The sequence below is a fragment of the Temnothorax nylanderi genome, unplaced genomic scaffold, assembly GCF_030848795.1.
Source record: "Temnothorax nylanderi isolate EJ_2023f unplaced genomic scaffold, tnyl_v1.0 TNYL_tig0075_pilon, whole genome shotgun sequence".
Lineage (NCBI taxonomy): Eukaryota > Metazoa > Arthropoda > Insecta > Hymenoptera > Formicidae > Temnothorax > Temnothorax nylanderi.
In genome coordinates this window covers 1-887,829 of record NW_027249137.1, presented here as the reverse complement: position 1 = coordinate 887,829, position 887,829 = coordinate 1, and the positions used below count along the sequence as shown (strand labels likewise).

The 887,829-nt window shown below is 38.6% G+C and overlaps 15 protein-coding genes and 4 long non-coding RNA genes across 43 annotated transcripts; 10 read left to right on the top strand and 9 right to left on the bottom strand.

Annotated features, from left to right (window-relative positions):
• Positions 1 to 24,992: 24,992 nt before the first annotated feature.
• Positions 24,993 to 41,991, bottom strand: LOC139774200 (ubiquitin carboxyl-terminal hydrolase 3). Of its 2 annotated transcripts, XM_071709277.1 has the most exons (7): positions 40,478 to 41,991; positions 39,904 to 40,359; positions 30,258 to 30,405; positions 29,120 to 29,933; positions 28,677 to 28,922; positions 27,992 to 28,185; positions 24,993 to 27,406 (listed from the first exon to the last, which is right to left on the bottom strand). In XM_071709277.1, exons 2-7 carry the CDS (start codon positions 39,998 to 40,000, stop codon positions 27,244 to 27,246), a joined length of 1,662 nt encoding a protein of 553 aa, XP_071565378.1. In that variant the 5' UTR covers positions 40,001 to 40,359; positions 40,478 to 41,991; the 3' UTR covers positions 24,993 to 27,243. The 2 variants fall into 2 exon arrangements, with proteins under 2 accessions (XP_071565378.1, XP_071565377.1); XM_071709276.1 differs by lacking the exons at positions 39,904 to 40,359; positions 40,478 to 41,991 and adding an exon at positions 37,856 to 38,792.
• Positions 41,992 to 42,334: 343 nt separating this feature from the next.
• Rps17 (ribosomal protein S17) lies at positions 42,335 to 43,713 on the bottom strand. Its single transcript, XM_071709278.1, has 3 exons — positions 43,569 to 43,713; positions 43,124 to 43,275; positions 42,335 to 42,649 (listed from the first exon to the last, which is right to left on the bottom strand). Exons 1-3 carry the CDS (start codon positions 43,569 to 43,571, stop codon positions 42,412 to 42,414), a joined length of 393 nt encoding a protein of 130 aa, XP_071565379.1. The 5' UTR covers positions 43,572 to 43,713; the 3' UTR covers positions 42,335 to 42,411.
• Positions 43,714 to 44,650: 937 nt separating this feature from the next.
• On the top strand, positions 44,651 to 377,502 carry Fur2 (furin-like protease 2). 5 transcript variants are annotated; one of them, XM_071709274.1, is made up of 17 exons: positions 46,061 to 46,927; positions 58,564 to 59,135; positions 353,981 to 354,085; positions 358,543 to 358,749; positions 366,481 to 366,775; positions 369,307 to 369,479; positions 370,349 to 371,014; positions 371,290 to 371,506; positions 371,911 to 371,990; positions 372,114 to 372,394; positions 372,981 to 373,168; positions 373,286 to 373,534; positions 373,976 to 374,444; positions 374,528 to 374,727; positions 374,807 to 375,088; positions 375,352 to 375,560; positions 375,716 to 377,502. In XM_071709274.1, the coding sequence occupies exons 2-17, from the start codon at positions 58,956 to 58,958 to the stop codon at positions 375,821 to 375,823; spliced, it is 3,909 nt and encodes a 1,302-aa protein (XP_071565375.1). In that variant the 5' UTR covers positions 46,061 to 46,927; positions 58,564 to 58,955; the 3' UTR covers positions 375,824 to 377,502. The 5 variants fall into 5 exon arrangements, with proteins under 5 accessions (XP_071565374.1, XP_071565373.1, XP_071565372.1 ...); XM_071709273.1 differs by lacking the exon at positions 46,061 to 46,927 and adding an exon at positions 44,651 to 44,667 and having other exon boundaries at positions 371,911 to 372,394; XM_071709272.1 differs by lacking the exon at positions 46,061 to 46,927 and adding an exon at positions 45,512 to 45,527 and having other exon boundaries at positions 371,911 to 372,394.
• Positions 377,503 to 393,955: 16,453 nt separating this feature from the next.
• LOC139774197 (SET and MYND domain-containing protein 4) lies at positions 393,956 to 398,689 on the bottom strand. Its single transcript, XM_071709270.1, has 11 exons — positions 398,240 to 398,689; positions 396,961 to 397,204; positions 396,611 to 396,791; positions 396,190 to 396,508; positions 395,845 to 396,094; positions 395,409 to 395,734; positions 395,205 to 395,278; positions 395,000 to 395,112; positions 394,586 to 394,883; positions 394,291 to 394,453; positions 393,956 to 394,200 (listed from the first exon to the last, which is right to left on the bottom strand). Exons 1-11 carry the CDS (start codon positions 398,407 to 398,409, stop codon positions 394,056 to 394,058), a joined length of 2,283 nt encoding a protein of 760 aa, XP_071565371.1. The 5' UTR covers positions 398,410 to 398,689; the 3' UTR covers positions 393,956 to 394,055.
• Positions 398,690 to 400,652: 1,963 nt separating this feature from the next.
• On the top strand, positions 400,653 to 409,433 carry LOC139774184 (uncharacterized). The gene is made up of 13 exons (XM_071709238.1): positions 400,653 to 400,874; positions 400,943 to 401,014; positions 401,972 to 402,097; positions 403,028 to 403,363; positions 404,415 to 404,735; positions 405,839 to 405,970; positions 406,503 to 406,667; positions 406,809 to 406,940; positions 407,091 to 407,183; positions 407,319 to 407,438; positions 407,598 to 407,729; positions 407,955 to 408,049; positions 408,390 to 409,433. Exons 2-12 carry the CDS (start codon positions 401,001 to 401,003, stop codon positions 408,007 to 408,009), a joined length of 1,626 nt encoding a protein of 541 aa, XP_071565339.1. The 5' UTR covers positions 400,653 to 400,874; positions 400,943 to 401,000; the 3' UTR covers positions 408,010 to 408,049; positions 408,390 to 409,433.
• Positions 409,434 to 409,485: 52 nt separating this feature from the next.
• On the top strand, positions 409,486 to 411,957 carry LOC139774196 (guanine nucleotide-binding protein-like 1). The gene is made up of 4 exons (XM_071709269.1): positions 409,486 to 409,969; positions 410,416 to 410,732; positions 410,815 to 411,460; positions 411,586 to 411,957. Exons 1-4 carry the CDS (start codon positions 409,879 to 409,881, stop codon positions 411,933 to 411,935), a joined length of 1,404 nt encoding a protein of 467 aa, XP_071565370.1. The 5' UTR covers positions 409,486 to 409,878; the 3' UTR covers positions 411,936 to 411,957.
• A 4,762-nt stretch (positions 411,958 to 416,719) lies between these two features.
• On the top strand, positions 416,720 to 419,238 carry LOC139774181 (uncharacterized). The gene is made up of 3 exons (XR_011718531.1): positions 416,720 to 417,049; positions 418,151 to 418,282; positions 419,067 to 419,238. It is a non-coding gene; the product is annotated as an uncharacterized lncRNA (long non-coding RNA).
• A 3,214-nt stretch (positions 419,239 to 422,452) lies between these two features.
• Ns4 (Nucleostemin 4) lies at positions 422,453 to 425,593 on the top strand. Its single transcript, XM_071709268.1, has 5 exons — positions 422,453 to 422,934; positions 423,394 to 423,710; positions 423,793 to 424,438; positions 424,564 to 424,986; positions 425,322 to 425,593. Exons 1-5 carry the CDS (start codon positions 422,844 to 422,846, stop codon positions 425,564 to 425,566), a joined length of 1,722 nt encoding a protein of 573 aa, XP_071565369.1. The 5' UTR covers positions 422,453 to 422,843; the 3' UTR covers positions 425,567 to 425,593.
• Positions 425,589 to 462,345, bottom strand: LOC139774193 (otoferlin). Of its 7 annotated transcripts, none has more exons than XM_071709260.1 (28): positions 461,734 to 462,345; positions 455,669 to 455,727; positions 450,368 to 450,556; positions 448,052 to 448,326; positions 443,292 to 443,553; positions 441,550 to 441,726; positions 441,247 to 441,309; positions 440,795 to 440,879; positions 437,259 to 437,602; positions 436,637 to 436,947; positions 436,123 to 436,366; positions 435,687 to 435,923; positions 434,878 to 435,186; positions 434,641 to 434,793; positions 434,082 to 434,282; positions 433,751 to 434,002; positions 433,357 to 433,407; positions 432,110 to 432,417; positions 431,300 to 431,661; positions 430,749 to 430,934; positions 429,835 to 430,567; positions 429,035 to 429,205; positions 428,389 to 428,558; positions 427,701 to 428,019; positions 427,244 to 427,442; positions 426,952 to 427,170; positions 426,663 to 426,763; positions 425,589 to 426,571 (listed from the first exon to the last, which is right to left on the bottom strand). In XM_071709260.1, the coding sequence occupies exons 1-28, from the start codon at positions 461,810 to 461,812 to the stop codon at positions 426,391 to 426,393; spliced, it is 6,240 nt and encodes a 2,079-aa protein (XP_071565361.1). In that variant the 5' UTR covers positions 461,813 to 462,345; the 3' UTR covers positions 425,589 to 426,390. The 7 variants fall into 7 exon arrangements, with proteins under 7 accessions (XP_071565361.1, XP_071565367.1, XP_071565363.1 ...); XM_071709266.1 differs by lacking the exons at positions 455,669 to 455,727; positions 461,734 to 462,345 and adding exons at positions 452,017 to 452,109; positions 453,273 to 453,377; XM_071709262.1 differs by lacking the exon at positions 433,357 to 433,407 and having other exon boundaries at positions 433,754 to 434,002.
• Positions 453,389 to 455,768, top strand: LOC139774195 (uncharacterized). Its single transcript, XR_011718533.1, has 2 exons — positions 453,389 to 453,519; positions 454,872 to 455,768. It is a non-coding gene; the product is annotated as an uncharacterized lncRNA (long non-coding RNA).
• Positions 462,346 to 467,490: 5,145 nt separating the features above from the next.
• LOC139774192 (putative fatty acyl-CoA reductase CG5065) lies at positions 467,491 to 477,127 on the bottom strand. Of its 2 annotated transcripts, XM_071709259.1 has the most exons (10): positions 476,968 to 477,118; positions 474,264 to 474,384; positions 472,643 to 472,858; positions 471,407 to 471,604; positions 470,776 to 470,972; positions 470,330 to 470,439; positions 470,032 to 470,230; positions 469,277 to 469,516; positions 468,851 to 469,108; positions 467,491 to 468,141 (listed from the first exon to the last, which is right to left on the bottom strand). In XM_071709259.1, exons 3-10 carry the CDS (start codon positions 472,847 to 472,849, stop codon positions 467,979 to 467,981), a joined length of 1,572 nt encoding a protein of 523 aa, XP_071565360.1. In that variant the 5' UTR covers positions 472,850 to 472,858; positions 474,264 to 474,384; positions 476,968 to 477,118; the 3' UTR covers positions 467,491 to 467,978. The 2 variants fall into 2 exon arrangements, with proteins under 2 accessions (XP_071565360.1, XP_071565359.1); XM_071709258.1 differs by lacking the exon at positions 474,264 to 474,384 and having other exon boundaries at positions 476,968 to 477,127.
• An 8,193-nt stretch (positions 477,128 to 485,320) lies between these two features.
• On the top strand, positions 485,321 to 486,986 carry Blos4 (biogenesis of lysosome-related organelles complex 1 subunit 4). Its single transcript, XM_071709256.1, has 5 exons — positions 485,321 to 485,759; positions 485,902 to 485,991; positions 486,068 to 486,139; positions 486,216 to 486,437; positions 486,580 to 486,986. Exons 2-5 carry the CDS (start codon positions 485,911 to 485,913, stop codon positions 486,670 to 486,672), a joined length of 468 nt encoding a protein of 155 aa, XP_071565357.1. The 5' UTR covers positions 485,321 to 485,759; positions 485,902 to 485,910; the 3' UTR covers positions 486,673 to 486,986.
• On the bottom strand, positions 486,803 to 491,559 carry LOC139774183 (uncharacterized; the record flags this gene model as incomplete). The annotated part of the gene is made up of 6 exons (XM_071709237.1): positions 486,803 to 487,068; positions 487,218 to 487,441; positions 489,126 to 489,311; positions 490,059 to 490,211; positions 491,022 to 491,289; positions 491,371 to 491,559. Coding segments are annotated over 5 exons (966 nt in total), but the record flags the coding sequence as incomplete, so codon positions are not given.
• Positions 491,560 to 491,714: 155 nt separating this feature from the next.
• Taf11 (TATA-box binding protein associated factor 11) lies at positions 491,715 to 567,319 on the bottom strand. Of its 6 annotated transcripts, none has more exons than XM_071709251.1 (7): positions 567,013 to 567,319; positions 540,472 to 540,522; positions 494,025 to 494,177; positions 493,673 to 493,938; positions 493,493 to 493,580; positions 493,312 to 493,408; positions 491,715 to 493,237 (listed from the first exon to the last, which is right to left on the bottom strand). In XM_071709251.1, exons 2-7 carry the CDS (start codon positions 540,511 to 540,513, stop codon positions 493,104 to 493,106), a joined length of 780 nt encoding a protein of 259 aa, XP_071565352.1. In that variant the 5' UTR covers positions 540,514 to 540,522; positions 567,013 to 567,319; the 3' UTR covers positions 491,715 to 493,103. The 6 variants fall into 6 exon arrangements, with proteins under 6 accessions (XP_071565352.1, XP_071565351.1, XP_071565354.1 ...); XM_071709250.1 differs by lacking the exon at positions 567,013 to 567,319 and adding an exon at positions 560,512 to 560,718; XM_071709255.1 differs by lacking the exon at positions 567,013 to 567,319 and adding an exon at positions 560,512 to 560,650 and having other exon boundaries at positions 493,099 to 493,237; positions 493,340 to 493,408.
• On the top strand, positions 497,191 to 627,360 carry Trc (Serine/threonine-protein kinase tricornered). Of its 7 annotated transcripts, none has more exons than XM_071709245.1 (11): positions 497,191 to 497,843; positions 505,488 to 505,615; positions 616,372 to 616,448; positions 618,565 to 618,798; positions 619,553 to 619,760; positions 619,854 to 619,971; positions 620,276 to 620,415; positions 620,509 to 620,709; positions 621,037 to 621,189; positions 621,296 to 621,454; positions 621,542 to 627,360. In XM_071709245.1, coding segments are annotated over exons 1-11 (1,536 nt in total). In that variant the 5' UTR covers positions 497,191 to 497,841; the 3' UTR covers positions 621,658 to 627,360. The 7 variants fall into 7 exon arrangements, with proteins under 7 accessions (XP_071565346.1, XP_071565344.1, XP_071565350.1 ...); XM_071709244.1 differs by lacking the exons at positions 497,191 to 497,843; positions 505,488 to 505,615 and adding exons at positions 561,115 to 561,249; positions 565,963 to 566,416; XM_071709243.1 differs by lacking the exons at positions 497,191 to 497,843; positions 505,488 to 505,615 and adding an exon at positions 525,661 to 527,750.
• On the top strand, positions 594,392 to 597,576 carry LOC139774187 (uncharacterized). Its single transcript, XM_071709241.1, has 2 exons — positions 594,392 to 595,726; positions 595,981 to 597,576. The coding sequence occupies exons 1-2, from the start codon at positions 595,222 to 595,224 to the stop codon at positions 597,375 to 597,377; spliced, it is 1,902 nt and encodes a 633-aa protein (XP_071565342.1). The 5' UTR covers positions 594,392 to 595,221; the 3' UTR covers positions 597,378 to 597,576.
• Positions 627,361 to 640,039: 12,679 nt separating the features above from the next.
• Positions 640,040 to 761,073, bottom strand: Svp (steroid receptor seven-up, isoforms B/C). Of its 2 annotated transcripts, none has more exons than XM_071709239.1 (4): positions 759,034 to 761,073; positions 736,726 to 736,884; positions 705,966 to 706,517; positions 640,040 to 646,332 (listed from the first exon to the last, which is right to left on the bottom strand). In XM_071709239.1, the coding sequence occupies exons 1-4, from the start codon at positions 759,383 to 759,385 to the stop codon at positions 646,058 to 646,060; spliced, it is 1,338 nt and encodes a 445-aa protein (XP_071565340.1). In that variant the 5' UTR covers positions 759,386 to 761,073; the 3' UTR covers positions 640,040 to 646,057. The 2 variants fall into 2 exon arrangements, with proteins under 2 accessions (XP_071565340.1, XP_071565341.1); XM_071709240.1 differs by having other exon boundaries at positions 736,735 to 736,884.
• A 10,048-nt stretch (positions 761,074 to 771,121) lies between these two features.
• On the bottom strand, positions 771,122 to 842,442 carry LOC139774182 (uncharacterized). The gene is made up of 3 exons (XR_011718532.1): positions 842,171 to 842,442; positions 824,425 to 824,522; positions 771,122 to 771,164 (listed from the first exon to the last, which is right to left on the bottom strand). It is a non-coding gene; the product is annotated as an uncharacterized lncRNA (long non-coding RNA).
• On the top strand, positions 811,618 to 814,014 carry LOC139774202 (uncharacterized). The gene is made up of 3 exons (XR_011718534.1): positions 811,618 to 811,687; positions 812,485 to 812,882; positions 813,421 to 814,014. It is a non-coding gene; the product is annotated as an uncharacterized lncRNA (long non-coding RNA).
• Positions 842,443 to 887,829: the final 45,387 nt, after the last annotated feature.

The window sequence follows — 887,829 nt, the reverse complement described above, 5'->3', positions numbered from 1 at the left end:
TTTTCTTTTGGGGGGTGTTGGGGGGCTCAAGAAAAGCTTAATTTCAAGTTTTCGACCTCTGTTTCCCGTGTGCTTTTTTTACGGGAGTAAAAAATGTGAAAAAAAATGGTTTTTCCGCGATAACTCAGTTTCTAATAAGTTACAAGGTCGAATCAGAGCTCATTTTAAAGCTTTTTTTACGCTCTACAAATTATGTCGTATGACATTTTTACGTATGATCGATTGTTTTCGAGACATCGAACGAGAAAGGGAAATAAAAAAGTAGGTTATTTAGTTTTTTTTCTTTTTACTCATTATTGTCGTCCGAAATTGCAAAAATGCTTCAAATAAAACTTGTAGAGCGTAAAAAAACCTACAATTTTATTTGTTATTCATTTCATTTCGTTGAAATTACGCCTTGTAGAGCGCTTCAAAGTGGAGAGTCGTCGCCATCGCGTCAGCGGCGCGTTGTTTACGTCGATACGCGGCACCGAACGCTTTCGCTAAGATTTTCGACTTCATTGACGCAAAAAAGTAACATAATAGGTGTTTTTTATAGGATTTTTCCCGCTCTACAAGTTACGATCAGTGATATTTTGGCGTACGATCGATAGTTTTCGAGATATCGAACGAGAAAAGGAAAAATTGAGCATTTTTGTTCGTTTTTTTTCTATTTTATCGTTTTTCGCACACGAATCTGTATAAACGCTTCAAATAAAACTTGCAAAGCAATAAAAATCGTAAAATGTTTTTATTTATTACTTTCATTTCGTTGAAAATTCCATATCGCACTACGCAAAGTTGCAAATAAATCTTGCAAAGCCTGAAATTATTGTAGCTATTTTGAAACCGTCAAGTTTTCTTAAGGGAATCAAACACGTATTTGCCATTGCAGATAGTTTGTTTTGACACGAAAATTGTTCATTACTTAATAAATAACAAGTTATTCGTATCTTGAACGTTTTGGTCGTGGCTGATTGTCGCCATCGTCTTCTTGAAGTTGAACCTCGTTCGGGTGTTTGCTCGTCGTCTTCGTCGTCGTTGAAATAGTCATCCATTTCACTTGTCATAATTTCTGCCGGAGTTATCGAATTCAGGCATGTTTGTCCGGAACAGTGATAGCAAATCATCGAACATTTAATGCCTGCTTTTCGGCAACCAGACGAGCCACTGCAGTTTCCCTTGCATTTACATGAAATTAACTGCAGTAGCTCAGCAGGCGCAGGTGGGGCTTGACTATTTCAACGACGACGAAGACGACGAGCAACACCCGAATGAGGTTCAACTTCAAGAAGACGATGGCGACAATCAGCCACGACCAAAACGTTCAAGATACGAATAACTTGTTATTTATTAAGTAATAAACAATTTTCGTTTCAAAACAACTATCTGCAATGGCAAATACGTGTTTGATTCCCTTAAGAAAACTTGACGGTTTCAAAATAGCTACAATAATTTCAGGCTTTGCAAGATTTATTTGCAACTTTGCGTAGTGCGATATGGAATTTTCAACGAAATGAAAGTAATAAATAAGAACATTTTACGATTTTTATTGCTTTGCAAGTTTTATTTAAAGCGTTATACAGATTCGTGTGCGAAAAACGATAAAATAGAAAAAAAAACGAACAAAAATGCTCAATTTTTCCTTTTCTCGTTCGATATCTCGAAAACTATCGATCGTACGCCAAAATATCACTGAACGTAACTTGTAGAGCGGGAAAAAATCCTATAAAAAACACCTATTATGTTACTTTTTGCGTCAATGAAGTCGAAAATCTTAGCGAAAGCGTTCGGTGCCGCGTATCGACGTAACAACGCGCCGCTGACGCGATGGCGACGACTCTCCACTTTGAGGCGCTCTACAAGACGTAATTTTCAACAAAATGAAATGAATAACAAATAAAAATTGTAGGTTTTTTTACGCTCTACAAGTTTCATTTGGAGCATTTTTGCAATTTCGGACGACAATAATGAGTAAAAAGAAAAAAACTAAATATTATACTTTTTATTTCCCTTTCTCGTTCGATGTCTCGAAAACAATCGATCATACGTAAAAATGTCATACGATATAATTTGTAGAGCGTAAAAAAAGCTTTAAAATGAGCTCCGATTCGACCTTGTAACTTTATTAGAAACCGAGTTATCGCGGAAAAACCATTTTTTCACATTTTTTACTCCCGTAAAAAAAGCACACGGGAAACAGAGGTCGAAAACTTGAGATTAAGCTTTTCTTGAGCCCCCCAACACCCCTCAAAAGAAAAAATCCTGGGTCAGAATTATGTCTTTTATAATCCGTTTTTTTGTACATAGTGACTGGACTACAAGGGAACTTCGCAAACCCGCCGAAATTTTGATTTTGATGAAACTTTACACACATGTAAAGGGGGGGGGCAAGGGGTGATAGATGAATTTAAAAAATTTTAATTGCGGTCCAAAAATGATTCTAAAGGGTGAAACCACCAATCATATGTAAAGCAATTTTTGCTTTTCTAGATATATCTCGACAAGTATTTCAGATATCGAAAAATGTTTTATATAAAAATTCTATGGTATAAGAACTCCTCTATTTAACTATATTAATAATATTTTTAAAAAATAATTTTTGAAACAATTTTTTAAATTTTTTAATGCACCGAATATTGTCCTTTATATTACTAATTGTTAGAAAAGTTACATTACACATTAACCGCATTATAGAACATGTACTCGGACAAAATCTCGAATATACAAGACGTTTAAATCCTTATAAAAAGGCTACTCCTCGCGCTTTCGTCCCCTAATTTGGCGATCTCGCGCGGTCATTACCGCGAACGTATCGTCCGGGGAAAGGGTTAATGACGAGCGTTGGGCGCGAGCGCGAGGAAGGTGGCCGTGATCCTTTACCCGCGCGGCACTCCCTTGCCTCCCTTTTTACTCGCCTCCTCGCCTCGCCTTTCCGTGTATCTCGGCGTTCAGAACGGAGGATGACTTGCGTCCGTGAGGAGCGGCGAAATAGAGGTGTCCTGAGATGAGAGGGCGGCGCGTTGCGTTTATTTATCCTGCCCGTTCTCTCTCCGAGAGCCCGCGCTCCTGCCCCCCTCCGTCCATCTTCCTCGGCGTTCTTCTCCCTCCTTTCCCCCCTTTCCTCTTTTCGTCCTCGTCATCTTTTCTTTCCTTTTGCCACTCTCGTGACAGTCCTCTCCGAGCTCGCCCGATACAACTTCTCTCTCCGTCTCTCCTTCTCCCTCTTTCGCTCTTTCTCTATTCTGCCTTTCTCTCGCCACTCTCTCATCTTTTCTCGATGTCTCCTCGTCTAACAGAAAACTCCTAGAGTATAAATCCTTTGCTTTTCCAGCGCGATGACAGCAAATATACACTCACTCCTCTCGCGTTCCCCGGTCACCCTCTCGTTCATATCATGGACGCGCGCGGCCATCTTTCACCCTTTCGACTTTCACGAGCGTTCATTCCCTCCTTATCTGCCCTTTCTCTCGTTCCCTCTCGTTTTCTCTCTGTTTCTCGCCGCTGTTTCGATACGTCCCCCTCGTCCTGCCGCCTTCCATGTCGACGGTGAATTTCTTTCTTTTTTCCTGCGGCAGGCTTTTGATCGCGGCCGCCATCCGGCGTGTGTGAGCGCGCACCGTCCGTGAGTGGTGCGGATGCTTCATTGCTGCGCGCTCACGAGCTTCTTTTCTTCTCACCTCTCGATCGGCCGGCCGAGCTTTCGACCTTGCGACTCGCCTGTCGAGCCGCGGCCTATAATCACCGACCGATGCCGCCGTCACCGTAAAACCCATAGGCGCGGCTTCCGACTGGCCACCATCGCCAGCACCAACGGCGCTGATGGATGCTGATGGCACTGACATTCCCGCACGAGGTATCCATCAACAGCCAGAACCGCGCATTCGTTGTCGGGATGATAAAATACGAATTGACTATTACCCTCTCGAGACTATTCACACGTATAGACGTAGGAAGAGTGCGTTCGTCTTCGAAGAACTTTGATAACTAACAAGCCGCGGTAATTGAAGCAAATGAACGCGTTAGGCTTTTTGTAAGTTTTACGATAATGTTGACAATTCCGTGACAGACGCCAATAGCTTTCAATTAAATATCTGTTGCGAGTCTGCTTCGGAACTGCAAGTAATTATCGAGGGCCATCACTGCGCGAACGTGAATGGCCGAACGTGCTGGTATCTTTGCCGCGAGATGTATGTGCTTCGGCTGGAAAGACGTACGATACTTGATATTCTCGACAACCGGCCGGTGAAAAATCAAGACGCGAGGGAGTTCCGAGGGGAGACTCAAGTCTTCGTGTTTCAACATGATAGAGATATACCTAGCCGCCCCAGGCATAAGTTAACTTTGAGAGTATCCATCTGAGATCCGTACTAAAAATTTTAAACCAAAAGCTTCGGAGGAACGCGTTATTGTTTTTAACAAATAAAATTTTAGAGGTAAAGCAATTTTTCTTCTCTCGTCACCTACAAGTCTCTCATAAAATTAAAGTTATATTTTCCATTAAGGTAGTATCTCGCTCAATTGCAAAGCCAATAAATAAAAATTTGTCGAGAACAAAAATCGAAGAAAATTGTGTCCATGCACTTCGATCAATGCCACGAGGGATATCTGTAATTTAACTTTCGATTCGCAGTTCGCACCGCAGCGTGTTCGATAAGTAGGTCGAGAAGGAGACTGCTGTTACGACGATTTCGTCCCTCCTGTTCTCCTCTTTCGCGGTGAAACGAAAAATACGATGCGCCAACTGTGATCTCCGGTCGCTTTTAATTAAAACATTCCCCGGATGCGCATCGCGAACGTGGCTACGGGGAAAATGAGCGAAAAGTGTAGGGAGGGTGGGGACGGTTTAGGGGAAAAAAGCGGGGAGGAGATCGCCGACCAATTATCTGCTCCGATACGATCTTCCGCGTCTTTACTCCCGCTCGAGTCGAATGGGCGACGACCGGTTAAGCTCCCGCGGGGGCCCCCGGGGGAAATAAAAGCTCGCCCGGGTTTCCTCTCGTTATTATACACACGCGCCCGCCGCGGAACCGCGGCTATCTCTGCGATCTCGGTCCTTTGAGGACCGCAAGCCCGCCCCCTCGCGTAATATGCCTAAGGAACCAGCGCGGCTTTGCTAAATTAATTCCACGAGCTTGGCGGCGCGCGCTCTCTTCGGACTCTCGGGAGATGCTTGCAATCGCGAGCTACAAGTAAATACGTCCGCGAGCTGTAAGGGAGAAAAGGATTGTTCTCATGGTTAAAAATGACATGACTTATCTTAAAATGACTTTTACAAAGAAGATAGTCTTAAAATGGTTCATAAGTTAAAAGAAAAAAATTAGGTTAAACAAATAAAATAAATATATATGTAGTGTATAAAATAAATTGGTGTAACCAAATAAAATTATCACAGTGTCGGAACTTTACTTAGGAACCTAATGTAATGTTTATAAAAACCTTAATATTTATATAACCTTATATTAAAAATTCCAGATTCTTTTCATACCTGCAATATTTCCTTTGCAATATGTTTTAGATAAATAACTTGTTAATTTTTACTAATGATGTAAAATAAATGTTTTTAAAACCGATGCATTGTATTTAATGTAAGAAATAGAAAATTGTGATTCTTTTCGGCCAATTAAATTGGATAATCCATCAACGCGAAATTTTCCCAAGATATAATTAGCTCTTGATATACCAACGATCGATGTAGAATCGTGCGAATTTACGGCCCGCGATCTTCGAAATGGTAATTTCGTTCTTTCGAAGCGGTCGTCGTCAATCGCGCGCGTTTATATATCGGGCGGTGGCGGGGTCAGGGACAGCGAGACGCGCTTGTGCGTGGTTACACCCAGAAACGCGCCTGCCTATCGGCAGGGCAGCGTAAAGACTCGTGAAAGCTTCCGGAGAGACAAATTGGCGTGAAAACGCATTTCGGGGGTAGAAACGTTGGCACGGGGTTTACGGGGGGGGGGGGATTGTGGGCGAGGAGGGGTATCTACCACCTCGCCACCGCCGTCACCGCCGCCCCCGTCGTGCTGTTCGGTAATGTCAAACATTTAGGTCGGGCTCCGGGGGCGTTCGGCTAAATACATTCACTCGTCGCGGTCCTATCATTCCGTGCGACCCGCTCGCGAAGAATAGCGTGATAATGAGAGGGACATAATATATTTTATAGGGCACCTATACAGCCGCGCTCGATCCACGACGCCTCGCGAACTACTTCGATCTTTCACGCTGTCGCTTTTCTTCTCACTTTTTCTTCGGTTACGAAATAGACCGTTGGCTATCGAGTTATATACAGGAACGTAATTCTCGAAGTTATGATAGTTGTGCGAGAAAGTAATATCTGTCAGTTCTTAAAACCTTGGAGTTCTATCTTGGGAAATGTTGTAACTGTAAATGTGTGTAGTATTAAGAATTTTTGTGTTAATTTTGCGTTTTGCTTAATTTTTAAAATCCCCTTGTTCTATTATATATATTTGGTTAAATCTTATTCTTTACTTTTATATATACATATAGTATATATAATATCAAGATAGGATTTATACTTTTGCAATCTCTATCTTCTAAGGAAAGAATCTCAAGAAAGCATTTCTCGACGCAAGAGATTGCCCTTCATAATTTCCTCAATAATACCGCAAGTCTGTATCGATTCGCGCAATTTCTATATCTAATTTGCATTCGAAGCTGCCAAATTTGCATCACGGCATGATTATTTCTTATCGCTTAGGTTTATCTGCGTGTACAATCAGCATTGCATTTCATCTTTGATTCTGAAGATCACATTGTTAAAATAAATGATATTCAAAGATCGAACTCTCTTAGATAGTTGAATATTACACGAATAAAATAATATTATAATATTAAATCAATAATATAATATCAATCGTACACACAGAAAAATATCGTTCTACAGCCAAGAAAAGCAATTACTCATTTTATTTTATTTGGTTTGAGTAATAGTTTTCTTCAACAAAGAATATTTTCTTAATATTAGTTTTAAGATATACTTATCATAAGTATTAGAAAAGCTTATCATCATGTGCTTAAAAGAAGAATTTATTCTTCTTTCAAGTATATTCTGAAACTTTATCTAAGAAAAGCAACATAAGCTTGATTTGAATATTTACTGATTCTTTAGGTAAGAATATGAAATACTTGGCTGTATAGAACAACATTCTTCTAGATTAGGAGGTTTTCGTGCGCGGTCTGGAGGCGTACAGTTTAGAATATTAAAATTCCTGTCATCAGGTGGACTCGAACTCGGTTCCTCGTGGTTATGAGTCTGATACTTTATTACTAGGCCACATCTCTGATTATATTCTTAGTGCTGCAGTATCTAGTTTTGACAGAAGTGATTTATTGATTTCAAGTATATTCTGTAAACTTTATCTAAGAAAAGCCACATAAGCTTGATTTGAATATTTACTGATTCTTTAGGTAAGAATATGAAATACTTGAAATCAATGAATCACTTCTGTGAAAACTAGATACTGCAGCACTAATTGTAAGAATATAATCAGAGATGTGGCCTAGTGATAAAGTGTCAGACTCATAACCACGAGGAACCGGGTTCGAATCCACCTGAGGACAGGAATTTTTATATTCTAAACTGTACCCCTCCGCACCGCGCACGAAAACCTCCTAACCTACATTCCACTTAGGAACTAAAGAATTAAAGAAAATTAAATAAATAAAAATAATATTAATTGTAATCATCAAGAATACAAATTCTTTTTGAAGTAAACGATTATTCTAGATGAATAAAATTTTTACTTGATTCAAATAACGGATAAACTTCTCTCAAGAAAATGTGATATCTTTATTGAAGTATATGCTTCTCTTCCGTGGACTCTATATTGTAAGTAAACAGAATGTTCGTATTAATTTAATATTCTTGTTTCAAGTACTAAACTTGCTAAGATCTAGAATATGTTTTGAGTAAATGTGATACTTATGACGACTTTAGGGTAGATTTGCTCATATATGAACTTATCAAATACTTGAAGCAAGTAATATTAACTTGTAGGTAGTATATATTTTTCTGTGTGTATTACTCATTCCTATTTAAGTTAAAATATTTTCTCTGCTTATCTTGATCGATTTAAATTATAAAAATACTATTTATTATTTTATTTTGTTGATTACAATTAAATCATATTCAAAGACTGTTCTAAATACTAAATAATATATATTGGGCAGTTGCATCTCAACCAGGTTCGCTCGAGCGTTCTGACTGTTCAAGACGTCAACGAAATAGCTTCCGCGTACCTATCAAAATTAATCGAGCTATCGGAGAAGGATATTAACGATTGGTCGTCGATGGCTCGGGGCCTCGTTGTCATCGCGTTGCGAGTTACAACGAGGGGCGAGTGGGAGGAAGCGTGTCTCTTACCCGGCAGGTACCAGTAGTGTACGGGCCAAGCCGAGCCGAGCTGAGTCGCGCCAAGTGTGAGCTACGAGAGCTCTGCGAGAACGGGTACGACAGCAGCTCGGGCATTCGTCGGGGTCGGGTCCGCTCGCTGACTCTACCTCTCGCAGCAGCCATTAGTCGCACCCTGCAAATTGAGTGGCGCCTGCTAGATACGCGCCTGATTCCATTAAAGACATCAAACGGGCAAAAATTACATCAGCAGCCACCCTCCATTCTACGCGCCGCTGTATTAACCTGCCTGCATGGCAGGCAGGCATCCCTGTCGCACATGCACCCACACGCGTGCATATACACGCATACAGGCACACGTTTGTCCTCTGTCTTCGTCAATGGATCTCGCCAGTTTGCACCAATGTTCTCGTTCTCTCTCTCTCTCTCTCTCTCTCTCTCTCTCTCTCTCTCTCTCTCTCTCTCTCTCTCTCTCTCTCTCTCTCTCTCTCTCTCTCTCTCTCTCTCTCTCTCTCTCTCTCTCTCTCTCTCTCTCTCTCTCTCTCTCTCTCTCTCTCTCTCTCTCTCTCTCTCTCTCTCTCTCTCTCTCTCTCTCTCTCTCTCTCTCTCTCTCTCTCTCTCTCTCTCTCTCTCTCTCTATTTTCCTCTCTTTCTCTCGTCTTGTGAAACCAGCGCGAAGCGCGCTTAACGCCACCGGAGGTAGCAATTTTTACCCTTTTTCGATGGGGGTATTGCTCGGTGGCTGCAAGCGCAAGCGGTGATGAAAAATCTTTTCAACAACGGCCGATCGCCTCTGAAGTAGCTGGGCCAGCGTTAAAACCCTTTGCGGTGCAGCGATCAGCGATCGCGGTGATTGGGACCACCGTCGAACTCGAACGCGCTTTCAGACTTTGTCCGCGTCAGTTCGCGTTTTCAAATTATTGTAATACTAATTATTTTGCTGAAACTCTTTAAAGAGATTGTTTAGTGGAAATAATGTCACTCGCAATTAACATCTAATATTACAATATCTATTTAATTCCACGTTTTTACATTTCTACTTCTGCATTTATTTAATTAACTCTTTCTGAGTCTCTCTTTTTATCTAATTGAAAGATATAAAGATATCAAAATCGGACAAGAATCAGGTACATTAAACGATAGATATAAAAATACAGACCATTATGATCAACAATTTTGCTTTCTGATAAAGGAATAAACGGGAAATTTCCCTTATATAAATCGCGTCGATGCATTATGGCGAGCTGATGAAGCCGTTCGTCATATTACCAAGCGACTCGATATCCAGTCTGGCTGTAGTAATTAAAAAATCTTTTTTACGAATAATAAGGCTATCGTGGTTAGGGGGATCGGATTAACAGAGATAAATGTGAGCGCTTCCGTCCATTTTTATAATATCGATCGTCGGCTTAACCCTTTCGAGACACGTGTATCTTAACTAGATTCAATGCCCCGTCGAAATTCACGCAATCTGTCAAACGCGGCTTCAATTTATAACGCAACAGTTGAAAAAGAGAGAGTCAAAATATTTATAAATAATTTAAATTTACAGAGAACATTAATCCTCAGCATGCGCGTGTGGGTGTATTAATTTAAAATATTAATAAAAAAAATTCTGAACATGTTGGTAGATATTATTTCGTTTTAAATCATTAGCGATAAATTTGAGAAATGTCAATCACTATAATATGTCGTTTCTAAAGAAAATTAGAAAAATGATAGTAATGGAACAAAATTTATAAATTAATAATAAAGACAGCTTTATTTCATTAATATAAATTAGCAAAATTAGTAGAGTAAGTTTGTATTTAATTAATATTAAAGAGTATTTAAAAACAGGAAGATGTAACAGTATTGAAAAGTCATTGAACATGCGTGCATTATGTAAGAAGCCGCGAAGGAAATCACTGGGTCGATAAGTTTGCAGCGGTGATTCGTGATTCGCATTTACGCAGCCGCGCCGTGGGCGAGAGCGTATATCTTTTCTCTCTCATTTTTTTTTTGTATTTTTTATTTTTCGACGCAATTTCCTACACGGAACAACCCAGCCGACGCTGCGCGTCGCGTCGCACCGCGGCGCGGAGAAAGAGCCTGCCAAATCTAATTCCCGCCTCGTTTTATTTGATCATATTTTACATCGGCTTTTGACGCCGCCCTCGAAAGGCACGCTTTTAAAATACATTACACGTTGCATCGCGCTGGCGCGATGCTCCGCTACGCGATAAATACGTTCTACGTTTGAGCAATCATTCTCGCGGCTCTCCCATTAGTCGCGCCCTAACGATATTATCTCCGTGCCCCTTGCAGCACGTCGCGCACAACGTGAAAATCTTAGGGATGAATTAGTGACTGACTGGCCATCGATACAACGATTACGGGACGACGACGTCGGTATTTCGGCTGAAATCTGTAACATATTTCATTCAAAATCGAATAAATTAAACTATTGTGAAAAATGTGGTCGACGTAAAACATGAATACATATCAGAGAGTGATTTTAAAAATCGGTATTTTGTAGTTTTCAAAAGAGGGAAATTATATCCGTTAGAATAAAAGATATTAGGAGGCAAAGATAATAGAGATTTGAAACAAAAGAATCGCAATTAAAAGTGCAAATCAAGGCACAGATAAGAGCTAGACCTTGACATGACTTAAGATCAATTTAATTGATTTTTCTCTTTTTTTCTTTTTTATGAAAATATTTACGAAAGAATAAAGAGCCTCAATCAATAAATATTACTTAATATTACTTGACTGTTTCCTGAATAGCAATTATAACTTCGGCATTGTACTTTTTTACATTCCATCCTGTCCTGTCGAGGTTTCTATTTCTCGAATCCTTCCACAGCATCCCGGACCGACCTAATGCTCGACGATGCGGTATGGGAGGATGCGTTTGCGGTGCGAGGCGAAAATAATATTTTATTCATACGCCGTAGACACGACTTTCCTCGCTTCCCGGCGCCTCGAGCGAAATAATGTCTGGGGACCGACGGACCGACTGATCGACCGATCGTTGCATGTTGGGGAACAGGAGGAGGTGGTCGGCGTGCTTGCACTACGCGGAAGCCTCCTGTAAATCTCCTCCAAAGAACGGGATATGTATGTGTGTGTGCGTATGTGTTTGTGTGTTGTGCGCGCCGTGTGCGCGACCGGGAGTAAGCCCGCGGGATGTCGGAGGATGCCAGATGCGAGAGGAAAAGAGGACGGGGATGAAGGCGAAAGAGAGCGGGAACAACGGGCTGTAAAATGCCCCCGTCGCTTTGTACACATTTGCATACCGCGTTCCACGTGTGCGTGGCGACGTGTGAAATACAAGCTACCCTTTTCTTTCCTCCGTCCTCTCTATACCTTCGCTCCCGGATCCATCCGCGTGCGTGTATCCACGTACCGCGTTCGCGACGTGCCGCATTTCGTCCGCATTTCTCGCTCAAGTTCGAGGAAGTTACCCGTATTCGAGAAATACGCTCTGTTCATTACAAGGAGTCACCTGAGTCAGAAATAGGGGAAGCTGTGTCACATATAAAATTCTGTACTTTGATTTATGCCATTACGTCACGTTAGATATATGTTGTTCCGTCAAAAGGAATCTCAATAAAATTTTATCATTACAAAAAGATAACTTTAATAATTTTATCTTGCTCGTGTTTTTTTATTATTAAATTAATTTATTATTAAATTAATACTCGAGTTCTCTTACTACATGGAAAAATATTTAAATAAAGTCAAAATAATTACTGTATAATACTAATGTATAATAGCTGGAAAGTGCAAAATTAAGCGCATTTTCTCTTAGAAAGTATAAAGAGAATTTTTAAGTTTGCAAAGAAGCGTTTTCACCTGCTTCCAGCAAAGACGGAATTCTCTGTGAAGGGTTAAAAAGACTTGGAAAGTATTCTCTAAGAAATATTTTTTCAAAAAATGTCCGTACACTTTAATCGCTGTATGAAAAGAAAGGAAAGAATTTATCAAAAAAATTGTGGAAAAAGAGAATAAATTATATCGGGGATACCTATCATGTGTCACTGATTAAAAGCGAAAATTAATTAAGAATTAAAGTTTTACAATCAAGTGTATGCGTGTAGATATACATTAAACAAGTTGCGACTTTATTCAACGCTATTACAGCCTCTCTTAACATTTCCACATACGTCGGGGAATAAAATTCTTGTCTTACGGAAAATTATACGATTAAGATATACAGAAAGCGAACGTCCAACTTTGCAATAAGCGTTCATAAACGGAAGAACAACGGCTCACAAAATGTTCCCGAGCGTTTTGTATATTATTTGCATACTGCGTTTCGTAGTGCGTGAAATTCGACCTCGTTTTACCTTCAGCGTCGTACTACGAATTCGTCTGCCTGTAACTACTAATTTATGAAAATTTCAAAAACAGAATAGCTGCCAAAAAGCCGATTTTAAGGAAAACCTTACATAATTTGGAAGAGAAATAAAAAGTTTGTAGTTGCTCTTTGTGTATTTTAAGCAACAGATTTCACTCTGCAAGACATGGTTGAAGTAAAAGATATTTGTACAAGTTTACTTCTTAAACATTTTAAACTTCAATTTTTAATACGCAAAATCGAAAGTTAGTTTCTTTTGCTGTAATTGAATGATTTCTAATATCGTTCGTAATAATTTGTCTATTTTTACAAAACAACTAAAGTCGCTTACTTCAATCTTCATGGTCGCGTCGGCCGTGATCCAGGATCCAGGTTCTAGCTTGTCGCGTCGTTAACGCGATCCATCGTGAAACTCGGCGAAATAAGTAAATTAAATCGTTTCGGGCCGATGACGCGGCCGCGGCGTAACTCGGCGGATGGCGGCCGGGAGATAAGAGACACTCTGCAACGTCGACGTCTTCCGGTTCCGAGAGAGGAACTCGCTAACGAGCGGGGAGGAGACAGCTTAGAGAGACGTTCCGCAGGAACGAAAACGACGGCGGACAGGAGCGGAAACAATTAAATACTCGTGCCCGAGTGGTCGCATTGTTCCGCCCCGTAGCGGGGTCCGCGATTCGTGGATCTCTCCACCGTATTGAGTCGGACTCGCTCGCACGAGATACACCGTGTTGACTCGGGGCCCGCTTTATTGGACCGATGCGCGGGCTTTACGAGGGGCGCCGCCCGCCTCGTTGCACGCGCGAGACTAATTTGTCCGCTGCGTCGCGTGAGAATCTTGTCTGGGAGATGAGCGAGTACTTAGTCTTTTGATCGGTAAATAAAAATATATAAACAGAATTAGACTCTTATAATGATAACAAGTAATATCCTCTTCCTGAAAAATAAATTAATTGCTAAAATATAAGGAGAATAAGTTTATTTAACACAAAAATTAGATTTACCTTAAGTAAATATTTTTAAAGTAGATTATATATTCATATTATTATTAGGGATAATTGCTTATTAGTGTTCATCCAGTTTTTCGGAAAATAAACGTGTTGATGATAGAGAAAACGTAACAGTACATCGCAGCGTACTGTTTATTGACTCACGCGAGGTTTAATGCAACTGAGATTCCTATCTGGATTTCGAAAGGTAATCGCAGACCTTGACGAATGATGTCAGATCGCATCGGGGATCAAGATTTACGTGTTGTGGGCTCCACACACGTGCTATTACACTCGAAAAATAATGTATACTCATGTCTCACGTGCTTGTGCAAATAAATTATAATACTCGTGAATAAATAATTTAAATGAAGTACGCAGAGAGAAAGAAAGAGAGAGAAAGAAAGAGAGAGAGAGAGAGAGAGAGAGAGAGAGAGAGAGAGAGAGAGAGGTTGTAAGTTGTAAATACGTAACGATATTCATTGACGTTATAATTTGCTAAGTGAAGAAAGTTGAAGATTAATTAAGATATAAATAAATATATAGACGCCCTTAGTGCCGAAATTTATTTTAACGATTAATTGAATTTTCACACGCAATACTTTCAGAGTATATCACAAAAAAATCGCAGTTGCAGCAGCAATAAAAAATACGGTTAACGCTAGAAGCGCTCTACTCGAGAGGTAAATTAGAGACCCGATCGACGGACGCTTAAAAGAGCCGTTTAACTTCTCGTTTAACGATCCGCGTTCGGAATCCCGCGAAAACGGCAAATTGGAGGAGTCGCGCTCTTGATGTGCCACGGATATGAGAAGGCGCGTCTTCCGTGGTCTTTCGTGGATGGAAGAGCGTGCGGAAATACCTATCTGATTTTCCATTTCTGATGGTAACGAGGTCGCGAGTCAAACCCTACAACTTCTACATTAAAACATTTGCACAACAAATTTTCTTTCGGTAGTTGATACTTTTGAGGAAAAATAACTTATCAGCCAGCAATCGTTTCGACTTTATGTGCACTGATGTGCATATGTTTACAATACAAAATATCGGAGTCTCCATATTATCTGCCGCGCTTAGAGTCTCAGTATGGTCTCAATCAGCCGCTGCATACATGCGATCGAACGACGCGACCCTTAAATCCGGCAGGCTGTGCGTAACTCGTAATCCGCCGGTCTCTATTCTGCGTCGCAAAACGTGGCTTCATGTGTGGTATCAGCTCGCGTAATGCGAATCGACTTACGTCGACGGTTCTCAATTCTCTTTCCTCACGATATACGATATCTTCCGCAGACCGCAATGACATCTCAAATATTCGTTCACAGGCATTATATTTTAGAATATTTTTTCAGAATGCTGCATAAATAGTATTTAATTTAAATAATATTTTTAAATAATTATATAAGTAATTTAAATAATATATCTTTTGAATAATTTATAATTTGAATAAATATATTCAGTTTTGATGAGAGAGAGAGAGAGAGAGAGAGAGAGAGAGAGAGATTTTTATAGAGTAATTTTTTTCGCACTAACATTTCACAGTGCATTCTTTGAGAATCACTGACATGAGATGTACTTACACGAGACCACGCGATTTCATCCGTGTCTGCACGCTGCGCGCGTGAAAAGGAAGCCTAGCCGCGCGAGCGTCAGTTTGCGCCGCGGCACCGCCGATTGCGCGGATCGGTGAGGATATCTCGAGGCTGAATAGGCCGCGATGCGGATCAACGTCCTCGGAGAATTCGTTGAGTCGGCAGCGGCCGCGTCGACGGATTTCCCCTCTCGATCCCCTTGATCTTCTAATAAGAAGTCGCGATACGGCGGTCCTCGATGTGCGGGGGATGATTAGACGACGGTCCGTTTTAGATGGGGCGGAATTGCACCGCTACAGCTTCGTACCTAGAGAAAATTGCGAACTGTCCACGTCATGTTTGAGCAAATAGGACATAAAGTACAATTCTGAACATTCGAATCATGCAGAATAATAGCTCTATTTTATTAAAAATTTATAGTAGTATATTAAATTAAATGTTATTTTGCATTTTTTATGTTAAGTCTGAGTTTCAATATAAATATTTAATAAAAAGTAATCTGTTGTTTTATTCAGAATTTTAAAAACCTATCTCTAAAAACGATCTCATTATATTACTCGTGCAAAGTTATCATCGCTATTGTAATCTCGCATCTAAAATTTCACGCAATGTGAACCAAGTTTTGTTAAACTCTCTATTTCCCGAAAATGCGACTTTCTGGCAAGCTAAAAGATTGAGAAACTTTCATTACCTGAAGAAGATGTTTTACGACAGATGTAGCGTTGAAACTTGCAGATGTAGAGCACCCGTCCCTTCGACCTCCTCGACGTCATCCTCATATCACCGAGGTATCGATGTATACCAGGCGCTTTTATCCGTCGGGCCAAGTCGACGAGGAGCCGCTTTCAACACCGTGCCGCCTTTATAATGGCTTAATAACCCGCTTTTCTGCGACGCCGGGCTGCATGGTAAAAAAAAGGACCAGGACGCGGACGCGAAGAAAGAGAGAGAGAAGAGAGAGAGAGAGAGAGAGAGAGAGAGAGAGAGAGAGAGAGAGAGAGAGAGAGAGAGAGAGAGAGAGAGAGAGAGAGAGAGAGAGAGAGAGAGAGAGAGAGAGAGAGAGAGAGAGAGAGAGAGAGAGAGACGAAGAGAGAGAGATACACGAAGAGAGAGAGAGACACGGAGAGAGTCGAAGGAGGAATTCCTCGGGGTCGATAGCGGCCCCGCGCTCTGTTTGCGGGTATTTGTTGGACGTGGGTTATCCGAACGCGGCATCTCTCTTTCTCGATGCCCTCGTCGGCATCGGCGGCACATCGATATCGACCGCGGAATGTAACACGCGGCCCCGAAACAACATGGCCGGCGGGTGGATCTCCATAACGAGCGCGGTGACTTGCACATCCGACCCAGAACGCATTAGCCGTATTTGCATTTAATTGCCGGTTGTTTGTTTGACGTCCGCGCAACCAGCGGAATTAGGAACAGTCGAACGGGATGGTGGGGAGGAGGGCGCGAAGAGGCGAAGGGGTGGACTGCAGGACGCATTCTGCGCCCTGTGATCTACGATCCGTCCGCGCGATCGGGCCCTCGTCGGCCTCGCCAGAAAGGAAGTCTGTGCCCTTCGTGAGCTATCCATATCCGGACGCGATTCTAATTTCTTCTCATAAAGAGATAATCGTGTTATTCTATTTACCAGACACAAATATAATAATAGGCATCTAGGAATGTATAAAACGAAATTTGTAGAAAAGAAATGACCGGTTTCAACGTACGAAGCTAGAATTGCTAAATAAAATTTAAATATTTAGATAAATACGACATGATGTAATTATATTTGATTTTTGCACTATGTATTGTAATCTTAATTCTGTATAAATATAATAAATTTCAAACTATAATGTATGATTGATATCATACATTTAACGAAGTCCAGAACCAACGGAAATGTAAAGGAAGGCCCGCTAAACGAAAGTTTTACATAATTCTTTATAATTTAATTATTTCTATTTTCGCAGTTAATTAATAAATGATCCTATCGCGAACGTATCGAAGAGGGGTATTAACTATCCTATTAGCTATCCTGCTATTTATTTTAAGTTTTTAGAAGCCAAGGTGGAAGACGAGGCAGAGAAAGCGAGACAGTTGTCGAGTCGCGTTTTCCGCGTTATCAGCCGATAGCCTTCGCCGCTTTCCCAGAGGCACCCAGAGGGATCGCTTACGATTACGGGGACGCACGTAGCTCGTCGGACGTATAACGGTGGATCTGGGTATATAGAATCCTAACTGAATCTCTTCTCTCGGAGGATCTCTCCCGCGCTTCGCTTCCTTCCCTCCCCGCCGTCGACCAGCACACGACGAGTGCCTCCTCTTCTTCGCTCCTTGTTCCTTCCTTCGCGCCTCTCTTTTCCACCGAAGAGAACTATCTTCTACTCCGTTTCTCTCCCGCTCTCTCTTTCTCTCTGTCTATCTCTTTCTCAAGTCCCCTCTTCTTGTCTGTCTCTTCGGTCCGTCTCCCACTTCCGGCAGCCCCACCCGTCGTCCCTTCGGGCAACCAATCCCGAGTAAAGTTTGTTACACAACTCGGCGAACTTTCGAAAATGGTCTGCCTCCGCCAAGTAAGCTGTTCTTGGCTCCCTCGTTAGCTAGACTTTCCTCTTTGGCGCGGTTCTCTCTATGCCGCCAGAGAAACCGCGGCGGATGCGACGCGCGCTTTATAGCTTTCTCTCTCTCTCTCTCTCTCTCTCTCTCTCTTTCTTTCTCTCTTGCTCGCTCTCCTCGCCGCGCAATTCTCCGCAAAATAGCGTCTTTGCCTTCGATAGTGTCGAGTTTCGTGTGTTCGTTCGGGATGACGAAAAATTTTGCGCGGCCAAATGGCAGCTAGACTGAGCTGTAGGTTGGGCCAAGCTTGGAAAATAAAACGACAGAAGTAGCTTTCTCTTTAACGGAGGAAAAAAAACACCAAATGCAAAATCGAAATTTTTAAGTAAATTGATATAAACAAAGAATTAATATATAATATGAAAGATATTCACAATTATAGCGTTTATATATTAGTATTTCATGAAATAATATATATATGTATATCTCCCGAAATTGTTTTTAATTCTAAAGGGATTACGATATCATCGATCATGTTTTCTGAATATCTATAATACAAATTTACACAATAAAATTACTTAACAAAATGTCGATCGATTCACAATCATATGGAATGTATATTTGGAATTTTAATTGTCTTTTCAAATGCATAAATTTATATGTATAAATTATCGCGTTTGACCCGCGATACATCCGTGTGTCGGTATGTTTAATCGTTCATGCGTGACGCCGTTCTCCAAAAGTAATATCTAATGCGATATGCATTAATGATGGATGCGATGAAACTGGCGTACGGCGCACCGCCGCGCGATCGGAATAACCGTCATCGTCAGTGCAGTGGCCATATCGGCGCAAGGCGCACACAGTGCTGAAGGCTCCAGCTATTTTATCGAGATCGTCGGCTCACTTAGTCAGTTCCTCGAGTAACGCATTCATTAACGCAAATATCCGTCGGATGCATTAAGCGCGTGGTTGTCGTAATGCGCTCGCGTCGTATCGCGGAAATTGCGCGTCGACGCAAATGCAAATTGCTCGTCCTCCGTATGCGCCTTTCGAGCTTATCACCCTTCACTGATTAGCTCTCCTGTCCGTTACCGATCTCCCGACGCTTTATACAATATATAAAACATATAAAATGTAAGCGGTTACCTAAGACGTTCTGATAGTTTTCGAAACGTGTTCTTTTTATATTCTTCTATACCTATATTTTTAAATTTATAATTAATATAATTTCTTAATGCTTTATTTAAAATTTAATTTAGGGGAGTGAATATGTATTAATCAACGAAAGCATTTCTTTTAATATAAAATATTGCAGTGATGAGGGAGAGATGTGAATAATATGTTTCAATATTTAGACTGTGAAATAAATTAAAGTAATAACTAATGCATTAGCATTTAAAAAATAATCCTGTGCATCATGTAGTTTAATTATTTTTGCCGTTTGCAATTTAAAAACATCGTCGTCGATTGCAACAAAAATGCAAAGATGACTTTCAAGGATATAACTGACATGACATGAACATAACTTATAGACGCATGTAGACATTATCTGTGAATACTAAGTTTATATTTTAAAATTCTTGCAACAAAATATGGACATAAATGTTGAATAAATTTCTACATGAATATAAAATTTAAAATACAGGAATTCTTATCGATATTGTTTCATAAATAATCGTGAAATATTTTGCGCAATTTTACAATGAAATAAACTGATGAAATAGAAAGCCATTTTATCGGACTCTTTGTGTAAGCTTTAAGAGCAAAATATTGACAAAAAATAATTGTAAAATTAATTGTAACCCTATAAGTGCAATGTCGCTTTAATAAACTAATACTCGATAATTTTCCAAAATAAACAAATGAATAATGTTGTGTTCACTTTAAGAAAATAATACGCGTCTAATCCAAATATGTGATCCGAACGAGTTGCAGAAATTATTCATATGTTTTTCGCGTGACAGAAATGAAATCCGTCATTCAAATAATACACGCATGGTTAACTATTATTTGAATACATAATTTTTAAACGGTTACATATGGAGACGATATGAAAATCGATGATACCGCGATCCCAAATATTCTCGAGATAAAAACTATTAGTCCTTCATCTTCCTCGAAAGGTAAAAAAATTATTTTCACCGATCAAAAGATTAAACATTGTGCAATTTTTGCATTCTTCGTTCTAACTTCTTTATAATCTATTTTACAAATTCTGTTACATTTAATATAAATATGTTTAATGTTACATGAAATAATATATAAAATTTAACATTAAATATATAACCTCTATTGATTCTTCCAACTCGTCAATGACATTTTTGTCTCAAGTGCAATCATGCATCATTCGCAATAAATATTTCATTATCATTAATTTCTATATCGTGAAATCTATATCAATAACATTGTATTCAATTTATATTGAAGGATTATTTAATTAACAATTATCCTATCCAACATTCCGTACAATAAATAACTTGAAAATTGGAAAAATTAATAAAAATTCTAAAATTGGAATTCGTAAAATTAAAGTTGTATATTAAAGCTTTAAATTAAAACAAGAGGTAAAAAAATTGCAATTATTCATCCATCTTTTTTATACAAATTTGTTATTTGAGCGACAATTAATTCTTAACGAATGAAATAGATCTGGTAATTAATACCGCATCAGAAAGTCGAGCGTCCAGCTCCACCGATTCCAGCGACAGTTCGCCGTCTGATTTAAGAAGACGTCTCGAAGATTTGCCGTCGCCGAACGAATTCATTTTTCTGGCCGATCGCGTGGCCGCTCATGGTCAACGAATCTGTCGCAAGCGTGAAGTCTTCCTGCGTCTGCACGGAGTGGCGAATCGAATCGAGGAGAACGACGAGTGGGAGGAAAGGGAACAAAAGGCAGGGCTCGAGAGCTTCTTGGAAGCGTCCAGACCGAAGGACGCCCGAGCTCGGAGAAGGGCGCGAGCTCGCCTGGAAAGTTCGCCCTGCCGCGACGATAAGGCGATGGTGATTTCTCAAGCTGCCGGCTCTACCGGCCCTTTCAAAATCATCGTCAACGACGACAAATTAAATCCCACAGAGTCCTCTATGGACCGCTTACGACTGCCCGCGATCGCGATACCTCGAGGACAGTCTCGGTCCTCTTCCTTATCCGAACCGTCCTCCACGCGTTTTTCCCATCATAGCAACGGTGAATCGCTTGATACCAGATCTAAGACAGCCTCTCACAGTTATCGAAACTTTACGCCTCGCGACAGAGCGTCGAAATCGGCCGACCTTCCGTCGGTTTCGCCGTTCTCCCTCAGCGGCGTTCAACCGAAGAAGTTTGGAGGGTACCGTCCACCTCCCGGTGTAATTATGAAGAATCTGAGCTCCGCCAGCGAGTCGGAATCCGCCAATGAAACGAGTCGCGGATTTTCTTCCGTCCGAAAAATTGGCAATACTATTGCAACTTTGGAATTATCCTCGCCGGAATCCATGGCCGTTTCATCCGTCAATGGACCCATCAAGAAGATGCCCATTATGTCCGCGAGAACTGACATTACCGGGTCAATATTGCCGAACCTTCTGCCTTCGTCGCGATCGCTCGACAACGACGATCTCAATCACCGGATTGCCGAAAACACTTCGCGAAGTTATACCGGACAAGTAAATCGTGACGGAACGAAAACTTGTAACGAGCTGGGAAAAGTAAATACGCTGGTAAAAGCTATTTTTAACGAGCGAACAAGTCACGACGGATTTGTAGCGAAAACTTCCAGCGAACTTCGGCAAGCCGAGCCGGAATATGAAGACACGCGTTATCAGCAACAAGAGACACCGCAAGCCACATCGACTTTCTTCGCGAGAAGTTTTATGCCGAGGTCGGCGGAACTTGTAACGAGTACTTACAATGAACAAGTAATTCATAATGAGCCTGCGATGAAAGCTTATAATGAATTTAAACGGGTCGGATCGGAATTCGAAGATAAGAGAGAAGAAGTGGCAGATTATCAGCGTATCACATCGAAAATACACCACGACATTCAAAATCAATTCGAATTTAATTGTCCGACAGGCCGGTCTAATTTCGAAGCCAATTCTTTAGAAAACAACGGGAATGTTCTCGATGTTGCGGAATGGAACCGATCAACGAGTCTTTACACAAAAGATGCTGTCGATACGTCACATTTTATTGAAGCAATTCAAAACGACGTTGCGGAAGAAGCTTTATCGTCACAGACTTCGGAGCCATACGGAAGTGAAGATCACAGTCGGTCATCCTGCACGGCAAAAATATATTTACAGAAAGAAACGTTCTCGAGTAGACGACCGCAGAACGGCATCGACACGTCGGATAAATGCGATCGGGAAATTATAACCAAAGTTCCCACGCTTGCGTTAAATTCGCAGGATATTTCGTACTCGACGTCGGCAGGCAGTCGGGAATGTTCCGCTACGCGGCCTCTCGATCCCCACGCGTTGATCAAAGCTTTATCAGATGTATCTCTGAGACAGGAAAAACAGGGCGGGGATGTGTCAAGAAAACGCGAGGGCTTTCATCGTGCCAAGGATACGATCGATGTATCGAGCAGAGCTTCGGATTTTCCCACGAAAGGGGAAACGTGGCGCGTACCGAGATTCTCGACGTCGGAGTCGCCTGAAAAATCGCTGTCGCGTGTTTCTTCCAAGATACCCGTCAGGATCTCCAGTAGCAAGATTATATCGCCGGGCAATAAACTCTCAGGATGTTACAGACCAGAGAATTCCAGTGAGACTGCAAATTACGCGGAATCAAAATTGATCGAACGAAACAACGTTCCGTACGTAACGAATTTGTCGTACTCTCAAATTTGCAAGCGGGATTCTTCGTTGAGATCGCTGAGGAGCAAGGGTATTGAAGTTGCGATCGCTGGAGGTGCATTCGCGCCGGACGATAGGACGGCGGAATTCGAGATCAATGATCGCGCGCCCGGAAGGTTAACTTCCTCGAATCTACGGAGTTCCCAAAGCACGCCGTTTGGCGATTACAGTCGCGACAAAATGCAACATCTGTCTGAGAGTAAATTTCAAGGAGAAAGTTGTCCGCCCGTGTTCTTCCGTAAAACAGCTTACCCCAGTAGTCAAGATTACGCGAGGATCGACGACGACGTACGGTCGAGATCGGACCGCAGCACGTCCCGGAAGAGCGTGGACACGATGGACGTTACGAGCGTTACCGAGTCGCCAGGTCTGTCTAAGTGCAAGAAGACCGAGTCGTCTCAAATCGAGTCGTTGAGAAATGTGGAGGAGAATGTCACTTGGCGAACGGAGGACGAGTGCGCGTCAATTAACGATGAAGAAAATCCTGAAGATACGAAGGACAAAGATTACGTGTCGCGTGACAAAATGCCGGAAGGAACATATTTGCAGGAAAACGAGCATTACGAACTAAGAAGGTATGATTCATCGCCGTTGAGAACTCAGCAATTTGATTCGTCATCGGAGATCCAGAAAGGCGGTAGAAAGCGACGTGCTGGCGATGATCGTGAATTTAACGACGACAAGATAAGCCTCGATCAGAATCTGGAAATCACGAAGATCGCGCAATCAGAAAACCTGACGTTCCAGGTGCGCAGGACGCAGGAACTGTCTAGTTTTGCCGCGAGGATATCTTCGTCGATGCTGAACTTGAATTACGAGCCAAAGAGGAAGAAGAAGAAGAAGAGCCAAGAACGTTTTCCCTTCACAATTTCGGAGGCGTCGGGAGCGCTGTCAGCTAAACACGAGGACGCGAGCGATTATCAGTCACCCGATGAAAATTTCGGCCGTACGAAAATGGACGATCAGCTGCGAGGGAAGACCGTTTACCAGCTAAAAACGCATCCCAGCGTAACGAGACTGGCCACTTCGGGTATGGAAGACACCGTGACGGATATCCTGTGCTGCGTTGCGCAGGAAAAGAAACAGAACGCGATGTCTTCGAAATCCAAGCTAAAGGCGTTCATACGAATATTTTCGAAGCTGAGGAAAGCACCGAAGCGGCCGAATGACAAGACTCCGGAATCGACCAAGATTATTTATGAAAATAACGCTTGTCGAGCGGATTCCAAAGCGAATAGTTGCTCGGGTGATTCGTCGACACAGGAAGCTCGTAAAACGTGCTCCGACGATCGTTGGATTGATCATCATGCCGCGAGATCGAAGCCTACGCTCGTCTCTTCGTGGGAAACCTCGAAGAAGACGGAGAGCTTCCAAGCGATCGCTCAGGAACATCTTCCCAGACGATACGACCGGGATGATCTGTGGGTGCAGGACATTAAGAATTCTTCCTTCGAAAAGAAAGACAGAGAAGAAACACAGCAGGGAAAGGACGAAGCTAATGGATCAGAGGAAAGTCCTGCGAAGGATCGCTATTCGATTTTTCTCGCTAAGAATCTTCAGTCTAATCATGATAATTCTCCCAAGGAGAAGCACGACGTGCCAATTTCTGATCACGTAATTCCACCAGATGGGAAAGATAAACGGAGTATCGACCGAAAGGTTCCGTCAAACTTCATCTCCGAGGTTGAAGAAATAGAGGAAGAGCTAACTGATTGCCTCTGTTGGAGACTATGCCACATAATCGCGCCGTTCAAGTATCGTTCATCAATAAAGGAGCAAGCCTCGAGAACGAAGAGATCCAATTCCCTGCTGCAGAAAAGAAAGAAATAATTACTTATCGCAGAAATATTCGGAAGTATCGGCAACTGATACTTTCACTCAACCGGTGAAGACATAAATTGCAATTTCATATACTTTGTAAGACACCAGATGGCAACGGCCAGTTCTTCATTGTCGACCGAGAGAAAGTATCCACTATCGATACTTGCAAGTATTTTTTTTATTCGTTTGACATCGTTACATAAAAAAGAACGCTGCACTTTCGCGCAGCAGCATTCGGCGTTTTGTCATTTTTGTACATATAGAATTAGTTGGAATTAGGACGTAACAATTTACATTTATCAATAACTTCGTGTAATTAGCGTCTTGTATACAATTTCCTCGGAATGGTTCGCCAATCACACGTACGTGATTGGTGAAGAAAGGAAATTTAGATGGTCCACATGATCGGCTGAAGTATTTCAAAATAGAGCACGCAGGAAACAATATTGAAAGTACTTATTAGGATGATCACGAGGATTGATAAACCGGAGATGGCTTCGGTGGCACGTAATCGAAGCCCGTCGTCGATTCATGTCCTTTATTTATTCGCCGTTCGTACATAATTCACTTGTTTTCTCAATAATAATTGTTAATGTGTGTCCGTGTGTGTATGTGTGTGTGTGTGTTGTGTTGTTACTTCCGTACGTCATGTTTATACACGAGTAAGAGTCTTTGCCGTAGATTGCGCAATTATCGCAGTTTATCGCCTTAATAAAACGTTTCTTCGCTACGCATTAACTTATTATCATTATTATCGTTATCATTATAGAAAAAATAAGTCTTTAAATAATCACATAAGAGTCGTCGAGAGCCTTTCGTGAAGGGACGAGGAAAAGGTGGCGAGGGGACGAGTGAGGGGGGAGGATAAGGATACCTGTGTATGCATACATTCATGCGTGTGCGTGTATATGTGTTAACGCGTATACATGTATGAAGTGTATGACATATGTCGTGTATGTGTTCGCGTGAAAGTATATACATGGACGCATGCACGACGAAGGGACGGAGGAGAAGACGCAGGTTGCAGGGACAGGGGAGGAAAGGAGGAAGGGAGGGAGGGAAGGATAAGGCTGTCGCTTGAGAAGTAACGCTGTTGGCCCTATACGGTACTTGCTTTCCGGCTCCGTCGGGACGACGGGAAACCGCGGTGCACTAAGTCTAGAAAAAGATCTATCTACCGAGAAGACCAGTCGTTTTCGCGCTTCTTTTTTTTAAACCCTTTTCTCCTTAGCACTACACACGAGGAACGCGACAATTACATTCATTATTCCGCTATTCGAGGGAGGGCTTTAATCGATTCGATCGTGGGGGGGGGGGTGAGGGACGGGAGGAGGGGGAGCGGAGGGGAACAAGGTAAGGGCAGGGCGGTCGACGGCCGCCGCGTAAGAGCGTAAAGAAAATCGACGCTAAAGGCAATGCGTTTCCGCGATCCACCTCGAGCGCTCTCGTCTATCTCTCTTTCTTCCTATCTATCTAGCTTCCTCTCTCCCTCCTCCCCGTCGTCGCCGAGAAAGGAAGAGAAGCTTCGTCCGCCGGCACATGCCTCGCATACAATCGCGCACCTCCACGCGACCGCATGCGTGCTACGTACGTTGGCACGATACGCATGCGTGCTCGACAGCAATCATACATCGCAATGTTCTCTCTCTCTCTCTCTCTCTCTCTCTCTCTCTCTCTCTCTCTCTCTCTCTCTCTCTCTCTCTCTCTCTCTCTCTCTCTTTTTCACTCACACTCTCCCGTCCGCGTCATTGCATCTTCGAGGTACCGATTCATCCCACACACTCCAACCATAGAGTAATTAAGATCTGCGGCCACGCGCGGTGTGGAGCATCTCAGTAGAGATGACGAACGTGCCAACGGCATGTATTTACTAATAAGCAATAAGATCACATATCTAAATAAACTAGTTCCTGATCTAGAAATTCCATAAGATAAAACGTAAAATAGAAAAAAAATTAACAATGAGAATCCAAATAGATGAAAAAGAATGCATGATTTGACATTGGCTTAATATATCGGTGAAATAATCGCTCGACTACACCAAATATATGATATTTGAGGGAGCAAAAAAAAGCAAGAACACTTTCTAAACCATAATGTAGAAAAATTCTAGAAACCCTAATCTCGATCGATAAGCGAAACAAAGCAATCTGTACAAAAGAAAATTCTTTTACGCTTTTAGGGCGGAGAGGCTACGGCGTCTCCGACGGAAGGAAAAGACGTAATGAGAAAAATCGTGAAAACAATCTGTGGCAAGATACGACACGTGTATCAGCACGCTCGCACGCTGTATCGGTCGACCTTTCTTCGATGGACATCGAGCTAATTTAAGAGCTGCATGATTTTAATCATCTGATAAAGCGCGAGGAGGCACGCGCTCGAGCGATTAACGTACGGCGGAATTATGTCTGTGGCCGGCTATCCCAATCGCGTCTCAAAGGTCGTCGCGGCGACATGTCGAGGCGCGATAGCGAACGCGGACGAATTACGTTTCTAACGAGATTGTACGATTTGGCAACAATGAGCAATCATGGATATAACATATGCGATAAGCGGACGAATCTTCGTCTTCCGATCTCGAAGCGCTCGAGGCATGACCCGGCGATCTCTTGCTTCTTTCCGTTTCGTTTAGCTGTTCGTTTGCTCGCTTCGAGATTCGCAAGGAACGTTCGCTCAGTTTTCTTTCGTTCGTTCCACGTCGTCCTGATCGTCGTCGTCTTCGTCGTCATCTAGGCTCGTGCTGCCGGGACGGGGCTTCTTATCGGGGAAACGACGTCACAAGGGGGGTGGAATGGAGAATTCCCTCCGCACGTAGAACAGAATGTAAGGCTTACATTTAGCGACAGCGTCGGTAGTCGCCGGCCGTACTGAGCTGTCGTTAAAATGGAACCACTGGCCGTCGTGCACGGCGAAGGCAGTGTAATGTCCAGTACCAGCACTGCAACACATGATTTCACAATGTAAATACAATTTTGCATCGAGTCCTTTTCAGAAAAATAATAACAAACACTTTATTTCCTTAATAAAGCTATGCATATTTCTGTGAAATTAAGGTTAAATTTCAAGCGTATATATTTAACGACTGAAATTAGGGCTGTTACTTTTGACAACTTCGAAGATTCGAAACTTCGAAGTTAATTTCGAACCTTCGAAGCTTCAAAATTCGAATATCGAAGCCTTCGAAGAAAATCACCAGCCCTAATTGGAATGTTTAATTAACTACGAAGATTGAGAAAATAGCATATAAGTTCAAATACGCAAAAGCAGAAACTTTTTATTCGTTTTAGAAATTAAGAATGTGACTGCAAGCATTACAGTGTATAATTTAACGATTGCTAAATACATTCGTGAGAAATGGTAGAAGTAATATTTCAAAATATAGACGATAGGAGAGACAATGCTATGCTATCTTATCGTGTGTATCAACGTTGCGCGATAGTTACTACTATTACAGGGAAAGTTTCAATATGTCTTCATCGTCGGGCAACCGGTTTAATTAGTAGCGTTATTCAAGGGAACGTACCCAGAACCATGGTGCACGATAACGGCAGCCAAGTCGTAAAGATGACTATTCTGAGCGCCCAATCTCGTCCCGGTCACGCCGCGCACGGTGAACGCGGACATGTCGAGAGACTCCATCGGGAAATCCACCTGCGTGTCCACCTTCGAGCGATAGGAATTGCACCACCTAAATCTTTTAATGTGAAGGCACAACACCTGTGGAAAAAGCAAGAGCAACGTGTCAGCATCGATCACCGCGTTCTACGTTCCCCTTTGCTTCTCTGCTCGATCAAAGTTCTCTTTTCGGGTCACGTTCGTTCGTGCGAACTACATCGATCGGGACACGCACGTCCACGAATAAACTAACGTTAAGCGAAATTAGAGCGACGTCGAAAAAAATCGATGTACGTTAGAGAAGAGAGGTAGAGATCCAAAATAGATTTTAAAAATTAGAGACTTAACTTCTTTCGGAAAAACAGTGAAGGCTTAAAATTTTCTTGCATTGAAACTTCTTGAAAATAAAATCCCAAATCGAGTCTTTTTTATTCTGTACGTTAGAGAAGAGAGGTAGAAATGCAAAATAGATTTAAAACATTAGAGACTTTAATTTCTTTCGGAAAAACAGCGAAAGCTTAGAATTTTCTTGCATTAAAAATTATTCCATTGAATGTGGATTGTCTCGAAAAAACACGCAAAACGATACTCACGTTAGGCAGCCTGTGTATCCAGAACCTCTTGGTAGACCTCTGCTTCCCCATGCAGTTATCGCAAAAGTAGAGCTCGCTGTCGGCCAGCTCTTCGACCTTGAAGAATCTCGTCAGACTATAAGTCAAACTGCACACCTCCTCCTGCTCCTTCGTCCTGCTCCTCTGCAGTCTGTCCGGTATGTCCAGCGAGAGGTCCTGGAAGGGCTCGTGCGTCTTCGAGTCCGTACGACAGTTCATACAGTGGACCTGCGCGAGGAAACGCGATCCATAATTCGTCCGCGCTTCTCCCAAGAAGAAAAACGAAGAAGAACGTGACTTTGGCAAGCGACACCAGTCTTTCTCGAGAGCGCAGAAATTCCCTCCCGCCAAAGAGGCTGCGAGGACGTTCTTTTCGCGCGCAATCGAGGCACGCTGTCCGGGAAGGGCCCGGCCGTTCAACTTACCACGCTAAGAAGAGTGCCTCCAAACACGGCAGTGACGATACTCTGCTTGCCGCGCAAACCTAGAGGCTCGTGTCCCAGCCTGGGTAGCAGCTGTAGCAGCTCGGTGTGCAGTCGGTCGAGCATGTAGGTGAGAAATTCGTGGGCGTCCTGCTGCTGGTAGCCCCGAAATCTCGGCACGACCTTCCAGATGGCCAGAAACAGGCACTCGGGCGATATCGCCTGGCCGTTGGAACCGCCTAAGCTTAGACCGAGCAGCACTTTTCGCAGCTCCTCGGCGAGCAGAGCGTCACTCATGGACATCTCTTTCGCGCGACCCGGCGTCACGATGCGACCGCGGTGAGTGGGCGGCCCCGTGGACTCGTCAAAGGCGATGCCCTCGAGACACGGCATCTGCGTGAGGTACTCGCAGAAGTGGCTGATGTTGTTGAAGGACTGCAGCACCACGTTCATGAAGCAGGTGTTACCGAGGTTCCTCAGCCCGACGACCTTTTTCTCTTTGGTACTCTTGGAGCTGCGACGCTTGGCCGGCCGATTGTCCGCGCTACTGGCGTCCAGCGAGTGTAGCCTCTTGCGCGCCGTCCTCGGCCGTAAGTTCCTCACGACCACCTCCGCCTTCCACAGGGCGTCCGGGTCGTCGTTGTCGTGATCGTCGCCGCCGCCGTCGCGCGTCCTCGAGGACGGCGGCGTCGTGGGCGGCGACGTGCTCCAGCTCTCATCGTTCTCCTTGTGCTCGTCCTTACGAAAGGTGACGCGCCGTATCTTCTCGATCTGCCCGCTCGTGGTGTCGTTCACCACGTATTCGTCGCAGGTATAACTGGAAGAAGCGAGACATGCATCTTTTTTCCGATAGGAACCAACAATAACGTATGTTAATGTCCCGGTATCGCGGCACGCGAAAAAATAAAAGTTTATATTTTGATTCATCAGCAAATTTATCGGTTTCCGTAGATAGATATCTATAAATCTCGCGATAATCTGCGCGACGCGAGACACACAGATTTCCACGTGTCTCGCCGTGTCAGAAATTCAGTTATCCGAAATTATACTCGTTTCGACGGAGGAGAGACTCTCAAAGCGTGGACAGACGGTAGTATATATACGAAAACGGTGAAAGCGAAGGGATGCGGAGGAGACTCACCAGAATACTGCTAGGCTCTCACAGTCTATGCACACACAGTGCTGAGTATTTGTCTCGTAATGCTGTAACGCGTGGCCCGCCACGTATCGTCCGCAGTGCACGGACCCGCAGTGCAGACAGAGCCAGGGACTCTTCTCGGTGCCGCATACTATGCACGATAATAATACGAGACGTGAATGACAATCGCTAAACAAGTTCAATCAATGCTATATGATAATTAATAAAATATAGAGAAATCGGCATGTTTCACGCGTGGAGATTAAATCTGTGGTCCAATTGAAATAAAGTTTCGCAAATATGTAAAAACATAATCAAATCTGCACCAACGGGTTTATTAGATTGACGATATCTCTATTGTCATCGATTTCTTGCATCAAACTAAATAAATTAGAATTTCGTTCATGCATCCCAAAAGGCATTTGTTCCTAAGTATCACATACTTTCGCAAATATAAATGGATATTGATGGAAGTTGTTGTAGACTAAAGAATGTTTTGATGGGAATACAAGTGGAAATTCAGGTTTAGTCAGTTTACGGTCAGTTTACTTCATTCATTCATTTAATATTAACGTATTTGTGTGCGTTACTTAATATTCTAATATATTTCACGAAGAATTATAGCATGCAGAGATATGAACAGTGATTGTCGTCTGCTGTGTTTCTATTATCAGCAGTATATCACTTTAGCTTCATATCACATGGTTAACGTGAAATGTGACCATCTTATTCTTATCACAATTACAACGAATTCAATCTTCTTACAGATAAAGCTCGATATATGAGAGATAACTGGATTTAGTGCTAAATAAGTATATAAATCTGCAAAATTGCCCGTTTTCAGAATTTTAATATAATTAATAGAGTTCTTATTCTTCTGCGAATGCCTCTTACGTTTCAAAAAGACTTTTGCTAATTGAAAAAAGTAAGAATCTAAAGATATAAGATGCTAATATTTATACAATTGATCATAACTTTTTACCAGTAAGGAAAGAAACCGGTCGTACTCTCATCTTTTTAGATAAAATTCTTACCGCCCTGAGCAGAATTTTTAAGAAAATGTTAAATTTCTTTAAAAAATCATGCATGGAGATTTAGAAAATTTTTATCCACTAAAGAAAAAACCACCGAATTTTCCCCGATATTTTCTAATTGCTTTAAGTTAATAAATTCAAAGCGATTTTTCAAGAAACTATCTGGAACTCCAAAGAATCATCAGACATCCATAAAAAAATCTGTTACTCTTGGAAACGTGGAAAATTTCCATTTCAAACCAATTACTAACAGCTACTTCCATAATTTTTCATTTTTCTTTCTATCGCCTTAAATATTAATACAAGAACTCTTCAAAACTGTAGAATTCTATATAATTTTTGGAAGGAAAAAAAAACGCCTAAACTCTATCAACTATATCGAAATTCTGTCAATATGGAGTGTTAACTTTACAGAGGTACTAAATATAGCGCTATGCAGCGATGCATACGTAAGTTTTAGCCGCGATAAGCTTTCAGTGCGTTGTATATTTTCATTAATAATTGTCAACAATCTAGCATTATCGACAACCATCCAGTCGTAGGGTGTAATGTATCTGGTGGTTACGAAATTGCGAGTCGGCCCGGCGGCACCGCCGTGTCGTTTCGGCTCGTCTCAGCTTACGTAATTCTCGAGAGAACGCGTAAAAGAGGGGTGCGGTAACGAGCACAGGTTCGACACACCCCTTTCGCAGCCGATCGATCGCAAAATGTCTCAGAATTTCATCGAACTTCGGATTCCCGGTGATTCGTGCTTTTCTTTAATCAGCGAATCCAGAAAACATGAATTCGCACTCTTCCAGACATCAAGAGAGGAGTGAAATCTCAAGTCATTGAATTTTATAGCTGTGCAAAAAAGCAAGACTTGATGTAATAACAAAGATATATATATACATATATATATAATGATTGCTATACCTTTTAAATATTCCGCAAAAGTGCGTATTAAAATTAATAAAAAACCAATTTATATCTTTTTATATTTTCTGAATAAGAATACAATTCCCGATATAAACCACAAGAGACAAGCGATTGCAAAATTATAAAATGACGAGCGCTCAGAACCGGATGGTTCTGGAATTCACTGATTCAGGACATCGGAAGGCGGCAAATCCGTCAGCGCTTTACTTATGCAACGCATATATGCAGACGGATTCAAATTCGCATTCAGGCTTGCCGTAATCTATTCTCGAATTTTTTCCAAAACGGTTGCGTCATTCTTTGGTATTCGCAAATAACGTGATTTTTATACAACGGGGGAAAAAAGGAGACATTCCCCTAGAATGGAATTTAAAAAGCGCGAACGTGCGAAAAGTGAAACGCCGAAAGTCCGTGCACGGAAATTCGATCTTCGAAGGTCATTCCTATCGTGTTCGTTTTCGGTGCCGATGTAGGAAGTCTTAAAAACATACCGGAGTGCTCTATCGGCACGTTTTAATCAGCGACTCGTTGCTATGAGAATCTGGCGAAGAATGGGAACAAGTGAAACCGAGTAAGTACGGTCCGCGATAAAATCTTACTTGGAATGACAAGTTTTCCTTAAAGATTGCTAAAGTAAAAATTTATAACAAAAAAGTATTTTTTATATAATTATTTGAAGTATTTTTTATAATTATCTTAGAATTGTCGAAAGCAAACAAAAAGTAGATTCCTAAGCAGACAATATAGCACGGACAAGCTGTTTAATATTGTAAATAGAAATTATATTAATGCAATAGATTGATAGCGTAAATATCGCCAAATCAATAATCTTATTGTTCATATTAAATTGCGCAGTGCAATGTATCATATTAATTTTAAATTAATTTTCTCTATATACATGTATATTATACTTATAGACCATAATGGATGCATAAATAAGAAGTATGACCTGGGGAAAAGAAACTAATTTCGCCGAATCAATTTAATTAACCGAACAGAGGATACGAATTACATTTATATCGTCTGATCGAAATTACAACTCCAACATTATCAGCATATGGATAAAGAAGGAATGTTGTTTAGCACGTTATTATTGCTGATGTCTGCCAGAAAATAAATCGCTGTCGTTGGAACGACGTGGACGGCATGGAACGATATGGCAGTGCAGCTGCGAATGTTCAATATGTCATCGCGATAACGAAAAACGTAACGAGGAACGTTATCGGTCGAAAAATGCATAAACTTTTACAACATACGCGACGTCGTTTGTACAGCACATTCGTTCATTCATTCAATGTCCGCTTGTTCAATAAAATGATCTAGTAGATCCTCGCGCACGCGGATGTTCCTCGTGGATCGTCAGAGTAACTATTATTGCGAGCGATGTAACGATGACGAACAAGAGGGAAGTGATTAAATAACAAAATCTTATTACTTATTTAAGTGTGAACGGATCTTGTTTCTTCATCATTTTGCACGTTGAAAGTCGAGTACAAAGCTACTTAAAGTCTCGCACGTTAAAAAGTAGCAACGAATATTGTACGATAAAGTTTAAAGTACTTTTTGAAAAAAGAAATCAATATTAAATGGAAAATCTTCAAAATTTTGAAAAAATCATATAAGAGCATCTTGTATGTATAATAATAATTGAAGTTAAATAAAAATTTTGCTTTTACGCTGCTTTTACGATACGCTGCTTGAAAATCATTTCATCGTCCGTATAGGCATAGAGAGGAACATGAAAATGTGCTAGCAACACGCAAGGATTGTGCTCGCGTTGTAAACACACAATTCACGGGTTTTCGATCACAAATCACCGATGATCCTCAAGAGAAACAGCGACACAGTCGATGATTAAACTCCGATAATTATTTTTGGGAATTGCGTCAGCGAGCGTGGAGACGCACGAGCGTCAGCGGTGAACCAGAAATCGAAAGTCTCGATCGCGGTAGAATCGTGAAATAACGTCAAAGTACGAGAAGGAGGAAGTACCTACTACCTACTCGAAGGGACAACTATGCTAGATAGCTTTCTTCTCCTTTATCTCACCATATAATGTTCGATTCCGTCACGTCTACGCCGATGACATCGTCGTTGTTTTCACCCGAAAGTCGATGTCATCGACGCATCGCCCCGTCGACGACCGAGTGAACAAGATATTGCAAGACGATTGAAAGAGCGTCGAAGAGAAATTCGCCGATGGAAGCGCGACAATTGTTCGGTCAAGCATCGATATGTTGACTTCGGAAATATGTAAACTGCAATTGTAGCTTCCAAAAGTGACCGAATTATTATCTTGTATTATCTTACATTTTAATTCAATTCGGTATATATATATATATATATATATATATATAATTATAATCTTTAGTAAAATAAGTAATTGGACGAATGCTCCATATAGTATTATGTCAAATGTTACATTAATTATAAAAAAAACTATCGCGATTTAAATTAAGTATTACGAAAGTGACACATATCTTTCATTTGCTCCAAATATTTTGCAGCTATATACAGAACACACTTTAATATTTACAAAATATCTTATTACATTTCTGTATCATTTAGCTTAAAAGAACTGTCAAAACTTTTAATGCATCCGTGTGTCGTGCAGCCTAGCAAGCTTACGAACATCTCACTAACGTCCGCGATGGGAAAGACAAGCTGTCTGCGCCGAAAAGGGTGCTCGATATCGCAAAGTATCTATACGTCAAGAGAAACGGTATCGAAGTAGAAGCGTCTTCGCTCTCACAGCGAGAGCTATCTGATCAGCAACGACGCGATTATCGATTTTGCAATGTTGTGCAGTCGAAGGTAGGCGGCCTGCACCAGTAACCAGCAGCAGCAGCCGCAGCAGCACGGGAAAAGCGACGGCGGTAGAGGGGCGGCGGCGCGGACGAGGGTCCTTTTATAGTGCGTAAGGGGCGATACTTCTTTTTCCTCTCTTTCTCTCCTTCCCCTTCTCCCGTGCTCTCAGCCGGCGCGGAAAACACGCGGCGACCACCACCGCAGCGGCGCGATTCCACAGAGGCATTTAAATCGATCCACCGCCGGATACGTCGCGATTCGCCGAGCGTGAACCGCTCTCTCGCCCGGTTTCTCGCGGCGCTAATCGCGACGCCGCGGCCGCGCCGCGTCCTCGCGAGTGCAGAGTGGAGAGATAAATATGACAGGAAAAATTTCTCAGAACGAGTCTCGACGCTCTTGTTCGAAGTATTTATTTGCGTAATATTGATGCCACGTTGATTGTTGAGAAAATGGTACCGTGCGATAAAGTAGTCATGGAATTTAATTGGGAGCACAGTCGGAAGCAATGCACTTAAGTATCATTATCGCTAGAAGGCACGGGGGGGGGATCGTAAAAATTAATTAAAAATAGGAATTTCAGACAGTATATATTCATTCGGCAATTAGAAATAAAAATTAAAAATGATTATTCGTCAATTGAAAAATTTGTAATTTCGATGATCGTAAGTGGTAAAGTTTACGCTTTAATCAATGTTATTTTAGAATTAATACTGTCAACCAAAAAATGTTGATACTAATGCGTGTCGATGGCCATCTTTGGCAGCTGGCCGTGACGACAGAACTCGCCGAAAGTACTACGAATCCGGTGGCTATGGCCGATAGCACCATGTTGAGTAATCAAACGTCCGCGAGGAGGAAAGCGTGCGTTCGTTCGTCCGCCGGGATACTGACTCATCGCCAGTGACGTATCTATCATCTTCCACACGATGTATTATTCACGGACGTGTCGCTCTTTGTAAACCTATCGTATGTGCATTTCTATTTTGTACCTATCTTACCATAGTCGAACATATTGGACTATCTTTTAAGCTATTTTCCATAAATTCGTCGTCAGATTTATGCCAAGCTCCATCAGACGGACAATTATATTCTTTATTTACCCAATAAACACAATAATAGACAAATGTTTTCTTTCGCTCATTGTCAGTCAATAGAAAGAAAATAGCATCAATGTGAGAAGCAACAAATATAACAGAACAGAATGCCTCGAATAAAATTGATAGTGCAACTGGACATTTGGGCCACGATCTATTTTCTTCTTCTCCTATTAATTAATAGATAACGTCATTCTCGTTTAAGTAAGATAAGCTTCGGATTCGCTATTATCACCGACTTACAGTTGCATGATCCTGTGAAATCAACCCGTGCTCTTTTCACGTTTATCTCGAATAATAATAGCATCCTTTCCCTCTTTTCCTCCCATCAATTTATCTATCTTAATATTATATATTTTTCCCTGCTTTCTAGTTCAGTCTCTTCTAATCGTATTTTTTCCTTGTTCTTAAAGCGATTACAGTCCGCGAAAGCGATAGATAATCGCAGGAAAATATTTGCGACTTGTAGATATGCAAAGCGCACTTCTGCAAACACGGATAAAACGGAGAATACTATTGATTTACTGCGCACTCGTTGAAAACCTCGAAGTTCAGGTCAGCGGAAATACCAGAAACTTAATTTAGTGCTTGATCGCACTTACATCGCTACACGTTTGCATCAATACTATTTTTCTTTATGCGTACAATTTAATATTAAAGAGATTCAACGACAAACTTGATTTAGAAATCGCAAGGTTAATTTTTGAGACACCTGACGGGGCGAAAACGCGACGATTTGTGACGGCCTCCCTAACGTCATCGAACTCTCCACAAAGCTATTGTTCTATCTGCGTTCTCCCTTCGTTGCCCACGCCCGAAATTAACGGCAGCCTGTTCCTCTCGTGCTGACTGTTACGTTTCCTACCGACGTGTCTCCCCACCATCCGTGTCGCGGCGAGAAGAAAGACGCACCGCAACTCCGGACTCCGGCCTCCGGCCCGTAACGAGCGGCTGGCTCGGAAATCGCAGTCGATTCTACCAACGTCGTTCAAGCCGCGATCGCGCGAGTGTACGAAACTGGTAGCAGAAGCGAGTTGCTCGTTTCTATCTGTCGTTCTATTTCTGTCAAAAAAGGTACGACTCGGCGAGAATCGGTCGTGAGAGATGATCTTAACCGATGCAATTATTGTATCAATTATTGTATCATATGCCTTGTCACGCACTAATCGAGAATTCCTAATCACGTTGGAAAGAACAATGCGGCGAATGAATCTAGTAGATAAGTAGAGTAAAAAACAAGTTCTCATCCTTTCTGTCCACAACTGTACATGTGTTCCTCCGTTATCTTTTGTCGAACAGATATCGCTTCTGTATTTGACGGCTTATTAATAAGCACTCGCTCTCGGAGGAGGAGTGAGCATTCTCACAATCGAGCTTTGATTACTCCGAGACACGCCGTGCAATCACCGTTGTTTTTCGAGCAAATAGCCTGTCATTAGCGGTTATTCGTAACCGCAATTAACCAAATATTCTTTCTCCGCCCAACCAGGATTTCCTAAGATAGGAGTAGAGAACGGGAGTATATATTTCACTGCTGTTAAGCTGAGGGCGGACATCGCGAGCGATTTACATGAAATATTGACAGCATCACGAAGAGACGAAAATCGCCGAACGGAATTAGCTTATCCGGGCGGAGTCACGGGCCGTACTCTTTGCGACTTCAATTGCGCCGATTTATGGGGGGGTTTCGGGACAAAAGATGGTGGGACAGACGGCGTGAACGCGCAAGGGGAGAAAAAACACATACGTTTCGGATAAATATAGTCCCGAGGTCGCGTAAAGAGAAAGGAAGGAGCACGCCGCACGAAGCACGGAGAGGATAGCAGCACCAGGATTCGGGGAAGAGCCTCCTCTCCCGTCGGTCGTGGCCGTCGTAGGATTTCACGGCCTCCGAGGACGGTACGCTTGCTTGCTCCTCTCGAGCGATCGTCGACGCGCGTCGTCCCCCTTCCCCCCCTCTCTTGTCTATTACTCCGGCCCCTGGTCGTGTCGTGCATTGTCTCTCGTAAACGCCGCCACTTTAACACAACTCGCGCAGCGGCCGGCGATAATACTTATCCGCTGCTTCGAGTTCTGTGTTCTGTGTAATCTGTAAACGACCGTTTGCAGACGATACCGCGGGTTAATGCGTTTTCGGCTCGGCCACGAACCGTTCCCTACCACAACTATACGCGCCCGACGCGTAATGACGGCTTAATGACGCCACCATTTTCTTCCGTGCTCCAGAAGAGTTTCTACGAAGGTGAGGTCGGCGTGGAGAGCCTCGCTTTAACTTTGACAGTTAAATGTTTACGGCAACGATCCCGGCGCGGCGTCTCTGTAGTATCTCCCCCCTCCCTCTACCCCTGTAATGACCGCTGTCCGTGTATCTTTAAATCGATAGCTCGGAGCTGGCCACGACCAATGTCACTGTCTGACTCGGCGAAGCCGAAGGTCCTATATATCCGCGCTCCGCACGGACGACACGTCCGGGGTCCCCTTCTTTCTCTACGCTTGCAGAATCGACATCGATTGCGACCCATCAGAAATTTCCGCACGGACGATTCCACGATATTCCCGTATTATTTTTTTTTCTCCCTTTCTTTCTTTCACGCCGCTCCTTCTCCCTTTCTTCTCTCCGACGACGTGGGATTCCCGCGACGAGACGAGCCGTCGCGTCGCGGGAGTCGGCGGTCGGCGGCGTCGGCGAACCGTTAGCCGGCGAGTTCTAAATGACGGTGGATCTTAGGGCCAGCTGATTAGTGCCGTCTGGTATTGATTTTCCGATGACGGCCGCGCGGCGCATACTGAGAACTCCCAGCAGGACGACGATGCACACGCGCACACCACCATCGCCGCTGTTGCCGCCGCCGTCGCCGCCGTCGCCGCCGCCACCTCCACCATCACCAACACCACCACCGTCATCACTAACCACGCCGCCGTCGCGCTCTCGCGCGCGTAACGAGTCATGGGACCACGAACACGCCGCGCGAGAGCGAGCGAGCGCACACCGACGCACACCTACAGACTCATATGTTATACCACTCGTTCGCTCGCGTCTCACGCGTGCAAATCGTTCGGAGCAAGAGCGCGCGCGCGCGAGAGAGAGAGAGAGAGAGAGAGAGAGAGAGAGAGAGAGAGAGAGAGAGGAAGAGAGAGAGAGAGAGAGAGAGCGTGGGTATACGTATGCGCGCATACACAGCCGGGCGACGAGTTCGATCCGCTATATACTTTGCTCGTTCGTTGCTTCGTGCGTCAAACGGGGAGAATCCGAGACGGCCGACGATAAGCGGCCGACGGCGCGGCGTCTCGGCGCTTTTCCCGAGGGAAACAGCGGCGGATCCGCTCCGCTCCGTCTCGTCTCGGCTACGACGGCTCAAGGCCGCGAGAGGAACGGCCGGGGCCTGGGTCACGAGAGAGACGGAACGCAGAGGCGAGGAGCTACACGAGAGAGCGCGCGGCAGAGACGGAGAAAGGGACGGAGAGAGAAAGAGAGAGAGAGAGAGAGAGAGAGAGAGAGAGCCGCTGCATGCGAACGTGCGTCGCTTGTGTGCGTGCGCGTGTCGTGCGGATTCGCGAGAGGAAGAGGAGTAAAACGGAGCGGCGGGAGACAGGGTCGAGCCGAGGAAAGAAAGGGGAAGGAGATGCAATAGCGAGGAGAGACCTGGGTTTCCGAGAGACGAGCCGGCTCCCCTATCCGTCTATCTCTATCGCTCTAACGCTCTATCTCTCTCTCTCTCTCTCTCTCTCTGCGTCTCGCTTGAGCTGGCTCGGAATCGGTAGAAGGCACTCTCGGGGCTTTGTACGAGTCCCTACCTGCGCAGACGAACGGCAGATCCTTCACAGCACAGCCCGATCCATCTACGTTGTCATCGCCAAATCGCACGCTCTGAGCAAGGTGCGGACACTCCATGTTTTCTCCAGGCACGCTTTTCCACGAGGCCCGCGTGGCCACCTCGTCGTTGTCGTTCCCGTCGCCGTCGTCGTTGTCGTCGTTACGAACGTTCACGAGGTAGTCCGTCTTTCTCTTTTTCCACAACGGGGCGGTGGACGGGGATCGGCTAGGAGGAAAGGGCAGGGAGAGAGAGGAGACGGATGAGGAGGAGGAAGGAGGCGGGGGGAGGGTAGGTCTCGGCGAAGGGCGAGGGGGTATGCCGACGGGACGGAGAGTCCGGGTAGGGAAGTGCGTAGAGGCAGGCGGGGTACACACTGCGGTGGCCCCGTGATATCCCGTCACATAGCGCGGTGGTAGCGAGGACACTGTTACGTCGCCTTTAATGAGAGGAGCAGAGGCAACAAAAGAAAAAAAAAAAAGACAAGAATTTACGAGAGCGGAGAGACGTGCGTGACGACGACGACCGTCGCTCCCGTTGCGCAGCGTACGACTTACTGAGAGGCGGCGCGCAACGACGAGAGCGAGCGGAGAGCAGCGGAGACGGGCGGACGAGCGAGCGAGCGAGCGTGCGAGCCGAGCGAGCGAGCGAGGAAACGAACGGAGCGAGCAAACGAGTGCGAGACTGCGAGAGGAGAGAACGGCGGTGCGGCCGACTGGCCCCGACTGCCGACCGAGCGCGACCGAGCTGCGTAGAGCTCGGTTCTGCCGGTGGTCGGCCCACCTCCAGAGTCACAGACCACTAATAGTCGACTGACTGAACTGACTCTCGCCCGCACTCGACTGCCGCGCGCGGGCTCTCTGCTCTCCTCTCCTGTCCTGTCCCGCGAAGCGCGCCCCAAGCCCCGACCCGACGTTCTCGCCGCCGCGCCACGGCCGTTCCTTCGCCCGTTCTAGCGCTCTCTCTTTCCCACGGCCGGGCCGTCGCACCCTTTCTTCCGCTATCTCCTTCGTTGACTTCGCTCTCCGTCTCTCTCTCTCGCTCCTTCTCGCCTCGCCGACGAGGTTGCGCTAGGTCTCCTAGCCTTGGATCGCGCTAGGACTACCTAGACGGTCGCGCGCAGCCTCGGCGCCCGATCGCCGACCAGGGCTGGACTCTCGTCGAGGGCGCGAACGCGACTTTCTGCCGCGAATGCGAATTTATTGAGCGTCGCCGAATTTATACCGCCGCTAGCCTCCCCCAGCTAATTCGAATCGATCCCGTAAAATCGTGCTGCGCACGAGACGAGCTGCACGCGGTTAACGGAGTCTTGCCGCGTCGCCTTCCGATCGAGGTAGATATTTTGCGTATCATGCGAATCACACGACGGACTGCACTGCTCCGCTGAACGCGACGCGCGATAAAAGCGGAGTATCTCTTTCTCGATACCGAGCCGTTTCGCGTTTGCCGAGAACTCGATTTCGCGCTAATCCCGGAGATGCATCGTCCCCCTCCCCCCCGCGTAGAGCGCATTGTTAGAGAACCAGATCACCGGGAGAGAGAGACGGGAGAATCCCCGCGTCATGACGAGGCCTCGCTTGGGTGCCGAGAAACGTTCGAGCTGCACCTGGCCTGACCGATGCAACGCGTCAGGGATGTAGTCGTAGCCCTCCTACCCCGCTCCTCGGTGCGGTCTCGCGTACGGCCGACGGCGTCGTGAGAGATATCGCGAGCCGGCGGAACCAGTTCTCTAAAACGGTGACGCTATATCCAACGGCTTAAGGGCGATTGAAACACGAGTCGACACTGTGTCGCGGGGGGCCGCGACTCGCGTGACGACGCGAGCGTAACAAAAACCGACACTCGACTCGCGGATAGATTGACGTGAGGCGACCGACGACGATGGCGATGATCCTGACATTGGCGCACATGTGCCGCAATGAGATTGTCCCGTACGCCTGAGTGTGTGTGCGCGGAGATCTACGGATTGTAGGATCGACGAGGAGAAGGGGACCTACACGGGTGACGATTATGCCTCACATGGCGATCGCGGCGGACGAGAACAGGCCTTTTCGCTTGAAACGTATTTGGGCGCACGGTGCGAGTCGGACGATCATCGCACGCGGTTCTAGTGCGATTAAAATGGCGGATTGAGCGCACGCGCGCCGTTGACAGAGGTTTTTTTCCCCTCGATGCATCCATAATCGTATCATTTATCTTTCTTCGGTATTCGGTGTATCAGCGAGGTCATTCGATCAATACAATTTTCTTTCAAAGTAAAACTATATCTAATTTTGAATAAACTTTGTTTTAAATACTTGGAGCGCGAACGGCTAAGATTATTAATTAAACAACATTGGGTTTCGTTAACGATCAAGGTTTGCGCAAAAAAAAGTCAGATACTCTGACACGGTCAATAAGTAGCACGCGTATCGTGAATGTTAGTTCGCAATTTTATTTGAAAAGTGCAAGACCAACCATTTTCTTAGTATTGTGAATAAGGGAGCGATATTTAAGAACGTCTGCTAAACTGTGGAACGGGCTGGGTGAGTTGGAGTCCAGTGATGTTGTTGAACTCGAGCATCTTCAACATCTCCTTGGTCTCGGGATCGACCTCGATGATGTCGTGCTCCAAAGCGGAGACCTCAGGAACATAGTTGTCACGGCGTTCCCTCTCTTCCTCCTGCAGCTTGATGGAGATACCGCGTACCTGACTGTGCCTAAGCCTCTTCATCAGGTGAGTAACAAATCTAATGGTGATTAAAATACAATTGTTATAATCGTTTCATTACTAAAAATCCACATAAGTAGCAAATATATAAATTCATAGAAGCATTCAACACAATAAACGTTACAAATAAATCTACTAGAATTGCAATAACTGTATTACTATAATAAAAATTTATAATTATTCAATCATAATCAAAGAATTATTGTGCTACACTTAGAGGTAGCACTATTCTGTAAATGTTAACGACATCATTACGGGCTTTGCACAGATATAATATACCATAGAAAAGCTGCGCAAAGTCGTAAAGATATTGTTAACATTTACAGAATGGGGGCCTTAATCTATTGTTAAATCTGAACATTAGTGACTATTTCCATCTCTTTTTATAAAAAGTAATAAAGTAATAAATATAGCAAACTTCATCGTTGGTTAGTTGACAAAATAAAATAAGCTTTGAGAAATTGACATTTCTTAAACATTGCTACGCACTTACCCAGCGATTTTGTTGCGCAAGGATTTGCTGGGGATAATAGCGATTTCCTCGCATATCCTCTTGTTCGTATGGAAATCCAAAGTGAGACGTGGGTAGTACTTCTCAATAATGAGCTTCGCGGCCTTCTTGACCGTCTTCGTCCTGACGCGACTCTGCAAATCGTGGAAAGGCAAAATAAATCAACACTCCCGCGACGTAGCGCGATACATTTATTTTATATTTGCACAATTGTTGTGGATCGCACTGCCAAAACTCGAACCATAACCTAAGCCTAAGGTGGCAAGGTGTCGCGCGTTATCACTACGGCTTCTGGCCGATTAATATTCGCACTACCGGGTCAAATAATAAATACACGAAACGAGTACGCGTGAATCGCTGGCGATTTCTCGCGGATCGCTACGAATTTTCGCGGATTAAAATTAAAACGGATGATATTAATACGCACCATGTTGGCTTGGATACCGGAAAAGGCACGAAACGACACGAAACGAAAGGAAGGCAGGCAGGACTCAGGAGAATCGATGGCGCTTCCCGCGATGCTGTCGACGACAGGCGGATAAATTATGAACAAACTCGTGCAAACGTTGCAGCCAACTGCCAAGGTAAAAAGCAGTCGAGAATCAAGCCAAGATTACGAATGGTAATGAAGGAAATACAGTTACGGGAAATATTCTCGCGTAATTCTATGTATGTCCACGAAAATCGAAACAATTAAATAAACTGCAAAGCAAATAATAAATTGGACGATAAAACGTTCTTAATTATCTGCACTACTTAATTTGTATTACATATATTTCGTTAAAATTCATATCATTTTCGAATGTATTTTAATTATTTTAATATTAAAAACGGACATTTTGTGTATTAAATAAATTATTAAATTAATTGATTTAATATTTCGGTCATTTCCGATATCTGTGAAAATATTCTAATTTTGTTTCTACTGTAAAAATAATTAGCCACATCGATTCTTATATAATTCACTGTTTAACCCTTTTTACATTTGCGGAAACTCGCATTGCGGAATTTCGTTTCTGCGCGTGGTAATAAGTACGTTCGTTTAAAATTGCATTTTTCAAGCTTCTCCCTTTCCTTCGAACGTTAAATACGCATGAATTGTATATTAAATGCAGGAAACGCGACTCAAACGTACGGACCTAATTACCGAGCGACCTAAGCGGCGAGCGACGTGATATTCGCTCGCCGCTTCAACATTTCGAGAATGGCAATACTGCTTTTGAAGTCGCCGAGTCGCCCTAGTCGCAGTCGTACGCGGAATCGCGCCGTGATAAAGAAACCCGAGAACGTAGTTTCCGGAGGTATTATCGTTTAATTAAGTCTCGCGCACGCGGAAACATCGCGAGTGGCTTGCGAAACGTGCCGGATTAAATATCGTCATCGTCGCGTTAGATACCGCGTTGGATATCGCGTACGACGCTATTATCGCGATTTCAGTAACGGCGATCCGCTTCTAATGGCGATCGAGATTCTCCCGTTACTTTCCGCAATGAAATATATGAAAAGCGCAGCACGATCGTCGCCAGGTATGTTTATACACGCGCCATTGTAATTAGTCGCATCGATTATTCTTCTCGTATAATTTATTATTTAACCCTTTTCATCATCGGCAGAATTATTTCGTTTTCGCGCGAGGATAATAACTACGCTCGTCTAATTGCATCTTTCAAACTTCTCGCCTTCCCTCGAGCGTTAAATACGCATTCATTCAATTAATTAATTGTATATTAAATGCAGGAAACGCGACTCAAACGAACGAATCTAATTACCGCGACGTGATTCGCTCGCGCTTTCAACGTTTCGCGAGTGGCGGTACTGCTAGATTTTGAATCGCGGACATCGCGGTCAATTGCGGTACCGCGTCGCGACGGAGTGGTCGCTTGTCGGGAGTCGTTCCGTAACTTTACAGGATTTTCGCGCCGTTTAACGCAATCTCACGCGCGCGGAAATATCGCGATTGTGTTTCAGAAAGTGTGCAACGTCCGTTAGTAAACGTTGAGTATCGCGCGCGTGATCGCGTATTGTCGTTGTCGCGCTGTGCCTCATTGCGATTTCGGTGCCGGTGATTCGTCTCTAAAAAATGGCGCCGATCCGAAATCCTCGCGACTCGGCGTTGCTTCGCCGAGAATCGAAAGCGCGAACGACGCAAGACTTTCATCAGGTATATTTACTGCTTTATATCGCACACGCTGTTTCTACATTTATTTCGTAAATTGCTGGGCTATCGAATACCTCGTGATTATAATAATTAGTATTAAATTTAATTTCGTATTTCAGGTACGGTTGAAACTTGCCTCGATAATGTGTGTCCAGTTCTCCGCGCCATTACAGTATTATCGACGAGCGATATTATCTACGGTATTTGAGTTTCGAACCAACGCAAGTGGTAGGTGAAATTCGCTTTATCATCTAAAGGGAATTTAGATTCCTCGATATCGCATTAAAAAATATTTTTGCACGAATCCAGTTGTCATTATAAGATTTGTAATTATAATTGAAACTAAAAGCATAGAGAAATGTTTTAAATATTGATTTTCGATTTAATGGAAAAGAGATTTATTTTTTACCAAGAGATTTAGTGCAAAATTAATTTGAGAAATACTGTGCATATCGGGTTTAAAGCACGCTTATCCGACATCTAATGGTATAATTGGAAAACGATCAAATTCGAGCTAGACTTGACGGGTAAAATATTAAACGTTCGATCACTCTCCAACCGACTCGTTGCTTGAACTGTATTATGAAAGATGTCGCCAACGGGAGCGCGTACTCCGGAGTCCGAACCGCGGTGTGCGAAGCCCGAAGTATATCGTCTCGAAAAATCGCTCTGTAAGTATTCTACCACGCACGTGAACGCGTGGTTCCTTCAGCCGACGAACTACGAAAAATGATACGTGTTCAATAGCGCGCTCGCGCGTTTCCCCAGAATCTCGAGAAGCGATCCAAAACAATTCCCCGAATTCGGTAATAGCCCCGAGATTCTCCGAATTCGGCGTTGAACGTGGATAGGGCGAGGGACGGCAGAGCGGCGCGGCGCGGGCGGTTGGCGGTGTTTGTCGCGAGCGGCGACAAAGCGAGGAAGGGGGAAGAGGCTGCGCGCGCCGCGCCTCGGCGTGACGAGCGGACCGTCGGAGTGGGGGAACGGGCGCGAGCGCGAAGCGCGAGAGCAGCCGGGGTGGGAGCGAGAGGCACCGTGGCGCGCCGCGCGCGAGTGAGACGGCGATCGCGCGCGTAGTCGTGTCGCGGGCGGAGTGAGAGGTGGGCGGCGGAGTTTGTTTATCGCCTTGGTGAACGGCGAGGCTGGCGAGTGGCGAGAGCAGTCAGTGCGCGGTGCTACGTTCGGTGTGCTACATCCAGTGGCGGCGGTACGGGACGCGCTCGCGATCATCGGGTGACTGTTTGTTCGGGCAGGAAATTTGGCCGCGTCTCTCTCTCTCTCTCTCTCTCTCTCTTTTTCCCCGTCTCTCTTTTCCTTCTCTCGTTCGGGCGAGTCATTGCGCGAGTGCCGATTACTCCGGTTCCTCTCATCCGTTTTCGCGCGACGGCGGTCCGGGAAGTGCGACCGTCTTGCCGACGTCAAGGGGAAGCCCCGCCGTGTGCCGTGCCGGAAGAACATGCCGCGGTCCATCGCCGAGAGGTAATAGAAGAAGCCCGCCGCCCGCGACTTCTCGCGCGTCGATCCGGTGGTGCGACAGTCTCGAGGCAGCGAACTCGTTCTTCCCTCTCCCGCTTCACTCCGGGAAACCTGTCATCGATTACGTTGGAGGCGAACGTTCGTCACGTCGGGTAAGTTCTCTCGGCAGTGTTTCTCCGCGCGTGTGCGAATACTGGTGAATCGCGCGGTGCACAACCGGGTCACCGGACGTCACCTTTGACGCGACGTTAGCCGCCTCGCCTCGCCTCGCCGTCGCCGCGAGCGAGCGGCGATAATCCGTTCCCGTCACTCGCAGCGCTTCACTCCGTTCTCTGGTTCTCTCTCTCCGTCTCTCCCGTTCCGCGTTGAATATCATTAACATCATTGCCGTTATTAAGTTAGGCGCTTGAAAGCGCCCGCCATGTGCTCGAGCCGGACACTCGACTCCAATTCCAAGGCCAATTTCCATTTATCGCGTATGCGTGTTTCTAACCTTACTTGACGGAAAAGCTCCACTCGTGGTTTTTATTTATTTGCTCCCCAAGAAACGCTTGGCGGTCCTAGTGACATCACTTTAACGTCATGCTGACCAAATTTCGTAAATTTTCGATGCCCTTTTGACTGCGATATGTTCGTTGGGTACAGTTTCTTATACTCTCCGGGAAATATTATTATTTAAAATATTAGTAATATAATATTTTTTCCTTCACGTTTCCGACGTATATTTCGCCGTGTTTTAATCGTGAGAAATAAGCGTGGAAATAGCGCGGCGACCGCGACGGATAGATTTCTCGTGGCATCCCGCGCGACTGTTACTCTTATTACGTTATATTACGGTCTGTCAACGTTCCATCGTCCCCGGCGGCCTTCGTTTCCGTCAGCTGACGTGCAGCGTGCCCCAGCCCCCAGCCAGTCCGTCAACGACTTTCTCCTCCACGCGCGTTCGTCCTTCGCCGATTTCTTGCCGCGCGAGAGTGTCGTGCCGCAAGACTCGCCAGCCAAGTCTCGAAGCGAGCGAGCGTATTTAAAACTTGCCGTACGCGCACGCTTATTCGAAATTTCTCCGCCGAAAGGTCGCGGGTCGTGTAGTACGTTCTCCACCTCCCTCGCCTTCGTCGAAAATCGAGGTCGGCCTTGACCGCCGCCGCCGAGCCCGCCGACCGAATCGCGCTTTTTAAGAACACGATGGAATTTCGACTGTCAATACCATCGCGGAATCTTGAGCTCGTAGGTACTACGTTTACGCGAGTGTTACTTCTGTAATAACTTACGATAATTTACTCCGCGTAAAACGAGTGAATTATCGTAAGTTACTACAGAAGTAACGCTCGCGTAAACGTAGTATCGGTAATATATTGTGTGAAACGTCTTTCTGATTCTAAATTGATCTTTTTTACAGGAAGTATATTTCTGTATTACTTGACATTTATATATATTTGTATGTATTTTATATATATGTAAAAAGTTTTATATATTTTAAATATATTTTACATATCTTTGTATTACTTGCCATTTACCTATGTAAAATCTTACTTTCGATATATATCTTCTTTGCTTTACCGTGACAATTATCTTTTAAAATTCGAATTTATTTCTGTACTGTTAATTGGCTTTTTTATCTTACGATGTAAGTCAGAATTAATTTTCTTACTTACTTACTTTTCGTGTGTTTGTGATTAAATAAAAGAACCGATTAAGTAATATTAAATAAAAGAATTTTTGCATCGTTATTCGTATGCCATTTAGGTATGCATAGTTTTACTTTCTAAATTAACGTTCGTACCTTTCGCGCGTTTAAGATTATGAATGGAAGAATGTCTGCATCACTGTTCGTGTCGTTTTATGTAAAATTTTACTTTCAAGTATCTCTCTTTCATTTCGTCATGATAATTATTTTATAATATCTGAATTTATTGCTACGTTTATTAGCTTTATTTATTTTACGATGCAAGACAAAGTTAATTTTCTTATTTTTCGCGTGTTTGTAATTAAACGAAAGAATCATTTATTATGCACTCCGCGATAGATTTTCTCGCGTGCAATCATGTACGTATAATTATATGTACATAAATTAAGATTCGACCGCGATGAGTGTAACTCCTAATGCATATATACTATAAATTGAAAGTATAACAATTACTACGCGAGGCGTTTTTTTTTTATATATACCTATCAGTTACACAGAACCTTTAGCGTACTGAATATTTTTGTTATCAAACTTGTCAAAACACTTTTGTCAATAATTGGAAGCTTAATTACGTTTAAAACTATTAATACTCATTTATTGATATCTATTACCTATTATATACGAATACTCGTAACTTTTAAATCGTGACACAACGATTTCTACGATAAAGAAATTACATCATCCCGCTTAAACATTTCAATTATTTCCATTTCATCTTTTATGATAAACGCACGAGATGCCAGTATAACAATCCATCGGTGAGGTGGCGAGGAAGTCGCCCAGTTGAAAAATCGTCATCGATGCCGTATGCATGAAACGTCGCGCGCGAGAAATATCGCGCGCAACGCGAGTCGAGTCCGCTGTCTCTCCGCGCGACGCGACGTGTCGCGAAATATGCGGGCATTAGAGGAAGAGGAGTCGGTGGACGCGAAACGCGGCGCCCACGCCCTTCTTTCCTCGTGTCCCTTAAGCCCGTTTCACGCGATTCGCAAGAACATTCACCGTCAGAATTCCATCATTAATTCAAGGAGCTTTATTCCAGTGAAAAAGATCCTGTCTCGCGGGACTTTGGACTTACGTTGCCAAGTGGAAAAATGTCAATTGACGGTACAGCCAATCGATTTGAATTTGAATTGTGATTTATTAAGCTGAAAAATTTATAGATTTTCCCGTAACTCGTGAACTCGTTTGTCTCGTTTGTCACGTCTGTCGATCTCTCGATAGGACAAAGATCGGTTTCTAATTGTATGATCGTGAACGCGTGTTTATGTACGAAAGAGTAAAGAGAGTTACTTATAGCGTTCTGTCGTGGATACCGGCTGCAAGTTATGAATCGTGTGAGAGCGGCCTTTCTATTTCGGTCCGCCGTCGCCGTAAAACCAGTCGCGCGAATGAATTTGCAGCACCGCTTTAATTCCGTCTTCTTAATTCGCGCGCGCACGCCACGTACAACACGAGCCACGTTAACGTAACATCCCCGTCGTAACGCCGCTCGTAATACTGCGTAATTACGGCGCAGAGAGTAGTACGCTCTCGCGATCCAACTCCTCGGTGATGTACACTCCGTCCCTGCCATCTTGACGCAACCAGGTCGCCACTCCCTTTCCTCCTCCTCTATATCTTTTTTCCACCCTTTTTATTCGTACTAGAAGGACTGTAACTTCGCGGGGAAATTGCGCGCGTGGGTGTCGCGTACGGTACACACTCTTCCGTGTTTAATGCAATAGTTGAATAAGCCGAATAAGCGCGAGAAAGTTTTCCATTTACACCCTTCAATATTTTATAAAATAGAAACTCGAGGTCTCTTTCGCTATATAAGATTTTATTGCCATGATTAAAATATCCGCAAGAAAGAAATACAGGTGACTCTCGAATAACACACACGGCACTTGAATTGCACGGAGTCTCGAATAGCATGATAAAAAATTGTGACAACCCTACTTTTTAAAAGTTTTTTTTAAAGTAATTTTTTTTAGTAATCCCTTGGAACCAAAAGCTCCAATTTTTTATGAATCTGGAATAACACGAAATCAATTAATATGTTATTCGAGGGTTACCTGTACATTAGAATGAGTTATTAAAAATAGATAATTTTTATGAATTTATAATTATGTTGAATTTTGATAGATTATTAAATTTAAATATTTAATAAAGAAAAAAGGTTTTATGCTATTTTTAATTTTTATAAAATAGTATTTCTCTGTCCAGAAATATTTTAAATTATTTTTCTTCCTTTAAACGTTAAATAAAAATTTAGCAGAACCTTTTCGCAGAACTTTTTTGTAAGATAAATTAATGTGAAAACGAATAAAAATATTTTAGTATTGACTTTTTGGCGCGATTGATCTTGTTGATTGTTCTAATTAATATATTTGACATGATTGCTTTTGGTCACATGCAAAAATTACGCTTTTACATCGTTGTTTAAGGGCGTAGTTGAATGACTATTACTTCTGCTGCGGCTCGAATATAATGTTAATGAATACCTACTCATTCCGCCCGTGATTTTTGCATCAAATCCAAAACGAAATAAAATAGCATCAAAGCGGTGCGGAAAGTGAAAGAGATTGATCAATACAATACGCAATAGAGTGACGCGATAATCTCTTGAAATAATAGATAACTGTTTTTTAAATAAAAGTATTATATGCGATCTATATCTTTTTTTATATGCATACAAGTGCACACAAAATATAAATGTATATTAAAATATAAAGAATATATGTGACATATAATATAAAATTCAAGGTAGATCGTATGTATATATATTTTTATCAATAATTTGTGAGCTAACCGTATTTTATATTTAAAAGGTATCGATACATATACATATATTGCATCACATTGCTATTATATATTTTATTATTTATTTATTATATAAATCTTGAATGTTTTAGCAAGATTTATGATATCGTTAAAATCATTTATTACACTAAAGCTAGTACTCTCATTTCTTCCGCGCATCTCGCTTTTGCAGTACTTTATTTAGTAGATGAAACATCTTTTTCTCTGAATTTTATTTGTACAATAAGAAGTATAATAAAAACGTGTCAATCTCTCTCTCTCTCTCTCTCAATATTTAGTTATATTTTTCTCTAAATGTATCATGATCAAGTTGGTACGTGACTTTTACTAACGTTCCATAAAAAGCTTGGTGCAAATTAAAGAATAAAAATATCCGTTAATAAGTCGCAATATAAAAAATGAAATGCATATAAACGAGTACACACGGAACGCGGATGTTAACGTATACTTATACATATATCTATTGATCTACTTTAAACGAACATGCGATGCTTAAAACCGACGTATAATCAAACCGCTTCACGTGAAATATCACACGAAAAAAAGAAGGTGTTTTTTACATCAACTTGTAATTACGTAGCGGTATACACGTGTGACGGTGTAAGACCTTGTTGCCTTCACGCGGAACGCGGCCACCGACTTTTTCACATGATTAGAAGCTTCCAGCTGTCGCAGCTGTTCATTTAACCAACATATATTTGCATAATCCACACGTAGAAAATATCTGAGCTGTATACGATGAAAAAAATGGTGCACGCGAAAGCCTGTTTTTTCATACATTTTTTAACTATTTCGATCTCTTTCTGAATTTTAATATGCGTCAGAGTCAGTAGATTTTTTATTCTTATGAAAAATTTTTAAGACCGATATCGCTGCGTCCATGTCATCGCGATACGAGTCCGTGTTTATATATATCGCATTTCATATTCGTATTCCGTGCAAACTGCGGCAGCCCGATTCTCAGATGTAGCCAGAGCGGTGAATGTATTTTTATCACGAGGAAAAAATGAATTTTAGCATCAGGCGACCGTGTTTATTGCCGACTGTGGCACACGAGCACGCTATGTCATCCGCTATGGGCGCTATGACGGTTAGTTGCAATTAATTGTCTTATGTTTCACGCGCGAATGGATACATTTCGCCGATGTGTCTGTTTTCGAAAGCTTTTTCCCCCCCAAAAGCGCATATACAAATTCACGTCGGGCAAAATTCATTTTTACGTTGGAAGCGTTTTGCATCGCACGCGTATGAATGTGCACTCGTAACGTTTTTTCCCCAATTTTTTTTTCCCCGGACAACCAGCTCGCCCCCAACTTTTCCGCGATCGCGTCCGTCCTACGCGCAGTTACGCACGTCGTTTGCGGCAAAATATTTACGCTCTGAAGTGCGCTTTGTCCCGATTTCGAGCGAGAATGAAAGAGTGAAAATATAGGTCGGAAATATTATGGGCGCCTCGATCGCATTTTTATTGCGCAAATGCCGCGAATGGCTTGCGTTCAAGTACAAAATAATGACAAAAATTTCTCCCTACTTACGTTTCTATACAAATCGTTGATCGATAAGAAAAAGCGGGTCAATGTTTCGCGTGAAGAGAGATGAAGAAACAATTTATTTTCGACAACTACAACTAAAAGCAATCATTCTTTAGAAATATGAATGAAATTTCCATTTCGTAGTTTGAATATAAACGAAGCGAACGAGTAGTATAAAAATATAACGTAGCGTGTTTGTTTAAACTTATAGTTTAGATAAAGTTATAGTTTAAATTTATAGTTAAGATTTCAAGGAACACTTATGAATTTTTTCAGAACTTTTGGTAAAGTTTTAGGTTGTTTAAAATGACGCGGACGCAAACGACCTACATATATCGTTAGTGGGTGCTGAAAAAGAGTGTATATACGGTTGCAGAGTTAATTTAACAATTTATAGCTTTTAATTTTAGTGCAACAAATGATTTTATGAGATAGGTTCATAAAATGAAACAGAGAAACACATTGTACGAGAATAAGTTTGAAAAATTGTGAGTGAAACATTACGTAATTAATATAACACGGGTACCACAAATTCTCTTCGTTGGATATGAGTTTAATTACAATTCTCATTAAATCACTTAACGTACCGTAGAATTTTTTCGCATTTTTGTTTTCCACTTAACCCGCAGCATCATCGGTAATTCTGTGCGCGACGTGAGCAGACATGCATGCGCATATGGCAAGATTCCTCCCTGAAAGGGACGCACGCATGTATATACACACGCACGTACATCGCGACGTATCGGGGTTATGTATGACATCACACTTGCTATTCGTATCGCGGTTTCAGTCTCTGTGGCTTTTATCCTATACGGGCTGCGTACGTGCGGTATTACGATCCTTCTCGCTTCGAAAGGGGGTTACTGTGGCGTGGGGGAGAGGGGGCGAAGAGTCAAAGGGAGCGAGAATTGTGTTGCTCCTCTTTACTCTTCGACATTGTCGCCGAAGAAATCTCATCCGCGACTTTTTTTTTTATGAGCGACTTGAGAATTCACCGGAGCACTGGGAGATTACAAACGCTTAATTGCTAGGAAACGCCAAGCTTCTCCGACATTGTCGTTCCTCTCGACTTCCTGGTTGCAAACGAACACGCTTCTTTTAACTCTTTCCACTCGGCGAGCAATTGTTATGTCCGGCTATTAAATCCAACTTTACTGAGCTTAAAAGTATCTTTATAAATATTAAGGATAGAGTAACTTTTGAGAATTTTTTGGAAGCTTTTAATTATTTTTCTACTTAAAATATTATTTTGTATGTAATGTTACCTTGCCCATAGGACAGTTTACGATACATATTTCTATGGAAATTTACTTGCGCATTATGTAATATCATATGTTTTATCTTCTATGTATTAATATCTCAGTATTTACACAATCGCTTAAAGTTTACGCTACGCGTAGCGTGAATAATTTCGCTTGTTGCAAAATACTCTGAACGCAAGTATCATGTTGTATACCGTGATGCGCAATATCTCTTTCATTTCCGGTATAATAAATTTTTACGGATTTCCGAGATTTTCTCACCGGTTGTAACAAATCGTTCCTTACAATATTGTATTAATTTTTGTTATTGCAATATACGCCATGAGCACACGCTTGCGCTTCTGGTTCATTGTCTGGTTGCCGAGTTAAATATTCTCTTGTAAGTTGTTAACATATCGTGTACATACGAAATGGGGCGATATCGCGAGATGCGTTAAAACAGTTAACAGCTGATCCTGCTTTTGGGCAAGAATCCCACGTTGGTCTCGCTGGACCATATTTCCTCGACAAACGCAGCTTCCTCACCATGAAACGCTTTATTACCGACCTGTATTCATCCGGGATTTAACTTCTGCGGACATTAACACGGGAGCGAGCCAAAGTTTCGTCCGGATGAGTTTATATTCTTCGCCGTTGGCGACCAAAGTACGCGAACCCCTTAATTGCCGGTGGTAGTGTCGCGCAGGTGGTTCTTGTAAATTTAAATAGCACATGACAGAAGACGCTCTCGCGTTCCGCTCCCGTGATCGTGAATCGCGTTTGGCGCGCGACCGGCATTCTTTGTATCTAACACGTAGACGTGCTCGGCATATTTTTGTTCGCGATGCATGCACGGAATTTTTCGTTTAATTAACGGCGAGCATTTATTGAATACTCGATGGGTTATCGTCCTTTTTAACTACCAAACTAAGGAACTAAATTTAAGTTTGGTTGAAGTTTTTTAAATTAACAACTGAACTTCGAACAGTTAGCAGTTTAAAAATCCGAGAGATAAGCTAGGAGAGAGTTTTTAATTAATTATCGGTACAGTTTCAATAATCGATTGAATGTATCGAGATTTTTTTTTTTTAAAGCAGAAGTTTCACTTCGTTTTCTTCGTTTTTAAACTAATAAAGCGACTCAATGCAATCATAGAAATTCTTTCTAGCTCTTGTGTCAATATCGCATTTTATTCGATTTATATATAGAGTTTATATATACGACTTACATATGTGTAGATAAGAACATGTGCGCGATTTAAAGGCTTCTCTGAAGCAGTGTTTCATGTGCTAAAAATGGTATATGAAGTCTTGACGTTATCGAGGTTGATCGCATACTCGTTCAAATATCATGTGCTCCAGTTGCTCTTCCAGACACAGTCGTTTTTAAATAGACACAGAGCTATCTCGAAAGCTAAATCTTAAAATTAGGTCCGTTAAAACTCGTGAAAGTTTGTTCACGAGTTTATTTTATCAGGAGATATAGGGGCGTGAAGCACTTAAAGATGATACACGGTGAACGATATGAAGATATGAATAGCAAGTCAGCGTTATGTTGTAAACTATTGTAAACTTCATGAAATATTTCGATCGAAAATACCAATTCCCCAAACTTCCACGTGCACGTGTTACATTTTTTTATATCTTCCAAACCGCAGAATTTCTCAAAGTTGAGAATTTCTTTAAAGGCACGATTCAACGATAAACGTATCTGTGTGAAGTTAGGCCCTCCCCCCCCCAAATTGATTTGTCTATAACTATCGAACTAGAGGAGGACAAACAAAAATTCCAACGGGGCATTCGTGGGCATCCGATGTGCAAACGTTTGCAAAATGAAAATTTTGGATTTTTCAACATTGGGAGGCTAACTTCACACAGGTGCAGATAAACGCGTACTTTTTGCATTTCACATTTATCTCGCTTCTATATCGATGACAAAAATTTCAATCGGATCGGCTTTTATTCATTGTTTATCCAAAGCCATCAGATAATGCATCCATTTGACGTTCGTTCATTTGAATATTTCACAAATCAAAATGTGCCACATTTCCACGACGAATTTTATTATATTGACGCGCGCAATTACAATATTTTCACCTCGATGTACATTCGCGTGATGCTGCTTCGGGCGAATATTCGTCGGATGAACGCGCCGTACATATCGCCTAAAAAAATTCATATATTAAATAAACTAGCTCGTAATCTCTCCAATATCCCCGATGAAATGCTATCTAATTCGACGTCCGATTTATTTCGGCATTATGTGCAGCATTTACCGATGCCAATAAATTTCGCTTATTATCAAAGTAAGACGTCTGACGTGACTCGTGTCAAAGGGTCGTCTCGTTTTACGTTCGGGCTTTAATGAGTTTAGGTAAGCGGCACGAATATAAACGCGAATATTCGTCCTGTTTGTGTTCGCTCGCTGTATTACTCACTTCGGAGCCACTGAGGACAGTCGGCGAACGATAAGATGGCACAAGACGCGATAATGTGACGCTATTTGTCAAGGCGTTTCGCTATTTCGCACGCGGTTGCAGAATTACCCTGTACAAGGAGAGAACTGATCTTCTGGGAGATGTATTTATGCGGGAGATGTATTTATACATAAGGAAACTAATTTGGTAGTAGATGTTCTACTTTAGTCGTTATATTCAGCTATGAGAGTTTGCTTTTTTGTCACCATTGTCGTTGGCTCGCTTTTTCGGCGGTCCATGTGGCGACTGTCGTTTTCGCGAACTTCCATAAACGAATTTAAAACGGGAGAGAGATTCGGAGTTTTTATTTAAAAATTTAATTCGTGGTTTCTGCAACGGGTACTGGATTAATTTGGATGCGAGTGATGCTGTGTTACGAACACACGAATAAGCGTTAACAAAAGTATCGTAATTTTTTTCTGACAAACGAGAATCTATACGATCATGTTTACTTGTAAATAAATACGAATATAATATATGACGCGTGGAATTAAATCAACAATTGCGATTAAGTAATTGCGTGTGCACATTTGCATTTGTGTGCATTTTGATGCTATAAATCTATTTTTCATGTATTGCACAGGACACGTAAAATTATAACTAGAATTTTGCCACAAATTATAAATCACGTTTGTAGCTGCAATTAATATTTATTTTTTATTGCAAAATCTTTCTCCGAAGCAGTATCTAGTTTATCTATATACAATAGGATTTTTTCTCGCGTTTTTCTGTGGTTTCCTAATTAGGTAATTATCTGGTTCCAACTTCCCGAAGCGCCTTTTATTTCTTTAATTACAACGCCAATAAATCGTATCCGTTAGCTATTTTAGTCTATTTCCTGAATCATTACGAACGGTAACGGTTTCGTGAGAGAGCCCGATTAACTTCAAACTCATGTTCGGCCTTTCGCTCGTTTCGCCGTAACTATCGACAGTGCCGTGGAAATAGACTTCTCCTTTTGCCTTACTAGTCTACCAGTTACTTGCCGAACTTCAACAGCGACTATATATAGATACGTATAGTCGATCGTATGGTTCACAATCGAAATTTGATCATCGGAGCTTTTGCCACGCGCTTCAGCAAGTTCGGCTCTAATTCTCTTCCTTACTCTTGCCGAATTCAATTCAATCCCGTAACGGCCAATTTTGCCGTCACGAGTTCGAAATCATTTTTAGATTTAGACCGAAATATCGTGAACTTGCTTCTCGTGTCGCGCGCGCTGGCTTTTATAATATTCCACAAATTTTTTTCCTAAAAGGAATAAATGCGGCTCCACTGCGCGTTGTAACATCGATCCAAATGAGTTAATTAAAATAGATATCGGACATTATTAATTACCCGCGAATAGAGAAAATGGACGATGGAATCTGTCATTGTAATGCCATCCATTAAGCGGTTAACCGAGGATTACCGCGAATGCGCTTATGCAAGTTTAGTTGTATTTTGTCATGATGGTCGCACCAACCTCATCATAATCATCCCATCGTGCCAATGCGTTTCGTTGCGATATAATCGTTTATTTGCACGTCGCGCTAAATGGGTAAGTGTGTCGAACCGGTATTACGCACTCGGTTATTTCAGTTATTTGCAAAACAATTGCATCACCGTACGTCACCGTTTCGCAAACAAAGGATTCGGTTATTAAATAATACGTGCCATGAGCTCTCCGTTTTGTCTCTTTCTCTCTTTCTCTGTCGCTCTCCCGCTCTCTCGCTCTTTCTGTCTTTATATCCCTTTTTCCTTCATCCGGGAAACGAGAAATAGAGAGGAAGAGACGGAGGACGAATGCGCGCGAGGAGCAGAAGAGGAAGGAAGTTTGCAAACATTCGCGCGGACGCGTGCACGCCCATAGCGAAACATTGTAATGCAAATCCGCGACGCGCACGTCAAGAAGCAGGAAAAACGAACTCCCCCCTCGGTGACAATTAATATCACAACGCTCGTGCCCGCAAGAATTCCTACCGCGTCCTTCCGACTCCGCGCGCGTGACACGAATGCACACTGAACGCTGCTCTAACCTGCGGTTTTCCTTGTCTTTGTGTTGCAGGATAAGACTAGCCGGACCGACGTCTCGCCGACGACGACGACGACGAGCGAAACTCGCGGCGCAGTGCCGTCTTGTTTTCACTGCGACACGACTTCATCCGTCAGCGACGTGTCTCTCACTCCTGTCGTTCCCGACCGCGTTTTCTCGAGGGAAGTGCGGCGCGGATCCACCGTGAGATTCCCGAGTTTCGTCGAGCATTGAAATCGTCACGCGAAGAGTCGTCCGCGCGATTTTCGCTCGATCGTGAGATAACGCGAAAATTCGTCGTGCATAACACGTGTCTCCTTATCCGCAACGCACGCATTGATCGCGACGTCGCGCGCGCCCTTCAGTGCCGGAAATACCGTCCGGGATAATCGTAGGACTCGTCGTCGTCATTCGCCGTCGACGACATGATCTTCAGGGTGACGTTGTTGGTTGTGTGCGCGCTGCTGGCTGGTGCGAGATCCGAACCGAGACCGCGGTCGCGACCAGTGCCGATCTATTCGAATCAGTTCGCCGTTTACGTGCCCAGCGGACCGGAGACTGCCGACGAGATCGCCCAGGAGCACGGGTTCGACAATCATGGACAGGTAAGTCCGCCAATTTCTTGCGTTAAGGAGGAAGGTAAATTCTGGCGAACCTATAAGCGCGCGCTCTCGCTCTCGCTCCTTGCGAAATGTAACAGGTATAGCGAGAAATTTGATACCCGCGATTACGGGCAGGGGGTCCGCCCGCCGGCGGCGGAAGGATAATCAATTAGCTTAACTCGAGCGCCACACGGAACTCGATTCCCACATGTTCGACGCGCGAAACGCGCTCTGTCGATCGGATTATGTTTTAATTTCAGGCTATTCCCCCCCTCCCCCCCCCACCACTGCATCCCTTCGTCGTAACGTCCAATTTGCTCCAGATAACTCGTCTGTCCGACAGATAACTCGGGAGAACGTTTTGGCCGAGTTGGGCGAAACTTATTAGCGAAGTAGGAAATGAGGCGGAACTTTATTAACGCCCTTATGCGCGAAATTTCACGGGCTCCAATTTATCGAGTTTGTTGTTATGAAGTTATTTGCTTGCGAAATCGTGGCAATCCGGTAGGATCCCGCGCATTCCGGCAAACTGCTGACACTAATGATCTTAACATCCGGAAAGTCTTGAAACTGAAGATTTTTCAGTTTTCAATTTTTACATAATCTTTTTTCGTGCTCGTTACAAACGTCATACAACAGAGGATTACGATAAAACAGTTACATTGTAAGAAACTCTTTTATTTTTCATGTACCTATATGACAAGAACATGATTTATATTACTATTTCGCATTTTTAATTAATGCTCAAATTACCGCGTTGCTTTGGCCAATTATTGACGTCTGATGCAATAAAATCATATACGCGATATTGCACAATTTTCTCCGATTTGCTACGTCGATAAATTTCGCAAAATATCCCGATATCCTGCCAACGGTCTCACTCCGCTTTACATAATAGCCGGATTTCGCGAATTTGCATGCGCCTCTGTCTCTCGTCGCATGCTCGGACATGGCAAAAATTATGAGGCCATGCGGTGAAGCGATTGTCAAACGCGAGTTCAACATTTTATCACACAATAACGGCACAGTTCGGCGAACTTCTTTCCGCCTGTCGCTTAAGCGACATGTCACCTAGCGCTAAAATACCTCGAGTCACCACCTACCCTACATCGAGCGACAAACAAGCTCTAGGAATGCTCGATCCTAAATAGAATTTCTGGGAAGTAAATAAAAAAAGATATTTCTAATTCGATTTCTGTCTATTAAATTTTGTTAAGATAGAAGCAAAGTTAAATGCTAAAGGCAGACTTAATGAACATAAAAGTAACTTTTTCTTCGGAAATGTAAAGAACAATCGTAAACTTTTTATGTATGACGAGTTGTCAAAATTATATTTTTGTTGTAAATATCAATTTCTGAGTTGATCATAGGCAACCGAATATAAAATTCATTCAAGAATCGTTATAATATTCTTATAATGAAATCCAATTTGTCCAAATTGCGTATCCGCTCGTTTCCATTTTTATTAACTGGAACGTGCACTTTGTAAAGGCGATGTATATTGTTGAAGTTTGGGCTTGCCAGAAGTTCCGCGCTTTTTATCCGCTTCTCGCAAGGAATCGCGCGAACTCGACTTAAGTTGCGATAGTTGTGCGCTCTAATGTAACATTAAAAAAAATTTCTCAACCCGTGAAACACGTCGTTTCCGCCGTGCGATACACGACATGTCCGTTCTCGGACTCGTGGCCGTAACGCGGTAGTTTCTGTGATTTTCTCGCGGTGTTTCTCTCTACCATCGCTCTCTTTCTCTCTCTCTCTCTCTCTCTCTCTTTCCGCCATCCCACGCGGTGGCCACATTTTTCCAACAACGAGCGCTAAAGTTTTTATCTCGTCGGGGGATGACGTACCGGATGGCAAAACCCCTCCTTTCACCGCGCGCGCGTCGCACTTTCTATCCCTTACTACCATCCCCTTCTTCCTATTACTCTCAGCATCAACCGGTCGGTTTCGCGTTCCGGACAGAGAGAACGCGGGGTAGCGAGAATGGTGAAAAAGGGAGGAGAGCGCTCTCCGCGAATACATATAGGTGTTGCGAGATAAAAGTTTATTACCGCGACCTAACAAATGCAACCGCTACTCGCCGATACACGCTGGATGCACGACGATTATTGCGTCCTCCCTCTCTCCTTCTTTCTGTCTCACGATTCATCTTTTTTAACTCACTGACGTTTCTTCTCGTTCTCCGTAAAATCACTTACCACGAATGTGCGGAGAATAACGAAAGGAGGGATAGAACGATACTGCTCTCATATGGAACGTCAACTGTTATCTACGAGAAGTAACGGCTCCCTCGACATTTACCGCGCCGATGGTGCTCTAGGTTGAACCAATAGATGTTTGCTTGCTGCGTCGCCGTCCGTATATACGGAGAAGATTTCGCGAAGGAAAAATATTGCGTATGAAATTTCTACTATGAACTAGTCTGGGGAATAGTATTTTTACATCATATTAGAAGGCGATTTAAAACCACAGCTTTAATAAGAACTTTCTAATTATGACATTTTTGTCATAATTAGATTATAAATAATAATCTTCTAATTTTCTAGAGGGACATTTTTAAAACCGGTTTCAACCAGTAGAGTTGGAAGTGAATGAAGAAATAACGTTTTGTTTTAACAATGAGGTAATTAAATGTCAATTACCTCTCGCATTATTAAGAGCCGCGCATTTTATGAGACTTTTAAAATAAATAATAAAAAAGCATCTTATTAGATATCTAATTCTTGCAATTGTATTTAGAACATTTTTTCATTAAACAATAGCAAAGGCAATCTTTTCACCTTAACTCTTTAGAGAATTTTAGTCGTTAAATGGTTTTCTATGAAAATAGATTGCATTATTTTTAATGCTTGTAATGCTTTACTGCTTTATTCATACAAATGTGATAAGTTATCAGAAGAGACGCGTTCTCTTTACAACTTTACCCTGCGTTTCCTAGCTTTTCATATTTCCAGCGCTTAGTTATCTTTCAGAATTTTTACACTGTTGCAATTTATCTCGCCATAAAATTCCAGATTCGGCAGATAGTTGTTCGACGCGAAAGGCTCTGCTCGCGTTTTGTCGCTTATCTGCCGAGATCGAGAATATCGCTGACAGGATCGCATAGCCATACAGCGAAACTCGCTCATTTTACATGCAACGACATTCGACTCGGTTCGATTACTCACGTTCATTTAGTAGAATCAGATTTTGTAAGTGCGTCGTCAAACCCGCTGAGCGAAAATTCTCGCTGCGCCAGTAAATTAAAGCACGAAGAAAAATACAGGAGCCCGATCTCTCTAGTCTTCTCGGCACAGATGGATATAAAAAGTTTATTACTCGTGACTGGGGAAACGCGAAAGCGCGTGAATATACCGGAGAAAAAGAACCGGTGAAACTCTTCCGTACATTCGCAACTAAACGGTGACTCAATTACATCGTACAAATTTTCACGAATTTTCATTGCAATTGATGACAGAAGAGTATTAAAAGAATAAGAAGAGCACACGACATAAATGTATAGTTATTTTCAAAACGGCACGTAAACGGTTATCAGCAAAAAATTGGCATTGCACGAAGCTATTTACATGTTAAATATAGTATTTAATATATATTTAACATATATTTAACATATAAATAGCTTCGTGCAATGACAATTCAATATAAAACGTTTTTTAATTAAACGCGTTTGATCTCAAGTAATAATTGATGCAATTTACTCGGTAATGCAATTTAGATTCTTGATGTACTCAAATAACTCCGATTAAATATCAGTATTACTCCAAATATATATTTCACAATTATACGTAATTTATATGTTTGCTACTAAAATTACTTTTTCTATTGCATCACTTTCAACTCGGGTAGTTACGCAATTGTTTTACCGTGGCAAATTAATGTCGTAACCGGTATTTTACATGCTACAAATGCAAATCGCTCGAATGCTGAGAACCTTGACAGAGATCTGGTCTTGACGAGAGAACCTGTGTGGTCAGCATATGGGTAGGAAATATTTTATATCTTTCTTACGCTATAATATATATATATATATATATATATATATATATATATATGTCCCGGTATAGATACGGTTACTACGGTTACGTCGTTTGCATGATATTTCAAAGCTGTATATTACGAGGAGATGTTTTTACATTTTAAATGTGACATAACCGAAACGTTGTATAAAAAGCAATCTGTATGATTTGGAAGATATAGAAGGTGAGACTCTACCTAAGAAAGAAGGTGACTCAACTTAAAAGATGAAATTCATCTGTGACACATTTTCTATTTTAGTTAAGGAAAGACGAGTTTTTTAAAATAAAAATGTGAAAGTAATAACTCTATAAGCTGTTAAGAATAACAAAAACATCTATTTTCTTAATTTTAATCTTATAAGGATTCAAATACCGAGATATTAAGCATCGAATATTAAGAAATTATGGACGAAGGCGAGTCAGCTAATTTTTGTTAAGGGATAAGAATTGATTACGGATTACTGAATGAATTTTACCATGTCCAATTTTCAAAACATTTTATATGTACACATATCGGTCAGCGTACCCGTATTTGCAGTAATATGTCAAGCTATATAAACGACTATTTAGCGTGCGATGTTTCTGTCACGTTTGCCGTTGCCTGACCGCGAGCGATGCACGACTTCGGGATACACGGTACGGTATTTATCACCACCTTATCAGCGGTAAACCGGCCATACTTCCCGTATCCACCCATAGACAACGACGTTGCGCAAAATGAAACTGGAGCGAAACGCATTACCAATCATTCTTTCTCTGTCTGTTACTCTAAAGTCTAAAGTAATCGGAGTCGCATTCGTTAAAAACCGATCAACACGTAGCCGTCGACACGCAAGGTAGTTACGTTATACATTATACAAGGTATTTTCAAACTTCAATTAAAGTTTCATCCACAGATACCTAGACCAATTCAAATTCAACTTTCCTGCGGCAAAGATTTAATCTATTATGAATATTTTAAATGTTTGCCACTAATCTATTCGCCTCCAATTACTTTTAATTCGCAGATTTTTTTAAATTTTCTTAAAAAAAAAAAACGAAATCTGAAACCGAAGAAAAATCTAAATTTAATTTAAAAAATCCGAGGTTTGTCGGTTTGACTTCTAGAGTTATACTAATAATTGAGATAATATACATATTTCATACATCATTGATATTAATTCTCATTAGAATACTATTCTATCTAGAAATAATTTATCATAATCATTTAATTGATTAATTTGTATTAATCTGCTTTAGCGTAATAAGTGACACGATGTGGCATAATAAACTCTGTAGATAATATATTCCGTTGGCTTGTAAATTAAAATAGATCTTAACGTACATTGGTTTCGCGAATTAATCTTAATTCATGACTCTTATTTACTCACGTATTATTATCACTCTAAACTGTGAAGAACATCCTACGTCAAATAGTCATTTCTGATACAAACAATAACGTTAGAGAACCCTCCGGCAGTGCCACCATCCAATCTGTCTCGTTAGATTGAGTTCCCTGCCTGCCTCTTTCCCCCAACCCGTGTTCGACATGATCGACACCCTTTCCCCGTCTATGATCTCGTAGCGCGACCATGCCAGCAGCATCGCCCGTAACGGAGCATCTAATCTCATCATCGACATTGGAACGGATAAACGTCAATATGTGATTCGACGTGGAGAACGACGAATACGTACTGTCAAAAGCTAACTGGTCTCACGGTAATCTTGCAAAGTGCAAGGATACCCAAGAAATCCAGAACTGCGCTCGAGAACATCGCTCTACAGAAAATTCAGTTTTCTAAGAAAAATTTCTTTATAATTTAATTCGATAATAATCTTCTAATTAATAACTCACTTAGTTTTTTTTGAATTCTTACGAAAAACTTGAAAATATTCAACAAGTAAAAATTATGTAAAACTTTTACTGACTAAATTTTGTGAACATTCGCACATAGACATTTAAAACTTGTTTAAAAAAGGAGTATAAGAAAAATGGAGAAAATTATATAAATCGTCTTGCTGGCTCAAATCTTTATTCTATACACATCGCCTATTTCTACTTATGAAAATTTTACATAAATATCATTGAAATATAGTATTTGAACTATTCATAACGTGTTATTCCATTCTGTTCATAACAATAACATCGATGTAAAAACTCTTTAAAGCAATATTCTCGGGTTAGTAACGCGATTACTCTTCTCATCAGCTCTGCGGCGGGCATATCACGAGCATCCCACCCGACTCTGTATGTATCTTTCTCTCTTTCTCTTTCTCTCGCCACCGCTGAAATTAAGCGCGGAACCTGAATCTTTTATCGCGATTTCCTGTCAACCATGAATTTTTTCTGTCGCGTACAGACTCTTAAAAACGTTGTATGTTTTTCCATGTTTTCATTGTTTTCTATGAAAAATTTGCAATGTGATATGTCTTTATAATAAAAACTTGATGGAAGGTCATTATTTGCCACGACTATTTAATTCTAATTTATGAAGGGATGCCTTGAGCAATTATGTACCATAACGTCGTGTTCATAAAAATTGCCACGTCTGTTTGAATCGAATCTCACATGTTTAGTGATTTAATTCTTATTTAAGTATATTATTTAACATTTTGTTTATCGTTATTTCTAATTTTTGTGTTTAATTTTATTAATATACAATGCCAACTTTTTTATATTTTATATAGCATTGCAATCAGTTTTGAATTTCATGCATATTTAATGTTTCTTTTGCTTTCAGTTTGCTTTGAAGTTGAGAGAAACTATGTGACTTTATTTTGCAGTATAAAAGAATTCAATATATGTATATGTTTAGGAGCCATGCGTTTAATTAGAAAATAATGGTCTAGACTCTCGAGCTTAATTGCAAAAAATCCTTTTAACATTAAGCCATTAGATCTCTTGGGGGGAAATTGAACATTACTCGAGAAATGAGGTCATGCTATTGACACGCGTGTCATAATATACTAGCCCGTATAATCGCGAAATCAAACTGCCGGCGGTATCAATTGTTTCGCAAGACAGGCAATTAAGCTCGTCGGAATTGACTGCGGGTCGGTAACACGATTATTCTCTCTCTGTCTGTTTCTCGTAACTAAGTTAGGTCGAATGCCCTTCTTCGCGTGATGACCTGAACTCGAACACGGTGTGTCAGATTATACGATCGCACGACGTTATGAACGATAGTAAGAATAGATCTTAGCACAGCTTTCTGACCGGCGACGCGCGACGGTACATATAAACTCGTCTGCTCCAGAAATGCTCGCTCGTTGCATTAAGGCATTAAGGCGAGGCCACTCGCGGAGAAAGGAAGGATACGCGGAGGTTTTCCCACGTGTATAACCGCACTTAAGGCATACGTCAGTTTACGTACGGGGTGTTTCACGTATAAATAGTCCCGTCGGTGTGTCGTGTGTCCTACGATGCATTTGTCGCATAAATAAAAAAAAAGAATTTATAATGCGTAATGTACATAAAAATTAATTAATTGTTAATTGGCGAAAGCACTTTTTCTCTCAGTATTAAACAAATACCGATTAAAAAAAAAAGAAAGTATAATATGAGGAAAAAAGTTTTTAACTTTCCATGTTATAATAGGCGATCTTTTTCCTTAATCCTTTCTTCTTAAGGGTATGACAATTTTAAACATCTTACACGGAACAGAGATTACTAAATTCGATTTAAATTTGGCTTCTCTACGCTCGTGCAAAGTTTTATTAAGATCTAAGTTCCAATGTTACTTGATGAAATGTTGAAATGAATACTGCCATAATTCTCCCTCAAGACAGAACTCAGAATAAAGTTGGCTTAGTTGGAACTTGTTACAATGCTCTATACTAATATAATATTGTATTAAGATATGCGTAACTGAGCCATTTCACGTGAAACATACTATACTTATTCTCAGTTGTCTATGCTTCCACACCCACGCTACATATATATAAAGTACCTATATATTTGGTTTTTTTACGATATACCGGCGTTACGTTACATATTTTTCCACGACGATGGCAGGCTGCCACGACGTTCTTTTCCTTTCTCGCTGGGAAAAACACGAGCATCTACGATCGCTCTTAGGATCGCAGTAGGATCCACGCTCTTAATAACGATGAAATTTTTGTCCGACTTTAGGAGATTGAAGCTATACAGATGCGACGACATTTAGAAACGTGATATTAGAAGATGCCGAGTGTCATTTTCAAGATATTTTCAAGATATTGTTTTTTTACTTAATGTTTCTGCTAAAGCGAAGGTCTAGGAATAAATCTAATAATAATAGCGTTAAAACGAAATCTCGCGTTATTATTCTCACAAAGTCGAACGTATGATAGACGTGGTTTTGATCGCGACGAGAAGTTTACGCAACGGATGCTCGAAAATATTCTCCCGTTAGCTTAAAACGAAATTTTCGCGAGATGAAATACCTTCCGGCTAATGGCATCCAGTGTTGCGGACGAAGGAACGCGTCGTCAAAGTATAAAAATAAATATTAGATACACCGGGAGCGAAAGAGGAAGATCGGATCCGGCCGTTCGGAGGATGCGCTCCTCCAGTTTCAGATACGCCGTGACGCATGACGGAGGCTACCGTTGTCGACTTTATACCTGCTGTCACAATTTCCGCGAATCGTTTTATCCTGACAGACGACAGACCGTGGAAAATCAGTTTTCTTCCGTGTCGCTCGTTCCTATCCTGCTATATTGTTGAACCTTCGCGCGCGAAAACCTTCCGATTTCTAACATGATCAATATTTTTTCAACTTTCTCCTCCTGTGTTTCCATTTTTCCTTATATTCTCGTAAAAAACATGGTTTGTTTTCGGTCCATGTTTGTTTAGCTTTTATAGAACGGAACGTGCGTCGTGTGTAATCGCGTTATTTAAAAAATTTCTTGAGTAGGCGGAATTCTGGAATTTTCCTATGTGACAAGATATAGGACACACATTTATGGCTCTATAATTTCAAGTTTTATTTAATTATTATAAAGTTATTAGAGATCAATCTTGCATGAAATAATAATGATTTTAGACCGATGTTACTGGATATACCTTATGACACAAAACTAATTTTTTCTTTCTTTAGTTTTGGATTTATAAAGCAAGATCGTTGAGTCGCACGACTTTGTACTCATATTTTCTCGGAGGAAGACGGTAATAACGAGTCAAGACATACATAAGCCGCTTACGCCAGGAATCTTCACTTGCACTCAGGGCGACTAGGTATTAAGATGCAAAAGATATGCAGCTTCGAATTCTTCCTCCAGCTTATACAGGATGTGCTAATTTTACTGTATTTTCTTTGAAATCATTCTTTGGCAAATTTGAAATTGGAATTTCTTTAGCGATTATGTAAATTACAGACAAAGGGGTCTATTAGATAACACGGATCACCATTCTATCTAAAATTGAACTATGATTAAAATCAAATGAAGAATATTAAACTCGTTTAACGAGTGATATTAATAGAAATATAACAGTTATTTAATGTTAACAAATTTACAAAGATTAATTTTTTATTAATGTTTGCATAAAATGTATTCCAAATTGTTGAAATTTGCAGCGCATTTGAAAGTTTGCGAGATACGTCTGCGATACTCGGTATACATATTTGGGAGATATGCATTATACATCAATTCTAACCGCGCTACACTATGATTAAGGATCAAGTTTAGGCTCCGGCTCGATTTAGGATATTTATTGAATGTTTGTATCGTTGACGGGATGCATCGCGGGATTTTATGCGCCGTGTTGTTCCGCAGTTTCTGCCAGGGTATGTTCTTAGTACAAGACGCAGTTTCGCAGCTAATTCGCAAGGGAAATCGTGCTTCTGATGCAAATTCGCGAATGCAAATTGCGCGCGAAAGTGTCAAAGTCTCTCCAAAAGTATAACTTACGTTACGTCCGAAATCACACAGTTCATGTATATTTAAGAGTTCGCGGGATGCGCTAAATTATGCATTCCGATATTTTTGGCATAACACTCTCCTTGGGATCGTCTCCCATAAACAAATCAGTTGTAAAGTATATCGAACGATAATTCCTTTAAATCGAAAAATAATCCCGTCACAATAAGAATCTGAAAATCTATGTAATATATAGGATTGCATTTTATACCGTGGAATCCGTAAACTAATGATTATTGGCTTAAACCGTTATTATTTATTATTTAGCAGCTAAATGTTTGATTATAAGTCATGCAATGTATAATACGAGGGTTGCACGTTTATTGTGCGGTTTGCGTTAAACCTCAAATATACATTTTCGATTAATTGGAGGTAATGTTTTCTCACTGCAGGCTTAATTGTGTGTGTGTGTGTGTATGATTTCTTCAATTGTTAAAGTCAACAATCAAACCAAATTAGATCTAATTAAATTTTGTGTTAAACCAACGCGCCACAGATCAATTTAATTGACGAATTTTGTTATGTAATTTTCTACATTAAGCTACTCCATGCGTGTCTTCATATGTCGATTTAAATTCGCACGAAGGTCAAATTTGCTCCTGAAATTGAATACTAATTTTACGCGAACACACCATATAAATGTCTCTGTATATTAATATTATAATGTGCAGCTTTGGTGCGCTTACAATTAGTGTTAAAAAGACCTTGCGTTCAATGATCGACGAGGCAAACGTGTGGTATTGTTTATTTAATTGACGCGCAATTTGGCTATGGCGATATCCGTATTACCATACGACCGTAATGCGTGATATTCAAATCCCTCATGACACGTCTAAACAATTAATTAATGCAGCTGTCTGTGATCATTCAATTCGATTCGTAAATCACGCAAGCTTCGATAGAAAATTTCGTTGTTAATATTAGAAATGAACTATTTCTATATTTATAAAAATTTAAAACAAGCAATATATCAGAATTGTGATCAAACATGTCTAGTCTGTGAACAACATTATTTTTTATGATGGTACTTCGAGAATATTATCTTTTTTGTATTTTTCTTTTTAGACATTTCTTTACTTAAATAGCTTCCGCCGGAAGTTTTTATTTAAAAAACCGGTATTCTAAGTATTCTAACGTTAACGTCGTGTCAACAGTTATTTAGGTCCTCTAAAAGTTTACATCATTCGCGAATGTCTGCTGTTTTCATATTACTTCTTCCGTTTAACTGAAATTTTTACTGGAAATCCGCGCGTTGCATATTGACCGCAATATCCGCGATCATAAGATCGCTGCATAGATTGAGCTGCATATATCGAGCATGCTGGCGCAGCTATGGTACACTTCCCCACCACGAATTATTCGGGCCTGGTTTCACGAAACCAGGCCCCGCACGTGTGTACTATACGTCACCGTATATGGAGAAACCGGTACTTCGAGAAACCGGCAGGGCGAGTCGTTTAACGGAGTAATTGTACCGTTGCGTTTGTCGAGAAACAGATGCTGTTCTCGGTAAGCACGCGCCTTCCGTTTCTTCGGCCGACGCGACGGACGCAAAAACAGAAGTCACCGGAGACCCACTGTCTAGCACCGTGCCCCGTCTCTATCTTACCTTTCTCTCTCTCTCTCTCTCTCTCTCTCTCTCTCTCTCTCTCTCTCTCTCTCTCTCTCTCTCTCTCTCTCTCTCTCTCTCTCTCTCTCTCTCTCTCTCTCTCTCTCTCTCTCTCTCTCTCTCTCTCTCTCTCTCTCTCATTCTTTCTCTCTCTCTCTCTCTCTCTCACCTTATCTCTCGTATCTGTCATTCAAGTGCTCGGTTTCTTTTTGGTTCTTACACATACACATATGTACACGCATTTATCGTATCGCTTATACTTACTCGTTCATTCTTGTACGTCTTTGCTCTTTTGCTTGCTCATATACATTTCTCTCTCTCTCTCTCTCTCTCTCTCTCTCTCTCTCTCTCTCTTCATTCTCGGTGTCTCGTCTGGTCTGGCCGGTTCTTCCGACGCGATTTCTGGCATTGTCGTAATCAGACGTTTGTCCCACTAGGGACATCCGCGTTTACTGCGAACGATAATGAACGATCCTCGTGTGCGAATCCAGGCAATTTCGAAAAATATCACGCGCTACAACGGTGGAGATTGGACGTGTCCGTGGCCCTCTCCTCGGCCGTGTCGAACATTTACCGTGTTCATTTACCGTGGACGATGTCGCCACACTGTCACTAGGTGCACAGATGCATTTTACAGTCATGCACGTGATTCGTGTATACGCACATCGCGTTATTTTTAAGAGAATCTCGGTTTCCAACTTGAGTTCCTTCAATAAAAAATAATAGTTGTATCTCATTTCTTAAGGTATCTTATTTCTTAAGGTCCTAAGAAATTAATAAAATATGGGAGAATTAAATTAATATGTTAAAAACTAAATTAATAGAGAGAAAATAAAGATTATTAGTTAAATAATTAATAAAGAAATTAAATAAGGTGAAAATTATTGCAGCTTTCTTTGCTGCTTGGATGTCGCTATTGGCATCCTTTTTTTCATTAATGAAGAAGTGGATCCGGCACTAAATGAGTGAAAGTATTGGGACTTTCAAATAAATTCGTTCCTTCGATGTCGGTATTCTTTTGCCGGAAACATTTTCAAACGACGAAATGTCACGACATCGAACATTTTACCGTCCGATTGTCGCATTTAGAGGCAACCGACATTGTGCAATAATTTCGAAAGCCACTGTCTCTGCGGGCACTTCATTATTCCGCGAATATATACTGCATGCCAGACAGATGTACGAGACTGCCTTACGTTACTTTCAGTTGACGTTTTCTCGCCGATCTCGAATTTATGTTTACGATAGTTGTTGGACAGTCACGCAGTATATATGGCATTGAGAAGTGTCGCTCGTTGATCTACTCCACAACCGGAAGATACTTCCAAGTAGTTGACTCACGCCGATTACAAAGTTTACAGTCGAGCCATAACATTACTTCTTCTCCGTTACGAGGCTTTTCCTGTGTCTCAAGGATAACTGATATCGCACGAGGAATAGCACTTACCAAATACCGAGATAACGATTGTTGCAAGATAGAGCGAAGTTATCCGGTTTTACTTTCTACCCACGTAGTGTATATTTAAATCAGCGGAAAAATTGTGTGTAAATATATGCACATATACATACAGTATCGATATTTATTTCGAATGTATTGAAAATTAATATTATTGTGCTAATTTAATATTCATATTATTAATATGCAAGTATATCTACGTTTGTATATGAATGGAAAATCAATCAATTATTAATTATAGTTATTGATATTGGTAATGTATATTAATAATAATTTTATTGGATTGATTCATAAATAAGTTCTATTTTACTTAACAATCTGAATTTTTATATTTAAAAAACGCTATAACAATGTAAATGCTGATTCGTATATCATACTCTTGACTGCTTGCAATAGATAAAATACTGGTGAGTAATACTGTGAGTAATAATGTAGGCATTTCTCAGAAGAAGTGATTCAGTAATTATGTATAGCGAATCTTATTTATGAATCAATCCAATAAATTCAATGACTATTTTGTTAACCAGATAATATCTGTGTTACTATAATGTGACTATATATTTTACAATTACGTATTCCGTTGACGTTTTCTCGCCGATCTCGAATTTATATTTACGTTAGTTGTTTTCATTAAGATATGTAACGTATATTCTTTAATATTTTTTTTCCAAAACTAATTTTTGCGAAATTTCGTTTTCATATTTTCATGACACGCAAGCTTGATTATCTTTGTTTAAAAGTCCTTGAATTTTTTAAAAAGAATATGTCGATACTCGATTAAAACACGCCTATTCGCAACATGTCATTCACGACAGATCCGCTTACCCGTCCGAGAACAATTTTCGAAAGGGTCGACCCCGCGGCGCGGGGGCGTTACGAAATAACTGGATTACATCCGCCACTGCATTTACGCGTGCGAAGCCCTCCACGTACTTAGTCGTGTATTTCGCGAGCGTACATTAAAGCCGGCTTATTTATTAAACTAGTATTACTCTCCATTATTCCCGCGCGCAACACACGTTGCGCGTACCGAGATAAATGCCGTGGATTATGGTCGGTGGTGGACGGGGGGAGGGGTGGGAGGGGCGCGATGCAATTTCTCCACTATCTCATATGCGTTTTCTCCGCGTTATTGCACGCATTATCGGCGCGCGATACTGGAATTAACACGTGAAGTACCCTCAGCGCGAAAAATCGTGCAGGTATGTTTTTCATCGCGTCTGCATTAAAGAGCCATTCGCAGGCCATATATGTATCAATTTTAGCGAAAATTAATGGGTGTAATTAACAAGTCGTACGTATCGTAGTTTCTCATGCGTATCTTCCTTTTCAATATATCTTGTTTCGTGATTCTCGTAACATATAGTCTACCCGTAGGACGTAATAATGCGCTGCAACACGAACGCGACTCCGGAAGGACGAAATTTCGGTCAAAGGTTTGATCACAGGGAGTAACCAGAAGTGAGGGGAAGTCCAAGTTAAAATGTATGCGATCTTTTATCTATTTAGGGCGTATTACAGGCTCATTTGAAATTCAAGGCAGGTCGAACGACGAGTGTCCGCGTCTTTGACCGCGAGTACCTTTTAATTACGCCTGGTATTTAAGAGCAGTTAGCATAATTATTATATTTGTCTGCCGTCGCGTATAATCACCACCTTAGGATCCGTTTCCTTTAACGTTGTTATAAGTGTTCCTGTGTTACGCTCGTATTCGTGATCAAAGTACGAGAACTTGGAAAATAATGGTGGAAATTTGTCATTAATTTCTATGAAAATTGTGTCGTATATTCCGTGATACCGAAACTTTGTTGATTATCGATGCTTTTACTCCCTCAGCACCGATATTTTGCATTAACAACATTTGCTGATATCTCAATTATTAAACAATGTTGCTTGCGAGATAATGAAAATAGCAAGTTAATGCAATTCTGTTTATAATCCAGGATAATCGAAAAATACATAATTGTATCAACTTGCTATTCGCTCGTTATTTGTAATAATTAGTAGCGATAACAATGTTTTTCATTTAATTGAAAACGTCAACATGTGTAGTTAATAAAATGTTATGGCAAAAGGGAAGGACATTACAGCCTCGTATAATATCTCTATATTATTGTGTATATTTCAATAATAAAATGTCAGCATTTTATCGCGAATGCAATATCTCTGGGTTTAAAATCTGTTCAAATTATCACATACAAACGTAGACTCGCTCAGATAGTCGGTTACAGCATTCGATATCGTGCATCCTATTAACCTGGGATTGTTTTCGTTTCCGCAATTGCAAATCGCGAGTATTATCCACGATTTAAATACTTTGCGCTTTGCCGTGACCCACAATCTCGCGACGGTTGTATACATTTTTCCGGACAAGCCGGCCGGTCGAGATCGAGAGGGAATCGGCCGCGTTCGTTCGATTCGAAAGCAAATGTGTAATATGTGACTCTCTGAAAACGACTTTCACCTTCTCTTGCGGCGATGCGATTCAGGCGCACGCATTTCGGCCTTCACTCTCGAAGAGTGCCTTTCCGGCGACACACAAACGCGAGAAATCCCTTGCTCTTTCATTCCGGGAACGTTACGCGTGCAGAAGCTTTCTCGCCCTCACGAAGCATTCTTGCGGAAGTATCGCGCCGCACTTTCTGTCGCGCGTGGTCCGAAAAAAGGGAGCTATATATTTCTATGCATCTTAAGCGTGAAAGCGGGATTTTTCGTTTCATTTTCCTTGCGTAGAATCGATCTTTTGGCACGGAAAAAAAACTCTATTGCCGTTCGTTTACCGAGTGAGGTGGCTGTCAAATAAATAATTCAGATCGCGGATAGTCGGAATAAAGAAAGAAATAGGTTGCACTCTCGAAATTGGAGTTCTCGTTACCTCGGACCGCCGCGCGCCGCCGTTTGCGAGGTGCAATTGTTTCAATCTTGTCTGTTCGAAATACCTATCAGGCCAGAAGACAGTGTACAGAGAACGATAGCCCGATCGCATGTGCGCGAATATATCGTGTTGAGATATCGTTTAGGTCGAGAGGAAGGAAAATCTGCATACCTCTGTGACGCGCGATCAATCTTCGAGAAATTAAATTAGCGGTTCTATTATCGTTCGTATAGTACTATATAGTGCGTTCTAGAATTATTGACATATTTTAATTAAATAGCCATCGCATCAATATTAATCATAGAAGACTGAAATAAAATAAAAAATAGTTATTTTAATATTGAGACATTTTTCCCGTAATACGTTAAGAATTTATTCTCATTTAATGATAAATACAATTAAAATTTAATAAAATTGATAACACTTTTAAGGTTACAATGTATGAAAATGGATAATAAAATCTTTAGTTATTTTGAAGTGGTTTTTATCTAAAGGAACTTCTTTAAACTTTTACCTTCAGGAAGTTTAATATAAGGCTTAGTAGAATGTTTAATAAACGCCAGAAACTTGTGATAGATAATGATCTTTTAGCAAATTTTTACTATGGAGAAAGTCACTAAACAATTTATACGAATTGTTGTTTATAAGTAGGCTATATTTGCGATTCTAGAATGCTCTATATATTTAAAAAACTATGTATATTTTAAATAAGTCATTTATTATGGAACTAATTATTACATTTATGAGCCGCCCAGAAGAATTTATTTTAGTATATTCAGATTCGTTTCGTATAAAATTCTAGAATTCGAGAAAAAGCTCCTCGCGTTTATTCACCCATCTTATGACTCATTAAGCACACACTCGCGCGTAAAACTGGTAATTGCAATGGCTACACTCTTGCTACCGCCTCTTTCTTTCTGTTTCTCTTTCGAGCTCGGATACGCAATCCTGCCGCCAAACTCGGCGATCTGGTTGACTTACGTGCATTACTTTCACGCGAACGGCTGATCTCACCTTCTCACCACTTAGCGCATTGTGGTGTTTCATTCGTTTCAATCCGAAGTGTTATCGTGACGAAGCAGGACGATAGATAGGGCTGCGTGAAAAGAAGTATTGATATTTTTATTTATTTGAATTTATACTCAAGTACCTTGATATAGACAGATAATGCTATTCTTGGGAAAATTCTCATTATTTATTGGCACATTTATTGGCGTGAATTAATTTCAATAAATATTTATATATAGGAACGATCGCGCCTAATATATAATTTCGACGTGAATTTTACTGTCCGCTATGTATCATTTAATATATTTTTAGGTGGGAATATATCGTGAGAGAGGATCGATAATATCGTAAAATAAGAACACTTTGTAACTTTGATACTCTACTTGCGCTATAAAATGTGAATACTTTATGACCGTATTATTATTTTTTATTTTTACGCTTGAAAAGAAAATTCGATTTCAGCATATTTATCGTGACGCATAATATATTACGAATAAAAGATAATATAATTATGGTAAAAGCGTTACTTATATATATTAACAATAGAATGAATTTTATCGTACGGCTTTTCCTATGAAAATTGCTACATTCTATCTCATATCCTTTCTCACAGAGAAATTGATTTCTTAAAAGTTAACTTTACTCCTAATCTTCTACTTTTCAGAGGATTACCAACTTTGATACTTAATCCTTTATATAACAGCCTGTTTCTGATCCAGATAATTGCTCTTCCATTTTTTACAGAGATCAATACTCAGAAATTTGATATTTTTTTTTGTACAGCATATTGTGCAATATAAAAATGTGTCGGTAAAGTATTGAAATATCAGAATCAAATATCGTTATCTAAAATATCAATATTTTTAATAACTTTCTCTCAGTCGACTAGTACATTAACGCCATACATTTATTGGATAAAATTCAATATTAAAAAATATCAAAATATTAAGAAATTAAAGAGATTTTGCAATAACATGATATTAGATTTTTGAAATGTGAAAGCTTTTATTACATATCGTAATATAATCAATGAATGATATATTAACGCTTCTTTTTTACACATTTTACTTTAAACATTACACTTTAAACATTAATAAAAAGTGAATAAAAATAGGCTAAATAGGCTAAAAAATAAGATAAAGATAAGAAAAAAAGATTATTTTTTTTCTAATTTTTTGAAAGAATTTAAGCTATTGTTACATTGAATTCTTCAATGCGTACAACTAGGGCATCGCATGACAATGGTTTTTTTGTCGTAACGCAGACAGGATCAAAAGGTGGATTTTATCGAGACCAAGGCGCACATATTTCAATAGCGCGAACGTTAGCAATTTTTGCAACTACATGCTGATTTCGCGAAAAGTTCTGCATATGTAAGCGTACGGTATAGTCTTATCTCGACAGTTCTGCAATGTTCGATGATTATTATAATTGGATACGTTCATGGTACATATTCGTGTGTAGTCACCTCGCATCAACCTTATCAGTGAAAGTTCAAGGAAACAAGTTTCGGCAAAATTGTTACCGTATTTATATATGTCGCCGACACGTGAGAAGCAAGACTGCTCGCGGATAATAATTGAAATTAAATTGCGTCTGTTTTTTTTTTCGTTCGTGTAACTGGACACGATCGTGCACAGTAATTCGTGTTTGTTGACTGAAACGCAAAATCCGCTCGTCGGATCACAATGAATTCTGTTTTATTACGCGTCAGGGGCGTTGTACGTTAATGTACGATCAAGTTGCGGAAAAGTCAATTTTCGAGCGAAATTTTTCGATAGAAATATGCGTTTTACACATCGCGTAATCCGAATCGATCCAATTTGTATTTGTCTTTGTGCGCATTTGCTGTACGGATTCTGCGGCTTTAATAATTAACAAAACGTAGAAATTTTTTAATATGAGATTTCTCACATTAAGGATTTTTGCATAGGAATTAATACAATATTGCATTCCTATATTGGACAGTCGACAATTATAGGATGTAATTATCAAAATTTTGCCAAATTTATATTCATATATTTTTCAATATAAATTTCGATTTATTAATACGAGTATAATACAAAGGTATCATATAAATTACTTTTTTAATTTTTTTTCTTTACCTTTAGTTCCAAGTTACGCAAGGAATGGATATATTTTAAATATATGATTATTTCTATATATATTTTAAATGTATGATGATATTCTTTATTATTCTAGTTGATATTTTCCGAATAAATAAAGACATAAGCTCTTGCTTGATTTCTGTTTGTACGCGGCTCATTGTCCAAAAGCGGAACGTATGGTCACCTAATCCGTAACGCATTAGCGTTGTGTCTACAAAGATGAAGGTTTAACGAGCCCAGCAATAAAGCGCGCTGTAAACTTACCAGTTTATCTAAAGCGCGACCATAAATCTCCGTGGTTGGAGGGACAAGCACGCTATTACAACCAGATGCGTAGAATTTACTGTAAACTGTAAAACTATCGCTACGAAGTTGCCGATGGATTCGTTATTTGGTGATCATTAAAACGGGTACTACTATGCTTCAATTTCTAATTGATATTTTTTTAAGTACTGTATAATTTTAATTTCCAATTATTAATTTTACAATAATACATTTCTCATTAGTGTATTATGTGCTAAAAAGTTTTATTACATAATATATTACGTAATATTAGTAATATAAATAATATGATATGTCAAATATGTCATGATAGCATATCATTATGGTGCAAGAGAAAATTAAAGATTAAATAATTTTATTTGTTTTATCAGCGAAATATTTTTTTAAGAGTCTGAATATGTGTGCCTGCGTTAGTGTGAGGTTTTATCGTATCTTAATATATTTCATAATTTCTAAAGAGAGCTAACAGAAATTTAAATCGGCAATTCTGATATAAAGCACTAACATATAAAACAGCAGATTTATCGAATTTACTTTCGAAAAAAATTTGAAGTTATCCTGTAAAGTTTGGAAAGAGTATTTTCTTGAGTGTCAATAATCTCAACTTGATCAACATCTGAGCTTCGTGCCCTAAGTTCGTTTCAGTCTTATAGCTATGGACAAATACGGAAACGAGAATCGGCATCTTCTCTCGTCAAAGCATCAGATGCAATTAGCAATCCTACCGCATTGGCAGACCGAAACTCCGGTCCAACTCTACTCGGCGGCGAAACAAGTTTCCTTACAGATATTAACTCCGAAATCATTCAATCGACATTGAAATGCCGGCATTTGCAAACTGCACTACGACTCGATATTAGACTTCGAGATACAATTGAGCTCCGAAGTCTAATTAAGCGCTTCTCGTGTGAAAGTAAGGGGATATCCGATTCCAGTAGCGGAGTATCACGGACTTTATGACATGTAAAAGATACCCAGTAATTACCAATTAATACTTTAATGACAAGACAGGTCGGTAATTTTTCGACGTTTAAACATTCCGGTAATTAATTAACCGACAGTTTTTTAGACGCTTCACGTAGGAAAAGTTTCGTTAGACGCTTCATGTAGGAATTAATTAAAAAACAAAGTTTTGCCTGTCTGAAACTTAAATTGGTAAAATTTCTCTATTTTTAATAGTTTATAGAGCAAAAAATATTTTTTTATCATTAGCTTTTTAGTATTTATTTCAATATAAAAATTTGAATACGAGTTATTTTATGTTTACTATTTTGTTTCTTATATAATTCTACAAGTGAAATAAAAAAAGTGGCAACGGTTATATATTTAAAATATACAATTAAATTATGCAAGATTTCTCAGACTTTGTGCAACATTGCGACGCAATCGGTACGCTCGAACGATTTTGGAGCGGCTGTGTTATTCGTATTATACAACGTGTATTGAGCGACAATTGCGGTCGATAGACTGTTCATAATATCGAACTCTTCAATTCTCGGCGTAACGGCGTAAGCACCGCCACAACGAATCACACTTTTATTCGCCAAACTGATTTTTCCCGACGCGCAATCCGCCAAAGTGGGAAACGACGAGCTGGCGGCGTTCCGTCTCTATTTCACGTTTAACGATCTGTTATCAATTTATCGGTCTCTCTCTCCTTCCCTCGGGTTATACCACCATCCATCTCGTATGCGGGCAACCGCGCGTTTTATATTATCGTCAGCGATGAAGCGTAAATTACCGTCGTGCATCCACCCCCTCCTCCTCTTTCTCGCGCGCCCGCTGTGATAAAGCCACGATTAGATCGCTCGTAATTTTCCCGAAACGAAACGATGCGACGTTCCGATATCTAAAGGGATTAGTTTTACATAGGATACGCGGCGATCCTATCGTCGCGTCGTCGCTGCCGCCGCCGTCGTCATCGTTGTCATTCTCGATGTAACGCGTTTTAACGTGTTTATGCATAATCGATCGATTATCGAAGCTTAAATCGTTACTTGGACGATTAAAACTCGCCCATCGAACGGTGGATTGACTTTGTCTTCAGTGTATATATTCTTTAAATTATGAATTCTAATTTGACACTGCACATTTATATTATACATTAATAATCGTATGAATATTAATTTGTTAATATCAATACGTAATCTGACGGATTTCTCGCCAAAATATTTCCAGCGTTTATGAAAAGATCTTATGTAGTCGATGCATAATTAAATTGTGGTTTGTATTTATAACTGTATTTTTAAAAGAAATTCATCTGACATCAGTCTTCATTTAATTTAATGAATGAATTGTAAGTGTCAATTTTATATTTGTGACCTCATATTTATAATTGATTGAACTAAAGTGAAGTTTATTTTAAGACATAGAATTCTATATTTATTTTAAGACTTGAATTCTATTTCTCACGATTTCCAATCAACTTTTGGGAGAGAATCGTATATATAAAGCATTAATAGCTCAATTTTCATAATATTATCTTTAATAATAATATCTTTGAATCTTGTATTAATTGAGCACACTGTTTCTATCTCTTACTAATCGAGAAAATGGAGAAAATTGCGAATTATCGGTCAAATATGATCTGCAAATGATTTAAGAAGAGATCATAAAATTGTTTTGTATTATAATATAAAATATTATATGTTTTTTATAATAGTTTAAATAATTTAAATATAGTTGAGTAAAGTGAAATAGTTACTCATATAAGAAATCTCTAATGAAATTTAAAAATAAGTTTTTCAAGTATTAGATATAGAGGAAAGTCCCCTATTATGAGACAGGATCCTAATATGAGATATGTTAAGCTAAAAGGCCCTATATAGGCCCCATCTGTTGATCCCACCATGAAAAAATTCCGCCATCTCATATTAGGATCCTATCTCATAATAGGGGACTTTTCTCTACATTAAAAATATTACAAAATATCATCTTTTATATTTTATGTTTTTTGTATCTTGAACATAGACATATCAGCGATATTAACAATCATTTTACAGAATATTTTATAAAAAGATCATGTAAAATTATATGAACAATGTATATAAAAATCACACGATTCATAATATGGAAATATACATTTCCGTTACAAACTCTGTGTAATATTTACATTCGTTGTTCACATAATTTTACAAACTTTTCACACAGCATTGTTGATGTTATAACGGATTCATATATAAAACAAAGCGCAAAATGTGTGATAATAGCCCATTATTGTCGATATTAATTTTAGATGAAAGAAATAGAGAATATTCGACGTGATATTATTTTCGAAAATATTAACCATTTCCAGTAACTCGGCTCGGCGTGTAGCCTTGGGGTTTGTTTTTACGCTATGTTAGCGCGCTATTGTATACACAAGGTTGCCACGCTATCATTACGCAGCAAGCGCGATTCGGACCTACAGGTGGTGGCGCGTTCCGCTCCGTGTAGTATTGCGTTACTTTTCAAAACGCGATCATTCTCTACACTAATGTTAATTAGTTCGCGTGAATAATTGTTTCTCACGATTCATATAAGCGTATAGAAGCAACGTCATTATTAATTCAGACATTTGTCGCGCAAATAGTTTAACTTGTAGCAGAAATCAAAAAGCGATAAGAAACGGGAAGCACGAGTCGTTGTTTTCCGATATTCATGGGGACTGCAATTAGGTACCTGTTTAGTGATTCGCATTCCGCGTATCATCATATATTATCATTCATTTTAAAATCGACAAGTATCACGAGATGGGGCAAACATATTATTTTCTATAATTATTGAAATTAGAGATTATCATATCGCAAATTTTAGTGATTAAATCCGCGATTGCTGATTCATAAGTGTGATAAGGCATCGACTCTCGAAGCAGCGCAGTAAAATATGCGTCGTCCGCGATTAATATCAGTACCGGGAAATGTAAAATGCTATGTGCATCGCAATTTACGCATTTTCACGAGTAAACGTGTGTCTCCTATGAATAAGAAACCTGCGAAGAGAAAAAGGCCTTTGGTAACGACGGAGCAATCTCAGGGTAACTTGCATATTCTTTTCTTTGTTATATACAGAGTTTAGTAATTATTTATACAAGTGTTTTACGCGTACAAGAATAATTTGTATTAATTACTTTGGATATTATTATAATTTCGATGTACGTGTATTTCAACTTTACAGATCAATGTAGTATATATTATTTCGTCGATACGCATCGTATGTCGGTGAATGACAAATTATATTTTAATTGGAGGCAACAATTAATTTAAATTATTTATTTAATGTCGGAGGGATTTAATGACGTATCAAGAATTCTTAATATAATATTACTATTATATAGGGTAACTCGGGGGAATATACCACACTTAACAAAAATTTGATTTTTTTTCTTTCTCTTTGAAGTATCTTTGCATACTGGTCCCCTTTTTCCTTCTTTTATCTGTCATTTGTACATGATTTTAATAAAATATTTTGATTGCTTACTATTAAAAAGAAAGAAATACAAAAGTGTTGCAAAATGGCATATTATCCAACCATATGGGTAATATGCCACATAGTATAAAATAATATACTACATACAAATTACAAATATGTAGTAATTTAACTTCAAAAGTTACTTTCTTCATAAAAACAATACAAATAGTCTTTATAATAAGTTAGTACAAATAGTTTTTAACATAAAAAATAAAATTTTAAAATAAAAATTGTAATATTAAAATTATTGTAATATTGGATTGGAACAATTAAAATTAAAATGAAAAATAAATCTTAAAAACTTTAAAACCTTAAACCTTACAAATTTTAAAATTTTATAAACCTTGAAATCTTAAAACTGTGTAAATTTTATAACTTTAAATTTTATAACTGTTAGCTACACTTTTTTCAACTAAATTTTTTTTCTTTTTAGTCTTCCTCGTATACATTCGAGGCATTATTGTTTAAAACATGTGTTTTAAAACGTGTAAAAAATGTGTTTTTATTACTTTCTTTGAATTTCAATAATATTATTAAAATAACAACTATAATACTGCCAGGAAATAAACAAAACTTGTGCAAAACATCAGATATAGAACTATGAACAATTTCATGGTATTTACAAGAGCGTTTTTAGCCGTTGCTTTGTAAAACATAACGAGTGGCATATTCCCCACACTAGCATATTTCCCTGAGTTACCTTATTATTAAATCGATTTTTTCTCATGTTACAATTGTATTTTTCTGTAATTAGATATTTATCAATTACACATTGCAATTAACTTCTCCGCAGTAGTATTAAATGTTGCATTAGTATTAAAGCATCGTAAACATTGCAATCAATTTATCACGCCGCAATCTCTGCGACGAATTTGATCAACCGCCTCTCCGGCGGGGCGAATGTGCATGGGGCGGCGCGCCGGTGCTTGACGCTGTCACGCGAATCTCATTGACACACAAGCGACTAATTAGCATATCGAAATGCCCGGACAAATTGGGACGCCGTCGCCACGGAAGATGCGTGTAATCGAGCATAACGATGCGTTTGATCTTGCATCCCTTTGCTATCTTGCTGCAAGGTACACTTCGTGATGCGGTAACTTCCCGTTCAGATAGTCTAATAAGCGCTTGGCCCGATAACGTTAGCGCTGTCGCAATCGTACGTATTTCTCGTTAATTGCGTCCGCAATTAACAATGTAAATCTTAGATCTTAGACTCGCAGGAGCGATGATTGAAGAGCCTTGACTGACTGCTCTAATACGAGGCCATTTTTTTACGACGCAATCGTCCTCATCATCGGCTACATTTGCGATAATTAGCGAGGAACAGGGTCACTTTGAATAGGTCGAGGAGGGCGATCTAATCTCTTAGAAGTAATAATTACACGTAATTATTGACTAAGTCTATTTATCATAATCAAGAAAAGAAATAAAATGTCAAATGAGAATCTATATATTATAACAGCAAAAAAGGCATAAAAGGAAGTAGTTTATTGCACGTTTTATTAGACTCTAGAATAATGATCCCCTCAGGACTCCAATTACGAATAACAGAGAAAAATGAATGCCTCATAAGATAACAGGAAATTAATGGGACGGATAACAATCAAGCATACAAGTTTTAATCGATGAGCTGCTAGATGTGAACTTAGAACTTAATAAACTGAGAATTATAGTCTACGGCTAGGACTGATGAAAAACGGCTGTTGTATGTACAGGAAGATGGATTTTCATCGCGCGACCGAGTTTACCTGGAGATAACTAAGTAGATAACTAAGTCGAACGATATATCGATCTTCCTTTCGCGTCCTTTATGTCGTCAGCTTGAGGATCTTGTTACCATGCATACAATCGCTCGCCGCTATCTCATTATCACTACGCGAGCGTATATCTTCCTGAACATACGATATATCTCAAAAGTCGCAGACGAATCGCAGACATAGATATCCGCAATCAGCTATTGAAACTAGTTTAACTCGACATTTATATATAGATTAGAATTCCCACCATACACGCAAAACCTATTTTTTATGACATAAAATTATTATGAAAGTTTTATCGCGCTTTCGATCTTTGCTCGAAATAAGAAGGCAGAGATTTTAATTAGTAATTATTGAATCTTTCAGTGATTAAACGTCAGCGTATCGAACGAATTAATTAAGCTTCATTAATATATATATATAATATATCGAGAGCGCAGATAAGGAATCATTTCTCTTCAGTCCGAGAAACTTCTCTTCAACTGAATTTTTGTTGTAAGCTCTGAGATATTTAGCTGTCGTGCGAACAAGCAGACAGTTATGGACTTGTTCGGGACATCGCGTCGCGATGTAATATCGAACGTGCTCGAAAAGTTCGACGCGACAGCAGTTTTCGCGAACTTCTGCATCGTATACGGACCGGTATACTCGTGCCGATCGGCGATAACGATAAGCCAAACAGTACGTACGTACGTAGTTGGATATGATTTATTCGCGATTGCTCGTAAATCGAGCGCGAGCAGCACATGTTCATGTATTCGCCGATCTCTCGTATACCAAGAGTCTCACGACGCGCGACGTTGCAACGCTGTGATTTTTCACATGTACCTATATGTGATAAACTGATCCACAAACTATAGCTTGGGTAAAAAAAAAGTTGAAAGATAAAAAATTACCTTCTGTTTGTAAAGATGCTTTATTAATTTATTTTATCTTTGAATTATTACTCACCTTTTATCAATCATATAAATATTATAATTTCTAGACAAATAAATTATGAAGTCTTATTAGTCTTTACATTTTATATATTTAATCTTGTAATATATGTTAAAAGTGATGTTTTAATAAGAAAAGTCTAACGTTTTTGAATGTTATTATAATATTCTAAAATCGATAACAGTTAAAACAGCCCATTTTTGAGGCTCAAGATATTTACAAACTGTTCTCAGTTGACGTAGTTTCCTTCATTTCATGATATGATATCTTAACAGTTTGCAAATTAGTTCATCACATATTTGTATATACGAAAAAGAGCAAGAGTATGTTGAGAAATGGTTGATTCGGACGTTGAAGTTCGCTCTACGTCGATGGCGCAATCTCTCTGGCCGTCTCTCGCTGTTTTTCGAAAGGATAAATTCCCAAGATGGAGAGGCCCTCGAAGAAGCTCGATCCTCCATCTCTTCAGATGTTCTGTGCCTGTCTTTCCTTTTTTTTCCCTTCATCGAGTTTCCGCGGAGTCCCGAGTAACCTGCTGCATGAGATTCGTTTTGCGGATAAAGATCTTGTTCGGCGGGCTTTTATCCGGTCGAATCGCAAAAGCCGGACGTTTTATTCAGTGTCGGCGCACAAAACACTCGCTCTATTTTCTTTTACTTGCATTTTATACTGTATATATTTAACAGAAGAACTATTTCGATATACGCCGAGGTTTTTCGATAAATCTGCGTTGTTCTGTCTCTGTATCACATGAGAGACAAAAAATTAATCTTTTGTATTAATATACACACTATAGATGGAAAAATATTATGCAACTTTCAAATTATATTTGCAATACTTGTTATTGATTTAAGAAATATAGTAATGAAAACGAGCGGAAGTTTTAAAAATTCTGCCAACTCATTTTTAGAGAAAGTAATCATTAATAAGCTGATTTTTTTTTCGATTATAAACAAGGAAGTAGAGCATCAGAAATCCTGGCGTTGATACTGGCTGTATTGACGGAAACTGCTTTCCCGTGGTGATCATTTATCTCCCATGAGAATGATATGACCTATCAGTATGTTAATATCGAGAACGATCAGGGAAATTGTTTGTAAAATCGAAGTGCGCGTTATATCTCGCGTGCTTCGGAATGAAAGCATTATAAAAATCATCAGCTTATATACGCTATCCGATTACACGAGTCAACGTAAAAATCGACAGGCGATTATATGTAAAGCTTCCGTCGGACAAGCTGTATGCATGAGAGGGGCTAACCACTAATCCGATTTGTATAATATCGGATTTTCCATTATAAATTGACACAAATATCGTGACATAACTGCAATTTCGTTGAACGTCGATTGCAATAGATAAACTTAAATCTCGGCATGATGTATATCTTCATTTCTGATTTTACTTTTATTCTACATGTGCAAATTTGTTCGATTCACAAACATACAATTGATAATAAAATATCATTGTTGGGAAAAATTAATTAAACTTTACACATCAAGTTCTCGAAGTATTTGCCATTGAAAAGAGAGCTAAAAGAAGGAAATAAAGACTTGCACATTAAAAAATTAGGACATAAAATGTATTAGTTAAAATTGAGAAAAATTATGCGATTTTTCCTTTAAAATAAAAAATAAAAATCACGTGACGTATCCAGTATCCTTCTGTAAGAATCTAGCAAATTGTTAACCTTTTAATTCGTTCGCTTATTTAATTGCATTGAATTGATGACGCGATGGTATGAATACTACGATTAATTATCGCCGTAAAAAGTTGATTTTCCACATTGAATCGAGCAAGTTTGTAAAGGGCCTGTAAAGCTTCTCACACAGACATCGATACTGCGTATTACCTTAATTACTCAAAGCTTTATCTGATGAGCTTCGGAATCAGTTATCGAAATGCCGAGCCCGAAGGGCGTCTTAGAGTACAAAGAGAGAAATTCCGATTGCTTGGTCTTTACTCGTTCTCATTTAACTATAGTCATGATAGAATACAGTTAAAATTAATTTACATTATAGTTGGTCCTTAATGATATTCTTTAACCCTTTATATACTTTATACTTTAAGACATAATTTATGTTGAAACATCTATTATATATTTCTCTCGTATCATTGATTTAATTTTTATCTCCATATTAAATATATCACCATTAGCAATTCAGAAAAAAAGAAAGGATTTTGAAATCATGAAAGTATATTAGATTACATATTAGTATATTAGAAATTATTTAGTCTTAAATATAGATATATTTAAAATAGAAAATTACAAAGGACGCTTTAAAAACTCTTTCCGAGTCTTTTATTTTGCTCGTCATTGAATTAATGACAGATTAATGGTATTTTATAGATTTAAAAATTAATTGTGTATAGCTTAAAAAGTGTACAGTAATAGAAGAGAATTATATTTTTTCTAAAAGTAAAGTGCGATTGTATTAATCTCGTAATAGATCCGTTTCAGACTGAAAAAATTAACTGAATAATTTTACCTCGTTCTCGCGCTGATTTTACTAAGGAGATTACATATACATTTTGAGATTACATACAGTGAATAGAGATTTTTTCTTCTATCTTCTCTCCCTTTTTCTTGCTATTCATCTATTGAGCGACGTGAGGGCGAAGCGCTCTCGTGACTGGTGAGCTAATTTCGAGCTCGCGCACTCTCTTAATCCGTCATATTACGAGATCTCGAAGGTGTGCAATTAGCTTTGTCGTCGGCTCCCACGGGTCGGAATTGAGTGACTCTTTATTGCGCAACCACCTCGACTTCCTTTCGCGCGACTACGTGCGCGCCTGCATTATAGAAAACCTTTCTTCACTTCCTTTTTTTCTGATTTCGCCGATATATCTGGTTCTACATTATTCTCTCTTCTGTATAATATCTTTCTGCTTATCCAAGTTTCCCATCGTTTCGCCTGCTTCGATTTCTCGCCCGAAACACATCTTACGTAATCGCAGAAAATGCGTTACGCGATTTCGCGAGGCGTCAAATACGACATAATGGCGCGTTTGGCGTATCTACGTACTTTATCTTTCTTATTTATGGAAACACATGAATAGGATACGAGGCACGTACAATCATCATGATCCAATTTGGATAACGAAGCTAGAGTTGGTTTGAATTCTAATAAGGGCGCTTCATATTTCAAACGGATTTGAAATTTATGGTAATTAATTCATTACATATAAGCTTCTAATTTGAATTTTTAGCAAGATAAATCTTTTGTGGGAAAAAGAGAGATTCAGTTATCCGTTTCTATTCATCATTGAGAAGATTAATTCGAGACAAGCGCTTTCTTTACTAATTTGTAATTTAGGAACTGTTGCACCGCAACATTTTTCAAGGGAAATTTGTATTCGGGCTAATGAAATCCGTGATCGAATCTCGGATCATCTTTATCTTTTACGAATTAACATACAGAGTGGCCCGTTCGTAACTTCCGCGGAATCGCTAGCGAATTTTTGGCGAGTCGTAGAATGGTTTACGATCGCACTCGAAGCGCTTCGAGGTTGGAGCAATGGTGTCCAAGTTAAATTGAACCGTTTCACAGGAAGGTCTAACTGGAACGTCGACAGTAGGTTTACGCCTGTCGTCGCTCCGTCGCTGTCTGCCGCCGTTCGGGGAGAGAAACTTCGGTAATGTGTGCCTTTGCACTTAGGCGCGAGGATGTCGTTAACTGACGTAACTGTTTCGTGCCCAGTAATCAAGACTCGCGCGATCGTCTCGCGTATATTTCACGTGCATATAGCAGGCGTACCGGTATACCATCAAGACATCAGGATAGAGAAAGAGACAGTCGGAAAAAGAGAGAGAGAGAGAGAGAGAGAGAGAGAGAGAGAGATAGTGAGAGTAGACGGGAGATTTAACGCCAGATTCACAGAGTTAAACGTCGTATCCACGAAATGTGGCTTTACGACAATAGTACCTACAGCCTCGTACGACACTCGTGCCTCGTCGCAGTGACATCGTAAGGCTTTTCCGCGATTCTAAAACTATACAGCGGCATAGCTGAATTATTCTATCTAAAAACTCCGCGATTGAACGAATTAATTCTCGCGACGCATGAAACTGCGACGAGGAATTTTTATGCAAAATTATTGTACTTTTTTGAATTTCGCTTGGTCATATCGCATCTCTTGACATTTTGAATTTTTGAATGTGCGTAATTAACTTCGAGAAATTGACTTCAAAGCGGTAAAAAAATTCCACAGTCAGTTTCTCCGTCATTTTTATAATTATTATTATATAATTGTATTTTTGTATTGATTTTAATCAATTATTTCTATTTTTTGAAATTTAATCTTGTTATGTCGTCTCTAAAGTTTATCACTTAAACCAGTTTACACTTCAACTCCTCGCCCGACATATATTCGATCTCCTATATCATGTATCCTATACAGTAATGCGTAACGTCCCATGAGCGAGGTTGTTCTCGAGACACACAAGTGACTCCGATTCGTATTGTCGCACGGCGCCGTGAGATCATTGCGAAATTTCGCGATGTCTCTCTCGCAATTCTCCAGGGATGGCGGTCGGGAACGAGCGAAGAATATGGATGAAGGCAGTTTGACCTGATTCCGAAGTTTCGTGAGACGGTCCGGTTTTAACTTCTGTTTTTGATGAATACTTGAACTCGGTGTATTAATTCAAAGCTAATGGAGCGGCACGTAGACGTAAAGGACGCAAACTAATTGAGCGTAAGAAGATATGAATATCTTGGAGATATGGAAACATGCAGTTAGTGATAATTGAGACAGGGGCAATCCCCCGTAAGCCCTGTGTAATAATCCAATTCGCTGCGTATAATAGCGATAATAAAATGGCTCTACCTTCCTTATCCTTATCTGATCCTTATATTATTCCTTTGTTCCCTACGAATGTATATCTCTATGAAAAGATCTAAAATACCGCTTACTCGACTCGGTATTAGATTCAGACATTTAATTATACTCTTCTCAATTTCATTCTCAATAAAACATTCTAATTTAATGTTTAAGCGTTAAAAAAATATTAATATTATTTAAAAAATAACGCCTTTTTATATTTTATTTATTTTAATTGTTTAATGTCGTATTTGATAAACGACACACTAAATAGAAATTTCTTTGTAAATTATTACTGCATTTGAATTATTAGTTTAACAAATAAATAATACTTTCCCATTTGTCAAATTCTACAATTTTATAATTCATGAATGTTAAAAATAAAAAAATTTTATATCCTTTGTTAAGAATCAAATAATTTTGAAGATAATTGGAGATAATTCCTGTTTTACGAGAAGAAACTTTAAGGGAATTAAGTATATCTATATTTTTATAAATTCACAATGAACGGTATAAGTAGACGAGCCAATTTCAATTCTTTTCTCGAATCCAAATAGCTGCATTACTGTGTGATACTATCGAATTTATTTACTTTCTTTTATGAACAAAATGAATAGAATTATATAAAGATTTTAAATGTTTAATCACGATTTTTATGAATTTATAATTATTATTTTATTAAAAAAATAAGAAGTGGGTTTATTTTGTAGAACTTTAGTGATTATTTATACTCTATTCTATTTATTCTATCATTTTAATATTTTTCTTTAGTATAAGTACATCTTGAAATTAATAGTTTTCAAAATTGAATATTATTTGATTTAGATAAAAGTATTTAATATACGTTAAATATAAATGCGTGGTAAGAATTATCAAACAATATTGTTGAACCATTTACTATTTTACTTTTTACTATTTCGATTTGTCACTCGATAGATGCGCAACGAAAGCGAATTGATAAATCAGGGCAATTTCCGATCGTGTTACTAACGTAACAAAATCCCCGCGGCTTTTCTCGCGGAACTTCCGATAAAGCAATTGTCTAGTCACCGCCGCAGCCAGTCGTACGTATGTCAAACTATTCTAACATTCCGTACTTTACAAGTAGATTTACTACAGTTTCTTCAATGCAGTTCTCTCTCTGCTTCGCAAACGCGTTCAAGAACTAAAATAGAAGCTTTATCGTTATCTATTTACTCTTTGACAGCTTAATATAAATTTCTTCTTTTACTAACTGTTAACTGTTTAAAAGCTAGGGGTGTAAAACAGTATTTAAATTTAAAAAGGTTTTATTAAATTTATTATTATTTATTTTCACAAAAATTTAAATCTTAGTTGCAAGAATAATTGGTCGCTTGGATGTATCTTTCTCTTAAAAAAGCATCATTATTATTTTTATAGATATATCTAAGGCTCAAACATCTCATTCTGCAACGATTGTAAATACACAATATTGATAAAAAATTCACGAAATTCGAGAAGATAAAAGAATATTCAATTTTTCAACAGAAATAACAATTTTGTTAATAATAAAATCTTGTTAACTGTTACGCTGCACTTGGCAATACGATAGACGTCTTCGAGGCTTTGAGAAACGAGGTCGCGAGTTCTCGTTATTTCGTACCATCCGGGACATGACGTCGTGGCCGAGACGACGACGCTCTCCGTCGCTTCGTCGTAGGAGCGTCTCGACGGCGACGACAAAAGGCGGTGGCGGCAGCGGCGACGGTAGCGGCGTGGCGGCGGCGGCGGCGGTTCAGAGCTCGGAAAAGTTGCTTGGGATTTAGATTCGAGAGCCGTGCGATCGGCTTTCGAGAGTGCAGCTTGCTTGCATCGTATTTCTCTCTTTCTTCCATTCTCCTTCTCTCTTTCTCGCGTTACACCGTGAGCATGCACACACGTCTAAGGACATGAGAGCAAGCGCACAATAGAGGCAAACTTATCGATCGCCACGTGACGGGACTCTTTTTAACTGCCTGGCCTTGTTCTCGGTCGAACTCTTTCTTCTTTCCGCTCCCGCTTCCGCTATTCCGATATTCGTCTTTTTTTTTCCCTCGCCATTGTAACGCGGCAAAGAGGAAGCCTCACGAAAAGATTGAAGTTTTATTCATTTACCACGTCGATACTTACCCTTCTCTTTTTATATTATATATATATATATATATACATATATTCTCTTTTTTTCTCTCTGGTGTACCTCCTCGCCGCCTCTTTATTTAGGCATTTTCTAGCCAGATTGCTGCATCGCCGATTGAGCATGCCGATGGATCATGCCCATGCCTAGTCACGTGCTCTCGCCGCCTCGTTTCATTCACGATTCATTAGTCATACGTACATCTGCCGTGTTTGCAAACGCATTGTATGACGTTAGCTTCCTCGTACCAATTTACCAAGCAATCATAAATCTTTTTGATGTATGAAATTGTATCGTTAATCTATGTAAATATTCCGTTTTGGTAATTAATTAACGAAATAGTGATATACGATAATGAGTTTATTTATCGTATTATGTATTACAGAACGTTACACCTCGAGTTTCGGAATATCGTACATTTTAACATACATATAAAATCAAAATTAAAGGAAAAAGTGGCAGAAAGACATTAATTTAATTTTGAAAGTATTATATAATTAAACTAGTCTATTTTTACATAACGTGATCTCTCTGTTGGTGAAATTTTTTTTATACATTTTGAAAAAGTCATAAAGAGATACATTACATTTTATTAATTAGGACTTTCACAATCCTTAGTTTTTGTAGTTTGCATATTTATACATATACATATATACATTGTTGTACATTTTTATATATCTACATTGTTTCCGTTATGTTATTTTATTGGTATCTTTTGGCATGTATTTATGTCTCTATTAATTTATTTATCTACAAGTACATAGCTTTATGCGTTCTGAAAAGAAATTTAATCCCGAAATATCTGCTGTCTTGGTTTTTTTCACGGAAGGTGCCGTCTGCTTTGTACACCTCCACTATCTCCCCTGTAAATATATTCACGTCACGTTTTATATCCCGGTTCAAAAAGATGCATACGTGTGTCGGATAATTTTGCGTCGAAGAGTGTTGGAGTAAAGAAACGAAGATACAGTGGTTCTCGCATATAAAGGGGAAGAACGCAGGACATTGGAAATCGAATGTCTTTTATATATCAAATTACTTCATTTTGCCGCGAATCACACGTGATCCGCCAAAACGGAAAAATCGGGTCGATGCTGGTACTTTCCGTTTCTCCCTTTTTATTTTCCCCAGCAACTTCTCGCAAGGTTTCGTTAGCCAAACCCCGTGTAGCGCGCGATTTTTCTTTCGCCTTTACATAAATACGACTATTTGTTTCCATTCTAGTCGAGAGAACAATATTGGACCACGTGTTCGTATCACGTGCGCGAACATGTTCGCTTTTCGTGGAATATTGTAAGTGCCTCACGTTTTTGTTTTTTTTGTATATCTTTTCGTTTCGCGTTGCGAGTATTCAGGCTTGTTGCACGAAGCGTAAAAGGCCAAGGGATCACGATATTCTTGGATAACATTTGGAACTTTTTTATATAAGTATATTCTTCTTTATAAATAACGTGTAAGATTTTGAGTAACAGTAGTATCAAGTCATTTATGAATAAAAGGGATAAAAAAGAGGATAAAAAATTATATTATATTCAAGTAATCTTGGTTATTTTCCTACTAATTAATATAATTACCTAATTTGTTATTTTTTTAAATAATATTGTTTTATAAATAAAATCTCTCCTTACAAAAATTTATAAAACTACAGCCAAGATATTGATTTTAGAAAGAATATACAGGATATCTTGCATATTGAACAATTTTCGGAACTTGAGAAAATACTCTGTAAAATTTAAACTGGCGTTGCAAAGTTCAAGCTGGCGTTACGAATGCCGTTGAGGAGGCTGCATTGGAAGGAAAGGACAATACCGGCCTCGCGTTTTCATCGAGCAATATCCTGTGATGTTATCTATAATAACAAACGGAAACGATTACGAGGTATACGCGGAACTCTCTCGGGCGAAAGAATATCAAATGGGAGGACACCTGCGCCGAGAGCACTATATCGTCTTTCGTGTTACCGAGAGACGAGAGTGTACGAATTATCGCGGCGTGGAAGCTCACGAAGTAATAATATGCGAATGTCGGACTGACGAGAAGTATAGAAGCGACGAGACCTCGTAGACATGCAGACAATTTTAATAGACTTCTAATTACTGATGCTATATTTTCTCAGCCAGTACTCTCACCAGACTGCTACTGGGTCAAGGGAAATTTTGCGAGCATCCCTCACGGAGTAATTTTCGCTGTGAGCAATTAATTGTACAACTGAAGCTTAAATTTAGAGAATCTGGTGTCTAATACGAAATATTGATTCAAAAAGACTATAGGAAATATGATTTCTATAAAAGTATTTTATTTCGACATCTAAAATGTTCATAATTATTATTATACTTATCCAAGTTATTACACTTATCTGAAATTAAGCGACGTAAATAAATTTCAAAATATTATTAATTTGTGTCATTTAACAATGCGAATTTTGAGCAATTTTCTTTATTCACAGCTTTTTTATTTCTCTCACCGGAGTTCTACTTCACTCGAGATTTTCCTGAAATAAACCATTGAGTTAAAACGATGATCTTGTGTGGGGCTATTGGATTTGAACTTTTAGTCCCTCGTAGTTTTTGGAAGTAGGCCGGGTTCGCGAGAGTGCCTGCATAATTGCGCGTTCTTCGCCTGGATGGGCACGCGAAAGTCGACGGGAGCGAGTAATGTTCAGGTCGTGCCTTAATTCCGCAAAATCTCAACGCGAGATGGAAACTTCCCTAACAATGATGGCACTCGTCCTTGCACGGCGTAATTTCATAGCGTAAGTTGGACGTTTCGTCAGCATTATTCCTGGGTTAATGTTTTTTTCTCGTGGTTATCTTGTTTTATTAAAAAAAAGTTCTTTAATCAAGTGTCGCAAGCTTAAATAAGATATTATCTCAGACACAATGTTGATGAAATGCGTTCTCGATATCATAATTAAATGTATTATTTATTAGGCGATAAGTCGAGACTCTCTTATACGTTATTACTTTTTTCTCTAAATATATGACCAAGATTAATTAGGTTTCTCGATAAATATAAATCCAAATATCTTAAAGTTGAGGAAAATTGGAGCATGAAATTATTCAAAGTAACTTCACGTTATCTTTCGAATTGTGTACCTTTCTCCCAAAAACTTCACGGTGATTCAACAGAATCTATTTAATAAATGAGATCGAAATAATTAGTTCGAACACATAGTTTTGCAACTTGTTGCAACTAGCCCCGAATGAAATAAGCTCTCAAGTAAATGACACGGGCGACTTTTCCGCGAAAAGACTGGCGAAGTACTCTTGAGGAAATCTTTGCGCGGCCGTTAAGAACTTACGGTATTTTTCTGATAAACTGGCTCACCCTGCTTTTAAGTGCATCCTACAACCTCAATCTCCTCGACATACCGGGAGAGACCACCGTTTGCGGAAGCCTCTCCATAGCGCTCGAGAAGTGGAAAAATACCAATGATTGCCTCTTCTCTTGCATAGCTTCGGTTCTTTATTATTTTCTGCTCGCAAATCGAGCGGCACGCCTCCTCCTCCTCGTCGTCGCTGTCTCTTTAACATTTGAGAACCAATAGGTATCACATGCCGCGTGATGATGTCCTTTTCTGTTAGAATCAACATGTATCACGTACTCGTATTAATTTTAAATTGGCACAACTGTTTTCAGTGAAAGGTAGGAGTAGTAAAATCGGAAATAGAGCAATTAACAAAAAAAAAGCGCAAAATTCTTATACATATTTCATGTGATCGCGCGATAAGCTTAATAATCGTGTAGCAGCTTAATGCGTGAAGTTTTGGCTATCAAGAAACATGTATAGACTTTTGCGTTTGCCCGACGCAATTATCCAATTATCGAATACCAAAAGCCGTTATGGTTTTCGCAAGCGATGTGTGAGAACTGTGTGATGGTTTTCCTCCGCAAAACAGTGAATTTTGTTTAACGAACGCTGCACACCGCACGGTTAATTACTTGCCTTATTCACGATCGCTACCTTGCCGCCAACATCGTCGTCTATCTTCGAACGTTATCGGCTCCCTCTTGCTTGCTTCTGCGTTTCTCATCGTCGTTTTTCACTGGCGTTCATCCGTTACCAATTAGGATAATTATCCGCCCTCTCCGTACCGCATCGTTCTACGCGATACACTTTGGTGGCTTGCGACCGTGCTCGGCGAGCCCGAAAATCACGGTCGTTGATATCATCGATCGGTGGTGCTTCGCAACCGAGCGCTTCACGTTCCCTGGTAAATGGATTAGGAAAACTTGGTCGGGTTGTGCGATCGTGCAAGATGATGCTTCGCGATGACGGGCAGATGGAACGACAGGAAAACCGTGTTAGGAAAATGCAGTGTTATCTTAAACGAGAATTAAGAAGGATGAGCATTCTTTTTTAACTTAACTGCGGCAGGCTTGGCGAAGGTTCGCAAAGGTGAAATTTGCAATTGCAACGAAGAGTGAGAGGAAAAAATAGACATATGTATAAATTTTTATTGATTCTAGAATTTTAAGTACATTTATTGAAACAAATCGAAAGATGTGTTTTTTAAATCTTAGCAAGATTTGTTAATGCATAATATGAAACAAAGCTTTCTTAGGCTTTATCTATTGCTTTGTAATAAATGGAAATTATTTTCCTTTTTAATTATCATTTAGCTTTCGGAGATTTCGGGCATTTATTTTTGAAATATTTTAGGCATTGTCATCATCGAAATAATTGCCATTTAGATTGGTTTAGTAGTACCTATCTCCGTTTAAAGAAGCATAATCTTACGGTATTATACAGCACGAGCTCTAATTAGTACTGGCTGCAGTACACAAATTTTATTCATGCTGAACCGCTCAGTGCTTCAAAGAGTTTCTCCATGTTAGAGATGTATCCGTTATCGTCGCGATAAGCGGTCACAGTGATATTTTCCCATGCCGCGGTTCGGACCCATTGTAACATCCCGCTCCTATTGCAACTACCAAAGTTGCACCGTTGCTGCCAGCGGGCTTCGTTAAATTTTCGCAGCGACCGTACGTTACGTCCATTTGAAAGTCGTTCGGTTTGCATCGCTGATCGTCCTGAAAGTGAACGAGGTACTAAAAGAGGATTTAATCTCTGGTCTCGCGTCGGCTTGTGTGTCCATTCGTTTCTCAATGTCCCGCCACTCGTTGAGTGTTACGAGTTTTCGCAGCTCTCTCTTTCTCTCTCTTTCTCGGCAGGAGCGATAATTGCGATAGAAATGTCCCAACGACCGCGGTAGTACACCCGCTGAGTGTTTAGCGTCACTTGCTCGCGAAAACAACGAGCGGACCCGAGCGCCGAGTTTTCCCAAATACGTTATTATTTCGCAGTATTATTATACGAGAGATGGTCGGTTTGTTGAGAAAACGTGACAGTACGTCGAACAAATATTTGGGCAGTGTGCGATTGTTCGACCGCATTGTTTTTGCTTTATGATCTTTTCTATTTATTTATTTTTTTCATAATTCGGCTCGTTGTTTCACGTGCATTCAGGCTTTTTGTGCTCATCGAATTGAAAACTTTACAAAAATGTCAACAACTAAACCCATATGGAGTATTAAAAAAAAACATGCGGTTATTTCCGATTACTATTGATTTGACGAATTCGGAATCGATTTGATGACAATTTATCGAGTGGTCGACGTTTCAATTTTTGTTGTTACGTATCCTTTAATCTTCTAAAATAAATTTTCTAAATATTTATTTAAAAAATATATATTTTTATGGAGCTTGATTTGTTAAAAGCTTTGATGATAAACAATTTGATTTTGATATTAAATAATTAATTGAAGTAACTTTTATTATTTTTGACATCTTTGCTTTTCAAAGTTCCACATAAAGCGCGCCACTATTAAGACATTGTAGAAGCATTGTACACTTTTTACCGCAGATGCAATATGGTCGATGTGACGAAAGTAAGACTTTCTTTGCGGCTTCGAAAGTCCGTGTGAGACTCCCTTCGGGTTATTATCTGAAATTTCATGGGCCCCGGGCGTCTTCTGAGTATCTACTTTCCTATCTTCCTTATTACTGCGATCCAGCCAATGTCCCATTTGGTGTTAAGAGACAGCCTTACGCCCAGCAGTTGTGGTTTCCCTTTAATGATCCCAGCAAATGAGAATGACTGGCAGTTAAAGTACGATCGCCTAGTTTTATCGCAAACTGCTACGTAGTGCCGTACCGATAAGCTAGTACCAAAACCATTTCGACAAGGACCCCTCATACAACTTGCCTTTATGATATATATGTTACGTTTCTCAGACAGTTCTCTTATTCCTATCGGTGTCGTTCTTCAACTTTGACGGATCTATTCGGTCTTGTGTATATTTGATGTTTCCAATATCATGTGATTTAACTCTTATCAAAATTTTACTTTTCTATCGGATTATATGATCCAACCTATTCTCGATTATTTTGTTGAAAATTCTCTTTTTAATACATTGAGTTATGTATGTTCCAAAAAGCTCTGCTTTTAATGGAACAATCTCTAATAAAATAAAATAAAAATATTATATCAGGAGGTTTAAAACGTTTTCATCGATGTATTACGAAGCGAAATAAATACATCGTGCGTGAAATGGCTAAATTAATTTACATTAACGTTCAATTGTAGAAATGGAACAGTTATGAAACGAAATATAAGCATTTTTCATCGTAACATTTTTTTATTACATTTAGTTATTTTCTTTATTAAGATATTTTGCAAAGTATTTTTTAAATAAAATTTTTCATTCTCTTCATTGAAACAGAAAAATGGAAGAAATTGGAAGTGGGTTTTGCTAAATAAAATGAGAAAATATTTTTGACAAATATTTTTTCGTAAGGAAGGTACCTACTCTCGTATAAAATATTTTGTGAGCCTCCTTAAAGGGGTAAGTAAATTTGTACAACCGACTTTCCTGCATTACTTCCAAAGCACGAGCCGAGATGCAGTAAACCGTACTTGGCTTCGACTAAACATCTGTAGCGACCGTTTGCTCGGGGGAAACGAACTACGCTTTAAGCTTGACGTTCAAGCAAGACTTCGTGAATCGGCGAGTTTGTTGAATGAATGGCAGAGAGGGTGAGAGAGAGAGAGAGAGAGGGGGGGGGGAGGGGAGAAGAATGAATATTTGTGTAGCAAAATTTTATCGAAGGTGTTACAAATCATGTTATATGATGCGTTGATTTAAAACATTTTTAATTTCTTTCTGAAAACTAAGAAATATTTGATGCGATATAATAATGATTGTGATATTTAATTATCGCACTAATTGTATACTGATTAGGGCGATAAATAAAAAAGAGATTAATATTTTGCAATTTTATTATGATATAATAACAATATGTTTGTTACAATTCCGTGGCCGGTAATAATATTTTCAGAAGATTCTTTTTTATTCTTACATTTTTTTAACAATGTAGTATTGAAAATTGTATTCTAGGGTATAATAGCATGATAATAATATAGTTATATTTAAGTTTTATTTAAAGAAAGAAGTCAGAAAGATTCATATCGCGGAATCTAGACGGATACTTTCGTTGTCGATTGTTAATGGGTGCAGATCCGAGGAATCGCTCGCGGATTATACAAGCGAGATTCGCTTTCACTTGGCACACATGGTCGTTCGCGCACACACATGGTGCTTCACGTCTATTTGTTGCCAGACTTGCTTTTTTGGCTTTCGTCGTTGCTCCTTTTATCGAGGTCGAGGCACACGAGGCACACTAGGCCGCACGCTCTAATATGACGTTCTAATTTCGCGTAACCACGTTAAAGCCAACCTGCGTCGTGGAGAGAAGGGAAGCTTAAGGAACTCGTGCCGCCGTCCTGCGAGTGACGAAGGCATAGCGATAGCAGAGAAAGGGTCCTTGCGAAAGGGACCACAGTTGAGCGCAAAGCAGAGCGAAATTTCAGCCCTAAACCATTCTAACATAGCGTGGTTGCAGTACAATTTATACCGCAGCGTGGCCTGAGGGTTACGACGGGGCATAAATCGTTCCATTGATAATAAAAAATTTCAATTTTTTAAGACAGTTTCTCGACAAGTCGTAAGAAAAATGCTGATAAAAAATCTAGGACGTATATTAAATATATATATTTGATTAAGATCACAGTTGTAGTTATACTTTTATAATCTTTTAAAATATTACATTACTTGAGGAAGAATGTGTAATATGAGACGTAATATGAGATATCTTACTTAATCAATAATATGATGAGTTTAGAGGTGGTCCTGGTATATAATTCCTACAATTATCCAAATGTAACCAAAAGCTCGTCGTCGTGTATTAACTTACGTAATTTCCAATGAACTCGACACAGCCCAATGCAATTCTTACGACTTTCTCCAAGTCGCTATACACGTCGACCGTCAGTGAAACTATACGAAACGTTCGTACATTTTTTTTCGGGTTGAGGTTTAAGGACCCGTCACGTAGTAATTACGAGTTAAATGCGCGGCCGCAATCTTCCTATGTCTCGCTCTGTTTCTCGTAATTGAAGGATTCAGCCTGTGAGTTCTCCGCAAGATTGAAGTTCCTGGTGAATACTCGCGCGAATTGGCCCGCTTTACGACCGCAACTCGACGATACTGCTCTTTTTCCTTTGTCATCGTCATCCTAGTCGTTGAGATCTCCAAACATCCACCACCTGTTTCCGATTTCGCGCGCGATGGATTCACGGCTCGTTTCGGCACGATGACGCCTCGTAAAAGTATTTTTACGACTGGCCAATGGATCCGTGACCGTCTTTCGTCATTACGAGCGTCTCGCATCGTTTCCGGTGGGCATTTTAGCGAGCGAATACGTGTTTCGCTACCGACAAAATTATTTCGTTGATACGAACGCGCGTTCTCTTGGGGTTATGCTTTACAACCGACGTTCTCCGAGAGATGAATTATTGACCGAACGTTTTATGTGGCATGAAACATTTCAAGAGTAATATATTAAAGTTAAAAATATAATATTATTGAATTTGATACATAATAATGTGTACGTATGTAATCAAAGTTCAAGGGAGTAATTAAATAAATCTTGTATTAATTAAATATCTTGAGAATAATCATCAGTTCAGCAAAAATATTTCGTGAATTGGTGGCTAAAATCATGCTATGGAAAATTATGAAGCTTTCAAATTATAAGAATTTTATTTTAACACAAATTATTTACATGTACATGTATAATTGAATAAATTCTAAATAACAGTGAACAGTTTGTGTATAAAATAGTAGAAAATAAAGATATATGAGGTTTACATATGTATAACTATTTCTCAAAAGTAGATTAATCTAATGATATAAATATAATAAAAGTACAAATAATGCAAAGTTCACGAAGATTTTCAAAATTATGAACATTATACCTCGCTTTTTCAGTACTTTTTAAAAATATTTTGACGTCATTCACAATTTTCCAGCGGTATTTCATTTTATAAATGAGATTCAAGGAAGAAAGAAAGAAATGGTTTCGTGCACTTAGCTTTTGTATATCTCGCACGTGTATGTTACGAACACACAGACTGCATAAATCGTTTGCGTAACGGAATCAACATTGGATTTCATCGATTACAGAATTACGGCGCGACGCACGTATACTAAGGCGGACTGACATAAACAGAGCGTGGCTTGCGTAATCACGGGCATCGATAAGTAAGCGCGTATCGTTGGTGGAAGAGCGTGTCGATAATGGGAGGCAGGAAATTCGGTGGAATTCAGACGTTCGCATTTGAGCTATTTCGATAACGGTTCCTTGATGTCTCGTCAGCCTTAGGTACTTATCAGGGATGTAGTAGACATCGATTTGCGCATATCAGTAGCTGGGCTGATTATTTTAGAAATGTTGTGACTTCGATTTTGAAATATCATGACCTTTAAGTATAAAAACGTGATAATATATTTATTTTAGATAGATTTTCGAAACGCGCAGTTTTTGAAACTATAAATGTTATAGTCTCCAATATAACAAGGTGAAGACTTCAAACTCAGAAATTTTGAATTTGTCATAAGCTAAACAAGCTACAGCTTAAGATATATAAACAGAACTCTATTAAATAGGACTAAAAATAGACTCTGGTCTTTATGCCGCTTAAAAAGGTATAATTTTTTAGCAGTTATTACTATTTTATGGATGAAGAAGTGGCTTTTTCGTATCATGGTATACTCGAAACGAGTTTAACCTTTTTATGACCATTGAGATCTCTCGATGCCACTTACTTTTTATAGCCACGTAAGTTTATTTATTGAGGACTGTAAGTCCCTTCTCAGCGCGAGCATAAGCTCGTATTATCTTTTCATGTTGTGCGATTTACTTGAACTCTCCGAAAGTACCACTGTGGCCTTTCAAAAAGTTTCTATTTTACTATCCGTGTTTCCGAAGTGCGTGAAACTTCGGCACGAACAATTAGTCTTTGAAAGGGTTTAATTCGCTGTTGAAGTCAGGGAGCACGCGATCGAGGAACACGGTCGGAGATCGCGCGGAACTCCGAACATGCGGAGCGTGCCACGCGTGGTGTCGCACGCGTTTGCTCTCTCCGAAGTGCATAGATACTTATACGATGGATGGACGGCGTGATCTCATTTTCCTCTTCCGTCGTAATCACCGTCGGTCTCTTGGCCCGCCGCCGACGCACTGACCGCTCGCTATTTTCGATTTCTGGTTGCCAAACCGGAACGGTGTGCTTTATATTTCAGGCACACTCAAAAGTGCTATTTTACGATTTAAACACTATTTTGGTATTCAGATTTTTTTTGTTTTTTAAAATATGTTGTGTATATATATTTAAATTTTGTTTTATATATTTTTTAGTAACATTTATTAGCGAAATAAAACATACTTAGCATTTTACTATAATTGCTTATAGAGAAAAGTCTTCTTGATAGAAAATGTAATTGAATTTTGAATATTACTTTGTAAAGTGAATTATTAATACAAGTTTGACGGCAATAGAGATTAAAGCTATATATTGTAAGAAATTTCCATTTTTGGTTTTCTTAATTGTAGATTGTATAATTTTAACTGTAGATTTGTTTTAATTTAAATCGTACTATTTTCTTAATATAGAATATCTTAACTTTGTAGTGCATCTTTCTTCAGTTTATTGCAATCGTGTGAAACCATATTTTTCATTCTTTTAATATATATCATAAATACACCGATTTTTTATGTAATATATGTTCGAATTCTTTTGGAAGTATATACTGGGAAGAGAAAGACTTCTCCGAGGTGATAATTTCATGCACCAATAAGATTAAATAACATTCTGTTCACGTAATCGATCACTTTCACGATCATGACAGAGTTGATGGATTGCTAATAAATAGCAACGATGCTCAGGAATTAAGTCGCGATTCGAAACTTATTATTACCGGTTGTAAACGGAGTTTCGGAGCTTTGGGTGATCGATTACGGTGTTACAAAATATTGGATCGATCTGTGCTACACTTCGTGAAAGTAAGCTTGCCTTCTAGAGACCAGCAACTGAACGGACAACTTCGAAATTTCCGAATGGCGACAACTTCAACCTCACTTATCTTCACGTTACGCCGGTCATAGTTCAGAATTTTACTTCCGTGTTCCGGATAGTCGCTCGTCCGTGAAGTTCTCCTTTCGAACATCTTGAAGCTCTCTCGGCTCTCAATCTCACGGCTACTACCCGCTTGTTATCGATTCGATAACTGTGTCGCCGAGACGAGATGAGGGGAAGGCGCACGATACTTTTTGACATGCGCGTCGTAATTTCGAGCTGTCTGCTCCTCTGAAGGAAAGTCGACAAGCTTGCGCGCGAGAGTTGCGCTGAGGAGCACGGAAAGGAAGTATGGAAAGAGGAAGTGGACGAGATTATCTGTAGTTGAGTCGTGTCGAAGTTTGAAAGCAGTTTGCATCTTAATTAAGTAATGATATCGTTACGAGGACAAGTCGATGCGAGGATGCGCGCTTTACTCTCTTCTCTCCATCCCTCCCTCCCTCCCTCCCTCCTTCCTTCCCCTCTTCCCTCACCCCCTCTCTCGTTTTCTAAAGCTGCAATATGTTTGCGATACTACACAAGCTGTAGTGCTTCCCTCGCGCGCCAAATATCCTTAAATGGTTTCGAACTAATTTTCCCGGATTATAATTAGCGGTAGGAAGCGAGATACCTAAGTGTGATATATAGTTCAAAAGATTAAGATGGCTCTAATCGTATTACGCGATCAACAATATCAGGTGGGTGGTTGACAGAGAGAAGGAAATAGAGATATAGGGAGAGAGATCCGCGGAGGTCGGTGGGATCCGAGAGATCTCAACGGAGTCGATGAACTCGCACGTGCTTTGTATATGAACGAGCGTGCTCTAAGCGCCCGGATGCTGTTGCTGGGTTTTTACCCCATTTCGTGACACAAAAGTGCGATTGTCACAATGTTTCAAGACACTTTGCGAAAATCTTACGAAATATTTATTAGTTTTTATTTATATCACCCCGTATATGGATCATAAAATCAGGGCGTCTCAAATTATTTTTTTATTTGCCTAGAATACTCTATATTATAAGCTGTATAATTCTAATATAACATGAAATATATATGAAAAATGAAATACTCCTCATTATTCATTCAATTTCGGATTATATAAAAAATGTGATTCAAGAGAACGAGAGTCTGTGCATTTGAGAATTTATACATTTGCGTATCTAGTAATCTACAGATGTGCGAGGCTTTGAATTGGTAACTTTTTAATTGTGGATATACGACTCTCTACAGCAATTAAGCAATCTGCGACTCTGTTAGTTCGTAAAGCCAGAAATTTAGTAGTGTGGCCGAGTGAATGGGATTGAATAGGTGAATTGAGTTAAAGTTAAAAATTTGCGCGTCAGAGAAAGTATAATGATGGGAATATAATTCTGACTACTTATTGTTGTCGAAAGAAACGAACCGAGTGAATTTCTAATTTTAAATCAGTTTCACTCGTCACATATGTATAAATATACATAAGTATTGTACGTTGTTATATATACCGAGATATTTTTATTTCTAACATAGTATTTTTTTCTTTTTTCAGGTAAGGAAAATCTTGGCTTTTTCAGTCGTCTGTGAATCACACACGTACGTATTTGTATCAGTAATGCACATAATTGGAGAGTGATCATGCAAGATGAATTAAATACACTTTTAATGACAATGATTATGAAATGAAATCAGATACAATTTTTTAAATAGAAGGATTAATTTTTCTATGTTAATATTAATTACGAAGGCAATAGTATACATAGTATATATTTCAATAATATGAAATATACAATAATGAAATATAAATATATCGCGAATGTATGTCAAATGTTGCTTTCTTATATTTCTAAGCTTTTCATATATCACTTTCTCAAACTTACGGATTTATTTAACAGTGCCTGACCCATTTTACACGATTGCTCCACAATTATTCCAATACCTTAGACGGGACTGCCGAAGTAGAAAGCGCGAAGCGTCTGTTTCATTAACTCGCTCCACAGGCGTTTAATTCCAGCGTGCAATACGCTTCGAAACTCCGGGTAGCCTTTCGGTAAAACTCGGAACTTTCGATACCGCGGGAAGTTTTCTACCAAGCGGGGCAAACAGGTCGGACTATCAATAGTTCGTTTATAACTTCGACTTCGTCGGGTTCGCTTTTATCGCGGAACACTCGGTTCGCGCGCTTCGTCCACGATTTAATACGCGACTCGTTTTCGCCGGGCGAGGCTGCGAAACGTCGTATATACACGTACACACATATACATACGTAATACGGGCAACGGGCAACGGGCAACTTTTTAATCTTGCCTTCAATTTACTCGTAACGCACGATAAACGGCGGAAGATTGTGCGCCAAATGCATCATAAAGTTAGCGGCGCTTCTGAACTTTAAATCAGAGTCCTAATTGCATTCCGCGCGTGAATGAGCGAACATCGCGCCGCAACAAACGTCGCTATCGGCGCTAAAGCGCTTTTATTTTCGCTCGTTAATTTAACTCGTTTCACATTTCTTTCTGTGGGACGACAACTATATCTGATGTTTTATTCACGTCGCCGCGCCGTAATGACGTAGAGTTGGGAAAAAAAACTCCAGCCATTTTCATATTAACGTCAGAAACATTGCTATTCAGAATAATGAGGTATTAAGTAAATTTTTACAATGAAGTATCTAATTAATATATTAATATCATACATACTAATGCGAATTTAGACAAATAGCATATTAAAGATATTTTTGCAAGTTTGAAACAATAAGGCGAATTTTCTGTCGAGATAAATTGATTTCATAATGGGATTATAAAGGACCATACGCGGCGGTTACTCGCGTGAAATTTTCAGGGGCCAGTAGTGGTGCAGGGCTGAAACTCTGCCGGGTTTGCGGGCTGTGTAAATGTGGTTGCATTGATCGTGTGCCAATTTTGATAGGTTCGCGTAATATGCAGGCGTATGATAATTCAATGCGCGCGGACGTAATAATATTTGTATGCTGCAGCGTAAATTTACGTTTTGGCAGTAGCAGTTGGCCCAATAAAACGTAGTCGCGTAGAATTATGTCTGCTGCATAACAAGCATAATATTAGTTTGCCTACGATAAGCAGTGAAAGGGTAAATTATACGTCATTTCGACATGTGACATTTTACAGCGTGGATTTTCAACATTAAAATGCTTTACCGCGGAATATTATCGGAGCTATTGGTGAGCCCCGTTAGAATCGCCGTAATTGAATCGCGTGCCGTATATCTGTGTCGGTGTAAAATCTGTATACGTTATTGAAGTGTTGCACTTTTGTTTATGTTCACGTCGTCAATCACTGAAATCCACTATCTCCAAAAATGCACATTTGTCATGAGGCGATAAAAACGGATGGGAGCGCACAAAGTACAATCTTTTTGATTTATTACTCTTATATTTACCCGTCGCTTTTCTTGGTTCGACGAAGTGGGTTTTGATTAAAAATTGCAGCGCACCGTGCGGAATCCGCTTACTTCAATTATATAAAATATATAAAATTGCCAGAGTTGTATAAATTGAAAACGTACATTTTTTATTTTCATCAAATTCGGAGAGATAGAAAATATTTAAAAAAAATTCTACTATGATTTACTTTGCTTTGGATTTTTTCTGGATATCGGGTTTCTATTGGTTTGATGTTTTTTAACATTCTTTTTTCTAATATACTGTTTAATAAATAGAAAATCTATATACTTTGAATATTACAAAAATTGACTCTATCGCCACAGATAGTAGAAAGACTATATGATTTTCCTCCATTAACGTGAGCGACCAGCTTTATGAGTGTCCGTGCACGTCTTGAAAGATAAGCCAATGCCGAAATGCACTTCCACGTCGTCTGACTTTCCGTCCAAGGCTAACCTGCACTTACGACTCACGTGAGCCCCGTCGCGATCGAACGAGGAAAAGCTACGTGTGCGAGTCGATGGCTACCTCTAACGCATTTACAGCGTCGCCGCGTCATAAAATCGGGTAGTAAAGGGGTTAACCGGGGAGAACCCATAGCGTTTTCCAACGCTTCATGTTCGCCGATCTCCAAGGGGGTTAAGCAAGGAGGAGAAGAAGCAGAGGGGGCGGGCAGTAAAGAGCTCAGGTGGTTTGTCCGTGAGTGGACCGAGACTCGAAAAGCTCATATAGGGTATATACCCTAAGGTTTATCCCGCCATGGACAATCAGCTGGTGGCTTTGCAAACCACAATCGGTTAACCGGCTGGCTACAACACGAATCACGTGCTTTTCTTGTTTTCTTTTTGAGAAAACGTAAGAATCAGTAGAAACACAATATGAAATTTATTTGTTCTTTTACAATACTTTCTTATAGATCGTAAAAAGCAGAATCTAGTTTCAACTTACTCTTAAATAATTGTCTGGAAATTGGCACTGTTTTCTCAGAATAATTTTCATTTTTAATTTCTAGTCGATTATCGATTATTTTCAATAATAACAATAAGCAGTAATCCTATGTGAAAATCTTATTTATATTTAGTTTTATATTTCTATGATGTTTGTTCCAATAGCTCAATTTTTATGATAGCATGGAAGAACGGAAGTTGGTCAGTCGACTCTTTTCCGATTCTCTAATGGTCGTGAAAGCCTTCCGTTTCCGGCCGCGTTTTACGTCCGTACGAACGTAAGGGCGGAATATCGATTTTCTGGAAATCCCACCGTTCAAACAGCGGCCATTCAAACTTCATCACAAACAGAGCTTCGGCTACACTTCTGGCTATCGTTGTCCAGCCGGCGGCGGTGAACTTGGTAAAAGTGTATATATGCACGCACACACACATACACACACACATACATACATACATACCCATATACATTTATATGTATACGCGTATATATGTATTATGTACCGTGAGAAATGAAAGAGTTGGCAGACTGAGATAGCCGCGCAAGCGTCTTTGTTGACGCTTTCCCTACCGGCCGTGGCTTACTTCCCTTCCGGTAGCTTCTGCTTTGGTTGGTTTAGGCGTGTATATAGATGCTCTCTCCTCCCTCTCTTTCTCAGAAGGTACTTTGCTGCAACTATTTACTCGGGGGTTCTACGCAATGGCTCGTGTTCATCAACTGCTCACTGAAGACAGAAGAAAACAATTCAGCACCTTTCGCGAAATATCCGAAAAGTAGAAAAGGCTAACTTATTAAATTCTTTAAAAGTTCAAGTATGTTTATTATTATTATCCTTAAATATTGCCGCAATGCACGTTTTTCAAAGTGGTGATCCATTAATATCTTGTTTCATGTAATAATGTTAATAGCAATATATATTTATGTGTTGAGAAAATGTATTTTATTTTTAAAATACGATTTTCTTAGTTTGTTCAGTTAGCGATCGTTTGCTCGCAGTTTATAAATGTTCTTCGAATTTTAACGTGACACGAACGTGAATTACATAAAATATAATACGATACGATACATAATAGTACGATTTAAACTTCTTGAAAAAATACCCCATTTTTATTCATGAAAATAAAATTATGAAATTCTTAAATCTATAATTATTATACCATTAGAAAAAGTTCTCCAAATTTGCATGCATTTCTTTTTATCATTTTATGAAAGCTCATTTCATAATAATTAGGATATTAGACAAATTATTTAATAATTTATTCGTCTGCCAATTATTTAGTAATTGTATAATTACATTATTAGTGTAGCCATCACAATGTTATTACATAACCATTAATTATCAAACAATAATTCACATTTTTTCAAAGTCTAGTAATCTGGACATGGAACCGTTTTTACTGCTCTTTCGATGTTTTTCCAGACGTTTTGATTCGAGGCGATAGGCGTCCATTCGTATCCCTTACATTTGCACGGTAGTGTATATCTCCTGTTCGGAATCGCTATTTCATGCCGATATGTCGTTTTCGCGCAAAACCATTAATATATCGCGATTGCAGCTCGCGACGCGCGGAATAGAGGCCGGATAAACGCGAGTTGCGAGTTTCCAATCGCCCCCGATATCCGTCCGGCGCGGCAAAGATCGATCGGTTCACTGAACGGCTCCAAAGCATGCGGCGACCGGCACGGCGCGGCGGCAAGAAACCGTCATTTTTCGCCGAGCGTGATGTCGCGACGTCTAATAAAAGCGCGCCGCAAAAAGCGACCGACCGAATCTAAGATGCCGTAACGACGCCGTTTTCTTCTCTCTGGAACTGCGAAGAATTTTCGGACTTACATTACTCTTGCTGCCGGTATTCCTCGTGTATATCAGTCTGTTCGTGGAACTTGCGGCGCGATCGCACCGCAAATATTTGTCTCCCAAAATGGGAACGAAGCGAACGGCGGCGCCTCGCCAAGATTTCTTCCGAAGTAACTTTCTTTAATTGTTATGTCATGGTGCCGTGCCGGCACCTTTTTTCCAGAACGAACATTTCCGTGCATTAACGCTTTATCTAATTGTTATGTAAGAAATTACGTGTACGCGCTATTGTATATATATTCCTGAACTAATCGGGATATCTTTCCCTCTTTCAAAGGCTCGCGGAATGAACATCGTCCCCGCCTGTGTTGATATTCCTATACATTCATTGTTATCACGGCGTAACGTATCTATTTAATGAGGGGGATTCAATTACTAACTGTTTCCAACCTGTTATCGTTACTGTCTAAACGCCATTGATAGTGTGGTAAAAGTGCCCTAATATACCGGCAAAAGCCGGTTTAATTTACCGCGAATTTTACGAATAAACGAGAGATTCCGCTATTTTCACATTAATACGATAACGACTCGCTAAATTATAAATCTTTTGTTTAATGAGAATTAAATGGCTAGCAACTTTGTTACAATACCATTATTTGCGCCGAGTACGTCGAATTATATAATACCGGCAATTATCGGGAAAACATTGTAATCCGATAAAAGCAGATTACAATGGTGAGATGTCGGAAATTTCGATTTGGCCTATCCATTTCGATCCGATCGAAACGGAGAAAAATACAAGCCGAAGTATCCGCGTCCGGTGGATAACGATTCTACGCGACAGAATGATGTAATGCTTTTCTGTTTCATTTTTCATTCGAAAACGTATTTAAGCTGTTTTACCGGGAAATATCGAATAATTTTTGTTCACTTGTAGTCGATTTTTCCGTCAAAATGTATTATTTTTCTCCTGTTTTCTTTTTACAAACTAATTATACATACATTCATGCTTTCAAATACACATACATATACAGAAAAAAAATATACAGAAGAGCATATAGTTCAAACGAGAATAGATATTGAAAAACTGCAACGAGTTAGTCTTACAATCGTTAATAAATAACAAAACGTTATTTTTAATTTTAAACAGGTTCTGTAGAAGCTTAACCTCCATTGACACCTCGATTTACATCCAATTATTATGATAGGCACATCAAACAATCTCAGAAAGACACAAGTTATCAGAAGTATATGTGTTTAACGTAAGAAAACTTGCAATGAATAATAATCAAATTCTTGTTAAAAAATTGATAAATCGGTTTGACAAGTAGCAAGAACCGCTAACATGCTCTTTGCACTCATTGCGTTAATCACTGCCACGTTGTCCCGTTTATGCACATGTGCTGTACATAATAAGATCCAAGGCACTAGTTCAAAGTCCTTGTTTCTCGACTCGTTTTCTGCAATTTCGTTATTGCGATGAAAATATTTCCGTGATTCCACACCGCAATTCGGTCGGGGCCGCGAGTGGCTTTTAGTCAGGTGGTAGATCGGGTTCTCGTGAACGGAATCGAACTTCACCGACCCTTGCCTTACGCGCTCCCCGTGTTCTCGTTACGCGCCAACGAACCGTCCGAAAACTCGTAACGTCCAGCCGGATGTTGCTCTTTTACCGGGGTAAAAGATCGGAAACGCGACGAATGCAATTTGAGCGCGATATACCGCGAGAACACGAGATTACGGTATCGATCTGCGCAACGAAAGCAGGGATGCGATTTTATTATGAGATACTTCTTCTCTTGCACGGTGCATTTTGTTACGTTTCATTATAAAATAACGTTAGAACGAAAGCAACATGCTAACAACTAATATTTTTCACTTTTAATTTGCCTTGTGATATTTGAAATTTATTCTCTGTTGTTTGTTGCTTATTTTAGTCGTCTGTTATTACAAGAGTATTGATTTTTATCCAAGTTTCTCTGTATTATATATATTCCACATTTGTCTATGTCTATCTTAAGCTCTGCTATCGCGGCAGCTGCCGTTTCACTGCTGGCAATACGCTTGCAACACCCACGATACACCGGAAACGAAATCGCGATAGCGATCACCGATAGTAATCACGCGACTTTATGTTAGGCCATATCGTGCGTTTACGGCGCGTGTCGGCCTAGATATACGATGCTCTATTTATCGGTCGGTCTATAAATAATTTCCAGTATCAAAGTTCGCTGCAATTTATGTAGGATGCGATTATATTCGGTCGTCACTGTCGCTAGCTGTATTTTTATAGCGATTCGTTCGTAGAAAATATTATCGGTGACCATCGGAATCGTCTGCATTAAAAAAAGTATTTTATGTCGATGCAATACACTCGGCATAAATTTTGCAGGCAAGAATTTAAATGTTGGTCAAAGTAAGAGAAGGAACAAGCTCATATTGCATTTATCTTTCAGACATTACTAATTTTGCATAAATTAAATTAAATATTAGAAAAAACATAGTAAACTTTAAAAACTATTTGAGTAAAGTAGGGAAAAGGATAATTATATGTGGTGCGAAAAGTGTTAATGAAATAAATTTGAGATATACTTTTGTTGGCTCGAATAAACTTTCAAGGCGACGTAAATATATCCATAAAAAAACGTGATACTTCAACTCCGTAAATACGCTTAAAATTTACGGTACCACGCGCTTTCGCGCACCAGTGTGCTCCTATTTTACCGAATATCCCGCGATATTCTCTCTCTCTCCTGCATAAATAACTCGAGCGTTCCAGGTATCGTCGAGATTCGGCGAGGAAAAGTCCAGTTGCGCGCGAACAGTTTTCCGAAGGAAATTAAATCGTGCGACAAATACGAGCAAATTCCCCAATCGTGTTGCGAGCTCAGCCGCGAGGCAAATTAATGTAACGACATTATTGACGTACGTACCTGATTACAGGTGCAGAATTTAGTCTTCGTTAAGCTTAGCTTACGGTATCCATTAGCTTTACGATGCAGCCGTAAGGGTGTATTATACAAATATATGTGTTATGTCTATGGCCCATGCATAAACAACGCGATTTTACGATGGATGTAACACGCGAACTCGTTACAGTTATCGTTTGCAAATGTTCTTTTTTCGCCGCTAGAAAAATCGTTCGCCGCACGACTCTGCTTATCCGTTAAAAAGCGAGATTCAAAAGCGTACGACGGACAGAGTTAAGCGCGACGCTGTTATCGGCGTTTCTAAGCGCGCGCGACGTTAATGACTTTAACGATGCCGGAGACTTTGATGCCGGTTTCAAATTAATTTCTGCAACATTCCGCCGCGCGTCTACTGTTAAATATTCCAATACAGCCTGTCGCTCAGTCACGAAATCGTTTAAATTTACGAGCGTTACGTAAGATCAAATAGCGTGACACTGTGCATTATTAATAGGATCTGTTATTAATAGGCGGATATTAAAGAATTAATATACAGATTTTTAGTCAGCAAATTTAACTGTATTCACAAGTATTACGCTTTTGTGTATATTCTTTTATGTATATGATCCTTTTCACCACGCTGCAGTAAAGCTCTCTGGTGCGAAACTGCACGTTTTATAGAAAATTTAAGACAGTCACGCTAACATGCACTTAGTACGAGTAGCTAAATATACAAGTAGCAATATACCTCATTAATGTGGACAATAATATTTCAGAAGAGCGTTTCTTTTATTAGGAAGTAACATTAGATCTTTTAATGACATTTATATTAAACATATAAATTTGTATATATATTTTTATCGATTTATGCACTCTTTTTTATTATGATAGTTACCATCGTCGACTGCAATGTACAATAAGTCGATTTAAAAAAATAAGTACTTATTCTCTGTTACATTCTTTTCTCGCAATATAATTTTCCTTCTAGGATCGAGTCATTGATTTGTATTCGACATTCCGCATTGCAAAGTGCTCGTTATTATGACGGTTGCATAGGGATATCTGCGTCACCGCAGGCAAGATGATAGCCGATAGTATTACGCATTTAGTAGCGGTCTGTGCCGTGTTCTACCTTCTTTATCGAAGCGCAACGTGCTTCTCCCTCGGGCAATATTACCGCGGGAGAGCTGCTCCCGGTTACCGGATACGTACGTTCCCGGCTTAACGCATTGTTAGCCGGCGAATTATCCAATACGATCCGTTGTCTGTAATCCTTCTCGGAGGTTTGAGCATCGTCCGGCAACGGACATCGTCGGCGTAGCGTTCGACCGAGGGAACCGGCCCCATACCAGAATTCCCCTTGATACTTCGATAGATACTTCGATAGATACGTCTGAAATTGCCCGTTCTTAACTGCCATCAGCCGCCGTTAATGTCAATCCTGGTGATCGTAATTGCAACTGCCGCCCGATATCACGGCGATTATGATTTTCAAGACTTAAACCATTGCAGACGAATGAAAAACGATCAATCCTTTAGTTTAAATTATATATAAACTGTTTCTGTTATCATGTACTTTATGCATTAACTTGGATATTAAAAATGTAGGAAAATACGATAGAAAGATATTAGTAAGATATTAAATATTAAAAAGACAGAAAACATTTTTTATTCATCTTACGAAACGACCGAAAAACTATTAATTATTCATTTTTTATTTATCCAAAACGTTTATCAAGTCTTTCTAATGAAGAGCTATTCTTTCGTTGCGAATATGAAGTACACAGCTTTTATCTTATTTTCCGTTATCGATTTAAGCACTATACAAAAGTGATCCTTTGTCGTCTATAGCATTCTTTACTTACGTTATCGACAGTTCCAGCGTGATTTAAACCCTCGCGATTAAGAATTGCGGAGCGATAAAGCGGAATTAATTCGTACCGCGTGTACGTCGCATAATTAATTACGCGCCGTATCCACGCCGCACTTCCCTTTTCCCCCCTTAGTTCCTTTTCACCTTCCTTTCAGCGAACACGCAAAGTGGGTCTCGGTGCGATTCGTTTCTTACGTTAAACGGCGCGCCATTTAACCCCTCGAAACTCAGATATACGACCGGAGATAGTTTCGTTTAAGCCGGAATTCCAGGCCGGCTCTGTGGACGTGCGAAGAATCGAATTAGAGAGCCGTTTGAGAAAGAAACGCGTCTGAAATATCTAAAGCACAATTATTCCGCGTCCGTCTGCGCACAGGATGTGCGCAGAGAGAGAGAGAGAGAAGGACGCACGCTTTCTTTTGATACAATAGATATTACAAAGCGAACTAAGAATGCTAATCTTGTTGATGTACTACAGCAGTAATAATTAAATCTAAAAATACTTTAGAAATACCTAAACATTTAAACTAAAAGAACTAGTGAAAAATTGTAAAACGCATGATAAATTTTTTTCTCTTATATTTTTTGATAAATTTTGTTTAAAAAAGAAATTTATAATTGAAAAATTAATTAGCGAAGTATTTGATTTTGTAAATTAAAAGATTGGAAAATTTGAAGGAGTAAAAATATAGTGAATAGTAAAAATGAAAATATCAGGAGAAAAAACTATTCTCTTAAAAACTAATTTATTTATATGAAAGTGTAGAGAAAAACAAAAGAGAAAAATTTGTGTGTTTGCATTTATTTCATAATGCATATCACTGCCTGATAAATAGCATATGCAGTCTTTTACAAATACTTTTGTCAAATCTTCATTTATAATTCATAGCTAAATATTTCACCTGGGAGAAGTCGGTTTGTCTGAAAGCCGCCGCTTCCAGAACGTCCCGTATAATCGCCTTCTCTTTCTGATCGTGATATCTAAACGTGTCATAAAAGTCTGAGACAGTTTCTCGCGTACGACGGATCGCATTTTGTTCTCAGTCTACGTATATTATCATTGTTGCAAACTGCTCGTCATTTGTCATCTGCCAGCGATAGCCCGAGTCCGAAACGCGATTCATCACCTGCCACCTACCGCGTCCGTAGTCGTTGCAGAAAAACGTTCTATTCAATCGCCACGACTACTCGTTAACTCAGCATGACGTTCCTTTAATCTGCCATAGCCTAATTTTCGTTCGACAAAAATAAGCTTTGATATAAAAGATAAAAGAAAAAAAAGGAGGGTTATATGTATATTTAAATACATTTTATGACAATATTTTATAAATGTTATTTATTTTATAATTGCAGTTGCATTACAAAAAGATATTTGCATATTATTTATAAAGCATTTATAAATATTTATAAATATTTATAAAATAAACAAGTATTTGAAAGTTATTTAATTTCCATATTTTATCGCGCTTTTCTTTTATTGCGACATTGTTTTATTTCAACATTCTTTTCTCACAACTACGGCACGAGATAATTTCCAGAACGTTTCCAACTTAAAACAGGCAAAACTTTTTCTGAATTATTGTATAGTGGCTGTTTCGTATCAAAAATCATAAATTCCGTACGGTACGTAGGAAGTGCTGTCTGAATTATCACATTCTCCAGGGTACGCTCGAATATTCCGGACACGCCTTACTGAACCCAGTGAAAATGTTTAGGATTCAACCGCGCAGGATTATACGGCTATTTAATTATTGACGATGCGTATTAAAATAATGAATGCACGATATTGTTTGACATCCGGCTTTGCAATAGCCGTTGTTTTATGAGCGACACGTGGACGTCTCGTTAAAACTCGCTGATACCCCCGCGGCGAAGGCGATATATAGCCCATTGCACGTTTTTGCATTTTGGTGTACCTCCGGTTTAAATATTCCTCCACGAAAGAGAGGAGAAAAAGGAAAGATGACTGAACGTTGAATAACTTTTCATATGCTTTCAATGCCTATGAGAAAGATTTTTGCTATATTTCTACACATTTTTTTGGCGTAGAAACTTTTGAAAGTAAATATTTATAAATTTTTTAAATACAGTAAATACGTAACGGTTTATTGTACCTCGGGGGCAAAGAGCTTTTGCAAATATTCATCACAAAAATTGTAAAATACTAAAGATATATATATATATATATGAACTTTCAATATTTAAAAACACTATCAATCAAAACTGCCTTCAACTGAAGCTGCATTGATCGCAATCAAGCCTATTTTTAATATTACTTTTTATTAAAACACTATCCCTCTATATCAATACCTTAGAAAGGTCTAAGTGGATCAGTTATTCGCCGATCGGTCTTTCTCTTATATTTCGCGAAAATATTGCCAAGCATCCGAAACGGGTATATCACTCTATGGCTGAGGAGAGAAAAGTGAAGATATTATACCCGGAGATTGCGGAATCGATGACGGGAACAACGAAGGAAACGTGTGCGCGCGTGTGCCCCGTAAATTGACTTTTTATAACGCGTACTTGTTGACAGGAAACCGCGATGGATAAGCCGTTGTTGCGCGGATAATGCCAGTTTTCGCGGTTCTCGCCGATGGTCCGAGCGTCGTAAAGTGTACGCGAACGGGATGAGAACACCACGAGAGTACGAACATCGAACTCCCGTTGAACGTGACCATCGTTGCCGACTCTCTTTCCCGCTCTCTTCTCTCTCTCTCTCTGTCACTGAAATCACGTCCTCGCGAGCGAAATTTCGGAACGAGTTTTCGATGTCCGAAAGAGCGAGACGATTTGTGCTATCATCCAAAAAGAGTTTCTGTTCGTGCAAGGATCGCGATGCGTCCAAATATTCGAAGTAATTTCCGAATTATAAATAAAATAAATTTTTAATGAATTTTTGTTAATGATATCGCAGAGTTGGACAATTGTATTTACACGCATATCGATCACGCGCATCACTATCGATTTTTATAATTAAGGCGATACATAGTTGTATACACAAGGTACACGACTCGCCGCGCGCTATCATTTACGTAGCGAGACTCGAGTTGGCAGGCAGCGGCACGTGCCGTATTCCATGTGTCGTATCACATTTCGGAATGCGATCGCGAGAAGTGCCATGAGATGTGAAACACGATCATTCCCTACAAATTAGCGATTACGAGGCCACGCGATCGATTAATGCCCCACTAATTCGGTGTGAGAGGATTAAGCTTATCAAGATTACTTATCGAAGATACGTCAATTTATTCATTTAAGATACGAATCGTAGCGATAGGGCATTGATTATACGTTATTGCTTTATTACTTATTTACGGTGCATAATTCTTTCCTTAATGGTGCAAGGGATGTTCAACATTGTGGTTTGATGCTTTTAGCGATTTTAATAATGTAATTTGATCATTACTTTCCAATCGCACGATCGCCAATAATACAGGAATCGAATGATTTAAGTAACGAAAAGTCGTGATATATTAACGTGATACATTAATTAATAATACGTATATTTCTCGGGATATTTGATATTTGGAAATATATTTGCTCGTGCAATGCTGAATTTTGATTACACATTTTCGAAACGGTTTAATTAGCCGTTAAGTCAACCTAAAATGAACGAAACGGATCGACACCAATAGCGTTTAATTAATAAGTCCAAGTGCATGCAGTTAACCTCGCATTTTAATATTTAATATCAATTGTGCGACATTTGTGTATTGCCGTATTGTGTAATTCGTCATTTGTGTATTGTTGATTTGTCGTTCGAAATTTATCCGTAAATTTACGTTGCGCGTGTCGAGATCGTAGCTTTTCCGCGTATAATTCTTCCGTCGTAAAGTGTGCGTCACATATGTGATTAATATCGAGAGTGCGATAGACGTATTCTAGATTAGTGCGGGATCGTAATCCTGTTTTCATAAGTAAATAGCATGAAGGAATAAGGAGGAACGGAGGGTCGACAAAAGAGAAATAAGTCATGTATTCCTCACATAATACAAATTATTTTAATAGCCTCGATATCAAATTAATTTCTATAATTATCTTAATTTATATTTATGTACTTATGTGCAATTTATAATATAAACTTTTCTAAAATTATTTTTTTACGTCAAGATTATTAAAATGAATTCCATTTATTTGTGTGGAGTTGAGTAATTCGATCGTTTTAAATTTCGAGAAATAAATTCTCAGTCCTATCAAATATGCATGCTCGCGCGGTTCGGTTCCCGACATTTGTAATTCAAGCAATTCATGCGAGTGTCGCTGTCCCACGCTTGTAACTCTCATATGCGTGTACGCACGCGCGGATTGCCTTATTATCTTGCCGCCGGCCATCCATTCCAAAATGAGCACGTACGTGGGCGCTGGCTTGTAAACACTCGAGGCGATAGTCACCATAGTGAGATACAAGCGGATGCACCACGGACCTTCCGCGATAAATGTTGCTTTTGCACGATCGAATGTGTGAATTACATCGTATGAGTTACACCGCCGCGAAAACCGAGAGAACGAAAAATGCGCGGCGCGCGGCGGTTTGGCGAACGGTCGGAAGGAAATAAAAAGGTAATCCATTGTGCATGTGTAGCACACGCAAAATTGACGATAGTTTACAAATTTTTAAATTATGCGAAAGATTTGAAAGTAACGTGCGTTGCACAGATTTAAAGATTGCACAGATTTAGAAATGCAAAAATAGATGACTCTCGATTTTAAGTAAACCTCATTTATTTGTACAGAATTTAGCATTTCTGATAGACAGCGCGCGTTCCATTTACCGGAAAATTAGCATAAGGGAGAATATACCTAATTAGGAACTAGTAAACCTGAGTGGTCGATAACTGCACGGTTCATCCTGTTGCGACTGTAACGGAGCCCCTGAAACTCGAGTTGTACCTTGTGGATGATATGTCAGGCGAAGACAATGTCGAGATGGAAATAGACGCGTGTTCATTTAGGGCAACGTTAACGGTTAGGAGTGATCATCATCGGGAACAGAGAGACGAAGATAATGCTTAATAGAAACTACAGAAAGCTTATACGTATCTAGTTTCCGTTGCGTTGACGTGTTGTACAGTCTGCGAAATATATGTACTCAGATTCGATGTGTTTACTGTTCCTGCAGGCAGAAGTTGAGCCAAAGAATATCTCCGTGAAGCGAAAGACCGTATTTTCGATACGTCATCGTGACTATTACAACGTGACGGTCGTTTTAACAAGGGCACATGTCGATGTCTTTTACGATTGTATAATTTCAACGAAGTAAACGTAGACAATATAATTACAGCTGAATTAAATTTAAGTATAGATTTAACTTAAATGTAAATTGGGTTCGTCTTAAGATGAAGTCTAATTAAATTTAATTACCGAGATATTTAATTTCGAGAATTAAGAACTTGCGGTGGCGGTCTTTCCCAAAGTTTTCACAGAGAAAAACTTGACTTCAGATTATTTGCGAATGGGAGGGATATCTGTTGATTTTTCGACGTTCTGTGTAAGTAACGCTAGATCCTGTCAAAGCCTCTGAAAACCATAAAAAAATATGTCTAACAATACTGCCGACATGGGAGCGAACATAAGTGGATGCGATTGTATTTACATGTATTCGAATTTACACGGCTTTTGGACTGTTTTTCACTGTTGATAGAGGGAAAGGGGTAAGGGGGTGTGAGAGATGAGCGAGGGTGGAGGGGGGGGGGGTGACGAGGGGAGCGACTGGGAATACATGTACGCAATGCGGTACGATTGACAATAAACGCCGATCCATCGCATAGCGTGTTCCCGCGCGTGCTGTGTGCGGAAAATCGCACAAAGGTTTTCACCCTCACCCCACGTTTTCCCTCCTCACTGACTCCCTTTCTCCACCCTCACGCCGCGATGGCGGAACGAAATCGATTACACCGATGAACGCTGCCGGAACTACTCACCGCGGACGAAACGCGATGGAACCGCGAAATCCCCTGTAGTACAGAATTGTGAAATTAGGGGGATTGGAAGTGGCGACGGGATGATTTTCACGACTGTCTGAATTAGATCGCGACACGCGCCCGTGCCACTGCGAGAAATTTAATTTCGCCAAGGGAGGAGCCGATAGAGAAAGACAATAGAAAGACGATTGAAACTTGTTCGAAATCGAATTTCTATATGATTTTTTTGACATGCAGCTACAACCATTTTTATTATTGCCGACTCTTTGTCCTCGTAGAATTTTCCTATTTTTGGGGGAGAATTTTTAGTGCGGAGACGCTTCGCTGGAGCGACGACAAATATCGCAACGAAAAAATAAAAAAAAAATAAAAAAACGGTGCGAAGTGAATCTATGAATCCAAATCGAGCCCATTGGTAAATTCGAGCATTCGTGACGCACTATAAAAGATGGTTATGTTGACACTTTTGGTGTGCGTTTTTTTAATCTCATATACATTCTATTTTGTTTTATTCGAACGGAAAACATGCGAAAAAAGTTTTAAGAAAAAGTGAATTTTACAGTCCCTGTTAAAGCCAATGTTAATTTCATTTTTATAAAAAAGTTTGGGTTTTTATTCATTTTATTAAAAATAATTTGATTTATTAATTGATTTTGAAATATATATTTATTTGTTTTATTGTTTAAAATTAATAAATTTTTATTTATTGATAATATTTTGTTTCTTTCAATGGTAGTTGGACACATAAAATGACGAATGGGAATTTAAATAATATTTTCACATATTTTACATCTACATATGTGTATCATATAGTTTACAAATAATTGCTACAAATTAAATATTCTATTAGTGGAAATGTCGTATAATTGATCTGCCTCTTTGTCAAGCTAAGGGCTTTAATCCCGCTGTGCCGTTAGCAGGAACGAAAGAGCTGTAGTTCATTGGAAGTCGCACCGTAGACAATGAGTAATGTACCGGCATTAACGCGTTCGCCGAAATGATGATCACGTCGTGCAGATAATGACGTCATTCGATACGTTACGTATGGACGTCTGTCCATTTTACCGCGTATCCGTTTACACGTGAACCCGCCGTATTAACTGCGGACATGGCATCGGACATGCCATTCACATCGCTTTTGCGAAATTAAGATTATGTGCACCTGCTGTGAACGCACCGGGAAATTAATCCGGACATTTGCCGTGACGGTTCATTAATTTGCAATAGTTATACGAATGTCATTTCATAATCGAGCTCAATGTTAACAATGAAGAAATGCATGTGGTGTTTAATCCGTAATTTGTAATATATGAGAGATTTACCTAGAACTATATATCGCAGTTTGCCATTTTCCCGTTTCCACGAAATGCAAGAAATTATGAATTTTAGACTATGTGATTCAATAATTGATTATGACAATTAAAAGAGTGATAATTTTGTCGTCTCTATAGCAGTCAAAAGTCAATCTCATCCAAATTATGCGGGTCTTATTCCCTTATTCCCTTAGCTAAACACAGAGCGTTTTAATCGGCAAGAAGAGATCGTTGCGCGAAAAATGATGGTGGGATAGCGCAATCTTTACGAGCGCGATTAAAGGGTTAAAGGAGTGGCGGCGAGAGAGATCGAGCGTCGAAATTAACGTCGAATTTAAAAGGCGAGTTTCGCTCACGGTTATCGCGCGACGGGTTTTTCAACCGAAGGTTGATCGTTACTCTCGCCGCAGCGACCGGGACTTAGGACGGGGATATCCGGGCTCTTACGCGTTACCTCGGCTCGGGCGTCCAGGGGAGAGACCGGTGAAAAAAGAATCTTAGGTTGATTGGGAGCACTCTGTTTCTGACCTGTCGGCGTGATCCCGGCACGGTCGCCGACGTTATCGTCCTTCGTTCGTCTTCCTGAAGCCCGAAATCCCTCCACGGTCTCGGGACGATCGTTCACCACGGCTGCAGGGACGGTTCCGTTCATCGGCGACGCGAGATAGACGAGACAGATTAAATCGAAGGTAAATCCCCGACACGCTTTACCTGCGCGCACAATCCCGATATTCGCCGCCGCGCCGGTCGACCGGCGGGTCTGATCGAGAATACCTTCGATCTCCGCGGCTTCAAATGGAATTCTTCCGCCCGGAACGGGAAAGGGACCCCCTCGCGCTTTTTGCCCGCGGAAATGTCGGGCTCTCTCCGTTCGCCGCACACGGCGATCGATCTATCGCGATACCTATCCACTGTCACCCGCCGGGCATACCAACGACCGGGCTCGTATACTTTCTCGCTTAAATCGCCGCGCTTCCAGCGTGAAACTCCTATCGCGCGCGCTCATCGACGTTGAATGGCTATTTATCGGCGATAATCGAGTGCGCACGTGAATGATGAGGAGAAAATTTTCGATGTTTACTGGTACCTACGCGAATCAACGGAAATTGACGATGAACAGTATGTGTTCACACGCAAACAACGTGATAACTTTTCGGAAACGCGGGAAACAATTATTTCTTGTTTACAGCAACCAGCATTTTCTAAAAATGACGGCAAGGTCATCGACGCGTCGAAAAATTACACGTTTCTCAAGTCAAGGCAATCGACGATGCTCATTTTAGCCGCTATGTGAATTTTATGAATCCCGGCGGAGAATATGAACGAACGCAGAGACGTGTTCTCTGAAGTGCGGTATATGCAAGAATCGTCTTTTCCGTAAAAGGTACTTCCTAATTAAGCGGGCAAATAGTCGAAATGGATGAACGTAATTCCTTTCAAGAAGCTAATTCGCGCGATATGAAGATCGGTCTGAAGATTTCGAACTTCTCATCAGCTCGACGTTATTTCTCTGGTAATGGTAAAATTGATATTTCCTACGACTTTGATTATAGAATAATTAGATTCTTATATTTCTACTTTACCTATTTTTATCCAACAACTCTTAATTCCTATGAAAGTATAATCAAGTACGAAAAATTAATTCATCTTCCGAAATTACGATATGTCGAGGAAATCCCTTTTTACTCTAAATCTCGCGATTATGACGCTAATAGGATAAATGTTATATATGTAAAATCAATCTTCAAGAGAGAGAGAAAGAGAGATTTCACAAGTTGAGAATCCAATATCGCAAAATCAATTACCATCGGCTTTTTAAATCACTTATTTTCATCGTCGAGCGATTATCGAGATTTTCGTAAAACGGACGTCTCGGGGTGGGCCGGGCATTAAAGTTGTAGCACGTGACCGGTCGCTCTCCTAATTTCTATCAAGCAACATCACCAAAGAAAAAGTTCCTCGGCGAACTTCCAAGTTTCACCCCCCGGGGCAAGGTAAGGTAAGGTATTTACTCGGGGGCATCGGCTTTCAAATGCACACGTACCGCTAAAGAGAACGGCGTCGATGGAGCGCATAATAAAAATTTCCCGCCGTACAGCGAGTGTGTACCTCCGTTCTCTTGTCTCCCTTCCTTCCCCTTGCTTCCTCATCTCCTTTCCCACCTTGATTTCCCCGTGAACGGGCATGAAAGTAAAATCGATAGCTAATTATCCTTTTTAAATGGGGGACCGCAGCTCGGTCGTCGACTCTTGCTCGAAATTAAATCACCGGTTTAAATGCGCGCATTGCGTTTAATTACCTGCTAATGGAATAGGAATAATAATCCGCGACGAGCATCTCTTTTCCAGGCTGTTGCGACTGACGTTATCGTTTTTTAGTATATTCTATAGTCCACGAACGAACGAAACGTATCCGCATTTAACCTGAGCTGGTATAGATATAAACGCCGTGAATGAACAAGAGAGCGAAATGGTGATGGAATCGTGATAAATTTACGAGTCAGGCGACCGCAATTAGCTATGAATTTCCAAAGTAGACTAAACGTGTAGTAGAACATATCACAATATATAACCACTTATATGAAAGTAATATTTATTTATAAAATAATAAAAATCCCGAGGAAAGTAACGCTTAAATTTTTATAAAATTTTCTATTTAAATTTATTGATAATATACATATATATGTATATACATATATATATATTTATGTGTGTAGAAAAAAGAATTACGTAAAGTACTACATCAATTTTAATTTTTTCTCAGAAATATATATACGATATACCTATAATACATAATTCCATTAAAGTATATATTTTAACTAAATGATCTAAGAAATAATATAAAATAATAATAAAATAATAATGAGTATATTTTAAAAAAGCAGAAATTTCCAAGAATTTGCATTATTCAAATTTTTTTCGTATATACACTGCATAGGTTTATAGAAATTTACATACATAAATATATAATTAACAGTTTATATTTTTTCGTAAAAGTGGATTAAAAATCGAACAAGTATATTTAGTCCCAAAAATATTCTATTATCAGTGTATTTGTCTTGCGATCTTTTTCGTTAACATTCAGCAATCGTTATATCTACGACCCGGCAAAATCACAATGGACACAATTTTCTCCCACGTGGTCTCCTGCGTCTCGCTAAGAACCGGGCACTTTCTTTCCTATATACAGCTGGATGATCTCGGAGACCGTAAACTTTTTCATAACTTTAATCGAGTCTTTGAAACGGCCCTCGCTTTCTGCGCGACTATGACCGCTTTGACAGCGCCCGATTAAGCGACTAAACGCTACCCGCGCCGAAAGTACCTTCACCGCCCGGTCTCCCAGATTACAGATAATACTTTTTACGAGCGACGAGTCATTTCGAAACCTATATAGCGTGACTTTTAAAGACCCGTCAGAGATTGCGGAAGAGAATGGATAAAGTCTGAAAGCGTGCCTCATCGCGATCGTGGCCTGAAAATTTTGTTTAATATCGTGTTCTACGATATTCAGGATAGAATCGGCGAGAGCGTAATTAGCAAGAAATGCAATCGTACATTAAATACGTACATTAAATACATATATCGATCATTATTATAAAGGCTAATTAGCCGACAGATGGAATACGATACAACCGTAGTGCAAATATATTATTTTCTGAATAAACAAATAAATATTTCGAAAAAAAATAATTTTTCTACAATTTTTCTAACATTTATTTATTTAGAAAAGATATTGAAACTTTTATTTGGTGTGTTTAATAATTTTTTTATGACGAGTAGTGGAATATTTATAATTTTGTAAATAATAAAATATATCATATTGAGAATATTAATATCTTTTTGTAATAATCTTATATGATAGTTTTATTATTTATTCAATAATTCTATTTTATTAAAATAGTAACATTATATTTTTCTGAGATCACAAATTTAATACGTGACAGTCCTTATAGAAATTGAAGATACATTTGATTCTTACGAATAAAATTGAAGAAGCCCCAGGATCAGTTTCTTTATCGTACATTCAGTCAATCGCGTCTGATTTTTAATTCCCTTATTCACTGAACGCTAGTAGAAGTAGTAAAAAAACCCATCTATACAGACAAGTAGAAGCTCGTCTTGTCTCGCACGGAAACTCAGGCTCTTTTTCTTTACAATTTTGGATTTCGAAAGAATACAAGTTACAATGTGTTGGCTGTTTTATAAAAACTTATAATGGGAGATACAACAAAGATATCTTTCCTCTGTGCTTTCGGTGTTCCGTGTCCGATATAAACAATTTTATGCATGTTATTTATAAAGTGTGTTTGCACGTTGCACGCGCAAATTCGTACAAATTACCAATAATCACCCGGAGCCATTTTACATTGCGATGCCGAGATGAACGAGAATTCTCGGACTTCTCGAGGGAGAGGGGAAGGCTGCGGGGAAGGGACGACAGATAGATCGAGAACTCCGTGGCCCGAAGCCCTCAATTTGCTTTGGCCCGCGGCACGTACCGCTACCACCGATTCGCCTTCCATGCATACGAATGCAAAGCGCGAGAGAGCTATATAGTATAGCTCTCGGTCCTACCATTAATTGCTACCAGCTGTGGAAGCATCCTCTTCCTTTCGCGTATCATATCTCACTCGGCTGCATGTGTATATACGTATCATCTCATGGCAAACGCGGCCGAGAAACGTAAAGGCTGTTTGACGCATATAACGTATGGGGAGATACCCTTAAACGTTAGGGTACAGCCTACACAAAGAGAGTGCTGTGCCGGTAATAATGAACAAGCTTGTTGAAATAAGTCGTACCGAAAATAGCTTATTTGTCACCACGTAAAGGTGAGCACGTAATATGTACATTTAAGAAAAACAGAGGAAGAAAAGAGAAGTAATATATTTCCTCAAAATACTCTTTAATCTTTTAAATATTATGCGATATTAAGAGTTAAGAGTTTTTCAAGAAACATTCGTTACATTTCTTCCGTGATTTATGAATTTACAAATTATTTCTATTTTTGGAGTTGCTCCACAAAAAATATTAAAATGTTTTGTTTCAATAAATTACTATTCTATTATTGTCTACTATTCTCTTGAAAATGCAAAAATAAAAGTATGAGATTAATGTTACTTTAAGTTATTGAATAAAAATAATGGGATAAAATATGTAGAAGTAGAAAAATCATTAATTTTGAATTTTTTAAAACAAATATTATAGTGTTCTTTGTTCCGATTAAGCGTTGTTTGTCAATGAACTTTTTCTCTTCATTTAGTTCTCTTCATTTAACGCAACATGCTTCATATAAACGGTTTTCGCGTTTTAATATGTATCATGCGCGCAATAGGGGTTCGCCGTCAGCATGGACATTAATTTTCTTCGTGGGAAATTCGAAGCGACGAGCTGCCCGTTTCTCTTCGCGGCCGATATATAAGCTTCATTATTCAGACGAATATAACCCATTTTGTAAACAATACTGGCATTTGTAAGATAAACCTCATAAAGATGTTAGTACTAAATTTAGATACAGCCCCGTGAAATCCTTCTTCAAGGAAAAATATTTTCTGTAAAAAAAAAAGAATTTAGGAAAATAGTTTTCTGGTTCTTTAATGCGCAGAAAATTTTAAAAGATAATGCAAGTTCCAAAAGACTGTATACATAATTCACATGTGAAATATTAAGAAATAATTATGAGTTAAAAAAAATTTATATAGGGTATGTGTAGAATAACTTAATAACAAATAACTCAACTGCAAATCTAATCCTTTTCCAAGTGCGTAGGATGATCATGTTCTTTATCAGGTAAAATTATGTCGCCTTCGTTGTTTTCGTATAATTAAGGGCGTCGACAAACATCGTTAACGCGAAGCAAAATACCACAACAGGTATATATACACACGCTCAACTCTTACGTTTGCCCATAGGCGCGGGTATTAATTTCCTTTGCGGGAAACGCGCCGTGACGGGGACGTGGTTCCTTTTGAGGATGTCGCGACGAGGTGACGAGACACGCGAGGCGCGACGTAGCAACATACGGTTAAACAACCTGCACCTGCTGCAGCTGTTACTGGAGTCCTCCGGATAAGCGCCTTCCGGCAGAGACGGCGCCTCGGGCGCAAGAAACGAGATTAACCTCGATCCGCGGTAATTCACAGTGGCGGAGAGAAATAATTTTTTGTTCTTCGTTTCTGCTATGGAATACCGGCGAAAGCAGCTTATATAATATCGCGTTTATACAGACAATGAGGTATATGCCAGAATGGAAAAATGAATTAAATGTTTCCTATGCGATATGTGTGTGTGTGGAGTCACGTTTTTTCTCAATCACTAAAATACGTATGTAAAAAATTAGAGTTCTGTATGTAACATATATATTCTAAAAAAAGAGGATACTTGAGCTTCAGAGTTATAATAAATAATATGCGTGCATTTATATATTTATTTCAAAACGTCTAAATGAATTTTTCCCAATGAGAAAAATTAATTTCGTTCTAGGCTTTAGGCGGTCTACTTCAGTTGCATGTTGCATAGGTAACCTGAGCTACGATACCCGTGAAACATTGTTTAACGTATTATATGAATACATATCTAATTACACAGAATGCTTCTAAAACATTTAATTTTCCGCAGATGTAATTATATCCTCGAGAATGTGCAAACATAATTTGTATCTCATTCGCTAAAGAGGGATCCCTTTCTCATTACTCTTTCCTGTTTTGCGGGAAAACTGCTTCAAACTGAAAGACTTTTCTATCACATAAATCTTAAAAGGGTTAAATGTCAAATATACGCTCGTGAAAAATTAAGAAAATTGAAAATCCAAAAGGGATTCGAAGAATTCATTTAGAGATAAAAAATGCTTAGGGAAAAAAGGAAGAGGAACAATGCATTAGGAACTTGAGCAGTTCTATAATTGGAATTAGATTTCTAAGCTCATTGTTACGTGACGGAAATAGAAAGCCAATATGGAGCACTAACTTAAAAGCATTTAATGATTGGGCATTACGCATTTACAAGGTTGAATTGTTCCGTATATTCCGTAGATTTAATCCCATGCACAGATTCCACGCGAGCGATTTAAATTCGTATTTATTTTCGCGGATAGACGAAATAATTTCTCATGCGACATAGTTCAGTGGTCATGCGATTGTTACGCGAAAGATTAAATCTTTACCGAACAATCGTGCGCTTTATACGATTGGCCGTGAGATGAAAAGATTGGGATTTTCAAACGTACAAAGAATCGAGCGGGCGAATCAACGTATCGAAAAGTGGATTCGACGGACCGTATGTTTCTTTACGTCAACCTTCCGGCGCTTCGATCGCGAATGCAGTGAAACGGCAAAATGTATACGCGTACGTCTATCCCGAGCCGGGGGAATAAATCCGAACGCGCAGGATTGAGAGGAAACAACGGCGGAAGAGCCGTGTATGCGCCAGCTGCGGAGCACGCAGGAATTTTTTCCGGTTTCATCCAATATAAACGGGTCCTATGTTCTATTTATTTGTTATTTATCTGGCACGAACGTAAATTTCGGCGGAGAACGCGTGTCGCGGTATTACGGACGACGACGAGGGTTAAGTACCCCATGGCTCGTTCATTCCCCGGGGGTGTGGTGGTTTAACGGGACGGTAGAACGCGAGATGGGGCTTTCCCGGCGGGACCACAGCTGTCGGCAGTTGTGCTCTGTCGGGGAGGAGGTAAAGAGTAACCGGGAATTCGAGCAAACGTGACTCGTCGCGCGACCGTTTACGAGAGTCGTAAAAGGTCATGCTGCGTTGGCTTTCTTAGGATGCATGCATTTCGCACTTTTACGAAAATGTAGGTGAACCAGTATATTATGAGTGGAATGTGAGTAATTGCAAGCGTTGCGCTCATGTGAAAGATATCATCGATAGGTTTTGTAGGGAAAGTTAAAGATTATATAACCAGATATTTTGAAAATAATTAGTTATATTTTTTATATAAGGCCATATAGAAAATTGCGAGTAAATGCACATAACATGCATTTTTCTTTTTCGTATATTAATTGCAGAGAGTGTCTTGTAAGTTAAGACGCTCGCGTGCTTGTGTTGCGACTTTGAGACATTTACGATAGTTACCCCAGCAATAAGAGGGCATCTCATAACCAAGTTATGAGAAAGTAGGTTACCTTTTCTTGCAAATTATTTCAGAAAGTAGATCTTCCTTAATGTAAATTTTACGCATTCCCCGAGGAATTAAATGGATTAGGTAGACTCGTTCGCAGTGGAAAGATTAAAAGAGACCCGTGTATCGTGTTCCATTTATTTCTGCGATACGAAGACCGCAATTTTATGACTTGCAAAAACTGAATAAATAAAAATGTATTTATTTTATCAATGAAACCGTGAAAGGCAAACACGCATGTCGCATTGGCGCGGAAAAAATTATATCTGAATAACCCGCGATGGTTTGTACGTATTATTTTAAAAGCTTCGGCCGCGCGCGAGATTTCGGATTCGATAAAATAAGCGTGATGTAAATCTCTTCGCCGTGCCGGGACGGAAAGATAGGAGCAACAAAAATAACAATGTTTGGCAATCCACTGTGACAAACGATAAAATTATTGAAACTATTTAAACATTATTTTTTAGATAAACAATTTTATATACAGAAGAATTTCGAATGTCAGTAAATGAGCGATATGAAATACTTCTTTAATTAATTCTCGGTAAATGAGATATTTTGACAGATTTTTAATTGGAAATTCTAAGAGGACGAGAGAGGTACGTATATACTTATTATGTATCTCTAATATTGAGTTTCGTAAACATTGCCTTTTGGTTCAGATTCTCGTAAAGGCGAATCTGATTTCAATTTTCGGCTAAAGAATCCGTATCAGATTATCTGTGTAAAAACGGGGAGATCGTGGATTCCGCAAAAGGAGACTGGAAAAGGAAAAGGACGTCTCTCTGGAAACCCGAACCGTTCGGATCATCCCCGTCGAGATCCGTGGAACCGACGGGAAGGAATTTCGCCGTCAGCAATTCCTCAGCGTAGTTCCATGCGGTAGTGGGAAGCAATCGTCTCGAAAAACAGACGGGCAAATTAAATTTTTCCCGCGAAGGAAAGCATATCCGCGCGCGATCTTCCTCGATTCACCAGCTCGGAGAGATATTCCCGTCGCTCGTATTATACAACTCGTGATCTATTAAATGCAGTCTATCGCTATCCGAGACGCGGCCACCCATCGAAATGGCTTCACGGGTACATTTTGTACGATTCCGCTCGCCGCAATCTCTCGTGAGAAACTTTGAAATCTCGATATAACTTTATGGAGGCACCCGAGTCTTCCTAACGAGGAGGTCGCGAACAGTGAGTTTCGAGGACCGTCGACGCGAGAATTGGATCCTAATTTCACTTTACCTCGCACGAACTGCAAAGTCTTTCTCAGCGATCTGTTTTCTTCGATAGAGAAACAATTCCCTTTAAAATTTTCGACATTGTTGCAACATACACGTAAAATACTTTCGCTCAGTACCGATCGTTAATCTACGAACACGAAGAAAATTAGATTTGAGAGATAATTAACGTGATAAAACACAAAGTGATATGTGATATATGTAACAATGTAATGACATGAAAGATGTGAAATTATTAATAATTTATGTTGTGTATATTTTACAAATAATCCGTTGAAATTGATACACCCTTTTGTGACAAATCCAACTTTATTTTAACAAGCGATAAAAGATTTATTCTTATTTTCTCTAATTTGAAATGAACGACGCTGTAACAGAACTTTAATCGGAGATTCTGTTACAAAGGTGAGCATTTTTCATTACTTTACATTAACGACGCGAGATTATGGAGCGTTCCAATTCCGTGCAGAAATTGCTTTTCGTCTCGTCGGACCGTTTGATATTCAATTACGTATCGAAAATTCCGAGTATGTGCCGGTCGGGTCATAGGTATCGAATATCTGGCCACGCGCGGTGTAATCTCGCGGCGCGACCCGATCTTGAGGAATGGCGAGCGGAATGGTCAAGAGGACGTTCGATAAACCGCAACAGAACTCCTTGGTAGCCGCGAATTGCTCTGAAAATCATGTCGCGTGTAAGCATATCGAAGGCGGATGCTTTAGACAAGTTATATATCGATATTTCCAAGATTACTTGGATTAAAGATGAATTTGGACACTTTAAAAAGTATGTTGATGCCAACCGATACCTATGTATCAATTCGAAAGAATAAAAAATTAACTTTATCCATTTTAGAAAATAAGTATTGATTTTATCCAATTTTTCAAAAGAAATATTAGCCGATTTTTAAGACCATTTTTCACGCAAATATTATATGAAATATGCTATAGAGTATCTCAGATATTTTTTTGTTGAACACCGGAGATATAAAGGATTTTTTGCGGTGAATACTTGCAAATTACTTCACTAAAGAGAATATATATTTTATTACAAAGTATTATTCTCTGTGTAATGCGGATACCGATTTTTTTTAAATTCCTGTATGAATTCTGCAATGATGATAAAATGTTGTAACACTTTGCTACGTTATGCCTTTTTGTATGTCTTGTTAGATAGTGTTATATTTTTGTTCTCACGGTCATCACATGCAAATCAAATCTGAATGATTACTTCCGCTTTTTAGCGTTGCGTTCCTATAAATCAAATGATGCAATGATGTGTGTGCGCGTGTAGGGCGTACGATGAGCAGCCGGATGAAAATGGGTTACTGAGTTGCTGGTTCCATTATCTTCCTATGTATGTATGCATGTATACATACATATGTACATACATATACTTATATATAAATATACATACATACATACATATTCGTGTACGCGCGCTGCGTTTTTGAAAGCATGAGAAAAGAGAGCAGCAGGAATCTGTATGCACATGAGAGTTCTCTAGAAACGTACATATGCTTGTATACAGAATCATCTCATATCGACGTAGACATGCGGGGTATTTTAAAATTGTAGAACATGTTTTTTCCTCGCGAATTGTCGCGAACACATGTAAAACATAAGATTCTCGAATGTTGCTGAACTCCTATATCTTTGATTTACATAAATGCGTCCTATATTATCGAGTAAGAAGTGTTGAAAGAATATAATAGTAATAAAGTTATTCACAAATCAGAAAATTGGTACAAGATTATAAATTAATTTTTTTATTGGTATACACACTATAGCTTATATATACATATACTTTTCTTTTATTTAACCAGTTGTCGAGTTTTTTTTATGAATGTCTTTATTTATAAAAGCAGAGGAAAAACATTAATTGGAAAAGAGAAGTCTCCTTTTAATTCTGTACGCCGCGATGTCACTGTTATTTATTATTTTTTACCATTTGCGCAATTTCGACGATGCAAGCGAATCTGGTACTGCTGGAGCTTTACCGACGATCGAGTCCGGGAAAATCCTCGTGCTCAGGACACGCGGTGGATGCATAATTACGTAAAACTGTAGAAATGAACGGCGATGTCGTGAACTTTCTTGCAGCAACAATGTACAGGCCAGCTATTCGCGGGTCACGCTGAGAAAATTGCATTTACCCGAAGGAAGTGGCTGCCGTCGCGACCGGCTGGCATAGCTTTTATAAAGTTATATATATATATATATATATATATGGCGCCATATTATCGCGTTATGCTTCACTTTAAACGACTACATTGTACGGTTTACACCTGAGAAGTTGCATCGCCGGGCCGGGAGAGAACAATGGCAGTAGCCGCGGCCGGGCTGAAACACCGGGAAAAATCCGCGGCCGAGTAATCTAACGATTGTCCCGCGCGGCGTCGGGCGTGTCGGCCATTCAGGGGAGCTTTCCCCATTGTTAACGTTTCAAAGTCGCCTGCGCGCATGTATGCGAGCCGCGCGTGTTGCAAATAACGCGGATGCACGAGCACCCGGAATACAGACGCGGGAGACACGGTGGATGGCACGTAAGGAATCGCATTGTATACGGTGCAGAGCGGAGGTGTGTCGCAAAGATACCGATGCCGCGTCGAGCGGATTACGAAAGAGGAAACTTCGGAAAATTATACGCATTAGAAAAATGATATCTTCTCACGTATCTCCGATTTGAAATGGAATGTCAATTAATACATACTCATATTTCTCGATATAAAAGTGTCATAAAATTTAATTCGATTTTATTTGATGAAAATGAAATAAGATTTAATGTTTCTATTTTTGGATATAGGAATGTGCGATAAAATTAAAAACATAAAATGTAGATTCTCCTCGCATAAGAATAGAATAATATTCGACGTCCACATTTTTTAATGTAAAGGTATATGAGAAAATTTTACATTTCCTTGTTGTATTCCACAATGGCATTTCTGATACAATTTTCAAAAATAATGGAGGAAAATTATTTGCTACTTGGCATTTGTGTACCATAATATGTAAAATAATTTATAATGTGCCAATAGAAAGCAATAAAATCGTGTGGGTATTTCGCTGAAATCATTTATGAGCGTAACAAAATTGTGCGAGTCAGCGTCGAAAAGCATAGCTAAATTCGTTAAAATGCACGAGTGCATTCTATTTGTATGATTTGGCTCAACTTCCAAAACTGTTTGCCAATTTCCGTTTAATTTATTAACATGGATTATTTCACATTCGTGCTATTTGACGTGGGTTATTTTACATCGCCTATCGTAATCACCGCGAATTCTAAACAGAGCGTGTAACATATGTCCCATCGACACGCGGACTCAACAAGGACCAATCTTTCCAATTTTGCGATTAAATTATAATATTTAATACCACTGAAATGAGAACAAGAGCGCGAGGAGTTAACGTTTTTTTGATTTCGAGACGAAATTGGACGAATCCATTACACTGTTACTAAAACGCGATATGTGTTAACGCATGGCCAAATCGCAGATCCATTGTTTAATGAATCCGCCGTGTTTGTTCAATCGGTATATGTTTTTCAATACTCTTTAGAATTGGGATGGAAATCAAATCCTCTATTTTTGCGGGTTTTATTTTCGAACCTTTGCCATTATTGTTTGAGCAACCTAATACGTTATTAGTTAAGTGCGTTCGCGGTGCATGTGCGGCGATGCGTGATTTCATTTGTGTCAACCATTAAAATACCGATGCCACGAAACAGAGGTGCAGGTCTTCTGTAAAATTAAAACGTGGATGCGTAAGGTGAAAAACTGAACAAAAATCGTAGATAAAAAGTGACTTAGGTATACGTCTTCCATTTTGCAATATAATCCGAGATATAATCTTAAACCGCTTTTTTCTTCTCCCTCTGTTCTTCCATTTCATATATACCGAATTTAGGGCAAAAGTGCCGACACTGCGATCTGTTAACATATCTTGCTTGGTCTCGTCACGATTTATCAACGTTCCCGATAACGACGGCGACGCGATAAAAGCGGACAGGACGCGGCGAGTAAAACGGATGTCGCGGCACCGAACTTTCCTTATCGATACCGATCTCAAGGCGGTCCCCTCGTTCTTCGTCGTTCTGGTCGAGGTTTACGTGGCCGCACGAAGGAAGGAAGCGAGAGAGAGCCACGCAGGATATCGCGTCGTATTATCGCGTCGTGCTTCACTTTAAGTGACTGCATTACGGTGATACCGGAGAACGTATCGGGAAGAACTGTGTGTACGATGTGGTCGGTGTCTCGCCACGGGGGTTGCGGGTGCAGCGGGCAGAGGGTTGAAAAAAGTCGCAACAGTGAGAGGTTCGCAATAAATTTCGCGTCCTGCAACGCGTTGCTCCGCGCAGAGAAAGAGGTAATTTTCCCCGGCATAGCTGGCAGTTTCGGCGCCGGCCATCAGCGCGGTAAATCTCTCTTCAACAAACGCACTGCGGATTTTTATGGGTCTCGTTCGCGAGAATTTTCTCTTTCCCGCATATGCGTAGATATAAGTCCCGATTGAGTGACTCCATATCGCTCCGCGATGATTTTCACCCTGCATAATAAATGATACGAGTCAAATTGTTACAGGAGATATTTTGTTGGAGTAAAAATAACATGTGCATTTTTTTAAATTAAGAATCGGCCTTGAGTCGCAAAGATTCACAAAGTTGACTGTCAAAGTTGATTTGCTCATTTTATACACAAGGTTATTTTATTTTCTATTCTACTCGAGAAAATAATTTTTTTGTAATAAAAATATCTAGCGTCAAGAGATTGTAAACATTTATTAGATTTGTTGATTACTTCGTCGTGGAGTCATCTTTCAAAGTATTTATTCAATTTTATCAGTAGTTTTTATTGTTCATAATAGAGAGAATTCAGGATTTTTATTATTATTTCGTTTTTTTTCGCGATTATTAAAATTCCCAACGGGATAGAAGACGCAATATTTACCGCGACTTTGAAGATGAGGTAAAAATCGAGTTGCCTAATTGCTGCAAAATGTAGCAGAGCAGGTAGTTGGTGTTCTACTTCGAATCCCCGTCGGTGGCGACCGCCGTTATTAGAGGAAAAAGCGCGCGTAGCAATTTATATGAAATATCGTTGACGACGTTACTTCTTTATAGCAGTGAAAACCTTGTCGCGCTACTGCTACAGGCTTGCGAGAGGGCGAAGTGACGCTTTTAGCTTAATTACGTTCAAGCGCGGCGCCGCTCCGAGGCGCCTTCTCGGTCTTTTCCGTGCCGAGCCGCAATAATACTGCACGATCGCACAGTCAGTGATTATAGACAGTATTATTTCCCTCGTCATCCTTCCACGTAATTCGTCGTATTACGAATGAAAGCGTACAGCTTGAAAATGTACTGAAACAAAAGATGAGGGACTCACGGCATTGTTACTCTTTAAATGCAATCTAACAAGCTTTAAATACAGGATGCTATAAGTACTTTCCTATTTGAATTGAAAAGATATTTGATCGATTTAGAATCAATTTGTATTTAGTGTAAATTGATGTAATTTAGATAAACTTTAACAGATATTTAGTGTTCAAGTGTAAATTAAAATTATTGCTTCTTTTTGTTAATTTAAAATGTTTAATTTTACTATATTTTAGATATGATTAGACACTTTAGCAAAACTAAATTACCAATTAAAATGTAAAATTATTTGACGCATAATGTTCTATCATTTGTTTAAGTTTTTTTCTTCTTAAACTATCTCTGTATTTTATTTTGTATTTTTTGCGTTTTATATCTTCAATGGCTTTTAATTCGTAAATGACTAATGTTTCGAGTTCTTATTAATAAAACGTCGGTTTCTATTTGTTATGTCTTATCTTAGGATATATCTTTAAAGTATTTTTGATTCTCGAAATACTAATATTTAAATAAAAATACGTGAATCACAAATATGTTTTAATCAAACGTGAAATAAAGCTCCTGTGTAATTAATATTTCAAATATTCAAATATTTAAAATATTAATTACATTCCGAGATATTCCATGCAAAACATTATGTATCGAATTGCATAATATCCGAATATTTCGCCTTCTTCGAACATTTGTTGAATCTGGGGAATCTCGAACGTCATGTCGCACACGCGTTGTATTTGCTCCCTCTCTATCTCTCTCTTTCTCTCTCACACACATATACTCATTCACTCACTCAAGTTGGTCGGTGGAAACGGGCGAAACCCGGGAACCGGTTGCCCGTATTTCGGGCGGAATTCCAAATCGACGCGGCAATCCGCGGCATCTCGAGATCGACGGGGCCCGCTTTAGGTGCAATTGGCGTCACCGTGTACGCGTAACTTCGCCGACAAGTTCGCCGACATCCAGGTCACGTATGTACATAGGATATACGGAGGGAGCGTTTCGCGACGGGACGAGTCGAGACGAGCGGGGGATAAGGGGATGATAAGGGCAGTCCGAGGAGAGGAGGATTCGCGTACATCCCAGCCTCGTTATGCGAATCGGTACGTCGTTCCCAACATGCCCGGCTATTATTTGCAAGATCGATAACGGTTACCTACGGGCAGATTGTGTCTAAGGGACGAATTGAGACAGGGAAAGAGGGAGAGAGAAGGGAAGAAAATTACAGTCGTACCATATCACGAAGACAATCGAAGAACGGAGACCGTCCGCCTCCCTGCCCAAGGATCTCTTTTTCACGCTTCTTTTTTCGCAGTACATTTTGCGAATGCGACGCGACTCTTTACGCTGTTGATGACATTTGGGCCTGAACCTCTCTTTGACTTCAACTTTCGCAACTCTGGCTCTGTAGCTACGAGAAAAAACGAGTTTTCGTGAAATTCGTGAAAGTTGTATATCCTGGCGCATCAAAAATATATTTCGAGAAATGTTTGATGTGGAGATTTATTACTTTTTATCAAAGCAATAGTTAAATTTTCAAAAGTGTCAAAAAAGTCCTTATATTGAAATCTTTATTATAACATGGATTTTTCGTTATTAACGATTCACAAAGTCTCTTCGTATTGCCCTCTTTTCGTATTTCTTTTATTTTCTAGTCCTAGATTCCTTTATTCTTTTTTACAAACACTAGTATAGGGCAAATCATAACAATTTCATCTCAACAACCATAAGAGTCATAACATTTTCATTTAAAACACTCCTTCGTTCAAGAATAGCACAAACTGTGCTAGCTCGACGTCCTCGTGAGGTGAGAAAAATCGCACGTCGACGTTCGTTTATCTCTTTCCTTATTTTTCCTTCTATTTTCTTTTTTTTCCAGTAGACAGATGCATATTTCGATTGCAATTATCTTGCGATGTAATGCGGTATTTGCTGACGATGATATATACTTTCGATCGTTATTTTTTCAGTATCCGTTCCGAGTGGACAGATTGTACCTGCGTTTTTATGCATTATTCCTCGTGTTTTCTTTTTATTTTGTGTTATTTGTTTTCTTATGTGTGTGACTGTGTCAAACAACACGTGGGTGTCGTTCGATGTCTATAATTTTCGCGTGAATCTTGCTGAGTAAGTTTCCAGTTTAAGTTCGAAGCGTGTTAATCCGTGTCGCGCGTTCATTAATTACGGGCGTGTAATATATTTTGTTGTCGCTTGCTCTTCCACATTATGTCGCGCATCGTGGTCAAACTTATTTGAAGCGCTTAATTGACTTTCATGCCATTTTCTCCGAACGTTTGCTAGAGTTCCGGATAGGTCTGAATTATGGCGCGGACAGACCACTGAACGGGTTACCCGGGACGTCGATACAACAAAGGCCTAGTATCGTTTTCATTTCATATATTGTTTTTATTGTGCAACAATGCAATATGAGCGGTATGAAAAACTCTTTGCGTTCCAATATCGCAAATTTCATAAATGGAATTTAATTCTATACGGGCTATAGAGAGAAATTGTAAATATAGGAATCGAGAATTTGAATCGGCCAATTTCGGTTATTTGATTGCTCCATTCTATAGATGAACGAAAATATGATTTCTATATTTATTTGTGACAATGAAAACACAACAATTTGACGTGAGGTACACTTTTGCATCTACAGCGAAGAATTTTTTTTCCGCAAAAATGATTGAAATAACAGTGACTTATAATTAATTAGAAAGCAAAAGTTTATCATTTTCATACGCATGTACACTGAGAAAAAAGAGTTAACTTGACTACATGCGTTCAACTGATTATTATTTTTTAAATTGAAATATTTAAGTATTTAAGTCAAATTACGTCATGTTAGATTTAATATGTCGTATTTAATTTAAATACTTAAATATTTCAATAAAAAAAAATAGTATACAGTGTAATCGCGAAGAAGTTCTTAACTTTTAGTACCAAATATCATTTAGTCAATTTAATGGACTAGATTAAAAAAAGAAAATCCGTAAAAGAAATATCGATACAAAATATGTAAATTTCTCAAAATATCTGAATTACATTACCTGGCTATTCCAGGTTAGGTATCTATACTGACACCTTACTACTATCCTGTAGAACTTTATGTCCGTATTTGATATATAGTTTTACATTCTGAAAGACAGTGCCAGTTAATCACGTCGCGCCGTCTCAGTTAATTACAATCTCGATGCATTTCGGCGCGTCTTGATATGACGTAACACGCGAACTCCTTTCGGGAGCTTAATTGATTTCGCCTCTTCTCTCCCCCGCCTTTTCCCCATTCGAATACCTTGTGGGCGCTTTACGTATCGCCGAGCGGTCGGTATACGTGCAAACTCCCGTTGCCACGCAAATAGCATAAACGTGTAACCATGCACGGGCATTATTAACCGGCGACCGGCGAATGCCTTTATGTATGCGCCATTGTCCCGGGCATTCTGATAGCTGCACCTTTGCGGAGACTTGTCCCGTGCACTGTTAACCGACCGGGCGTAATCGCGATATTGGGGGAAAAGCCTTGTCCTTCCCGCTGCCAGACCGTTAGACTGCCTTCTCTTCGGAGCTTTGCACAAGAGAGAGAGAGAGAGAGAAAATCGGCGGCTCTCGCAATCGAGGACGCGTGTGTATCGCTGCGATACCGGCGATTCATTACAAACAGGAATATGTGGCTCCTGGTATATAAGGATTCCCTTTAAAAGCCCGACGACGTTGCCCCTTGTGTGCGTCTCCGGGGACGCGAGTCAGATACAAGTGGCGATCAAATAGTGCCCCTTCCCCGCCCCTCTCTCTTACAGTCTCTCTGTGTCTCTGTGTACAGGCTTCGAGTGGTTTAGAAGCGAACCGAAGCGAGTCCAAAGTCGAGTTTCCCGTAAACTAGTCGGGAACAAAGGCGTACCTGTTGTTTGAAAATTAGTGGAAATTCGACACGCGTAAAATACAAGACCGTTCCATATAATAATCGAGTTTATTTATCTAAGTTCCGTTGACGGGTTTTAAAGGAACATGTGAAACCGACAGATCCGTCAGGTTACGGTGTGATATATGAAAGTGTTGTACACAGAGTTTTCCTATATACATTTCTTTTTAAATCTTCAGATTTTACAAATAATTGGACGGTATTATATAGCAGGAATTATAATATAGGAATTAAAATATAGGTAACGAATATATATAGAACATATTTTGTAGTTTCACAATAAATGGCTGCGATTTATTTAACGAGAACTGTTACGAATTTATGTCGCGTTTTTTATATTGGCTTTAAAACCAATTGTTAGCCTGCGAATGAAATTTAACTGACATAAATGAACTCCAAAATTGGACTTGGATTTGTGTCGGCATTTATTGAAACACATTGATGCTCGCGATCAGTACCAATCTGCATTTGTTCGGTCATTCATAAAATGTTTTTTTTTTCTTGCTCCGAGTTAATTATAGATTAATTGAGATTCTACTAAAGCGCTTATCCCACTTTGACACCTCGGGGGAAGGGAAGAGAGAATTGATGTGATTAATATTCATATTAGTTCCTTCTCGGATATACAAGTTGTTTCGCACGGCGTGCATCAAACTATAACAACGTAATCTTTGATGAACTTAGCGATCGACTTTTCCTTTATGAAAATTTAAGGTAAAGCTTAATTAGACGGAAGCTATTTAATATTAAGAGAGGCAGGACAAATTAATAACGTAATTTATTTCTTGTCTTTAAACTTTTTTTACCAGAGTTTCTTATACCATATTTTTTATTATTAAAATATTTAAAATTGGATATATAAATTGTCGCATATGATTAAATTTACACTTAAAATATTAGATTTTGAATTAAAAAATATACCCTATTCAAAGTATATATTTTTAACTTTTCCCAGCGTATAAATTTTCTTTATTTTATAAAGAAAACTTAAGTAGTATAGTGTCTAATAAGATTTTATCTCCGGAGAGAGATAAAATCTGTCTATAAATTCATTGGAGAATGCGTCGCTGAAGGTGTCATCCTTCGAGATGTCCGATAACACCGTACATCGCTTTGCAATCGCAAACATTTTCGGCTTATAAACTCCATTCCGGTGATAAAGGTGGATTGTGCGTGCGTGGGTGTGCGTACAGAGGCGTGCGGCCCTCGCGCGAAACGTGGCTATTAACCGGTTTAGTAAATCGGCGTCGCTGGGTGATTACGCGCACGCGATATACACAGCGAGTGCATGAACGTGATGAACGAGCACGAACGACACGGGCGGGGTCTTACAGCTCGACGCGACCGACTAGAACTGGGGCGATTAACGTTGTCCGATCAGATCGCGTGCTTGCTTGAAACCGGATATTGACGAAACGCAAATTCCAGCGTACAAAGGAAGTGACGCATACAATGGCGTATCTTTTCGAACAGCTTTTTCCTAGTCCTTTCTCTCTCAATTCGGTTCTATAATTTTCAATTCAGATCAATACGAAAAAGGAAAAAAATAAATTAGAAGGTATCAATTTTTGAAGGATACGTAGGATAATGACGTTTAATTATAACGCGATTAATTTTCTCAGTAAATTAAAATATATTGAATTAATAATGTATTAAATTTTAATATATTAAATATAAATTTTTATCATGTACTTTTCATTAGAGGCGTAGATGGATTTATGGATTACAGACATCCAAGAAGTATTCTAGCCACGACAACATTTTAATGCCATTTTCGTGCAAATTACTATTCTAGATACATGTCAAATACAAAAACTGATAAGTTTCGTCGTCGAAAGAAATCGTATTGATTACATTTGATATTAACGAAGATCCCAGTATCGCGTTTGCCGCCTAATGCAAGATGCACTCCAATATCCGGATCGTATGAGATCTTATCGGCATTTTCATTATCCTTGCATTTAATGCGCTGCCACCTGCGGCCGGATATTTCACTCGTGTTATTTCCCAAGGCGCTGCTATTTTTATCCGGCTGCTCACGTTTTTTCTCTCCTCTCTTGCCGCCGCGAAGCACGGCACAACACTACATCGCGCATTCGCGATCGAGTGTCGATGCATCGGTAGCTGTCAGTCGTGCCAAACAATTTTAACATTGCGTGTTTCGAAAATGTCAAATTAAAAAGCGCCATCGAAATTCTATCGCATTTGGTGCAACGTTCCGTTCGGCTTCACCGGGATTTCCAGATTCCTCGTAGCTCTCTCCTTCTCCCTCCCCCCCCTTTCTCTCTCTCCCTCCCGCCGCTTATCCTCGATATTGGTATCAGCGTATCAGTTTATGTAATGCATCTTCCTTGAATCGCGGTATACAACTTTCGAGCAGCAATATGTGCGGCGACACGGTCGAGTTCTGCATACGAATGCATTTCGGGCGCGATTTTCTCGGGCGCTCTCGCGGAGGAGGCGGCGTCTTTCCGAGCGTTTCATCCGTCGCGATTGTGCGGAATTCAGCTGCGCGCCTTACATCGAGAAATTACATCTTGAGAACGGGGCTCGACAGTCCTCCTCCTCTTCCTCCTCCTCCTCCTCCTCCTTCTCCTCCTCCTCCTTCTCCTCCTCTCCAGCCCAGCTCTATCACTTGCTGTGGCTGTCACTTATTGAAATTCAAGACACCCCTTTCGTGAAACGTATGCCACGATTCACGTATTGAATCACCAGTTGTAATTTCCAGCGAAAAATTCTAGACGGGGAATTATACCGGCGTGTAAGTTTGCTTTTTCCGTCACAAAACTTCGCGTCACATTGAAATACTTATAAATTATATTACAGTTGGCTCACGAAAAGACTGTCGCCTTGACTTTTCAGAAGTAATGACGTTATTATTCTGTACGTTAGAGAGCCGTTACGATTGTCATTTCATATCAAACAGGGCATAATATTAATTTAGAAATATAGCAACTTTACAGCTATTATTTTTAGAGGTGCTTTACTAGATATCGGCACATTTTCTACCGATCGCTCTGTAAAATAAAAAATATGTTTGACGTTTTATTGTGAAGCTAACTCAATTTAAAATTTAATTATTTTTTAAAAATATATGTTGCCAAACTGTATACATATATATGTCCCAAAATTACAGCATTTTTTCTAAAGTTTATAGACACACATAATTTTAGGCAATACTATTTTCAACGAAATTATTCAGAACAAGATTTATCTTCAAACATAACTTTTTAATGAAAATCTATGCCTGCAGAACTGTTAACTTCGCGATTGCACACTTCGTTGCAAATCGCACTATAAAATGCTATATAGGGCATCGCTTCCCAGAGAGAATGGCAGATAAAATATTCAGAATTCACGCTGGCCGATATTTTTTATCAACGCGATATTTTTTGCCGCCTTCGAAACGTTGTTCCATTGACAACATGCAGTTTCTCCTTCCTTCCGTATCCTCGACGTCAATCGATATCTCGATCCTGTTGTTGTTTACGCGACGTATCTCTAATATTCCCGTCGCGACCAAACAAGATTTCCGTAGAACAACGAGTGAGCGAAGAGAACGCGGAAACCGGAAGTGTTACGCGACTGGAGCAGCATCCGGATGTATCCTCCTGCGAAGTTGGCTTTCGGAAGAATGTACGCTCGAAATCGCAAGCCGGCGAACGTAATTACATCCGGATTAACATCGATTACATCGACATATGATACGCGTACCGCGCGTGAACGAGTGCGCTAACTGCACTTTCTAATTTCCGCATTTCTCATATCTCATATCTCTCGATGGCGCCGGCAAAGTGCCGATCTAGTTTTGGCCGTTGCGGTCGCTGTCTCCGCGTTGATCTTCGTAACGTCTCGGATATTGTTTTCGAACGGCGGCGGAGCCGTTCTTTCTTCGCCGCGCGATAGGCGGCGAAGATAGCATCTCGACGCCTTCCGTCGTTCTGTTATTTTATTATTCCCGGACGCGAATCGGAAAAACTTTTCCCCGATAGATAGTTCCATCTCGCGCCGCGACCTTTTTATTCGAACAATTTGCTAACAAGCTCGCGCATTATCACGCACCGCCTGGTGCCGATTATTAAGTTCGCCTAATGAGGTGTTGCGTTTTCCTCAACGTTTCCTCTCGCGTAAGCAAGCATGAAGTATCGATACCCGATATCCTCATTTGGCAGATACACTGCGAAAACCGGTGGCGTCAATGCTGTCTGATACTTTGTCGAAAAATATCAACATGCTTCATAGAATTTGTCATATCAATATAGATTCTGTAGTAAGATAATGAATAAGATTTACAGACTTTTTCCTATTTGAGATTATTTCTCTTTTTCGGAGGAAATAAAAAATTTCTCTCTCTTTCTCAATATTTTATGCAGGATTGTATGAAATTGTAAATGAATCGACTGTAAAAAAAATGCTACAATTATCTGATTGTAGATTTTTTATATTTTTACATTTTTTTTTACAAATTTAAATTGTGTGAATTTTAATATTTTTCGAGCTATTCTAATAGTTTTGCATGAAAGAATTCTTAATTGACAGCATACATGCAAAAACGATTTATATTTATCTATATATTTTTTCTAACGTAAAAATAGAATTTCTAATTCATATATATTGTGATTAGCAACGCAGCATATTTTTATATATTTTTTACTTTTTAATTTTAATGGTGCGATCGTTCTTGCAAATCCCTTAAAAAGAGGAATCAAATTCTATTCGAAAGAAAGGAATTCTATCCGAGACAAAGCATTGACATTCGGTACGTAATCGGATGAAAAATATCAGTTATCGTTATTCTCGAATATCATTCGGGAATTGTTATGTTGGAGGGATATCCCGCTAAAATATTCATCGTTCATCGGTCAGGGATGTGTCTACGAAAGCTTCTTGCCTCATTGTTATGTAGGATAGCGACCGCGGAGATCGAGAGGGCAAAAACAATGGACAGGGGCTGGGGCGAGAAGTGGGTCAGGAAGCTTCTAGCCGGTTCGTGAAAAATTTATCGGCAGATTTTGCCGAGCGTGGCGTGGCTCGTAAGAAACGTATTACATTGACCAGTAAAATGCAGAGATTGCTACCCCTGCTTGCGCGGCGGGTGGATCGTGGCGGAGAAAAATGCATATCGTTCTCGGATCCCTTTGATATCAGAAGTTAGTGCGGAGGCGGGGGGTTGCGCGAAGCGAGCGGCTTGGAATATTTTAGGAGGCAGTTTATCCGCGAGGAAGATATTATCATCCTGACGGGGTGGAAGTTATCGATGTAATATAAAGCGAGAAAAGTAGCGGGAAAGATGAGACCGGGACGGAGAGAGAGAGGGTAAGAAAGAGGATGAAGGGGAAGAGGGGAAGCGTGGAAGTAACAAGGTATAAAAAATTTAAGATTTCACATCGCAATGTCGCTTGTAGAAATTGCCCCTTTAAACCACCGGCCATTCCCGTCAGTGTCGAAACTAACGTTTGTCCCGGGAGGGACCACGAGTCTGGGCACTTTCGTGCATATCTCCCGACCCCGATCGAAACCGCCAACTTGGCTAAAATTGTTCGTCGCGCTTTCTCAGAACTTAGATGAACGTTGCTATATCGATTGCGCTAATTTATATTCTGAAGTACGTCTGTACGCCTATTTTAGAATTATTACACAAACTCCTTTATATGTAATTATTATAATACCTAATCTTATCGTATGTTGTAGCTCGTTTATTTTCTCTTTACATAAAATATGTGTAACACGAGTCAAAATCGATTTTTTATACTGGCCGAACTTTATCCTTTTGCCTTTCTGCCTCTTTACTTATTCACATTCGTACAATCGTGCAGAAATATCTGGCCTTCACCCGTGAGTTCATCGCTCCGGTAGGAAACGATGGACTTATTAATTCTTCGATCGTTGCACGCGCGTTTCGATAGGGATTCATACTATACGTTTCGCATTCGCGTCACGTCGCGACGCGTCGCCCGCGCGCTCTTTTAAGCGGATGAATAAAAGAGAGAGAGACGGTAGAAATTGTGTCGAGCAGACAGCGCGCGGGGCTGTCACACGGTGGAAAAAGCTTCGAATATCATGGCTATTTCCAACTTTACGCGCACGCACACATACACACGTCACTCCAGGACTTGGGAAGAAATCCAATGGCGTACGTGTCGTGACACGGTATTGGTTCCAGACGCGAATGTAAAACGCGGCCGTCGCGTGCACGACACGACGGAAGACAAACGCGGAGACAGCCGATATGGCCGGTTACACGAAGCGAGAAAATATAATCGAGACGTTCCTTTCGAATGGGGCAGTCATTCGTCTCCCCAAGCGGCAGCGGAGAAGAGAAGTCGATATCCGACGGGCGAATACCTTTGCGCTGCGCTGCAGCGCGCTACGGCGCGACGGCATAATGCACATCATTGCGTCGCTCTGTATGCAGGACCGGTTTTAGACATTCCCGGAAATTGATTTCGGACTCTACGTGTACACGAATAATTATGTAAAGCCATAGAAAGTTTGGATAATATAAATCCGGTAGGTATTATTTTAGTAAGATTTTTTAAACCGGCAATATATACATATATACTACTAAATTATATATATATAAAAAATTACGAGATATATAATTAGATATTTAATCTAATTTAAAAGTTTCGAGATTTTTATTATAGCTCTCGCAGATCTTTAGCATGATGTGCTCCATGATTAAACTAAATTTGGATGTGTGAAATTAATAGTAAGGTATAATGGCAATCGCTGAATAAATACTAAAGTTCGATAGAACGAGAAGGAAAGTATGTACACGTATGTACGTAGAGGAAAAGAGAAAACCACATTGGTAGGTTGGTCAGGATAGCTTGGAACCACGTGAATCGCGCGTTTGGCTCACGTTCGATTTCAAATTATACGGGTATATCCCTATTGTGCGGCCGTGTCACCCGTTATTTGGGCTCTAATTAAAATTTAATATCCCGTTGAAATTTAATTGCGTGATCAAAGCGGCACCGACTCCGTACGATATAACCGTTCTCGCCGGAATACCGGATCACGATTGTCGACACGGCACGTGGTTTGGTTCCAGCGGTCGCGAACGATTTGTTAGTGCCATTGAATTCAGAACATACACGAATGAATTATTTAAAGTCTTGTGCACAAATAGCTGATATCTTGTTAGACTAATTGCTTCGATCTATGATGAATTAATTATCAGTCAATGATCACTGAATTCATGTTTGCTTTCATGACTCGTAGCAACATAATCATTATATTAAAAATAGGAATTTAATCCAATTAGTTTATAATAAAATTATGTTTTCAAAAAATAGTACTATTATAGCTTAGAACATTACCTATTCGTAATTATAATGTGTATATTCATCAAGTTTCATCATAAATTCATCATCAAGTTCATTATAAATTGGACATTTATTTACTATATAGCTAGTAGAGCTTAACTAGTTGACATATTTTTCAATATATTATCTTATAATTATTTTTTATTAATACATTTATATGTATTTCACATTAAGTTAACATTATCTAAAATTTCTTAAAATAAATATATGATACACATATAATATAATATTGAGATTCTTCGAAAGATTTAAATTAAGGCTGATTTCAAAAGTACCTAAAACTTTTATATTTTGCTTATAAAATCTTATTATTTCGAATCTGTAATACTAATTGATAAAAGCTTAAGAGGCTAAATGCTATTTATAAGTGATATACTCTGATTGGTCAATGAGCAATAACACTTCTCTATCGTGCAACTCGAGAAAGTTGCTTTCTCCGGAAAGCCGATGATGTCTCGAGTCAAATACATTGCAGCTCTCATTCATTTCATTGTATTCGTAATAGTTTCGTAATATGTGCATTTGTCTCGCAGAAGTTTTTCCCGGAAGATCTGTCTGTAATAAAATCAACGTTTTTTTTCGATTTTGCAATTATTCGTGATATTTCATTTGTGAATGATCGATAATGGTTTTCGAGAATACAAAAACCGACTTATCTGATTGACCGAAAGTCAATCCTATTTTCGGCTATCCTATCACGATCAAATGGCTTCATTGACGTTCTCGATTTAATCGGATTCTGGATTTGATGTTATAGCGCTCTGCGGTCACTAACACCGTTTCACGTCAATAAATCGTTGTCATGACAACAACGTTCAATTAAAATTAGCAGTTAACATTTATTTGTTTAATATTTATTAATTTGATTCAAATTGTTTTAAATTTCAAAATCTTTTAAAGACTTTCAATATTCTAGTAAATTTTTAGCAAGTAATATCTAATAATATTTTTGTGTGTGAATTTTGTATACTTACTTTTTCCAACTCAGAAAACTGCGCGTCTATTATTTGTCGGTCTCGGAAACGTAGTTCTCCGTTTGAATTAGTAAATTTTAATTTTAAAAATAGTCGGGGTTTTATGCAACCATAGTTATTTTATGAGTATAGAAGCTAATGAAGCTAAAGTTTGGGAAACCGACTTATGATGGATACATTTGAAAGGTTTACTTAAGAAAATCAAACTGAAGTGTGAGGGAAGGTGATTAAACTGAAATTAATTGTCACAAATTCTTATAAAAGATTAGAAAATCACTGCAAATTGCATTGAATCTTTTATTTACTTTGTACATTGTTGCACGAGCACTGCTCCATCCAGATAGTCCTTGACAATGTTTCCAACTGCAAAGTGCTATATACACAGCATCGCGCAATATTGCGTCATCGTAGAAATCGAAGATCATCTCCAGTTCTGCTGATGAAGACCCGGAAGACCGTCCTCGAGATCTCGAGTGACAAATGTTACCGTCGTCTCCCACGCCGAAAAATTCGACTGTCACTCCGCCGGGAATGAAGGGGGGAGGGGAGGAGGGGACAAGGGATACAGAAGGAGATGACAAACGTAGAAATGCGATGAGTCAGTGCTGCAGAAGTGTAGAACTTGACGTGTACGTTATTTTTCGCGGCACTTTCTGCCGAGCTAAGCGCCTCTCCTTGGCTCCGTCATATTCTCCTCTATCCTCCTGCCTGCGGGGGCCCCCTTTCCCCGCAGGTAAAGTTCGTCGTCCCAGAGCAGAATAATGGCATCCGGGGAAAAGAACGGGCTAAGATACGATGGATCGGATGTCGCGCGGCGGTTGCGGAAACGGTGGAAGTCGAAAGAAGGATGGAGATAGGTTACGAGAGGGGTTACGCCGGGCGGGTAAGAACGGGGAACTTCGTTATATCGTCGGATACTGCTCTTCTCTCGGCTTTGCCTTGTAGGCGGTGGCTCGCGAACGAAAAACGGATCCACGAAGAATTTACGATCGAGTCACCATGACAGAGAACGCGAGACGGGAACGAGAGGCGGCCGATAGTTTCATGGAAATTGATATAGGTAACGTGCCTGTATGCTTCTCTCTCTCTCTCTTTCTTTCTGTTAGCCTTCTGCTCCTCCCGCCTTCTTCTTACATACTCTGACGTAATACCGCGATAACACATAAATGGGGAGGAGAAATGATAAAGAGAGCACGTACCGCAAGAGACTTCCTAGACACGTTTCACTCGAGCACATTAGAGCATCGATCGAAAGGGGAGGAGCCTCTACTCGACGTGGATTTCAATGAGATCTTCGATTACTTATATGAAATTAATTTTGCTCGAAAAACGCGAGATATTTCGTTATATTGTTATATATATATATCATTAACATTGTATTACATCTGTAGAATCAGCCGGGTATGACCAAAATTGTAATGGTGCTTCGCAGTAACTGGAAAATAAGCACGTTATTATAATTGGAGAAATTTGTTTTTATAAAGAAAAACGTTTCTATTTCTCGCGATGGAAGATACTTACAATTAGAAGCAATTGCAGTATGCACGTTGAATGCATTAATAGCTTTATAATTACTTTCGAGAAATGAAAAATATTCTTTTACTAATATTTTAATCGTCGTTACACACGATGTAATACGAGCTAATTGGTAAAGTTCGATTATTATTTGCAGTTTGTATGCAATTTTCCTTGCAAACACATTCGGGCAATCCGTAGATTTGACTATACGAGCATAGTCGAAATTATTTGCAGTTACGCGGCCTGTGCGATTTGGAATTTGGAGACCGCCGGAAATATGTGTTCTGGCCACGTAATTTTTGGCGTGGAACCACTGATTTCACAACATGAACATTAAGCTACTTTACATGACGTGTCTGGTGATCGAACGTGACACTCCAAACCAAAAAGCTGCCATCGGAAATAGACATTCGGGTTGTTATGGACTTTGTGGAATATACCGCGAATTAATTCGGAATGTCCGATTACTGCCAATTTGCCGCTTTATGTTGCACACAGTTGGTAAGTTGAATTAATCCCAGATATTATGCAAACATTACTTGCGTCGTATATAGGTGTGCAGGTTCAAAATTCATATATTCGATACGTGTAATTTTAACGCAAAATTAATTTTACCGTAATAAATTTTCTTCGCGCGTGTGTAAGATTCTATACATTATGGATTTTGTAACATAATAATGTCATAAATTAATATGGACTCCAGGTTAAATTAACCATTCGACCTATTGTCCGTTTGCCGTTATTGTGTGTGCAGTTGATAATTGACTCCACAATAGCATTATTACATAAGGAAATAGCAATTATATTTGCACGTTGTACGACGGCGCGGCGCAATTTGAAATTCAAACTTTTGATGCGCATATTTTTAGCGTTTAAATTAGTTCCTCTCTACCTTGAATAAACCCCCATCGTTTGAGGACTTTGCGATGTTACACGGCAGTCGAAACCGGAAAGCCCGTGGCATCGACAATGCAGATTTCGGGTATTGGAGATTATGCAGTATGCCGCGGATTAATTCGGAATACAGATATATAGCGATGCAATTGGTTAGCGAAGCCCTGTCGTGCGATCGCGTGCGCGATTACCGTCGGATGTGCGCTAGCCTCTCAAAAGTTTGTCCGCAGCGACCCAGAAAATTCGTCGATGTCGATGGAATGCATTGATCCGAGATTACATGATGTTCGGAGTGGATAATTCGATTACTATTTGTTCGCCCTTTTATATTTTAGGAGATTTTATACGCGGCGACGATTTTATTCGCTCTAACAGTCGCTCGAGTGAGCGGCCGGATTACTCGCAGCGTGCACCGTGTCCGCGCAAAGTTTATCGCGGAAAATTCAGTGTTTTACAAAGTGTAATTGCTGACTTTGCGCGACGATTGCTATTAATGCGGCAGCGACGGTGTGTCATTGTCATAATTATATTCATTCGCGAATCGATCATGCAGCGCATGATTCGGGATGCAATACGCTTTCTGCGGTGCGTTGCAACGTCCGCACATTTAATTAGGCGCTGCGTTTTGCAATAGTTAATTTTATTAGCTGATGATTTTTTGCATTTAAAATTATGCCCGGAAACAATGCAACGAGTTTTTATACAGAAGCACACGTCCATCGTCGAAACGCGATTTCTCATTTGTGAATGCATAATTAAATTATTCTCTTGCAGTCTCGTCTAATGGTTTCATCGTTACGTCATCTGATTTACACGCGTATTATTAAACGTCCATTTTCTCGTTTACTTTTTTAAAAGAGACATGGTCAATCACATATTTTTCAATACAGTGTTTTTAATGTTTCTGTTTTATTTGCAATACAACGATCTAATAAAATTCTTTTCTAATTTTTCAGGTAAGATGCATAGATGATTCTCGTAACGAGTGGCCGGCAGAGCGAGCGCATTAACGCGATTCGCTGTATCCGTAAGTAGAGGAAAATGTTAGCGCGGGCAACGCACGCGGGCTTTTCACTTTCTACGTGGACATTTTTACCGGGCGAGCGTGTACAGGCGGTTAAGTATACGCACTCGGGAGAAAGTGCAAATGTGCGGTGAGCAACACAACGATACGCCTCTATAAGAACGTCGATACGTTCAAGCGAGCTCGCGCATCGCGCGGTTTTCACGGTGCAGCGCACGCGCGCCCGCGCCTCGCGGCTTGATAACGGACTAACGAACCGACGATAAGGATTGCGCGTTAATCACCTCGATTAATCTCGCGGCTAACGATTCGCGTCGGACTCCTCGCCAGCCGCGCGAACGAGTTTCTTTCTCTGCGTATCGCTCGGAGAAGGCACGAACGAGCACGAAACGCGACCAGCCGGTCGTCGACGCGGTCGTATCGCGATTCACTTTCGGATTCGCATATTTGCTTGCGCAGCTGTTGCCGGAGAATCAGGGAAATTGCACCGGTGAATGACCGGCTGAGGAATATATCCGTTAAGTGATACATTTATCGAATAAAAATATTTTTAGATCATAAATATCATATACAGATATGAATCAGACTTTTTAATTATGAAATAAACTTTTGAAGCTTTAGTTATTAACTTTACATGTAGAGTAGGCTACTTAAAATTAAGAAGAAATAATGTTAAAATAGTATCACAAATATGCTTTATCTTTATTGTATAATAAGTAATTTTTTCTCACCACGTTTTTATGTCATTATTATTTCGAAAAAGCTTAAATGTTCAGGAGAAGGTATCTCTGCTTGTAATAAGATTTTCGTGATTTATTGCGTAAAAACTTAATTCGTTACATCACGTTTTTCTTAAATCTAGGAAATGGGAATGTGTCATTGAAACATATGTTATAATCGAATTCCCGCGCGAAGGATTCGAGTCGCAGCCATTCACGGTAATCTTTCGTGGCCGGCATACATGCACTTGTACATCAAATTCTGGCATCTCGTGGGGAATTAATGACTCCTTGCGTCGCTCGTTAATTTTCCTCAACCGTAAAGCAACAAAGTGGCACTGATAGCGCATCGTAATTAAGGGAGTTACCACGGCTACTTACCGTGTCGTTTTCACGGATATTTTTTCCCGTAGGAAAACTACGCGACGCAGTGGCGGGAGCGGGGAGAGAATTTTAATTATTCACGCTGTGCGCACTAATTCACCATATACGTCGCGTTAAACGCTGACAGGATAATGTAAACGTTATCATTTATCCGCAATGTAGAGCATATTATAGAGAAAGAAGATCTGTTTTCAACTGCCAATAGTTATTTTTCTCTCGGAGAAAAGGTCTTAAAATGATATATAATCTTAATTAATATTTTATTGTTATAATTCTAAATAGCGGGTATATCTATTTAATCAATTAATGTTTCTTACATTTTGTATTATACAATATTTGATCGATGTTATTCATATTTCACTTAAGAGAAACTTCGTAAATGCTATATGCAGATCGCTTATCGTTACCGTTTGTCTTCTCGATTAACTTCACGAGGGATTGCGGCATATACCCCGAGACTCATAAAGATATCTTTAAAGCAACAAGGCGTCGCTCATCGATCCCCGATATGGTTTATATTTGCCCGATTACCAGTGGAACTCCGATTGCCTTTCAAGAGCTCTAAAGTAATATCCGACTCGCGAGTGTACGCGCGGAATCTCGCGGAACTTCCATCGCGAATCATTTCAGGATCGATATCGTGTTTCGCGGAGCGATTCGTCGGTCAGGACTGTAATCTCCGACTCGTTCCTCTGGGTGAAATCATCGGTCCGATTAAGCGAAGACACATTGAGATAATATCTTGCGATGTCGTGATTTCGATATTAATATTTAAACCGTCTAGTCGTCTAGTGCGTGATTTTTTTTTATTTCAATGTGATTTACTCGGAAATGAAAGATATTTTTCATGAATAAGTAAAGTTAAAAAGTATGATTACAACTTTGATAAGTCTACTGTAAACGATCTGTAATTTATGTCAGGATTTAGCATATAATTCTATTTATAATTTTACATGCAATACGAAACATAATTGAACAATGTAATACCAAAAAGTCTTTGAAAAGAATTATACAAATGTTAAATGTACCTATATATTATAATCCACATAAAAATTATGGATATAATTCTATTTTAAAATCTGAATTATATATGGAGTATCTGTGGGATTTATATGAAACATGTGACACTTATTATACTTTCTTTTTTATATTCTATTAATTGATTTTGATTCCTTCATTACTCAGTTTGTTATAATTTATTTTATTTTATCGTTATTGATTGTTTGTTATTATTTTATTGCTCATTTATTCTTAATAAAATGTGGTTTATTCAATTCATTATCTGAAACTAATGTGACGCAGTAGAGGGTTAATGCTGTTTTCATTCTCAAGCGGATCGACGAAGTTGCGCGTCGCAACCCACGAAAAAAGGAAACGTAGTTGCATTTCTCGTTTGCACGATGCTCTTTTTGCCGGTCTGCTTTTTCCGGCGTGTTAAAAAGTATCCGAAAGGGAGTCCGTGTACGTGTTTAAAAAGAAGCAGGTTAGTTCGCTGACACTCTAAATTACACGATGCTTTCTCACCAAGGCAAGTAAAGCGCATTAGTTATTAAGAGAACGTTATGTAACTTATACCATGTAATGTGTTATTATAATAATTTCCGTTAAATACTTTTGCATCTAAGATTTCTCTGCACGCGCGAGATATCTTGAGAAATGTCATTCAGAACGGATATTTAGAGCCGGTCCTTTTTTTTTGTTTGATCAATGACGCAATATTAAATTTTAAACTGACAGGAAAATTTAGTTGTGAAAAAAGTAAGTAACTGTGTTCTCCACTCGGTTTCGAACGAAACTGAGGTCATTTATTTTAATTAATCAGCTCTTCGTCGCACTCACGATGAAAAATATCGGTTTCCTCGAATTGAACGGGCCGGAACGTTTCCAATCCCCGCAATAATCACTGCAAAATTTAACATCCCAGAATGTACGAGGTTCTTGAATTAAAATCCGATGCGACGTGTTCGGACTCAATTGAGCGAATTACCTGGAAACGCCGGTGGATTTTTTCCTGAAATACGACCGATCGATAACAGCGAGACCTTGCGAAATTAATTGCCGCTATCCGTCATTTTTTCAATATAATAATTCGGCGTGCAAATGAAATGATAGGCTGCGACGCATGGCTATCAGATAATCAGAAGATAATTATTTTTGCTTTTTGGAAGCTTAACTAAATGTTATATTTACGCCAGTTTTTAATAACTACATATTTCGTATTTTTTTAAAACCCCCTGCGAGTTAAATTAAATTTTTTGAAATAGGAGCGTGTTTTAATTAAAATTTTCGATAAAAATTGACTAGCGCTACAGATAATTTTTTTACGTCAAACTAAATATACGCCGTGTCTAAACCGGATTTTGATGGAAAATCGCTGTCATTGGAAATGCTGAAAATAGCATCTATAAAATATCTAAGAACATTAAATACTAAATAAGAAAATGAAACGGAAATAGGAATTAAGGTTTGATGCGACAGTGATTTAATTTACTTTCTTGATAATTGAAAATGTTAATGCTGAGAAAATGTCAAGTTTTTAAAATAGTTGAAGTCATCGTTGCACTGAACTTTTCTATTATGGCAAGGCGTAGCATCTCTATATTTCTCTCAATCGGTCGAATGTGTTTCAAAGTCGTCGAGATCGCATCGCCGATCGTTCACCGAATCGACGCGACCGTTTCGATTGCTTTTGCGCGTACGTGCACGGCCGCAAGATAAACGATTCGAAAAAACGAGAGCGAGCCGATGCGGCGGGAAGCTTTCAATTCTCTTTTAGACTGTTGCAGAGCGTTGCTCATTTTAACGTTGCTCGTGCGATCACTCTTTCTACGTAAATCCGTCTCTCAACAACCTTTTAAAGTATCTTCATCGATTGTCTTAATTCCTAATGACGTAAGAAAAAAATGGTATACTGAAACTGTACTGCGTTTTAATTAAGAGAATTTAATCAATACGAATCAATAGAGTTTCTAGTGCTTAACAATCTGTGTAAAAAAATTTATTTTCTTTTTTAACATGAAAAGATTTTCCCAACTATTCTTTAATTTTTTAAAATTTATTTATAGTATGTATACTAATTATACTTATCAATATACAGTAATGGCATGGAAATTATTGTAGCATATAGCAATTCTGATATAATTAATATTTTTATTTGCATATTCGAACAACTTATTGCATTGCTACGATATCGATATCAACCTGCCTGTTCTTTGTGAAATTGAATATTCCTTTTCAAAATACTCGCATCTATATATAGGGACATACTTACACGGTATATTCTCTTATATCGATTTCTCCGCTTATCTATTCTCTTTGATCGCTCGTTACCTCAATCGAGTATCGTGAATCTGTAATCTTAATCGAGCCGGTATTCATTCAATATGGAGAAAAAAGGCTCAGGGGGAGGAGCTTTTATATGGAAACTGGACTGACAGCGATTGGAACCAGATACGTTTTTCGTCGATCGCGGGCACGAAAATTGGAATTATATTTCCTCGTTCGGACAAAAAGCCCGATTGACAAAAAACCTCGGGACCTCCCTACCCGAATCGATGGATGGGGAACGTATAGAGAGCGTATAGGAACTGAGAGGAAGAGGGAGCGTACACGGAACTTTGCGGAAGTTCGACGGAAGTGCATGAACGCGCCCCGAGAGTCAGGAAGTATATGTCGTTACTTTCACGTGGATCGAGTTACGGGCGGCAGGTCGTCGCCGATAGCGTTCGAAAATTTCAGTCATTCGGAGAAGCGCATTCGCCCAGGATTCCTTCGCGTCCGGAATGCAGACGAGCCAACGAACGAACGAACGAACAAGCGAACGAGCGTACGAGCGAACGAAACGAATGTACGAGCGAACGAGCAAACGAGTGTACGAGCGTACGAGCGAACGAGTGTACGAGCGTACGAGCGAACGAGTGAACGAGCGAACGAGTGTACGAGCAAACGAGTGTACGAGCGTACGAGCGAACGAGTGTACGAGCGTACGAGCGAACGAGTGAACGAGCGAACGAGTGTACGAGCGAGCGTATGAGCGAGTGTACAAGCGAGCGAGCAACTTGTTCTCTCGTGCGCCGTAAAGTTGGTAGTTAGTATATACGTGTATATCATAAGAATTTTAATCTTGGCATTTTTTAAATAAACGCATCCCGGGGATCTCGTGTTCGATACAGATTAAATGAGTGTACAAGCGAGCGAGCAACTTGTTCTCTCGTGCGCCGTGAAGTTGGTAGTTCGTATATACGTGTATATCATAAGAATTTTAATCTTGGCATTTTTTAAATAAACGCATCCCGGGGATCTCGTGTTCGATACAGATTAAGTACGTGTTCTTTGAGTCAAATTTTTTGTACACGTGTATTATAATATTCCTGTTATATTGGCGTACTGAGCCGGGAATATAATATCGTCGTTTGAATCCAAAAGTTGGTCAACATCAAATTTTGGATGAATAAATTATGTCGCATTCCAAATATAATCTAGTCCATGCGAATTTTCGCATTGGTTATTTTAGAAAATTTAGAATAAAGCCATAAAATGATTTAATAATCAATTGATAAAGGAATATAGAATATATTTTAACGCGTTCATAAAGCGACAAGCGATACCTAATCTTATTAGTTAGATAGAATTGTTACACACACACACACACACACACACACACACACACACACACACACACACGCGCACACACACACACACACACACACACACACACACACACACACACACACGCACACACACACGCACATATATATATCATGTTTTATTGGCAATATCTGGTTTTGAATTTGGATACACTCGATACCTTCACGAGCGAGACTCGTTTTTCTCCGCAAAGTGGAAATTATTGGTGCCACGCACTTCCGTAAGCTCGTAATCCGAACGTAATCCGAACGAGTTTCTCGTAAAACACGGAATGTTGCACGCGGAAGTGTTTTGTCGCCTGATCGCTCAGAGATTTTTTGTCTCATTTTGTGCAACAGTAAAGCCGTCAATAATTTGTGCAAGAACTGCGCATTTGTAATCGTTTATTAAGACAAATTTTAAAAATTGCGTTTAACACTCAGTTATCAAACTTTCTTAATCGTTTTTTTTTAGATTTACATTTTACGTTGATTATTTTATTTCTATTTCTTTAAAATCTTTGTATACGACAACAAAATATGAGAAATTTTAATATCACACTGAGAGAAAAATCCAGGTCTAAATGATCATTCGAAAATTAACAAACGGACAATCCGACACTTTCAATCGGAATAATTAAAAAGCCGATCAATTATCAATGATATCCGGCTATCATTGATTGAACATTATTCTAATCTTGATCGGCTCTTCATAATTCCGATTAAAAATATCGGATTATGCATGTGTTAATTTTTGAACGAATTGTCCATTTCTCTGAGTGCAGTAATATCTTTTCCCCGCATCTATTATTTTTTTTTTTTTTTAAGAATATGCAGTCTCTGTATATGAGGCAAAACACTCACTATTGATAAAAAAAAAAACTATGAATCTTGCATGCAGTCCATTAATAACACTCTATAGTTTAGTTTGAATTCAATTTACAAGATAGCAGCGAATATTAGTCGGTTGGTTATAAAGTTGAAAGACGAATTGCGGTATGAGGGGAAAAAAAAGGGATTCTGTGCAGGACTGCAAACTCTTTCTGCTAATTGGCACGTTACAATTCGTTAATGAGGCGAGCTAATGCATTGTTCGTTCAAGCGAATTGTTCGGTGTGTACGTCAGTCGCAATACCCGACACGATCGTCTCGTCCGACCCTCTGCCACCCTCTTTGCATCGGTTCGTGTTTGTCGTGTGAAGCGCGAGGTAAAAGGGATCCGTAGTAAATTTACGACAGTAAATTCGCGCGCAAGGGCAAAATAAGGCTAGGATTTAATTGAAATTTACTAACGGCGAAAGGGACAGATGCATGTAGATCTTCTCGCAATCAACGCGCAGTGGCGTAACTGAACCGCTTATTATGCGAGATTTATTGATAATCTCGGTTTTTCCTATAATTTTGTTTTATTAATATTGAACGTTGATATAACACTTTGTATAGCTAACTATGACTTTTTAATATTTCAATGTTTTATTATGCAGTCTAGATAACGTCAAATAAATTATAAATTCTTTGAAAATAATTTTGCTAATATCAAAATAAGCAAATTAATACATAATTAGTTTTAATAATGAAGTTTGCTTATATCAAACTGGAATTCTGATGTTAAAATGTATTTTTTATAATTTTTTCTTTACTAGAAAAAAAGCGAGAAAGATTTATGAACTTCTACACTTCTATCTATACTTTTACCGTACGGTATATATATAGGCTACGTCGCTGTCAAACTATCGAGCTTTTCGTGACGCTTTCGTACTTGGCATTCGTTAGATTTATACGACGTTTGCGGAACGGCAAGTCTGGTAGATTGACGTAAATGAGAACGAGAGGATTACCCAATAAACAAAGATTTATTATTTTCTGTCTTTTATTTTTTATGATTAATTTGTATTAATGAATTGCCTTTCTCTATCTTCTGACTACCTGAGCTTTTTCTTTAAAAGTAAAAAATTTATTGAATTCCATTTTTTATACATATTACTATTTGCGTAGTTAAATGGAGTTTAACCTTTCTAAACTCACCCACGGTCTCTTAGACCGACGAAACACAAAACCGACGTTTTTTCCCGAAAACCATGTAGCTTAAAAACATTATCAGAAATAAAGATTGATTTTATTTACTATTTCTTCTATTTTTTTCACCAGAACACATCTTCAACTTTAACAAGAAATCAAAGTTTACGCGAAAAATAAACTCAATGTATTATATTTTTATTATATAAAAATCGCAGTCTCACAGACAGTGGATGAGTCTATGTGTCATAGAACATATATAGGGTGAGTTTAGGAAGGTTAAATTTAATGCGAACCAGATTGATGTGAAATGATTAATTAGAAATTCTTTTAGCGTTTTTCATTTAAATTGTGTTTGAAAACCGTGGAAAAACAATACATTTATTGAGGTCATATTACATAGTTCAGAGGCGGGAGTATTTTTGCCCCAAACATTTATAATGCAAACTAGGTGTACATTACAAATTCAACGTAGCAAATATAAAGTTATAGCTGTTTAAGCGACGAAATTCCGAATATGCGAGTTCCGGACACGGCTTCCACTTCGCGTTAAAACAAATTACGTTTGCATATTATTAAGCCCCGTTGCGGATTTAATGAATTGAGAAAATTAATGTAGCAAATAATACCGAATGTTATTTAATTAATGTTATTAATAAAGCTCGTAAATATATTCGTGATGCAGCGGCACCCGAATGCGCCGCGCGCGCTTAATAAAGCAAAATAATTCCCAACTTCGGAGATATTTCGCGTGGCGGAAACCTTTCATCGAGGCGGAAGCGGATACGCGCGAATTAATATTGAAATGACGCGAGTGAATATCGTTACGGGTTAGCTGAATAAAACCAGAAAGCGATATGTCCGCGCGTTATGTGTTTGCAGCTAAACAAAATACCGCGGCGAGACTAACGAGAGTGAGGACCGACACGGTACGATGATTTTACGAGAGCGGGTAAGAGAGTGGTACCCAGCGGCTAACGACGTACATCGAGTGGGCGGATGGAGGGAAATCATGCATGGAGCTATATGCGCGATTCCGGAAGCGGGAGTCCGTGGGCGTCGGTATAAGTGTAATGAGCTCGAGCGAAATCCGCAATCGCGTTCGAATTCCGTCGTGTTTGCCGTGTACCGTCGGCGGCGGCGATCCGTGGAAAGAGGGATCGACGCAGGGTGAGAGAGCGCAGAGAGAGAGAGAGGAAGAGAGGGAGGATTCGATTCTTCGAGGTCGTAAATCATCGAATGCCGAGTTAGCTCGAAAAGTACTCGCCCACGCTCGTTTTATCCCGGCGAAGAGCGCGCGCGGTTGGGACCATTTTCGCGGTCGAAATGACAGGGGTGGTTATATCATACCGACGCGATTGGCCGCGGCCTTTTTTCTCTCTCCCCTGTTTCCTTCTCTCGCTGATATTTTATTAACTTTCGACCGAGATACGTGGGGGATCGGTCGTAAAACGATTCGCGCCAAAAGTAGCGCGATCCGTCAAAAAAGTTTCGATGGAAATCGGTATTTTGCATTTCGTAAAATTATCGTATATATAAAGAACCTACTCGGAAAAAGGTGTGTTAAATCAAAAGTTATAGATACTATATATACTTAAATTAACTATTCATTGTTTCGTATATATGTAACAATCTATAATCTTCATAATAATTCAACTTTTAACTTTTTATTTCAATTTTTTTTCTTAAACTATATAAAATGACTTCATTTAAGCAAATTTTCTTCGTTTAACGCAATATAATTTTATTTCAAGATTTCCACGTTGAAACTAAATAAGATATTTTTAAGATAAGATTATTTTATCACAAAGTGCCAAATGTGTGGAATTTTTTATAGTAGATCCATCACATTGGTTAAAAATACAAGTTCTGAATTACTGATCAGCATTAATTCGGTTATTTTGATAGATTATTTTTGTGAAATGTAATTACCTTGAAGTATCGATAAAGTTTAAATCTTCGATAATTCGAAGAAGGTTATTTAAACTGATGTAATTTTATTATATGTCAGAAAGCAGAATTGAAATTATATTTATATTGAACACTATTAACCAGTTGGACCCGACTGGACAACTGGTGGACCCGAAATCAACGTTTTGTGTCAAAACTGATGAGAGCGAATAATTTCGTATCAAGTTTTTTTTTGTATCAAGTTTAATGCAAATCCGTTGAAAATTAGCAGAGCTATTCATGGTGCTCATATATGAGTCATTACCAGTTGTGGCACTTTTTCTTCGCTCATATATGAGTCATTACCAGTGAACTGGTTTAAGATTTTTATTAATTACATCTGTTTTCTGACTGATTATTTTTCCTATTTGCTTTTTATTGCGCACGTGGAATTTAACTTCTACTCGTTCCTCGTTGTTTGTTCTTTGTGATGTCTTCATCGTAATATTGACGAATGCGAAATAATCGTATTCACATTTATGCAATTTTAGCGAGCGCACTCGAACGGAGATGTATGCACGTTGCAACGTTGATACGTAGTACGATCGTGCAGTTAGGCCGTTAGGCCGACGCGTTCGCGTCAACGAATGCACTTTGGTGCGAAGGTGTGTTGTGTTCGACGACTCCCCTTATTGTTCCCTTTTCGCGTCTCGCTCTTCGTTGCATCGCTACGTGGGGCAATGGCGAGACATACGCGAGGACTTGAAATTTACCCTATACGTGTACAGGGTGTTCTAGAATCAGGAGCAGCACGAGTTTAAATGTGTAATACGTGAAATCGCGGCGTTTTCGGAACTTAAATGATTAAAAGGTTGCAAAATTAAAGAATTTTAATCCTCTTCATTTTTTGGTTAAGAGGACGTCCATTCATGGAGGTTCGTTATTTATCCTAACTTTACAACTTTCCGCGTTAGACATTTCCGGAAAAAAGTTTGGTTTAAGTCAATCCCATTCAATATTAAACGAAAAATAAGTTTTATTGACCATTTATCTCTTTTAAGTTTGGACGTGCCGTTACTCCTCTAATCTTCGATCGGTTCTGAGAGTTCGAGGGACCATCGTTCAGTTGTCAAAGTGCCAGCGGACCATCGTTTCTTCCGTCTCCAATATCTCTCATTAAAATACACAACGGCAGTGTCGTGACACCCTGTACGTAGGGCAATTTATTGTGTCGATGTGGGTATACGTATATGTATCTGGCGCGGATACCGCACTTCGAGGTTTGACCGATGGCCGCGCGCGTCTCGACATATTCGCGGCGGGACACGTACGAATCGCCTCGTTTTGCGATTTATGCGATCACCGCGACGCGTCATCGGCCGTTCGCATCAAGACGCGGAGATAATGCTATACGCGCGCGCATTGCACGTAACGCGCATCTCGCGCTAATGCACGGGCGATGTCACGCTGTTCAATTTCACGCCCCATTCCACGCGTCTCTCTCGCAAGGAATTTTCGACTGACATCGATGACGTGTTGATTTAGGATTTGACGCTTTTTAAAAGGCATCGATATTTTTATTCGTTTGAACAATATTGAACGGCGTGAATTTCGATTTCTCAAGAATTTTTGAAAAGTTAGAGAGGAAATATCGCGCTTGACAGCTACTTATTGTTAGTTAATAAGAATATTAATTGACTATTTAAATTAATTAAGAATAAGAGATTAAAAATGAATCTCTTTTCTAAGAAACTATTGCTTACTTAATTTAAAAGGAAATCTTATAAATAATCTTTAGAAGATTAGAAATTATTAATTCTAGTTGTGAGATATATATTGCTTTATAATTATAAATGATCAAAATATCGAAAGAAAAGTGATGAATATTTTGAAACAATTAGTACGTGTAATTTTCAATTTTTTTAAACTCGTGTTTTGAAGGATTTTATTATTGGCCGTTTGATTTGAAGTTTATATTTACGAAAAATTATATACGATCCGCTATGTTAGCAAAGTTAAAAATTAGCTACGTTTTGCATTAAATATGTTGTGAAACGAGTTTCTGTTTTTCGTTGCGAACGATAACGAAGTCGAGTATTGTATAGTGAAATATGAGCCAGCGATCCAGTTTCAATTTATTTAATTTAGTATACATACGTACACGGGAAAAAAGGATTTGCTATAGTACCTAGTCCTTTTTTTCTGTGTATGGCGAATCACGAGAACTATTTGAATTATACATTGTTAGACGAATTTAAGAGAGAGAGGTAGAGAGAAAGATCGATATATTTTTAAAAAGAGACGTCTATTCATTTTTATTAAAGAAATATTGATTGCTAATACAAATATTTTATCTAATATGGCTGTTAGCATATGCAATAATTGACAAAGCAAATTCCAGTGACATTTATGAATACATACATAATCATGCAGCAATGTGTCCAATTTTGAAGGCTTACAATTTCTACATTAATCTCTGTATTATATAGAGATCATGATATTAATGATTCATTGCGTGGCATAATCACAATCCATTAATATGCACAGCGCATCGATTCCTGTAATATCAAGCATTATGCGTAAGGATCTAAGGATTCTTATTCGTTGAATAATACGATTCAACTGATTAGGTACCTACGTCATGTTATACAATATTGGATTTATGTTATTATTTTTTATATTTATAAAATTTAGGTTATATTACTAATAGAAATTAATTAGAAATATTTAACAAACTAACAATAACGTTTATTACTATATTACAACGTGTTTATAATATTCGATATAATTTTATTATTGTATATAAAAGAGTATAGGTTTCATCAATTTAACAGTCATTACTCTTATGTCATAGTCCAATTGGTATCCGTCGTAAACAAATCTCTTTTCGCTTCGTGATTTTTAAGGAAACTAAGTACTATAGGTGAAAACGGCGAATGGTTTCCGATAACGTTAACATTGCTTGATGTAACGTCGTCTGTATAAATACGTCGTCGTTATTTGCTCGACTAGGGTATTTCGCGCAAATTTTGGTCAAAAGCTTGGCTCGATCGGAATTTTTCGTTACGCGTTACAGACACTTTTTTCGGCGCTCCGCATTCCTCGTATTTGCGCACGCCTGATTGAACCAAATATTTGATGGCAAGGCAGCGCAGTCACAGAGTGATTTCTTTCGGTGTTCGTACACGTGGTGTTTGTCAGCGCGACTCGACACTAGAATTCGTCGCGCATCGGAAAAGGAACACGGGGATGCCAATTTATCGCATTTCATTTCACTTTTGTGGAGCGCGCAACGGCGACGATGGATCCGATGGCAACCAATTATAGTGATTGCGTTTTGCTGTCAATTTTGTAACTTTTGCATAAACCGCCGCCACGGCCAAACATCCTACGCGCGGAAAATACACGACTGCGAGCATATGGAGTCGATACATCAGTGGCGGGCGGTGTTTTTTTTAGAATTACTAAACAGTGAGATAGAGATATGTACATATATATGTGTGTGTATATATATGTATGTGTGTATATATAGATATATACATGTAAATGTACGCATCTGTCGGCTTTTCGGACGAACGACGTATACCGTATTTTTTTTTCAACTATAAATTACGGCGTATTTTGCGCATGGCGATATCCGGTCAGTTTCGTTGCGAGGTATTTTTTAAATTAAATTTTTCGCTCGGTTTACTTTGCGATCGCAACGCAGCTTCGACACGCAGTTGGAAATGCACTGTCACGATGCACTATCGCGTACACGCGATCTAAACGTAAAATTTACAAAAAATTGCGTTCCAGCATTCTGCGGGTGCGATTATTCATTATGGAGTAGCGAGCAATGTTTTTCAAAACAAAAAGTACTCTTGTTGAATAATTAATCTTCAATGATTCTGCAATGATAATTATCGTATAATATCTCTTATTGATCGTAATTTTGCAGTAATTATTTTACATTTAAAGAATTTACGCGAGATTAATTTTAAGTTTTATTTTTTATATTTCAGTTTTATTTTCGCATATAATATCTTTTTGACTTTATGATTATGAGAGAGTCAAGGGGCCAAATATACGAGCAAACAAGGATGTTACAATTTAAAATATTCAATAGTTTATTGTTCAAAGGTCGTTAAAAACATTGTGGACGTTTTGACTTTATTTGGTCTTCCTCAGCACAATAAATTATCAAAAATTAAAAAGAATAATACGCGAATTTTAAAAAAAGTACATTGCATAAAATGAGAAAGAACTAAAAATAAAACAGTGTTAATATAATATGAATATAATATGAAAGAGAATAAAATATAATTAATTGGTATAAATATTTACGAATCACGAGTAATAGGGGCAATGGCAAAGGTCAGGTACATAGTATCGTATTTGATCTCCTGACTCATCTCTCATATTGTTTTCACATTCAACGTTTACGTGTTTTTATTATTTCAGATTTTATTTCTACATATAGTTTATAATTTTTTTACAAATGCAAATTTGTGTTAAACCTGTTTCTCTGAAAATGCCAATATCATTTTGCATAAATCCCTACACTTCTTAGTTCGAAACTTCCAATACTGCGTTTGCACTTTTATCGTCCTGTCCACCCCGATTTATTCCCGAGATACGCATTTTCGCGCCGGAGAGAAAAGTCCGACAGCCGAGTCCCAAGGTTTTATCCTCGTCCGCGATGAACACGAAGTTCGTTCGAGCCTTGGCCGACGATTACGCGATATCCACGTAGATCGGAACTGCCACGTAGCGGCACGTCGACTGGCGTAATGCGGAATGTGGAAGGATCGACATGTCCATCGCTTCGCCGTAGAAAGCCTCGGGACGTTAAAGAAAGTTACGACTCAACTCACTTCACTGACAGTTTAGTCGAGAGTTTTTCGCGCGAATCGATATATCGTCGCTTACGTTTACAGTTCATTCGTCACGAAATTGGAAAGGGAAGCTCTTCGCGCGGGGCCACAAAAATCTATTCTGTTTAATTTATCGTCTCGCTAACGAAATGCGAACTTGTCTGTCCCATTGCGTTGTTTGATTTATTATTTAATGACATGGGCAATATTATATTTTTTGTACGCGAATGTATAGTAATTAAAAAAAGACAGAGCTAATATAAGTTAGAATGAAAATATCACACCAGAAAATCATTTGAAACCTCAAATTGTTTCTCGATTCAATAAATGTACCAATAGATATTCTCTCGATTATAAAGATTTGCATAACGAATTCATGAACAAAATACGAGGCCTTTGACATAGCCGTTGCTATAATGTGTATGTTAATAAGTGACAGAATAAGCTCGCAGGCGCGAATTGCGTTCACGTGTGAATTTTCTATGTCCATGTAATTTCGCTGGGCTGTTTTCGCAAAACGGATCACGGATTGGATGGATATCCTACCGAGGGGCGTCGCGGCGCGAAAGGTTTTATTACGCATTCATGGTTCGGTAACGCGCGGCGGTAAACTAGTTACGAATTTCGCAAGATAATTCGGGCTTGGCTCTAATTGAACGATGTGCCCGTCATCGAACGACGACCCATTGGAAGTAGTTCGATTGGGCGCCTCTAAATTTTGGTGAACGACGTACGATGACAGGACGTAATTAAGTAGTCCGACTGATCAATCGGAACTGCGACAGAACGCGGTAAATAGAAGTACGTTATAATGCTATAAGTGCAATATATCTATACGAACATTAATTATTAAATAAACGCAATTTTGTATTCCTGTGTGCTTTCATAATATATATTTTTCCAAAACTGTACAATACTCTCTATTCTATCAGTTTCTAATTATTTAGCGCGATTATTTAATGCTTGACGATTTAATATTCTGCTATTTCTATTATTAATTTCATTAAAATGCTAGTGTACCTATTCAGAATATTAATAGTTTTCGTGCGATATTTAGAAGGTGATTATTGTATAATATAATATAGTTAATCAGAAGTAAAAAGAAATTTAGTTTAACAAAATTGCTCAATTAGAATCTGTTTTGTTCGGTGTATTTGCTCTACATTATTATTTTTATGAACAAAGTACATATAGTATTAAAAAAAAATGATGGAAACTAGTATAAATTGTGTGTGTAATTGTATTAATGTTGATATTTTTTCAGCAAATGTACAAAATCGAGTTTTTCTTTGGAAATATCATCACAGTTTTTTAAGTCTCTAAAGTTTAAAATATTTTTCTGCGAAAATAAATTAAATATTTTTAATATAAAAACCTTGAAAATAAAATAACCTCTTTTGAAAATAAAAATTAATTAACTTTTAAAATAAAAATAAAAGGATTAAAATAAATAAATTAAAGTAAAAATAAAAAATTAACTTTTATTTGTTTTATTTTCAATGTAAAACGGTACAAAAATAAAATCATTTCACGTTTTCATTGCAATTAGCGTTTTCATCAAGAGACACGTTCGCTATTTATTCCTTGATGAACTCACGCTCATGATCGATGATTCAAGATTGATGTAGTTTCCGACGAACTTCTTAATGGCGCTCGATGCTTCGATATGCGTCGGTATCTGGGCGTGACATCGCTCATACCCAAAAGCGACATTCGAGCGATGACGTTGATGAAACTAATTACTCGTGCGGGCAAAATTTACGAAAATTAGGGACTATGTTACCAAGTGCTTGTCCTTCTCGTCACCTTTTCGTTTCTAGAATCTTTTTGTGTCCGCGTTTGTTGCAACCATTTCATCCGATGAAATTACTTTTCCGAGTATCATTGAAGCGGCACGATTCGCGTGATACTCATTCTGAATATTCTATGTGTTTCATAAGATTTAGACAGAAACGAAGTTAATTTAACAGTAAAACATTTGTTAATTTTACTTTTCCGTAATGTATCATGGCCGGTATAAATTGCTTTTACAATAGTATTGCTTGAATAATATTGAAAACGTTTTATAAAGCTTAATTTAACCATATAAGCCAAAGGGCAGTATGATCTTCAATCATTTCAGTTAAATCGATTTATTGATATTTTTTGTTTAATCAAATTTTTGATATATTAGAGTGTCAAAGTGTTATTTACTACCGTTTCATGTCAATAAATTGCATAAAATTTCATTTATATAATCAAAAGTCCCCGTAATTACTTAATATTGCAATAATTGGATGTTTTCAACAATTCCAAAATCAAATAAGCCGATTTAATTAGTTCAATTTCCGTGGAGTAAATCGCTATTTGACTTTTAAATTATTGATTAATCCTAATAGAGCCGAAGAGGATTGTTGGTCCAACCTATTGCGGCTTGGAACAATTTCTGCGATTGTCGTTTACAACGTTCGATTGTGTTTTTTTTTGCGATAACAATAAACGTTTTATAAAATTAAAACTTTTTAAAAAGAACAATACTAGATTTACATTTATGTCAGATTAGGAAAGTCTTTTTTCGCGTTTTAATCTGTTGTTTCAATCTCGAATAACGATTGATTCGCTCTGAAATTGACTCGTCCAATTTTCCCATTACCATGAAATTATGGGGCGATACATCGCACGCGACCAGGCAGGCGCATTAGGCGGAGTCTTTACCTTTTCAAGGAAAGTGTCATAAACCACCTACGTCCGACGGCTCTTATCTCGTTCCCCCTTCGTTCTTGCGATTCCCCGGTGCGTGTTTCCGATTCGTTAGCCTTAATGCGTCAGCTCTTTACGCTCCCGTTTTACCGACCTACCCCAGTCGTTTATTTCTTCTCTCTTCGATTTTCTCTCGTTCGATTGTTCGTCCGCTGGCGCCTCTTTCTTGAATTCGCAAATATTTCTTTCCTCTTCCATTGCCTCATTTCACGAACGACTGAGCAAATGCGAATGGTGGCGTTTCGAGAACTGAAGCTAATAATTTTCACAAGTTTCAGCAAAAAATATAAGCAAAAGGCATAGACCTTCTATTTTGCAAGAAAATTGTTTTTAGTCAACGATTTATTTCTTAATTGTCATTTATAACTATTAAATTAAATATTAGCTTATTTTACAATGATAAATATTATCTTAATTGACAATGGAAAACGCAAGTACAACTTTTTTAAAATAAAAATTTCTATATACATTTTTATATTTCTGATCAACTCGCTTTTCCAAATAATATTGCTATTCCAAATAAAATGCGCGAAAAATGAATATTTCGCGAATTATTCAATATAATTCTTAAAAAATTGACAAATATTTTGAACAAAATTAGTATGCAAATTTCCGGACAGTTGTCGGTTTCCCTACAGATCTGCTTTTGCAGGTAAACTAATATTGCACAAAATGAGTCTGCATATGATAATGTCATCCTTTACGTTTCTCTCGTAGCGGTGAATACGGGTGAATATAATGTTTGTAATTGCGGTTCGTTTCCGGCGTACGCCTTCAGTCTATTTTTCCGCCGTCGTACGTCGCTCGGTACTTTACCATTGAACCCCTCGTTAATTTGCATGCGGTAATTAGACACGCGGAAGCTCGCGTGAAGGTGCGCCAGAATCGACCTTCTTTTTTCCGAACAAAAGTATTTCGACAGAGCGAGAGGGGGTTCACTATCCGCGAAAAAATCGCAGAGAAGCTCTCTTGGTGTAGCAGTAATTGGACGCTTTTTATATAAAAGACTCTATACCACCTGCAGTACGGCATTGTTAAAACTGGTGCTCTGTACAAAGGACTATACTAAAAAGTTGAACGTTATAGTTTTAACAACGTTGAACTGCACAACAATTTGGCAATTCCTATGTATCTGGGGGACGTATTTGTCGTATTTATATATATAAAAACGAATTACACTATGTACTTTGTAGCAATGCAAAGCAAATTAAATAATTTATTTATTTTTTGTATAAATTTGCACCTATATATATTGTATATGTGTGTTTAAACATTATTATTATTAAGATATTATAATAGTTTTATTCAAAGCTCAATGGTTTGTTTATAGATCATTATAAATAACTTTATTGTGTAAGATATTTTTTGTTGCATTCTTTTCCCTAGAGAGATAAAAAGAGACAGAAAGCTTTGAAAGCCTACCTTTCAGCTTTGACATAGGATGTGTTCGTTTCCTTTTATGTAGTATTCTTTTCACGTAAGAATTCTCAATTTAACGGCTTTTATATAAAATATATCGAAAATTCCTTACCTAAAATTGCTTTTTAATATTGTTTAGATATTGCTACATTGATACGATAGAACGGTGAACTTATCATGATAATAATGTGTATCGTTTAAGTAACAAAGATCTTTTTATCTGTTAAATAATATTTTAATCTTGTGATACTGCAGATTTTGTGATACTTATAATTTCGTGTGAAAATGACATCTAATCGTAATCTCAACCATTTTTTATAAAAAATGACTGCAATGGCGACTAAAGAAGAATTTATTACGAACTTAGTTGCACCGTGGGGAGAGTGCCTTTACTCTATATTTGTAGAAATGTGTGTTCGAAAACTTTTCTCTCACGGAGTGTATGTACTCATTTTTCAAGCCCGTATTGGCCATGTTACTATTTCCAGAAACAGAATATATTGCAACTAAAGAATCTATTTCCCAAACGCTCAACGAAAATTGTTCCAACAGAAAGAGATTTTTTAAAGAGTAAATATAAATAATACAAGTACTTGAACTTAATAAACCTTTTTAAAATATTGTAGCTTAGAAGTTTAAATATTTTAAAAGTAAATTCTTTTTAAAACACCAGACTAAATATCTTTTACATACTACTAAAAACTTTAAACTACAATTTAAAGCTTTTCTAATAAACAAGATCACTATCATAAATTTGGCTAAAGTTGATCCTAACAAACTTCGCGAAAAAAGAAGGTGCTTGGCAAATTGGTAAATAAAACGTAACATTGACAATTATTTCAGCGGGAGACGACCGTAATGCCGTATTATTTCGCACGATACAGCTTCCTTCGTGCCATTTGCTTGTTTGTACTATTCTCGCCTGCACGTGCTTGAAAGCGCGCGAGAGAAAACGTTATCGCCCGTGGCTTTTCGTGCTGCAGGCTATACAAGTACGCGATGCAGTGCGCGGCATATGTGCATTTGCATCGCGTGGTGGCTCAACCGCATGCGACATGCATCCGCGATCGGCCAGCCGACGCTTCTGACAGTTGACGGATCCTTTCGTGACCGTACGCCGTTGTCGTCCGGTTGCGATCGCAGAAACAAATAGAAACAAGTGCTCGTTTACGCGCGATGCATATTATTCGCGCAATACTATGGTTCAAGCTATGATCGTTGTCTCAGCCTATAGCTATGTCTATATTGTATGATATTGCGTTAATCAAACAAATTCGCTTTCTTTGATCGAAATATTTTTGAGTTAAATTTTTAATAAAGTTAAAGCATAAAAGCATGTAAAATATATCGTTAATACATCGATAAAATTTTGCATTATAATTTAATGAGCAATCAAACATGCCAAACAGAGTAATGTTTAACTTCTGTATAATAAAAAGATTATATATAATCTCATTTAATATTATTACAGAGCGAATTATAAATTTGTGTGAATAAATTTAAGTAAAAAAAAGCCTTTGCTTAGAGATGAGATTTAGAGATAAAGAATTAGCACAAATTCGTCAAAGTCAACTTGACTGACTGACGTTGGTCAAGACGGACGTAAAATGATTCGAGAGATATTAGGTATATTAACATAATTGCACGAATTATTTTTGACATGCCGCATCCGATACGTCATAAAGTTTTACAGCATGACATTTATGCTTGTCACTATTAATGTTATTGCGCATAACGAATCCTCGTCTAGCGCGCCTTACCGTTTTGAGCCGAAATTGCATTATTGTAGGATGACATTATCGTAATTGTTTCGCCAACTCGCGATGCTCGGAGCAAGATGTATAGTTGTTGACGCCTTAAGCGCTTTCAAGAGCGTTTAAGTCCGCGTTACTGTCTTAGCTTTAATAATTGATTTTCCGAAGCTCTGCGTGATATTAGGATTATGCCCGAATTACATCGTTCTTCTATATGTGTTTGACGTACGTATGATTACATCAAGAGCTTTACGTTTTCTTTATACACATGCAAATACGCGTGTGAAAAAGACGCGCAATGAATTTATTAAAGTTGCGGAAAACGTATATTATATACAAACGCAGTTTGTCGACAAAAAATGTCAGCCCTTTGTAACCCTTAAGATATTGGATGTCGACGTTCTTTCGTGGATAACTATATTTGTATATTGTACGGCACGTTCAATTTTCCGCTTGCGAAAACCGGCCGCCCATGCGGCCATCGATTATTATTACAATTTCTGTAATATCCCGTTTTATTCACGGACGCGTACAAATTATTGTTCTCGAATAGTAATTAACGGCCGTACGGCGGCAATAACGGATAGTAATTCTGGGCGATAATTTGAATTGGATGTAACGTATTATAGCAAAATAATGATTTTATAGCGCTCGCGCGATACGTCGGAGTGGCGGCGATTGTTTCCGATAATCACCGCTCGTAAATATCCGGCTACCTTTTAATGGCTCTGAATAAATTAAACGTTCGTCGACGATATCCTGCTCCTCGACGATGATCGCGATCGAAACGTGTCGAAATATAATAACGAGTGTGATTGTGTGAACTAATTGTAATGGGACAGGAATTATCAGATTGTCTCCTTCCACCAACGTCAATGCTGTTTGTATTCTTAAGTTACTCTTTTTTTGTAGCAAAGCAAATATCGGAACATTTAAGATAATGTCCCACTTTTAATTATAATTTCTTAAAGGATATTAATATTCCTTTTAAAATATGAAATTGATTTCTCTTTCTGCGTTTTGTGACTAAATCTATCTTTAGATTAGAGAGTTGTTTTTTTTAATCACGTAATATAATAAAAAAAAAAAGAATTGGAAATATGATTCAAAATTTATTATACGTTTATAAATACGTTTTTATACGACGAAAAGGAATTATTACTGAAAGAATTTTACGAAAGAGATATCTCTTTGCAAATAAAAAGCGAACGAACCTTTAATTAAAGTTACTGAGCTGCAGAACAGGATTAAGAAAAATCTAGGAATATATTCTCATTTGCATTTGAAGTGAATGGAATAGTTGACGCGCGTGAAATATAATAGACACGACATCCGTTAATCGGCATGTCGCGATGCTGCGAAAGGGTTGACTTGCGCAAATTTACAAGCATACGCGCGAAAGTATGAGCGCGGGTAACAAACGCGGCCGGGGCATATATAGGTATACGCGAATACGATGCATAAATTTATTATCCCGTCACCTCGTTTCGCGTTTGTAACAAATTTTCACGGCAAAACCGTGACGAGAGCGAGGCATTAATGCGACCACATCGGCGTGCCGAAATATGGATTTCGGCTCATCGCCGGGAAGGCTGACGTTGCTCGAAGTCATCGCGCGCGACTCGCACATCGCCTGTCGAATTTGTCCATATCTCCGGGGGACGCCTACTATAACGCGGCATCGTTAGCCGGCCTCGCCTCCAGTTTATGGACATATTTATGTTTGTTACGAGCCGTACACACAGAATGCGCGTGTGCACCGTGCGTGTGCGGCCAATATTAACGATCACCCACGCGCGGCAAAGCAAACGCGGCGCGGCGCCGTTGCCGCCGCCGCTTCGCGATTAATATCCACGCTTTCTGCTAGAGGCGGCGTTTGGATTTATAGAACGTAATGATATATTTGCCGCGTGCCGTAATTATGTATTACCGCGCTTATACCTCACGTATTCCGCCTCGTAACGCGGGACGCAAATGTAATGCCTCCTCCGGCAGGTCGGAACAATCCATTCGCGTTCACGCCGCGAGGAGAGTAGTGTATTCATCGTTATTGAGTGGATATTTATTACATCGCGCGCACGATGAAAAATTCATCCGACGTTTCAATACAGATGCGCGTTACAAGGCTCTCTGTTCCAGCATCGATCGCACTTTGCAATCGTGTTTATGTGTATTCGCGACGAGAACATTACAACGACAATAAGCGACGTATATAGCAGTTGATGTTTTCAGGGGAAATTATTTACGTGCGGAATATTTTTGGATGAAATTTATATTAAGTGATCCGAATTTGATGCGTTTGTGATAGAAGTCTACTGATATTTTCTATACAATTTTATAAAAATTTATAATATTTATTGATCAATGTTTATAATTGATATTGATATAATCGATACGGGAAATGAAAGCTTCTGGTTTTACGTTCAATAAAATTGTATAAGAGTTTTATTCGCAGTAAGAATAAAAATGTTTTTTTAAATTCGATAAATCTATACGCCGGCGCCACATCAACCTCTTTTATAGAAATATAAAGTTTAGAAGTTGTAAATATCTGGTCTTGGCCAGAGGTATTCGCGCTTTTTTCGAAGAACATGACCGTCGCTCACATTCGCGATAAGTCGCGGTAATTGATTGCGAGTAAATTGGTAATCCGGCGATAACAGCCACCTTCGCTGATGCCAGGCCACATAATTAATTCTGCGGCGTTATCTTTCTGTTTCAGGTGAGTCGACGCCGTCGAGAAAATGGACGAGCTCTCTCCCCCGGGGCCGTTCAACTCTGAATACGCGTAAATCTTACGTACACGTGTGCAGCTCGGTACGTATACTATCGACGCGTATTTCTTTCGGAATACGGGCGCGAACCGACAGTTAAACCACCTGGCAGCGTCTGCTATTCGCAGATCAAGCGAATGAATTTTTCTTGCGAAGGATTACAAGTAAAATTTCTCATCAGGACTCCCCCGCCGCGGAGATATTTTATTCAAATAATTACTTTTTACCTATAAAGCGCTTATTCTAATCAGTGATATAATGTTTGTCTATCTTATTAAATAATCTAAAGTAGAAGAAAAAAATAGTGTTTTCTAATTAATTCTTATTGATAGTTTCGCATCTTGAACTAAAAATTGATTTTTGCTCGCAAAAATGATATCTATTGACAAATAAAAAATCCAGTTTTTTGTTTTTTTAATACGCTTTTTTAATAGGCTTTAATGTAGTTCAGTATTTTGCTAATGTTTATAACAGAAAGTTAGAAATGATTAATGTCATAATAATCGTAATCTTCTATCTAATTTTTTATTTTAATCTAGAACACATTTAAAAAAATTGTCACTAAGAAATTTTTACTAACCAAATAATAGATATATTTTATTTACTTCTTAATTACAATTATTTCATCAAAAATTTATTTGTTTAACTCTTAAACGAGTTATTAGCTTCTCTATCAATTTACTTTTACCAAATAATATCGCATAATATTTTATAATTATGTCAAACATTAAAATACACGATTCTTGAAATCATATATCATTTCACATAAGAAATGGGCAATAAAAGTATCGAAATTTTAACTGTATATTTATAGCCACATCTTGTTAAACAGAGCGACACTTAATTTTTATTATAAAACTGATGTTTTGCATCTTTATCATATAGATATAGATAGTTTTCGTCAAATTTCAAATTGATATTTTCTGCAATCGCGTCTTCACATGCTATTAATTTTATGATCCAATTTATTGTATTCAAATACATATTCTAGCCCAATCTATTCTTACGTGATCTTTGTATTTTCCCATAATTGCAGTGGAATAACGAGTCGCTCGACCGTGATAGCTCGCGGTGAATTCCCGTTGGAGACCAACAAATCATGCACCAATCATTTTTGGTAGCACGCTAATTGGACGCCGAGTTCCGTGGCTCGTCCCGTACCGAGTGGGCGAGTTTATCGATAATTCCTCGCAAAATGCTAATTTACTGATAACCGAGCGCAGCCAATTTAGAGACGTGCTCCGTTCTGCTATCGCTCATCCCACATACGCCTGTTATGCCTGTAAAGTGATTCCAAAATCTAGCATGTACTCGGATATTTGAATATTACCACGATTTGATCTTCCCAATCGATTTTATTCGACCTATATATCCGTATAATGCAATTATTCAATCATTTATCTAGCCGCGGGATGTTGCGCGCGAAAAAATACCCTATAAATACGCACACATTAAACGTATAAAATAACAATCAAAATGTACACACGCGTATACATTCGCTGAAAAATGTTACCGCGATCGATTATAAAATTCATGAATAGATATTCTGAGAAATGTAAAAACATTGTTGGGGAGCTACAAAATATGTACCTAAATATCTTGAAGAATTTATTTTGATATTTAAAGAAAGCCGCGGTATCTTGCAGGTATTTCAAATATTTATATCGACCACTGTATTCGAGACACTGGCCAGCATTGTAAACGTACGGTACACGGAGACACTCGCGAGAGATCCCTCTAAGAAAAGAGCCGTAGTTCGATATCGGTTGTCACGTTATTCGCAACCCGCCAACCTCAAAAGCGAGCAAGGAAACTTCTTTGCTCGGCTGCCCCCCTTCCCACTCCGTCTCCCTTTGTATTGGATCGCCGTGGTGTCTTGTTTCCCGTTTGCCTGTATATATCTGCCTGTATACCGCCGCCGCCGTTGCCTTGTTTTGTACGTTTTCCTTGGAGTCGACAAGCTTGACGCGATCGCGAGCTTGTTCGCCAAGAATTTCCTCGGGAAATACGCGCGCGTCTGTCGAACGCGCGAACCACTTAACATAGAAGAAGTAGGTCATCGCGATCCTCCTTCACTTCCTTTCGGTCAAGGGCTCTGATAGAACGGAAGATGAGCATTAGTTGCGCTCGCCGGATGTTGGCGATTCAAAGGAAGATCTGATACAATAGCACATCCATAAATGCCAGAATAAAATATCTCAGAAAATAATATTTATAAGAGTAAATAATATTCATTTTATATCACAAAAGAATAATAAATAGAGAAATATCGGTGAGATATATAACAATGAGTAATAACAAGTATAGAAACATTATTTTTTCTATTATTTGCGCGTCTTTACACCGTATATCTTCTGTGAAAGATGCCTATAGAATTAAGAAATAAAATTTTAAGAAATTGCACTTAAGGCTATTGTACGTGTCAAGTATTGAAGTCGTTTCAATGATATACGAGGGTATTATCAAAGCTATTTGCATTCTGATTGCGATCCTCCTTCGTTTCCTGTCAGTCAAGAACTCGGAATGGAGGACAATTTGTTAGCTGTATTTGTTGGACAGAGAGTGATACAGATAATTTGGGAAATGTATCTCTCGCTAGAATATTCAATATGTTATCGAGATACGCGGAGACCGTGAAACTTCGATGGCTCATCCCTCTGTCAGGTTTATTTGCGTCTTGCTTGTGTTCCTCGTTTCCTTTTGACCATGGATTCTCGAACAGAAAAGAGCTCATTACTTGCTCGAGGAAAGCTATGTGAGTAATTTTAGAAACATTATCAAGATAACAATATCGAATATTACTCGAGTTTTAATGATCCTGCCGATTATTTGCTCAACTTTCTAATGAAGGCTATTTTTTACCTTATTAATTTCAGAATAATTTTACGATTATGTTCTAGCTGTAAAATTATTATTTAGTTTTATTTTTGAATCAGATATTTTTTTTTATTATAGTTTGATACAGGCGATTAGATACGTGTTTCTGAAATTAGATACGTGTTTATTATATCTTTCATGTAAAAGCTTATACTCTTACTAATATATGCATGTTCTCGTTTCAGTTTTATCTACAACAATTTAGAATAAAACCTCGAAACAGCGTTATTCATTACCGCAGTAGAGATTATCGCACACTTCAGGGTCAGATTTTTTTCTTCCGTTAAACATCGCGAGAGTCACGCACGGCATTCCCGTAGTCTATCTTAACAGCCACGAGAAGCCTCGCGATAGCATCTGGACATCTTATATTCGTGTTTGCGTAATTACCGCGATTTTAACACGTTCGTGATTCATATCGGACACCACTCGCTTTATTCGCGCACGCTCGCAATAATCCCGCAGAAGCGCGAAGTATACGAAATCCGCGGGATACGACGCTACCCCGGGGGATTACAATTAGCCCGTAAGCTGGGTACCTTGGGCATTTGTAATTAAGCAAGTGTGCTAAAGACATTACGATACGCGATGCAATTTCGTGTTCCGCAAGTTTTCGTAATGCGAAGGAGAAGCGTCGGTCGACTATCAAACGACGAGTTTTCGTTCTCGTCGCTGAATTTTTATCGAAAACGTATACGGTGTTAAAAATTGCGAACTTCGGAAATGGTTCGGGGAATCGAGCTTTTGGGGCGAAAAAAAAAAGTGAGAAGTCGACGGATTTTCGCATTCTGTTCCGCGTGGAAATACGCTGAATATATAATCGTCAACGTTGTACATTGCTGATGAACTGACGGATCGACAGTCGGCATTTGACGTTATCTGACCACGTTTACGGAAACAGATATGCCAGATAAATGGCGCAGCTTAATTGGAACGCCGATATGGCGTAATGGCGACGACGACAACGACAAGGGAGAGCGATATAGCGCAGACCTCTTCCTTCGTTTCCGCCTGTATTACGCTTTAAGCCGTGTATTGTCCGGATTCGAGATCCTGACAGATTGTACGTGCCGGAAGAACAATGTGGCCGACATGGCCGGGTCGGAAAATTTTCGACGGTCGGGTAACAACGAAGTAACTTCACATCGTCGAAAAGATTCTCGGATGATCAATATTTGCACTCGATAGAGGAATGAAATCGAAAAATATTTTGTTTGTTTCGATCTGGTGCGAAAACGAGACATCTTGTTTGCGTTCCTTCGCGTTCGCGAAGAAAACATCTCCCGTTTCTACGATGTTTTCGCAGGTCACGCTCGACAACCACATCGAACTGGTTTTCCATTTTAATTAAATTATAATAAAGGATACAATTTAAAAAGTAATTTATTATTTCGACTACCGGAAATATTTCTCGCGATAATACCGCCGGACGCGCGGCGCAGTCTTTGCCGATTAAATGAACTGTTGCGACAGAGCGGCCCGTACTTCCGGTCAAGGGAAACAAATATCGCGCGCCACAACGTCGCTTGCAGCGCGAAACGTTAATAACCGGGAGTGATGTATGGCCGAAAAGTTTATATTCCGGCCAGACGCGGGGGTATTATGATAGATTACGCAACATTCCGCGCGGAGGGTGCTCAACGAAGTTAACAAGTTGATTAGTCGGCGTGGCGACGATTTAAATAACGTTACGTCGTGCCGCCACGCCGCGCGCCGGCAGCGTAGCGGCGCGGCAGTCTTTCGGGGTCGACACGAGGATAAATATCCGCCTAAAAGATCGTAAACAGTGTAATTTACGAAGACGTTAATTTCGAAACTGCATTTTACGCCGAGACTCGAATGGCAGTGACACAGGAAAGCCGATCTTCCGAATTTTATTCTGGCGATAGCACGGAAAAATCGAAATCCAGAGCGTTTTGTAGATATTTCGCTGAATTAATATTTGAAGGTTTAAATATTTAAATATTTTTCATTTTACCATTTTATGCATAAACTATATACCAAAAAATGCAGATATTTCGAATATTAAAAAGATCCTAGCTTTTAGGACAGTCTGCTCAGTTAATTAATCGTCTGGCAGATGTCTTCAAATAATTAAAGATTCTTAAAGGTTTGCGAGCCATAAGAACTTTTCTTTGGAGAATAGCCAATTACACTTGCATAATCTTGGCTAATGCATTTGGAAAAGACGTGTAACTAATTATCATATTAAGACCTTATTAAATCTTTATATTACTTGCACGTAGTGAAATTTTGCTAACAATAAGATATTTTTGTGAAAAACTGCTTTTTATTTAACTATTAATTTTTATTGTTAAAATTATTGTCGCAGATAATTAGAATAATAATATTAATTTTCATTTCTATGATTCTCCAGTGATCCATAACAACTACGATAATCTTTTCGCAATCAATTATATTATTTATTCAATGCATTCGATACACATTATTCACTCGAATTTTTAAGCGTTATCTCCAAGAGACAAAAGTACTAGCCATAAAATATGCAAATACAGAACAATGAGCCGTTTGCATTAATCATAAAAGTAGTTACGATAACAATACGTACGATAAATAACTAAATAAACGAAATGAACAGCGATGTTAAACGTCGGTTATAAATTCAGCGATAATTTTCTCGAAATATATATACAACCATAAATTTTCCTGCTTTTCATCGATAATAAAAATAGCGCGAACTTTTCGAAGTAAAAATATCCTTGTTAGATTCGCGATTACGTCCGTGGCGCAGAGAATGTTTCTTAAACCACGGTTTCTACGCTACGAGAAACTACAGCCACGACCGTCAAATAACGCGAAACTGCAGGCAAATAATACGAAAGTGTGTATCGCGGTGCAGTTTCACGGAACCCATTGGCGAATTTTGCGGCGCGGCGAATTATTACGACGGTGGCCATTCAAAGCGGGATATGCAAAGCGGAAACTTAACAGTGCTTGCTACCCGCGTGAACTCGGAACTTTTACTTCGCTCTCCTCGGAGGTTTTCCGCTCGCCTTCCTCGTCTCTCCCCTAGTTCTTCGATTTGCAACTTCATTAGCCGAGACGGCAATCTTCAGACCGACCTCTCCTTATGGAAAAACTACGTCGCCGTAGTCGCTATCGTCCTCTTACAATTTTTCGATTAAACTTATTGTTAGTTGTTACTTTTTATATAACGGACATGAAGAAAAATAATGCGAGCGCTATCGTCGATCGTTTAAGCAGCGATTGTGTCGCAACATCGTGGGGATTAACGCGCTTTTAAGGAGAGATCCGCTGTTATCGCGTTACGCGAGCCACTACTTCGTTACATGATGCCACGTCGAAAGAACGATAGTGTCATTTTATGCTCCATCAAACGAAGATCGATACTGTAGATAGCTTCTAGTGGATTCATCTTGATGATGCAAACGGTTCAGAAGGGTGTTCTACATTCGATGTAACTTGCTTCAACTCGCTAACTTTGACGTAACGTGTAATGTAACTTGCAGCTTCATCATATTTCTACATATGTAAATAAGTTCTCGATTTTAGTTACTCTAATTTATATCTGCGATTTATATTTCGACCGGCATAAGATTTACGTTATCTCGTAACGTAAACTCATAAAATATTACATTCCTCGTAAAATATTAACTTTTAAACTTTAACAAATATCGGGATAGGTCTGTGCGTTTACTAGAACCTATGCATTATGTTTAATTATGTAGTTTTAAATATTTATTAGTAAAATCAACGCAGCTTTGGGAGCTGTGAATTTCGACTTATATGGCTTGCAAATCGAAAAACTTACGTCATTCCGCCGCTTTTTCCTTCGCAAACAACGTGGAAATGTCATCTGGCGACTATACGCCTAGCATTTGCGGGGCAAAAGCTGGCGAACGTTGAAGACTCCCAGCAAAAAGCTTCATCGGGAAAGCCATCTCGTCAAAGACTTCTTTCCTACTGCAGCCCTTTGCCACACGCCCACAAACAAATACATACGTGTAGACGAACGGTACGTCCGAAGCTCGATCGATCTTCCTAGGAACAGAAATCCCTCTCGAGAGATCGCGTAACGCTTATCCTGAGTATACATATGTGTGAGCTCATTTCCATTGAGCAAAGTTGAGGAGTGATGCTGGGAAACGTGCTATATAAGCATTGGGCAAAAGATGGCTCGGGAAATTCGAGTCCAGGACATCTGATAACTCTCTTATTCATTAAAATCACATTTAAAGTCCCGATAAAAAATTCTCTTTAAGATTATTTTATAACGAGAAAGCATATTAAAGTAGATGATGAAAAATTTTAATGTTGAAGAGACTTATTTTGAATTTTTATCAACAAATCTTTCCTTCAAATTTGGCTAATTAAGAACATATAAATGTTTTACTTAAGTAAAACATAAGATAGTCAATTGACTATCTTCAATTGTTTTAAAATGTTATTGAATTCTTTTGCTTTTATTATTGATACATATTGTTATATAATTAAATTTGATTTAATGTCTTGTTTTTCAACGTACTTATACATTATCTGAACTAAAATATTAGAATTTTAGTACATTTTTCCACATGCGGACTGCTAATAACATTTTAAAATGGTACTGATTTTTAAATTAATATTAATATTTAAAATTTTTAAAATAATGCATTGTTCACTTCTTTTGTTAATCCACTTTTTAATTCAATTATATAAAATATTTTTTTATTAAAAGATATAATACATATACGAAAAAAGCATTTAATTAAATTATCTTGAAACGATAATATTAATATTTCTGTAAATTACTCGTGATGCTCCTGTTATTGAGTTATATTTCTATTTAGAGAACTCAAGTATTATCTTATTTTTTTTCGCAGAGTTGCCGAAAGCAAATCCTCCAAGGCTTTTTAGCCACCTTGCTTGCATATTTACGCTCTAATCCACATGCGCTCTAATTAAATAACCCGCAGACCGCAGGTGATATTTAATTAGAGCCGCAGTAGTTATTTTAGTCATGATATTATTCTAGCGAAAAAAGGGGTCGGCGATTTCTTTTGTGCGTTTTAGCCGACGGAGGAAGTTTAGTTTCTGGCAAAACGAGGAAAAAAATGCTATTTACTGGACAAAGTAAAGGTATATGAAAATATGTGCGTAATGCGGCAGCTAATTTCGACCTCAAGGTATCGCAGTTACTCTTATTATTCCGCTAACTGGAGCAGGGAGATGTGACTAATATCTATAATGAAATCCATAAAGGACTACATTATTCCAAATTATACGCTAAATTTTTTGCCGTCACTTTGTTGGTTTTCGACCCTTCATAACACGTCTGTTTCAACATTGATTCCTTACTATTGTTATTTTTCTACAATCTCCTGTTCCACCAATATATGAACTCAATATATTGTATACCTATTACTTTGACTTTGCCTAATTAGGCCAACACGGCTTATTTGCAAGAATTTATTGTACTTTTGTATCTAATATCTAATTGTATAGAATAAGCTTTACAAATCTTTTCAGTTCATTGATTTGTAGAAACAAAATTTTTCGATTATTTGTTCTACGATTTTGCAAGATTTAAAAATGTACCATTATTTATTTTTTAGAAACTTAATTACCTAATACAATTCAGAATGTTATCTTTCTTTAAAATAATCTTTATACATATATAATATAAATATGTAGTACATGTATATATATATAATAAAATTACAAAAATTTACAAAGATAATTAAAATAATGTAAAAGAATAATTTATTATACATATTGTATATATAATATATTATATATATATGTTATATATATAACATGTCATTTATGTGTAATTTTTTTACATTATTTTAATTATTTTTGTAAATTTTTGTATAATTTTATAATTTAATCGATTTCTCTTAAAACTGTTTAGTATGCATTTAGTATTATCTATTTATGTAGATGAGGCAATGTGAGACGCGTGACATATAGTTTATTTCAACAAAGCAACCTACGGTAATAATTTTGAAATTATCAGAAATAATTCGCCTGACGGAGCACGCGCGCGCCATCGTTACCCGGTTTCATTCACTCAACTTTCCGCGGGATATTATTGTAATCCTTTGTCATTGACGCAGGAACTTTACGGTTCCGGTTTTTCAGACTACGAATTCGCACAATGCTCTGACCCATTAAAATATGTAGCAAACTTTCTGTACACAGTGTGACGGATAAAGTTCATTGTGCCATGTCATTTCCAAATTCGATACGTGTGATATGTAGGTACTCTTCTAAATAGTGAGTGTATGTGCGCGCGCGCGCGCATGCACGCTGTAATTAAATATTACACACAATATTACAATAGACAAAAATATACTATAATTTGAAATTAAAAGAAAAATTGTACGATATGGAGCTTTTTTGTCAATTATTTTTTAACAGTTATGCTATCGAGTTCAACATTCAAAAAATTGAAAAAAATTTTATCGAAATAAAATTGATCTGATATTTAACAAAATAGAATTTTTATTTTGAAAAAATTTACACTGCTATTTTAAATGAAATAAAATAAAGTTTAATGTAGGTACTAAAATATATTCCATTAGTGTCATATAAACTATTTTATTTTATGGATAAAGCAGCGTTAACAATCGTTAGCATTTTTTCGAAATCTTGCTTGGGATAGGGGATTAATCATAATTTGAATGGAAAATGCTGTATTGGCAGAAATCACATTGACGTAATTTCAATCGTAGATGAATAGGTGCTTACGCATTCCATAAAACCTCGATTATTCAAAGCATTTATCGGATATAACTTCTAAGAAGCCTAATATGCAGAGAGATTACCGCCTCTAGCATTCAGTTTGATAATAACTTTTAATTTAATCTATAGACATACTTCCGCAAATGTTTTTATCGCAAATGTTAAATCTCTTACATAGCTAAATAATTTCATATGTGTAACTTATTCGTGTGCCATTATGCAAGATGGAACGTAAGAAAGTATTGAAATGTATTCTAACAAAATATCTGTATAATTCTATGTAATGTTGAATTTATACATTATTTACACACGTTTTTGTAAATGATAGCGCAATAGATATTTAAAAAAAGGTAGAAGCACGATGCAAATTTAAGAATAATGACAAAAAATAAGATCAAGATCCCGTACACATTTGATACAAATATAGCAAGCTAGCTAGCAGAACCTAAGTTTATTTTTTATTTATATCATATAATTTAGAAAGAATTATATGTAATAGATATCTTTCAAACAGTGTGAATTATTTTTCAGTCAGGAAAGGATAAATTAGGAATAAAAACATAATTTTTACTAACGAGATTACATTTTGATATTATGGATACGCATGTAAAAAGAATAATCTATTTTTATTCGAGATAATGGAGATGTAATAGTTAGCGCAAAATAAAATACATAAGATCGACATGGAACAAGATAAATTGCAAGGTTCTTGTCACAGAAACAGAGAAAGGTGGACGAGCTGCAAAAAACGAATCGTTTCTCATTATTATTCTTATCTTTCTTGCAGCATGTGGCACGTGTTCGTGATCGCATTATTGAATTCTCTCCGTCGCATTTTTCGTGCCGGATTCACAATTAAATGCACAGCGATAAATCGCTCGGAAATGATTATAAAATATATCGTTGCACAGTATAAACGCGTAACGCGTCCCTTATCGGAGAGGTATAGAGAGAAAACCGAGAATTTTTCTCCAATAAGAATCCGCCGAACCTATTTTGCATGCGTATATATTCAGCACGTTCGTACACGTGTGTACGTGTGAAGAGCGGGTGTACGGCCGAAAACCGATTTGCCAGCCCTTTACGAGACGGGGCGAATTCAGGATCGTGCAAACACTCTCCGAGATCAAATGCAGACATCTTGTCCCTGGAAATTCTCCGGCATTGGCCAACCTTTGAAAATTTCAGTGCACGCACAATTACGCGCGTTAATGCAGTCTTATAACTTAATTTTCGTTTTTCTCGGAGGAAAAGAATAGATAAAATAGGTATAATAACATAGTAAATCGTGGTTTTTCGTCATTTAGATTTATCAGCTTATTATTAGGATAATCTTTCCCCGTTTAGGTTGATTGTTTTCGTTTTTAAAGCAATTTCAGTTTCAGGCAATGCAATATTTTATTTCCACCAGTTGTGAGAGGGAAATTGCGAATAAAAGAATCGAATTTCAAGAATTATTTGACGATATTTTATTCGATATCGCGGTTGTTGGTATTATTTACAGTACAAAACAAAATTTACGGTACAAAAATATTGAAAGAGAAATTGTTGCGAAGTTTGTAGAGAACGATAGAGATATTGTTGTATAATATCTTAATCAATCAATTGTTGCTTTTAGATTCGAAGTGCCTAAATATGCCTGGAGAAAAATCGGCGCGACATCGCCGGCAAAGGATTTTTCAAATGGCGTAACAATGGCCACCGTTTATTTAACATCACTGCTAATTCCGATCTCGATAAATTCACGTCCGCCCGTCGCGCTAAATTCATTATTGTTTTCCGGTGTCAATGTGGCGGTATGAGAGCGATATTAATTTTTGCGCATCGTATCCCGCGTATAAATTAGCCGATGCCCGTGCGCGCGCTCCAATTAATCGCATATTGACAACGACTGGAGGTGCACGCGTCCCTGCAATGACGAAGGTTTATTGAAACGTGCGCGTGCAAGTAATCGAGCGTGCCGAGTACGATTAAGCGATGTAAAAACGTACTGTTACATTTTCCGAAACGGAACACCGCCTCGCCTCTCCTCTCCTCGCCTCACATACACGCGTTACAGTTTTAATTATAGCCAACGCGTTCTTCCGGTGGAACGGCTCTATACTCACGGTCAATCAACGGCCGATTCGATTACGCCGATAATCGAATTGTTCTGTCCGTTGGAACAATTTTTTTTACCGACCTCTCTCGTCCGCTCCCATCCCAGATAACGTATATACGAAGAGAATAAGAGCTCTGTTAATGTGTGCACTTTGGTCTGGAAACTCTTATAATTTTTATTTATACTTTATTATATAGCTTAATTTAATTTACTTACTTTGAAACCCAAAAATACAAGTGATTAATTAGATTACTTTGCGATAGGGAATAACAGAAACAATTTGAGTAACCGTTTGGAAGGGTCAATTAATAACCCGATTTTTCAGGCAACATTTTACCATTCGTGTAAAGTACTCCGTCAATTAAAAGCAGAATATATATGATACCCGCAAAATTTGACAGAGTTAGATCAAACATTTTTTGTAATTTTTAAAGAACGTCGAAGTATTTGTAAAATTTATGAAGAAATCTGGCGCAAATATGTAATTTTTAAAGTTTATTTTAAATTTGAAAACGTATCTTGAATCAATTTTATTTTAGAAGAATTTTCTCCATTTTCTTGGAAATTACATTGCACATTTTACATTCGCATCATAGAAAAATCGATAGAAAAAAGGGACGCACACTTTTGGACACTTATCCTTATTATTTTCGACATTATGCGAAAGAAAAATATCATTTTGCGATGATTTGTCTATCGGACAAGCGTCATAAGGAAAGAAACACGGGGGCTGGAAATTCGCCCACGTGCGAATACAACCGCGATGGGTCGTGCCGTCGCGAATGTTCCCGTTGAAATTTGTCATCGTCGTATTTCGACACTGCTGTCGATAGCACATAGAGCTCGTTCTCTCTCTCCCTCCCTCCCTTCCTCTAGCGGTTTGGATTTTTTTTGCTTCGGGAAGAAGAGGTCGGAATCGCGACTGGGGCGTGCACGGCTACTTATCTCGATGGTAAGCAAGTGGTAAGTGCAGAGCACCTTGGTGTACTCGGAGTAAAGAGTAAAGAGCCTTTGAAAGTAGCTAGGTACGCGCGGTAGGTAGTCGTCGTCGACGTCGTTGTCGTCAGCCGCAAACTCGATGCAGGGTAAACCGAGACCCTCGTAAATCATCGTTTGTATTCCGCGTCGGTGCATCGTGAATCAAACTCACTCAGGGAATCCCCGAGGTCGAAACGACGACGACGACGACGAAGAAGCTCGTTCTCTTTCAACGTTTTCTCGCCTACCCACCCTCTGCCGGCGCTCGTCGTTTTTCTTTGATTAATCGACTTAGTTTCTTAATTTTTTCGGGATTTTCATCGAAAGTTTATATACAGATGCCGCTTGAAACTTTTAATTCAAGGTATTATATCTGTAGTGAGAAATCTGCATTTTTTGTAAACATGAACTTTTACTGTGTTTAACATGCAATATAGTGAAAATTACATGAAAATTGGAAATTAACGAACTTTGCTTTTAACATAAAAAAAAAATAATTCTAATTTAATTGTTCTCAAATAACGGTTTTTAAAAGGTATATTGCGAGTTTTATTAAACATTTTGGATACTATGTTATTAAAGATGAAGGAAAAGATGTAAATTTTTTAAATATAAATTTTAATTACCCAGATTAAAAATTGCGTAATTTTATGCATATAAATTTTATTTATGAATAAGAAACAGTCGTTGAAAAATCTGATTCAGTCATTGTTTTTTTTTGCAGAAAGCATTTCCGTAATTCGCGTAAATAAACTTTCACAGCATCATGTGTTTTTTTTAATTTATACTACAGATAAAATAACTGCAACGGTCGTTTTGTCTGAGTAGTGAATTTTAATGTTTTCACATACAACATCCAGTAAGAACAGATTACTCGTAGTTAATTATTACATTGCAGCAATTTTTATTACGGTTGAAAAAAATATCGGTTACATACACTTTCCATTATTATAAATAATGTAATTCACAGAATTACATTATAGGAAATAAACAGGGGAACAATTTGAGCAACCGTTTGAAAGTGTCAATTAATAACCGCGGGATTTTTAAATTTCTACAAGAAAGAGAGGATTGATTTCACATTTAATTCATATCAGATATATTTTATGCTTCGTACTTTAAAACTCGTAGTTGTGTTATTTTATTTTTCTTGTAAATATGAGATTATACTTATGAATAATCGGCCCTGATAATAATTAATAATAAAGTTTTTCATGCGATAGGGAAAATATACAGTGAGAAAGAGAGGGATTCGGCTGGAACAACCGCAAATGCCAAACTACAGTAACTACTTGAGAGTATACCTTGTTTCGCATTGTTAAATGCTTCGCATCGTTAAGCTGCATCGTGTAAAGCGTGCATAGACGCGATAAGGACGACTGACTATTTTATAATTTGCGTCTTGTGTCGCATTGTTAAATAAATTCAACCTACGGTAAAGCGTGCAGCAATGCGATAAGGACATCAGTATACGGTGGATTCTTGGAGAAATATACGCCAAACGCTGTATATCTCAGGATTTATTTTACGTCGAGAGCGTGAGATAACGTACTACGTACCTTTTATTCGCGGAAATAAATTATATCTTTTTATATATATACGGGGACAATTCCAGCACGTGCAAAATTCCGAGCTTATTAAGTGCATTTAATGAAGCGACGCAGAAATAAAAATAAAAATAACGCAAACAAACTAACTTTGGAAAAAAGTGGCTTAGCTTGGCTACAAACAAATGCGATTGTTTTTTTTAATTCAGCGCCTGAAAAATTAAATTTGTCTATTAGATCTAATTATTTCGGAGAGAAATCATCAAGTAATGTTAATAGGGACGTTAACAGTTTTTAGCACATATATAGAATCAAAGTTGAGATTTAGCACATTCACAATCGTATCTGTATTGGAAATGTACATGTAAATGTAGGTTCTTTATGCGAACATCGGTAACTGTCGTTGAGGACGCTGCAAACTCCTGAAATCCGCCTCTTTGATACGCGTTTTCACGTAAGAGCGCTTGAGCGTCGGACGGCGCGCTGTCAGGTCGAGGATCAATCTTTCTCGGCCCTCGGCGTCTGCTCGTTGAAGTTGTCGGGCAACGACTGGCAGTTAATTTACGATGCTGGCCAAGGAAGTTGGTCCTTCTGGTCTTATCAGCGCAGCGGCCGTCGCGCGCGCAATGCGGACTCCCGCGGCGATCGAAGAAAGGCTCCTGCGGATACGGCTTTAACCCGCGGTAAACCTTTGCTCGTAACCGTGCTACCCTTTCATCCCTTTGTTACCCTTTGGCTTCTCTCTACGTCTTACGCTTTTGCGGTTCCGCATCGCTGCTTCTATCTAGAGACCGGTTTAGTTTCAGCGAGTTCAAATCTTTGTTTATTGAACCAATGTTTCCTCGAAATGATCAAAAGTGAACTTTTCTATTTATATATCTTCTGAATAACGAAAATACTGTTTATATAAACTATAGTGTGATTTTGTCATTGATTATTAAGGTATTTTTCTTAATGTTATTAGAACGACAAACATACATTTTTTAATGAACATTTCTTAATTAATTATCTTGGTACAAAATACAGTAATGCTTATTTAATGAATTTTCTTTTATCATTGTTACTTTATGATGCTATAGAGTTTACTGCTGTACGAATATTTCAATAGGTTTATATACATCATAGAGTAAAATTTTTGTATAATGTACAACTTTCGGTACATATCGCTTAAGCTCGGAAATGATTGACGTGAAATAGATTTCTCTACATTTTATAACATTGAAAATTGAATATGAGATAATATCAGACTGACTCTTTCTGCTTTTCTGTCTTCTCTCTATTTTGCTTGCACCGTCAATGTTGCCGGAGGATATTCGAGCTGACGCATGCTCGAGCATTTCGAACGTACACGAAAGAGCATATTTATCGAAAAAGATGCTCTTTCTTTTCGTCTTGCTTGGTGAAGGCTCGCGTGAGCATTTTTATTTTTTTCGTCCTCGCTCAATATCGGTGGATCAGATATCGATCGATATGTTAATTGAATTGCCTTAACGAGGCAAGGACTTTCTTTATTGTAACGTTTTGTGCCCGAAAGAAGCCGGAGAACAATCGTATACGCCGCATGTGTAGGTTTAACATACAAATTGTTTAATAGCTTAATTATGCGCGCGAGAAATGAAAGAACGAGAAGGAAAAGGAGGAGGAAGAGGGATACAGGCGTTTACGTAACGTCCTTAATTTATAAATTCAGCGGCACCACTATCGCGAGTGAGACTCGCATTATTGTCGGCCAGGAATTAAAAGTCCGGGGCTGGCTCGCCATTGCAGCTGAATTTACATCTCCCAATGGATATGATAGCGTCGTGAGCGCGCACGCGAAACAACGAAAAAGTCCAATGCGGCCCAACGTTGAGAGCCAACGAAACCCTTCGCGTTTTTCCCCAGCCCAGCCCAGTCTCACCGTCGACAACGGGTTTGCTCCTTTTAATCGCACTTTGTTGCCTTTCTCTACTATTTCTTATCTCGTATACTTGTCTCATTTTGAGTAGAGAAAGTGTGAAAATGTGTCGACGAAAAGAACACATCTAACAAGTCGGTCTTCTTCGATGCTCCTAGGATCGATAAATATTTGCGCTTTACCTCCTCTCTTCATGTTAGGAAAGAATAATTTTTGTCGGTGCACTTGCATGCTCCGTGGATCGTTTCTTCAAAGCGGCGCAGCAGTTTCTCGAGAGTTATCCCAAGTGAAAAACTGACAAGTATTCGTCCGGCGCGAAATTGCGATTTAAAACGTTCGAAAAGACGCCTTCGAAAAGCTGCGTGAAACGGGAAAAAATTTAACCGATGAAAATTAAGGACGAGGCGAACGCACACGAGCGATCTTATATTTTTTTCAGATTTCTTTTTACGCGCGATAGTTTTCGAGTGAGGATGCAACGACGAGTTTTCCCCTTGCTGTGGAAATCGAGCGAGATTACCGCAGACAGACTGGCGGTTGTAATATCTTTCTTTTTTTTTTAATCTCTCTACCTCAGTTCGAGAGATTCAATTTTATTACGACGGATGTACGTTGGAAAACTAACTTTGCTGCGGTCAAACTTTTTTGCACTTGTGGCGATCAGCTTTTCCCTCATTCTGCCCGAATTAAGTCGGATTCGTTGTGCTTATATTTAGTGAATATTTGACGGTGCAATTGTCATAAAAGTGATATCATTATCGTGCAAAATATCATATTGCAGTTAAAAATATAACTCAGAGATTTATAAAATGTATATAGCAAAAATAGAATATAAGACACGTTATATTTATCGTTTTATATATTAAACTGTGTTATATTAAATATTTGTTAATCAACTTTTTTGATAATTGATACATTTACCAATAGCAAATGTTAGATATATGAATGATGAGGAACACAAGAATGCAATATATTGAGCAAAGCAATTGCGTGCAAAGCGATTAATAATTAAATTAAAAATGAAATTAAATTAAATTATTCACGTGACAATTGTCAAATCAAAATCATCTTATATATGTAGTGAGCTAGAAGAGCTTGTAGCATTATCCACTAAGAGAATTTAAATCGCTCCGAGAGCGATTAATGGGAACATAGTTCTGTCTGAACTTCTCGCATACAAATACATTTCCACTTTGAACACGAATTCATGAAAATTGGGTTTAACCACTCTCGGAGCGATTCGAATCCGCTTCAATCGCGAATGCTATTATAAAGATTAAAGAAAGTCCAGTTAAAGCCACTCACAAAATCAAAGCTAGTTTGATCGCCTTTGATTTGCGAATTTCGAAGCTATATTAAAATGTTTAAAATTTCAACGCTATCAAATAACTCTGCAAATACTGACGCACATTGCACATTCTTCCTGCTGTAGCTCCCATCGTCCGCGATTTAGGCATATCCCGAGACTTCTGGGACAGTCTGTACGAACGCGGGAACCGCGATAACCACCGTTAACGACTGCGCCGAGTAATAGTATCGAGGACTTCACGTAACGGCAGAAAATTATTAGAAGTTATTACAGAACAATGCCGCCCCGAGGGCAAGCGTCCTCCGACTCGTTCGGAAATTAATTTCTTACGACCCGACGGGAGGTCAATGCACGGAATTTTGTAATGTAATTATAAATCGGTCCTGTAATGCTATATCGTAAATTATATCAGCGTGTAGTTACTGTAAATTAAGGTAGAGGATGTAAAATAATCGAAAGATCGTAAATCAAAGGCTGATAATGATTGACGATCTAATCGTCTGAATGAATGAAAATAACTTCACATAATTATTGTAGAATTCCTCTATTTTGGAGTTTTCAGAACATGTCTATTTTCTTAAATCTGACCTGAATTTCCACTTTTGTTCTAATGACATATATCAAAGTTTTAAGTACATTTTCCAGTCATTTTAAATGTCACATATATGTCATATAAATGTCACCTATAAAGTTAATTAACAAATATTTAATATAACACAGTTTAATATATAAAACGCTAAATATAACGTGTCTTATATTCTATTTTTGCTATGAAACAAACAATAAGTTTGAATTCATTAGAGTCCGTAAGAACAATAATTCTGGGATACTTGATATAATCGTGACTTTCTCCAATGTTTGCATGCGACTACATGGAAATATTCTCATACTTATAGATATACGAGTATAATGATCATAATATCTTTTTATACGATTTTATCTTACAATTTTTATTCGGTGTACACGGTTGAACAAAATGGAAAATGCGCAACATAACGAGCGTATTTTTCTTCCGTTAATATGCAACAACAGGTTTACGCCGCCGCATCTTCGGTCCGGTACTTTTTCTTCATCCGAGCGCAACGCATCTGCGCTCGGTAAATTTCATTTGCGTGCCGTTAAAATGAGAACCGAACTCACTCTCTCTCTCTCTCTCTCTCTCTCTTTGCATGCTCCGCGAAATTGCGCGCAGAGTAAGCGCATTCGAAAATCGACTCGTTCATTCGCGCATTCGGATTAATTGGATTCACCTTTGACTGACTTCCGAGTTCCGGCGGTTGCGCACCGCTAATGAAATGCATTCGGTTCGGTATTTATCTCTTTTTCATAATAACCCAGACGCGGCCGAATCGAGTTTAATTGGCATTCGCGAAATAGCGGAAACGCCCGGGCCGCGGCGGAAATTTTGCGTTATACCGAGACGACGATGGGATATGTAAAACGCGACGACTTCGAAGACACTTCCGGTGCATCCTCGCTCTTACGATCCTTTTTTAGCGCCGTTCCCTTAATAGCGCAACGGAGACGAAGTCACAACGTTACGTCGCGCCGGTAAAAACCTCCCTGAGAACAATCAAGCGAATAGGCGAGAAGGAGGGCGAATGAGCGCGAATGAAGAAAACGACCGAGTCGCGAAGGCCACGTCTCTCTCACATCCACTTTTCTGCCGCTTATCCATATTTCCGTTGATCCACCGAGAGCGAACTTTTTATTCCTCGCCTCGTCCTCGAAGATCGTCTCTCCTTTGAAATACTCGCCCCGGGGAGCGCGCGAGCTACCCCATCATCCTCCGCCGACCACACCCTCTCGCGTCCTTTTTTCCGCCCGTCACGACCGTAGTGTTTTACAAGGAAGTGCACTTCGTGCCTCGACTTCTGTCCCGGACTCTCGAGGGACGACGGACTTGCGTCGATTACGACGAAGCCGACAACGACCGGCAACGACGTCACGAGCAGCGAGACAGCGAGATGTGAAAATTTCCCACCGTGTCGAAACGAAATGACGTTATTGCCGCGAATTTTGTTGTCGAACTAAGTACAATATTGGCGCTTCGTGACCTATCCACGTTCTCATCGGCCAACATCCGCGTCGTTTCGATATTCATCGGCAATTTTCGTTCGTTACTTCGTAACTCATTGTCGATCATGTTGAAAATGGTCTGCTATTCTTCGTGGATTCGTATCATCTTGTTAAGATCATTTACGGTAATTATTCGTGGACCATCTCAATGTTTTCTTGTCAAGGATAATTCATGATTCTTTATTCATTATCTCAGTCTTCTCGATATAATTTATTATCGCCATCATATTTGGAATTTAAATTATCGATTTTATCAAGAAGAGCGCGATTTTCTATTTGATAGTTTTCTAAAAAATATAATTTTAGTTTTTTTATCTAAAACATATTATCATAATTTTTAAATTTTTTCTTTGAGATTGTATAACTTTTTATAGTTTATTACGAATTATTATTATTTATAATTTTCTATATATCGATAAGGTCAGTTTTTTCTAATTAAATTGAGGATTAAATTGTCTATAATTTTTTTCATGATCTTATTAGAGATCAATAATTGTTTCATTATTTACGGAGATAATCGAGCTTCTCGTGGATAATCTTCGAGAGAACCACTTAGGATATATTGGTTGATATATTGGATGATTCATTATCGATTTCGTCCATATAGTCTATATAGTCAAACAGTATATAGTCTATATACTGTTTGAAAGATTTTGGACTGATCTCGAATCCATTTAAAACGCTTGGCGATTCACGGCGGGACTCGAGTGTGCGCTTCGATTTTTCCGCTTACTTCGTCGTTTTTTTGTAAAGGAATTGGCGCGGCGCTATTTGCATATGTAAATTCGATCTCCCGCGAGTTAACGCACGGGAAAGTTTCGTTTGCATAAATAACGTAGACAATTCGCAATACCGAGTCTATTGCGACCGATCGACTTCGCAAGATCTCTGCAGGAAATCTCACGGTAATTGGAGTCTGAGAAGTCTATCGGTTCTCCGACACATCGAGCTTGAACTGTTAGTCTTCTGGACTTTAAACGAAAATCACTGTAAGACATATTACAGTGGTAAGATACGGATTAATTGTAAATTCGGATGTTTCGCAAATTGACGACGTACAAATATATATATATAATAAATTAATCATATAACAGGATATAAAAATTTATTAGAAATAATTAATAACTTTTTATAGTGTCTAAGTTCGAGAGAGAGAGATGATATAGCTTGAAAATTTTAGCGTGCTTAATTCCAAACAAAAATTTTTCAAATTTGTATCGCACGTTTAGAGATATCCGTAATTCACTAGAATTTATCAGATAAAACGTTTAATTTCGCTAAGTACTAAAAATGTAAGAAGTTTGCAGAAATCTTAAACGAAATAATTATGTGATAACCGGCGAGAGAAATGAAGTAAGTAATAATCGTTGAACACCGTAATACCAGCTGAAACATTAACGAGGGGAATGACGATGGTAACAAGTTAACGACGCCGGTAAGGAAAATGACGCCGAGCAATGATAATGAGAGTAGGTACGGCGGATAATGACATCATAAGATTCGCTTTAGTGTTGCGCTACCTTCGTCGCCGTTGGTTACTAACTCACGTTAGTAAATCGTTTTATTCGCGCCGCCCCACGCGCTTTTGTATACGCGTATAATAGACGGAGGTTAAAATTTTCTATTTTTTTTTATTTCACTTTTTTTGTGCGGTACGTAACGATGGAGGGTGAAAGATCCGGGGAGAGTATGTAGTTTCGTGTATAACGGTCGCGACTACGCGAAAATTCATAAAGACGAGGGCGAAGTTACTGCACCGGAGGGGGAGGAGGAACTTCCGTTTAACACCATCCTACCCCCGGCGGCAGTCAGCCAGCCGACGAGACTTAAGCGCGGATTTTGGACGGAAAGCCGCAAATGATATTTGCATATCTTGGCCGCGAATAAGAACGATACGGAATGCCGCGTTATATGTGCAAATGCAGAAGGATAAGCCGCCGCCGTGCTCCATTTGAATATTCTCTAAGGAGGATAGGTCGCGATTGTCTTAACCCCCACGTCTCTGATATTAGTTTTACGAAGGGCAATCGATTCCTCGAAAAACAACCCGCTGGTCGGGAGTTTTATTCAAACCTCTATTAGCTTTCTCACGACTATATAATGGAGTACACGAGATTATTGGTCGAAGAGCGAAATAAGTTAATTTCTGCATTTAATGTGTATATTAAAAAATATGTAACTTAAGATTTACAAAATAAAGAATACTTAATTATTTTTGCTTCTAAAATATTACAAAATCTTGATTATTTATTGGATATTATAATCCATTTCTGCTTTACAAGTTTTAAGTAACAGCTCTTTTTGTAGTACAAAGCAATATAAACAGAAAAAGATGTGAAAATTTAATATTATATAAAAATTTTACAAACACTGATTTATACGCGTATATTCGAAAATGTCTTCAAAGGGGTTTTGACAAATATACAATAGTTCGTCCTAAATACGTCGACGTGATCGTATTTTAGCTGCATATGACAACGCGGTGGAATTCGTCGTGCGCAATTGCGCACGGTGCAGCATTTGCATTTGTCGAACGAATTTGGCAAACGATCGCACTGTTTGCGAGCCGGCTTTATATGCGACGCGACGTAGTTTTCACCACATGCGCGCGTTAAATTCCCGCGATATGCCGCGCTTGTTAGAGCGCGATTGCTAGTGAAAATATCAGTGGCGGTCGCACGGCCTCTCTTTTTCGCGCCTTTCGAGTTGCACGCAAAATCGTTTTCGCACCGATCCGCGCGCTAAAGAGCCGAAATCTGTTTCAAGTCGTGATCGATTTACGCGCGTGTGTTGCGGGTTTGTCGGCTTGAAACGGGCGTATCATGGGCTTGTTGTACATAACGCTGGCCGTTTCAGCGAAATTCAATGGATAAAAAAGCGGTCACCGATATTTTTGTCCCGGTACGTTAATGGATATTTGTTCGTGAATTTCGTGTGATACAGACACAGGAAACGGAAATTCATTACGAAGTTGCCAATTCGGCCTTTCCTCTCTCTTTTCTGTCCCTCTCTCTTTTTCTTTGATCAAAAGGATTATATATCGTTGGTACTTTAACTAGTAAACAGCACGTTCCGCTCGTTAGCGAAGGAAATGTCGTAAAAGAATTCATCGATGTCAGAAAAGATTTCGTTATTGCTTCAGTCAAAGAGTGGTTGATAATAATTTCAAATAAGTTTGTGTAATATGTAATAATGATAGATTTATGTATTCACATGAATAGTTTAATATTGACGTAAAAGTCCTTAAGTTAATGCAAGTTAATTTTTTAGATTAATATATAAATGTGACAGTAAAATAATTTCGTATCGTCAACATATAAATATACGATCTTGCTTCAGTCTCGAAAATTATCTTTTTAGAAATTGACGTATTTTGACAGCTGCGGTCGCATCAATATTTTATCAGTCTACGTTTTTACATAGAATTACGTTAATAGAGTAATTCACGTTGCATTTCTAAATTTTATCAAATTAAAGTGATTTCATTTACAAACTATTTCTAAAGTTACCTTCTAATCCGACCAAAACCAATGGTCGAATTGTCACGACACTGATAGCCAAACGTTGTCGATTAAAAATAGAGTTTTTCTTATTTCTAAAGTGATTCGATTATTTAAAACGTTATTTAGAAATTTAGCAGCGCTGCATATCGGCTGCAAATTTATTTGAACTTTTAAAGATTTTAAATATACATATTTTCCATTAATTTTGAAATTTCTTATTTTTATACTTCTAATACTCGATAACGTAGTCCACAAATAAACATAGAAAACTTTAATATAAATTGAATATAAATATAGACAATTTTAATTTTCTGTTTAAATAATCATTATTTTATTAATATATTTTAGAAACGACAGATTTTTCTACTTCAAGGAATAACACTATGTAATCGGGAAGCTCTATATAGTATTCTCTCAAGATAATCAAAGTAATTCAGAGATCTGTAGTAGATACCCAGTGTCTTTGCATTCTTCCGCCTCTATTCGAGTTCGAGCGCAAATAGTACACACACACGTCCAACTTTCTTCCTGAAATCTCAAGGAAACGCGGCGCCGACCAACGGTATACGCGTTGTCTCGCTACTCAAACATAAACTCGTTATACGTCGGGTATGCCGGCAGATAGCGGAATCGCTTCCGTTCCTAATTATTAACTTCGCCGACGTGTTTACGTGCGGAAGAGGTGGGAACGACGAAAACTCGTGGGCACAACATCGGAATCCAGCTTCTCGTCGGCCGCACGACAAATTATCTTCCTGACCGCGCGATATAACGTCCGATCTCGTGTGTTTGCCGAACCGGAAACCCGCTGAATATTTTAACCGACGGGCTACTACCCCTATGCATCAACCTCGACGGCACTTTCGTTCGCTATTCATCGATTTATTGGTTGCTGTACCTAGGTAGCGACGGCACTGATACTGCATGTGTGAAATACGCGAATACTTGATGATTGTTAATTTGCGAACATTTTTAAAAAGACTTGAAAACGTTGAAATAATTCACGTAGACCGATACTTTTTTAAACGTTATATTTATACGTAATAATTATTTAATCCGTAAGGTAAATCGTGTAAATTACTCTTGGCAATGGAAAATTTTGTACTTTATATAAAAGTTCAGAAAATAGTTGACGATTATAATAATCAATAGTTAAGTGTTGTGCCTATTATATTTAAACAAAATTTTCAAAATTACTTTATCTGAAATAATGCCGCTAATTTTGAAATAAACGTCTGTATTTTTAAAGTAAGCATTCTTAATAGGTTTACTGAAATAAGATTAAGTCCAGAGGGAACAATCGAATTGGCCAGGATTGCATTAATTTCATATCTAACAGCTATTTCTGTTATCCTCGCAATCATATTTCGCCGCAAACCTTGTCTCTCTTATTATCGCTGTGCCATCTGCGGTAGCGTGAATTGATTCGTCGAAACAAAAGGAAAGATTTTGGTATAGGGGATTTAATCGCATCCCGATACTGTATGATCTATAGCACTTTATTGCACTTTTGTGCGAACGCGTCACGATAGAATCAATACGGATTGACATTTCAAATGGCCAATACTTTCCTTTCGCGTGGATAGTTACATGTAGATTAATCGGGATTCACTTTTCCTTGCGTATAATATCAATCTCGATTCTATAATCTTACAACATACGCGCTCCTATAACAGAGAGAGAACTACTAGTGCACAAAGAAAATACACTGAGAGAAATGTTTTGTTGAAACAACCAAAATTTTGTTACCAATACAAAAACTATTTGTTGATATGTGATCAAACAAACCGTTGGTTACCACGCATAATATTATTTTGTTGACTGTTTGGTATGATGTACAATAATCCTTTGTGGTAAAAAATGGAATATTTTGTTACCGGAACAATATTCAGAATTTATTGACATTGGTCTCTTATAAATAAGTAAATCAATAAAACATTGAAGACGCTTTCACCACGAAAGTTGGATTAATTCTCTGCCGACGATGCTCGTAAAATAATCTCTATCTTTCTCAACCGGAGGTCATGCAATATATCTAACCTTTTTTTTACTTCGAGCAACACATTTATTCTATGATATATTCAATAATAGTGTCATATGTCCACATGGCTATAATATTGATGCAGAGGGTAATAATAAGCACACCTGACTTCTTGAATCAAGTTTAATTGAGTAAAAACACAGAGAGAAACTTTTAACGGGCGCAACGTACAAAGGTACAGTTTTTTTTTTGTTAGATCCCTCGGATGAGGGAAATTAAGTGCCTTCAGCACCACCTTAGGGCTATATGACACTGTGTATATGTATGAGTGTACGTGTAACTGTGTGTTTATGTCCGCGATGTAGTGAACTCGGTACGCTGTGTGTTAACATTTTAGATAACGATTTTATATATAGTCATTTTGATAAACATCGTTTATTTAATATTTCCTGCCGGGCTTGCAAATTTTACGAGCAGATGTTGTTTTGGTTCGAACGCTGGTGACTGTCAAACGGAGAGCTAAGAAATTGTTAGGTTAACTGCAGGTATCATACCGTTCCGTATTGCTTTGTAACTACAATCAAATTTTATAATTACTACAACCAAATGAGTAACCAAATGAGATTGTTTAGTTAACTCAAAAAATTTACCAAATTTTGCTTGGTCAACCAAAAAATCACTACATTTTGCTATCGTAACAAAAATATTTATTATCTGTGAACAACTAAATTTTTTTGTTACCATTAGTATAACTTTTCTCTCAGTGTACAATACAATTCATTTTTCGATTTACGCTTTATTTTTGTAGTCTGCGTGACATTAATTTTAGAATCAAATCGTATGAGAGAATCTGAAATTGCGATGTTTTATTGCAGTATATGAGTTATTGTGATTATATTAATAATGTAATTATGCAATTTTATACGGAAATGTCAGAAAAGTTGCGTGAACAATTTGAATGTTGTATCATTAGAGAAAGGAATTCACAAGAATTTCACGTAAAATCTTAGATAATGGCGAATATCTCGCGTTGATGAGAATTTGAAATTGCCCGCATAGTGGTTAATATAACATTCCAACGAGGTCTCCAACATAATAGGCACGACGACCTCCGGTTTTCATCTCGTCCATTTTTCCATCAGCTTCCCACTAATGAACTAATGACCGCTCCGGCCTTAGCCCTCATATCCCTTTGTTCATTCACCGTGCTCTCTCGAATGTACATATACCGCGGACTCGATTTTTTCCGCCGTATTATCACGGAAATTCCCGAGCGGGCCGCGAAAGAAACCGCATAGAAATAGGAATTAGTTCTCTCGCGGCGAATAATTATCATCTGATTGTCGTTGCGCCGGTGATTGAACGTCTGACATGCGGGTGGGGGATGGATGGATGGACGGTTGGACGGTTGGATGTACAGATAACTGGATAGTTAGAGGGATGGAAAACTAGTTGGATTGAGACAATAGATCCAGATAATGGATCCGGTCATTGGAATCAATAACCGGTGCTGTCATGGTATATCATTCGTATCTCCAATAACAAGTTTTGACAAAAGCTTGAGTAGATTGTTTTTTGCCAAGAAATTTGTTCGCGATGTTTGCCGATATTCACTGCTGTCTCGAAATTTCGTTGTATCATTTTCGATTTTTTTAAAACAATATTTTTATTAATTATTTTTTGCCTGGCTTAGATATATTTTCTACATTATACACATGCACTCACTTAAACAACTTTTGACTGCGTATTTGTCAGTTCTTGGCACGAGTTAACATTCTCATATTTCACTGAAAAAGGCGGTATCTTTTTTTTATTAAAGCAAAACTACTGTGTGATGCCTGAAATTCACATGAGTTTTCTCCAGAGATCTGGTTTGTTTCGAGGTGTTCAGAGAGGAAAAGAGAGAGAGAGAGAGAGAGAGAGAGAGAGAGAGAGAGAGAGAGAGAGAGAGAGAGAGAGAGAGAGAGAGAGAGAGAGAGAGAGAGAGAGAGAGAGAGAGAGAGAGAGAGAGAGAGAGAGAGAGAGAGAGAGAAAGAGAGAGAGCAGGAGGGTGAATATCGAAGTTAGCCTAACCACTGACGCGATTAATCCTACTGAAACTAATTCGCCCGAGCTCGCTTTATCCAGTCACTTCTCGACGAAAGCCATATATGTGCAGGGCGGAATATTAATAATTAGCGGTACTTACCGCTAGTAGACGATGGCGTGTGCGCGACGCTGTCCGTGAGAAAAAGACGCCCGATGGGGACGTTCTTTGATTTCGTTTCGCAATTTTTTTACCCAGCAACTCGTTCGCGTAGCGCGGATTAAGAACGTGTATTCAAAGGCAGCATTAAAAAAAATGAAAAAAAAGGGAATAGAAAAAAAAGGTACAGAAGGAAAGAACGTACAGAACTCGCTTTTACCGAATTTTGCGCGGAGCGCACTCGCCTCTTTCTCTACGGAAAGTCTGGCTCCGCTTGCCTGTTACACACAAGGAAATGGGTCAAATGAGATTACTTACGAACGGTGCCGCGGGTTTTCCGTTTGCCGGCGAGTACCGTACCGTGAGGGTTTACATTCGGGTTCAATCTCACGGCTTCCAAGCGCGCGCGGCCGCCTCACTCGCGTGGCTGAATAAAGTAGACGGCTATTTATACGGAACACTCCCTAACACGATATCGCGACGATATGGCGGCGATGTTCTTTCAAAAAACGCAGCACCTTTTACGACGTTGATACGCTACATCGGAATATGCGACACGTGATATTTGTCGGGAAATGCGATGTGCGGCATTCATCGGAAATTTTGGTATCTTGTATGTGATTTCGCGTGTGATGTGTATGTATTATTATGATAAAATATCAATTTTTTATTATGCTTTAATTTTATAACACGTAAAAAGATTTCCTGCATATCATTCAAGATTAAAGAAATTTCATCGAACACGTAATTTTGCAAAAGGAAACTCTTAATTTTCAATGTCGCACGTTATGGAATTACTGGGGGAATTAATACGAAAGTTGATGCATAGTTGAGCTTAATCTGTTTTTTACACACACAAGACTTACGGGTTCGTCGTGGAAAGTTATTCAAAGTACGATGACGATGATCGCAATTAGCGAAGTGGATAAACGACCGGGGGACAAATTTTCGTTGGACAAAACATCTGCGCTCTGCGAGGGATAAGAAAAACTGAATTAGTTGGGACGTCCTCACGGCGTTTGTTCTACCCCGCGCTGCTTTAGGGGTCCTGACTCCTGAGCATGATTAATCATTTCTCTTTATCCACCTCCGCGCTGCTGGAGAACCTTTCTTTGCCGTTGCTCATAAAAATGTATCATCCCCGGACAGTAGTCGGCGTTAAGACTTATTTATCCAGAAGAGAGTGTGCGTGTGTGTGTGTCTCACTACTCGGCGAATTAAAAATTTTTTCTTTGTAGAAAGAGAGTAAGAGGATGATCTTAAAATTTTTCAAAAATAATAATATGTAATATTTTTAGATGTGCTGAAATTTCTTTCTGCACAGGCTATATTCGAAAGAGATGTTATGATATACACATATTATTAGATTAGATAATATTAGAATAACTGTCTTATTGAATTTTTTACAACACGTTCAGCTCGGAGAAGCGCAGAATATTTAATATAGAGAAGCTTTTTCATTATTAATCGGTTTTCTCTTTATCGTCGGAGCTATTTTCTTTCTCGTCGAGTTAGAATCGTCCCCTCTTCTTTCGAATTGTTCCGACGAACGACGAACGAGTCCAACACCCAGAATGCTGCGAATTCTTCGGAATCGTAATACGCCAACTTTCAGCGGGAAATCTGCAGCTTATCCGGGAATGCGTTTCGTTTAATTACCTTGCACTGTTCCGGATAATTGGCCGAGCGAGGGAAGAGAAAAGGTACCGCAGGAACGATTGCGTCCCTCGGATCTTGCAGCACGTCGAAGTCGCGTTTCTTCCTATTAACGTTTGGTTAATACCGTCCCGATCTTTGTCCTTGTAAGATTCGTCGCGAACCCGTACGGTCGTCGCATACTTGTGAAAGAAGTTTCCAGCTAGCTTCACGTGGCATACCATCTTTTCACGTCCGGCAATTTTCGATGGAATTTGTCTGTAATAGTATGTTTGTATGGAATAGGAGAATAGCAGTTGAATTAAACCGATACTTATTCTTGGCGATCTTGAATGAATCTAACAATGATATTCTTTTATTAAGAGTGTCCGTCATTAATTTCGTATTAATTCTTAAGTAAATTCTACAACCAAGTCACGAAAGATTCTATTGTCATAAAATTTACACATTTTGAAAATGGTTAAATTTCTCAATTTTAATATTTGAATATACGTCTCATTTAGCTTTATTGAAATATACAGAGAGTTGAACTGTACTACTTTTTAGATACATGCACAAGCAAAAGAGGATTAAATCGCGTCTACAGTACTAATTGGCTTTGCAAGGATTATTAATGTATATAACTTATAAAATAAATTATTATGTCTATATAACGCTATGTAACAATGATAATTGATCTATATCTATTACAATGCATTTGGCATTGTTGATTTCAGTCGGTAAATAATAAAAAAATAAGCTGAAACATACATTAAATTCGCGAAAGCGGATTAGTTCAGAGAAAGATCATATTTAATGCATTTGCAAATTTTTTTTCGTAAAAAGTATTTTAATCTTTGATATTTACGTTAATAAAATGAATATACGCTTATCTCATTTTTTATTAAAGTTGGTACTGGTTTTATCAAAGTTAGTACCTTTGAGAATATATTTAAATTTTCACATGTATGTAATACTCAATATAAATGGTTTATATAAACCACTATCATATTATATAACGTTTAATTAAAGATAACGTAGCATATATGTGATTTTAAAACGACTGTAAAAACTATATTAGTTTATATGAATGTGATCAATCTTTAAAATCAAGTAGAAAAAGATTATATGTAACCAGAAATTTATCAATTTCCACTACTAATCTGTTTTCAATAAGCGATATATCTTTCTTCAGAAGACAATGATTACTTTCAATAAAAGGTTAACAGAGGGTTGCTCGATATATAAAATAAACGTTTTATGGCCATTAGCATATTATTTCTATAAAAGCGTCTCATAAATCAAGTTTATAACTCTTTTATTATCATATCACGCCTCTCGAGAATTGATTCATGATATCCATTCCACGATCATGATTCCATCCGTCTTTTGCGGATCACCATAATGGAACAGCTGCGGGCCTGCAGAAGAATCGTAGATCGTTAGGTTTAAAGGCTTTCCACGCAGAGTTCGATTGTAGGGTAGGATGGTGCAGGGTAGCACGAGGTGCAGCTACGACGAATTAGGGGCTCAACGAGGTACGTGCTCCGGCAAGTGAGGGAGAGGGTGGCTTCCTCGTTTTTTGCGGTATCGGCCGTAAACGAGGAGATCGGATTAGGCAGGGGTGGAATGAAGAAAAACGAGGGGGATGAATCGCGCCCGCGCGCGACTCGCCGCGTTGCGTCACGCCCGCGCCGCGCCGGTATATCGCTCCCGTGCAGCGGGGAACTTTACCGGGGAAAGAAACAGCGACCTAGGACACACAATCTCGGCCGGTCTGCCTGGGCTGCGCCGACGTTCGTGATATTAATGATCCTCCTCGCTTAACGCGACGTCTCCCGTGTACACGTGTTTTACGCGTCCGTTGGTATAATGCAGCCTGCATTCCGCTTTCGATCCTTTTTGCACGTTGTGCCGAGGTTGAAATTTTGCGAGCTCATCATATTGTCTTTAACGATAAATCTTTATTTTACGTCTATATCTCGTATATGTTTGATGAAAAGTTTATATCGGAAAATTTTTATTCTATATTGATGTTTTACAAAGTATTGATAAATCTATTCTATGGATTTAAATATATTTTTTATATTACCTACATTAAAATGCATTATAATAGAATTCTGTTACAGTGCGTGATTTTTGCATATCTTATAACTGTCTGTAATTTTTATATTATTTATGTAAGATATGCAGTAATGTTGGAGTCCATTTGCACTTGTGTACGATACACTATGAGACAAATGCTTCCTTGCTTAACTACTAGCTCTGCGTAGATTTATTGCCGCGATGGTTTCGACAAACTAATTTACACCTCGAGAATATCGGAGGGCTAAAATTAAATGCACACGAGAATATATATGCATTAGAAATACCACATACATAGATGTACATGCATTAGAAATACCGACCATTCAGTACATATGAAATATTTATGTTATAAACTTAGAAACCATAAATTAAGGGAAAATAACAAATTTAAATGTAATTATATATTTTTTAATTTTTAAGATTAATTTCTGAATTTAATAGGATATTAATATTTCATAATTGCAGTGAATATATAAATTTAAAATAATACTCAATATCTATATGGCTTTCAAAATAGCAGGATAAAAAAGAAGATTTCTATTCTAAGTTCCTTCCTGTCAAAATGAACCATCCGATTATGTGTCATTAATGACGACAAGCGATGTGATCTTGAGACTCGTTTACGTGCGCATTTAGTGCGAGCTATTATCGCAAGACGACATTTTTAACGAGAGTCCGCCTCGTCTTCCTCCTCACCTGTGCACTCCGGTATCGCCACGAAAAAGTCCATTACCGCGCGAGTCGAGTTCGCCCTCGCAGCAATTCTGTTGAATGCGAAAAACTTCGCGTGAGAAAGGAGAGAGAACGAGAGGGACCTGGACGGGGTGAGACGAAAGACGGGATGCTGGAACGACGTTATGTTGAGCTCTCTTGCGTAATACTGACGTCCCGCGGGATACTTTTCCAAGGCGAGAGAGTCTCGGCTGTCGTTGTCCGTTACTACTTTCGATGCGGTAGTCTCCTCGTCTGCCGCTGGGCATCCGTTACTACTTTTGGTGCCGCGGTCTCCGTGTCCGACTCGTGGTCGTCCGCTACTACTTTCGGCATCGCGATCTCCGCGTCTGATCGGTGGGCATCCTGTACTACTTTTGGCGCGGCGCGGCGGCCTCCGCGTCTGACTCTGGACGTCCGCTACTACTTCCCGCGCGCGGCGGTCTTCTCGTCTGATAATCAACGTCCGCTACTACTTTTAGTGCGGCGATCTTATCGTCTGGCCACTGGACGTCCGTTATCATTTGTTGGTTCATTAGTAGGACGGCAGACTTGGCTGCCATTGAACGTCCGCTACTGTCGCCGCTGTCACTCGCGCAGTAGATTAATGTCGAGAAAGAAAAGAAAATAACGTATAAGCTTATTAATATTTTAATGTCGAATGATATATATTAAAGACTTTATATTTCAATACTTTTTTACATATATTAGAATAAAAGAGAATTAATATTTTTCTTATTAAATCTTAAGAAGACTTTTAAATTAAAATATACATATATGTATTTTACATACATTCTATAATGTTGAATTATATTATAGGTTTTAACAAAAGAGAATATTAATATTAGTCTTTTGAAATCTTAATAATTAATATTTTATATTCACTGGCGGAAAAAACCTTTCCATATTATTCTTAATAATTAATTTTGTTATACAGAATATTCCAAAGAAAAATTTACTCTATGTTAAATATAAATAACTGAAAAAGATTTTAAAAAATAGGGAAATAAATAGCTGATACAAATATGTAATAAGATGCAAATATACTGCTCATATATTATTGATAAGCTTCTATATTATATAACAGATAATACATACGTTTATTCTTATCTCTGAAAATGTATATGCTAGCTATGCCAATGCGGAGGATTATGTTCGCGATTGTTTAGAATATGCGAGATACAAGCGCGTCAGAAGAAGCGATTTCGATGCAAATCACCGGCCGGATCCGTTGCAGGAATCAACGCGCCTCGCCGAGAAAACTCGAATCGTTGTAATGACTATACGAAAGAGCTCGAAGTTCTCGACTTTTACGCGTCTCGTTATCGTGCCAGGCTTTTTTTGCGAACGTCGACAGTTTCTTTCGTGGTGCAGTGTCTCCTTATTCTTCTAGAATAAAGAGAGAAAGCATTGACTTTTGTCTGACGTAAGATAAATGTACAATGCTTCGGATCTCCTGAGAAATATTTTAAATGTCTTTTTGTGAAATTAATTGAGGATTTGTAAGACATATATGCAATAGGATGTATAGAACTGTCTCACATTTGTGTTTGATTTAGAAGATTACATGTAGTTTTTTTTTTTTAATATTCTGGTTATATATAGAAAAGAATATCTCTTTGATATTATCCGATGTTTGTTACATAAAAAATTCAGTCTTTTTATAACTTTATTATTTATATTACATATTTTTATCTCTAGTTATTTTTACATACTTTTTTTCTTATGATTTAAATTTATAGATATTTTTTTTAGAATTTTTCTTATTCTGACAAACCGGATTGTGTTAATCAACTCATATTTTTAAAAATATATGGTAATTACTCTTGGAAAGAAATTACCTTGGGAGCATCTATCAATAAATCTACGTTTTTACAAACCGAATTCGGAAAAAAGCAGATTTATTGCTACACTATATAACGTTGATTGCGCCGAACGTTGAAAGCGCTCGGGATGTGGTAAATTAAAACTACAATTATGTTATTGCTCATTGCGGCGAGAATAAGAAAGAGTTCGCAGCTAATGCGCGTTTGATTATATCAATCGACGACATGACGAGAATAGAAAATTGTAGTAATAAGAAGTTTTATTTAAAGGATAGTTCGCCTAAGTGCAAGAAACTCGCGATAGAGTAAGTTGTCCTTCGGGAGAACCTGAGGAGGTAGCGTGCGAGACATATAGATAGAATCCGCGAGCGGATAACGGGATTAGGTACTGTTTCATTTAGGCTAAGGGGATCGAGAGAAGCGCCGAGCTGAGGAAGCTGTTCGTGGCACCGTAAAACCGCTAAGACGATCAACTTTAGAACAAACAAAAGCTCAATCGCACCGTGAAGCGCCTCCATTGCCGGTCCCGGCAAAATCGGACGTACAATCGCAATAAGCGTTGTTGATATAATTCTTGGGCAACTGGTATTCTAAGGAAAAATAACAAAAACTAAAATGAAAGAAAACCGATTTCGAGAAATTTAATTCTGATATTACCAAAAAAATATCTTGAACTTGAAATCAAGATTACTTAAAAAAATTACCTAAAAAAATACGCTCTATTGAAAGAATAAATAATAACAAAAATGAATACCTATGTATAAATATAGATCTTAAAAATCCTTCTTTTGCGTCTCATAGTTAAAGATAAATGTGATTTGCTGTGTTTTATGTTTTCGGAATTATAATAAGAATTCTTTTCTCATATATGTACTTCTGTAATATTTTGTCTATATCACATTATATTACATACTTACCGGATTATTCTATTACATATTGTCGGAATATCAGTATCATATAAAATGAAATTGAAATCTGTGTAATTGTAATTAGCTAATGTTATAGAATTACTTTGTTTACAACATCAAAATTTGATCTCGCTGAAATCAGCAGCGGTTTGAAACCTTATTTAAACAAACATTAAACAGTAAACATAAACAGTAAACATCACCTTGTGATTTTGTACATCTAATGTAAAATCTAATTTAATTATCCTGAGAGGCAATTATCACGTATTATAGAACTCTCTTTATACTATTCTTTTATATAATACTAATTTTTAAATAAATGTAGAACATAATTTTTTTGCTCATGCTAATTGTTTTTGACAGTATAACGTGAAACAAATTGTTCCTAAGTGAAACTCTTAACTTGCACAATATTTTATATGTATGTAAGTTTAAAAAATCGGTATTTTTTGTTCGGTAATATTATACAAGAACGTGTTTGCGTATTAACCAAATCTGATTATTTAAGAGAAAATTAAAATTTTGCAAGTTAACATTTATTATCACGTGTCATACGTATATGCGATGCTAAATCTATTACGTGAATGGAAGTGTCATACATATGTGACGCGCTAGAGTGAACGTGTTAAAAACACATTACGGGTTGTATGCGCGTCTCTCCCTGAAAATTGTTGCATCCAAACAGGCTTTTAACGGGTGAAGCGACGCGCATGCGAATTCCTCGTCGCGAGGCTCGCGCGTTGCTTGGCGTCACGCTATTTACACGGACGGAAGCTATTCACAGGAAAATTTGTCGGATGAGGCGGCGCGCGAGCACTATGCCAGAGATGCACAATGCACTTTGCGTGCCGAATGCAAAACACGGCCCGCACGACGAGGGTGACTTTGTGCATCCTCGCTAATTGGCTCCTTCGTACTGTCGTGACATATCTCTCATTCTCCTTCTCTTTGTATTTCTCTTCTTCTCTTTGCAGAAATGAAAGACAGAGATAGTTTGCTGTCTTCTGTTCATGCGCGAGATAGCTTCGTAAACTTCGTATTTTTACTACGGTTTTGCGAGAAAAAGATATCTTTCTCTTGTCCAGTTTCTTTTATATATTATATGACCAATTGTTTAATTATTCGATTCTTTCTTGAATTTAGACTCTCTCTTGTCTGACGTTTAAGATTTATCAAACACTTTTACAGCACTGTTAGACACTTCGAGAAACACATCTGGAAAATATTTCTTTTTATTTCGGGATGATCTTTATTGTATTTTTAATATTATTTTGAAAATCTTGCTCTGCGTACTAATTTTAAATTTAAATTTGCTATATCTTGAAGAGAAATTCATTTATCCGATATTTTCCATACATCTACATGAATTACGTTTACCTAAAACTATCTCTTATTTTTTTTATTTCTTTTTTTTACAAATTTAATCTTTTATTTTTAACTTTGTATACTTGTATACATGTAACTACTTCGTAAACTTCAGTTCTGAAACACGAAATAAATATAATCCGGTTCAGTCTAATCTGATTTCTCTCTCACGAGAGCAAGAGCGAACGAGCAAAAAGATATCACGTAATAAAAGATCCGGTGTTCATCTCTCGCGCGTGCCTCTCGTTTACTTTCCGGTTTTCGCGGAAGTCTCGAGGAGTGAGAGATTTCACCACGCCAGAAATATATTTCGATCACGAAAGAGCGCCGGCTCGCGCGGGTCCTAAGTTGTTTCGTATACCTGTCGCCGTTGCAAAAAGCGAGGAAAAAGGCGACGATGAAGAGTGCGATAACCAAATAGCGGTACGATGAAACGCGTGAAGGAAGGCGGCGAATGGAACCAAAAGGAACGTGTGTGTATACAGTTATTCTCGAGGGTGATTTCCTTAGGAAGTGCGACGTGTCGAGAGTGCGTGACTGCAAACTTAATGTCACACAGTCTAGTTATGACATTTTGAAAGCATTATAATCATATGAATTATCCTTTGTTTGCTAAACTTAGCGTAAGATGTAATAATTAGTTTTGACATTAAATCTTCTTTATTCAGTTTTAATACAATTTGGTTTCGCATTTCTCCGCTCGTAGAATATTTATCATCTCACATAGTGTATTTAAAATATATCTTATTCTGTATCTGTAAACGTATATGCGTTGCAATGACGTTTCAATATTATACAAGTTATTTAGCATTCGATCAAGTGGCATCGATTGACCCAGATTTTACATTTATTTCAGCACTTATTATGCAGGATATTTGCGGTACAGCCCAGAAGGTATCAGTTTCTTTATTTAATGATGAAATAGACCATCCGTCTCAGAATGTCGTTTTACCGCAACGGAATAAAGAATGCGCCGCGGTTCTGCGCGATAATCGAAAACCGGTTCGTATTTTAGTTCGTCTTTGTCGTTTTTATCGCCGGAATGTATGCCGGGGTGGTTACGCGTTACGAAACTTCGCGGACTGTCGAAAGTCGCTCGAGGGCGCTTGGATTTTCTTCGTTCTGTCGAAACTCCGCTTCGACTGACGAGCCGATCGAGCCGCGCGATCGGGTCTTCTCCTCGAGTCAAGACTTGGTAACTGGCGGAGTTCGTATAGAGGTTGTTCTTCTTCGTCGGAGTGGCAGTCACCGAACGACGCTGCGCGCGCGGAACTCACGCACGCTCACGTAATAGGGAACTTTCGGCGTGTGACACATACGTGTGCGCGCGCGCGCGCGCGGGCGGGCGTCGGTATATCCTCCCGGGGCGACGTACATATTTTATTACATCCTCCCGCGACGTATATTCTTGGCGCTACGTTAAGGGAATCCAGGGGAGATCGCGGACGATAGTGCGAGCCGCAGGAGTGCATTTAGAGATCTTCCCTCGCGATATATTCGGAAACCCTGCCCCTGCAAACATACCGGACTAGTTGAGTACGCGACGCCGGGCTAGGAGTTGTGTTGCTTAAGTAGCTTGCTACTACTTCAGACTACAATTTAAGCTATACCGAGCGAACTACCTTCCAATTTCGAGTGAAGGAAACTAAGTTCAAGATTCGAGAATCGCTTTGACACGAAAGTAATGACTGTCGAAATGCTCTCGTAGTATAATAGATCTTCCTTTGCTTTACGAACTTATCATTATCATATAATATGATGACAATTATTGATTATTAATGAGTAATGGTCTGAATTGGGTTCAATTAGTAATGAGTATATATAACGAATAAATAATTAATGTTTCCATGATAAATCAATAACTCTTTTACATCTCCGTTTTTATTAATAATATAAAACAAACACGAGCGCGTGAGCAGAGCTACAACAAAGATTGAAAGTTTATCGATCATATTAATTCGAAAAAAAAATTTTTTTTGTCAACAGAGTATAACGGGCAAAAGTTTGCCGACAATATTCGTAATGACCATCGAGGGGAGTTACACGAGTCTCATGAGAATTTCAGATTTTTGTGATTTGTATATTCCGGAATATATATACTCCCTGTAAGTCCCCTAAGTGAAACAAACAGCGCGATTAATTCAGCGCATCGGGATTCCCGATGTAACCGAGTGAAGATGCCGATTTATCCAACCGCCGGAAATAAAGGAGATGCGTTTTCTCGAACCAACGGTTCGCAATGTCGTTATATAGAAAGGGGAGGGGGAAGAAGGGGGAGAGAGAGAGAGGGGGGGAGAGGGGGAGAATGGTAAGAGAGAAAAACAGTAAGAGAGTGAAACGAGTTTGCTACTCAGCCGCTCGCCGATGCGATCGATTAAGTCAGCATGGCTGAGTGCATTACGGCGCTATAGCGTCATAATTCGTTTGCAATTTTATCGAGAACGATCGAGTCGACAAATTGCGCTATCGATCCTACTTCTCAGTCCTCTCCTCCGCCGTTCGCACGTCGACTCATCCGCGTCCTAGTTTATCCTCGCATCGAGTTATAGGAATAGTCACGGAGGACCTCGAATGCAATCGGCACTCTAACTTTTCTAACTTTGGTTCATTCTTAAAAATTTTTATGGTTGAATGAGACCGTACACAGGACCATTTTCAGACCAAAATTTTTAGAAAGTTGAAGCACGTGAATTTGTAATATCGTTCTGCCTTTTATAATATATTATAAGTATCAATTTTACTTTGTCGAGACTCAAAGAAAAACCTGCCCTTTTAGAAACAAAGAAAAATACAAGGACACTTGTTAACGATATTAATTAACTTTTTATCATCATCTTTTCTTTCTTAAATTTCTTCAAAGGCAATTTGCTAAATTATTAGTCAAAGTAATTGTTTTAACATGAAAGTTGATGGGCGTAATTATAAATTAAAGGTACACGTATCTCTATCATAATTGGAGAGATTTATTAATATAAATGATTAAATATAAAAGATAAATCTCAAAAATTGAGAAGATTCGACAGTTTCATATTCCTTCGGTTATTCAGGCGCAAGATATATTATATAGGTCGAATATTTAGGTCGAAAGTTCGTGCCTAAATATTCCCGGCAAATAGTATATGACAATCTAATTCACGAGGACTAACGATTTCATAACCGCGCGCGCCAATTCAATCCTGAATTATTCAGAGTCACGATTAGGGTCATTTATAATGATATATTACGAATTGAGAGACGTGTTTTGCTATGTGTGACGACGATTATCGTACATGTTAGACTGTTGTAAAACCGACTGAAACAGTTGTGGGAAAGAATGCATGACGGCATTTTCATGTCACGGATATCGTCTTGTGATGTCTTAGGTAATTAAGTTATCGCAAATAAAAAGATCTTTATTTTAAGTGTAATTAACCGCTCAATGAGATAGCATGTTGCCTTTTAAAATCAGACTTTCTTGAAAAGCTGATTTCATGGTATTAATATGATAATGTTAATTTTATAACATATGATTTGCAATAATATTAGTGTAGTAATTTTAGCCTTTGTAATAGACTATCGCTTTTATAGACTAATTTGTATAGATTATTAGTAATACACTATTCTATTAAATTGATCAGATAAAATAAACTTTGAGAGTAATTTTTTTAACCTTTTTTTTGTCTCAAGAAGAGTTGACTACAAAAATGCTTTATATCAGTTTCTGGGACATTTTTTTAAGGTTAATGGGATTTAAGTTGTATCATATTGATTTGTATCATCAATTTATAAATCAAGCTTTTTTTTACTTTTAGTTGTTCAAATACGTAGAGTTTTATCTGTTTAATATGAGGATCGCGTGATTCATTGTCAGTATTAACGCGAGATAAGAACTATCAATGTAGCGGCAAATGTGCGATTATAATACGAAGCCAAACAATCTCGTGGCAAAGGGTCAAACGCCCGAGATAATATCGTCGTCTGGTCGAGCTTGTTTATGCGCGATCCGCCGCCGGAAGACTGACATGTTTTTCAGGAAAATGGGTATTATCGGCGCAAGTATCTCGCATCCACGTCACCAATCTCGAAAGCGTAAGCGACGTGCGAAAAAAACGCCCATGCGTCGCATCGTCTCGCGTTAAAGCCGATCCCTATTTTGGGGATGTCTTGAAGGGTGCTCGATGATGCGGATGATAGACGCATCGTTCCCATCCAAGAATACCGCCAAGTACCAGGTCAGCCTGGATCGATACGCGCGAGCGGGTATAAACGGATAGCGCGATGCGGAACACATCGCATTGTTACATTGTCTACGTACGCCGTATCGATTATCCTGTCGACGACTGACTGGCAAACTCCGAGGGGGTGTCTCCTCGTCATAGCTTAACATAACCCGGTGTGTTTGGTTGACGTGGGGTTTGCTCAGTCCTTGTCTCCCCATATGTACGGAATTACTAGAATGCACGTTTGTGATATAGATCGTTCCAACTTTCTCGTAGTTTCTCTTGTCTGAAGATTCTACGGACAGTTTAATGTTTTTAACAAAACTATCGAGATACTTCAATTTTGAACTCGTGAATGATTCAGAATTTAATACCAGGAGTTTAACTTAATTTTTTAAATGAAATAACGAGATATCGACAATTTGAGTGGTGAATTATGAGTGGTTAAAAATTTGATGAAAACAGATAATATGATGGGACTTTGTTTTAACCACGATATGGACTTTTCTGTTTTACAGTTTAGTTACGAAAATATTTATAATTATATACAGAAGGGTTGTAGGAAACGATGATCTTTATTGAACGTTGTTATATTTTTGTTAGGACCCATCAAAGGATAAATGTTAAATTCTTCAAAGATACATTCAAATGATAAAAAATGTAGGACCGTTTGTTTTATTTATTTCTTTTTTCGAAGACTGACTATTATTAACTTATCACTATTGCTTTATTACCGAAACATTCGACATTTCGTACATTTAGGCATTTTTATTTACCTGTGGAACGTCTTTAACGATCGTCTTTGAATAACAGGTAATATAGTTCGTATGTACGTCGCACATTTCAGCTCTATATGTCATTCTAAATCCATAATGCTATGTAGCTACAATACAAAGATAGATACATATATTGCACACACATATATATATATATACTCAAGTTCGACGCTCGATACAACGGATTGTAACATAATCCGTCGCGACTAATTCGAATTTCGCATTCCTCGCCACGATCCAACCAATCGGATCAAATAATCGATCGTTTGAATCCGCAAGGGAACCACAACAGATTCCCTCGTTTACCCTATTCCGCAAACGCACGCACAGAACATATCGGAGACACGCGTACGCGCGCTTGATTCTTTTTTCTCTCTCTCTCTCTCTCTCTCCCCCTCCTCCCCGATTTTCATCGGTTGAGCAAGATTTTTCTTCCGGAGACTACATTCCGTCCGATGCCCATTGAAAGTTTCCGCGTTATTTTCCCGGAGTAAAGCTGAAAAATTCAATCACTGCGGAAACTGCCCGTCGTTCGCACGAGCGTACGGCGCGCGCGATCCGTGTCTGTGTTTTTTTCCTGCTTTTCGCTTCTTAATCAATTCTGGCATCGACAGGTTGCCGCCATTCGCACCAATCGCGCCCGGAAATGTCTCGCAGACCTTACTCAGCTGATGCAATTTCCTTGGGTTTTTTTTTTCTTCTAACATGAATGCATTTATACATGTATACGGAATGTTCGTATATTAGAAGACAAATCATAAAAAGTAGGTAAAGTATACATCTATAGATATATGATTCGTATGGGATGACTGCAACCATCATATATACAACACAGAAAAAAAGAATTAGTTGCTATATAGTATAGCTAATTCTTTTTTCCCGTGAACAGATAAAATTATTATCGTACCTATACATAATACTGATTATTTAAACTATTGATTTGTCACAATCATTAATGTGCTTATGAAATGATAATTGGCTTGAAATTCGGTCTTTATAATTTTTATCGCTATTAATTAAAATTTCACAAAAATGTAAATTTTATCAGTAGTGATTGCTTCGTTGAGAAGCAATTCGCTGAAAAACATTTCGAAACGCTTGAGATTTGATAAAATATGCGGTTGCGACTTGCACGCGAATAAAATCCTACAATTTGTGGATTTCTCTGCCAGTGATTATTATTATTAACTTGTGCCACATGATGTACGACGGTCGTTGTTAAGCAGAGAGGACCTTGTAACATTAAGGAGATACGGTCGAGAGATGATGTCTCGTGATTAGCATGTGCGCTTACGTATGGCATTATGCAACACACGCAGCGGAATACGTGGAAAAAAAATCGTAGATTTCAATGAGACACTATATATAGTTGGTCCAAGTATATCATTGATTTTAAACATATTTACAATACTCAATTTGAATTCTAATAAAACGATTAAAATTAAACGATTGAGATCTTCCATATTATTTGAATATTATTAAATTAATAATTAAATATTTCAATATTTAAACGGTTTTGCAGTATTTAATTATTGTTAATATTTATTTTTCTAAAAATAATTGTGAATCGAATGGCAGGATATGTCGGGGTTCTTGATCGCTCATGTACTGTCAAATATATGTTACACGCAATACTTGCGCTACGCGCGATTACAATCGCGGCTATTACGTTCTCGATGCTAAACGCGACGAGCGGTACAATGTGGATCGATTTGTGTCCGGAAGAACAAAATGAACGATACACAATGCTACACATTTCAATTCACGTTGCGACGTACAACGTTATTCACCGTCCCGTCGCGGGTATATGGAGACCTTAAATTTTATGGAAATGTACAGGATTTAGTACGGTGTTGTTCCGCAGTTTACATTTCAGCTAAGTATAAATTCGTAAACTGGCGAATTTATTAAAACGGCGCGAAATTTTCATACGTTATATCTATTTTGGCATAGAAAATTTTTATTGTCAGTCTTATGCTTTGTAATAGTGTTTTATTATAAATGTAATTTTGTATAATATTGTCAATTAGTGTTACAATTGAGCTTTTCATCGCTCTTAAAAAATTATAATAGCTTAGAGGTTCACGATTTTATTATTAACAAAGAGTGACGTAGAAAAGAGTTTAAAAGTTAAAACATTTTATCAATTATCATAAAACATTTTTACAGATTTTATTTGAATACTTAATTATGATCGCATTCTGAACAGTTATTCCAATAGATTTTATACCAATATAATATATATATATTTTCCAAACATTTTATAGTTAACAGTTAGCGTTTTGTAGAAGTATTGAAAATAGCGAGAAAATAACACGATATGCTAGCACAACATCAATTTGGATTCTTCTTCAATTTTTAGTTCTCCATTTCAGTATTGAATTTGTGCTTCGTTCCAATGTAAAAGCAGATTTTATTTTTATTTTTTTCCAAAGTGGTCAGATTCGGTGACATAGTCTGTTCTCTAAATTGTTAAGAAGAATTAAAAAAGCTGGCGTAAAATAGTGTTCTATTAGAAATAACGAACATCACGAGAAATAAATACACCGACCATGTCTAACTCCGCTATCTGATTTCTGCACCATTTAGATATCTTAAATTAATCGCATATATATTTTGCAACACAAAAGTATATTCCTCTTTTTCAGTCAATTACATGAAAGAATTGTACAAGTTTATGCTACGACATCAAATATTATTTAAATCTCATCTTATTTCTTTCTGCTTTCTTTATTCTCTGATAATGAGGTCACACAAATTGATATTCGTTTCTCGAAATAAAGCAAGACACATTAGATTATGCAAAAGGTAACTTTGTTGTATTTCACGAGCAGGAATAGAGAATCGACGGCGAGCTTATGTCGATCAGCGAGCGAACCTATATAATCCTCTTCCGGAACAAGCTCGGTGCAGCAACGTCGAAATGAGTCCTTGACATGTACGTGCGTCTGAAGCGAGATGTTTTGCAAGCTTGTCGTACAGAGCAGTGAAAACCAGGAAGCCCTCTTAATCCCGTTGATTAACCATCCGAGGGGTGTTCGCGTCCTCTCGTGCAGATTTCAGTAGTTGAGTGGAGAGAGCAGCTAGGCACCAAGGAGAGTGTTTCAACCGAGGATTTTTACGGCGAGGAGAGTTTTACCTTTTATATAAGCAAAACCGGGGGTTGTATATCCAGTCGCGTGACGCTCCAATTTGCGTAGCTTTATCACCTCGTTCCGCGATGTTTACAGCGTGCAACGACGGAGCAGTTTCGCGCATGCATCGCGTATTTTACACGCCTGCCGGAGACATAACGCTTCGATGGCTGTTCGTCGTCTCGCGACGTACTTTCGATGAAAAATAAACGGGGGATTGATAGTCCGCCGGGGAAGATTAGAGCGATATTGACGGGATAGATTTCGTGTCTTTTTACAAGTTTCCGTGCAGCTGTCTGCTGCGTTCCTTCTCGCGATGGCTTTAGAAAGATATATTGCTGAAAAATCTTTAGATAAGACATGGATTTAAAGAAGTTGCGGCGTCTAGTATTTTACAATTGACAGTAATAAGATAGATACGGCAGGATCATTCCACCAAGAAGAACGAATGATCAGACAGAAAGACCTCGCTAGACGTCTGTACGTTGAATGAACGAAAAACAAAGAGAAACGTGAAATCTTCTCTCGAATACCTGAAGGCAGCCTACGAACAGACATTGCTCTGATAAGCGTTCTGCTAGACAACGGAGGGATTCTTAGGATGCGCTGTGTAACGAAAGAAAGAACGAAAATGGCGAGAAGAAAAACGAGAGAAAGGGCGAGTCCCGCGCAGAGACGTTTCTCGCGTAGGAACACTGCGCAGAGAAGTATAAAGAAAAGTTCTAATGCCAGCGGTTGGAAAGCAAGCGAGACATAGGGGGGAGTGGGAGACGAAGTATACACATATGTATGTATGTATATAACTACACTCTGTATATATATTTACACACACACACACACACACACACACGTACATACACATATACATATATAAGAGGGTGGAAGAAAGGGGAATCTCGATGATCACGAAGGCGAAACGAGGAGAGAGCTAAGCGGCGGGGATGATAAGGGTGTAGGGAGACGGAGTTGACGAGAGTTTCCTTTTGCGGCGAGTTTCTAGGAGATGTGCGCAACACATAGCAGCATACCTTTGCAAACTCGTTTTTCGCATAATGTACATACCTCCTCGCCATGTCACACACGTCCCGCGTCACGCCACGTCTCGTCGCGTCGCGCAACCAAGAGTCATCGCGCTACGCCACAAGACCCAAAGAACTCCAAAACACCGTCGGCGGTCTTCTTTTATTAAGAGCCTGCCACCTACTCGGCTTCCGGGATTTACAGTGTCTTCTGTTTCTCGCCCGCGCTCGTTCGCGTGATGTACAGCCTCGGGGCAGTCTACTCTGCCGCGCTACTCTGCCTCTTGACTGATTTTTTTTTCCCCGACACCATGGTACGAATCGTTTAAATCACTGCTGTCGCGAGGAGAAATCTCTCAAATTAGGAATAGCTCGAAATTGGAGCGAAGTCCTCTATATATTATGATTTTCAATGTTACGTGTTATTAATTATAGATATATAGCGTTACTAAATATTTTTATATGTTTGAAACGCAGAAAGTCTCCTGTCGTTAATTGCATTTTTGAATATTAGTACCCGTTGTTCGTTTTATTTAATAAAAGCTGTAGAATAAAACTGAGAATGAAATATACGTAAATATATCGCAGAGGGAGTTGAAAGATTTATATGCGCATTCGTTCACAAAATCTCCACTACCTTGTTTTGTAATCCGACGTAATCACGTTTCGCTTTTCCGCTCGAACGACGCAGTTCCCGACGTTTTTAAGATCCCGGTCGTGCGCGATGCATGATTAACACGTCGTAAGGACTTTGAGGAATTTAAGGACGAGAAGGGCGCAAACGTTCAGCGGTTCGTGAAATTATTTAGCAGCTGCGCTGATCTCGTATTCTCTCGCAGCTCGCCGTGTCTCCGCCGCGCCGCCGCCGTGAGAAGCTCCGCTGGCGGCGATGTTTGATGCGATGCATTCACAAAGGGAATGTCTATGCGCTACAGGCGCACGACGACGAGACGAAATCGGCAGGTGCGTCTCCTCAAAATCTGTACGACATGATTGCGCTCAAATGGATGTCAATTGGAGAGGAGCCATGAACAATCTGACGGCGACGACGGAGGTGGCGATGATCAAATAAAGCGTGCGCGTTTTCTCTTCATTTCTTCGATTCTTTTTGAGCGTTATTGGATTTTTTAAAACTCGTACGTACAAGAAGTTAGAGTACTATAAGCTTGAATTTCGTTTCTCTCTCTCTCTCTCTCTCTCTCTCTCTCTCTCTCTCTCTCTCTCTCTCTCTCTCTCTCTCTCTCTCTCTCTCTCTCTCTCTCTCTCTCTCTCTCTCTCTCTCTCTCTCTCTCTCTCTCTCTCTCTCTCTCTCTCTCTCTCACTCTCAATCTTACACACACATTCTGGACAAGCTGCGAATCTGTCTACTTGGTGCATTTTGAATCAGGTTCTTAAGCAGTCTATGTGAGCGCTTAAAGGATTCACGTTTACCAGATTGATCGGCATCAACATAGAAGCCGTTTACCGTTCGCAAATTCGCGACGTTTCGTCCCGGCGGAAGCTAATTTAAACAAGAGAGAAAGAGGAAGAGTAAAAATAATAATAATGAGAGGAAAGACGGCGTGGGTTAAGAAGAACGAATTCTCTCGCGAGGAGTGCGAGATAACTCCAGAGAGAACGGGGGAAACGGGATGAAAATGCGCAGTGGAAACTCATCCCCGGCTTTCGGGTTCTCCCCGTTGCCATGGTCGGAACTTCTCGCACAAAGAACTCCCCCGAGTGTTCATTCGTCCAGAGAATTTAATGCGCCCGGCCGCGCCGCAATTAAAACGCGCTGCGGATCCTCACGCGACTCGCCACACGCGAGACTCGCTCGTCCTCGTTGCTGAACTCGTTCCTGATGATTACTTATTGTCCCGATAGAAAGAGAAGGAGCTACTGAAAGGGGAGGAACGGAAGCGACACGTAGAATCTACATGGAACAATGCCTGCTACAGCGCGGCGATCTCGAGAAGACGTGTCGAGCACAAAGGGAAACTATCTCTCGTCTCGGGCGTCCATCAAGGCGCGGCGACCCGCTTAACTGCCTTTTAACCCTTCCTTCAATGGACTGACGGCGAGACCGGGGGCGATGGGGGCTTTATTGACGCTCGACCTTGAAAATTAATTCCAGCAAACGCGTCGAGGGTGACGAAGAGCAAGCATTCTCCTCTCTCTCTCCGCCCCTTTCCTCCCTTTTCCCTCGCCTCTGCTTCTCGCCTCCGTTGTTCGGCGGTCGCGACTCTCCCGCGAGAGTCACCGCCGCGAAAGGAATTCGCTCGAGTATTTATTCACGGCGAGAAATTTAATCCGGAGTTTCTGGCGTAATAACCATCCTGTCGCGCACTAGGAATAACAATCGAGCTCTCGCGGCGCGTCGCCCTCTAGGCCAACGAACGGCTTCGAATTAATTTTCACCGCCGGCAAAAGTTACGAGGGCACGCCGTGCCTAGGAGCTCGAACATAATCATTGGCATCCTCGATATCCTGGATTGTAACGTTTGTGGATGCTTCATATTAGGTCGGCCCTTCGCGTTAATTTTCGGGTTAGAATCTTACGATCGTGAAATTAGCATGAAATCGCAGGGATTACCATTTAAAATGAAGCAAGCCAAGTTTTAAACTTTAATTCTGCTCTTGTTTAAATATTTATGACAGGAAGGATGCAATAATATTGTTAACTATAATATATAACCGGGATATATTATTACTAGAGGAAAGTCCCCTATTATGAGACAGGATCCTAATATGAGATATGTTAAGCTAAAAGGCCCTATATAGGCCCCATCTGTTGATCCCATCATGAAAAAACCCCGCCATCTCATATTAGGATCCTATCTCATAATAGGGGACTTTCCTCTATATCAATTTGTATAAATTAGATTTATTGAAAATTTATACGAATTAATTGTAAGTGCATTGTATTGTAAATATATTATTGCTAGTTTGTTTTGTTGAGGAAAATATTACTGCTTATATCATATAATATTATATCATAATATGCATATTTTGGCGTAAGTTTTTAAAAAAGAAGGATTATTGTTATTGCAACATTCATTATCATAGAACTTTCATTTAAAACATTTTTTGTAAATTTTTATTAAAATTGTACTATACATACTGATAGAAACAAGGAATTACAACAACTGGTTCTGCATTTCTTAGGTAAGAAAGTACCAATGAAAATAAACGAAGCTTAAAACGCGTATTTTCGAAGTCGAGATGCAATAGAGGTTTATTTATTCTTATTTTTTAATTAAGTTTCGTTTTTTTTTCTCCGCTAGCTTGTAATGATTTAGCGATGCATCTTAGTGTAGAGGCGACTTAAGAAAAGCTGCTTAAATGTCGCCGGCATTTCCCTTATTTTCTCAAGTATCTTCTTTCTCAAACTTTTGATCTCGCAATGCTTCGCAGAACTGCTTTTGTCTCCGGAGCCGGTCTCGAAAATTACGAAGTAACACAAAACAAATGGCTTCTTTCGCGCAGTATCGAAGTTTCCGATTCAATACCGCAAGAAACTTCTTTCACATAGTTGTCTCAGTTACGTGCGTTTAGTAGAGATCGTTAAAACACATGTAGTTCAACACAGCATCTTCTCTCTCGATGAAATTTTAAGTAAATCTTTTTCTTGCAGTTCTCAATTATCGAAATTATTACTGACTTTTCAATATCAAATCGAACGTAACAAAAATTTCTGTTAGACTGAAAGATCGATACCGAATTATTCTGAGAATCTCGTTAACAAGCCTGAAAGCACTCCGTGTAACTAGATTCTTTTCTATTTTTCGAACCATTAGCGCGTAACCGTTACATTCATTTTCTAATACTTTCGTGAATGAAACACGCTCCGCTCGCAGAAATCACGAGCGGTTTGACGTTGAAAGGGATTTCTTGCGATAACGTTAAATTAAATTACACGCTAGTCGCCCTGCGTAGTCACGAGCGACGGCACACTTGGCACGGTTACCGGGCCGCCTCGCCTCGCCCATGCATAATGCATGCGATATTTTGTGACGTTCGGATGCGACTGTATCCCTCCCGCCTCCAGTTTGCTACTCGCTACGAATTCTCGCGGCGTGCCGCGTCGATCTGCGAGATTGAGCGGGCAGGGGAGGGTGGGCCCCCATCGCACTATGAATTTCGAGTGGCGGGGCCCCTCAACGGTTACTAATAGAACCGCAAATATTGGCGATCTCGAGGGGAGTATGAAAATCCCTCTCCACAGAAGGAGGGATGAAACGCGCTGGATAGGCGCCTCCTCCATCGAGAAACTCTCTTTCGCTGAATCGAAACGAGCACGAAAGGTGCGCGTGGAGCATGTGATCCTGCAATGGCGTGCTCTTCGAACATAGCAATTTCTCTCTTTGCCGTTTTCTCAGTGTACCTACCATGCTTTTGAATATGTACGGCGGAGCAGATGCATCGGGGTAAATGGTTTATTAAAGATTTGATAGGTAATTTTTCTGTTAATTTAAGGTAATGTTGCTATCACATATGTAGTTTCCAGCTTAACTTTTTAAATTATTAATTTTGTATCCAATTAGTAGATAATAATCTTAAAAATATACGTGATAAAGGAAGTTTGTTTCAAACACTGACGGAGTTTATTTAATAGATAATACCGGCGTCTCTGTGAATATGGCATTGCTTTAATTTTTAATTATGTTAAAGAATAATATAATAGGATATTTTATATATTTTTACATATGTAATTATAATTATATTTTTATCTATAGCCACATACAGAGACAGGAAACGTAAATAACGGGGAAAGGGGATAAGTGAATAATAGATAAACTCGAAAATTTAATATCATTAGGACATATATTTATGTCATATTCCTATTGTATATTCTTATATTAATTTCAAGGAAAATCGAATACTGTGTCGTTCACATTATTCACAGTTTATTCACCTCAGCCTTTTCAATCTGCTGATATCCGATTTGGGTTCTTCTATCGTCGCTAGCCAAATGTTGATATCTCCGCGAGTAAAGTGCAGTGGTTTCACAGTCAGACCACGTTTTCGATCTCGTAACTTTCATCTTCTTCCGTTTACTGTCCGGCTACAGTTATCTATCAGCGCGCGTAGATTCGCGAATAAATAATATTGTCAAAAATTTTGCGCAGAGCTATAACTTGACCTTATCGTAACTTATTAGTTTGTTTTTTCTGGGTGCGCACTTTTTACACTTGTTCGGTTTTACTATCTATCTCCTCTTTCTCTTTCTGTTTCTGGCGTAAAACTATTCATTTATTTCTCTCTGGTGAAAAAAAATGTTGAAAAAGCTGAATGAAATAATAGCATATTTGAATTGATGGAAGTAAAGAGTGACACGTTCAGAACAGGAGTGGATCAAATTCATAATTTGTAGTATCCGTTTTTAAATATGAAAATGTATGCAAAGTGGTGCTCGTAAATTATGGACGTGGTCCACTTTTACTCAGAGCTCTTCCCACCTTAGAATTAAACCAGACTTGTACAAGACTGTGTTAATATAATGGTTCTACCACGAAGTGCTTTCAAGCTACTGCTGTAGCTACTGGCCCAACAGTATGATGTTTGTTCAACAGTATTAAAGTACTATAGTTTTCTGTGACTTGAATTTGAAATTGAGCTATTATGAAATTAAATCAGCAATAGGCGTATAGTGTATAATATAAATTTGATTTTGATTCTTTCAATTATTGAAATGCAACGAGTAAATTTGTAGTATATTTTTTAGTACCTCAAAACTTATACCGAAAATAAGAAATTGCGGAGATAGTATTTTTTAAATTTATAATTGATATAATTCAGTGATATTACAACAAGCAAATTTATGTATTTTGCTTAAAGGAAAAAAGCTAAAAGTTTTTTCTTTTATCTTAAAATTATCTGATTAATCTATAAATTTATTTACTTCGAAGATATATCACACAAATACATACAATTAACCTTTAACACATACATGAATTATAAAACTTTGTCAGTGAAATAATAGTAAATTTGGTTCATTATGAAGAAACAATTTGTATATTAATTTAAAAAACAAACTATTTTTTGTATACTCTCAAATCTTTCGAAAAAGAAAAGAGTTTTTAATTCGGCTTTGACAATTTCTTGTAGTCCCAAGTCTCTGTCATTCTAAGCACTTTAGGTTCTTACGTGTCATGTAAGTACCAAAAAGAGCATTTCCCGATGCAACGTGCGTGCAGGCATAACATAATCATAGCTTTATACGTTATGAGGCCGCTGTAACGCTTTCGCGCGTTATAGGTACCGTAATTACAAATTCCGCTCGATTACCGTCATCAACGAGGCGTACGTGCTCGAATTTGCGATCGGATTGTCGGAATTTGCTTTTATTCGCCCGAGCGCATTGTCAACGAGCGTCGTGCGCGTTGTATTCGCGGCTACAGTCGCGTTTCCGCGAGCACCACGATAATCGAGACTACTACCCTTCGCACGAAATCACCGGTAATACGTGCACCGATTACTAATCGGTCGTGCCCGCACACGGTTAACCCTTTTGCAATCGAGACGTGAACGCGACCGAAGCGTTCTTTTATGTTAGACGTCTTGACATGAGGTAAAAATGGATCGGAGATAGAATCGAGTAGCTGAAAAATGAATACAGATGATGAGATTTTTATATTATACGTTGCATCTTCTCATGCATAATTATCTTGGTAGAACGTAAGGCTTTAGATTTTGTTTTTTGTACGATCAGAAAAAAAGTAAGTGGTACGGTAACTGATTTTTGCATTAAGTAATTTTACGAACTATGTTGCTTTTTAAAACCGAGGAAAATCTGGCTTTAAAAAACTTAACGTAAAACTTGTTTTCCTCTCTCGTTTTAGAATTTCATTAAACTTCTACCCACCCAGGCACATGCAACTACCCACCAACATTTATTTAATCTATGAATACGTAATTAATTATTACATACATTATACGGAATTCTATACCGTAAAACATAAAAATATAATGTTTAAAATACATGAATATTTTTATTTGATTTATCGAATAGGAAAAGACACTTTATTTGAATTACATCAATTTTTCATTATTATAATACGAACTTATAGGTTTCCAATTGGATTATTTTTTATTATTTAAGTTATTAGAGATTTTTTACGTATATTTAAATTTGCAAATTAATGTCGATGCACGATTTTATTTCAGAGGAATAAATTTTAATGTATCTGAAAGCAATGATCTCTCGTTATGCAATTTTTGCGTGATTATTATAAGTGTCTTTGAAAGACGATAATCTTCTTTATTAAAAAAAAAAAAAACCAACCTCTTCGGATTTTTCTTCATTCGACCAGCAGCAATAGCGACGGCGAAATCGTAAGGCTGCAGTAACGTCGGACATGGATTCACTTGGCGATCCGGTCGCAGTAATGGAATTACCGTCAAATCGACGCGAAGTCGGACTCTTTCTTCGAGTTCTACGCGATGCGCGTGAGAGACAAAAATCGAAAGGGATAAAACAAGGTTCGGAAAACGGATGGATGAGTCGCGGAGAAATAAATCGACCGGTTGTGGCTCTTTGATCGAAAGTTCGAGCCACAATCTTTCTCTTATCTTCCTCTCCTGTTCTCCTTCCACTTATTCCTATCGCCATACGTGCATCGAGCGTGGTTCCGTCACCGTCGCCCGCCGCGCCGGTGCATCCGGATGCAATCCCTCGGCGGCTCTGCGCCGAAGTAAGTTTCGCGTAAACTCAATTTTCGCGGCGAGAGACTTTTCGGTCGAATTCCTCGGCGCCGTTCGGGAAACCGTGATGGGAATCCGCCTCCAATCGCCGGGATTTAGCATAATTCGAGACAAGCGTGACTTCGATTCGACCTATCTCGCGGTATCCGACGAGATTTCTCTCTCTCTCTCTCTCTCTCTCTCTCTCTCTCTCTCTCTCTCTCTCTCTCTCTCTCTCTCTCTCTCTCTCTCTCTCTCTCTCTCTCTCTCTCTCTCTCTCTCTCTCTCTCTCTCTCTCTCTCTCTCTCTCTCTCTCTCTCTCTCTCTCTCTCTCTCTCTCTCTCTCTTTCTCTCTCTCTTTCTCTTCTTCTTTTTCTTTTATTCATTGCTTTGGCAAAGGCACTTGTGAAATTTCCGGTGGAAGTTATCTACCGCTATCGATTTAACCATAGCATCCGGATGCAAATTGGATTTATTTTTACAAATTTTAATGACAAAAACAGAATTTTAAACTTTTTAAATGTGCGCGGGATAATTTTTTTTTACTTTTTTTTTAATACAACAAGCCAATCTCTGTAATATAAATTTCACTAAAGATCTTAATAAATCAGGAAAATGGATAATATGAAAAATGTTGGTGGCTATAATGTCGATTGAACAACTTGAAGCTCAGGGCGCTTAATTTCGGTTTGTATTAGCCGAGCTTTTTAATTTGCATTGACGGAAGCTGACTTCGGATTAAAGATCAGCTCGCAAAGAAAGTTCGCGATGCGGAAGCCTATACGATGCGACAAAGGAAAAGCCGGATATTTCTGATTAAGGCGCAAAAATATATGAATAATGTAAAATATGCCGAGGAGAAGACTAACAGAAATAGTAATAAGATGTGGTTGTGAGAGAAAGAGAATATTGCTTTGACTTTTTGAGCATGAAGTTTTTGTATAGCAAATTATTATTGGAAGTCGATATAAATTATTACGAATCTAATTGTTAACTCTTGTTTGTCCAAATTAAAGAAGAAAATTTTAAATTGATTTAAATGATTAATTCGAGAAATACAAAGGAATTATAATAGAATTAATTACTCTTAATTACTCTCAATGTTCCAAAGTATTATTAACGCATTATTCTTACATACATCGAGCTTCATTTATCTATACTTACATTCCCGAATTATTCTCTTGAGAAGAATTTGGATTCTCGACTTACAGCGTTGTAATTCTTAACAGATCGCACTAAAAAACTTAATATTCCGAATTATAATCTTTTCATACGTCAAATCACTGATTATAATGTCAGTTTTCCATCTGTATGAAAAGTTACGACTCTCTCGTAATGACTCTCTCGTGTCCTCTTTCAATAGCAACGAAGGCACGCTCTCGCATCCAAGGAAGCGAACGCTCGGTTAGATTCGTCGTAAAAAAAAAAAAAAACGTTGATGTCGCTCTGTCACCGCTCGCTCGTTACACGCTCCGCGCGTCCGCGAAGCATAAGAGAATCGCGAAAATAAGCGCGGAGAGGAAACGGCGACTGGATATAAGCGCATGAGTAAACACGTGGAGTTAGGTGCCTCTGGGCGAGCGGAGTAATAACCGGCGGGCCCATAAACCCCCCAGGGGCTGCGAAAGAAAATTAAAACCGTAACTATACGCCACGCGGCGGCTGTATGGCCGGATTACGTCCTACCCGGCGTCCCGATCCATCGGGATGCAGAGGGGACGGGGTGGGACGCTCTCCTCGTTTCTCTCCGAACTACATTTTGCGCTGTTTTCTTGCCTCAGGATAGGGCGACTCTTGACTTCAAGCGCGGGAAGATACTTGCGAATAATACGAATAAAAATGCCAGCGTCGTGTTTACGAGGCCGACGGAGCATAAGGCAGTCACTCTCTTTCTCTCTCTCTCTCTCTCTCTCTCTCTCACTCTTTCTCTTCACCCTGCCCGTCTGCTTTTTTCCGCCTCTCTTCGTCTCGCGTTCTTCCGTCTTTCTTCTTCCTTCATCTACTTTCAGCTTCCATCTTTTAACGGGCGCGCCCTTTCGTTTTGGCGTCGCGACGTCATCATCGTCGACGAACGGCTTCTGTCTCTGTTTCTGTCGATCTCCTTTTTCCTTTCCGGTGCTTCTCGACTCTCTCAGGTAGGCGAGTATACGCTCGGTTTATTACGCTAACGAGCGGCCGCGCTTTAGGGTCTTTCGCCTCTAAGCTGTTCTAATTTTTCTACCGAGTCGCTAACTATCGTCGCCTCGTATGAGACGCACTATATGCATTCGTCGGCAACATGCTTCGCGTTTTAGACTTTCTTTACTCAGATGTCGGTTTATTCAAAACTTTAGTACTTCAAGTAGGTATGTCAAGCTGTTTCCTTTTCGTTAAAAATTCTTGATAATATTCAAAGTACGGAAATTGAGATAAAAAGATTCTTTCTTTTGTAATTTTAAATAATTGTTTATAATATGTTATACTGGCTTTTTTGTTTTTATTTATACTAATTTTGTCAAAGCCCATAATTATTGCAAATCTTTATATTGCCATCTTAAACGCAGTAATCTTCAAATAGTATTTGCGTACAATTTATAAAATATAAATATAAAGGAACATTTTTGCTTTGATAAATATTTTACATGTACAAGCACACTAATTTATTTTATATTTTGTTTTCACTTTATTTTCAGATTTAAGCAATTTTATCTTTAGTCTCTGACGAAAGGAACTAGTTCTGTTACACTGAAAAAAAAAAAAGTTAGATTTGAGAAAATATTTTTTCACATAGTACCAATGGCCTCATTTGCTTAATATAATCACATCGTTATTTAGAATTAGATATCTTTACTTAATTTAAGTAAAAATATCTAATTCTAAATAAATATGTGATTATATTAAGTAAATAAGGCCATTGGTACTATGTGAAAAAATATTTTCTCAAATCTAACTTTTTTTTTTCAGTGTACTATTGCAACTGTTATTCTATTAAATAAGTGGAAATGCAGTATATATAGTCAGCCATGCTCTTCGATTTTTTAAATATTCATAGAAAATGTTTGATATTGAATCGTGATTTAATATTTAATGCATACGTTTTACACAAAAAATATTGTAATAAAAATTTGATGAATAACAAGCATTTTATAGAATGACAATATTGATTTAAGCAATTAATCTTTCAAGATAATATTGAGATTGTCGATGAATAATTGTTTGTTATTACGTAATATTTTCGAGCGCATATAATTTTACATAGTTTGCGGTTATTTTCGCATGGAAATAGGATGATGTAATTAACAAGAATTTTTTTCCTGTTTCAGGTATGTTACTCTTCAACCGCAATCAATATTCGCCGTATATCCGTAAGTAAACACGTAACGTGCATTGCGTTCATTAGCTTACACGTAATGGGATGATGTGAGAAATATTACGATATTAACAAGCAACAACGTTAATTATACGAAATCCTGTATAACATTAACAATGCTGCTTGTAAATAGGACGGTATTCATTTACTCGCGATTTTCTTTCGGGATCATTTGATCCGGTAATTCAGAATTTATCAGCTGAAACGAGAATAAATCTTTGCCGTTTATGCAACAAAGTCCATATAAAATTATTACAAGTCTCAAAATAATTTAAACTTCGAGAGTCTTTATATTAACATATAAAATTCACTTATTGTACTCTTTGAATTTTATGTTAAATAAAAAAGAACGATGAATATAATTGCAAATTTGTTTTGCTCTTTTATTTTGAAGTCTTTATTCATGTGTTACTTTGAAGAGGCTTGTAAAGCTTGAAAAATTTGTTTCCTCGTTAATTTTATTATATTTAATTGCTATTTTTTATGTACAAAGTTTTAAGTCAATTAAAAAAAATTCTTCAGAGTCAACTTCTGTTATAAATTGTAATGTAAACTTTGATATATAAAGTATTGTATATACAAGATGATGGAGATTTGTGTTTTCTACGAAAATGATAATATGTGAGACTTATAATTTATCTGTGGGGCGGTCCGAAGCCCATGCATCGCAGCCTGACAGGCTTATTGTGCTTTTCACATATGTGGGATAAAGGCCGGGATCGAATCCCCTTCGGTTATTAATCATCCACGCGAGACCTATAATAGCTAACGATGCAGAATTCGCGATCTGTTTTGACTTGTTCTTCGCTGGCGACCGCAACGGACGTGAAACGACGGCAGCGGAGTGGAAATCCACGCGCGTGTCCAATGTTTGACACTTCCTTTTTTTTCACCCTATAGAAGCATATGTTTACATTTTCTTGCGGGAGTCTCGCGCCCCAGGATAATGACCTTTCTACTCGCGCGGAGCAGCCATCCCGTGCCACTGTATTTTCATAACGTCGCGAGTTTCTCCGTAACTATCCCCGCCGTAACCGTAACTATTCCCCGCGACGGTGGGAAGAGTGTCGTAAAAAGAATCATTTCGAGAGAAATCGTAACTGGAACTTTCAAACGTGATCATTCCCGACCGCCGGACGGAAACTGCATATTTGATTCCGCATCCAAGTTTTTTCCTCTCTTAGAATCTCATTTACGCAGATAAACACGTTTCTTAACGTCAAACAAATTCAAGTTAGGAACGAAATTAGGTTGATGCTGATGCGAATCAGAAAATTCGGTTGTCTTCTCTTTTAATTTCCGGTTATGTCGTGGCAACGAAAATAATATAAATTAATGAATGTATTCACAGATGAACATTTCGCAAAAATGAGATAGCAAACAGAAAACAGACTTAACACGTGTTTGGTTTCTTCGTAATTGAAAAACCAGATTGTTGTTTGTAACGTAGCATTATTATAATCTTTTTTTCGTGCTATTACAGTTGACAAATTCACCAGTGTAATACTGAAATTAATTATAATAATGCAATGCGAAAGACGTAAAGTTAACGCTGATTCACAATGGAATAAGATGAGGAGGGGAAAAAGAACAGGATAAAAAAAACCTTCATGATGGGATTCTTAATAGGTCTATTAGCATCTACAGTTTTCATTTCTAGAAAAGTAAAACGCAAGTTAAATACCGTCACAAAGATGAAGAACCAACTTAAGAGACTGATTAAATTATGATTCTTGTTCCACTCTTACATTTCAGTGACCGTTCCCGCTTTATCTCTGACGATATGTTTCTCTCGTAATTCTCTTATACTCGCCGTTTTCCCCTTTTCTCGAGTCTTTTCAAGCCGGGCTATTAACAATTCGCTGATGCGTTTGATTACCCACATCATATCGATTGTCTTCAATTACCAACTCATTACTCGACATTACGTGATGGGCGGACAATTGAAATGAAGCCGCGCGGTATTTTATGCGAGAAATTCAATTATCCGTAAATTGCGTGTTTATTGACGTGTCCATGCAAACTGTAATTGGAATTCATAATCGTGTCTCGATATAATAAAAAATGCCGATAATCACAATTATTATTCGCATTACGCAAAATAGAGATGTACGGAGCATTTTTTTCACATTTTTATGATATATTACTGACGGAAGTTTCAACTCTGTGGAATAAGAAATCAAATACGCGAACTGTTACCGGAGGTTTCGCTTTCGAGAAAGAATCCTATTACACGTGTGCTTGTGAGACAACCAGTAAAGACTGCTACATGTGGAGAATTACCAATATGTCTTCTACTCTTCTTCATAAGTCAAAGTTTCGCGACGTTCTAACATATTGATCTCTCAGCCGGAGATCACGTCCCTTACAAATTAATTTTAAAACTGTTATATTACAGATTACTACTGCGTATATCCGTTTATATACTTGCGTTCAATAATTAATTATCAAGAATATTTATCACTGTGTATTTACTGTGTCAAAGACGATAAACGGCATATAATTAATTCTACGTTATAATTTTTTATTTATGTATCTACGTGTAATTGATGTGACAAATATTGAATAAACGGATGTGCGTATAAATATTTTATACAGAGATATATCATTTTATAATAAATTGATATATCTCGGGATTAATTTACAAAAATCTCTTTGTAATTATGTAAACGTTTAGTTTATCTTATTATGAAATATTGATTGTTTTAAATGAGAGAAGAGAGAGAGAGAGAGAGAGAGAGAAATAATTAATTATAGTCTTGAATTTTAATTGTCTATTTGTTAGATGCAATAAAATGGATATATTTTTTTCTTTTCAAAAATCACTTATCCGAGAAAAAATTGTTGGGGGGTTAGATAAATAATTATAAAATATAATTTTAAGAACAATGTAAACGTGTACATTGCAAAAAAAATTCCATTAACTCGCCGAGGCATCTTGAAACGAGATCTTATTGCAATGCAAAAGTGAACGTTCACTTTTGTTGTTTTTTATTGTGCTCGCAAAGCTATTATTATCTCTTTCTTCGTAAACTCAAACGTTGTCGCGGAAATTACATCGTAAACTGGTTATACGTGAGGTAATTCTAACCCTTTCAGTACCGAGTTTTCATTTAGCAGTAGAAAACCTCAGTTTATTATTATTTCCACTTGATTATGTCTGTACACTTTAGATTTTTTGTGTAGAAGTTGTATCAATGGGATCAGAAATCGAATTCACTCTTATTTGATAGTACTTTCCGAGTTTCAAATTGCACATGACATTTCTCTAAGTATGTATAAATATATTTATTAAATATAATTATTTAATAATAATAAAAAGTTCTCAAAGAAATTTAGGAATGTATGAAGAATAGTGAAGTTAAAATTACAGAAATTACAATAAACTGTAGAAAAATTACCAGTTATTTTGCTATATATAATGTCACAACTGTAGCGTGTTCTATTTGCTGTTTTATTTAAAAATTATCGAGTTGTATAAAATTAATTTTATCAAAACTTAGAATCATGCATCAACTGATTATAATATTCGTGTATAAAGAAAATATATTTCTGCAACTGGTGACGTGCTGGCAAGTAAGGGTTGATATTTTTTACCATTAAAGGCGTAGATAACGGATGATTAATTGTTTCTGTATCATGGTACGAGGAGATTCCAGGTCGATGTCGATAACGAGGGAAAAGCCGATTTTAATGAGAAAAGTAAATTCCTCGTATTATTCGCACGTCACGGTCATCCTTAACGACACGATTCATCTTACACGCGCGAACGCCTTGTTTTAAAATGATTTATCGCGCTAGCCTGTTTCGCGGTTATTACAGTTTTCGCTCGTTTTGTTTGCAACAATTTTCCAGGAATTAATCTCAATCCCGGCGTTGCGCCGTGATCGCTTATCTCGCGGTTGCATTTACGAGGTAGCGTCGAATCTCTAGGCGAAGACGACTGTTTTATTACTCGACGACTACGTATCCCGATGAGGGAGATTTTCAGACGGTTACAATTAATTTAACTAAAAAAATATACCTTATAAAACAATCTTAGAAAATTGATTCTGTCTAAGAATTTCATCATTCTACATGATGTAACGATTGTAATGTTAAAACAAAAGCAAGATAATTAGTGAGGCATTTCTCAATAATCAATAATCAATAATCAATAATTATTAGTATGCATTTTTCATTTTGTATTTTAATTAAATAATTGCAGATACGATTGTTCATCATCTTTTATTGCTTATGGTTCTCGCTCTCAGATGTTCTTAGCTCATTATGTTTATAAATTGATGTACGGTATCGGATGTACCTGCATGTCGCATTAATCATTAGCCTTCAATATTATGTAACCACGCATATCTTGCGTACAATATATCTCCTGCGTCTCACGTGGAGTCCTTGAATGCGAGCCTACATTGCTAGATCACGTTCTCGATAATTCGCGATTATATTATTCCTGTCTTGATCTTGGTACCATCGCGCTCCAACGCACGGCTAATTTGAATAATTACGTAGTCGCGATTAATCGCATCATATCTTACATTATTGCCTCTAACGGCGGCTGTTATTCCGCAAAGAGAGAATCGCGGAGAAGAACGTGCCTTGTGACAAATGCCCAGTAGTTTCGCGTATCCTCGCGGTGACAAATTTCGGGACGGATTTTTGCCTGCCGGCGATACCCGCGTAAAATATGTCACGAAGCGTGACAGTCCTGACGCGAAAGAGATCGTCTAGGAGATGAAAGTTTCGCGTGTCTCGAACTTTTCTCTCCCTTAAGCGTTCGAGACTGAAACGTGAATGATTGCCTCACAATTTTTTGCTTTTTTATATTTACATCGCTTTGAACATCTTTATAATTTAATGCCTAGTTTTACGTTAAATTTCTACATAAAACACAATTAAAATTTTTTGATATAAAAATTTCAAGTTTTTTGCGATGGTTTCGGCGAACTGTTAAAATTCTATTAAATCCAACGATCGATTTGGACCTATGTTACTGTATTTGAGAATAATTCTTAATGTAACGCAAAATACATACTATTACGCTTTTCTTTTCCGGAAGATTTTAGCGGTATATCTTTCGATTTTATCATAAAGACGCGCCCGCTCCACAATTTCTTTTACATAACATCTCACGCTTAATGCGGATATAATGCCAACATACGATGCGACGAAATTGCGGTGCATTTCCGCTTTATTCGCGTGCAACTTAAAAAAAAAAAACAGGATACGGCTTAGCACACCGCGTGTTCCGAAGGGATTAAAAGCCAGATTCCGCGCTTACATCGTACCGAAACACCAATTTGCGGACGGCACTTATGGCGGTGGCTATTGCGGCGGCGTCACCTTGCCGGGCCCGCAATTCCGTCGAGTGCTGGCAATTCGACCTGCGGAGGCTTCGCTATCTCGAGTGCCTGCGCATACACGTGTATGCATGTGCGCCTGTGGTGATAATCTCTGTGGCCGCAGCGATTCGAACCACGGCACGCCATAGATACGCCTGGGTTTTACGAAAAACCTCGGAGGTTGATGTCGTCTTTGATGTCGCGCGAGAGGTATTTTCTGACCAAGCCACTAAACTATGCAATATCCTTTTGTCACTCAATACCGGGAAACACGAGGCTGCTTCAGCAACGGGCGAAGCAATTAGTTAAAATGACTCCACGATGAGAGCGAGGAGATGCTCCTTATCTCGTGTTCATGCGAAGGTAAGAAGGGCGTACTCAGGACGTCCCAGAATTTCGGAGCTAATTTCGATGATAGATCTTTGGACCAATTTAGAGTCAAAATTAAGGCAGAGATTCCGGGATGTTCTATGTACAGCGTTATATTTCACGAAATTTGAGAAAAGCTTGGTTTCTTTTTTAAGAATATATTATTTTAGATATTATGTTTCTTTCTTAGAAATAAAAAATTCCGATTAATAAGCTGTGTATTGTTTTTTTAGAATTAAATAAAGAAGACTCGAGTTACATTAATGTAGAAGTAAGATTGTACTCTAGAATTCACACAAGTTTAACGATAAAAAATTGCTCCATGGAATATCGAGAAAAATGTTTATCTGATAAAAAAACATTGATTAATTTCTATGGGTTAAAATTACATATTGTCCGACTAACATTATATAACGCTAGGATGCGTCGTTATACGCATACGTCGAAGTGCAGTCTAAAAAAACTACGAAGCGCGGCATCGTAAATATCAAACGCGGAAGTAATGCATTTATTCCGCTAAGTATAATATAATATCGTGTATAAATAAAATCCTTTCGCGTACACAAGATTTTTACGCACTATAATAATAATGTGCTTACATAACGTAACTTATACAGTTTACGTAAGCTGGTAGAGTATTAATTTCATTTTCCAATTAATTTGCTGCAAATTTTATTTTGACGCAATCGTAATTAGAGTTTTAATTATCCAACTTGTTATTATTGAAGATCTTTTTTTCGAATTAAACGTAAGATTTTTAAGTCTCATTTACGATGGATGCAATCTAAAAAGAAAATTAATTTTTAAAGATATTTAATCTTTATTAAGAGTTCCAAAGAGTAATATTGGTACGTTCTGTATCCGTGTAAAATTCGTAACAAAAATAAGAAGCTGCGATAGTATCTTGGAAATCGAATATACGAGTGTAAGAGTTCTTTCTATTGTGGTATCCTTTTTCTTCAAACGATTTACTCGCCCGTGCACTTGCGAATTGCAGGAGACAGAATAACGTTGTCCTAATGCATGCGCAAGATAAAAAGACACGCTTGCGCATGAGAAAGAAGCGTATAAAGAAATAGGAATACCTTGGTGCGGATGCGGATTTCGCGCGCATACAACCGAGTGCTGGATTTTAAGGTCCGCGCGTAACATTACCTGCACCTGGAACGAGTAAATTCAATAGCCGCAACGATGTGGCAACGAGCCCACAAGATCGCGTGTTTTAGCGAACAATTGCTCACTTAAGCTGTACACGAAGAGACTTCCGGATTCGAGATAGTATTCTAAGCGGCTATTATCGCTAAAGTCAAAATCAAAACACGATATAGGAAACGTGTATAAAAAATAAATATCTATCTGTGTTATAACAAACAAAAATCTAATTATATTTGATTTAATTGTTTTGGTGACAAAGAAAAGAGAGCAAGCACGTTTTAAAGATTTGAAAAATTTTTATATTTTACTTTGTATATCTCAAAATACTTTGCAAAGTTCGAAACTGTTTTTTTTTTATTTTAGACTGTTTCGCGTTCGTGGTTTTGAATGACGTGAATAATATATAATCATTGCAAAATGGTCCAAGATGATCGTCCGCTGACTGAGTTTCTCATAGCTGCGATACGATCGAACGAATGAATTCTATCAACGAGCGGGCATCTGCCCGCATTATTCTCTCTATGGGGCAACCGGGTGAAAATGAGTACAGCGCACGTTATAATAGGAGATAAACAGACAGACAGACAGGTAGATGAATGTATAGATAGAGATAGATAGGTAGGTAGATCTCTGTTCGCGGGCCTGTGCAGGCGCGGCAGGAGCAACAGGTTCGACGTTCGCGACACAAAGGAAGTTGCGTTCGGGTTATCGGTTACCGGCTAAAGCCATGCGTTTGTCTCGATTAGTCGCGGGGGTTTTGCCAGATCGGCTGTGAATTACCGTGACCGCAAAGATGGTGATTTGCAGTTGCGCCAGCGCACGGACTGCTATACCTCGGAACCACTTAGTCGTAAATTTATCGCGAGTAGCGAGTACCCTGAATACGCGCGGTGCACGCGCCTGGGCGAAGCCTCCTTAATTCTCACGAGGCTGACAATGAGAAAGGAGAATGACCGAAGGAAGGCACCCGAATGGGCACAGAATAGCCGGTGGAAAGTCGAGCCTGCCAAGCCGACCAGGAAGCAACAGGTTTGATAGGCTTATACCTAAGCCAGTGGTTCTTAACCCTTAAACCGGTGGTTTTTATGCGGGCTCGCGGATGCTAAATAAGCGATTCCGAATAAGTGACTCATTAAGACGTATGGGTAATCTATCTATTTTGAAAAATATCCACTCTGAGAAAGAGAGATAACGTGAAAAATAGATAGTATGTTTTGCAGTATTTAGAGTTGCAAGCTGTGCTGTCTGTAAATGTAAAAGAAAGACTTGGATTCCATTCAGAGAAAATATTTCATGTAAAGTAAATTTCTAATTTTAGAATAATCTCAGTTTCGAAGATGTATAATTTACATAGAACTTAATTCTTTATGCATTACTTTGATCTTGTTATACTTATTTTACCTATATAAAACATTCAAAAAGAGGAAAAGTAAGATGTTCAGTATTCTTCTATGTCCATTTATATACATCAAAGTTCCGTTTTAATGAAACTTTTTTTTGCGAATAACGTTTTAAGAAGTTTTAATAAGCAAAAGGTTGTTAAGAACCACTGGCTTAACGCCTAATGAAGACTCATGACGGAGGGGCGCCGACCCTCAATGGTAAGGTTTCCGACCATTTCTACTCGAGTTGATGACGACCCTTTCTGTCGTGGTCGAATGAGATGTATTGGCTTTGGGGACCATCAGGGGACCATGTGTTTATCTCCACGTCACGTATCGTATTCCGGTACCTGTTATCTGTCAATTTTCTGTAACGAGGGACTGAAGTAGCATCCTGTTCTTTGAAGTGACACATGGAAACGTTTTCTTTGTTTCTGCATGATTTACGAGATCAGGAATGTATCTTTTTATGAAAGTCCATTCGACTGGAAAACGTTAGATATATGTTTTAAGATATTTATGGCATATTGCATAAGTTTTATTTTATTTCTTAGAGAAAATATATTCGAGAGGTATTTTTGTGCTTTATAGGTCGTTTAAATGTTCAAGAGAATCGTATAAATTTTGTACTCTTTGAGATTTTATTTTCTATATTTTTATATCTTATTCAGTTTATAAATAAATTATTTTATTAAATTATGTCATCGAAATGATATCTTTTAAATTTTTATCATAAAATATATGTTGATAATTGAAAAAATCAATTATTATTTTTATTAAATACAACATACAGAAGATATTAAATAAAATCTCTTATTTATACTGCTTACTAAGTTTAAGTTAACACAAGTATTTAATTTTCACAAATACTTCTAATTATATCAGCATTTAAATTGCACTTATGAAAAGCGGATTGCCATATAATTTATAAATATTTCGACTGCTACAGTCATTTACAGCCTATAGCCTGTATATTGAGAAGCATAGTTTCTCACGTAAACATTCAACGAAATAATCAAATGAGACGCGACAGGAGAACTTCCTTGGCGAAACTGTCCGCGAAGTGCGACTCCGGAATCGATAAATGGGGGAGTAAGAGACTGTTAGAATGGAAAATTACGACATTCGAAATGCGTGACGACATCAGGATTTGCGGTACAAGTTTCTCCCTCGCGCGCATCGTCCCTATTTTCCCGAGGAGGTTCTTCGCGATACTGAATACATCCTGTCTCTAGCGTTATACCTTTTTTTTTTACGCCCGTAACGAATAAAAAACCACGCCGCAAAGCAGCGCTTTGACGTTAGGACGAAGTTCATTTCGCGTCTCTGTGATCGGAGGACGAGAAGCGAGTGCCTTCTCTCGCACCCTCGTTTGCTCGCTCTTCCCTGGCCCTTCTCTTAGCTCTCTCAGCACTCTGAAGGAAGTCAATATCCACCGCCTGTTGCTCCCCTTCCTTCAGCACCCTATTCAGTCTCCTTTGTATTTCTCGCTCCGTCTCCCTCGCTCTCTTTCGCTCTCTCATTTTCCATCTCGTCACTCTTCAGCCGCCCTCGTACCCTCATCTGGTCACGACAAGCTCGGGGACGCCCTTTCTTCGTAAAACACGATCTTCGCTGGGAATTGCGGCCAGATTGAAAGGGCAATTCTACAATTTTCACTCGATAGCGAGTCGATCGAGTCTCTTTTCTTCGCGAGATGGGGGTCGCGCCACAGACGGAGCCGTCCTTATATCAGCCTTTCAGTTTACGCACAGCCGTTGCCGACAATCGCAATTACTTCGAGATCCCTTCTGCTTGTCACACACGATAACGATGACACGTGTGCATTCGTGCGTTATCATTACTCCTGGTAAAACACACGAAAATTCGCACAATTTAAAAAATAATAATAATATACAAATTTAGAATGCGCGATGGTCTGCAATTAATATAAAAATTTATAATGTACGGTGGTTAATTTAATTTGCATTTATTTTACTGGAACGATACATAAAATTTGCAACGAAAACATAAAATCAAATATTTAATTTTAGAGGTCGAAAATATAATGGATATACATTATACATATTTTTGTTGTTGTTTATAAACTGCTTGATCTTTTTTTGAGATCACGTTAAACATGACGTGAACGGTTTGTCGAAAACGCAAATCGCGTTTAATTAGATACGCACCGGTCAACATTATTCATGCTTAACATCCGCGGTCTCTCTCTCTCTCTCTCTCTCTCTCTCTCTCTTTCTCTGTCTCTGTCTCTCTTGCGCGCAGGGTATACAAAACCGTGAATATAACTACGCCATTCAAAACACATCGCGATTGTTCCTTTGTCCGACTGGAGTGTACCTGTCGCATGTCAACAGGCCCTAAACAAAATGAATAATTCAGAGTTTCGGGAGGGGAGCGCAAAAGCGTTAGCTAGCCAGCCAGTTGGCGCCGTGAATTAACGGCGCTTTTCACGGCGGCTAATCGTCGGGCGCGACAAAGCAGTCGAATACATGCTTAAAGCTATTTACAACATTGTAACACGTGTTACCATTACCACCTTGTACCTCGGAAGCGAGGGTATTCACTGTGAGATCATTAGCCAAACAAGACTCGTGTAAGGAGCAGTTGGAACATTGAATTGGTTTGAATTGCATCGCATAATCGTCTCGCAATGGTTTCGTGTATACACTAATAAGAATATTAGCAAAAGTAGTTTAAAAAAGTTATAGAGACAGTAAATAGTATTGTGGGAACAGATGAATAATACATATATTCTCCAAAGAGGAATTAAAAAATATTTATATAAAAAGGAAATGAAAAAGATTGTTTTATACATATAGTTAGAAATAATGTTTCCCGATAATAATTCATATATAATTAAGAAAACCGTATTAAGAAGAAAGGAGAAAAGAAATGTCACATAATTGAACACAATTCTAACGAATTAGCCCGGTTACTACATCTAAACAAGCAGATCTTAACACACAATAACTAGCTTGCAACAAGTAACATCCGCACTTCATTTGTGTCTCTCTACAAGCTTCGTGTACCTAAACCAAGAATTAGTCCCTTAACACGCTCAACGCTGAATTTTCGGTTAACTATACGGAAAGCTACTTAACGACTGTGCCTTTAACGTTACAGTAGTGGCCCTCGTTTGAGCGCTCGCTACTGTGACTTTATTTGGTTTGCTCATTATTGGGGGTGCAGCTTTGTACGCAATATTAATTGCGCGACTTTGTGTGTTAAACATCTCGAGATTGCAAGTCTTTGAGATATTCTTTGATTAATTTAAAATCGATTTCTCTGTGATAAAAAGCATTTGTTACAAGAATTTGACAATGCCTTTTTTTTAACGGTTCAAGAAATTCATGGGCTGATGAAATGATAGCACGTTAGTTCGGAACATTCTATACATAGATTAGATGTTTTAGTGGCATGCTTCGGTTATTGATGACTCTCAAAACTTTCGCCGAATGAATGTTTGAGATGAGATTAATCGATCAATTTTTAGCATGCCGCGTTCACTCAAGATTGAATGAAAGAGAATCTCTGATAGGAATGCCAAGAATTTGTTCTGCATAAATAGCTGTATAGATATGTACGTCGCTGCATTGCTGCATGCATCACTGCATCGATAGATTAGTAGAAAAATCCATTGCTCGGTGAATGCCCACTTTCGAATTCCTTTCTCGATGTCGTTAGCTTTTCCACATTTTTTTACTGACGACATCATTAAATCATATAAAAAAGATAATGATTTGAATTTTAAATAAACCTCAAAACAATTGAATCGCATAGGTAATTAAAAATTAAAAATCGTGCGGTAATAGTGTGCTATAGTTGAGTATAGTTGATGTTTAAATTTGGCAAAATTCAATATTGAGTTAAAATCTCGTTTTTTGAAATGCATTAAAACGCTGTTTTTGTTAAGAGTATATTTTAATAATAATTTAAATTTCAAACGTGATGCAAAATTTGTAAATATAATGCAAAATCCAAATTTTTTAAAGTAATATACAAATATAGTATTACATGCACTAAAATATAACGGGTCGCTTATATATTTATATTTGCGAGAACGTATTTTATCTAACAAATAACTGAAATAACCGTATCGAGTCTGAAAAGCTTTAATGCACATTTTTTGTTACGCTACGAATAATTTACTAAATTTTGCAGTTTTGCGCTCAATTGTATAAGCATGATATCGTGCTAAAAGTAAAATCTTGTCGAAACTATACGAGGCTCAAAAATGTATATCTCGGAAATTGTTACAATCGAAGCGAAGAAGCACTGGAACTTTGGTGGTAACGCCAATTATCCGATCTGATTAAAATCAGTCGATACGATTAATTTACCAAACGGATCTACACTGGAGCAAATAATAGTACGTATAATAACAATCGTTCTGTGCCGCGCCGTCCCATGCGAGCGCATATATACAGTTAATCCGATAATTATCGTATCGGATGTCGAGCGCACGTGTAAATAACGCTTGTTTACTAGATTTTGTGATATTCATTTGGCGAGCGTGACGCGACATTAGCTCGTTCTCTCGTGTCACTCGCATTCATCGGTACTGCGGTTTTTAGCGAGATTTATTAACGAACACCTGTCGTTTTGGACGAGGTTTCCTCTTTTTCAATCGAGGAATTTGGATTCAAACTTTTTCCCGTTGAAAAACTCGAGATTACAGAGTTATAGGATAAAATATAGGATACAAAATAAGGGATAGATATTTTTATACGAAATACTAAAGCATGATACCTTTTGAAATAATATAAAAATCTATAATGTATAGTATGTGCGTAATAGTCTGTATAATTTGTATCTATATCAACGGAATGCAATAGAGTTCTTGCAAAGATATATTTGTACCAAATAGATTTTTTTTTTTTTCAATAAATATGTGAGCTACGCGGGCAATTATAAGCTTAGGAATTTTCACCCTCTATTTTATTTTTCAGCCAATTTCGAAAGACTCATTTTCTAATCTCTTTATTAAAATGAAAATTATAAATTAGTCAAAATTTAAATACAGAGACATATGCTTCTCTGGGTGGTATTGGATGTATTTCAGTTTCAATATGTATCATTAATCACTGCTGTTCAGTATATTTAGCTGCGATATTCGCATTCACTCGTGCAAAGGTTATTTTTAAATGGTTACGGCAATGAATGAGTCTCCAAATTCGGCATAATTCTTCGCTCTCTTTTCATGCAGTGCCACGCGCGACAGACGCCATTTAGCTGAAACGAGAAATATTACGTAATGAATCTTACTTGTTGCCCGGCAATTCACACACACGCTCGTCGCGGTGAAGATGCTCGTTGAATATTTGATGAGAAACGGCGGGTCCGGATCGTTTTTCGCTATTACATCAACGATGTTGGACGAATAATTCTACTTTTGATATCGCGAAATTGAAATTCTCTCATGTGTCTACACTTCAGCTTCGTGAAGTTTCTACTTCGGTTCTACTTGCTACGCAGAGGGAATTCTAAAAATCCTCATCTCTTTCCTCTTCTCGAAACTAACAAATTTTTTCCTCTCTTAATATATATCCGCGAGCTAAAATTCTACTCAAAATTATAATTAAAAAGAAACAACAAGGACGTTAGAAGAAGCTGAAACACCTATAACGCTAATTGTCAATAAGAAAGAATAACAGTCTCTTTATTATATGTGTGTATATAATTATAATTTCTTATAATATACGGCTCGCACAACATTCTGTGAAAAATTTTGTCAATTAACTCATTTCCCGTTTTTTATCGTGGCGAGAATATTAAAAAAATTTGTTAATTAACTCATTTTCCGTTTTTTTTTATCGTGACGAGAATATAATTTAAAAAATATTTTACAGTCTCTCTCTCTACGCGGCGTATTCTAGTTCTCACATTTTGCTTGCAAAACCTGCTTTGCAACATGGAACGTGCGCTAAAATCCTCCAACGTTACTTCGTATAGCATTCCACTCCTTTAACTTCTACATCGCACAAACTCCACTCGTTATTTCACTCATAAGCTTTCGAATTGTCGCGGATGAATAATTGATTAATTAAGAAAACACGTCCAAACGCCACGGCCAAACGCAAAGGGAATTATTTGTAATCGGTGGGAGAGACACGACCGTTCGCGCGCTCGTTTCTGCTTGCGATCGCCGAAAACTTTGCTCGTTACAAGTTGTGCAGGCGACATTCAGATCCGCGGTGAAAATAAATTTCTGTCAAAAAGCGCTTGATATGGCTCCGCGAACTCCGATCGAATTGGCTGCTCGGCACCAAAACGGAATAATTATCGCGTCGAAATTATGTAATCGCTGGTTTTTTACGTTTCTCCCTTCTTCTTCGAGTTTTCCGCTTTGTAACTCGTTTCGCAAAGAAAACGATTAGCTGAAAGAATGCTGTCCTTCCGATTCTAGAAGCATTATAGCAGAGATTAATAACGTTGTGGAACTATAGATAGAGCTTATCAATTTATTTGAAATTACTGTCGTCGGATGCATCTCTTTGAATAATTTTGCAGCTACGCGACCTAATCGGGAAATTATACAGGTTGAGGCAATAACTTTAGTGTCGCTGAATAAACCATATGTACGTTCCGTTTGTCCGTATGTCGGTCGAAACATCATTATTGGAAGGAACATGAAATATAGATATGGCCGCGAGCTAACAGGATCAAAATTCTTTTCGTTTCTGGCGAAACACGAACGTTTTCTTGAATCTTTGAATGGTATTCCGCATTGTTTCCAGCGATATTGTAAACAAAATTCACTTCAGTTACATTAGAGCGAATGTAACTTGAAATTTAATTTTAATTTGACGTCTACCTGCAAGCATATTTTTAGTTCGATATTAAATATTACTAAGTTTCGAAAATGACGAACGACGGAGTTTTCGTTAAATTCGATTTCAGATTCATAAAAAATGATCGCTAAAACGTTTGCGTGAATTTGCAGTCTCTGGCTCAAAGGAATATTTATTCGACCGTAAAACAATTCTTTTGCAGTCGAGAACTACAAAGTATTCCCTTATTACAGATACCTTGCCATTCTTTAGATTGTTCCGCGAATTGAGCAAAAGGTCGGGACGAATAAAAATGCACCGATTACGCGACATAACATATGAACCTGTATACTATTGTGCGCAGAGATATGTCTGTATTTTATCGCACAAATGTGCGTACGACAGGCATTACTTTTCTTTTTCGACTAAAAAAATCGAGAGATAATTTGCTGATTTTGTAGACAAATACCAATCAGCTGTTGTACGAATTCTTTCCAGTCATATATACAGTAAACTCCCATATAATATAGATTCATATAACACGTATTCGTATAACACGACGGAAGAATTTTAATATTTGTTTTAAAGTAAAATAAAAAATATTTTACTGTTACATCTTTAATATTTGTTAATTTTTTTTATAAACTCTTACATCTTTTATAAATATGTGTTTCCATATGCATACGTAATCCATATACGTATAATTTATGTGACTCGTATAACACGGAACGCATCCCCTATGTTATACGGGGGGATCTATTATATGTAGCTTGCACATTTCTTTTCATATTATATCACTTCTTGCCACACAGCGTGACTATTTGATATAGATATTTTTAAATATTTGGTTATTTAAATCTTGTAGGTTTTTTTAAAATATTCATCAATAGTATGATTATTATGTAAAACAGAAATATCACCAAGAAAATATTCGTTCGTCTAAAAAGAAAGAGAAATTCAGGTGACGTATGTATATTATATTTTATATTATATTAGATATTTATTTTGGAAAATGATGCAATCTCTTAGTTTTAGGGTGCTATATCGACAAATTGATGTTGATATGAATTGAATTCATGGTGTTTTCAAAACAGAAACACATTAAATAAATTAAACGGTTTTTTTTATTTTCTCTTTAACTCTTCTTTATACAAAGTATAATTTTTCATATAAAACTTTTTCATTCGGCAGTAAGTAGTGACGCTTTCCTTTGATTTCTTTTTTTTAATCTACTTTTCAAGCGGCGAGAGTAAAAATCTATTTGTAGAAATTTTAAACTCACGATGAAAAGTAATTAAGGATTTAAAAAAGATTTTATGCTAAAACATGCAGAATATTCTAATCCGTACGATAGTATCAGTAAAATAAAACTATACTAAGGTCTGTTAAATCTTCATGCACATTTTAGCATTTAGTTTATTATAATTTTTTTTATTATTTTTCTCTTATGATTATTTGTTGATTACAGTTCAATTTGTTGTATTTTATATTCGCTATTTGCACTTTTCTATATATTTTTATTGTTTTTTTTCGACGTTTTATTTTCAAAATACAATAAATCTTTTTCCGTTTATTAGTTTAATTTGTGTGCAGTCAGCTGACATAGCCTCGCAATAAAACAAGAGCGTAAGCCGGATTCCGAAATTACGGTGAACCAGCCTCAGAACTTTCGGTTAAAATATCGAGGGATAAACCGCACAACTTGTTTGTTCTGTCGTGTCGGTATAGCATACAGCCCGCGAGAAAATTGATGCAATCGACTCGTCGATATCGATGCGTGCACTTTGACGCCATCGGAGCCGCTAGTTAACGCCAGCATGTTTATCGTCGTGTTGTGTTGTTATTCGATAAAACGAAAAATTGCCGACGACACACCGGCGTGAGTTCGTTGCGTTTTTATTGTGAATGCGACGCGTGCACCTGAATAACGATGAGAGAAGCATATGTGCCACGTCGGAAGAGTTCCCTGATACAAATGGACCTAAAAGGATCCTTATCGCCACGTCGACAAAACGAAATTGCTCCGATAAAAACGATCGGGATGGCGAAGGGCGCGCACGAGGCATATTTTTACGATTCTTTATATCAGAAACTAATGGATATGCTCGTGTGAATATTATGGCTCGTATCTTTATCCAATATTTATTAGTGCAAATTTATCGTAAGTGTTTATTTTATCCTGCTCAGGCAGCGCATACAAAATACGCGCGTTGATATCGAATAATAATCAACGAGAATTTATACAGCTTGAATTAATATATGGAAGTATGAATAATCTAACATGTCTGGTCGTATTCGCGCTTTTCCTATTTTTTTCAACTGTTAAATATTACTCGTCTTATAAAATTAAAATTGACTCTCGAAGCAAAAAGGTCAGAACTAGACGTGAATATGCTAAATATACAAAATTCTGTTACTAATATAAATACGGTATAGACATAGCTGAGTGCTTTATTATGTATTCACAACAGAAATACATGCTGAACGTCTAGAAACTGCAATGCTGTATTTCTGTGGTATTGACGTACATTGCTAAATTGCAGCTAATCTAGACTGATTTTACTGTTAATTATTTTCGTCTATCGACACGGTCTCACGTCTCGAGTCAAATATACCGAGACACGTTGACAAGTGTTGATTGTAACTACTCCTAGTTTGTTAGAAGCAAGAACGGGGGGACCGGCCGGGATTATTCAGGAAGTTCCCGGCGCACCTGTGCATAAATCCGCGTATTATTACGTCGCCGGTATTAAGCCACACTGTCGCCCGATTAATTAGCCTCGGACAGGGTAGCCGCGCGATTACACGCCGAGCGGAGCCGACGGCGTTGCATTACTCCCACGGACTCTCTCGGCAGGGCACGGCTTGTACTTCATATATCTCACGACGGATAGCGCGACGTCGCCTTACGGCCGTTTTATCACCGCCGCGAACTGCTAAATTCACTTCGGCGAAGTTTGCGCGCACGTGAAATATATTCGGTGACAGAAATCCGATACGCCGGGGAGTTCCCCCTGATTCAGTCCCCGGCCGGGCCACGTACCGTGGCGAGCTTAAAACCGCTCTTATGAGCTCGCGTCGAATTAATCTCGACGAAACGCAACCCCGATGAAAGCAAACCCTGACGCATTGCGGGGAGAGGAGCGCGACGTAATCGGGAGATTTTCAATGACAATCCCGCGAGGAGCTCCTGCTTCCGTTCGGGATGACGATGACGGCCGTAGAAAGCCGCGATTCCGCGTGCGATAGCCGATATCCACATCCGCAAGTAACGCGTCCCGCTGCGACGAAACTTCTGACACTTGCACTGTTATTTATGACGTTCCCATAATTCGAGAGCATTTTAGATAACAATTGCAACCGTCACTCGTCGCTCGTCCTGGAAATTTGGTGAAAGTATAATACAAATGGAGGTAATCTACGATTGGCCTTTCAAGTTTGTTAATTTAAAATGTGGATTAAAATGAGTATAAAATACGTCATATTTCGATCCAGACATTTTAATAATCCTCTACATAATGAATGGAATAATTCCTTATATTAATACTTGTGATAGCTTTCAATTATTTATATCTCACATTTTATTTTAATCTGATAACTTTTAAAAAATTCCATTGGTTAAATAAATTAAATAAATGATTGAATGCCGACGAATATGAGTCGCATGAATGTGCTTGACACGAGTAAAATTATGTCGGAGTAGACATTTGCGGATCGATATTTGTTTTAATAAAATTTAATCCTCACGAAAAATTTTAATTTCAATATAATCGCACGCGATGAATTTTAAATCTTTAAAACGTTTAAACTGTCGGACGCTTTCTTTCACAAGTGGTATCAATTCAAACAAATTTCCGTTGACGGGAAACCGTAACAATTTCCAAGTTTCTGCATAACCATTGTCTTGCATTAGAAACTGAAGTTGACATCGATGACTGCGCGGTCGAAGTTGTCTCAAGGGCTCATCGAGTTTGACGTCGACATCACCGCGCGGAATTGTCCCTGAAACTTTCGCCTTTTGAAACCCCGTGCGCGCGAATCGCGGCGAACTTGCTCGAGCTGCTTTGACATTCTTTGCTATTCTTTTTTCTCTTAAGCGGATCCTAGCCGGTCGATCACTCTGTCGCTTTCGGGCCGAGAGACGTAAAGTCGCGCACGGTTTTTCCAGTCGGTTTGCGCGACAAAAGAATCTCTTGTCTTCTACGGGCGGAGAGAGGTCTCCGGAGAAAGGACAGTTTCTTCGGTGGTGGGTTACGCCGAGCGAAACGGACGTTTCGACATGCCACGTCGAACGCAGGGAAGACGTTACTCTATGTCAAGTCTGAGGCAGAAGAAAAGGCTGCGCGCCCCGAACTCGTCGCGTAGCGTCTCCGCCACCCGCTGTTCCACCTTGGACGAGAAATGGCGTTCCGTGATGTATACATATGTATTACGGACGGTTCGGACAAAGAAAGACTCGATGGTTTCTCGCGTTCGCAAGTCTTTTCGGATTTAACCCGATCCTAAATCGATCTTCGTCCGACGGTGAAATCGCCGATCTCCTCCTTCACACGATTAGCATACATTTATTTCGATCTACGGATCAGCTCGAGATAATCTTGTCTTAAATACGACGTCTGCTACTTGTCGTAGAATGTTCCGAATGAGATCGCTGACATGATCAATCATCCGATACATTTTGATCAGAGCGAGACTATGCTCGTATAATTTTCTTATTGCTGCATATTCAACTCTTTTGTGAAATATCAATTTTCGAGGTTATTTTATTTTAAACTGTATTAAACTGTATTATATGTTTATTAGAATGTATACAATATTTAGATGAAGTAAAAATTAAATCTCTTAACTTTGCATCCTTTTTATATACGCATTTAACAGGTATATACACGTGTTATTTTATTACAATTCTGTAGTAACTTACGATAATTCCTTCGCGTAAACGGGATTTTGTAGTAAGTTACTACAGAAGTAACGCTCGCGTAAACGTTGTAAATGTACAATTACAATTGATGTATATTTATAAATATTTAGATATGGTAATATTTAACGTGGAAAATTATAGGTTTAATTACCTGTTAATTTAATAAACAGTTATAAAATCTATGTTTAATATCTTTACTTTACGACTAGATCACTAGATAATAATATTTAGATTAAACACGTAATAGTTTAATTCATTATTACTAATGTTTTGGTTAGAAATAATTACGAAGTCATGGCGTAGGGTGTTGTAATTCGCAAGGCGAAACGGATAGACAAGATAGACAAGCGAGATAACGTAGATCATGACATATATTTCTCTCTCTCTCTCTCTCTCTCTCTCGTAGAGATTATAGTAACAAGCGAACAATATGTCGTGTTACGCGGGGAAATGGCTCGACGCGTAATGCGAGACTCGAACACTCGATTCGATGCGTTGCACTCTGAAGAAGTATATGCGCATTCCAGCGCTGCAGATGCAGTTGACGCGAGCGCATTGTTGCATTTCGCGATCGCTGGCAATACGACGCGCCACTCGGAAGACATCCCTTAAAGGGCATACTCGGCGAGTTATTCGCCTGTACGTAACTCGCCCGCCTCCTCCGTCGCGCATCCAGCTCAATGTTATGGAAATGTCTGGAACTTTCGTCAGAGGGAATTTCCGTATGTGTGCTGCCGGGTGGTGTGTAGTGGAGTGGAGTGGAGTTTCTCTCCGGTAGCGCGCGCAAGAGGAATTGTTGCTCGTACTTTTTTGGTCTGTAGTTGAATACCGGTGTGCTGGAAACATGCGTTTAACCGCATTACGCGCGTTTTGTCACATAGGAAAAGCATTATCGTAACACCACATTAACCGTGAAAAATTACGTTATTGCTGTACTAAGTCTTATATATAGCACGTTAATAAGATTAATGCTCCGATCTAATTTTTTTATGTAAATATATACGTGATATAGTAATTCAGATTGATAACTAAATTTTGTGTCATTCTTGCGTCTTCGATGAACATAAAATAAAATAAAACTCTCGATTACAATCTCGAAAGTCGCACGTGGTGACAGAAAGTTACGATGTAACTTAATTATATCGTTTGGTCTCTTAAAAAGAATCAATGCTAAATATTTTATTTCAGAAATAAATGATTATCTCTTTTTCGCAGCTTTATTATAAATGTGGCTCACAATTTAAGTATTGTAATCGTGTTCACCATTCTTAGTCGCAATCAATTATTACGGAGAATTTTAATGCAAGCACTTTACGACGACAGGAAATTACGTTTTTGAAATAAGATTATTATGCGTTGTGATGTAGCGACATTTTCATTCTTATATTATAAGTATATTTCCTGTGAGAATTCCAAAAATTCCAGCCAAAGTTAGGAGCATACTGAATATGCAGAAAATTTGTATCATGCGAAACACTATAGCAATTTCTCGCGTTTGAGATATCGATTATCTGCTCTACATAACTGATACATTATTTATAAGGTTTTAGAGAATATCTATCTTCTTCCAAGTTCCGTTCGTTCACTCTCGATCATATCAATATATTTGCACATTAACGAAGCAAGATCTGCTTTTCCACGAACTTGCTCGAGGATTTCGCCGAACAAGGAGGATCAACCGTGGATTGCGAGGTTGGTCGAGAATTTCACAGACATCGAGGTTTGATCGAGCGAACTCGTATCGTCGAACCCGAGCTAGCTTCTCGCATTGTGTTCCCGGAGTCTTGCCGCCTCCTCGTTTCTCCTTCACGGTAACGACGCGCCTCGCCATCGCTAGCAATTCCAAGCTATGAAATACGAGTGTCCGGGCGTAAGCTATTGCTTGCTGTGGCAGCTCGTCGCTCTTATTGCCTCGCTCGCTCGTTCGTCGGCTCGTACCTGCCGTGCCCCGCTGCAACTTCGCACCCGCACTTTCTCGGATCCTGCCGTCTTAGGGCGCGTTCACCGCTCCGTCCTCGCTATGATACCGGAGAAATTGTTCAAAATAAAAGAAAAGGAAATGATATTAGAGTTCCCACTTGTCAGGAAAATAAATGATATTACTAACGTTCTTGATGCATACCCTTCTTTTTGTAATTGTCGTACCTGTTAATATATTTTGAGCTTGATGGGAATTATTTGACTTTTATTAATGGATTACTTTTCACATTCAATCGTCATGTTAATTGAATCGGTCAAAGTAAAAAAAAACCGCGATAGATAAAAGATTGTCTGCTTCATGATGTATTGCTAGAGATCATTTCGCGACTTTTTAAATTAATTTTTTATGCTATTCAAAGAAAGATTACAAGAAAAGACAAAAATAAAAATTTTATAAAAAGTGTTAATAATGCTCATATACAAATGCAAAAGTTGAAAGATATGATCTATTTCGCTTATAAAAGTGAGCTAATAATTTTTATAAGAGTTTGTCTTTGTTTTAGGGAAAATTTAATTCTATAATGTAATTATACAAATTATAACATTAGTTTATTAAAGCTAATTATTTTTTTAATATCTAGTGAGTTTTTCTTTGAAGTCACGTGCCAGACTTTTGAGAAAATTGCTGCGTGCCCGTGTAATTATCTCTAAATGATGCTCGAGACAGAAGTCTTTCATCTTCCGCGTGCACTTTGACCGATTTTCAACCGAAATGGCGATTCAATGCAAACAGTGTAAATGCAGCTTTACGTGGTGTTCACGCTTCTCTCCTCGCGCAAATCCTCAACCAACACAACACGAGCGACGGTGTCACCGACGTGCGATTACGCTCGCGTATATCATCACGCTCCGCATTTCGGAGGAGTACTAACTGCACATTGTGACGCAGATCCGTTCTGTTTACGGCTTTGAGACGGCCGCGATGAATTTATTGCCAAGTCAAATCGACGCAGCTAAGTTAAATTGAATTGAGTCGAGACTATTTTCTAATTGATTCAGGTGCCTTACGAAGCGATGAGCTTCAGTGCAACTAATCGAGAACAATACGCGCTGTTTCGAACTGTGTTATACCTCTCGAGTACAAATTATTTGACAGATTAGGGGAAGGTTTCCGTGTGAAAAATTTATGAAGCCTCTTTCTGTAAGATTTTTAACTTCTGAAATCTAATATTTGGATAAATTTATGTAAATAAGATTTTTAAATAGAAATTAATTAAAATGTTAATTAAAAATTAAATATTAATAAACGATGGGTTACCGAAAAATTATTACATCAAAATTGAAATAACATAAGATTGACACTTTTTTTAAAACTCCATTCATGGAAACTCGTAATTTCCGCTCGTTTATAATTGGAATGCAATTAATGGCTCGATATTGAAAGAAACTTTATTCTTTTTAATTTGAGCTTCAGTACCTGTAGTCAACAGAAAGATATATTAAACCATTTAATGAACAATTATCTGCAATCACCGATAAAGTGATCGGCTTCCGCTGAAATCTCGGTCGCGCAGGCTTGTCCATCTTTTTTAGGACGATTTTTATTTTAAGTGTAAATCAATGACACACTATCGCGTCGTGGCTGGGAAAAAAAATTATGCAATAAAGAGCTGACCGAGATTTTTATGAGGTATATAAACGCGATATGATATAGATTTTTCTTACTTTATATCTAAAGGCCCGGGGTAAGAAATGTCCCTTTTGGAGCGGGAATTTTTGACATTTTTTTTACGACGTGTACGCGCGTATTTTTAGCGCAAATTACCGTCGAAATTTTAGACGAGCACGGCTATTTTATCGCGTAATACGATTCGCACTCGTTATTAACGAAGCGAATTTTTTACAACGATCTGATGTACGTGCCGTTGCATACGAATATAAAACAGCAGCTTTATCGGGCGAAGAAAAACGGGATCAATTTCGTACTCTCCCGGCGATTTTTCTCTTTTTATCTTTCTATCTTTTTTATTTTTCAGCATAGGCTCTCGTTTAGCGCGACATAGTTGGATGCGCGATACAGGTGTATCGCGCTGACATGCAATTATTTCTAAAGAAGCGTAGAATGTCTTACAACTATCGTGATGCGATACAATACTTCAATATCGTATTCGACAGGTTAATCAAAGTCGAAAATCCTGACAGAAGACGTCAAATTACGATAGTTCTCGAATTACGAGCGATCAAAGTTGCCGAAGTTGGTGTATCGTATTATTATAGACGCATATTATCCTGTGAATAAACAATGATATCGCCTATATGACATTTTTCGGTAAATGCACTTTTTGGCTTCGATTTTTCCGTAGCACCATTCAGGGTTTGGGCCAACAAGTGCCACGAGAACGCAAATAAGTTTCAATATTTATTCAAAAAATTACATACATAATTTTTGTATATCGATTTCACTTTTGGCGATTTCTATTTTTGTCTGTTTCGAAAACTTTACTAATCGTCGCATAGGCGGTATTGTTTATTTACTGACGATATATCATCGATACATTTATCGAATTCGAGAGAGGGAGGAATAACAGTATTCGTTGCGTTTTTCAATTCAGCAAAATTGACCGTTACAAGCGACACTGACGAGCCCACGGAAGCGTCGAATTTGCGATGCGTAGGCTCCCGTTCATCGAGATTATTTCGAAATACGATAAACAGAGTTCGGCGTGAGCCGCGTGTGAGCTTGTTATGGAACGCCGTGTGTGTGGAACGCTAAATATTTCCGATAAACGGCCTCGGCTGGCGCGCGGCCTCGGTGTTTTTTTGATTCGGGCGGAGGGGGGGGGGGAGGTAGCGCGCCGTACACGCAACTTACGCAGGGTTGCCACATTGCCACATATCATTCGCGCGGCGAGACGCGAGCCGGCGGGCAGCGGCGCGTGCCGCTCCGTACGTCGTATAGGACCGTTACTTTTTGGGGCGCGCTCGCGTAAGGTACAGCATAGGTAGATACATTAAGTTCACTCCGCGTCGGCACCTTTGATCTGAAGTGAAATGGTTGGCCATGATATTGAGTGTGCAAATCGTATGTCGGTCCTTCTCCATTGCTCCGTACGATCTTTCTCCTTCTCCATCTCGGCGGGCGGCGCGGCGCGGCGCGGCGGCTTGGCCGCCATATTGTTGAGTGTGCAAACCATTTCGCGGGTTTTGGCGGTGGCCTGAGTGAACATACGTGTCTGCTTATACCGTGCGTAAGATGCTGCGAGACGCGAAGCGCGAAAAGGATCGACGGAACATTCGTGAACGATTCGTAAGCGTGCCGAGGCGATGACGGATCACATCGGCGAGATATTTTCCGTGCAGCGATTTATCCGCTAGTGACGGGAATCGAAGCGCCGCGGAACGGTAATTATGATTTCAGTGCGAAATTTACTGGCGATATAATTTCCCTCGACGATGTACGGATACATATACTGGCGTCGCGCTTTGAATTTTTTCCCGATTTGAACGTGATACTGGTGTTTCCGCAAATAGAGCGCGAAGTGATCAATGGGCATGACGAATATTACGAGACGACAGGCGTAATTGTTTTCCGATTATTAAAGGTTGGATATTATTAGGTCGCTAGTCGAGCGATTAAATCCGCGATTAACAATTCATAGGCATATTCGAGCGACGGCTATTTATCGAAGTTTCGTGTTAATCGGTTTTCGTCGCGACCTACTAAAGTGCGCGATCGTATTTTCGCGAGTGAGATTATGTGAGTGTGAATACATCGACAAGGAGACAAGAGAGGAGGGGGAGGAGGAGGCTTGGGAGGCATCGGGCGACGGCGGAGCAACCGCGAGGTGAGCAATACATATTATTTTATTTCTCATTTGCATAGTTAATTATATTTATGTAATTAATTTGCACGCACAAGAATTATTTTGGAGAATATTAATTATTCTAATTTTGATATATTTCTCTATTTCACAGGTCAACACAGTTAACTACTCCGCCGCCGCGCAGCGTGTGTTGGTGAGTGACAAATTGTATTTTATCTTAATTAGAGGTAATGGATTTATGAAAATTGCACGAGATATGTAAGATGTGCGCAGATGTTCGCGCGCATTGAGTTAAGAACATAAAAATTTCCCATACATATATATAATGTCTCATAAATCTATTGTCTTAAAATGGATGGGCTAGAAGAGATTAATGTATCAATATTCAATCCTGGAATATATTCCATTATCTACCGATTTATTGTGCATACGAGAATGCGTTCGCATGCGCATAAAGATTACAAAATAAAGCTCATTATGTCGACATACTACTTATTCATACACTTTGGTGCCATGCTTTACTTTACGACAGAATATTATTGCGTAATATACCTACCTATAAGTCTAGTCGTCTGAAAAAGAACATCCTCTTAAGCATAAATAAAAAAGTAACAGGAAAAATATTCTGTAGCTAGAGCAAGCTAGAGTAAGCTCTGTGAAAGATAATGAATGTAAAGAATAATTTTGACAAAGGGACAAGCAAAAGAAATATTTTTTAAATCCATTCAAAATCAACATTTGTCACATTTTTTATCGAGCACTCTATACACATAAGACTATTAATATCAAGATATTTTTACGCAACGTAAAAATATCAAGAAATGCAGTTAGACAATTAAGAACGCTATAAGGATATTACATGTTGATGGTGTTATAATATTTCGGCAATTTTAGTGTTAAATAATTAATAAACTTAAATGTTCGAGTTTGTTGCTTAGATAAACAGTGACAAGTAGTGATAACTAAGGAAAAAAGGTAGAAATAAGATAAAATCTTATGATGAAGTAAAATACTGGTATTTTTCAAAAGTTTTTATTTAACTTTCTTTATGACATTTATGTCTCATGGCTGATGAAGATTGAAGAAGATATTTTTTATACTGTATTTTATATACAGTACATCTTAATTAGTATTTATGCGAATAAAAATAAAGTAGTATTTATTAAAAACACGTGGTAGGGAAAAGTTGTTAACGTTTAGGTAATTTTTCTTTCTTTTTTTTCTCTAAATATTTCTTGATGGAAAATGAGGTCTGCATTTGGCCTAATTCTAGAATTGAATATATAACGAATTGTTGCAAAAGAGAACGAGCGCAAAGCACTTGAAATTATTTTCAATATATCACAAATATAAATAAATAAAAAAGAGATATTTTTTATATGTCATATTTATTAAAAGAAACATATGTCGATAACTATTAATCATATCTTACATTCTTTCTTAGAAACATTAACTTCAGCTTAATCTTTCATAGCCCATCCAATTATATTTAAATATTTTATATTGTCTTTAAATAAATATGTCATATGTACAGATTTTATAGAAGATTAATTACGTATCGAACTATTAATTAAAAAGGCTATTGAAAAATTACGTATTATTATTAATCATTTATTGATCGTTTATCTGATATTTCTTTTCCACGTGTAAACAATTTATCTTTTAAAACAGTGATTTAAAGAAATTTTTAATTATGAAAAAACGACGGAAAATTATAATTTATAAAATATAAAATGGATATACCTATGCACATGTAGCAGAAATTAAGCTAAAAGTTTTGATCGAATTACCGTCTCTCAATGCTGGTGAATTGTCAGTTAACGTTCTCTACTTTTTCTTTGTGGTATCTGTGAGAAAATAAGCTCTAAAAAGTTTTGGCAGGTAATTGGAAAGGAAACCGCAGAAAACCGTTGTGCGGTCGACGGTGTTTCTACCTTTTTCAAAACAAAGAATAGCTATTCAGATACGAAGTAACAACGTGATATCATCATGAATTGTACTGTTTTTATACTGTTTTTTTTTTTTGGTCGGGTTTTTATCCGCTTTTTTCTTCTATAACCGTTTTTCTAACATCTTTTTACCTACACGTATCATTGTACTTTGTAATTAACACGTTTTCAATAAAGATCTTGTTCGCAAATTTTAAAGGATATATTCTCAGATTCTGAATAAAATTCTATTTTATCATAACTGTATGTATAACGGGCAAAAATATGTAAAAATAGAAACAATTTCTGATGAGCTCAATCCTCTTTTCCGATATTAAAAGAATCTCTCGAAGAATCTTTAAATTAAAATTTTATTTAGTCATTAATTACGTTGGACTGTTTATCTAAATTATTTTTCAATAAAATATATCTACAACTTTTATTGTTAATTATATTAATTAACGAGATATTCTGAGATATTCGCGTAAGAACATAGTCGATAAGATTATAACGTATCAATTGTTATCCTTGTTTTTCTCGCCGTAATGCCAATCACCCGATTTCCCGTGCTTCAAAACGGTGCAAAGAATCGTCGTAAATCCCGACCGATTCCTCGGGCTCGAATCCATTCGCGGTGTGCCATCCGGAATTCCGACGCGGAAGACTCGGAAGCGAATCGTACATTACGCGGACGTCTGGCCGGTCGGGGTAACCGGTTAGGGTAGACTCGCGCGTGTATATTCCCGCTTTAAGCTTCTTCCGGCTGCAACTTCCGGCACGGAGGGATGCGACCGATTCGGCTATTTCCAGCGTCGGTGCAGCCGACCGACGCGGACGCTGACGGTGGTATGATCCACCGCGACTCTGTGCGTCGGGACAAAAGCCTAACACGGCAATGCTGGCACGCTGAAAGGGACGGCTGATTGCGAGAAGCGGGTTCCGCCAGCAGCATTCGGACGCACAGAATTCTGATTATCGCGACTCGTCCTCGCGGGCAAACGTTAATTAGTTGTGCCGCTAATAATAGCCGTATACCCGGCGCAGACGGTATTCACCGCGGAGTAAAACGGTCTCACGGGGGCACTGGTCCAGTGGATCAAAGCGCGAAATGCGACGACCGCGCAAAGGACGAAGAGAAGCTTTATTTTTCTTTCTGCATGTTTATGTATCTTGTACTTTGTACTGAAGGCAGACCGCGGGACGAGTTCTCTCTGTGTGACGTGGCGTGTAATACGAAATGGCTATGAAAATGTGTTCTGGTGGTGAGGCTTTTCCCATCTACGCGACGCTCCTCCATCTCGCGATCGCGACGAAACTTCTTCTCCCCCTTCCTTCTCCATGCCCTTTTCCCGCTCGTTTCTCCTTTACCTATCGTGCTTCCGGGCTCTCGTTTTGCTCGTGGTCTTGTCGCGAGAGCAGTCCTTCAGTTCCACGGCGACGTAGAACAAAGCGTATCACGCGATACCGTGGAAAATAAAGATCGCGGGTTCACCGCGTGCGAAATACGATAGGACGAGACGCCGTAATTTTCTGCGGTCGCCCGAAAGAGGAACGCCGCGGCACACTTTGTGGCTCGGATGCCGATGATAATTGCTTCACCCAAGTGCTGGCCCGACCGTGAAGTAGTCGAATACTTTTTGCGCGTCTTAAAATTATCGTGTATTAAATGGAGGTAAAAATAATGTGACTGTAATGGATTAATGAACTTTTACAATTATGTATACGAGTTTATGGCTGTGTTTTAATACTTTCAAATGACTGAGAATGTGGCTGTTGGAAGAACGATGCTGTTTCAGTGAAACTATCTCCTTGCTGTGGAATATTAAAAAACATGATAAGACTACGGATTAAGATATTTAAAGAAATTGTACGTTTCACAGGCATTCCAAGCGTGCATTTTTCAAACATTCTTCAAGTCACGTACTCGCGAATCGATTGGCAGATAAGCAAGATGACGACCGTAAATGCTTGCAGCTTCGAAATTATGTTAATATTTATGACTTCCAAATTTGATTTATCCATTTTCTCTTGAAATTATTGAAAAGTCTTTCACATTTGATTGTCTCTACGTTACTCTTTATTTTCTCCGAATTTTATATGCAAATGGGGAACATGCAAGTTCGATACGTGACACGAATATGCCCGATATAAAAGATAATGGAAGCGACGGGATTTTTTGGCTTATATTATCACGTACCTTTCAATGAAAGTTCAGGTTGAAGCTTTTTAACCATCGATTGAACTTAATTATCTGCGATTGAAAAGAATTGCCAGACATAAATGCTAAATATTGCACGTTTATTTTAGCTTTATCGATATGGCATTAGCTTGATCAATTGTGTCTAAAAAATTTTCAAATATCTGTAAAAAGTATCGCTTATAAATCGTAACAATATTTTCGATTGTCTGAAAAAACAAACTATGGAATTTTTATAAATCACTGTATTTATTTACATTGCTTCGCAATGCAATTTTGTTTTTTGCGAGTACCAAGTTCGTGAGATTTGAAAAATATTTCGCATTTTAAATTGAAACACGTTAGATAACTATCGCCAAATCAAATATGTAGGATATTATTTGCCATGTGGAGAGGCTATGCTTTTATTCCCTAATATTCATAGCTTGTAAATTTCTATAGTATGCATGTAGCGTCAAATTTTCGTGACTCCGTTAGAGAATTTCACATCGTCAGTTTGCAGAATCACGCTTCCAACTTGCGTTCTTCACAGCTGCGCTTAGTAATAACAATATCATCCTATACCACAACCGCAAGTTTCCTTATTCCAGAATAATACTCTTTATTAATACATATACAGTGTATTTCGACAAAACTATGCCAGTACACACTTTGATGTGCATGTCTGTAGAAAGTGCGAACGGTCGCAGATATTTGTTCTCACCGCATATTTAGTGCTAAATGTGACTGTCTGATTTCGAAGTTTCGTACCCGTTCAACCGTGTGAAAGCTCTCGCGCAGAGCTGTTTTAAAACTAGCTGGTGAAAGTTTCCAATATTATAAAAATGTTAATTTTTATGTAATATATCCTTCGATATCTGAAAAAATAATAGTATGCTTACAATAAAATGTTTCAGTAATATCAATAATAATCAACTGAATAATACTTTTAAGTTATTTTGTAACAAATATATATAGATTTGAGTTAATATGAAAAAAATATATACTTATATACTTCAATACGTGAACATAGAGGTAGAGTGAACATGTAATATCCGTACAGTCTAACAATAAGGACCCTTATAATATTGTGACGATATCGTAACGATGTCATGTCAAAAAGCGTTTCTTCCTAAATAAAATTTTGGTTTCGACTGAAGATTCTCGACTTCGGCGAAGTACCATAGTCGAGATGGAATGAAACGGAGTTTCCGGCGAATGTAGATATTCCTGCATACGGCAAGAACGCGGACGCGCGACGGCGATCCATCCCTAGACGGCAATACAATGCGCGAACGGCGCGGTGCAGCTTCGCGTTTCTACATTTAAAATAAGCGAGCCAAGTTTTGCATAATCGTTCGCCGATCTCCAGGCGCGCATATGCGGTTAATACATTTTTCCATCGCGCGCGCACGCGCGCGTTTCTCCCGCGGGTCCTTCTATCTCCACCGCGATATGACACCGAGAACGAGACGCGAGTGCGGAAATGGAGTAGAATTGCCAATTCTGGAAAAAGAAGGACAGAGACGTTATAGTAAATTTTGCCGTAAAATTTACCAGAAAAATCGGCAAATGTCAAATACATAGAATAAAATAATAACGTAGCGAATCATCGAGACATATAATTGAGATCTATCGCGAATAAATTTTTACGAATATATCACGGGGCAGTAATTTTTCGACGTTTTCCTTTGAAAATGCAAAATATCTTTCTTAATATTTATTTATAATTACAAGAATTAAACACGTTATTACACGGAGAGAATTTTCTCTTAAAATTTACCCTGAAATCATGGTAGTTGTGGGACAACATGTACACACCAAGAATTTTATGCGAGCTATTCTGATTAATATCTACCATAATAAAAAATATTAATATCTATTACATTAAAATATAAAATATGTTTGATTAATTTTACTAAAATATATCTAGGAAATTTCAATAATTTTTCAAAATTTACCAATCTGCTTGGTAATTTTTATCACGTTGTTTGTAAAATGTCTTTTGTATATTTTAAAAATTCCTTGGTTGCCAAGTTGTCCCAAGTTTGTTGTGAATTTAAGGGTAAAATATAACAAAAAATTCTCTCCGTGTATGTAATTTTAAAAAGTATCTGAAAAAATTGATATAATTGCTAAATTGGCGCCTGCATGCATTGCAAAACGACGACATGAATACGAATAATCTACAAAAGCCCATTTTTGTCAGTCGGTAATTTTGTCTTTTTTGACATGGGCATGTCATACCATGTTACGAGAACAGACGCGAAATGCCCCGTGGAATTTAAAAATAAAGGGAATCCTCTTTTTCCGCTTTCTAGTACAAAAGAGATCTTTCAAAGGAATCTACAAACGATGCGTTAACATACGTTGATATACGGGGTAGCGTAAAAGTTGTTCGTTCTCGATTGTACATTCTTCAGAAATTTTATGGAAGATTTTTGCTGAGTGACGTCTGATAGATTCTTTTTTTTGCAGTTTCTCAAATTACGAAATTAAATTACTGATAAATAAGATTAGAAGGCTTCTTAATAAGAAAATTTGAAATAATAATAAATTAAAATTTAATATTTGGAATGATAAACAATATGCGGAATTTTTAAATAGGTAGCTCGGACATGTTGAAGGTGATTTCTAATTAGTCGAATAGAGAGCATTCGACTCTTACAAAGTTCACCCCGTATATTCGGCGATGACGAAAAGCCGAGAGCGTTACATTAAAAGCGGGCGCAGTCGCTTACGAGTTTAACTAATTAAATGATAACGCATATCTGACGATGCTCGATCCAAGCGACGAGAACGTTTGAATAAAGCAGGAAAAAGGAAACAAGCGTGCGAGTGTTTGACTTTATTTCTCCGTCGTAGCAGCGTCTAATAGTAAACGGATAGCGTACCGGTTTAATTCAAAGTATAGAGATCAAAGCAAATTTTTATTCGACGTATGGAACTAAAATAAAGCTTCGCTGACTGAATGTAGCTTCCACTAGATCGGATTAATCGAGGAATCGAGTTGAAATGGTCCGGCTTTAAAAAAACAAAGACTTTTTTCGACTTACAGTTGACTTAATAAACGCGATGTCCTCGTTGGACATCCGCTTAATAATTCGGATAACTCGGAAATTGCGGTTTAATCTTCCATAAAGAGACATAAAATCTGAAAACGAATTTTATAGGAAAATTCGTCGCAATCACGTCATGACGCGCGTGTCTATTATTTTTTCGAGTGAAACCACCACGAAAAGTGAGGTTGAAAAAATGAAATGGGCTTCGCGGTCGCGAGATTTAAATTTGAATGCATTAACGTTGTTACCCGCAATTTTGCATAAAGGGCTTTAGAGCTTTTAACCCTTCACACGTCCTGCAAATGGATCCGACAGAGAACCGACTGCAAAACCCCGTGAATTTCATCAAATTGCGGTGAATTGTAAAAATCTTTGTGCACACATTAAACGAAATGTATATAGCGATTCGCCGCGATGCGTGAAATAAAAGCAAAGTAATGCCACTCAACAAGTGCAAATAACATCTAATTAACACGCTAATATCATCACAGATTGGTGTATGTCATTACTGCTTATATGTTTGGTAGAATTATTCGTTTTAAATGTGACAATCATTGATTGAACGCCGTTTAAGAAATTTCGAGCGTTGCGTTTACGTATTTCTCGTGTGGCAATCGCAATTACTCAATAATCAACCAATTAAAACGAGAGGGCCAAATACGAGTGAACGGCGTTTACCATTTCCTCGGCTTCAACGTCTTTATGCGCATAGAGACGTAACTCTACTTCCAAGGACGTTCTTGCACCGTTCCCCTGCCTCCTCTTTTCTTTCCATGATCGTTTCGACCGACCAGCCTTGGTTCCGCTCTGAAAATCCCAAGCGGATCGCCTTTTTGTTAATAACCACGAAGTGCAATAATAACGCGTGATTTTCTGATTGCGCTCTCTTGATCGACGCGACATTTGTTTTCGCTAGGCAAATTGTTCAACAGCTCACAAAGAAAGTCAAATACTTTTTAACCGTGATATATGTTACAAGATTCAGATAGACGCTGGAGAATTACACATAAATTCTAAAAAATTAAAATTTTCTAAAGGAATCAAGTTTGGTATTTAATTTTCTATACGATGAGTTTGTATTTGTACGATCTGGCCAATTTATCTATTAAATTTAATCGAAAGGTGGGCTCAAAGGACATCACGTTGGTGCTTTTTCAATCGATGTTTCTCTTTGATGAAGCGTGGTCCTTTAGAATTTGTACCTTTGAAGTTCATTGATTTAAATTCACCTGGAAAATATCTCCGAATGAAAAGCACTATCACTCCAACTAGAATTTTAGGAAGATTGTTTAATTGTGAGCTTATTGGGTTTTTAATTAATTAAACTTAATTTATCATACTTGATAAAGATACTGAAATTAATAACGTTTATAGATTTTATTTATCGGAACATGTGCAAATCGCGTAAAATGGATAGACACTTTCTTCCTGCACGAATTATCAGAAAAAGATTTTATTTACGATTCTTTCTCTCTCTCTTTCTCTTTCTCTCTGTATTCTTATATGGCTTTGAACATAATCGAAATACAGGCACAATAAACTGACAAATGTCGGCGTATGAAAGTAATATTTATTAGATGCATCTCGCGGAAGATTGCGTGTCCACGCGTTATTCGCGGATGATTTACGTCACGAATGTATCAAACCTGGGAAACGGGAACCTTTTTACGTGGCGTGATTTGTCTGACATTTCGTGCAGCTTTGAATCGTATCCGCGAGTATTAACAATGACAAGGTCGTACAAGCGTACCGGATCACGTAAGTCGCATGCATTTTAACCGTCAAGAATAATTGTACTTTGGTTAGCGTCGTGCAATGTGTGAAGTATACACTGTTTTTGATTGATCGAGCGTTCTCTGGAGAAACGAACAATGTCAAATTTTAATGTCAAAATGGCAAATTTTATTTTTGCGGCCAAACATTTCAAGAAACGAATTTATAATAGGGTAATTTGTCCAACGTGCTTTATTCCAGCTTACTTCTTGCCCGTAATAGGGTTTATTGTGTCTGTTTTGGGCGTGTCTCTCGTCGGTTGTTTATTCACTGAAGGAATCCTTGCCGCCGGTGTGCGCCGAATTAAGAGGCTCCGGGAACTAGATTGAATGGCATCTTGTTCTCGATCGTGCGCATCAAAAAGCTTCGGGATTCTTTCGACTGAAAGTCACACAAGTTTATTTTCTGGCAGCATTAAGGAGCTTGCTCCCTGGCGCAAAATGCGGCTCGTACAGTGCAGATGTACAATAAAAAATAAAAAAACGGGGGAAAGAGAGAGAGAGAGAGGGAAGAGGAAAAAAAAGAAAGATTTCTTCCACCTGCTCATTTCGCGATATTTTCACGAGTTTGCGCGAACATTAGCGACTTCCCCGTAAATCGCTTCTCTGGGAACGATATACCCGTTAAATCGAACTTACCGACCTACCGAAGTACGTGAAACGTAGAACGAAGGCCCGAGCACAAGTAGGTCGTCGGAACCCTAAAGAAAGAAAGAAAGACGCGATGCACAAAAGAGTGCTCGGAAAAACTCTCCCCTTCTTTGCTTCTTTTCTTCTTTTCTTCTCTGCAGGGCCGTTACTTTATTTCCTCAGTAGGAAGCACTACCTGATCGTGTGCGGCGGCGCGGCGTCTTGCGATAGAGGAAGAATGCGGCGCCCGATAGTGGTGCTACACCTAAATCTCGTTTCCTTAATATGACGGACGTGGTTGCCGGGCCCCGCACGCGCCAATTTTTATCGTGGCGCCTGTAATAAATTTGGTTTAACGCGCGTGTTTCGCCCGTCTCTTTCGAAGACCGGTAGAGTAATGGTGTAGTACATACACATTACGCGACAAATGCCTCGCTTTAGTTATTTTTCTAACATATATCAAGGATGATTTAAATGTTTTTGTTTAGAGTCGGTAAGTTCAGACATATAGGTGAAAGATATTTAAAAATAATTTCCGTAGGCGTTAAGACAATCGTTCCATTGACGAACAAGGTTGAAGATACTGTGATAGAAATCTGTTGCAAAAAAAATCTAATATAATTTTACGTCATCATTCGACTGAAACCTACTACATCCTTTCAGTGTCTTTTTCAGCGGACCGAAGAAGTGGAAATCGCAAAGGTAGCGATCTGGACTGTAAGGAGGGTGCCATGCTCTCCAGAGTCTCCCATTTAAAGGCTTGCAATTTGTTCTTTACGACATGAGGGCGCACGGTGTCGTGCAGTAAGATTACCCCTTTACTGAGATTGCCAAGACGTTTATTCTTAATGACAAACCCTTCTTACAGATCTCTCCCTTTGCGATTTTCACTTCTTCGGTCCGCTGAAAAAGACACTGAAGGGACGTAGATTCCAGTCGGATGACGAAGCAGGCTGTATTGGATTCTTGTACACAACAAATAACAGACTTCTACCAACGGCATCTTCAACCTTGTTCGCCAATTGTCTTAAGGTCTACGGAAATTACTTTTAAGTATCTTTAACCTATATCTCCGAGCGGAAACTTATTGATCATCTCTTATACCTATTTAGAGAAAGATTCTTGTGACGCTCCTGAATAAAAGAATCCATAAAGAACGTGAGATAAAGAGATGAATTTCGATTTCGCGAAGAAAGGATATAAGGATATTTCAAAATCTAATTTCTTTCGACGGATTATTTTCATGTCGAAAATTATTAACCATGAAACTAAGAAAAATTTATCTACTTTTTTCTTTCTCAATTAACTTTCGTACGTTTTTAATACTCCAATCTTGAAGCGTTTTAAGTAACAATGCCGAGAGTTTTCAAAAAGTTAGATGCCAATTAATAACTACGTTGGTTTTGAAAGCACGAACACGCCAAACTCAATATCGATGTTGCAATCAACCTTCTTCCGCGAATTTTTAATTTAGCACTTTGTTCGATTTCACGGCGATGAAAGTCTTGGCGGTGGTGTGTTATTGCTAACATTAGCACGCGAGAATAGAAAGTTCGGCGATAATACCGACAAAGTGACCGCTACAATCGAAATTAGACACTGCATTTAACCGCTAGCTTTTAAAACAAAAATAAAATGTTTTACCGCATAAAATCAGACACTATTGTAATTTTTTAAAAATATTCCTAATGTTAAAATCAAATATATGCATTATTTGAACTTTCACTAAATTATATATGTCGATTATATAAACTACAGAAGTCCAATGGATAAAAACTAGCCTTTATATTGAAAAAACTATTTATTTGAGAAAAAACTTGAAAATTATTATTCCACATTATATATACATTTAATTTATTATTATTTTAAATTATATCATTATTTCTTCTATTATGTCGTGTATATCTTTTTCAAATAAAGTAATAATCACGCGATTAGAAGAATCGTCCACAAAGAAAGTAATATTAATCATAAGTTACGCAATAAGCGAAATATACATTATTCTTCCAATGTGCGACAAATAAGATATCGCACAAATTTTCAGTCGGATTTGTTCGGCACCGGGCGTTTTCCAGTGCCGTTTCAATTATTACCGAAGCAAGACGAACGAGGATGGCGCTCGCGTGAAAGGAGTGTTTCGTTTCATTTTACGTTCAGGCTTTAATGGGTTAACCGGAGCGAGAGAGTCGTAATCACCTCGCGGATTGCACGCGACCTGACGGGCGGCGGAATATTATGAAGTCGTCGACACGAGCGACTGGAGGAGACGTGACTATCACGACGGAAATCCCGGGGGAACCGGGGACCGCGCCAGAAGCGCGAGATTTCGTCGAGATACGCTGCCGGACTCGTGCCGCGAGCACTTAACGCGATATTAACGAGTACCTGCTTTTATAGAATATTCTATTGGAACACAATTTCACTCGAAGCAATCGCAGATTTAGGACATTTCGGTGATGTCAGCGAGAGAGATATATCCCACTGTTTTGCATACTTAATTAGATGATCTAAAGTCACTGCACAGTATGAATAACGTTCGGAATTTCTTCCACTTATTGGCGTAGATAATAACTGTACGGAATCATCAGTGATTCTATAAAAGCACAACTGACTCATAACGTATACGTAATAGAAAGTTTCCTTCTCTTTTAAAGCTCCTCGAGCGTAAACCAATTTTATCAAACGGCCGCATCGATCTTGTTTCATCTGCACAGATATGTCACGTCTTGAATATGCATATATCCCCTTCCCTCCGATAGGATTCCAAGTGCCGCGTCTCTTCGGAAGCTACTTAAATTGGAGAGAGAGAGAGACTCGTCCGGGGAATCACGACTGGGGGTTGTCGTCATACGTGCCTATCGAAATCCAGCTGTCGAGCATATCTCGCGTCGACGTTCGCTCGAATCGCGCATCTGCCGGGGAAAAAAGCAACGTCTGCCGGAAAATGAGGAACGAGCGAGCGTAATATCGCGCGACTCCGAGCGTGGGTGAATATGCCCAGAACACTCCTGATGCATCGACTCGATTTCGCTCGAATCGTTTCCCGCTCTCCTCGGTGTCAAAAAGCCCGTTCTCCAGCGTGCGATCCGCTCCGAATATCTTTCTGCGAGAACGAGAGGGACGGTTTCCCTCGAATCTTAAATAATAAAATCGAAATTGAGAAAAGAATCACGGCCAGCGCCGCGGTCCTGAATTTTGCGCGTTGGTAATATTGTTTCACGTCATTCCGCTTTTCAGGACTGATTTAGGGTCATCACGAGCATTGCGAAAAAGATTGATTTAATCCTCATATCTCCACGGGATTACAGTTGTTGAAGCATTAATGAAATATTATTTCCACAGGCGGTGTCACAGCAGAAATTTTAAAATATTTTGATGTGACGTAATGAGAAAGAATTACAGAGTTTATGTCCACTTGCATTAACAGTTCGTGTCAACTGATGCGTATATAGTTATATAAATTTAATTCCCTTATAAAATTTGAGATAGAATAATTTCTCGTATATTTTCATACCCGTTTTGTGATTTTATATGTTTATGATCGATTATCTAGTTCGCAGGGTGTATATCTCAACTTCAATTTTAAAACTATGTGTTCTTTGAGATATATTTTCCATTGCATTCTTTGTTTTCTTCTTTTAAAGAAACTCTTGAAACTGAGCATTATTTGTTATTCATTTAATATTTAATATTACATCTCATTTCAACGAAAGTAGAAAAGTAAGATTTTCTTGTGAATTTATAAGTGATAAATATTTAAGCAAACTTATTTGAATATAACCTAAAATCTCAATGGGTGAAAAATAGTTTATTTTGCTCACAATGTGAAAAATAATATAGTAAATTAGTTTTGAGTTAAAATAAAACCATCATTTGTATGTCGTCTCTCTAATCCATGCAGTATTCAGAGAGATATATTTGGTTCTACTTTTCTCTATCTCTAATGAAACATCCAATCTACTCATTTCTGATGAATATTACGCTTTGTATACGCAACTGCATCGCGGAGCATCTATTAAAAGCGGTACTCATAATACCTATCAACAGAAATTCCAACTTCCGTAATGAGGTTTACAACACTTTGAATAATAATCTCGATACGTGCCTTATTAATGCGCGTAATATGAACTTGTACAATAATAATTAAGCTCCCGTCACTGTTCTCGCTTTTCCGTCGTGCCAATTTCCGACGAATAAGATCACCGTCAGTGTCGGACAGATTGAGGTGAATTGCAAACCTATTCGTAGAGTAGTCGTCATCTAAGGAATCAAAGGAATCGAGGAATTTCGTCGGAAACGGTCGAACGGTCTCTAATGCTCGCTCTATCTATTTGAACAGAATGAAGTCTATTCGTCAAAGTGGGGCTCATATAACAGCAATGGTAGAAATTGCTCTAATTTTTGATGGTCGTTTTGATATTAATGCTCTTATACAGGTGTTTCTTTCAAAAAAACACTGCGTGCTCCGTCGTCCTTGAGCGAATAAAACTACATTTGCACACACCTCGCGAACCTGTCGACTAATTAAAATATCGGCGTATCTCCCGGTTTAATTTCCAAGATCAAAGCGATTTCCGGTATCTGCAATACTTATCAAAAGCAGAGAGGCAGCTCACCTGCGGTGCCCTATCAAAGAGGGCCCCCAACTTACGTAATAACAACTGCGCGACGCTTTGACTAATTATTCCGACCTGCGCCTTATTAAAGTACATCGCGTAAGTTTGCAAACAAATTAGGCTTGCGTAACGTCAGCTTCCGCGATGGCCTAGGAGCAGGGGAGAAGATGGAATGGATAACGAGCCGAGGAGGAGGCGCGCTCGACGAAAATTCTCGTCGAGCCAATATACAAATTCGCCGATCGAGCTCGACGATCGGAGATTCGCTATATAAAGCGGCCGCGCCACCGGCACCGTGTCGGCGAACGGGGGGGGATCGATCAGGTTAGACGAAGATGAAAGCGTGCTCTTAAGGGGGCTGTTCTCTCGCTACAAACGAGCCGATTGATTATGTAACTTGCGCTACCCGTAAGCTCATCGAACCCCCTCCCCCGCACCCGTTTCGCGGAGTTTGACGGAACGGCGGAATTAGTGAGTCATTGTTTCGCGTTGCGCGCGTAGACAACGACAGATCGCGCAAACACACCGGCACGAATGCGCTCCGTGGCAGGCTTTGTAATCGAGAACCTGGGATCGAGAAAAGACGAGCTTCCGTCCTCGGTACGACGAGGGATGGCGCTTCCGCGTCTAGTAGTCGAGGGGGTTCGATATTTTCCCGTAGGGATGACTGAACCGCATAGTCATTTGGGTTTAGCGAACCCACAGACCTGAGATCAATGCATTGCGAAACATTGCACATCATGAATGCTTATATACCTTATATACATGTATATAAGGTATGTGTATAAGGTTTACGTTTTTTCTAATTGTAAGTGATAGTACAATAGACATTTGAGGAAAAGCGGAAGCAAGGAATAACCTAATTTAAGAATGATAATAAAAAGGATAAGAATGGTCTTATAAGTGTTTGATATAGATGAAACAGGACAGCGAAAGCTAAAACTCATTATCTTATTTATATCGCTTAATTAAAAAAAAAAGATTCGATATTTAAAATTACGTCGGTAATGATTTGCGATTATTTCAATACTTAATTATCGAATATCTTGTTATTAAATATATCTTGTTAAGAAAGTTAACAAGAAATTTAAATTAAAATTTAATTTAATTAGTGAAAATTATTCGAAGATATAATTTGTTACTATTTTTTCACTATTTTGCCACTAAAACAGCTGTGATTTTTTAGTCTACTGTAATAATTATATACAAAATAATATTATCAATACGATAATAAATAAATACAATAAAGATTATTTCTAATTTTAGAAATTTATTTTATAGAATTATTTAGTAATTTATTGGCCAAACAAACTCTGGTTTCGGTCTCTTCGACGTTAAAGAGCGGTCCGAATCCCTTTTGAGGGATAGGTTTCCATCGAAGAAGGGCGATTTGATTTCCGGTATGACGATCCCGCGTGAATTAGTTGGAAACTCTCGCCTCGATAGGACTCGCTTCGATATACCTCGTACTCACTTACTGGAAGCTAGCGTGGTAAGACGGGGGAACGAAACTTTCGTAATTTGCCCATTCGACCTATGGGGATAGACCGGCCTCGAATATGACGGATATCCCAATTAAGCGGTTCGATCCCCGTCGTTTGCTGGCACAGGAGAATCATGGAAAATCGAACAGCACGCGGCGAATTTTCAACCCGTCCCGGAAACCTTCGCACCAGGGCGGATAATGAAGTTCCCCTCCGACGATCCCTTCGCGCAATTTCTTTACTTTTATTTATTCTCATTATTTGAATTAGTCGTAATTAAAAGGACCAAGAATTGCTTACGGGAGAGAAAATTGGATTTTATTCCTTTTTAAATAATTTACGTCACTGTTAGTTAGAAATGCAATAAAATAGGTGTATATATAATTGAACGAAGAAATACTACATTAGCAAAATGTTAAGCATGATTAGATCATACGTAAAATAGAACGAGAGTTCGACTAAAATCTATTCTAACATTAGCATTATTTTCTCCGTATGTTTCAATTTCTATTTTTTAAATTTCTATTAAAAAAAAATAATAATATTGTTAGAAAAGTATAATTACAGATATTAGAGTACAGCTGTTCGCACATATTACATATTTTCAACTAAACATATGTACTCTCACAAATGAAACATTATAATTACACGGTCTCCATAAATTTTACGGGTTATCCCTTCTGTCTCTGATAACCCGGGCTTCACCCAAAGATTCCGCATTCGAAATTTAACTTAAGCTCTCAACCGGTAAAGCTTGCACGGTTAAGCCTTCGGATAGTAAAACTAAGCTTACTACAGACTTACTCGTTAATGTGAATAATCCAGTATTGTGACCGAACTGCAGATGTACATACGTCCATCGAGGAACACATCGTCTGCGCGCGAATCAAGCCTTAATCGCCTTTCCCATAAATCCGTTGGCGTCACAGTAACAGAATCAGCGGGAGCACCATGCTTCGCTGGAAATTTTGCAGCCATGCTTGAACGTACTGTGACAGAATCAAGAGAGAAAGAGAGGAGGGAGAGAGGGAGGGAGGGAGGGAGAGAGAGAGAGAGATGGAAAGATACAACATTATCGTAGCGATGACACCGACCCGGGACATGGGGACAGATTGACCGGGATATCCTTGGCGTTATACGACGCCACGTTGGCGACGTCCAATTAGCGTTCGTTAGATGGTACACGACGGACCTTCGGCTACGTCGTCCGACGAGAGAGTAATTAACGGTATTAGCCGAGCTGGAGCGCGATCGAGTGAGAGATCGTTCTCTTTCTCTCTCGCTTTCTCTCTCCCTCTCTCTTTGTCGCCTCGGCCATGCCACATCTCGAAGTCGAATAATGGGGTTCTCTCGCATTGGGGGATGCCAGAGGGCTTACGACCGTCGCTATGCCATTCAGTGAACGGTGGTGCGGTCCACGGCGTACCATGGTCTACCTCATTGTGTTGGACAAGCGTACCCGGTTTACCGTGTACACAAGTACATCCGAATCGCAAATAGAATACGCCCCGCGTTGTCGGCTTGGCGTCGCGTTGACGCCAAAGTCAACGTTCACATTGGACAACCACGATTCCTAAGATTGATTGTTACCGTTACCTCGTGATAAATGATGAATTATATACGTTTCAAGCGTGTTACGGCGAGCCATTGGCATTGCATCGAGATTTACACTTTGGAAAGCATAGACAGATCAAGCCTAATAGGTTGTTACGAGTATATAGTATAAAATGTTACGTTATGATTTTTCTGCGCTGTTTAAAATCGTAAATGTCTTTAATCAGAAGGGTAATTTTAATGCGAAGAAATAAAATAAAAGTAAAAATTTTAATTTGCGATGAATAGAAAACGTGGCATTATACTTTAGAAACGAGAATTTTCAATACTTAGCCCTTAGCTATGGACATTACACACTAGTGGATATGGAGAGACTCTCCTACTTTCAGATATGAAAAAAAGAACTAAAAATAATTGCTCTTTACTATGTACGTACTTGCTGCTTGCGTATTTCCTTGTTTTTTCCAGAGTTAATTGTGCAGAATCAAGATTTGTTTTTCTAGAAAAAGATATAGTTGGTCAACATTACAAAATAAGCAGCAGAAGTTCCAAAGATTTTACAATCACAATTGAGAGTTAAAATTACAGAAATATTCGCGATTGTGATAAAATGATTTATAGTCAATCCCGAGAATAGACTGCCACTGTGACTGAAGATAGATGGTGAGTTAATATTTTCATCAGATGATTGCATTACACGTTAAAATTAGCTTTTAAAAAAGCGTAGTAGAATAGAAATTAATGTGCGATTAAATGTGAAATCATTTATGAATTTTTGAACTTTTGCGGACGATTCAATTTTTGCAGGATTCATTATCTGATAATTAGTGGAGAAAACGATGTTTAAGAACAGAACGTATGACATTACTAATGAGAGCAACGATTGCAATAATGATTATGAATGAATTTGTTATGTACACACACGTGGATATAAACACATACACAATTTTACTAATATATAGAAATTATATATGAATAGAATACTTAACTATCGACCTATAATCGCGACATAAAGACAGCGTTTAAATTATGAAAATTTATCGTGACCTCGTGATGAATAATTTATACTTGCGGAATATCGATGTGACCATCGCCATCATGTTAAAATTATGCCATATACGCTTAGCTCGGCCTCATTACAGCGTGCGTAATTTAATTCTTAATCATCCGAGTTCACGCACAGTGATTGAAATTTCTCGATAAATTCGATTATCGATACTGACGGCGGGGAAGAGGGGCCGCTGATGACCGGCGGTGGCGACTGAATTTTTTCCGGAGAGATTGACGTGCGCATTAATGAACTGCGATTCATAAATTAATCTCCGCCTCGTCGACTTGGAACGAAACGTCGCCTTCGGAGATCGTTACGTGCCGGCAGTAACGTATCGTTAACGATGTTTAATGCTGGTTTTAATATCTGCAACGTCTGCAGCATCGCGCGCGGCTGAACTTGCTGAGAACGCAGACACGCGTGCAGCACCTGTAAGTTCGGAATAACATGAGAGGCGGGAGAGCAACCTGGCTCTCGAGCCTCGATGTTTAACGCTGAAAATCTTCGGGGAAGCGAGCGAGCGAACGGACGAACAAACGGGGGAACGTGGAAAATGTTATCAATTATCGGTGATGTAATAGTTTGCGCCTGCACTTTATGCGAGCGAGCGAACTTTCTTCATTAAAATGCTTCGCCCAAGAAAAGCATCGCTGGTGCCGCGAGGTACGCGCCAACGGTACGCCGAGGAACTTAATGAGAAATAAAGCCCCGCGTGTAACGCGTCGGCCGTTTATCGTGATCGGACGCCGCGCGACGGGACGCCGAAAGGTAGATGCATTTTGCCGACACGCCGGTGAGATCCGGCAATTTAGGGAGATTTCGTACATTCTCGAATAACTCCGGGTTAGAGAACGTAATTCGTGTGCAACGTACGATGTACAGGAAACTTTATGAAGTCTGGTAGAAAGAAAAATTGTGTTAGCTACGTTTAATAAATATTTTTAAGTACCATGTTAATTTTAAGTACTATTCTAAGTTCTATATAAACATTGGACTTAAAACTTAAAACTTGAACAAATAGCTGCATTCCTTTTATATACTGCGACATTAAATACAAAGTATGAACGTGTTTGTTTCTTACTTTGTTTTTTTTTTATGTTTGACATATATGATTTAAAAAATGTATGATAATTGTGTTTTTGCTTAATTTTTGTGCATGTTTAAATTTAAACGAGTAATTGCTTTATATATGATATTGCAATTTTTGTACATGAAGCGTTACGTCTGTGATTGCACGAATTATTGCAGTAATATTGAATATTTTAGATTTAAATGAATTTTATAGACATTATACATCACGGTTAATCGGTGTCTGTGTAGAAATTCAAAGATAAAATTTTATAAAAGCGCTTTGTGCTCATGTAACATATTGCACGTGCATAATTATTCATTATACTATTTAATATCTGATAATTTAATATTTAAAGCAAGCTTACACAAGTCACATTGTTCTCATAGTCATTGTTCTCATTTAATTCGTGTCACATTTAGTTCGAAGTGACAATCACACCGATTGGCCTTACGATTTGTCAGTACCTCTAATTATTGGAAAACATGGCTTTCGATAATATACCAATGACAAATAGATTTAATTAATTAATTTTAAATTTAACATCGAGTTTAAGTTAATTGGATGACATAGAATTACATCAACTTGTTGCTATCGATATGATAACACGTTTTGTGATATTAAAAAAATTGATAATTATCACTAATGCTGTACAGACATCTCGGCTACTGGACATGACGTGCGGAATTAAGCGATGGCCTGTAAAGGGTTGATAGAACGTTTCAATCTTACACACGGAGTGATGCGATAATTTTCCGGTGATGGTCCTGAGGCGCGCAAAGAGGATTACATCGCCAGCGAAGAGAGATAACGTCATTGTCGCGGGGAATCGCTTAAAGCGCAAGCTTCGAATCGGCTTTAACTATACGGGGCCTTGGTGCGATTACGACGCGCATAACTTTTCACGAGTTTCACATTCTAATATCTTTATGGGGAGGGTGTAATCTACTCTCCGAGGGAAGGAGGGTAACCGGGGCGGGCCCTGTAACTCGCGAACGTAAGGCGAACGGGGGGGGGGGGGGCTGGCAAGCGTGCGCCTCGTGCTTCGCGTCCAAGCAAATTGCGCGGAATCGTTTAATTTCCTTTGCAAATGGCGAACCCGGCGCGGAAACGGTTCCGTTTCCCGTCGGCCCTTGTACCTCGGGCCCTCCTCGTTTGCGAGTTCCAGCACTCTCTCGCTTCCTCTCTCGTCCGGCGAATATTGCTGGTTGTTTCATCGCCGCATTCAACGGCTGAAGGGAGAAACGAGCACGCGCGCTGGCTGGCAAGACATGAATAGCAAACACAAATACACAAGTTTCGCGCGGGAACGGACGCTGGGAATATTTGCCAGTTATCGAGAGAGAAACTTGGAGGTCCGCGAGCGGTAAATCACGTCGTGCCGCGCGCTTGTGCCGATTTATCGCATCGACGCGTTAGCACTTTCAAGATTTTCATCCGGCGAAAAAGTGTACAGTTGGAGTTATTCAAAGGCGACGCGTAGATACGAGAATGTATAAGGTATCGACTTCTTTTTGAATAATCGCACAGTAGAAATGCATTGCGAAATTCAAGATTATAAAAAGATTACTTGCATATGAAAATAACTGAGGGAAAGAGATTCGTTGCATTCAAAATTTAAAATCGTAAAGACGCGAGGAGTGAAAGGCAGACAGATAAGTATTAGAATATTGAACGTATCGATATCCGGTTTTCGTCTCGACAATAAGAATGCAATTGTAAATGTCTTTCAATCGAGCTAGAGATTTAATATCGAACGTTAACATATTACATCAGATATGAAAAATGAACCCCGCAAAATTCGCATTTAAATTAATTCTTATTTTCTAAGAAGTCACATTTATTTCTCGATTATGATTATTAATGTCCGGAGGAAAGTTAGACTTTTAGGAACATTACCTACCGACGTTTCTTAAAGTGAGGAATTTAGCTCGCGATTAAAAGAGAGTTGGGGATTTTAATTTATGCTGAGGGATGCGCAGTTGCGCATTAACGAGGTACAATCTATCGGAACAGTCGGCACAATAGAATAATTAGCGAAATGCGTACTCGCACATTCGTAATGTATAGCCATAGCTGGCGGAGGGAAGATTCGCCGGTGTTTGCGTTCTATATTTAGGCAGCGCTGTAATTTACATCGGTTATGTCTGCCGCGTGGCGCGGGATGTGCGCGGCTCTTTGCGTCTCGTACGTACGCATTGACGCCTTTCTCGCGAATGTAAATAATTCCCATTGAGACGTAACGCAATTGTTCCGGCTGCTCTCACGGTTGATGCGTCGTATTGCGCCTTCGCGAAATGAAATCCTGACGTGTTCGCGCCACCAATCTACGTTACCTGCAATTAGCTTCATGAAAGACTATTTATTTATCGCGCGCAATTGTGTCACGTCGCAGCATCGTTCGCAGGCGCGCGCTCCTTCCTCATCGCTGAAGCGTCAACGCGCGTCCGTCGTTGGACTGCCCCCCGATAAGAAATGACGGATGCGAGAGCGAGTTGTTCGTCAGAAATATTTAATTCGCGCACGACACAACGGAATAACGAACGAATCACGGTATTCAGATATCGTGCTTTAAAACTCTGTTGTCCGCATTAAAGGACAAACCGTTTTAATTTCAGGTTGATATAAAAAGCTAATATATAAAGCCCCCGTTATCTTTCTTTACTATATACAGGAGTTTAATGCTAACGAATGAAATTAAATTTTAGAGCGCACCTTTCCGCAAGTATTGACTCGACAAATGTGAATTTATTATTACAATGCGCGTGTCGGTCCTCTTTCTGCTTTTACCTGATTAAAATATTTTATGCTGTCCACGGTTAATTAGGTCGCGAATCCGGAGCGTTTATAAATGACATCGCGCACTGTCCTATATCGCGAGATAAACGTAATTATATCAAATACAAACTTTTCGTCTCTTTTAAAGGTATAAGTTTTTAAATAATACTGTTTTAATCAAATAATACCGTGTTTCAATAATGCTGTTTTAATCCAAATCGACCAATTCGCGATCGAGCATTGGTCTTAATTGCAGTTATACGTTTCGTATATTCCGCGGCACTTTATTTTGATCGACGATAATACGAATGTCATTTAATCCCGCCGGGAGGCACGATATATTTTACCATTGAATTATGGCGATCGCTTAATTTTTAGGTCAACTAAGTCAGCCGTATTCTCGCGTGCAAATGTATAGCGGACGGGTGAAGGGAGGGATATTGGCGCCGTGCCTATCATCGTCCAATAACCTGGTTCCGACTATTACGGAAACCGGAACGTGATAGTGCCAGAGTGGCATAAAGCATTTCATATACTCCGGATGATCGTATCACTTACCATGAGAAATCCATTATGGACTATCCATTTTTTACTCGTCGATGCATTGATAACTACATTAGCGATGGGGAACATACCGTAACAAAAAAGATTATAGACGAAAAAGAGGAATACTTCTAAAAAGAATTTTATTGGAAAATTTCTATCGCGCGAATACAAAGTATTAACGACTTAAAGCCTATCCTACAATATTATTCCCTGATTTCGCTTGTAAGATGATTTCTTTTTGTCGCTCACACAGTCTTGTTGACATCGCCTTAATTACGCAATACAGCGTTTCTTGAATTACGTGACCGACATGGCGAATAACACGGTCGTAAATTGCGACAACGTAATTAAAACATTTTTCTAGGTTATACTCTTTTGTGATGGTTTTACGTCACTACGTCTGATCACGCAGGCCGTGTAGTATGTTTATAAAATATGAAACGCGCCATGTGGAATTTTATTCTGATCCCGGAACGCCCGGCGTGCATCAACGTGACGTGCACCGAATGAAAGAGTAGTTCCGGAATATACCTTAGACTTCCTCTCATCTGGCAACGTTTAACCGAAGGTCGGTGAAATACAGAAAAATGCACGTAATATGTAATCGTGTGCGAATGCACGGTGAAATTTCACGTTTCCATTTGTCAAACAGCTGACAACTGAGGATATCGTTTCGAATTGACTTAACTCCTTTATTTCCCCGTATAAATGTTACGTGACTTGAATATCGTATCAAGCCATCGCGCAACTAACTTTATTTAAACAACTATATAGATGCTCCCCGGGGGAAATCTTCCCGGAAAAAATTACAATTCCGGCAGCCTGATATTTAATTATTTTTAATATTCTGTATAGTTGAGGGTAATAATCCCCGGTAATACGATACTAGTAAATAAACTTAAAGTTGTGATTGGAAACACTCTTTTCTTTTTTGGATAATTAAAACAATGCTGAAACTGTAATAAACACATATATATATATATATATATATATATATATATATATTTAAACGCGCTTATAATAATAGTTTGAAAGGAATTATACAAACTGCATTGTTATATATTATATATATAAATTGCTACTAAGTTTAAAATATATTAAAGTATTTCTTCAACTAGAAAAACAAATCCGAAATATTCCTCTTTAAAACGACCAAATAGGTATCTTCTGAAATATCCCAAGTTAGAATGATATATCTCGCGGGTCCAGGCCGGCTCGAGGTGTCGAAGCGTACAGAAGGCGACTTACGAGCTCCAGCTCGGAGATAATAAATCAGTCGCTTAATATTCGCGGAGGTGAACGGTCTGTTGGGGCGCCGAGCGGAGTACTGCATTACGCGCGTGCGTGCGTGCGTACGTACATGCGTGCACACACGACCACATGTGCCGCGCGTGGTGTCCGTATATGGCCGAGGATCCGGTACCGAGCTCCCTCGTCCATCCGTCGCGCCGAGTGTAAACGCGTGTATGCGCTCTGCCAAGTATGCGCCCGAGTGAATTATGTGCTCGGCCGCCGTGTTTACCGTCACCCTGTAAATTTGCATCGCCCGCGCGGACTTCACGGTACGTACGGTCGTCAGTATACATCCATCCATCGGCGTCCCGACGCTCTACGCCCACGAAGGCAACGGCAGAAGCTTCCCCGCGTCGCTAGGTGATAAAGCCCCGGGAGGGCCTGCAGGCCCGATAGGCCTTGACGCTTTCACGGGATTTCCGCCGCGGGTTCCGACGCAAACAAACGTTCCCCGGAAACGATAGTGACGACAGGGTTCCTTCGTTCGTCAATAAATAGCTTCCTTCGGTACATTATGTATAAGTAGATAGGGATTTGTTTTGCTTCGGAAGTAAGTCACACACTTAAAGATGTCAAAGACACTGCAGAAATGATAATAACGTATTTTATATTAATATATTAATACATATATAATAAGTAATTTGATAATTAACTAATAACAGTTAATAAATTTAATTTGGATAATGTATCAATAAGTGATCAAAATTAATAATTAAAGTGCTTAAAGTATAAAACAAATATAGGGGGAGCGAGAGCGAAGAGAGAGACATTGATAACATTAACATATATAGGGACTCGAATAAAACAATTATAATTATAAAATATAAATTGACAAAAAGAAATAATAGGGAAAGAAAGAAACGGAGAAAAGACAGCTTTCGATTCAAAGAGCTACGATATTCAGAATGATAAAAGGATTCAGAATACATTGCAGAATCCCGCCGAATACTAATAAAGTATCACATAGCTAGGCCGATTGGCTCTTCTATTTTCACGGGCTATATACTCTCCATTTCCGGAAATGCCGGTGACGGAGAGATTTCCTTGCTAAGTAACATTCCCGTCTCATCCGACAGATAGTTGTTCCTCGGCTGCCCTCAATTCGCGCATTTATCGTTCCGCCATGCAAATTCAACGCTCGTCGAATTTGAAGGGGCGAATTTGTATCTGTCAGGATCGATCGCTGAGTTTGCTCAGCCGATCGGCGCGCGAATAGCTGGAACACGCGTTTCCGCGACCTATACTCCAGCGAAGCGACTTCGCAGCTTTCTGCCTTTCGTTATGAATAAAAGTTGAGCGGACGGACGAGCAAGACGTGCGGGAAAAGTTGCGAAATCGCTTTGTGGAATATGCAAATACGTCTTCCCTGTCCGGGCCGGACAATACAGGCTTAACCGTGAACCGAGTCCCAAAGCAACTCGAAGAAATATTGTCTGAAGCAGACAGATCTAAATCGAACGAGATCCAAGCTGCCTCTGAAAAGAGCATACGCGGTATCTCTCTTGAGAAAACTGCATTTAAAAGATTCGAAAATTGTGCACATTTTGTTAAAAGGATATGATAGATAAAAGTATAATTCAAAAAAGATCTTTCAGGAATAAATAAAGGAAACAAAGGATGAATTGTACAATTATGTTACATTTTTCTTATGTATATTTTGTATAAATTTGTGTATTAATCTATAATGTTATTTAGCAAATGTTAATTTCAGTGACGTTAACTAGTTATTACTACTTAATATGGAATCATTATGGATAATCGTAGGTTATTTAGTTGCAATGTATCCAATTGAATAAATTAACATCAACCACATTATATCGTGCGATTTAATAATGAGCTGTTAAACCCAAAATACTGTTCAGAATTTAAGTTTTTATCAATTCTGTCGCGTGTCATTTATCTTTCTAACTCGTTTAGCGATCTCGACGATCGATATAACATGATATCGATCGACGAGATCCGTTCGCACACGTGTTACTGCTCCATAAATGTAATCGCACGTGCTGACTCGTGATCTATGTGCTCATGTCGAGAGGACTTCCTACAGCTGCGTAGGTGGTCGTGGACGACATAGCGCCGTCCTATACGTGGATCATTGAATCTCCTCGGGGTCACCATTATGCCTTGACGTAACCTTGATCTCGTACCTCGGTAAATCTCATCCGCCAACGCGCTGGAACCCCGACATTGTTCCGAGCCACGAAACCGCGTCATTTTCAGCAAGGGTAGACGTATAGTAAATAAGTTCCCTGTTAAGATTTACTTCTCTCTGTGTTTGAGGAAGACTCGAGATTGATTCTCCAGCCCAACATATCTCATCTCATATATCCAAACCACTCGTTTAATTTTTTAAAAGTAGAAATATATTGTATTACGGGTTAAATATTTTATCTTTTAATCTCATGCACTGCATTGAAACTTTACGCTTTTTTTGATAAATGCGGAGGTAGAGATATCGAACAAAATTTTCCCATTAATTTTGAATAATTAATAATTTTAATTTAAACTTTTATTTGCGTTAAATGTAATTTTTGCCGTTTACTCATTGTTAGATATAACCTTTTATTATAATTTATTATAAATATATTAGTCAAAATGTCAAAAATTAAATTTTCAGAGGCAAAATTTGGAAGAAATAATTAATATATGTATGTGACAGCTGACGTATAATTTTTCATCTGATATTTAATTTTACATACTGCTACATAGTTACTTGTGTCAAGTTATAAGCAGGAGCTTAATGAATAATTAATATTATCAAAATGTAAAGAACATTTTGTGAAATTAAACACCAGGAAACGTGTGCCCCGATTTTCTTTCTCGTGCCATTCGTTCGTTCCGCTCGAACGCTCGAACGTTAAGTAACGTTTCTGCCTTTAGTGCATCCTGAAACGACAGGACGCGGTGCGCGGTGGATCTTAAAATCGGACATCGGAAAAATGCCCGGATTAACGAGCACGAATAAAGGTCGAGCGTAAAAGATATCGTTTCCCCAGCGATACAACGACGGCGGGAACGTGGCCTCGCTTTTGTGCGGTCACATCGTGGGCAGTGCTCGCTCTATCGATCAAACCCACCGAGAACTTTCGCCCCACCGCGTCCATATATCCGAATTAATTAACGAAATGGAGTGACCCGCGTTCGGTATTTTGAAATATTCAGGAATGGAAATGGAAATTGAATGCCGTCGACAAAATAGCAGCTCTCTCTCGCCGCAATCTGTGCCGCGTCACTGCTTCCGCTGCTGTTCCGATGTGAGAACGAAGGCGCGCGTTATCTGCCGAGAAATAATACGCGCCGTATCTCTCCCTTTCTCTCACGCGCGAATACCCCAACAGTTATTAACGCCGTCTCTCGTAACGGCAGCGATTATCCGGCGCGAAACGATAATTCTGATAACGTTGAACTTTTGACTCTTCGATAAGATTCTTACCTTTTCTTTCGAATGCAACCGACGCGAGGATAGCGCGCTTCAATTACAAGGGTTACGAGACAATAATGCACTTTTTCGCGCAGATGCAAACGACAGTTTCATCGATATCGTTGAATTTTTCCGATCGTGGCTTCTTGCGCTCTGTGCTTCTCAATATATCAAGCAAACCAATAATGATTTAACGAGAAGACCAAGAGCGCGCGGGCCAGTCAGCTTCTGCAGGGAACAGATAATAGATACGTATATACACATACGCTGCTCAGCGGAGGAAAAAAGACGCCCGAAACTCGCGGATTCAATTAAAATGCTAATTCCGCCCGCTCGAATCGTACAGACCTTTGTTCCTCGTTGCCTCTTCTTGGTCTTCCCCTCGTTCGCTCCTTCGTTCCCCTTCTCGGACCGTACGACCACCCCGAATCTCCTTGATGCGGTTGCTCGCTGACCGAGTTTCCCCGAGCAAGGAGGCGGGAACTTCGCGAGACAAAGCGAAGGAGATAAGACAAGAATCGATTCGCATCGTCAGGAGAACGGAACGTGGACCACATCGATGTCGACGATAGCGAGCTCGTGCTGCACGATGCCGTCCCCTCGCAACTCGGAGGGGTGAGGGCCAGGATAGAAGGCATTTCGAGAGGAGAATGGAGGCCGTTGTAATTAGTTTTGGCTTACGGCCAATGTTTGGTGTCACGTGCCGCCCGCGGGCTGTATCGACACGGCACGGAATGTCCGGATCGCATACGTCAACGTGTTCTCCCTCTTCACCCTTTGCTTCGTCGTTCCTCTCTTTGCGAACCCCCGGCTGATGCGCCGTCGAAGACAAGACGGATGGCGAAACGGCCGATTTGCTATTCCGTTAATGCTGAGGAAAATTAAATTTAATAATTTGAAATCCACTTCGAGCTGTCTTTCTTTATCGTTTATTTATAACAAAAGACCGATATAAAAAAATTAGAATTAATAAGAAAAATATATTAAAAAATTGCTGATTAATTGATTTATAATAAACAAATAAAAGGATTTACTCGCTTTCCGGAAACGACTTATTTCGTAAGAGCACATGACCAATTTGTAAACAATAGGAATACAAACCGGGAATATTAACAAAACGAAAGAAGAATAAATTGGTAATATAGATCATATTGATAAAGCAAGGTAATAAACATCAGGGATACAATAAAATGGCACGAGCGGAAAGAGCAGAAATGTAGAGAAATTGAAAGTTGAGCACAACAAAAGCATTGCAAGTTAAAATGTAAACTGTATCTAGAACGATATCCAGTATACATTCGAGAGTATTACACAATTCTTGTTGTATATTAATAAAGTACGCGATGCATTTTTAAAATTCTATTAATTCTAGAACCACTGACCCTTCTCTTCTTGATTACGTGCGCTACAACGAGGAAGAATATTTTTCTGTCCGTTGATGTCATAACAGAAATTGAATACTTTTTATGTTTTCAATAAATGAGACGAGCCTCAAAGTTTACCATTCCATTTCTTGAATTATAAAAAGAAAAGCGTATGTCTCCCTTAATCTCAAAAGGAAAGCAGTTCCGCAAGAAAAACTTGACGATTTATGGCTTTCACGCATTAACAGGTATATTAAATGCGTAAAAGTCAACCATAATATTGAGATAAACGATTATTATGAAATATGAGTGCGCCGCGCAGATCACGATTAAAACTAGCCGGCCACTTTTTGTTCGCTCTTGGTATTGCCAGAGTTAATTATGTAGACACCAATATTAGCTTAATTGCGCGAACTTTCGTGACGCTGTCGTATGATAAATTTTCTCTCCAGAGGCGAGAAATAAAATGGAGCCAGTGAAGCCACACGGAGACTTCTGTTTACTTCGTACTTAATATCTTACTTTGACGTGTGTTTTATACAGTCGGATTATTTTTTCTAAAAAAAAAATAAAGCATAATATAATACATATTTCTACGTTGTAGAAGTTAATTATAGATACATTTATTAAATTATACAAGAGTATTAGCGATTGCATGGCTATGTCAAAAGCTTTAATAATATTAACCCTTTACTAACTGAGAAATAATATTTGCTCTTCTGAGCCTTTAGGGGATCTCATTTAGCCAATTAAGGATTAAAGCTGCTCTTGGCAGACCTTTGTTGTGATCCAATCACAATATTATCTGTGTTAGTTCAAACAAGATTATACTTTGTTGTGTTGTGTAACATTAGACTATGTAATGCAGATCGAAAAGTTGTGTTATTGTAATTTACGTTCCAATTTAGAGTTTATTGTAAATTTATGTTCCAATATTTCTTCAGCGACAAACGATTTGATTATCTCTTTTTTCACTGTATTTACGTATCCCGCAATTTCCCGCAAATCATACTTTATGGTCTTTCAAATTATTCGCTACAATGTTAGACACATCGTATTTTGCAATTAAGTTGATAATCGAACCATAATCTTGATTAATGTGAAGCGTTCTTCGTAACGCTTCTAACGAAGGATAATTTGCTCGACGTCGATTATATCTTCATCCACCACATATTATAGCTTTCGTTATGGCTTGTCGAGGGTTCCGTTAACGAAGCATCTCCACTATCCTGTATCGCAATTGCGGCGGACTAAACGAGTGATGCGCGTAATAAGAATCAATTTCGCGCTGCTCCCACGCGAATTACGACGAAACAGTTTCGGTAGACAGGCTGTCGTAAAATGAAATTTTACGAACACCTCGGCAACTCCTACCTACCTACGAATTTTCAGAAAGCCCTTCCTCAGGTAATGCGCGTCCCAGAATCCTATCTTGCATCACTCTGTCGCTTGCAGCTCGCTCGTAGATTTATCTCCCGCGTCCTGATTCTTTTCGGGTCTCGAGGACCGGGCGAAAAGTGAAAATCGGATCGACGAATCTTCCTTTCGTACAATTCCCTTTTTCGCATGAGAAGTTTCAAGTTTTCCGGACAACATTATCTACAAAACTCCGGCGCTTTAACTGTGATGTTGTGTAATATAAAAAATGACTTAAAATATTATATATTAATTATAAAAAGTACTATCCGTTTATTAGCTGTTATTACTTATTAGTATATTGAGCAATATGGAGGATCTTTTATTGAAGAGCTATCTTCTCTGAGATGTACGCGAAATTTGACTTTCTAATGCAATTCTGGTTTTGAACTTTTTAATTACATCTTCAAAGAAATATTCGCTTTAGTGGTCTATATATCTTTTACATTTATAATTTCACTTACTCCAAGACATACAAGGAAGTTAAAGCAAACTAAATTGCATTTGTTTATACACGTTTCATGTCTTAAGAGAAATGTGATGTTCAAATTAAAGCATTTTCTCGAGATAAAATTTTTCACTCATATTTACGATAAACTCAATTATCACAAGAGTAAAAGTATCGAATTTCTTACTATAGAGACATTTCTCTCATGTGGCTCTTCCTTACAATTTTGGTGCTATCATACGTCTCTACTTCGAGAATGGCACAAGCTGGTGTATCTAGGCAGAAGTTTCCGTAGAAGCAGGACTGTCACGAGTAGTGCTACTGTTTCTAGTAGAAAGGGACGACGGTGGCCAGCCGGAGAACTCCTGCGCGAGAACGAAGAACGGGAACTTTATAACCAAAGCTATTCAGAAGTCTTTTTTAAAACGCATTCGGACACGGATAGCGTGTTCAAGTTATAATGCGCTTTAAATATATATGAAAAATATTTTTCTACTTTTGAACATTTATTTTTCAATTGCAATTGTGAAATTTTTATTAGAAAAACCTTTTTTATTCTCAATAGCTTTTAAACAGGTACAATTTTGCAGAATAATATTAGCTTCTAAACCTGAAATCAAAGAAGAGGAAAATATATGTCAAAATTAGCTCAATTTTCTCCACAAGTTTCGTAAAAACTTGTAGACCGGAGCGGGAGATAGTTTGCGAACAATTCTCTGACACAGTGATCCGTCCATTAATATTGAATTCCCTCTTTCTCGTCGTAGGGAGTTGAAGGATCCGTCACGTGTCGCTGTGTGTTTCGCCATTGATCCATTTCGGTTGACATTCGTAAATGGCAAGCTCCTAATTAGTCTAATTGGTTTACTAAGTCGAACAAGCGGTACTGATTGATGGCCGTACGCCGGAGTGCAGAGACAGAAAGCAGGAGTTCTCAAGGAATCCATTTTTCTTGTCGCTATCGTTAAGAAGGAAATCGGTGACCCGCATTGAGAGAGAATCGATATCGCGAGCGAGTGTAACAAGCTCGACAAGTTATACATTTGTGTGCGCCTCTATTTAATAGATATAACGATATAACAAGATATTGTGTCGGTATCTCATCGGTATGTCAATATCTCAATATATCTGAATATTATCAATAATTAAATTATTTGTGATAAGATTTCTGCGATATGGTTTCTATGTAAAAATGTGAAAACGTATTAAAAAACACTGTAAATTAAAATAATAATTACAATATATTGAATAATCGATGTGTTATCGACAGCTATTAAAAAAAAATGCTGTGATACATTAAGGTGATTAAGGAAGTCTTAAAACTAAAACTGCTTCCAGTTTTTACACTTTCTGTGTGTAAAATGTTAAGCGATGTACTCTCAGGCGATTATAAAGCGCGACTAAAGACCCTTAGGAGAGATAAGTAGGTATATATATTTAAAATTAAGACGAGAAATATAAATATTATTCATGATGAAAAAACCAGAATAGCAGCTTGTAAATAAACGTTGTAATATGAATAGCAGCTTGTAAATAAACATTGTTCTTGTAAAAAAAATAAAAAATGGCGAATTAACACGAGAACTAGAATGTCATCAATATTCGTGAACGATTCGTGAAGGGTAAAGCTGCGCCTCTTTGATGTAATCCCCTGAATTAACGTGGAGCGAAAGATCGGTAACGACGAGTAATTAAACGCGCTCTTTCTCCCTCTCGATGAATTATACCGACATACCTGCCCGTAACCGCCATCACGCACGGATTTTACGCCAACGAAAATTCATTCGCTCTACGAGAATGCTTTTCACCAGGAGTTCGCGGAAAGTTAAATCGCGCGGCAGTTAAATGAAACTCGAAAAGAAAAAGAGCGCAAGAACGTCAGCGTCATTAAACGCGCGTTTCGTCGGAGGAATCCGCGCGGATCGGTTACCGGTAGGCAAGCGGGTAATTGCGAGAGCAAAGCGCGTGGAAACACGCCGGAAATCGCATTCACGAGCAACGGTAATATTGCTGAATGCAAACGAAAATTCTTTGATGCCCGATGTGGATATCGAGACTTTTAAGGGGTAATTACCCCATCGGAAGTATCGGCTAGGTCACAGCGGGATATTCCGCGGAACGTATTTCGCTTTTATGTACGACATTGATGATCGGACGTAAACATTCTCGTCCAACTACGCTGAAAAGACAGAATGAGAAGGAGAGCGTTTATCTCACCACTGCATGCCAATTTTTCCCTTCTCTCACTACCATGCCTAGTAGTAATCAGACTTAATGGGAAATACAGTTCGGATCGCTTACGGTGAAAATCCTGCCGGATACCAACCGTCGTTAAATCATACGAATGCGAGATTAAAAAGTATCGGCCGTATTAAATCGCGTTGGTGTACAGTGGGCCGACAAAACCAGGTCAGAGCGAGGCAAAATTTTCTGAGTATTCGGAGAAGTCTGCGAATCTGGGTTAAAATAATATTATATATTCCAATTTATGTGACTGTATTAAAATAACAATTGTTATTTTAATAAGCCGGAAATTAACAAGAATGTTAACAGACATTCGTTATACCGAATTTTACAAGAAAGTTTTTAAATAAATAGAAAATACATACAAATGATAAAAAGTATGTATATTATAAAATTGCTATTTTTAAAGTATAAAGTTTGAATATATGTTATTTATATACACGATATAGAATGTCTACAAATCTTGCCGCCAGGAATCGTTTCCGTGTATTCAAAATACGAAATGCAATTTTTTACGTAAAATAAAATTTGTTCGAAATGCTGCTGGTTACCGTCAGAGAGCATACATTGTAGATGATCTCCGGCGACCGACCGTTCTTAAATCATACACCGCGCGACATTACATACGCGAGATTAAAAAGTATCGGCCGCATTAATCGTGTCAGTGGCAGGAATAAATTCGCGAGAGTGCCGTGGAAAGCGCATATGTAATGCGTAAATGAAGAGTGTCAAACTGGCGGATGGGTTAATATTTCAGTCCGGTAACTCGCGTGCCTCGTATATCCTTTCACATGTCTTTCGAACTCATCGTGTTCCTCGCGAAAGTTCACAAATTTCTTTTTATATAACAAAATCTGTCATACGGACGCTTATTCTTTCCCGCACACATTCGATGGACGTTTAGAATTAATTCGAGATATACCCGTAGAAATTTTTTATTCAGTTAATTATCTAGTGGAATTAATATCCAGGGTTAAAACGGTCATAATAGGTCTTTGAAAAAGTTTATAATTAGTCCGTCGATTCGACAAAAGTACCGTCCGTTCTCTTTCAGGAAATAATAAGCGGCGTTGTAGAGTCATTGACTTTTTTTTTAATAGCGAATGCTTTAAATATTTTAATACTGATTTTTTTCCTAGGGAGATTTAATTCCTGGCATTAACTTGTGATAAATGAACATACACCTTGGACAATATTTTATCTCCGAATTCCTGATTTCGCGAAGTCGCGAAGAACATTTTTGCGTAGAGTAAGAGCGGTGGCCGAGAATCGAGGGAAAATAATTAATAAAAGAATGGAGAGAGTCAAAGCGTATTCTCTCGAGATGGCGGAAAACCCGGGGCCGCCGGCGTCCATTCGGTTTCTTTTACAACCGCGCCAGGAGCACGTCCCGCCATTCGCACTACGACATTAAAATATAATTCACGTCGAACGGGGCTGTGACGTATTATTCGTTCCCTTTACGCCGCCATAATAATAAAGTAGAAGAATCCACGAGGTGCTCACTGGCAAGACGCGCGTACTTTCGTAACGACCGGCCGACATGCGCCATTCTTTCGCTCGCTCGACGCGCGCCTCGAAGTAGACATTACCTTCTTTGTAATGAGATCGCACACGGGACTCGTTATTTCGGCGTTTTATTGGTTCGGCATCGTAAGTGGGAGGTCGACTTAGGGATATCGAAGAATATTACGAGATGTGCAAATTATCGGGAAACGAGCAAAAGAAAAGAGCAGATGGATAGATAAGAGAATTTTACTTGAACTCTGAAGTAGGTCTCTCAAGAGGTTTCCGTGAGAAGAACAATCACAAAATTATAAAGAGGACGAGTCGTAGATTACTGCGGAATCAACTTATATAGGTAGAATAGCAATTGTGAAGAAAATAATTGATAATAAGAATAATTTTATAACTAATACCTTAGTAATAATCTATAACAAATAAATACACGATTAATAGGACTCTAAAATCGATCAGAAATTTTTTTATTTGATAAATTATAGGTGTGCACGCCAAACTTGTCTTGTCTAATAGTTTCTTGCAGTAAATTGTTCCAAGCTGTTTCCTGCAGATATCCGTAGGAATCGCGCGAAGTGAAGCAGCAATGTATGCGCGATGCGCAGAGGAAGGTTTAAACCTATATCTCCACGCCGGGATCATAACACCGAGAAGATAGAAGGGATTGAAATTGTAGGGAAGAATGGAAGGAACGGAGAGAACGATGCGGATGTGTTGCTTGCCGGCATTTCCCTCTCACCCGTCGTAACTTCCGGTTTCCAGGGAACGAAGCTCGTTCCGCGGAAGTAACGGCCTCGCTAATCGAGCCCGGCTCCTCCGGGATCGTATCCTCTCGGAGGCGCCGTACGCCGTACCTCTCGCCGTTTCCTCGCGCACCGCTCCGCTTTCCGTGTGCCCTCCTTCTTGCCGTTCTTATTTCATCGGGACGCTCGAAGACGGTACGCCCGGCAATAACCTCTTCCCGGGGAACGACGACGACGACGACGACGACCCCCAAGACCGGACGTCAAAATCGTCCCATGACTCTGATGGATTATCGATTCCGCTTTCGCCGGAGATACGTTCTCCGCTCGGAACGATCTCCGGCGACGACGTTTTCCACTTCGGTCTCTGAGAAGCGCCGCTTTTATGTTACGCCCGGCACCAGTGTTGCATCAAGTGTCCATGAAGCTTCGCGCCTCGTTGACTGGAAACATTTTTATCAATTTTAGACCGGAGATGTTATCGAGGCAACTCTTTATTGATACGAAATGTTTAGAAAACTTTCGTCCTTTTTTACTTTATCTCCTTAATAAGAATAGGGAAAGAAATAATGTAACTATACTCAATAAGTTATTGCAATATAATATTTTCAAGAATCGTTTTAGTTAAAAGAAAATTAATATTAGTGTAAAAGTGACATTACAAAGTTGACTTTCATATTTATCTTGATAAAAAGGAAATATCTTAACATTATTGAAGTTAACGCTAAAATATTAGAATAAAACTATTAACTAATTAAAATAATATACATAGTGTGTAAAAATAATTATCATAAATATAAAAATAAGTATGAAAAAAATATTATACAATATTGGTAATTAATGAATTAGAAAAACATCTATATTTTAAGTAAAAAGTATGAAGTACAACCGAAAAATATAGCAGGAAGCGTGATTAATCCGCCCATTATCCCTTGTTGAAAACAAACATCACGTGTAATACATACTCGTATATCATATTTCTATCTATTGGCGTATTTATCTTCTTAGCTATCTATTAAATGACGTTTATGGCGTAAATTCTTCGTAACTACTCTAAATAAGATTTATTGGTGACCAATAACCGCGGTCGACGCTCCGGGGTCAAATATTCGTCGCGGCGGCAGAAATCGCTATGCTTCTACTCGGCTATTGCGAATTATACGGTGTTATATAGACTTCCTGGGGAGCGACCGGCTCGCGTTGGGCCGTTAATCCTTATGAAAATGTTCGGCGTCGAGTTTATTCGGCCCATGCCATAAATCGGTTTAGGTAATCGCATTCGGGAAGGGGTCAGGATGATAGTGCAGCAGCTACCGCAAATGCTTTAAATGCCCATGCAGCGGAGCTCGCCCGATTCGCCGATGGTTCGCGAGAAATTTCCAAGCGACGCGGGAGACAGCAGTCGACCGCGAAGGAGAGAGAAGGAACCGGCTGTTGGAGTCTCTATCGAAGCCCGATAAATTATAGATTCGGGTCTCGGCTCTCCGAGCGCCTTAACTCCGACAGGGACGAATTAACCCTTGGCGTACCAGGCATGCTGAAACGCAATCGCGTTTATCGATAGAAATTTGGAACTAAAATAACGCACGCTTGCGATTAGCTTACAAAAATTGAAAATTTTATTTTGTTTTAACGAAAAGAGTGAGAGAAACAAAAAAGCAGAGTGAAGGACTATTACATATTTTTAATTTGTTTTATTTTACAAAATTATCTACAATTTTTTGTATGCATAATCTAAGAATCATATTTATTACATAATTACTGTTTATGTCTAAAAAGATAAAAATGTATTTTAAAAGAATTTTGAAAACACCTTGTTAGTCACTAAAGATTAATTCAGTTTAAAAGCAGTTTAAAAACTTTTATTATATTAAGTGATAAAAAGTACTTTAAGCCGGCTGTGCAGAGAGATATATTCTTACATCTTTTGTAAAGAATGGATTTTTAATCGACTTTAATGTAAATTGCGTAAGATAATTAAATCGATTGCATCGTTCATTTACAAATTAACTGGAAACCATTAACTGGAATATAGGTACAAAATATACTTGTGCTTTTAATTAAAAATTTCCTGGCAACTTATTTTCTTCTACGAAGCTCAAAATACAGAGCAATTAAGTAATTTCTTAATTTTTAGAGTAAGATACTTCGCTAATAAAATATTAAATGTCCGTCGAGGTAAACTGCGGTTTCAGTTTTTAATATGCATCCATCCTTTTGAAGTTTAATATCGCGGAACCGTTTAATTTTTAGTCGCTCGTAGCTCAGAAAACGCAGATTAACACTCCGGCGTGCCGCCGAGACGATCGCGCTATTCTTCTTAATTCGGATCGCGATAACCGCGACGGCCGAGGAAAACAGGGTAGTTTCGCAACATGTTCTGCGTATCTTGAACGAGAACGATCTTAAACATTACCAATTTATATTATCCCGAAGAAAAGGCAAGGAGCTCTCGGTCTACGTGGGAAACGTGCGCAACGGCGTGCACGTAACGCGCGCTCGCGATATAAATATTTATGATACGATCCCTCTTTTTGCGCGGCTAAAATTATGAATTTTCATTACGGGCCGCTGCTAAGAGTCTGTTTCTTAATTCGCGCCGGTTTCCGAATTAACGACCGCGCCGTGATAATGTTCTCGCCGTGCTAATTGCCACCTGACCGATTTTCTTTGGAGAAGGGAGGAAGAGGAAAAAACCCCCTCGCGAAAATAGAGAAGAGAGGAGGAGGCGAGATCGAGCGGCTGAGGGGATTCTCAGGACGTGCATTTTATTATACGACACTCTTCCTGTGCGACGCGTCTCTAATGGAATGGGATTTACGTGTCTATCCTTCGAGCTGTCAAGGGAGCTTCCTTCCTCTCGGTGGAAGCGACCGCGCGCGGCCGTTCTTCGATTCCGAAGAGGCGCTCCGCGGTTTTTACAGAGCAGCAGCTTCGTAGCGATAAATAAATTCCCCAGTTTTTATTCAGGACACCATAGCACGCGCGGGAGACCCCGGGAATGCTTTCAGCGCGAGGAATTAAGGGCAAATAATCTGCGGCGGCGACGACGACGACGGTGGATTCCCTCCCGTTCATTCGAGTTTATAGTCTCCGCGAACTGAGAGAAATTTTTATCTCTGGAAATCCAGCAGTTGTCAGACCGAACGAATGAATTTATTCGTCCTTTCAATCCGCGTATACCCCCACACTTATACCCCCGTCGTGTCGCCTTCTTCAAAGCGTCGCGATTCACCTCAATCGCGCGACAACGCTTCGTTTATCAAAGTATTAAAGACCAGGATTACGGTTTATCTATCGTCGCGAGAACGTTCTAAATTTTAGGAAGAAAATTCTTATAAGTATTCAGAAGTGTAGAAAAATTCACGTACATATATATCCATAAGCAGCGAGAAGTGTCCTGCAAATCCAAGTGTATATTATTTTAGCTGAAGTTATTCTTACACATGTCTTGCCGTTTTAAATCGCGTCATTTAACACGATTGAACCTATTAACTTTTAATTTAATACGATTAAATTAATGTTAATTGACGTAATTTAACACGCAAGAAACGCACGTAAAAAGAGCTTCAATCAAATGCGTCATTTTTAGACGTTTATACGTGTAAAAATAACACACTTGGATTTGCAGTGTAATTCTTTTTTCTATAGTTGTTGATCTATAGTGATCATGAGAGTATCCGCGTGTATTCATGCAGTCACTGGATCCATCTGTCCATCTGTCCCCGTCTAGTCGTTGATAACATATCAGATTATCCAAGGACTAGCATTGCAACAATCGATAATCGCTAGGTATAGCCTCAATAATTATACGGATTGCCTGTGATAATTATAGGGATCGCTGTGATTGGCAGGTATCTATGGTCAATGAACATTCGATCGTGATTGAGTATATACTGCCCATCACAGGAACAGTATCCGATAGCAACAGTGTTGGTATAATCGAACTATCCTAATTCCTCTGTATCTTTTTTTTTTTAAACTAACGCCACACACGCGCTCTCTTATCTTTTTCTCTTTGAAACAATTTAACCCTCGTCGCGCCGGTGACCCAATTTACCCTGCAAAAGGGGTGCGCTCGTTCGCCGATTAAATCGCGAAAGAAATTACTTTCCGCGCCGGAGACGAAAGTATCGGGGACCGCCGCAGCAGATACGGACTGCATTAACCAGCCGGCTTGAAATGCGCCGGACCAAGTCACTCGGCTAGCTCGGTGCATTCGGTATCCGTAACCGTGCGCATTAATGTATTCGACTATACGAGATTCCCACTGTCTCCGACTACTCTGTTCCGTGCACGAGTCCAATTCGGCCGAGATTACGATACTCCTATTCGATCCGCACAATAAGGGGAGCGTGAACGGCGACCAGAAGTTCGCCCTTTATTTCGGAGAGAACTCGTCGGGGCGAACCTCGTCGAGAGGCAGAGACTCTCGAATTACACGATTCTCTTCGGGGTTTGTCACCCGGTAAGATTCGACCGAGAAGTTCTCACACCTCTTATTCCGCGGAAATGCTCCAACTTGAATCGATTCGCGGATACCGTTGTGATACCGGATCTTAATCACCGACGATAGCTAGATTCCGAAGACTTTTGGTCGCGGCTGTCAATTTTTAATATTCTCCTGTCGCGCGTATGAGATAACACGTGGATCTATTTTCGTTCTACGATAACGTTCTGCAATAGATTGGAGCGTACAAAGCGCGCAATCGCATCCGCCAAGCGCATCGCTGTTGCGCGCATCACTGGCGGCGAACAAAACGGCCATCGGCCATCGGCACGGGGTTTTCTTTCGGTCGACGGCGCGAAAATGGTTCCGATGTATGCGGCAGACGGTTATACCGCACGCATTCTCGGTCGCAATCCGTAATCCGTCCGATTTTTCCCCGCTACAATAATACCCGAACGCTCAATCCGCTTCGATCCATTTTGGCTATATTGCTGCCAGCGAAACGCTCTATTTTTCACGGTCGGCGACCGCGGCTCGCTCAATCGAGCTGATTGAGGGAAAGAGAGGCCAGAGAAATGGAGTGAGAGAGAGAGAGTGTGGGAAAGAGTCCTCCACTTTAGGCAGTATTTCAGTGGTGCACGATCATCGATAACACGCTTTACGGGCGTTTGACACCGAGGAAAGTCAACCGGAGTCGCGTCAGCGCAGTTCCCGCGCTGGAATTCGCGGTTTATCGTTCGCGCGCGCGCTTTATAAAACTGCAAAAATACAACGATCGCCGCGCAGGCTGAATTAACGTTCTATTCACGCCTGTACAGTGCTTTCAGCTGACAGCCCTTCGTTCTTGCGGTACTAAAATTTATTGTGATTTTTTTTTTGCAAAACGGCTCGATAAATGGTCAGTCTATTTTGGTATTTTGCTTAGACGAGTTACAGTTATTCAATTATATAATGCAATTGCATCTTATTTTGTACATGCCCGAGTGTTTAAAATTATAGATACTTAAAAGTTTTCTTCTAAAGTTCTCTTCTTGTTTTTTTTATAACAATCTTTTTTAACAAAAATATAAAACGTTTAATTGAAAAATAAATTTAAAATTGACAATCTGCTTCTATAATCAGTCAGACATAGCGAGTAATTTTCGCTTTATTCCATAAGGAATCTAAAAATTGTTCAGAATTGATACAAAATTCTTTCCTTTCGTCGATTAACGTACGCACGACTGAAATAATTTTTCAAAACGTTAATAACGTCCTCTATTGCCGATCAGAAATAAAATACGTCGACGCGGTGCGTCTTGCGTACAGCAACCGCGACGATCGATTATCCTTGACAGATATATTAGACAGACGTCTCTCGAGGATTACGTCGCGCTATCGGCGCGAATGTACAGATGCGTGCGTGCCTATCGACGTGACAGAGTGGTACATAAATTGAGCGAAACGCGCTGGCGACGTCTATCAGGACCACGGCCGATAGAGATCGAAGGGAAGTGAGTCGCGCCTGGCTGAATTATGAATTGATTTTTTGCGCGTTGTGAGCGCGATTATGACGCGAATGTCCGACGGCGAGTGTCCGAGCCGCGTGTTTTATCATCCGAATTACGGGAGAGAGGATCGTCGCGCACCGCCCGTTGTGAATTATGAATCGCGTCCCCGGTAAAGCAAACGCAATTCGTTCGGCTTTAAGCGACGCTGATTAAGGCGAAGTCTGATTAACAGGCCGCTGCTAATGCTGGGTTAATATCTGACATTTATCACACCTGTGACACCTGTGTCCGACGGACGGGATGTTTAATGCTAAAAAATTACTTTTAAACATCACGATGGGAGAATCACTGATGAAAATAAATGTCGGAGAGTAATGGCACGTGACAAATAAATTTGACTTGATACTAGTGTTATATGATAAAAATTTGATATTTTTGTGACAATTTTCTTCTTAATATTTTTTCATTATAATGCGATATCGGGAATAAATTCGTCAGCTTCTGCTTCTTAATTTCTTAAAATTTATTTTTTAAGGAAGAAAGTATTTCGACTTATATTTTACACGCAATTGGAAATCGTTTTTAGTAAGTTAATATATTGTATATTATTGCCGGAAATTGTTAACTAAATACTAAATAAAAATACAGTAACAAAGATGATTTCGCACGTTATACGCTTCGTACGTTTGATTAGCGACGTTTGATCGGTCACGGTATCGCGAAGGCAACGAGAACTGCTCCCGATCGCGTCGTTTGTCGCGGAATTTGCGTGGCGGCCACGGACCGAGTGACCGAGCACGAATTACCTCCCGGTCGATGTTTATTGGCTTCGATTAAGTTTCCCCCCTTTGGCGAATTACCGCCTCTCGTTTCCGTTTCGGTCTCCTGTTGCATTCAGCACGACGACGACGACACGCGTCGGGACGCCGCACCGTCATGGATCCCGGAACTAAATGAAAATGGAAATGTTGGGTGCGCGGCACGTAATCTTGCCCCGGTATATATGCTACCACTTTTCCACCTTCTTACCTCTCTCCGAGTTCTCTCGTGCCGGAGTCTATTCCAGCCTGGCGATACGGAATTGCCCCCAATTTATTTTCTCCGACCAGCGCGGCGGCGGTGGCAGCAACCCACCTTGTACCACCAAGTGGGTACCACCTACGGAGAAAGCGGCAGTCTGTTTGCCGGTAACGACACGGGTCGCCCTGATTTCGCTGGCTTACATCCGTTTAGATCTCGGCCCTTCCCTGCGGCATTTCGTGAAATGCAAATACTCTCGTCGTCTTCTCTGCGTTGAGATAGTTCCGTGGGAAAATATCACGACAGGTATTTTCAAATCTGAATACGTACTCATTGCATAAACAGGGTGAAAGTATAATACAATACGAAATTATAGAAGTCGAGGTGCGATTTCACCCCCTTTTAGAAATAAATTCTGAACGCGCGATTATCTACGTAATTTATATTTATATGTATTCTAGAAATTCAGAGAAATTCAGTTCTTCTGAATTAGGATTACACCATAATCGCTATTTTAATAAGAGATTATTACGTAAATAAAAGACAATGATATTTCTACATTAATTTGACTATTAATTTGACGTTTAATATCGAGTTTTTCTCTTCGGTACGCAATATTTTTCCGTCGTTTGCGACGGACAATAAATCTCTATAACCGGATTCTGAAAACGTATGAAAGAACTACGGACTTTTTGGCGCGTAAAATACAACGAAATAATTCGCAAATAAATATATAGTTACTTCTCTTATAGCGCAATTTTTAACGGATTTTTTCGCTTTACTTTTATGGTAATTTACAAATTTGTCGAATAATAAATTGTTGGGATTGCACTGTTAGCATGTAAGAATTATGGGATCATCGCTTATGCAAATTCCGACAGGAACGCGCGCCTTAATTTGCACAAACTAATACAGATGCTTAATCCTTTTATTACTAAGAAGGCAGGCGCAATGTGTACATTGCGAACGCACTATTACTGCATATTACTGCAGTGGTAGACTCGGCATGTTATTTGCAATGCGTAACGCATGTTGTATAATGCTGCAGTTTTTACATTCATATCGCAGTCCTTTTTTTTTTATTTGCGCTTAATGTATGTATAATATTCTGATATAAATTTTGTTTAATTTTTGCGAATTCCGTGTGATGTCAGATGGCATACGTGTATATTTTGTCGCTTGTTCCCTAGAGAGAAATTTATACAGTTAGAATGAAATTTTTCATGGAATTTTTTCAAAATTATGAATAATTCATGATTGACGAAATTCCAGAAAGTGAATATTTGAAAGTTATTGCATTATATAAAACACGGTGGGAATTGTCGAAATCTCTGAGCTTCAATGCAAACTGAAATTGTTTTTTTTTTTTTCGATCAATATCACGAATGTACGATATTGATGTGCGAGAAATGAATGTTAGGAAATAAATTAGAAAATAAATTTACAACATATCTTGGAATCTAAAGAATCTTACTCTAATGCGTCGAGGCTGCGGCAGTGTCGACGCTCGTGTAAATCGTAACGTGACGGCCGTCATCGCTGCGACGTAATCCGGCGATATGAGAAAAATAACGGCAGCGATTACCGGAGCGTGAAACTCTTTCTGTCGCAATACGTTAGAAACGAGATGTCTGCAAATAAGTCGGCGCAATGCGTCATTGTAGCGCCCGCGGGAATTCTCTCATGTGTCAACGGATTATTGCGCCTTTCGGTGGCGTTAGCATAGCTCGTACGACTCAAAAGTCGATTTCTCGTAGCGATACCGTCGTAAAATTCCTGGCGTTCCGCTGTAGAAAACGGTGTTGTGTGAATTGTAAAATAACGGGAAGCGAGTGCGAAAGACGAGAAACACGTAAACGTGACAATATGCGATAAATTATATAGCTATTGGTCATATAAGAGAAATTTTAGTCCTGTTGTATTATTATCAAGTGTATCATCAGAAATAACAATGCGTTATGAATATTCTTGTTAGTTCTGTAGAAAATTTGCAAAGCATTAGAATTATGTTTTTTTGTTAAAATATAATAGTGATAATATATAATTACTGCATATATATATATATATATATATATATATATATATATATATATATATATATATATATATATATAATAAAGGTAGAATAAATGAAAAAGAATTTTTGACATAAAATTATAATAAAAAAAGAATGGTCAATTAGAACCTACAGCAATTGTATACGCTTGAGAAAATCACATGGAAAATTGCATTTTTTTCTTAAACACAATTTTCCAGAGGTAATAACTTTCAATAATGTCTGTAAAAAGCATGCCTTTCTTGAAAAAATAGAAAACTTTATACATTCTGTTTATACGTAAATAAATTGCGTGTCCATATACCCGTTTAAAGAAGAAAAAGAATTTTGCCCTGCGCGATTTATACCTAGAGATATCCAACGTTACTTTCCGCCCCCATAACTCACCAATTACAGAGTTGCCTTTTACATTCTCCGAGAGGAAGAAGGAGAGAGACCCCGTGATTACCGCACTTTTCTTTCCTCAACACTTCTTACCGTTCCGAAAAATCGGGAGGGAAAAATTCATTCGCCCCCCGCATGTCGACCGCGACGAATCTCCGCGAATGCATTTTTTCAACGGCGAGAATTATCGGCTTTTTTCTCAATGGCCGGAGCGCGCGGCTCTAAAGTAATGAATTCTTTTCAGCGGGACGCGAGCGCACAAAAATTAATTTAAATCTGGCGGATGGTAATTTGCTCACGTACCACGAGCGGCTACTCGCCTTCGTACTCTCTTTCTTTCTCGCGTGCTTTTGCACCGCGACCGCGGAAGCCGGAGCGGCGCGCGGCGGCCGCGGCGGCCGCTCCTTAATCAGCCCCGCCGGCCCTTTTATCGACGGGATCCCTAACAAAGTGCGCGAACGTGTCGCCTCTCGCGCTCCCGCGACCTTCTATTTGTCGTTTCGCCCCTTTGCAACGGAACCAGCCTTTCCGCCCATAGGATAGATACAATTCTGCCCGGTCAGGGACGGCCGCTCCTGGATAATTGAGTTCGCCTCTTTGACAGGCGCGCACCGTCCTGTAATTCGCCCTTTTAATCCACGTCCATTACGCGTGGCATTGAAGTAAATTTCTGTCGCGCGAGAACATCCTGCGTGTTTTGTTCCCGGTAGCTTTATCGCGTCCGTCGCCGCACGATCGTCGGTGTTAATCGCAGTGAGTTTTAATTCGCGTTTACCGTCACCGTAGGCATCACCATTGCAGGCTTGTTTACCCTTCCGCACCATTGATCTTACTTGACTCGCGGCGGTCCGCGGAGTCAATTCACGTTTTCATGGGTGAACGGTGACTTTTCAGAGCCTGAAACTAATTACTCATACGAAACTAATTACAGAACTAATTAATTGCGGATGCCGCTAACAGCCACCGTGGCCAATCAAGATGATGCTAATGATAATACTGCTCCTCTAAGCAGTGTGTCTGCACTGAGTTTGGGTTAGCGCTTGAAGAGCGCGTAGTAAATATCTTACTTCCGTAACTGCAAAAAAACTATTAGAAATTTCCTAGAAATCTGTTTCTGTTAGAAAGTCGTCCCTAATGGCTCTTGGTAGTTATAAGCCCTGACCCTTAAATTTCATTATTTCTTGCACAGATTTATTTTTTCAAACGCAAATTACGACGAGAAGTTGCGACGCCAATCTGCTGACGTAAATATAAATTATTAAAAATTTGCATTATATCGTAAAAACTAAAAAGTTCTACCGTGATATTGACAGTATCGTGACATTGTATTCGCTGGTGATTTTTTTTCTGTTTCTAATGGAATTGTTGAAGAATTTGCGAAAGATTTATTTCTCGTCGAATGCTCGCTAACAGCTGCGGTTTCGGCGAAACTTATCGGTGAGCTGAATCGTCTAATAGATCGGCGAATTCAGTTGTCCGGCCACGCTTTTCCTAATTTGGCATACACTACTCGATACAGAAATTAGTCTCGTTATGGCGTTCTCGTCGTTATACTTGGGAAACCATTGTTCCACGCGTCCTTTGATGTATTCGCTTTGAGGATCAAGTCCGTGAATGTGAAATATCGATAGTCTTGCTCGAGTCTTCGGTCTCGGCCGATCGTTCTCTTTGTGTGCGCGAAAGGGATAATTTTTGTCAAAGAAGCTTACTTTGAAAGGAAAATGCTGCCGTATTTTTGCTGGTCCTTAAGAATTTCCATGAATGTGACTATCAAAGAGACCCGTCCAAACAATATTATATATTTATATAATAATTTGTGAAACAAAAGTCTTTACTAACCGCAGTCTGAAAGAGCTCTAATCGAGAAGAAATTTGGAGATAAGAAACTTGGCGAAGCGTTCTTTCTCCTGATTTTTACAGATCAGAGAATAAATGGTCTTCTAAATGGTCTTTCTTCATTACGTCGTTTCGATTGATTTGCCGTTTATTTGCACTTTACAGCGTCACGATGACGCTAGGGAAAAGCGCGATGAAGCAGACTGCCGGAGTTAATGAAACGCGGTGAACAGTTTCCTCGATCGAAGGAAATTACTTCGGCAATAGGTAAGGGTGATTAAGCCCTAGCCGATATCTACGATGGGGCGACTGAAGATTATCGAATGGTGTCCTTTCACGCTGTCGTAATCGACTGGTCGCTACATTAATCACCCGTCCATCCCATCGTTTCGTGGTCAAAATTCTTCGCGTCTTAAATGTTATTCCATATATTGTTGCTCAGTTCTTATCGCAAATCAGCGCTATCAAATTCCACATTCTACTAAACTTATAAAGAATTGGGTTGAAAACTAATAATGCACACTGGTGCATATTTATAAAGCTGTCGTACACTCATCTAATATAGAAGTGAAATGCAAATATCTCGACTGATAAAATGCCGAATATATATTTTACGAAACAGCACAATAAACATTGAGCATTTTGCGATTTAACTCGTTTATATATTTATATTACACACACATGATCGTTATGTTGATTTGTGTACGACGGCTTTAATGTGTACCAGTACGCGTCCAATCGAATTCGCTATTAATTGCATAGATAAACGAAATGTGCTTTCAGTAGTCGCAACCTAATACGCGTCTTTATCTGTTCCATATGGTAAAGTGTAACATTAATATAACACTAATAATAATATTTTATTAATATCTTCATTGCAAAAGAAAAATGCAAAAGAAAAATAGGATTAAAAATGATATATAAATAAAGTAGGTGTAAGTGGAGTGTTTTGTAATATAATGGATTTCTGATATGTCCTATTTCTGTTTCTAAAAGAGGCTGAGGTTTGTAAAAGTTAATATTGAATCAACTATAATTCTCACAAGTATGCAGGATTAATGTAGAAAACTATTAATGACAGTAATTGCGCATAAATTTCATAAAGCTCCGCTGATTAAAGCTGTGACGCTTTAACAGAAATTCATTTAGAGTTAAATCGCCGAAAAGTCTCGTGGTAAAGTGCCATCATGAATTCACATTGCAAAGGTACACACGAGTGTAACAACTTAAAATGTTTTTAAAAACTATAATAGGATTGTACAAAAGAGGTAGAGGTAACGGAAGTATAGGTAAAATTACAAAACATCTTTTTCAAATAAAATTTTAGCAAAATAAGCTTGTTTCTGTAAGATCGATTTATTATTTAGTTACCAAAATATTTAATTATAGAAGCTAACAAATTGCAAAAATACGCTTATTCGAAAAAGCGCGAGCACGCAAATTTTCACAAAAAAATTAACTTTATGTTTAAAGAATATCTCTGCAAATTTCAGTGCATTGATCTCCTTCGGCTGCATTCTGTATCCGTCGATTGTTACGGTATTTCACCGTCCGGGATGACTGGCGTCGACGGGTGTGGTGATTAGAACGAATACGCTCGTTAACGTCGTGGCTGCGTAAAAGCGTTTGAATGTACCCGAGTTGAAATGCACGACGGCGATGTTTGAGAGAGAGAGAGAGAGACATAGAGAAAGAAGATATATTTATATATATATATAATGTCTCGACGACTAATATTTAAAAATATTTCGAGATTTATTGTTCCGTCCGAGGACGGAGGCCAGTTTTTTACTCTTCCACGTCGCGTGATTTGTGGGCTAGTATAGCTCTTCGTCTCTATTCCTCCGTCAGGCGATCGCCTCCGTTGAAAGCGCGGGGACAGTCCCGTATTCGATCCGGTGCCGATCTCGGTCGATGGCCCGATAGCGTTTCCGGGTTATTCATTACGGGGTCGCGGGGTTAAAACCACCCCGAGACTTTTTACCGACACCGAGGCGACGGTGTCCCCCTTTCCGCCTTTCGGAATCCGGCGTAATCCGCAACGCCGGGATCTCCGATTTACTCCTTTGCCCAGGTTTGGCGAAATTGCGGAGGCGGAGTCCCGATATCGGTTACGCTTCTTTTTCCCACGACGAGACGCTGCTTGCTTGCTCGACGAAATCGAGTTATCTCGCTCGAGAAAACACCTTCCCGTAGATGCGTAAAGCAATCCTCGGAATTTCTCATTGAATGCATCATCGGTCCTTGGCGGGGAATCGTGAATCCTGTAACAAATAAACACGAATGGATAATTATTAAAAAAAAAGTAATTCTTTACGTAGATACTAGTAAACTTAATAAATTACATAACAATTCTTGCAATAACAAATCAGCCATCCGATTTAAAGTTTATTAGTATAAATGCATTTATTTTTGTAAAAAGGTTTGTATAATAAAGTGTATACAAACTTTATGTTTATCGTTGTTTAAATATTTTAAAGACATGATTATTTGAAGTATAAATTTTATGCCGCACATGAAATAGATTTTTGTCCACGATTTTTTTTTTTTTAAGTGAGATAGTAATTACGAACGTGAGACAGTGCAAGATATACATATATAAACTTTCCGGCAATATACAATTCAATAAAGCTGCAGAATTTGCGCCGCACTCTATCGCAGGATCGACGTAATTCTTTTTATCGGTTATCTCGAAATTACGCGCAGACCGAACTGTGATATCCTTTTTGTAGCGATCGATTCGGATTGGATAACGAGTCGTCGCCTGCGCGGAATCTGATTTGTTGCAACGTTAATACATTCGCCAGCCGTGTCGATTGAATATCGGAAACAATAACGCAATGCCGATGAGCAATGGGGACGGGCCGCGACGGAACGTGAATTGAATGTTTATCAGCAACGCGAGAATTGACCGCGATAATTTGCGAACGGCGCATTTTTGCGGAATCGCAACTGATAATTTCGCTTAGCTCAGATTTCGATGCCGGATGCGTAAAAATTATTTCCACGGGCAAAGTAGAAATCGCGAATTTGTTGTCGTAATTCAAAGTTAGATAGTACCTACGTTTAATGTGAAACACTTAAAATCTCTATTAAGTTAAGCCGCTGCTGTTAGTAAATAAGTTCTAATTTTGCAATAAGTTGTTAATAGTGGAGCTAACTTAATGGGATTTAAAACGAGCTTGTGTAATTACATAGTGAGTTTAAGCTTCCGAAATACCACCATAAATTGTTCTCTCTATAAGATCTACTATAAGATGAGATTTACTTATTATGACAACCAAAGAGAGAAAATATTTGTAACGTCTTACGAAAATAAAGTAAATAATAACAGATAAAATTTAATAAATTAATTTTTTCCATAAATTTATATTTGCCAAAATCTAACTTAAATTACTCCATATCCAATATTACATTAAAATAAACACAATATTTGACAAATATAGCCGTTGCCTCCTTTAATTATCTCTCCATTAGCAGATACATATATAATTCGCTAAATAATTAATTACATTTTATATACATATCGATGGGATATTCATCATTATAATGAATGTTATTAGCATTATCTTAACGATGCTACCAGTTACGATTATTGCATTTCGATAATTATTTTTACTGGCTATAGAATTTGAAACATTTTAATCTAAACTGCCACACGAGATACATTTTTCCGCATCCGTAGCCTCGAAAATTGAAACGAAATTGCCTAGCATATCAATCCCTGCAATGTTCGTTTCTCATTGATGATTCGGAAACTGTGCACCAGCCAGCCACTCGTCAGCTGCGACAAATCCCCCGAATGAAGCTGTCGAACCGGAATAAGGACACACTCTTCCAGCGGTTCGTATCGCGACCCGACGGAGATAATCGAAATACTTCCGGGATGACTTCGCGAAAGCGATCGGACGCTTCGATGCGGCGAACCGAAGTTTACCCTCCTTCTCTTCGTCGGGCTTTAGAGGGAGGGTTTTGGGAACTTCCGTATCCCGTATATATCGACCTCGATATACTCGACAACGACGGGCAGTATTTTCAGCACCCGATCAAACCGTCCCTTCCTTCGTCTCCTCCTCCTCTTCCTCCTCCGGCTCCCGATATCCGACCGCGGAATCGTTCGATACGGGTCTATCTCTCGTGGCCACCGTCGGAATTCCGAAATGACGGGGCGGAATGACAAGGCGGGACGCGCGGCAAGACTCTTCCGGATCGTTGATCGGGAAATGCGTTTACACGGACGGCCGCACGGACGATATTAACGCAAGTGATATCATAGCCATCGGGCGCCGACTCCGCTCCTCGTGTCAAGTTCGCGGTTCGACGAGCCGTATCGGACAGCGAGACGACCTGCTCATTAAATTGCATGCGGCTGCATGTGGCGCGATCGTTGCCCGAAACGCTGCCAGAGATGAGCGCGCCTGTTATCGTAAATTTCCTCTTCCTTACTCCCTTGCGAGAAGTTGGTTACATCGTGATAGGCGTCTACGAGCGCTGAAACTAGATTTATTTTTCTAGTTATATACAGTATCATATCTTTTTACGACGTTATATCGTATTAATTCATGGTTCTTTTATGTTCTTTATGTAACTTCGTCAAATTGGGAATATTATACTGTATGTTTTAAATTATCATGTAGCTATCATTAAACGCGATGGCACATTGGGAATATTTCGATAATTTGATATCAAATCTTGCTAATTTTTTTAACGAAGTTAACAGCGCTCAGAAATATAAATTTCAGAAACCTTAATTTTATTTATATATTTGGTAGTTTTTACGACGAAAAACGATATTTTCATTAAACAGGAAAATTGAATTATTCGATATCCATTAATTGAAAATTTATCCTCTTATAACCATATATTTATATCTTCTATATATACTCTATATACGTATAAATCCTGGTTTTCGTCAATTTTATCTTGTCAGCTTTTCAATTTTTTTAAGTATAGACTATATTTTACAAATCCTTGTGATTGCACACATACATACACACACAATCGTTGGTTCATGCGTTGATTTCATCTATTTCAGTTTATTCGAACGAGGTTACAGTTACACAGTAATATTTTAGAATTGAATAAAACTTAGCATAATTTCAAGCGAATTATCGGAGATAATTATCGGAATATTGACCGTTTTCAAGAAAATAAATATAATCGTTTTGCGAATCAAAATTTAGAGGCACAATTCTGTCAGTTTCACTTTTCTCGATGCTTTCACAAATATTTGATGTACTCCCAACTTGTATCGTTTGTATACATTTACACGGATAAGCGAAAGTGCCTTCTAAAAGAATCTGGGAGACTACAAATATATATACGACGATAAGTCTTCGCGAACTTCGAAGTTCGACATCTTTTCCTGTAGTTTTCGCCGGCGGCGGGGCCACCAACTCCCGGCAGTTGCAAACGGTTTTAAACTGCGAGTCGCGGATTTTATGGAGCCATCGTGGCGCTATTATTTGTGTAATCTCGTAAATCCGATGTTTTTATCTGCCGTCATGCCGACGGCGATCGTTGTCCGCTTTTTGCTCCGCGTCAACGTCGCCGCGTCGCGAAATTACCAACGAGTTTATAATGCAGTGATGGCGATGGATTTATTTAAGCTCCGGCGCAATTTGTTTGAGAATTGATCATCGAAAAACATGCATTTAATATCAATATATTTACAGCGGCGAATAAAATTCTAATGGTGGCTTCCTCGTTCATGGAGCTGCTACATTATTTGTGGAAAAATGCACGGTTTGAGATTTTGATGGATTTTGCGATGTTGTGTAACGCGATTTGCATTATTTATCTGTATTGAATGTTTAATGTGCAAACAAAAAGTTTTAATTGAAGATTCGATCATGAAAAAATTTTTTTTATCACTGATTACTTAAAATTTTATAGAAATTTTATAGAAACGTACGCTTTATAATTAATGAAAATTTTTCGCGGTCAGATTATATTAAAGTCGAGGATTAACGCCAGTTTAATTTAGCACGTGCTTTGCATTTATTACGTTTTTATTATTATAAATGGACGGAATAATTTTTTCCGTGCTGGAGGCATCGAATTCCAAACCCACCGAGATTCGACCGCTTTCGAGATATAATACACCGGAAATCTGAGGCCAGACGCCTGTCAGTTAACAGTCTTTCTCCACGACCGACGCGGCTTAACGCCGACTTACGTCAGCCGCGTTTGGAACGATAATAGCGGTCGTTAATATTCGATCGGCGGTTATATGGGCGCCGCGCATATCTGGCGTTAATCGCGACGCCATTAACGATGTGTTAATTGGTGTGCGTTAGCAACGGCGGCGGCGGCGGCGGCGCTGGCGATCATCCTCTCCTATCCTGCCGGGACCTCTTAAAGGGGGACGTAAAGCGGCTCCGTTTATCTTCCACGCGCTCTTGCTGTAAACGCTGCGTCGCGTCGCGCATTGTATGCGCGTGTAATAATACGCGCCGGAGCATCCCCGATGGCGTTTGCACGCTCGATAGACGCCAGACGAGGCTGCCTGATCTCTCGAGAAAACGGGAATCCGTTCGGGGACTCAGAATGCACCGACGCGCACGGGAAGGAATCTTTTAAGAGGAAGGACGTTTTTTGATAGCAGGCGTCTTTCGAATACGCATTTTCTCCGAGTAATTTGTCCCACGTGCTTGAACTAATTAGGAGAAGGAGAACGGTTCGATTTCGAATCAATATATTCGAAATCTCTTTCTGAAATCTGAAACGGCTTTTTTAATGAAATTCGTGTGGAGATTGTAGTTTCAACGCAACGAAGATTTGAGATGATTTAAGTAACATCTTTGTCTAACGTTTGAAGCTTCGAAGTTATGTAATTCTATTGAAATGTTACTAGACATGCTTGATGAAGGAATTACGCTTGTCTGTGGCTAAACTATCCGATATTTCCACACGAAAGATAATTTTATGTGATTTAAGTAACATCTCTTGTCTAACGTTTGAAACTTAGTTTCTTCACGAAGTTGCGTGATTCTGTCGAATGTTACCGGCTATGCTTATTGGAATTACGCTTGTATAGAATTATGCTATAGCTAAATACCCGATATTGCTACACGAAAGATAAAGTGCCCCTGACTTCTGTATCGAAATAATCCTCATCTACATATCTTCCGAGAACACACAGCTGCTTTAAATCCGTTTCTATATTATCGTCCTGTCAACGACTTATTCTTCGGTCGGGATATATATCGTCGTAGAACTCATAATCATAACTTTACACGTGAACCTATCATTCTATACATATCCGTAGCATTTTACAAATTTGTTATTCTAATATCGCTGATGATGCGTGCAAAATGCGAATTTATCATTGTTATTATCCCCCCTGTCTATTCTGTTGGCCATCAGTCTTTTTTACGAGTCAATATTTTTCTCGTTTAGCGCTCGTTAATATGAAATGAAAACAGCATGGTATCTCATTAAGTACACTATTTAGTATTGAACTGCAGTATTATGGCACATTATGATAAGTATATAATGTAAAATAAAATAAATTTCTTGTTATACATTAATATAAATAATTCGTTTTCCTTAGAGAGAACCAGGAGACTTCCCCATTCTTAGAGAAACGCAAGTTATCATATCGTATTTTTAAAATGGAATTAATTTCAACAGAGAGACGATATTTTGCCTTTGCGAAATTTTACATAAACATTTTCTGCGTCGAGACAATTTTTTATCTCCATAGAATTTCACTTCTGCTTATTAGCACTAGCTTTCAAATAGCACAAAGTATCGTTTTGTATCTTTTGCAAAACTTTCAAGCACAGTCTTTCGAAGGCACTTACAAAGCGCCAAGTCAAAAAACGAACGCGTTGGCCGTTTATGAATGCTCGCAGCACTGGAAAGCCTGATAAATCAAGATCAAAAGCGAGCACGGTGTCCGTGATAGAACGTAAAGCCCGACAGGGCGGTGATAAGCGCTATTAAGTAAATTTACGGGATTTCGCGTTCAGCAAAACGCGACGCTTAGCGCGCGTTATTAAAATACGTTCGCTCGGATCTCTTTTGGCCGGATTAAACGCACGCGCGATGTAACATTATTATTTTCCAATTAATACCGACCAAAATGATCGACCGAACAAGCCATGCTCATACACTGCCGTTTATTTTGTTTCAGGTACGACAGATTATTTCAGTAAGCTTTTGTCCGCGTCACGATCGTGCGTTATACACGTGTTATGTTACGTGTGATCGCAGCGATCGATAAAATCGGCGTCCTGCGTGAACATTTATGCTGCACGTGAGTACTTTTCCACTATACAAACTGTATATAATAGCTGCATACGGTGAAGTATCTACATTTATCGGACAGAATGATTCGCTATACTTCTATAGAGTAATATTTGCTGAATTGCGCTCAGATGTTAAGTATGCTTATTAAGTAATACGATCCGATGTCTCTTTGTCGGCCTTTACATCACTGGAATAACAGTCGGCATAATTTCTCTAAAAGCTTTTTACATATCATTATTTAATAATGTGTGTGAATTTTACAGAAAAAATAAATAGCTATTTTACGCAGAATGTAGTTCAAAATTTGTTATTTACTGACGCCTAAAAATTTGAGAATATTACATTACGTAAAAATTGGCTTTATAATCTTCTATCTGCTATAGTATAGACAAAACCGTACGTTTATATTTTACAGCTTGCTCTGTCTCACGTATATATTTTTCATATTTTTATATTTAAATTATGGTCACTCTAATTTAAATTAAAATGAAATGAATATTTAAAAAAAATACATATATCATACATCAATTTTCTGCGCATTCACAAAATTATTAAATTGCAAGTATTAAAACTATTATATTATTAGTAAAGTAGAAAAATAGAGTTTTCATCCGTTGTTTATTTTCCAACAACGTACAATTATTTTACTTTCTGCTTGTTATCAATGGACATCGGACGTTTCCGATGTTGAGTCCTTCGCACAGTTATGTGAGATAACATTTAAAGAGGGCGAACCTTCGGTATGCAATGTAACGAACTGTTTCGTCGGACTGTCAAGACACAGGAATCCGGTACATAATAATACGTGATACATTGTCGCGTCGCGACACGTTATACATTTTAATGAGTGCAGTCTCTGAGAAATCCGCGGCTACTCGTCCCAAAGCCGTCATAAGTAAAGAAATGATTTCATTGAAAAGACGAATTACAAGTTTGCCTGTGTAACGAGGTCTTCTCGTCGTCATAAAATATAACGACGACGACAACATTGCCGAAGTCCGCTCTTTCTCCTTCCTTTCGTCTTTTCTTCTCCCCCCTTTCATCTTCCATTTTCTCACTTGCTTTCTTATTGTTTTTCTCTCTGCATCTCGGCTAATTACTTCTACTGTCTGCCTGTAACTGCACGAAGTTAGCGATGGTCGGGAACCGTTCGGTAATAAGTACTTTTTAATCCCCCATTCCCCCGCGCCTCGTTATTCTGCATAAATGTCGTCGCGAGATTGTACAATTTGCCTCGCTCCTTTCGCTTTTTTTTCCGCTCCGCTTCTTTTCTCCCGCGATTTTCGAAGTTAATCGGTTAATTGCTCGCGGGGAAAACTCGAAATGGCCTCGCCGCTACGACGGGGAACTAGGAGTACCTGGGTATACGCGGTGGCGAAATAATCCTCTGATTTCCAAATTATCTCTGAACAGTGAGAAAATATTTCAGGATTTTTTTAATTGGGTTTAGCAGCGTTATAAGGTACAGTCAGTTTAATCCCCTTTGATTTATCGCGTACAACGTTACGAGGTCTTCGTAGATTCCCGCGAGGGATACTTTCTTAAAAAAATATCAGGATTTTCAACTTAATAAACGTACTGTTTTTCTCAACAATATAGTGGAGAAGAAACTTATAACGAATGGAAATAATTTAAAGAATGTTATCGTACTTGGTATAATATCGCAAGAAAAGGTGAAAAGCGTCTCTCGAAGATTTCAAGAAGGCACACTAATCTAAAAGTTAGTTTGGCAATGCAAACAAAGTTGATTTGAAGATAATGCCAAATGCATATATAATAACTTGTCTCCGTTGTTAATGTTGATCGATTTTTGCATCTTTTTTTTTTATCAGAATAACACGGCAGGGCTTCTATTCGACGGCTATTTTGATATATGTTTTCGACACGTATTCTGCTGTCCAGAATATTATCTATAAACAACGCAAACATTGCATGATCTAGTTCGCCGAAGTTTTTCCCCAAACGAACCAGACGGTTTTACAAGCGCAACTAGCGCGTACGATATCTTATTTACCGGGTCGTTTGCTTGTTTATGAGCCTGTTAGAAGCTACCGACGCGTGCGTTGCGCCGCTCATTTCGATACTCTTCGTACTCGGCACGTATATGCACATCGAAACTATCGGTTTACGATCCTTCCATCTCCGTGATGTCTGTACACGCTTATTTCGCGTTCGTCGTAACGTTAATTATCCGTTAGCATCTTTCAGCAGATGCAATCCCCGATTTATGATGCGACGTATCGTCCCTGATTCCGTCCGTAAATGTCAAAGAAATTTTATTTAATCGTGAATGATGCGAATGATCACATCCGCTGTCAATCTGTCACTGAGACGTGAATGAAACGCAATTATGATGAAATGATGTTAGATAGAACTTAATCTTTGACGTGATTTATTCCGTCAACTTGATATCAATCACGATAACGATGATTAACAAATTTTTTATTATGATTGAGACAATAAGAAGAAAACAAATTGCTTCTTTTAAAGATGATATGAGTAAAATTTGAAGAATTACATATATGAAAAGTTGTTACATAAAAATATAAATTTTATATTTTTTCTAATTGCGTGATTTATAATTGATAAATACACAATGTGAGAAAAACTCTTTGTAAAAGCTGAAAAATAATTGTGAATATTTACTTATTTTATAATTATTACTTGTTAGATCTAAGTCATCCCATGCACTAATTGTGTAAAATCATACATTGCTTTAAGATAAATATATAAAACGAACGATTTCTTATTATATAATGTCGACATTTTCTGAGCTAGTGCATAATCCGGGACAATACAAATCCGGGACAAACGCGTATAATCCGGTGCTTCTAGTCACGTTACTCTGTAATGCCCCTTTTAAGCGTTCATGTAATTGTTCGTAGAAACTGCACGCCGTAACAATTAAACGAGGTAATCTTCATGTACATCAGTATGTTACTAAAGCAACAAATGTTAATTTCATGATACAATTATTCAATATTTATTATGCATATCGTATAATTAATGTTCAATAAATAATAAAACTAAATATTGAAATAATTGCCGTTCAATGTTTCAAGAATTTCAATCTAATGAGAATAAACATCGCCTGTTTTTGTGTGTGGTGCCTCCCTTTAGAATTCTGTTCACTCCTGAGGCAAATATATTACGGCAAACATCGGAACGGAAGAAATAACAGAGAAAAATAGCATGCTCGCGCACAACTTTCGTGAGGCCGGGCTTAAATTGCGTTCATGGCAATCCCGTTGCCTGGCCTGGCCGTCCCTAAAGCTTTTGTCTGCCTTGGCGCGAAAACGTGCCTTATGCGCGGACAATGGAGACAAGGTAGAGCAACAGCTCCTGGCAGCCACGCGTCGTTCAGAGAGGATTGTACGCGTGCCGGCCGTTGTTGAATGCGTGTGGCCGAGCGCGATTAATTCGCCAAGAATGAACGTTAGCCGAGAGCCACGAGCCGTACACCGTGAAACGTACCGAGCAAAACTCCGGAAGGGGGAAAAACCTCCGGACGGAGACGGCCGCTCCTTTTATCCGGGAGACGAAAGGAAGCTGTTCTTCCTCTCGTCTTTGTGCGCGACGTCGAATCCCGGGCCCGCGGTCGAGATCGCTTCCGTCACGAGATACTTGATCCCGTAATTCTCTCCCGTGAATCTCGCGATAATTCACATAGCGATGGTCCATCCCCTTTCGCTCGAGCCGGCGAGACGGCCGAGACGTTAATATGCCGGAAATTAGTTCCCGAGCGGACTTCATCGCGCCTGTATCGAGATTCACTCCTTGGCTATTTGTCGCCCGTCTTCTCTCGCCTTTCGTCCATAAACGAAACGCTTTATCCCACATTCCTGGAATAACTTTCGCCCCCCTACCCCTCCTCACGCCTTTTGTTCGCGTGGGGTTATATCGTGGACGGATCCGACTACTTCAGGACGTGATATTAACACGTTGGGATGCGGGTAGAAAATACCGATAATGCAATCTCTTTTTCTGAGAATAGGTAGCTCAAAGTTAGATGTTACTTAGAAAAGGACTAGAAAAGGAAGGATGCATATTTGAATTGTAAACTCCGCTGATTTATGGTACTATTTTACAGTCTATATTTTGTACATATAAAGTGAGAAAATATGCGAAGGTATATATAGAACGTTTTAGATCTCTTTTTTTTCAACCAGTTTTATGACCAACTTGCAATTGATTTTTCCCAAAAATGAATTATACTTATTAATTTTTCTTTTTTTACTTGTTTGCCTTAATATTTATGTGAAATGTATGAGATTCGCGGTTTAACGGCAGAAATATATCACAAGAACACCGGAACTGATGATGGTATGTAATTTCGAGAATAAAACGGATAAAGTTCGTTGAAGATAGACCGACACGTACGGGAATGAGATTCGGGACGCGAATATAACCGCGAGATGACATTAATCTGAATCACGGGAAGAGAGGAAATATTCTCCCCCTCTTTCGGATGAGAAGGTGGGGGGGGGGGGAAGAAAAGCTCTTTCCGCGAATCGTAACTCTCGCGAAGAATTCCCGTTAAATTCGTGTCAGGGCTTGCAAAACTGACAGACGGGATGGGACGGACGCTCGTAAAACGCTCTTCGCAAGACTCGCCACCGTAAGATTCTTTGGCTTACCTTCCATCGGCGCGGGGGTAGGTACGCTTCCCGCATCTTCATGCCCGCAACACAGCCGAGAGTTCTCGCTGATATTAAACGCCGGCTTAGGCAACATTACACGGCCGTATATAATGCCAGGCATTTCTCCAGTTACTGAAAAGACGAAGCATGTGCCTGATGTGCCTCTGGAACAACACCGCATGACGTGTTGTCCCGACATCTCATCGTATTTTCATCTTATTTCCTATTCCTCGTTGCTTCCCCCTATTTTTATATTACGCTATTGCTTTTATTTTTTATTACTGTTATTATTTTTTTCACTTATTGTTAATTTTTTATAATATATCCTACTTTAAATTATATATATAAATATCTATATATAAAATAATTTTAAAGTGGAATGTTATTATGCAGATATTTGAAGATTATTCATAATTCTATAGCGTACTCTAAACTCAATAAATTTATGCTGATTTTCGAGAAATTATGCCTGATTGTTGCGCTATCCATATTTAATCCCCGTTAACTGAGGATTAAAACATGACGGACGTATTTTGTGGAAGTTATAATATTCGCGGGCTTCGACACATGTTACAGCACTGCCGTTGGCTCGTTATCGATCCCCCTTGATCACCGTTTTCTCATTAGTTGCTAATTTAGTTAGCAACTTCTTCGCGAGATAATTCCAAATGAACCATTCCTAAATGAACTTCTTCTCAATCGGATTTCATAATTAACTTATCTGCTTTTCTTTACTTTCAGCCTATCTATCCATTTTCTACTCTTTCTATCCGGATTTAAAAGTGTCCAGAGGTTTGTTCGCTATCTCAAGAGCTCGTTAATTTACCAGCGCTCATAATTCCGTTGCATCTCTTAGGTTTATTATAAAACTATAATGTGCATTCTCAAATATAATTTTAACTGACACGATTGCTGCAAAATTAGCCACACTAAAATTTGGATGATCAATAAAACTATATTATTTTATCATTGTGACAGAGTGGCAGTAAGATAACTTTGACAAAGATATTTCGTAAAATCTAAAGTTACTTTTAGCGATTTTCTAACAATTTTGTAAATAATCTTAATTTTTACAAATTTAAATCTTTATAATGATTTAAAATATTGTTCTAACGTTTCTGTATAAAATTATTATGCAATTATAGTTATTATTGCAATTAATGATTAATGAACAGTATTTATGGTAACATTATTTTGAGTACTATTCTAATATTTGTGGCAAATTAGTTTGTGATTTTACGACAATAATACGAAGTTTCTATTTTAGATTCTTAGAATTCCCAATATTTCTCCATATAAATATTGCTTATAATAATCCAAATAATAATTAATGAATGTTCATATGATTTAACTTTGGAAGTTATAATTTTCATGACGTATAAACTTTGCGAAACTGTGCCAATTATATATTTTCAGCTTCGGTATCTTAAAGCAGAAATAGTCACGGACTTATTTCGGATACAACGTCGTAATTAACAGCGGCGGTCGTGGCATCGCGCGCGCACAGCCCAACAATTTTGCAGCCCCGACTGAGTAATCGCTAATTGCGAATTCGGGCATAATCCCACGATTATCTCGCGATAGCGTTGTACCGAGCTTTAATTGATAATTTGCACGACGGCGCGGAAAACACGGAAAACTTTAATGTAGGCCGCGCGAACGGGCGCGCGCATACGCTAACTTTATTATCTGAATTATTAGAGGCGCTTTTATCGTCTCATAAATCCGGCGATAACGAGTTCATTTAACTCGATTTCACGGCAAGCTTCTTCTCCACCTCGCCTCGCGCGCGCTCTTCGAAATTCCAATCGAGCTTCTATCCCACGACATTCGATTTCGGTTTAGCATCATCACACTGTCATCCTCACTGGCCTCTATTCATCTCATACTTTGGATATATCGAAAACCAGACCAGCCTTCGGCTATCCAAAGTATATCGATGCTTTTATTAATTTAGGCACTTTCGGCGTATGATTTTATGACGAATATTGATAAAGATAAATATAGAAAATTTTTAATAAGAATTATTGGATGATTATAAATAAATAAATAAAAAGATATCGTTTATAACGACTGTAGAAAACTGATTATATATATTTTAAATAATTAGAAGATGGTATATCGGTTGCCACTATTATTCCATGCAACGTTTTCTTTATATAATTAAAATTCTGATAGTATCTCTCTTGCGGAATATATCCGTCGATCATGCCGCCGTCGGCGCCGTCGTTGCCACTAGAATAACGATGCAATTATCGTTGGCGAGTAGTTCACGCGGACATTTAACGCGGAAACGAGGAGTCGCACGCCATTGAGTCGAGAAACTGGCACGTGCCTCCCGCCGGTACTGCATATAATGAGCTGGCGGCCAATTATGCGCTCGATCATCCGGCGCCACTCTTATTCATCGGGTGTCGTATCCCCTCATCGTTGATCGGAGTCGTATGTTTACGTCGTCCGTCACGCTGAACGAATGCGTCGGAAAAACGGAGCGCGAGAGCCCCGAGTGTTACAGTTACTCGTACAAACTCGTTTACTGTAGCCAGGATAGTAGATATAATCAATCATTTAGTCTCAAAGTAATAGAAATTTCTTCTCATGCGCGGCTCTGTAGAGCATTACTGTTATTCGTGAATTCGTGCGACAATTGTCCCTCGTGCAGTGAAATATTTCTATTGTTACATCAGGATATCTTTAGAATCGCCGCCAATCTTTTAATTCGAAAATCCTTGGGTCAATCTGCATATAAAAATTGGTATATTTCTCTTTGATTAATTAAAACAATTGAATGCGATTGCTATCACTTGATAGTAACAGTATGACTAGACTCTCTAGCAAAGTTATAACTTTCGACAACGATATTCATCGTGATATTCTATGACAAACTAGTTTCAAAAGCGTCAACGATGTTGATCCGCTACACTGTTACTCGTAGAATTTTCGGCAACAAATCAATTCAAAACAGAAAAAAAATTAGTTTCAATTACCCGCCTCTTTCGGAAGTTATCTTCGTTCGCAATAGAGATATTCGCCATTGTTTCGCACACAGCGAAGGATTAAAACGCGGCGATGAGTGGCATGAGAGTCGCGGCAGCAGCGCGAGAGGGTAAAGAGAGTGTACCGTGGGATGAATCGGGTTTCCACGAGCATGTCCGGAGAGGGTCGTCGGCCCAGCAATCGTCGTTCCGTTGCTGTCAAATAAACGTCTCGCGCACACACGACCGCGGACCGACCGACCCTCGTACCTTCGTTAGCCGACTTTCCCGGCGCTATGGTTCACGATTATGTCCAGAGTTTCCCAATTGGGTCGCGGAGGCGTTTTGCGAGTATTAACGTCGCGAGCTCTCGCTCGTATACAGAGTGTCCCCAAACTCTGGACAATGAGATTCTTTGATTAATGCGCACCACAAATAACACGTTGTTCCGGAGCTTTTAATTTGTTTTTCGCGGTGTAATTTCCCACGGTAAACTTGAAACCTCATGTAGGTTAATATAGTTTTGGAAAATTAGTTTTTACCAAAAGTAATAATTAATTTTTATTATAACGTAATATGAAAAGCTTAATTGCGTTTGTGTTTTTATAGTGGCAGTAATTTAACGTTAAATTTATTAAACGCATTTTTCTCCAAATTGCATAATTAATTAATTTGGGGAATTAAACTCTATATATAATTCTTTAAATAAAGTTGATTTCAGATTAATTGAAGGACAAGATTTTGTTGTGCAGTAATTTAAAATAGCATTCTTGCGTATCTTATACGTAGAACTATCCTGAAAACTATAATAGTACTCTAGTATTTTTATCAAGACAAAGCTATCCAGAGATTAGTTAAAGAATCTCGGTGTCCATAGGACATCTATTTAGATCTAAGCCCACCGTGTATATTACGGTAGATGGGTCTCCTCGAGCAGCGGACTCTCGCAAAATGGATCGTGGCCATTCCCGCGGTCGCCCCATCGCGCGAACATTTTGCCTCCGGTCAGCGGATTCATTCCGGCGTGTCCCTCGTGTCCCTCGTGTCTTCCCGCTGGTGCGCCTCATAAATTAAGTATTTGCGGCGAAAATGCATACACGGCCACCATATTCGAGCGGTGTCGTCCGCGACGTTCCTCAGAGCCGGGGGATACTTGAACTTCATGATTATGACAAGGAGCTTGTCCAATCGCAAGTTTGTGAGTTGCAGCCAAATTGTGATGAGTTACGATAATGAGTAACCGCATTGTGCATCTCGAAGACATGTATAATTGATACTGAATGAAATTCCAAACGTGTGATGTTGAATAAATTTTGTTACGAAAATATAAAAATGTAATAGATGCAAATTGATATATAAACATACAAATTTTTGATAACCACGCAGCACAGTCGGTGATTCCGTCCGGTAAAGTCGTAATTTCGCATATCTCTTGCAATAGAATGTTACGATCCAAGCTGAAATGTTGATGACTAGATTCGGCTACGGGCCCGGCGTTCGACAGTGCGAACGCTCGCTACGAAGTTCAATTCCGAGACTCGATTCTAGCGTAACGTGTACCAAGCTTGAGAGACGTTCGATTGAGATTTATCTAATTACGGCGAAGAGAGCCGCCTTTGAGCGGCCGTTTAACGGCGGACGGGGGCAAAGCGGATCGCAAAGCGCGCTCCGACTGACCGCGCGTTGGTTACGCAATGCGATATTGAACGTAAAAGCCGCGTGCGATCTTCGCCCGACCTCGTTAAAGCCGCGCTTTGTGAGTCGGGCACAAGCCGAGGCCTTGGGCAACGCTAATCAGAGGCAATTATCGACGCCGAAGGCAGGATCGGCCCAGGTTACGAAATCTCGCGTGCGTCTAGATCTCTAGATGGTACGTGCGCGCGCTTAATTAAAATATAATCGACCGCGCTTTGGCCGGATCGTCACGTCTCGTGCTTCGTCATGCCATCGGAGAAGAGGTGGTTTACTTACTGCGTGTTCGCCAGGATTAAGTCTCGTATCCCTTGCCGTACATTTAGCTCAATGTCGCTTACGTCTGATAATTATCTTACGTAACGTTGAACGCGATTTAAGCAAATAAGCTTGGAAATGTAGTTCTCGCAGTGAAACGTCTGTGGAACAATACCTTCATTTAAGTAAGCTAAAAATAGGTCTTCTCTATAAGTGTTCGCGGCTAAAATATTAATCTGTTTGCAATGTTTGTCATTTAGTTTGCTCGTTACTTTAATTTCGACGACATTACGTGGATGACAAGACCTAAATTGAAGTACTGAGTAAGAAATTATAAGCGAGAAATTAAATTAGCGCGTAATATTATGTTCCATGACAGAATAATTCAGATATTCGCATCGCGAATCTGAACGGCGACGAAAGGAAAGAGCTCTTTTGCGAAACGACACGGAGATAGATTGCGGTCGTTCGCTTACTCGGCGATCGCACGGCACATTCCGCCTCTCTTTCCGGACGTTATCAAGAACTATAGCGAAGACCTATACCTTTCGTCCATGTATGGCATGCATTGCACTATGTACAGGATGCCGCAAAACCGGTAGTCGCAAATCGCGTAAACTAAAGTAACGATTGTTTTATTGTTGAGACGTCAAGTAATTTATGCGAGAAATCGCTGTAATTAAGAAACTTTAGCCAATTAGTTTCAAATGATGTAAACAGAAATTGAATAAAAATGCAATGTCATAAATTAAAAAATTTCAAGATTCATAGATAAGATACCTAACGTTAGAAATTAGAGAGATTTTTGGTTGACGTAAATATACTAAATAGACAACAAAATCTCATTGTTCAGTGAGATTTCATGCAATTAAATTTTAATAAGACTTTAAATCGAAGTTTAATAACAAAGATATTCAGCATGCTAAAAATTGAAGAGCTGTGACAGACCATTGAACTTTCGCGTCGTAAAAGGATCCGTTCCTTGATTCGAAGGAGGAACCTCGACTGAAAATATGTTCAGCGTTGGGACATCCTGTATACGTTGACCTCAAGACTTCCGGTTTTATCGCGGTTCATCCCGTTATCGGACGACCGCATTTATTCGCGGCTATACGCGCGCCGGATTCCTCTCTCGCTCTTTTCTTCATCGTCGCTCTCTCCTCCCTCTTTCTTTTTCCGATCTTCAAAGTCGAATCATCCCCTCTCGCCCACCACTCCCCTCGTCGCCAAGACCCGCGAGACGCGCATTACCGTAACGTATCCGTAACGGCCGTTAAGAACGTGAACTCCCGGTACCACCGCCATTGTCCCGTGGACGCGAAATGTCCCTTGGCAGGAATACCGATCGTAGATTTCGGGCGTGAGGGTGATGTTGCTACTCACGCTCGTCGTTCTTATGGGGTGAGAGCCGTACCTATATAGCTCGAGGTCTGGGTCTGGGAGCTCGCGCGTATCCATCCCGTCAATCTTGATCTTATCTTTCCAAGTCTTTTTACGGTATGGTTATCGGGATGCTATCGGGATATTACGAGGGTGTCGGTGCTTATATTTTAATGTTTCATTTTGGCGATCATTTCTGTTTTACTTTAACTGGTATCTTTATATGAAACCGCAGATTGAAAAATATTTTTATAAAAATATAGACGTCCATATATTTTTATACGTATTAATCAAGTATGTTTTTTGTACACTGTTTTCTATCAACACATGCATAATGTAGTGAAAGAGAGGGCTGAAAGTAATTTACATATAAGAACCGCACTTGTAATATAATCTATAGTATAAAATAATGATATGCTACTGACTAATAAGGAACCATTTATTGCATCAATAAACATGTCCAATTAAGTGTGAAATTATTCGTGCGAATACTCAATACAAAATCTACAATGTTTGGTGTATTAAAGACACATTACATTTTTTTCGAAGAAATACATAACTAGACTTATGAGAAACATGTTAAGAATCGGAGATACGATTAAATAGTAAACAAAGTAATATTTTTATGAGAAAGTAGCCATTGCGGATATTTTTAACAATTTATCTAAAATGAATGAACTGCTTTAAATAGAACTGCTTTCGTATTATTTAATTTATTCTGATGTTAAAAGTATAAATCTCAATAATATATTCTTTTTTCAATATTTTTATTTAATCAAAAAGACCTTTTTACAAGTCATCAGTAGTAATTGAAGGAAAAACATCTTTTTCTCTTTTCCCTCTCTATTTCTTTCCGTGAGACGTCAAAGAAATAATACAATACCTTCGTGACTTCGTTGCAATGAAAATATTCCGAGTAATGCGAACTCGACGAGACCGGGCTCTGGCTGTTATTTTTGCAGGCCGAAAGCTCTGCCAAACGAGACAGGTTCGATTTAATCCTCGTGAATCCCGACGCTCTGCCGCGCGCGCGCGCGCGCGTCGTTGACATTAATCCCTGGTTAATTTAAAGATTCGAAATCCGGCGTCAAAGTTTGAGCAAGTTAAAAGTCGTTAGGATTTTAGGCGAGTTTAACTGCGAGCGAAGTTACTGCTCCGGAGGGAGAAGGATGGGCGAACAAATCGAATCTCATTACGGTCGAATTCTCCCCGGCGTCTCGCGATCCTTTCTTTTCGGCCCCTTTTCATCCTTGTCACTCTGCTCTTCCCCTCGCCATTGCGCTGCCTTCTGTTTCCCCTCTCGAATTTATTTGCTTAAGTCGTCGCACTTGAAATATTCTCTCGCGATGTACGACCTCGATTTATTATACATATTTATATTTAAAGTTTGCTCCCCTGATCAACTTTGCTCTTCGTCGAAATGTTTTAAATGCGAATACGTGAATACGTAATTTGCGTTTGTAATTGTACCACCGGATTACATTTGAGTCGAGCATCACGTTTGTGTGCCACTCCACATCTCGGTACCGATTGGTAATAGTGAGCGCTATTTCGAGATCGCTTACAATTTTGTTCATTTAAATTCCTTTTTCTATCTTTTTTTCCTTTTTTTTCACCAGTGTATCCGAAAGCGAAGTTTCAAATACGGGTGTGAAACTTCGCATTTTTTGTTCTCTTTCTCTCTCTCTCTCTTCAAGCTGCTTGGAGATGCGACATTTCGCCGACAGAAAAAGCGATGCGAGTTATATTTTTCTCATTTAAAAAAAAAACGAAGTTGCATCGAGTGCCGTTTATAGCTGTCGATGACACGATAGATTGTTCTTTAGAGCGCTTGTGTCCAACGATTATCTCTTTTTCCTTTCCCTTTTTCTTCTCTCGCTCTTTTTCTCCCTATCCTTTGTCCCCCGCTCGCTAAACGTCATTCGCTCGCGTCACATTCGGATTCCCGTCGTTCTCATCCGGCACTGTCCTTCCCCGTTGCAGTTGTCGAGATCGACGCCGTGTCGCTTGTCGATCGTCAACGTGTCGCCGTCACCAGACGACGAAGTCCAATTCGATATATACTCCAATTATCGCGATGCTCGACGTCGATCGCTCCAGACTTCTGCAGCGCGCTTCTTTCCGTGTCCCGGCATCTCGTTTCCGCTCTTCATCAGCCCTTTACTGGTCCGAGCCCCCTCACTTCTCTTTCCCTTTGCGTCTCCCCTTCGTCTTTCTCATGGGAGACTCGTCGCGCCGTCGTCGGATTATCACGCGAGAGCCGGAATTTCATTTCGCTCTAATTGAACGTAGCGCACGGCGCTGCGCGCCGCCGCCGGGCAAATGCGAGCGCAGCTCGACGACGTTTCCGTCGTTAGACGCACGACGAGTCTCCCATGATTCATCGAGAGTAGGCGGATACTCGGAGCACAAGGGGGTGGCGAAGAGGGGTAGTTTCAAACGACGAAGAGACGAGGCGACGGGTCGCGTTGCTCGCTCGCCGTAAATCGCATCGCTCGCTCGCTAAGTACGTAAGTACTTTTGTACCGCGCCCGCGCTATACGTTAACGCGTCGTACGCTGTAACAACAACGAGGCTAATTCCTTAAGTAGGTGTACGAGGTAACGAGGCTTTCGCGATGACGGCAACGACAACGTCGACGTTGACGGGACGCAGGCAGGAAATTCCGTTGCGGCTCTCCCCTCCTCTCTTCTCCCGCTTGATCTCGTCCCTTTGAGAGGCCGCGCCGCGACCCTTTTCCGCGATTGTGTCGCGCGTTACTCGAGCAATTACCCTCCTTCGTTTACGTCCAAATGCGCGAATGCCGACCAGGGAACGCGAATGCGAACACGAGCGGTACGAGTATTCTAATTCCGCGTAAATGCGCCGCGATATTATATGCCGCATACACGTCGAGTCACGTTCCCCGATGGAAGTGCATCGCGCGCTGCAACACAAAGACGGCGCGCCGCGCCGTGTACTTCGGGGGTTGAGGGGGGGAGGGACCGCGGGGGCATAATGGGACCGAGTTAAAAGCTGCCACGTTGGCACATATTCAGATCGGGCTGCGGCATTATAATGGAACCGAAATCAATAGCAATGACAAGACAAGTCTGATTGAGTAGATCACACATTGTTAGAGTAGATGAGCCGATAATTAAGCTGGAATATATTATCAGATGTTTTCGTCATTTTAAACAAGATATTACTGTCGAATAATTCGACGTATTATCTTTTTTCTCATGCATCATGTTCAAGCGTTGTATTTCTGGAGGAAACTGTATTTTAAAAATGCATTAATAATGAAGAATAAAATTTATGTGAGAATAATATGTACAAAATATATCGCTAATTATATTATATACATGTAGAATTAAATATATTTTTCATGATTCTTTACTGATACATCTGCTTTAATAAACGTATTTAGTAAATCAATGAAATATATGAAGGATTAAACAATTATTTATTTTATTTTTTAAATCTCGCATTATTAAGGTTATTTTTTCGATGTTATTAATTTAGTCTTTACTCTCCGTTTTTTTTTTTCAATTTTTAATATTTTTTTTGCGAATCCGCGTTCGACAAATATGCAGATACAAAAATCCCGCCGCGAACACGCGCTTTTCACTATCGACTTTTTTCTTTGCCGGCCGTCAATTTCGCGTCCTTCGTCGATCTCGCGATGATGGATTGGACGGCGCGTCGCGGCCGACTGTATTCATTGTGTCAAACGCGAAACTCGATTACCGGCGTATCAATATACTTTAATTACCGGTATGTTCCCGCGCCGCTCGCGCGCGTGCCCTTGCGTTTATGGCTCGTCTTCGGTGCATATATCCGCCTGGCTGGCGATACCGATCCTCCTCCCGGAAGTGAAATTTCATTTCGCTTTAATTGAACGTCACGTATCGCTCGGTATCGGCGCGGCCTGTGTGCGTGTACGCATTTTGATTGTACGTAGGCGCGTTGCGTGCGCGCGTGTACGCAGGTGCGTTACACGGCCGTTTCCGTTATTCACGCGTTTGCGTGTGCATTATTGACACAGTCGCACCCCTCCCTCCCAGGCGTTGCCGTATCCCCCGCAGTTCCGGGTCCCGCGCAGCTCGCATGATAGCACATCACGCGTCACGTTTCTTCGTAATCGGATCGCCGTCGCCTCGGGGCGCGAACCCCGTCACTCGCGACGGTGATTTCTCTATTATTAATTTTGACGGGCCTCTTAATTACTCGAGCGTACTTAGTGCATAGGTACGCCGGCGTCACGGACACGCACGCGCGTGTACCTGTGCACACACGCGAGTTGTCGTGCTCTCCGCACGAGTTGCGGATAGAACCAGTTTTGTAGAAATATGTGTCGAGGTCACCGTAACACAGAGATGCTTGGCTTTCAGCGTACCGTTACGTAGCGCTCGTTACACATCGCTGAACTAAATATTTTATGTCACCGCTATGTAGCAAAAATGTATATAGGTCTCTCCCCTTTTTGCTGCTCTGTGATAAAACTGCTTTAATTAAATACAGGATTCGTTATCATTATCATCATTTGTTAATAAGCACTTTGTAACTCTGGTTACAGTTAGTTACTCTGTTCCATCTGTATACAATATCGTTAATAAACAATGCGTCCGCGCTGAGCGTAATAAATAATAATTAATCCTCGTCAGATTGAAATACACGCAATGTTGGACGCAATCTCTCGTTACTTCGAGGAAACGAGGTTTAAAATAGTTATTTGTTACTACCTTATTCATCGCGAGCGTTTTAAGTCTGCAATCGAGAATGATAAACTGATTTCGATAAGCCGTTGAAAACCACAGCGATTCGCGGCGTTAATCGCGCTTTTATGGAAATCTATTAATTGATTTACCCCGCGTATTTCTGAGTTTAAGCGGGGATGGCTATTCGCAATTAATCGCCAAACCTGAAGCCATACCGTGCGTATACTTTCGGCTCATCAAACGCGATGTGATTATTCGCGCTGACGTATCGCGTCGTATATCGGTATACAAACAGCCCGTGTGTGTGTTTGTGTGATGTGAATAGAAACGCACGCAATAGCACCTGTTTCAGGTGTAATACAAGATAATCCACTCCAGCAGGACTAACTGTTGGTCGGTCCTTCGGTAACGCACTCTCACGCTGCCCGATCGCTCGATCATCGCAATTATATCGTTTGTGATGTTATCGCGAATACAAATTAGAGCCGTGGTCATCGCGGAAATTGAGTGCAACCGATGGGATCGATAGTCCGCCTCTTTTCTCATTTCCAATGAGATTATTCCGGATTTGGCTCTGTTTTTGCAAAAACCAGGAGGTAACGACACCTATTTTTGATTTCGAAGAATTATTATTTTGAATGAAAGAGAACAATGTTTTTTTTTTGGGCGGTTTATTGCATTTCGAGCATTCCGATACGTCAGTTATTGTTATTGAAATATTGTTGAAATAAAAATAACGCTCGAAACATGAATAATCAAAATTATTTATTCTAAATCGTTATTTTTTCCATGTAGGAATTTATAATTTTAAAATAAATATTTAATAGGTTTAATCCTTATCTTTATTTGCTTCCTTTAAAATTTCTAAAAATCAGATTTAATCTTGGGCTGGATTTTTCACGGTTTGACTATTCTTATAACGAGCGCTTAACATCGCTGCCATTATACCCTACATAATTGATGCAGCCAAAGCGTAACTTCGTTCGATGGTAGATATTTGTAACACGATGACATTTTCGATGTGACGGTTTGATTGTCGATTTCGATTGTTCCGGGACAATTCCGACGGGGATTGTTCATTTCCATTTCGACCAAACATATCCGCATATCGGAATCACCTCGCTTTTCGATGGAAAAACGATAAAATGCACGAGCAAACAGAGGCCCCGCTCGCGCGCGCGCGCGCGCGCGATATCTTTGTCATTTCCACTGGAACAACAATGCAACAGACGCAATTCACCCGGGCGAGCGACGTGCTCGTGTACATTAATTCCCGTCGCCGGAAAATATTTCATCGGCAACGTCTAATAATTCTACTTACGAGTCGGAGAGATATTTACGACTTAAGCGCGCCGTGATTATAAACGCCAACGGCGAGGGGGATGAGTGAGATTTATTGCGACTGCTCGCTCGGCGCGATCTGTCTTTTCCCGCGAGTTAGATATCTCTCTGCCTTCCTCTCTCCTCTCTCTCTCTCTCTCTCTCTCTCTCTCTCTCTCTCTCTCTCTCTCTCTCTCTCTCTCTCTCTCTCTCTCTCTCTTTTCAGGCCTCGACCTTGCGCCAATCTGGGAACGACAACTGTGATGGTCCTGAACATCTAATCCTTGAGATTTCCGTCAAGAACTGCTCCAAAATACTATTAGCCGTTGTTTACAGACCCCCACACTGCGGTTTTTCGGACTTCTTTGACGTCTTCTCTGATTTATCGGTTAATTACAAACACTCCATTATTTTCGGGGACTTTAATGCCGATCTTTGCTCCTCGACCTTTGATTCGGAACATATTCGATCGTTTGTAAGCGCATCTAACTTTTTTCTTGTGCCCTACACCACTACGCATCATACCCGTACTGCCTCCACCCTGCTTGACCTGTGCCTTATAGACGAGGCTAATAAACTTGTTAATTACGAACAGCGTGAGGCCTGCTTTCTGTCCGCTCATGATCTCATCGCTATTACTTACGACGTCAGGATAGAGCGGATCCCTAAGCGTACCATCCGAGTTCGGGATTTTCGTGCTTTTAATCCAGAAGACTTTCTTGACGAACTTGCGTCTCTGGACTGGTCTGGGCTATACTCTGCAGCAAGTGTTGACGCAAAAGTTGATACCTTCAACAGGCTTCTTTTGACTTGCTACGACAAGCACGCTCCCTTCCGAGTCATGCAACCCAGGAACCTGCCTGCACCCTGGCTCACGGAGGATATTAAATCCCGGATGAGGGAGAGGGATAGAGCCAGAAGAGTCTGGATGAGGAGCAGAACGGACGCTAACTACCTCACCTTTAGACGCCTGAGAAACTCGGTGCAGGTCGAGGTACGGAGGGCTAAGTCGGAGTTCTTCCTTAAAGAGTTCCAGGATTTAAATGAGCCTAACGAGATCTGGAGAAAACTAAGAAAATATGGTCTTCTTAAACCCAAAGCAAGGACTGAGAATCTCGCTTTTACTAGCGAGGAACTTGTTGACCACTTTACGTGCAACGTGACGTCGAACACGGACTGTAGCCCGGTCATCTACTTGGGTGAAACTGCGTATGACGACTCTAAATTTTATTGGAGCAACATTGAGCCCCTGGATATTGTTCGGACCATCTGCAGGTGTAAGTCGGATGCCACGGGTGTGGATGGACTCTCTCGGAGACTTGTGGTTGGGGCGCTCCCGAGCATCCTTCCAGCCTTGACTCACATTTTTAACTTTTGCTTCACCCACGGGGTTTTTCCTGAGATTTGGAAGTCAGCCATTGTCTGTCCCGTCCCTAAAGTTAGACGTCCTGCCGTGTTAAATGACTTTAGGCCGATCTCAATCTTGTGTGCCACCTCCAAGTTCCTCGAGCGCATTGCGGCGGATCAGATTATGGAATACTTGGAGGAACACAACCTTCTCGATCCTTTTCAGTCTGCCTACAGAAAAGATTTTTCCACGCAGACAGCGCTCATAAGGGTCTTGGACGAGGTCAGGCTGGCTGCGGATAGGAGGAGGATCACGATAGCCGTATTTTTTGACTTCTCTAAGGCCTTTGACAATGTCTGTCATGACACCTTGATTGGCAAGGCCATGAATCTGGGCTTTGCTTGTTCTACCTTGCGTTGACTTTGTTCCTACTTAACCAATAGAAGACAGGCGGTACGCGATCCGTCCACTGGGATGCCGTCGACTGAGAGAACTGTTCGAAAGGGAGTACCTCAGGGTTCTGTTCTCGGACCGATCCTTTTTCTCCTCTACCTGGTGGGTTTCGGAGATATACTGCGGCACTGCAAGTATAATTTTTATGCGGATGATCTTATGATCTATTTGCATGCGGAGCCGGGGCTTCTTTCTGACGCTATTGGGAGGATTAATGAGGATATAGAGAGGATCGTACAGTGGGCTGTCGTCAACAAGCTTACGATCAACCCTGGGAAGACAAAGGCGATGATCTTGGGAACACTGCGCTTTGTAAGGAGCATCGATCTGGACTCTGTGCCTCAGGTTCGTGTTGGAGAATCCGCGATCCCTTTCTCGGATTCGGTGGAGTACTTGGGTGTCACAATCAACAGCGCTCTCTCATGGGAAAGACAGGCGACTAAAACGATCTCCAAAGTGAATTCGGCTCTCTATCAGCTTAAACTTTGCAGGCAACTCCTCCCAGTCCCACTTCGGGTGAAGCTTGTCTCTGCCTTAATGCTTCCTCAATTTGACTACTGCTGTACGGTTCTCACTAACATCACAGGGCAGCATAACCTGCGTCTGCAGAGAGCTCTGAACAGAAGTGTCCGCTTCATCTTCAGCTTAAAGCGTGATGAACACATCACTCCGTACTTTGTCAGATTGGGCTGGCTCAAGATCGATCTTAGGCGGTCGTATTTCGTGGGCAACTTGACATTCTCGGTACTCAAGAAGAAAAAACCGGAAGTTATCTACAGCAATTTCACTTTTAGGCATGAAAGCATGCAGCGCAATACTAGAGCTCCGAATGATGCCCTAAACCTTCCGCTCTGCCGTACTGAATTCTATAAGCGATCTTTCAGTTTCTCCGCTGCCGAGCTGTGGAATTCTCTCCCTTCTGACATTCGCAACGCGACATGTATCGGCTCATTCAAGACCAAACTATATGAATTCCTGTTTTCATCTTTAGGTGATTGAGACTTCTGTCGGTAGATCTGAGCGTTCCTTGAGATTCTTATGTAAACCACCCTTTATCTTGTAGTTTTCGTAATTCATCCTTCAGTTATGGCTATTTCTTTTTAGTTGTATGCGCTAAGTTCTTCGGTAACACGTCTCATTATAATATCTGTACTTTCTTTACTTATATTTTATGTACTTTCTATACTTATATTTTCATTTGTAGTTCTTATGTATGAATGCATGAATGTCTTATATTTAATTTTGTTACTCTTTTTGTAATTTAGTTTTGACGCTTTAGGGGACGTAGTCCCAGAGCGTCTAATAAATAATGATTCTGATTCTGATTCTGATTCTCTCTCTCTCTCTCTCTCTCTCTCTCTCTCTCTCTCTCTCTCTCTCTCTCTCTCTCTCTCTCTCTCTCTCTCTCTCTCTCTCTCTCTCTCTCTCTCTCTCTCTCTCTCTCTCTCTTTCTCTCTTAATCCGAGCTGTTTTCCCAGGTCTGTATCGCCTGGTAAAAAGATCGAGACAATCACCGTCGACCTGGCGCGGTTGCTCTTAGGACATAGGACAGGAGACCCGACTATTAAGTTTCGTGTCCGAAATCCTCCTCGCCGGCCTTGATTCGTCGATGGACCCGAGGTTAGGACCCGAAGCGCCGAGTGGACCCGCGGGAAATCTTGCCCGTCGTCTCGATGGCTGAACTCGTCCTCCGAAACCCTGGAGCATGATGCGGGCGCCTCTCGCGCGCACGTCAAGATAACAAGGACGAAGTGGAGATTGCTTCATTAGCAGTGCCGCGTAATTCCGCGCCGTCTCTCTGCTCTCCCTCTCGTATCTCTTTCTCCTACCTTCTTTCTCTGGTTTCATGGTTATCAGGGTGCGCAGAGCACGTTTGTTTAGGTGGCCCCTCGTAAATTATTCCTCCCACGTGTATCAACGTTTTGTACAACGTCAAATAACAAGAGGAAAATATCATTTGATGAAAATATCATTATCTTACTTCTCAACTTGATAAATTAATGAACAACTAGTTTATACGTCAGTTTTATATGGATTTAAGAAGATTATAATAAGTCATTGTATTTAATATTAAGCTAAATATATAGCATACGTGGTCTCTAATTTCGAATATTAATTAAAGTCGAGAAAAGAGTGATTTTTGCATGATATACATACATGTATATGCTCTTTTTTACCGCTTTTTAACGCGTCAGCGATCAAGGACGGGATGAAGTTTGATTTATTGTACAAATTTGTACATATTAATTAACTCATTATCGTCGATGATGAATATGATTAAAGAAGAACTCGACATTTCTACGAGCAAGCTATTACTTTTTTCCAAAGAAAGAAGCAGTATTATATTCTAATTGAAATTTATATTATAGGTGTAATTTTACGGGAAATATTCAAGGAAAACGCTTAATATTAATATTATATTTACATTATAATTATATTATACACAAGTCTTATACTTTTAAGAAAGATAATAGAAAGCAATTATTTGACTTTTTCAAGTTTCTACATAACGATATAGGTGAAAAAGGATATGATGATTTATTACTGACTGACGTACAGGTATTTAACATAAAAAGAAATGAGGGCTAAAGCATCCTATCTACAAGGGATGGATCTCTGTCCGCCCTTGGCATTAGAGATAAAACGGTGATAAACGATGACCATCCCTTATACAATCTGCATCAGCGGATTAATCTACATAATGTCGATCTAAATCTCGCAATTTGCATAACATTGATTTAAAGCCGATAAAAAACGTAGAACGTAGGAACGTACGGTTGCATAAAATAGGAGGTTACCTGGATATTTTTAGAATTGTGAGGAAAAGTTTTTTCTTTTATGTATTTCTATCTATATTTTTTATTTGAAATTTATATCTTTTAATATTACTTTCCATTATTCTTATTATAGATACGCAAACTTTCCTGGTTAAGCGTAACCGTCACAAAAAAATTTATACGAGTTTATACTTCAACATCGTATATTCTATTTCTAAATTTAGTTTGAGGAACCGAGATTTCATCCCCCGGAGGAATTTTTCACTCCAATCGCCACAGCAATAAAAAGATCTCTAATTACGCTTGCACGATGATTGACGGCGGTTGAGCGGGCTTAATTGTTCATATTTTCGCTATCGACAGTTCTGATTTACGCGACGGAGTTTACTTTCCTGAAGCGCGACATTTCAGGGACAAATTGGTGCTCCACGCTTGCTCGCTAAATCGCGTGCGAAGATAAAGAGTAACTGGGTTCTGTCAGCCGCGCGGTAATTAATCAGCGCGGCCGCAGCGGCATCGTGTAATTGTTTATGCAACGCGGCTCATTGTTAGCCGGCAACAATGCCGCTCGGCGGCCGACAATAACGCACGGCGAGCTGCGGCTGCTTGCACGGAGGTACTTTATCGTTCATATTTCTGTTTCGCCACAGTCGTTTCTTTGTTCGCGAATCGGCGCCTTCCATCGCGGTCGGTGTAAGTTGCAATCGTGTCTGATCAGCCGTGCTCAGAATTTCTATCTCATCCAACTGATTTCTGGCGAGGAGGTATTGCGATTGTGATAAATGTTAAATCGGAGTTTCCGTCACTTACATCGTGATACATAAAGGTAGTTTTTGTTCATATACCTTTAGCCTTTGCATGAAAGCATTTCTGCTTAGAGAATTTTAACATTTGAAAATTACGGTTTTGATATCATTGTTCTCTATGTTAATTCTCGAGAAAGTACAAAGCAAATTAACTAAGAAATATTAAGAAATTAGAGTTGTTAAATCAGCAAATAGTGCACAAGTTTTTATATACCTATAATTTCTATCTACAATTAGGAAAATCTCAAGTTTTCAAAATCTGAAAATTCTTGTAACTCACTTTTCAGACATTGCGAACTTACGCTAATTTTTATTATTTATACACTTTACTTGTGCTTTTATTATTTATACATATACATATATCTTTATATTTTCTTATTTCACGATATCAGAGTCGTTTTTGCGCTATCTCCATTCGTTTCTCGCCGGGAAAGAAACGGCATTACGTAAACAGGATCCCTTTTTTCCTGGCTACATTCCACTTTCCTGGGAGTCCTCTTCTCCCGGACTATTCTCGTACGTTGTCCGATGAGCCTGCGGAAACTTCCATAAATCACGGGAACGTGGGGTAAGAGCAACTTTGCGGGACGAAATTGCCCGCGTGTCTCGTCACTGGCTCCGAAATCGCCCATGACACGTCGCATTTGCGCGGGAAAGTAAGACCACCAAAGTTGAATGGCGTGCTTCGTGTCCCTTTTGCTCTTTTTTCCCTTCAGTTTCGCCCTCCGACTCTCAAAGTTATAGTCATCAAAAATAGGCACAAGGAATTCCATAGATTAATGATCTCGTCTCAGACCAATTAAGAAACATTATTAGACAATTTTATCTTTTCCATCGATTCATCAATAGAGACAATTTAAAATGAGCAGTTTGTTTTTGTGCTTGATAAAATTAATTTGTTAAAAATGGTGATATATTTTTTTTGCTGCAAATTATTATTTTAAAATATGTTTCGCAAACTAAGGTTTAACTAAGATTTTTAAATAATCAGGTAAAAATTAATAATGTTTAATGAACTGTTATTGTCTCTCGACTTATTTAAAATATATAGTAACACTGAGAACTAGTAGCATTACGTTTGAAAAAATTGGCCAAATGATTGACCAAATAATTCAACAAAAATGTCACGTGCCATTTTCTCTGTTGAATATCGAGATAATTATTACACTTTCGGAAAGTCCGCTTCTAATTAGAAAGTTGATAAGTGTCAAAGACGCGCGTGTTTAATAGCTACCTTTCCTAATCTTTCCATTATCTTACCCTTTTCATTCCTTTGTCTTCCCTTTCTTCTTGATATTCCTCGGTCGCCGTCTTTAATTAAAACGCATTTGCGATCGATAGTTTCGATTCGGGCGTTAAATTCTCGATAATTGGATGCTCGTCTCCTCTCCGCTCCCCAATCTTCCTAGATATTAATTAATTTTTCGCGTACGCTCGCATGGAAAGCGAAGGACTCAGGAAACGGATTGAACTTTCCAACGTTGTGCAATCGATATCTTTGATACCGCCCTGCTTTTATCCTTAATTGAAAGGTTTTAGTGGCGTTCGCGTTGAATTATTTTCTATCGGTTTCTTCAGAAGTAAAACGCTGCGACTCCGTAATTAACGGTGCATCTTAACGTCCGGACGATATCGATGAGATTGGTTAAACCGCTTTCTTCTTAATTCTGCATTGGAGCGAGATTCTTGCTTTTCTAAACAGAAAGGACATGGAAAATTAATTAATCCACTATCAATCCTGATTAATACTTCCAGGGATAGTCGCTGTTTTTGATACGATCGCGCGTAGTTGCGTCAGTCGAAAAAAGAAGTCTCGCGTCTATAGTGGATAAACCTTGGTGTACCTGGCACACGTATCGGCATCGGCGAATCCGTTCGTTAGAAACAAATGGAGCGTATCACACACAACGTATGGCCTATCGTGCCCAACGTATATGTGCGTGTTGCAACATTGAAACGCGCAAACTAGCCGCACGCATGTCATTCTCGTCGTAGACGGAACTGCGGCATTAAAAGCGGACTAGCCGCACTGCAAAATGAGAATAATTAAAAATTTGCCCCGCGATGCATAATGCTCGTTCTTTAATGTCGCGGTGGTTTCTTTAACCCGCGAGCGGCGCGCGCCCGACATTGTTTTAAAATTAAAATAGCAAATACATAATAAACATTTGGACTTTTAAATTACGCCATTATACGCCATTCTACACATGTCATGGTTAATATCCAGCCTTTGAATATGTCGGGAAAAAAGAACTCGTATGTTTCTTTAATTTTTATTTTAAAGAGATGTAACTCGTTTTAGTAATTAATTACATTAATTTTCAACATGATATAATATGATATTATATGATAATGTAATATGCGTCACGTTGTAAAAGATTAATTTGGAGGAACATGGAAAATTGAAATATAAATCACAGTCTCTTACAATCTAAGATTTTGCACTGCAACTTTTGCATCTAACTTTTTAAGATGCAATGAATGAAAACGCATTGGATGCTGAGATGAATAGAAACAAGTGCTCTACGATTATATATCGAGCGCTGTACAAAGAATCGAGAAATGTAATAGGCGGACTAACAACTTAAAGTACTTCGACCGATTAGTTCTTCCAGTTCCCCAATTTACGTCATTTTAGTTTAATCAGTCGAAAGTTTTAGAATGGTGAATTAATATTCGACCATTTCAGTTTGATAGCGAAGGTCCACAGAGTCGATACCCCCCACCCCCCCCCCCCCCCCCCCAGCCCAGTCTCCGAGTGAGAAGAAAGTCGTTTTCGAGCGTGATATTCATTGCGCGAGGACGGTTAAATTATTCAGGAATAAACTAACATAAGTAAGCAGCTGCGCGCGAGATTATGTTGACGTTGTGAAAATAGGACATTCATACGCATTGAAAAATATCTACGCCCGCTCACTTGTCCGTGTAAAAGATCGCGAGCAGCGATTTACTTCTGTCATTTTTCCAGCAGTATCGTCGCGCACACGAGTGATTAATTATTGTAATAGTATTGTATAATTATGATCTTATCGTGAGAAGTGCATAACGGATTCAAATCTCTAAATTTGAAACTAACTTATATTTCACAAAGCGTACGATTGTGGAAATGAAAGTAAAACTATGATTGAGTTATTTAATATAATCTTGAAAAATTATTAATACTTTGCATACCTTTAGCAGAAAAGCAATATTGAATATACGGTTAATAAAATATAGTTTATATATATACATGATATAACTTTTACGGAATCTCATTTGCGGAATACATTAAAAGTACATACACAGAAGTAATTAGATCTCGCGAGACACATCTGGTTGGATTAAACGTAGTATCAGAGAAATTGTTTCATATATTTATTTAATTCTAGGACGCAATTTTAAATCAAAATGACTTTACATGTATATGATTTTATTTTACGATAGATATATTAATTTCCTTTAGTTTTAAATTAAGATTATAACATTTAAATAAAACTGGTTGACATTTATTGGTCATTTCTGTGTAACATAAACAATGTAATTATATAGTTCTTATTTATTTCTGTGTAGGTAATATTGAGAAATATATTATTTCTTTTGTCATGCATCTATTTTAATTATTTGTTTAATTATCTGCAATTATATCGGCGAGTGAATTTTAGAAATTCTGAGCTGTTTTAATTTTAATCGATAGATTGTCACTTTATTTAACTTTTCTTATTTTATATCTATTTTCCTGGATTAATAACGTGAAAATGTGTCTTCCCCATTTCATTTCCATTCGGATTGGAATAGCAAGTGCGTCGCGTCGGCTGCCAGTAAACCTCTGTAAATTTCTGTCGATCGATCCGCGTCAAATGAGTCGTGTAGAGTCCGGGCCGCGGTTTGTCCTGAATCCCTGAACAGCGGGTTCTCCTCCGTCAACCAGATTTGGATTCGAGTTGGCCAGTGCGGGCTCGACGAACCAATCCTTCCAACCGCATAACCGCGAATCTTCAAGTTCTGACGGAGGAAAAGCAGACTGAAACGATGAAACTCTACGTGCTCGCTTAATTGTTGTTCTTCAATTCCCTTGGTTTTTCTAACTGCTATACCTTTATATTCAACTTTAGCTTATATGTAACTATTTCTCTGTTTTGCTCCAAACCAGAAAGATGAAGAAGCGTAATTGAATCTTGAAAAAGTAACTTTAACCGATTAATGAGACTAATCAATTAATCTGTGTATTGATTAATTAATTATTACATCTATTAAAGGCGAGTTTGCCACGAAAATTGTGGAATCATACAAAGTAATAGATCGGTAATGGTATTTTCTAAATACAATGTGAATAGGAATTAAATTCTCTCTGCGAATGAGAGTTCAGGCTCGTGAAATCAGTTTCTCGATATATTCGGCCGGTTGAAAAAATTGTTACAAGATCGATCGTGCCTTAAATGAAGAAAATTCAATAATCGGTGAAACGGTCTTTCGTTTATTCCTCGCGTTTTTGCGGCTGCGTTTTACTTTCCGCGATTTACAATCCGGACGATGACGCGAATTAATAAGAGCCTACAGATAGCACGATACATTGTGTATCGTTGCTTCGGACCGTTATAACTTGTTTATCGACGATTCCAAGTGCTTCACGATACGACGATATAAATTTAATACGGCGACCGAACGTCTGTGCGAATTATGGAATAGTCTCAATCGTTTGCGTATTTCTATGATGGCTCGTTATCCTCTCGCGCATAGGCAATATCGCGACAATAACAGCGGTGAGCCGTTTTTATTTATCAGGATATAAAAGTTCGTCCCGCAAAACGTGAAGGAAGCAAGATGATTCTCGAACTGTGGTCGTACGATGTTATTTAGTATCTCCTAAAGATAGTTGTGTAACTGTACTTGACAGAAAAGAAACTCTCATGTAACTTTAACTCTTCACAAGTTTTTTACAGAACTGAATTGTATATTTCTCGCCTTCGCTTTTATAACTTTTATTCTGACATATCAAATCGGTGATTGCATTATTGAGAATAAGAGTAATAATAAATGGAATTATTTAGAAAAACGATAGAGAAAGAGAGAGGAGCTATATCTTTTATATATAGTGCTGTTTTATAATTCTGCTTCGTACTTACCATAACAGATGGAGAGATTAACGCTGTATAATTTAATCGCGCGCTAATTTCGTATCTGCTTAGCTCGATTTGCTCAGAACAGATTTGAACATTTTTCAAAGAATTCTTGAAACGAAATATCTGAAGTAGAAAGGAGCACACCGCGTAAACAACTTTTTCACACCCACGATACTTCTATAAGATTTTTTACGAGATTAAAAGAGTTAGAGAGTGAACGAATTTTGAGAAAACACAGAATTTTCACAGAATGTATTTAATCGCATTAGATATACTTCTTGCACATTACTAAAAAAATACGTTATCGCACCTTGTATCGTTTATATTTGAGACACGACGGCGAGGGTGAAAATCGTATACATTCCGGTTCAACTTGCCATCACCCTCGATACTTGTATCGGCTGACATTGTTTTACGGCTCGTTGTTCCGTATGCCCCGGGAAAATTGTTCACTCGCGCTCGATTTGCCGCGAATATGGGCAGCCAAATATCCGATATGTGATTTCCTAGAAAGAACGAAACTGCTCAACGTAAGCCGGGGAAACCAAATACGGACGTCAGGTACATAGCAGCGAGAGAAAGGATTCAGATAGCAGCGCCCGTACGTTTGCTCAGGATTGTAACCGTGACATCAAAAGTTTGCGGAATTTTTACTTTCTGAGAAAACGACGCGGACTTGCGATCGTGTGATCTTTTCTCCGCGGAAGTTTAATTGAAACCTCCGCCTCTCTTATTGAATTTAATCTTCAACGTGTTGAATGTTTTGATAATAAACTTCAAAATTTACTTTTGAAAAAGACAATATTTTATTATTTTTTGACACATTCTCGAAATTCAATTCAAGATCACTGAAATCTCGTACCTAATTTTAAAAGAACTAGAGAAGAGATGAAACTTGTGTTTTCTTTCTTAGATATCTAATATGTTTCTTTTTCTTTATCTATATTATTTAATACTATAATTAGTATACTTCCAAAATTTTGGTTGAGTATAAAAAATAAGCTTAGCAAAAAGTCTTGATAGCAAAAAGTCAACATTTGTAAGTTTAATTGCGCCAATCCAGAATTATCTTTGTTCATGAAAGAAAAATTGATTTTACGTCAAATATTCGGACATGCACATTATAAAATGCATCGAGACATTAAACATAACGGAAAGACACGGTGTCGTCCATAAACTTCTTCGAGCGACGAAATTTCTGGTGACGACGCCAGACTTGTTCATCTGTATCGAAGTGCACTTATATTTAAAATCCACTTGGATTCCTTGTTTTCTCTTTCCATGGGCGAAAATCGATTTTCGATTCCGTATTCTGGCGGCGACACGTGCCGCGAGCGCCGCTCGTCATCCCGAGGGCTTCTCCAAGAAAATTGTCTGTCGCTTTTGCGACCGGAGCTTGCACCGTTTTCACCCTTCCGCGCGATGTGTAGCTTTGCGCCACGTTGTTTGTTGAAGGCGAATCCGCGTCCTTCAATTTTTCCGATGTAATAAGGCTCCCATCGGGGATTTCCCGATCGCCGCGACGTGCGGCAAAATAATATTTCGGACGTACATTCAGTCGAGAGACTTCCACGTCTCCAGTAGTGTTTCGGTGGTATCGACATTTTCCTTTTGACATCCACCGTCCTTCGCGGACCTGGGACATAATTATTTTAGTTAAACTTAATTTAAGAGAACAATTTGACGAATTAACGTTTTCATTTCTTATGCAACATTTTATTTTAATCGCAGTTTGATTTGAACTAGATTTGAAAATAGGATAATCGATTTGTTCTTATAAATAATTACGAACTATTTAATATAATTAGTAACATATTAAGTTATTTTTTTAGCCCATTAAATGAATTACATATGAACACGTTAAATAACATAAAATGATGTAACTGTTATATATGTATCTATAATATAGGAATGTTAATAATTTAATACATATATTTATTTCTTTATACAATATTTTATGTATATAATTAATTTCGTGATATTCTTATTATATATATGAGCAATATGTCAATATTGAAAAAAGTTTCGAAGAACGTTTCTGAAATCAATGATTGATTAATGTTGGTCCTCTAGACCGGCGAGTATATTGAACGAGTAAACATATCGATAGGGTAGCATTTAGAGAAGTAGCGAGCTCACTTGCGATTATCGTCAACGAGGACGGAAATTCGCGTGTCAAGCTGTAATTCCGCTTTTCCTGCTGCGGTCGTAATTCCGTCCCGCCTTTAGCCGGAGAAATTAAAAATCACGAGGGAAAAAAAGAATCCAATCCAGTGCGTTTACGCGCGCTGTAAAATCTCTCGGCAATCGTCGAGTCCACAGAGTGCCCTGTCGCACGAGTTTTCTACTACAAGTCTTTCGGCGAACGTAAATTTTGCCCTCAATCAAACTTTAGCTGCACGCAAGGTATTTTCTTAATTCGCTGTATAAATTACATAAATATTTACATCCCGATTTAAATGTCTAAAGTTAGAAATTGAATAAATCTATATGAAGGAACTGAAAGATTATGCACTAAAAAATTCCTCTTATATCTCTAAATTGTGATTTTTTTATATGATTTTGTTCACGGAGAGAACGGTTTTATTGAAGTATCTAAAAATTTAGCTAAATACATATCTGAAAATAATTCTGTTGCATCATCAAAATAATTATAACAGGTCGCTGAAGTATGAGGATAATGCTGCAAAAAATTTGGACATTTTAGCAATCAGTTTCAGTGTTCTACATAATTATTTTAATAATGCAACAAAATTATTTTCAGATCTGTATCTAACTAAATTTTTAGATACTTCAGCAAAACCATTCTTTCCGGCAGAGTATTCAGCTTACAAAAGTAATAATAAAAAAATAACCAAGGCGGAATGAAAAAACGACCGACCGAAATGTACGATGGAGTTTGCGAGGGATGTTTTTCCGGTCATTAGTCGCCGTTCTCCGTGGTTGTTGGTTTCCCGCGCGGCAAGAAGACGGATCATTATAGGAAAGACATTGTCGTCATTGTCATCTGGCAGAATTATAAAAGAATCGTATGAAACGGAGAAGTAACATAGAATTTTGTGCGGGTACTTATACATAACACTATGGAAAATAATAGTTTATCTGTAAAATTAAAAAATAATTTCTGAATTTTAATAATATCTGAAATAATAGATATGTATTTATAAAGTAAATTATAGAAAAAAATATTTATAAAGTAATTTATGGAAAAAGTTATTTATAAAGTAATTCATGGTTTTTACCAGAAGAAGAATCTCTATAAGAATATATGTGTCATAATTTTGCCTGTTTTATTCATTTAAATTAATATATATGTAAAATAATACATTTTTATGCGTTATTTAATTTAAATAAAATTATAATAGCAGTTTTTAAAGAAAAATATGAGAAAGAATTAATCTCATTACTATATCATTCGTTGATTTTAGCTATACTGTAATTAATCCATTTAAGTTTAATTTTAGACGAAAGTAAAAAGTCAGTTATCAATATTAATAAGATTAAAATTAATTTTATGGAAATAATATTTTAAGTATACGACGTATAATTGATTTTATTGGATAGAAAGTAGTAGAGGAAATAGGTATAGTATATACCACATCTTTAGGTGGAATGATTCGACGCGCGCGCGTCGTGTCTGAGAACGCGACACGAAGGTTGCATACAACATCACCCTCGACAATAGATTCTCTGGGGAAGAAAGCGGAGTATCATCCGCGTCGGGGGCCGCGCCGGTGCCATCCTCCGATTCCGCCGTCGATTCCGCCGACGCCCCGAGTACAACAGCGTGAAACAGCTGAGCATTACCGAAAGTAGCGCGGAATCTCGCGCATCAGAAGCTCGAATTCCTGAACCGCAATTTCCTTCTCTTCTTCTGTCTCTTTGCCGCGCTACCACACACTCTCTCTCTCTCTCTCTCTCTCTCTCCTCCCCCCTCCCCCTCTCTCTCTCGTTCGCTCCTCACCCTCTGCCTTCCGGAAAGACGAGGCGCCGTCTCATCTCCGTCGCGCCGTTAAACGCTCTCTCCTGCCAGAACGAACGCTCATCCGATTTCCTCCTCCTCTTCCGCGCCTCGCGCTTTGTGTTCCGTCGATCCGGAATGAGAGTCGGCTTATTTGCCGACGAACGAGGCGGGGCATGGCAGAGACGTCATTCTATTTTTCGGGACACGGTTCGTCGGTATTTTGGATTTCCCTATTTATTGCACGGCGTCACGCTTCGATTTTCCCGTTTACGCCGCGCGTTACGCCACGAGTTTTCCCATTTGCTCCGCCAAGCGCAATCGGCGCCCGTTTTCTTATTCCATACCGATATTTCTGATTCTTTCGTTGGTACCACCTTCATACGGGAATAGTTATTCTTCTGTTTCTTCTTTTTAAAATAAAAGTAGAGTGTGGAACAATCGGGTTGTTTCATTGTCAGAACTCATATTTAATTTGTCTGAAAAGTTTCATATTATTTTAACTTTCTTTTTTGGAAACTTTTTATTCTACGCACATGCTACAGACATGTGCTTTTAATTTATTTTTGATCTAGCAATACCTTGCAATACCCTCAAACTTAAAAATATATACGAATATACAAAATTAATTACAGTTATTGTGCTCTGAACATATCGAACGGACAATGTAAATGTCGGAAAATTTTTTGTACTTTTAAACTATTTATATGTGCAGGTCTATATTTTCCATTGAATTTTGTGGTATTTTTATACTCATTGTCAGTAGGTATTATACTATAGTTTCATTTCCTTATCATATATTTATAATTCTATATTGGTCGCGGTTCGGAGATTTTTTTTAGTTTACTTGGAACTATCTGACATTACTTTCGTATCGATTGGAACTTCAGCGTTTTATTGTCATGGAAATAAATATCACAAAAAATTCAGCGAGAGTTTCGATTTTATATGTATACAATCCTTGTGCTTTTTTTATTTCGATTACGTCACGGATTGCGGGATTGGTATATAATCAAGATAATAGTTCAACATGGCGATAATAATAAGGTAATTCACGCCGTTGTCAGTTTTGTAGGTATTTCATTCTTAACCATGTCATCTCGCTCGGAATTCCAACTCGTTGCCACCTAATTTAAACACGCGACGAAAGTAGCGACCATTAGTAGCTCAATCTACTGCGCTATACTGCCGCGTCAATACCGCAAGTTATTCCAGTTTGGAACCGGAAAAGCCGGTGTCATGCCTCGATTATGCAAAGTAATGCAACGAAATGTCGTAGCCGACAATGTTAACACAGGCGGACATCGATATCGTTCCAATCGCGTCAATAATATTGGTTCACTTGCATCATGTATATGTTCTCTAAACTGTAAAAGTAACATTAAAATGTAAAGTTACGAGTAACGTACCGCATGAAAAAATAGAGGTTTTTTTTAATGACAGAAGCTCCATAATATCTTTTTACGAGTGCAGATTTACTAGCTGGCTCCATCTAGCCTTCCAACACGCTTTAAATGCAACAGGAAAGTAGCCTTTTTTTACGACCCCGTTACATTTACGTGCGTTACAGCGCTCCTGTTAATGCGAAGGCGCTATTTCCGACTCGCAGTCCGGTATTCCCCGGACCGGAGAATTAAATTTTTTACGCGTAACGATGCGCTATAATGTCATTCCTTTAGCAAGTCTCGATAAAAATGCATTAACCCATTACTGACCGATCTCGCGCATGTGTCCGTGCGCAACGTGCAACACGGTGTGAAAATTTCATCGCTCGTGCGGTATTGTGCCGCAGCCGTCGATACCGAGAAGGTGGGCCGTGCACTATGCACGGCGCCGCTAGTATAACCATTATTGGACAATTAATTGCGCAATGTCAATAATGCAACGCCTACGTTTAATTATAAACAGGGAAAGCGCCCGTGATCGATTTAATTATGTTACATCGCCATCCGCCAGAAATGGCGATACCAATCGAGACTAATGCGTCGGAAATTGGGTTCAATCAGCGCGCAAAGAGAGATTGGAGAATGAACATCTGGTCTATCTATTTGGATACGGCCGACGGTATTCTCGATTTGTCGAAACCACAACAACGTTTTACGATCGGCGATCGCCGATAACCGATTAACAGCCGTTCGCGGTTTCGATCTTAATTATTTCCGCCAGCGAAAGTTCCGATTAAGCTACGCGATTCTCTTTTTCTCTCGAAAGACTTACGATTGATAAATAAATCGCGCGAGAGTTGAGAATTTAAAGTTGAGCTGAAACGTTCGTTGGCTAAAAAGAAATTGGAAATCGGTCGCGAATTTTTATTCAAATATTTATTCGCAAATATTGCCCGCACGCTGCATTCTCGCATTACTCAGCGCCGTTCGAGAGTGATCGTCCGAAAGACGTCCAATTGCTTCGCTAGATCTCCCATCGTGATCCACGTTCCTGATATTATTTCTTTAACGTCAGCACTTTCGTGCTGGTGCGTTTTTCCAGGTCGTCGCGCCGTCGGATAATTCCGGACGATCGTTTTTCCCCTTCACAGTGAAAAGCGCCATGGGAAACGGAATGGATAAGCGGCCGATGTCGTTGACGTTATTCTAACGACAATGATATTGCGTCTCTTCCCTTCGACGCGTTTTGCACCGACAAAGAACTATATAAAATTTAACATGATTATCGCAGTAATTTCCCCATTATCCTCACGCTGGCGAATCCAAATATGGAGTTCTTACGTTTACAACAGCATGTTTAACTCTTTTAACAAGATATTTATTCTCTGCTAAAAGTTAAAGCTGTAATTTTGTTAAAAATTTTGACAATTTGTTGATGTGTAATTTAGCGTGCGCGGTTTTTGATAATTTTATCGATTTGTGAACACATAATATTTAGTCTTTCTTAGGCGAAATTTGTATTTTTTTTTTTTGCGGTCGCGCGTCTATTAGGAACATTCTGGTTGCTTTACGTGCAATGCGCGTGGTGATTGCGCCGATAAACGAACGGCGAGCATGCAGACGGTGTAAAACCGAGGATATAGCGAAAGAGTAGGGGAGGGGGAGGGGGAGGAATGTTTCGGGGGTATTGTTTCTCACACGTGGTAAACGATATTTGCTTTTTGAGCGGTCACTTTGCCGACCAGTAACGGGCGTATATATTATTTTATGGTTAAACCCTCTATAGTTCATCGAAACCGCACACCACGCCGGTTACTAAAAATGTTTTTGTACGTTTGACATGGCGGGGTCTTTCTAATTTTGTGTGTCACAAACTTTGTGTCGAACACGTACGTGAAAGATCGCAAAATTACCTATACAAGAGCCTATTCTTTTATTTTATTTCACAGAAACTGCACTTTTTTTTAACGCGAGACATACAACATTATCTATTTCATCTGTTTCATGCCACGTTTTATATTTCTCTTTTCTGTTTTACTCGCTTATTTCTTTCGGTGAATGATTTTTTGATGTTTCTTTTGCCGTTAGATGTCAAGCTGTCAATATCGGACTCATCACAGAGTCGAATTTGCGTTCACCATTTATATAGGATTGGCAATCAATCAGCATCGCAGAAAAACAACATCAATGCCTGCGATATGTCTAGATTTTTTTTTCCAAAGAGTCTTGTTTCGTATATGATGTTTTATTTATTTTTTGTCTATATATTATTATTTACTAGTCAACGCATATATTTAAAAGTAATATTTTTAAATTTTCAATAAACGGTATAAAATTTCATCTAGTTTAGCATTGCGAAATATTGAGAAGTAGCTTCGGTAAATGTCATCAGGTAACACAATTTTGTTTATAGAATCTCTAAATATTTAAAATGATTGCTATCTGCACTTTTTTGTTTATTTTAGCATGAAAACAGAAAAATAGCGACCTTGACTCGAGGCTATTTCTTTTCGATTTACCATCTATAAACATAAAGCATAATTGAATGTAGGGATTTTATGCGCTTTCGATTTGATTTGGGAATTTGAAGCGTCAAATCTCGCTTTTCCCACTCCCGCGTTATTTTAACGTTGTCATCATATTTATATTTAAGCATATCATTGTCGAATACACAATGATTATATCCGCGCCGCGTCGCATTTGCAATAACGTTAACGCACACACGACGGCATCGACGGTGATGGGGTTGAATAGGGGATCGTGGCAACGGTATTGGCGATACGTGGTCGGCATTACGTAACGAGAGCCCGTTCACGATCGAGGATTTTGCGGCGGAGGGATATCCCGACGAGCGGACGACACGTGAGTGAACGGACCGCCGCACACGCACCACGAATGCACCGGCGATACAATTTGAGCGATATTCTCTCCATGGCCTGCCAGCGATTCCCACCTACTCGTATCCCCGCGTGCGTGCGTGTCCGTGAATTTTGCGCGTGTGTCGCGGTGGGATAACGGATTCTAACGTTAAAGTAGAAAGAAGACGGAGCAGCTTTTTTTATTGGATGTAAATGTAGATCGTAGATCTGATATTAATAAATGAATTAATGTACGTGAATTGTTCAAAAGAAAGAAAATAGATATTTGTAATGGCTTCCAAATATAAATAGCAGCTACATAAATATCTTAGAATAGCAACAAGAAATCTCAATTTCTTGCGGTCTTTCTTCTGTATTTATATATTCTGTTGTTTACGAATAATGTTTGCTTATATCTGATAAAATTAGAAGCAAAAGACATCTCGTTTTATAAAAGATAATTTTAAAACGTGAGAAAGAGGAACATCTTATTTCTTCACTTTACAAAAAGTTTGCACCTTTTCCTCAGTTTATCAATCACAGAGACCTAAATATACTTCTGTACATTCCGCGGCGAATGAATGCAACGTCCGAAAAAAATGCAAGAAACTTAAGAAATTGACTTTTTCCTCGTTCCTATCTTCTTCACTCCCTTTTTCTCACGTTAAATCTTAACTTGCCCGTGTGCGCGATGACAACTTACAGGACTATGCACCCGCTGGGAACATCCGCGTATGTCGCGTACAGGTATAGCTATAGCGATAACCCGCAGGTCACCGCGAGACATTCTTCAGCGGTTTGATTTAGTGGCCCTCTCAAACTACGCCGCCAGCCCTTCGCCCGCTTATCTAACGCTGTTCAGAACGCTTGTACCCCCGGCCACCGGCGTTCTACAACCCCCGTTGCAATACACGTCCGTGCCTGCAGTTTACTACTATGAAACGAATCGGAAGTGTTGCGGAAGTACGCGCGCGCGCGCACGACGATCTAAAGGCGCGTACAAACCGCACGTTTCACGAGAAGAATAAGTTTGCGCTGCTATACACAGACGTGTTCTCGGTTGCACAGAACATACACGTTGCGCGAAATACGGTTCGACCGTCGGTTCTCTAACGCGGACGTATTTCGGAATTACCTTTATCTCCTCTCCCTTCGAGCACTGACCAAATGCTACTATTTGGCTAACCATTTGGTCAAACGATCGCAAAGAGAATTCAATAACAGTTGATTGAAGAATTCGGCAGCGATGTTTGATCTAGTTTAAAGGTGACCACTTACAATTAGAGACGCGCGTGGTTTTAATAGCAAAGAGAGACGACTGATTAATTTAAAGGATAATTTATTTAAAAGATGCACTTATCTATTTGACGATATATTCTCATACATAAGAATTTCACAGTAAATTTTGATATGTAATAGAAATATAATTTTAAAGCAATATTATTTAATAGCATTTTAACTTTAATTTATTGTAAGTTCGCTTTTTATAATCACAAAGAAAACATGGAGAAAAAAGAGAAATGATCAAATTAAGATGAAAATTAACTGAGGATAAAACCCCCGCTTGTAGATTAACTAATTTAGGCGATCACTTTTATAATTCAGAGCACGCTGGAGCAACATTTCGGGTTAGTGTGCACGCGCCTTAACGCGAGCTTGTTGCAGACACGGGATGATGAATCGCTCGCTCTATCTCTTCTTTAGATCTTATGACTCCGCGCCGTGACGTACTGAATCCCGCGGGAGCTCGGGCTCGATAAATAAAGTGGATTTAAGTACGCCATCAAAGCGCGTTCAGCTCCCTGAAAGAAATCATCTTGATGTTACAATTAAGTTCGCCGCGTAGTTATCGTCCGCCGTCAGATTTTTCCTCGCCCATACACGTTCGCGAAATCCTTATAGAAGTTAGTCACGCTGAAAACGGCGTGGGTCAGCTTTCAAAAAATACACGAGAACGTATGAGTGTCTACGGAGTAAAAGGCTTCCGCTACGGGCTATCCGACTCCTACCGTATTAATCTTTAATGACTAGACGTCCCTTTGACGTGCCTTCAATTCTTTTGGTACTAAGGTGATAAAAATAAATGACGAGGCAGCTTTTTAAATCCGTAATTCTTTTAGGATCTGAAATTAATTAAATTCGTAAAAATGTAATTTAAAATATATAATTCACGATTTTACTTGATTAAAACTTGATCATCTGCATCGGTCTTTCTCGATAGCTATTACGCCCTCCACCCGACGAGGTGTATTTGTAACTAACTTTTAAATTAGAATTCCATTCAGACGCGAAGTACATGTCGAATTAAGTGAAAAACGTTTTGTTTTACGGTACAATTGACGTCTTTCCGCGCTTGGTTATACCACAATTTTCTCGCAGATTGCGCCCGTTCCGTACGTTCCGTACAGGACGCTTTGTCCTGACATTTCCGTTCAGGCTTATAACAGATCTCGCTCGCTCGCTCGCTCGCCCGCCTCGGTTGGCATATCTATTTCACCGTTTACTCCTAAGGGCGCTACGAGTCCCAGAGTATTAATAAATTGCGCTGCATTGTGCTCCGCTCTATGCCGGTTCCCACCTCCGCTTCCTGCACCCCCCGTTCTCATCCGTTTTCTCGTCTTTTTACTCCTGCCCGTGCGCAGCTGCCGCGACGAGTATCTCCTATCGGGATTACCGGCGGCGCGTCGGAGAACGCGAGCGAGAACGCGACGGCACTATCGCTTCCGGAAAGCTACCGGATGGATTTAAGGGATTTTAGGAAGATCGCCAAGGTCGGCGCGGATCGAGGATTTGGCTAACGCCGCGAGTGACGCACGATTCCAGCCACGCTCGAAGGAAACGTTGATCATTGCCGGGAAACTCTGCCGTCTTTCGGCAACTGATTTACTTACCTTAATAATCTCGCATTCGATCCCGCTACCGAGAATTGCATCGCGAAAATCGACCGAGAACGTTACGCGTATACTTTGTTGATTTTTTTCATTACGCTGATTTTGTATGTTTTTTTTTAATTGACGTCACCTGCAGTCGTTCGGATTGAGTTACTTCGTGCTGGGTGAATTCGTTCACAATGGAACGCTACAAAGGCGGCGACGATCTGAAGATTCACGCGGTAGTTTCTACGCTAATCGCGCCGGAAACAAATCAGTTCAATTCGCCAACGTCTTCCTACGCTTTATGGCACTGTCCTCCAGCTTGGAAGTGAGGCGTTAATGGAGCGGATGACATAGAGCCAGGGAAGCAGGTCGGAGGGGGACTATCACTCATAGGGCCGGTAACAAACGCACGGGGAAAACTCTCTTCTGTAGAGTCTCCGAGTCTCCACGACGGTAGAGGATCGCGTCAAAGTTGGGCGCTTTGTCATTTTTAGTAGCGACGACGTGACTTCGCGTTTATGTCGTCACCTTCATGAAGAAAGTCGATCGTTAGTAATATAGGTATCTATGATAGGAGGAAGTCTGTGCGTATACGAAAATTCAAAATTTTGAGAACTTATATGATGGGAATATAAAATATTTTAGAACTACTAATAAATGATACCGTATGTATAATGCAGCATAAATTCTGTGACGAATTTTTACTAGAAATGACAGTAAATTACTTTTAAATATTACTTAAATCTCATAATATTGATTAAATTTTATATGTTTTAATTATAATTAAAATTTCTTAATTAAGTTAAGTCTAATGTTAATTTAGATTTCTCTATTACAAACCATTGTCGCAGTAAATCTATCAATTGACTATTTTACGGTATACAAATTACGATTCGTCAAAAAAATTTTGCAAACGTGTGAGCTGAAGCGGAGATATAGAGAGTTTTATAAGATACATCGTGTCTCGAGTTTCGAGTTAAATATTATTGGCGACGGCCGCGAAATAATCGGGAATATTATCAAAATTCCACATGGTCGAGCGAGAATTTCGGTGGGCGCCAGTTCGGCCGCGCTTCAGAAGGAAGACGCCCTCGAGCGAGTCCTTGACCCGCCCTTGTGAAATTTGCGTCATGAAGCCAACAAGCGTGCCGTGCACAAGTTGGACGTAAAATTGCCGGCGGAATACGGAAATATGCGAAACGGGCCTTCCGGCGTCGTCGCCAGCCGAGTTATAACAAACCCGCTAGTGAAACTGGCGAGGCATGCTCCATCACCGTCCGCGGAATATCTTCGAGAGATAGCGATAGTCTCGCATTTCCTTCCGCGCTTCGCTCCTTTTTCGCTAGCTTAGCTCGAAGCTAGGCATACACGCAAGCCGAAATTTTTTACCACGTTGAAGTCGATTCTTGGCACAAAAAAAATGTTAAAGAATTCACGGTTTAAATTATAAACAATTGGAAATGATTAATTTTCCGTAAATTACATTTCAAACAAAATTAAATTGGGTAAATAAGAAGGGTAATATTCTTTTAATCTGTATTTAAAAAGCAACTTCGTATTTATTGGTTGGATAATAATTAAAATTTGATATAGAGTGTAACATTGCGAGGAAAGTATTAAATGAAAAGAAGATGAAAAAATTTTCAAGTCTCTGAAGTATAGTCTTATTATAAGGTAAGAGCAAGTTACAGTTTACAGTTTTTCAAATACACTCACACGATATACATCGCTGTTCCTGAAGAGATAAAAATGGCTAAAGTGAAAGAAGTAGGGCAAGTAATCCTCTTTCACACGAAAGATAACTCGAGATTGAGGGGAGCAAGTGATGCACTTTGCCGCTCTTGGGGCTACTTAGATCCTCGAGAAGTCCGAAGAACGTCGAAGTAGCTGTCTCGAGCTCACCGCGAAAATTTCGGGTAAAACTCGATGGTAAAATAAAGGGCGCGCGCGCGCGCGCGCTTTTTCTCTTTTTTCCGAATTGCGCCCGAGTTCCTTGCGAATTGCTCTTCAATTTTCGAGCCGCGGCTCCGGAAGGAAGGCGCCGTGGAAGAATTTCAAGTAGGCGACACGTGTAAAGCATCGGCGGCGCAAAAACAGCTCCGGGAAGTGATTCTACTTCGTGGCGCGATGCAGTTTTGGTTGATTCCCGTTCCGGCTAAGTTCCGGTAAAACTCCGCCGGCGAAAGTTGAGCCGTTTCGGGAGCCTTTATGGGATCTTACGACTTCCTCTTGAAGTGTCGGATCGTATCAGAGTAATGTTGGAAGCTGTGCTTGTAAATCATAGACACATGCCGTTGTTTGCGCAAAACATCGCATCATACAGTTTATTTAGTGTGAAAGAATACAATATAGTAACGCAGAGTAAGAAAGACAATATTGTATATCAATTTTACTCTCTTTTGATCAAATTCAAATTTATTTAAATTCAATTTAAATCCAATGTAAATTCCGTTCTTTTCTTTAAGGCCAGTTGCTATATTTTGAAAGGTATACTTATATACGAGAAATAAATAAAAATATATGACTTAAGGACATTTTCTAGACAGAAGAGAGCAATTTTTCTTTTTAGTTTTTTACGGAATATTAATATTGAATAGATGAAAATAACGCGATATCCGACACTATTAGCTTTAACATTATCTGCTTCTATTTTTTGTGACTAATTTTTGATAAATATCTGGTGATATAATTAAGATTCGCGATCTCTGAATAGCGGACCAACGATTGGAATAGCTTATTAATTATTTTCGACACGCGTAACATTATTGGAGCGTGGCTACGCTTAGAATTATCGACAATCACTTTCATCGACCAAACTGAAACGTCGCCAGTCTATAACGTCGCGTAGTGTTGCGCTATAGATATAATTACAACCGTCTGGCGTTCAATAAGCTGCCAATTATCTCTAATGGATCGCGTTAAACTTCTAAAATGAGAGGCAATGTTATAAGCGCCGTCGTGCATGTCGTTCGTTATAATGTTAATTTTCGATTCAGTAATCTCTGCTCGCTAAATCCAAAAACAAAAGTCTTTGATACTGAATGTTATCGACAAATAATATTTGAAAAATCAATTATCGACGCTCTTGTTACTCATAATTTTATCATTATTGATATAGCGAAAGAGTTTCTATCCAATTTATTCTCAATATTGTTAACGTTAATGAAACATGCTATACATAGCAAATAATAATTTGTACTAATTGTACTAATAAATGTAATATTATCTGAAAACTTTGATGTATCATTTTTTAATGATGTACTTCTAAAACTTGTATCAATTTAGTTCTACATTATTTTAGATTATTATTTGGTGTTGTTTTATTAATAAAAAAAGAAATTGGATGTCTCATGGGCGAGCAGAGCGCGTCGGGGGAAATATTTATAGTCTGCAGAAAACACCGCGATGAATGTAGACGAGATTTAGCAAGTTCCGCCATATAATTCAAGAACGACACTTCGGGAGTTATCGCCAAACTTGTGTGAGTCGAAACGATATCGAGTCGCGCAAGACCATCGAAACGCCATCGTGAAGTCGGGAGAGGGAAATTTGCGAGCACCCTTTTGCCTCTTCATGTTTACGTTCGCGCGAGGACACGATGTCGGTCCTCTCGAATCACGCTCTCGAAGTCAGGAGAATAAGAACGCTTCATTTCTCTGTTTCAGATCGGCGCCCTGAAGAATTATTACCTCTTCTCTCACAAGCGACTGCACAAGAGATCCCTCACCGCGAGCGAACCGCATCACAAAGCGCTCAGGGATGAGCCACGGGTAAGTCGACGCATCTTTGTATTCTGCTAATTAAGAGACATTAATTACGAGATGCACGCGGGAGCAAGATTTTGCTTTATACTCAAAGAGAATAAGACGCGTTGTTTACGCGAGTCGTGGTGGATTTACTCCGAGGTCTGTGAGACGAAGGAAAAATTTAATTAGCTTGCAGTTATCGTATTAAGGACTTTGTTCTTATCGTATTAAGGGCTTTGTTCTTGGGCAAAAAGAATAATTATAATTAACATAAAATTTACGCGTGAGGAACGAAATGAGAGAGAGAGAGATGGAACGTGCAGTCGTAAGAGACATGCAGAAACATATGTACGAGAAATTAGGGTAAAATAATTATAATCGTAAATATATGCATCTTGCATTTAAAAGCAGACGTCTTACAAATTTATTGGACAGTTGACGCGTTAACGATCCGACATCTACGATTGTATAACGATCATTTCGGACAGAAAATTCATTGCCACGAGCGCCGTTAAATCACTGGGTAAAACTTGAACTCTTCACGATCGGTCAGCGCAAAAACGGCCTGCGTTTCGACAAACAGCTTAATTGGCCGATTCCGCTCAAGGCACGTTAACGATCGCGCGACAAATGCACGTTCTGGCAAGTGAACTGAATGTTTGTCCGATACGAAAGAAGTCTATGATAGAATTGTAAAATTAAGGTTTATACAAATGTGACAACGTAATAATTTTCTGAAGATAAAATATAATATTGATATTTAATGATTTTTCGATAATTGGTCAAATGCATATTTGCACCAATTTTTTTAAATATTGATTTTAACTTTACGAAATTGTTATAATAAGATCGAAATTAAGCGACCCAACTGGCCAGTTCCTATTTATTTTACTCACGACGTTTCGACCACAATTTGGTTCTTCTCAAGTGAGATATACAAAATTAAGCACGCAGCACTAAATCATGCGTCGCCAGATGTTGTATCCAAGCTACATCGTGCGAACGCTACGCTAGAAACGAATATGTCAATATGAATATGTCTAATATAAAAAAGCGGGAGACATATCGGAGGTAAATCGTAAAAACTTACATGTTAGGTGCGTCAAAAGAATAAAATAATAAATATCTGAGAGTCTAAATGTGAAATGTGAAGAAAATAAGACTGCCCATTTTCTCTACTAGCTCCGTTCCGTGCCATATTCAAAGTCACAATGATACGAAATATACACAATGACAAATTACAATAAGAAATTGTTATAATCGCGCTGTTTAATTTTATCGGGGAAAAAATGCTTTTTTATTTTTGCAATAGAATTGGGAGAAGAGGAAGGACATTGGGAAAAAATATGGAAACAGTCAAGTCAATAGAACCTGCAGAAAAAATGCAAGAAAGGATGAATTCTGTATTGAGATGTTTTGAAAACAAGCCATGCAATATGCGTTGCAAAACAGTCACATCATAAAAATGTTGTCTTTTTTCTCAGTATGTGTAGCCCTTGTGCCTTCAAAAAATCATTTTCCCATTTACATGCAGTTTTCTATCACTAAATATTCTGTCACTGTGAGAGAATATTCAACGGTAACGGTACACCTCACAAAGGGTCGCGAAATGTGCCTTCCTTTTTCGATTGACCAAAAACATGTTTTTGTTTGGTTCTGGTCTAAATTTTAATTAGCGCTGTGGTAAAACTTTGAACTTTAGAAAAAATTTATAGGCAAGAATAGAAATTTGTTTTACAACTTCTCTCGTCAAGCGAGATATACTTTCTTATGGCAGTAAATTGGTTTTAACATTTAATCCAAGAATTCTGACGTGTGTATTTTTCCAAATGTTATCATCTCTGATGAAAAGAAACACGCTTACGGTAATAAATCATAAATCCGTCATAGCCCTAAATAGTTTATGAAATTCCGTCCTTGCACCTGTAGATTTTTTCCGAATTTTTCACTATAATATCACTTTAGTACTCGCGCGGGAAATACCTGGTGGTCGCTTTAAGTGCACTCTCGGTGAAGCCTCGTCGTCCCTTCTCTCACGAGGACGTGGCAAAATATCTCACTGTTTCGAGAGACAATATTGTCGCCGCGTTTTCCGCCATTGTCTCCTCGTCTCGATAAGCTCCTTCTCGCGGGTGAAAATTACGGAGTGGTAGGGTGGACGAAGTGCGGTCGGAAAAATATCGTGTCGAAGAGAGAGAAAAAAGGGAGAAACGAGAGAAAGAGAAACAGGGAAATGCAGATCTTCGCATGCATCGCGGGGGAGCGCGCGATATAGCATTAATTATGAGCTGCGCTCGCAGGGAACACGTTATCGCGGGGAAAATGCCATTTGCACGGGGCGAACGTGCGGGGGGTAATTTCCGCGCGAGATACATTTTTTTCCGAACGTCCCGCGCTCAGAGATCGCCGGGATTTATGGCGGGCAAAGCCACGGATACGTGACCGGGAAATCTCTCTCGTTCTCCCGGCGATCGTGACTGGCTGCTTATTAATTGTGCAGCACGCTTAGTTAACCGCTTAATTGTTCGTTAAAAAATAGACGAGCGGTGTTTCATTTTGCACTTGCTCATGTTGGAAAAATGTCACGCGGCTCGTATCAATATAAACGAAACAATTACAGCGAATGAGACATAATAAATTGTTGACACCTCTTATTTCTTTTATTAATTTTTCTCACGTATATCTCGAAATGTCTTGTATTATTTGAAAAACTGTTTCTTTGAAATATTGAAGGAAAATAAGTAATTATACATAAAGAATTCTTCACGTTTATGTTTGTATTCTGAATTTTACAGCTTTCTTTATTAGATAAACTGATTAAATTTGAAAATTAAAATTCCGGGCTATATATCTAATTTTCCTTTGAAAGATAGCTTACTATCGGGATGACGATTTATGTCGGCGTTTAAATTTTATTTAGTTTTTCATGAAGAAGTAACTGGATATTTCATGTCCAGGGAAACGAGTGATTCGATAGTTTATTCGTTCGAAACATCATATATAATATTTACGTTACACACAATGTATATCTACATAAAATATAATATTTGCATTTCAATAGAAATTTATAAATATTGGTAATTAAAATTAACTGTAAACAATTGCAAACTAACTTTTACTTAATTAGTGATCATAAAAGCTTTTTTCCTTTATAAGTTAGAATTCTTTTAATACGTGTACTTGACATCATGACTTCTATTCTATCCACAACTGTTTATAATTCATAAGAGAATACGGCAACATCTGCTACTATTCTACTGCACGACTGCCATAACCGTTTGATTTTAAGGGACTTTTAGCATGTTCAATAATCGATTTGGCGCAGCACGTGTACGAAATTCTTATCTTACACTCATTGTGTTAGTTTGAAAATTTCTGAAATTTCTGCATTGGCGCGCGCCTTCAATAAATTATACGATCAAACTAACTCGGTTGATTCCGACGTATTTGGAGCCTCGCCAAAATTACGTGAGGTTCGTGAATCTGTCGGCGGTACCGGGTATCGAATCGCATTGCGTGTCCGGCTCCAGCACGACGATATGAATGAAACGGGAGAAACGCGGCGCGCGCTAGAATTAAAGCTCGTTCCCCGAGGCGTTTTTCGGTGATTGTTCGATTTATGACCCTCGATTAAGTCATTCTGCCCCGGTGAATTTTCCACGCAGATCGCAGCGTCGCAATATAGCTGTTTGGCCAATCAGTGGGATGATAAACAGCGGTGGTGTTATGAGTAGCTTTATATCTTAAAAAAAGGATAAAAAGACAATTTTATTTTTCTTTCTCTCTCTTAATTAAAATTTACTGTCTTTTAATTAAATTCTTCTGTTTAATTATCGACAAAATAATTCTTTGAAATAATACCAAACATAATGATAAACATTATACATTTTGTAAAAATATAAACGTCATAAATCTAAATTTTTATAACTTTGGAAAAGTAAATAGATAAAGGTGATGATGATTTAGTAGATGTATATAGATATTGCTAATAAGTGGTTTTAATTTAAATCGTAATTCCTTTAATATTTCTGAATATTAATGTCTCGATATACTATAGCAATTATATTTAATTATATAAATTTCATTATAATATTAAAAGCTTATAATTACATGTAATTAATAATTCTTTATCCAAAGGCACTAAACTAAAATGCCTTTCGTACTTTTTATATAACTTGCCTATTATATAATCAACATATTTTGCCCGGCAAAAAATCGACTGATGATACCGTTGAAATATTTCGCCGGACACCTCGGAAAATTTGCGACCGTTACCGGTTTACATCAGCATGTAATGTCGCGTGGGGAACTTAGTGCAACGACGTGAGAGATAACAAAACGTATTCTGGCGGCTAATGGCTTTCGGGTCGGTCCAAGTTATTCAAGTTTATAGCGCCACGACGTAACTCGAAGTCGATCATATAGAACCCGGTGGTGCAAGAAAAGGTTCGCTACAGAATCCGGTATGCTTTCGGTTGCAGGTGCACTGGTTTCAGCAGCAGCATGAGAAGAAGCGCAAGAAGCGCGACTTCGGTGGCGCGTCCTACGCGTTCACCGATTACCAGCCCTACTTCCACGGCTTTGGTCCGCGTCCGCGGCAGGCCGCCCTGTTCCACCGCCAAAGAAACAGAGGCGTGCCACTTCAAAACCTGTTCACGGATCCGCTCTTCAAGGAACAGTGGTACCTGGTAAGTACATCTCGCGCCGTACAGACCGCCGCGCCGCGACAGGATACGTGACGGGAATCGAACGAGAGAACTTCACGCGGTATCTAAGTCGCTCGACACTTCCGACTATTTCTTTCTCTTTTTCGAGAAGAGTCTATCGATGATGTCAGTTCGGAAAAATGTTTACGTTCATATTTTCTGACATTTTCTGATAAAAGAAATAACACATTGTAGCAATTGAAAATTATAATTGACGATGTACCTAACCCAGGGCATATTTTTGTAGCTAATCGATGTTGTTTATTTTAACTTAAAGTAATGATAAAAGTAATGATGAAAATTATAGATAATAGCATACGGAAAGAACGGTTTTGCTGAAGTATTTAAAAATTTAGCTAGATACAGATCTGAAAATAATTGTGTTACACCATCAAAATAATTCTAGTAGGTCGTTGAAGTATGATGCTGTAAAAATTTTTGACATTTTAGCAATCAGTTTGAATGTTCTACATAATTATTTTGATGGTGCAACAAAATTATTTTCAGATCTGTATCTAGCTAAATTTTTAAATACTTCAGCAAAACCGTTCTTTCCGTGCAGTGAGAGCAATATCCCGGCTTTCCTACCGTCATTTTGATTAGGCGACCTCAATCTACGGAAAATATCACAAATCTTCTTCAGTTATTAAATTAGTCGTTCAATCCTGACGTATCTCATTAATTAGACTAGAGATCGCATCTCGATTTTTAGCTGTGAGTTAATTATCCACCGAATTATTGCATATCTTACACTGTAATAATCGAGAGAAACGCAGCGGCGTTTACATTGCGACTCGATGCACTTAAACGAGGTACATATCTTGCGCAAAACGCTCACATAACTCGCATAACTCGGCTCGCGTAATCGTGAGCGAGTAAACAATTATCGCAGTAATGGTTCGGCGGGTCCCGCGTACAAACAATCAATCAACGTGTTTGTTATCCGATTAGCGGCCGCGACTAATGCGATCTTATTGAGCGAGAGCCCGTCGAATCGATCGACGGGCCCGGGCCGGCCTGAGATTATCGAAAACAACGCGCTTGATGAGGTTGTTTTAGACCTCTTCCACTTCACGATTCTGTCAGGCGGAACGTTGCACTTCCATTCCAGTCGCGTGGCTTAATCGCTCCAAATTAATCCTCCAGACTGATCATCCTGGCGCATTAAACGCGTTAGAAAGACCGTGTTTCGTTATTTAAAATGTTCGAGAGATTACCTTTAATTCTACGTTAATTGTACATGTTATCTGCAATTACGAGTTATAAATTAAAAGTAAGGATTTTACCACAGTGGCTAGTTGGATCGAGTAAAAATCTCTGTTGTTTGGAAAATTCCAAAATTTCTTTAACAACATTGAAGTTGCTATACCTACTTGAAAGAGCTCATGCATTTTATGTTCCATCTCCATTAATTTAAATATATAATTTATAAACGTATGTGAAATATAGATTTTATAACGTATAAATACAAAATTAATTTTTTAAATATAGTGAGAAATATATTTTAGATAACGATGGAAAATGTTAAACGCGAGAAATCAGACTTTTCTGTATAAGAGCATAAATCTCGACACTTAGTGCATCGTGCGACCAGACTTGGTACTTATTTCTCGCGCGAACTAGGCGGACCTTAATGGAGCCGTTGTGCTGCACACGCGTTTTCTTGCGGAACCAAGTAAGCAGCTTATAACGTGCAGCCGTGCCATCTAGAACAGCAGCAGAGTGGTGAGAAACAACGGAAGCGGGTAGAGCTAGCTTTTGGCAGGCTCGCCCCCGATATATCCGGCAGAAATTTTTCTCTCTCTCTGTTCTCCGAAGCGCGTTGCCCGCCAGCGCGGCGTCTCGGCCTAAGTTGTCGAGAAGTTCTCGATTATATCGAGTGTCCCAGCTTCTAACTGTTCTACTTTCATCGGCGAATGTCCGAGAAAACGTAAGGAACATCCTCGATTGCCTGTTCTTGCGGATGCTGTAGGTAGTTACCGGAGGTAGTTTTACTTTGATTCTTAATTCCCTTACGGGAAATCTTAGCCTTCGTTTTGTTTCAAGTTGTACTTTGGCAATATTTTAATTCGAGAAAGAATCAAAAGAAGAAATATAGAAGCTCAAAGCTGAATATCAAAAAGTTAGGAGGGTAAATGGGGTTGCGCAATCATAAATTTTCGCTTCAAAGGGAGAAAACGGGCTTCAAATTGATCAAAGAATCAAAGATGAAAGAAAGTTCCGAAAAACCTATGTATTTATCAGCGATGCTGCATTATATAGGGCACTCCGCTACGCGAACGAGATTGAACGAGACGACAGCTGCAAAAATAGATGTAGTTTCTTTTTCGATATGAGGAATAAACAAATTCAGTTTGCGCAACGGCGCACTTACAAAAATACATTCCGCACTCTCCTTTTTCCTTCGTTTATTCCCGACGCAAGGAGAAAAGTTCACGTTTCTCGCTTCTGACGTCGTGATTCGATGTGGTTGTAGCGAGAGAGAGAGAGAGAGAGAGAGAGAGAGAGAGAGAGAGAGAGAGAGAGAGAGAGAGAGAGAGAGAGAGAGAGAGAGAGAAAGAGAGCAAGGAGCCTTAAGAAATACGCGATGCGCGCGTATCACGAAGATTACGATTTTGCATAATGGACCTAATATCGGGTGGTATGAAATTTGAGCAGCTCAGGCGAACGCTCCGATATTCGGGGGGGGGGGGAGACCTCCTCTCTATTTGCAGAAAGCAATGCCCAAATATGCCGACACTCGAAACCCGGACGCAGCAAAAGTCTGCCACATATGTAAAAGCACGAGATGCAGCGTTCGTGAGACGCCCGGAGCGTCGCCCGAAGCGCGATAAGGAGCCGGGGCTTACGTAAACTGATAAACCATCTATGATATCCCGTATGGCATATCGATATCCTGTCTGCAACATGAACACAAAAATATCCGAGAGCAAATTAATCGATGTCGATTTCTCATTTCTCATCGATCCGCTACGAATCTAATTTTATATTCCCATATTTATTATTCATTACTGCATGTCTGATATACATCAAGAATGTTACTTGCTGTTTAAAAATTTGATATTTGACAATGTGATAATTGATTCTCAAAATGTCAGCGATATCTAAGGGCGTATTATTAATTTATTAATTGGATTATTGACGCGCCTTGAGGCGAAAGAGAAAACGAGATTACGAGGATAAAAGTAATTCGATATGAAGATTCACAAATATATGACAGTCATCCAAGTGGACTTTTATACTTCGGCCTTTTGCTATAAGTATTTCGTAATGCTAAGATGCTGGAGGATTGAATCGAAGAATAAAATCTATTAGAAGGTTAAACATTAGACAAGAAATTTGAATCAAATGTAGACAAACTTTATAATCTAAAGAGTCATGTTAAATATAAAATTGTATGTGAAGTAGTTGCTGACGTTGCTGATGATGAGTCGAATTCAATCTTCTCTCGAATGTCTAATCGTGATTTTTTTCGATATTATATAATAGTCTTTCTAATATTGGATCTCAAAATTTTTTATTTCTTTATTTTACGATATCTTTCTCGGAAATTTACGATGAAGGGGATAATCAAGAATCAAGTTTAGTTTGTAATACACGTTTCTCTTTATATCTTTAGATAGAGGTAGACCACGAATCTTGTATTGTTAGATTTTTATGTCTATGCTCGCGTCATGGAAACGACGTCTAGTTCGCTTTTGTTATACCGTGGAAGATGCCGGGATGCCCGGCATTGCCGGGGCGAAGAGTATCTTCGGACGAACTAGAGCAACCCCGGATTGTTGTAAACTCGGCTCGGACGCGGGGTTTTTTCTTCGTCCTCTTTTTGTCAGGTCGGCCGCACGCGTCGTGAGAGAGAATGGGCCGCATTGTCTTTCCCCGGGCACAATATGCGCTCACAATGTATGCGCACCAACCCATCTCGCCTCACCATTCGCAGCACGCTGATGGGATTACAGCGTTCTTATGCACGGCACCCGTAAATTTGGCGCTTCTCGCTGGATAATTTTGCCTGCGTTCGTCGGAGAGGAAGAAGCAACCAAGGGATCGATGCGTCGCGCGCGCAACATGAAGAAAACGGAATGTTCAATTAGATTCCTTGGTTTTTCTATGAAGCAGTTTTCAATATTTTGTATAAGAAAATTAATTCTTAAATCGGAATATATAAAAATTATTTTATTAGAAATAATTTTACAATTATGCGAGCTGAAAACTATGAATAAACAGTCGTCGATCCGTGAATTTTGTATATAAGTGGTATATATAACACATGGTACTTGATGTAATAAGAGACTGCATATTCCTCTTTCGCAATTTTTTCGGAACCGTAGAATACCGAACATGATATTTTTTTATCTTTTCAGATTTTTGTGTCAAAATTTTTATTAGAGTAACGTGAGATAGGTGGAAAGCTTTCCGTGCTCTTCATCAAACCGACATGCAATAGTCGATATGGTTTGATGTTGACAATTCTGTATCCATGGGTTTGGAACAGCGATAGCGCTACAACAAGCAGCTCGGTAACGTTGCGCCCACATTAAACCCACGTTTCCTCCTCTTCGAGCTATCGAGTTCTGATCCCGTTGCATTCTCAGCGCATACCGCACTCTCGTTCTTCGTCTCTTCTTGATCCGCTCGTAGCGCCGAAATCTCCGCGCAGATAAGCGCTGACACGGACGACGGGGACACGCGTCGATGCCCCCGGGGTCTTCCTCACGGGCGAGCACGACAATGTGCAATCTAGTTAATGGAATTGCAGGGAGAACGGAACCGGCATCGTGTGCGACGCGCCCGGGCCCGAATGACCGAGTAAAAAAGCAGCAGTGAGAAAGGTGCATCGGCACGGAGATTGGCACATTCCCGGTCGCCGGTGTTTCCGCGATGAGAACACGTACCGCGCTGCTCCTCTGATCACGATGAGCTACGGGCGTAATGTACGAGAGCCGGAATTAAGAGAAACCTATATCCTGTCCTTTTACATGCTCTTCATTCGTGTGATAGCCCGAGGCGGACTCGCGTTAGATTCTAAGCGATAACCCTTCTAATTAGCTATATCACCAATGTTTCCTGAATTGCGTATATCTCTCGAGACGTGATTCTTTTTTATTCTTAAAGGAAAAACATTTTTTTTATTTTCATAGATTTTAGCATATTACTCCTGAGAAAGTTCTTTGTGAATTTATGAATTATAAATAGAAATTGTTTATTTAAATCAGTTGACAGGCCAAAAGTCCTAATCGTAATGTTTGTTGCATCAAAAAAACTTATATACATATATGTGAGAGTTTTTAAAAAATGTATAGTTAAAAAGTTGATTTTTTTAATTTACTAGACATCACAGACGCGCGCTTCGCGCGCGCTATTTAGCTTTAACATTAAACACAAGTGTCAAAATATACAGCTATTCATGAAATAAGCGCAGCGAGAGAACCAATCGGCATCGCGGAAAAGCGACAATAAACTTCGATAGATTCGAGTATCGACTTTATACATGCCTTTTTTAGATATGACTCTTTTATTTATTTATTTTATTTATTTTTTAATTTACTCTTTTATATATTTAGCTATTACTTCACCGTTGCTTTATTTACTTCATTTTCTTATATATATAGCTTTGATCCTGATAAATAATACAGTACTTTTGTATTTTGCAGAATATTTCATGAAAATAAAGAAGGCTTTTTTTATATGTAAAATGAATGTTAAAAGCATTTGTTAAGCCATATATTCGATGCACCTGTTCTATCTCTTCCAATTCTGCTCAGTTCACGCGGAAAAACACCCATAGTCATAAAGATTAGAGAATACCTCGTGTTCTTGTGTTCCGCGAAAGTATTTCGCGTTGTTCGCGTACATTCGCACACATGCGGAAACATTTCCAGAGGCTACACTTCCAAAATACATAGTCCGAGATTATTCTCGATATGTAGACAAAATGTAGAATCTACGCGGTAATCAGAATTAAAACTTTTTGCAAAATAGTGATTCCTTGCAAGCATCTAAATTTTTTTACCAAATTTGCGTGCGATAAAAATTGATCCTAAGTTGTCATCCTTTTCTTTCTACTCAAAAAATCTAAATTATTTCTAAATTGTAGAACATTTTGGAAGTTGTTTTTTTTTTACTACCGCAATTATTATTTTTCAACCGATAATTATAAAGATATCCCGTATCAATATTCCCGTGTCGAAGATATCCCCTGTATCAATTAGAATGATAGATCGTTCGACCCATCTGGGATTGATGTATTCGCCGTGCTTACTTGACCGTCCATCTCCCCTGATGGCTAATCTACGGAGTCCGCGATATCATGCCACGCACGCACGAATTTATCGCATCGCTGTCGTGAATTTTTTTTACCGCGATTTAGATATGATCATACGCGGACTTGCGTGATCGCCGCGGGAACACGTGTACGAAACATTCGCGTATTTTCATCGTATGCATTTATTACGTAAATTGCGTAAATTTATGACGCACACAAATGAAAAACGCCATTCGTATAACCGGAACTCCGCAATAATCAATCCATTATAAATGCATAAAACGAACGTTTGTTATATAGGGGATACGAATCGTGCGTCGCCCGGCGGTACGAGAGAATCGTGTCTCGCATATATTTTTTTCCGGCTCGATATAGCTGGGTGGCTACCGACAGCGATATCAGAGAAGAAGCTATAGCTCTGTCAAAATTCGAATGGAATTTTAACACCGTCGATATTTTTATGAGAACGATGGCGCGCGATATAACATTTGGTGATCAAAAAGTTCCTGATGGAATTTCTAGCGCTTGATTTTTTGATACTGAAACTTCTTAGGGGCTTTAATGTAGCTATTCATTTTTTACACATTATATATACAATACATAGTTGTACAAAAATTGGTAGATATTTAAGAAATAATTAATGCGGAGTCCCATAATAATTAGAAAATTAATCATTTTTATAACATTAGGAAATATCAATGTTCTAAATTATTATGGGACGCTGAGAGTATCAGCTATCTTACTTGCTGGTATAATGGAGACCACGTTGTGAAAGCTGTGGCGTCCGAATTTGTCGTGCGGCTAGTAATCCATTAATCCATGAAATTGTATACGCGCGTGTGGAGATATATAGCGTTACACGAATATCAATCAACGGTCATATACGGTAACACGAAATTCGCGAATTAATTGCTATCAAAGAATCGTGTATCGCACCATGCGCGATTTATCATCAAAATCTTCGGCTGAGACAAAATATTTTTTGCATTTAGGGTACAATGTATATTCTTTTGTGTTTACATAAGTATAGAATGTATATTTAATGTAACAAACTGTTTTGTCGGAAGAATTGTAACTCACGAAAAATAAGAATTAGATTAAAAAATTTAACACTAATGTAAAAATAATCATGAAATTTATATGCTAAATGTAATCGATGTTAACTTATGAAAACGGAGGTAATTTCTAAATTTTTTATTTTATAATGAGTTAAGCTGTACCTAATTTAAAAAATCTTGCTAACTATAAGAGATATATATATATTTAAGTAGCGAAACAAGATGTTTATGTAGGCATAATTTCCAAAACATACAAGTTGGTTAATTCTCAAATTTCCTTGCGCTCTACCTGAAAGAAGGGCAACAAAACGATTGCGGCACGTTGAAGAAAAAAATATATATATATTCATCGTTAAATCGTTCATTAAGATTAACATTTCGTTGCCCTAGAATGGCGGCGCCAAGGACGGTTATGACATGAATCTCGGCCCAGCCTGGCAGAAGGGCTATACCGGCAAGGGTGTCGTCGTTTCGATTCTGGACGACGGCATCCAGACCAATCATCCCGATCTCGCGCTCAACTACGATCACCAGGCCAGCACGGACATCAACGACAACGACGACGATCCGATGCCGAGGGACAACGGCGACAATAAGCACGGCACTCGATGTGCCGGCGAAGTCGCCGCCGTCGCCTTCAACCAGTACTGCGGGGTCGGAGTCGCTTATAACGCCAGCATCGGAGGTAAGGTCATTTGCAACAAAGATCGAAATAGTGTGCATAAGTATAGCCACACGTAATCGCGGGATTGTGAAACGAAAGAGAAATAATTTAAGAGATTAGGTCCGAGGCTATTTTGAAAATATTATTTGATAAGTGAAGTGAAGGAATAAGTTTGTGTCGGAAAATAATAATTGAATGACAGTCTCTATCGGAATTTAATCTAAATTGGTTACATACGATATATAGGTACGTGACTTTGAGCGACTATCAATATGAAAATATCCGTAGGATATTTTGAAAATAGTAATACTTTTTTTAGTACTTTTTTTAGGACTGGCTATTTTGAAAAAATGCTATTTAAGATTTATGAATGAAAGAAGTGATCACACACACACACATTTTTAACATTTCTGATTGCTTTAATCTTTTGATACGCTTTAACTCGGATATGTAGCAATTAGCATTCTAATTCTGATTGTTAATTTTCTAATTATCTCTTTATTGATATTACAAATAGGATACTCGAGGACGAGAAAATGTATTACTGATAGAGGATTATTTAATGCGGGGGATGTGTGTAATTTTCTATTCATAAACGAGTAACTTATAAATATACTTTTAAAGATTTAAATTCGTCGCCATGTTTGATAAACTATGCCGTTAGAGTTATGCAAAAATTGAATTATCATCTTGAATTACAGCCTGTATATTTTGCAGATAACGCGAAAATTGAATGAAGTGCATATAATGTACGCATACATATATAACGCGTATATGGTAGGGATCAATATTTCCTTTTCCCCATACTGCTGCGTTTGGTAAACTGGAAATTGTTAGAGGCATTTTATGTTCTGACGGATTTTGTTGAAATTTGAAATAGGTTGTTACTCAGGTGTGTTAGTATTTCAGATGATGAGAGAGTGCAGCTCATCTCAACTCGCGTGTACAAACGTTGACGATCCATTGGCTCACCCCGGGCACAAAGATATACCAAAACCTTTTGTCCATTTAATATTCAAACTAACGAGAAACCTGATGTGTCCTTTGATTCGGTTTTAATCTTGGTATATTTAGCTTCGTTGTTTAACATGCGGGCCGCAAGCCGCGAGGCGCATTCGCTGTTTATTCTCGACGCTAGTTACGAAAAGAAGCACGCGAAATTGAGAATATCTTCCGCGAAAAAAGATCATTGGAAATTTATACGCGCGCGCGATACATTAATCGCCACCGAAGAAGCTAGGTTGACGCTAATTACGAGCAGTCTATTCTGGCTGCCGTCAATCTTGTACATCCGCGAGAGCGCTTTTCGCCGATGCCGGTAATCACTTAATGCGCGATTTAAGAAACGGGGCTTTCGCGTCGTCGTTGTCTCGAAAGCGGTGTTTATCTTTTCTTATATGCCGAGTGAGCGAATCCTCCTGGGATCGTTCCGGAGCGCTGACTTAGCCGGCGAATAGCTCCACGGAAATAAATAGTGCAGCGACCGCTGGGAATGTCAGGTCTGGCGGTGGTCGCTTTATCGTCTCGAAACCTCGCTTGAAGAATAGGCCAGGTTTTCCGGGCGCTCGCCGCTATTCCCCGACTCGATGCTATCGAGCTGTATTAATTCCGTTAACCCATTTCGAAGCGAAACGAACGTCCGTAAGCCGTCGGGGCTTACGACGAGTGGGAACACCAGAGCCGGGGAGCCGAAATGATAGCGCGGAACGATACAGCAGCGTTAACCGGATATTGAATTGGAGGAATTGATGATCGTACGAGCACGCCGCGCGGCGAAATTAGAAATTTCGATATAGCGGCGACGAGAAATTTCGCTAGAACCGCGAGACGGCGATGGTTATCCCGCGATAACGCCGCGACGGCGGATGTCGTTGGTTGCAATTAACTATCGTTTGCCTACGAGCCACTTTTATGCGGGGATCAAAACGTAATGGAATTTCGCGATAGAAATGTAAAATTTTGTCAGTTATTTTCATCCAAAGCTTTCAACCGATACGATTTGCGACCTCGATGAATCTGATTTCGAGTGCTTATTAAATGAGACTAACTTGATTTGTTTGATATCCGCTAGAATATTCGTTTATGAGATAAACCGTTTGAGAGATTGAAACCAACAAAAACGGATCTCTGATGCTCTGATCGAAATTGTACTATTCTGGCCTCAATTTTAATATAATAGCGTAGCAGTAATCGAATGATGATTATACTTGAAAATGGAACGGAAAATCAGCTTATACTTCTCCCATCAAAATAAAAAAATTTATAAATATCTAATTACACGCATATTTTGAGAGCCGGAAAAACAAATGGGAACAAATGAAAAAATTAATTAAAATCGCACGATTGTACTGAAAATATTTCTATCATAAAAATCACTTTTACGTACTCTGCACCTCCTCTCGCTTGGTCAAACTCCCGTTGCCCGTCTCGGCCATCCTTAAAATCGATATTAACATTCCGCACATGACAATCCGTGAGATAAAATCACGGCATACGGCGAGAAAGGGGGAAAAGGAAGACTCGCCTCACGCACATATCTCTCGTGTTCTCAGGCGTGCGAATGCTCGATGGCCCGGTAAACGACGCCGTCGAGGCCAGAGCTCTGGGATTGAATCCTGATCACATCGACATATACAGCGCCTCCTGGGGTCCCGAGGACGACGGCAAGACCGTCGACGGCCCGGGCCCTCTCGCCAGAAGGGCGTTTATTTACGGAGTGACGAGCGTAAGCTACATATATCGCGCTACATACTTTCTGCGCGCGTTCGCGAAGCGAGAGGATCGATTTATTTTCTGTCGCGGATTTCCCCTCGACATTTTATTTTATTACTTCGGAAAGGGGGGGGGACTTAAAAACCTTTTCTCGAAAACTTCTTCGTTTGGTGTCATAATAACGAACTCAAAATAAAAGTTGTGGATTATAAATGAAGATATATATTGTTTATATTTTTATCGCAGGATGATTAACTTTGTGCATCGAATTAATGATATCATTAATAATATTATTTTATGAAATATGGATATTTGTAGAGAACTGTGAAGAAAAATTCAAACTTTTTATTTTAATTGATTTAGTTACATGTTATTAATTTTTCGGTTAGAAATAATTATAAGTTTGCATAAAAAAATAATTTGTTTGGAATAACGTGAATTTGTTCTATCGGAAATTTTATTTTCCGTAAATTTTTCGCGTGATATTTTATATCATTGAAATAACTTTTTCGCGCTATGATGTTAAAATAACTCAGTTTTTAATTTTTCGAAACAAATCCTAATTGAAATACGGCTACAATAATATTTCTTGTGCAGCAAAATTTATTTTATATTCCGTTCTATTTGGTGGAAAACAAACATTCTCTTTTGGACTAGGAAGATCTCGATAAAGAAAATATTTTTTATTGTCTTGTTTATAGTTTGAAACTACCATTTTCGTAACGTACTCAAAGTTATATCGTTATTACGTAATTACATTATCATAAATTTTCGGGCTATTCTATAAAATTACTAAACGCGCATCCTATCGCTTCGTCGGTCGCACGGTTCATCTTCTCTGTCGCGAACATTCGCGGTATATCTCTTCTTCTTCCCACGCAGGGTCGCAAGGGTAAGGGCTCGATCTTCGTGTGGGCGTCCGGTAACGGTGGCCGGCATACCGACTCGTGCAACTGCGACGGCTACACGAACAGCATCTTCACGCTGTCGATATCGAGCGCGACGCAGGGCGGCTACAAGCCGTGGTACCTCGAGGAGTGCAGCTCGACCTTGGCGTCCACGTACTCGTCGGGCACGCCCGGCAACGATAAGAGCGTCGCCACCGTGGACATGGACGCCAAGCTGCGTCCCGATCACATCTGCACGGTGGAACACACCGGGACATCCGCCTCGGCGCCGTTAGCCGCCGGCATCGCCGCCCTCGCCCTCGAGGCGAACCCCACGCTGACGTGGCGAGACATGCAGTACCTGGTGGTACTTACCTCGAGGTCCGAGCCGTTGAGCAACGAGCCCGGCTGGATACTGAACGGCGTGAAGAGAAAGGTATCCCACAAGTTCGGCTACGGTCTGATGGACGCCGGTGCCATGGTCAACTTGGCCGAACAGTGGACCAACGTACCGCCCCAGCACATCTGCAAGTCCGACGAAATCAACGAGGAGAGACCGATTGATCCCACGTATGGGTACTCCCTGAGCGCGTACATGGATGTCACCGGATGCGCTGGGTCCTTGAATGAAGTGCGGTTCTTGGAGCATGTGCAGTGTAAGGTAGGATCCGTGCTGAAAAGAGTCGTCACTAGTTTTAGCAATTATCATATAGCAATAATCAGTTTAAAGAAATACTAAATATAGCATAAGCTACTATTTACTATCCTCATGACTACACTTAAAAAGTTACTATAATTTTCCTTTATATTTATTGTAAAAGAAATTATGCTACCGATTTTTTAAGAACGATTAAAAGATTACAGTATTATATATAACTTATGTCTGCTATTTTGATGTCAATCTAAAATTGTAAAATTTTAATTCTCGTGAAATAGGTTTCCCTGAGGTTCTTCCCTCGAGGAAACTTAAGACTCTTACTGACCTCGCCAATGGGCACAACTTCGACGCTATTATTCGAGCGGCCACGTGACGTTCTCAGCTCCAACTTTGACGATTGGCCCTTCCTCAGCGTACACTTTTGGGGTGAAAAGGCTGACGGTCGATGGACTCTGCAGATTATTAATGCTGGGAATCGACATGTCAATTCACCAGGCAAGTCTTTTCCAGTATTATTTCCCAATCAATTTTGAAACGAGTTGTCAGGAAGACAAATATTTATTTTTAATTGCAAAACAGAATTTTTTGTTTTGTTTAATATTCAATTATTCTTATTTTCTCGGAATGTATCCATTTTAAATCAATGTTGGGGCACTGCCATTGGTTAAATCGATTGATATAATCATTATTTTTGAGATCATAAACCCCAGAATACATTGCAGAGAGAGAGAGTTGTAATTTGTATCAAAATAATCCCAAATAATTAAAACTTGTATTGTTTTTAACAATTAAAAATTATTTACGATTTTAAAAGTCTTTCTCAACCCGTACGTCACACTATCCCTTGTCATCGCGCAAAGATCCCGCTATAATTTGGTCTTCTTGCTGCATTGTTATAGGCATCCTGAAGAAGTGGCAGCTGATCTTCTACGGCACGTCGACGAACCCGATCCGGATACGCACGCGGCAATTTAACCCGGTACATTCCCCTCATTACCTTTCCTCTCATTCCGTGCATTATCCATTCTCGGTAGACGATGATCCGCTACAATTGTCCGGTTATCCGGGCAACAGGGACTTCTTTTCTCCGTCTACCTTTCAGAGTTACCAGGGCCCGTACAGCGGCGCCGCGTCGAACCTACAGGCATCTGTGGCCACCTTGGACGGCTCGTCAGCACCGATCCTGTCGAACCACCTGCCTGGCGACGTTTCATCGGCGTCCGCCTTCGACTCACCTTCGGCGTCGTCGTCCGTGCAAGGGGACGGCTCGCTCGACACCACCAGGAGGATACTGCACGACTGCGATCCTCAATGCGACGCGCAAGGTTGCTACGGCAAAGGCCCGACGCAGTGCGTCGGTTGTAAAAATTATCGTCTCGATAAGTGAGTAAACAGACTTAGAGCTTTCAATTAAGACAAAACAATTGCCTTTGTCAGGAAATATGCTTTTTAAAGTATGACTTCCAGAATTTATATTATTTTTGCTAATTCTTAAATGTAAAATTAGAATAATATGCATTGGAGAAATATTTTATAAGGATTTTACATGTTTTATATTTTAATGCAGTGACTGTCAAATGCTAGCGGGCGGCATATGCTGATAAAATTAATATAACTTAACACACAATTTTGCAATGCTACGAAACTGCGGATTATGACGGTAGGAATATTTGAGCATAAAACTACTTGCTCTGTTTGAGAAAGCAAATATTAATATCATTATACATATATTAATTGAGTTATTTTATATTTTAATTAAAATGTTTCATCCATTACTAAACGAATCTTTTTAATTAATATTTAATCCATTATTAAGTAAATATTTTTTTATATTTATAATTTATCTATCTTCCACACAAGAGTTTAACGAATCCGTCAATTCTCAGTTTATGCTTTGCCTCTTTATCGACCCTTCTCAATGAAAAAGCGCTTTAGAAACAACGCGAGGGGTCTCTTATCTCTTTTTCAGCACTTGCGTCAGTCGCTGCCCACCAAGGAGCTTCCCTAACCAGGGCGGCGTTTGCTGGCCGTGTCACGAATCCTGTGAAATTTGCGCGGGGGCAGGTCAGGACTCTTGTCTCTCGTGTGCTCCCGCTCACCTTCGGGTCACCGATCTAGCGGTCTGCCTTCAGCAATGCCCGGAGGGCTACTACGAAAGTACGTGGAAAGAAAAACGATTAATTCGTATTTGTATTCAGATCTCTTCTCTAATTTTTTCTCCTTAAAATTGACATCGAGTAACGCGACGCGCGATTTTTGCATCTTTCCATGCAGATACCGAGAACAGCACGTGCGTGCCATGCGAGGCCAACTGCGCCAGCTGTCAGGACAGACCGGACAAGTGTACCAGCTGCGAGCATCATTTGGTGATGCACGAGAATAAATGTTATGCCGCGTGTCCGCCCTACACGTACGAAACGCAGGATTACAATTGCGCGCCGTGCCATCCTACCTGCGAGACCTGTAACGGCACGGCGGATAATCAGTGCATCGCCTGCCGATCTGGGTTGTTCGCTTTGAACGGTGAGTACATGATTGATAATTCTCTTAACTTAAGAGTCTTAAGTAAACGTGACACAATAATATGATCTATAAAATCTATAAAATATATTTTGTAATAGTATTCAACAGTATCTACTTACAGTATTCAACTTATAGTATCTACTTTTTACATAATTGGAAAGATATTCGACATAGTTGTAAATCTTTTAAATATTTTGTATAAATATATGGAGAAGACATTATATATATATATATATATATATTGCAGAAAAGTTAGATTAATTGAATTGCATCAAACATGTGTAATATATAATTCTTAAATTAAATAAATATCAGACTTGTCTTACGAATGTGCATTAAATCAAAAGTTTCAAATTGCATCTGATACTCCACATCATATTCGGTCAAAATGTTATAACGTAATTAGTTTTCGCTAAACGGTCTCCTGTGTATGTGTCGTAGGCACGTGTCGCGCCTCATGCCCAGCGGGTTATAGCGCTGACAAGAAGCGACGCGAATGTGTGGCATGCCCGCCCGGCTGTGCGACCTGCAGTTCGCTGAGCTGCACAAGCTGCATCGAAGGCTGGAGCCTGAACAAGAAGGGCCTGTGCGCGCCCGAGAGTCGCAGCAATTGCAACACGGGCCAGTATTACGAGGAGGGCCAGTGCAAGGCCTGCCATTCGTCCTGCGAGACTTGCGCCGGCTCCACGGAGGATCATTGTATATCTTGTCCGAACCCGTTGCTTCTTCAGGGTAAACGCTGCGTGTCCCAATGCGACGATGCGTTCTATTCTGTGGTACAACCCTCGCGACCGGTTTGCGTCCCTTGCCTGCACACTTGCAAGAGTTGCGTCTCTCGGTTGAATTGTACAGCGTGTCAAGACGGGCTGCAGCTGCAGAGCGGAGAATGCAGGTCATCCTGCGCGCCAGGGTAAGATGAGTAGTCAGCATCAGATCGGTAACGGAACAGTATTGGTATGTTTTTTTTTCTTTTTTTTTTCTTTTTGGTTTCAGTTATTACAGTGACAGAGGTCAATGTGCCAAGTGTTACTTGTCGTGTAAGACGTGTTCGGGGCCCAGAAGAGATCAGTGCGTTACTTGTCCGAGAGGCTGGCAACTGGCGGCCGGCGAATGCCATCCCGAATGTCCAGAAGGATTCTTCAAGTCAAACTTCGGTTGTCAGAAGTGTCATCATTATTGCCGCACGTGTAAAGGTAAGTTACAATTGATTAGTCGCTGTCCGATTGACTAAACTAAATCTACGTTTCTTCAACGGGAAAACATTTGTTCCAGGCGAAGGCCCGCTAGAATGTACTTCTTGTCCACCTCACTCGATGTTAGAAGGCGGATTATGTATGGAATGCTTAGGAGCGCAATACTATGACTCCTTGACTCAGCTCTGCAAGAGCTGTCATTCTGATTGCCGCAGATGCACTGGTCCCGGCAAATTCAGCTGTGCCGCGTGCTCGCCACCACTGCATCTGGACAAATTGAACAATCAATGCGTTCCTTGCTGCACAGGTAACGAGAAGGGACCTCAGGCTGAGGAGTGTTGTCTCTGCGATCCAGAAACCGGTAATTTTTACGTCTTAATATTATATATTAATAAAATGGATATATATATTAATAAACAGATATTTTTTACTTATAAACATCTTATAATCACTCTATTAGACAATTTTTTATAAACAAAATATATAACTTTACTCTTTAAGTATAGAATTTTTTTTCTTATTCTAGATAGTTTTATTATTAATATAACATTATATTATATTATTGTCCTTACCATTATAAATATCTTTATATAATTATTGAAGGTATATTTTTAATATTTGTAGGCGGCTGCAGGAACAGCTCGCCAGCTGGGAAGAGGAGAGTACCGGGGACAGAGTTCTCGGCCAACGCCGCAATCCCTGAGACGTACAACAATTACGGCAGAAGTAACAACGATTCAGCTTCACTCGCCGTAACAGCAGCCACAACCATGGCAGTTGCCATCTGCTTAGCATCGATTGCGTTGTTCGCGATGATATTTGTCGCTCTTCAGGTATATATACAGTGAAAAGTATACAAATTTGAAAAATATACGAATTTATTATTATTGAGATACATTTAAATTTATAATTGGAAATTTACACAGCTTCTAAAAAATTAATTTGTAAAGACGAGGAAAGATAAATGTATGCATTATTTCATTCGCAGGCTTGGTCCGGCAGAAGGGAGACCAATATGGGATATACGCAACTTGCCGTGAAGGTGGAACCGTCCGAAGACGTGGACGCCGACGATTCGACAGAGCTGATGACCTAGACTTCGTTAACGCCGACGTAGCTGATGACCTTTTGTCGCAGGGAGATCGACAAATCTCGGTTGCGATTGATTCGCGAGTCAGAAGTTACGTACTTTTGCATTAGCGAGGTCCAAGGATAGCCTATATATGTGATGATAAGGCAAATAGGAAAATGGTGGTAAATACGTAGCGGGGAGGAAAGAGTTGAAGAAGGAGGAGGAGCAAGCAAAAGAAGATTCGTCGAAAACGTGATAGTAGAACTCCGTAGAGTGTCGTGTGAATGAACGGAATGAAAAAGGAAGAAAGAGAGAGAATGAGAAAACAAGCGTGATTGTTATTTACATGGCCGTGGTGCGGTCGCGTGAATGTGCGAATGTACAAGGAATGTGTTTTAGCTAGAGATATACTTTTTGCCCGTCATTGTTGTCAAGTGCGTCGCCGATACCACCGTCACGCGCACCAAGACACTTCCGACACGGATAGTGATCCGAAATACGGAGAAAAAGGGTGAAGGACATTATGAAAGTGCCTGATTAGTGACACCCTTGTTTCCACACCCTTTCGCGTTCCCCCTCCGACGCATTTTCTGTCTTCGAAGTAACTCCAAGCCTTCGTCGATTATATCATCGTCACGTGTATTCGCGAGGAAGTAGAATCTCAAGCTAGGCGACGAATAACATGATTACGTTTCGATCGTTGCGCGTTGCGAGAGTCGAAGGCAATCTAGTTCATTTAATTAGCATTCTTTAACTGTCCATCGATTTTTTCTTCGCGCAACCACTCTTCCCCGACGCAATCGACGACCGTCAAGTTATCGAAAAGACAAAAGTGCGTCTCTTTCTTCATCTCTCTTCTGGAAGGCTGCCAACACACCCCGTTAAGTAGGGTGAAGAGACACGTACGTAAAGTGGCCTCCGTACATTAGGCTGAACCACGGACCACGTAATCGTAATCGTTAATTGTGAATTATGAATGGATATTGTTATATATTTGTATAAATGATAATAGTAACAAGTGAGCGAACAAAGGGGAGTAAAATCGCAAGGATCAGGAGGGGGAGGCGAAAGAAAACGATATAGCGAGATGACGAACCGGGAGAGGGACGAGGCGAAAGACCGAAGAGGCGGAGGAAGAGAAGAAGGGAAGATCGTCGCACGTGAGCCTCGTTCTTCCTTAAATCTGATTGTCTCGACTAATCGACAGAATTCGCGCACGCCCGAAAGAACCAACGGACTCTTACTGCGATCGCCCAGTTATCCGACGCGTTTGTGACGTCAACCGGTTTGTCACATTCCAGTACCTCCCAAGCTGACGTAACACAAGCCATCGACACAAGCAATGCGTTTTTTTGTAAACTTTGTTGTTATTACTTGATTGTCTACTCCGATGTTTTGTTTAATATCTCACTTTCCGCGTTGTTCTTACTTATTTCTTTAATTCTCGCTCGTATCCATCCTTTCCCTGTTTCTTTGGGATCGCATGAGAGGAGGGAAGTCATTAAAAAAAAAAAAAGAAAAAAACGAATGAAGAAATAAAAAGGAAGAAAAAAAGAATTATACGCAACGATCCGTAGCGAATCGATATTCTTGAAAGCCATCGCCTACTCGTGTGAATATTGACTTTCTCCTTGTGATTTGATATAAAGCTATTATTGTACTTTTATGATGACCGCGATTATAAATATATACATATATACACACTCAATGCGTAAGTATGTACAGCGCTTCCTTGAGTATCCTTTACATAGATTTCCCGGATGTTCTACTTTCCTGTTATCATCCTGGGTAAGTACAGCTACAATATTGACTTTAATTACGGTGATGCGCGGGAAAGGCAAACCGACCGTGGAAGTCGGGGAAACGAACGAGGTATAACCAACGGTAACCGAACTCCACGGCCATTACTTAATGAAACATCAAAGATTAAACTTGAATCTCGCAACCTGAATTTATACTTTATGCGGGAAAAACAAATAATTTTCGTTTTCGGATGACGTGCGCATCCGCATGCATTATATGAGGTGCAATGCAATGGAAAAGTAAAAAATCGCGAAGCGTAGATTTTTTCGCAATTTAATCACAATGTTCTAACGTGATTGCGACAAAGAAAAAGCAAGCCAGTTGACCAGTTTCTGATTTAAATACAATAGCGACAATTAATTAAAAAATACATATAAAGAATTGATTAATTTAAAAAATGTTCAACAAATTTTCTTCGATAATCCACGTAAACATATTTTTCTTTATATTAATTAATCAATTTTTCTCAAGTTAATTCTTCATTTCTCTATAAAAATCAAAATTATTTTACTATTAAAATGTTTCTGTTAGTTAAATATTCAATAAAATGTTACGTAATCACTTTATTCATATTATCAATCTAGAGTCAATATCCTCTCTATTTCACTCGCATGTCGGACGCCTGGTTTCCAATTGCGAGTAACTGCCGGCGGGTAACATCGACCTCGTTGAACTCTATCGGGAATAAGAATCGCGAAATGGAGTTCTTAATTAGGATACGAGAACTACTAAATCGCCGTGTCACGCGACGAGAGAAAACGGCGCACGTCAGCAGTTGCGCCGGCGACCCTGTGGAAATTACGCTCGGCTGATTGTCTTACTTCCCCTCTGACAGCTAGGGTGAGGCTGTGAATGACGCGAGAATGAGTCGTCAGCGCTCGCTGACGTTCTGTTTGTGCTCTTCGATTCTCTCATGTATATTACATCCAGAGACTGATATAATAGACGACGAGCGGCGACAGCTGCGGGACGGGGGGAAAAGGACGATCCGGAATTTCAATTTCGTTAAAAAGGAATATCGCTCTTTTGCCGGACAACAACCTTCATTCATTTTGATGCGCAAACTTGGTTATTTTAGTAGAATCGCATAAAAGAGAATATATAAACAGTGTGAAACTTTGATGAAAAAAAGTATTAAGCATTTTTTAATAAAGTTATTTGTCTGTTAAAAAATGCAGTAAATTTTTATAAAAGGAGGCGCTAAATATATTTTTTATTTTAATAGTCTTTCTATGCAAAACATGTACTAAAAAAGCACAGAAGACTGAATATAATGCCATTGCTTAAATATTTATTACAGAAAGATATACAAGCAGTTTTTACGAAAAGATGAATAAAGTTTTGATGTAAGCCAACGATATATCAAATTCATATGATACATCAAACGTCCTCAAATTCATATTGATGACTAAGGTGAATAAATTGATAGTAGTTGATATAAGCGATGTACAATTGCAATACACATAATTTAAATTCCACAATACATATCTTAGACCTTATTCAATCAATTAAAACCTTAATCAGTTTTTTCTTTGATCTTCATTCTTCAATCACTGCGATATCTTTTCTTCCGCGATATATCGCTGAGTAATTACTCTTGATGGCTTTTATCAATGTTATCTCCGATGACTCTTCGACAATTTTTTAGGTATATTAAGCTATCTAAGCCAAATTATCAGAACACAAAAAATTTTATATGGAATTAATTTGTTAATTATTTGCTTTTTTTGCTTTTAAAAGTAATTTTTTTTGCTCCAGCTATTAAAAAGTTACGAAGGGCTGGATAGCTTAAGATTAAGTTGCCACGCCATTGTAAAAACAGCATACACATAAGTCAAAGCAATAAATTAATAATACCAAAACTATTTGCTACTTTTTTGCTATTTTTTGCTTGCAAAAGTAATTTTTTCGTCAATTTAAACCGTGCATTAATTACGATATTATATTTAAATTTAAAAAAGTCTTGACTCTACTGCCGCTATCAAACTATAATACGAATATTTAATGCGTATTAAAATGCTCATTAAAATATAAATGCTTGTGTCTCCTTATCTATACTTCTAGACCATTATATTTTAAATAGGCTAGAAGTATGAATAAGTTTGTCTGGTTACAATTTCAGATATTGGACGGCTCGAGTATCTCGGGGAAATCAACTCCCATACTCACCAACGTGGGCCTCTGAGGAAGCAGGTGAACAAATTTTAGAAGTTGTGCGTATAACTAAAGTTATGTGAGCATAACGTACAACATTCTTCTCCTAATTCTTTTTCTTCAACTTTCCTTCTTCAAAATACTTCCACAGTATACGTATTAAAAACTTTATAATTTGTTCAGTTCAACCTTGGTCGATTATTGGAATCTCATTTCAAACGCATATCAAGTGAGAAATTCAAAAATATAATGACGTGAGATTCGAAAAAGGTAATGGCTTTCTATAATAATTAATGTAGCTATTAATGTGATATTTTCACTTAATCGCCCGATGTAATTATTCTTTTATGACTTTGCACATCGTGGTATGAATTATGACAACGCAACGTATAGAACACGTCATTACATTATTTTGCTTTATTTGTTATGAAGCCAGTTTGTCAATTAATTAGATAGATAAACATTATGTTAAAATTGGCGCTTTAATAAAGTGAAAATTAATTATTTATATAATATCACGTTGCATATAAAACAAATCAGATACAATAGCGTAACTGTAATACATTTAGTTTTTCTGTTCTCCTCCTCCTCTTTCTCTCTTCTTTCCTCTTCGCTTCGTAATACTCACACATCTGTTCGCTAAAACAAATAAATTGTTGATTACAATTATGCGGAGTTACTACTAATCACTACAATACAACGAACACGACGTAGTGGCGACGCTACACATCCTGCTCTTATTTTCGTATATTCTTGTATTTTATCAATAAATGCTACTCATTTTTGCTTTTATCGTTTTAAGCATTAATTGCCTGAATTTTTTTAAAACCAGCAATCTCTAAAACTCTTTATGAAACAGTCAACATTTTTGCAAATTGTACCTATTTGGTTTTATATCCGAATTTTATTTTTTTATAAGCAGGAAAACTGTGAATTGATTACTTGCCAATTATCGCTGATATTATAAACTTATCAAATTGTAAGCCATTTAATTTATAATTAAAATATCGCAAGGAACGCGCTGCATACATACACATAAATAATAATTGGGTTAATTAAATTTTCTAATTAAACAAATTTTAAGATTTCTATTCTATGCAATTTGATCCAAATATCTTTTTTCTATCTCCTGCTGTCTTTTTAATCAAACATTAATTTGAAGACGTCAAGAAATAAAACTTGAAAGATTTTAGCGTGAACTTTCTTTCAAGTCTTCTGTTCTACAATTTAATAAAGTTCAATATCTGTCCATCTGTCCTATGAAGTAAAAAAAAGAATCTGTAGAACGAATTTCTTTTTTAATCATTCTGTTTTTCCTTCGCTCACGCAAGTGAAGCTATTGCACAAAATCACGTAACTTCCGTATTATTTCCATGACCACAAATATCCCGAGGGGATGCCCAAAAGGGACAGATGTGGTTGGCGTTTCTTTTGGAAATATTGCCAAAATCCGCGCGTAAGTGAAGCGCGGGAGACGAGGAAAATGGAGAAGCGGCTTTAATCAAAGCTGACCCTTCTCCGTCGCACCAAATCGCTCATTTCCATTGCGCTGCTTTTTTCCCGGTCGTTCTTGCGGAAACGAACGAATGCGAAACTATATGCGAGCCCGGCCGTGTCCGGAGGCAGGAAATAAATAAGCTTTCCGGTGTAAGAGTGGAAGTATTGCGGTGAAATAAAAGCGGGCAGTCGACGGCGATTCGACCGAGAGGAGTCAAAGGTGTTGCGCGCGGGGTGAGAGAAGAGGATAGGCTGGGTGGGCTAACCAGGGTAAAAGGCAAGATTGATGTGGCGCCTCGGGCCGAAGGTTTCCCTCGATCGAGCATAGAAGAATAAACAAGGCATTGCCAGAGGTCCTCTCCTTTCTCTCTTAAGACCCTAAAAATTCTTCTTCGGAAATGAATGGTTCTGAAGACGGTTGTATTATGCTGGTTTTAGAGATAGGAGGTAGCTTGGAGTGGATAAATAGGTGCACTTGAAAAATATTCGTTAAATTATTAAGTAAAGAGAAGTCTTCTCTTGCCAACTAGCAATACACTCTGCCACCTCTTTTCAAATGTAATAAAATTTACATTTTTTTAATCTAGTAGTTAACTAATGCAAAAAGCAATTGTAATAGTTATAATTTTGATATTAATAATAATAAAGAAAAATTGAAGAACTGACAAAAATTATTAGAAAATGTACATTTCTTTGTGATTTATACAAAATACTTTTTAAAATAAACAGGTGATGTTAGAAACAAATTTCTCCGAATATAAGCTTATTATTTTTTAACAGAAAGATGTTCCTATCCCCTGTAGCAATAAAAAAATCAGGAGTCTCGGAACATATACTTCAATTTTGTGTTATAATTCTCGCTGTACCATTGCTGCATCGCGCGAATAAGAACTTATTCGCTCAACAATACGCGAATAAAAGCAGACACTCGGCGGTGACTTGTTATCCGTTATGATTCGGATAACAAAGCGGTAGCCAATGCATTTCGAGGAAAGCGATCGTCGAAATATTTTTCCACGAGAAGACCGGAAACGCTAACGGCACCCGTGGTAATGGACGCCGCGCGCGGTTCAGAAAACGCGGCAAGAAACTTCGCGGGAACGGAAAGTCGCGCGGAAAAGAACGACGCCGACGGGGCAAAGGGAAAAGGGAATAGGATTCGTCTCGGCGCAGCGGATCTTAGTTTCTTTTATAGCCCACTCGCGGGGAAAGAGAGAAGAGATCGCATTTGCCGCTGGCGTCAAAGCTTCACCATACGGCGCCACGTGCGGAACGGAAAACCGTAAAAACTCCGCCGCGCCGCAAGAAACTTGATACCGCAATGTTCCCGCCGAAGGGGCCCGGATGTCGTCCCTTCGTCTAATATCGTCCTCCCGTAATCCCGATTTTTGCGTGTAACCAGGCGGAAGTGCACAAATCTTGCTCCGGTCTGCGTGTCATAAAAGAGAGATTATTTCAGTTCCCTTAAATGATGCTGAAAGGGCGATTAATTTTTTTTATGTTTGAATGATTGAGTACATTGTAACTTTCTGCTTTGTCATTAAAGTAACGGAGAACATTATATTTTAATTATTTTATCGTTATTGAAGAAAGTGTCAAAAATGCATCAATTTTAAATATAAAATTAACTAACTGAAATAAAATTAACTAAGATAGTATAATTAAATCAGATAACACATAATTAAGCTAGATAATATAATTGAATCAGAATAAATGAAAAAATTTATTTATAAATAAAATTATCTGTTGTATTTATTCTTGTAAGCGAGCGATATGAGAATATTACGTTTCCAGCATCATCGTTTTTTCTTTTCTAAATTCAGTCGCGCAGTTTCCACAGCGTTATTTGTTTTCAAAATCATCGTAAAATGTCATTGTATCTCTTCTCGTTTTCAAAACTCATTTCGCATTACTCAATGCTTTTCGTTACCCTTACGAGTTCTTCGAACATTCTCGCACCGTTCGTTATTTCACCGTAATTCGATCGGCCATAGTTCTTCGTCACTATGGGAACGATTCTCTCTCGTGTGTATAGCCCCCTTTCTAGTACGCGGATAAATCATAAAACCGTCTGTCGTTTCCGGCAGGATGGACGAGAATCGACTTTCGCGTTTCCGGGTCCAGGTGCCATAAACCCCCTCCTCCCCCTATCCCATCCCCCCCCCAGAATAACGTCTCGTCCCGAACTCGTTACCGTCGCGCAGAAGAGCTGAACCCTCGTTGGCTGTCGGCGTTCATCCGTAGCCATTTCCGGAACCCCCGTTGACCTACGTACACACACACACACACACATACACATGCACACACGTTTCGGGCCAATCGAGATAACGGGATAACGCCGTAAATTCGCCGGCGATAATTCGCGGGGGGGTTGGGAGAAACTCGCGTCTACTTTTATCAGCGGCCCCGATGCGCGACGGCGCGCCGTAAGCGGATATCGTAAATTCGCAGCCGGCGAATATGCTCCCCGCGTGTACGTGTCACGGTGCTTATCAGTGATGTGCCTGTTACGAACAATTTAACCCTAGACGATACAAAACCTTTCCCCCGATACCGAACCATTTATCCCCGAACCGCATGGTTTAATGTGCCGCTATTTCTCTTTCTCTCTCTCTCTCTTTTTAAACTGTTTAAAGTTCACAATATACCATGCTCATCGTCTTGAAATACATCTTAGTTTTTAATCAGTTTTCACACCGTAAAAGATATTTCTGCGATCTTTTTGAATATAGCGAGATTTCTGTCCACTTGCACTCAAAAAGAAAATTATAAAACCAGGTAAAGTTAGAATTAATCTTTGCAGAGCCAAGATCAGATCTGTAATGTAAAATGAATTGAAGATAATTATTTCCAATTATCAAAGTTACAACGATTTATTAATTAAATACTAAACATTATTCTTTTACCTTGCAGTTATTCATGAAAGTCGTAAAATGTTTTTAAAACCAATTAATTAATGTTTTTAAAGCCTTTGAAACATTTTGTAAAATATAATTAAAAGAATGAAAAAGAAAAAACCGCATAAAAATTTGTATTTCTCTACAACAAGCTGTTCAATTAAAACTACAAATATCTCGATGATAAAATAAATTTTATAATGAAATGATAAAATACTCGGATCTATGTATTACTCGGGACGTCTGTGTATCTGAAATCTAACGATCTTTATTTTCTCATATCACGAGTAGTCAACTTTCCGTTGCGGGCGCGAGCGCGAAGTAACGGAGTCAAAGAAAAGTCAAAGGAAGAAACAGTTATTATCGAGCTCGAGCTCGAGCTCGGGGTTGGCCTGATCAAAGCGAAAAAGACACGGAGGCACGGGGGATATTTTCCGTCCGCCACGAAAACGCGGAAAAGCTCCGACGTCCCGGCCCCGTCGCACGTTCTCTTACCTCGCTTTGCACGGATACTGTATTTCGACCATTTCCTGTGATTACAATTTTCCTCTTTTCGTTACAGACGTCGTCCGACTGGTTGGATAGTTGGTTACGTCATGTCCGACCGAACATTCAACGGGCGAGCTCCGTTTTGGAATCGCCTCTAACTGGACAGTGATTTTCCTCTTTCTCTCCCTCTCTCTCTCTCTCTCTCTCTCTCTCTCTCTCTCTCTCTCTCTCTCTCTCTCTCTCTCTCTCTCTCTCTCTCTCTCTCTCTCTCTCTCTCGTAATTCGGCCGGCTTGCCGGAATAATAACCGGCGACGCGAAGGGCTCGCCGCCCTGGAAGAGATGCCACGCGTTGAAAGGGTTCGCAAGCAGAGGGGCAACCAGCGTTTCAGCGCTCGGCTAGATTAAAGAGGAAAGCCGGAATTCAGGCAGCGCAATTTACCAGCTAAAAGCGTCTGGGGTATCATCGATTCCATTCAGCACTGATGCGACCGTTTACATTCGTAGATTGGGAGACTTGCTTTAGTTCCTTTTTACACCGGCTTTGTTTTCGCTAGTTTTTCCTACGGAAAATTCGATGATACAAAATGTTTCAGAACAACAAGTCCTGTTTTTAGCGATAAGTATTTTAAACGATTTGATATTAATTTTTTATGTGATAAGAAATTAATAATTTTCAAGTAAGGAACAATAGTTTTTTCGGAGTTTTTCTCAATACAAATTCAGAAATGATGGACCCTTTTTAAAGACAAATTGGTTCTAAATTTTTTAAAAAATCTACTATTAAAATTAAAATTATTGTATTGATACTCTCTATATATTAAATCTAATTATTCAAATTTTAGATATCTGCTATCTTAAAAAATATAGTAATATTTATTTAAAAAAAAATAATAGTTAAATAAATTGAGAAGTTTACGAATAGTTGAGTATACATTTTAATTTAAATGAAAAATTCTCTCTGAATTCCTCGTTTCACAAGATAACAGTTTCGTAGCTTCGTAAGAGAGAGGTCGCATTAATTTTCTTGATAATTATAAACAACGCGACATAACCGTATGCACGAAGATTATAGGGCTTAATCAAGTTAGCCTTTAAGTATTATCACGCCATTCGGATAACATCTCTCAATGTGTCTGCCGAAAGTCGCTCGAACCGTTGTTGTTTCGAGTTAGCCGATTGCAGCTTGCAAACTGCGCCGCAAAAGCTCTCCCTCTCTCGGGTGTATCCGCAGAAGTGCCTTAACGAAGCGATGTTATTCGCGCGATTCGCATATGTGCGAATTGCCTGTCTTATCAAAGTACCGGGCCGACGAAGAGGAGCCGAGAACGACACGCGATAATACGCCCGTTTAAATTCGGCACGGCACCGTGCTGCAATTTTTTTCCCCGTCACGGCGAGAATCCCCCTTACGTAAGCAAGCGGCAGACATCGTTCTCGAGAAGTATATACGCGAGGTAGGCTACGTGTGTTTCCCTTACAGAGCTCTTGTAATATACATCAGACTGCTAAGCTGCTGAAGTATTAATAAGGCTGGATTAACATGAAATACGGCAAACAGCTTCTATAAAATAGTCAAATATATATGAAGCTGAATTTCGTTTTCTCGGGCGAGAGGAGATTTGAAGAAATATTATATAAATCTATTATGCATATCTCTTTATACAATATTGTCTAATATATCGTCTAAATATAATATGTTAAAAGCAAAAAAATATATAAAAATATATATGAGTATATCGTAATATTTTATAAATGTATAAATATTCGATTGTTGCCTAATTTCTTCGAATATTTATCAGAGGTACATTCGCAAGGTTGAAATGAGAGTGACAATTTTTCGTAACTTTAAAATACATAGTATCCTGGGGGTATAGTGGTTCCACTCGCGAATATACATGTCCGTGTAAAGCTTGATTGTAACTACTGCCGGCTACCGCGACTATCTGTCATACGGAAAATAATGCCTTTATATGAATTTTCAAAAGGGAAGGATTATATCACTGCAGCAGATATTTTTTTTTAGAAAAGAATATATCTGTTTCTTGTTTTATAAATTATCGAGTGTTTAAAGTATCTTAATTAATTCTTTTATACAACTTTGATCAAATCAAATCTATATCTAAAAGTAGGTGTGCAACATTTTGTATTAACAGGTGTATAAAAAGTTTATTTTACAGCTTTTCTATAATTTCTATATAATTTTTTCATTTTTGATAGTATGTATGAAATAATCGGTTGATGATAATTTCATTTATTAAATTGACAACTTACAAACAAAAGTTTATTATTGAATTAATTAGGCTCGACGAGGTAGATTGCCTCTTAAATTTTTGTCCGCGTAAATTTCACGTCGGCAGTGATTTATTAATCAATTAACAAATATCACGCCGTCAATCGAATAAATAAATCAAATTGCAAATTATATTTGTAATGTCCGCGATACGGTATTATTTTAATATATTAAGAGATATTATTTTAATCTATTTTTAACTTCAATACCATGCAAAGTCCATAATTTTTTAAAATTTTTAATACTTAGCAATGCTTAGCAATTTATTTTTGAGAGAAGAATCTATTCTTAATTAATAAAATAAAAATTCAATCTTTTTTTATCAGTTTTGAAGAAAAATTTGAAAATATATCTCTCTTTGCTTCCACTTTCTCATAATTTAAAAACTAATTTGACATTTCCACTTTGTATACAACCTTCCAATTTCCGCGAGACATGTATTAAGATATGTTATCAGAGCGAGCGATCGGGGAACTTTGTTGCACGGCAAACGCGCGTCACGCATTGTAATTGTATGCTGGTTAAATGAGCTTTCGGCGCTTTCGGTGATTTAGACAGCGAGTTGTTTCGTAACTGCGATTGTTTTCTCGAACGGACGAGCTCTTATATGCCGCGGCGGCGGGATCGAACGACTCGCAAATGGTATTACACCGGTTTCCGGCAAAAGCGGAAGTGCCATTTCGCTTGAACGTTCTCGTTAAGTTCGCGCGACCATCCGACAAACAATTATCTCGTTTCAAGCCTACCTCACCCTTGTGCACTCTCTCTTCCTCCACACCACGTGTCCAAGGGACGAGGGTATTAACGGCGGATGTTGCCATTGGCAGAAGAATTACCATATTCATATATCACGACTCGACCGATTTAATATATGTTTCAAAGATACAGATCTGATTTTGCTTCTTGTTAATTTATTAATTTAATCTACATACGCTGTAATATTACTAGTCAAAATATCCTCCCCTCATCCTGATTTCTCCGTGACAAGAGAATGGATTTATCAGATTTTTTTTTTATTATTCTGCGCAGTTCTGGAAAATTTTCGCGGTGATATGCAAAAACTGTAATGACTGAAATGCAAATGGGGCGTACGAATAAAAGTGATGCAAATGCACGTTAGTGTGGGAGACGTAAAGCCGAATTTTCGTTTTAAAGTAAGAACATTATGCAGGGATCTGTGTTCCGCGTAAAATAATCTTTTTCTTTTTGCTAAAAAGCGTTCGCTTTGTTCGTATTTCAAAGCGTTTGCTTATAAACGTTTTCTGTCGTCGCTAACTGTGACAAGTATAACCATGAGGCAGTCTGCACAGCGTCATAGAGAATCCTGATTTATACAAACATATTTATATAGGTCTGCACGAAATGTATTCCAGCTATAATTAATCTCTATTATAGAATTATCATGCCATTGTTGTATTGATTTAGATTCGTTATTGTAATTTATTGTAATTTGCACTTTTTAAATGTACAGAATACTTGATAGCCATCAAATTTAATTCGACATTGTTTCCGTAATGGTCCTGTAAAAATAATCTTTATTTTAGAAAAATTACTTTTATTAATTACCCCAATATACATATATTCCGATAGTTAGTATGATTGTTTTGTACACACGAAATACGAATACAACTTGTTTCGTCCAAACAAAACGAATACAGTTGAACGAATGGCTGCATGGTTTATTGATTATAATTCGTGTACACAGTTCACGTGTGCGTGAAGTCGGTATATTATTTCGAAATTCAAATTATCGAGAGGGTTCTGGTTTTTTTAATTTCGACATCTTTTCAATACTTAATAGATAAACAATCCTGATTGTTTAATCTATTAATGAACAAACCGAAGAAATTGCCTCATGACAAACAGAGCAGTCATTACGCAGCATCTCTTTTTTTGCGAGAGTTATTTTTTGTCAGATTTTGAGAAATTAATAGCTCCTTTTTAAGCGTCCTTTATGCTAATTTTATTTATAATACATGAATAAATACTCATGATACGATCTACGTGTAAGTGGAATTGTTGCGTGGGTTCCATAAGAGAATAAAATTTGCGCGTTTAGCGGCGCTTCACGACTCGCGAATCCAGCAGGAAGATAAGTCCGCATAATCGCTCGCCGCGAAATTTATGTGCCTGCCTGACGATAAATCCCACCAATCTAGCGGGATTACGTGCCCGTAAATTAGCGTCGGTTGACACGTCTCCGGCCCGACCGAACGGAGGAAGAAAACGGGTTAAAAATTTATTATTTCGCGCGGATTAGCCGTGCGTGTGCGGTCGTGTTGTGAACGCGGGACGCACATGTGCGGAACCGTTTGACAGGAAATAACGACTGACTAGATTATCACCCCCGACATTTCGACAATTTCGAGTCTTCCGCATTTATTCGAACAAATGCGAAGGAAGGTTCACTTTGCAGGAGCATTGAAATAAGCAACGAAAGTGCGACTTTTTTTTTATCGAAGATATAAAATATCTCCTTTATCATCTCTTGTACAGTCAGCGACATTCTTCGATCTTCTCGTCGGGATAAAAACCTCGCCGGGATAAGATGACGCGGGGGTTCTTAGTCGCCAGTTCTATTCCTGCAGAGTGGTTTCGCAAATGGTTCCACTAGAACGCGTAAAGCGTACTAGCATAATCCGAGCGCGGATTAGTGTTCGGTTAATGACCTGAGAATTGAAGGGCCAACTCGATTAATCACTGGTACTTGACCGAATGTCTAACTTCAGTATGCAATTAAGCTTCGAGATAATTACATACGTCGAAGTCCATCTAACAATAAATTCAAAAACCGTTTAATTTTCTAATCTATTGAATTCTGACTAAAATTAATTAATGACCTAATTAAATTCTTAGAAAATCTATCTTATTATTTAAATGTATATAGAGAATTATATTTTTGAATTATTATTTGCAAAATAAGTAAAATTAAATATTTAAATCATACATTTAACTTTCGTACAATTAATAATAAGCAATTTTTTTATTTCTTTATACTATTATGTTCATCTATAATTCTAAGAAAATCGTTACACAAAAACGATTAAATATACATTTCAAAATTATATGCAAAAGAATATTTATTTATATGTATATCTATATGTGTGTTAATCACATCATTTTGATTTAATCCTCACGAACTTCTTCGCATAAGATAACTCTGATTCCAAGAGATACATAAATAATTCCTATTTTGTATCCTACTCCTAATCATCAGTGGCTAATACAAAACAGATGCCCTTCTCAAATAGCGATAAAGTGGACAAATCGAAGTCCAAGTGCCTCTTGCCAGCACAGTATATCTCGCTGAGCGAACCCGATATGAAATCCCGGGTCTTCCGAGTAGGTACTCTTCGTCCTGCAAAGGAGGCGGAGGATTGCGCACACGCTGCGCGACGTTTTATAGGAAGGCCGAAGCAGCTGTTCCGGTTAGTTTAATATCGATAGCAGTTCTCCGACGGCGACGGCGAGCGAGTGCTTCATTTTTGCACGCGATATAAATACGGCACGTATCGTATATGTGTACACACGATGACGTGCATCCGCCGTGTCGTTATGAATTTCTCATCGAGTCTCGGTGCATACGCTCCGCGGAAATTACCGGTACCGGTAATAACGGGGCGAATCCGAGCGTGGAATACCGGATTCCAAAGAACGCCGCAGGTATCCGAGCGACGCGAATACCGCACACACGTGCGCATTCGTCCGAGTATCGCGGAGACGATAGGAATCGCAAGGATGTAAAACCGCTCGTCTTTTAAGAGCGAGACACGTGTGTCTCGCGACGGTAACGAAAAATTATGTCCTGTCGCTGTACCGTGATTTATTCGGCATCCTGGTAATCAACCGGCGAAGAAATAATAATGTCTCCATTATGTAGTTTCTCCGAGATTCTTTTTGAGGACTTTCAAAGCGTCTAATAATTACGGTGACCATACGTCCTTTATTTTAAGTAGCTGTTCTTTAGACTGATTAATTTTTTCAAAACTCAATTTCGTCCTTTATTTTTACAATATTACAGGAAATTCTTTTCTACTTAGCGTTCCTATGTTTAATGCCGTACTAACATGAGAATTTTTAGGAAGCAACCGACAAATGTAACTTTCTGCAAAAAAAAGGACGATATTTGTTATCTCGGTATATATCTACCCCAATATATAATTTGTTTTGTTTTTTGTTAATTAAATTTTTTTAATTTTTTAAATTAAAATTATTTATTTTTTATTATTCCAAATTTAAGGGTTTGTTCCAACACGAATTAGTTTCAAACTATAAGAAAACTGTGCATATCTCATTTTGGTATACTACGCAAGAACATTTCGTAATACTTAGACTCCGACAGTTACAAACTGGTTTGGAGACATGTTGGAGCAAAGCCCTAAAATTTTCAGATTTGTCCTTTACTTTCCCCCAGAAAATATAGTCACCGTAGGAATACGATATCTTGGGAATATTGTTAGTCTTGTGATTTTTGCTTAATTTTTCTCTCTCAGAACTACCGCATAAATTTTCTTCATTTTACTTTAACGTCTAGTTTAAACTTCGTTTGATTCCTGTAACATCACGTAATTATACGCAGAAACATGTCAAACGTAATATGAAATTAAATATAATATATTTAACGCGATCACTTGCCAAAACGAACTTTTTCTCGCTTCATTTCAACACAAATAAAACACGCAGACAAATTCAATGAAAGGTTCAATTATCCTACGTTTAAGTGAGACCCAAGATTGAAGAACTTCCCTTCTCTCTCGTTATTATTTATTTAATTGCTCTTAAGTGAGTTATTTTACTTCCACGATGTACTTTCTCGGGCAAAAATTAAATAAATAGATGATAACGAGAGAGAAGGGAATATTCTTCAATCTTGCGTCTTACTTAAATGTAGGATAATTTTGTCCCTTTCCCCATCCTCCTTGCGTATAGAAAATTTCTGTTATACTTCGCAGCGAACGCTTCCGGGACGCTAAATAAAATTAGACGGCGCCGGTGATAGAAACTGTCGGTTTCCTTGCAAATTGTGTTACACAATTCAGACTAATAACGACGCTTCCGGCAGCGCAAAAATTCAATTATCGTTTCCATCCTGGCGCGCATTAATACTAAGGGAAAATTATGTTTTATGCAATTTTCGTGTTCGCGGGATTGTCCGCGGATGCATAAGGAATTTCTCTCACACAGACACGGCATACTAATGGAGAATTTCTTCGTTCCGGTGTCAAGTTATCGGCCAGTTTATTCATTCGCGACGTATTGCATATTAGCGGAGGTGTCGTGCTTTATTTTACACGGTGTGACGCAGCCCCGGTGGGGCCATTTGCAAATGAAGCCGCCCCGGCAGCGCGGGGAGAATGCGCTTCGATGTTTTTTTAATGAAGTCGGCCCATACTCGGGGGCAACTATATACCATGTATACATATACCACTGGCTGTACAGTAAAATTAAAGTTCCCGAATGGCGAATTGTTTTAATTAGTATTGCATATACGCGCGGCAAAAATAACGGCGGCGCTGTGACAATGAATATTAATGACATATTTAAAGGATATGCGCTATATGAGCGATTATGTTAACATGCATAAGATTTTAATAGAATAGGATGTAGCCGACCATTCAGCGGCGATAATACAAGCTCGTTTAAATAACGTGTTTAAATAATTTATGATGACTTTTTTTACACGCGTGTAGTCCAAGTTAATGTATTAGAATAATAAGGCATCAAATATGCGTGGCGATACTCTGGTTAAAAATATTCATAAAAGCGGGGGAAAAAACCAGACGAAACAATTCTGTCGTGAGACAGTATCATAAGATTCATAAGTGTAAAAGCAAGTGTCCCACAGAGTGGATACAGCCATTAATAATTCTAATGTTTAACAATCCAAGTAAAAGCCTCTTCACAATGGAAATCCGACAGCGGACGCCGTCCTTTGCATTTCCTTAGACAGACAAGAATCATATTGCAGATATATCTTCAGAATCCGAGAACAAAAACAATTCGAATTCAACTTCCTAGAAAATAAATATTGAGATATTTTTATTTCCTTTCCCCTAGAGAATATAATTAGAAATATAATATGTAATATAAAATTATATAATAGAATATAATTATATTTTCAAGATAGAGACTTACAAGATAGATTTGCAAATCCTTTAAAAAAACATTTATATGTATTTCCCAGTAAACATCGAGCACCAATTACATTACATCTATGTTATAATTTCTCATTCAACAATACAATATAACGTCTTATATTGTTTATACTGTTATGTAACTGATGCTCGGTACGTGTTTACTGAGCTCCAATTTCAAAGACATAATATCAATTGTTTAATTAATTAGGCAGAAACGTTGAAATTAACTAGGCAGAAATTTAAATTAATTTTACATTTAACCAAAAAAAGTAATTTGAAGGGTTAGCCACTGATATTTTTCAACGTGCAAATTTTACAACTGATTGCCAGACTCCTCCGCGAGATGCAACAACATTTTTCGACAACATCTGGCCGCAGCATTTTTAATAATTATGTAATAATAAGTTACCTGTCAACGATCCAATTAAGAGGTCTGTATGTCAAACTTCTTATCTCATATTGCCATGCAGGAAAATAATTATGCAGAGTGTTTGATTGTTCGCACCATAATTCAAGTGAAAACGATGATGAAGAAAATTGAACGCAAAGATTATATATGATACTGATGTTAATACGTTACACATATGAAATTAAACAAGTAAAATTTAGACTGTCTTTTTGAAAAACATAGCGTCTTAATAAAGGTAAAAAAAATTATTTGCGCATTTTATAATACTAAAAACATTTTTTAATCAAATTCCAATTATATAGTCCAGTATCATAAATAAAATTTATAAAATATGTATATAATCATATGTATGATTTTATATGATGTCTTAAAAGACACAGTTACTTGATCATCCTTATTTGATAAATAGATTATAAATAACATATTAAAAATACACAAGAGAAATGTATACAATAAAAAAGTGAATGATACAATTGCTCTTTATACATTCAAGAAATATATGGAAAGGCGCGCAAACGCGCTTTCCAATATTTTTTTATTCATTTATCTGTTAAACATTACAGATTGTTCACACAAATATCAGACGTTAAAATTTTTTAAAATAGAGGAAAGAATCTCCTTTTTCACGGCAATTTCACGGTAAACCTCGTTCCATGGACCGTAGGTAAGATCTATAATTTCTTGACCACGATTTAAATATCGTCGTGTTTTCTTCAACACGTTTCTGTAACAAATACATAATACATTGCAATAAACGACAAACGGACGTAATTATAGTTCAGTATAATCTAAACGACAAAAATTCGATATTTACTTGTAAAATTTTGATGATGTATTAGATTCTTCTTGCAAATATTGCAGGCATATATCCGTTAATTTATTTATTTCATTGCAGACTTCGATGCTCCAAGAGCCGTATCTTTCTTCAATGGCCACGATACTGTGTTCGAGATACGAAATCGAATTCAACCATTGTCCTAAAGTCAGAAAACAATAACAATGGTTATTGGGATGACGCATAGCTCTGTACAAGAACGATTGACTTAAAATCGAATATCAGATTCGATACCGATTGTCATCCCACATATATTCGCATCATTGATACAAACCCATAATAGCGTACACCTTTGCCATGAGATCCATAGTAGCGGCAATGTCCTCGTGATACTTGTATAATGCGTCCTTTCTAAGAAGCAAACATTCTTTCAGTTTAATTAACGCCTCCTCGTACTTTTCCTCCTCTATGCAAATTTCTGCTTTGGCAAAGTGGTGTTGGGCCTGTCTCAATGTAAAGTCATAAGTATTTTCATATACTGCCGCTCCGCAATCTATACAGTACATGGAAGAGTGGCAGTTATCACTCAACGGTCCACTACATTCAGGACACTTCATCGCAGAAAATTTTTTCTGCAAAAGAATAAGCGTATATTTATGTATGTGCATATATTATATATCTACACACGTACAAACAAAATATGATAATGTACAACATTGTAAATATCAAAAAATAATCAATAGTTTACCAAAATATCTTCATATTCTGGTATAGTGCATGCTGTACAAGTGCACTTAAAGCAGTATTGACCTTCCATTTTTTCCTGTCTTTCCCTTCTCAACATTCTTCTAAAATCAGCGCCTGTCGCATAATATCGAAAGTGAGATAAAAACAAAGAAACTAAATCAATAAAATATAATGATTTGTTAATTTATTATCAACATTTAACATACCATAACAATTGAAAACTTCTTCACCCGTCGCAATATCCCGTGTGGCTTTAGTTATTAAAGTCTGCCCTAAAAAGCTAAAGAATAATAGCGTTAGTGCCATTGAAATATATATATATATAGAAATATTTATTTTCTATGTACATTTATATAAGCAATGAACAACTGTGTCTCATTTCTCATAATCAAAATATCTATATATATTACCTATTAATTATATTAGGATCACAAGAATGATTCATCATACTTGCAGAGGGATAAATCGCTGTAGCTATTCTATCTTGTTGTTGAATAAGGAGTTTATTTTTATTATTATCCGCTATCGCGTTTATCTTTGTGATAGCATGCCCATTAGAAATAAGCTGTAATATATTTCTCAACAGTAGAGAACTTACATACAATCGTTCATCCCCCTTTGTCGCGAGGTCACAATTGAGATCGTTACAGAACTTTGATGCTAAGCATTTTTTAAGATTGACAACTTTAAAAAAATCTGTATGTTTTGACAGATACAGCGTAAGCATAATTGCCGTCTGAAAGAAAGAAGTAATTAGGATAATGCGATAAATTTAGTTTTACGAAAAATTCTCTATGTACACATACGTCACATATCTTATTTTCGCGTGAAAATTATTACACTTACGATTCCATACGAAATAACGTCGCATGGTTGGAGTTTCGAAAAATTAGTCACTAGGTCTTGCACTTCATTAAGTCTGTTATCCTCAGTTGCAGCTGTACACTTGAACAACGTTCTTACAGCCAGATATGCTATTCCAATGTGCGACCAAAGGCCCATTTGATTGCCAAGACATTCCCAACGATGGCAAGACGAGCGTGCTTCATCCCAACAATCAATATTGCAATACGCACTGTCGACACACTCCGTACATCTGTGTAAAATTTAACATATTTTACATATAACATATTATATACATGTATGATGTATTTTGCGATTTCTCAAAGCACAAGAAATATAGAAACTTACGGTACAGGAGTATCGCCGCATGAGCGACAACAATTGTAACAAATATAAGTTTTAACGTGAGGCAATGGGACAAAAGCGAATGCCTTTTCAACGAATAGAATCTGACCCCTTTTGATATCTCTATTAGCTACCACGTATCTCCCTTTTTCTGGAGCATATTTCACTTCTATCGCCGCCGATGCAGACCGAAAATTCGGATTTTCGCCATATGCGACTTCGGGCTGTGAGGGAAATTCCGTAGTATCTGCGGTATTGTCCGCATTATCTTCCATGCATGATATTCTCGATGTTATGTCTTTCATTTGTCTCCGTAATCGCTCTAAAAATTTCAATAATTCTTGATTATGTGAGAAATACGAGAAAGACGTCTACAAATGAACAATTTTTTCCTCCAACTTAAATATACAAAGTGAATACCTACCTTTCTTTTCATTCGGCATATTACGCTGATTCAGTATGTTATGCATTTGCAAAACAGTTTCAACAGCTGATCCTCTATTACCTAATTTTAGATAACACTGAGCTGCACGCAGATGTAGTTTGTAACGTAAATTCTCAGGATAGCCTAATTTAATCGCCAATTTGATATCGTTGATGCAATCCTTTTTGCGTTATCATGCAAATAATAGATTTACTTATAAATAGAGTAATAATTTTATAACATTAAACTTGTTATTATCAACAAAATAAATTATAAAAAATAGAAATAATTAAATAATTGTAAAAAAAAGTATTATAATATAGTTTATATACTAAAACTCCTCAATTTACCTGCCACCTGTCCAGATAGAATAGGGAGGCTGATCTATTTGCGATCGCTATTGACAAATCTACACTATTTGAGGGAGCGTACAACGCACTTTTCGTATACAATTCCAGTGATGCAGCATACTTTTTCGATTGAAACTCCTTGTTCCCGGACAACTTGAAAGCTGTTGATATTTCCAAGTCCTTCTGCCGTTTTCTCTTATCTCTTATGTCGTAGAGAACATTCAGCCACGCGGACACTAATTGCCTGCATCCCAAATAAGACCATACAATACACTCCAGCGCACATTTTAATTAAAATAAACAATTTTGTTTATTTTGTTTATTCCTAAAATTTAACTTACACTCTAATAGACAAACATATACAGGGTGTTGAAAAATGGTGGTACCAAATTTTAGGAGTATGTAGTACTCGTGAAAACAAATCAAAAAGTCTTAGCAACTGTTACTCCGAAAACCATTTATTTCCGAGTTATAAAGCATTTTCTGTAGCAAATATTCGATGTGCTCCTCCGTTCATTTCAATACAATTCGGCATACTTTTTTATTGAAGATCGAACACGTTCAAAAATTTCAGATTTAATTCGTATTTGTTAACAAGTTTTCAATTTTCCGTATCAGTTCATCCAATGTGTCAACTGATGTGACATACACCATGCTCTTCAAATGTTTCCATAAATAAATGGAGTAAATCCAGTGAGCAAGGTAACCATGCAACTAAACGCGTCCTATTCACTTTTCTTGAAAACAATTGTTTGTTTAAATGTTGTTTAATAATCATGAGGAAATACACAGGGACACCGTCGTGTGATCGAACTGCATTTGTTATCTACGTAGAAGAGGAATATCTTCCAAAAGTTCGACAACGTTCATTATTCGTCAACCTTAGAAGCTCATGAAGGACGAGTGTATGAGTGGTCGCGTGTAAACACGTTATACAATGCATATGCGTGAAACGAACAGAGAATTGAATGCTTTATAACTGGGAAATAAATGGTATTTGGAGTAACGCTTATTAAAACTTTTCGGCTTGTTTCCACGAGTACTACATACGTCTAAAAATCACCTTCTCTTAACATTCTGTATATAATATAATAAATATATTACTGTTAATTAAAAATAGGGAATGTAGAACGAGTGAATATTTATTTCAGAAGAACGCATTAGTAATGAGCTCTTCATTATCTCGCCAGAATTTAATAAAATGATTATTTTAAAGACCGCGATATTATATGAAGGGCTCTCCCTGAGAGAGACACATTGCCTACGCGATCGTACTCACACGAGCTCCGGATTGCGCAACAAACGAGATATTAGATCCTTTTCACATTTCATGCCCTTTATCTCGCCGTTAAGTCGGGAGAGCTCCAGCTTGCAGTTCAAGGTATCGATGACTTTATCCCAGTCCATTCTGGTCGACTCCGTTACGATGTCAGCGTCGCGCATCATCATACGCCAACAGAAGCGTAGCTGTAGCTCGGAGTCGGAGTTCGGAGCAATTCGGAGCGAGAGGAGACGACAAGAAGTTGCTTTGGTTGCTTATGACGACATGAGTTGCCAAGGGCAGCGCGGCCGGAGGAAGGGTGGGGAGACGTCCAACTGGTAGTACCTTATGCCCTTAGCGCGGTTGAATATGATTGGCGCGCGGCGACAGAAAGGGAGAGACAACCTGGATGAACCTGGGCACCATAGACGTATTTTTGACTATATAACCATAGACTGCCAGTCGGCTTTTGTCTGATATGTAATGGACTGTAATGGACATGAAACGCGCCGCCATCGCCTAAATGGCAGACAATCGAAATATGAAGTAAGATTCCGATAGTAAGAGATGAGGGAAGAGAGAAACACAGAATAATTCGTTCGTCGCTGTTTTACCAACTTTGCGTCAATCCAAACGGATTATGAGCAGTTAAGTTTCCAGACAACGTCTTAATGACGTCTTTAAGACGTTATATCTCTCGATTTGAGAAATTATGTTCATTGGGCTGACCTGAGTATTATACTTGTCGTTTGGATTCCCGAAGAGTTGGTAAAACAGCGACGAATGACTTACTGTGTGTCTCTCTCTTTCCTCATCTTATACCATCGCGATCTCACTTTATTGCCATTTAAGCGATGGCAGCGCGTTTCACTGTACAACGAGGCATTGTGAAGATATGAAACGTAGGCAAGTCTGTGGTCGTATGGTTGTATATCATATATGTATATAGGCAGTGACACATAGAAAAATTTAAGCAGCAAGCAAATTAATCAATGACAGTCAATTAAGTATTCTCGAAAACTTAAGATAGCCATTGGTCAATTTGCTTACTGCTTAAGTTTTTCTATGTGCCATGGCCCTAACAATAAGTCTATGGGTGAGAAGCTTAAAACATGTATATACGTTCTAAGGTGAGAAGGCATTAAATGACGCCGGCACTTCGGCCAGCTTCGGGCGATAGAAGAGTGCAGACATACAATATCTCTTTCTTTTCCGAGCTGTAGCTATAACTAACGCCGCCAATCGCGAGAATCATCCTAGGCTTATATCTATCTTGCCCTTCTTGACGTACTTGAAAATTAAATAAATTTTGAAATTAAATGGAAATGTATTCTATTACAGTATGCAAAAGATCATTATACAACTACTTCGACAACGATGCTAGAAGAAACGGAATATAAAAATGTTACTTTCTTATTTAGATTATTATATCTTATTTTAAACACATATGCTAGCACATTTTAAATATATTTTCTTTGTACATTTTGTTCTATACGCATTTCTAACATGCTTAAATTTGCTATATAAAATATAACCGTGCAAAATTAACTTTTTAATAAAAGTAAAAAAGAAACGCCAAGTACATGCGCCATACAAAAGATTTCATATCAAAGACTATAGCGCTAATTTGCAGTTGTGAGTTAGTCAAATATATCTATTTTGAATTTCGAGGGTCTTTATATTACAATTTGATCAAATATATCTATTTTACCTAACATATATTAATTTATAAAAGAAAACAGTTGTATAAATTAGTATAATAATAATAATGATTTATTACATTATTATTCTTTATATTATTTTTCATAAAATTTGAACATCAGCTCTTAATTCAGACTAGTTAGAACTCAATCGATTCATGTTCATGTTATGTCATATGTCAGTCGTTGCTGAAATATGAAAACATGACCTCCAATTATTTAAGTGTCTCACGTAATAGAGCCACAGGCGTCTTCCCGCAGTTCCGCACAGCGTCGCATTCCAATAAACTTGGCACGAGGCATAACCGTGTCTCTTGAAAATCATATCTATACATTTCTAATCATATCTCTACATATTCTTTTTTTCAAGAGAAAAGAATACATACAAGTCGAAAAATATAATTTTATAGGAGAACGTTTCAAAGGTTCACTCATTTTTTTTTTTACTTTTTGACTACCTGACTTCACTATTTTAAATTGTCATGCGCTGCGTTTGAGCACAAGTTCAAAATTATTGATGAAATAAAGAAAGATACAGCTGTATGATCTGTGTTAGACAAATTCAAATTATACACATATATATATCCGTGTTTACAAACATTCTAATAAGTAAGCCATACTTCTCTCTCTCTCTCCCTCTCTTCGACGAATTTCCCCCCCCCCTTTCCGATGAATTTCGCACAAATGCTTGTTGAGATAATTTCTGTACCACATATAGTGTCAGACGTTCCGTAACACAGGACGGTTAGAAATTACCGAAACGGCAGCAAGTGGGATCATTTCGAAGAATCGACGTTAAAGTTCAAGACTTCTAGAAATCAAATTCGGTTATCCGCCTCAAGTAAATTGATAAAAGATTTAATAAGACACTTAATGAGACATACCAACATTTCGCAAAAAACATCGCCCATTACCTGACAGTCTGCGGCTATAGTACTCGGAGATATTAGGATGTAAGACAAAATGTAATAATTTAATGTGGTAAAATATACTCCTATTTATGGGACTGTGTGGTTTTTAGATCGGCATTTACAATATCATTTAAATAGAACACATAATTTACAGTTTCCGGACTAACCATGAATCAACACGAGTAAGTACACATTTAAGAACTTAATAAAATACTATGGGGTTAAAAAATAATAAAACATTCAACAGCCAAAGAAAATTGAGCAAAAAAGGCTTTTATCAAGACACTTATAATTATTTACATAGTTGTTTACAATTTAAAAATTCTCTCATAAATGTGCCTTTTGAATCGTAATAAATATAATTTTACAATTATTTTGCACATAATTTGAAAAAAAATTTAATCGATTAAAATCACATTTTCTCATCTATCACAGACATATACAATTCAAAAATTTAGATTAGGTATTTATGTTTGACATCAATACCTACTGTAGAAATTCGATTCAAATATATAAAATGTTTAGTTCTTATCGGTATTCAAATTAAATAAGCTTGTTTACTAAAATCTATATACGACAACTAAAATCTGTCACTTATTATATAAATATTATAAATGATTAAAAGTAATAAAAGTTTCTATGTAATATTTGAATATACACCGTTGATCTTTGTAAACGACCGTACAGTCATATTGATGCTCTGTTTCTTACTCTTGAGATTATTATTGCACATGTAACAACCGTGGTAACAACAAACTAACTTATTCTACAATCTTTCGTAAAAACATTCCGTCGTTTTCGACCGTTCTGAATCGTGACTGTATCTAACTTATTTCCAAAACACGTACTCAAATCAAGGCAGCCTCTTTTATAAACTATTATATACGTAAAAATTCATAAATTTATTTAAGATGTTTACTTGTTTAAAATTAGTATTGCAGACATTCGAGATATAAAATATTTTCTTCCTATCACTTTCTCTCTCTTCCTCTAACTCTCTTTCTTACACAAATCTTTACTCCATTACGGATCACAATCTATAAGTACATAATAATAGCATAAAGTAATGCGCACAATTCTAATATCTAAAAATAATGATTCTTTTCTTTTATTTATATTTATATCACATTTTAATGCAGGCCTGGCACTTCAAGCTCAACGAATTACGTTATGGATCCCATTGCTGAACGTCAAAATCAGGATCTAATAAATTTGCCTGAAGAGGCATGTGAGGAAACAAGTGAAGAAGCAGCCGCAGTTGATGAGTAAATTATTCGTTCTGCTTATCATATAATGTAATGATATCTGCATACAGAAAAGTATCATTCTGCAGCCAAGGAAAGCAATTACTTATTTTATTTTATTTTTAAGTAATAGTTTTCTTCAACAAAGAATATTTTCTCATAAATAGTTTTAAGATATACTTGGCACGCATAAATCTTATATAGAAAAGCTCATCATTTTGTGTTCAAAACAACAATCTATTCTTTTTTCAAGAATATTATATATTTAAGTATATATGCTTCTCTTCCGTAAACTCTATGTATAAGTAAACCGAATTTTTGTATTAATTAAATATTCTTCTTTAAAGTACTAGACTTACTAAGATCTAAAATATGTTTTAAGTTACTGTGATGCTTGTGATGACTTTATGGTAGATTTGCGGATATATAAGCTTATTAAATATTTAGGACAAAAGTAATATTTACTTGCAGGTAGTATGTACTTTTCTGTGTGTACTAGTTAAATATTGATTTTTTTGTACAAGAATATTTTATAACTGCAATATTTCAAATAGCTACTCTAACACTTTTCTAGTTTTTAATTATAAAACCACAAAAATAATAATTTTGTTTAACAATTTAGTAATGTGCACACCTATTTAGGTAAAATATGAATTGAAGATTTTATCAGTTAAGATATTTGAATTTTATAATTTAGAGATTAGAGGTTAAATCAGTGTACATACAACTGTACAATGTTTTAATATGCACCAGTGCGCATTGAGTGCATCCATTTGAATTTGCTATTAGTTGTACAAATTCAAATCAATGTTCACATACATTCTAATAAATAAACCACACTTTTCTCTTTGACCCTTGAAAGAATTTTTGCAAGCGCTTGTTGAAGCGATTTCTATATCACATTTAGTATCAAACACTTTATAATACAGAACGGTTACAATGGAATTACAGGGAACAGCCATATGACTATGGCGATGAATGGAATTATTTCGAAAAGAAAAAAAAACCATTGCGGGCAATTTGCCAGATAGACGATTGTACAAAAGTATTTTCATCGAAGGAACACAATCCTCTTCGACAATCTTTAAGATCGCACTTAAAGAATAACCATGATACAATTTTCAATCGCCCACTATCTGATAAACAAAAGATTCATTATATGGAGTTAGAAAAAAGTAAAGCAAAATGTAAACATTGTAATAAAACATTTTGTTATTTTCTAAATGAAAGCACGTTACGTTGTCATAAAAAGGCAGAGAAATGCAAAGATATTCAGGATCGATCTGAGTAAGTACACATTCAACAACTTATTAAAATACCAAGGGTTATAAAATAACTGTAATAATAAAACAATCAACAGCTAAATAAAATTAAGTCTAATTAAAAAGTATTTCATTATGGCGTACATGTAATACATAGAGGGTGTCCCATGATTTAAAGTCCATAGGTACATTAAGAGCGTATTATTCAATTCATTTAGAGTTGAAATTGTTTAATAAACATATGTCAGTAAATGCTTCCTAACAGAACTACAATCATTGAAAGTTGATGTAAATATTTGGAAAAGGAAAGAAAAAAGACATTAAATCTGCAGGAGATAATTTTTAACAGAATTCGTAATTCATTTGTAAATAAACAAGTTAAATTAAATATCTTTCTTCTTTCCTTTTTTAAATATTCACATCAACTTTCAATGGTTGTAGTTCTGCAGTTAGGAAGCATTTACCGACATATGTTTATTAAACAATTTCAACTTTAAATGACTCCAATAACACGCCCTTAATGTTTGGACCTCAAGTCATGGGCACCCTGTATAGTTATTCGCAATTCCGATCATGTTTCCAAACGTAATAACTATAATTTTACAATTGTTTTGCATATAATGCAATAATTTGCAATAATTTGAAAAAATTTTAATTGATAATATTCACGTTTATCTATCACAGACGTTTCTATCTATCATAGACGTAGGTATACAATTTGGTAATTTAGATTAGGTATTTATTTGTTTGATATTAGTATTGCAAAAGTTCGAGTCAAATATAGTCAAATAAGTCAAAAAATATGATATTAAAAGAACGTTTTAAAAATTAAACTAATTTTAATTTTTACTTTTTGACTACCTGACTTCATTATTTTAAATAATATTATTGATGGGATAAAGAAAGAGACAGCTGAATGATCTGTTAGTTAGACAAATTCAAATTATATATTCAGTTTTTATATACTTTGTAATAAATAAACCACACTTTGCTTGAAAGAATTTTTGCAAACAATTTCTGTATCACATTTAGTATCAGACACTTTATAATACAGAACGGTTACAACGGAATTACAGGAAACCATATAACTATGGCAATGAATGGAATTATTTCGTTAAAAAGGGACCTTTGCAGGCAATATGCAGAGATAAGGATTGTAAAAAAGAACTTCAGCCGAAGACAAATTTTCTACAACGTTTAAGATCGCACTTAAAGAAAAAACATAATACAACTTTCAATCGTCCACTATCTGATAAACTAAAGATTCAATATATAGAGTTAGAAAACAGTAAAGCAAAATGTAAACATTGTAATAAAACATTTTGTTATTTTATAGCCGACGGCACGTTACGTAATCATAAAGAGACACAGAAATGCAAAAAAATTCAGAGTCGTGAGTAAGTACACATTCAACAACTTATTAAAATACCAAGGGTTATAAAATAATTGTAATAATAAAACAAACAACAGTTAAATAAAATTGAGCGAAGAAGTCTTTTATCATATGGCATACATGTAATAATTATTTGCAATTCCGATCATGAATATGTCTTTCCAATCGTAATAATTATAATTTTACAATTATTTTGCATATAATTTGAAAAAAATTTAATCGGTAATATTTCAGGTTTTTCATCTATCATAGACGTTTTCAGCAACTTAGATTAGCTATTTATTTGTCTGATATTAGTATCGCAGAAATTCGAGTCAAGTATAAGGTAACTCCGGTACATACGCCGCACCTATGGAAAACTTAATTTATACGATCCAAAGAAAAAGAAGGAAAAAGAACACATATATAGGAAATTTCGATTTTTGCAGTGTTTGTATTATGGCATAAATCCCGCATGCTAAAAATGCCGTATATCCCAAACAGAAGGGATATGCAAGATATCAAGATAAACAAAGGATACAAGAGCTATGCACTTGTATTTTGTTGTATTCCATCCTTTACCATCCCTCTACACTTATGTATCATGAAATAACCATTAAAGCTTTTACATTCACTACAGTAATCATTTTACGTAGGTCGTAATATATAATCGCGCTACTTACTACATTGAGAAATCGATTCAACTCACGACGGTTTCGTTAATATTAACAGTAAAGAATTGAAATTACAACACAATACGAATATGGCATAAAAGCACATAACAGAGTGATTGCGAGCAAATATCTTTATTCCTTCTATTTTTTCTGAGTTCTGATACATAAATCCCCGCGCGGCGTAAATACCGGAGTAATCCTATAAAACGTTAAGTACTTATATAGATAAATATGTGAAATAGGCTTATTTAACAAAATTTATATATCACAGCTCAAATTTGCCATTTACTTTTTGTTACATAGGTTATCAATAATTAACAGAAATTCCTATAAATCAACAATCATTGATTCTATATAATATTTGCATAATCGCCGTATATTTTCGCAAATGATAGTGTAGTGTAGTGAAGTATTCTTTCGTTTCTATTTTTAATTACATTACGTTTTAATGCAGACTTGTACAAAGCATTCTAAAGTCAGTGGTTGATGAAGTGTTTGCCACTGTAGAACGTCAAAGTCAAGAATCATCGGACTTATCTGCTCCATCATCTGAACAAACGAAAAGTGACAGAGGCGCACTTGACGAGTAATTATTCATTGCTCTTATATTACACATTGATATTGATGTCTTTGTTTATTATTCTTGAAATTATCATTGCATACATATATAACAACAAACTAACTTATTCTAACTTATTCTACAATCTTTCGTCAAAACATTTTGGCGTGTTCGACCATCCTGATTTGTGATTGTATCTGACTTATGTATAAAACACATACTCATATCAAGGCAGCCTCCTTTATAAACTACATACGTATAAAAAATCATAACTTTATTTAAGATGTTTATTTATTTGAAATTATAATATTACAGAAATTCGAGATATATAAAACATTCTCTCCCTATCACTTTCTCTCTTTCCTTTCTTTTCGTACAAATATTCCCTCCATTCACGGTTTACCGCCTATAAGTACATAATAGCATCAAGTAATTGTAATATTAAAAAATACAATTAAAATTTAAAAGTGCAATATTTAAAAATAATTGTAATGTATAAATAATTGTAATATTTAAAAATAATAATTTTTTTAATTTTTATTTACACATTTTAATGCAGACCAAGCACTTCAAATTCCAAACCAAGCACTTCAAGTTCAACGGGATATGTTACGGATCCTACTATAAAAAAAGATATCCCTCAGAGTAAAAAACCACCTGGATTGACAAAAGGAAAAAAAGGAAAAGGAAGAAAGAAGGAAGAAAAAGCAATCACAATTCATGAGTAATTATTTGTTTTGCTTATATCTATAATGTAATGATATCTCACTAGTTAAATTTTAATTTTTCTACACAAAGATTATTTAATATTTAAAAAAGAGTATTCTTTCTTCTCTATTTTTGATCATATCACATTTTAATGCAGACTAAGCATTTCAATATCAGGGAATGATGAAAAGTCTCCTAGTGCAGAAGTCAAAAATCAAAGTCAAAAATCACCTGGATTGCCTGATGAATCAACTGAACATATAGAAGATAAGGCAGTCGCAATTTATAAGTAATTATTTGTTTTGCTTTTATCATGCAATGTAATGACATCTTATTAGTTAAATTTTAACCTTTCTTCACGGAAGTAATTTACAACTGCTATATTTAAAAAAAATAACTGTTTTGTTTCTATTTTTGATCACATCACATTTTAATGCAGACGTGTAGAGAGCGTTTTACAACATAAAAAGTCACTTGACTCGTCCATTCCATTACCAGAACGAACGAGAATAGACACAGACGCATTTGATGAGTAAGTATTCGTTTTCTTTATAACAAAATATAATAACATCTCACTATTTAAATACTGACTTTTTTTAACAACGATAATTTACAACGATAATATTTAAAATAATTTTGTTTCTGATTACACCTCATTTTAATACAGGCCGGGAACTTCAAGTTCAATGGGTTATAACATGGTTGCAGAATGTCAAAGTAAAAAATTACCTGAATTGCCTGTTTCGTCACCTTTGTCAAAGAAAAAAGTCGTAGCCGCAATTTATACGTAATTATTCATCATATTGCTTATATCGTATGTCAATGTAATGATATCTCAGTTAAATTTTGACTTTCCTGCCCAAAGATAATTTGCAACATTGTGATATTTTAAAGAGTATATATATTCTTTCGTTTCTATTTTTAATTACATTACGTTTTAATGCAGATTTGTAAAAAGCATTCTAAACTCAGTGGTTGATGAAGTTTTTGCCACTGTAGAACGTCAAAGTCAAGAATCATCGGACTTATCTGCTCCATCATCTGAACAAACGAAAAGTGACAGAGGCGCACTTGACGAGTAATTATTCATTGCTCTTATATTACACAATGATATTCTACTATCAAAATATTAACTTTTTGCGAAAAATAACTTATAACTAGAGTATTTTAAATAATTTTTTTTATCTGTTCTATATACTATTCAATCACAGCACAAAAATATTTTTCTTTAACAATTTAATGTACACTACTGTAACATTTTAAATGCTATTATAATTAAATTAATATTTATCGCGGATTTCAGTTCCGTTATGTCAGAAACAGAGACCCGGACATTACCTCCATTCAAGGAACTATAGGCATCACTTGAACAATTAACAAAGAGAACAAAAAAGTGCTGTGAGTAATTATTCAATTTGCTTTTAATATTATATAATGCAATTTATTTTACACAGCATTATGTTTCTCTACACAACAATAACAATAAACAATTAGAATTCATTTAATTGACTACAATAACAATAAATTTGAGAAATTATCTTAACGTATAAGAAAACCTTAAAACTAATTACTATAATACGAATATTGAATTATGCATTGATAAAATTTGATGACTATTTAAATCTAAGAATAATGATTTATCTACATAGTTTTTTTAGTATACATAACTTTCTTTTAAACACCGACTAATTTTTTCTTGTTTCATCATAGTATTAATATAGAACGACCAATTTTTAAGGTCAATGGGCTGCAATGTTACGGATAGAAATTTGTCAACGAGCATGCATCCCGACTTACGCAAACAAAAGAGAGACCAATCCGACGTTAATGATGAGTAATTATTCACCTTACATATATAACACAACACAAAAGGAAGGATATATTACGAATAAATTTAATATGTTTTGACTTTTTACACAAAATTGTTCGTTTATTTTGTGTAAAATTCATATAACGTTAGTTTATAGTTTTTATTATAATTTTTTCCAGTAACAAGTGTAAACTCTTTTTTCGTATTTCAAATGTTTATTAAGCAAATTTTTATAATTTTGTGTATCTTCCTAGCAAAGAAATAATAATGATTACTATCCTACTCGGTATATTATGTTGCTGAAATATTGTAATATTCGGAAAAGGTGCAGAAATATTTCATTAACATTTCATTTGTAACTATGCATCTGAAATATTTCAGAAATGTACCTGCATCATGTCTTTTATAATATTGCATTAACAATATTTCTGAAATCTTTCAGAAAGTTGTTTACAATATTTGTAAGTTTCTGTAATATTGCAAAAAAAAATGTAGCAGATGTAATATTTCGGAAATATTTCTGAAACATTATAAAAGTAATATTACCTTCACTTTGTACGAATAATATGTCTGTAACATATCAAACGCAACATTGCATTTAAAATATTTTTGCGTAGGTAATGAAAAATTGAATTGCAGGTAGTGAATTTCAATATTGCAAAAGAAATATTGCAGATGTAATGGTTTAGAAACATTTCTGATACATGATAAAACTATTATTACGTTAACATTGCACGCGTTATATTTTTGAATGTTTCACACACAACATTGCATTTGTAATATTTCCGAAAAGTTACTGACAGACTTTAGAACTTATAAAAAATTGAATTTATTATTATATAATTATTGCATTTTATTGTATTTTTTCTCTTTTATTAAGAATTTTCTGATATGTCAAATTTTGTCATATGGCATTTTTATTATAATATATGAAATATCTCGTAAAGTATATATCAACTTTTCAATGACTTTACCTTATATATGTCCATTTTTCTTGTAACATTTTTTTTTAATTTTTTACATTTCAATTATTTTTTACATTTTTTACATCTTAGAATCTTAGGAAAACGTAACACACCATTATCATTTTTTACATCTTAGGACAATGTATATTTATATAATTACGTATATTTTTCGTTCGAAAGTATTCATTTCTTACAACTTTTAGGACAATGAGTTTTCCAAAGATTATTATTAAGTTTATAGATTATTGTCATATTTATGTATAAAAAGTATAAATTATCTATAAATATAAGTGTAAAAAAGTGGTTAAACGATCAGCTGTACGGCATCATGCAAATTCTCGTCTCGTGAAATTAAAGATCGTAATCTTTATAAATAATTTACGATTTTCGTACGACACTTGAAATCTGTGATAAGTGGTTGAAAGAAGTAACGGGATTGGAACTGCGGAAACATGCCTCAAGGAAGGCGAAAAACTCCGTTTAGCGGAAAAGCCAAAAGGCAGCAGATGCAGGCTAAAAAGCAGCGGCAACGGACCTTGGTTGGTACGTATCAATGCGTTTAATGTAAAAGTTACTAATTTAACTCTGCAACCGTACATGTGGGACACGTTTGCGTCCTCGGCATTTTGACTATGTGATATTTTCCAGAGGTTTGTTTACCTAGCGCGTTCGTTTAAACTTATAGTTTAGATAAACTTATAGTTTAAACTTGTAGTTAAGATCTCAAGGAACACCTATGAATTTTTGGTAAAGTTTTGGGTTGTTTAATATGACGCGGATGCAAACGACCCACATACACCGTTAGTGGGTGCTAGAAAAGAGTGTACAGTTGCGGGGTTAATTAATAAAATTTCATTTAAGAATTCGGTGCCTCGCACAGCTTAGCATTATATCTAAAATATTGATATAATTGTAATTTATTGTTTTATTACCAATTTGTTTTATTTGTAAAAGATTAATACTGTAAAGGTATATATATTTGTTAACAGTAAATTCAGATGACGAGGAAAGCTGCAGCAATGAGAGCAATGTTAAACATAAGAGACAAGTGATGAAGATAAACGAACAACCAAAAGATAGCAAATCTTCAAGGAATAGATACGCACTACAATTCTTTCAAGAGTCCAACGAGAAATTGCGAAAGCGCAAGGAACGAGCTTTTAAAAGTATCGAACCTGCGAGTCTTAAGGATCAAGAGATTTCCGATAATTATTTTCCACCTGGGATCGACATGCCAAAGCGACCTCCGTGGGATTTCAGTATGACAAAGGAGCAATTGGAGATAAGGGAACAGAGATATTTCACAGTATGTAGTTGCTACCTAGCGTTAAACAAAATCTTAGCTTTATATCGAACGTGTTTGCTGACTAACAATTATTTGTATCTAGGAATACTTAAATAGCATGGAGGAATTAGCTAGCTTGAGTTACTTCGAATTGAATTTGGAAACCTGGCGACAATTGTGGAGGGTTCTAGAGATGTCAGACGTCCTATTGATTATCGTTGACATCAGATATCCCGTTCTGATGTTCCCTCCGTACTTGTACGACTATGTGACGAAGAAACTGAAGAAAGATATGATTTTGGTGTTAAACAAAGTCGATCTAGCACCTCCAGCGTTGGTAGTGGATTGGAAAGAGTATTTTCACAATCAATATCCAAAATTATACATTCTAATGTTTACATCGTATCCCACTTACAATCTCCGTAATAATACGAATAACGAGGAAGGTTTAAAGAAAAGAACTCGTAAAGGAAAATTGAGAATGGCCGCGGAAGGGGCGCAGATATTGCTGGAAGCTTGCAAAGATATTGTTGGGGATAAAGTCGACCTAAGTACCTGGTATGAGAAAATTCAGGAGGAGATGCACTTGGAATACGATTTAGATGACATAAATCACAAGGATAACGTGACAATAGAAAAGGAGGATACCACTTATTTTGAACACGAAAAATACAAAAATGGAGTTTTAACCATTGGGTGTATTGGAACGCCGAATGTTGGAAAATCTTCCTTGATGAATGCGTTGATGGGTAAGCAAGACCATTCCATTACACAACTGTATTATAATATCATTTTTTTAAATATTTATATTCCATACTTAACATTAGAGTCATTTGAGTTCGAGTCATTAATATATAATATATTTATTTCACAGGTAAGAAAGTTGTGAGTGTGTCTCGCACTCCTGGTCACACTAAGCACTTTCAGACTATTTATCTCACAAAGACTGTGTGTCTGTGCGATTGTCCTGGTTTGGTCTTTCCCTCGACCGTGCCCAAAGAGTTACAGATACTAATGGGTTCATTCCCGATCGCTCAAGTTAGGGAACCGTATAGTGTCATACAATTTTTGGCCGAAAGAGTGAATCTACCAAAACTGTTAAAAATTCCACATCCAGAGAATGATGACACGTGGTCCGCTATGGATGTCTGCGACGCATGGGCTATCAAAAAGGATTTTGATGCTAGAAGAAACGGAATATTAAAATGTTACTTTCTTATTTAGATTATTATATTTTATTTTAAACACATATGCTGGCACATTTTAAATATATCATCTTGGTATATTTTATACTATACGCATTTCTAACGTGCTTAAATTTGCTATATAAAATATAACCGTGCAAAATTAACTTTTTAATAAAAGTAAAAAAGAAACGCCAAGTATCATGCCATACAAAATATTTTATACCAAAGACTAGCGCTAATTTGCAGTTGTGAGTTAGTTAAACCTATCTATTTTACCTAACATATATTAATTTATAAAAGAAAACAGTTGTATAAATTAGTATAATAATAATAATGATTTATTACATTATTATTCTTTATATTATTTTTTATATAATTTGAACATCAGCTCTTAATTCAGACTAGTTAGAACTTAATCGATTCATGTTCATGTTATGTCATATGTCAGTCGTTGCTGAAATATGAAAACATGACCTCCAATTATTTAAGTGTCTCGCGTAATAGAGCCACAGGCGTCTTCCCGCAGTTCCGCACATCGTCGCATTCCAATAAACTTGGCGCGAGGCATTACCGTGTCTCTATGATCTGTGTTAGAAAAATTCAAATTATACACATATATATATATATCCATGTTTATAAACATTCTAATAAATAAGCCATACTTCTCTCTCTCTCTCTCTCTCTCTCTCTCTCTCTCTCTCTCTCTCTCTCTCTCTCTCTCTCTCTCTCTCTCTCTCTCTCTCTCTCTCTCTCTCTCTCTCTCTCTCTCCCTCTCTTCGACGAATTCCCCCTCCCTTTCCGATAAATTTTGCACAAACGCTTGTTGAGATAATTTCTGTACCACATATAGTGTCAAACGTTCTGTAACACAGGACGGTTAGAAATTATCGAAACGGCAGCAAGTGGGATCATTTCCAAGAATCGACGTTAAAGTTCAAGACTTCTAGAAATAAAATTCGGTTATCCGCCTCAAGTAAATTTATAAAAGATTTAATAAGACACTTAATGAGACATATACCACAATTCTCAAAAAACATCGCCCATTATCTGACAGTCTGCGGCTATAGTACTCGGAGATATTAGGATGTAAGACAAAATGTAATAATTTAATGTGGTAAAATAAACTCCTATTTATGGGACTGTGTGGTTTTTAGATCGGCATTTACAATATCATTTAAATAGAACACATAATTTACAGTTTCCAGACTAACCATGAATCAACACGAGTAAGTACACATTTAAGAACTTAATAAAATACTATGGGGTTAAAAAATAATAAAACATTCAACAGCCAAAGAAAATTGAGCAAAAAAGGCTTTTATCAAGGCACTTATAATTATTTACATAGTTGTTTACAATTTAAAAATTCTCTCATAAATGTGCCTTTCGAATCGTAATAAATATAATTTTACAATTATTTTGCACATAATTTGAAAAAAAATTTAATCGATTAAAATCACATTTTCTCATCTATCACAGACATATACAATTCAAAAATTTAGATTAGGTATTTATGTTTGACATCAATACCTACTGTAGAAATTCGATTCAAATATATAAAATGTTTAGTTCTTATCGGTATTCAAATTAAATAAGCTTGTTTACTAAAATCTATATACGACAACTAAAATCTGTCACTTATTATATAAATATTATAAATGATTAAAAGTAATAAAAGTTTCTATGTAATATTTGAATATACACCGTTGATCTTTGTAAACGACCGTACAGTCATATTGATGCTCTGTTTCTTACTCTTGAGATTATTTATGCACATGTAACAACCGTGGTAACAACAAACTAACTTATTCTACAATCTTTCGTAAAAACATTCCGTCGTTTTCGACCGTCCTGAATCGTGACTGTATCTAACTTATTTCCAAAACACGTACTCAAATCAAGGCAGCCTCTTTTATAAACTATTATATACGTAAAAATTCATAAATTTATTTAAGATGTTTACTTGTTTAAAATTAGTATTGCAGACATTCGAGATATAAAATATTTTCTTCCTATCACTTTCTCTCTCTTCCTCTAACTCTCTTTCTTACACAAATCTTTACTCCATTACGGATCACAATCTATAAGTACATAATAATAGCATAAAGTAATGCGCACAATTCTAATATCTAAAAATAATGATTCTTTTCTTTTATTTATATTTATATCACATTTTAATGCAGGCCTGGCACTTCAAGCTCAACGAGTTACGTTATGGATCCCATTGCTGAACGTCAAAATCAGGATCTAATAAATTTGCCTGAAGAGACATGTGAGGAAACAAGTGAAGAAGCAGCCGCAGTTGATGAGTAAATTATTCGTTCTGCTTATCATATAATGTAATGATATCTGCATACAGAAAAGTATCATTCTGCAGCCAAGGAAAGCAATTACTTATTTTATTTTATTTTTAAGTAATAGTTTTCTTCAACAAAGAATATTTTCTCATAAATAGTTTTAAGATATACTTGGCACGCATAAATCTTATGTAGAAAAGCTCATCATTTTGTGTTCAAAACAACAATCTATTCTTTTTTCAAGAATATTATATATTTAAGTATATATGCTTCTCTTCCGTAAACTCTATATAGTATAAGTAAACCGAATTTTTGTATTAATTAAATATTCTTCTTTAAAGTACTAGACTTACTAAGATCTAAAATATGTTTTAAGTAAATGTGATGCTTGTGATGACTTTATGGTAGATTTGCGGATATATAAGCTTATTAAATATTTAGGACAAAAGTAATATTTACTTGCAGGTAGTATGTATTTTTCTGTGTGTACTAGTCAAATATTGATTTTTTTGTACAAGAACATTTTATAACTGCAATATTTCAAACAACTACTCTAACTTTTCTAGTTTTTAATTATAAAACCACAAAAAAAATAATTTTGTTTAACAATTTAGTAATGTGCACACCTATTTAGGTAAAATATGTATTGAAGATTTTATCAGTTGAGATATTTGAATTATATAATTTAGAGATTAGAGGTTAAATCAGTGTACATACAACTGTACAATGTTTTAATATGCACCAGTGCGCATTGAGTGCATCCATTCGAATTTGCTATTAATTGGACAAATTCAAATCAATGTTTACATACATTCTAATAAATAAACCACACTTTTCTCTTCGACCCTTGAAAGAATTTTTGCAAGCGCTTGTTGAAGCGATTTCTATATCACATTTAGTATCAAACACTTTATAATACAGAACGGTTACAATGGAATTACAGGGAACAGCCATATGACTATGGCGATGAATGGAATTATTTCGATAAAAATGAGGAACCATTGCAGGCAATTTGCATGGATAAGGATTGTGAAGAAGTATTTCAGTCATCGAAGGAACTTCGTGGGAAGATTGGTAAAACGACTTTTGTTTGTAGGAATAATTTTCGAAAAAGCTTAAGATCGCACTTAAAAAAAGAACATAATACAACTTTCAATCGCCAACTACCTGACGAACTAAGGACTAATTATACGGAGTTAGGAAACAGTAAAGCACAATGTAAACATTGTAATAAAAGATTTTGTTATTTTCTAAACGAATCCTCATTAGATAAACATAAAAACACACGGAAATGCAAAGATATTCGGAATCGATCTGAGTAAGTACACATTCAACAACTTATTAAAATACCAAGGGTTATAAAATAACTGTAATAATAAAAACAATCAACAGCTAAATAAAATTAAGTCTAATTAAAAAGTCCTTTATTATGGCGTACATGTAATACATATAAGCTGCGTTTGGGGAGTGCACTATTAGCGCTATTGCATAATTCTATCTTTATCGCTCATCAGATGTAAAACAAGGATAGAATAAGCAAATGGCGCTAATAGCGCGCTCCCCGAATCCAGCCATAGAGGGTGTCCCATGATTTGAGGTCCATACATTAAGAGCGTATTATTTAATTCATTTGGAGTTGAAATTATTGAATAAACATATGTCAGTAAATGCTTCCTAACAGAACTACAATCATTGAAAGTTGATGTAAATATTTGAAAAAGGAAAGAAAAAAGACATTAAATCTGCAGGAGATAATTTTGAACAGAATTCGTAATCCATTTGTAAATAAACAAGTTAAATTAAATGTATTTCTTTTTTCCTTTTTCAAATATTCACATCAACTTTCAATGGTTGTAGTTCTGCAGTTAGAAAGCATTTACCGAGATATGTTTATTAAACAATTTCAACTTTAAATGACTCCAATAACACGCCCTTAATGTTTGGACCTCAAGTCATGGGACACCCTGTATATAGTTATTCGCGATTCCGATCATGTTTCCAATCGTAATAACTATAATTTTACAATTATTTTGCATATAATGCAATAATTTGCAATAATTTGAAAAAATTTCAATCGATAATATTCACGTTTTTCTATCATAGACGTTTCTATCTATCATAGACGTAGGTATACAATTCGGTAATTTAGATTAGGTATTTATTTGTTTGATATTAGTATTGCAGAAGTTCGAGTCAAATATAGTCAAATAAGTCAAAAAATATGATATTAAAAAAACGTTTTAAAAATTAAACTAATTTTAATTTTTACTTTTTGACTACCTGACTTCATTATTTTAAATTGTCATGCGTAAGCGCTGAGTGAGTTTCAGCATAAGTTTAATATTATTGATGGAATAAAGAAAGAGACAGCTGTATGATCCGTTAGTTAGACAAATTCTAATTATATATTTGTAATAAATAAACCACACTTTGCTTGAAAGAATTTTTGCAAACAATTTCTGTATCACACTTAGTATCAGACACTTTATAATACAGAACGGTTACAATGGAATTACAGGAAACGGCTATATGACTATGGCAATGAATGGGATTATTTCGATAAAAAGGGATCTGGGCAGGCAATGTGCAAGGATGAGAAATGTAAAAATAGAGAAATTCAGTTAACCTGCTCTAGAAATTCTATTCTACTATTATTAAGATCGCACTTAAAGATAGAACATAATAAAACTTTCAATCGCCCACTACCTGACGAGCTAAGGACTCATTATACGGAGTTAGAAAACAGTAAAGCAAAATGTAAACATTGTAATAAAACATTTTGTTATTTTATAACCGACGGCACGTTACGTAATCATAAAGAGACACAGAAATGCAAAAAAATTCAGAGTCGTGAGTAAGTACACATTCAACAACTTATTAAAATACCAAGGGTTATAAAATAATTGTAATAATAAAACAAACAACAGTTAAATAAAATTGAGCGAAGAAGTCTTTTATCATATGGCATACATGTAATAATTATTTGCAATTCCGATCATGAATATGTCTTTCCAATCGTAATAATTATAATTTTACAATTATTTTGCATATAATTTGAAAAAAATTTAATCGGTAATATTTCAGGTTTTTCATCTATCATAGACGTTTTCAGCAACTTAGATTAGCTATTTATTTGTCTGATATTAGTATCGCAGAAATTCGAGTCAAGTATAAGGTAACTCCGGTACATACGCCGCACCTATGGAAAACTTAATTTATACGATCCAAAGAAAAAGAAGGAAAAAGAACACATATATAGGAAATTTCGATTTTTGCAGTGTTTGTATTATGGCATAAATCCCGCATGCTAAAAATGCCGTATATCCCAAACAGAAGGGATATGCAAGATATCAAGATAAACAAAGGATACAAGAGCTATGCACTTGTATTTTGTTGTATTCCATCCTTTACCATCCCTCTACACTTATGTATCATGAAATAACCATTAAAGCTTTTACATTCACTACAGTAATCATTTTACGTAGGTCGTAATATATAATCGCGCTACTTACTACATTGAGAAATCGATTCAACTCACGACGGTTTCGTTAATATTAACAGTAAAGAATTGAAATTACAACACAATACGAATATGGCATAAAAGCACATAACAGAGTGATTGCGAGCAAATATCTTTATTCCTTCTATTTTTTCTGAGTTCTGATACATAAATCCCCGCGCGGCGTAAATACCGGAGTTATCCTATAAAACGTTAAGTACTTATATAGATAAATATGAAATAGGCTTATTTAACAAAATTTATATATCACAGCTCAAATTTGCCATTTACTTTTTGTTACATAGGTTATCAATAATTAACAGAAATTCCTATTAATCAACAATCATTGATTCTATATAATATTTGCATAATCGCCGTATATTTTCGCAAATGATAGTGTAGTGTAGTGAAGTATTCTTTCGTTTCTATTTTTAATTACATTACGTTTTAATGCAGACTTGTACAAAGCATTCTAAAGTCAGTGGTTGATGAAGTGTTTGCCACTGTAGAACGTCAAAGTCAAGAATCATCGGACTTATCTGCTCCATCATCTGAACAAACGAAAAGTGACAGAGGCGCACTTAACGAGTAATTATTCATTGCTCTTATATTACACAATGATATTGATGTCTTTATTTGTTATTGTTGAAATTATCATTGCATACATATATAACAACAAACTAACTTATTCTAACTTATTCTACAATCTTTCGTCAAAACATTTTGGCGTGTTCGACCATCCTGATTTGTGATTGTATCTGACTTATGTCTAAAACACATACTCATATCAAGGCAGCCTCCTTTATAAACTATATACGTATGAAAAAATCATAACTTTATTTAAGATAACAATTAAAGTAATTTAAATCGACCGTGACTGGCAGTATATAAATTAATAATGTCGAAATTAATAATGTCTCGATGATGGATCCAAAAAAGTTCTGTGTGAATCCGACAAACCAAGTTGGCTCACAGTTTTTCAATGTTCACATCGGAAAGACGTTATATATTGCCAGTCACGGTCGATTTAAATTACTTTAATTGTTATTCTATATACTAGCGAAAGAAATTTATTATTCTGTTTATTTAAGATGTTTATTTATTTGAAATTATAATATTATAGAAATTCGAGATATAAAACGTTCTCTCCCTATCACTTTCCCTCTTTCCCTCTAAACCTTTCTTTCGTATAAATATTCCCTCTATTACGGTTTACCACCTATGAGTACATAATAGCATCAAGTAATTGTAATATTTAAAAATACAATTAAAATTTAAAAGTGCAATATTTAAAAATAATTGTAATGTATAAATAATTGTAATATTTAAAAATAATTATTTTTTTAATTTTTATTTACACATTTTAATGCAGACCAAGCACTTCAAATTCCAAACCAAGCACTTCAAGTTCAACGGGCTATGTTACGGATCCTACTATAAAAAAAGATATCCCTCAGAGTAAAAAACCACCTGGATTGACAAAAGGAAGAAAACGAAAAGGAAGAAAGGAGGAAGAAAAAGCAATCACAATTCATGAGTAATTATTTGTTTTGCTTATATCTATAATGTAATGATATCTCACTAGTTAAATTTTAATTTTTCTACACAAAGATTATTTAATATTTAAAAAAGAGTATTCTTCCTTCTTTATTTTTGATCATATCACATTTTAATGCAGACTAAGCATTTCAATATCAGGGAATGATGAAAAGTATCCTAGTGCAGAACGTCAAAGTAAAAAATCACCTGGATTGCCTGATGAATCAACTAAACATGTAGAAGATGGGGCAGTCACAATTTATAAGTAATTATTTGTTTTACTTTTATCATGCAATGTAATGACATCTTATTAGTTAAATTTAAACCTTTCTTCACGGAGGTAATTTACAACTGCGATATTTAAAAAAAAATACTGTTTTGTTTCTATTTTTGATCAAATCACATTTTAATGCAGACGTGTAGAGAGAGTTTTACAACATAAAAAGTCACTTGACTCGTCCATTCCATTACCAAAACGAACGAGAATAGACACAGACGCATTTGATGAGTAATTATTCGTTTTCTTTATAACAAAATATAATAACATCTCACTATTTAAATATTGACTTTTTTTAACAACGATAATTTACAACGATAATATTTAAAATAACTTTGTTTCTGATTACACCTCATTTTAATACAGGCCGGGAACTTCAAGTTCAATGAGTTATAACATGGTTGCAGAATGTCAAAGTAAAGAATTACCTGGATTGCCTGTTTCGTCACCTGTGCCAAAGAAAAAAAGCATAGCCGCAATTTATACGTAATTATTCATCATATTGCTTATATCGTATGTCAATGTAATGATATCTCAGTTAAATTTTGACTTTCCTGCACAAAGATAATTTGCAACATTGTGATATTTTAAAGAGTATATATATTCTTTCGTTTCTATTTTTAATTACATTACGTTTTAATGCAGACTTGTACAAAGCATTCTAAAGTCAGTGGTTGATGAAGTGTTTGCCACTGTAGAACGTCAAAGTCAAGAATCATCGGACTTATCTGCTCCATCATCTGAACAAACGAAAAGTGACAGAGGCGCACTCGACGAGTAATTATTCATTGCTCTTATATTACACAATGATATTCTACTATCAAAATATTAACTTTTTGCGAAAAATAACTTATAACTACAGTATTTTAAATAATTACTTTATGTGTTCTATATACTATTCAATCACAGCACAAAAATAATATTTTTCTTTAACAATTTAATGTACACTACCGTAACATTTTAAATGCTATTATAATTAAATTAATATCTATCGCGGATTTCAGTTCCGTTATGTCAGAAACAGAGACCCGGACATTACCTCCATTCAAGGAACTATAGGCATCACTTGAACAATTAACAAAGAGAACAAAAAAGTGCTGTGAGTAATTATTCAATTTGCTTTTAATATTATATAATGCAATTTATTTTACACAGCATTATGTTTCTCTACACAACAATAACAATAAACAATTCATTTAATTGACTACAATAACAATAAATTTGAGAAATTATCTTAACGTATAACAAGACCTTAAAACTAATTACTATAATACGAATATTGAATTATGCATTGATGAAATTTGATGACTATTTAAATCTAAGAATGATGATTTATCTACATAGTTTTTTTAGTATACATAACTTTCTTTTAAACACCGACTAATTTTTTCTTGTTTCATCATTGTATTAATATAGAACGACCAATTTTTAAGGTCAATGGGCTGCAATGTTACGGATAGAAATTTGTCAACGAGCATGCATCCCGACTTACGCAAACAAAAGAGAGACCAATCCGACGTTAATGACGAGTAATTATTCACCTTATATATATAACACAACACAAAAGGAAGGATATATTACGAATAAATTTAATATGTATTGACTTTTTACACAAAATTGTTCGTTTATTTTGTGTAAAATTCATATAACGTTAGTTTATAGTTTTTATTATAATTTTTTCCAGTAACAAGTGTAAACTCTTTTTTCGTATTTTAAATGTTTATTAAGCAAATTTTTATAATTTTGTGTATCTTCCTAGCAAAGAAATAATAATGATTACTATCCTACTCGGTATATTATGTTGCTGAAATATTGCAATATTCGGAAAAAGTGCAGAAATATTTCATTAACATTTCATTTGTAACTATGCATCTGAAATATTTCAGAAATGTACCTGCATCATGTCTTTTATAATATTGCATTAACAATATTTCTGAAATCTTTCAGAAAGTTGTTTACAATATTTGTAAGTTTCTGTAATATTGCAAAGAAAAATGTAGCAGATGCAATATTTCGGAAATATTTCTGAAACATTATAAAAGTAATATTACCTTCACTTTGTACGAATAATATTTCTGTAACATATCAAACGCAACATTGCATTTAAAATATTTTTGCGTAGGTAATGAAAAATTGAATTGCAGGTAGTGAATTTCAATATTGCAAAAGAAATATTGCAGATGTAATGGTTTAGAAACATTTCTGATACATGATAAAACTATTATTACGTTAACATTGCACGCGTTATATTTTTGAATGTTTCACACACAACATTGCATTTGTAATATTTCCGAAAAGTTACTGACAGACTTTAGAACTTAAAAAAAATTGAATTTATTATTATATAATTATTGCATTTTATTGCATTTTTTCTCTTTTATTAAGAATTTTCTGATATGTCAAATTTTGTCATATGGCATTTTTATTATAATATATGAAATATCTCGTAAAGTATATATCAACTTTTCAATGACTTCACCTTATATATGTCCATTTTTCTTGTAACATTTTTTTTAATTTTTTACATTTCAATTATTTTTTACATTTTTTACATCTTATAATCTTAGGAAAACGTAACACACCATTATCATTTTTTACATCTTAGGACAATGTATATTTATATTATTATAATTACGTATATTTTTCGTTCGAAAGTATTCATTTCTTACAACTTTTAGGACAATGAGTTTTCCGAAGATTATTATTAATTTTATAGATTATTGTCATATTTATGTATAAAAAGTATAAATTATCTATAAATATAAGTGTAAAAATTAATATAAATTTAATTCATTATTTACATTTATAAAGTGCTGTTTACTTATATTATAATAGATGTTTTTTACTTACTGCTTAGTGCTCGGCTCACTTCGCTTTCCGAAGCCGCACGAAACGGACGAAGTAGCGACATCTCGCGTTAAGTGGTGGTGGGCGTCGTATATCGTATCATGTCCCACGATAACGAACCTAACGTCCTAACCTAACAGCAGTAACAGCAAGCAGCACTGTTTGTGCAACAACTTCGAGCAACGTTGTTCAGCGCGATGATCTCGTCACGATTTCTTCAAATTTCCTAATTTCTCACGTTTCACGCCGTCACTTCGTCCGGTTAATTTCGTTCGACAAACAGTTGTGCGCGTGGTCTCGTCCAGAATAGTCTGGAACAGTCTCGATGGTTAAAGTGGTTAAACGACCAGCTGTTCGGCATCATGCAAATTCTCGTCTCGTGAAATTAAAGATCGTAATCTTTATAAATAATTTACGATTTTCGTACGACACTTGAAATTTGTGATAAGTGGTTGAAAGAAGTAACGGGATTGGAACTGCGGAAACATGCCTCAAGGAAGGCGAAAAACTCCGTTTAGCGGAAAAGCCAAAAGGCAGCAGATGCAGGCTAAAAAGCAGCGGCAACGGACCTTGGTTGGTACGTATCAATGCGTTTAATGTAAAAGTTACTAATTTAACTCTGCAACCGTACATGTGGGTCGTTTGTGTCCTCGGCATTTTGACTATGTGATATTTTTCCAGAGGTTTGTTTACCTAGCGCGTTTGTTTAAACTTATAGTTTAGATAAACTTATAGTTTAAACTTGTAGTTAAGATCTCAAGGAACACCTATGAATTTTTTCAGAATTTTTGGTAAAGTTTTGGGCTGTTTAATATGCCGCGGATGCAAATGACCCACATATACCGTTAGTGGGTGCTGGAAAAGAGTGTACAGTTGCGGGGTTAATTAATAAAATTTTATTTAAGAATTTGGTGCCTCACACAGCTTAGCGTTTATTTCTAAAATATTGATATAATTGTAATTTATAGTTTTATTACCAATTTGTTTTATTTGTAAAAGATTAATACTGTAAAAGTATATATATATTTGTTAACAGTAAATTCAGATGACGAGGAAAGCTGCAGCAATGAGAGCAATGTTGAACATAAGAGACAAGTGATGAAGATAAACGAACAACCAAGAGATAGCAAATCTTCAAGGAATAGATACGCACTACAATTCTTTCAAGAGTCCAACGAGAAATTGCGAAAGCGCAAGGAACGAGCTTTTAAAAGTATCGAACCTGCGAGTCTTAAGGATCAAGAGATTTCCGATAATTATTTTCCACCTGGGATCGACATGCCAAAGCGACCTCCGTGGGATTTCAGTATGACAAAGGAGCAATTGGAGATAAGGGAACAAAGATATTTCACAGTATGTAGTTGCTACCTAGTGCTAAACAAAATCTTAACTTTATATCGAATGTGTTTGCTGACTAACAATTCTTTGTATCTAGGAATACTTAAATAGCATGGAGGAATTAGCTAGCTTGAGTTACTTCGAATTGAATTTGGAAACCTGGCGACAATTGTGGAGGGTTCTGGAGATGTCAGACGTCCTATTGATTATCGTTGACATCAGATATCCCGTTCTGATGTTCCCTCCATATTTGTACGACTATGTGACGAAGAAACTGAAGAAAGATATGATTTTGGTGTTAAACAAAGTCGATCTAGCACCTCCAGCGTTGGTAGTGGCTTGGAAAGAGTATTTTCACAATCAATATCCAAAATTATACATTCTAATGTTTACATCGTATCCCACTTACAATCTCCGTAATAATACGAATAACGAGGAAGGTTTAAAGAAAAGAACTCGTAAAGGAAAATTGAGAATGGCCGCGGAAGGGGCGCAGAAATTGCTGGAAGCTTGCAAAGATATTGTTGGGGATAAAGTCGACCTAAGTACCTGGTATGAGAAAATTCAGGAGGAGATGCACTTGGAATACGATTTAGATGACATAAATCACAAGGATAACGTGACAATAGAAAAGGAGGATACCACTTTTTTTGAACACGAAAAATACAAAAATGGAGTTTTAACCATTGGGTGTATTGGAACGCCGAATGTTGGAAAGTCTTCCTTGATGAATGCGTTGATGGGTAAGCAAGACCATTCCATTACACAACTGTATTATAATATCATTTTTTTAAATATTTATATTCCATACTTAACATTAGAGTCATTTGAGTTCGAGTCATTAATATATAATATATTTATTTCACAGGTAAGAAAGTTGTGAGTGTGTCTCGCACTCCTGGTCACACTAAGCACTTTCAGACTATTTATCTCACAAAGACTGTGTGTCTGTGCGATTGTCCTGGTTTGGTCTTTCCCTCGACCGTGCCCAAAGAGTTACAGATACTAATGGGTTCATTCCCGATCGCTCAAGTTAGGGAACCGTATACTGTCATACAATTTTTGGCCGAAAGAGTGAATCTACCAAAACTGTTAAAAATTCCACATCCAGAGAATGATGACACGTGGTCCGCTATGGATATCTGCGACGCATGGGCTATCAAAAAGGATTTTAAGACGGCGCGAGCGGCCAGATTGGATACATATAGAGCGGCAAATTCGTTGCTACGAATGACATTAGAAGGAAAAATTTGTTTGTACATATACCCGCCGAATTGGACCATTGATAAAAGTATTATTTCATTCTCTCTGATCAGACGAAAATTTTATTGTTTTTTGATGAAAAAAATTATTTGGAAAACTATATTTAAAATATAATTCTTAAATCATATGGAGGGGTAAAAGCCATAGTGGTGTAAGTCAAATTTTTTAAAATATTGACTTGTATGCATAGACGCAATTTATATATTGTATAGATTGTACACGAGTCAATATTTTAAAAAAATTTGACTTACACCGCTATGGCTTTTATCCCTCCATATATTAGAGAACATAAATATTTGAAACAGTATAAAAATAAATTTATATTTGAAATATGAAAAAACAGTGTAAATAATATTTTTGTAGAAAAATGGGAAAATCACGCAGATGTTGAGACTGTAAGATGGATTCAAGCTAGGAATAAAGGGGATCATTTCAGTACACCTACTGAAAATATGTCTTCTGAAGGTGAAGAAAGTGACGATGAAAGACTGACGCAATCTTCTGGAAGTGCAGCAAATGATGCAGTGAATGATTCAACGGAATCGTCAAACGAGGAAAACGATGTGCCGCTTGCACCTAATAAGTTTTCATTGTTACCTGCGGAATAATAAAATAGTTTATTATATCACATCTTACTCAGGTAATTTTTATTTACTCCTTTTTTACACATATATTTTTTTTTCTTAATATATAATGAGCAACCTGATGATAATGAGGACTAGTCGAGTGATTTTCCTGTGTGTTCGCCCGCGAAACACAATTGTCACTATGACACAGAATATTTTACGAGTAAAAATAGATTACTTTGTACACAAGCCACTACTCTGTTGCTAATATTTTTCTCATTTTCATAATTTTTTAAGGTCACTGTGTGCATGAGTTATTTACAATTGCAATTATTCTGGTTACTTTGTTACTTTGGTCCACTATAAACTGATTGCATAATTATAAAAGAAAGCTATATTATTAAGACTATTTCAGGGACAAAGCATTTCATAAAAATCATCTACGATAATATCTGTACGTAAGAAACAATCTCTAGTGCCCTAACATTCGCCTAATTAATACGAAATTGTGCAAGATAAACGACTTCTATTTCCTCGAAAAATATTTCATTTGCTTTGGTACTTTTATACAAGGTATTTCTCAATTATGCTTTTTATATAAGTTGCTCAGAAACACCCTGTATATATTCTTTAATTCTACTAAGATCCATTTACAGACTAATTTCTATTTTGTCACTATAAAAAAATTCTAATCTTTATAAGCCAATATATTATTATGGGCAAATTAGAGAAATTAATTCAGTAAAATGCTAATTTACGTCGATTTTGTACGATTTTGTAACGTAACAATGTAGCATTACGATTATATATTTAAATTGTCAAACTGTTTTCTAAAACAACAATTATACATTGCGACGAACAGCATTTTAAGCTCCCAAGATCTTCTTTACGGAGTAACCTGGTATTGCATAAAAGAATAAGAGCAAAAGTATGATCAATCCGATCGCAATTATAGCTTTCAGAATAGCCCATTTATAATTGTGCCAAACTATGTACTTGATGGACTTCAGTGGATTGAGAAACCACATGAAAGATGCATCTGGTCGACTGCAAAAAAAAATTAAGAATATAGAAATTAAAGGTAGATTGAACATAACAAGAGAAAAAAATTGATATTGCTATATCTTATTATACTCACTTTGGCTTGTCCAGTGGATCGGGTTCGTTTCTACAAAAACCAGCAGGATTTTTCTCGGCCTCCTCTTTCGTGAGCAAATGTATCTCAGCTTCGACCTTGCCCTGTACGAAATAATAAAGCATAATTTTATGACAAAATATAATTAATTTAATATATAAAATCTAATATAAGTTTAATGTGCTTATTTTAAAAAATTACAAGACTGCTATTTTTGTTATAATAGTATAAGATACATATTATATATGTATATGTATTAAAAATTTTATATTTATATGTAGTGATATTTTACCGTTAGCTCCATGTCTTCATTCTCTTTCTTCACGTAAAACGGCCACCATGCTTTTATACGTTTCTGTTTGAAGATGTTAACCATTGGCACAGAGCCGTCCGTCTTTAACATGCCTAATGAGCAGAGCTTACTATTTTTTGCTCCTCGGGGAAATCGATTGAGATCGAGAGTTATCGCGCCCAAGAAATCATCTGCGGAGAAATGATCTGCATCCCAGACCTGCAAACAGCGTCATCCTTATATTATCTATCGGAACGAGATCGAAATGCATCGGTTGCATGTTCGACATTACCTGCAATTCTAGGCGTGCTGGTATTTTACATTCGGTCTCGTCCCAGCTAAATAAGCTTTCTTTACGATTGATAACGATCTTCTCTTCTGCTACTAGATAATCGAATGGAAATATGAAGCGCCAGTTAAAGTTTCCTTCGCCGGTCAATGACCGATAATGAATATCGGTGGATTGACAGTCCTCCGGTCCCTTTAGCCATCTGTTAAGCAATGTTAAAGTGATGTACACAATTATTATATTTTAATAGTATTCAAATCTTGAAAAGTGAAACTATAATATAACATAAAAATATTTTATATTTAAGAGATAAAAATATTTTATACTTGAAAGAAACTCTCGATCATTTTTTATTCATTATCATTAATAGTAATTAAAGTTACTAATGCTTTTGGAAATTCATTTGCATATGTATGCAATATCGATGAAAAATTAATTTTCTTTAGGAGTTTATATTTACCCTTTTACATAAATGTCGCTCATCTTTTCGCCGGTGAAGAAAGCGTCGTCTTCCAGGACGACGTCGTCTGTATTCCATATGATAACTCTCAATTCATAACTCTTGGGCTTTCTCGGTGAAATATCGATGGATGGTCCGGGCGAGGGCATGTCCATTGGAAACATGTCCACCCACATTTCCAATTTACCCTGCTCGATTCCGGGTTTCTCAGGATTATAGAGCGGTCGGGTCTCCACGTGTTCGGGTACCAGGGCACAGCCTATTCGAGGAAAGGCGTTCCATTGGTGAAGAACGGCTAAGGCGAGATGTTCTTCCATTCCTAAAACGGTAATCTTTTTTGTGATAAAAGGCATCTATATCAACGACGCATATTTAAAAGCTGCGCAAATCAAATTATAATACATTATATCAGATTATTACATATCATTTATTATGTAATTTATCTACTTATGTGTATCTACTTTCGTGTATGTGTACATATATTTTTTCTTTATATGATTAATTATTAATTTTCTAACTTTTGTAATTAGATAAATTTTAATGAAATAATTCTTAAATAATATTTGTATATAAGATATATAATAAATCAAAATACGTATATATTAAAACTATATACATATAATGTATAATTTATACATTCAAACGTAGAAATATTGATTTCTTCTTCAATTTCAATCTTTTCACATACCCTTCGTATGCACATAATATTCCATCTCCTCGTTCGAGAGGGAGAAGGTTTTTCTGCCGATTGTAACGCGTCCGTGAGAATACACTGGCCCATCGATTTTACCATCTTTGCATAGCTTCGAGAGTATCTGAGTCGGTTTCATCGCATCTCTCCATGTATTATATCCAGATCTGGAGCAGAAATAAGGTTTAATCAATCTCATGCATCGAAATTTATTTGCGTTCTCGCATTTGGTTCTCTTATCTTTTTTATATATGTTAAAGTCTAAAAGGTACCATATGTTACTTTTCAAGGCATAAAATAGGTTGCTTTTCACAATTTAAAATCTAGTAATATATATTACTGTGAAAATAATACATACAAAATATTATGGCAAGTAGAAAATTATAGGACGCTCTTAAGAAAATGATCTGAGCGTAAATGCGTGTTAGGCGAAAGAGATTACGAAGAAAAAGTAGTCATTAGTCCTCGTTAAAAGTCCTTCGTGGATTCGCTAGTTTTAAATAAATGGTTATTGCTGATATGATAAGAGCTCTGCTGTTAGATTACTGAATTGCGTGACACGATTTGTTTCATTACTGGAAAGGGTCTTATTTGAACCGTGCACGAAATAATATAATGCTATTCATTATATATACAAACTCACTCGTCGTATTTCTTCGCGAATCCGCACGTAGCTCGGTGTCTGCTGTAGAAGCGATTTTCCAGATCGATCTTGGTCTCGCCGATCATATCGTCTGTTCCGACCAAGTCCCAATCTAGGACTTGTACGGTAAGCAGAGAATCCTGCGGAAATGTTGCCTCAATCTCGAAACATCTTGAACGCAAATTTACAATTAGTCAAAATGCAGAGAAACAACGACGCTTTAAATTTTAAGAATAAAGCTTTTAAGAGAAGACATACAAAATAAAATAAAAAGATGAGTAATAAGAACCTTTGCGAAATTTATATTTTATAAACCGAGACTCACTTTTTAAAAAACATTCTTTTAAAACAATTTTATTTAAATATACACTGAGAAAAAAATGTTCTGGATTTTAGTAAATATTAGTTTGCATACAACTGTGACTCTATTTACTAAAATGAAGAAAATTTTCCTTTTTATTAGTATATGTGTATTCACTAGGAAAAAAATATACTAATAAAAAGGAAAATTTTCTTTATTTTAATAAATGGAGTCACAGTTGTATGCAAACTAATATTTACTAAAATCCAGAACATTTTTTTCTCAGTGTAAGAAATAACATGATGTTAAGAGACAAAAATACAATTTTTAATCCGCTATATGTAAAATAGCAAATACATAATTTAATGAGATTCAAAATTCCAATTATATTAAGAAACATAACTATCCCGAAAATTTAAATTCAGTCTCCGTACTGCCAGGAACCCTCTAATAGCGAAAAATTATATGTTTATTGCTGCGATGCACACAAAATACATACTTTCCGAAGACAGGATTCAGTTGTTTCGACACATAATGCTCTTTATCGCTAATCCTCTTGCTTCCCAATTGTAAGACCACATAGGGATCTGCTTTCCCATTAAGATCGCAGGGATGAAGGTCATTAGCTTTGACGATGTACACCCGTACCAGAACGTGAATAGGCTCGTTCGACGGGACACCCTGGAAGAATCCGTATTGCGGATCGAAACCCATCACGGTGTGATCCAGCAGATCCTTGGGCAGCGGCCACTTGTAGACCTTCAATGCGCCCTTGAAGCTGCCGACGATTCTTGACTCGTCTTCGGTCTCGTCGCCGGTCTTCTTGCCTCGATACAGCTCGAAAGTGTGCAACCATTCCTTAAACTGCTCGAACTCGGATTGCGCCTCCAACTCTCCGGGATACACCTTCAGTAGAGCAGCCTTGTTATACTTGTGTTGGGTGTGCTTCGGACTGAGCCTCGAGACGAACTTCACCGCGTTTGTCGGTGACTTTAAACCAAACAGCCTCTTTGTAGGATTAGTTCCGGGATTCTTGTCGCCCGAGACGGTCAACTGACTTTGCGTAACAGCTTCGTCTAGGAGCATTGGTAGCGTTCCGTTTGGCTGGTTTTGGAATATGGATTTTTCCTTGCGCAGTTCTTTGTTCTCCTCGATCATCGCTTCTACAGAGGCAAAGTACTTTGTCCACCAGTCCTGGCAGCCATCTCCGTCCTCTAACGCGCCTAAATCGCCTAAAAATGCGACGTTTCAAAGATCTGCTTTATGTCGTATATTATTTAAATTTAGATAATTAATAAAGAGATCACAAAAAGTGTTAATATAAAAATACAAATTAATAATAAGTTTATTTGTTAACAATTTCTAATTTTTCTCTTAATAACGTGAAATTAAACGCAGTTTTTGCGAACACACCTATATTGTTGTCATTAGCTAAGCTCTGCTTCCTACGTATGTTTTGTTCCGTTTTATCTTTCTTCGTAGGACCACATCCCAATTCGAATCCAAGAGTGATAATGGTATCACCATTGTTAGCTTCCAAATCAGTCATCGATTCGAGTAATGACGTTTGTTGGAATTTCGATTTAGATGGATCGAGAGCTGCAATAAACATAAAGTTTTGAAATTAAAACGCTGGGAATTAAAACGCTAAATCTGCAAATAGCACGTTATTTTTTAGCTCTATTATTAATTTAATTTTTTGTAGTTAACATCTAAATAAATTGTTATAATAAGCAATGCTATTTATTATAGAGTAAGATATTATTTTCTTGAATCATAATTAAAATTATTCGTCATATTCTTTAATTAACATCGTATTATTATTCCAATAAAATTTATTTAGGTTATATTTAATTATATTGTATTACCCTCGCTATTTATTCTATTTGCAAAATTCTATTTATATCGCAGTTATATAACAGTTTCAAAGTGTTTCGCAATTAATCGATTGATTATGCAATTACCTGTGCACTGTAACTGATACAAACTCTTCTTCCTCTCTTGAGCGTCTTTCGCCCTTTTAGTTAAAGGGTAGTACATGTACTTGTGAATTGAATTGATGGTGTGAGTACCGACGAGGGTGTATCTACCAAAACTCCGACAGTCCACTGCTCTTATGGTCAATGGCGGGCGATAAAGCTCCTGTTCAGGAAGCTCCAATTCTAGAAATTTGATCGGCGTGTTGAAATTCGGGTTTTTCTTCGCGTTTGCTATGACAGACGAATAGAGAATGTGACCGGCGCATTCAACGTCCACGCGGGGCTTGTCGACAGTTAGGAGATGGATTCTCTTCAGATCCCGCAAACCCCAAAAGAGCACCTCGATTCTGAAAGCCAATGCTATTAATTAAAAGTGTTGTAACAATCAATTTATTCGTTTGTGACATATTCACTTTTTCTTATATATTCCTAAATTAAACATGTCTTTCTTTATTTAAATAATGCATAGTTATGATAAAAACTATTAGCAAAAGTTCTAACAAACTGTAAAAATTGAGCCTTTAAAATTCTTTAGTACTGTTAAACTGTTCATATAGTTACATAAAAATAATTTATTACAAAAATAGAAATGTTATTCTTCGAATAAAAGCCGAATACTGGATTAATTAACTATACATATCGTCGATTGTATTTAAAAAAATATATATATATATAATCTTAATTATTAATAAACAAAATCTTTCTAAAAATTCTATTTGAAGACTTTTCTACAAAATTTATTGAAAAATACAAGAAATTTTTTAATAAACGACAACGAAACACCAATAACGTTACCGGTATTTCGATAAAGTAGGTCGAATTCCCACGGGCACAGGAAGAATCGGGCCTTGATCCTGTCCGGAACCCGGAGCCTGAAATCCGCAGCTGAAATCTTTGGGATCTGGCAAAGTAGGAAAGCCATAATCCTTGGTAGAGGGATATTCCAACAATTCGAAGACTGCCAGAAGCTCGCCAGCTCTCGAGGCTCCTCTGGTAACATCGTACCATTCTAAGGACGGTGGATATTGTGGAGGAGTGTAAGACTCGGAGGCGAGTTTGACGTGAGGTCGCGCAATCGCCCGACCGATGTACTCCGATTTTCCCTGAAATCGTAAAGAGAGATTTCGATGTGTTCGAACAGAAATATTATTGATCGACCGTGTGGCTACGGAGATGCGAGGAAACTGTGAGAAGGGAAACATTTATCATCTAAATTAACAGATTTAAATTTACTTACTATTAAAATATATTCATGGGCACTGTGAAGAAGTGCAAAGTGAAATCTGGGATTTGTAAGAGAGGGAACGGATATATATGTAATTTCTACAGTCTGAACTAATTAAGACAAGAATATGTATTAGAATCGTCAAAGTATTCGTAAATATAGTAATATAGTAATATAAAGTAAATATACATTACTTAAGTGATATATAGAATATTAAAAAAATTTTTATATTAGATATATGTAGTTATTTAAGAAAGGGATTATTGCAAATTTAGATTTTAACAAGAAACAATTATAAAATTATAAATATACATTCTTTCAACAAATTTTAATTTAATCTATTTAAATAGATAAACATTTTTACATATTCTTTCGAAATTGATGTTACTATTAGAGAATTCTTGTCGGTATATATATTTCTTTTTCGTAGAATAATGACATAGACTCGCCTGGACATACTTCACAATGGAAAGTAGAGATGTATCTATTTACCACAATAGCATGAAACTGAGTAAGGTAAAGGGAACCAAGTCCTACGTAAAAGTAATTTGCGGTTGTGCGGTTGTGTGGGTAGATGTGACTCTTCGTTGACTATCGCAGCAATTTCACGACTTGGAAACTTGCAGCCTTCGAAATTTCGAGGCACGCGAATTCTGATATTGCACAAGTTTGCTGCTTTATCTATATCCTAACACATATATATATATAACGAGTGCCATGCCGAATGTATGTTATGTGTATTTCCGGTGCGGGTTTCGTGTGACGTGCGTCGTGTTATATCTGGCATCGTATAAATGTCAATATGTTTTATACAAACTGTCAAAGCAGAGCCCTCATGCAGTGTTATGTCCATAGCTACAATATGACTCTGTAAAAAGAATATGATTACGAAATCGTAAAAGCGATCATTCTTCCTAGTAACGTTCTACGCGTGTGTCATTATAATTCTAATTAAATTAAATCTGAACTTAAGATAAAATTAAATACATAATTTTCACCAATTTACAAGTTGAATATTTTTGAGTAATTTCGGGCATTAATCGCACATAAAATAGCCATGCATTAAGAAAATCTGCTGATTGTTGTTTCAAGTATTAGATAGATTTTTAACAAATTGATAAATTTTAAAGTAAAGTTTTAAAAGTAATACACAGAAATTGTCCGTAGAAACAAAAGAAATAACGATGTGATTAAATAAAGATTTGACTTACCACTTTATCCTGATCGAATAACTCGATGACGATGGAGGGTGGATCCTTCTTGATCTCCTCGGCGGTGCCGTAGATTAAGATGTCATCGAACAGCAGCAACTCGTCCCACGTTGGACTGAGGGTTTCGTCGATCACCTGAGTGCACTTGCAAAACTCACCGCAGATCACCCTCGCAAATGGGTCCGAGAGGCCAGACGCATCACTGCCGATCAGCGACCTCGCTTGGTACATGTGGGCCCTCAATTGAAATTTCTAACAATCGATTTAGAATAACAGGATTACGCATTTATATATTTTGGCGAACTATGCCGGATCGCATATAAATACGTACGTGCTTCTGGACATAGTGAATTACAGTGGGCGGCAAAGCGCGAGGTCTCTCCACGTTCCTCAACTCATGGCTGACCTCGTATCCCTTCGGTAAACCTTGGATGAAGTACTTCTTGTGCTTCAGTATCCCTAGCCACATGTAGATCTGCAATTTCGTTTGGATCGCCCAGCCCGAGGGTCCGAATCTCTTTTTGCCTGGAAGCTATACGTAGATTCCATTTAAGGCACGAGAATTGCATAATATTAGATGCTAACATTTTTTTCTTTAAAGTTTAATTGTATGTTTTTTTATTTTAACTTTAGGCGCTCTAAATTTCCTCAAGTTATATATCGCAACATAAAAAAATGTAAATAGTACAGTAGTAATTGTGAGAGACACGAATTGCATATAGATATTTCTTACGTTTTGCAGAGAGACTTAAACGTAGATGAAAGTGACGTGACAAGTTAAAAATTATATTTTTTTGCCACAAAAATTTTGACAAATCTCATACATACATTAAACTACATAAAAGATGACACATATGCAAAGAGCCGATGCATATTTTCAGTTTACTTACTTTGAGGAACATAGTCTGCACCTTGGCGCAATGTCGGCCGCATTCCTCGTCGACCACCGAGTAAATCAGCTCGCGACCCGGTATCCTCTGGTACGCCACTCGTCTTCCGGAGCTGATTACCCAGATGAACACGTCCGGCAAAGAGTCTTGCGGCTGTAAGAGGGATCAAGCAATTTCGTTTTATAAAGCATACATATACGACGGCAACAAAAGCGTTCGAGAAAAATAACTACTGACATCTTCGACAAGAAACTTTAATTTCTGCAAATAGCTGTGGGCTGTCTTCAGTCTTTCCTTGAAGCTGCTTTTAGTCACGACGGCCTTGAGGTTGCGCGACAGAATCCCGATATTCTCCACTTCCCGCTGGCACAGTTTCGCACGCTCCTTGTCCAGTTTCGTTTTTCCGACGCCCGGACCAGTCACGCTAGACTTGCTAATACTAACATACCGGTTACAATTGGCGCTCAGTTCCTCGAGAGTAGATTTTAAAAGCTTTTCGCACGTTGAGTCTTCCAAGTGCGATTGTACTTCCGACAGTCCTTCCTCCTAGGGGGAATACGAAGAAAAGCCGTTATCGGTTTTATGTAAATCCGTTAAATCGTGGTCGCTGTGATCTCTTCATCTCAATCAGATTGCAACTACGTTTCCGTCAAGAATCTGACTCTCTTGAGAGAATAAAGATATACAATTTAGATAAATTATATTCTTCAAATGATTTTGATAAAATAAAGTTGAACATTTAAAAGTTGTTGGATGAATAATTCAATATTATAATTTTTGAAGATAAAAGTAATATAGCTCTTTAAAAAATTTTGTATCTTTGTATATTAAATTTAATCGAGGGTTTAATGAATATTTTTTTAATGGTTATTAAATGGTCTTAAATGATCTCGGTTCCTATCGCTATCAATAGTTTAAATATGAACAACAATCGATAAAGAGTAATTCAACATCTCTTTCTACATTAATATTTTCGCCTCTATTTGATTCCTTAATTAATTCGACCAGACACGCCGCTGTTTTAAGAAACATTGATGTATATATACCAGTTTGTCAACGATCTTGCCGATAATGTTACTGTTGTACATTCTACGCCTGTAATCCGGCCATGTGCTTCTTACATGAAGGCACGGCTTGTCGTCCCAGTACGGTAAGAAATAATAAATCTTATCGTGCGTCATTGGTTTGCTAGCTGGTGTGGTGCTTTGCCAGGATCCAGCGATGACTTCCTGCAGGTCTTCCTCTTCCCCACTCGTTCCACCCTTTGATCCTGTCTCGTACATCTGTCAAAACAAGCAAAACGGGCTTTACCTTTTACAGACGAAATTGACAACTTTACAAAACTTCTTTCCAACTTTTTTTTAATTCTTTCTTCTTAATAAAAAAAAAAAGTATTTCCGAGGTATCAAGATAAATTTTGTTTCTTTATTAAGAAAATTTTTAATTTTGTTTCTAGAAAGTGGATCGTGCAAAATCCCTCACCTTGAAACTTTCATTGTGACCGTCGAGAGCGTTGCCCGCGTTTCCAATAGATATTTCGAAGTACATCGGCTTATCGCCGAGCTTCTTGTCAATCATCGTGGCGTCCATGATTGTGGCATACAGAAAGAACTCCTCGTTCCTCGCGTAGGCGGTTTCGTTGACAGGCACTGTCGGTTCCACTTCGACTTCCGACGGTGCCATTTCTACGTTATCGGTGATCTCGGTTCGTATCGCTATCAATAATCTAAATGTGAATAATCGAGAAACAGAGAGTATATAAGTTATAATTCAGCATCTCGAGTTCTATATTAATTTTTTTCTTTATTTGATTTTACATTGATTCCAACTTTATTATTTGTAATTGGTAATTATTAAATATAAAACTTTATTATTTGTAATTAGTAATTATTAAATATAAAATAATTAAAAAATTAATTGTATTATTTATGTAATAATGTTCATAATTACATATAACTATATGTGTATCTTATTGTAAAATAAAATGCTGCACAACCTTGCTCTATATGAAATTCCCTCGCCCAAGCCGGTGTTCAACGTCGAATGCTCGTCTATGAGACTGTAATCTCTGATGCTGCCATAAAAGTGGATAAACGCCGGACCAAAGGTCGGCAAGAAACCCTTTTCGCCGTCGTTGCTGATCTGCTTTAAATCGACGAAGTGTGTACCGATGACGGTGGCGTGCACCGGATCGTTATCGCACAATTGTATCTTTATCCTCTGACAGAGGGGAGGAAACATCTCGGTAAAAACTATCTGTTCATTCCATACTGGAGCGTAGCTATGCCTCTTCACACTTGTTTTCCCCTGGAATTCCAATAATAAAATAATTTAAAAAAAAAACACTGGATTGCTTTTGACGTCTAGCACGCTCCATTAAATGTCGTTTCAAGTAAGCCCAACAGTTTTAGGCGGAATTAGTTTTTAACTTTTCATGATTTTGTCAAACTTGTATTTTAACAAAATCACTTTTCTGCTACTCTCAAATTGTATCGTAAATCATGTAGCTAATCCTCCCGAGATCAGAAATGCGGCGATATAATTAGCGTAAGACATTTTAAAATGATTTTACAATATCGAGCTTAGCCAACTGCGTCGTAAGAATGCATTGAGCTTACTCTGAGCCCGGCGAAGGACACTTGAACGTATGGATCCACCAAATCCTTCACTTCCCCCGTGAAAGCCTTCTTCACGTTCGCCATAATGCTGCTGTTCATTTTTGGCAAGCCGTCAGCTCTGTAAACCTTCACCACGAATCTCGCGCGTTGTCTCTCGATCGGCACACCGTCCGGCAATAAAAGATTTCCCTCGATGTCGTCCTCGTCCTTTTCACTTTTCGGAGGGATCTTCACGGTATCGCCCTTGCCAATAACACTTATGTCACATTTTAGGTAGCCCTTGGGTCCACCGGCAACGTCATCCGGGTCGGTGAGCAGGGCCCATTTGTGGTAGAATTGATGATCTAAGGATAAAGTTCACTAACGTTTATCCGTGATACGCGATTTGTCAAAAGAAGGGAGGAATTTATAATTATAACTTGAGGAGAGTTTACCCTAAAAAGCAGCACGAGGTACAACGCTACTTTGAAGGAAAGGATTTAACTGAAGAATTTAACATTTTGCATTTTTTTTTTTTTAGAAAAAAAGCTCTTTAAAATATATAATTACGTAGAAAAATAACGATGCCAGAATAAAATAAAACATTAAAAATATAATTTCGATATAAATAACTTTCTCACGCTGCCATTATCTTTAAAATATGCTTTTCACGTGCGTTTTTCCGGGTAAACTCCCCGATTTTAAATTTACAGTTTACAATAAGACAGTTATTAAGATACAGACAAAAGAGAATAGCTAGAAATTGAAAAGAGCGATCTGCAAAAAGCAAACAAAAAGCTTTGTTTTTTAAGAGCATGAAACAGCTGAAAGAATTTTTATTTCAATTTTCTATCTTTGTGGATATGTATATCTTTTGAGAGTGCGATTTAATAGAGAAACGAGAAACCAGAGTAATATAAACAACTCCCTGTCATAACATTCAAAAACATTCACTTTTATTAACTCGTTCGAAAATGCTTGATAGGTTTGTCCGAAAACCACACGCCTCACCCACGCATTATTAGTTTCAACTGTATTTGAAACGTACGAATAAATAAAGATATTTTTAATTAAAACTGACATGCGGTCGTTTTATCGAATGCGCGCAATCATCGCTTGTAATGCATCAATTCGAAGGGTTCGTTTATCTTCTATAAATAAACAAAAAATATCTGATAATAGCATTGGACGGCGCCCGGCGTATTATGCAACCTTAATGCAATTAAACAGCGTACGATTACGTGTTATACCTTGAACAGTGTAATCGATATTTTGCTCAAGACCTTTAGCCTTGGCACGTTATTAGTTTATTCAAGTTTATTAGAGCGTCGATCAAAGTAGCCATAACATAATCTCGATATAGTTTTTATAAGTAAAATAGAAGATTAGTGTATATATATATATGTACATGATATTGTTTGCATAGCATTTTGTCCTTTAAAAGACAAATGCGGAGTATGACAGCATCATCAAACACATTTTTCTGATTATAGAAACTAAATAATATACTAGTAACATCTTTAAAGTATTGGAGAAACATTAATATTTTTAAATAAAATGTTTAACAAATTAAACTTTCATTATTCGCAATTAGATTTTATCTAAACAAAATTAATCAACTTTATTGTTAAAATATTAAAAATTATAATATGATCGTATTCAACGAAGTCTTCTATTTAGTTGAAAGAATGTTTGTAATTTTGAAAGACGTACATCCTAACAATAAGTAAATTTAGAGACACGTTTATAATCTCATATTCACAGTATTTTTCTCATCAAGACGGATATCACACGCGACTTTTTATCAATACGAACAAGTTTGGATCGAAAAGAATCGATGTGAGTAAACGGTTGAGCGGGAGTTTATCCATTTACGAGCGATTTATTATCTCGATGTGCAATCATACGGGCGACCATAAAATTTCTACCTGTCAATACTACGGTACTTTAGCGTGTGCGAGAACGCGTGGTTCGGACTTATCTTGGACGTACACATTTACGATATGTACATGCTTAAGAACATCCATATACATGGAGGTGAAAAGCCTAGCATGCGAACGCGATTCGCGATAAAAATAGAATAGTTTTCTCTCGCAACGAATGTCGGACGTAACAAATGATGATTGATATTTTTTCACCGGCACTCCGCAGTTTTCCCTAACAATTCCCTCCGAAGCGTTGATCGATGAATTTTACGATCGCGTACGATGATTCTGCTAGATTTCAATGTTAAAAAGTGTACAGTAACCAGAAAAATTAATGCATTGTGTGTGGGTTGGCAGAATAAATCTTTCTGCAGTATAGAAGACTGCAAAATGTTTTATTTCAAAAATATATTGTTTTAATTGCAAATCGCTTGCTAATTACTGTGCATAAGAGCGCTCTGGCTTTACAGAATTGGCCTTTATGCAACAGGATGTTAAAAGCAATATGTGTCCGTTAAGTAAACTGTTTGCCCGTTTGCCAACAATGTTTTTGTGTATAATTATAGAAAATAATGACGTAGTTTCGAAGTATGCATAAAAACATATTGGGGAAAACTCGACAGATAGAACACCAATACTACTAACATGTGTGTATGTTGATTACTACTGACACATAAAATACGAAAATGGCTACTATTAAAACGAGATTTAACATGTATTTGTGCAAGGTTAATTAAAATTAATACCTTTAAGCGAAATACATTGCCAACAACCGTTTACCAATTAAATTCAACAAGGAAGAATAATTCATAAAAAGTTTGGTACATAGGATTCTCTTATTAAGCATGCGATTATTCAGTCACGTGAAGCGTGAAATTTCGCACTTTCAGGAAACATCTTAAGTAGAATCGCAGAACGAAAGTAGAAATTAAGAAAACGAGACTGGAGTTGGTGAGATTTTTCTCGTTAAAAGTACAGTGCGTCCATAACAAATTTCTACGCTTCTCTGAAAATTATGCAAGAGGATGACACCTTCTTTGTAAACACGGGGGGGCTCCTCGAAACACGCAGGCAGAGTGCAGAGAGTGTAATAAAGACTTCATTTGTCGAAAACACTTGCCGCTAAAATAAAGTGCACCTGCCAGCATCGCATACCGAGTCACATACCAGGTGTACCACTTGAGAATATAATCTACGTGCGACGCGCGATAAAAATTTTTAAAGGGATACTCTCAGATATCCATTTGGTTCGATAGCTAAACCAACACGAAGACTTTTGCCGCACAATCAAGATCGCGTAGTTTCAAATATTTCAAATATTTGTAAAGGACATGAATATTCGAGACACAATTGATTTAGTTCGCATTTCGGTATTCGTCTACTCTATATTTTCAAAGCTTCTTTTGTTTGGATAATTTATATATTTTAAACTATATTCTTTATACGTTAATAATGCATTGCGTATTTTATATTTTAAGTATAAACTTCAGCGTGTTTTGTAATTGTACTTGAACTATGATATCATCACGGTATTCGCGTCGCGGACGGTTTAATTCCTCTCGGAGAACGCAATTTCCGAGTACACCGAGCATTAGACTCGTCCATGGTCTCTGGACAATGTGAAACCTGTACCTGGTTGTGCCCATACCGTCGCGATGTCTAATTTAAAGCTGCCCAGCGTTAGATTAGCGCGCAAGAGATTCCGCGATTGCTGCACCTGCGTATTATTAAAAGATGCGCTGTTTGAGCTTCCTTCCTCGTCCCCTCGCACTTTCATTTTGAACATCAAACGCTTGTCTAATATTCGTTCACTGATTATAATTCCCAAACAGAATTTTAATGTTCTTTCTGCTTAAGCTCGAATAAATCTCGAATAATCGATTTTCGATATTCGTCTAAATACCTGCTGAATGTAATTGCGAACGACAAAGATATGTAATGGAGCGAAATTATTCAGGAACGCGCGCGCATTTGTCGCGCAACTAACTGCATTTCGACCGTATTAAATATCAATGGGCAAATTAATTTTAAATCGCTCGTTTCGGAATTTTAAACCGTAAATTAATATGTGCGAATAAACTCACCGACAGCGTAATAATTTTATCGAACAGCATAACAGGCGGCATGTGGAAATCGAAGACAAAGTACTGAAAATATAAATGAGAGAAATAATTAGTAGGGGCAAAACAAAATTTGTAAACATATAAATAATCAGATTTCTCTGGAAAATAATTTCTCCAGTTACAATTTTTTATAATCTGAATAAACCATGAAAAAAGCAAAAGCTCTATAAAGAATTATTTATCTCACTTTATCAATAGTTTCTTATTAAAAATTCGCCATATCACAGAAATCCGTTAATTAGACAGTGTATTTTTGCTTCTTACTTCGTTGTAATATGGGCAATTCGTGGACTCCTTGACGCTCGTATATTTGCGTTGATCTCCGATCTGCACGCAGACGACTGGATCCATGTTGAGACCGGCGAGCTGCCGCGCTTCTATGATCGTAACGCACACTTGATAATCTTGGGCTTTTAACGCACTTTGCCAGGTATCGCTCGTCTGTGAAACGAGAAAAGTTCACGTTGATTCAACCTGATTTAAATAACTTGAACTGCGATGCAGAAAATCAGCACGGCACGTGCAATGTCTTTGAATTCGAGAAGGTGTTGCATATACAATGGTTGCTGTAATTCGACGGAGACAAAGAAAATACGCCTCTATCATTTTCAACTGCTTTCAAAGCATATCTTGCGTAGTGATTCGACGTTTAAAATTACTTAATCGGAGAACAATATCTAGTAACACGTACGTTTTGAATGTAATAATGAACTCAAAAAGCTCGGTCGACCATTAGAGGAGTTCATATATGGATCGAGTTTGAGAAATCTTTTGCAAAAAAAAAAGCTTTTACGGTTCTCATATATCATTTTTATATAGCTTGGAGTGAAGTCACGTATCTGTTCGTTATAAAAGGAATTCTATCATTTCGCTTCTCCGAAGGAACATATGGGAGATTCTGAATAAATTCTCAGTACATTTAAAAGATATGATTTTGTCTATTTTGAGAAAGTCGGAGAAGCTTTCTTCAGTACTTGCATACAATATTTATCGATTATGAATTATAAAAGCGATCGCCAATTGTTAGTGAGAAGTTTACTTCCCTCTATATTCTTTATCGAATTTTGTGGCTACTGAAGAAACAATTTATTCTAAGTATAATACATTATTTAAAGTGTATTATATCCTCTATTAATAGTTATACAATAATAAACATTGCACAAAGTGTTTGATATTGTATATTATTTCGTGTTAGAACATTTTTTCAAGATCTCTATACATTAGTTCATAAATCGAAGGACAATACCTCTATATATGCTTCTTTATAAAGTATTTCCAGAGAAAAATATCCTGTTTGTCGCGATATTATTACGAATTGTTAATATTTTTTCAAGCACACAACATAGATATACCATGATACCAAAATTGCTCGTAGAAAGAAAATCGAAATAGGTTTTGCGTAAAAAATTTTTTCACCCTTTGCTCGTAATTTAAGCTTGCCCTTTCAGGATCGATCGACCTCAATCTCATTTAACGATAATTGCGTTGTCATTTACGAATAATTGCGCTATGTCAGTATTATCGTAAATGCTTAATGCAATTTGCTGTGACATTTTAAAATTACTTTATTTTGCGAGAACTGTGTTTTTGTTTAAATTATCTGTCTGTTAAATTTATATTATATTGTCAAAGAAATAAAGGAAAGTAAAAGTTTTCTTGTTATATTGCAGCTTGCAACATCTTAAACTTCAGATAAATAAAGATATAACAGTGTTTAATAATAATATAAACTTATATAAAATGTAATATAGAAAAAGATATAAAATACGAGAAATATGTGATAATAATATAATATAATAAAATATAATAAAACAATATAAGATTTCTACTCGATATAATTATTATTTTTAAACTCTTGTGCTTTCAGTGTACTATGTAAGATATTGCTTGGTTATGTACAATAATAACTAAATCTCAAAATTCTATATTTAGCATTCTTACTAACATGTGCAACGTAACACGAATTATCAATGAATATTAATTATTATTGAAAGAGATATTAAAACCTTAGGCTTAGATCTCTTGGCCGGCTTTGCAACAGTCTCCTCTTGCTTAGGTTTGGCGCTTAATTGACTGTCATTATCGGAAGCATTCGTTTCGAGGGACGTCATAGAGTTTGTTCGCGAAGGCTCGTTCGAAGTTGGACAGCTGGAATCCTGTCTGTCGAGGAGTTCTCTCGTTTCCGAGCCGCTGTCGCAGGACCGAGTACGTGGCGGTCTCTGTTTTCCCAATTTCAGCAGGGATCGTACGCTTCTCAAAGCGTTGCTTCTAAAGAAAATGCATGGATCCATGAAGGAATTCAATATATCAGCGAATAAACACCATTCCGAAAACTAATTTCCGTTGTAGACCTTAACGATTCAAGAGGCAAGATTTTTTTCTAAAAACCAGTTGCCGTTGTCCGCCTTGACATTTCTTGAAATGTGTAATACAGAATTGTAATTAGAATGTATAATTAAGATTAACGTTCAGAATAAAAGATGGTAATTTATTTTATCTTCCACATTTTTCCAATGTTTTATTGCACAATGGCTGCGTTCGGGGAGCGCACTATTAGCGCTATTGCATCATTCTATCTTTATCGCTCATCAGGTGTAAAACAAGGATAGAATAAGCAAATAGCACTAATAGCGCGCTCCCCGAATCCAGCCAATATATGAAGAAAGAAAGAGAAAGCGAGAGAGAGAGAGAGAGAAAGAGGAGTATTAAATAAAAAAATCTATTTCCTGGCTTAGATATTTTTAACTTCTAACTCTACTCTCTAGAAACGCGAATTCTCGGTTTTATTTCTTCGTATATTATTCTCCATCACAGCATATAAACATAACTTTTCTCTCTTTTCCAGGTAACTCGGAAAGCCGCTTACTAACGTCTCACGTTCATATCACTTCCATCGGGTTTCTTGTCGTTGCACACCGAGAACTTTGGTGTGATCCCGACCCGATGGCGTCACTCACTTTAAGCCGCAATATACCATCCGCTCGTAACCGTAAACATATCACGGTGCAGGATTAAAGTATTTAGACTCATTGCAAACGCTTAAATTGAATTCCAAATCTCCTAATTTGTAAGCTAAATCTGAACAAGATTTTGCGGAAACGCATTTTTCATTCTTACATATTATTAAACTTGAAAAAAGCATTTATAGATGCATAGATTTTCAATAGCTTCAACCGATATCATTTGCAAATTAAACTTTACATTTCACTAATCTTATTTATTAATATTCAATAAAATTATTAAAAGCTTAAAAACTGAAGTTCCAAAAGCTTGAACAAAATCGGAACCAATAGGTAAGCCTGTTTATATACCCTATAATCCGCCGATGGAAATACGTGTTGTACCAGCTGAAAACGGGGACAAAATTGAAGGGTTCGAGTGCTACAGTATATCGCAACCGTGTTACTACGATCCTCATCGATTATAATGAGGGGAAACCGTGGGCGGTTTTGCGAACGAGGATGTGTCACGGGCATGTTATTACGCGTACGGACGTTCACGAGTTACGTTCGATTACGTCCTCGCGTCGAAAGGTATCGACAGGAATTGCTGTGGCGCTCCCTAGAGAGTTTAGTCCTCTTGCGAGATATAAAAAGCAACTTCTTTCCCAACGCATCGGAATAAGATCCTAATAATACCTATATGAAGTAGTATAAGCCATAGTCACCTTTTATTCTCAGAAAGTAAAAGAAAATAGAAAATGCGAGATCAATTAGATGAAAAATATCTTGTAATTGGATTTAAAAAAATTCGTAACAAAGTTATTTGTTATAAAGTTGCTTGAAACTTTCATGTATCTCTGTTCTACAATAAAAAGTATTAAAATTGTTTTGTTATATTATAGAGGATTTAATTTTATCTCTTCTCTCTCTCTCTCTCTTTCTATATATTAAGAGTAAGAAGCTCCAGTTACAAATATATTTCTAGTTTAGTGACAGATTAAGCTTCATAATCTTGGTATAAAGTAACTTTGCTGCGGTCTATTTAAGATACGTATAAAAATTAAAAATAAGAAAAGATTATGATGAGTGCTCTCTGCGTCACACGTATAATAATACTAATACCTGGAGAATAGTCGGTATTTTATTCTTATATTAATATCTTGTACCAAGATTGTACCAATATAAATCACCCGTTCCACATTTTACGTATCGCTCAGCGTACATATGTGCAAAAATAATATATCTCGCGTCTTCTTCCTCTGACCTTTCCATCGTAAAATGGTTCATCGAGATCGTCGTGATAACGAACTTTAACACATCGCCGGCATCACCGACACCGTCGAACGGTCTGTCGCCCTTATTAAGCAATCTTTTCACGTTTCGGTGACGTTGACGGTAGTACGTAGTAATACATTGCTTAATAATGTCGAAAGCTGTCAATTGATCAAAGTAATCGTAGGGAATTTATAGAAGTCAATGTGTATTTGTAAGTGATTTTAGAGATTTATTTATTTCGAAATTTTGAATGAAAATGCAGCAGAAAATAGATTTATATTTATAAAATACTTGAGTAAAAAATAAATTTAAATAAAATTTTAACTAAATTTTTCGTGTGAGCGTGAGCGTGACAAGCAAACTTTCTGAAAATAAACCATTTAAATTTGTTTATACGTTTAATCGAATGAGTAAAATAAAAACCAGATGTGGTTTACACAAATCTCGATATTAAACTTATATTAGAATTTTCGAATAATGTAATAAAGGAAAAAATAATTATTGTTGACATATCAATTATTTCTGACAAATAAATGTCTAAAAAAATATGTATGCAAGCTTCTGCTGAATAAGATCTTCGTTTTTCTTGTTACAACTCTGAGTTTAAATGAAATAGAAAATAGTAAAATGCAATTTTTACCTTTTTCATAGCGCGTAAAATAAACGCTAATGAAGATATATTACCCTGGATGTAGGTATCTCGCAAAAATAAACGCGAGATGCGAAACTAAATGAAACACGTCGTGTAGTTCATTTTTATGCAGTTTTGAGCTTAAATAGAGTGAAAAATTAGTTTTAAATTGCTTGTAAATTTCAAGATAGAGATTTCATGTCTCTTACAATTAGTACAAACATTTATCTATGTAGCTATGTAAAAAGTTACGTAATTTTTAAATTCGTAATAATTCTTTATAATATTCTTACAAATGTAAAAATACGTGACAATATTGGTTTTTACTTATTTTATTATAAGTTGATATAATTGTTTGACGAAGCTAAGAATTGGTTAGCTCTTTCATGTTTAGCTTTAGATTATATCTTTTTTGCATGTAAAATCGGTAGCAATAGGAAATTACGAAATAATATGCAATTAAGTTTTTGTACTTCTGAAATATAAATATGTGACTCGAATAATATATAGATTTATTTTGAACAAAAATTTAATAATTCATATTTCAATTTGCAATTGTTATGCATGAATTCCACCTACATGGAATACGCTTTTCACATATTCGTAATTAAACTATGTAACGGTTAAAGCGTACCGATAAAAGTAGAAGTTTTAAAAGCGTTTCTATAAAGTTAGTAATATTATAATGCTACGTATTGCGAAAATAACTTCTTTAATAGCTTCTGTGTGTTCTTATGAATAAAAAGAGCATGAAAATTTTCACATGTGAGTTTCTCATTAGCTTAGTAATTGCTTATTGGTAATTCAATATTGATTTTGTTCTTTTAAATAGAGCTTATCAGCTTGAAACATAAATATGATACGTAGTTTAACATATGAATTTGGCGAATAATTTCAACATAGTTTGTGTTAACCCTCTCGGCGATGTATCCCTCGTGTAATATATTTCGATGTAATCTAACGCTAGAGTAACAAAACTATATCTCGTAATTATTTATGTTTATGTTTCGACACATCGTTTACATCTCTTAAAAAATATGGCATCTGTAATAGTTATTCGCTATTCAATGATGACGGTAATAGTACGACAGCTTTGCCTCGCTATACTGAGTCAAAGAAATTATGAAGCGCGACGATTCATTGTGTATCTAAACGCCAAATTGAATAAATTCAGCTATTGAGTCATTGTGTGATAATATACACAAAAAAAAACATTATTGCAATATTTTGCCTTGACGATATCATTACGATACGTAAGTGCGACAAGATGGATTTAAATTCTGCTTATAGAGAAGATAATTCTCTTAAAACGGTTAAAGAATGTAATATTACGTGACTCGATTACTTATTTTAAAAATGGTGACTTAATTTTAACAAAACGTTAAATTTTAATAAAATATGAATGCAACTGAACTCATAATGGCTTCTTAGATTTTAACAAGTCACATTTTTAAATCAAAATCTATATTTGTATCAATTTGCCAAATTCTGTATTTGTATCAAGTGAAACAATATTTCTTAATTTTTATATTTATGGAATATTTGTTCCATTGATTGTTCATTAACTTTTGGGATAATTTTGATATCTATCCTCAGCGGAGACTTACATTCTAATATTACATAAATATAAAATGAATAAGAGGCTCTCAATAAGGTCACATACTACGTATGTAATATATCGGCTCGATTTTTAATTATAATACAAGATATTAATTTGCGGTTTACCGTTGGAATCAATAATTTTCTTCATCTTGCGCACTAAATATGACCGTATTGAATATCGAAACGTTTGTTTTTCATGTTACTAACTTTTTATTAATTTTTTATTAACTTCTTAAATCCTGAAATTATATACTGCAGTGATGCATATATATATTATATTATTGTTTAAAGAACGATCCATTCATGTGTCACTCACCGCTTTCGAGTGTCAGGCGATTTTTCGCTGGTCAATAGAGAAGTACCCCTTGGCAAGAAGCCTTTTTTTGATGTTTTCTCGGGAGTATGCCATGAGCCTCTTCTTTTTCCGCTGGTTGAACTGCTGTTGGCCTGCTCGAGGTTTCTCTCGAGATTCGCGATATTCTGCTCGATGTCGATCAACATTTGTTGCTCGTCCTCCATTATTTCCGAGACCGCGTACGAGCTGCAACTTCCGTCTGGGGGATTGTATCGAATTTCGAAGCACACCACCGCCTGCACACATGAAATGCACATACTCGCATTATTAAAGGGATCGATCGATAGAAGTTAAGATAATCGTTTAACGGAAATAAGAAATATGCACGAACTTTGTTTCTTGTGCCGCGCATAAACTTGCCGTAATGACGACAACCATGAAATAATGCTACGACATAAATCAGAGTAACCTAGCGGAAAATGCACAGGGTTATCTAAAAATGTCTAGCAATTTCTGATATTATCAGGACAACTTGAAAAACGTAACCTAACACGCAAATAATGAATTTGTCTGTAAATGATTTAGGAAATAGAAAACGTTGAATGTTATGGAATAGAGATATATCCAATATTTTTCTATCTGAGAAATAATAATGTTAATGAAAGTAGTAAAATAAAAATTTAACTGCATACATGTTATTGTAATAGTTTTTTATGATTTTGTAAAGACGAAGCTCCACAATTTATTATACGTGTCAGAAATATGAAATATTAAAATTTTTATTGGCTTGTACATTTTTCTTAATTTACTACAATAAAAAATATTATTTTATTTTACTTAATTGCATGCAAATTTATATTAAAACTTTGAAGCAAAATGTAATTTTCATTTTAATTACTTAAGTCTTGCCACAATGATCAAAGAAGATCGCTTGCTTTGTCTTTCTATTTTGATGCATTTGGTATGGTAACAGCAAAGGTCGACACGTAGTACAATTTAACTTTCAAAGATCACAAAAGAAGTTAATGTAGCTTGCTTAAGTTGGGAAAAGAATTTTAATTTTTACACTCTATTTTTCAACTTTGTTAATATGCAGTTAGTGACAGTTTATTCATTCTGAGAATTTACGACGATATTTTCATCTCCACAGCCTTCTGTTCTGAATAATTACACACAGCAGTAGCAGCAAACGCGGTAACTCATTAAATGTTATGTAAAGATCAACTTGAAAAGAAATGACTAATATAAAATTTCCAGCGATCCTTAAAAATGCAGTTTTACAAAAACTCTCATATGCAAAATTTTTGATTGAAAATTACTATTATCAGCGATACATGTTATGATAATTTTAGTCCTGTTTTTCAAGTTTTTTATTTTTGAATTAATTAACATAATAAAACAGAGACAGAAAGCGGAGAACGGAATTTTAAATTTAGCAAATATAGCCCAATTTATCAAACTTTTTAATATATATGTATATATAATGTGCAGTTGTGTCTAAAGAAATTCTAATTTTAGTCACGTTTAAAATGTCAGTCACGTAGGTACTTTTCATGAGAAAATGTTCTCTGAGACGAAAAACATTTAATATGGTAGCTGTGGAGGAAAAGGAGGAGTACAATTGAAATTGTGTGCTATCTCAATTAAATTAGGTTTGCTGTTACTTTAACGAGTGAAATATACGCGGGCTTTAGAACATTTTTTTAGATTTTTTGTTCCTCGACATTTGAATTGTAAATTCTTCGCATTTTAATTCTTCTTTTTTACACAAGAAGATTTAAGTCATTTAACAATGATGTGAACTTTGTTATTTCAAACAAGAATTTATCATAAATTTATTCGAAGATGCTTATCATTTAGCAAATTCTCACGAGACACTAAAGATATTTGTATGATTGTAAATGTACCGCACGTGTACCTATACATACATATATATTTAGTGTAACTATTTTTTTATCGTATAAATTAATTAATTTACAAGTATGTGTTCTTTTTTATACTAAGAAATTAAGTAATGAATCATATGTCATTAATAAAAAAGAATATTACATTGCATAAAACTTATCTTACAATTAGATAATAAAAATGGTTAAGACGGTTCAAAATTGAGACAAATGCTGTACAAAATTATTATCGGTAACTATTTGAAAATATCCAAAAGATATAAGAAAGAATAGATATGGTTATAAAAATTTTATAAGGAAAATAACATTTTATAGGTGATGGCAAACATGCGATATTTGAGTCCTGTAACGATTACGTGTCGCGTATAGAAGTGTATATCGTGTATCGCGGCGATTACGTATTCAGCTGTTCTGTTCAATATCGGAAACGTACCGGAAGCGGCTTGTTATTGAGGTCGACTAGCGAATCCGAGACCAGAATCCTCCCTTCGCGCACCACCGTCTGCAACACCAGTCCATATCTTGCCGCAACTTTTTCGTATCTCAAGACACCGCGCGATACAATTGCTAGTTGCAGCACTTCCGCCTCGTCCACTGGTCTTCCTAAGTTCCACGTGAAACTCTGAAAATGGAAAATAAATTATTCAGAACGCACGTCTTGATTTTCTTTCCAATAAGAAAACCAATAGATATAGATGAAAAAGACTGTGTGAAATCGGCAGAAGTCGATCGTAGTTATATTTGTTCTATGAAATTAAATTTCTTACATTCAAAATCAAGAACAAGCGTAAATAAAGAAAACTTTGGATCTTTTTATTTCTTTCTTCTCACAACATATCCATTGATCAAATAACTTTCTTTGAAACTTTGAAGTAAAGTAGCAAGATTAAAGGCAAGATTAAAAACAAAAAGATGAAGTATAGTAGCAAGATTAATAGGCAAAAGAAAAAGAACCGTAATATATCTTACAATGTTATCTTTAACATTTTTTTAATCATTTATTAATTAATTGATGAAGAAAGAAACGCTGTAACTACATCGCAGTTTAGAAACAACAAAAAGTTTAATATGTGACTAGTCTTCCTCCGCCATCATTTTTTGCTCGATTTCGTCGTGACCTTTCTGCATATATCTGTGTGTGAGATATGTGGGACGTAGGTACAATTTAACGCCGATTCCGAAGGGTAAATGTAAAGGGATGTTCGTGGCAAGATACTCTCGAGGGGTTGCCATTAATCCCTTCTGAGATGTGACTACATATTTTAATTTTTAAGGAATTAAATTATTTTATATTTTTTAAAAAGATCTTGCGTTTTTGTCAGTTTTAATATAAACCTAAAAAGAAAGAGAAACAGAATCAAATTCAACTATGTTTAAATTAACTTTTAGTTTTGAAAATATATTTTGTATTTTTGCAGAATTGAGATATTAATCTTTTTTAATTGGTCGATTTTTTGTGAAATATAAATAGATTTTTCGAGAGAGCTGGATATCGAAGAAAAATATCGGTCTTTTTTCAATATACTCGTAAATTAATTATACGTTGCCATAAGCGAGGCGATTCGAATCACTATATTGCGAGTTTGCACGCATTCAGCTCGCACGCACATAAAGAAGAAACATATGAAATATAGCGTGGCACGCGAGATGTGTACCTACATGTATTCTCTTCTAAAAAGGGTCCCTCTCTAAAAAAGGCGTGCAATCATATCTAAAAAAAAGGCATGTAAAGTCGATATTCGAATCTATCGAAGTTTATTGTTGTCGCTTTTCCGCGATGCCGGTTGGTTCTCTCGCTGCGCTTATATACTTTATTTGCAGCTGTCATCGTATATTTTGACAGTTGTGCGTATCAAGGAGTTAATAGTGTAATAGTAATAGCATAATGTTAAAGCTAAATAGCGCGCGCGAAGCGCGCGTCTGTGGTGTCTAGTATAAATAAAAATGGAAGATAAAAATGGATCGATAAATTGTGAGCACGGATGCCTTTGAGAAAACCACTTAAGAAACTTAGAAAGAACAGATATTGAGAAAGCTTCTGAGCGAAGATCTGCCGCACGATAAAGACGATTTATTATTTACGCTCGTGAAACGCGAGGCGCTTTTTTCTCTTCGTGATTTTTAATAAAGCCTGCACCGCTGATCGTAGTTCCAATTTCAATTTTGCCTTCTCTCCTGCGAAGAAACAGATGAATTAAAGATCGGCAGGGTTTAAAAATACCGAAGACCAAGTTACGAGTTTTTTTTACGAAATCAGAGAAATGTGTATACAGGTGACCTTCTCGAATAATACGGTACTTGCACGAACTCTCGAACAGCACGATAAAACATTGTGACAACTCTTTAATAACACAGTATTTCAGTTGCACAAAGTTTTGGAATAATACAGTCACTCAGTAAAAGAAATGCACATGCATATGTAGATGCGGGGGTAGAGCTTTCGTTGCTTTTTAAAAGTATCTTTTAAAATGTAAATAATCTCTTGCAACCAAATACCCATTTTATATGGAACTGGAGTTTTGAATTGCACGGTTTTTAACAACACGGAATCAATTAATCGTATTATTCGAGAGTTACCTGGTATTTCAATCTTATAAAATCAGAAAATATTATATATCGCTGCTCCGATTCTATGGTAATAGTTCTTTTTTTAAAATCAGAAATAATGAAAACTGGCGTTTTTTGTGCTCCGCGTTCACTAATTTAGTTGCCCGCGGTGACAACGCAAACGGGTAGAACAAAACGCAAAAAATACCGATTTCAAAGACTAGAAATTTCATTTTACAGAACCAAATTCTTCTCACATCTGTATTTCGCAGAAAGCCATTCGCGTTTTACGTTTAATATTATGCCTGCAAAAAGATTGATAAGTTTGAGAGAGCTCGTCAAAAGTTCTTTTTACGAACTGAATTTTTCATTTCCTAAATCGAGAATTATTAAAAAATTTTTTTCTATTTTTTCTTTCACGGACTTGCTATAACTTTTACGAAGAGCAAATAAGAAAAAAAACAATGTGGATTTCTTTTTAAAATAAAAAAATATTAAAGATACTCTCTCCTTGCTTCGTTCCAGCATTAACTACTATTTTATAATTATCAACATTGCTCTCCATTGGAGAAGAACATAAAACTTTAAAAACCAATTCTAGAAATCGATATCGAGTAATCCGTTTCAGAGGCATGAATTTCTTGCACAATTCAATTTGCACATGTTCAATCAAAACCTTTGCAAATGTTATGAAAACAGATCGAGATCCTTAATTATGCTGAAAGCATTATAAAATCGCGACCCTCAAATTTATACGCGTAACACTTCAATCATTTATGCAAATTTTATACGTTCATTAGTTCGTGCTGTCCGCGGGCTATCGGGATATTGCGAAGCGTTTATTTCCTTCGTGGATCGTGTTTACGAGGAACGATACATCGTTCACGGGCACAAACTGTTAGACAACTCGCTGTCAGACAAACTTCTTTAACGCGGAAACGCCGTAATGGATTAGTTCACGTCGACGTCATTGAATTGAGCTCCCGATACTTAAGCACCTTCCGCATCCGCGTGCAGTCACCGAACGCGATAAACCGGGTGAGTATTTTGTATTTTTGGCGCGGAATTTATAATAGCCCACCTACACGATGCGCCCGGTGTAAATATCAAAGCCTGCCCTTTTCGCAATACTCTCGCATTTCGCATGTTACGTATATCTCGAGGACGTATGTCGAAATTCCCGTTTCACGAGAAGACAGAAGATGAAGAGCTACTTTGCCATTGTGCATACGCAAGCTATTGACGAGCTATCGCGATAAAACAACGATCCACGTGGCACGTATTGCCTCGTAAAATAAACGATTAAATTAACGTCGCGAAGAGCAACATTTAAATCGCGCATGGACTCTGTCATATCAGTTGTTGCGCAATTACATTTCAGTGTGCGCTGGATATGTTCGTGCAAAGCAATCGTATTTTATAGCGGACGAATATATGTTCGCTGCTGTCGCAGCCGGCAGCGATCGTGCGTAAAGTTTCCAGATCGCAAAAATACATATTTATCGCGTTTTTCACGTTCGTCATGTGTGACGAGGATTTTACTATTTTGTTATACGATTTTGCTACACACCTTCGCTTCGACCGTGACAAAAAAGTTAATGGACATAATGATACGCCGCAACGTAATAGTAATCGCGGCCATGCTGATTGCGTGCGCACAATATCGCGGCCGCATTTTGCATCCCGGAAAAAAAGGATGATCAAGGCTGCGTGCTCTCTCGTTCATCATGAGCTTGATAACAAATCCAGCGCCGGCCTTTGTACTATAGACTATGAAAATCTTGCAGGTTGCCATTGTGCAATTTATACTGTAAAGCAACGATGTGCGGATTAGGAAACTCTCGAGGAAAGTTTTTTATGAGATTTTGCTCTCTTTAGGGTTTTCTTTAATTTACAGAAACGCAACTATAAACTGAATCAAAGGAAGAACCGGAGCCGAGTAAACTTTTTGAGATCAACACTTAACAGAAGTAGTAATTACTACCGGACCGCTGAAAACCAACACTTTGTTTATCTTTCGCAAATCTTTTCGAGCTTGGAATTAAACCTGGTCACGTCGTCGCCTTGAGATTTTACACTCGATTTGTGCCATCGCTTTTGTTATTTATTCAGTCGGCAATAAATATTAAGTGTACAGTAGATTATAGATTTTATTTTATCATATATAATCCCAAGAGGATCATTAATGAACGCAATAATGAAAATATTTATCGGATAGAAAAACAACAGTATTTATTAAATAATTGTTTATTGAATGAAAAATAATGATTGGACGAACCTTTTCTCATATATTTTTAATTGCTTCCCTGAATGCTTAAATTATTTAGGAGCGGCGCTTAATGATTTAATGTGTTTGTAATATAGAGGACGACGGAATCGTTATTTTCCAGATGACACGCATATTTGTTGCTCTGACGTTCATAATTATCACGGTCATAACAAGGGACATCGACAACCAATAACGTTTCATCCGAAAGACCATTATCGGTACATGTTTATCGCATGTTAATTGAAATTTAATGGGGGAAAAGATATGTGTTTAATTAGAAATCTAACGGAAATATTCTCAAGATATTTTCTGCAAACTACAATATGATAGTAATCAAATTAGTATCCCTGCTTGTTTAAGATATCCTTAAAATTATTAAAATATCTAAAAACAAAACACTTTTAAAACACATTAGGTATTTATTAAATCGACCTGTTTGTTCTTTTAAAATACTTTTAATTTTTAGACTTTATTTATTCTATAATTTCACAAATTTGTGTCAAACAAAACTGTTCTTTTCATAATATTTTATTTTATGATTATTAATAATGTTTAAAATTCGTTTTATTCTTTCTATCGAAATTTAAGTATATATTTTCTTACATTTTGATAGTAATCCATTCATTGTAATTTAGTATGTACAGCGAGTTTGTCAGAAACGGCGGAAATAAGGAAGAAAAACGCAACGAGAAGATTTCCCAGAATTGTATCAAGTTTGTAGATCCAATAGTTTGCGAAAAACTCGAGATAATCCTCATATAAAAGCGTTCTTCTTTGTCACGCCCACGCTCTGTTGAGGCGCAAACTTAATCTTGTATACAGAAACGTATTCTTGAGATTTTGCAAAACTTATCGTAGACCTAGTGTTCATGTTGTGTAAAAGTACAAGGGTTTTATAAAAGAAAGAAGAAACTTTACCTGCTCCACCTCAATGACATCCCCGCTATCCTCGAGTAGCGTCGAATAATGTGATACTTCTGCAACAGATAAAATATATTCTATATAATTTACTCATTTATATTCTATGATTCTTTTACTATGTGCATAAAAAAACTTTTATAATATATACGTTAAAGTTATGTGGCATTATATTAGAAGCTACATAAAGTGTTCTCGATAATATAAAACACAATCTAAATAATATAATTAAAGATATAAGAAAATAGAAATAAATAAAATTAAAGGACAAACGTATATATTAAATAAAACAAATTATATAAACATATAAATACATTCGCACTTAGTTTTGACATTAATATTCTTTTATAAAGATAATGCTAAAAAATGATCTTTGTAGTTATGGCACAACTTAAATTTATAAAACTAGGAATATATCTACGCAAAGAGCACATGTAGATTTGAAAATAATTTTATTTATAAATAATTTGACACGCCTCTCCAACTCAAAGAAATGTTTAGTTCTATGTAATGGTCACGCGCACGTCAGCTTCCATTTTAAATTCGAAAGGCTAGCTTCACAAGTTCGCCGGTTAATAACGGCACTCGGGGGCAAATTAAAATTACATTTTGCGGCTTTACGTCAGAAGCGCTGCTGCTGGTATTCATAAAGCGAAAAAGAGAACATTTCAGGCTTAGCTTTGGAGCATCATGGGATAGAGATACCTCTGGAGCATAGTTACAACACAAAATGCCTTTATTCTCGAGCAACAGTAAATACCTTACTGCTATTTTGCTACTGTAGAATTCTCGGAATGCTAGGTACGAATCGCAATACGATTAAATCGCGTTGCGATACACCTAACAACACGATTGGGGATAACAACGTAAAAATAATTTGCTTTAGCGCCATAGTACTCCAAAAAGATATGCTAACGATAAGTCGGCATTATTATTTTTTTATAAAACATGCGATTTTATATCGCAACGGAGTGTCGAAGAAATGCCGTATACTACTTTTCTTGCTTGTTGATTACTTATTTATCTGTAGAGTGCAACTTTCTAGATGCTTTTATTAGATATGTAAAAAGGCCAGCTTTGAGTGACGTGTCCTATTTGTACTCGCGATTTAATCGCGAGCTAAACGACATATAGCGCATGGCTGTATTAAAATGATAAAAATAATTTAGTTTGTAGGCGGGATAATACATTAGATATTATAGATAAATAAGATACATCGTTACTAGCTTAACTTTTGATTTTCATAAAACAAGCGGCTTTACATATTAAATTGGAAGAGCATACCTATATTTGGCCATTTTATTTATCGCAACTTATTTATCTCGAGTATAGCTCCACAATTATTTTCTATCTGATTATTATCTTTATCGGAAACAAAAGGCTGTTTGCTAGCGGCGTATCTTACCTGCGGTAAAAGTTTAACTAACAAGCTAACAAAATCTGTTAACGGTTTACCGTAGATAGAAAGTTTCGCGCAGAGTAGATAAGGTGCTTTATGGTCAGCCATGCGCGGCGCATACGCAATTGCAGACAGACGCGAGCGTTCGTTCGTTAACGCTTAATGAAATTACATCACGAATACGTGGCAAGCACCCTCTTTTTTCACTACTTTCTCTACAGATCCGTTTTTTTTTTTTTTTGGAAATGGAACAGGGCATCGGTTTTTCCGGCAAGTCATATCAGAAATACATCGTGTTATCTAGAGTATGCGTAAAGTCATTAACAATAGATTGCCTATTGTTAATGGCAAGAAATTACTTTGTTTCTCTTTCAATTTTCTTTCCATTTTATATTCTCGCCTCGATATCTCGTCAAACATCTAAGTTTACCGTAAGACAAATATAATAAATTATATAGTTACAATATTTAACGTTTGAATGATATAAGCTAAATTACAATTAAATAAGACCGAAATATTAGTTACTAACGATAAGTAAATCTCACAAAAAATTATATTAATAAAATTAATTACAGTAAAATTATGAGAATACAGTTGCTACTAATTCATAAATAAGCACTAGATTATCTAATCTTCTTGATCTTGCGTTGTAGACGCAACAGATTAGCTTCCGCTCTAGACCGCGTGCATATTCATGATAATTAGAACGCGATGTGTGTGTTGCAATTATTATAAATTCACTTCTGTCAGCCAAGTATGCTACCCATATGCGATTTTATGCAAAACAAATTTAAATGATTATGCCGTATCGACGATCTGAATAATTATATATGGCGCGAGACGTCTTTTTTTTTGCCGTGCGCACAGTATAAGGAATCAAATGCAAATTATGTAGAAATAGCTGAGAACAGCATTCACAAGGAAGGCGATCTACCTGCGAATGCATAAATATTGCGTTCTGTTTGCATAACGAAATGCAGCTATCGATTCGCTCTCGAGGATATTTGCAAATTGCTTAGTAGTGGGCACTTGAACCGCGCGAGCGATCGATGCCCGTTCTGAAAATAACGTCATAACGATTGCCATGTAAATTTATAAAAGATCTTTAACACAAAACGCTGCTCATACATTTGCACTGTCACGGTGGATTGTTCTTTAATAATTGGCGTCAGTTACGATGAACAATGCACGCAGAAAGTTATAAGTTCCCACTATTATTCACCATTATTGTTTCAACGATACGATGGGGAATGCAAATTATCTTCATTTGTAATAATTAAATAATTATTATTAATTAATTTCATAGTTGGAAAAGGGTAATCATTTCATTTCCGTGGTATTTATTGTACCGCGGAATAATGATCAGTGATGAATTAATTAGTTTTCCGTTTATATCCGTATTTTCTCGTATATTACATACGAAATGTTGGCGAGATTACCAGGAAGTTTTAGAGAGATGCTATTTATGATTCGCGAAGACCCGAAAAAACACAATGGATTTGGACGGCCGATATTTGAGATAAACTATTATATATCTGCAGTTGACCTGCGTCAAAGCGAAACCAGTCATTTAACAATATCCACTTCTGTTTAGTCAAGTTTAATATATTCGTCTCTCTCTGCCGCAAATTATATGTTATACATATAATTTGATATAATAGAGCGTTTATGAATTCTATTAACATGTCGATTTCATGATATCAAGTGGTTTTGCCAAAGAAAATGCGTGTAATGTATATGATGTGTGTTTACAATCAAATAAGCATATTAATTATTAATTTTAATAATGTGTGCCAAATATACAATTTTAAGTATTTTCATTTGTATATAAAATAAATTTCTCTTTAGTCTCTATTAATAATTTAGGGAGAACGTTATTATATGTTACAACAGGAATATTGAAAGGTATATCGAATGACTATTATACTGTTTCACATTTTCATTTCCGTGTGATAAGAAGTTCTTGCTATACAATGGATAATCATAAAGGAAATGAACGTAACTTAAACTTGCGGTGTCTGTTACATTCCATTATGCGCTGTTCTAGAAACAAATGTTATTTATTCCAAGTTACATTTAAAAAATGTGCACTTTCAAATTCCAGCATTTCTATTGCAACTTGTGTCATCTTTACTGAAAGGTCGAGAACGTACTTTGACATTTTATTTTTAATTCTCAGACGAAATATTCATGCATAATTAAATAACTGAACAGAAACATCCCGTTTTATCTGTTTCATTAGTTAAACATCTCGTTGTCTATAAGTTCTAAAAATATATAGAGTTAATTATTGCACAAATGCGAGGATGTCTATTTACTTTTATACTTTTATAGAGGGATTCAGATTTCAGATTTCGGATCTTCTAAAATCTCACGTACCTCGTTAAACTCTGAACTGTCCGCGCATTTAACGGAGCGGATCTTCTAAAATCTCACGTTTCTCGTTAAACTCGGCACTGCCCGCACATTTAACAGCGGATTTATCGCGATTTACATTGTGATCAGCATCATAATTCCGATGATTCTAACAGCCATTGGTAATCCATAGCGGCCAGACAGGTATTACAACAGGTGTTGCAAGGAACTCCCATCGTATTACAGTGCGGCGGGGGATTATAGGAAACCCGAACCACTAATCTCATATCGCACGTAACGTCTCTAATTCTTCATTACGCATAATTGCGCATATGTATAAAGGACGCTGGACACCGTAACTTTTTTGCTAGAGGTCCTCTGCCGGGCTTCGATATAGCGTCCGCATAAACTGGGACAGGTATGATTAAATAAAACATTACTCTCGCTATAGAACTTAGGCTATGGGGCATGCGTCTCTAGCTGCTGGCGTTTGAATTTTCCCCTGCATTTACAGCCTCACGGCAACAAAACATCGCAAAGCAATAGATATCAAATTAAAAGTGAAGATCTGTTGAAAATTGTCTTCGGAATATTTATATTGCATCTAGAAAATCTCGAGAAAATCTGAGAGAGTGTGTGCTAAAATATAGCTTTCATATGATTTATGTGACGTAGATATCCAACAAGCATTTCTGAAAACACGTTAATTATACACGCCTCGTATTAATTAAATATTCGCGCAGTTCCGTTAATTATGTCCCGTTATTCACTGATGTGTGAGGGAGAAGGATTGTTGCGCTACTAATATTGCTGCGCATGATAAAGAGAATAGGTATGACATTAAAAATAAATTATTCTTTACTTAATAAAGACACTTGTTAGAAGCGAATTGTAGAAATGTTAGAAATGATAAGTACAATAGAGTGTAACAACTAATTGTCAACAATTAACTGTTATTATTCTCATTGAGTTCTATAATATCCTTCCTCTTACAAATTGCGTCTATTGTAAACTACGAAACGCTCCATTTCCATCAATCAAAAGGACATTTGACATAATACTCAATAAGTAGTGTTGCTAATATTACTGTACATGATAAAGAGAGTAGGTATAATATTAAATTAAATTATTCTTTACTTAATGAAGACACTTGCAACAAGTTAGGAGCGAATTGTAGAAATGTTAAAAACGATGAGTACAATAAAAGTGTAACAATTATTCGCGTTCTTATTCTCATTAAATTCTCTCCTTTCCTCACAAATTCCGTATATTGTAAATTACAAAAAGTTTTATTTCTATCAATAGGGCATTTAATCTAATACTCAATAAAACGCACAATGTATATTTTTGAAATAATCATGAAAGGATCTACGTCGCACAATGAACACCACGATATTGAAAATATTAAATTTATCGTTATTTCTGCAAAAACGAACGAAAAGCGTGTTTTTAAAAAATCGCAGAGATGAAAGTCGCATCTATTGTATCGACGTTGTTGCCGACGTTTCAATTATTGAAAAATTTCGATTAACACACGTTCGTCGATTATCGGAAAGTCATCGGCGCATAGCAGCATGCGACTACAACCGGTTAACTCGAAATTAGGGAGATTAACCTAGAGCATCGCTCGGAGGTTTGACGGAGGTCTCCTGTAACGAGAACGCAAATCTGCGACACAATCAATCACCCGGATATAATCCACTAAACGCCGACAAAGATTGTGTACACGCAGATATGCATCCGACCACGTGACATGCGCGTGCATTAATCTATGGAATTTGCATAGTATTAAACCAACAATATTGAGAGTATTCAAATAATAGAGATACAATGGCAGTGTATTAAGTATAGGGTAAATTATGTATCAAGAATAATTATGTGTGAATTATAGAAGAGAACAATTCTGTACATTTTATCTCTGATAATTTTTCCTTTAAAAAAAAAAAGAAAACTGCTGATATTCTGAAAAACTGATACGCATATTGTAATGACGAATAAAAGAAATAAATACATATTAATAGATTAAGAAATAAGAAGGATTGGGGGAGGAGTAATATGATAAATAATTATTAATTTGAGAATGTTTGAAAAGTACTCGACAAGTTCTTCGATGGTTTTTCGAGAAAGGAACAATCTACTGAAGTCGATTTTAGAGATGGCAAATTGCTCTTTTTTCATTTCCGGATAGCAATTTTATTTGAGATCATTTGTGCACGTGAAAAATCGACTCGAACAGATCGCCTTCGTGAAAAACTCCACTTCGTGCGAACGTCAGCGATTCAACAAATTTTGAATTATGTACTAACGTTACCTCGAAAGTCGATCTTCGCGACTTTCTCGCCCTTGCACTTAAGACCCTGAATGTTCTTCAGGATGACGACGAGCGACATTCTTGCCCTTCTACTGAGCCGCGATTATGGGAACCACTGAATAGAGGCCAGACCCTCTCTCTCTCTCTCTCTCTCTCTCTCTCTCTCTCTCTCTCTCTCTCTCTCTCTCTCTCTCTCTCTCTCTCTCGTCTAATTCTCAATGATCGCACGAGCTCTCATTGTACCACCCACGATATCGGTTGCTCCATTCATCGATACCGTTTTCGCGCCATCCATGGCTCGCCGACGCCGCTCCAGCCGCAGATCCGAGTCACGAGAGGATGAACGGGACACGGGGAACCTATGCAACTGCAAGGAATCCCTTTTCGTTGTTGCGTACGTTATCGAACCAGGTGTGTGACGCCCAGCTAGGCGAGGTCAAGGTGAAGGAGGAGGAGGAGCAGTCTTGAATCACGAGTCTTGATGGGACACGTCGTGTTTCAGTCACCCCTTTGGCTTGAGGAGCACGACTCCGAGGTTCGCGCGAACGTGCCTCCTGGAGGCTGGCTCGTCGACTGTTCTCCATCCTCCGAGAATTCGCGCCTTAAACAACCCCCGTGAGTTTGCACCGGAGGAATAATTGGCGCACGCGCCCTTGGCCCGTGCGTGGTGGTGGCCGTCGGTGCCGGCTTTCAGCGTCACCCACCACCCGCTGAAACTGGCGTTCACCATTACGTGTACGCCGAGCGTCGTTAATGGATGACGTATACCTCTTGCACTTGTCACACTGAATCGCCGTCGGGTTAATCAAGCGACAGGTGCACTCCCAACGGGCGCAAAAGCGAAAAACGCACGGCGACGAGCTCGGTAGAACCGAGACAGAACTGAAGATAATGAGTGAAAATGTAGAAGAAACATTCTCTAGAATTTTAAAGAAAAAGATATCTTAACAATGCGTTCAAAAATGTTTAAGTGCAGTCTAAAATAAAAAAAAGTCTATAAAAGGATGTTTTAAAAATTCAAGATACCTTTTAGACGTCTTTCTGCGATGTTTATTGAGCATCCTCGCTATATGCTAATAAATATATAAAATAAAATAAAAATTGTAAAATATATAAATTTGAAAATTTGCAAATACCTAAGTATATAAATTTAAAATATCTAATGAGATCTGCTTAATTCGTATCGCTCCATTCTATACAGAAATATTTCACAAAAATTTTAAATAAATGCTAATGACGAAAATTAATTATATACAGTTAATTATATGAACATAATAAAACTTATCTACATAAAATTAAATATTAAAATGTTAAGTTATACATTTGCACATATAAATATACAGGGATATACATACAAATTTTATCTTCATACATTACAGATGTTTTAAAATGTCAGGTCAAAGATGCCAAATAAAAGTTTCTTATGTATCATACATCACTTTTTTTCATATTCCATATCCTGAAAATATAAACATTAAGATAAATGCTCAGTTTTACGACGCCAGTTTGTAAAGAATAAAGAATATAAAAGAAATATAAAGAGGGGAAACACTTTATTAAATATTTATATACACATATATGTATATATACATATATATTGAAAGGTGAAGGTTTTTATAGCTACTTTATGTAAGATCTTTCTTATTCTTCAATTATATTTAGGCTCGATTGATAATCAGAAATATATTTTTTATTTGAAATATATTATCTTTTATTAAATATCTGCACAAAAGATTAAATTAGACATATGCGACATTTGTGAATTAACGTAAAAAAATTGACATGTAGAAATTTATATGCCCTTTATATGCCAAAATATATTTCACCAAATATTTAGTTATCGCAACATTTAGGTAAAAAATAGAATAAATGTAATTTCGAGTTTTATGATATTATAGAAAATATAATGTTTTCTGGATACCGTGCAAAAACTACAAGCGTGAAAAATCAACCGAGTTATTAAAATCGAGTTTATCATAAAGAGGATGGTCCGTAAAAGGTTTGTAAAAGAAAAGGTGTTCGGTAAGCGGGCGTAAACTGATATATTATCAAAAGAAAACAGGTGATAGAACAGCGTAAACATCATGAGATCGTATTACACACTACACTAGAAAAGTCTTATATAATATATTTACTGAAAAATCGACTTAAAATAAATTAATAGAATTATTTCTATTTTTAAACCACAAAATTCCAATAATTTGTTATAATCAAAAAATTAATATTTATCTGTTTTCAACAAAATTTAAATAAATTGTATCGTAACTCGCTTTAAAAAATTTTCTCTTAAAAAATCAAATTACAAAAATTTAGGCAAGTACTTTTAGTTTTAATTTTATAATATTTTTTTACGTTTGCACTTTTTTGAGCTTTGCATAGGTAATTTATATATTGAATTTTTTGATTAAAATTGAGAAAACCCTTAAATAAATAGAAAGAACAGATGTCTATTAAAATTGATGATTGTTTCGCGACAATTTTTAGTCTGCAATTATTCGACTTGTCACGAGCTGTCTATCTCAAGATCAAATCAAAATTTCAAATAAAAGTCAAATGAAAATTTTATTATGCAGTGACATACGACTTGTGCCACCGAATGTAATCGTATTGATCTATTAGCATTTTTATTCGATTTCATTCGACTTTTCGCATCTTTTTTGCGATCATAAATTATAACTTCAATTTTTCACAAAAAAATACGTATTGTTCTCAGTTTCTCTCACATTTTTAATCTCTTAAGTCATTAATTCTCTTCACTCTTGAGCGTTCTAATTTTCATACGCTCGGAGGATCCCTGGACTCTGAAATATTCACTCTGGTAATCTCGATTCTTCAACGCTCTCTAGATAGACTTTCAATCTCTTAGACTTTTAAATTTGAATTTGATAGTACTCGGTTTCTTTGATGCTTCTCAAAGAACATATAATTGCTTCAAGAATAAGAAAGCCTCTTCATCTTTCGAACATAGAAATTGTCTAAGAAATTTTCTGTTTTTTTCTTAAAGTTTTTACTTAAAAATTCTCAGATTCTGTAACTCGCTCTTTCGATCTTTATATTCCTTTTGTGCTAAATAAATCTTTACTTTATTAATTACCTTTACTAATACCTACATTTTGCACGGGCTCTTAATTACAAAATCATAATTCTTCTTGAAATAACTTTGTTACATTTATAACAGGTGTCCAATTACGCTCTTTTGTTCGTGTCTACTACGTGCGTGTGTGTCTACTGCGACGTGAACGTTTCTACGATTTATTCAAGAGATTTCGTACACGAGGGGATGTAGAAGCCGACGTCGGCATCTCGTATAAAATCTGTTAGTCAGAATCGCGAGATCGCGGGGGAAAACCGCCGCATTTGCTTTTAGATGGTAGTTGCGTGCGAGGAAGTTTAACAAATGGAGAAAAGTTCGTAGATAATACTCTCCCATAACTCACGGCCACCCGTGCCTGCACAACTCCAAATGCAATTTTAATTGTGCTATAGGGTCACGACAAAATAAGATTGGAGCAGAAGAGGGACAGCTCTCGCGCCGCACGTCGACCGACGGCTAGTGGGCTGTTTTCCGAATGGAACGCACAGGGGTGGATCAATAATAGAATGGGGGTTGACTGGGATTTCTCAGCGCCATCCCTCCATATTATGTGGAACTAACAACTGTTGCTTTATCCTCCTCCTCTTGCTCCGCAATTAAGCTTTAAATCCTGCTTAAATTATGTTTCCATGCAACGCGATTTGATTACTTTTTGCCAATATTAATCTACATTCAATGACGCGGATGATGCTGCGACGCGTTCTCTCATATGGATTACAGTCGATTAAATGTAAAATACTTGAGACGCAACTTTAATGATAATAATTAAATATTTAAATAATAACAGCTTTAAAAAATTTTTGAAATATTATATATATTTAAAACAGCTTTAAATAATAATTAAACATTAATGACTTTTAACATCAATAACATTTTCAATTATAACAATAAAATTAATGTCTGTCAAAAGAAAAGAATATCCACTCAGTAAAAAAAAACACAGGCATTTTTCTAAATAATGAATTTATATTTTTCTAAATAAGTTAAATTTTTTATCAACAAAGTTGCCTAACAGAACGTTCTTCTTCTTCCTCATTTCGCGGTTTTGCAAAATTTATCAAACAAATCTTTTCTTTTTTATAATTTCTGTAATTTTTTCGTGAAGTGCAAATTTATCACGTAAATTCACGTAAGTAAATTTTCATTTTCAACACGGTAATACGAATTAAATTTGCTAAAGCAAATTAGATAACGTATAACTATTCTTTAATCAAAAAACATAACAAGATTAATTACTTGTTTTAAAAACACTCTTTATGAGCAAGTTTATATATATCTCTTAACTCACTTTAACTGACATAAATTAATAAAGAAAGTCGTACAAATATAATTTATTGTAAAAGAGAACACGATACACACTACGGGCACATTCTGTGGAGCAAAATAGCTATAGGAATGAATGATATAGCAATATGCGCCAGGCTATTTATTCTTTTCTCACACAAGTATCTTATCTGCAGATTCCACATTTTCTGCTTGGAGTGATAACTACAAGTTTTATGTCTATATTTATCAATGTAGATTAACTTATAATCTCGGTTTAACTTACTAACTCTCTTCTAACTCTTAGGACTAGAAAAAGATGAAAAATAAGTTAAACTAAGATTAAAATTATCCATTGCTAGAAATAAACATTAAAGTCTTAAACTGGATAAATAACAATTAAAATGCGCGTATAAGCGTTAGTATTCATGTATACGTAATAAGTTAAAGAACAAAAATCAGCCGAGCGGTCAATATCACCTCAACTGTGAAAATTATAACTACTACAGATTATTGATAATTATCTCGCTTCCGCTTCATAATACGGTTTACAAAATCCTATACAAATACGCAGGAGCAACTGTATGTAACAGCGAAGCTATATTGGGACATCCCTTTGTACCCTGAGAAGAGCATCGATTGAGGTCATCAGAGGTGCCGCGGAAGTTATACTCGGGAAATTGGATGAATTCTTGTGCTCCGATACAGAGCTCAGAAAATCTAGCTACATCATCGTCGCAATTCACGCTCTATGGTGCCAAATCTATCGGAGCTTTTAACAAACAAAAACAGGTTTGTCCGAAAGTGCTGGCTATAAAGAAGAGAGAGTTATTTTATTATGCGATACTTGACACATTCTTGCTATCTTCTTTAGGAGACGAAGGCCATAAGGTTTCAACTTCTTATAAAATCCATCTTAGGCGACCTATAATGGCGAAAAAATTCTCTTTGTCATTTTTTGCATTGTACAAAATGTTTACAAATTAAGATATTTTATACAGATGTATGAAATATACAAGTGCATCAGAATAACGTGAATACATCAGAAAATACACGGTATATAGAATAAATGGAATCGAATTATAAAATTTATAATAAATTTAATAAAAGATTTATGTAACAATGGGTGATAAAATTAACTAATATTGTCGATTTTAAATGTCATCAAGCAGAACTGCGACTTTTGTTATAATAAATTTGTCAGAATTGCAATAAGCATAATTAAAAATGAAGCTTTTTTTAAGTAAAGATCCATAAAAATGCATATTTTTATTTGCAGGTTTGAATGATTAATTATGCGATAAATTATGCGACTGGTTTTAGTGGACTTTTTTGCTATAACGCCTATAACAATGAGCTGGTATTAATGCATATAATAAATCTTTTATTTTAAAATAATATTTTTATGTGCACATAAACCTTTATTCCATTAAATATGCTTGTACATATGTATCGAACAATGTAGCGATATTTTTCAATAAAATCTATACATTACAGAAAAGCACTTACATTACCTATCTTACATTACGTATTTTACATTACGTATCTTATATTACGTATCATTCTATCGAAATTTCCTAAAAGCTTACGTTTTGATTGAGAGTTTAAAACTGATGTAGACAGTTGGTTTTTACAAACACCTGCGATACGATCTAGTCTCTAAGTATATTGAATTTATAGCTAATATCAACAGTATTTCTATAACAGTATTTCTATATTGACGGTATGTTGAAATTGCCTTCCACCTCATAATTTATGCCCGGAATTACAAGCGGTTCAAATAAGAGACGCAATATAGAACATCGTCAGAGGAACTAACCATTCCTCGTCGACTCGTCGAATTCCATATGTGTAACGCAATAAACGTAGAATGTGTATAAGTACGTTCTTAGAGATGCATCATCGTTAGTAATCCGCCTACGAGCGGTAGGGATTTTATTACGTCGGTGAGAGAATCCAGGCAGACTTTTACTATCCCAACATTGTTGTAAATAAAATATAATACGCCGAAGTAGAATAAATATACCGTTGTAATATGGACAACGTACATTCTGAAACACAAAACGTTTGTTATGAAATACGATGAGTTTTACAGCATCGAGGTTGACATAATTGAAATAAGTGATTGAAAATTTAAAAATAAATCTTAAAATTTAAATTAGTTTAATTTTAATGTAAACTTAGAATAATTTTGGTTATACTAATTTAATATGTATGTTAATTTATTAATAATATTAATTGATTTAATTTGGTTTATACCTTTTGCTCTAATTTTGGGAATTTAAAATCATGTTCTCAATTGTTCAGAAAAATTAAGCAATATTTAAATCCGTAATTATATAGTGTACTATGTAATGATTGATATGTAGAATGCAAAACGGAAATGCACGACAAATAGCGTAAGAAAGAAAATGTATTCATTTGAACAAGTGACAAGTTTAAACATCGTTAAGTTTCTCTTATTAGCCATCTCTTCTGTTATGTGAATAAATATCTTTCTACGTAATAGAAAGTGTTCAGTTTCTCTTAGGAATGTACAATTGTTACTTTCCAAGAATGGGAAGAAAAAATGAATACTTGAAATTTTTTATTAGCATAAAAATATACATTATGTTCTCATTTCTTTCTCTTCTGCTTATTGAAACACTCAAACATTTGCGCCTTTACAAAATGTTTCTGGAAAAGGTGACTGAACAAATTTGACGGAATCGTATTTTTCGATTGCATGAAAACATTATAATCTACGTAAATAATACTCACATTTTTTGATGCCGACGAGCTTTCGGCAGAGTAGACAGATCCTCTTTCATACAATACTGCCGTGCGCCAAGGACAATGTTTTTGAGGTACTCATTTATATCGATATCGTCAATAATAATTCGAAATATTTCCTTGTCTGCTTTCGATAATTCGTTGTCCATTTTAATGATTTTATCGTTATGAAATATCCACTCCCTGGTAGTAAAATATTGCAACACCTCGAGGCCATCTGAGATTCGCTTTTGGATTTTGACCATACTGTTTATAAAAATAAAAAAAGGAGAAATAAAAGCTAAGAGGCAAGATTTTTATATGTATAGTTCTAATAATATTATTTAAAAATATATTATACAATAGATACATTGAAACGAGAAAATATAATTTCTAAACGATATTTAAAAATATCTCAAGAAGTATAAAACTTACAATCTTTTCTGTCGAAATATTAACATCAGAAAGTCGATCAAATATGCAGGGATAATATGAAAGAAGAAGACGAAAAGATTATGCACAAATTTGCTACTACGCATATCGCCGTCTGGATACCAAATTTGTCCCTCGAAAGGATATTCATGAACAACATTTCTGCCCTTTTCTAATACTTCTGCCCATGTGGTCGGTCTCACATTGCCTTGCGTTATATTGATTACGGGTATAGTTTTCGATCTGTAAATAACAGATATAAAAAAGCAAATGTGTAATAAATATGTAAGAATTCGAAATATTTCTTTGTCTAAACAGAAAAAAATATAATAAAAATATTTCTCTATTACATATAAATAGAATAATCGTGCAAAAAATCATAAAACAGACGACGTCTATATGTAGAAAATGTATCAAAAACCTATGATTATATTATTTAATGTCAAACAATCTATAAGCTACAATAAGTCAGTATTTTTTAATTAATTTAATTAAATAAGTTTAACAGAAAAATTTAGATGTTAAAAATTCTTTTTACTTAAAATTTCTTATTGTAATTTCTGTTTAAATATCTTCCAGGAAATAACTATTTATAATTTATATATTAAATATAGACAGGAAGAGACAATTACAGCAGCGAAATAGTCTAGATTTTATAAATGTATAGGCGATGAATTTATTTTAATTTATTATTATTAATTGTATCATGTTTTATTATTAAGGAAGAAAACAATATAGGGCAGAACGAAACTACTTACTTCTTCAGGTCGGTAGCAAGTCTGTATGCAATCCCAATTAAAGCATTAATTGCGATATCGACTGGTATAACTTCGGCATGATAATTACCGTTGCAGTGCATTGATCTGATGACACCTTTGCCCCCACCGATGAGCAAGCCTGTTGGTCCGTTCAAATTGTCGACCCACCCTGGCATCGGTTCCTCATAACTAGGTAGTACTGTGCAAAAAAAATAAATTAATTTTTATTCTTTTTTACTGGCAATTGTCGAGATATTTTATAATCTCTGATAATTATTAAAATATGTTTGATAATTACCGATCGATGGTCTAGCGATGCAGCAAGGTATATTGGGGTATTCGTTGGTCACCAGTGTTTCAGCCAAACGTTTCGAATACGTGTAAGTATTTGGATGCGGATGCAGTAATCTATGAATGAGAAAGTGGATATGTGTAATTTTATATTTACATCTTTTATAAATATAAAAAAATAATTTAATTAGGTTAACTTTAATTTTAATCAAGCAGTCAATTGACCGAAAGAAATCACATACATATACTATACATATATGCACTAATAATACTAATATATGTATTTATTTTGTAATTAATATGTATAATTTTAGATAGTTTTAATATAATAACTTAATTAAATGTAGTCATTATTAATTAATTAATATTATAATTAATATTAGTGAAGTGTACCCGTCGGACACGCTTATTATTAATAGGCCGAATATCATTAATAACGTCAAGTTTAATTACTTGGGCGTAATAAGATCGATACCCTCGTCGTCTAACCACTGAACAAGCCTCATGATATCATGAGGATCATCGGACGAGTCGTAGGAACGCTCACCGAGTTCCTCTTGGTCGATGTGACAGAAGGCCGTGCTTAAATGCACAAAGGATTTTAGATGCTTCATTTCTTTTGCCAGGTCCAGTATTTTTTTTGTACCTGTCTTAAAGATTATTTCAACTTCATATACTTTACATATTATCAAAAGTATTACGCATAGAATTAAGTTTAAAAGATATATCTTAAAGATATATCTTAGATATATATCTTAACTGTCAGCGCGAGAATCGTGTTTTGACAACTGATAAGTGACAGGTTATTATAGATTGATTTTGGTTATCTTGATGCGTGAATAAGTAAATATAATAGTCGAGAATAAATGGCACGTGGCGAAGCGCGCGCTTTAATCAAATTGCCCGTAACATCTATAGTCATAAAATATCGCGTGAACATAGAGTTTAAAGATGATCGTACAATAATATAGCCATGCGTAACATATTTGATATTAACACCAATAACACACGAAACACACGATGCAATTCAAGAAATAAAGGTTGATAGAGATTTGAGATTCCTTCGTGGCGATTGATATTTTACCGTGTTCATTTCGATGGCATCTTTCAATTTCGCCTCCAATCGAAGTGTCGCGGCGAAATGGAATACCACGTGTACCTCGTTTATTAAGAGTTCACGCTGTCCATCAGTAAGGCCTAAATTGGGCAAACATACGTCGCCATTCAGTGATATCACTTTTTTAAAAAGCTGAGGTTTCTCATTCCGCAGTCTTTGAAACAGCTGTAAAAATATCAATTATTAGTCATTATTACTAATCTTTCGCATATATGTACATATTATGTATTATATGGAGAAGTAAAAACCAGAGTGGTGTAAGTCAAATTTTTTTAAATATTTGACTTACACCACTCTGGTTTTTACTCCTCCATATATCTATATACTGCCATTTGATTTCAAGCTACATCGTAGTTTGAAGAATCTTTCAAATATTTATCCAAAACAGATTTATGAATAATTTTTGTCGTACGTTCAAAGTTCTTCGTATACTGTGCGACTAAATTCCTTATAATATGACAGTATTTTTGAAATTCTTGTAATACAATAGTATTTTTTGAAGTAAAAATTTTATTACAATTGGGAAGAATATATTAATAACTAAATCTCATAAAATATATGTATGACTTTATTGAATGATGTGCTTGGTAAAATATTCTTTATATATCTATATAATCTTTATATATATATATATAAGGGGGGGGTTATAATTTTTCCCAGAGCACGGTTGAATAGAGAGATATATGTATTATATATATATATATATATATATATATCCAAATAATTTAATTATTATAATCATGGGCCTCAAAGTGGGTTATATATGTATATATATACATATATAACCCACTTTGAGGCCCATGATTATAATAATTAAATTATTTAGATATCGTAACCCTAATTAAAACATTTTGGTTAGTGCCCCTTAAGTGAAAATTATCTTTGCATAACTGAATAACTTAAAAATCTTTGAAATAGATAGAATAGCTAATTACGATTGTTAGTTACGCGTAATGGTGGGTCCCAAAGTGGGTTATAATCGTCTTTATTTTTTCCAGAGTGAGTTTCTCAATAATATTTTTACGTATTATTATGAATTAACAGTAAATAACATGATCAATAATGAAATATGAAAATAAATTGCATTAATTAAGCCTAAACAGATGCAGATGGTGTTGCGCGAGAATTTAGGGTGCATTATCTTGCGTAATATTACATTGTTAAACTGAAGAAGAAGGTAGCATAATTTCCGTGGTTTCTTACAGGCAATTTGAACATGTCGTCGAGCCGAGTTTCGACACTGCGGCCTCTCTTGGCTCGCATGAGAACGTAGATTTTGTCAAGATCGGAACAGCGATACAGCAATTTCTCCAAGAGAACTTTACCCATGAAACCGGAAGCGCCAGTGATAAAGATGGTTTTGCCTGTGAAGAAGGATTGCATTTCGGACTTCGTTATTTTTTCCTCCATGGTTGCGAACTGAAACATAGAAATTTCAATATATTACGAAATTGACGATCAAGGCAAACAGATAGATAAATAAATAAGAGAGAGAGAAAGAGAGAGAGAGAGAATTTTACTAATAAAACATGTAGTAAACTGTGCAAATTCAATTTACAAAGTAATCTTGATATGCGTTTGTTTTGCGAACGTCAGCGTCGCAACTAAGCGAAATGCTGCATATTATCGCATTTTTTACGAGTTCGCTATAATTATCTCCCTTCTTCTCTCGTCTACTGCACACAGCAGGTTCATAAATCTCGTAAATTGACTTGGCGGTCTATTATTTTACCGCAGCACATCATTTTCCTACAGAAGTCTTGCATTAACTTCACATCTCCAAGCAAATAAGAATTGCTGAAAGAGAAGAGAAAATTGGTGAAAGGCCGATCAATTGCAATAGTATAATTGCAACTTGGTCTGATTTCAAGTGGCGAAGCATTTCTCCATACCCATATGTAAATCCGCGAGTTTATAAGACAGTTATTGTTTATTGAGGAAACTGTACGAACATTTTAATAACGTTGAATCGAATGTTTCCATAAAACTGAAAGTTAGATACATTTTTTTATATCATGAGAAATAAATATTTTTTAGGAATATATGATATATGAATCGCCTTTGCAATCAACTTTGCGGTTTACTCTTACTCAATTGTAAGAAAGAATTTAAAGAAAGTATTAAATGTATTTATGAGGCGTGAAAGATCCTAATTTGGTAGATTGATTTATATCCGGGATAGTAAATCTTCTCGGAGAAATTAAAGACATCACAATTTCTCTAACGTTTATATTTACCAAGGTACAAACAGGTTTTGCAGTACAAAATAAATCTAGCTAATAGATGTTACAACATACTGATTATATTAATTATGCAAGATATTACACAATGTTGTACTTACACTAATTGTGTAATGTACTACACATTTATACAAATTGATGCCTTGAAATAAAACCATTTTCACAGTGTGTTTCAAGTAATTAATATGCTAATGTAATATTAAATTGGATGTATGTAACACTAATTGTAAACGTGCAATTTTTGCTGTAAACTTATGCGTGAAGTATCATACATTGCATATCCCTTTTTATTATCACTCATAAAGCACATTTAAAATCCAAATTTTCATTAAAACAAAGACATATATTTCATATCTCCTTCTTAATTAACAAAAAAGACGTATTTTATATTTTTTTCTTATTTATTTTAATGTAAGCGATAAAATCTGACGCATTCAAAGTTTAAAATAAACTTTACACAGAGAAATGATGATCGGACTGTTTTGTCACGATTGCATGGATCTAATTTCAAATGTAGGGAGAAAATATTTGCTAACTATGGTATAGGCACTGTTAGTGTATAGGTGCTGATCAAATTGACTTACTCAGCGAATGATTGCTCATGATTCGCTAACTTTGGGCGATCGATAAAGTTCGTCATGCTGAGGTCGAGTCCGCATTGTGTTTTCATGCTCGTTATTGCTTGTACTTTCACATTCGCACGAACTAAAATCGAATGACAGGGCGCCGATAAAGTGAAGTCGTTATACACTTTTACAAGTCGTAACCGTGCATCGCTTCTCACAATAATATAGCCACTCACTTTAAAACTCTTTCGCTCAATGCAATAGAAACGATTGCAAATATAACTGTCAAGGTTTTCATAATCGAGAATAACAGGTTCATGATCAATGGTGACATAAAAATCATTTTAGTTTTGAAATTGTTAATGTGTTTGTTTCATCTTTTAAGCAATTACGAAAATGCCGAGTTAATGGAAATATTGGAATTAATTGATAAATTGCTAATAATAAATTGCCTATATCAATCTCGCATCTGTCTCGCAAATTAACATTTATTAACCTTTTTACAATGAACAGCATTAATTTGCATTAAAGAACAATAAATATTAATATAAATCTAAAAACAAGATAAAAACAAGATGTCCATACGCTCGATAATAGCAAAGCTGAAGGAAGATCAAACGGTCAAAATTCGAGCAAAAGAAATTTTTAGATGTTATAGTTTAGAGTTAAACCTTCCTTCAGCTTTGCTATTATCGAGCGTATGTATTTTGTTTTTATTGTTTATAGACGCTGGCCTTACAATGCGTTATAGAGTAGTGCCTTTTAGATTCCATGTTTTCAATTTTAATGTTATATAACTTTATATCTATTTTTTGCGTAATTTATTTCACTCAATGTAATATAAATATAAATAATATAAAGAACAATAAATAATGTAAATCTGTGCTTGATTTATGTACATATTTAAGCTAAATTATTGTTTCTGTTATAAAAAATTAATACGTTTTTCCTTGTTAATTTGAATTGATTTGCATTAATGATATTACTTATATAAGATATTTTTTGTGTACCTAGTGTAACTAGTATTACATATGTGATTTATTGTTATATCCGTCAATCAGAAATGTTGATACTATATCAAAATGTATAACACATTTATTGTAATAATAACGCTGCTTTTAAGTACATTTCAGCTCAAGTTTTTAATAGTTAGAAGAAAAATTAGAGAATTATTTATTATTAACAATATATTTTAAAAAAAGATATAAATAAATTATAATTACAAAATTTTATAAAATTTCTGAAGTGTACAAAGTGCACAAAATTTATTATCAGCAATGTTAATGATTACAAAGTTAATGATCTACTTGTTAGAAGTTTAAAAAATTGACTGCGCATAATAATTCTTTAATTTTCTATTTGCATGTAACATGACTTCTTTCTATTCTTTTCAGTACTTCATGTACTTTGATATTATTTTCTTTATCTATTCGCGAAGAAAAAAAGCTTATCAAATTGTTACAGTTTCATTGAAATAATTATTACTGAATACTATATTGCTCATATTACGAAACATCGTTATTACAAAAAAAGGGTGTTACAAATTAAATTGCACTCAATTTAAAAAGAAAGCAAGATAAGTCAGTAATGATATCATGTTCGAGTTATTATATGATACCATATTCGAATGTCTAAACTTATTTATTCCTTCGCTTTTACACAATTCATATAGATCATTACAGAGATTAGGTCGGCTATGCATTCCGTTACGTAATGCAATAATTAGGAAAAATACGGCAAAGCAGTTTTTCAAGTTATCTGTATATCGCTTTATCCAATGAGGAAAGTGCACGCCTCTATGCACTGCGAAGCATACACGCGTAATCCACAAGAGTCGTGCAAACTTGCAGCTAATCGTTGCGTCACGTACCGCATTAAAATTTGTATTAGTTTTAGCATAACAATGATTTACTCAGTAAACAACCAATCTGTCAGGAACTCACATAGGTAAATTGAGATGACACATAAAGTTTCATCTTTGAAAGAATAAATGTCAAATAGGATTAATGTGCATTGCACGCCTACACACGGTTGTGAACGTTAAATTAAAATATAACTAAAATAAAAGAAAATGAGAGAAAAAGAAAGGGCGAAAGAAAGACAGAGAAGATAAAATATTTCAGAAATAAATTATTTGATAATTATTCTTGTTTAAAATCTATACAAAAATTTTAAAAAATATAATAATACAGCGCAATGCAAAAACTAAGTTAAAAAATATTTAAAGATCAAACGCTATGTTCTTGCCTAACTAATCATTCACAAACGTTAGACATTTCTTTTGCTTTTAAAATTTTATATTTACTTTTACTATAATTTGACTAATGCAGAGTAAATACTTATTGTATTTAGTTACTGTATTTATACTATTGCTATGTTTACAGGGTTATAAAAAAGAATTAAAAAGATAAAATAAAAAGAAAAATGTATCTAACAATTACCTCACAAATTATAAATTGTCTTTTAAAATGGGCTTAAAGAGATAATAAAATCCGATGTTTATATCTGGATGCGATAATGGAAACTAAACTTAATAGATCAATTAGACTAACAGACGCAATTTTTCGATTAAGACCATTGATTTATTTCAAAAAATTCTATTTTGAATGAAAATCCTTCCGTTAAAAAAAAAGATTATCCGAAAATCATCAATTAAAATGATTCTGTTTTAAAATAATATTGTAGCAAGTGCAGAGGCTAATAGATATGAAATATCAAATACCTGATGTCGATGCTCCACACGTCCGATTTAATCCTTTGATTGCCTGCGATTGGCGCAATGTTCTTGTTGCTCCGTGAAGAATAGATCGCGCCTACTCCGCGGCGTGCTCGCGAACTTACTGAGCTCCTTCGTAATCCGCGCTGAAAGTTGTACTGTTGTAGAACGACCTGCCGATCTCTCTCTTTCTGTTTCTCTCCCCACCTGCACCTAACTGCAGCTGCACACGCCGGGACACACACATTATGAACTTTTTCTTTCCTTTACGTCAATTTTCCAGTCATTATTTCGAATAACGTAGGAAATATAAACTGGACTATAAGCAAAACCCTATTAGATTCTTATCTTTCTTCGAACCTTGAAACAAAAAGATCTTGCATCTTTCAGAATTATTAATATATATACCTTTACTACCGAACGACATTCGCGGCAGGTATCGAATGCAGGTAGTTAGCTTTAATACACATTCTATTTGACGTAACTACGTTTGCAAGAGTCGCGAGAAATAGGAATCCGTCATTGGTTTTGTATATTCTATTGTTATATCTATGCCCATGTTATATATATGCGTCAAAACAGTTTGATGTTTATTGGCGGAAAGCTAGTGGTAACAGTACTGTTCTCTCTCTTGTCGAGAGAGTAAACCAAGTCGGTTTTCTTCTACTCTCACTCTCTTGGTCCTATAAAGAGTTCACGCACCTTCACAATTCTTACATACGCACGAGATTGTTTAGAAGTGTAGGAAGTAATAGCTTGATGAAAATAGAATATATACGAAATTTAAAATATTTAATCGAACAAATTTATTTAAAATAACGAAATATATTTTCAAATAATTTCATTAGACTGAGTGTAATAAAATTTGCTCAGCATCTTATAATAAATAATAAGCTGAAGGGAAAAAAAATATTATATGATCTTAAACATTTTATTATTATAAATCTCCAGGAAATAATAAACTTGATTTTATTATACCTTATTCTATTTTTAGCAAGATAAAAGCAAAATATTCAGTATTTTATTAAAAACAAAAACATTGCCCAAACATATCAAATATAATTTGTAGAAAGTTATTTAAAAAAGTAAATTTAGAAAAAAATTAAAAAGTGAAATATTTATTGATACATAAAATATTTTAGTTACAATATAATTACAGCAATTAGAGAGGGGCAAAGCTTAAAATCTGCTTACATAATAGATTTCAAAAAATGTAGTTTATTTGTAAAAAATATGGTAATTATAATTTTCCAAAAATATAAAATACTGTGAAAGATTCTATGAGAGAGATTCCATTTCTAAAAAAGACATGTAATGTCGATACTCGAAGCTATCAAAGTTTATTGTTGCCGTTTCTCCGCGATGCCAATTAGTTCTCTTAATTAAATAATTATAAATTATAAATAAATAATTATAAGATAAGATTTACTACTACGGGGGATTATTAATTTATTTATATTATACTTACAATTTTATAATATAATATTTTTTACTAACAATTTTATAATATAATATTTTATACTTGCAATTTTATAATATTTTATTAATGTTTAAAACCTAGCATTATTTAGTCTGACTCTACTTCTATTCATCTTAATAATTAATCATTGAAAATTTGACCTAATTATACATTATCAAATTATCAAAATATGAAGATAAACACATGTGAAGATAAACTATAAAAATTTTGAATATAATTAATTGTAAATAATGGAGTAAAAATTTATTTACTACTATCTTACATAAAATTTAGTATTTAGCATTTACATTGTGTTTCCTTGTCTGAGTTATTACCGTGGAAATCATTAGCGCACCACGGTCTATAAAACATTTGATAGACAAGTCGACGTAAGAAATGATTTTATTGACGAAGTTTATTATGCTACACATCACATTCGCTGTAATCGCTACTTACGCTGTCAGAATCATCTAATGTCCGATTAAATACATAAAGGTATTATTGGATAAGATGCATAAGAGTGATCAGGCGGATCATGAGATTATATTAGGTGAATGTGAAAGCCGCCTACCTCACAGGTTACTGACCTGTATAGCGATGCAATGCTTGTTGCAACTTCGCGAAAACTGGAATTCAATTATAAAATTTAACGTCTAATTTAACAATGTACTCTGTTGATTCAAATTCTGTGATATATATTAAAATGAATATCAAGGAAATCAAAAAACCTTCTGTTTCCTCGAAAATAATCAAAAGTAATCTGATCGTAAAGCAAAAAACATATCAATTATTATCAAACATCGTAAAGCAAAAAACATATCAATTATTATAATTTTTATTATTTAGCATCATCCATTTTCTCTCTACGGAAACAGATGCAAAAAACACCGATTACAATACCTGCAAAAATCTTAATAAGTCTTCATTTTCTTGATCACTCTTTTGTATTAAATTAGAAACCTCATAAATAAAAATGCTATATAGGAAAAAGAGAGAGTGTCAGTAAGATCTTAAAATATATACATTGTATATATTTTATGGATTTGTCCCATAAAAGTAGCCATTAATGAATTATTATCCATTATTAAATTCTTTTTACGTACATTCCAATGACATAATAGATTTAAACCAAACGGTCAATTAAGATTTTTTTAAATTATTCTAAAAGAACTAAAGATAGTAACTGTCCATATTTCAACTTTTTATTTCTCTCTTTCTCTCTCATCTTCTTCTCTATAATTTAATATGCACAGTAAGTTTATATGTCATAGGCACAGTATATACTGTGTCATAGGTATGTGTACATAAATGTAAAAAATAGTTCTTCTGTTTCTACTATATCCAGATAGATCGATTAAAACTGACGCATCCAAAAACTTTTAAAAAATTCCTAAAGTATTTATATAATTTATATTTTTATATAATTCTTAAAGTATTTATATATAGCTGTATCAATATGCTCATCAACATTCTTTTTCTTTTTTAATTATACATAACTACTATAATTTTCCTCTTGCACATATAACTTTAGCAACTTACAAAGATAAATTTGAGATACAAATTTTATCGTGTATCAGGAAGTTAATAGAAAGAGTCGGTAAGGTAAAGAGTATTTAAAAAATTAAGAAGCATATTTTTTTGTATTGAGTATATTCTTATGTTAAAATTTTGTATGAGGAGATACGCGGAGACCTGTTAAACGATACAAGTTATCGTTCGCTGAGTTACCTTTCACAATATTCTCGTTTATCCATATCCGGGACATCGAGTCTCCAGTTTTGCAGTGATAGTGTTGCATAAGAAGAGTCTGCGACGCCGAATCGGGTGCATTAAATCTAGAAACTCGATTTCATTGTAATTTCAGATTGCACCATCATGAAATTCTAAAAACGTGAGCGTGAATTAACATCGATAGTCACCGCTCGTTGCATTTGTTAGTCGCGAGCCCGTATCTCCGGTTTCTATATACAGAAAAAAGAATATTCTTGATTTGAAAATATTTTTGATTTCAACGTGAAAATCTTGAAATAAGATTATATTACATTAAACAAAGTAACTTGCTTGAATGAAGTATTTTACACAGTTCAATCAAGAAAAACAAGTTGAAGTAGAAAGTTGATACGTATATACGAGAGTAATGAGTATACGTTATGTATAAGTTCTGATTTGAATATATAAATTTTGATTTGACACTTTTTTGTGTACCCATAGTTCAAAAACACACAATTCAGGTTTCAAGTGAGTGCGAATGGAGGATATAGTATAGACATAAAGAAACCTTTCGTTTTTCTAGTCTGTTTCTCGTCATGTGCATCCCAGAAACAGAAATGTCGGAATTGCGCGTCGGAATATTTGCTGAATTTCGTGACGCGAATTATTCTATAAATAGTTAACGGGAATTCATAAAATAATCAAGATTGTGAGAGATCACAATCAGACTTTCAATGGCAAAGTTTAACTATTCACGAGATGACTAGACAAAGCAATAAGATGACTACAGAAATGTAATATAAATAAAACATAACGTAATTCATGGAATAATATATTATTTAAAAAGTACGGTGAAATGTTTATTAATTGCGGATTTAAATCCGGATGTAATTTTATAAAATATTTGATCTTTTGTCGAAATGTATATAACTTATAAATATTTAAAACATTTTTAAATTTGCGTAAATTAACATTGGTAAAATAATTTATTATAGTTTATCTTATCTTAAATTATAATTAACTTATCTTAAATTATAATTAACAAAATGTTTTATTATTGCCTTAGAAATAATTTATTATCAATTTATTAGCAACTTATTAATTCAAAACAATGTATAGGAAATGTTACAGCAAATAATGCTTAAATAAATATTCTTATTCTAAAAATTTCCTGGTATTATTTTATTGTGCTTAATAATAAAAGTTTCTTCTGCGTGAAAGAATATACCTATGTTCGTTTATACGTGCAAAATTAATTTCTTTGGAATAATGCTGGCCACACACATTTTCCGTAAGACGTAACAGTAAGGTTTCTACCAATCGCGTTGCTCGATTCGGTCGTCTGTAACCGTAGAAGTAAGAATCGAGCAACACGATTGGTCGAAACCTTACTGTTACGTTCTATGAAAAGTGTGTGTGCCCTGCTTAACACTCGCTGCGCAATGCACGTCATCGAGTTACGCAGATTAGTGTTCGAAGCTTCGAATAAACATATTACGAGTACATATTATAAATGTTAATAAAAGTAGGTTAGCCTTTAGTCTAGTCTATGTCGGTTAAACTATTGACGAAATATTAATGTCACATATCTATGTCAAAACTACATTCCTTCAACGTTAGTGACATGCAATTTGCATTTACGCCAGATGATTATATCCTATTGAAATTAAAAATCAATCACTTTGGAATGTTATGTTCCTCTCAGATTATTACGACATCTTCCGCCAAGCCCCCGTGGCCTTGATAAAACGATAATACTTGTATACCTATCTTAAATAAAACTGGTCTCAACCAATAGCAGCTTCTTATGAGATATAATCAGGAATCCATGTCGCTTGCGTCATTTGTTGTTGAATCTTGAAGTAACATTATTATACTTACTGATGTAAATCATATATCTGTTACTTTTTATGTCGAGAGAATATGATTTATTTTATTAAGCAAAAAAAATTTCCTCTGATTAATGGACTAACGAATCAATTTACTGTCATAAAGCGTAATTTTATTGTCAGATAGTTTCAACGTGCGGTGATACTAAATCATTGAATAAAATATATACCTACCACCAGAAAAAGAGAAAACATCAAATAACCATCAAAGAAGACCTTTTCCAAATTTTTACTAAAAAGGATAACTGCAAACGCTTCTTATAAAATGGAAACTTTTCTCTAAAAATTATAAACAGTTGAGTTATTATAAAAAATGGCAAAATTATTTTTTAATTGATTATGCAATAATCATATTTAAGTCTGGTGAATTGTGGATAAACCTCTTTATATTAAAGACAAAATTCAATATTATTTATATACAGTTCAGTAAGTAGCAAACTTACAACTAATTATTACCCTTTTTCCTTCACGCCCTTAAAGAATTTCTATTATTGGATGTAGGTATACATACATATAATATATAATGCAGTACAATCATTTAAGATAACTGTATAAATTAATGCATTCTGTGCAACACACATATTATATGCCAACATAGAATTTACGTCTTTGTTTAAATATGGCTATTAGTTCTATAATGTAAAATTCTTTAATATTATAAAAAGTTATGAATTTCATATATATCATAACAATAAATCTTTTAATATAATAAGTAAATTTAAATAATATGCCAAGTTTTTATAACAGTAATTTTAAAAATCTTTATAATTTTAATAAAACAATTTTATCTGTTTTTATTCCTTCTAAACGTTAACTGTAAGAATTTAAAGTTTATTTAAGTTTAGTTTACTGAAAATTGAAGAATTTTCCATCCATATCATATTTTAGTGGAGAAGTATATCTCCTTTACAAGTAAGTACATAATACCTCAGTATTTGATTAGTGCAGAGTATTCTCACAGATTTGCGTAAGTACATAATACATTTGCTGTTTGATCAGTGCACATCCTAATAGGTTTCCATTGAATAAATAGATTACGTAAAACTGATTAATTACGTGATTAAATTATATTTAAATATTCTTAATCTTAAAGAAACATTTTTGTAAGTATTTCTTTGTTATTCGATCATATACAGTTGAATATTTTCAGTGTGACTTATTTCGAATATATCAGAAGTATTTCCTTCTAAATAATAACTCATTCAGCGAGTCAGAAATATTTTAGATAATATTAAATATTGAAATAAGGCAAAGTGTTTGCTTCTACTAAAATACAATTTTTTTAAATAATAAAGTATAATACGTTTATCTCTTTTAGCAGTGAGCGAAAATATTTTTAATATTATATAACTTAATAAAAGTTAGAATATTTTTTTGTAACACTATTTCTTGCAATCTTAAGAAGTTTTTTTCTGTTGAAACAACTGCCAGTTGAATTATAAAAAATTATATCATTGTTATAACGAAGAAAACTTAATTAGAGTAGCATTGATCCACATATCGAAGCAGATGAACTTTACTATAACAAGAAATAACTCCTTGTCCCGATTTATTATTCTCTAAGACTAATGCAAGTTTTTATTTGCTATTCGATGTGTTATAATTAAATAGTAATAATAATCATCTCAATACCGATTTCATCGTAAGCATTAATTTAATTGTACCATTTCTTAATAAATAATAACTTATCCAGAAATGATATTTTTAAACTCGCTTGTACTATACGTACCTATGTTGAATTAGCTGGAAAAGAGTAAGCTATAAATAATGCAAAGTGGAATTATACGAGTTATATGTAAACATTTTCACAAAAAACGGCCGACACTATTTATGAGCGAGATTTCTTTGATTATACAAATGAGTGAGAAAGGAAAATGATCAAACAATAACATTTTTTAAATCCATGCCATTATCTATCTACTATCTATATTGAGGTAAACTATAATAACGCTGATTTATCATTAATAGAGTACAAAGAACACAAAACGTGTGCGAGACTTAAAATCACGTCGTAATTGTAATGAGCAAAACAGGCGTAATCGTATGTGTAAAATAGTTTTTTACTGCGTACACGGACTGCTGAAAAACACTAAAGAAGCAAATAAAAAGATTAACTCTTGATCCTTACCTTGGTTAAGAGATAATTTTCAATATAAACTATGTTATAAAATAAATATGGCAAGTTTGTTCACGCTGTGTAATTTAATTTAAAAATTATAATATTATTTATTTAACTTTTGAATTACGATTTGAATAATTATTTTACGCGTTGTACATCTAAAGCTCCTTGCACAATAGGCGATAGCGATAGCGATAGCGACAGCGACAAAGTTGCCGACAAAGGTATATAGCTTTGTCGGCAACTTTATCGCTATCGCCTATTGTGCAAGGGGCTTAAAAGAATAAAATATCGGATAATATTCTATGCGTTATATATTTAAAAAAATAAAAAATATATGTATTATAATTTTTTATATTCCGTGCAATAATTTACTTTTTTATTAACATTTACGTATAGAGACGGGTGATCATGAAAGATTTGTAATGGAAAATCATTTATTATGTACAAAATATAGTACTATATAGTTTATATTAATTCTAATCCGTAAACAAGGTTATAAGAAACTGATGTGAAATTGGCAATGACAATATATCAATTAACGCGGTTATTAGTGCGTAATAAATCAAAAACCTGATTTATTTTAAATTTTCAGAAATTACCAGACGTATTCCGGCTATAAGAAAATTAAAGATTATAAGAAAATATTTCTGTAGTCATGAATGGAAAATTTCTTTAGATTGTTTTATTAGTAACATTATGCATTACTGGTTTTTCATGGTATTTATAATACCAGACGGAATACGCGATCGGCGTCTCTGGCAGTCATTGCGGTTATAATCATATGTAAATATGTACATATGATTTCAAATGATATGACTAATTCGAGCAAATTAGTTCTCTCACTCTCTTTTCGATATCTCAATAACAAACCTACTTCCCTTTAATATACACTGAAAAAAAGTGTTAATCCGAAATAATATTTAGTCCGATACGTTCAACTAAACATGTTAGTTAGTTAACTAAACATTAGTTACTTATTAAACTGTTTCAACAATTAATTTATTAAGTTTTGCTAATATTTTTTTCGGATTAACACAATTCTTTTTCAATGTATAACAAAATCATATAGACATATTTTATATGTAATTATATGACAAATTTTTTTCTTTGGACGTTTTAATAGAAATTTTAACTCTCAATTTAATTAATCGGTTGGAAATATATGAAATTCAAGATGTCGCGCACGACAGTCTTCGTTCCGTAACAATCGGTAGCACACAGTATTGTTGACACCTGTATCTCTCCGACGATAGGATAGTTCTCAAATTAATGATTCTCGACCGCGAGCCAACGTTTTATTAATCCCGGGCGATATGTCAGAGTTGTAGAATTACATTCACCATTTTTCAACGCGTCAGCGAGACGTTTTGCGTGTATACTTATATTTTCTAACCTATAATAGTACGCACATATCTATTGTATTTGTGATAACGTGTGGCTTCGTGTGAGTGCGAACGATTAATAACAATAACAACTGAAGGATCGTGAGTTCGCATTCAATCTTCGTCCGCATACCCTTCGTTTATATGAAGAGGTTTCCCTGTTTAAGGGAAAGAGAAAGAAATTAAGAGGATTCCCCTGTTTAAAAGGAGTAAAAACTAAAGAGGGGGATAACAAGGTTCGAAATTTTGTGTTAAATAACTGATAAGTAATTGGTTGGAGACGTGATGATAAGATGTCTCATCCTGAACATTTAAAAACCCTCATCCTAAACATTTAAAAACATTTAAATTAAATATCTATTTGTTTAATTGCAATAGCATTAGGAGATGTCTTCCCATACGACGGAGTTGACCGAGCAATTAGTTAAAGACTACGCAAGTTACGCAAAAGTGGACTGGAGCAATCAGGCGAGTGTGCCACTTGCCACGATATTGGTATCCTGTTGTTTGAGGAGTTATTAAATAACTCGTGTTCGTGTTTCAGATGAAAAATGTCCACGATGTCATAGAGGATACGTTGATACGGCTAGAGGAATTCCAATCGATTGTTGCAATGGTTAGCCAGGAATCCAGATAGAATACGAACGACTCAGTATATTGTGATGAAACTTTAAATATCTCTGTCCCGCAAGGTGGAGAATAGCAGTGCCGAATGCATGCAGCAACATCTTCCAAAGTTACAGCATATGAAGGACGGTATGGCAACTCTTCGCAAAAGAATAGACGCGTTGGAGCATGTTGTCGCAATGGCCAACATGAATTTAAGCACCCTGGAAGCTGCTGTAGACAAGGCTGAAGCTGACCTAGGTGTATCGGATAGATTATTCGGGATATTAAATCCTTTGTCATTTTTTGTAAGTACAACTTACTCAAAGGGTACATTCTTAGCGTATACTTTAAGCTATTAAATAATTGTGCACTTTGTACGATTGTTATCTATAAAATTTATATACAATAGCAACTTGAAGCAACTTGAATTTACTTTTGATTTTTTAGAAGAAAACTCAGGAACCTGTCGCATCAAGTGCAGTGCCAATATATAAATCGCCCATAATTTATAGGTCTGATGACTATTTTCAAGGAGAATAAAAAACGTATGCATAAAAAAATGCTTAAGTTATGAAGTACCTGTTATTAGATTAAGAAAAGTATTTGTAACTTTGTATAGATCAGTAATATCTATGCCAAAAGAAAATTAAATTGATTGAAGAACATTAAATAAATCTATAACAGATTTTTATTCCATTATATTTTTTGTCATTTATCACACCAAACAGCAACTTGATTAGCAAGATTTTATGTATACTGTATTTTATTAGGCACATGATTACCTATACAGTAATTGTAGAATATTCCTAGCTTGTAAAAATGTTACAATAAACATTATTTATCTCACTCTTAAACCTCTCAAAATTTTGATTCCAAAATCCTGCTGTATCCTGCATTAAACAAAGCATAAAATATTCTGATATAATTTGCAGTTTTCTGAAATAAAAACGCATTTATTGAAAAAGTCTGTATGAAAGATGAAAGGTATACGAATTTTGAGTAACAAATGAAAGTTTCCACAGAACCATTCACTTGAAATACTCTCTATTTTTTACCTTCACACTTCCTTCTTTTTAAATAATTACCATTGTTCAAGCAGTGCAAATTTCCTTAATGCTACATTGTGCATGTAAAGTGGTCTAACATGCTGCAGAAGTGCAAGTTTTTAATTGAGCTTTCTTCTCTCCCAAGGAACAACGTCCACCTATGCAATGCCTCCACCTCATGATCTTTCCTATTCCACAAGTGACGCTGCATGTTGACCAATTGCCCCATTGGTCCCATATTTTTGGTTCTCTGCTATTTTTTTCTGAAATAATATAACACCAGTTATTCCCCTTGTAACGTGAAAAAAAATCCAAGATTTAAAATTAAACTCAGATGAAAAGGCTCGCTCTGAATGTAATTTAAAATATAATATTAAGTTAATAATATTAATTTGTAACTAAATTTTAAATTATATTATATCATATTAAAAACATGTATAATCTATGTGATACATAAAAACGTCGCGTGATTATTTAAATGTCATGTAACAGATAAAAATAGTGTATTTATTCCTAAGATGGTCATTTAATCTAACCATATAAATAAAAATCAAATTTTAATGACTGGAAAATTAAGAATAACTAAATACTGTCTATCGGTATAATTATGTCAGGTCGATATAATTACTTAATGTGAGATAATTTATATAAAACAAAAGTACATAGATTCTACGAAATGCGAATAAAGAACTCTCAGTATTACTACTATAGAAGTTTTTAGTCAGTGAAAGACTATATATTAAAACAGAACATTCCAATCATCTCAAATATTCTTGATAACTTTCACTTGGTATGGTAGTGTGTTGGTTCCCTTTAAAGAGAAGGGAACGTGAAGTTAAAAATTAAAAAACATTTCCAGTAAACACGCAGATTCCGTGGAAACTTCCACCTATTGAATGTGTGTGTGTGTACCTTTCACTTATTCTTCTTCATACGTACGTCACATATACGCACACATACACATAATCTGGTTTAAATTGGATTTTAGTATAACTATAAGAAATTAAGATTCTATTTCCTTTAATATGATTTATAATCATGTTCAGAGAAAGATAAATTATATGAGATGTTGCCAAAGAGTTCTCGGTATTAATTTTGCAACACTATTTGGTCAATGCGAGAATTTCTGATTAAAGAAAGGAGTCAAAACGGCCAATGGAAATTTCCATCTATTGCTTGAGTCTCATGTTATATTGTTACAAGTTTTAGTTCTTTAATTTGATCGAATTTAATGATTAGGGCAAAAGGAGCATAGATTTTGTTTTCAGATAAGCAATTATATGTTACGCCATGTTGCACAAAGCACTACTGTATTGCAAGAATTTGAAATCGTGGTATAATGTTGCATAAAGAAGATATTCGAGTAATACAGCTCGTGGAAATTTCCATCCACGCACTGCCCAAACGTTGTTCATGTTCGTTTCGATAATCGGTACTGCGATACTGGGAAGGTATCTAAATCTCGAACCGGTCTCGGAGAAAGCCACAAACGCCGACCGATATGCGACCCGCGATTGCACACGACTTGCGCCCACTCTTATTTATTTATTTATTATCCCTCGTGCGTCATTTATTATATAATCATAATTTTCAGATACGCAAACAAGTTATAATTTTTGTGTGTTTCACAAAGGTATCCGATATTTTAATTATAAATTTATTTGATGTACTCCGCGATGAAAAATGCCGATCAAAGAAATTATTAACATTACAATAAATGCATTGCTACAAATAAAAATTCTATGGATTATGCAAATTTGACTGTACAAACATATATGTATTGTAGCGTGAAAATTTTGATGATAATACAAATAGCAATATACATATTCTAACGATATGCATCCTTTTATTGTAATTCCCAATATTCAATTATATTACGTATATTTTAATTATATTTTTAAATTGATAAATAGTTGATTTTACACGCAATCGTAATCGTATTACTACCTCGTTTTATTTGCGGCCGGATATTATCTTCCTCTTCATCATCACCATCGATATCACGAAACACATCATAATTTTTGGAGTTTAGTTTATCCAACTTTATTTTTAATGTGTCGATATCACTTTCAACGACAGTAGGTGTAATATTTGACGATACTTTGTCAATTTCTGAAATGGCTTCTTTGAAGGCTAAAATTGAAAAGTTATTTCGCATAGAAAAGTGATACTGTATTTGAATTATAAATGTTTTGCAGCAATTACCCATAAAAAACACGAGTGTAGCGAAGTAAACAAGGATCAATCGGCTTCTATCCATATATTTTTGCGTTGTCATTAATGTTAATATATTTATATTATATACGGAATATCGCACTGAAGTTTGTTCTACATCACTATTAAATCCGCATTGAATATGAAGTAATCCACATTAAATATGAAGTTTCGAATAAATAACAACTGCTATATATACTGTTGTTATAAAGTAGTCATAAAAAGAAGTATCTCTGTGTGTCATAAAACTCAATCTAGTTTAATAATATTTCCAGATACGCATTGCATACATTAGACGTATTAATATGTATATTTCAAATCTATTTTTCAAGTTCAAGTTTTTGCTGTCACAATAAAATGCAAATATATCTTAAGAAACAAGGTGAAATTTTCATCAAAGAAAATATCTATGGATCAATGCCTACAATCTTGTGTATTTTTCCTGTTGTTAGTTCAATTAGACAATTTTTATTTCGGCAAAGAGAGGCAATAGAAACTCTTTTCTTGATAGTTTGCAAAGGACTCTTTTGTTTGTGCATTCTCCAGACCACTTAGTATTAGTACTTTTCGCATAATGATGTCGAGGAGCCTTGTCGATTGCTTGCTTTCGTAAGTCGCAAACAGATCATGATTTTATCCCGAGCCAACCGAGGAAGCCTTTGGTACCGCAATCTTTGAGACGGCATCTCTTCAACTGCGCCTTCTTCAGACCTTCAATGCAATCTGCAGACAAGCAGTGACGCCAACGGACCTGTCGTCCTTGCCCGCAAGTCACGCTGCACGTGCTCCAAATACTCCAATTGTCCCACGCCGCCGAATCTACAATGAGGGGCAAAGATAAAACGCAATTTCACTTTTTTTCACTCGATATTACTTCGATTTCACAGCGAACGCTGCGAAAAACAATAAAAAGAAATTCGTTGAAGTCCGTTTTGCGGAATAATGAAATGTGCAAACTTATAAAACCGGAAATTTATTTTTCAATCCTTTCTATTCCGCTGCATATTTTTATGACATTAATTTTATATGTAATGAATAGTGTCTAGTTCTTCTTCATTATTTTATATTTACAAGATGCATTATTTAACATTTGTGTACCTGCTATTTTAATCTCACAAAGGATATTGTAAGAAAAATCGATGAAAGATTAGAGATGTCATCGTGACAAATTATTTTCTAGACTCCGTTGTGTCTCAATCACGGTCAATCGTCATATTACTTGAATATTTTAAAATTAATCATAAGGATTTTTTATTCGACTTAGCTGGCTATCTTTATTAATAATAATCGTCATGACCCTGGATTTTGATCCCTCTCAATCAATGTAACTTCGATGCTAATATTTATAAGCATTAATTCTCTTTAAAATCACTGTAAAGAATTTCGTAATCGTTGTGACGATTATAATGACCAAAACCAGTGGTCAAAACGTCGTTACGATTATTTTATTAATAAAGATAGTCGCAATTAGATCGAATAAAAAATTCTTATCGTTAATCATTTATTAGCGAAGTTGAAGTTTCTGATTTAGTTTAAAATTAATCCTTGATTTCGAAGATTGGTTGTCAAGAGACGAATTTCTTTCTATTCAATGCATTTTTTACATTGTCTTCTGCATTGTCTTATCACCTATATCTTCGTCGTTCGATTCAATATCCTTTGCCGCGACATTGCGCTTCCTCTCCGTTAGACCCGTTGCTTCTGCCAGAATAACTTCACGTATCCCGTTATGAAACCTGCTACTTCTCGTAGGGCGAGTTCCAAAAAAGTTTTGCTCGTAGCTAAGCAACTTTCGCCGATAGGTCACATCGGCGTCCGTTTGAAAGTAGGACAAATGGAAATTTCTTATTGCGCTTTTCCAATAACGCTGTAGCGAGATCAATGTCTTGTTTTCTACCTATAGTACGTAAAATTAATATGAAATATTTGCAAATATAGGAATCTCAAAGTTAAAATATATGCGTAGGTTTTTGCAAACCTTGGGTTTATCCGTTGTAAATCGTTGAATGGAGTGATGACACGATCGCGAATAAATGTCCGAATAATAACGTCCTTCATTGCTGGAACACTTTGAACTATCGAATAAACCGTGTCGGCAAGTATGCTTGCTGTATACAGAAATGAGAACGTTTATCTTTCTTTTATAGAGCAACGAAGAAACTATTTTTCACCGTATGCAAAATAATCCTTGCAATTCTCACATTCTCATAATTATAAAGAAATTAAGAAATTAACAGATATTTGTATTACGATAAAGTATTTGTATATCGCAAAACATTTGTATGTGGACAATTCACAATATGCAGAATAATACTCTTTAAATAAACGTGGCAACTTTACCTTTTGCAAGATTTATTATACGGATCGGTAATCGATACAACTATATTGTGCTCATAATTCGGCACATTAATCGCTAATGCTCTGACGGTGCAGGGTCTCGGAAAATTTAATACTTCATAAATTACGCATCCGAAGTAAATATTATACGTCAAAATTAGTTTAAGTAATACTTGCATATCATATTTCAGATTCTCATATCGTGCGGTTATGTATAAATATCGATAAAAAAAACTCCGTACTCCGTGTCTAAATTCACAATACGACGAATCACAATAATACAAAATAATACAATATTAAACTGTATAAACACGGTATCTGGAACAAACGCAAGAGAGAGAATATTTAAATATTTTTTCTTATCGATCAGAGAATATATTATCTTGTTTTCATAGTTAAATAACTAAATAAAAATCAGAGAGATTAAATAAATATTCCTGCAAACATGATGAAAAATATAGATTGTAACAATATAATAAAACAGCTCTTAGTTTGTTCTGTAGTTTGCTGTATTTTTACTGTACTACACTGTCTTTCTCTTTTTCTTTTATTTTAAAATATCTTTGATTTGCCCAAGTTTTTTGTAATTGTACTACACTATTTTTTAAAAGAGACTAATATTTTTATATATAATTATGTTCCTGCAGAATAATACATATTTCGAAAATTATTACATATTTTGATAATTAAACTTTTATATATTTACATAGAATCATATATTAACAATTTAACGGTAAAAAAGTCCAATAGCAACAAAATATAAAACGTTACATTAGTTTCTATTTAAAAATGCTATAAAGATTATACATCATAAAGATCTTGACTGTGTATAAAAATATGACTAATTGTAAGTTGTAAGGATTACATATAGATAACTAAAAGTTATCATCAGACTTTCTTATCACATAAGATATATTATTGTATTCATGAAACTCCCGAAATATGAATATGCGTATGTTACATATAATTGCATGCGTGTGTACTGAGTTTATAATAAAATATTTTGCTATTTGCCTGCTCTATGTGCTTTAATAATGATTCACAACTGTTTAAAATTGATAATCATTATGTATTAATAAAATTTGCTTACGATATAAAAATACGTGACTATGTTCGACTTAATTTACGTGAAGATGAAAAATATAAAACGATTGCTAGTAAAACATTTACCACATATTTATAAATTTTAACTAACTGCCGATAACGTTTTGAATGTAAAAGCTGAATAGCCATAGTAATTTAATACGTAAAAAGCCCAGTTTTGATCACTGGGCGAATTACATAATTTATATTTAGATTACGCTCATAAAATCTAATATCGGTAGGCTTCTATAAGAGAAGCATTGTATTAATATGTCGCAAATATTGGACTAATCATAGCCTGAAAAAAGCTTTGTGCGCTCGACCATTCGGTATTTGACCCTGCAGCCTTAATCTGCGGACAGCTTCTCTTAAGTGCTTTGGTTGTAATGGACCAGTTTCATTCTGGGCCTCCATAACATCTAAAGCTATACAACAAGCACAATATAATCTAGAATTAAATTCCAATATTCTAACCGTACTTATAAGAAAAAGCTCGTACCTTCTTCAACAATTTCGCCAACAAATACCTTAGCAATTCCCGACATAGCTATGACAACGTTCTGAGACACTGAACAGCCTGTTATGGTTTGCATAATCTGTGAAACATATTTAGTATAATACTTCTTTAATGGAACGGCTATTTCTTTTTTGTAAATAACGACTAAAAATAAGGTGCGTACCCTCTTTATAGCTGCTTTTGGAAATGCAGATCGTCTGTACATCTCGTATCTGTCCAATTGATCTTCAGTGAAGTTGGATACTAGTACTCTGTAAAAGAAAAGTTCTCAAATATATTCTCAATAGTCAAGCAATAAACTTGTTATACGTGCACATAAACTTGTAAGACGTCAAATACGTACTGCATCTTTTCTCTCTCCTCCTCTTCTATCTCCCTTCTGCTCTTCTCCTTACTCTCCCGCCTTTCTTTTGTACTGACTGGGTTGGCACGAGGTATCATAATATCATTACTGAATATATCCTCTGCAGTCTGTTCGTCTTCCTTCCTGTCAAATTCGTGCTTCACAATCTCTATTGCGTCCACAACCTGGAAGGTAGAATTAGATCCTGTGTTTTCAGTCTCTTCAGTATCCGACTGCGATTGAGAGCTCATTGCATCCAACTCCGCCTAATACAGATAATGATTAGTTAACTCTCTTAAAAAATAAGTTATAAAATTGAATTAAATGTTTAATGTTTTGACAGCATCTGCACCTTAACTTGCATACTATCAATCTCCATAGCTTCACTATCTTTAGATCCTGAATTTTGGGTTAGATTTACTTTGATATCTTTATATTCGTCAACATCTTTATGTTCACCATCTCTTTCATCCCCAGAATCTTCCTTCCCAAAGATATTATCCATCTTTCTAACAGAAAAAATATATATATACACGATAAGTATTACAGTGAGCCTATTCTGCGACTCTTAAATTTCAATAACCAACGGTGTTATAAGACATTTTAATTCTTTCAAACCCACATAAATCAATTACGTAAAACATCATAAACTAAAACGTTACAATCATTACATGATTCTGTTTATCAACGTTACACACTATGTTATAATAAGCATAAAGAATATTTAATAACTTATATAAACGTTTTATAAATTATAAAGTAAACGAAAAGGGAAAATAAACAAATCACTTGCTGGCTTTTTTTTAGATTCGTAGGTACAATATATATATATATTTACATCGAATATAATATTTAATGCAGGATGCTGATTTATTTTATTCGTCGGATTAACAAAACGATCTGCCACGAATATCAATCAAGATACGGTATTCTTTAACGAAGAAATATCGACCGTAACAGTAAACATCGTACACAACAGAGGAGCACACTCAGTGCGAGCACTGCGAATGCAAAACACAGGTTAGGATTAGGGGTTAGGGGTTAGGTTCGCTGCTTCGATTGTATCGAGATCTCGAGAATCGCGATATCTAGACGTGATTACGCTTTTGGTGAACATGCAATGTCCCGAAAAATCAAAATCACAAAAATTGAAAACTATGACAATGGGCCGATTTCACAGTCTCCGATTAACTTGATCCTCCGATTAAACTCACTCTTCGTCTCTTTCTAAGGGGGACAGTTAGAAAGAGATGCGGAGTGAGTTTAATTGGAGGATCAAATTAATCGGAGACTGTGAAATCGGCTCTATATGTTCCAAAAGGGCATAATCTCGAAATCGAAACGTGACAATTGTGCCGAAATGTCATAATCCCGAAATCTTAGAAATAATGAGACAATGTCCCGAAAAGTTATACCGTTCAATCGTATATGTACCCAGACAGCACCATGTCCAAAATCGGGACATAAGACGTCTTTTAGACGTCTTTTTTTAGTAAGACGTCTAAAAGATGTACGTCTAACAGACATCTTTTATGTCCCGCTTTTGGACAAGTGTGCTGTGTATTACTTTGACGACTGCCATTAAATTAACTGTAACAGCTAAACTGTAACAGATAAAAAGCATATAGTTTTTTATAGATCGACACTATATAAATTGACAATGTTAAGTGGTACATTGGCGATTTTGACGACAGTGAACAAATAATATAAATTTACCTTACATCTTGACGAGAACATATTTATTACATATAATTTTAGCCAAAAATGACTCAAATTTTGATATAGTTCCGGAGTCGGCGCGCAACAAAAATCCATAAAATTAGCTTAAAAAAAACATTATAAACGAGAAAAAAAGGCTAAAACCATTTTGTAATGTTTTTCTATCATTTTTCTATATATCATTTATGATTGCCGAAATATATATAATATAATATAATAAGATCGATTTTATATTTTAAAGCAATTAATTTCTTATTTAATGGCACATGTTGAATCTTCATCAATTCTTATTTAAATTCCACGGAGCTTTCTATTGACGTTTTGAAAGATCTTCGTATGTATAGCTACAACTGTTGAGTTCGTCTTATCAACACTCTGCGTTGATTGGTTGGTTCTAAAAGTAAGAGCCAATCACGTTCGACTGCTACTGAGCGGCTTGGTCTGCTGAACGCGCCCAATTTATTACAAATTTCTATATCGGTTACTAAGAAAATGAAAAAGATCGATAACAAAATTGTAATAACATAAATAGCGGAAAATAAAAAAATATATTATGTGTTGTGATTGCGTATGTGCGAGCTAGTGTGTGCGCACGCGCATGTATTTAATAGCAAAATAAAAAAGCCTGCACATTGCTTCCTCTATGAGGAAGCCTATTTTTTTATGCATAATTATTAGTAGATATTTATTAATTTGGCTTCCTCATAGAGGAAGCAATGTGCAGGTTTCTACTTGCACACTTAAAAACTATGAGAAAGCAATGTGCAAGTTTCTACTTGCACACTTTCTTTTATTGTGATAAAGCTTTATTGCAACTAATATCTGTTATACTAATATCTGTTATACTCTTAAAAAAATCAATTAAATAATTAATGTTTTTACTAAAATGATCCCTATACTAATTGCGGATATATCTTATTTCCATTTTGTTCAATACCAACCTTCTTTTAATGATACTTTATATAAAATTATATGTATAACTTATACATGTAACTTTTTAAGCAGAGTTCAGGCTACATGGTCCAATATATATGGACTTCGCATATGGACCTTCAATCGCGTATAAAGCTGGGTCCTAATAATCTACCAAATCTTAAAGAATTATATATGAAATAGGGATAGAAAAAACTGAAGAATATAATAGAATTATAAATAGCCTGATATCTCAAAATTGGCGGAAGTTAGAACAACCACGGACATTTCTCAAAAAATTCAAAATTTTACAAAGAAAGAAGCCCTTTACCGATTATCGCTAAATTCAATACCAACCTTCCTTAAATAATACTCTATTGATTAAAAAAAAAACAGCCCGCGGATATCTCAATATTTGACATTTTTTTAAATGCAATATTTTGACGTTTTAGAACACTGAACATATTAGCATCAACAACTCAAAAAACAATCTTTTCTTTGGTTTCTTCTACCCTTATTATTTCATACATATATATTTTTAAATTTGGTTGATTAAACCCAACTTTATACGCAATCAAAGGTTCATATACGAAATTTACGAAAACAAAGCTAGCTTCCTCTACGAGGAAGCAATAATTAACGATAACAATCAATTCTAGAATTCTAATTCTAATAATTTTAGAAAAAGATAAAAAAAGTAACCGAGATTAAAATTAACATCTGCAATTGGTAAAAGTGAACATATATCTGCATGGACATAAGTGGCATCTATACGGGAGAGTCGGGAACAGGAAAGCCGTTAGCCGGCCCTGCCGGCCGCCACTAGTTGCGAGAGCGGTCGCGCGATGGCGCCGGCATGCCGCGGCGAGACCGTTAGCGCTGCGACTGGCTGCGACGGTGTCGCGCGACGCCGAGTCCGGGTATTTGTCAATATCTGCTCCGGGATTTTCGGCGTTCTGCGTGGCGAGAGCGCGCGTGTACCGCTTCGCGTCAACGCATTTCGCACGCTACGCGCTACGAAGAGAGGCTCGCGACGGGTTTTCCCGGATTCCGCCGTGTCGTCGAGTGCCCACGCTGTCCACCCTTGAACGAGAGAGTGTGTGAGAGAGAGAGAGTGTGAGCGGGGGGCCTCCTCTCCCTCTCCCTTCACGGCTGCCAAACGGGTGCCGTGCCGTCGAACGCCCGCCGTCGCGTCGTGCTACGTCGCCTCGCGTCGCGTCGCCTCGCGTCGCGCGAACCTGGCCGAGCGAGTTCGGGAGTGCGCGATAGTAGTAGTAACGCGGAATACCTGTGTGTGGCCGTGTATACCGCGAGTGTGACGATATCCCCCGATCCCCGTCGACCGGTCGGGGGGGGGGGCAGGAGGAGAGGAGCGGATCGCGGCGTCAGTGACGTATCCTCGCGCGCATAATACGCGCGGAATAGCGGGCCGGGAAGGCCGGGAATCGGCGGCCGCGACAACGACGATCTTGCGATATCTGCATCCAACCACGGAACGTTCTCCTGCCCACGAATGCGGTCCACGGCCGTGTATTAAGATGTAAGTACATTTGCCAGACACGGAGATCGCCTCTCGTTCGTTTGCGATGCGCGCGAGCTGCACCGGCGGAGTCGCCGAGCTGCGACGAGCGACTCGGCTTTTACCGAGAGAAAGGGTTTCGTTGTTTGTCGCGCGATTCCACCGCGCGGCCTCGTCGGCGGTATTGTTATAAACATAGACCGGTTCGTTGTGCCATAAGCCCGCATGCGAGTGTACGTGTGTATATATGCACGTTTGTAAATGGTACAGGATGCTCCGGAATTAACGAGCGAACACGTTCTTCCTCGAGAAAATTCGAACGTTTTTTTATTTTTTAAATGAATAAATCATTTCTTTTCAATGAGAATCGATCGATCTTTTTTAACAATTTTAATATTCTGTCGTTAAAATTAAAATTCAAAATCTCGCGAGAGCAAAATCCGCTCTGAACGACGAAGCGACGCCGACGCTCCGTTACAAATTTTTCATTCCATGAATTATTTCGGGAGATGAAAAGCTCCGGATATATTTTCGCGAACGAGAATCGATCCCCCGAATTTCTCCCGCGACTCCGGGGGAGAACGTGCCTGTCCGCTAATTCTCGCTGATTCTCGGACACCCAGTATAACGACGTCGCCTACGCTCGCGCGTGCATGCGCGTCGGTGTGAGTGCGCACGCCACTGCTCCATCCGACCTGTGTATGCGTATGTGTGTGGATGATCGACATACATGTGTTGATCTCCCCTCCCCCCTTTTGCTCCGTCTCCCCCCCCCCTCTCGCTCTCTCTCTCTCTCTCGCTCTTTCGCTCTCTATAGCGTCGCGTTTTAAGGGGATATACGTGACAGGTACATGCGCGCGCGAAACCGGTCGGCCGACACTTTGGATGCCGCTTTTTGCAAAGGGCCGATCTACTCCCTCCCCCCTTCCTCCACCTGCGCCACTTCTATCCTCACCCCTTTGTTCCCTTCGCCTTCTTGTCACGATCCCTCCCCGTCCGGCCGCGACTCGCTCACGCGAAAGTGTTGCGCACGGGATGCGCAGCCCGGAGTAAAGAAAGAGAAGTAGAAGAGTTATAAGATGCAGATATACAAGGAGGGATCAATTGGAAAACCGACGTGATTGAAGGATGCAAATGGGGCGGATAATTCCAGGGGATGTTATACGGGAAGGCATTGACGCCGTTCGATAAAAAATATTTGACGAGAATAAATGTGAGTCAGATATTTGCGTATATCCGATACTTATCTGTTGCCATCCTTATCTGCCTCTTGGACGATTAAATTGGATTAATTTTTGTCTACTTTGCAATCATTCCCAGACAAAGCACAAGGAATTGATATAACATAAGCATAACGAATTCGTACAATATAAATTATCGTACAATGATAGTTTATTTTATATCATTATTTCATTACAACTTATAGTGGAATTATGAAATTCTATCTATATAAATTTTGTTTCGATTTTTCCTATTTATTCTTTATCTATATTTATTGAAGCATTTCACTTCAATATTTAAATTTAAAAGATTCACATGAAATAAAATTTTAAGAAATTAATATCGATAATGCTGTACGATTTCCTAATGTCCATTTAACGCAATTGACGACTAGAAGTATTAGGTATTACAAGGAGGTATTACAAATACATCAGACTCATTCAACCCAATTTAATCAATTCGGAACGGCTTAGATCGGAGAGACGGTCATGGATTAAGCGTGATCCATACGGAAGCGCGCAGCTAAGTGACAATGCCGACGAAGAGAGGTCCTGCTCGATTCTCGGCCCTTATCGTCGGACCACCCTGGACGCGTATACATATATCTCGAACGTTGCATCTACCTGTCGACGTATAAGGCGCGCGATGTCTGGGGGGATACAAAACTGAAGGTGGACGGTCGTTGGCCGGGAGAGAAACGACCTGAAGTCTCGACACGCGGACGAGAGACGAAGAGAACGAAGATGGGGGTAAGAGACGGGGGAACGAGCGAGAGAGAGAGAGAGAGAGAGAGAGAGAGAGAGAGGAGAGAGAGAGGAGAGAGAGATGAGAGAGAGAGAGAGAGAGAGAGAGAGAGAGAGAGAGAGAGAGAGAGAGAGAGAGAGAGAGAGAGAGAGAGAGAGAGAGAGAGAGCTGCTTTACGACGGAGCTGCGCTCTGCCAATTCTCTCCTCACGAGCGTTTTCAGAGACGTGATGGGAAACCGGCAACGAGATTACGTGCTTAGTCTGCGCGTTCCGTTGCTCGATTCATACTTTAAGGTTACCCATTGTATACCGACTTTGTAGTTGCAATTAATATAATTCCGCGTCATTCGCGTAACGCGACGGGGCAAGTGTTTGTGGTGTCGCGAGCGAAAGGTAGGGAAATGAGAAAATCGATCAGTTCGCACGGCCGTGGCAATGTTATTACGCGAGTATACCTGCGGGTTAAGTTATTATATTATCGTAGGTGCGATAAGAAAATTGCAGTTCGATGTCAGTTTTGATCTTTGAGGGACTTCTTACGTTACGGTTAAACCACCGTCCACTACCGGCCGGTTTCACGAATGTTCGCTAACACTGCGAGCAAACTGTTTGCTTTCATCAAACTGTAATGCAAGCTGTTTAATATGAACGGAGACGATCGAGCGCAAACTGTTCTCGAATGCCTAGAGAACATCGATTTCAGAGTATGCGCGCTATAGCAAACAGATCGTTACTCGTAACTTGCCTATGTTTAATTCAATTAAAATAGCAGCTTTTAACTTATTAAATTCATTCATTCATATTACAGTACTCGTACATCATAATTCATATTTACTAGAAAATAGTATTCGAGAGAAAGCGTTCCAGTTTTTAATTAGATATTATTTTTTAACTTCCAGCGAGCTGTTGATTATCGTATCGAGATTTATATGCAATAACGTAGATAAATTGCAATTGCGACATTGTTTCTATAAATTTTATAAGTTTGGTATTTTAAATCCAAAGAATATATATATATAAATCAATAAAGTATGAAAAAATGCGTAACATGCATGAATACTCTGTTATAAAATCAGCAAAACAGATAATAAATTATGGATAACACTGCAATTACTCCAAATGAGATTTAATTACTTTAAAATTATTGCGCATACATTGCATATAGTTTTGTGCGAACGCAAACTCATCGAGCGAATTTGGCCCAATCCGATTTCTCTCATCTCGTCATTATAAGCGAAACGCGATCTATCGCGTCGGAGTTACTTACGCGTCTTTATTAGGAAAAAAAATCACATGCAATGCCGTCGCATTGTTATTGAAATAATCACGACTCGCGTTTGGCGTTTACTTTCGATTTCGATTCTCGCCGTGCAGCTTTGACTCACCGCGACGGTTGAGCTTCGTTTATCTTTGTTTATCGATCATACGTCTGGCCTAAGTAAATCATACAGAATACTTGATTTTTTAATTATTGACGTTTTAACAATATTGGATCATAATATTGTCGTTTCTCGTCTCGAATTTTTAATCATCTGCACGTAGTTATAATATAATCTTTTTATTATTCACATAAAAAAATGAAAGTGAAGTTTTTAGGTAAGAATCAATATTTTTCCTCTATAATATTCTTTTCTATACGAGGATAAATTGGCTTGACATTTATGACTTCATAATTTTTTTTTTTAAAGAATAATATTAATATCGAGAGGTTCAGGGACATTGTTTGTATGCGTTTTTTGCAATAAAAAGAGATTAAACGTACTATTATGGACTGGTGCATGTAAGGTGAATGTGCGCGCGATATTTTGTTGTTGTAGCTATGAGCTATATTTAACTCTCACTTGCAAGGTCGTACAAATGAGTCATCGTATATCGTCAATTTCTTGAAAATAAGACATGGGAAAGTTCCATAATGTAGTAATTCAGTCCCGTATTTATAGTCATGAATTTCGTATCGAAAAGCGTATTGAGATGAAATACTCAAATTAAATTTTCCTAGCTTGAGACATAGATAGTTCAATAGTCATATTTTAATTGGAGATTAACTAAAGATGTATTCACAGCTAATTCTGAGAAGTAAACAATTATTCTCGTGAAATCTGATGCTATTAAAGTACTATATGATTGTTGAATGGAATATTTCAATACTCACATTATATACACACATATCTTGTCCCAATCTTCATTATCCATAAGATGTGAACATTGTAAAAAAATTTTAGTAAAAATTTTATATTTTCAAAATATTAATGTTTTGTTTTTGTATAGTTTTATTATTTTTTTTCGTTGTTTTTCATTATTCATTAATTGTCCAAGCAATAAACTTGAAAATTGAATTAAATTATAATTTACTTGACATAAAATTTCACGATAAACAGTTAATCAAATAAAAAGAAATTATTAATACAATATATATCTTTACGAAGTTTCTTGAAAATTTTGTGCTTAATAATTCCTGCAAAATGTTCAATTAATTGACAATTATATCAATTCCAAGATTGAATATTTATACTAATCTATTCAGCATCTATTCTATAAGATATAATAGATCTCTGATGAGATGTTACTTATTTCTAATGCTTTTAATTTTTTCATATACATGCATACCTATAACATTTATATACATATTATTTATATCTGATACAATTTTTACGAAAATTCATTACCTTAATAAAAAAATATGTCACTGATACGATGAGTGCGGTGGCGAGGGTGTGATTACGTTGAAACTCTCAGGTCATAAAGTATGATTTTTATCATACTTTAGGTCATTTTAATTCTTCTGTCAGAATCGTCCGTTGCACTCGTATAACAGCTTAACAGCACTCGCGAAAACGCGGTTAATTACGATCGCGAGTATTAATCATCACGATGGAATAATCGCCCATACTTTGCACGGCACTCCCGATGTTAGTCGGCACCGGTCGCACGCGAATTAAGCGCGCTTTATTATTTTACATCGCGGCGGAATCCCATCGAAACACGATCGTGAAAATAATGCGGAATACAAATTCTCTTTGTTTCGAGGTATTCAGTATATATTCAGCGATTCGCGTATTATCCCGCGCTCTCAATCAGTCGATGAACAAATTGCGTTCAAATCGGAGCGAAAAATTCAGAGCTTGATACTAGCAAGACACATTTGAATGTAAGTATCGTTAAAGAAATCATTACTGCTTGTGAGCGTATAAAATATCACGAGAAAACAAATTTGAAAATTGTTCCGTTTCCTATCGTATCTTACGTATCTTATTTGATTCAAGTGACATGTTTTCGCACGAAATATTTGTTTTAATAAAAATACTTACGAAATTTATAGTTGTTAATTACGGTTATAAGTTGTTAAGTTGTTGTTATAAGTTGCGGAAGTCAATTGATTGCACGAGTTGCAAATCGAAGTAATTGTCCGTAGGAAATAATCTCGTTTCAATAAGTAACACGGTGACACGCGGAGCGGACTACCTGCCGATTCGAGTTTTCGATACGGGAATGATAATACCGCGCGCTGCGCGCGCGGAGACCTTGTGTTCGAGACCACGCGCTAACAACGTTGAGGTCGAACGCTAATTAGCCTTGTTTTCTCGAGATATTTAATGTTATTTTATACGAGATATTTATACAAATGTTCCGTTCCTTATCTTCTACTTTAAATTGAAAGTTCTTATTGTATGATAACAGTTAATTCTGCTGGATTGGAAAAGTGTTTTGAAAAATACTGTTAGTTGAATGTTAATTGACAAGAGAATTTGCTCCAATCTGGTTGATATGTATTGTATTATAATATAATGTTAATAACGAATTTTAATTGTTACATATGAATTATTTTTTTCTTTTAATAACAGTTTGAATGACTTTATTCAAAAAGAATTATTAAATTTATTATTTGAAGATTAAAATTATCTCTTTGTTTAAATTGAAACATTAATTATATAAATTATTTTATCACTTTTAGAGGTTTATCCAAGAGAGAAGTAAAATTATATGATTTTATTAAATCAAGCACTACAGTTTTAATAAATTCGCATTTCCCCGCATCAAGTGACCAATAATTATACAAATCACATGATTTTGTTTCGCGTATAGGGCTTCGTATATGCATACATCCCGAAAAAGTGAGTAACCGTCCCCGTTGCACTGCACATCGCCGATTAATCGATAGCTCATATATCTCATCCGAAAAGCCAATGCGCGTTGCACACATTCTCCGACGTGCAGTCCGCATCCGCATCCGCGTGCGCTGTGCAAGCAGGCAGCAATTGGCGTCGGAGGTCAACATACCGTTATAGCCGCGCATCGTCGTCGCCGTCGTCTCTATTTCGCGGACTGGACCGCACTCGGATGACGGCGTCACCGATGTACGCATGACACGCTGCGTGCACTAATCCACACTGTGCACTGTAGACGCACCGGCCGGCGCGCGTAATTGCACGTGCGTAATTACCGCAACAATAAGCGCGTTCGCGCACACGCGTACCTTGCGCATGGAGACAATATGGATAACGAGAAAGAGAGAGAGAGAGAAAGAGAGAGAGAGAGAGAGAAAGAGAGTGAGAGAGTGAGAAAGAGAGTGAGAGAGAAGAGAGGAAGAGGGAAGCGGGGAGGAGATTGGCGGAAGCTGTGATCCGATGAATGCCTCTCTGACCGCTGCAGTGCGCCGGGTTATGCGTAGGTGCATGCAGTGAGATGCAACGATGCTCAACCATCGGCATGAAATCTTCGTATTACGACCGCGGTATTCGATTTCTACTGGTCGCTTGTTGTTTTACGGGCACGGTAGTATTATATAAACATACACTTCTCTCTTTCTCCCTCTTTGGTGCACTTTAAGGTTTACCATAGCAACAAGCCTGCTTCAACTTCTAATTTCACGATGTTCTTCCATTTTTTTTATCATTTACATATATTTGTATCTCCGCTTTTACATTAGTTTTTCGATGAATATAAGAGGGTTTTATTTGGTTAAAAAAAAACGGTTTTACTCTTTTATAGTACTTTTATAGAAATATCACTGAAAATTTTGTCTTGACTCTTGTGCTTAATTAGCGTTTTCGCTAATAAGCTAAAAATAACGATTTATTTACAATAACAAAAACGTTAGTAAAGCTGTACGATAACACAAAAACATCCCTCGTATTTATTCTCGTTAAAGAAAACAAAGCAGAACAAATAAAATACGAATGTGCTTCAAATAACATCCGAGGCATCGCAATGCAGTACACAATGATTATGCGCAAATGAGAGCTATAAATCGGTGAAGAAACAGTTATCCAGTTTGCCTTTTAGACAAATATAAATCTATAGTTAAACTGTTAAAACAATTAAACACTATAAATTATTTTTATAATACCGTAAGATATTGTTGTATTATCGTAAAATATTATCGCATACACTCTTGCTCTGAGAAAAAAACCTCCGATGTCTATATCTTTTTATTTTTTGATTAATACGATTTCTGAGCTAGACATTACACGAAATAATTTGCATTTAAAATAAACGACATTTTGGTATTGATTATATTCAATGTCTATTTAAAGAATTTTTTTGCAGAAGCAAAACCGCGAAATAAGAGTAGCGGTCGATTTTTATATAGTGCATAATGTAACTCTCTTGATAAAAATTGTTTCATTGTCCAGAACTCCAGATATAAGATCGAAGTGTTATAATATAATATAATAGTCTCATACCTTATTAATGTGCAGGTGTGAAGAGGCGACTGAAGTGGAGACGCATCATCAGCAAACGGCTACGACGATGGGCGTCGCTGAGGACGAGACACCGTCTTCCCTGACTTCGTCGCATCCGAATACCAACAACCCCAATCAGGAAGGTGAGTCTGCACATCTATACGTTTAGCGTTTACCGTAACCAAAACACTCTAATCGAGAGTCATAGAAACGAGTGCGTCATTCAGGTATCACGCCGACATCTTTAAATTCTCACGTTCGCGGACATCGCGTAGATGTATCGTGTCGTTATATCTTCCGGCGTTAATGGGAAACTTGTCGAAGCGACCTAAACACGTGTCATTAAAATTTTCATAAAAATTTATTATCTCAATAACGTTGAGATAACATACGCGGTGCAATCATTTTTTACTTACATAATTTAGATAAAATCGAGTTTTTGGCTGTCAAATTAAGTCTAGACTATTAATAAGTACTGAAATATTATACTTTTATACACGGAAAAAACGGTTGAGGTTTATTTTCTAAGCATTAATTTTTCTTTGAATAAAATATGCCTTTGTAACAATTATAATGTACCCTAATGTTTTTGCGTTGCAAGGATAAAAGTACATCGCAATATGTATATATAGGATAAAATCCGCGGGCAATGTCCTGCATCAAAAAACTGATGGGATAAGGGACAAAACACACGCTCTCGAGAACAGCTGGAGAGCAGCAACGTGACTTTCATTCTTTGCGCTTATTCTTATGCAGCACGCGAGCGCTGCACTTAAGTGCATACTGGCGCAAATCAGCCAATTCCGACACGAGATTTTTTGTTTTTTTCGCATCGTTTCAAACGTCGCGCCGTACCGAAACTCACCGATGTGAAGTTAGCGCCCAACTTTAAAAAATTAAAAAAAGGGACCGGAAGTACAGGCTTTTCAAAAACGTCCAAGTAATTTTATCAATTTTAGAGATAACGAAAAACGGCCGAAACTCACCGTTGGGATAATAATTCGTCCTTAATCCCGCCTGTACGATCCGTCGCTAGACGTGAGTTCCGAGGAGCCACGTCCGATGGAGCAAACAGTGCTAAACCAAGTGCTGTAATCACGCGTGCTCTCTCTCCGCGTGGCGTAACGTAACGTAACCATAATCCACACGGTCTCACTCTGAGCCGTCGCAACACGATTTTAATTTGAATAAAATTGATTAAGTTTTATAAACACAAAAAAAGATCAATTATTTTACCGATCTTTTTGATCTTTAATTACTGCTAAATTCCCACATTGTTTAGAGTTAGTATACTTTCCATCTGGCTTCGTTTCTACACGAAAAGAATTCGCTCATTAATCGCTTTAATCGTCCCGTCGCGGAAGTTCGTAGCGCGACACGATGAAATCGCCGTCCACTTCTTCTCGACGGTGACCGTCGCGAAACGGTGTCTTACTTTGCCTTTCATTCCGTATTAGATTGCGATCGCGGAAGGGTAACGAGATAGACAGAGTGCCTTACCATATTCTTTTTTTCTTCCGCGTAGCACGTTTGAAACGTGTTTGGAATCATCGGATTTGGCTTTGCCTTGAAAAATGTGTTTCTCCTGTAAGAGACTTTATACGAAAAGGAAACGTGGGGAGGTCAACAATTCTGAATAAACGCGAACTTTTTAACGCTTCTCTCGTTTCTGCAAAGAACATCTTTTTTTAAATATACATTTGATACGAATTTTTCATACAAAAAGTGTAAAACACTCGAAAATATATTCAGAGAATTCACAAGTTATTCACAAGTTAGTTTAGCTAAAAATGTTAGTGGATTGATGTAATTAATGCTTTATTTACGAGGATGATACTTAGGTACGTTGTCAATAGAAGGGTGTGTGAGTTGTGTGCCGTCAGGTTAACTTGTTCAGAAGGTAGGAGCCGCGATGTTAGTTTGAGGGTTTTTCCTAATTTCGTTCCCCTTCATGTTCCTAAATAGCTTGAAAGGCTAAATGGCTCATCTTAAAAAAATATAATGATAAGGTTATTAATGTTTTTTTTCAAGTAAAGTTATATTTTTTCCGAGTTTTGCTAAATTCATGTTTTTAATTTTTTATAAGTATAAAATTTTGTATTAATCCACTACAATTGACTAATTATGTTCACTTTTGAATGACTTTTAGTAAATAATATGAATAAAGTTAAAAATTAAAAAAACAAATCGTAATTACCTCATTTTTTTCGGAATTTAGTATAGAAACGAAATTGGGAACACTTTTTTTGGTTTCGCCAAAAGTAGATACTTTTGAAATTAATTTTTTTTGGTACTAACAATTGATTATACAGGCGATTTGGTTTCTAGGTAAAGGGATATTTAATGAAGGTAATATCAATTTTTTGAGCTCTTACATTATTTAATACGGTCTCCAGGTACGAAAAAGTGACTAGGGGACGAAAGGGCCCTCTACCTTATTAGAAAAGATTAATCTACAGAATATCGAATAGTTTCAAGATATCTCGAATAACATCAAAATATTTGTATATATTATTTTCTGATATCAATCCACATCGCTAGTATTTATTTTTTCTGGGAGTTTCCTCGATTTTTCCTTCGAAATTTCCTTTGTTATAAATTATTGTTGATATTTCCCTATCGATTAGCGTATAATTAATGACATGCTGATTTAGCGGAAGCATCGGTCGTTAAAATTGAATTATTAACTCGTGAATACGAATAGTTAGAAGCATCGTTGCACTTCCGAGAATTGAGAGTGGCATTGGTTTGCATCGCGGCACAACTGAACACACGCGGCTCAGGCTCGAGTACTTGGTTCAATGGACCCGCGCTGCATAATTCGCGACTTGCAAAATTACGCGTTTCTGAGAATACACGCTGCATGTACGACGTGACTCGATAAAGACATGTTTAAAGCACGGCTCGCCATGCACGCCGTACAGAAGGGGCATTGCTAAAAGCCGCATTGGGAGGAAAGGGAGGAACCCGAGAAGGGAGAGCCATTTTCTTCGTTGAATAATTAAGACAGTTTAGAGAAAGCGAGGCGCGCCTCTACTATCCCTCTCGTCGCTCGTTCGCTGTTCATAACCGTATCGAGATTAGTCGCGTGCTCAGTGCCGCATTTCATCGCGAATTACTCGCGTTGGCAAGACGAGAAAATTGAATCTAAAGAAATGATGTATGGTCGAATCTTCGTTACGGGTAAATTAATGTCGGATTACTGAATAGCAACAAAAAAATATATGTGGTAAGGAAAAGATGAAGAAAGATATAATCCGGAAATAAAATATAATACGGCGTGTTTTATGTCTAAATTTGCAAACGCGCTATTAATGGCACTAATGGTTTAATAAATCTCTGATCGCATATAAAAGCTTTTATCTTGCGCCTCTTGGACGTTTTTTTGAAAAGCCTGCACTTCCGGTCCCTTTGAGGTACAAACGATTTGAACGGAAATACAAACGGGTACCAAACAATGCTCTTTTGAATGGCGTTGGCCGTTTTTTTCATTATATCTAAAATTGACGAACCTTACAGCGACGCGAATTCTCGAAATATTCGCCCGCGGTAGGAAAAATCCTCGACGGAGGATATTATCCTGAGGCTCCGTGTGGACATGCACGGCCGAGCACGGTGGCATTGCACGCATGACGTTACATCGCAGTTAGATAAATCCTATTGAAACTTGACGTGGCCGTCGGACAGGACGTTGCGGCGTTGCGTTGCAACGACCGTATATGACTGCCGTATGTGGATACGCAACGAGACTGCAGGCAGCCGACGGTAGATTCAAATTAATTACGGCAATGACATCGTGCCGCCGTGCAACATAAGGGAACAAAGATTACGCAAGGCCGGAACTTCAATAACGCATGATACGAGCGCAAAAAAATCTTTATTGAGAAAATGCTTCGTGCCTGTTTCTACAACAGAAAACTGTTAAAATCGATTTAGACGAAAAAATTTTAATCGTTTAAAGTGCTAAATTGAAAAATTCTGCAAGATTTTTATAGAAGCGTATATGCATTATGGTGTGCGTAACAATTAAGTTAGCATGGACTACTTTGGATCAATCTGAATTCAGCTTGAACCAGCTTGGACCAGTTTAGACCACTCTGAACTCAATTGCTATATTGTCGATTTAATTATTAAAACATTCTACAAATAGCGATCGTGATGAATATAATAGTGATTCAAATTCAAATATAAACGGGAATTTGTTTCTACGCACATATTATATATACAACACCGGAATGTTTTTCACATACTACTTTTCAATATAAGTATTATACATAATCTGTTTTTTATAAAATTAAATTAGTTTTAGGGCACGAATTAAAATAAAACTGATCTCACATAAAAAAAATTAAAAAGACATTTAAAAATAATAATATATATATAATATTTTCTGATTTTTTTCTCAAACTGATTCAATTTTTTTGGTAAAATAGCAATGCTATATTAGCGAGATATAATGGAAATACCACACATCATAAAAGTATTACAGAGTTTATCTCACCGTTCAACCTGTTTTAACTAATATTTTATTTAATATTTTTATTGACCCAATATGTCGATAGTAGATATCGAATCATTCTATGCCAACCGACGCTCATACTTTCGTTATCTTGACAGTTGAATTCATTGCGTGCCATATGGCAATGACACTTTACGCATCGCGAACTTCAAACAACGTTAAAGCACGTTGGTGGGAGAAGAGAGAAAAGATAAACAAATTAATCTTATCACTGTTTGGCGTTGAACATGACTCAGTCAAATCGATTGCTATTGATTTTTCTATCAGTATAATACAGCGGTTCAATATGTGTTGGCTATTAATCATGCAGAGATTATAGAAATATGATATTTTTCATTTTATCATTCGTGAGAGAGAAATATTTTTTTTGTCCCTTAATATAATTAAAAGCTTAAGTATCTAACTATATAAAATGAGAAAGTACATATATCTTTATAATATTTTGAAAGAATATTTTTATCGACATTTATAATATTATTAACACACCAATTCTTATAAAGTTGTATTGTCAAATTCAGTTAAAAGGGTTTTATTCTACAGGGCTGCATATTTAAGACGATCGTTTCTATGTTTATTACAATCCCAAAAATCTCGAAGATTCTCACAATTGTTCATAGCAAGATGATTTTTATACCGGAAAACTCGTTACCAAGTCAGGTTGCAGGTTGATCATTAAACTTGCCCCAAAGAGATGGATGGTCCATCACGATGCATCGATCCAATCTTTGGTTCTGGTTTGATTTTATCATTTATATACGTTAGTCGTCCTTCATTTTCAAGACCGTTAGTTGAGGATATACCTATGCGATCCCGGCAGCAGATGATTTGTGATGGAGATTATTGAAACACATATCTATTGCACTTCAAAATGTTGAGTCGTTTGTTTATGCATGAGTTGCCGTAAAAAACTACTTTTTGCATGGAAAGGATCTACTTTTTATATTCACTAAGTTTTATATTACTTTAATAATTTTTAGCAATCTTTTTCATCTCAATCTTTTCATATCGATGCCAATATCATTAAAACTTCGAACATATTGCACGGTCATCACAGAAATCTTTCAAGTAGATTTTTCTTTTTAAGTTTATCGAAATTGATGAAAGAAAGTTTAATCTAACTTTGTTAGAAGCTTAATATATAAAGCTTGTGTAAATCTTGTAATTTTCACAAATTTTGACTCTACGATTATCTGCAAGCCTGAGTCGAATACGAGTGTACAGAATCAGAGCGAGCCACTTAATTCCGATTCGTATAAGGATTAGGATTAATCTTGCTCCCGATGCAACGTGAACGATATTAAAATACATTCCACCTAAATGAACATACAGTTATCATGCGTAACATCAAAGAGGACGTTTCCTCAATTAGCCGTAGTCAACGTTCTAAAATCAGAGACGATTGTATGGAAGTTCAAGAGTCGTCCCTCCCTGCCATCTCTCGAGGCACGTGAGCTGTACACGAGGACAGCAACGTGTGCGGACTGCTATTTACTTAGCTCTGCCCCGTGCAACAACGCGTTTCCTTTGTTCCACCTCCGTCTCTCGGCTTCATTATAGTCAATAACTCCTTTCTCGGGCCGAGAGAACGAGGCGACGTTTCTGACCTGGCACTATCATCAACGTGGCATCTCTCTCTTAACGAGTTAACGTAGAGTGCGGGGCGGGGGGAAACAAAAGAATACCAGTGTTGTACGGGACCCCTCCAACTGTACTGGCAATTTACATAGTAACCGAGCCAAATCTAGGTCGAAATATGGAACCGCGAATATCGATGTCTCCGGCCTGTGCCGGTACACGTCTATGTGCGCGTAAATATTCCGCGGATAACGTCGCTTTCTCCTAACACTGTGCAATATCGCTTCCGAAAATCAAAGAATGAAACTATGTTGCACTTCTCAGCTAGAGATCATGATTGATATATGATACTATAGATTCGAAAATTGTATCATTGATGATGCCGCTTGCAAAATCAATAACAAGAAGGAATATTTTTATTAAATTTTAGATTGGATTAAGTAACAATTGCGCATAAATACTACGTAATATGCAATTTTGAACAGGTAATTGTACCACCTTGTTAAAGTGGAATCCTAACAAACATTATCCTTCGTATCTTTTTTTCCCAACGCTTTCTACAACGCGTTATTCTAGGCGCATTTTCTTGTGGGGTGAAGGAAAAGGGAAAAAATGTAAATACGCGAGACAAAGGTATCGGCGACGTTTCGTACACGCGACAGAATGCATTATATAACGACCATTGTTCTCGTGACTTCCGCAGGAAGAACCGACGAACGGTAGGAGGATGCGCGCGCGTGTATAATATTTCCGCGAATATTTTTCTCCACGAGAGAAAACCGCGCGATACACATCAACAAAATAAACTTTATCGAAATTACATCGCTGTATTTTCAGGCCACGTCGCGAAAATCGATGCATTTCCGAAATTCGCTCCTCGAGCGTCCAGTCTACGAACAGAGAACAGACTCCCATCTCGGCTCAACTCGTGTGCTCTCCCATTGTTTGCGATGAAAATTGCATACGCGCATCGTAGTAAAAACATGAATAGTACTTAATCTCGTAATAACAGTCATAGATCATTTTGAAGTTAACATTGTATTATACAGTTCTTACATAATATTACGATGACGACGAATATTAAATTTGACGAGATAGATACGAGGATTATTTAATAACATGAGAGATAAAGAAAATGTATTATAAAACAAAAAATTTGATTGCATGTGACGTGACAGTGAAATGCTCTTTCTGTTTATAATATATTTTAGCATATTATACCTACATCATGCATTCCTTATAAAAAAATATTGAAACGCATGCAATGGCATAAATATCCCCATAAATACAGATATTTGTCCAAATCTCTTGTTCAGTCTGATCTAATTGAAATCGGAGAAGGAAATGAGATAGTTTGTTTACGATTTAAAAAAGAAACTGCCACTGAAGAGATTAACGAAGCGTATTTACTTGACCTGTTCTACGGCGCGTTCGCAGAAAATAATAGCGAGCTTTACGTGCCGCCTCCGTTATTGTATTGTTGTCATTGTTGTCTGTCACGATAAATCCCCATCGTGTTTACGTTATCAGAGTGGAAATCCTGTCTTGGAGCGGGATATTCGCGGGACCGCTAATTTTCGTTGGGCAACTTGGGTGACGATAGAATGCCTTCGAAAATTACGCATCCGCGAGTCTCTCTCTCTCTCTCCAACTAAACCCTTAATCCTCGGTCCGTTAATCCTTTTCTCATCAGGCAGGTGTACTAAATTTCTCGTACTAAATTAACTGCTCATGCTTACGTAAAGAGTCATTCCCGGCAACGGTACTTGTCCCTGCCGCTCGAAAAATCACTCGTCCTACTCGTGAGATTAACGAGAAACAAGATGCGTATCTCACGTTGCATACATACATTTCGGTATGTTTTTCTTGTGTAGAACGTTAGCATTATATATTTCAAAGCGTGATAAAAACTGGTTTGCGAGAAAAATGTAAATTCGGACATGGCGTGGAATTAAATATCCTTGTTGACTTATGCAGCTAAAGATGCATGCGTTAGGATTTATCAGGCAACTGAAATAACTCTGACTTTCGTGCCAGCAATATATATAAGTATATATATATGTATATCTTTCGCTTTTAATATCGTCATTTAAAATTATCCATAGTTAATATTGTCTGCCATACAAATTCTTATTATTAATTAATTATTATGCCATTATTTAAATTACTATAATAATTTTATAAATTTCTCTTAATATTTCGGCTATATAACTAATATACAAATTTTATAAATTTAAAAAATGGAGATATATATACGTTTTTCACTTTCAAGCACTTGATTGTACACTTTCATATATCATGTATCACATTACTATATCAGGACCACAAAGCAATTGTAAATATAATGATTATATATTATAATATACTGAAGAAGAGAAACGTTTAATTTTCGCGATTAAAGATACTTTTATTTGAAAAGTTGATATAATAGAATATAATTTATGTGAAAAAAATCTTTGTATTATGTAATAAAAGTCTCTAATCAACAATAAAGAGACCTATATACGGTAAGAAAGAAAAGATCTGATGAGAGGATTTTCGTTACATTGCTCCAGGTCACGTTTTGCCTCGTAACACGGTTTAAACGCGATAGTAAGATTTATGATATCGCAAGTTGCTGAGGGCAAATCAGCCGTTTTTCGTTAGACGCGGTATTTTCACCTAGTACGCGATATGTAGAGGAGTACTGCAGTATTTTAGTCGGGTCACGTCCCTTGAACCGTTGCCAAATATGCCCCGCCTTCTCTTGTTCGCCAAGTTTTTCGCGTCCCAGTCACACGGGAGAGTTTACGAAATTCTGCTTGCGGCCCTATCGTATAGGTGTCCTGGATCAAGCGTGAATTCTAATGATCGAACGCGCTCGAAGTTCTTATAAAATCCTGCACCATATGTACACAGCGATATACATAACGGGTGTACTTTTCTCAGTTATGTGATGACACTTTTTTGTTCGAGTCGTACGATTGTTTTTTCCGATATTTGAACGTATTATAGAAATCATTTTTTATCGGTAATTAATTGTTACTACTAATTAACAATTGGAGATTCTAGTATAAAGATAATCTTGATCGGTTTTCCTTAGAATTTGAGAAAAATAATCTTGCAATCACGAAAAATCAATCTAAATTAATAAAACTTAGAACACTTCGTGCAATCAGAGAAATTAATTGGTTTTGTCAAAAGAAAAATAGATTATCTCGAGTTACTTGCATTAAAGATATTGCTATGCAAGAGATAAAAGAGATAAAAGAGTATATCAAACTTTATGATCCTTCTTAATTCATCTCCTTAATCTAGAAATTTTACGAAGATATCAAATATTTGTAAGAGCGCTTCGAATATTCCTCCGGATCAATAGATTGTTTAAATTGAGATCCGACTATAAGAACCGACTATGAATACCGGCCTAAGACTCATGTTTACTGGACATTTTCTTCTTGTTTTGATAAGTACTACCTGCTCTCAAAATATGTGACATTTTTTTTAACATCCTGTATAATTAGCTTCAAATTGGATCAAATATAATGATTCTTCTAATTATTTTACATATTAAAGTAGTAAAGTTATCATAAAATTAATACGATAATTACGAGATATTTCATATTTCATATTTTATTCTTGCATATTTTGACATAAAATATAAAATATCTCGTAAACTATCCATTTTTTGGTAACTGTACCTTAACACTTTTACAGAATAATAAGATGAAGCAATTGGTGTAAAGAAAATACGTTGTTGCTTTGCAAAAAAGACATGTAGTTGCATAGCATATTGGAAATTACATAGTTATCTTATATTCTAATAAATGTAACGCTAAATTTGTATTATGCGTCTTATTAAAAAAGGTGTTAGGTATTTGTGTAATGTAATTAATGGTATATTGCTATTAGGATTCCCTCTAATATGTAATCACCACGAAATTAGGTACATGTTTTCGATCAGCAGTTTACTTGCTCGTTTAGATGATCTGCGCTCAGACCGTACGCACAGGCATTGAAAACATGACATACAAAGAGAAACTGCTTCCGGATAATTATGCCGGTAGATCGTCAGATTTCAATTTTCTCTCTTTGCAAATATTCGCACGTTACTTTCTTTCCTGCAACGTCCATGTACAATCGTTAATCCTCCCTCGCTCCCTAACGGAATCAAGATCGACGGCTTTCAGAAAATTCGATAAAGTCTGCACATTTCTTTTAACAACATTATCTATCTCTCATAAAATATTGTATCCTCGAAAAAAACTGAATGTACACACTGAAAACTTAATTTATTCCCTCCAAATAATTATCTTTTTCTCAAGTTTTTTCGCAAATATATATTCGTAATTTTTTAAATTTATATATCTTTTTAGATAAGAGATAAAGCGAAGATATGGTCACTAGAATCCTTTTTTTTCAGCATAAAAAAATGTTTTGCTCGAAGCTTTGAAAAATAATCAATTCTAGCTCTTTTATTATAAAAAAAAAAAAAAGAAAATGAATACATCATTTAGCCGTTAAAGTAGACGCCAATAAATTCCTGATGTGTGTTAAATTTAACGGGAAAATTGAGAGTATAGATTAAGGTTTGCTATCTAGGTTGTGTCCGATATCGGTTTTATGCATCAATTTCTGTCGCGCTTTCCGAGGTCGACGTTGCGAGTGGAACTTAACGTAACGACGTCGGCGCGCTCGTAAAAGAAACGAGGCGAGACGCGTGGCACGAGTTCTCCTCACGCTTCGAAACACGTCGCGAGGGCAAAACGTGCGCATGGCTCGGCCGTTTAATAAGATATTCAAGACGCCCCGCCATCGGCGTGATGGTGATCATTAACGCGTTTAACACGCGTATATACGCGCGTGCGTGCGTGCACGCTCGTAGCTGTGAACGTGCGCGCTCATGCTCGAGGGATTCATCCGCGTACACGGCGGCCACTGTCCCTTAATGCATTGCATAACCATAACGCACGGAATCATCGCGGAATCGTTGCTTGGCGCCGCCTTTACGCGCGCGCCGGCGTCAATTAGTTTTATCGCTAATTACTCGACATCGTTACGCCGACCGCAGACGATCGGCATCGTGTCGATCGGTATACTATTCGAATAGTAACAGAGAGCCGACTTTTTTTTACGGGAATCAAGGTTAATCACCAATCGAATTAAATAGGTAAAAATTTGGGGGAAATGCTAAGTATATAATTGTAATTTTATTTTAGGCGGCGTGAATAAGCAATAATAAGTAAAAGTGGACTTATATGAATCTTACAGTTGTATAAAGAAGATGCCACCTTCGGTCGGGCTGAATCTTGGTGGCCTAATAATAATATTTCTGTGACATGCTTATAGGTGTAAATTCAATGAGAACACACACATACGTTTTAATAAGTTTATTTCAATGGCGAACGGTCTCGGGAACGACTGTCTCGATCGGCGAATAGGCTGAGACTGGTCTCGGGAGAGTCTCCTCCCGAAAAGCGCGACGACAAAACAAAACCTCGTGCTGATAACTCGAAACGTCGGCAACGGCCGCGATACTCATCCTCGCCGAACGCTTGCTTTTTGAAGAACAGCGTTTCTGTTACCATGCTAGATATATCACATGCTTCAGTGATCGAATTGGTAAATATGCCCATCACGGAGGGAGAGAGAGGTCCAGGTTCAGATCTTACTAAAAAATATCTCACCCATTTGCTTCATCCCTTCATTTAGAACCAAATCTCTCAAGTTGAAATCTAGTAAACCCTTTATCAGATTTGTATGCTGCGTTTTTATTCGAAGATAATATAATTTTTAAAAAGCGATCAAATATAAAGTCATGAAATACGTTTTCTCAGGTGCTTATACACAGTAAAAAATTTTGTGTCAATGGAAGTCCACTCTCAATTTTGTGTTAAAATAACTCATTCATCGTGTTATTTTTGACATTTAGAAATGTTATATCGACATTTATAACATTTCTAAATGTCAAAAATAACACGATGAATGAGTTATTTTAACACAAAATTGAGAGTGGACTTCCATTGACACAAAATTTTTTACTGTGTACGCGACATATCGCGAAACAGTTAATATACATTTTGAACGGATTTGTTCAATCATTTGAACGGTTTTTAAAATAAATTTATTGCATTAAATTGAGGTCAAAATTTTCTTCAAAAGAAATATGTAAATTGTTCGAAATGGTGTCTTGCATTGCCCATTTATTTTTGCTGTGAAGAATTGCTTTTTCTTCAAGAATCTCGATACTTGACCAGCAGCTACGTATCGAGATCTCATGTAACGACGTTCTAGTCCTGGCGACGGTAATTGCGCGGAGAGTTCAGACGGGCGTCTTATTAAATGAAATCATTAATTAGCCGTACGGATTGTTAACCTACTTCTCGGGGCTTGCCGCCTTGAGATCGCTGTCGTTACTCTCAGTACGTTATTCCTATCCCGAGCCGAGCCGAGGGGCCTTATGGCCCCTATCTCAATCCTCATAACTTCTTGGCGCGTATCCACGATTCCGTTATTATTCTCTACTCTGTTTGCCGACCAATTTTCAAAATTACCGCCCGATACCCACTTTCAAGACGATCCGGAAATGAATCTTCGAACCGCTATACTTTTCCCATTAGGTTTTTATTGTCGATTCTTCAATATCACGATTGAAGTCTTTGCGAGTTTATTTCTCGATTATGTGCCCTGATTTCTACGACCTAACAATCTGGAATCTATATTGCTCTTATTATTTAACAACTGGAAATATTATTGAGAAGGAGAAAAAAGAAGAAAAATAATAAATTTTATATTCCATGTTCCAGAAAATACAGAAAAATTATGTGATGTAAAAGTAACATTTAGAAATAATTAAAGTTAAAGACCTTAGTGAATCTTATCTGAAGATTATTTTAAACACTCGAGTTTATGTAAATGTAGCAGCTATTTAAATATACAAAAGCTTATTTGAAGCGTTCTATTATGCTGTAGTACGATAATCGAGTAACCAATACGTTGTTTTGTCGTGCGATAAGTGCTGGAGATATATTTTTTTACGAGCCATCACGATGTATGATGAGAGTTGCTCTCGTGCTCTTGCGTCACTCGCTCGATCTCGACGCATAAATGATGATGCCATTCACCTTCGAATGGCCGAACTCGCCGCATAAATTGCATTCAATAACCACGACCGTAAACATTTGCGTTATGCCTTTGACGGAGATGTGATGTGACTACGCCGAAACGGTAGATACTTTGAGGTCCCTTTGAATATATAATCTATCATCGGAAATAGATATCGCAGTGTTATGTCTTCTCAGTGTCGCGCGCGTCGTTGTCATTCGTAGAAACCGAGAACTTAATTTACTTAGCCGGACTAATAGAGAACTTACAATTAGTGGTTATAAGATCGCGAAATTTATCGATGGGATAAAATCATAGCACTATTGCTAATTTATGTTATTTAGCCGCGTTAATAGATGAAGATAAGCTCGCGAAGTTGCGCATGGAACATCGGATCAGTGTAAGAAAACACTTTAACTATTATTGCCATGCCTATTGCATACTGACTTTGTTTACTCGGAGTAAAGTCGAGAAGTCTCGTTCTTTTTTTTACTTGCTCGCAGCTCGGCTCATAAAGTTTCTACAGCGAAACGCGGTTTTTTATTCATGCTAAATTGAAGTACGGTCACGCTTTAATATCATTCGTCATTCTTAGCAGTCGCTAAACTTCTTTTGCTTGCAATGAGCCAATAGTAGATTTCAGGGATAAAGTCTAAGTTTCCAAGTTTCTACGGAAAAACAAACTTTCCGATTCTCTCCGTAATATTTCAATGCTATCATCATTTGACAATACCTAAATTTATTTTGTTCACGTGAATTATAATACAGATCATTATAATGTTATTTTCTATAACAAACTGAATCTTAATCTTATTAATTTTATTGATGAATTTTAATTAATCATATTTATCCTATCGTATTATCATATTATCATATAACGCACATATACTGTTTTTCTAAAACGTGTTTACAAACTGACGGCGCAAGATCGATTAATTAACATATATTGCACAGTATTACTATATGTTATATATGTACTGAACTTGCAACATAATCGTATCTGCGCGTGTTTTTAGTACTATCGCGAAATCTCGTGCCTGATAATATGTCAACAGAGTGTAGCGCATATCTTCAATTTTATCGTAAACTTTACTGTAACTGAACTGAGGCATTCACGAAATGCTAGTTTAGTAGTTATTTTCACTGTTCTAAACACGTATACATATATACAATACGCATATTGTACATGTGTGCAACGTACCTGGCCTTGGTAACAGCGCGTTTTACGTAATCGGCAGTTAATTTCATTTTCCATTTGAAAGTCGTTAAACTCGCGTTTTTCTTTTCAAACACACTCGCTTGCCACTCGCACAATTCACGTAGTCAACGGCAAGCAATTCGCGCGTGTACAATGCGCATTATTAACACATTGTGTTCGCACGCATCGTGTGGACACATCCTTTCGCCGGTCGAGACAACCAGCAGCAGCATGAGCCACATCCTGTTCCGATTGGCGTGTATGCACACTGTCTCTGTTATCTCGTGTATGCCCAGAAAGAAATTCGTGTCTCGTGGATAAGACCTTCTCGGAAAGCGCACGAGAGCGGAGCAGAGCAGAGCGACGCGAGCACGAGCCTTGGATTCTCATTCCTTATATTCACCCTCTGGCCTTTTTAACATGCATGTTTTAATATGCGTGTTTTATTTATGTGTATGTATATATGTATATAATACAAGCCCGGGCTTAACAACACCGCGGAAAAATATCGGTTTTTTATCGCGGGGACTTTTATGTGATATAATAATTCGATGGCCTGCCGCGAACGTAGGCGAGGCCACGCGTGGTAATTCGCTCGAATAATTCGCGAACGTAAAGCGGGGTGGCTTGCAGAAAGTAAGTAGCTGTTTTACGATTCGCCGAATAAAAAGGTTTACGCATTTTAGAAAGAGAGACATATCATGCATTACGAGTATACAACGATTTTACGATTGAAAGGCGAAAAACGAATGTATTTAAACTATTATTAGATTTTATGGTGCGAGAAATAAGCGTAAGACATGTAAGTATCCATGGCATTAGCAGAGGAATAAGCACATAATGGATAGAGGTAAATAATGATTTCGTGATATGAAACGATAAAAAAGTTTAATGTATATCTTGACGAACGTAATCAAAATTTTTTAATGTTCTAATATTTAAAAAGGGATTAAAATTAAAGTAGTTAAGAAATATAGAGATATTAAAAAATATTGTAGAAAATTAAAATTAAATATCAAGGAAAAAAAAATAGAAATGGTATATATATTCTCGAATACTTACAGGAATCTAACTAAAAGTACTATTGCTTTTCAAAAGCACAGTTGCAAATGATTTACTTATAGATAATCAACTAAATTTATATTAATATTTAACATTAGATAGGAGCGCATTATGGTAATATTATAGTAATATATACCTAGTTGAGCAGTTACGGTATCCTTCAGCATTTTAACGGTTAGATTATGCCAATGACATTAATTTTATATGAAACAAAATTTGCATTCTGCAAGTTGCTCGAATATTCTCCTCAACTAACATCTGCTGGCATCTCTTTCTGATTCGATCGTATTTGGCAAAAGATATCTAATATCTGTTATACTCTTCAACTCTTTTAAGGTCCATAATTAGATTTTCGTGTTCAAGTGTTTCTAATTAAAATTCTATCGAAATCCACTTAAAATTTTAAACGAAAAGAAAAATTTTATTCTGCTTCCCCAAAACTAAATTTATTGAGAATTCTCTTTCTCTTTTTCTCTGAAACTTTAGACTCTAAATTTATGACTCCAGAATTAGCCTGGCGCCTTGATTTTTTTTTACTAAGAATATATTTGCATTGCTTTCAGGGTCTCGTATATATATGTATTTAAAATATCATCCGGTGGTTTCGCTTTCGGGATATCTCGCTTATCACGGAGATGTAACGCGTTTGTTTTATGCTCACACTTCAACTTGAGATAACGCGTCGTATAAACCGAGGTCATTGTCTACACGTGGTGCGGAAGAGTCGCTCTGCTGTTATAAATCTCCGACTTCGTTTACCCAGACGCGGCGGATGCCGCGCGAAAAAAAAATACCGGGTGCATCGTCCCCGTTGCGACCTCTTGGCATAATTCGCCGGTACAACGAAGGTTTTCATCGGTTTTCCAGCAGCTCTGATGTCACGACGGTTTCCGATGCATCGGAAATCGATCGCAAATAATTAAGCCTTGACAGCCGCTTCGGTCGATTTCTGTTTCCTAACGACTAACCCATCAGGATGCCGATAATAGGTGAAGATAGGTCGGTGACGGTGCCCTCGAGACCGTTCTGATTACACCATTACCTACTTGCGCTATTACTAATCGTCTGGTTGGCACATGTATGTGTGCGTATGCGTGAATACATGCACGCGTAATCGGTTTATCATAATTAACATCTCATGGAAGCCGAGCGAACGAACGGAAAATTTCCGATGGTTAATGGCTGTGAAATTCGTTCTAATCATCGCAATTTGGGAAATTGTGCGTTCCTGGTATCGAACTTTCAGCAAGCTTCGGCTGCACTGTATATATCTTTTAATTTGTTATAATGTTTTTTACTTTTTCGATAGGTTTATGATTCGTTCAATTTCTTACTTAGCGATTTTCGAGCTGGAGAAATCTTTCGGAAGATCACTCACTCTCTCCTTGCAGGATTTAAAAATAAGAATATAATTAAGAACGAATTTAAATCTTCCAAGATTTCAAAATTTATTCTTACAAGAAATTTTAGTTCGTTAGACTGTTTGGGTCATATTTGACTACGATTAAATTTATTATAACTCTAATTTATATTAATTAGATGACGCATATTTTATTATAATGATATCGATTATAATGACATTCTAATTATTATAAAATTGATAATTTTAAGGAAATTATTTCGCCGTCGTCTGTCTCTATTAATCTATTCATTATTATTATTATATTCAAATATTTGAATTTAGGTTGTTAGGTAGTTAGGAGTTGAATTATGGATTGCATATGAATTACCAAAAGTCAAATGGTCAAGATTAACACAATAAATACTTAATTTTTACGCATCAGTTTATAAAACTGAAAACTTGAATGATTCCTTTATACAATATATTGTTTAATGCTATTCTGTTATCCAGTAAAAAAATTACACAAATAATAATCATTTTCTTAGAAATCTGGTTTCAACTGAACTGAAACTAAAATATACATGTGATCTATAAAGAAATACTTTTTAACATTTTAACATATATAAAAATTGGCTTATAATTAAGAAATTCAATTTCTGTAGTTTTAAAAAGAGTTCACGTGTTGATCTGAGAACCTAAATGGCATTTCTCCTCGTTCCACTTCTGATTCCCATGAAACATTCGCTTGTAATGGGACTCTTTGTAACCGTAGTTCGTATGCATTTGCGGTAACGTGAGGTTCAACGTGTCGCTTACGCGTGTGCGTCCGTATCCGAAACCCCCGCAAGCACGTCTTGTCTGCAGAAACGACGGACGTTAAACGCCACCACACGCGGGCGTGAAGTCTCGCTGCGTTCGCGCTCGCGCGCGGACACGCTTTCTGTTTTTACTTCGCCTTTGGAACGGGCTCTGTTACGCCGCTCGGCCGAATAATAATTGCCTCGACTTTCCATTTTCAACGAGAATGCGACGTTCACCCGTTTGTCAATAGTACAGGAAAGAAGAAATTACCAGGGAAGCCCTCGAGAGTTCCTCTCGATTTGCCCTTCCTTATTCTTCTCCTTTTTTATTACGCATTTATGCGCAAGGTACATAAAACGTTTTTACATTAATAGGTTCGTTTATTTAAATATTTTATATTCTCGGCAACTGATTTGTTTAAACTGCAAAATTTTATCTACTTCTGTTGTATCCGTCACCGGAATCTAGCATTCCATCATAATACTCGCCATTTTTCTTCATATTATTATTTCACGTGGATTTAATACGCTTCAACTTTGCAAGCAATTCTGAAAGCTTTGTTCCAGAGCCTACAATAGATTCCTGTTCCATTTTACTCTATTATCTTCCCGCCTATCTCCTGTTCCTCCCTTTCGCGTTCCGCGCGCGTCGTTCTCTGTTTTCCCTCGTACACCAGTTAGCAACCAGCCATACGCCGCCCGAGCGATCACTTATCGATCGTACATGTCGAATCGCTGTTTAAACTTATCAGCGAATCAATTGACCGGTTCTGAGAACGCGGACGTAACCAAGGCGCGTGAACGTCACGCTCCTAGAGCGCCGATAAATTGGAGCCTCGCAGCAAATATCGAGGATACAATAAAGGTCGATAACGCCGGCTCGTTGAATATGAATCGCATTTCGATCTCGGCGAACCGAGGAGAAAACCGTTCGCGCTATCGCGTCGCGTTTCATCCGCGTGAGTCGGTTATTCGCGTGAAGATAAAGGCGAAGAGTCGAGAAGAGTCAACGCGCCGGAACCGAGAGCGTTAGGGGTTCTAACTCGATACGCTTAGAAACGAGAGAAAAGAGATTGTCCAGCTGCTAAATATATTTTCGTCATTCGATTATATCGCGGGCGAGACTCACGGCGCGGTCTCGCGGGGTGCGCGACGGGGCTCGAGGGAGGCTTAGAAACTTTCAAACATGGCGCGACGAGAGACCGCATGATTGCGGCGCGCAGGTAAAACCACCTCGGTGCATCGTGCAAGGTGGGGGGATGCAACCGAGTCGTGCACACGCACATACACACACATACACACACATACACACACACCCACACAAACGTGCATACACGCACACATGTACGCGCGAGAGAGCAGCTCTCTGTCAGTCACGGTGCGCCAGCGTCGGTGGGCCCGATCTCTCGGTCCCTCCTCCTCAGCCCGTCGTGTATTCACGTACACACACGTGCGTGTGCTTGCGTTGCACCGCCTACGCCTCTTTCGCGTCGCACACAATACCACGCGATACCCAATGTGAGGCAGACACACGTCTCAAATAGCGTCGCATCGTCTCGCCAGTCCACCGTCGCGCATCTTTTCCCGTCGGTGGTATACCGGCTGCAAAATTTTGTAAATAAATGAACAAATAGATAAGAGAAGAGATAAGCTGGCGCTCTCATTTTTTTATCTATTATTAACACTTGTATTCCTGCGTTGTTTTTATTTCTCTTGGCGTTTCTTTCGGTTACCACGTTTCCGAAAAAGTTTCTACGAGAGGGGTCGAAAAGGGTCCGTGGGCGACGAACCTGCCGACCTGACGACCCGGCGCGGCGAGTCCAACATACGCGTACGGCATCGTGTAGTGTGGCAGAGGGAAGTATCAAGTATGCTTGCTTGTGTATATGCGCCACACGTGTGTTCACGAGAGACCGGTCTAGTCACGGATAGGAAAAGAGATGAAGATACAGGGCTACAGGCGGGCAGAGCAGGAGGATAGGAAGAAGCAGTAAGATAAAGAGACGATTAAGCCTGTTTCACGCTTCACGTCGGAGGTCGAAAAACCGGCAATAAAATTCACAGAAATCATAATTCAAAATTAACGTCTACTCAAGTAAATCTCGGTTAGCGATTCATCATCACTGTTTCTGTAGCACCGCTGGTAATACGCACGAAGAGAAAAATAGGAAGATGATTTACATTCATACGATTTCTGCTTCCATTCGGAGAGCGAGATTTCTCCTTTTTTCGTATTTCAAATGCACCACGCAATCACAGGCGAAGATTCTTGACCTGTTTTCGATATTCGTATGTACGATTCTGTTTTTGGCATTCGCATGTGAGATTTGTCCGCCTATACGACTAACCGGCTCCAATTTTGAATCGAGTTCCCCATCCTCAATACGCGCGAGGTAATACGGCCTTTACGCAGCTCCGCGCGAGATGCGAGGGTAAAAGGGGGGACGGCGGCGAGCGGGCTGTGTGTTGCGGTCGCGCAGGTAGTGGTGAGCAGTGACGGTGGTTGTGCGGTAAGTTATGGTCGCGCGCGCGGGTGTGCGTGTCGCGGAGCGGGGAAGCGCGCAAGAAAGTCGGTGGGGGGAATTAGCGGCAGTCTTCTACGAGCAACGCGCGAGCCGCGCCGCGGTGAACGAGGTGGTGGAAGAGAGGCACGGCGAGGTGGGTACGTTAGCGGCGTGCGGAGTCTATCGCGAGCCCCCGAAGGAGCGAACCCGAGTCGAGTCGAGTCGAGCGAGCGAGCGAGCGATTCCGGTCTCTTCGTGGTCGAGATCGCCCGCGTCCTCGGCGTGTACGTGCGGGTGGACGCGCGCGCGCGAGCGCGTGTGTGAGCCCCGAGTGGAATACGAGACCGAGAAAACGTGTCTTTCGCGAGAGTTGCGCAACCGGCGCTCCCGTGCCCTTCCAAGATGGGTTAAACGTGGTTTTCCGCGAGTGTGATTTTTGATCTCGCCTATTCAGTGACGTGAATACGATCGCAGACGTGCACAGTGAAATTCCACGACGAGTTGTTCGTCCTTCGTTCGCATGAGAGAGAGAGAGAGAGAGAGAGAAAGATCGGTAACCGCCGTTGTGTCCGGAGTCGTCGGCATTCCGGAGTCGTCTGCTCGCGTTCAGGGCGAATGAACTGCGCACGGTGATGATAGTTCTCCGCAGCGCGGCGATGCGCGAGTAATGAGGGAGCTGCGTGATCGACCGAGCACGACCGGCGGTGATCGAAAGAAAGAAAGAGAGAGAGAGAGAGAGGGGGGAGAGAAAGAAAGAGAAATTATATATATCTAACCTCGACCTCCAAGTGTCGGGTTGTTGTGTGGTAGCGTGCGGGGCACAACGACGTCGTGATCACGCCACGCTGTTATAGACGGATGTTCGACGGTGCGGGACGTGTCGCGGTAACGAGAGCCCTCGCGATGTACGGAGTCTAGTATTACTTTGTAAGGCTGCAACCCCCCCCTGGAAACGGAGTACCTTGTAACGTACCAAATAGCAAAACCTATTAACCGAACGTGCAATAATCTCTTCTCGATTTCGCTTAACGGAGTCTATATCCTAAGGAAGAGCTTAATCTCGTGATAGGAAGATCCTGGATTAATTGGAGAACCATCGGGGACTTCGCGGAACCGTTCGTAAGCTGTGTCTCGCAGGCTCAACAAGTGGACCGTCGTCTCGTAGTCGATTCCGCTAAAACCGCTTTTCCTGGATTATCAGGAAACGGAATCTTAGACGTCACCGCGATCGAGATCCGCAGGTCTAAGTTCCGGCATTACGCGCTCTTCCGAGCTCGGAGTACCGATCGATTTCGGAGCACCGCGGGTTGCGTTAAACACGCAACAAGTTGAGGAGGAGCACGTGGCGAGAGCACCGCGTTCGAATCAATTAAAGTGTTTGTCCTTACGTAAGAGCATCACCCGGTGACGCGCGGATCAGCGATAACATTTGCTCGTCGCCGATAAGGGCTTCGAGAGATTTCGCGACGAGCAGACAATAAGTCGCGAGAGCGGTCAGTCGATAAACAGCGGCTCAACGCGACGCAAGTGTATCTCTCCGCGAGAATTCCGAAAAGCTTGACGCTTCGAATTCGCGTTTTTAATCGCGCTCCGAACGCCAGTTCTGTAAATCGCGATATCGAACTCGCAGGCCCGAGTTTCGCAGGTTCGAGAGAATTTCTGATCTCTATCCTTCGAAGTTCGCAGCATCGCGACAGTGTGCGATGTAGACAACGTTATTCGCGGTATCGACGCGAGAGTATTCTTAAAGAGTCCTTGTCGAGGGGGCAGAAAGCGGAGGGACTCCGGAAATTCCTCTCCCCCTCCGGAAGAGAGGGCTCAATTACTAGTGCGGCAGGGCTGCAAGCGACTTTGAATGACCTTCGTATTCTGCGGCTTCGTCTTCGACTCGTCCGACGAGAAGACGAGACAAATGCCGGTCGCTTCGGAGGACTGGGTGCCCCACCCGGGCGCCAAGATAACCAGTTCCATCACCACCGTCAAGGGTGCCACCATACAGAGCACGACGACGGCCTGGATGTCGCCCTACAGCAGGACGGCACCGCCGGATCGCGGAGGGTCCAACAATAATAACAACAATAACAACAACAACGGCGTGGTTATTTTGGATGGCTGCAGACCACCGGCGGCCACGACGGCCAGGAGATTCTTCAGGTGGTTTAGCAGATTAGGGCAACCGCCGATAGGCAAGACAGGTAAAGGGACTGATATTATATGGAGAAGATACACTCGCGACGATACTCCTGCTTTGTAAAAGCTACTTAAAGCATTCTTTTTCTATAGCAGCGATGAAAATTTCTGGGCACAAAATAAAATATCCAAATATCGGAATATAAAAATAGAGTTACCATTCGTCACAAATTTTCTATATTTAATTCTTTAATCTTAAGTGGTTTTGCAATGATACACATGAAACTCGTTTGTGATCGATCTTTTTTGACGATCGATACTGATCGATACTACTCAACTCGTAATTTTATTGCGATGTTAACTTTATCTTTAGTCGTTTAAAAACAAAAGTATGAAATAAAAATGAAATTAATAAACTTTGAGGTCCAAAAAAATGTGTTATTATATGCGTAAAAACAAATTAGTCGAATTAAATAATTTCGTTTAAATATCATACGACAATGAAAGTTACATCTATTTAGTTTTCGATATCCCGGTTTTTTGGTCTTTTTCTGTCTTTAGAAACACACTTGTATTTTTACAGGTAAAAATCATAATTTAAGAAATGTACAAGAATTTGGGAGGGTACAATATTAACTCTGTCTATTTATTTCTCTATTTAATTTTCCTGTACGATGAGTGCAGGATTGCCAGTGCAATTAATAACTTACAACACACGTTATCTTTGACATTATCTGCGGAAACTGTTAAATGTGACGTATACCGTAATCGACGATGGCATCGTGGTTATAAGATTCGCGGCAAACCGGTGGAGCAACTCGCGGCTCTCGCGATTGTCTCAATTCACGTAGATCGAGCCCAATCGCCCTATCTCCTTCTCGTTCTCTTTCCCATTCACGCGTTACTGTTAGTCATCGCAGGTGCATCATACGCATGTGCGCGGTAGTTGCCGTTAATAAAAAGAACGTGTTCGCGCGAGGTGAATACGCGCTCGTAGTAGTAATGGGTAATTGAGGAGAAGCGCGAGTATACGCATTTATATGTATGTATACCTGCGCGAGCGCGGTGCGTTAACGGTTCTTCTCTCTTACACGGATTTCTGCTTTTCATAATACGTGCGCGCGGCCGCTCGTCGCTGACGTTGTCCCGTCCATATGGCGTCGAACAAAGAAACCGGCAGATCTAAAACTAGTGACAAATGAGCACTTCGGTTGAACAGGTTTCACGTAGCGCGATGTACCAGATGTTTGAATCTTACAAATCTATACCGAGGTTTGATAGATCTTACGTGCATATTTTTTCATCTTATTATAAATTATACAGTTGTACGACATGAATTATCTTGGTGCCTTCTCCTAAAAATTCATTATTATTCATTGCTGAGATACGTTATTTTTAATCTTTCATTAAAAACATTACTAATTAAATTAGTATATCTATTTTTATCGAGACATATATTTCGCGTATTTTTCTTGTATTTCGCGAAATAGAAAATTCATTCATTCATTCAGACAATAGAAAATTAACATAGATGAAAATTCAGATTTCTTGTATTTTCTCTTACAATTAGTTATATCTTACATGTTAGATTCAAATCTGTATGTGTCCAAACATTTACGTTCACCGTTTTAACTTCGGTCCTGAGAAATCGCACTGGGTAACGTAATTCTCGTGAAATCTAAATCGAATGTCTAACGGCGCATTAACAAGCGTTTCGCGTTTATATGGCTCGTGGGGAATAATAATTGATATCGTATATCTAACGCGCCGCGCGTTATTCAGAAGTTCCGCCGGGCGGCAAAAGAAATCGCCTAATTAAATTTTATCGACAAAGCGTAAAATTATATGAGGACTCTACTACCAACGGAGGAATTAAAATTCGCACAAAGCCGTTGCTTCCTCGGGTGGAACTGAGTACACGTATAGCACACGTGCCACATTCGAGGCCCGGCATTGATTTTACCGCGCGCTTCGTTGAGCACCTGCGAAAATTAGGGTTGAACCTACAATTACAAATAATTGTCGATATTCAGAAGACAAAAAAGTTTTGCAAAATCTACGATTTTTTTATTTTGAAATAAAAATCGCCTTCTAATTTTGAAGTTTTCTCTTCTCTTCTAACATGTTTGTTTAACTCATCCATTTATATATAACTATTATATTAATATATAATATTTTTAGTACATTTATTTTGTTCCCAATAATTCTGTCTTGAAAGTGAGGTATTTTAAAAGCCTGTTAGCAAATAGATCGTTGAATTAACTTTTATGGCTACTTGAACAGCAAAAATTTCCCTGCAATTAACCCTTGGATTTTGTCTTTCGATATAAAACTGCCTTCGCAAATTGGCGGTTGAAAATCGCCGTTCCGGGCTGATGTTCTCGCTCTAGCGCGTATTTCATGGCTCAAGTGGGTCGTACACGTGACGAAATACAAATCGTACGATTGCGAGCAGGATTCGATAAGTCAGCCCACACGTGTCGAGTCGTGTATGTTACAACCGGGAGAACAAGCGATTTCGAATGTCGCAATAACAAAACAGGGTCGATAAACCCAACTACCAAAACGTAACAGGAATTTCTTTATTTGGGGAGTGACACTTTCTCCATTAGATAACAGTCTGTTAAGCACCGCATTATATACATATATATTGCAAAAAGGAAGCCATAAATTTATTTAAAATAAAATTGAAATTTGTCAATGTAGATTGATGTTATTCAAACATTAAATTCATTTTGGTCCAATCACTGCATCGCTTCGCTAATATAAAAGTAATAAATTAATAATCACGTCGCTATGGAATTCTATTAAAAGGTACGCGATTTTAAAAGAATTCATAAGTTACAAATCTTGTAAGATGCAAAGAGAGAGGTTAGAACTTAAGCTTGACATAATGAGCGCGATATAATCGTGTAATGGCAAATTTTGGCGTGTATGTCTTAAACAAAGTGTAAATCTAATTTTCTATAATACACTTTAATATGTGCAAAATATAATATCAAACTCTCTCTTATCTCTTATAATAACCCGAGTGTAATTTCTTACGCCACTGTATTCCCGAGATTGGTATTTTCTCGCGACGTGAACGCAACGCAGAGCGCGATAACTGGGCCGGAAAGAGGATGAACCGTGAACTCGATAAATAAACATTAAACTTGACGGTAAAATAACCAGGTCGCCGCCGGCATTCGCAATAATAATCGACATTCTGTACTTTTCGCGTGAAAAGAAACGCACGGCGGCATGCCGTAGTGTCGCGTAGCATCGCGATGCCGAAGTGGGTAGGTGGGCGAGTCCTCCTCGAGGAGATGGGAACAGGATTGTGTTCTGCTGGATGGAATTGTAGGATCTTCACGCTAGCCGACGCCCGCGACGGGGATTGCTATGCGTTAAAAGTAGGCTGCGGTCAGACGTGCTACGGAACGATTCTTTGGCTTCGACGCAAAAGAGGGTACGGAATGATCTGACCAGCTGAAATGGTCTTTCGCAGATTTGTAGAGAGCAAATCTTTGATCCATGACTAATATGGCTTTGATTTTTTAGTTACTTTTAATAAAGAATACATTTTCGACGATATGTAATGTAATGTAATTTCCGTAGATTTAACCTATTGCCTTAAAACTTAATTCTTTACAACTTCAATATATACATAGATTATTAATTATTATTTGTGCGATTATACGTATATTATCGCGTTTTATATTATGCTGTCCAATTTGCACATTTTTGTATCTTAAATGTATAAATTTTAAAATGTATAAATATCTTATTTTATTACATATATCTGACAGCTAATATCTAGACAGATATATTTTTGTTTCCGCATGTACACTGATAATATTGTGAAAACTCGTATCTCCGGATATAGGCGGCGACTGTTAGATTGGACGGAAACGTCCGACTAGGTAATTAAAGCCGTTCCACGTTCGACTCACAGGTCGACCGCACATTGTCACCTGTCGGCTGCCATTCGCACCTGTCGACCGACCATCGGCATCGGTCTGACTAACTTTTTGCCGTTGAAACGGGCCATTACATCTTGAAATTATTCATAGCATTCTTGCAGTCATGGTCCTTGCGATCAAAAAATAATATAAATTGTTTTACAATAAAATAGTTAATTCTTGGATATGAATTTTATGTGGCAGAAGCAGATTTTAACTGACATTATGATATTACCATTAGAAATGTTAATACATTTAGAAATTAAATGTAGCGATCAATAATTGAAGATTTATTGAAGATTTTGTAAAAAATGAATAAGAGAAGTCACTTATCATTACCCTATAATTTATATAACTTTAAATATTTTAGTATCTGTTATATTCTATCAGAAATCAGTAAGATTACAGTTTTCAGTATCAAGTAAGCCTAAAATGGGTGAGAAAGATTCGATTCCGAGTTTTAAAAAATCGATTAATATATATTGATATATATTCAATTAGCATTTTGCCGAATTGTTGTAAGCAGGCACAGATAATATTCAAATCTTAATACTCTTTAATTAAAAAAATAGATTCCCGTGATGTCTTGTGATTGCGTTAACACAAGCGTAACGCACTTCGAGGCCGATGCAGCGACGTTCCGAACTTGTCTCCGTGTCGTAACGTTTCGAAACTTTGGTAACGCGCCAGCCAATGACACACCCGGTAGATAGACGTGTTTTCGCGACAAGTATCGCGTGCATGTATGTGCAATGCGAGCTTTGGCGAGAGAACAGCCGATTTGTATGGTAAATCGCATTCGCAGACGCCTTTGCGGCGTTAACGTAAGTGTATAGAAATACAGTATGCACGTGGAGCTTTTTAACGACGACGCGTTGTCGGCATTGTGCCATTCCGTGTGCTCATTCGACACACGAGAGACGAAGGTGTGGGCGAGGTCACGTGCATTTACCTCGACTTGTCTCGCGTGTGATTTGAAATAGATTCAAATTGTAATTATATTTATCGGTTCTTTAAATCTTTCAAGAGGTCTTACTATTTCAAATTAACATAGAATCACATATATTTTTTATCAACTATAATGTACGAGGTCTTAAATTTGCAATTTGAGAGAAGAGAATCGCATATAAAATGTTTCAAGTTAAAATTTGACTGAATATAAAGCAATATTATTATAGATTTTAGAAACTTTTTTGTATGATTAAACCACGCTACGTGTAGGTTTAGAATTAAAAAAAGATATATGTGTTTATGGATTAAAGAGAGATCGACCCCAAATTTTGGTCAAGGTAGTCACAGTTTATAAGGCACCAGTTTTGGGACACTCCGTTTGAAAGTGACTAATTGGCGTTTTTAAATCACTGGTTGTGTTGATGAACGTAATAAGAATTTTAAATCAAGTATATTTATTTGCATGCTTTTAAAGCATTTAACATGTTTGCAAAGTAGTTGCAATTTGAAGTACTAATTCTTTGCGAGAGATTTTATAAAATCATAAAGTTAATTATATATATAAAATAACATTTATTAGTTATACGAAGAATCGAGCTTTTAGTTCTATTCACGGAAAATGTTAGGACCTCTTTGCTGCCGTTTAAATTGTCCAGGTTTAGCGATGTTAACGCTTGTCGTTCAACGAAATTGCATATAAGATTTCGCGTCGCTCGTGTGCTTCCGTAATAATTCTACCGTAATCCAGCGGTAATCCGCGACAAGAGAGCGAAGCCCGCGCGAGGTGTTAACATGTAAAACGCGGAGGCGACGCGACGCAACACGATTATTCCTATACAGTCGTCTAACCGCTATTAGGGCCCCTGGCAGAGGGGTCATTGCCTCGTAATCTACCAGGAGGAAAATTACGCAGGTGCCGGGAAAGAATTCATCGACTGTCGTGGCGAACGAAACGTTTACCGTCTCGCGAGTCTGCACGTACACGCCACGGAACACGCGTGCACATCCGTTCCGTGCACGCTCGCGATACTCGCCGCCGCCGCCCCCCCCCTCCCCCCGTGCGAGCGTGACTAATGTATCTCGAGGAAAATGCACGCTGGCTCGTCTCTGAGGCTGAACTGGATTTCCTTGAAAATCCTTTCGATCAGAACAATGACGTTCCGCCGCGTCGTTTCCTTTCCTCGTTCACGTACGACCATTGCAAAATTATTCAACGAGAATTATTTCTTCTTCCCTGGAAAGCACAATTGTATCGCTGCGACGTTCTTTCCGGTATTTCTATTCATTTTATACGTGAGTCGAGATATAACAGGGAAATTGCATTTTTCTCGTAGTTCACTTCATTCACTTGCGATATCGCGATTAAAATGTGACATTCATCAATAATAATTTATCATAAATCGATAGTTATTGTATAAAATAATATTTTTTTATTATAAGTATTATTAAATTATTTAAAAATAGCAGTTATAATTATATCATTATTAGACAAATATCGCGTTACAATTGCTCTATTAATTTTGATCAAGGTCTTTAGATAAACTGCAATTTTGGAAGAATGCGCATTAATTAAAAAAAAAAGATTTTAAAGTAGGCAAAGTCTCAAAAAGTGAATCAACTTCTTTCACAAATATCTCATGATATTTAATAGTAATTTATAAAAATAGAATGGTACTAGGGTTGTTTGTGAGTTATCCAGTGGTCAAGCCACATTCTAGATACAAGTCTGCGTCTGGAATATAAATACAAAATGCATTTTAAATTATAGACATCTGAATTATAAATAAAATTGTAGCTTACCTATAACATCTCATTTTGCGCGATTGGGAAATACGCGGAAATCGAGCGGTCGCATCACGTTCAGTGCGTGTCACGAGACGTCACCTTTTGAGATTTACACTCGGCAAGAAAGCGAAACCGCGATCATTTTCGAGGCACGTGCGCGTAACGACGGTTTCGAAATTCAGGACGGGCCCGTCGAACGCGATTTTCGTGCGAAGATTAGCACAGCCGATGGTCTCTCTCGGGAGACTTTCACGCGATTGTGGAAACGAACGGATGCGACTGTCTGCAATTCTTTCGTTGCGCCGAGGCGCATCGTCCAGTTTCTAATCAATTCTAATGTACTTACACATTTGTATCGTATATAATCTATATAATTTAAACGAAGTCATCATGATGACAATAAACTTAAATTTGATTTGAAAGATTGTGACTTAGGACCGAGTCTCGTAATTTCAGAATTTTTGAACGTAAATCGAAAGAACGCCAAGATACGGGAATCTTCAGGCATACCGTCCTTCGATACAGTCTATTAATCACATAAAGTATATTGGAAAAAAAAAACGTTACGAGCAAATTGAGTTAAGTAATAAATGGAATTAAGATTAAGGACTCGCCTACTGATTTACTTGCACTAGTTATATGGTAGGTACTCCGCTAACTGTTCGCCAGAGACCAGTTACTTTTATAACCCGTTCTCTCTCTGGGACGCGGGTTTTTAAGCTTAATGCAATTCACCCTCTGACCTCATTCACTGACCGTTACTATCATCACATATCCCAAAGTAGAAGGCTATACACTAGCCTTGCGTTTTTAAACAGTAAACAGGCTGCTGTTGTTACGCAAATTTTAATAATCGAAAAATATAAGCTGTCTACATACACACATTTATTTAGAATTAGATATCTTTACTTAATTTAAGTAAAAATATCTAATTCTAAATAAATATGTGATTATATTAAGTAAATAAGGCCATTGGTACTATGTGAAAAAATATTTTCTCAAATGTAACTATTTTTTTTTCAGTGCATTGTAAAATAAAACTTATATATATGTTGTTTATTGTTATGCTACATTTTTTATTTAAGTAAACTCGCAAGTATCCTACTTCTTTAAAAGATCGATTTTACGTTATGAAACTTTCATAGGAAGCAGTATTGTGAATAAATCATTATTTTTAAAAGCTAACGGATATTAAATACGTAATGCTAAAACTATATTAATAATATCATAAAATACTATATATTTATATTGATACTGACATAAAGTAACTTGTATTATATAAGAAAGAAAAATCTAGTCATTTATTCTTTCTGAGACATTAATTTTATTTAAAATATTTTCCTTCTTATTAAAACATTTTATTTAAAAAATATTTTTCAAGCTGTTTTCATGTGTTTCTAAGCATATGGTTTTTTTTTTAATAGTTTTTTTCAATGCTATAATTAACGGCTCAGTGTCGTAATATACATTTTCCACGCGTGGAAGATATTCGAGGGAAATATTCCGCGATCTCCCACGCGAGGTCAAGGATTATGCGTGAATGACTATTATTTGTAATTCGCGGCGACTCCTTGTCTCTCTCGCGAAGTCCACTTTGGCAATCTGTAAACGCCAAGTCGCGAACAAAGCGTCTATTGTCATCGCGCGTGTGCGACGTATACGCGCGCGCGAGATTGCGCCTCTCGGGCGAGCTCTTATGGTGCGCCGGCCGCGTTTGCGAAACCGCCGTCTCTCGTTACGGCGCGAAGGAAGGATAACGGGTCGACACTGTGGTTGCCATTATTTGCTCCGTGAGTCCCACAATGCCGAGTGTCTCGGCGAAACAGAAATAACTCGTTTACGACGGCTCTTTTATCAAATATGTAACATATGTAAATGTCGAATAATGAGGAATTCAGTTCTTATTCTCGTGAAGAAACGTTCTGTTCTTTCTGTCAATTGGATTGAGAAATAATGGAGAAAATTGCCTCCAAGATATATATAATTTTTTATTCATTTATTAGTGCATTTGATTAGTTGTGAAAGTGTAATATTTAAACATTGGAAACATTAGAAATAAATTATTATATTATAATTAAAATATAATATAATATCCTAATTAAAATAGGTCTATAGATTTTATAGAATTTTTTTTATTTTATGTACATTCTTTCTTTATTTTTAACGCTTATATGTTAATCTTAAATATTTCATTATCTCTTTAGAATATAATTATTAAAATATCTATTTAAAATTTAACGATATCATAAATTTATATATATCGTAACGATATCGTAAATACGACGTCACATGATTAAATAATCTTTAACTTATGCCTGTTACGAAACCGACCTTATTTGCGTCAGTTAGCGAACAAATAAGTGAATCGAAATCAAGCTATGATCAGTTTATATCGATTATCGTTACGGAGAACGATTTGCTGGTTACGTTCTATACATTACATCATTACAAATACATAGAAGTTATTGCAACGTTATACTCTGTACTTTCTTCATGACAATTATGACCAAGTAATTGAACTTTTCTATATATCGTTTTGTTTCAACTTTTTTTGCTTGAAATAAATTATTTCATATGATTATGAAAAATAATATGAAAAATAAAGAGATCGTTAAATCTTTCTTTATAAGCTTCGATGTGAATGCAAATGTCTTTGTTTCCTAAAAATAAATTTAGTTATCTCAATATTGATGAATTCTTTTCTTTATAAGAAAACTTGATTGCCTTTTGAATGGAGATATTAAAATTTTTTATTGGTATTCAGTACGCAAGATTCAAATTTTAGCATATTGGTATCGTTAAATTGTGAATGGATACTTAATTCGCTATTGTACAAAGTCTAATGGTTACTATTGTACGGTAATCACTTTTGCAATAAAATACAATTAAGTCATGAAACACTTGTATCGAGAGACATCGTTACTGATTGCGGGAGAGAATCGTGTCCGCTTTCGAAATGAGTGGAAATTCGCAAATATGATGATGCGCGCTCGTTAATGGCGCAGGCTGTTGCATCTCATAACGGGACACTGAGCCGCGGAACCGAGTTAGACCGGCTTCGTGTGGTCTCACGATTATACCGTAAATCACGCACGCGGGACGTAACGTCGCTCGCGGAAAATATGGTGGCGCGGAAATGCGGATCGAGGAAACTGTCGCCGGTACGGTGGTTGAGAGACTTACCGAGTCAGGTGAGCAATCAAGTCATGACATTGAGCTATTCGTCGCGATGACTAACAGATTCATATCTAAAGTTGATACAAGCATCGACAAACATTGAACGATTAACGTCTATTACTACTATAAGCATTAGCAAATCTCTTCTGACGTATTATGATAATACACTAACGTCATAGAATTAATTTGCGTTTGGCTTTTAACGAAATGTATTATAGAAAAAGTTTAGAGACTTGTTTACTCGAGTGCGTTAATTATATTCACAAATTCTTCGAATGTTTTAATCTAATTTTTATTTTATTGATAAAATACACGTGCATAGTATATTATTTAATTTCCAGTTTACTGAAAAGTTACATACATAACTCAATCCAGAGTAACTACATTATATACATCGATAAATAATCTGTTGTGGATTAAATTAAATTTTGTTTTTGATATGTTTTTTAATGAACTGATAGCCATGGAATAAATGAAAATTTAACGTAAAATAGAAATAATGTGAAATACATAATAGAGAGGTTATTTCTATAAGCGATATCGGTTAATTGCGTAATAATAACGCGCGTCCTGTAATAGACTGTCATAACTTTGGGTTTCAGGAACCCCATCCCGATACGAACCACGCTCCAGTATTTTCTCTCTGAACAAACACGCGTGTTGCATAACACTAGGAAGTGAAGGTGGCTCGTGCTGTAGTTACGCAACAAAGCAACAGATACTATAGCGCGTCAGGCGTATTTAATTTTTGCGTTATGCGTCCTGAAATCTTTTTTCGGACTCTGCATATTTCGTCGAATTTTATTTTTATCTACTAATCCTCTAAAAAACTGGTTCTCTATAGGCAAATAATATATTTCATCGTCAAAATTTAAAATCCAGACTTTACATCAATCTTGATTCAATATAAAATATATTTATATTTAACTTATTTATTTTTATTTCTAATTTGATTTGATTTTTTAATAACGTATTCAGTATCTTTAATTGAACTTTGATTATAATCCCTTTCATAGAAAAATAAAATTAATTTTATGTAGTAAAATTTGAGATCTCGAAACCTAAATCAATTTACATTTTAAATTAATAGATTATTTGGCATATTCATAAATATTATTAACTCGATTTCCGCGTGGCATTCTGTGCGTCTCGGTCTCGGAAATTTTATAGAGTTCGCGCCTACCAAATACGGTTTCGTAACACGTAAATCCGTCTGAAGGCAAGGTTATCGCAAACAACTCACGTCCAAGATCCTACTTATTTAGAATTTCGCAAACAACTTGCCTGCGTCACTGACAACGAAATATATCCGATATACGTTTAATTTCATATATTTGCATAATGCGGGCATAATGTGATACCTATTTACACCTTCCTCTGCTCGGCGAGGCTTGGATAAAAAAGAACCGAATATTATTTTGGATTAAACATGGAATTCATTTCTAACTTTTTTTCGATGACGGACGATAACTGCTTCTCATCTATATAGACTGCAGTCGAGTAGGTCGCTATAATTTTGATCAGCATCGACCGCCGCTTCATAGGAAGCAAATAATTAAAAGCCTTCTCTTAGCTTTTGCGCATCGAGCCTTTCTCCGCCTTGCCTACAATATTAATGGACCTGTTCCGCGTTTCTTTCTCTCTCTCTCTTTCTCATGCGCGCGCGCGCGCGCGTGACTCGTCTCAACGATACGTCCAGGATCGTTTGCTCTCCACGGGGCACGACGTGTAACCTCGAAACTCTAACTCACTCTTGTTCCCACGCAAGAAAGAGGTTTCTACTAAAACAGAGCTATATAGCAGAAGGTAGACAGAGAAGGAAATAGGATCTACGCGATAGCTGTTATACGCTTCTAAATCTCGAAGTAACCCGGAAAATCGAACTACAGGCGCACAACTTATATGCCTTTCAACATTATATTATTATAGAGTATTATACATGTATATAAATATACAAGACTCTTTTATTTAGTTCAGAGAAAGGTTGAAATTGTATCTTTAATTTGTTTAAATAATTTAGAAATTTAATTTATGCAAGACAATTTTTCGAAATAAATTACTTGTTTAAAACACTCGATTTCCTCTTTACGCAAGTAAGGCAACTTGCCATTCTTTTAATTAAAGCAGTGATGAGATAATAGTAATTATGCCTGATTGGTATTACCCACTGGCTTGTTTTTAAGTAATGCACGACATATGCCGTTTACGACGTTTAGCGTAGCAGCTCGTGGAATTACAATTCATACTAAATAACGAACATTGAATGACGATAGTGTACGTGATGAGTTTCTGCGATTTTTGCGAACCGATACACGTGCAAAGCAGTACATAGAAAAGTATCGTGACTATTAATTTCCTTTTTCGTAATGTTACGACAGCCTATAATAATATTACTTTATCGTTGCTTTCGTGGTATCAATTAACATTCAAAGGGTCGAAGCCATTTATATTGACTGTCAGCGCGTTTTCGATGCGAATAAATAATCAATATGTGATAATAGATTCTTAGAATCACCATCAAATGTAAACTCAATAGAATTTACGATATCTGTGTAGTAATTATTTAAAATAAAAATCGTAAATATGTAAGCACATATAATAATAAGTATATATCTCTGAACGCCTAAGCAAAATGTAATATTTAATGACGTGCAAAAACTTTTATTTAAAAAAATTTTTAAATTATCCTAAAAAGAGCACCTAAGTTATAGCGGATTTAAAACAAAAAATGAATTTAGGAGCTAGAAAAGCCCGTTATGAAATCTATCTATATAGAAGTACATATAATTAAATAACTAAATATAATTTAAGAAATAATTCCTTGAAAGCGAAATAAAGAACAAAGATATATGAAATTGTATACATGTCTGTCACGTTTCCTATATACGTACGCCCTTTTTCGGACGAACTCATTTGTGATTCCACTTACACACGGGCAGACGACGCCGGCGCACCGATTGTAGTTGGTCATTGCACTCACCTGAAACAAATATGCAAAAGTCCAGTTAATAAAGTCCTGACCTGCATGAAACATTAATGAGGCTCGGCTGAACTATCGGGGATCGATAGTAATCGGAGCTTATACAGGCGGACCAACGCGTATATTAGAGGCTAAAATGCTTTTCCCATTAATTTGCTCCATCTCAACAGAAGTCTAACGAAATCAAGTTACTTTGTCTCGCGAAGTTTTAATTGCCAATAGAGAAGCAAGCGAATAATTCAATCAGGAATCGATTATAGATGCTATCTGATGGAAAAAGCGATAACTAATATACGGTTAAATCAGAAGCTCAACCAAGTTGCTTCTATAAAATCATTAGACAAATGCAAAAACTTAATCTAAAAAAACGTTAATCTGTATACATAATTAATCACGTAGAGGTATCTTCATTTATTTTGAGCTATTTATTTTAATCATATTTTATTTTCTTTTTTAAGTATATAGGAAAAGTATCTTTAATTTTTTCAATTTAAAACAATTATTTTTAAGAATATCAATAAATACAATACGTTTCAATCGTGTGTTCCCTTTTTTATCAAATCTAAGCAATCACAATCTTGTTTTTGATGGAATCAAAACATTTTTAACCTAGCGAACATCTTACGTAAGATATTTCGACATTATCGGTGCTCTTATCAATTATTACAAAGCATCATCCTTGAAGGATAAGATCTTTGCAAAGCTTATCTGTATCTTATGCAGATCTTTCGCAAAATAGCTGAAATACGTAATGAACGGTAAGTTCTACTAAACTGCTCAGTAAAATCTCGAGTTGGCATTGCGACGCGCCGCGTTTCCCACACGATTTCATCTGACGCGGGACACACGCGTTATTAGCATATTACTACATTAGCCGCGAGAGTGAGACGAAGGCCGGGGTTACATCGAGTGGGTGGACAGGCAAGCAAACGCGCGCACTGCTCATTGTTACGAACGTTATTGCGAAAATTACGTGTGCGCCACGGTTACCGCCCATGTTCGTGTCCAGTTGCCCGCTCGAGCGAAACCAACGAGCTCTCGGTAATCTCTGCTTACTTAGTCGCCGGTATCTCCCGCCACTATAAGCTATCGCGATTATTCGCTGATGCGACGATAAGAAGTCGGAGAAATCAATATCCAAACGGAGTTACAACACGCACAGATATCTGCACTGGCCTGTCTCAGGTTTCACTATGCTCCTCGATGATACAGAGAAAGGTTAAAGGACAAAACGTGTGAAATAATGAAACATGTATCTTCTAAGGCTGAGTTTCCACTGAGCGCGTCACGCGTCGCGTCATCACGAGTTAACCAACTCAGCCTAACAAGAGACGCGAACGTTTCGTGCAAAGATCACCCGAATCCTTTGAATGACGGAGCGAGTGTCGTAACTCAGTTTCCGTTCGTACCGAAAATTAGACATTTGTTTGTGACTTTGTGTCAATGAGCGCGTTATGAAATACGCGGCGCCGCGAACATTATCTCCTCTCCTCGCCAAAGCAAGATGTACGGGTCGCGCGCACAATGAGCCGGCACGCCGTATTTTCCCGCGGGGTGCACACACGCGAACCTGTCTCGTGCATGCAATTAACAACAGTCGCGTATACTTAATGTATTTCACGTATACTTAATGTATTTGCGTGGGTGGGTGATTGCTCGTGAATCCATCTGCCATCGTTGAATAGCAGCTGCAGGAAAGCTCGAGCTTTATTAATGGGAAGTTCTAAACACGCGATAATAGCTATCAGCACGTCCAGCATATGGAAAAGCGTCCACCTCTAGGAATACCAAGTTCCTTCTAATTGTCTACGTTAACAAGAATAATCTTTCTATACTTACTTTTAACGGTGATCCTGCCGACGTGTAACGAGCTGACTCGGTAACGAACCGAAAATTATTTACTTGAATTGTCTCATGGAACACCTTGGAAACTTGACATACGTATGTAAATCATTTACATTTCGAATTTCGACTCAAACATATCTATTTGAAAATTCACACCCTATAAATAATTAATACTAAAAATTTATGTTAAAATTGATCTCTCTTTGCGATATGTACGCGCATGATTTGCATATTATATGATGTCAAAGAAATTCTTTCGTGATTTTCAGCAGTAAGCTCTCTTACAAAACTATCAATTATGTGTATATTTTTTAATGCAGGTTTCAAGATTAACTGATATTACATAACGATGAAATAGTTATTAAGCTAAATTGCGATTGAAATAAACCAAAAGCAAAGTTCAGACATTCATTAACATGCTTTCACCTTAATTTCTACAGCCCTTTCTTCAACTCCTTGTTAATTAAAGAATTTTCATATTTACATCAGGATAATCGGAAGGAAATTATTTCTTTTCGCGTGAGATTTTTACTGCCTTCCCTTATATTTAACATCATATAGATATAGAACTATAGATCTACGGACATGCGGCAATCGGCACAATCGAGTTGATTCGCGCTGTTCTTTCGCCTTTCTCCTGCGTTCGCGATAAATTTTGTAATGCAGAAAACACGCGTGGCATATTCCAAGGCTATGGGCGTTGTATTTCGCAAGCTGTCTTAAATTCTCACGCGTTTTTAAGGCGATCGACCTTACGTCCGTTATGTCTCCTTTCGCCTTCCGCCATGCGAATATGTTATCACGCGGTGAGCCATTCGTTTCCGAGTCGGAGGACGGTGAATTTATGAAGTAGTCCGTGTGCCTTTCCTTCTCGACGAACTGTGCGATTTATACGGATCCGGACGTGCACGTTTGCTATCGTATATATATAACACCGGTTTCAGCGGAATATGGAGCGCATAATGAAACGGACTGTCCCTGACCGATTTCAGCTCAAAAATTCTTTGCCTAATTATTAGCGGATTTAACAAAATATGATATGTATGTGAAAGTTAATTGATACCAACATTTAATTTAATCTTAATATCTTTATCGCATTAAATGTATATAATCTTTTTAATCGAATTATTGTTATAAGACGACAGCGATATTTAAATAATAATATTTATCTGCTTAATTAATTTTAAAATAAATTCTTATCGACTTAATATGATTCATTTGAATGTTTGAGAAGTATTCAAAAGGCAATGCAATAGGAACGTAACTGCACAGTAGCAGTTATTACTTTTTTTCAATTATTTCTTTAATCTTTTTTTCTTATTCTTTACCAGCCTCATTACTTTTTATTCAGCTATTTCTCTGTAACTTTATTCAACGTATACGCTTTTGAATTTTTTAAGCAGGCTTTTTCAAGTATATTTAAATGATCTTGCTCGTTAAATTATTTTTTATTGACCTATTTTCTCGTATTCTGATTCAAGAGATATTATGGTTGCGAGACGAGAATAAAAATCGTACATACACTTGATTCACCGACGTAATAATGGTACGTGAGTATTGTTGCGTGGTTTCGAATAAAATAGGATTCAGAATACCGTGATATTTTTGGCATCTCGCAGATTATTCGAAATTTTTCGATGTCTAAAAGGAGTCGAAAATATTGATATCTTCAACCAATATATACAATATTATTTATTATTCATTTGCTTAATCAAGAATAAATATTAATACTACTGGATATTTTTGTTTATCCGATATTCGAAGGACAAGTTCAATTTCATTCGACATGTTTATTCATTCGATTCTGTGAGTGGCTAAACACATATATTTTACAAGCGCTGCATATTCAATTAGGTGTATTCAAATACCGCCGATATAGTCTTATTTTTTGGAGGTGCTTTTTGAGGAATAGGTCAGGAAGTACTATTCTTCACTTATAGAATGAATAAAAATATCGATGCCTGCAGATACCGCGTGGGCTATTTTCACGCGACGTTAGAAAATTGCTGAGAAACGACGTCGGGACATACAAACTCGCAGTTCCTAGTCACGCGATTTTGCATTCGCCTCGAGACAAGCTGACGTACTACGTTGCAGTTTTACGAGATATTGGGTGTCCCGAAATAACGTCGAGGAACCTCCATTCCACGGACTCTTTGACCGATAATATATCTTCCGTATCCTGGCAATATATCTTACGAGATATACGCCGTAATCTCTCGGTTGTAACATGTCAGACACGCGTTTAGTTTAAACTTGAAATTTTTCGATCGCGAAGTTTTTGCTTTGCGGATTAAATGCGATCTCGGATGTTTAAGAGCTGCTTAGAGCTGCTCGTGTCACGTTTAGATATGATGTCTCTTTAAATTTTCCTTACTCTATTACATCGATAACCCAATGCCACTTTATTTCCTATTTCATAAACAAATTTACCGAGACTATTTAGCTCAGGGACACCACGTATGTGGTATTGGTATCGGGAAGTTGAGCGTGCATGTGAATGCACGCGCGGTGCAATCACTCGCTCGATATAACCCGCACCTTCTCTCTCCGTTCGTTGAATTCTGTCGGATAGTATCGAGGCACTCGCCGTATTCGCGTGGAAAAATCGGTTGGCATCTGATCGGATGGCCGAGTCAAACACGTGAGAATAAAGGGCCGATTGCTATATGTTTTATTCGTTTCCTACGGACGTGATAAGTATGTCTCAAAGTAGATATCCACATATTAATTTTAATACGATTTTAATTAAATCTACTAGTTTCCTTTATATTCTATATATAGATAAAAAAGAAATATAGACATCAAAAAATACAAAATCGGTGGAATTACAAAATTGTATTAGGAGTAGTCTATCTAATATCTTTCTCTAGAATTGGAGTGCTAGAGATTGACTGTGACTAAAGTTAATTAATTCTTTTTAGAATAATATCCTAGAGAATGAATATGAGCTATTATCTTATATTTTTTGTTTTTTATGTATGAAAAAATTATATTATTATATGGATTTAGGATTGACAATAATAGAAATGGAAGTTATTAGCAGTCATCATGGTATATAATTTCGATGAATTTGGATTTTGTTTGTTATTTCAGTCGCTGTCCGCAAAATTGGCGATAAGATAAAACGTTGCTTAGATAAATAACAAAAACTAAATTATTTTTTTACCGTTACTTTTTCTTAATTTTGACTTTTTTCTTCTCGATGTATTTAACAAAGAAGTGCAAGGTATAACGTATGAGACTATATATATGTCTCAAAACTTCAGAAAACTCAATTTCTCGCAATAAAGCAAGTGTACACTTTCGTACATTATTGAGTTTAGTATAGTTTCTGTCTTATATAATATAATTTTCTATCATTACAACGAACTATACTTATAGTTGTTCGCATTGCCATCTTTTTAACTCTTCAATGCAAACACAATGTATCAGCATATCTATTGACAATAGACAGTAAGATTAAAGAAAAATGATAATTTATGATAATTGTTGAATAATGAATAAGGAAATGAAATTAACATTTTTTGCTAACTTATGACATCTTTATTTATACATATCGACTTCTGCGCAAAAAGTATTAAATTTATGCTACATCGCGATGTCGTATTTTACATTTTAATTATCGGAAATAAAAAAGCAGTTTAATAACTAGAAAACACCAAGATAATAAACTCTACTACAAAATTTAATTATTTGTATAATTTATAGTTGAGAATGATTCAAAGAAATAAAGAATGAAATGATGTCTTTGCTTCATTACGAATATATATTAATTTTCTTTTGTATCTTAATTTTCGATCGCTGTTTATATCCGTCATCCATTTCAATTTGAATGACTTGATTAAAGTGAAGGATATATTAATCCAACGTGCCGTAAGTTAATCCTCTGATGCGGAAGAAATACCGGCGTACACGGTGCGGTTAATAATTATTATTCCGAGTCGCAGCTGCTATTTCGGCATCTCAACGGCACGTATATGTTCGAGAAAGTATGAAACCGGTATCAAAGCTCGATGCGTGACGGAATTATGGATTAGGTGAGCGGCAATAAAGTACCGCGCGGACGGCGTTAAAACGCGGACGTCCACGTCCGCGGCAGGATTTTTTTAGGTCAAGGTGATACGCTCTCGCGTTGAAAAACGGTATTCTCGTATGCTGGAATCGAGAATAACGAGGTGCTCTCTTCGAGTATTGATTTCGCGTAATACTCTCGGGGTAACGCGATTTAATCGGCACGACGCTTGCGACCTACCGCGATTAACGGCACCTCGATACCGTGCGAAAATACGGAGCGCACCTCGATGGTGAGGTAGATTATTCCCATAACTCTCTTTTGTTAAAAATTTTAAAACCTAAAATACATGCATGACGAAATATCGCGCTATTTTTTACTCGCGACAGTGCACCGCTATTTCATCATTTACAATATTTCACTTCGCGAGAAAGCTGCCTAACTTTATGCGAACCGGCTATATATATATATATATATATATATATATATATATATATATATTGTAAATGTTATAAAAATGGAATTTAATATTACGAAATGCCCAGAAATGAAATATAATATTGCAGAATACCCGAAGTTGAATCTTGAGTAAATCTATTAAATAATTTAGGTAGGATCGCGTTTGCTCATTTTCATTTTTAAAGATTATTGTCATTATTGGTTTCCATGAAAACGAACGATATGTTTTCCGATTTTATTAGTTTCCAAGTAAGATATACGATTATGGGTTAACGGGGCTATCCCGTCCCGCTTATTTCGTTCACCACGTTGCGCAATGAGCGTGTACTTGTGCAACGCGACGCGACGCGCACGCACGACGCATACGTGTGCTCGTGCATTCACGCGCGTGTGAAATGCGCGAGCACGCAGGATACTGACAATAGCCCTCGCGAACTGACATCCGGCTGTAATTTTTCAGCCGATGCAGCACAGCTACTGGTTGAAAGTACATCAATATCTGTTTCGATATTGCGTTAGCATTTCCGCGAAGTTTCTCTTGAATTTCAAACCAATATCGACATATTTGACTGCAGTACGTACTGGAATTGGCATATATGGGGAATTGGTACAGGATACTCCGCAATTATTACAGACGATACTTTAATATTGTATTTTAGAGATTAATTAAAAATTCTAATGTCGAAGTTGCGATGCTCTTTGAGTTATGACGATCGAAGTTGATTAAATTTGATATAGCTGTATATAGTTAATATAGCGTAAAATTTGCATGCTATAACTACTATTACAGGTATGTCAATGTATTGTCTTTTATTGATTTTTACGTTCTCGGATAATATTGAGTGCCCTGATTTCGTTTTTTTTATTTTTGACACACAGATATTACATATCATAGATAGGTACATATATTATGCTGTAACAATCAGCTGATATTGACAGTTGACTGCTAATAGCAAACTTTAACTGTTTTACTTATATATTATTTAATTTTTCCTTTTAATGAAAATTTGAGTAATTAATTACTACACTTAGAGGAATTATTAATGTTGAGTTTAACTTTAAAGAAGATGAAGTTTATTTCTATTTTGATCAAAAAATTAAAATTAAAATTCATTATTATTTATTTTCCAAATTTGTACGTGTATCAGACGCAATCGCGCTAAACGTTTAATCGCGCCTTAAATTGAATCTTTCGCTCATTAAGTTCTACCCGTTTTTTGGACCGAAAGCGCGCGCAATGATGCGCCAATCGTCGTGTCGAGTAACATAAAGTATACGGATAACCATGATATACTGCGACCGTGTGTATTTAATAACTAATTCGAAATGCGAGAGATATTTGATCAACGTCTATTTCACAGCGCGTTAAAAAACGGATCTGCGGTATATCGTGACTGCGCGTATTAATAATTAATCGGAAATACGAAGAATGTAGTATTTGACGTACGTTTACAGAGCGCGTTTAAATGTTCGACGGTTGACACAGGGCCTTGATATTTGTTTTTTTGTGTCGCACCGCGCCGTTACATACACAAGGTCGCCGCTCAATTATTCGCGCGACTCTAGCCGGCGCGGATGTCTTCCGTGTCTTATCGCATTACCCTTCGAGACACGACGTGAGGCACTACAGAGAGACGTCTAATACGTTCATTTCTTACGAACGCTCTGTGAGCAGCAACCCGTGCGATAATTCTCACGATTAACGATAAGTGTGTCGCGCCGACAGCCTCGTAGATATTTCCGATTTAATCGTTAACAGTAAACTTCGAAGGGATGGGGATCATTTCTTTACTGCTTACATTCGCACACTGCATGCTTACTATCTCGCAACACACTTTTCGGGTTTCTCGCCAGTCAAAATCTGCCAATTTTTGGTTGGAGAGCGCAGATCACCGAGTAATTCAATTAACAGAGTCGCTGATAGATCGGCCGTTTTTCAATTAATAATTAATATGAGAGATGAAGAGCAGAATATGCAGAGTGGATTTATTTTAAAATCGCGCATTAAATATTTCGCGCTAACGACGAATTGGCTTACACACGGCGCCGATATACCTGGTTTTTGCGAAACCGCTGTTTTGTACACACGCTATCACCTTGCTACCAACGTAATCGCGATAGTTATCGGGAAATATCGGTTTGGGAGTAATCCTTCAAAATCGTGCGATTGTGTTTCGATAATTAGTACGCACGCGATCGTAATTACCCGATCGTGTTTTCATGAGTGAATGATATGTGAGTGCAACAACGAAGCCTGAGAGGAGGAGGAAGCCCGGCAGGGATCGAGCGACGACGAAAAGCAGCCATATATAGGTGAATAATATATTATTTTATTTCTCTCTCTCTCTCTCTTATTGCCAAAATTATTCGTTCGTATTTTATTTCATGACAGTTATTCTTTGAAATGTAAATTATTTCGACAAATCGAAAACGATTGCGACTTCGATATTGTTATATTAGAATTTTTAGTTCTATAATTATAATCTCCGAGATACGCTATTAAAGTATTTTGACTTGTCTATTTTATGATGTTCGCTTCTGTCCGATAAATTTTTTAAAGAGATGCAAGTTGCTTGACGTCAAATGTCATATCACTCTCTGGACGTGTGCTTTTTAACGAGGTTCAGGGATATAACGAAGGCGGCCGGCGTAGCGCCATAAGACCGGTAACGTTATTAACGGTAACCGCGATAATAACGTAAGACACGGACATTTCTTTTACCCAGCCGAAACGCTGTCATCGCTTCTCTTTCCCTCTTCCGACTTGCTGCCGCAATTACACGTTAAAATCCTTGTGAATCGGTTAGAGCATCATAATAATTTTATGTCGGCGTCGCACGTAATTTCACTTAACGCTTAAATAATCGCGTGAAATATGCAGGTCATAAATGAGGCGCTCAAAATCATGGCATATACAGGCCTTAAGGCATATTTGTAATAAGATTGCCTGTAATAAGATTACTTAGCTAAATAATACGAGATATTGTAGCCAAAAATTTTTTTTATGTTTTTTCCAATTTTCTTAGCACAACTAATTTTTTTAAAGAAATGAATAACGATACAGTGATTATCTTTGATTATCTTTGAAAATGGAAAGCTCATTTTTTCTATATTACACTCTAAACACAATTTCTTACATTCTTATTAATCTTATTATTAGTTTTTCTTTAAATTATTTATACTCTTTTAAAAATATATATTTTTTAAAATAGGATCGCTTTTGCAAATCAAATGTTTCGATATGTTGCGCTATTTTTCTATGCAAATGAAATTGATTGGTACAGTTTCAGCTTCACGTTACTATCTCGATTCTCTTTTGATCTTTATCCTTTTTCATTAAAATGTAGCCATCAACTGATTGCTAGCGTTCGACGGTGAAAATGGCGCAACTGTGGTGCAATCGGCTGAAACTCTTAAAAATTCCGTATGTCTTTTTTTCTGTCGATATTTCGCGATGGGTATTATTGGTCGGTCGACCTATCCCGCGATCGAATTGGCGGACGTTCGGTGAAAGATTACCGAGCCCATAGTCATACACATGTGTATTCGATTTTGATATCACGATGACGTTGCTAACTGTCATATCGAATTCACCCGGACGGATACGTGGATGTCGATAATGGAGAGTACGTTTCAATTCGCTTTTCCATTACCGCACGGAACTTGAATGCACGGTGGTCCATACTTCTCGTCTGCTCGCAATCAATCGTCGCGAGATTACTCTCAGCATCGCTTTTGCACCGTTTGGCCCTCTCCGATTTGTTGAATCCCTACTCGGTTTCGGGAGTAATGAAACTGATCGTACTGTCATTTGCAATTAAATTAGTAAAACTATTAGGTATATTTGCTATATTTAGCTATATTTGGATCAGGTCGGCGGTCAATTTCAATGGATGCAATATTTCGGTAATTTTAACTATGTTGAGGTCGTAGTATATGCAATTCAGTATTAATACAAAAATATAAGAATTTTCTATTCTAGTAATAAAATAGTAATGTAAAAAAATGGAATTTTTAAAGACTCAAGTGAATCATGAATCGAAAATTATATCATTCTGATGAAACTTAAAGAAGGCATATAAGAAATTAAAGATTAACCTATTATGGAAGGCATTTTAATCTGTACACTTTACATATTAGTTTTGCTTTGTATAAGATCAGTTATTAAATTAATTATTATGTTACGCTTATGAAAAATAATTAACGTTAAAGATATTGGTATATAGAAGCCGTATTAAATTTAAGCAGAACTCGCATCATAATTTCTATAAAGTCGAACTTTATCGGGATATGTATTTTATTCACAGACGTATTGCACATTAACAGATATTAATCTGTATCAACACATACATGTTTATAGAATATTATCGCTGCAACGCGCAGCTTCGATTTTTCGCGCTATACCGAGACGCGCTATAGCTATAGCGAAACAAGGACATTCGATGATCTTATTCTAAGTCAACTCGGTCATCAAACATACATTATCGTACTTTATTTTAAAAGCATAGAAAGATATATTTGATTTTTAGCATTCAATTTTCGATACAATGTAGGATGATTTTTAAATACAGAATATTCAAACTATTTTCTATTAAAATACGCACTGCGATAACTGTATTTGTCTTATCCTTATTCCATTTTAATTCAGTTGACAGTAGATATAATTGCTTGACCTGTGAACTACTTTTGCAAATCTATTTATCGAGGTTACGCTGCGTTATTCTTGCATCTACTGTAACTATACTTGATCCGATATCGAAATCACGTATTTTTGTCGAAAATTCTTGGAATCGGAAAGTGATGTTTTTCAGTCTATTGAATCTAGGTTACTGGTTACTTCCATTATCATTCCAATTTTGTTCGGATATAAACTCATTTTCGATCACGAATTTTTCGATAAATTTGGCATCACCGCTCTTTAGCATAAATTTCACTTTATACCAAGAAAATTTGTTCCTAGTTCCTAGCATGAATTTTAAGGGACTCTATTTCTAGATAAAGTTTTATGAGGAAAATTTTGTATTTATCGTTTACATAAGTTATTCTTCTTTAATTTAATTTTATTGATTACAAAATTTCAATTATTTTTTGGGCATTGCGTATTTCTACAATTAAGGCATAGATCAAGTTTGCGTTAAAGTAAATTAAAAATAGTAGAATAAGACATAGAATAATAGTATCTAATAGTATACCGCCTGTTTGATTTCAGAAAGTTTTTTTACAGATTTTTAAAAATTATTGTCTCGTAAAATATTTAACTTGCCAAAATACCAACAAGTTGGATCGTCATGGGATGCATCCGAAGGCAAGCGTGATAGTTGCAGGATAGTTCTGAGATACTATCAACACAGTGTAACTTTTCGCGTTTCATATCATTATCTCGGTCAAGGAAACGCTTCGTGTCCAAATTCTCATGACATCGAGTTTATTAGCGCAATAAAAAGACAGGCCAAATTTTCCCGTCTCCTCGTAAGCCGTTTGGAACGGCGTCGTCGTCATTCGGCACAACGCCAACCTTGACTCCGCAGGACCAGCTAACCGGGATGGTAGTGCGTGTCCTGGCCGTCAAAGTGGGTCATCGGGTCGACAATCTCGACCCGCTATCATACTTATTTCACGAGCTTATTTCGCGCACGTGTGTTACGGGATTATTGTTATTACCTCGCGCCCGTGAGTGCATGGTTCTCGCGCAATAAAAGGCTCTCAAGCCTTTCGAAATCGGCCGTCCAACTTATATGCACACAAGATCTTCTATGTAGCCTCTTATTTAATCCTCCGTTTTAGTGTCGCGAGATAAGCTTCTTAGGTAAAAATTGACAATAAAGTCTTATCCTGCATCTTATTCAAGGTCTTCAGTTTTAATATATATATATTTCACGAGCTTCGTGTGTTAGAGATAGAGCAACATTTCTAAACTGCACGTTGAAAAATTTCTAATGTCCAACAAGATTGGACATTAGAAATTATTATACTTCAAATCGAATAAGAGATTCCTAGATGAAAGAAATGTCGGGAGACATGTGTAGCAGATAATTCTGTTTTACGGATATAACGGCGTTTTATTGAGTCGTATAAAATTCGTTCATCCTTTGGACGTAGTTAACGAAGTGCGTTAACGATTTTATTATCTACTTTCGAAAATATATACCATCGGAAACACGCCTTCAACGAGGAATACAACGTCTCTCTTTTCGTCGTGTCGTAATTTGCTCCGATAAAGACGTCATCAACGATTTATTTTTATTTGTATTCTCGTCCGCGTCTATTAATCACTTTATTTTACGACATAATTAGCGCCTGAAATTCTAAGACATATTTTTTGAGGACATTCGTATTTAATTTAGTCACTTTAGTCAAAAAAATAGCCAAGAAAATAGTTTATCTTTTCATGTACAAACGAATAAAGTTTATTGAAATTTTAATTATTTGTTCATAAATTGACACACATTTTTTAAATAGATTATAATATATATTTATAAAATTACAAGATATTACATATTTTCAAGAGAATTAAAGAGATTTAATATACTAACATGGTCGCGTCTACAATTCGTGAAACGTCAACGGTAAAATATATGTTTACGACTTGCAATCTTTCGCAACGAAAAATAAGCGTGATTTCTTTAACGGTGCAAAGCATATAAATTCTGTGATATATAAGTATTCGAAATAGATGGTTTACTAGATATAAAATAAAATAATAATTCTGTTTTAGACCATAAAAGAATGATTAATATATTATTAACATTTATTATTTAATGTTAATATTTAATATATTTCATTCATGATATGTTTTTTATTATGATGTTTCCTTTCTGATGAAGCTCCCGTCGAAATTGCGATATGTTTCGGTGAATAATTAATGACGCCGAACCATTCGTAGCGGTCGTAACGATCGCACTTAGCGTAATTACACGTCCTACACCGTCATTACTTGGTTTTCGTCAGTTTCGTAGTTCGAGGCTGACCTCGAGAACGCCGCGGGGTTCGTCGACTTTCGAGAGGGATAAATGCGCCGCAGCCGTACATTCGTCATTGTGGGCGGCAATGCCGCTTGCGTCATAAACCTCTCCGGGTATCGCGGAGATGCGAGTGCGTGGCCAGAACCACTTCGCGGAACCACATTTAGCACCTTCCTATGTAATGGGTTCGTTCTTAGCCTTCTTAAGTGCAGCGGTTAATCTCGCGCGGCTACGCTCTTCGGTTATATATCGGCGCCGGCTTCTAATCCGTCCTTGTTATCGCGCTACAATTTACAAAAAAACGTAATTGCGCCATGAATTTAATATAGTGAGGCATGAAACTTCCTCGTAACTTTTGCTGGCGCAAACGACAAAAACGATATATACATAATAACGATTTGGTATGGTTCAATACGGAACAATTAATGCCACTAAGCGACTCAATTGCTTTTAAAGAATCCATAGATGTTAGGAAACGAGAAATCTAGGACAGACGACATGCACATATCTTCATGCCTTCGTAATGATAACGATGAAAAAAAAAGATATCACAAAGAAGTCTCTTATATGTGAGTTGATAGTAATTCTTTTACTTTCTAAATAAACTTTGAGTAGTATTTACAGAAACGATATATTTTCTAGTTCAAATTTAAAATATAATTAATATATGTATTAAAATAAATATAAATATGCCAATGTAATCTCATCTTAAATTACAATTGGTATATTTTTCGAAAAATTATCAGATATTTTTGTTAAATCTTTCTGTCGTATTATTTGATATATATATTGTTATTTTTATCTTTTTATCAACACACAAGCACGAGTTGAGCTTTCTTTGAAAGAGAAAGAGAGAAGAGCGAAATGTTCCAAGGTATCGGGAATGTTTGCTTTACCTGGAGCAATTACTGTATTTTGAGAATCTTCCCACAGTGTAAGTACGATCAATAGATAGGTACATCTGAGGATGGTAGAAGGAAGATGAGGGGGAAAGAGAGAGAGAGAGAGTAATATTATGTGTTAGAGGCATCCATCGATCATTTCTAATTCTCGATAGTTAGGCTACTTGATACAAGGTACTTGACTATACTGCACATGGGAACACGCGAGTACGAATTTAGTGGGATTACGGCTAAGTACTGGTGAAAGTTTCTCCTAGCATGAATCTTTAACGTGAGAATTATTTTGTAAAATGAATACAGCCTTTGAAAAAATGTTGCAAGCGTCAAATTTGTTACATAATGTGCTTGTGGAAAGACAGGAACATTACGTATACCTATAACTACCGGTGATTTATATTAAATTGTGGAAAAAGAAACAGTAGATTATATTAAAATATTATAATCGTCTTTTTATCGAACATTTTATTGAAATTCGATATTTTTGTTAATTCTCGCGAATTTCTGTAAAAGTTGGATCAAAAGACCATATTTTCTCATGCTGTCCATGAACTAGATTACTAGAATATTTTGCAGGATTTTATTTTGCAAAAATTAATTTAATAACAAAAAAAACCAGTCCTTTTTAGAAAATAGTAGGTTATCTATCTTTATGTATGTAAATTATGGAGTGGTAGTCAAACACTTATAACGAAGAAAGTTATATTTTTACGACTCGGAGAAAGCTATGCGTTTGTTTTTACGTAGCATTTTGTATCTCGGTGATGGCATTTACGTAGAATACAGCTATTTTTTCTTCCACGTGCTTTTGCATATTCGATTTCGCAGATAACGCGAGCGGTTTATCTTATCGTTTCAAAGAAGCAACAGTTTATTTCCCCGCAGATTTGATCGGAGCAATGCGTTTTTCCGCAATGTGTAATTTAAGTTGCAACGCTGCTCATTCCATCGATCGCATCACGTTTGCCCTTCGGCCATGGGCTTTGTATTTTTTTATGCATCGCTCTCGGCACAGATGGAACAACACATGTCTGACACACACCTTTCTCTTTCACCCGCTTTAAATACCCGTGAGGCTTGCACGATTTTTTTTTAAACCGCCGAATATTTTTATTTCATGTATTTCTCTCTTCTTTGGTTGCTTGTTTCATCAGCTTTATTATTGCACACACTGCAATTTTTTTTCTTTTAATTTAAAACGTTGAAAATCAAACAATTCTGACAGAGATTTGAAAAGAAAAATAAAATAGAATTTAAAAAAAAAGAGAAAATTTTATAATTTAAAGAATGATTTTTTCTTTTGCTATTATTACGCGGGGCTAGTCGATAATGATCTATGAAGTACTTTGTGCATTATGGAGCATATTCCGTTTTAATAGAAAGAAATTGATATTACAGATATTAAGAAATGTTTGTTAGATTGTTGAACGTATACTTAAGCAAAAAATTAACACATACCTAATGATTATAAAAATCATGAATCATAAAAACCATAAAAGTGTTAGCTGACTCGTTGTGTTCAGAGTTCTTTTTATCTCTCTGCGTTCCATTATAGGTACCCGTAGACTAAAAAGTAGCTAAAAAGTACGAGTTCTAGATGCGTGGCATCTAGTTTGCTTAGGCGTGAGACAGACCCTGAACGACGTGCGACCGTGTTATACCGTACCGGACAAGCATGGCTTGCCATTGAGAGCGCGGATATTGTTTCGCCGCCGTCGTGACGCCTGACGTATGTCGGAGACGCCTCGTTTCCACGTCGTGCAAGGATATCGCGTGGGTGCCTGCCTCCGGGAGTTAGGTTACCGATTAGCTGCTCCAATTTTGCCGGACTAACTGTGATCAGATGCTGCTGACGTGGCGCACTAAGTCTTATAATTATTATCTACTATCGTATAACATTAATTATCTCTCGCCGAGCCAAACGATAAAGATACTTCGAAACAAGGTTTTCCTTTATATTCTGATCCACAGCGAAATTTTGTATCGTATATGGTTAGGTATATGCGAGAGTGATAAATGAATTGTTGATGAGAAATTATTTTTACACCACAATTTTATTGATAGCAGCTTAATAAAAGAGGTGTTAACGTGATTAGTTTCAGACCTCATTTTGATGAATCGCGATATTTGTAACATTAAACGGGGCCTGAAGAAATATGTTAACGGCGCAACTACTTTCCATTTCACGATGGCTATTTATAAGTTTATTAGTCACAAAGCTGCAAGTGCAACGAGTCACTTACCGCTAAGCGCAGAGTTAACTCAATTCTCCTCGCCGGTCTACATTACAGTTCACTCGTGATAAGTCTCGCAAAGAGGGACAGAAGATCATTAAAACGAAATTACATAATATTTCGATTTTACAAACGCCACTCGTAGATAGTCATATGTATGTTAATTTTTCAAGCTTCCTTTTATGTCATTTGGTGCGCACATATCTCTTAATAACATTAAAACATTGTATTACGATAAAATTAGAAATATAAAAAGAAGTATCTAAAAATGTTTTACACTGAGAAAAAAATGTTCTGGATTTTAGTATATTTACTAAAATGAGGAAAATTTTCCTTTTTATTAGTATATGTGTATTCACTAGGAAAAAAATATACTAATAAAAAGGAAAATTTTCTTTATTTTAATAAATGGAGTCACAGTTGTATGCAAACTAATATTTACTAAAATCCAGAACATTTTTTTCTCAGTGTATGATTTTTCCATTATAAACAATTAAAAAGAGGATTTTGAAATATTGTATATTGATTTGTATCGAAAAACTGTTAAATATTCGGAACTATAATTTTTGTTTTCAAAACTTGAATTTTTATTGTCGAAACTAATTTCGCCAAATGGACCAGTATGAAATAAAATTGTTTTATCGTAGTAGATACTTATTGTTTTATGGTGCTGTAAAGAGCGGAATTGAAAGATTTTATGACTTTATACATCAATTTTATAGATATATATGTAATAGAAATACTCTGCAGTTATTTTACTTTTCCATTTACGCACCGTATATCTACACGGAGAGAATTTTCTCTTAAAATTTACCCTGAAATCATATGGTAGTTTTGGGACATGTACCACCAAGAATTTTATGTGAGCTATTCTGATTAATATCCACCATATAATAAGAAATATTAATATCTATTTCATTAAAATATAAAATATATTTGATTAATTTTACTAAAATATATCTAGGAAATTTCAATAATTTTTCAATATTTACCAATCTGCATGGTAATTTTTATCACGTTGTTTGTAAAATGTCTTTTGTATATTTTAAAAATTCCTTGGTTACCAAATTGTCCCAAGTTTGTAGTGAATTTAAGGGTAAAATATAACAAAAAATTCTCTCCGTGTAATGGTGCTGCATATGCACTATGCACCTACATATTCCAAGTACAATCATTTAAATAATAGTGTCAAGAGTGCTATGAGTGAGATTTTCAATTATCTCGAAGGCTTTTCACTCGACGCGTCGCGCGGCTGGAAGAAACTGGCGTCTCGTCGTATTGTCTCGGGCACCGCGCGGTCGGAAGATAACGAGAATAATCGACATTTATTTGTGTCATCGGTCATAGTCGTCTCTTCTGTATTACATATAGTATGTCGGAGCACGTACGAGAGCTGACCACTCTTTTTGCCGTTTATACGCATGCATACATCCAAGCGCTCAAGTGTGATACAAGCATTCTTCATGCGTGCTAATGTGTCCAATTTATATACAATATCATGCATGCGTATTAAACATGTACAAATAAAATATGAAATTGTGCCACTTTCTACGTATAAATTTTTCGAACAACGTAATATTCTTTTGTTCACAATTTCGTCTTAATAATTTTTACTTTAGTTTATTAACTTTCAACAAAAATACGAATATTTGTAGTAAAGTCTGGAAATATTAGTTGAAATTATTGATCAGTATCTCTTATTCTTGGCAATATTCAAGTTTATTTTAAGTGTATTTTTGTTCCTGAACCTGAAATCACAGAAACTCGAAATAGATCTACTGAAAGACTTGATTTGAGCTCGCGTAATTCTTTACTACCCGCAATTCTTTAATTTACTATTTTAGACTGTCTCTTAGCAGCATAATCCGGCGTATTCAAATTCTATAAAAGTACGATTTATTTCGGGACAAACTGTCTGCTTTAAAATTAAGCTGAAGCTTAATTTTTCTAAAATCATTAATTTGTCCATAGTCGTACCGTCTCCGATTGGTTATAATTTAATGACTATTTACTCCATCATTTTCTTGTTATCCTCAGTAGTTAAGAGGATTGGCGTCTGGCGATGGTTCTGGGACACCCTGCTTACGTGTATGTGTACCGCCCCTACTTTCATGCGAAGTACAGTTAGTCAACACACGCGTGCAACTTTATATCGATGGCGTCACCGCGACCGTCGATTGGGGCCAAGCGAACTGAACTCATTGTCAGCCACGTCGTTGGTTCGCCCCTTTGCCACGCGGCTGCGAATTAATAATTGTTTATTTTTTTGCCCTCGACCGTCGTCAGCACGTAACGGCACGCTGGTAGGAAGTGTCCCATCGAACATGATCCGTCGAGATGACGCGTACAGTCCGTTAACTCGTTTTAACGGTGCAGATATTAAATTTAGTTATCAGATAATTATTTCTGTCATTTAAGAACATATATTATTTGGAGCAACTCGCGCAATAAATACATCATAAAAACAGCTTAGACATTCCGAGTATATCAGCATTAGTTAGTGCTTTTGATGGAAATTGTCGTTTATTATTCAAACGTTGCAGAATGGCTGTATTTTCGGTTAGCGGTTTTACTAAAATACAACTTTTAGATGCTGTTCGTACATTTACTTTAATGCATTTCAGCAAGAATAGCAATTTAGGTTGTGCGGTAGAAAAACGATCCGCTCGTTGTCCGAGGGAAAAGTTAAGCGAGCGCGAGTTCATCCGAGCGGGCCTCAGCTCCGTCGCATGTAGCACAAATTTTGTCTTGATGGTACTCATTCCGGCACTCCGGCTTCCGGTTAACGATTCGACCGCGCGGTTGGTACCGTGCCAGGAAAAGCGAGGTAGGATATCTCGGTAATCTCGAAATCTTCCGCCAACCTTGTTGCCCGATCTACAATATCCGTCACGTGGAAGATTAAGAGTATTCGAAAACAATGATATCGTATTATCAGCGCGAGTGCATCGTTGTCGGTATCGGCAATCGTGATGTAAAATAGAAGAGAGAGCTCAGAATATTCGGAACGTGAGTTATCGATCTCCTCATCGAAGTGCAAAAATATGTAAATTTTTAGGAAAAGAAAGATAACGCAAATTTCTCAAGAAAGAGAGACAGATTTCACAAGACTGATACACTTTGCTTCAACATTACGATAAAAAGATGAAAGATAGAATCTGATCATCCTGCTTTTATTTATTATCTGTATACATCACTTGGAAATCATTAAATCTTGTTTTATTGTTCTGACTAATAATATAATCTCCCGGTGTGTAGAAAAAGTGTAAGTTATATTCAATAAGATTAAATTATGTTTATATTAAATAAAATTAAAATTAAACTAAAATTAAAATTGAATTAAATTAACGATAATACATTTCGCGATTCGTCACACTTGTCGCGCTTTTCGCGGAGAGAGCCGATTTGTGTTAGTGTGACACTTCCGTTCTTATGAATTAATGTGTCTTAAATATGCGCAAATCATGTGCTTCCACATGTGAAATCATGCATGGATACGCTGGCACACTCGTACGCGTTCACGCACGTGCGTGTGCGCGGCGCACCTGTGAGCACACACACGATTGCATACTTACGTCCATTTTCTACTCGTACAGGCGAAGTCATGCGTGGGCATAGAAGTCGTCCCCCGATCCTACCACACGCTCCGCTCGCACTCGCTAGTGTTAACTTCTCAGTCAGTCAGTTAGTCAGTCAGTCAGCTCGAGTACGCGCAACCGGTTCGTAACTTAGCTCGTGATACGCACACACAAATCGCGCCGATTAATATCGAGCCTCGATTACCGGTGTAATCTGGAGCTTAGGCTTCCGCGCGATGTAGATATAGGCGAAAGTAATCTCTACGCTCATATATACTACGATTGAGTGGCGAATAGTTGGCATAAAGTGCACTTTCCCGTCTCTGTGGCCATGGGAATTGAATTGAATCAAAATTTATATTGCTTCATAGAAGAAGAATCGTGACTTCAAATACTAAGTTTCTTAGCGCGAGTCTTGGATGAGTGATTTATGAACTTGGCGACGTAAATTCGTCGTGAAAGTTCCAAGTCCCTCCGAGGGGAAGAATCTTCGAACAGTTCTCCAGCCTTCGAGATAATAATATCCCGGTAGAATAAGTGACATAGACTTATAGACTGAAGTAACTCCAACTCGAGCGCAACAGTGCCGCGGTCCGAAAAACAGCGCGAAACTTGTGCTGATTCCAAGTGTTAAGGATCTGCGGGCTTTATTCGGTGACGAAAATCGGAGAATTATTCAAAGAGTCAAGAAAAGGAAATCCTATCAATGTCCCCGATATTCTGTCGATTATTTTGGTATCGTTCTTCCGAGTACACGTATTAAGCCTTTCACGCTAGAGCGAGTAAAGTTCGAATCGCGGACGATATGATAATTTTTTATATCCGGCAATGAGATCCACCCGAATTAAGCAACCCTTGTGTTTGATATCATTATTTGACATATTTGACGCAATATTTGACATTGCATAATATGTCACAACGGATTTTAAGTCGGATTCAAATGAAGCAAGTAAAAGCACGAACAAACACGAATAAACAGCTTCGATAAATGCAAACGACGCTGCCGTGATGGCACTCGTTGAAACAAGTTGTTTATTCATATTTATTCACGTTTATTCGCTCGAATTGATTTTGTATACAAGTTGTGTGATATTTTAGAATAATTAAGAAGAATTATTATATGCATCTGAATTATATATATCATATTTTATGTCAGACGCGTTGCATTAATATTGAAAGATTACGATATATTGAAGGTACTGGAGAATACTCGGTTATCATTGTGTAAGCATTTTTTTTATTGACACATGTCGGAAAATTATCGTGCACTTGACATTGTGCTACGTTAGTCATGTAAACCAATATTGAAAAGGTTGAATAATGTATCCGAGAAATCGTAACTTTCTATTATAATATTGCTATTTCCTCTTTGCATGTCACATCGCAATAATATTACGATTTATTAATCATACATTAACACCGAAAGTGGTATGTGAAAAGAGAAATTAAAACGAACGATTTTGTATTAGAAATGTTATTACGTAACACGTACCTACTCGCTCTTCGTCAGTCACGGGTGATGTTTTTCGTACAACGATCAAGAGACACGGTAGTGTCTCGCGCCAAGTATACGCGAAGCGAGACTGCACCGTGACTCTTTTACGCGACGCTACGAGTTGCGAGCACTCGATATTATTTAAAATTCACACAGTGCAAAAAAAGACGAGATATCGATGACAACAATATTATGCAATGTTGAATGATATAACAGGAGTTGCTTAAATTGGAATCTACTTTACATTTTTTGCTATTGATTTCGCAACGATGCCTTGACATCTGAAACACTGTGACATTTAAATGTCTGCTGTTTATAATGATTTGGAAATTAGGTAAAATCTGGTTCTAATTTGCGTAGATTCTAGTCTAGTTGAGAAGAAATATAAAGAACAAATCTCATATAAAGAAGAAATTTATTCGATAATTTTACTTATAATTCTAACTGAGAATCTTACTGCTAAATATTATTGCCATGTTAAGATTTTTCTAGCAGCTCGTAAGAATATTTTTATATTTAGATACATTATATTTACATTAAGTAAATAATTTAAATTTGAATAAGCAAGTCTAATATTATGATATAAATAATTAGACGTAAAACTATTCGCGAAAGTTGAAACTAAAGTGTGATAAAGATTCATGTAATTATCATATCTAGTTTAAATTTTTGAACTAACTGTTAAATATAACAAGTTATGTTAATTCATATTTAAAACCTCGAGATTTCACATTCTTTTGCAAGGAAAAAAATTTTCCATACTAACAAAAAATGCAAAAAGGATAAACACGTATTTTAGGCAAAATAAGGAAAATTGAGATGAAAGGATTAAAAATGTTAGGATTTTTATTAACGAAATAAGAAAAATTATATTATTGATAGTAACCAATGATCGTAAGCTGCTTTGGAATCAGATTAACGTTTCCTATTACGTCAAAAGAAATACAAGCGTATGGCGTTCGATAACGTCAGATAGAAAAGAATATTCTTTTCGAGATAAAGGCAGTAACATCGCTTTTTATACTCGCCATGCTTATATGGATGAGCAGCAAAACATTAATCGTTTCTGTTATCGCCGGTGTGCATTTATCGCAAAACGTTACGTATCCGCATATCCGTATCACTTTTCTTTTCATTTTTGCTCATTTTTCTTCGTTAGTAAATGAAGTGAAAAAATAAATCACACATTTGAATATATTAATATCTGAAATCTATAAACCATCTGAATATAAAAAGGTAAAATAAAATATAATAGGAATATAAAATATAAAAAGGTATGTATTATTTTGTAATAAATCAATTATTTAGTGGTCAAAAAGAATAATAGAAATGCATTTTTGACTCCGAAACTCGGTTAAATCCTATTTCTGTAGCAAAACTGAAATTGTGAAAGATTTTTTAGTCACAAAAATGCACTTTCGATATTTAATTTAGAAGTATACAAACCAAAATGTATTCGATAAGAATTTCCAAATGTTTTGGACTGATTTTTTTGCCTTCACTTAACTTCAGAAATTGTCGACTTGACTTTTGCGTTCAAGGTTTTTGATTTTTGTATAAATGCAAACCAGTCGCGAACACTACAGCGAGTTTGTGATACGTACTCAGCAAATCATTTTTATTTCACAATTTTATTACAGATCTGAATCTTATAGTGCATTACTACGTGTTTTTTTTATCTAGTATTAAGTAAATTTTTGGTAGAAACGGACCAAGTTAGCATTAAATTTACAATACAAATACAAATACAAATTTTTCTATTGAATTAAATCGTTACTCTGGCATTATTTCATAATGTGGTATCATCGCGCTTCGATAATCGAATTCAATTGATTGCTTGGTCATAAGCACAATGTTTATAACTTTGCGATAAATAATTTCCGGTTGCGCTAAATATATCTGTCCGAGTCACAGTTTTACTCGTTTAAAACTGAAGTTGCTGTTTGCGATAAAATAATGGAACAAGAATTATTAAATTATATAGAAATATATTTTCGTGGATGGTCACGCGTGAAAAATTTATGTTTTATATCATAGAAAATATCTATTTATTAGTTCTTATCGTCATTACATTGACAAACGACGTTTACTATGCGCATTTCTTAAGCTTGATAAACGGCACTCGTTGGCGCATGTTGCGATTACACGTAGCCAAGAGTTCGTCAATGCGCTTGCATAAATTTTAAGCCGCAGTACATCTTCTGTCATTCAAAAGATGATCGATTGAATTATTATTCTTTCTTTGAATATCGTTCGACTTGTTATAATTTACTTTACTAAATATTACACACACATTTAGATGATTTAGTATCCAAATAAGCTTATAATCGTCCATGAAAAATCGGTGACGTTATCATTGTTCGGAAATGTTTGCAAGATATATGAACTTCAACATTGCCATAAAATTCATAAATTCAAGAATCTAGCGCGATAGCGCGTAAGATTCGATGTAATTCAAGAACAACTGTTATTATCAACTTGTATACATGTCTAATGTTTAATTTGTCGAAAGTTTTTTTTTCCAACTTCCTCGAAACTGATTTAAGTTCTTCGCAAGAAAGACAAGCAACTTTATATTTGTCGCTCGAAAGCCTTACGAAACGCTATGTACATGAAGTTTCTAGAATTATGAGTTTATCTGACAGGTGGTCGCTCAGTTTAAACAGTTTGAAATATGGTTTTGCACGGTAGTGTAAAAGCACAATAATCACCGCGAGCTCGTCGGACGAGAAAATTACGTGGGTGTACGCGTAATTTCGTGTTTTCTCAGCTGGTTAAAGAGGGACGGACCGCGTGTACGAACGTCACTATAAATGACAGAACACAAAATGCGCTTTCCGTGACATAATATACGACCATTTAGGATCGTGTCACGATACAGCACGATTTAATGACGAGTCAACGACTACAATTAATTACTTATCGTGCCGATAGCGTCTCGACTGCTCGCTCTAGCTCGTTTATTATTGGCCGAGTCTCTTTAAAACGTGGTATATGCTTTATAGTTTCACTTTGAGAATTACCTTTAATAATAAAAATTATGAATAAATAGTGAGAGTTCGCCGCAAAACAGCTCATGAATTACAGTAGTAAGCAGAATAGACTTGAAAGTTTAAGATCTTAGAAAAGGATCGCGACAAGTATATATAGTATAATAGTGTCCAGGAAACAAAAAGTGAAAAGCAGTATTATATAATTAATAAATAAAGTAATACATATTTTCTTGTTTTGGTTGAACGTCACAATTGTGATATTCTGTAATATTAAATTTTGGATTTTTCAAAAAGGTGATAATGTTATTTATAACATATCATCAATAGAACTCGAGGTCTTCTGATTTCGGGATAAAAGATATTTTAATGGTCCATATTTTTTCTCTTGACTGAATAAAATATTTCGTATGGAGTTTTGAAAATACTTAGATGATGTATTATTCATCTTGAGCAAAAACCTGTAGAAAGAGTGATAGAGTAGGATATAACCTACTATACAGCCGAAGTTTATATCCTTTTTGATCAAGGTTTTGTTCAAAGGTTTTGATCAAGGAAGAAAAATTCCTATTATGTCTTTTCCTGTTACAAATCTTCTGTTACAAATTTATCTTCCTCTTCTCAGCGCGATCTGCGGTGACGCTAATTAGTTTATTCAGTGTGACAAACGGAGCGGGAAGATCCGTGTGACCGCGGTCTGCCCGAACGTGCGAACTGCGTGCAACTGCCGAATCTTTATTTATATATTTACTTATATTTCCGGTCAATATAGAATTTAAAATAATTTTCAGTATACGAGAAGCATTTACGATTACATAAATCTTTAAATACTTTAACTTATTACTTACTATTAACTATTATATACTTACTAACTAATTCTTGAGCAAATATTTCAATTTCTTATATTACATTTTAAAGTACTCGAAGATCGATAGCATGACATAGATATCATTATAATTATAGGTATAACGACTATAATCATCGCACATTATGTCGTTTGTACGGCTAATAATCGAGTGATAAATCGTGATTGAGTGATTCATTGGTTGATATCGACATTCGATACGTGAACGTCTTACACGAATCATGGGCGCACCTTGTCCACACGAACATACGATTGCATAATCTCGCGCGTGATTTGGAGCCGAGATCTTGGAAATTGCGACGATCGGTGTGACATTTCGCCGCGTGAATCCACGAACGGGTTCAACGACATTCGTGCAACAGCAAACGGCAAAATACATGTCTCGCGACGTACGAACGCGCGAATGCCGAGGTGGGACAATCGAGGAAGAGATAAGAGAAAGGGGCGATTATCATTGTTTACCGATGTACAGCTCCGAGATTTTTAAGACTGTGTGGACAAAGATAGGGCGGATGTGTGGCTACATCATTTGCGCCAAATCCTACCTCTCAGGTCAGTAAATAAACGCTATCGGACAATACCTGAATTTTGATCGTGGATATCTTACCCTTGAAAAGAAATAATGCTATATGTATGTACAATAGGAGCCTCGATTTCATTAGCTTGAATTTTTCAGTAAATTTAATTAATTAATTTTCTATCGTAAATTTTTAATTGTCTAATATACATTTTATTAGATTTTTCTCACATATATTATTCGACGTCTATACTTATTTTTTTATTGTTTGGTTTATTCGGAATTATAATTTCACAATGGATAACGAGAAACATATTCTTTAAAATTTTTTGTAAAATATTTTATTTTATAATTTGTTTTAATTGCTTTGTACTATGCTATCCAGCAATTTTATATTACATATACTATATGTATATGTATGTAGGTGTTTTGAACAAATTATAATTCGTGCTTAATCGCAATCATTCCGGTAATCTATTTGCTCAGGATCGATCTCGACGAGATCGCCTGAGAAGCCGGGGACCGCTCAGACTTGAACGCGGAGCGGGTGTTGCGCGAGAGGATTCGCGGGAGGATCGGTGAAAATAAAGAATCGGAGATTGGAGAACACAGTTCAATTTTGTGTACGTACACAGCGTGGAGTGAGCGACGCGTCTCGAATACAGACGGAGATCTTCTTATCCGTCCGCGATGCGTATATTTTATTTGAGGAGCCTCTGTTTCGAGGCCTCCGCGCGATCGTTGTTCTTAATCTCGATAGTCGGAGATCTTGCACGAGAACTCGTTTTAACACGACGGGAGACGATCATCCGCCCGACACTCCGACACGATCATCAGAATCGTTACAATAATTAGGGAGATTTAGATAGCCGCGCGAACGTTTAAGCGAGCCAGCGAGATAGGCGAATGGATACACGACGTCGATCGACTTTACTCGAGCTTGTGTTAAGTTCCACTGAGGTACGAGGAGGGTTGTGCGAAAGCCTTCTCTCCCCGTTTTGGCTAAATTCCGATTGATCACGCGTCCATCCGCTGAAACTATTTCTTTTGCTCGTATCGCTATTCGCTCGCTCTCGCGGAAACGCACGCTGTTGACGCGTGGATCTAGCGTGTCGTTTGATTTCTCGCTCGAAGTTCCGTTTGAACTTCAAACACTTATTTTCTTGGAGATAATAAAAATTACATGATTACTTTCATTCTATTAAATAAGCCGAGATGAAGTTCATATTATCGATAAACGCATAATTATCTCTCGTATTTATATTCTGTATATATCTCATGTTTAACATCAAATGTGCTTTAATTCTGAGTTTTATTTATCTAATCTGCAGATCACGTTTGCAATATTATCGTCTAGTCGCCCAGGTATTATCTCTTGATTTTATCAAGCTGTCACAACTTGATATTAACGAATGTCGAATCGACGAAACATTACTTTTTAATGCCTCGTTGAAAATAGAAATTGCCGCAAAATAGAAGTAGTCATTGAAACCAAAGTACAGTATGTAAGCTGCTATATATATTTACCAGCAAGAGCAAACGCTATCTTTTTCTCGAGAAAAGTTTATAAAAGTTAAGAAAATTACATAGTTATATTTAGGACTAAACGCATAGCTCTAATGCAGAAGCTTTTCATTTTGTGAAAACTTCAAAGCGGAAAGTGATGTGCGTTCTCGGCCTCTCTCTTTCTTTAAAGTATAGTTGTTGACAAGTAGTTATTGCATGAACAAAGCGACCGCCAAAGCGCGTTTGTCGGTCCTGTTTCCTCGAGCAAAGAAAAAGGAGGCGACCTGTTTGTAGAAAGTAAGTGGAAAAACGAGTGAAAGCGACCGAAGGTATCCTCAACAACGGGAAAACTTGCGTAGTATTTCCTACGAAACCATTCGCGGGAGCGAGATCGAGAAAAGGCGTGGCAGATCACGTTTAATATCACAATAATATTCATTTATTATTAGAAATATTCAGGCAGGAAGTGGCTGATCTCTTAAACAGGATCTATTTGAATATTGATCATCCTAGCTGAAGATTGAAGAGAGAAATGTGTCTAATATAATATGACAATATAATACAAAAAATTATGTGGAATCCTTGCAGTGTAATATTGATTAATTTTTAGATTAATTTCGGCAATTATAATGTAATATTTCTTCCCGAAAACGTTTGAGCTACTTCATAATTAGAACAACAACCGAAATTGAGCTTTCGTTCTCTCGGATGTGCAAAGGAACGCGTTGTCTGCGTTATTTCCTGCAGAACGTGAACCGCCGATTATCGCGAAGACAATTTAGCATGAGAAGAGAAACCGACGATCGTTCGGCGTTTAGGATAATAGTACCTTCGAGAGGAGTACCTGGGTATATTTACGGGCACAACACTTTTCGAAAGAGCCCTCGCACGATCGATATTATTCGTCCAGGACGTATTATTCTCAGCTGCGGTTTCTTTTACCATTGGCTAGTCCGTCGATGTGGCTCGTATATATAGTATAGTAGTTAGTTGGCAATAAATCAATATACTCCTAAATTGACTCCAAGCTACTAGAATACAATCTTCCCGATTTTTAAGATGTTTGCGAACTAAATGCACTATTCGTCAATTTTCTCCATTGTATCTAATCATATCTTAGGAAAATGTTATGTTAAGAAAGATACGATATTATTGAAAATATTTCTTTCGTTATAATTCTAAGTTTATTTTTTCTCTTATGGGCAGTCTAAAAAAATAAATACATAATGCGATCAAATTCTTCCCATCGTGCGTTTATTTTCCAATTTATTGGAGATCAAGTCCAATGCCTGTTTACGTGTTTTTCGACTTAAAACCTGTTTATCCGTTTTGATTCCGCTCCGCGGAACAGGCGTGATTATAGCATCGATAGCGCGTGCGACTGCGTTGCGTAAGCTCGCGGGCGTTTTGCAATTGTAATTCACGGGCTTGCAGCTCGGGCACGTAGATTGGATATTTGTTCGCCGATAACGGTGTAAGGCGATTCTAAATCGCTAGACCGAGCGGAATTGCCGATTCGTGCGAAAGCGCTGCCGGAAAAAAATGACTGTTAACAAAGTGATGGCCGCTACACGGATGCACTTTCACTCTTCGCCGATAATGAGCTTCCCGCGCAGATCCGCTTGTTTGATCAGAAAGCACGCACCTCCCGTGTACCGCATCTCGCACCGCGGTACACTGTATCGTTCGAATCGAATCCCTATAGGAGTGGATTATTAATATAGGATATCGACCGACTCGCCGGAAGTTGTGTTTCATAAATTCTTGATTTATACAATCGATTTGTCCTTCATTAAAACTTTATGGAAGGCTATAATTCGTCGCTAAATATTAATTTTTAACGTTAGATGCTAAATGATTATATAAATGATATAATTTCTCTCTTCTCCTTTCTCTTCTGTTAGAATAAAATTCAATTAAAAACGAATAAATTTATAATTGCAGTTACAAATCGATGACCAATACGAGTTTAGGGTGCGGTTGTGCGTGATGACTAATTAAATTTTGTAATACAAATAATTATAGGTACTTATAATTGATTGCGAATTCCAAAACCAATAAATTTATGTGTTAAATATTAAAAGCTTAATCTATCAAAATTTTCTAATTTTTAATGTTGAGTAACTTTATAACTGTCACTATTTCTCTTAACTTATTCTCTATATAGTGATTGTAGAGAAATAAATTATTTATTTATTAAAACTGATAACTGGTATCTGTGTATTAGCGTCTCCATTGTAGCCTGCATTGTAGAATTTATTTGCATGCGTGCATGTGTAAAATACTTGTCGAATTATAAGAAATTACAACGAGAAGAAGTTTAGATAAGAGTGAAAGTGGAGATGTAACCGCAAATCATGAATATTTCTAACGCAGAAACTGCCGGGTACAACCATTTTTACTGATTACAAGTGAAAAAATGTCCCATTGTGTCAAGCCGCGAACGCACACTGTGGTCGTTGACTTTCGCTCTGTAGCGCGTACTTCCGCTAAATATTGTTCTTTGTCGGAAGTGGACCTATCTCTGACAGTAATGAATATCCTTTTGAAAAACGTTTCCATCCTCAGCAAATAAATTGGCAATAAAAAAAAATAGATGAAACGAGTTTTTTGTCTCGTCTTAATTTTGAATTTTTATATTTCTAGGTTTAGGGATTTGAGCTGGGCGTTTTGATGAGTCAGTCAGTCAAGACATTTGTTTATATATGTATATATAGATATTGTTCATATAAATACGATAAATACTGTAGCTCGATGAGAATAATTTAACTTTTGGTGCGAAAGTTAAATATCATTATTGTAACTGTCGTCACTGAAAAAAAAAGACTATACATGTATATGACGAATAGAAAGTGCGTCGTTTAAAATCCACTCATCGTCGCTTGCGTCATTCCATTTTAAATTTAGAAACGCCAGAGATATATAGATGAAAGGCGCGCTAATGAATCACCCGGTGTACACGTGTAATAGCGTATGCATTCATTATAATTAATAATGTCGATGAAAAGGAGGCGAGGGAGAGAGATTCGAGAAAACGAGAGCTCGTTTATATTTCTCGCGGCATGTTTTAAACAAAAGCGAACTCGGGCGAGCGATCTAATCGGAACGAAAGTATCGGCACGTAAGAATCGATACGTGCGGCTGTGCATGCCGATGATAGATTGGCGTATGTGCGATTGGTTCAGCCACCACATGTCACACATACGCGCATGTAGTATGTGACGCATCGCGAGAACCCGACCACGCATTTCGAGAAACTGGGTTACAGCCCGTTGGGTTCACGGAGCCCCCGACCTAGAACTCCTTTCCATTTCGGCACTTCCGGTTTGACATCCTTAGGATCGATGCGCTTGCCGCCGGTTTTGCCAGATGCGTTCTTGACCGAAATTCGTGCGATCGCGGAACTCCAACTACTATACATTTCCTACGATTGCATGTTCAAATAATTTAGCGATAATATTATTATTATTAATTTTTTCTTAATAATTCACTAAAATTCTTAATAATTTATTTGTATAATCTCTAATTAACTTCGTGTTATTCACATAGGTATTAGTAGATACAGATAAAATGCAAGACAGATAATTGCAATATTTGCGTAAATTAGGAAAATTTTTTGTATTTGTTTTAAAATAAGATTTTACAACATGTATCTTTTTGACATTGCAAATAATGTAAATAATATAACTTTTATTAAATGTATAAAAATTGAATGAGCAAATAATCCAGATTCGAATAATTACCTATCGAATAATTTTAGAGTTCAGGCAAAATTGATAAAAATGTAAATTTTGCAAAATCTAAAAATCTTTTGCATAGCCTTTAATTTTCCAAATCATTGATCATTAAAAAATGTTTCATTCATGTGAGGATGCTTTACAATTCTGATTTTTTCATGAAACTTTTATAATTTGATCTAATTTATCAGGAAAGGGAAGAGATTTGCTAATTATTGATTAACGCTTATTAATGCATATATTACTTTAATGCTAAATTAATTGTATGTCCTCGTGTGAACACTACTATCTATCGAGCTCTCTGCGACACACACGCACACGCCAATACACACGCCAGACTTATCTTGCATGGACATTTGCTTGGACCTCTACTCTGCTTGGCTTGCCTAATTACGCTTGTCTGAACGCATCTACTGGCTTGGCTATACTTGACTTTCGAGAAGGCATGCATTGCTGGGACACCGAGGCGCGCAACGTGAGGTGAGTCACTTTTCAGTTATCGTTTGCTTTTATTTGCTAAAAGGGTTTTATATTCCCCCCTCCCTCGCGGTCCTTCAAGTCTTTTTCCACATGTTTCGCCTCCGGAGGAATTGGCACCCCTCCGCACAGATACATTTCGACAAATTGTTGAATCATTTATTGAGCTTGGAATTTATTAGAAGAATTTACAATACGTACGAAACATTCATAAACTTATAATAGAACTCGTTGTAACATACTGCAACCAATCATAGCAATACCAACAATTATAAATATATTTAGAATCTATTATAGCGCATGCCACAGCTCGTTGTGTGTCATAAGAAAGGAACAATATGTCTCCCTATAAATATGCATAAGTATGTATGCCGCCGCGATAGAACGCCGTTTCAACGTTTCCGTCTGAATGGTTTCGCCGTGTAAAACCCACGTGAAGAGTAGAAGTCGTTCTTTGCCTTTGCTACGGTCTCCGAGTGACGCCAACTTGAAATCATACCTCACGTGAGGTATATACACCCACGCATCTCTTCTAAAAGATTCATTGTCGTGTTCGGTGATATAAGTGTACTTTGACGTCGACGCTTCCGTCAACTGCAAAAATACGTGTGAGGGTGTGTTTGTGTAATGTCACAAAACACACAAAATGTGCGTGAATTCTGAACGATGCGCGTCACAAGCTTTACATCAATACTGATGAGATGTGTTGGCGAGATTACACTCTCATTCAATCAACAGCGTATGCCATTGATCAAATGAGCCAAAATTTGCAGAACCATTTTGATATCCATCTTTGGATTGATTGAATCTTCATTTCTAAACATTCTTTTAACTTTTAACATCAAATATTTTAACCGTGCTTTAAATTAAAATTCGTGAAATTAAATAAGGGGCAATTATATTTTACTATCTGTTTGCATCTCCGAAATTTAATTCGCGAGAAGTTTATTTTCCATGAAAATTTAAATAAATTTGAAAACGGAGAATAATTAGAGGCTAAAGAGTAAACTTTGGTGCCAAAGATAGGCATCCTCTCTCTACGGTAATTTTAACAAAATTTTATAGTAAAAAGAAGATTGTACGTTTTATGATATCCCCCAGTGTGGACTTCTAAGATCAAACGTGTATTTCTGCTTTTTCCCTCTTTACTTTGCGATCTTATCATCATGCGAATTATCGTAACGTGGTCGCTTTTTTTTTTATCTGAAAATCGTTCAGGCAAACCGCGGCAGTTTTCAGCGGAACCTTATTTTTGCCCTTAAATCTTCCGAAATGCGGCGCGAGCGGTTGGATTATCGCGCTCTATGTATTCTGGCATGCGGAACGTTCTTGTCTGGCAGGATGCCCATCGTTACGCGGGATGTTGAGTCCATCCACCATCAGTGCGGATTTGCTAACTCCGAGATGCTGGGTTAGTCGTTGGAGCAAGGATGAGACGAGAAATCAAGAGCGAGGTTGCAAAATTGTAACTAGATCTGCAACTTTACTTTCCGCTGAGCGATCGCGAATTTTAGTTCGTTTAGAGTTTTAGAGTGAATCTATTTTAATTGCGGTGATTTTTAGCGGCTGCTAGATTTATTATAGGGTGTTAGCTGATATCTCGTGAAAAATGTTGACCTTTCCTGAAATTTATGTTTCTTCCGAGAACTCCCCGACAAATGACGGTCTTAAATTATCCGTTAAATGAGGTTGCTTTTAAAAAGTTATTCTAATAAACTTTATTATCTTATGGAGAGAGACGGAAAACGTAAGAAATACTATAATTATTGTCTTTATTATATAATATACAATAAGAATATTTCTTTGTAAATTACCAACATTTCAAAAAAGTATTGGAATTGCTTGTTTATTCATGTCTAGTTTATATTGGTTTGCCAGGATTATGATCAGATACAATTTTATTCAATTTGTCTCCCATTGAATTTGCAGCAATCGAATTGTTTGCAAAAAAAACATTTTTCTATCGCACGTTATTTGTCGCGGTGATGCAAAACGGCAACTCTCTCACGCGACCTTTTTAATAAGCCACTGATGCGTGAACGAAATAATGATTTTACGAGCGATTCGATTTATTACCCCGGCGATTTTTCACGTGAAAGCTTTTCACGAAAAGAGCGATGGTTGGCGAGAAAATAATTGCGGGCGATCTATATTTCCGTGAAAAAGCGCTAAAATGGAATGGTTGTTTATTTCGATGGGCACGTATAATCACCGGTGCGATTGCGGTTTCCATCGTATATTTATGAAAATTCTGACATATCGTTTGCTCGATTTGCCGCTTACATAACGCGAACCTTCATAATCAGAACTAAGCTGTCATAATCATACCACGATCTGTCACAATCAGAATTGCAATTTTAATCTACAGAAGAAATAGATTGTTACGTAGAGTTCTTATCCTTAGATGTTTTATCTATCTTATAAAATACGGCTAAAAATATACGATATTTAAAATGGAGCTGAGAAACTTTATCTTGATGAACTAAATTGCTTTTATGTATTTAAAAAATATTTAAAATAAAAAGATAAAATATTTTTAATCTCAGTAAATATGTTCTTTTATTAGATTTTTATTTAAAAAAATGAAAATAACAGCAAGAAAGATACAGTCACACAATGTGTAAACAAGAAATTATAGCTTCTTACATTAACTACTATTATTTTATCATAATAATTATAATTTATTACAGAACAAGATTATATATAAATACTGTAATTTTACTAAAAGAATTAAAAGGCTTTTAATTCTTTGTGTATATATGCGTACAACTTTTTTGTATTTCGTAAAAGAAAGAAAGGAGTACATGTTGGTGACGTTGTGGCAAAGTAGCTTTCGCAGTTTTTTCCCATAATACTTTCGCTTCCTCCGAACTTCTTTAGTGATTCCACACACGCAGAGGGGATACATGTAAAAACCTACGTGTACTCTTGCATCATTTCGCAGGTACTCAGTAAATACAGTTCAACGAAGGGAATGAGGGAGTGATAGACGTAACGTGGGCCATTTATTTGGCAAGCGCAAACAGAGGCACGCGTACTCTTAATTAAACAATTTTCCGAGAGTTTGTTTGCTCTAATTAGCGATTATCGCGATAAATAAATAAATCACGAAAAAAGAATAGCATTTAAAGTATTGATATAGCCAGATTATTCACCATAAGTCTGGAGCTAGATTTTTAATGAAATCTATAGATAAAACATGAATTTTTTAGGGAAAGAGAAAAGTAAAAACGTTTTTGACGTGTAATTAATATTGCATTTAATAAAAAGCGCGTGAAGCATACGAGAGTTTCTCCCTCGTTTCTCTAAAATGTCGAGAGAAATGTTTTAACAGCTAGTTCCGATCGAGTAACGACAGCAGTTAATTATACGTCGAACTTTTAGCTGTTCGTGCCCTCTCATTTACGTACTCACCGAATTACCCATCTAACTTCTGAATGCGCCGTCGCATTTGCATGTCTGTACTTCGCGATGTGTTAATTCTTGCGGATACCGCGGCTGACGCGGAAATCTGGAACAAAGGGACGCGACAGCGTAACACGAGTTTCACCTCGCTGTTTCCTCTTCGCCGCTCTATTTTCCTCTCCTTCTCTCTGAGCTATCCATCTGCTCCGCGTCTTTTCCAACTTTTCTCTGGAATCTAGGCTGTTACCGTGGCAACACAGGTACAGGACACCGAAGACTTCACCGAAGGCCATTGAACAGGAGAGGGATGGAAGAAAACGCGCAAAGACTCCTTCCTTCTCGCCCTTCCAGTTTCATCTCGCTATCCTCCTTCTGCAATCTTCTCCCTATCTTTCGTCTCCGTCTCGCCGATCAGATGTTCGAAAAAATCAATAAGACTCTCCCTGCCGGCTCGTTCCATCGCCTTCTCTTTCTGCGACACGGTTCTCTCTCTGTTTCTCCCTGTTGCTCTCTCTCTCGGCTCCAGCGCGACATTTTACGTCACACGTTGAGAAGAGAGCCGCTACAGAGAGGGAAGTGGCGCGCGGGGAATAAAGGGGTTAGGATGACTCAGAAGGGTTGAATGCACACGTGGTGCGCTTTGTTGAGGCCACCGAGTATCCGGCACAGCTGATCGCACGAGCATGTACTCGTGTCTCGATCTGCTCCTGCGCGACCCGACGCGACGTCTCGAAGGCGAGCATCGATCCTCCGGTCGAAACCTTCCAACTCGGATATACGGTTGCCATGAGCTGCCCTGAGAATGTAACGGATAGATTGCCTCTCGATGCCTTGGATATTGAGATGGGAGATTACATAGATAGGTACACCATATAGGATGGAATTAGACGAAATGAGAAAGATCTTATTTTCAATGTAGGCTCGTTTTCAGTTAGAGGTGAATTGAAAAGAGGAAAAATAAATTTAAAAAAGACATTTTAATGTCTTTCACAAATTGTCTTGTTAATTCAAAGTATTTCAATATCTGACATGTAGAACATTATGATATGCAGTCTGTCTCATTAGAGAAGATGAGAAAAGTTATATAAGAAGTCTATTTTGAAAGTAAGTTTAGTTTTTGCTATATGAATATAACACAAATTTGGCAGAAAGCGATAAATTTTATATTTATTATAATATTTTTCATAATTTCTCAAAAAAAGAAAAGAAAGAAAAAGAGTAAGTTACTTTGATATCTTGAACTTATCATAAATTAAATAGGGTTATTTGATAAAGATTTCGATAAAGCAGTTCAGAAGTTCAGATACAACTTGTCGTTTTATCTCAGCTGCGCAATAGCGTTGCTTGTCCGACTTTCAAGTCTGCTGAATTATTTCAGGAACTGAATTCCTCCACAAATAGCATGTTTCGGCGAGCGAGCTTAGAAAGCGAATCAAAGTTACAGATTACGCGTCTGAAAAAAAAAAAGACAAAGAGAAATCTATAGCGCTAATGGATAAATTTGTTACCTGGCGAAATTAGGATAATTAACAGACCAGCCCGAAGTGAATGCGAGGGAATCAAACAAGCGCGAAGAATTTTAGCTTTAGATCCGGTTCACCCTCCGGTGCCGTTCACCCGCCGCTGTAAATTGTATAATGACCACGATTTTGTGTACGAAGTCTATAGTTATCGCATGTTACAAGCGCGTTATATCGTGACTAACTGAAAGAAACACGTTATATTCTTCGGCCAGCGCACGGTAATACTACCGCCTTCAGGAACAAACCGTGCTCCGCGGTAGTCCTCGGTGGTTCGTAGCGGTTGTCTGACGGACCGGTGTGCTTAATTCCCACGGGTAGCAATGGGAAAGAAGCTACGCTTGACAATAACCGGCTACCGTTTTACTAGTTATCCCAGAACTGACGGAGGGTGGTCGGGCCGCGTTATTTCTACCAAGTTTCGACGCAAGTTATCTTCAATAAAATATTTCGCGAATTGAAAGTTTAAAAAGCTACAGCCAGATATGCGAAAACTCTGCAAATGGATAATAAAACATTATCCGTGTCACTATCTTAAATCGAATTTTGTTTTAAAAAATTTTTAATTTGATGCCTGAATTGTGAATTATTGAAATTTAGACATTTGAGTGAAATGATAACTTGTATCACATTTTTCTTCTGAATATCTAGTTAGTAAAATTCGTTGGCTGAAGGAGTTAGAATTATGCTCATTACGCAAGAAAGAATTCGGATGTTGTTTATCCCAACGCAGTTGGGACACGTTGTTTTCGTATGCAGATCGTCCAGAGATAGAAAAATGGAAACTAATGTCGAATACGCAGTTTTTTTTTCTTCGAAGATTTTTCTATCATGATTCAGCCAGTCCCGGACGTTTATTTACACAACTTGTACGCGTATTTCGCTAAGCGCTTTGAATCCTGTTAGTCTCGTCGAACGTACCTTTCACTCGATGACGACTTTGTACTTGTACCTACGTTCAAGGGAATATAATATTATTCCATTGACTCAATTAATATCATCCTCTGTCGTATTAATGGCTATTACCATGATGACTTGTGCTATCGACATTATCGGTTCCGTTAGCCAATTTCGTGTAATTATTAACCGCGAGCAAATACCCAATTTAAATTTACGCAATCGTAATTTGTTGTAACATTGTATCTATGAAATGAGACTGGAACATTGAAATTAGTAATTTGATATTCCTTGAAAAGTTAGATTTTTACGATAGAACAATAGATATCATGATAATGTTTGAAAAATATAATTTTTGATTGATATTTTCTAAATCTATTTCCACAAATAAATTAATTTCTATCTTTTATCAAATAACTTAAGAGACAGTAATATCTTTATGTCAAGTATATAGAAAAAAAACGAGATTTTTTTATATATTCGGCTTTTTCTATCTTTCTAGAAAAAGTAATATCCTCATTCTGAAATTTTTGTCAAGTATATAATTGTAAATAAAATTACTTTTTTATATCCTTTGGTTGCGATTACACTCATTTGTATTAGCGTTGCATTATTTTACGTTATCCTGAGTGAATAATGTAATTCGCATCTCTGATCGTATACACGCTGCTTTTTATCCTCATTCGATGTGACGCAAAATTACTCGTGCTATTGCAGTTTAATACTATGTTATATATATATGTATATATCTCGTAAAAAGTTTGCGAGACTTATCGCTTTCGTGCACTAGACCCTTCGTTCCGTTTGCGTTATTCGCTTCCCCACATCGGAAACTAATCGCAGCTGCACGTTACCGAATAGAAAATCGCGGTGCGACCATCCGTAAAATGTTAAGGGATTGCCATTAATGTGATGTAAGACGCTCCATTGCGCGTTGTAAAACGCGCGGATGATTTCCAAGTTTTTGTGTCGCGCTCACGTAATCGTGTCTTCTCAACTATGAAAATTCCGATATAACAATGTGAAAAATAGAGTGTTCTAAAGACGGTTAACTCTTTAAATATTTCTACAATATTTTCTTATTTAACATAAAATTAAAACGAGCGTTCGTCTTTTTTTGCATATAAGATCGTTCAAGCGATAAATCATTTAAATGCGCGTTATTTACCCATTTCGCGGACGATTTCCGGCACCAGAGCATACTGACCTGCAACAAAAAGAGAATACGTCAAAACATGTCGATTTAATCCAGAGATAAGCGAATCTATACCATTTCATAGTTTTATCGGCGGAACAAAGAGCTCGATATGAAGATATAGGTATGAGTTGCACAAATGTGGCAATATTTTCTGTCGCAATCTATACGATCGAAGATGCGAATTACATTGCTTGCTCAGACTGAGTTGATAAGCGAATCTACGATTTTAGATATATGCTTTATCGGCGAGACAACGAGTTCGATATCAAGATATCGCTTGCACAAATGCGACAATATCTTCTGTCTAAATATAGTGCTATTCGCGCGAAAGTTACATTTTCTTCCTTTTGAGGAACAAAAGATTTCGTGAAAGTACATAACGTGAGGTCCGGCGACCATATATACTGTGATACTTCTTTGCGGTGCTGAAAAGAAGGGCAGAAGGAGAAAAAGTAAAAGAAGGAACATATATGAACAGAAATTTAGTTCGTTCTTTGTATTAATTTATTTATTTAGTAAGGAATCATTTATTAGCTGCTTTTCTCCGGAATTCACGAAATTGTGTTTGCTGATTACTTTTCCCGACGCTAAATAATTTAGAGAGCTCTTTCCTCCGTAGCGCGGCACGTTATTACTTCCGCAGCTATCTTCATTTTCCTCTCTCGAAACGTCGAAATTATCTGTTTAATCCATTTTCCAATCTACTCCATCTTCGCGTATAATTCTTCTCACGATAAATGGACCACGAGAGATCTATCCTGACACACTGAGCTTCCTCGCTATTGCATACATCGGAGCCTGCAATTCGCTCTGAGAATGCGATCGGGCGGAGTTATGGGTGATAGTCACGTCCGGCTAAATTATGTAAACTTACGTAATCCTTCGACTGCACGCCTGGCCGTGTCCTCCCGACGATAGTTGGTTAACCCTTTCGTAGCAATATTAGCCCCTTAAAGCTGAAACGTAAAATGGAACACCGCTTTTGTTTCAGTTTTATCTCTATACGATAAATAAAACGTATCAATTTTTTCATGTACATTTGTTAATTGAAAATTTATAAATTTTACATTTGAATAAATACAGCAATAACAGAGACGAAATACGCGCAAGCAGCAGAAGAGAATTAAATATTTCGACTTTTTTCTCTCAGTGCGTGAACGCTATTTCAATTTTAATATATACGAGAACAATTGCCAACATATTTCTCATTTATTTACAAATCGTTAATATTTTTGCGCGATTTTATCTTATAGATATCTAGAAATTCGAAGAGAAATAAACTCGATAAGATCGGTACCCTAATTGCGACATATTGCTCGCTTTTGCTGCGATCTCTCGAGGTCAAGCCCCGAAAAAGGTGACTTTCATCCCGACACTTTTTCTTACCTTTCGTCCCGCGGCCCGAAACTATCAATTTCGATTCTACCTTGTGTTTGTTACTTTTCACGGTCCGCGTTCACCGCAATTAGAGAACGGTACTTTTGAGCGGGTCAATGCATCCGTTCGAGATCGTCGAGCGTGCCCAGAAACAAAGGAGTCGGGTTTCACGCTTTTGCGCCAATGTTTCCGGAATAACGTTCGCAGCACGTGCATTAACTTTTTACCTCCCTCGACACGCAGGGTGTTCCGCCACTATGATCGATCTTTTTTTATGCAAAAAGTATTCTTCGCGTAGCCTGGGATAGAATTTTCCTTAACGGTGATGAGAGGTATTCATATGGTTTTTGACTTACGAGCCATAAAAATATTCAAGATTGCAGAAATATCTAAGTAAATTTTGAATCGAACAAATGGATGTAGGATCTTTATTGTTTATTTAATTTTAGACGGACAGACTCTTAATTTGAGTTTTGCTTGACAAAGATATTCGATTTAACGAGATAGGTCAATCAAATATTTACAGAAGAAAGATGAGCTGGAAGTAGGTCGAAGAATGGCAGCAGCTCGAGGATATACCCCTGTAAATTGAAACGTAAGATTCTCGTTTATCCTCAGCAGCCATTTTCCCTTTACCAAAGGTCCAAACTATTATAATTAAAAGGAACGTGCGCCTTTTAACAATTTCAAGAAATCAGCACATTGGTAAATCAACATTTAAAACAATCAACTTTATGAATCCTATCATTAGAAACTAATAGATACTTGTGTCTTTCCCCAGCATTAGAACTTGAGAGAGAGAGAGAGAGAGAGAGAGAGAGAGAGAGAGAGAGAGAGAGAGACTCATTAAGCTGCGGTTAAATTAACGAACTGGTGAAACCGGGTTTCTAGCTTCTAACGTCGTTAGAAATATTTCGCCTAATTATTTCAGCCCGCTATTACGATCGTTATTACGGCTGATCGCTCTGAAATCACGAGATAAACATTGAGCATTGTAGGCAAATTTGCACCAACATATAGGAACGCAAATCGTCGAGTTTGATTCGGGCAGAATTGTAGATAATCGAATTGGACGCAAGTGGTTCAACAATTATAACCGAACGAGATACGTTGACGCCGCCGATAACCCCGAGTACCGAATGGCTAATACAGCTCCCTTCGTGATCGTAAGCAAATAAAAAGGTTTTACGGTCAAAGGATTCGCGTATCAAGCTTGGATGTGGCTTATTTAAGCGGATTAATTTTGCTTGTACCACTCGCGTGACGGTGGACATTATTGAATGCGGTTGCTGTGCGGCGTTATCGCAGGACGGGACCTCTGCATTAGGATCCGGATAGCGCATGCCGGATAAAGAATAGCGGTCGCGACCCCGCCCGCGAGATTCCCGTTAAGGAAGCATTAAACGATTCCCATCGGGTCGCGTATCGGAAGCGAGAGATCGCTTCCGCAATTACGCACTCATGTGCCTGATCCCATTATCAAGCCGCTATTTCGTTGCATAAAGCATCGGAGTATTCCGAGCCTGAAATTCATCTTCGAATTTTCCTTATGAGTGTTAAACCTTAGTTTTCAAAAACGCTTTCCACAAGAGTTCCTAGGTCGTTCCAATCAACATAAAATTCGACAACATAAAGTACGAACATTTCAGATTATTCATTTCATTCTTCTGCCTGTTTAAGTTATTCAGACAATTCTATTGTCCCAACGCAATAATTTCTTCACACTGCGGAATTTCAGTACAAAGTAAAATTCAAAAGATAAAGAGAGAAAGATTTAACTTGGAATTAAAATATAATTTCCTCGCGATGGCAGAGAGAAGTCCGAAAGGCTTAAGTCGCGATTACGGATGCTTAAGTTGCAATTCCGTTCATCGGGTATCGATATCCGTCTCTTCGGCAAATCCGATACAGTGGAAAACACCGGGCGCTCGGAATGGGGATATCCTAGTCAGTAACTTGTGCGCGGCCGCGTGGCGGTGCACGTGAATGTGGGTTAGAATGCGGTAGACTAACCAAGCCACGACGAGCGCAAGCAAGCAGGCAAGCAAGCGGACAAGCAAGCAGCTGACGCGGTGGAATCAATATTCTCACGTGTACGCGTATATAGCGCACGCACGGGCCAACCCGCGCTCTCAAACGGTGTATACACGACGACCCGGGAAAGGTAGCGGTCATTAACGGCAATGCTGATCAAAGTGATTTGGGGTGAACACTTCGATGCGTTTCGGAACGATGTAACCGATATATTGGTTTCTCAACGATCGTATAACGGATATTATACAATATTAAATATTACATGTTACATATTAAATACATAATAAATTACTCCGGCTGATTTTGTAGTGTCCAATAAATATTGGAGTTATCGTTGGAGAACGTCTCGCCGTGTTACGTAATCCTCGTAGATCTCTGTCTTTTGATAAATATATTTGACGTTTTTTTAATAGAGATACTTAATTAAGAAATTATCGAGAAACGAAGAACTTGGAGAAGTTGAGCTGCGACAGTGAATTCTTATTTTTACAATTCTCTGAAGGGAATACTCTTTTACTCATTTGAATGACTTCTAAGAAAGAATGTTGACTCGTTTATCAAATGTAGGTTAGTGATAAAAATATCTATTGTATTTTCTCATTCTTCACGTTTCTGGGAACGAATTATCAATTCGCAGTGCTATAATTGTTTTCGTTAGTGTAAAAAGGAAACATATGTTACTGCTGCGTTACTCGAACATATGTTGAGATAAATTAATCTCGCTCGGTTTTGCACGCGCTATTTTTATATATATCCCATCCGACAATGACGGAAGTCGAATTTGCTTTGTGATAAGAGATTTATCAATTTTCTACCGGGAAACGCACTTCGCGTTTACCAAAATGCGCCGCGTACGACGCACCGTTGGCCGCATGGTCGCGGTCGGCGAGATAAGAACACCGCAATCTTTTTTCACCCTGCTCGAGCAAGTAGATAAAAAACTGCCTCTTCTTCACGACAGCCGTTATCGTTCCTCGGCACAACAACGTTAATACATTGACTGCCACTGTATTATACGCTTAAGCAACTTTGTCTTCGACACCATTTTGGTATCGTGTTATTTTTATATGTTTCCTAAAATATATTTATTCTTTATCAAAACACAATAACATTTTTATTTCCTCTAAAAAATCGAGTCAAATGCAATATCACATAACTATTCTTAAAGTTGCTGTCGCATAAAAAACGAATTTTTAGGCAATTATCAAAAAATAAAGTGGTATCTGTCAGGTTTTTCTCTTTTGCACGTAAATACAGAAATGTACGATGTAAGTTTATTGCAGTGTGCAATACACTTTTCCAATTAATACCACCCGTTGTCTCTACAGCTCGAAATACGTTTATCTATCTATCTGCCTGCATTTATTTATCGCGGCTCGGATAATCGCGGCCAATGTCTCGCACTGGACACGACTATACAGTATACTGATCGATGAATTCCCTCGGCACACCCGCTCGCCATCGGAGTCGCTAATTTTTAGAAAGCGCGATCGGAGCGGGCCCTTCACGTTTGACCCCCTTCGCGATTCGTTAACGGGCCGCGCGTTCGCGCGGCATGATACCCCCGCGCGTTCGGCTCCCCGCGATAAATCACGCCTCGACCACTGCGCCGCGGCCGGCCGTGTGCCGGATCCGCGCGCTTACTTTCAAATCTCGTGGCCAGCCCAGAAAGAAAGAAAGAGATAAAGAGAAACGGCGGTGGAGGAGGGGGCGGGGAGGGGGGAAGGGGAGAACTCGCGAGAGGGAACTCGCCTTGACGGAAGAAAGAAAGCCTCCGGCGCGGCTCGGTTCTCGACGCGAACCGTCTGGATGCGTTTTATCGGACCTCGCGCCATCGCGCGCGCCGCATAGGTGTCCGCTCGTCCGCGCTCCACCATTGGACCGTGACCGAGGACAGTGGGGAACGAGACCGCGGAGCGATTGGCGGCCGCGCGTCGGCGCCGGCGGAAGCGGCCGCGAGGGGGTCGCTCGCCGAGAGACCGGGTTCCGCATCGGCGCTCAGACGGCCGAGAACCGTGCACCCTGTCGCGTCACGTCGCCCCGCGAGTACAAGTTCCGTTATCCGCGATCCCACACTCCCGCTCGGGAGGTTCTCCACTCCTCTCGTTCCCCTTGATCGAGACGCCCCGAAACAAATCGGATCGTACGTACTTGGAGAATACACACACGTTCGGAGTTCGACGATCGCGAGACCGTTGGATCCGCGATCGCGACACGTGACCGTGCGCGGAAGCTTCCAGAGAACGTGACCTACTCGCGGTCGAGGGTAGCGGAGCGAGAGACGGAGAGGAGAAAGAGAGAGAGAGAGAGAGAGAGAGAGAGAAAGAGAAGGAGAGGTGGAAGAGGGACAGAGACGCGGTCGCGATCAGGTGACGAGAGAGTCCATCGCGCTTTCGGGCCTTTTCGTCATCCCTCGGGGATGAATCTCCCCTCTTCGCCCTGCGTCCTGTGCCGAAGAAGAAATCGGAGTAGTCGCCGCTTGGCACTCGCGCGGTCCGTCTCGCGCGTCCAATCACTCGCGTTCGCACGACGAGCACCTGTCGCGATAAAATCTTCTCTGGGCTCGTCGATTGGCGAGGTTCGCGAGAGATGAGGTGACTTTCGGTATCGAACCGAAGGAAGGAAACGTGCGCGGTGGGTGGTGTGTGTGTGTGTGTGTATACGCGCGCGCGCGCGCGTGTATGTGAGAGGAGAAGGAGGAAGGAGAAAGAGAGAGAGATCGACGGGGACGTCTTCTGGAGCGCGTGCATCCTCGACGGGCAGCTTCGAGAGACAGCTCGAGGACAGTGCGCATCGCCGAGTTATTCGCGCCGTCTGACACCGACTGCCGACTGCACCGCGCGCGAGAAAAGCGCTAAAATTGGATACCTCTGTCGCGCCGAGCTCGCGCGGCTGACCGCGCTGCCGCCGAACCGGATGAGATGCGCCTCGTCGTGAGATCACCCCGCGAGCGATAACGAAGGTAACGCAAGGCAAGTTCCTCTCCTCCGCCGTCGCGCGCGGTAAATACCGCGCGCGCTTTAACGACATTAATTAGAGGCGACCGCTAAAATGTCGAGGCTTCGCCCTGCGAGGTGGGAAATGCGTTTTCGCGTTGGATGTTACCCCCGAACGGATTCTATTTTGGTTCACCGAATATCGATCTTCGTGAACACGACGCTTTATTATACCTGACGCACGTACTCATTTGTGTAAATATCTCATTTGTGCGAGAGACATTTTGACATTGAATATATCTTGGAAACAAATCGCTTAAGTCCCCCCTAAAATGAATTTATAATAGATTACCTTTGCTTCAATCGACTAACCGTTACTGGATGCGATACCTACTTTCCCGAATAATTTTAAAATTATTATTTACCGTTTTTTTTTGCTTTTGTTTCCCAATTAATTTTCATCATTGATAACGTTTACCGTACTCATAGTACGTGAATGATATTAATGCTACTTTTTAAATGGCACATCCCTAACCCCAATCTCTTAAATTAAAATTTAAAAGTTACTAATCCCGTTTCTTTTCAAGTCGTTCGCACGATTTACTATTTAGGTCGCTAATTTATTAATAACCTATTGTCGCGTAGCTCTCTTCACAGATAATCTAACACAGTTAGTATAATATACACCGTTACCGTAAGATCCTTAATTTCTTTCGGCTCGTTCTTATCAGAGCTCTTAATTAACTTCATTCCTCGTCAGAATTTCTGGTTTGATTAGCGCGAATTGTACAATAATCGTACCGGTATTACCGCCACTTGTTCCCACGCCCATTATAGAAAAGTGCGGCTCATTTCGCGAAATCAATTTCCACCGACGACCTATCGCGCGTGCACGTGGAAATGCTGATGCCCCTGCAGGCGTGCATTATGCGTCTCGGTTCTGCATAACGACGCATAACGGCTCGATCCCGAGTGACGTAAGTAATATTCTGCTTATGGCAAGATAGAAAAGAAGTGCCTTGATGATGCTAACGTCATTCGTCAAAATTTCAAATGAGCGAGAGAAGTTGAGTGTGTTTCTCCCTGACCATTGTGTAAATATTCAGAGACGGCAACGCGCACGTTGCCGTACGTAAAGCCTTGAAGGTAGATCAAATCCGTAGATACCGCAAACGTGCGTATGTTGCTCCGTTATGCGAACTACATTCCAATGAACGAAGCGCGACGATAAATCTCGCGAAGTATGTGTCTCCTTCGCGTATATGGCTTAATATAATTAGCGATGACTTGTTATTGCTGGTAGTAATGATAATTTTTTTCAGATATAAACGTGAACAAGCAAAGAAATTTATTCTACAAATTATTCTACAAATAGATAGGAAACTTGCACTTTTTATGTTCAACTACTCTATTTAGAGAGATCAGACGTTGATCGATCGAATGATTTGATCGACCAAAATCTCACGCGAGGGATGAGAAACTTTCGCTTGGCAAATGCAGTGCGATGCGAGCTGTATATGATATCGAATTAGATTTTTCGTTTCCCGTCGCAGAAAAATAATGTAGACCGGAATCGTGTCGGTGTAAAGAAAACGTGTATTCTAATTCGGTCTCAAAATATGAATTTCCACGATTAAATCGTCAAATAGCCTGTTTATCTCGGCCTCGCGCCAAGATCTCGCACGCTTTCGTCGATTTGCAAAATACGTATATGTACTCGCGATCATCACGTGTTCTGATTTCTCCCCCGGACGACATCGGTTTCGCTCCCTCGCGATACGCGCTTTCCCAACAGAGCGATTTCTGAACGAACGCCGCGCATTCTTCGCAGCTATATATCGCCACGAAGAAAAATGCGATGTGCAGGGCCGCAGTGTATCTTTCCGGGCTTAAAATTTCTTTGTGACTCGGCGTAAACAGATGCTAATTCTTTCCATTTGAATTTTTAATCCTGACAATTTTTATATTATAAATAAAGGATTACTGAAAATATTGTCAGATATGGACTTGATATACATACATCATACGTTAATCAGGACATATTGTTCGGTTAAACTTGAGGGCGAATTCACGAGAATACGTTTCTTTCTGCTTTACGTAACATATCTACACAAATTAATGAATATTTCTGGAAATTTTGCGGATCTCATTGAAACTTTACGCTTGAACTTTATTAGTTCCTGGATGATGAATCGCGGCGTCAACCGTTGCGAAACGCGGGTCACGCACTCGATGACTGCGAAGCGGGCATTATCCTCGATCGGCGGTACCTCGTTCCTTTCCTCTGTGCCAGTCGGCGGGAATTGCTACTTCGAGATTTTAAAGCCGTTACCACAGAGGTTCCCAAACTGTTCGACTTCTTTTTTTTAGTATCGCTGCCAAACTTAATTATACATCGAATTTTATTATAGACACATGTACAATGGATTCTATATAAGGAAAGATCTTATTTATTATAATCGAACTTTCTCAGATAGTAATTAATTAATTAAAATTATTTTTCTGTCTTTGTATTGGAGGCATAACAGATTTTCTTTTATATTTATCTTATACATTGTTGAAATTATATCCAATTTTCAATCGGAAAATGTATATCAAATTTTTTTTCTTTTTACTCGATATTTTTGTGGCGTCCAGTTTGGGAACCAGTGCGTTGCTAGGTGAAAGATCACAATGCGAGCGGTCGAGCGAGCGAGCGAGTGACTCAGAGTCCGAGTATCCGTGGCACAGAAACTCGTGACGGCCATTGTGATCACCTTTCTTTCATCACGAGCTTCACAATCTGCTCGTGGAATTCGTAATATCGATCGTGACGTACAAGAGCTTGACGTTACGTTGTTAGAAACAAGACAGTTTCGTCAATACAACTTTGGGATCATGCGATTCACGCTTGATGTCGCTACTAATTCAAGGTATATCGATAGCACGACTATCTCCCGCAGGGATAACTGATCCGCATGGTCATTTGGGCTTAACGAACCCACGGACCCGAGCTTAATACACTATGGATATTCTCTCATACATTTACACGCCCTATATACACCCATATACGCACACTACTTGTGAATGATAGCGCAAGAAATGTTTGTGGAAAAAAAGCTAGAAGCTAGCTCATAATGAAACTAAGTTAACGTAATATGAAAATAAACAAAAATATAATAATAAAAATATAATTCGTATTTGATATATAGATAGAGCAGGATAGCGAAAGCTAAAGCTTATTTTTTATTTACATTCCTTAATTTAAAAGAGCATGAATACCGAGTCTATTCGATCATCTGTGCAATCATTGATATATTTACTTTGGCATTTATAGAATATTATATATATTTAATTATTATTTGAAACCATTTTTTTGAATTTATTTTTTGAATTTATTCGTATTATTTTGTATTATATTAAAAATTTAAGCTCTTTATTTCGAATCTTAAAGTTAAGTATTGAATTAAAAAAATATTATTTTTCCGTAAGAAACGAATAAACTAGTAACAAATTAAATCTCTATAAAAACCAACAAACAAGATTTACTCCTTTACTCCAATTTCTTTAACCTATCCTTTATTAATAATACATCTTCAAATCATTGCAAATACCGACTGATCCGGATTTTTGTTTGACGTTCGATAGGCATTTTTCTCCCGCATCCTCGATACAGATTCCCCCAAGTATCTCGACCTAAATAACAATTCTGATCCCGAGAAAAAGGGAGAATGACGGCAAGGGATCTGCTCGAATCCCATCTCCCGTACGAGCGCTCCGATGTTTTTCTCCACGCACGCAGGTTACGTTTGACCCAAATACGAAATTGTGCCTGTCTTCCTGCCGGAAGTTACCGTGTAGCGATATCGCTATCGGGGAGATGTCGTCGTGACGGTATAAAAGACAGGGATATATCGATAACGCCGCTGTCGGGCTACTCGCTTGCAAGTAACGTGGCGTGGGTGCCACTTCCATTTTCGCCGGGAGTAGATCGGCTTTTTCGGTGTGCGTGCATAGACGGATGTCTAGATTGTCTAGAACAACGGTTCCCTGACAGGCTTCATTCCTGGATATACTACCATCGTACGAAAGGGGCGCGAAGAATGTAAATGTGTGACAGGGTTGAGAGAGATAGGATGCAGCGTTATAGAAGGGGGGGGGGGATTAATTTTCCTTGCATATACAAAATTATAATTCATGATATTTATCGGGAAGCTGACAGTTGGACGTAACAATTATTATTTATGTCGAAAACGGAAATATTGGAATATTTTATCCTTCAAAAAATAATTTCATTAATCTGTATTAAATAATATATAAAACAATGCAGAGCAAGATAATTCTTAAATTTGCCCTGTCTTTTATTAGAAAGAATAATCTTATTGATTTTCTATAGAGCAATTAATTTTTTCACAGTGTAGAGCTCCATTACTTCAACGATAAAATATTCATAGCCTTTTTTTGCACGTATAATTTTGAGTCTGACAGATTGAATATAAAGCGTTTTGAGAGAATTAGAGCAAATCAAGCCTATAATTTCAAGATTTACTTTGGATCAGGTCTCGCATACTTAGAGTGGATTATACAAATTATGGACTTGATCTTCGGTCTCAAAGTATAAATGCCTCATACATAAAGTATCACATGAAAATGATGGACCAATAAATCAAATAAACGTTTCGTAAAATATTAGCATGCGTATAACCGAAATATATAGATCGTAAAGATCGTCAGAGATTATTTTGGAATAGAGAGCCAGTACAAATTGATATGTTGTGTTCTCAGATATTAAAAAAAAAGAAGTTCTAATGCGAATAAGATGGGAATTTTCGATCACTAGCTATTTCTATATCGCGAAATTCTACCGCGCGATGATCTCCGCGAAAATATTTTTCAAGACGGTCGGTATTGAAGTCCGTGGGCCAACAGCGCGCAATGCAATTTCTCGATTGGAATAACTTCGTTTAATGGAAATACCGTGAGTTTTAAGGCGAGTGGCCCAAAAGCTACAAATTGACCGGCGTGTTCATCGCTGATAGAAATGGAACCTTGTCCCCCGATGCTCGTAAATTTCTTGGCAAAGCGCAGTAATCATTCCGCGTCGAAGTTATTTATCCGAGGAATTTCGTCATTATTGAGAAGAAAAGAAAATATGACCGGAGAAAATGATTTAGAACGAACTTTCTTTATTAAACTTTACGCATATACTTGTACGTTTTTTACGACAGTTGAGAATGTATACTTTTTTTATTTGACAAAGAGATTGATATTCGACAAAAACATGATAAAAGAGCCAGAGACAGGAAATTAGATCAACGATAATCTATGAATACAGTAGAAAAGGAATATATACATGATTTAATTAGTGCCCCATTTATTATCGAGTTTTTTACATTAAATAATATTAAATTAGATTGCTATCTTTATAACTTTTATTTCTGTTTGCTCGACTTTCTTTCGTTGATCTTTATTTGTCGGAAGAAGAATAGTATGGAACATAGTTGCTCTTGAACACCGCAGACTTGCGCCTCATAAACAGGTAAAAAGCATGTAAACAGGTTCTTCATTGATTTACACGCAATGGGCGTAAAAGCGCGAACGACTGATCGTTAGTCGGACATCCCCGAGTTCGATACGACTGTTCCCCGAAACGATTCCGTCTAAAAATACACTGACCTCACGTACAAATTGGTTCGATGTGCGAGCTGCGAGAAAGTTTCCGAATAGATATCGCTTTGATCTATTTGTTAATAGCTTCCACTTTTTTGCGTGCCGGCCTATTAATCTTTAAGTAGATTATATATTCTTATCCTCTTATTATATCATACCTCTCCTATCGTTCTATCACATTTATGGTATTAAAACAAATGACATTCTTAATCATAACAAGCTGTTAATTTGCTTCTATTCAAATAACTTCCTTATTTATTTTTTCGGACTTTTATTTTTGGGATATGACGCACAGAAATTTAAAAATATCATATGTCATGTATATATGCATCACGTGTGCGTAACTGCCTTCGTTAAACGCTCGTAAAGTTTCACTTATTTCGTGGCGCATGTTGCGCAAATAAAAATTAAAGTCTATCTTTTCAAGTATAAGCAAACGTTACACAACAGTTCACTTTAATATGGTATTCTCGACACCTTATGTTGAGTGCGCGTACTAGGATATTACAAAATCCAAACAAACAGTTAGCTTCTATTTTGACGTTGACACGGGATACGATGTCAAAAGCTGTTCCGTCAAATTGAACGTTATGTAACGGGCCATCGATCACGATTACGCGAGTAAGTCGTTCTTTTCTCTAAGAACTTCGAGAAAGTTACGTTATATGACCCATTTTTAGAATCTTGTGTTCTGTATCTTAAATATTATTTTTTACTGTGTATATATATTTTTTTATTTTTTTAATATCTACACCTATCTATTATATTATTTTGTTATTATTGCAAATATATAAAGTAAGTTTCTTGCATACGTACATTCAGATTTTTTAAAGAGAGAGAGAATCAATATATTACTCAGAAGGGATGACAAAGCATTAAAAAATAAATTAAGAGTATGTGTTGCGAGTTCACAGAAAACTGCTTTGTAATTATAACGCTGCAACGTTTTCATTAAAGTCCAATTTTGGCGCGGTAAAAAATCTTCGTTAAAGTTAAACTCATTTGTTCTTTATACTCATTTCTTGTTTGCTGGTTGTTAGCTCCTTATTATACATAAAATTGTCCGCTGTAGAGAAAAATATATTTTGTTTTCTAGAATTTACTTCGCATTTCCTTTTACGACGAACTCCGGTCATTTAACAATATCGAGTTATGATAATTGCCGTGAAAAAAAGAAATGTATAAACGTTAAACAGAGTGTTGTGGTAGGAATTCGTGGTATTTGAAGCTCGTATGTACGCCACACTGCAAACATCCATCCAGTAAGAATTTTGGTCCACAATTAACATCCTGCCGACGATGTACTTCGCTCCCTTTTTCTTCTGCAGTTTCTCAAAGCATAAATTATATCGTCGACGATAAAATGAGCGAAGACAGGTTATTGCTGGCGGAATTTCGTGACTGGCGTATTACAAATTAAACTATAATGTAACTATACATCTATTTACACAATTTTATCAATTCAAGTCGTATTTTTACAGCGCGATGATCATTTATTTTAATTTTTAATTTAGATACAATGACAATGACAATTTTAATAACAGTCTGCAGTTAAAAATAGTTTTCAGTTATTGTTCCAAACTGTGAATCGTCTTATCGAAACGGCTATCGAAACGTCGACACCTATCCCGTTTTTCCGCAGCGCTTTTGGAGCTCGGCCAAAAGCTCTCGATATTAGAAACTCTATCATAGTCCTAGTTTCCACAAAAGACAAAGCGGCCATTTGTCGAATAGAACGCTTTGCCTCCGCTTGCCACCTATCGATTTTATTAGCGTCCAAGAAACTTTTTCAATTATTTCGCGCGCTCGACCAATAGTCACCACACCGCCGTTCGATATATCGCGAAACCATAGAACATGTATTATATGTTTCGTACACTATCGATACAAGTGGTTTCCGTAATCTAACTTGTAACTTGATTCGCGACGAATGCCGGATGCACTCGGGTCGTCGACCTGCCGTAGAAATTAAAGGCGAGAAATTATTCATTGGCTAACGTGGAATCGATAGCACCTCGCTGATCAAACTGAAAACGCCACGATCGCTCAACTGACTCAACATCTATCACGCTTTGTGATATGAGAGCAATCAATAATTATCAGACGCGCAATAGAGAAAACAGTGGAACTTTCCCATCGCTTAATATGATGGATTTATAAACACTATACCATTCGATATTATTTGTCGTGCTAATATTTTTTTATGGAAATCTTGCAAGAAAAGATACAAATCTGAAATATGAGGAATAGCTAGTTTTTAATTGCTAAATTAAAGTTAATTAAATAACATTTTTATTTTACACTTTATAAAATTCTAGTTATAAAAAATAATTAAACCTTAGTTAATATATGCGTTATAAAAAAATTTAAATTTAGTGATCTGGTTTCACTGTTTTTAATTCTTTCTATATAATTTTTCGATGCTTTGTGATGCTTTTTTTTTCGCAAACTAAAACGCGTTTCGTTCGGATCGAACAGCCCTGTTTGGAGGTAGTTAGGTAAGATGCCGGTTGTAAAATCTTTCCGCGAAGAATGCCGTGCACCAGCATCTCCTGCGAAGGATGAGAAATCGCTCACGAAGAGACCACCAAGCGAGCAAGAGCATCCTCTTTCGCGAATTCTCAAGGCGAATATACACGATTCACTCTCGATTACGACCGTGAATGGACTTCCTGATTAAATGCCAATGGCAAATCCGAGTTTATACAGGTTGAAACAGTATCAAGAACTTAATCAAACAGTGTTACAATCAAGTGCAGTTTTGAAATGTTTTAATTTTTGGAAAGAACAAAATGAGAAACAAAGTTCTCGGTTTAGTCAATTTTTGTTTAATAACGATTTTAATTTGTTTTCAGTGAGGTTTTAGATTTTGTACTTCTCATTAGTAATAAATAAAGATTTTATCAAATTGAATTTTAAGAGGAGAGCTAATCAAAAAAATGTGAAATATGTCAAATACCTACATATACGGGCAGTGAATATAAATTTCTTAAATTAAAAGATTTTAAAAAAATAGGAAATTAAAATTGTATTTTTCCAAAAAATGTTGGATGAGTTTTGATTGATAGATTTCACTACAATTATCTATGAAATTTGTTTTTAGAAATTACCAAAAAATAATCCAATAGCATAATCTAATTATAAATATAAATCATTCCATGTCATTCTTGATTTAACATTCATGCAAATACTTCAGATTGAAACGTTTATGTGTTCTATTTCGGATCTATCATGCTTAATATTTATCGAAAACGAAAGTCAAGTATATTTTGAACTTTCATTTTTTTTTAACCACGGATGATTATTTTTACAGAAACATATGTTCACTTCTTGGACGCTTTGAATGTTTCACTCGGAATCATCATCAAAAGTGAACCGTGCAGATTCGCCTTTACCTCATCTTCCATCTCTCGCACTTTCCATCCATCTTCTCTCGCGATATCTCGAACGCGGATCCTGCGATCCGTGAGAAAGTCAAACAAGAGCGAATGCCAAGACCTATTCCGATCCGAACAGGGCTTGAAGATCGATCGTGACCTTCGGCTTTCTTGCTAGAGAAAAGTAATCCGACGAGTATACATACCGTTACGTAAGTCAACTTTTATTCCGTTTTACGTCATACTCGCATTGAATCTGGCATTCGCGAATGTTTTTCCGAGATGGACCCGCGGTAAAATCTGCGAATGGATTTTTGACATCTTGCATGATGGTTTATTATCGAGCATGCGCTGCGAGAGAAATATGTTATTGCGTGCGCTAATGTGAGGTATGAATAGCGAAATGATAATAATAATAATGGACGGAGCTCTCCGTCCAACTCACGGAGGACAGTCTTTATAAGCTCCTCCTCTGTGATGCGCAGACAGTGTCCAGTGAGTCGTTCCTTCAATGAGTCGTCCCTTACAATTAATTCAAACCCAGCTTTCTGCAGAAGAGAAGAATTGAGAATTTTCTTCGGCGCCCCGCATCTCCAATTGCTAAGCTCCAGTATCTGCTTGCTGGAGAAGAGTATGGGTACCAGTACAACAGTAAGAACTTAACAGCCCTTCACTTGGCAGCAATAAAGGGCTAACGTGAAAGGAAATTGAGCAGAAATTGCCGAAAATGGGAAATGAGCCATCGGAAGGGTACCACTTAAAAGTAACACTTACAAGCGAAAACTGGACAAGAGACGCGCAAGCAGTCCTCGAAGACTGCTTGAAAAACAGAGACGAGACAAAGTTCGTGGAATGTATGAAGAAAATCCAGGGGGAGATTTTTCCTTGTTTGGCCGAGAATCTGCTAACGATATTCGCACAACATAATTGGCAAAAAGCGGTAAGAGCAATTCTAGACAGATTTGAAAAAAAGCCTGGACAAGAAACCCACTTGTACTTAAGCGTGATGAGAAAAGCCGCACATACGGCTGTTCAGAATGGTCATCATGTTATTCTTGGGGAATTGCTGAACGTGGAACCCGAGATATCCCACCATCTGATTCTAAGCGTCTGCCTGAAGTTGGGAGAGCCAAGAAAACGAGGAGTCAACGATACGTTACTACGTTCGAATCTGAAAACGTGTCTGGAGTTGATCTTGAAACAGATTAACGTGGATGTCTGTTGCATTGACAGTGAGTATATCATAATAAATGTCATAAATATCGAAGAAACTAGCTCTTTTTAACAACATAAGTAGATTATTTTTCAATTTTCGAGACTTTTCTTTCTGAAAACAGTTTCACTCTGATTGTAAATTTCTAATTTTGAAGAAAAAAGTAACACGCTGTTGAATTACGCGGCTATAAGAGCAGACAATTGCAAAGCAATGAGTCTGCTTTTCAAACGATGCAGTTACATTGGACGAATAATTGCAATGTGGCGTTAGTTGCAGAGATTTCGTCAGTCTTATCGGCCTACTTCGACGACTGCTTGAAGAAGATAAGGAACCAAACGAACGAAGACGTAATCGAGTATGACTATCGTTGCTTGATGTCACACAACATTTTCTCAAAACAGAATACAACTTATCGAGGGACTTGCGAGACGGAAGTATTCCTAGACATCGCGCGTAACAAAAATCTCAATCATCTGCTGAAACATCCGTTGCTCTCGTCCTTTCTCTATCAGAAATGGTGCAAGATACGACATATATTGTACACGAATATTGCCTTCTATGGGATCTTCTACTTTTTGCTGAATACCTATATCCTGAACATGATTTACGAAAGTTCTCCAAATGAAAACGGAACACAAACAGTCAATGATAGTTTGAACAGTACTCTTTTAATCCGCTTCTATCCAGAGAGTCCTGTCCTATCCAGTCCTATCCAGAGTATCCTGTGGATTTTTGTTATTGTATTGTGGTTGCTTTTCACCATTTGGGAGATCCTCCTATTCGCCTGCTGTCCTCGTTACTTCATGAATCGGGAGAACCAGCTACAGGTTGTGCTGATTATATTTACCCTCATTTTATTCTGTGGCGCGGGAGCATGGAGTCGCGTCGTGGTAGTCTTATTGTCTGCCTTAGTGCTGACAGCTCTGATCAGCCAACATCCAAAAATATCTACCAACTTTGAAATGTGTTTGATAATTTCTCGTAATTACGTACGCTTACTTTTACAGTGTTTGGTTCTCATTATCGCGTTTTTCTACATATTCTTCTTATCTAATCCCGGGGACCCGTTCTTCATAATGCTCATCATGGTATTCACAGGCAAATTCAACTCCAACGATATCCTGGTCAACTCGCGTACTGTTTTGAGCTACATTGTGATAGTGCTGTTTACTTTCTTCATTTTTTTGGTCACTGTAATTAACGGTCCAGCAGTCAGTATCACTAAAGAAAATCGATCTGAAGCTGAACTGAACGGACTCATCTCTCGAATACGCCTGATCGTCTATCTCGAAAACATAGCATTCGGCAAACCGTTCAGTTGGCTCAATTGGTTCAGCCGCGGAAATTCGTGTTTGTTACGATGGAATCCCTTCAGAAACAGAATTTTTTTGTTTCCGCATTATTTGGAGAACGGTAAAATCACTTTTTTCGCTCACGCTGATGTAATTTATAGTAATTCGGTAAATTGTAACAAACTTTCGCCTAGCTTGAAAATGGATCCTGATATAAATAAAAAAGCTGAACGTATTATTTCTGATAAAAATCAACTGTTAGATAATAAAGAGATAAAAATTGCTTTGAATAAGCAACAAGAAAAATTAACCGAGATAGAAGACAATTTGAAAAGTCTTTTTGAGCTTTTTGAGCATTTTAGATTTAATAAATGATAGAAAATGTATTTAAAATGTATTCATTATTGAGGCACTTATCTTTAATTTTATTATTTCATTATTATGATGTTTTATATTTTATTCTTTATTTATGAATTTTAAGCGCATTGTAAATTAATTAGCAAAGTAATTAATAAAGTCATTAAATATCTGAATATTCCGAACAAAAATGTACGAGAGAAATTTTACAAATTAAATAAATTTTTGATTATACAAAATTAATAAGTAAAATAATAAACTTATAATTACAGTCAAAACAATTATGATTTAATATAATAAATATTGCAACGTAAAATTTAAAAAATTATAATTGTGATTCTTTATTAATTGTAAGATACAATTAAAAATTCTTCGAATAATATTTAAAATTGAATATTATAATCAAGAAAAATTAAACAGAGAGTATCTAAATTCGAAATATTTCTCCAATTAAAATTTCCAAGATATTTTCCCACAAAATGTGCGCTATCTATATTTCTCCCAAACTTATAACGACAATATTACCCAATGTGTGTTTCCCTTGAAAACACAAGAAGAATTTACAAAGTACACATTATTTATGATCACTTGCGTTTTATCACATTTTTATCTAAAATACCGAAAGAGAGAATATTTGAAAGGACATATTTGATAGCCGTCATTGGTATGAGCGACGAGATTTGCGCAAAAAACATGCAAAATCGAACGAAAGTTTTCAATAGACGCTCACTTTTTCCCAACGGGTTGGCCGCTTCGGTCGGTCGCCGCTTCGAGCTGCAGTTAATGGAAATCGCTTTTAACGATAAACGTCCATTATAATGGCCATCTCGCCTCTCGTCTCCTCGTCCTCCATCGAGGCTAAAAGTCGAGGGGAAAGTGAAAACTGGGGGACCGGTCGCGCGCGTTGGCAAAAAACAAAAGGAATGTTCCGTCTCCCGGCAAACAGCGCGAGTTCGATTATATCGGCGTAAGAGGACGGAAAGCTAATTAATGCGCTCGAGCTCCGGTATCTCGCGAGCGAGATTAAGCGCGTTAGAGCAGCCGCGCGTTAAAGCAGTTCGCCTCGTTAGCAGTCAAGTTGATAACTCTATTAATTGTAATCGCGGATTATAATGTTGGTGATAATAAACGCGATAATAACGATAATCACGTGTAATATGCCAGTTGCGTAACGAACGTAACGGCGGATACGAACGCCGATTAAGTGCGCCGCTGATTCGCCTTTAGCGCGAAGATATTTTAACAATAGACATTAATTAACCTAGATACTTGTTGCGACGTAAAGTAATCATAAAACCTCATGGCGATCGCGATCTTTTGCAATATTTTACATCATGGCATTTTATTATCCTCTCACCGTCACATAATATTATGAGACCGCGATATCCGCGGAATCACGTTACTATACTTTTGCTACTCGAAAATGCACCGGTATATATCGAGGCGCCGCAGCACGCATTATTCGATGTCTTTTATTCTCGGACCAACCAAGATTGACAACTCGAGCAAGAACGACGAGCGACGGAAACGAAACAATAGATTAGAAATGCGGTAAAAGCTCGTACGCGACGCGAAATCGCGTCGGTCTCTCTCTTCCACTTTACAAGATGAACGATATTGAAGAACTGCCGAACGCGAACGGGAACGCGGCACTCATTCGGACAGATCGCATTATTCTCAGCTTGCGGCGTCGGCGATGATCTTGCCGCTGGAATTTGTCTTACTTTCGCTGAGGTCTCTCATCGCAATTATCGAGGAACCCGCCAGCTTGCGCTTTTACGAACCTGTCGACTATTTTATTCGCGTATCTCAAAGGAGACTTGAGTAATTTTGAGCTAATCTTTTTAACGTCTAACATTAAGTGTTCGAGATAGCTGTACTGCAAATTATAATTCTAAAATGAAATTATTGATGTAGGTATCTGTTTTAGACAATATAAAAGTTAAAATATTATACATGGTGTCTGATAATAGAGATAAAGCGAGTTAAGTTGAATTGAAAAATTAATTCTCTAACTTTTTGCGATTTCTCAAGAATTAATGAGATATTAATTAATAAAGATCGCATGCGTCTGCGCGATTGAATTGAATATTTTATAAGTTATCAATTATGAATACTTTACAAACTAAGAGATCTATATCTTGCAATATACTGTACAGAATGACTACTTTCAACGCCTTACAGTTAACTTCGACATAAATGATATTTTTCGTCATTTCGCAGACCATATGAGCATTTTGCAAGACTTATGGCCGGGATTCATCAAGTTCCCTCAAGCAGATAACGGCCGTTTCATCAACGTCCGTTAGCACTGACGATTGTTGGAATCGCGTGATGGTTTTAACGAGGCACTAAAAATCGAATCCAACCATCGTTAACGAGAATTTGAGGGAGATTAATGAAATCCGCTATTGGCCCAAATTTTTATTCTTGGATAGAAATCTCTCATGTCTCACGCGGCAATCTGAACTCGATTCTTAACACAATTTTCTAATTTTTAATTAAATATTACACTTTTAATTATTTAAGTTGACCAAACAATTTTTAAGTAGAGATCGTATCATGCGAAATAAATAGATAGAAATATAACTTTCCATTACTTGAGCAATCTTCTGCAAGCTTAACTGTAACTTTCGGTAATTAAAAGTAAGATTAATCTTTATTATCTTCATTAACAAAGAGGTAGAATCTGATTACATCAGGGATGAGCTTCTGCTCTTATCGGTAATGTAATTTTGTAGAATGCCTAATTTAGATATTAAAGTTACATGGAGAGTAATCTCTCTCTCAAGCAGACAACTGCATCTTGTAAATACCCGCTAAAACGCTGAGCGCAATTAACAGTTTATATCCGATGATTTAATCGCGTGGTCGAGAACACTATTCGCTTAAATGCAATTTTAGACTCAAACAATGGTCAGTTGGTCAAGCCGGCCACTTAAAATCCGTATTAAATATGCACTTTGCTCGTCTCCCAGACTAACGCATTCGAGCGACGAGCGACATCGCGTCGTTATTTGTTCAGCCATCGACCGGGACTAATCTCTCTAAACGCGGCGATAAAGATAATGGCATTGACGCCTACAGTCGTCGTTGATGATTCACGTCGTCGTCGTCGTCGTCGTTGTCGTTGTCGTTGTCGCGAAATGCAGCGGTATCGCGCGCGCGAACAGGTGCGCGGCATCGTATATGATCGATACACTGCAATATTCACCGGAGAATTCTCTCGTAAAGATTTATTACACTACCGTGAGATCGGACGACATGATTGCCATAATTCCGAGAAATGCATTTTCAATCAGCCGGCCGATGGCATTTCCGCATTGCAAGACTCATTTAATATTGCTTCATCCATTATTGTTTCATCCGTACATGCAATGTGACAGGAATACGGATTACAATTTGAAAGAAGCGTAATATAAATCAAATAAATCAAGTAAATGGTTTGCTCAGATGTAAATTTTAATGGGCAAGTGAAAAAACGGCAAATAATGAAGCACGAATTTACTGTGTCAAATTTTTCTGTAAAATTTAATTAACTACAAGCCGTGTCTATAATATTATACATAATTCATAATTTAATTTTTAATATTAAATTTTGTTACATAACAAGAATCAAATTACGTTCTCGTAAGTTAAATTAAAATTTTAATATCGGGAAGAATTTTATTTCTTAAATATTTTAGTTAGCTGTGTCTCAAATGAAGAAATTAATCTTTTGCGTAAATATATCAAAATATTTTCAGAAGACAATTTTTCTCACTTTTTGATTTACATTGATATCGTGGCAGTAAAAAACTTGTAGCCGGGAGAGCTTCTCAAGTGTATCTCTATAGCATTATGGATTATCCTCGTATAGAAAATCGCTAGACCGGCGGCTGCGAACTAAAAATATCTTTTCATTCATAAATTTATTACGCCGCCGTCTCATCTTCCAACGCGCGATGCAAAATAAACTCGTTACGCGACGCTAAGCAAAATGTATTTGCGTAAAAATACTTCCATGCATTCGTGTGCAAATGCATTCAAGCGTTGCATTAACATCTCCTGACGAGTTTGCCATTGGCTTTTCTATTGTATTATCTGCTAAGAACGACGAGAAACGTCGAAGCGTTATTTGACATAAGAATGGCTTTAATTTTTGACAGGTACATTTGTCATCTCACTCATTCCGTTCTTACGGAAGACACGAAATTAATCTCATTAAGTAATTCTTTAATTTTCGTATTATGCTGCGGAGAAGCGATATGAGAAATCCGATTATTATTTTAATCTGGAAAAATTGAATTGCTACATTTGTCATTTCATTATACTGTATTTTAACTTTCAGATAAGTTGAATAATGCATACCAGGGATAGATTATTTGCATAAATACAGATGCATGATCCGGAAGCTGCCGCATGCTTCTTTTTAACTAGAGAAAATTTCAATATTAAGTAAAAATTCTCGAGCGAAATTTCGACTAAATGTTATCTTTTTCCTGCAATCTCCGTACTTTTATTATAAAGTGGTTGGTAAACTAACATTTAAATTATACAATTGAACTAACGTGTGCTCATAAAATTAATCGACAGTTTGCTTCGATTGATTACTCGTTAGACGATTGAGGACTTCATATTGGAAAGCTCGATTGTATTTATTTTGTCTTTTGTAATCATTACCTCACGCTATTCATTCATGACTGATCTTCGTCGGGAAACCGTATCTCGTTTGTCAAATCTTTTATTTGCGATTGTAAATCATGTCTCGTCAAATGATCGTGCGAGATGCACCTTCGCGTGGCTCCGATGTCGAAACGAAAACTCGCGCGCGCTTGATTCTAATTCAGGCGAGCATTAATCATTGCGGGACACTATCATGCTCACCTCTGTTACGTCGCTCCTGGCATCGAGATACAGTGGTGCAACCGTAATATCTCTGCGTGCAATTACGCCGCCGTCTTGCTCTCGCGGTGTATCTCGATGCCCATCACCTTTTCTCAGCCGATTGGATAAGGCCTCGTCGCTATATATGTATCTCGTCTTCAGTATGATGAACATTCCTGATGACATATAATAAGAAACAATTAACAATTTTACAAAAGCGGCTTGCATCGAAGAGTTTAAAATCTCATTTCGTTCGATTTTTAATTTTCATGTAAGTTGGCAATTTTAATTACAATAATTTCCAATTTGCTGCTAAATAGTGTCTTAACTCATTACCGTAATTACAATATGAGAAGTCAAATATTTTATAATTATTGTGTAAAGATGCTGCTTAAACATGATTCGATTTACCTTGCAATTTCTGGTTTTGTTTTTTTATATGATTATAATTCTTATTTCTTTGAAGTTTATTAAAAGTTAAATATACGTGAATATATTTAAATATAAAATATATTGAGTATAAAAAAATGAATATAATATATTTTCAGCTTTGCGTGAAATTTTTTAGCTAAACGAAGTTGGAACCTGCAGAATTGCTACTCGTATATTTATCTTTATTTAACATTAAATTACGTGACGTTTTTTATTTCAAATTTTCCTCATGCATGAAGATTGCACGTGACGTGTCGATATCAGGCGAGAGTTTCATGCATAACGCGAGACGCGGGCTGAAAATACAGCGCAAAAGGTGCAAAGCAAGAGTTTCGAGCCTGCAACGCATTCATCTATTTCCACTGCATGTAATTCGATGCAGGCCTTCCCTCTTTCTGTCTCTCTCCTTTCTCCTCGATAATTCTAACATTTGCATTTGCCGCCCGCCTGTTCCTGCTTCCTCTTTCTCAACTATTTGTACCGTCTCTCATAAGGAACCGTGGAACTCAATGCGTAATTGAGCTGAGTTTTCACTTTCACACGATTTCTAGCCGAAGTTCAACGAGCGTCATCCTCGCGTTGCATTCAAGGTGCATCTACCGCTTGTACCGCGGATCGCAGACGCAATTGCGGGACGACACACTTCCGGTCGCCTACTACTGCGGATTACAGGCCACGGGCTGTAGACTACAGACTGCGCTATCTTCTCTCGCGGAGAAGTTGGTTGAACTCCAATTTTCTGCATTCAACATCTCGCGTTGCGTCTGCGATATCAATTAAGATGACGGGCAGGAATGTGACAAACAAATTTCGCCAACGTCTAGACGGTTTGCGCTTGAACGTTGATCGATATAAACTTGTTAGCGCATCTGATGATTAATATCTTCGATTGACGTCATATTTGATATATTATCATATATTCCATTTCCGGTCGCCTGATTTTCAGTCCTTTTATTTTCTCTTATCGTTACCAGTTATTTTTCTTCATAATTTTTATTACGTTTTAATGGCATGATATAAAATGATTAAAAAAACTCTTATCATCTCCCAGCAGACTTTAACTGGACTTTGCTTTAAAAGAAATCTAATCTAAAGCTTAATCACCAAAATATTTAATATTAAAAGTTAGGACAAAGAGATGGCTGAATAAATATTAAATAAAATTATTGAATACTTTATTGAAAAAAAAATGCTATGTCTATTTCATTACAACTAAAAAGATATCCACGCTTTCCGGCGCTGAAGAGACGAATCTTACGAAAAATAATTTTAAATATACAATATTCCTTCGTTCACGTGCCTTTGTTACATAACGACTTTAATTATCCCAGAAAATTATAGCAAAAATCTTTTTTTAAAAAAGGCACGTTTCTTTTATATATAGGTATCACACTTTCTGCGCGGTGTGCATGCCAATTTAATAAATTGCTTTTACTTTGATCATGAAAGTAACGAAATTAATTAGTATTCAATTGATTAATACAAAGCTGCGCGTCGCGACGTCGTTCTCGGCTTCTTGCGTCGTCGTTAGATGTATCCATGATTAGCGACACATCGCCGTCGTCGTCGTCGGCCAGCGTCTATTTTCGCATGCTTCACCGGTCGAGAGAGAGAGAGAGAGAGATACTAGGCTAGATCCAATTACCGGTTGCCGTGGAATATATCGTCTCGCACGTGGCTATACGTTTATCATGCACGGGCACGCGTGCAAGACATACGCGCTCACGTGGCGAACGTACATATATAATTCCTATTAAACAATTAAGTTTTTAATGAAATTATTTAATTAATGGAATACGCCCGTTAAACTATATCAAGTCACGTAAACGTTGAATATGTCGTCTATTAAAAGCTGTTTGCGGAAAAGAGTCGATAAAATCATCAGAACATTTATTAAGGAGTTATTAAGGAAATATGAAAATATAAAATCTCCAATTATACAGACTTTTTTTCTTTAAAAATATATTTGTTGATACTTATACATACATTTAGAAAATATTTATCAGAAATAATTACTGAATTAAGTAAAATGTTATCTTCTGAATAATTCAACGCGCTTGTATGTAGGTAAATTCCACGCCTTATATCTGTAGTTAGGAACAATGAATTAATTCTTTAATTATGCAACTGTTATTGCTTTTCTCGTAAGTCATAAATCACGAAGATTAGATTTCTGTCTCTTTATAACTGAACTTCTTTAATTTAATTAGATCCACAATCAGGTGAATCCCAGTAAAATATTATCTTGAATCACTTGTGTGAAAAATATAAATCCAATTCCTATCGACGCGCGATCGCGGCATTTAGTAAGATTATTTCGCTAGCCACTTTCGAATTAAATTACTTGTTTAATGTCACTTATCTTATTGCATTTTATTTCTGCGTGTAATCGATCCGGAAGAAAGCAGTAATGTTTCCTCGAGATCGATTTGCGTTTTATTGCCGATTGACCGGGACGCCATTTGTATACGGCGTAGCGGAAGGAATATGTTTGTGCTGTACACGCACACTCGCTCATATTTCGCACGCGAGCACGTTTTTGCCTGCTCAAAGCGAAAGCGCGAACGATATTTATCGACGCTCGCGAGAGATCTGACGAGATCCCGCCTTTTTATTCTTCTCTCTTATTCCACGCACTTCGCGTTTCTGTTTTTCTCTCACCTCACTCGTGGATTTGCAAGCATCGACGGTGTCCATTATCTGCTTCTGCGAGGGAATACTCAACGGAAATAGACGACCGCGGAATTCGCACGTACGTGTTAAAACGCGAAAATAGTATCTGACATTTCGGGCAATATAGCCGTGTCAGCAGTTTCGCCCGGCTGTTTCTTTTTTTTTCTGTTGCGCTTCGATTTAGCGGAATCAACGTATATAGATGTTGCACGATGTTATATACTTACGTCCACACTGTGTATTTAATGATGATTGATGAAACGATTATCTGACTCAACAATTTAACTAAAAAAATTTGTTTAATTCGTAATCTTCCTATGGACAAAAATTTGCTGCTTGAAAAAAAAAACTTGCTTATAGAAATAAATATCTTTACTTATTTTTCATTTAATTCGCTCATTATGGTTCGATTGCTCGTGCAATTTTGTCTTTAACGTTAAAAAACAACCGTGTGCTCGCATTAAGAGTTATTTAACGGTATACATTGTCCAGTTAAAAGCCAGGCTCTATTCTAGAAGAAAGCTATTGGACATTCTAGCGCAGCCTATACAAATAGTACCACGCAGTCTAAACGCTCGTCAAGAGCCGCGATAAACATAGACTTGCGTGCCTGCGAACTAATTAAGCCGGCTTCTCTCGTTGGCCGCAGATAAAATAAATGGAAGCCCAACAGGACTGTGACCTGTGATATATTTTCGCGAACGTCTCTGATAGAATAGTAAATATTTTTACAAAAACACCATTTTAATTAATGATCATCAATTTTAAAATCCTCTCTGCATTATTAATGTTAGACACGTTATTTATATTAAAATTAAATTGTACAAAAATTTAAAGCGTGTAACTTAAATCTAAAATAAATAGAAATTCGTAGAAACAGTAGATATTTTTATTTTATTTAGCAATGGAATTAAGTCTTTTTAACCAAATGTTTCCTCGCGATATTTACCGGAGTGCATTTACGTCAATTTTTGCGCGAACTTCCTCGAAGTACGGAACACAAATTTCTACGTCGACTATTGATAGCGATTAGATCATTGTCGCGTTATCGAATATATATCATCTTCATGAATGGCCATGGAGAAATATTCTTGCCGCACTTCTCGAGTATCCGCGCAGTTCTCAGCAGAGCTCCGGACTGTATTGTTCATTTTAGTAGTTCTCTACTAGTCGTGCCATTTATAAAAACGGCAGACAAATGGTAGCGGTAATGGCAGACAAAAAGCATTGTGTGAACAACGCGTGCAGTTCTTAATAAGAATCTCACGAAGTACACCTTGATAAATATCTTTCGCTTTTCATGATAATTTAGTGAAAAGTGCATGCTGCGAGATACACATCTTATATAACTCTATTAATTAAAATTGATTTCCAATTTTTTCGAGCGAATAACATTTTATTTAATTATAAGATATAAGTACATATATTTTATAGTTTTAACAAGATATAGGTACATACTTTTACTTTTCATATAGATATTATTAATTTATATTTACTTTTATAGATCTTTGTCTTTTTTTATGTACTAAACTATGCATTTTTTCTCATTAATATAGTTTTTTATAAACAGCTACATTTCGTTGAAGAAAATTGATTTCTTATTTCCATTTTTCAAAGTGCGTATCTATAAATCAGATCGCAGATCGCAATTCGAGTTGGTTGCTGCTTCCATTTCGCGATTCCGAAAAAATTCCGCAAGCTTTAAATAAGATCTTTGATCGTCTTGCAAATCATTTCCGGTCGTGACCGACGATTCCCACAACAGTTCTTATCGGATGCCGCGATTTAGCGGCGAGAGGTCTACCGCGAATGGCAGGGTTAAAACGGGACTACAAAAAAAAATAATAGGAAATGAGAAAAGAGAGTCGCGCGATTACACGCATCGATGCTTTCCTCGTCCGCCTTTCTCTTTCTCCTTTTTCCATTCCTTTCTTCTCGTTGTGTTATTCATTGTTCCTCGGAGCGAACCCGTTGCGCCGTCACCCTATATGTCACTTCTGCGCGCCTCTCCTCGTTCAGGCCTCTCCTCGCGGTCGTATATACGCTCGACAAATTAAACTTTAACTTACCCCGAAGTACTTCCCGCTCGCGTGAGACGCATCACGCACACATATACACACACATACACCCTCGATTTAGTCGCGTAATAACCAAAGTTTCTCTCCGTTGTCGAAGAATTCGGCACTCTCGAAGCAGGGACCGATGAGAGATGCCACAATCTTGCGATACTACTTATTGTTAGAGTTTTAGAATACTAATGATGAAAGATATGCATGTGTATGAACTACATCATTGAAATGTAAATTAGGAACTCGACTGTTAATAATCTAATATCTGGAATGTTTTATCAAATATTTTCTGCAAAATCTTTATGCTGTTAAAGTTAAATTAATATATAAATAATGTGAAATAAAACGAATATATCAATTTTTTTAATTCAATTAATATGATATTTTAAACATACTCATTTTATAAATGCATATTTGCATTTAAGGATCTATTCATTTAATCTATGCATTTAAGGATTTAATCTATTGCTGTCAATAGATTGGTACGCCAAAAGAATTAATAGAACAAATATAATAAAAAAATTAGATATTTATTAAAAAGATATAAAAGTGGATGGAATTAATTACTATTTAGGGAGAGAGAGATGTAATAATATTTATATAGCATCTGATATTTATATAGCATCTGATATTTGAATTAAATTAATATTTTTTTTAGGATAATGATAAAGTTATTAAATTATTATTGCGCTGACAACATCTTGAAATTATGAGAGCGCGTTTCTTTTCAATATTTCTCCAAGGGAATGCGAATTATTATTACATTAGCATTGCAATTATAATTTTGCATCGCGAGGTTGCACGTCGAAAATTAGTTTTATATCGTCCCGTCGACACTGTTTCATGTTATGTATTTGCCATCCACATTCTGTTGCTTTCTTTTTCTATTATTTTATTTCTCCTCTTGCGTATCTATCACGGTGAGGTGTCGAGAGTGGCTACGAGCATGATCAAAAATTAGTATTCCCTTCGAGGATCTCGTAGGCAGATATCTTACCTCGATGTGCTCTAGGCGTTCTTACTCGTCTTATCATACTCAAAATGCAATTTCGAGCAGTCTCGACCGCATTTTCCGTCTCCTCGTCCTAACTTATCATCCCGTGAATGTGTAATGATAATTTAATGGATTGTTGAAAGGAAGTGCTGAGCTCTTTACCAGATATTAAAGAGGTGTGTTGACTTAGGTTATACTGCAGAAGCGTGTTTTTTTTTAACAAGAGAACAAATGTGAAGATAATATATGTCCTTAATATTGATTATACTAAATTCGTTTATATTATCATAAATTTGAGCCTAATAGACTTATAATTTTATTTTATTTTATTTATTTCTTGAACATAAAAATAAAAGTGCTGCGTTTAAAAATTGCTTGCTATTAATATGCTTGCAGTTCTACGATTTCTTTACACTGCGACACGTGCCCTCGATAATTTGATAGAGTTCTTAGGGATATTTAGCCGGTTAAACCACAGTTTACATCTATTGATCGGAAGCGATTTAAAAGAAAAATGCACGAATTATTTTTGTCATTTTTAAAAATTTAAAATAATCTAATGGTCCCTATAATCCTACTACAGGGTTGGCTAAAATTGCTCCAACTTTGAAGTAACGTCCAGTAACGTCTGACAGTTTTCCGATGAAGTCAATACGAACGCGTTAGTGATCGTATACTGCCAAATAATTCCGGTGATAAAAATAGGAGACAAATTACACCTAATTGCAATTATACGCTTTCTCGTGTATAATTCTTTTTATTTAACACAACGAGGCTTTCATATATATGCACCTCCAGGAGTAAAGGACTTTTCTCATGTTAATATACGCTATTTAATTAAATATTTTCTATGCACTTTGCCATTTTCATTCGTTACATTTCCATTTCTAGCTGCGGGACTTAACACCCGTGCGGGAACCATGTCTTATGTAATATGGCAGAGAAGCCCTGCTCGGCAACCAATAGAATGAAAGCCATCACTCGTCCATATTTACACGACGTCAATTTCTGCCGGAGTATTATTTGCTTTATAATCGTATTAAAATATGTCCGAACCAACCACGTCACATTGCGAAAACATCAATTCCATTCTGCATGGGACGTAAAAATTAAAAATCGAGCAATCCTATTGATCGGCTTTTGTCGGACTTAAATTCTGCCGTCATAAGTCGTCGTCGATTCATTAGTCGTTTTTTATTGAGTCAATGTTACACCACTGCATTCTTTAATTCGCAGAAAGTATATATTAATTGTTGTGAAAGATTATAGTCTTTCAAATTTTCTTATAAAGAAGAATAAAACTGCACCTAAAACTAAATTGGAGAAAATCTGTACTTATTTTTCATGCTGTATATCATCAACTTTTGAACGCTGACCATTATCTCGTTTACCAAAAACATTTCTTGTTAATATTTAGAAACTCTCGTTTCTCCTATCTAAATGTACTCGCTCTTGTTCGCCTCTCTCATCTCTATTTTCGGGAGTATCGTTGAAAATAGGCGAGAGACAAGCGAGGGAACCGTCGATCTCGCCGATCTCCTCGCGCACTCAGGCACTCACCGATTCCGTCCGGCCGATCCGGCAAAAAGTGCAGTGACCGTTATTTACGGTTATCCTCACTCCGAGCAAGTAGGTTGGTCGTGCGCGTAAAGCGCGCACGCGATATGCCGCACGCGCGCTTCGCGAAAGACGAGAGGATCGGCCCCGCCGTCGACTTTTTGCGCCGTGAAATCGATTTTCCGTATCCCTCCGTCGCGAAAGAGAGCCGTGTGAAATCACTACCGCGTGAGAATCGTCATGCTGCACGCAACGGGCTGCCGATCCGAAGCGAAATGTAGGCCAGAATTGATTACTTTAAGCAAATTCGAGAGGCACGATTGTTTGACTGGAAATGAAATTGAATGGGCGTGACGTTCGACAAATTCATATGTATAAGACAATTAAAAACACAGAAGATACGTATACATTATAATGAAATAAACAGATTTTACAGGACGCTTTATGAGACGAATTAAGAGTTTCGAAGAGAAATTCGATATTTTATGTTTTGTCTTTTTTAAATGTGAGGAGTTTGTCAGACGAATTTAATAGGAAATTTATTTTAAACCTTTCGTTATATTTTTCCTTAACTTGAAAACTTAAATCTTCTTACTTTTTAAAATAAAAGATATGTAGTTTGCGCATTTCTGAGTACGAGCGACGAGCGCTTGTTCAATTTTATTCGATGATTTTCTTTACGGAGAGATGAGACGGACCTCGACGTAAGTTTCACCGTACTCAACTATCATCTACGACGAATCTTCATCGCGACTTTCTGATGACGTCGCTCTCTGTATACTTGCAATGGGCAAACTAGATCTAATGGCCTGTAGGGACGGTTCTGCGCGACATTGTAATCCGTAACGCAATCAGCGGATGGCGTTCTAACGGATTGTTGCGTGTGAAACGAATCGGCAAATACCATGCCGGAGCAGAGTTTCAGATCGAAAGTCGCGAGATGGAAAATCGGAAACGGAGAAATTTCAACGGTATGTTTTTGTTTCGTGGCGTCGAGTCGCCACGCGGATCTGGAAAATCGCGTGAATCGGGAAAATCGGAAATCGCAATCGGAGAAATATCAATCGGGAAAGGAGACAGGAAGAAAATCATTTCACCGTCGCGAAATGAAATTGCGCGAAGTTCCGTGATTTGTCGTCGCGACGCGTAATTTGATCGATGAACGAATCCGTTTCGGAATAACGCGTGAGCCACCGCGCCGCGTAGGGGTTATTGCAGTTTGAAGAAAAAGAAACTACCATCGCGACGAAATTATTCCTCCGGATGCAGACAGCTTTAATCGCGCTGACATGACGGCGCAGCAATCGCGGTAGCGATTATTTGCGTAAATCCGACGGGAGATATCGGATTGTACGCGCCGGATATGCGAGCAAAATGCCACGCGCCCGCATAAATATCGGTGGTGGGCCGCCGTTATTATTTAATAAGCGTCAAGGCTGAAATGCCGACGTAAGTGCGCGACATTGCAGATGCTTCAAGTCAAACACTGTCCCTATGATTCACCCACGTTTCGCTGCCGTTTAAAGACTCGCTTTACGGTTCCCCTGCGTTCCGCTTGGAGAACATATGATTCTTTCTCTCGCACGCGACCCGCCGCGCCGCTTTCCTAAAGGTTACTGCGACGTGACGTCTCAACAACGGACTGCGTCTTGCCAGAAATTTATGTTCTGCATTACATTAGTGTTTATGGAATCCTTTTAATGATTAATTTTCAACATCTCGAATTCTCTTGTTTTCGACAAAGGTCTAATAAAGGGACTACTATTTTTTAATTTAACTCTAATTGTGATCGTTTTTTTATTTATTTGTACTTTTTAGATTTTATTCGCAGAATCATTTAATTTTTAAGTTTGTAATCGTGTTTCTCATCACATTTTTGCTGAAGAAAAATAAAGTAAATTAAATTTGTTGAATTTAAACTTGAAGAGATATCGCACTCTCTCAGGTGCTGTCGTAACTGTTTTATTTTGATTCGCCATTTGCATCAATTCATGACAGATGACACATGAGAAGACGCGTTTATACGATAATTTGTCGTTTCGTGAAGCGCGTGCTTGCCTGTATCGCGCGTCGTTTAATAATATTCCCTCTTTGCTGTCAAACGTTTTCATATTATACCATCTGATATTCAGTCTCCAATAACCCGTTGACGTTTGTAAAGTTCCCCGGCAGGATTGGATAATTTCCATGGTGGCGTAATCGGGCAGGATCGCTCGATCGTGATTAAGTCTTGATACACGGTGTGGCGTATGAGCACGATGTATGCATGATCCGCGTACACGTGTGCTCCGCGGGAAAACGCGTCACCGAGTTTGTTTACATGTTCTACAACTCGTGTTACTCGTGCGGCAGCAATTAATAGACATCCATCCTGTCGCTTAACGTGAATTACACCCACGTGCGACCCGAAGAGCCTTCCTGAAACGTGCACAGATTCGTGCGTATGTACTTGTTGATTTTCAGCAGATCCAGATAGTTTGTACTTGGAAACTGTGGCAGAGGGAGATGAAACCTGAAGGTGTTACGATATTATCAACACAACTGACTGTGCCCTGACTTAGAGTTTGCCTGCGTACTAAGAAAAGATCTTCGTTGCTACTCTTAGTTTTAATTGTTGTCGATAATGAACGGCTACTAAATAGAGGATAGGATTTTGTAACGATTAAGAAATTAAATATCAAAATTATTATTTGTTTTTTTTATTTTTGTCGGCGCAAATAATTCCCTGGTGTTTATGTAAGAGCGGAGAAAATAACGAAAATGGTAGCAATTTTTAGAAATAAAAGCTTAAATGAGTTAAGAGGTTTCAATACGAATTATGTCATCACTCGATACTTTTTCTGGATCAATCTTTCTCATACTCTTTCGCACTTCCCGACACGTGAACATATCTATTTGGAACCAGGACAATCAATATCACTTTGCGACTTGAAGGTAGAAGGACAAATGTCATATGTCCACGTACATGATATTAGTCAGTCCTTCTGTGGGCTTTAGGAAAATATTCTGTTTGACGTACATGTCATATACGTGTCCAAGAGTTTTTATAGGGAATAATACTGGTCGTTTTAATTACGTTTTAAAATGAGTCAAATTAACCCCAGGCAAGCAAATGAGCTCTGCTTTTAGTTGAATATATTGTGTCATAACTCCGTTAAGCAACGCGTATCACGCAACGATGATTAATACGATGTCCGAGATAATTAACGTCTAGTGCAGTTACGATAGCGCGATATTCCTGACAGGCGCGTCTAATCAACGCTCATAAAATAAACCGCAAGGGGAAACCCTTGTATGTAGATCCACCGTGCTGCAGCTCGGGCCATCGAACCTTTCTCCGCTGCATTGCGGGCGAATTCGTGTATCAAACACGAAAAAGAAATTGTGTTGAACTTTCGTTAATTTTCCCCCGTTCTGTGTCAGTTTGATCTTTTAACAATCTGCTCTAGTTCCAAAGTGCGAACACAGAAGAAACGGAATAAGTAATCACAGAACAGCTTTTTTAATACACTAATATATTTACGCACATAAAACGAGTACAAATAAGATGTACATGAATTATTAGCGATCGATTTTACATTTTAATTGCTTTCGTGCGTCGTATAATGCCCCGGTCTTACACGTGGAACTAATGTCCACGTTAATTGTTTCATAACGTTGCAGGATCAATACCACTCGCCAGGTACCGTTGATCCTATTAAATTGAGTATCGAAACAAATAGGTGCGCTACAGATTAACGCACGTTTGCCATTACACCGACAAAGCCTGTGTACCACGATCATTAAAGTAACGAAGTTTACGCGCGACAATGTTTCTCTCATTAAAATAAATAATGTAATTAAAATAATGCAATTAAAATTATCTATCTTCTGATTGTAATACAGATGAGGCAGGATGTGGCAGCTAAGACACGTACGGAGTCGCGATTTTTCTAGTGTCGTTAAATATTTATACGAATAAAATTTCTGTAAGTGAGTCATTGCGGTGCTGTCATTGCGGAAGCGTAATAACGTGCAACTTTTGTAAAAGGAAACACCGCCAAGTTGCCCAACAGAACGGATCTTCTTGCGCCTCATTGTCACTCTGATACCTGGCAACGCATGATTGCGTAATAATGATTCATTCGATGACACCACCCGGTGTCCTCGAAATAAACCCCCCCTCGTGAAGAACCATCATTTGCGTTATGGTAAACACACTTGTCGTGCGGTTGCGAAATGTCCCGTTCTTTTAAGCCGGACGAGAGATTTGTCGCTCCGTCAGTCAGCCTGATAACGTAATGATGCTTCCGTTGTCACTTTAAATGTATTCAATGAGGACTTGTTCTGTCTTGAAAGATTTCGTTGCAAATTTCATAAGCATTTATTTTCTATAAATATCTTGAACTAAAACAGCCTATTTTATTTTCAACTGCATAAAAAATGTTATAATTATATATATAATAATATATTAATATAATTAATCGCGTTATAAGATTATCGAAATATAAAATGTTACGTACATAATGCAATATGACAACTTTCGTATCTTTCTTATTCACTCTCTTCACTTTAAATGACTGTTCTAGACGCAATTATAAATCTTAATTATTTAAAGCCGCGATATACGGCGAGTTAGAATAATAGCGTTACAACGTAATTACAAATTAACATCTGTTGTAAAGCTCTTCGCGGTTTGACGTTGTTATTTCAAATATTTAACACGTGGTTGTAAATCTATCTGCACGTTATGCAGCTTGCTATAAAACGCAAAATTAACAAAGGACCTTTCATCCTGAAAATCCCTTTGAGTTACGCAAGGGACTTTGTTGTGGAGTAGCAAGTTGTAATTGGGTCACCCTAAGCACCTGTCATCAGCCATTTAATCCTGAATTGCAAAGGAAAACGGATTAGTGTAGAAAGTGTCAAAGGAAAATATGGGTTAGCGTAGAAACAGTGTATCGCGATGTATTCAATTGAATCACAATGAAACATATTTCACCAATTTTCCTCACGTTTGGAAAGGCAATATACAATATTCATTTGAAACGCTCGATAGTAAGTTTTCTAAAAAGAAAATGAAAAATATAAGAATGCTTGTTTTAGTCCAATTATAATCACAATTAATAATAGGAATATTAGTAGGAATATTTTCTTAAGCCGTAAATGTATGATTATTTTATTAATACTTTGTAATTGCATTGTAACAGTCTCAAAATAATTCAGATATAGAAACGATATGTTAATATTTAATTAACTTTTTAAATATTTAAGAATAGTCAGAGTATGATTCAAATTTAATTCGCCCTAGATTCATGTTAAATTCTTTACACAGTTATGTTTAGATTTCTTTAATCACAACTATTAACGTGAAACATAAAACAATTTTTATAATTATTCAAAATAAATAATTTCTCGACAATTGCTCAGAATATCTATTGCTACATTGAATGTTGACGTCACGAGTACATGTCACAGAAAAAAATTAATGTTGCAGAGGAGGGTGACTCATAAAAATTGCTCAAATAATTATATGACGGACGTTTTCATTTTTCACTTTTTCCACGTGTCGGCCTTCGAATAGATAAATGCGGTCCACGCTTACAATAGTGTCGGGACAATTTGCTCATAATGCGCGTTTATAATGTTCCGTCATCTTTTGTGGGTGTGTAACTTTAGATTTTTTTTGTTTCTAAAAAGACAAGCGACGTCATCGGCAGTGTAACATTGTTGTGTAACGCGTGCGATACAGGGTAAATTCTTCATATAAGACTCTTTTCTTCAAGCGTGACGATGAAGATAGAGTGTCTTAAATGTGTTCAACGCCGATGTTCCAATAATGGTAATAACGATAAAACTTTCTAGTTTTATCAAATTTTTTCTGGTTTCAAAATATCAACACAACTACTTTGTAAAATATAAGAGACTAAATCGACACAACAATTAAATGTCTTAAGATACTCTTTAACAGTTTATTTTTGTTAAAATACAAAATATATGTATTTATAGGAGAAAATAGAAATGTATGAAATAGAAATTTAAAATAAAACTGATAACAGAATTTTCAGAAAAACATAAAACTTAATGTATTATACTACTGAAATATATATACCTGTAAAATTTAAAACATGAACTTTAATTTAAAAATGGTTTAAAGTTTTAAAGATATAACGAATATTTTGTATATTTCCACTTCTCTGTTTACGAAAAGAAAATATAAAATATCCTAGGTACATTTATTTTTTGACAATGTCGTGCTACAATTAATACAGAAATAGCTGATATTTTCCTTCGTTTAACGAATTATCTGTCAGTTTTGCAAGGGTGTCGTTTGCCTTTTAATTCGTTCAAGCGATACTTTCATTGAGAGTAGTTGCGTTAGGCAACATTAACTCTGGAGACTGATGACACTGAATGACCTCTTTTCTTGTACTCGTTGCAGGGGTGTTGGAGATGGCGGCCACCGAGAGCACGATCCGATTTAGCGGCCACACGTTGGACAAGGCGACCAAGGCCAAGGTGAGTTCGGATTTAGTTTCAACTTGATTATTCCATTAAGATAGCGACCATTTTGCTCTCTATATTGCATTCGTCAATTCATTCGGAATAAATGATTTAATATACAGAGTATAGCATAAAACATTGATACGATTATATTAAGATGGTATTTTCTAATTAATTTTGAAGATATTTCTCTGTGATGATAATTTTTGCACAAATAAAACATCAGACATTTAATAATTTGACAATTAGAAGCTTGTGTTACCTTTATTTTGAGATTAAGTAAAGATACAATTTTATTATCTTTTTGAATCAATTAATTTTTTATTTTGTTGAGATTCTTTATTTTTTTTTTATTAAATAACCTATAAACACGCATATATCAGTATCTTAAGTTTCCGATGCGGAAGGGCACGTAAACCGATTAAATTTTCTTACCAACTTTCATACTTCGATGCGAGGGAACTTGTGTTACACAAACACGTTACATAATATAGTAATTGAACTATGTAATAACACTGCTCTCATATCTTAATAAATTGAATCTGATCACGGACCCGCCGTACGGTCAATCGGCTAAAAGAACGGTAGAAATCGATAGAAGAATTATTACATCATAACTGATAATTTAATATTCGCGTTCTCAGTCGTCGCTTACTCGGCAAAGAACCTTGAATGTCCAGGAACATTTTGCACGAGCAAGAAATGTGGGTCAACACCGGAACAATTTTAACCGGCAATATGTAGAGGCAATGTCGACGTACTGTGTTGCTAATTAATGGTCGCCGTTTTAACAAGATGAGCATTGCAATATTCTATACCCAACCGACGCGGCTTGGTTGGATTTAATTCACCGGCCGCCATTCAGAATTACAGTTAATAATGTAATAAATTTGCAATTCCCTGTCTGTTTACTGTATTATAATGAATAAAATTACAAATAACGGCATGTACGATAATTTCTATTTACGATGCTATTTCTGTAAATTTCATAAAATATGAGACTGAGAGAAAAAAGTATCTATATATCTCACGAAAGACACATCTCGATTAGTAGATATAAATATCTGAATGTTATTATATTGCTAGGAAAAAAATTGATAATTAAAAAATGCTTCCTTATTAATTTAATTTCCCGAAAGTATTAAGCCTAAATAAAATGTCGGTTGCGAATTAATACTTGGAAATCATCATGTTATACTGCTCATGTCGTATTGCTCATCGAATTGCGAAAATTTCCGCTTAATTTGAAACGCTCCTTGCTTATAATAACCACGTATGCTTTCCTGAGAAAAAAAATTACCGAAAGTTAGCCAATTCTTCCCACTATAGTTACTGTGTAACGCTAATTACCACGTGATTACTCAACGTTTGTCGGCGTTGCCGACAATGCTCGATAATTTCGTTAATAACAATTGTTGACCGTTGCAAAAAAGTTGCCCGTGTCAGCGTGTCTGCGCAAACTTTCACGATGAAAAGGGTTGCTACAAGTTTGGAGAACTGTGAAAACCCGAAAAAGTTGGGGAAATTAGAAACGGAGAAAATTGCAAAAAATCTCTGGAATTTAGCACTCCGCTAGACAGAAATGAGATCGTGTGAATTACGTAATTAACGACATTTACGAACGTTCGTATTTATATAATTACAAAAGATTATTAAATGTTTGAACAGGATAATTATGGTGGATATTAATCAGAATAGCTCACATAAAATTCTTGGTGGTACATGTTGTCCCACAACTACCATGATTTCAGGGTAAATTTTAAGAGAAAATTCTCTCCGTGTAGAATTTTCATCTACAGTTGTAATTTCAATTTAGAAAGGTGGCAGTTTACTGAATTTATTTAAGAATTTCTTTCAGTCTCTTCAGAATTTTCTCTTCGTCTCTACGCGGTTGTTCCGGCGAGAAGTATAACGCTGGCTCCGAAACGTCTCGCGAACCTCTGATCTCAGCGAGCATAATAATCGCGCCAGCCGTGGTAACCGCGCGCGCGACCAGCGGAAGTGGTTTTGTCGTGCGCGAGATAAAACGTTATCGATCGCATTACGTCGAGCTCTCGAGCGACGACAGGAAGTGAAGGATCATACGAGCTTGGTACATATGATGATAATAATCGCGTTTTGCCTTTTGCAGGTAACGCTGGAGAACTACTACAGCAATCTGATAGCGCAGCACATCGAGCGGAAGCAGAGGCTGGCGAAGCTCGAGGAGTCCCTCAAGGATGAGGGCCTCTCGGAGCAGCAGAAGCAGGAGAAGAGGCTGCAGCATGCCCAGAAGGAGACCGAGTTCCTCCGGCTGAAACGGTCCAGGCTTGGCGTCGAGGATTTCGAGCCCCTCAAGGTCATTGGCAGGGGGGCATTCGGCGAGGTGAGGATCGATAGCTGATGACGCGGCTAATGAGCGAGCGAGTTAGGATAGTTAGATGTGGGTTTAATTGCGCTAGATTCGCTGCGGCTTGATACGAGGAATTGTGAAGCGATGCTTTTTCTTGCGATGTAATGAGAACAAAAAGTCGCGATGTCGTAATCGGCGTACAATTTGTCGTAATTTTCCACGCAGTTCGTAAGTAGTTTACGTAATTTGAGAGAAATACGGAAGAAATTTTAATTGTAAATGCGATTTGTTACAATATATAGATATATATCTGCAGGATTTCATAAATATAGGTGTTAAATAAGCAGATGTTATCGAACGCCTTTATTTTGTCGAGGAATGTCAATTCTTAATGCTATCTTATAAATTATATTTTCTTCGTTTAAATGACATTTTAAATGACATACTCATCGTATGTGTGCCACATATAAATTATTCATAATTATGTAGCGATTTAACATTAAAGATGAAAATTGACTTCTCTATGCTTGTGAGTGTAATAATTACGTATAATAACAGAAATACGCGAGAGGCTCTCTCAGGCGGTAGTCACGTCCAGGAGAGAGAGCGAAATTTTCTCATTACTTCTCAGAAGAAGTAGCGTTTCGCCTCGCTTCGCGGAGCAAGTGGAATCCCTTTCGTAAAGTTCGAGATTAGAACGGGAGAACGCTTTTAATCGCTCGCCACGGAAGTCTGCCGGTATTTTCACTCAAAACGCGCTGTTTTGTGAAAAAAAAAAAACGAACAGGTGAGACTCGTGCAGAAGAAGGACACTGGACACGTGTACGCGATGAAGATCCTCCGGAAAGCGGACATGCTCGAGAAGGAGCAAGTCGCGCACGTCAGAGCGGAGAGGGACGTTCTCGTGGAAGCGGACCATCAGTGGGTCGTGAAGATGTACTACAGTTTCCAGGATCCTATAAATCTCTATCTAATAATGGAGTTTCTGCCCGGCGGTAAGTCCCGCTATCGGTCTTCAGCGACACGGCTGAAAACGGAAGCGCTACTCCTAGGTATATCGCGAATAACTCGTGCGGGATGAATTACAGGTGACATGATGACGCTGCTCATGAAGAAGGACACGCTTTCCGAGGAGTGCACGCAATTTTATATTTCCGAAACGGCATTAGCGATCGACTCCATACACAAATTAGGTTTTATTCATAGGTAAGTTCGTCGCGGTTTCGTCAAGATCCGTTTTGGAAAGAGAAATAATTAAATAGAGTGATTTAAATGAAGTTTAATTATATTACAAGTCATTTATTTCAATCTTTTAAAGTCTTTCCTGTTCTAAATATATTTGCGAGGGTCTTTTTTGGTGATTTTTAAATGTAATTCTTATCGTTCTAGTAATCAAGAGTTTTGAACTTTCAAATTACATAATTTGATCTGCATTTATACTTGTAATTTTTGTATACGTTATATATATATACAATAAACAATTGTTTATATTAATTTAACTATTCTGCAGAGACATCAAGCCAGACAACCTGTTGCTGGATGCACGGGGCCACATAAAACTTTCTGATTTTGGGCTGTGCACGGGTTTGAAGAAATCACACAGAACTGATTTCTACCGAGACCTGAGTCAAGCGAAACCTTCCGATTTCAGTAAGTAACGACGTTTCTCGTATGCGCCGGAGATAAATATTTACGTAATGTCGGTTTATAATTTAACTAATGCCTCATCTGTTTCTCACACAGTGACATCATGCGGGAGTGGAAGCGGCGGTGCGATGGACAGCAAAAGGAGAGCCGAGAGCTGGAAGAGAAACAGGAGAGCGCTGGCTTACAGTACGGTAGGCACTCCGGACTACATTGCGCCGGAAGTGTTTCTGCAAACAGGTTACGGACCGGCTTGCGACTGTTGGTCCCTGGGAGTTATCATGTACGAGATGCTTATAGGTACGATCCCTTGCGTATTGTCCTTTTTAAATTCATTTGTAATTAATAAATTATTTAAGAAATGATCTACATAATTGTCGATCTATTTATATGAATTATTCTTAGTTGTTTCAAAAGTTATTCTTTTAGTATACAAAAAAATACTTCTTCGTTATACCATATATTACTATATCATGTAAATGTAGTTTACATATTATATAAATAATGTTATAGCAACGATTATATTGATTGCAAAATACCTATGAGGGATAAACATGAATGTAATAAAATTTTTAAAAAATAATTTATGTTAGAGATCTAACTAATAATAACATAACTCTATTTTAGGATATCCACCATTCTGTAGTGAGAATCCACAAGAGACGTATAGAAAAGTAATGAACTGGCGAGAAACGTTAGTGTTTCCGCCGGAGGTTCCCATTAGCGAAGAGGCTAAAGATACCATTATCAGATTTTGCTGCGAAGCCGATAGAAGATTAGGTAAATTTCTGGAATTTAATTTCGGAATCATTAAAATAAAAGTAAATCTCTTTCACGGCAATAAATCTAATCGTGAAACTAATCTTTATCGTTGATTGTCTCGCAGGGGCACAAAGAGGCATCGAAGAGCTCAAGTTAGCGCCCTTCTTCCGCGGTGTCGATTGGGAGCACATCAGGGAAAGACCAGCCGCCATACCGGTCGAGGTGCGGTCCATCGACGACACGTCAAACTTCGACGAATTTCCAGACGTGAAATTAGAGATACGTACGTATATCTTGTCCTGTATTATCATTATTGCATCCAATAGTCTCTGAAACGCACGCTTTATTCTTTCGTTTTGCCTCATTACAGCGTCCGCGCCGATGCCACAGGACGGCGAGGTAATATACAAGGACTGGGTATTTATTAATTACACCTTCAAGCGCTTCGAGGGTCTGACACAGCGGGGCACGCCGACCAAGAAATAGCAACCCCTCACTTCCTGCTCGATCAACAGCGCCGTCGTCAATCAGCAGCCAGCTGACGTGATCGAAATTCCGGCCTTGGTACATCATCCTCATCCGCCATCGTCGACGGCAATGGTGTCGCGTATGACGGACGGTTGATCCTGTCTCTTGGACGCAGTTCAAATATCGGACACAAGTCATTCTTATTTGTATATATGTGATGACCATGGATTGTCATAAATACGCGCAGCATCAATCACGGATATCGACAGTTGCGAGCGAGGCGAAGAGCACGATCCAACCGAAAGCCCGGACAAGCGGATGGATACGGGAGAGTATAGCGATAAAGGTGCACAATACACGAATATTGCATGCCTCAACGCGTGCGTCGATAACGCGCGATAAGGCGATGCGAGCGAAGTTTTGTGTGACTTACGGTGATCCTCGTTTGTATCCCCGTCGAGAAGCATTATTCTTTACTCTTGTCGTGCCGCGGAGGAGGCGTTTTGTGCGAAGCGTAGCATAATAAGCTCTCTGTGGTAATGGTATTAAACGGAAACGATCGGAGGGAGCCTCGGTCCCGTGATCCTCACACGTACTTCTTATTTATCTACGCGACGCGCGTGTCAACAAAATTTTATTGCGCGAAATACATTTGTCGAACGCTCGGCTAAGCTCTCGAATCAAGCTCTCTCCTTTTCTCTGTTCAAACGTTGTATTTATAATTAACTCTCTGTGATATGTGAAGTTGTTGAAAATATCCGCTACCTTCGGACCTTTTTGTCTGTTAGCGGATGTCTACGCTTTTATTGATGTTGTATATATGTGATTAATCGTATTTCGATATGTCTTGAAAATTTAAAAGTTGTTACGATGGAATTTTATAATATTATGTATTTTTGCGCTACTTTTGAGAGCTTAGATCCGTTCACGAAACTGAGGGAATTATTGACAGAATTAATGACACGCGCGCGAATCTTTTCATATATAAACAAATAATATATATTACCTAATATATATTTTACATGTTTTATCATTGCATTTCAGCATTGTGTAATGGGGTATACTTTCGGTACCGGGTCTCTCTCTTTCTTTATCTCTCTTTCTCTTGTAAGGCAATAATAAACATTTAGCCGTGTCTGAATACACGATAAAGGATGCTAGGCTTTAAAAGATACCGTAAAAAGGCGTAAGAAGGGAGAGAGAAAGATTACACTTGTAAGATTCAGGGCTCCTTCGTTGCCTTATTAAGGTTCCTAACAGACAGCCCAACAAAACCCGTACGTTTAAACGAAAGAGATGAGCCAGACATGCCACTTCTTCGATGGAAAACGATAAGGAAATAAGGCAGTGTGTTACGAACGATGTAGAAAATCGTACGCACGTGTATTTTAACACTCGATGAAACCGGATACCTTTTCTTTCGATCGCACTGTGAACAATTTTACGATATACATTTCGTAGTTTTGCTGACAACCAGGGCACCTTGGTAATAAAATAGCGTAATAACGATAAAGACTAGGTAACATTTAAGATAACAAACATACATTCACACAGAAGTACCTATAACATTAAACAAAGGAAATGCACGCGTGCGCGTTCGAAACGTAATTGCGTTTTGGATAATATAGTACATGTATAAAAAAAAAAAGAAAATTCTCAACGCTCCTTCCACGTAACGTTCCGGCGTGTCTCCACTTAATAATCACGCAATCACGCTGTACTGTACATTCGACGAAGAGATTAGTTTCGTACGACTACTCCGCCTGCGTATGTATCTTAACGCCGTTTACCGAATAAAGTTTCTCCAGGTAGTTTAAATAAAGCAGAGAGCGCCTAGATTACGGTGTACTACCAGTTAAGCCAGTAATTTAAACAAAGAGAAAAAAAGAAAGGAAGAAAATCACCCGCGAAATAAAGCTAGTAGAAAAAAAAGGTGAAAACTATTTTCTGCACTATGCTAGGAGTTAAATCGACGAGTGTAACGTGTAAGCGGGAAAGTTAGGGAGCTACTTACGGAATACTTTTAGTCTCTCCTTGTCGCCATTGAGTACAGATGCTCTGACGTCCATGCTACTAAGTAAAAGAAAAGAAAAAAAAAACGAAGAAGTAATCGCAATTTATTTATTTAAAGAGAAAGTCTAAATAAATGATACAACAATAGCCACGAGATGCCTTCGACGCAACAAGTTTCGGTGCCCTGGAACAGTGCATATATATAAATATATAAGTATATATGTAAAAAAGTATATATATATATATATATACATAGAGATACCTTTTAGCAAAGAGAGAGGGAAGTGTAATATGCGCTAAATTTAGGTGTTGAATTATAGGTGTGCTCTGAATTCGAAGTCAGGTGGGTGTACATTTTTTTCTCTTTATTCTGAAAGCGAGAGAGAGGGAACGAGCGATTATAACATAAGCGGAGTGGTGACGAGATGTATGTACGCACGTATCGAGTTCTTACACATTTGATGTAAAACGTAATTCTGAGGACACGTGAGAGGGAAATCTCCAAGTTAGACTTAACGGTATTGATTATCGATGTACACTGTAAATACTGACGAGGCAACTAAATATTATTAAGAGCAAAGGCAGTTTGAGCTCCGGTGTTTAATTGGTTACCGCTGTACTGCCATCCTCGACTTTTTATTATTGTATATCGCGCATGATGAATCGCATTACGGGTGTGTTAAACGTACGGTATATCATCCAATCACACGTTTTTGCTCGTGTTTACGCTAGTGTTCTTATCATTGTACGAATACTGATTAGTTGTTAATTTTACGGTTAATTTAAATGAAAGAAACCGCGATAGATCTCTCCTAGCTAATTCGTACTAATTAGTTGTTAAGTTACTTTTTTTCTTCGGCGAGGAGCCTCTTATTTTTTTTTCTTCTTTTTCTTTCTTTTCTCTCGTCGAAATAGGAGTCGCTTCCTACACATTCGCGTCTTCTGTCTCTCTTGTAGCTGTCATCTTGTCGAGTTCCGTTCATGTGATTTCTTTCTGTCGCGATATGGTAGGATTCTCGGATTATGTAATATCATACATATACGATTAATCACACGCACACGCACGTATATCGACCGTATGTAGCAAAGCGGAACAATTATTTCTTCGCGTTCGAATATCGAGAGGAGCCGTTTCTTCGGTTGTTTAATCGATACACTTTAAGCCTGGATGAGTAATGTTTCGAAGTTACAAATACTGAGATCACCGGTTAAAATCTGCGCGTGAGATTATTTTAGAAAGACTTTTGCTGAAGCGTGTCTCGGGAGAGAGGCATGGAAATTCTCTTACAAGAATAAAGCTCTTCCCACTGAAGAATAAATAATTAGTATTGAATCTTAACACGTCTATAAAAAATCATGAATAGAACAAAATCATTTCCTTAAATACTAGATAAAAAGTTGGCTATGATTCAATTCTTTTATTGTCTATTTTTAGACAGAGAATTAAATGATAGACGCGCTAATCTGAGGCAGGTAAGTGAATTTCGAAACAAATTCGGCGATGCACAAATATTAATGCTAGGACTTAATGCTAAACTATTCTATATTGATCATATATTTCACGATTGCAATTTAAACAAGCAAATGATGAAAAAGCAACGATCTGGTTATTTTGTTTGATTAAAATTACGTCACGAGCGATAGCTCAGTTATTTTAAATCAAGCTAGGCAAACATCTAAAACTGCACAGATTAGTGTTGCCGATCTGATGATATGAAAGCCACTTCTCGGATGGATTGTTTATCGTGGAATCTATTGCTTTCTGCATATTACTCATCCAGGATCAAGGAGGATCGCACACGATGACGATCCTTCGATTGCCCCGTGTGCGAAATAACGATTTGCGCAAAGTGCTCTTGGATAAATATTTCGTTGCGCTTATCATTTTACAACGCTTAAAATCTAGAATTGCGGATTGAGGCGTAACGAAGCTTAAGAAGAAAGCGTTCTCAAACTGAAAATAATACAGTAAATTACAAAAAAGGACATTCAGAAGAAAGCAAAGGAAAAGTTAAAAAATTCTATAATTTAAATATGTATAACTTACGCTAATTATAAGTTATAAATAACAAATATCGAATAGCTGCTGTATTTATTCGGACTACAATGATTGTAGAAAAACAGCTAGAGAAAACTTAGAATTATATCAGATTTGTGTCACAAACGTACAGCTTGTGTCCAACATAAAAATTTGACATTCGAAGAACATCGCGGTTCATCCTTTCCAGAATTTTATCTTTTCCTTACATTTTATTCCATCTTATTGTTAGTGTCACGTTTCGTTACGTCTCATCCGTATTCTACGTAAACCGTTAGGTCGCGTGTGAGTCACTTAAATCGTCCCGATGCGCATTGCCGAGGAACCGAAATAATATCAGCACGGGTTTCGCTCGGGATTAACAGAAGCGAGTACGTGTGTTGCGACAATCGTGTGTGAACGAAACGAATTCCTTATTCGGGGATACGAGTGTTATCTGTCACCTGTAACTGCGCGATAATGTTCCGTATCAGCGCGGCTTGATTCATTTTGTTGTCGTTTTGTACAGTGATTTAGCTGAATTTTATAAGCCGGACTTAGTATATAGCGTTATTAGGTAGAAGTTCTTCATGATTAATCCCGTTCAAGCGTAGCGATAGTAAACTCTTAGACACGGCCAGTCCCGCGCGTCGTAAGTCTACGGTGACTAGATAACATCGTCGTGGTACAAGCGAGTGTAATGATGCAGTGCTTTTTCTTGAATTTTTAAATGGGCGACTTTAATATGAAAAAGTCTCAGTTTCTGAGCTTGTACGTATGCCTTGAATAAATATATATGTTTAATTTATAAAATAATCTATAACAAAATTAAGCACTTATTTACTTCTCATAATGTAAAAAAACACGTAATCTTTCAAACCATTTAGACGTTCTTTAATAAAAATCGAAAAATGTATGTATGTTTTTATTAATTAATAATAATTAATAAAATTATTAATTAATTATTATGAATTAATAATTTTATTTATAAAATTATTAATTATTATTTAATAATAATTTTATTTATAAAATTATTTATTAATTATTAATAATAATTTTATTATTTAATAATAATTATTAATAATTATTAATTTGTTCTTTAAACAAGTTCTTCTTTAATATTTATCACAAATACAAATTTATTCAAATTTAATAATCTAAAAAAGTTTAAAGATTGCATTTTTAAGTTATTGCGATATAAATTAATCTCTTAAATTAAATATTATCATATTATTTCCTCTTTTGAAAACTTCAAGAGCCCATTTCTTGATTTCGACATATAAAGCACAAAGGCGAACGCATTATTGCACTCGATTGTATGAGAATAGATTTCGTCAAATAAATTTGTATAACAAACGATGTCTGGCCGTTCTGGCCGTTCTGGATGTATGTGGTATTTGCCGTATAAGATTTACGATTATTTAAAACCGTTTACACGCAAATCGTCGGCTATTTGTTTCGGGGACGGAGGAGAAAGACCCAGAACACGAACCGCACACGCGGACGCACTACGGACGAGGTATATCGAGTGCGGATATTTTATAGTAGGCTTGTGATTAAATCGAGAAATTATTGTCGAATGGTCCGAGATAAAATAAAAAACGATGTATAAAAAAAAAGAGAAATATTGCTTTCCACACGCAGAATATACTATTGTAATTATGTCGTTAATAAATTGTTTTTTATTTTAACTCTCTCGCAAGCGGTTCTCGTACACGTGTTCCCTGCATGGCGTTCCAATGGTTCACGATTTTTAGCATGGAGCTCCATTGGCGGAGATGCAACCCCGGAGGCTTTGCAGAGTTCGGTAATTCGTTCGGTAATAGTGTAACGGTATAACTATAAAATTATATAAATAGCAAGTTTGTCGGAAATCAATAAAGAAAATAACTTTATAACTTCGGGTGATAAAGAGGACACGTATCATATCTGCGGCTTTAAGATAATATATTGAACGAAATATCATATCATTTTATATTGTATAGCATGATTTAATTAAATTACAACCTCAACATTAAACGATATAAAATTAAAACACATTTTGATGTATTATAATTAAATTGTATTTTATACTTTTTGTTTATAACATTATATTACAAACTAAAACTTGGATTTTTAAAGATTCCATAAAATCTTACAAAGATTTTTATATTTCTGTATATAAGTGACACATGTGCATATAAACTTGCCTTTTATCTTAATTCAATTCTCAATCAAATTAATTATTTTGAAAAAGCGCGTAAAACGAAAAATAAATGCTCCTTTAATGCAAATTGAAATGAGAAAAATGCAACAATTGTATGTTTTTGTTTCAAACAATTTATTATCAAATTCAGATACTTGTAAAATATTATTTTTTGAGATTTCGCATTATTACGTACAAAATATTTATTTTCAAACATACCTGCCTTTTTTGAAATAATCATTTTAATTATAATCAGCACTTTATATTACGAAAAATTAATAATTTTTGAATCAAATTAAAATTGTTTCTTTTAGTATTGTTATTTATGGATAAAGATATATGTGCAGCACGCAACTGCTTCTACAGCGAATGGTAATTTTATCCCCGTCCGCTACTGACATCTTCAATCCAGTTCTGGCCTCCAGTTCACAGCATTTCACCGAGATGATGGCGTTAGCAGCTCGGATTTGAGTCGCTCAAGAACCATTATTTATTAATTATTAGCTTTTTTATGTATAAACTCTCGCAGCGACGAACAGTCGATCAGGTATTATCGAAAATTTCAATTTCTTATTATACATAATAATTTTTTATTTCAATTTTTAATTACATATAAATTACAGTAGCATTCAACACTGCATTACTTTTAGTAACAAATTTTTAGTATAAATCAAAATTTTGATTATAATTATATTATTATATATTAAAGAAAAATGCATAAGGAGAAATTGCAAAACTACAGATACCAAGATTGGCGTCTGACTATGTCTGCCACTTTTACTGAAAGAAAATTGCGTTACAGGAACTGATTAAAGTTGTAGCTATTGGCTAGGCCAATTATTAAGGAATTTCTAAGAAATTCTTATTTTAACTATCCTATAATTATATATTATCGTAGTTTATTTTTATTATTGTATATGCATTTAATAAACAGTTTATTTTCCCAAATATCTCAGTTAATTCTACCGAAGAAAATATTAACGGCCAGATAAGAGTTTCAAACAAAGAACTCAATTAAGTTAAAAGAAAGTAAATATTATCACGTATACGATATATTACACGCAAAATTGAAATAACGACGTAAAAATACATATAGATATAAAAATGATATTAAAATATATATAAACGCGACATTTTCTGCTTTATACGCACGATTTTGAAGAAATATTATTCATTTTTCTCAATGAGAAAATTAGTTCTAAATTATGCGAGTTTTCAGTTGGACGAGATCCTCGGGGACTCTCAGAATCTCTTATTCATAAAATAGTATGATTGCGTTGTGTCTTCCAGCCGCATTTGGAATCGCGCGAACAACGAGCGAATTTCGTGTTCGAGGCAAGGACAGAAATGTTCGGTGTTGCCTCGAAGAGAGAAACCCCACGTCTCGGGGTAGGTGGCACAGCGACACGTACAAATCGTACGATTATGCGAGTCGTGACACGACGCGCGCCGACGGTTGACTCTCGAGAAAATGCGATTGGATTGATCCCGGTGATGTATTACCGTCCATTTCCGCGTGAGTTTCCTTTCCCTCGCTAACCAACGAACGAATTCTCCGCGACCGCAGGAAGTTTGCATGTATTGCGTATAGTTACGTCTATCTTTCTCTAGAATACTAAACGCGTGCTTACAAATTACGTTTGACAAATGCAACGCGTTGACTTCATCAGTCTTGTGCGAAATATCTCTAGAAAAATCAGTACGATGAAGAATCAGCCAAAAATTGAAAAGATTAAATATTTGGATAGGTTTAATTTTTTCAATATTAGATTTTTTCGATAAAAGGAAGCTTCTTATTAAATAATGGCTTTGAATTCTTTCTATCTCATTATTTCAAGCGATTCAATTCTTTTTCGTAACTCATCCTACTTTTATGTTTGAAATGTTTAAATTATATCTGCTATCTATGTAAGTGTATGTAAAATGCGAGTCCTTCAGAAGCTCTATAATGTAATTATAACTGCATTAACAATTTATTTAACATGAAGAGCACGTTCCATCATACATTATCGTGAGCCGAGACTCATGTAGCATCCAGCGTTAAATGCAATCGTATAATTATTATCGGTTTCTCGCGCGGCAACGCGAAGGAAATCTTCATACCGGGCAGATAAAATTGCTAATCCGACAGGACACGCGTTTAGCTCCAGATGCGGCGCCAGCCAGATAGCAAGAGAACGGCGCGGGCTCTTACAGCGGACAGCTGCAATCGGCGACGATGCGAACCGCGAACGTGACAGTTCCGGAACGAAGTCGTTCAATAATCAGTCAAATCCGCGATTTAGCGATGAAAACTTTGAACTTCCTGGAAGCGCCGGAATGAATCTTCGTTCCCGTTTCCTTCGCGAAGAATCGGTACCTTCGGTAAAATCGTATGCAAACTCGATTATGCCGATCTCCCTCTCCCTCCTCTCTCTCTCTCTCTATCTCCTCTTTCCCTCTCCCTGAAAATCGCGAAGTTCGACGGGATACGCCCGACAACAAGAGTGCCGCGAGAAATAATTAGTTTTGCAACTATGACGCACGCTCGCGTTCGCGCACGCATGCACTCACGCACGCACTCACGCACGCATCCGCGGGACGCATGGCAGGAGAATGGTTATCACGGGGCTGTGATTGGTATTGCCCTATGACCTCCGTCGAGGCACGGCTCCGCCTCTCACTTACGCACCGACACGCACGCATTAAAAGCGGGCCTCCTTTGCGTACGTAAGCGAGCGAGCGAGCGAGCGAGCGAGCGAGCCGGAGCCGCTCGTGCTGTTCGTCGCGTCGTTCCGGCATCATGATGGCGTCCGCGCATTTTCCACGAGCAAAGATACTAATTGAGAGCCCCCCCGAGGAGGAGAGAACGAACGAATCAACTTTTTTCGCCACTTTGCAGCACCATGCTACACGATCGCGATTGCGTTTTCAAGTGTTATAGAGAACGTTCCTTGTCTAGGGCTAGAAAAAAAATTGATCTTCGATAAGATAACCGGATTACAGAACCAGTCTTTCGAAGTTATAAAATAGCGTAAGCAACATTTGAGCCCGCTAATTAAAGTTTTGAAATAACTATAAATGTTTGCTGATTTTGATGAAGTTACATCGATATTCGCTATTATCGTCATCGTTAATGACATTCTTGGATAATTGAAGACAACCGACATATATTTCATAATGCAGCCGTGCCGTGGTGGGAATTATTAGAACGGGAATTATTAGCGTTCCAGCACTTACTCTGGTGTTGGTTCTCTTCCATCGACCTCGTTAATTAAGCCAGGGCTAAAAGTCTCGGTGGGCTCTAAACGAGCTATGACAATCGCTCGATTTGGCATTCCGATTCCCGCATGATTCACCGTACGCTTATAGTCCGCGTCGAGGGCTTAATTGAGAGCTCGGGGAGATGAAAATTATGCTCTTTGTGTATTAGTTCGTTACTCAGATCTAGGCCTGTGCGTCCAGTAATTCTTACGTTCAATGATACATAAAAGCTTCAGCAAATATATCAACGGATATTTAGACTCCACAGTGCCATTTAAACCTTCGAACATATAAAGATTGAAGAATGTGCAGATTAGGAAATTAAAATTTTTATAATATGGGCGTGAACTTAGATTTTTAGTAATATATATATAAATTCTAGAAAAAAATAGAGATTTAATGATTCAGAAATTGCAAATATTCAAATATCAAGTGAAAACCTATAAACAATTTAAAGATTAAGGCACACAATGCAAGCACCGACTTATTTAAGAATTTGTAAAAACGCTGGAATTGTAATTCTCATCAATTTATGATATTTTATTATATTTAACATGATATATGATAAAACATTTATCATATTAATATAAAAAAAGTGTTTCAGGAAATCCACGCGGAATTTCATGAAAAATGACTTCGGCGAGCACGGAGAGATTTGGATACGACTCACTCGTAGTTAAAGGGTTAATCGAGGTCGGCGCGATCGATTCCTACTCGTTGCAATTTATTTCTCGAGGAGTTACGCAACGGCATCCACCGGCATCCTCGCCGCGCCGATGTTTTTCGCTCGATCGACGAACGATCGATGGAGAATCGAAAACACATGCTACGCCCTCCATCATACGTCCTTAGAGGAAATTATCGTTCCTCTGTGCAACATTGCGGATATTAACTTACCGCATCGGCTATAATTTGCCGATCGTTCCGTTACCGTGATGATTATTTCGCGATCTCTTGCGAGAAGCTTTAAATCTGCGTCGTTACGATCTCGCTGCAACGTTTGCGATCGTTCGGCGATTTGCACTATTTTAAATTCCATTGCTATTTCCGCTGTTTTCATTTAATCACGACGGATTACGAAATCAGACGTGATATCTAGGGCAATAACATCCGGCCTTTGAATAGGTCTGGATTAAATAAACAACGATTAAACGTGTATACGTGCGTATGCAAATTAATTCAGGACATATATTTAACATTTAAAAACTGAATGTGCACGGATATATATAAATGCAATCTATATCTAAAATGTTGAAACTTATGTGTATGTATGTAAGTATAAATCTTCTGCTTTAATGCTCCTATATCACAATTAGAACTAAAATAATTTAATTCTAAATTACCTGTTTTTACATAGCATAATTAAAATTGCAATATAGATAAAAAATGTTTAATTTATTATTACTTATAATGTGCTATGAGCTTTGGGAGCCGAAAATTCATCAATTTTTTATATCACTCCTATAAATTTTAAAAAGATTAAATAGCATTTATTGCAGTTACGTGTGCACAAAATAATATGAAAGGATAGTAGCACAATTTCGGTGAATTGATTTTTTGTGCTATCGAAACACGCGACCTAATTTCACCAAATTTATTCTAGTATTAATACCCGGTTTGAAATGCATCGAAGTTATCAAAGACCGGGACGTATCTGTCAAAAGTGCGATTTTAAATAAGTCAGCGGACGATCGAATAAACGAATTGATCGAATAGACGATTCGATCAACATGTATGAGCCTGAAGAGAACTGGCGCGTGGGTGGCAAAACGGCAATTGAAACATAACAAACGCACGCATTACTCCATCAAGAAACGGAAGGCAGCGGCCGCGGTTCCTCGGCAGACAATCCTTTTGATTCCTTTGATCCTCGTGCGCGAATGCGTACCGCGCCGTCGGATATTATCATTAAGCCTTTACTCTATCAATCGCGGACAGGTTTAGTTTTTATTCCATGCAGTACGAATTATTTTTAAATAAAAAATTTTTTCGATACATTTATTAGCTAAATTTGTTTTAACATATCTACATAATTCCGAATTTTTATATTTTTTAAATCGAAAATTTCATGGCTATAGAAATTATTGTCACAAATAAACACGGTTGCTATTCTCACTCTTAATTTGTTGAAAAATGTCTGTCACACACTTAAAATAAATATGGCAAAACTGGACCTATACTTTTTTTAAATCTTTAACACGCAAATATATCTGTTCTAATTTATTTTTTTATTTTATGAATATATATATTCTAGTATATATAAATGGTGTTCTTTAGAAATAGTACACGGAGAGAATTTTCTCTTAAAATTTATCCTGAAATCATGGTAGTTGTGGGACAACATGTACCACCAAAAATTGTATGCGAGCTATTCTGATTAATATCTACCATAATAAGAAATATTAATATCTATTACATTAAAATATAAAATATGTTTGATTAATTTTACTAAAATATATCTAGGAAATTTCAATAATTTTTCGAAATTTACCAATCTGCTTGGTAATTTTTATCACGTTGTTTGTAAAATATCTTTTGTATATTTTAAAAATTCCTTGGTTGCCAAGTTGTCCCAAGTTTGTAGTGAATTTAAGGGTAAAATATAACAAAAAAATTCTCTCCGTGTACGTAAAAAAAGGAAGGAAACTTGAAATTTTTATCCATGCTACTTTAGATTACTTTTATATTCTTTTATTGTACAATAATATTAAATTTTCTTTCTTGGTTTTATCAAATTTAGATCGTCGAACGGAACGTTCTTGTTTCACGATTTTTATGGGAACGTCACGATGTCAACAGATAGTATGTCCAATTAAAAGAGATGCATCGTAATCACTGTTTTCAGCATTTGTTATCTCAAGGCGATTAGACGCGATATGTACGTAAAAACGGCTGTTTACTTCGCGTTACCAGTGATGCAATATTGGGTCACGCTATGTCACACCAACAATACTCCGGTACAGTGACGAGCGTATCACACTTTACGGCCGCGTATCTTAATGCGTAAAATTCGTGGAATCGATTTAGATCCATAGATCTTCGTTTTCTCGCAATACGCGGAAATCCCACATCGCTAGATGGATAAAGTCGTAGAGCGCTATTGAGAGAGATGCATAAATCCATTAATTTATATACGTTCACAGAATCGCGCTCTCATTTTATTCGAAAGTACGTTGGACGTGAAATTAATTCAGCTTTTTTTTTCTCTTCTTCAAACATGAAACCTTTTTTTATCTGAACTAATGAAAAAATACAAACAGTCTCGGACAAGCAAAATTTCGGACGGTAGAATCATCGCTTTCTTAACTCTCGAGTTTTATCTGCTTCACAGCGAGAATATTAAAAATCGAGAAAATTGATAATTTGCTTAAAAAAGTTATGGATCTCTATTAAATCAAACAAGTTTTTCTAACGCATTTAATTGCGCAATATTGTGTCATTTCTATGCCTTAAAACCATCTAAGCTCTTTATCAAATGCCACGAGTGCTTCAAAAGAAGACGGCATATCATCTTTAGGAAGCAAACATCATGTATAGTATTTTTCTTTTTTTTTTTAATAAGAGAAGAGTTTTCTGTGTTCAGATAATAGACCGAATAAAGTATTAAGACATTTGGGTAATAGAATAGTCAAATAATGAAAACTGCCATATTTAAGTACTTGAATTCTTCTGTAACCCTCCATCTGTAAAGTTCAAGTTAAAATTTGAATTTATTAATGGAAAAACCTTTTCCCACATACACACCCACACCAATTTCGTTTGGATTACATCAATTATAGTCAAACGATTAGCATACGTCCCATATAATCCTCTTAAACGTTTCGTGTTGCAACGACACATCGAACTCGTCGCGCATTCCGCAACCCCGGCTCGGCTCTGGTTCTGAACTTCTCGTCTGTGGCCGAGATCGCGTGGAAGACTCGCGTGAGAAGAACGCGAAGAAAATCGCGATCTCGATTGTTCGAGCGCTTTCGTCGCGGGAGACGCGCGCGATAGGGCGCGGCGAGACCGGCGCGGCTTCATTCATGGGGAAAATTCATTGACTCGCGGCCTCGATTGTCCCGTCGGATGCACCGGCCCGGCCGGTCGGGCCGGGCGGGCGCTACCGCGGCTTCCAGGAAATCCATTATCTCACTCGCTCCTTCGGTGGCACGGCGAGAGAAATGGGCGAGCGAGACGTGCACCGGGGGCGCCGCCGTTAAAATTATATCGTCGAGGAGGAGCCCTCCGCCGCGCGCGCTGCGAGATATAATAAGGTCAGACGCCGGGGTTATCGCCGGGGTTGACCGTATCTTCTCTTTCTCTCACTCCCTCTTCTGCTCTCCTCGCGAGGGAAACGATAAAACGGAATATATAGCGAACGCGGCCATCGCTGGAGCCGCTGGAACCGTACCAAATCTCCGTAGCATCCTCTTGCGCGCGCGCGCCTCTTCCTTCCATCCTCCTCTCGGAGTTTTCGCCGTCGCGTGAGTCCCGACGCTGTCGGGTTAGCTTCCTGTTTTTCGGACATTCGTATTCTCAGTTCTCACGACCGTCCTCTCTCTTCTGATCACGGACTTAATTTTAATCTTCTATTAACATATTTTTTCAGAATCTTGATGTACTCGTTCTTTATTATAGTTTTATAACTTTTATCTCTTTAAATGACATATTTTAGGGACACAGGGAATTTTTGATAGAGATTATTTTTCACTCATATCTAACCTTTCCACGATGTGACATCTTTTTAACCCTTTCGGTCTTTTAATTTATTCAGACAGTAAAAAATAATTATAATAAATTTCTATTAAAGTTTTTAATTATGTGTTTGTAATAGTAAAATGTAAAAAGATCCGAAAGAATCAAACTCTATCACTTAAACTTTCAAACTGTATCTCGATTTTTTTTTTAGATAAAGACGTTTTTTTCTTATATCGATAATTTTCTAATATTCGTTATTTCGTAAGTGATCATTCTCGGAAAGCGAATTGTTTCACAACAGTTCACGCACATTCAGCTGAATATATTTTGCCCCGATTAAAGACGAAGAAATGTAATTTCGAAGCTAACTGCGCGCGGGGCGGGACGTTATCTCGTTGCGCGTTTACGTCTTGATAACGAGTGCGGTGGAAACGGATTCTGAATGAAGCGTTCTGTTCGACGTGGCACACAAATCATCAGCTATGAGAGTATCGAGTATTAAAAACCCGCGTGTGCCTAATCAGAGCGGATTCTCCGCATTTCCGCGCGATCAATCGCCGTTTCTTCCTTATAAGCGCGCGATTAACGAGATCGAGGCCTCGCAGACGTAAAACGAGACTTATCGAGGGCACTTTTCCTTTCTGACATTTGCTATTATTAAGATGCAACAAAGTGGAAGTCCTTTGTGCTTATTTAATATCGATATCATAAATTGCTGTATGTTAAATACAAAAAAAAAAGAATATAACATAAGATATATACAATAATTTACGTATCATAACATAAAATAATAATTTATTGTCTATAGCCAAAGTAGAATTTACTATATTAGAAACTGTAATTTTAGCACAAAGATTTTAAAGATGAAAAAGGCAGGAAAAGTGTATTATTATTTATTGATAATATTAAACGTAACATTCTTTTATATCGTGTGTATAGAGAATAGAAATTCTCATATTTGCATAGCGGGAAAATATTTAAAGTCTTTATAATATACTAATTTATGCACAATAATTTTTGCAGAAATCTCATGATCGCACTTAACGAAATTTATTTAGCGCAGAATTATATTTTTAGGAAACTTATAGTCTTTACTTATAAATAGGTATTACAATAGTATATTGTGCACCTCGGGGCGAAAGTAGCGTTTTTCAGACGAGTGTGAAGTTTGCCGCCCTCGCCTTCGGCTCGGGCGGCAAATCACACGAGTCTGAAAAAGCTTTCGCCCCGAGGTGCACACGATATTTTTCACAATACCTTTACGGAAAGTTCGACTTCCATGCCTAGAGAGAGGCGAGAGTGGTCAATTTCACGCCAAGGCGGCATAGCGGGCGGAAAGTGGTTACTTTCCTCCCTAGGGCGGAAAGTGACCACTTTCCTCCCTGTTTAGCGGGTGGAAAGTGGTCACTTTCCGCCCTAGGGAGGAAAGTGGTTACTTTCCGCCCGCTATGCCGCCTTGGCGTGAAATTGACCGCTTTCGCCCCTCTCTACAGGCATGGAAAGTCGAACTTTCCGTGGAGGTGTTGTGAAAAGTATTTTGTTCCCTCTTATAGTTATAAAATGTATTGTTGTTTATATACGCGAGAATTTTCGTATCGTTAGAATTAAAACTAATACGCGTGTCTCCATTATCATCAGTGACGATTTGATGGTGTCCTTAGAAATTCCGCGCGGAATGGACGCACGCGTCCCGCAATGGCCGCAATAATTCACTCGCCAAACATCGCGACGTCGCGGATACGTCTTGCGTCTAGAAAGAGGAACGATTAATTTCGATCTAAGATGCCGCCGGCATGGAAAGTATGCCTTGTCAAGAGCGCTTTGTTTACGGGTCCGAGAGAAGCGTGCCTTCTGGAAACGCGCCAAACCAGCAACGTGTTCTCGAACGACATCCGTTCTTATCGCTGCCTTTTAGCTTCTTTCACTTTCAGCTTCGGGAACCCAAAGTAGAGAAATGATGAATATACCGACCATTCAGAAATAAATATTCATATTAGCTGGACAGTGTTTACAAACGTAATCGTACATGGGACATTATTAGGCAAACCTCAATTAATTACCTAGATTTTTTTTTAACCAGAGACATTAATAATTATTTCGTAAAAATTTAATAATATAATAATTTAATTATTTATGCCTTAACAATATTTCTATCATCTTTATAATTTTGATATAATATTCAGATATTTTATTACGAGACGAAATAATTATTTGCAAAAAAGTCTGTTGTCATTACTTTATAAACAGGTCCTTAAAAAGTGAAAATTTTATTTTACATGTCCATATTAGAAACATTGTCGTTTTCCACATGGATTCCCGATTATATCAGATCTCGTCTACACCTAAATTTATCGAAATTCTAAGTGTTCGGCGAGACACATCGCTGCGAGATTACCGGTGCTTCTTTTTAAGCCGAGCCACCGTTTTTGCTTTCCGTGCATGCGCTCCGACGAGAGCCCGGAGCCGTCTCCGCTCCGTGATTTATCTGAGATTTATGTATGCGCCTCCATAGATCGTGAGAGAACACCTCTCCACGTGGAAACGTCTCAGAATCAACGGGATCGTCCACGGAAGCTCGATCCGCGTTGATTTGTCGTCGATTCTCGATGCGCGCGAACACTGTAAATATGTAATACTTGATGTCATTCGTTATCCGTCGTCCCCTACATGTCGCGAATGTGAGAAAGACATATGTTTCTTTCTCGGCGATTTCTGATGCTGCTTGCAAAAGCTGTCATCCGATTGTTTTTTTTGGTAATAGAAATCTAGACTCTAACGTCAAATTATTTAACGTTTTTATTATCTATCATCTATCATAAAAATTTTTAAAGCACATTATTCTCCTATGTTTTGAAAATTCTATTGTTCGCAATCATACTTTATTTAACACTAAACGCAATTTATTTCATTTGTCTTATCCCGTACAATGTTAATGTTCCTGACCGAGAAATTTTTGCGGTGAAATGTAGACTACGCGTCTTCCACGCGCTTCGGAAAGTAGCGTGAGAATTCTGTCTCCCGAAATAGAAATCTTGTTCGCTTTCATCGGCGCGTATCGCACGAGAATATGTCGAGAACGCGAGGGTTCCACGGAGCGGAAAAGGAAGCGGCGCGGTGCGGCTTGGATGCGCCCTCGGCTGCTTTTTCGAATACCTCGGCGCTGCACGATCCCCGTATCCTCTCATTCCTGAAAGAGGCGCGAGCGCGAGCTACATCAGCGCAGTTGCCGGGTTGCATTCCTGCACGAGCGTATTTCAATATAAACAATTGGCGAGCGAATTTTCCTCGGGCCCGCGCGCGAGTGATTTCTGGCCGACGTGACGGCGATACTTCTGTCTGCGATCGCGACCCCGCGGCCTCTCGGCGGCTAAGACACTCCGTTTCTCTCCCCTTTTTCTCTTCTTCGCTGCCTTTTTCTCCCCCGCTTCTTCGCCTTCCGTGTCGTGATCCTCCCCTCGTCTCTTTTCTCCTCTTTCTTTCGGAATTTTATGTGTAAATTTCTACTCTGGACCGTAAGAGAGGAGAACATTTGCGTCGTATTAAAAGTGGTTTTGGAAACATTCAGCGATCTAAAGATTAATTAAGCAAATGAAATAACGCTCATCAAAATGACTCTTTAGCTAATTTTAAACTCAAATAATCTTCTTGGTACTAACATGGTCCAATAAATTCATATTTTACTGCAAAGCAACGATATTTTAAACTTTTAAACAAATTCTATTTTATTTTTTTCAATGAAAAAAGAAATGTCACATTTTTTTATATTAGTTGATTCAAATATCCCATTATTATTTATCCATGATGCATTGTTATATTTGTACATTCTAATCATGTAATACTTACGCTTGCATCTAATCAGTATGGCATCCTCCACAGGATTTATTCCTCGCAAATATTTCGAAATAAATATTAATCATAATTTTTAATGAATTATCACAAAGTTACAGAAAAAGAATCTTGAAATAAATTATAAAAAAAAAATTATAAATAAAAAATTAATTGTAAAACGAAAGAGTTGTGAAAATAAAATAATCAAAACAAATCGTATGTAAAAAGATAATCGCGAGTCTTAAAATAAACTAAAGAGTTAAATTTACTGAGAAATGTAATAGTATGATAATTTTTAATTAACTACGCTTTATGCACTAATGGATGTGTGCGCGATCCGGCTTTAGTAATAGCATGCGTGAAGAAAAAATCGCAGGCTCGAGGTTTACGATCCCGTAAATGCTGCGCAAGGGTTAGAATAATCAGTACACCGGTTATACTTTGTAACGTGATATTTTCTTATTATAACATCTGCAAAAAAGACCAGTCGCGTTACATCTACAACTCCGTACATACCGCCGTTATGCGTCTCGAAACAGGTTACATCATCATCAATAATGCTTTTTATTATTCGTCGTAGCGTGTTCTACGCAACGCTACGATACAATATATATATATATCCATTTTATATATATTTATTTATATATATTTATATTTTTTCTTTGCAATTCATTTATATATATGTTCATATATTTTCATATTTATATATTTATATGCATTCATATTTATATTCTTTATTTATATTTATATATATTAATTATTTACACGTCTTTTATACAAAAAGTTTTCACGACTTTATACATAACTATATGTATAAGAACGTCACTCTCTCGCGCCCTGACGTACCTACACACACGCATTCGTTTATAATACATTTTTGAGTTTCGTGAGCAACCGTATCATCGTGCGAGCACCTCGAGAGGGATCCACGTGAGAGATGGGAACACCGTGAGAATGTATCGACAGGGACTCCGTTACACCTTTATGTTTCAGTTGGATGGAATAGTGAAAATCAAAGTCCGTCGCGTGTACTAGTTTCTTTAATAAATATTGCGATCAACACGTATTAGACTCTTCTCCGTGCACAAATATAAAATATTATATTACAATGTAAAATAAATTATAAATCCTAGATTAAATAAAATTCGTCAATTTTCTTTACAATTTCAATAATTGCTTTAAAGCGAGCAGCATAAAGTTTTGTATTTTATCTTTATATATAGAAACATAAGAACCTTTAACAAAATAGATATATTATTAGATTCTACTTCCGTAAACTCATCTTGCGTTTTCTGAAATGAGAAATTGTTTGTAACACTATTCCGTCCAATAGCTGATTTATCTGATCGTCATCGATTCCTTCCATGTTCCGACAATCACTATCACTTTCTGATGCTGCTAAATGAGCGAAGGTAAGAAAGGCGAACGTAGAGTGTACAGAAATTATGGTATCACTTGTAAGCGTTTAAGTACTCGATGTATGGTAGTGATCGTCCTTTTCCAGATCCGAGTCGACGCTTCCTTATCTCGCGTATAAGCCCCTTATTTTTGGAATGGCATACAATTTATAAATGTAATTTAATCAAAATCTATTCCAGGAACAAATCCGGGTTGTTCCTAGATTAAGAAAAAAGGGGTAGAACTGTATTTAATTACGTATAGCTATATAAGTTTGACGGTGAAACTTAACGAAAAATGGGGGCAATATACCCGCGACAAATTATATACCTATTTTGCGAAAATCTTGAAAAATCGCGCACTATTTTCGATAATGCGGAACTCATATATTCGCGAGCAATTCAGCTACGGTATATCGTCAATTGGATCCCGCTCGAGGAAACCCAATCGCAGAATTTCCTTTAAGGAACGACCGCTGCTTAAACATATTAGAAATATCCCATATACCCCTTAAAAAAAAGTGCTCCACTAAGTAACTAGCTCGACATTGCCACATTTACTATAACGTAGTATTCAAATATCTCCTCTTAATATCATTAAACAACTTTATACAACGCGCCGAGTCCGTTGTGCTGTTGTTGTGTGTATACAATATATTGTACAATATATTTATAAGATAGAAAAAGCACCGTTTCGAAAAATCGGGTTTCATTTTTGACATACATATTATCACATTATTTTGCGATCTCGTTCTCTCTCGTTTCACACATACACATACGTACATACATTCTCGTGTGTTCGCTTTCTTTTTCTCCCTTAATTTTTCTATACGCATAAACACACACACACACATACACGTACACACGTGCATACACATTGAAATTAACACGTACACATACACATCTCGCAGCGCTGTTCGCATTTTATGCCTGTTCAACTCACAGTTATTCTATCTTTATCTGTCGGAGACCCAGCGACAAGCAACATCGAATATTCCTCATATTTCAATCAAAAATATATCTCGATATACTTCGTAGCGTTGTTATCTCAATTTTAACCCGTTACATCCTAAATTGAAATATTTCCCAACCATATTACATTAATCTTGCTTAAAAACATTCAAAATTCGCGAATTATAATGGGTTTAGCAAAGGAGCAACAAAACATAAAAAAGAAAACTCCGTTAGAAATTATATTAATTATAAAAATAATTAATAAAATATATAATTTAATTTAATAAAATAAATAATTAATAAAAAAATAATCAAATATCAATATATTTTTTATTTCTAATTTACATTATCAAGATATTATCCCAGTCGCTCTTTTCATAAACATCATTACATTTTTTCCATTATACACTTCAAATATACATTTGCATTTAATAGTCTTATACATACCAGGATGTAACGAGTCGTAAATTGTCGCTTTTTTATACAATTAGACAAATCATAGAATCATCCGTCGAGATTTCTAGCCACACTGACAATCAAAAACGATATTTAATAACGCGAAATGTGTTATTGCGAGAAATAACAACGAAAGTTTAGCGCATTTCGTCCACAATCGGAAGTTCGTAAATTCGCTCTATTTAAGCATCTAACAAGGGAATCTAGCAAATTAGGAAGTTCTAATTTTAATGAAACTTTGCATATATGGAGTAGGTAAATAGATTTATAAATTTTTAATAGGTATCAAAAAACAACTTGAGGAGTAAAATCACATCTCATGTGTAAAAGCGGCTTTCGCTTTTTCCCTATATATCTCCGAAACTATTCGACATGTATCAAATATGTTTCATGATAAGAGCATCTCTATTTAACCACACAAATAACATTCTGAAAAAGTATTTATTTTTAAAAACTTATTCCTTTGCATCTTTTATATAGAAGAATATCTATTGTGTTATAATATTATAAAATAAAAATATTTTTATTTTAAATAATCTTATAATACTTTATATAAATTTGTAATTGTAATTTTTGGCTGAATCAAACAAATGAATTTTCTCATTTTTTGATATCTCGAATAGTTTTGAAGATATATCGCTTTGCATATGATAAATAATTGTTACCCTTTACTGTTTTTTGGCACCAACTGCAAATTTCTAAATCTATCTATTTACATCCATTTACACGTATGCAAGTCTTCGATAAAACCCGATTAAAATTCGAATTTCCGAGTTCGCGAGGTTCTTTTGCCGGTACAACAAGGATAATGACTTACCCTACCGCAGCGTGTTTCCTCGGGACATCTCGTCTGCTCGTCTCGGAATTATCATCTCGAGTCAGCTGTGTTCCGAGTAGTCTATCGATTGATCGGTCGACCGATCGCGTGATTGCCGCGGAATTAATCATGACGCGATGATGTGACGTGCAATGGCACTGGCATACAAAGAAGACGTTATATCGCACTCTCGAGTGGTCTCGTCACGTACGCTCTTAAGTAACCCAAGGTAAAAATATCGTATTTACAAGATACATAATATTGGCTGTATATATGATATCGCGCGGTATTGTCATCCAAGTTGAACGTCACGTGTGGAGTTTCGTCGTCGTTCGCTGCATTTCTTTCTCTCTCTCTCTCTCTCTCGAAGCTCCTTTTCGAGAACGATCGTCGTCGGGTTAGATGAGACATCGAAAAATCGCCGCCGTAATTCTAGTACAAGTAAACGCGATCGCGTTAAACGCCTATATTCGCAAAAAACGCCGCTGTTACAAATACCATTCGCGCGAGCGCGAAGGAGCCCAATTTATCTCGCGCGATCTCATAAGTTTCCTTCGTTCACGCCGTAAAATGCAACGCGCTTCGCACTTTACATCCTACTTACAACAAACAATTTCTTTTTATATTTAGTAAAGTCGACTCTTGTTCGCTAAATTACCAGATGTGCTTGACGATGCCCGACTCTCTTAGCTTCTATCTAAAGTACTATACATAAAAATTTTTGTACAATATATTTATCTTTAAATAGACGAACCTTTCGATAATGTCGTGTACCGCAGCCTTTACAGATCATTCGCTTTTTAAAAATAAAACAAAATATAAAGCGGATTTAACGAGACATCCGAGCGACTTCGGAAAAGTATAGTGAACAACTTAACAAATAACAAAAGTGATCGAATTGTATTTATTGAATTGTAATACGCATAGCTAAAAAATCGCAAACGGACGAAAAGTGGAAAAGAAAATGCGCAATACAAAATTATTAAAATTCGTTCAAAATTATTTTCATATATAGTGATTAGGGCATTTCACTTAAAAAAAAAAATAGATTTTTTCCAATGTATTAATAATGATTTTTCTTAATATTAAATACAGAGCTCAGATACATTATCATGCTTCGATTCATTGTGTAAAGTATTAGTTAAGATTATGCAGAGATTTAATAATTTTAGAAAAGGTACTTTTCGCGAAAAACATGAGAATTTTCAATTCAATAAGTGTATCTTTATATATTAATCCGAAAAAAAAAGAAAATTTACACAAATAATTTACGAAAATATTTTATTACGAGACACAGGCTAAAGTTGCTGAGATTCCAAGAAGGTCTTAACGTCGTAATCGAAGAATTAGGATACTCGATCGTGATGACTACGCGAAGATAACCGAGGCAAAATCATGACTTACCGCCGGTAATCCTCGAAGATCGCGGACGATTTCGACGAAAGGCGACGTCGTGTGGGGATTTAGATCTGCGATGTGCGTGCAGGCGCGAGCGTCGTCCGACCGAAAGGGGATATTTCCGAAAGAATGTTTCACGGGCTATGAACTTGGAGAACGCAGCCTCGTAGGAGAGGCGTCAAGACGAATGACTAAGGCCCATGGCATGACTCGACTAATAGCGAGTACTCAACGCGAAGATTGATTCGAGATAGCGATGGGAGATCCACCGGCTCTCTCTCCCCCCCCTCATCGTTGATTATAAATGCTAATTTATGACTTCTTCACGCCACGCTCGTCTTCCCGCCCTCTCTCTTCCTTCCACCCTCTCTTTATTTCATTCTTTGCTACATAACAAAACGCTTATCTATCTATCCCTTCTCCCTTGAGCCCCCATATCTCTTTCAATCTCTCTTTCTCTCTCTCTCTCTTTCATTCTTATTCATTCGCTTTCTCTCGCTCTTTCACTCGCACACGAAACAACTGAACAAGCTTTCTTGCATGTACAAATCTCTCCCCCTCTTTCACTCGACCACTTTAGTGAGTACCAAGTTTTAACGCCTATGAACGTTCTTGAGCGCTCGGGCCATTCGGCGCCTCCGCGATTTTCTGAATGAACATCTTTATTACGTATTTTTCTTCTTGTTTTCTTTTTTTCTCTTTACCCCTCTCTCTCTCTCTCTCTCTCTCTCTCTCTCTCTCTCTCTCTCTCTCTTTTTTGCCTTTCTCAGCACGTCACCGAAAATTCCTCTCCCTCGGCGAACAAGACGATCGCTCCTCATTGCACGCCCACCTTTCTCACCGCTCTTCGCGCGCATTATCCTATCACTCTCGGTCGAACTGCGTTAATGATCTCGCTTAATTCTCCCCAGCTCTCTCTCGCTATCTATACGCTAAAACCTTCTTCCTTCATTCTTTGCTTCCGTCGATGCGTCCTCTTTCTCTTTTTGACGTCGAGCCTACTCAGGGTCACAAGTCTTTTAAATTCTGACTGATATTCTGATTCGTCGCGAAATACCGTGCCGATCTAGCGAAACGCGAGTATAACAAGTATCAATAACGAGGAATATTGTCGCGTCACGCTGCTAAGAGCAACGCGGATACGTAACCGGGTTAATGACGACGTTGACAAGAACGACGAGTCGACCTTCGACCTCGAGGCCTCGCGACAACGAGGCCGGAGTCGCGCCCACTGTGTCCGCCGTCCTCGTCCCTCTCGTCCCCCCTCTCCCCCGTATATTTGGGATTCGCGGCGTCGCCCACCCATCGTCCGCCCTCGATTTTTCTCTTTACTCGTACGCGAGTCGGGCCTGCGGGTCATCGTCGGGCGCCGCGATACCGCTGTTCGACGTGTAATATTATGCGGAAGCTAGCTGCCGCCAGACAGAGTGTCACATCGTGGATATGTAGGGCCAGTTGAAGCTGTTGCCGCTCAACAGCATGTCCCTGATGAGCGTCTCGATCGGCGTCTTGCCCACCAGCCGCACGAAGAAGAGCTGCTCGATTACCTGCGACGAGACCGTGCGCAACGACGGCAATCGCAGCAGCAGTTTGCCGAACCTTGTCGGCTGATTCGGGTACTGGGTCCGGCAGTACTCCTCCAAGGCGCACTGCGATTTTTCTTGAAGGGACTCGATGTGCGCCACGTCCGAGAGACCGCAGGCGTCTGTAACAGAGGACCAAAGAGAGAACGTTTAGATACACCGCACAAAAATTATATTATCTTCGAACGTAACGAAGGACAATTTCTAATTCAATCCAACTTTGATACAACTTCTGCAATAAGCATGCGACAAATTCCTGCTAATTATAAAATTATATAACTATTATATCTTCAATATGATACTATCAATGTTAGATTATATCTTGAATAGCATATTATATCTTCACAGAAATTATTATGTTATAAAATTTCTTTTATTATTTCTTCGCATTATTATTACTAAATTTCAAAGTGTCAGATAGCGAAGCAGATATATATTAGTCTTCATTACGCGAAGTATCGTGGTACAACTGGAAAAGGTTCAATTATGCATGAAAAAAAAAATGTATAACATAGAATACAATTATTTCATATGGACGGCTAATATCGAAATATTCTATAAAATATAAATATATGTTGTAAGGAGTTCGGTTCTTCGCGCCTTGACCCTAATCTGTTGCTCATGTTCAGATAGAACGGCAGCCGACGGTAGAAAATCTCAGTTTTTCCGCTCCGAACGTTTTCCTCGTTAGACGAAGCGTATCTCTCGATACGCGCGGAAGGCGATAACTGTTGCCGTTTAATTTACGTGCGCAAAGGAAGCACCTACGCTTTATTATCGCGGTAATTATCGTTGTTGTCCATTAGCCAAGGCATGATTAGCGAGCCGGCGAACTCTTTTCTCGACGATCGCGATTAGAAGGCGAGAGGAAGAGTAAAAGAAGAAATTATACGTCGAGCAACGTCGAGTGGATGATCGAGCTTGTAAAAATATTGTCACAATGGCAATCCGGAGATGGCGTTTCAATCTGCTGCGTCGAAATCATATGCCAAGATTGACCGCTTAATTTTAAAAAGTTCTGCAGAGTCAATAATTCTCTCGGAATTAGTTGGCGCAAGTGACTATATTAATTAATCTAGTACAAAAAAATGTAATCCAAAGTAAATTGATGAATCCATCGCATAATAGATTACAATTACTCTCAGCTAATTTATTGCGCAAATAAGAAGGAGCGATTTGGATCACTGTTGTCAGGCCCGGACGGTGCTATAGTAGGTGACTCGTCATTCCAAGGGTTAAAGCCCTTGTCAAGTTGCAACGGAGACTGCAACCCTCCGGCGGACGAGAGTGAGATTCATGTTGGAATGCACGTGCCAACCGGAGACACCGCCCGGTGCAAATGTCAAACTAATCACATGGGCCATCTGCTCACTTCGGCTTACCCGTGAAACCGCGCCATTGTTTTCCGGAAAATGCAGTCTTTTGTTCGCATAGTGGAAAAAAAGAAACGATGCGTGTGGTTTGCCTAAGTATATCGAGTGTGCCGCGAGAATAGCAGTATTATCTTTATCTTAAATGGTAATTTTATGATCGCTTTTATTTAAATAAAACTTTATTTAAATATAATAAACTAGCTAAAAACGTGTTTGCATATAGATATAGATACTTCTTTTATTCACATGGAAATAATTATCTCTTGCAGACAATTTTTTAACCATATAATACCTAATTAAGCAATATGTTTTTATTACTGGGAAATATATCATAAGCTTTAATGTTAACTAATCAGCATCTTGGCATCTTTTCTCTTGTTAAATTCTTTACCTTTTTCACTTCTCATGAAGAATCTTCTCATTGTATAATACACAATTTTATTTTTCGCACGTGGTACTTCAATATTCTTTTGCAGTTGTAAATAAAGTCATAAATTACTTTTATCAGTCATTAGCACATTGAAGTGCTAGTGCTCATCATTTCCGTACGTCACTTCGTCACGTGCGTGTTAAGGCAAACTTCATTATCACATTTCTAAAAAAGGGGGACTACGTGCAACAGTGGACCAGGACGAATCGCTCTATTGGGAAACGCGAATGTGCGTGTGAGAAATCGGGGTTGCTGTCCGCGCGCATAAATCGACGGAGATGGCCGAAAAATGAGCATGCGTGCCGAGGGTCGGTGGCTCTTTTTGCAAAACTCTCGAACGGGACGGGCCTCTCTCGTCGTTCCTCATTACGCGCGATCCTCGCACGCGGCGCGTGCATAAACGCATCGCAGACGTCAGATTCCTTTGTGATGGAGTCCACGTGCGCATAATGGGCCATTATAAGTACGCAGGAAAATAACGCGATTCACGTTTGCGTTTCCGAACGAGACCGTTCTTTATGCGGTGACGACGTAGAAACCGCGCGCGGGCACGAACGAAATTGTCCGCGGCCGAAACCGCAAAGTTTGCCAATTATTTATTGGAGCAGGTAACCACAGCGAACGATCGGACACTTACTTATTTCTGCGTTATATATCATGGTATAATAGAATGGTATAATAGTAACGGATGTTCAATAAGGAAACAACGCTACATTCATTTTAATCTAGTATATAATTACAAACCGCGCGATTACTATTTATCGAGAAAAAATTAATTGTTAATGAATTATAAATAAGCTGTTACTAACCTATTGATTGATATTATTAACAAGCTGAATTAAAACGTGGTTGTTTAACTCAAAAAGATTGTAGTAATGTTTATCGAATCACATTTTCCTTCGTTCTTCCTGTATCTACAATTAAAAATGGAAATTATTGTTAAATTTATTTAATAAATTGGTATAACTCGTATTTATTATTAATTATTTAAAGATAATATTTGAATAGTTTGATCGACAAAGAACGATTTGCTCAATAAATATGCTTCTCTCATATTAATATGTGCTATATCTAACAATAAACTCATTCGTCACTTTGCCGATAAGACTTGCAACACAATTGTTTGCATATCATTGCCAACGCTCGAGGGAACACGTTGTCTTACGAGATCTTAACAGATCACTTGCAGCCTCTGCTTCTCAAGGAGCAACACACCGCGTCGCAGATCAATCCTACGGATTGTATAAATATGCGTGAAAATTAATTTTGCTATTATTATACTCGTTATTATTACCCGTTGTCGAGCGACAGGTTACTTTCCGTTTATGTTGCATCCACGTTGCGTCGAGGACACTCGCATCGACGATCGACGTTTAATTCCTAGCGCATGAACACTTTATCGAGGCATGGGGGATCGTTAAATGCAGCTTCGGACGACCGGTGTGCCGCATAATTATAATCTTCTTTATAATACGAGAGGGCTGCTCCATATAAAGACTTGCAAAACAATCATCATGCAACATCTTTTTTTTTTGCAAACGTTTGGGTAAAGAAACGGAATGATAATCCGACTGCATTACCGCCGGACAATTATCATAATGTAGGTCTGAATTGCATTGTCATGCATCAGCTCCAATTAACTTTGATGGTCTTATGCGCGACTCAATGTTTACTCCACACATCGTTACTTCAGATAATTAAGTTTTTTATTGTCCTGCGAAACAAAAATTAATTGTTGCGCAAATTGAAATTGAAAAAGTAACAAAAGAATTGTGAAGCGTATCAGAAAGAATTAAATGAGCCTTCATTATCCAGATAATATATCTCTAGTTAGATTTTTTTTATTATACCTTTTAAATAGCATTTATTAAACAGCTACATTATTGTAAATTTTTCTACTATATTTCTACTTTGTTAATAATTGTCGCGGGACGCGGCTGGAAATATCAATTTGTGGATTGGAAAATCTGAAAATTATACGTGACAATTGTTTAATAATTTCTAGTCCTCAACATCTTTCTATTTAAAAGCTAAATGTTAAAACAATCAGAAAGAAGTTCTCCCCTCTATTTCTCTATGTCGCAATGGTGCTGATCGACGAAATCCGAGCGCGATCCGCCGCGTACCCGTATCAGCCTCGATCGACGAGGTCTCAATTAAAGAGACCGCGAGGAATCCGCCAACGCGCGGCCAATAAACAAACTGTCGGATTGGCTCTGTACGATGTCGTCAGCGCCAATTCACCGCATCAGTTCGAATAATACCGTTGAGTGGCGTCTCTGGTTTCCTCCTCGCGTCGTCTCTCGTCACATTTTCTTCTTCTCTCTCTCGTCGCACGCGTTAACCGCTAAATGCTGTGGCGCCTCGTTGACCGAGCACCAACATAAATTGACCAATCTTCAGTAGCGGGGTCCCTGAGTCCCATTGCCGTCTTCCACGCTGCCGCGCTGGGGCACACCTCCTCGGGACCCCCCCGCACGCTGGATTCGATTGACTGACATTCGACTAGCTAGTTATCAATATTGCACGAGTTGCGTAGCGATATTGAATAAATTATTGATGGCCTCGCGATGTTTTAGCATTGGTAAGCTGATTGGCGGTAGGGTGATCTCAAAGGAAGATCTCGTTCCCAAAGCAAAATATCTAGATTTCTTTAAAAAAAAACTCAGATGATATTGAAGAAATTTGATTTTTTTTATATCTGAAAAAGTATATATTTTGCCATAATTTTATAACATCTTCCTTTATGAGTTTCCACGACAATGAGTGTGGGAGTTTTATGTCTTAGATATCTTTAGATGGTGGATTATGGTGCATTGTGCTGTAAGTGTGACGATGCTATTCTCTAGACATATCTGATCTACAATAATCGCGAAAAATTTGCAAGATTATCAAGTGGGCGTACGAGATTAGGCCACACTCTAGGAGTCGATGCCACCTTGATAGCCAAGTGTCAGAAACTTACAATAAACATTTTGTAAAATTGAGATAGATAAAATCGCGTCAGTTCGACAAGCTTTTCTTTGCGTAACGCGTTCTTTTTTTTTTCAAGTATATTCTTCAGTCATTTTCTGTCACGCGATCCTTGTTGTCGCTTCCTCGAAGCTAATGTCAGCCGCTCGAGTTCCAACTGTTTTCCAGTGCGTACCAGCTAGATCCAGCATCACTCTTTGCTTTATTAGTCTCAATTTCGTCGGGAGATACTCGATGTCGTCAACCGCCTTATGATTCTAGTACTATAATTACGATGCGTGTTACGTAATTTTCACGAATCGCTTCATAATTTTTCACAAACCAAAAACTTACAATTTGAATTGATATATCTATTAAATTGATAATGATTTAAAAGAAAAGCATTTCATCTGTCTTGTACATGTGAAATTATTCGAGATACATCATACATTATGTCACAATTTCATTTTCTTTCAGTCCAAAGAAACTGACACACAAATAAATAAATTAAAATTGAAATTAAATTGAATAAAATTTTCTACACTCAACATGAAATTTTAAAATAGAATTCGATCTATCGCCCGTGGAAATAGAATGACATAGGAGATCCACAATCCTGAACTCAATCTTCGAATTTTCGTAATTTACATATCCCATATAAATTCTCCAACATTTTAATGTCTTTTTAAGAATTAATGCAACACTTCAAAAGTATTACTTTTGATTATCTGATATTATTACTCACATTATATCTATTGTCTCTAAAATCTGATATAACTAGAGAAAAGCTTGCTTAAAGAGGCGCGCTTGCATCTAATCTAAAATCTACTGTACCACCACCAATACTATAAGTACACTTCCCAAGTAGTTTCGTTCGTAAGAACGAGCGATATTGCCTCGATATTACAGCCGAAACGGAAGCGATCGCAGATCGGCGCGTCCATACTCGGTAGGATAATCCCGAGGATGCGCATATATACCTCGTTGTAATCCGACCCAGCGCGGGACCCAGGTTATCGAAGGAATAAGGGGAGGAAGGGTACGTAAGACCGCGCGAAGAATCGCTCGTTCAGCAAAAGCCCTCGCGTCGTCGGCAAGACGCGACGCCGTTTCTTGCCGGGGATATATACATATCGATATGCGCTTGCGGGGGTATAGCGGAGAATCTCCTTCTCCAGGGCATATCGACCCTCTGTCTCTTCCTCTCCCGTGCGAAAGTCGCGTCCGTAGAATCACGGAGATTTTCTCTTCTTCTCTTTTTCTTCCTTCTCGCCTCTTTCTCTCGCTCTCTATATGCGCGTACAAATAAGGCGTCCGGAGACAAATGACGCGGGAGAGGGATCAACGCAGCCCGACACAAAGCATCCCCTGAGCACCCTTCCCGGAGTCGGAGGTGACGTCACTGACAATGGAAGGTCGAGCTGTGATTAAAGATCGAGGGACTCCGTAAAAACTCTTTCAAAAGTACCGGTGGCGGGGGACGTGCGAGGGAGGTGACGCCGGGAGGTGAGGCCCGCGAGGAAGGAGGACGACGAGTCGCGAAGGGGGAACCGGGGGGGTCCTACCGGCGTGAAATATTGCCTCCGCGGCACCCGACAGCTATATGACATTTCCGAAGGGCATGGAAGAATCCCCGCGAAGCCGCTCGGCATCTCTCGCTCGCTCCGCTCGCGATCGCGTTTTGCCTCTTTGTACAGTGTCCAGTTCTTCCCAAGATTATTTTGTAAAGGAATCCGCGATATCGTCACCGCCGCCGTTTTGCACATGTACGAACGTAATAAATGAAATAAATAACTGGACTAATTAATTTTCTATTGAAATAGTCAATATTTTTCTTAATATTTAAAAAAAAACTGTATTTAGGGATACATAAAAGAGATGGAGTATACTTCTAAATTTGACTTTTTGTTATTAGCATTGAAAAATTTCTGAACCTAGATATATGTAGGATTCCATGAAATTCCAAATTTTTTTACTTGATGAGGCGATCTCATTGACAGTTGATACAGTGAATGTTGAACACCTTTGGCCGACTACTTTTTTTTTTCTTTTCCGCGCAGTGTCGCACGTTTCTTTCACTTTTCTCTGTCACAATCTCTGTTCCTTCACTAATCAAAGACTTTTTATTTTCAGCCCCAATGTCAGCAGAAAAAAGAGACGATTCTGGATTCGAAATGCAGCCTACGTCCGTTAGTAGAGGCAAACGTTTTTAAAGTATACGACGCGCGTAACTTTGTGAAGACATCAAGGATAACGTCAATCTTCCATGCTGACGTGCAGTAAACTACATAATTATGCGTTCTACAACAAGTAGATCAAAATGCATTTCCTTTAACAAATACTATAATTACAAACCTAGAGCCCTCATCTCATTCTCGCAGAGAATTATAAACGTCAAATTTCAAGCGACGAATAAGTGAGAAATATCGTGCGTGAGATAAAAACAGATCCCTTAAAGTCCACAAACGTTAGAATAAAAAGATTATAATATACGAAAGGGAACGCACATGTGTAATTATAAAACCGGATATCGTTAACAAACATCAAGTTCCCTTCACAGACAGTGTTTCACAATATTTCTTCTTATTCGTACAACAGTTTTCTTCACACATCACCGCTTAGCTTCGTGAGCGAGAGAGTGATCCTGATAGATAACGGAGGAATTTGCCGACGAGAGGTGTTGTGATAACGAACCGCGGGGGACGCGACGCCGAGAGAGAGAGAGAGGAAGTTCATTACGATCGTACGCGTGTACTCGATAACTTCTCCCCGCGATCGCGGCGGGGCGAGGAATACGGGCGTTGCGCGCACGTGACGTAACGTATAATTTACCGCGCTTAATTCCGCGCGTCTTGTAACAGGTGACTTACATTAATGGCTTCTATCTCGGCGGCCGTGGCGCAGAAGAAAAGCCGGTCGCTTTATCGCGCCGCGAGAGTCGCGGAATCGCGCCCGAGGATCTCCTCTCTTCTCCCGTGCGGGAGAGAGAGAGAGAGATTCTTAGCGAGTAGACCTAGCGATCTTCGCAAATTGCGAGCATAAATCCTTTACGCGCGTATCCAACGCGCGGATGATTAACAGTCGTCGCGAAATCAGCGCGAAGGCGAGTTCCGCTATGAGATATGAACGTTAAAAACGGCCGCAGATTAGAAATCGCTTGAGAAAAAGTCGTGGCACATGCCAGGTGGTTGATAAAAAGATAATAATCTAGACGATAGCTCAAATAAAATTTCATGAAGAGTCATGTACTTCAAAATTATTTTTTAGTCTGAAATAATTAAAAAGTAATATTCTTTTTTACATAAAAAAATATTACACGACATATACTATTCTAATATAATATATTATATATTTTTTTAAATTCTAGTGATATAATGTTACAAGTTGGAGTTTTAGATTCAATTTTTTTTTACTAAACATTTGTATTTAAATTTGAATAATGTGTATTTGGGCGAGATAAGCATTTTAGACAAGAATACTGAAAATTGATGGTACGGCTACTTTCCAAGCATATTGGAAAGTCTAAAACTTGCACATATACCACAAAACTTTTTATATGCATTAAGGACGACGTTCATTTCTCAAGTACCTGACAAGTATCGACAGCCGGAACTCTTCAGTCTCGCGTTACGGTCGAGGAGCGGCCCTCCGCATTTTCTCGGATGTGCCCATGACGGGATAAGACGTAACGAAGCGCCGGCGGTGCATCGGTGGGGGAGGGAAGACGAAGAGGCGATAATTATACGGTCGGCTAATCGAGCGAGGCTCCGCGGACGGGTGCTAACAGGCGCGTTAATAAGCGCACCTAAAAGGAGTGCAGCTCCGCTCGTAACGGCAAGCACGAGACCTCAATATGCTCGTTGATTCTCAGGATTTACAAGCTAGCTGATCGTGTTACAGTCGTATACAACGAACACGCGCCCCGGACGTACGGCCCGCAGTCGCATCCTGAATGATAAGAATCGCAACGGCGAGAAGATTTATCATTACGCGGCGCCGGACGATATTCTACAATCGATTCATTCGCATCAAGGACGTGTGTTCGCACGTTACAAAGACTGCTCGCGTTGAGGCGGCATTTCGCTTTAGCGTCCGGTCTTTAATGGGCTAATCGTCTCACAGGCGACCATCGCGACTCACTCAACGACGCATCGGACGCATCGGATGAAATCGCCGTCTGTAAAAGTGGCTTTGCGGCGGTGATAATTATGCTTTTGATGTATATCGCGGCGCCTCGCGCTTCCTCATGGAGGTTGCTTCATAAGATAATAGCCATAGACGGCGGACAGTTTTACGGGATATCGAGGGAGAGCATAAAGGGGCTAGACTTACCGGTGACGGCGGGGTGGCTGCCATTTCTCTCGTAACGGAATCGAAAGTGTCGTAATTACGCGACGCGAACGGCTAATTAAGTCTCGCTCCCCGCATAATCGTCAGTCCCGGCGATATGCTCGAGACGTCTCGTCGTAACATTCAACCCGCTTCCTTTCTACGATTGTCCACTAGCTTCGTAGGTTCATACCTACATAAGGATTGCGCCTGATGCAACCCTAGTGCACTTAATTGAATGTCGATATTGTATTAAGAAACAAGTTCTGCAAATACAAATTAAAAAATTCGGTGCAACATACAGTAATCTAACTCTTTGAATATAAGTTAAAAAAATTAATTAATAAACTTAATTCTGTTAAATTCAAAATTAATTTTTAAAATCTTGAAGAGATTGCTTTACCGTTTCTCTGGATTTTTTGTGTAAAAGGATTCTTCAAATTAAATGCACTAAGAACGCGAGGAAAGGTCATTTTCAATGTCGTATGCTGGAATTATGCATTGACATGAAAGCGCAGATTCTCAACAATATTGCTAACTGTATCGTGATTAATTATGCATGGTAATAAATACTATACATATTTAATCCTACAGTCACGTGTCATATAAATGTTTATTTCAGTGAACACAGAATACAATTCTTTCGAAAGAATGCGTAGTAATGGGCAATAGTAAGATATTATATGTATAGGTATACGATTTTCAAATTGTGTTCATTGAAATATATTCTTTCTGTTCTGCTAAAACGTAATTCTATAATTTTTTCAACAAAAAATCGCAACTATAATTTAATAGCCTCAAGCACAGTGTATTTAAAAGTCGTCGTACTTCTCAAGAAGGTACATAGCTTCCGATATTAAGCCGTGATTATTCCGGAGTGCGTGCAAAAAATTTGTATAAAAATATAACTGCACATTTTTCTTGAGAAGCTACTATAACCACAATCATATATCATGAATGTGAAACCCCAGATCGACGATGCTGATGAACGGAAGTGTCATAGCACACTCAGTTCCGCGCATTGCGTGCAGTACGCTGTATCGGATATCACAATATTGTGAGGAGGCGCCTTCTCGTGTATAATGGATACCGCGCACACACGGTGGGCCCGCGCGATAATTATCATAACAACACCGCATATTTAGAGACGCTTCTCTCTCTCTCTCTCTCTCTCTCTCTCTCTCTCTCTCTCTCTCTCTCTCTCTCTCTCTCTCTCTCTCTCTCTCTCTCGCTCTCCAGTCCCTATCGGGATCACGCATCGGGGCGACAGGCATTTAACCGAAATACACACCCCATAGGTGGCCCGTACATACGTACAAGCGTCCCGTTTAGGAGCCACATTGTCATGTTAATGGCTGACAATGCCAATCCTATTACGTCGTTCGGGTAGCGGGCGCCGCGGGCCTTTACGGGGCCCGCGCGCCGACCCGACAGAGCCTCCGAGTGTGGCTCAGGATCCCCCCTCGTTTCCCCCTGTCGAATCGCGCAGGCAGGTAGATCCCCCGGCAGGCAGGTGCTACGAAGGTCAACTTTTTTTTTCCCATCGACGCTCTTTCTCGCGAAACGCGCCAGGATACGCGCGTCGTCCTGTCTACAGGGACTCCGCCCTTCGGCCCTTCCCGGGACGCGAGATCCGCGGACCGGTTTCGAGAGCACCCGGGGCTAAATGTCAACAACGGCATAACGGCCTGGTTAGAGGATTATCACCGTCGGACGAGAACGAGGCCGAAGAGGAGGGTAGCGCCAGACTACAAAAGGTCGTGAACTTTCTACGTGTCATAATCCGTCTGAGAGGATTCGCGGTCGCCGATCTCGCTCTTTCGCGCCCTTCGGTGCCCTCCGCCGCGCCTCGTTTTCGTTCTTTCGATGCCTCGTGTTACTTATTCCCGCGGACAAACCCTTGTCACGTCGCTGTTCCAAAACGAGGGTATTTGATTCTTTCGCGGGGAGAACACGACGTGAGAGGGCCTAATTGTAATGATAATATCGCTATAATTTTAATAATTTCCAGTAATCCAATATTAGCTACTGTTGTTTAAATGCCTTGAAAATTGTTTATTTCTTACGTTTCCGAGGTTCTCGGATTATTTCTCTTATTTTCAAAAGGGGGAAATAGCTGTTTAAAATAAAATGCAAAATTTCTAATTTAGTGATATTTCAGAAATACGGTTGTGCCGTATAACTGAACAAGAAAAGAAAATGTGCGTATAAATTTAGATTGTTCCAGATAAGAAACTCACCGAATACAAAAGCACTTTCTGAATTGAAGACACTATCCCATTCCGTCCTATTTTACGCGGAGAACCGCTGCCTGGTTAAATCCTTTAACACGAGGGTCGCCGGCAAACATCGAGACGGGGATTAAACGGAAAGTCGCTTTTCTCGCGTATTTTGTGTAAGGTCGACGGCAACAGTGACAACGATTAGCGCGACGTCGATTTCAATGCCGGACCGCATTACGTAATACCCGACCCGAGATGACAAGAGAGGACAATGGCACTGTACATTTATTTGCACGCGACTATCCAATTCTAATTCGTGCTAGGACAATGCGCACAATATAAAATAATTGCGTTTAAAATAAGATATGTAACATGAATTTAAGTCGATTGCTAATCAATATTGACTTTTATGTTACATATCAATAAAATGATAAATGAGTTGAAAAACATATAATTTTTAGTGTAAAAATGCAATTGAGTAATATTCTCAAACAAAAATTATGAGTTTGTAAAATGTAAAATTTTTATATAGCACAAATAACAAAGTGTATAGTATGTATAATCATACCTCGTATAAGTGAATGATTATACAACTAATGTGCGATTGTTGCTCAATGCTTGTTCTATCTCGTTAATAAAGTTTAAAAATAAATGGGATTTTATTTCAATCAAGTTACCCGCCGTATCTCGCTGAACGTTCGATTGTGGGTTGCATCGTCGCAATTTTACGATCGTGCTTCAAGACTATTCAAAGGATCTCTAGTAAAATAACGGTCCGATATAACGATCGTGTTGCTGAAATATGTTATTAGCTTATCCGGCAGTGAAACTATGAGCATCAAGCTAAACTGGATGCACCAGCTTACAGGGCCGAATTAACTTTTCTTATATCGAAGCTAAATGAATAAATTCATACCGTTCCGAGGGTTCCGGTAGATTTGTGAGAAGAAAATTGCTTTATACCATTGCTTTGTATCATTCTAAATTAGCAATTAAAACCTTCGTGATTTCGGTGAGGTCAATTTTTAAAGCCACAAATACAAAAAGATCGCCAATTATCGCATTTCCATTAACCGAATACGTACGAATAAATAAAGGGATTATCTTGGGATGCGTAGAGGTAACAGCGTCGAAATTTAAATTTTCCAAAATCACGTCGCTCTCGATTCGGGACGCACGACTCCGTGGATGCCTAGAACCGGCCCTGCTGTGGCAGCGGAAAGGCGAGGGTGATGAACGCCGGGCGGAGAGTGCGGCAGAATACCGCGTCTCGTACGGCGGGGTGCACACGAGGAATCTATTGATAAATTCAGTGGGCACCGTAAACAATGCGGCAACAATGTCAATTATGCGCCCGGCGCCGATCGCCGGCCGTTGCAATTAATCGGGCGGCGCGCGCGAGCGCGACTTTACGCGGTAATTAATTGCGCCGCGTGGCGTGCGTGCGTGTCGGCGCGTTTGTCCGCGTTGGCCCGCAAACGTTGCGCTTTCGGCCCTCGCCTGACGGCGGCGGTGGTGGTAGCGGTGGTGGTGGTGGTGGTGGTGGTGGTGGTGATGGTGGAGTGGACCAACCGACCGACCGATGCGATGTAACGGTGCCGACGAGGCCCTCGATCCCCGCCTCGACCTCGCCCGACCTCGGTAACTTCGCATCAATTACCTTCCAACAGAGTTTTACTCAGCTTCCACTTCGCGATGCTTCAAGCGCGACCTCACCTTTGCCCCCACCCCCCTTCCCTGTCTCCCTCTCTCTCTTTCTCACTCGCTCGCTCGCTCCCGTAATGCGATCGTTTATTTTCAGCTAGGTCATTTTAATTAAAGCGACTCGTTCGACACATAACACGGTAGTTTCGGTTTTGCGACGCATCTCACCATTATTATAGCTGTGAGTGCCATTTTCTGTAGTCTCAATACAAAATTGATCGATTCTTGGGATTATTTTCTTGTAATATTTTCTTGTGCAAGCAGATACCAAAATCTCTTCAATCTATAATTACCTATAAATAGTATAAATCAACACGAGTATTTATTAATCGCATAAATCGCATCTTTTTTCAGCAATATTCATATTTCATATAATACAAAATTTCAATAATATTAATATATCTAACATTAATCGCGGTAAAAGATACAGTTTCTATATTTATAGTATCCGCAGTGGAATCCACTAAACGTTGGCTTGAATCTCTGCTTTAGAGCGGCACTTAAAGATAACGCGCAACATCTCGCCCTTTAACTTTTCTTACGAAAATAATCCACCAAAATATAGAAAAATTGCAAAGTGTGTAGATATATATAAATATATTGAACTCACCGGAATTGCATTGGTTTCAATTTCTACGTTGAAATTTATGGCGAAGCCGGCGCGGCGTTATGCATTATCCATGCGCACGTACATCGACACGCTCGACGGGCTCATCGCGCCTCGATCGCGATCGCGGATATCGATAGCCGGCTTGACGTTGGCGAAGTCGACGAGAGATACCTCTCTACCGTCGGAGAGCCGCGTGCCGGACGATCGCGTGGGCGCGTAATGTATTCTTGGGATAGACAATGTGGCGGGCACGTGGGCTATAGAAGCCAACTCGACCGGACTCGGTTGCGCCCCCCGGCCTGCTGGCCCTCCCCCCCTGCCGCCATCTCCGCCCCCCCCCCTTCCCGTACCCTCCCGGGCCCTATAATGAAGCGTTGACGCGAGCATAAAACGAGCGCGCCGGCCGAGACAATGGAGTGATTGAGCGCGGGCAACGCCAAAGGGTTGCCCGCCGTCAACCCCGGGGTGAAAATGTCAGTAACCAAATGTCAGGCCTTGCCTCGGGCCTTTGAGAGCGTTCCCTATCGTCCCGTTTCAATGCGTGCCTCGCGCGTTTCCCGCCCGCAACCTCGTCCACGCGAAAGTCCTAATTCTTTCGAAAGCGTGAAAAACCTCCTTGGTATCTTTAGAGACAAAACTGTGGAATGAGATAAGATTCGATAATGCAATACAATTCATGATTTGACTCTCCTAACTCTTGTTCTTAGCTATAAGAGAGTTTAATTGAAAAAGGAAATGACAATTGACTTGTTGGTACAACTGCATGATTTACAAATCGTTCATCGCTTGACAGCCTTCCTCGACGCAAGTTAGCGTCAAGACTTTCTTATATCCAAAATTGCAGTTTTAAGACATGAGATTAAGTATTATGATTTTATGATTACATTTTTCATTAGTACAAACTCCAAAGAGTACTATAAACTAAATTCAACTCAATTTCTCCTGTCAAATATACTGTAAGTGAACATTCTAGCTACAATTTCGCGAGCAGTATGGTGAACGCGAAGTCGAGAATATCGAGTCGCGAGAGAGAGAGAGAGAGAGAGAGAGAGAGAGAGAGAGAGAGAGAGAGAGAGAGAGAGAGAGAGAGAGAGAGAGAGAGAGAGAGAGAGAGAGAGAGAGAGAGAGAGAGAGAGAGAGAGAGAGAGAGAGAACTACACGCCAGCTTTAAAACCACTCTCATCTCTTCCGGCGAGCTCGGCGTCTACGAGGTGATCACTTTTCGGGGGTAGAATGACGCGCATAGGGTCGGCGGTGGCGAGACGCGGTAAAAGCGGAATCTCCTTCCGGCATATTTTATATCCGCAGACATCCTCCTTCCGAGAGCGGCAACGGCAGAGATTGCTTTCTCGCCGGTGGAGTAATGCGATTTTCGGCCCGCGAGATTGACGCTACCGAGAGGCGAGGGTGCCCAGGCTGCTCTGTCTCCTTTGTTCCGAGGGAACGGGTTAAGTGGACGCGCTTCGGTTTATCATTTTGTTGCCATTTCGTCATTTATAATACACGCGTTTCTCTTTGAGTCGCGAGCGACATTAAAACGAGATTCGAGATTTTCAACAAAATTTTAAACCGACGAGGACAAAGTTGAATAATGCGATTCGTAATCTGTGAGCATGAATCTTTTATTGATATAATTCAGCATATCCTTATATCATTTTCAGTATAGAAAATATTTCAGAATATGCTCCTAAAATATTTACAGCTGTTAACATCGATGGAAAATTCTTGGGAGCACATTGCTGTTGGGTGAACCAGAAAGCTATAAAAGGAATTAATAGTATAATATATATATGTTCGCGCACATAATCGATTTTCTATTTATCTATCATAATTGTTACTCGCGAAGAACCCTAACACCTATCCCACTTCGCCTCTATGCCACTTCACTGGACATGTTATTAGCGCGTGTATTTTAAATAACAGGGTATTTTTGTGATCGTAACCGAGAGATTTCTTAATTTGACAAATAACACGTCTCAGACTTTCCGCCTTCAATTATCCGCGGTACGTATCCCATAAGCGCTGTTGCGCGCGTATCGTTCGCAGACGTTCGCGGAATCGCGACATGGTAGGCAGGATGAGAGATCGCGGCAGCGAGGGAATATAAATAAAAGAGCTACGGAGTCGTTCTCGAGACGGAGAGATTCGCGAGAGAGCTGCTCGCGGATTCCTGCGGCGAGCGTTAATGGAGCTGTCGCTCGCGTTCGCGCTTGCGATAGGCGATGCACACTCTCTCTCTCTGTCTTTTTCTCTCTTCCGTGGCTGGCCGAGGCTGCGGCGAGTTTCCAACCAGATCAACGTCAGCCCAGAGGAGCGCAGAAACCCCGGGAAACACATTGTAGCCGGCTGCGAGAGCGAGCCGAACAGTCACGCCGGACATTCGGGCCGGTGGAGAGAGAGCCGGGCGTTACTTCGATTCCAATTAAAACGTCGGTCGCTCTTTGTTAACCCGACACCACCGAGGATAGCCGGCCCGTCCCGCTATCCTGTTTTCGTAATAAATTTAGCCTTGAATATTTAAGCGCGCCGTTGGATTTTACATACTTAATTTTCGGGCGTATGCGCGTGTTCTCGCGCGCGAGAGGCGCGACGAGAGGGGGTGACTGTTGACTTAGCCGCCGTGTGATCCTCTTAGGGCGGATCGGGGCATATTTTAAAGAATCTTCACCGGTTGACAGAGTGTCGGATTCTATCCGCTCCACGGGGCGCTTCATTGCAAATTGGTTACGCGGATAATACGCGGATATATAGTACTTATTCATTTACAATATAAAATAATTGCAGTAATTAGATGTACAGTGAAAGTAAGTAGAGTTTGAAATCTATCGATTATGGCTTTCCGTTGTTAAAAGTCGTTATTTCCCGCTGATTAATATAGAGATAATCAATCTAAACGATATGCATTCACATAATTGCACATTTCCATCTTGCTTCCCGGCAATTTGTTTTTTCCGCTGCAGACGTAAATAGAGGCATGAATATATGTATATAATTTGCAGCTTTAATTCTACTCTCCACGACGCGACGTCTCAATAGCGATAAAACTGATGTAAACGCTCTCCAGTTGGCCTAACGTCGATCGGTTTTCGATCGAGCGGGGCCATATCGCGTAATTCTCACCGCAATGCGAGAGATTTTCCTACCACAGGCGTCCCGCCACGGGCGATTTCATCATTAAAATTGCTATAATTATCTCGACGCATATATTCGCGCGATCGCGCGATTCGCGCGCGCGTCGATCGAGTCAAACGGCGCCGATCCGCCGTTCGAAGGGTTAATCGATCGGTGCCTGGATGCACGTGCCGGCGCGCATTAGCATCCGAGAGAGCACGCTCATTATACGTGGCCGGACGCGGCGTATAAAGCGGGTAAAGCTCTTTAATCGCTGAAACATCTGGATCGCCGGCGCGACACGCCGGTGTCTCCGCTGCGCAAGGTGCCTTTTTGCCACGAGAAAATGATTACTTACGCACCGGGTAATGGGATCGTGCTTTTCCTGCGTGGCGACTCTTGCGAAACCGACATAACGATCTCTGCGTCTCTCTCTCTCTCTCTCTCTCCCTCTCTCTCTCCTCTCTCTCTCTCTCTCTCTCTCTCTCTCTCTCTCTCTCTCTCTCTCTCTCATTTTCCTTTTTTCTCTCTCTTTCGCCGCATGTAACCCTTTACCGTAGGCACGCGTGAGTTTACGCAAGCGAGCGCGCCGATTCATTCAATTCCATTTCGTCCCCACCGCACGTCGCGTGTTTCACGCTCCGCTAATGCGCGTCGAAAGATCGATCGCTCTATCGAGCACCGCTTATTTCTCCTCGCGTCGAGAACACCTCGATTAACCTCTCGGAAAGAAATAAAAAAAGAGTTAGCTTGTGAAAAACTTAATTTTATTAGATCTAAACTGGAGAAAGAGAAATTAATTGAAGCGAACACATAGATTCTAAAAGAAATAATTTTTTTTATTAACGTCATAATATTCTGATGTGTACGTTAACTGTATGAACTTGTTCTTTTATTGAATTATAGAAACGCGCTTTGGAAAGCAGACACGTTGGCCAAAGCTTAGACGTAATAAATAAAAATTTAAAGCCAAGCTAAAGTTATTCTTTATTCTTATACTTCGAAATATACAATATAATTCGCCCTCATATCGTCGCTGTAATAATGAAAGATACAAGTTACGAAAATCAATTTGTAATTCGTAACGTATAAAAGCCATATCATACTTTTGTGCCCATTAAACAAGAATGAAATGCTTTCGTAACGCTTTCATCCGTGGCTTCACTCGATAACTTATTCAATTCGCTATTTTGTTTGCGAAGCTATTATTAGTTTACACGCGGAGAGTTCTTTCGAGCGGGCAACCCCGGAGCCTTTCCCGATAGCGAGAACGATGCTGAGATAGCTGATATATACAGCCACACTGTTTTACAATATGCCGCGCTATATTATATCGCGAGCGTGTATATTTCTATGCGCGCGCGCGGACTTGTGCCGTAAACGCAATATCCTGCTGGTGCGTTTATGCGAAACGTGACGGCCGGTCGCGAGTAATGGCTGGAAAACCAGTTCTTAGCGCGCGAAGCGCGCGTTGCCGCCCCGAAGTGTCCGAATGGTAAATCGTAATTTACCGCCTTCCAAGATCGGCGATCGTAACACGATCGGGAATACACGAGAGAAACAGAGAGAGAGAGAAAGAGAGAACGAGAAATGCGATATTACGATGCCAGAGGTGGGCCCACAATAATCAGTTTGATCATTAGCGAGACTTTATTAAAAGGCGCGAATCGATCTTAGATCTTTCAGCTACACTTACAGTGCCATGACTAATATGTCCGACCTCGTTAGAACCGTCGTTGATAATGTCGCACGCACGATGCGTGAAGCGTGCCGATGATATCAGAGCGAGTAGGTATCGCTAATAGCGCGGGGCTGAAAGAGTTCGGTTTAAAGAGAAGATACACTGACGTAACCGAAGCAGCATTTAAATGTGTAAGAATATATCGCAGTGTTCTCCGGGCGAATGTAACATTTACGTCATCCAAAATTTTTTTTCATAAAACAAATTCCAGGAGAAATTATCTTTTTTATGGCACCATATTGATTAGCGTTATGTACACTCAGAAAAAAAAAATTTAGATCCAAAAAAATATTTATTAAGTGGCTCCTAACAGCTTATTTACTTAATATAATACATATATTTATTTAGAATTAGACATTTGTATTTAAATTAAGTAAAAATATTTAATTCTAAATAAATATGTGTATTACATTAAGTAAATAAGCTGTTAGGAGCCCTAATGAATATTCTTTTAGAACTAAATATTTTTTCTCAGTGTATAAATTACTTCCTTTAATATTATTATTATCGATGCTACTAACGAACGGTGTAAATTGGAATAACGTCTCTTCTAATGAATAACAGCCTCGGTCTAGCGCGTTCCGATCTCGTTGTCGTGGGGCAGGTCAGTATAATTACTGAACGCCTTCTGCCGGAAGTTCGGAGGCGGTGCACGGCGGTTGCCTCTTGCACACGGCGGAGAGAGAGGCAGTCGGTTGTCACGCATCGCTCGCGAGCGTGGCATGCGAGATGCATCGCGCGCGCGCACGCGTTAATGCGCACGATTTCAAGGATATGCACGTGCTCCACCGCTGCCCTTTCACACGGCGGCTGATAGCGCGATTACTCATCATCGATTTCGCTCGCCGTCTCGTTCCGCGATCTAATTTCGCGTTAAATCACGCACGCGATAAAGCGGCGCGAAAGATATCAATGGCAAATATTATATATGATATTGAACAAAAGCGCAAGTCGTCTAACGCGTAGATTCAATCTCTATCTCTCTTTTTAATGAATATTTCTGTCGATAGGAGAAAATAATTAACATACCAGTGGGATACAATTCTCCAATACATGAACGTAAAGTATAGATTTCAATAATCCGCTTTAAACATGCGATGAGAAATTGATAACATAGGATGCATATTCTTTCAACTATTTCGTTTTATCGTAATTTGTTTCATTCTTGCCTGAATCGCGATTCTAAATTTGACAGTCATAATAATAGCTTTAGATTTAGACTATATGTCATGGACCACCCTCGGTCACCCTCGGCATATCTATGCATTATGAAATAAGCGAGCGCATGTAGCTAACGCGCATTATCCGCGAAAGGTCAGTAGAAAGTGGTCGCGTTAACGTCAAACTTTGCGAGCGACAGCTGTCGCGACGATTATCGGGGACGAGCGAGTTTTCGCGATAACGAATCGTCGCGTCGCTACGATTCGTCTTCAAATCGAAATCTCGGCAGCAACAAAGAAAACAGACTGAAGAGTTGAGACAACGGATGTCTATCGATTGCGGAATAATTTAAAATTAGTTGTACAAATTTTTGTGACATACGATGAATAAAAAAATACTTTACATACACATACGTGTATACGTGATACAGTATCAATGACATAAATAATATCAATAAGCATGAAAATACAAAATTTAAAATATTGCAGTGTCTTTTCAAATTTATCACTATCATCCAAAGATAGACATATAATGTAATTATTACACAAAGAAAACTCTTCAGATATTAATCAAACTTATTTCAAGAAAAGATCTAAACAAAATGAACGCGACAGAAAGAAGGAATACATGAAACACAAAATTAGAAGGAGAAAATTACGCACCATCAGCATGTCTGATATTTTTTATGTGAGATATCGAAATATCGAAATCTCACAAGAAAAGTATCGATGTTTCTTTTTGTCGAAGCGTAAGTGACCATCATCCGGATTTAGCGACGTAACCGAGAGATCGCCCTCTCTGTCGATGCTCTCATGCGAATGCCAAGATAGAAACGTGAATCCCCGCGCGATATGCGCTTCCGGGCACGATAGCGCGTCGGAGAAGCGATAGCGCGGGCGCGCGCTTACAAAGGCTCAAGTTACGAGTTTGTGATATTATGGCTTATATTATACGGCGATTAAGGGGCAGAACGAGACGTGCAAAACGTTTTTCACCGAAGCCTCCGGTCGCGTCGCTTCAAAAGAAGAACGAGGCATCCCCGCTTCCGGTTTTGCTTAATGAAGTTTCGTTCGTCCATAGGTCGCTCAAGCGCGTTAAGTCTTACGAGAGAGGGCAGGAAGCTTTCCCAAGGAAATTTTTAACTTTTGATATCACAATTTGGTATCGCAAGAAATAAATGAGGAAAAGAAACACCACTTTAACGACTATAAAGGTGGTTAGTAAAATAAAAGTTTAATAAAACAGGAAAAAAAACTATTAGAGAAGTAAAAATATTGCTTTTCTTGATAATGGTATGGCAAATGTGTGTGTGATGATCAGTCACAAATGACAATTATACAAAATCTCTAAAATTGCCTGTTGTAGCTATGAAGGAAATAGCATATAAATAATGATTTTTGCAAAATCAATAAGATAAGAGACACTATCAAATACATATTTTAATAATTCGAGATGACTCCAGAAATTTAAATAACACGCATACTTTTGCTAATGCACTTGTACAAACCGCAGAGCCAAGACTTAAGGATTCTGTTTATCTCTTCGATGAATCCCGGGGTTCGTACCGCCGATTATCCGCAGCATAATACCAATTATCGTGCTTTGATATCTAAATATGTCGGAGATGGAGCAGGAGGAGGCGAGGCTAGAACAGCGGCGGACGTTCTAGCGGCGGATAAGGAGAGGAAGAGTCGGAATGGGGAAGGAAAGAGGAAAGATATAGGGAGAGAGAAAGACAGAGAGCGCGGTCTCTTCGCCTTCGCCCCGCAATAAATTCAACCAGGCGTTGCTTCGAGAGACGGGTTTCCTTCCAACCTCTACGGTGTCTCTCCATGTCGGTTCCGCCCATCCTTGATTTATAGGCGCGCGAGATAGAGCAGCAGCAGCAGCAGCAGCAGCAGCCAGCGCGCACCGACCACCATCGCCAAGGACGCCCGAAAACGCAGAAGACGACCCGTTAGATCCCGAACCGAGGGGGGAGGTAAAAAAAGATCGCGCGCGCGCGAGGAAGGCGCATTAACATCGCGCGCGCTCGGCGTCAGCTTGACATGGCAGACCCCGGGAGCGAGGTCGAGAGAGGAGAACGCGCGCGGTGCGCTCCTCTACGAAAAAGTAATGACGCCGCGCTCCCGCCGGCGGATAAATCACGAAAAAGTCAGCAACGAACCGACTCTAACGTCGCTTTGTATCCCCCAAATATCCCGTATCTCCGACCGAGACGATGCGCGTCGAGTATTTTATTGAAATTAGGACAATTAAATTAGGACGAGAGGAGATTATGAAAGCAAAATTAGGGAATTGCAAAAATCTCGCTTCAATCCTTCTCTTAGCCATTTATCTCTGATTTTTTCCAGAAGCTTTCGTCTTTTATACATGGAAAGGTTTTATAGGACTTTATAAGGTACCGAAGGAAAGAATGCAATCACACTCCGTTCCCTGAACGGAAAAATCTGGAGGAAGACAGCGCTATTCGTCCGGCTGATCTAATAGATCGCTCGCAATTACGCGAGCTAAATAAAATTGATTAGGAGAGCGGCTGGGAGCGTAACAATTGGGTTTGATGTTGCGAAGTGATTCGGCCCACCGCACGACGACCGTCGTAAACCGCACCGTCACCGCACACCACCACTGTCCCCCGTTCAGTTCGCGACGAATCGCAAGGACGCCGCGCGGCCCACCCTCATGCGAGACGCGCGTTCATTCTCTTGCACGCAGAGAGACCGCGATATAACCTAATAGAATTATTTTCCAAGTGCGAGGGGTCGCGCTCCCTCCCGGGGGGGGGGAAGCCAGCCCCCGGGGCTATGGGTGATCGGCGACGTTGGGGTCGCAAGCGAAAAACGGGAGCGACTCTACGAGGGGTGTCGCGGCGGCGGCGCGGCGTCCACCCAGTCGTTCTCCCCGCGTGCATATTTGCGGTTTCGCGGTGGCGATAACGCGGACAAAAGAAACGCTAGATCCGCAGGTGCCGTAAGAACCGGTTCCTCGATTCCCTCGTCTCGTTTCCGTTTATTCCTTTTCTTCCATATCGTTACGCTATTACGGTTTAAAACCGTCGTCATTGTTGTCGCCGCCGTCGCCACCTTGTCCTCTTACCGATTCTGTTCTTTTTTTCCTTGTGAATTCAAGTCGAGTATCTGCAATATCTTTCCCCGGGCAGAATGCTGTTTTAAAGATTGTCGAGATTTCGTCTCGACACACGCGAGAACACGAGTGGCTCATGATGGCTGTATACTTGGTAGCATTGTTGTAAAGAGAAAATTAAAAATATTTGATGAATGTAGGAACAATTCTCGATGCGTGTTCGTCTGAGTTTTATTTTTTCAGAGTAAATTTCGCGGAAATTTAAACAGGCAATTCTCCAGGTTTACGTATTAAAGAATTATATTTCGTGTATTAATGCTGAAACTATTTGGCTACTACGAACATAGAATTCAGGATGTTTAAATAGGAATTTTAGCTGAAAGTCTATTGCGAGTGATATTATTGAAGTAATTTGATGGAGAATTAAATTGATATTCGCAAATGTAGGTACTTCGCGCGCGCGCAGAGTTATATTAATAAACCAAATGGACACAGAATAAAGAGCCATTATTCCTATAATTATTCAGTGCAGTTCGCCAAATGCAGCCGCCTAATTTTGACTTTTCCATATTTAAAAAAATTTGCAAATTTTAGCAATGAACGTAAATATCGAGACGAGGATGAAAGACGTATGTATACTTTCGCGTTACAAGGAAAGAACCCTGAAATATAAGAACAGTGAAACGCGCCAGTAAAACCACAGTCGCGACCGCAGCTCATTGTACGCGTCCGAAGTAAAACTCGCCTTCTTCCCGACCGCGCGGCGCAGCCTATACTGATTAATTAAATCGCGTCGGCTTGATTAGCGCGACGCGACGCGCACCTGCCGTCTGAATATTGATTTAAGATCGCGTTCGCGCGCGCGCGCGCGCGCGCCTATGAGTAGATACTTTAAAATGCGCACGGTCATCCTAGCTAACTAGACGTCCGGCGTGCGTGCGTACGTGCGTGCGTGCCTGTGTGCGCGTTGTGTGTGGAAAACGCGCGGCATTTTTACGAGCGCCGCCGTTCCGCTCGTATGCAATTATGCCTTTACAGTGACTGTAACGACCTCGCGCGTATACGTCGTAATGAACGGTCACCGAGAAAAGACAGCCACCGACCAGTCCGTTCTCCGCCGAGAGAGAGATGGAGGAACAGAGGGAGAAACGTATTAATCGCAACTGTCCGTTTGAATTTTCCGGAATCCGTCATGTCAAAGGATGGAGTAAGAGAATGACAAGAAATGAATGGCGAGTTAAAACCGTTGTAATTTCAAGCGATTTTGATCGAGGGATTAATACAAAGAAGGCCTGCGAGTATCGCGTTCTTCAGATTTCGTTACGCTAAAGCCGACAGCACACCGTAGAAGTTACAAGGTTATTTATGAGAATATTAATCACAATTATCCGATCGAGTCTTTCGAGATTCGTAATGCCGAGAAAAAAATGGCAGATTATGTACCGGATTAGAATACCGGATTGTCATAATTTCGGTGAAATTGATTTAATATAAAATAGCTATAAATATTCTCTTTAAATTATATCGATAACTAATTGAAATTACTAATAATATATGTTGCTATTGTCATTTACGAGGTTGTTTATGATGCAAGAAGTGAATCTGTTTAAAAGTACCAAGTATATATTTTAACCCGTTGTGGTCACACCTCTTTTTTGAATATTTTTTAAAGGATTTTTTTTAACATAATGCCACTCAAAAAGTTAATTTTTTATAATGAGAATACACTCTACAATGTTTAAACTTAATTCTAGAATTTTTTGCAATTCACTTAAACTGTTAGTTTTTGAATAGCATGCAGCTGTTTGAAAATTGGTTGGGGTCCTATGGACCCCTGGTGACCACAACGGGTTAAACAAAGCGATATTATTTATAGGAACGGATGTTGCATTCTCCTGTAAGATTTTTGTTTTTGATATGCTACTCCCTTTTAAATCCTTAATTTTCAATATTTATCTTAAAAATATGTATCTTTACAATATATTTCTTAATGCAGCATTTATCTGTTCTGTAAACGATCGTGCAATTCGTGAAACACTGTTCATTCGTTGCTTTTTCATGACAATGTCGTGAACGTGTCGTGCCAGTATAAACAGAGCTTTGGTCTCAATTTTCATTGAAATATCGGTCAGACCGTATTGTTCTGTTGCGAAGCGGCGGAGACGCAGCTGACGATCTCTCGTTGGGATCTAGGAAACGGCGATATCGGCTCGCCCAGCTCCGAAACGAGCCCTTAGGCTACCGTAAACGACGGGCTCGAGGCACAAAGTCGTATCGCGTTATATCCGATTGTCACTTCCTGGACACCAGGAAGGAGGAAGAGCAGAAAAGGGGAGACCTCTCCGTTTTCCCCGGAGAGGCTCTTTTACGAGCCGCGACGATCAGATCGGATACGCCGTCGTTGTTGTCGTCATCCGATAGCCGATTAATCGATAAAGGATCTCAAGAAAACGTTTTATAATTTGCAACAATTATTGTATAATCTTCAAATTAAACCATGGTAAATAGTGAAGAATTTTGGTAAATGACGTACGCTGTAAGTTCCACGAGTGCTGCTGAAAATCCGCATAATTCTAAGCCATCATTGGATTATGTATACCTATGTGTGTGGCGCCAGGTCGGTAAATAATCTGCTTAAGAAAACGACGACATCCGCGAGCGCATCTCGACGTAGATCGGCGATTCCGCGTCACGAGATTGTCGTTGTCATCCGTGGATCGACCAACGACGGGCTAAATCATCGTTTTACGACGTACGCCGCGGCGCACACTGTGTCCACGTTCTCCTATAATCACCATTAAACGAGCCGCGGGGTCATCGACGCGGCGATCGTGCACGGTAACGGTAAGCATATCCTGCGCGGCGCGGCGTGGCGCGGCGCGGCGCTTTCCTCATTCTCACAATTCCTCCTTTTCCCCTTCTTTCGACGTGCATCGCAAATATACGTGAAAGCTAGCTGAACGAGGAATTAATCGCTGGGTGTGGTCAGTTTTCAACCGGGGTCAGTGGTAAACTTCGACTTGGGCTTAAGAGAAGCCCTTGGATCTGGCGATTTTGATAGCAGGCAATTGACGTTAATAAAAGCTTAAATTACAAAAAAATCGAAGCTAAAGTAAAAGACGAGAGAAGGATAAACAAAAAAGAATGGAAGAGAAGTAAAGGAAGAATTTATTGTAAATTAATTAACTTCAAGATACCGTAGTGGATAACGGTAATGGACCGATAGATTCATAGTATCTAATGTATCCTAGAGCAAGAGCTTGCTGAGAAAGAAGAGTAAGAAGAAGGAAGGAGAAAAGAGGACAAGAAGCAAACTGAAGAGGAAGGAGACTATTAAAATTTGTTGGAAACATTTTCCGAGACGAACGTATACACGCATCCTCGAATTCATCATATCTTGTGCGCATCGGACGAGTTGTTATACCGAGCGCGATTTGCATTGCTCGTTTTTCAAAATTTCCAGAGCCAGAGGAGTAAGTAAGAGGAAAAGAAGAACGCGGGGAGATCCCTTCGAAGATAGGAACAGACTTCTGCAAACGAGGTGAAGGATTAAATGCGAATTTTTTTTTTACAGCGAACACGGCTCCGATACGTTTCATATTTCTGCCGCCTCTCTTCCAGCTCGTCCCTTTCTTCCAAGCTGTTAATGCACGCCATTAGCGTCAAGGTTCGCGTGCGCGAGAACGAACTCGCCCCGCTCGATGTACTCGAGGGAATCTCCGCGGCTCCGCGAGTCGCTCGCTCGCTCGCGCTTCAATTCTATACGCTTTTGCCTGTTTCTACCTGCCTGCCTGGCCGTTTCTCGCAAAACTCCGCTCGAGGTGCTCCGGCTTCGGAAGAAGAGGAAGAGCGGAGGAAGTTTCTTCAGGCCGAGCACGCGGCAAACGAACCGTGTCGCGCCGGCCAAGCGCCACTACCACCGAGACTCGTTGTACTTCGCCGCCGGAAGTCGGAGAGATCGTCTTCGTGATCGCGGGAAGTAACGAGAGAAACCGGATGAGGAAGAAGAGGAAGAAGAAGTAACCCAATCAATCTCTTCAAGATGAATGGAACATAATTGATCTTGCGATCTCGTGCGATAGACTTTCTTGTCACACGTAGAATTTTTAAGATGCTGAGTTATATTAAGGTTTTTAGTTTAAACAATTAAGTGGCAGAAGCAATGTAGCAATTTAAGTAATAATTCCAATATTCATTTTTAGTTTCTTCATACGCATTATTGCCGGAATAAATTTTCTATGGAATAAGGATTCTTCAATATCATCTATACATAATTGGATAATGTAACGTATAGAAATTGTCAGAGTTGTCAAACATTTTGATGATGGATAAACAATTAATAATATAGGTTATATTATTATAATTATTTGTCCAGCTTGCGAACAAAGTCGCAAGTATGATATAAAGATTGATATCTTATTAAAAAATTCTAAATTTTTTTACTGGGGTTGGCAAATATACAAATTCGGCTGCACGGTTCACGCAACGCGAATGAACTTCCGCCGACTTCTCCGGACAAGTTACGCGATCATTTGTATCCAAGAGTCGCAACCGCGAAAATTTATACCAGTGGAGTTATCCTACTATTCACCCGGGGATAAAAACTTGGATGGACAAAAAGCGGAGAAGGAAGTGGGAGATGATCGGAGAGCGAGAAAGAGAGAGCGCGCCGCCTGAGCCATATTCTCCGCTCGCGTCGTTAAGCAGCAAAAAATAATAAATCACCGCGATTTTTACTCCGCGGTCCGCGGAGATAAATTTAATAACTTAACTACCGCGCACTGTTCCTCCAGGAGAGACTATTACTCCAATCGCTAAGAATTACGACTTGTGTGGAAAAATGTGCTTTTCGCGGAGAATGCTTAATGGATTTTTGCATGGGATAGGGATCCTTGCATCCCGATTCAGCAGTTGATTTTGGCGCGATTATTCGAGATAAGGTATCATGATCCGGTTTTGAGAAGCAGATTCCGTTTGCAGAAATTGCTATTCGATCAGAAAGTATAAGTAACTTTGAGTAATAACATATAATTATTGCATGATGATTCGCAAAAACTTCAGAATTGCTAATGACCAAAAATTCAACTTGAGTAAAAATGTACTAATGTTAGAATAGTTGGCAATTATCTTGAGAGATGTTATCCTGTATGCATAAAAAAGGTAAGAATTAAATTACAGGTATGCAATAAAGAACAGGGATGTATTCTTTAGAATTTTACTAAAATCACTAATATTTTTCCTGAAGAGGGACATTAAATATATTTATCAATTCTTTCTCTTTGCCATTTTTTCTGCTAATCAGTCGATAAACTCGCAAATTGCGAATGTAACTGTTCATCCGCGACGACCACTCTCGTATCGTGGTCAAAAAAATACGAGAAGTGATATCGCTGCCGATCCTCCTCGCCTCTCGCTTTCGCCCCTTTCTCGCTTCGGGTCATCGAATATATCCGCGCGTCTTGCCACCTAAATCCACGCCGGCTCGTATCCGCGGGCATATTCACGATTGCCTACTTACCGGTCGTGAAATATGAAATTAAATTCATTAGGCTCTTTCGCGCGCTTATAATAAATCGAACGATTGTGGCCGCGGATAGAAGGCGTAGCCGGGGCTTATAACTCAGACGGGCTGAATGGAAAATGATGAGAAATGTCTCTCATTGAACGCTGGGGGGTCGCGGCGACCGACACCGGCGACTCGGCTTCTCCGGTGTGGGGGGGGGGGAGCCAGTTATCGCACAATCTGAAACTCTCCCCGAACGAGAAGCGAGAGAGAGCGTCTTCTTCTCGTGAAGGGGGAACGGTGAGGACGTCCCGGTGCCCATGTGGGCTTCGTGCGAGGAACGCGCGAAGAAGCAACAAAAAGAAGGGGGGCACGCAAGGGGGCCCCGAATCGTAAGGCCGCGAGCCATAAACACCCGCATAACGATCTCTGCGACGAACGTCCCTCTGGGGACTCTTTCTTCGTCCTCCCCCGCCCCATTTTCTTATCCCTGCGGTCACGATGCGCACGTGCACATACTTTCTCTGCCCCCCTCTCTCTCTCTCTTCACATTATGCATCATGCGTCTCTCTTTCTCTCACCGTTTACTCTTCGTACTGTACCCTTGTACTTCGTCTTCTCTTCGCCATCTCTCTTTTTCTCCCCTATCCCCACATTCATCTCTCTTTCTCTCGTGCATCGCCGTTCCCGTTTCTCTTCGGCCCGCCAAGAAATTCCTCGCGATATATTTTTTCAGCGGGGAAGTATGCGGGAACACGCCGCGCCCAGCTGGGGAGCTTGTATTAATATTCGACTAATTATTGCTCGACGCGACGATTACGGGCCCCGTGGGCCACAGGTGCGCCCAGGTGGGTTCCTTGCGCGTGCAACCGTGAAATTTCCTTGCCCGAACACGATGTTTAACTTGTACATTGCGGTTGAGTATGTCACTGAGTTAGTATCTCGGAAGAGTCGCCGTCTGAATGAGAAGGGTAAAGATAAAGTATAACCAGTTCTTCGTCAGTATCGCATAAAATTTCAAAAGCAGGATTCCTCGATAAACTTGAAGAAGATGACAGTTCGCGAAACGAGAATCTTCTTTCGAGAATTTCATTGACAAAGCTTCTTTTGGTCTTTTAGGTTTTCGACATTACATATATATCTTGACGAGTAAGCTTCAGTTAAGATTTCGTTGAGTTAAATCCCGCTTAAAATTCTTTCATGGGGGATACTTTATCATTCTCTTATTCTCCTTTGTGACGAAGAAATCTTCAGAATTTTTCAATTCCTAATATATTAGTGAATATCACCTTGAATGATAATATCCTCGAATAATGTACTCGAAGAGAGTTTATCATTATACGGCTTATTCCAAATGTATACACTCAAAGGAAAGACATTAAGGCTTATTCGAATCTCTCCAGAATACATGTGCATTGGTGCGAAAAGCAGCGAGAGACGTTTCCATCGATCACGATTCTCATCTTATTTTCCATCGCGTGTGAACGGAGCCGAAACGGGCGATAAAAGAAATGAAAGATGTCGTACATTTGTAGGTGTTTACCATCGAGAGGAGGCATTTACTCGGGAGCGCGAGCGCGAGCGCGCGCGCGCGCGCTCGTGTTCGCTAATTTATCCGATAGCTGCTTACGAACATAAATCACTCGCTCGGAAAGGGCACCGTGACTGATTTATGGTGGCGCACTTAAATGGAACAAAGCAACCAGTTCCCGAACACCGTAGCGAGAGGTTTTATTCGGCGACGAGCGCGAAAATTCTCTGTCGGACTACCGGTCCATGATATCTCTCGCCATCGCACTAAAATTGCCTACATAATTGAGCCGTTTTATTTCAGAAGCTGTAAGATTTGAAACTGGTTATTTGGAGCGGTCCTGTTCATTTTCACGACATTGCAAAATTTAAGACTTCGACATTTTATATTCTCGAATACTTTCTCTTTCCGGAGAGGCCTCAGTTTTAGTACCGATCTAAATGACCTGTGTACAGAAATAACCGGTTTTCACTTCTTCGCGTACAATGCTAGAAGCATCAAATATTCTATCATGTATTTCGTACGATTCACGTTCGATATGTTGCTATTTCAAGCTAGGAAACATTTTCGACCTCTTAATTTACGGAAATAATTAATTCGCAATCAAATTTGACTACCTAATTTATCAGAAGTATTTCAATATGTATAATGTTCACGCAAAAACAAGTACTCAATATCTTAATATCATAAAAAAGATTGTTTCACTTTTAATTGATCATTTGCTTTCCTCAAAATTTATATGAATTTTTACAATTGACTGTTAATAATTAAGTCTCAAAGTTTTAAATTCGGCTAAATCATAGGTTCGCACATCTATTTCTCATGTTACTTCTGCTTTTCCTCAGACAATCACATTTTATTAGGATCCTATAATTTGCACCATCATCTTTAACTCAATAAGTCTCTTCTTATGCACTGTATTCTACGTTAATCCGAAGTGATTTCTGTAACATGCCGATGTCCGGAAGAGAGCACACGCATATCCCGCGGCAACGATTAGGCAGCGTAGAGCGATCTCCGCTTAACGCAATATCACCTCCCTGGTTCTGCCAGGATCTGACTCACGGAATCCGCGCGCGTTCTCCCCCGTGAAAAAAAGAAGAAGAAAACCAGATTTAACGTGCGTACGATTACGCGCTTAGGATGAAAGCGAGTTTAATCTGCGTACCGTGTGGGTCGCTGACACACTCGAAACGCTCGACTCGTCGCCGGTCGTACCGTATCAGACCTCACCCACCGATCCGTGCTACATTATGCTAATGCCTCGTCAATTGTGATTTTCATTCAATTTAAGCCCCATGTTGCGCGCTTGTTGAAAGATACGCAGATACCACCGGCAGTGGTTGCCATTCATCGCTTTCGCACGATTGAATTCAGTTCAGTTCTCCTCTTCGCGATACGATTAATATCCTCAAACAATGACTTGGTCGAATCTAGGAACAAATCGATGAATCAATAAACGGGCAAGTCATTTCTAGCAAACGTTCAATGCGAACTGTTGATCTTTAGAGATATAAATTACACATTATTGCTTAAATTATTTTTTTGCTAGACTCTGAACATAAAACAAAAGAAGTATATTGTTTAACTCTTGACTCATATATTTATGGATAATTAAGATAAAAAAGAGTCTATAATATTTCAAAACGTAAAATAAAACAAAAAAATAACCTTATAATTTAGATTAAAATTTTAATTTTATTTAAAGCGTAAATTTGAAATTGTAAAATCACATCAAATTTTCTTATATCAAGATTCTTATATAGATTCATCGAATTAACATTTCTATAAATTCTTAAATTAATATTTTGTGACATATTGAAAGTTTTACTTTTCAGAAAATTCTATTTTTTGATGTAACATATGGAAAAAAGAAAACGCGAAACGCGCTGTCGTGCGAACAAAAAAAATATTGCAACATCTCGTGATTTTTTTAGAAGTCTGTTTCGCCATAGGACGAATGCGGATCACTGAGGTTCGACTTCGCGTTCTCTTGCGCACGGCGAGAGAGTCGTGTTATCAAGATACTACCAAGGTGGTAGTCCTGTGTGGTACCTGCATACATACGGGAAACACGGACGAGTCCGCTCGCGGACTCACGTGGCGCACACATCCACGCGCCTACGTGTTTACGCGTGAGCGCATTCATGCGCAGGATGGGGTATAAACCGCAAAGGAGTAGCTTCGTATGCCTCGCTCGTGCTATACTGAAACGGACTACGTAACATCGTCCGTAAAGTAAACCGGTACCGTCTGTGGGCCTCGCGGAGATGAGGAAAGAGATAGAGAGAAATGTATCATGTTCCGGAAAAATTTTTCTTAGAAAAGCTGTTTAGGATAAATGATAAATGAGTGTAACATAAAGGTAGGATAGCGTGAATACACGTATTGAAGTTTTGACACGGCAGAATTAATGTTATAGCTTTTCAGATAAGTAATAATATAAAGACCTCTAATTACATAGATCTTATTTTAATTTGTAGAAAAAATAACTTCCTCCGCCAGTGATTAAAACCAAAATATTATTTTACTTTAATTTGGTTATTTCGTATTATTTAAGCTGCAGAGAATCTAAAACACGAAAAAATTCATCGTGTTATAAGAGAGGAATATTTTGCGATGACATTTTTCTTGGAAATATTATATTTTATCCCAAAGAATTAATTATAAAAGTATCAGAGTAAATTATCTCATTTGTTTCAGATTTCACTAATCCGATTCAGTATAAAATCTCTAGTTTATTATTATTTATTTAAAAAAAACGCAATCAATACATAGGCTTCGCAATAAATTTCGGGGACCAACCGATATTTTTTCGATCGGAAGAAAAGCGAAGGAAAGAGAGAGAGAGAGAGAACGATATAAAGAGAACGATGGAAAGAGAAAGAGAGGATGGCACGAGGCCCGGCGAGGATTTACGGCCGTCCTCTCTCGCGTCCGAGTGTCGTTAAACGAGTGTCAGGCTGAATGGAGTAAATGGGCTGTGATTTGTACATTGGCAAGCTAGTAATGGACCGACGCGCGTCGCGGCATCGCTATTCTCTTCCCCGATCCTCGGTTCCCCGGTACGCGGAAGAATAGCCCATGTTTTGGGCGCATCGCTCTGTCCCCGGTGGGCCCCACTCGTCCGTTCTCGCCGTAGCGTGAACAAGATAACGACCGCACGAGTGTTTAGTCAAACACGTGCCGAGTCTTCCTCTTCTTCTTCTTCTTCGCCGTCGGCGTCGTCGTAGTCTCACCGAACCGTAAGAGCGAGAGACCGCCACTTCATGGGCGTGTTGAGCCGCGCCAGCTGGAACCTCTCGAACCACGGGCCCCCCCCTCGTCTGTCTTTCGAGTCCCAACTCCCCATTCTTGCGAGATCGTTGTACCGAGATAAACGATCGACGCTTTCGCGCAATATGTCGACCACGAGGAAGCCTCCTTGACGCTTTTGATGGACGTGCCGTCACTGGACCAACGTTTCCGTAGCTTCTTTCAACGTTCAACTTTAAAAGTTTCTTCCACAGATTAAATAATATGATTTCTTATTACATTAATTTTATTGATTCTTTATCATTGTTATTCTTTTCTCGTTTTTTAATTTTATTATCACTTGATGTTTGCATCTTGTAATTTCTAAAAAGTTTTATTCAGTAAAGATATATTAAAATATAATCATATAGATTTTTCGCAAATATCTAATCACTCTTTTAATATTAAAATGTTTTATGCAGTTGCAAATATTTCATTATTTACTGTATAAAATTACATTTTATGGTATCTTATTTTATCTTAATGACTAACAGTAAGAGCTAAACGACTACAGGTTTGATTTCATCTCTGCCATAAATAACAAATCATGAAAAATTCTGTTTAGCTTCCACTATATTTCCATCATATAGCTAAGTCTAATTTAATCAAAGAAACCGTGATTAGAAAATAACGCGACAGCCGGACGTTTTATGTGAAGTTAAAGTCATGGATGGCAATCGCATGAGTCGCGTATGAAAAGACGGCGAATAAATGGGACGCGTATTTATACGTTGACGTTCGTAACGACTCCGGAGGAGAGAAGCGCGGGATCCTTTTCTCGGTGTGCCTGCGCCGTAAAATGCGCGCTCCTCATCGTAATATGCACGTCGAATCGCCGCGACCGTTTTAAAAAATCGTCAAGATCGCATCGCATCGCGATTCGTCAAGCGTTTTGCCGGGGCTCTTCGCGGCAGCTGACAGCCGCCGTCTTCCTCAGGCAATGGCAACAAATTTCGGTCACGTTTCCGCTATTCCTAGATAAAGATCGCCTCCGTTCTCTCGGTCGCCCGCGGAGGAGGCTCCTCGAGCTCGGATATATATGGTTTGTTGTCGATTGTGTATACATTCGTCGGTTGATTAGGCTCATTGTGGCCGACCTGGGCGTGCACTTCTCGAGTCTCGCGGAAGACGCAACGGAGAACTCGTGATGCCTGTCGGTGCGTCAGCCGCTAGCTGGGCCCGGTGGTCTCACTTCCTGAATGCCGGGGTCCTAAAACTCGACGATGGACGAGAGAGGAGGAAACGAGGAGTCTAGGATCTCTCCTATTTAATTCACTTCTCTTCTCTCTGTTCGCCCCCTGTCTCTGTTTCGTTCTTGGATCTTTTCGCTCGTACGTATATGTAACCTAAGGGGAATTCTGCCCCCTCCCCCTCTTCTGAAAAGAACTGAAAAGCACCCTGGCAGCAACCATTGTGTCGCGAATGGGCATTCGAGAGAAGGGCAAACACGCTTAACCTTCCCGGCTCATTGTCGCGCCAGGTTATCCGATTTGCCGAATGCTGCTGCACACAAAACGAGCTCCGCGAGCTCGTCATCGTGAAGAAAGAGAGAGAGAGAGAGAGAGAGAGAGAGAGAGAGGGGCCACGATCGTAATATCGCGTAATCCTATCTGCCTGCTTAGCGAACGCATACGCGCGTGCCTCGCAGCACGATACTACACCGACCGCGGCTTCTCTTCCTCTGTCCTTCTCGCTTTTAGTCGCCGCTCCATTAACTCTAGCCACGTACTTCTTGTAAGCGAGCGGTTGAAAGAGAGAAAAAAAACAACAGGATTAGATCATGCTTTCCTCATTCTCAGAAATTTAGGCAGCAACTAAAGCGACCGCATGATCACGCGGAAAAGTTGACGTGCATGAAATTTTTATAGGCTTGCATTATACGTTAATCTAAAAAAAAAAAAAATTGTAACGTTCTATTATTAGCAGGATTTTTCTTCTCGTACAATCTTTTCCATTTGGATATTTTTCTTCACTTTGATATGTCAAAGCTCAACAAGTGTTTGTCGCGCGTACATTATCTTCAGTCGCTTCGACTAATCCAGAAGCGAAAATACACGTGTTCTCGAATACCGAAATTTCGCATCGCGGGTTTCGGAAATCGCTCTAATGGATAAAGTCGTTTTTAAGCTGATTCTTCTTTTTTTTTTAAATCGTGCGCCGCGATTAGATCGCGACGCTGAATCCCGGGGCGGTTGTGCAACCGCGGAAGAGGCAGCCGGCTGGCTGGTGACGATGCAACAGCGACGGCCGTTGCATTCGACGAGAGAGAAGTCGCCGGGGATCGGCACTTCACCGGGGCGGACACACAACACCGGCGTTATTGGATTACGGTGGCATTGTCGCCGGCCAGCTGCGCGTCCCGACGCGCGCCACGGAGCGCCCGCCGTATATGAAAATAATATTTCCTTCTGCGTAGCTATGATCGATATTTATTCAAGCGTCCGTCCGTCCAGGTACGGCATTGTGAAAAAGTCCGCGAAACTCGCACGCTCGTTCATTGTCCGCCGAAAATCTCGAAGTCGGAGGTGACGCGCGACTGACCGATATTTGCGCCACGTCACGATGCCGGATGACGGATCTCGGACGACTGCAAGAGTCACCGGATTCTTCGGTGGCTCTTTCTTACGACGAAACCCCGAGAAACGACCGGTAATCGTGAATAAGACTGCGATCGGACGCGAAACGTTTTTCTCTCTCAAAATCAAGTTTCATAGTCGCGAAGATAACACGATTTCGTACTCTATCTAATTACGAGTGAACTTTATTTTAACAGACTTTATAATTCGAAGCTTAGTCGCGAAGGTATTTGATGACGTGGGCAAAATGGCCAATTAGATTTTCAAAGAATGCGCTTGAAAGTTTTCAGCCCACTAATTCAGTTATATATCCTGTAAGTATATCCCGGTAAAAAGGTGGAAGTTCCGCTCGTCGTGATTATGATAATGCTCGAGCACCGCCATTTGGCATCTTACAATATTCCCGCTCAAAGAACATCTTTGAGCCAGCGCTGGGGCACAATGGAGCTGGAGAATGCGGCGAGTCGAGTTTTAAACTTCATTCCGAATCGAACAAATGCCGCTCCGGCGACAGTCTCTTCGTAACTTTCTGATTTGTGGAGCGAAAGGGGTAGTCCCGGATAAGTGAGAAGTTTTATCGAGCTCTCCTTACTTCCGTCGTCGAGAGCAACGGGAGGTGAGAGTGGCGGAGAGGGACGAGAAAGGGGTTTGAGAGACCTAACGATCGCCATTATATGCGCGGAAAAATTATATTGTTAGTGAGTTAGCGTGGAGAACAGAAATCCACTTCGCGATGGAGGGTGGTATCCGGTTTCCCCCGTTTTTTTTTAAGGGTGGAAATCTGGTCTTTAGCGAAATTCTCGTAAAAAGTTCGATGACAGTTTCTTTCTCGCGAATAGAGACAGCGTGATGCACAAATGTTATACACTTACAGTTGAAATTCTTACTTATGCTTGATTTGGTACTGATTCAATTAAACTTGATACAAATAATTCGTAAATACTAAAAATAGAAGCTAAAATAATTTTTCTAAATAACATTTATTTGAAAAAATATTCGCTCTATTTCGTATACATTATGAATGTTCTCATAAATGATATATAACTATGTATAATTCTTACAATTGTTAGTCAATGATGTAAAACAATCTTGAACAATTCAACGAGTATCATATTGTGAGATTTTAAAGCGCAAATTGTAATGCAGCGAAAATCTGTGTGTGAATCGAAAATCTTGCGAACTTGCTCGGCGACCGACGCGCGACGTTGCAACAGTTTCACGTCGAACGCATCAATCTTTCGGGATTATTAACCGTCGCCCGATACCGTTCATCACGTGCACATGTTGCGTGTGCCACGACACGAGCGTGCGAGCCGGGAAAACGCGAAGGTGTCGTAGAAAACGCGGAAGACACGAGTGTTCCCCGAGCGATACGAGCGCGGCGGGGATCACCGCGGATCGTGATCGATGGACCCTGAAGAACGAACGCCACGAGCCAATGTAAATGTCTCGCCTGACGTTCCATCGCCCATTTTCTTCTTTCTCTCGCACGAACACCGCTCGCATGCGGAAGCAACGCCGGTTACTTATGTACGTATGCCTGTTGCACGTATCCACCCTTTTAGAACGGCCTTATCAAACGGTCAACTCGAGCGCGAAGGGTTTTTATGACACGTGCGTCGTCCCTTTTTCGTTCATTATAATCACCTCTCGAGGCATCTCTCGGAGTACATTGATCCCGCGACGATGATCGTCAAGATAGATCGGGCCGATAATAAATACGGAAGATCGTCAGGTCAAACGATGTATTTATCAACCAATAAAGATATTATTTGTGTTGAATAATGCAAGAATTTAGAAGAAAGGAAATTAGTAATAAATTCATTTTAATTTTTGTCACCTAAAAAATTAGCAAGCGATATCTCAATTTCACTTAATTAATAGTCCCTTATTTCGACAATAAACGGCAAACTAGTTAATTGTTTAATTACGCGAGAGATTCCAAACACAAATCACCTGTGTTGGATCATGGCGAGAAAAATCGGAAAAGTGGCCATTCTCAGATCGCGGTGCGACACACCCCGTCGAGAAGTTCAACGGGAAGTTAACGACGTCGTGGCCTCGATATCGGCCGATTAATTTATCCCGCCGAGCTCTGTTGGCTTCTCTCGTTCTCTCTTTTTCCCCTCCTCCTCTCCTCTCCTCGTTCCCTCTTCCCGAGATCTTCCCTCCTATCTCTGCCTCGCACGAGCGGCACCGCGGCTTTTTGAAACGGGCAACGCGGAAACGCCGCGAATGAAATAAGAGCCGTTGCGCGCCGCCGCGCCGGCCAGGCCGCTCGGAGAGCTAATAATTGCCCGACGCGTTAAGCATCAGCGAGACTCCACCGCGCACCTTTAACACGCCGCGTTAGATTAGGCGGCTGCCAACGTGGCTGCCTGGCGATTCCATTTCCGGTGATTCAGCCTTCGAGAACGTCGTTCCGTAATAAAATTGCGGCTGCCGCGGTAAAAGGATTACCGTTAAGGATTCGCCGCCGTTGTCATTGTGCGATAAAATTGGTTCGCCCGTGCGCGCGATGGCTCTATAGTAAATAACAATAAGATTGGTATTTTGTTGCGGTTGTTCCGAACGTCCGAATTATTTCGAACGGGGAATATTCAAGAAGAAAAAAGAATCATAACGTTCTATGAAGTTCTATGATAAATTCCACATGTCTTTTGGATCGAATTGTCCTGGGTTATCGCGAATGTTTCATCCGGGACATTATTATTATTATACGAATGCTTTCTTGCGTGCTCAAAAGAAGTCACGTTTTTGAAATATCAACCGCGCTTTATTAATAATACTGCGAGAGAATGGAAGAACGAATATGAAGATTAATTGCGCGATATCGTTTGCGCGCAATTAAATTTCCGAAGAAATTTCGATCCTCTCCAGCGACCGGCGAGAATTTCCGGAGTCTCCGGGTCAAAATGCAGCCTGTGAGCCTGGCAACCTTAGACGGGATAACGCGAGGGAAACGCCTGGTAATGTAGGTGTGTATGTGAATATATACCCTCCGTCTCTCTCTTGCGCACGTGCGCTACGTGGTAATCTGAAGAGGTGCAACCGAGCGTAGGGAGGAGAAGTATAGCCGAGGAGTGTAAAAGAGCCGAGCTAGGCGTATCGGCGCGATCTCTATCCGTCTCTCTTTCTCTTTCCCCCTTCACCCCCCCCCCTCCCCACCCCGTCACGGGGGATCCTTTACAAAGTGCATCCTCCTCTCTTTCTTACTCCGTAGTCCTCGATCTCCCTCCTTTCCCCCATCGGCCGAACCGCCGATAGATAATTGGCGTTGCGTGCCTCAAGATAAACGGCCGTGATTGGCGAAAATAACGATTAATAATTATCCACTCGCGGGATCCGAGGCGGCCTGCCCTCTCATCTCGAGAGACCCGGGAGAGCGCAGAGAGAGAGAAAGAGAGGGAGAAGGAAGGAAGAGAGGCGATATTCGACGTCGAGACCACCTTTCTATCTTCTTCGCTTTCTCTCTCTATCTCTCTCCTCCTCGTTTATCCTTACTTTCTTCCCCCCCCTCTCTCTCTTTCTCTTTCTCCCTCTAAAATGCATTCTCGTTTCTTCTTTTCTCTTCTCTTTCTTCGGTTCTCGATACGCGAAGTTCTCTCGAAAACGGTTTTACATTAGCTGTCGAGCTACATCGTGGAATCAGATTATCCGCGCGAACTATGAAAGTTGGAAGGATTTTTGTTTCGCTCGATACGTTATTAGAACCGCGTTAACTCCGGGATGTTATCTTCGCTCGCTCGCGTTGCTCGTGGAACTAACAAACTGCGGCGTCGGCTAATACATATTTTTGCGCGCCGAGGCCGCGCGCATCGTGTAGCCTCGATAATTGCGATCAGCGCGAGACAGGTCGCTGGCGGAAAGGAGCAACAAAAATCAACGCGCGGCGATTTCCTCCTTCCTTCGTGTAACTTGCACGGAGCTAATCGACGTTACAGCCGATTAGCAGGAGCGTATAACGGAATACTGTCGTTGAAAGCGATCGTCATCGTAACGCAGTTAAACGTCTAGCAAGCAGAATGATTTACATTTTTAGATATAATGATATCTCTCTGTGCATGAATAAGTAATCGTTAACGTGAAAATGCGGTTTTCCCAGGAAGGAAATTGAAAACTAACCGAGTCAGATGATTGGTAGGCTGGATTGAATTTTTAAACCACGGGAATTAATAAATTGGTCGCGATATCTGTCGGTCCCTTTTTTTATGCGTTCGATTATTACCACGGTAAAGCGTTTACATTTTTCGATTGATAAATAGAATTTTTGATGTAACAGGATTTAGCAAGGTTGTAACGAAAATGAGAGATATCTCGACGAGAACGAAATCGATCGCGTCCGTGCCCGATTACGCGCACAACGATGCAAACGAGGGCCCGGCGGCTACGTCGCGTCGGCGTCGCGTCGGCGGCACCTTGTGGTTTGTCGTGCCACGGGGACCGAGATTAACTCGAGTGATCCTCTCGCGCGTGCCGTTCGGTCGCGCGACCGACTGTCACCGCACGCCAGCAACGGCGTCCATCAACGAGCGCGTGCCGCGCGTTACGATTAAACTGTCATTCGCACTTTGATTACCGTCGCAAACGCCTACACGCTGCCGGAGAGACAGAGACAGAGACGCATCACGATCACGCGACCGAGCGAAAGCCGGCGTCGAGCGAAAAGATCTTTTTGCCACCGAGAGGAATTAGAAATCCCATGAATTATTTATCATTGTTTCGCGAGGAATGCTGCGGGTTCTCTTCTCGATTCTAATAAAGTTTGGTGGATTCGTAAGGCATAGAGATTTTCATGTGCTTCTTTGTTGAATTGTAGCATCAAAGACTACACGTTTTAAAAAAGTTTATTTTAAATTTTAGAACATTATTTATTTTTATGGATAACCCTTTGTATAGAAAATGTTACTTTTATTGCTGATAATTAAAATGAGAATGATACTCGAACGGATTATTCCAATTCTAGAATTCGAGTATTGGTAAAAGACGATAAAAAAAAGCGCGTATTGTTTGCTTTATAAATTTATTGCGTTTCGCAAAAATACACATTGCGACTGCCGACTATCGACGGCAAAAGCAAGGCAAGTATGCACTTCACAAAAATCGAATTTGCTGTTTCAAAGGCAAACGTGTCTATCAGGCAGAATGCGAAATATGCAGCGTGTTATAAGTTTTAAATTTATTTAACTGTTAACGAATGTATTTTCTCGATGAGGTATCTTTAATCTTCTAGATTTCCGTTCGTTCTACAAACCTACTGAAGCTATGTCGAAATCCGTGGGGGAGAATGTTTTCGACGCGAGACAACGATTTGCCGAGTCGGAGGAAGAGTCGGGGGCCGCAGGTAAACACGGCGTAAACGCATTCGTGAGCTCGCGCGGGGATGATAGGCGATACGTGCTCTCCTCGCGAGGTTAAATCTTCCCCGACCAGTTTATCGAACTGCCTGGGAAAAGGAGGCTGGCAACCGGCGCGGCGCGGCGCGTCCTGGAACCTGCATCGCGCGCGCTCACGCACGCATCGTAAACGCGCTTAAACGTGTGGATACGTGCGTGTGCATAGTTATGGAATCGCGTGTACGCGGCGCGGTACACGCCGCGCTAAGTTAAATACGATGTTCTTGATAGATCGCCTAGAGTCGCCTGCGTCCGGAGCAACGGACCCTGATCTCTCGACCATGCTCGGATACTATAGACTCGGTTTCTAGCGGTTGCGACATTAGCACCTATAAAGGTGCCAATGATTGCTATCATTTGCTTTTAAATACTAGACAGTGAAAGATATGATGCACATTTCCATATTGAATGTCAGCATAATCGAGACCAGTTGGGGTCAGTATAAATTTTGGTGAGTTTAATTCTCTATATTATATGGATACAGAAATATGTATTATATTTCAATTGCATTGACACAAATATAGAAACCATTGTCATATTATAAGCATACCAAAATTATATCTTAGGATAAAGGAATTGCAAAGAAAAGTCGAGTATATCGAAGGAAGAATCAGCATAAAAAATAGAATAGAGAAAAGTATAGTTATATATTTTATGATATGATTTTGTAATCATTAGGAATTATTACGTTCTATAGCAGTTAATAGAATAGCCAATGTAGCGAGAGAGAGAGAGAGAGAGAGAATCAATATATTAGACTGTTATCGGCGTTAGCAATACTTCGAGCATGACTCTCGTGACAGGTCTGATAGTTCCATATTTTAGAACCGGTTTAATCGATGTCAGTTAGCGCTGAATATGATTAAATTATTTTTTTACAAACATAATTTAGAACTGTGACCTATAAAAAGACAAGAAGTTGCCCACCAGTTTACCAATCGTGATCGCAGTAGTTATGTAAAATAGCTAAACGTTGCGAACTTGAAATTAATATATATGTTGATGCATATGCTAGCTAGCTAGTTCTTGTGAGTTTTTGTTATAAACTCACAGTTCAACAAACCATATTATAACATCATTGCATAAACTTATAATTTCTTGTCTCCGATAAAACAAATTTTCAAATTTTCAGCATTAATTTAATATCTGATAACAATATTTAATAATATTTAATATTTAAAACTCATTTTCGTGAGCAATTGATTTAACTATATGATAACTAGTACTAATTTAATATATGATATATACGTTGTTCAAAAATTTTCGTCTAAAAATATGCCTTATAAATTTCACAATCATATATCCAAAACACTCAAATGTACAACTCTTTTTCTGCTTTTTCATGAATATTGAATATGTAGAGAATTTAAATTATATTGTATCAAATTTTTTATAAAATTCTTAAAAACTAAAGAACATTATTATATTCGATCTTTTTCAATAGGCGCATGTGTTCTTTTTACCTTAAAAGAAAAATTACTTTTTTTATATCTAGTCAGTGCAACAGCCGGACATGTTAACAAGTCCGGTGATCGAATACAAACGCGCCGCGCAAACTTCAAGCCCGCCTCGCTTTTTCGAGATCGCAACGTGGCGAAAGCGCAAAAAGCAGAGTCCGCGGAGCGATAAAAAAAAGCGCGGTATCCCCGCGTATAATTGAAGCGTGTCGCGACGCGCCGTGACGCGATATGATTTGATAAGTTGTGTCAACTGCTCGTTAGTTAATTGTCAGAGCCACTCGTTCAGCGAGCTCGTCGCCGCCTCTGTATGCAGATATACCAGAGGAGAGCCACCCTTTCTCTCTCTCTCTCTCTCTCTCTCTCTCTCTCTCTCTCCGTCGGCCACCCCGTGTGATGATGGCGATGGCGATGGTCGCTGGCCGCCGCAACTGGCTCGCCCATGGTGATAGCCAGTGTCCAATGAATGCCCTTCATTTCCATACTTCATCCGGCGGTCAGCGAGAACGGCTAACCAGATTATTTAACCCTCGTTCGAGCCACCACCTACGCTCCGCTTGCTCGCGTTTCGTTTCGTTTCGTTTCGTTTCGTCTCCGACAGCCCTAACCACTCTCGTCGCACTCTATCCCTCATTTTGACTCTTCTCCGCCCTACCACGATGTGTTAATCTCCGAAAAATTGAGGGCACTTCTTGCCTCGTGAAGAAATCCGCTCCGGGATATTCAAACGCTGATCGTAAAACGAGGCTAGATCCCGTTTCATTGAGATATTACGTGTTTTTATCGCCTAGAATAAATTTCAATGTTGCATGCTCACTGTTATTAATTAAACCAGAATGAAGATCATAAAACGAGTGGAATTCTTTTTAGATGAGTTGTAAGTTTTAGCAATGCAAGTATTGACAAATGATTTGACCTGCTTGGAAAATATATCATTGTTGCTATTGTAAATCTGTAATGATTTTTTATGCGTTACGACGTAGCGTGATGTGTGATTTAGGGACACTAGATGTAACAATCTGACAAACTGCATCACACTCCGTCTTTCAACTGACCAAAAATAGAGAAATTATTCCAAAGGCGGGATTTCAATACGTGTCCCCGTTACGTTGCAACTCTTTGCGTTGATAACGTATGTAAAAGTGGAATTAGAATGCGCCCGAGTGCGTACTGAAACAGAACAAACGCGGAAAGGGGACGGAGTAAATGCGCAACGCCGCACGGTTCATCGTTCGCATTACGTTTTCTGCGTTCGGAATTGTACGCTTGTGCGTTTGGAACCGATTCCTGATTTATCACGCGGCTATTATGCGCGTTGCCGCATCTGGTATTCTTGCGCCAACCGGCCTCGATTACATCGAGGAATTTCAGTACCGATCGTCCGAAAGGGCCGCGCTTCCGCGAGATACATAGGATAGAGGGACAGGCTCGCGTTAATAGCACGGTTTTAAACCGCGAAATCGCTTCTCGGTTGTAATAAAGACCTAGGCGCACGCGTCGCCGGTGTCTTCCGGGGCCTCTAGCTACGTCATGCACGAACGGCCCCGATGAGAGTCTCCCCAGCATTTACGTCGTCGAGGTAACATTACGGGAGGGGGAGGGGGGATTAACTGTTCCCTTACTGTACTACTCCGGCAAACGCACCTTGTGGAAGTACAAGTGGTTCATATTTACCGGCAGGTCTTCCTGACTTTAAACTGCGTAGAAACAAAGATCTGATTAACTGTCAAAGATCAAAATTATTACTGATAATTACTATTAACAATTCAGGATCATTGTCCCAAAATGAGATCATCAATAATTTTTAGACGTTGAAAAACTTTTCCTTAAAACTGTCATAGTTTTTTTCGCGTTATTTCAGCGTTAAATTCATGCAAATTGCACTTGGAATATTTTGTTCAGCTGCAAAGATCGTAATAATTCAGCTCGCGGAAGAGGAAGATTGCGGCGCAGGGTATGCCACGGTATGCCCGCGATCGTAAACGGGATTCGAAACAAACGCGTGTTCGGCTTCCGCAACCCCCCTCGACAGCGGCTCGCCGGAGATCGGGGGCGAGGGTGTTGGAAGATAGAGAAAGGGCGTCGAGGGGTGCTCGAAGCACGAGTTGGCAAGGGGTTATAACATAATTGTATTAGTCGAGACAGGGTCCATGGACCACCACCGCGATGGGGACCACGCCGTAAAATTAATGCCTTCGGCTTATCAGTGGCCTGACACTTCAGCACCGAAAGTCCCGCGTTCCAGGCACACAGTGGTGTAGAAACTCGCGGGCACGCAACGGCACCAAAGTCGACCACTCGCGTCGACTATGTCACATATTCACGAAATGACAGATTATCGTTGTATAGACCGAATTAAATTAAAACATCAATTAAAAATCAAACATCAATGAGATCAATCTCGTAAAATAATCCACGTGATCGTTGGCAAAATCTATTTGTGATCAGTCGCTGTATTTTTAAACTTAATGATTATAATAAGAAAGAGAAATAAAGAAAATGAGGAAATAAAATACTCATTAAATTATAGGCGAATTATTATAGGTAGCTCATTATGTGCAGCATTAAGAAATTAATTTTCCCTCTCCCCCTCTCTCTGTAACTCCCTCTTTTTTGTTTCAAGAACTTAGTAAACAATCTAAGTGATTTATATAAATAAATTCATATAAACTTTACTACTTTTATGAGAAAACTCACGTATTTAAAGTTCTCACCATATTAATTCGCGAGAAAATAAGGGCGCAGATCGCAAGTGGCATTTACATTTTCGACAGCCTATTTCGCTCTTAATGAGAGCCCTATTAGGAAGTAAGAGTAGGTATGCGCAGGCTCTGTCGCGAGTGTACTACGCGATCGAGGCCGATGTAAATCAGATTAATTAAAGGTCGGTCTGCGCAGGCACAAGGCCAATCTTTTTCGTTCGTACGCAGCGCGTGCTGGGGGACAGCGGGTAGAAGAAGCGCGGAATTTACTTTGTTAGGGGAAAACGACTCCTCTCTCTATCTCTCTTTCTTCCACTCCGTCGTCTTTCCCTTCGTCCGTTCCCAGCGGGAATTGCGGCGTTCCCCAAGGATCGGCCACGAAAACTCGATGGACTCGCGTCACCGCGCGTGCACGCGCAATAATTCAACGGCGTTTCGTCTCTCGTAAATGCGGGCATTCCTTCGTTTACGCGATCGTAACGCGCGCAGTGTGAAAGCGTTTCTTCATTCGTGATATCCGTTCTCGCCTACGTGCGTACTTAACTCCTAAACTCGGTACAGTCTAAACTCGGTAACTGTGTTGCAAGGTATACCTTTGTATCTTGTAATGTAGGCTTGTAAGTTTCGATTTACAGACGAAGTATGTTGTAATTCCTCGAGAAGATTCGCGTAATTCAATGAAATAGCGTTAAAAGAGAGGATAAAAAATTGAAATTGTTTGTCATATACTGATTCTACTATATTTGCTTATTATCTTTAATTATGAACTAATTTGTTGCATTCTGTAATATTTTTTGTTACGATACAATTTGTAGTTGTTTAGTATTTAGTCATGCCAACTTCAGGTCAATCAACTTGCAAAAAAAGACAGTAGCGAAACATGTAGGAAAAAAACTTTCGTGTAGATGATTGACTTGCGAAGATTTTTTAAAGTGCCTCTAGAAAGAAAAAATTCATTAGCCTAATAACGGTCGGCAAATAAACACATTATTAAAAATAAGAGTTAAAAATGAATCGTACGTTAAAACATATACGAATAATATAAACGCGTAGTTTTTTCCAAATAATTAAATTAACATTGTACCATTTCAAAATGAGTTATCCGTCATTAACAAGTATGCGTAAATGTTTCTTGGAAAAAGTTTCATGGGTGACGGGACTAAAGAATTTCAGAAATCAATGAGAAATGAAGAACCAATTCCAATTCGGATAATGACATATCCGCGTTCGTCACAGTTGCCCGCAGGACGTTGCCGGCCGAACGGTCGGTATCGACTCGAGCTTTTAAACTCGGGTTCGAAGTATTTCATGAAGATCTATCGAGCGTGACGAATCTCGTTGGCAAACTCGATACCCATCGCCGTCGATGCGGTTGTTCCTGATTGAGAAGTCAGGGAAAAACGAAGGCATGCGTGTATGCGCGAGTGGATGTGCGTGCCCACGCACGAGGGTGTGCGACGTATATCGGGGCGTAGAGGAAAAAATTGGATCGGTCACGGACACGTGGTGCGACGACGACGGTCTCTCTCTCTCTCTCTCTCTCTCTTTCGTTTTCTCTCCTATCCGAGACGAAAAAGAAGCCGATCCGAGTGATGAGGAGGACGAAGAAGAAGTGAGGCGAGAGGAGGAAAGGGTCCACCTCCTAAATCTCTCCCTGCGGTTCCTCGGGTAGCCCCCGCGCGTTAGGGATGCTGAGTCATACACCCTCGACACAACGGCACCGCATAGCGGATACATGGCGTGTCACCCCGAATATTATTTGAGCCGCCTGACAGCGCAATCTGTGAATGCGCGATATTGTCTGACTCGCGTCGCGATGGCATGCGGTACCTACTACACAACTAGAAACGTCGCCAGAAGTTCCTGTCTTTGTGCGTGGACCTGTAGGATAGAGTCAGCATAAGAAGCGTCATGTTCGAAAGCATGCCTAGTAAAGAATCATGATTCTGGGTCTCAACTGAGAAGAGAGACAGGGGGACGGGAGAAGAAAAATTATTTAATATATATATATTTTAGGACCAAGTCTTCTGAGAAGCCAATATATACAGAAGATTATTATAATAATTATAAACATAATTATTTTAGCTATTGTGAAGATAGTACGTATAGTGAATAAAAAAGCGAGCATATGAGTCACAGAAACAAGAGAACACAGAAATCGACAGCTTCAACACTTTTGTGCGGCGCGGAGAACGACTCTCTTCTCCGAATCGAACGTAAAGCGACTGGTCGAAATAACAATTCGCAGCTAAGCCGATTCACTGATTTGCATAATATTCGTGGAAACGAGTAACAGATCTTAAATTTTAAACGGTGTCATAATACACCGTTTTGTTTTCAATTAGGGAACAAAGAATTATGCCGATCGAGAATACATAGATTGGACGAGCAAGTAATATTTCTTAATATAAAATATAAAACAGAGCATTATCATTAACTATTACATAAATCGTTATAATTTTTATTCCCGTTTTTGATGCAAATAATATCCAAATTTGTTTAATAGTTGTACTATTATTGCATTTATTCACGTTACTACTCGTATTTATATTACCAACCAGCTTGATACTCGTGCTTCGCTACGGTAACACATTTTACCCCTTTTCACCCCGTTAGGGGTCGAATTTCTAAAAATCTCTTCTTAGTGAGTGCTTACGCCATGGAAGGAATATACTCCTCGAATTTCATGTTTCTAGGTTTAAAGGTTTGGATGGGCGTTGATGAGTCAGTCGTAACATTGAATTATATATATATAGATTTACCGTGTTACAATATTGTTATTGATTTGCATCACCCATTAATATTTAATACCATTATTATTTTTCTCGTTTCTTCGAATAGCTGTCCACGTCAGCTAAACAGCAAAAAGTCTGAAAACAATTTTCGCGATTTCATCGCGATTGCAACGCAGATGCTCGCTAACGGCAGAGAGTTAATATCCATCGCGTGACAACTTAGCACTTTCATCTGATATTTATTACCACCTTCCGGGTACGAATAAGCGTTAAAGGATTAATCTGCCGCGTGTCGCGAATCGTCGTGTGCGTCGAGCGTGTAGAGGAAGATGAAAGAAGTTGCGCGCTGGTCAGAGGAACGTTCCGAAGAACGCGTTCGGCGCGCGCGCGCGCCTACCGTCGCGAAAGAAATTAGCGTGGATTTATGCCAGGAGGGGTCACGGAAGGGAGGGGATCGTCAAAAACCACGTTGGCGAGGCCAACGGCGTCGTCGAGTAAATAAGAACGTAAATCGGCGAGAGGGCCGTAAATTCCAGGCGCATTTGTTCCTAATTTAAAGAGTCCCCGAGAGCCGGGACCGACACCGTTTCTCGCCGGAGGGCGTATAAGGGGGGCAGGGAACCGCAACGGAGGGCTCTCTTCGGTTTTGCGGTGATTCTCTTTAGCGGGTGCCCGTTCTGGTAAAAAAAAAAAAAAAAGAAAGAACGAAGCGAGCGCGCGCTAGCGCGATTAATCTCCCGCTCGAGCACGTTCCAAAAGCTGCTCTCTCGACCTTGCGACTTATACGAGGATCTAAATTTGACCGTGCGCACTAATGAGCGTAGGCCGGCAATTCATTGACGAAGCGGAGAAAAAGTATCGCACGTCGTAACGCGTTTGCTATAGCCGCTATAGCGATTGCACTTGCCGAGAGCGTTTAAATGCGTGAGCGAGATTATTTGACTTCAACACTCTTTTCTGCTCCATTCGAGTTACAGAGTGCGATATATACAAGGATGACGTGAGCTTAGACCTTTTAAGTATCGTTTGAATTATACATAGTCGCATCCGAAACAGAAATACCTTATAAAAATCATTGACTTATATCGCATTCTTGTAAAAAAATCTTTGTTGTATTTTACTTTGATAGTGTTAATGTTACAACAGCGAAGACTGTTGCTTTTGTAAATTAGCTCGTAATGTATAGACATGTAGCTTCTTTTGAGCGTATTTTTGTAAATGCAAATATGCTAGATTTTATAATTATATATGTCACAAATACATCATAGGATTTTTAAAATAAATATATCAAAACTTGTAGCATAATAAATGCATTATTTTTACCTAATAGAACGCTGTTTAATACAGCATTTATTTATGCATATACATTATTAAGTATATATAATATTAAACAGTTAGAGTAACGTGGACAATCAGTTTAAAATAATTATACAATACGTTCAATTCAAAGGTTTAGAGTACAAATTCTTCATTGGTAATTTTTGACGTTGCATATCAACGTCGTGTGTCGATATTCTCGAAATAGGTACCGCAACAGTCCTAGTAGGTGACACGTAGTAAGGGATTCCAATAGCGTTCGCTATTTTTACAGCGTGACAACGCGATAGCGGGCACGTCACGGCGAGAAAGAAGAAGTTAGTCCCGCACGCGGATAGACCGTTACGGGACGTGTGCGCGGTCTCCTCCCGCATATTTAGCGCCCTCCCCATGTCAAAAACGAGGCCATAAAACACGCTTGCGCGTAAATAAAATGCGGTCGGTTCGCCGTCTGCTCTCGGCGAAACTAGGCAATAGGCAGCTACGGAGAAACGACTCGTATCCTCTTTGACACCCCCTGCTCCTTCCCTTCATACTCCATTCACCCTCCATTCTCCGGTTGCGTACAAGAAATATGAGACTCCGTCCGAGAATTCTCTGCGCCGGTGCTTGAGCCTCACATTTCTTCAGTGAGACTTTCCCCCTCTTGAATTACATAAATTATATATAAAACCTATTTAATTTTAATAAATTATTCCATTTAATATAATTTAATGTCAATTTTTACTCTACATTTTATATTTAATTTTTAATTTATACATATATACGTATATTTTTTTCTTTGCTTTTAAAAAATGATAAAAAAGAGTCATTTGCAGTTAATTTTACTTAAACCCTTTAAGATCCGTATTTATATAATTATTATGTAAATCTGAATATTTTATAATTTGACTGTTCTTGAAACAAGACTCAAAGAATTATTGTACAAACGGACATAATATTCTTTCTAAATTTTAAGAGATGATCGCTTTATATGGTAAACTTTACGTTTAAAATTCAACGTGATCCTCCACAGCCGGCTGTTTTTTTTTTTTTAGCTCAGATCAACTCCCGGCGAAAAAGGGTTCTTTGTTTCCATAGTTCGCGATATCGCGCTCAAACGGATCCGCGACGCGCTGCTCGCGGATGTGCACGTGGGAGGGTTAAGCGACGACGCGTGGACGCAGTTTTGTTTTAGCCGGGACGATTCGAAACGCGCGTGGGGAGGGTTTAGATTAGCAAAAGGATCACGGAAAATCCAGCCGGGGTTTGCCACCGCGGGTGCTATCCACGACGACGTCGATAAGAGGCGCCTGCATTGTCCGGCGGTCACGTGTTCCTATACCATGCCCTAACTTCGCCACCCCTCGCGGGACACCAGACCACCCCGCTTCGCTGTTTATATTAAACTCCGGGGTTAATACCGTGGCTTACTCTAATGCCGGGGCAACCCCTTGCCCTGCGATACGCCGATAAGGAATATGCATGCGGACACGGGTGGCGGATCCGCTCTCTCTTGCCGATGGCACTCTGAATACGCTGTTTACAACACGAACAACAACGATATGGATATTATTCGCATTAAAAACCGCGTGCATCACGAAAATCAGCTGGAAGATGCTTACATGTTATATGAATCGAGAGACATATATCGAAACTATTTTACAACATATTTCTAAAAAAAATTTTTTAACAGAAAGTTTCTCAAGGCATCTGATGTATAAAAGCCTATAGATGCTCAAAGGTAAAACTGTGTACAGGCATACAGAGATAATATATATAGAAACATTTCAAAAAGAAAATAATTTTTAGCTTGAAAGTATTCTGAATGACACAATTAGTCGAATTGTAAAAGCTAATAGATGCTACAGTATATCAGAATATTTATAAGTTATAGAAACTCGAAATCTATGATACATGTGATACATATTCGATATAAAAAATAATGCTTATGAGGATACTACATAAATACGTAAAATACATTTTCTGTATTTCAAGAAAATCGAAAATTATTTAGAAATAAATCTGTTTTGCGAGATTTTTATTTTTATTATGTATTATATATTGATTTTTATCTCTTGAGCAGTTACCAGAAGGCGATACGCTTCTTTTGTTGCGATAATAATCCGATTTAATATGACCTCTGCGAATCATTATCCTACAAACCATAATGAGCCGTTTTCCGTACGTTATTAATGTGTCACGATCTAATCGATATTTATAGCGATATAATGTGTTGCGCTCTATTTCATTCAGTATATTCAGTTAATTGGGTTATCCTCTTTAAGATAGATTATATAACTTCAACTTGTCGATGTATCTGTATAGCGTGTAAATTCTGCGATATATGTTAAGAAATGCATCAATATTTCTTATGTAATATAGTTGGAGTGTAATAATCTCATAGACATATATCAGCTTAATATTTTATCAATAAATAATATGTATTATCTTTTTTGTTGCTCTCTTTGCATAAGAGGGAATCGAAATAATCACGCAAAACATATATATTATATAAAACATATATTATATAAAACATATATTATATAAAACATATATTATATAAAACATATATTATATAAAACATGTGTTATATAAAACATATTAATAATCGGGCTAGTAATGGCAATTTAAGTATACGACGTACACGGAAAAAATATCATTTCCGTTCTTGGAGTTATTTAATAAATAAGAAACACAGGTACAAAGTATTAATTGCATAATAATTAATACTTTTTTATTAATATAATAAATAATGTAACCTGTGTATTAAAATACTAATTAGAAAAATATCAAGATAGAACATATGTATTTGAATTAAAATACAGTAAAAAAATACAACTGTAACGGCGTCGTTGTAACTCTTTCAACTTGAAGAAAACTCAACGATTCAATCTCCAGCAGTCGTTGACGGGTTAATCGATCATAAGCCGCGATGTCGGGATGTTCCTCAATTTACGTCCAAGCCTTTGGGCTCCGGATCTCGACGACACGACGCATCGGAGCGTCGCGTCGCTCGAGCGAGCGCGAGTATAATTCGAACATCGTCAGCCGGCGTGGCGCGATGCGCGGATGAAGAGGGCAGATAATAAAATGAAAATGGGTAACGCTTAAAGTCAAGAGTTCGGGGGCGGCGAGAACCCCCGATCCGTGCGGCGGCGGCGCGGCGCGCGGCGTAACAATGCGAGATAGAGAACCCACCATGGGGTAGGAGGAAGGGTCGCGGACTCGGGTTCACAGATAACACATCCCTCCGCGACTCCTCCGCATCCCGCTGCGACCTCCGTCCATCTCTCTACCCCTTCTTGTATCTCTCTCTTTCTCTCTCGCTCTTTCGGTGTTACATGAGGTGTGTACGTGTACGTGTGTATGTACGGGGGCGCAACGCGAGAGTCGTCACCCTCTCGAAACATAGCCGGGTAGTTAGCGGCGCGATGTACCGCACAGTGGCGTCGGCATTTGCATTGTTTTTCTCCGGGCCGCGAACGAAAGTGCGAGAGCCGCGAGAAAACGCGATGGAGGACGTTTAAGTACGAGTGTGTCGTGGAGCGCGACTTTGTGACGGGTGCTTTTTCTTTTGTTTATCTTGCTTTTCAAGAGCGTGAGAGCCGCGTCGCTTTGCTCGTGTTAATCGAGCTTTGCGTCGACTTCTCCGAAACTAACAAGCTTCTAGTGATTCAGAGATATTTCAATGTCACAATATTTCTATAAGATGAGTCATGTTCTTCAAGATTTAATATATAAATAATTGTTATATAATTATTCATATTATATAAATGATTATCTAAACTATTTATCTTTTTTCGTTGTAGTCGGATACATGATAGTTAATTGTTTAAATATTATACGAATTTAAAATCGCTAGGAAGATGTGAATTCTTCACTATCTGAACAACCTTCCACGCTAATAATATCAAAACGGAATAATTCGCCGAGGGTTGCAAAAGAGAGTATATGACAAGGAATTTTACAACACGCACATCCAATTACGCAAAATATCGTCGATATTTTCACCGTTTCCGTCGACCTCGTCGCGTCTTTGCGAATCTATTACTGTGGTATCGCCAGGAACTGGGAAATCATGATTACTTGATTGACGAACGTCTGGCAAGCTCCGGCTCTACTCGCTTAGATTCATTCCATGATAGATGCTGATTAGTTGGTGACGCAGGGTGACGTGGTTTGACTATCGAAGCGATTTCTATCCCATATCCTTCATTCTGCACCGCGTTCCCCCCTTCACCACTCGCATCCTCCACGGGCGGGCGCTCTTTCCCGCTCGCGCTCGACATTTCGAGTGCACGATTGTTTCGTCATGTCGATAAATTATCCGAGGTTAACAGGTGAGTACGGACGGACAGACGGCGATAATAACGACAATGATAAACGCGTCAATATTAATACGCCGACCTATTCGGGAACGCGATTATCGAACGATATTGATGATGAACCGATTTAACTGTCGCGACATTCGAAATTGTGAATTCGGGACGTGAAGTGCACATCCCGTTCACGGATCGCCTTCCGGGATTAATTGGCACGTTTCAGATAAAAGAGAATTTTGGTCTGTCTCTCCTTTAATCTGTTTACATTTAAAAAGCATCGAAATATCTGCAAGTGTGGAAGGGGTGTTTCGTCTTAGCGTGGATTTTAGTAATAGCAACTAAGTTAGTTTTGGTTTTCATTTAATAAAACTTGTATTTTTGTATATAATTAATTATAAATATACAGGTGATTTTTCGAACAATAAATTAATAATAGGTATATAATCAAAAACTGTGGAAAAAATTGACAATATGTAATCCATCCAGAATTCTAAAAAAAATCTCGAATCCATTTTTAACTCATAATTTTATAGCAACTAAGATTCGAATAATTTCTACATATCTTCCGGTTTCTGACGAGAAAATATATGCAATAAGCTCGAAACGTTCGTCAATCAAGCGAAGAATGCGGCAGAGGATCGCGAGGGAAGAGGAGTACGGCGAATATTTGCGTGATGAAATTAAGGTGTAATTACTATTGACAGTCCTTGTCAGTGGCGGCTGACAGGTGTGGGTGTGTACCAATCGTTACGTCAGTCTCGTATCTAGGCTCGAATAGAGGGTGCCCTGTCCGAATGTACCGAGTCATCGGCGGCGGTAGGAAATGGAGAAAAAAAAAGAAGAGTGACCGCGCGGCCTCGCGCAGTGCCTACATTAATGATGTGGCAATATTTTATTAAACATACCGGCACGCGGTACTCGAGAGCCTCACTGCTACAGCGGTTCGCATTCATCTCGCTCGATTTCTCTCAATGCTCCTCGAAATCACCTATTTCCCGACCTTTATCGATTTACTTCAATTTTATATATTTATTTGAAGTATATATTTTAGAATATATTTATTCAGAACATCAGAGCGTAAATAGTAAATTTGAATATCTTTCAAGAAGAGATTTTATAATTATTTTATAATAAGAGATATTTTTTTATATCTCTTATTATAAAATAATTTTCAAATCTCTTCTGATGATTAAATTTGACATCAATCGAGAAATTATTGATAACGAGCTGCGAGATTTAAGTATAATTTACACGATTCCTAAAAATCAAAATATTTCAACCGAAGAATCTTAAATCCCCGTCCAAATAAATACTAACATACCGAAGTACCCATTCATAATTATCTCTCCATCCAATTGTCCAATCCTTCTTTTCGCTCATTAGCATCGACGAGATGTATAATACATTGAGCGCCTTCGAACACGCGCGGCAAAAAGTCAACGCGTAGGTAGCCGGAAGTAGTCGGAGCGCCGCAGAGATGCCCCGCGAGATCTACATCTCTCCCTCCCTTTCTCTCTCACGTAGAGAGGACGATGTCGGCTGTCCCTCGTTGGGCTTACGTTCTTAATTAGATCGTTAAATACCGGTGGCATCCGCGCGCGCAGAAACGCAACGTACCAGTGGCGGCGTACCACCAGCAACACGCCCGTCCGCTCGTCAGGCTCGCTCGCGCGATGGTTTGCTGGCTGTTGGGCAAGGCAGAGGTAGAGGGAATTGCATTGCATGCCACATAATCGTGGGAGTGTTTCCCATCAAGATATACACGTAGGTACCGCACACTCGCTCGCGCGCGGGGGCTCCCCCCCCCCCCCGGTAATACCCTCTCTCGCATAAATATATCCGCGCCGCGCACATTTACATGCCCGTCTCTACGGGGTGGCTCGGCGCGGCGCACGCCGAGATAATGCGACCGATCCCAACCAAGGTAGCTTGGATTTCGAGGCAAATCGGACCATCCTAATCTTGGGCGGAAAGCGGGACGGCTGATAACGATTCGTGCGCGGGTCTCGCGTTTTTCTTCACGACGAGATTTCTCGCGAGTTAAGGGTGCGAATGGACGATAAAGCTTGTGCGCCTCGAATTTTCATTCCAATATAAGCAGCAGAGTAGGATATATTCCGTCTAGAATTTTATTTATTACAGTTAATTAAAATTCTATATTTTATACAGGAAAAATAAATTAACTTTTAAGAAAAGAAAAATATCAGCATTGTCCTCTTTTCGACACTCGATTTTGCAACGCGACGCGAAATAGCCGTCTGAAAATTGATCGTGAGATTCCCGGGAAACATTACTGACCGCGGGGATAAATGGCAGCGCCGGTTATTCTTGCAATTAAAGGTCTCTCTAGCTAAGAGAGAGCTATCGTGGCGCGGGTGAGCTCCTTTTCCCGTGTAATTACGGCCGATGTATCGACGTCGTGGACGTAATGATCTCGGGCGACGATTATTCAAGCGGCGGCGCGGCGCGGCGGCGCGCTCGAATGTTTTGGACCACCGGGTATGCAATATCTCGTGCATACACAACATCGGAGAAAGCTGAGAGGCGGCCGATCTTAGCGAGCTAAACGTATAATGCACCGTGCCCTCGTTCCGCCGTTTTATCCGAACAATTAGACACGTGGTCCGACGCGGACCACGGGGTGTACGAAAAAAAGTCGCAACCCTCCATCTCACGGGCCATCTTCCCGCTGCAGAGGAGAAAGAGAGAGAGAGAAAGGAAGCAGGAAAGAAATTTAGCCGCGCTCGCGCCGCCGGACACGCTAATTTCACGTCAATTACACGCGACACGTAACGTACCGTAATCGCACGAGGTCTTCCCGAAGCAACGCTAAACACATGTATTAAAATACGATAGATATTGGAACGCGAAAGGCACGATTTCGTTTCAGCTACCATTCTCGTGATCAGATTTGGCTGACGTAACTTTTATAATTGAGTTGATTCAATCCCGATAAATAAATATGTATCTTAATTAACGTAAGAAGCTTAACGGTAATCCTCCTCATTATTTATTTTCTTCATAAATAGAAAGTAATCACATAAATATAGTCTTACGGAATCACCAATACAATTGTAACGGTAATAAACTAATGAATAGAAATATACGCTAATGAGGAATCTGTAGCGGGATTATGTTCGATTTTATTGTAAGTGAGATCGATCATTCGGTTCTTGTGATACAAGTTCTTGTGCCCAACAAAAACAATTCAATTATTGGACAGCGGGAAGTTGCGAGATGATTTAAACGGCTCAACATAAAGTGTTATGACGTACGTTTTCTGGTAACAGCAATTTGCATATCAGACCGGTTGAGATAATCGTTATCGCGACATTAGATGTTTTTCACGATCGGATTAACTATCAAACGCTAATTATCAAACGCTTCTATCTATATGAAGCGTACGGAGCAAAAGTTTGAGCGGCGATCGTTCATTATCTCGTAATGCAATCTTAAAACCGCATACCGGCCTCGGTGCAATTAATAATACATTTCGCATTCGTTATTTCTGCGTTTCGCTAAAGTGACACACCTCGATTAGCGTAATAACGTGCTATGGTACGTGCGAAAATTCATTCTGCTTTTCATTTCAAACGAATTCATTCACGACCGCGAGTTACAAACCGTTTCCACGCTTTTGCCTTCTATTATGTTAAATTGAACAAGATGATGTGTCCTGGCCCATTCACTTTTTAACCTTCCAATAATGGCCCTTTAATCCCTTAACTGTAATGAGTAATAAGCTGATCTCGAGCCGGTTGTCGGCATTATCAACACGTGATGACGTATTACGATATGTTATCGGAAATTTATTAATCAATATTTATTCCTAACTTGTGCGCGTGTGCGTTATCAATAAATTAAAAGTGACTACTTAAAATCTTTTCAAACCTGATGTTTAAAATCTTTTTGAAATAGGATTTGACATTTTCAAATATCCATAGTTGTAAGTAAAGAAACGAAATTTTGGCATCATCATGTATTTTAAAAATTATAAGTAGTACTATAAAGATGTAAGAATAGAGATAAAAAATATTTTTTCGAAAATATAGATCCGTAAAATATTTCTGCTTTTGAATAACAAATCGTTGAAAATGGATCGCTCTTCGTAAACTAAACTTTCAACGTTATAAACAATTAATAAAACTTTAGTATTAATTAATTTCTCATCGACTTTCACTTCTACAAAATTTTTATTTGAGATTTAATAATGAAGGGAATCAATCTCTCTCTCTCTCTCTCTCTCTCTCTCTCTCTCTCTCTCTCTCTCTCTCTCTCTCTCTCTCTCTCTCTCTCTCTATCTCTCTCTCTATCTCTCTCAAAGCTTTACATTCATATTCTATATTTTTTGTATTATTCTTTTTTAATATCTTGAACCTCAAGTTAGTCAAAGAAATACTTTTCTGATCTATTCATCATACGTACACAAGCTGCATCCTACGCTCATAAAAATATAATTACATTTTAAAAAGATTGCACATAAGCTGAGCTGCACGTTTAAGCGTTAAACGTTAGGTCGTAAGGGAGAATAGTGAAGAAAGGCTCACACATATAGCAAGGATACGCGAGGAAGAAAAGGACTTGGCGGTCCGACGATCGCGTTCGGGCGCAGAAAGAATAGAAAAAGTCGAGCGGAGCAAAAAGGAGGAGGTAGAGGTGGTTCCCCGAGAATGGGGACATTAGCATAAGCTAAGCCGAGCTAAGCGTGCCCATATAGCACGGAAATAAATAGCCCCCCGTCTCGTATCTACGGCGAGATGCTTTAGCATGGGCCATCGTCGTGGTCGCCGCCACCGCCGCCGTTCTCCTCATCGTTCTCGTCGACCCCCCCTGACTGAAACCTACCGCCCGGTCGCGAGTCGTGTGCGTGCGAACGTGCGTGCACGTATCCAACAAGAGAACACACCGGCAGAAGAGAGGATCGCCCGGTCCGAAATCCTCTCGGTGTATACGTGATGCGTATATGCGATGGTGGTGGTTCCTCCTGGAGAAAGGAGCAGATGGGCCGGGAGATAGCTCGCGCGAGCGCTCGTTCGGACAGGATGCGGTTGTCATCGGATGCGACGAAAGAGGGAGAGAGATAGAGGGAAAAGGGAGGAGATAGATACCGGGGACTAGAGATTGGCTTCGGGGAGCGAGAACACGTTGTGGCGGGAGACGGACAGAGAGAAGTGGAGAAACGCATTGTCTCAACGGCTCGATGACGATCGCGACACAACGAAGGTACGTACGTACCTACGTACGTCCGCGTCGCCGCCGCCGCCGCCGCCACCGACGTCGCTGCGGCGTTACACATTGTTACGTCAGTGAATTGTCGTCATCCCGTCGCCGTCGTCTCCTGGTCCCGACGGGGATCTCGCTGCTGGATGACAGTCGCAGGCGTACCGGCGGCGATAATATCTCTGCCACGTCGATTAGACGGTGCCCGCGGTCAGCGAGCAACGGACGACGTCGAGAAAGCGTACATCTCCTCTGGAGAGACATAGAGAGCGAGAGGGAGATGGGGAGAGAAATAGAGAGAACCACTCTCCGCTTACGCTCGGAGAGTTCTTCCGGCGCACGCTCTCCTCACTCTCCTGCCACCCGGTATGTGGTACAGGAACCGTGAGGCTTCGCGATCGGGGGGAAGAGAAAGAGCATTGTCCCTCTCGGTGCGCTGCTAGCGCGCCTCTCTAGGCCCGTCGAGGATCGCGGCTACGTGACAACGAGCATCTTCGAGATAGCATCGTCATGACGATTATAGGCGGGACAGGCAGGCAGACGCGGGTAATACGGCCGACGACCGAAGTATCGTTGTGCGTAGGGAATACGTCGTCAAGACCCACGGCTCGTGCTAGACGCAAAAACGCGAATGGTTTTCTAGCTCTCCCGACGCATTTTTCAAAAGGAATTCACGACGAATCTGTCATCGTGCGCTCGTGATGTCTAGATAATATTTCATAAGATATAATGTCTTATATATATCGTAAAGTAAGTCTTTTTTCTTCGACAAAAAGAATGACGGCTTGACAGAGCTTGAAAAAAAAAACTTCCAGAGAATGCAGAACTAAGACTTTTTAATAAAACTCGCGGATCTATTTTTAGAAGTATTTTGAATTATGACGAATCACAATTTATCATCATATATTTTTATTGGAATAGAGGGAGGGAGTATTTAAGTAGATTCTAACTCAAGTTAAAAACCGAGAATAGTCGAGCGATCGAATAATAATCTCAGACTCACCGGTGGTGAAGAGGACGATGGCCTTGAGGCAGCTGTATTCCGCGGAGTCGACGTGGAGCGCCTTGAGTTTCTCCACTTGCTCCTGGAAGATCCTGATGTGATCCATAAAGGCGACCACGCGGTCGGCCGCCATCGGCGAGGCGTGAAGGCCCGCCGCCGCTAGAAGCGGCGCCACGTGGAGGGGCATCGAGCACTGGCTCGCGTTCAGGACGAACAGCTCGCTCCACACTAGCCTGAGCAGGGCCACCTGGTCCGTCACCTGAAGATCCGGGAAGAACGGGATGTTCCGGGCCCACTCGACCGCCGAGAAGAGCAGCCGCGCCGCGAGCTCGCAGATATTGTCGATGCCCATGATGTTGGTGGACTGTATGCACTGGCCGTATCTCGAGGTCGGATAGGGCTCCGCCCTCAGCAGCAGGCTTATATACGACGAGAGGTAAGAGTGTCCGTTTAGGCTGGCACACGCAACCGCGTCCCCGTTCGTCAGGGCGAACTGGCCCGGCAGACCCGGCAGCGAGGGTTGCGACGGCGGCACTCGCCCCCTCTGCACAGCTGAAAAATAGAAGGCGTCGTTTGATAATGTGAAGACTCGCCTCTACCTAAGTTGCTGATCTCGCTTTCACGTTACACGGTACGGTCTCTGTACCGTCTTGTCCCGAGGTCTACGGATCAAGACGGCGAAGTTAGTTGAAGCGATCGAGCTTGCGGAATCCGAACGTCTTGAAGTATTACATGCGAAGAGCTAGAAAGATAACAGATGAAAAATATAAAATATATCAAAACTGCAATCTTATTTCTTACATCTCTCTCTCTCTTTAAAAGTACAAAATGTAGAAGTTTTTAAATGTAACTTTCATAAATTATTTGTAATTGTACATCTCGCTTTAAAACGCCAACGCGCTTTAACTCGTCCTAGTTTTACGTGTGACCTTCATCCATCCCTTTCTTAAACTGTCTCGAGGTTTCTAGGAAAATTTCAACGTACGCGGGGAGCCTGATAAGCCTGTTGCGCAATAAGATTTATCTATGCAGTCACGCGTCATCGAGTTCGCGACTCCGGCATAAAGGAGAAACGGGCTCTTTCACTTTTCGGTAACGCAATATCCCTGGTTGAAATATCTATCTAAACCGTACCTAGCTCATTTTCAGAGATACATATACATTCACTATCAGTACGTATGAATTATTGTATCAATGTTTCGTACATTTAACGTCAACGCGAGATAAGAATCAGACGCGCGCGATTTAGCGACGAGCCACGTACCGTTAACCTTGATTAAGCATAAAGTATCGACGGTCGTATCCTTGAATACCCTCCTAAGCACCAAGGGCACTTTTGCTCATTCGTTCGATCAGCGCGATCAAAAAATCTGACAAACGGATTGCGCCATGCACGTCTATAACGCGAATTTCTATGTCGCCCAGGGCGATCATCCTCATCAGACTGGCGTGACGTAACGAACGGAGGTCCAGGTCCTCTCCTCGGACTTCGCTCGTGCCAACCACCGCGTGGCTAACGGTCCACTTCGCTGTGAGCGAGAAAGAGAGAGACCCGTTCGGGCAATTCGTGCCTCGCAACGGAGGATTTAGCTGGGGGGGAGGGATACATAACGCCGCTCATTTATCCGCGTACACTACTTCGCTACGTGCGCTAGCCACTTCCAAGAAATCACCGGGACGGCGACGCGAATGACCACGGGAGAAGGCACGACACCTGTACCGGAACCCGGATGAGTCTCTCGCGGCGATACTCTCGAGTGCCTGCAAATATTGTGCAAAGGCAAATACACGCCGCGCGGTACGTGCCATAACGTGCGGCACGTTCAAGTACACGCAAATACGATCGCACGAGAGACGCCGCCGGTGTCGGCCGATTCGATCGCAGCCGTACAAATTTCGCCGAAAGCTGTGCCGGCGCGGCGCGGCGCGGCCGTGCCGGTTCATCGACCGACCATTATTATCGTCATCATCATCATCATTATCCCCATCATCATCGTCGTATCATTGAGGTTAATGCCCGCTGCAATTCTAGGCATACTATTTCGACGGATTTACCTTTTTTACGGAGTTACCGCTTTTTTGCCGAGACACGTGCGTTATTGAGAGAATTTGTAATCTTGCTGCATTAGGTATTATGTTATTCTTTTCGCTAGACAGAAGTGTTCAATATTGCAATCTGGAATAATGATTGTTACAATCAGCATGTCTAATAAAAATCGTTATATCTTTTCTTATAGCAATTGTGTGTCTTCACTTAAAATAATTACGTATATTATATATTTATTCAATAAATATATCACGTCATAAACTTTGAATACTCGAACATGACGCGGTCTACATAAACTTAATTCAATTTAAATCTAGCTAAATAAATATTTTATATTATAAATAATTTTAATTCTATATGTTTATTTTTCTTCCAACGAGTCTACTCTTTCGCGAATAACGAGATTAAGATTAAGATTCGTTCTTCGCGGATTTTCTTCGCGGTTTTGGTTATCGATCGGTGACTTCCTGCGGGCTTTGATCGCGAGCGACGTCCGTGCCTTTCCGTGCGCGATCATGCGAGATGTCCTGCAAACCGTTACGTACTTATAAACGTGCCTCTGCCGCATTCTCCGGGCGCGATTACCGCGATTATTACCGGACCGCGCATTTTTTCCGCACGCGGACTACACGTACACACATACGAAAAGGAGGAGGAGGAGGAGGTGGACGACGACGCGATTACTCTGTTGAGTAACGACCGCGCGTGTTCTTGCGCGATTGTCCGCCGTGCGAGCGTATATGCGATTGCGCTCATCTGTCCGCGTAACGCAATTACTTCGCGTTACTCGAGTGTGCTTTCACTCGCGATAATTGGCAAATGACGGGGCAACGCGTGCGCGTGACAATGCTGAAAACGAGGCGACCGGAACGAGCTGCCGACGAGCCTTCGCAAATCTGCGCCTCAACTTCTTGAGTATTGAAGCGAATAACGTGAATTATTTAAATGCGTTGGATACGTGGAAACTTGAGGCGTCTCAAGGTTGGACTTTTCCACGTAATTTAGAATAATAATTTCGCAACTTGTCTGTCTTCTTCCTAGAAATTTTAAATTAGCAATAATCATTATTTATACTGCTACATTATGGTATAATAATAATTATCATTTATAATATATATCAATTAAAGATGTAAAGCATCAGGCAAGATAAGTTATATATTTCCAGAAAATTACTTTTCTCGTGAAAGAAGATTCCAAATACTAAAGTCGATATACGTACAAAGAACTATCTGTTTTATAAAAATATTAAATACAGAATTAATGTAAAGATTATAAGACATCTTTTTGCATTTTTTTAAAGTAAATAATGCATTACTTTTATCTGTCTTATACTTTTATTTTTGGGGCTTATGTACTTTTCCGTGTACGCTAAGTCTTTTCAGTTATTAATATTAATGTAATATTAATAGCATCAGACTAAAATGATCGCGAATCTTAAGAGGACGACGCAGCTTCGATGACATTCTAGAGGACTCTCGATCTTCGGAACGCGGAACCGAGAGAGCGAGAGCATTGAGAGCACACTTAAACCCCTCAGCCGAAAGGGAACACCGTCTAGGACGTACCCCGGCAAATTGCGACGATCGTAACAACGCGTAGGCGTACGTACGGCGTACCGACGCGGCGCGATGCAGCGCTCGTGTTCTCGGAAGAGATAGCGACTCGAGAGCGAGACGGCGAGCGCGAGAGAAAGACCGCTCGCTCTAGCTCGCGAGAGAGACTAGCGGTGATGCGGGACCGGGAGAGGGTGGCACGTTAAAAGCGAAACGGAGAACGGACGAGAAGCAGCGGTCACGGAGGAAGAAGAAGACGACGACGACGAAGAAGATGAGGAGCGAGGAAGGGAGTCTTTCACATACGAGATTCTCCTGCTCGAGAGAGCCGAGACTCGAAGAAACGGCGCCCCGCTGAGAAGCGCCTGGATGCCAACCTCCGCCCCGCGGCTCTAACGAAGGAATGGGGCTCTGCTCTCCTCTCTTCCTTCCTTCTCCATCCCGTCGCTTCTCTTTCTATTCGCCTCTCCATACGTCGTTCCGGTCCCATCCCTCTCCGCTCTCACCTTTCTTCGCGAAAGGGATCCACATGAGGGATCCAGACGGGAGGGTCCACCGTCGTCCCCTCCAGAGCGCGAGGAGCGATCGACGAAAGTCCCATTTAACGCTCCGGACAGCGGCGCCGCACTTCCGCGATATCGATGCATCGACGATGAGGCGATGAGGAAGAGAGGGAAATCGCATACAATGACGCAAAGTTGACACGCGAAATCGGAGATAAACATGTTCTGAGCATGCGGGTGAGCTTGTCCAGATCGTCCGATATTGCCGAGAGTGATTCATCGCGACTGCACTCCTTTTTTCTCTCCGTTTCCTTCGCCGACATCTCGACCCGCCTTCTCCAAATCGCAATCGTGTACGAAAATCATAGATGAGCATTTGTGGAAATGGAAAAGCGACGAGGATCGACAAATGAAATAAAAAGTTAACAGAGTAAGAAGGAATAAAATTAGCCCAAATTGCATAAGAAAAGTATAAGAAAGGAAAGAGAATCTCAAAAGAGATATTTTTAATCGAAATATTTGATCCGATATTTAATTTTTTTATATACAATATCATATATATGTATGTGCCTGTATTTAATTGTCGTATTTTACGTGCGGTTCATTTATATATTGCTATTTTGTGTTAATACACGCTTTCGCTCGCAGGCATACACATATCATATGCATGCGTCTATTAATTTATTGTTTTATCGATATCTAACACATTTATCCTCCGGAAATCAACGGACTAAAGCATCGCTCGCGGGAACGGCGTATTCCACAAGGAGAAAACCGGACAGATGGGAATAGCCGCGCGTATCGACCTGGCTGGGTTTCGCGAGCGAAACCGGGACGCCCGTGGTCCCCGGCGAGGGACGATCCGCGCGAGAGAATCTCAACGGCCGGCGGAGGATGCGAATTAGCATGATGCGGTTCCCCGATAGCGCCGACTGCGCGCGCGGCGCGGCGTAAACGTGTATACGGTACGGTGTATGCAGATTCGGTACCGTTACCACCGTAGCCATCTATCCGAGTCCGAGCCGACCGCTCGCTCGCCTTGGCTCCGTACCTTAGCAGCAGTCCGCGTGACGTCGTAGCCGCAATCAGGCGATACCGTCTCCGCCGCGCTGGATTAACCGCATCGATCCGTGTGGTTTCTCCTCGTTAAAAGACTCACCACGATGCTGATGCGCCGCGCCGCGCCGCGCCGCGCCGCGATTCCCGATAGTTGCCACCGTATTTTGTACCGTTGTTAGTGACGGTTTATCGCTATCTTTAATTATTGAGATGTAAGTTGGACAAGAGCCGATCGGAATCGATTTGACATTGGAATAAATGTTGCTATAACAAATATTAATTTTTTATTTTATTTATTATTTATTATTTATTATTATTTGCTATTATGTGTTATACATTTGTATTTATTATTTTTACTCCCGGCTGCTGCCAACCGAAGGTTTCACCGAAGCCGAATCTTTGTTATTTTTGAATGGCCATTATTTTTTGACAAGTTGATACCAGATGTTTCAAGTGGAAAAAGCAAAAATTTTATAGGGAAACAATAAAAGTAATTTTAATTCTTTAGAAAACAGAGTTTAAAGTTGAATATTCGAATGTAGACAATAGATTATATAGTATTTTTAATAGATATATGAATACGTTCCGCGATATAAAAGTAGTATAAAGAAATTTTTCCAGCAAAAAGTGAACTTTTTGCATGCACATTTATATCGCATAACAATTCCATTCGTATCAAAGTTCAATGATGATAAATCTCGTCTGGAAACGCCGAATATAATGTTCTCTTCGATAAGAACGATTATAGTGACTTGTAGCGCGAGAGCGAGTTATGGCGGTGGATCAGGGTGCCGGAAAAAATGGGGTTTCCCGTTGATTAGATCTAATCCGGATTTTTCCACGCGAATGAAATAAGAGCATTAAATCTCCGAAGAAATGAGAAAGCGATAAATTGACCTTAATTTAATGAAGCTATCATCAACGTCAAGATATTTAGCAATAGAGATTAATGCAAATCAATATTGATACAAAAATTCGAAATAAAAAAGTAGATCTTGCTTAAATTTCTTTATGTTGTAACTAGTTATCAAATTTCTGACCGATCATTGCAGACCCGAATTTAATGTACTGTAATATTTATTAAAATACTTTTACTTTTATTTATTATTTAGTGGGATAAAAATTCTTATACACTCGATTACCTAATGCACTGAAAGGTAAGAGTAAAAAATGAACCTTCAGAAGGGTCTTGCTTTTAAATCGAAACAGGACTTTAACTAACGAAAGAAATGAGAGTGTGCTGACTATGAATGATCATGAATTTTTCATGTAGCCTTCCACTAAATGGAATTACGACCAGCATCGAACACCAATGTCGATTGTGGAATTCTAAAATCGACAAAAATAGCCTTTTTCTTTCAGATTAGATGGATTCTTTAATAAAGGACTATCTCGTTGACAAAGGGTAGCCGCTAACGGTAGATTTTTCACGCGTAACGATCAAGTGAAGTCATCGCGACCATTCAGTGCCGAAGGTCGCTCGGATCAACTCGTAATAACGTGAACCACGGTGAAGCACGTCGAAGCCACAATAAAAGATCTGTCCGACGCGAGATTTTGCGCTATGCTTTCTCTCGGCGGACGATAATGCCATTCGTCAAAACGACGTGGCTTCATTAGCGCGGACGTGTCCGTTGATTGTCGCGCGAGGCCGTGATACACCGATAAAGCGGAAGAATCGCGGAAATTCTCGAGAGGAGACGAGGGGGCGGGCGGGGGGGGGGGCGAAAGGGAGAACCTTGACGCGTATCGGAGAGACCTCACCAGGGACCCTGAGCGATCTTCGCGGCGGCGAACGCGTAGCGTATCCTCGAAGGAGTCCGCGGGACGCAGATTGATGATCCTGGCGCGCAGTTCGAAAAAAAGGGGGGTACGGGAGAGGATCGGAGGGGAGGGGAGGTATCCGTCCGGGTGGAAAAAAAAAGCGCCGAGGTCGAACCTATCGCTTTCTTCCTCTCGCGCACACGGACGCGCGGTCGGTGAGCGCTGGATTCGCGCGTTACGATGTGTAGGTGGGGGCCCCCGTTCACGTGCGTGTGTGTCCACCAGAAGACGGGGCGAAGCGCGTCCGTCCCGGCGTGACGTACAACGTGAACGCGCCGTGGTATCGCCCGAAATAATTATAAACATCGGGGAGAGTGACGATCAATCTTCCGATCCGCCTCGATAATAATAAACGAATTACCGGGATGAGATGTGGGGGCCCCGTAGGTCGGACGGGAAGGCCGGGAGGGACAAGAAGTCGGTGCCGCGAAGGCGCGGGGGGTGGCGAGCACCCGCGGAGCGCGTGATTTAAAATGCTAATTCTTTTCGTTTCGTGGCGACAGCCGCGTTGATTAAGACGGTTATACGGGACGCGACGTGGCAAAGGAATTTCATTAGCGCTCGTGACGTACGACTTAGAAATTTAACACGGCTATGCCGAGATTGCACGCATGAATCAGATAAAACGAGAGAAAAAAGAGAGAAATAGAGAGAGATCAAGAGCGCACGTGCGCCCGTGTCTGTCTGTACATCGTATGTCGCGCAGATTTGCTAGGTGTTCAGATAAATGTGTCGTGAAAGCGTTTCTCTCCGCGTCGAATAGATTCAAGAAGCGCCAACGGACAATACACTACGATGATTTCCTCGTTGCGGTCGGCAAACAAGCACTGCTTTCGATAATCCTAGTCAAACGTGAGTTAAGACTTGTCCCGACGAATTTGCATAGAACATGTACGCAGGAAAATTGAACCGATTTATATATGTAATATGAAGAATGCGACCCCCCGTATCTCATTCCGTTTACTGTCAACGTTGACTTCGATTTCGCGTGGAAAAATTCTGCGCGTTTTATTATTTCTGTAGGCGTTGTTTTATTGCGGTCGTCCGGATTTTATGCTCGCCATTCGATGAACAGTAATCGAGGATTTGCATAATTTTAAGAGGCGAACGGTAGCGCGATCGAGAAATACGTGGCGACGCGGGGACCTTCTCCGCTTATTTGTTGGGACGCGGACGGTCCGAATTTTCTGGAGGATTTCAGAGCGCGAGTCAATAAACCGTCTCGCGCGCGTATGAATATTCCGATCGGCCGCTGGCGAACGTAGATTCGCGTGGAATTCAACCACGAATGACGTCGATCGTTTGCTTACAAATGTATGGCCGTTTCCTGTATGCTGATTAATTTATTACGAGGTGCTCCGGCATTGTTATCAAGAGCCATTAGCGACTCCCTACTCGTTAATCCTCCATATAGCAGAGCGATTTCGCGGTAATATACTATTATATTTACACGTATCTTTTGCTCAAAAACCGAGGTGCTTTGGATAGCTAACTTTGTACATCTATCTACATATTTCAAATATAAGGACTTTGAGTAATTATCGAATGGGAATTACATTAATCTGAAACCAATACAGTGCAGAAATACAGTTTCACAACAAACTTTCAAGAACTTTACAATAGAAAGAAGATAAATGTGCTACTTCTGATTAGTTAAGATGAATTCCAATAAATGTAATGTACTGTGATGCAGAATATAACGATAGAAACTATTTTACACGTTGCACACATATGTGCAACGCAATAAACGATAAGTTAAGAAATGATAAATGTAACAATGAATCGCTAGCGTAGCTTTTTAAATGATATTAACGATTTGTTTAATTTCACACATGCTAAGGATTCAATGGCCTACCCTGTTAACACCTGGCGATCACATTTACATACCACTTTCAGCATTGAAGCATGGACTGTAAGAATTAATGCTTATACGGGAGAAGAAATATTGGGCCATTAACATAAACTCCGCGGCGGTTCCGGACAAGCCTGGTTTAGTGTCCTCGCGCGCGGACATACCCGCAGGAAAGCGGGGAACGGGAGTCGTCTTCGATTACGCTCGTGAAACTTTCCTGCATGTCATCGGTTTATATTGTCGGCCGATATTTCTCACGTCCGTGCCGATCTTAACGGATACGCGCGGCGCCGATCGTCTCTATGGCGCGATACGGACCTAAATACCATGCAGGTGAAACTCGACGATTCGCCGTCGTGTTTATCGATCCGCGACACCTTCGTCCAATGTTTTACGACGCTCTAGAAGCGGCTTCTTCGGTTATCGCGCGAGGAAGTCGCGCAGTTTCGTCCGGGATTGTGCCGGGGTTGACGCGAGGTGTTAATTACCCGGCATAAAATATTGTCGTTGGCGTGCCATAAAGCAGAAGCCTCGTGAAATTGCAAAAGGAAATGTAAGTGCGTGTACTCAACACCCTGTCGTGTGCCCAATATGCGAAAGGCATTGCGGATTGTTCAAGGTAATCTTGATTTTGAACCTTCGAGATGCAGGAAATGTTAAAATCTCGAAGAAAAAATCAATGATCGATAATAATAAAATATTAACTAAATTATACTACTAAATATAATACTAAATTAATACTAAATATAATATTAATATATTCAATATTGATGATTATTTAATTACATTAATTACATTAACAGTAGCATAAAATATTTAATAATTTATAATCTTAATTTTAGATATTAGATAACTAATTAACAACCTCACATTCACCTCTTATTTTTATTACCGATGTACAAAAACACGTTAACTGTCGCATTGCATCGTAAACGATCCCTGCCTGCTGAACGCCCGGTGACTCATCATACAAACTCAGAGAATAGTTTTATAATAAATACACTTCAAGGACCATCGTTCTGCCAGAGGACCACTCCATCAAAATCAAAACAGAACCACGACGAGAGGAAAGCATCCCAAGTATTGCTTTCCTAAAGGCGAGTTTGCAGCGAGTGACGAAGAGAGAGAGAGGGAGCAATATAGAGAAGGGCACCGAGAAAGAGAGAGAAGTTCGTGCGAGTAAAAGAAAGAGAGCCGGCGAATCATCCGCCTACGATCTCTCCTCGGCGACGGTGACGACCTACATGAGCCTACCACCGCACGAGGTCATTGGGTCATCGGTTAGGCGTCGTGCAAACGTACCAACGCTCATCTTCGAGCTGTTTGCCTTCGCCCACCGTTTAACAAAATCCCTCGAGCGCGCCCGACCACCTCATGAGTGTGCCGCCACTCGTTCGATCATCGCGATGTGCCAGTTTCTCGCCCGTTTCTCTCGGCTTCTTCCTATCGGCTATTTCTCTTGCCCTTGTCGACAATGCTTTCTCACGTGCTCTCGTCTAATCAACGACGACGAAGAGCACGAAGAGCTCGAACGTCGCATAAGCATCCGCATCATCGATTTAATCGACTTCGAAGAGAAATGTGACATCAATTTGGGAATATATTAGAGATAGATTCTTATAAATAATATTAATAGAATTGACCTAAAGTTTCCAGTTTCATAAAAATATAAAACTATATTGTTAGAATTTAAATCAGTATTAGAAATTAAATGCATGTAACATACGTTATAAAATGATAAAATTATATGAAATGTTATGATAAAAAAATAATTAATATCTGTGTGTTGAAAATTTCGATTAGTTTTCTATACCATCTCGATAAAATCTAGAAATCTTTTCTCCCTCTCTGCCGAACATTTCACATGAAAATGAACGTCAAGTTCTTCCTGATATATTATATACGCACGTCCCTTCGAGCGAGGTTAATTCCTGATGTACGAACTTGCAAGAAAAATATACATTCGCGTAAGGGCCCTGCGGCAAACCTACCACGGAAGGCTATAATAACAGCAGGAGAGCTTCCTAGTCTTCTGCATTCTGACGTCTCTTTCTTCCCTCAGAAGAATTGCAATTTCGCGTCTAACGTACAACATCTATCCATCTCGGTGTCCGTTTGCCGCAAAATTGAGAGATTTAGCTTACAAGCCCTTAGAAACCCGATTACGGAGATTCAAACGTACAAGTAATTGCGATACCGCTACTTTATGATAGTTGATATTGAAATCTCGCAAACGCCATTTATTTCTGTCTTGCATATCGATATATTTAAAAGAAAAGAATAAAACAAATTTGCATAGCCGCAGGTGAATACTTCTCGATTGCACGTAGCGCAGAGAGAATGTTAATGCCGCGTGACGCGGCAGTTCGTAAGAGCCAGGAACTGAGATTGTTCTTATACCATCGTTGATTCGAGCGGACCTTTTTTTGTTCATCTCGTGATGAAGTATCCATTAGTAGGTTTCGCAAATCGTTCCTCGAAAATCTCTAGATGTCTGGGGATCGACGAAGGTCAATCATCAACGATGAAGAGACGAGTGTGGTGTGCGACGAGCTGAGCGAATAGAAATGTAGAATAACGGAAGGGCGGGAGGTCGAGAAGAGACGGCAAATGTGCAACATATCGCGTGGCATTGGTGGGTAATGCAACACGGAATAATTTTTACATATCTAATAAACGGGTGCCGGTAGATACCCTTTGGCGGTAGTTCTGACCTGAAGAGGCTAAAGAGAGAGAAAGAAAGAGAGAGACCAGGCGAGCGGAGCAAAGCGGAGCAAAGCAAAACAATTTTAATATGGCATTCAGAGCATAAAATATTCACATCTGATATAGAATTAACAAGATACTTTTTCCTTAATTAATATTTAACATTTTTCTGCATTAGACGAATGGCTCTCAGAGCCTAACATTTTGTTGGGGCAATGATATCAATCTTCCAGTAGAGATATATTGTATACTTTAAATCATAAAAAATTATCGCTTGCAATAAATTGCAGCAGCAGATAGATACGACTTTGTATATAATCGGGAGCTATATTGTTTCATCAACTTGCCATTGCGATTATTACACGCGAAGCCGCTTAATGAAAGCCTATAAGGTTCCGACAAATAACTAACGCAGTACGGGGAATATCGCTACAGGGATTTACGTAATTCTGCCACGTGTCGCGGCGCACGTCAACGTCAACGGGGGCTGGCGTGATAGGCAACGGTGGAATCGCGTAGATTGTAATTTGCGGAAGATCGAGCTGGTGTAATACACCGCGCGGCCTAGCTGCAAGGCCGTTCCGCGACTCGAGGCCGATCAAACGACATATAGATCGTCTAATAATTACTAGGTGTACACCAGCGCTCGCGCGCTGCTTACCTGCTTACGGGCAGTTGCACTTGCTCCGATAACCTTGGCACCGAGCCGGTTCCCACGATCTTCCCGCACGTTAAAAACGCTCGACTTTCAGCCATCTTTACGAAACCGCGCGTCCTCGGCGCAATGCGTCATCTTTTTAAAGTATTTAACCGTCATCTCGTCGCTACCACCCCATCATTTGTTCGGCCTGCCAATCAATTCGGTAACAGCTACACAACGTTTGTCGTGTGCTGACTTATCGCATGCGTTCTTTTTCTCTCGAGAAAAGTGACATAATTCGGAGAACGTTAATTGCTATTACAGAACTCGATCGTTTTTACCCGAATAAAAGACTGCTATTAGTTCTTTAGGTACTAGCAAATTAGACGTATCTTTTAACAGAATTTATCGAACGCAATCATTACTGTGTCAATTATATTGAAAGGGTGTTTAGCTCGAGTAAGCGGCAAAATCTAACATTTACATTCGTATCTTTTCATGATTAGATTTAATGACGGGATTTACATGAGTTCCATTTATGTCTTATCTGACAAATCTGCTATATCTTTATTTCATAAATTATTCATTCTCAAATTAAATGTTATCTAATTATTTCGTGAAATATTCATTATGGCTTTTTGCGCTCTTTTTAGCTATTCTATTATAATTTATGGCAATAAAAAGTTAGAATTGTCATTAGTTTCATTTGACATATTCAAAACACTCAATCGATATGTACTTCTTGTACATATTGTATATTTTTTTTCTTAAAGCGTTTCTTTACGGAAGTCCTCTCAGTCCTCTGAGTACAATACATGCAATACATGTATATCGTTATTAGCCCCTCGAGCTCGTCTCAGGCATCATTCTTGCACGAAAAGTCAACCCACCCTTACAAACCTGAGAGTCGGACTTTACGATAGTCATAGAAACACGTAATGCCACGTTTGGGATAGCTTCCGAAACATTGTCTCGCGTTGTCGAGGGCTCTCGATAGTCGAGCGCGTCCCCGCGATATCGCGATGCGAATCAACATTTAAGGGGCGACTATGGAAAGGTCAGGAGCGCGCGCGGGGACCCTCCTCGACGACTTTAAAGGTCTATATTCCCGCCCTTGCGCGAACATAACAGATGCGAACACGATACCTAAGGGTTCAACAGCATCGCCACGATTTTCAGCGATAAATCGGGCGAGAAAATTTGATTTAGGAATTTTTAAAGTTTATTTTATTAAATAAAGCTTTTTCGCTATAATCGTTCTAATCGTTTCGAAGTACAATGTAAAATTTACATTAAACACTATTAATCTCTATTCAATCTTAAATAATAAATTATTCTTTAAAATAGAAAAATGTTCTAAAATTTTAAATAGTAAAATAATTTACGTAAGTATGTAACATAAAATTCTTATTTAAACTTTACTCGTTTCTCTCGATAACTAATCTGTAAATTTAAAACTCATAAACTTTGTTATCTTTATAACCCATGATCCTCTTATTAAGGTTTTGTAATTTATGACGGATATTCAAGTCCGTTCAACTGACGGCTTTACATCTAATCAGTAAATTATGGAAAACTTCCGTAAGTATCTAGTTGATATCAAGACATATTATGAACGTCATTTTACACAAGATAAATACGTAGAAGCTTTCATGACGAAATTCATGACTATCTTAACACGATAGCATTTAAAGAATTCCACTTATGCAAAGTGCCATTTCTCACGTTACTTGTTTCTCAATTTACATGATTTCATATGATCGATCGCCCGCAATCGCTCACGAATATTGAGATGTTTCCACGATGTGGCTTCGAGAACTCCGCGGCGTAATCCCGATCCTAATCAGGCGCGCCGTTCCCCACTTTCGCGCGCGGACGATAAGTTCGTTAGCTCGAACTTCTGGGCGGCGAACACAGTCGGGTTTACGACAGGACGCCCCGGGCGATCCTTCGTCCTGTTAAGAGAACTCCACCTCCTTCCACTTCATCTTCCTCGCGCGAGCATTACGTCACGCGCGACCGTATTTATAAACGCGCGTCGTCACGTGCCCGAGCTAATTTCCTACTCCGTCGAAGTCATCCGCTTCGCTGAGCTTTTCCTCGCCTTCGGAGATAAAGCGACGCGGAATCGCGGCATTGGACTTGTGCTCAAGTCGTATTTAGCCTGGTTGGAAAATTCCCATAAAGATACCATCGTGTTTGGCCCACTTTCATAAGCATATACTCGCTAATCATAGATGCTTATCAACGTTTAAATTAATGGTTTCTATAATCATCCTTGAGGATATATCGCAATTATCGATTACAGTATTGAAAAAAAATTTCACGGTCGAAGTCTGATATATTATCAGCGAACATGGATATACAATATCCTACAGGAACGATTAAGCTGTGTTTCAAAACGTTTCTGTGTCTAAATTCCATTATCTAATTGGAGATAGTCATTCATTAATTTATATGTGACTTGACATATACAAAGGCACACGAAAAATAAGAAAACGTTCAAAGCGAAAAAATAATCTAAAGTAGAAACAAAGGTGAGAACATAAAACGATACTCTTCAAATCTGCAGCAATAGAAATGCACGCATAAAACTGCCAAACCACCAGTCGTCCGGCTCGATTTCATTGATTTGTATCTTATAAAAATATGCTGTATCATTCCATAATGTTATTTCACAGCGTTCGCCGTATCAGCGGCAAGCGGTATCAAGGATAATCTTTCTCGCGCGCGTTCCATTTCGCGGGTAGGAGGAGACGCCGGGATTCTACGGGACGATCCTCCTCCTAGAACTCGCCTCGAATCCAGCCGGGACTTTTGCAGCGGCTTTCGAGAGAGTTAATCGCGCCGCGATTAACGGTCGTGATTGCGACTTGCTCGGCCGAACCACGATGGGCCCGGGGATCCGAGGAGTGGATATTCGATCGTTTACGGGCCTTCGGCATGCTGTTTTCCTCCACGGCTCTGCGCGCGGGATGCGCGCAGATCCGAGATACGCTCGCTAAGTCCCTTCGTTGGAAGAAAAAAAAAGGGAAGGAAAGAAATGACCTCGACGTCCCTCGATGCGGTTTTTACTTAAAACGCCCGCGAATGTGCGCGATCGGTTATCGTGGTAATTGTAAAATGATCGACTCTACGTCGTCCTAAAGCTCTCGTTTTCCGTTGTGTGATCCTCCGTGATTTCAACGTCGATACAATGCGCGGCTTGAAGTAATAAGCGCTATTTCGAAGTCATTTATAGCCCCACTCAATTTATAGCTTCTTCAGAGATACAGCGATGTATGTTTGTTCATTATATTTAAAGAAAGAAATCTAATTTTCTCTATAATTCTAATGAATAAATAGAAATTCCTTTCTTTGTTTGTTTATATTAGCAACTTTAGGAAATTCGACTAATTATAAGTTTTCTCCTACGAGGAAACAAATAATTTTCACGGTTTATTATTCTTCCGTTTCCAAGTACGTCATATTAAAGCGTGAATATATTTTCGACGCGGTAAGAAAACGCGTTACATCAAGTACCATTGAAAAACGACTTGTGCCGAGAGAGTAAAAGTCATTCGCGACTCTCGTCGCGAGCGCGTTGTTTTGTAACTCGTTTAGCTGATAGAGGCGGGAAAGACCAGAACTCGCTTGCCCCGCGCTTTCTCGAGCGCGAAGAGAGCAGAGCGTGCGCTCTTCGATGGTGCTGCGTCGCGCGCGGCCGAGCGCTCACAATTTGCGGAGACATTTAAGAAGTCTGTCTCACCGCTTCGGAAAAGTATCTCGTTAAGAGAAACGCGAGCGAGTGTTTTTCGCGGGCGGAGCGACGTGGCGTTTGAGGAGGTCGGACCAGTGGTCTCGACGAGGTGAGACCACGAGAAGAGAGAGACGAAGAACGAGAGAAAGAAAGAGAGAGAGAGAAGGTAAGAAACTGGCGGAAAGGGAGAAAGAACAGGCCGAATACACCTGCGGATCGAGACGGCCGACCGGCCGGGAGAGAGAACCAGTCGACGCGGAATAACTGGTATTAATACGTCACGTAATTACCGTGCGAGGGGATATATACCTGTGTGTATACCTGGCGTTGCCCCTGCCCGGCGCGGGGCGGCTTCGAGAGCGGGCTAGGGCTGCGAGAGAGGCTCGCTATAACCACGCGCGCGCGAATACGCTCTTGCGCGCAACAGTTCACGCACGCACGCACGCGCACGCACGCACGCATGCACTCACGCATGCATGCATGCACGCACGCACGCACGCACGCGGGAGAGCTCGCTTTTAGACTCGCGGAAGATGCCCCGGGTAAGGAGTATGCACCGTGCGAGAGGCAGTTTCCAGGCGAGAGCGGAGGTCGCTCCGGGCCATGCTTCTGTTCCGAGCCATTATGATAATTTCGCCGGAAAGAAGGTTACCGACTTCGGCCGTCGGCGACCGCTCTTCGCCGTTACCGCCGGGCCTCACGGCCGTTCTGTTCCGTGGCACGGGAGAGATAGCGTCCGAACGTAAGCGCGCGAACCGGACGAACGGCGGCAGCTCGCCATTACGGCCCGCTAATTCGACGCTGCCCTATCCCGCGGTTCCGACCACAGAAAATTCGCTTGCTTGCTTGCTTACTTGGCCGACGATTCAAGCGTGTGTAGTAATAGGGACACTTTGTGGCAAACTCCGTCGTTACTGATGAGTTTCCTCGGGGGGGGGGGGGGGGGGGACATTGAAATTGAGGAAACTCGGTGAAGAACACGAGAATAACCACTTCTTCCTATTAGTTTATCATATTGGTCCTCACGGAGTGTTATTAAAAAGTACTTCCTTTCCTCTCATTAGACTAATTTTAATACTTTACTGTAATTCATGTAATCAAATCATAAAATGATTCTGACTCGAGCTTGCTCTCAAAATAGTTCATGCAAATATTGCAATTCTTAAAAAGTTTTCCTATTTCGAGCGAATCCGTCTCATCTTCTGGGCCGCAATAGTTTACCAGACAAGCTGCCGAGAGTGCGGAATTTACTGCTTTGACGGTGAAATTTATTATTGATCGAACTTAACGCGCGACGAGAGCGTGCTATCGCGCGTGCAATCGGCGGACTGCCTGAGCGATCCTCGAAGTGAGGCTGACGCGTATGAAATTTATTACGCTACATTTATCGCAATCAAGAGCGCGCATCATACTGCGCTCTCGAACTCTCCTACGTTCTCCAAACGCGCTCTTTACCGTTTGGCGTCGTCGGTGTCTCGTGTTGCGCGTCCCGACGTTCACCGATCGACCATCATCGCCGCGAGATCGAGATCGCATCTTCGGAAGAAGACTCTTCCACCACGCGAGGCGACTTGTCGCGTCGTTATGAGGTGTGTATACGGCCGACGGGGACGAAGGACGAAGCGGAGGACGAAGACCGAGAGACGACCGAAGAGGAGCGGAAAGAAGACCTCGTGAGAGAGAAGAGGAGGACGGGCGAGGAGACGCGCGCCTCTCGGCAGGGCGGGAAGGGAAGGGAAGGGAAGGGAAGGGAAGAGACGGAGATTGAGAAAGGGAGAGGTCGGTGGAGGTTACAAGGTTACACGCGTCCAGAACAGGGCCCCGCGAGCGCGAGCGCGAGCAAGCGAACGAGCGAGTGCGCGCGCGGTGAGGCCCGCCTAAAGGTTCCCACGGTGCCTGCTCGCGGCGAGGCCCCGGCGAGGCTCTCTCGCATGCTACTCCACGCTATGCTCTTACGCTATATGAGCAACATTAAGGTTGAGGAAGGTATGGAGAAACGAGCGACCCGGGCGAACTCGGCGAGGAACGGACGGAGAGAGGCGGCGAGAGCGAGAAAGCGAGAAAGAGAGGAAAAGGCGAGTGGTCGGAAGGAGGTGGAGCGCACCGCGATGAGAGAGGGAGAGAAAGAGAGAGAGAGAGAGAGGAGAACGGGAGGAGAGGAGGCGAAGGTGGGACCACGCAACAATCATGTATACGCGGCGCGTTATTAATATCTGCTTTCGTTCACCTCCGCCCGCCGCGGTGATTCGTAAGCGCGGGTCTCCGCGAAACGAACTCGGCTCGCTTATACGAGCGGACTGGTTCTACGAGCGGGCAAATCTTACGCGCGCAAGTCGTAATCGCGCGAGAGAGCGAACGACTAGATCTTTATGGATTTAGCGTAGCCCCGCCGTGAATAATGCGCCGGCCGTGCGTGAATTACGCGCCGAACGTTGGACTGCGCGGCGATTCCGCTCGGAGACGACCTCCTCGTTTGATCATAAATCCGTTCAACGGCGAATTCGCTGAAAATGAATCCGCTCGACGGCGAATTCTGCCTGTAACAAGTTTATTTGACAGCAGATTTTGCTTCACAATCTTGCACGATGGATCTTCCATTGGGATTCGATTCAAAACGTTTATCTATTGTATCAATATTAACATATCAATGTTTTGTTCATAGACGATAATAAATTTTGTTTGAGGATAAATTCATCTAATAACGGTATTGCTCGATGAGAAAGTAGTAGATTTCAATGTCAATCAACAAGGTTTTCCTTTTTCGGCGATACTTTCGTGCTTTTCACAATCTGCCTGAAACGAATCTATCACGATCCAAATTAAAGATCCACCAGCAAAGGTATATCTTTTCCCTATCTCGCGATCAAGACGGAGCTCACTGGCGCGAAACGAATAGGCTTAAACGTATAGCTGCTTAACCAGACAGATGCTTAACGGCGCTGCTGTCCGCTTGCTTTCCGCCGATCCGCCGCGGTCGCGATACGCACATGCACTCGCGCACCGTCGGAGATTATAGCCCGCTGCTCGTCAGGCGTTAATATCGAATACCGCGTATATATGCGAGTTCTCTAACCCACCGTTTATTGTTGAAGCTGAATCACCGCGAAAACGGCGGATAACGCGAGCCCGCGCATACGTGGGAGAGTCACTGGAATCTCTTCTCCACGACGACGTCCTTCCAGCCTTCCGGCCCCGCGCGGTTGAGAGAACGGTCATTCTTTTGACCCACTGGTCTGTCAGAGTCCTCTCTCGTTCCCCCTCTTACCCCTCTATATTCGTCACGGCGAAACCGGAACGAGCATTTTCCGTACGTGATTCACCTGTTCGAATTCTCCGGCGATATCTTCCAAACGCTTCTCTCACGTCGTACGCGATCCTAAAAATTGACGGCATCCTTACCGGGAGCCGGGTCGTCGACCGGCTTTCCCACGCCGTTTACGTCGATGATGCTCGATGACGGCTCGCGGAGACTCCGCACGCGCACACGAACGGGCAGACCGTTTGTCTGCGCGCCTCGCGAGAACTGCTATCATGTGTTTCGTGCGCCCACATGCTCTTACTACATCATAGATTTTTCTACCTCGTCCATAATCTTCGAGCTACAAGTGATCGGAATGTGATTTAGTACCGTGGTGGCGTTTTACACCGTGAAATAAGTATCGTTGAATTAGATTCTTTACGGGAACCTTATTATCGCGCTATCAGTTCGAACGGTGAAATTAAATAAAGGTAATGCACAGTGAAAGCACGTTTTCCCGGTGATATCGGAATTATTAAAGAACTTAAGTATCTGCGAGTCTGAAATTTATGTCCCTGTCGATACCGGATATATATTTGTCGGGTCTCGTCGAGTTAGCTGGCGCGTATCGAATCGCCTCGTGAATGCGTAATCAACTTACTGCACTCGACTCGACGTCGGTGATAAATAGCGATTTAATGAAAGAGCCGAAGGTGCGCGGAGGAAAATAACGCAATCTCACGGCGTCGAGAATCCGAATGCGGGCTCGTGGATTTTGCGTGGAATTCGCGAGCGACGGGACGGCGCGGCGCGGTGTACGGCTAAAACGGCTCTACGTGCTCTAACCGCGGTATCTCTCCGTATTATTGGCACGTATTCGAGGGAACGGCGTAATTGCCGCGTCGCGCGAACGGAGAAAAGGGGGCGAGGGTCCGCGGGAGAGAAAGATCCTCGTCGATGCAAATAGCGGCAAGCCGCGCAAGTTGCGGCAGTGGCGCGGAATTCACCTGTCTCGCGTGTCGCGAACCAGCTCTCGCGTCGCAAACGTGGCAAACGTGACAAACGTGGGCAGACACGTATCCGGCCCCCCCCCCCCTTGAGAGGCCGGTATAATTTCGACGAGTTCAGCCCGATGGCTCAGCGCAACGATGTGTTTAACGTACTTTTCTCGAGAGCTTGAGAATTAATCAAAAAATTTAACCTAGAGTCACAATCTGGCCTTCAAATTAGTCTACATTAAAATTTTCGTGCTGCATATATCTACATGTATACGCGTATATATCAGTATATACCAGTAAGGTGCATTAATTCGATGGGTCATAGTAGTCTGACTTATTGGCCGCTAGGTCTTTAATAATCAACGCGCACGGTTATGTATTCAGCGAAGTATTAAAATGTACATAACGAGAAGAATAAGAAATAACTAGTTCGCTCTTTTTATTTCATCTTGCATTTTTTTACGCCGATACATAAGTCAGGCTACTATGATCCAACGAATTAATGCACCTTACTGATACGTTATTCGTTATTATACGGAAAAATTTTAGGAATGGAAACTCTACTATCGTAAATGAGCACGGAAATTGTTTTTGCGCACGTTAAGCATCGAAATCTGAATTCATCCCAGTTCGCTGGAAGAAAACGCAGTGATTATAAACTTTGCGAAGAGGACGAATAGCTAACCGCTTTCTACAATTTTTTTATATAATTAATTTCACATTTATTTTCACGTAATTTATCGTTTCTACAGCTCAAAGGAAAAAATCTTCTTGCCTATCCACCAGCTTCTAGCAGGGGAAAAAAACTTAAGTGTAAATAGAGATGTAAATTTACAGAAATTGACGCATTGCGTGGCATTTGTAGGTGCATGTTGAGGGAAATTTAATCAAGCATAGCGATAAATGACCTCGACGTAACTATCTCCGAAGCGAACAATATATCCAGACACGCGATTAATTATTCCCGTAACGCTAAGAGGCATTTTCTACAATTTTACGTATCTATACCTCGCTTTCAAGTGCGAATTACGGCTGATGTCGGCATTTTATAAATGCGCTTCGTGACGAAGTTACAACGTTTTCAAGCAAAGGCGCCTGATGTTTCTGCCGATCGTAATTAATCACCTCCTTCTCTCATTAAATTGTAAGAGAATGTATTCACCGTATCCGAGATCAACTGATGAAACGCGCGGAGATATCTCTTCCGTCTCGAAAGCACGATGACTCGACCGCCGTCAAATATGCATGTACATCCGTCGTGTAAATCGGCTGTAGGATGAGCCATGTTAAGTAGGCATAGACAGAAGTCAGGAAAAAGCGAATAATGGTGTAGGTGTATATGTATATATGTTTGCGCGAGAGAGCGCGTATCGGCGCTGCGCATAAAGCCGGCCAACATAGCAAGCCTTTTGCAGCCTGAACTTTCACATTCTGATTGGAACAGCGAGCGAGCTGCCTGCTCGAGAGTCCCTGAGGTCACCGTTCGAATTGACCAGCTGCCGTTCCGAGTCAAGAGTCATTTGTTTCCAACTATATTGATCTAATTTCAGGTCTTATAAAAATCCGCAATTAAATATTGAATTAATATTAATCATGTTCTTTTACAGGAAAAGAAGAGTTCCGTATTGTATAATATGAGCGTGTAGATGACAAAGCAATGAAATACGCTTATAAATAGGAATAAATTAGTTATATACGAATTTCGCATAAAATCGTTGAATTATATAGTTTTCTAATCTATGCGTGATATTGTTTGCTAATTTATATTAAATCATACTTCTCTTAGTTATTCTTAAATCCATGTTATATTATACGAGACCGTAGACGAAGCTCGTTTACGTTACATCGAAGTTTTTTTTGGTTGCGGAGACCTTATCGGTAATAAAAGTTTTTTTCAATTCTAATATTTTTGTTTCTTCATAGCTCGACGTTGCCGATGACAATGCGGATCGCGCACACGTGCGAAACTCAATGTCGAATTTCCGAGGATGCGCCTCGTCGAATATTCAATGGCGATAATTCAGCGCGAGCGTGAATCCGAAGGGGGGAAAAAATAGACGTGTTGACGATCGAGTGGAAAAGCCGCGGCGAGCGCGGATTGGCTGAGGATGAACAAAAGGCGCGCAAGATTACGCGCACAAGGTGGACCTTGCACCGCTGAATATGCATATCGGACTCGACCGCCGATCGTAATCCCCCACAGACGGTGTCAGGCTCTCTTGACCCGACAGTTTTGTCATGGTAATGCGACTACTTTGTATTTTAATGCTCGGAAAGAGATTATACGGGTAAATATGGGGAAGCGTGGTCGCCTCGTACCGCCGCGCCGGCCATCGTGTCAGGATGTGCGATCGATGAAGAATTTTCGGAGTAGGCTAGTAGTAGGTATGTTAAAATAGCGCGCTAACGATCTTATTGCTCCCTAGATAAATAATTCATTCCTAAATTTCCCCTTGGTAAATATAACGGTAAATTTAAACGGAAAGTTCCTTACTGTAGTAAACCGCCCGCGTACTGTAATTCAACCTAACTATAGCCTAGTTTAATTGTATAGCTTAGTTATGTGCCATTGTAGTGAACCTTGCAAATTTTTTTTTTCAAAATGATAAAATTACTCACGTACAAACAACAAAAATGTCGACAGATACAAAAATGCCGTAATAAGGAGCTTTCAAAATGCACTTCTCTCTTTCATTCCAGAACGTTGACGTTAAGAGCCGACGAATAAGACATGCATGCGCTGTCATGTTACTCTCGGAGAAGAGAAAAAAAGGAGGAGTAGATCGCGCATGACGACCTAGAAAATAGCGGCGGTCAAGTGGAGCAGAGCGATGATAAGACCCCGTACGCGCGCTGCTATTAATCGTAATTAGCGTTGGAATCTCGTCAAAGTCGTCTATGTTTTCCACGCAGCCTTTCCGCGGCCGCCGAGGATACGTGACCGATCGATTCACTGCTATTCGCGCACAAGCCGATGCAAGGATCCACCTCGTATCGCGTATCGACAGTTTATCTCGTTGTAACGGTATTTGGAACGTTGACTCGCCTCTCTTGGATTTTTGTACACGATGCTCCGTATTCATTACTGTCTCGTGAATAACATGGAATTATTTGTCCATGAATAGCGATGCGACAACGAAGTTTTGATCATAATTTACATAAGAATCTTTAGATATTATAATTTATGAACGTAAATATTGTATATTAACATACTGTAAATTCGAATAAAACTTACTTTAGTCAAATGTACAACGAAAACACTTTGCTCCTATATTTTAAATAAATATTCGATCTTTTTATTGCAGAAAAAATGTTCTCGAATGGTAAATACAGCCAGTGAACGTAGTACGACAAACATAGCAGTACCTTTTGTTTGAATATCAATATTTTTTAAAGTAAAATCTTTTTTCACAGTATGTACCTTTAAACTGACAATAAAAAATTTTGATTGAAACAATAATTTTTGTGTAAAGAATTTCAAAGGATACCCTATGTTTTTAGTATTGCTGCCTCTTAAAAGCCGTTCGCCATTTAGATTAACTTTAATTTCATATTAAGGTTAAATCAACGAGCATTCTGTAAATCTAGCGGCTAGTTCCCCGCGGGTCTACGAAATAATGAACTCTATCCGCGGAGATAGGCTGATTTTCTCTCATCAATTACTTCCTCCTGCGGCTCATCGGAACGGCGCGCGCGTATTCTTATCCCCCGTTGCGGATAAGAGCAACGAGAGGAGAGGTGTCCGGGGCCGAGGAGAGGAGACCAAGAACCGAGAGAGTCTGGCTGCCGGCCGGATTACTAATCATTTCCCGGGTCCGAGAAACCCCGCTAATTGATTAAAGTCACGATCCTGACCCTGCTGTAATATCGGCAATCTCTCGCCGGCGCACGTTGGCGAAGACAGAGCGAGGGAGAACGGAGATAAAAAGAGACGAGGGGGAAGAAAGAAAGAGAGAGAGGGAGAGAAAGAGGAGGATATTCTTCGGAGTGGTCGCCTCGCGCGCATTTTTCCCCCCTTATTTTTCTCTCTCGTTACTCTGACCCCCCGCTATTTTGGTTCACCCCGTGGCCGCGCGCCTGGCCTGGCCCTGCCCGTGCTCGTCGTCATCGTCGTCGCCCGCGTCGTCTCCCCATTGTTGCGCGCCGTGTTTCACCCCGGCAAGGGAAACAATGTCTAATTTCAGTTAATGCGGCCATAATGGTCGTCGTTGCATCGGGCCGCGCGCGCGGAACTTCGACGCCGGGAAAGAGAGATAAGTGAAATCCGCGCCGACATGGCATGGCGCTGCACCGCGAACGCCCGTGTATCCGTCCACCGTGTACACGGACGTGCACGTGCACGTGCACGCGCTCACACACGGCCACGGATGCGCACAGCCGTGACCGGCGCGCTGGATTATCGGTTGCTCCTCTACGGAAGATTTCATAACCGGCGGAGATCCGGGCGCGCAGTTGCGAATATATACGATTACCTGCGACCGAAGGATAGGGGGAAGGACAATCTATCGGCGCTGATCGAGTGATCGGCCGGCCGATCGATCGGCCGATCTTACGGTCGATCGGCCGATCGCGCGCCGCAGATAGATTGATAAGACTCGGACTCTCTGGCACTCCGTGCGCGGATACCGTCGAGCGGAATTCTGGGGAATGTTGAGCTTCCACCGTGAGGGTTTTCGCTCGAAAGCTTCCTGGGAAAGTTCAATGTAAATATCAACATGTTAATCAATGTTAACTAATAATAATAGTCAATTTCGCTCTGCATGTGATTTGATACTGACGAAATAATAATGATATAATTATACTGCTAATATTAATATGTCATATTGTTATATTATGACCGGAAATAATTTATTTTAAAATCCTTCATTGAAACATGTAATTACATGTAATGAGATGAATTTGTAAATAAAGTAAATATGAGACTCTAAATTCTAGATGGTCAAGGATGCAATTAGAAGTCAGTAACATTTTGCGGGCTGAATATTCGTCACTTGGCAAATTACAACATTGCTGTAAGCAATTTAATACTTCCAGGGGCTCGTAGTTAGTAGGATAACTGCTGTAAACTTAGAACGTGATCTTCATTAAGAGCGATAAACCGGTTAATCGGAGAAAAACGCAATAAGCAACACGCATGAGTTTGTGTAATTATTAGAAAATCACGTAATCAGCAGACGTTCGGGAAGAAAGCGAAATGGGCGGACGGACAAGAGTGCGTACACAGTTAGAGCAAGTGATTGGTGCGAAACGCGTGCAAATAAAGAACGTGAGAACGGGGAAAGAGAAGAGAGAGAGAGAAGACCGGCGGGAAAAGAAGAAGCATGAAAGCAGAACGAGAGAGAAGTAAGAGAGAGAGAAAGCGAGGCAGCGTGTGTTCGATACATTTCTGTTGTGCAACGCCCGCGTAATTATAACGGGCGCGCGGGACGCTCGTTTGATAATGACTTTCTGAATGCAGGTCTCCGACGATGAAATTAGGGTTATTTGCCTCTCGAGTTCTCTCCACGTCTCCTCTCTCGGCTCCCACCGCGTCCCTCCCCCTCGTCGTCGTGCGTCCTGTCTCCTTTTGTTATGGCGTTAACGAACATTCGACGATATGTATCTACGTGCGCATCGTCCACGTAAGAGTTTACGAAATTTGCGATAGACTCTTTGCTCATTGTGGGAAAAATGTCGTAATACTATGGCAAATGGATTCGTTTATGAGAGAGAAAAAGAGAAGAAACTGTTAAAATAATTTCTGAAATCGATGAAATTAATAATGTTAAGTAATCGTTTGCTTGGTACAATTTTAGCATATTTTTCAAGTTGCGCGTCGTTGATTCATATAATAAAAAAAAATATCGTAAATTTTCTCAAAGTAGAAAAATACCAATTAGTAGAAGCATGCCAATTAGTTTCTTAATATTTTTTAGAAAAGTAATTTATATTCCTCGTGTACTTTTTCGTTAACATATGTATTAATATATTCATAAACAACGCAATGTATTAAATAATAATCATGGTATATAGAGACCTCCAAAAACAATCAAACAGGTATATAAAACTGTCTTTGAAAGTTTCGAAATAATATTACGAAGAAAAAAAGTGGTAAAATATTAAAGCTAAACACTAAATAATAAATCTTTTCACTTTTATAGCACTATTTTCGCTATTTTATTTCGGTAATTATAAAATTGAATCTATCCATTAAATCTTTATAGTCAGAGAAGGAGGAACATAGAAAATTTAATTTCCACACGTTAACGCCACGATTTTTTCAATATTATCGGCACGAAATGGAAGTACATCCGTGTCTAAATGGGTTAATTACCTTAGCACGCGCATAAATTAAAGAGACGCAGCCATTTTGGCGCACAGGATGTTGAGCGCTGTTTTTTTTCTTCTTTTTCTTTAGGCAAAGATATCAAAGCAGGCGCGAAGTAACGGCTGCGGGTTGTAAAATAAACAGTGCAGATTTATTGCGAAGGTATGGAAGAAACGTGCGCGTCCGCGAACGAATGCGTTTCCAAGTTCCTCGTTTTAACGAGCGTATTAAGTACGTAACGGGGCCTTCTAGTCGCGAATCGCTATCGGGGTATCGCGATGGGTACACTCGATAGTTACGCGACCAACTGAAGAGCGCTCGGCGATAAAGCTGATCTTCAATTCCGTGATTCACGAAGCGAAAAAAATTGACTAATAAGACGCTTTTTTTCATTGTAATAAAAACTTATTTATAGTAATAAAAAACTCTAGCCATCATCACAATAAATTATATATGAGATAGATAAAATACATAGGGTAATTCAAATGCATAAAGAACCACTGATTAACTTTTCGGAAAGAATTAAAAAAACCTGTACCCAATAAAGAGATTGACATAAGCCAACTGCATGTGATGATGCGATAAGAAATATATAAAAATATATAAAAGAACTTATATTTCCAGAATTTTTATGATTTCCTTATTGCGCTATTTGCGGTTGCCCATATTAGTTTTTTTTATTTTAATTGCTTTGCTTCTTTTAAATTCACTGAACTTCTGTTATATAAATACCTTGAAAATATAGATATGTTTCATTACAAATACCGATAAATAACAATGTGAGATATTAACTTTGAAGTATAGTGCGTGTCTTTCCTAAGGCCTTATGAAGATTACATCATTTTTACATTTGCCGCTGCCTTAATCATTATTTATCAATAAATAGATATATAAATCTATGTTTTATATGCAAGTAAACGCTTTTCATAAACTATCGGATTTCAAGTTGTAGTAAGTGTTTAATAACGTTTAGAAAATGTCAATGTCTAACAAACTCCAGGATCTGCAACGTAACTGTACCTACTGCACACTGTGCCAACAGTTGGTCTACATCCCTTCCGACCAACGTTCGTCTCTGAAAGAAAGTGCACTTCGTTTCGCGGAACGATAACTCACGCATCGTCGCGCGCTCATACACATGGGGAACAACCGCCGCGCCGCCACCACCATCATCATCATCATCATCGTCCTCGAATAGACAAGGGGGACGGGGGAAAAGCGCCAGGATACCGGAGTAAACGCACCATCCCGTCCCGAGCGCTCGCAATTAAGGGTTAATTAAATTGAGCGGCTTCCTAGATTTCTGTAATCATCGCGGACAGTATCTACGGGGTAATCTTCAGCGCATCCTGTCTGCCTCGAGGGCCCCACGGAAGGAAGGGGCCCCGAGGTAAGGTCATGCACCCCGCTGACCTCGGACCATCGTCTCTCCCTCTCTGTCTCTCTCTCTCTCGCTCTCTCTAGTCCTCTTCCCTCCTTCCCGCCCCTCCTCTCGTTGCTCCTCCACCTTCACTCCACTTCGTTTCTTCTCTCCTCTCGCGCCTTCAACCCTTCCCCCTCCATCATCCACGACCTCTCGCCTCTTCTGCCTCCTCCCGTTGCTGCTGTTGCCGTTGCTGCTGCTGCTGCTGCTGCTCCTGCCGGCGGTGCCGGCAACCCCCCTTGCTCTCGTCATCCTCTTTCTCCGCGGCCCTCCGCCCTTCATGCACTTTTCTTTTCTTCGGCCTCTCCTACTTCTTCTTCTTCTTCTTCTTCTTCTTCTGCTTCTTTCGTCCTCTTCCACTGTTCTTTTTCTTTCCCTCTTTCCTTCCCGTGAATCTTTCGTGCGAACGTATATGGCAGAGACCAGGTGAGTGTATACAGAGTTACGTGCCCCGCGCTCGCGAGCAACTCGAATTATTATCAAAGACCGGGGCATCATCGCGGATAATAGGCGGATGTCGCTGTGACAGGGCAGAAAACGCGACGTCTTCTCGCGTCTACGTTCCTGTGGGAAAAACTGCGCCGCGGGCAGGAGAGCCGGCGGCTCTCGTGCGAATAATCGTGCGCGAGCTTCTCTTTCATGAAGTACAATGTGGCTCACGATATTCGAGAATGTGCCTTTGGGAAGTTCGTGCGCTTTCTGCGATTCACATACGAAAGAGGCCAGATCAAAACGAAGGACAGCCGTTCCGGTCTCAAGGTTTCGATAATTTGTAATAAAAGATACCAGCGAGAAAATATTTAAGAATCTTAATAAATTACGTTTTAAGAATAAAGCACGCCTACGTGCTTCCATTTCATGTAGAGATTACATAATTAGGATTGTGATTCGAAAGATATTTCAAGATTATCATTAAATTGTTAAATATATATCTGCCTGTAATGCAAAGTAATTTCGAAACATGATGCGAGTTCTTCAAGAAAGCGATCAGTAAAAGCCTATCTTGAGAGCATAACACATAATGTGAAACAAGATTACTTTTAAAACGATAGCAGTGATCGAAATAATGTCTCTTGCACCTTCTCTAAACGATCTTTTATTTTTTTCGTTATTGATAATCTGATGTGTTACGTGTTGCTTTACCCTAAAAGAGTGCAGAATGATAGTTTCAACTAATATATTTGGAAAACTGACAAATTAATCTAACTCGTTACATTTTCTTCCTAGCGCGACAGAATCGCCGGACCTCCGTTCGCGTCTCTCGTCGATAACCATGCGAGTCGACGCGTGCGGCTGATACGCGTAAAAACGCGTGATTTACCGGGTTTACGATCGCGGCGCGAGCACGCTTCGGGGCAGACAGACGGCCGCGCCGGCCACGATGGACGGCCACGTCTCGGACGGAAGTGGTTGTACACCTGGGCAGGCCGAGAGAGCCGATGACCAGCGAGAGAGCGAGCGCGCTCCTCTCCTCCTCGTGCGCGCGGCGGAACAAGGTCAGATGTTATCGCGCGCGGTGCGAGTAGCCAAGTTCAAGAGCGGAGGAACGTGGAATCGCGGGCGGGGATAAGGCGTGGGAACCTTTCCGGCCTTTCCACGGCCTGCAATTAAAAGTTCCTGCCGCGGCGAAGCGCGCCGAAAGCCAGTTTCGAAATGTGACGTCTTCAGATGCAAACATTGCCGAAATAAAATAGTATAACGCGATTGTATTCAGGCCCCCCTAAGTTAATTTGGAGACTTAGTCGTGGAGAGATCAGATAATCGCACACATAATTAGCGAATAAAAGAAATTGATCGCACAAGCTTATAAAAATAATACCATATGATAAATTATAACGCGATAATATATTTTAATTATATCGCTATTGAAAGTTTTTCCGCATTAAACTTGAAGACGTAACATCTTGTAATTATATCGCATGAAAGTAAGTGATGTTATAATTCTAGATATATAAATTGTGTTGCGTATTATTACATGTAATATATATAATTTCAGAAATTCCTCAGCTCAATCGGAATAATGCGTAATATCAAGAATCAGAAAAGGGAGCTCGATTTGCGGACCGTGTTACGGAGAGTTTAACGGGTGATCACAGCGAGTCGCGAATGTTATCATTGGATCGATACTTTGTCAGCGACGTTTCTCCGAATACTGCAATCATAGTGCAAGTGGCTTCCTAATCGATAGTCGCAAAAGGCATCGTTCCTTGAATGAACTACAAAATAAAATCAAATTTAATATAAAAATTTTCTCTTTATTATAAATTACTTCAAATCAAATTACAAAATATACGTTTCTTTCTGGAAAACAACATGACGAACAAAGTATTTGATATTTTCGTCATCATGCACTTTAACTTTAACGCGTATATATATATTCATTGTGCTATTTTTAACATTTATTCCAAGTTCATTCCGTATATCGGAGAAACATTATCTCGCCACGACGACTTTTCGTCTTTTTATTGTAAAAAGCGCGCGACAGAAAAAATCAAGATCCCAGAAGAAAAAAATACTGCAAGCGCCTAATTTTCTGTAATATTTTTATTTAATTATATTTTATAATTATATTAATATTTAATATAATCTTACAATGCCCGATCTTAATTTCGATAAAAAAAACTTATTTTGGTTATATATTAAAATATAAAACAAAAACTATAATATATTAAATAGTTATCACGTAACAGCACCTTATTAGAAATATTTTGTCAAAAGTTTTATTAATTTCTATGAAATTTCTTTAAAAACTGGCACTTGCAATGTTTTTCTCCGTGAACTTCGAACATTGCTGTCAAGACATTTTGGCGACCCCGATGTAATCACCAGTGGAGATCGATCGCTAATAAATACGTAAAAAGGGTTCAGTACAGTGCATACCTTCCCGGCGCATGCCCATCTTCAGGCACTTTTTCAAGCGGCAATACTGGCACTGGTTTCTATGATGTTGATCGATCGGACAGTTTCTAGTCCCTCGACACGAGTACGTTAGGTTCCGCCTGACACTCCTCTTGAAAAAACTCTTGCATCCTGAAAAAAAAGCGAAGATTATATTAGACTTAAATTTAAATTCAGTTTTGATCGTATATTTAAACAATTCTAAATCTATTTAAAAAATATTAGTATTAGTCTTCTCTACGGAGAATATTTTAATATCTACAACAATTTAAATATATAGATACGAATATTTATCATATTCGCCATTGCGGAACGAATTGTCACTGGAATGTCCTTATTAGAAAAAATCTATTTCCTCCTGTAAGTTCGCTTTGCAGCCAATTTAAATTTCCAGACATCAATCGTACTTTCTCCATTAATGTCATATACGATTAGATGCCTCATGAGATCAATCTTCTAGCATCTAGCATAAAAACATTAACTACTTTTCGCCGACAGCAGAAATATATATTTTTCTATGTTCGCGTTAATTCACGCGTTACAATACACGCGTGTAATATCGAAAGACGGCACGATCGGCATGGCATTCGGTAAAGCATAAGCGATTAGCTACCACGTGCTGAAATCAAGATCCATCCGAGAGTATGCAGACGGTTACGCAGATTCTTATTGATAGAGCGTGTATGAGCAACCATAAACGTGACGGGACTAATGCTTATGGAACGGCATGGTAAGTTTCTCTTGTTTATTGGATACATCTCGCGGCGCACGTACGTACCACGTAAAACGTGCACGTGTGGAACGACAAGATTACGTAGCGCGATCAGGGAGAAGAACGGAGAGGGGAAACGTGCGCGGATCGGGAACGGCGCGGGGAGGCCTCGGACCGATGATACGTGATTACGCAAATTCTGTAACATGCACGTTGCAACGAGACCGATGCACCTTGAGGTCAACGTAGGGAGCGCGGATCTAAGTTACGGCGGATGCACGATCTGGCACAATGGCGGCCCGCACACACGCGCGGCGACGCTCGATATAGGCAGATATCGCGGCTGCCTCCTTTATGGGAATGAGGAGTCAGCCGAGTCGAAAGTGCCGACGGACTTGATCACGAAAATCCTATTAGTAGCCGTCCCGCTGAGATCGAGTACTCCACGCTCTCTCCTCTTCGCCGCGATACTCCACGGTACGGACGAGTTTTCGCCGCGTTACTCCGGATTCATATCCGGATATCACTCTAGAGTTGATGCGATCGATCATCTCGACAATTTCACGAAGTGCGCGGTCGTAGAAATTAGCAAAATCTTGTCGAAACTATTATCGTTAAGAAAGAATTGATTTAAAAATCTATTTCTCAAATTAAATAGTTTAATCATGCCATTTGTAAGTTCATAATATGCAATCGATTAGATGTCAACCAAGAATTAAGATGACTTCAATCTGTATTTGCACAGTCTATTTCTTAACAACTCTTCGTTATTAGTGTATTTAAAAGATAACATTTTTTTGGGGCAAAACTAAAACAATTACTGCAAGGATTATTTAAAAATCGATCCATTTTCATTACTTAAAGATCAATTCTTTTTTAGTGCCAGATAAAATTTTTTATTTCATCTTTCTTGAATGTTTATTATTAATCATTTTAACTCTTCCGGCAGTATCGTCTTTTTATTCGTGGAAAACTGCAAACAGCGAAGACGAACGTACCGCAATTATAATCGTAGCGAGCCGACAGGTCGGCCGTTCTTTGATTGGCGCGCGAATGGTCGTGCACGCGGCTTCCTAATGAGCGGTTAGTTAATTGCTGGTGGTAATGGAGCGGCAGGAGAGAAAGGAGTCCGATAAAGAGCCACTGCCACGGGGTGACGACGCGGTGCGACACAATTCAATTTAATAAACAGCGAGGCGAGCAATAATTCCGCGTCGTAAAAGCACGTGGGACACGCACGTGAGCAAGACCAGCGCCAGCCAGTACGCGCGCGCGCGGTACCAGGGGTTAAAAGGTGATCGGGGCCACGCGGTTGATTTTAATTAAAACAGACCCCGCCGGATAGAATGCGCGCGCGCACCTGCGTGCGAGCATGGACGGAACGAAATCGAAGGTATCTCCGCAGGAAGTGTTTATATTAATAGATTTTTCTAATAATAAAACAAGGATGTACAAAGTGATAAAGAACAAGTTTCAAGGCTTGATAGGAATCTTGTATTTGGGGGAAAAGAGAGTATTATGAAACGTTTTTATAGATCCGATTTCAAAAGTTGATTCTTTAAAAATGAAACTGAAGGCTAAAGTAAAAGATGGAACCGGATTATTAGTATATATCACAGTTTTGTGATTATTTTTACGTGTATATTTTATTTTGTTTTAATAAATTGTGTGATGTTATAATTGCGGATACATTGATGCAATTTGTATATAATTTTCGAAAAATTAATATTTATTTGTTTTATATTAATGTTCTGTGTATAAATTTCCATTCCAATTAATGTCACTCAATTATTGACGTCAGATTCTTAAGATTCACAAGTATTATAAATAAATATTCATATTCATTTAAGTCAGTTAATTATTAGACAGATAATAGCTAATCAAAATGTTGCGACGAAAAGAGTTGTAACACTTACTCGATAATTCTTATTATGATCGATTTAAATAATTTTCTTAAATGCTGACGAGATGCATAATTATTATGATATCTGATTTTTTTTATCACAAATTCACGTAAAATTATTCCAACGAAAGGTGATGGAATCCACGCGGGTATAGGAACTACGACGACGTAAAAGATCGCAGCGTACTTCATAAGGATTATAAGTACGACTTCGCCAGAGGAACGGGTCTAGGTGTAGCGAAGTCGACTATCACGATCGATGGCACGGCGAGTATACATATAGATAAATAGTTAGCGCAGCTAAGTCGGCAATTTATATCGTAACAGAACGCCCGCTGAGCACGAACTTTCGAATCGAGATAAAGAGGTGATTTCGCTTGCCGCGGTCCGTAAGTCATTCGCGAGCTTACTAATACTCTCGTTCTCTTGCGTGAATCCGCGGAGGCATCCGTCTCGTCGTCGAGATAGAGGACGCGATATCGGTCACAAACAATAGCGTAAGTAAAGCGTGAGTCGCCGCCGTGATCTGGGAATAAACCATCAAATGCGTCTTTCGGAGCATAATATCGAGATGAAATGGTCACTCTTTATCAAGTTATAAATAAAAAAAATTAAGAGATTTTGATGAAATATAAATATATTTAATGCAATTTTAACAATTCAAAATAAATTAAAAAAGTATCAATAAAAATTGAGATATACATTGATGTAATTAAGATCATACTAATTAAATTTGTAAATCGTTTAATCTCTGTACTTGTAGAGAGTACAAAAAATACTTTTCATCAGTTAATACAACCCAAAATTACGATTGTAATGAAGATCAAAGTTATTATCGCGACTCCTAAACTAACGATCGCGACTCCGGCTTCTCCATTTTCCTCGTCGATGCTAAATGAGAAAATAAGCTCGCCAAAGAGAGATCAAAGGCGATTCAGGTTCGTACTAAATCTACGAGTCCTTCTCATCTTTAAAGCTTAAGCTCCTTGGTGTTCGACGTCGTCGTGTCGTTGTCGCTGCCGTTATTCCTGTCGTTGCCGACGTCGATGTCGTCGGTGCCGGCAAAAACGAAGAACGAGCGAAGGGGGGAAAAAAAGAAGACGGAAAAAGATCCGGGTCGCCATAACTACAAATTGCATCGTTACACGCAAATTACGCGATTATTCTGTGCGAGCCAACCACCGGCGACCACGCAGTATATGTGAGCACTGTGGTAGCGAGAGAGCAACGAGAGACGGAGACGGGAGAGGGCAAGAAACACTGAGCGAATACGACGAAGAGATGAGAGAGGAATAAGAAAGGGAGAGAAAGAGAGAAAGCTCACGCGCGCGCGCGCGCGCGCGCAGCGCACAACTACCGTTTATACTTTCAGATTGTAGCTTGCGAGCTGCTCGCCGCGAGCTCAAATTGCTCGCGTCATTGAATTTTCATTGCTCGGGCTAGTCCTTCGTGGCACGGCGCGTTCCGAGTGCCAACTCTCGGCACAGGACAAACCTTCGCGATCGTCGATATGTAGAGAACCGGCGGATATACCTTCGCTCTCTTAATCCTTTCCGGCAGAACGATGTCGTACGGCATCGGCTCTCAACGGTGGAGCAAAAGTACTTGGATATCAAAGATATATGCATTGCCTTTTAGAGAGGCCCGCTGTTTAAGAAGTGACTTAAAGTTTAAATTTAATGACCCTGTGTAATAAAGCAAATTGTACTATTCTACAGACACTGGTGTCTACAGTATTCTATGGTATTCTCAGTATTCTATACAAAGTGCGCTGTAGACAGTAAATTATGTGCGCTCATTATTGCGGCATACATTAGGTATATGTTGTGTGATATCACTGACAATGAGTGTTATTACCGAGCATCGCAAAACAATACTATCAAAAATTTCCCGTTGCACAAGTCAAAATGACTTCTTTGCCTTCTTTCAATCCCGATTTAGCTCTAGGTATAATCAATTCTCAATAACTGCGATGTTCCCTCTCGTATACGTAAGAAAATTTTTGTGCAGAAAATGATTGAAGATGAAGCCAAGATTAAGTCACTGAAATATTCGATCGATTCTCTTAATTAAGGCCCTATTTGTGACGAAAGAACGAGCACGGCGTTTACGGTTTATTAACATTACGTAGCCAGCGCTTCGCTATTGCTTTTCGTAGCCATCACCCCGCAAAAAAGATGCCGCCTGGAGGGTCTTCGAAGGCTAGATCGACTTATTGCCGCGCCTAATGAGAAGTTGATTTAGTTTTAATAGGTCGCGTTGCCAGTCGCCACGGTAATTACGTCGCAGAACTGACGCGATGTCATTTCTCGTTGACGCGTGAAACGTGCAGCGATTGATCGATTCGCACTTCGCCGTGACGCGCGGCATTATCCTCGATATGCGTAAAGAACAGGAAAAATTAGCGAAATTAAAGCTCAAGGAGTATTGAGTAAAGAAAATTGCATGAAACTTGAATGGAAATAAAGTTACAGAAATTGTTCAGTTGACAATAATAATATATCGGTCACTATTAAGCGAATAACTGTTACGTTTATATTTATAAAAAAAATAGCAAAATAAAAAGTCATCTTCTTTCATGTAATTATGTTTTGATTATTTCTCCTGTTATTTATCTTGTTTATTTCTTAACCTTTTTTAAAACCTAATTGTATACATGCCTAATTGTATACATGCCTATATTTTTTAGTCAAAATAAATTTATGTTTAACTTTTATCTGTATAATAAGCTTGATAAGTATTGCTCAAGCAGGTTAATCTAGTCGAGAGACTAGAATAAGAATCCAGTAAAAAAAGGATAAAATATGCTAGACAGCTCGACATTGCGTCTCAATAAGAAGCAAGCGACTCATATGAGAAGATCGCGAGAAAATAACTATGCTCGCGAAGAGACGAGTAAAAAGGATCCAGGAATGTGCGCGAGAGTCGGAAAAGGGAATCTGAGAATGGAATGTAGTGAAACACGTAAGGGAGAGAGCGATGAGGAAATATTAACTCCTCGAGTTTCTTTTTAATCTCTCTTTAAACAAATGACGATATTTATTTTAGCTTGCTGTAACGTGTGCAATACCCGAAGTGTCTGCAATCAAAATTTCGTTCGGCAATACCAAATTTTATGAAATTTGCTTCGATACTATAGTAATATCTCTCATCAAAAACGGCCAATTACACGTAATGAAAATTATAGAAATATTTCAAATAAAATTAATATACCAATTTTGTTTCGACTTTATCGTTTTAATTTTACAAATTTCGAGTTTAAATATTTCATTTCTTAGTTATATATAACATGAAATATTGATTATATCTCTTCTCATTAAGTTAAGGTACAGGATACATTAGATATAGAAGATTATTTCACATACATTGAATTTGTGCGAAGGTTTAGTAAACCAACAATTTCCGAAAAAGTCGAAAAAGATGTCTATCTTCCTAATCATAGTCGTACGAAGTAAGCATTATAATTGTGGCAACAAACCACCAGGTGTTCCGTGCACGTTTTTTTTTGCAACAAGCGTTTCCGCTTGTCATTATGCGTACACAATTGCTTAGTAATCCCGAAGACGTCGCGCGATTCAACGTTTCGGAGGATCATCATTAACGGTCTCCTAAGCGGTTTAATTAGGGATTCGCGCGCGATGAGTCACACGAAAATTCGCAATTTTTCCTGAAAAAATTGCAAGACACGCTACGTAGCGTCATCGGCGATGAGACACGAGTCGAACGGACCATGATACGCGATTATGCCAAAGAGAATTGACTGATCGTGACTCATGATTGCACTGTCGCGATGCCGTGACTTCGCAAAACGCTTTAGCATTCGTAGACTTTGGACATTGTGGATGTGATAAGTTGCTGATGAAAAGAATAAAATCTAAATTTGTTAGAACAAGTTCTTGAATACACCATACCCTTCATCTTATTTTATCCGCATTTTAATAACAGAAATAATTTCTTTTACTGTCCCTCTAACATTTTATTATAACATTATATATCTTTACTTTAAAATTAAAATTTTTAGTAATTTTTATAAATAATATACTTTTGAATATTTAATGTTGTAAAAACAAAAAATTAAAAATTATTGTAAATAAAAAAGTCTCGTAAAAATAATTTGCATTAAAAGATAGAAGGATATATGGAATATCCACAAGTATTTGCAAACATAAACATACCTGGAGTTGTAGATCTACTGACTATTATATTTATTTCTATAATCATGTGTTCTGTTTTGCCTCAATATACCGGTTTCTATGATTGGATTGCATTACATTACATTACATAACTTTATATTAATATACTTGCTGTTTAAAAAAAATGCGGAAATGATTCATTATTATTTCATTGCCGCGTACCATGACAAAAATAATAATAAGTTTTCGCGTTTACCTCGTAATTATTCTCCAGTTAGACGTATTTGATCAAAATGCAGAAACTGTTCTTAATGACATGTACTAATCAAGCGATATATGATTCTAGGTGTAAAAGAGGTAAATCACACTCCATTAACCCTTAAATGCCACACCTCTCAAGAATTTCGTAAATGACACATGGGGTCTAAAAGACCCCAGCATGAAAAATGTCTCTTTACTTATTGATTTTTTGATATTTAGTTATGAAAATTATTTTCAATGTTGTTCAAGGCTTAGAAAAGAGAATAAAATGCTTATATTGTTAAAATTTCAATTTCAACATAGTATAAAAAATTAAGATCGCCAACAGTTAAAATATTGGCTCCAAAATCAAAAAAATAAAAAATAATAAATAAATAAATATGAGCTCCATTTTTGGCGGGAACATTTAAAAATATATCATTGTAAAGGGTCTGGGGTCCGCTGGACCCCGGGTGGCATTTAAGGGTTAATCAAGGTTCACACATGCGCGGATAATGATCGAAGGTATATCGTCATCGTTAATCGATAGATAAAGATACGTGTTACATTTCGTCCTTTTCGCTTTTTACGCAGGAGATGAGGCGCTAATCGCGCCGATATCGTCGAAAGCGCAGCGGAATCGATCGCAAAGCGATCGTCGTTGGCGATGCTCGCGACGAGACGTGAGTCACGATGTTCAGAACGAGCGACTTTGTGACGAATAATGACGGTAATTATAATAATAAGACCGACAAGATATGCAAGCGGTGGTATTAAGGCCAAGGGATAACGATAGCGGACCACGCTCTTCTACATTATAACTGCTGCATCACGAGCTTCCCTTCATTATGATCTCGTTTCGCATGCTACGTTCTTAATTATTTGTCCTTTGGGAGGTACAAGGCGATAGAGGAAATTAGCAAACATTTCCGGTTTGTTGTGCTCGAGATATGTAAATCTATTAGGAAAACATTACTTTGCGTGAGAAATGTTGATAGATTTTAAGTATCCCTAAAATGTGATACGTATTAAATATAGTAAGTCATTAAAAATAATAAATACATTTCTTCTGTTAAAATAATTACATTTTTCTGGAAGGAAGAGTAGCAAACTAATTGTATTATACTTTTTCATTATTGTATATTGATAAATTAAAGCATCGAATGTATGTATTAGACAGTTTGTTTAGTGCAACATTTATAAATATCTCTTTCTCCATATTAGTTTTAAATAAAGTATTATCTATGCAAAATTAATAGCATTAAAAATGTGCTCTTTAACTAAGTGTTGAGGTCTAGAAAACAAATGTACGACGAAATATATTTCTAATCAAATCCCCAATTATAAGAAGAAAATATTTAATTATTTTCAATAGTATTTTTTCATCATTTACTCTCTAAATACATCATTTTCCACAAATTCTACGGACCCTTCGCAATACCTCGGCTTTTTAACAGTGAGAGCGGACTGATAGGAGTTTACTGTGTAGGAAGAGAATTCGCGCGCGATTCGGTCAGTAACGTTTCGACTCGGTCGCGTAAAATTAACGACATTGTTATAATTAATTAGCCCGGCCAGACCGACGGCGGAGCGGCGGCTAGATAGCGGCGGTGTGCGAGAGTGCGGGGTTCGTTAGCAGGATAATTGGTCACAGAGGATGCGTCCAGGTAAGTCGCGCCTTGGTAATTCTATGCCCGGCGCGTATATACACACGTACGGCACAGACGCAGTGCCGTGTCCGACGTCCTGGCGATGTAAGACCTTGCCGCCGGTGCATGCTCTTAGGAACAACCAGAGCCTACCCAAGACACGGCACATTGCGTCGTTCCCGAGTAGAAGGAAACATAACTTACATCAACCGTTTTATTTCTCTCTCTCTCTCTCTCTCTCTTTCTCTTTCTTTTGTCTTTTTTCTCCCTACAAATTTACTTCGAAAAATTATTTACATTTTCTTTCGCATATGAACAAGTAGACCAAGCAGCACACACGTATTAATAAAGTTTGTTTCGTCTTCGAGGTTTCCGAGTAATTGAATCATTATACGTATTTCTATATACATCGCAGCTTTCTTTAAAATGTAATTTTAATCTTTTTCACTTTCACATTTGGCTTAATCGCATTTCCTGAAGTCACTTTTACCGACGAAGATTACTAGCTAAGGAAATCTCTCGGTTTTTATGTTTCGCAGATAAGCCTTTACAGTTTGCCAGATAGCGCGACGTGGATATAGTTATAAGAAGTTTCGTTCGTTGAAAGGAGCCACGAATATCTTCGTGCGTCCTGTCGACGAACTGCCGCTTTTACCTATGCCCTCGATCCTCGAGACTGCAATGATCGAGAAATACATGTCGAGATTCTCTTCTGGAGAGAGATGAAACGTTGTTCGACGATATCGAGCAGCGCGCGTAGTTACCGATTAGAAAGTCCGACTCTTGGGGATACGCTGTCCGTGTAAGATAGTGTTTAGCGAGCGTCTTAGCGAGATCAAACGGCACGTCGCGCCGTGAATCGCCGTGATTCAGGCCTTGTGTTCCAGAACGTTACCTCGATCGCATAGCGAATATCATATACTCTACTTTCGTTTCATACGTAACGCCTTCGAGGTAATCGCACCGTGCGACGTGCTCTTATTCACATCTGAATAGTTTTAAAATATCCAGATACAACTGCCTAGATGTCAAAATAAATATAAGCATTCTTCAATATAATCTTATATACCTACCTGCATAATCAATTATTGATAGCCTAATAAGTGTATAATTGAAGACATCGGAAAATATAAGTAAACTGAGTCTATAATTTACAATGTTAAAACGTTCAGAGAAAAAAAAATCTAAAATGTTCGAAGTCCATAAATTATCGTTTACCTCATTTCTCTTTATCAATATAAAAATCATTTTTTAGAAATTTGCAAATTAATTGAACAAGATAGAATGCATTGCAATGTCCGATTAATTTTTTTATGAAAAATTTCTATTATCTGTTCTATTGTTATTATATTTTAAATACAAAGTTATCAGAGAACGCATAAAAATTGTCCGAGTTTCTTTATCTGTACAACGAAATCTTTTACTTGTTAAGCAACTGCAGCTTTTCTTTTGACGTTGTATCTTTTATGATACCTAACCGATATCAAAGCAAGATCACATCGTGATCACGTCAATCGAGACGCCGGAGGCCCCTCACGAAGACGCTCGCTGTTTCATTTTCGCGAAACACTCGTACTCACCGCGGAAACGTACGCCCCAGGTGGAAATGAGATTAATAAAGATTAGCAAAGTCGGAATAATATAGTATGATCTTGTTAGAACGATTAGCCCGCGGGTCGCTCCGGCTTCTTCCTTCCGCGCGTCGTCGTTCCAAACGTAAGTCCATAAGTAAGCGTAAAGACTCGCTTAAGGCGCAAGGGAGCGCGAGACCACGGAAGAAGAGAGGAAGCCCCTCGCGGTTGTACCTCAAACCGCCCCACCGGAATCAAATTTCCACCCTGAAGAGAACAGCAAAACTTTTCGGTGTATTTATAAATGGCGAACTCTCAACGCGGTAGAGAGAAGAGAAGGTTAATAATACTTGGAGATATCCCGTTACGTACATATCAAAATTAAAATACCATGACATGTTACAAGCCTTAAAAATGAAAAAGAATTTTCGCTATTTTGACGTGAGTGTGCCTCTGGCTCATTGTATAATCTTCAGATATATTTTCCGTTAAATTATAAGAATTTCTCGAGAATTTTAAATACATAGTTATTTTACGTAAGAAATCGAAGCGTGGGAATGCAGGAATTAACTCTTTTGCTATCACAAAGTCACGGAGAAACAACTTTCACTTTCACTGGTAATAAAATTCAAAACAAAAACAATTTTATGAAATAAAATCATAAAAGCGGAAATGTTCCATCGTACGTAGCGTACGCGGGTATATGTACTACGGACACATCGATAGAATAAATAACTTGAATTTCTCGACACATTTCGGACTGCACTTGTTTATCTGACTATTCGTAACATCGTGAAACACATCGAGCCAGATTTCCACGAGACAATTATTTTTAATCGTTTCTGAAAATATGCTCTCGCTCATCCTATTCCCCGTTCGTTACATTCGCCATTGTTCGCGTAATTATGCCAAAACAGTTTGGCTTTATAATTTGCTAGTGCACGTAGGGGGATGGAAAAGGGTCCGGCTGAATAAAGTAAAAGGATAAAAAGCCGTAACATATAATATACGCTCTCTGCGATCGCTACGTTCTCAAAGGTGTAACGTGACTCGTACAGAATGGACGTCACTCCACGACAAATAATATCTCTGTCTTAAAGACCAGTTTACCCGTGCCGCGCGTAATTACTATAATCAAAATCGCATGGACATTCTTAAGTAACGTTTGCGTCGGCCACGTACGTCCACGTGGAATTCGCTCGTCGTGTAACGACACATTGTTCGAAATATGAGTGGTCCCACGGGAGCATTTCTGGAATTTGATTATATTAATTTTGATGTATTAATAATAAATTTTGCATTAATTCTACATATTGGCTCTATGGACGCAATTAATTCTGTCTGAAATATGGACCTTCAAAGATAAAATAATGAATTATCTTGGTAAATTCTAAATTTGTTTCCTCCACTTTTTAATTAAATCAGATATATAATTTTGTAATGTAATTAATATAAATATATCGCGTGTGTTATGTTTACATTGAAGATTACACAAAATTGTAATCCTGCCAAGCAAATAAGACAGCATTATATTTAGTTGACGACTTAGAATGAGCTTAGTGAATTAACTGAACAATTATTTGATTCAATTAATAATCCGGAAGCACAATTGTCAAGATACAAATGTCAATTGTTCGCACGCGCTTTGACCGGCATTTCCCATCGTAACTACATCACGATTTCATTCACAGTGACATTCCCCCCGTGCTCTTCGAGAACAAATGAAAATAAATGTGATCGGCTATATCCTCTGGGAACGACATCTAACTCTCGTCGCTCTTGCGGAGTGCAAGGACGGGTGTTCAAGGCCGCGTGGTGGCTCACCGCAGCTGGAGAACGCTCAATTGCATCCACCGAAAATGTATCGCAAAAACACAGAGACACACAGGTGTGTCGAAAGTCGGTGTTCTCGAAAATAAGGGGGTGGTTCCGTGGTAGAGATAATGACAGGGTGCAGCGCGGGCAGCGTGTGAAACAATGTTTCGCGTTACCGCCACCATGGAAGAATACAGCACGGATTGGATCCGGAGCTCATTCATAAAATTGTACAACTCGCTTATCGATTTATAAACGTTTTTGAAAAAAAAAAAAAGATTATGTGAAATTTAATCTCACGTAATTAAAAATTTCATCCCATAGGTGAATTAATAATATGAAAATTGAAAATGCTGATAATGTGACCCAGTATTACACGTAAAATTTCGAGTCGTTTATGGATCGTATTTGTTAAAAAAAATACACACCTTCGTTAATTATTTTACATATAGAATTGCGTAAGAGTTTAAAAGTTTAAAAAATCAATAATTCGACAATCGTCAACTGCATAAATGTAAAACGAACAAGAACGGTATTCGCAAGAAGACACAAGCAAGTACATTAAAATTACGGAACGAATATGTGTGTCAGATGTCAAATAACATGGCTTAAAAAAGTTTTGCATCAAAGATCGAAAGAAATCGAAGGTCAGGAGTATACGCACATGAATAAATAGCCTAACTTATGATAATTGTACAACTCCCAGAATTTTTTCTCGAAGCGTAGGAAATATTAGCCCAACACACACAAGCCTAAGCTGTCGGTAAATATTAACCTAACACAAACCTAAAAGTCGGCACTCGGTAGCATATATGATACCAGAAACGGATAGTCGGCATCTCTGATCTACGGATCGTCGTTGAATCAATTAGATTTAACGTGCACGCAATATTGATCGATTGAACTCCCTCTGGAGTTCTCAAAGTCGGAGGTAACGTAATAATCGAACTGATATCGTTCTGATTTTTTTTTAAGACCACCTTGAGTCGTCAGCTTTCGACGGAGGTAGCGTTTGGACCATCTGGTTCGCTACAGTCAAGCTGTAAGTATCCATCATCGCTTAATTAACGGTCATCCCAATTTCAAGGTCGGCATTCGATGGGATTCGAGGGTTAAACTTACGCCTGCGGAAACGCAGGGTCGAATCCCGAATGACTATTGCGCAATAACCAAAGACAGGGAATCTTGTACCAGTCGTGCTACTTGGAATGGGAGGTTCCCGGGCTCCTGTAATCGGCAGATTAATGTTCATCTCGCTCTCCCTCTCCCTCTCTCTCTCTCTCTCTCTCTCTCTCTCTCTCTCTCTCTCTCTCTCTCTCTCTGTCGGTCTGAAACGCCTAATCTCAAGCGATAGTCGAGGATCCGTCTGAAGGGGGCATCGCCGCATATCGTTCGGATTGTTCGGGATCGCCGATGAACGAATGGTTTAATTTACGGCGGGAATGCTCAGATCCCTGGTCCTTGACGCGATCGAGTGTCCGGCACTCACGAGGACGTTTCTCCGGATAGAGACCGGTAAGACCTTCCGAAATTCGGACGCAAGCGTTCGAACAGGTCGAACTAGTCTCGGAGCGCTAACGCCTCCGGTCGTCCGGGGCGTTGTTTCGGGCCGGCGAGATAATACCCGACGGGACATTTAACGCGGCTGAAGGTGCCGGCGAAGGGTTCGCATTATCCACGGTCAGTTGACCGACGACCAGTTTTTCCGACCGCGAGGACAACGCCCGAGGTCTTTCCCAGGACCCCGTCGGCATCGTGTCTGTCCACGTGACCCCTAGGAAGCCTCCTTGAAACACGTTTGCGACTATCTATTGAGGAGATGATCAGGATCAAAGGACATAGCGGAGTGAGAGAGAGAGAGTGAGAGAGAAGACGAAAACCGATAATCGTCAATCGGACGAGGCCGAGTAGCGAGAAAGGGAGGGGTGCAGAAGGAAGATCTCCGACGCGAAGGGGACGCGAAAGGGTATCCGGTTTTGGAATCGGGCCGTTGCGGGGTCCCGGGACCGAACCGGACCGGACCAGACAGTCCTCGCGGGATCATTAATCAAAATATTTACGCGCAGGGATGTGCGAGCGTCCGGAGAGTCGCTCCGACACTCCGTCTTATCGATTATCCGATGTCACGTTCCATACGGTATTTTCGGTATTCAAGGGGTTCTATACGGTTGCCCGTTAGCCCTGTCACGAAGGGAGAAGGGTATTAAACGAATGAAAGAAATTCGTCTTGTCGGACGACGATCTCGACGTCGAGCTTCACGATCTTCGGTAATTTATACCTCACAGCGTGTAAACGTGCGTGCGTTTTTCATTTCCCCCTCTACCATCCGCTCCTTACGATTCGTTGACGCCGACGGTGGGCCATCCTCGTCATTTTCGATTCCTCGACGATTGTACCGTGACGCTCGTACCGGCGAGAGGCTCCTCTCTTTGGGCGCGTTGGCGCGCGGCCTTGCTTGGGGCCTCGTAAAAGTCGTAATTTATCGCCGGTACGGCATAATGACTTGGCCACCGCTTTAATTATAGCTCATTCCCGTCATCCACGGAAACAACTGTGCGTTCGATATATCGCTAGGAATATTTCGCAGGGCCAGCTAACCCCTATTTTCATGTCAGTGAATTGATATCGCCTACGTGTATCTTTCAGAATAAATCAAAATAGTAATTAAAGTAAGTTAGCCTTCTAAACAACAGGTTTGTATAAATTAAATTTAGCATTCATATTCTCGATCCAATTACGTATATAATTCATACGTTATAGAACTTATTCTTTTTCAATCCTATCAATTATTTTTGTATATTATTTAACTTTAATGACAACTAGTAGAGATTATTGTAAACATATATAATTAAAGTTTTCCTTTCCTGCATTATCCTTGCACCGTTAAGTAATTTTTTTATTTTGATATAATAGCAAATTAACAGGTATATAGTAATCGTATATAGTAAATAATTATTCACCATTAAGCTCGTTTAATATTTTTCGGTTGAACAACTTCAAATAGTATCGTCTAAAATATCTTCTTTGTAAATTTAAAAAGCTAAAATTAACAAAAACTTAATTAAGATGTTTCAAAAATAAATACACACGAAAAAAAGATCAGCTACTATTGCTAATATAGTCGTAAAATATGGATATTATGATGGATAACTAACATTTTTTGCAGCGAGAGCTATATTTTTTGCAGCAAGAAAAAAAGGTTTTGCTACTATTGCTAAATTATAACTCTCGCCGCAAAAAATGTTGGTTAGCCATATTTTACGACTAAATTTAGCTAATTTTTTTTCCGTGCAGGAAAAGAAAACAACATTTTTTGGCAAAGGACGGTGCACTCATCTTATTTATAATACACACGTTTCTGTTTTGCTTTAACCGCTCCTCATGGTCCTTCAGTCGTTTGCTCTCAACGTCGCTGTCGCACCTGTTACTCGCGGAATCTCGCGGGTCTCGCGACTATCCCATTCCGGAACGCATAACCGGTGTAACGCGTGCCAATCGACGTGCCAATCGGCGCACGGCGCTTATGTAATCAGCATGATGTCGCGGAAAACGCGTTAACGAGCGAGCCTGGCGCGAGAAGTCGTCCTGGCTGTCGTCATTCGATTCCTCGATCGCTTGCGATCGCGTCTCCGCGTCGACGCGCACGAGAAAAGCAAACGACCATCGTCGACTATCGTCGGCGATGCGTCTCATTGGGAAGAAATCGGTGGAACGCGCCGCGCCGATGCACCGTTCCGCATTGGACGTTCATTGGCGTAATCGGCCTGATTGTCGGCGATCGCTTTATTACGTCGGCGAGTTGATTTTGATGTCAAACGATGTCAAACGGCTGCGAGTTATCGTCAATTTGCCCGGTCGATCGGGACGAGTCTGACGACAAACACGTCGAACGAGAAAAATGACTCGAATCCTAACACACGCAACTCTCCCGCATAATCTTGATGGCAAATTCTTCCTCGCATAAATAACTAAAATAACTTCCGGTTGCAATTATAGAGAGATCGCGATTATTTACACTGAATGTGCGCGGACATCCTGCAAATCCTTAGATCTCTGCATGATATGTCAAGAAAATAATTTGTCACTTTTGATTCTGGATACGCACGTGACGCCTGTCGCGGATAAACTTCTTCGACATTCGTTTATCCCGAGACCTTTCTTCATTCTCGTGCAGTCACCCCTGCCGGCGCAATCAAACCCCATTTCACGGTGAGGGTAGAAAGGCCGACGTGGGTATAAACGCGCGCGCGTTTGCCTCCTACGCGGGACGAGGGAGAGAATTCGCGGTGTTCCGGGCAATTAAGATTACCGCGAACAGAAATTATCGCCGGATTAACCGTGTTATTACGGCACCGCTAATGCCACGGATAGGCGCGAGAGAGCTCCGGCAATGGGTAAATATCGTTACCGCGGTTGTAATTGGTACACCGGGGGGAGAGAGAGTGACTCGCCGCTGTAACTCGAGCGCTCAATTAAGGGTCCAACTCTTAACCCGGTTCGGCCCTCGCTTCCACCATGACGATTTTACATCGACCGTATCGCGCGTTAATTCGTCGCGGTATCACACCACCGTGTTTCTCGTATTTCTCTAGAGTAGGCGCTTGTTATCACTCTTCTATTATCCGGGTTCGTTTACGTAACAACTTGGATTAAGCTAAGCGTAAAGCGAGATATTTCTATATAATTCTTTCATTTAAGTATCTTAATTCCATTTCATTTAACTTTATTTTGCACGATATTGTATTAAATGATTTCCAATCGGAAACTATGTTCTCTTAATTTTTCCTGAACATCCACATCTTGTATTTATAAAGCAATAACTACCTTATAGATTTTAATAATATATGCGTGCGGGGGGCATAAAAGAATAATAATTCGTAATAATACGTTTCAAAACAAAATGTTTCCTTCGCTTCATCTAACAAACAAAAAGACGAGTACCGAAAAGAACAAAAGAGCCCTTTGAAAGATCGTGTGTAAATTCACGAGAAGGCTTGCGGATGCACGAAGACGATCGTTTCACTCCGAGGAATTCCGGCGGGCCGTATCGGGTGCATTGCAGGGCGAGTAATTAGAGAAGCCCCGGGTTCATTAGGATATCTGGTTGTATCTTGGCGACAGTTTCCGCCACGCGACCGACCAACCGACCGACGGCAGTAACGCCCATAGCAATTCAACGTGGATGCGAGAAACAGGCGAATATATTATTACAAGTTTTATCGCAATAATGCGAAACCACCTAATATGTAATTGAGATCTCATTAAACATTCCACTTTACAAAAGAGTGAATAATAATAAGTTACATCTTCTGTGGTCGTAGAATAAATGTACGAATAAACGCTAAAATGAGCTGAGCAACATCGTTAAAGAATCCAACTCTCTTGATAAATCAATTTTCTTGCCTTTAGATTTTATCAGATATTTAATTATTAAAGATAAAATCAAATACTAATCAAATAGATACACGTAAACGATAAATTGTGCCTTCAAGCCGATAGGTATCTATATTTTATTGAAACGTTTATACTTGATACATGAAAAGCGTGTAAGGCCTCTTAGATTGTTTCTTTCGTAAAAAATACGATCAATTCATTATAAGCGCGGCCGCAGATTAATAGCCGGTATTGTAACTAACTCGTTCATCGAATAAAGTCGGTCGGTTCTTCCGGCAGACTCAACCGTCAATTATCTCGCGTGGCGAGAACAGGCCCTTCGGGAAACGCGACGCGGCCGACTGGTTGCAGCCCTCACGGATGCATTTCCGCGTACTCCGAGCGAGCGGGCGCGATGGTGGTCAGCCGACATCTGGCCGACGTGGCCGGTGCAATTCGTGAAATTCGTCGTTACACGGTGCACAGATTACACGCGGTTTAGCCGAGCCGCCGGAAACGGTTTACACATTGTACACGGAAGCAATTATCGCGAGCGCGCACGCCGCAATAATCGAGTCGGACGATGCGCCGACATGCTTTAATTGCCCGACAGCTTCGCCCATCCCTGCGACGGATAATTTGGGATTTTAAGTGTCCGAATAGATCCGTAAATTTTGCGATAATACGACGTGCGGTGTAATAATTAATATAGTTATGAAACATACGGTTTCGTGTATTTTTGTTTCTAAACGGATTAAATAATGTGGATATAAAATGACATTGATGAAGTAACTCGCATTCGAAAGGCACGAGTTCATGTTTTAAATCAATACACATATTTTATGTATGTCTGCAATATTATGAGACTATTATCGTTAGAGGAAGAAATGTCAATAGTATTCCACGACGTGAAGCGATAAGAATACATATTTTATTTTTTAATGAAACTTAAAATCAATTGCGTAATAAAAAATAAATAGCGACATTTAAAGCTTTTGCTTGTTATGTTCATAAAAAAGTAGATTCAAAATCTTTGCAACAATGAAAAAGATATCAATTATGTAACAAAAAGAAAATTATTTTAATAAAATATATCGAAATATTATTATAAACTTTTAAATTTTATCGAAATTATTACAGTCACAAGCCTCAGACGATCATGTACAATATATCCTTATCTTCCACCTGCTTATGAATTACAAAACGGCAACGATTGTTCCCACATTATTTTGTTCTAACGCTGAGGCACCTTATGGATATCAGCAATCTCAATACCGATCAATCGGAACAAAGTACTTTTTCAATCTGCTCGAATCGATCGAGGTTCGCCGCCGAGCAGGTTCATCCATCCATTTGTCCGTCTCGTCTTCGCTCGCTCGGTCAGCTTCAGTATCCCATGATTTCCGCGTGATATCCAGGCGTGTTACGTGCCAGATCCCACGCACGGTCTCGTCTCCGTCGAGGGCAATACACTGAGTGAACCTAACGAGATTTCAATAGCCCGATCCTCGCTGTCGGTTACCGCAAATAGGCTCGATCCTGCGGTAACGTCTAGCGAGCGATGAATGCTAAGCACAGAAATGCGGAACCACTCCGCGGCGAGAGGGATAATGTGCGGTAAATAGAAGAATGTTATGAACTCGCATGGGATACTCCGCGCGTAACTCGTGCTATACTTGTCGGTCCGACGGCGACGGCGACGGCGCACCGGTATCCCTCGAGGGGGCACGAAAGCAAAACGTACCGTTTTAACGCCCGGTAAAAATAATTTTGATTAAGCGAAGTGAATAATATATTCTCCGTCTTAATAAAAGGCAGATATCATCTAATTATCGTCTCAGAGATGAGAGTGGCTGTTATACGAGATTCATGTCAAAATGATTAATTTGAAACGTTTCAATGCGAAAGAGACCGCATATGAATTTTAAATTATTTCAGCATAGAAACGCACATGTGCGAAGATTATTTCCGAGCTACAGAACGAATCCATGTTTTCCATGCAGATCATTAATATAATTTATCGCGGATATCACGATAATGACTCGACGTCTCGAAGACGTAAGACCGTAAATAATTAATTAACATTTCATGTATTTACCTGCAAGAATTTTACGACAGGAATGTCAACAAATTGTGTCACAAGTGCAAACATTATCCGTAATAAATTTTTAATTTATGCGTGCAATTTACGCGAGGCTTATCGCTCGTGCGTTAGCAATTTGCGATTAAAGCTTTCACGCGTCTCGCTGCGGCTTCGACGCATCGGGCAAGTAGAGAGCAAGAAGGGCGAAAAGAAGGTAGGAACCGCAGATAGCTGTGTGTGTCATTAATCAAGGCCCTCGAAGTGCACTAAATCACCCGCGAGATATAAATTACCGCGGGCAATCTGGTATCAATAAGGCGTAATTCGGGATAATAGGGCGTGCGAGAGAGGGCGGACGCGCGGGAGGATATATAACTCCTGATTTCCGAGGGTGCTGTAGATTTCGATTAACCCGAGTCCGTTCGCCTGTCCGAGCCGAGTCGCGACATTTCTCTTCGTTACTCTCCTCTCGTCTCGAGCCTTCGATCCTTCGCCTTCGTATAAATGATTTAACGGACGGACGTTGCAGGAGCCCGAGCTCTGTTCTCCGTCGCGAATGCGAAAACGACTTACCAACGGTGTCGAAATAACGAGAGTTAACGCAGATATCTGACCAATCGCTCTTAGACATTTTAGCGAAGACTAAATTTATAAAATACCTATCAATAGATTTCAAAAATACTTTTATCTTAAGAACAAAGATTATTTGTCAGAAAAAGAATCTTACACAATTTTGTTACATTATAATCTTCAATTAAGATCGAAGCACCATTAATCTTTCTTCTTTTTAAGTAAATTGTTTGACAGGAAGATTCCGTATTGCTAAAATATTAATTCGGATTTTAATCCAAAGAAAGAAGAATTGTTACCGTTACCAAAGAGCAAATAAATCCTATTTTCGACTACTTATGTTTGTCTACGGGCACGACACTGTCAACGGGATAAAATCTGATTTGAACACTAAACACTATACACAATATTGTTACGTTAAATAACAATTAATTTAATATTTAATCCTATTTTCCGGTCACAATAATCGCACTCGTATTTTGATGGTAAGTCGAACGGCACGGAACTTAACTCGATACGTATCCGTGTAAAGAAAGGAAACGTGAGGCGTGTAACATACAAATCAAAGTGCAGATCGTTCGGAACGCTTCCCTTGTATCGACAAATCGCGAGATTCGTCGGCACGATACGACAAGCAGCGCGGCGCAGCGCGGCTAATTAGTTATCCTCGATACATCTGGTCGATGGATAATTAGCCGCTACGGTTTATACGCGCGATAACTCGCCGCTCGCGCGCGCGCACGTTCTCGACGGCCCGCTGGGATTTGTTTCCGCCTGTGAAAACAATTTGTTTCTCATTCCATCGGAACCAAACCCCGTCATCATCGGCGCCAGAATGGGATAAACCCTTCCCTCTCGCGCCCGCTTCTCCCTTTCGACGTCTGTCCTCGTTCCTCCCGCTTCATTTCCTCGGCCCTATTACATCGTTATTAGGCTCGTAACAGACGTGTAAGCGTTCCGGGGAACACCCCACTGGGTTATTAATGGTGACTCTTTGTTTTTTCGTACTCTCCACGCCCGATGGCCACGATGTACTCTTTTTCTCTTCTTCTCTCTTGTTCTCCTCCTCCCCCCCTCTCCCCTCTCTTTTTCTACCGCCCGTTCTACTCCCTACCTTCCTCTATCATTCGTAACGGCCTTTCTTCCTCTCATTAACCCAGGATTTCGCCGTTTCTTTCCCCCCTTTATCCCTCGTTTCCGTTCCTCCCTCTCTCATGCACATCTTGAATAAATTAATGTAAGCGCGAGCATTAAAATAGGTGTCGGGCATTCTGATGCGAATGAGTTCTGCCTCGCGTGGTGACAAATTGGTCGCACAGGTAAGGGGATACCCATCGCGCCCCATGATACTCACGGCAGAGAGAGAACAGTCGTCGAAAGGGCGTGTGCACGCGCTCCTCCACATGAAGGAAAAAGAAAGGTTTCGCGCGAACCTACCGCGACGGTAGAGACTTCGACGGTCGCCCTATTCTCGCCGTGCGATTTCAGTGCGCGTGCTATCGTTCGTGTCGCCTGTCGTAGAATCTCCCATGAAATATCTTCGACGAGATCTCAGATCCCTGTTCTCGATCGCGGACAAAATGCTTATTCACTTTTATGACTGTCATTGTGTTTCTTATGTGTGACGTTTCATAAACTATTTTTCTTCTGCACGTAAAAAATATAATTTAGAAAAAAAATCACTAAATCAAAGTCGATTATCAATAATATTCGAACTTCTTAAGGTAGAGTATGCGTGCAATCGCGACGAATAATGAGAAGATGACAAGCGAATAGAACCCAACAAACAAATCGACTTTTTAAGTATAAAATCAATCACTCTGTCGTAGTTCCTACCTAATTTTAAAGAATTTTGCATATTATACATATGTTATATGATGAAATAGAAGCAAGTATTATGTATTCCGATAATATACTATATCTTTCTCAATACGCGAGTTTTTAATGTCTTTAATCTTATTTCCTGTTACCGTTCGCATGTTGTTTCGGCCTACAAATCATAAAATATCATTGCGATTCGCTCAATCTTATAGTCATCGACTACAGGTATTAGCTTATTATCGCACGAATGATCAACATGGTCGTTAGAGATATGTCTAACAACTATCGCAACGTTAGTCCCCACAGTAATCGAATATGTCACTAAATATACGCCTATTAATTCATCGCCTAATCATAACGTAATCACGAGGACATTTTTATGCACTTTTCAAACGCCGTGAGCGACTCACCTTCGCAAGTAAACTGTCCGTAATGTTTGCCGCTGCTTTTGTCCCCGCAGACGACGCACTCGATGTTCGGCGATTTATCCGTTTGCGAGCTGCCGGACTGTGAACTATTAGCCTGGCTTCCGGGGGTGGTACTGGGTGGCAGGGGGTCCCTCGAGGTCAGGACCGAGCCGGCGGGCACCAGACAGGTGATGTCCTCCGGCGTGGCCGAAGGCGTCAGATGCGCGGACGGCATCGGCGGCGGCGGGCCTACCTGATGGGGTCCGCCGCCGCCACCACCGCCGCCGCCGGCTGCGCCCAGGGCGGCCCCGGGGTCCCGCGAGGCCCAGGACGGCGGCGGCGCGACCAACGCCATCGAGGCGGTGGTGCCGCGCGCCGGGAACCCCAGCTCCAACGTGGTGGTGAACTCGGGGTGGTGGTGTCCGGCTGGCACCCGACCAGGGAACAACGTCGCCGTCGCGGCCGGGTAAACCACCCCGGCAGTCGCCAGGGCGTCCGCGCCTACCGTCCCGCCGCGAACCACCCTGCCGGTTTCCTGTCCGTAAGACGCGATTCGACCGGCAACGACGACGGAGCCGACTGTAGGTGGGAGGTCAGCTCAGTCCGTCAAGAATTCCTCAAATTGAATCAGTCTATATCCTGAAAGATGCGAAATCCTGACACAGTCAATGTCCTCGGCAATCTGCGCGTTGATCACTTTGACGTTGATATATCGGCGATCGCTCCTAGAAATCACTTTTCTTCACTCACTTCTTCACTGTCCTGAACTTCCCGATAAATATCGCATAATCGTGAAATAAACTATACAAGTGATGTCCGACACCTATCATATTTGCAGAGAATCACGAGTAGACCGACGCGAGCGTTCTCAAATTATCGTTCGAATGCGATTGTACATATAGACATTTGTCGAAGATATCAAAGTCAAAGCTTTATCCTTTAACACGCGTTATATTTCCCTCAATTTTTTATTTTTGTTTCGTTTTCGCTCCGGTTCTCCAAATCTTCAAACTAAATAGCTCACCTAAGATTTACGGAGAACCGAATTCTGTCCGATCCTTCGATCTTTTTCCGAAGGTATCGCACTTAGGTTAAAGATTTCACGACTCCAATCAACTTTGTTATTACTCGTAGATTATTCGCGCTGCAATAACCACAGTGCCATCCCGCAAGAACTCCCAATAAACACGCGTGAATAACGATCGCGAATGATACAACGATGTCAAACAGTAACAACCCTCACACTCGGTCATGCACTCGGAGGCACTTCACTTTTTCCACGTGTACATCGCGAATTGAGAAGGAAGGTCTTGCGTTTAAGACACCGGCACTCGCACCGACACCGATCAAACTATTTCGACGACGATCGTCAACCCTTCGAGCATCAGGGAAACGACACACGATCCACAATATTAGTGAATCCGCTGCGAAAGGGGGGAGGGAGTAGGAAGGGTAGACAAACTCCGAAGATGAATCCGAAGCAGTTCGGAGCGATCGCGTCCTTCCGCTTTGACGCGATTTGGAGTATATCTTTCTCAGAGCTCTCTCTCATCCGTAGCCGCGAGCGTGCCTGCGTACGTTCCCGCGTGCGTACGTACGTGCGTGCGCGTACGCAGTCGATATATCGTACAGCCGCAAGCGACACTTGCGTTTGCGCGAGCCTCGATGTGTACGTTTGCTCGCCCGCTCGCTCGCGTGCGCGTGTACTTCTTCGGATGCGTGTTGCGCGATGGTGTGCGTGATGGTGTCGTCCCTCCGTCGCACGCTCGCAGCGCCGAGCATCAGCAACAGCAGCAACAGCAGCAGCAGCAGCAGCGACGGCGGCGGCGGCGGCGGCGGCGGCGACGGCAGCGGTGACGGTGACGGCGGCGGCGGCGGCGGTGGCGGTGGCGGCGGCGGCGGCAACGGCAGCAGCGGCAGCAGCAATAGAACGGAGGGCCGTAGTAGTAGTAGGAGAAGGAGGAGAAGAAGAGAGGTGATACTCGACTACCGCCTCGATACGACTATTCTTGGGGCCGACCAGAGACCGACTGCCGACTAAGGCGACCCCTGACACCGACCTGGACCCCCCACTATCGCAAACCCGCGAGGGTTTCTCGCGGGTTCCACTGGTTGCCATGACTACTGAAGGTGGGGTCGAGTCCCGGGCGCGCCCCGGTCGTCCTCTCATTGGCTACGGGCTTGCCCTACCCCGGACAACCAGCACGCGTTGCCCGACCAAGTAGTTCCGTACCCACTTTGACTCCTCGATCTAGTCGCCGTTTCCCTCTTTCTCTCCTGCGATCGCTGATGAGTGGGTCTCCTTCTTTCGCCCGAGATTGTCTCGCTCGCCGCACCGACGCGACGCCTCGCTCACTCGCTCTCGCTCTTCATCTATCTATCCGTCTGCCGTCAGTCTATTCGTCCTGCTCTCCCTCTCCTTCGTCGCCCCCCTTCTCCTCTCTCCTTCTACTCTTTCTCCGTCTCTTTTTTTCTCCCCATTCGCGAACTCCACGAACAAGTGCTTCGCAGTTCTCCTTATCGCGTTCCCTGTCCTTCTCCTTTTCTCTCGCGCACCATGTTCCACCACTCTATTCGTAATCTCTTCTCGCGGACCCGAGCTCTCCGGATTCTTCAACCTGCTGATCATATTATTACGCTTTTTATCAAACCGACCGCGACCGCTACCATACAGTCGTCATCGCCGCCTCTAAAAGCGCTTGTCGCGGGCTTATCTCGGACTGCCTTCTCGGGAGGGGGCCGTGTTCGATCCACTAGATTCAACCTCAAGCTCGTTTTAATCCTCCCGATTCCTATCACTTCTTTCTTTCCGCATCAAGTTAATCCGTCTGCGATTATTTCCGCTGACCGTTACTCCGATTCGTCTTGAATTCGCCGCGATGAATAGCAATCTTGAAGTACCTTCCAACGACTTTTCCGTTTTTAGCCATTTAATATCATCCTTACCCGCATTTTCTTCGCTTTACAAAAGAAAGGGTCCGCCGTTGTTATGAAACTGCTTCGTAAAGATTTGTTTGAAAGCATATTAGCCGGTTGGAGGATGACATGACTATAGACGAGCGATTAACATTTTCGTCCGGGTGTCTTTGGCCGTTTCTTCTTTTCTTCTCCGGAAGAAGGGCCCAGGTAGAAGGAAAGCGGTCGTCCACCCCGCCGGTGTCAGGGGCAGCCGAGGGAAGAGAGGTCAGAGTGAGAGGGCGGCAGCCAATGAGGACGTGGAGTCAAGTGGGGCGCGAAAAATGGGCCGGCCCGCCTTCCATCCACCCCGAGAGCTAAGGGTGAGGGTAAGGGTGCGCGGAGTAGGGCTAGAGAGGGCTCCGAAGGCGGCCGGGGCATCGAGGTAGGGTCAGTCGGGTCGCAGCCCTGCACCCCTACAGCCTCGCCTGTCAAGCTCTTTGCTCTTTCCTCGCCTCCCTCTATCTCTTACTCCTCCGTCTCGTTTTCCCTTACGCTTCGTCGTCTTTCCCTTGCGACGCGCGGTCCCTACGTTTTTCCGAGCTGCCGGGATCCGATATTTTTCATGTTCAATCTTACTTTCTCGTTTTTTGTCTTCATGCAGGGTATTGATTTAATGGTACATACATAGTTCGGTGAACGTTAAAAATCCGCGATTACGAATCTCTGCTACTTATATCATGTCAAATCTTGTTTTTTATTCGGATTGCCGTTTTATAGCTTATATACAGTGTTTTTATATCATTGAAGAATCAATAATTTTCTTCTCCCATTTTTTATATAAAAAATAAATGAGAAAAAATACTTTATCAGTATTTAACTACATTTTTCCTTTTTAAAAGTACAAATTTACGCCTTAAAAATCCAATAAATGTGAAAGTGTGCTAAAGAGTTAAAAAGAGTTAAATCTCACACATTACATCATCAATCAGTTTATCCTACATTCCGTTACCGATAAACTCCATCGCGCAACATTCTTATCGCGCAATTGCTCGCTGGCGTTTCTCCGTGCCGTAATCGATGTCGAGCCAAAGCAGGCGCGTAAGACGATCTTCTCGCCGAGCGACGAAATCGAAGGTATCCTCAACGCGTGATTCGAGCGCGAGGAATTCGGCCTCTCGATACAGCGCGCAGCGGCGAGAATCGCTATTCTTTTTTCGACGGGTTGCGTGCGTGCGCGTGCACGCAAATAGCGAACGGCGAATAGCGGCGGCTTGGTCGGGCGAGCGAAAAACGAGAAAACGAGGGTACGGGAGGCTCGAAGACGATCGGAGCGAAGCGAGCCGTTGGCACTCGCGCGCTCTTGAACCGAACTCAATAAGCGTGACCTCCGACCGACCGACGCTCGACTCCTCGGCCGTTACAAGCGCCGTCGTGGATGTCGTCGAGGGTCGGATTTAGGCTGCACCCGATGCGACCGCATCGGATTTCGCGCGACCTGTTCCACCTGACGACGTCAGCGCGACGTTTATCGCTTCTATCGACGCCGTAGGATTTCGTTTCGATGACAGGGCAACATTAATATACATGTATTCGAGAAATACATATGAAGAATTCAAAATGTTTTTTATTCTTAAGTTTTTTACTGTTTTTTTGTTTTCTTAGATTTATTATCTTACTGGTTATGCAATAAATATATTTTAAAAGAGAAATTATATTTTTCTTAAATAGTTTGGTGAAAGTATCTTATATACGTAAATCAAACTACACTTAATTATAATGCATATTACACGTTATCATACTTTAAAGAATTATATATGTTTAATTAGTCTCGTTGCAAAAGAAAGTTTCGAGTTTCGAGTTTTAACTGACCTATAAATACTGAAAAAAATATTAAAACTGCAACATAAGATAAGATAAAAAGTTGTTAAGAGAAATAAAAAACAAAACCGATAGCTGAAAATGGAATTATTTGTTTTAGAAGCGCTGCTATGATTCTTCGCTTCATTTTCAATTCTCGGTTAATGTTTTAAATTATTACAGCATGTTATTACAGCAAGATAACGGATATCTCGTATTAAAATAAAATAAATTAGAGATTGCAATATCGAGCGATTGAGAGTCTGAAAATTATAGTCTATAGATTAAACATATAATTATCTGTCAAATCGACTTTCTCTCAAATAATAATTTAATTTTCCACATTTCCATGACCACGAGCGACTCGCCCGTATCATATGTACCCGTCTTTAGAATATCCCGGATCCGATAACGACGCGGGGAGCGTCTAAAAATCTCAAATCACCCGAGGCACTAACCACCACCGGCGATGGCGGGGGCGTCCCGTGGCGAACCCAAGAACGACCTGCGGTGTATAACCGCAACCCCCGCAACCGCCGTCGGGGGTGAGCGAGCGTGCGTAATAGTTATAGGGGATACGTGTGTGCGGCGGTCGTCGTGAGTACGTTAGTAGGGTGGAAGTCCTAGCGGTAGATTGAGGCAGGAGGAGACGGGTGGAAAGGCAGGGGGTGGGCGCGTCGCGTACAAGTGCATATCGGTGAAGGGGTGCCCGAACAATGCGCTCATTCAATGCGCTCTAGATATGATTACCGGAAACCATCCCGTAATTACTTTTTGTACATCGAAAACGCACGAGGCCCTTCGCCTCCTCCCTTTCCCTCGAAAGCTATACCTCCCCCCGACTCTGCGCTATCCACGTTGTTTGTCCCACCTCCCGCCTTCGCCTTTATTGCCGTCGCGGTGCTTCTTAAACCACGCCATGACCTTCTTCCACTCTTTCAATTGTATTCTTAACGCGTGCGGACTCGTCAGTTGATTTGCCATTCTCAAGGTGATATATCGAAATTATCACGCTTCGCGTAATCTCTCGCGAAGTTGTAACATTCGTTCACGGTCGACTAGTCCGAAGAGAAATTATCTTCTGTATCGTTATGCATTTCTTCATTATTATAAATGAGATAAATATGTAGTTTAATTTAAAAGATTAAACGTAATCACGAGCGAACTTGGACCTACATAAAATACATACATTATAAAATCACAAAATGAGTAAAAACAATGTTTTTCGTTTTGCGATTCTTAACATAAAGAAGTTTTTCTACATGTGTAAGACCTTAAAAATGATTTATTGTCAACTAATCAAAAGTTATCGTATTATTAAAGTTGTTTGCTAATCAACTACTCAATTAACTATACTTAGAAATACTTTGTTGTTTTGTAATAGATTTGGCACATATTATACGTACTGAAACGTTAACATTTTGAAAGTCTCTTCATATTTTGAATCGATCGCGGAGAAAATGCGGCATGTTCCGCTGTGAGAGCAAATATTTATCTCGTGATATTAATTAAGTACTGAGGGAGTCGGTTGCTCGTTTGAGTCGCGAGCGGGTTCGCGGTACGCAAACGGCGCTCCGGATATTTTTCCAATCTTTCAACTCTAACCGCAAAGAACGCAGATATTGCCCGCCCCCGCATCCGGTGGCCGTGTAATCTTGCCGTGCGTCTTTGATAGGTTTATTACCGAACTCAGGCTTGTTTGCTCCGCGTACACAAGGTAGCGCTGGCTTTTTTTTTCTTCCGAACGTGGTTCTCACTCGCGCGATACCTGTGCAATCATATATTAAGACTGCAACTTTATCGATTTGCGCATTTACGGTTTTCTACCTCGCATTTAATGTCATTCAAATTGCACTATCAATTAACTTAGTCTGCTGTACGCTATCAACGCTATATGTATGCAAAACAGTATCATAAATAATAAATTATAAACTAGTTGGAAATCAAATAAAAATTTTGAAAACAGTTTCCTTTACACGTTATACACATTTTTATCTTATATGTTACAAAATCTGTAATACTCTTAATATTGTTTTGATCAAATGCGAGTTAAGTTTCGGTAACGGTTGCCATAAGATTGCAGAAAACAGGTATTAAAATCGATCTTTAAATTTGCATGACAAAAACGCTCGAACCTCGTTTGGACAAACATTTCCATGTTACTCGATGGAAGTTGTCTCGATAGTAATACAAAAGTAACAAAAGGGTTAAAATCGGTCGGTCTACGTGTCTTTCGAATTCGTATTAGTGAAGGAGCGTCATTAATTCTTTGTCATCGATTTTCGTAAAATTCGAGAGAAACCGAGAGAAAAACTCATCGAAAAAATATTTATGTAGCTGCGGATTTTAGCGAGAGGGAGAATCACTGATCTCGTGATCGTCGCGACTACGACGACGACGACGACGACGACGATGTCGACAGCGTTGGCGGTGGCGGTTGCGGCGACGGCGACGGTGGAGGCGGCGCCTGCATTATGAGTGTGTTCATATTTCCTGCGTTTGCCTCCTTCCATCCCTTATCTGTCTTCCCTACCCTCGGAGCCCTTTTGTTCGCACTCTTTCGACTGTTAATGCCGCGAAATTAACTCCGCGAGGAGCGAGTTTAAGAACTGCGCGACTGGATATAGATATGTATATGTATACAATATATATATATATATATATATACTTTCCAACCCCTCGCTCGTCCCTGCCCTACCTCCGCCGCTACCCCATTGTGCCCTGCGCGAGCGGTATTATTTTAACATTATCAGTTGCCTGGGCGCACTTAATTAATTTATTTATGAACCGCGCGCGAACAGGGACGAGAGAGAGAGAAAAAGACGAGAGAGAGCTCGAAACTCGAGTCGTTTCATCGCCGGATTTGTCTCCGGAGGTTCAGCGGTTCAACCCCTTGTCGTCGGTGGTTGTCGAGGCCGGTCGGAGATTCTCCCGGGCTTAGGGTCCGCCGAGCAAAAGGACGTAGCCCTAATAACGCTTCCTCCTTTATTGCGTCCCATTTTATCGCCAGCCAAAGAAACGGGCTCCGCGGAGAATGTCCGACCGAGTGAGACAGATAAAGAGGGGGCGAGGGTGGAAGGAGGTAGAGGACGACAATTTAAGGACTGAAATCGCAATGAGAGCGGTAACTGCTGTAATGAAAAAGGCGCTTGATTACGCGCCGCAAAAGGCGTTAAAAGCTGCTGCGACCGCTGATCTTTTAGTAGTAATTGTTCTTATTCTTAAAGAGTGAAGAAAGTAATGGTGGCATTGACGCAACAGGATAAGCGATCTATCTTTTGCGAAACAAAAAAGAAATTCTAAATACTTGTTTCATGCTTAACAATAAAATCTGCATATATAGTTATCCCCTATATATATAATCATTCTTATAATACTCTAATATTAGATTGTAAAAATTTCAAATAAATAAAATTCACATATTAACACTCTGACTAACACAAACATGTTTAGCGTTAAACGCGAGAGGAAAGTATATGTATATGCTGTTTCCGTAGTGAATAGAATCGCGAGAGAATCTTCGGCACTTGGCGAGAAATTCGAGTCACAATCGGAAAAGACATAGATCGGCCGGACCTTCCTCTTGGGGATTGAGCGATAAATCAAGCGATATCCCGGAAGGGAGGATCCCTCCGCCGTACTGTCGGAACATTTGCATAGGGGAGATTTTGACCCTTCGTCTTGGTGGACGAAGCTACCGGTCAGTCGTCCAGTTTTGGGATCACCTGTCCCACGATTATCCGGGGTCAAGATTGCGAGAGGGATTTCGCCGGGAACGGGACCCTTGCACTTCGACGAAAGCCCCCGTGCGCCCCCTTTTTCTCTCTGGTCAGCAGCTCTACTCCCCGTTAGACTCACCGGCCAATCCTCGTTCGACGCATTTACGATAAATTAATGGTTTTTCGAGGCTCCTCACCGGACGGTCTCACGAAAATTCAAATCGGCAACGGCCTCGTTTACGATTATCCGTTTCGTACTGCCACATGCCAGTATATAAACTATATTGCACTCTTTAGAAATAAAACATTCTTCAGGAAAATAGACTAGAAAAATCAACAATGTCTTTTAAAATATATAAATAAAGTATCGATATCAATTGAATATAATTCACGAAAAATAAACAAATCTTATTTTGCCAAAAGTAAGGTCCAGAAAGATGAATAGAAATAAGTGAGATATATTAATATTAAAAAATGTTTTAATAAAAAATTGTTTAAAAAGAAATATGTATTGTATTATACATATATTTTAATAGATGGTTTTTTTATATTAAAATCTAATTATCTTTTTAGTTTCGGACAAAGCTAAAATGTTGTAAAGAAAAGAAATAAAATAAATCAGTAAAGTATATAAATAAATTAAAAATGATATTTGGTTTTGCGCATTTTTGAATACAGATCAATCCATCAAGTTTACAAAATGCACTGACGCGGGATCCTGTTTACTCACGATGACCAGAAAGTGGACAATAGTCATTTCGCGCGCGATCATTAACGATCCGGCACAAACTGGGGAGAAAATTTCATGATTCCGTGGAATGAACGGAGAATCGGACATCAGTTCTGAAGGGAACGCTAATGGTTCCATATCAAACACCGACCGACCATTTAACCGTGCGGGAACTTTCATGGCGTTTCATCATTAATCTCCCGTGAAGTCTTCTCGTGTGTAAACAGCTTTATTGGCAGCTCCGAAGAGAGATTCCGTGACGATGCGAACCGAGCGAGTGCAAAATTTCATGGAAAATCTTGCGCTGGCGCAAGTCTACCGATTGCAGATGCCAGACGCAGGTGAGACTCGCATCAGTCATTCGCCGATCGAACGTTTAACGTTTCCTACCGCACTTTGAACAATGCTAAATGGAAGAATGTCGAGAAAGAAAAGAGAAGGCAGCTGGTTAAAGAAATTTTCATAAATAATATTATATAAAAAGAGCGTTAATAATTCGAGCTGATTTCAATAATTTGCATAAAATAAACTGCAGAAATGTTTAATTAATCGGTACTTATAATTACTAATTTCTTTAATGCGATTGCAATGAAACTATTAAAAATGTTCGTACAAAACGTTCTTTATTCCACGCCTTTTTCGTATTCAAATCAGACTCGAACCTTTCCATATATCTAAAATTGGATGAAGAAGAATATACTTCTCGAGCACCGATCTAATGCGCGTTAATGACTGAGACTCGCGGAACATCGGCGTCGTTGTGCGAATGAGAAGAGCGCGAAAGACACGGGGTATTTTCGAGTAGTAGAGTGACATTTGGGGGAGACACGCCGGAAGGGATCGAATCGCGTTTCCCCTCGATTGACGACGCGAGTACGCGCGCCCGGGCGACATATGGCCGTCACTGATTGCACCGCGGTTTCACTTTCAACCACGCTCGGCGTGCCGCGGCAGCGCGGTTTCGCATCCATGACGGTGGTAATGACCCGTCCTGACCCTTCTGTAGCCACCCCGGCTCGAATTAATACACCGACTACAGACAGACACGCTTATTTATCGATCAAATACTCGACGCGGATGAGGTTTGACTTTCTTAGATCTGCTGAGATTATTTTAGAATTGATTGACGTTATAGGATAAAAGAATATTGTTGAATAACCAAATACGTTTGCTTCCTAAAAATTTCTTTTGCTGGATACTTATGTTATAGATGTCAATCAAAATATGTTCTTCTTGTATTTATTTTGAAAAATAGAAGAAGGAGCGGAGCTAGCAAACACTAATTTCACTGTGTAAAATTAATTACGCGTTGTATAAAACTAATAACTAAAAAACAATCTTAAAATCATTAACAAATAAGCAATATTTTCAGTAAGCAACGGCTTTAATTTTTACCTGTAAAATAATTGCAAACTTATATTCTCATCCATGAAAAATATTATTAACTGATTAATATTGTATAATCATGGAAATAAAAGTTCAATACGACAACATATAAGTCCAATGAACATTTACTGATTTACTCTACCTTTCTCTTCACAATCTTTCTATAGTACGTATTCAATTCAAGAAATAATACAAAGCTATTTTTAGCTGCCATCGCATAATAATGAAGTTTGTTGAAAATATAAAAGTGATTTTAATCATAAAAAAGGATATTGTTAGAGAATGTCAATAGAACTTCCATTTGTTCAAAAGATCTCATGATTACAATCAGAAAAGGGTTACATATGCGTTCTTTTTAAAGCGTTTGAACATTGATTTTAACGCGATAAATTGTGCGAAAAGAAAATTACTGCTATCAACGATATGGGCTGTACGCGATGATGAGAAACTCCTCGTGGACGATAGGGTGTTCCTAGGCACCTCCGTATACGAAGGGCGAAGAAAGGTACTACAAGGGTGGCTGGTGCCCCCTGGGGAGTCTATTGTCCGGAACACCCTGATTAAAAACCCATTCCCCGGTTCTGCGCTTTAACCGGATGTTCAAAACCGAAATCCCAAGACCGTTGTTCGATTTCCAGCACGCACTCGCAAAAAAAGGAGCTTCGTAAAGACGGGATTATTATTCAAGAAGCCCATCATCACTTAATTACCGTGGTATGAATGCGTCAGTACTATTTTCACCTTTCACGTATTATATCGTTATGTGTTCAAGAATCAAGTTATAAAAGCATGTAAGCGTAATTAGTTTTACATCCTAGCGTGTAATCTACTTTCTAATTCTGTCAACAACATCCCGAACAATCACTGTAAAAGCGAACATAAAACCCCGATGAAATTTCCTGCTAATTTATCTTCCGCGGTTAAGATTTTTCTCGTTTAATTATACAATAAAAATAAATAAAAATATAAACAAACCAATATTATTTGCAATATGTTTATGCATTACACATCGGAGATAGCAGGCAAAGTATTTGAAGCCAACGCAAAGCAAAAGAAGTACGAGCTACTTTGACAGACACGGTCGCTGCGAGGCACGCCGCACGTTAATTCCGGCGATAAAGCGCAATCTGTCTGATCGACGCGACGATCGCGCGTGATTATGATTGAGGATGATTAGCCGGGGAGAGGAGAGCGAGGCGAAAGAGAGAACGACGCGGAATCGTTGCATCAACGCGTGACGAGTAATGCAACCCGTCAAAGCGCTCGTCATCTACGGACGTCATTAGTCTCGTTGACACCCCTCGGCAAATAATTACAGGCGCCTCTCACGGTAGCCTCGCCTATCCTTTGACTCTTACTTTACGCTCTGCTACGCCGCTCAATCACATCGAGTCATCCTTTCGCGTTGGAAAATTTGTACTTGAGTTACCGCGACGTTTCTTTAGCAAACGGTTCTTTTGGAGAATAAACTTACAAGAATATACTTACAGAATTTCGAGAGCTGATGCTTAACAAGTGGGACAGCGAAATGTCAACACCAGTATCTAGAAAAGAAAAGATGTTATTAAAAATGGAGATTATTAATTACATCGATATGGAATAATAAAAATATAACGCGTTAGATATATAAAAAAAATACGGCAGAATATCTTTTTATTCCCAAAGAAGAGATAAAGCGAAATTTATCTTTTCCTCGTCATTTAGAAAAACTTGCGAATTACTCTTTCCTTTACAAACTTTTCATATTTGCTAACAGTAGAAAGATCCTTTTCACAAGAAAGGCATCGTAAAACTCGGAAAAGATTATTAATAATTTTAATAATCTCAAGAGGTATATTAAGATAAAGTAGTCTTCTTGGAAGTTTATCGGTAGATCATACGATGGCAAATTATATCCAGACAACATGGCATGTGACGTCCGCACGCATACTCCTACATAGAAAATGTTCGCGTTACATGTTCCACAGTAATAAACTCATGATCTCGTTAACCAGATTAATGCAGTCCATCCTCGATTACGTTCTTGTGTGCGTGCTCCTCGGTGGGAGTACTATCGGCGCTAAAGTTCGACAAAGAGTTCGACGAGTTTCGAAGGCGCCCAACGACGAACTCGCACGATAAATTCCATTACTCATTGTGGCCGATCGTTAGTAGATACATCGCGATGTTCGATGTTAAAGACGGGCGGCCCTATTTGTGGGGAGGCGCGAGCGCGCGGGTCCGGGCCGCTGTAATTTGCATCCCGATTCCGGCTGGCATACCTCAAGGAGAAAACTTGTCCATCATTAGGTGAACCCGAACGTTACTCGTTAACGTCGGACGTTGATGAGCGTGCCGGTATCGATTGGGCCCCTCTCGGGGCCCGCGCGGATAAAAGGTACGGCGCGCCACGCGAGATTGCGGCAAGAAATATTAACGAACTACCGAGTGAAAGAGAGAAAGAGAGAAAGAGAGAGGCTGAGACAGTAATGCTCCTTTAGGACCGCGTATGGCCACGCATTAACGAGATAGGTGTTATGATGCGACCCGACCCCATCCACGGAAATTTGGTTGTCGATCTATCACGATCGCGCGTGAGTTTGCGATGATAATCGTAGTTCGTAATTAAAACCAAAGGGTTTCAGTGCCAAAGAGACATCTGTTAATGACTTATTATTAACCTTAAAATTGCGATTAACATATTATTCAACATTGTGATAAAACATCAAACCTAATTTCAGTCTTTGAGCAATTTTAAGGTTAATTTTTTTAATTACATCGGAATAATCTAATAGTCTCGTAAGTTACGAGATATTTAAAATATAAGAAGCTAAACTGTAATAAAAGTACATAGTAAAAGTTTATCGTTCGTTTAAATTTAAACAAACTTTACGCTTTGAAAATTTTAATTCCAAATTGAATTACGGAAATACCATTATATATCAATGTTAAATAATAAAGTTGAAACTTTGTCTAAAAAAAAGCAGACGCCATAAAAAATCTATTATTGATAAGATCAGAAAGTCTTATAGTAATTTTTCAATATCCATTCGTTTTGTAACTTTATACATATATAAATAAAGAGCTTATATGTGCATTTCTATATAATCACACGTAATTTAAATACACCTAGGAGCGCAGAGTTTCCGCTATGTCATATAAAAATAACAAAAATTTATTCATTCTCGCTGTACTTCAGGTATATGACATCGCGAGGTGCATAATAGCTGAAGCCGCGCTAACGGTGAATTCATTGGACGTCATTAAAATGTATCTTTAATTTCGCGATTATTACGCGTTTGTACGTGATTTATTATGGGTGAGAAGCCACGGATAAAAGACCAGTCGTTGCGGCAAGGATATCGATGTGTGGCGTGCAATAAATAATTATCGTGGCGCAGCCGGTATCGTAAAATAGTTCGACGCGGTTAATTAGGCAGCCGTGTAATTGATGAGGAGCGATCGTTCGAGCGCGAAAGCTTCTTGGCGTTCCGCTCTTCGATTTGCTTCTTCCCTCGACTAACGCGCTTGTCCGCGCGATTTTAACGGCTATCGAGGACGACATTCTTGTTTCGTTTGGCTCGGTTTTCCTAACATTACTGCTGTTTTGTTAAAAAAGAAAATCGAAAAAAGCCACGTAAAATCGTAGTCTATCCTTCATAGTTTAATAAAGAAAATAAATTTTCTTACCAAATTTACTACGTAAACACGCACACGAATTAATTTGCAAATGCGATTAGTTTGACCTGTTATGATCTAAAGTTGATCTATATATCCTCTACCAAGATTGATTTAATTACATTTAGACGATCGCGAAAGTAAGTTTAAGAGAGATTATTTCAGCGCCATTAATTTTATGCTGTGATAAAGAAAGAAATGCGAATTATCTGAAAATCTATTTGATCTTATTTTTTACGTACACACTAGAAATATCTAAAACGTATTGAAAACGTTAAATTATAATGTAAAACATTTGGAACAAATATTGAGAGTCCGTGATACGTCAAATTAATTGGTTTGACGACGAATCGGAACAATAGGGTTAAACAAAAACGTCTTCTTACTTTTAATACGTGCATTATCTCACAATGGTGAACGATTATGTTATGTCGTCACAATACGGCATACAGTGCACCTATTAGAAAGTCGATTACGCTCGTCGAAGCCTAAGAGACACTCCGGCCGCGTCAACCCTTCGTCGTCCATCACAATCGCTCCAGCGTCTTTGCCAGTATTTCATAATTAGCTAGACAATGGCGGCGAAGACTCGTGACTATGTAACAGTATCCCCCCCCCCCTTCTATTATCCTTCCACCGCGGGAACGGAATACGCGCGCGAGTGTTTTTCTGCTCCATGAATCTTTTAGTCGGACGCGCTCGACGATTCACTAACGCGGCGGGGACACACAACCCTTGCGCCCTTTGGAAAACGGTAAGCTGATTCAGTTGTTTACCGTCTACCTGTTCACCTGTACGACCAGATGAGATCTCATACAAAAGCTACAAAGAGACGAACAGAAGCGAGGAGTGTTAGAGCGCATCTAAAAACAAGCACTTGCACCACTTTTTCGAGAGCTATTTTATGTGGAAAGAATATTACTTACAACAGGCAATGAAAGAAAAATGTTACAATGATGAAATTAAAATAAATGTCTTAAAAATTTTCTGCAGATTTCAGAACAAAGAGTTAAATGAAAAAAAAAATATATATATATTTCTTTTTGCATAATAGCTGACTACGAAAATGCTATATAACACGACATACAAATATAATGGATTTGTACAGTCACCTTCTTCATTTTTTCTTATATTCCACATTTGATTTTATAAATAGCCGATGATCTCCAGTTCAGGAAAACATTATTCGCGAGCTTCAGGAACGAACAAAATTCAAGATCGTACGGCCGGATTTAGCACTAAATGTAGGATACATAATATTCGCTTTAATACGTGGATCTTCGCACAAGCGTCGGGTTTGCGGCATGATCAAGCGTTTACAATGGTATAACTTTGAGCCGGCAGTGCCGGCACACCGGCCGAAGTGAGCGAGCGCGTACCCGGGGAAGCTGGTAGCTGGTTTTCGGCGCAAAAGGTCACCGCGTAGTCGGCTCTTCCTTTGAGAGCGGCGAACGTTAATCAGTTGGCAGGACCGGGAGAGAAGGGGCACGGCTGGTAGATTAATTAAGCCGTAATTACTGGACAGCCTCTCTAGTTGCTAATGGGCAACCCGATATCCGTGAAAGGCCGCGTAACACCGCGTGAATAGGCAGCCCGACCGCTGACCGTCAGCCTCGCCGATGATTATTGAGGTTGCTTCGATATGTTGGCGAATATTCCGAAAGGCCTCCTCTTTCTCCCCACCCACCCCTGCATCAATCGCGCGAAGAATTCTTGATTGAAAAAAATGCCTCTGAGAGTCGAACATCGAAACCCATGAGTCGATATAGTAATGTCAATTAATGCAAGTTACAACGCTATAAACACTGAAGTACGATTAGAAGACAAGACGCGCTGTTGTGTGCTGTGGTAACGTCTTTGGGTTTGAAATAATTATTTGAATCTATTTGAATATCATCTAGGAGATAAGGAGATCTCTAAAACTAATTGCGACATATAATATGGAAGGATGGAACTTAAACTCAATGTGTTCCAATTTGCATGAAGATGTTAGATAATATACCGTGTCATTCGGTCGTTATGAGTAAAAACGCGACGATTGTTGTAGGATTATATTATATTGCGCCTACAGAGCATGGAAAATTAATCTAATCTTAATTATACTTACATGCAATATTTACTGATAATTAAATTAAAAATCAGTAAATTCACCCAGAACGAAGTCGAGAGATCTTCACTGGATGTAGCGTTAGATGCAAGGAGATAGAAACACAAGAGTGATCGATTACCCTTAAAAGAAAGAAAGGAGGACAAGGGCCCATGGGCCGAGAAAAGGAACGGGTCGTGGGTCCCCGTGCGGGCAACGACAGCGGCGACGACGAGATCCCGAAAGGTAATTACTCCATGCTATGTACAAACAATGGCGCCCGTGCCCCTTGTTGCGCGTGAGAAACAAAACCCCGGTCAGTCCGTGCGCGCCAGGTGGGGCCCCAATGGGTTGCCTTGTGCATATACCTGTCCGCGGTAACTGATATGCCCGATGGGGGGATGACGGGGGCCGCCAGTTAGGCCACGGAGATTATGCCTTTAACGTCTCGCGCAATGAATTACATAAGCATTAATCAGCAGAGTGGCCCGAGGGCCGGCCAAAATCGCCCATAACCGAAACAATATCCCGGCGAAAAGAAGAACGGCTGGCTCGCAGTTTCCACTCGAACGATCTCGTGGCTACCTTTCGGTGACTTCGTGTTTTCTTCTTGATTTATGAAAATTGCACAGCTCAAATAATAATTCGTCCGTTATTGAAATGAAAAAGAGAACAGTAAAGAAATGGATAATAAAAATAATCTCTTTTATTTTATTAGAGAACTGTTATAAAAGTAAATGTAGAATATTATTTATTATAACAAAAGTATTAACTAATTGTCTAGCTACTTTTTATCGAAAAATTGACCACGTTGAAGATATTTATAAGAATTCTAATTCCAAAATAAAATAATTTTGCTATTATAATATTTTCCATAAAGAAAAAAAATAAAAAGGAAAAAATAATGAATAATAATAATAATAGGTAGGGAAAGAAAGAGAAAAAAGAATATATATAGTAAAATATATTCCGTAAAATATATTCGACATTGTAATAATCCTTGCTAACTTCGATATACTATTGTCGAATAATTTTATTATTAAAAAGTTACTAAAGAGTTATTAAATACAAATCTCAACTATTCCTGTCGATCACATGTAAGCAGAGCTTATTCCATTTCGAGAAGGGGATATTTTTTTCTCCCGCGCGTTCTCCGGAAGTAGCCAGGCGAAAGTTGTTGATCGGAGGATCGCGAGGATTCAATCCCGGATCAAAACGTGACGAAGCGGTACGCGATAATGCCCCAGTTGCGGGGCCCATCTTCGCCCGTTATCGCGTTCCCGTTCTTTCCCGCATCTCCCGCAGCCGTTAAATATCCAGGGGGGGGGGGGACTATTCCGTTGCTCTCGCCGCTTCCGTGAGAGGCCTACGCCCCGGCTGGCGACGGCAACAATGAAAACGGTTGCATACTAACCACCCACACGTTAATCGTCAATCCTGTTAACGTCGCCGACAGGGCGGACGCCTCTCCCGCATCGGGGGATCATCCCTTAATCCGTTCATTCGCATCTCTGCAGCCCCCGAACCACCTACACCCGAATGTACTACGAACGAGTAGCTTTGAAACTTGCACCCTGTGCCTACTCGCCCCGCACCCCTTCTTGTGTTTCTCTCTCTCTCTCTCTCTCTGTCTCTCTCTCTTTCTCCACCCCAATCTATGGTTTTCTCCTTCTATCCCGCACTCCCGCTCTTCCTCCGCGTGCACGCGCGTATGCGCGAACGCGCACCGTGACGTCGACAATGCGTATTATTCACGCAATCTCGCGTATATACAGGGTGCTCCGGAACACGCGTTGAATTCTTTAATTAACTTGAAGTGGATTTTTTTTCAAAATACGACAGTGTCGTGTCGACAGTTTTCAAGTTCTAAGCGATTAAATAAGAACAGTTTTTCACGAATCAGATTTCGCAAACAATTAAGAAGTTTTCTTCGCTCATTTTAACAAAATTTTGATTGGCAAATTACTGAGATATTTAATAGTGAGGATTATATTAATTGTATTAAAAAGTTGTGAAAAGGATATAACGTTTGTTGGCACAAGATTCATTACATTTGGACGAGAAAGGTATTTAACTAAATAAATTTTTTATCAAGCACTTGTTCATCCAAATGCGCGCGAGATGTCTGGATCGATCGCGACGTAAATCTGGGTGCACCCGGAGGCCCAGCCAGACATCTCGGGACGATTACAGGATTACCGGGAGATCGGGATGTGTAACGAGGTAAGACCGACTCGCGTCGTGCCGTGCACGCTCTCGTCTTTACGCTAAGCGCATCATGCTGTCGCGAGAGAATCGATTCGGGTGCTCGGTGAAGCTCGTGCAGGTGACGCGAGGCACCGGCTGCGAAAAAAAAAACACGAGGATCTCTTCGGCGGGGCACGCAACGGGTTAGCTCCCGGGATGAAAAGCACACGCAAGTCATCCGGGGCCCTGGTGGACCGCGCGCGCGTTTCGACCCTCGAGATTCATTCAGCGCGACCTCCGATTCGAGGAGGCAAAGATCGGCAAGAAAAAAAAGGGAGGAAAGGAGGAAGGAGGAGAGAAAATTGGGATGCGCCTTAATAAACATGTCTTACAAGAACGCCCGAGTGCATAACCTGCACGAGCCAAAAACCGAAAGCAAGAATAGATATGCCCTTTCTCTTTCTTCTCTTTTTCTGTCTGTTTACTCCGTTTCCTCGCTCTGCTCCACCAATCTCTTTCGCTCTCTATCCTCTCTCTCTCTCTCTCTCTCTCTCTCTCTCTCTCTCTCTCTCTCTCTCTCTCTTTCTCCCTTCCAGCTCTCTTTTCACCGGGTAACGCGGAACACAATGGATAAATGAGATTTTTTGCGAGCGATTGAGATCCGAGAGCAGGAAGAGGAAAGCAGTGGTTGGGATGCAGAAGAGAGGAGAGCGAGGGGGGGAGGTCGGATCGGGGGGAGGGCATCATTGTCTCCCCGGGGAGAGACCGAGAGTGTACCGATGATAGGGTGCATCCCCCGGGAGCGAGGGCTCGAAGAAAGGGTTGACAGGGGAGGCGAGGCTTTTAATACTTGCGGTACCGTCCTGCCATTGTCGATAAAACGCATCGGCTGGATTACCATAAGTACGCCATGCCGAGAGAAAGAGTGAAAGGGAGAGAGAGAGAAACAAGAGATTGTCTTTACGCTTACCGAAGAGATATCCACCGGCCGATCCTGCGCGATCGCGAGCTATCCGATACGATCTGCCGTCTCACTGTTTTCAAAGTGAAAACAGTTATTATTTGGTTTCGTTATCTCTGATAATGGAGATAGGAAAAATTTTGATATGAAAAAACTGCAAAGTAAAGACAAGACTTAAAAAGAAACGTTATTATATAACAAAATATTTAAGCGTATTGAGAAAGAAAATACCGCAATTTTCTACATTAACACGACTGATTTCATCTTTAAATAAATATTTTGCGATATAAAAGTAAATCGATAATAATTATCGTAAACTTCAACATAATTAATTTTCTTTTTTAAATACATGGAAACAATTTTTCTTTCACTATATTTTATTGGATTTTGAGAGAAATTTCTAACAGTATTATTTTTCTTATATACATTATTGATGCATTCGTAAATAACATAAATAATAAATAGCGTAAACTTACGCGCAACATTATACGAATATCATATAAGTGACAATAATTTTAGCGTTAGATAAGCGTCTAACGTTACGGAGAAAGGATCTCGCGGCCAAGCTCGGAAGGAGCAGATTTAAAAGGACCATGATCCTTGCGCAAGGAGACGAGAGCCGAGCGGCCGGTTCTCCTCTATCTCTTTCTCTTTCCCTCTCTCTCTTTCAGGATCGCCAGGATCGAATTCATTCGCTTGGGTATGTGTGCATGGCTCGTACATCAACCTGTCATAATTAATAGGACCTTTTTGTGTGCCCCGAGTCTACCCCTGGATCTTAACACTTTGTCTTATACGCGCGATGCAACGTACCGGACGGGCTATTTATGCTATTATACTATCGCCCGGACAAAAGTCGCGAATGGTGGGAATGGGGGAATTTACGACTGCTCGACGTCCATTTCCGTGTTGCAGCACCGTGAAGTGCATCGTGCGTATGCTAGACGATGTTTCATGGCGAAACGTACGAGATCCTCGCGGGCGAAATCGGAGCGGCAACGTGTTCCTTAACGGCGAAAAGACAAAGCTATCTTGCGACTGCACGCATCATCAAAATCATATTGCGCTTTAGATAATTGGTAGATAGAAGCGAGATAAATGTAAGCAAGATAATAATATACATGTTCATGTATGAACCATTAGATAAGTTGTAAGTCATTTTTCTTACTTTGAAATTTGTGAGGAAAGTTAACGAAAGTATCTAACATATACATTTTATCTCATATAGATATAAATGTATGATTCTCTTGTCTAAATAATTGTTCGTATATTATTAAGTTTTGCCAATTTAAATAAAAAGTATGAAAGCAAAAGCAATTTTTAAAAAATAACGTTTGCTTTGCAAACAGGATAAATTACATAAAATTAATTAATATAATAAATGCGTACACAAGAACTATATTTTGGCGTAATTGTGCGCGATTATAAATATCCCAATTAATCTTATATATGAGATAATGTAGAAACTAAATGTATCGCGACGATCGGTCTTTCTCTCCTTTTGTGATAAAATTCACGAAGTTGACACCGCAACAGCGAATTTAAATCCCAACTCGGACCCGTGTTAGAGCAAACCGTGAAACCGTACTATTATAAATGAAGGTTCCATGTTTTCCCAGTTTCGAGTTTACAAATTGGCGAACAGCCGACGGCGACAATGACGACGATGGTAATGACGAAGTCGACGACGACGACGACGGCGACGACGATGATGACAACGACGATAGTATAAGAGCCCACGGTGCAAGATTTCGACACCGGTGAGAGTCGGGCACGGCTAATTAGGGGAGCCCTCCGTGTCACAGCGAGTAAATTAATTAGGACGCTGATTAATATCCGAGTATTAATCCGGGTGCTCCAGAATCGTATGATTTCGCGGTTTATAAGGAAAGATCGTTTTTTATCTCGTAGTTACGGTTGAACATCTCTCAATATTAATATCAAGCAAATTCGAGAGATTTATACTTGTTAAAAATAAAACTTGTACTTGCGTGTAACAAATGATCTTAGAATATCGTCAGTCTTTTCAAGTCGCCGCATCGTTATTAGAAATTTTACAATATACAAACAACGTTATCATTAAAATGTGCAATGTGGTAATTAAACTTTGCAACACGCTAAGAATTCCGTGTAAGATGACTTTAGTATTGGATTCTGTATATTCTAAGGATATATTTCCTCTTCTCATTTAGTCACGCGCAAAATCCAAGCTGCAGAAGGAAATTGCAAACGATCACGAGCACCGGCTGTACGCGCGTATATCCGCATCCTCAGCTTTATCTCTCAAAAGCAACATGGAAGGTGAGACTGCGCGTTTCTCGAGATGCGCGCTTTTCCCTCGCCAGCCGTCTTTCCTCTTCCTCCCCTTCATCTTTCTTCTCCGGTGCAATCGCCGGTGCAATGTGCGCAACTCGCGACCACTGATGGACGTACGGACGTACTGCAATGCGAGGTACGCTCTGGCATAGTGTGTACGGTACAGCATGCCATATGCCATATGGCTAATGGCTTCCGCGTTGCTAAGCGTCATTGATAGCACCAGCCGAACCCGGTGGTGTCCATGCCTGCTCATCTTCGTAGAACTGCGATAGCGTTCCCTTGTTAAGCCAGCATAGGGATCCTTCTCGACGAATAAGACCGACTCTTACTTCGCGCGCTGATACGGACGGTCAGATATCGTGATTGCGTTTGCCTCGTGCGAGTTATCTCACATAACAGACGAAGTAATAGATAAAATATAATAAATTAAGATAATATAGACTGAATAATAACAGTAATAAGATGACTGATAATCACGTATCAAAACAGTGAGACTAACTACATTAACAATTCCAACTTGCTCTGAATAATAATTTCACAGAACATGTTTATGTTACGCAACAAAGAGATAGAGAAAAAAAATTTATATTACTTACATTATATTACTTACATTATATTACTAATAATAACCGATTTTAATTGAATTAAAATAAAATTTTGAAGGGTTTACGTATACTTTTATCATTTATAAATTTTAAATACTTATTACATCTTGTACAATTATAAGAAATATTTCTTGAGATATTCGGCATTGTATCAGACGTCAAAATCTTTATCAAGATTTCTTTAAAATGTTTTGAACGTAAATTTTTTCAAGTAATTTATGTTTTATAAATTTTATTACAAGGTATTAATCAACTTGGTTGTAAAATTATCATTGTATCTCAAGTCGTTTCTAAATATATACGGCGTCAAGCTTCAATTAAATTACTAATTTAAATTTAGAATCTAAATCATTCATTAGAATTTTTTTTAGAATTTCATCAAGACTCGACGTCACAAATATTTTCGCTTGCTATCACATTAGAATCTGTATATTCAGCATGAAACTCCATTAGCCGTCAACCATGTACTTAAATCCCCAAACGCCGATCGCGAAGTGCTCTGTCGATGAGCAACGATCCGTGGGAAAGATCGTAGAAACTGTCGTCCATTTTAAATCCCTATCGTTTGTTGCTATCTACGGACAGGTTCGAGCACCGTGCGCTTCTATTGACTTGCACCACGGTTCGACATCGAATTGAACGATACTATTCGCATAGCCACCTTCCACTTCCCACAAACGAAACCGCGGTGTCATCCTCCTTCTCAGATTCTTCGGCGGCGTGCAACAATAAGCATCGACGAGACGCGACCTGACATACTCGTGGGATTGCGTTTCATTTTCGGACCCGATACAGTTTCTGACTTTTGCTGATCAAAGATACATCTTTCGTCGGGAAAGAAAAGAGAATATCTAAAATAATCTGTTATAATTATCATCGCAATCGGGAAAATAAATTCTATAAGTCATAGATTAGTCAGCTTAGTTGAAATTCCTTAATAACAAAAAGATCGGAATAATGGAGAACTTGATAAGTATACATTATCATAAGAATAATATATGTAATCTACAACGTGTATTTTTAAAATAGAAAAAGACTTATAAATCACGGTTTTGTGTTAGCTTCATTCATTTTTCTTTGTGAGTATACGTGTGTACATACATATATGTGAATTTATTTCCTTATTTATTTCCCTGTTTATTTTCATATTTATTTCATCTTCAAAATACAGTTTAAAAAGTCGCTCTTTATTCCGAATCTTCTCAGATCTTTGCTTCTTCAGGGAAACATGAATTTTCGGACTCTTGTACTCTTCTGCTTGTGTGTCGGATACAGATCTATCGGCGCGAGCAGTAACCGTCGTGCGCGCAATGACAACCGATCGTTTCCTGGTATAAATATGCAACGTGTCACCCGGGGGGTCAGCTCGGATTCCTCGATGGTCGGGTGCACATGCACATGCACATGCACATGCATATGCACACGCACGCGCGTATTCCGCTGGCGGGCCGTACGAGAACGAGAGTGAGTATGCACGCGTTCGCACAGTCGCACTGGCTAGATGTGTATGTATTGTATATATGTATGTATGTGTGTGTGCGTGTGTGCATACGTTAAAATCATCCACAATGGGATCCTCCACAATAGCCTTTGTCCGTCGCGCTCGTGGAAAGAAATGAAAAACGAGGCCCTCCTCTCTGCGCCGGTTCCTTTTCGCTGGCGTGCGTGCATGCTTACATGCGCGCGCGCGCGCGCGCGCGCGTATGTCCTTCCAACGTGATCTCCTATATACGCACCTTTTTGTGTTTTCTCCAGTTCAGCCATTTCCATATTTGTCGGTATTTCGGTATTGTTATGCGGCATCTCTCTAGAGAGTGCGGAATGCGGTAAAATCTTTATTTACTGTCATCGACGCCTATCTACTTCTCTCACATTACTCTCCGCCCATTCGCTACGAATTTGACTTTATATTTTCTTCATTTTATTCACGATTTATTTTTTCTCAAAAACGTTTACTGGCGCGTGTCTTAATTGCTTATAATGTGCATTCAAATTCTTTGTTTTATTCTGCATTTTGTTTTATCTTTTGAATAAAAAGCTGCACCGTTGTCTTTTTCTTTTGATTTTAAATAAGCTTCGCTCACTCATTCGTTCCACCTTGCTTCTTCTCTGCACACACACACACATTCTCTCTCTCTTTCCCTTCTGGCCCTTCGCATGGTTGAGGTTGAGGATGAAAAAGAGTACCGTATGTGCACCGCCAGTTTTTAGAGCTCGGCAGAATGCGGTAATAGAGTCGCCGTGTGGGCCAGCGAATCATTGGCTGGAAAATCGGCCAGGCCGGCTCGTACTCGAACTCGCGGCGACAAAAACGGCTATAAAGCTCGTTCCAAGATCCGCAATGTCACGCGGTCCGAAGAACGGTTCGAAGGACGAAAAAATTCCTCACGGATCGTCGTGGGATAGTCGATCGCCGGCACGACGCGCGACGTTTCGGTAAGAGACCCTCGCTTATCTTCGATGAGAATTGGTCTCGCTCTAATTGCGCTCGACCCTCAACCTTGAACGATCTTCAATCGATGGGCGATTCGTGACAGATCAATACTCTCGTCGCGGATTAATATTTCCGAGGATACATCAAATTCCTGTGCAATTATATCCCGAGAATACATCGCTTACTATTGTAATAGACGAAGATATTGTATTGCGTTGTGTTTACTTCGTATTTCAGTATTTGTAAAATTTTTAAAATTTACAAAATTTTTTAAAATACAAAGAAAGTAATTATCGTAATATTTATTATTAGTTCTAAAAAAATATTTTTTCTATTATATTTAACAACTAGTACTACGGACTTCTATAATAAAATAGCGAACTCACAATTTTGAATACAATGTAGTATAAAATTATTTTATAATGTCATTTGCAATGAGATTAAATTAATTCCAGTAGAAATAATCTGACAATTAAATTTGCTACTGTACATGTATACAATTAAGTCTTTTATTTACATGTTTATATTTTAAACTGTCCTTAAACATATCAATTTATATTGTTTTGATTATTCTTCTTATAGTGCGATACAATATTTGAGAAGGGTACTAAAAGTAGTTGATTGATGGATCATGTTACATCAGCCTTATCCCGTGAATAGTTCTCCACGAAAAAAAGAGAATATTCGTGCTTTAGCTAATAGACTGGATTCGTCAAAGCGAGACCGCGCGCCATGCAGCAGAGTGGAAACGTAATGACGAGGAATACGTAATATCTGGCTAATTGGGCTCGATAACGGGGCAGTCGGCAATCAACAGTGCCGGTAATAGCCAGAAACGGGTAGCTAGCGTCGCTGTTAATTCAAGAAAGATCTTCGAAGAGAAAGAGAGCGTGCGAAGGAGAAGAAAAGAATCTTTCCGATTCCCGTATATTGGCCTGCTGAGAGATCGGGAAGCAAAGGCGTTAATCTGGCAGAATTAATCCGACTCCGGTCGGATGCTTTCCCTCGATATGCCACGAACAACGAGCGCGCGAGTCGAACCCTCGATTCTCCGCGAGAGCCTCCCTCTCGGGCCTTCTCTCGGCTTGATATCGGTTCAAAGTGAACGCGCACGAAGGGAGACTCTTCCACCTTTTGTCGCGAAATGTGTCCCGCCTCGTTTGTAAACGCCCTGTCGTGATACTTTAATTAACCGCGGAACGAACCCCAGCACTCGTACCCTGGCCTTCGAACAAGAATCCTCCTATGTCACGGCTTGTGACTTTCGATAATATGTACCTTAGCACTGTTGATTTCTGCTAAACTTCCGAAAATGATTTGATCTTATTATCTATATAATTAATGTTTTATATTCTGTCCTGACATTCGTAATTATCTTTTGTTTTTATCAATATAACAATAACGTCAATTTGATCAAAACATTAAGGATTTATACATGAATCGAATGGTTATCTCTTTATCGAACATTTTTTTCTACTGTATATTATTAAAATAAAATATTATTTTTAGTGAAATGAGAACTAATTTTAAAACAATTGTATTAAACAGATCTGATCACACATATATACACAGTGTAATTGTTTAATTACAATTTATAGAAAATTACAGAACGTGAAGATTAATAACAAATAATTTAATTAATACTGATATAATATTTCCTAAAATCAATTTAAAAGGAAATTAACTTGAAATTTTACGAAACACACCGTAAGGCTCTCCCCAGCCGCTCTTCCGATAATATGATTAAATCGGAGTAGAATAAAATCTCCGGCGTCGACAAGATGCTGATCGCTACAATGCTTCCCTATAGCCGACGACGCGGCACGGGCGAGAGCAAGTTTCCCACCCAGCGAACGCATCGGAGAGCGACGGGTGCGTCTCGATGATTTTATTAGCCGGTAACAGTGCCTAATTCGACGCAAAGCTGCTAATCCGGCAGAATTAATCCGTCCTCGGTCGGTTGCTTGCCATCAATGTGTCGTCGCGCCGCGCCGCGCCGCGCCGCGGCGATGAGGGTGGCGTACACCAACCCCGGAACCGGAGCAGACCTCGATTATCCGCAGCCTCTCGACGAACCCTCTCGTCTCCGTTGTCTCTCGCCGCACCGGCCGTCATCTACCCCGCGCGTGCGTGCGTGCGTGCGGGCACGCGCGCAAACTCGTCTCCGCCGAGAGAGTGAGTCTCGAGCGAGTTTGTCGAAGCTCGCTCGGTCGCCTCCTGACAACGACGGGGAGGAAGCGAGCCACTTCAAACCCACCGTAGAGCCATATCCCCGCGTATCCCGGGATCCCGCAGGATGTGGCAAAGCGCGATGCGCGGTGGCTGGTTGTCCCGGGGTGAGATCCGTCACAATGCTCCGAGAACGATATTGCGTTGCTACGGTGACGAGAGCGAAGGCAGGAGGAGCGAGCCTTGTCGCGCTATTCGCGGACGCTCTGATACGCGCGATCGGACGCGGTGTATTATTAAAAGTCGATCGAGTACTTTGTAACGGGTTAAGGTGGTTCATGCATTTAAGTCATATGTACTTAGCCCGGAAAATGTGATATGACATGAAAGGTTAACGTTCCTCGAGTGTGTCTGTAAAATTTCAGATTTTTTAACCGATTGGTTCCGGAGATATATGTCCGTAAACTTTGCCAATTTAACGCGGTGGGGGGACCCCTTATCCGAAAAACGAGGCTAAAGCGCTTATGCTGCAAAAATTGCAATACTTCAAAAATAGATGAACGAACCAAAAACTGACGAAACGATGCAATAAACATTTTGCAAGATACTGACGAAAGCCCGAGTTCATTGACCGAACCATATAATAATAAAACGTAATTTTCGATTGACTAAATCGACAACACGGAACTGATGGCTGGGCTCGAGCGGCACTAGCGGCAGCTTGGCAACGTCGCACGTGTCAGCTGATGAGTATAGCGCACGGAGAAATAGATTCTATCAATTTTTCGTTTCGTCTCGAAACGTCCCTTACGTCGAGGCTGCTCGCTCCAGCTCATATTTCACACTTGTATCGCTTGTACGTACAGGTTATGTAGATCGCGACGACGAAGACTGCTGACTCAGCTGACCGCAACGTTGCCGCGCTGCTGTTGTACATATATTCACAGGGCTCACAACTCTAGTAAAAGATGTGACTTTCGTCTCAATATTTTATTACGTAGAGGTCGTATAGCATTAAAGATGTCATAAATAATAAATCTAATTATATGCTAATTTTTACGGACAAAAATCACACTTATTTATCACTAATAAGAATAGTTGCCTATTTGACTTGCAAGTACTGCATGAACGATCGAGTACTTTGTAACGGGTTAAACGTGGCTGCCCATCCGTTCGCCCTCGGCAGCCTGCCGGCGCGGCGTTATTCAGACTCCCGACCGTGAGCGACATTCCGATATCTTTCGACCTGTTGTATCCTTACCTTCGCAGGGGCTAGAAAGCGATGGTGATAATTAATTTGAACGTAAAATGCTAATGATTGTTTTACATTATGATACTGAACTATGTCCTTAATTATGATTATTCCCAGAATAATTATAAAACATTGCAAATTATAATATCAAAGCTAAAGTCGATAAATTTAGACAGAGAAATTTTCTTTTCTTTCTTTTTTTTCAAAATAAAAAATTATGAAGAATAATTCTATTAATATCTTTAAATTCTTACTTAGCATACTTTATTCATCATTAAATGCCATGATTTCTTCAATACCGCAAAGCCTTGATTCGCAATATTTTACAATAAAATTGAATTCATATGGAACTTTGTAATAATTACGCAATAGAATTGATAACGATTGCATATATGTGTATTCACTTAATAGTTAAAGTAGCTGTCTTATGTGTGCCGGGAAATCGCGGAAATAATGCTACCTCGTAATCGATCCATCGCCTCTGCGAGCGCTCGTTCTTACAATCTTATGGTCGTCCCAATTATAGGCTCCAGTGGCTATACGTTAATGATTTCATTTCATAAAATAATAGGGGGGTACCTTTCTCCTTTCGCAACGTCATTTGCTTTACGACCGAGCGGATCAATTCGCCGACATATGCGCGCAATAAAACACCCATTGGAATCCGAGACCGAGTTCCCACAGCGCCGAACGAACGTGCGGCCACCCGGTACATCCGTCGCCCGACATTTTCGAGAGCTTGTTCTCGCGACAATTACAGACGTATGTGCATAAAAGCACATTGGATAAGATGCAGCGTACTAGTTTGAAATGTCAATTACTTCTTTAAGGTCAGAATTGTTGAACAAGAACGCTTCAAACGGAAGTTATCTCGTTTAAAAAAATCGACGATCTAAATTTCGTAGCTCTCATTTTTCACAATTAGTTAATCTTGTTACTTGTTATGAACAAAAAATTCTTTTTTTTTAATTTTAACATTATACAGTGTTTTGCGGTAAATCTAACGATGATTTAGCTTTATTCTAGTTTTAGATTTTTACAGTCTAATTCGTATTAGTCGTTTCACCACGATTTTAGGAGATCACGAATGTAAAGGGTGAGATATGACAAAACAATTATTGTAAATAAAATGTAAAAGTTAGTTCTGACGAATTTTAGATTGATTTTTTTCTTCACGCTTCAATTCCACGACGCCACAACAATGTCTCATGCTAATGTTGCGTGGCTTACGTTTAGGCGAGAACCGTATCCGCCGGTTCTCGAAATTATTCGCGCGCGATTTTATCGTCGCTGTATAATTTTAGGAGGACGAGCGAGCCCCTCGCGCGACAACGAACAACAGAAACGTCGCACATCACATTTTACTCGACTCCGCTCGCGTTGTAAATTCACGAAAAGCAGCCGTGCGACCGGCTCGACAATACGCTCGAGTCTTCCTCCGTTGCTTTCCGACGCGGAAAACGCACGAATTCGCTGCCGGCGCTGACACACTTAAAACTTACGATGTAACGTCAGTGTCGGCACATTTCCAACAGTCGAAAGGTAATTTTGTCTAAAACGGTTATGGCTCTGAGCTGCATCGCCTGTCTCGCGCTCGCTGGATGAATGATAAAAATTCGCTGGCTGAATACTTCACCTGTATATCAATATTATCTTATTTACTATAAAATAAAAATAGCTGTAGAATCACAGTGTGTGATAAGAAGCTTGAAAATTACAATAATTGATTATATCAGTCGAGACATAATAACGGGAAATATTTTCGCTAATATAGTTATAAATTCGTTTGCTAATTTCATGGCTGCTAACGTCAAGGATGAGAGCATTGCGATCGCGGGGCAAATAAAGCTCCGCTCGTCGATGATCAGGAACAGAAAAAGTGGCCGGAGTAATGGCGATCTATAAATTCATGCGGTGCAAAGGATAAGCAATACGTTAGCGGTAGACATTAGCAAATGAGCAAGGTAAATAACGACGTCAATCGGTACGCGCGCGCAACGCTCGTACTAACGTACTGCACGGTAACGAGATCTCGATGGTGCGCACTTGCGCGCGGACCGCAAGAACGAACGAATGAACGAACGAAGCGGGACCCGGAGCCCCGCGAGGCATAAATCGGCGTAAGAAGCCTAAGCAGCGCAATGTAAACGGTTTTACGACAGCGTGTTGGCCGGATGTAAACCACTTAACCGGAGGCAAATTGACTATACCGGGGCGCAGTTCGATTGGCGAGAAATCGATTATAGTTTCATTTTATTGGTCATTATAACGCGAAGACCAGACCTGACGCATTTCCGAGCACGTCGATGAAATCCGTCTCCAATTTCTCTCCTTACCGCTGTTTGATCACTTGTTACCGTGAAACGCATCGCTTAAAGAAACATTTTTGCACTATGATGGAAATTCCTAGATGCGATATTAATTTGCCACCACGCATTTCTACATCTCGCATCTTATATAGACAATAAAAATAAAAAACGCTACAAATTTTTATTTTTATTAGTTTCATATGTTTTTAATCAATTTGATAAGTCGCTCACAAGTTTGTCAAAATTTAAGCTAAATGTTGTTAAACTGGAGGAAGATAAAAAAGCAAAAAAATCATGATAAATTAATTATTGGAGCAAAGTGTTCTTCTCTTTCCTGTTCTTGTTCAGTTCCTGCCCTTAAAGGATTCAAACAATATCGAGTGTTGAATTTGTTTCACGATGTACGATTTAAATAGACCCCAAGATGGTACGTACACAGTAAAAAATTTTGTGTCAATGGAAGTCCACTCTCAATTTTGTGTTAAAATAACTCATTCATCGTGTTATTTTTGACATTTAGAAATGTTATATCGACATTTATAACATTTCTAAATGTCAAAAATAACACGATGAATGAGTTATTTTAACACAAAATTGAGAGTGGACTTCCATTGACACAAAATTTTTTACTGTGTATACTCCCCTCTCCCCCCTCTCTCTTTTTCTCTCTCTCTCTCTCGACAAAATTAATAAAACAATACTCCATTATCGGGTAGCAACTGGAGTAGAAACGCCGAGAATATCAATCTGAGGAATCGCTAGGAATCCCGCGGACGCGATGTCCCGCGAATAAATTATATTTTGCACTCTACGATGGCAATCACTGCGGTATTCATGCTACGCGAACGATAGAATTACTGTCGCCATTTGCGCGATCTGTTTTCTCATCGATGCTTTTCATCTGGCTTCTTAAGGTCTATCTATATAAAACAGTTTTCAAATCGTATTTATTATATATCTACTTTAAAATAATTATTGTAAATACAATTATATTTCCGATTTTCAACATACAAATTAATATGACATCAATACGAGAAGTGTAAGAAAAAATGTTAGAATCACTATAAATTATTAAAATGCTTCAAGTCTGCCAAAATGGGAAAATTATTTATTAATAATAGAGATTTTTATTGATAGCGTATATAAGTTTTGTTATCCTAAAATATGCTAATACATTATTGAAAAATATTTCAGTAGAAGTACAGGCGTGCGTGGATTTACGGGAATTGGCTCGGCTCGAAGCAAAATTTTAGTATTAAGCTTTAAGCTATTGATCCAAAGTTCGGGGCAAAAGCCGAGACCCGGACCCTCCATTGGGCAAACTGAAATACTTGTCACGTGTGGACATAAATAACTGTCGGATGTCGATAAATGTATTAAAAACTCGCGAACCGTGGCTTTATTTCATTCGTGGTATCAAAGAATGAAAAACATAGAAACAGAGGGTGAAACGATATTGGGAATGCAAAAACTGTTTACGCTGAAATATTATTTTAAACTTCAATATATAGATGCACAATAGATGTTGCAAATAGCACAAGATTAGTATATTGCGAAATAGTCTAAAAAATTTAGCCTACTTTTATAATACATATGAAAAAAATATTCTATTCTTATCAAATATCATATATTAAATATTATTCATTAAGTTTTGCATTATTCCAGACTAAATGACTTTTTAATTTCTATATATATTATTCCTTAGCTTAGAATTAGATTAAGATACTGTTTTAACAAATTAGAAACATTAACATTCTTTCTCAGAATAACGCTAATCTTTCAAATAATTCTAATATAAGACTACAAATAAAAATTTTTATATTTTGGGCATATTCTCTTCGACTATCTCATTCCTGCATGCCTAATATGCAATATTAACATAAGGTACTAATCGTTGTAAAAAGGACAAGGAAATAAATGTCGCACGTGTCGCGCATAATCTATATGGAAATCGAGACTGAATAACGTCCACCGCAACGATCACCGAGTTTCGTTCGAAATTCGGCCGCAAGAATTTTCCATTATGCATAAATGCCTGCACAAAGCGGAAACATAAAGCGGAAGCGGAAATGAATCCCGCAAGGTTGCCGACCGCACGCGGTTGCCCTTGAGCTTCGAAGTCTGTGATGGTGTATGATTTAGTGTGTGCCCCGCTCTCCCATAACTGCACGTAATACATAGCCACCTATGAAAGTGCGCGGACACGTGATGTATGTATAAATCGGCTCGGACATCGTCTCCCTTTTCCTCTCCTCCCGCGGAGACGCTTCCTTCCCGGCCAACCGACCCTTCCCGCAGGACGAATTCAGATTTTCCCGAATTTTGTTTAAAATGTTTATGAACCGTGTCCGAGGGGTCGGACACCACACGTGAGTCCGCAAGCATGAGTCGGGTGGGGGGAGGGGAGGGCGGGAAAGCACCGAGGGGAACGAGGAGTTCTCTCGAGGAGAGCTCTCTCGCTCGTCCCGAAAGTTTACGCAGCCGGACCCTGAGATTGGAGCCGAAGGTTCCCATATCCTGCCGCAAGGGACAGTAAATCTCGGTAGGACGCAAATAAAATTCCGCGGGCGAGACGAGTCGCCGGAACGGAAGGAGTGTGTGATCAGCCTGCGACTTTACGAACGGCGACGTAACTAACGGTCCGGAAACCCCGAATCACCGATTCGATTAATAGAATGGCAAGATCGCAACGTATATCTCTTCAAATGCCTGGCGTAATGGAAATAAATTTATAAGTCTAAATTTTGGAAGCATCAAATCGTTCTAACAACGGGTTTTTGCAAAATATTCAGATATAGAGAAAACTAGAGTTTACAGTTTTTATTTAAAACTGGTATTTTTCCAAAAGAGTTTCTACGGATAAGTATTCGTAATTTACTATAAAAATCATCATTATTAAATAATATATATATATTTATTAAATAAAAAATATATCTATGTATTTATTTAGAAAATTATTCTTTAGAATAAAAAATATATAGTTCTTTCATCGTATCGCTTCTAAGTATTCCACTTTAAAATAAATTTATAATTAGTAAACCATAAAATATTATATATGTATATTTGTGCTAGCAAGTTATAAATTATATTAAATTAAAAATTATACTTTTCGAACATGTATAAGTGTATAATTCCAATTCAATTGTATATGCCTATAATAAATAGCATTGTAATTTATAGGCATATATAAAAACATAGCTTACAAAATTAAAATTAACATGTCTTGTTCATAATATTGGAATTTTTCCACTTATAATATGCACCACATATATTTTGTCGACACGCAATTCGAGATAGGGTCTTTAACCAATACAGGCTTGCCGCATCCGGGGATTCTGTTTGTGCGGTTACCCGTTTTGTCACGAATCTAACGGGGGTTCCTAGGCAAGTACATAACGCTAGTTAGCACCCCGCTGCGGTCTGTAGTGGGTGTGTTGTGACACCCAGGGCGGAACAAACAAACATCGTGTCCGTTCGGCCGAAGGGTAACCACGAATGACCATTGGCGAGACCTCAACGCAACTTTGCTGGCCACGAGAACTCTCTTCTTCTCGCCCCCGCCGCTTTCCTCACTGTCTCTCTTCCTTCGGTACCCTACGGTCCTTCAGTTTCCGACAATAAAGGAAGGGGGAGGCCGCCCCTTAAAAGTTTCGACCGCAACGCTAAATAGGAAACGATACACTCCCACGATCCGACTCGATTCCCGTTTTCCTCTCCTTCTCAAACCGCACTCCGTCCCCTATTCTCTTCCGCGACATTAGGTCCGAGACAACGGCCGTTTCTATATCCGGGACTCTCGAATTCGAAGTCGTTCGTTCCGGCACGAAGGACGATATGGCGCGCGATGAATGACAATGCGCCGCCCTTAAGATTAAATCGCGGCAACGAGAAACGGCGCGGCGGGCCCGGGACCTTCGCGAATACAAGATCGGGTCGTTTCGCAAGCGTGGCTTGTCGCTGAGTTGCGTCACATTTACTAACGACCGAAAGAAATTGATAAGTGCTGATATTAGCGGGGATATAATTAGATTGCTCGTTCAGGCTTTCATAATAATATTTTAGCTACATATTGGCTGTGTATCGGTTAACTTTAATCTTCTGGATTAATTTCTCGCCCCCACCCCATATTATTTTTTCCGTTCTTTCTAAAGAGATAAAAAAACGTCAGTCAAATAAAGATTAAAATTGAGGAACGTTGATCAAAATGTTGTTTACGCTTTAATAAAAACAACATCCAAAGAGTAACTAAAAATTGTGTTTAGTAAATTGATGGGAGATGACCGAGAATTTATAATTCCGATTGTTTAAAAATATAGCTTCAATAATATAATTATCTATCATCTATTAAGATATATTATTTAATTTTGATATTGACGTAACTCACATTACTTTTATTTGAGATTATAAACAATAGTCAAACAATCATTTGGGAGTAATAATAATTCAAAATGTGTTTCACTTCAGAGGCAACAGTTTAAACAAATTTTATCAGTCATCAGTAATTGTTGATGGAACATAATAGCTCATAACTTGTAAGCAAAACTATTCATACATATTCATACAATGTTTTTTGTTCCAGCTTACCTTTAGAATTTATTGTTCATGTTTTTCGCATTGCGAAACATGTCCGCACATACACGCATTTAAATTGTTGTCATGAACAACTGAAACGGATCTAGAGCGAAGCGGACGCAGTCGCTCGGTTTTCACGTAAATTGAAAATATTTGCTTACGAAAGTAACGGCGATAATCGAAGACGCGATAGAAAGAACGCTTCAGTGCGTCAACAAGCATTCGACGCGACACTGCCAACGGCATATTACCATGCTCATAATTAATGATAAGAAGTGATAAGGAGCGAACGAGCGCAGAAAATTTTGCTCGCGTCTTTTTACACGGATCTCTTTACGTAAGCGTCGCGTACGGAAACGTCGAGCACGCGAGAAAAAATTTAATCGGACGAAGCTATGCTCGTTATTGCAGTTGTACGAAACAAGATCGTTATATACATTAATGTTATCGCCGACCATCCTTGTTGATTACGAGAAAAACAGCGGCTATTAGTTCATCTCGTGAGTAATAAGCTTTCATGCGCAAAGTGATATAATTGATGGTTAATCAGTTTGGAACATCGTCGGGTTTATCATAAAAGATTTTAAAGAACAAGACAGTAATTAATTAATAAAAGACTACTGATCTATTGAAAAATTCGAGATAAAAGTGGATTTTAACTCTAAATTATTAGACCCGCTCTAATATTATAATCTTTTATTTAAAATAGCTTTCACAAATAACATATTTGATTTATTTTTTTATTTTAATTCTTCAACTTTTACTACAAACAGCAAACGTTTATTATTATTGCAAGATTTCATAACACTGCAGATTATCGCCTTCACTATTTTGTTTATTTAATTAATTTTAATATTAAATAAAACGTAGTAATTCGTTAATAACTCTGTTAATTTAAAAGATTAAGTTTAATTTCTTACTTTCAAGATTGAGTTTTAAGTCTTCAAAAAATTAAGTCACTGTTAAATCACTATTGCACTAAATTTCTTCAATCTTATTGTAACCATAGCTTAGAATTTATTGGTCGAAACGATCCTCCCCGTCTTCCAGAGTGAAGATAGTCATTCGACCAAGAGAGCCAAACTGGCAGAAACAGCCGTTTGTGACCCCGGACCAACCCTGTGACCTTAACAGGGTTTTCGGTGACTTTCTCGGCCGGCCCGTGACGAGTTACACGTTAGACGTTTCTCTCCGCGGGAATCCCAGGGATTCGGGGTCCGGAACGGGATCGGGATCGGGATCGAGTTTTCGTGATAATCAAAATCCAAAAGCGAGTTTCTCCGAGACCATACGCAGGGGTACAAGAACGTGCCCCGCATCGCTTCCGGGACGTTTCTCCTAGAGAAAACTAGTTTCCTCGTCGCGGGACTTTCGCCCGCTCCTCCCGGAGCCTGCTACCGTAATTGCCCTAGTCCTTACGAGCTGGACACTGTCCACCTTTTAGGGTGGGAACTTCGCGAGGAAATACTGGTCCGTGCTGTTCTCGAACAAAACGCCGCGCGACGCTTCTCGACAAATACCTGATGCTCGGACTTACAGCGAGGTAGTTGATACCTGATTCGAATTGCTACATCGGCTACTGCGTTCAACGTACGAGTTAACATGTGGGTTAACGTCTAAAATTTTTAGGATATTTAAAAATCGGTGAGCGACGATCAGTCTAAAAATGTGTTACCTATTCGATTCTATTTATGAGATTATCAGTTAGTAAAAAGTATGTAAGAAATCGATCTAGGAACAAATGTATATAACATACAAATATATATCATGTTTTACTATTTGTTATCATAAAAATCGCATTTTTGTAACATGCGTGAATAATACTTTCTTATTTTGAAATGTTTTTAAATTCAATTTTTTATTCTTCCCATTCCTGGATTATCTTGTGATAATTTAGTCTAACACATCGAATTACGATGAATCATGCATTTAATGCTAATGTCATTAAGGAGAAGGAAATTTCCATCGAGAGCATAAAAACAATATTCATGTGCATATTGAGCGATAGATATCGACAAGGAAATGTAATGATGCTGCGAATATCAATGCGTAAATCAGGGACGCATTTATCATTACAATTCGATTAACATGATTATTTCCAAAAAAAACTGTTAAATTTTTTGAAAATAATAATAATGAAGTATATTTCATTTAAAAAATCCCTCGATTAAGAGAACGAATTTTTTTTAGATAGCTTATTAAATTATAATAATAAGTTTTCAACATTTATTTGTAAGAATAAGTGCAGAAATATGAAAACGTATACGTTAAAGGAATTCAAAATAAAGGATTCCATAGAATTGTAACAAAAATCGGAGATAAATTTACCGCGTATCGATCAATAGCAGATGACCATTGTCGAGATCGTTTCCGCCATCGACAGGTAGCCAGAGAAGCGACAGGGAGAAACACCTTGCGTCCACCCTGCGCGGGTGGACAAGTGGCGGGCAGGGGCGAGAAAGCACAGCTCCGCACTATGATGAAAGCGCGGGTGGGTGGCACTCGAAGGGGTCCGGAAAGCCTGGGGCGAAGTGCTGAGTGCCACTTTGCTCGGGGACCACGTGTTAGTTCGTGTCGGATTTCGGATTCTCTCGTTCTTTTCGAGGAAGCGTTATTTTTCTCCCAAAAGACTTACGGTTCTATCGTATTCTTATTTCGCTGGCGATAGAGACGTTTTGCTGTCGCCTTGAATGTCAATTTTACTTGCTCTGCGATGCACCGCGCCAAAGTAAAATCGTTATATCTTTATGTTAAAAAGATAGAGAGTTTGTTGCAATAAAGAAAACGCGAATACTAACGTTATAGTATCTAACTTTATCATCCCCTGATGTCTTTTTTTATGATCTGTCGATTTGAATTTTGTAGTAGACTATTGAGTTATGTATTTAATTTATAGTTTAAAATCTAAAATCGTTAATCTAAGATCTCCGTTGAGTTCTAAATTTAATGTGAGTACGGATCAGAAGAGATGCAAAGACGAATGACAAAAATCGCCGCGTATATAGCTTTTCAAACGCATATCGATACCTGTGTGCCCCACGTACTCAGTCAATAAAGCCCCACTGATTTCCGGATCGGGTCACACGGATATTTGGTCGAGAGATCCTCTCGCGTTATATGTTCCCGAAATGGGGAAAGACACGGGGCGCTTTCGCGGCGCGACAATAAGGAGGGGGGGGGGGAATGGTTCCGTTCGCGTCGCGCTCGATGATTTCGGGGGATCGTCAACGCGATTCCGCATTTCCCGCGTCGACGATTTGCTCGACGGGCCTACGTGCCCATGGTGTGCGGCCTCATAGGTATGCACACTACGGGGTGGCGTCGTATCGATGCACAGCGCGCACGGTTTTCACCCCCGTGAAACCCTGCATGCCTTCCGCGGCACGACCCTGTTGTGGTCGGCGCAGCTGTCCTGTGTCCAGATGTCCGGTTTTCGGGTACGGGACGGACTGCTCACTGTGAGAAAACCAATCCGAGGTTGGGCCCCTTCTCCTTCCTTTTCGTTGCCGTTTTCCTTCGTTCGTGACTGCTTCCCCCCCCCCTCCCCCCCGCGCGCGGCCCCTCCGTTTCCTTGACCGGATCCCCGGAGGCACATTAATTACCCCGCGAACGGACGTTCCTTCGGTATTATCCGAAATTTAATACACGTCTACACGTCCTCGTCCTGCCGCGCGCGCGTTTGCATACACGCGTATATGTAAATATATATACATATACTAAAATATGTGTAAGATGTTCCAAGTATTTTAAATATAAATCTTATGAAATTACAATATAATCATACATATACATATTAAATTTAATTCACGGAAAGGTACTTATTTCGAACCATTTAAAATGAAGAAATAGGCTGCATATAATCTCTCAGAGATTTCGATAAAATATTGATTTATAGCCTGGCCGTTTTATAATGTCAAATTCGAATCATTATATACATATACATCTATATATGCTATGTACATATACATATATATCTATGCTTATTATATATGCGAGAGCTTGACCAGCATGGGTTTTTACCGTTGCCTTTCTGTTGCAAATCCCCCATCCGTCCGCTAAACGTCAGCATCGTTAACTCGGTTCGAAAGAGCCGACCAGTACACACGGAAGAATTAATTCGACTCACTATAAATCGTTCTCAGATACACGAAGATTTTATGGTCGCTCTAAAATGACCCTTCTCGCGGGAATCGCGGGATTGAAGAAATCTTAATGGACTTGGCATTGTTGAAAAATCTCTCGAGGTAAACGTATTAACAATGTGGGTACATAAAAATATGCATATACAACAAATTTTAAACATAAATAAACACAATTTAAAAGAAAGTTATTCAGAAAATGTATGTAAAATATAAAATAAGAGAATATATAAAATTGTGAAACATACGAATATTAAATTCAATACCGATGCAAATATGTTCGTATATTGAAGAAAAAATAAACAATTGAAATAATAAGCAAGAAATACAAAGATATAATATAAATACACAAAGTAAAAAAACTATAATTTTCCAGTTAACATTTTATAAAACAAATAATAGAGTCAAGGCTTCAATTAGCTAATTGGAGTTAAAAAACTTATGATGAATAAAAGAAAACAGAACAATATATATGTATGTCCAAAAGCAATAATCTAATTAACCAAGCATATTTGTTAAGTATATTATATATAAATTTGAATGGCGCATATGTGCCACATCACGCTCTTGAGGGATGAAAATTTTAGACGGACAGAGTCGCGTTCCGATCACCGAAATCATTAATGGATCGTGACGGGGCTGTGTGTGATCAGCCGCAAAGAGAATAATCGCGCGAAATACGTGGGGAATCAAAGGGAATTCGTAGCAGGAAATGCGGCCATTATCTTCCACGTGTTCTTTCCGATCCTTCGAATCGCGGATCGATTTTGCATTTATCCTCGACTACCGACGAGAGAGCGGGTGGCTAACAGCGATGAGAGATGCAGGATACAGGTCTATATATGGCCGAACCGATACCATACACGTATCGACGATTTTTAGTCGATAGCCCGAGTGGTAGCCGTGGGTACGTGGAGTACGGTCGCTCTAAGTGCTTCCGGATATTTGCGTCGCGTCGCATTGCACGTCGAAGAAGATGTATCCACGCGCGTCATTACATCTCCCGTTACCGCCACAGAGATATCTATCTCTCGGCCGCGAGAGCGGTAGAAGCGAGGCTGTAAACATCTCTCATAAACCGCACCGAACGCGCGCCGCGTTCGTACCTTAAATGAAATTAAATCTTTAATGAATCCGAACGTGCGAACGTTTTGCGCCAAGAAGAGCGACTGGAAGCCCTTCGGGATGACCTGCAATATGCTCTCTGTGCCCTTTGGAGATCTCCCCTTTTTCCTCTCATAGTTCCTCTCTTTCACCTGTTCCTTCAAAAAGTTCAGTTTGATCGTATTGCTTTACTTCGGATTACTAATCTATCATAATTATTATAACTGTTTTTTCGGCATGTGTCAATTTGTTTTCATATAATATAAAATGCATGGATAGTACATTTATAGCGTTTATATTAATTATTTCGATTAATTAACAATTGCCTACGTTCATAATATTATCTCTTTTATCATCTAAGACGTCGCTATCAACTATACCGATACGATAAACGTTAAAATATTTCCTTGGGCAACAAAGGGTCCCTTGGGCACTTTTTCTACGGGGATCAACGTGACGGTTAACATATTAACAAAGAAAAATTCGGGCATCAGTCTCGCGATACCAGATACGAGAATTTTGAAGACGGGCGATAAATCGAGAATCTAGATCTGAAAAATAGTTTATCCTGGAGAACACGAGCACACAACCGAAGCGTCTGCTTTATCGGCCCCATAACTCAGCGCTCTATCGCGTCTCGGCCGTCCCATAATGAGCGACGTCAAATGCGCCGGCGATAACGTAACGCGGGGGAAAAGATAGGAAGTAATTGGAAGCTTATATGATACTTATTGTAAGTGCCTAATCTTAAAAGCAGGAGAGATAGAGAGACCCAGGCTTCACTACCGGCGGCGCTAAATGGAACGCGGCGTGATCGCGCGACACGTCGCGCGCATGATTTATCCCGTTCCGGACTTGAGTAAATGAAGCCATCAATCGGTCATATCTCATCCTCTCCTTTTCCGTCTAACTTTCCTATATTAATCATCCAAGAAACCAAATCAATTCAGAATATATAATACATAATATTAATGCGGCCTTATCGACGACGCTCTTGTCGCAAGAGCGGGCTGTCGCCTCTCGCTAAATTCGAAAAGTCTTCGCTCTTCGCCATTATACAACCTAAACTTTCTCACTAGATTCGAGTAAGCAGAATATGGCAAAATAAATAACATTCTCGATATAGAAAAATTAATACTCAACAAATAATGTATCTTCTAATCTAACAAGATTTAATGTTTGTTATTAGCACACAAGTTTTCTAACAGTACCGTGACGGATTAGAGAGAAACACGAGCTTATTTATATTAATAAAGTATCTAAGCATTGCTAAAAATATAAATTTAATTTTATATATTTTTCCACTTAATTTTCCACTTAATCTAATAATTAATCTAATTTAGATCAACTCCTGCGACCAATGAATATATCTGTCCGTCTGTGGTATATTTAAAAAGAGGTACTCGAAGAGTTAAGACCTAAGGAAAGACCATCAAGCACATAATCGCGATTCTAGTTGAATCGAAAGCATATCCGTTTGCTATAGTAACCGCACGCATACAGTGGCCTTTGGCGGAATGAACGACGACGAAAGGCGAAGCGAGAGCAGGCACGTCTTGCCACTCGAGCAGGTCAAGAAGGACCTTTAAAGCCTGTTCCCCTCCTGCCCCTCCACGTGTCCCGCGTGTCTACCCTATATGCCTACCCCCGGTGCATTCGAGTATCTCACTTTTTTTTAGGCCGTTCTAAATATGCATTATCCAATTTAGTCCGATTACACGGGCCGGCCATGACGGACTTTGCTACCCAGTCGGATCCTCTCCGTCCCGATCTCTCTCTCTCTCTTTCCTCCCTACTCTTCCTCTTGCTCTTCCTCTAGCCTCTTCCTCCTCCCTCAACGCGCACCTACACGTCCGTCCGAACGTAAAAAGCTAATTTAAAAAAGCTTAACGGCCGGGACACCCGAAACGAGCAGCGTGCTGCCAGCGTTGATTCACGGCGAACCGCAAATGCCACCGACAGCCGTGGTAACGATTAGGTGACAATCGGTTAACCCGAAGGTGGTATATATCCCGGGATAGCCTAACAGTCATATTTTTCTCCCGGCAAAAACGTGATTCTCGAAGACATAAATTTATTTCTTACAATCAATTAAGGTAGATATTTAGTGGCAAAAGTATCCAAACTGTCCGTCGTATATCTATAAATTGAATAAAACTCCGGAAAATAAGATATAATTGTAATGTATAGAATACCCTTTAACTTTCTTTTTTGCATGAATGCCATCCTCGTTGACATGTTACTTTAACATGCGCTATTGACAATTTATATTGCCGATGATTATGACACATGAGATTGTATAGAGAAAGTATCACGTCTTCCGTCCGTGGAAATCCAATAAAGCAAACAAGATGATGCAATCGAGGATCGCGACATCGTTATCCACCACAGAAAATAAATTCTTGCATAATAAATATTATAAATACCATATTTCATAACAATGTTGCACTTGCTAATTTCTATGATCATAAATCTCTAAATTTACAGATAATTGATAAAAGAAAATATATACTTGATATACCTATAATGATAATCAATCAGTTGGGAGACGACGACGCAAATTTTAATGGAATCTAATACAACATATCTCTAAAAATGATCGCGTCGATTCGTTTACAAAAACCTTTGACCTGTCTTGATTCAAAAGAGCATGAGTCAAAAGAGAAATAAAACTGTGCATCTATACAAAGAATCTCGCTCAATGTCCCGCAAAAATTGTAATTAAGAATTATTAAACATAGATTAGTCTGATGATGAAATAAAGCAGATAGATTAGGATTTCTTCAGATCGAATGATAAAAAGGAAGCAAGGTCCAACCTCTAGTTGCGAGTGTAGTGTTAAACGCGAAATTAATAGCCGACACATTGCCGGCGGTATAAGCAGAATAAAAATGAGCATCAGAACAAAGATCACGCTCGTCCGACGTGGCGCGGGACGGGGAAGGCAGGCAGGCATTACGCAATGCACGGCACGAGGTCGTGTCTGCACCCTGACCAAGCAGAAGTGGCTTAGCGAGACGGTCGAGAAAAACGCGCGCGAGATGAACGAAACGCAGCGCTTGAGCAGCGCGCGATGCGAGCGGAAAAAGGAAAGAGGCGAAGAAACTTGGCGAGAGCCATACATTTGCCGCGCCATTAGTGCCAGGCCGGGGCGCTAGCCATCGCCATTAAGTAGAGAGAAATTGATCGATATTGCAGCAACCGGCCGTAATAACGCAGCACCTAGTAGGTAATAATTAATCGCGGCCGCGCTGGCATAAAGGCTGTTTCCATATCAATCTTTCGCGTTGACGTGTTGCCGGAAACAGAAGCCCCCGACGAAAAAGCGAGAGAGAAACAGAGATAAAGAGAGAGAGAGAGATAGACGGCGATAAAACGGCTGATGTCGATTATAAAGACGATGAAGAAACTTTATTGGATTGCACGTCGTGGAAAAACCCGCGCGGTCCAGCCGAGGTATGGATATATCTTTGACTCTCAATTGGTCCATGCATTTCAGTGAGAAACGTCACGCCAAGATAACTACTATCGTTTCTCCTCCGTTTGACAAAATATACAGCTTATGTAGCTCGTTCAGTGTTATGCCAAACTAACTTTATTTATTTAAATATTTTATAGCAAAGAAAGCTTGAAAAATAAATCTTAATCTATTCTAAATAAATGAATTGTCAAAGAAAATTGATTATTATTATTATTTACTTTGGACTTCGATCCACTTAAGATCAAATCTCTTTTTTTAATTCTAATAAATATTGTTCACATATGTTCACATGTGAAAAAAAGATTGTTCACATATATCATATTATTATAAAATTCTGTATAAAGCATAAAAATTTTAACGAGCGCAACTGAACGCTGCACATATTATAATTTCGGTCCAATTTACCACATTTGTTTGTATGTCATTGATCGCCACAGTACAACTTTGGTTACAGAATTCTTTCCCGTATTTACCACGAAACAATTAGGCGTCACGAAAAAGTGATCAAGGGGGAAAAAGGGACAGAAAGACAGATATGACGGAACTATCGATTAGCCCTTTTCGAAGCAACGGGGTCAAGTCGGCCACCGTTTTGCCGCTCCGGTCGGCGCAGTGGTGACCGCTCATGATTACGCGAACGCACAGGCGGAACCCCCTCGGCAAACAAATGACGAGCCATAAATACGTTGGCACCGAAGGTGCTAGGTAGGAGTGTCCGATATTAATAAGCGGTCATTAGGAGATACGGTCTCGGGGCTATGGACAATGGCGAGGGGCGGGCGCGAGAGCGCCCGCGAAGAGAATAGGCGCTGTAAATCTCGGGGACCCGGGACCGGGGACCGGCTCTCTCGAAGAAATCGCTCGACGCGCTTCCCACGTGACGTTGCGCGGTGCCGCATTTTCCACGCCGATTTCTACACATTTCTACACCCCGTCGGATTCCAGATTAGCGCGTTCGTGCGTGTCCCGAAAACCGGCTTTGTTCTTTCGGTATCGAATTCAGCCGAGACGAACCGACACAGTGATTTCCTTCGGGGCGGTTGGAAAGCGTTTGTGGTAGAACACTGCTTGGACTGTTTGATGAACGTTTCCGAGACAGTGCAGGCAAAAACGATAGCGAAATAGGTCAGAGTGCTGTTAGATCGGAATCAATGACGCGGGTCGATCATTAAGATAATTGATTTGTTGACATGACACCAAGATCATTGTACAAAAAGTATTACTTCAATTTTTCAAATAACGTTATGCAACTCAATTCTAATAATCGATTAATTGATGTGATATTACTGAATAAGGTTTTCGAAATAACAACAAAATACAATGCGAATTTTAAGTCATGTAACATATCGGCATCTATACATGTATAAGGTGGAAAATTAAGTGCACAATCCCTTTTAAGAAATCTTTGCAATCTTCTTCTTGCGCTGATAGACAAATCAATTATATATATTCTCTCATTCTTTCAAAACACCATAAAAGATTAATCAACGTTATTAAAACGTAGATCACGTTGCCTGCCGTCGAAGCACCAAACAAATTACGATTCATTTTTAAACGAAAGCGGAGAACAAGATAATATTTAATTTCAGATTCAATTTGCGAAGCTGAAAGTCGAATGTGTAGACTGTGTAATGTCGCGAGCATCTTAGCGCTATTCTCAAACGTCGATTAATATACCAGCAGCTTGTGGTGAATTCCCGCCTGCAATGCGACTCGACGAGAATAGTTTGTCGGCAGGACATCGATCCGACGCGACGCGGCGAGGACGCGCAGCACGCAACTTTCTTAGACTCCGCGAGGTACAACTCGATCCATCCACTCATCGGAATAGGGTTTGCGGGGTGATGGGGTGAGCCGGGGGTGAGGGAGAAGGGAGGGCTGGCTTTGCGAAGGCACTTGGAAACTCAAAGGACGAGAGCTAGGCGCCTCGACCGAATCCCGAAGTCGATTATTAATTACCGGCGCAATGCGTTATAATTAGCCGACGTGTAATCAGGTTGTTGAACGGCGTGGATATCCGTCTGGTGGTTATACCTAACGATCCCCTCGATGGCAATTCATTAAGATTGCATTACGCGACCACGCCCTGATCACGCGTAATCATCGCGCGTCCTAATCGCCGATCATTGTATCGCACGTCAAAAGAGAAAGTTACAATCTCGTCTGAGAAATTGATTTTCAGATATTACAATTAACAAAGAAAGAAAATATGATTTAATTACAGACTGCTCCAGCTATATGTAAATAAAAGAAGTGATTATTAAAAATCTTATATGATACATCTGATTTAAAAATGACCATTTTCTGCAGCTGTGATATTTTTCTCATTGAAAAAGCGATAAATTACAAAAAGTATATTTTAGGGGAGAGTATAGAAAAAGCAGTAATACTTGATAATAATTAATACTCTTTTATCCCAGTAGCAATTTTATGATAGAAACGCCACGTAATAATCGAGGCCTCTAATCTAGACGAGTCTAAAGGTAATGAAGCATAATAAAAGATTAAAAATAACAAAATTTTGCATCGTAATGAAAAATCAATATTTTTAAAACAATAGACTCTTCTCTACTGTTTTATATTTCACTTCGTATAAGACACGAAATCACAAATAATATCTTACTCTTAAAAGTTGGATTTTTGTTCAGTTTTGTAACTTAGTTAGACCATTAAGGCGAAAATATTCGCAATCTTGGACGAAACGGCACGCCGCACGATGTTCTGCATTGTTTTCGATATATAGTGGTGCGCTGCTCAGCTTTCCACGTGCCATCGTGAATTGGTAATCCTGGGGAGCACTTAGCGACCGAGCCAATCCTCGCGCTGATTAGTAATATTGTGGCCTGATGAACCGAGGGCCCAAGTTGTCGGGCGAGTAGGAGATGAGTCCGTAACCTCGTTACCAACCCGCGGGCGATACGACTACCCCAACTATAACGCGAGGATGCGTTCTCGCAAGTTGGGAAGTGATAGAAGTACGGGACGGAGAGAGAAGGAAGGCGGTGGCGAGATAGAGCGACGGGGGAAGGGGGGGAGAAAGGGAGGAAAGGTAGGAAGGGGCGAGAGAAACGTAGATGGATGGATAGATGGATACCGAAAGGAGGGACAGAGAGATAAATAGATGGATAGATATAGATGGATAGAGAGAAAGAGGCGGTGAGAGTCTCCATCGGCCCCCGGTGACGAGGGATCGGAATATATCATTGAATTAATAACCAGTTGCACCGTCCCGGACTTCGCGGCTCGGTCTGGCTGAAGTCCTAATAGCCAGACGAGAGAAAGAGAAAGAGCAAGAGAAAGAGCGAGTCATCGCTCCGACAACGAAAGAAACTTTTATGACTTGCGGATGATTGAAATAAATTAATCGCCGCCGGTGGCCGCCTCAGTGTGCGTGCGCTAACTGGGAACTATTTACGCCGATCGAGCGTGCCTTGTTACGAGAATTGACGCAACAATACTCTCCTTCTCAGTTTAATATCTTTGAGAATCTGACGATAGCCTCCTTCATTAATCCAACCAAGTTATCGTCTCTTTTATATATGACGAGCAGAGCTATTCGTGCAGAGTCAAAAGTGGTAGCCAAGAAGATAATTTATATCACACATTAATCTCTACGAATGGAAACGCTTATATAATTTTTAGTTTTATACGCATTAATATATATACGCGTATACCTATCTCTTGCATATCATTTTTATTTATGTGATTGAAAGCTTTTAAAATGTATCGCACCCGGCTTGATGAATAACTCCTAAAAATAAGCTTTTAATCGCCGGTCAACAGATTTATCTATGCATCCGCATGATCGAGCTCGTTGTCTCGGATCTTTCGACCGAGAATTGTTAGGTCGATACTTACGGACACCCGGTGCACAACTGCACAACTTCGACCCCCCATTGTTCGCGGAAACTTCGTGAGCCCGGGCGCGAGTTTGCGGTCGTGAAAATCGATCTGGCGATCGGAAAGTAATGACTGGTGGCGCGATTTAATGATCGCGTGCGACCGGATGCGAAACATCGGCAAGACCGGCACAAAAAGATGACGGCTACAAGGGGTTGCGATTTACGGCGCACCACCGCTTACGGAGTCGTAGAAAACGGCGGGAGAGTGAGTCGGTCGTCGGTGTGGGGTGAGCCGCGACAATGCTCTAATCAAATGTCATGAATCGGCGCCATTATGCGCATCTGCGGCGTGAATTTATAAATATGCCTCGAGGCGGCCGCCTTTTGCCTCCCCCGTGAATACTGCGGCGTGGGCTCCAATGGCAACCTTTAATTTGGCGATCTGCCGAGGTTCGAACGATATGCCGCGATTTATATTATATAGTCGGGAGTGTCTTTTAACCGCTCGATTCTCAAAGAAATTCGACTCTCACCTACGTCAACGATTTTAATGAAGTTATAAAATTATATACGAAAAAGTGTGGATATCAGTGTATTGAGGGAATTTTGAAAAATTAATAAAATTGGTTAATAAATTTTGTTTAATTAGAAGTTAAAATTTGCTTAGAGTAGAATTCAACTGTGTTAATACAACTTTGCGGTTTATGTCCTTTTAAAGCGATATTTTTCAAAAATATGTCATTAAAAAATACTGTCTTCAGAAAGACCTAAAATTACTATATTATGACAAAAATTGTTGCCTTATTACGATAAAAATTGCGAGATATTTATAACAAAAACTACGCTTTAACGATCCCTTTGAAGATCTTCGTACCAACTGTTTGACAATGCGAAACTGCAGCGCGTGAATGCGCGTTCAAATTGTAGGACCGAACTCTTTCTCGCGTTGGATAACAGATACGCACATACGTGACGCCTGGCGTCGACGACTGCGACGAAACCGTAATCCACAAAAAGTTAAAAACACTCGTTGCAGCAACGGACGGAGGTAGAAAAAGTGTGCGGAATTTAAAAAATTCAAAAACGCCGCACACAGCGCAACTTTTCGCTTTTGTAGCCGCGGACGGTAAAAATAATATCTCGTTTAATCCGAGAAGTGCGAATCCCGTTGAAGAATATGTCCAGCATGGAGCACAGAGTAGAATGTCTGTTATCCGGAGCTTGATACGCACAAATTTTTATCCGTAAAGAAGAGAGAGAGAGAAAAATACAGCATAGAAAAAAAGGAATATATTTTAAATCCGTCTCAGATGAAAGAAACGTATGAAGCCTAATATCAAAATCCTGTCATCGCGCTTTTTATCCAGGATGCTCAAAAGATCGTATGTTTGTAACAAAGGCAGCGACGAAAAGGAACACGATGTTCAATTAACATTTTGACATTCGTTGCCCGAACGAAAGAAGGTCATTAAAGACTCTTGCAACTCGTGAAGCGCATAAATCCGCGTATATGAGTGCAGAAGAACAGCTTACTCGCGATTTTTCGTCCCACTCTATGGATATATCAGTGAGACCCCGCGACCCCCAGCGATAACCCAAAAGTCAAGGGCGCTCGATCGGCTCGCGAGACTTTTTGATAACCGTTCGAAACGCGAGGAAGAAGGAGAAGTTAAGATTTCAGCATGAATATGCAAACAAACGCCTACCGAGCTTCTCGATGCCCGTAATCTGGTAAATAATTACTTGTGAGTAAATAATCGTTTCGTTTATAATCGTTTAATTGTAAGTAAATTATGGAGTTTCCGCTTAGAACAGATATCCCCGTTACATCCTCTTCCTCGCATAAATCTAAATATTCTGCTACATGTATTTCTAAGACTATGTCGTTTCAATAAAAAATAAAAATCGTTAAATTTAAGATTATAGATTAAAAACTATTATCTTCAAAAAAATCCTTATTAATAAATATTTAATTTAAATTTCTCAAAGAAAGACAATATTGACATCACAATAGAAAAATCAAGATATCGAGTTTCGTAACGAGACAAATGCTACTGAAAAGAAAAAAAATTGAAGGATTAATATATCATTCTATTCAAAAGCAATTCTATTTAAAAGAAAAAAAACATGTATAATTTATGTATCTATCTTTAAATGTATCTATCTTTAAATGTATCTATCTTTAAATGTGCAAGTTTGTTTTTTCCAACAGATTTCAACTTTTATATTTATCATACTTTCAAACCAGTCGTATCCGATAAAAGTGCAGATGTACGTAATTAGCTAGAAACGACGTAGAAATCACATATCTTAATGATGATTTCAGTAGTTGTCGCTAAAGTGAAGAGTTAAAGTATCAGTCACAGATAGAGGTTCATAATCCTGATCTTGCACAACAAAAGGCACGAGATACGAGAGAGACAGACAAAGAAAGAAAGAAATAAAAAAATTCTGGTGGATAGAATATATACGCGCCGAAATACATATTTCGTTTTCACGAAGGCCTCGACCGAGTCCAAATACGAGGCGCACTTTTTGAACGCGGACCACCCGTTGCATTAGCGGCTTTGTGGTCGCATGCTCTTTTGATCTACCCCCATAATTAATCCACAGAGGTAACCGGAGACGCGTATGGGCGCACGGGGATCTACGGGGGCGGCTCATTCACCGACCGGGACTCCGGGCCGAGTTATTGAAAGGATATCGGATGAGAGGGAGAGAGGCGGGGAGGAAAAAAAAGAGAAGGAACCGCTGATTAACATTTTAATCAGGAGCGAGTCACGTGCCGTACGTTTTGTATCTCTAACCATAATGATCTTCCGTGACAATGCGGCAGCGAGCACGAAGTTTCGAATGTCAAATAACACGCGTCTACACGAGAAAGACCCCGAGGACGACACGAGGACGGGTTGTGCTCGTGAAAATTGTGTGAATTGCGCGTTGATGTGCTTGTGCGAGTTATCAGATACAAGTAACGATGTGTATAACAGTTAAATATGTTATGCTACAATAAAATGCTGATAAGCTTTTGTGAGATAGAGCATGAGGCGATACGCGTATCATGACGAGATTTAATTTTTTTCAAAATCTGTCTGTCAAAAAATGCGATTAGAAAGAGGAAAGAGCGCTGTTATCTAAAATTATTTTTAGAAAATATTTTAAGAGGTTTTCTGTTTACGATACTTTCCTGCAGTTTAATAAAGATAGAGATAAAACTGTAAAAGATAGTATAAATAGTAGATATAATTATAGTAAATCTAAAAAAATATATATATCTATATATAATATACATGTTTAATATTTAATATACTGTAAAATATATCAAAAAACTGAAAGAGATATATAAGCTTATAGCAAGAAAGTTAATATAATTTTTGTAAGAAGCCAGAAAGAAAATTTTAAAATGCTATTGTTGAAAGCAAATAAATTGCGCTCCACCTCTTATTACATCGGTATGACACGCGTGCAAAAACCATTTTATCAATGTTATTTTATTACAAATTATATATTGCGCAATATAAAACTTACCTCATTCAATCATTTTATTTATAAAAATCTATGCCAGTGATCTTAAAAACTCACCATATGCATGTAACAACTTACTTTTTTTGTCGGTTGCGACTTTCAACACATGTATCTCACTGATTTACAAACATGATCTTTCGTGACTAAACGATCGCCCCGGCGACCCGATGCATATGCCGCTGGATTAGATCTGATCACCTGTCGTTGGGAGGAAACGCCATTAAAAAATTCGCATTTGACCTGATCTGACGAACACGCGGCGAATGAAAGCACGCCCAGTCGACCAGTAATTATCGTCTGGAATCGAGAATCGCGCAGCGGTCGGTCCGGACGGACAAGCTCGCGAGGCAAGTAATCGGGGTCGCTACGTCCGTGGCGACGACGACGACAGCATCGGCATTTGCATCCGTAACAGCTGCAGCGAAACGGTAACTCGACGATTTTTACGACGGGGGTCAAAGTTCGCGCGTTACCTCTGCCGCAAGCTAATCGCCGCCGATGGCCGATGCTGCGCGCATTGTCGTCGACGATAAGCATACGCGGATATACGCCGAATTAGCATAGGCCACGCACATGCGTATTTATTTGCTCATTAACGCCGGCTGACCTCATCCCCGTAGAGAAAAAAAAAAGAATGTGGCGCATGAAAGACAAGAGGAAAGAGAAAGGACGAAAGAAGGAAAGGCGTGCTCGAGAAACGTGTAGAAGAATGGAATAGGATATACTCTATGCATGTATAAAAATCACAGTTCAATCATTTGATGTCAACATCTCAGACTTAAAATGAAAATTTTTGGAGGTTTTATAAAGAGTCGAAGATAGTACAAAACATGCCATTCGATATGGAAATATGTTCTCGCACATTTAAGACACAGCTACTTTTCAATTATCATTATCATACAAAATTTTAAAGATGTAGAACTTCCATTTGTAATAATAATTTTATTAAATAATTTAAACTTTATTATATTTTGATGTTTTATTACGCGTATATATTTCTTTGCTAAAAACATTTTACTTTCTACATTTTTTTTTCTACACATTACTCTCTCTTTTAAATTCTGCATTCTATCCTTCCTCTCCTCTCTTTTGTACATTTCTAGTCTCTTCTTCTATGTTCACATTCTACGTTACACGAGACCATTACTCACTATTAAAGTTTATTCACATATACCATCATCGAAATAATTAATCCGATCATGCCATACTTGCGAATCGTTGTAACAAACACGCTTAAAAAAAAAAGAAATATACATGCACGGATTCCGATGATTCCTCGACGCATCACGGAGGCCGGGCATGCAAATAACGCTCGTAATGAACTCGACCGAGGATGACCGACGTTCTGCCATCGTCGTCGCCGTCGTCGTCGTCGCTGAGAGTTTTATAAATCGTTATTCAAGCGAGCGCGCGACCACGTTAAACGTACGTACTTCGTTCGCGTCTCCGCGTTGCGTGCGCGCGAGCGCATCGTGGAGAGATGCAGCTCTATTATCCAGAGTGCCGTCGTTGTGCAACGGGGAGGAAAGGTCGCGTATTCATTCGTTGCATAGCGAGATGCATAGCGAGTTTCGCGCGGGGAGAAAAATCGCGGCGACCGCTCAATGGCCATCTCAATGGTCTCGCCAGGTGGTTTATGGAGCCGGAGCGGAAAATAGGTGTCGCGTCTATCAACCGGCTCGGAAAAATCCGCGCTGTTCTCTCCCGTCGCGTGCTCGCTGCCTGCCAGTTGACCTCTCGATGCGCAGTATACTTCCAATTTACGACGGGCATTTGAATTTGAATTGAAACGCGCGAGTAGGCGGATACGGCATTGTTCTTCCGCTTCCCGGTCTAATTATAGGATTGACAAAATTCAGCCTGGTCCCTTATTAACCCGAAATTCTAAGAGTGGACTAATAAAAAGGGGAAGTAATTATTAAAAAATGGTATTGGTATCAATTGTGTTTTATGGATATTTATGTAAATCGCGCAGCAACGAAAACTGATTGCGCTGTTCTGAGAAACCAGTAATAAAATTGAATTGGTATTTTCAAATGTATTGACTACATTTCCGAATATTTCTAGCTTCAGACGATCACAATCTTACAATTTAGAACTAATACGGAATTACACGCATAGGAATTAAATACACGTCATTTTTTTTGAAATATAAGATCATATAATCAGGCATTACTAATATTCAAGATACGTTTTTTAATATTATAATATATCGCGTTTAGACGTTTCGATAAATCAATTCCCTTCACGTGCGAGCCGTTTATCGAGGATCCGTCTACTTTCGGGATCTTCCTGGAATGTTCTGTGATACGAAACGGGGTCTTACGAGGAGCGAAAGAACATGTGACAGCAAGGACTCCAATTTCGGGCCCGGAGTACGCTCGTAACGCGGTCACCGCACGTGTTTCTGCCGTTATCTCGTCGACTAATAAATCGATCCAAGACGGCTCGAAATCTCGCTGACTCGCACTTGGAAAAAAAACATCTGCCGATGCCGAAGCCCTGTCCTAAAAAATCGGTGCTGCTACGTTTGCATCGTGCATCGAATACTGTACTGACAGCGGATGAGCATCAGGAATAGATATTTATGCCATTTTTGCTACAATATTATCGCGAAAAGGTAAATTGCATATCTATAAATATCACTTACAATTAATTAAAATGTTAATTTAATTAGAAAGAGTTCCGAGAAAGAAATACTTAGACGAGTCGATCAAATATTAGTTTTTATCGAATACCTACGAGCTGGTCGAGAATTGTAATTGATTTCTGAGTTATTTAAACTCATGCACGTTGATTGATTTTTAATTACTAAGAAAAATTGAAAAAAAAACGCGCGAAGAAAGAAAATCAGATTAAAGAAAGTGATGATAGAAACATTTCCGTTTTTATCTTCGTCTCCTTTATATGAAAAATTGAAGTCTCGTCGAGTGATTTAAGCCAAATTTGAGAAGAGGCTACCACAGAGCAACATATAGTAATCGCGGAGGGTGAGAGGTAGAGAAAGAGATAGGAAAGCGAAGAGGGACGTAAGAGAGAACGAGAGAGACAGAAATCCCGCTTAAAATAGGGAGCAATAAATTGTCCACTATCTTCGCCGGGTTAAACACATTAAAGCGTCTTGAGATAAGGCGGCCTGGCGGCCCGTTTGTTCGCAGGGTTGCCGGTGAACGGCATGAAGGACTGCGGCGTGTTATCCGCGCCGCGAAAAGAGAGGCACCCGGCACGCAGAAGCGAGATGAAGGGAGCGCTGGAGAGGACCCTTGCTATTATTCTTGCCACCGGTGGTTGGCGTATACTCTTGCGCGCGTTCTGGCAGCGGACTCTAAGCACGCCACCACCGCAATGGCCATCGAGCGCGCGTCTTCTAACACGCCGGTCGACCCGACGCGTATATCGGCCATGATTTCAAGGCATGCGCTGTGAGAGACGCCACCAGATGAGCAAGAAGCATCCCTCTGCGAAAGCACTTCTGGTGCTCGAACCCGAGGAGAACGAGAACGCCGCCACTATAAGCAAGATCGTTTCGAGTTTCGTACGACAAATGCTGCCGGACGTTCTTCCTAATCAAAACAGCTTCGTAAATGACGTAAATGAACGGAGCAAAGAGAGTAAAGTAATTCGTTTGAAAGATACATCATAATTTTAGTTCAATCCTAGGATAGCGTATTCTAATTAAAGATACATCTAACTTTGGAAGTTCTTCAAATTCCTTAACTTCCACGATTAATAAATTTCTTTTTTCCTTACGTGTTTGCGAGAAAATTTCAAATTACGATTAAAATGTTTAAGTAAAAGTATCTGTATCTTAAAAATAACTGTTAATCAAATTTGAAGGAAGAATAGCTTAATACTGCAAAATAACAATTATGAACGATACATTAATAATTTCAAATGTTTGAAATATTTTGTTTGCGCATTAAATAAATGTTAATTAATCTAATCGTAATGAATAAGTATTGATATAATATCAATAAATATTAATTCATGATATTAATAATGACAAAATTAATATTACCCTCCCTCTTTTTTAATCATCGTCATTACAAGGCTCGAGAGAAATCAGTTCTCAGTTCTACAATGATACACACATCTGCCTTCTCGGCTCGCATTTCGACAAACAAAATGCGAAGAAAAATCGCTCGACAGTCGCGCAAGCTGCGCACGACGGCATTTTTCTGCGCGTCCCGAAGGGTTAAATTTAAGTTCGCGCGGATAATGTGGGCGACAGACGGCGCCGTTTTGAGTGGGAAACAGGGGGGGGGGGACGGGCGAGGAGGCACCGCGCGCCCGGTGTCTCTCACGAATTCGCAATTACTCCGCAATTAAGAAGCGATTATTTTGCATAGACGAAGACGACGCCGACGTCGACGTCGAGTTGCGCCGCGCCACGCCGCGTGTCACCAAGAACTTACGCCCGAATAATATTTTAACGAGCCTCGTAATCCGATTCCCGCACGCCAGGAGCCTTCTTCCCTTCCGCCCGATCTCGCGCGGCGAGGGTGAGAGGAAAAAGGTACTTTGCATATTCGCCACCCCTTCCCCCTCTCCTAATGTCGTCCTCGAGACGATTAGTGGCGGGATCTAAAAGGAAGGAAAGGACATTATCCGGCTCGATATATTGCGCTCGCTACGATTGCACGTATTGAAAGATAACGTCGGGAAAATTGGGAATTCCTCGAGAGCGAAGCGATCGCGAAGCGGAGCTATTAATATCAACCACTTGAATGGCGGGCAGTTGACTTAATTTTATAGTTTGCTATTAAGAATTAATAATGATGACGAGTCCGCAACTTAATTTCAACAGAGGGAAATTAATTTTCTTCTTTACTGTTCGTCTTGACACTCTCCGCGCCATTATCGCGATAGCTCGCGGACTTCAAAGCTACGAGCAACATTGCTTCCTGGTATTTCAGTCGCTATGCCTGTCGTAATGACAACGTTCCCTTTTTCCCCGAGTAGAGTCTTTAAATCGGTTCTCGGTAGTCGTATTGAGTCTAAACTATTTCTTTTCGCGCCTTCCATGCTCTGTCGGTGAAACGATCGTCTTAATGTACTTAGTAATAATAAATTTTCACACGATATTTATAAAGACGTAGTTATAAACAAAGTCATTAGGAAGAAACGAATACTCTTGTATTTTTCAAAAGCTTTGTTAAAAAAAGACAGCTTTAAAAATTTCGATAATAATTTACATTGATTTGTTAATTGAAATACTACGTATTCAATTATAATTTTGTTAACATATAAATGGAAAATAACTCTTCGTGATGTAAAGCATTCTATTGTGCATTAATAGAGATTATAAGTATTGATATATACATACACAGTAAAAAATTTTGTGTCAATGGAAGTCCACTCTCAATTTTGTGTTAAAATAACTCATTCATCGTGTTATTTTTGACATTTAGAAATGTTATATCGACATTTATAACATTTCTAAATGTCAAAAATAACACGATAAATGAGTTATTTTAACACAAAATTGAGAGTGGACTTCCATTGACACAAAATTTTTTACTGTGTAGGAAACAAAAATTGAAAGAGAAATCTCTTTAGAAACTCAATTCTTTAATTAAATTATTAATTAACAATAAGATTTAAACTGTTTTATTATTGTACAATAATTAATAATGAAACTGGAATTAATGCAGTAGCATGTAGTAAGTAATTTACGTCACAGATTTGGAATTCAGGAGTGAACTTGTAAAAGAAACTGTTAGACGCAAGATAATACAAAACATAATCGAATCTGGTAGGAGGAATCAGCTCCCGTGAGATTCGATACTAAAGAGAATCGAGAGGAAGACGAATCAATTTCACGAGCAAAACACGTACGACGGTTACGAGCAGTTGCAAACGTGACTCGTGACGCGAGCGTGACAGATAAGGAGCAACTGTGTTACGCCAAGCGCACGCATACGTATGCACATCGAATGCACCCGAGTCCATTAATTAACGGTAATAAACCGCGTAAACTGCACGAATAATATTCTTGCTGCCCTACCCGTTCCTCACTCGCGTTCTAATTGCCTTTAGACGGTTTAAGTGCCTTCTTTTTCTTATCACGATTAAAAGAGTGAAATCCAGTCTGCGTTTTCTTCACTCATTTAGAGCAATTAAGTTCAACTTTTATATGGTCATATTCTGTATGGTTTTTATGATTCAGATACATCCTTATATGAAACGATAGTTTTATAAGTTTTTTATTAATAGGATCATTTTCTATTATAAAATTCTATTATAGTTTTATAAGTTTTTATAAATAGGATCACTTTATATCTTCTTTCTATTTTTTCTACTTTTCTTGTATCTACATTTTTCTTTTAATGCAATTACAGATAAATATTAAATTAATAAAGACGTGCAAGATTATGATTATGAGTTTCGTAATTTAGATGCAAGCTTTTATGAAATCGCGTGCGTTGCATTCTATTCCAGAAAAGTTTCCACTCGACGAGGATCAACATCTCATCAATCAACATCTGCTAATCTATAAAACATAGAACATATCTATTTTCGCTATTTGAGTTCTTTAGATTTAAATTTACGCTGCGTCTTTGTTCTTTAAAATCGACATAAAAAATTAGAACCATCACATATTATTTATATTAAATTTAAAGTAATTTTAAGGTTTACTTTTACATAAAAATTCAAAATAAGCAATGATAAAAATTATAGTATAAACAAACTAATAATTCATTCGTGAAATATGTTTTCTCCCATAAATAAAAGTGTGCAAAAAACTTTGTTCTACTTTATTCATCACTTCATTCTCACTAACTGCAAAGCTCAAGTTCGTAACCGTTCTAAGGATATAGCGACTGTTAATGGGTTAGTGTATATATAGTCACTTGTGTGATTTATACGGAACCTCACAACGAAACGAGTTTTTACATTACCAGACACAATAGTCTCCTCACGTCGCACGTAACACCGGGCAGTTATATCGTTGCGAACAAAGTGAGCCCGCCAGTCTCGCCATCCATTCAAGCCCTCCCTCGCAAAGGACGCACGGCGAGTAACTTTACAAAGGGACAGAAAGAAACGGTCGGGGGCGAGGTAGATGAGCCACGGAGTTATCTCGGCGATTCGGTAATATCGCGACGGTCGACAAATTAGCGTTAATCCCGGGTCGTTAGCAAGATCGATGCCTGGATTTCACTTAAGGGCGACCGGGAACCGTTGGAGGGAGAGAATCGTTGTCATTGCCGTTGTCGTCCTGGTCGTAATGAAGTGAGTCGACGAATGACCGGCCGATATAACTCTCGGACCAGAACAAAATATATATTCCAGGAGACTGCGGGAGAGATCCGAGAACGTAGGAAGACAGGAGAAAGAGAGAGAGAGAGAGAAAGATAGCTGACAACGAGTGAGTTGGAGTACCCTATACGATGACCACGGATCAATCCACCCTTGGTCCTCTTCTACTCCCCTCTCTTCTCATCCCCATCCTCATCTTCACGCGCGGTCCAAGGCTACAACCCCAGAGTCCGGTCCCGCCGGATTATCGACTATCGAGGGTCGCCGGATATATTCCGACGACGACTTTTCCGGTCGAATTTCAATGCACCTTTCTTTTTCTCTTTCTCGCTATCTTGTTTATTCTTTCCTAGATGCGAACGCGATCACATTGTTTTGCGCTCCGAGATTTTGAGGAACATAAAAATTTGTGTGTCATATTATTAAAGAGCTTGGTTATGTAATAAGTTATATGAAAATTATACACAAGTTATGTAAGAGTAGAAATATAATTTATACGTGTACGCTAAAATATACACGCATAAATGTATGTAATTATTCCATATATTGTAATAATAATATAAAATATATTAATATTGAACTCTCATATAATATTCTCTCAAGTGTTCATATCATAAAATATCAAATATTTCAGAACGCAGCGAGTGAAAAATACATCACAACAGAATTTCTGCGATGGCGGATTTACATTACTTTGAAACATGAATATGATCATATTAAAACATTCTGTGAACCGTGACAGATATATCATACGATCTAATTAATAGACCTAATTACCCTTGGTACATGCCAGAACTCGATATGTCGGAGGTATGATACTTTTAGTAACAAAAAGACCGATCTGGGAATGTCAAAGGGAAAATCGTTTCAACGGTAACAAAAGGCTTACGAGCGATCTGAAAAAGAAAATCGTCGATAACGACTCGCATATACTATCCGAGGAATGCCCGCTCGCTCGCGCGCGGTCGCCGGTTCTGTTTTCGAGTGGGTCGTATCTCGCGGTCGTATTCCGTCGGGCCCCTCTAGCCGGGCTATCTTGATCTCGTCGAAGAGAGCACGAGCGCGTCAGTCTCGCATCTGCGGATTCGGCACGGTTCGGCCTAAAAGGAGAAGAGCGAACCGATGACACGCCGCCCCGGGACAGAATCTTCCAAGGGGCTCGATCGGTTGTCCCCCTGTTCCCCTCTAACATCGCCGCTCGCGCTCTTTCTCGTCGTTTGCTTCTTCTTGTTCCTCTTCTCCTTCTTCTTCTTTCTTCTTTTCTCCTACCTCCGTTCTTCTCCGTGCGAGCCTCGTCGCTCCGAAGAAGAGACCTTCTTATTCGTTCGTTCGCCCTAACTTTTACGAGCGTCTTCCAGCGAGAGAGTTCCGTAATTGCCTCTTTAGCGGTACCCCTGGTACTTCTTGGTCCCGACCGAGGAGGCATCGGGAGATAGAGTCGAGTGGCTTCTCTCTCCCGTCCTCCGTACCTTCGTCTTCTATTGCCTTCTGTGTGTTCCTCCTCCCTCGCCCCCTTTCCTGCCCATCTCTCGACCAGCCTTCTCGCTTTACTTTCGTTACCGTGGTACGTCGCGAAACACGAAAAGCGATGCTATTGCAAGAACTTTGTATCTCGTTTGACATCGTTGGAGTTGCTCCGCGATGATGTTCTCGACGGTAGTTCGCTCGCGACGACGACACTGATAAAATCGAGAGCAAAAGACATTGGGGCACCATGGAAACTTTCGATGTTCGACCTTCGAGATGCGCATAACGACATGGATGTAATATAGGTGCTTCAGCGCGATGAGCGCGATAACTCTTTGCAAAAGAGTTGTGTGAAAATTTGTTTAGAATATAACTCAAAAGAGTATCAAAAAAGTACGGTCGATTAAAAATAGATAGTATTTGTTGCTCTAAATATCACGATATTTAGGGTAGAAATAGAAATTATGAAGTTTTATGAATGTATAACGATGGTTAAGAAATTAATACATGTTCAGAAAAGTTATATTATATCATTAATTACGATTTGTATCTTTATCGTGAATTTAATTGTAAGTTAATCAGCAGTAACTGCACACGTGCAGAAAAAATCAACGAGAGACGTGAAATCCCAATCGAAGGAGGGCAGAGATCGATTCCTCCGCGAGAGAGTCAAGCGGAAAAGAGAAAAAAAAAGAGAAAGAGAGAGAGAGAGAGAGAGAGAGAGAGAGAGAGAGAGAGAGAGAGAGAGAGAGAGAGAGAGAGAGAGAGAGAGACGGAGATACGACGCGTGCTCGACTTTGGCTTCTTGCGGTCATAATCGAGTAACACTCCACGCGTCAGCGATACGGTGCAGCATCCCGGCCGAAGGCGCCATTGCCGATAGGGGCTAGAGTGTCGGCGAACGAGCAAAGAGGAGAAAGGGGGTGGAGTGGAGGAAGATGGCGGGTGCAAAGAGCGAGGAGTGTATGCACTTTCTCGAAGCACCCACTCGTCTCTCCACGTCGACGCGACTCCGCCCGTCCTGCACGTTCCACTCCCGTTCCATTCCCGTGGCACCCGCGCGATGTGCTTTTAACGTTCGAGTGTCCAGGAGTTGTCCACGAGAGTCATTCTTTTTTTTCTTCCCCGCCCCAGTTTCATGCCACCACGAAATACCCGCGAATCAATCTCGGCTTTCCGATCGGGATTTCCGTCCGTAAATGCAACTCTCGCTCATGTCTCATACGAAGCGGCGTCTTCGTAATTCTCCGTTTTGCTCAATACTTTTATGTTATTGTAATAACGAAGATATGAAGAATGATACAACGACTAATGCACAAAAAGCTACATGTATATCTTTGAATATATGAAAATATAAGTAGATCGAATGAAAAACGACAAAATAATTCATTAACTAGAAAATTGCATATTATTCTGAGATCATCTTGAAAAATATTTCAAGTACAATGCATACTTGAAATGTTATTACAAAGACATTATCTTTAAAGAATTACAGTTTCAGTTAACTGATAGTTTACGATAAGTTATAAATAATGAATTAAGTTGTATATATATATAGCTTATTATACTCTCTTACTGTAAGAAATGTACTCTAATATCTCCTTGTGAAATATTCATTCTTCTACTGATTATGAAACAAAAATATTTCATATAAAATTAATTTCCTGAAGTTAAAAAAATATTTTTCGAAGCATTCATGATAAATAAAAAACGGCTATATTCTCTCTCTTTCTCTCTATTTTAAAAAAATTTTAAACAAAATCTCAGTTATTAATAAACTTGTAAAGATTTTAACAGTTCTAAAAGAGATGGCTCGACTAAGTATTAGATTAAACTCTCGTGTTCCATAACTAATACAAGAATCTTAGAGACATGATAATAACTAGCTATATTGCAGATATAATAGAAGTAATATAACAGGAATACGGAATGTCTCTGGCAGAAATTCAAATAGCGTGACAAACCGTTCGATAATGATGTATATGACAAATAACGTCGTGCGAAATATGCTTTAGGCTCTGCGAGGAGATACTAGCGGGATAATATTGTGCCATTTCCTTATACGCACGCGTCTCCAAGTGGGACGATAATATGTTGTGCAACGGCGGGCCCCGGAGCATAGAAGAGAGGTTGTCTTCATTGGCATAACAAATTTCAAGTGCCCGAGGTGAAAATTGTCAATTGTCGTGAATGTGACCGGCGTACCGCACGGCGTTTACAACTAGTTGGCTCGCATACTGCCTAAACAATCTCAATAAATCCCTTAATTTAAATGGCAAATGGTGTTTACAGCAAAGCTATCGTCGCGCTAACCATTGTGAATTGTATGCAATTTTCACGCAAACTTCATAACAATCAAATCCCACGATTATTGAAAGATCTTTAATTATCTCGCATGAAATTTTTCGCAAGCTTAAAATGGATCCATTTACGCTCTTCGAGAGCGACTAAACACCGATAGCGCATTATCAATTACACTTTGAGCTCTTATCGGCAATCGCGAGACTGTTCCTCTCTTCAATTAACCAATCGACGAAAAATGATGGAACATGTATGGAGAGAAACGAAATATTCGCTGGTGATAATAATTAAATTAATTTACAATTTAAAACTGTGTTAATAATCATGCGCAAAGGGAAAATTAATTAGAACAAGATTTACCGAACTAGGTCGTTATTTCCGTCGAATCTTTTTTCCTACTCTCCTAAAAATTACTTCAGTCTCTAAAAATGACTGGCGATTTGCATCATTTGCATCAAACTCACCATCGTAAATCGCCGATAACAGAAGGCTCGATTCAGTTGTGAAATTGCTCGGTGGAACAGAATAAGGGCAAAAAAGCGGCTGGCACGAAACCGCGTCCTTCTGCCGGTATCCTGACGGATAGAGGACGAACGGGATCGCGGAAAATATTTCTCGCGATATGGGAATACTCGAATTTATCACAAACGCACTGCGTTTTAACATTTAGCGCCTTTAAAAGGAAATTACATCCAAAGTAATATCCGCTGTGGCGCGTATTGAATTCGGCGCGTTTCATTACCATTACGTGATTTAAATTTATTATCGGCCGCGATCATCGTCGGACTTTAAAATCGTCGCGTCAATCCGGCGACGCGCATCCGACGCACCGACGCGCTTATCCGCTCTTCTCTGTAATCCGCATTGATAATTATGCGTATAATAATTATTATATATCGTCAATGTGATAATTTGGTTTGCGAATTAAAAGTCCCAATTGGAACAACCAAAAGAATTGCAAATTGATTATGGTCAGGTCTATCTTATCATAGGATATCTTAACATGAAATAAATGGTGCTGTTCTGCAGTGAAAAGCTGTATGTACATTAATAATTGCTGTGCAACAATTATTTTACGTTAGTAATTTGTGCTGCTCAATAAATATTTTAAAATCATAATTATAAGAAAAGTTTTTCTAACATTATGTAAAAATAAAGTAAGAGGTATGTGACAAATCAGGTATAACGCGACGAATTCGATTTTATAATACATATAGGATATAAAGAATTTTGCAATAAAACAATTAATTGAATAAGAAAAATCTCTTCTATTGCCAAATGAAAATTCCTCGAAATACGTGTGCCGCTTCTTCTTTGATGTAATTGAGACGGTTTAAAAAGCTGGCTGCAATGATCGATATACGGAGAGAGGAAATTCGATATCGTTCAATCTACTCCGTTGATAGTTGGTCCTCAGAAAAGGCCCCGCGTGTACCTGCTGATATTGCATATTGCGACAATGAACCGGCGATGCTCACCTGGCTTTTTTGATGAGATCGCCGAACAATACTCTCACGTCAGGTACTCTCGCAACACCTTATACGGTTGCTGGTTTTAAGCCACTCAAGATAGTTAAAATGCTATGTAGGTATATAGGGCCTCCTAAGAAAGTACACGTCAGCTACGCGGAGCGTTATATTTAAGCATTACATCCAAAATCTTTCAAAATATTTCATAAATCAATATGAAAAGGGTAAGCAAAAGTAAAATAATTATAGATAAAATTAAATAATAAAAAATATGAATATTTAACGTTATATGTGTATTGTCTTCTGAGATTAATTCAACTCTTTAATTATCGTGCAGCACATATTTAGTTTAATGTTTACTTATGGTTTATTATTTTACTTTACGTTAAAAATTAGAATGCTCCTGTGTCAGATCACGTTTTCGCGCGACTAAATCTGCCGTCGATTTCTTTCCAGTTAAATTACCGCATAAGCTCTTTAACAGCGTATATCCCCTACATCTATTAATATCAGGTGTCACATGCGTCGTATCTAGTTGAAAGATAAATGAAGTACATGCAGCCGCGTTCTTAACCACGGTACAATATTTAGATAACTGTTCGCTTCAAGATGTCATGACTTACGAGCGGCCAGGAAGTCATCGCTGGGATGACGTTTCCGAGATGATCTCGCGAAGACGAAAAGGCGTAACAGTGCGCGCGATCGTAGATCGCGTTGCTCTCTTGGCTCTTTCATCGAGACGCGCGACGAACTCGCGCGGTTGTCCCGCGGCCGTTTTCTCTCAACGTTTCCGGCAACGTAGCAACGCACGCGTTCCGGACCGATAAATAAGCGCTGAATAGTCTCCGCTTCGGCCGCGAAGGATAGGCGCCTTTCTCCGCGAGATATGATTGATCGTGCATCGGTCTTTCGCGCGCGCGCGCGCGCGCGAGTGCTCTTTCTCTCTCACAGATAACGCATGTCCGGTAATATTATTATATTCCGACACATGTGTGTATGCATATACGGCGGCGGTGATTCCGCGACGACGACTATCGACAGACATTTTGAATCGGTCGCTGCCTGGCTGGAAAGCACCGCAACATAATAAGCCTATTGTAAGGAGTTCGATCCACGCGCCGCGCGGACAATCCTTTTCCTCTCCGCTTGCTCGGCGCCGTGTCGCGCGGGGAATCGATCATGTTCGAGATACAAACAAACTCGACCGCGAGTAGAATGCTCGAACCATCAGTTTAAATCGATCTTTCAGCTTTCCACGATAGCGAAAGGACACGCGATCGCGATCACCGCGAAGTGACGGTCTAGAAAAGGAGCGTCCCGACGGATGCACCGATAATCACCGTGATTTTAGCTACCTTCCCGGATGACCGCACGAGACTCTGTCATCTGGACTGTATCGCGGTAAATACGTTATGATATTGGCCGACGATATGCTTCTCAGATCGTACGGATCGATCGGCGGGAAGAAAGATAAGGGAAAGACAATGAGAACGATCGAGAGCGGGTATACGTGAGAGCGTGCCATAAGAGTAAAGCGGTGATGGGGGGCAGAGGAAAGAACGCGGACAGGGAGCTCGTAACCGTGCCGCAGCTATTTCTGAATCTTTAGTCGGTTTACAAGTAGCGGGGTCACGGGCTGCCCCATAAAGAAGCATGACTTACATTGCTGCTATGTGGGCGCGCACCACGAAAGTCTGCCATCTATCTCCAAGGCTCGCCCAACCTCCCGCCTCTGGATGCCCATCCGTTGTTCCGCCGTTCTGTGGAAGAAAGGAAGGTAGAAGATCAGCACAAGGAGCCTGGGCTCTTTCGCCGGACGGAGGAATATAAAGAAAGAGAGAGAGAACGGTCTGGCCCCAGCCCCCGGCACAGCGTCGTCGTCGCGACCGACGCACATAGATAGTAAATGACCCCACCGATCCCTTACACGAAATCCTCGTCGATTTACGCTACCTCCTGGTGAATGCAATCGATTCTTTTTATGTAAAGCTGCGCTATCAATTGTAAATATGGAATAAGAATTAGTGATGCGTAAGTTCTTCTCACATAATATATATATATATATAAGAGAGAAAAAAATCTCTATTTTTACATCTTATATTTGACGCTATATAAAATTGTTTATTGCTCAGCAGAATAAATATAATATGTACGGTATACATAAGAAACAAAATTGATTTAATTAAAAGTTACAGTAACAGAAAAATTGGCGAAATATTCCTAATATCGAAATGATAAATTTCTGATATCACAATGTCAAAACAATAGATATTTGCTATCTGTAATTTTGACGCCTACAACATAAGATTTCCAAGAATACTATAGATATTAAACATTAGATAAAAAGATTAGAGTAATCAAATTTGTGAAACTAATTTCTGTTTGAAAAGCTAAAGAATATCATTTTCAGAAAAATGCGAAGTGATAGTTTATTTGCTAATCGATATCTGCCGGACTCACAGTGACTTGCAATTCGAAGCCATCCTCGCGAGAAGCACAAGCAAGAAAACGTGTACGCGAAGAACGAAAGACAAATAGGCAGAGTATACAAGGAACATCTCCTCGGTCAATAGTCCAAGCTACGTGCGAGGGAAGAAACGCCTATCTCGAGTTTCGCAGCCACGCCGTCTGCGTCTGGGTGGCGAGAGACAGAGAGAGAAAGAAGAGAGGCGAAGAAAAGAGGCGCGAGGAGACAAAACAGGGATCCTCTCGTGGCGCGGACGCCGCGCGCGACTATAAGGAAGAACCTCTTAATCGGGGACCCGGACCTCTGCAGGGCACCGAGGTCTTACCCTCGTGGCTCACCCAGCGGCACGGTGTATCTCGACGGGGCTGACCCCCAACCCCACCACACGCCGTCACCCACGGGCCATCATCGTCGATCACCAGCGGAAGAGGAACGCGCCTCCAGGCGCTTCTCGGTTCACTTCCCATCGGCTTTGCCCCGCATTCGTGTAATCAGCCGACGATGACCCTTTAGTGCCCAGAGCGTGTATACCCAAGGCAGCCGGACGATCGCTCGTGCGTCGCGCGAGCGAACTCTCGTGCTGTCTGTCCTCTCTCGATTAACCGCCAGATGTGACTCGCGTGACTCCGAGATGCAACATGTGCATAGTATATTTTCGAGAAATCCGCTGAGTAGTAGCAGCGATCTATTATTTACAAATTATATTTTCTTAATCGATAAAAGTATAAAGATATATGAGAATCTTGTATGGAAAATCTGATTAAGACAAACAAAGCTAATCTTTCCTATATTTTCTAACATAGAGATTAATCAAGTTCATTCATAATATCTTTCTTCCTATTTCTTCTTACAAGAATTAAAATCTAACAATTGATATTCTCTGAAGTTTAAAATTAAAATATATAAAGTTTCTTAAACTTCAGAAAAACAACACAGAAAAAGTTAATTAAAATCTTTTGTCATTTTCATGTTTATACAATGAAATGTTTATAGCGTGCATATTCCATATATTCTCTCATTTCTTTAATGTAAAAATATATTAGCAGCATGTATCTAATCTTTAAATAAACTTTCATAATTTCACAATAACTTAGTTTAATACGTCTGCGTTGCTGTTGAATGCTCAAAAATCGATAAAGTTCCGAGTATGCGAATTTCACAGAAAAATATGCCGACAATATTCGTCTGCTGCGTAACGTCTCATAGCTCGTAATGGCTTCACCATTTGGAAAAGTTTGCGATTCTTTTTTCATGGATACCATTGACAGCGCGCGGTTTCGCAGATCGAAACTCCGTCGCTAATTCGACCAGCTTATTCTTTCTCCTGAATCCCTTTTAACATTTTTTTTCCCCGAGTCGACCGCGAGGGTGGAATCCCATCTACTCCTGTCGCAACTACCTAGACCATGCGAGATTCCAGTTTTTTAATCCTGTGCCGACGTGGTCGACTTTTTCTTCCGACTAATTCTATATCAAAGCCGTCTATCCTCTTCTGGCCTCATTCCTTTACCTTTAACTCTCTTCTTCCGGCCTGCGACGGTCACATAAATATCTCGTGGAAGATGTCCGTTTCGCAGTACGTAATAAAATATGTCGGTCGCATCGTAAATTCCGACCGAGCATAAGTATTTGCAAACTGATGGGTTAAGCGAAACACTATTTCATCGAAACAACGACATCGCGATCAATATGATCAAGATCGTCAACATTGGCTCTTGCTATCGCAAAAAATTCGATAGCTTGTTCACTATGTAATTACCTCATTCGAGATATGGATTCAATTTTTTAATTTAGCAATATCCAATATAATTTCGCCATTTTGTTTATATATGAAATTTAAAGAATAAAAGATAATGCTTTAAAAGTTTTTAAGTGTTTAATAAAAATTAATTGATAGAGAGAGAAAAGAGTTGTTAAATAGTTGACGCAATATACATACAATTCAGCTTTAAAGATAGGAAACAATTAGATTGTATGACAATATAGAATTATAGAAGAATAAATATTTTTTGCATATACATAATATCCTTTTCTCTTCAACTATACTGTATGTAAATAATAAAGTACTTTTTTATTGGTATTATAAAATACTAAATTTTTTACTATTAGTTATTTTTCAAATAAACTCTTAGATGTTGGCGATGCTGAAGCTTGATAGTTATAAACTGTAATCACAGATAAATCTACGTCAAAACTGTTGAAATAGAAAAGAAGTTAATTTAAAGCCACTTCGATGAACAATGATAATTCTTATCCGCTAATTTTCATCGTCTTCCAATTCTCCGCTCATTAGTCTATGCTCATCGCTATTTACGTGCGACCATTTTCCCCAATATCACGCGGTCCTCTATGACACGAGAATTACAGGAAAGTGCCGCACGTAGAGAAAGAGAGAGGAAAGCAACTGGCGTGGTGGCACGGTCCGGTAGATGCACAATGTACCAGAGGGACCACGAAGACAACAAATCCATCATCTCCGGTGGGAGAGAGGCTGAAAGGGCTCCACCGCGGTAGCGCACTCTGTGTAATTGTTGCCCCGGCCCCCGGTGGCCCGGTCTCTACCCCCATGCCATCCCTGATGGGCTGCCACTCTCTCCACCTCTCTCTCTTTCCCTCCTTCTTTCATCATCACCGTCGTCGACGTCGTTGTAGCCTCGTTCTTCGTGATACTTCAACAACTGCTACGTTTATATATTATATGTATATATATATTACCAAGTTTTACAAACGTTTAAAATATAACCTGTGAGACAGAGGGATAGGTTACCTAGAAGGAAACGGAAAGCGAGGGAGAATAGCGGGAAGGGGATTAAAGGGGTATCGGAGATACGGTGGTGTTGCGGTATACCGGTGTTCCATTGTTCATCCACCACAACTCGTGCGGCTTCGGCTCTCCCGGTTGCTCTCTCGGATCTCTCTCTTTCTTTCTGCACCCCCATCCCTCCCCCGACTATCCTTCCCTCTTTCTCTCGCATTTACATCGGCCATTACGTATGTGCCTTCGCGCGATGACACGGGCCATTGAATACCCAACTTTCGTGCGCTCTTCCTCTCTTCTTCTCTCGTTCCACCCTTGTACGAATCGACTCTCCAACCTCTCGACCAACCCTCTTCCCTCCCTCTCTCACTTCCCGCTCGCGAACAAACGTGGGCGCAAAAGAAGTATCTCTGAATGAGTGGTACCTTCGGACACTATGGAGTTTCCCTGTTATTAGCATCCACTCTGTCTCTCAGTGCGCGACCACGAAGCGAGAGCCGAGCGGTCATTATGGAGATTGAAACACCGTTCGAGCGATGCGTTCGTCCCTTTTCCCTCCTTTCTTTCGTCTACCTCGCGTTCCCGTTCCCATTCTCGTTTGCTCATTCGAGGTCGCGTAATCATGCGAACAGATAAAATCGCGCGACCGATGCGAAAAATGCTTCTCAACGGCGACAGTTTTACGGATAAATTTTAAGTGGTTCTTCAAAAGTTATTAAAGGATTTTAAAACATTTTATGAATTTAAAACCATTCATAGCTTAAAATTTTCTAATTGTTAAGTACACATTAGAATGTAATCAAAAGAAAGTAATAAAATAATATTACATTTAACATAATGAATAATAATTTGTAACTAATGCGAGCCTTCCCTTTCTCTTCATAAGTACAAAATTTGTACTAATTATTTTTATCAAGAGTTTGATTATCTAATATTTTTTCGAATGGAGAAATATAAAAATTCTAAAGAATTTTATATATCTGTTGATATATTCCTGAGGTGCAAAATCCTCCGTTCATGTTAAGAACCGAATTTGAAAAAAATTTTGACTTCTTCATAGCTATTTTGAAACAGCTGACATATTCATGCTTAGTTTCTTGACGGCATAAACATGATGATTTACGCGACGTCCGATGGTTATCCGATAACTCATCCTATGCGAATGCGTGGATGGAATATGTGGAGTCTCGTAATCCGTCAGCGACGGTTGCGGCAATACGACGAGAACCGTCATTAGTCAAGAATGCGTTGACTACAGTGCCCATTCTAGCATTGCGTATCATAATAGCTCTGCGTTATTCGCATGCGTTGCCATCATTTGTAAAAGCAAAGTCTTTCTACCAATAATAAAAATCAACGTATTAAATATCGTATGCACAATAATATAGTAGTTTAACATATTCAATCAGAATCGCATTTCGTTTTTACAACAATAACAGACGAATACTCTTAAATTCTACGAGAAATAGAAAGAAACAAATAAAATATTAATAATTTCAGTTTAAAGTGCACCAATAAAAAAAACAGTAAAAAGTTTATAAAATATTTTAGACAACAAAACGGTTCTTTCTTATGAATTTGGCTCGATGTACTTGGCTCAGACTAAAGAAACGAGATAATAAAGTCACTCCTAAAACAAGAGAGTATTTTGCTTATGTATAAGTGTATAAATGTAATTAAAAAGTATAATATATTTCTTAATGATCCACACTACGGTCTCCAACATGCGAGAGTTGTGCTCTCGTGAATTAATCTCAAGAGAGCCACGATTTTAGATCGTCATATTTCAGAAGACGAAATTACATCAGAAATAACATTCTTAGGAACCGCGACTTCCTAACAAAATAATACATTATAAAAAATTCAGTTTTTCAGAAATTACAATAATGCCTCAAGAGTTGCATTATTGAAAGCCGCAGCTTCGGAAATAACAATTCCGCGAAACGTGGTTTAATTAGTGAAATCATCCGGCTTGCGTACCCCTAATCCTAATTAAATAAAATCCCTCGAAAGTCCCAAAAAACTCACAATTTCATGACCGACAACGCAATTTTCGGCGGCGAGGAAGGAGCACGCGAATTGCACTTTCGCTATTTTTAATCTGAACAGTTTCGCCGTCACGAGACTTGTAGTTTCAGAAGTCGCGAACGGACACGTGTCCCACGTCTGGGCCTTGCACGCGCGAGAAGCGCGAGAGGGGCCATCGTGCCCGTGACAGCCTAAGGATCCTTCCCCGGGCTTGGACATGCAATTAACCGCCGGCTACACTTCTCCGGGGCGAGCGGGGCGAGAGAGCAGCGATTCTCAACTGACTAATTCGCGATGCGATATTAGATCCGGATAGTCGGGGTACCTTCGGGGCCTTTTCGCCGCTCGGGAGAGACACGGCCGGTGCTTCGAGCCGCACCAAGATACCCATCCCCATAAAAGCTTCCATGCATGTCAAGCATTATACGACCACGTTACTATTAAATACGTCAAAGCCCCGTATGTTTATTGCATATTGGATGCCGTGAACTTCGGCTCGCCCTGCCGGTCCTCGTAACCCGAACCGATCGCCATTGTCGGTAAGGGACTCGTCTCTCGTGAGTCTCTCTCTCTCTTCCTCTCCATCATCGTCCTTTGCTTCCAACCCACCGACCCTTCTATTCGTTCACCGCCTCGACGGAAATGACCTCGGTGCTGTCTCCTCCGCGCGTCTGCTGCGACGATCGGCCGTCCACGATCTCACACGTCGATGCATCGATAGGAACCGCGGAATGCGTTGCAAATTATTTCGCAGTGCCCGGTCAATGATTTTTTACATTCATGTTTTACTTTCAACTTTCGACTATCTCGCGACGAACTAAATACACCTTTCTTTCAAGAAAGTAGAGTGTATTAATTATCATTATTTCTTTATGTATTCGTTCAGCAAACTTAGCAAAAATTCTCCTCATATCAAGAAGGTATCTTTTTTCGGAAACATGTCTCCTGAAGATAATACCTTTCAATTTTAAATCTTGAAAATTTCGGAGCAGTGTCAGTTTTATAAAAGCTGATATGTAGAATTTGTATTAAAATGTGTAAGCTTAAAAAAATAATTATTTATTCACACACTTTATTCAAAGTCTTCTGTTGCCCGAATGACTCACGAATACATAACTTTGAACGAAACATAACAGAGAACGACATTCTCACTTTCTCTCCGTCAATTCGAGATATCTCGACGAAACACAAGATCCACGGGTACCCCGCCATGAACGATGCCGCGGGGTTTGACCGAAAAAACGCTCAAGTCCGCTCTTATTATTCAGGATTTCGGGCCGCTCGACGGAGATACGGTGAATTATGCATGGTCAGTCCCGCGGCGTCGCGCCGCGCCGGCTTTTTCCCATGCGTGCCATGCATATGCCGGGTGATAGATGGATGTGTCAATTTCATCGGAGCTCGGTATCGATACGAGCCAGGGTTATCTTCATCGACTCGAAGATTACGATACGCTCGCTCGCTCGCACATCTAGACACGAGCGAGCGAGTCATTTTCCTCTCGGAACGATAAATCTACCGCCAACACCGATATAGCCGGAGCTGACGCTGAATCCGCAACCATGAACGGCCCCGACCATTGAACGTCGTTATCCTACTCGGACACTTTTTGCCGCGTAACGCATCGTCGAACTCGCGAGCAAGTACGTTACGTCCGTTACCGTCCGTTACGAAGATCTGTGCTGTCGTAAAAAAAGATCACAGGATGCAACGCGATCGTTGCGTTTTATTAATCCGTTGAATACTACGCGAACCGACTAAATTTTTACTGATTTTATCAATAGATTTAAATAAGTATAATAAGTTTAGAGACAGCTATAGATATGTCTTTGTAGATTATTATTGTGGAAATTAGAAGAAATAAATGGCAAAACTCAAATAAATATACTTTTAGAACATTCCCCTATATTTCAGCACACGTTTCAAATTTCATGATAAAATTGTAATTACACGAGAATCAAAATCTAAAGTCTGTTTATATCAGTGTCTGACATGAGTGAAAGAGTGTGAAAGTTTAGCCTCTCGGCGCATCTGATTTTCAAGACATAAATCGCGCGCGCGATGCTTTAGGATGAGTAGAACGATCTGTGCAGAGCGAGCGAGGGGGCTGTCCCCCTTCCTCCTCGAGACCACTATCGTAAAGTCGAAGCTTTATCACCTGCCGTCATCCGCCCGCGACGTAGATGAAAATCTTCCCTACCTCGGCAGGTTTTTTTTTCAAAGGTCGTGACTACTTGTTAAACGTCGTCCGCCGGCTCTCCACTTACGCACGGCACTGCGATAGCATCGATGCCGCTGACCTGATCTCGGTTTCATTTAATTTTTCTATTCAAATACGTTTACATTACTGTTAATTTTCGGTGTTTTCAATCGCTTGCTTTTAGTGATTGAAGCGAATCGAAATTATATCGAAAAGCAAAACTGTTTTCAAGAGAAAAACAGTAAAAGTCTCAAATAATTCTCCAACAAAGGAACGCGAATAAAAATTTCATCATCGTTCAAAGTATATATGTCTATTGGTTTCATTTGACTAATATTAGAATAGCTTGTAGAATTTCTGACCTTTTCTTTTTAATTAATGAAAGAAGTTGTCTATAAATGTTCTGAAATAAGTAACTACCGTAAAGTAAACTTTATTCATAAGCACGTTATTTTATGCCAATGAATATAAGTATTACAGCGAAATCTGTCACGTGGAAACTTTATTTAGTGACAAGAGGTGCACTCTCTAACTTAGTATATTTCGTTATGGAAATGTTTCCGACTTATGAATACTGGCAACGGCCGTGCGAAACTCTCGTTGATTCTCTCTCTTTTGCTCTCTTTTCCTCTCCTCTTTCTTCGCATTTCTATAAACGCTCGGTTGAACGCGTCAACGCGGATTACAGCACGCCCAAAACACAATGACAAGCTCCTCGGGACCCTGCAACGAGGTCGGGTCACTCGTCGGATGGGCCCTACGAAGGGCGCGCGCGTTATTCTCGGTACAAAGTAGGTACTCCTCGTGCGGAATATTCAATGGAGCAAAAGAAATTAGAGCAGGGCGAAACCGACCGTGCCTATTAATCGCGGTTACCTTTTTGTATGATCTAAAGTCAATAAACTATATCGCCATTTCTGCTGATAAACAATCAGCTTTAGTAATACAATATTTAATATAACTAGTTCTAAAATTATTCTTAAAATATAATTGTATAAAATTTAAGTATAATAAAAAGTATCGATAATTGGATACATATACTATGTTCAAAAAAATATCTAAATACATGTTTCTAAAATTGACTAATATATAATAGTGTATACTAAAATAACAAATCTAACGATATAGGAACATTATTGTATAATTAAAAATAATAATACATGCTGTTAAAAGTAAATAAAAAATTCTTGTAATTCAATCATATTTCAAAAAAAAAATAGAAAAATTATTAAAGAAAATTCCAATATATTCGTATACGTTTGTAATAAATACATTATTTATCTACATATAAAATTATAAATATATCCATAGAGGATCAAAGAATGCTGGAAAATTTCCGGTAGAAATAAACGCCACCAAAAGAGTTATAAGAAATTCTCATTAAAATAATATTGTATATCCCACAAAATTCTCTATATAATTTGTTTCATGTTTTTCTTTTATCGTGTTTTCAATATGTTGCACTCACATATTATACAGAGAAAATTTCGCATAATTTAAAGCTGCCGATTTATGTCATGCTCATGTTACGCTTTACCTCGCGACTGCGACACCAGGTGAAATACACCTGACGCATAAGAAGTAAATTCTCTTTTCACATTACTTATAAAAAGTTACCGATCCTGTGTATCATTACATTTATTGACCGCCGACGGTTTGTCTTCACTGCGGTCAATCGCGGCCCGAAAAAGATTCGGTGCAACGGCACACCGTGCCCCGTGCCGTTCACTTTCGTTGGGGAACTTCTACAGCCACACTTGCATACGTAATAATAGCATAAAACCGAGGGGTGCCACGCCGCCTTTATGCGGGAAATTTAGTATAAAGCTGGCAAAATCACCGACGACGAGTCGCCCCTCGGCCCGGCCGGCATACGAAACCCAAATGGTCATCGTAAATAGAAAATCCGTTTTTTTCTCTCTCCCTCCCGATCGCGTATGCGAAAAGTGCCGGAGTTTATTCATATTATGTCGTTGCCTCGTCGCGAGCAACGTACGCTTTTCGTTAGAGGGGCTGCCGTATTCCCCCGGTCGTTCGCTCGTATTTTGCACCCGCGTAAAGCATCCGCCACCACGAAATCGTTATCGTTTACATACCGCGGGAGTGGTTTATCTTCGACCATATCTCGTGCCCATTTTTGCATCGGAATTCGGTATTATTCGAATAATTTAGTATCGCCATTTGTACCTGAATAATTATACGGACAACTATTTTTGTGCTTCGACAATAAGTTCGCATAATTAGCCATTATGCATCGCAAATTATTCGAATATTATGCGGATAATTTAATCTCTCTTTATATAAATAATTATTAACTATTTTATACGTAATTAATTTTTTGAGCATAGCGTGTTTCGCAATGGAATTCTTTGAGAATAAAAAGAGAGGATTCTTATATATCTGTATATTTTAAAATAATAATTGTATTTTTAATTCAACTGTCTTCGTTATTCGTCTGTCGCTTTTATGTAAATGTGTACAGGCTTTAATTTCCGCGATTTCTCATCCCTGTATTAATCTGGCAGCCGTCATACAAATTTTTATCTCAAGTAGAAACTAGACACCCAATTTTATTTTGATTTTTGGGTCATCGATTGAAAATAAAAAATTGTTATAATATCAGACCTTTTTATAAAAATAAAACTAAAAAAGGGAAAAAATAAAATTGAAACATATTTTTCTTTTAACAATATTTTTAGTTAAAAGAAAAAAACTGTTAGGATTATCTGTTGTTTTACAAACCTATAAAATTACATGTAAAGTTGTGATAAGCGTTATGATTTTCCTCGCATAAGTGATCGAATTCGCCGAGTGTTCAATTTTATAACATCGTTTCTGAAATTAATTATAAATGATATACAACGACCGATGCACCGTGCGATTAGGGCGGCGCGACAAGGGACAAAAGGAGAAAGATAGAGAAACACAGAATAAGCAGCGTGTAACATGGAATTAATTTCCATAGCGCGTCGGGCCGGGGTTCCAATGAATAACAATAAAGCGCGAGAGCATACGACACCGCACGGCATGCCCACAATCCGGGGCAGATCGTTACGCGCGACATTAACTTTCGGCTTAGCCTCGTTTATGCAAATCCCGTCGGAGCATCTGTTTTCGCCTGCAGTCCGCGAAATGCGTTTTTCGCTCTCGTAACCCGCTCCGCCGCGCGATACGGCTTCGTTTATTTTATTATAATCTTTTTTTTTTCGCCGCCAAGTCAAGACCGTCCGTTCGATGCGACCACCGGTCAGTCCTGACGTCATCGTCCCTCTTACCCTCACGGGCCCCTTTCGTCCCGCGCGAGAGCTCCGCACGCAGGGGCTCCGTGTCCGTCGTCCGTCGTCGTCCGTCGTCCTGAGTTCACGGGTTCAGACAGATGCGAGCTGAGCGCTAACGAGAACAATTAGGAGTTCCACTTTGCGCTCTCTAGGCTCTCTCGGTTCCCTCTAAAAATAAACACGGCCACTTAATGGCTCGCTCCGTCATAACTCGCGCAGATGCGAGCCTATCTTATATTATTCCCACGAACGGCCCCGCGTTTCTCCGAATGCACCACCAAAGTGCCACCAACTTCTATCCCTCTCTCTTTCTCTCCCGTGCTCTCTTGTCGGCTTTAGACGGCGGCTTCCGCGCGCGACGTCTTTATCGGGGATCGTGGAATCACCACGGCTAAAAATATTTTATGAACGAAAATTGGCGGACACCCGCACGCGCAAAACGCACTGAGAATATGAGATCTATTAACTCGGAGCTCTTGTGGTTCCTCAAATACTCATTAACAAACATTAAAATAACGATCAATTTGTAGAGATTCGTAACTATAAGAATGATATAACACGCCGAGTCGTAAAAAGTAAGAATGATGTAACACGAAAAAAATGCGGATAAATCTAGAGAGAATGCAATGCAGTTTAACTTAAAAGAAACAGATTTGTAGTTTCCTAAGATTGCACAGATTGTTCAAATATAGTTCAATTATTAATATATATTAATTAACATACTTAAATGAAGAAATTTAATTTACATATGTATCTCTATGATGTATCTGTCTTTTTTCTGAGCAGTACTATAATCGATTTTCAAAACTGTTCAACTCGCTCGGAGAACGAGAACTCGCGGACCGTCAATCGCATTATTCAAAAGGCGATAAGTAATAATAACGGTTATCAGGCCATTCTCGGCTCGATGGTGCGTTTAGCAGCTCAGTTTTTTCCCATCGCGAGCCTTATCCAACCGTCGATATACTTATCTACAGTAATAATTCATCGAGGCGATGAGCTTTTAGTCCTCTAAGGAGTCGTACGGTGGACTTAACGATCTTTCTATGATTCGATTCTTGTCGCGAGACTGCTGCGAAATCTTCTTAAAGACTATATTTGCCGAATTTGTATTTCTTATTTAAAATGAACATATATGCAGATGCATATCTTATAGATATTATGTATGATTACTTCTGCTAGTTTAGTTATCAGCAAATCTTATACTCGTCTGATCGAGTTAAAATAACTTATTAACTTAAGATCATAGCTTATCGTTATGAATTAATAATTTTATATAAAATGAAAGAAAAAGCTACATTAAAATTGAAAGGCTAACTACAAGTTAGCTATAGCTTGTAAGCTGAATAAAACGTCAGGATTGTTTTTGGTACACTCAGATATCTTCTGGTAATTGTATCCAATGGCGGCAACTAATATCACTGAGCATAACCGCGTGCTACGAGCAGCGTATACTATGCTCGGAATGTGTATTTAACTGTCTGTTTAATTGGGCCTAATGGAGCGGTATTAGCTATCCGTGCGAGTATTACGCGTCGAGCGTCGAGTATCGCGGCGCGTCTTGGGTATATCGCAAGGAGTTCTGCTTTAGTTGCCTATCTCGCTTTTCCTAATCTTGATGACATACTTTTCCGAGAGCCGTTCTCTTGCTAAAGTTCTATGGAATCTTTATTTCTAAATCATATCTGACGCAAAGATATCTTAAATTTTACGTAAAATATTAATGGCTAGTAAAACTCATAAATTCTTTAAGTATATCTATGATATTTTTAGAGATTTTTGAAGTATTTTCTTCTTAGAAATCTTTAAATAGTTTATCTCTTATGAGTACATCTATTTATAACTTAGAAAAAGAATATTTAATTATAATTTATCGAAACAGTAGCTCTAGAAGTTCGGCGAGTTTAGTTACGCTGTCATTACAGCTATACAGAGCGCGAAAGTGTGACAAACGGCAAATAGTAAAGACAATTATCTCGACGGGGAACCGCGGCCATCGTCCGCGTATCGTATCTCGTTCGAAACGAAACAGCCAGAGAAAGAGTCAAGCAAAAAGAACGAATCCGCACGCGCGAGTATTTACGGTCCTCCTTATTTACAACGGTTAAAACATCTGAGAAACAATGAAAATGAAAGACACTTCGGAAAAGATAAAGATATTACGGAGAAATGGCGGAGAAATAGAAGCGAAGGAGAGTGAGAGAAAAAGAAAAGAAATCAGCGAACGAGTCGGATCGGTGAGAGATGAAAGAAGAATGTAGGAGGAGAATGGGATTTATGGATGGCTCGACAAGTAGCTGTTGTTCGTTCGGCTCGTTGTTTCGACGTCGTAATCATCAATTTCGTCTCATGAATTCCGATGCCCATTTCGAGAATGAAAGGAAGTGCAGAAGGTGGGAGGAAACGCGAAAGTCCGGAGGAAGGTGCGACGGCTCGAGAAATAGATGCCAGACAGCGAGGAGAAGAAAGGGATGAACAATGAAGAAAACGAACGAGAGAAAGAGAAAGAGAAGAAAAAAAAACTCCAGTAAAGTACGTGGTAACGCGGTAACGGAAGGCACGCGAAATTCTCCTGCAAGCGGCAACCGCAACAAGAGCAAGAAAGGTCGAAAACAATTGCGGAATAGCCGTGGTCGATGCGACAGGATGATCGGGGGACAAGGGGTGGGAGAGGGGGAGCGACATAGCGAAGAAGTGATGAGAAAATTCTAAGAGAGAAAGAAGGAGAGAGAATGGCGAGTCCAGACGAGAAGGGCAAAACAGGAGAAACAACGAAAGGGGCAGGGCAACGGGGAGGACATAGTGGCGCGGGTGTACAGAGAGTTATGGTTATCGCTAGTGAGTATACCACCTCCTCCGAAGGAGCTCCCATGTGTCCACAGAAGAGAAGAAGCTCCCGCAGCGCGGAAAGGGTGCGCGGGGGCGACTAAGAAGAGAAGAGCCAGAGAGAAAGAGGGAGGGAGGGAAACCACGACGGGGAGAGGACAGGAACTTACTTGGAAGCGAATGTAACTTTATTGTGAACTTATCGCTGTCAGAAGGCAAACAATGGTCCGATCTTCGCACCATCTGCCCCTGCCATCTTTACCTCCACCTCGCGTAGTTCTTTGCTCCCCCTTCGCCGTGTCTCTCTCTCTCTCTCTCCTCCCCTTCCCCCGCCGCCGAGAAAGTTCGAAGGAGAGCCCGGGCTCCGGCGCCGCGGTATCGCCGCATCGCATCTATCGCGCGGACCCGGACCCGCAGAGAGCTTACCAATATGTAAACGAGTCGCCGACGGGCACCACTGTCACCCCCGCTGGTCCCCCGCCCCTCGGTATATATCGACACTATATCGGGGGACAGATATCTCGCATGCCGGCCACATTTTTTCAGTCCCCTACCTCGTACGGACGTTCCCCGGACTCGCTTTCTCTTCGAGTGCAACCCCCGATGAACCACACGCTCCCTCGCGACATTCCAATTACGAATTCGACACCGCCGTGTCTCCCGGTTTCGTGAAACACACGTGTTGTCCCACTCGTGAATGTATTTTCTGGCTGATCTCACCCCACCATGAGACTCCCAAAAATGAGTATTCGCAAAGGTCGGTCCGAATTTTAGGGTAATAAATATTCAATGACATTAATTTAAGGTGATAAATATTCAGAATTAAGTATCGCCTTTTTAAATTTATTATGTAATTCTACGCAGAATCCGATTTAAATTTCTTGGGATCATTTCTCGGTTATTTTAATTTTCATGAATTTTTATTAGACCGTGCATTTAATAGTTAATAAATTTTTTAAGAAGAAATGCAACTATTGTAGATTAAAACATATATTTAAAAGCTTAAAAAAGAACTTTATCATCGGTAGTTTCCGCTCGTATAATCAAGCGAATATATTTTTAAAGAACAATTTCGATCTCAAAATTGAGATCAAAATTAATCTTTAAAACTTTCTTTCTTCGCTTTAAAAATTCACAAAAATATCAACAAAAATCACACAATTAGAACTTAGAACGGTTCTCGTTAGTAAACGAATAGACGATCGTTCACACGCTAATCAGAGAGTTCGTTCCCCGTTTTCCGACAAAATCTTCCGGAAGTCCGAGACGTGACGAATCGCGAGGACGTGTCGTAAGCAGATATTTACGAGGCGCAACGCGCTGAGGATTCGATGGCGTAACGGTCCGTTGGATCACCGTTTTCTCACGAGCGAACTTTCGGTTCTCGGGGGATACCATATTCTCCCATTTATCCGGTGATTTTTCAGGGATCGATGTCGCATTATGATCGAGGAAGCAGGTGACGTGTCAAGACTGAGAGACGCATCGTTATGATTTTTCTCGGCATGCCTTATGGATTTTGCGCCGTGCATATTATCCAATGAAATAAAAATAATTATTGATATTTCGAAACGGACGATATTAATAAAAAATATTTTTCTTTTAAAAAATAATTTAATTTAAAAACACTCGAATGTAAAAACTTATTCTTTTCATACATAGCAGTATTCTTCTTGGTGTGCGACATATCGTAAAGTATCGTATTCTAAATAATTCGATCTATATATACCTTTACTTGAACCTAACCTACGTGTATCTAACTATTATTTGTTTAAAAAATATATATTACTTTCATTAAAAAAAAATAAGTTAAATAAATTATTGTGTAAAACGTATAATTAAATATATTTAATAAACAAAAAGAAATACAAGTTAATTCAATCTATTGCTGAAAAATGCAAATTAATTCAATTTAAGGCAAGGAGTATTCTGGGTTAACCGCGTGTCGCATGCGCTAAGGAACTGATTTTGTATTCTCGTAAATGCCGCATGCAGATATACAGATTCCTCCCGAACGTTTTATTAAAAACCCGACGATTCTAAACGATCGCTCGCTAAGCTTAAGACACCTGTTGGCCATATCGTCGCCGGTTTTAAGGCGGCGGATTCCTAATTGGCCTGCCTACCAGGCATTCGACAGCAGCTCAAATGCCAAACGCATCGATTTGCCAAGACGGCTCGTAAATGATACAGTTTACGTTTTAACGTTTGCCGCCGTAAAACGGAAAGTGGTCGTTTCCGCGCTGCCCGCTGCGTGTATCGAAACTGTACTTATATTTCACTGCTATTAACTCGTGCTAAGCCAGACTCGGACATCTTGATGATAACAGAATGTTTGTAATCCATTTAACAGTTTTTTTAATCAAGTTTCAAGTATCTGCTAAAGTATCTTCTGCAAAATTTTCTATTTTCTATTACCTACATATTATAAATCTTTTATAATTTTATAGCTTTTAAATATTTTCGCAATTTCATTTAAAATAGTTATTAATGGAATATCGATACGTCATTGATTACTTTATTGATACTCGAATTTAAAGACACAGATGAAAAAGGATTAAACACAGTTTATAAATAAAACAATTTAAAGATAATAATTACTAAATCAGTAATTAATAATAATAACGTAATATCAGAAATTATATTACATAAATATTATAATTATAATGCATATGTATCTTCTTCCTCTGATTTTTCCGAGAGATCGTGATAGTTCGAAATAACGTATAATAGTTTCGTACGAATTAGAGGCGATTTCAGCACCGAGACGCGTATTGTCGTTTCGTCGTCTAATTAAGGCCCGACACGCAGACCGTATGTACATGCCCTGCTCGTTCTCAGTGTCGCACTGTATGATTTACATGGGGCAGTTTCGAGAACGGAGAAAGAGATGCGTGCGATGAAGTAACCGAGATACGCGACGTTGCTTAATGCATAACGTCGCGGCTCTTAGCAAGCGGACGCGGGATCGTGAGAGAATTCGTGTAAAAAGGAGCAAGCTACGTTATTTATCAGCTGCATCCACTGGCCACGGATAAGAGGAAGATAAGAGTAGGGAGGCCACTGTACGCCGGCAGCGTTATAATTGAAATTATTGTCGTAATACCGAAGTGCAATGAAATAAAGAATAAGAGAAGAGAAACGAAGCGTAAAAGCTAAAGTTATTACATAGATAGGTAATAACTACGTCAATTAGGAAGCAAAATGGATAATCAATATAATTGCCGTTGAATTCTCCTTAATAAAAACTAAATTCTTTTTAATTTTTAATATTTAATTAAAAATATTAGTAACTTGATATTAATACGTAGGGTAGAGCGGGGTCAAAAGTAACGCGGGGCGAAAGTAACAACTCAAATATCTATAGTTATAGGCATAGATGCGCATGCGTCTGTTGGTTAATGGATGAAGCTGAACAAGCTATAACGTGTCTCAGAACGCCTCGGCCTGGGTATTGAGTATAAACTATAGATATTAACTATAGTATTAACTATAGATATTTGAGTTGTTACTTTCGCCCCGCGTTACTTTTGACCCCGCTCTACCCTACTCATTTATTTAACTCTTATACTATAAATTAGATAAATACTAAATTTGTAAGCTAAAGCGTTTAAAAAAATAAATATAACAAAAATGATAAATACAATTGCGGTTACCAATAATGAGGGATATATTTCTTAATTATTGCTTTTTACAATATATATATATTGCACATTGACGTTCCGATTAACTTGTACTCTGTTGCGCAGAGTTTTTCGCATAAATAAGTTCTCAATTTTCGGCGACATTGTCGGGCAGATATTCGGGCGAATGTTCGAAGCGATATTTAATATGCAATGTATAATACGTACACACACAGAAACGGTTAATTGCACCGCGGTAAAGCGTGGCCACTTATAAAGGCGACGAAAGTTTAATTGACTGAAAAGAACGAGAGCGCGAAATCATCGCCGCTTAATTTCGCGAACGGAGTTTCGATCGACGGCGACGCGGCACAAAGAAAAGCTCAGCGATTCGCGCGATTCGGATGATAGCACGATCATACGAATTAATTTAATTTGATCTAACAATTCGCGCGGCATCGCCGTAACTTCGGCCGTTAAACGCGCAGTTAAATAGCGAGTTGCGAATCGCGACTGCGTCTCTCCGCCGATACGCGGAAACAATCCTGCATTAATTCCCACATTACACGCATTAAAATTTATTACCTGACGCGCTGCGACGTTTCCGCGGAATCGACGAGCCGTTAAATATCATTGTCTTCAGTGAGATAATCGATAATAACGCCATTCCCCACGCTCTCGCAAAGATATTAATGCAGAAAATGCGTTTCTTCAAGTGCGACGCCACTTTTTCGCAAATGTCTTGTCGCGCGTGGACTGCGGGAATGAAATGTGAACGGTGTATCGAAATCATCTTATACAATTTCCGACTGATGACAAGTTAAATTATTTGACAATTAATCATATGTCTCTGCTTACGAAAGTACAACTTTTCAATTGAATACCATCTTTCTTGATACCTAACAGCGATTTATCATTGCTCATTTTAAGTATCTACATGAATAGATCTACGATATAGTCAGGAAACCGCTGTTCAGTCGATGTAGTGAATTATGTTCCTCAATTCTATATAGATACACTCGTTTATTCTCATTTTATTGCTGCCATGTTAGACATATTTTCTTCAACATGCTGTTCGCGCGTGCAATATATATATATATATTTTTTTTTATTATATTACATGAAGGACTAATGCCATTTTATCTTCTTCAACATTGTATATTATTACTGAAAATAATTAAAAAATTCCAATTTCCTAAATTAGATATGTGCGTGTAAATTAGTATAATTATTACTAATGTAATGGTATCTAAAGATCTGGAGAACTTCCTGATCGTATAAGTTTATGTAAAGATTAATTCAGCTTCTCCAATCTGCAGTTAGATCGTCAATATTCCTCATCCGAATTATCGAATGGAAATACCTTGTGATGAGTATGTTTATTGGACCGACGAACAAAGGAGGAGGGTGATGAGTTTCGAGAGAAAACGCGGGAAATAACTCGCGCGCGAAAAGTTGGATGGACCATAAATGCGACCTCGGCATTTAGGGTTCGTGACTATCGATGAAACGGCAATCTTGGAGCATTAGGCGCGATTCTTTCGCGCACTATCAGCGCGGCAATATCGCGGCTAGCCCACAGGGTACCACCATTAATATCGCCATTATCTTGTTCCATTCTCGGCTGCTACGAGCGAGCACCAACGAAGAAGCGAGCACGACCCCCTCGTCTCATACGTATACGGCGCAACGTGCCCATTACGATCATTAGCGGCGCCGGCTCTCCACTCTTCGTACGCGCGCGGACGATCGTATACGATCCACGTAGATCGCACGATCTACACGGACCGCTCGCTGCGTGGCAAAACGAGGAATAATCACTGCGCACCGTCGCCGTCGCGCCGTACGTCGCGATACCGTCCGTCTTCCACCTCTTTGTCATGTCACTGGTGACATTCGGTCGTCACCAGGTACATGATCTCCCTCAGAACGACCAAGTCAAACTCATTCCGGTTCACCGACCGCGTGGGCAATTTAACGTCGCACTGAGAGGACAATTTCTATTCAACCTTTAACCTTTATAGACGGTACATACCATATATTCCTCCGAATCTTTAAAATTACGTTTTCGAAAAGACTCTTTCTACGCTTTGTAACTTCTTATTTTAAAGTGAGAAACGGGAATTTTTCTTCCGATTTCTAAACAGAATTTATGCTTTGTCCTAACACTTTTAATTCTCATTTATATTATAATAAGATATGAAATCTACAAAAGTAACATCTCACTAACGTTCAATTAATTAAAGTTAGTGCATTCGAATCTGAGAGAGAGTTGAGAAGCATTAACCAGTTTTAGCCAGTAAATTCGTTTTTCTATTGTATAAAGTTACTATAACGGATTACATTATCTTGGGCTAAAGATAGCGATATAACTCTCCATCGATATTTTCATTAAACTACATGGTATAAATAAGTTTATATCGTCGAGACGGTCACGCTATCGAATTAATAGCGTACGGAAAACATAGGTAACGAGGAACGATCGTAAACGTGGAAAAGAAGCGGCCGCGGATTCTGCTGCCCGAAGGTCATCGATTTCCTTCGCCTCCATGACGATTCGTGGCCAATCGATTATCGCTACGGCTGCGTAAGAATGCGGCCAGGAACCGAGTGAACCCAGGAATCCCTTTCTAATCACGCGGACAAGGGCTTACCTACCTCCGGGCTCCTTCGTTTTTGCTCGCCTTCCGCCGAGGTTCTCGAGGGTTATCCGTAACGCACGTTAGTTGAGAGAGAGAGAGAGAGAGAGAGAGAGAGAGAGAGAGAGATGCTGCCCGTGCTATTGTACGTTTCAAACTATCCAGCTCTACATACAAGCGCAGGATTAGATTGCTCGACATTTCTATCACATGGGATTTAGTTTCTGAAACGCGGTAATAGGGTAGCTAGACTTCAACAAATTCGATACTCCCGAATTCGTCTACTTTAATTCCCAATTGCTGTAGTAAAGTAAAATCTTATGCTAGTGCAGAAATTTTGTAACACCTGTAAAAATGTCTCCTCCAAATTTTACTGTCATTACTCGTAATATTATATGCATTTTCTTTCCTTTCTCGTTATCAAAGCAAATTATTTTTTCTTCTTATTTTAGTGTTTAATAAAAGAAATATATTCATCATAATTATGTATACTTTAAAAGTATAGAGAAATTAAAAATTTTTAATAAATACTTTCAGATAATCTTGAACTGATAAAAAAAGACCTTAAACTAAATTTATTAATTAGTTTCGTCAAATTGTATATCAAGAATATAATTCAAATATATAATCAAATTACTATTTACATATTTCAATATTTTAGATTAAAAATACATGAGATTCGAATATTTCTGACTACAAATAGATAATTAATTTTAAAGGATGTAACTATCGACGTTCAGCACGTCATTATACGAATATTGTAAAATATTACACGTTACATTACGATAAATCGCGAAGGGGATCACGATCTTCGTACCTAGCCAGTTATAATGTTATAGCGAAGATCAATCAGATGATCAACTGTTTCATATACGGAGGAAGCACCAACCAACAAACAAATTAATCTTCACACCCCTGTAAACTACAGACCGGCGCGTCATTAATTAGCCGTTCCACGAGCAGCTCGTAAGATCGAAGCGGGAAGAAGGAATATGATCCACCTCGGAGATTCCATTTCCTCCCACGATTCATCGATCTCGCATTCTCCCTCGTCACCCTCGTCGGCCCTCGGAACTTCTCGACTTCCGTAATATCCCTTTATCTCTCCCTTCTGCTCACGCGAGAACATCCGTATGCTGCCGTGTTTTAAGGAGGACAAAGTCGTCGAGCCCTCGCATATGATTATTACATATGCACAGTGTGTATGTACAACACAATCGTCTCGATAAAGAAACGCGTGATACCATTTTCCAGCGACTGCGATTTTTTGCATTCACAAATGTAACGCTATATATTATATTATAGTATTGTAAAATATAACATTCATAATAGTAAAATTTAGAATTGTCCTAAATCTCTAAATTTAATCTCTTCTAATAACAGATTTCTACAGAAACCATTCATTTTTATAAATTTTCGTACGTTTTAGCCATAATGTTTTAAACTAACATATTTGATACATATAATATATATTCTTTTGCTTGAATTTTTGATGCAACCTTTATTTCTCCTCGTTTTTACCTTCGAAATATCGAATGGCAGTGTTCTTTCTAAATAAAATCTGATACTTTGGAGCAGCCCTACCGGTGATGGAATACACCGCAAATATCGGTCGCGGTCTGTATTTTTCGTGCGGTCGTTTACGCACCGCGAGAATGAAGTCGGCCGTAATCGCGTAACCACAAAGTAGCCCAGCGCTCCACCGCGCGGTAGCGCGCTCTTAAATCGCCGCCGACGATGGAAACCGCCAACATAAACGAACACATACACGCCGCGAGAATTGTCGACGAGATCGCACGGAAGTGTGGTTTGCGCGACACGTGCGTGGCTATCGTAAAAATCACATAAAACGATCAACAGAAGCGGTAACGAGCGACCTGCCGTTTGTTCTCGACTCGTTCCTTCGAAGAAACATCGACGAACGATTGGCGATCCGCGAACATCGCGAGTTATTTTCTCGAACGTGGAATTCTTACACAGGTATAAATCTTATTGCCCAGATCTCTTTAGGAATTTCAGTAACATATTAGAAAATGATACTACTCGTGGCTCGTACGTATTCGTGTCTATTATTTGAGTCTTTCACGCCTATCATTAGTTATTCAAATTATCTAATTTTATTAAAAATACTATAATTTTTATATATTTCATTATAAAATTAAATTTGATGACTATGTATTTCAAACGATAAAATGCACATGTAAATTTATTTTATAATTTTCGAATAATCGTTAACTCTTCATCATTGGGAATATGCTGATCAATATATCGTTTTTATGAAATAAAATGTACGACCCATTAGACATGAAAGGTTCAAAAAGCGCGACTACGGATCGTTCAAGCGTGTTCGCGGTGATAAACTCATTGTAACGCAGCAGAAAAACTCTTTGGTGCGAGATTTCGAGAGCGGATAGGCGTGACGTCGAGCCTTGACTCTCGTAGAAGAGCGTGATATTACGTTTGGTCACACTACCGCGGTATGATAGCGACGTCGTCTTGAGAGAGACCATCACGCTTTAACCGCTTCCGTAATTCGCCAGGCTTAAAGTGTTCCGCTCGCCATATGAGATGTTCTTTAGTTAAATTTTATTTGTCACGTTAAAATGTTCCCTAGTCAAGACAATTACGTTTTTTAAAACATAATTACTGACGATATTTAAAAAATCGTAAACCAATACGTTCGAATTTATAATCTATAATACGATTCAAAATTGTATCAAAATAAAGACCTTTTCCTTTTTATTTTATTATATTTCAGACCTTATTTCTAATTTTTTTTCAGATTTGATCACATATATCAGAAAATTATCCAAAATTATACGATAAAGATTAAATAAAAGTTCTATAACGGAATATTTAAGAAACTCTCCATTCGTATAAATAATTCAATTTTTAATTACATACAAATTTAGTATGCGTTATAAATGTAATAATTATAACGCAATATAAACCTTAGGTTATAACACTATCTATATAAAATATAGTTTCATTTACTTTTTTATATATTCTCATTTCAAAATATATACTTCCCGCAACACTTATTTCCTCATTAGAAATATGAGAAAAAAATTACATCATATCTTAATGTCTCTTAATAATCTTAATGACACGTCATTGGATTGGACACAGTACATCACAGGACCAAAAATGAGACATAGAGGAATGCGAAAGCAATCTCGTATCGATGAATAGCGGGGTAACATAGCCACTGCGAAGTTTCATCCTACTTTTGGTACCCACGGCACCAAGATACACGAGGTACCTAAGGACCCTGCAAGATAAATGCATCCCTCGAGAGTGTCGTCTAACAACACCCGACGTACCCGTAAAAAGTAATATCGCGACGATGCTTGCCGCAAGAAAGTGCTTTTATCGCGGAAAGTTCGTCTCGTTATCTAGCAAAAAGAGGCAAAGGAATTTACACGCGAACCCGCTGTTAGCAAGACGATACCGAGTGTGATCCTTATCTAAGCGAGGTACGGTAAAACAAAGACGCGTCATAAATTGTTAATTAATTAATCTTTTCGAAATCGAGAATATTTACGCCTTACTGTAACTTTTATATCGTATGTATATAAAAATATTTATAGAATAGGTAAAATCTGATTAAATATCACCGATTTTGAAAATATAATAAATAAAACATAACTTCAAATTATTTTTCACGATCTCATTACAGTGAATATAATCTTTCATTATTAACTATTATTTTACTATATAATTATCCTATTGTTTAAAAATTTAATGTGCCTTTCATATGTATACTTTATTACGTTTATCTCATTTTATTATTTTTCATATTTATTTTATGTATGCTATTTGCGATAAAATTATAATTTACTCAGTGTATTGCTTCTATGTCGCAATTGCGATTTTGTTGATTAGGCAAGTAATCCGCGTAACAAGTTCCACATGGCAAGTCCTGCGCCAGACAGGTGAATCTTCGTCATCAAATTAGGCGAGAAGATCCATCCTCCCGCCAGCAATAATTATTTAGCCATGATCTTAAGAGTAACTTAACGCAACGTCACCTGCGCACCACCATCTGCTAAATCGCTCTTGTAGTTACCTCCGTGTAACGCATCGCTTTACGGAGTCAAGAAAATGTCGCCGTGTAATATAGCTTGATTACCTCATTAGATAAGAAGTTACAAAATAACATATAAAATTTTCATGAGAAAATCTAAAAGATTATTTTAATGTATTTGATATCTCAAGAACCGATAAATGATAAGGCAATTAATTCAATATTTTATGTGCAATAACAAAGAAGAAAAATTGTGAGAAAATTTGTAACAAAAGGTTTATCATCTAACTTTCTTCTCTCCAGCAATTATCGTTCAGTATAAAAATGAGCAACTCGCAAAAGTGATAAAAAAAAAAAGTGTTTGACAACCTCATTATTCAGCTCGCGTGAAAATAAGACGATTTCTAATTAACCAAGTGATCGATCACATCTCGGATGAGTTTCCTCCATCTTTCATATTCGTCACGACAATTTTGGAACAATCGTATGCGCGGTCATCGTACCGGAAAAAATGTAGAGCCTGGCCGCTCCACCTAACGACCTCCAGATTTTTATTGCGTCATTAAACTTCGCCTCGAAAGGTGGCCCGGTCTCTTCAGGAACGCGAACGCGTCTCTCGTTCTCTTCAAGTGTGTGGGAACTGAATTACGGTTAAAAATAATTTCATTCCCGACGACAACAAGATTACGCCCTTTTATTGCGCCTCTTTTTATACCCCGGATCTCGAGAGGAGTCATTGACACGTTTTTCCAGTTGAGGAATTCCGAATAGCTGAGGAATTATCGCGTGCGTCGGCTTCGTGGGATTCGCGTAATGTCTTCACGACCACGAGTTCCAACTATGAATCCCAAAATAAATCAATTAATATAGTTCTCATAACATAGAATATCATAAACACATATGTTTTTCGCAACCATGACATTATTAATAAAAAGTATTATAGTGTTAAAAATAAAATGTCACTGTATTGCGTTAATGTTTGTTAGCATATTGCAATTTTTATGATACTTTAAACCTGTATAATTTGATAATAGAATTAATTAGAAGTGACTTAAAACAATTTAAACATTCTATATATGTATTTCAAACTTCAAACGTCGATATAATATTGTATTCTGACTTATTTTAAAGATAAATTTATTTTCTACTTTTCTTTACCAGAAATATTTAATTAATAAATAAAAAAGCCTCTCTTTTAAATTTAATTATCCCCCATATCCCAACTATTACTTACTTCTTCCAAACCAAGTTAACCGAGGTATAAATATATATACATAATCAATTACAAAACTTCTTCTATTCATAGATCAGATTTTCTATTCCTAGATATAATTCACACAAGAACATTCTCTATTGAAATACTATACGACGCACGTTTTTCTCGTTACAACGCTGAGTTTTCGAGTTTGTTTTGTCGCGTCCAATTCCAATAGAGGACCGATCGCGAATTCGACTACAAACCCGAGCTCGAAGCGGGACAAGCCGGGCCGCGTTGCGAGACGGTAGATCGGGAGTCTCGTTGGTACCGGCAGGGCCAGACCGAAGTACAGACCGGACAAAGGTCAGACGGGTCGTTGCACCCGCAGGCAGACAGGGCATATCTCCGCGATACTCTGCCACAGCTTGCATCGCCTTGCCGTTGCCGTTGCCTTGCCTTGTCTTACCATTCGCGAGCCTGCCAGCCGGCAGCCCACGGCGATTTGCTGTTTGTTGGCGACGATGGACAACAATGATAATGCTAGCAGCGAGAGAAGAAGCCAGAGAGAATAAGAGAGAGAGAGAAAAAAATTCGAATGTAGATATCTTGTCAATTTTGAAAGAACGCTCCGATATACATCTCAAGACGCAAAACTTTAATTTATGCCTTTGTGTTGTGAAAGTTCTCGGTTTCAGGATAAAAAGTAAAAATGAGCTTTATCTTGCGCTATTCAGCTCGATCTAGATCACACATATGTATGAGTCTTGTTCCTATTCTTATTCCTTTTCTTCTTGCGCTATCTTTCGCTTCTACAATTTTCAATTATTCACTATATTAACACTTAAAAGCATTATTTATAGATATATGTGAATGTCTACATTATATTGGGTTCGAGTCACCAAGCGTGGATTTGCTTAGCCCAAATGACTATGTAGATCAGTTATCCCCGCAGATTTATTAAAAATTTTACTAGCCATTACAAGTAACATCATCTAAGATTCTTCAAAAATTTTAGAAAATCTTTAATTTTCAGTATCAATTATAATTATCAATCAACCCAAATTTATTAGATTGATAAATATTTATCGCCATCTATTCTACATATTTTAAGATTCTTAAAGTGGCAGTCGGAGAGCCATTTAAATTAATAAAACTAAAAATATGATGTTATAAAATTTCGAAAAGTGTTAAGTCTTTTTAAATGTGTTGTTTAATATCTTATTAATTCGAGAAATAATAAATCTACTTTAAATGTGTATGTGCGACAAGCATGTTTTCTCCTTCTGAGTTGGAAAAGTGGCACGAAGCACCGTTTACGCAAACACTTCAAAACTCGCGGGAATCATCTCGGCATCAGTAAAGCCGAGTTAAATTTTATTACCGCGCATCATTAGGACGCCATTCGAGAAGCCCGGTTCGAAACCAAACAGAACGAATGTACGTGGGAATGAACGTACGGAAGAAGAATCACTCAGCGGATCAATCGAACGCATTTCCATTTTAATTGGGGCACTTACAGTGAAATCGGTAATGGTACTCGAATCGGTAAAAGGAGACTACGGGGAATCACACTCATTGATACAATATGGGCCTGCAAAGCGGACACGCGCGAGTAAACGGCGCGCAACGCGTGCACATAAGATACGCGTTGTACGGCGCTTCTTTGGGGAACCAGGGGAACAGCTAATGGTACTTTATATCGTCGTCACGGCGTCCGATGACGCCGCATTGCTAATCACTGCAATGAGAGAGGCAACGTTGAACACCCAGGCGAAGACGGCCGCTCAACTGTCCGGCAAAAACACGTTTCCATTAGACGGCCTATTACTCGAGTCCCGCTGCTGCTTTTCTCGTGCCGGTCTCGCGACAACGAAACGACGACGGCGACAAAACGAAACGTACGAATCGGAAATACCGAACGACGATGCGCGTCGTAAATCGAAAATCGTATCGTGCGATTTGCAGTTCGGGACCGAGACAATGAATGAAGACAAATGGAACACCAGGTATTCGTGCAGTTAATCTTTTCGCAACTTTATATAAAGAATTATTCGTCTGATTCTACTTATTTATGAGTTGTATGTATTTCAGCATTCTAGTACAAACGAAATATTCGTATTTTACAAAGATTTAATCGTATTTACAACATTGGAGACAAGGCAACGGCAAAATGATAACAATGTGATGCTGAAATATCTTTTAACGAAGAACTTATGTTGCTTAAAAATAATTACAAAATAATATTATATCACAAAAGCATTCTATTCTTTAGGTAATATCAAAATTATAAAAATAACGATTTTTTTTAATCAAGTAGCATAATAAAAAAAAAGAATGACGTTGAAACATGCTGAGTCTCCAAATGGGCGTTACATTCGCAGCAGGGAATCGTCCTGCGGTTAATTCGATTGAATCAGCATGGTGGTTAACACGTAATAGGACGTACGGCCTGTTTAACGCGCCCCGATAAAGTCACCGACGTGATCCGCCGCCACCCAAGAGTAGTCGATACTCCCGAGTAGCGGTGAGTTAACCACGAACCAGTGTCCCAGTGCGACAGATCGGATTCTCCCCCGGCAAAAAGGAAAAAGACAAAAAGAATAGTGAAACTTTCTTCAATTCTGAAAACGTTTCAATTGAAACGATGAAATAAGTAAAAAATACAAAATAAAATAATTGGTTTCCACGGAAATATATCATGTCAAAGGAATGTCAATTAATAATAAATAAAATTCGAATAATAAACATATCAATAAACATATAAATAAAAACAAATCTATAAATTTAAATATCTATGTAGTTACTTTAGCACTATTAGAAGAAATATGTAAACAATAATTATATAAAGTTTTTATATTAATATACATAGATACTTTATATATCAACTTTAGAAAATTCAGATTTAGTCACACAAGTAAAATAATAAGTTATATAAATTAGGAAGAAGCTATCATGTACAGGTCGCCTAAAACAAATTTTATAGTCTCTGAATTTCAAGGGATAATCATAATTAATGTTATCTTTAAATGTACAATCGTTCTAATTCACTCAAAATTTTTTATTACTTAATACGACTTTGAAAAATGATAATAGCGATCCTATCACTTTCGCAAATTCTCCTACTTTCACCACGAAAACGTACTATCTTCTTTTCGCAAGAGGATTCGCGGATAAGGCCGAGACGAATGGCGAAGGGAAGAGTAAAACGCGGGGCAGGCCGTAGGTAAAAGCACACCGGTGGTGGTTCTCTCTCTCGGGTCCCGAAGGCACGAGCCTCGGTAACAAAGGGCGATCTTATCTGGCGCACGGATCAAAACCAGAATATGGTCCCGGCATAGCGAGCATATCCGACATACCGCGATGCTATATCGCCCGTCCGTCGTCCTGTCGCTGCGCGCGTGCACGCTGCACGCCCGTGTAGGCATATACACGCGTGTGTCGCCGAGACTTTCCCCATATAGCACTCGGCCGCCCAGATACGATAGAGCATAATTCCATTGTGCTCTCTCTCGAACCCCAAAGGCAAACGCACGACTGTACTTTTCTCTCCTCCCATTGTCGATTAGAGCACGCGATTCGAGCGAATAACATGCTCGAGTATCGACTACGAATGTCCATTGATATTCTGATAGCAGAAAGTTACTTTTATTCCAACATTTTCATCTAGACGTAAGATATTTATTAGCAGGTATCAGGAATAATCATGTGAATACTATGATATTGAGAACTGTCTTATGCTATTTGTTTATCCATATTTTAATATCTTAAAATTTGATAAACAATACTATTTTTGCTGATACGTATACTTTTAATTTATGATAGTTATTTAATAAAACATATGGTTTTTTAAACTATTTCCTTAATTATTTAATGTCAATATATTTTCTTGATAAGATTTGCTCGATATTGATATCGCACTAACAATATTTGTGAATAAATTATCCATAGCTATATTTTAAGCGCGAACATTATGAGTAAAAATTTGATTCGCACGGGGTTTAGTCACACAAATCATTTAATCACACAATGTTAAAATTAAGATTTTAGATAAACTATCTGATTCGCGCAGAATAAGTTGCCGTATTGTGTGGATGGAAATGATGATCATGTGTGTGTGTGTGTGTGTCAGCAAAACGGCTTCTCGATCAGCAATGTGATTATAATTATCGTCTCGCGAATGGACATGCCATTAGTAAGGCGTGGGAAGACGAGCGCTTCTTGATAAGCACGGCTTTACTAATAACGGTCGGAAACATAGTTGGCAAAAAGCAGAAACACGGTTACTAACCAACCAACCAACCGGCCGCTCCCGCGCGGTGCAGCGTGTTCTCGCTCTCGCACTAGCGCGACCTGACGAGGAAGGGAACACGGCCGCCACACACTGCGGGAACAGCAAATTAGCGGAAAGCACTGGGTCACATCTGGACGGGACGAGCCCCAATCCATGTCTCGTGATTTACTGCCGCGCGCACGTTCGAACGAGGTATGGACTTCATTACTAAATTACACGTCGTGCCAGCCACTGATGGATCAATTTTTATCCCACGGCCCTCTTTCTCTCTTTCTCTCTCTTTCTTTCCCTCTCTCTGAAACCCTCCGACTTTACTGCCGAGCAACATCCACTGTTGCTGGCACATGCCTACCTCGATTACTACATTCGTATACTTCGTTATGTGTAGTCGACATGGACCGAAAGAGTTATTTAAGCTTCGTTGTAAACGGTTGTAATGGGTGTTGCTGATACCGTGAAGCGGAGTGGCGTATTTGCGCCGCGCAACAGGGTTACGTGCCTGAACTTGTAATACGCCGGGTTGTCTACAGAACTTCTAGAATATTTTGCATAATTTTCTTAAACGAGTTATAAAGTGTTCAAAAATAATGAAATTGTTATACCATCGTTTGCGAGTGTTTGTATATTATTACCAGATGCCAATCAAGTTGAGATATAATTACAAAGTTACTTAACGTTAAAGAATTTTACTGAAGTAAAGCTGCATAGATGCAGACAGCTAACAGAGTTTAATTAAACTTAGTTTCAAACTTGCACGGTTTATTAAGATATTAATAAATATTAAAAATTCGAATGTTGATTAAGAATTAAAATTTGTTTAAAAATTAGAAAAATATATTTTTTAAATTAAATAGAAAAAAATTAAAATTTCTTGAACTTTCTTTCATTATTCATTAATATTAATGTATCTATGTTTGTATTATTAAAATTATTTTTGAGAGGAGAGAATAAGAATTATAATCAGCTTAAAAAATGAAAAATTAAAAACCATACTAATAAATAATAACAAGTAATGAAATATCTTATCATGCCAAGAAATATCATGTCATTTAAAGAACAAATTAGCTTGATAAAAATAAAATTATGCGGAGAGTTTTAATATTAAAACAATATTATTTTCTAATTTTTAAGATGCAAAATTATTGAAAATTCTATAAGTAATCTAAAAAACTGATTTATCTGATAATAAAAGTTGAAAGAATAATCTTTCGATCTAAGAGTTAAATAATCAGGCTCAATATATGTCGAACTATATAGCGATATAATTGCAAGTTTGAAATGATTAGGGAAATTAATCGATCTATCAATCTTCCGTAGAACTGAGCTTTGGACATTGGGCGGACAGAACGCGATAACTTGTTAAGGATCGCTACCAGAATGTGGTGCCAGGACAACGAGGTTCCGATGCGAGGCTCGTAGCGAAGTAAGGTCGAGGGCTCGGGAGCTCGATCTCTCGAACCCGAGCTCTCGAGGGTGTACGATGTCGAGGCCGAGGGGACCACGCGGGGTATTAGCATATTAATTTCGCTGAGACTGCGACGCGCAGATAAAGCATCTTAGGAAGGCGAACTTCGGTGATGAATCAAGCTCATAGCCGCGGTAATTATTCAGAAAGTTCAGCGCCGCTACCGCCGCCGGGCGAGTCAGCCGCGCATTTGCGGCACGAAACGAAACAAAAATATTTTTCTTTCTAGGACTTCACAAGCGGCACCGGTGCACCATCGGTTATCTCCTGCTTCTTCGACGGCCCGGTTGCTGCTCCTCTTTTTAACGACGTTCCCGAAATTTACATAACGTCGCAACTTCCTCATCAAATTCGCTTTATCGTATTAAATATACGGATTAATTCATCATTTAATTGGTCATACATAATTCTTTTTTTAACAAAAAAATTTAAACAAAAAGCATTGGTAGAGAGAGAAAGACAGAAAGAGAGAAAGAAAATAAGCAAAAAATTCCAACATTTTTACTTCTATTCAATAATAAAATAAATGAAAAAAATATTAAAATACATTATAATTTCTTTAAGATTTTGGTAAGATAGATTCGTCAGTTTAAAGTTAACTTTTTGTATATTAGTTAATCTAAATATTTTTCATAATCCTACGGTATTACACATAACGATGTAAATTACAATATTGAAAAAACAGTTGAGTTTAGAGACGATCATAAAATGCTAAAGTTACGCAATACTTGAAAACTAAACGCAGCGGCCCGTCAAGCGAGAACAATGTTAATCTATTTACTTGCTACGGGTCTCCCTTTCTTCCCGCGCCAAAAACTCCGGTTTCCCCGCGAGTACTTGCCTTTATCAAGCTCGTATTTCATCACTGGTGTCCGTTTATGAGCGCGCAAGAAATTAACTTTTTCGCTAATTAACTCCCTGGAGTCGCTAACGAACTGTAGCGAACGCGTATCGCTTTTTCTTACCTCCCCCTCTGTAGAAAACGTGGAGGCAACGAAAAGTAGGCGCCCTCTTGGTCGAGCTCACGCGAGGATTTAATGAATGCTCGGCAATCAGCTTTTTAAAAACTACTGCAAAACCCTAGCAAACCTACAATTTTATTTATTACGAGCAAAATATGTGAAATAATATTAACATAGAATGAATTGCGCGTTAGTTGTGAATTTAGTAGTTTATACAAATAATAAACCCAAATGTATCAAAGAAATTTACAACAATTTTAGAATTAAAAAAAAAGACAAATTGCGTATAGATAATAATAACTTACATAAATAAAGTCACTTTATGCATAATTTGTGAATATAATTACATTGTTTCATTTAAGTATGATATTATTTAGCACAATGATGTTTTCGGAACACCTCAAATAGTGAGAAAAATATTTGCAGCTTCGCATTTAATCTAATTTATTTTATTTATTTTTATAAAACCTTCTTCGACATACCTATAATGCTCAATTTATAACTTCGATCACTTCGATTTGTAACTTTCAGGCAGTGGTCCACTTTTTGTTTACCGCAATTGCGCTGCTCGCTATTTGCCATAAAGAAGAAACGGAGGAGCTTTCTCTCGAGCACGCACACAGGAAAGCCCACCCTTCGTCGTCCATTTGTCATCGTGCCTACGAAAGCTCCTCGCCGAACTTGCGCGCCATCGACGCCCCCATCGCCCACCCTGTGTCGCGCTGATGTTACGTGGGAGTAATTATTGCCCGACATGAATCGCAAGTTACCCTTGACGCCGTAATAAGAATGCCCATCCTCCGAATGTTCCTAATGGACTACCGCTGCTCTTCGACAAAGCTAAAAACTCGACTTCTCAACTCTACCGTCGACCCAAAGTTTTCCCCGCGGCAATTTTTCTGCGAGCGCGGCCATAACAAACTCATAAATATAAATCGACTATTTTTCTAATTAGATCGTTAGCGCACGCAACGAGATTGGAAGGTTTTCCCAAGAAAATAAATCCGCGGCATTCGATTAATTTCGAAACGAGACGTCGACGCCACGTCGAAGGGAATTTCCTTTCCAAAGTAGTGAGATAATCTAATGTACTGGAGAAAAAGAATTCAAATAGAAGAAATAGCGGAGCGCGTATTGCACTTATCGTATTTTAATTTGCTCTCCGCAGGAAGACTGTATTTCTCGTTATATTGAGATTAGTTCTATAAACGAGAAAAACAGAGTGAACGTTCCGTTGAAAATATACGGTAAATCATCTGAGGCAAAAGAAATAAGAATATTTTCTTTCTTCTTTAGAAATAAATATATGTTATTTCTCTCCTCCTCCTCTCTCTCTCCCTCTCTCTGTCGCAAATTTATTTGTATAAATTTTAATGACACACACATACACGTAAAAAGTACGGAAAAACTTCTTGTGCATTTATAAAAAGTATACAGATCAACTTTATGTTTAAAGGAAAAAAACAATCTTCAATCGTAACTTTTCGGAATATTAAAATAATAGCATATGACAAACTGATGTACGATCTTATTCGCTCATTTGCCGTCAAGATAGCTTGCTATAAGACGGATAATAAATCAATACGTACGTAGTTTGTGACCTAATAGGACGCTTAACGTCGCATCATTTATGCATGATGATTTATCTACGCACACTAACCATGACTATTTTCCAAGACTATGAATAATGTATGCACTTTAATTATTTACATCTCTAACTATTGTTAAAAAATATGGAAATAGAGTTGATAAAATATCGATATGAAAAGTAATCGTAGGAATTTAAAATAAAAAAATTTAAGAGGCTTAAATCCTACATAAATTGTTTTAAAAAAATAGGAATAAACATATTATACAGATTATCAGTGTTATTACTAGTACTTAAGGCCCGGGCACATAGAAAAACTTAAGCAGTAAGACTTAAGCAGTAAGCAAATCAGCCAATCACAATCAAGAACTTAAGACATAATGTAAGCGGTAACGATTCAGTATCGTTGATTTCCTTACTGCTTACGTCTTACTGCTTAAGTTTTTCTATGTGCCCGGGCCTTAATAATCAATACACGGGAAAAGATCAGTTAATGAAATGTCGAAAGCTTGATTTTAATATGTAGGTATTAAATATTAAAAATTAAAGAATCTTTACTTATGAGGTCAAAAGTATCGATGTTCTTTTTAGCATTGCAGCCATCTCTAACGCGACCATCACATTGCAGTTGGTACTTCTGCGCAAGTACGCCTGCCTATTCTTCCGCTCTTTTTTTTTCTTCGCTCTCTCGCCCTTCGCCCTCATCCCTTCGGCGAGCGATCGCACCACCAGCTAGCAGTGACCGCAGCACGAGAGTCAAAAGGCAATCGATAGTGGGCGGCCGACACTGACAGCGGCTGCCCTTCTTTCATGCATATGCTGATGTCACCCATACATTTCGCGGGGATGTCAGCGGCGGTGGCTATCGTGGTCCATCGGCACACGTCGTGAGATTGAATTTGTTATGTTGATTCGAAAGGAGATCTCCTCGCTTTCTTCGGGCGCGCTAGCCCAAGGATCGATCGCTCGACCAGAGCTTCGGATAAAGTTTCCCTTCCTCGAGAGGAGTATTCGAGAGAGTCAAGTACACATATCTCGAAAAATACCGTGAGATAGAGATCGAATTGCAACAGCAGAGATAACAAAGAAACGTTTCAAAGCTATTCAATGTAGAGAAGATAATGAAAATCTCATGCTGAAGTAACGAATTATTTCATTAGGTATTGAATAGTAGAAGAAACACAATATAGGGAAAAAATTTTACATTTACTGAAATCGTAAAAAGCATGTAAAAAATCTTCAACAACTATATAAATGGAAATACTTTACAACCTTTTAGAAATATATGTATCGAAGGAAATGCCTTAATAAAATATTAAAAATAGTTTTTTTTTACAGGAAAATCAAGCAAACAGACTAGAATAATTAATTTGGTTCTAATCAATAATAATATACGATGTATAATAACAATGGCTTAATTAAGTCGTTCTCTAAAGTAAGAAATAGTATACCCGTGCAAGTAATTATAAAATAACAAGGCACGAGAGGACGCTGACGAGCGCAGCGGAAGTTGCGCAACGCGTTCGATCCGACGACGAATCGAACGGCAACGTAAAAAGCCGACGGTCGCTCACAATGGGACAACGAAGAAGCATTGTCATTCTTGACTTTCGCGGGCTCCGGAGGACTCTCCGGCCGGACAGTCGCGAAGAACAGGTCCGCGCGGCACGCGAATATACGCACGGCGAATGGACTCGGCCGTATGAATGTGGCTTTTAATTATGTAGTGAATAGAAGCGCGTCTGCCATACAAGTCACACCACGAGCCAGAGTTTAATATAACGCTCGTAATAATAGCTTTGTAAACGAATGGGAAAAAAAGGATGGAAGCGCGTCTGGAAAATGACGGGAACGTCTGCCAATGCTGCTACCTACTGTAGCCGCCGCGCCGTGCCTGCACCTCTCTTTCACTCTCTCCCGCTCTTTCTCTCTTTCTCTCTTTCTCCCTTGTGCTGCGAAAATGCATAATATAACCCCGCCGCTTCCGCAATGAAAAGCGCCGCTGTTATTTCTGTATTTCCATCCCCGTCAAAAGGCCGATTGCACCAATGGTTGCACAGCCGCCGCGCGGTATCCGACATGCGGTGCAACCGCGGCCCTTTGAAGCCGGTTAATTATATTTTCTTTCTCTACATTGCAGCTAGAATTGTGTGGAGTACTCTGGAAGAAGAGCTTTAATCCCTGTTAGCTCGTTTTCTGTGCTCTCGATCAGTTGTATCTACCTTTGATCGCGTAGAATGTTATATTTCCAAAAATGCAAATTAAAGAGCTTGTAACGTAACAATTTGATATAATTAAATTGAATGAAAGAGAGAAAGAGAGATCGCCTCACAATTAGAATGTATATGTAGAATTCATCGTACCATCAATTGATATCATCTCATCAACAGTATTCTTTCTCACACACATGCTTACCTTTATATATAATACATTGATTGAAATTTGTGTATCGTAAGATCAAATCTAAGAAGTTTAAAAATAAACCGCGCTTCTTGTTTCCGCAAGAATAAAAGGCACAATAAATTCCCCTAAGGGGAGAACGAGAGAACGAAGGAGAATGAGGAGGAGTATCGTTGGAATCATCAGGGCGTATCGTCTATCATCGGGCAAACGAGCATAGTCGAGAACGACGCCACAGCATCGTGCCGAACTAATGTTTCATTAAGAGGAACAGCTGCGCCGTTGTCACTTAATTTATTAAGTAACGCGTTAGCCACTTGTTACGCCGCGAAACGGCTGCGCTCGCGTGGTTCCTCACTTCGATGCCGAAATATATTTAATACCGTCAAGTAAAGTTACTTTGTGAATATAGTGGCACTCCGTGATAAAAAAAATATATATTATAAGATTGCGGTTCTGAATTCTTCGATTTGAAGAAGCTTTCAGTAAGTTATTTCTTAAACACAAGCTAGTTAAAACTTTTAGGCCTTCCGTGTAAATTACTACACACGAAAAATAATTATCAACAATTAATTTCGCAGAAATTAAGTAATAGATAAAATAATGAATAATTGTCACTTACCTTATTGTTGCTCTTCCGATGCTCATTGCTTCCCCGCACTTCCTCCCCCAGCATTTTTATTGATTTTTCATATAGCACAATGTTCATTCTCAAAAACACGGTTCGTTACAATCACGCACGCATGAATTACCGAAATACGATATTTGGCACGATACTTTACGCGGCACTTTCGACGTTAATCACATGCAACGCGCATTTTATTGTATAATGAAAGAATAACACGAAGAAAATCATGTGCAGTACATTAATATATCGTAATTTTTCGTTACTTGAATTCCTCGAATCGGCGATTTATGTATCACTCCGCATTTTCAATCTGCGAATGACAATTAAGTCATATTTAAATTGCCAAAAAATTTACAGCGCAATGTGAGATACTCAGATCTAAATATTTATCTTTAAGAGACTTGTACAAAATATAACCCAAAAATTGTAGAATTTACGAACTTTCGATTATTATTTAAATAAGTAAATCCTATGAAATATGCTGCTTCAATAAAAAGTAATTCTTTCGATAGCTTAAGATCCGTTAATCGCGAGAATTAATTAATTGTTTAATGAATCGTTAGTTGTTACAATCATATAGGAAATGATCCCGCTTGGTTTCTGATACCTGTCGCGATCGTGTTCCAAGAGGTAACGATAGCACTCGATCGGAACGGCTCGCGCCACTGCCTACTTGCTCGAGTCTCGCCGCATGAATGATAACAAAGTGACTTTAACGTAAACAACAGTACGGCGTACGCCGCGCGCGCAAACACGAACGACTCGCCGCAGCCGCGAAATATTTAACCGTTAACGTATTACAATGTACATATATGCTGAATATATTCTATCACGTGTATTCCAAATTAGTTATTAATGAACAGTCGATGTATCACGGCTTTCCATTATATAAATTATTCCGACGATGTATATCCGACGATCCATATGTTACTCCGCGCTCTCGATGCGAAAATAGTAGACGACTCATGTTTAAATTGGCGAAAATATCAATCTCGCGAAATATACACATCCAAAGCCAAGCATTGTTAAAGAAATGCGCGATTATTATTCGTAAATGTACTCGTTACTATTACAGTTTCTGTTCCTTCGAATGCGCGTTTTGATTTAAACGACGTCACGCGGATATTCTACTGCGACAAACAATCGCCGTCTTGCTTAAGAATCGTGGAAATTAGTAATCATTCGCGAGAGACAATATAATCGTTAATTGTTCGTAAGCAAGAATCGCGTTTCAAGGGATAACAACGTGCCGATACACGGAGCGTATCGCGCTACGGCTTGCCGGCTCGAGTGCTGCCGCACGAATAACATCGCGGCGACGGGCGACCCTGTGTACGTACGTCACGCTGTACGCAAAAACAAGGCGTCGAATGACGTAATGACGTAGTCAACAAATCAAAATTGCCGTTACAAAATATTCAACGGAATAAACGTACGAAATAAATTTACGAAATATTACGAAATAAATGTACATCAAATGTTCTGTTTTCCTTGTATAGTAAAATTGATTTCAATGATTGGGTTACTTGAGATAATTTTATTCGATAGAGAAGTTTAATATGAAAAGATCTAACTTAATTTCAATTTGAATGTGCTGCGATTTTATAGACATCTTTAACAAAATACTTTAATTATTACAAGCAAATTATTTAATTCTTGGTTTAACGAAAAATCTGATTGATTAATGATTATACGTATAAAGATACTTAAAAAATTATTAAATCTAACTTACATACATATATTTAAAGTTTAATTAAAGAATCAAATTTATTTTTATTTTTATCAAAAAATATTTACGTAAATTATAATATAGGTACCTATGATTTAATATTATCTTTTTTTTTAGTTTTAATTTAAAACAAAGAAAGAAAGTTATAGAGTTTTAATAAATGAAGAATTTTTTGTAACTTTAATAAATCAAAAAAGATTAAAATAAAATCGTCGCAAAAATATGTAAATACATTTTTCTTCATTTATTAAAGAGACGTAATTTTACTCCTCTCGGGATGTAAAAATTTGAAAAAGGATAATAATAAATTCATTCCTATTTTGCAATCAAAATAAAAATAAACTTTATAGTATGACAGAATAGATTGTATATATCTTAAAATATTACATGTAAGAAAAATCAATGTGAAAGAAGAAATTATGTAATAGAAAATATATCAGAATTTATATGTATAAAGAAACTATATATGTATAATAAAAATTCTTCTAAAAAAAAAGAATCCCATCAATAATCATAATAAATTCCTAGAAACTTGTCGATCATTGGTTTCAGAAATTCCGAATGATTCATTGCGATACTAAATATTAACTTTTAATATTAAGCATCAACGGATTACAAAATTTAAAAAAAAAATTCATTGCATTCAATATTATAGGGTACGGTGTTTTTACTTCAAACACACAAGAGATCAACGTAAAAATATCCCTTTTTTTATATTAAATAAACATCGAGCTCTTTAAAAAATCAAACTGACATGACAGCATAAAACTCGATCAAATAGCAACTCGTTGAGAAAGCCCTTTTGACTATGATCTGTAAAATTAAAAGCTAGATGACACATGAAAAATATTAGTTGCGGAGAAAATTGATACGTGTCACGATTAGCTCAATCTCGGCTTTAACGCAGGAACGACGTAGATTTTATGCGCGTCTATTACGATTCTCCTTGGTTTCCCGGTCTCCTTCCCTGCGATCCTTGGTACGGGCGGCTACGTGGCGACATAAACTCATCCAAGAGCCGCGAGAGCCGAGAGGAAAGGAAGCTTCCTGGAAACCTTTTGGTGCACAACGACGCACGAGTTTTACAGCCTCGTCGGGCGGTCACAGATGGGAAGGCGCGATATAAAAACTGGGTGCGCGTATTCGTCCCGCAGGAATGCGGTTTACATACGTTCCCCTTATTCACGTTATATTCACGTCTTTTCTCCCCGGCAAACTTACTCCCCTGCCTCTCACTCTCTATCCGGACGCCTTCGTCGCCACCCTCCATCGCTGTATGTATTTGCACATATGTTTCTTTCCGAAGATCCGATTTTATACACAAAACTTACGTGTAGCTAAATCTGTCAAATATTTTATTAACTCATTCGTTTCCACATGAAATAATCGAGCAATCAGATGATCATCGGTAGTTATAAATTATATGTGCCATTAGCAAAGTTTTTTTCGAATTACAGATTTAAGTTAACTATGGATTTATCGTAAATTCTACCAATTATCTCGCTGTGTAATTAATTTCAGTATTCTTTAGTTTCTATGTTACTATCACTGAATCATGAGGCTATCGCGAAAAAATCCTCGGGTTTTAGACGCCAAGCGTGGAACGAAACAAGCGTTAAGCGTCTTCGGTCACGCTCGCGTGACGTCGCGGATGAAGATATAACCCGGAGTTGGTAAAATGGTAACCCGGTAATGTAGTAACGTAGACCCAGCTGACTTTCGTAAGCGGATCACGCGCCCTGCTGAGTGCTTTACGGCATCACTTTTTTCCCGCGCGCCCACTTCTTCTTCATCTCCTTCGCCGCGCCGTCCTCGCCACCGCCGTCTTTTTCCCCGGTCCTCAACCCCCCGCCTTCTTCGTCGGGGATCATTTTTACTTTGTCAGTTCGTATTGGACCTTATCTCTTTTAAATGCGACGCATAATTCGCGGGCATAATTCTGTTCTGAATCATTCAAAACTCTTCCCTATTCTACTTATAATTTTACGGCAAAAGAATATTATATCCGTGAAATATTAGAAAAGATCTGGAGCTTATTCATAGAAATCAGATCATTGTAGCAATTTCTAATTTATTAATAATAAGAAAATTCTTTTGTGTTGTAAAATCTATATTGTAGATGTAACAGACGTAAAACTTCAGCTTAGGATATGATTCAGAAAAAAGTTTCAAATTAAAAGAAGTGTATGATACAATTTTAATGTGCATGCTACATGATAAAGACCGATTATTTCTTAACAGAAAATAAAAACAAGAACTAAATTTTAATTAATTACTTTCCGTAACCGTTTATCACAGAAACACCATTAATCTTCAATAGTATAGTAACCCAGAAATATAACTGGACACCGAGCTATCATCGGCAAAAGGGCAGTTGAAAACCATGCGGTGCGCAGACATGTAGGGCAGAGAAGAGATGAGGGGAGAAAAGAGGATAAGGGAACGGGACAGGAACAAAACGAGGAGGACGAGGAGGCAGAAGCTCCACGGTATGTAGACACGCGCGCACGCGGCCGAAGTGGATATGCAGCTCTGCGGCTGGATAGGGAACGAGCCCGCGCCATAAAACACGGGGAATCCGGGGCTTTATTTTATTTCATTCAATTCTTCACGGGCGACAACCGCCTCGGGAATATGGAATCAAGTTGTTACATCGCCTTACGGAGGATGACGAGATCGAGGCGGCGAAGAAGCCCGGCGCGGTAGTAGATATCGGTAAGTTTCCTAGCCCGGAGGGGGGGGGAGAAGGGGACGGGGCCAGGCACTGGGGGAGACACATTCCGCATAACCAAGTGGCGGGCACGCGCTGCGATAAAATATCGTCTGCTCCCGATACGTATGCGTGCACGTATTTCGTATGTGTCCCGGGTCTGTCGAACCGAGTTCGACGTTATTGCGTTACGTATGCCGATCCGCGCGACGACTCCTTTCGTTAAGGCGACTCCGAATTTTGCATCGAAACTTCTTCCTAACCATGCATGGTGTGCACGTCCAACTGATCTCCCTCAGTGGAAAAACCGCACTGACTTTGGTCTCCATGGTTACTAAAGGGATATTCAGCGATTATCCGGGGGATAGGATATCCGCATGAGTGTTACAAAAAAACTAAAAAAAATCTATAACGAACAATATCCTTAGTGATCTTACGTCTCGCGATTTAAATACCTTCTTTAACAATTAAACTTAAAATAAGCATTTTAATTTACAACGTGCACGCTTTTTATGTTTTATATTTGACATTTAAACTGATGACTTTAAATCACGTTTTTATACAGAGTTCAATTTCATTACGAATATTTTCGATGCAATAAGAAAATTTTCTATTACGATTATAATGCAGCATTAAATAATGTTTTGTCGGCGAAGAAAGAAACGAATGTGAGAGATCGGTCTTTCGCTCTCGCGCACTTTCGCTGTGCAAGACGGATGCGTTTAAAACGATATATGGCGAAAAATCGAACCGTATTTGCATCGAATGACTCGTCCGCGCGCGAACATAAACGTCCTTATAGTCAGGCGGGATAGCTCGGTGAGTTACGTTCACCATTAATTGTGAATCCATTCTACGATTTTTAGAAACGACCAACTCTCGCGCGCTTCCCACCGAGGGGTCACGACTGTCTATCAACGGCAAGTGCGTGCAGTCAACGCGAAATTTACGACCTTGCCATCTACGGGCCACGGAGCACCACATTTTTCTTCATTGGTGGATGACGATAGCGACGTCGGCGACGGTAGAGCGAGCTGGTGACCGATAAAATGTGTGAATCGATAACGGAAACTTGACTTTTCTTTGATAAGTATTAATAAAACAATATTCTTCAACAAATTTCATATATCGTTATTGAAAAAATAATATAAACGTATTCTCACAAGGATTCATAATCGAGTTTTTGCTTGGAGTGAATTTAAGTGTAACTCGTTACTTATTAATGCATCTTAATGCATTGGTAATTAAAATTTATGTCAATTTAACGTTGAGAAAAACGATCCAAAACTCACTCCGATTAATAAAAAGATGAAATTAATATATTGTAGTATATTATATTAAGACGATATCAGGATATTAATATATTGTATAATAATATAGCAATTCTTGTAATGTGTGCAATTCTTGCGTATTAATTGTATATTATTGTAATGATATATGTATTTATTTCTATTTATGACCAAAAAATCTTTCCTCATTCGTGGCACGTGCTCATACAATATTCGACCGCCTTTGGAGCCGCCGCTTGACAAATTGCGTCATTTGGCTTTTAACCGAACTTCCCACGCCCCGCATTGTTGTCGAACCGCCGTAAAATCGTCTCAAAATCCGCTTAAAAGACATCGATGCCGCAAAGAAAGGTTCACGATAGTTTCATACAAATACGCAAGCTGGCAGATATTTATCCGAGTATTGCCACTTCTTTTAATTTCTTTGTTTAATTTATCAGTCAATAAAAATCTAAATTTCATTTTTATAATACTTTAATGCTTTAGTACCGAATAATATAACTAATATATGCTATCGTAAAATCTACTAACAGTAGAAAATACAGGTATCGTAGCACGATAATTGATAAATCATTAAAAGTTTACAAAAAAAATATCGTGTAATTATTATAAATTATCAAATAAATCTGGCTACGATGTGCTATAAAACTTGCTAGAATTAGTCAGTTAATGTCGACTGTTGGCTACACCATAAAATCCCATACTGGCGAGAGACTGTGAAATAACAAGATCTTACGTAGCCGGCGGACTTTGTGATTTCACGGAAGTCAAACGATTAGAACGTCTTTGCCGGGTGTAGATAGAAATCTTACGGTCGTATCCACATACTGGACCATCTGGTCCAGATCGTCACGCCCAGAGTAACACTGAGAAGAGCAGTTTTTAGATATATTAAAGAAATGGGAGAATCGTTGAACCACTGGCGAACAATAAATTATTCACGCTGGTCCATGTGACACGATCGGCAGTCTTACATCACCGCGACACGGAATTATTCCATGTAATTTTGCGACCATATCTAAAACGAAACCTCCTTGAAACCTGCTTCTTATAATCAAGAAATCTACAAAATTACAGAATAATAATAGATCGATATGATTCATGGTTGATAATGTCATTCGTGAGTAATCTCTATTAGTAATTACAAATTTTTGAAGTTTTTAATTGCTACAGTATTTTATGAGTTGCGAATGAAATATTGATATGCAAACAATAACAATTTCTAATTTTAGCTTCAATTTAAGATTTACCTTAGCTCTGGATAAATCAAACTAACATCTATATTTCTGTCACAACTAAAGTGTAGCGTGACAGAGAAGAAAAGAGAGAAGAGGAATATTCTTTCTAATCTTTAGATATTCTCTATAAAAAAAATAATTTTTAATTCAATTAAGATGAGATTTTTCAAGACTATCTATTTTCCTTCGCGAAATATCTTTCGATCATGATGGAAAGGGGGCAATAAATAAGCGCAATGACATAATGGTGATTTGTCGATTGTCAAGTCGGTTCACGAGCATCCCATTCGAACGGACGATTACGCGGTCCGAGATCACGGGGCGTGACCTGCCGCAAGTTTTTCTTAAATGAGACATTTAGTTTCCCCCCCCCCCCGCATTGAAGCATAAAATGTGGATGTAACCCAGGACGCCCACAAGCCGTCACAGAGTTCTTCCATAAAGGATCCCTGCACGCCCATCAATGCCGATCGCTCACCGGCATTGTAGTGGATACACGAGCGCGACCGTTGTCCGGCATTGTCCGAATTCGTATATACAGAAGCCGTTCGAGTCTCGTTACGTGTCGCACGCCCATTTTCACGACAGCGAACGCGTGTCGTGAACAGAGTACTGAACGAAGGCGGAAATTTCAGCGCAGCTGCCACCCGCTCACTTCCGAACGTCTTCGGGATCGTACTACTTAGAGAATAAAATTGTTGCATCCTTGATTTTGCCTTGACTCGCAATCGTAAAAATTGACGTAACAATGTTTTTGAAGAATTATTACGAGTTTCAGGAATAATAAAAATATTAATAACGAAGATATTTTTATTTTTAAGGCCATCTAAAGATAAAACCATCTATTCATTAATAAAATACACAGAGAAAAAAATAATGTTGTATCAACAGCATTAGAACTAATTGGAAATAATCTTGTTAATTCAATAACAGTATTAATAAAACAATACTTATTTTATTAAAAGAAATACTTATTTTATTAAAACAAAATCATGACGTTTGAATTAACAAGATTATTTCCAATTAGCTCTAATGCTGTTGATACAACATCATTTTTTTTCTCCGTGTACCAATACAAATTGCACATCTCGAAATGAATATAAGCCATCGACCTCGTCTTTAATCGGATTGCGTGCTTTGAACGCATCATCCGCGGTAGCTATCTGCACCGTCATTGAACCCTCCGATCAATCTGGTCAAACCAGGAGCCGTAGTCGATTGCTTGCTACCGAAGCCAAGATGAATCGGGCGAACTATTTGATACTATGATCCCGACAATCAGCGATCGCTTGGGGCGCGTTGGGGGATGCAACGCAGCCTCGTGATTCGTGAACCATCCCACTTTGATTTATTTCGCATAATTTCTTTCCGAAAAAACGAATTTCTTGGAAAAAAGATCAGAATTTCTTTTATTAATCACTAGATTTTTAGAAGTAAAAAGGATCAATGTTATGTAATAAATTGCATAATTGTTGAAGTTAAAGTAACAAAATTTTATACTTAATTTAATCAATTCAATGGCTCTGTGTTATCTCTATTTCTACTGTATGCCCACTTGTCTCATTTACGTCAGTTAAAACTTAAATTATCATGCCCCAAAATGTGACATACGGCACCTCCAAAAAAACAACCTCCAAAACAAATGGATCGTGTAGGGGACTTCCGGAAAGCCGGAACAGGCGGTGTTAGAAATCGCGTGAGATCGTTTTTCGTATGGTTCCTTGGTGTGTTGGACCTTCTGGCAAGAAGCTGGCGCGTTCCGAGAGAGCATATGATAATGTTTCTTGGACGTGCTTTGGGGTAGGGGATATTTCTCGGATCCTGTGGGAATTTCACGCAAAACGAAGAAGGCAAGAGAGAAAGAGAAAGAGAAGCGCGCTCGTGGGCGTCAGGAAGTGTCGGAGATCAGGAAACACCGGCTTCTACGACAGCAATATCGCATCTGTCTACTGACATCTAGCAACATGTGCGTTCAGCCGTTACAGCTAGTGTAAGACGGCGTCACGCCTGTCACATTTTAACTAACCTGTGTTTATATCTCGGGAAATTAGTACGTTTGAAGCGAGAAAACGATTGTTTAATTATCAAATTGTATCAATGATATTTCGATGTTTGAAGAATGTTTCTGTATTTTTTATTTCCTTATCTCTCTCGGATTCATTTAAGACTTTGTGACTTTTCATTAACTTTTATACGTTCATGATAAATGAAAAATCCAGTTTAAAATTTCACGATTGTGTAAATACTCGATGTCAAATTTCTTTGAAAATTACTTTATATACTAAAGTAGAATTCTTAATAAGATAGAAGAGAAAAGTAAAACTTTATTAATTATTATTGTAATACTGTATGCCAATTTTATTTATTAGATAAAAATATATTGTTTTTATCTTTTACTTATTTTACCATCAGTTTTTAATACTAATTAATGTTTAAATTTTCGAGTGTTTTATGTCAGAAATGTGCTGTTTAAAGCTACCAATAAAAAAAATATTAAAATTAAAAACCTAAGTAAAAATCATCTTATACTTAATCTTGAGAAAATTTATATGGCTATAGAAACAAATCATTAATTGATGGATGACAATTCATTGCTGTTATTATTCTATCATGTATCCTATTTATGCTGCCATTCAGTCAATGCCTTTAAAATTTCTATAGGTATAGTTTTCATTTCTAATGTGTACATATATATGATTATTTTAATGTACAATTATAAAATCTCTATTAAAAATAATATCCCAATATATAATGTATACAAATTAATTGAAACCTGAAATGTTTCAGCAACGAATCGCTGGAATTCGCGCGTAAAACAAAAATATCGCACGCGTCATTGCGAGGACCAGCCGGAGTCGCGGAACCGTATCTATTTAAGATTTCACAAAAGCGACAGTCCTCGTCCCAAAGTGAACACGCCAGCATACCGGCGACACGGTGTTTGGGATCAATAGGCCATTTATTTCTGTGCTCCCTTTTTTCAACCGCCTTTTCTTCGCCTCGTGCGCGGCGCGGCGGGGCCTGCACTCATTCGGTTAAGCCTAAAAAAGCACCCGCCCGTTTTCTCGACCGTACGTGTCTCGCGAAGATGCATTTATTTTGGAGCACGAGGGGTACCCATACTCAACCGTTTGTATCGTTCATGCCTCAAATTATCAACTACTTCGATATAAAAAGAGGCTGTTCCGCACACACACGCATAAAAGTACATATGTTGTACGCTTTTAATAATGAGTAAACACAATAATAAAATAAATATCCTTTACAGGACATATATATATCGCACTCGTAAAATAAAAGAAAACTTCTAATAACTTTTATTTTAAAATATTATTTGCAAAATACAGTGTGTTTCAATGTTGAATAAATGAATTTTAATGCACGTTTTTGAACAGTTCTTTAATATAATAGAAACTAGAATATATAAAAGTCTCGAGTTATTTAAAAAGAAGTATCTTTTAAATAATATATTTATAGTAACAAAATATAATTATTGGGACATATATAGAACAGCCTGTACTTTTCTATAATAGTCCTGCTTCAGCCAATTACTTTTTGATAGAAAACTTTAAAGTTAACTAAATTGAAGCACTAACTAAATTAACTAAATTAACTAAATTAACTAAATTTAGTTAATTAACTAAATTAACTAAATTAACTAAATTAACTAAATTAACTAAATTTAGTTAATTAACTAAATTAACGTTAACTTTATTAAAGCAAGCCGAAATTACTTTTTCATTGGATACTTTCTTCTTTCCCTGTTAAAGAAGATTAATATAATAGCTCAATTAATAAAAGTTAAGTAAATAATATCATCTTTTTAACGATGATAGTGGCTACAATAAAGTGTCTTTGCCGTTTATTTGATCGCTCTTCCAGAGACGCGAGAGCAATCGCTACCCGAAATTTCGGAATGACAAACTATTCTAGGAAGATGCCGACGTACAGTACTTCTCGAATACGAGATTATCTTTTATGGTGCCGTTTCCAGACCCTCGAAAAAGTTCTGTGAAGCATAAAGATGAGATCTCGAGGAAGCCCTCTGTTTAACCCGGAGTTAGGTACTCCGGTCATTAAGAGTTGCGGAACGAGAATTACGATGCATCGGTAAGTCGCGGCTTCGCCTTTAAACATCACGATAGAGCTCTCGCCGTATGGTTTTACTGGAAGACTATCACATATAGTATTTACACGAATTTTGTGATTACTCGAACCTAATTATAAAGAGAAGCAGGATATCGCGCATAGGTACTACATTGTACGTTGATCGACCTCGTTATGACTAGCTTGCTAATGATGACGCTTATTATCATCATTAGGCACCGTAAATCGATTGGGAAAACCATTAAAAGGTTCGTATCGTGATACAAAGAATTACTCAAAGAAGAAATACGCTTAATAAAGGAACTAAAATAGGTTCGTCCATAAATTGTGTTAAAGTCAGGGTCAATAAACGTTTGCTTTTGATTAAAATTAGAAGGATTTTGACAAATTAATGGAAATAATACTTTGGGAGAGTAGACTTTATATATACCATCAAGATATTCAACACTTAAAAAACCGACTCTTTTCTGCATATAATATCAATTATAATCACAGAAAAAACATCAAGATTGATAAGAGGAATAAACTTACATTTTAACTAAATTAAAAAGTTAACATCCTGCATAGGTAGCATGTATTATAAGACATTAATAAAAATATTATTCGTTACTGATTTTTTACATAGATACTAATCTACCTTAATATTTCTCAGAGTTAAATTGCAGAAAATAGTGACAACGAAGAAAGTATTCTCGAAAGATTTCGGGAAATAAAAGCTCGCGCATCAAGATTAGGAGCGTTCTCGTGTATCCTTCAGTTCGAATCACACAGACGACTCCGTTAGATCCCAAGGGCTCGCTCTTCTTTTACTTCGGCCAAATAAAGCGACAGTTAATCGATAACAAGTTTCTCGCTGATACGTCGCCACTTCTCGTGCGTCAAATACAAAATTTGTCGACAACGTTTATAGTTTTTATCCCGGATTTCACTATTAACATTATAGTGATGAATGATCAGAAAGAAAGTTATTTCCGAAATCATGAGGATATCAAAATTCGCAATTATTAAGAAACCACAAATTAATGCATAACAATTAATTTACCTAATTATTTACACGTTCTCTTCGCACGTATAAAATCTGTATTCTTATAATTAGAATTATGATTATTAAGAGGTCGTTAATAGCTATATGAACGACCTGCGCTTTTTTATCCCGAACAGCGACTCGAGAAGTCGCCAATGAGAGAGATATACGACACCAAATTGAGAAACGCGATATGGCGATGCGTGGCGCGCGAAGGTATGCTGGTAGGAAAGTGTGGTGGAAACAATTTCTGATGACACACGGCGGCGGGCGGCGCGGCGGCGCAGTCATACGGGTGCCTAGCTTTCATTTAACTGGAACGAAACTATTCTCACGAGGTCGACAAACCTTTGTCACGATGACGCCTCAGGACCAATTCTCGAGTGCCGCGCGCATGCGGGATTGTCGTCGAAAGTGCCGGATTTTTACGGGTCAAAGGGTGCCGTAGAGCCTAAGCGCGCGACCGACAGAACGCCTTCGTTCCAATTGAATGCTCGTTGTCTTCAGAGCAAGCGCGATAAACGCGATAAACGCGATAAACGCGAGATACGCTGCTTTACGATCAACCTCAGCTACAGCCGGTGTTAAGCGCTTATGTCTAAATAACAATAGTTTGTGCCCATGCATATAGACTTCTTATATGTAACATATGTAAATGTTATATAACCGATGTGAATGATTTCATCTTATTATTGCACTTTCTTTTCTATTCTGTTGTTTTTAAAATAAAGTTTTTATCTGTCGAAGTTTTATATAAAATATCGACCTTATATCGACGATTTTCAAATAATCTTTGAGAAGACAAAATATATTTGTTGAAAAATTCTAACACTTTTCAAAATAAAAAATAATTTTTAATTTATTTCAATCAAATGAAGAATATTATTTTGTAACAAAAAAGTTCGATTATTTTCATAATTTTAAAATTACATTTAAACTATTTTTAAATATAACTGATAATAATTATTGTTAATAGATTTTTGATAAAAACAGGATGTACGAGAGAAATAATCAGGTAGAACGGCAGGATATAAACTTATATCAACGCGAAACCTTTTCAAGAAACGACAGTTTGGGTGGTCTATAATTGGTTAGGTCCGTTTGCATGTTAGTAAGCAATCGACTTAAGGCCTTTGTCCGCCAATTTAATCCTAAATTGAGTAACCGTTTAATCGCGCAATGTCCGCTAGCAACCCATTACTCTCATATGATAATGAGCGGTACGCGAAACGAAGACTAAGAGATCGATTCGTCGGTTCGTCAAAGCGGAAGGGTCTTATCAACTGGTCTTATCCATTTTCAATGCTGAAGAATCACATTACACACACACACACACACACACACACACACACACACACACACACTTTTTTTCGTTAATAAAATTGTATAACGCGATAAGCATAAATTTTATGTCATAAAATAGAGCTAAATCACATAATAGATGTTAATTATATTTAATTAAATATAGAATATCATAAGAATAAATAGAACGTAACAAAATGTAAAAATGTAAAATTTGATATTACTTATTGAAAAATAATTAATAAAAAATTACAAATTTCTTCATCGATATTTTTTAATATTAGGTACATGAATAACAAATTATAAAATAAATTGATATTACAATAAAATGTAAATTTTTCGCAAAATAAGATTCTGATATTTATTAATTTTTCTATAATTATTCTATATAATTATTCTATAATTATTCTTGTGGAAGCACTTCGAAAACGTAATCTTAAGTATTTTACCGATTTATTCACGATTCTCAAATGGAATTCTCAAAAAATCGAACGCAACTTCTCGACTAACAAAAGATAAGACTTCGCTACTTATAGCATGTATGTTTGGAATTTCTTCATTAAGAATTACACAATTGATGACGTCTTCCGCAAGTTTCCGGATGTCGTAACAAGTTACACCTAATAGCTTTGTCACTAATTTCTATGGCAGCTTACGACGTGATGAGCGAGGTCGAAAAATACGCGACGATTCCTCCGAATGAAGGCGGCAACGAGCGCAAAAAGACACCCGAGGTGCGGAGAACGACGACGTAGTCGGGCATGTTTGACACAGCGGCGCAGCGGGTCCACTAACAAGATAATTAAGCCTACTGAGAACGTTCCCGGCCCGTTTTTTGCTGGTCGCGTGCTGATATCAACCAGCGAGTGAGACACGCTCGGTTTCTTTATGTTCCGTTGCATTCCGTTCCGCACATTCCTACGGTAGTGCAAGCTACGATACACAATTAGCTGTTTATACGGAATGAACACAAGAATAACCGCCGCGCGCCGTTTACCGCGAAACTATATTTAATTTAGCGATTGAGAGAAAATAATCGATAACATTGAAACTTGTAAGACGTGAAAAATGTCAGATAAAAACTAAAATGCAAATTTAATTGCTTTATATTATAGCGATATTTTTTTTGCAATCTTATAAAAGAATCTAAAATATGTTATACATATTACATATTATACAAAATAATTATATTATAATAATTGTAATAATTATTGTGCTGATCATTCACTTACCATTCTCGATTTCTATGTATAATTCCGAAAAACTAAATTTAGTTTTAAAAAATGTATCATGCGTATAACCAAGAGTATAATTTTAGATTTATAAGATAACATATAAAATGAGAACTTTTTTCTATTGAGGAATATCTCGACGAAAGATTTTTTTTTCCCTCTCTACCGGAAGGAGAATCGCTCCGTCCGACTATCGCGACAGTTCACAGTTGAAGAGTGCCTATGGAACACGGTCTCCCCTCAAAGAAGACGACCACGATGCGTCTACCTACCATCGCCATCGTCGTCACCGTCGTCATCGTCGTCATCCTCGTCGTCCTCGTCGTTGTCGTCTAACTTGGCGTAACTTAGACTCGACGCGAGAGCATAACTTTAATTACAGAAGTTGGTCGCATTGTCTAAGAACACGGCCGACGCGCGGCAAGAAAGCTCGCGCAAGCTCGCTCTTTCCCGCCGGTTAAAGTTTTCCGCGCCGAGACGCGGAACTCCGCGGCGCTGTTTGGTCGCGAGGTTTGGAGAAGCACGCTCGGAAAACACAAGGGCGACGTATCTCGGAACACGATACTAATGGCAAAGAGAGAGAGAAGAGAAGAGAAGAGAGTCGCGCTTTCTCCGAAAGTTGGAATCGCGCGAGACGTAGAAGCCCCCGGTATGAAAACTCGACGCGAGGTTACTCACAATCAGTTGTAGTGATGTCAGTAAAACTTAAAGATACGATATATGTCGTAGAAGATTGTCTTCTGATCTTTAACACTGACGTGTTGTTGGTTGCCTCAGGCAAATTATTAATCTATACAAAACGTGTTGTACACAAAGTTCGATATTTTCCTAAGAGAGTGAGGAGGATCTATTTGAACACTGCTGCGAACTTTGACAAGTAATTTTTAGGTTGTGTTACTTAAAATATGTATTGAGGTTTTTAAAATATAACTTATTTTATATACACACTTTTATTACTGCCTATGTTTGGCAGACTGGCAGTGTGTTATTTACGGCAGGTATAAATAAATTCAGTATCTTTTCATGCAATCAATGCAGTATCGTTTTATGATTATAATTACTAAAACGATTACCCTCCTATTTTTTTATTTTTTTATTGATTCTTAATTCGTAATGGGAAACCATTAAAATCAAGAAACAATATCTTCGAGGCGATAAAATATGAAAATATTTTTCGACTGTCTTATGCTTAATATTATATTGTTACTTATAAAATCACTATTTTAATTTGCAGACATTTAATATTTCCAGGATATATCGATTGTTTTCTACTATTGAAATAAATGCATCAGGTCTTATATATTTTTTACGTTACTAAATCGTATTAAACCTGACCATTTCACGAGAACCATATCGTTTCATGTTTGAGATTAAAGACTCGTCCTACATGTCCAGCTCGTTTTACTTTGATCGGCAAGGAGAATCTCGACGCACAAAAAAGACCCTTTCAAACTATAAACGGGAGATAAAAACAAAAAAGAACGAGAAGTAGACAAATGAAAGAGAAAGAAAGACGATTCTAAAATATTTTCGAGAGGGCGAAGAGAAAAAGATAAGAAAAAGAGCTCGCGTGTTAGAAACTTCTTCGGGACGAACTTGGTTCTTTCTTCTTCTTGTGAATCGACAAGCGAACGAGGAAGCCTGAATATTGTACCCCAACTAAAATAGCAAACGTGTTGCTTCTGCTGCATCGTAGATAGATATTTCATGCCGTTCCTCGCGACGCCATGGCGCCTTTACGGCCTGCTACGCCATGGTGCAGCGCCGGATTGCATTCTCTCTCTACTGCACCTTCGACTTCCGCTTAAGCCTCCTTCGCGACCCGCAGCGTACATATCATATGTGAGTTTATTCGCAAAAATTTCTAACGGCATCAGTAGCGGCTCGCAACATATAACTCACAGGGTTTGTTTCTCATCGATTTGAAGACGGTAAAGTAATAAATTGGAGAAGAAAAATATTCCCGTTTTAAAGAAAACGAAACACTAAGCGGAGGTGAAAAATGACAAATTTACATGATGTAAGTAGAGAAAGATCCGAATTATAAAAGCGTAAAAAATACATATATATTAGAATTGGATTGTATTCGTAAAGTACGAAAAGACACGCTGTGACAAAAATTAAATGTTCTCACATGATTAATATGGATTAATAGCAAATATAATTATCGTACTGTGTAATGTAGTATATCAATATGTTAACACCTTCCAATCCGTAATGTTCATAGTATCACAATCTAATAGATATATCCATACTGATAATATTCAGTACCTGAGACTAGATCGATGACTTTCGTTTTAGAGTTGACAGATACTACGTCAAGATATGAGAACTCAATTAAATTATTTTTTATTCGCTACTTTGCGACTAACTCAATTTTAGTAATCTGAGATGTAAAACTTAGAACTCTTTTTCTCTAACACTGTACCGAGTGTACTGAGATATATCACGGCATTGTGGGATTCTGCAGGAAAATACCGTGGTTCCTGGCGCAGAAGGACATGGCAGAGGAGAGGACCCCCAGGAGGACAGAAGAAGAGACGAGGCCCGATGCAGAGGGAAGAGAGAAGTAAAGTCTTAACTGCGTTTCGAGGCGGAGCGTGGAGGTGGCGAGGGCGGAGCGAGTGAGGTTCCAGAAGCGTGATGTATCGACGGAATTCCAAAGTAAGAAGTTACGGACTCGGAACCTGAGAGGAAACTCGCGTCTCCAGACGTTTTCCTCTCTTCTGCTTCCAACCTCGCTCCTCCGCGAATGGCTTTTTATCCGACTTACCGCGCGTCGTTAACATTATCGTTTACATCGAGACTCGATATTTACAATTACGATATTATATATCGTGTATAAATTAATTAAAATAATAGTTATAAAATACTAAGTTAATTATTTAATGTTTTAATTGAAAATATTAAAGATTTAGCTAAAATAGACTTTTAAAGCGTAAGTCCTTCCTTAAATAAAAAAATAACTGAATATTCATAAATTTCAGAATTATATAATCTCAGATTCTAAGAAACTTAACAATTATTCAATATTCAGATTTCGAAATGTGAAATTTAAAATATAAAATAGTGTCACGATAAATAACTAAAATTATCAATTTCTAAGAATGTCAGAATCTATAAAAGGTTTCACAGTTCAAAAATTCTTCTCGTATGCGAGCGTCATCGCGCGAGGAAAAAAAATGCGAAGTCACTGGCCCACTCTATCGCGAAGCCACGACTGACGTTGAAGTAAACGCTTCGATCGAATACGCTCTTTCGGGTTCGAACTCGAGTAATTCGGCGACCGGTCGGACCGACGCCGTTTTAGGTCGGCAATGTTTAAGGGCGGTTTTATAGTGTCCGGCGCAGAGGTCAACCTGGCCTCGGATACATCACCTCAGACCCCTTACGTCCCCTTGATGGATCGCGGCTCCCTCGGTCCCGTCGTACGCAGTATTCGACTTCGATTTCTCATCCCCGGCAACGGATTATGCGCCAAATGGATCCGTATCCATCGCGGGCGCGAGTAAGCGGCATCGATCATTTTTCCGGAGTGATATATTCAGCATTAACCCTCAGACTATTATAATATCCCGATAACGGAGGCTACTATAACTGAATCAAATTTGGCCCCGGGGAGTAAAAAAGAAATTTTTCTTTACTCTCTTTATAATATTTATATACGTAATATGTAATAGCTTTTATAACTCTTCTGTTATATATTATAATTTGGATATTACATATTTGACATTTAAAAATTATGATAAAAGATTTAATAACGCATATCTATATCCTTTTCTGATCCTATATTAGAAAACTCACTTAATATATATGTACTTTTTTGATACTTATTGTATATCAAAGCCTTATTTGATAACGAACCAATTTCGCATCTTCATTTCTCCGCTCGAGATTTTACGGCGTATCATGGGAAACACTGCTTAACTCTCTAATATCTTAATAGACTTAACTCACCCTTCTCTCCTGGCCGTCATTGCGCGCGTCTGGAACTTTGCTGCTCAGAGAATTGCAGCAGTTTCATGCATGCACCCTCGATGCATCTTCTCTCTGTAACACATAAAAAAAATTGTATTAGCTAAGTAATATAAATAAATAAAATTATATATGTTACTATTATGTAAAAATAAACGTAAACCTTCAGCGGTAAATATTAATGCAGTCTCTCTATAAACGTTCATATTATCACTTTCAAATGATCAAACGAAGTTGGACGAGATCCGACGAAAGCTAAAAGAGCGCGATTCAATACCGAGAAACTCCGTTTGCAACGTTGGCATGCAAGCACGGTGCACTCCGAATACATCGAATCGAAACGGGAGAATCTTTCGACTTTGATGTGACACGTTCTCGCTCGCAATTGTGCATCGGTCTCTCTCGCGTCGTCGCAGACTTTTAATCTTCGAAGATGCGAGTACCACGACGTATTTACACGAACGTAATCGTGAATTCGTTTCGGCCAGCATTTGTCACCATACATTTCGTTTGCTCTCGCAGCGAGCCACCGTAATGACATCGCGCGCGGATTATTTTTCGAATTTGCCGTGTTGGCGTAGATCACAAATTTACATCGGATTTGCAGACTCTACCCTGCGAGATAGAAGAGACTAGAACTAACAAAAATATTCGCCGACTCGACTGCGGTATCTGTATAAAACTGATCGGAGTTGACGGTTAATAATAGTCGTACAATAAAGAAATCAACAACAGGATTTGTCGCAAACTTTATATAGAAAGATTAGAAAGCAACCTTCTTTCGCATTCCCGTTAATTAAACTGAAAGGAAATATGTTCATGACGCGATTAATATTTCTAAATCTTCCACCAATCTCATTCAAAGTCACGTCGTCTTTTGCCGCGCTTTATAACATATGAATTATCTGTATTATATGTATCCTCGCATGCTTGCACGCACGCACGAACACATCGAAATATATCAGATGGCATTTCGCTGTACGTTCCGTGACGCGCCCTATTCAGAGCCGCCCTAATAGAAAAATGTCACGGAATGTCGGAAATTGGAAAGCTTATTCATATTTTTTCGATACACGCACGCGCGCGCTCGGCAGAGTGCGCGATATCGCGGATCGCGGCCGTACTTTCATTTCGCATGCCTAACGCGAGAAGCGCAACCCTCTGCCTCCGCCTCTGCCCGCCAAGGGATGAGGAAAGGTGGCGAATGCCGCAAGGGTGCAGGATGTAGGGGTGATCGAGGGGTGGAACAGGAGAAACGCGCGGCGGCGGATTGCGCTGGTAAATGCAAGCCGGGAATGATGCCGCGAGAGCGGCAAGAGAGAGAGAGGGAGAGCAACTCGCCATTCATGCGTTTCATTTCTCGAAAGCAGCCATCACGTATATATATTATATATCCGTACGAATATATGTATTTTATAAAACGAGCTTTTTCAATTTCTCCGCCATGCACTGGGACGTGATCGAAAAAGTGTACGCGCGCGTATGATTACCCGACTACTTGCGATCGCGAACTGAGATCGCGTTTTAGTGCGCGAACGTAGATTTACTTTAATATTTTAATTTATAAATCTGAATCAGTGACTATTCACTGATTCAGATTTAGAGAAAATTATTACTATTAGAGATATCAATGAAGGACTCCGTTATTAATAATACTATAATAATACTAGTAATAAGCAGAAATTTTTTTGCAATGTATTAGTTTACTTGCATCTACAAATTTGATTAGAAAGAAAAAAATCAAAAACTAAATTAATCAATTAAATATCAAATAATATAAAATAAAACAAATACGAACTAAATTTCACTCTCAATTGTAAAAATAGATAAAATGTTTGCAATAAAGGAAAAATTTTAAAAATAGCAATAGCAAATTTAATCATCAACATTTATACCTTGATCTTTTTAAATCGTTATATTTATATATAAATATACAAATTATAAATATAATTACGAAACACATGATACATTTGTAAAAAAAGACAAAGATACACTGTAAAAAATTTTTGTAAAATTACAACTATTATAGTGGGTAATTTTGAAACCCACTATAATAGGTGTAAATTTCCACACATTTTTAATTTGTGTAATTGTAATACAAAATTACTTTTTCCTTCCGTACTGTAATTTTGTAAAATTACAACTATTATAGTGGGTCTCAAAATTACCCACTATAATAGTTGTAATTTTACAAAATTTTTTTACAGTGTACAGAAAAACTAAACTTAGTAAAATAGAATAAAGAAAAATTGCACACAATGTTTCTTTGTAAAGTTAATAATCTCAAGCAATGACGAATCCAATCAGCTGGAAAACGGTAAAAAAACGTTAGACGGAAGAATCGGCCTTTCGAATCGCGCGTGTCCGCGTTTTCCTTCGGATGTGCGACCTAAAAATAAAAATCGTCCTTTCGGCAGTGCCCATGTCACTTCTGGCAGGACGAAGAACGCGAGGGGACGCGAGAAACGGGCACCAACGGGCGTTGGAAATTAGACACACGTTTCATTTCCTGGAGCGACTGCGATTTCCGTCGTGGCTTCAAATATTGGAAATATCGCGCGGCAGCGTTCAATTTACCGCGCGATCCAATCGGGTTTTATAAGCGCAGAAAAAGCGCCCGCAAATATACACGCTGACGTCCGCCGTGACGATGACGACAACGACGACGACGATGTTGGGCGCTTATCCTCGGGATCTTTCTGTCGAAAGAACGTCATTCTCTCCTATCCCTTTTCAGGACAGCGATGAACCGGAAAATTTTTCTCCTCGCTGAATGCGCCTAAATAGTAATCGGACGCGTTATTTCCGACAAAACCGTGTTGTCATTTTTAAGACGATTGTTATCGAGATGCGAGATTATTGATACTTTGGTACTTTTGCTTGAATACGACAATCTAATTTTATCTATATTATTCTTTAAAACTTAAATAACCCTGACGTTTTATGGTATTGACTCTCTGTAGCTATCATAAATATAATTTCATCCATTTCGCTCATTTTAAACTTTTGTGTCGTATATCTAGGGCGAATTAAATAATCAGAAATAAATATCGAAAAGGAACGGAGTGAGAGAATCTATAAGAAACGGCCGAAAGTGCCGAATGTCAAATCCAGACATTACGACAGACACGACGAAGATAGGAAATGACCGGCGTGAAACGGAGGAGCGAGCGAGAAAACGAAAAAGGTCGATAGTGCACTTTTATCGGTGCCATAAACACTAATATAATCCCGAGGTCGAAGAGAAAGAGAACGTGAAACGCAATAGACTGAGTGGCGGGTGTCGACGAGTACATACACGCGCACGCACACGGACCGAGGTGTTTTTTAGACGAAGTGGCTTTTTGCGGGCGACAGGGCATTTAAGGGAATTGCTCCCTAGCGCCTTAACTCGGCTCTCGCTGCCCCTTGTGCCGAGGGCGGACGCCGGACGTCCACGTCGTTTTAGCGCCGAATGCGTAAAATCGCATTCCCGTGTATCGATTTTACGCGCCATTAAGCTAACGACATTCTCTTCTAGTACGGATTTCTAATATTTTATGAAAATCTTGAAGAGATTATACTTAAAAAAAAATTGTACTGCAATTCATGAAAATTGTAAAAGAAAACCCCAATCTTCTGTTATGTCGTTTTTCTCACCAATCTGTTGCATTTAAGTATTATACTTACGATGTATGACATTTTAATAGAATGAGAAAGATAGTGATTTTAAGATAAAACGATATTATAAATATAATTACACGATAAACATAATCAAAGTAATTAAATACAATATATCAACAAGATGTGTAACATGTGTGAATTTAACCTACAGTTCTAGTTATTTATGTTAAGGAGGAGGAAACGAGATGAAAGATATGAAATTTAACATAAAATTTCATATGCGACATTGAAAACATATTCTCGCGTTAAATAAATCTCATTTCTATGCGCTGAAAAATTTTTTACCCCAGTTGAAAACATTCCATTGATATATTATATCCGAATCTTGAGATAGAGTCAAATTGTTTTATCGGCTGTTCTATCATCAACATATTACATAAAATTTGCGGTACACGCAATTTTCCGTACATCCGGCTCGACAAATCACTACCCAAACTCGTATCTTTTAACCCTGAGTAACGGTGTACACCCCCCCTAATACGTCTCTTCCGTTCCGTCTGGATCGCTCTCTGCCGATGCCACCTCGTTCCCCTTATCCTTAGTCTCTCCTTCGACGCGGGAGGTTTATCCCCGTTGAGTTATTTATGCGATTTTAGAACCCATGTGCGCCACCAGCCCCAACACTAACTGGATAATAATCCCGTCGGGGTCGCCGATCCACTTGAATGTCTTATCCGTAAAAAAACCATCGGTCTTAAACATTTTAAACTTCCGCCGATAATGCTCCGCCTATTATCATATAATTTATTGGAATACGTAAAAGGTTGTCGACGCACCTTACTAATAATCAGCAATATATTACATCATATTGCGTTGTATTTAATCTTTTCCATCCTAGTTCTAATCCATGAAATATTAATGAACATAAGCTATTTATTTTACAGATATATCTCATTTTCAAGTATTATAAATTTCAATGAAATATTAATATAAGCTTGTATATCAATTTTAGAGATAATGTAAGCGATTTAAATTCTAGACAGCTCAATAATACACATATTTGTTTATATATAACTAAGAAGAATTCTATTCCTTATCAAAAAAATTCCTAAGACGATGCAAGAGTTTCCTCGAACGTCTGGCTCGCTTTAAAACATGTAACTTTGATTGTAATGTCGCATGTTCTTCTCTTTCGCATCATAAGATTCCCCTGCTCTTCCTCCTTCACCTTTCTTTCGCTCTCAAACCGTCTTCTCCAGACTTTCCAACCCCCTTCGTTCCCTCTCACTTTCTCTCCTTGTTTCTTTTCGTCGCGCTTTAACGATCACGGTCGCTGTTCTCGATGTTTCACTCCCTCACGCATTCTTTCTCTCTGAAATTCCTCCCTCTCGAATACAGCGCTGCCGAAGATGCGGACAAGCCCTTATCGCAAATGACTGTTTCCGTCGAGCACAAAGCCATTTAGAAACTCTAACGGCGTTACGCTTTGCCGCGATACTATGGGACAAGTGTCTAACGTGGAGGATAATAAAACGAGAAGCAGGAAGCAACCAGACGGCAGAGTCGAAGAGCCGTATTCTCCGGCGCTCGTTTCTTCTCTCGCGAAGGGGTCATCGTCGAGCTTCGTTCATATCGCATCGGTCTTCGCTAACGATTATTACGATCGTCGTTCGATTAAACATCATGACGCGTCGCAATTCCCATAGCGGCGCTTCCACGATGCGCCGCTCTTGACTGATCCGCGATGCTCGTGCCTAGTAATTCGTCTCGGCTCAGTCGAGTGGACGATGACGCGGATTTATCTACCATAGAATTTGTTATAACGATGGTAGACGTTAAGCTTTCCCTTGATTAGAAACATCTCATTATTCAGCTATTCGCGATAGACGGATTTCGGCGATGACGATGCTTTCTCGACTTGGAATGTTTGTACATTTATACCTAAGTAACTATTATACAACGTGAGAAATACATCGGAGTCATGGAATGCAATTTTAATAAGAAATTGATAGAATCCTTTTATCGTTAAGTTACGCGAGTAAAATAAAGATAAAAATGTAAAGAAATATATTAAAAATATATCAATCAACTAACATAAAATATAAGAGAATGTTGAAAGATCGTAGAAAATATCTATTAAGAAATCGATAAAATCTTCGCTTCTATATCGACCAAATAATTGAGATAAAATAAAAGAAAGATACTAAACTGTTATAGCGTCAGTTAAAAGGTCAATTAAATTCCTGAGAAAATAAGGAAAATTAATGATTACGTTTGTCATGATCAACCAACAATCAATTTTTCTGCGCCGTTTTTTACGTACTAACAAATTCGAAAATCACTGACGAACCAGAACAACGTAATTTATCACGCGCAGCGTGAGTATGCCGCATCCATCGGCCGGTACCAACAGAGACCCGTAACGTGTCTGCTACAACGGTATCGCTTACAAGGCTTACAGAGGAGTTCGCGCGTACGAGTTCGCTAGAGTGTATCCAGCGGGCACAACTGTCTACCCGTTACATCGACTCTGCGTTGGTACGTGCCTGGGGCTTCCCCCCCCCCTCTCTCTCTCTCTCTCTCTCTCTCTCTCTCTCTCTCTCTCTCTCTCTCTCTCTCTCTCTCTCTCTCTCTCTCTCTCTCTCTCTCTCTCTCTCTCTCTCTCTCTCTCTCTCTCTCTCTCTCTCTCTCTCTCTCTCTCTCTCTCTCTCTCTCTCTCTCTCTCTCTCTCTCTCTCTCTCTCTCTCTCTCTCTCTCTCCTCTCTCCTCTCTCTCTCTCTCTCTCTCCCTCTCTCTCTCTCTCCCCCCCCTCCCTCTCTCTCTCTCCCTCTCACCCCCCGCTAACCCTCGCAGCCGCCGGCGCGGCCGCTCGCCCAACCCTAACCAGCGGCATCGCGCGCGACTCGATACCCGTAACTTCCGCGGTTTCAGATTCTGCATCGATAATACAAAACAACTGGTTCCTATGACATCGAACTCAACGTACTGCCGATTCACCGATACTCTTGTTAACAATATTCTCCCGCTCGCTCGTGCCTGTGCTCTGCCGATCGCTACCATCATTAGAACTTAGCGTAACGACGCATGGTTCCGCGATGGACTACTACGACTAGACCACTGTCGCGGATTACAAACAGAACGTTTGTGAAAACGCGAGAATGATAAACCGACATCGAAAGCCTTTGCATGGGTATGAAAGGCGTAACGAAAGGCGTTATGCTGAGTTACACTGGCAAGACATTTAAGTAATTCTGACTCAGCAATCTTGACAGTCGAGTATCTATATCTCTCTGTACCGTATAGTTCGTTTCATATGACTGAGATTGATCATATTTTAAAGTACCATTATCACTGTAACATTTTTTAACCCTTTTCAACTACATCACAGTACGTGGCACGAAGCGCGCACATATAGTACTTTCTAATTTATGCTGTCATATCGCGTGCAATTAGTTTCCTTCACCTCGAATAAGTCAATCTAAGGTTTCTTCTCGCGTGTCAACTGGTCGTCGACCGTCGTTTTACTCGCGTTTTGCGCGACTTCGGACGACAGGGTCGACCATCTTCCACCCCCTCGAAGCCGCAGCGTGTGGGGCGGTTCTGCCCACCAATTAGTCTAACCGTGGCGCGCAGCGAGTGGATCATCTCCGACAGAGAGTTTCGTGTAGGTTCAAGCGACAGTCCTGCGCTCTGTGATTTATGTTTGCCATACATTACCCGGCCGAATAATCCCACGAAAGGGTATACCCGGCAACCCCTCGCGCTCTCGCTCTACCCTCTATCGCCACTCTCACTCCGCTCGCGATGGCCTACAACCCCTCCGCTCTCGTTCTGTCGTGCTAGCATTCGCTGATCACTCTATTTGTTTCAATTAAAAGCGTACGGGTGGCATCGATGTTCGTCGAATCGCCGGTTCTCGCCTAGTAATTCAGTCCGCCAATACGTCTGTACGTTTTTTACATCATAGTTCGTTTAGTAATTGTTTAGTAAAAGTGCTGATCGCCCTCTAATCAGAAATAGTAACTATATTAAAAACTGTTTAAGTCCATTATTAGTACGATGTTTAATAGAATTTTTAACGCCTATGATATTTTTAAAAAATATTCGCAAGTGTCGAGAAAAAGTCGTAATTCTCATTGTCAGGTACAACAATGTATTTTAATATATGAGCATACTTTATGAAATACGAGTGTATTTATACATTAAAATACTTTAATAATTTCCATTGAGAATACGTGCTATAACGTTTCGGTTTCACAATCCCACACTATCTCGTTCTCACAATCAGCGCGATATCTCCCATGCCGAGATAAAAGACATCGAAACGTTTCAGAAAATGTAACTCTGCCATTCTTCTCGCCAACAGCTGTAATTAATTAACGGATTAATACGCGATATACTCCGCAAAACGCGAATGGACAGACTTCCGTTTAGAGCCCCGCAAAGTGGAAAATGCACGTGGATGATCTATCGCGACGTG

What these genes read in the sequence shown, in the direction of transcription:
- Taf11 (XM_071709250.1), bottom strand. An exon ending in CCGGCGTCGTCTGCCCGTGT is followed by an intron (nt 494,178 to 540,471) that starts GTAAGTGGAATC and finishes TCTGTTAGAAAG; the next exon opens with ATGGATAATATCTTTGGGAA. An exon ending in TTGATAGTATGCAAGTTAAG is followed by an intron (nt 493,939 to 494,024) that starts GTGCAGATGCTG and finishes TATCTGTATTAG; the next exon opens with GCGGAGTTGGATGCAATGAG.
- Rps17 (XM_071709278.1), bottom strand. An exon ending in TTGCGCAACAAAATCGCTGG is followed by an intron (nt 42,650 to 43,123) that starts GTAAGTGCGTAG and finishes AATCACCATTAG; the next exon opens with ATTTGTTACTCACCTGATGA.
- LOC139774187 (XM_071709241.1), top strand. Translation starts at nt 595,222, where the DNA reads ATGGGAAATGAGCCATCGGAAGGGTACCACTTAAAAGTAACACTTACA. An exon ending in GGATGTCTGTTGCATTGACA is followed by an intron (nt 595,727 to 595,980) that starts GTGAGTATATCA and finishes ATGTGGCGTTAG; the next exon opens with TTGCAGAGATTTCGTCAGTC.
- Ns4 (XM_071709268.1), top strand. Translation starts at nt 422,844, where the DNA reads ATGCCTCAAGGAAGGCGAAAAACTCCGTTTAGCGGAAAAGCCAAAAGG. An exon ending in GGGAACAAAGATATTTCACA is followed by an intron (nt 423,711 to 423,792) that starts GTATGTAGTTGC and finishes CTTTGTATCTAG; the next exon opens with GAATACTTAAATAGCATGGA. An exon ending in GAATTGGACCATTGATAAAA is followed by an intron (nt 424,987 to 425,321) that starts GTATTATTTCAT and finishes ATATTTTTGTAG; the next exon opens with AAAAATGGGAAAATCACGCA.
- Blos4 (XM_071709256.1), top strand. Translation starts at nt 485,911, where the DNA reads ATGTCTTCCCATACGACGGAGTTGACCGAGCAATTAGTTAAAGACTAC. An exon ending in TCCAATCGATTGTTGCAATG is followed by an intron (nt 486,140 to 486,215) that starts GTTAGCCAGGAA and finishes CTGTCCCGCAAG; the next exon opens with GTGGAGAATAGCAGTGCCGA. An exon ending in TAAATCCTTTGTCATTTTTT is followed by an intron (nt 486,438 to 486,579) that starts GTAAGTACAACT and finishes TTGATTTTTTAG; the next exon opens with AAGAAAACTCAGGAACCTGT.
- Svp (XM_071709239.1), bottom strand. Translation starts at nt 759,385, where the DNA reads ATGGCGTTGGTCGCGCCGCCGCCGTCCTGGGCCTCGCGGGACCCCGGG. An exon ending in GCGCCGGGAAGGTATGCACT is followed by an intron (nt 706,518 to 736,725) that starts GTACTGAACCCT and finishes TCTATTTTTCAG; the next exon opens with CTGTGCAGAGGGGGCGAGTG. An exon ending in CATCGTCCTCTTCACCACCG is followed by an intron (nt 646,333 to 705,965) that starts GTGAGTCTGAGA and finishes CCTCTGTTACAG; the next exon opens with ACGCCTGCGGTCTCTCGGAC.
- LOC139774184 (XM_071709238.1), top strand. An exon ending in GACAGAGGCGCACTTGACGA is followed by an intron (nt 405,971 to 406,502) that starts GTAATTATTCAT and finishes ATTTTAATGCAG; the next exon opens with ACCAAGCACTTCAAATTCCA. An exon ending in GACACAGACGCATTTGATGA is followed by an intron (nt 407,184 to 407,318) that starts GTAAGTATTCGT and finishes ATTTTAATACAG; the next exon opens with GCCGGGAACTTCAAGTTCAA.
- LOC139774193 (XM_071709260.1), bottom strand. Translation starts at nt 461,812, where the DNA reads ATGTCGCTCGTCGTCATCCTGAAGAACATTCAGGGTCTTAAGTGCAAG. An exon ending in GTCACAATGAAAGTTTCAAG is followed by an intron (nt 435,924 to 436,122) that starts GTGAGGGATTTT and finishes TTGTTTTGACAG; the next exon opens with ATGTACGAGACAGGATCAAA. An exon ending in TGCAGACTATGTTCCTCAAA is followed by an intron (nt 434,283 to 434,640) that starts GTAAGTAAACTG and finishes ATCTACGTATAG; the next exon opens with CTTCCAGGCAAAAAGAGATT.
- LOC139774192 (XM_071709258.1), bottom strand. Translation starts at nt 472,849, where the DNA reads ATGGAGGAAAAAATAACGAAGTCCGAAATGCAATCCTTCTTCACAGGC. An exon ending in ATGCCATCGAAATGAACACG is followed by an intron (nt 470,973 to 471,406) that starts GTAAAATATCAA and finishes ATAATCTTTAAG; the next exon opens with ACAGGTACAAAAAAAATACT. An exon ending in CATCGCTAGACCATCGATCG is followed by an intron (nt 470,231 to 470,329) that starts GTAATTATCAAA and finishes TTTTTTGCACAG; the next exon opens with TACTACCTAGTTATGAGGAA.
- LOC139774197 (XM_071709270.1), bottom strand. Translation starts at nt 398,409, where the DNA reads ATGATGATGCGCGACGCTGACATCGTAACGGAGTCGACCAGAATGGAC. An exon ending in GATCCTAATATAATTAATAG is followed by an intron (nt 395,279 to 395,408) that starts GTAATATATATA and finishes ATTATTCTTTAG; the next exon opens with CTTTTTAGGGCAGACTTTAA. An exon ending in ACATCATCAAAATTTTACAA is followed by an intron (nt 394,201 to 394,290) that starts GTAAATATCGAA and finishes TATTTGTTACAG; the next exon opens with AAACGTGTTGAAGAAAACAC.
- LOC139774200 (XM_071709276.1), bottom strand. Translation starts at nt 38,105, where the DNA reads ATGCACGACACGACCAGGGGCCGGAGTAATAGACAAGAGAGGGGGGGA. An exon ending in GAGAGCCTAGCAGTATTCTG is followed by an intron (nt 29,934 to 30,257) that starts GTGAGTCTCCTC and finishes CGCTTCTTCCAG; the next exon opens with TTATACCTGCGACGAATACG. An exon ending in GGATACACAGGCTGCCTAAC is followed by an intron (nt 28,186 to 28,676) that starts GTGAGTATCGTT and finishes CTTTTTCCACAG; the next exon opens with GTGTTGTGCCTTCACATTAA.
- LOC139774196 (XM_071709269.1), top strand. Translation starts at nt 409,879, where the DNA reads ATGCCTCAAGGAAGGCGAAAAACTCCGTTTAGCGGAAAAGCCAAAAGG. An exon ending in GGGAACAGAGATATTTCACA is followed by an intron (nt 410,733 to 410,814) that starts GTATGTAGTTGC and finishes ATTTGTATCTAG; the next exon opens with GAATACTTAAATAGCATGGA. An exon ending in CTTGATGAATGCGTTGATGG is followed by an intron (nt 411,461 to 411,585) that starts GTAAGCAAGACC and finishes TTTATTTCACAG; the next exon opens with GTAAGAAAGTTGTGAGTGTG.
- Trc (XM_071709243.1), top strand. Translation starts at nt 527,411, where the DNA reads ATGACCTTCGTATTCTGCGGCTTCGTCTTCGACTCGTCCGACGAGAAG. An exon ending in CGAAGCCGATAGAAGATTAG is followed by an intron (nt 621,190 to 621,295) that starts GTAAATTTCTGG and finishes ATTGTCTCGCAG; the next exon opens with GGGCACAAAGAGGCATCGAA. An exon ending in AGACGTGAAATTAGAGATAC is followed by an intron (nt 621,455 to 621,541) that starts GTACGTATATCT and finishes GCCTCATTACAG; the next exon opens with CGTCCGCGCCGATGCCACAG.
- Fur2 (XM_071709273.1), top strand. Translation starts at nt 58,956, where the DNA reads ATGATCTTCAGGGTGACGTTGTTGGTTGTGTGCGCGCTGCTGGCTGGT. An exon ending in CGCTCAGGGATGAGCCACGG is followed by an intron (nt 354,086 to 358,542) that starts GTAAGTCGACGC and finishes TTTCGGTTGCAG; the next exon opens with GTGCACTGGTTTCAGCAGCA. An exon ending in AAAAATTATCGTCTCGATAA is followed by an intron (nt 372,395 to 372,980) that starts GTGAGTAAACAG and finishes TCTCTTTTTCAG; the next exon opens with CACTTGCGTCAGTCGCTGCC.